We start from the raw sequence: 1,030,244 nt of genomic DNA, 5'->3' as shown, positions 1-1,030,244 counted from the left end.
TGTGACAAAGCCCTAGAACAGATCTGCTTCTTCCTCACCCACCGAACACAGAGAGTCAGACTTCCTTCATTCGACTCAGAACCCACAGAGATCAGCTGCAGAGTGCCTCATGAATCCTCTCTCAGCCCCACCCTCATATATACCTGTAGGAAAGCTGGATCTGCTTCTTATGGTTACCCCCACATTTTGCTTGATGTTGCACTGTTTTTGACTAGTCTGACTGGAATCCCGCTAATCAGGACCCCAGTCTATCTGCTTTTTCCCTTAAATTGTCATGCATGTACTTGGGTACACCCCAGATTGGATACTGGGGTACCCTTATCAGTCCCTAGTATATGGTACCCATGTACCCAGGGCATAGGTACCCCAGAGGCCTCCCATGGGCTGAAGCATATATTATGCCACCCATAAGAGGCCATGCAAAATTGAACTACAGGTCTGCTACTGCAACCTGTGTAAGCTGGTGCTTGCACCACTTACTTTAGATACAGGTTCACTGTATCTATAGGTCACTACACTTATGGCCTGCTATAGGGGTGACTTATAAGTTTTATCAATTCTGAAGGCAGGGTGCCCCTGCATGAGCAGAGCCCCTCTGCAGCCTTCGGAGACCATTCTCCCCGGTTGTCTGTGACTCAGCCGGACATATAGGTAGAGGTTCATTATAACCTCACGGTAAATGCTATCTCAAACCGCTGCATGGAAACATATCGTGTTTGGTATCAAACACCTTGGAATCATACCTCCACACCGGTAACCAGTGTGGGAGGTATGATTTCACCTTTCAGAAGCGAGCGTTGTGGGATCACTTGTCTATACGGTGCCAGCCTTCTCGACCCGGACAGCACAAAATGGATGCTGCCGACCAAAGACACATTTCTGCCCTCCTGCTGCTGAGCCAAGCTCGAGCAGAGAAAGGTAGCACAATAGGCATCCTGTCACAGGGAGGTGTGACCACCTCACAGACAGGGTTTAGTGTATTGGGGCTGGGTGGGTGCACTCTGAGAGAGCCTGAAAGTCTGCACTGGGGGCACATTTGGTGTCCCTGTGCATAGTCCAGCTCTAACACGTTTTGGGAGCCATTGGCTCCTGCTCTGGCTTGAAACTGGACAAAGGACATGGGTGTAACCACCCCTCTGTCCTGACCCTCTCCTAGGAGGCTCCCCTGAATCTGTCCAACCCCTCCAGTGGGTACAAAAGGGCTTACCTGGCTGTAAGACATTAGATTTTACGTGGACAAGATTCTACAAGAAGAAACCACTGACCTTCGACCGTCTGGACACTCTGGAGTTCACTGGACCTCGATCGGGCTCGACTTCATCCCCCTTTCCATCTGAAGCTTTGTCTTTGCCCTTGCTTCATACAGGCTCCGTGCTGTGGTGCACTAAGAATCTCCCTTGGAGTCACTCCCCAGCAACTGCAGGCACCTTAATGCAACTGATGGGTCTGCTGCTCCTGAGCTCCTGCGCACTCTAAAGATTTCAGCAACACAGGAGGTGGGTTTTTGAAGGTCCCTGAGGTCAATCTGCCCTCTCAGCAAGTCTGAGGCCAGTATCCCTTGTGGGGACTGCATAACCCAAACTCCTGTGCACCACGTCCATATGCATTTGCATATGCTTTTTGGCAATTCCCAAGCTTGTGCATTGGACTTCGTGTAGTCCTGAGCAGTATTTGCACCAAAGAACTCCGGCCTCCTCGCACAGAGTGCTCCGTGGGCTGGTACTTTGCAATCTTGCTCAAGATCCCCTCGCTACTCCTGGTCATTCGGCCTGTGGGTCCTCCTGAGGGTCATCTTGATTTCTTTTGGGCTTTCCTGGTTGCGCAAGACGTGCCCTGACTCTCCATTGCTTGGTGAGTCCCCTGGACCTTGCTGGTCCACACCGTAACCTGCTTGGGTTGCTTTTGCCAAGGCTTGTTCGTGCTCCAGCCGGACCACGACCCCTCAGCACTCGACATCCTTCGTGGGACAGCTCACCTGCGGCTCCTGGTCGTCCTCGACCTCTCCAGGTCCTCATGGCTGCAGAGTCAAGCATCCTTTCTTCACACCTGAAGCACCCGACATCTGTGGGCATTCATCTACCGAGCCCCTGGTCATTCTGAAGTGACCCAGACTCTGTCCCCTCTGCTTTCAGGTTCCTTCTTTCCAGAATCCATGGTTGTATTCCACCAGACCCTTTTCACCTTCATGGCAGCAGTACTTCTTCACAGCCCTCCATTGAGATCGACGGTGGTTTCCGACACCACTCCAGACTCGCACAGCTCGGTAATCCCCGCAACCCCCCCCATCCCCCACCCCCCCCCCCCCACGGACCACACATGAAACCTCAGCCTCATCCTGGACTCCTCGCTCTCAATAAACTGCCAAATCAGTGCAGTTTTGTCTGCCTGCTTCCACACGCTCCGCCTTCTTTGTAAGACCTTTAAGAGGATCCCCACCAAGTCCAGGAAAATGGTCTCCCATGCACTCATCAGCAGCAGACTCGACTACGGCACCACCCAGAAACTGCAGCACATTCAGAATGCCTCCACCAGACTCATCCTGAACATCCCACGCAGCAGCCACATTACCTGCCTCCTGAGAGACCTTTACTGGCTACCTATCAATAAGAGAATTACCTTCAAACTCCTCACACATGCCTTCAAAGCCCTTCACAATGCCAGACCTGCATACCTCCACACCACCTCTCCTTCTATACTCCCACCAGACATTTCCGCTTCACCCAACTGGCCCTAGCCACCATCCCACAGATCCTTCTACCTTGCTATGAAGCCCTGGAACTACCTGCCTCTTCACCTCATGCAATCACCAATGCTACTTCAAGTCAGGAAGGACCTCAAGACCTTACTGTTCGACTGAACCACAGACCCCCCTCTCAGCGCCTTGAGACTCTCACGGGTGAGTAGGCACGCTTTATAAGAAACTTGATTGATTGATTGTGTGTACATGGTGGTGCTAGGGACATGCACTTATCAAATGGACCAAATTGCTTGACTACACTCACCATAAAATATCACTCCGTCTCACACGTATGGCAATAAAATGTCACACATAAACAATGAACAGCATTTTTTTAATGACCTGAAGAGTCTGTTACATTTTGTGTTGTGGGCCCAACACCTGCCCATACAAGTGGAGTAGTATTTTTATCCAGAGAAGGGTGGGAAGGCAGAATAGTAAAACATTTTTTGGTATAAATTGAATTTCTCTCTATTATTGGCTTCCGTACGGAAGCCAGTGTGCAAGAACTATCAGGATTTAAAAATTGTCCTCTGACTCACATGAAAGAAGGGTGGTCCCAGATTGAGAGGTACACAAATACCCACTATTCCTAAACTTGGTATTTTTTGCCTATTTAAAAAATACATAGGTTTCCTTCAAATCCCATTTTTTCATTCATTACATTTTACCATACGAATTGCTGCATGGTCGGTACAGAATGAAATATCATTAGAAGCTGCAGCTCAGTTGTTGGCTCTGAGTATCGCATGCTTTTGGGCATCCAACAAACAGTATATTCCCTGTGACCAGAAGGGACTGACTGACTTAATGGTATGTTAGTTTTCCAAACTGGCTATTGGGGCAAAAAAAATGCAGATGAGAATATTGTCACCAATTGGTATTTTTCTTACTTATTTTCAATATGTTTTTTATTTGAGCAGTTAGTTCCTTAGAAAAAGAGATGTAATCTACACAAATTGCCCCTTGCTGAATATTAATTTTTTTTCCAAACAGAGACTGGGGTAACAAAAGTGGTTTTCCTATACAACTCTGTTCCCTAAACCTAGCCTATCTTTTTATTAATACCATTGTTAGGAAAAAATAAACCTACTGTACAGAATTTCTTTCCTATTTTATTTTTCCTACTAAAAATGTTGCTCTGTTTTGATTATTTTTGAGGTTTTTTCTAGGGGAAGCCACAAACCATGGATACCTTTAGAATCCCCAACATGTGGGGGAAAAAAGCACATTTAGCCTGGATCCCTTTTGTGGATAAAGTTATGAAGTGCCAAGGACCCCAAACATAAAGTGCTAAGTACTCTGGGTGAAAAAGCCCTTAGAAGCTATAGGGTTAATGACTGCATGAAAAGGATTATGTAATCAATGATAAATAGCAGCAAAAAGCACAACTTTGTACATTCACAGTGATAATATTGATCTCCATAACTTTTAAGACCAACTTTTGATGTGTTCCCGTACATAGTAAAACCTAGTTTGTTGTACCTTAAGAAGTTGCTGTGTTTTTACTTAATATAGATGTGTTTTCTATCGAACTCCGAAAGATGAAAAGCTGAACCATCTGAGACTTTTGCTGAGAATTAAATCAAGCTCACAAGCATTAAAAGTTTAATTAGCGAAGACATTTGCTGACATCAGATTTGTGACTGCAGTGCTTATAACCTGTGCTTTAACTCCTCGGGAAATCTTTGTGCTTCGATGCACATGATAATTTCGAATTGGTGCTGTTCTTTGAGTCATCGTACCTTTTAGGTACCTGTCCATATGTATATTTACTCAACATGAGGTGCGGTACAGATGACTTTGGAATCCTTTTCTGTACATGCCACAAAGTCCACTTTTTGATGAAAATCAGTGACCCTGGACCTTGGGAACTTTCACAAATTGGTCAGATATCGTGATTTTTCAAATCTTTTATATTTTGACTGTAAAAGACTTGAATGTGAATTATCACTTTTGAAATTAAAATAAGAGTAATTATCATGCTCGAAATCGGGCAAAAAAACAAGCTTCTGAGTAGAAGAAGTCTATAAAAATGGCATATTTCTTCACTGTGGGGCCTTAAAAAGAGGTTATTATCCATGAGGCGCAATACAAACGGCATATGGAATCAGTTTTTGTACATGCTAATATGTAAATCGATGACCCTGCACCTGAAGAAATTTCCCAAAATGGCCACTAATGATGATGTTTCAAATGTTTAATCCTTTGAATGTACATGTTGGATGTGAATCATTACTTTTGAAACTAAAATAAGTGGGTTTAGAGTTATTTTCATGCTCGAAATTGGGCAAAACAAGCCACAGTAGGAGGAAATGTGTATGAAAATGGCAGATTTGGTCACTCCGAGGCCTTAAAAGTAGTTTTTCAACATGAGGTGCGATACAAATGAGATTTGGAATCTTCTTAATACATGCCAGAAATTTTTTTTCTTCAAGAAAATCGATGATCCCAGGACCTTGGGATTTCTCTCAAAATGGTCAGAAATAGTGTTTTTTGTTATGTTCATTCTTTTGATTGTATATGACTGTTGAATGTGAATCATCGCTTTTGGAGCTAAAATAAGTGTGTTTAGAGTCATTGTCATGCTTGAAATTGGTTACAACAGAAGCTTCTGAGTAGGAGGAAAAGTAGAAAAAAATGGCATGTTTGGCCACTCTGAGCTTTTAAAAAGTAGTTATGCAACATGAGGCACGATACAAATAAAATTTGGAATCCTTTTTTTGTACGTAAATCTATTTTTTTATGCAAATCAATTACCCGGAGCTTAGGGACGTTCTCAAAATGGTAGAAATGGTGATTTTTCTTTTTTTATGTCTAATCTTTTGACTGGCTGTTGAGTTTGAATCATCAATTTTGGAAATAGAATGAGTTTCTTAAGTCATTTTAATGCTCAAAATTGGTCAACACACAAATTTATGAATAGGAGGACCCTTGTGTACAAATGGCATATTTGTTCACTCTAAGGCCTTAAAAAGTAGTTACTCGACTTGAGGCGCAATACAAATGACATTTGGAATCCTTCTTTGTACGTGCCAAAAAATCTATTTTTTGATGAAAATCATTCACCCGGACCTTAGGGACGTTCTCACAATGGTAGAAATGGTGATTGTTTTGGTATGTTTAATGTTTTGACTGACTGTTGAGTTTGAATCATCAATTTTGGAAATAGAATAAGTTTCTTAAGTCATTTTACTGCACAAAATTGGTCAACACACAAGCTTATGAGTAGGAGGGCCCTTGTATACAAATGGCATATTTGGTCACTCTGCGGCCTTAAAAAGTAGTTACTCTACATGAGGCGCGATACCAATAACATTTGGAATAATTTTTTGAACATGCCAAAAAATATATATATTTTTTTTAATGAAAATCAAAGACCCTTACCATAGGAACTTTTTTAAATGGTCCAAAATTGTGATTTTTCAATTGTTTAATCTTTTGACTGTAAATGACTGTTGGATGTGAATTATTACTTTTAGAACTAAATTAAGAATGATAAGTCATTTTCATGTTCAAAATCATTCAAAACAAAAGCTACTCAGTAGGTGGAAAAGTGTATAAAAATGGCATATTTGGTCACTCTGAGGTCTTAAATTGTAGTTATGTAACACAAGGTGCGATACAAATGACATGTGGATTAATATTTTTGTATGTGCCAAAAAATCTTTTTTTCATGAAAATCGTGGACCTCTAACCTTAGGAACTTTCTCAAAATGGTCAAAAATGGTGATGTTTAACCCCTTCGTTGCTATGCTTCCATCCCCGTGCTCAGCTTATTTTTTCTATTTAGAGTAGCTCACTCTTAGTGCCCCGTAACCTTTTGTCCGCATAAGCTATCCACGCCAAATTTACCTTCTTTTCTTTTATTATCCTGGGGATTCTAAAGGTACCAGGGTTTGTGGATTCCCCTTGAGAGGACCAAGAAATTAGCCAAAATATAGCTACATTTTGTTTTTAGGGCAAAAAAGGATAAAAGTGCTGCAGAAGAAAGCGTCAGTTTTTTTTCCTGCAAATGTTATCAATGAAGTCTTTGCAGTGCAGAAAGTACCGTCTACTCAGCTTTCTGGAAAAGGCAGACTTTTGTCAGAAAAACTAATTTTTCCACACAGTTTTGGCATTTTAGTGGGACATAGCCTATTTTTCCTAGTTTTTGTGTTTACAACCTCCTTCCAGTTAGTGGTGAAAATAGGTGTGAAACCAATAATGGGTCCTGGAAAGCTATACATTTTTGAAAAGTAAACAACATTCTTAATTCAGCAAGAGGTCATTTGTGTAGATCCCTCAAGGTTTCTAATAGAAAGTAACAGTTGAAAATACTAAAATAAAATTGAGTTAAAAAAACAGCCATCTGTGCCTATGTTTTCACTTGTAATTTCTTTTAAGTATGACAGGGGACGCGCTTGCATTTTGAACTTGCCTAATATCGCTGCCGTGAGGGGAACGGCGTTTCGGGCCAGAAGGCACCCAGCTGCCGCCGTGAGGGGAACGGCCCCTGGTGGCGTAGGGACTACATCCCCCACAACACCCTGGGCGGCGCCAATAATCGACATCAGCAGAGGGCGCCAGAGGCCCTCTTAAGCAGCATACAGACCACGCAGCGAGGGCGTGCCCGGGCAAAGGGCGGGCCCTTTTGAGCCCGTTCGAGCACGAGAGAGACCGGACCGGGATCACCCTCTGTCATTTACCGTGGAATAAAGGTACTTTTGTGGGAATTTTAATAACCTTGCGTTCCATCTAATCGTTTTGAGTCAAACAGTATGTCGGTCCTTGGAAACACGAGTAATACGATAATAAGGGCGAAAACGCTAACTGGTACCTTGGACAATTTCATAGTTAGAGCGAACTTGGTAATTGATCAAGGCATAATACTCATGGAGCGACGGGTGTCGCAGGATCTGGCCATGGCCAGAAGATCTTCAATGGGCCATTTTGCGACTGTACGAACACCTGAACGCATTAAGAATGGTAATCCCTTAGATATTCAAGCCCCTATTTACAATCTACAAACCGGAGTAAATGTACCTACAAATAGTACACAATTGGTAACAACAATGGAGGTTGTTCAAACGCCAACAGGAAAAAACTCCCCGGAGATATGTAATACTAGAAAACTAAGAGATAGGTGCGAGGGTGCTATCCCAAAAATAAAGAATATAACCAGGACAAAAAATAGTAATAGGCAATCAAGGGCTGTCAAAGGTATAGGAAAGCGTGATACCATACCCAAATCAAAGGATGAAATTAGTAAGAAGACATTGACCAGGCACAGTATCCATCTCCTGGAAAATCCACCCCAAGATTTAAACAATGGGGGTGTTGATGTCATAATAGATATGGATAGGATCGAGGCAGAGGCGGAAGAAAATCCCTTATTACAAAATCTGAGAGCTCTGCTAAAAGCTTCCTTAGAACCCCTAGAATTAAGACTGGCACGGATTGAGAATCAGCTCTCACAGTTACAACAGTCAAATAGTGGCTTAACAGATGAAATTAAAGAAAATTACCAGTGCACAGCCAATGCCCAAGGGAAAAAATTACAAAAAGAAAAAATCATCATCCCACCTGCCCTGATACCGATTGTTGATACCTCACTTGCACCGATACCAACAACCCCGATAACCTCCACAAGATCTTGCTCACAACTCCTAGAAAAACCCACCTCAGCCAGTGCGCCCCAAAATGAGCTGAGTGAACCATCTATTGTAGAGGTGCCTCAGGCGGGTCTCTGTTTAAACCTACCACCAGAAACTGGCTCATACGTGGTTGTATTGACCGGTGTTCCAGAATTAGATAGCTCCAGCCATGAATCATATATGTCCCTGAAAAATAAGGCAACACACTGGATTAATACAAATCGAACACTCCCCCGATATAACACAAGTGAAATACTGATGGTGCGGAGAATTTCGTGGGTGGGGCACAGCCCAAAAACAATCCGGGGCGACTGTTTGGTGGTAAACTTTAAAGATCCCCGCACAGTTGAATATATCTGCTCATGGGGAAATGAACACAAGGGTTCATTTATAGAAACTAGACTGCTTTCTTACTTCTATCCTAAAACTAATTTAGTTGAGCCTGATGGTAAGTGGATATGGGTGAAGAAATCAATGCATGAGGGATGGGAAAATAGAGGTCAACTACCAACAACTAACTGGAAGGAGATACCCACCCAAAATAGATTCAGCTGCCTGGACCTGGTGGACTGACTGCCCTCAAGTAGAGCAATTAGAATAACCAGTAAGGGGTATGATCAAAGAAATTTCTCAAATGCTAACTATCTGAATGCCAAAGGTGAGAGGAAGTGACAGACAGGAAGGTTTAACAAACAAGCACATTACAGTAGACTTAGCGCACCTAGGACAAATCTGTGAAGACGATAAGCCTAGGACTGATACCTCATGTAATTTAGTTGATCTGGATCAGATAGTTGGCCAAGTCACAGACATCATACGAAATGAGTATGAAGTTCCATCAGGATTGATCCAGAAAACTAATGTCTTTGAGAGGGAGGAAACTACTACTAAGCGTAGGAATAAGGGCGATTCCCTAACACTCCTCTCTGGAATGTGGCGGGCTTAGCTAGTAAAATAAAGGATCCCTCGTTTGTCTCCTTCATAAATAAATTCTCAATTATCTGTTTACAAGAGTGTTGGGAAAGGGAAGCTATCCATATAAATGGCTATCGCACTTTCCATACACCAGCGAAACAAACAACAAGGGGCAGAAATTCTGGGGGACTCTGTACATACATATCAAATACGATCAACATTACAATCAAAAACGATACAAGGGATTCATGTTATTGCCAGTCCTTCCTCCTTAGTATAGGAGGAAATTATGACATTAATTTGATTAACTTTTATAACAACATCCCTGGAAATGAATTTGTTAAAGAAATGGATGACCTTACAAACTGTGTGAAAAATATCAGTGATGTTGAAACAAAGGGGTCTTGTGTGATTTGGGCAGGGGATTTTAATTGTTATCTGTGCACTAATAGTCAGACAGGGGTGTGTGGTTTGAATAACCTCGTGGGAGACCCTTGTACTCATTTTACCCACACTACTGAAGGGAAACTTTTTAATACTTTACTTTTTGAGCTAGATCTGGGTTTTGCGAATGAAGTCTGCAACCAACATACGCCTTTTTACCCTACCTTTAATGGCAGGGGCTGTAGTTCAGTGATTGACTTTATACTGGTATCAAATAGTTATCACTGTTATATTTTACAGCTTGCTACAGGCGATATTGCACTTAGTGATCACTTCCCCATTAGCCTGCGTCTAGAACTTTTGACTACTAACAGAAAAAATTATGATGTCACAGAAAATCTTTATAGACACAGACTAACTCTAGCCAAATCAAATGGTTATTCAATTAAATGGAACAGAGTAGACCCTGTCGATTTCTTGGAAGTCCTGATAAAAAATAACTACCAAGACTTCATGTTGTGTCTATCAGCAGACGGGGACTGTAGTGAAATTATATCTGCTTTCTGCGGTATCTCTGTAGAAATAAAAAAGGCCCTCTCGGGCACACTTAAAAATTATTCTAGACAAAAGGACAAGGGATGGTTTGATCTAGATTGCAGGAAGACACATGCATCCCTGATCCAAACACTCAAAAGAGTACCAAAAGATCCCTTTGAAATTAGAAAGGCTAGAGTGTCCTACCACGCTGCAAGGAAAAATCGGAAGAAAGTAATTAAAAAAGAAGCGTGGGATACTCTACATCAAGCCTGTATCTTGAAAGATACTACAGGGTTTTGGAAAGCGGTAAATGCACCTTTTTTTGCAGCCAGAAACACAGATACCATTGAGATGGCGATAGATGAAGATACTTGGGTAGCCCACTTCACAGAACTTTATAAAAAAGATGCTCCGCAAGAGGTAGAGGAGGAAGAATCAGCCTATTCATTTGAGAGCTTAGATGGCCTGTTTCCCTTGGAAATTTATTTTACAGTAGCTGAAGTGGAAACAGCCATTATAGACAGTGCAGCAGGGAAGGCCCCCGGTCCAGACGGAGTACCTGTGGACATATATAAGATGAATATGGATCTATGGGCGCCCCTGTTAACTAATGTCCTAAATAGTAGCAACAAACAAGGTGTTTTACACACATGGCAAGAGGCAATAGTGGTTCCAATCTTTAAGAAGGGGGACCGAAACGACCCTAAATGCTACAGGCCCATCTCGTTGCTAGACTCTTTCATGGAAATAGCAGGGAGAGTAATACTAAATAAGCTGCAAACATGGGCAGAAGACTCAGGGATCCTTTCAAGGTTCCAATATGGCTTCAAAGCCGGATTGGGCACTGAGGAACAAGGGTTGAACTTAGCTATTATTAGAGGAAAATATGTTGAGGCTAAAAAAGGCAACCTCTTTTTAACTTTCGTCGATCTTAGTTCGGCGTTTGATTGCCTTAGCCACGAAATCCTGTGGGATACCTTAATGGAATTAGGCATTGATCACCACATATTACTTTTTGTCAAGGAATTATATATAGGGGCGAGAGCAAGAGTAAAATTTGGTAAAGAGGGCCAATGTTCAAAGAAATTCCCTATAAAAAAAGGAGTCCGGCAGGGTTGCATTTTAGCTCCATTTCTGTTCAACCTTTATATTAATAACGTGGCAACCCACTTAGTTAATGAAAGTCAAGACTACCCTCAAATAGGAGGAAATTCAGCCCCCATTTTACTCTACGCGGATGACGCGGTAATCATGGCCAGGACCCAGAGGGGATTACAAAAAACACTTTGTTCTTTTTCTGACTATATGAGTGATAGGGGCTTAAAAATTAATATAGGGAAAACCTTTACTATGTGTTGCTCACACAAAAGGAATACCCAATGCAAGATCTTTTTAGGGAAATCAAGGATAGAACAAACCAAAACCTTTTCTTATCTGGGAATAGTGTTTGAACAAAATGGGTCTTGGTCTGCCGCCGCATACACAAGAAAACTAGCGTTCTCTCGTGCTATCGGGGCAATACAACAATTTGCCAATAAAGTGGGAGGTAGGCCAGTACATATCTTACTTGAAATTTACAAATTAAAATGCATTTCAATAGCAACTTATGGGGCAGGAATGTGGGGGATAGCAGACACTCAAGAGATTCAACTCTGTGAGAATACTTTCCTTAGATACCCGTTAGCAGTACCAAAGTCAACCTCTACGTACGTTTGCCACAAGGAGTTAGGTCTGACCTATGTTATAGATCTTATTAAAATGAGTCCTATTTTACTGTGGCACAAGGTGTGGACGACTAAGGAGACAGAATTAAATAGGAACATACTCCAAGATTGTTTAAAGTTACAGGGTGTATCAAATATTAAGTGGCTCACTTACGTCAAAGCTTTTTTGAAGGAGATTGGGTACCCTGAATTCTTTGACTCCCCGGACCTCTTAGCAACAATATCACGAAAAAAACTAAAAGAGATTTGTCTTATTACTTTAGAGACAAAACGGTGGCAAGTAGAAGGAAAGAAGGTCTCCGTAATGGAAAATCATTTAATTTTACAGAGACCTGGGCACTTTTTTCAGATGGATCACGTTCCCGGAACCGAATATTTGGTCGAAAGAGATGATACCCTGCCCCTGTGATGATATTTCACAACAGTCATTGATACACTGCATTCTGTTTTGTAAATTTTATACACTGCCACGAAATAAGTATCTAACATTTTTATTGAAACGCTGGGGATTGAGACAATGTAGATTGGCACTGCTAAAATTACGCATGTTGGAAGATGAAACGTCAACATACTTGGTTGCCATGTTTTTAAAAAGTGTAATTAGATGTAGACTGTCAATGAACTGAAAATGTTATTTGGTTGACCATTCGGAAATTCCTTTAAAGTTTTAAATGGATTGTTTTTTAATAGCTTTTACGACAGTTATGATTTTAATTGTGCTTTTGTGATTTCTGACTAAATCGAATAAAGCTATTTTCTGATTCTGATTCTGAAGTATGACAGATTTTTTTAAAGTAATATACCATTATGTTCGCTTGACCCTTCTACGATAGGAATATATAGGACTTTTAGGTTCACCAAGAACCCGAGGCACCCGGAGCCAATAACTGAGCTGCCCCTTGCAATGATTTTCATTGTGTACGAGTGAAAAATAGGTATCAAGGAATCCTCTGTATTTCTGAAATGGAAACAGCACATGGAGTATCTAAGCTGTGGCTATATGCACATCTCCGAATTTGTTGGTACCCATACTAGCATGTGAATTGGAGGGCATTTTTGAAAATGACTTGTTTTTTACATACTGTCTTAGATTTGCAAGGCAGAATTGGCTAGAAAGTCAATTGGTAATAAGTATTGTTCTACTATTCTGTGTTCCCCTAAGTCTCCCGATAACAATGGTACCTCACTTATGTGGGGAGGCCTAGTGCCCGGGACAGGAAATGGCCCAAAACGCAACTTGGACACATCACATTTTTTTCACTGAAAACTGACCCTTTTTTTTGGGCAATGTGCCTAGCTGCGGATTTTGGACCCTAGCTCAGCCGGCACATAGGGAAATCTGGCCCAGTGATCCCACAACTTTCATACACAGAAATGTGAGGAAAACGTGATATTTATTTTAGCTAAATTTGGGTTTGGTAAGTTTCCCTAGATGGCTGCAGAGCCCAGGACCAAAAACACAGGTGACCCGCTTGCAAAACCAGGTCCTTTTGTGATCGATCATTTTGATGTCTCCAGAATATGTTTTAGGCCCTTCCCTGTCACAGTCACTTGGCCCACCCACACAAGCGAGGTACCATTTTGATCGGAATACCTGGGGGAACACTTGTGGTAGGAAATGTATGTTTTTTCTGATTCTAGAAAAATATGGCATAGTTATGCAAGGAAAATATGTGATTTTTGTCCCATTTTAAAGGTTTTACATGCCATTTTCTCTAGCGAGAATGTACACCTTGGCAGAGAAAGACCACAAAGCCAAATATTACTGCCCATCCATCGGTTCATCATGTACACACATCTACTGGTTGGATGTGGCGAGTGAAAGGTTCAAAATGTATATTTTATGAACAAGACATTTCATAAAAAAGGAACACACTGTTACCAATTGAAAGTTCCCACAGCTGATCTAATTACTCACAGCTCGTGAGGTTTATAGCCGCATCTAGGCACCAACCTCTTTACAGGCCATTCACACACCTTTCATACATGACACACACAAGACTATTCACATCGCCAGCCACAGACCCAGCACATTACACACTTGCATCAACAGACAGTGCCATTCAAGGGCCAATTGCTTTCATACGCCCACATGACTGATACAGCAATCACACTGGCTGGTGGTTGATGTAGTGTGTGCAGTGGCGCTTGGCTAGCTGTGTGTGTGTAATGACCAGCAGCAAGTCACTACTCACACACCGCCAGCTAAACCCAGTCAATGCACACCACCAGGCAAAGGCCAGTTCACACACAGCGTGCCAGTCCCCGCACATTGGCAGCCAAGCACCAGTCCATACACACCTCCAGCCAAGCACCAGTCCATTAACACCTCCAGCCAAGCACCAGTCCATGCTCACCGCCAGTCAGGCACCAGTCCACGCACACTGCCAGTCAGACACCAGTCCATGCACACTGCCAGTCAAGCACCAGTCCACGCACACTGCCAGCCAAGCACTAGTCCACTCCTACTGCCAGCCAAGCACCAGTCCATGCACACTGCCTGCCAAGTGCCAGTCCACGCACAATGCCAGCCATTTTCCAGTCCATGAACACTGCCAGCCAAGCGCTAGTCCATGCAGACCGCCATCACAGTTTTTTAAACAAAAAAATACACAAACCAATTGGAAGTAGATACAAAGCACAACAGCTGTAACTAAATACATCACACTAATACCAACGGCAAAACTGAACAAAAAACAAAAACAATACAGACCATGCAGTGCACTTTTACATTCCTGGTTGCACCCAAAACCTTATGTGTGTGATATCATCTAAAACTTGTCGGCCACACAACTCAGGCTTAGAAGGACTATCAGGCCAGTACACATGACTCTCCTTCTGCATGCCTCTTTGCATACAGACTCTGCATCTCTTATAGGGATTGGTTTTTTTGGGCATGGAAGGAATGTAATCAGGAAAGTGCAGATCTTTCAATCTAGCCACATCCTCTACCTCTCCAACTCTAGGAACGCTTGCCTGTTCCACACCAACAAGGCTGCCTATCACAGACTCCTAAAACTGAACAATAGTAATCTTGGACTCTGAAGAACAATCCTTGAACACAACAAAGGCATTGAAGGTTGCTAAATTGAAGAAATGGATAGCCAACTTCTTATACCAAATGTAAGCTCTATGAACAGCAGTGAAAGTTTCCTCTGATCTACTCAATCTACACCACACATGTGCTTATTGTAGTCTAAAATGCACACAGGTTTGCACACTTGAGCAACCTGACCCCAAATAGTCACAGGAGAAGTACTTTCATTATGGATAGTAGTCAGCATGTAGATGTCCCTCTGTCTGCAAATTTCACAGCTAGTCGTTCATCGCTACGCAAGGCACTGCACTGTCCCCTCAAGTTTTTTTTTATTTTTTTATTTTTTACAAACTGTTTCGTTTGCACAACCTTTACGGTTAGAGAGAATTGTGTCACAAGCAACAGTGTCCACTTTGAAGAATTCCCTAAACAATTGCACACCAGTGTAGAAGTTATCTAGGTACAAATGGTGACCTTTGTTAAACTGCCCTCTACCAAGTTCCCACACAATTTTCTCACTAACTCCGAAAGTAGACGGACAATCAGGGGGGTCAATAGAGGGATCCCTACCAGTGTACGCCTGGAAATTATAGACATATCATGTCTACTCTCAGACAACATGTGCCTGTTGATTCCATAACATGCCCTCTTGCTAGGAATGTAGTGCCTAAAAACCAAATGGCCCTTGAGCAGGACTGTTGCAAATTCATCCTTGTGCCCTGGGCATCCCCATTTTTTTGGCTGATTGGTACTGGTGGTAACTGACTCTGACTGGGCTCTGCTTAACCAGGCCCAGGGACTGTCTATGCTGAAGACACACATAGAATACAGTGAAAACACTTACATACACTAGGGTACACTATGGGTTAGGGTACCCCTATGATTGGCATGACTTCCTTTATAAAACCCTAGTACATAATCGGGCACGGAGATCAAAACTACCTTTAAGTCCCTAATATATAATAGGGCATGGCAGTTTAGAGGCTAGAGGCCTTTTCTGCACTTGCATTTGTGCACCCCTGAGGTCATTTTGAAAGCAGCAGTGTATTGCAGGAATGCTTTTAAAATGCAAATTGTACCCAAACTCGACTTTGGTGTTTGGGGCACTTAAAAATTAATAAACCACAAAGTTTTGGCATATTAGGTACCCCCAGGGCCTCCCCCTAGGTGACCCACTTGTGGGCTAGGTCCGGTATTTATGAGGACGACACTTGTTTTATATCCCTTGGGTTTAGTGAAATTGCATATTTCACTTCCCACATTGTAGTAAAGTGCTTCCCAAAATCAACTTTTGTGCTAGGAGCACTGTGGAGTGAGGATTTGCAATCTTTTCACATATTCAGAACCCCTAAAGTCTTCCCTATGTATCCCAGGGCTGTGGGGTCCTATAGATATAGGCAGGATCCTTCTGAAAGGTGGTGTATAATCCCTGGTGTTCGAAAAATCGCCCCAAGTCATTTTCCCCATTGCAAACCCCATCCACATAGGTTAACATGGCAAGTTATTCTTCAATAATTCCCTCCAGGAGAATCCTAAAAAAATCATTCAAGGACTCACTAGAATGATATTGATAGATCCAACAATATACTACTGTTCAATGTATTGTAAAATGTACAGACAAGAAGTTATAAGACTTTCTTGTCAGTCAGCCAATATTCAGCCTTCTAGTGCTCCATCCTGATTGGTCAGAGTTAAGTGGATTAACCAGGCTGCTTTGATGAGGTGATAAGTAACCCTGGGGCGAAGAAGCCAATCTTTGAAGGTAGGTTTCTGCTACATAGAAATGCCAGAGCCAAGGGGAGGGTTGTAAACAAAAATCTTGAATAGAAGGAGGAGACGGGCAGGAGAAACCAGTTTAAGTTTCATCCCTACTCTTTGAACCCAGCCAGATGGCAGGTTTAAGGAAGGCATGTGCAGATCCAGGGGGAGGGAGACTATGGAGATGAGTTGTCATGGGAGGTTGGTTTCTTTAGCTGTTACCTCTCTGCTGAGAATTCAGCCATATTGAATTTTGAAAAAATAGTGCTTTCTAGGAGATCATAGTGCCACACTTTGCAGGAAATGGTCATGCTCTGGGATGTCCTATACCTTATTGGACAGTAGTGCCCTCCTGTGTGACCCCAACGAAACACTGAATAAGTATCTGAGAGGCGCAGTGCCACTCAGATCTGCTGCTTGAAACCACAGAAGGGTCCATGCTGAATGTTTTATTTGCACCAACCATGCCCTGCACTCTGACTGACTGCACCTGCTGCACAATCTGAAACTACAGCCCTGTGGATCAAACCTGCTTCAAATGGGCTAAAGAGTGGACTCCCTGCAAGCTACGGGTTAACAGAGCTCACCTGGACCATCACCACCAAGAATCCCCAGCCTGGAGTACTACCAGTGGAGTTGTAAGGGTTTTGGCCAAGAGGATTGTGGGAATTGAAGTCCCAAACTTTCAAGGACCATGTTGGAGCTTCCAGGCCCTTGAAGTAAGTTTTGGACACTTTGGGACCCTCAATGGAACTTCAGTAAGAAGTTCCAGAAGTTTGAAGATCGTTGGAGCAACTTTGGAAAAAAGATTCATTTATGGACCTATTCAACCTGGGCAGCCAAGTCAGCGACCCTCAACCCTGAGCCGGTCAGCCGGCCAGGTTTATCCCACTGAAAACCTCCAGTGGACCGACTTCCAGTGTTTGACCAGGAGCTCATTGAAACCCAAGCATGTAAACCCTCACAGAATCCGGCCTAGTGAAGAACATCAAGGGACCATGTGAGAAAAAGCTCCCTAAAATGTTTTTAGTCCGAACATAGAGGACGTGACCGGGACCAACCCAGAGAGTCATGCTGCCCACCTTCAACCGTGATCTGGCCTGGATCTCTGGTTCGTCCTGCTGGAAAGCTCCGGAGGTCTGACTTCCATAATTTTGACCGTTAGCTCGTCGCAAGGCAAGCCAGCGAACCCTCACCAAATCCAGACTGGCTGAGTGTTTCGAGGGACCTTGTGAAGAAGAGCTCCAGAAAAGTTTTTAAGCCAGAAGGTAAAAACTTTGACCGAGACCTACCGTGAGGGGTAGCCATGGAAGGCTCCATTGTGAACAGCCTGAAACTTCGACTTTATCCCAGTCTAGCATGACCAGATGTCCCAATAGGCGCTATAGGTTTCTATGTTCTATATTGTGCTAAATGGTTTTAAATTCATATTTACGGTTCCCTACATTGAATTGTTTCCTTTTGGTGTAATTTTAAAGATAAAAATATTTTCTATTTTTTTTAATTGGTGTTGGATTTATATTGTGAGTTGTCTTAATTGCTTACTGAATTTGGTGTTTTTAAATGCTTCACATTCCTGTCATTGAAGTTAAGCCTGCCTGCTCGCAGCCAAGCTACCAAGGATTGAGCATGGGAATAATTTTCTAAGTATATACACACAAATTGGTGTGATACCCTCTGGGCTCCACTATCTGCCTGCTTGGCTATTAAGCGAGTCCTTATGAAGGACCTGGATTGGTTCCTATCTCATGCTACCTACAATATACCCAATCTCTAGGCAATTCCAAGAATTCTTCACATGCTTCATCCATTTCCACCTCGTCCCACCCTCGTAGGCTGGTACTACCAGGGCATACTCGACCTCAGATTGGTGCTGACCTGAGGGAGTTCTTACATATCTTTTCTTCTCTGGACAGGGATTAGGTCTAGTTTGTTAGTTAAAAAACCTCAAGATAAACCACTAAAGTGTCCTTTATTTTGGTGGTATCCTAGGTTTATTAAAAAATTACCAACAGGTAAATACAGGAGGCATGACTTGTATATTGACCTATATGCGTCACTGCATATGAATACATTTCATGCCAACATTCTTCTGCCTCTTACTAGCCATGGGTCTAAGGCATTCATTAGGACTGTGTCTATGTATCCCTACACTGCAAGTAGTAAGTACAGAGTATGCATAGATATAACAAACAAAGAGAGAACCTAGCTCTCCACTGGCATCATTAGGTGGAAAAACCCAGTACTGCTTAGCTAATTGCTGCATAGTCTGTTTGGGGTGGGTCTCTCCTGTTGTCACACTTTCGTCAGTTAGAGATCCCACTGGTAACCTAACAAATAGCTGGACGATGCACCGGTCAGGACATTCCTTGGACTGACACGGTAATATAGAAAGTTTGTTCAAAATTATGGGACCATTGTGAGGCCCCTAACAGAACTGATGTCTAAGAAGAGGCCTAAAAAGGTGGATTGGACTCCAGAGTGTCAGAAGGCTTTTGACACTTTGAAAGCTGCTATGTGTTTAGCACCAATGCTGCTAGCCTCTGATTACACAAGAATTTGTGGTTCAGACAGATGCTTCAGAACAGTGGATAGGTGCAGTGTTGTCACAGTTAAATGAAGAAGGCCTTGATCAGCCAGTTGCCTTTTTTAGGGATGTATGTCATTACATCGCATACCAATACCACGCGTTCCATTACAACGCGGGTATTACTACGCGATGTCAATGACAACGACATGCCATTACATCGCAAACTTTAACCACGGCTATGCCTTTACCATGCATGCCATTACAACGCAAAGGCATGCGTGGTAAAGCTATACTCGTGGTTAAAGTTTGCAAGGTAAGTGACTACCCTACCCCTGTACAACCCTTCCCCGACCCCCCACTCCTCTCCATACAATAACACTACACTACACGACCACCGCAACACTACCCAAATCACTACACTACACAAACACTACAACACTACCCTAAACCCTAAAACACTACACTACCCAAACACTATAACACTACCCTAAACCACTACACAAACACTACCCTAAAACACTACACTACACAAACACTACCCTTAACCCTAATGCACTACAATACACAAACACTACAACCCTACCCTAAACCCTCAAACACTACACTACCCTAAACCCTAAAACACTACTACAACACTACCCTAAACCACTACACAAACACTACAACACTACCCAAAAACACTACACTACACCAACACTACAACACTACCCTAAAACACTACACTACACAAACACTACCCTAAAACACTACACTACACAAACACTACCCTAAACCCTAAAACACTACACTACACAAGCACTACAACACTACCAGAAAACACTACACTACGCAAACACTACACTACCCTAAAACACTATACTACACAAACACTACAACACTTCCCTAAACCACTACACACACACTACAACACTACCCTAAACCACTACACAAACACTACTACTACTACACTAAACCCTAAAACACTGACACTACCCTAAAACACTACACTACACAAACACCCTAAAACGTAAAACACAACCCCACACAACACAAACATCACAACACTACTTTAACACTACCCTAAACCCTACAAAAGTAACCCCAAGCGCAATCCCCCTTACCTCTCTTTCCTCATGGTTCCTCTCCTGCATCGCCGTCTCTGCTCCCGGTTCCTGCTTCCAGCGTCGTCTGAGGGACGGTGCACATCCTTATGAGGAAACAGCGTCAGTTTCCGCACAACGACGTGAATAGCCATAATATCGCATGCGTTATAAAAGTGCATGTGATGTAATGGTATGCGTAGTAAATGCTACGCGCTGTTACATCGCATGCTTTGTAACGCATGTGATGTAATGGCTACGTGTGGTAAAAACCCCGTAGTAATGGCTGTTTCCCCTTTATTAGCAGATGACTTCTTACCAGAGAGCAGATGTAGAGTTCCCTTGAGAGAGGCTTTTGCTGTGGTTTGGTACCTGAAAAATTTGAGACCATATTTGTTTGGGACTCACTTTCATGTTCAAACTGACCACAGGCCTCTCAGATGGCTCATACAGATGAGAGCAGAGAGTCTCAAGCTGTTAAGGTGATCAATTTCCCTACAGGTAATTGACTTTACAGTGGAAAACAGACCTGGGTTGCCCATGCAAATGCTGATGGACTTTCCAGGTATTTCCACTTAGCTGATGAGGACAACCAAGGTGTATATTAATAAGCCATCACCTTTTTTTTGTCAAAACTTTATTGAAATTCAGCAGAGTGAGTAGAGGCCTTATATCATATAGTCATTCCCCGTGATCCCATCGAAATCTAATGAGAACACAGATTAATGCCTGGGTATATCTAACACAATTTGTCAATTCCAATTCCTCCCGTCCAAATGTGTATTTTGTACATTTAAAAAAAAATGTATAACCCCTTCCCAACTGTTAACTCCTCCCCCTGTTGCTCTCCCCCTAACAACGGTGGTAGTGAAGCGGTAGCAACCGCTATGTCCTTTTGAGTATATTGTGCAGCTCAGGAAGTGAGTCGCAAGTCCTAAAAGATAGGTAGGTGTGGTGATAGGTCAGCTAGCTTTAATCAGTATCGGGAGACCCGTGGGCTGGCCCCGTCGTGGTCTAGAATGGGAACAGGTGCAAAGCTCTCATCGTGGGTGGGCACACCACCAGAGGAACACCCTGTGTAAGATATGACACTAACGGACCCCATTTGTATTAAATGTTTTGGTACTCATCTCTAAAGATATCTGCATATTCCATAGTGAGTATTTTCCATAGCCGGGAGTGCCACTGTGCCAGCACCAGAGCTGCTTTCTTCTTCCAGGCAGCTTCGATTGCCGTTTTAGCGGCCCCCAGGCACCCCCACATAATAGCCCTGTCTGCCTTTGATTGGCATATCAGCTCCGGGTCTCTGAGGCCCAAAATCACTGCCTCTGCTGTAGTTAGGATGGGGTACCCTAACATATCCTTCATTTGTGCTAGGCTCTCCTCTCAAAATGGTTTAATAGTAAGGCAATCCCAACAGATGCTGTGGAAGTCCCAGAGTATGCCGCATCCCCTCCAGCATAGATCAGAGGTCTCTGGAAATATCTATTTGAGTTTGGTGGGATAAAGATACCAATCAAAGAGGGTCTTATAGTGGGCTTCCCTTAGAACTAGTGAGTGATTGTTCTCGGCATTGTCTGACCATAAGTGTTTCCATTCTCCCTCAGAAAATCCCCTCCCCACGATGTTTTCCCAAATGTTGGTGTAGCGAGGTCTCGGGGCTTGTAGCGTAGATAGCAGGAAGCCATACAGGAAGGAGATCACCCCTTTCATGGAACCCACCCTCCGTACTAAGGTCTCTACCGGTGTTGGGTCTTGCATGGTTGCCTCCCTTACTTGTGGGTGAAGGACCCAGTGTTTAAGCTGAAGATAATGGTAGAGCTCACTGGGTGTGAAGTGAAACTTCCTCTGGCAGTGTTCGAATGTAAGTATATCGTAATTATGAAAAAGATCCGAAAGCATCAGACAGCCCCCCTCCCTCCAGACTTCAACTCCGGGTTAAAATGAATTGGGTTTAGGGAGAAGGAAACATCATCCAGCCCAGCCCTTTAGTAATGTCGTCCCATACCTTGAGAGTGGTTTGTGTAGTTGTGCTTAAGTAAGCATTCAGGGGTCTATCCTTCCTGTGCTTCCAGAGCACATCCCAAATCGTCTTCCCTACTATTGCCCAATCCATGTGCAACCAATGTTTGTCTGATTCCCTCATTGACCATTCTGCAATTACCCTCAGTTGCGCTGCTTTATAATAGAGGCCAAAGTACGGGAGAGCCAACCCTCCCTCGCACTTTGGGCACCTTAATGTGTGAAAAGAGAGACGTGCCCTACCTTTTTGGAAGTCACTTTCTAGGTCAATCGGAAGGGCCTGGAACAAATAGAGAGGTTTGGGTAATACTGTCATTTTTATCATGTGTATATGCCCTAGCCAAGAGATATATAGTGGTTTCCAGCATTTGAGGTCCTGTTGTAGCTGAAGTGGGACCGGGGATAGTTTGCTCTGAATAATCCCCCCAGTTGTGGTGTGATCTGGATCCCCAAATACTTGAGTGTGTACTTGGCCCAGTGGAATGGAGTTTCCCTTCGTAAAAGAGTCATCTCCCTTTCTGGCACAGTGAGATTCAAAATGGACGATTTGGCTGGGTGTACTCAGAAACCTGTGACACTTTCAAACTTCTTCAATTCATCCTGAAGATCCTGCAGCGAGGATCGGGGGCAAGTAAGTGTCATCAGAATGTCATCCGCAAACAGTGACAGCTTGTGTTCCTCACCACCCAATCTTATCCCCTGGATCTCTGGAGTTGCACAAATTAGTGCTGCTAAGGGTTCTATGCTTAGAGCAAACAATAGGGGGGACAGCGGGCACCCCTGCCGAGAGGGAACGCCAGTGAGCTTACCCCATTAACCTGCACTCTTGAACGGGGTTTTGCGTAGTTAGCCTTAATCATATTAATAAAGGGTCACCCAAATCCAAAGCTTTTGAGTGTGCGAAAAAGAAATTACCAATCCACCCTGTCGAAGGCTTTTTCTGCGTCTAACCCCACCAGGATAGTTGGAGCTTTGTGTTGAGACTTTTTCTATCAGATGTATCATCCTAAGAATATTGTCAATGGTTTGCTTCCCCTTTTTAAAGCCTGATTGATCCAGGTGGATCAGATCTGGCATCGGGATCTCCAGTCTAGCTGCCAATATTGCCAAGTGTAGTTTGGCACCCACGTTTAACAGAGCAATTAGCCTGTAAGAGGCACAGTTTTGTGGGTTCTTTCATGCCTTTTGAATCACTGTTATCATGGCTTCCGCCATTGAGGCTGTCACCATTGGCCCCTCTGCCATCGCATTAAAGATGGTGGTTAGATGAGTGATCTCTGACTCATAGGTTCCGTAAAAGTTTGCCATCAGCCCATCCGGCCCTGGGGATTTATGTGGTTTTATCACTGCAATTGCTTGCCCCACCTCTTCGTCGGTGATAGGAGCACTTAGCTGTTTATTCCAGGCAGGTGGGATCTGGGGAAGAGTGAGCAATTCCAAGTAATTTTGTTAGGCAGCAGGGTCTGTGGATATTGCCTGGTATAGCTCTTTATAGAAGGTCCCAAATATGTTTTCTGAGTGGTCTATGTTCCCCTCTCCATTACAGATCCCCCTATGTATTCCTTTTCCCTTTTTTCTCAGAGCTGTCTTGCCAAGTTCCCCTGAGCTTAAGAAATATGGCACAACTGCAAGAGGGTATATTCCGCTCTTGGTGTATATCGCATTGATTTTACCCTTTAATGCACTTAGTTTATGCTGTAGGACTTGAGTGGGCGTCTTTTTATGTTCCTTTCTTCTAATCCCAATTCCATTACTAGTGCAGCGTGCGCTTTTGCTCTTTGCTTGTTCAATGCGGTTTTGAGTTCGAATCATTTGCCCCTCAGTACCGCCTTGAAGGAGTCCTAATTGTTCAAAGGAGTAGTTGCGTGTGGCTGGTTCAATTAAAATAATTCTTTAATTGCCGTTTGCAAATCATCTCGAAGTACTCTATCCCATGTTTGTGGCTTTTGAGAGGAGAGTTCAGGCCTATCACATTCCCTGAAGCTATAGTAATCATCCTGTATCGTGTCCTGTCTCCCCCTTTGAGACTGGCCCCCGTGGTTTGATCGCCCCTTCACTCCCACTTGTTTTCCATGTCTTCCACCTTCAACCCCTCACCATTCCACCTCCGATTGTGGAACTGTTGTGTGGATTGCCTACTTTCCCTGTGGGTCCACCACTTTCCCCAGTGTATTAACCCCTCCCTCGAACATTTGAAACAAATAACAGAACTAAACCTGTGCTGTCCGAGTGCCCCCAGTGATGAAGTCTCTTAGAGTTAAGGGCATGTTGGCAGGCGCCTTGGTCTAGGCCCGCCGCACCGGCTGTCTTTTAGGCTGATGTGATGTAGCAAGTCCTTATAGTGTCTTAATAGATTCTGTGAACAGTTGAAGCAAATTGAAGCCATGGGGCTGGGGTCATTGCCCCTGGCTATGTCGATCATCCTTCCGGTTCTCTCCTTTAGGTAGACCGCTAAGTCTGTGCACCATTGTGGTCTCAATCACCTCCTCCCCTACTATAGCTGTCGCATTAAGATTTTGATTGGTGTCCTTTTGATATTGTGCACCAACGAAAGGATGTATTACGCTCCGTCTTTTTCCCTTTTGTGGATGCTTGTTTGGATGCCGCCTCCAGATTTAGCAACCCCAGGATCTCTAGGTCCTCCTACAGCTCTGTGATATGTTGTGCCTTATTATTGAGTTAAAAGGCCAGACCAAATGGATGAGTCCAGCAATATTTGATGTCTGACCGCAACTTTGCTGTAAGAGGTCTGAGGTTTTATCTTTGTTGCAGGGTGGACAGTGCCAGATCTTGATACAAGGTGCAAGTGAAGCCTTGGAAGGATATTGCTTCTTTCTTACTGGCCGCTTGTAGTATAACTTCCTTTTCTTTGAATGAGTGGAGCTTGACCAAGAGTGCATCTACGCTCTCCGGTTGATTGCGTGCCCAAGCGGTGGACCCTTTTTAATTTGATTTTCAGTTGTCGTGGCCCCAGGATATCTACGATGAGCCCCTCGATGAAGGACTCTAGATCTGGCCCTTCTGCTACCTCTTCCAGGTCTCTGATTCTAATATTGTCTCTCCATGACCTGTTTTCCAGGTCCTCGGTTTTCAGTAGAGCTAATTGTAATTGCCGATGGAGATCTTGCACACCGTCATGGGTGACTGCTACACGCTTATCGAGGTCTTGTGTTGGGGCCTCCACCACTCTTGTACCTATAAAGTCTTCATCCTGTTGGAGGGAGGTCATGCGTTCTGTCAGATTGGCTTTAAGTTGCTCCATTAAGGGATTCATGTCTATCTTGAGTTCTGCGTGCAGTTCTGCCTGGATTTCTATTAGGTAGGCCATCAGGTCATCTTTGGTGAGCGCCATGCCTGTGTCTGAGTCTCCTTGGTCCTGTGTTTGCCTCTTCTCCGTAGGGGCAAAAAAGCTAGTGACTTTGCTTGTGGATTTTTTGGGTGGCTTAAGTGCGGTCAGACGTCTCTCCTAATTTGTGGGTGAGGCTACCCCCCTGGCCTACGGGTGTCTCCGTCCCCTTACTACAATATGTTGGACTTCGTCAGGGATCAGTTAACTTCTGCTGATTGGAATTTCCTCTTTCGCTTTTTAATAAAGGATTTGAATTATGGCTGCCATCTTAAGGTCAGGCAAGATCCATATGATGAGCCTTGTGTCACCTCAGTTGATCTGGCTCTTGGGCCTGCTCCTCTTTACTCTAAAAGGCTTTGCACCTGGCTAAATACCCATGTCCCCATCTTATTGTGGACAATCCTCCCTCTCCGGGGAGCTTTACCTTTCGGCCACCATTTTGAGGTCAGGCGCTGTGTACCCAACGTTTTTGTGCTTAAATACACTATGATGTTTTGTTTTCCGGTGCCTCCCCGTCCCCTGGTCTCCCATGAGGACCACTAGGGGCCCTCACTGCCCTCCCACTCACCGCCTCTCTGCCTCCCCAGTGAGCCCGATGTGCCGTCTAAGCCTCGCTGGCCATTGGAGCCGCTTCCTGAGAACTCCCGTAGCGGTCATCAGCCAATGTGAGCTCCGGCTCTTCTCCGCCTCCTTCACAAGTATAGGGGGTCTTTTTGGGTGCTTCTTGTTCTTTTTTTGTGGGAGCCACAGGTGATTAGCCCCGATCCAGGGCTATCTTCCGGCAGTCTCCGGACCCGGCGGCGCCATCTTAGAAAACCCTGCTGGTCTCGTACCTCGTTGTCCTTCTCTGGAAGCCCTCGCTGTCAATCTCCATTCTCGATCCCAGCTGATTCTTTGCGCTATCGGGATTGGATCGATGCCAAATACTGCTACATTTGCCCTCCAAATCTTAAGAAGACAGCTATGTGGCTGCGGAGCCGGAGTGGATCACGTCCACCCGGCTATCCTGCCTGGCCAAGCCCCCAGCTATCATCTTTTGTTTGGGGGAGGGGTTATGCTGCAAAGTCATTCTTGTGCCCTGGGCACCCCCATTTTTTTTTATGACTGGTACTGGTGGTAACTGACTCTCCCTGGGCTCTGCTTAACCAGGCCCAGGGCCAGTGCTATGCTGAAGACATACTTAGAATACAGTGAAAACACCTACATACACTAAAGTACACTATGAGTTAGGGTACCCCTATGATTGGCATGATGTCTTTTTTTTAGGCCCTAGTACATAATTGGGCAAGGGGATTAAAACTACCTTTATGACCCTAGTATATAATAGGACATGGCAGTTTAGAGGTCAGCAGCCTTTTCTGCACTTGCATGTGTGCTCTGCTGAGGCCAGTTTAAAAGCAGCCCTGTGTTGCAGGGCTGATTTTAAAATGCATATTGTGCCCACAATTACTTTGGTGTTGGGGGCCCATAAAAATTCATAAACTAGAATATTTTGGCAAATTAGGTACCCCCAGGGTCTCCTCTAGGTGTTCCAGTGGTGGGGGGGTCAGGTATTTATAAGGAGGACCCTTATATGTTTTATATGCCTTGAGTTTAGTGAACTTACACATTTCACTTTCCGCATTGCAGTAAAGTGCTTCGCCATAGTAACTTTTGTGCTAGGAGCACTGTAGAGTGAGGATCTGCAATAGTTTTACATATTCAGAACCCCAAAAGTCTCCTCTAGGTATTCCAGGGGTGTGGGGTCCAGTAGATATACGCAGGGTCCTTATAAAAGGTGTTTTATAAGCCCTGGTGTTGGAAAAATAGCCAAAGTCCTTTTCCCCATTGCAAATCCCCAGCCACATAGGATAACATTGCAAGAAGTTATTCTTTAATAACTCCCATCAGGAGAATCCAAAAAATATAATTCAAGGACTCACTAGAATGGTATTGATAAACCCAACAATATATATATTTTTAATTTATCCTAAAATGTACGGACAAGAAGTTATGAGACTTTCTTGTCTTTAAGGTAACATTCAACCTTCCAGTGCTCTCTCTTGATTGGTCAGAGTAAGTGAATTAGCGAGGCTGCTTTTATACGGTGATAAGTAGCCCCTGGGGCGAAGGAACCATTCTGGGAGGGCAGGTTTCTGCTACATAGGAATGCCAGAGCCTGGGGGAGTGGTCTTAAACAAAAATCCTCAATAGAAGGAGGAGAGAGGCAGGAGAAACCAGTTTAATTTGCATCCCTACTCTTTGAACCCAGCCAGATGGCACGATTAAGAAAGGAAAGTGCAGATCCAGGGGAGGGATAATATTGATATGAGCCATTCTGGGAGGTTGGTTTAGTTAGCTCCTACCTCTCTGCTGAGAATTCAGCCATTTTGAATTTTGGAAGAATAGTGCTTTCTAGGAGATCATAGTGTCAAACATTGAAGGAAATTGTCATGATCTGGGATGTTATCCTGCACCTCATTGGACAGTAGTGCCCGCCTGTGTGACCCAAGAGAACACGGAAAAAGTATCCCAGAGGGGCAGTGCCTACTACAGAAGAAGATGGGTCCATGCTGGAAGTTCGATTTGCACCAACCAGGCCCTCAACTCTGACTGACCGCGCGTGTTGCCCAATCTGAACCTGCAGCCCTGTGGATTAAACCTGCTTCAAAAGGACTAAAGAGTGGACTCCCTGCAAGCTACGGGTTAACAGAGCTCACCTGGACCATCACCACCAAGAATACCCAGCCTGGAGTACTACCAGTGGATTTGTAAGGGTTTTGGCCAAGAGGATTGTGGGAATTGAAGTCCCAAACTTTCAAGGACCATCTTTGAGACTCCAGACCCTTTGAGTATGTTTTGGACACTTTGGGGCCCTTGAAGGAACTTCAGTAAGAAGTTCCAGAGGATTGAAGAACTTTGGAAAAAAGCTCCATAAGTGGACGGACCCAACCTGCCCAGCCAAGCCTGTGACCCCATCCAGCCGTCCAGGTTCGTCCCGCTGAAAAGATCAGGTCAAACTTCCAGAGATTGACCCTGAGCTCGTCGAAACCCAAGCCGGCAAACCCTCACTGAAACTGGCCTGGTCAGGAGCATCGAGGGACCCAGCGAGAAAAAGCTCACTAAAAAGTTCAAAGTCCGAACATAGAGGAGGTGACCGGGATCAACCCGGAGAGTCAAGCCGACCACCTTCAACCATGAGCCGGCCTGTATCTCTGGTTCTTCCTGCTGGAAAGCTCCAGAGGTCTGACTGGCGAACCCTCAGCGAATCCAGACTGGCTGAGAGCTTCGAGGGACCCTGGGAAGAAAAGCTCCAGAAACGTTTTTAAGTCAGAAGGTAAATACTTTGATCGAGACCTACGGCGAGAGATAGCCGTGCAGGACTCCATTGTGGTCAGCCTGTAACTTTCACTTTGTTCTGGTCTAGCGTGACCAGATGTCCCAATAGGCGCTATAGGTTTCTATGTGCTATATAGTGCTAATACATTTTTTATTCATTTCTCCCGTTCCCTACATTGGATTTTTTTTGTTTTGGTGTAATTTTACAGATAAAAATATTTCCTATTTTTATAAATTGGTGTTGGATCTGTATTGTGAGTTGTGTCTTAATTATTTACTGGTGTTTTGAAATGTTTTACATACCTGCCTTTGAAGTTAAACATGCCTGCTGGCAGCCAAGCTACCAAGGGTTGAGCATGGGAATAGTTTTCTAAGACCTATTCTGAGGCCTATATTGTGGTAGTGGTATTATTGCCAGGGGTAGATGCATACTAATAATTCACTTTCCTACATATTAAATGGCCATTGAACAGGACCAAAGACTCATCTAAAGCTATTTCCTTCCCTGGAGCATAGATCTCTGGAACTCAGTCTACAAAGTAATCAAGGACAGGCTGAATCTTAAAAAGACAGTCACAATCAGGGTAATCTTGTGGCAACGCTGTAGCATTATCAACAAAATGCAGCATCCGAAGCATAAGCAAATACTGATCACGATTCATTATTGCAGGAAATATGTCCGTAGCCATCAAGGGACTGGTAGACCAATACGAAGACAGGGATGGCTTCCGGATCAAGCCCATTAAAAACGTTAAACCCAAAAACGACTTAATCTCATCCAGATTCGTGGGAGTCCACCGGGTAGCTCTAGTGTGGGATGTAAGTTTGGCACTGTTCTCCCTCAAATACTATTCAGCAAACAAATTAGTCTGCTCAACAATTTCATCCAAAAATACTTTGTCCATAAATAACTGAAAAAATGTGTAGGCCAAAGGTTTTCAGCATTCACTCTACACCCTGCAACACCACTAAAGGCAGGCAACACCTGCTGCACCATGTTTGGGTCAACCCAGAGTCCAGCACTTCCAATGGGAAGCCTTGCAGCCTCAGGCTGCAATCCAGATGCCACTTGCTGCATTATCTGCATATCAGTGTCCTTCTCTAAAACAGGCACTTCATCTGCACTGAGAGTAGCTTCATCATCAGATGATTCCTCTCAGACAGAAAATTCACTGCCAGAATTTTGCGTTTCCTCATCTGCCTGAGATGCTGGTTCATTCACATTATCATGGTCGAAGGAAGATTCAAAAAGCATACAAACAAACTGTTGAGCTGTAATCCTGCAGCTAGTCATAATCCTTACTAATAAAGGTAACTTGACAAATAAGTCAACAACAACAAACACTTTGTAAAATAAGTAATAAAAAAGTGGCTTCATCACAAAGACCTATATACTCTAAAATGGTACCATCAATTGCCAGAGACAGCTAGACTCACCACCACCTACTCTGCACAGATACAGCAAGGACCATCGCTATCCCACTAAAAAGAAAACAAAATAAAATTACATTAGGACAACACAATACACATCGTGCACAAATCCAAGAAGAATTTCAAACACAGTCAAACATAAGCTAATAATGCGGCTATTTTGACACCATTTACAAAAAACAAATTCATGAATGACAATAATACTCATTTGGAGTAAACTGTGCTAAACAAGTTCCTACCAAACACATGTTACTACGTAAACTGCAGATTCACCACTGCAGAAACCACAAACAGAAATCACATCAATGGCTTGCACGTGAATAAAAAGGAGAAATAAAACATTACAATCACATATGCAAATAATGCGCCAGCCCACATACTCCGCCTGCCAAGTTGAGGTGGCAGATAGCGCTAAAAATGTGGCCAAGCATTCACTCCCAAAATGGGAGCGGCCCTTGCCCAAGAGGCTGCTTCCCACAACAGCAATATTGCCCAAAAATAAAATCCCTGAAGTCTAGTGACTTACGCCCCCCGTCGGGGCAGATGGGCCTAAAATCATGAGGCCGATCTGCCCCCAATGGAGGCAGAAACTGCAAAAATACTCACCCCCCAAAATGGGAGCAACCCTTGCCCAAGGGGATGCTCCCCACGACAACAACAATAACATACTGAATGAGACATCCCTGGTGTCTTGAGGCTTCTGGGTCTAAAATCATATGGCCGGTCTGCCCCTAAGGGAGGCAGAAATGGCCAAAGTAATCACCCCCTAATGGGGAGCGACCCTTGCCCACGGAGCTGCTCCCCGCAACAATATAGTGAATGTAACATCCCTGGTGTCTAGTGGCTTCTGTACCTCCCTTGGGGGCAGGTGGGCCAATGTCTTGCTTCGCCTTTTAGATAATACAGAATCTCCCACACGTTGGCTCAAACACGGCAAAGCAAGAGACATAAAACACAACACCTAGAGAAGGGTTTTAATTTACAAAATGCAAAGACTCTCTTCTTAAAATAAGGCTTGGGGTTTATTTATGCAATGCTCTCTAACAGAAAGGCTTTTCCAGATGCCAAAATGAATCGCCTTCAAATACACATAGAGATGTATGTTTATATGTAAGCAATATTAATACACTTGATAGATGCAACAGTTAAATGCATGAAAAATACTAATCAATAAACAAGCAGCAAATAATATGAGATAAGACTCAAGTGAATATACTGGACGTCCTGCAAGAGATCAGAAAGATATATACACCGAATCACAAAGAAAACACCTCAAATGATCAAAGCCACTGGCCACACATCACATGGCAATAATCAAAACTCAACACTTCACCTGGTGCAAACACTGCATCTTAGACCACTCCTGACCGGGGAATTAAACAGCCGGGGATAAGAGCTTCAGCAACCAGGGTTCCGCTGTACCAAAGTAGAGGCGTCCATCCCCAGCCGGATTCCAAAATCATGGTTTCTAAGTCAACAACCCTCAGCTTTATAATCTCAAAACACACACTAGAAGATTAGAGAGTCTTCCTCCCTGCACAAGGAAACTTGCTAGGGCTGGCCAGCTTCCAAACAAGCATTCCATGGCAGAAAGGAATTCCCACATTACATCTACATTCTCGCATATTCCAGCCTTTTTCTTGATGAAGCTCACAAAAGCTTTCCAGGGTACATTAAACAATCTCTCACAAAAACAATCCTTGAACGTGATCAACTCAAACAACTTGTGAGCCTGACTGTGTGCACAGAAAATATCTCAAACAAAGCAGAGTCAGAATTCAGGATGACATGAGGCCATGTCAAAGCCAATAGTAAGAAATTAATAATTCTTCCCAGGATACAACACAGTGCACATTTGTGCACCACTGCTTATAGCATCACATACTTCATCTCTCAAAGTACAACACAGTGCACATTTGTACACCACTGCTCATAACAACCACACTTCAAAACCAAAAAGTACATTCCACACCTCTCTCTCTCTCTCTCTCATGCTTTCAAATGCACATCCCACACGTTCTGTTCTTGGCAAGGCTGTCCTACTCTGTGACAGCTCCCACTGAAAGACTGCAAAATTACAAGAAAGAAACCTTTAAGAGAAACAAGGCATATACAGGATGTTGTACATTCAGGCTAAGATATAATAACACACCGGCGTCAATTGAAATAATAGTAGTCAAAGGTCATCACAGGGTGTCAGACCACAAGAGTGCCTCTAGCACTACATTCCACCCCATAACCTTTGACTATCATAACATACATATATCACTAAACTGAACTTCTTAACTGAAAGCACAACTATGAAGCACATGTTAAAACAGTGACATTATAAACGCATGTGCTTAACTGAAAGCCCAAATATAATTGAAGCACACACTAAAACAGTGAAATCATAAAAACATGTAACAATCATTTTAAACAGCTCATGCATGTCTGAATAATAAATGTATGATGGATACACAAAATGAATGCACAAATGGAATCAAGCATATGAACTCAGTAATGCTCCTAATGTCACAAATGGCTACTTCTGGAACTTTTACTATTGAAGCAGCCAAACATATATATTTTGTCCTTGAAAAATAAAGGCAACATCATCTTTAAACTGAAAAAAATCTTCTTCAATTTCACTTGCAAAATTTCTTTTTTTTTCAAACTGAACAGCATTTGCAGAGAGAGCAAGTAATGTCCTTCTGTGTGAAAGACACACAGCCTTCTTGCATTTAAAATTATAATTGTGAACATTATCAGTCACTTGGTAAGTTCATCTGGTTTGTTCAGCCAAAGGATGTCAGCTTGCATTGTACGGTGATCACTCCTGGGTTGGGGGGGTCCCACACCCTCACTGGCCCACTCAAAGGCACCCACTCGCAGGACAGGGACATCAGGTACACCAACACATTGCAGTATGATCTGGAAAAGAAACAAGCATCACTCCTCTTGCAAAAATCTATGTCTCAGGCACCTCAAGCACCATCCCTGGACTTTCTATTGGAACCTGCACCAACTGTTCATGCAAAACTGCAGTTTCTGTCTGTATGTACCACTTGATCACATTTGCTTCTTGCCATTGCATTTGAGAAAATTAAAAAGTCAAAATCACATTATCTCTTACTGTAATCTGCCCAGTGTCTGTCAGCGTGCAAAAGCACAAAAGTATCTGTCCTGTATCTATCACAGCACAAAAACACACAGGTAATTGTGTCAGCATAGTGTCTGTCAGAACACAACCCAAAATCAACAGTTTCTATCCTGTATCTATTAAAGCACAAGTCAAATTCAGCTGTGTTTGCCCTGTATCTGTCACAGTGCAATCAAAATATTCTCCAGCATTTGAAAACGTTTCAGTCCACAAGTCTAAAAGCAGACTCTTTTTTAGTAGTTTTTCCCACATACTCAAAGTAGCACACTGCCCCTGAACTGTCTCATGTAACTTACTGTCACCTTTCTGTATTGGCCACACGTTTAAAACACAGTGCACAATCTATTTTGCAGATTCAAAAGCACACTGCTGCATTTCTTTTTTCAAAATAGCGTCTCTCCATGTAAAGCAAGGTTTGTCATTCACTGACATGTCTGATTTATAACTGCAACAAACAATCGCTAATTCTAACGGGCTGGTTTGTTTATCTTGCTGCACGTTTACATTTTCTCGGTTCACATTCATTTCTGGATGAGGAACATCCTCAAAATAATTAATTAAAACCTCCTGTGAAACCTGCAGATTAACTGGCAGTATCTCTATATTCACATTTTTCATGAATGAATCACTCTGGCTATCTGAACAGCCTGGCAAAATAAACGGCTTTGGAGCTTGGTACATTTTCAACTTTCTTTTCAAATATTTATTTTTAGACTGAGCGTCCGCTAAATCTCTTTTCAGATCATTACATTCTTTTTCCAATTGTTGATACATGCTAAGCAATGCATTCAAAATGACACCACTATTTCTGTCTGAAACACCAAGTTGTGTTCCCTCTTTAAGAGAAAATTCTTGTATACATTTAAATATCTGAATTTGCCGCTCATCTGTTAAACATACATAAGAGGCAATCTCCCACTCAAATACCTCAGTTGGCATCTGGGACTCTGCAACTGAAAACATAGTCATTTTAGAGAGCATATTCCCCTTTTAAATTAGCATTTTTTCAAATCCTCGAGTGACACCAAATGTCTTGCTTCACCTTTCAGATAATACAGAATCTTCCAAACGGTGGCTCAAACACGGCGAAGCAGGAGACATAAAACACAACACCACCTAGAAAAGGGTTCTATTTTACAAAATGCAAAGACTTTTCTTAGAATAAGGCTTGGGGTTTATTTATGCAATGCTCTCCAACAGAAAGGCTTTCCCAGATGCCAAAATGAATCACATTGAAATACACATAGAGATATATATTTATATGCAAGCAATATTAATACGCTTGATAGATGCAACAGTTAAATGCATGAATAATACTAATCAATAAACAAGCAGCAAATCATATGGGATAAGACTGAAGTGAATATACTGGACTTCCTGCAAGAGATCAGAAAGATATATACACTGAATCACAAAGAAAACACCTCAAATGAACAAAGCCACTGGCCACTCATCACAATGGCAATAATCAATCAATCAATTAAAACTTTATTCGGATACAAAATTTGTAACCATAAAAGTATACAAGAATTAAAAACAAAGTTTTGAGATTAAAAATATTCAAGTAAAACATGAAAAAGTTAATATGCATTGATTGTAAATACAACAGGTATATAACACATAATTACTTTTAATTCATTACAATCTGGCGAATTAAGAAAGGTCATAGTTTTCACGATATTTAACGCAAGCTTTTAGAAAACTGGATATTAAAAAGATGCTATGCTCAGTGTCCAAACGTTGTAATGCAAGAAGGGCCGGACGACACTGGCGTAAACCTATGACTTTTAGTAAAGGTAAAATCCACTTATGACGTGGAAAATCATAATAACTACAAAATAGGACTACATGCAATAATGATTGTTCAGATTGGCCATCACAGGGACACGGAATTAATTTTCTGGACCAATCTTTTGTCTTCGGGAAGGTAATCAACCGATAGAAAGTGTTAAACCGGAAACGTGTTAAAAGATATTTTTCATAATGGGTGGCACTGGTTAGTAAATATGGCTGAATTCCTAATGAGACTTGTACAGCGGCAAGATGGAGATTTGTGGGCTTTGAGATCTCTGATGTTAGGCGCAGCTCACGTAGATGAGATAAGCACGCGGTTTTCAAATTTTTGCGTGAAATGTCCGCTGAAGACTCAGGAAGTATGAAAAGAGATTCCAGGTTTACATCTTTCAGAAATTTATAAACATACAGCAGCCACGAGATATTTTTCCAACCTTCTAAGGTGAGACAGTCAGAGATGAGCTGCCGAGTCAGTTTGCATTCTGGAGTAACCCAAAGACGATGCCATAAAAGAATTGGTTGGATTGCAATAAGATCTGAAATGTAATCTTCCCCCAACTCCATGTGGCAACCGTAAATTGGTGAACTTTTGGGGGCGGCCAAAAGGTACCGCAAGAAAGCATTTTCTATTTTTTGGATAGGTTCCGTGTCGATGTAACCCCAGACCCCTGCCCCATACATTGCCACTGGACGGCACTTGGCCCCATAAATCTGAATCAACTCCCGGGAAGGGCGCTGGCCTAGTTTTTGTGCGAATGTGACCAAAGCTGTTGTAGTCCTGAGGAGCCCCAACTTTCTGGCCTGGAGGGAGGGACCCCAACTAGAGGTATTGTCTATCAGAATACCTAAGTAGGGGTATGCAGTAACAGTCTCCAGGGTGGTATTGTTTATCTGGATACAGCCGGAATGTCTAAGGCGTTTCCCCATGTGCATGGCAAACGTTTTCTTTATGTTTACTTTTAAGTCGAGGGCTGCCATGAAGTCACAATATCTATATATACTGGACTTCCTGCAAGAGATCAGAAAGATATATACACTGAATCACAAAGAAAACACCTCAAATGAACAAAGCCACTGGCCACTCATCACAATGGCAATAATCAAAACTCAACACTTCACCTGGTGCACACACTGCATCTTAGCCCACTCCTGACCAGGGGATTAAACAGCCGGGGATAAGAGCCTCAGCAACCAGGGTTCCGCTATACCGAAGTAGACGCGAACATCCCCATTTGGATTCCAAGACAACAACCCTCAGCTTTATAATCTCAAAACACACACTAGAAGATTCGAGAGTCTTCCTCCCTGCACTAGGAAACTTACTAGGACTGGCCAGCTTCCAAGAAAGCATTCCATGGCAGAAAGGAATCCCCTTGTTACCTTTACATTCTCGCATGTTCCAGCCTTTATCTTGACGAAGCTCTCACAAAAGCATTGCATGGTACATTAAACAATCTCTTACAAAAACAATCCTTGAAAGTGATTAACCCAAACAGCTTGCGAGACTGGCTGTGCGCACAGAAAACACCTCAAACAAGGCAGAGTTAGAATTCAGGATGACATGGTGCCATCTCAAAGCCAATAGTAATAAATTAATAATTCTTCCCAGGATACCACACAGTGCACATTTGTGCACCACTGCTTATAGCATCACATACTTCATCTCTCAATATACAACACAGTGCACATTTGTGCACCAATGCTAATAACACCGCACTTCGAAACAAAAAAGTACATTCCACACCTCTCTCTCTCTCTCATTCTTTCAAAAGCACATCTCACACGTTCTGTTCTTGGCAAGGCTGTCCTACACCATGACCGTTCCCACTGAAAGACTGCAAGATTACAAGAAAGAAACCTTTAAGGGAAACAAGGCATATGCAGGACATTGTACATTCAGGCTAGGATATAATAACACGCCAGAGACAATTAAAATAATGATAGTCAAAGGTCTTCACAGGGTGTCAGACCACAAGAGTGCCTCTAGCACTACAGCCTAAAAGCATGAGGCCGATATGCTCCCCAGGGGGGAGGGGCAGAAACAGCCAAAATAATCGCTCCCTAAAGGGGAGCAACCTTTGCCCAAGGGGCCGCTCCTCAACATCGCAAAAATATTCCTAGTGCCCTAGTGGGGCAGACTGGCCTAAAGAAATAAGCCTATCTGCCCACAAGGGGGACGGAAACAGCCAAAATACTTGCCTTCCGTAGGGGAGCAGCCCTTCCCCAAGGGGCCGCTCCCCAACATTGACTACATTTTAAAATCACTGGTGTCTAGTGGTGATTCAGGCTATATGATCACAGCCCCATGCGTGGTCGTGCAACAGGAATGCTCCAAAAAGATATTGGAGGAAAGGAAAACCCTTTCCTTTCCCCAGATACCTCTTTGTCACAAATAAACCCTCCCTGAGGAGAAACGTACCTTTCTCCTTTCACATGCCTGAAACAAATGGCTTCCAGCACATCTGGCAACCTCTAATGATGCTGTCACATGCTGATATAATTAGATGCTGTGGGGGGAAGGGGACTACAGAAGTGCTTACACTGCCATACCTGGTGGGGGTGTGCATAAGGGTGGCCCACGGAGGAGTGCCAGGGCAGTCAGGAGCCATCCGATGCACACACCCACCGTGGCTCCCAGCCGTCCAAGGTATGAAAAGGGTTAATCTTTTGACTGTATATAATTGTTGGATGTTAATCATCACTTTTGGAACTAAAGTAAGTGTGTTTTGAGTCATGTGCATGTTAGAAATAGATCAAAACAGAAGCTTCTGAGTATGAGGAAAAGTTGATAAAAATTGAATATTTGGTCAAAATCTTAAAAAGTGGTTATGCAACATCAGGAGCGATACAAATGACATTTGGAGTAATTTTCTGTAAATCAACTTTTTTGATGACCCCGGACCTTAGAAACTTTCTCAAAATGGTCAGAAATTGTAATTTTTTTTTAATGTTTATTCTTTAGATTGTCTATGATTGTCTATGACTATTGGATGTGAATCATTGCATTTGGAATTAAAATCAGTTTGTTTAGAGTTGGTTTCATGCTCGAAATTGGTCAAAACGGAAGCTTCCGAGTAGGAGGAAAAGTCAATAAAAAAAGCCAATTTTGTCCCTTTAAGGCCTTAAAAAGTGGTTATTCAACATGAGCCGCGATACAAATGACATTTGGATCATTTTTTGTAGATGCCAAAAAAAATCTTTTAATGAATATCGATGACACTGGAATTTAGGAACTTTCGTAAAATTGTCAAATAGTGATTTTTTGAAGGTTTAATCTTTTGACTGTATTTGAGTGTTGAATGTGAAACTAAAATAAGTGTTTTTAGAGTCATTTTTATGCTCAAAATCTGTCAAAACACATGCCTCTGAGGCCTTAAAACGTGATTATTCAACATGAGATGAGATACAAATGAAATATGGAATAATATTGTGTACCTCCCAAAAACACCCGTTTTTTAATAAAAATCGATGACCCCGGACCGTTGGAACTTACTCAAAAAGGTCAGAAATGGTGATTTTTCTAATGTTTAATCTTTTGACTGTATATGACTTTTGCATGTGAATCATTAATTTTAGAACGAAAATAAGTGTTTAGAGATTCAATTTCATTTCCAAAATTGGTCAAAACACAAGCTTCAGATTAGGAGGAAAAGTGTATAGAAATGGCATATTTGGTCAGACTGAGGCCTTAAAAAGTGGTTGTTGAACATGAGGCGAGATTAAAATGACATTTGGAATTCTTTTTTTTACATGCCAAAATATCTATTTTATATGAAAATAGATGACCCTTGAACGTAGGAACTTTCTCAAAATGGTCTGAAATGGTAAGTCTTTTGAATGTTTATTCTTTTGACTGTATATGACCGTTGGATGTGAATCATCACTTTAGTAACTAAAATAAGTGTGTTTAGAGACATTTTCATTCTCAAAATTGGTCAAAGCAGGAGCGTCTGAGTAGGAGGAAAAGTCCATAAATATTGCATATTTGGTCACTTGAGGCCTTAAAAAGTGGTTATCCAACATGAGGTGCGATAAAAATGAAATTTGAAATCATTTTTTGCACACCCCGGACTGCAGAAAATTTCTCAAAATGGTTAGAAATGTGGAGTTTTCGAATGTTTAATCTCTTGACTCTAAATGACTATTGGATGAGTATCATCACTTTTGGAAATAAAATAGTTGTGTTAAGAGTCATTTTCATGCTTAAAATCAGTCAAAACACAAGCTTCTGAGTAGGAAGAAAGGTATATAAAAGTCTCATATTTGGTCACTCTGCTGCCTTTTTTTATTTATTTAACATGAGGAGCAATACAAATGAAATTTGGAATCATTTTTTGTGCATGCCAAAATCTAATTTTCTTTGTTGCAAATCGATGACCCCGGACCTTCGGAACTTTGAAATGGTTAGAAATGGGAATTTTTTTCAATGTTCAATCTTTTGAGTGTATTTGAGTGTTGGATGTGAATCATCACTTTTGTAACTAAAATAAGTGTGTTTCAATTCAGTTTTATGCTCGAATCGGTCAAAACAGATGCTTCTGAGTAGGAGGAAAAGTCTATAATAATAGCAAATCTTGTCCCTTTGAGGCCTTAAAAAGTGGTTATTCAACATGAGGCGCGATACGAATGACTTTAGAAATACTTTTTGCTGCAATACAAATGACACTGAGAATCATTTTTTGTGCATGCCCAAAAAAATCTATTTTGTGATGAAAATTGATGGCCCTGGATTGTAGGAACTTTCTCAAAATGGTCAGAAATGGGGATTTTTCAAATGTTTATCTTTTGACTGTAAATGACTGTTGGATGTGAATCATCACTTTTTGAACTAAAATAAGTATTTTGAGAGTCCTGTTAATGCTCTAAATCGTTCAAAACAAGCTTCTGAGTTGAAAAGTCTATAACAATGACATATATTGTCACTTTAAGGCCTTAAAAAGTGGTTATTCAACATGAGGAGCGACACAAATGACATGTGGAACAGGCCAAAAAATAAATTCTTTGATGAAAATTGATGACATCGGACATTAAGAACTTTCTCAAAAGGCCCACAAATTGTGATTTTTCGAATGTTTAATCTTTTGACTGTAAATATGTAGTTGATGTGAATGATCACTTTTGGAATTTAAATAAGTGAGTTTAGAGTCATTTGTATGCTCAATATCCATAAAAGCACAAGATTCTGAGTAGGAGGAAAAGTCTATAAATATGGCATATTTGGTCATCTTGAGGCCTTAAAAAGTGGTTATTCAACATGAGGCGCGATATAAAGGACTTTTGGAATAATTTTTTGTGAACGCCCAAAAAGCAGGTTTTTTTACGTTAATAGATTACTCCAGACCATAGGAACTTTCTCAAAATGCCCAGAAATTGTCATTTTTCAAATGTTTAATCTTTTGACTGTAAATGACTATTGGATATGAATTATCACTTTTGGAACTAAAATAAGTGTGCACAGAGTCCTTTTCATCCTTGAAATCGGTCAAAACACAAGCTGCTGAGTAGGTTGAAAAGTCTATCACAATGACATATTTGGTTACTTTAAGGCCTTAAAAAGTGTTTATTCAACATGAGGTGCGTTACAAATGACATTCAGAATACTTTTTGTACATGTCAAAAAATACTTATTTTTAAGGAAAATCGATGACGGGGACCTTAGGAAGTTTCTTAAAATGGTCAGAGATAGTGATTTTTTGACTGTTTAATCTTTTGACTGTGTATGACTGTTGGATGTGAATCATCTCTTATGAAACTAAAATAAGTGTGTTTAGAGTCATTTTTATGCTTGAAATCGGTCATAATATAAGCTTTGAGTAGGAGGTAAAGTCTCTAAAACTGGCATATTTGGTCACCCTGAGGCCTTGGAAAGTGGTTATTCAACATGAGACGCAATACAAATGAAATTTGTAATCATTTCTTGTACATCAAAAAAAAATGCATTTTTTAATGAAAATTGATGACCCTGGGCATTAAGAACTTTCTCAAAAGGGTCAGAAAATTTTGATTTTTATCGAATTTTTAATGTTTTGACTGCAAATGACTATTGGAAGAGCATCATCATTTATCAAAATCAAATAAGTGTGTTGAGAGTCATTTTCATGCTTGAAATCGGCCAAAACACAAGCTGCTGAGTAGGAGGAAAAGTCTATAAAAATTGCATATTTGGTCACTCTGAGTCCTTAAAAAGTGGTTATTCAACATGATACGTGATAAAAATGACACTATGAATAATTTTTTGTGCACAACCCAAAAAATTTTTGGGGATGGAAATCGATGACGCTGGATCGTAGAAACTTTCTCAAAATGGTCAGAAATGGTGATTTTTTTTAATGTTTAATCTTTTGACTGTAAATGACTATTGGATGAGCATCGTCACATTTTGAAATAAAATAGTTGCGTTAAGAGTCATTTTCATGCTTTAAATCAGTCAAAACACAAGATTCTGAGTAGGTGGAAAAGTATATAAAAATGGCATATTTGGTCACTCCGCGGCCTGAAAAATTGTTTATTCAATGTGAGGAGCAATACAAATGACATTTGGAATAATTTTTTGTGGATGCCAAAAATTAAATTGTTTGATGAAAATCGATGACCTGCGGAACTTTGCAGTGGTTAGAAATCAGAGGGGGATATTCTCAAGAACGTGTGATAACCATCGCAAATTGACGTTAACACAACTCTTCACATCGCAGTCTATCGCGGGAAAATAACTCTGTGTTAACATGGTATTCTCAACATGGCGGTACCATGCGATAGACCCACGGCAATGCGTCAAATAAACTTGCTAAGATCAAAGCGACGCCACAAAAACGTGAAACACGAACGCGAAAATTGTAGCGATGATGCCAATCGCGATACAAAAATCAGCGAAAAGCAGGCACAGGTCTGCAATTCCCATGGCGTCATGCGGGAAAATGCACCATAAAAGTCCAAAAAAAAAACACAAACAAAAGCCAAACAACAACGAATGACAATGGAGGTAGCTGGAGCAAGTGCAGAGGACAACCAGAACCCCACAAGCCCCCCTGGAGGACCAGCCTTGGACTTCGGGGTCAGGGAAGGGCAAGGACAAGAAGAGTAGGAAGAAGCGGTTCAGTCCGCAGGAAAACAGGATCCTGATAACAGAGGTGGTGGAACACCATCAACTACTGTTCGTCACCTCCACTGTGTCACTGGCAACTAAAAATGGAATATGACAGACCATCGTGGACAAGGTGAATGCAGTCGGAGTGCTAAAGAGGACAATGGAAGAGGTCAAGAGGTGCTGGAATGATGTGAAGCTCAAAACCAAGCAGATACCCGCAAACAACTGGAAGGCAGCAATGCAGACTGGAGGTGGGAGTCCAGCGCCACAGGAGGAGCTGGACGAGATGGAGGAAATGGTGTCCACAGTCATCAGTGGGGAGACAGTGGCAGGAGTTGGGGGACCGGACACTGCTCAACATGACTGGACACAACAGCAACAGGGTGAGTAACGACCAGGGACTGGGATGATGGGGGAGATGGGCAGAATGGCACACATGCACAAGTAAGCATAGCACATCTGCAGATACACCATGCCCCAGACCCCCAACTCCCACCAAGAGACCAATGCACCCAAGTATGCAACAGCTCAGCAATGTATAAGCACAGAAGTCAGAGGCACACTGTGTGTAAGGGATAAGGGGCAGCTAAATCAGAGTTGCAGGGGCGACTCCCCCAAAATGCGGCACACACACATCACATGCAGAGCACATCAACATTGACAATGATGTGGCACAAACCGCAACACGTCCACAACAGAACAGAGGACACAACTGGTGCCGCTTGTGTGTAGAAACTGGCCAAAATGTGAGTTGACAATGTACAAGTACAAACACACATCCGGGATGTTGTCGAAATGTCCACTGTCCCGCATCAAATAGGCAGCTCCCCACAAACAGTCAAAATGTACACTGTCATTCAGTCTGAATGTAAACATGTACAATGCGTCAATATACATGTGAACAAAATGTTAAACTGCATCTCCACTTCACATTGCAGGGGGAAATCCAACACCTCCTGCAGAGCAGTCCGAACCTCTCTTCTCTGATGACAAATAGGACCCCCACACTTTCGACTCCGAATCCCTCCAACAGCTCATGGAGAGCCTACACAGCCCACTTCCTGGAGCAGGGCAGCCCAGCTGCTACGAGGAGAACCCACCCCCTGCACAGAACATGCAGCAGGCAGCACCCACCACCACGGCTGCCTTCCAGGACCTCCACGACGAACACTTTGCCTTCCAACTCCATGTGTTGGGGTGCCAGGAGAAGCTGGCTGAACAGGTGCAGGTGGGGTTTGACCGCACGGTTGCCAAACTAGACGCCATGCGTGGGTGTCTAAGTCCCATCAGGGACCACTCACAGTCCCTAACAGACACCCACAGTCCACTCCATGCTCTCCAACGAACCATGTCTGACATCACCAGAGTCCTGACTCTGAGACAAGAATGACTGTCTAGTCAGAGTGCCTCCAGCTTCTCGCCTGGGAGTTGGGACTCATGCGGAGGCTCATGGAGAACATGAAGCGGACGCGGGTGGAAAGAGCGGCTGCCACGGCTGCACACCAACGAGAGGTAACTGGGTCCTTCAATGCCATAAAGACCCTCCTCATGGCATTGCTGCCACAAGGCCTGGCACTAATGCATGCTGCTGCTACCACTCCATCCACATCTCCGGCCCCTGATGTGTCAGTGCCACACAGTGCAGCACACATTCCACCTCCGGCCCCTGAGGTGTCACTGCCACACAGTGCTGGAGACAGAACACCACCACCCACATGTGAGGCACATGATACAACAGAGGACAAAGATGCAGATGAATCTGCCTTGGTGGTGAGAAGGAAACGGTAGCATTCATCTCCGCCGTATGGCCTGTTTCTGCTTGGTTCTGCCCTCTGCATCATCACCTTTCACTGTCCCCCGATGCGCTCTGCGACACTCACCTTGGACCTCGACATGGACTACCATTTTCTTTATGTTTACCAATGACACAGCTATCAGACTGCGGACTGAACTCCTCCTCTTCTGATGTACCTGTAATTCCCTGAAGGACTCTGGTTGGCCCTACACGGGCCAACAATGTGAAGTGGGGTTTGCATGACCCTGTACTGCTCCAGCTTCAATAACTCCCCTGATTGTGCAATAAACATTTGTGTTCACTCCGATGTGTCATGCCTATGATCTTTCAAGTGTGGAAGTATGGATGAATGTAGGGTCAGTGATTCCCCCTTACGTCCATGTTGCTCATGTTGTGGAACTTGGGTCAAGGGTGACACATTGCTTATTGCGGCACAGGTGGTGCCGACACTACAACGGAAACACATGCATTGGTGACTTCCTTGTCCAGCCCAGGACAGAACCACGCCCAGCGTATACGCCAGGCCAGCCCACTCCGCTTACGCTCACAGGGGGGACGACAACGCTACATGTCCCAGGTCTTCCCTGTAGGGATCTGCTGCTCACAGGTCTAGTTGTCAGCATGCCACAGCCACTACCTCATGGCTGGTTTACACCCACACCACACCCATCCAGCACAGCCGTCACAGGACATGTGACCCTGCCAATAAAAAGGGCCTGGCGCACGTGCTCGGCGCCATTTCAACTCTCTCATTGGGTGTCTCTGTGTGGTTCTCATTTGTACATGAGGGCCTAGGGCCCTGCCACCTCACTTTGCCCAGTGCCGGGGGTGATATAATGGCATCCGCACCACAAGACTCAGTCATGAAGTGTCCATGGCTTGTGGTGCACAGACTTGGTGGCACCGGATACATTGCGGCAGGCACAGACACCTAAAGTGCTGAGCGGGTGTGCAGCCTGCGATGATGCACCGTCTGGGTGGTCTGGACTGGTACGGATTAGTGTGTGCCCTGCTGGACCGCAGTGTAGGCATGAGCCAGCGGGCAGTGCGGGCATACCACCATGTGGCGTTGCCTCACGGTTCACAGTTAGTGGCACCTCAAGAGCTGGGCGGGTGTGCAGCCTGCGATGAGGCCATGTGCACTGATGTGATCTCTGCCATTGCGAAATCAAAACCCAGAATCAAGTGTGTGACCTGGTGAACCCGCGGTGCGGGGCTGCATGATGTGGAGGTTGCCATGGTCGCTGGCCCCGGGCTTGGAGCTCCCACCGGCATGTGGTGGACCCTCTTGGAAACACACCAGTGGCGGAAGGTGAGCAGTGAGGCCTGGTTGCGCAGGGACGGGCAATCACCCCTGGGTGGCGGGAGGGGCTGTGGTACAGCAGCTCATGTGCGCAGGGATGGGCAAGCGATGATGGTATGTGCAACTGTATGGACTCTGCCATTCATGTCTCTGGCAACTGTTTCAGATAAGGGACCTAGGGACTGCAGTGTATACCGGCACGTGGTTGGAGACACACCGGTGGCAGCAGGTGAGCATTGGGGCTTGGGTCTGCAGTGTCTGCACTCTCTCTCCCTCTCTTTTTCTCTTACTCTCTCCCTCTCTCACTCTCCCTCCCTGTCTCCCTCTCTTTCTCTCTCTCCCTCTCTTTCTCTCTTTCTCTCTCCCTCTCTCCCCTCTCCCTCCCTCCCTTTCTCTCGCTCCCGCTCTTTCTCTCCCCCTCTCTCTCCCTTTCTTTCTCTGTTTCTCTCTCCCTCCCTCTCTCGCTCTCTCCCTTTCTTTCTATCTCTCTATCTCTATCTCTCTTTCGCTCTCTTTCTCTGTACTTTGATGTTTGCATGACACACCTTCTTATCTAGATTTTTGTTTTCCAGGCTGTGACTTACAGGATGTACTGAGGAGACCCGCCATGACTCTTCAGAATTGTTGTTTTGGGTTTCTTCTGTAATAAACGTATTATTTGGATATTCTATGATGAATGTATGATTTGCCTTTTTCTGTCCACACATGTATGTTAGGTGTTGTGATTGGGCAGCTTCATGCGAATTGTTTTGTTCATGATATGGTATCGTCGATATGACATATCTTTGCCCGGGGGTGGTGGGGAGGTGGGGTCATGGGGGACTGGCGGTGGGTGTTGTTGCCCTCTCGGGGCTCCAGGATGCATGATCAGTTGCTCCAGGGCATCTGTTTTTCATATGTGGCTTTGGGCTGGGCTCCCTTTGATGGTGCAGCTTGTCGTCTGACTTTACACCAGCTCGGAGCAGGTGTTAATTTCCTGCAGCTAGCGCACCTTATTGCATGTTTTGTGTTCTTATCGCCGATCTGGCTGGTCATTGAGAATGTTGCGGAGTAGTTTTGTCGCGGCTTTTGGCACGGGAACGCCTACTCTGCATCTCATTAGCGTTAGTTGCCGCAGTCATTTGTGGCGATGTTTTCGGCAACTGCTATCGCAGGTAAACTGGTGATATGGGTAAAAGTCAATTAAAATGGCTGTGAGAGGACCAAAATGGTCCATTTTGAAATATTGCATCTTTCAACTAATTCTGACTTTCGGATGTGAATCATCACTTTTTGAGCTAAACGGAGCATGTTTCTAGTCATTTTCATGCTTCTAGGGAGCCAAAACTCAAGATTTGGAGCATGGGTAAAAGTGAATTAAAATGACCCAAATGCCTACTTTGAGGGCTTAAAACGTGTTTGTTCACTGCGGGAAGTGATGTAAACAACATTTAGAGTTAATTTATGTTCAAACGAGAGAGTCCGATTTTTCATGCAAAACGATCGATGACCCGCGACCTGTGGAAATGGCTCTGAAATGACCAAAATGGTCCGTTTTGAAATATTGCATCTTTCAACTAATTTTGACTTTCGGACGTGGATCATCACTTTTGAAGTTATAATGAGCATGTTTATAGTCATTTTCATGCTTTTAGGGAGCCAAAACTCAAGATTTGGAGTATGGGTAAAAGTGAATTAAAATGAACCAAATGCTCACTTCGAGGGCTTAAAACGGATTTCTTCACTGCGGGAAGTGATATAAACAACATTTAGAGTTAATTTATGTTCAAACGAGAGAATACGATTTTTCATGCAAAACGATCGATGACCCGCGACCTGTGGAAGTTGGTCTGAGAGGACCAAAATGGTCCGTGTTGAAATATTGCATCTTTCAACTAGTTCTGACTTTCGGAGGTGGATCATCTCTTTTGGAGCTATAATGAGCATGTTCATAGTCATTTTCATGCTTCTAGAGTGCCAAAACTCAAGATTTGGAGTATGGGTAAAAGTGAATTAAAATGCACCAAATGCTCACTTCGAGGGCTTAAAACGGATTTCTTTACTGCGGGAAGTGATATAAACAACATTTAGAGTTAATTTATGTTCAAACGAGAGAATACGATTTTTCATGATACACGATCGATGACCCGAGACCTGTGGAAATTGCCCTGAGAGGACCAAAATGGTCTGTTTTGAAATATTGCATCTTTCAATTAAATATGACTTTCGGATGTGACCATCACTTTTGGAGCTAAAACGAGCATGTTTATAGTAATTTTCATGCTTCCAGGGAGCCAAAACTCAAGATTTGGAGCATGGGTAAAAGTGAAGTAAATTGAACCAAATGCTCACTTCGAGGGCTTAAAACGTTGTGGGAAATGATATAAACAACATTTACAGTTAATTTATGTTTGAACGAGAGAGTCCGATGACCCGCGACCTGAGGAAATGGCTCTGAGAGGACCAAAATGGTCAGTTTTGAAATAGTGCATCTTTCAACTAATTCTGACTTTTGGCTGTGGGTCATCATTTTTGGAGGTAAAATGAGCTTGTTTATAGTCATTTTCATGCTTCTAGGGAGCCAAATCTCCAGATTTGGAGCATGGGTGAAAGTGTAGTAAAATGACCCAAATGCTCACTTCGAGGGCTTAAAACGTGTTTATTCACTGCGGGAAGTGATTTAATCAACATTTACAGCTAATTCATATTCATGCAAGAATGTCCAATTTTTCATGCAAAACGATCGATGACCCGCGACCTGAGGAAATGGCTCTGAGAGGACCAAAATGGTCAGTTATGAAATATTGCATCTTTCAACTAATTCTGACTTTCGGATGTGGATCATCACTTTTTGAGCTAAACGGAGCATGTTTATAGTCATTTTCATGCTTCTAGGGAGACAAAACTCAAGATTTGGAGCATGGGTAAAAGTGAATTAAAATGACCCAAATGCTTGCTTTGAGGGCTTAAAATGTGTTTATTCACTGCGGGAAGTGATACAAACAACATTTAGAGTTAATTTATTTTCAAACAAGAGAGTCCAATTTTTCATGCAAAACGATCGATGACCCGCGACCTGAGGAAATGGCTCTGAGAGGACCAAAATGGTCAGTTATGAAATATTGCATCTTTCAACTAATTCTGACTTTCGGATGTGGATCATCACTTTTTGAGCTAAACGGAGCATGTTTATAGTCATTTTCATGCTTCTAGGGAAACAAAACTCAAGATTTGGAGCATGGGTAAAAGTGAATTAAAATGACCCAAATGATGGCTTTGAGGGCTTAAAATGTGTTTATTCACTGCGGGAAGTGATACAAACAACATTTAGAGTTAATTTATTTTCAAACAAGAGAGTCCGATTTTTCATGCAAAACGAACGATGACCCGCGACCTGTGGAATTGGCTCCGAGAGGACCATAATGCTCCGTTTTGAAATATTGCATCTTTCAACTAATTCTGACTTTCGGATGTGGATCATCCCTTTTTTTTTAAACAAATTTTTTATTTGGTCATATTTCGATACACAGGGCAACGGCCCTTTAATGGTACAGTGAAGCAGTTCAACAATGTGTGCATCGATAGCCATTTCTATGTGAAGAAACAAACCTTGCAGAACGTGCAAGGAAAACAATAATCTAAACATTGTGCAGACAATGGACCAGTGTCTAAATGAGAATACATGATTCAGCAGATTCACAGCAGACAACCCAGTAAAATAATAAAACCGGCCATTGTTACCACCCTAAGGGACGCATGCCGAAGAGCTGGGAGGGCAACTCAGGGGTCATCCTCAGGGACAGGGGGCAAATCAATGCTGCGGTAAGCTGCCCATCGCACCCATACATTGCGATGTTTCCTTGGGACGCCCCTAGCCTCAAATACAGCCATCTCCGCACCCATACACTTATCCAATTCGGACTTCCATTTGCTTATAATCGGGGGAGAGGATGCCTTCTATCCCTGAGCTATGTCGCTCTTTGCTATGGTAAGGGCGAGGAACAGTAGGTGCTGTTTATATCTATTCCCCCCTATGTCGTCAGTGGAATGTAACAAGAACAGCCGTGGGTCCAGTGGAAGCATCCACCCCAGCACCTCATTGAGACACGTCCTGACTCTGTTCCAGAAGGGCTGTAGGGATATGCAAGCCCAAACTGTATGGAAGAAGGAACCTTCCTCTCTACCACACCACAGGCACTCAGGGGACTGAATGACCCCCATTCGCCACAGTCGCACCCTCGTGTAGTAGACTCTGTGTAAGTATTTCAATTGGATGATTCTGAACCGGGTGGAAACGGCCGCGCCCCGCGGACTGGCGAACGCCTCCGCCCAATCGTCATCCGTCAATTCGGGAATGTCTGCAGTCCAGGCTAGCCGGATATTGGCTACGGTGGTGGGGGTGTGCGTCGTCAACGTTCGGTATATTTGCCTGATTTTGTGCATTCTGAGGTCCCCCATCAACAGGCGACCCTCAAGGGGTGAAAAGTCAGGGAGGGCCTCCAGATTGCGGATCTGGGGTGAGAGTGCGTGTCGGAGCTGTAAAAATTTATAAAATTGCGACTTGTGGAGGCGAAAGTCGGTCTGTAGTTGCTGGAAAGATTTCAAGGTCGAGCCCTTCATAACATCGCCCAGGGTAGAGATTCCCACCAGGTCCCAACCCCGGAACCCTCTCAACGTGTCAGCAGATCTCAGGTACGTACCCTGCCACAAGGGAGTCTGTCCAGTAAGACGCCCCTTCCAACCCATTTGTCTGGTCTTGGCCCTCCATAGCTGGACGGCTTGTCTGCTAGCAGGCGGTAAATGATCTAGCTTTGTGTAGCTGTAGAGTAAATGGAGCAGGGGGACCCGCTCCATTGTGGCCTGTTCGATAGCATAGGCCGGATCAGTGGGAGAATTATACCAAAGTTCATTGATTACAAGGATGTGTGATGCGACGTAGTATGAGTAAATGTCTGCAGCCGTAATCCCCCCGCAATACGTAGACTGAATGCAAGTGCGGAGTGCCACGCGAACAGCTCCCCCTCCCCATAGGAAATTATTTTGTATGGCGTTCACCTGGGCAAACCACGTGCGAGGAATAGGATAAGGAACATTTTGGAGGCGGTATAGGATCCGAGGCAGAGAAACCATTTTAAAAATGGCTGAGCGCCCATAAAGGGATAATGGAAGAGCGGACCATACCATAGTTTCATTTTTAAGGCTGGCCAACAGAGGGGTGATGTTATGAGCCCATGAGATCTTGGGGCACGGGGAGATAAAAATCCCTAAGTATTTAAAACCCTCTGAGGCTCGGGATAATTGTACTGCCCACGATTCGCGGCCTTGATGTCCATATACTGGGAACAGGATAGATTTAGCTGGATTGGCGTGGAGGCCGGTGGTGCCACCAAACACCCATAGGATCTCCAATATACGGGGGCCCGAAAACCACGGGTCCGTCATGAAGAAAAGAACGTCGTCGGCATACAACGCAATCCGATCGTGAGCGGGACCACTCGAATCCCCTGAGCACTGGGTCACTCCTGACCCAGGCCGCCAGGGGCTGGATCATTAGAGCGAACAGCAGAGGAGACAGTGGGCATCCCTGACGTGTACCCCTCTGTATCGGGAATGGGCGAGAGTGGTGTCCTGCGATTCGAACTTATGCCGTCAGGTCGGTGTATAGTAGATGTACATATGACAGGAACCGAGGTCCAAAGTTGATTGCTTCGAGCAGCTGGAAAAGGTAAACCCAGCTCAGTGAGTCGAATGCTTTATCAATATCGGCTAGCAATAGGGCAGCTGGACGGCCTAACGTGGGTTCGGCCGCGATAGCATTATGAACTCTTCTGATGTTATGCCTAGTAGCCCTCCGCGGCATGAAGCCCGACTGGTCGGGGTGAAACAAATCAGTAATACACCCCCGAAGGCGGTCCGCCAAAACTTTCCCTAGCAGTTTAGGTTCAAAATTGATCAGCGAAATCGGCCGCTATGAAGAAGGATCTTAGGGGGGGACGGCCTGGTTTGAGAAAAAGCATGATTTCCGCGTGCCGCCAGTCTCTAGGAAGCCTTGCCTTGTCCGACGCGTCAGCAATGGTTCGCCAGCAGATGTGGTCCCAATAGAGGCATATGGGATCTAAGAAATTCCATGGGGAACCCATTGGGACCCGGGGCTCGGCCTGGCTGGATCGCACCAAGGGCGCCGGTTAATTCCTCTAATGTAATGGGAAGCTCCAGGCGCTCCCGGACGGTGTCCGAGAGCTTACGAGGAGGGATATCCACAAGGAACTCCGCTATGAGTTCCGCCGAAATCTGCTCCTTCCGGGCGTAGAGTGACGTAAAGTACTTTGCAAATTCTTCTGCTACATCCACAGGCGATGCATGCAGGGACCCATCCAGACCTCGGATAACCGGCGGGACGGCCGGGGCACTGTTCGCCCGGCACAATCTATGCAGCATTGTACTGGACTTGTCCCCCCACTGATATATCCGATGTTGCGAAGCCTCCCATATCTCTTTGGCTTCACTAAGCAAATACTGGCGCAATTCCTGCTGGGCGAGGACTAAATTGCGTCGAATAATGGGGCAAGAATTGGCACTGAGTTGGGAAGACAAGTCCACCTGACGCATTTCAAGGGCGTCGAGCTGCTCACGACGTGTACGTTTCTCTTGCGCACGATAGCTAATTTCGTATCCACGGACAGTGGGCTTGAGCGCCTCCCAGAGGACAATATTCGAGGGAGCTGAAGGGCTGTTCTCCGCTAGGTATGTAGCAATCGCCGTATGGAGCATATCACGATAAGCCGGATTGCGGAGGTACCATGGGGACATCCTCTAGCGGAATGGGGGCCTGCGGGAGGCCGTGTGGAATTGCATTGAGAACGGAGAATGATCGGACAGACCCCGGGGTTGATGCCGTACCTGAGAGAATCTATGAAGATAAACCCGGGGGACGAAAAAATAATCCAAGCGGGACTGGGACCCATGGACCATCGACAAATATGTGTAGTCACGCTCCGAAGGGTGGAACTCGCGCCATATGTCTGCCCAGTTCATTGTGGATGCCAGGGTATATAGTTTGGTTGGACCCGATAATTGAGGGGCGTCCCCGACCCGCTGGCGGTCCTGTGGCCCCATTGTATCGTTCCAGTCCCCACCCAACAGTGTCAACCCAGTCGGAAGGGAGCCCCATACCCCAAGTAACTTTTCGATAAAGGTGGCTCCTAGTGGGGGAGGGGCATAAATGCTACCAATCGTTATCTGTTCACCACAGATCGTGCCTGTGACGAAGAGAAATCTGCCTCCAGGGTCCGCCCTATGTGCTTGGTACTCAAACGGGACTCTACGATGTACGAGTATCGCCACCCCCCTAGAGCCTCTTGTGAACCCTGCATGTAAACGTGGCAAAGCCCAAAGCGAGCTAGGCACGGGGCCTTCGTACCCATTAGATGAGTTTCTTGTAAAAGCAGGACGTCCACCCCATACCTTTTTGCCTGTCGCAGTATGGCTCCTCGTTTCACCTTGTTCAATAGCCCCCGGACGCTCCATGATACCACCATAAGGTCCCCGAGGGAGCTGTCAGCACCGGGTGTCATGGGGGTTGCAATATCGGCTGAGTAGAGCTAGCAGAGCTGCTGAAAAGACACACCATCGCCTGCATATAGAACAAACTAAAAGAAACAAAAAACACCAACAACACATCCGCACGGATATCCCCCCACCCGACACTACCAAAAACAAGGAACATCTGTCGCGGTATAAACAGCAGCGGACCCCCAACGGGGAGCCCACAGAATTCACACCAAGGGATCCCCCCCACCCCATGAACCTATAAGATCAAGAACTATACGGCCTCCGTGGCCCGACCACCCGTGGTCAAACCCCACGCCTGCCCTGTATAACAATATAACATTTGTCGAATGCAGTGACATTTAAATCGCCTCATGAGATACGGAGCAGTCTGGGGACTTCACGGCTGTCGCTCGGGGCTCGGTGACACTCTATCCATGCCGGGCCCCCGACGCTTCTGGGACTTGTTGCGACGTGGCCTCTGAGTGCGAGAGCTGCGGGAGGAGTCTGAGTCTACAACTGGTGGAGAGTCTGCACGGAGCTGAGGGCGCTCATCCGACCATGCGAAAAACCGCCTCGGGGGTATCGAAAAAGTATGACTTGGAGTTATATATGACTCGTATCCGAGCTGGATATAGTAACATGTATTGAACATTTAGTTCCCTAAGTCTGCGCTTCGCGGCCATGAAGGATTGATGCTGTTGCTGGACCAAGCGTGTGTAGTCTGGAAATATTAAAATGGAGCGGGAATCGTGTATAAAGCAGTCCTTGTGCGTCCTGGCGAATCGCAAAATAGCATCTCGGTCCGCGTAATTCATGATCTTGGTGATAACTGACCTTGGGGCCTCGCCTGGGGGGGAGTCTCCGTGTCAGGGCCCTATGCGCCCTTTCAACCACGAAGGCGGAGGATAAGAGATCTTTAGGCAGGATGTCTTTGAGCCACGTGGTAATAAAGTTTGTCATGGATGCCCCTTCACAACCCTCGGCCAGGCCCACGAAGCGCAGGTTATTCCGTCATGCACGCCCCTCCGCATCCTCCACCCTAGAAGCCAGTTCCTGCATGACTACGGATAGCTTGTTTACCTTCTTTTGAAGGGAGGTCACCGAATCTTCCACTGTGGACACTCTTGTTTCGGCCTCAGTTATCCGGTCCACTGCTTTGCGGAGGTCTTGCCGGGGAAAAGAAACTTCTGACCCCACTGCACCAATCTTGGCGTCAAGCATGTCCTGGGCACCGTTGATCCCTGCCAATAGGGCTGCATTGTCAGGGGCCGCGCCGCTCACACCACCGCCGGCCGCACCACCCGGTGCCGTGGCGTACTGGTCCATGGTGCCCTGTTTGGGGCCGGCCCCACTCGGCCCACCCTTGCCCATGAGGACGAAAGACCTTCTTAACAGTTAGGGAGTAAGGGGGGGCGATGGTCCTCAACCCCCGGGCAAGCGATCGTCTCAGATGGCGGAGGCCTGGATGTTACAGACACAGCGGGAGCACCAGGCGTGCAGGATGGATCTGGCCGCACCACCTAATCTCCCCGTAGATTCCCTGAGCTCATGGAGGATCACCCAGCGGGGAACCGGAAAGGGGGGCAGTTTCAACGGCCGCTCACGGCACCTCGTCGCTCTGACGTGTCCCCCGCCGCCTCCCAGGGCAGCGCACCAGCGAACTCAGACGGCGTTGGCCAAGAGCGAAGGCCCAGGTGGACCCGCCCCCAGCAGTACAAGGTATGGCCCCCAGGGATCCAGCCAGCCAAATCGGGATACAGCAGCAGCAATCGCCGTAGAGAAGTGGAGGATCAACACAAGGCGCCACTGCACGCCGCCGCCACTACCTCCCAGTCTCTGGCATCGGGGGGGGGATGCCAGCCTGCGACACTCATCCCAGGTGTCCAGTCAATTTCCACATAATCCGCCCCGTCCGTGGGCACCAGAGGCCTCAAGAGCACCTCGATCCCTGGAAGGAAGACCTGGCAGCGCCGATGGGCCCACAGCACCGCCCGACAGCGCGGAAAGGATGGCGGCCACCTGACAGAGGATGAGGCTATGATCCACGCACCTCTCCGCACAGCTCCTTCGGTGCGCAGCTCCCCAAGGGCACCAGGCACCACTCTCCCAGTGGTCTCCGTTCAGGCTTCGCAAGCGTTGGCCCGGACCAGGGCATTCCCCCCGCTGAGGCTCCGTAGCTCCATGGACACCGCACCAAAACAATGGCGGCCGCGAGGGGCAGGGGGACGGACCAGCGACGAAGTCTCACCAGCCGCAGCGCTCCTCCTCAGTGTAGCCACCGGGAGGAGGGAGGGGGCACGAGGCCCAGGTCCCGCGATGTCCGGGTCACGGGCGCCGAACTGCGCCCCGCTCCACAGCGCCACAACAGCCGTCCCCGCGCGACCAGCAATGGCGCCGCTCGAGAACCTCAGGGCATTCACGACGATTACTTCTCCAGCCCCCAATTCAGCGACAGCACTGCACTCCCACTGTTATGCCGCGAACAACGGATCACGAACAGTCGTTCCAGGGCAGGATTTAGAAGGATGTAGGTAGGATTTTCGGCGTGGGTGGAAGGAGCTTACTTAAGCAACGTCCGCCATGATGGCCTGCCAAGCCACGGCCCGATCATCACTTTTTGAGCTAAAATGAGCATGTTTATAGTCATTTTCATGCTTCTAGGGAGCCAAAACTGAAGATTTAGAGCATGGGTCAAAGTGAATTAAAATGACCCAATTGCTCACTTAGATGGCTTAAAACATTTCTATTCAGTGATCTAAATAACATTTAGAGTTAATTCATGTTAAGCGAGAGAGTCCGATTTTTCATGCCAAACGATCTACGACCTGAGGAAACGACTCTGAGATGACCAAAATGGTCCGTTTTCAAATATTGCATCTTACAACTAATTCTGACTTTTGGATGTGGATCATCACTTTTGGAGCTAAAATGAGCATGTTTATAGTAATTTTCATGAGAGCCAAAACTACAGATATGGAGCATGGGTAAAAGTGAATTAAAATGACCCAAATGCTCACTTTGAGGGCTGAAAACTTGTTTATTCACTTTGGGACGTGATATAAACAACATTTAGAGTTAATTCATGTTCATGCGAAAATTGTCCGATTTTTCATGCAAAACGATCGATGACATGCGACCTTTTGGGGGACAAAAACTAAAGGTGGGCGGAATTTTCGTAGTCGTGCTACGCAAATTATCGTGAAAATGTACAAAATCTCTACGAGCATGCGGAAATTTTGCGAACACGCGGAATTGCTTGTACCGCCCGATCGCGATGTGTTTTTGCGTGCTCGTGGGAAAATATATCGCTAACTTGCCCTATGCGGTTGCTAATGGGTGCGGCCATCTTGTTTTTCACTTGTCCCACCCACTCGCACTGCTTATTTCCTGTTCTAGGTCACCTATTGCATGCTCCCACCCGTTCGCGATGAGTATTTTCCTGTTTGGAAACACGTATTACGTGTTCGCAACGCTTTTTGCATGCTCGGGGGGGGAAATATCGCGCAAACTTGCTCATGTGGTCGCAATAGGCGCGGCCATCTTGTTTATTGCTATGGTTCCGGGCCTGCTTTTCTATCCTCCCTCTATCTTTGCAATCCTTTATTTCTGTACACTTTTTTGTAATCTTCTTTATCTATTGTCTATCTCTCTATTTTTCTGAATCTATATTTTGAGTTTTTTAAAACTTTTTTGTGACTTTTTCTACTAATTTTTCACTCTTTTTCTATAACTTGCTTTCTTCATTTCTTTTACTTACTTTTCTAATTCCTCCCTTTTCTTTTCCACCCTCGAGTCCCAGAACCATACCCAAGGGAGAGAGCAGGGGCAACAAGGGAAAGGGCAAGGATGCCCATAGCCGCAGCAGCGACCGCCTTCCTTGCAGAAGACGGCACCCAAAATGGGTGCAGGAACGGGCCTTATTTGATGAGGCGGAGGTGGCCACACTTGTTTTTTTGTGCAGCGCCACCTCCCCGTAACCCTAGCAGCAGGCGTCAGGCCTGGGTCTGGATACGGGCTCCGGAAGCGTCGCCAGCGGTGGAGAAAGGTGCGCCGGGCAGTGTTTCGCTACTCTGGTGTCCGGCGAACCGATACCCAGCTGACGCACCAGTGGTCCGATATCATGGACTGGGAATAGGACCTGCTGGACCTGCTAGGAGTGGAGGTCCCGGGGCTTGGTGAGTAGCTATTTAATAATACTACTTTGTGTTCTTCTGCTCTGTGTTCATTATTTTGCGAATATACTTTTTTCCTGAACAGCGAGAATACTGCTGCTTACATTGCAGGTAAATTACGATAAAAAATCTTCTGTGATTTTTATGACCCAGGTGCCCGGCGCTACTAATCTTACTTGTTTGCAACTTTGCGCTCGCTTGGCCTGAATATGTAAGAGTTTACTTTAGAGAACTTAAGGTAGGTAATGCTAGAGAGACTCTAGTCCTTCCTTTGTCCTCCTGCCACTAAGAAGAGATAGTGGTGGATTGATAGGTTTAGTTACTTATTAGTAGGTCATTTTTTAGTGGTCTGCGTGACGCATCCTCTGTCACGTCACGTGTTGCTGAGTGCTGCTTACCTCAGTCCTTAGTAGAACCTTTTGTAGTTTGTTTAGTGAGTGGTAATAGCCTAGGCTGATCACTGACAGAACATCAGCAGCAACCAACCAACAATTTGGTGTATGCAAAAATTTATGAACGTGTCCTCCATCTATGCATTTTTGAGGACTAAAATAAATGGAAATGCAGACTTAGTGAACAATTGGCCCGTCTGGAATGGGTGTGCTCGGTCAGGTGATACTTAAGCTTAGTTAGTATTCTGGAATCAGAATGGAACACTGGATTAGTGTTCATAAATAATAACTAGACGGTCCGCGAATCCTGCAATACTAGTCGACCAGATTAGATAGGTCAATTTTATTGCAATTGTTGTTTCCATAAATGTTTTGTGAGCGTTTTTAAAAATATTTTATTTGTTTCACACTAATCATCCATACTTGTCTCTTTCTTTCTTACATCTTTCATGAGGGGGCAAGAAGAAGACTGGTTCGGAGTCGCTGGGAGCTGGAAAATATGCCTACCAGGTCCAGGAACGCTCCTCTACCGAGGGCTCTGCTGCTGACCCCAGTAATTCCTCCTGTTGTTAATATTAATAATTATACTTCCCTAACTATTACTGCAACCGTATTTTTTCCGAACTATTATTTCGATTTCCTAAATCTATTTTTTACAAAATCTTCTTCGATCTACACAATCTGTTTCTAAGTTCTTGTTATCCCTGTCTCGAACTGCCTCTACTATGACTCTCTGTACTACTACTATTAGTCTGTCTGTAGCTAAGCTTGCCCAGTTGGCCACTCTTTATTTAAAAGGTTTTAAATAAAACTCAGATGTACCAATCTCTCTAGCCACTGAGTCCAGTTATTTGGGTTGTCCTCTTCTAGTCTTCTTAATCTTGAGGCTTTTCGACATTTCCCACCAACAAAATGCCCAACCTGATATTTTACTATTTTTGATAGGAAAGGACATACTACTGCTGTTGTAGGGATTCTTCACATACAGAGCTATGCACAAGAAAATAGGACGTTGGTGATAGGAGGTTGGACCTTCCTCACACCTCGCCCACAATCCCCTGACCGACTAGCTATAGTGTCTCATTAGCTCTCCGAACCCCCGAAGATACCCAATGATTAGACAACCCAGAACATAACAGTTGCTACACTCCCGACCTCTCAGAGACGTGGAAGCAATGCACACCCTTTCGCTCACTCACTCGTGTGAGTCCACACCAAATATCACAGAGTCCATGTAAGTTCAAAAGGTTTATTTTCAACTAACAAGCTCTAGCCAGCACCAACAGTAAAATGCATAAGATTAAAACAATAAACACTGTTACAACTACAAGTCCACAGAAGACAAAAGGGGAAATCAATCATGATGATAACTGAACAGTGGTGGAAGAACCACCCTCCCCTTGGTAGGAATATAGTTTATATAAAATTATAAATGAAGATATCTGAGCGAATTCTGGGGGACCCCTCACCATAGAAGAACCGTCCTAGAAGTACTGGTTACATCAAAAGCTCTGCAAAGCTCCGGTTCGTAGAAGGGAATCTTCCGTCTGTTATGAGAAAAATGGTGCGCGTTAATATTTTGCAAGCATTTCTAAGACGTGCCAAAAAGTGTAGCATGTTATGGCTAAGCAATACGGACTGACCACCAGAACTCCATAACAAAGTGGCTTTTTGTTTACCTTGTACGCAGGGCTCAGACAGTAGCAGTATGAGCTCATGTGTGCTCAAAGGCGTCTTACACAACAAGCTGAGAGTGAACGTGCGTAGAAATTAAAGACACAAAGCTAAAATGGTTGCATGGCTCAGGCTAACTTATCAAAGACTGGAATGACCCTAGGGACCATGATATAACACTACTAGTGTCTACTGTACTCTAGTACCCGATTTGTACTAGTGATGTATTTTGTATATGTATGTATTAACTCTTTTTTCAATCTTGCTAGTGAAAACGAATAAATAGGGGGAAGTGTATATGGCATCTAAAAAATGTGTAATGTTTTTTCTAGGCGCACTACCGACCACCAGTGCCGGGGCCAGCGGCGATGGCGACACAGCCATTTCAGAGGGAGCAGGAGATACCACCACTGCAGGAGCTACAGGGGGTGAGCCAGCAGCAGTGGTGGGCGGTGGTAATTTTATTACTTACTTATTGAAATTACACTTGCTGCAAGGGTATACACTGTATGGTTGAGACTTAGTAAGAAGTTGTCGTTAACAGCGGTTGAAGAAGACACCCTTTACTTAGCATTAGTAATAGCATTAGAGGCGGGGTTAGGTAAGCAATGGCCTCTTCTATCTGACTTCAAATCAGCTGTGAAAGGTTTATGGAGAAGACTAAAAGTCAGATCAGATGACCTTGTTGGGTGTGTTGAACGAGAAGGGAAAGAAGGGTGGAAGGAGAAAGGATGGGCGAGATGTAATATTTATTACTGGCAGAGAAGGATATGTGGGACGCATGCATAGGTGGCTGATAGGAATCAGATGCATGGGTGGTTGAAGGATAAGTGGAAGGTAAAAGAAAAGATGCCTGCCTGGGTGGGTGGGTGGGTGAAACTGTATGGGTGGAGGATAGCAAGAATCCTCAGTGTTGTTTGGGTCAAACTCAAAGCCAAGGCAAGCAAGGAAGGACGCATGGGTGGTGGTTTATAAAAAAAAAAAAAGAAGAAATGTTTGTTGTTGGTGAAACAAACTAAGGTTTGTTGAGAGATTAAGAAGAATGATATACATTTACTTTGAATGGATGGATGCCTGGATGGTATTCATCATAGATAGCATAGGTGGAGACTGTCACTGGATGAAGAGTCTTAGTTTGAAGAGAATGTGAAAGAAACCTCGCCAGAATAGCAAAGCCGAGGAGAATATAAGTTGTATTTTCAGAATACTCCCTTGACTCACAGTAGTTTGCAAGCACAGCATATATTGTGTATGTATGTAGTTATCATCAAGCGCCTTCATCCGACTCAGAGGACACTCTTTACCTATGTTAATTATTTTTCGACTGTGTGAGCCAGCCTAACATGGGTGGCCTATCGTCTGGTTTCACAATCAATCAAAAAAAAGTACCTCATGTCGTCCCATATATAAGCTATGATCATTGGATCAGATATCATCTGCCTTTGTCTAGTAGTCAGGGCAGGGTGAAAGTGAAATTAGATAAAACCGGACAGTGGTATTTGATTTAGGTAACAAGGCGCCACATAGAATAGTTGCACAAATTATTTTGAAAGAACCTAATATTTGATGGTGCTCGGCATCGATGATACATGGTTGCGTCGCGGAGGATTCTCTTAAGAGTGGAGGAAGCTCTGAGAGGATTTAGTGAGTGGAAGAAATAGAAACCAGTGAAATCCGTTTGGAAATATAAGAGGCTACCACACCAGAAACCCATTGCGGTTTGGAATTATCACCGCATAGAAAAATTAGTCTCACATAGGAGATAGCCTTAAGAAAGTCGCTGGACGACCTCCCATTTGCGACGAAACACGCGTTGGCTGTAGAGAATTATCTGGGAAGACTTGCACATATTAAAGTGACCAACAAAGAAGAAGGAAGAATAATCTCTTGTGTATTATTTATGTTTGAAATTGTGGAAACGCATTACACACTTATGTTATTCTGATAAGTGATACGTGTGCTAAGGAGTGTCATTTGAAAGTGAAATTAAGCAGTTGCCCTTGATGTAACAGAGTATGGCCAGTGCCACCCGTAATAGAAAAATACGAGCTTCCCCACCTGCAGACAGTAGTAAATAAAACTAACGTGAGTCTGCATCATGACTCTAGTATGTTTGTCTTGGGCGCAGGCTGACTGAGCTGGCATGCCGTCTACAATGAAGTTACGTTAATTTGGCAAAACAAGAGAGAAGAAAAAGACTGGTGTACTGTGTACTCGAGTCCATACATAGTGCTAGTATAATGCCAGAAACTCCCACAAATGTTAGAGGCCGAGGAAGTGGGAGGATAGATACATACCACAAATGTTATGTACTGTGCTTGCTATCGTTACTGTGCCACTATGTGTTTAATTAATTAGTGTTACTGTTTTGCTAAGAGTATTGGTTAATAGTTTTTTTTTCTTTCTTGATATAGCTACTCCTTCCCAAGCAAAACCATCCAGGAAGGAGTTGGCAGCCATGGCCTGGCGCCGGAAGCTGGAGGCCATCTGCCAAGAATGCAGGTGACTGGTGATTCTGGCGGAGGAGGAGGCGACGGCAGCTGCAGCCTCCTCCAATGCCCTGGGCCCCAGCCAGGCCCCTCCAGTGGTACGGAGCCACGGTCAGGCAGCCGCCCGCCACTGCCCTTCAATATCCAGCACTGCTGCCCCACCCTGTGAATGCAACTGCAGGGCATATGCGCACCGCATGCTCCTCCGTAATGCGCGTCTAGAGGAGGAGTTAGAAGAGGTAAAGAAGAGGCTAAATGTCCTGGAGAAGGCAATCTGAAGATCCCGCCAATAACTTGACCCTGTTGCATTGCCCCTTTTTTAATCCTGGGTGGGAATTGGGCGTTGCGTTAGGGTTTATAGACATTTTGGACATTGGTTGGACTTTATCGTTTTGGACATTTTTGTTAGAGTATTAAATTATATTTCTACTTGAACATAGCAATACGTTATTAATGTTTTGTGGGGGGGGTTACTGTTTTATGTCACAAACATGGTTTCCTTGCTGCTGCAGGGACGCAACCAGTGTTGGATTTAATAATCTTCCGATTTTGTAGCACACAAAAAGATAGATGCGGTACCCCTCACTGAGTGACCTGTCCTACTAGTACTGTCAGTCTCTCCTCCTAGTCCATTATTATACCTCCCCCAAACTTCTTATCTTACCTGTGATTGATGTTTAAGTTAGGCACAGCAATGGCTGCATGGCAACGATGGTTTGGTTTTCCAAGAGAATGGAGATGCCATGGTTGTGGTGGTAGTAGTAGACATTGGCAGTAGCATTTGCAAAAAAAGAAAATGAGACAGGCAGTCACCTGAGACTCTGGGAGGAGTAGTAGACCAAAGTAAATAAAACATAATGGTAGCAGGGATAGCCTAGTACAACAAGTTACAAACTGTAGTAGTGTCGAGTCACTCGACTAGGCCTACACTCGACACAAGCGTAACCTTTAGTGCTGTGTGTAATAGGATGAAAAATCCAATCGATGCCGGCAATTAATGATGATGGATTAGGTTCCTTTGTTAAAAAAGTTACCTCGCAAATATACTGATCATGGGTGGACAAGCAGTAGAAGATCCTCGCCCTGCCTTGAAATTGAATTAGTGTTGCTTTCGCCACATCCGCCCCAGAAAGCGTGATTAATTATTGGTGTACATTTAATTTAGTCACACCTCAATAAATCACACAGCCCGAGGGAAGAGGGTCAGGGTTTGATGAATGGTTGGGAAGGGGGGTTTGGGGAAAGGTTTGACAAAGAAAAACAGTACGCATGGACAAATAAAAAACACAATCTTTGTAGACTACCGTATCCATAAATCTGTTAAGGGAGAAAAAGGAAATGCATGCATGATGATGATAACTTGATGGTTAATGATAAGTAGTACTTACTAACTACTACTAGACAATTACACAGTACAGGGCAGCAGTATATTAATATTATGCAATTTGCCTTGCCTGTCTGCCCTCAGAGAGACATACAGTTTGTGTTGTAGCGGGCTTACTTTTAAAGATAGCAAAGAAAATTTAAAAATAGCTGTAGGGATGAATTATGAGCAGAGAGCAAACATAATAATAACAACAACACACAGTAGTAATGATGGAAGACAAAAAATGAATCAAATTATTTAAAAGATGATGCAAGTTGATACTGTTACTGTATGTTATCCTGGTCAAAATGGGGAGTTGCATCCCGGCATTCCTCTTGGTCCTCCCTTCTATGGATGCTTCGTCCATCAATCTTGGGTGATGCCACTGCCTGCCTAGCAGATGTAGATTCATTGTTGGTAAGGTAAGTGTTAGTTGTTTTTCCCAGTATAGCACAGGGTAAGGGTCGGCCTGTAATTGTAGATGGAAAAACAAAAGGGATATTGAAAAACCAAGTAGAAGAAAATGCATAAATTACGGTGGAGTACAACAAGAACACTTTCAGAGGCGGCATGGATACATCCTGTCTACTCTAGTCTGTTTCCAGCATTAACCTACAACAACAACAGGACAGAGTAGGCCACGGCACCCTTGACCCATCCTCCATTTATCGTACATTTTTTGACAGTCTGACAAAGCACATATACAGCAAATAGCATTTTACAAATTAAGTGACTAAATCAATGCACCGCTGTCAGTCATACCACTACACTCAACTCGACCACTACACAGACATGTAGGTCTGCTGTGGTTGTTGTCGACTTCTTTACCTTTTGCCACTCATGAAACGCCCTGACGTATTCCATCAATCATCTCCGATCCTACTGAGTGACTGCGAAGATATTATGTCACTGTGGTCATCATCATGGTGTTGTCCAACTCCGTGTGCATTGTACAGATGGAGTCCCCTTTCCATATTCAAAATGCAATGGATCGGCCTGCAGTAGAATTACAAATTTGTTATTAAAATACAAGAATGGCGAAGGAGGAGCCTAGCGCGCAACCATGATGGACGCGTAGGCACAGGGCTCCCGAGACTCACGCAGCCTCCCACGATTATCCTGGATTTCATCCTGATATTTTGAAGGAATACTACGGGTGAACCTACGCTGAGGACACCCCTGTTCTCAAAACTCAAATCGGACTCTGGGAACTTTACTTCTTCGGTCTTTGGGATTGAGGCCTGCTCCGCGATGCTGCCCCGGGCTCGGGTTGGCATCTTCCCCGTGTCCCAATTGAACAACAACGGATCCGGAGCTTCGGGCTGACCCGTGCACCCCGGGTTTCACTTTCGCTTTTGACTCTCCTCCGTGACGTGGAGAGCGGGTGCCTGTGAAGGCTCCACATCTGAGCAGCCCGGAGGCCGGCGGGTGAGATCGGTAGTGGGAGCTGTCTACCACTGATTGCGGTGTGCCCCCCCCCAGGGAACCACTGCAACACACGGGCATCCGGTGGTTGGTTTCCCCTGCCGTGTAATGGCGGCCCGACTAGACGGGGACAAGCTAAGGCCCAAGGCTACCCGGAGAGGTGGCTATGTGCAGACGAATAACATGGATCGGTATGCCCATCAGAAGGGGTCTCCTGGTCCGAGTGGGCCCGCAGAGGTGGCTCGAGAGGGACCGTCATCCCCGGCGGAGCTGACACTTAACGATGTCATGGGTGCCATTGACGCCATGAAGGAATCGGTTGGCCAGCGGTTTGACTCTCTGGCCCACAAGCTGGACACTGTGTCAATTGATGTTAACCTACTCAGAGCGGACCTTTCGAAAACCAGCGACAGGGTCAATTCACTTGCTCTCACGACCTCGGGCCTCACGAAAGATGTTACCGACATGCAGACGGAGCTTCACAGTCTGAGGGCCCTCACCGACCTCTCGGTCAAGCGGTTGGAGGATTTTGAAGGCCGGGTACGGCGAAACAACGTGCGCATTGTAGGTGTGCCGGAGAGGTCGGAGGATGGGTCAGTGGATCTTTTTGTGGAGGAATTGATCCTGAACCACCTCGTGCCGAAGGGCCTCAGTAAATACTTCATGGTGGAGCGGGCCCACAGAGTCCCGGGGGGTCGACCGAAGCCGGGGGCCCCACCGCGTCCCATCATCGCCAGGATCTTTAACTTTAGGGACCGCAACGCCATCCTACAGACCTCCCGTGTAAATGGCCCGCTGAAGTATGAGAACGTGGACGTTAGCTTTTATCCTGACTTTACTCAGACAGTCCAAAAACAGCGCATGGGGTTTCTGACTGTGAAACGGCGTTTAAGAGACATGGGACTGAAGTACGCCATGCTTTTCCCGGCTAAGCTTCGTGTTGAACTGGAGGACCAAACCCACTTTTTCGACCGGCCTGATGCGGTGGAGGAATGGCTTGATACATTGCATCGTCGGCGCGGGGGAGATGAACGGACCGAGGATGACGGGGGTGGCTCGTCGGAGCACCCGTGAACTACTGAACTATTGTTCCTGGCTAATCGTGTGTTGAACTCAGACTTTGGTCAGGGGTGACCTAGTACATGGGACTGCATTGCCCTTCCTTTTGTGTTGGGGGGCTGCGGGGTATCTGGTGAGACTCTTCCTCCTCCGGGGGAGTTTTCTTTCTTTTCGTAGACTAGGTTTATGTCGGGGCGACAGGCATACTGCGAGTTGGGTTGGCTAGATGTTCTAGTGCAGGGGTGCAGGGTGGGGGGGTGTGTCATGGGAGTTGGGGGGGTGGTGGTGGGGGAGTTGTTGTTGTTTCAGGTTAGTTTTACACCAGGTGATCGATGTTCTGTTTTTTGCTCTCGTAGTGGGTGGGACGATCGTTGTGGTTGGGATGGGGGGTAGGGGGTTGCATATCTTAACATGGAATGTCAATGGTTTGGGGGATCGTGTGAAGCGAGGGGTGGTGCTACAATATCTGAAGCGTCTCTCTCCTGATATCGTCTTCTTGCAAGAGACGCATTTGGTGGGCAACTCCTGTCAGGCATTGAATAGACGGGGCTACCGTTTGGTGGCCCATTCCGGCTTTACTACTGGGTCCAGAGGGCTAGGCATTATGGTCCGAGCCTCTCTCCCGCTGCAAATTGATGAGGTGAAGCACGATGACCGGGGTCGTTACGTAGTGCTGGTTGGCCGGTGGGAGGGTAGAACTTTATGTTTGGTTTCAGTTTACGTCCCCCCTGGGTTGCAGACTACCACCTTCGCGGATCTGGGAGGTCTATTGCTTGGGCTCCCTGAGGGCCTGTTGCTGGTTGGTGGGGATTTTAACTCTGTTGTGTCTGGTAGAGAGGATCGACACCCGCCCAGAGACCTCCCTGGTGCGCATTCTTGGTTAGGTGGTTTTATTGACACTATGGGACTGGTTGACTGTTGGAGAACGATGCACCCGGGGCTGGCTCAGTTTACGTTTCACTCTGGGGCCCACGGCTCCCTGTCTAGATTGGATTATGTACTGATGCCGGCCGCCCAAGCCCCAATGATTGGGGAAGTTAAACATCTTGCTCGTGGCATCTCGGATCATTCCCCGATGCTGCTCCACTTGGATATTGCCTTGGGGGCTGGGGGGAGGGTGGCACCGATTAACCCCTGGTATCTCCGTGACCCCACAGTTCGTGCCCAATTGGTGAAGTCCCTGGACCGGTTTTTCGCGGAAAACCAGGGTTCCGTCGCGTCAGCTTTGACATTGTGGGAGGCCTTTAAGGTGGTGATCCGTGGGCAGGCGCTATCCCTGATCTCCCTTGCTAAAAAGCGTAAAAACGAAGAGGTAGTGCACCTAGAGTCTGACATAACTAGTATGGAAGGGGATCTTGGGCGGGGAGTCACGAGGGAGAAACTTCACGCCCTTAGCCTTAAGCAGTCGGACTATAGGGCGCTGGTTACGAATGCTGCGAAGCTCGCTAGTCGGGAACAGCAGGGGCGCTTGTATGATGTGGGTGACGAGGCTGGAAAACTGATTGCGTGGCTGGAAAAGAGCGAAAGAGTGAATCGAGTGGTTCCGGTGATTGTGCGTGCTGACGGTGTGAGTGTCACGGATCCCGGAGAGATAGTGACTTGTTTTGCAGATCATCTGCGTGACGTCTATACGTCGGTTTCGGATAGGCCGGAGGATGACTCTCGTCATTTGTTACGAGATATTACGTTGCCATGCCTCTCTGTCTCCGACAGAGATTTGATGGACGCGGCATTGACGAATGATGAGATAGCACTGGCGATTCGCGCACTCCGCTCCGGAAAGGCTTTGGGCCCGAATGGTCTGCCGATCGAGTTATACAAGCTTCGTCCTGAGACGCTGGTGCCTCATCTCCGTGAGATGTTTAATGCATCGCTTAAGGTGGGCTCCCTTTCGCTGGACCAACGGCTTGCAACGATTGTGGTTCTCCACAAAGAGGGGAAGCCGCGAGACGGTTGTGCATCTTATAGGCCTATCTCACTCCTGAATGCCGAACCAAAAATTCTTGCGAAGGTCCTGGCAAATCGACTGATTACTGTAATTGGCGACCTGGTTCATCCGGATCAGTCTGGTTTTATTCCGCATCGCAACACCGCGTTGAACTTGCGGCGCCTACATGGAGTTCTCGCAAAAGTCGACTGTATCCAGGAGCCCACCATTTTGGCGTCTTTGGACGCCACGATGGCGTTCGATACGCTGGAATGGTCGTATCTTTGGGCAGCACTGGGCAAGTTTGGTTTTGGTCCCGGATTCATTAAATGGCTGAAACTGTTGTATGTGGAGCCGCTGGCGCAGGTGGTGGTGAATGGTAGGGTGTCTGCCCCCTTTGTGCACGGGAGGGGCACCCGCCAGGGTTGCCCCTTGTCCCCGCTTCTTTTTGCTCTTGCGCTGAAACCCCTGGCGGCATGGCTGAGGTGGGAACCCTCTATGGCGGGTATCCGGTGGACTCCGACGTTTGAGGACCGTGTGTCACTATACGCTGATGACATTTTGCTCTACCTCCCCTCGCCGCGGAAATCATTGATGGTGATGTTCGATGTTTTGACCTCCTTCGGCCGCAATTCTGGGCTTGTTATTAATTGGGCTAAGTCCTGTGTATATGTGTTGATTGGCGACCCCCCTCTTCTCCCTCGCGGCTGTCCGATTCAAATCTCTCAGGCTGGATTTAAATATTTAGGCATTCACGTCTCCCTGAGTTCAGCGGATCGTTACTCTCTGAACCTGCTGCCGCCGCTTCAGCGGCTTCGGGCGGACGCAGTCCGGTGGCGGAGGCTTCCGTTATCGCCACTGGGCAGGGCGGCCTTATTTAAAATGATGTCTCTGCCACGTTTTTTGTACGCCCTACAGAATATGCTGGACGTGGTGCCTGCACGATATTTTCGGGAGGTGGAAAGCCTGCAGCGACAGCTGGTGTGGGATGGGAGACCACGCATCGCTCTTGCTAAGCTGACTCTTCCATGGTACGATGGTGGCATAGCTCTTCCTGATATCAGACGGTATTACTGGGCGTCCCAGCTGGTGGCAGTGAACCATGGGACGTATGGCCCGGCTTTGAACCCCGTGTATGAGATGGATAAGCTACTGTTGCCGGGTGGGGATTTCAATCGAATGCTTTATTCCAAGAAGGGACGAGCTAAACTCACGGGCCCCACGAACAATGCTGTACGCGCATGGCACGGCGCCACTGCTGCTACGGGCTGGAAGGGTCGCCTGACTCGTGCGACTCCGCTGTATGCTTCTGAAGAGTTGGGCGGGCTGTGGCGCACTAAGGGATTTGAGAAGTGGGACACGATTGGTATTAGCCGCGTTGGGGATCTGTGGGCGAAGGGCGCTTTTAAAACGTTCGATGTCCTTCGGACCGAATATAGCCTGAGCGATAGGGAATTATTTCGTTACGCGCAGATCCGCCACGCCCTGCTTTCTGCCTTTCCGAACCCGGCTGATATTCCTGAGGCCTCCCCTTTGGAAGACCGTATACTTGATGGTTACTTGCCAGACAGCACCATTTCCCTGATCTACAAAAAAATGATTAATACTCGCGCTGACCTCCTCACCCGCCTGCGAGAAGTATGGGTCGCTGATGGCCTAGAATTGGATGACGAGGACTGGGTTGCGGCTGTAGCCTCGCCGAGAGAAGTGGCCATACCCGCTCGCCTCAGATTTGTGCAGTTAAAGATACTACACAGGGTCTATGTTACCGGTCCCTGCTTGCTTCGCTTGGGATATTCGAGTGATGGTTTATGTAGGCGTGGCTGTGGCCTGCTTGGTACTTTTCTGCATATTTTGTGGGAATGTCCAGTGGTTGTCCGGTTCTGGACTAGGGTGCATTCAGTGATGGAGGAGGTCACTGGTGTGGCCCTACTCCCGGAGGCGCGGCGCTGTGTGTTGAATGTGTGGGAACCGACTGATTGTGACGCGGCCCAGGAGCGCTGGGTGACTCTGGGCAATATGATAGCCAAAAGAGACATCGCGCAGCTGTGGGGCTCGGGTAGGTCTCCTACGGTGTCGAAGTGGAGAGAAAACATGGACTGGTGCATGTTCCGGGAGAAAACCGTGTATGTTGCTAGAGGCAAACCCAAAAAATGGAATAAGATGTGGGGTCCGTGGAATTCTTACCGTGGTGATATATGCACGCCCCCCCTGGTGATCGCCTCCGATGTAGCCCTGTCGCCTTAGCTCGGATATTCCTGTTCCTTCCTGGAATTGGTACATGTGTACTTCCCTGCCCCCCCTCCTGCCTCGCCTAATACTAGCTTTTGCTTATAGTGCCGCTGAGAGGCGGCTGCCCCCCCCCCCCCATGTGAGAGCAAGTCCCTGCTTATATAGTTTTCATGCCTGGTTTTAGTTTTGTTTTGTTGTTTCTTTCTCATAAAATGTTAATTCAAAACCTTCTTGTTGTATGGAGTCTAGTTGTGGGCCGATTAGCCGCCCCCCCGTGCAGGTTGCTCATTTGCTGGCTGTATTGAGTTTCCTTTTTGCATACTAGCGGCCGGCCTCGGAGGTTGTAGGCCCGTGACTGTACATAGCTGCTGTGTCAAATAAAGGTTTTTTAAAAAAAAAAAAAAAAATACAAGAATGGAAAAATTGCCTTGAGTTACTTTTAGTGTGTAGATTAGATAATACTAGTACACAATGAATTAACTTCATGCACAACAAACAACAACACAAATCACTCAGTCTAATGCATGGCATCATTCATTACCTGTTCCTTCTCATCTTCAGATAATGGGGAATTTCTCTCGGCTCAGAAAGGAGGATAGCTATAGTAGTCATCATCATGTTCAACTTCTTTTGGAGGGACTCAATGAGGCAAGATTTTCTTTTTACTTCTATTATGTTACATCCAATCTTCATCTGGCATGAGGGCAATGGATTTAGGGCGATTCAGGAGGCTGGAGGAGCACGACTCAGAGGAGTGGACTGTGAAATGCAGACAGCTGAATCTCATATATGGCAATAAAAAGACTAGAAGACGGTGGTGATGGATTTGTTGTGATTCGAAGTTTCGAACCAGAAAGACAGACGCACAAATAAAAGTAAATAAGGGAGGAAGACAGTAAGAAGTGCAAGCCTGATTGTCAGGGAAGTATAGCTCGTCCTCAAACTCTGGGGGTTCAACCAGAAGTAGATAATCATCATCTAACACACTACTTCCGTCACCTGAGCCGCTGTCCTCATCTTCCTGCGTTGATTCATGTATTGTGTAATTTGGTGGTGTTAGAAAAGGGATCTCTGGTTGGCTAAGGCTTGCGCCAAAGCCAGTCAGAGACCACCACTCTAGTCAGGGCAAGGGAGTTACACGACAAAGATAACCCCTGCTCACCCCCTTGGTAGCTTGGCACGAGCAGTCAGGCTTATCCCGAAGGCCATGTGTAAAGCATTTACGCACGCACACAGCAACAACATCCCCGGCACACCACAAAAGGAACTCCACACAAGGTTATATCAAAAATAGCCTTTGTATTCTCAAAACACATTAGAATAGTACTCACATAATATACATTGTGCCACCTGGCATTACGTCATATTTACAAGGGATTATTTACACCTGACTGGGCCCACTGAACCACTGTCAGAACCATCACAAAGCGAACTGAGTAAAAGTAAGACATCTCATAAACGTACAACCAGTAATCACTGGAAACCACTGTACTCAGCATCAGCCTGTAACATAAACTACATTATGCACAGTATCACATTAGGCGCGAATTACATTCTGCGCCAACCTCACCAGCATAAACACATGATGCAATCATCTCATAAATCTAAACGCATTAGACCCTAACCTCCTAAGCATATTCATATTAGGAAATAATCTCACTAGCATAAACACCTAAGAGAATAAACTCAAACATAACACAGTATGCAAAACCTCATAATCATAAAACCACATCTAGAGGCATAAATCAGGGTGCGTAAATCATAGTAAATAAATCACATTTCCTAGCACCACATAAATCACATTAGGGCCTAGCACCCTAGAAACCTAACAGTCCCCCTGGCCAACTGACCTTCTCAAAGGGGCTTAAATGCCCCATGTCCAAGAGTCAGGGCGCGCTGTCAATGTAGCAGAAGTCAAGAGTGCACAATTTGCGCAGACCTAAACGTTGCAGCTGGCACGAAGTGCTGCGCAGCTGTGAAAGTATGGGGCAAAGGAGTGACTCTCACTCCTAACTCAAAAGACATGTCCCCCAAGAAAGAATGGCCTAAACCTTGCAGCAGCCCACTACTTGCTGGGCAGCTGTAAATATCAAATGAGGCCTGGACACTCCCGGTGCCCTTAGAACAATGTGCAAAACGTGGCAGCTGCCGGCGCTGGTGCGGTACAGCTGAGGATCATGGGAAGGGGCCCTGGCACGACTGTGCCCTCGGGCCCAACTGGGGCTCTCTTAACAAACATGCCCCCAAAATGTGGCAGCTGCCCTCTATCAAGTGGGGCAGCTGTAGATGCAAATAGGGACCCGGCACTATGTTGCCCTCTGGCCCCCTCCCGCCAGGGATCAGCCCTACTCACCGGGCTCTCTCTCTGGACTCCTGCCGCTCCTCTCTCGGCCTGGCCAGCACGACGCGGGGCCCTCTCCTCAACCACGGGAGCCCTGCGCTGCTATCGGCGGCCTCAGCCGCCTCCGCTCTCTTCACCCGGGCCCCCTCCTGGGACCCGGGACTCGGATGTGGAGCCTGCCAAGCTCCAGACCTTCGCTGCAGCACGTCCCAGTGGGGGGTGGGCTCCTGCCCAGGTCTTTGAACGCGGCGCTTCCTTTCCTGCCGCACGGCCCTTCCGCTTCCGTCCGCGAGGCCCTGCCCACAACCAGGCGGGCCGCGGATCGCGGTTTCTTCACCGTTTGGGGCGGCAATGAGGGGTAGGCTCCCTCCTAATTAAAAACAATATAAAGCGGGGTGGGCACCCAGTAGGGTGGACTACGCGGCGTTGGCACCCGCATCCTTAAAATTAAATGAATCCGATGCGGCCATGACGTGGGGTGGGCTCCCGCCATGACATCAGAAAGAGCGGGGGAATCCCTACGTCGGGAGTCCCTAGAAGACGATCTCAGCCCAGCGCTGCAAGGGGAGAACAAAAGCGCTCCTCCTTAGGACAAATAAAGCGCTCTGCAGCAATGGAAATAAAGTGCTCTGCAGCAATGGGAATAAAGCGCTCACCAGGGGAATCCAAGAAAAGCACTCCCAGTGCGCAGAAATGCTGCCCAAAGGTCTGAAGGTCCTGGTCTGCTAAGGGACGAAGAAATGGGTCCCAAAAGTCCTTTAGGCATCAAGGGGCAATGCAGGGCCCAGGGAGGCAAGCCCTCATGGCAGCCCCCCCGGGCCCCAGCAGCAGCACGCCCTGGCAGGAACAGCACACCAAGACTGACTGAACATTTTCATGGGGTCACAGCCCCTATATTTATATCAGCATTTCCCTTTGTGTCACAGCACAGGGCTTGGGGATACCAGTCAGAACTGGTTTAGGGGGTATTTGGAGCACTTTGTTTTTGAAGCTCCTCTTCCCCTTTGTCAGGTGGGGGCTCAGTGATCAGACACACCACAGGGGGCGGAGCCAGCATTGTACAGCCTGGGCACAGTCCTATTCAGAGCTAGGGGATTACCCCTCCCACTACTCTTAGCCCAGGTGTCCCATTCAGCCTAGCTGACTCACCCTGCCCCTCCTGGAGCCATCCACACCTCTCAGCTCCTGTCAATCACAAGCCAGACATGCAATTCACATCAGGCAGGCAGACACACAGCACACAGAAATGCCAACTTCTAAAAGTGGCATTTCTCCACCATTCACCATAAATCTGCACACACCATTGCGCAGCAATTATCCTCAGCAGTTCATAGATACTAAATTCGACCTTGCACTCCTCTCATACCAGGAATTACCATTGACACACTTATCCCCCATGCATTCCTATGGGAGCGCAGGCCAATCTCACCACACGTACACAGAGAGCGCACACACTTTACACTGGGCCACAGTGCTAAAGTGCGCAGAGGCCTAAAACCACCACCACCATGTCAGAGCTTCAGGCAAAAAGTTCAGGGGTGAACCTGCCAAAAAGGACTAAGTCCAACAGATGGTATAAAGTGCTGATTCATTTTGATCATGGTTAACCTATCCATGTTTTTTGGCGAGGAACTGGTCCTTCTCACTGTTACAATGGAACCAGCAGCACTGAAAACACGTTCAGAAGAGACACTTGCGACAGGGCAAGCTAGATAGTTTATCGCCAGCCTGCTGAGCACTGGCCATTGGCCCCTTTGCCCATACCAATACCGCAATGGGTTTTGATCATCCAGATAGGCCTGGACCATCCGCTCAATGTTCAGGGGTGCTGCACTTTGTTCGGCCTCTTTGTCTTTGCATCAGCACTGGACCTAGCAAGTCCTTGCTGTAAATACCAATCCTTTGCCGTTTTTACTGGGGCTGATGATGTAGTTCTTGCTGTTGTCGATAGTGTTGGTGACCGCTCTGAGCCAAATGCACTGCCCTCAGGCTCCAAAGTTGAACTTTACACCGGATGCCCTGCTGCAGTACATGTTGTGGGTTCTTGTAGCGGGCTTTTAATTACCAGCCGTTCATTTTCCAAATTACTGGCTGCCTCAGCTATCCAGGTTTTGTACCGGGCAACATCCACTTCTGAAAAAGGAAGTAATGTCTTACTGTTCAGTGCCGATTTGTACCATGGATCCAGAATTGTGGCACAAATGTTCTTGTGACAAAATCTTAGTTTGCACCCTTGTATTGTCAGCTAAGTGACGGGATAAGCTCTCCACAAACTCATATGCTTCTTTTTTTTCCTCTACACCTTTGCACGCTTCAGACACCTCCTTCAGCTGTTGTTCTAGCATGTGCAACAATGGGATAGTTTGGCCCATAGTACAGTCCTCCTTGCTGACTTCACGTGTGAAGACCTCGAAAGGAAGAAGCATCTGTCAGGCATTTAACTAGGCACCATTAGTCCATCTGAAGGGTCAGGCCTTTCACAGTAGCATCCCCTCTTCGCATGACATATTCTTTTTTTTTTTTTTTATAATTTTTATTGAGGATTCATGTTACACTATAGCAATACAATATGAATACATTTTGACTAAATAAGAAAGCTGAATGAGGTATAAGCAAATTACAAAAATAGCCAAAAAAAAATAACAAAAAAAACAAATGGATAAAGCAAGAACAAGGCATGTAGAAGTCGGTTGACGAATTACATTTCTAGTGTCTAATTGTGATTGGAGGTTGTAAATCATAGAATGATGTGGCGTCGATGTTGATATTGAAGTTAAGATACATATAGTAAAACAAAGAGCCATCTGCCACAATCAGAGGAAGAAAGAGAGCGAGAAGGAACGTATAGCTAATGAAGATATAAATATTAGAAGACAGACGTAGCTATATTCTGAAAATCAGTAAGATTATGACAATCTACTAGTGCGCCAGGCAGCCACTGGTGCCCAAATCTTCAACCCCAATTCTCTTGATTTTTTCCCCTTAAGTTGATACAGAGCCGCCTCCACATTATGTATACCTAGAAATCTGGATAACCACATTTGAAATGTTGGGGCCTGTGTATCTTTCCAAGCTGCTGAGATTAAGATTCTGAGTACAGCAGTAGAGATGAAAATTAGGGCTTCAGTCTCAATATTTAATTTCAATTGACTTTGACATCCAATAATCATGAGTGTCGAAGACAAGGTTATCTGGGCATCCAGCAGTCCTAACCAGAATGATTCGATCTCTCTTTTAATTGATTCTAGTTTCTCACACTTATAGAACATATGAATGATGTCGGCTGGGCCTTTACAGCATCTGGGACAGTTGCTATTGTCCCTCTTGCCCCAATCATGAAGTTTAGAGGGGGTGTAATAGAGATTGAATAATGTTTTAAAATGTTGAGCTCTTAAATTGGAGGAGCGTAGGATTCTTCTATCCATTTCAAGGGCTCTATCCAGGTCAATATCCGGATCCTCCAACTTTGCAGCCCAGGCTGCCTCGGTTTTACCAATATCGTCCTGGGATTCCTGCAAAAACAGCCTGTATACACCGTTAATTCTAGGATCGCCAACCTTCAAATAATCCAATAACTTACACCTCTCCCTTAAGACGATTCGGGGCCTTATTGATCTGATAGTACTGACGACCTGAGCATATTTATAATCTTGTACACCCAGAAGGGAGTGCCTTAGTCTTAGTTCTTCCAGAGTTCTACACTCATCCCTAAGAATTACTTGCCCCAGTGTCAGGATACCTTTTCCAGCCCAGTATCTCCAGGGCCCATCATTGCTTAGATTGGGAAAAAGGCCAGAATTCCAGAGTGGGGTATGGTGGTTGTATTTGGAGATTGAAAATATTTTCTGAGTTGCTGCCCAGACCCCCCAAATTCCTTCGAGTGTCTTAAGTCTCTTCTTACTATAATATTTCCTTCGCATGACATATTCTTTGATTTGTCTGTCCTGCTCAAACAGACGGTCAAGCATGTAACAAGTTGAGTTCCAACGTGTTGCCACCTCCTGGATGAGTGCTTTGACTGGCATTCTATAGTCATGTTGAATGATCCTCAGCTGCTTCCGGGCTTTAAAAGAATGGCTGAAATGAGTGCATATTCTTTGGCAGGTGCTCAGTAAGTTGCTGACTATGGCTTCTTTTTTCAGAAAGTCTTGAACTATAATGTTAATGCAGTGCGCCAAACACGGGACCCTGAAATAGCAACCATCCTCCATGGCCTTAAGTACATTACTGCCATTATCCGTGGCAACAAAACCAATCTTAAGCCCTCTTGGGTGCAGCCATTCAAAGACCTTGCTGTTAAACTCTTCCAAAATGTTTACAGCAGTATGACATTTCTCCATGGCGACCATGGCTACAGTTGCATGCTTCCGAGTAGCATTAAAAATCTCAGCTGTGTCAACAGCACCTACTTCAGATAGCTTTTCTTTAACCCCCAAAAAAGAGACCCAGTGTGCAGTGATGCACATGTTATCAGTGGCTTGGCAACTGGTCCACATGTCTCTTGTCAGGTGGATATTGTGAACAGCACTCTACTGCAAAACTTGTCCAACCAATTCCAGCACATCGGGATGTAGTGCTGGATCAGCAACTCTGGCGAAATAGGACCGTCTGGGAACCTTCCATTTAGGGCAGATGGCTGACACAAATTCAAGGAAACCCACCCCTTCCACAAATGAAAAAGGGAGAAGGTCCAGCACTAACATTCTAGCCAGCTTCGCATTGTACAACTGTGCCATTGGGTGGTTGCGTTGGAACTGTCCCTCCGACCTAAGCATGCTATCAATGGTAGGCTGGATTATTTTTCTTTGTGGTGCAGCTGTCTTCTTGAACCCATTTAGGCTCAACGACGACGCACTTTTTCTCATTGCAGTACTCAGTTGCCTTGGTGTCTCAGTCTGACTCTGAGTATGACTCACTACTGTGCCACTGAGATGCTGCTGAGGATGTGGGCAGTACCACTACACTGCTGGGGACAGGGCTAGAAATGTCTTCCTCTTGTTCACCTTCCACCACGATCATACCTTCCCCTAATTCTTCATCCCCAACAATAGCAATGGGTTCAGTTTTACTTTTTTTCTAAGCAAAGTAGGTGAGCCTCCCACTGGATACTGTGGTGTATTTTGAAATGACTTGTTTGGCCTCCGGTACCATAGTTTGTAACAAGCTTACCCCGCCTAACAGCCTGTCGACAAATTGAGCATATAGCAAAGTTCTCCTCCTTACTGCTAACCAAAAAGAAGTCCCAAACTAAGGAGGAGATCTTTCTGGCGCTGCTGGATGTGCCACTTTCAATACCAGATGAACTGGAGGGTGTGCCTGGAATTTGATTTGTGCAGTAACACTACCACTACCTACTGAGGTGGTGGTTGAGCTGGATGTAGGTCCCTGCCGGGCCTTTGCATATGCAAATATGGAAGATGTAGGTCGTGTTGGTGTTGTTACCTGTGTTGGTGGTATCCGTGCTACATCCTTTGCAGTGATTTTGAATAGGGTAATAATGTTGGTGTCCATCTCCTCTGGGCCGGGTGTGATGTTCTTGATGACTGGCTCGTTATCATCATCATCATCCCCCTCTTGTACATCTACCTCCATAACTCTAAGGCTTTCTGGAACCTTCCTTTTCACTAGCCTTATCTTGTGGCGTGCATCACTCTCAGACTGAGCTGGTGGCTTCCAAGTGGCATCTCGATCATCAGAAGCGGGCGTGAAGAAGATGATGGACTAACCCTCCTTTTCCTTGCTGGGGGTATGGAAGACAATGGATCTTCTGAAACAGTGGCTTGCTCCTCTTTGTCTGCAGGAGGCTTTATTTCATGAAATGTCCCTACTTCAGGAGGAACAAAGGAACAACTACTATTGTGGGCTGTTGTTGCGGCTGTGTTGTGGCTGTTCTTGGGGCTGCGGCTGTTCTTGCGGCTGCGGCTGTTCTTGCAGCTGTTCTTGTGGCTGCTGCTGCACCTGCTGCTGCCCACTTATCTGCTGAGTTTCTGCCTGCGTTGATTGTGTACTACTTTGCGATAATGACATTTCAGAATCACTGCTTGTTAGTAGACTGGCTACCTCCGCGACACTCATGGGCTTGGGCCTAGGTTGGTGGGGTTGGCCTGCTGATGTGGAGGTGCTGCTCCCAGCTTGATCCCCGGACAACGCTGCTGTAGGCGTAATTTTTTGTTTCCCAAAAAACATCTGGGGCGGCACACCAGTCTTGGTGAGTGCCACTTCCTTTTTCTGTTACTTCTTCTCACTGACAACTTTCTTGGTACTGGAGGACCTGTTACCTTTCTTTGGGGCCATCTTCTTCAGATGTCAGCAGGATGCAGGTGCACAAGTTGCAGAGACGTCTGTGGTCACATGTGGACGTGACGCGCAGCACAATGGGTGATGATGACACCTCCTCCTCTGTCTTTTTGAGCACCTAAAAGCAATGAAGCCAGGAGAAGAACATCAGTGAAATGTTGCATTTGTTGTTGTGGTTCAATTACTACTAGTACAAACAAACAAATAAAATATATAACTTAGTGTAGCTCTTTGTGAGACTTTGTCAACAAGGGCTTTCATGGTATACTGTGTACACTCTCAGGAAGGATAGGACAGAAGAAGAAGAACAACAAAAATACAAATGTAATGGAAGTGGACCCTGTTTGGCATTAAATTATTTGCTCATCACTTCATTCAGGGAGCTGCAGCTGGGAAAGGGGATGGATGGAAGCAGTAAGCCAAGAGGAAAACCACGCAGGCCTACATGGCAAAAGCAGCACACTTATATAACTCCCACCAGAAATGGCCACCAGCCACATGGACACTCTCAAATCACAATCAACAAGCAGGAGGCCTGTAAAACAATGTACTGACAAAAGGCAAAAAAGCACATTACCGGGCTTCAAAATGGCCACCAGCCAAATGGCCAGGCTCACATAACTACAAGAAACTGAAGACAGACAATGCAGGCCTTTTGCAAAAAGCACACTGCCTGGCTTCAAAATGGCCACCAGCCTCATGGCCAGGCCCACAACAACAAGAAGCATAGGCCACAAAGGAAACACATGCAAGCCTATATGGCAAAAGCAGCACACTAATAACTCCCACCAGAAATGGCCACCAGCCACATGGACACTCACAAATCACAAGCAACAAGCAGGAGGCCTGGAAAACAATGTACTGACAAAAGGCTTATAACAGCCAGGCAAAGGATGCATGCTAAACCACACTGCTTAGCCTTTAATGCAATAAAATGCAAAAACAAAAATCCACAGGGCTAAACAAGGTCTGCAAGGTACACAACACACCACACTCAATAAAGGCATTTATTTAACACACACCCAAAAACGGAAATACACCCAAAACTACACATTTTGCAATTCAATCCAATGCCATCCGTGCCCGAAATGATGTTTAAATTCAACAGAACAGACAGGAACAGTTGTTGCATGCACTCGTGACTACCTCTGAGCCTACTGGTTGAAGGCCTGTTGGTAGACTAGGCCACAAGCTTGCAGGCCTATGGCAAAAGCACACTACCGGGCTTAAAAATGACCACCAGCCACATGGCCAGGCCCACACAACTACAAGAAACTGAAGACAGACAATGCAGGCCTATTGCAAAAAGCACACTGCCTGGCTTCAAAATGGCCACCAGCCACATGGCCAGGCCCACACAACTACAAGAAACTGAAGACATACAATGCAGGCCTATTGCAAAAAGCACACTGTCTGGCTTCAAAATGGCCACCAGCTATATGGCCAGGCCCACAACAAGAAGAAGCCTAGCACACAAAGGAATAACATGCAGGCCTATATGGCAAAAGCAGCACACTAATAACTCCCACCAGAAATGGCCACCAGCCACATGAACACTCACGAATCACAAGCAAAAATCAGGAGGCCTGGAAAACAATGTAGTGACAAAAGGCCTATAATAGCCAGGCAAAGGATGCATGCTAAACCACACTGCTTTGCCTTTAATGCAATAAAATGCAAAAACGAAAATCTACAGGGCTAAACAAGGTCTGCAAGGTACACAACACACCACACACAACAAAGGCATTTATTTAACATGCACCCAAAAATAGAAATACCCTAAAATATACACATTTTGCAATTCAATCCAATGCCATCCATGCCCTAAATGATGTTTGAAATAAATTCAACACACACCAAAGGAACAGTTGCTTCATCATGCACCCACCCATGACTAGCTCTGGGCCTACTGGCTACCCACAACAATTAAAGAAAAAAATAATGATAAGTACCAAAATTGTAGTTGCAGCAACTGCAATGCCCCAATCAAACAAACAACAACACCAACTTACATGTAAAATCTCAAATCCAAAAGTCCTCAAATCCAATGATAATGATGCAACAGACACAAAGAGCAATCCTTCCAGCTCAAAATCCAAAGGAAGAATGAACAGGAGATGGACAAAGCACTGGGAGGAGCCTGCTTGACAGGAACAGGAAGTTGGAGACTCTGTGGCACTTCCTCCCTCTCCCCCCCCCAATTTTTTTTTTTTTTTAAAAAGGACTCCTTGCACAAAAAAGATGTCTGTTTTCAAATATTTCGTCTTTCTACTAATTCTGACTTTTGGATGTGGATCATTTTGTTTGGAACTAAAATGTGCATTTCATACTGATTTTCGTGCTTTTAGGCAGCTAAAACACAAGATTTTGGGTAGGGGTAAAAGTGAATAAAAATGACCCAATTGCTCACTTTGAGGCCTTAAACATGTTTATTCACTGCAAGAAGTGATCTAAAGAACATTTGGAGTTCATTCATATTCAAGAGAGAAAGTCTGATTTATCATGTAAAACGATCGATTACCCCGACCTTAGGAAAAGCCTCTGATATGTATACAATTGTCTGTTTTCAAATATTGCATCTTTTAACTAATTCTGACTTTTGGATGTGGATCATTTTGTTGAGAATTAAAATGTGCATGTTTATACTGATTTTTGTGCTTTTAGGCAGCTAAAACACAAGATTTTGGGTAGGGGTAAAAGTGAATAAAAATGACCCAATTGCTCACTTTGAGGCCTTAAACATGTTTATTCACTGCAAGAAGTGATCTAAAGAACATTTGGAGTTCATTCATATTCAAGAGAGAAAGTCTGATTTATCATGTAAAACGATCGATTACCCCGACCTTAGGAAAAGCCTCCGATATGTATACAATTGTCTGTTTTCAAATATTGCATCTTTTAACTAATTCTGACTTTTGGATGTGGATCATTTTGTTTAGAATTAAAATGTGCATGTTTATACTGATTTTTGTGCTTTTAGGCAGCTAAATCAAAAGATTTTGGGTAGGGGTAAAAGTGAATAAAAATGACCCAATTGCTCATTTTGAGGCCTTAAACGTGTTTATCCATTGCGGGAATTGATCTAAACAACATTTGGAGTTAATTCATATTCAAGAGAGAAAGTCTGATTTTTCATGTGAAACGATGGTTGAACCTTAAGAAATGCCTCGAGAGGTCCAAAAAGAACTGTTTTCAAATATTGCATCTTTTAACTAATTCTGACTTTTAGATGTGAATATTCACGTTTGTAGCTAAAATGAGCATGTTTAAAGTGATTTTTGTGCTTCCTGGGAGCCAAAACATAAGATTTCGGATGGGGTAAAATTGAATGAAAATGACCCAATTGCTTATTTTGAGGCGTTAAAACATGTATATTTGTAGCGGGAAGTGATATAAACATAATCTGGAGCTAATTCATGTTTAAGTGAGAAAGTCTGATTTATCCTGTAAAACGATCGATGACCCCAACCTTAGGAAAAGCCTCTGAGAAGTCTACAATTGCCTGTTTTCAAATATTGCATCTTTCAACTAATTCTGACTTTTGGTGTGAATCATTTTGTTTGGAACTAAAATGTGCATGTTTATACTGACATTCATGTTTCTAGGCAGCTAAAACACAAGATTTTGAGTAGGGGTAAAAGTGAATAAAAATTACCAATTGCTCACTTTGGGCCCTAAAACATGTTTATTTACTCCCAGAAGTGATCTAAAGAACATTTGGATTTAATTCATATTCAAGACAGAAAGTCTGTTTTTTCATGTGAAACAATCGATGAACCTTAGAAAATGCCTCCAAGAAGTCCAAAATGGTCTGTTTTCAAATATTGCATCTTGCACAACTGATTCTGACATTTGAATGGGGATCATCACGTTTGGAGCTAAAATGAGTATGTTTACAGTGAATAGAATAATTGAAAGGAGACAAAACATATGATTTTGGGGTAGGGTGAGAGTAAATTAGAATTGCTTACTTTGAGGCATTAAATAGTGCATATTCACTACGGGAAGGGATTTGAAGTATACTTGGAGTTAGTTCAAGTTCAAACGAGAAAGTCTAATTTTTCACATAATACAATCGATGACCCTGCGACCTTAGGAAATGCCTTCACGAGGTACAAAACGGTCAGTTTTCAAATATTGCATCTTTTAACTAATTCTGACTTTTGGATGTGGATCATCACATTGGGGGCTAAAATGAGAATGTTTATTGTGATATTCATGCTTCTAGGGAGCCAAAACACAAGATTTGCGGTACGGGTAAAAGTGGATTAAAATGACCCAATTGCTCACTTTGAGCCCTTAAAACATGTTTATTCACTGCCAGAAGTGATGTAAAGAACTTTGGAGTTAATTCATGTTCAAACGAGAAAGTCCGATTTTTCATGTAAAACGATCGATGACCCACGACCTTAGGAAATGCCTCTGAAAGGTCAAAACGGTCAGTTTTAAAATATTGTATCTTTCAACCAAATCTGACTTCTGCATGTGGATTATCATGATTGGAGCTAAAATGAGCATATTTGAAATGATTTTCATGCTTCTACTGAGCCAAAACACAAGATTTGGGGTGGGGTAAAAGTGATTAAAATGACCCAATTGCTAACTTTGAGGCCTTAAATGTGTTTATTTACTGCGGGTAGTGATCTAAAGAACATTTGGAGTTAATTCATATTCAAGAGCGAAAGTCTGATTTTTCATGTGAAACGATCAATGATCCTTAGGAAATGCCTTGAGAGGTCCAAAATGGTCTGTTTTCAAATATTGCATCTTTCAACTAATTCTGACTTTCGGATGTGGATAATCACGTTTGTAGCTAAAATGAGCATGTTTAAAGTGATTTTTGTGCTTCCTTGGAGCCAAAACACAAGATTTGGGATGGGGTAAAATTGGATGAAAATGGCCCAATTGCTTATTCTGAGGTGTTAAAATGTGTTTATTCGCATCGGGAAGTGATTTAAACATAGTCTGGAGTTAATTCATGTTTAACCCTTTCGATGCGCATGACGGAGCGGTTCCGTCATGCGCATCGGTCGCGCGGATGATGGAACCGCTCCGTCACGGACCCGCCCGCGCAACGAACCTTCAGCACAGCGCGGTAATCCGCGCCACGCTGAAGGGGTTAAGCAAGGAAGTCTGATTTATCATGTAAAATGATCGATGACCCCAATCTTAGGAAAACCCTTTGAGATGTCTACAATTGTCTGTTTTCCAATATTGCATTTTTCAACTAATTCTGACTTTTGGATGTGGATCATTTTGTTTGGAACTAAAATGTGCATGTTTATACGGATTTTTGTACTTCTAGGCAGCTAAAACACAAGACTGTGGGTAGGGGTAAAAGTGAATAAAAATGACCCAATTGCTCCCTTTGAGGCCTTCAATGTTTTTATTCACTGCGGGAAGTGATCTAAAGAATATTTGAAGGTAATTCATGTTCAGTCGATGAAGTCTGATTTTTCACGTAAAACGATTGATGGGGCCACGACCTTACGAAATGCCTCCCAGAGGTCCAAAATGGTCCGTTTTCAAATATTGCATCTTTCAACTAATTGTGACTTTTGGATGTGGATCATCATGTTTGGAGCTAAAATGAGCATGTTTATAGTGATTTTCATTCTGATAGTGAGCCAAAACACAAGACTTGGTGTAGGAGTAAAAGTGAAATTAAATGACCCAATTGCTCACTTTGAGGCCTTAAGGTGTGTGTATTTACTGCAGGAAGTGATCTCAAGATTATTTGGAGTTAATTCATGTTCAAACGACAATGTCCCATTTTTCATGTAAATGATCGAGGACACGTGACCTCAGGAAAAGCCTCCGAGAGGTCCAAAATGGTCCATTTTCAATAATTGCATCGTTCAACTAATTCTAACTTTTGGATGTGGATCATCACATTTAGAGCTAAAATGAGCAGGTTTATAGTGATTTTCATGCTTCTAGGAAGCCAAAACATAAGACTTCGTGTAGGGATAAAAATGAATTTGAATGACCTAATAGCTCATTTTGAGGCCTTAAAATGTGTTTATTCAGTGCAGGAAGTGATCTAAAGAATATTTTCAGTTGATTGATGTTCAAACGATGAAGTCCGATTTTTCATGTTGATCCAGCGGTAATTTCACGGTAATTTCTCAATGCAAAACCTCATTTACATCTAGTTACCGCTGTAACAGTGATGGGCCCTTGCCACTGTATATTACCTTCAGGAGACTTTACATAAACATGAAAAATCAAAAATGCTATTAATATTTAAGCCAATAGAGTTGTGAGTATTTTTAAAGGGTTTTATTTTCTAGTTAAACGTTAAAGTTCTCTGACCCTTTATTCATTAGTCAAATATCAATCAGGTTACAGAATTGAAAATAGGGAAAGTGGCATTAACACAGAACATATTATAGGTTGCATACAAGGCATTCCATAAAGGAAGGGAATGAGGCATCAAATGTCAATCAGAATTCTTTAAAGAGTTCAGGAAAATATCATTCAAGAGTGAGTTTCCAAGGCTAATCAATAATTAATTAATTGGCAAAAATCTCCCATAAAGAGAAATAAATGCATAAGACAAATAAATCTTTTCAAAACTAGTTAGTTAAAGCATAAACTTAGAGTTTTAGCATCAAAATCTAAACCTTTTCTATCAGCTGAACTCTCTGCCCTGGTCTGTTCATCTGAGAGAGGCAGCCCGCCCTTCACAAGACCACAGAGGAATGTGATCTGCCTTGCCAAAAATATGACGTGCAAGGACTCTCTGGAAAAAAATATGAGCAAAGACCCCCACCTCCCTCTGTCTCTCCTCAGACGCAATCTCCTCCCATGCTGCACCCGCGACGTTCAAGTACCTAACCCACATGATGTCTGTGTCAGATCTGCTCTTCTCCTCCTTCCTCCTATCTCTTCTAGTCCTGACAGCTCATACGCCTCCTAAAGCTCTAAGGCCTCTAAAGCTAACACGCCCCCTAAGAGGTCATGATTTATACTCTAATTCTTGGCTGACTACATTAATAATGTTGCAGTTTCAGTAGAAATTCATGCTGTGATTGGTTAGCATAGGTGACATGAGGGTCCCACCATCCTGTTTTCATTGCAAATCCAAACCATGCCGGTTTTAACAAAGGAAGCGTTAATGCTTAATACAATTATATGTTTTAGCAACATTTAATAGGAAAAAATGTATCAGTCCATTTCCTTCTTCATTTCACATCGCATGCAGGAATGCCATTTTCCACAAACACTGGTACATGGGCATGATAACAAGAATGTAAAGTTCACGGTGGCCTTGACCGATGTGTCTTCACTTGAGGCACTTGGAAGTATGTAGCTGGTTCTGCGCATGCGTCTCTCATTCAGCACAATCCTCAGCCTTGCTGGATTCACAGGCAGCCATTTTATCCTAGGTCCAAAAAATAAAACAAACACAAAGAGTATTCATTTTTTTTAATGAAACCCATTATGTTTACCTTTCCCCCATACTAGTACCCTGTATTAGTTATTACCTAGCAAAAGCTATTAGTTTAAAGCAGTTTTTCTATGATTTGTGCACCACATGCAAAAATGTGCAATGTACAACATAGCATAATCATGCACCAGTGCAAATTTTCAAAGCGCAAGCAGTTAATTCATACTTATAGCAACATGCTCTAAGGTGTTCGATAGCTTTTCATGCAAAATGCTTTGGCCCCACGTGTAGTGTTGGTGCATGGTTGATTAATTTATACACATTATAAAAAGATGTGTTATGAACTGAATATGCATTGTCTAAATATGCAACAAAACCAAAGTCTCTTGAGACGGGAACAGGGAGTGTAATTTATAAGGGAAAGGAGCTGGGAGGAGAGAACACACATTCCATGCTGATCTTTAAAGCACAAAGAGGAACCTGAAATTCCGAGTTTTTCTACACTGCAAAAACACATGTTAATTCAGCACCAGCATTTCAGACTGAAAGCATTTTTTTTTTTTTACCAAGCCTCATTTTATGTTATTCACTTTGCATGTGCTCCAGCGGAAAAGGGCAAATTTACATATCCTCCCTATGTCACAGACTCGTCACCACATTAACTCATTCACACATTCCTTCATTGGTGGGGCCCATAACACCAACACTCATACGTCCCACTCGAGTCTGCACACAGGAGGAAATGAAGTGCTGGACATGTGGGGGGGATACCTTGTTACCTATCGGAAGTAATTCCTTTACATTTTATACATTATATACATCTGTACCTATAGAATCCTAACTTTACCATCAAGGCACTCCAACACTTGGTCGATGGACCAATTAGTTGGACTGGTTGATGGTGATTTAGAACCAGCTAAAACACATTTTAAAGCTTCGGAACCCTTTGGTTAACTTCAATACCTTATTAAAGAATCACAAACTCGTTTCTTATTGATCAATTTTAGTTTATCTAATTAGGTCACTCGGTGTTGGCATATTCAGGATTACAGTTCAATTAATTTCTCTATTAAGCGATTTCCAATCTTTGATCTTTAACATAAATTTGACATAACGTTTATATTTACCTAAAATTTTGAACATAGGCGACCACCTCCAGAAAAACCCGTCAACCCACAGCAATAATCAAAATCCCTTCAGATGGAATCGTCCGTTTATAATCAAAGAAGCCCAGGAAAATCCAGGAAATCTCCTTCAGCTCGACGCAGTCCCCACGATTCAGCCAAAGGACCAGGCAATCGAACCAACAACCCAGCAAAATCAACCCTCCACACCAACAGCAACCCCCTCTTCCAAATCCCTTTCTTTTATACTCTTTTTCTCTTTACTTTTAGGACAAATGCGCAACAATTTAGGGGTAGAAAGTGTTCTGATTGGCTAAACCCTCTGAAATTTGTAAGTCTCTTGAATGGGTTTGCCTGTTTCCCATGACACCGGGCATGACATTTCTCAATTGTATTCTTTTTGGTAATTTCACAGGCAAAAGTTCCGAAGTAACAACATGTAAGCTTTCTTGTACAGGTCTTTCATTGTCCCCTCGGTCATTCACACTAGTCTTCATCTTGGCAGTCCTCCATGTTCCTATCCTTGACAAGGAACATTTCGGTTCTCGTCGGAGGTCGCTTGGAGATCTTCAGAGCCATCCGAGTCTGCGCAGTAGACATCGCGCCCACATGACGGTGGCCACTTCCGAACTCCATTTTAAGTACTGCGGCCTAGTAGGCCCGAATGCCAACTTAAGCAAAAACAAACATAACAGTAACTAATATATAGAAATGAAGATTCTAAAGTTTAAACCTGCACTAGTCCCAATATATATTAGTATTTTCCTAGCTTGTAGCAAGATTTAAGGCAATAATACTCACCATTTTGCAGCGCTGGAAGCACAAACCATCACAAAAGCAACATGAATCATGCAATTCACTATTTCAACACATCCTAAAGTTAGTTTGCGTACCACAGTTAATCATTTAATTTACTTGCCATGCAATTAGCATTGTAGTCCCATGTGTATCTCGTGTTTATTAAGGTGCAAAGGTTGATTAGTCATTCCACTTTACACACATTAGTACAAGTTAATATTTAGAATGATTACGTAATTAATTTCATGCAAAATAGAGAAGGTACACAAAATGTTGCTTTACCTGCTCCATCAATCCCCCCTTTGGTGATTTTTAACATCACCACAAACGCCAATAAATGAGAAAAAGAAAAAAAAATTTCGCGGAAATAATTACTCAGTTCCCTTGCATTTTGTTACGTTATATCATAGTATCTCACATCTCATCCTCTCTTGTTTTCTTGTACATGTTTTCTTTCCATTCTTCTAGGTCTACATCTCCTACTTCTCTTTCTCTTATTTCCTTCTTTTTTCTTTTCACAATTTCTCTTTTTATTCTATCTTGTAATTTTCTTCTTTTTATACATACACACCCTAATCTTAAAAATCAGTATCAGTTTTACCACACAAGTCACTGGTATTAGTATTTTACCTACAAATGAACTACCTAATTTTGTTAATAAACCCTTTATAGTAGAAAACCCTTTACCAAGTTTCTCCCAAACACTTTCAACCTCCAATGTAACAATTTCCTCATGCAAATCAGTTATATTCTTAATGTATTTCTTTTAATTTTGGCTCTGTTCAGGAATACAAGTACAGCAATGTTGTACCTTCAGCATTCCACAGACTCCTCCCTCTTTGACTAATATAATATCAAGGGCAAGTCGATTTTGCATAATCAAGTTCAAGTTCAAAAAGTCTTTATTTAGAAATATTTCATCATAAAAGACATTAGCATATAATAAACCTCGTTAAAAACGTGCACCGAGGGGGCGTGGCTAGGCGCCCGTAGGAGATGGCGGTGTTCGGCTAGGAGCTCCGTTCACGCCGGAGTCTACCGGCGGTTCGCGCATCAGTTTCCACCAACGAAGGGCAGTCTTCCCTGTCGGAGCATGCCAGGATCATTTTCAATCCTTTTCCGGCGCTGAGGCACAGCTATTTTGGGTCTTACAGCCCATTTTATCTCCGGTCGCGGCTCGTCATCGGCCGCGGCCGCCATTTTGTTTTTTTTTCCGCCCGCGAACGCCTCAGCAGCGCGTTTCATCGCGCATGGATCCCCTGGATGCCTCATATTTACAATTTTGACCCCAGCACTTCCTGAAGCACAGTTGTGGCTGACCAGCACTCTAAGGTGACTTTTTTCTCTTTAACTATGATTATTTTTGTTGCTTCTCTTTTTTTCTTCATGATTTGACTGGAATTTTCAACTCTCCTCATATACGGCGGCCATTTTCATGACTCCAGTCTCCAACACTTATGACTCCAATTTTTTGGCCTGGCATATTTCTTTATTAATTTGCTTTCTGGTCCTTTTTTAGTCGGGCAATAGGATATTTTAAGACCTCACGCTCCATAGGCGTGCTGATGGCGGATTGCTCCAGTAAAGTTCAAAAGCGTAATTTCATTAAAAATTCCAAGTTATTCACGGCACTGGCCCATTTGGAAGCTTCAACTGAGATGACGTCGACTGCGGACACCTCCTCACAATCTTCGGCAAAAGCGAACTCTAAGAGGTTAAAAAAAGACCCGCCTTCGCCTCCTAAGTCCTCTTCGCCCATCTCTATGGAGTTACTCCTCGAAGAGATACGGGCCTTGCGCCCTTACATGGAAGAGACTAATGCTAAGTTGCAGATTCTCACTGACAATTGGGCTTCGATGGATGAAAGAGTGTCGTCGGTGGAGCGTGACGTCTCCTCTCTTCAGGATTCTGCGACCAAGGTCTCTCACATGCATGCGCAGATTTCCTCTCTTCAGAAGCAGGTGGAGGACCTTGAAAATCGCAACAGACGCAATAATCTTCGTCTTTACGGCCTGGTGGAGGGTTGTGAGGGGAATGATCCCATCAATTTCTTCAAGTCCTTTCTTCCTAAGCTTCTGCACTTGCCTGATGACACCTCACTGAATATCCAACGTGCTCATAGGCTTGGTCGAGCATCCTCCTCTCTTTCCGTGTCAACGAAGCCTAGAGGTGTAATAATGTACTTTCTAGAGTACACAGACTTGTTGAAAGTCCTTTCAGCCGCCAGAGCCTCTCCTCGTCTCACATGGTCAGGCTCCACTTTGTTCTTTGCACAGGATTATGCCAGGACCACTGCAAACCGTCGCAAGGCCTTCCTAGATATGAGACCTGACCTTCGCTCCATTGGTGCCAGATATGGGCTCTTTCATCCTTGTCTATTTAAGGTCACTCACAATAACAAGACTACAACATATGAGGATCCTGCGCGACTTCGAAGCTTCCTGAATTCCTGCGGTCAAGCTGATATGGAGGTGTCTGGTCCCTCTTCTCACCCACCATGACTTTTTTCTGTAGTTGCAGTTTGATTCCCCAATTGACTATGCTTTAATGCTTTCATTTTTACAGGTTCTTCAGATTGTATGATCTCTCGTTAAGATTATATCTTTTATTTTAGCTTCCGATATTGTTGTTCTGGTTCCTCAGCTGGTCATATGTTTGTTTTTTTATCTTCGTTGTATTTGAGTGCCTAACTTTGTTCTTTTTCTCCCTTCACAGATCATTGTTTTGCGTTCCGTTTTGTTTTCTCTGGTTGGACGCCTCCTTCACCCCGAATGCCTTGCTTCTCCCAGTTGGCCCTACCTCCCTCCCCTCGTCTCTACGTATGTCTTCGCTTGTTCCCAGTTCCTGATTGTATTTTTCCCATGCTACCCCCCGTAAGTACTCTTCATTCCTTATTTATCATGTTTCTCTTTGTTTAATATTTTCTTATCTTACCCTTTCCCTCGATGCTCTCAGGTTTATTGGTGTCATTACCTTTTCCATGGTTCTCCTCCTCTTCTCTTTCTTCACTCTTTCTTCTCCCCATTGTATATTGGGTCTCTTGCTGGTGTTTATCTCTCTTTACTTATCTTACTCTCCCTTGGCCCTTACTTACCATTATCTTTGAGAATTGCTGTATCTTCTTATCATTCTTATTATTTTCTTGGCTTTTTCCTATTTACATGGCTTCTCTGGTCCCTCTCTCATTTTCTCTTTTGCTCATGTTTCATCACGTCTGTTCTCACCTCATCCTCTCTTTTTCTTGTGCCCGTTCTCGGTGCGAGGCTTTTCCTTGCTGTCCTATTCTCCATTTGGTCCATTCTTCGATTAACCCTTAATGTCAGTTCGAATTGTTTCCTGGAATGTTAAAGGTCTGCATTCTCCTATCAAGAGACAAAAAATTCTCTCTCATTTAGCCAAATTAAATGTAGACATTGCCTTTTTACAAGAAACCCATTTGTCTGATGCTGAAGCTGCTAAACTTAAAAGAGGATGGGTGGGTGCTGTATTTTCATCTCCGGGTGATGGTAAGAGGAACGGTGTGGTTGTACTAGTTCGCAAATCCCTTGCTCATTTGCTCTTGGTTTCTGAATCAGATCCTGAAGGTAGATGGTTGTATGTCAAACTTTCCTCGAAGGGTGTCCCTCTTTCCCTGCTTAATATTTATGCCCCCACCGGTGGTGATCCTGTCTTTTGGCGCGCAATGGCCTCCCGCATCACTGAATATATTGATGATAATTTTATCTTAGCAGGTGATTGTAACTTACCCTTTGATCCTTTTTTAGACAGAAACTCCAAGGCACCTTTTGTCCCTAATACGTCTCACAAGCTCTTTGCTCAAGCGATATCCCAACATAAACTCATTGATGCTTGGCGTCTTTGTAACCCTACCTCTAAAGAATTCACCTTCTACTCCCCGACTCATCATTCGCAATCGCGTATTGACTATATTTTTCTTTCCCATCATATGTCCCAATCCCTTACCCATGCTGACATCGGTCCCATCTTATTTTCTGATCATGCCCCCGTTTTGATTAACATTGACATTTTACCCAAGTCCACTGGACCAAAGAGATGGCGCTTTAACAATGCCTTACTCCTCGATCCCAAATTCTCCGCCTCCTTTGTTGATTTCACCACAGAATTTTTCAACATTAATGACACACCCACCATGCCCAACCATGTTATCTGGGACGCCTATAAAGCAGCAGCCAGGGGCTTTATTATCAGCTTTGTGGCTAGTAAACGTAAGAATGCTCGTAAACGCACTAGTGACCTCCTTTTTACGATTAAAAAATTAGAGCATTCTTTCTATACTTCCCACTCGCAAGAAAGTTTGACTGCTCTCATTGATGCCAAGATGCAATTTAATAAACAATCCACTGAGGATGCTTCATTGTATTTGTTGAAATCCAGTTCAAAATTCTATGGGAGTAAAAATAAAGCGGGGAAGGTTTTAGCCAACTATCTAAAAGTCAAGCAAAACAAACTGAATATTGAATCTGTCTACGATGTTAATTCTGTTTTAAAGCATACAGATGTTGATATTTTAGAGCAATTCTCCCAGTTTTATTCCAAACTCTACTCTTCTGAAACGCACCCCACTGCTCATTCTCTTGCTACTTTTTTTGCCAGCATTCAACCACCTTCCAATTTCCCTGTTGATTTATCTGCCCTTGAATCACCAATCTCTAGCGATGAATTACTTACCGCACTTCAGTCACTCAAGAAAGACAAGGCCCCTGGCCCAGACGGATTCACAGTTGAATTTTATTTGCATTTTTCTAAACTGTTATTGCCCAGGCTACATTCCCTTATTGACTCCTTCATATTAAGTGGCTCTTCCTCAGGTACATTTTCAGACGCTCACATTTGTGTTATACCCAAAGAAGGAAAAGATACCCAGCATTGTAAGAATTACAGACCAATTTCTTTGGTTAACATTGATTATAAATTATATGCCAAATCTCTCGCCATAAGACTAGACCCTTTTCTTCCCGAACTGCTAGGCCCTGAACAATCTGGTTTCGTTAAAGGTCGCTTCATCACAGATAACACCAGACTTTTGTTTAATGTCCTTTCCAAATCTCCACAGTTCCAAGACTCACTAGCAGCCATTGCCCTAGACGCGGAAAAAGCGTTTGATAGGGTGGAGTGGACTTTCCTTTTCTCCGCCCTTAAATGGTATGGGTTCGGTCCGCATTTCATTTCTTTTATCTCCTTCCTTTATTCCAGCCCTAGAGCGGCGGTTTGCGCCAATGGTTTAGTTTCCTCTTTTTTCAATCTAGGCAGGGGTGTTCGTCAGGGTTGCCCTCTCTCCCCCTTTCTTTTTAATCTGGCCTTGGAACCTTTTCTTTCAAAGCTTCGTCAAAACCCTAACTTACATGGTTTCCAAATTTCCCAAACTAATATTAAACTTGCTGCCTACGAAGACGACATTCTATTATTCATGTCTAATCCCGCCACTTCTATCCCCGCATTCCTAGCTGAAGTCCACGATTACTCTCAGATCTCAGGTTATAAGCTAAATAATGACAAGTGTGAGATTTTACCTCTTACTAAGTTCACTTTTAAACCGGATTTTATGGCGTCCAAATTTACTTGGAGCCCCTCACACATCAAATACCTTGGTTTGCACATTACTTCCTCCCTTTCCGACACGGTTTCGTTATGCCTTAATAAGTGCATCCAGAAATTATCCGACCTCACTTCCAGATGGCACCCATTATACCTTTCCTGGTGGGGCCGTCTTGACACGATTAAAATGATGCTCTCCCCGTTAGTCCTTTACACCATTTCCAACATTCCAATTCCTATCCCTGCTAAGTTTTTTAAGAAAATCAACACTATTCTCTCTTCCTTCCTTTGGTCCGGCAAAAAAGCACGTATGTCCTTGCTCAGACTGCAACTCCCCAAATCTGAGGGTGGAGTTAACTTTCCGGATTTTCCCGCTTACCACAAGGCATTCCTTTTGCGGCAAGCTTCCCATTGGTTGCAAGACCCTGCTGAGCCGTCCCCCTTATGGGCTGTCATTGAACGCCTTTCTTTATCCCCTTTTACTTTTGCTGAATACCTTTCATTTTCTCGTAAGCCCCACTTCTCCTCCATTCCCATCCACAAGTTTACAGCCAAATTGCTTCTTTCCACCTCTCCAGGTCCCCCCTCCTCTGTGGCAGAGTTTCTCAATTCCACTATTTGGCACAATAACAGTATATCCATCAATCGTAAGCCCTTTTATTGGAAAACTTGGAGACAGAGGGGTTTGATCTGGGTATCTTAACTCTTTTCTAAATCTGATTTCTTATCCTTCTCTGTTCTTAGCCAAAACTTCCATCTCCCTCGTTCTTTTGCTTGTAAATATCTTATGCTTAAAAATGCAGTTATGTCCACTTATGCTCTTCTCTCTAACCCTCTCATGCATCCTCACCCTCCCAATCCTACCTCACAGCTTCATTCCTTCCTGCGTACCCACCCTACAGCCTCCTCATTATACCACTCATTTCATACGATCCTCACACCTAGACCAAAATCCAAGGTTGAGGAACAGTGGGAATCTGATTTTGCCATCTCTTGGCCCACCTCTCTTTGGGACAAACTATGGACTAAACTTCGCAAGACATCTAGAGCTGCCTCTCTCACACAAACCCTTTTCTTTATTTACAACAGACTTCTCTTTTCTCCCCAGGTGTTGAATAAGAGGTTTTCTTCTATCACGGATCTTTGTTGGTCCTGTTCGACTCCTAAGGCCACTCTTTTTCACATGCTTTTTTCTTGCACTCTTACGTATAACTTTTGGACACTAGTTTGGGCCCAAATCAATGCCATATTCCGCACTACATCCCCCTTCTCTTATGTCAATATTTTTTTAGGGAGCCTCTCTCCTTGCTGGGATGACACTGATTTTAATACGCAGATTGTTGATTTGTTGTTAGCTGTTGCATTCCAGCAAATCACTGTCAATTGGAAAAACTTTGCGAATATCTCTTTCAAAGCATGGTGGTACAATGTTTGTCATAATCACAGGCTAGATACTGTCTTCGTGCACCCCCTTAGCTTAGCTGCTAAACGGCATGATTTATGGCTTCCTGTAACCTTGTACCTAGATACCTGTGCTAAACGCTCCTCTCATGTGTCACCTATTCAGCAAGAGGTCTCTAAACCTCCTTGATTGACATTGCTTTTCATTTGCATTACTCTTTTTATATAAGCTACTTTATTGCTCATTATTATCAGCGCTGTTTTTTGTTATTTAGCCTCAAATCTTTGTTATCCTCTGATTAATTGTATATTTTCATCACCATGTTTTACTTTTCTCTCATATTGAAGATATGTTTGTATTTTTTCTTGTGTATTGACACCTTTACTTCTCCAATAAAAATCTTTTGAACTGAAAAAAAACGTGCACCGATATAAAAAAGCTAAATAAAACCAGCAATAAAAGATATAATTTAAAACCTACAACATGAGTAGGATACAATACCATAGTTAATTTCTGAACCATCAGAACAGGTCGTTGGGAAGGCCTATCACTGGGTCCTGTTTTGCCCTCAAAATCCACACCCAGCCAAAAAAGTTTGATACAGCAATGACGATTGGTTCGCTTGTATCCGACTTAAGAAGTCTTAGGGCCTCAGTCCCAACCCTTATTGACATATTACGACAGATTGGTTTGAGCCATTTGGCCCGAGGTGCTGCATAGACCGGGCATTCAAAGAATATATGGGCAATCGATTCTATGAGTTCTGGGCATCTGCGACAGCGGTCAGACTCCTGACCTTTCCATTTTTTTACAAACAGTCTCGTTGGGAGGGAGCCAACCCTTAACTGATGGTAGAGTTTTCTATCACTGGGCTTTGTAACTGTGTCCCAATATTCTTCTAGGGCAGGGGAGGATTTAAGGTCCAGAAACATTCCTGACAAGGATGTAGAAGGAATTTGGCAGGTGTGTTTCCGGTAGACTGATGCCCAGTAGATGTTTTTATAAGCTTTTTTAGGGGGAACAGATTATTAACAGGGTCTGACCACAAATTACCCAGACCCATTGACTCAAGTGATAGTTTGAGTTTTTTGAACCAAGGGATGTTGCCCCAACCCAGGATGGATCTTACATCCATGATGACTTTGGCATAATCCGCTAGTTCGGGGGTGGTCCAAAGCCTCCTCCACAGAGCCACTGGCTTAAAGTGCGCTAGGTCATCTATAGCGTGGCAGCCTAGATCTATTAAAAGAGGTATCGTGGGGTTAGAACAAGGAAGACCTGTCAGTTTTTTTAGAAATTTGTTCTGTACTTTTACCAGAGCAGACAGGTCGGCAAAACCCCAGAGGTCCGCACCATACAAAATCGCAGAACCTATCTTAGCATTATAGATCTTCATGGCTGGGCCTATCCTCTTGGTCTCAGACTTTCTCTGTCCTCTTATCAAGCACCCCGTAAGCTGTGCAAACTTAAGCGACAAAGCTTCAATCTGGGGCTTCCAACTCATTTTACTCTCCAATACAATCCCAAGGTAGGTCATGACATTTGTCTGTTCTAGCATGATATTGATCATTGTAATGTGGCCGACCGCCGGTCTGCCCTTGGTGAACACCATAAATTTAGTTTTCGAGATGTTAACCTGTAGGTCGTGATCATGACAAAATTTCTCAAATATAGACAGTGCCGCTTGTAGGCCTACCTGGGTCTGAGATAACAAAAGCGTATCGTCCGCAAACATGAGTAGTGGAAACTTAGTACCACCCAAAGAAGGGGCGTCAGTCGGAGAGGCTGAGTAGTACTGCACCACCCCGTTGATGAATAACAAAAACAGGGTTGGTGCTAATACACAGCCCTGCCTGACACCCCCAGGACACTGCAAATCTTTTGGTGACCTGCCCTTGCTTGCCCCAATGAACTTGAGCAAAATTAGCTTCATGCAGCTTAATTACCATGTTCAAGAGCTCGGGGGGCAACCCTTGAGCCTTTAGCACCCCCCCACAATTTACCCCTGGGAACTAGGTCGAACGCGGATTTCAGGTCGACAAATGCGGCGTAGATAGTTCCTCCACCTAAGTTAACAACTTTCCAATAGAGCAGTTGGAACCTTAGAACCTGCTCTATTGTACTAATACAGGACCTGAACCCTGCCTGAAGGGGTGATAGTATATCCTCCAACTCGATCCAGCTCTGGATTCGTATCAAAACCATCCTAGCGATGATTTTTTGGATGGCATCAATCAGGCTGATCGGCCGGTAGTTTCCCGGGTTGGTACGATCCCCCTTCTTATAAATCGGGAGGATCTCAGCTCCACGCCAGGACTCGGGAATTATGGCCCCCTTTGCTATTGCATTGCTCAGGTAGACTATATAAGGGACCCAATTTTCTTTGTCGTGCTTAAAAAGATCGGCAGGGACACAATCAATGCCTGGGGCTTTGCCACTTGGGATCATTTTAAGTGCTGACTCGACTTCGTTACTTGTGAATGTCAAATCATGGGCCATATCCCTAGAGATAGGATTGGGTTTAGTACTATTATCCGTCGTGTTGTCCCCAGAAAACTGGGACCCAAAGTGCTCAACCCAAACTTCTCTCGGTACATGATTGACAGGAACCTGTGAAAGTGTCATTGCCCCATTTGACTATGTGCCAGAACTTTGTTAGATTTCTTAGTTTGCTGGCTTCTAAAAGATCCTGCCAGTGTTGTGTATCCCAATCAAGTTTGGCCTTCTTTTTAGCTTTGTAGTAGTTAAGCCTTGCTAACCTAATATTGGGGATTATTTTAGTTTTGATAGCAAGAGCCAATCTACTATAGGATTCCCTGCACGACTTATTATACCACGATTTACACAGTGGGTTCCCATAGGTCTTCTTGGGTTTGTCAGGTTTAGAGAAATACACTCTGAGGTCACTAAAGAGGTCTTCATGGAGGTTGGATATCTCCCTATTTATGTCTTCCTGGGTTGGGAGTAGATGCAAGACCCCCAGGGTCCTGATTAGCATATTAGAGATCTCATTCAAGACCTCTGGATCAATAGCAATCCTGGTCCAACGCACCCTGCGTAGATCGTTAGTAAGCAGGGTGTCAGCGGTGACGACTTTAACTGCAGGATTGTGCTTGCCTCCATTTTTTAACAGAAGGCCCACTAAGAGTGGATTGCATAATCATGGCTCTCATGGCAACCATTTCGGTATTTACTATTAAGAACCCTCCAGCTGTGTTTGTCAATAAGCGATCCACAACTGTAGACAATTTTCTAATTTTATGTGCATTCAAAAATATCCCCTATCATTTCTGACCAACTCTCCCTCCTTCTACGTGTTAGTTGTCTACCTATTTTGTGCAAACCGTCCTCTCCCCTTCCCACATGAAATATTTTTTGGAAGACCAGGCCTAGGTAGCATGTACCATACCAGTGGTCCGGTAACCCAGTGGTTCCCAAACTGTGCGCCGCGGCACCCCGGTGCGCCGTAATGACGAGCCAGGGGCGCCGCGAGCACAATGTTGAAAAATGAAGCGACGTCCCACGTCCCGACCCACCTGAAAAATGAAGCGAGCTGAAGGCAAAGCATGGTCTGTTCCTGGAGGCGTACTGTCGCGATACGTGCGTACATACGTATACGCGTCGTACGTGCATTCTCAGGCGTTGGAGGTAGTCGTCATTATTGGCATACGCATGCCATACGTACGCAGCTCTGGCTTAGAGAGGAGTAACTGCTGCCGTCTGCTGCCGTCTTCTGCCGCCCGCCGCTTTTCTACCGCCGGCCGTCTTCTGCCGTTCCCACATAAGGTAAGACTAGACTTTAGCACAATAATTATTAACTTCGACGTTCTTCCCCCTTCACTGAATCGATAGAGCACTTTTAATTCCCCAAAATGCGTACACTAGCAAAGACAGATTTGTGCACTGGTTCCTGTGTAACACAAACATAGCTAACCCAATTAGGGTCTGATTCTCAAAAATAAACTTGCATGTGTGTGTAAGTTCACTCTTTTTCAGTATGAGTATTCACAAACTACATTATGGTAACTGCGACTGCACAGACTCCACAGTCGGGGCGGAGAACTCTGCCCATGAAAAGATAACTACGATTCCAGTGTAACTTACGACTGCGGGTCGGGCCTATCTTTGTGTCAGCGGAGCTCTCCTCCTGACTGTGGTGTCTTTCCAGTCCCAAAGTTACTACTAAATCGCAGTTTGTGACAGTGAATCTGGCCCTTTAGGACGCGTGATAGAAGTCCATTTCAAGCCCTTTTAAAGATCGCCACTGCCACACACTCCCCCCCCCCCCCCCCCCTAGAGTTCACAATGGTAGCTAACCAACACAAACATTTGAAAAAACATGGCATCAATTTTACAACAGTAAAGATTGATGAATAACTATGAAGGTTAAGCCCAAGAATTAAAAGATTATGGCGAAGGGCCGCACTGGTTTAAGTTTTCAAAACCTAAGACTTCCGTCCTGGAATGGTGGCCACAAGACCATTCAAACACTCTCCTAAATATTTCCTTTTTGATATGTTCACAGTCAGCATAGTAAACCTCCTGCCACACAGTTCAGGAACCCCACTGCACCTATAAACGCAGACTTTGCCCCTATATGCCTCTGACCAATTGTCTTGGTGCACAAGCACCAGGTAGCAATACTTTAGTAATGAGACAATGTCCTCAGAGGTGCCCAGTCCTCCCAGCAGCTCCAGTCCTAACAAGACTGAGGCTTCTAACGCAATCCCCGTCCTTCCTCGCAATCAATTCAGGCTCGTCGAGGAACAAGGAAAAGGCCATCCTAGGACCGAGTGTGTCCAACGCTATACACGAGTGTGAGCACATGCTCCTGTGGTGGGGGATCCTGGCATGAGGTAATGAAGAGAGCAAACCAGTAGTAAAGCTCCCTGCACGCCTGTCCGCGAGGCTTGATGCTGGAAATTTGCCATCTGCAGTGTCGCCCCAGATGTTTGCCTTCTGCTGCTGAAAACGTTTCGTTTTTGTTAGCCATAGGACTCTGCGCACTTTACCCCTACTAAACAGAGATAAAGTCTGCACGATCTTCCGTTTAAGCATGGTAAAATTGGCAAATACATGCATCATTCCGCATGCACACATACAAAATGGTGCAGGCACCTTTTTTGTTTGTTACCATGCTGAGACGGGGAATAAAAAAATGAAGTCACGCAAAAAGGCAAGGGAGGAGCTGGCGGTGCGGAGCAATGGGGAGTGAGTGGGGGAGGGTGAAAAGCATCACACAAACAAGAACAAAATAAGGAGCGGAAAATGTAATTGACACTCTCTTAAGTACCTTAGACTAGTTTGGCTCCTTTCCGTCCGTACAATATTGTTTCAATTACATATACGTGATGTACGAAAAAATACGATAGAACATTTGTTTTGGATAATTCTTTTAACATTTCCCTCTTCCTGCAATCTCACTTAAAATGTTTGCCTCGATGTAATGTTTTGCGTTGCATACATCCAGAAAGAGAAGTACTGAAATTACGACAAATATTCGTAAAAAATGAATGAGACAACGAACGCTAGGCTGATTTTACAGACGTTCTTTGTAAGTAGAGAAGAGGTAGTAGTCACTTGTATTGCCTCTCACATTTTCTTACAATTGGTACTTGTGTCCACAAAAGATGTGTTATTTCTCTGGGATGTCATGGTGTATTATTTGCCAGTAATATGGGACAGGTGTATTTATTGCTGTGTAGATGTCCTTTAGTTGAGACCGTACCAACAGAAGGAGGAGGCATGCTGTTTTTTCTCTGTGGTTGCCAGCCTATGCATTTCCCATGTGTGTTTAAGCTCCGGAAGTACATATTTACTAGCCACAAATAAATTGGATTTGGAGACATTCCATTAAATATCACCCACAGTGGTAAATGAACCGAACCATCAAAGTCCTGTTTTTCCTAAATAATGTAGTGAACATGTGCACAGTGAATAACACAACTCTATGTCTATGAGCATATGTGGTGCTGCTCCTGCTTGTGTTTATTTGAGAGTGCTGACCATGAATGTGTTAATGTGCCTGCTGCAAAGAATGTGTACCATGCACGTCACACAGTGAAGCTAGTTTAAATAGGTCAGTGCCTTTGTCAGATCTTTTGGTTAAAAGCAGTGTTGAATGTTAAAATCCTAACATGAGCTAATAACTGTCATTCAAGAGCTGCATGCAAACAGTCAATGTATGGATTATTAGAGCACTATGATGTTTTCCTCCATCTGTTTCAAAAAGGGTTCATTTCAGTAACAAAAATTCCTAATTATTAAATGGAACCCCCAACCCAGTATAAATTCTGAGTCTGTGCCTCTCCAGACTAAGCACACTTACTGCCTACCTACCAGTATGGATGACATGTGACTTACCTTGTAGTCCTCTGGCTTATGAAACATTTCTATACACTAATTTACACACATATGATTGATTGTCTCTGCTCTGTGTAATGTGTGTGTGATAAGTGCCCTGACACCTTACACTGGTATAGGTGGCACTATATAACTGATTCAATATATCTGAGAGAGAGTGGTCATGGAGACTTGAGGGGGGCACTGCTAAAGGGTTTTCTATTGTTGGTTCCAACCGCTGGGCTAAATTGCAGCAAACTTACAATTTGCCATTTTATTTGACCTTAGACTTCATTAGAAAACTGAATGCTCTTTCTGTCTGTGCGGGGTACCAATAAGAATAATAAGTCCAAATGGTCACCATCATCATGGGCTACTATTGCAAACTAACAGAAATAATAGATCCATCACTAGGCAGAGAATAACTTTAGTTCTACTTATACTTGTCTTACCTGGATGTTTTGTACTTCAGGCTTATTATTCCTTGGAGACTGTGGATGACACCTGGAAGAAACCTGGAAATACTTCAGCAAAGGAAAAGAAACGACGACCAGGGACTTTACAGATAGAAAGACGAGAGGAACTGATTCCCATCTTTGTGATTGACAATGAAAAGATTTCTAATGCCAAGTTCAAGTTCGTCTGAGCAAAGTGAAGTTGCAGGTTCTTCTGACAAAAAAGACGACGGGAAACGAAAGGCCAAGTACAGAAAGTACGATGACAGGTATTTGGATTATGGTTTCACGTGTGTCCGGGTTAATAACGAGGACCGTCCTCAATGTGCAATCTGTTTAAAAGTTTTGGCTCTGGAATCCATGCTTCCAAGTAAACTTAAGCGACATCTTGAAAGTCTTCACCCAAATGTGGTCGGAAAGCCAAGGGATTTTTTTGAAAGAAAAGTTGCAGAAGCCAAACTACAAAAGTCCACTTTCTCAAAACAAACCAAAACTAATAGTAACGCCCTCCTGTCTTCATATAAAGTGGCCTATCTAGTTGCACAGAGTAAAAAACCCCACACAATTGCAGAAGAGCTGATTTTGCCTGCTGCTGTTGAGATGGTAACAATCATGATCGGCGAAGATGCGGGTAAACAGCTGCTGAAAGTGCCTCTTTCTAATAATACTATCAGCCGGAGGATAAATGATATGGCTGAAGATATTAACGATCAGCTCATCTGTAATCTAAGAGGCAAAGACTTTGCACTCCAGTTGGATGAGGCAACAGACAACCACAAAGACACCCATCTTATTTGCTATGTCAGGTTTCTATACGAAAAACAAATTGTTGAGGATTTGTTGTTCTGTAAAGAAATCAAAGGTGGAACCACAGGTCAAGACTTGTATGCGGTTGTGGATGATTTCATGCAACTGAATCAAATTGACTGGGAGAGATGTGTTGGAGTTTGTACAGATGGGGGCCGCTCAATGGCAGGATGCTACCAAGGACTTCAAGCTCGCATACGATCTAAAGCTCCTAATGCTGTTTGGACACACTGCATAATTCACAGAGAAGCACTGGCAGCAGGAAACCTCAGTGAAGAACTGCATGGTATTCTGAAAATTGTCATCAAAGTGGTAAATTATATTAAAACAAGACCATTGAAAGCAAGATTTTTTGCTAAACTGTGTGAGGACATGGGTGCGGAATACTCATGTCTCTTGTTCTACAGCAGTTCTCGGTGGCTGTCTCTAGGTAACTCCCTGCTTAGGGTGTATGAACTGAGGAATGAAATCTACTCATATCTACATGGTGATGAACATTGTTTTGCTGACAAGTTTATTGATGCAGACTTTCTAATACAAATGGCTTTTCTTTCTGATCTATTTGAAAAACTGAATGCACTGAACAAGTCCTTGCAAGGCAATAATACTAACATCTTGCAACTATCAGACAAAGTTTCAGGCTTTAAGAAGAAAGTGATCCTTTGGAAAAGCAGTCTAAGCAAAGGTGACTATAAATGTTTTCCTTCATTGGACCAGTTCCTGCAGGAGAATGAGATGGCGTTAAAGGAGGAACTGAGGACAGTTTTTGTTCTGTATTTGTCTCAACTGCGTTTTTACCTTGATAAATATTTTCCAGAGGATGAAGTGGAGCCAATAAAATGGGTGAGAGACCCCTTCAACGCTGAGATACCTCAGCATTTCAACAATGAGGAAGCAGAACAGCTTATTGATGTTTCAAGTGACTCAACATTGAAAGTAAGGTTCCAGTCTCAGTCACTGCTTGAGTTCTGGTGCCAAGCTGGAGATGAATATCCAATGATTAGCAAGAGAGCCCTGCATGTTTTGATCCCTTTTGCAACTTCGTACCTTTGTGAAGCAGGTTTTTCAGCAGTTGCAGTGATAAAGTCTAAATATAGGGCAAAAATTCACCTTGAAAAAGAAATGCGTGTTGCAATCTCAAAAATAACTCCAAGATTTCAGGAGTTATGTAAGGAAAAACAAGCACATCCATCTCACTAGGATTTGTAAGGTAAATTTCGGACTCTGTTTTACCTGTTCATTGAAAAGATATTTTATTACATAGAAATTTGCGAACTATTGTTGTGTGGTTAATAAAAGTTGCATGGAAACATATTTGGCTATTATCGTATCGTTTCACACTTAACAAAGTTTTATTAAACAGCTGTTATCTTCGTATTTTGTTACAAATATGATTATACTACCTTCATTGCATCCCAATTAATTTAAGGAAGACAACAGGAAGTACTCCCGAGGTCGGGCTTACATCCCCCCGCCACCCGCCCACCCGTAAAAAAATGTTGGGGAGCCACGGCCAACTGCCAATTAGGTCAAGGGAGCCATGGGTCAAAAAAGTTTGGGAACCACTGCGGTAACCTATAATAAGCCCTGTTCCCACAGATGTAATATATTCCAGGAAATACCGGATCATTTCCTCCTTTGAATCCCCATCCTCCCATGATTTTATATGTCATGGCATTTCACTTGCACCTACAAAGTAATTATCATAAACAGTGTTATCTCTACTGATGCACAATTTCCCTTTCTGAGGCCAATCCAAAGCCATTGCGGGATTTATTTCTCCCTTTAAATTGTTTTCCTTTTCAGCATCCCAAAATGTTGTTTCCATCTTTTCCCCAGACACTTTTCTTTGCATCTTAATTCTCCTCTCCTCTACCATGTTCAAAAAGGTCTTTTCTTCTTTCCTCAGACTACAAGTGAGATTGTTCTTAAACACTTCTTCTAAAGTCAATTCTCTAGTTTCTAAGAAAAATTCACCTAAAATTCTACCAGGAATCACCTTATTTAGTTCAGGGACTACAGGTATCTGTGAGAAAACATTATCTACATCAGTATAATAATATTCTAATTTCCCTGTTCTATAGAACAAGCTTGCTAATACACTACAAGTTATCCCATATGTCAAAGGAAGGTGATGATAGGTGACACCTTCTGACACCGATGCAGGTAACTGCATACAAACATAGCAATCTCTAACTTCCATAGTCTTTACATATTCGTACAGCAAGTTTGAAAAAACATTATAAGAAAAATCATTTATAGACCTATCCTTAAGGAAATCTGTTCTATCTACCAGTTTAGTAACATGAGTATCATAAATCTCTTCTCTATTAGTCCTGTTCACAGTGTGGTTTTCTACCCTTTCAAATGTCACCTTAAATTAAATTGTTATTGCTAACATGACCCATAGAAGCATTAGTAATCCTGTACAACAAAAACACATTTTACACCATCTTCGGAGAAAGCCACATGTAGGTTTTCTACCTTCTGTGTTTGCCATTTCGGAAATGATCAGTGTCTTTTGACTTAGCCTCTTTTCATTCACAACTTAATTTTGTCTAAACCTAAGGCTTTGAGTGCCTACTTGGTTCTTTCAGTTACGTGTCTTGTTCAGTGTTTTAAATTCTCTGCGTCTTTCTATTGTCACCTCAATCCGTCCATGGATCGTCTTTGTCTCTGTTTTCACAATCCTGGTTCAGAACTTCCTGATCATCCGCTTCTTCTCTGATATCAGATAAGATAACCCTCAGGATTTCCAAATCTTTTTCTTCTTCAACCACTTCCTGTACAGTCACTCCTAGACTTCCATGGCTGTCTGCTTCCTCTTGTATATCAGAAGTGCCACATACGTCCACTCTGGTGACTTGTACTTCTGGTTGGGTTTCTTTATTCTCTTTGCTCTTTTCAAGTGTGCCTGATCAGTGTCTTCTGATTTCTCTTGACTAGACACTTCATTCACTTGTTCAGCGTTAGAAGATTTTACTCTCGTTAGTTGGTACCTCAATCTTTTGAGTTTATTAGGCCAAATTTCCTCTTTCGACGGTCTCTTCAACCTGTTCCCCTTCTCACCTCGCTCTGTTTTCCAAGCTCTTTTCTTCAAGATTCTTCCTCCTTGGCCTTCTCCTTCACTTTCTTCAGATTCTGTATCAGTTTGGCTTCTACTTTCTTTGGATTTTATTCTCAGGACCTCAGGTTCACTATCTACATTTTTCCCTCCTCGTGTTTCTTCCACGCAATCTTCCTGCTGACTAACTGTCCCTTCTTCTACCTGGATGTGTGTTGTCCCTACACCTCCTTGGGGGTCTTCCGCAATAATCTTACCCTCCCTCTCTGTATCTAATTCCTCACCTTCTATTTCTATGATTTCAGGTGGAATTTCTCTCGTGCTTGCACATGGTGCTTCTTTATCAAGAATTTCTTGTTCAGTTTCTTCAATATTTTCTTTTATCCTTTCTTGTACTCCCACCTGTTCGGTCTCTGATTTGGAGCTAGTGTCGAAAATTTCCAGTCGTCTCCTTAGTGGTATGTTCTCCGGCTCCGCAATTTGGCTCAACTCAACTTCTCCAGTTTTTGGGGTTTGTCTTGTTCTTGATTCCTCAGATTCTGACTCAGAACTGGTATCAGACTCTTCCAAATACTCTTCCTCAGTTCTATTTATAGGACTAGGGGTTCGAAGACTATGACTAGAATGAATCCAATTCTTTACCTTGGCACACTTCACAGGAGTCGTCGTGGTCAGAATCATTTGACATGGTTTCCCCCAGCGTGGGACCAGACAATTTCTCCTTCTATGCACTTTGATTCGTACCCAGTCTCCAGGACTCAAATCAAGGGTGGTTGCATCCGGTCCAACCTGATGAAACACAGAATGAACGGTATCAGCCAACCCCTTGCAATAATCCAAAACGAAGTCATCAGATATAGGCAGTAGTTTGTTGACAGGAATGAAAACATGTCTCATTGCTCTACTCATAATAATTTCATGGGGGCTCAGGCCAGTGTTCCTATCAGGAATCAACCTAATAATCATGAGCACCAGAGGCAAGACATCTGTCCATTTTAGACCTGTGGCCAAACACATTTTTCCAAACCTGTTTTTAATGGTGCCATTCATTTGTTCCACTACTCCAGAAGCCTCTGGGCGATAGGCACAATGTAGTTTCTGTTGTACATTCAATGCTTCACAAATCAATTTTATAATTTTGTTCTGAAAATGCTTTCCTCTATCTGATTCAATCGTCACTGGGAAACCAAATCTAGGAATGAACTCTCTCAATAGGAGTTTCGCTACAGTAACTCCACCGCTCTTTCTAGTCGGGTAAGCTTCCACCCAACGTGAAAACAGGCAGACAACTACTAGAACATATCTTAGCTGATTACATGGGGGCCTTTCAATAAAATCAATCTGCATTCTGGTGAAAGGACCTCCCTCCCGTCCTATAGTTCCCAAACTCACCACTGTTTTTCTTCCAGGATTATACTGCTGACATATAAGGCATCTTTGACACAGGCTCTCAGCTACAAGCCGGAACTTGGCGTTATACCAGGTCTGTTTGAAAAGTCTAATCATGGCATCCCTACCTATGTGTGCCTGTCCATGGTATCCGTGCCATGTTAGAGATCATGCTATCAGGCATTACTGGTCTTCCATCACGATAAACCCAAACCTTGAGTACCTCGCGGGGTGCACATCCTGACTTTAACCACTGTTTCCTTTCTTCCTCTCCTGCTTCTTCCTGTAACTGCCTCACCTCATCCCAGATACTCACAGTGTTAGTAAAAAGCAAGGGACATGAGTTAATTTCCTTTTCCCGATTCCGATTCAAGGAGTTTTGGTTCCGCGCACAATACTGCGCTATGTCATTCGCAAATTTGTTGCCTGCTGACATGTAGTCTGTACCCTTTGAATGGGCTGCATATTTGACAACTGCAATTTGCTTAGGCAGCTGTATCGCCTCAAGCAATTTTCCAACTACTTCAGCATTTCTGATTGGAGTTCCACTCAACGTCAAGAACCCTCTTTGAGACCAAATCTGTACAAAATCATGCACCACTCCAAACCCATACTGACTATCGGTAACCACAGTGACTCGCAGGTTCTTTCCCAACTTGCATGCTCGGGTCAGTGCAAACAATTCAGCAACCTGAGCTGATTTTACTCCTTTCAGGCAAGACGCTTCCAACACAGCCGCTACAGTACATACTGCATAGGCAGCACTCAGAATTCCCTCTTCAGTTCTCAGACATGACCCATCCACAAACATCACATAGTCACTTTCTTTCAGAGGCACATTTTTTATGTCCGGACGCGGCTTAGTGCAAAAATCAAGCACTTCCAAACAGTCATGATCCACATCATCCTTTACTTCCACATTCACAGCATCAGGTAGCAATGTTGATGGATTTACATTAAGGCACCTCACAAGACTCACATTTGTAGCACCCAGAATGACCTTCTCATATTTAGTTAGACGACTATGCGTCATAAATTGTGTGCGGCTTCTTGTCAAAAGGATTGCAACATCATGGGGAACAAACACTCTCACAGGATATCCCATCACAATTCCTTCACTCTGCTCGAGACTCTTACAGGTAGCAGCCACTGCTTTCAAGCAACCAGACAAAGCTACGGCTACAGGATCTAATACAGCTGAAAAGTATGCAACCGGTCGTCTTAATTTTCCATGCCTTTGTACTAACACAGAGAGTGCACATCCATCTCTCTCACTGCAATATAGCTCAAATTCCTTTTCATAATCAGACATTCCAAGAGCTGGTGCTTCACTCAAGCTGTCTCTCAGTTGTCTAAAAGCCTTCATCTCCTCTTTATTTAGTTCAAGGGGATCTTTCACATCACTTTTTGTCAAGCGTACCAAAGGTTTCGCAATCAGCGAAAAGTTGCTGATCCACTGGCGACAATATCCCACCATTCCCAGAAACATTCTCACTTCTCTCTGAGTCATTGGTGCTCTCATTCCTTTTATTATTCTGATCCTGTCTGCAGTCACTTTCCTCAGGCCTTTCTCAATCTTATGACCTAAGTATTGTACTTCCTTCTTACAAAATTGTAATTTTGATGGGGATACCTTATGTACTCCATCCGCCAAATAATTCAACAATGCAACTGTGTCTACCACACATGCCTCTCACGTCTTCGATGCCACCAATAGGTCATCGATGTATTGCACGAGTACTGAACTTTCGGGCATTTTCAAATCTTTTAAGGACTTCTTTAGAATCTGATTAAATATCGATGGACTTTCTGTATACCCTTGTGGGATACGTTGCCATGCCAAAGTGCTTTCACCAAACCGGAACGCAAACATTTGTTGGCTATCGGGGTGCAATGGGATAGAAAAGAAAGCATGACACAGGTCGATGACTGTGTACCATTCCACATCATGGGGAATCTGATATAGGATTACCGAAGGGTTGGGTACAATAGGACAGCAGGGCACAACAATTTTATTCACTTTTCTCAAATCTTGTACTATGCTGAAAGTTCCGTTAGGCTTCTTTAAACCCATGATCGGAGAATTACATGGTCTACTCATTATTTCTCTCAAAATTCCCTGTTCAATCATCTTGTCTATTACAGGTGTCACTCCTGCAATTATTTCTGGTGTCAATTTATACTGGGGAATATTCGGGTAGCTTACTCCTTGTTTTGCAGTTATTTTCACAGGATCTACTCTTTTCATCAATCCCATATCTTCTCCTGTGAAATCCCATACCTCGGGTTTCTTCAATTCCTGAGGCAATTCCTCCAGATCAAATACAACAAATGCCTCAGTAGTTTCAGACTCCAAATTTGCCATTGTCATTCTATACAGTACATCCTCCTCAGGAGTTTCAAAAGCTATGCCATCAGGGGTACAGAAGATAGTGCAATTCATTTTGCACAACAAATCTCTCCCTAACAAATTTACGGGGCTAATGTCACACACGACAAATTGATGCATGTCGGTGAATTTCCCTATTTTAAGTTTAACAGGATCAGGAAGATAAGTTTTTATCTGTCTATTTGAGACTCCAACTACTTGGATTGTGTCACCAGAGAGGGGAAGATTTTTAACGTCAGCTGATCTAACAGTTGAACGAGTAGCACCAGTATCTACTAGGAAAGTAATATTTTCATCATTTACCTTTCCATCCACAAAGGGTCCTGTCTGGTCTACCTCTAGAGTTGCACCAAGTACGCACTCCTCTTCCTCTCCTAGGCACCGTCAATAACTCTCTTCTGACTCACTCTCATCACGCTGTGGCCAATACTGCGAAACAGCACTAGCGCACGGTAGCTTTGTTACCTGTTCCTCGGTGTAGAATCGTGTCTCATTACTGTATCTCTGAGGATTTACGCTCTGTGGAAAAGGTGGCTTTGGCACCTGACACTGTTGGGTAACAAACTGCTGCTGTCGCGGCGGTTGACAGCTCACCTCATTCTGCACCTGTGGATTCAATGATGCATTATCACCTTTCGCACTCTGAGGCAATTTACACTCAGATTTACAATGCCCTAATTTTCAGCAATTATGACATGGCCATTTCTTTTTTGTTTCCTTTAAGCTGATTTGTCCCTAACTTGACCCATGCCTTTAGCTTGCTCATTCAGCTGGGCTTCTTGTCTCTCCGCTACCTTAACTTGTGCCCACATCGCCTTCTCTTTCAGTTTGCGTTGTTTGGCTTCAATTTCATCACTAAAATATTTTGCATGTTGTAACACTTCATCTATCTTTTTATTCTGCCAATCCTCTGTATGCTGTTTGATCATCTCGCTTACCTCAGGTCTTAAACCATAGACAAATTGATATACAAAATGACTTAAATCCTTCTCGCTCAATTTCTGATCACCTCTGTATTGCTTAAAAGCTAACAGCAACCTTTCATAATAAGCATGAACATATTCTTTAACCTCTTGGTGAGTTCTATCAATGTTTACCCAATCCGTTTCCTTTGGCGGCACTTTGTTTTTCAAAAAAGTAATTACCTGTTCATATTTCCTCATTACCTCCGGATCAGGGGCTCCCGTCTTAGGATCCCTAGGGTACTCTTGAGTTGGCCAACCTATTGTAATTTTACATTCTGACCATAAATCTGCAGGTACAATTATATCAAAAAGACGATTCAGATCTATCCACAACACTTTCGATAGTTTAACAAACCTTTCTACCTGTCGGTACCACTCAACTGGTTTGTCTCTTAACCTCGGGAAATCATTGGTAAATGACAAAATGTCCTGCGTAGTCCAGGGAACATGTACATAAACCCCTCCTGGGATCTCCCTCATGGGACATTCAGTTACTACTGGCTCCTTTTCCCTTACCGGAAATGCCGAAAAAGCCTTATCTGTCGTATCCTCTCTCTTTCGAAACCATCTACTCTTCCACCTATCTACATCACCCCATTTCCTTAACAAGGCAATCAGTTATTTAATTTGAGTCAATCTTCCTGCAGTATTCAAATTTCCGATGTCCTTCTCAGAAAAATCTACTCTATATGGTTTCTGCAATGATCTTATTTTCTCAAAGTCAATGCCCATTTCACTCGCTGTCTCTTCCAATTTCTCATGCAAACTCCTCGCTCTCCAAGTTATACTTTTGCAGAGAAACATTAGCTACTCATCCTGATATGCTTTTCATTTTTCAGTTGGAATAGTCCCTACTATTAATTCCCCCAAGGTTACTTTTAATTTTGCCACATCTAAAGGTTGAGGTTCTGTATCTTTCCGCTGTAAACTCCTTAACCAATCACTTAATTCCTCAGAAGTGGGATCTATAGGGAATGTTTCACTTCTTATTCTATCCGTATTTCTCTCTGGGGTTTCTGTTGCCATCAGCGTCTTACCTGCTGTACTTTGATTTACAGTCAGATTTTTAGGAGAACTTAAACCTGATGTTCCTGCTATATTTTTCCATGTATTTCCTCCAGATCCACTTCTTTCAGTCTCAATTCGTTTACTACTATTGTAGGGAACTGTTAAACAATGCTCACTATCTTTCTGTTTATCAAAGACAGGCATCACCGGCCCTATAGTTACAGGTACAGTCACTGCTTCCATATTTTTGGTTAATTCTCTAATTTTCTCAGTTAATTCCAGAGTAGTTCTAGCTAGTTCAACCGAATTTTCATTTCCAGTCCTAACAGGTTGTGATATTTCAGAGTCTCTAAATGGATTATTTTTCCATAAATCAGGTGACCTTTGCTCAAGATTTTTATTTAGCATGGTTTCGGCGTCAGCAACATAGAATTTGGTTGATACAGGGGAGGATTTTTATAAAACATGTCCTCTAGCACTTCATTCTCCGATTCACTCATGCCATATTTATAACCTTCTGACCCTGTATTATTTCTCTTTTCTGTACACTTTCTGCAACTTGTCTCTTCAGTATTTCTCAAAGGAAACATACCATCAGTCATATTTACATTCCGCCATCTTCTCATTCTGTCCTCATGACTTTCCTGTCCACACTGTCTTCCAAACATGTAATTATACCGTCTTCCACTCCAATGCCGTTCCCTTTCATACATCTCTTCTTCCCACTCCGTTAAAGCCTCAAACTGAGTAGGTCAAGGTCTCGGCTCTAACCTCATCATTCTTTCTCTTATGTTTCTTAATACAGCCACACTAAACGAACCACTTTCTGGAAACGCTAGAACTCCATCCCCTTTTGAATACTTTGCCCAATTCTCTAGCCAAATACATGTATGGTACCCATATTTCGCTACCATAAAAGATGCAGGTGATTTCGGTGAAGGAAGTATCTGTCCTTCCCTAGTTACAATCGGCTTATCCTTCTTAAATAGACTTTTAATTTTCCCAAACCATGATTTTTTCTCTTTCTCAAGTGGATCGTAGTACATCATTTTTATTTCCCCTAGTTCTGAATCACTAGACTTTTCAAATCACTTGTCTTGCGACTATCCCGTATTCTCTCCAATCCTAGCGCAACTCACACTAATGCACCAATCCTGTGCGTCTAAGTCATTTCTGAAGTTCTCCAATCCCAGCGCGACTCACACTAACGCACCAATCCGGGGTGTCTACGTCACACTGGCAAATTCTCCACTCCTACCGCGGCTCACACCAACCCACCAATCCGTGAAAGCTTCGTCTCTCTACGACTGGCCAATCTCTCTTTCTGACGTCAGCGTTTCTCGCTACTCCTGCTTCTGCTGACCCCACCTTTACAAATTTTATCGGCAAACTTTTCTTACGTTTTCGTTAATCAAAATCTGTTAGTAGTAACAACATAAATACACCAGCATTGCCTGTTTCGCTAAACCAAAGAGATAGTTTTGTTCATTTACACAAGAATTCTGTATTTCCAGTAGGCAGCGCTTACCTCTACCCTACCACAGAATTATTCTGTTTCGCCAATAAAGTAGCACTTCCCTCTACCTTACCCTTCTAACAAGCAAAAAGGCTAACCGTTTCTCTGGGGATAAAACACATGTGGAGACTACACTGCTCCTGAGAATTAAGGCCAGAGTTTCACAAGAGAACCTGTTGCTATTTCACTCACTCACGTTCACACAGAAAATGTCCCTACCGATAACACACGACGATGTTATCAACTTTAAACCAGACAATGCGTTGTGCGACTTCACTTGCCCACATTTCCCCGTGTACATACAGGGTAACCAGACAATACACTGTGTGACTTCACTTGCCACACATTTCCCCGTCTACATACAGGGCAACCAACTTCCTACGTCCCGGAAGTCTTCAAACCAATTGACAACATAAAACGCAACACGACTCAACATAAGGTGTTAGAACATAAATCAATAAACACCAAACCAATGCAATAAAACCATCAATGTGCTACCAGAAAACTGCTCCAGCGGAAAAGGGCAAATTTACATATCCTCCCTATGTCACAGACTCGATACCACATTAACTCATTCACACATTCATTCATTTGTGGGGCCCATAACACCAACACTCATACGTCTCACTCGAGTCAGCACACAGGAGGAAAAGAAGCGCTGGACATGTGGGGGAGTACCTTGCTACCTATCAGGAGTAATTCCTTTACATTATATACATTATATACATTTGTACCTATAGAATCCTAACTTTAACATCAAGGCACTCCACCACTTGGTCGATGGACCAATTAGTTGGACTGGTTGATGGTGATTTAGAACCAGCTAAAGCACATTTTAAAGCTTCGGAACCCTTTGGTGAACTTCAAACCCTTTTAAAGAATCACAAACTCGTTTCTTATTGATCAATTTTAGTTTATCTAATTAGGTCACTCGGTGTTGGCATATTCAGGATTACAGTTCAATTAATTTCTCTATTGAGCGATTTCCAGTCTTTGATCTTTAACATAAATTTGACGTAACGATTATATTTACCTAAAATTTTGAACATTGGCGACCACCTCCAGAAGAACCAGTCAACCCACAGCAATAATCGAAATCCCTTCAGATGGAATCGTCCTTTTATAATCAAAGAAACCCAGGAAAATCCAGGAAGTCTCCTTCAGCTCGACGCAGTCCCCACGATTCAACCAAAGGACCAGGCAATCGAACCAACGAACCAACAACCCAGCAAAATCAACCCTCTACACCAACAGCAACCCCCTCTTCCAAATCCCTTTCTTTTATTCTCTTTTTCTCCTTACTTTTAGGACAAATGCGCAACAATTTAGGGGTTGAAAGTGTTCTGATTGGCTAAACCCTCTGAAATGTGTAAGTCTCTTGAATGTTCCCAGGATTGCCTGTTTCCCATGAGACCGGGCATGACATTTCTCAATTGTATTCTTTTTGGTAATTTCACAGGCAAATGTTCTGAAGTAACAACATGTAAGCTTTCTTGTACAGGTCTTTCATTGTCCCCTCGGTCATTCACACTAGTCTTCATCTTGACAGTCCTCCATGTTCCTATCCTTGACAAGGAACATTTCGGTTCTCGTCAGAGGTCGCTTGGAGATCTTCAGAGCCACTCGAGTCTGCGCAGTAGACATCGCGCCCACATGACGGTGGCCACTCCCGAACTCAGTTTTAAGTACTGCGGCCTAGTAGGCCCGAATGCCAACCTAAGCAAAAACAAACATAACAGTAATTAATATATAGAAATGAAGATTCTAATGTTTAAACCCGCACTAACCCCAATATATATTAGTATTTTCCTAGCTTGTAGCAAGATTTAAGGCAATAATACTCACCATTCTGCAGCACTGGAAGCACAAACCATCACAAAAGCAACATGAAACATGCAATTCACTATTTCAACACATCCTAAAGTTAATTTGCGTACCACAGTTAATCATTTAATTTACTTGCCATGCAATTAGCATTTTAGTCCCACGTGTATCTCGTGTTTATTAAGGTGCAATGGTTGATTCCACTTTTCACTCATTAGTACAAGTTAATATTTAGAATGGTTACGTAATTAATTTCATGCAAAATAGAGAAGGTATAGAAATTGTGCTTTACCTGCTCCATCACATGCACCAAAAGTGCCCCTTTTAAAAAGCATTTGACTAGGCATGTGCCATGTGTTTTCACTTGCACCAAAATTTGCGTGCCATTTTAAATGCAATCTGTCTGAAACACAAAAATAAAGCAATTTCTGAATCCAGATGAAATTTGAGCTACATCAATCCTCCCTTTGATGATAACAAATCATGATACCTCAAATGATTTGTAAATCATCACACTTATTTAATCTGACGGGTGACATTTTTTTTTTTACATTGCAAAAGCTGAGCATATAACAATTTTACCTCTATTTCTACGGCAAACACACGTTTTTGTCTGTAATCAGAGCATATATAGCCAAGCTCAAAGTGTAATGCAGAGTTCTGTAAGTAGCTTCTTGGAACTGTTAGTCTTCTCTAAAATAAGTAACTAAAATAATAAAAGGAAAATTTAACAGGACAGTTTCAGCATTTCTTTGCTCTTTGTCATCAGCTTGCCATCAGTATGGCTCATACAGTGTGGCATTCTGTACTTTACCCGTGCAAATATGACCACTTAGGTGCTGAGAAACTCTGAGAGAGCACCATCCATTTTTGCACTTTTTCAACCCAAGCCTTTCACTTTTATTTTCACTTCGATCAGATTCAGATGTTTCAGCACAGCATCTCTCAGATCAAAATCATTGCACCATCCATTATGCAGATCTTGTGTAGCAGCTGAAATCAGGTGAGAAACTTCATGCTCTACATCAACCAGCCCTTCACAGCAATGGGTAGTGTTTTCATCAGTGTTTTTCACAAGTGCATTTGCATGTAAATACTCAAGCCACTTTAGTGATGCTGAAACGCAGTCTTTTGCAAAGTGTAACTCTGTGCTGCCTTTATGTTGCTTTATTATGCTTGAAGCTTCAGGCAGATAGCTACTATCCACTCCTTGTCCAATCTGTGGTTCTTCACTCATCATCTTTGAGACCTCATTATGATCTGATTTCAGAGAAACTGGCAATCTATACCTGGGCATCAGTCTTTGCAATAACACATTTGCTACTATGCAGATGTCACTTTTTTCAAAAACAGTTCTGATACAACTCTGTTGTTCTGCTTCTGAAACAATTTCTTGAGCCTCTATTAATTCACCTATGAAGATTCCATTGAATGTATATGCTAACAGAACACAACTTTGTGCAACTGAATTAGCATTTCTCTCCCGCCAATTACAGAATAGAAAATTCTACACCCCCATCACAATAAACCCCACGACTCGATTAACAACTGAAATTGCGACTATGGTATTCGAGGCAGAGAGTAATGGTTGGGTTAGTAAAAATGAAGCAGACTTTTTGATCACCAAACATCCCAAAACACCTTACTTTTATACTCTGCCAAAAATACATAAGGGGACCACCCTGTCCCGGACAGACCAATAGTTTCAGGGATCGGCTCGCTCCTAGAACCCCTGTCGAAATTCTGCGACCACTACCTCCAGCCTTTGGTCAAGCAGACTCCCTCGTACATCAGAGACACAACAGATAAGCTCTGTGTCACTTTGTCATAGTGGAATTGGAAAACACCAGTGATATCAACATCCTGGTCACCCTTGATGTGGAACAATTATATACCAACATCCCACAGAGAGAAACACTAACAGTGATAGAATCTGCACTTACAGCAATTGAATAGACGGCAACAACTCCTGTTTCTATCATTGTGCCATGTGCCACTCTGGCACTAACAGAAAACTTCTTCGAGTTTGACAACCAACTCTTCCATCAGTCTCAGGGTACTTCGATGGGGAGCACATTTGCTCCCAGTGTGGCATGTCTCTACATGGCGTCATTTGAACATGAGACTATCCGACATGCCAGCAACCCCTTCGAAGGTAACCAGATGCTATGGAAGAGGTATATAGATGACATACTCATCTTTTGGCATGGGGATATACAGACATGCGAAAAATTCTGTGAGTGAATCAATACTAAGAACCAATATTTGAAATTCACCCACACCATATCACCTTCAGAAATCGCCTTCTTAGACCTCACCATCAGACTACAAGAGGGGAAACTTATGACAACCCTGTATAAAAAGCCAACTGACAGGAACAGTTTGCTGTTGTACAGCAGTTATCACCCAACAACTCTGAAAAACAACCTTCCCTTCAGCCAATTTTTAAGAATCAGAAGGAATTGTAGTTCAATAGACGACTACAAGTCTGAAGCAGAGATACTGTCAGACAATCTGCTGAAAAGGCAATATCCTAAAAAACGGATCCATGCCTGTATGAAACAAGCAAGAAACAATCAGTGAAAGCCTTCTGGAGGTACATGATAAGGAACCCTCTAATACTTTGACATGTGTAACTACATACACACCAAGATCCAACTTGATAAAAAAAGCAGTGAACAAACATTGGGAGATCTTGAACACAGGTACACTGACAATACCTAAACCCAGGTTTGCGTTCAAGCGTACTAACAACTTGAAAGATATGTTAATACATATGAGACCCAAGAACAAGAATAATTCTAACCAGAGACAACTGTGGGACCTCCCCCCAGTCACGGGACACTACCCCTGCGGCTCATGTACTGTGTGTCCACAGACTAAACACACTAAACAACTCGTTCTTTCAGACACATTTATATGGACGCTGACCAAACACACCAATTGTAGCACATCACGTTGTGTGTACATGCTGACATGCCCCTGTGAGAAGAGATACGTTGGCATGACCATGAGGCCCATTAAGACCAGAATCACTGAATATAAGAGCAGTATTTGCTGTCAGAAAACAAACACCAAACTATATACCCATTTTTCAGAACGAAGACATACCCCAGAGAGTTTGCGCTGGGTTATCCTTGAGTCTCACCAACAAATAACACACACAGCACTGTTCAGGATTGAACAGAGGTGGGTGTTTCGACTTGACTTAGCCAATAACGGATTGAACGATGACATCCCATGGAGCACCATCAACTAACAGTTTATTTACATGCATATAGCTATTGTGCCCAACAGAAACCACTATACATCAGCACTACCTGTATAGGAATCTCCTCTCTGTCAATTTTGTTTTGACATATAACATCTTTCCCATAACTATCACTACAGAGAAATAGTAGCGTAATAAGAATTCAGATACACACTGACAACATAGCATTAAACTACACTCCAAGATGGCCGCCGCAAGAGCTCCTTTAGTGACATCACCCACAAACACCTGATGTTGCCGTGATCAAAGGCTACCGATTATCCTCAAATGGCAGAGACACACTGAGATAACCAAGCGCCAATAATTTACAGGCCGACATGGCAGACACATTATCATCCTTTATGACTTGGGGTTTTTAGAAGTCCGAACAACAGTATTTTTTAATAATGAAACAAGACATTTCTTGAATTTTTTCAATTTTAGCACTTCATAACAGTAGGCATCAGCTTTACTTATAAAAAATTACCTTAATTACCACGTATTTATAAACTAATAAGGGGTGCGCCTACAGCATACTGAGATAGCTTTGATTGATTTAAACCACACTCTAAGATGGCCACCATGATTCCGTTAAATATGACGTCATTCGATACCACCAGGCTAATTCCTTTCAGCTGCGGCCAATTTACCCTGCTCGGCGGCTTCAGAGGCAGGTATTTAAAACAGGTCCTGTCTGTTACACAGTACCTTCCTGATGCAGCGGAGCGGGTAGGTGAGCCACGAAGCTCCGAGCGGGAGCAGGTGAGTACGCACTACCATTTGGAGGCCAACTCTGACACCGGCAACTAACGAAGGTAAGAGGTATTGGCGAGTGGTGTTAGCAGCCTAAAGTCTTAAATGGCATACTGACACCTTTGTTTGTTTATTTTTGAAGACCTGCCCTAGTCGCGGCCGGGTTACTGGAGGCGCTAAACACTGTGCCTCATTATTATTTTAATTGAGGGGCATAGAAAGCAGTAGACTACCAGACACACCGGCCTGACTTGAGCACCCTAATATTGAATAATCGTGTCATATGTTTAGATTTACAACTACAGGCCTAGTCCACCCTGATCCATACCTCCTGCACATCGTAATATAGTTAACCAGAGCCAAGAAGGGAGCGCTTATCTGAAGTGCTTACAGCCTACTTCTAGCTGATACTCTTTGTCTCTTTATACAACAGAGACACTACACTGTGTGTCCAAATTACTCCGCTGTGATCTGATGAGGCAGCACATGAAAACCAAAGAGGTGAGCATATGTTCACTCACCCACCATGGTCTGAACCATGACCTTTCTGAATATGGTTACGCAGGGGATATATGTATATATGAAGGCACACACAGAGCACGATGGGTTTGCATGACAGCACTGTGTGTTTTTAAAGTTTTTACATGTTTAACGTTGAGAATGTATATAGTGAGACACATCCACTGCATTTAACCAGGATCATTTGCCATTATCTTGACAAGGTTTTTGATCTTTCTCCTTTCTTGTACTCTAGGTTTGCTGCCCTTCTCCGGGGCATTAACCCTTGGATAGAAAGAGTGGTAGGTAGCGTTGCACCACACCACCCACTGTAGATAGTTTTTTTAGTCATCTGGTCCTGAGGAATCGCCAACTGACCACTTCATGACATTCTGAGGCAAGAAACATGTTGACTATCTGGGGGTAGAGCGAATTTTTGTCACATTAAAACAAAATAGTCACCCCCCCTCTCTTCCCTTTTTAGTCAAGTTGGGACCTTTCCAGAATAAAAATAATCACAAAGGATTCCCTTACCTGTTTTAATCCACACACCACATCTACACGCCTCTAGGCCCCTCCTACCTCGGCACCTATACGGTGAGGAACTAAAGATCTCCGAAAAAGAGCACCTTTATGGGTGCCCGTCGAGCATTGCAGCGCCGGCTAGACGAGGAGAAGACCCATATGATGAAGCATGACACCTAGCTTGCTGGGTGTGTGAGGGTCCTAGTTCCGACAGGAGGTATCCCCCACCTCCTCACTACCTTGAGTACACACCAGGTGGCCAACTTGCCACCGAGGAACTCCGTACCTTTCATTGTCTTCTTGAAAAACTCCTGCCATTGGTACCTGTTTCTGAACTGACATTTGTATTTGCTTAGCTGACACATCTTGCACCTGCATTTCTCTCTGTTTTTGCACATTTCCAACTGCTGCATCATGTTTAAATTTAAATTTCTTCTTCCAAAGCTAAAATCTGATATAAAGATGCGAAAAGAATACTTTTCCAGCAGTACAACATCCATACATGAGTTTGTACAGACCAAAACACCTTTACTTCCATCCTGTGTCCTGTACCCAATCAACATCCTTTGCTGGCACTCTGCCCTTCATGAAAGTAATCCATAACAACAGAAAATGATGGTGCATTCATGCAAACCCTTTTCATTGTCTCCTCACCTGGCCTTTGCACAGCAACTTTATATTCAAACCACAATTCAGTCTGCATGGCAATGTCAAAGAGCATTTCCAAATAAATGCACAACTCTTTTAAAATTTCAACAAATCCATCCACTTGTGGGTATCACAGCATAAGTTTGTCCCTCAATTGTGTGAATGTGTTCAGAAATGCTGTAAGTTCACTTTTGTTCCGTGGCACGTGAACATGCACATCTCTCACCTTTTCTCTCAATGAGTAAGGAAAAGCCTCTCCCTCATTCTGTTTATTATTTTCCCTAACAAGGTCTGGTGTTTTCTTTTTCTTCTCATGTTTTCTTGCCCACTTGTATCCTAATTTCTCAAACCCATTGCATTTGAAATTATATTTTATTATTTCTGCAATGAGCAATTGCATTCCTGAAGAATGCATGGTCTCATTTGCCTCATCATCCATATGCACCCTGAAACTTTTCTGAAATGTAAAACTTCCTGAAACATCAATTCCATATTTTTGAGCTAAATCAGTCAGTCTATAATGTGTAGTTACTGCACATGTAGCTGTTTCCTTACTCAGGGAAACTAATTCTTTCTCCTGACACTGGTTCACATTTTCATGATTTAAACAGCAGGGACTGTTAATTTGTTCATGTTCAAATGTTGAATTTAAAACATTAAGCTGTCTCTCTTTTTCAGGGTCTGGGTTGATTTTTCCCCCATGCTCTCTATCTTTTTAATCACTGCTGCTTCTTCAAAGCAGGTTTTAAAAATCCCATCTTCAAATATATTAATTTTATCCTGGGCTGCAGATGTTGTAAAGACCATTTTTCGTCCACCTTTCAGTGCTTGGACTGTCTGGGTAAATTCTGTTCAATAATCTGTGAATTCGGAGATTCTGAAATAAACCCTGAAATAAATCACTTCTTCTGCAGCTCTTTGAACCTTTTGAATAGGGGCCATATTGATTGGGACATTCATACTTTTTCTAGGCATTGCCTGTGCATCTGCAGTTTGTAATTTTTGGACTGAATCAGTCCCATTTGAAGCAGTAACACCTGGAGATATCACTGTCTCAACAGATAGTGGGTCAATCTGGAATGTCTGCACAGTTCTCTCAATCTGTGTTTCACTGTGTTCAACAGAAGCAGTAGCCACTGCAGTACTTACTGGTACACTATTTTCAGTATTTTTAATGGGAACCACATAAAGTGGCGGGCACTCAGTTAACAATGCATCCATTATTTCATGTTTTCATGTTAAGAACATATAATCAATAATCAAAAATTATGTCCTATGAAATTACCAATATAATCAATAAAACCTTCAAGTCAAAAATGAGCAAAATTTTCACCAACAGTCAAAACCCTTACTATTTTCAACACTTCAAAAATACATCCTAGCACATTAACAACATTTCACAACCCTATTGATACTCACGCCACTCCAGCAATCACCTTCTTGCATCACCTTCCAGTACTGCTTTGCCAGTCTTCAGGTTCTGAGCATTGGAGTCAGGATTCAGGACTTGGACATTTATCTAACTTGGGCAATTATTTTACTTCAAGGAAGCGTTAATGCTTAATACAATTATATGTTTTAGCAACATTTAATAGGAAAAAATGTATCAGTCCGTTTCCTTCTTCCTTTCACATCGCATGCAGGAATGTCATTTTCCACAAACACTGGTACATTGGCATGATAACAAGAATATAAAGCTCACGGCGGCCTTGACCGATGTAGCAGTATGTAGCTGGTTCTGCGCATGCGTCTCTCATTCAGCACAATTCTCAGCCTTGCTGGATTCACAGGCAGCCATTTTATCTTCGGCCCAAAAAACAAAACAAACACAAAGAGTATTAATTTTTTTAATGAAACCCATTATGTTTACCTTTCCCCCATACTAGCTATTAGTTTAAAGCAGCTTTTCTATCATTTGTGCACCACATGCAAGAATGTGCAATGCACTACATAGCATAATCATGCACCAGTGCAAATGTTCAAAGCACAAGCAGTTAATTCATACTTATGGCAACATGCTCTAATGTTTTAGATAGCTTTTCATGCAAAATGCTTTAGCCCCAAGTGTAGTGTTGGTGCATGGTTGATCAATTTATACACATTATAAAAAGATGTGTTATGAACTGAATATACATTGTCTAAAAATGCAACAAAGCCAAAGTCTCTGGAGATGGGAACAGGGAATGTAATTTATAAGGGAAAGGAGCTGGGAGGAGAGAACACACATTCCATGCTTATCTTTAAAGCAAAAAGAGAAACCTGAAATCACGAGTTTTTCTACACTGCAAAAAACACATTTTAAATCAGCACAAGCATTTCAGACTGAACGCCCTTTTTTTTTACCAAGCCTCATTTTATGTTTTTCACTTTGCATGCATCAAAAGTGCCACTTTTAAATAGCATTTGACTAGGCATGTGCCATGTGTTTTCACCTGCACCAAAATGTGCGTGCCATTTTAAATGCAATCTGTCTGAAATACAAAAATAAAGCAATGCCTGAATCCAGATGAAATCTGAGCTACATCAATGTGAAGCGATCGATGACCCATGAAGTTAGGAAATGTCTCCAAGAGGTCCTAAATGTTCAATTTCAAATGTTGCATCTTTCAATTTATTGTTGGATTTGGATCATCATGTTTGGAGCTAAAATGAGCATGTTTATAGTGATTTTCAATCTATTGAGCCAAAACACTAGACTTGCTGTAGGGGTAAAAGTGAATTTAAATGACCCAATTGGTCACTTTGAGGCCTTGAAACGTGTATATTCACAGCAGGAAGTTATCTGAAGAATATTTGGAGTTAATTCATGTTCAATCGATGAAGTCCCATTTTTCATGTTAAACGATCCTTAGGAAATGCCTCGAAGAGGTCCAAAATGATCCATTTTCAAATATTGCATCTTTCAACTAATTCTGAATTTTAGATGTGGATAATCACGTTTGTAGCTAAAATGAGCATGTTTAAAGTGATTTTTGTGCTTCCTGTGGGCCAAAACACAAGATTTGAGATGGGGTAAAAGTGAATGAAAATTCCCCAGTTGCTTACTTTGAGGCGTTGCAAACGTTTTTATTCTCAGCGCGTAGTGATATAAACATAATCTGGAGTTAATTCATGTTTAAGCGAGAAAGTCTGATTTATCATGTAAAATGATCGATGACCCCAATCTTAGGAAAAGCCTCTGTGATGTCTATAATTGTCTGTTTTCAAATATTGCATCTTTCAACTAATTCTGACTTTTGGATGTGGATCATTTTGTTTGGAACTAAAATGTGCATGTTTATTGTGATTTTCATGCTTCTAGGGAGCCAAAACACAAGACTTGGCGTAGGGATAAAAGTGAATTTAAATGACCCAATTGTCCATTATGAGGCCTTAAAACGTGTTTATTCACTTCAGGAAGTGATCTAAAGAATATTTGGAGGTAATTCATGTTCAGTCGATGAAGTCTGATTTTTCATGTAAAACAATCGATGGCCAGCGACCTTAGGAAATGCCTCCGAGAGGTCCAAAATGGTCTGTTTTCAAATATTGCATCTTTCAACTAATTGTGACTTTTGGATGTGGATCATCATGTTTGGAGCTAAAATGAGCATGTTTATAGTGATTTTCATTCTTCTAGTGAGCCAAAACACAAGACTTGGTGTAGGAGTAAAAGTGAATTTAAATGATCCAATTGCTCACTTTGAGGCCTTAAGGCGTGTGTATTTACTGCAGGAAGTGATCTCAAGATTATTTTGAGTTAATTCATGTTCAAACGATAATGTCCCATTTTTCATGTAAATGATCGAGGACACGTTACCTCAGGAAAAGCCTCCGAGAGGTCCAAAATGGTCCATTTTCAATAATTGCATCGTTCAACTAATTCTGAGTTTTGGATGTGGATCATCACGTTTGGAGCTAAAATGAGCAAGTTTATAGTGATTTTCATGCTCCTAGGAAGCCAAAACATAAGACTTGGTGTAGGGATAAAAGTGAATTTAAATGAACTTATAGCTCATTCGGAGGCCTTAAAATGAGTTTATTCAGTGCAGGAAGTGATCTAAAGAATATTTTCAGTTAATTCATGTTCAAACGATGAAGTCGGATTTTTCATGTGAAGCGATCGATGACCCGTGAACTTAGGAAATGCCTCCAAGAGGTCCTAAATGGTCAGTTTTCAAATGCTGCATCTTTCAATTTATTGTGACTGTTGGATTTGGATCATCATGTTTGGAGCTAAAATGAGCTTATAGTGATTTTCAATCTATTGAGCCAAAACACTAGACTTGCTGTAGTGGTAAAAGTGAATTTAAACGACCCAATTGATCACTTTGAGGCCTTGAAACGTGTATATTCACAGTAGGAAGTGATCTGAAGAATATTTGGAGGTAATTCATGTTCAATCGATAAAGTCCTATTTTTCATGTAAAACGATCCTTAGGAAATGCCTCGAAGAGGTCCAAAATGGTCCATTTTCAAATATTGCATCTTTCAACTAATTCTGAATTTTGGATGTGGATAATCATGTTTGTAGCTAAAATGAGCATGTTTAAAGTGATTTTTGTGCTTCCTGGGAGCCAAAACACACGATTTGGGATGGGGTAAAAGTGAATGAAAATGCCCCAGTTGCTTACTTTGAGGCGTTAAAACGTGTTTATTCGCAGCAGGAAGTGATATAAACGTAATCTGGAGTTAATTCATGTTTAAGCAAGAAAGTCTGATTTATCATGTAAAACAATCGATGACCCAGACCTTAGCAAATACCCTTTGAGATGTCTATAATAGTCTGTTTTCAAATATTGCGTCTTTCCACTAATTCTGACTTTTGGATGTGGATCATTTTGCTTGGAATGAAAATGTGCATGTTTATAATGATTTTCGTGTTTCTAGGGAGCTAAAATACAAGATTTTGAGTAGGGGTAAAAGTGAATAAAAAAATGACCAATTGCTCACTTTGAGTCCTTAAAACATGTTTATTTACTGCCAGAAGTGATCTAAAGAACATTTAGATTTAATTCATATTCATGAGAGAAAGTCTGGTTTTTCATGTGAAACGATCGATGAACCTTAGGAAATGCCTCCAAGAAGTCCAAAATGGTCTGTTTTCAAATATTGCATCTTTCACAACTGATTCTGACTTTTGGATGAGGATCATCACGTTACTATCTTACTCTGGATTTTACTAATGCCCAGCTTTGGAAAATTGAGGGCGATAACATTAAACAAGTAAGTTAATTGGGGGAGAATAACCATTTTAACTAGGTTAGCCCTTCCATAGATTGTTAAAGGAAGGGTTTTCCACCTTGCCAATAAACGATCGATTTCTTTTATAACCCTATTTAGGTTAATCTGCGGAATCTTCTTGATGTCTTTAACGATTCTAATACCCAAGTATTTTAAATCTTGACTTGTTCTCCCCCCGATAGCCAATATTCCAACACATCACCTCGGTTTTAGAGGTGTTGGCTAGATACCCCGACAGAGATCCAAACTCTTCTAACAAGGTTTCAACCCTTGGAACTGCCACTGTGGGGTTCTCCATATATAACAGCAAGTCATCAGCGTACAGAGCGACCTTGCTGCTCTAATGATGGGATTTAAAGGGAGTTATTAAGACATCTGCTCTTATTGCCTATAGATATTGAACAATAGGTGCAAAAGCAGACAACCCTGTCTTGTTCCTCTAAATATGTTAAAACTAGATGTTAAAATTCCGTTCAGTAGTATTTTAGCAGAGGCCCCCTGGTAGCATTTTTCCAAAGTCTGGATCAAAATAGACCCAAAGCCCATTATTCTTAACACTTCCCGAAGATATACCCAGCATACTCTGTCGAGCACCTTGGCCACATCTAGTACCACCACGGCCAAGTGTTCAGATCGAGTGATCGCCAACTCTATGTTACCTATGAGTTGCTGTGTTTGTTCTTGAATATACCTTTTAGGGATAAATCCTTTTTGATCAGAATTAATCAGATGTGGAACGATTTTTATCAGCCTCCCGGCTAGAATGCTCGTAAAGATCTTATAGTCAGCATTCAGCAGTGAGATCGGTCTACAGGAATCGGCCCTTAAAGGGTCCCTAGTGGGCTTCAGAATGAGCACTGTCGTTGCCTACTTCCAGGACCTAGGTACCTTCCCCCCTAATCGTTAGACCGAATTAAACAGAGTGCCCATGATCGGAACCAGCTCCCCCACCAGGAGTTTATATACCTCGCTAGGAAGCGCATCTGTGCCTGCTGCTTTATTAATTTTGCATCTTCCAATTAGCTCTCTGATCTCGTCCTCTGTTATTGGGGCATCTAGTTTTTTACAGCTTTCAGCTGTTAGAGTAAGTAAGGATTTCACCCTCAACCAGATTTTAAGGGTCTTGATATTAGGTGAGATCTTCTCCTTATATAGCTCAGAGAATAAAGAGAGTAGACACATTTGCATGTCCTCCGAACTACTAGATGTCTCCCCATTTTCATTTATAATAAGTTAGTTTATATGGTTCTTTGCCCGATCCATTCTGGCCTTCCAAGCCAAAAGTGCTCCCGCCTTCTCTCCATACTCGAAATCCTGCATGGACTTTGTCAGCCACTGTGCTTTACATTTCTGATCAAGCCTGATCCTGTAATCTTGGAGGGCATTTTCAAGCTTTCTCTGAGCTTGATGTATTCTCTCAGGGACCTCCTGATTAAGCCGGAGCAGGTCTACTTCCGATTGAATATTGCATCTTTCAATTAATTCTGAATTTCGGATGTGGATCATCAAGTTAGAACCTAAAATTAGCATGTTTATAGTTATTTTCATGCTTCTAGGGAGCCAAAACACAAGACTTTGGGTAGGGGAAAAAGTGAATTTAAATGACCCAATTGCTCAATTTGAGGCCTTAAAATGTGTTTATTCACTGCAGGAAGTGATCTAAAGAATATATGGAGTTAATTTATGTTCAAGTGAGAAAGTCAGATATTTCATGTAATACGATCGATGACCCCGCGAGCTTAGGGAATGTTTTCAAATATTGCATGTTTCAACTAATTCTGACTTTAGGATCTGGATAATCACGTTTGGAGCTAAAATAAGCATTTTTATAGTTATTTTCATGCTTCTAGGGAGCCAAAACACAAGATTTGTGATAGAAGTAAAAGTGAATTAGAATGAACTCGTTGCTCACTTTGAGGCCTTAAAAAGAAGTTAGTCAAAGCAGGAAGTTATATAAACAACGTTTTGAGTTAATTCATGTTCAAGAGAGAAACTCAGATTTTTCATGTAAAACCGTTTATGACCCGCGATCTTAAGAAATGCATCTGAGAGGCCCAAAATGGTCCATTTTTAAATATTAAATCTTTGAACTAATTCAGACTTTTGGATGTGGGTCAACACATTTGCAGGTAAAATGAGCATGTTTATAGTGATTTTCATGCTTCTAGGGAGCCAAAGCACAAGATTTGCAGTAGGCATAAAGTGAATTATTAAAAATCCAATCAAAATCAGTAGGCATAAAGTGAATTATTAAAAATCCAATTAAAATCCAATTGCTCACTTTCAGGCCTTTAAGTGCATTTACTGTGGGAAGTGTCAGTCAAATTCACTTTATTCGGTTAGTTAAAACCACAAAAGCATACCATAAAAATAAAAATATCCAAGAAATATCATAAAATACAATCCAATTCATCAATATACACGTTAAAAGAAATCTCATCAAGTAAGTATCAGTATACACAAATTATGATCATACCCTACTTTGTTCTTTATTCTGTGGGAAGTGATCTAAAGAATATTTGGAGTTAATTCATGTTCAAACGAGAAATTCTGATTTTTAATATAAATCTATCGTTGACTCACGACCTTAGGAAATGCCTCAGAGACATCCAAAATTGTCCATTTTCAAATATTGCATCTTTCAACTAATTCTGAGTTTTGGATGTGAGAAGCTGGAGGAACGGTTCCAACCACATCGGTGATTGAGCCTGAGAGAGTGGGGCCGTCGGGCTGCTTGGAGGTGGCCCTGCAGACGTGGTGCCCTGTGACCGGGCAGGAGAGTCCGACCGAGACTGCTGCGGAGGAGGCAAGGAGAGAGAGTAGGCACGCTAGGCAGACCTCGTGCGGCCTCTAGAGCGCAGGACTAGGTGGACCCGGAGGGGAGCCAAAGCTGACAACAGCAACAGGAATGGGCGCTGTGACCCGGGGCGAGCCGGCGCAGCTGCAGGCACTACGCAAGGACGGGGCCTTGACTGGCTGGTGGTGGAGCCGGAGTTGGTGGCCCGAGAGGACAAAGAGCTCAAGTAGAGGAGTTTGTCTGCACTGCAGCAGGAAAAGAACTATGGGGAGGTCTCCGCCCGAGGTCTTGCCTGGTGTGAACTGCGGGTCCTCTGGGGATCTTGAGCCGATGAGGTGAGGAGCGGTTGTGGCGGGGGGGTCGAGGTTTGGCCCTGGGTGTATTGCGGTTCCCCCAGGTTTTTGGATTTGGCTGCGGGAGCCCCCCACCTTTCAGAGGCCCTTTCCTCTGTCGTGGACTGCACCACTGAAAAGGATTGGGGGAGCCCTGGGCTCGCCATGAACATTTAAGGGTGATAACCACTCCACGTGAATAGCTAAAGGCACGGCCAGTCCTCCTGTGCCCTGTTCCCCATCTCACGTACTGCAGTGACTGTGGGGGCTGGAGACAGTGGGGCTTGCTGATCTGCTGAGCTTGGTGAAGACAACTGGGGCCCTTTCCACTGTGGCTTTGCATGGCGTTTTGGAGGACAGTTTAGAGACCTGGACCTGGGAATAGCCCTGGGGTCTTGAGGAGAAAACCGGGCTGTTGCAGTGCCCCCTGGAATTACAGAGCCATGGACCGGACTCAGGCACCCCCACATCCCTGAAGGGGAGAGCAGACACCGGCCTTGACGTCTGCAGCCGATCTAGAGCCCCATTGGCTGGGGACCAGACTGGTCTGACCCACCCACCATTGGCTGGGGAACGGGTGTGCGGTGGGGGTGATCCAGGCCCCAAAAGACTGAATTGCCCTTTGGCTTTGGCTCCGGCTGCCGTGGTGATCTGCTTCGACCTGCGGGGAGCACTACCCCAGAAATGGCCACCAGTAAGGGGAGGAAGGACAGATCGCTGAAAGAAATGCTCCTCAAGATGTCCAGCTCGCAGGCCGAGTGCCTCACCCCTCAGAAGATACATAGGGAGCGGATGGAATGAAGGCCCCAATCAGTTGCACCTTCCTCGAATCACTCTTCTCCTCCCTACGAGAGGACCTTGCATCCATGAAACGAGAACTTTCAGCCAATCAGAGGGAGGTTCACCGGGGCCTGGACTCATTGGGTGAGAGGATCAACACCTTGAAGGACAATGGGTCCAGTAGGGATGAGGAGATAGAGAGCCTACAACAGGTGGTCATCCGGCTGCATGAACAAAACCTGGACCTTCAAGCTCACATGGAGGACTTGAAAAACCGGTCCCGGCGCAATAACATACGGATCCGAGGCATTGTGACAGGGACAGAGGTCACAAACATAGAGGCCTTGGTAACCGATTTCTTTTGTGCTATTCTAGGCGAGCCATCAGACTTCCAAATCAAACTAGATCGCACACATAGAGTGGGGCCCTAGCAGACCGCCCCGGCCCCACCGGCTGACATTTTAACATGCGTACATGACTTCCAGCTGAAAGAGCGCATACTTTGTGCTGTCAGGGACAACCCTACTTTCCAGTTCAAGGGCCAAAAGCCTACATTATATAAATATTTTGCCACCTCTTGTTACAGAAACGCAAAGCATTTCGGCCTATCACTACTCACTTCCGGGTAGCTGGCATCTCATATTCTTGGGGTCACCCATTCCGACTGCTTTTCTCCTTCAATGGGGAACTCCGACAAATGCGCTCAGTGAATGAGGCCAGCAAGCTGCTAGGTATTGAGGTCACCCCTGCGGATGAGTCACAACAAAGCAAAGCAGGCAGGAACCGTCGGAGTGGCTATGGGTGGACAACAATCAAGCCCCCGACCAGTAAGCTGCACCCTGATCCGGACACAATGGCTAAAGAAAGGCAGGCGGTCCTGGTAACATTGGCTGGTGACCCCCCTGGGACTTTGATGCCATCATTTACAGGGGCTTGTGGACAATCTGATGGTCCCTCTCTTTGAACTCCTTTGATGAATGCATTGGGCTGGGCCTGTGCGGGAGGGGGGAGATGTTGGCAACTGGTAACCCTCACCAATGTTCTAGGAGCATGTTGCTCTGGACTTCAGTCAGTCGTAAGATGATTGCTCATTGGTTCATAGTACTAATTGTTGTTAGTTTTTTATTTGGGCTCCCGTTCTGCTTGGCTCCAGACTTAGGTTTCTGCTCATCATCGGGTATACACACTTTATATGCTAGGGGCATGTGGGAGTAATGGTCTCCTGGTCTGTAATGGTGCTTCACTTGGTTTCCAGTATAGGTCCTGGCCTATATGGTAGCTAACACTAAAATTCTTACCTTGAATGTGAAAGGATTAAATAATCTGATTAAGAGGAAGGCCATCTTATCCTATTTAGAGCAGTCAGGTGCCCACATATGCTTATTACAGGAAACCCACCTTCTTGCGAGGGAAACACACAGACTTTGCTCGAGGGCTTTCCCCCACCATTATTTCTCTTCACACACAACTAAAACAGCTGGGGTTGCAATACTCATCTTTCGCACCTTTGGAGGGAAGGTGGGCTCAAAAATAGCTGAAGTTAAAGGACGGCTCTTGGCTCTCTCAGTAACTATTAATGCTCATACTTTTACCCTAGGCTCTATATACGCGCCCAATGAGGGACAGGAAACCTTCCTCCGATGAGTAGTGATGGAATTAACAAACTCTCTGGATATGAAAATTCTATTGGGGGAAGACATAAATATGGTTTTCAATATTCAACTGGGCCATTCGTCCCAATGGCAGGGACAGACTGGGCCTCTCTCGCAGAGTGGGCAGGAGTGGCTATACGATCTGGGACTGGTGGATATCTGGCGTTCTCTAGACCCCCATGTTACGGATTACACATTTTATTCTCATGCACACAAAACTTATGCCAGAATTGACTATTTTATAGGATCCCAATCCTTGCTTCCTCTAGCGCTCATCTCGAATATTGAACCCCGCTCTCTCTCAGATCATGCCGCACTGACTCTTACATTAGCAATTCCTCCGTCAGACAGACCACGATATTCTTGGCGACTGCATGATACACTCTTACATCCCCCAGCCATGGTACAATGACTGACTAAGACCCTAGAGGAGTTCCTGGCTTTTAATGACACACCCGACACCTCAATTATCACCTTATGGGAAACACTTAAGCTAGTCCAGAGAGGGGAATTTAACGCCACCTCCTCGGTGGACAGTAGGCCTCATCAAGCAAGCGTAAGAGCTGGAGCGTATCCATAAATGGAAGGGGGCTCCCCAGGTATGGCGGCAATTAGAGACGGTGCGCTCACAGCTTGCCGGCTTTGACCTAGGCAGAGCAGATTACACCGTCCTAAGGCTACAAAAGTCATTTTACGTGGGGGAGACAGATGTGGACACCTACTGGCTAATAAATTATGTGTCAACAAATCAAAAAAGTATCCCACCCAATGGAAATATTTTATTGCATATAGGCACAGTTCTCTAGTCAGGAAGTCAAATCAGATGTTACTAACATGACTGGAAACAATTCCTTTTTGTATGGTAACCCTCACACACTCTAGTGGTGTCATGCTTCATCATTGGGTTCACCCTGGCACCTAAAGGCCAGGGTGGGCTCAACCGTGCTCCAGGGACCACTTTAGAGAAAAGGCCAGGGGGGTTAAAGATTAAAAATCCTCCAGATACTCCAGGTATCCCTTTAATATGGAGTAATGGCGGATATTAAAATAAATAATAGGGTATCCGAAGGATACAATCATTGCCAACATGTTTCAGCCAGTGAATGGCCCTATGGGTCCTCGGCTATCATAAGGGCAATCCACAGAGGCAAATCCCTCCCTGGCTATAGTTTAAACAATAATCGTGGACCAGAAAGCTATTACACCAATTACGCCTTGTGGATATACTTTTCCTCAGTGTGAGCGTTCAATCATTGGTTCATCCAACGTGTAAAAAGAAGAAAAAACACAATATTGTGCAGTGACTCCAAGATGAGAGAGCCTCTGTGCCTGGCTCAGTGTGCCCGTCCACTCATTCAAACTGTAAATGGTCAGCTAAGCGCCAATGTAGTTAATGGGTAGGCAAAATTACATACCCACCTACCATTATATATAGGGAGATTAAGGGATAAACCACTCCGCCAGAGTCACAAATATAACCTGATCTCGTGACATGCACAGATCGACATTCACACCCATAGTGAAAAAAGTGGCCATCGTGTTATGGAGGAGTTAAAATTAACTTCATCTGAACATGTACACAGATACATAAAAACATATCTCCGCGCTTGACTAGGTGCTTAAGCACTCAGATGTGAGACACACCCTCCGTAGATTATAGCCTGAGGCCCATGGTGCTCGGTAGGGTGACATTTTCAATATAGCTCTTACCTGGCTTGGGCAGACCCCACACGTCTCAACAAGTGCAGAGAGACGGGGCAGTCCTAAAGTCAAACACTATGAACAAAGTAAATGAGGATCCCGAAACTGCATGAGGTCCCCCAGAAAAATTGGATTTGTGGTGTGATTAACAGGAGGCATATCCATCAGGGTTCTTAACTTATTATAGGTCAGACGTATGCACAGAGACAGTCACTGAACTAGCAACATAGTTGAAGGGAAAGGTTAAAAATGTTGATAGAGGCGCACAAACAGGTGTAGATGTTCAAAAATTTAATGTACGTCATGTGTGTTCTATTCGCACACAAATCTGTTTTGCTCTCTGATAGACATCTAACCCACTACTCTGGACTCATTTTCTTATGATAAAGTCACATCTCAAGAAAAAGGGGGGGGGTTTATATACGTCCCAAATGTCCCCATGGGATGGAGTCGTTCAGACCCTGTTCATGGGATTTTAGGGTATACACCCATCTCTGTTCTTTTAGTAAGAGTCTTTTGGATAGGCCAGGGCCACCTTTCATCTTTCTCGATGATAGTCCACATCAGATCCTTGGCTGTATGTTGGTGCTCTGAATAGTGTGCTGTGAGTCTATTAGTAGCAACACTTCTACGTATTGTGCTTCTATGCTCACTGATGCAGACTTTTACCTTTCTTGTTGTCATGTCAATGTAATCTAACACTGAACTTATGCCCGATACTATCAGACTTCCAGGTGGGGGATTACGTCCCTTGTGAATTTTGGGCAGCGTATAGAATAAGGGTGTTCTAGGATCCACTGTATTTAGAAAATCCATTTCTTTTTTGTGATCCATCCTCTCTCTAAAGCTCCACTTGTGAGCTCAAGTATCTTCTTCTGTAGACGTGTGGTGGGATCTCGTTGTAACTTCTTATAGTGTCTTTCATCCAGTAGGAGGGTAAGGCAGGCCTCTCTGTAGTTCTCAAGGTTTTGAATAACTGTCACGCTCCCCTTATCTGCATGTTTTATCACTATATTAGGCCTCTCTCAATGTTTTTAGGGCTACTCGCTCTTTTTGACTTAAGTTGTTAAAAGGCGTCCCTGTTAGGTTCCGGTTGTTCAATTTCCTTAGATACTGGCTCTTCAAAAACCAGGACTTCTGGTGGCATAGATGCTCCGGCAGGATAGAAAGTGGATTTCTTCTGTAGGGTGGAGTAGCCCTGTTCACTTTCCATGTCGGGCTTGCCATTGAAAAAGGCCTTGATCCTGATTTTTCTTAAGAACTCACCGAGTTCACATCTTGTTTTGAATTTGTCAATATGGGTAGCCGGGACAATACCAAGGCCTTTATTAAGGACTGCCAGTTCCTCAGTATTGAAGGACTTGTTGGTGAGGTTCACAACCAGGTTTACAGCAAGCTCGGTCCTGGCTGTTGGTCCTTGGTCTGGTTTCTTGTGTTCGCCCTCTATGTTTGTGGATCGCTCCACTGTACTTGTTTGTTGTTCCGCCTGCCTCGTCCTCCTCATCTTCCTCCTAGGCCTAATAATTATTGTTGATTTTGATTTGGGTGAAAGAAAGGTATATTCTGGAATGGAGGTGGTCCTTGATATTGTTGCGGGCCATACGGTCCTGGCCAGCCAAATATCTGTGGTGGGGGATGGTAGGTAGGATTGTATCCCCTTCCCTGTTGACATCTTTGTTTACCCCTCCATCTGTTGGCCGAATTATCACTTCCACATTCATCTATGTCTGATCGGGAAGACCCAGAGTCACTTCTGTTGGATGATTCAGTCTCTGTATCTTGTTGGCCCTTATAATCATCCTTAATGTACGGGTACACTTTCTCATGAAAGAATTTTTAAAGATCTTTCTGCAATTTAGTGGTTTTGCTAAGCATTAAAAAATCTTTGTATTCATTAATATCTTTGTTAGCTTCATCTAATTTTTTCTTGAATACTGAAATCTTTATCTGCCTATTCAGGAAATCCTCACTAGTCTTGATTTTGATGTTTAGTGCTTCAGAAAGACATTTTGCTGTGCTGAGAATTCAAATCAACCAATCTCGCATACTTCTCCACGTGAATAGAGACCATTCTTTTTTTAAAAAGGGCTCTTCCAAGAATATGCGAGTTTCGTTGCTGACCAACAATCCTGTTGGTGCAGCAATGCCCCGCAAATATTCAGTCATTATTGATCAATGTAGGAGGATTTTCCTATGGTTTCTTTTTAACTCCTTTAATTCATCCCAATTCTGAGACTGGTTAAGACATTGGGTGATGTTAGTGTCTGGTAGCAGAGAAGGAGCCGCTAAAATGGCCGATGCCATTTCATCAGTGTACCCAATCTCAAGCATTTCTGTCATTATCACAATTAGATTGAGTATATATATATATATAAAAAAAATGTGTGTATTAAAATGCAGATGACGTCAAAAGACTCTCACTTTAATATTTTTTTTTCTCTTTTTTGGGTGTGTATAACTAAATCATAAATACCCTACACCTGTAGGCTGCACTATTCCTGTACAAAATAATGGTTAGAGGCCTGAAGGGTGGAGAGGATCTTCCACGCTAAAGGAAGAGGAACGGAGGGGATACGTCTTCCCAATTAAGTATCAACAAATCCAAAAAGTATCCCACCCAATGGAAACAATTTATTGCATATAGGCACAGTTTCTAGTCAGGAAGTCAAATCAGATGGTACTAACATGACTGGGAGCAATTCCTTTTGTATGGTAACCCTCACACACTGTAGTAGTGTCATGCTTCATCATCAGGTTTATCCTGGCTCCAAAATGCCAGGGTGGGTTCAACCGTATTCCAGGGAGCACTTTAGAGAAAAGACCAGGGTGTTTAAAGATTTAAAATCCTCCAGATACTCCAGGTATCACTTTAATGTGGAGTAATGGCGGATATTAAAATAAATAATAGGGTGTTCGAAGGATAAAATGGTCCTATGACCCTACAATCATTGCCAACATGTTTCAGCCAGTGAATGGTCCTATGGGTCCACGGCTTTCATCAGGGCAAACCACAGAGACAAATCCCTCCCTGGATATAGTTTAAACAATAATTGTGGAACAGAAAGCTGTTACACCAATTACGCCTTGTGGATATACTTATCCTCAGTGTGAGCGTTCAATTATTGGTTCATCCAACCTGTAAAAAGAAGAAAAAACACAATATTGTGCAGTGACTCTAAGATGAGAGACCCTCTGTGCCTAGCTCAGTGTGCTTGCCCACTCATTCAAACTATAAATGGTCAGCTAAGCGCCAATGTAGTTTTAATTGGAATGCAAAATTACACACAGCCTTACCATTATGTATAGAGAGATTAAGGGGGAAACACCTATGCCAGAATCAAAAATATAACCTGATCTTGTGACATGCACGTATCGACATTCACACCCATAGTGAAAGAAGTGGGCATTGTTTTATGGAGGAGTTCAAATTAACGTCATCTGAACATGTACACATATACATAAAAACATATCTCTGCGCTTGACTAGGTGCTTAAGCAATCAGACACACCCTCTGTAGATTATAGCCTGAGGCCCATGGTGCTTGGTAGGGTGAAATTTTCAAAATAGGTCTTACCCGGTTTGAGCGGACCCCACACGTATCAGCGAGTGCAGAGAGATGGGGCAGTCTTATAGTCAAACACTGTAAACAAAGTAAACGTTGGGATTATTATAATATCGCAGCAAGTAATACCCAAGTTACGCATGCACGGGAAGGGTAAAATACTGCATCTCCAATTCTGCCTTTCAAAACTCACGTCATCAAGGATCCTGGCACCGCAACAGCACCTACTTGGTTCTGCAACACCCGGCGTGTGTGCCGGAGGTGTGAGACCGAGTCAATTTAAAGGAAGACGCCGGGTTGCCGGGGCCGCGTTTGCAGGTTAATTGAGTCCCGCCCATATTGGAGCGTAGGCAATGCGTCACATCCGAAGCTTCGGAAAACTGCACCAAGCCCCCAAGGATAATGGGAGTTTTGGTTTTCCTAGTGAGAACGACAGGAACAACCTGACATAAATTATGTGCTCAGCACCAGGCGGCTACTGTCCACACAATTCTGGATGCGTCTGGCTCTGAATGCTCAAACGACACAGACATTGCCTGTGCATTCCATGACTTCTATGCTAAACTTTACACAGCCCAACACCTCCTGGAGCAGGCACCCCTGAATTATTTGCAAGGGATAGCTCACTGTAAACTTACTCCGGAGCAGGCATCCAGCCTGGACAGCATGATCCACATTGAAGAATTGATATCTGCCATAGCTCGACTTAAACACCTTAAATCCCTGGGCCCTGACGGGTTCTCAGCTATTTTTATAAAACATTTTGCACATTCCTAGCACCAATCTTCACTAGACTTTTTAATGCGATAGGCGACACCTCCGAATTCCCCCCCCCCACGATGCTTTTGGCCCCGATTATCACGCTCCCAAAGCCTGGCAAAGACAACCAACACTGTGTTTCCTACCAGTCAATATCACTCCTAAATGTTGACCTACAGCTTTTCACTGGGATTTTGTCAGCCAGACTTGGGCCGATGATGGCGGGATTTGTGGATCCGGACCAGTCCAGATTTGTGGCCACTAGGCAATGCAGTGACAACACACATGGACTACTCCATCTAATTGACGAGGCTCAGCACCAGAGGGTGGAGCGAGTGATGTTGTCGGTCGACACCGAAAAAGCTTTCAATCGGGTGCCTTGTACATATTTGGCAGCCACCCTTACACAGTTTGGAGTGGGGAACTGCTTCAGCAGCTACAGTCACCCTACAGCCACAGTATGGGTGAATGGTCACTCCTCTGACCCCTTCCCGATCGCCAAGGCACGAGACAGGGGTGTCCACTCACCCCCTGATATTCGCTCTCTATATGGAGACCATGGCTCAGAGTGCGGTAGAACCCATTGATCTCAGAGGTCCGGTTTGGTGGGGAGCATCATACCATAAGCCTGTATGCGGACGATGTTGTTGCAACCTTGGAAAATCCCCAGACCTCCATACCAGCATTTTTTGCTGAGGTCAAGAGCTTCGCAGAAGCTTCAGGCTTTCAGGTTAATGTTTCTAAATCACAAGCCCTCGGGGTTTCCCTCCAGTCTTCTACTAAGAAGGCCCTCCAAAAGCAATGCCCGATACAGTGGGCGACGGAATCGATCTCATATCTCGGCATTAGACTGGCAGCCTCAGCTCGGGCCACTGCCGCCCTGAATTACAATCATCTCCTCTCCCAGACCAGGGGGGGCGTGGCCTACAGCCGATGGAATCGGATGCGAGCCAAGAGCTCCATCCGCCGTCTCCCCGATTCTATACATCCTGACCCCATACAGCTGAGAGGGGAGCCGCAAACCGCGCCGCAGCCCTTCTGAACACGAAGACTGGCCTCGGCGGAGCTCTGTCAGTGAGTTGTGGCAACCATCGGGAGAGAATTGCCGATTCCTGCCTCACCGGGCCTGGCTCCAAAATGGCGGCCGCGGTCTAACTACTGCCGGGGCCCCGATTCAACGGAGTGCTAAGGTATCGTGGGCCCAGTGTCATCGCCTGAGCTGCATGATGAACGGCAACGCACTCCGTGGGAGCTGCGGCGGGAGTGGACTGCCCCTGCTGGAGACGTCTGACCTCCGACATGGCCCCTGAGGGTTCCTGCACCAGGATACAACATGGTGGCGGGACTCCGTGTGCCAGAGGAGATCACCCACCTGGTTCAGCAATGAGGCAGGAGACAAATGGTCCTGCTATCAGGAAGACTGGCTGCGAACCGAGGTGGCCCCGGAAGGCCTCTCCCCCTGCTATGCCCTAGAGCAGGCCCACAGAGTACCGGCTAGGCCACCAAAACCAGGGGCTCCTCCACGTCCAGTGGTGGCTAGGCTGTTGCACTTCCGCAACAGAGACCACATTCTACAATGTGCCCGACAACAACGATCGCTCCGCATAGACAATGCAACAGTCATGATCTTCCTAGACTTTACACTGGAGGTGCAGCGGAACAGGGCCTCATTTTCTGCTGTCAAGGCCAAACTTCGCAAAATCAACTTATCCTATGCAATGCTGTTTCCCGCACGGCTCAGATTAGCAGACGCAGAGGGAGTACGTTTCTTCAATTCCCCTCATGAAACCTGGGATTAGTTGGAGACCCAAGGTGCACAGGATCGACCTGCCTCGACTTTAGGCACCCCACGGCAAAACCCTAATGGTCATGGCCTGGGATCTGGTGCCCCTTCACCCAGGGAACTCAGTCTTGAGCGCCGGAGAGCACTGCAGGCCGTGGTGTCACACAGTCAGACCGACCCTGGCTCGTCTCCGGAGGGGAGAGAACGCTGACTCAGCCGATCAGAATCCTCATCTGGCCCCAGCGACACCGACAGCCTGAGAGTCCACATGACGGTGGTGACACCCCAGATGGTGGATGACCTTATGTAATGACAATGGCATGACTTTTATCGTGCGGATCCTTCCGATACCTGATGTCCCTGCGACGCAAGTGCAGATATCGAGACCTGTTGACCTCCCTTTTCTGGACCTTTAGGTAATACCTAGCTGAAGGAGGCATACTGTCTGGAACACTTAGCGGGGAGGCGGCATCACGGAGTGTATAGCGGGGCTCTCTTCTTTCTTAGCGGGGGCCGCCCCACCTTGGTCAGTTGATGATGCTTGGAGTTCTTACAGTTTGGATGGGAACACCTTGTTGGCTACCTGTCCAGGGGAGGGGGTTGTTGGGGTAGTTCCACTAGTTGGGGTTGTTTTCAGGGGCCCAGACGTGTCACTGGGGGTCGCTTTCTAGGAACTGCTTGAGCAGGGAACAGCAATAGGACCCCCATTAGGGCTGGCATGTCTCTCGTGGAATTTGAGGGGTATGCACTCTACGGTTAGGCGCCACAAGATACACTCCTACCTGATTCACAGAGGAATACAGATAGCACGCCTACAAGAAACTCCTCTCCTAGCACCGGAAGGGAGGGCGCTACAGCGCCGCTGGAGGGGTCAGGTTTACTATACTACATCCTCTGCATATGCGAGAGGGGTGTTGATATGGATGCGTGCGGGGGTCCCCTTTCACTGCACATCACAGGTTGTAGACCCGGAGGGCAGATTTGTAGTGGTGATGGGGAGACTAGACATGAGGGACCTTACCCTGGGCAGCATAAACGCTCCGAATGTGGACCAGCCGGCCTTCTTCTCCTTACTATCACGAAGGTTAGCGAATACACTCACCGGCTCGCTGCTTCTAGGGGGAGACTTCAACTGCGCCACTGATGTTACCCTAGATCGCTCCCACCCACCACTTCCTAACGCACCTGTACATAGGATTGCAGCAGCACGTTGTAACTGGCAACTGAAATGGGGCTTGATTGATACTTGGAGGGCGGGACATCCAATGAACGGGGATTATTCCTTCTTTTCTGCTCTTCATGACTTGCATGTTCGATTGGATGCCATTTTATGCTCACCTGATGTCCATGGGGGGATTAGTAGTAGTGAGTACCTCACCAGGACACTTTCTGACCACAACCCTATCCTGGCACTGTTGCTATGGGTGCGCACATGCCCCACAATCACCACATGGTGCTTGCGCCTGGAGGCCCTAGAGGATCAGGTCTTCCGTACCACTATTGGTGCAGCCATCTTGGAGTACTTCCAGGCCAACAAGGGCACAGCTACATCCACGACTGTGGAATGGGACGCTTGCAAAGTGGTGATCAGCGGGCGGTGCATATCCGAATTAGTGGGGGTCCGGAAGGTTTTCCTCCGGGATACCCAGCGGGGTGATGAACGCCTGTGTACTTTGGAGAGGGACAGACCTGGGAACCCGTACAAACACTGGGAGATGCTAGAAGCGAGAGAGGCAGTAACCGCGCAGGTGGAGTGCCTGCGCTGCTTCGACTATAAGACTTATATAACAAGGGCACACTCGGAAAGAGATAAGTCAAGATCCCTTTTGGCCTCGCTGGTGAATCCTGCTAGGCGAGGGTCAACCATACTGGAGCTCAGGGACCAGGGGGTATTGCTAAGTACGATCAACAGGGAATCAATGATCTATTCTTTGACTATTATAACGAACTGTACCGAGGCCGATTGGCCACATCCGACGCTGAGCTGCACGAGTTCACGCGGGAGGTGGATTTGCCCACGCTTGATGAAGTTGCGGCGACTCTACTGGGCCGCGAAATAGAGATTCGAGAAGTCCGCAGTGAGTGCCATCAAACATATGGCACGTAACAAAACCCAGGGCAATGATGGTCTCCCGGTCGAATTTTACCTTACTTACATTGACCTACTAGCTCCCCAACTCACTCGCTTATACAATGATGCCAAGACGCTTGGTAAATTACCGGCCTTCACTAGGGAGGCGATCATAATTCCCCTAATGAAACCGGGCAAGCAGGCATGGGACAGATCTGCGTATCGCCCATTGTCTATGCTCAACCACGACTATAAAATACTGAGTAAGATCCTAGCCTCCTGACTGCTCCCCTATATGTCTACCCTCAGCCATGCTGACCAATCTGGTTTCATTCCTCATAGGAACACGGCCCTGAATGTCCGAAGACTTTTGCACATTTTAGAGGCAGACTCCTATAACGCTGACGCGATATTTGCAGTAGACATGGAAAAAGCCTTTGACAGCTTAGAATGGGGGTTCCTGTTCCATGTAATGGGCATAATGGGTCTTGGTCCCGAGTTTGTGAAATGAACAGCTCTTTTGTACGCTGATATTACTGCTAGGGTGAAGACAGGAGTTGTGATCTCAGAGGCATGCCGGGTGGGACGGGGCACACGTTAGGGATGTTCTCTCTCCCCGCTTCTGTTCGCACTGGCGGTGGAACCCCTTGCGGCGCGTGCTAGACTGGGGCGAGCATACCAGGGACTTGATGCTCATGGACAGATGCACCATATAGCACCTTATGCAGACGATCTCCTCCTCTTCCTTGCGGACTCTGGAGCGGCCTTACTGGGAGCCAAGAAGCTGCTTTACGATATCAGCAGAGTGGCAGGGTTAAAAGTGAATTGGTCAAAATCATACCTCTTTCCGGTGCGAGGGAATAGGCTAGGTCCAGAGCGTACGGAGGGTGTGAACTGGAAAGACAGATGCTTGCCCTACCTAGGCACCCTTATTTACCATGACCCCATAGATATGCTTGAAGGCAACATTGAGAAGGCCATCAGGGGAACCAGGGCCAACTTCAAATTTTGGGGTTCCTTCCCCCTGTCACTCACCGGACGTGTGGCACTCCTTAAAATGGTGACCCTTCTGCAACTCCTGTATCTCTTTGGGACCCTCCCGATCTGGATTCCGGCTCAAACAACTCCGTACAATGATTACCGCTTTCCTCTGGGGCACGGGTAGGCGCAGGGTAGCCCTTAGTACACTTATGCACCCCCGAGCGGAGGGGGTTTGGCGGTTCCGGACTATGAAACATACTATCTAGCAGCCCAATTCCAATGGCTCACACAATGGGTCGCGCGGGCCACTAGAGGAGGGGAGGAGCCGGATGTGGTCTTTGGGCCTCTGATGGTTTTGTCCTGTATAGTACTGTGACTCCCGATTGGCCCTCAGCCCCTCACCCTAGAATTTGCTACAGCGAGGAAATGCTGGAATAGGTACCTGCGGAGAGCCTCGATCAAAAGCCCCTATGCCCCAGAGATACCATTGCAGATGTGTAGGACCTTGCCACACGGGGGTACCTGGCGAAAACTGGAGGACAGGGCACAGCAAGGGCTAACCACTATGGGGGAACTTTATGAGGGGGAACTCTTCTCCCATTTGATGAGCTGCGGACCCATTATGACTTGCCTGGAGGTGACTTCTTACAGTACACTGTCCTCACAACAGCCATCCGGAAACATTGGGGAGCGGGTTTGACGGAGCCGCCCACATCTATGGGATGCCAATGCGTGGTGATGGCGGCAGGCACATTCAAGGCAGTGACGTGCCTCAACAGATGCATGACACTGGAATCCTTACACCCCCTATCTGCTTTAAAGCTAAAGTGGGAAACTGACACAGGGCCTGCTATCCCTGACAAGGCATGGGATGAACTGGTGGAGAGAGCCTGGAAGAGCACAAGAAATGTGAGGTTCTAGTTAATACACTTTCATATACTACACAGAGCATACCTTACCCCGCAGAAGCTACATACCTATTTTCCGACCCACCCTGCGACTTGCCCAAGATGCAAGGCAGATAACGCAGATTTTAAACATATGGTATGGAAATGCCCGGTCCTAGATAGTTATTGGGAGTAGGTGACAGCTGTACTAACATACATAACCGACAGAGATTTGGACCCCTCTATAGCCCACTTCATCCTACACTGGTTTCCTCATACCTCCAAAAATAAAATCACCAGTACATTTATAGACCTACTGGCCAAGAGAACCATCACCAACAGCAGGCTCCTAGTGCCGTTAAGTGGAAAGCGGACCTACTGAAATGGACTGAGTGTGAGGGGGTGATTAGATTACAGATTGCAAACAGTATGGGGAGCAATAAGGTGATGGAAAGGGCGAGATCTTGGGAACTGCTAGTAGTGGCGCTCAAAACCCCTGAAAGCACTGAAGATGAAGCGCCTGCGAACAGCCCAGTTGCAGTGGTAGATTAGCCCGGGGTAGTCAGGGCACCCACCCTGTTTTGGTGCTTCGAGGTGGGTTATGGTGCCTGCCCTATGTATATCTGTTTCCTTTTAAATCTCCCCTCATTCCAACAAGCTGCCCCTCTTGCGGCTATAGCTCCCTAGATCCTGCGAAGCCAGTACTTGAGTGAAACGCCTGGGAGGGTGGAGAGGGAGGGGGGGAAGTTGGGGTCCACATTTTTCTATGACTGATCAAGGACATTTGTACAGGACTTACCCAGGGCTCTGCCCGGACTATAGGGGTGGGTAGCACATGGGGTGTGCATTGCTTCTTCTGTTCGAAAGTTGGTATGAACCATCTTCTGATGCCATAAATGTGCCTTAACTAATCTGCTTTATGCTGGCCGACCAACGATTATATGGGGCATGTAACCGAAACCCCTTGTTTCTAGTCACACTTCATGATCTCTTTGAATGTACGGTAAACCAATAAAAATGTGTTTAAAAAAATCTCTCCCAGACCAAATGAGACTTACGTAACTGGAGACCATTTGGCCTTTCCTGGCTAGGTCGTGTGGCAGCGCTCAAAATGAAAATGCTACCTCTTCCAGACACTCCCCATGGAGCCCCCTCCTGGTATCCTCAAGTTGCTTCAACAGGAATTCCTCTCTTTTCTCTGGGCAGATAAGAGACCTAGGATTAATAGGGAACTAAGTTACAGACCCCTGGGGGAAGGTGGTCTCGGAATTCCCAACATAGGCCGTTACTACTAGGCTGCCCTGCTTCGAGTCCTTCTGGAATGGTCCAGAAGCGAACTGGAAAAGCATTGGCTGTTCATGGATAGAGCCATAGCCGGCCAGTCTCTGTGGAAGATCTAAGCAGCCCACAGGGCTATATAAATCACCGGTCACATGCACAACATTGAAATTCTGGGACTCAACTGCCGTAAAGTACGGGCTCACTTCCCTCCCATCACCTCTCACACCTATAGTCAACAATCTGGATTTCACACCGGGCCTCAACCTAGTGGCTTTTAGACATTGGGACAGAGAGGGGTGTAGATCAATAGGGCATCTCTTTGACGCGGAGGGCCCACTGATGCTTGAGGGTCGATCTGACCTTGCATTACCAGAGACCAAATGCTACCATTTTCACCCCTTGATATGCCCGGGGGCCCAGAGACCCCCTTACCCCATACTAAAAAGGGCAGCTCACCAAATTGACTAGCACACGCCTCATCACTGAGCTCTACAACTTCCTACGTCTTTCAGAACCAGCGGCCAAATCCACCGGGGACAGGCATTGGGAGACAGAATTGGGGCGTGCACTCTCTCAGAAGGAATCGGGCCACATATTCTATCGGGCACGCCACACTGCTCTCAACATTTCCAGTATAGAAACGGCGACCAAGATTACTACTTATTGGTACCTCACACCTCCTAGACCACACAGAAGCAACTCAACCCACAAATCAGACTGCTGGAGAAACTGCGGATCTGAAGGCACACTAACACACCTATCTGGGATTGTCCTGCTCTTACTAAATACTGGAGACAGGTCCTTGACGACATAGAGAAACGCTTTGAGACACAGATAACATGTTTTCTGGCGCATGTCATCCTGGGCCTGCCCAATGTGCTCACATTCCCTCCCAAATCACGGAAAAGGCAAACAAATGGGTATAGCCTTGGGTGCGGCTCTGCAAAACACACTATCTCAGTGGGGCACAGACCGGACCCCTACATATCAGGGGTGACTATATAGAGTGTAGCGCATACTGGAGCGTATATCCCTCTCACTTCAGGGAGACTGTTCCACCTTTGCGGATCTCTGGAGCCCATTCCTCTCCCAACTTAGAACGGAGATGCAGGAACTTACCTGTCCCATATACTTGCACCTCTTACGTCTTACAGTGCCCCCACATGATAACGCTTAACCTACATTACCAGGTAGTATATAGGAGGAACCTCGACTCTACTCCATTAGCTTCACACCAAGCTCGCCCAAGGGGGGATTGCATTGGGGGTTGGGGTGGGCCCCGGGGGGGGGGGACTCGGGAGGGATGAGGAAGTTGTTTGGGGTTTCTTGTTGCATGCCTTCATGTACATGTATGATCCATTTGGCGTATCGCTAGCGGCACTGTTTGATGCATAAACCAAATGATATCAATAAAAAGATTTAAACCTAAAATGAGCATATTTATAGTGATTTTTGTGCTTCTACGGAGCCAAAGCAAAAGATTTGGGGTAGGGGTAAAGTGAATGAAAATCACCCAATTGCTCACTTTGAGGCCTTAAAAGTGTTTATTCACTGCAGGAAGTGACATAACCAACATTTGGAGTTAAGTCATGTTCAGGCGAAAAAGTCAGAATTTTCATGTCAAACGATCGATGGTCCGCAATTGTAGGAAATACAGCAGAGAGGTCCAAAATGGTCTGTTTGTAAATATTACATCTTTCAACAAATTCTGACTTTTGTGAGTGGATCATCACTTTTGGAACTAAAATGCGCATGTTTACAGTGATTTCTGTTCTTTCAGGGAGCCAAATCACTTATTTGGGAAGGGGTAAAAGTGGATGAAAATTACACATTTGCACACTTTTAGCCTTTAAAAGGTGTTTATTCACTGCTGCAAGTGATCTAAAGAACACTTGGAGTTAATTCATGTTCAAGAGAGAAAGTCACATTTTTTAATGTAGTATGACCGATGATCTAAGACCTTAGGAAATGCTGTTCCTTTTTCAAATATTGCATCTTTCAACTGATTCTGACTTTTAGATGTGGATTATCACGTTTTGAGCACAAATGAGCATGTTTATAGTGATTTTCGTGCTTCTAGGGAGCCAAAACACAAGATTTGGGGTAGGGGTAAAAGTGATTAAAATGGCCCATATTGCTCACTTTGAGGCCTTAAAACGTGTTTATTCACTGCTGGAGGTGATCTAAAGAACATTTGAAGTTAATTCATGTTCAAGAGAAAGTCCAATTTTTCATGTAAAATGATTGATGACCCCTGACCTTAGTAAATGCCTCCGAGAGGTCCAAAATGGTCCGTTTTCAAATATTGCATCTTTCAACTAATTCTGACTTTTGAATTGTGGATCATCACTTTTGGATCTAAAACGAGCATGTTTGTAGTGATTTTTGTGCTTCTACAGAGCCAAAGTATGAGATTTGGGGTAGGGGTAAAAGTGAATCCAATGACCCAATTGCTCACTTTGAGGCCTTTAAAAGTGTTTATTAACTGTCTTAAGTGATATAAACAGCATTTGGAATTAAGTCATGTTCAACCGATAAAGTCCATATTTTCATGTAAATCGATTGATGACCCTTGACATTAGGAAATACTTCTGAGTGGTCTATAGTGGTCCATTTTCAATTATTGCATCTTTCAACTAATTCTGACTTTTGGATGTAGATCATCACTATTGGATGTAAAATAATCATGTTTATAGTGATTTTTGTGCTTCTAGGGAGCCAAAGCACAAGATTTGGAGTAGGGGTAAAAGCAAATGAATATGAACCAATTGCTCACTTTGAGGCCTTAAAAAATGTTTTTTCACTGAGGGAAGTGATATAAACAACATTTGGAGTTAAGACATGTTCAAGCGAAAATGTCAGAATTTTCATGTAAAACGATCGATGACCCGCGACCTTAGGAAATACCTCAGAGAGGTCCAATATGGTCCTTTTTCAAATATTGCACCTTTCAACTAATTCTGACTTTTGGATGTGTGTCATCACTTTTGGAGCTAAAATGAGCATGTTTATAGTGATTTTTGTGCTTCAAGGGAGCCAAAGCACATGTTTGGGTAGGGGGAAAAGTGAATGAAAATGACCCAATTGCTCACTTTGAGGCCTTTAAAAGTGTTTATTCACTGAGGGAAGTGATATAAACAACATTTGGAGTTAAGTCATTGTAGGAAGGTAGGATCTGACTGCATAGTTACCCCTACTTTTTTCCTGGTGTTTTGCTGGATTTTGACTAGTCTGACTGGGATCCTGCTAATCAGGACCCCTGTCTATCTGCTTTCTCCTTTAAAATTGTTATGCATGTACTTCAGTACACTCCAGATTGGATACTCAGGTACCCTTATAAGTCCCTAGTATATGGTACCCATGTAGCCAGGGCATAGGTACCCCAGAGGCCTCCCATGAGCCGAAGCATGTATTATGCCACCCATGAAACGCCATGCAAAATGGAACTACAGGTCTGCTACTGCAACCTGTGTAAGCTGGTGCTTGCACAACTTACTTTAGATATAGGTTCACTATATCTATAGGTCACTACACTTAAAACTGATAAATCACCCCTTATCAGGCCTTATCAATCCTGAAGGCAGGGTGCTGGTTTTTATGTGAGAGGGTGCCCCTGCATGAGCAGAGCCCCTCTGCATCCTTCAGAGACCATTCTCCCGGCATGTCTGTGACTCAGCCAGACATATGGGTTGAGATGCATTATAACCTTAAGGTAAATGCTATCCCGAAAACGGCTGAAACAAAACATGTTGTGTTTGGTATTAAATGCTTTGGAATCATACCTCCACACTGGTAACCGGTGTGGGAGGTATGATTCCATCCTTCTGAAGCGAGCATCGTGGGTCACTGGTCTATCCGGTGCAAGCCTTCTCAACCCGGTCAGCACAAAATGGATGCTGCCGACCAGGGACACATTTCTGCCCTCCTGCTGCTGAGCCAAGCTTGAGCTGAGGAAGGCAGCACAATAGGCATCCTGTCACAGGGAGATGTGACCACCTCCTAGACAGGATTAAGTGTATTGGGGCTGAGTGGGTGCACTCTAAGAGTGCCAGAAAGCCTGCACCTGGGGCAAATTTTGTGTCCCTGGGCATAGTCCAGCTCAAACCAGTTCTGGGAGCTGTTGGCTCCTGCTCTGGCATGAAACTGGACAAGGGACATGGGAGTAACCTACCCCTGTCCTGACCCTCCCCTAGGAGGGTCCCCTGAATCTGTCCAACCCTCTCCTGTGGGTACAAAAAGGCTTACCTGACTGTAGCTCTTTACATTTTACATGGACAAGATTCTACAAGAAGAAACCACTGACCTTCGACTGTCTGGACACTCTGGACTTCGCTGGACTTCAACTGGGCCCGACTTCGTCTCCCTCTCCGTCCAAAGCTTTGTCTGTTCCCTTCCTCCATACAGGCTGCGTGCAGGACCTGTCGTGCACTAAGGACAACTGAAAAATCTCCCTTGGGGTGAAGGAGTCACTCCCCTGCATTCGCAGGCACCTCAACGCAACTGACAGGTCTGCTCCTCCCAATCTCCTTCAGATTCTGAAGCCTCCAGCAACACAGGAGGTGTGTTTTTGAAGGTCTCTGAGGTTGATCTGCCGTCCCAGCAAGTTTGAGGCCGGTATCCCTCATGGGGACTGCATAACCTGAACCCCTGTGCACTGTGTCTATTTGCAAGTGCATATGCTTGTTGGTGATTCCCGAGCTTGTGCATTGTACTTTGTGTAGTCTTGACCCGTGCAGTATTTCCACCAATGAAATCCAGCCTCCTCACACCGGGTGCTTCATGGGCTGGTACTTTGTGATCTTGCTCGAGGTGCCCGCGCGACTCCTGGACATTCGGCCTGTGGGTCCTCCTGAGGGTCATATTGATTTCCTGGTTGCTCCAGATGTGCCCTGACTCCCCATTGCTTGGTGAGTCCCCTGGACCTTGCTGGTTCACACCGTAACCTGCTTGACCTTCCTAAGTGGGTTGCTTTTGCCAAGGCTTGTTGGTGCTCCAGCCAGACACCGACTCCTCAGCACTCGACATCTTTTGTGAGACAGCTCGCATCTGGCTCCTGGTTGTCATCGATGTCTCCTGGTCCTCGTGGGTGCAGAGTCAAGCATCCCTTCTTCGCACATGTAGCACCCGACATCCGTGGGCTTTCGTCTCCCGAACCCCTGGTCACTCTGAAGCGACCCAGACTCTGTCGTCTCTGCTTTCAGGTTCCTTTCTTCAAGAATCCACCCTTGGATTCCACCGGAACCTTTTCACATTCACGGCAGCAGCACTTCTTCAAAGCCTTCCATAGAGAACGACGGAGGTTCCCGACGCCACTTCAGCCTTATGCACCCGGCTCATCTGGGATAGGTAAATCTGGAACTTTGGGATCCACAAGTGGGGCGGCACTCCAACCTCTTAAGTTCTGAAGGGTTTCCTCAAAGTCCTCTTGGAAGGGTCCTTAAAATGTAAAATTGCAACGCGACTTCCCCATAGAATTGTACAGAGCCCGCGGTCGTGTTAGCACACTGCACCCGTCCTCCGTGGGGTCCCTATCTACTCACCTTGGGTGGTTCCTTGAGGTCACAACGACTCTACGTGCTCCAGACCTTGTCTTGATCCGAGTCGTGGTTGTTATACCAATATTTTATTATGTGGTTTGGTCTCCCCACCCGGAGCCCACTGTGCATTGTGCTACTTACAATTGTTCTATGGACTTCGTATTGTGTGCTTTGTGTTCTATCCTCAGGTAGAGGATACTAGAGTGTGTTATATTAATAAATACATATTTTTTCCATTACTACTCTGTCGTTCTCCTTTCATTTAATTAATGCAAGAGGTGATAGTCTGGTAAAACAGCTGTTTTACATTCCTTAAGGTTAAGCCTGAAGGGTGCTCTCCACATCTACCACTAGGATAACTTTCTAAAGGTTATCTTTGACCTCATACATCATAAGGGTCATTTAGACTGGTTCAAGGTTCCCACTTTAATTAGTGGACAGCATATACCAGCCCAACTTCTCAGTCATGTTCAAGCGAAAATGCCAGAATTTTCATGTAAAACAATCCAATACCTGCAACCTTAGGAAATACCTTAGAGATGTCCAAAATGGTCCTTTTTCAAATAGTACATCCTTCAAGTAATCCTCACTTTTGGATGTGGATCATCACTTTTGTAGCTAAAATGAACATATTTATAGTGCTGTTTGTGCTTCTACAGAGCCAAAACATAAGATATGGGGTAGGAGGATTGGTCTTTCTAGGGTTGGCGATCTGTGGGCGGGGGGTGGGGGGTGGGGTGGTCCCCTCCAGCGCTCTCAAGAGAGATTACCAATTACAGAGTGGAGATACCTCCAAACCCGGAATGCGCTACAAAAGGCAATACCCAAGGGCACTACCTGCTTCCTCGCCCCGTGAGGATAGACTTCTGGAAGACTGGCTCCAAGAAAAAGCTATTTCCTTGACATATTGCAAAATACTTAACAATACACTGGACACACTAGGGAAAGTTCACGCACGATGGGTGGAGGACGTTGGGGACTTTGATGATGAAGAATGTCAGAAAGCGCTGGCTTCCCCCCAGGAGGTGGCGATCCGCTATTGATTTAACTCATCCAACTCAAACTCCTACACAGAGCTTACTGCACCAGTTCTGTGCTTGTAAAAATGGGTGCCCTGAACTCCGCTACCTGTCCCCGGGTATGTGGCCAAATTGGTACGTACCTGCATCAATGGTGGGAATGCCCGATTCTTCAGACATATTGGGGAAGGGTCACGTCAGCACTATCCTTGACCTGTCACAAAACCATTGAAGATTCGCCCACCTGTGTCTCCTTAATATCTGGGAAGCAACTGATCTGTCTAGATCCAAGAGGGTTTGGGTCTCCCTCGGCTGTATGTTTGCGAAACGCAACAGAGCAAGAACCTTGAAGGGCTTACTTAAACCCACGTTTTGTGACTGGCAGTCCGATATGGACTGGTGTATGCAGGCAGAAAGAGTGGTATACGGATGAGGTGGATGCCCACAAATATGGACGAGAATTTGGGAGGCATGGAACGTGTCTAGAGGGATGATTAGTACGTCCTTCGATGATACCTCCCGACAATTAGCAGACCATGTAAGGGAATAATGTCTATATTATTTAGAACTGTATGTGGCCCTAACTTGAGGTATTGATCTCTTCCCTGCTTTTGTTTACTCAATAAAAAAGATTTGTAAAAAAAAAAGATATGGGGTAGGGGTAAAAGTGAATGAAATGACCCAATTGCTTACTTTGAGGCCTTTAAAAGGGTTTATTTACTGTGGGGAGTGATATAAACAGCATTTGGAATTAAGTCATGTTCAACCACAAAAGTCCATATTTTCATGTAAAACGATTGATAACCCCTTGACATTAGTAAATACCTCAGAGAGGTCCAAAATGGTCAGTTTTCAAATATTGCACAATTCAACTAATTGTGACTTTTGGATGTGGATCATCACTTTTGGAGCTAAAATGTGCATGCTTATAGTGATGTTTGTGCTTCTAGGGATCCAAAATACCTATTTGGTGTAGGGGTAAAAGTGAATGAGGTAAAGGAAGGAAACTCTGGCCATCACAGTGCAGAGGTCCTACTCCAAAGTGTAAGGTAGTGAGTGTCTGCTGTATCTGCCATTATAAGGTTTAATTTGACAGACCCCCCAGGATATTGCAGCATAAATTTGTCAATTTAGCGGCACAAAAATGGAAATTTAGCGGCACAAAAATGAAAAGTTTGGGGCGTTATTGCTGCACTTTTCACCCTTAGAAAAGCGGAAACTGTTTTAGCAGAGTATTTCACTTAGAGATAGGCATGTTTAAAGTGTTTGATAGTATTTGCTTGCTATTTTCTCCATTATGGTAACATTCTGGAGCATAGGTTAAGCCAAGCACAAAAGCACAGGGTTGCTACTCATCCTGTTTTTGTGGTATTAATGAAACACGGACATTTCCATTTATGAAGCATTGTGCATTGTTATTTGACAATAGCCTATTGAGGTGAATAGGGTTTATTAGTATGCTGGTAAATGAAGTGGTTAAAACATTTGTATGATTGTGAAAATGGGGAAAATGTAAGTGTGTGTCTTTCATGTCTAACAAAGGGAAGTATATATTGAGCATGTGCTGTGGCGTTAGTAATGGTGATTTAAAAAACAATTGAGAAAGGCTATGTTTGAAATGGATTCTACTGTGTCACTTGTTAAATGGACCTGGATTTCTGTGCTGCCCGATGGAATTCAATCTGTGGATTACTGCCCGGCTTGGAATGCATGCTCTCTCTGTAATTGGAGATGTTTTGTTTTTCTGAGTAACAAGGCGCTGCAGGTAGCGCCTGTCCATGCACCGCCTGCAATTTTGTGCAAGCCAGCTAAACTGCAGCTCTTTTGTGATATATACATATATATATATATATATATATATATATATATATATATATATATATATATATATATATATATATATATATATATATATATATATATATATATATATATATATTACCTACTGGCGGTCGCCAGTAGGTAGTTATAGTTAGGACCCCTTTTCCATAGGAAATCCGCAACATTCTATTTTGAATAACTTTGGCGCCGGTCGATGAATCCTCGCGAATTTCTCAAAATAGGTGGGGCGCTACGCTCCGCTCCTACCCTGAAAGTCTCGGGGGGATTCGTCAAGCGGGGGCTGAGATAAAAGGGGGGTCCCAAAACGCGTTTTTCCCATGCATTTTTCCATAGGACCTTTAGAACGAGCTACAGCCCGAACGGCTGAACAGAATTACTAGAAATTTGGCAGAGAGGTAGTCCGTAGGTCAAGGAAGTGCCTTTTGTAGGTTTGGTGTAAATCTGTTCAGTAGATTCTGAGAAAATAGCCTTTAAATCAATATATATATCTGAGCCCGCTTACGGTACGCTTACCGTACGCTTACCGTACGCGTACGGTGGCGTGCGCGATTCTGATTGGCTCTTAGATCTTAGTAAACATTCGAATCGGCCGAAACCAGGAAGCGGCGTCCGCCATTTTGTCTCTCGCACTGAGTGTTATTTATCAAACATGATGCCCAAAAACATGTTACGGGGCTGTTTTGACAACTCCCTCCCACATAGTCATGTTGAGGGAGTCCCCAAACATCCCCCAAGAGCAAAAACGGTTTTATTTTTTTTTCGGCAATTTCGCCGAGTACGCTTACCGTACGCTTACCGTAAGCGTACGGTAAAAAATAGAAATAAAAAAAAACACTATCCACACTTACCCCACCCCCTGTGCTTTTGGTGGCCGTAGGCCACCAAATGTACAGGGCTTATTACATCAGTAAAAAAACTATATTTTGGCAACATGAAATTATAAAATCGAAATAAAAAAAACACTATCCACATTGACCCCACCCCCTGTGCTTTTGGTGGCCGAAGGCCACCAAATGTACAGGGCTTATTAAAGTTGATAAAAACCGTGCACGGAACGCACTGCGTTAAGTGGGCGCGCACGCCTCGAATGGCGTAAAGTAACTTAGCATTTAAAAAACCGTACAAATTCACTGAAAAAGCCATAGGTTTCACACACGTTAGAGTTAGGAATTAGCATTTAAAAAACCTTGCAAATTCACTGAAAAAACCATAGGTTTCACACATGTTATAGTTAGCGGAAATTTTACTGATAAAAAACCAATGAAATTGCCCCATTATAGTTAGTGCTGGCAACTATAACTCACGCGACCGCAATCTTCTGCTGATGACATATGTGTCTTTATAAAAAAAAATATTTGTAATATATGTATAGCTAAAAATGTATGGAAGAAGACATGGGCAAATAAGTGTCTAAATACAGTATTAGCATCAGCAGAGGATTGCGGTCGCGTGAGTTATAGTTGCCAGCACTAACTATAACGGGGCAATTTCATTGGTTTTTTATCAGTAAAATTTCCGCTAACTATAACATGTGTGAAACCTATGGTTTTTTCAGTGAATTTGCAAGGTTTTTTTAAATGCTAATTCCTAACTATAACGTGTGTGAAACCTATGGTTTTTTCAGTGAATATATATATATATATATATATATATATATATATATATATATATATATATATATATATATATATGAAGCCATGATACTCTTTTACTGGTGCATGCTGGGCATTGTAGGACTCATACAACGAAACTACTAGGGTCCTTGAACAACAGCTGTGCCCACTTCACTTCTATGATTAAGGCTCTTAAGAGCAGAAATGCGTCAGATGTTGCTGCCCCCATGATGTTTAATGAAAAGCTCGGATTCCTAAGTAGAGTTTAAGAGTGAGAGTGAGTGAGCGAGCGAGCGTGCGTGCGTGTGTGTGTATGTGTGTGTGTGTGTGTGTATGTGCGTGCTTTTTCTAGTAAGCAATGTTGATGCAACTGGACTGACATCTATCTGAAATTTATTTCACGCTATATGTAACTTTGCTAAAATGTACAATAAAAATATTTTTTCTTTTACAAACGATGCTTCTTCTAGCCACCAGCACTGTGTATTGTAGGACTTGTAGTTTTTTCAGTCTCTGTCCCCTCATCCTGTCTCTATCTCCCTCTTCCTCACTTGTACTTCAAGAAACGGCCTTTACCCTCTTTCTCAGCTCCTTTCCTTCACTCGTTCCCCTGTGAAATGGATAAAAAAAAACACACTTTGCTGAAAATGTCTTTTTGTGACATTTTCCCATTCCAAAGTGCAACATCGGGACAGAGGGGAAAAAAGGAAGATCAATAAGCGTGGAAAAATGGTAGAACAGAGGTAAGGTGCATTATTCACACGTTTATTGGCTATGAAATGCATGATTCATGCCTGTTACATGACGATGAAGCGCTCGATAGACATTTTAAATTGTAATGTGCTTTATCACACTTGTTTATTTGTTTTGAAGTGCCTGTTACGAAGGGCCAGATTCACACTTGTGGTTTATTTGTTTAATACATTTTATTGAGTTTTCAGAAAAAGACAAACCTTATCAAGCAAATGAACACAATGTAAATAAAGTATAACAATTAATATATAGCATTAGCAAATAATTTGAAAGAGAAGAGAAGAAAAAGAGAGAAAAGAGAGGAGAGAAAGAGACAGAGAAGAGAAATAAGAAAAAGATATATATATACAGGATACATGAGAATAGAAGAATAGCAAGAAGGTAGAAATTAAAACGCAGGTGCATATGTAGAAAGATAAGAGGTAAAGGGTAGCCAAAGAAGGTCAGATTTAATTTTCTGAGAAAGAGTAAGAGAAGAGACATTAGCAATTCTATGCTCATAACAAATATAGTTCCACCAAGTTAGTGATGATAATTTAGAATTATCTTTCCAACAGGACAAAATCACTTTAAATGCTAGAGCAATAAATAGATCAAACAACAAAGAAATAGGAGTAGAATCATCTAAAGCAGGCGAGGATGAACCTAGAAAAACATTTTGCAGTGATAACGGAATATTACATTGAAATATTTTCATACATTTAGACCAAATAGATTGCCAAAACTTCAATACATTAGAACAATCATACAGTTGGTGAATTAAAGTCCCAGTGGACTCAGAACAGGACCAACAAAGGGACGAGAAAGTAGGGGAAAACTTGGATATACAAACAGGGGTAATGATAGCTCTACTATAAATAAAATATAGGGATTGAGTAATACGAGCGGCAATAGAAGTTTTAAATAACTTGGACCATAATTTATCCCAAGAAGAGGTAGAAAGCGATAAAGATAAGTCTGTTTCCCAGACTAATTCTGTGTGGGATTAGGTCGTTCAGTATCAGGCGATAACAACATCTTATAAATATAAACAGCCTTAGGCCTATGATCCCGGGAGATACTATATAACGGTGTGGATGGAATAAGTGAGGGAGAAACTGAAGGGAAATTGTTAGAAGTTAAGTAAAATTGCAAAGCCGTTGATATTAAAAGGTACTCATGAAGAAATGAGTCAGGTAAATGATATTGCAATTGTAACTCAGGGACGGGAATAACAGAGTTATCCCAAATTAATTGATGAATAAACATAATTCCCTTCTCCTTCCAATGTTTGTAATAAAATGATTTACCTTTATATTTGAGAAATGTATTATACCAGACAGTAGAGGACAAAAAACATTGAAAAGAATCTAGACGATCTGACAAAATATTATATAATAATTGTTGGGAATATTTTAAAATAGGATTATCTGATATGAAAGTACAATTAGACATATAAATTATGTTTCGAAAAGAAAAATCTTTTAATAGGGAACGCTCAAAAACAATCCAGCGAGGGATAGGGATATCAGCAAAATCATAAGTTAGGGCAAAAAATTGCCGAACTAAAAATGCAGAATGATAAGATTTAAAATCAGGAAAATGCACACTGCCTTCTGTTTTGGGATGTTTGAGTTTCATAAGAGCGATGCGAGGGTGTTTGTAAGTCCATAAAAACTTTGTACAAATAGAGTTAATTTGTGAAAAATATGAGATAGGAATCCGAAAAGGTAACATGGATAGTGTATAAAGGATATGTTGCACAATCATCATTTTAATAGTATCCAATCGTGCCCACCAAGATAAATGAAGGGGGGACCAAGAAAGAAGGAGTGATTGTATTTTGGTAATAAGTGCATTGAATGTAAGACTAATTGTGGTAGATAAAGTACCAAGGTATTTAATTTTTCTGGGACACCAAGTAAAATTAGTATCATTAAACATATATTGATAACAGAGAGAGTAAGACTTCTGTTTTAGAAAAGTTCAACTTATATCCAGAAATACTGGAATACAACTGAACCCCATCCAAAAAAGGAGGAAGGGAGGTATTGAAACTAGACATATATACCAAAATATCATCAGCGTATGCTGACAGTTTAGTTTCTATGGAATTATGTGTAAAACCAGAAACAAGTGTATTGACACGAATACGCTCAAGGAAGGGTTCAAGCCATAAAACAAATAACAAGGGTGAAAGAGTGCAACCTTGGCGTGTACCCCTATATAAAGAAAAAAAATTAGAAAAACGGTTATTCACAAAAATACTAGCGCATGGAAAAGAATATAAGAATTTAACATAAGAAATAAAGGTTGGACCAAAACCAAACCATTGAAGTGCATTGAACAGAAATTACCAGTTTATACGATCAAAAGCCTTTTCGGCATCTAAGGACAATGCTGCAAGTAGAGACTTAAATTTCCTCCCAAAGGAGATAACATTAGCAAACATACGAGCGTTGTCCGCAGCCAATCTGCCCTTAACAAAACCAGCTTGATCAGTTTTGACCAATAGTGGAATAATATTCTCGAATCGAGAGGCAAGGATTTTAGCAAATATCTTTCAATCATAATTAATTAATGATATGGGACGATAGTTTTTACAGAGAGAGTGATTTATCAGGTTCGGGAATAAGAACAATCAAGGCTTCCATAAAGGAACCAGAAGCTTTAGAATCAACAAGAAATGAGTTGAAGAGGGATAGAAGTTTGGGAACATAAATAGAGGAAATAGTTGAAACAAATTCAACAGAAAGACCATCAGGGCCGGGTGCTTTCGATTTTATTAAGGATTTAATGGCATCAGTTATCTCTTGAAAAGTAACCTCTTTTTCTAGTAATTCAAATTCATCAGGTAGTGAGGGGGGTTTAGGGAGACCTGAAAAAAAGGTGTGTAAATTTTGACTGGAGGGATTCGTATCATCGCAATATAATGATTGGTAATAATCATGAAATGCAGTAGCAATATCCTCATCAGAGGACGCATCGGGGTCTATTGGGATGACGTGCGGATCGCCACTGCCCTACTGGCGATGGTGATCCACACACCAAAACACCCCAACGGACGGCCTTTTACCCCCGCCACAATAGCATGGCGGGGGGAGAACGTCTGCCGCTTTTCCGCCGGTAGGCAATCATCACGATTGCCTACCGGGCAGAAAAGGCCCATAATATGGTGAAGGTGCCTTGCAAGCACGGCCATCCATATTATGATGTGGCATTTTCAATGCCTTTCCATGGCGGAGACTCCGCCATGGAAAGGAATGCGGAGTTCTCTTTGAGGGCCCGTTGCATGCCAATGCACAACATGCATATATTGCATTGTGGCGGGTGTTGCTTACAGCACCGCCTGCCACAATGCAATATATGCGGGATGCCACCATGGTGGTGGCATCCTAATTGCCAGTGCGGGACTGGCGCACCACTGGCGGCCGGTCCCAGCACCACTAGGGTGGCGGGCAGACTGAAGTCCGCCCGCCATCCTAATGGGCCCCTAAGTTGTTAGTAGATTCATTTAAAATAGGACCAATACTTTTACGTTCAGATTAAATTTTTAAGTAATTGGCCAGCATCTTACCAGCTATATTTTGACCCCCGTGATACTTAGACTTAATTTTAAGAAGGACATTGCAAGCATCAACTGTAGCAAGTTTATTAAGAGCAGATTTGGCCTTAATTAATTCATGAAGAACAGAGGGAGATCTAGAAGTAAAGTAATTGTGTTCCAACAGTTTGAGTTGTTGTAGTAAACCTGTATACTTGGCCTTTGCAATTTTCTTCTTTTTTTGTTGAATATGAAATAGTAAAGGCAGAGGCAAGATGGCGCCCGCTGCTGCGGACGTGTAGCTGACCGCTCCTGCCGGACCTCGCGCAAAATGTGCTGGAAGGGGTAGCTGGAAGGAGTAGTGAGACGTATTTCCAACTGTTTCACCATGCTAGCTGCCTCCTAAATGTCCCGAAATGCTCGGAAAAAGGGTTTCCGCATGCTTTGAAGTAACATTTTGTTTCAACTGAGCCGCTTGTTTGCTGGTTTGTTGGTTTTGGATGCTGTAGACGCTGCTCGGCTTAGCTGTGGGGGTGACCAGGTGTCGGCGAAGTTGGTGGGCGTTGCAGCTACGCGGTACACGGATCACCTGGGAGCCGCTTTGCGATATCGCTGGAGGACTGGACCCACTGCAGGAAATGCCCCCGAAAGGTACGCGAGGGAGAACTCACAGCCAAGAAAACGAAAGTGCCGAGAACACTGCCGTAGATGCTGAGATGAGAGAGGACGTTCCGGGCTGTACGGCTGATTCGGGCAAGACCAGTAAAAGCGTGGCTGCCGTCACAAGAGCTAAGGGGGGCTTGACGGAAAAAAAGATACCAGCGCTTTTCTCAGCGGCTAAGGATAAGCGAAAGGGGAGAAAGGCTGAACTCATATCGGAAGAGGGAGCGGATCCTGTTGAGTCAGGTGATGGGGGGCTCTCGAGTGCAGTAAATGTGAATTTAACTGTATATTTAGTAACTATGGAAGACGCTATCCCGAGATGTACGGGACCTCTCTCGAGTGCAGCCGATGGCTCTTTGCGGGCCACTCTGGCTTCTTTGGAAGACTCTGGTGGGGCTTTGGTCGGCAATGGTGGAACTGGAGGGGCTGATTGTGGGGCCGGAGGGGGGGCCCAAGACTCTAATCTGTTAAAAACCTCCCATGGGGGTGATCAATCACATATACCTGACGCAGAATCGGGGGATTTTTATTCCCTTTCAGAGCAATCCATGTCATCCTGTGAAGATTTGGCAGTACAATATACGGCACAGCTGAGTATGGCAGATGGCAGTGACCATAGTAGTTTGTTCTTGGAAGAGTCTGGGGAGTTCACAGAGGGTCGCCCCCACACAGTATGGAATAAATTGGAGTTGAATATTAACAAAGGAGACATTGTAAAGGCTCAACACCTGGTGGAGCATGTACAAGCCGATGGGGAAGAAATTTCTTTATCATTAATATAACAATCAATTATGTCCCACCGGGACGAAACTCGAGAGGAGAGTCAGAGAGTACAAAGCTTATGCCGTAAAGTGCAGAATTCAGTTAGGCGCATGGCTAAATCCCACGCTGACTTTATCTCTAGGTTCAATGAGGCTGAAGCACGAATTTCTAACCTAGAGGATGAACTTGCCCAACAAAAGGTTGCCACTGACTTGATTCAAGGTACTAGGGAGGACACTCAATGGAAGATGGCGGATATAGAAAATCGGGCACGTAGAAACAATTTGAGAGTACTCCAAATTCCGGAGGGGAAGGAAGGGCAGCACCCGTGCCGATTTATAGTAGATTTGTTTAAAAAAGCATTTCCTGAGCTGACTAGGTAGGATTGGGACCGAGAAATTGAACGTGCCCACAGGTTCCCTTTTCACACTCGTCACAGAGCTGGACAGGGGGATCCTAAACCTAGAGCCTTCCTAATCTCATTTAATAGTTTTCTGGACAGAGAGGAGGTGTTTCAGCTAGCACGACCTGATAAGAAAAAAGCAGGGGGAGATGTCAAATTTTTTGTGAGGCCGGATCTTTGTCAACATACTGTTGAGCTTCTCTGGCAACTGCGGCAGTTGATTACGCAGTTTCAAGTCAAGGGGGCTCAAGCGTATTTAATGTTCCCTGCAAAGCTAAAAGTGATTTTCCATGAAAGTACCCGCTTTTTCACGAATGCAGGGACTGCCAAGGAGTTTCTAAGCTCCGCATAGAGTGAGGCTGACCTCTATCTGTTTGATGCATAGGTTACTCTGATTCTGATTAAAAAAAAATCTTGTTCAGGGCTTTCTTTTTTCTCATTCTCTTTCCCTTCGCCTTGGGTGAAGGTGGACATATACCTCTACTCCTTTTAATCTTTTAAAGTGGTATTGAGGGCTGTTTTTTCCCATCTAACTGTGGAGGGGGGGAAAGCTTCTTTTCCTCTCCCTCGAGTGGAGGTGTCCGCGAGTAAAGGTAGGGGGACCACGGGAGCTTGCATCTACAAGACCATGGGTCCTTAAGCCTTGTTAAGGGGGAGGGGGAAAGCGGGACACTGGGGGTGGTGGGGGGGATGGGGTGGACACTTAGGTGGGGTAAAAAGGGGAAAAATACACAGTAATAACTATCCGGAAGAATATAAATAAAACTAAAATACTGATATGGCCACAAAGGGGGTATGTATGTTCTGTTATGGTATTACATGTGAATTGGCATTCATGGGGAGCCTCTTTGTGTAGTCACAATGCTATGCAATAATATTTAAAGGGATAAAAATATGCTCGCTAAATGTTTCTGGTCTTAACAATTGGAAAAAACGGAATAGGGTAGCTGCCGAATTGCGAATCATTCAGCCAGACCTGGTGTGTCTTCAAGAGACGCATATACCTTGGCCTAAACGGCATATTTAAAAGGAGCTTGGGTTTTCGTTGAATGTGGCCTCTCAGCAATCCTCAATGATTCGGGGAGTTGCTATTTTAGCAAACCCAAATGTACAGATTATTGGACACTCCCTGGCTGATAAGTTTGGTCGTTGAGTGTGGGTTGGGGGACAGCAGGCTTACTGTGTGCACCATCTATGGCTCTAACTTAGACGAGGCAGAAACTTCGGAGGAGTTAAATTTAGAATTGGCTACTTGGGGACAACCTTTGTTAATCTGTGGGGACATGAATATTAATCTGGCTAATCAAGAATTGCAGGAAGGGCCACGAAGATATAAAGGTCGTAAACCACGGGTCTTTAATGCTTTATTCCATCTAGCGAATGATCATGGGTTAATTGATGTGTGGGGTAAGTTAAATCCTTTGGACCCGGGTTACACGTTTTATTCTTTTCCCCATAAAAAGTTAGTCCATCTGGATTCTTTTTTTTCCATCCATAACCTCTTTAGTAGGTGCCTCAGCTCAAATATATTCTAGGATCTCATCTGACCATGCCCCAATTGTTTTAGAATTGGTTGCATCTGGCCGGAAGGTGCTACCTAAGGCTTTTTCGTTTGATCGGAAACTTTGTTTAAACAATGAATTCAGAGAGCATATGATTTGTTGGATCAAGGATTTCTTTGACAATAATAGACAGTCCGCTCATATCGCAACTATTTGGGATACGTTTAAAGCTTGTTTCAGGGGAGAAGTACTTAGCTTCGGACTTTATCAGCAAAGAAAAATTAAATCAGAGGTACAGGAACTTTATTCAGCTTTGAGAGAGGCAGAGGGCAATTTAACTTTGGGGATTGCACAGAGTGGTAACAATATTGTGGAGCTAGAAAACTCTGTCGCTAAATCTCGGGCTAAAATTCATGGCCTGTGGAACATGGAGAATGCTAAAAGGTATTTAGTTTATGAAAAGCAAAATCATGAATATGGGGAAACAGTCGGGAGATACTTGGCATTACGATTGCATATGAAAGAAACATCCCGCTCTATTGTGTCTTTGAAGGACAAGAATGGGCAACTGTGTCAGGATCCGCAACAGATACTTTCAATTTTACATCAGTTTTATACAGAGTTGTATACACAACAGGAAAGGGTAGGTATAGATAATAGTGTATTCTTGGAGGAGGTTATATCATATTTAGATCCTCTTGAGGCGGAGCAATTGGATAGTCCAATTTCAATGGCAGAACTAGAAATGGCTGTTAATAGTCTTGCCTTAGGAAAAGCGGCTGGGCCTGATGAGCTCCCGGCAGAGATTTATAAGCTGTTTTTTCATCAATTAAAGGATGAAATGTTGAATACTTTCAGGGTTGCACAAGAGGGTCATGCTCCCAAATCATGGGCAGAAGCCACTATTGTGGTTTTTTGTAAAAAGGGTAAAGAACCGGATTTGGTTGGATCATATCGCTCGATTTCGTTGCTAAATTGTGATTGTAAAATATATTCCAAAATTTTGGCAAATCGTTTGTCTAAGGTTATTAGTACATTAGTCTCCGCAGACCAACATGGGTTTATACCATCTCGTAGGACTGTTACCCACGTAAATAAAGTGGTGACACTTTTTGATATTGCCCATACGAAAAACGAGATTTAGGGTTAATTTTATTGGATGCGGAGAAAGCATTTGATCGGGTGGAGTGGGATTATTTATGGTAATTGATGTGTCGAATTGGTTTTGGGAAGAGATTTATGACCGCTCTGCAGGTATTATATAGGTCACTAATTGCTAAGATCACCGCAATGGGTTTATTATCAGAACCAGTCAGAATCACTAGAGGTACCAGGCAAGGTTGCCCCTGCTCGCCACTTTTGTTTGCTTTAGATATCAATCCTTTTGTTAAACAGTTGGGTAACAATCCCCATATCAAGCCTTTTTATGTACACAATACCCCATTTTCAGTCTTTGCCTATGCTGACGATATAGCTGTGACTTCGGTTGACCCACTCCTGGCACTCCAAGAGATTGAGCGCTTAGCTATAATGTTTGGCCAGGTGTCTGGTTATACACTTAATGTGACTAAAACACAAATGCTTTGCTATGAGAATATTGTATTACATGATGTCAGAGTGTTAAAAGAGGTGACATATTTGGGCATTAAAATAAGGACACCGATGAATGAGGTGGTTGATGTCAACTGGAATGCGATGCTACACAGTGTCAAAGACTCGCTTGATAAATGGGGACGACTACATCTTACTTTAATTGGTTGAAGCAACATTATAAAACTGAATATTTTACCAAAGGTCTTATATTTATTTAGCTCAATCCCTTTGGAAGTGGCAGGAGCTCAACTGCAACACCTTCAATCCCTGTGTGCGAAGTTTATTTGGGCCCCTGGTAAATCAAGACGAGCTAATAGATTTATGACGCTACCAGTTGAGAGAGGTGGGTTAGCTATACCTGACTTTGCCTTATATTTTTACGTATGCTTTTTGTTAAAAATGCGGGTATTATTAATTGGGGAAGGAGTGGCCTGCACAGCAGAGGCCCCCACGATTTTTGAGATGTTGCTGGGATCTGAGGCTCGACAATGCTTGTTTAAAGAAATTGATGGCAGTTATTTTAAGAGGACAAGGTTCAAAGTATTGGAAGGTGCCTTTAAAGTATGGAAGAGAATACGAAAACTATATTTATTTGAGAAATGATCATATTATACTCCCATGAATGCTGTAAAGATCCTTCCCCCCATATTTTGGGATAGTGTAGCACATGGTTGGAGGAAGAAAAGTATTACACAATTAGGGGATTTTTTTTGCCCCTGGGGGGTCTCTCATGTCCTTTGAAGAATTAGCGAGACAATATAATTTGTCTAATCTCCAGTTTTTCAAATTCCTCCAAATTCGGGATTTTTTATCACGGAAAATGTTATGTTAGCACCTAATTTATTTGTAGAGGCTGTAAGGAGGCAGGAGAAAATTGGTTGGTGTGCTGTATAAGCTATTATTATCGTACAGACCCGATGATTTAGGAAAGCACAATGACAAATGGTCAATTACCTTGGGGGATCATAACATATCTATTGAGAATGCTATTGCTAGATCTCGGGATGTTTTACTTTCTGCTAATCTGAAAGTGCAATTTTTTAAAACTGTTTTTGATTTGTACTATACTCCAGCTCGTATGTTTAAGTGGGGGGGGGTGGGTATGATGGAAAATGCTTTCGTTGTGGGGGAGATAAGGCCGACAGTCTTCATATCTTTTTCAGTTGTAGCAAACTGTCTAGATTTATTGTGGATATAGAGAAATTTCTGTCCATAATTATTGGGATTCCGATGAGGATTACACCTGCCATAATGTTATTAGGGATGGGGTCAGATACTGATAAGGGGACACCTCTGTATAAACATCGATATTTGATTTTCATAGCAATGACAGTCGCTCGGCTTTGTATTGCCTCTGATTGGCTTCAAATTGAAACCCCTGCATTTGAGTTATGGCGGGCTAAAATGTATAATCTCTTTAATTTAGAATTGAGTTTATTTTCTGAGAAGGGGGTAAAGAAACTGAAGATTGGTCTGAGTATTTGGGGGGCTTTCTGTGACCATATGAACTTGTGAAATTGTTATATTATTGAGTTACATTGTTTTTGTATGCTACTGTGGAGCAATAAAATAAAAAAATAAAAATAGTAAAGGCACGGAAGGAGACCTTAAAAGCATCCCAATTATTAGGAATAGAGGAAACAGTGTCTGATTACAAAACATTATTAAGTTTCCAACGACCAAATTTTGGAGAACTCAGGGAAAGGTCAAGAACAGAAATGACAGGTGCATGATCAGAAATAAAAATAGATCCAATCTCCCAGGATTGAATAGATGGGAGTAAAGGTATTCTAACCAAAATATAATCAATTCTGGAACGGGTATGGCGAACATTAGAAAAAAATAAAATTCAAGGGAATCAGGGTTACAGGTCTTCCAAACATCATATAATGAACGAGAGGCATTGGCAGATTGAAATGATTTATGGGATTTATCAGGGTTAAATTTACACTTGGATTGTCTATCAGAGAAAGGATCCAACCATTGGTTAAAATCACCAGCAACAATAATATTTGGGCTATCAATGGAGGAAAGTAAAATCTTAATACTATTCCAAAATTCCGGGTCTGGCTTAACGGGGCCATAAATATTCAATAAGACAAGTTCTTTATTTTGTATAACAAACTTAGCCATTACCCAGCGTCCATCAGTATCACATTGCGTAGATAACATTTGTACAAGTAACGATTTATGAACTAGTATAGCAACACCACCCTTCCGATTAGATGCAGGAGAATAAACAACTTGACCCACCCATTGTCTTTTTAATGTAAGCGATTCTGCTTCATTACAATGTGTTTCTTGAATGAATGAAACATGAGAATTCAGTTCAGACAAATGAGAGAGAGTACCTTTTGTCTTTTGACGGGGTGTCCAAGACCACGAACATTCCACGTAACAACATTACACATATTGGAGGGATGGGAGGGTAATACATGGATGGAGATGATACACTTCAGGGGAATAGCTGGAAGGAGAAAAACACCACATATGAGATTAGTAAAAAAAAACTGTATAACAACAAACAACAACAATAGGCACATGCAACATGCAGACTATCATCAAGAAAAAGGAACAAATATAAAAGAATAGAGAAAGGAGAGAGACAAAGAAGAAAAAAGGAAAAGGAAGTAGGAAAGGGAGGAGATAGATCAAGGAAAGATATCCAGATCTAAGAGGAAAAGTAAACGAATGGAGCATGGGGCGTAACAGCACCGAAGACAGATGTAACGACTGAGAGAAAGATATAAGTAGATAGAAATATGAACAGCCATAAGGAATTAGATAAAGAGAAGAAGCAAGGAAATTAGAGACGATGGGAAGAACCATCAGCAGAATTCATTGAGAGACTTTGGAGAAAAGACTTCAATTTAGTAGAATCATCAAAAGAGCGTGTCGAGCCCTCATGAGTAATTTTACACAAGCAGGGATGTAGAATGCCATAACGAATATGCAATTGTCTCATCTGAGGACGTAGGGCCAAAAATTCCTTTCTTCTTGCATTAGTGGCATTGAAGAGATCTTGTGAAAGATAAACTGTGTGACCAGACCATATGAGGCGACGCTTCACTTTAGCTGCTGAAAGAACACGCATGAGATCAGTAAATTCCAGAAACAACATTATAATTAGGGCTCCCGGTTTTATGGTATTTATTTTTTGACATTTCCCTCTGTATTTATCCATATTTATTTTTTGCAAATTTTATCTGTATTTATCTACATTTATTTTGGTCTTTGGGACCAAATTAAGCGGAAAATAGTATATTTCCACATTTATTTAACAGATAAATATGCACTCATGTTTGAATGCCTGCCAGGTTTCAGTGCTGTGAACACCCGCTTACATTAAATCAATACACTTGTATGTAAACATGCAAATTTCAGTTTCAGCATGGTTTATATATATTACTGTTAAAGCCTCTTTACTAAAATGCCTTTCTTTTTTAACCCCCTTTCCTATCAACCCACACAACTATTGGCTTGACAGTCATGGGAGACAGAATTTAGAATTACTCAAAAAGCAACCTAATTTCTGTTTTTATCCACATTTAAAAGTAAATACAGACACAAAAATAAATGTTTTCTGTCTGTATTTATCTGTAAAAATGGAAAACAGGGAGCCCTAATTATAATTCCTCTGAGTCTTGAAGCATTTGGTTGAAAACGTCCAAGGCGATGTGCCCATTGGATATTTAGAGGGGGATCTGGAGGAAGATCCAAAAGTTCTGACAAAAACCTCTTTAGGAAGAGATAAAGATCTGGACCCTCAAGATTTTCTGGTAGTCCATAAAGAAGCAGGTTATTACGTCTATTACGATTTTTGATGATCCTCAGTATGAAGCTTAAGACGTTGGATTTCCTGCTCTAAGCTAGGAATCTTAGTTGAAACATCATGTAAATCACTAATGCGTTGCTCCATGTCAAACACCTTAGCTTCCATACTAATCCACCTGTCTTCTATTTGTTGGAGTTTCTTATTAGTTGAGGACATAAAAGATTTCAACCCCCTCACATCATCCAGAATGGTATCAAGAACAGGATTTTGAGATGACAAGATGGTTGACAGGGGTCATTTTTAACCCTCTTGGGCTTAGTACCTAAAGACGAGGCTCTGACAGAGATTGGAACTTCACTGGCCATCGTGAAATGATGGGAGGGACAATGAAGAACCTTTAATAGAGGTCTCAATCTGCCCATAAGCTTAATAAGCACACTGCAGAAATAGACAAGGGCGCAGAAGAAATGCCAGTTAATCAGAGAAAAATGTCACCCTCCGTCTGAACTCTGAGAGAGGAAAAAGGTGCACAACCAACAACCATGAAAAGAGTCAATGCAAAGAGAGAATGAAAAGTGGAGTATGAGGCACCTTCATGAGGTAAGTAGTAAGGGATAAGAGGTCAAAATGTGCCTCATACTATTGAAATAAACAAAGAAAAATGTTGCTGTACGTTTAGGAGACAAAACGCCAGTTTACCTCAGAGGAGATAAGGTGTAGCAAGTAAAAAAAGGCGGCCACACGCAGTTACTTGTAGAGGAATCCAGGAGCTCAAAAATAAAATTAAAATGAGCACAGTCTAAAGAATATCCATTTAGAGTAACACTTTAGATGACATTATTGCCTGAAAGCACCACGTTTATTACGAACGTAGTGAAGAACTCCTTTTCTGTAACCTCTATATGAGAGGTTTCCATATAAAATATGAAGTAATCATTCTATGAAATGTACTTGGGTTATTTTTGAAGAGGAGTCACATAAGAAGCAGGCAAATGAAAAAGGGTTACTTTGGAAAAAGGGGGAGATAAAGGATTTTTGGCTGTATGACTGATATACTATGCAAGAAGGAGCGCTAAATAAGCCAAACTATAAACACCTAATTATTAAAGACAGGAATGATAACATAAATATGTATTTTTCAATTTTTATTTCTTTTTTTGCTAAATATTATTATTCTGAGTTCATTTGTAGGATTAATTCCTTATATCAAAAAGATAAAAAGACATATAGACGTGCCTATTTACAAAAACTGATGAAAAACTGATGAAAAAAGCAATTACTTTTGATCATATCATTATTCAAAGAACTACATGTACATAGGTATTCAATCCAATTGCTGATACAGGATTAGAGGGTTCAAAGTTCTCAATTCAATTATTAACGTAATTGTTTGAATTACTTTCTAGTATTTTCAACAACGTTTAAGCTATACACATAGGATCTTGAAAACATTAGATCATTAATGACACGTAATGGAAAAACAATAGATCATCAATAACACGTAATGGAAAAACTCGTGGTGAGAGAACCGTACTTGGGTTATTTTTGAAGAGGAGTCACATAAGAAGCAGGCAAATGAAAAAGGGTTGCCACGCATTTAGAAATTAAAACGCCGGTTTTACCTCAGAGGGGAACAGGTGAGGCGAGCAGCAAGCACAAAATGTGTTTTTATGAAGGAAATCACCGCCGCTGGGTAACAGCCGACCGCATTCAGAGTCGGAACGGCTCCATATGCCACTCCGACCATTCAGAGGCTCAAATCCAGCTCCTTATTGTGCCCAACGCCACAGGAGAAGGCTGTAAAAAGAGAAGAGCTCCGCGTCCGAGCGGAACTCAGGTCAAAGCCGCCATCTTGCCGCGGCGCATGACCACGCCCCCAGATTCACACCTAAGACGAAGAGCCGGACGCACACACTCTTACGGCGATTCGTGGGGTCTTAATGAAGGGCATAATACATGTTTGTTTAATGGCGATGAAGTGTCCGATGCACATGTTTGATTAAAACAAAGTAAGTGGCCGATGCACACACATTTAATGGTCATGAAGTGATACACATGCGTAGAACGATACACAATTGTCGATCTCAATCGTATAATGGTGATGAAGTACCTGTTTCACACGTGTGTTATGGCGATGGGCCACGTATGGCTTATGCACACATATATTATGCACACGTATATTAATGGTGATGCGAATGCGATGCACACATTTTAATGACGATGAGGTGCCTGAGGAAAAAAGGTGAGGTGCCTGATACGTGGAAGTGTAATGGTGGCTCTATTTCCAGTCCTATAAGAGTGTAAGTGCCCCAATGTACAGTGATAATTAGGACCCTGGTAGCATCAGGTGCAAGAAAAGCACACTTAAGTTCAAAAACGTGTTCAGTCTTCAAATAGCACCTGGTTGCCGCTATAAATTGGAATAGTGTTAAATACAGTGACCTGCAGCACTCTTACCACACGCTTGAAGCATATTTTGCAGTAAAATAATGCCCTATTGATTTGTAGTTAGTAACTCTATTTAACGTTTTCCCTCCTAGGTGCTTTATGACTCTGAGAAGCATCTATCGCACAATAAATCACCAACCACCACTTACTTGTTAGCAAAAAAGGCCACTTTATTAAGACAGGTGCCAAATCATAACTTTTTGCAATGCAATAACTTTCCACAGTTTGTCCTCAAATCACCCCAAACCTAACCCCCAATGTAAAAGCCCTACCCCTAAACAGAATCCCGACCCCTGTGTGCATTTTCCCCTACTTCTCATTTCCTGATCACGTGACTGCTCCCCCCCTCCCCCGTTGGAGGATAGGCTAACCCGCTCAAGGCTGCCCACCCCCCCAGCAAAAACCCCGCCTACCCAGGGCACTGTACAGCCTGAAAAACAAAACACAAGAAAAAACCTGTCTTACCGTGGCAAAAGGAAAAAGAAAATCGGTGTCATGCCAACACCAGGAAAAATTGATGAAGAAAACCATGCTAATAAACCAGAGGGTGGGTGGGTGGGACAAAAGAGAGTAAACCAGCCCCTCCTCCCCGCTCCCGAGGGCCCAGTGATTTTCCCGCCGCTGTCTTCCCCTACTTAACAACTTCGGCGCGCCTCGCGCCCCTAATTAACCCTCTACCCTGGCACCTGGGTGGCCGCTCCATTGTGCGAAGCCACCCAGGGGGAGACCTGGCTCGCGCCCTGCACCCCCTGGGTCCCCCCTCGCACAATAAATCACCAACCACCACTTACTTGTTAGCAAAAAAGGCCACTTTATTAAGACAGGTGCCAAATCATAACTTTTTGCAATGCAATAACTTTCCACAGTTTGTCCTCAAATCACCCCAAACCTAACCCCCAATGTAAAAGCCCTACCCCTAAACAGAATCCCGACCCCTGTGTGCATTTTCCCCTACTTCTCATTTCCTGATCACGTGACTGCTCCCCCCCTCCCCCGTTGGAGGATAGGCTAACCCGCTCAAGGCTGCCCACCCCCCCAGCAAAAACCCCGCCACCCAGGAAAACCCACAGAGTTTTCCTGCCCCACCCCGCAACTTAGTGGTCGTGCGCAAACCCATTTCAAGCGCACCATATTTGTTCCTTCCAGATTTTTGCAATCAAATCCCGCAACTCCAGCAGGTAATATGCTTGCCCCATTGTAGATAAATGTACCCCATCCTCTCGAAACATATACCCTTCCGTGCATTTAATGTTGGGGTGAGCTAGGACATGCACCCCATGACCCTCACAAAAATGTCTCATAGTGCGATTAACCTTTCGTCTCGCTTTTTCCATTGCTGCATGATGCCGTGCTCCTCTCCAGTGCAACCTTGTAATGAACTCCGTCCAGATCAACTGGGTGCTCTCCCAGGTAGCCCGGAGGACTTCCAAATCCTGTTTCATCAACTTTATTAATGACAGGCCTGACAAATCAACGAGGTCATTTTCACCCAAATGAAGAATGAGCAAATGTGGCGGTCCCCTTCCAGAGCACATCGTGGCCAGCAGCGGAAACAAACCCCCCCAACGCATTCCCCCTTTTCCTTTCCATACCACCTCGTGGTTGGCACTGCACAGTCCAAGGGAACGCCCACACATCTGCTGTTCGGCATAGATTGCAGCCCATTTAACGAAGGAGTGTCCTACTATCCATGTCGATTTTTTCAAACTTACGGGCCCCGGAGCCAGACCTAGACAGAAAAACAATGATTAACCAAAGAAAAACTAGAACCTATGCAGAGACTTTCCGCACATATTTCTCACAACATTTGGACTTCCACCTTCCAATACGGCGTATGTCTGCCCAGGACCACCCCAACCTGGCCGCCTCTGTAGCCGCCCCGATCCGGAAAGAGTGTGTCCCAAAACATAAAGGGTTTTCCCCTAAAAGAAGAAGTACTTTTCTCATGACCGCTAGCAACTGAGCCACTAAAAGAGGCTGCCCCGAGGCGTGGCAAAACACAAGCCCCATGGCCAAACCACTAGAAATCTTGAAACTTTCCCATTCCCCTACCGGGCAGCACAAACCATCCTCACTACGGTTTAAGAAAACCCATTTACCCCTGCCCAGCTGATCCGTCTTTGACATTCTCAACCACAGGCTCAACCTGTGCCCCTCAAGAAATACCTCATCCCTGCGGATACCTGTCCTATTACGCAGCCCAAGCAGTTCAGAGGCTCTGAAAGCCCCAAAAAACAACCATAAGAAACATAATCTAAACAGCCTGCACTCAGACTCATCGTAGCATACCAAAGGTAACTGCCCCAGCATTCCCTGCAGCAAATCAAAAGTTATCGCCCTTCGTAACTGTTTTGTCCCCGCCTGCACCCTGCTTAAACCTTTGAGAACCCTTTTCACCAACACCCCCTGAACCAAATCCCTCCCCCACCACAATTGCCCGTAAAAAGAAACCCCCGCCAACTTGCCAGAGATGGTAGTATGCGAGAGGCCTTTGTCAATCAAGTGTAACACAAAACCTAGCACCAACTGAGCATCGGTCCAACTCCCCCTCTTCTCAGCACACATGTTACCATAGCTCAAGAACTCTCTCCACGCCTGCTGATAACTCCGTCGTGTAGAAGCCGCTATGGAATTTTCCACAAAAGCGGCAAGTCTCAATCCCCCCACTCCCAGACACACTGCGGGATTGGCGTCTTGTTGTGTTCCGCCCCAGGAGCCAGCCTGCGAAACCTCTCCCACTGTAAACGAGACAGAGAGTCTGCTATACTGTTATGCACCCCCGGGATATGACGCGCCTTAAACACAACATTGAGCTGTAAACATTTGAGCATAAAAGCGCGCAGCAAGCGTAAAACTCTCAAATCCCTGGCTTTCTGCTGGTTAATCAACTGAACCACCGTTAAATTGTCAACGTGGAAAAGCACGGAACGATTCTGAAACTCATCGCCCCAGACATATAGAGCAACCAAAAGTGGAAAAAACTCAAGAAAAGCAATACTGCGCCCTTGTGACAACCAATGCCGTGGCCAACTCTCAGCGCACCAGCGGCCCTCCCAGAATACACCAAATCCATGCGCGCCAGATGCATCCGAGTAGATCTGCACTTGCCAAATCATGTCTTCGTCCGCAAAAAACAAAGACACCCCATTAAACTCTGCTAGAAATGTCAACCATATAGCCAGATCAGCCCTCGTAGCCGCTGAAATACGCACTCTGTGGTGAGGAAGAAAAGCCCCAGACATAGCCATGCCCAACCTCCTGCAAAATGTCCTCCCAGCCCGGACCACCCTGCATGCAAAGTTTAGATAACCCAACAGCTTCTGCACCTTCCTGAGCTCCAACTTGCGCTCGTCAATCACAGATGACAAAAATGCAGTGATTTCTTGAACTTTCTCCGCTGGTAACCTTGCTACCATTGCAATGGTGTCTATTTCAATACCCAGAAAAACCATCGTCGTGTTGGGACCCTCTGTCTTATCCGGGGCCAATGGCACACCCAGCTCCTGCGCCAGCGTCTGAAAAGCCCGCAGAGCTCCCTGGCACTGACCTGTACCTTGAACTCCAATGAAAAGAAAATCATCTAAATAATGACAAATGAGGGCATGTCCAGTAACCTGGGTGAAGCGCCACTGCAGAAATGAGCTGAAAAGCTCAAAGAGGGCACAAGAGATAGAGCAGCCCATAGGAAGCATTCGATCTACATAAAAGGCTCCCTGCATCTGCATCCCCAAAAGTTCAAAATCAGAAGGATGAATGGGTAACAGCCTAAAAGCAGATTGGATATCACTCTTGGCCAATTGCGCCTCCCTCCCTGCCGATCTAACCAAACGCAAGGCATCATCCACCGAAGCGTATGACACACAGGCATCGTCGGGCGAGATGAAATCATTAATGGATGCGCCCTCAGGCCATGACAGGTGGTGTATCATACGGAATTCCCCAGCTTTCTTTTTAGGGACCACCCCCAGTGGAGATACAATCAAATTGGGCATTGGACAGTTGGAAAAAGGACCAACAACTCTTCCGGCTTCTACTTCACCCTGCAACTTCAGCTGAACCACATGTGGCAACTCCTTAGCTGACTTCAAATTATCAGACCACCTACCCAGTCTAGGCCCCTGGTAACCTATCTTGAACCCTTCCTTGAAACCCCAAAAAAGCCTACTGGCGGCCTCAACATCAGGGTACTCCTGCAACCATTGCCCCAGAACCTCCACTTTAACCGGAGTAGGACCCCTTTCCTGTAAACTGGACAGCATTGCCCCTTCCCTTCTGTCCCCTCCCCATGTCACTGAACTTCTGGCCAGCGAAGCATTGCGTGAGGGGATGCCGTCCACCACACTGGGAACACTCATGTTTATATCGGCAAAACTGCCTATTGCAGAAACCCCTGTTGAAATTCCAACAGGCTCCAAAAATAGGGGTCTGACCTCTGCCACCAAACCCCGCCCCAGGCTGGGCGGGACGAGCGGGAAAGGGCCGATAGGATATAGGTAAACCACTAGCCGTGTGCGTAGTAGCAGGCGGCTGAGAAGACGCCATCCATTGAAGCCACAGCTCGGAATCCACATCACCCCAAGGTCTGTCCTGAGACACACTTAAACGGGCTCTAAACTCCTCATCATAAGACAGCCACGCAAAACCCCCAAAGTAACTCTGAGCCTTCCGAATAATATCCATGTATTTGAAAATCGCTACCGCCCTATCTGGGTATTTTTCACAATATACACTGGCATATATCAGGAAAGCAGACGACCAGTTCTCAATATTCTTAGGCACCCTGGGACGCCTCGCCAGTTCCCACTCCTCCTCCTTGGAGCCCTCCTTTGCCTGAATGTCACGGTGCAACAGTTTAAAAACATCCACAAACTCATGTCTCCAAATCCTGTTTTTAGTCTTGTCAGATAGATGTGAGCCCAATGGCATGGCAATCCCCATATACGGCAATTTCTTGTGGATATTTTTATCTTCCTCCACCACCTCCGGGACCCCTTTACCTTTCTCCAGAAGAGGCTGAGACCCAGGGACGGGGGCAACCCCCCCCTTCCCCACACCCAAGGAGGAACCTTGCTGCTCAGACACTGTCTTGCCCCCCAAAGCATCTCCCCCAGTCCCAATAGACCTGGTCGCTTTTGGTGGTTGACCCCCTTGTTGCCAAACCGACCACCACCCCGTAGTACCTGAAGGCAAAGGAGCTGGTCGAAGCGTGTTGACGGGCCATGCTGCTTGCGTGCGACTGGTATCCTCCAGAGCCTGGTCCGTTGCATTGTCCGCACTAGACGTCTGCAAAAAACTAAGCACATTTGGTTGCCCCACAAAACCCCTCTTCCCCCTCACAGGCTGCGCCTGGTGTGCCCCACAAGCCCCATCCCCGTCCCGCAATTCCCCTTCCTCCAATTCATCACTGTCCAAATTCAAAGGACCCAAGACACCAAAATCACCAGCAGGTGCCCCATTGTCCCCCGTCCCCTCCAGAAAACCCCCTCTGCCAAACCCCAAACGTTGCTGAACAGTCCCTCTAGTGGAGGGGTGCCCTCGCTGGGAAGGGCAATCCGCTCCAGATCGCCCCCCCTCAGTAGGCCCCCCAGACAGAGCCACAGCGTGCTCCATCCGCCTCGTGCGCTTGCCGGCCGCAAACCGTGAGGCTAAAACCGGCATATCTTCCTGTAAGCCGCTCAAACCAAGACGTTCCTTTCCAATCGACTGAACCCCCTGACCCTCCAAACTGCCACCCCTCCCAACCCCCGAAGCCGCAGCCCCTTGCACCCAGATCCACTGACCATCACGTGGCGCCGGTAACCCTCTAGCAGGAAACCCCTCTAAGTTGGAAAACTGTGCTGCGCGCCCTAACGTGGAGCTCGGGCCCTGAAAAGCTGCCTGGCCAGAAGAGTCACCAGTACTAACAAGGGGGGAAGCGCCAATTAGCGCAGGAGAACTGGCAGACGATGACGCAAAAACCGGCCCCTCCGGCGCACTCTGCCGCCCCAACGCGCTGTCACTCACTTGAACTGGACCCGTCACCCCTGTGCCCATGGCCCCAGACACCCTCCTGGGTGTCACCACCACTGTACTCCTCCTTAAGGGGCAGTCGGTAGGCACCTCCGGGGGAAAAACAACAGGCAGGGATGTCGCAGGGCTCAACAGAAATGTCTGCCCATTCAATTGCACCAACTGTGAGCTGTTATGCCACGATAAATCAACTGACCCTATAACTGGGGTGGTGGCGTGCCTCTGAACCGGCCCGGGGACCTGTAAAACCTCCATACACTTCCCCCGCCCCTCACTCCTGGCACGTCCAGCTGGACCACCGGCCCTGCAACCGGCTCTCCTCCCACGCAGCCCGGCCTTCGAGAGGGACCGCCCCCTCCTTCCTCCCACTGCTGTCCGCCTGGGGCCCACAACCAGCCGTGCAGGAGCACATACCTGCGCCTCTTCCGCCGCCTCCTCCGACGGGCCTGCCTGCGCCTCCAGGTCCCCGCACTGGGCCGATTCCGGCGCCCCCACCGGATACATCGCGACCTCCTCCATCGCGTCGGGCCCCGGGGATAGACAGGCCGCCACCGCTCGAGCGACGCCCCTCCTGGCCTTACGGGGTGCGAGGTCCAAACCCACCCATGCCTGGCCAGCCACGCCAGGCTTCAAGAGGTCACTCCTGCCGGCTTCGTGTAGCACCCGTAACGCCTCCCGCACCGCCTCCTGTGACGCCATGACGCCTACGCAAAGCTACGGGAATCGCGAGGCAACAAAAGAGAGTAAACCAGCCCCTCCTCCCCGCTCCCGAGGGCCCAGTGATTTTCCCGCCGCTGTCTTCCCCTACTTAACAACTTCGGCGCGCCTCGCGCCCCTAATTAACCCTCTACCCTGGCACCTGGGTGGCCGCTCCATTGTGCGAAGCCACCCAGGGGGAGACCTGGCTCGCGCCCTGCACCCCCTGGGTCCCCCCTTATGGCTGTACAGCGCCACGTAGTGACGTGTGCTTGTACAGCCAATGAAATGTAACCATTTTTTTAGCTGTCTGCCCCGGAGACCGTTTTTTGCGGCCAAAATTATACATGTTGCGGTCATCGCACTAATCCGCTGATTTCGCGATTATTTTGCGAAATCGTGAAATCTTGAAGGGTCTGATTTGAGTGCATATTTTATATGGCTTAAGAAGGTTGGGATAATTGACATGTATCCCATAATAATGGGAGGTTTTGTTAATAGTCTGCACAAGCACTGCCCGGCTACAAATGTGTCTGGGGCGAACAAGCAATTCACCGAGGAGTGGGTGAGGTGTTTGATCACTACCTGATCCAGAATGCTCTGGTCACCCAAATTATTTCCCAAGAGGTAGTGTCCTCTGACCAACAGACATATGGCCAGGCATCAGGATAGTTCCATCCGTGTGTGCTGGAGAAAGTTAGATACTGAGAATTCTCTCAGAAGAAAGCACAGGCCTGCACCGCTCTACTCACAGGCCGTTTCCTATAGTGACCACACCGTCATCCGCTTCAGTCAACACGCATACACAGACGTCACCCAATGATTACACTGACACTTTATTTGTGGGTGAAGAACTGCTGCAGGTTTATTTCATACAACATAGTATGATAATAAAATTGGGTTATCTTACGGGCGATCCAGGGCAGGCAGCCCCTTGCTGCTCCGCCCGCCTGGTGAGCCAGCACACACGGTGGGTCGATGCCCGGCAGTGTGGCACATAATTATTTACAGATCATCCACTGGGTCACGTGATCTGTCTCCTACTCCCGCCCCTTCCGACAGGGGCGGAGCGTGTTGTGGCACACCCCCGGTTGGTCAGGCCCCCCAACCGCCCGAAGGACTAACGGGGCGCCGTCGCGGTCTTCCCAGAACCCCCTTCGGCTCCTGGACCTTGGCTCGGGCACCCTTACTGTGCCGGACAGGGGTACCCTTACTGTACCGCCTGTCGCAGAGGTACCCTTACTGTACCCGTCTGCATCCAGATCGCCCTGTAACTCCGCCTGCAACGCAAAAGAAAACATTAAAACATTCCAAATAACGCGCTGTGCCTGACACGTGGGGTAAGTGGAAAGGGTGGGAAATCGCGTGTCCGGGCTGGAGCGGCGCACAGGAAACAGAGGAGGAACTGGGCGAGAGGGCCTCCTAAGTAGGGGGGGGCAAGCCGCGCCCCCCCGCCCCCAATGGCCCGCCTCCCGCTCCAACTAAAGGGAGTAATACCTAGTGGGTGTAGCCTCGCGCGCGAGGCAGCAAAGGGGAAGGCTCCGACGGGCGGCCACTAACATGCTGCCCTGCTGATGTCCCACTGCTTGGGACGCGGGCAGCGGCATAGTGACCACACCGTCATCCGCTTCAGTCAACACGCATACACAGACGTCACCCAATGATTACACTGACACTTTATTTGTGGGTGAAGAACTGCTGCAGGTTTATTTCATACAACATAGTATGATAATAAAATTGGGTTATCTTACGGGCGATCCAGGGCAGGCAGCCCCTTGCTGCTCCGCCCGCCTGGTGAGCCAGCACACACGGTGGGTCGATGCCCGGCAGTGTGGCACATAATTATTTACAGATCATCCACTGGGTCACGTGATCTGTCTCCTACTCCCGCCCCTTCCGACAGGGGCGGAGCGTGTTGTGGCACACCCCCGGTTGGTCAGGCCCCCCAACCGCCCGAAGGACTAACGGGGCGCCGTCGCGGTCTTCCCAGAACCCCCTTCGGCTCCTGGACCTTGGCTCGGGCACCCTTACTGTGCCGGACAGGGGTACCCTTACTGTACCGCCTGTCGCAGAGGTACCCTTACTGTACCCGTCTGCATCCAGATCGCCCTGTAACTCCGCCACAGCTCTGGGGAGGCTACCGTCGCTGCCAGAGCCCCCCTTCCTCCCTTCGCTGTTTATAGGTGCCCGCCCCTGCGAGCCAGCTTTCAGTGGGCTGACTAATGGGTCCTGTTCTGTAACCGTAAATATATGGCATTAAGTTGCAACATTACTCAGAAGCCCAGGGCAGACTAACAACGAATGACTCTTGGCCCCCAATGCCGCTCAGCTTAGACGTGACCGGAGTAACTAGCCTTCTTGGCGATGCCCACTGCAGATCTACCTAACGTAATTATGGGAAGATCAGCACCTGCATATGGAGCCAGAAAGCGTCATGGTTCCTGAATAGCAGCTGCTGCTGCGGGGGTTGCATGATTTCTTTAGCAGGCCAGAACATTTTTGCGTAACTGCTAAATGGACGGATTCTTTTTTCATGACTCCGGATAAAGCCAATTTGGCTGACTGAGCTGCCGAAGATACATCGCTCAGCTCGAGGACCCAAATTTGTGAACGTTTCCCCCCTCCCTGGCTCCAAGGGAAGGCCGGGCGAGAAGGGCAACACCTAAATCTGATTCTCGGGCTGGCAATATGGCATTTGTAACAAGGCATTGGTGAAGTAGGCGCTTATGAACCTGCAATCCCATTAAGATTTTTCTCAATTGGCCAAATTAGGTGCCACCCGGCCCGGAATTGTGTGCCCGACAGCTACCGCACAAGAAGCAGGGTGAAGGTAACGTGTGAGTTAACCACTTCACCTACGTATATAAACACAAGCTGACATCACGGTTACCTCAATTTGCTTCCTTTCACATCGTATTAGTCTATTGTTTACTACAAACTGGCCCATATCTTAGCAACATCTCCTCGTTTTAGCCTCTCTACTTGCAAATTAAGTTACCTTAAATTGGACGATAGAGTCTTGTGCTAGTCCCGCTGTTATCCCACTCTTTTCTTACTCTCCACTGGGACAGCGTATCCAATTCCTTGCTTGTTGAATAGCAGCTAGCTTTGGACTCTATTGCTGCTGAAAGGAGTTAATATGTTTCCCTACAGTCCTTGTTATACCGGTGTTGCTGTGCTATCGGTAAGTTGTGGCACCGACATCGTGGCTTGAACAGGAAACTTCTCATTTCTATCAAATAATTTGTTGTGAGCCCCAGTTATGATTTCGTTCCTAACCCATAATTGGCAGTGTCTCTATCTTGCCAATACCTCGGTCACGTCCGCCCTAATTCATGCCCATACATCTGGCTTTTCCGCTAGCCCTGCCCATTAACCTGTCCAATGTCAGTGGAGAGCAGCACATCTCATCTCTGGTCATGCTTATTTCAGAAGGTGATAAAAGTGCAATATTCAAGGGGTATGGTCGCTCTCTGCTCTCTCAATTATTACCATGTAGATGAGGGCATGTCATTCCCGGGTGTCTGGTTGAAGTATGCACAGATAATTGACACTCATTCTGTGGTGTCCGGGTGAAGTATGCACAGGGCATTGCCACTCTCCCACGTGCAGTGCTGTGAACCGCTTGAAGTAGTTCAGCCGATTCAGCCAACCATCCCCTAGGTGGAGGCTTGCACTCCTCTCCTCCTTAATACGATATGATGCTATCCACAACAATTATGAACCTATGTGCAAATACATATTACAGGCACTGTAAATATCCACTGTTTGTTTATTGCTTGTTATATGGTGTTTGTTAGATAATGTTATTAACTGATGCATTGAACGAAAATTACTTAGAAATGATTTGTAAGATGAGGTAACCTTATCTCGCCTTGAACTATAACTATTAGTCCAAACTATTGGTAAACTCGTGGGCTTTATTTAATTGATTTCCCAATAGTGTAAATTCTTCGTATTCATTGTTTATTCCAACAAGTGTGGCTTGCTGTCACCTTGTGTCACCTCCTGTGTGGTTCCTCCAGCTCCGTTTTCGGAGTTATCATTTTGTGCATAATCACATTCTGTTCTGCTCCCAAAAGATCATGAAATCCACACCAACATTTATGTTACACTAAATTTGTAGGGCACACGTACCAAGTTTGTTTCCTGGCGCTGCTCTGAAACCCGCTAGAGTGGTATGTTACTCACATACCTGTCCAACAACCAGGTTTTTTGGAGTTTGCGGGAACTCATGAGGACCTAGTCTCTAGAGGTAGGGAGTTCCAACATCTGGGACCTAATGTGATAAACCTTGTTCCACTGCAGTGTACCCATTTAAAGTATCCCTGGGGGCACACCACATGTAGTTTGAATCTTGGGGGGGGGGGGCCGTGACGTGGCCAAGGTGAACATTTCACGTCAGATATCATTTACCCCACACAGGGCATCTATGAGCGACACCACATCTACCGCTCATTGTGCTTACTAAGATGGACCCGCTCCTTAGTTTCCAGCACACAATGCACTTCCATGTCATCCGGCCCTGGTGCCTATCAAACAACTGCCAGCCTCTGGCCCTCCCTACAATAAACCAACGAACTTCAAAGGTCGCGGAAGAGGCAAGCCAGGCTAAGTCTCGGTAGACCATGTCACTCTGGGCTTTCCCTTGCCTCCCTGTGGAACAGGGAGAATAACTTTAAAGATGTTAACTGTGACACACCAACCCAGGCCTTCCACCTGTCTCAAAACAGCTCAGGCTGCTGACTTTCCTGTATAGACTAAGCTGCCACCATGGCTGAGAGTTGCCGAAAAACATTACACCCGCTGTTTCCGAATAGCAAGGCTAAGGATGAAAGGCAGCAGCATCTCTTGACTTAAGCGTGGAACTCACAATCCTAAATACCTTCAAGATGTTCTGTATGACCCACAAACCCTAGGCCTTCCGCTTGTCCCAAAACAGCGCAGGCTGCTGATTTTTCTGTATAGACTAGGCTGCCTCTATGCCTGTGGTTCGAAAGAAACAGAGCCGTAGTCATTACTGGTGACCCAGGCAAAGTCAGGCAGATCATTGCTTCCCCAGGTCTATTTACCCCATTTACTGAGATACCAAAATGTTAAGGGCATCTGCAATGCATAACCACCAGAATACGATGTTGGGCCAGTGGCGATGGACGACTTACACAAACAGGCTGGTAAAGCAGGGACACTGAGAGATATTGCACTTGGCCACTAAGAACTCACACAATAGGTCAACCTGCCTGGCCCAACCCTGGCAATAACCGGGAAATCACACCTTCTCAGACAAGGGACGTTGATGGACACCACAAAACGGGCCCCCCACCCTGTGCCATTGACCGACTCGGGCCCACGAGGTAATCTACTGTGGTGGAGGACACCTACCCCCTGCTGGATACTGTTAACACATTACCCCTACCGGACATAGCCCCCAAGGTGGCCGACTCACCACGTGCACTCCGAAAGTTTGTTAGCCCGGGCAATTCTTGCTACCTAGAGTCAAAGCTGTACCCCTACCTCCTTCTTCACTCTCCCCGTAGTGAGGAATTCATGGAAGTTTGTACAAGGTTTCCTCTCCAAATATGTTGGATTCTCCCAGGGATCTTAACAATGAGCTATTTACACGAAATGCCTTCCAACTCAAGACTCAAGGCCCTGCATATAGCTGCAGTTCAGTTTGTGTTGCGACTACTTCGGTACCAAATTGTGTGATGCAGCCCCTATGTTTCATTAAGCCATATATCATATCTCACAAAAAACAAGGCAAGGAGAAACATGACCCCTACCTTCCTCCTTAAAGTTATTTCTAATTTGTGCCAAACTGAATATGTTGTCCCCTAAAAGCCCTGTCCCTATGTTTCCTTGCCAGATGAAACTCAAATCACACACATGAAGCAGAGTTCTTAAATAGTGCCTAGTCAACTACAGACTTGAGGCAGACTACTCAACTGTGCTCCTCTACCATAATAAGATGGTGCTATCTAGACAGTCTTTACCAAGTTAAACCCTGTCCTGCATTGTGACAAAAGTAAACAATCTCATTCAGGCGGGCTGAAGTCCAAATTACAACTTATGCAGGATAATTGCATTGATCTATACAACCTGCGCACAAAATAACGCTACACCAGGACACCCTCATTTCTTTTTGGCACGGGGAGATTAAGTGATCTGCCCAGAATCACTGCATATTGAGAAGGCGCAGAGACTACGGGCCTGGTTCTCTCCAGCATATCGAAGTGGGCCATGCACTGGTAGTTGTGCATGGAAAGCATAAGTTTCAGTAGTTTCTGTTGGAGTGTATCCACACTCGAACAAACACACCTGACTCTCCCTGAAGATGGGGGGGTAAATCACATTAGAAATTGAAGGAGCGCCCCACATGGCACCGCATTACATGCACATCCCGGCGCGGGGAAAACAAGAAAAGAAAAGAGGGTCACCTCGTCAAATATTGAAGCACACCTGCCCGGTCTGGATGAGGCGGGGTGCGGCCGCGAACACGTGGGTCCTCTACCACCGGCAAAGCGCCTTCCTCCTCAACGTATCCTGATATGGGCCCGGCAGGGTAAGCAAAGTAGGAGCGACCCGGACGCGACCAGAACGCTGTACCTCAGGGGATATTTAGGTCAGTGCCGGTGTAGCCCATGACGACAAAAAGGGGGGGGGGGGGGCACCTCTTATCAGGTAAGATTAACAAACAAAATTCAGCCCACGCACTGCAATCGACCCGACACTCACCCGCAGTCGGCGTATGGCCTCCGCCCGAACATCCCCGCAGTCAGGCCACAACCAAATTGAATTCCTGCTCGCGCTACAGTATTAATGACACATGCGGAGGCAGCGAAGGCAGCGGAGCGCTTCCCCCGAGCACGGTATTTAAGCTACACCAGCAGGCACGGAGAGACCAGGCGACCCCAAGTAACCCTGGTCTGTTGCCCCAAAGGCGGCAGCGCCGTCGATAGGGGCACACGCCGAGCCCCGCGCCCACTCGCCCGGAGAGGGAGCAAGGGCGCCGCCGAGGCCCGACTCGCGGTCAGCAGCCCCCCATACCCTGCCAAGCACGGCCGAAGCAAATAGAGATGAAGCTGAAGGGTCGCTCCCGCAAAACAACGAGCCACTGCCAAAATACCCATTACAATTGTGTTTTTTTTTTTTTTTTGTTTTTGTTTTTTTTCTTGCAATATACCATTAAGCGTAGTTTTATATATTTAATTTCAATAAATATCTGTGCATCACTGTAAACGCTGGCTGGTTCGCCAAACCACATTATGCAAGCATGGAATACAATAGAAGTAGATTATTCCGAAAATAGAATACGCGCAAATGCGTACAATTATTGATATGCAATCAGCCATGCAGGCCCGATTTGGTCGAGAGTAGAGCAGCATTCGGAATAACCAAAATATTTTTGCTGACCTCAGTGAATTTACAAGAGCTGCTAGAAGTATATTTCCCTTAAAATACTACAAAAGGAACTGAACATCTTCGAAAACCGCAAGGCTGAACGGTCTAAATGAACGTGGCCAGTGGTCTCAGTCTGCAAACAATAGAGATTACGACTGCTGTCTGAAAGAGTTTAGCGTCTGCAGATAAAAAAGGCACGATATTATCATATTTATTGTATTCACTGTAGCGATTGCTGGTGTATTTAAGAATCAAACATTCAACGGACACATTAGCGGAATATATTTAATTTCGCTTCCCAATAGGCTGGGATTCTAGTAGAACAATGCCATGTTGCCCGAGCCCCTAATACCCACCATGGAAGTCCATTGATTACATAGTTTGGAGACGCAGTTCTAATATTACATTTAACGTTAACTTTCCTCACGGTGTTTATAGGTGGAATTTGGAGACGAAAAGCCGCACTACCTTCCACTAAACTGTGTAGTTTCCACCGCCCGCGAAAACATTTCCCGCCGCCATCAACGAAACCGATCAACTCAACACAGTCTGCTTGCCCACAGAACTACACTCACCTAAAAGGCACGGCGCGAAGAAACCCGGTGTGCAGGGCAGCGAGGAGGAACCGGTGTGAAAAACAACTCCTCCTCTTCCCACCTCCAGCGCAAGCAAGGTCATGTTTTGTGACCTGTGATCTAAGCATCAACAACAATGCGACGAAAATAACGAGCATCACTTCTAGTCTAGAGCGCGCACTGCAACTCAATTGTCTTCTGGTACTAAAATAATACATACACATTACTACTGAATGTATTAACGTTCATTTAATTTACCTCGAGGAGTGGAAACTGCTGCTAGCAGGTAGCGCGCAAATCTCTGCTGGGTGGACTCTTAACCCACTGAGCTATCTAATAGTCTAATAACCGCGCCAACTAAGTACGTCGGTGCTTCTCAACATTCCACGATCGGGATCTGTAACCGATGCTCGTCTGTTTCAGACGTCACTCATTGCTGCATCGGATTTGGAAGTCTTCCGCTAGAACCTGGTAATTAATGGCGGGGGGGGGGCAGACTCACCGCATGCAACCCGCGACGCCAGCCCCAGCCAACACGCGAATCGAGCCGCAAACAATGGATCGGTGAGACCGCACAAGGTGCGGGCACCGCTGCCTCAACCCATAAGGACACTACCAAAAACCCCCGGAGCTGCGGGACACACCGCCCATACGCTTCAGTGCCCCTTGACCCAGCACGAGTTGTGCTGACACAGACAGGAGGGGGGGGGGGCCACTGCCAGGCCCTCCAGATCACTCACCACCTAAGCGAGCAGCTCCGAGGACAGGACACGACCGAGTCGGGGTGAGGGGACGGAGGCAGAGGCCGATCTCGCAGCTCCCAATCAACGCGACGCTGCCAGGACGCAGACGGAGACGACCACGATCGTCGACCAGAAATCGCGTGTCCGGGCTGGAGCGGCGCACAGGAAACAGAGGAGGAACTGGGCGAGAGGGCCTCCTAAGTAGGGGGGGGCAAGCCGCGCCCCCCCGCCCCCAATGGCCCGCCTCCCGCTCCAACTAAAGGGAGTAATACCTAGTGGGCGTAGCCTCGCGCGCGAGGCAGCAAAGGGGAAGGCTCCGACGGGCGGCCACTAACATGCTGCCCTGCTGATGTCCCACTGCTTGGGACGCGGGCAGCGGCATTCCCGTGCTAAGGGGGTATGTCCCTAGGATACATATATTGGAGACACTAGGATGGAGATGATCGAAAGGGCACAGCGAAAGAAGAACTCAGGCAGCAGCATTCCCGTGCTAAGGGGGTATGTCCCTAGGATACATATATTGGAGACACTAGGATGGAGATGATCGAAAGGGCACAGCGAAAGAAGAACTCAGGCAGTTAGGTCATATCCTGCTCGTACTACTCAGTCCTGCATATGCTTTTAATAGTCTGGCTTGACACTGCAGCTGTTGCCATACATTATGTGTTCATCACTAGAAAGAGGCTTTGGCTCCACCCACATGTTGGGAGCCAGGAGTACATGTTTCGATTGGGCAGAAGTTGTGTGCCTCCAGTTGTGATTATTTTGTTTATTTAGCTGCTTAAGCTTGAACTTTCAGGGGCACAAAATGACACTTAAATGTTATTATACTGATTTAGATAACTAGATAATTGATGTTGTTTCTATATTGCATCAGCACAGATGGGAGAAGGACAGTCATTAATCTTCATAGATTTTTAGGTGGCTTGAAAGTGCCGCTGTCACCTGACCTTTTCACCTATACCAATATTGTTGTACAGATCTTTGCGTTCACACAAATACATATCTATTCCCATTTAATTTAATTTCTGTAAGGAATTGGGTTACTGGTTGAGGGGCGCAAAACCCTTCTCAAGCAGCAAACACAATTCTTCTTAGGGTGAAGTCACAAGCAGCCCTAAATTAAAGTGTGCTTAACCCTCAGGCACAGACCAGTCATGCTTAACTCAGAGGCTGTAGGAACGTAGGATCAGCTTTCATGGTCACCCCTGGTTTTGGCTGGTGCCATTATGATTTACTGGCTAAACTGACTGGGATCCTGCTAATAAGGACCCCAGCCTCTGTACTTCTCCCCTAAATTGGACATGGTGAGTATTTAGGTACACTCCAGATTAGCTACTGGTGTACCCTTGTAAGTCCCTTCTATATGGTACTAAGATACCCAGGGCATAGGTACACCAGGGGTCTCCCATGGGCTGATGCATGTATTATGCCACCCAGTAGAGACCACTCAAATTGTGATTGCAGGCCTGCTATTGCAGCCTGTGTAAGCTGGTGCTAGCTCCACTTACAACCAATCTAAGTTTCCTTATATCTGAGGCAGGGTGCTCAGTTATAAGTGTGAGGGTGCCCCTGCATGAGCAGGACACCCCTACAACCCTCAGAGTCCATTCTCCCGGGTTTCAAAATGCATCAGCCATTACGATACATAGAATGGCCATGCGTCATTATACGATGGCTATCTCTAAACTGGTTGTAACAAACCCTGTCGTGTTTGGTATAAAACATGTTGGAATAATACCTGTTGGAGGTACAATTCCATGCACTGTAAAGCTGCAGGGGCGTAACACAGGCCCCTGCAGCCCCTGCGGTGCGGGGGTGCCCCCACGCACCAGGGGCCCCCTCATTTCTTCACTTTGAATTGAATCGTGCGCAGTGCGCACGGCACGCACGGCCCCCGCCTCTTAATAAATTAAATGGTGCGCAAGGCATGCATTGCACGCCTGGGCCCCTGCCGAGCCTCAGAGGCTCATCAATCATTAATTTAATGGTGCGTGCCTGCTCTTCATTAATGTATGGGGCGAACAACTTCTGCGTACGCGCGGGGCCCAGCCGGGCCTCTGACTTAATTATGGTGCGTAGGCCCGGCCAGGGCCTCTGAGGCTTTTTTAATAAAATGGTGAGTCAGGGTGGGTACGCGCGGCGCGCAATTGTTTCCACGACGCGTCTGCGCGTTCTCCAGGGTGGGGCAGTACTGGTGACCAATGCCCTGATTTAATTTTTCATGACATGTGTTGTGCTCTTTACATGAAGACACTGGTAGCCATGTTGTAAGTTTCTAAGGGGCCTATGCATCAACAATGCCATTTGCGATTCCTTATTAGCGAAAAATAAGGAATCGCTAATAAGGAATAGCAAAAGGCTATGCATGTAGGAATCGCTATTCAAATAGCGATTCCTTAATATTCCTTATTACCGATTCGGTAATACCGAATCGGTAATAAGGAATACCTACCCATTCATTCCTATGGGCTTGGAGGCCCATAGGAATGAATGTAAAGCCAGTCTGTATTAGCGATTCGGTATTACCGAATCGCTAATAGCGGGAGCACTTTCAAGGGTGCCAGGGTGTCAAAAGGACACCCTGTTGCACCCCTGAAAATGATATGTGCACATATGTTGCACACACACATGCTCTAAGGGCATGTGTGTGTGCAACATGAAACTTTGAAAAATGCACAAAAGTGCATTTTTCAAAGTTTTTGCAAATTACCATGCAGTTCATCTTCATGGTAATTTGCTCCCCCTATTAGCGAAATCGCTAATTTTTTAACTTTGATGCATTGCATTTAAGGAATCTCACTTTAGGATTCCTTAAATGCAATCGCTATTTAAGGAATCGGTATTTAAGGAATCCCTATTTAAAGAATAGCTATTTAAGGATTCCTTAAATAGCGATTTCTGCTTTTGGGTTGATGCATTGGGATTGGGCATTTTTTCCTTAATACCGGGAGCTATTACCGAATCGGTATTTTACCGACTGGATTTTGGGTTGATGCATAAGGCTGTTTGTCTTCTTTATTAGTTCCAAGTCAAGTGGTATCAATCAAAGATCAGCCATGTACCAGCTCCTACACCAGCCCCACCAGGAGCAGCCTGCCTAGCTTCTCAGCCCATCTCCAACTGTCATCACTCATCCACACAGGCACCCAAGCATTCCATTCATCACAGTCACACCAACATTCCGTTGCCATCTCTCACTCTGGCTGAGCAGCTAGGAAGACCTAGGCTAATTACAATTAAATGTAATACTCAGGATATAACATTATCCCTTTCCTTTTAAAAAGAAAACAAAGATTACAATACTGAAGCAGATAACTACACACAAGATAAGCAGTGATGTTCATAACTCAAGGATGCAACTAAAAATAAAACATCACAAAAGAGAGAACAATGCAAATAAAGAAAAGATGGGTAAAATACGGCATATATAAAAAACATGCATCAAAATTCCCCATCCTCCCTCAAGAAGATTATTAATTCAAATAGTTATTAAATCACAATCCAAGTTAACGCAGAGAAACAGACTAACACTGCATCGCAGAGAAACAGACTAATACTGCGTACCTTTGGGAAGGAGTATAAATTGTCAAACAACTAAAATTACATACTAACAGTAACCCCATCCTTCCCCCTGAACATTTGAAAACCATGTAGTGAAAGGTGAACACACCCCACAACAAACACCCAAGGCCAGAAACAGACAACAAGGGTGAACCGACACTACAAATACACGTGTACCACAATATGGACCACATAGAGGGTACACACAGTGAGGCGCAGGGCGACTTACACACGACCGCAACTGAAGCACGGGGCGACTTACACAGGACAACACGTGATGCACAAGGCGGCTTACACACAACAGCATCTGAAGCGCAGGGCGACTTACACAGGACCACATGTGAGGCGCAAGACGACTTACACACATACAACATCTGAAGCGCTTGGCGACTTACACAGGACAACACGTGAAGCGCAGGATGACTTACACACATACAACATCTGAAGCGCAGGACGACTTACACAGACGAACACGTGCAGCACAAAGCGACTTACACATATTGAACACAACACAAAACCGCAATTGTAATGTCACCACAATAAATGGAAGCGGGAAGCCACCCACCAAGACCAGAACAACAATCATGTAAGACAAAAGCGGTGACATACAAACACTATGTACCCTTGTACATGAATTACACCCACTGGTATAAGAGAGATAATCCATATACCTACCCCCCATGTAGGGGTCACTAACTGGGACTAAAACCCAACCTCACCCCTCACCTAAAGGATAAACTGTGATGACCACCTGAGGACGTCCCAACTAATAACAGCGTAAAACAACTGTGACATCACTACACATGAAACTTTTGATATCAGTAATACAGTTCTATCTAGTGTAGAACACTAAAGATCTATACCCCATGCCGGTGAGTGACCACTCCCCCAAGTATTCACACTAAACTGCCATACATAGTAGTTTCTTTGCTGTATTGTAACGTGTACAAGTCCACTAACCACACTTGGATAAGCTACAGATAATATACAGCGCTAGAGTCACCTTGAAGAACTCTGTGACTGCTCCACAACTGTGCACTTAGTACCTTCATGGATGAAAAGCACAACTCCACATACATTTTTATAGCACCAATTATCTCCAAGATAAATGAGGTGACTTCCTCACGACTGCGAAGAAGTTAACCCTGAGGTTGAAAAAGCAGGAAGAAAAACAAAATCGTCGTTTCCAGCTCTTACTCAGATCGCATAAACACTGCATTGTTCCCGGAGATCATGTCGTCAAGTTAAAACTTTATGTAGAGATGAAAGGAAACAGCGTGGTTGGCAGCAAATAGCGTGGATGGCAATAACGAAGGCACACAGTAGAACGCCTGTAACACAAGATGGCGGCACATTTTGTTACGCGCGCCGGGTGGCTCACAGCGCGTGGATGCACCAAAAACAACCATGTAGCAGGAACGACGTAAGAGGAGTTGGATCGACATCCAAAGAACCATCGGAGATTCTCGTGAAGGTAAGAGCGCGCGCCGAGCAAGACACGCGCCGCCTTTTTCAAACCACGACAGTGCGGTTAAACTGCCCAATATGAAAGGCTGCCAGGGACAATTAAAAAAACTATAATGTCTCACCACAAATATTTGCACCAATACGCCAATATTTGGAAATGACTGGGAGTGTCACCGGCAGAGGAATCGCCGGCATCAAATACACCTAACACACATCTATGCCCGATAACCACCGCTAAACACTCCATGGAAACACTCCTCAGTTGGAAGTCGTAGGATCATTGATATCGAGATCAGTCCCAGTGCTAGTTTGAATGCAAGCTCCCAACACTAAGATCACCTCAAATGTTCCAAAAACCGGGCATATATTTAGAAGAGGCAAAAACACCTTTAGTAGTGCACTAATCCCAATCCAACGTTTTTGACGTCAAAAAGCAATATGCTGGCGCCTCTCAAATAACGCTCACCACTGGCAGTAGACAGATTTAGTGCAGGACGACTTTCCATGTGAGTCATGACGTCTGCTGCGTCCATACTGTGTATACTCATGTAGCAAAATATTTTAAAGGAGTAGACTTTTGCAATTTGGAGGAAGACTTGTGGGTGTAAACGAATTGTAGGAATATTGTCCAGATATTTGTAACATGTTGCTTTGTATAATAACTTCCAGGCACATTATTTCCACATTGTTCAATGACCATGCTTGTACTTTCTATGTGCCATAAAAGTACCAATCTTAGCAGAACCACACCGCTCCAGTGTGGCACCTGTGAATTTAATTCACTGAGTTGGACCACAACTCACATCTTGAACAGCCACAATTCCTTTGCGCAGTGGATACATCCATACGGCAGATTCAAAAGGAAGTGGTAGGGTGAAAGACAGTCAATTCATACCCTAACATACAGACCATACCTGTGGTCAAGTCCATGGAGTAAGATCAGGCAGGACAACGGTTGGGGCCATCCGATGACAGGACACTGGTGGGGCTGGCTTGCCTTTTACTCCATTCTGCTTCAAATTTTTCTTTCTTTTTTTTTTCCTTTGTAGTTGCGCTGGTTACAATGGTTTCTTTGTAGTCTCTGGGTTTCTGTACAATCCTTAAGTACGCTTGGGTCCAGGTCCGCTCGTCGCCCAAATTATGCTGTGCTCTGTACATGAAGACACTGGTAGCCATGTTGTAAGTTTCTAAGTCTTCTTTATTAGTTCCAAGTCCAGTGGTATCAATCAAAGATCAGGCATGTACCAGCTCCTACACCAGCCCCACCAGGAGCAGCCTGCCTAGCTGCTCAGCCCATCTCCAACTGTCACCACTCATCCACACAGGCACCCAGGCATTCCATTCATCACAGTCACACCAACATTCCGTTGCCATCTCTCACTCTGGCTGAGCAGCTAGGAAGACCTAGGCTGATTACAATTAAATGTAATACTCAGGATATAACAACATGCGCATTGAGCGCGCACAATTAAAAGTGCGCGCGAGTCTAAGGTGTGGCATCCCAGGACCCAGCCACGCTCCTACGCAGGACTGTCCGAAGTCCGTCACCGGCCATAATTTGAAATGATTGTAATATACTACAAGCCTCCCCCCCCCCCCTCCCCCGGCCGCTGCCTGGCTAGCCTTGCCCCCTGCCTTCTGCTCCTTCTGCTGCCTGCCCGGCCCGACTCGCGCCTACCTCTGAAGCTGCCTGCACCCTGCAGGCCAGGCCCAGCCCTTAGGTCAGGTGAGTCTACTCTCTCTGTGAAGGCGCGGGCTCTCGGCACTTGTCGCTCTCTGGGCCTGCGGTTGAGGCGGCCTCCGAGTCTGAGCGCTTCCTCCTGGCTGCGTTATCTGTTGAGATGAAACGCGTGTGATTCCTGTCTGGCGCATGGAGGCTGTACTGCTGCGAAGACTGCATCTGGGCGCGCAAAGGAGCGTCTTTGCTTACGCAGCACGACCACTCTACACACGGGACAGCCGTGAAGGCTTTTATTGCCGGGCCCCGGGGGAAGCAGAGTCGCAGACTAGTCTTCCCCCGGGGTCATTCGCGCGAGGGTAGGACCAGGTAGGGTCAAGGGGTGGAGTTAGGGGGTGGGTATATGAGCGCAGGGGAGGAAGGCGACTTCCTCTTCCTGCGCTCGGCACCATCGGGAGGGTTTAGAAAAGGCCACCCACCCACCCACCCTGCAGTTGGGGGTTGGGGTTCGGGGTTGGCTACAGCGTGCCAGTTTAGGACAGGCTGCGGGGGTGGCGGTACTATGGAGGGGTGGGGGGAGTCATTAGCGGGCACACCCATCCCTCGGGGGGGGAAGAGTGAATGAGGATGGGGATTGGAGGCGTGAGTGTAATGGCCGAAGAGAGCCGGGAGGATGCAAGGAGGTTTGTGGAATGGTGAGGAACGGAAGGGGCATGGAGTGGTACAAAAGGGGAGTGTGGAGTGGGTGAAAGGAGTGAAGGATGGTAGAGTGTTGTGGGAAAGTTTTATTCAGATAATGTTGGTTATTGTTTAATGTTGTGCAGCCTGGTCCTAATAAATGGCCTTTTACGCTTAAGACACGGTGTGGTCTGTTTATTGCGCGATGCACAATTTCAAAGCTGTGCAAGCTTATCTCGCACACCTTTTTGTGGTTTCTTTTAAAACAAATGTCCCTGTGGACGATTTATTTATTTTTGGGAAGTTTTATAGTGTGAACTCGATCTGAAAGGTATAGGAGCGCTTTACATGAGCACTAGTTGCATTACAGAGGGACACATTCATTTTTGTTAGGCACCGGGAGATTAAGTGATTTGCCCAGAATCACAGGATATTGAGCATCACTGCTGCCAAGACTCGAACCTGTTCCCCAGCTTCGAGGTCGACCGCTTTATACACAGAGTTGGCACACTTCTTTCATATATACATTTGGCGTTCTGCATTCTCCTCTCATATATAATGATTACTTGGAATTTTTGCATAGTGCTTCATATAACAGTGTGCTTCTCTAAGCGCTGTAAAATTACACGTTGTTCTATTACCCAATGTAATGTTTGTCCATTTACATTTATAGCAGTGCCAGCTTCTTGCACAGCGACATACATGTACAGATGTGTCTTGCTCCTACTTGTACGGAGTATACGCGTTCGTCACACAAGGACGCTTGCAAAAGCTTCTTGCACAGATACGGTTATAATCTTCAGGCTTCTCTCACATACATGTGCATTGTGCAACCAAGCAAGCTTCTCTGAGAAGCACATAAAAATGTGTGAAAACTTCTTAAACAGATTTGTACATTTAGTTAAAGCTTCTTGCACATGTATGTATAGGCGTGGAAGCTTTGTCCACATACATACCCAGCTGTGCATTCTTAAGTAGAATACATTTATAGTCCTACAAGCTTCCCTCGCACAGTAGCACAACTGTGAATTCTCCCCTTCTACACATGTACGGTGAAGAAAGTTTTCGCTTGCACACATGTACATTCATAAATTTGAGTCCATAGTTCTGTACAGTCGTGCAAGTGTCTCTAGGTCATGAACGCGATCGTTCATATATGCTACGGATAAGCATGTAAGCTTGTCTCATGTGCAAATCTATAGCATTATTATATTTCCACGTATGCGGTATGTTGTCAGCAAACCTGGTGAAAGTCCAAAGCTCCTAACAGATTAGACACACAGCACGGCAAAGAATATTTCGAGCTGTTTTTAAAGATGTGGATTACACCAATTTTAAAAAATACCACAAAAAAAAGAATGTGTACCTGACTCAGCCTTTCACTGGTTCACCTGTTGGGACATCGCCAACTTTTCTGGGAGCCGTCTTCACCTTAGCAGTTTTTAGCATAAAAAGTATTTTAAGGATTTTTCACTTGTAAATATATCCATATGATTCACAGCACCCTCTGAAGCGCTCTTTATTCATGCTCGGCCTGTCCTCGTTATTTTTTCGCTGTTGTTTCCAGAAACTAGGCCACAGCGGTATGGAAGGGAACATGGTTCTCGCCCCACATATGTAAATCATGTCTTATGCCGTCACCCAGACATGACAGCAGCACAACCCCACCCCGGGCACTACAGAGCACCCCCACCTTTGACAGTCAGTCAGCGCCTCATTTGAGGTTGTACGTTGCGGTTGAGTGACAAGGGTTGTCCACCAGGTGATGGGCCATCAGGACGACCCGGCCAAGCGGCAGGTGTGCCCTCAATGGGTCTTCATCTATTGGGGTGTCCTGACTGAGCTGCTATCATCAGTGCCCTCCCGGTTGTCGTATAAGAGACCCCGTTTGCTGCCCCACATTTAATGCCTGTTCTGAGCCATCTCTACTGCTGAGGTTGATTTGAGCCAGCACTACCACATCTGAACAAATGTTTATGCATTGCTCCCAATTTGCATTACATTGATTCAGACAAAGAGGGATTCATTGACCCAAGATCACACAGCGCATCACTGGGGTAAAGGAAATTAGATCCATGTAGTGCTTGACTTGTTCATTTTATTGTGTTTATGTGATGCCTCTGCTGCCGGATGTCTACTTCAGAGCATTATTCAAGGAAAGCAAGATTCGAGATTACCTGCCACTTTACCACAGAAGGTTACATCATAATTCTGATGTTGCACATCTAATGCTATTTCCCACACATACCGGAGTAAAGCCGACATACTCACTATAGAAGGCAGAACATGACTGGGAAGCCTCCAGCAGCACACGTAGGCGGTAACTCTGTGCAAACTCTACACTGAGAGCAAGAGCTCTGCAGTAGTGCTTTGGAAAGGGCAGTGTTTCACACAAGGGAGTAGGCAGAATATTAAAACATCCCACACTGTGGTCCATACTTCAAATGCCATTGGGTGAGCAAAGAGAGAAAGCCCAAGACACTTGAAATTAGGCCCCTTCTTCCCGCCTTCTGTCCATTTATCTTTCAATCCTTGAAGCCTTTCATGCATTCATTCATCCATCTATCTCTTCATACTTTTATACTTCAATCTATCTATCCCTCTCTTCACACTTTCATAATCCATTCATCCTCCATCTATCTCTTCATGCTTCCATCCATCCTTCTGTTAATGCTTCCACCCATTCATCTCTTCATGCTTCCATCCATCCTTCCTTTACCATTCTGTCTATACACCCTTTCGCATGTACTTTCATGCATTATTCTAACCTTCCAGTCACACTTCCAGCCATTCATCCATCTTTTTCCCCATCCATAATCCCTTCTTTTTCACCCATGCATCATTTCAGACTCCTTTTATCAAGTCACCCTTTTGTCCAAACATCCATTCATCCATCCACACATTAATCCAACCTTTCATCATTCCAGTCATTCTTGATTCCACCCACCAATGCACTGTTTTACATTTCATCCACCAATCCTTTCACCCTTGCATTAATCTTTCCATCCTTTTGGCCCTCCCTTCTTGCCACAGTTTCTTTCTTCTCTTCATATATTCTTCGTCTCACTCTTCCTTCCCGCCCTCTCTCTCACATTCTCAATAGCCTATTGTGGGCTCTAGTGCAAGGAAGGAAGTGGGCCACCCGCTGCAATTTGAATGATAAAATACAGCAATAAACAGGGTTCAGTGAGTACCTCAGGCCTCTGGGTCCCAGCGCCACTGCACCTGCTGCACCAATTGAAGCTACGCCCCCTGCGCAGTCTTTATTTCATCTGTTCCCCTTTTGGGTCCCTTTTGCTTTGACTGGCTTGGGATCCTATCCATTATAATTTTCCCTATTTTAATGCTTTTAAAACCATTTGTCTGCAGAGCTGCAGACAGAACAACCTCATAAATAATTATGACAAATTGTGTCAACATCATCCCCACTTAAGCTGTGAGGGGGGGCAGACGAGGGGGCGTAGACAACGCCACTGGTTTCACACACACAATGACTGGGAGGCAGGCATAAACTGCACCACAGTCAGGGCCGGACTGGCCGTAGTGGGCACCGGGCAATCCCCTGGTGCTCCGCACAGGTGGGGGCCGGTTTTGTGCCCCTGGGGGTCGTTTTTGTTACAGGGCCGTTCTTGCAGCATAGCTGCAAAATCGGCCCTGTAACAAAATCGGCCGAAAACCGGCCCTGGCAAAGAGCTCGGCGGCACCCGAGGGGGCCGGCCGAGCACTTTGCCAGTGCCGGTTGTGGTTCCCAGTCCGGCCCTGACCACAGTTGGCACCCTACATAAGGGAGCTTTAGACCTGTACCGGGCGAGGCTGACCATCTCACACTCAGTCAAAGCTGTCACTATCATAGACTGCCTGCCTATCCTTGGACTCTCAGTCTGGTCAGACGTCTAAGGCAAGATCCCACAAATAGTTATTCAAGTGCACGCTGTTCTTGAATCTAGCCAGGGGTGTAACACAGGCCTCCTCAGCCCCCGCAGTGTGGGGGGCCCCGAGCTGCAGGGGGCCCCCTCAGCACAGAACTCAGGCCTGAGAGCTCCAGATTAAATCCAGAGCAGGGGGCCCGCCGTGTACCTTTCAGGGGGGTCCCCTCAATCTTTGTTACGCCACTGGCCCTCAGTGCTCCCAGTACTGGTCTTCTAGACCCGGACAGCAAACTGTGGCTGCTGCTGACCAAAGACATGATTCTGCCCTCCTCCTGCTGAGCCAAGTTCGAGCAGGGGAAGGCAGGACAATAGGGTTCCTGTCATAGGGAGGTGCAACCACCTTTCAGACAGGACTTAGTGTATTGGGACAGGATGGGGGCGCTTGCCAGCACCACTAGACTGCTTTGAAGGGCACATTTGGTGCCCTCCTTGCATAGTCCAGTTGAAACCAGTTCAGGGAGCCATTGGCTCCTGCTCTGGTGTGAAACTGAACAAAGGACATGGGAGAATCCTCCCCAATGTACAGCCCCTCCTCTGGGAGGGACCCCTGAATTGTCCCAACCCTTTCCTAATGGTACTTAAGGGCTTACGTGTGGGTGGGTCCCTTGATTCGTCATAGGACAAGATTCAGATCCAAAACCACTTCAACTTCAAACATCTTGGCACTTTGGACTTCGCTGGACTACGCTTTGGGAACCGAGAATGCAACTGGGAAGACTACTGCTGCTCCTGGTATCGTCGTCCTGCCAGTCGTCTGCATCATCTGTGCCTGTGCTCCATACAGGTTCTTCTACAGGCCTGTGGACATCCAAGACACCCGAAGGAATCTCCCTTGAATTAAAGTAGTCACTTCTCTGCACCTGCAGGCACGGCAATGAAGCTGACTGGTCTGCCTTCCTTGAACTCCTACGGATTCCGAAAGATTGAGCAACATAGCTTGTGGTTCTGCAGCTCCCTTGAGGCCCGCACTGTCTTTTCAGCAAGTTTGAAGCCAGTATCCCTCATCAAAACTGCTCGAGCAGTACCCCAGTGCACTGCGTCGACTTGCCGTTGCCAGGTCTTGTTGACTCTGTCCTCCAGAGATCTTCGGGCACCAAGAAACTCCAACCTAAGGCATCTCCTGCAGCCAAGCTCTTCACCTGCACCACATCTTCTGCAATGTAGGCCTTCATCCTTTGGTGAGCTGCTCGAGGTCCTCTTGCGACTCCTGTGACTCTGGCCTGTGGGTCCTCTTGAGGGTCCTCTTTGGCTACAGTGGACTCCCCTGATTGCTTAGGCCTCCTCTGAATTACCTGCTCATGGTGAGTCACTTGGACTTGGCTGGTCTTGACACTGCACCTTTTTCAACAACTACGTTGGTTGCAGTTGCCAAGGCTTGTTGGTGCCCCTGCCAGACATTGACCCCTTGGCTCTTGACATCTGATGTGGGACAGCTCATGAATGGCTCTTGGTCTTCCACAACATTTCCTGGTCCACACAGCTGCAACTTCAAGGGCACTGTCAACTTCCCTGCATCTCTGACATCGTTGGGCATTCATTTTCATTGCCTCCTGGTCACTCCTGAGTGGCATAGACTCTGTACCCTCTGCTTGCAGGTCCCTTTCATCTTGAATCCATCTTTGGGTTCCACCGGACTATTTCACCTTCTTCGCCAGCTGCATTTTTTCTGTAGTCCTCCATTGTGATCTACGGAGGTTTCCGACATCACTTCGCACCTATACACCCAGCTTTCCTGGTGTAGGTATCCTGGTTCCTGGGGTATCCATGGGTGGGGTGACTCTCCAACCTTCCATCTTCCACAGGGTTTCTTCAGGGTCCATAGGGAAGGTTTCTTCTTCTTTAAAATTACAACCGCGACTTACCTATTAACTTACATTGAGTACGCTGTCGTGTTCCCACACTGCACACGACCTTCGTGGAGTTCCTAAATACTCACCTTGCTTGGTTCACGTCTACGTCTTCTGGGTCCAGTCTAGACTTAAGTTGTAGTTCGCATTCCACTATTTTAGTATGTGGTTTGGTCTCCCCCTGGAGACCACTGTTTATTTGTGCTACTTATGTATCATATTTCCAAAGTAGTTGTGTGTATTGTGCTTATATCTTTGGGTAGGAGATACTGCAATGTGTTACTGAGTGTTTATAATAAATACATATTTTTATAACTCCACTGTGTGGTTCTTTTTCACTTAACCTGCACCATAAGATTAAGTCCTGGTAAACAAGCTGCTTTACACTCCTTCTGGACTAAGCCTCAAGGCTGCTTTCCACAGCTACCACTTAGAGAGCTTTCTAAGGTTGTTTAAGACCAGTATAATCACTTTAAGGGTTATCTGGATTAGTGCAGGGTGCTACACTTACATACGTGAGCACTATATACTAAGCCAGCCTCCTACAGAGGCAATGTGTACATTATTTGTGCAACACTTCAAACAATAATACAGTGAGAACAGACCACAAAAGGATCTCACACCAGTTTAGGAAAATAGAGTACTTTGTCATAAATATAACAAGACCAAAACAACAAAAATCCATTCAGTAGAACCCGAGATATTCAATTTTAAAGATTTTTAGTAAAAATAGCACCAAAAAGCGTAAATCGTCAACTGTGGGCATCTGGTCATGCTGGACCGGGACAATGTTTCAAGTTCTAGCTGACGGCAATGGAGTGCGGGACAGCTACAGGGATCCAGTTAGGCCCGCTGATTATAGTACCTTAACCCCTTGTGTGCCCATGACGAGCTGGACTCGTCATGGGCCGCGGTTGCGCTGTGCCCATGACGAGTCCAGCTCGTCATAAACCCCGCCCGCTAATGTAACGGCCGGCACAGGGCGGGGAAAGGGCGTGGCACACAAGGGGTTAAATCTTAGTTTGCTCAGCATTGCAAGGATCCTCCTCGAAGATTCATCGAGCAGCCAAAGCGATGCGTCGGTTTCGAGATGTGGCGAGGCTGTGATGTGAAGACTTGAATTGACATTGAAGATCCCATTTATGAGGGCTTGCAATCTGAAGTCCAACGCTGTTGAGGTAATGCGTCTGTTTTGAGGAGATGCAAGGCTGAAATGCGGAGTCCAAGATCGTCATCAAGGCTACCGCCAACGAGGGATGCGTGAGCCTGCACCAAGGATACTTTGTGCAGTGGCGGTTGCAATGCAATGATGGACTATGATGCAGGTCTTTGCGGCGGTTCCGATACATGCAGTAGGGGTCGATGCGTCGGTTATGCTCAGTGTTGCACAGCAAATGGGATGCATCAGTTCTGATGGATTGACAGAGGCTGGCAGAGCACCTTAGACCCACTTCCAAGGGTCCAGGACTGGGGTGGCACCACTTGACAGGGTAGAATCACAGATAGTAGAGTCGAGGTGCAGAGGTGTTGAAAGCCTGTTGTGTCCCTGAGGCTTCAGAGTAGGAGGACAGCCAACTAGTCCTTGGAGTCACTCTTGGGTTCTGGGTTCAAGAGATGGAGGTCCAATACTTTCCATCTAGGCAAGAGGCCAGCAGGACAACAATCCAGCAAAGTGCCAGTCCTTTCAGCAGCCCAGCAGTCCTCCTTTCTGGCAGAGTATCCACAAGTTCAGAAGTGTATTGAAGGGTTGGTGTCTGAGGTCCAAAATGTATACCTGGTGTCCTTACACCGGAAGGTGCGAGCAGCTTCTATAGGTTTCCATTTGAAGTCTCCAGGCATCCTGCCTTCCCTGTCTTGGCTCCAGACTAAATACAGGGGGTAGGCCACCCTTTGTGTGGAGGCAGGACACAGCCTATTCAGGTATAAGTGGGGCTGTGCCCAGCTTCTCCCTCCCATCCTGCCAGTGATGGCACATCCAGCCACACCTAAGCTCCCTATTGTGTGTGGCTGTCTAGGAGGAGTCCAATTAACTGCTACACCCAGTCATGTGACTGGAGACCGGCTATAGGCACTAAATGGCTAAGGCAGAAATATTGCAACCGTAACAAGATGATGGACAGAGTGCTAAAGCTTTTCAACCACTCACCCCCAGTCACAGATCTGGGTTTGATCCATAATTCTTCTGCTCACTATACCACACCATTTTGGACCTAGCCATATGCAAACCAATCTTGACCCTGCTTCTCATGGGAAAAGTCCAGCCCTAACTGCCTGGCCAGTTCCTTCCTGGACTGGAACAAGCATCCTGGGACCGATTTCGCGGTTTTATCCCTCATCAGCCATGCAAGCTTAATGGATTAAACCCAGATCTGTGACTGTGGGTAAGTGGTTGAAAAGTTTCAGCACTCCATCCATCATCTTGCTGTGTATGCTATGTTTGCTCTAAGTGGCAATGGGTTGCCCAGGCGTGGGTCCCTTGCTCGCTACGCCACTGGATTCAGGCTGGCCTGGCTGGTGGGGTGTGGGGTCCTGGGGCCGGGATGCTTGTTTCTGGTCCAGGATAGACCAGGCCAGGCAGTTCGGGCTGGACTGTACCCATGGGGAGCAGGGTCATGACTGATTTGCGTGTGGCTGGGTCCAAGCTGGGGTGGCATAGTGAGCAAAAGAACAATAGATTAAACCCTGATCTGTGCCTGGGGGTGAGTGGTTGAAACGTTTCAGCACTCGATCCATCATCTTGATATGTTTGCTAAGGCAGAAATATGCCAACTTTCTATATGTGGTATTTTCAAAATTGTAATTGCAAATCCGACTTTACCATGAGAGAGGATTTTTCATTACAATTCAAAAGACGCCAAACATGAACTGCTTACCTATTCCCATATGAAATTACAGCTTATTAAATGTAATACGGTAACTCCAATCTTATCCAATGGGAGAGGTGGGCCTTGCAGTAGTGAAAATTAATTTAAGGGTTTTTCACTATCAAGACATGGTAAACTTAAAAGTGCATATCCTTTTTATTTTTAAATACATAGCACCCTACCCTCTGGACTGTCCAGGGTTTACCCTTGGGATGGCTCCTATGTATTAACAAGCATTTGCAATGCAATAGGTCTCACATTACTAAATGTTTGAGGTATTGGAATTGAAAATAACAATGCAATGCCAATAGCTCAAACTTTCAGTAATACGAGACCTATTGCATTGCAAATGCTTGTTATTTGTTGCATTCTGGTACTTGTAGTTTTGCTACAGTATCAAAGTCTGATGGATAAATGTGAACAGGATCAACCACTTACATTACAAATTAAACAAATGGAGATTTATATGTATGGTCTACAGCAAGATTTATTGGACATCAGTGGAGCACGTGAGCCTTCTCCTTCATTATTTCCAGAGGTACATTTGTGTTTTCATATTAGTAGCTCCCAGGGTGTGAGCATACAGCTCCATTTGTTATTTTAATTTCTCTTGTGTTGGCTACTAATTCATGGCCTGCAAGGAGCTGGACCCATCACAGGATTTCACTGGGCCGGTGATGATGACGGCAGATGGTCTTCAAGGATGGATGTATGGCAAGGTATTCTGACTACTATCAGAAGGGCTAAGGCTTTAGTAGAATCCCCCGGTGGAATTCCTAAATTACAGGAATCCAGTGTTAACAAAATACCACTGGGGCATTGTCAGTGTCACAGTTCCACTCTTGATAAACTGCCACACTTCAGGCTTGGAATTGTCATGCACATGGACATTGTAAACAGGTAAATGTCACATAAGTAAACTGAGAACTCAACAAATATTTTCTTTTATAAATAATGTTTTTCTGTGCTTTAGGTCAGTATTATTAACCGCAAATCCTACGGACTAGTACTCCCAGAATGCACTGGATTGTAACATTGTGTCTTTGGTGACCAACCGCTCTAGGTCTCCCCTTAGAAACGAATACTGTAGGGAAGTAGGATCTGCTTTTATGGTTACCCCTACTTTCTGCCCGGTGCTAGGCTGTTTCTGACTAGTCTGACTGGGATCCTACTAAGCAGGACCCCAGTCTCTCTGCTTTCTCCTCTATATTGTTATGGTAAGTACTTAGGTACATCCCAGATTGGATACTGGGGTACCTTTATAATTCCCTAGTATATGGTACTAAGGTACCTAGGGCATAGGTACCCCAGGGATCCCCCACAGGCTGAAGCATGTATTATGCCACCTATGGGGGACAATTCAAACTGTCACAACAGGCCTGCTATTGCAGCCTGTGTCAGCTGGTGCTAACACCACTTTTGAAAGATATAGGTTCCCTATATCTAGGGTCACTGCACTTAAAACCTATAAGTCATCCCTACAGCAGGTCTTTTCAATCCTGAAGGCAGGGTGCTCGGCTCTAAGTGTGAAGGTATACCTGCATGAGCAGGACACCCCTACAGCCTTCGGAGTCCATTCTCCCAGGTTGAGACAGCCATATTACATATACAGGGGCACCACGTCATTACACGATGACCATACCGAAACTGGCTGCAATTAACCCTGTCATGTTTGGTATCAAACATGTTGGAATCATATCCCCACATCGTAAATGGTGTGGGAGGTATGATTCCAAGCGCTGTAAAGACCCTCCGTTAGGCCCTCAGTGCTCCCGGTACCAATCTTCTAGACCCAGACAGCACAAAATGGATGCTGCCGACCAGAGACATGATTCTGCCCTCCTGCTACTGGGCCAAGCTTGAGCAGGGGAAGGCAGAACAATAGGCATTCTGTCACAGGGAGGTGTGACCACCTCCCAGACAGGGTTTAGTGTATTGGGGCTGGGTAACAGTGCTTGCAAGTGCCAATCAGTCTGCTTGAAGGGCACAGTTGGTGCCCTCCTTGCATTGTCCAGTTCAAAGCAGCTCAGGGAGCCATTGGCTCCCACTCTGGCGTGAAACTGGGCAAAGGACATCGGAGTATCCTCCCCACTGTCCAATCCCTCCCCGGGAACCCTGAATCATCCCAACCCTTTCCTTAGGGTACTTAAGGGCTTACCTGAGGATGGGTCCTAGTTTCGTTGTGGGACAAGATTCAATTCAGACACCACTTCAACTTCGAACGTCTGGGCACTCTGGACCATGCTCAGGCCATCAAGGCTGTAACCGGGAAGACTCCTGCTGCTCCTAATCTCTTCGCTCTACTTGTCTGCTGCAATGTCCGGGCCTGTGCTCCATACAGGAAACCTTCCAAGGCCTGTGGGCATCCAAGACACCTGAAGGAATCTCCCTTGAAGTGAAGGAGTCACATCCCTGCATCTGCAGGCACTGCAACTAAGCTGACCCGTCTGCTGATCCTGGGCTCCCACGGACTCCGAAAGGCTCAGCAACACAGATCGTGATTCTTCACATCCCTCAAGGCCTGCCAGGTCCTCTCACCAAGTTTGAGGCCAGTATCCCTCGTTAGAGCCGCAGTAACCAAATACCTGTGCACCCCGCCAACTTGCCGTTGCAAAGGCTTGTTTGCTTCCTTCCATCAAGATCTTTGGGCTCCAAGTAGCCCCAACCTCAAGCACCTCCAGTGACCAGAATCTTCGACCACACCATATTGCTTGCACCATGGGCCTGCTTCTTTGGTGAGCTGCTTGAGGTCCTCTTGTGACTCCAGTGCTTCCGGCCTGTGGGTCCTGTTGAGGGTCACCTTTAAAATTTTTGGGCTCCCCTGATTGCTTGGGGCCTGCCCTGACTCCCCTACTGGTGGTGAGTTCCCTGGACCTTGCTGGTCCCGACATTGCACCTTCTTTGCTTTCCAGATTGTTTGCAGTTGCCAAGGCTTGTTGGTGCTCCCGAAGGTGAAGACCCATTGGACAAAAGATGCTGATTGTCCAAAGGCCAAGGTTATGACTCCTACTACCACTGCCCCTAAGGCACCTGCTCCCTCTACCACAAGTACAAATGGTAGTACAGCAAACAAGAGATTAGTGGGGTTAACCTTGGGTATTGAGATGGGTTCTGACTTAGTTAGGACTCCAGCTCAGGCTGTTTTAGTCTATGATGGTGGCATGGATCTTGCCACCTTACTGATACGTCCTACTAGCTTGGGCAAGTACAGGCAACAGCCTTTAATCAATGGAAAAGTTGCAATGGCTTATAGGGACACAGGGGCCAGTGTCACTATGGTGAGAGAGAAACTTGTGTCTCCTGAGCAGATCATACTCAGACAAATGTACCAAGTAACCAACGCTAGCAATGTCAGGAATGACCATTCCTTGGCAGTTATGAACCTCAGCTGGGGAGGGGTAACTGGACCTAAGAGGGTTGTGGTATCTCCAGACCAACCTGTAGATTGTTTGTTGGGAAATTATCTAGAAACTTCGGCCTGTCTGAAGTGGAGTTCAGGACTCATGCAGAGATGGTGAGCATCTCAGCCAGTGTGTTTGCTGTCACCAGGGCTCAGGTCAAACAGCTCACAACTGAAAAAGCACTGGATCCTGACCAGGTGATTTCCAAGAGAAGGAGCGAGAAGGGTAAGGAATTGCCTTCCTCACAAACTCTCAGTAAAAATCAGTCTCCTGAGGGAGATTATCTTAGCCCATGTGAAGGACCTGTTCCAGAGGTGCTTGGACCTGATCATGCAGAGTTCGTGGGGGCAGGGGGGCCCTTCCAGGGCATATTTGAGTTTGGAGCAGCAGTCCTGCCCTTCTCTTGAACCCCTCAGGCAGGCTGCTGAGGAAGCAGGGAATATCAGTGGGTCCCATAGGATCTATTGTGAGGATGGACTTCTATACTCTGAGGGTAGAGACCCCAAGCCTGGTGCCACCATGAGGTTGGTAATACCCCAGATGTTCAGATGTTCAGAGGTTTCCTACTCTCCCTAGCACTTGATATTCCTCTTGCAGGACACTTAGGGCAAAGCAAAACGTAGGACAGGCTTGTCCCTCACTTTCACTGACCCCATATGTCTGAAGACACAAAGCAGTTTTGTCGCTCCTGTGTCACTTGCCAAGCCAGTAGTAAGTCAGATGGTACCACAAGGTCCCCCTTAATTCTACTTCCAGTGGTTGGTGTCCGCTTTGAGAGGGTGCGGATTGACATTATTGGTTCCCTGAACCCTCCAACTGTATCTGGGCACAGCTACATACTAGTGATGGTGGGCCATGCCATTAGGTACCCATAAGCTATTCCCCTTAGGACCACCACAGCTCCTGTAGTGGCTAGGGCCCTCATGGGAATTGTTTTCCAGAGTGGGCTTCCCTAAGGAGTTCTTAACTGACAGAGGTACTATATTAATGTCAAGTTACATCACTGCAATGTGGAAAGAGTGTGGAGTAAACTATAAGTTTACCACACCCTACCATCCACAATGCAATGGGCTTGTTGAAAGGTTCAACAAGACCCTCAAGGGTATGATCATGGGACTCCCAGAAAAGCTTAGGCGAAAATGTGATGTCTTACTACCCTGCCTTCTCTTTGCTACACAGAGGTTCCTCAGAAGGGCATTGGCTACAGCCCCTTTGAGCTTCTGTTTGGACATCCAGTTAGGGGTCCCTTGTGTCTAGTGAAGGAAGGTTGGGAACAACCTCTCAAATCTCCTAAACAGGACATTATGGGCTATGTCCTTGGCTTGCGTTCTCGCATGGCTGAGTACATGAAGAAGGCCAGCAGAAACCAGGAGGCCAGCCCAGAACTTCAAAAAGCTTGGCATGACCAAAAGGCTGTCTTGACTGATTACCAACCAAGCCAGAAAGTGCGGGTGTTGGAGCCTGTGGCCCCAGCAGCTCTCCAAGACAAGTGGAATGGGCCCCACACCATCCTTGAACAAAAAGGTGAGGTCATCTACTGGTGGGCCTAGGTACTCCAAGAAGTCCCCATAGGGTAGTTCATGTGAACCACCTGAAACCTTTTGTTGACAGAGCTGACATGGGCTAGCACATGGCAACTGATGGGAGAACAGGAGGAAGAGAGTGACCCTCTCCCTGATCTCCTCTCTCAGAACCCTGATGATGGATTAGTAGCCGGAGTAGCCGTGGCAGGCAGCCTCACTGATCAACAGCAGACATTGCAGGCAAGTCCTCAATCAGTATAGACATATGTTCTCCTTGACACCCAGTCAAACCACCTGATGTACCCATGAAGTGGACACAGGTGACAGTCTGCCTGTGAAGAATAACATCTACAGACAGCCTGACCATGTCAGGAACTGCATCAAGAAAGAGGTCCAAAAGATGCTAGAACTGGGGGTCATTGAGCCTTCTGATAGCCCCAGGGCTAGTCCAGCAGTCCTTGCGCCAAAACCTCACACCAGGGGTGGGAAAAGAGAAATTAGGTTTTGTGTAGACTACAGACGCTCAATGCAGCCACTAGGACTGATGCTCATCCAATTTCCAGGGCAGATGAACTCATAGATACTTTGCCCTCAGCCACGTTTCTGAGCACATTTGACCTGACAGCTGGCTACTAGAAAATCAGACTAACTGAGGATGCCAAGCCAAAAACAACATTCTCAAGCCCTAGTGGGAATTATCAATTTATTGTGATGCTCTTTAGTCTAAAGAATGCACCTGCCACATTTCAGAGGCTGGTGAATAAAGTCTTAGCAGGTCTGGAAGCCTATAGTGAAGCATATCTAGATGACCATAGCTGTCTTTAGCTCTACCTGGGAAGATCAACTGGTCCACCTCAAAAATATTCTACAGGCCCTGCAAAAAGCAGGTCTCACTATTAAGGCCACCAAGTGCCAGATAGGGCAGAGCAAGGTTGTATACTTGGGCCACCTGGTAGGTGAAGGCCAGGTTCAGCCTCGGAGAGCAAAATCCAGACCATTGTGGACTGGGTTGCTCCACTACCCAGACTCAGGTCAGAGCTTTCTTGGGCCTGACTGGCTACTACAGAAGATTTGTGACGAGATGTGGGTCTATTGTGACTCCTGTTAATGATCTTACATCAAAAAGGATGCCCAAGAGAGTTCAGTGGACAGTAAGCTGTCAAAAGGCACTTGATGACCTAAAGCAGGCCATGTGCCCTGCTCTCATCCTGCAAAGTCCTGACGACTCCACAACTTTTTCATTGTCCAAACAGATGCATCTGAGATAGGGGTAGAAGCTGTGCCATCACAACTTAATGTAGAGGGCCAGGATCAACCAGTAGCTTTTATCAGCAGAAGGTTGACCCCCAGAGAGAAACGTTGGTCAGCCATTGAGAGAGAGGCCTTTGCTGTGGTCTGGGCTTTGACGAAGCTGAGGCCATACGTGTTTGGCACTCACTTCATTGTTCAGACATACCACAAGCCCCTCTTATGGCTTAAACAGATGAAGGGTAAAAATCCCAAACATTTGAGGTGGTCCATTTCCCTACAGGAGATGGACTATACAGTGGAACATAGACCTGGGAGTAACCATGCCAATGCAGATGGACTCTCAAGAGATTTCCACTTAGAAAATGAAGACTCAACTGGGCAAAGTTCGTCTAATCTCCTTACGTTTGGGGGGTTGTGTAGGAAAGTAGGATCTGCTTTTATGGTTACCCCCACTTTTTGCCTGGTGCTATGCTGTTTCTGACTAGTCTGACTGGGATTCTGCTAATCAGGACTCCAGTCTCTCTGCTTTCTCCTCTAAATTGTTATGGTAAGTACTTACGTACATCCCATATTGGATACTGGGGTACCCTTATTAGTCCCTAGCATATGGTACGAAGGTACCTAGGGCATAGATACCCCAGGGGTCCCCCACATGCTGAAGCATGTATTATGCCACCTATAGGAGACCATTCAAACTGTCACTACAGGCCTGCCATCGCAGCCAGTGTAAGCTGGTACTAACACCACGTACAACAGATATAGGTTCCCTATATCTAGGGTCACATCACTTAAAACCTGTAAGTCACCCCTCCAGCAGGCCTTTTCAATCCTGAAGGCAGGGTGCTCGGTTCTGAGTGTGAGGGTGCCCCTGCATGGGCAGGATACCCCTACAGCCTTCAGAGTCCATTCTCTAGGTTGTAAGTGAGGCAGCCATATAACTAGGCTTTCCTGTTTTCAGTTTCTATTTTTGCTAAATTCTGGTGGGGGTTTATCAGTTTTTTCAATACCTTAAAAAAACAATGGTTATGAGTGGTTACACATTTTTGCGCCAGTAAAAACAACAGAAACAGTGTTTTCCGGTGTTTATGGAATGTTTTGCTTTTAATTATTGCTTGATTTCTGCACTGTGTATAGATAGGGTGTGTACAGGGTATATGAGGTCCAAATATACTTTTACAAATCAAACGTTTTGTAGTACCCCATACAATACTTCGTTAGTGAGTGTTTGGTCATGCGCCCTCACTCTTTCCTTCCTATGTAAACGTTTATCTGTGAAAAGGCCCTCTCAACATTGGCACTTGAGACGGACAATGCCAAAACAGCCAGTACAAAATTTGCTAACTCTGGCCAATGACATAGCTTTCCATGCCAATACTGGTGTTCCTGAAGATTGTGATTCTCAAGGACATGTTCTGCAACATATGTATTGAATTGGGCTCATATGCCCTCAGTTATTGAAGCAGTCAAAAATGAAGCAGTACTTTTCAAAGTCTGGAGGAAAAAAAAGAAGGGATATAGAACTTGTGCAGAGTACCTCAGTGAGGCTTCATTAACTTCAAATGCCATGGTTGGTGAAGGGACATTTCTATGCATCATTTCAAGCCATTTCCCATAGACTGTAAACAAAATTTTCCTGAATTGCTCCTCAACATTTCTTTGCTTACCAAGTGGAAAGAATTCTAACATGGAGCATGTTGCAGTGCCAAAGTCACTAAAAGTGTCACCCAGCCTACTCTCAAGGAGATGTTTCACATTTACACCAATTACGCTGAAATATTGGTAGACAAGGGTGTTTTCAGACTCTAGTATTTTGATTATGTTCACTACAGCAGTCATGTTTTCCTGTAAAAACCTAAGCATGCAGTAGACTGTACTTTTTTCACATCACTATCAATATGTGACCACAGATCATCACATTTCTTGCCTTTGGCATCATCACCAAGCACACATTCTGTAATCTGTTGCCACATGGATAATATGGCATTCACAGCCCCTAGGACTGAGAATCCACCGACTAAATGACACAGTTAGGATGACTCTTTCTTTGATGCCACACAAAGCACAAAATGAGAAATATTTGCATTTTAGTTCCTGGGCATAACGAAACAGTGCACCAGAATGGACTACTAAGTCAATAGTAGTCTTCATTAACTCTGAAGATTGTAAATATGCTTTCAGCATACCATCTGGCAAGTGACAACGATCTCTTACAGGGAAGTACTTCAGCTCAGATATCGACTATGACAGGTCATCATACAACTTTTTCATATACATAGCTGAATTACTGCAAATACAAATAATATCACCCCAATCTTTATTGAATTTGGTAGGAACTTTTTTCAGCAGCATTCCAAGTGGCACTGCGTGTTTACCAACGTCTGGGGCCATGTTTTCACCACGATCACAGATGCTTGGTGACAACATTCTTTTCACATATACCTGTCACTATTCCTTGCATTGAATGTTTAAAGCCTAGGGTGTTTGGCAATCAATACTCACTAGAAAAGGGGGTTGATGTGTCAAAGGATTTCACCCATTCTCTGTCTGTGGGTAAATGTGATGGTACATATTGGGAAAGTTTCTTATGAAACCAGCCATTTTACCTATCAGTGAAATCAAATGTAGACAAAATATCAAATATGATTTTTATATTTCCTGATTCTCTACAGTTTATAAAATAACTAAATAAGACCTAAAACTTGCTTCTAAACACAGCATCTTTAGACCAAAGACCAGAAAACTGAAAAAAGCAGAAGGAAGAAGAGACAATATTTTAATGACATCCCTAAACAAAACTCAAGCAGAATAATGTTAGCCTAGTCTTTCTTGCTGCTGCCTTATATAACAAAGTTACATAGTATTGGCCCCTTTAGGAAGAAATAAAAATTACTATTTCAGTCATCTTTTCTTTTCTTTGAATGGCACTTAGTTTGTGGTTACAAAGGTGTTTTTTCAGTGTTTGTATGTTTACACCGGCGATGGCTATTTTCCTTTCTGTGGGGTTTTATCAGTTATTATAGGTTTAAACCTAAAACCAGATAGCCTACATATAACATATAGAGGGGCACCACATCATTACTGGTTCACCATCTCGAAACTGGCTGCAACAAACCCTGTCATGTTTGGTATCAAACATGTTGGAATCATACCCCCACAACGTAAATGGTGTGAGAGGTATGATTCCAAGCACTATAAAGGGCCTCTGTTAGGCCCTCAATGCTCCCGGTACCAGTCTTCTAGACTCAGACAGCACAACATGGCTGCTGCTGACCAGAGACACGATTCTGCCCTCCTGCTGCTGAGCCAAGCTCAAGCAGGGCCTGGGTTGCGGGAGCCCACGTCCTGTGGACAGCTGAGGGTCCGGGTGCCCGTCACAGACGTCCATCGGGCCAGGGCAGGCCTCCCCCACTTCGCCCGTCTGTCAAGGTGCCTGGGGGACCCCGGGTCAGAGGTCCACTGGAAACCCCCATCCGCAGCCCCGGGCCCGAGGACCAGCCGGTGTCTCCAAGCCCCCGGGACGCAGAGCCCCCGAGCCCTCCAAAGGGTAGGAGGTAGCCCTCCCGTGAAGGCTTGGGGCGGGCAGATTGAAGTCCTTTGGGCCCTGCCATCTGATCGCGCATTTCCCCTCAGCCATCTGGTCGCAAGCAATGCTTTCCAATGAGGCGACCATATGGCCGAGCTGCCCTGGAAGTCCGGATGAGGGCTTGTTTGCCTCCCCAATCCTAGACAGGGCTGCAGGAGGTCAGGCGTGTCGACGCCTTGGATCCCCTCCATCACTCGGTGCGTACAGGTTACCAGAAAAGGGGGTACCGTTCCCCTGGATTACAAAGAATAGGGTAAATCGGAACCCCTCGTGCGCTGAGGGCTCCTAGCTTGCGACCAGATGGGTTAGAACCAGGCAAAAACCTCCCCCTGTCCAGGGCTCCGTCCTCCAGCTCGCCGCATTGCAAAATGCCAGGGATGGACTCCATCGGGCCCGGGCGGTCCTCCCTTGGGCATCTGGGCCCAAGAGCTCTGGCCAGGAGCTCCCTACACTGTGATCCATCCTCTGCTCCGCCATGGGGCAAGGGACCGTCGGACGTTCCACAGCTCGAATTGGGTTCAGGAGCTCCGGCAGGGGCCCTTGGTGGCCCTGGGGTGGAGGGTGCCCTCCCCACCCCAGGCTCCGTCCTCAGGCCTGCCACGTGGCAGGGTGCCCGAGATGCGGGCCTTGGGGAGGCCTCCCCTGTGCTAGCCAGCCAGGGACCTCTGACCGGGCCCAGGGGACCGGGCTCCGTCCCCCTGCTCCGCCATGGTCCCAGGACAGGGGTCCGTCGTGCCCAGGCAGGCTTCCCTCCTGCTTTGCCTGCCTGTCAAGGTGCCTGGGTCACCCCGGGTCAGAGGTCCATCGGGGGACCCCTGTCCGCAGCCCCGGGCTCGAGGCCCAGCAGGGGTCTCTGAGCCCCCGGGTTGCAAAGCCCCCGAACCCTCCAAATGGCAGGCGGGAGCCCTCCCGCAAAGGCTCGGGCAGGCAGATTAGCATCCTTCGGGCCCGGCCATCTGGTCGCGCCTTTCCCCTCAGCCATCTGGTTACGCACACTGCTTTCCAATGGGGCGACCAGACGGCCGTGCTGCCCTGGAAGTCCCGATGAGGGCTCATGTGCCTCCCCGATCCCAGCCAGGGCTCCAGGAAGTGAGTGGGGAGCATCCGCTTCTTGGGTCCCCTCAGTCTCGCGGTGCGCACGGGTTACGAGAAAGGGTAACCAGATGACTGGGGACAGGGTACTCCGGAACCCCTCTCGGCCTAGCGGTTGGAAGTTCGGGCTGGACTGTTCCCATGAGGCACAGGGTCAGACTGTTTTGCATATGGCCATGTCTGAACTGGGGTGGTGGAGTGAGCTAAAGAATGATGATGGATTAAACCCAGATCAGTTGACTGGGGGTGAGTGTTTGATTTGCTCAAGCGCTCCGTCCATCATCCCCTTTGGTATAGCGGTCCTCAGCCAGCAGCCGGACAGGCCAGGACGCCCCCACCAGCCTGGGGCTCCGTCCCCCGACCTGACGTGTGGCGTGGTACCTGGGAAGGGGGCCCACAGGCCTGGGGAGGCCTCACCTGTGCCCAGGAGCCCCATCAGGGTCCAGGGTCCAAAGGCTCAGTCTCCTGGCCTGCCGCTCTGCCAGGGGCCCGAGTCGGGATTACACTGGGCCCGGGAAGCCTACCCCTGCTGGCTGGGTACAAGAGTTCTGAAGGGGCCCCCCCAAGGGCCCTGGGCAGGGCATTCTCCCCACCCCGTGCTTCGACCTCAGGCCTGCCGCAGGGCAGGGCACCCGGGATGGGGTCCTGCAGGCCCAGGGACGTCCGGCTCTGGGTCTCTGGGCCTCTGGGCACGGGAGCCCCAACTGGGTCCAGGGGCCCGCCAGGCCCCGGGGAGGGTGCTCCCACCTTGGGCTCCATCTGCCCCTCTTCCAGGGGCCTGGGACGGACTTCTATAGTGCTCGGGGAGCCTCCCCCTGCTTGGCTGGGTTCAGGAGCTCCGGCTGGGGCCCCTGAGGGTCCGGGGAGGGCAGTCTCCCCACCCCAGGCTCCGTCCTCAGGCCTGCTGCCGGGATGGGGTCCCGCGGGCCTGGGGTGGCTTCCTCTGCACCTCTTGGCCCAGAAGCCTGGCTGGGTCCAGGGGCCCCGCCAGGCCCTGGGTCAGGTGCTCCAGCCCTATGCCCCGTCACCCGGCCCAGGGAGGCTTACCCTGCGCCTCTAGGCGTGGGAGCCCAGGCTGGGTCCAGGGGCCCCACCGGGCCCTGTGTCGGGTGCTCCAGCCCTGGGCCCTGGGCCTTATCCCCCAGCCTACCGCTCTGCCAAAGGCCCAAGATGGGGTTTCGTTGTGCCCGGGGAGTGATCCACTGCTTGGCTAGGTTCAGAAGCTCCAACCGGGGCTGCTGAGGGCCCAGGGAGGGTGGCCTCCCCACCTCGGGCCTGCCGTGTGGCAGGGTGCCAGGGACGGGGTTACATGGGCCTGGGGAGGCTTCCCCTGTGCCTTTGGGCTTGGGAGGCCGGCTGGGTCCAGAGCCCCGCCGGGCCCCAGGTCCCCCCGGCCTGCCTCTCTGCCAAAGGCCCAAGACAGGGTTCATTCGTGCCTGCTTGGCTGGGTTCAGGCACTCCAACCGGGGCCCTGAGGGCCCCAGAGAGGGCAGCCTCCCTACCTCAGGCCTGCCGTGTGGCAGGGTGCCCGGGACAGGGTTCCGCAGGCCTGGGGAGGCTTCCCCTGTGCCTCTGGGCCCGGGTGCCCCGATGAAGTCCAGGGGCCCGCCAGGCCCCGGATCGGGTGCTCCTACCCTGGGCCCCATCCTTCGGCCTGCCACTCCACCAAGGGCCCGGGACAGGGGTCTGTCGGTCCCGTGCAGCCCTCTCCCGCTTCGCCTGCTTGTCAAGGTGTCCAAAGGCCCCGGGTCAAAGGGCCTGTCGGCTCCCCCTTGCAGCCCCATGGCTGAGGCCCAGCTGGGGCCCCGGGCCTCCGGCCCCCCATGCCCCATCCCCTGCTCGCCCTTTTGGTATGGCACAGAGCGACCAGATGGCCGCCCTTCGAGCCCGGCCATCTGGTCGCGTCTTTCCCCTCGGCCATCTGGTCACACTTATCCCCTTCGGCCATCTGGTCGCATGCAATGCTTTCCAATGGGGTGACCAGATGGCCGGGCTTCCCTGGAAGTCCCAATGAGGGCTCATTTGCCTCCCCGATCCCACGAGGGCTCCAGGAGGTTGGGCACATTCGTGCCTTGGGTCCCCTCCGTCACCCGGTACGCACAGATTACAAGAAAGGGGGGTATTTTTCCTCTGGATTACTAGGGAGACGGTCAGTCAGACCTCCGTGAGGTCTGGCGATTCCGAGACAGGGGAAGGCAGGACACAGGTTCACCCGCTGGGGCTCCCAGGGGCACAGTACGACACCTGCCTCCCAGCCCTTCCCGATGGGCCTTTCCTCCGAGCCTGCCCTCCCCGGGAGCGGGCATGGATGCGAATCTGGCATCCGCCCGCGCAGGGCGGCCTGCCTAGGGAGGCCCCGGCCTTACTCCGATCAACTGGGCATGCTCGGTCAGTTTAGGGATGGACTGCTTGGCCAGCCTCAGCTGTTGTTTCAAGCACAGAGCTTCCACCCCGCATGGACCGTCCGACTCAAGGGCCTGCCGCCTGGCGGGAGCCCCTTACCCAGTAAAGCGAAGGCCGAGCGGCCCGGCAGCTCATGCCCCCCAGTGGTCCGCGCCAGGCCCCGGATGCTGCCGCCCGGCAGGTCCGTAGGCCCCACGCACCACACCGTCACCCCTCTCCGCCCAGCACATTTCCACAGCAGCTCAGAACAACCGTTCAGAGGGGTGCCGCCGCCACCAAGCTTTGGCACCCCTGCGTCTCGCTCAGGCTGGGCCTTTGCCCGCCTCTCCCTCCTGGGGGAGACGTCTGGGCCTGCCGGTGCCCATGCGACTGCACCTCTCCACCCCTCCAACGAGCCCTCTGGCCCAGGTGGGCAGCCTCCTTCCCCTAGCAGGCACCCAAGAGGGAGGGGTGTGCGACAGGCATGTGGCTCCCAAACCCCACCCTGTCAGCAGATGCGGCCACCTGGTTGATCCTGCCAGTAGCATATGCTTGTATCAGAGATTAAGCCATGCACGTGTAAGTAAACACGGCTGGTACAGTGAAACTGCAAATGGCTCATTAAATCAGTTATGGTTCCTTTGATCGCTCCATCTGTTACTTGGATAACTGTGGTAATTCGAGAGCAATACATGCCGATGAGCGCTGCCTCCCGGAATGCATGCATTTATCAGACCAAGACCAATCCGGGCTCGCCCGACCGTTTTGGTGACTCTAGATAACCGCGGGCCAATCGCACGTCCCCGAAGCCTTCGGAAGTCTGCCCTATCAACTTTCAATGGTACTTTCTGTGCCTACCATAGTGACCACAGGTAACGGGGAATCAGGGTTCAATTCGGGAGAGGGAGCCTGAGAAACAGTTACCACATCCAAAGAAGGCAGCAGGCATGCAAATTACCCACTCCTGACTCGGGGAGGTGGTGAAGAAAAATAACAATACAGGACTCTTTCGAGGCCCTATAATTGGAATGAGTACACTTTAAATCCTTTAACGAGGATCCATTGGAGGGCAAGTCTGGTGCCAGCAGTTGCGGTAATTCCAGCTCCAATAGCGTATATTAAAGTTGCTGCAGTTAAAAAGCTTGTAGTTGGATCTTGGGAGAGAGCTGGCGGTCCACCGCGAGGCGAGCTACCGCCTGTCCCAGCCCCTGCCTCTCGGTGCCAACTTGATGCTCTTGACTGAGTGTCCTGGGGGTCCGAATCAAGTTTGAAAATTGACCTGATGTGTACGAGGTCAGCAAAGAATTGAATACAAAGAAAAGTGATTACACAAAGAAAATCCCATCTTGGAAATACCCAAACGAAAAATATAAATGTGACTTGTGTGGAGACATATTGAGAAAGTTTAAAAAACTAAGAAAACATGTCTTGAACAAGCATAATGGCCTCTATCTCAAAACTTGTTGCTCAAAATGTGACAAAGAAGCCAATACCACAAAATTGCATGCCATTTTGCCAAATGTAAAGGAAGACCTCAAAAAGGAGAGCTGCAATTGCTGTGCAGCTTCTGTGACCTCAGATTTGGAACAAAGATTGGAGTTTCACAACATGCTCGGCATGCGCATCGAAGAGCACAAAATAAGGCTAGTCTAGCAGCTCTGGCAAGCAGCAAATCATCAAAATTATTGTCACAGGAAGAAATAATGCTATTAGCAGGATTTGAAAAAGTGTATGAGAACCAGAGAAATATTAATGCGCTGATGGTTCCGCATTTTGACAGTAAAAACTAAAAAAAATTGCACAAAAAAGAAGAGATAGACGAGATGAGAGTACAAAATTGGCAAAAGATGTACTGCAAGCATCAATTGTCTCTGAGAATGACTCTTACGATGAACCAGAGGTTACAGTGGAAGTAACAACAGAAAAACGCAGAGACTTTATCAATCAAAAACATGCACAAAAAATCTAAAACTTTGAAGAGCTGGAGGATAGAATCACGGACGTCGAGAAGTACACCAAAAACACGGAGCAACACGATGCTGCCATGGGTCTGCTGGATGAGATAGTGACTTATATCTCAGAAAACACCACTGATACAAGTCCTGTACCAGCAACTCGTAGAGAACTAGCAAGCAAACTCAATAATGATCCTATGAACTCAGCTCAAGACGAGCACCAGAATGCCTCAGTAGAAAACAAGATACCAAAGAAAGACAAGAAAAATGGAAGGTTCAATCGGGCACACAAGAAGAATTATGGAAAAGCAAAGCGCAGCTGCAAAGAATACCAGGCAATGTTTAAAAAAGACAAAAAGAAATTGCCAGGATAATCACTGATGGGGCAGAAGATGCCACTTGCCAAATCAGTGCTGAGGATATTTTCCAATACTACAAAGGCATAATTGAAAACGAAAACAAGAAAAACCCTAAATTCATACTGATTGATCGGATACCGGATGAATGGGAGATTGGAAATTTGTGTAAAGAAATTAAACTGCTCCAGATAACGAATGCCTTCGATGACTTAGATTTAAAGAAAGCAGTGTGGCCTGATAAGATAGGCCTGAATGACTTGAATAACATGGATAACAAGCAACCAAGACTGCTGACCAGTATTTTATCGTCTTGGTTATTGATAGAGCTAGATTTCATCAAGATTAAGCATCGCTCTGTATTGTGTTTCAGGCAGACTGCATTTAAAATGGCACGCAGATTTTGGTGCAAGTGAAAACACATGGCACATGAAACATGAAATGAGGCCTAGTAAAATGCTTTTTAAAAGTGGCACTTTTGGTGCATGCAAAGTGAAAGACATGAAATGAGGCCTGGTCAAAATGCTTTCAGTCTGAAATGCTTTCATTTAAAACCATGCTAAATTAATTAATCATGGATCTTTAATGTGTTTAGTTTAGATTTAACCTCACTATAGAATGTACATTTAATTTAGAGATGTTTCTTTTTTAATTGTGCTGAATGAACATGTTTTTGTAGTGTAGAAAACTTGTAATTTCAGTTTCCTCATTAGCTTTGAAGATAAGATCTACACTCCCTGCTCCCGTCTCAAGAGACTTTGGCTTTGTTGCATATTTAGACAATGCATATTCAGTTCATAATACATCTTTCTCATAATGTGTATTAATTAATCAACCAACACTACACGTGGGGCAAAAGCATTTTGCATGAAAAGCTATCTAAAACATTAGAGCATGTTGCTATGAGTATGTATTAACTGTTTGCGCTTTGAAAATTTGCACTGGTGCATGTTTATGCTATGTTGTACATTGCACATTTTGCACGAGGGGCACAAATGATAGAAAAGCTGCTTTAAAGTAATAGCTTTTGCTAGGTAATAACTAATACAGGGTACTAGTATGGGGGAGGTAAACATAATGGGTTTTATTTCATAAATTAATACTCTTTGTGTTTGTTTTACTTTAGTATACATTTTTGGGCCCACAATAAATTGGCTGCCTAGGAATCCAGCATGGCTGAGAATTGTTAGCAGTGTGCTGAATGAGAGAAGCATGCGCAGAAGATTGTGCCAGCTGCATGAACTGCCAATTGCCTCAAGTGAAGACACATGGGTCAAGGCCACAATGACCTGTACACTCCTGTCATCGTGCCAATGTATCAGTGTTTGTGGGAGAGTGTCATCCCTGCGTGCGATGTGAAAGCAAGGAGGAAATGGACTGATACATTTTTCTGCTTAAATGTTGGAATATTTGTATAATTATTGATGGTGAAACACATGACTGTATTAAACCTTAAAGCTTCCTTTGTTAAAACTGGTATGAGTTGGATTTGCAATGAGAACAGGATGATGAGACCCTCATGTCACCTATGCTAACCAATCACAGTGTGAGTTTCTACTGAAACTGCAACATTATTAGTATCGTCAGCCAAGAATTAGAGTATAAAAAATGACCCCATATGAGGCGTGACGGTTTTAGGAGAGGAGAGATTAGGAAAGGAGAGGAAGCAGAGACCAGATATAATTTAGGTTAGGTACGTGAACGTCGCGGGTGCAGCCGTGGAGGAGATTGCGTCCGAGGAGAGACAGAGGGAGGAGGGGGCCTTTCGCCTAATTTTTCAGAAAGCCGTAGGCCAACCTTGCACGTCATATTTTTGGCAAGGCAGATCACATTCTTCTGTGGTCTTGTGAAGGGAGGGCAGCCTCTCTGTGTGAGACACAGAGAGAAAGATGAACAGACTAGGGCAGAGAGAGCAGCTGATAGAACAGGTTTAGATTTAGATGCTAAAACTCTAAGTTTATGCTATGACTAACTAACAAGTTTTGAAAAGATTCATTTGTCTTATGCATTTATTTCTCTTTATGGGAGATTTTTGCCAATTAATAATTATGGATTAGCCTTGCAAAACTCACTCTTGAATTATATTTTCCTGAACTCTTTAAACAATTCTGACTGACATTTGATGCCTCATTCCCTTCCTTTATGGAATGCCTTGCATTCAGTCTGTAATATGTTCTGTATTAATTCTATTTTTCCTATTTTCAATTCTGTAACCTGATTGATATTTGACTAATGAATAAAGGGTCAGAGAAACTTAACTTTTGACTAGAAAATAAAACCCTTTAAAATATTCACAACTCTCTTTATTGGCTAAAATATTAATAGCATTTTGATTTTTCATGTTTATGTAAAGTCTCCTGAAGGTGATAACATGGTGGAAAAGATCCATCACCTTTAAAGCGGTAAACTAGAGGTAAATGAGGGTTTCCATTGAGAAATTACCGGGAAATTATTATTGATGAGAAAAGTACCAGAAAGTATTAAAAAGTACAGGACGATATTGATACCTAAGAATATACCGATTAGCGAACTTAAACAAATCAGTAATTGGAGACCAATTACCATCGGTAGTGCGTTCATGAAGTTATTGACAAAAATACTAACTAAAAGACTCTAATTTTTTGTGGAACTGAATACGAGACAAAAAGGCTTCATGAAGGTGAGAAGTTGTCTCAAAAATCGTACTCTTCTGCAAAATATCATAAAAGAGGCACGAAAGAACAGTAACTCATTAACAATAGTGTTCATAGATATCTCAAAGGCCTTTGACTCTATCAGCCATGGTCACATTCTACAGAGTCTTGCAAGGCACAGAGTTCCATCATACATCAGAGACATAATAAAAGACTTATACACTGACTCAACAACTTTTTTCAAGGTAAAGAACAACGAGGCAACTCCTGAAATAACAATGAATTCTGGGGATAAACGAGGTAACTCTTTATCCCCACTGGTATTTAACATTGCCATGGATCCTCTGATCTTTGATCTTCAGAAAGACGGCAAAGGCTACACATTCAGATCTGATGGTCTTATTGAGCAAATCACCACTCTCGCCTTTGCCGATGACATCGCAGTACTCAGCAACACCTGGGAAGGAATGAGTACAAATCTGAAAATCATTGAAAAACAACAGGATTAAAACGTAATGTAAATAAGACACATGGATTTTATATAAGTCACCATAAAGATAAAATCCTGATTAACAACTGTAAACCATGGCAATTTGAAAAACAAAATATTGAAAACATTCATCCAGGAGAAATTGAGAGATACCTCAGATTTAACTTTGATCCACACACTGGCCATACAAGCAACGACAAAATTAATGAGGTTCTTGTTAATTGGGCTCAAAAACCTGATTATATACCACTTAAGCCCACGGAGAAAATAGAAATGTTGTGTCAGTACTTGATCCCTAAACTGTCATTTAAATTGGAAATGACAGGAACAGAAGCTAAAACTTTAGATATTCTGAATCAAACAATAAAAGAGTATGTCAAACATTTTCTACACCTACCTGCATACACGTGATGGTCTCCTATATTCGAAAAGATCCTTTGGGGGCCTCAGTATACCAAAACTATGTACAACAATTGGTCTAAACAAAGTCAACAGTTTATTGTATCTCAGGGCAGCTTTAGATCTGTACATAGCTCATTCATTCATGTATGCAGGAGAAGTAATCAATGAAAAAATTGATAACATCATCAAAATACACAAACTCAACACTTTCGACAGTAGGTTTCTGAGTTATGATTTGAATTTGTTAGCAACATATGATTGGAAAAAAGAAGAATTTGAGAAATGGGCAACTCTCCCTGTCCAAGGTGATGGTACAAAATACTTAGCAAGTAATCCAACCTCAAATTTCTGGAGTAGCAAGCAAAACAAAATGAAAGAAAATCAGTACATAGCTGCATTGATGTTAAGAGCAAATGTCTTATATACTAGAGAAACCATTACTAGGGGAATAAATCGTACATTTGCCACATGTAGGTACTGCAAATATGTTTGCAAAACAATTTCACATATTTCAGGGTCATGTCCCAAAACCAAGGACATTAGGATAAAAAGACATAACAAAATCCTGGAACTGCTCATTGATAGAGCAAAAAGGTGTGGTTAGATGGCATATAGGAGACCTTATGTTAAGAATAATCAAGGTGAACTATGAAAACCAGATGTAGTGTTTACCAAAAATGGTACAGCTGTAGTGATGTTTCAATTCGCTATGAAAACTCAAAGAATTAATTTGAATTAGCATTTGAGAGTAAAGTTAAATACTATCAGGATCTGTCACAGCAAATCAAAGATCTTACAAAATGTAACGCTGTAAAATTTCATGGCTTTATTGTTGAATGTTTTGGTATTTGGCCTCAATGTAATGATGTTGCTCTGGCTGATCTAGGTCTGCAAATATCATTCCCTTTCATGAAAAATATTTGCCTGACTACTTTAATGGGCCAAGTATTCATGGACAATTAAATATCAAGCTTATGCTGAGATTTACACTTTCTTGCGGCACACATGTCACCCTTATAAAACATATTGTTTTAAAAGGTTGATTCATTAATATTTAAATGTGGTGAAACAGTTACATAATAGTTTATAGTTGATACAAGAATTAGTATAGATGTGACTTTTATAGATGTGAATTTTCTAGAATGTATATAGATGTGCATTTTTTAGTTAGATGTGCAATTTATAGATATGTATTTTTATAGATGTGTGCTTATAACAATTTAGATACAAATGTGTACATCATGAATTACATAAACATAATCACTACATACCACACATTGATTATTGACATCCTTCTAATCATACTTAATTTCTCAGGACTGTTCGTTGACAATTTTAAATTGTTGGAATAGTACTGCAGGGTGTACTATCTCTGGCGTATACATGAGCCCAGTCCCAGTGAGGACAGCGTTCAGTGTGGCTGTACTCCGGAGCAAACGGATGTTGTATTGTTGGAAGCAAAACCAACTTGATGCTGATGGGCAGCGTAATAACCCAGAATGAGCCACCACGTGGTAGTACAGAAATAGCCAAATGCCTTGTCATCTAATTAGTGACGCGTATGAATGGATGAACGAGATTCCCACTTTCCCTACCTACTATCTAGCGAAAGCACAGCCAAGGGAATGGGCTAGGCAGAATCAGTGGTGGAAGAAGACCCTGTTGAGCTTGACTCTAGTCTGGCACTGTGAAGAGACATGAGAGGTGTAGGATGAGTAAGAGGCCCTCGGGTCGCCGGTGAAATACCACTACTCTTATCGTTTTTTCACTTACCCGGTGAGGCGAGGGCGAGCCCTGTGGGGCTCTTGCTTCTGGCTCCGGGCACAACCCACTCTGGGGACAGTGGCAGGTGGGGAGTTTGACTGGGAAGGTACACCTGTCAAACGATAACGCAGGTGTCCTAAGGCGAGCTTAGTGAGGACAGAAACCTCCTGCAGAAAGGCAAAAGCTTGCTTGATCTTTATTTTCAGTATGAATACAGAACATGAAGGTGGGGCCTCACGATCCTTCTGACATTTGGGTTTCATGCAGGAGGTGTCAGAAAAGTCACCACAGGGATAACTGGCTTGTGGCGGCCAAGTGTCATAGCGACGTCGCTTTTTGATCCTTTGATGTCAGCTCTTCCTATCATTGCGAAGTAAAATTCACCAAGCATTGGATTGCTCACCCACTAATAGGGAACATGAGCTGGGTTTAAACCATTGTGAGACAGGTTAGTTTTACCCTACTGATGATGATGTGTTGTTGCAATAGTAATCCTGCTCAGTGCAAAGGGAACCGCAGGTTCAGACATTTTGGTGTATTTGCTTGGCTGAGGAGCAAATGGGGCGAAGCTACCATCTGTGGGATTATGACTCAGAATCCCCCTAAATAGCAACAATAGCGCAGTGCTGTGGACCCTCGGTGGCCTGGGATAGCCGGCCTATTTCGGGGGGCCGGTGCATAGATCCGCTCGCTTGGGGACCAGAGCATGGATGGAAGGGGGCTGCCTCAATCGCCCTTAGTGCACCGCATGTTCATGGGGCTGCGCGACCAGATGGCCCTGCAGGCCGGGTGACCAGATGGCCCTTCAGGCCGGGTGACCAGATGGCCCCACGGGCTGGGTAACCAGATGGCGGGTCTGACTGCCGGCCGGCCTGGAACCTCCCACTTTTGTCCTTCCCCAGGGTTGTGTAAGCCCCCACTACAATGGATTGGAAGACCAACTCCCCACTGACTCATCTGGCAACCCAGGATGTGTGCGAAGTACGTGTTCTCATTATCTGAGATCTCAAGTTTCCCTGATGATAATCTTGAATAGCAAAACCAGTCCTGATGAAGCCGATCTTTCATTCTTATTTTTTAAAGCAGATAAACTTGTGCTTTAGAATCTGTAATTGTTCGCTTCTAACCAAGGGGAGGGGAATCAGCCACACCACACAGGCTGCAGGGGGCAAAAGAACCCTAGAAGCAAGAGGGAGGAGGAGGTAGCTGCAGCCTGAGAGGAACCGAAGAGCAGCTGTTCACAACAAAAGCAAGCTGAGAGGGTCTGGAGGTGTTGTTCTGGTAAGGCAGGGGAGATTAGGTGAACTGGCAGCAGCAGCGAAATCAGAGCGAAAGACAAAGTAGTGCACTGAAGCAAAACATATGGCCCATAGTGAAAGGATCCATGTAGCAGTGTTAGTTTGCAGGGCGGAACAAATCAGCCCAAAGGCGGGACAAATGTATACTACTGACCAAAGCAAACAAAGGCATAGACTGAATACCACATGTCCCGAAGAGACAGCGCAAGCACTGCCTAGACGAGACCTAAAAAGGAAGGCTTGGGTCTGGCAAAAGCCTTATTTTGCCAGGTCAAAATGACAGTGAAAACTGCACACACAGACTGCAATGGCAGACCTGAGGCATGTTTAAAAGCTACTTAAGTGGGCAGCACAATAAATGCTGCAGACCGACAAGTAGCATTTAATTTACAGGCCCTGGGCACGTCGTGCCACTTTACTAGGGAATTACAAATAAATTACATATGGCAATTGGGTATGCACTAATTTTACCATGTTTTAAGCAGCACTTTAGCACTGGTTAGCAGTGGTAAAGAGTCCTAAGGTCAACAAAAATGAATTCATCAAAAATAGGAGGAGTGAAGGCAAAAGATTTGGGTGTGACCCTGCAGAGAGGGCCAGGTCCAACACTTGTAAAGCTTCAGGTTACACAAAACATTCCTTTAAAGCCAGACCTATTGGAACGCCAATGCTTGTTAGCCATTGTGGCGGGTTCACTGTATGTGTGTCCCTGAATGAGTATATACCTGACTTAATTCTTTGTTCTGAAAATGTAAGGGAGGATTAACCCTCCTCATAAGGATCTCTTCGTTGTGCTCCCAGATGGGACTGTCATGTTGTTCCTACAAATCTGCAGGATCTGCGCATTGTTTGGACAACATAAACTAAGGGACTGGTGTCTGGACTGATTCTGGACCCCCCCGCAGGATATGTTGGTCTATAGACCAGCTAGCGCACAGTGCCACTATCCGCCCACGACCCTTACCAAGGAGCGAATAGTTTCTGGCAACCACTGAACATGACAACTCTGAAACCCCTCAGGGATCTGGCAACCGCTGAACATGACAACTCTCAAACCCCTCAGGGATCATGTAAACAGTACAGTACTTTTTGCTCAGTCACTCGTGCTCACTTCTTCTCAGAGAGATATACAGAATAAACAATTGGGAGATTTTCAATTAGCATTTATTGAACCAGCTTCATTCTAGTATAAAATATGTGTACTGTGACAACCATTAGAGAGAAACAGAGATATAAGATTATAAGCACCAACTGCATACATAAAAGGTTGAATCCTACCACGGTGCTAATACAGTGAATAAAGGCAGGCATGTAGATAAATAGCAATAACTAAGTGTATTCCTAAGATACGAACCCTAGCCAAGTGTGCCTAAGTGTATCTAGCATGTATGTAGGTGTGAAGCCAAGAATCCCCCTAGGAAAGAGCCAAACCCATTACCTGATGGGAAAGAGAGAATGACCCCCGTCTTGGTCTTGAGTTGGACACCCCGCAAGGGATGTCAGACCACTGTGTGCTGCAGTTTCTGCGTGCAGGGACTTCAGCATCTTGTGTCAGCATGGAAGCTTTTCCTCTGGTTTGCCCAGTGAATATGTGGTGCTTATATACCCAAAAGGTACCCTCAGGGGTCTACCTAGATGTGTGATGATACTGTTGGCCTGTCGTAAAAGGATGGCGATTGCAGTGACTTTTGTAGACTTATTATACAGCAGATGGTAATCCTACTGTGATACTAAGAATCCTCATGAATAATAGATTAGGCTAGCTTTCTAAGAAAACCACCCAACATTTATTCGGCACATAACTAAGTAGAAGGTCAGCGCCAGAACCGTTATGTAGAGCAAGGTAGGACAAATGTAGGTGAAAAGTTGTGCATCTTCCTTGGCCTCTATTGGGGTACATTGGGGCTCATAACAGAACTGTAGATCATTCACACCGTCCTTGTGCCTTTGGTTTTATATAGCACTCAGTTCCTGCAGTGGTAAACACCAAATGGAGACACTACAAGTTTCTCGGGTGAAGAAAGTGTAAGTGGGGAAGTACTGTACGATGCCCTGTTGGGAGCAGTATAAATATTAGTTTGACTTGATGAATTGTAAGTGCAGAGCATGGATGCCAGTGTCCACTAGGTTAGTGTGGTTGGCCAGGCTGATGTAATGTTCTGGTGTGAGTTTGCATAGTGCCTGTGGAGAAAAGAAACATTCAGGGAAACTGGTGCTTTATTACTGCCTAGGATGTTTTCATGGGGGTGAGGCGCCTGGTAAAGCGTGCTCTGAGGGCTAGGATAAGTCCCTGGTATAACATAAAAGTGATACAGATTGATAATTGGAACCAAATTTATCATTGAGTTGCGTCGTCCTTGCACCATGCAAGGGGCAGCAAGAGCGACGAGACTACTAAGTTAGATTTATCAAGCCACTCAAGGCCTACTTGCGTGGTCCTGCATGGTTTTATAAATCTAGAGTAATGCAATGCAGTGCAAATCACTGCTTTGTGTTACTCTGCCCCAGGGAAGCGTTCCATGGGTGAAGAGTTGGTGTTCCCACGCATCCACCCATGGATTTTGGCGCGTTCCCATAGCTGGTTTGTTATTTGGCCATGCCATTTTGTGGTTATTTTTTTGATGTTATAACTTTTTTTGGTTAGAAATTGTTCCTACTCAGTGGTGGAGGAGTTAATTCTTCATTGGTTTAAGCACCCGGTCAATTGTGGCTATTTATTTCAGCTAGGAGTTTTTTCCAACATATTGGTGGAGGAGTTTATTAACATTGGTTTGGGGGCCTAAAACTGACTGTTGAGATCCTCAATGTTTTAAACCGGATGGTTACTGTTATCTAGACTTGTTATTCACATCAAGGAAGGGTGTATACCCACAAGCATTGCTACCATAATCACTTGTGAATGCGAGGTTAACCTTATGTATTTAACACACAAATTCTGGTGGGCACTTTTGCGCCGACTTTTGGTACTGCCGAGGAGATTTTGGATGAACACTGGGCTATTTCTTTCAAGAGTCAGAAAGCACGTGACCGGGAAGTCTGTTTTCGCTAGTAGTTGTAACACGTCACGCACGCGTAATACATACATTTTACGTATAACTGGTGGCGCGTCCGGAAGTTCTTCAAACACTGTGTACAAAGAAGTGAAGAGTAGTCAGTAGGAAGCGTTCTCAAGTAAGTGATGAGAAGGGCATGGGGGAAGGATTGAGTGGGTTAAGGCAAGTTGGGAGGGGCATCAAAACACGGGACAGTTTAAAATTTGCGAACATACGTGACAAGAATTTTCAATTCTATTAAGGACACGGAGGCGAGGATTATGCTTCTCAATTTTCTTTACTGAAAATTCTCAGCAGCCAATCATATAACGTAAAACAAATAAATAAACTACAATACCAATAAACACCAGTGGGTATCACGTGATGACCATAGAGAGGTCCCCTATATAAGGCATACCAGAGAATACCATATCCTCTTTCTTTGTATGAAAAAATAAACAGTTAAGTTCAAGAATAATCAAAACACATGTTGAAGTCCGGAAACAGTAGAAAAGGCAGAACCAAATATGGAAAGAAATCCAGCAGCCAACGGGCAGGAACGAGACTGGAAAGCAGCTTCAATGGACAGCTTCTCCTGAAGAGGCGCAAACAAATCCAATAGCGAGGATGAAAGCAACTCATTTGAGATTAGAACCTGAAAGGAAAAGATAAGCTGTAATACCACACTCCCAGTAAGAGGGACATAATAACAAAGGGAAGGGTATCAAAAACAATAGGAGCATAGAATACAATATATACAGCAAAAAGCAGAAATGTAATATAATACAGTACATAATAATATAATACAGTACAGTCAAGGGTGGGATAATCCTCGCCTCCGTGTCCTTAATAGAATTGAAAATTCTTGTCACATATGTTCGCAAATTTTTAATTCTATGTCAGGACCGGAGGCTCCGATTATGCTTGTTCAAAGCTGAGCCACCACCACAGAAGCAATATTTACAATTGGTTTATAATAAAAGGTCTTAAATGTAGAATCAGATGACCAGTCTGCTGCCTTCATAATGTCCAACAGACTGACACCTACAGAAAAAGCTTTAGATGCCATAGCACCACAAGCCGAATGAGCACCAAATTTAGAAACATCAATACCAGCTTCACCCATGAGCCAACGCACCCATATTGCAAGGGTAGCCGGGGTCACAGGGTGAAAAGGTTTCTGCAAAGCTATCAACAATTGACCCCCCACATCAGGACGAAAACCTGCAGTACTTACTTCATAATCCCGGATACATTGTACCACACAAAATTTAGGATTAGCAGGAAAACTGGGATAGGTGACAGAAGAGGTGTTACATTTAGTGCGTCTGGTGATGGAGAAAGTAACACCCTCCGGAGAAAAACTATGACCCGCGAGGTCAAGCGCGCGGATATCGGAGACTCGCTTACAGGACACTAGACAAAGTAACATTGTTAACTTAGCAGAAAGTTGTTTGCGAGAGAGAAACTGATTATCTGGCCAGGCATCCAAAAAACGTAAGACAGTGGAAACATCCCAAAGCTCCGAATATTTAGAGGAAGGTGGTTTCACTATTCGAATACCCCTGAGTAATTTACCCAATAAAGGGTGTTCACCAATCGGTTCGCCATCAATTGGTACATGGCCCGCAGAAATGGCGGACCGGAAATTATTGACTGTGCGATAGGCGAGGCCGGAAGCAGCAAGGGATGCCAGAAAATTCACTACGAGGGAGACATCCGCGAAAGCGGGATCCATCTCCCGTTGAGAGCACCAATCACACTATCGTTTCCAGGCGGAGGCATAACGCTTGTGTGTGTTGGGTGACCAAGCTTCATTGATAAATCGGGCAGCGTCTCGTGAAAGGCCTGGGACTTTCCAGCGATCCCCGAAATTTGCCATGCGACAAGCAAGAGTTGGCCGGATGTTATCAGAGGATGAGGGGACTGAAGGGGGTCCAACAACAGATTCCACCGATGGGGAAGAAGGAGGGGAACCGCACACAACATTTCCAGAAGTACCGGGAACCACGGCTGAGCTCGCCAAAGGGGAGTGACTAGAATCAACTCCGACTGATAACACTTGGTTCGGGCCAAAACCCTGGGAATCATGACAAACGGAGGAAACGCATAACATAGAGACTGAGGCCACACCTGAAGAAAAGCATCCGTCGCCAGAGCTTCCGGGTCGGGACGCCAACTGAAGAATGCTGGAAGCTGCGTGTTGAGTCGGGAGGCAAAAAGATCGATCTGACAAGGACCCCATGTGCGTATCAACAACCGAAAGACTCGAGGATGAAGCCTCCAATCGCTGAAATCCCTCAGATGTCGGGAATTCCAATCGGCAACTTGGTTGCTGCACCCGGGAAGATACTCCGCCACCACAAACAGTTTGTGTTGAAGGCAAAAGTGCCAAAAATCTTTGGCAATCTCCGCCAGAAGGCGGGACCGAGTTCCGCCCAACTTGTTCACATAACGAACCGCTGACACATTGTCCATGCGGAGAAGAATGCAACAATTCGTCTGACAAGGGGAAAGGCAGCGAATCGCAAAGGAACCCGCCAGGAGTTCCAGACAATTGATGTGGAGATTTAATTCCTCCGGAGACCACCGACCGCCCGTTGACACCGGGCCGCAACGGGCTCCCCAACCCCACCGACTGGCATCGGATTCGATCACCACTTCCGGAGTTGTTCCGAATAGGGCTCGACCGTTCCAAGACTCCATGTGCTCTAGCCACCAAACCATCTCCCACCTCGCTTCCTCCGTGAGAGGAATCTGATCGGAATACTTGAGGCCTTTCTGGAGATGACGGATCTTGAGTCGTTGGAGCGCTCGATAATGAAGGGGACCCGGGAAGATCGCTTGGATAGAGGAAGCTAACAAGCCGACGATCCGGGCTATTGATCTCAAGGACACGATCTGCTTGTGCAAAATCATCCTCAATTCCCTCTTGATTGATCTGATCTTCTGATTGGGCAAGAGGAGTTGACAAGTAAGGGAGTCTACAAGAAAACCGAGGAACTCGACAGACTGAGACGGAATCAACACCGATTTTTGAGGATTGACCAAGAAGCCCAGATTCTGCAATATATCCACCGTCCAAGCCAGATGTTCCATGACTAGGGGAGGAGTCCGACCCAGGATGAGAATATCGTCCAAATAAATGATGAGGCGAACCCCGCGGGCTCGAAGAAACTCGACTACAGGCCTCAGAAGTTTTGTGAAGCACCAGGGTGCTGACGAGAGGCCGAAAGGAAGGACCTTGTACTCGTACCAAGTTCCCTGCCATTGGAATTGAAGAAAGCGACGATGAGGACTGTAAATGGGCATTGACAGATAGGCATCTTTTAGATCCAGACATACCATCCAGTCCCCGTCTTGAAGAAGATCGCGGAGAAGATGGATTCCCTCCATCTTGAAATGACGATATACAACCCCTCCATTGAAATCCTTGAGATTTAAAACAAGCCTGGATCCACCCCCTTCTTCTGAACGAGGAAGACGTTGCTGATAAAACCGTGAGGATGACGGACCGTCCGCTCTATAGCCCCTTTGTGAAGAAGAGACTCGATTTAGCTGGAAATGAAATCTTGATCTTGAAGGGAAAAAATCAGTGGACGAGGAGGGCGGGACTGAGAGGGGGGATGAAAGAACTCTATCTTGTAACCCTGTACTGATTCCAGGATCCACGCATCCTGCGAGATTTTTTGCCAATTGTGGAGAAAAAATTGAATCCTGCCCCCCAATTGAACATTGGAAAAAGGAATTAAGCTCACCTGAGGTGGAGGCGTCACGCTGACCTCCTTGGTTGCCTCCATAGCGACCTTTCCTGTTGTTATTTCTGGAACCACGCGTGGGATAGAAATTTGAGGAGTCTTGAAGTTTGCCACGGGCGTTATTATACCCCCTCTGGGCACCTTGATGATAACCTCGGCCGAACGACCGCCCCCGATGTCGTTCGGCCCGGCCAAAAACCGGGCGAAAAGCCCGCCTCAGTGAACCCTGCGCCCGTTCTTTTCAAAATGGTTGCCCAAAAAGGAGACCTTGTGCTAAAGGGCCAGCCTCAGATGTAGACAATTCCGCCAACTTTGTCAAGGTTCAATAAAATAGAGCGACGACGCTCACAGGACATGGCACAATTAGCATTGCCCAACTGACAAATGGCTCGTTGAGCCCAGCCGATCAGATCGTCAGGATCAATAATTTGCCCAGATGCCTTAAATTTAAATCCTAAATCTAAGATTTTTGTAAGAGGACCAGTTAAATCAAGTAGTTTGTCTTGACAGGAGCGCCAAGCCCGGTCGATTCCCTTTTTGGGATCCTTAGTATATTTCTTTAAATAGGTGAGCATAGAGGGGTCCACTTCCGGAGTGTCCGCGACCTTGTCCGCTAAATCAGGTCTGGGGCATTCGGAACGCAAGCGTGCACGGACATCCTGTGGAAAAGCTTGACGCAGATGGGACTGCACATACTCAGCAACCTCCGTAGAGGGAAGCCAAGACGAGGAGTTGGGATGGATAATAGCCGTGGGCTCAAAGGTAAGTAACTGCGGATGGGTGGGAGCATCCACGAAATGCTCTTTGCGTGTCTTTTTAGCTGGTGGAGGAGAAGCCTCCGGATCAGAGGGAAAATCAGAGGAGGAATTGCAATCATCTCTGAGGGGCGAACTAGAAGAAGCGTCCTTTGAAGAACAACCATAGGTATGTTCAGAGGCAAGATTTTTAGCCAATTTGGCAAAGTCTGAAGAATGTGGATTCTTAGAAGGTTTGCTTGTAGAATGAGACGAAGAACCAGGTAGCCATCCTTGTTTTAGGGCATAATTACACAAATGGCGCTTTAATGGCTCAATTGCCTTGACCATGGCCTTATTGACAAAGTGCTGGACTCCCGCATCAAGAGCCTCTACGAGCTCATGCTCCAATGACCCCGAAGGGTCGTCCTCATAATATTCCTCCTCATAATAATAATCAGACATTGTCACTGGAGAAGCGACAGATATACCCACCAGAGGATAATTAAGGAGCAATAATCACTGTCTTGCGCAAAAACAGAGCTTGAAACAACGAGGCGCAGTCAGTGAATAAATAAGGGGGAGTGGTAACCCCAAGCAAGCCACAGTAGTACAAAAATGTCTGAAACACTGTGTACAGTAATAAATTGAATGTGGAGGGAGGGCTTGCCTGATTATCCACTCTAGGCAGAGCCTATGCACAAGTTTACAGCCCAAGGCACAACACAATAAGCCTGAGCGTCAGTGGAGGTCTGACAGCAATTGGTGGGTAAAGGTCAAAGAAAGCGCTGCCCCTGCGCTCTGAATGAATCCAAGAGGCTTGTGAGGGAAAAAACCGGCAAAATCGCCGATTTTGGATTCAAAATGGCCGCCGCGCATGCGCGGAACGGCCCGAGAATTGCACCAGAAAGAGGACCACGCGTCCTAAGGACGCGCGTCCTCCCCTCCGTCTCCCACTCCACAAAAAGAGAACTCGGGCGCAGAGCGCCCGGTCCGGGAGGCGAAACGCGCTCCCAATGCTGCAAAAGTAACGATAAGAGCGCATCAGGGAGAATGCACACAATGCGACTGAAACTAATGGCTAAACACCCTGAAATGAAATAGTGCGTGTGGCGCGTATGCAAGGCAAGCAAGCGAACACTGACAACCTGAAAGCATGCGCATACAAGAACAGAATAATATAGCGCAATAAACAGAGATAAACAAGTAATGCACTTAACTGGCTGCGGAGCAGCAAAGAAAGAGGATATGGTATTCTCTGGTATGCCTTATATAGGGGACCTCTCTATGGTCATCACGTGATACCCACTGGTGTTTATGGGTATTGTAGTTTATTTATTTGTTTTACGTTATATGATTGGCTGCTGAGAATTTTCAGTAAAGAAAATTGAGAAGCTTAATCGGAGCCTCCGGTCCTGACATAGAATCACTTACGAGACGTGTTTGTTTATGCAGATTGGGAAAGACGCAACTACTTTAACACCACCAGCGACTTCACGTCCTCTCTATATTATACCAGTAAGGGACCCTTGGTGTGCAATCTGTATGTTTCTGAATCATAAGATTTGTTATGGATAATATCATTTTAAGATGTACGTTTACCTGTATACACAGTATCATTTCCCGCATTGGCGGTCAAGGTTTACGGAGCACGGGTAGGTGTCAGGTAATTAGGTTGTTTTGTAGTTGGTCACTCACACTATTTAAGGGTGTTTTGTTTGTTTTGCATCCAATGAGGCAAATTGCTTACCTTTAAAGCACATGAGTAATGGGCATCAATGTGCCTGGTTCATGAGATAAAGGGCGAGTTTTCTTCACATTAGAGGGCAGCATTGCCTTGTGAGCAACAGCATGAATGCACTAAACGTTTGGAATAAGGGTCTCTGTCCCGAAAGCTCTAATATTTGACTAAGCAATGGAACCATATTTCAATTGTGATTTGTTTTTGTAGAGTTCCCCTGCCGAAGGTATTCCGAAATGCATTGGGAACACGGCATAAAATATGATTTGACAAATATGATGTAGAAATATGAATTGTTCAACAAATGTCATATCAATGAAAGGTTGATTGGAAAATAGAGTATTGTTAATTTCGTTATTTATGTTTGTTGTTTATCATTTGGTTGTTCAGCCATAAAGAATACATGGCAGTACTATGCACGTATAGGCTACACTGAAGTTGTCACAATCAGTTGTATATTTGAAGTTGTGTAAAAAACAGAGAGCTGTTGTTCGGCTAATTGCACCGTAAGGGCTCGAGTAGTGCACCTTGTTATATGTGACAGGATCTGTACACATTTACTTCTGCATTCCCATATTTACCATTCTGCAGCACACATAGAAAGAGGAAAATGCATCAGATGATTGTTTTTGTGCAGGAGGGTGTTCCTTCCTGCACAAAAATAATCCTGTCTGCAATGCAGGCACTCTTGCATCACAGCGCAAGCGTGCCTGCATTGGTGTCACAGGCAAAGCATCACTATGACACCCAGGATACCACAGCTAGACAGCATATTGTGACCCGGCGCAATAAAAGGACAGGAATGTGCCATATAATGTTAAATATGGCGCATTCCTGCCCCGTCCCCTTTACGGAGCACGGTGGCTTGCTGCGCTGCGTGAAGAAAAGATAAATCTACTCCTTGATCTATCCTGATCACCAGGCAGATGTTCTTCTGGGGTGACATAGTCTCCCACCTCCCAAGGAAGTTGTTTTTTTAGCTGCGACTGAGGTCACGGATGCCAGATAAAGAATAGTAAAATGGCAGGCATGCACTATCACCACAATAGACCTACACGCCTGTGGATTCCTCTGGGCATAGAGCAAAACCGTACATAGTGATGAGCTCTTAAACCAGCAGCACTCAACAGAAAGCCTAGATAGGATCTTAGTACAGGAGTTACTGCAGTGCATTTGTTGATTGTCAAAGGTGGGCCATGGATTCACTATCTGTAACACACAACTGATGATGCCCTAGGGCCTGGTGGTTTTTTTCTCCCCGTGCAAGTGCATACGTGTGAATAGCAGAACTGCTACTGGAACCTCTGCATTGACCTTATCCTCCTAAAAGAGATTACCATTAATTTGTTCTTATATGAGAGCAACATGCGGAGTTTGTGTACTCTGAATAAAATACAAGGAACTGGAGGAGATGTAGTCCATGAATGAAGCAGCTTCCGGATTGTAAAAATCTAGGTGAGGCACTGAATGAAAGATGAGATGCACATACTACTGATGTAGCTCAGATTTCATCTGGATTCAGGCATTGCTTTATTTTTGTGTTTCAGACAGACTGCATTTTAAAATGGCACTTTTGGTGCATGCAAAGTGAAAGACATGAAATGAGGCCTGGTCAAAATGCTTTCAGTCTGAAATGCTTTAATTTAAAACCATGCTCAATAATTAATCCAGGGTGGTAAAAAAAATGTGTTTAGTTTAGATTTAACCTCACTATAGAACGTACATTTAATTTAAGAAATGTTTTTTTTTCTATTTTTACTGTTAACCCGTTCGATGCGCCTGCGCACGAATTTACCTGCTCCGCGGCGGATTTTACGTCGCGGTTAACGGGTTAAAGTAGCACATAATTGTGCTGAAATAACAGGCATTTTGCAGTGTAGAAAAACTTGTGATTCCAGTTTCCTTTAGAAGGCTCACTGTGGCCTCTTTAGCTTTGAAGATAAGAATGGAATATGTGTTCTCTCCTCCTAGCTCCTTTTTTTCCTTGTAGTCTACACCCTCTGTTCCCAGTCTCAAGAGACCTTGACTTTGTTGCATATTTAGACAATGCACATTCAGTTCTTAACACATCTTTCTCTTAATGTGTATTAATTAATCAACCATGCACCAACACTACATGTGGGGCAAACGCATTTTGCATGAAAAGCTATCTAAAACATTACAGCATGTTGCTATGAGCATGCATTAACTGTTTGTGCTTTGAAAATTTGCACTAGTGCATGTTTATGCTATGTTGTACATTGCACATTTTGCATGTTGTGCACTAATAATAGAAAAGCTGCTTTAAATTAATAGCTTTCGCTAGGTAATAATTAAAACAGGGTATTAGAATGGTGGGAGGTGAACATAATGGGCTTTACTTCATAAATTAATATTCTTTTGTGTTTGTTTTGCTTTTGGGCCCACAATAAAATGGATGCCTAAGAATCCAGCATGCCTGAGAATTGTCAGCAGTGTGCTGAATGGGAGATGCATGCGCAGAGCCAGCTACATGAACTGCCAAGTGCCTCAAGTGAAGACACATAGGTCAAGGCCACAATGATCTGCACACTCTTGTCACCGTGCCAATGTACCAGTGTTTGTGGGAAAGTGTCATCCCTTTGTGCGATGTGAAAGCGAGACGGAAATTGATTGATACATTTTGTTGCAAGAAATGTTCTTATTGATACATGTTATGTATATTGTTCTTAGCATTAAGCCCCTATTGTCAGAACCGGTATGGGTTGGACTTGCGCTGAGAACAGGATGCTGAGGTCCCTATGTCACCTGTGCCAACCAATCACAGTGCGAGTTTCTACTGAAACTGCAATATTGTTAGTATAGTCAGCAAAGAATTAGGGTATAAATAATGACCCCTTAGGGGGCGTGTCAGGAGGAGAAGGAGAGGGAGCAGATCTGACCAGACATCATTCGGGTTAGGTATGTGAACGTTGCGGGTGCAGACTGGGTGGAGATTGCGTCCGAGGGGACACAGAGGGAGGAGGGGGCTTTGTTCACATATTTTAGGGAGGTGTAGGCTGGCCTTGCTTTTTGGCAGACCACATTCTTCCAGGGGCGGCTGGTGACATTTGAAAGTGGTAAGGCGTAAAATGATTGGCATACTGCACTGTTGCGAGCGAGCGAGCGTAGCGAGTGAGCCTGAACCACCATAAGGGGGGTTCGTTGTGATTCTCTTCCCGTGAAAATTTTGAAAAAAGAGAAGAAAAATGGTGCATTTTCAAGCAAATTTGAGAAAGCAGGAAGGTTAATAAAGCAATTGTGAAAGTGCCTCTGTGAACTGTCACTTTTCTCTTTACCTATGTCTCTCCCAGAATTCACCACCTTCACCTGTAAGTGGCTGCAAGCTGCTCTATCGGTGTCACTCTCTTCCAGTGACACTCTCACTTTCCCATCATCTAAGTATCCCTTTCTACCTTATCTCTTTCGCTATCTCAGCATCTCCCCTCCTCTATCACTGGCTAGGTGCTGCTGACACTGCCCGGTGACTGTCTCTTGCTGCCCCTTCTATTGTCTCGCAACCCCCCATGCTCTCCTCTCCCTATCTTGCTATCTCTTCTTATCTTGTTGCTGTCACATCCATCTTGCTTGCTATCCCTCCCTACATCTCAGTATCCCTTCCTCTCACGTCTCTTTCTCTGTCTCCACACCTCCATTCCCCTGTCATAGCAAATGACAAGTAGTTACGATAGAGCACATCTCACACAAGAATCGGATGAACTATCTCTAGACTCTACTATAGCGCCTATTATGTACATGTGATTGCAGGTGGTGGGCGCTTAGCGCTGCCACTCTTTAAAGGTCCGGCATCCGGTCCGGGGCGTATTTCTCATCATCGCCCTTCACCCCCAGAGCCAGAGAGAAAAGTCAGTTAACCGGGGAATAGAAAGAGAAGGAAACAGTGACATAAGGGAACGAGGGTGCAGAAAGGAACGTGTGAGAGTAACGGAGCTGACCTAATGCCCATTGTTTATATCATTACAAAACGAAAGCAGAATGGTTTAAAAAGACAACGTTTGTGAATACAGAGCCGCAGTATGCATTTTGTTTTCCAACAAGCAGGTATTTAAGTACCTCCAGGAATAGTGTGCTTTCCCACCCAGGGAAAACATGGTTGTTCAAAGAGCGAGGAGGCGACAAAAGTAGGGCTTCACTGGCAAACACTGTAATGTGGCGCTAATGTGTTTAGGTGTGAATAAATCAATATGGCCACCTTGCTTTAGTTAGTTAGTTATTTTTCATATTTTTAATGTTTTATTTCTCTCTACCCTGAGGCTGCACTAAGAAATTGAAAAATGTCAGCAAAAGACTACGTTTCCAGCAAGTGTTTTTCTTTTTTGGATCCATTTCACAAGGAAGCAAATAAACGAAAGGAGGAAAGGGAAGGTAATACCTGTTTCTTGAAGTCTCCGACCAGTTTTTACTACATGAGGAGGAGCGAGACAGAGAGAGAAGAGGGGGAACAAAGGAGGGGGAGCCAGCTGCCAGCAGCGGGAGAACTGGACACTGTCCTTGTCTTCTTTGGGCATGAAGGAAAAGACAGAGTTCTTTTCCTTCTCTGCCCGTTTCCCCCGTCCCCAAAGGCCAAGCCTTAACCATCGTGCTTGCCCCTTGGCAAATTCCGCCATGGGAAGGCATGTTTAAGAAAGTAGGGGAACGGACTAAAGCAGTGACTTACGACAGAGCACATCTCGCGAGGGGGGGGGGTCGCGCGGGGGTGGGGGGCCAAGGGAGAATAAAATGAAGACAAAAACTTACCTGACCGCCTCTGCTCCGCGTTGGCAATGGCGCCTCTTGAGTTCAACAGCATTCGAGTGGCAACCCCTCAGCCAATCCTGGCACTGCTGCAGCGCCAGGATTGGCTGAGAGCACAGCTTACTCTTCGCCCGCCGCCTGCCCATTAGGAGACCGAGGGGCTCCTAATGGGCATGCGCAAGTCAGTGAAAACACAAGTGCACATGACTGGGCACGGGCGAAAAATGTGCGCACCTTCCCCACTCATGCGCACTTGTGCTGCAGTGCTGCCTGTCTCTGCCTGGTCTGACAAAGCATGTCAGTCAACATGACACTGGACCGCCCACGGTCCGACGTCATGCTGACTGACATGCATTGTCAGTTCTCCCTCGGCGTCTCTGAACTTAAGTAAACTAAGTTCAGAGACGCCGAGGGAGCTGCGGGCGTGGGCGGGGGGGCAACGCCCCAACGCACCAAAGAACGCACCACGCCTGCATTCTTCTGTGGTCTTGTGAAGGGAGGGCCTTTTCAAGGAGCAGCTGCTCTGTATCAGACACAGAGGAGCAGAGATGAACAGGCGAGCACAGAGAACGAGCAGCTGAGAGATCAGGACAGATCTTAATGCTAAAACTTTAAGTTTTGATGCTTTTGACTAACTGGCTTTGAATAGATGTATTTGCCTTACGCATTTATTTCACTTTATGGTAGATTTTTGCCAATTATTAATTATTAATTAGGCTTTCAAACCTCACACTTGAGTTTTATTTTTTCTGAAACTCTTTAAAGAGTTCTGACTGACATAGAATTAGGGGTTCCCCTCCTTTATGGAGTGCTTTGTATGCATACTATAATATGTTCTGAATTAATTCTATTTTTCCTATTTTTCAATTCTGTAACTTGATTGAAAATTAATTAATGAATAAAGAATCAGAGAAACGTAACTTATGACTAGAAAATAAAACCCTTTAAAACAACTCACAACTCTCATTATTGGCTTAAATATTAATTGCATTTTGATTTTTCATGTTTATGTAAGGTCTCCTGAAGGTGATACACGGTGGCAGCGGTCCATCACCTTTAAAGCGGTAAACTAGAGGTAAATGATGTTTTGCATTGAGAAATTACCGTGAAATTACCGCTGGATCAGTTTCTGGTAGCAGAGGTAAGGTTAACACCATCACCAACAGGAGCATAGTTTAGTCTAATGGCTAAATAGAGCTGCAAAATAATTGCCCAAGTTAGATAAATGTCCAGATTCTCCAAAAGTCCTGATTCCTGATTCCAATGCTCAGAACTTGAAGACTGGCAAAGCAGTACTGGAAGGTAATGCAAGAAGGTGATTGCTGGAGTGGTGTGAGTATCAATAGGGTTGTGAAATGTTGTTAATTTGCTAGAAGGTATGTTTTTTTTTTTTGAAGTGTTGAAAAAATAGTAAGGGTTTTGACTGTTGGTGAAATTTTGCTCATTTTGACTTGATGGTTTATTGATTAAATTGGTAATTTAATTGGACATAATTTTTTATTATTGATCATATGTTCTTAACATGAAAAGTTAGTGTCTTGTTTTATGTTGTCTGGAAATTCCCTGGGAATGAATAGCAGGTGGTGACAGAAGCCACACTGCAGTGAGGTTACTTGTCTGTTGGAATAGCACTGAGAAGCTATGCAGGTCAGGCAGTGTTAAATTAGGGACTATTTCGTATAAAAGTCGAGTGTGAGTGGTAGCAAAAAGGTTCGCTGGTGAAACTTTGGTCTTATATCACCTAGAAAGGGTAACACTGAAGGAGTAACAAGTTCTCTTGAGCTTGAATGAAGGGTAAACAGAGGATTTTACTCTCAGTAGAAGAGGAACAATTCTGAGACTCCAGAATAATTCAAAATGCTATCCTTTGTTTTAGTGGAACAGGCAGAGTAGCGAACGTTTTTGTGTTGTTACTAACAGAATTTTGATTAAGAAAAAAACTCAGAAAAATATTGCAGTTGAGAGGGTCAGTAGTAGGAGTTAAACTGAAAGTAATTGAAACTGACAGCATTGGAGAAAATAAATTGCATTGAACTATTGCAGAAATGAAATTGTTAGAAGGTTTAAAGAAACTGTTGGGAGGTAAAGTAAAAAATGTGTTTTTAATTGGTGATGCTCCTGAAGGAACACCCGTGCATGTTATGTCTACCAATTTGGGACAAAATTCATGTATGTGGGTTCACCAATGGTGCAAGATTACTGAATAAGAGGGTCCTTTGAGGTCTCCAAAAGATGGTACTTTTCAATTGCAAATTATTGACAAATTAAGGGAAGTGTAATGTGAAATAAAGACACCATCTAGAGCTGCACAATTTGAAGCTTTATGCATGTGGGAAAAGGCAGCAAGAGACAAAGCAAGAGAGGATAAAAAGGTAAAGCACCAGATACAGGAGAAGGGATTTAGAGATGGCAAAAAGCTTCAAATAAATAATGATTCAGGGGATGAAATAATGGATGCATTGTTAACTAAGTGTCCACCAACTTATGCGGTCCACATTAAAAATACTGATAATACTGTACCAGTAAATACTACAGTGGCTACTGCTTCTGTTGAACAGAGAGAAACACAGATTGAGAGAACTGTGCAGACATTCCAGATTGACCCACTATCTGATGATTCAGCACTGACAGTGATATCTCCAGGTGTTACTGCTTCAAATGTGACTGATTCCGTACAAATATTACAAACTGCAGATGCACAGGCAGTGCCTAGAAAAGTTGTAACTGTCTCAATTAATATGGTCCCTACTCAAAAGGTTCAAAGAGCTGCAGAAGGAGTGATTATGGCAGGGTTTATTTCAGAAACTCAGAATTCACAGAATATTGAACAGAAACTACCCAAGACAGTCTAAGCACTGAAAGGTGGGGAGAAAATGGTCTTTACAACATCTGCAGCCCAGGATAAAATGAATATATTTGAAGATGGGATTTTCCAAACCTGCTTTGAAGAAGCAGCAGTGATTAAAAAGATAGAGAGCATGGGGGAACAAATTAACCCAGACCCTGAGAAAGAGAGACAGCTTAGTGTTTTAAATTCAACATTTGAACATGAAGAAATTAACAGTCCCTGCTGTTTAAATCATGAAAATGTGAACCAGTGTCAGGAGAAATAATTAATTTCCCTGAGTAAGGAAACAGCTACATGTGCAGTAACTACACATGATAGACTGACTGCTTTGGCTCAAAAATATTAAATTGATGTTTCAGGAAGTTTTCAATTTCAGAAACGTTTCAGGGTACATATGGATGATGAGGCAAATGAGAAAATGTGTTCTTCAGGAATGCAATTGCACAATGAAGAAATAATAAAAATATATTTTCAAATGCAATGGATTTGAGAAATTAGGCAAGTGGGCAAGAAAGCATTAGAAGAAAAAGAAACCACCAGACCTAGCAAGGAAACTGGATAAGAAAAATAAACCACCAGACCTTGTTGAGGAAAATAATAAACAGGATGAGGGAGAAGCTTTTGTTTACTCATTGAGAGAAATGGTGGGAGAAGTGCATGTGCCACGGAACAAAGGTGAACTTGCAGCATTTCTGAACACATTCCCACAATTGAGAGACAAACCTATGCTGTGGTACCCACAAGTTGATGGATTTGTTGAATCTTAATAGAGTTGTGTATTAATTTGGAAATGTTCTTTGACATTGTTTGAATCTAAAGTTGTTGTGCAAAGGCCAGGTGAGGAGACAATGAAAAAGGTTTGCATGAATGCACCATCATTTTATGTTATGGAGAAAAACGTAGCAGTGATTACTTTCCTGAAGTGCAGATTGCCAGCAAAGGATGTTAATTGGGTACAGATTAAAAGAACACAGGATGGAAGTAAAGATGTTTTGCTTTGTGCAAATTCAGGTATGGATGTTGCACTGCTGGAAAAAGTATCATATTACCATCTTTGTAACAGATTTGAGCACTGGAAGAAGAAATGTAAAAGTAAACCTGATACAGTAAATGAGAATGCACAAACACAGAGAAAAATGCAGGTGCAAAATATGCCAGTTAATCAAATGCAAATGTCAGTTCAGAAACAGGTACCGATGGCAGGAGCTTTACAAGCTCAAATGCTCCCACGAAATATGGAAAATGCTCAAATTAATTTAAATCAGTTATCCAGAGCAAGTGTGAATTCATTCCAGAAACAAAATCAGAACCCATTTCAACAGGTTACTGTATACACAGGCCTAGCAGGAAAACAATTGTTTTGCAAATTAAACAGCCCAGATTACTGTACACCAGATAATGTTCATTTTCAGATTCCTGATGAGGATATACATTTTAAAATGGCCCAACAAGAGACAGCTGTAGCACTGTTTTCAGAAAAGACAGTTGAAAAATCATCTTCTGATTTGAAAGAAATAATAAACACAGAAGTAAGGCAGTTCACAGAGAAAGATGTCAGATTAATAAAATGTGCAGAACATGTCTTATTCAAATTAAAATCAGATGACATGTATTCAAGAACACCATCAGTTGCAGAACTTTTACCCATAATTGGAGATACACTGAGTAAAGTATTTTTGATGGAATTGATTGGAAATTTATGTAACTTTCTGATCACAGGTTCACAGAAACTAAATGAAAAGAACAGAATAGTGCAGGAGATTAATAGCATAACCTTTCTATGTTGTCCTATGGTACCGAATCCAGCCAATATTGTTTCACATTCCATGTGCTGAAGAATGGCTTACTGTTATTGTTTTTTGTCAAGTTTATGTCACAGTGCCATTGCATGAAGATAGTCAGTAGTACTGTCAAAAAGAAGATGAATGTCTGGGACACATAATTGGAAAGGGAGCTAGAAAGGTGTCACCAGAGAGAGTGGAAATAATTCACCAGATGAATCCACCTCAAATTCAAAAAGAAGTCAGGATGTTTTTGGGAATGGTTAGCTGCTTTTGAGAGTAGTTACTAAACCTTTCACTAGTGGCTAAGCCTTTACTGAGGCTGACACACAAGGATGTGTCTGATCCGCTTCCATTGGACAACAATTGCACAAGAGCATTCCTAGAGTTGAAAGAGGAAAAAGTGTTGCGCCCTGGCACTAGGAATGCAAGTTTATTAAAAATAAAATACACCCATTTGCAGTGCGAGGGAGGGCTGCGCTCTCTCAAGGCCTGTTCAAAAACATGAATGTTTCCAAAGGTCTGTGATGTATTTCCCAATGACCTTTGACCCCAACTTCACAGAAATGCCAGCAAATAAATTTGTGATGAAACTGAATATGAGTGTCTAGATGTCATGAATATATGCATGAAGCCAAGATCAGATTTTAAGGATGAACGTCTGATTCAGCCCAACAATGTCCATTTTGTGGATGGCCAATATTTGAAAGGTAACAATTAAACATTAGGAGCAACACATGCTGTGCTTCCTATACATTATGTTGTCAAAGCTTTATGGCTTTCAGTAATTACGTCAGCCCAAAATTCAAAATTGATTGCCCTTACCATAACATGCAGTATAGCTGCTCAAATGGGAGTCACTATTGTCATGAGAGAGAGAAATGCTAATTCAGTTGCACAATATTGTGTTCTGTTAGCCTGTACATTCAATGGAATTTTCACAGGTGAATCAGAAAAGGATACTGTTTATCTAGAAAATGTTTCAGAAGCAGAACAACAAAGTTGTATCAGAACAGATTTTGAGAAAAATTACAACTGCATAGTAGCAGATGTTTTATTGCAAAAACTGATGCCTAGGTTTAGATTGCCAGTTTCTCTGAAATCAGATCATAATGAGGTGTCAAAGATGATGTGTGCAGAACCACAGATTGGACAAAGATTGGATTGTAGCTATCTGCCTTAAGTTTCAAGCACAATAAAGCAACACAAAGACAGCACAAAGTCTCACTTTGCAAAAGACTGTGTTTCAGCATCACTGAAGTGGCTTGAATATGTACATGCAAATGCACTTGTGAAAAACACTGATGAAAAGACTAGCCATTGCTGTGAAGCTCTGGCTGATGTGGAGAGTGCAGTTTCGGTGCCAAAACTTTGATCTGAGAGATGCTGTGAAATGGAAAGGCCTGTTCCAAATGATTCTGGCAAAGACTGTTGTGAAATGTGGTGCCCTTCCAAATTGGGTGCATGCCTCTCATACGCGTATGGTCCTGTGTCCCAGTCGATAAAACAGCTCTTCTTCAAGAAGATATGCCAGCAGTGGTCAAAAGTCCACAGAAGAGGGTTAGTCAAGCAGTAAGGGAGCACACAGAGTGTGAAGCAGCACTAGAGACAACTGAATTGGCACTGGAAAAGCAAAAAGTGGAAACTGACTCAGATGAAAGCAGTGTCAAAAGGGTGAAAGAGTCATATGCAGTCTCTGGAGAAGAAATGAATGCTGTGGGCCCATGGGTGGTGGTAGGAAAAGCTGGCTGAAAGGGTATCCAAAACGTCTGCAGTGGTCCCTTGAAAAATCATTTGCACCAATAGCTGAAACATCTGAATCTGATCAAAGTGAAAATAAAATTGAAAGGCTTGGATTTGAAACGTGCAAAGAATTGATGGCGCTCTGTCAGAGTTTCTCAGCAGCTGTGTGGTCAAATTGCATGGAAAAAGTACAGAATGCCACATTGAATGAACTGTGTAATGTAAGGCTTGAACTTTATGAGCCACCCTGATGGCAAGCTGATAACAAAAATCAAGAAATGCTGAAACAATAAGTGAGAACTGTCAAGAGCTGAAGAGAAAATAATCTTTGAACGATACAAGAAAAAGAAAAGCAGAAAAGAAAATAGAAAAAAGAACTGTTCTGTGGAATTTTCCTTTTATTATTTTAGTTGCTTATTTTAGAAAATACTAACTGTTCCAAGAAGCTACTTACAGAACTCTGCACTAAACATGTGAGCTTGGCTATATATGATCTGATTACAGACAAAACTTGTGTTGCCGTAGAAATAGAGGTAAAATTGTTATATGCTCAGCTTTTGCAATAAAAATGTCACCTGTGAAATTAAATAAGTGTGATAAAGAACAAACCAATGGAGGTATCATGATTTGACTTTATCAAAGGGAGGATTGATGTAGCTCAGATTTCATCTGAATTCAGACATTGCTTTATAATTGTGTTTCAGACAGACTGCATTTTAAAATGGCACTTTCGGTGCATGCAAAGTGAAAGACATGAAATGAGGCCTGGTCAAAATGCTTTCAGTCTGAAATGCTTTCATTTAAAACCATGCTCAATTAATTAATCCAGGGTGGTAAAAAAATGTGTTTAGTTTAGATTTAACCTCATTATAGAACGTACATTTAATTTAAGAAATGTGTTTTTGAACTTTTAATGTAGCACATAATTGTGCTGAAATAACAGGCATTTTGCAGTGTAGAAAAAACTTGTGATTTCAGTTTCCTTTAGAAGGCTCACTGTGGTCTCTTTAGCTTTGAAGATAAGAATGGAATGTACGTTCTCTCCTCCTAGCTCCTTTTTAGGTCTCGCCTGACCCAGCGCATGCGCTGGTCTGGCGAAACATTTTGTGAGGGCACCAAAAAGTGCTACCAGGCCAGCCTAGAGCTACAGTGCATGTGCGCGGGCGCGCGCGCCGCGCTTGGCCGAGATTACTTTCACTTTTGCGGCCGCTTTGATGTTTGATCGCGATCGTGATCACTTTTGCGGCCGCACGGCCGCTTGTTTATAACATGCATGTGTGGGTGAATTTTGTTCACCGTCCTTGTAGTCTTTTGTGGCAGATTGATTTTTTGAAAACTTTTGTTCTCGCTGTACTTGAATGTGATAACGGTCCATGCATCGGGACCCGCAGCCACAGCTGATAAACCAATCCTGGTCCGTCCAACTTACGAACAGTGACATCAGTGCTTGCTGCCCGTGCAACCTGACTCCGGCAGCCCTGTCAGGAATCGGTCAAACATGGCGAATGTGCCAAAGGCACAAATCAACATTTTGCGAGTGTTTAAAACAATTGGCGCCGGGCGCGCTTATCTCTAATCTCCTTTTGCTTCAGGATCGATGGTTCTGAGTGAAAGTAAACATCTCGGATGGGCGTGTGACTCGACACACTCAGGCCGCGTTATTTCAGCTGCGCGGAGCGATCCAAATTCAAGATTTAGGGGAGTCTGATTTCACTTTTAGCAGTCGGGCACACAGACAAGCACAATGCGGTTATTTAGGAAATATAAAACCATTCGCAATCCACATTTTTATCAATGATACGATGTCGCTTTTTTTTACCAATGACATATTTGTGGGGGTGTCAGTAGGCGGACAGCAATGGGGCACAAACTAAAGTACACTGTCCTGATGCTGTTCAGGGTGCAGCGGGTTATGGGTGTTGCCTCTCTGGCAAGCACGGGTGGGGGGATTTTGGAGGGGGGACAAAGATATAAGTATATATTTTTTGTTTCAGTCTTATATAGCGCGAAGTGGACCCGAAGACATTGGAGCGCTTTACATGAGCACCAGTTACATTACACAAAGACAGGTTCATTTTTGGGATGCATGGGGAGATTACGTGATGTGCCCAGAATCACAGGATGTTGAGCTGACACTGAGACTCGAACTTGGTTCCCTAGTTCCAAAGTCAGCAGCTCTGGCCTTATGCCACATCCTTGGTAAATGGTGCACTACAAGCATATTAAATGAGTAACATTGGTCGAAACCTGGTATGGTTTAATGATTATGGGTCATTTTCAAAAAGGCATTTTGCGGTACTGAAGTAGTAACACTCCTGGACCATTCAATGAAGGGTACCCATAATCAATTATTTGGCGGCTTGGGAACGGGGGACAACAGAACAATGTATACTAAAAGAGCCTGCTGGCCGATCAATTTACTAAGAAGTAATTAAATACATATTCACTAACCCACTATATTCTAACAAACAAAACTCCATTACTACATACTTTCGACATGATTGTTTCCTATATGCCCAATTTTACATTGAAAGTACAATATTCCATAATACAAATTTTATCGCTTTCTAAGCAAGAGAATAAAATCCAAGCCACAAACCCCTAACTGTTCATCCATTCATATCAGTCAATCATAACACATACTCCACAAACTAATGATTAATCCCCAGAAGTTCTCATGGAGACACAGAGAGGAGACCCAGCTTCCTTCTTCCGTCAATGTGTCTAGACCAGGGAACATACACGGTCAAAGCATGTTTCGGTTGTTTCAATAATTCGTAGCCACCTTCCTCAGGTCCTCTTCTTTAGTGTCCTTCTTATTGGCATAAATACAAGGAGTTTGTGTAGATGTCACTTAGAAAGGTTGCTTCACTGTTTCTTATCTCCAAAATAATTAATCAACACAGCATTTTATATGGTGTATCTAGCTCTCTGTTGCACTTCAATAGTAAATCCTGTATAGATAGAAAAGTTTACCCCTACACCTCTGCAGAACATATGTGGATGGCTGTTGTTCTTCTCAAATGACATAGCCATGAGGTTAGGTGTAATGTCAGCTAACAGATAAACACCTTCAAAACGCTGCCCTCCTTCACCTCAGTCATTCTGTATCACAGCTAGTAGCACTCCTGTACATACTATTACATACTCTTACAAGACTTTGTGAATTGGGCTCAGAGCATCTCAATGGGAATTAACATAGATAAGAACCATTTATCCCAAATTCTGCTTCCACACCACTCAAAGGAAGATGCAATAGCAACAACAGGTCATTTCCATACAAACGGCAAAGCCTGTGGGGAGGATGAGCTCTTGTCTGAAATGTATAAAAACTTTTCAAAATCTCTTTCTCCAGTCATTACCTTAAGGCAAATGAATTGCTGACTGACAAACCGCCCCCATTGTCAGTTTACAAGGGGTGCATCGTAAGCGAGGAAAAAAGTAGGAATAGACACAAGATCTGACTGACAGCCAGATAACAAAAGAGAGAGGTTGGTCACAACTATGAATTCGCAAAAGACAGAAAGCATCACTCTATATGCGAAACCCATGACAGGGACAGTGCTCCATTGTCTGTCAATGAGGACATGCTTCGTGCGACCCCCCACCCCATGTCACAGGACAGGCCAGGACCTGACTCATGTCAAGGGACAGGCATAGGGCTCTGATAAACCCTAGATTATCATGACTCCAGGGACAACATCACAGACCAGAGTACCAGATACACATGGTGGGGGGAACATGACTGTACACTATGCAGAGGACATTCCAGTTCCAACACCCACAAAAAGAGGATGTACACAAGAGGTGTCTCTTCTATTGCATGATTTAAACTCCTCCCTGGACAATGATTAGGGGCGTTATTGATGAATCAAGTTTTACTATGGAAAAAAATCAGTTTTTTAATGGACTTGCAATAAATTCAGAATGAGATAGATAAATTTAAAGATGGTAATGTACGTTGCAAAGCTCATTTGCAGATACATTGCACGTTACTCCATTGGTGTGCTCGGAGGGGAGTGAGTGTGTTTCGGTGTGGCTTGTGTTTCGATGTAGTGCATAATGATGGAGTTGTGTTCTTATTATTTTTGGTTCGCTGTGCCGATAGTAACTCCAATTATCGAGTTATGCAAAGGCGATTGCGAGATGGCTGTGCATGTCAATTCAATTCAATTTATGGGAACTTGTGAAGTGCTTGGCCACCCAGAAGGCCCCTCCCAGCGCGCACACTAAGTTTAGCGCCCACTCATCCTGATTAGATAGGCTTCCAGCTGCCTTCTGAAGCACCCCATATCTTCTACTTTCCTTAAGCTAATGGGCAATTAATTTCATAGTTTCGCTATCATATAGGAAACAAGCATTTGCAATGCAATAGGTCTCGCATTTACGCGAATTTGAGCTATTGCCATTGTAAATGACAATCACTTTTATTTATGTTTTGGTTTTTAAAACATAAATAAAAGGGATTGTCATTTACAATGCCAATAGCTTAAACTTGCGTAAATGCGAGACCTATTGCATTGCAAATGCTTGTTTTCCTTGTAGTCTACACCCTCTGTTCCCATTCTCTGGAGACCTTGGCTTTGTTGTATATTTAGACAATGCATATTCAGTTCATAACACATCTTTCTCATAATGTGTATAAATTAATCAACCATGCACCAACACTAAATGTGGGGCAAAAGCATTTTGCATGAAAAGCTATCTAAAACATTAGAGCATGTTGCTATAAGCATGTATTAACTGTTTGCGCTTTGAAAATTTGCACTTGTGCATGTTTATGCTATGTTGTACATTGCACATTTTGCATGTTGTGCACTAATAATAGAAAAGCTGCTTTAAATTAACAGCTTTCGCTAGGTAATAATTAATACAGGGTATTAGAATGGTGGGAGGTGAACATAATGGTCTTTACTTCATAAATTAATATTCTTTTGTGTTTGTTTTGCTTTTGGGCCCACAATAAAATGGATGGCTAAGAATCCAGCATGGCTGAGAATTGTCAGTAGTGTGCTGAATGGGAGACGCATGCGCAGAACCAGCTACATGAACTGCCAAGTGCCTCAAGTGAAGACACATAGGTCAAGGCCACAATGATCTGCACACTCTTGTCACCGTGCCAATATACCATTGTTTTTGGGAAAGTGTCATCCCTTTGTGCGATGTGAAAGCGAGACAGAAATTGATTGATACATTTTGTTGCAAGAAATGTTCTTATTGATACATGTTATGTATATTGTTCTTAGCATTAAGCCCCTATTGTCAGAACCGGTATGGGTTGGACTTGCGATGAGAACAGGATGCTGAGATCCCTATGTCACCTGTGCCAACCAATCACAGTGCGAGTTTCTACTGAAACTGCAATATTGTTAGTATAGTCAGCTAAGAATTAGGGTATAAATAATGACCCCTTAGGGGCGTGTCAGGAGGAGAAGGAGAGGGAGCAGATCTGACCAGACATCATTCGGGTTAGGTACGTGAACGTTGCGGGTACAGACTAGGTGGAGATTGCGTCCGAGGAGACACAGAGGGAGGAGGGGGCTTTGTTCACATATCTTAGGGAGGTGTAGGCTGGCCTTGCATTTTGGCAGATCACATTCTTCTGTGGTCTTGTGAAGGGAGGGCCTTTTCAAGGAGCGGCTTCTCTGTGTCAGACACCGAGGAGCAGAGATGAACAGGCGAGCACAGAGAAATAGCAGCTGAGAGATCAGGACAGATTTTGATGCTAAAACATTAAGTTTTGATGCTTTTGACTAACTGGCTTTGAAAAGATTTATTTGTCTTATGCATTTATTTCTCTTTATGGGAGACTTTTGCCAATTATTAATTATTGATTAGGCTTGCAAAACTCACTCTTGAGTTATATTTTTCCTGAAACTCTTTAAAGAGTTCTGACTGACATAGAATTAGGGGTTTCATCTCCTTTATGGAGTGCTTTGTATGCAACCTATAATATATTCTGTATTAATTCTATTTTTCCTATTTGTCAATTCTGTAACCTGATTGAAAATTGATTAATGAATAAAGAATCAGAAAAACTTAACTTATGACTAGAAAATAAAACCCTTTAAAACAATTCACAACTCTCATTATTGGCTTAAATATTAATTGCATTTTGATTTTTCATGTTTATGTAAGGTCTCCTGAAGGTGATACAGGGTGGCAAAGGTCCATCACCTTTAAAGCAGTAAACTAGAGGTAAATTATGTTTTGCATTGAGAAATTACAGTGAAATTACCGCTGGATCACTACCTTATCTTCCACTGCGCAGGCATGACAGGCTCTCTCATGTTAAACTGAATGCATAGAGCTCTCAAGTGTCCCTGGTCCGCGTGTTAGTAGCTCATCCTGTTAAGTTTTCTTTCTCTTTTTATTTTTTGCAGAATTTTATATAGCGCGAACTTGACCCGAATCCAATCAGGTATCAGAGCGCTTTACGTAGCACCAGTTCCAGTTACGTTACATGAAGACACACATTCATTTTTTGTTGGGCACGGGGAGATAAAGTGATTTGCCCAGAATCACAGGATGTTCAGTGTCGTTACCGAGACTCGAACCCAGTTCCTCAGGTCCGAGGTCGAGCGTCCTAGCCGTTAGGCCATTCTGGAAATTGTAGAGTTATAATGGAATAAGTGGGCCTGCCAAGTTTCAGAATGTAAAACAAAAAAAATCGGGACTGGGTGAGTTATTTACAGGTGGACCTACAAAATGTGTGAGCTTTGAGGGCAGAGCTCGTGTTGCACCGCCTTGCACACCTTATGTTTCCCCATTGGAGTATAGAGATACTACACCCTAATCTCTGAGCCTCAGCACAACTGGGTGGGCATAAGCATATAAACAAGGGGCCAGGCTATATAATGTGCCAAAACTTCTGTTTTAGGCAGGAAATAATTTTTTAAAGGAAACATTTTTATGTTAACTTTCTTTCCCCTAATGCAAGTCAGTGGAGACATTAACTTCCTAGATTTTTTCTCTCAAATCTTTTCTCGTGAAATTAGAAGAAATGGAAGGAAGGCATAAAGAAGAGAAAAGGGCCAAGATTAAAGAAAGGCATCTGTTGCAAGAACCTGAGTATCTGGTCTCCAACTAAAAAAGACAGGGAGTTGGGAGTTGAGTCAGGAAGCAAAAAGATCTATTGGCATGGTTCCAAAGATGGACGAAAGATGACTAAATACTGAAGGATGAAGTTGCCAATCACTCAAGTCGTGCAGATGTCTGGAGTACCAATCTGCCACAAGATTCAGATATTTCTTGGAGATAGACAGCTCTGACTGATATTTTACATTGAAAACAATAGTCGCAAAGAAGTTTGTCGAGATCTGCTAAAATCTATAACCTTGTTCCATCCAGATGATTTATGTATTGTACCGCTGTCAGATTGTCCATGCGTAATAGAATCGCACATTTTGCTTTGTATTTTGTAAAGGACTGGATGGCAAAGGAACCTGCAATCATCTCTAAACTGTTTATGTGCAAGAATGACTCCAGAGGAGACCATGTACCTTCAGCCGAGAACTGACCTCATATAGCTCCCCAACCTATCCAACTTGCATCAGATTCTAAGACAAGATCTGGGGAAGCAGAGAAAATCGCTCTCCCGTTCCAAGCGTCTAAGTGGGTCAGCCACCAGAGAAGATCTTCCTTGGACTGTGGATCTAACGAAACGGGGTCTGAATAGGCGAGACCTCCGTGAAGATGACAAATCTTTAATCTCTGAAGGCCAATAGTGTAGAGGACCCGGAAAGATTGCTTCAACTGAGGAAGCCAAGAAGCCCACCAGATGGGCTAATGATCTGAGAGAGAAATGGGAGAGAGAGAGAGTGTGACAAATCTCTTTTTTGATAAGATTCACCTTTTGGAGAGGCAATTGTAGAACAGATAGAGAGGTATCTATTAGAAAATCGAGACACTCCAGTTGATGAGAAGGAGTTAATTCCAATTTTGAAACATTCATGAGAAAGCTGAGTCAAAGAAGCAAGTCCTGACAAAACTATAAATGAGTTAATAAAATTTCCTTGTTTTGAGCTACGATCAAAAAGTTGTTGAGCTAGTTGATGAGTCTGATCCCTTGCGTTCTGAGGAAGGATACTACAGGTATGAGGGTCTTGGTGAAACACCAAAGGGCTGATAAAAGACCGTAGAAGAGAACTTTGAAGTGGAAGAACGAAATTCCCCATTGGAACTAAAGAAACTTCCTGCGAGAAGGATGAATTAGAATAGAAAGGTAAGCGTCTTGCAAATCTAGCCTGACCATCCAATCGTCCTAGAGGAAGTTATCTGTGAAATTAAGAATGATCTCTATTTTGGAATGATGATAGACAATGAAAATGTTGAAACCCTTTACATTTAAGATTAAGCGTAATTTTTGTTTTTTCTTTTGCACTGAAAAGATGGTTGTGAGAATAGCCTGCTTGGTTAGTAGAGAAGCGATCTCGTCCTGAATTAAGAGCAATTGTTGAGAAAAAATAAGAGAAAGGGGAAGATGGGATTGGATTGGTTTTTGATAGAGCTCTATAAGAGAAACTTGTACCGTCTAGATCACCCAGGTATCTAATGTTAAAGACAGCCAAGCGTTTAGACAAGTTGCTAATCTGCCTCCTCCAGGAGGAAGGCCAGAATTTGAAAGGCTTACCTGAATATTGGTCTCCTTTATTCCTGTGTCCCCTAGAGCGGATGCCTCTGGAGCGGTGGGCATAAAACTGGGGTTTAAACCCTGAGTAGGTATCAGCCTGGGACTGATGGTCGAAGGAGCTTCTGGCGAGGGGTTGAACTCTTGTGTTGTAACGGCCAGCAAAGCGGCTGCTGTCTTTGCCCTGGTGAAAACCAAAGGAGAGAAAATGTTCTTTTGTGAAAGTTGGGCTTTGTCGATTGTGTCAAAAGTAGAAACATATTTGCCTTCTTCCTTTATGAAGGAGTCCCCAAATAAAAGGCCATTAGCCAGAGGACCTTCTTCTTTGGTGGCCAGACTGCTGAGTTTGAGATCAATCTTCAGAAGAAGGGTTTTCCTTCTTTACTGTGAAATATGGGCATTGGCGTTACCCAGAATTCATATAGCCCTTTGAGCCCATTTGAATAAAGTATCCGGATCCACCTGAGTGCCCTCCATTTCAGCTTCTTCAGCTAAATCTAAAATCCTGGTGAGAGGATCCACCAAATCCAAAATACGGTTTGGACAATTGGGTCAGGCCCTGTCAACACCCTTATTAAGGTCTTTGTCAAATTTGGTGAAAAACATTAACATATTGGAATCAATAACAGGAGTGGAAGTGACATTATTAGGAAGGGAAGGACGTGGGCATTCAGACTTTTATTTATTCCAAGAAGACTTGCCAAGAGTGTGCAAAGGTAAAAGGAAACGTAATCAGGCACATGACCTGAGGGAAACCCCTCAGTAGAGTTGGGATGGTGAATTAGGGAGGGGACGAACATAGGTTCACCAAGATGATCAGCAAATCATCAGAAATTGGGAGAGCAACACCACTGTCAGAAGGAGAAATGTTACGCCTTTTCTCCGTAGGCCCATAAGATGTAGTATCCGAAAATTCATCTAAGTTATTATTATTGGTAACATCATCGTCATCAATGTCTTTGAGATGGATAACAAGTAAGGGAGAGGAAGAGAGCCCTGAAAAAGAAACCTCTAGAAATGCCTTTTTGAACGATACCAGAGGTGGCTGCACGTTTCTTACCTTTTTTAGAAGGTGCTTCGGAGGAAGAAAGCATTTTAGACAGGGATGCTTCTAAGGATTTTGAGACATGTAACATGGAAACAGCAACAGCTTGCGGAACAGAATCCTTAATAAAGGATTTTCAATTATCTTTAAATCCCTGGAAGTCTTCTTCTTCAGACATAATGAATAAAATATAGAAATGGCCGAAGAAAAAAAATTAAACAAGAAAAAAGTCATTTTGAGTACAAAAACGACAACTAAAGGGTTAAAACCCAGAAAGGTCAAGTGGTTTGGGAACAGGGGCGTGGGAGCGGGAGTTGCTGTGTGAAAGGGGAGGCTGCCAAAGTGTCTGAGGGAGTCAGGTGTGGCCGCAAGAGAAAAGAACAAGACGCGAGCAGCGTCGGAGACGGCAGGCTTTGAGGAGCTCAGAATGCTCAGAATGCGAACCGCAGAGCAAGCTGGAATAAACGGACGTCGCACTAAAGAAGGTGGGAAAACCAAGGAGAGCATGCTAGCATCAGGCACACGGTAAAGGGACAACCATAACAACACAATAAATAAATAAAAGGAATTCCACAGTAATGATAGAAAAAATATACTTATCTTGACGGAGAGCAGCAAGAAAAGGGGATTTGCTATTCTCAGTCACGATAATTAGTAGGCTAACTTGATGTCCTACTGATGTTTCTATTGTGAGGTCATCTTTGTAGTTTTTCACGTAGATGTTCTGGGTAATGTAGTTGCTTTTTTGATTGGCTGCTATTAATAAACAGCAAGATAAGACTGCATAATATGAGCCTCCAGTCTTGTAATAAAATCTAGTGTGGATTTGAGGCATGTAAAAGCAAAACAGCATGGAAACAGAAGAAAGACCGGCAAACTTTTTCCATGACAAAAAGGCTTTGAGCCAAAACATTCTACCAGTAGAACAGATGGTACAGTGGTAGCTAACAGGGCTATTGGTGTTTTTTGACAAGGGTTCATATAATTTATTTCCATTTTACCTAAATGAAAGATGTCACTTTGTAATTCACTCCCTAGCGGTGTATGGGAGAGTTGTGGCCTCTTTAGTCAAGCCAGTGCATGCCAGATATTTGTGACATGCTGTTGCATATGGAAGGGTGGCAAGGTTTGCTATGAAAGAAATTTCTTAATTTGTAGAATGAGACTTTGAGGATGATTGTATAAGAAAGAGAAATGCATGGGGCCTGTGTTATTTGTTTATAAAGCAAGAAAATCAAGTGTGGATTTGTGGCATGTAAAAGCAAAATTGCTTGGAAATAGAAGATTGACTTCTGTACTGTGCACAGGCTCATAAAATGTTTAGCCATATGATTTCATTAAAGTATTAAGTGGTGTAGTGCAGTGGTGGGTGGTACGTTTAGGAGGGAGAGGGGCGGACGGGAAACACATGCACACATACACATACATATTCACAGCCATATATTCACACACGTGCACAAACACACAAACACATCCATTCACAACATTCATTACCAAACATTCATACATACAAGCATGCACACACCAAACATTAATTAATGGGGTTAGTGAGACTGCTGACCCCACCCCTCTCTGTGATAAAGTGTCCCTGATTGACACTCAACCCTGGGGACATCAGGGCTTAAAACAGAAGCACCCAGGTGCGAGACAATCAGTGACGCTACCCCTCGTCACTGAGGGGAGGGCCTCAGAGACCTTTGCTGAGCTGAGGAGGTCACACCCACAGGAGCTGTGACTTCCACAGTCCAGCAAAGTTCAGCTCAGGCAGCTAGGAGCCTGCGTATTTAGCGAATGTCTGGCTCCTGGCTGTCTGACTTAAAAATGAACAGTGTCTGTGAGGCCGCCCTTTGTTCAGCCTGGCGGACACTGTTTGCGAGAGGCAAAAGTTGGGGGGAGTGCCCCCTCAGCCCCAATGGACCACCCGGGCTTGTGTAGTGGTAAGTACAAAGCATAAACAAGTTTTTAGATAAGGGTTCAAGTCACACCAACTGAGTATTCATTTATGTATTTGTCGTTTTTTTTATTTTTAATTCAACTCAGATAAAAGACAAGTCTTTAGAATAACCCACTTCCACTCCTGGGGGTATCTAACACAATTATAACATAAACAACATATCCCAAAAACGTGACACGCAGTGGCATGAAACATGCTAGACTTGGGCACCTACCCCTTGATCCAGCGGGTTAACAACCTCTGGCACTCAAACACCAAATGCTCACCTGGGCCCATAAACACATACTCATTTAAGCTAGGAGAACACCGCTGGGGTCAAACTTCAACGGACCAGTTAGTGGCAGTTATGGTGATATGACATAAATTTATATTTCTTACTCTTGAAATAACCACAGACTTGGGAAAGATTTAAATGTTTATCTAGATGAAATCATGTGAGCAAATACAGTACGAACTCCGTATCACCAAGGAAAAGAAATTAAATGGTCTAATAACCAATCACCTATTGAGAATGAAATTCACAATGACAGTGACTTAGAAAGGAGAGGATAGAGAGAGCAGTACAATGACATACTACACAGAAATATATTTACCTAGAATGGTGTGGAAAACCAACCCCTTGGCCAAGGAATTGAACTGGCCCCCTGGGACAGCACAGGTGACAAAGACTTCAGGACAGGATTCAGGACAGGATTGGTGACCTCTCTTAGATGCGACGCCTGCGTCGTAGCCCTCTCTGACACTATCTTCCTCCTCGGTTCTTCTGCGGTCTTCGTCTAATTATGTGCCTCCGCGATTTTCTTCTAATAAATTGGCTTAAATTCTAAGTCTGCAAATCGATTCTTCTTCAGCATTCGCTCAGCTCTCGGACAGCATCCCAGTCTCTTGTGTGATTTCTCTGTGCGCGAGTTCAAATGTGACTAACTAAACTACCTCAATTATACCTTTCTATGCTCATGTACCACTCCCAAATGTTTCAACTTCATGAAACCCCTAATTCTGATTGGACAGGGCAAGGGGAATGATCATCACACCATGCTAAGTTTTACTAATTTTCTTTAGTTGCTTTGTTTAATGTTCCTGCCCATTAATTCTTTTCCCCTGCTTTATTTTCCCACCCGTATTCACATTTTAATCAATACAAAGTATACCATTTTTTGTATAGTCTCTTCCTTTCTCAGGACATCATGCCGGTTCCCAGGGTATGGTCCTGTTTTTCTTTTGGATGGTATTCAAGGAATTGTATCGCGACTGCATGACAGTCACATGGTGTACAGGCTTCACTCCCGCTCGGAGGCCAAAATACGAACTAATAGAGAGGTAAAAAAGAAACATATTAAAATCAAAATAAAATGATTTCACTGTATACCACCTATCTCTACTCTAATCCCATTTACTTAACTTCCCACGCATTAGCACTTAGTATATAGCTTGTTTTAGTTTCGGCAAAAGCAGATAATTAGCATGTGAGCTTTCAAGCGGCCATTTTTAGAGCAACTGCGCAGATGCAGAACATTCCCTCCAAGCAAAGACTCGCCATACTGATGGAGCAATGTTTCGTATAAAAGAAACTTGCTCGTATGCAATCCTCTCGAATAACATATAATAATGTAGCCAATCTGTTTGTGAATACTAACATTGCATTACATCCATTATATTGTATCTAGGGGACCCTGGCCTATGTGTATTACTAACCAGTAACCCGTGTGTCATTAAAATCACCGACAAATACGCGGGATTTCTACTGCGCATGCATCTACTACATCTACGTAGTATGACGTTTTCTTTGCTTTGGGGGGAAAACTTTGCAGCTGCGCAATAGCTTGCAATATGGCCGCTTAAGACTCTCACGTTGATATGCATGCTAAGCCGCAACTAACTCATGCAAGCTCTACTAAGCTGCTAATGCAAAAGATATATCTAAGTAAATGGGTTTAGAGTAGAAATAAGTGGTATACAGTGAATTCATTTATTTTCGTATTCTAACATGTTTTTCTTTGACTTTATTAATAGTTCGTATTTGGGCCTTGGAGGGTGACTGGCATCCCTATCCCACCTGATGTGTGCGCAAGCGCACTGAGTCCCCGCTCTGAACTCTGATGGCATCATTGCACACCTGCTAAGGACATGTACACTATAAGCGCATGGGAAATTCAACTCTTGAACTTACAAGAGGAAGAGACTGAAACATATGTTGCTCAAAGGTATTGATCCACATATGAAATGCGGGTGGGAATAAAGTTTGGGAAAGTAAAGTTAAGGGGCGGGATATTAGACAAAGAAGTAAAAGAAAATATTACACTTAGTATGGTGTGATGTCCTGTCCCCACTGTCTGGTCCAATCAAAATTAGGGGTGTTCATGGAATTGAAACATTTGGGGGTGGATCATACACAACAAAAGTATAACAGAGGTAGTTTTAGTTAGTTAGACGCACTCTATACTCTATGCCACTTGACGCAGGGATGCTGCCCGAGCATGCAGTGATACTATCTGTGAGCTGATTGAAGAATCCAACACTAGGGAAAATTTGCGGAACCAGAACCGAGGAGGCATATCCAGGAAGGGGTTTCCAGACGAGCCGGAGCCGGAGAGAGTAGTACCAGAGAGGGGTGCGACGCTGGTGTTGCACTAGAAAAGGTCACCTATCCTATCCAGAACCTGTCATGAATCTTTTTTTTTGTTTTTTTGAACATTTTGGTAATTGTACCTAGTAGCAGTCACGGCTGTAACAATTCAGTCAGGTATGATACAGAAAATTGAAAAAAAAGGGAAAAAAAAAGAGAGGGTTACACATACATCACATCCCCCAACAGTATATAGTTTTGCATTCATATAACATAGCAATATTCACAATGGAAATACAGATATTAAAATTAATGACAGTTCTGCAACAAGTCAGGATGTTCTTGTAAATAATCCATAAGTGGCACCCAAATATCCAATGGTTTGGAAATATCTGGCAATTCTTCTGCATATATCAAGAAATTGTCTCTAAAATAGACAGCATCTAGTATCCAGCGAGTAATCGTGGGGGTTTGTCTGCTATCCCAATGCATTACTACCCTGCGTTTAGCCAAAAGCAGCAGCACAGCAACTAGTCTCTTCTTAGTTGACTTTACAGGTATATCAAGGCCCAACAAGCATAATTGTGGTGTGCAGGGCAGTTTACACGATATGAGAATGTGGAAGTCCACCGCAGCATCAGATCCTGGTGTCGGTGTTTGTGCATGGCTGTGCTCAGAAGTCTCAGTGGTTGATTCTACCACCTTCTGCTGTTGTTCGAAATGCAGATTGGGTTGGGTTTTATCTGGTTTCATCATCCTGCACTCAGGCTATGAGGGTCTCAGTGGATCACAGTGGTGTTTCATGGGCTCTGCCCGATAATTCTGTGGCCAAGTGACTGCACAGGCTGTAATCAGCAATGTCTGAAGTGCCCCACAATGACTCAAGTTTAGATGCGTAGCCCATAATGGCTCAACGGTGATGTCAGGAGGGTCTAGAGATGAAGAGCAGCCTCAATGGTGCAGACACAGCTGTGAAGCTAGAGTAAAGAGTCCCTGGGCAGTATGCTAATAAGGATGCTTATATCCATAGATCGTCCACAGTGGAGGTTGAAAAGCCGCGTGGTCTTAGCCAGCAAAATGGCGCCCCAACCAGCGGGTGCACCCACACGCCCTAGTGTGACGCAGACTCGCAATAGGCCCAAAGCTTATGTAGGGAGTACAAACACACTGGTTTTCTTGCTATATATCCTTCAAGTACAGTTCCACGGGGTGTGCTGCATATCAGAGCATATATCGCAGGATGGGGTAGGGGGACTCACACTCCTCTCATAGTCCTTTCAGTGTAAGCTGAAATGTTGCACTCGCTCACTTGGGTAGTCGCAACATATCCCGCCAGGGGCCGCAGTCCAAATACAAGTCGCACATAGCAGATCAACAGAGGCCCAGGGGAACAATCGATATCATATGTCTCTAATGCCCCCCAGAGCGTGCAGCAATCAGGGGTCTACTCTCCTCGCCGCATTTCTGCACCCCTGCTCTTTACCTCAATAAGGGCCGATGAATGAGTTCAGGTATCATGCGCTTATATCACGATGGCGGTACCGCTCTCCACCCAAGCGTAGTGACAGACACGCAGCTATAGAAGATGGCACAGAAGGCACCGCCAGGTCCCGCCCGCCTCCGGCAGTATCGCAGCACTCAGTGATCTCAGCCGCCCCGGACCCCGCTGGTTGCCGCAATGCTCTTAGACGTGCATACCGCGGCTACAGAAGTCCACAGCACAGGTCGTCCAAGCCGCACCAATCCGCTCGTCTCCCCGCCAGGCCTATACCGCTGATGTTGCGCCGCGGACTTTCCTGGCGTGCACGTCAGAACGTGCGCGTCCGCAGTTTCCAGACCTCGTTCCGGCGCCACCGATCTCACACTTTCTTCGTGTTTCGGGCAGCACAGCTCATCAAAAAGCAGATAGTTTTGTGCCTGATGCTCCTCAAAGTATATTCGCTCGATTTTCACGTGCTATTTACCGGTTACACACTCAGGATACTTGAAGGATCGTGACTCAATTGGGAGAGCTCGCCTACAGCGCGGCCATTTCCAAGCGCGTCTAGCTCCACCCCCAACCTGTCCTGAATCTTTAACACCCTGGTGTCCAGGTCCTCACATCATTCTAGGTAAATATAATTCTGTGTAGTAATGTCCTCGTACTGCTCTCTATTTCTCTCCTTCAGGTACTGTCATCACAAGAATTATTAGATGTGAATTAATTTGAGCTAATTTGGTTTTTTCCTGATGGAGAAATTTTGGTGTATCCATGTGTATTTTTGACTTGACTCACAAAATTATTGATCAGATAAATCTTTAAAAATCCTTTGAGTCTGTGGTCTTTTGAAATTAAGTTAATGTAATTATTCTTGCCTGTGATAATATACAATCAGATCTATCGACTAAAGGAAATTTTACCCAAAGAGATAGGGTTGCTAAGAGTTGGTGAGATATGTTTCCACGGTATAACATCAATTTGATTTCAGAGGATATTTGCTAGCTCATTGTATAAATGTATATGGGCACAAGTGAATGTTGTGAGTGTGGGACCAAAGCTGGTAAACTCCGCTGCAACAATACTACGTAGATGCAGTTGACCCATGAGCAATATAGATTCCTGCGTAAGCAGCCATTTTAGTAACACTCGGGTTACTTATTAGTGAAACACATATGCAAGCGTCTCTTCTTCACTATAAATGTAAATTGTGTGGTGCATATATCAGAACCCTGGTAGAATACGCAGAAACTATGGGCCATATCTCCAAACAGGAAGCTATGTTTCTGACTAATAGTGAGGGCAGAATTCCATATTTCTATACCCTCCCTAAAATGCACAAGGATAAGATCCCACCACCAGGGAGACCCATTGTGTCAGGGATTGGATCACTGCTGGAACCTCTGTCACGATTCTGTGATTTCTTTTTTAAAAAAATTGGTACAGGAAACTTCCACATACCTTCAGGATACAAAGAGCCTGCTTAAACTACTTCAAGGTCTGACAGTGGATGAAGATATGATCCTAGTGAGTTTAGACATGGAAAGTCTTTATACAAGCATCCCACAAGATGATACCCTGGAAGTCTTGAGAAAAGCTTTGGATATGACCACGTGGATACACAGGACACCCAAAAGTTTCATACTAGAATGTGCCACATTGGCCCTGAAGAAAAACTATTTTGAGTTTGAGGGAACCCTATTTCTTCAGACAGGGGGCACTTCGATGGGAAGCACCTTTGCTCCTAGTGTGGCGGGGCTCTATGTGTTTGATTTTGAAACCAAGTTCATACTGACCAATCAAAATCCTTTCCGCTCACACATCATCTTTTGGAAGAGATATATAGATGATGTCCTTGCCATTTGGCAAGGACCAGCTGAAACTCTGAGGGAATTTATCCTTTGGATCAACACCTGTGACAATAACCTTAGGTTCACACACAATGTGGACCCCCAGACGATGATCTTCCTAGATGTGGTCATAACTAAGGAGAATGGTCTGCTTGAAACCAAAACTCATCATAAACCAAGTGCGAAGAACAATCTCCTAAGATTTGAAAGCTTTCATCCCAGAGCCTTGAGGGAGAATTTACCTTATGGTCAATACTTGAGACTACGTAGAAACTGTAATAAAATCTGATGACGAAATCCATCAATAAACATTGGTCAATCATCAACACTGGCAATCTACATTGGGAAAAGCCCTTGTTCTCCTTTAAGTAAGCAAGAAGCCTTAAAGACTCTTTGGTCAACACTCGCCCTAAAGATACAGGGAAGGTAAATCCATCTACAATACTAAATGCCTGGGGACTACCGGACGTTGGAGGCCACTATTCATGCGGCAACTGTAGTGTTTGCCACTTGACCAGTAATACTAAGAAATTATCATTGGAACAAGGAAATACATGGACCCAAAGAACCCACACTAATTGCAATAGCACCAACGTGGTTTACTTGATCAAGTGCCCTTGTAATCTTGAATATGTGGGAATGACAACCAGGAAGATCAAACAATGAATATGCGAGCATCGCAGTACCATCAGGTGTAAAAGGATCACGACTAAGCTCACTGAGCACTTCCTTGAAAAAAACGACACTACCAATGATATACGATGGACTATAATCGAGCAAATGAAACCTGGTCTCAATGTACAACAAAAACTTTTTGAAAAGGAACAAAGGTGGGTGTATAGGCTATCAACCCACATTACTGGCCTCAACGAGAATATCCCTTGGAACTCTGTATTACCTAAATAATATATTTTTCCATAGTGATGTTTTGGTACTTGATTGTCCCTTTCCATGTTTATCCTCTATTTTTCATTTAATGGTAAGAACGTCAGGAAAAGGGATATACTACTGGTATACAAATTAAATGGGTAAAAACACATTTTATTTAGTGGGTAAGAGAATGCCTGTTGAGGAAGTCCCACCATTTCGGTTATAGGGATATGTTGTTACATTTATATATTTAATGACCCCTCACGATTAAGACACCCTAACTTTATGACAACTTTGTCACAACATCTCTTCATATCTTGATGACGATAGTGACTGTACTACCTAAAATACTATTCATTGGCAACTTTACACCATGCGCGCTTACATTATATTTGAAATGCCATTTTTCAGTACTTTCTCTAATTATGACTGATACATCCCGCGCTATATGCGCTTTTATAATTTTGGAAAGTTTCAAATTTGCTCGATCTATTTAAAGGATTCTTTGTTTTAAACAAATGGGGACCATGTATCCAATGTTCTTCTTTCATATAACAGCCGGCATACAACAATTGCCACTAGGCATTCCACAATCCCTTATACGCGATCTTTCATTCCTTTCCCTTCTTATTGTTGAAACTTTAGTTTTAAGACGGATCGTGTACTTACGCGTCATGAGGTGCCAACGTAGATCACGTGACCGCCATGCCGCACCCCACACACACGTGACCCGGAAACTTCAGCGTATCTAAGACGCTGCTGCCCTGACTTCCGTATTCTACAGGGAGATACGGCTGGTCTGAGCGTTAGGTAAACTACGGATTGATTTGCCCCTCTGAGTGAGTATCTTGGCACTATACGGGTATTCCACGCTCCCTGTGCTCCTCTCCTGTTTATACCTAATTCTTTATTCACTTCTTTCAACTTAGATCTTGAAGGTAGCAAATCGTACGATCCCGACTCCCACGAGGCACGCAAATACCGCGTTCTCAGTAAGCACCCCTTTTTCCTCCATAAACTTGACCTTTGGACTGGTACACAATTTGCGAATCCTATTGCGCTAGCGATTTTGATTCTGATTTCGTTTTAGCGGCACGCTCACCGCATTGAGTGAGATAGTGTGATTACCCACCACTTAAATCTGGATGCATGTGGGTTCTTTTTAACCAAGGACTTCGGGAGATTACCCGTTATGCCTCTAGGTTACACTGGTGCACTGGTACACTTTTACTCTTGTTAGAGTATATTGACGCCCACTGATTTGATTTTGACGAGTGGGTATGTATTTTATGTGTGTGGCTCCTGATCGCTAACAGTTATATGCGTAAGATCGTGTGAGTCCACTTCCTCATTAACAATGAGGTTCACTGAGTGCTGAATGATTCTCTCACGCATAATGTTTTATTTGGCAACCACAATGAGCATTGATCCTGCAATGAAAGATTATCACATGTACTATATGTCTGTCCTGTGTTTATATGTTTATTTTTACAGATTTTTCCCTTTCGACGATTTGAAGGAAGGTAGTCCTAACCGTGAGTAGATGGTTAAGTTCTAAGAGTGACCAAGGGCAGGGTACACCTTAGCGTGTGTACACCCCCCCGGGTCACGTACACTGGTCCTGACGAAAACCCGGTAATAGCAACTGATGGTTGAAATATGTAGACCTTTTTTTACTTTTGACTCACTATAAGATACCATAGGTCAATCTAACCTATTACGATATCTATACCGTTTTTTAGCATTGTCCAAATTGCCCTAGAATAAATTATTTGGATTGGGTTTAATTTGGCCAATTTTTAACCTAAATTCTCTATTCACCTTCACACAAAAACCAGCTCCACTGTAGTCAGGTGTTGCAGCACACCTGGATGGCACTCGGCTGTCCAGGTGGGACCCCGATGATGAAGCATGTCACCAACCAGGTTGGTGAGTGAGGGGTCGTCTTAATAAAGATAATTATTTTCTCTGCTCTACGTTCCAATACCCCAAAGACAGTTCCCTGTCTATTGGGAGTACTCCTTTGCTTTGTTTGATATTGTAATTATTAGGGGACTAGGAGTACCCCTCCAATGGTTTTACATTGTGAGAATCCCTTTCTCTCCATTTTTGTTTTGTAAATACATATTAGTTCCACAAACAAAATTAATACAACGTTAGGATTTATATGAGAGTATTGCTTCAGGGCAAGTCTCTTTTATACGAGTCCTTGCACCATCAATCCCATCTCTAAATGAAGGATCTTTCAATGGACAACTAACTGTGCTAGAAAAGGAACGACAGTGAGGCCACATAAGCCCTGCACCTTTAAGATTCAATGTAAACCAAAATCTTAACAGCGGTGTCTGCAGAAAAATACGTTATGATGAAACTGAAAATGTTTTATTTCTACTCAAATCAACAACGGCACACTATTACTGAGAAGGAAAATTATCTCGATTGGATGGATCTGCCCCTTTTTACCGGAGCCCAGTTTACGATGAACAAAATATCTACAACAAAACGCAGTAGAAGTCTGCCAAGCGGCTGAGGATTGGGCACAACCGGCTACCGTCGGCAGGCTCGGTAGTCCTTCTTCTTTTTCTATTAAGCAAAAACGTCTGCGCCGAAATGGACTGAACCATCACGTCCAGTTGAAGGTGACTTGTTGCTGGATGATGAATGTACTAGAAGAGGCAAACTCCGTTTCAATAAAAAAGAAATACGCAGATGTAGACAGAGTCAGATATATTCCAAATACCCCGTTTTCGACGTTGTCTTTTAACTTACTGTTTCTTCTTACGACATGTTGGGTGGTTACTTCCGTCACCAAGGTTACGATAGTAACAGACTTGATGATTGATGATGGTATCACATTGTCAGACGCAGGCTTAACAGACAGACGATCCTTGAGTTATGCCTAATTATCGCCTGTGCGTCTCAAAAGAGGATTAAAAACCCCATTTGGACAGAGGAGCCCCCGGTGAGTGCACACTAAGATCGTTGGTGCCTTTAACTTCTTTTTTTCTGGCTCACTTCGGTACACACCGTACTATTTAAATTCAAAGTTTTCCATACTAGAGAGAAATATGATATACGACATGTAGAAAGTGTAATATCACAAACGTCTGTGATTTCTAGTTGTACTCAACCATTCGTTTTAAAATATGAATTATATACACAAGTTCAAAACGTGTGACTGAAACTTTGATTAAGTTCTAGATTCAGTGATGTCACTTTCTACATCATTCTAGTGTTTCGGAGATACCCCGAATTATGTGCCACAATATAAATGGGCAGATTTATTATTTTTTTAGTTCCACACTGTATGCAAAATTGAGGCATTGCTTTGCGAAAGGGGGAAAAAGTAGAAGAGATTAAATTGTAGGGTGACCAACTGGCATGGGTGCAAATTCAGGATGGTAAGTGTAAAAATTCAGGACAGAGGGTCAAAATTCAGGACAAAAATTCAGGACAGAAGGTCAAAATTCAGGACAAAACTTCAGGACACAAGGTAAGTTTTACAGACAAATCAGAGGAAGTTGTGCGATAGTATCAAAGTACGTAAATGGACAACCAATTAAGTACAAGTCAAAATAAGTTTTATATTAGGTTGAGACTATTGGGCACTTCACGGTTCTTCGGTATGCATGCAGCTTGGAGCAACTGTGCAGGTCTTTTTGTGGTATTTCATTTGATAATAATCTATTTACATGGTTACTGCCCTGGGTTGTCCAGTCTGATATTTTGTTTACAACTCATGGCCCTGAGAAGGCATGTTTAGTGAGAGAAGTGGTCAGGATGATCTGCTCGGATAGACTTTGTTACTAGCATCTCATATCTGAGTGCCATTGTGAGATGTAAAGCGGCATGCATAGGTGAACTAAAGGGAGGATTTCTGTGATGAACCCACTATAGGGAATGCATTATGGGTGTTTCAGCAAGTGGAACTTAAAATATGGAATCTGACTTTGCTTATGGAGGCTTCACAGAGAGTTGCACTAGCTGACGGAAGTCACAAAGGTGCTTTTCCCTGCAGCTTTCTTAAAGAATGGACTGTCAACACACTATTGCAGAATTTATGTTTGACGCCTTGCCAATTGCTACAAACACAATGTACATCTCAGGCACAGCTCATGGCACTATGAGACTCTCCCTAAGATCTTACACCTAAAACAAAACATGCAAACATTTACAATTACTAGTGTAACATTCAAGTAGCAGTTGGGTGTCACTCAAAATGTCATCTATTAATTATTTCATCCATCATTCAGTCTTTCACCATTCATTCTGTTATTCCATCTGTGTGCCCCTCCATATCCACAGCTTTTCAACCATTTGCATACCTATCCATCATATATCCTTCCATCCATCATTTCACTCATCCATCCATCCATCCATCCATCCATCCATCCACCCTTTCACCCAATCCATCTTTTCACTAATCCATCCACTCTTCCACCCATCCATCCATTCACTCATCCATCCAACCATTTACCCTTACACCCAAGCCATCCTTTCACTCATTCATCCACTCTTCCACCCATCCATCTACTCATCCACCCAATCATTTACCCTTTCACCCATCCAGCCATCCTTTCACTTACTCATCCATGCACCCAGTCACTCATCCGACCACCCATTCACCCGTTCACTTGTTCATCCATCCTTTCTTCCAGCACTCCACCCTCCCTTTCACTCACATATGCATTTTTTCACTCATCCATCTTCACATTCTTCTTTTCACTCATCCATGCACCTTCTTGCCCATCCATTCTGTCAATCATTCATCCATGCTATCATTCATCCATCCATCATCCCTTTCTCTCTCCAATCCCCTTTCAATTAGCCACCCATCCTTCACCCATCCACCCACCCATCCAGTTGCAGACAGAAGAGGCCCATCTAGAACTTCACCCATGTTGTAGTTCCTAAAGCAAGGGGTGGGGTGGGGGAGAGTTCACTATGCCCCTGCACATAGGCAATCTGAAAACTTGGAAGTGATGAGTCATGCATGATGCACAGTGCCAGGACACGAGGTGACTGTGACATGGTGTTGTTTCCAGGGCTTTAAGTGGGATGAATATTCTGGGGGTCTCTCCAAGGGGCGTGTCTGATGTAATTAAAGGTGTGGCACCCCACCTTAAAATATATGCTGAGCATAATGTGCCGCCCGACTGGAAATTTGCTGTTTATATCATTGCATCCAGTAACATTAGACCCACAACAAGCCAGGACTATTGGCTTTGTCAATGGATGTTAGTTGCATAAAATGAATAAAAAAGCAGCAACTATGTCTTCGTTTTATATAATAATAAAAATGCTTCAGCTTTCATTCAGCAAGAGATGTAGAGTCAACCAAGACCCTCTGGACGAAGCCAGGGCCCAAGAACCCGAAATCTAGAGGCGGAACGAATAGAGTTTCAATTGAAATCCGGAAGACATAGCAGGCTGGGAGAGTTGAGCCTGACAACCCTGAAATCAAGCCCTGGATTAGAGCTGCAGAGGCAGACACACAGCATCCCATGCACGTCCTCCTCTGACAGCCCCACTATGAGGATGCCCCTGGTTCGCACCCTGATGCTAGCCGCGAGCCGGGCAGGGGGCGCCCCAAAGCAGATTGACCATTTCTCTAAGTTTTCTCCCTCCCCGCTCTCCATGAAGCAAGTCCTAGACTTCAGATCTGGCAATGCCTGTGAAAAACCCTCCTTTGCCTTCCTGCGCCAGGAGCTGCCATGAAAAAGATTAACTTGCTACCAGATCAACTGCTGGGAACCCCTTCTGTTCAGCTGGTGCAGAGGTGGTATGTTCAGAGTTTGTTGGACATCCTGGAGTTTCTTCATAAGAGTCCAGAGGACCAGAGCACCCTTGAACAGTTCGCAAATGCCCTCATCACCATCAGGAACCGGCACAATGATGTGGTCCCAACTATGGCCCATGGGGTCATTGAGTACAGGGAAGCCTTCAGCATCGACCCAGTGACAAATCAGAATGTGCAATACTTTACGGACTGCTTTTACCTGAGACGCATCTCTATCCACATGCTGATCAACCAGCACACTTTGATTTTTGATGCTACGACGAACCCTGCATATCCTAAACACATTTGAAGCATCGATCCGAACTGTGATGTGACTGACGTAGTGAGAGATGCCTATGAAATGGCGAAGATGCTGTGTGATAAATACTATATGGCTTCGCCTAATCTGGAAATCCAGGCAGTCAATGCTAATGATCCAAGACACCCCATTCACATCGTATATGCCCCATCTCATCTTTATCACATGCACTTTGAGCTGTTCAAGAATGCCATGCGAGCGACAGTGGAACACCACAGCTCCCGTCCCTAACTTCCACCCATCAAGGTGATGGTGGCTCTGGGTGGCGAAGATGTCGCTATTAAGATGAGTGACAGAGGAGGTGGTGTCCCAATATTTAAGATTGAAAGGCTTTTCAGCTATATGTATTCTACTGCACCCATGCCACAGCTAGGTGCAGGTGGAACACCTCTGGCTGGTTTTGGAAATGGTCTTCCTGTTTCTAGACTCTATGCCAAGTACTTTCAGGGTGCTCTGCAGCTTTGCTCCATGGAGGGCTTTGGAACTGATGCAGTCATTTATCTTAAGGCACTGTCGACGGACTCAGGGGAACACCTTCCCGTCTACAACAAATCTGCCTGGAAGCAGTACCAGTCAACTCGAGAAACAGATTGCGGGTGCATCCCCAGCACAGAACCTAATAATCTCTCCACATATCGGCTCAGCTAGCTGGCAGCATTTTTCACACCGGCCAGGCACTATGTCAAGAACTAGCTTCGACACCCTCAAAAGACGAAGTCATGAACTAATCCCACACCTGCTGCAATGTAGAAGGTGATGTATGCAAGTGGCATGGGGAACCTCACAGCGTGAGGTTTTGTGCAGTGTTCATCTGTTTCTTTGTCCAAATCCTTCACTGCGGGACCAGTGTGTCCGATTATCTCACATCACGAGTGCTGTGGCACTTTAAAGAACATGTCTCGAACCTTCATTTGAACAATTTCCAGCACTTTGAACACTCCAAGTATTTTGACCTACCTTTTGCAGCTGTTACCACTAAACGTAAATGAAATCTGATGGAAAGTCCTTAAAGGGGTCTTAAAGGGGCATTTGAGAATGTGAAGTTTGAGACTGATGAAGAGAAATCGAGAGAACAGACGTGCGGCCTAGACGGAGGCCACCACATGCTGGAAGAGCCTAAACTGGCCCATTGTCATTCTGTATGTGGCAATCAGCCGCAGACAGAATGACAATGGGCAAGTGGGGCTGCTCTTATGCTCCTACGATGAGTGCGAGGCACCCCAGCAGGGAGCAGAGGCCTCTCGCAGGAGAACAGCTCTGTTCCCTTGCAAGGCCCAAAATTACGGACAAAAGGCATCCGTTAAAAGGATCCTCATGGACAACGGACGTGAGGACCAAATTACGGACGGTCCGTGAAATTTACGGACGGTTGGTCACCCTATTCATTTGTGTTAATTATTAAAACTGCCTTTCTGCTGCTCACTATTCCTGTGCTGGTGCATAAAAAGTTCAAAACGTGTGACTGACGTAATAGTAAAACTTTGAAAAAGTTCTAGATTCAATGATGTCACTTTCTACATCATTCTAGTGTTTCGGACATACCCCGAATAATGTGCCACAATATAAAGGGGCAAATTTATTATTTTTTAGTTCCACACAGTATGCAAAATTGCGGCATTGCTTTGTGCAAGCGGGAAAAAGTAGAAGAGATTCAAATGTTTTAATTATTAAAACTGCCTTTCTGCTGCTCGCTATTCCTGTGCTGGTGCATAAACATAGGAGGGAAGATCCTTCTCCTACATTGCGGCAAAGACCTTGAACGAGCTCCCGATTGACATCAGACACGCCCCCTCCCTGAACACCTTCAGGAAGGCTCTCAAGACCTGGCTCTACGGCTGAACGTAACTGCCCCCCCCTCCTCCACCCCCCGCGCCTTGAGACCAGAGGCCTTGAGATTCTAAAACATCCCACACATTTCGTATGTGGTGCACTGTATAGCACACATACAAAGTGTGGAATGGTTAGTGAAATGAAAAAAAAATTCTTTGTAAGCACCAGCTTCAAGGAGACATTGTTTGACCAAAGGTCAAGCTACCCTAGTAGATCAGGCTTTGTATTAAAGTCGGTGGTGCTTGTACCAATCTGCTCAACTTACACCCAAGTAACGCCACATTGGCGCAAAGTAGTGCAAAATGCTACTTGTGCTGGTAAAAGGGCACCTTTTCAGCGCAAAATACCCTGCAGGAGTTTGTGCCCCTTTGCATGACTTTGTTCCAGCGCAATCCTTTAGGAAATGTGGCCCAACGTGTTTTAAACGCCCATTTTCACAGTTTTCCACTTAATTGGTGTTCATTTTGTCAACATTGGGAGGATGAAAGGCTAAGTGAGGACTGGGGATTCGATCTTGGGACCATGGAGTCGAACACAGATCCTTGAAGTAGATGCATTAGTCATCAGTCCCAGCCAAATTCTACTCTTCCTAGCCAAAGTTCCAATCCTATGAGTGCGAACAAAACCTGGAGCTAGTGAGACCTCCATTGACCAACCCCATTCTCCTTCTCCCCTCAGGGGGAAGAGTACAAAGAGGAGCACATCCTGTTAGAATTCGAGATATCCTCTATTGAAATAGCTAATCAAGAGCTGAAAATCCGGAGTGGAACAGAGAGTGAAGCCAGAGACTAGCATGGAGTTGGTTTGGCCGTAAAAGTCAAAGTTAGACTTCAGATCTCAAAAGAATTGGCATGTGAGTCAGTAATCGGATACCATAAAACATGACAACATTTTTAGCATTTTAAAACACTTCCTCGCCATTTCTGTTTCTAAGTCTATTAGATTATATTACTGTATTAAGGGATATTTAATAAATTGTATAATTTCTAAGCTTGGACACAGACAGATTCAATAATTGTGCCTTTGCCATGGGTGAATCTGAAAACATATATTTTGTTGCCTGTACTACTCATATGGTCAACATTTTAATAATATCTGGATTAATATTGTAGTGTGCTAAACTATACACGAGTCAGGTTTTCGTATACCACACAATCTGAATTGAATACTTTTCTGGTACTTCTAACGCTGACAGTCAAGGCAATGAGACTCAGTGAAGTAAGTTGATTTGCATATGCTTATACAATTTGGTAGAGAGGGCAATCAGTATTTGAGTCTCGTTTTCCCTAGTCAAACTTTTTGCAGTTCAGCAATGGAGAATTTCTCCTTCTGTCTCCATTTCAACACACAAATACAATGTTTTTTGTTTATTTGCCTTTCAGGAGCTAATAAGTACACTGTTCGATAGAAATGACTTGCAAAATACAGACATCACAGGTAAATTAAATCGGACGTTGTATAGATTTTCCCTAGGCAATAGACAGTGTGATTTAATCTTAAGTGTCAAAAGCACAAATTAAAATAAAGTCAATTAAAATGTGTTGATGCTATTTTCCACAGTCTAAAGCAATGTGGGTGGAAGGAAGAGCAGTCTGTTTATTATATGCCCTGACAGAACTACAAAATAAGTTGAGGGAATCTGAGTAATTTGGAGGAAACTAAACACACCAGCAGTTGAGTCATAGAGATCCGATAGAGTTTGCTTTCAAGTTACATGCCTTGATTAGGACACATCTGCAAAATGCAGCTTAGCTTTAGGCAATAGATGGTGTTTAATTTGAATTTAATTGGAAAAACCTAAAGCACAGTAGCATTGTTTGAGATTTTATTTATGCACATGTGTAAAAGACCTGCCTGTCTTCCTTCAGTTAACTGACAGCTTTCTAAAAATATATTTTTATTAAGGTACATTTAGAGTCAACTATCAAATCGAAAGTATTAGGCTGCACAGTAGAAAAGGGCACTTACCTGCTGCTGCCGGATGCCGCCTTGCTCCTCTGCTCTGTTCCTGATCCTTGACCCCCAGACGTCCAGGAACTGGTGCACAATGTTGACATGTTTGACCTACCTATAAGTCCCTAGTGTATGTTACAAAGTGTAAAGAGGTTCTGTCAGTTAAATGCCATTGGTGGACTGCAGGACCCATTGTGCCACCCTTTACAGTGACAGTGAGAACATGACTGCAGGCCTACCATTGTAGCCCGGCTTTGGCAGTTTTAAATTTCAAATTGACCCTGTCAAAAGACCCCTTTTCACAGGCCTAAACCTTTCTTTTAAATATTAATAAGCCACCGCTAAACAGGCCTTACTACCCATAAGGCAGGGTGCATGGTATTTAAAAGTATAGCATGTAAAAGTTTAATGTTAAACATGTCCTTAGAGTGAAAACGCCCTAAAGCTATAGCTGGGCTGGCTGTTCCATACAAAACACTGGGTTACATTATTACATTTAATAATGCTAATTCCGGCTAGAAAACAGCTAGAAATATAATTTGAAGACTCTTTTTTAATAGTTATTAAAAATTCAATTTAATCATAAAATCATTTTTGTAAGGATAAGGTACTTTTAGAAAGTTTAATTTTTCGCCCCTAAAGCCTCTGGAGGCCCATTTGTACGAGCTCCAACTCCAGGCGAATAGCCCCATTGATGAGCTGTTAAAGCTGCTCTTAGTGCAGTTCAAAAGCCTTGGGTGTGGGTAGGTGTTTCTTTTCCTCTGGAAGGATTACCTTCTGGCTGTGCCCAGGAACTTGCTTAACGTCGAAGAGGCAAATGTCACAGACAAATTCTAGCTGACACCTTTGCAGGGCCTTTCTTTGTTCTCTCAATCAGACAGGCACCAATCGCAGTGAAAAAGGAGCTGCCCCAGAATTGGTTTGAAGTGACCAAAGAGGAGGAGTTGCTGATATGCTTGGCCACACCTCGGCGATGGGCACACAGGCTTCAGTCAGAGGAAGAAGGTTTCTTAAATGTTGGATTTAAGTAGAGAGGTACAGTGTGGGATTGTTAGCTAAAAGGCAAACAGGAACTGCTGCAAAAGTGCATAGGGTTACTCCTGGGAATGTTCCCCTATTGGCCAGAGTGGGGCCAGGAGTTTCTACCTCCTACAAACTAGTGCCAAGCATAAATGTGGCACTAGTACCTTCTTCGGACCACTACTGGTGTTCCGGAAGACAGAAGAAAGACTGTGTAGGAAAGTAGGATCTGCTTCTTATGGTTACCCCCACTTTTTGCTTGATGTTGCACTGTTTTGACTAGTATGACTGGGATCCTGCTAATCAGGACCCCAGTCTATCTGCATTCACCTTTAAAATTGTTATGCATGTACTTTGGTACACTTCAGATTGGATACTCGGGTACCTTTATAAGTCCCTAGTATATAATACACATGTACCCAGGGCATAGGTACCCCAGAGGCCTCCCATGGGCTGAAGCATGTGTTATGCCACCCATGAGAGGCCACGCAAAATGGAACTACAGGTCTACTACTGCAACCTGTGTAAGCTGGTGCTTACACCACTTACTCTAGATATAGGTCCATTATATCTATAGGTCACTCCACTTAAAACTTATAAGTCACCCCCATAGCAGGTCTTATCAATCCTGAAGGCAGGATGCTGGGTTTTTCGTGAGAGGGTGCCCCTGCATGAGCCGCGCCCCTCTGCAGCCTTCGGAGACCATTCTCCCGTGTTGTCTGTGACTCAGCCAGACATGTAGGCAGAGGTGCATTATAACCTTGCGGTAAATGCTATCTCGAAAACGGCTGCATAGAAACATATTGTGTTTGGTATCAAACACCTTGGAATCATACGGTATGATTCCACCCTTCTGAAGCAAGCTTCCTGGGGTCACTGGTCTATCTGGTGCCAGCCTTCTCGACCCGGTCAGCACAAAATGGATGCTGCCAACCAGAGACACATTTCTGCCCTCCTGCTGCTGAGCCAAGCTCGAGCAAAGGAAGGCAGCTGAGCAGCATAGGCATCTGTTCACAGGGAGGTGTGACCACCTCCCAGGCAGGATTTAGTGTATTGGGGCTGGGTGGGTGCACTCTGAGACTGCCTGAAAGTCTGCACTGGGGGCACATTTGGTGTCCCTGTGCATAGTCCAGCTCAAATGTGTATGTCTCTTTTTCCGTTTTGTTCCACCATAGGACACTCCAAAGAGTGCCTCCTTCAATATTCCTTCCCGTGTTCTCTTTACTATCAATTTGAAGTACCTTAGGGTTCAAACTCGGGTGAGTATTTATATCTTATACAGCACTCCATCGATTTACTTCTTAACTCTTAATTTTTTCCTTATCCTTGCTGTTATCTTCACTATTGGCACATGCCCCATGTTAGGATTCCTGCACTTGTGTTTTAGGTCCCCTCAAGGTCAATCTACCTAGTGAGAGATGACATATCATGTGCAGCTTTTTTTTGGTTATTATATCGTTGATAATATATATCATATATACTCTATTATCAGTAGTGTGTTTCGTACAATGGAATCCCAATTTGAGCGCCTGCTCGCCACACCATTTTGCTTTAAATTTTATTTGTGAATGAATATTTGTCATTTATCGATTTTCTTGAACTTATAATTGATGTATACAACTATCACTATTGAAAACTATTTCATTAAGTCAAGTGAGACAAACATTTGTTCTTTCATTATTGATCTCCCACAGGCCCCCTGGATTACAGAAACATTTTATAAATCACGCCCTGAAGAAGGTGGCACCCTTACTTTTGGGTGATTGCACCGAAACGCGCGTCGGCGTGTCTCCTTGTACGATCTGTTGGTGTCCATCCAACTAGATATACCAAGATTTTGAGGAGATTCTTCTTGTGTATATAAAAGTATTTTAATGTAGAGAAAATATATGTCCAGTGTATTGGTTGACTGAGTAAGTATGTATGGTTTGTTTGGTTAGTATGAATGTTATTTAATTGTTTATATATTTCCTTTACCCCTCTAAGGGGGCCCGGCTTGGTTTTTTGCACATATCCTTTCAAAAATCCATTGTATTAATGTTTTGAGTATATGTTATATTTGTTTATACATATCAAGTGAAGTATTGAAACAAAAAAAATGAATAAAAATATAATCCTTTATCACAATATATAGTTTTTTGTGTGTTCCCTTCCAAATGGTGTGGCCGTAAGCGATATTTTTGGGATATTTATCAGTGAGATCTATTTGATCCTTTGACAATCAGACAGGTAGAGCAAACCTTCTTCTGTTATTGGTTCATAGTCCAGCTCAAACCAGTTCTGGTAGCCGTTGGCTCCTGCTCTGGCGCGAACCTGGACAAAGGACCGGGGTGTAACCACCCCTCTGTCCTGACCCTCCCCTAGGAAGGTTCCCCGAATCTGTCCAACCCTCTCCCGTGGGTACGAAAGGGCTTACCTGGCTGTATGACTTTAGATTTTACGTGGACTAGATTGTACAAGAAGAAACCACTGACCTTCGATCGTCTGGACACTCTGGACTTCGCTGGACCTCTCTGTTCAAAGCTTCGTCTGTGCCCTTTCTCCATACAGACTCTGTGCAGGACCTGCGGTGCACCAAGGACAACTGAAGAATCTCCCTTGGAGTGAAGGAGTCACTCCCCTGCATTTGCAGGCCTCTTAACGCAACTGACCAGTCTGCTGCTCCCAAACTGTGGAGAAGTGTGGCTCAATGATTAGAGCGGCAGACCCTGATGCAGAGGTCTAGCCCGGGACCAGGGTTCAATTCCCTGCCTCGGCGGGTCTTGGGCTCAAAAAATTCCACGGACCTGATAATTCTCGCCTCGTGCCTATTCCAATCATGGAGTCCCACTCTGCAACTCTGGGCAATAGCTTGCTTAATCTCCACGACGGCCCCCACAACGCTAAGGATGCCTGGCCTCCACCTTGGGGGTGCCCAGGAGTGGACGCCTCACAGGGAAAGCCAGGATGGGTTCCACAGCGGTATTCGTACAAGCGCCTTGAGACCCTTGCGGGTGAGTAGTGCGCTATACAAGTATCAAATTTATATTTATTTACATTTAAACTCCTGCGGACTCCGAAGATTTCAGCAACACAGGAGGTGGGTTTTTGAAGGTCTCTGAGGTCCATCCGCCCTCTCGACAAGTTTGAGGCCAATATCCCTCGTGGGCACTGCATAACTCCAACCCTTGTGCACTGCGTCCATTTGCAGTTGCATATGCTTGTTGGCGATTCCCGGACTTGTGCACTGTACTCCGTGTAGTCCTGACCCTGAGCAGTATTTGCACCAAAGAACTCCAGCTTCCCCACACCGAGTGCTCCGTAGGCTGGTACTTTGCAGTCTTGCTCGAGGTCCCCTCGCGACTCCTGGTCATTCAGCCTGTGGGTCCTCCTGAGGATCATCTTGATTTCTGTTGGGCTTTCCTGGTTGCTCCAGATGTGCCCTGACACCCCATTGCTTGGTGAGTCCCCTGGACCTTGCTGGTCCACACCGTAACCTGCTTGACCTTCTTGCGTGGGATGCTTTTGCCAATGCTTGTTGGTGCTCCAGCCGGACACTGACCCCTCAGCACTCAACATCCTTCGTGGGACAGCTTGCACCTGGCTCCTGGTCATCCTCGACATCTCCTGGTCCTCGTGGCTGCAGAGTCAAGCATCCCTTCTTCGCACCTGAAGCCCCTGACATCGGTAGGCATTCGTCTACAGGGCCCCTGGTCACTCTGAAGTGACCCAGACTCTGTCCCCTCTGCTTTCAGGTTTCTTCCTGCCAGAATCCAGGCTTGGATTCCACCAGACCCTTTTCACCTTCACGGCAACAGTACTTCTTCGCAGCCCTCCATTGAGAATGACGGCGGTTTCCGACACCACTCTAGACCTATGCACCCGTTTCCTCTGGAATAGGTAATTCAGGTACTACGCTATCCACTGGTGGGGTGGCTCTCCAACCTCTTAAGTTCCAAAGGGTTTGCTCGAAGTCCTCCTAGAAGGGTCTTCAAACTGTAAACTTCCCCATAGAATTGTACGGCGCAAGTGGTTGTGTTAGCACACTGCACCCGTCCTCCGTGGGGTCCCTAGCTACTCAACTTGGGGGGTTCCTTGGGGTCCCAGCGATTCTACGTGCTCCAGACCTTGTCTTGACCCGAGTCATGGTTGTTATACCACTATTTTAGTATATGGTTTGGTCTCCCCCTGGAGCCCACTGTGTATTGTGCTACTTACAACTGTTCTATTGATCTCGTATTGTGTGTATTGTGTTCTATCCTCAGGTAGAGGATACTAGAGAGTGTTAAATTAATAAATACATATTTTTATATAACTACTGTGTGATTCTCCTTTCATTTAATCAATTCAAGGGGTGATATTCTGGTAAAACAAGCTGCTTTAAATTCCTTCAAGATTAAGCCTGAAGGCTGTTCTCCACAGCTACCACTAGGATAGCTTTCTAAAGGTTATCTTCGACCTCATAAATCCTAACGGTCATTTGGACTGGTGCATGGTGCCCACTTTAATTAGTGGACAGCATTACCTGGCCAACTTCTGACAGACTGCACTTGATGTTCATACCCGTGAGAAGACCTGAAGAGCTGGACCTGCTCCCACGTGTATCCAGGACAAAGAAGTGGACTCAAAGGGTCAGTTGGCTGACATCTTGTTAAGCTACAGGGACACAACAAGTTGCAAGAAGCTCTCTTCCTGAAGATTCCAGCTGACCAATTAGAGCTCGACCTGCCCTGGACCCTTCTGCTGGCTGCTGGCTTCTGCTGTAGTGTGTTTTGACCACTGAGGGCTGTTCCAGAGGTCAAAGTGTACTCCTCCTAGCGTCCTTAAAAACTTGGGACTTAGAACCTATTCAGCTTCGAAAACCTCTGGAGAACCTGGACAAACCTGCTGAGTCAATCTGACAAAGGTGTGTTGCTGCTGGGCCAAAGACTCATGTTGCTCCCGCTTGAAGCTTTTCCGCAGAAGCAAATCTGTTTCAGCGGGAAGGTCATGAAGAGGGTACCCTGCCTCATGGAGACCTACTTGGCTACTACTTGCAGTCTTGCCCTGCTGGAAGAATCGGGTATCTGGCGGCGAGGGACCTTTATTTGGTGAAAATTTTGAATTTCTCCTATTTGGAGATTTCCCTCCAAAGTCAGCAGCTTCATCAAGACTTAATCCGACGGCTATCTGGCCTCCTGCAACCCGTCTTGGCCACAGTCTACTGCCTTGCCCCGCTGAGGATTTTGGACTTCCATTTCAGAAATGAAGTCAGAAGGAAAAACTTCCAACTGGGACAAACCTGGTCTTTGTATCCAACTAGTGCCCCATTGCAATCAGCCTTAAACTTTGCCCTTGTCCCGCTCTAGTGAGAGCAGTTTCCTGCGATTGGCGCTTTGCATTTTTGGAGCTATTTTTATCTAAAGTTTGAACAGTTTTTGTCTCTGGTTCCCCTTTTTGAATGTTTGTTGGTATGCTGTCTAATTGTTCATTAAAATATTCTCTATTTTCATAAATTGTGTAAACATTTTATTGGAGTGTTTTTTTTACTTTTTACTGTTTTGGTACTTTTAAATGCTTTACACATTCTCTTACTTTAAGCTTGTCCACTCTGTGCCATGGTTACCAGGGGTTAAACTCTGGTTTAAATTCCTGAAACCTCTACTGGACCTAACAAGAATAGTGACATTATTACTTATGGTGGACTACCATCCACCCAAACTAATAATCCACTTTCTCACATCGGTATTCAACTGTGGGATCCAGAACTTGTGTTTAGCAGTACCACTCAGATATCAAGTTGGATAGTAAAAATACCTAACTTGGACTGCAAGCAAATTTTCTTTTTAATTTAATTGCCATCAGGTCTTTGATTGGGTCCTTTCTGATTTTTCCAAATTATTTTGTATTCCATTGTTTGCACCTTTTAAAAGTCTAAAGGAACACAGAGTTAGATCTGGCTACCCTGACAACTCTCCCAGTGGTGGACATGAAGGCTCTTTGCAGGCAAAGGCACTCGAAGTTGGACCAGAATGCAAGAAAGGTGGATTATGAAAGGACCCGTAAGACCTTGAAAGAGTCCTGCCAAGCACAGATCTACTCTTTGGATGAAACAATGGAAGCAACCCCAGAGGATAAAGGGGCATGGGACCACTTGTCCCAAGAAGTGGACTTTCTGGTGTATCATCCAGGGCTAGGAGTGAAGCAGGCTCCACTGACATAAGTCCTTCTGAACTGACTCTCTGCAGTTGGAGCTCAGTGACAAGCAATCACCAAGGAAGCTGCAGCCAAACTGGCAGCCATAGCACTGGAGAAGAGTAAACATGCTCTGGAAGAAAATAGACTGGCCTTAGAGAAGAAGAAGGCCAGCTTAAGACTTTTGAGGTTCATTGAAGATGGTGGCAGGAGTAGTGAGGTGCCTACAAAGGGGCTGCACACCCATCACTTGCGTAAGAATGTATTGCCTAGCTTTGTGGTGGGGGAGGACATTGACAAATAGCTTGTCTCCCATGAAAGAGCAATAAGATGGTGCAGGGTGGACCAGTAGCACCTGGGTGCATTAGTGTGTGAGTTCGTACCTGCAGTGGGGGAGGGATACACTACTGATCAAGAGGAAGGGGTAGCTGGCTCATACACCTACATAAAGGATGCACTAGTTCAGGAGTTTGGTCTCCCACCTGAAGAATGTAAGAAGAAATGCTGGGGCACACACTAGAATCAACACATACAGTCATAAAAGCACTGGAGGGCTGGGCGAAGGGCAGTACAGTTGACATTTATGATGGGCAATACGATCTGGTCATGTCAGAGCTAATTTTTAGCAATTGTTCTTCAAAATTACACCAGCATCTAGTGGACATCAGGCTGGCTGATCTCAAAAAGCCTGGAAGGACAGCTGATGTATGGGTTCACATTAGGGTGCCCAGCCCTAAAGACCCCAGAGGGGTAATCCCAAGAAAGGGAGGACTTGCCAACACAAGGGAAAAAGGGGGACAACAAGACTAAAAAAAGAAATCTCCTTGGACCTGAAGAAGGAGAAAGAGTCCATACGTACTCCTGGCTAATAGGAAATTAGGACCCAGTGGGGAAAAAAACGAAACCCTTTTGAAGGTGTAGGTGTTTTGACTGCCAGCAGCCAGGGCACACAAAGAGAGATTCCTCATGCCCCAGATCAAAAGCTAAAACTGGTGACCACTTCACCCAAGTGACTAGTATAACTTTTCTGGTAGAATTACCCAGAGGAGCCCTTAATAGCCTTTGGTCAGGAATTGGACCCAGAAGGTAAGCTGATGATCCACTGCTTTTAAGGATACAGGTGCTAGCAGACCATGTTGGTGGCATGGCTAATTTCCCAGGATCAGTATTTGCCAGTAGAGGTTTGCAGGGTAAGGAGTGCCAAGGGGCAGAGATCTGTCCACCTAGTGGGCTTGGTATCCCTAGAAAGGGGAGAGGTAGATTCCCAGAGGATGGTAGTTGTCAGTCCTGGCCTATCTCTAGACTAATTACTTGACAGTGAACTCCCACAAGCGAAAGAAGAGCTAGGTGGGGCAGTCACCATGGCACCCTAAAAGCCCAGGATTTTGGGGGTACTGTGCCTAAGCAAAGGGCACAGAGGCTCTAGAGAAGAGGGAAGGGTAGAATGAGGAGGCCACCCATAGTGGGAGGATCAGAGAGCCAGCAGCTACCTATTCTGATAGGAGAGGACCCCACGACTGCCACTGGTGAGGGCACAGCTGACCTAGAAGTGCTGCCTGCACTGTCACAGCAACAGAAGACCTGGGTGACAGACTCCCCCAAGACACCATGACAGTGTGTCATCGTAGGATGAGGATTGTCTCGGGTTCCAAGGTATGTTATTAAATACTGCCATTTGCAACCTTTAAAGACGATTCTCTAGGCTGTGCAAACTTGCTGTTCTAGTTTAACTTACTTTTTTCTATGATAAACTGTGTGGGAGAGGGATGAGGGCAGTGCCTGAGATGAGGGGTTCTGCTCTTATGGGGCAAGGGTAGAGTCAGACTTTGTTTCTGACCTTGCTTGAGTTATACGTCGAAAGAAAGAGTAAGACTCAGTACGATGCAGATAACTGGAAGCTACGCTGGACATTAGCACTTTGTCCATCTTTCACATTACAACCCCAATTTTATGATATCTTAGTGATAGAACCATACTTTAACCAAGGAAAACCAGAGCTGAGATACTGCAACACTAATAATAATAAGTTTTATTATCCAGAAACCTTTCACAATATAAAGAGATCAAATTAAGAACAATCTTACAAAAGCCAGATGAGATTGATTTACTTGACTGAAGTCTGTTGTGAAAAACAAAAGAACACAGAGTAGTCTTGTTGCTTCTCTGCTGATTTTTTTATAGATACCTTGCTACACCTTGCTACTCCCCTTGTCTACCAGCCTTTGTTTATAGGAGTTAGGGGAACCTGTTCATACTCAAGAGCCACCAAAATAGGCTTAAGTACCCATCTACTCAAGTGATGTCTTGCTGTTGTACACTAAATAAAAACAAACAAACAAACAAACAGGGAATCGGTAAAATAAAACAAAAATAATCTGTCCTTTGCAGGTAAATATTTACTGCTTGCCTAATTGTGAACAGTTGTGCCTGACTCTCCTTAGAGAACCGATGATCAGTGCAGGGAGACTATCTGCAGAGGTAGTGGCTATCAAAAAAACACACCTTGAAGGACAACCATTTTAAAAGAGCTTTGCTCCAAGATATCAAATAATGTGCTTGAAGGACATAGAGTAGTAGATGATCTCATAGCATAAAATTGCATCAATCAACAATCAATCAGTCAGTATTTGTATAGCACTGCTAATCACCTGTGAGGGTATCCTGGAGCTAAGTTGCTGGGCTTAGTCGAAAAGCCAGGCCTTGACTCTCTTCCTGAATTCCACCAGTGAGGGTGAAGTCCAGAAGTGGAGAGGAAGCACGTTCCAAGATTTGTCAGTGAGGTAGGAGGAGAAACGGCCTCCACTGTAGCATCGGCGAAGATGAGGGAGGCGGAGAGATGGTCTCTGGATGGTTTGTGGAAGTTCAGGTGGTGGTTGATGCATGTTGGTCCTAGGTCTTGGAGGGCTTTTTAGCCATCTGTCAATATCTTAAATTATGTTTTGCGAACAGTGGTTTAATCGGGCCAGTGGTCCCGCATAGGTTCCTTTTTTTGTAAAAGGAAAAGCAATTGATTATAGGTTCTGTACAGTTTAAATCAGGATGCTATAATATACAATGTGTTGGAAATGCAACAATTTTAAAATAAAACAGCCTCCAAACAGTTTAGTGTATAATGCAATTAATGTATTCATTGCAGTATATCAAGAGATTTTTTCGAAAAGTGATTACATTATTTTTTTTTTTTTTTAATATGTGATCCAGTGCTTACAGGTAAGTGAATAAAGGTGCTCTAGTGAGTGAAAGAAAAGTAAAAACATGCAACTCTTAAAAAGCATAACATTGAAGCAATATGCGTGCCTTCCTTCCCTTGACGCCCGGATCACATCCGCTGGTCTTCCACAACTGATTCCTAAGAAACACGTTTACCACCATAGGTTTATTCCATGAGAACGCACCAATACAATTTATCCATTACTGACTCCCATTTCTTATACCTCTTTCAGGTACATCAAGATTCATTCAAATTTGGTGCGAGACACTATAGTGCGTAGGCTTGTACTCGGCATGGTTCCTTCTGTAAGTTCCATTGCATTGACTATTCCCACGATTGGGTGTTCAAATTAACTACCAAGCAAACAACTATTATGCCTCTCATATCTGCCATAAACTAAGATGTAGGCGACACAACTCGCACCAACACAGGTAGGCTTTACCTCCACCGCTTATTCATTAATTGACCTCATACCAACTTGTTGACCTAAATCCAATGTGCATTATCCATATTCATTACCATTCACCTTTTAACTACGTCTTATAACTATATTAGGCCCTTAATTGCTCTGGTCTTACAACCTCCCCCTTCTCTTCTTTTACTGTGATATCAGGTGCTCACACACCTGTCCTGAAGATGATCTTAAAAGTTTGTGATCGAAAGGCCGTCGACTTAATAACTATGTTTAACTCCTGGTTTTACCATCTAAATTCATTTATAGGAGTTCAATGTTATGCTTTTTTTTTTTTGTCAAAAGTATGTTTATTAGCATTTTATCACGCATTACAAAGCAAACTGGCAAACGGTACACCTGGATAAACGAAGAAGACTTGACAGTTTAAACAGACCCAATGGTGATGCATGGTGCTAGTTGTGTACCCCCTGCCGTATCCCAGGCAACCTAAAGGAGTAAGCCCAGTATCTCCAAGAGCAAGGGCTGGGGTAGGTCCGCATTGCGGTAAAACATACCATTCGTCTGTCTTTCTTTTGCGGCGGTGTTAACCCAAAACCTTCCAACAGGGAAGGTGCCCAACAGAGGAAGCAAGTCTAAACAAATGACTCCTAGGAAATAGGAAGAACAAACGCCCCCCGCAACCACCCCACCCAACCCAGTACTGGTGGCGGCTACCCTAGTGCAGCTAAATTTCAAATCATGGTATCAGCGAGTAGATTGCAATTGAAAAAGATGCATATCTCTGACTGATGCAGGGCAAACGGCTGACGGTAATCCCTTTGTAAAGAAAGCCACCAGGGGCCCCTATCTATATTCAAAGTTCTTATAATCGTCCCTGAATTTATTGGCCATCCGTTCTAGGCACAGTTGTTTCCAAAGACTAGAATGCCATAACAAGATAGCGGGGGCCTCCTTCTTCTTCCAGGCAGCCGCTATTGCTACTTTCGCAGCCCCAATGCAGGTCCACATAATGGCCTTATCAGCCTTAGTTTGATGTTTGAGGGAGGGGTCGCGAAGACCAAGTAGAATGTCTGCCATGGAGACCGGAATAGGGTACCACAGCATATCTTTGATTTGTGCGAGGATTTCTTCCCAGAAGGGTCGTATCACTGGACAGTCCCACCAGATATGTTGAAAATCGCCTAGTAGCCCACAGCCCCTCCAACACATACCAGATGACTCAGGAAATATCTTTTGATCTTGGTAGGGTATAGATACCAGTCCATTATCGTTTTTAGATGGGCTTCTCTTAGCTCTATGGAATGGTTGAATTTTGTGATATCTGACCAGAGCCCGCCCATTCTCTACCCTGAATGTCACGTTGGAAGATACCCTCCCACATGTGCATGTACCGGGGCCTCGGGGCGTGCATAGAGGTGAAAAGATAGTTATACAGATACGAAATCACTCCTTTCATAGAGTCTACAGTTTGCACATATTTTTCAAATTTCGTAAGGGGGCGAGTGGCTGCTTCATAAATGTGGGGTGTAAGTGCCCAATGTTTCAATTGAAGATAGTGAAAATATTCCGCAGGCCCCAACCCATAGTCCCTCTTGCAGCTGTCAAAGGTGAGGATATCGTAATTATGGAAGAGGTGTGTCAGCACTCTGCAGCCCCCCTCCCTCCACTGGTCAAAGGGTCCTTCCTGTACGGCCGGAGGGAAGGCCGGATTAAAATGTTTTGCTTTTTAAGAGTTGCATGTTTATACTTTTCTTCCACTCACTAGAGTGAGCACTGGATCATATATAAAAAAACAAAAAAGAATATATTGACTTTGGAAAAATCTCTTGATATACTGCAATGAATACCTTAATTGCATTATACACTAAATTGTTTTGAGGTTGTTTTACTTTATAATTGTTGCATTTCTATCACATTGTATATTATAGAGTCCCGATTAAAAACGTACTAATCTATTATCAATTGCTTTTCCTGTCACAAAAAACGGAACCTATACGGGACCACTGGCCCGATTTAACCACTGTTCTCAAAACATACTTTATATTCCCCAGGTTCTCCAATTGTGGGGTTCCCTTGTTCTGAAGAATTCAAAATCTTGAATTGACATCTTATCTGGATGGGGAGCCAGTGGAGGTTCCTAAGGTGTGGGTCCGTTTGGGCAGGTTGAGGATGAGTCTGGCCATTGAGTTCTGTATTGTCTGTAGTCTCCTCGTGAGTTTGGCGGTAGCTCCTGCGTATAGTGCATTGCCGTAGTCTAGCCGGCTCGTGACTAGGGCTTGAGTGATGGTTTTCCTCGTGCCATTGAGGAGCCATTTGAAGATTCTTCCGAGCATGCGGAGCGTGTGAAAGCAGGCAAAGAAGACTTCGTTGATCTGTCATTTCATAGTGAGTTTGCTGTCCTAGATAATGATGAGGTTGCGTGCGTAGTCTGTCAGTGTGGGTGTGGGTCAGGGTTTGGGAGGCCACCAGGTGTTGTTCCAAAGAGAGGCATTGTTGCCAACTTTCAGCACTTTGGTCTTGTCAGTGTTGAGCTTCAGACAGTTGGTATTCATCCAGTCGGCGACTTTCTCCATACAGTTGTGGAAGTTGGTCTTTGTGGTGGCGGGGTCTGCTGAGGGCGAGAGGATGAGCTGGGTGTCATCTGCGTTGGATGTGATGTGGAGATCGTGGGTTCTGACGATGTCGGCTACAGGTGTCATGTAGGTGTTGAAGAGGGTGGGGCAGAGGGTTGAACCTTGAGGGATGCTGCAGATGGTGGTCTTGGGTCCTGAGGCGAAGGGAGGTAGGCGGACTCTCTAGGTTTGTCCCGTGAGGAGCGATACGATCCATCTAAGGGCATCACCCCGGATCCCAGTATGGTGCAGTCTCATGAGTGTGTGGTGGGATACGGTGTTGAACGCTGCGGAGCAGTCAAGGAGGATTAGGCCCGCCGATTCTCCTCTGTCGAAGAGGGTGCGGATGTCCTAATTGGCAGCGATCAGGGCAGTCTTGGTGCTGTGGTTTGCATAGAAACTGGATTGGGAGGTGTTGAGCAGGTTGTTTCTCTCCAGGTGTTCGTGTGTTGCTGGTTGATGGCCTTCTCGAGGACTTGGCAGGGAACAGGAGCAGTGAGATGGGGCAGTAGTTCTGGAGTTTGCTGGGGTTGAAGGAGGGTTTCTTGAGGAGAGGTCTGATTTCTGCGTCAATATCAAATAAACAGAATTTTCTATTGCCATACCGTCCCTGTTACTGTATTATGTGCCAACTATGGTGTGGTAGTCCACTATACATTTAAGTTTGTTTTGTTTTGTTAAATGTTAAGTTGCCTAAGACATCAAGATATTGATTATATTATCCCTGCCTTAGGAACTGTATTGATTAGCAGGGGGACCCCTTTTTCCTTACATCACTGACTTCTGCGTGTTTACATGCGTCTGGAAAGGTGACTGAGTTGATGGATTTGTTGAGGATGGTGTTGAGTTGGCGGCTAATGTCCTTGCCTCGGTGGTTTATGTGATGGTGGGGCCTGGGGTCCGTGGATGCCACCAAGTGGGTGGAGTTTATGATGGTTGTGGTGTTCTGTGTGGTTAGCTGTTCCCATGCAGTGAGAAGCTGCTTGGTGCAATCTTCCGTTGGTGTGAGAAGGGTGTGGAGGTCGCAGGGTTGCGGCTCGAACTTTCTGTACATGGTGGATATCTTTTTGTGGAAATGGTCCGCTAGAGTGTTGCAGAGTTCCTGTGAGGGAGGGATTGTGTTCTAGTTGGCCATAGGGCAGGAGAACTCTCTGACGATGCTGAAGAGTTCCTTGGTGTGGCTGGCGCTTGCTTCCGTGTGGTTTGCTAGGGCTTCTTTTTTCATGTCTTTAAGTTGATGGTGGTACTTGTTGAGGGATGACTTGAAGGTGGCTTTGTCTTTGGTGTCTCTTCTGATGCGCCATCATCTCGCCAGTTTGCAGCTGTGTTTCATTGTCCTTATTTCTGGTGTGTACCAGCTGGCCTGTTTGGTGGATCTGCGGGTCTTGGCTTGTTTGATGGCAGCGTCTAGGTCGGTGGCGTTGGTGATCCAGGTAGTGAAGTTCTGGACTGCTTGTTCCAGGTTGGTTGTGAGGTCGGGCTGGGCTGTGTTGAGGGCGTCCATCCATTGGATATGTATCACTTTGTTCCAGCTGCAGAAGGGTGTGTTGGAGGGTGGCAGGGTGGTCTGGTTGGTGGCAGTGCTTGGTAAACCTGCGATGGTGAAATGGATGATGGAGTGGTCGGTCCAGCTGAGGTCTGTGTCATGGCTGTATTTAACTCTGTTGCTGGCTGTGAAAATCTGGTCTAGTATGTGTCCAGCTCTATGAGTGGGATTGGTGACCAGTTGCTTGAGGTCGATGTTTTCCATGCGATTCAGGAGGTTGGCGGAGTTAGTGTCTGTGTGGTCGTCCAGGTGGAAGTTGATGTGTCCGAGGAAGATGTAGTGCTTGGACTTGATAGCTAGTGGGCAATGAAGTTGGTAATGGTGTTGCAAAAGCCAGTGCCAGTGAAAATTGCACAGAATACTATTGGACAAAAATCCTTTGAAACAGGTATTAGGCATGTAATTCTACCACTTCATTGTTTCAAAGAGCCGTAATAACATATTAGCCACCATCTGAGCTTGTAAGAATGGCACTGCCATCTCAGCTAGATAACGTTAATTCCAAAAAATACATCATCTTTGTTCCATCACAAGGGAGTGACTGTATTCCTTTTGAAGAAAACCATGAAGTGATTGATACCCAGTGCTTGTGTATGATATCAGTTAAGATGCACCTGGGCCACTGAACTAATAAGGTAGACACCCTTCAGTGCCTTTTTACAACAACCCAACGATCTCAGTCTCACACCAAGAGATGTAGAGAGATTTGCATCTATCTCGCCACAAGCAGCCACTACATGGCAGTTGGCGCAAAATGAGGACCCAGTCAGTGAATTCTGCCTGTGGCTTTAAAAGGAAGACGGAAGCATCCTCCAGTAAATTACAACTATCACATTCATTTGTAGCCCCATTATCTTGATTTTCCATAGGACTGAGTGCTCACAAGTGTGAGGTGGAAAGCAAGCAAAAGACTGTTTGACAATGGAACTATGGATAATCTGTCTACCATATTTTCACATTTCTTGATCAAAAAAAATATTGTGAAAGAAGAGTCTTTACGATGAAGGCAAACTGATCTAATCACTTGGGGGGGGGCATAGCATATGTGAAAGAAATCAGAATTCAATGAGTTCGTCATATGTTAACTTACCCTGGGAGCACAAGAACATAGGGTATCCTGAGGACAGTGGTTGAGTATCCATCCAAACTCCAAGCTCAGTGCAGTATGTGCTTTCCTGACATTTTTTATAGCTCTGCACCATCAGATGCATTGTCCGAATCGGGGCCATATGATCTTAGAATGCAAATGGAAAAGGTTGGAGAGAATTTAATGCTGCAGATTGTTCACACCAATTGGATAATCTCTTTGCTGTGGGTGGTGATCAGTTCCCCTGCACTGATGACTCAGGGTTTCAACAAAAAACATGTCTCTTGTCATCCTATATAGCAAGCAGTGTACCTGTGTATCCATTTCCACAACCTTAGAGAAATTGACTGTATTCAGACTCCCCTGCAGAGATACCACAAACGTACGAGTACACTAGGTTAGTGTGAATGAAGTCCAGAGAGTCCAATGATCAGTGATCGAGCACACGTTCCACTAATAGCTTCATATGTGATCTGGTCCACTGGACTGTGAAGATACATGTCCTCCTAGAATTGAAACCATTGATGGGCTTTTGATGAAGCTGAACACATTTCTTTCCATGATGGACACGCACCAAAGGCACCAACACCTTGGTTACACAAGGAGAACTGATTTCCGATGAGAAGGTAGGCCTCCAAACTGGAAATATCAGCTGGCCACCACAAATACAAGGAAAGTGGGATCTGTTTCTTATGGCTACCTCCACTTTTTGCTTGATGTTGCACTGTTTTTGACTAGTCTGACTGGGATCCTGCTAATCAAGACCCCAGTCTATCTGCTTTCTTCTTTAAATTGTTATGCATGTACTTTGGTACACTCCAGATTGGATACTGGGGTACCCTTATAAGTCCCTAGTGTATGGTGCACATGTACCCAGGGCATAGGTACCCCAGAGGCCTCCCTTGGGCTGAAGCATGTATTATGCCACCCATGAGAGGCCATGCAAAATGGAACTACAGGTCTGCTACTGCAACCTGTGTAAGCTGGTCCTTTTACCACTTACTTTAGATATAGGTTCACCATATCTATAGGTTACTACACTTAAAACTTATAAGTCACCCCTATAGAAGGTCTTATCAATCCTGAAGGCAGGGTGCTGGGTTTTACGTGAGAGGGTGCCCCTGCATGAGCAGAGCCCCTCTGCAGCCTTCGGAGACCATTCTCCCAGTTTGTCTGTGACTCAACCAGACATATAGGTAGAGGTGCATAATAACCTCGCGGTAAATGCTATCTCGAAAACGGCTGCATAGAAACATATTGTGTTTGGTATCAAACACCTTGGAATCATACCTCCACATCGGTAACCGGTGTGGGAGGTATGATTTCACCATTCTGAAGCGAGCTTCGTGGGGGCACTGGTCTATCCGGTGCCAGACTTCTCGACCTGCTCAGCACAAAATGGATGCTGCCGACCAGAGACACATTTCTGCCCTCCTGCTGCTGAGCAAAGCTCGAGCAGAGGAAGGCAGTACAATAGGCATCCTGTCACATGGAGGTGTGCCTACCTCCCAGACAGGATTTTGTGTATTGGGGCTGGGTGGGGGCACTCTGAGAGTGCCTGAAAGTCTGCACCTAGGGCACATTTTGTGTCCCTGTGCATAGTCCAGCTCAAACCAGTTCTGGAAGCCGTTGGATCCTGCTCTGGCGCGAAACTGGACCAAGGACATGGGTGACCCTCCGCTAGGAGGGTCCCCCGAATCTGTCCAACCCTCTCCCGGGGGTACATAAGGGCTTACCTCTTTAGATTTTATGTGGACAAAATTCTACATGAAGAAACGATGGACCTTTGACCGCCTGGACACTCTTGACTTTGCTGGAATTCGACTGGGCCCGACTTCGTCTCCCCGTCCGTTCTGTGGGTCCTCCTGAGGGTCATCTTGAATTCTGTTGGGCTTTCCTGGTTGCTCCAGACGTGCCCTGACTCTGTGAGCCCCCTGGACCTTGCTGGATACCGACCCCTCAGCTCTCGACATCCTGTGTAGGACAGCCCGCATCTTGCTCCTGGTCGTCGTCGACGTCTCCTGGTCCTCGTGGTTGCAGAGTCAAGCATCCCTTCTTCGCACCTGAAGCACCTGACATCTGTGGGCATTCGTCTTCCGAGCCCCTAGTCACTCTGAAGTGACCCTGACTCTGTCCCCTCTGCTTTTAGGTTCCTTTCTTCCAGAATCCCGGCTGGGATTCCACCAGACCCTTTTCACCTTCACAGCAGCAGCAGTTCTTCGCAGCCCTCCATTGAGAACGACAGCAGTTTCTGACACCACTCCAGACCTATGCACCCGGCTCCTCTGGGATAGGTAACTCGGGTACTATGGTATCCACGGGTGGGGTGGCTCTCCAGCCTCTTAAGTTCCAAAGGGTTTCCTCGAAGTCCTCCTAGAAGGGTACTTAACTTTTAAAATTGCAACCGCGACTTCCCCATAGAATTGTACGGAGCCTGCGGTCATGTTAGCACACTGCACCTGTCCTCCGTGGGGTCCCTAACTACTCACTTTGGGTGGTTCCTTGGGGTCCCAACGAATCTACGTGCTCCAGACCTTGTCTTGACCCGAGTTGTGGTTGTTATACCACTATTTTAGTACATGGTTTGGTCTCCCCCGGAGCCCCTCCTGTATTGTGCTACTTACAACTGTTCTATTGATCTTGTATTGTATGCTTTGTGTTCTATCCTCGGGTAGATGATACTAGAGAGTGTTATATTAATAAATACATATTTTTATATAACTACTGTGTGGGTCTCCTTTCATTTAATTAATTCAGGAGGTGATATTCTGGTAAAACGAGCTGCTTTACATTCCTTCAAGATTAAGCCTGAAGGCTGCTCTCCACAGCTCCCACTAGGATAGCTTTCTAAAGGTTATCTTTGACCTCATACATCATAAGGGTCGTTTGGACTGGTGCACGGTGCTCACTTTTAATTAGTGGACTGCATATACCAGGCCAACTTCTCACAGTTCTTATCAAATGAGATGTGGAAATATGTGTCTTGAAGATCTATGGACAACATACATTGTTGTGTCAGTAGGTGAATAATTGATTTCATCTTGAATGGAATGCCCTTTAAGTCAAGAACAGTGTGAAATCCGTCAACTCCTTTAGCACATTAGAATGATATTGAATACAGTCCTGCCCTTTTCTAACCTGGGAAACAGGTGCGAAGAGCAATTCTGCAGGAAAGCTTTAATGCTTTATGTGAGAGCCTGGAACCTCCATGGATTCTTCAGCAAAGGAGTCTAAAAATAACTATATACAGTGCTTTAAATAAAAATTGAAGAAGTGCCGGACAGTACCTGCCCATTTAAAGCACTGACTATACATAATTCTAACACGTTTCTCAGTGCTCTTTTCTCTCTCCAACCCCCATGGTCCCACAGCAGTGGCATTTCAGACTGTGAGACTGACAGATCTAAATGTCTATGCTTGATATTATATATATACTACAAATTATTTAAACATAGAACAAATACTTTTTAGTGATAATGAGTAAATAAATCATGCTGTTTAAAGCGATAATGATTTTGTGTTAATGCTCAGCAGGCTATTTAACTGCTTTACATTTTCTTTCTAAAATATACACTTTGACAAAAGTACTTCCCTTCCGGGAGGAAAGGGTTTCCAATAATGAAGGGGGGTTTCTGCCCCTCATCCTCTGCTGCCCCAGGTATGTGGCTGGTTATGGCAGGTTAAAGGGCAAGCTATCAGGATCAGGGTAATGGCTGTGAATTCAACAAAAAGGTTTACTCTCTAACCACACATGCCAAACTTTACCTTTAGTGCAAATTTTGTATTGGGGAATATAAATATGTCTGATAAATAGTGTAGGTCATGGTGAACCCCACTTTGTGCCTGGTATTTTGATGTGAATTCGACTGGACGTGCACTGGGTTCCTGCAAGCCAGGCCCCCAGTGCCAGATCTCTTTCCCAAAAGCATACAGTTGTTTCCGTCAATTGGCAAGACCTTTGGTACCCTCTGAAAGTCCCTAGTAAATGGTACCCCTGGTACCTAGGGCCTGAGGTACTAAAGAGGGTCCCTAAGGGTGGCAGCATGACTTGTGCCACCCTAAGGGTCCCATACCGAGCTCATGCAAACTGCAGCTCAGGCTGCGTGACTTGGTGCAGACGAAAGTGGAAAAATGACATGGCACACAGCCTGTGTGCCATGCATACTGACACTGCATGCAGTATAGGTAAGTCACCCCTGCAGCAGGCCTTACAGCCCATGGGCAGGGTGCACTATACAACATGTGAGGGTATCACCACACGGGCAGGCATGCCCATGTGCTGGTCAGTTCCATTGCTGCCGGTGCAAGTGAACAAGGAAGCCATTATACAAGCATGTGCTGGACACTGATAGAAACGAATTCACCAGCTGCATGATGACTTAACTGAAAAAAGGTTTGTTTGGTATCAAACGTATCGTATTATTAATCCAGCGCTGATGCCAGTGTTGGATTGAGAAATACATGCACATAGAGGACTCCTTAGAGGTGCCCCCTGAAAACATAACAGCCACTGGTGTGGTGACTGATTGGTTCTAACCAGCCTGCCACCAGAGACGAGTTTCTAACCCTCCAAGTGTGAGGGCCTTTCCTCTCCGGGGGCCATAAATGAGGCCTGCTCGAGCAGGGGATGCCTTCAACCCCGCCGCAGGATGATCTGTGGATTAGCATTCCAAGGCCAGGGAGCTTCAAAGAGGCCCACCACCTTGGTATGCAAATCTGGCTTTTCTCACACGAGAGAAAACCAACCCCCTTTGTCCATAGCCCATGGCACCTGGACAGTCGGTAAAATTAGCTAGGCAAGACAGGCGTGTCCACCTTCAGATGAGCACCACCCCTGAACTGGGCTACCTGAAGTGGATGCGACTTTTCAGAAGTGACCGGCTTGGTGATGGCAAATTTAGGATCTCTGGGACAGGGTTATGCCCACTTCCCCCAGGAAGTGGTCATATAGGGGGCGTAGTGACCCCAAGGGTAAGTAGCCCATTGGCTGCTACCCTATACTTCCCCTCTCAAAAATACACCATTTAAGGGAGCCCTGGCACCAGGAAATCAGATCAACTGACTTGTCACCAGCCCTGTCGGCCTGTTCGCCTATTCTCGACAATTGCGTCAAAGTTGTCTAGCTCTGCAAGCTGCTGATCCTCCAAAGTCTGGGAGGACTTCCAGCACTTCTCCAAAGACTCAGGAACTCCCGGGGAATAGCAGTGCGGTTCCCCTGCATCATGGCCAAAGAACAAGCTGTGAGGCTCCAAAACCGCGGAAACCCGACACCGGTAAGCACCACTGCACCTGAGCCGCCTAGCCAAGCTGAAGTGGGCCAACGGTGCCAACATGTTCCCAAGAAAATGACTACCTACGAAGAAGAAGGACACTGAAGAGCCACAAAAGCAGAAGACCGAGAAAGAGCAACTGACTTTGCATCAGACCTGTCTGCTGTTCCATGTCGAAACTACGCCAAAGACATCTTGTCCTGCAGCTGTTGTGCCTCCAAAGCCTGGAAGGACTGCTTGTCTTCAATAAAAACTCAAGAACTCCAGTGGAGGAGCGGAGCTGCTTCCCTGCAACCTGCAGGAACCCCAAAGAATACTGTGAGGGCTCCAGTCTGCCAAAACCTGGCACCGCAAAACCCCACTACACCTGTGCTTCCTAGCCCAAGCTGAAGTGGGCCCATGGCGCCCGTGTGGTCCCCTGGCCCTCCAGCGACAAAGTCCACCTTGAACTGGCCCACTGTGGACTTTCTGATGCCACCTGCAGCCTCTGTTTGTAAGCCCCCCTCTATTGCTAATGCTCCTGGTGATGAAAATCCATTGCATAAAGACACTTTTGCACCCGCTGCCCCTGGAGAAGAGGAACAAAGGCATCCCCACATCCCAAGCATCTCAAGAGTTGAGCCCCCTTGTTGGTTCAGCCCAACTGGTCCCCCAGTCCAAGCCTCTTTTTTGACGGACCAATCTCCATAGACTTGAATGGGGCACCCAGCGCTGTAAGGCACCTCTGTACCTAGTCGTCCCAGTGTTGCTCGAAGTGAACTGTTGGTGCTGCCTTGAACCCTGACCCATCCCTACCCTAAGTCCAGAAGATTGGTCCCGTAAGTCGCTGTTGAGTGCCCGAATGCAATACATGTTTTTTCTCCAGATGTTAACACTACCCTGAAGTGCTTCAATTTCGATTTAAAGTATCAAAATCATCCGAGGCTGAAAAACACATCTCTGCACCTGGACACTCCATTGCCTCCCAAGGTGGCCTCTTGGTGTTGCCTTGGATCTTGCTCGGTATACCTCTTTTTGGCATACCATATAAAGAGCTGGCTCGCTACAGATAGGTATTGTTTTCTTGCCAGTAAAAAACATACCTTGGCAGTTTTATGCGACAAGGGGTGTTCCAGAAGTGGGTCATAAGAAACAACATAATCTATTCAACACAGAAGCCTAGACATATAAATGAAACATTTGGGAGTCCCATCAACTTTTATATTTTCTAGGATTGTCTTGGGGAAGTATACCTCCAGGGAAAACATGTCAACTGTTAATTGCTCCAGTTTCAATAATGAGGACAGTACTTATAGTGGAATTGTCTGAAAGAGATTTAAGTGTGTATGTAGATGTCGTGATCATTTTCATGATGTACACACAAGCCATCAATGTTAGATGCCTTGTATCCCACCTACATAGATCGACCAACACCAAATTGAAAGCATCCTTATACTTTATGCTAAATGTGTAATAATATTAATTGACAAGGTTCATGGCTAAATATTTATCCTGAGAAGACTGATTGTCCATTCTTGGAGAATTCCAGGATATGGAATGTGGTCAATTTCGTGAAGTTGATTTTTTTAATCTAATCTTCAATAGAATCCGTTTATGAATGGTTTTAATTACAGAGTGAAGGGTTGTCTAAGGTGGCCGGTTATAACATCGATTTCAATAATGTAATTGGCACAAATAACAAATCCAACCAGTTGAAATATCTTGCACTATCACATTGCAATGCAGAGGCCTCCTCTTTACTCTTTCTGGTATATACTGACTAGCTCTGGATGTGTAGTGCCAGTGAGGTGCGAACCCTCTCGTTTATTGCATGTAGGCACTATAACGCTGTACCAGATGGGATCCGGTAGTCTCAACGGTGTGGCTGACTTTGAATCAGCCTGAACTCTTTGAAACCTCTGTGGTGCTTGACTGTCAAAGACATCATGACTGAGCATAAGGTGCAAAGTTCTAGTTGTCCACACCATTTACTGGGGTAAACAATTGTTTGTTTATTAAACTTAAACAGGCATCTGGAAGGTACAGGTCACAGACTCTTCTGAACCGCAAGCTGCATTTACGCAAATCTTTACATTCCTTTTAAACACAACCTCAAGAAAGGTAACAAATGTCCCGATACTTCGGATAAATGGATGTAGAGGAACTTATTTTGAGTTTATCTCTTGCTCCTTGACTTCACAGTCCTTTATAATTCATCACTGAGTTTTGGTGATTACCCACATCTCACTGTCTCTGTTCAGTCTCTTGTATATATGCCTTTCACACTCACCCAGCACAATATGGTCAGTCACACCTAAGTGGTCTTCTGATCTTGTGTAGGAAAATGTAGCGGCAGCTCTCTTACAACAGTGCTGCTTAATAGTTGGAACCCTGGCAGTTCTCCTCAACTACAAGTTTTCTTCAGATCCACCTCTCTTCTGCAGCCATCTTAATATGCAGGGGAGGTTGGTTCATGAAAGCACACCTAGAATTTCAGGAATATGGAATCTCTCTCAGAGTAAGAAGGAGAGGGGCAGGGTAGCTCTCTAATGTAAGTTACGGAAGGGTTGAGGCAATAGAGTCCTGAACTTGCTAACAGAGGTATTGGGCAGAGTATAATATATTGCTGGTGGTGCAAGGAACCCGGAGTACAGCCCTGCTATACTCCTAGAGAAAACAAAAATTTCCAAACAGCGTACATTATGGGTGGTTCAGCCCTCAAGATTTGATAATTACATCAAATAGAATGTATTTATATTTGGACTTATATAGTCTTGTCCCTTAAGCAACACAAGTGTTCATAACAATTGAAAATCATGTATGTAACAAACGCATAGCAGAAAGGTTTCTTTTTTCAATGATTCTTTATTCATTATCTTCTTTTAAAAACCATGCCAACAAACAGTAGCCACAGTAGCCAACGCGTGTCGTCTTACAAGGACTTCTTCAGGGCTCTGAAATGCATTTGAACAACGTTGGTTCTTCACAGTGCTATTGTATAGAGACAATAACACATTTTGACATCCAGTAAAGTATAAGGATTGGAGTACATGTGCCCCTCGATAAACAAGATGATAAAACATTTCAACATCCAGTAAAGTATAATAAGGATTGGAGTACATGTGCCCCTCGATAAACAAGTGTGCGTGACGTCTGCTTCTGTGGATCAAATTATGCAAAGGGATGCCATACCATCCCCTTAATCTGATTCTTCTTTGTCAACTTTTCTTGATGCAATCATTGCACATTGAAACAATGCCCAATCCTCTGTCCCCCCTCACCTCACACGGCTTTAATTACCAGACTGTAGCAAACACAGGCCTTTTATGCTACTGGGCATTTTCCCAGTAGGCTGGAGCCCTTATAGGCTGGTTTTGAAAGATCAGTCGGCTCCTGGTGCATCTATCACTTTCCCCAGCTTCCTGAGGTTAATTGCAGCAGGCAGGGGGAGGATTCAAGGGAAGGAAATGGATGGTAGACAGAAAGCGATCAGAGAGGGAGAGAAGAGAGAGAATGGACGGATGGAAAGAGAGCATGGGGAAACTAAGGGAGCTTGCTGGTTTGAACATTTTTGCCAGGGCTGCTTTTGGTTCCACAGTCTGGCCCTGGTAGTAAACCGCTTCGCCAGCGGATTCTGGAAAAAGTCTGCACAATAATTTAGCTGTTATTTATTTTACTCATGTATAGTAGTTTTATAGAGCGATATCCTGGTGTAGGGCGCTGTATATTGTGTATGAATTCAAAGTACTTTAGAAAAAAAAATTAAAGACTAATAGGTGTGTTTATATGAGTATGACTGTATAATGCTAATGTTATACTCATTGCAAATGAGTTTTTTTAACCAGGGCCAGCCCTAAATTGGAGTGACTGGGATGGTGCCCTGGACAGAAAAAAAATTTGTTTTTGTTGCAGGCAGTGGGGTTTGTTTCGCTGTGACGGCAGGAGTGGTGAGGAAGATGGGAGGAGGGCATGGGATTGATGGGGGGCTAACAATTATGCTGTGGTACATTAAGAGCTGATTACAAAGGGGCACATGCATCAACAATGCCATTTGCGATTCCTTATTAGCGAAAAATAAGGAATCGCTAATAAGGAATAGCAAAAGGCTATGCATGTAGGAATCGCTATTCAAATAGCGATTCCTTAACTTTCCTTAATAGCGACTAGCAAATTGCGAGTAGCAATTAAGGAATGCCGTCCCATAGGAATGAATTGGAGATTGCATGAGCAAATTGCGAGTACCAGTAGGTTCTCGCAAATTGCTCATGCAATTTCAAGGGTGCAAGGGTGTCAAAATGACACCCTATTGCACCCCTGAAATTGATATGTGCACATATGTTGCACACACACATGCTCTAAGGGCATGTGTGTGCGCAACATGAAACTTTGAAAAATGCACAAAAGTGCATTTTTCAAACTTTTAGCAAATTACCATGCAGTTCATCTTCATGGTAATTTGCTCCCCCTATTAGCGAATTCGCTAATTTTTTAACTTTCATGCATTGCATTTAAGGAATCTCAATTTGGGATTCCTTAAATGCTATCGCTATTTAAGGAATCGCTATTTAAGGATTCCTTAAATAGCGATTTTTGCTTTTGGGTTGATGCATTGGGATTGGGTATTTTTAACTCGCTAACGGGAGCTATTAGCGAATCGGTATTTTACCGACTGGATTTTGGCTTGATGCATGAGGCTGAAAGTCTTTAACGGGGCCTGATTGAGACCAAGTGGGGTGGACAAGCTGCTGTTTGCAAACATTAAGTCAGGATGCTCCTTGCTGCGCCCCTCGGAATATTGGCGTCTCAGGCCTTGGCCCAGTTCGCCCATGCCCAAGGCATGCTTTTGCCTTGCCACCAATGTGTAACTACATGCATCTCCACGAAGCAGCTTTATTCATTATTTTTGCAAGCTTTATGCCAGATGTGTTTGCCTTATTTTATGTTTTTCTGTATCTTACAGGTTCTACCTACGAATGAACAGTTTCATTGTGTTTGATCACTTTTACTGTAATTTGACTTGGATATTTTAGTGCACTTCAATGAGTCTAGAGAGTGTTAGGATGGCCCAGATACTGGACAATGACCAGTTCTTCAAAACAGCCAGGTAAGACCCATCTTTCAGGTCTATATTAAAGTTCATTCCAACATACTAATAACTAACATTTGAGAACTCTACCTCTGATAATGACATTTTCAAGTGTATCTTTAGACGGAGTGAAGAAGATGTTTATGCATTGCTAGATTAAAATGTAGTTGTTCACTTACTGAGAGATTTTTCTCTTTTAAACCACAAATTCTTATTGTGTTCATTGAGCCTATTGCTCTTGGTGTATTTTCGTTTGTTTTTATGTTTTACCAACTGGATGTGATTGTATTTTTGCTATGACTGTGGTTTATGCAATAAGGAGTAAACACTATAAATAGGGAAAGAGATGGAGGCTGATCACAAAAGCATTTATGAGTATGGGAAGTAGTAATATATACGCGTATATGCCTTTGGGAATCGACTTGGAAATTCCAACTCCCTATTAGTAAAAGTGCAAAGAGGGCACAGCCCTTTCTGTTTGTACTAATTGTTTATGAATATTACCTGAATGATTCAATTGTAATCCAATTTAAGATGTTTCAAAGGCATTTCACAAAGGCACGCAAAAGTGCTTAAAGGGTTCTACACAAGTACTACTTTAAATACTCCAAAATGGCTTTGTGAATAGGCCTCTGTGTTCCTAAACACCTGTTCTATAATAGTAATTTACTGTACTTCCTGAGTTGTTCACACAGATTGTTTTGTAGGTAGTGAGTAGGATAATCTTAGGATGTTTTTATTCAACAGCTGTAAAATCCCTCTCTTTTTTCAGTCCGGACCCCGAATCGCACCCAGTTTTAGCGAGAGGACGCCCTACCTGGCAAAATGTCGAAATTATCGAAAAAGACCCTGATCATGGTTTACTGGTTACACATGTCAACCAGACCAGGGATCTGTTGGTGAGTAGATACTGATAAGAAGACAGGCTAATTTCAACACGTAGAGGCGTTACCAAAATCAGCACAGGCTTACTTTACCTACTGATGTCATCTATACCCATTATTTATGCATTTATGTATCTATAGGTTTGCCACAAACAGACTGAAAATTAAGCTAGCCATACAGTCAAGAATAAAGCAATTATTGGAGATTAATGCATAATCAAAATTATAGTCAGAGCAACATCAGAGTCAACACGTAGTTTATAATTAGATTGCAGAAGGGTACTCTAATAGTCTTTCATATTAAACTGTATAATTTCTAATTAGCACTAATTTGATATGGCATTGATTAGAGGCTGATCACTGTCCTTTATGCTTGTGTCAATATATGTGGTAAAAGCTCTTTCATTGGGAAATGTGTTTAACATTGATCTTCAAAACAGTTGGTGATTCACAAATGGTGTGATTATATGCTAAATAGAATTTCCAGTTATGGATAGTAGTAAACCTACATCACTAAGAGAATGAGTGCATCCATTGTACATGCTGTGCTTTACAAGCAAAAATATATGGTATTTGTGTACATTGCTGGCATGCACATGTTTCCCTAACCTATCTATGTGCACTCTATGCACGACAAATTCTTTGCAGAATATTTGTGAATACCCTAAATTTGTGGATAGCATATTTCCTCAGCCTTTCCCTTGCTAACCGAAAGGCTCATTTTTATGTATGCATGTTTGTAAGAAGCTACTAGTGTATTTATTTTTTTGCAACACTAATTTTTTGCCAGACACTTCAGTGGGTCTGGTTGCTGTTTAGTTAGTAAATTAGATGTCAATGATGACGTTCATACCGATCCTGACGCTAGTTCATTTCCAGGCTAACTTGCTATGGAAATTACTCAAAGGTATCCCTGAAAAATACTGTGTTTCCAAATGTTCCTGAAGCGGAGGTGGTTTAACACTGTTTTCAGGTTCAGTAAAAAGTGTGGTGGCATTACATTGTTGAACTTCTGGTGATCTGCCTGTCATTTGAATTTTGGCTTGATGGTCGAGTGGGAGTGAGCAGATAGGGCTTGTGTGGGCATGTAGTGAATGCCAGTTTATGAAGGTAGCCTGGGCCTCTCCTCCAACAGGGTTTGTGCATGGCGCACAAGATAATAAGCCAATAGAGTGATATTTTTAGAGCATTCACGGTGCGGTCACGTATAATAAGACAGAGGGAAGTCTATCCACCTGGTTTTCTACTAACTTGAGTATTTTTGGGTAATGTTTGGGTTGACAATATGCCATAGTTAAGTTAATCCATGCCCCCAGGCTCCTTTAGTGGTTGCTCTCCTGAAAAAGTAGGGTGTTTTTCAGTAAAATGAGCTCAAAGTTTGGAAATTTGCCCACTTCCTTTTTTGTGGTGTGAAGCAGAGGTCTGGATTGAAGATAATGGTCTGTCATTTGACTTTCTGTACTGGTTTTTAAAACGTTCGATCTTTTAACAATTTTATATAGACCCGAAGGTATTAGAGTCAATTGCTTCACATGAACAGCAGTTACATTACAGAACAACACATTCTTTTATTTTTAGGCACTAGATTAGGGGCCAAGTGTCACTACACAACACGGGAACTGTATACCTCAATCACTGGCTTCACTTCCACCAATCCACTGGACAAACTCGCTCAGCATCACTCTCACTCGCAAACACACCCCACATCCACAGAAGCTGAGCGGGATGTGGACAATTCTCCTACCAATCGGCCAAATCCTGAACCAACCTTCCTCAACAGATCAGGGCCACCTCCTCACTTTTTGAATTCCGCAAGAAGCTGAAGAACTGACTTTTCATTAGTCTTTTGTGGGACCATTAAGACTGCCTATATTTAGGCCCAGCTTCACCACATGCCTATGCTTACCTACTCAGCACCTGGATACCCTCACGGGTGACAAGCACCGCTCTACAAATCGACCGTACATTACATTGTTTCTGATGGATACGTCTGCCTGTGGATTCCTCACCTTTTGAATTACCCCTGTGCCAGCATTCCGCGGAAATTCTTTTCCTAGCTCTCCCACGTTGACGATGACATCATAATAGCACGGCTCCGCTCGCAACTTCGTATGACATCATCGGAGCCATAAAAAGACCTTGTCGTCGTGCTGACGTCAGTTCCCTTTTTTCCGCGCCGTCAACGCGTAACGTTTTTTTCTGGGACTCTCCATTTTCTACGAGATAACTTTGTCTCTCTGTATTTCCCTCGATTTCCTGTGGAAATGGCTTCTTCAAAGAAGTCTGGTTTTAAGCCCTGCAGGGAGTGTGGTGGTCATATGTCGATTACAGACCCTCACAACGACTGTCTCTGGTGTCTTTCTTCTGATCACGACGTCGATGGGTGTTCATGTTGCAGAAAGATGAATCCTAAGGCGTTGAAAGAGCGAGAGGCGAAACTCTTTATGGCAAGAAAGAAGAAGAAAGAAAAGAGGGGTCATAAGCGTTCGAAGTCGTCAACCTCGCATGCTTCTAAATCCAAGAAGCATAAGAAGCCGAAGAAGAGACACAGTTCTCGACGTCGCTCTTCGAAGGGCATGGCTTCAAGGTCGGCTTCACCTGTTCAGCGGCGCCGGGGAAAGGACTTTGTTTCTCCGTCGCCTTCTCCTTCTCCTTAGGCAACTCCGATGCACTCGCCGACTCTGAGGGGCTCGCCGGCATCAGAAGGCTCTTCGACGCCCAGAGGGACTCTGGCACCAAGAAGGTCTCTGGTGGCCAGAGGTTCTCCGGCGCCCAGGGAGTCTTCTCCTGTGCCTGTGGTTTCGCCTGAGGGGGCGCCGTCCTCACCGGTTCCGCAACCTCAGCCTCCAGTTCGACCTCGGATGGATCCTAATCAAGGAGATATGGATCCTTACCCTCCTTTTTCAGGACCCAGAACGGATCCCACTCATTTTTTAAATGCTATGTATGGCATGTTTGCCAGGGCATCCTACCCTACCGGCTTCCTTCTGGCCCCTTGGCTCCACATGCCTTTAACTTGGGTGTCCCCCAGCAATACGCCCAGGCATCCATTGTGCCTTTTATGCCAACGGCGCCATCTTGGCAGTTTGCGGCGCCAAGGTTTTTGACTCTGAATCCTTAGACTCCGTCTGGTGTCTATTCGGCGCCGCCTCGGATCCGTACGGCGCTGTTGCCTGTTTCTGAAGGTCCTCCTTAGACGCCGGTTCCTTTGTCTCCGACACCGCGGACGACACTGCCAATGCTGATTCTGAAGCACCGTTCCAGAAGAGATGCACAAAGGCTGAGAGAGGAGGATGAATATCGACAGGAGCGAGAGGAAGGAGAGATACACGACTCTGTGGATGAATTCGAGAGCCTGCAAGAGGCCAGTCATTTAGATACTTCCCCAGAGAGGAAGTTCTCTTCACCAGAGGTCTGTCATCTCTCACGATGTTGCTCCTTATCATGTAGTAATTAGGAAGGCTGCTGAGTTGTTGGATCTTCAGCTGTCTTCGGCGGAAGTTAAGTCAAACATTTTGACTGAAGTCCTTAATACTTCTTCAGTTAGTGAGCCTCTTCTGCCTTTCAACGAGGCGTTGAATGAGCCTATCATGGAGGTGTGGCAAAAGCCCTTGTCAGCTCCTGCAGTTTCCAGGTCAATTGCAAGGAGATATAGATCCGCTCCTTGAGACCCAGCTTTTCTTTCTGCGCATCTATCTCCAGAAAGTTTGGTTATTCAAGCTTCTTGCTCCAAGCAATCGTCTGGGTCATTCCCTACCACCCCGGGGGATAGGGATTATAAAAAGAAAGTGTTTTCCTCAGCAAGTATGGCGTTGAAGTCTACGAATGCCACTTGTTTACTTGGGAGGTATATTCATGCCCTTATGGACTCTGTTAAGCAGCTGGCCCCTAAACTTTCTGATGAAGATCGGGTTCATTTTATTGAGGCTCTTTTAAATTCTCAGGCAGGTGCCCGGCAAGTTATCCAGTCGGGTTTGGAGACTGCAGACTCAGTTGCCCGGGTAGTGTGTTCTTCTGTTGCTACGCAATTGTTGTTCAACTTGGGTTTCTCAATAAATGTACCCAAATCTCACCTGGTGCCTTCTCAGCGCAGCCTGTTCATATAGGCAATCCTGGACACTACTGTGTGTCGAGCTTTCCCACCTCCACAGAGGATTCTCAACATTCAGGAGATGATTCCTTTGTTTCACGATGGAGCGGTTGTTCTAGTCCCAAAGGCCCTACGCCTGCTAGGTTTGTTCGCTTCCTGCATACTGTTGGTCAGTCATGCACGCAGGCACATGAGGGTACTCCAGTGGTGCCTCCGCAGGCAGTGGTTTCAACATAACGGAGATCTCAGGGAGAACATAAGAATCTCCAGAGACACTGCAGCGGAGCTGTCTTGGTGGAGTGTGCAGGGCAACCTGTCTCAAGGAAAGCCCTTTCAATCTCCTCCGCTGGTGGCCACAGTGATCACGGATCCCTCCACTCTAGGGTGGAGTGCTCGTCTGGGGGATCTGGAGGTCAAGGGTCTTTGGTCTCCAGAGGAAAGGTTGCTTCACATCAACCTTTTGGAATTGCGGGCAATTTGTTTGGCACTGAAGGCCTTCCTTCCTTCCTATCGTGTTCAGTCAGTTCAGATCCTGACGGACAACACTGCCGCGATGTGGTACCTCAGCAAACAGGGAGGTGTAGGGTCGTATTGTCTCTGGAGAGAGGCTCTACTTCTCTGGTCCTGGGCTCAGGCCCATCAGATTTTTGTAATGGCAAATCATCTGGCCGAAATGCTAAATGTTCGTGCGGACAGTCTCAGGTGGCATTACTCAGCCGATCATGAGTGACGGCTTCATCCGGAGGTGGTCCATCTCGTCTTCAAGATGTGGGGATTTCCACGGTTGGACCTTTTTGCCACTTGCTAGAACGCGCACTGCCCGTTGTTCTGCAGTCTCCAGTTTACGATGTAGGGAGCGTTTCAGTTGGATTGGAGTTCACAGCTCCTTTACGCGTTTCCCCCCACACCCTTAATTCCTCGAGTTCTGAGGAAGGTTTGCCAAGACCGGGCCCAAGTTATATTGGTCGCCCCGGATTGGCCAAGAAGGGTGTGGTACACAGATCTGCTTCACCTCTCATCGCACCCTCCGCTTCGGATCCTTCTCAGGGCAGACCTCCTCTCACAGTCGCTGGGGCAGGTTCTACACTCCCACACCCCAGAGCCTGCACCTGCATGCCTGGAGATTAAACGGGGCAACCTGAGTTCGTTCTCTCTCCCACCGTATTTGGTGGATGTTATTTTATCATCTAGGAGACACTCCACCAAGTCTATTTATTCCTCCCGGTGGTCCAAATTTGTGGAGTGGTGTGGAGAGAGGTCCTTGATCCTTTGAAGGCACGTTTGTCTGATGTGCTGAGTTTCTCTCTTTTCTTGGCTCAGCAGGGTTGTGCTGTGGCTACAGTTAAAGGTTATTTGTCCGCTTTGTCGTCTTTCATTTGTTTGCCGGACCAGCTGTCTTTGTTTAAATCTCCAGTTGTTATGAGGTTCATTAAGGTCCTAACCAATAAGTTTCCTCCCACTCCTTTCATTATGCCTCAGTGGAATTTGAATCTTGTTCTTACCTTTCTGGTGGGTTCTCCATTTCTAGCCTCTTCATAGTTGTCCTTTGAGGCTTCTTTCCTTCAAAATGGTCTTTTTTATCGCTATTACCTCGGCCAGGAGGGTAAGTGCGCTTCAGGCTCTTAGTTCTAAACCTCCATTCTTGACCATTCATGCAGAAAAAGATGGTTCTTAGGACCAGGGCTGCTTTCCTGCCTAAGGTGGTCCCTCCTTCTATTTGGGACAGTATATTACCTTACCTACCTTCTATCCTCCCCCTCACCCTTCCTTTATCGTCTTGACCATAAGAGGGCGTTCAGTTTTTACCTGGACAGGACCAGGGATCCTAATACTGGATGATCAGCTCTTCGTGGGCTACATTCGAGGGATGAAAGGAAAAGCTGTCCACAAATGAACACTCTTCTAGGTGGATCATCTTGTGTATCAAGATCTGCTACGCCCTAGCCAAGAAGGAGCTGACTGAAGGTATTAGAGCTCATTCAACCAGAGCTAAGTCATCTTCTTCTGCTTTGGCTAGAGGTGTTCCTGTGGTTGATATTTGTAAGGCAGCAACTTGGGCCTCCCTCCACACCATTGGGAAGCATTACTGCTTGGATTCTGAGGTTAGGAGGGACGGCGATTTTGCACGTTCTATTCTGCTGCAAAAAAATTTGATCTAGTCAGGTGGAAACCCTCCTCCGGGAGAGGAACGGCTTGGGGATTCAATTCAAAAGGTGAGGAATCCACAGGCAGATGTATCTATCAGAAGAACAATTACCTTTCCTTCGGTAACGCTTTTTATAGTGGATACAGTATCTATCTGTGGATTCCTCACTGACCCACCTGCCTCTCTGTTGTCCTCCTGTTTCTACCAAAAAAGGTATAGCTGTTTGACATGAATGTTTTTAATATGTCATTTTCATGTTTACAGTTTGCTGCTAGGAAGTGCTTTGTTTATTGTTTTGTTTTTCCAATCTGTTGATGTATATACTTTATGTATTTGTATATATCTTATGTATATGTCGTCATGTGATCAAGATCCCTGTGGGATCGAAACGCGTCATGCTGGTGATGTGGTGGAAGGGAGCAGAATGAACTTTGTTGCACGTACCAGTGGTCCGTCCTCCGTTCTTGAAGCCCCAAGAGAAGAAATGGCGCAAGGAGTTTGCTTTATATCTTATGTATACTATGTATACTTGTGAAAATGTTGTTGGTCCGCCCGTTTGCCTCGAGGGCACGGAAAAAAATGGGTGGAACTGACGTCAGCACGCCGACGAGGTCTTATTATGGCTTCAGTGACGTCATACGGAGTTGCAAGCGGAGCTGTGCTATTATGACATCATCATCGACGTGGGAGAGCTAAGAAAAGAATTTCCGCGGAATGCTGGCACAGGGCTAATTCAAAAGGTGAGGAATCCACAGGCAGATACTGTATCCACCAGAAAAAGCGTTACCGAAGCTAAGTAACTTGTCAATTACTATCAGAAACCTTGGGCCATATGTAGGTAGAACGTGTTTTGCGATTCTCTAATTGCAATTTTTAGGGAATCGCAATTAGAGAATTGCAAAACGGAATGTAGGTAGGATTAGCAAATAATTTTGCGAATCCTACATATTCCTTAATTGCGAATTGCAAATTGCAATTCGCAATTAAGGAATACCTCCCCATTCATTCCTATGGGCCTAAAGGCCCATAGGAATGAATGGGAAGACATTCTCAATTTGCGATTCTCAATTAGAGAGTGCCAGGGTGTCAAAAGGACACCCTGTTGCACCCCTGAAATGAGCATGGGTGCACATGTGGCACACATACATGCCCTAAGGACATGTGTGTGCACCACATGCCACTTTGAAAAATGCAAAAATATGCATTAGTGAACGAAATCGCAAATTACCACCAACGCAGATTTGCCTTCCTACATACCACTTAGCAAAATTGCGATCGCAAACGCCGAAATTCTGCGAATTTCGTCGTTTGCGATCGCAATTTTGCTTTCTACATATGGCCCATAGTGACCTATTCATGTGCAGCACAATTTACATAGAATAATAATTTTGGCCACAAACTGCACACTTTTATAACCCACGTTTTTACATATTGCTACACTATCCATTGTCACAATATTTAAATGCTGTAAATAATGCAATCTGAAACTCGCAGTGGGAAAACACACTGTAGCTGTTTAAAAGGAAGGTATGCAATTTTCATGTTGAAATCTCAGTAAAGTCAAATCAGCAAGGCAATCAAGTCAGTACCAGTGATCAGGGTTAAAAATAACACTTAATATTAAGAACAAATGACCGTTCAGTTTGAGGTGTGATCCATCCATCCCCATTTTCTTGGAGTTCCAGGGCTGTTAGGGTTCATTGTAGCAATTATAGTTGTTCAGCACTGTCATCCTGGGGCTACAGTATCTTACTGGCTGACCTTGTACTTCCGTTCAGCACTTGCCTTTCACATGGTAGTGAGGTCGAGGAGCCAATGCTTAGTGAAGGAGGTGTTGTAGGCTAGAATACAGTATGGCATTTAGTAAGAGGTAATAATGCCAATACCTGGTCACCTGTTTACCTTATAACGGAAGATCTTTAATTACACATTATTATAATAACCTACACATGCAATAGTGATACACAGTAAATCCCCGAAAATTTCTAGTGCTTTTAGGGTATGAGTTCCGACCCTAAACATTTATAGCTCCAATACGCAAATCACTAGAAAGCAAGTCAACATTGAAACCTGTGGTCCGTGTTGCTATGCGGAGGATGAATTTTCGGTTGTCCTCAACGGTTTGGAGTTTTGGTAGCTGTGATTTAGTTTTGCAAGCCTTTTCCGTACGTGCTCTGGAATGAGTCCAGTGCACTTCCAATAAGATCCAAAACACATTCTATGAAGTACAACATTGCCCAATGAAACCCATACCAGGGGTGAGGAGTTGGCCTAAAGGCAAGGACGGTCGATCTCGAATCTGGGGAACCAGGTTCGAGTCTCGGCAAGGACGCGCAACATCCTGTGATTCTGAGCAAATCACCTAATCTCCCCATGCCTAACAAAAACGAATGTGTCCTCATGTAATGCAACTCGTGCTCATGTAAAGTGATCTGATACCTGATACCTTCGGGTCAAGTTTGGGAATATAAACCTCCGTTAAAAAAAAGAGCTAAGTGCCCACCCATACCTTGGCAAACAAAACAATGTAAATGGGGCTTTCTTGTTATGCCAGACGACAGTGACTGAGTGTCCAGTTACTGGTCCTGGGCCTGGTGACAGAGAATCTGGTCACTGGTACTAGAGCAAAATCAACTGGAGTCTAGGGTCCTGTAGCCATGGGACTATTCTTTATGGATAGTGGCTGGCAAGCATGCAAATTTACCCCTACTATCTCTAAGGGGCATGTATCTCAAACCCTACCTGTTGCAGTTAAGAGTTTGTGGTGATTGGGCACTGACACTTTCAGAAATACCCACAACTGCCATAGAAAGAGGCAGAACCGAGTGTGAAAATAGATTTGCACTGGGCTTCTGACCAGACTTTTAATTGCTATATCTCTGGAACGACTTCGGCTAAAGGGACTATTCCAATGGTTCTGTAATTTCTCCTGGCCACCAGACGAGTTTCCACATGAGAGGTGAAGTTGGGATTTTTGATGACTAGGAGCGACACAGACAAACAGGCAAACAGGGGTCATGTTTAGCTAGGTCACCCATTTCACGGTCTGGCAACCCATTTCATGGTCTGGCAAGTGATGAGGCCTCCTCTTGATCAGATGGTATGCTGTAGGTGTTGCTTTCTGGGACAACCTCTTGCTTGTTAGGCAGCTCAACTGTTCCACACATCTTCTGCATTTCCATTTAGTCACTCCCACTTGTATTGGAAGCCCAGCTCTTTGCACAGGCACGCAGGTTTTCTTCTGCACTTTGTTCAGCAACAGCAGCTTCTCCACAGATTTGTTCAGACTTTTAGCCCAGTCCTAAAGGAGAGTAGCAACCCAAATAGGTGCTTTTCTTGGGCTCTATTGTCTTCTCTCTTGTAAGCAGGTCTTCTATGGATGTCAAAGAGATATATTTAACACTACTGTTTGCAGGGCCCAGTACTTATTTTCCAAGATTGCAAGCCTGGCCAATCAGGTGATTTGTAACTTAAAAATCTTGAGGATCCCCCTCCAATTCTGGGGAACATGGCGCTGGGGTGATCCGCTTGGGTACAGATCATGCAGATCAGCTACCCATCCTGAGTCAGATTTTTGTTGGCTCAGGTAGTGATGTGGAGCAATTCTAGATAAGAATATAGATCTAATTCTAAGAATGAGGGGAGGGATCAGTTTAAATTTCACCCTGACTGGGCAGTGTGGCTACAGGGAGAATGGTTTCAGGCAAGCAGACACGAGACGCAGCTTCTCAAAGTCATGCACAGGAGTTTTGTTCCAGTAGCATGTTCCTCCATCTTCAAATGACAAGAGCTACTACCCAGTTGGGGAGAGTCAGTCATGTCATCCTAAAAAAGCAATCTTCATTCTCTTCTGTCATTCACGCCTTGTGCCTGAGAGTGAAGTCTACTTTCTGTAGGAATATGTAACCTGGAGCAACTTGGGGTTTTCATGCTTTATTGACATCAGCCACTTTAGCGGTTGGTGATCCATCTGGACAATAAACTTGTTCCTGAACAAGTGAGGTCTGAATCTCCGAAGGACCCACATGATTTTCACAATAGCAGCCCAGTTCTGCTCCCTAAGGTTAGGGAGACAGTGTTCAGATAGTAAAGGCCATTGGATACTCCTTCCCTTTCTCATATCAACAACTGCCTGAGCTCCATTTTCTGTGCATCCACCTGGGCGATGAAAGGTGGACCGTAGTGAGGAGCCTTTAGAACTAGTGCATGGCATAGTGCATCCTTCAGGACATCAGTCACTTCCTGATACTCCAGAGTCCATATAACATTCTTGGGCTGCTTCTTACAGCTCATTCACTTTTCCGGCTGATTCCTATTCCTCATTGCTGCGTTTTTGATCATCTCTCGGGCTTAATTAGTTCGCCCTCACTAGATAAAAATTCCTAACTTCCTCACCTGTCAAGTCTTTAAACGTCTGAAAATCTAGATCCATCTGTCTGACCCTTTGAGACTCTGCTATGCTTATCCAACACAAAGCAGCAATTCCAGGGATGTGGGAGAAGGTGACCCTGGATAAAAGAGAAGTCAGGGGAGGTCTTATGGGGGCTATGAAATATGGGTTCCTATTCTCGAGGATCTGCAATCCTCTGTCATGGGGCATTTTCACTTCTACCACTTTCTCAGCCATACCCTCTGAAAGGAGTACGATTTTGACTTATAAGTGGTTAACTGCTCGTTATTTGTGCCATGAGAATTTAACCCCGGGCAGTACACATTTCCCTCTGCTTCTCTACAGTCATACTCTGCAGCTCAGGTGCTTCCCATCGCGTAAACACCATTTTAGGTGTAGTGAACTTGTAAATGCTGGGTTTATCAGTTGGTACCAGTGTCTCCTGAGATCAGAGTCTGAATATCCTAAACGCTTGCTCACCAATGTGAGACTTTTTTTGTTGTCAAGATTTCTCGGTGTCTTCACAGGGATGCAAGGGATACAAAGACTACTCAAGCTCTCCTTCTCGGCCTCCATTGGCCATTCAGGGATATAAGTGGGTAATCTGATGCTCTCAGGGGAAAAGGTAAGAGGTGGAATAACATGTGCTTCAAAACGTGAATTGAACCACTTGGCCACTCTGCAGCCCTAGGTCAATTGCTGTGTTCTGAGCTTGGTGAATGGTTGCATATACCTGGTTGTATACCTCTGATTAGAGATGCCCAGCATAAAACAGTAACAAAGCACAAGAACACAACAAAAGATTTCTAAGCTTCAAAAACCCTACATGCAACTGCTATATGGCTGATGTGTTGCGATTTCTTCATCCCTGATACCTTGATGTGATTCCTCACTCTTCTCTGCTAAGTATTCTCATATATTATGTTTGCTGCATATAACAAGGCAGCAAGAATCCTACCTATAAAATGAAAACAAGTGTGTTTATTCATGCATTCTACTCCTCAATCTAAGGTCAATCACTATTCTCCCGCAAAGGCTGACCTCGCTAATTCTGAATCAGTTAAAAGGCTATTCAACATGTAGTTCCTTCTCTCATGAGTTGTTGTGTCACCCCCTCTGCTTCACCTGCTTGCTCCTGATATATTACTTCACACCCCAGTTCCCTGTTACCTTGATGTCTCCAGGATGTTATTTTTCACCTTGTTCTTTCAATGTCTCAAGGGGCTTTCTCTGATGTCTCATTCACACAAGGTTTCTCTGTTCTTGTCCAACTGTCTTGTTCATGTTGTCCATTAAAGTTGTTCTTCTACAGTGTGGTGTGACTATATAAGAAACATTATACTCTCTGTTCAAACTGAAGTCCCAGCTTCGGTAATTCAGTGTCAGCATCTGCTTCAAACTTTCTTTAGATGACGAAGATCACTGTCAAGTAGGGCTAAGTTACATGATTGTGCCATTTTTCGCAATTGCTGCACTTCACCATCTGTTTCCGATATCCTGTATTGTATGGACTGTATCTCAGAGCTCACCAGTTTTGATCTAGATTTTCTTTTCACAGACCACTCACAAGTCTGATGGCAACTACAATGGACACTGAAAGAAGTCAGTACCCATTTGGAAAGTGTGGTGGCATGGGGGTCTTGACTGGAGGTTCAGAATGCAATATCTATTAGAGTTCTAAGCCTTCCAGCATGGCCTCAAGTTGGCCCCATGAGTCTTCACCAAATGTCGGGCAGCAATAGTTGTGCACCTTCGAAAGAAGGGCTGCCAGGTATTACTGTACTTGGACCATTGGCTTATAGAAGTTCAACAGTGAAGGAAATCAGAATATTCAATAATGATCTTCCTGGTGCTCTTCCATCAACACTACCCTGACCTTCCTATGAGCATACCTTGACTCTGCATAAGAGAAGTATTCCCTTCCCTGTATCTTTTGAAGACATTGGAGAACCTAACCAAGACCATTTTCAACTACACTTCCATTCCAGTCAGGCACTACATGTTGTTACTTGGGCTAATGACTTCAAGCATTTCCCTGATTCATCATTGCAGACTTCAGATGAGGCCCATCCAGCATCAGCTTGGCAGTGAGCCGAGGATTTAAGGAAAAGCAAAGCAATTGTTACTTACCAACTGAAACAGGCACTGTTGTGGTGGAGCATGCCAGAGTATCTTTCATGTGGCTGGCCTTTTCAATGGCCTCAATATCAGATGATAGTGACTACAGATGTATCAACTGACATATGGGAGGCCCAGACATAGGACTTGACCACAAGAGGCAAGTGATTGGAAGTGGAGAAGTCTTAAATCTCAGTGTTATTTACTTAGGTGTGCAGGCCTTTCTTCTGCATCTACAAAACACTTCAGTCCTAGTTCATAGGAACAGCACAACATTGATGCAATTGATGCCTTAAGTTGAATGTTCTCATAGTGTCACAAGTGGGGGCTTCATCATGATCAAGTCCAGTAACTCGAGGAAAGAAAAACGCCTTCTGTATGCCAGGAGGCAGTATCAGCAGGGTACTTGAGGAAGAGTTTGAAATGAGTTGGTTCAGCATCTTTGCATAGGCTTCTCCATTGTTTCATCTGATCTTGCAAGTCCTCACCAAAGAAAGGAGAGAACTATGAAAAATGGGGTTGATTTCTTCTGCATTGCTAAGGCAGTATTGGAATGCCAAACCACTACAGCTGCCTAGAGGTCCACAGTTCACCCTCAAAGTGCACCTGGAATGGTTTTACAGACAGCAAGAATGAATTCTGCATCCTGATATAAAATCCTTCAACCTCATGGTTTGGCTTTATTTTACGTACAATTTTAACATTTGGATACCCCAAAGGACTGCAGAGATGGCTTTCTGCAAACATGTGCACCATTTACCTCGAAAAGCTTCAACACTAAATAGTGATTATGTATCTGGTGTGCAAGTAGGAGCTTACACTCACTCTCTGTGGAACTACATTGGATACTGTCATATCTGTTACCCCTGACCATGTACAGCCTCAAAACACCTTGGTGAAGGTGCATTTAGTGGCTATCTCAAGATACAGATGATCTTCTCCAACAGAGATGGTCAAACAACTTATGAACGCCCCACCAATTTCAAGTGAAGCAGCCCTCTGTTTCCTAGGAACTCAATACAATTCTAAGCCGGCTCATTGCGCCTCTTTTTGGACCGAACTACAAGCCAGAGTTAAAGTTCCTCTCTTGGAAAACAAGATTGCTTTTTACATTGACCACTTCCAGAAGAGTAAGTAAATAACATTTGTTAACAATCAAGCAGCTATTTCTCCAGTTCTCAAAGGATAAAGGTGTCCTAGGACTTAATCCAAGATTTATTGCCAACGTACCATTGAACTTCACCTTAATGAGTCAGTTGTTCTTCGTTCATTCTTTACCAACCCTACTTCATTGCAGAGAGATCCTTGCATTCTCTAGACTAGAGCTCTCCAACCTTTTCTGTAGTCAGAACTACTTCGGGTCAATGAAAATCATTATGAATTACTGAAGGCTAAGCAACTCATACATTGTTACCAGACACCCCCACGCCCAGCTTCATTGACTAGGGGCACTATGATGGGGCTGCCATATGTGTCAGTGAGAGCGTGGTATTTGGGGAAGTCTGAACATGTGTGCATATGAATGGGATATATGTGTATGGTTGACTGGGCTCTTGTGTCGTATGTACTTGCGGCACAGGGCATACCATTCACCATATGTGACACCATTACATGAATAACTCAAACACACAACCCTTGTTTTTAAATGGTAGATATTTAAAGTGCAGAAAAAGCTTCTGCAAAAATGTTCACTTTAAATTTATCCCACTTAAAATAATGATGTACTGTGTCTACCAGCCACTGGGAGCAAGATGTCTGCTGTGTGTAAAGGAGACACTTTGAAATGGGAGAAAAGTTAAACTGAAGAGTTAAGATTATGTTTACATGCATTCCATAAAACTTGTCATTTAAATGTTTGCCCATTTCCAAACAGCAGGCACCTGTCTCCTAATGCCTGTAGACATTGTGCCATATTTATAACAGAAAAAGCCATTTGTTTAAATGGGAGGAATTTAAAGGGAAGAACTGTTCTTCATAAAACATTAAGATGTAATCGGTTTAAGCAAAACAGGAGAAAAACCTTAAGACTTTTTGTTTCATAGAATATTTTTCTTTATTTATAAATATGGCACAGTGTTTACTGGCCACTGGGAGCAAGAGGCCTGCTGTTTGTAAATGCAACACTTTCAAATGGGAGAAAATTAAAATGAAGAGTTAACTTAGGGCCTGATTTAGATCTAGGCGGACGGGTTACTCTGTCACAACAGTGCCAGATATCCCATCCGCCGACATATAAATCCCATTTTAGCCTTTGGGATTTATATTTCGGCGGACAGGATATCCGTTACTGTTATGACGGAGTAACCTGTCCACATAGATCTAAATCAGGCCCTTAATCTTGAAGGTAACTTTTCATTTAAATTTTCTCCTCTTTCAAAGCATTCAGAAACATAATTCTGTTCTCAAGCTCTAACATTGATTTGACAAGAACTTTTATTTAAGAGTTAAATACCTCAGTGCTTCAGTTCTTCACCTTTGTGCCCCAGTCTGGATCATAAATTCGACTGGGCACTGCTATTATCAGGCCCTGCTATCTACAGCCTGCTGATAGTAATATAAATAAATACAGCCATCCCTTAACTTTAAAAGGAAAATGTGACCCTGTGCTTATTTAAAAATGAACTGAAGGGTGTGAGCTGCTCGGAAGGTGTATTCAAGCTAATGGTAACTAGCAATTCACTGGTTGAAGACACCTGCTCTAGACATTCACAGGTGTCTTTATCTGGAAAAGACTAAGGACATTAAAAGCACTCATCAGATGTTTGTGGCCCTAGGACATCTTTTGAATAATCGTTCTCTCTCTAAGCAATACCTATTCGATGGCGTTTGGTATACATTGTCTTTTGTGACAAAAATAAAATGACTCCTGCTGGGAAGAGTCACGGCTCACTCCATCAGAAGTGTTTTTTCATTAGCAGCCCTCTACACGTGTGACTCAACATGCCACCTTTTGTGCTTTGACATGCATGAACAGGCACACATTTACCAATCACTAGTGCCTAGACGTAGGTGCAGCCGCAGATTCTTCAGTGCGTTAAGCAATTCTTCGCATCCTCTTTTGATAAGATATGTCTGCTTAATACTGTTAATGTTTGCTATACTATTTATTATTCTAATTCAGTAATGTAAATCTATGAAAGATCCAATACAGAAGAAAAAGCGAATACTCTTCTGTAATTAAAGTTCTCAAAGTTGATCTCTTCATAGTTTCACCTGAGACCCACCCTTCTCCCCGGTTGGAAACACACTAATTGTTCCTTTTCACTCATGTGCTTTGAAAATCTGTATTTTAGGGGCCTCCAGGGGGGAATGGAGTGGTTGTTTCATTCATCCAATTGGCTAAAATATGGGCACTTTTACATGAGATAAATTTGCTATTAAATAAACATTGTTCTTGGACCTATGACAATTCTAACAATGTTTATTGCTAATTTATGCTACGGAGATTCCCTGCCTGAAGATAGGGAATCATTCAAGGATCTGAATCTGTGAAAGATACCAATGCTAGAGAACTGTAGTTACAGGCAAGTAACTTGTTTCTTTTGAGAACCCAATGGACAGAAAGTGTGTACAAGCACTAATGTGGCAGCACATTATTAACATATTCTCCATTTCCTTCATGTTTTCTTCTTTTTGCGCTTCACAGAATTTGCAAGGAAAAGAAGCCCATCCAGTGGACTTTCAAACCTCAGAAGAATGGCTTAAAAACCACAGTCTGGAACACATGAAACTTACAATTGAGAATCTAATCAGAGAGGGAAATGTTGTGCTGTAAGTTCAAAATGTACATGTGTGCTTAGCTTCCTGGAAATATCTTTCACAGACTAAATCTTGCTTTGTCATCTTTATTAGAAGCAGAACTGACAGTTCCACGAAGCACATCGAATTTGCTGCGGACACGGTTAATCATTTTGCAACAAGGGTTTGCCAGTACGTATATATGACATTTTGTAACACAAATATGTGCTGTATGTAATAAGGCAATTTATGGATTCTGGTTCAGGGTTAATTAAACTCACAAATCATATTATGTAAAGTTCAAAATATGTGTTTGTCCTTCATTGGATTAATTAACCCAGCTCAGCTCAGAATAGCCACTCACAAGGATTTGCAGAAATGTGTCTCATGGATATTAATGGTGTAAAACTGCCTATGCAAATCTCTGCAAATGATTGTGAATGCAAGGATGAGGACATGTGAGGCACAGTAGCTCTACATCCTGCTTTGTCATTCACAATTTGCTGCAAATTCAGCCACTTTCCCTTAAAGGAACATGTGCTGCATTTAAAAAAAAGTGACAGAAGGTGAAGGCCATTGGGGAGAAAATGCAGCAGTATTAAGGACCAGTACGTGCTCTCCCCACATCCCGTAGCTGACATTAAAAAAAAGTGGAAGTTGACCCACATAGCTTTCGCCTTCACTCCGCCCTTCTGGTCATGAGACTGACATATGTGTGGATGGTTTTCTGCCACCTCCTGGTTCTTCACTTGGTGGCCCTTCCTCTAACCATCTTCCAGTTCCTACGGAAGGTATGGGGGACTCTACTCCTGGGCTAATTCATTTCCCATGCGTAACTATGGAACTGTTTAACTCTGTTCCTGTGTCTATTAAAACCAGCTCTCCTCTTAATTTGATCCCACCTAAATATTAGAAACTGGCAAAATCTACAGGGATCCTCTCTTAGCCCCATCCTGTTTAAAATGTACATCTGCCCGAGTCTCGATTGATTAGGTCCTTTGGTTTCAGTTGCATGAATTATGCTGACGACACACAGCTCATCATAGCTCTCCATACATCGAGTCCTGCTTCCCTGATCAATTTTCACCGTTCTATGTCTTCTGTTGATTCCTAGATGAAACTCCATGCTTTACAGTTTAATTCCAACAAGGCTGAGGTACTATACTCTCTCACTCATCTCTGGTAAACCTTTTCCTTCCTCTTTTTGGCCTTCCGCCTGGCTTGAACCTCCTCTGCCTGCAAAATCTGTGGAAAACATGTGTTTTTTACTGGGAGATTATCTTTAGAGACTCAGGCTAACCATCTCACCTCTTCTTGTTTTCTCCTGTCAAGGGTGCTCAGAAAAATAGTTTGCTTGCTGCCCCGTCAGGATCGTCTGATTGTGGTTCAGACCACTGCTCTCATCAGCCTTAATTATGCAAACTCTCTTTTTTTAGGAGCCTCTCACCAAGTTTTGAAGAAGCTTCCGCAAATTACAAACATGACCAAACTCTTCTGCTTTTGCTGCCCTCGACTCTCTGCACTGGCTGCAAGTGGCTAAAAGAATTTCTTATAAATCTCTCTCCATTGTTTACAAGGCTCTTGATCAAGCTAGCCCCATTTATTTGAATAAAAAATGCAAGTTTTATGTTCCTAATCCTCCCCTATGTTTTCTGGACTCCTACCTTCTCTGTATTTCCAAAGTTAAACATGTTCACTCAGGTGGTAGATCCTTCTCTTGACTGCTGCTAAACTATGCAACTCCATGCCTTTCTTTGTGCGTAGAATGTTGGTCTAGACTAAGTTCTCGACAGGTATAAAGACCTGGTTATATACCCTTTGACCTGGCTTTTCTTGGTTTCCTTCGTTGATTCCTTTTTCTCTCTGGTATTTGGATTGCTCTGCTCAGTTCTTAGCGCTAGGACACCATTTTGGTATTTGATTTGAGCACCTGACAAAACCCACCATCCTAGCATAACCTTTTCACTTTGAGAATGGTTGTCACTAAACACGGTGATAACATCATACTACCGGTTTGCGAATCTACCATATAATATAGAGGGATTAGGCTTTCCAAAATAATTTCTGTTGTTTTTGTTAAAAACAAATTTAAAATAAAGCAAATTTAATTTGAAGTGTCAGAAGTCATGAATTGTTTAACAAAGTAATACAAAAGTGTGACTAGTTACTGTGAGAAATGGGTTCTGCCCATTTAACACCCCTGGAATGTCTGGGCTGCCTGGTTTCTGGACTTCTGCCGTGAGGGAGTCCCACTACTTGAGGCTCACTCATTGTAAATGCTATTATCCTTTATAATGGATTGGGAGTGATAACAACCAGTGTCATTCTTTTAAGAAAAGGTCAGACCTGAGCAGCCTTCTAATATGATTGGGCATTAATAGTGGGAATGTGTATATATGTAGTTATTACTGAAAGTCTCTGTGCTTCACTGTATTGTATCCTAAGGGTGCAATCTACACTAAGCCACAGTGTTGTCATAGTTAGACCTGAAGACTCAGTTGACACACCAATACTTTGTTAAATCACGATCCTCAATGCAGATTTTATATCAATTTTCACATATCTGCACTCCCTATGGCACTTCAATCTTTAGCATTTTTCTCTGACTTTGCTCCTAATGAGATTCGGGCCTTTGAATCACTCTCCTGGGCCAGATAATCACTCTTCAGCCAGCTGAAGTTTCTAAGACCTCCCTGTACAATAGGGTAATTATCCAGTAATTGGGCAGCTACTAGGAGAGGAGAGAATGGGGGCAGAATCTGCTGTGCTAATTGCATGTCAGGCTAGACCTGGCCTAGAAAGGCTCAGCCCTGCAGAAACAAAGGAGGCGGTAGCCAGACCTCTGGAACCAGTCATAGAAGGAGCTGCCCTTTGAAGTTTTGGAGGCAAGGGACTAGGCAGCTGTGACATTTAAGGGCAGGGCTGAAGCTCTCAGAGAAGGTCTTTCAATAGGTCACTTCACTGAGCCATCTTGGAAATTCTCAAAATTCGGTGGAGGAGTGTTAGGGCCAGGAAGGCTCAGCCAGCCAGGGTTGTGTGGGTTTGGGCTCCCATGCAGCCCCACAGGAGACTATCTCAGGTGCCTCATCTTAAGAACAGAGATATCTGCATTGTTAAAGTAAAAAGATGCGCAGAGGGTGGAAAAAACAAAAAGGTAAGCTTTGCTGTAGCTCAGAGCCACTACTTATGTCTGCTTCAAGGTGAAGAAACATCCCATAAGCCCCCATGAGGGGCTGAACATTTTCATATTGGCACCTGGGGTGCCACAGAGAGGGCAGGAGTACCACCAAGTACAGTGCATTTTGGGTGCTTTCAAGTTCCAAATTTCAAGTCTATTTAGAACTCCTTGGGTAATTAAAACCTTTGCAACATTAAAACAATCATAAAAAATTTAACCATTTAAGTAATATATTTTGTGGCCTAGCATATATATAGAGGGCATTTGTTTCTTAAAATATAGAATGGCGGGCTGGTACCATTTAAACTTTAGATATATTAAAGCTTAGAAGAAGGATTTTGAACTCTTGCGACTCAATCTATGCAATCAACAGTGAAAAGTAACTTTTTGTTATTCTTTCTAAAATGATGTATTTAAAGTGGCTTTGTTTCCTAAAGTGCAGAACGGCAGATGGTGGAGTATGGAAGAAGAGTTTAAAATCTTAAGAGGCAATATAGCGTTCTGCAGTGCAATGTACATTTTTGTAAATCTTTTAAAAGAGAATGCAGAGACAATAAGGTGACATATGTGCATAAATAGCAAGTTGTTTGAACAGAGGAGCTTTACCCCACCAATAGTTGGTTAATTCTAGCATTACATCAACTATTAGACATTTCCAAAGTGGAACGATCAGAGTGAGCAGGATAAGATAGAGATGAGGGATTAAATTCCGCTGTTTAATATGAACTATTTAAAAATAATAAATTTCTGTAGGGCATTCTGAGATGCAGAGTGCGATGACTTTAAAGAGTCCTGTGTGTGCAGAGGTCATTCCAGCTGGGTGCATGTGCTCCATTCAGAGGTACATTTATTTTCTACCTTGGTTAGGAATTTCACAAAGCAACAGTTCAGTTTTGTGTCCGTCGGCGTGAAGTAGGCTAGAACTGCTGTCTGCTTGTTCGGATACATCTTCGGTTGAAGAGTGGGCGTTACATGGCTTTTCGCTCAGCCGTTAACAGCTTACAGGTGCACACCAAGTGTATCATATCTTCTTTCGCTTTTCCACACAGCCGGCAATCAGTCGTAATGGTGCTACGTTTCCAGGGTGAGTGGTGTAGGAGCGGAGGTAGTATGCCCAATTGGTTGCTCAGAAATGTTTATTTTATTGAGTTGGATTATCCTTTGTGGAAGTAGGGTTCAAGTTTTGCTTTATCATAACTGTACAACATATACCAGCTATGGACTCTGTCTGCCACTACTGCCTTGTCCTCAATTGACAAGAGCTTTTTGAAGCTGGTGTGAGTTGCAGATGATTCCCAGTGGTCCTGTAGGCCGAACTGAATGACTGATTTGTTAAGGTAAACCTTAGCAAGAGAATTGTTCCTGTTGGTCCATTCCAGCCATAGATGTGTGTTTAAGGTGTTTAGTTTGGCGTACTTGATTTTGTGCCAGCTCTTGATGTACACTCCTCTCCTGACAAGGGATTGCCTCTGAAGTCTGAACTCCAATTGTATCTGAGCTGGAGAGGTGAATTTGGGGAGCCCAATGATCATTCTATAAGATCTGACCATGTTAGAGTGGGGCAGGCTGCTTTCTTCTTAAAGTTTCTTAGGACCAGTGCTAGAGCATTCCCCTTCCGTTTCAAGGCCTCTTTCTGTGGTTTAAATGAGCCTTTGTTATCTATGATGATACCTAAGTATTTATATTCCGACACGGACGCCAAGCTTTGGCAGGCGATGTGCCAGCGTATTTGTTTTCTTTTCATGCTGTTCACTGCCAAAGTTGATCTTTAGGCTATGTTCTATTGAATATTCTTGTGTGACATCAAGAATGTACTGCAAGCCAACCAGAGTACCAGAACCAATGCATAAAGGAGGTTGAGAGGACTAATCTCCCCAGCTTCGGGTCGTGGGAATTGCAGCAATCCAGTTTTGTTGTTAAGTCAGTTAAGAACAGGCTGAACAGGGTGGGTACGAGGACGCAGCCCTGCTTCAGGCCCTTGGTGGTTGGGATGCATCTTGAAAGATGCGTCCCTATCCCCAGCTTAACTTGCACCCATGTGTCTGTATGTAACAGAATCAGTAGCTTCGGGAGAGTAGATGGAGCCTTCAAATTAGTTAGTTTTATCCATAATTTGCCATGATCAATATGGTCCAACATGGTACAGAAATCTATGAAGCAGAAGTACAATAATAGCAGTGGGCCATATGTAGGTGGACTAATACCGGTCGGTAACGGCCGAAAATCTGTAAATTTTCCGTTACCGACCGGTATTCAGCCCTTTGAGATGTAGGAGGCTGGACTGAAGGATTCGGTAATTTACCGATTCTGTATTTTAAGAAATCGATAAAATACTGAATCAGTAAATTACCGAATCCTTAAATCCTATGTAGGGAGCACTCAAGTGAGTGCATTTTTGGTTTAAGGATACGTTATTTACCACCAACTACAAGTTGATGGTAAATACCGAATACCTTTTCAAAAGCTATTTTGTGCTTTTTTAAAAGTGCCATGTCGCAGACATACATGCCCTTAGGGCATGTATGTGCGCCACCTGTGCACACATGCACGATTCAGGGGTGCAACAGGGTGTCATCGTGACACCCTGCCACCCTTGAATATGCTCCCCCTATTACCGATTCGGTATTTACCGAATCGGTAATAGTGAATGGCTTCCCATTGATACCTATGGGCCTCCAGGCCCATAGGAATGAATGGGAAGGTATGTCTTATTACCGATTCGGTAAATACCGAATCGGTAATAACGAATATTACCGAATCGGTAAAATTTACCGATTTTTTACCTACATTCTATTTACCGATTCTTAAATACCGAATCGGTAAAATTCGGTTTTTAGGAATCGGTAAATAGAAATTACCTACATATGGCCCTTTTGTTTTTGGACCCATCTATTAATAGGGAAAGAGCCATGATATTAGTTATAGTTCTCATGTGTTTTCAGAACCTAGTTTGATTTAGCAGGATGATTTGATTAGCTGAGGCCCAGTATGTGTATTCCTCTAGAATGGTGTCGGCGAAGTATTTGGCCTCGATGTCGATTAGCACCACAATCCGAGTTTGTGGAGTGGTGAGATTATGGACCCTCTCCATGAGGCTGTGATTACATAGTCCACTGTTATCTGCTGGAACATCAGCTCCAGGTTTTTTTGACCGGTAGGTGATGTCCTGTTTGAATAATGCAGGTGGAATCCTATTTGGGCCCGGGGCCCCCACCCGTCTCCCTTTGGCTATTTGTCTCTTTATTTGCTGACTATTTGGTATAATAGAGTCTATGATAGATTTTTGAGGTAAATGTTTAGCATGGGCTGCACTTTCAGTTTCTTTTTTAGTTGTGTTATTAGAGGAGTCAAGTGGGGATTCTTCTCCCCTCGAGGGAGGTGCTTGAATATCCTCATTTGTAGTTGTTTGGGAGAATCTTTGTCTCTGTTCCGAGGCGCAATGCCCCTGATTGGGGGGCTAGACCGTTACTCTTGAGTGAGTCACTCGCTGCAGATGAGGTGCGTGTGTCCATTGTGTTGTCTTCCTGTAGCTCCCTTAGGGGATACTGGAGGTTGATTTTTTTTTAAAGTACTCCGTGATTTCATTTGTTCTGTTTCTGCCTTTCCTTCTTTGCTTGCAGCGAGCACTGGCAGTGTTCTGCTGTTCTTTTCTTGGATGAATTTAGGGTTAATTTTTTGTGATTCCTGTTTGTCTGCAGAGGAGGAGTAGTGTTGGATAATGCTTTGCTCATTTGTCCCGATTGTGACTTGGACTTGGTTAGCCTACATGGAACTTAAATATTGTATTAACAACATTGATGGGCCCTCTATTTGAACCCCTCTACTCCTGCCCCCTCCAAATGTTATCCTGGAAGGTAATATTCCTAGTTGCTATCACTTCACCAAGATGTGTCCGTGAGCTTCAGGCATTAATTTTAGAAGAACCTTTCTTCCAATCGCATGAAGACAAGGTGGTACTTAGTACCAATCCTAAATTTCTTCCAAAAGTGGTTTCTCAATTCCACCTTGATCAATCTATTGAATTGACTGCTTTTTTCCCCGAACTTGACTCCGTTGCGGAAAGAGCTCTACATACCTTAGACGTAAAATGATTCTAATGTACTAAATTGACAGAACTAAATTATTTAGGAAACACAACTCTTTGTTGCATTTTCTAAACCGCATCAATGAAGTGCCATCTCTAAGTCAGGCATTGCACGTTGGATTGTCAAATACTTACAGACGTGCAATGCTAAGGCTGAGATAACCTTACCTGTCCCTCCTAGAGCTCCCCCTACTCGTAAAAAAGGAGCTTCAATGGCCTTTCTAAAAAGTATACCTATAGCTGATATATACAAAGCAGCTACATGGTCTACACCGCATACATTTCCAGAACATTACTGTGTAGATGTGCTAGTCTGTCAACAACCTAATATGAACCAAGCAGTTCTAAGTGCATTATTTCAAGCAACTGTAACCCCCACTGGTTTGCCACCTCTTATAAATGAGGACTGCTTTACAGTCTAAGCTAAGCATGCGTATCTCCAGCCATACATGCCTGGAACGCAAAATGTTACTTAACCAGTAAGCATTTGTTTGTAGCATGTGTAGATTCACATGCACCCACTTTCCTCCCCAGACACCTGTGTTAGTTACAGTTATTTCTTGGGTTTTCACAAACTCCTTTAGCATGGACATCTCACTATACTACGCTTTGCTTCTCATTCCATCCTCTCCCCTCATATGGGAAAACAATCTAACAATGGAGTTGATGACCATGGTCATTGCCAGCAAGAGGAGGAGTCACACTTCCTCGTGACTTGAAAGACTTCCTTAGATGAAAAACAACTTACACACATCTGAACCCAACACTAGATGTCAGGCTAATGCTAAGCATGTGCATCTACAGCATTACATGCCACAAATAGATGCTTACGGGGTAAGTAACATATCCCTTATTTCGGGGACTTCTCCATAGAATCCAATAAATAGGCTAGTTTTACAACAATGATCACAAACAATGGCAATCAATAGAAATAAGATTATTTTAATTTGAAAGCCACATTATTAGTTTAAAATAATGCTAAAATGTGTGTGCTACAAGTTAATCCATTTTTTGTGTACTTGAATTTAAACGTTTACTTAAAGACCAAGCCCAAGAGAAAAACCTAGACAAAGCAAATACAATTGATTAAGAAGTATTTGACTTAAATATCCTCAGTGCTTGCCAATAATGTCTCACTCCTATCAACTGGCATATTGGAATTAACCATTTCTTCATGGGTAAGCAGCACAAGGCTTCCATTACAGTATTCAAACAGGACAGCAATTGCTTCTCGGTGTGGCCAGGGACGATATAGAAGTAAAAGTATTTACTGAAACGATACAAATTCTAAAATGTACAAATTCTTGATCATTTAAGATAAAATTCACTACATGAAAGGTTCGAGTTTAGATACTGATTTATGAAGTAAAAATGTTTCAATTATTTTCCCAGTACTCTGATCATGATAAACGGATGCCCAATAAAAGCCCAATATGTTTATTTTATTTCTGTGACGTGTTTGGTCATGAATTGGATCAGGAATTACCCAAAGATCATCCAACATAAGCATCCTAAACCAAGTTTTGATGTAGCTTAGCCATGGTGTAGTGCAAACACGATCAATCTTTTTCAATTCCTTTAAGGACATGTCATAGTGCTCCAATTCTTTCACCACTCAAATTCGAGCCCAGTGCACTTCGGTCTGAGTCTAGCAATATTAGCAACCCTGTGTATAACTAAATCAAGACTTGTAGCTAAAATTGGGGTGCTGCGTGGAAACATAAATAATTATCTTAAAAATGCGTTTTCTGATGTACTTAGTTAGGCTACGTTCATGCGGCTCCAGAAAAAGTGTAGTTCTTTGAGCACTGGAGTAATTGCCTCATATTATGTGAGGACCCTTTGTGAGACAGGATGCTGTATGAGGACACTTTTCTGTGGCATCAGATTGGTCTTGTTGGCTCCAGCCAACAAGCCATTTCCTCTGTTGAGATATGGGATAAGACACATGCCTGTACAGCTGTCTTGAAGTCAGCTTTTGGGAGGAAGGGCTTTTTTTTGCAGAGTAGGGTCAATCGATGCCTGATAGTCTTTGCTTTGTGTGTGATATTGGTGTTGAAGCTGTGGTTAGGGTTTATTTTAAAACTAGGGACTTTGCAGATGTTACTGGGAGTGGAGTGACACTGTCCAGGTTCTTCACTAGGAGTCAATCTAGTATTATTGGGTTTTTTGCGTTCTTTAGCAATGAGCACTAATTCAGTCTTGTTGAAGTTCAATTTGAGGAAGGTTTTGGACATCCATACTTGAATTGTAGTGCAGCAGTCCTGTAATCAGCCAACGTCCTGGCCAGATGAGACTTTTAAGTGCAATTGGGTGTCATCTGCTTATATTGATGTATACTTATTTTCTTGCTGGCTAGCAGGTCTCCCAGGGCGTGGAACCATGGGAGATGTCACATGAGATTGAAAGGAGTTTAGTTCTACTGGAATCCTTCTGGATTTACTGGGATATATGCCTCAGATAAGAAGTAAACCACTGCAGGATGATTCCCCTAAAGCTCCTTCAACAATAAATGGTGTTAAGTTGCACTGGGTGATCAACGGTGTAGAAGGGCAAGATGACAATAGTTGCCATTGTCACATCTCAGAAGAGTTGTTGATGACTTGGATAGTGGCTGTCTCATTACTGCATTCTGGGCTGAAACCAGAGGATAGTTGTAAAGTAGGCCTTGATTGTGAATCGTTTCTTTGCCTTTCTTGAGGATCTTTCCACAGAAAAGTAAATGGCTAACTGTGCAATAGTTAGCAAGGTCATCTGGTTGAGACTGGGCTTCTTCAAAATAGGCAGGACCTGAATGGTCTTTAGATACTCCAAGAAGATACCTTGGCTTATTGAAGCATTGCTGAGGTTCAATTGGAGTAGGGCTCTCCAATATATTTCCTTCATATACAAAGATGGGATGACGTTGCCAAAGGAAGTTCATCAACAGAGCGGGTGTGAAGATAGACCATTTCACTGTGTTGCAGGGTTTAGTGCAGATCGAGGAATCAAAGATGATGGTTTTATAATAGGTTGCGTTGACCTCTGAGTTGAACTGCCTGCATGTGGCACATAGAGTTTTGAGAGTCATTAGGTCTTGTACCTGTTTTCTTCCACTTCCTTCTGATCGAGGATTTCTCCTTGGTGACCTCCTGATTGTATAAATATGTGAAAGATCACAGTTTCATACATCAAAATTTGAACGGTGCAAGTGCGCATGTCATTTTCAGAAAGGTTTGAAATAAGTTCTTCAGCATGGTCTCCACTTCTGTTAGCTGTTCAGAAGTGGCCGACACTGAGGTCGTCTTAGAATAAAATTAATTTGTTGGGATGTTCCTAAAGACTCTGCCCATTGTTATTTGGTGTTTGGGTTTAGTTGAGCTCTGTGAGTGGGTAAATTGTAGAGAAGCTGAATATAATGGGGCTGCGATCCTTTGAAAAGTTGAAGGAGTGGCAAAGTGGTGCAAATCTGGCCTAAGATGTCCCTGCAGGTTTTGGTAAAAAGTTATATGAGCTGGAAGATATCAGCACTGACCAGCAGATCGAGGAAGGTATTTTTGTTAGTCTTTGTGCGTCATCTGGCTGGTAGAAGTCTCAGAGGAAGTTGTTTTTGAAACTGGTTGGCACTATTGTGATGTGGTTGGGTATTTCAGAGATGAAAGACGGGGTGCTGCCACCAGGGTGCCAGATGAGGTGGAATGAGATTGCGTTCCTAGCTGATAGCAGAAAATGACAGGATTGGAGTTCGAAGGTGTTGAAGGCTGAATGCTCAAGGAGAGTGCCGGGCCAGAAAGTGCAGTAAATTAAGGCAACTCACCCCCCTGCTCTGCTCGGGCAGTCTTTGTGCTGAATGTTGCAGTTTTGTGGCACCAGAATATCAAGGATGCAGTGGGAAATGAGCTAGGTTTATTTTCATACAAATGGCACAAAAGCTATGTAATTAGTCAGCAATAACTGGTCTGTTGATTGGCATGAAATGAGGCATTTATTGGATGTGCCTGTTGTGGCAGGTGATGCATAGGATGTCTGGTGAGGTTATTTGTATTGACTGTGCACTGGTGGTGTGTGGGCTTGCATTAGTTGTGAGGACTTGTGATGATGGAGATGTTGGCAGCAGTGGATGAAAATTATATGGGGAGGCTATAAGGAGGTGTTGAGCTGACCCTCTGCTTCTGGCCCTCGGGCCTGAACATACCTTAAAAGGACCAGACAGGAGAAGACTGTGTCCACCGTAAGCTGTTGAAGATTGGCCTGGGTTGCCCTGACAAGTTCTTGATATGAGAATGGTGATTAGCTATTTTAATCAAGTATGTTCTGGCTGGAAGGTGAGGGGGAGCAACGATGTGCATGGAGCTTAGCGGGGACTAAGTTTACATCACCGAGCACCCTGTACTTCCTTATGGGATAACTCTGAATGTGTCATGGCTATTTGAGCAGTGAGTGTCAGGCCCCCTTAAACATGTTTTCTAGCGATAAAGTGAGTTTAGCAGTGATTGTCCTCAGGGCTGCACTCGGGATTTTATGTTACTCAATGACTTATACAGCCATCTGGGGCAACCCTGGAGGTACCTTGTGGCTGGTGAGTGGTGAAAGGTCACTTCAAACGAGCTTTTATGGCAAAAGGCTAGAGTATGAGGGGATTAGCCTAGTGGTAGTACAGGCTTCCATCTGTGGCAGCCAGTGTTATTTGATTAAATCTTCATTAAAGTCAAGCTGCTAAGTGTGTACTATTTATACTGACAGTGAAAGGAATAGTTAACCTGTTCCATCACACACCACCAAAAACAATGGGGCATATTATCAAGGAACGTTTCACCGCTTTTCCAGCATATATCGCCGAGAAAGCGGCGATTTTCCTCTCGCACTATCACCAAGTACTCGCTAACATGCATTAGCGCTAGTATCCTTGCGATAGCTGCCGTTTATCCTGCCGCTTTGCATGTCAGCGATATTTATCGCTAATGATATGCAAAGTAGGTGTTCCTCACTAAAATAACATGAAAACTGTCGCTAACACAACTTCCCTCTATTATCAATCCGGCCCCCGACCCGCATAGCGATAATAAAAGTAGCGCTAACCGCGAATATCGCTGGTTTTTGAACGCCTGATTGAAAGCTGACTTAGCCATCTTGTCAATGGGAGGTAGATTGTCAGGGTAAGTCCACCATGGCTTTTAATCAACGATTTCCCTATCTCTGCTTTTTTATCGCTGGATTTCCAGTGATATTCAGGCATTTCGTCGCTATCGCTGGATTTTTTATCGCTTTGGGGTTAAGCGTTGATTATAACGTGCTAACTCGGCGATGTTATCCAGCGATAGCTGGCAATACTGAAAATTCCGCTAAGCGCTTAGCGATAATTATCTCTGCCTGTTGATAATATGCCCCAATGTGTTTTTTCGTTTAACATATTTTTATGTTGAGCTTTACCCAGTTTCAAAAATCTAAGCCATATGTGCTAATGCTGTGTAGTTTTGTAGAAGAGGAAAGATCAATGACATGGTTTCAAACACATGATGGCGTTATCCTCGCCATTTGCGTTTAATTATAGCTACTGTATCACACTTGCATGCATTAGGCAGTAGATTGTATGTGTTATTGTAAATGTTTTAGATTTGACTCATTCCCTGAAAAAGTTACATGTAAAGCGGCATTGAAGCTCAAATTTAGCATTGCTAAGTGAAAATGGGCGACCAGCCACTCCTTCTTGTGTCATGAGTGTGTGCATGCATAAGTGTCTGATTGCGCACATGCGTCCATGAGTGAGTTTGTATATGTGTGTCCTTGCTAGGCATGTGGAGAGTGGTGGGAACTCAATGTGCACATGGATGGTCATTTTGAAGTTCTTCTGTTTTATTGTAAATTAATACAAAACTAAAGAACTATTTTCATGAAATCATATTTTGTTTTGTTAGAGCCATGGAACTTTACCACCAGAGGATTGAGTGGCTCCTGGAAGACAGCAGAAAGGTATGGATATCCATTCTTGCTTTAATGTCCATTAATAATTACATTCATGATAAGACACAAATCTTCCATGTACACGATTTAAAAATAGCTCTCTTTATTATTCATGTATATATGTGTGTATGCATGTATACGTTACTTATATAGCTTGAAACTAGCCAAAAGTGCTGAACAGAGTCAAAGGCAAGTATAAAGTCAACAACTGAGTAGAGGATTAGATAGTTTCTGGGAGCAGAAGTGTACTGCTGTTATATCCTGATCTAGTGTTCTTTAAGAAGGTGTATTTTAAACTCTTACTAGAATTGCGGTGGTCCTGATTTATACAGATAAGTTGTACCCTATCTTGGGTCAGAGATAAAAAAAAAACTTGTTGTCTTATTTTTGTCTTGTTTGCACTCCTTTGTCTGCAGTCTGATGGTGTCCTGGCTGCCAGTGTGCCCAGAGCCACCAGAAAGGCTGGCTATGTATTTGTCAGCCAGCCAGATACATGAGAGTGTAGGTTGTGTTGGCTTTGTATTTCCTGTGACCTTGAATGAGATGTGCTATGGAGCTTCATAATTATGGGAATGTATTAGGAAGGTCTATCTTTCAGTTGCCCTGAGGTCCTGTTGTTGTTGCTGGGAACACCAAGTCCCAGGATTCCTTACTCCTCTGGAGGGAGGAGCGTGTCATCGCCGGTGCGCTGAAAAAGCGCCTACCATCACTGCGGCGCGGGACGCGCTATCTAGCCACATCTTTCAGTTACCCTGCGGTCCTGTTGTTGTTGCTGGGGACACCAAGTCCCAGGATTTCTTGCTCCTCTGGAGGGAGGAGCGTGTCATCGGCGGTGTGCTGAAAAAGCGCCTACCAGCACTGCGGCGTGGGACGCGCTATCTGGCCGCATCTTTTAGTTGCCCTGAGGTCCTGTTGTTGTTGCTGGGGACACCAAGTCCCAGGATTCCTTTCTCCTCTGGAGGCAGGAGCGTGTCATCGGCGGCGCACTGAAAAAGCGCCTACAGTCACTGCGGCGCGGGACGCGCTATCTGGCCGCATCTTTCAGTTGCCCTGAGGTCCTGTTGTTGTTGCTGGGGACACCAAGTCCCAGGATTCCATGCTTCTCTGGAGGGAGGAGCGTGTCATCGGCGGCATGCTGAAAAAGCGCCTATCATCACTGCGGCACGGGACGCACGCGGGCCGCGCCCGGGCCAAGGGCGGGCCCGTCCAACGCCCGTCATCGCCAGGAAGAGGCAGGGCAGGGCCACCCCCCCATGGCGGAATCCACGGGCTGCCAGCTTGTCCCACATTACACTCCAACATTACACCCTCCCTTATGGACTCTGTGGCAAAGAGGCAGAGACACTAATAAGCAGGTCTGACCCACTGATGTGTGACTGTGACGGTGATACTCAACTATAGCATTGCTCCACCCATTATATAGACTGCAGCGTGGTCAGGTCCACAAAGCTACTAAAATCCCTAGAACTTGGTGGGGCTACGAACGAAAAGGGGGCTGTTTTGGACACTGACTAATGCTGTAATTGTGGTGCTGAGTGATACCCCCTTGTACAATCTCAGACTAAACTGGGTGTATAAATCGAGTGACGGGGTGGAAAAAATGGGTAAAAGGGTAGGACTCAGTAGAAATAAAACCACTGGTGCTTCCCCACTCCCCCCAAAATCAATAGACAAAATGCTTCAGAGGGCTATTGGGGTGGAGAATACTGAAATTGAGCTAACGGAGCTGAGGTTGTCACTCACCCCTTACATATTTATACAAGCCCCAGATCCGTCCACATTGATAACTGTAACTCAATGACAGTTAGCTGAGCCCAGCTCGACACCCACTCGGGATATTCCACCAAAGAAAGTTTTGCGCAAGGGTAGAACATGCGCAAACATCCCTAAGAACTGCAAACGCAAACTAACCTCTGAGGCCGGTCCCAGGAAAAAGAACCCTGTGAGGAGACCGCAGCTGATCACGTGGGGGACTTGGAGCAGGAACCCAACCGGGATAACCACCAATCTGTCAGTGGAGATATTTCACACCCACCGTGGGCACGGAATTTGATGGAGGCACTCCATGACAAAGTGAGAGCCACACTCATAGAAGAACTAGCCCCTTTAATTAATAGACTAGATAAATTGGAGCAAGCACTGGCAGCAGGGGATGCAGGGCCATCAGCACGACACGAAGTGAGGGGAGGGACTGAAATAGGTTGCCAGGTGGACATTCCAACCACAACACATATAACTGGGGGGGGGGGTACCACGGAGGGACCGTCTACTAGGCAAGAGTTAAGGGAAGAGAGTGGCTGCAAGGAGAAGAGAAATAGTAGTACTAGTCACGACCCTAGAGTTGAAATCGCACCTCTTGCCGACAGAAGTAGTAATAAACCCCACCCCACAGTTTCGGATGCCAGCAGTAAAAAGAGCAGGCAAACAGAGCAAGGCCATAATGCAGAGAGGAATGAGATTGATGTTACCCACTTGCCCTACATAAATCTTCTCCCGGCATGTGCCCCATATGTTGTTATATTGACAGGAATCCCGCCAATCGCACCCAACGTAAAGGAGACCCAACTCGAACTCAGAAATAAATGCCTGTTCTGGCTTGCAATCAATCAATCAATCAAATCAAATTTATAAAGCGCATGGCTGCACTAGCTAGTGCGTACCTGCGCTGCGACAAGAGCCCGTTCCAGGCAGAGGATAGAGCAGAGAGATGTCAGACAGTGGAGTTACCAGATGGTTATAAACATTTTGAGCATTCTAGAGCAGGGGAGATCATATTGGTCCGAAGAGTAGGGTTGTTGGGAAATCACAGGGAAATAGACCCAGGGGAGTGTGTTGTTATTAATTTCAAAAATCCCTACACTGTTAGAAACTTACTCCACACTACCACTAATTGCCATAATGTTCCAACAGGAATCAGTCTCCGCCCCTTAGACTTTTTCTATTCTCATCACCAAACAACCTTAAGAGATAGTGCAACACCTGTAGTTCAAGTGATGGGTCATGGGTCCGCACAGGAGAGAAGATGGGACACGTATAATAGGCGCCCCAATTTAACATCTCAGTGAATAACAGATATGAAAGTCTGGAGGAGGTAGACTGACTGGGGGAGGGGCCCCAGGAAGGGGATAACCCTACAATCCTGTGGCAGGTCCAAAGGGCAGAAGCAGAGCGTAGTGGTTCTCGACCAGCGGGGGTAGTAGCCTGGTCAACGCCCAGTGGACCAGTCCGCCAAGAGTCAGGACACAGCGAAGAAGGGTCTCTGAAGCCTCACCTTTAGTTGCACTGATGGGTACAAACAGAGAAGGAGAACTGGGCGGGGCACCTGATAATCTTCCCGGAGCCTATACTGGTGATCCTCCGTCCCCATGTGCTACCGCCTTCAAGGCACCGTGTAGGACAAGAGAACAGGGTGGCAGCTTGCGGATCCTGTCTTGGAACCTGGCAGGACTTAAAAACAAACTACCCTGCCCTGAATAGGGACGCTTTGTGGATAACCATGATATCTGCATATTCCAAGAGACATGGGCGAGGGAAGAATTCCAGAGGGTGGGATTTGCGTCCTTTAACATTATGGCCACTACGAGAGGGAGGGGGAGACCTTCCGGTGGTTTAACTATCTGGGTGGGTACACATCTGGGATGTAAAGCCGAGCAGATGACATCTCCCTCTAATGATATCCAATGTGTCCTGCTGACACTCTCCACAAAGACAAAATTAGCCCTAATCAATGTGTACTCTAGACCCATGAGCAACCGACAGGAATCCGGCGTCATAGATCATTTGGGGCGCTTCATACTAACCTTGGACCCAGCGATTTTGTTGATCGTAGGAGGAGACTTTAACTGTCAATGCGAGCCACTTACTGATCCAAATCTATGTGCTCCCACAGAAGAAGATCAGCACTGGTCGATACCTGACCCACAGATCACACCGATTAAAGTTTGGTCACCACTGGCGATGCAACTCCACTCACTTACTTTGGCCCTCTCATTGAGGGCATGTAATGGGAAGACTAAATCTGATCAGCCGGGCCAGTTCACGTTCAACAGAGAAGGGCAGGCCTCTCTGCTTGATTACATCCTGGTGGAAACCAGATCCTGGGAAAAGGTCCTCGACTTCTATGTCCACCAGAGACAGGACAGTGACCACAACGCCTTGATAGTTGAATTGAATTGCATACACACTTATAGAGCGCATGGCTACCCAAGGGCATCCCAGCGCTTATTGTGACACCTTGAAAACAAAGAACTGAATCACAGAAAGAGAAAAGTTTTAAGCTGCTTCCTAAATTTAAGCTAGATAGGTTTCAGACGTAGATAGTCTGGGAGTTGGTTCCAAAGCTTGGCAGCGTTGTAGGAAAACCGCCGGCCTCCAGTTCATGACCGCTTGATTCTAGGAACTGCGAGTAGTCGTTTGTTATTGGATCTCAGAGTCCTATTAGGGTGATATAATTGCACAATTGACTGGAACAGCGGAGGGCCCATCCCGGAAATAGATTTATGAACAAGGCACATAGCCTTAAACCTGGTTCTATCCTGGATAGGGAGCCAATGCAGCAGGCTAAGGGCAGGTCTGGCTGAGCTTCGTTTGGGAATATTCATAAGCAGGCGGGCTGCACAGTTCTGGACAATCTGCAGTATCTTAGTAGTTCCTTGTGGAGCACCCAAATAGACTGCATTTGCATAGTCCAGCGGAGACAATATAAGTGCCTGGACTAATATACGTCTAGCATCCAAAGGAAGGAGGGGGAGGATCTTCCTTAACATCCTAAGGAGTCCATAGCAATTAGCTGCAACTTTGCGAGCTTGTATTTTAAAATCCAAATTGCAGTCAAACCAGACTCCCAAACTCTTGATTTGTTTCTTAGGTGCTGGAGGGGGGCCTAGGCAGCTAGGCCACAAAGAGTCTATGTCCATAGAGGCTGAGTGGCCTAAAAGCATAAGTTCTGTTTTTGCTCCATTCAATTTTATGAATGACATGTCCATCCACTCAGAGACCTTCGCAAGGCATGATGTTAGACCAGGCACAGATTTATCTTGCTGACTAAGGGAATCCACCAACTGAGTATCGTCGGCATAGGTGACAATGTGGATCCCCCAAGGAAGCACCACATCTGCAAGAGATCTCATGTAGATGTTAAACATGGTAGGACTTAAAGAGGATCCTTGGGGGACTCCACACTGCAGAGGGATTTGCTCTGAAGAAGCATCCTCCTCATAGACAGCGAAAGATCTGTCTTCAAGAACGGACTGCAACCATTTCAAGGCTATTCCTGCCACCCCCACCTCCCTGAGTCTTTGGACCATAAGTTGGTGATTAACAGTATCAAAGGCTGCGCTGAGATCTAACAAAATGAAAGCAGCGCAGCCTCCATTGTCCAAACTTTTTCTAGACTCTTCTATCACAGCAAGAAGAGCGGTCTCCGTACCCTGTTGGCATCTGAAACCTGTCTGAGTGGGATGAAGGCAGTTGTTTTTCTCCAGAAAAGCTGGCAATATGGATTTAACATATTTTTCAGCTAGTTTGCTTATTCCAGGCAGCAGGGAGATAGGCTGGTAATTGGCCCATTCCTCAGGATCAAGGTTTGTCTTCTTCAAAAGAGCTTTAACTCTTGCCTGTTTCCATAGGGGGACCTGACCCCTTAGGAAGGACGTGTTTATCACGTCCTGAATGACTGGAGAGACTATTTATGAAACCAGATTTAGAACTGCCGGGGGGGCAGGATCAACAGGAGAGCCTGATTTTAGTTGACTAAGAAGTCCCTGCAGGGAGGGTAGAGTCAAAGGGGGGAACTCTTCCAGCACGGCTTGCTGTTTAAGAGGGGAAGTATCTGTAACAGGATTAGTTTGCAAAAAGGTCCTATAAATATTATGGACTTCAGTAGAAAAGAAATTCGCAATTACATCACACCGGCGTTGGGCACTATCAGAATCAGTGGGGGGACTGGGAGGTGTGATAAGAGATTTTGCAATTTAGAAAATTTCCCGGGGGAATTAGTCACAGAAACAATCCTTTCATGATAGAAACTAACTTGAGTGGCTTTTATTTCATTTTATAGAGTTTAAGTGCTACTCTATAATTGAATTTGCTAATAGCTGTAAAGTCTTTCCTCCATTTCCTTTCATATTGTTTACATGATTGTTTAAGCTGCCTGAGTTTCTGAGAATACCAAGCTTTTTTGTTAGGTCCTACTCGAGGACAGGATATAACCCTCGGGAGGACTAAATCCAGAGAGGAATCCAGCCAACTATTAAGATTGTCATTGGCGACTGTAGGATTAGGATGTGAAATGGGAATCGAGTTTTGTAACTCGGCTACCCAGCTATCAATTGAGAGTTTAGACCAGAAGCAACCACATTTTTTAACTCTAGAGAAAGGCCGCAGAGAGTCTTGGGGGGTCCAGATAAAGGATAGTAAAAAGTTATCCGACCAGGGAACCGGAATGGTCTCAGCCACTATAAAATTCTGAAGATTAGTGAATAAGGGGTCAAGCAAGTGGCCTAAATTATGAGTAGGGCCGGATACTATTTGCTTAAATGTTTCCAGACTTTCAATGAGGTCCTGAGTAACTGTGGAATTCAGATCATCAAAGTGTATATTAAAATCACCAAGAATCGAAAACTTTTATGAAAGACTGGCACAGTTGGCAGCAATATCTGGGAGTTCTCTACAGAAGTCACCCAGTGCTCCTGGGGGACGATATATTAACATTCCTGATTCTGAAAACAGGGAACATGGGCATGTCCAATCCGTCACCCCCTTCTATTATTGAAACTAATGCACTATTGTTATCTAAAAACAGAAGGAGAGTTAGATGGAGTCACATCCAGCAGTCTCCATTAAAGTTGGCTAAAGTTTACCAGCTAGCATTACCTATGTTAGCTGAAATGTGGGAGGTAGGACAGGCGGAGGTTCATACAGGGGGTCAAGACAGGGCATGCAAAATACATGAGCAGTTAATGGCAAAATTGATTGATGTATTCTACCCAATGACACAACTGAGGGAAATTAAATGTCCCAAATTCTCCTGGTTCAACGCAAGCTGTCGCAAAGCCAAACAGGATTTATTGGATGCAGTGAAGGCGAAAGACAGGCCATTAATCAAACTGCTCAGGGCAAGGTACAAAGGGACCATCAAAAAGGAAAAGAAAAACTGGGAATCAGACAGGTGGGAAGCCCTTAGGACTGCCCTGAACGACAAAGATCTTAAATCATTCTGGGCTCAGGGGACAGGGAAGGACGACCCGCCTTAGAGCCTAATATATCGCCCGAAGTCTGGGAGACGCACTTCGGGTTACTGTATGATGGGAAGGATGGTGTAGATGTTACCACTGGCTCTCTGAGCCCATCCTTGGAGTCCCAACAAGAGGGGATGTGGGAGATCACCATGACTGAAGTGGGGATTGCTATTAACAAACTGCAGTGTAATAAAGCGCCAGGTTTAGATAGACTTCCAGGGGATCTCTTTCGGATGAAACCCAAAAATTGGGTCCCCTATCAGTGTGCCCTATTTAATGCTATCCTGAAGGGCATGGACCCCCCTGATACCTGGCGCGGGGCAGAGATAGTTCCCATGTTCAAAAAAGGTTGCCCTCTCCTACCCTCGAACCACAGACCCATCAGTTTAATTGACGTCACCCAAAAAGTGAAGGGATGGGTCCTTTTGGACCGCGTACAGGGTTGGATAGAGGAGGAGGAGATCCTAAGTCGCTATCAGGCCGGCTTCAGAACAAATACGTCAACCGTTGACCAGATTTTCAGACTACAATTACTCTACTGGAAAACGGTGACCATAGAGGGTGGCAGCCTTTATCTTATATTTGTTGACCTGAGGTCGGTCTTCGATCTAGTTCCAAGGGAGAAACTCTGGAAAGTACTAAATGAGCTTAGGATTCCACCGTACCTCCTCAATGTGCTAGTGGGGCTCCACTCAGGGAACTACGCACAAGTAAGATGCGGAAAATACGGGCAACTCTCTGCACGCTTCCTCATCAAAAAGGGGGTATGCCAGGGGTGTGTTTGCCCCAACTCTATTTTGTCTCTACATTAATGGGCTCATAGACCACCTTAATATATTAAGGATAATTACGCCCCAAAGCTAGCCTCAGGGAAGGTTCCCGCATTGATGTTTGCAGATGATACTCTGTTATTGTCCAAATCACCAACTGGTATATAACGCACCCTTGATGGCTTTGCAGAGTTTTGCAACATGAGGGGTTTGGAGATCAAGTTAACCAAGACCAAATATATGGTTTTCAATCCCCTCAAAACCACTCGTTCAAACCCCTCCCTAAATGGCACACCCCTGGAAAGGGTGAGGATATTCGAGTATTTGGGTATCACTCTATCAGAGCACTTTGAGTGAGACTCCCAACTGGCCAAGGTAAGACTTAGGTTAACACAGACTGTGGGGGGATCATGAAATTGCACAGAACCTCCACGTTTAAGCCAGCCGCCCCCGTTGTTGAGATATATAAAGCCCAAGCAAGGGGGGCCACCTTATACGGGGCGGAACTGTGGGGGCATTACTCTTCGTCTAATCTCATGAAAGTAGAGAACAACTTCATGAGGCAGTTACTGGACCTTCCTCGTAGCACCCCCCTAGTTCCCCTCCGCATGGACCTGGGCATGAGGCCCATTGATGAGGAGATTTCCCTTAGGCCTATTACATTCTGGCGCAGGGTGTGGGCGACTCCGGAGCTGTCCTGCTACAGAGCCGAGCTCAGGGAGATCCTGTCTATCCGAGCTACCAAGAAAATACCATGGCTTTCCCACATAAGGGATCTCTTTGCTAGGCTAGGTAGGTAGGACCTCTGGAAAACGCCTGAGTCATCATGCCAACTAGTATCCAGGCTAGATCTAGTGCATCTCAATAGGCAATCCAACTTAACGGCCCTACAGGAAAGTACTGCTGGCGGTCGGATGATAGCAGAGTTCCTCCAAGTAAAGGATGTATGTAGAAAAACCTCTGGATGTGATCTACCCCCCACTGGTCAGGAAATTGTATATGTAATTTAGTCTAGGGAACCTCCCACTAATGCGCTATACTAGCAAATGGGCCACAGAGAACAAGGAAGACTGTCCTGCATGCAATTACAGGGTAGAGTCTGAAATCCATGTATTGTTTTTCTGCCCTGCATACCACCTGCCATGCAAACGCTGGTTAATTCAAATATGTAGAAACCTAGGGTTTAGGCGTTGCCTAGAGGCCTACCGACTATTAAAATACGATACCCACCCTCCAATCGTATTCGCTGCATCATGCTTTCTAAACACTATGTGGCATTTGTGGCGGGGCTTTCTAAAGTGACATTCTGGGATGTACCATGTAATGTAACTGCAAAGGGTTTAGCTAACAGGGAACCTCGTCTCAGTTTTCTGTTTTATCCATTGTTTTTAACCATGAAAACTTTAGCCTGACATCAACTTAATGGTTGTTTCAAACGATCTTAAAGATAACTGAAGGATGCTACTTTATAATATTAGTGACTGTAGATATATGATTGTGAGTGTACATACTTTTTATCATTTGTAATGTTGGTTGTGACTTTTGCAATGATGTACTTTTATGGTCCCAGTGGCCGAAATAAAGTTATTGACTGACTGACTATCTATTCTCTTTCTTAAAAACACCCTCTATAATCTCTTGATCTCTTGACACTTAATAGCCCATTTAAAGTTGGATTTGTTGAGTCTAGAGAAGTGGGCCCTAAATGTAGTTTTCCAGTCACTTTGATTAAAAATTGTTTGAATAATTGTACAGTCTCATCATTCCTGGTGTGTAGGAGTAACTTTTGGCTGCTTCTATGACTGCTGTGTTAAGATCGGCAGGTTGATGTCCCTGTGTTTGATCTGCCTGCCCTTGACCCATGGCTGAAAACCAGTGGCACGTACTATTAGTCTGGTGTTAGAATGGGGTTATGTATTTTTAAATGGTCATATGTTGAGGGTGATTGTGGATCCTTTCTACTCAATCTTTCTGTTTGTTTGATACATGTTTTCCCAGAGTCCCCAAGCTAGTTACACCTTTGTTTATATCCACCCGCTGTCCCTGACAAATACAATCTGGCCCTGTGGTGTCTCGTGTTAGACTCATTCAGCAGTCAATATTAGAGGGACCCTGAAGGTGGTGTCCCGGTTAACATTTCTGTAAATTTGGTTGGTTCATCGCAGGGGTGTCCAAGATACTTAGGTGCACATGCATCAACATTCAGAAAAGCGGTTCCTTATTAGCGATAAATAAGGAATCGTTATTAAGGAATCGCTTTTCAGAATGCATCAACAGATTCGCTAAAAAATAGCGATTCTTTAAAAATCGCTATTATTTACCCAATACACATTTGCGAGTAGTGAAAACACCGATTAGCAATTACCGATATCGGTATTAGCGAAATCGGTATAAGCGACTTCGCAAATACTGAAATTGGTATTAGCGAAATCGGTAATAGCGATTTCAAAATAAAACGGGTCGCTCGGGAACGTTCTGATGACATCACCACCAGGAAGTACAGCTGCCCCACCCTCATTCACTCGCCAGAGGAGCACACAGGAGGAGCAACAGGAGCAAGCCTGATCCCACAGATTGACCACTGACAGGACTTCCACCCCACCCTCACCAGGATGGAGAAAGAAGCACCATCCAGCGCAGAAGCTGCACGCAAGAGGAAACGCAAGTTTTCCGACCGGGAGCTGGAGCACCTGATCGAGGGGGTGAGCAGCAAACACGATCGGCTGTTCGGGAAGCTGTCCCTAAAGGTGCCAGAGTCTGAGAAGCGGCGCATATGGCTGCGCATCCGAGAGAGGGTAAATGCAGTTGGAGTGACGCCCCGCAGCATTGACGATCTTAAAAAGCTGTGGTACGACCTGAGGAAGCGTGCAAAGGAGAGGATTGCGGAGAGGCTCCGGGAGGCATCCAGAACGGGAGGCGGACCTTCCACAGTGCAAGCTAACACCGCCCTGGAGGAGCTGGTGGAAGGGACCATCGAGCCTGAGGCCGTCGTGGGAGTAACCCAGATGGATACCTCCGGCGCAGCCACGAGTGCCCAAGGTAAGATGCATGCCTGTGGCCATACCCAGCATTGCGTAAATCCATTCCCAAGCCCCCAGCATGATCAGAGTGTGCATGCAGCTTTGCCCCACACAACTTTACTCATAACACTAGTGCATCATGGGAGTTGTAGTCAAGTCAGCCCGGTGTGCATGCACAGGAAAAAATAGATTTAAAAAGCACCACATCAGTAGAAGCTGGATATAGACTGTTTATTTAGTGGATCACAGAGGGACATGTATGTTTACAATACTACGTAGGTGTAACTATCCCACTAACCATGCGCTGTTTCACACACATATGCATCTCCTGGGGATTCCGACGACAGCGGCTGGCTGATCATTTCGGAGACACCAGCCGATTCGGATATGGATACAGCGCAAGATACGCATTCACCACCTCCACCAGCAACCACACCACCACCACCACCACCAGCAACACCTGCTGCCGCAACAACTGCAACTAAAGAGCGGAGGCGCAGGTCACAAGTTCCACCCATGCAGGTGATGGAATCATGCCAAACACCTGCTACACCATCGGGTCAAAGTCTGCGAATCATCCCACCGCCTGCTGCACCACCAGCACGTGTCAGACTCCCACAGCGCCGCAGGTCTCTGCGCAGTTCACAATCCTCAGGCGACGTTGCAATCTCCGCAAATGGTGGCATTGAGGAAAGGATGCTGCGTGTCCAGCGCCTGCAGGGGAGACACATGGCTACAATCAGCTCTAACATAGCGCGCCTTGCCAAAGATATGCGTGCCATGACTGCGGCAGTGAGGGACATGACCACTGTGGTGGCAAAGGGCAATGGGTACCTGAGGGAGGACATACATGAGCTCACCCGTGCCATGAGGGAAGGCCATGAGAGCGAGAGGAGGAGGCACCGGCAGAACTTGGTCAGGTCCGCAGCCTCTACAAAGGCCATCACCAGGATGAGCAACAGCACCGCAGTGTTGGCACGCCGCTCGGTGTCACTGCAGGTGGACCTTGGACACTTTTGCGGGGATGTAGCCAGGGCTCTAGGACAGGTCACCGCTGCAGTAGAACACCTGCAGAGCGGCACATTCAGTGCTAGCGAATTGGGAAGGGAGGACGGCAGTGAGGCTGCCTCAAGTGTGAGCAGTGCTTCGGTTGCAGAGGCCAGCACCAGGCGGCGCAGTTTGCGTTGCTCCACAGGGACAGGCCGTGGTGAGGTGGAGGAGACACCTGAGAGGAGGCTTGGCGTTCGTGGCAAGCGCCACTAGACTAACTGTCAGTCATACTTGACCGTGGTGGGGCAACCATGGTCCTCCCCTATTTGATGCTGCACAGCCGTGACAAAAACGGCCATTTGTTGTAACAGTTTATTTGGGGATATATTATTTTATTGCTTGTTTGGTCGCACATGCCTCAGTGCTCCTGTGCATTAAACAGTAGCACCACCAATAATTTGTCATCTTTCATTCTTACCTGGTTCAGAAATGATGTTGCATGATGTATGTCCGCCTCCTATGGCCCTCTGCTGTGTTAGGGACGTGTGCCTGTCGGTGTTGGGCGGGTGGTTGGTCATCCCGGTAGTCGTGATTCCTGTCCACCTCTATGGGTATCCCCCTTCTGGTCGCAATGTTGTGCAGCATAGCACATACAGCTACAATCCTGCAGCAGGTATCAGGTTTGTATAGCAAGGCACCGCCAGTCTTATGTAGGATTCTAAAGCGACTCTTCAGAATCCCAAAGGTCCTCTCAATGACATTCCTTGTGCTTATGTGGGCCGCGTGGTATCGTTGCTCCTGTGGTGTTGCTGGATTGAGGTAGGGGGTGAGTATGTATTCCCGCAGGGCGTATGCACTGTCACCTACAAGATAGAAGCAAAGACTTAGCAACGGTGATGTTCATACATGTGTGGTGCTCATGTGTGGAAGAGGTATGTGTACGTACCAAGCAGGAGTCCCTCTCCGAATTCTCCGTTGAGTAGACGCCTGTGGATGCCACTGTGTCGGAATATGTAGGAGTCGTGTGTCCTCCCCGGAAATTGTGCCACTAGGTCCGTGATGATGTGCTTGGCATCGCACACAACCTGCACGTTGATTGAGTGGTAGGACTTGGGGTTCCGGAATATGTACTCATTGGCAGAGGGTGGACAGATGGAGATATGCGTACAGTCGATGCATCCAATGACATGGGGGAAATTGGCCACCTGGTAGAATGCCTGTTTGTTGCGGTCCAATTGTTGTGGGGTTGTGGGGAAGCTGATGTGGGTGTGTATCATTGTCAGCATGGCATCTATGAATTTCTGGAAGTAGCGTGAGAGTGCGCTTTGCGATACGCCTCCGGCTACGGCGATTACCCCCTGAAATCTTCCTGAGGCCAGTAGGTGCAAGCTGCATAGGACCTGGACTTGCGCAGGGATTGCATTGGTCCGATGTGTCTGGTGCTGCAGGAGTGGTTCGAGGTCTGCAATGAGGCGCATGATCATGGCACGATTCAGTCGATACTTGTCATACACCTCGTCCTCATTCTGTCCCAGCAAGGTGATGCGCACTCTGAATACTCTCTCCTGTACCCTTCTCCTGCGCTGTCCTGCTGCATTGATTCGCATCCTCCTTGCAAGCACGTAGAGGGCTGCAATTTTGTGCTAGCCAACAGGGTCTCCTGGGCCACATTTAAGGGTTTGCTGATTGGTACGATCTGTTGCACATGTGAAATTGTTTTTCTGTCTTTTATTTTTTTTTTTGTTACTTTACCTCCAGGTTCTGATTCCCCTTAATCTGCTCATGCTAAATAGCGAATTTTGGGATTTTCGGTATTTGCGAGTTTTGTTGCATTGTGTAGCGATTCGTTATTAGCCATTGGCACTTGCCGGGAGCTATTTGTGATTTCGGTGATTGCGACTTCGGTAATTTGCGATTCGGTATTTTTGCGGATTGGTTATTTGCGATTAGTTATTTTTCCGGTATTTATTTAGCGATTCTTTATTTTCTCACGATTTGGGTTGATGCATTGGGATTCGGTTTTTGACACTCGCTAACGGGTGATTTTACCGATTCGGTATTTTACCGACTGGATTTTTGCTTGATGCATGTGCCAGTTAGAGTCATAGCAGATTTTTAAAATAACCAATGATTTAACTAATTTCATTTAGATTCAATGTATTTACATTTAGTTTATGTGGATACTATGAAAACCTGGCTTGTACTCCACTCTTGTGGTCCTACATCTGACACCCTCAGTTTATAGATACTTGTGTCTCCTCAGCATGATCTTGCTTATTAGTTTCAGGACAAAAGGAAATACATAAAATAACAGACTTTTTAAGGGGTTGTGACTTGTATTGCTACATCAATTTCCAGTTGTGATTTCCACTTCCTTTTATCTATGCCACATGATTGTTTATTGTTGAAGCTGAGAGCCTTTAAGTGTCAGTAGGGGCATGAATTCAAAATCATAATTTTTTCAGTTAAGTACTTTGTGCTTTGTAATTAACACAGAGAAGATAGATAAGCCGTTTGTCATGTTCACCCATTGACTTCCTCGATTACAAGACCATCGATGAAGGCCAAATTGTAGTGAGCAGACAAGGCTTTGTACCAACAATGAGCCTGATTCGCAGAGGTACACATACACTCTTGTGTACGTTTACACTTGCTGCAGTAACTCTACTACTTTATTATATTGACAAACTACAAGTGGAATTTTGCTACAGTAAAATTACTTGTGGTAAATTTACACTTTTAAAATTACTAGTAGTAAAATCACACTCATAGTTTGTGAATACCAAAACAGTTGTAAAGTTACCCCAGCAAGTGTAAAAGTTTATCTTGGTGAATGTCTTGAGAGTACAATTTTACTACTAGCAATATTACTAGTAGTAAAATTACTCTCATAGTTTGTGATTATCAAAAAGAAGTAAAGTTACTACAGCAAGTGTAAACTTACACAATAGTGTAAATTTACCTTTGTGAATCAGGCCCAGTGTCTAGTTTCAGCAAGAATGTAGTGATGTAATGGTGCATTCCTTGTTTTGACATGTGTTCTGGGCATGTGCTAAGTGTGTGCTACTGATATCGACAGTGAAAGGAATAGTTAATCTTTTCCACCAACCTGTTTTGCCTAGTAGTGTACCAACTCAGATCTTCACTGGCCGTTTGGACACTTACTACAATCTAAGTTTGAATCCTTGTTGAATTAAGTGTAAATTGTGGTAATCGCTGTGGTGATTACTTGTTGTATATCAAATTTTGTTTATGATATATTTTCAGGTATTGTAAAATGTGTATTGATTCACTTTGTATTTTACTGCTTAGATGTTTGGACTTGTTAAAGGAAACAGAGTCGGAGTTATTGTTGATTCATCAGATGCAAATTGTGACCCTGGATTACTTGATTTCCAGAGAGGACTTTTGGTAACTACCATTAAAGATTTTTTTCCCAAAACGTGATAACATGTTAAGAGTAATTATCTGCCACTCAACTGAGATGACACTATTTATTGAATGTTGTACCATATGAATGAGAATTCAGCTCAAACTCTTCAAGGCTTTACACAGGCTGAAACCGATGAACAGACAACCCAATGTAGAGGATTTATTAGGTGTTTTCTGTCAGCTATTCCCTAAAGCCCCTCTTTCTTTATAAAGCCCTTGGAGCTATACCTGACCATTCTCAGCTGGCTTTAGGGGGCATGAATTACAGCTCTTCAGTAAAAGGAATGCATACGTGGAGTCTGTTAGGAGTTAATTGCATAGGCTGCATAGGTTCCCCTGCTCTGAGTCGTGCAGTGGCATCTCAGCTGCAGCAAAAAATACCAGAATAGCACTAGACGTGAAATGGAGGCAGAACTTCTTTCTGTATAGGTCCCTTCTATTTTTTACCTAGAATGGCACATGTGTCATTCATGGTAAACATATTGTAAGATAAACGCATATAATCCATCCGCAGAGAGGCTTTGGGCCAGCAATCTTCATCCATTGAATTGCTGAAATTTCATTCACAATTCGGGGCAGCCCACAGGACAAAATACATAAATGGAGCACTAAGTCAGCCCCCTTCAGCTGTTGACATCCATTAGCTTGGTTGCCAGTGTCATTCACGTTTTGAGCGGATATACATTGGGTGCTTCCAGGGCATGCATTTTGAGTGACAGCATTTAGACTGTTTACACATGAGTCCACATTGGAAAGAGTCCTTCTCTGGCCTCACCACCCGGACTCCATTGAGTTACTGTGTTACACCAGCGAAGGTGTTGAGGCAGCGACACCTTCTAAGCCCCACACATATCACCTACGTATCACTGAGGGACAGAATTCATTCAGCCACCGCAATTACATTCCTGATGCCCATTTGTACACAAATGGCGACGGACATGGCTTCTTTGGAAGTCTTGAGTACCAAGAGCCATTCAGGCCATACTTTTCTTTCATCTCCATATCAGTCAATAAAAGATGGCTAAGCACACAAAAGAATTGAGGCGTACGTGGAAATAGTCCCACTTCGACCTCCTACACAAGTATCTGAAACACAACCTAGAAAAGGGACTTTAAATTCAGATAGCTGTTAGCACATGTGGGGGAAAAACACAAATTTGTTAAAACTGCCCTCACACACAGCAAACACTGTTTGTCACAGCTCACCTTGATGAAAGTGTGACTATAGGGTGCTGTCCCCGCTCCCCCACCAGTTCAAGTCTAGATTTTAAATTAAATTGGTTCCTCATGGAGAGCAAGGGACTCGACCACATTTAACCTGAGCAATTACTCAGGAGGGGGCTATCCTTCACCCCTGGATCGTAAGGAGGTAGGGTTAGCACCCATGGGATCATATTGTTGTGAGTCCTGATGAAAGCCGGAGTAGTACATTTGGCCGGCTGAAACATGTCGACGATTTTGCGTAGTGAAGGGATTGGTGTCTCATTATGAGCTCCCCAATCCATTATCCACTGGTCCTGGTTTGACTATTTTTACTCTGGACAGGGTATCCAATATTAAAATTGTAATAGGGACTCCCTGGAACCAGTTTTAATCACTATTTCTGCACATATCTTCACTTGTGATCCCATATCATTGTCACTCTGTGTTGTGTTGTCTTCCCCCTCCCTATTGCTCCACCTCATGCGTCGGTCTGCATGGAGGTGTGTTAGCAGCCCTATGATGGAGCAGGACACAGCTTGCTGTGTGTGAGGGCAGTTTTAACATACTTATGTGTTTCCCCCACACGTGCTAACAGCTATCAGAATTTAAAGTCCCTCTTCTAGGTTGTGTTTGAAATAAAAGATGGCTGCCAATAATTGCCATGTGAGATATTGCTTAGTATACCAAGCATCAGCCAAAATCGCCACCACCAGGTGTTCATCAAAACTTCATGTCCCCCTCTGGAGCTTCACTGACTGTGCTGCAGCCTCCTGCACATAGATGGTGATGAGGTAGCTTCTTTGGAGCTCCTGTGTGACGAGAACCACCCAGACTGTACTTCGTAACCATCCCTGTACGGAACTACCTAAAATGGTACTTCTTGGTTTGCATAGCACCCTCCTTGTTGCCATCTTCTTTTGGGCTATGGGTTATTTCTTGCTCCCGGTGGGTGCTTATTATGCACCAGTGCTGCTTGCTGTGGAAGGACCGCCTTCTGTACTTCACAGATGGCCCTAGCCGCCACCTGTGCCAGACCCATGTGTTAGAATTATAGTTAAATTAATGTTGTGATGGAAAATGAATGCAATTACAACATCATGTTCTTCTTGAGAACTCAGCTTTAAAGTGAAGAAGTTGAAAAGTGAGCTGCTTACTGTGTTCAGCTTTTAATGTTTTGGGTCCAATACACAAAGGCATGTGAGAGTATGTAAAGGAGTAATACAGGAATACTACTCTGCTTAATGCAATATGCTTTTGTGTGTAGGCCCAAAGTGTTTTTTTTTCTTGTTATTTACTATTGTTTAACGGTGTTCTGCTGTACTTTAAATAAATGTACAATTAAGTTTAATTAATAGTCAGAACTATTATTTTGGAGATAAAGTGTGTATTTGTAATAACATTTTGTTTTTGTTGTTGCATGAAGTACCTTATAGATGAGCAGCTGTGTTACAAGAAGCAACTGTACTTCATCTCATTCGGTACAGATATCTCATGTCCATGGGAGATAGCAAAAGACGTCAATGTACGCCTGTAAGTGTATCCTTTATGTTGGTTCTGTCATACAATTTTAAAGTGTGTGTGTACTTCCATTTAGGACATGGGTTTTGAGCTTTAGATAAGGCATTACATCCATAACACCATGGACTTTAGCAGTCACAGCATCCGTTCTGCGTGACTTGTAACAAATATAAGGGCATTTAACAACTGTAATACTTGTTGCCTGAATTGCTTTAAAATTCTATTAGAAGATTTCATCAATAAAGAAGAAAAATAATCTAACTGAAACAGACAGTCAATTGATACATTTTGTAATGTTGGTCAGAAGGTATTATATCAGCCATTATAAGTATTCTGCCACTCCAAATTTTTCAATATTCTTTGGAGCTAATAACTACAATTAGTGGGCATCACCGAACTTGAGAACCAAAGCCTCTTCCTAAGCATAAAAGTATAACGAGGGGCAATAACGAGTGTTACTGACAGCATTCAAGATCACTAATGCTATGAGCCCATGAATGTGGCAGCTCTGTCCCCACATTGATCTACTCTACCACCCCTTCATCCCCAGTGCCATAAACACACCTGAATTCCACACCACAATCTAATTCTGATTTCAGTCTCACCTTTAAGATTTGTTAACATTCCATACTTCTCCAGTATTGGCTCGTTCATAGATTCACATGTTTTTATCATTCCCCGTCATCGAAGTGGGAGTCCCACGGTATGGTGCAATGTTAAACATAGCCTGGGAAAGTCATAAAGCCTTCACTTTAGCAACATATATCTGTCATTTAAAAGAGACTAAACTTCCAAAGTTCAACCAATCAGGTTGTGGCACCCTCTAGAACACTCCCCTCAGAGTGTTCTGTCTCTCAGATTTTCTACCACACATAGTGTGAGGGAGTCTCCCTGAGCTATGCTCTGTTCATCCGATTTTCAAACTTCAGAGAGATTTATATATATATATCTGTCTAATACTGCTTGTTACATCTGCTTCAAATCTGACTCTACAATGTCAGAACTGCCTAAAAAAGCTATTTTTAGACCATACGGAACCCGTGGGAAGAAGAGGCTGCTTTCAGACGACCAGCACAAGGACTGAATGTTCTGCCTCTACTCATCTCACAAGGTGAATAATTTGTAAGGTATGTCGTACCTTTTCTTCAAAAACCCTAAAGGACAGAGATGAGAGGTTACTGCTTTGGCTCCAGAAACTTAAAACTAAGGAAGACCCTGTTTCTGGGAATGACAGTGAGGACTCTTCCTCACCCTCCAGGAGAGTTGACAAAAGGGAAAGGGAGAGGTCAGAAGTTCATGTGCCTCCTAAGCCTCCCAAGAAATCTACTAAAAAGACTCACCATGGGACTCACAAATAATGCAATCCCTCTTAGAGGCACTCCCACAAACATGATTTTCCCTAACGAAAAACAGAGAAATCAAGATCTGAGCCTTCTACACCTTCCCCTCAGACTTCTCACAAATGTAATAAACCACTGTCAGCACAGCCGACTGAGAAATTGTCGATGAATACACCATTGATGAAGAAATCGCCTACTATGCCGTTGATGACAGCGGCAACTACAACATCGACCACAACGACAGTGACATTGGTGATTGTGATCGAATCACCGTAGACGACAACCACATTGTCGACAATACAGTCTCTGGCACCCATTCCGTTGATGGTCAAACTGGTCTCTGCTTGATGACCATGACACCTTTGACGGCAAAACCAATTCCAACGGCAATTCTGGTGAAACCACTGTTGACAAACTCAACAACAATGAGACAAAAATACCAGGAAAAAACAAAAGAAATGGGGAAAACCATTTCTCTGATTATTATTAAAATTTGTAAAGCGCCGGCGAATCTTCCCCGAAGGGATCTCTCGGCACCCGGGTAGCAGACAACATATTAAGAAGTGCTCACTAGAACAGCCAGGTTTTAAGCAGTTTCTTAAACTGTGCCAGATTGGAGCAGGCTCGGATATCATCTGGCAGGCTGTTCCAATGGACGGGGGCTAGGTGAGAAAAAGCACGACTGCCCATTTTGGCTCTCCTGATTCTCCAGGTGCAGAGCAGTTGTCCGCTGCTCGATCTCAATTGGCGCACAGGAATATATGGTTTTAATTTCTTCATTAGATAGGCAGGACCCATCCCCTGAAGTGATTTAAACACTAGACACAGGAGCTTAAAGACTGCTCTTTTCCTGATAGGGAGCCAGTGCAGCTGTCGCAAAAGGGGTACTGACGGAGTTTGTGCAATTTGTTGAGGGCTAGACACGCTGCTGTATTTTGGACAACTTGCAACCTGGACAATAAATCTTCCCTAATCCCTACCAGTCGCAAATTTCCATAATCTAGTCTGCTGACTAGAAGTGCCTGTATAAGTGCTTTTCTGGCCGAAAGGGGAATATAAGGGAAAATGTTTCTCAGCATTCGCATCATACCAAAGCAGGTGCCAGAGATGGTTTTCACATGCTCCTCCATGGAAAGTCTGTCATCAATTCTGATGCCCAGATTCTTCGCCCACTTTTTTGGTGTAGGAGCTTCCCCGAGTTCTACAGGCCACTAATCAGGGGTCCATAACTCCTCTGCTTTCCCGAACAGCAAAATCTCTGTTTTATTGGAGTTAAGCTGTAGGAAGTTCTTACTCATCCATGTGGCTATTTGTAGCATACAGTTCTTAAACTCTGCTCTGGTTAAAGCGGGATCTGTCTCTATGGGGACTATCACTTGAGTGTCGTCTGCATACAAGATCATATTGAACCCACAAGATCTAATGATAGTGGCCAGAGAGGACACATAAATATTGAACAAGGTGGGGCTTAAAATGGATCCCTGAGGGACCCCCTTATCCACTACCGTGGCCTGTGACACAAATGTGTCCAATTGGACGCATTGTGTTCTGTCGGTCAGGAAGCTTTGCAGCCATTTTAAGGCCATTCCTCTGACACCAATCTCCCATAGCTTATCCAAAAGGATTCTATGAGAGATGGTGTCGAAATCTTCCGACAAGTCAAGAAGAACTAGGAGTCCCCTTGTTCAGCGCCATCCTTATTATGTCTGTTACTTCAGTCAATGCGGACTCGCTGCTATAACATGCACGGAAACCTGACTGAGAAGGATCAAGTGGGGTATTTTGTTCCTAATAGTCCGAAAATTGCCCTTTCAGAATTCGTCACAGGGTGTGGTCAGCTAGCCTCACTGCATTAACCCCACCCACCCTGTTACGAACTGTGAAAGGGTGGTCTGAGAGTGGCTGAGACTCCACTCCCTGATTGACGTGAAGCCCCTGGAGATGCAGGGCTTCAGGCTTATGCGTCCAGGGCTAACTGTATTACATCGCCTTCAGGGGGTGGGGTTCAGCCCACGAGGCAATGGGTTGCCGTGCTGATGACATCACAGGCCTCAGGGCTGTGTGAAGCATCCGTCCGGCAAATATATGCAATGAATAACGGAGATTACTGCACATACTCTTCCGTGCTTAACAGAGCGCAGTGTACACACAGAAGAAAGTTTACTTAGGTGAGTGAGTGTGACGGCAACTTGTATCTTTAATTTTAATTCACATAAAAAAATAAAAAAAATGTAAATCGTTTTTTGGGGGAGAAAAAATGCAGGGGGCAGAGCCCCAGCGACCATGAAAGGGAACTGCCACTGCTCACCAGACACCCAAAACCCGACTCTGTAGTCACCCAAGCGGCCTGTTGCCGTTCCAAGAATCTGTCTGATCCAATCTCGGCACCTCCAGATTAGGAAGGTAGGCACCTCGATAAGATTAGGATGCTCTTCTCCTCGATATTGACACGCACAGTGCAAGCAGCAAACTCGTTGGCAGTACTCGAAAGGTATGACCGCCAAATGTCATCAGACTTCTCACCATATCTTGACCGTCTGCCAGAGGATGCCAAAGGTGAAGGAAGAAAATCCTCCAAGAAGGGGAGCGTGCCTCCTCTGAAATATTCGACTGTGCCATGGACAATGTATCCACAGGTTTCAGACAGATGGCAGGAGCAGCAGTCCTACGAAGACAAGGGTGGCTGACAGTCACTTCCTTCAGACCGGAGGTTTATAGCAAAATTCTAGACCTCACATATGAGCCCTTTTGGGAAAACACATTGAGAACACCCTCCAATCCGTTAAGACGGATACTGATACAGCTAAGTCATTGGGTACCCTGCAATAACAAAAAATTCTATGGATCCAAACACAAGGTTCTTTTGACAATGTCATCCATGTCATCTCGAAAATCCGTACAGCTGTTTCCTGGTAGAACCAAGAGGTGAATCTCTCCACAGGCTTAACATTCAAGTTTCCCTATTGGTCATCTCAACAGACACTTTCTGAGAGGGTTGTGGAGCTCATATCCAAGATTTGCAAGTGAGTGTCAAATGGGAACCATCTCAGTTACTTCTACATATAAAGCTGCTGGAACTCAAGGCAGTACACCTAGCCTTTCAAGCCTTCCTTCCCAGAATCCAAAAGTCCACAGTGCTCAACCTCACAGACCACACCACAACCATGCATTATATCAACAAGCAAGGGGGCACAAGAGGCGCAAAAGATATGGGAGTGGTCGAACAGTCATCAGGTGAATCTGAAAGCGGAATATGTGTCGTTGAAGCAAAATGTCATCGCAGACACACTAAGCAGATTGGGAAGCACCTGCCATGAGTGGGAAATAAATCAGAAAGTCCTGGAGGTAGTTTTCCTCCAATGGGGCAATCTGGACCTATTCGCAACGTCCCAGAATCAGAAAGCCGGTTCTACGCAAGCTGGTATCCACAACTAGGATTGCGGGAGAATGTGTTTTTGATTGCATGGTCCAAAATCTTTGCATACGCTTTTCCTCTGATTCCTCTCCTCGCACGGATTCTCATGAAGTTGAAGGCAGAACCCTGCAGGATCATCCTTATAGCTCCGCGATGGCCAAGGCAACATTGAATCACAGAGCTACTTCTCCTTTCAGAGAGACACTACATCCAACTGCAACTACTTCTCTGATGACGATAAAACAAAGCCAAGTACTGCATCCTGGATCCAAAATCCTTACACTTGTCGGCTTGGCTCTTGAATTCAATGAATTTGCACATCTTAATATCCCAGGAGAATGCAGATATTCTAGCCAAAGCTAGGGCAGATAGTACAAACAAGACTTATAGTCTCAAATGGAAGAGATTCTGCATCTGGTGTCAATGGTGAAGCGTGCACCCACTCATCTTCACAGGAAGAAATCCTTCCTTACTTGCTACATCTGGCACAGTCAGGTCTTGCTCATACTTCCTTTAAGATTCACTTAGCGGCTATGTCCCGCTTCAGACGATCATCGACTTTACCATCGGTATGGTCTAGCATGCTCATCAAGCAATTTCTCAAAGGACTGTTCAGAGTCTACCTGCCAGTGAGATGTCCTGCCCTGTTCTGCTAATTTGTGGCCAGATGTACGACCCTTACAATATGCGATTGGGGTCAGCAGACCACCATGTCTGTGACTGCTTTTTAAATAAAGCAGGTTTTTTTAAAAAATGCAGCCTATTTTCTTTAAAGGAAAACGGAATGTATTTAAAAAACAAAAATGAAACAGAACATTTTTAAGAGTAGGCGGTGTTACGGCATCTTTTCCAATAAAGTAGTGTAGTATAGTATAGTAAGTGATATCATGCCATCCGCTAACGTATTGTGCAAATTTCATATTGTTTATATGTGTGTGTGTGTGTGTGTATATATATATAATGTGTGTATGTATATATATATATATATTCACTGAAAAAACCATAGGTTTCACACATGTTATAGTTAGCTGGACATTTTACTCATAAAAAACCAATGAAATTCCCCCGTTATAGTTAGTGCAGGCAACTATAACTCACGCGACCGCAATCCTCTGCTGATGCTAATACTGTATTTAGACACTTATTTGCCCATGTCTTCTTCCATTAAATTTTAGCTATACATATATTACAAATATTTTTTTTTCATAAAGACACATATGTCATCAGCAGAGGATTGCGGTCGCGTGAGTTATAGTTGCCTGCACTAACTATAACGGGGGAATTTCATTGGTTTTTTATGAGTAAAATGTCCAGCTAACTATAACATGTGTGAAACCTATGGTTTTTTCAGTGAATTTGCAAGGTTTTTTAAATGCTAATTCCTAACTATAACGTGTGTGAAACCTATGGTTTTTTCAGTGAATTTGTACGGTTTTTTAAATGCTAAGTTCCTTTACGCCGTTCGTGGCGTGCGCGCCCACTTAACGCAGTTCGTTCCGTGCGCGCACGGTGCGCTTCGCGCACCGCGCGCCCACTTTACGCAGTTAGTGCCGTGCACGCACGGTGGGCACGCGGTGCGCTACGCGCACCGCGTGCCCACGTTACGCTGGATGGGCCATGTACGCACAATGCGCTTCGCGCACCGTCCGCACACGGAGGACATATTATGCGCTTCATTGTGAAAGGTAATCTATTAAATGTTATAAATTGGTAATACGCCATGCACAAAAGGTGCCCTCCGGGCATCTTTCGCACACAGAGGTGGGAAAATGTGGATAATTTTTTTTTTATAATTAATTTTTACCGTACGCGTACGGTAAGCATAATCGGTGTTTTTTCGAAAAAAAATAAAATTGAATTTTTTCCCTTGGGGGTTCTTTTGGGACACTTTTATCAAGGCTAGGTGGTTAGGAGCTGTCTAACCTGCCCCTTTACATGTTTTCAACCTTTGTTTTTCCTCCCCCCCTCAGAGTGCGAGAGAGAAAATGGCGGCCGCCGCTTCCTGGTTTCGACCGATTCAAATGTTTACTAAGATCTAACAGCCAATCAGAATCGTGCTCGCGCACGGCACTGTACGCGTACGGTAAGCTTACCGTAAGCGCACGGTAAGCGCACCGTAAGCTGCCACAGATATATATATTGATTTAAATGCTATTTTCTCAGGAAATGCTGAACAGATTTACACCAGACCTACAAAAGGCACTTCCTTGACCTGTAGACTACCTCTCTGCCAAATTTCAAGTAACTCTGTTCAGCCGTTCGGGCTGTAGCTGTGTCTAAAGGTCCTATGGAAAAATGCATGGGAAAAACGCGTTTTGGGACCCCCCTTTTTTCTCAGCCCCCGCTTGACGAATCCCCCCGAGACTTTCAGGGTAGGAGCGGAGCGTAGCGCCCCATTAGTTTTGAAAATTTCGCGAGGATTCGTCGACCGGCGCCAAAGTTATTCCAAATAGAATGTTGCGGTTTTCCTATGGAAACAGGGTCCTAACTATAACTACCTACTGGCGACCGCCAGTAGGTAATATATATATGTATATTCACTGGAAAAAACAAAGGTTAGAGGGATATTATAGTTAGGATCAGATTTCACACGTACAAAACCATAGAAATTCAGCAGTTATAGTTAAGTCATAGTTACCTGAGCAAACTATAACTTATGCCCCCACAATGCACTCCTTATGACCTCACATATTACACCACTCATGACATGGCCACTGACATCACTGATGACATCATAAATTAAATCACTGATTACATCATCCAGTCAGTGTAAGTGTTTCCTAAATGTTTCTGAGGCTTAACGATGTATACTAAGCTACTACATAAGTTACATTACTATTTTTTCTATACTGCTAATGAGTGATACTATTTCTAACATATTATGTGAGTGGCTGTGTGTATTTGTGTATGAGTGGGTGTGTGAGTGGCTGCATGTGTGTGTTTGAGTGGGCGTGTGAGTGGCTGTATGGGAGAATAAATTAATGTGTAAGTGGTTATATGGGTGAGTGAGTGGGTGGGTGTATAAGTAGATCTATGGGTGGGTGAGTGGCTCTATGGGTGACTGAGTGGCTGTGTGAGTGGCTGTATGGGTGAGTTACTGTGTGTGTAAGTGGGTGTGTGGGTGAGTAAGTGGCTGTTTGGGTGTATGGGTAAGTGAGTGGGTGTGTGAGAGCTATGTTGCAAAATGCATGTGTGAGTGGCTGTATGGGTGAGTGAGTGGGCATGTGATTGGTTGAATGGATGTGTGAATGGGTATGTAAGTGGTTGTGTGGGTTAGTGAGCTGCTGTGTGGTTGAGTGAATGGCTGTGTAAGTGGATGTATGGGTGAGTTAGTAGCTATGTGGGTGGCTGTATGGGTGAGTGGGTGAGTGCCTGATTGGTGATTGCTTATGTGAGTGACTATATGGGTGTGTTCCGCTGTATCGACATGTAAGTGGCTAAATGAGTGGCGGTATGGGTGAGTGAGTGGGTTTGTCAATGGCTGTATGTGTGAGTGAGTGGCTATGCCAGTGGCTATTTTGGTGTTTGAGTGGCACTGTGGGAGAGTGGGTGACTGTATGCGTGACTGGGTGCCTGTGTGAGTGGCTGTATGGGTGAGTAAGTAGCTGTGTCAGTGACTATTGATGAGTGAGTGGCTGTATAGGTGTGTGCATAGGTGTGTCAGTGGCTGTATCAGTGTGTGGCTGGAAGCGCTAGTCCCTGCATTGGTGTTTAGCTCGGTGTGTCAGTGGCTGTATCAGTGTGTGGCTGGGTGTATAAGTGTGTGTATTGATGGCTGCGTGGATGTGTTAATGCCTGTATCAGTGTGTGGCTGGGTGTGTCAGTGCCTGTATTGGTGTGTGGCTGGGTCTGTCAGTGCCTGTATCGGTGTGTGCCTGGATGTGTTAGTGGCTGTATTGGTGTGTGGCTGGGTGTGCCAATGCCTGTATCAGTGTGTATTTGGGTGTGTCTGTGGCTGCATCAGTGTGTGGTTGGGTGTGTGTTGGAAACGCCCACTCCCACTCCGCAGGGTGGTGGTGGACTCCCCGAACACACTGTGGTAGCTTGGCTCGAGTGGTCAGGAAACAGGCGCAGTGCTAAGCATACAATATACCCATACAATAACCATGCGTGCATCCGTTCCAAAAACGACTCTACACCGTAAAAATTATGAAAATATTCTTTCTTTATCTTTTTCTCTTAGTTGCTGATTGGAAAAATAAATAGGTCAATCACAATATACAAGTTTCAATTAGTGCAGGTCAAATAAATATTGGCTGTTTGATGAAATAAATAGGGGTGATCATAAATAACAGGGCATAAATACAAGTGCAATATATACAGACAATTAAATACTTTGAGGCAATAAATACTGTACCAATAAATATTGTACACCAACAAGTCCTGTGGACCTATAAATATAGTGCAGCAATAAATAGGTAAAAACTCAATAAATACAGTATCCCCAATAAATAATTATAAGTATACAGCAACCCTCATATAATCAGATGACACTTCACTTCTTAAGGGCTGATATGGCCCAGGCACAGCTTGTAGGGTTGTGGAAGGCTTGAGGGGGGAGGCTACTCCCTGGCTGGGACAAGGCTGAGGCCTAAACTGAGGTAGATCAAAGGGGGGAATACCAGTGCCCTGGCTTTCTCTCTCCACACAACCTCTCTAGGTTAGTCCCAGTTCACCCCAGGCACAGTCAGGTGGGTTTCAGCACCTCCCTAGCCCCTTAGAGCAGTCTCTCAGGTCTCCACAGGGCCTTAGGCGCCCTCTACTCCACTTACTGCCCTTTTTCTGATGTTCCGACGCCGCTGGAGTCGTGTCGACGCCGTGAGGCGGTTCCGGTTCGGTCTCGGCGGCCTCGGCACAATGTCAGTTCTTTGACGACGCCAGTAGGCGGTTCCGGTCCGATGTCGGCGGCCTCGGTTCGATCTCTACCTCCGATTCGACGGCGTCGGGCAGTCTCTTCACGATGTCGACTTCGGGCGGCTCCGGTCCGATGGCGCTCTCGGCTCCGATGACGTCGGCCGGCCTGGCCTCGATATCGACTTCCGGCGACTCCGGGGTGCGATCCTCACCCCCGACCTCCGGTGCTCCTCCTCTCAGGTTCCGGGCGTCTCCGGGGTGCGATCCTCACTCCCGACCTCCGGTTCACCTCTACCTCGGTCTCCGACGACTCCGGAGGGCGGACTTCACTCCTCCGATGACGCCGCTCGCTCGACCTCGGTTCACTTCCTCCTCGACCTCTGGTATTCCTCTCGACCCCCGTCGGCGCCCTCTCACGACCTCAGGCGGCTCCGGGTACGACGTCTGCTACTTCAGTCAGCGCCGCTTCTCCACCTCGGGCTCCAGGTCTTCAGGCTACTCGACGCCGGACTCCAGGGAAACCAGTTCTCAGGTCAGAATCTTGCTGTTTTCTTGGTTCTAAGGCCTGTTCCTGCTGTCCAGGTCCTTAGGATGGTTTTCTTCTGTCTTCTTCCCACACAGGGCTATAGGCTGGGATCCATCAGTAGGGACAAGTATCAAGGGTGGGTTTATGGACCCCACTCCAGGCACAAGTTTCCACCCCTGCTGCTTCACTCCTTCCTCCTTCACTGTTGTGCTCCTCCCTCTTCACCAGTCAGGTGCCAACTGCCAGCTCCAACTGCCAACTGCCTCTCTTATCCTCCCAACATTCTAAAACGCCTCCAACGGTCACAGGGTTCTGGAATCTCCTGGAATGTTCTGGAAGGTGCTGGTAGGTTCCAGTGGATGCTGGTGATGTCACAGGTGGCCACCATTTTGTGCTCCAGGCCCTCAGACAGAAGTTTCAGGGGTAGCTAAAATGGCTCCCTGAATCTGCAGCAACACGAAAAAGTCTGGTGGTTCCCAAAAAGGAAAAATTCCAACAGGGTTTGAGGCAAAAGTGGGACAAAATAAATAATGATGAGGAGGGACCACCCAAAGGGCTGACAGGTCTAACACGCGTCCCCCCCAGCTGAAAGTGGGGAGAGCTACCCAACCCCTTGGGAGTTCTCATCACTAAGGCGGAAATACCTTGAGAGACCGTCTGCATTGGCGTGGTCCACTCCAGGCCGATGTTCCACCTGAAAGTCCATTCCCTGTAGGGAAATAGACCACCTCAACAACTTGGGATTCTCCCCCTTCATTTGCATCAGCCAACGAAGGGGTCTGTGGTCGGTCTGAACCAGGAAGTGCGAGCCAAACAGGTATGGCCGCAACTTCTTCAGAGCCCATACCACTGCAAAGGCTTCACGCTCTATTGCACTCCACTTCTGTTCCCTGGGAAGTAGTCTCCTGGATAGGAAGACCACGGGTTGATCCAGACCCTCTTCGTTGAGTTGCGATAACACTGCCCCAATGCCATGTTCTGATGCATCTGTCTGGACAATGAACTTCTTGGAAAAGTCTGGGGCCCTTAAGACCGGGGCCTCGCACATGGCTTTCTTCAATTTCTCAAAGGCTTGCTGACAAGCCTCCGTCCAGACTACCCGTCGAGGTTGTTTCTTGGACGTGAGCTCCGTGAGGGGGGCTACGATGGTACCGTACCCCTTCACGAAGCGGCGATAGTATCCCGTGAGGCCCAAAAATGCTCGGACCTCAGTCTGTGTCTTGGGGGGTTCCCAGGCCATGATGGCCTCGATCTTCGCCTGGAGGGGTTGCACCGTTCCCCTACCCACCAAGTGTCCAAGGTACACTACCGACCCCTGCCCGATCTGGCACTTGCTGGCCTTGATCGTCAATCCAGCTTGTCTCAGGGCCTGGAGAACAGCTTGCAGGTGACGCAAGTGATCCTCCCAGCTGTTACTGAAGACGGCTATGTCATCCAGATAAGCAGCAGAGAAACTCTCCATTCCGGTGAGGATCTGGTTTACCAGGCGCTGAAACGTGGCAGGTGCGTTCTTGAGCCCAAAGGGCATCACACAGAACTGGTAGTGGCCATTGGGCGTGGAGAAGGCTGACCTTTCCCTTGCTCCATCAGTCAAAGAGATCTGCCAGTACCCCGAAGTAAGGTCAAAGGTACTTAGATATTGGGCAGCTCCCAGCCGGTCAATTAATTCATCCGCCCTAGGGATCGGATGTGCATCAGTCTTTGTCACTGAATTCAGTCCCCGGTAGTCCACACAGAACCTCAGTTCTGGTTGGGCACCCGGTGGTGCAGCTTTCGGTACTAACACCACCGGACTGGACCAGGGGCTGCTAGAAGGTTCAATCACTCCTGGCTCCAGCATCTTAGTGACTTCACTATGAATGCTGGCCTTCACCTTGTCTGACATCCGGTAGATCTTGGACTTCACAGGTGGGCTGTCTCCTGTGTCCACGTCATGGACGCACAGGTGAGTCCTACCCGGGACAAGGGAGAACAACGCAGAGTACTGCCCCAGGGCCTGGCGACAGTCCTCCTGCTGTTCAGGAGTTAGAGATGGGGAGAGAATCACTCCCTCCACCGACCCATCCTTTTCCTGAGACGCAAACAGATCAGGGAGAGGCTCGCTTTCCACGTCCTCTCCTCCGTCAGTCACCATCATCAAGATGACTTCGGGCCTCTCGTGGTGGGGTTTGAGGCGGTTGGCATGCAGCACCCGCAGGGGCTGACGAGGGGTCTTCAGGTCCACCAAGTAGGTAGCCTTACCCTTCTTCTCCAACACCTCAAAGGGTCCTGACCAGCGATCCTGGAGGGCACTAAGCTCTCCTGGTTCGATCACCCACACCTTCTGGCCAGGCTCCAACTCCACCGGGTGAGCGTTGTGGTCATACCACGCCTTCATTACTGCTTGGCTGGCTTCCAAGTTGTCAGAAGCTTGCTTCCACAACTTAGCCATTTGGCTCCGGAAGGCCAGCATGTAGCTCACCACATCCTGGGGGAGCTTTCTGGGAGTTCTTTCCCATCCGTCTCTCACCAGGTTAAGAGGTCCACGTACAGGGTGCCCATACAGAAGCTCGAAGGGGCTGAAGCCCACTCCCTTCTGTGGCACTTCCCTGTAGGAAAAAAGTAAACAGGGTAGGAGGACGTCCCATTTCCTCCGCAGGCTTTCAGGCAGACTTCTGATCATGCCTTTTAAGGTTTTGTTAAACCTTTCCACTAGACCATTGGTCTGGGGGTGGTAAGGAGTTGTGAACCGGTAGGTCACTCCACACTCCTTCCACATTGCCCGCATATATGCTGACATGAAGTTGGTCCCCCTGTCGGACACAACTTCCTTGGGAAAACCCACTCGGGTAAAGATTCCCATCAGGGCCCTAGCCACAACAGGTGCTGTTATGGTCCTCAGAGGTATTGCCTCTGGGTACCGTGTGGCATGATCCACCAGGACTAGGATAAACCTGTGACCAGCTGATGTTGGTGGATCTAACGGACCCACAATGTCGATGCCCACCCTTTCAAAGGGGGTGCTAACGACAGGAAGTGGTTCCAGGGGAGCTTTCAGCTTCACCCCTGTTTTCCCACTGGCTTGGCAAGACACACATGTCCGGCAGTAGGTATCGGACGACACTTTCATCTGAGGCCAATAAAAGTGTGGGACAAGACGGGCGAAGGTCTTGTCTTGCCCCAGGTGTCCTGCCAAGGGGATCTCGTGAGCCAACTCTAAAAGGAAGGCTCGATAACGTTGAGGAACTACCAAGGCTCGTGACGATCCATGTAGGGGTGCCTTGGGTTCACTGTAGAGGAGGCCATCCTCCCAGTAAACACTGTAGTTCCCCTCAACGTTCCCTGCTGCCTGGGCTTCGGCCTGTCGCCTCAGCCCCTCAAGGGTAGGGCACTCCCTCTGGCCCTGGCAGAATTCCTCCCTGGACGGGCCTCCCTCCACGTGCCACTCGGCCGGGATGGGTAGGTCCTCCAGGTTGGTAACGTCCCCCTCCGCAGACTCCTGGTCCACCACCTCCGGTGGCCTATCCGTCCTACGGGATGGAGACGCCGAGGCAGGCTCCTCCTGTCCTCGGTTCTTCCCTTGACTGGCAGCTGGCTGGGCCTTTGTTCCAGGCTCCAGCCGGAATGAACTCCCTCTTCGGGTAGTCTCGGACCTTGTGCTAACACAGGCCCAGTCAGGTGTACCCAGCATCTCGGTGTGAGTCCGGTATTCCACCTCCTTCCAAGCGTTGTGCTCCATGTCATTGCCCAGCAGACAATCGACTGGCACGGCAGGGCTTACGGCAACTCGAAGTGAACCTGCAACCCCCCCCCATTCAAAGGGAACCTCGGCCACTGGATAGTGACCTGTTCTGCCGTCAGCCATCGCGGCTGGGTGGAGTACATCGGGAATTACCTGCTCTGGAGACACCAGTTGGCTACGCACCATAGTCATACTGGCTCCTGTGTCTCTCAGAGCCTCCCCTCTTTGGCCGTTGATGGTGATCCACTGCCCATACTTTGCGGTATTTGCGGGCACCTGGATCTTAGGAACCATCTCCCGTTCTCCCAGGGACACTAAAGTGACACCCGCCCACTCCCTTCCCTTAGTTAAGGGCATCTCCTCCCCGAGCACTACACTAGCTACTCCGGGGGGCTTTCCTCCAGTGGGAGGGGGTGATCGTTTCTGACACTTCGGATCTCCTTTATAGTGTCCAACGCCACCGCACTCATAGCAATGGACAACCCTTGGCTGCTGACTCTGGCCAGGATTAGGGTTTCTGGGTGGGTTAGCCTTAGAGGTGAATCCTGTTCCCTTCCCTTGGAAGTTATTTTGGGGGCCTTTGGAGAACTCCTTTTTCTTTTCCCCTCCTTCTTTCTTCTGGGGGGCGCCCTGTCCGGCCTTTTGAGTATCCCCTCCAGTCCCCCTTGTGGACACCCGGGTACTAGCCCAAATGTCCGCCTCCTCAGCAAGCTTCCGGGGGCTGGTCAGCTTGCTATCCACCAGGTGTTGCCGCAGTTCAGGGAAACATTTCTCGAGTAGGTGTTCCTTCAGTACTAGGTCAAACAGCTCCTCGTAGTTCCTTACTTCACTGCCCTGAATCCAACCTTCCAGTGCCTTCTTTGCATAGTCCAGGAAGTCCACCCAATTCTGTGTGCCCAGCTTGTGACTACCCCTGAACTTCTGTCTGTACTTTTCAGGTGTTAGTCCAAACTTTCTGATGAGCGCCAGTTTCATGGTGGGGTAGTGGGTCTGCTCATCCTCTTCGAGGGCCAATAAAGCATCCCTACCAGCTGGAGGCATGTACTTATACAATCCCCCTCCCCAGTACTTCACTGGAACCCCATGGGCCCTCAACGAGACCTCATAGGCTGCTAGCCACTTGGCGATGTCGTCACCCGCCCCATAGCTAGCTACTATGTCCTTTGGCAGGTAAGGTTTGGGTTCCCTGGTGGACTCTTGGATTTGGCTGCCACCATTAGGAACAGTTGGTGCTCCAATTCTTAGGATCTGAAGCTCTATCTCTTTCAGTCTTATCTCATGAGCCATCCTCTCTTTCTCCGTCTCATGAGCCAACCTCTGTTCCTCCTTCTCCTTCTCCAGCTTTGCTAAATCCCATGTGAGCTGTCTTTTCTCTCTCCGATCTGCTAACTCCACGCTGGATAAGCCCCCGCTAGAGACAGTGCTGCCCTTCCTAGAAAGTGTCCTGGGCCCTGCTGACAGGTTCCCCACCTCAGGTTGGTACATCTCAGCCCCCTCGGGGTCAGGCTCTCCATCCCTGTCTTCCTCCTCAGCCTTGCTTTCTCGGCGTGCCTCCCCCCAAGCCCTTAAGCTGGTTTGGAGTGCACCCTTCTTTGCTCCTGGGGGACAGTACACCCCCTCCCGCTGGCAAAACTCCCTGAGTTGGGCCACAGTGTACGTTTCTAGATTCTCTAGTACAAACTCCATCTTGCCCACTCAGGTTAGAGGACAGGTTTTGTGCAGTAACAATGCAGGGGGGTACCCTTAATAATACCTCCTCCCACCACCAGAGTAAATTTGGAAAAAACAAAAACCCACAATTAGGAAGGCCGCTTTGAGAAAACTCCCGGTGTAGGCCTATGGACTACCCACAGTTATTGTTGAGTATACGTAGGCACAGCTCTATCCCACCACTGAACACCAATTTATGTTGGAAACGCCCACTCCCACTCCGCAGGGTGGTGGTGGACTCCCCGAACACACTGTGGTAGCTTGGCTCGAGTGGTCAGGAAACAGGCGCAGTGCTAAGCATACAATATACCCATACAATAACCATGCGTGCATCCGTTCCAAAAACGACTCTACACCGTAAAAATTATGAAAATATTCTTTCTTTATCTTTTTCTCTTAGTTGCTGATTGGAAAAATAAATAGGTCAATCACAATATACAAGTTTCAATTAGTGCAGGTCAAATAAATATTGGCTGTTTGATGAAATAAATAGGGGTGATCATAAATAACAGGGCATAAATACAAGTGCAATATATACAGACAATTAAATACTTTGAGGCAATAAATACTGTACCAATAAATATTGTACACCAACAAGTCCTGTGGACCTCTAAATATAGTGCAGCAATAAATAGGTAAAAACTCAATAAATACAGTATCCCCAATAAATAATTATAAGTATACAGCAACCCTCATATAATCAGATGACACTTCACTTCTTAAGGGCTGATATGGCCCAGGCACAGCTTGTAGGGTTGTGGAAGGCTTGAGGGGGGAGGCTACTCCCTGGCTGGGACAAGGCTGAGGCCTAAACTGAGGTAGATCAAAGGGGGGGAATACCAGTGCCCTGGCTTTCTCTCTCCACACAACCTCTCTAGGTTAGTCCCAGTTCACCCCAGGCACAGTCAGGTGGGTTTCAGCACCTCCCTAGCCCCTTAGAGCAGTCTCTCAGGTCTCCACAGGGCCTTAGGCGCCCTCTACTCCACTTACTGCCCTTTTTCTGATGTTCCGACGCCGCTGGAGTCGTGTCGACGCCGTGAGGCGGTTCCGGTTCGGTCTCGGCGGCCTCGGCACAATGTCAGTTCTTTGACGACGCCAGTAGGCGGTTCCGGTCCGATGTCGGCGGCCTCGGTTCGATCTCTACCTCCGATTCGACGGCGTCGGGCAGTCTCTTCACGATGTCGACTTCGGGCGGCTCCGGTCCGATGGCGCTCTCGGCTCCGATGACGTCGGCCGGCCTGGCCTCGATATCGACTTCCGGCGACTCCGGGGTGCGATCCTCACCCCCGACCTCCGGTGCTCCTCCTCTCAGGTTCCGGGCGTCTCCGGAGTGCGATCCTCACTCCCGACCTCCGGTTCACCTCTACCTCGGTCTCCGACGACTCCGGAGGGCGGACTTCACTCCTCCGATGACGCCGCTCGCTCGACCTCGGTTCACTTCCTCCTCGACCTCTGGTATTCCTCTCGACCCCCGTCGGCGCCCTCTCACGACCTCAGGCGGCTCCGGGTACGACGTCTGCTACTTCAGTCAGCGCCGCTTCTCCACCTCGGGCTCCAGGTCTTCAGGCTACTCGACGCCGGACTCCAGGGAAACCAGTTCTCAGGTCAGAATCTTGCTGTTTTCTTGGTTCTAAGGCCTGTTCCTGCTGTCCAGGTCCTTAGGATGGTTTTCTTCTGTCTTCTTCCCACACAGGGCTATAGGCTGTGATCCATCAGTAGGGACAAGTATCAAGGGTGGGTTTATGGACCCCACTCCAGGCACAAGTTTCCACCCCTGCTGCTTCACTCCTTCCTCCTTCACTGTTGTGCTCCTCCCTCTTCACCAGTCAGGTGCCAACTGCCAGCTCCAACTGCCAACTGCCTCTCTTATCCTCCCAACATTCTAAAACGCCTCCAACGGTCACAGGGTTCTGGAATCTCCTGGAATGTTCTGGAAGGTGCTGGTAGGTTCCAGTGGATGCTGGTGATGTCACAGGTGGCCACCATTTTGTGCTCCAGGCCCTCAGACAGAAGTTTCAGGGGTAGCTAAAATGGCTCCCTGAATCTGCAGCAACACGAAAAAGTCTGGTGGTTCCCAAAAAGGAAAAATTCAAACAGGGTTTGAGGCAAAAGTGGGACAAAATAAATAATGATGAGGAGGGACCACCCAAAGGGCTGACAGGTCTAACAGTGTGTCAGTGCCTGTATCGGCATGCAGTTGTGTGTGTCAGTGACTGTATCGGTGTGTGAATGGGTGTGTAAGTGGGTATATTGATGTCGGCATGGATGTGAGTAGGTGTGTGAGTGTCTATGTGGGTCTGACTGGGCATGTGAGTGTCTGAGTGGGTCAGTGAGTGGGTGTGTGAGTAGGTCTGTGAGTGGGTGTGTGAATGAGTACATCTGTGAGTGTCTGAGTAGGTCTGTGAGTGGGTGTATGGCGATGCAAGTGGGTCTTTGAGTGGGTGTGTGGGTCGCTGAGTGGGTGACGTAGTGTGTCTGTCAGTGGGTGTGTGAGTGCCAGTGTGGGCGGATGGGTGTGTGAGTGCCTGTGTGGGTTTATAGGTGGGTCTGTAAGTACATTTTTATTTTATTTTTTACATCTCTACAGGATTTATGAATCCGTCACCAGTTTAGACAGGGGTCACTCGGAGCTCTGTGACGGATCTGCAAATCCCTGCACATGGCAAAAAAAACATTTTAAGGCAATTTCTTAACCTTCATGGGTCCCTCTGCGACCCCTTCAACACACCCAAAGGGTTAGGGCACCTCTACCCTGACCCCTTCAATCTGTAGGTACTCAAATTTTGTGGCCCTGGGACCATGGCCCAAAACATAGAATGACAGCCGCAACTCTCCAATCACGTTGCATCCAGCTAGTCATGGTATTGCTGTTGGCGTGAGGATTCGCATGTAGAAATACAAATTTATTTTTCCTTTTGTAACTCCACAACTATTGAACTAACACCAAATAACAAAAAGGGCGCTTTCTGTAAACCAAGATCTAGCTTTTTGCCATATGTGGTGTAATTCCGTTCAGGGGTTCGGTCTGTAGGTGCGTTCAAAAACACTATGGGAAATTGCATGAGAAAGACACATTTTGGCACCCTCCCTTTTTCTCGGCCCCCAAATTGACAGATCACTCCAAAATGTTCACGACTGCGGCTGCAGTAAGTGGCAAACTAGTTGTGAAAATGTCATGAAGATTCATCACACGACACCAAGTTATTGGCAAAATCAAAAAACGCTTTGTTTATGCGAATTAGATCCTAATTGTATACATACATACACACATATGTATGTATATGAAAAATGTGCTATTTAACTGCTATTTAATCTGATTCAAGCATGTGAATCTGTGAAAGATCTAATATTGAGAAGAAAATAAGTTACTTACCTGTAACTGTAGTACTCCAGTATTGGGATCCTTCATAGCTTCACATGTGACCCACCCTCCTCCCCTGAGAGGCACACCTTCTCTTTGGTACTGTACATATTCACACTTATGCTCTGAGGGGAGTGTTCTAGAGGGTGCTACAACCTGATTGTTTGAACTTTAGAAATGTAGTCTATTTTAAATGAAAGAGATATGTTATTAAAGTGAAGGCTTTGTGGCCTTCCCAGGCTCTTATTAACATTACACTGCTTTCTAATAGTACCTAGGGACTCTCCCTTCAACGATGAGGAAAGGTTCTAGCATGTGAATCTATGAAAGATACCAATACTGGAGAACTTCAGTTACATGTAAGTATCTTATTTTCTTTCTTACATCCCAATCTAGCCAATCGCTCCAGCACTCACTTACTTCCCTCTCGCTTGCGTCACAAATCCCTAGCCCTCATCCCAGCATAAAGGTCACTGACATGTTCCTCTCCTGTTATTGACCCATCTGCATCAGATTATACCCTGATTCAAATGTACATTGCCACACCTGTACTGCTCACCCAACAATCATTTTCCCATACCTGAACAAAAATTCTCACTAGACACAAACTCAGCTGTTTCAACCAAGGTAAGATTCCAGCAAGGCTTTGAGAACAATGTAAATAACACATTGATGCATGTAAAGTTAATGCTATTCTAGTTCTGACGCCATCCTGATGCTAATTCAAAAATGAAAGAAGGGGTGGCGACACACTGATTTGCCCTTACAAAATGTTTTGTATATCATCCTCCATTCAATTGACAAGTATCTCTTTGGGACCGAATGTACATCTAAAGCCATGTTGTGGTATTCAGGTTATCATGCATACCACATCCATATATTAACTAAGTACAAAATGATGGGACTTCTCTTCTAAATTAATCCAGTTTTGGTCATTTCAACAGTGCAGTCCTATCAACATTCATACCAAAGGTATCCTCTCTACATATTCAATCCTTAGCCCATTGTAAGTGATGGATCACATCTCCAGTCAGGCCTAGATTACTAATATCCACACTCATCTTAGAACAGTGGTCTTCAAACTTTTAAATGCTGCGCCCTGTCAGTGGAAACAAAATCATCAGGCCCCTCCTCAGACTTTTTCACAATTATTCTATTAAATTGTCGGGGTTTAAATATGTCTAGACTTATTTAAACATTCCAGTCTAGTTCTGTTACCGTTTTAAAAATGCAATCAGATACATGATTGCCAAACATACTTTTCTGGTTATTAAAAATGGGGGAGGGAGTTTTGAATAATATTTGGAGTCCCTTCCCTTTTTACACATACTGTCAGCTAGGGTATAAATGACAAAATATCTAAGTGATGGCCATTTAAAAAGCTGCTCACTGCTGCTCATTTTTTTTCCATCTTAAAACAAACCACTATTATCAGCAGAATGCTTCTTTTGGCCAGTGCCTGGTGCCCCCGCCCCCCCCCAATCTTTTGAGCCCTCCCCCATTTCGAAGATCCCTGCCTTAGAAGGTGAAGAAAGTCTCACACCCTCAAAACCCTGAAACCTACTAAGAGACTGTGAGCAGCCTAACCACACCGAAGGACTTAGTTAAATCTATATACATTTAAAAAAAAAAAATTTGAGTTTTATATTGCGCGAACTAGACCCGAATCGGGTATCAGAGCGCTTTACACAAGCACCAGTTTCATTACAGAATGACACATTCATTTTTGTTAGGCACGGGGAGATTAAGTGATTTGCCCAGAATCACAGGATGTTGAGCGTCGTAGCCGAGACTCGAATCCGGTTCCCTAGCTTCGAGGTCGACCGCTCTAGCCATAAGGCTGCATCCTCTCTCCAAATTGTTCACATCATTCAATCATACATCATTCACCATATCCACATTCTCATCCGTAACCCACAGTCTTTCCCATATAATCCTCTTCCCGCACTATTACAACATCATCCAGCCTTGTGGTCAGCAACTTCAAACCTTACTGCTTAGAAATCATCATTATCAGGGACATTCTGCACACCCTGCTCACAGGCAGCGACCATCATATCCTTCTCTATCATGTTTCTACATATCAATCTCTCCAGTACAGCTCATCACTTTGCTCTAATCAGCTAAATCGTGCTTCCCATCTGACCCCTTCAACCTCATATCATAAAGCCACACTGGACCTGTGTTTTAGTCTAGCCTCTTACTCCCTTTACAGTCATTCTCTCTTCACAAGATGCTACCCATATTGCTTCAAACTCTCAGTACTGCCCTTTACTAAACAAACCAATAGTCAACATTCCTCCACTTCTAAGTACTGCCCAGTTTAATTGTTGTCTTTTCACTGGAATATTGGGCAATCGGCTATGTTACTAATCATCTCTTCTCTTTGAAACGTATTAATTCTCTACAGAATAGGCTTTGCCAAATTTACTGTGTAGAGAAAGCCCTCATACAAATTGATAACTTTCTCACTTCAAATTGATATATCCATCTTTTCCTCTGTCCTGATCGTTTGCCACCCTTCATCAGCATTTGACCCAGGTGACCAGTCAAACATACTAAAGGCCATCACCTTTCTTGGCATTGGTCATGAGACCATAACATGGTTCTCTTCCTTTCTTTTCAGCCACTCTTTCTATTTCACCTAGTTCTCTTAACCTTTCCAGTAAACTAGTTGGTGCTCCACAAAGCTCCATCATGGGGCATCCCTTTTTATTTTTGATGATACTCAGCTCTCCTTCACTTCTTCCTCACCTAATACCAAGAAGTCTCATATTACTCATAGCCATTCAGAATTGGATAGCCATCCACTCCCTAATGCTCAACTGCTCAAGGACTGACATTACCTACCTTACTGGTAACTCAGAACTTTCAACCATGTTACTCCCATTTACGCCTACGTTCCATTATGCCCAAGCCTTCTTAAAGGAATCTAGGCATGCTTTCCATCCCCGCTGTGGGACTAGAATACTTTTTCAGCTCCACAGCCAGAGTTGTGCGAGTTCAGCTGTTTAACATACTAAGAATTCACCCCATCCTCTTTCAAACGTCTGCGTGTCTCATAAATCCCTTGGTGATAACCAAACTACTGAATATTCTTTTCTCCATTTGGCTAGATAATCAGCCGTGCACACGAGTACTCTAAATCCATCACCAATAATGACAACAGTTATCTAAAAACATGACATAGCACCAACTACTGAGCTTGGCGTTCAAAAATATACATGCCACTTCACCTTCCCAGTTTTCACAAGTGCTTTTTTGCCTTACCCCGCCCTGAATGCTGTGTTCACTGAACCAGTTCTCTCTGATCTACCAAGACCCCCTTACATACCTCAGGATTGGGTTCCTTTGAACTCCCTGAGCTTTTATATGGAAAATCTTTCCCACTAAGTTGAAATTAGTCACGTCCGTCTAAGTATTCAAGTGGGCACTCACACCCCACCTCTTTGATCGTGAAATGCTATGGTACTTATATTCCATTTCTGTCGCAAATAATCACTGTCTAGTTACATCAAGTGATATTCAACCCTAAGGTGTGCCTCAATGTAGAAAAGTAAATCTCTCTGTATTTATTTCCTAGCCATGTAGTCTTACTGTCTTTCATTTTGTGAACAACAGTAATGTCAGTGTTTGCGTCCCGTTGGTTATTCACTCATCATTAATTATATACTTATGTACTTCCATGTTGGAAATGTTCCTATCTGTTGTCTCAATTGATAAGTAATAAATTGCGATCACAAGAATTTTTAATGCAAGTACAATTCTATATACTATATATCCAGTACCTCTAAAAAGTAAATTATGTTTGGTGAATGTGGTACCTACTAGATTCCGTAAAGGAGCGTGGTCAAAATTCTCCTGCATGGAAGGTGATGCCTATGTGGCCTATTTCAAGCTGTATTCGATTTTCTAGGGGAATATTTTACTTGAATTTTCAGTCAAATGAATTTGTTGTGTTGGTCTCTGATTACAAGTCATCAACACTTCCTTTAGTTGAATAAAGCTGACATACATTGTGAGCTGTCGCCCAATGTACCTATTAAGTATTATCGAGTGACAGGCTGGGTGAAGTGAAATCATTAAGCAGGAAGAAAGGTGCTAGAATCACAATTTGATTGGCTAGTAGAGCACATTTTATTACATGATGCAGATTTGAAAAAAAACACAAGTCTTCCCTGCTAGTTATTTTCAATTTTCTGAAAGAACAGGTAGACCAGAACAATATAAACATTATACTTATGTTCTAGCTATGATAGGGTTGCATGTTATCCAGTAGTCACAGATTATTGTTTTTTTAATGTAGTAAAAGTCATCACATAGACTCCAAACAAAAGATCAGACTAATGTCAAAAGGAGTCTTTCTTCAGACATTGCTCAAATCAGAGGCAATTATAATATCCACTTCCTGGTTCCACCTCTATTTCTAATATGAATCCACATCAAAAAGGTGACTTTGCGTTCTGTTGTATGGGAATATTGGAATGTATTTCCAACTATACCTTGCATTGGATGTTTTCCCCAGTTTCTAGTTGCCTCAGTTTTGAAATTGTTTGTTATTCTTCAAATGGAGTAACTAAGCTCATCTGAAAAATAGTAATGTCACATTTTGTTATATGTGATTAGGCTGCATATGATTTTTTGACAACATGAATGCCATCATTTAAAAAATGTAATGATAGTACAGCTGCCAAAAATTAAATCTTGGATATGTAGCAAATGGGAAACAAGCACAGGCAAAGGCAGTAGGTCTGGGTTTAATTTGCCCACACATGTAAACAAGTGTATTCGCAAATGCTGTCATCATATTAAAGCCTTTCCTATTGCCCTAGACAATTCTCAGAAAATAGTAGCTAGAATGTAGAATATATATTGTTTTCTTTATAGAATGCATGTGGCAGATAAAGTATTGAATGTGTAAGAGTGATGATTAAGTGTACTTTTCAGATGTAAAATCATCCCTTAGGTATTCTAATAGAAGTAATTCCTGGAAGGTGGACTGATACACTGAATAGCCAATAGCGTGATGTGAGAGAGTAATATTCTTTTGGCCAGAGCCTAAGCAGACTATGTAAATTTTACAGAATTGGTAGTAATACAGCTTGCAGGCAGCTGAGCTGTCAAGTCAGATCTAGAAACAAGGGGAGACAGAAAGAACAGCGAAGCCTTTGGGGCCATATGATATATGATCATGACTTCTTTTTTTCTCCCTGCCTTCTACCCTTTATTCGGACACCTGAGCAAAATCTCCCGGCAGCCAAGTAAACAAGGGGTCATGGTTTATCGAGGGAAAGGCCATAGAGGTAGTGACCACTTACAGATATCTGTGAGTTTGGTTAGGCCACAGAGGCCTTTCAACAGCACATATTACGGCCCAACAAGGGGTAGCAAATTCACTTGCAGGGACATTCTGTAAGGGAAAAAAATCAATGAATACTCCAGACCTAACTGCCCTCCCGAAGGTAACAGGATGCACATTTCTGCTTACAGTGGCTTATGGGGCACTCACATTCAGAGGCCGAATGACAAATTGGCTGGACGGAGAAGAGTCATCTTGCTACCGGTAGAGTATTTCAGCTTCCGAACTGCACCTCGCATGCTCCAATCTGGCTAGAGTGTGGGCTAACCTCCCAACAATGGTTATTAAAAGCCAGGTACGCAGCTTATTGTCTGAAAGCAAAGCAGTCCCAGGAGCACACTCTAAAAAATTCAATCTGGAAGCTAACAAGCAATCCAGCAACAAACTGGCACAAGTTCTTAACGCATGTCTTGGAGGCCTTCTAACACGACCAATATGGGCAAGCGGGCTATCGGCTCATATGGTGGCCAAGCTACTGGCGAAACAAGCTAAGTTAATATCGGCAGACCTGGACACACAAGCAGTGAAAAATCTAAGTCATAGTAGTTTGACCTCAAGGCTTTACGAACTAGGGTCCCTGCCATCCTACCTTTCCCTACCCCTTAACCTTACAACGATACAAGAGTTAATGGGCCTGTGTTTTGGTCTAGTCCCCCTGAAGTCTTATGGATATGGCGGAGGAACTTGGAGACGAACAATAGGCGATGCCACCTATGTGCCAATACAGACGAATCATTGAACCATGTGCTATTTATTTGCGAGGAGTTGGCCCCACTAAGGACATTTTGACTCATTCCATGTTTGCGCATTTTGAATGCTCTGGCTTGCCGGGAATCTATAGAGGCATGCTTAAGAGGGGAATCTACGCAACTGGACGCTCACTTTGTGAAATTTATGAAGGCTGCAATAACTTTAACATCTCATTAACAACTGTGACAGTACGAGTTCAGTGCAGATCCCCTCTTAGCGCATAACGTATAATCAGACATTGAAGAATACCCTAATGCACTGCCCCCCTATCCTTTTAGCGTGCTGACCAAGCTTGGGGGTAAAAACAACACGCCTTCGTATGGACCTTTGATTGAAAAATTGATTTCATATCATGGGATTTATTTGATTGAATTTGCTAGTGTATCATTACTGTGTATTGAAACATTTATTGCTGAGATTTTTTTCCATGAAGTGCAATTTTTGTAATGCTTTTAAGTAATCATACAATAAATAAATGAATCTAACCCTAATACGTACCTTCTAGTTTAGTGGACTATCGCAAACTATATTTATATTTAGTTAAACGGTTTAATTATATCTAGTTTAAAGGTTTGTCCCAAAATATATTTATTTTTAGTGTAGAGGTTTGTCCTAAGCTATATTTATTACATGTGCTATTTTCTAGTGTTTTTCAGTGACCCTGTGCCCATTTTCTTTAGTGTAAGCCTTTTTTTTGTGTAGTGCTAAGCATCGCATATTGGGCCGAGGTACTTGACGTAAACCTTTGCTCAACAGTTTTTGCAGGCACATATTGTGCATCCAGTTTCATGGGCCTGTTCAAAACCGTTTTGAAAGTTATAAGATAGTGATTGTTTTTCTATAGATTTTCTCACTAAACCTTTCAGTTATTATAACTAGCTCTTGTATATGTTTTTGTCCATCCAAAATAAGACATTTATCAGTGTGTTACATATAGAGAAACAAACATTTATACTTCTCAGCATAACTGTAACTCAGAGGTACTCAGCCAATCACCCTTAAAAAGATGAAGGGTTTCATTAATTAGGAGCCCCAGCATGTATGTAGGCATGGCACCCATGATGCTCCATTACACTAACTGGAACAATGACCAGCAGGAATGTGGTGTCCCCTTGAACAAGTAAAAGCATCCTTACATGAGCACTTGTGCACAGCATGCATTTGTTAATGCCATTATACACACACACACAGTGTAGCTTACTACTGTGGGTTGCATTCTTTGTGCTATCCGTCTGTCTATCCGTCTGTCTATCCGTCTGTCTGTCTATCTATCTATCTATCTATCTATCTATCTATCTATCTATCTATCTATCTATCTATCTGTCTGTCTGTCTGTCTGTCTGTCTGTCTGTCTGTCTGTCTGTCTGTCTGTCTGCCTGCCTGCCTGCCTGCCTGCCTGCCTGCCTGCCTGCCTGCCTGCCTGCCTGCCTGCCTGCCTGCCTGCCTGCCTGCCTGCCTGCCTGCCTGCCTGCCTGCCTGCCTGCCTGCCTGCCTGCCTGCCTGCCTGCCTGCCTGCCTGCCTGCCTGCCTGCCTGCCTGCCTGCCTGCCTGCCTGCCTGCCTGCCTGCCTGCCTGCCTGCCTGCCTGCCTGCCTGCCTGCCTGCCTGCCTGCCTGCCTGCCTGCCTGCCTGTCTGTCTGTCTGTCTGTAGGATATAGTGATGGTCAATATTCTATGTTCATGCGGCACCATGCTCTACAGCCTAGTCTTCAGTGTAATGGCATGAAATGTTATATTATTTTTTCTTTTTTCTACTCTAGACTACATGAAGCAAGACAATGGGTTCAGCAACTGCAGCCTAGTGGTGGATGCAACTTGCTTGGCGCTGTGAAGAAAGTGCTTCTGGTTAAGGAACTGGATTCCCTTGTGATCATTGCCGGAAGTTGGTGAGTTTTGTGTTAAGTCTTGCCGCGCAGGATCTTTTAAGGTAAACCTTAAGCAGTAGTGAGTGTTATAATAGGATTTTAAATCGTTTGTAAAGAGTCATTGCAGCTTAATACCGATGTAAGAGTTCATGCATTAAAGCACTTCTATGGGGGCATGCATGGCCAAGGCGGCCAAGATGGCGGTGGCAGCTTGAGGCTGCTCCCGACCCCCTCTTGTTATCTGGCGTGATCCTTGCCGGAAAAAGCGTTCCCGGGGACCCACTGCTCTCCCATGCACCCAGCTGATTCTGTCGCAGTTGTGTGAGCTGAAACGGCTAAAACTAGGGAGACGGTTGCGCCACGGGTCCCGTATTGAGGCCTTGGGTGCGGCTTCAGACATTGTGGCCTGCAGGTGATGGGCCAAGACTGAATGGGAAACGAAGAGGTGTGGCCGACCTGCTGTTCAGATGCATCCGCATGGCGGAGGACTGAGGGCCGCTTTATTGTGCACGGACCCTGGGGGTGAGTCGTTGATCTCGCTCAGGGGTAGGGTGACCAACCATCAGTAAATTTCACGGACTGTCCGTTATTTTGGTGTCTAGTCCATTATCCGTTATAGTTCTTTTTACGGATGCCTTTTGTCCGTAATTCTGGGGTTTGCAGGAATCTGTGATGACCCCTTTGAGAAGCGTGGCTGCGATGACCCCTTTGAGAAGCCTCAGGGGTTTCACAGCAGTCACTGTTGGTGGCCAGCTCAGATTTATTTCAAGTTAAGAGGCTTCCACAGCTCTTCCCAGACTTGTCAATTAGCCCCATTGTCATTCTGTCTGTGCTGATTCTCTCATACAGAATGACAATGGGCCATGCTGCAGTTACAGCATGTGGTGTGTCTGTGCCTTTCTCAGCCTAGGGCACCACGACAGGAATGCCTAAGCTTTAGGAGACACACAGTCCATGAACTTTAAAAAGAAGTGAATACAATATAACTAGCCCGTATTTCAAATTAATAAAGCAATAGAATTTTAAAAAGTACACTTTTAACCTACTTTGTAGTTTAAGAGAAAGTAACTATTTTTACGCAAATATAACCAGGGGCTGTGACTTTGTGCCATCGCTCACACTGAAGGGTGCAATGATTAAGTGGGTTGACCTATAGCCCCTTGCTGTATGCTGTGGTGGGCTGAAGCAAAGTGTAAATATAACTATTTACAATTTAACAGGCCAATGAATGATGCTGGCTCACCAAAGGCCCCTTTATGTATTTATACTACTGCACAATTTCCTCTGAGCGGTCTGTAACGCATACCTTTTTTTCTTCAAAGTTTTGTCCTTAATTTTGACCTTGTGTCCTAAAGTTTTGTCCTGAATTTTGGCCCTTTGTCTTGAAATTTTATTCTCACCGTCCTGAATTTGCACCCATGCCAGTTTGTCACCCTACTCAGGGGGTGCTGCTTGGGTTTGGCCGGGCCTTCCTCGATCCTTGACTGGGACTGTTCTCCGGCGCTCCCCAGAGACTGTACATGGGGCCTTTGAAGGACTTGGGCTGGCACTTGGGAAACTCCGCCTGCTGTTGGCCCGGTAGGAGGGGGTGAGGTGCACCTTTGCTCCCCCCAAGGTCATTTGGATGCTGGCATGCTAGGGGTCTCCCTCATCCTGGATATGCGTCCTGCTTGCTAAAGGGGCGGGGCAGCCATTGAGGGGGGCTCCCCCTCCTTTCCTCCTGTCCTGTGGGTGCCATGCCTACAGCTGCCCGGAACCAGGGCAGGTAAAGAGTGTCCCTCGCCTTTGCGGCCCCTGCTGCCCCATGGGGCGTTCCCTGGGCTCCTGCTGCACCTCCGGGGGCCCATCTGACTCATGTCTCATGCTGACCCACCCGGTGGGGTGGTGGTGGGTCCACTGGTCTCACCTGGCAAGAGGGGCCCCTCTCCTGGCCTGATTACATGGGGCCCCTCCAATGGCAGCACCCTTGTAAGTAGCACAATACACAGTGGGCTCCAGGGGGAGACCAAACCATGTACTAAAATAGTGGTACAACAACCACGACTCGGGTCAAGACACGGTCTGGAGCACGTAGAATCATTGGGACCCCAAGGAACCACCCAAGGTGAGTAGATAGGGACCCCACGGAGGATGGGTGCAGTGTGCTAACACGACCGCGTGCTCCGTACAATTCTATGGGGAAGTCGCGGTTGCCATTTTACAGTTTAAGGACCCTTCTAGGAGGACTTCGAGGGAACCCTTCAGAACTTAAGAGGTTGGAGAGCCACCCCACCCGTGGATACTTAAGTACCAGAGTTACCTATCCCAGAGGAGCCGGGTGCATATGGTTGAAGTGGCATCGGAAACCGCCGTCGTTCTCTATGGAAGTCTTCAAGGAAGTGCTGCTACCGTGAAGGTGAAAAGGCTCCGGTGGGACCCAAGGCTGGATTCTGGAAGGAAGGAACCTGAAAGCAGAGGGGCCAGAGTCTGGGTCACGTCAGAGTGACCAGGGGCTCGGGAGACGAATGCCTACCGATGTCGGGTGCTTTAGGTGCGAAGAAGGAATGCTTGACTCTGCAGCCACGAGGACCAGGTGACGTCGACGATGCCCAGGAGCCAGATGCGAGCTGTCCCACGAAGGAGGTCGAGTGCTGAGGGGTCGGTGTCCGGCTGGAGCACCATCAAGCCTTGGCAAAAGCAACCCACGCAGGGAGGTCAAGCAGGTTGCGGTGTGGACCAGCAAGATCCAGGGGATTCACCAAGCAATGAGAAGTCAGGGTACGTCTGGAGTAACCAGGAAAGCCCAACAGAAATCAGGATGACCCTCAGGAGGACCCCCAGGCCGAATGACCAGGAGTCGCGAGGGTACCAGCCCACAGAGCACTCGGAGAGTTCTTTGGTGGAAATACTGCTTGGGGTCAGAACTACACAGAGTCCAATGCACAAGCTCGGGAATCACCAACAAGCATATCCACTTGCAAATATACGCAGTGCACAGGGGTTCGGGTTATCCTGCACCCTACGAGGGATACTGGCTTCAAACTTGCTGAGAGGGCAGATCAACCTCATGGACCTTCGGAACCCACCTCCTGTGTTGCTGGAATCTTCAGAGTCCACAGGAGCTCGGGAGCAGCAGACCGGTCAGTTGCGTTGAGGTGCCTGCGAATGCAGGGGAGTGACGCCTTCATCCCAAGGGAGATCTTCAATTGTCCTTAGTGCACCACAGGTCCTCCACGGAGCCTGTATGGAGCAAGGGCACAGACAAAGCTTTCGACAGAGAGGGGGACGAAGTCGGCCCAGTCGAAGTCCAGCGAAGTCCAGTGTGTCCAGACCGTCGAAGGTCAGTGGTTTCTTCTTGTAGAATCTTGTCCACGTAAAATCGAAAGAGCTTCAGTCAGGTAAGCCCTTTTGTACCCACAGGAGAGGGTTGGACAGATTCAGGGGACCCTCCTGGGGAGGGGCAGGACAGAGGGGAGGTTACTCCCATGTCCTTTGTCCAGTTAAGTGCCAGAGCAGGAGCCAATGGCTCCCAGAACTGGTTTGAGCTGGACTATGCACATGGACACCAAATGTGCCCCAGGTGCAGACTTTCAGGCACTCTCAGAGTACCCACCCAGCCCCAATGCACTAAATCCTGTCTGGGAGGTGATCACATATCCCTGTGACAGGATGCCTATTGTACTGCCTTCCTCTGCTCAAGCTTGGCTCAGCAGCTGGAGGGCAGAAATATGTCTCTGGTTGGCAGCATCCATTTTGTGCTGTCCAGGTCGAGAAGGCTGGCATCAACTTACACAGGTTGCTGTCCCAGGCCTGTAGTTCCATTTTGCATGGCCTCTCATGGGTGGCATAATACATGCTTCAGCCCATGGGAGGCCTCTGGGGTACCAATGCACAGGGTACATGGGTACCATATACTAGGGACTTATAAGGGTACCCCAGTATCCAGTCTGGAGTGTATCAAAGTACATGCATAACAATTTAAAGGAGACAGCAGATAGACTGGGGTCCTGATTAGCAGGATCCCAGTCAGACCAGTCAAAACAGTGTAACATCAAGCAAAAAGTGGGGGTAACCATAAGAAGCAGATCCTACTATCCTACAGTTAGCCCCTACATTTTTTCCTGGAGCATGAAGTAATTTTGACTGCAAGTGTACAGGGTCCTTGCCACCCAGGTCACCTGTGCCATAAGCTCTTTCCCTAAACCGTACCTTTTGTACAATTGGTACAACTTTGTTACCTCTTGTGGGTCCCTAGTAAATGGTACCCCTGGTACCTAGGGCATTGGCACTGAAGAGGTATGCCCAAGGGTAGCATCACAAATTGTGCCACCCTAGGGTCCCCTCACCAAGGTCATGCACACTGCCATTGCAGACTGTGTGCCTTGGTGCAAACAGCACTGAAAAGTTGACATGTCACACATCCCTGTGTTCCATGCCCACAGACACTGCCGGATATAGGTAAGACACCCTTATAGCAGGCCTTATAGTCCTAAGGCAGGGTGCACTATAGCTCATGTGAGGACATATCTGCATGAGCAGATATGCCCCTGCAATATCCATGCCGATTCTTGGATATTGTAAGTGAACAGGGAAGCCTTAAGGAGTACATGGGCTGGACACTCGTCACACAGTACCCCAGCTCCATGACGTCTTCACTGTATTATGGGATGTTTGGTACCTAACATCTCGTCTTAATAAAGACCTGCACTGATTCCAGTGTCAGATTTATTGATAATTGCACACAGAGGCCCCTCTAGAGGGGTCCCCTGAAACCTACCCGCCCTTAGTGTGGTCACCGTCTGGCCTAAGCCAGCCTGTCACCATCAGACAGAATTCTGACCTCATGGGGTGAGCGCCATTGCGCTCAGAGATCGAAAACAATACCTGTCCTGGGCGAAGGTATTCACACCTCCCCCTGGTCAGGAAGAGCCATATGTGGCTGAAAGCTTCAAAGGCCTTGCCGCATTTGAAACACGACCCCAGCCTCTCCTGATAGAACGAGCAGGCCCCCCTCCTGTCGTCACCCCTTTCGACAGGAAGGCAGGCGTGAAAACGGAGAGTAGGAGATGTACCCCCTCAACCAACTCTGGCCCTCAGGTGCTGGAGGCAAGGTGAAGTACATTTTCAGTGCCCACCATCTTGAAGATGGTGGGACTTTTTTCCGATCAAGGCTAGGGCTATGTCCCCCTCCCACAGCAGGTGGGCATAATAGAGGGTGCAGACACTCCAGGGAAGGGGCCTACTGACCCTACCTGTCACTCCCTTGTAAACCCCCCTAAATTTACTATTTGGGTGGCATCCTCAGACCCGGAAACTAGAAGAAGATCGAGCGAAGAAATGCTGTTGGACCGAGAACAGCAGACCTTATGGTGGAATTTGGGTGAGAATTCCTGCCTGCCGCCACAGTACTCGACAATCGCCACCCTCCAGCTTTCTCATCACCAGGATCTCCGTAAGGCTGTTACCACAGTTAGCGAGGTCGAGCGCAGGGTGTCCTCTGTGGAGGTCCATGTGACCACCCTGATGTGTCAGGTGGCCGGCCTTCTGACCTCGGCAGCCACAATAATCTGCGAATAGTGGGCTTCCTGGAGGATTCGGAGATGCCTGACGCTGCAAAGTTCCTGGAGGACTGGTTTCGCTTGTGGGTCCCGGAGTTGGCCCTTTTGCCTTGGTTTGTGCTGGAGCAGGCCCACCGAATCCTAGCCCTGCACCCTCCCTCGCCCTTGGGTCCCCTGCATGGCCCTTGATCACCTGGATCCTAAAGTTTTGGGACAAGAACACAATCCTCAGAGAGGCCAGAGGGCATTCCAAGCTCTGTTTCCTGAACGCACATATTATGCTATTTCCTGACTATACTAGGGCTCTCCAGCAGCGCCGCCACTCCTTCACGGAGGTCAAGCAAAAGCTTTGGGCATTAAACCTCCAATATATGCTTATATTCCCGGGAAAACTCAAAGTCTTCTACAACTGCAAGTCCTTTTACTTTGAGATCCTTGAGCAGGCTTGGGAGTGGGTTGAGGAGAGAAGAGATCCACGCACCTCTTCGGATTGACCAGGACCCAGTGGCAGACCGTGCCGAGGCACTACTGGTTGCCATCCGAGACCCCAGAGGAGGCAGCGGACCCGCCCTTACAAATCCCATTACTGCGATGGTGGCCGGAGAGGTTCTTTGGGCTCGGACTCGGAACACCCTACAGCCAGGACAGCAGGGACTGGTGGCCGACTGAGTGGGGCTTTGCCAACCCATACCCCTGAGAGAGAGGCCTCCTAACGGACCCTGTATAGGCCTGCTTTCATGGTCCTGGGACTAGATTAGTTGGTGACTGTGTCCCACGGACGCTGGTACTGCTCCTTGGTAATTAACTGTATCTCTGGCACAGTGCCCCCTTCCCTTTCTGCTTTCAATCTTACCTTGTTTTGTTTTTTCTACCTCCATTGAGGTCCAGTTTGGGCGACAGATGCTTCAGGGGTGGAAGTATGGGGTGGAGGAGTTGGGGTAAGTACAGGGAATTGTTTGTTGTTTGGGGTTTTTTTTTAGGTTCCATCCACCGCAAACCTTTTCAGCGCCTGCATTACACCTTTCCATGACTATGTGGCTATGCTCTGGATCGGGTCTTACCTCAATACCATCCCGCATCACCACCGTAGTCCGCCATGCCCTCTTTTAAACTGCTGTCTTGGACCATGAATGCCCTCCTGGACCCCATCAAATGTACTGCTCTCCTGTGATTTGCCAAACGCTTCCCACCAGCGGTTCTCATGCTTCAGGAGACTCACCTGCTAGGATCCCAGTGTCCCTTTCTGCAAAGGTATGGGTTTGACTGAGTGTTCCATGTGGGGTTCAATCAGGGTTCACGGGGTGTGACCATTCTGCTCTATAGCGGTTTTCTTTTGATAGTTTCTAACATGCATACAGACCCTCAGGGGCATTACGTGGTAGTGGAGGGCCTTCTTGAAGGTTGTCACTACGACTTCCTCTCGGTCTACTTACCCATCCAAACCCCCACTGGGATGTTCTCGCTGATCGCCCTACTTGCAGGTCTGCCCATGGGGGTCTCCATCCTTGATGGCGACGTTAATGCAGTGCTTAATCCTGAACTGGATGCGTCCAATCCCCTTACCCAGGGGCGTGTCTCCCACATTTGTCAACTCTCAGCCTGGATGGATGCATTGAGACTGTGACATATTGCGAGTATGGCACCCACTGGAACAGGTATACACATACACTTCGCCCTCACACAAAACCGAATCTTGCATCGATCTTTTCCTGCTGCCGGCCAAGGATGTGTGCCAGGTGGACTGCGTGGCTGTCCTAGTAAGGGGGACATCGGACCATGCCCACATTACCATGACATTCGGCGCTGCTGACCGGACCCTGAGGCCTGTCTGGCATCTTAACACACGGTACCTCACAGACTCCCAATTTGAGGCCTCCCTGGCACCTGAGATACAGGCCTACTTTGAAACTAACCAGGGATCTGTTGCTTCGGCGGCCACCCTATGGAAAGCTGGTAAAGTGATGATCTGAGGTGTGGTAAAGAGGCTCATGCAAAGGCGTGAACAGGAGAAAGTGGCACACACCATGGCCCTCAAAACCCAAATTCACACCCTGGTGCTCATCGGCTTTCGATGGCCAGGGGCCACCAACAGGGAATTGCCCTTGAAGATACCCGTCACTGATGGAGGGCAAGAACGCATAATATTTACAAGCATGGGGGTAAGTCAGGAAGCTTCTTTACTGGCTCACCACCCATGACACCGTCTCTTGCATCGTACCCCAATTGTTGGATGGGGTCAATTGGCAAATGTCCTGGACCCCTGATACTCTGCAGACCTTGGCGACCTTCTACTGGGATTGTTACGCTAGCAGATCCCATCTCCCCAGGACGTTGAACATCCCCTATTACGTGACATTCTGCTGCCTACTATCCCCACTCCCTCATCCGTGAGTTGGACGAGCCCATCACTGAAGAGGAGAGGTCCTCTGCTCTATCAGATATGCTATGCTGGCCGGCAAGATGCCTGGATCTGATGGCTTCCCCGTCGAGTACAGGTGGTTCCACACTGAGTGGACCCCTTTCTTCTGAAACTCTATGCTGAAGTGGCCAAGCAAGACGCTTTCTCCACGAATTAGATCTCGCCTCAATAGTATGTCTCCCCAAACCAGGACACCCCTGAGAAGTGCTCTTCATACAGGTCCATTTCCTTGATCAACATCGAAATTAAGCTCCATTCTAAAATCTTGGCCAACCGCCTACAACCCGCTTTACCATACTTAATCCATTGCGATCAATGTGGCTTTATGTCCAGGCACAGTACAAGACACTGCATCCAGAGAGTTCAAGTGGCACTCTCCAGGCTGGGTGCATCCCATCCCCCATTGGTGCTGCTTCTCTTAGATTTTGAGAAGTCGTTCAACACAGTGGATTGGTCCTTTCTTGAGGCTGTCCTTGAATGCGCTAGTATGGGAAAATACATGAGGCGCCTTATTAGTGCCCTCTACCTTCAGCCCCATGTGCAGGTACTGGCCAACTGCTCACTGTCGAATCGCTTCCCAATCCAGAGGAGTACGTGTCAGGGCTATCCCCCTTACTGTTTGCCCTCATGATTAAACCCCTAGCGTGGCTCATTCACTACAATGCCCAATTTAGCAGGTGGTCGTGGAATGGAGGGCCACAGGAGAGGATCGCTCTTTATGCTGAGGACGTCCTGTTGTTTCTGGCTGACTCCCACACTTCGGGGCCCTGTTGTCTCGAAATCCTTACATTATTTGGCAAGGCATCTGGTCTTTGGGTGAACACCTCCAAATCTTTACTGGTCCCATTTGGAGGCGACACCAGCACCCATCAATGGCAATCCGGTATCCCAATGTGATGTCTCCCCTTCAAGTACCTGGGGTTTCATATCTCCCTACTCCCTGACCTCACAATGCACCTCAATCTGAACCCGCTAGTGTCCAAAATGAAAAGCGACATCCAGAAGTGGTCGCAGTTTCCCCTGTATGTTATGGGTCGCATTGCCCTCTTCAAAATGATTCTCCCTTGTTTCCTAAACATAGTTAAGCATTTTCTTCTCCAGATCCCACCCAAGCTGGTTTGCGTGCTCAACTCCACTCGCCGCTCCTTTCTTTGGTCGGGCGGTCACTCCCGAATAGCTTTCCCAATGGTCGACAGTCTCCATATGATGGTGGGCTAGGGATGGTGGACCTCCATTTAATAATTTTTAATGGCCGGCTTAGCAGTGGGTGGGATAATTCAACATTCTGAGGGGAACTCTACTTTCTGAGTTTTGACCGCATTCTTGATATGCTGTATGGTGCTCTGCCTGATACCACTTGTGTGATCTTCCTTTGCTCGCGATCTGAATAGCGAATCCTAGGCTGGAATAGTAAATTGATGGGGATGACTCCCCTGTGGAGGGAACGCTGGCTCCACCATTCAGCTGACTTAGAGGGCTTTCATAAATGGGACACGATCTGCATCACCGTCCTTGAAAGTGTTTGGGCGGAGAAACACATTCCGCCCTTCCAGGGCCTGCCGGATTGCTTCTTTCTTAATCAAACACAATTCCATAAATATGTGCAGCTACACTGCACACTTTTGGCTAACATTCCACCTGACACTGACATGCCAGAATTTAGTCCCCTGGAGGCCAAGTTGCTGATGGGTCACATTGGTAGTGGCGCAATCTCCCAGGTCTATTGATCGCTCATTGCAAATGCTCCACATGGTTTTGACATGCTCCAACTTCGCTGGGAGGGTTGGCTTGGCGAGCTTGATGAGACGGATTGGAGGGAGGGCAGGTTGTCTATGAAAGCTAAGAGTTCTGGAAAACTGTTGTTACAGGTAAGTAGCTTGTTACTGTTAGACCTGTCAGCCCTTTGGGTGGTCCCTCCTCATCATTATTTATTTTGTCCCACTTTTGCCTCAAACCCTGTTAGAATTTTTCCTTTTTGGGAACCACCAGACTTTTTAGTGTTGATGCAGTGTCAGGGAGCCATTTTCCCTACCCCTGGAACTTCTGTCTGAGGGCCTGAGACACAAAATGGTGGCCACCCATTGTCACCTGTGACATCACTGGAACCTACTAGCACCTTCCAGAACATTCTAGAACCCTGTGTCAGAGGGAGGCAGGTTTAGAATGTTGGGAAGCTAGCTCAGAGTTGGCAGTTGGAGTTAGCAGTTGGCACCTGACTGGTGAAGGGAGAGCAGCACAACACTGAAGGAGGAAGGAGTGAGGCAGCAGGGGTGGAAACTTGTGCCTGGAGTGGGGTCCAGAAACCCACCCTTGATACTAGTCCCTACTGACTGAGCCCAGCCTGGAGCCCTGTGTGGGATAAAGTCAAGAAGAACCAACTCAAGGACCTGAACAGCCGGAACAGGCCTTGGTAGTGAAGAACAGCAAGTTCCTGACCTGTTTATTGGTTTCCCTGGAGTCCGACGTCGAGAAGCCTAGAGACCTGGGGCCGGAGGTGAAGAAGCGGCGCTGACTGGAAAGCAGACGTCGTACCCGGAGCCACCAGAGGTCGAGAGAGGTCGCCGACGGAGGTCGTGGAGAGTACCAGAGGTCGAGGAGGAAGACACCTGAGGACAAGTGTGCGGCGTCGACGGGGGAGTGAAGTCCGCCCTCCGGAGTCGCCGGAGACCGAGGTGAATCGTGCCGGAGGTCGGGAGTGGAGATCGCACTCCGGAGTCGCCGGAACCTGAAGAGAAGAGCACCGGAGGTTGGGAGTGGAGATCGCACTCCGGAGTCGCCGGAACCTGAAGAGAAGAGCACCGGAGGTCGGGAGTGGAGGTCGCACTCCGGAGACACCCGGAAGTAGGGAGATCGTGTCCCTGTGACGCCGGAAACTGACATCGAGCCGAGGCCGTCCGCCGACATCGATCCGGAGCCGCCTCACGGCGTCGACAGGAACTGACATCGAGCCGAGGCCGTCCGCCGACATCGATCCGGAGCCGCCTCACGGCGTCGACAGGAACTGACATCGAGCCGAGGCCGGCTAGCGACGTCGAACCGGAACCGCCTCACGGCGTCGACACGACTCCGGCGGAGTCGGAAAGTTCATAAAGAGGGCAGTAAGTGGAATAGAGGGCGCCTAAGGCCCTGTGGAGCCCTAAGAGACCATCCTAGGGGCTAGAGAGGTGTTAGGACTAGCCTGGGAGTGCCAGGGGTGGACTGAGACTGATACAGTGACCTGTGTAGGGGTTGTGTAGGTTGGGAGAGCCAGATTCCTAGATTACCCTTGATCTACCTCAGTTTTAGCCTCAACCTTATCCAAGCTAGGTGAGACACCCTCAGGCCATCCACATAACCACAAGCTGTGATTGGGCCAAATCAACCCATAGTACCTCACAAATGTGACCTGATTTGAAAGTGTACTGTTAGCTTATATTTATTGAGAGTATTGTATTCTTTATATTTATCCTATTTATTGTCTCACAGTATTTATTGTCTTACAGTATTTATTGTCTCACAGTATTTATTCCCTTGCAGTATTTATTTGCCTATGTATTTTATGCACATCTATTTATTCATTGATTATTTATGATCTGAGCTTATTTATTTGACCTACCCTTCTTACAGAAGAAGCTTTGTGTACTGTAAGTGTGTTATTATTTATTTAACCTGCAACTAAGAGAAAACAAGATAAACACAGAGATATTTTCATAAATTTTTACGGTGTAGAGTCGTTTTTGGAACGGATGAACGCATGGTTATTGTGAGGGTGTGACGTACGCTTAACACGGTGCCTTCCTGACCGCTCGAGCCAGGCTACCACAGTGTGTGTTGGGAAACCCCCGGGTGACTGCTAAACCTCGGTGGCCCGGGGTTTTCTAACAGTTACAAATTTCACTTTTATTGGAGACTCATCAGAAAGTAGTGCCTTGGTGTATAGATTGTGTCCAGCATCAGAGTGCATTATTAGAGTGTTACTCTTTCAGATAGTAGCTGCGTCAGCAGAGTGATCAGCAAGACATTAACAAACCCCAAAGCACTTTGCCACTGGATTCTAGCTAGCCTGGCTGATGAGAAGTGTTACCCCAAAACCGGTCCCATGATACTTCTTTCCGGTCCAGAGATGACCTGGCTTGGAGATGACGGCGGAGCACTGAAACCTTTCAGACACTCACCCCCAGTCACAGATCAGGGTTGAATCCATCATCGTTCTTCGCCACCCCAGTTCAGACCCAGCTATATGCAAATCAGTCTTGCCCATGTTCCTTATGGGAACAGTCCAGCCCAAACAGCCAAGCCAGGTCCTCCCTGGACTGGAAACAAGCAACATGGGACCGGTTTCAGAGCATCACCCTTCATCAGCCAGGCTAGCCTGAATACAATGGTGTAGTGAGCACGGGGCCCACGTCTGGGTATACCCTTCCCACTTAGGGCGGCATATGTAAAAGAAACAATTGATGGACAGAATGCTGGACAATGCATACATTCACCCCCAGTCACAAGAATCTGGGTTTAATCCATCATTCTTTTGCTCAACACACCACCCCACTTTGGACCCAGCCATATGCAAATCAGTCTTGACCCTGTTCCTTATGGGAACAGTCCAGCCCGAACTCCCAAGCCAGGTCCTCCCTGGACCGGAAACAAGCATCCTGGGACCGGTTTCAGCCAGGATGCTTGTTTCCGGTCCAGGGAGGACCTGGCATGGCAGTTCAGGCTGGACTGTTCCCACAAGGAACAGGGTCAAGACTGATTTGCATATGTCTGGGTCCGAACTGGGGTGGTGTGGTAAGCAAAAGAATGATGGATTAATCCCAGATCCTTGTGACTGGGGCTGAATGTTTGCATTGTCCAGCATTCGGTCCATCACCTGTTTCTTTTGCATATGTTACTATGACTGGCAGCATAGCTGGGGCAATGTGTGACACAAGCTACAATGGCCTCCTGACGAGAGCCCTGGCAATTATTTGTTTTTTTGTACAAATGAAGCACTGCTGGAAACGCTTGCTTGCTGCTTTTGTTACCAGGGGTGTGTAGGAAGTAGGATCTGCTTCTTATGGTTACCCCCACTTTTTGCTTGATGTTGCACTGTTTTTGACATGTCTGACTTTGATCCTGCTAATCAGGGCCCCAGTCTATCTGCTTTCTCCCTTAAATAGTCCTGCATGTACTTTGGTACACTCCAGATTGTATACTGGGGTACCCATTTCAGTCCCTAGTATATGGTACCCATGTACCCAGGGCATAGGTACCCCAGAGGCCTCCCATGGGTTGAAGCATGTATTATACCACCCATATTAGGCCATGCAAAATGGAACTACAGGTCTGATACTGCAACCTGTGTAAGATGGTGCTTACGCCACTTACTTTAGATATAGGTCCAGTATATCTATAGGTCCCTACACTTAAAACGTATAAGTCGCCCCTATAGCAGGCCTTATCGATCCTGAAGGCAGGGTGCTGGGTTTTTAGGGAGAGGGTGCCTCTGCATGAGCAGAGCCTCTCTGTAGCCTTCCGAGACCATTCTCCCGGGTTGTCTGTTACTCAACTGGACATATAGGTAGAGGTGCATTATAACCTTGCGGTAAATGCTATCTCATAAACGGCTGCATAGAAACATACCCTGTTTGGTATCAAACACCTTGGAATCATACCTCCACACCGGTAACCGGTGTGGGAGGTGTGATTCCACCCTTCTGAAGTGAGCTTCTTGGGGTCACTGGTCTATCCGGTGCCAGCCTTCTCGACCCGGTCAGCACAAAATGGATACTGCCGAAAAGAGACGCATTTCTGTCCTCCTGCTGCTTGGCCAAGCTTGAGCAGAGGAAGGCAGCACAATAGGCATCCTGTAACAGGGAGGTGTGACCACCTCCCAGACAGGATTTACTGTATTGGGGCTGGGTGGGTGCACTCTGAGAGTGCCTGAAAGTCTGCACTTGGGGCACATCTGGTGTCCCTGTGCACAGTCCAGCTCAAACCAGTTCTGGGAGCCATTAGCTCCTGCTCTATCGCGAAACTACACAAAGGACATGGGTGTAACCACCCCTCTGTCCTGACCCCGAATCTGTCCAACCGGCTCCAGTGGGCACAAAAGGGCTTAACTGGCTGTAAGACTTTAGATTTTACGTGGACAAGATTCTGCAAGAAAAAACCACTGACCTACCGTCTGGACACTCTGGACTTCACTGGACTTCGACTGGGCCCGACTTCGTCTCCCTCTCCGTCCAAAGCTTTGTCTGTGCCCTTGCTTCATACAGGCTCCATGCAGGACCTGTGGTGCACTAAGAACTACTGAAGAATCTCCCTTGGAGTGAAGGAGTCACTCCCCTGCATTCGCAGGATCCTCAACACAACTAACCAGTGTGCTGCTCCCGAGCTCTTGCTGACTCCGCAGATTTCAGCAACACAGCAGGTGGGTTTTTAAAGGTCTCTGAGGTCAATCTGCCCTCTCAGCAAGTTTAAGGCCAGTATCCCTCGTGGGGACTGCATAATCCAAACCCCTGTTCACCACGTCCTTTGCAGTTGCATATGCTTGTTGGCGATTCCCGAGCTTGTGCATTGGACTCCGTGTAGTCCTGAACCTGAGCAGTATTTGCACCAAATAACTCCGACCTCCTCGCACCAAGTTCTCCGTGGGTTGGTACCTTGCAATCTTGCTCGAGGTCCCTTCGCGACTCCTGGTCGGATTAAGCCTGAAGGCTGCTCTCCACAGCTACCACTAGGATAGCTTTCTAAAGGTTATCTTTGACCTCATACATCATAAGGGTCGTTTGGACTGGTGCAAGGTGCCCACTTTAATTAGTGGAGAGCATATACCAGGCCATCTTCTCACAGGGTGATATTGCTGCACTGCTGCATAATTGGCCCCCAGCCTTCCAGCCTCCCGGGGAAATGCCCGAAACCCAGTCTGGCCAGGGTTTTGGATATAGCAGAGGAATAACCATGTTTGCGTAACTTATTGTATTACTGTCCAAATACTAGTTTGATGAATGCATCCATAAAAATAATTTCAGAGGTTGACAATTTGGGTGTCTTACTGTTGCAAGTGTCAGTGGGTATTTTCCTTGGAGTGTATGACTACAAAAGCTGAATTTTATTAAAGACTAAGGAGACTTATATTATTTGAAATATTGCTTTAATGCCACACACTCAGCAGGGTGATGCAATAATGACAAACACCTGTCGCTAGGCAGCTGGAATGTTTGTCAGACAAAGCTAGGTCCATGAATGCTGCATGCAATCCTCCTTTTATTGCCAGTTATACTGTAGAGAGGAGAACTTGAGGGTCACTTCTGAACGAAAGAGGAAGATGAGCCAAGATGCTCCTACATCAAAAAGACCAAGAAAGAACTCCCAAAACCTTAAGTGACAGCTGGGTGAAACAGGTAACAGCACATTATAATTGAAGATAACAGTATAGACTACTCATGACGACCGACTCCAAGATGGAGGTAAAGCGAAATAATACGTACTTACCTGGTCTCTAATAAAATCCTTATTTCCTTAATTAGCCACAAAAAAAGACCAAAGGTCCATCTTATGTAAAAATTCAAAGCAGGGTAATAAAAGTAGCGTGGCCCACGGTTTTAAAATAAAAGCCTTTAAATGTTGAACCCTGTGATGATTCTCCATCTTTTAGTAGTAGTTCCAGAAAACAAAAAAAAGTAATTGAAGTGGCCCAACCCCTTATTTAGAAACCGAGGAGCCGAATGCTAAGGTTGTCTAATATCAAGCTGTTCTTTTGATTCAAACTCTTGCCTCTTACTTGCACCACTTTACTCTTCCTGTCGATTTCTCTCACTCACGAAGGCTCTTTTTCTTCCCTGCCTTTTCCCTTTTCACTGTTTCCTATCTTCCTCTTCCTGCTACTTTCTCCCTTTTCTGCTTTTTTCTCTCGCTTAGGGTAAAAATCTGACGTTGAAGAATAAGTACAGGTCCCCAGAGGGATGGCTGGTCTCCCACACCTGCACAAAGTAAGATCTAAATGGCTTCTGGGGCAGAAGGACTGTAAGGCCCCCGTTTACCTGGTGCAGGGAGCTCCAATCACCTTTCCGTCAATCCTAGTTTTCAGTATTATATAGTCTGCACCCAGGTAGCTTGAGTAAAGCTAAAAACTGTACCAAAAAGTTTCTTGAACAAACCTAGTTTGTGTCCCCATTGGATCACTATTTAATCTCCCTACAATAGTTTTGGTGAGATGCATGTGGCTACTTTAACAATTTTATGCAAAAGTCTTCTGATGGGCACAGAGAAGCATAGACTGAGGAAAATGATTTTGTTTTACTTCTGTTCATTGGCATGTGACGGCTGGAAGTCCTGATTTTATTGATCTAGTAGATGCTTTAGACATGTGGGCCATAAAGTCTGGTCAGAGTCTACAATAAACCATTGAAACAAAGCTGGCCTCTTTCTTAGTGAGTTGTTCTCAGTAATCAATCTGTGCACTTCCTCCTCTGATTCAGAAGTCTGTGCTTCAGCGCTCCACAGGTCTCTTCCTTACCTTGTTCCATCTCCTTTTCAATGACTTTCTGCTCCCACTGGTTGAGTTTCTCAAGGCACACAAGTTGATTTAACAGGTGTGTATCAATGCCAGTCTGCTAGGGGTGCAACTGGACAAAGGAACTGATAGAACAGCTTGAATGCATGATTGTCTCCCTGACATAAGTGAACGTTGGTTGTCCTCAAATGGTTCAAAGATTGAAATCCTTTAGTTAGGTCCTTCATCTGTTACAGCATCTCTGGACCTGCTGACTTTGCCTGTATTGAAAACCTGACCCACATTTCGGCCAAGCCCCTCCTGTGTAAAAGCAAGAAAGTCACAGAAGATGTGACTGACAGCTTTGGAAAGCAGACAGTATGTTGTCTTTGTTGGGAACAACTCAGAGAGGAGCTTCTGTGAGAGTAGCGATCCTGTCTACGCTAAATTCTATCAAGGCAATCTATGCCAGGATTGCTACCTATTGCTTTCAGCAGGGACATCTTAAGGATTTGGGGCGCCCTGGGCCAAACGTATTTTTAGGGCCCCTGTTCGGAACAGTTTTGAATTTCTGGTTCAGTTCAGCTCTGTATGTAGTCTTTGGCCAGGTCACTGACAGTGCACAGGACACTCGTCCAAATTTTTAATTCTTAAATTCTTAATATTTACATCTAATATTCAGGGATAGTGACATGCGTTTTCAATATTATAAACAGCAGCACCTCACTAATATCACTGCAAATAATCTATGTAACACCCTTCCATTTCTCATATGTGAGGTTCTATTTTGATCTAAAAAAACTTTTTATGGATGTTGCATGAAACATAAAAACACATGTTTCTGCAAAATATCTGTAATAGATTCTCACAAATCACCCACATTAAAAATAAATTAAAGGAAGATGATATTCCATCTGTTTAAGAAAAAGTCATGGTCATCATGGCATGACTCTGCAGAACAGAGCTGGCACTATCAAGGGACCCCCTAAAAGACTGGGGCCCTGGGCCAGAGCCCACTTTGCCCATGCCTTAAAACGTCTCTGGCCTTCAGATATTAAGACTAATCCTATGCAATTGCCTTAAGACACCACAAGGATGTTCCAAATAGGCTCTAGAAAAATGTGCATTTACTTTTTACATTTTTTATTTACTTATTATACCATGGATGCCATGATCCAACAGCTCCTCTGCTTCCTACAACAAAGAAACCTATCAGTTCTAAGATAGTTGCCTTCATAACATAACATTTCAAACCCACCACATAACACCTACTGATCCATACATTTACATCTTTCCATTTCTGCATCCCAGCCAGTCAGCCACATTAACATCAATACAGTCAACAATGAGGTCCCAAGCAGTGCTTCAACGCCTAACTTGGAAAGCTCACCACATGGCTGTTGGGCAACCTCCGTTGGTCTTCGATAGGGAGTGCAAGTCTGCCACCATATGGCCAGTGAGAGATGGTGGCGTGGGCTTAGGTTATGCTATGCTGCAGTATATGCGGCTAAACTTCAATAAATAATTGGCTAGTGTATGTTGGATTCTGCAGTTACTCTTGTGTGTGAGTTATGTTATGTGCAGATGTCTCATTCTGTCTTATCGTGTCTGTGACCAGCTATGAAAATCATGCTGCTCTCACTGCCATGGCACAATCTGTGACTGAATGTATGGAATATGAGGAACAGATGTGTGGGTGTTTGCTTCAGAATGTGTCAGCAGGGTGGTGTTTCTGTGTCTGTGTGCAGGATGTATGAACAGACCTGTGTGTGCGATGTGGTGTGCAGGATTTGTAAGTATACTTGTGTACCTGCCTGCAAGATATGTCTGCAGCTGCGTCTGCTAGTTGTGCACCTGTGTGTGTCTGCTGGATGTCAGTTTGCATAGAGCTGCTGGATGTGGTGTCAGCTGGTTGCATGTGTCTCTGTTACTTTTCAGTGATGCCTTACAGATGGTGGAGACTAGTAGGATCAGGGAATACTAGAGACTGTGTATGAGGCATCAAACCTGCCTTTCTCATATGGCAAGTCAAATCCTTTGACTGGCCGTGCCCGCAGAGGCATCAAAATCAATAGAACAGGGCATCCAGAACATCTCTTAATCGTGCCTTTTCCATCCAGTGCCCAACTGGTACCACCCACTGCACACCAGGTTTTAAGGAACGGGGCCCAAGTGGCAACCTATAAAGAGAATCAAGGAAGCTTGACAACAATAAGGTCTACTATCATAGTAGATTTCATTTCCTAGTGAAGAGAAAATAGTGATAATGTAAAAGCAAATAAAAAATGCAGGTATTGGGCCTTTTACCTCTGATTTTGTGATGCAAATACAATGTTATAACAGGGTAAAGAGTTAGTTCTTGAAATGATCCCACTGTTCAGACTGGTTGTTGTCATGTTTCAATGGACTTTACAATTAAAATAAATTGTAAATGCTGAATGTGTCTGCTAGAGGAGAGATTTAATGTTCCTTTATTTTTCATCAGTCCAGATCAAGCGGCAGAGATTCTGTCTGATTTCATTGAACAAAGTACTATTGCAAAACCGCTTCACATCCATACAGTTGCATTTGAGTGTTGCAGTCATCGAGCTCAGGTTAGTGGATGTTATCTCCTCCCTAAATCTCAGTCTTGTTTACCTTCATTCTCTTTACTTAGTAGTCCTTTGCCTTCTTCAGTTCATCTTGATATGCCCATTGCTGTTCTTTTTTCGAACTCTCTGGTATTCTAGGTAACTTGCAAGTGTTGGCTGTTGATTTTCATTGAAACATTGTTTTTCATCCAAATCACCTTCACCTGTTCGACATGTAGTGGCTGTTGGAAATCTGCCTTTTCTGCATGATCACCCTAGATTTTTCATCTTTGTTGAACCCTATTTTTGTTGCTAGCTTCAGAACTCTTGGCACTTTATCCCCTGCCAACCAGTAGCCAAGTGCATTTGCTCCCCATGCAAACATGGCCGATTTGACACACTCCTAATTGGCATATCTAACTTGCCTATAAGTCCCTAGTATATGGTACAAAGTGTACGCAGGGCCTCCCTAGAAGGTAAATTCCATTAGGGGACTGCAGCACTATTTTGCTATCCACTACTGTGGCAGTGCAAACATTGCTTCAGGCCTACCATTATAGCCTGCCTGTAGCAATGTAAAAACTGCAATTCGACCAGTCAAAATAAACCCTTTTGACAGGTCAAAACCTCCCTTTTAAATATTAGCAAGACTTCACTATGTAGGCCTTGTAGCTCACAAGGCAGGGTGAGTGGTATTTAAAAGTAGGACATGTGGAAGTTTAATATTAACATGTCCTTACAGTGATTTTTTTTTTTGCAGAGTTTTATATAGCGCGAACTTGACCCAAATCCAATCGGGTATCAGAGTGCTTTACATAGCACCAGTTACGTTACATGAGGTCACACATTCATTTTTTTTTTTTGTTAGGCACGGGGAGAAGTGATTTGCCCAGAATCACAGGATGTCCTGTCTCATTACCGAGGCTCGAACCCAGTTCCCCAGGTCCGAGGTCGAGCGCCCTAGCCGTTAGGCCAACTCCTCTCCCCCAAACTTGTTCTTGACTTGTCAAACTTTGACTTGTTCCAATAAGCTATTTTCACTGTGGGAAGGCTAGTTAGCCCATGCAGAAACACTAGGAAGTGATATTAAATACTACTACCGCAACTCAGAAAATGGGACCAGCTACAGAAATAATTGAATAACTATTTCCAATTATTATTTAATAGTTATTAAAAATCCAATTAAATAGTGACGTTTGATTTTTAATACATATTAAGGAAAAATAACTTTTACAATGTTACCTTTTCCCCTGCCTGACGTTCCTACAGGCTAATTTGAGTCTCCAAGTTCTCCCAGCCAGTGATTAGCCCTGATTAGGTGTGAAAAAGTTGTCAATTGCTACCCAACAACAAACAGTAGGCTGACCAAATGGGCAGAGAGTCTCATTTGAGCTCAGCAGAATATCCAGGGTGGGGGCTTTGGGCCTCCTTTTAACATCACGGTGTCAAATCCAGTTTGACAGGTCTGTTGAGCCAAATGTAACACTAGGGTGCACTTGAAAGGGAGAGAACAGGATGCCAAGACTGTCTTGTGTCTTTACTATAACAGTTTCAGCTGTCGCATATCTATGTCTCTACATAAGCCATGATTACTGTATCCTATATCTGTACGGACACAAATTAAGATGTACAATATGATGTCCAAGATGTAAGCATTATTGATCAAATGATGTAGAAATACTACTATATATGTGAACAGCATTGAAAAACGAATGAAAAATATGTTAAAAAAAAGAACAGGATGCCAAAGACAATTCTTGTATATTTCCTCCTTGTTTGTTGATGGACCCTGCTTTTGTCCTACCAGACATCTGTATCCAGGTTTTCTGTGAGTACAGGGCCTATCTCAGAGTGAATTTTGGTGTTAATGTGGGAGGAAACTAGGATAATCATATTACACTACGCACTCACACCCCAATCCCTAAGAGCCTAAGTTTAGTGTAGTCAAAGACTTTTGCCCTGACACAGTGCACTTTGGGTCTGTTTGCAGTAAGGCAAACAGGCAAAAGCAGGTAGGTCTGGGAATTTTTACCCCTTTGATTAGGGAGGAACCAGGAGTTACCACCGCCCTCTACCTAGTTTCAGGCATAAATGTGGCACCTCAATGCACCCACTTGAGCACACTTTCTGGACCTGCAGAAGATCAGAAGAAGCCTAGACTTGCTGTATGTGACCCGAGAGAAGCCCTGAAGGACTGGACCTGTTCCCTCTTGTAACCTGCGCATAAAAGTGGACTTCAAAGGTCAGTTGGCGGCTGGCCTTCTATGTGACTACAGGAAGACAACAGCCTGCAAGAGGGCTTTTCCAAGAAGTACACAGTTGACCAGTGGCAACTGGACGGGACCCTGCTGTTAGCCTCTGTCTGGCACTCTGTGAGTCTCCGAGTGCCTCTCTTGAGTTCCTGAGGGCCTTAGAGTTATGGTCGGATGGGACTTAAAAGACTGTAGTCAGAAGGTAAAACCTTTGACCAGGACGAACCTTGTTGGTGTACCGAACTGTTGCGGTCAGCCTCAAATTGAGCTTTGGCCGGCCTACCGTGACCAATGACTTTCATTTGCGCATTGCCTTTTTTTGGCGCTACTTCAACTTAAAACTTCTTTGGTGCTATTTGTGTAATATTGTTGACATTTTGTTTATTAAATTGTCCTCAATTTCGTACTCTGTTTAGGATTTTTATTTTTCACATTTTTACTTTATTACTGTTTCAGTACAGCATAAATACTTTGCACACTGCCCTAAATCAAGCCTGTGTGTTCTGTACGATTGCTATCACAAGTCTGAGCTCAGGTTAATTTAGTGACTTTGAGGGTTCACCCTGACAGGTGTTGGGATTATTCCGTGAAGTAAATAGTTACCCACCCTAAATAATAAGTATGGCAATCCCCACTACTTGGGTTGGAGCCGAAATAATACCGATCCATAAAAAGGGTTCCCCGCTCCTGCCTGCTAATGATCACCCGATTAGTCTCATAGATGTTGGCCAGAAAATTTTCGCCCGTGTCTTACTGGGGCGCCTTCAAGTCTGGATGGAGGAACATAATATCTTAACTCCCCTTCAAACCGGGTTTAGAGCTAGGACATCAACGATTGACCAATTATTCAGGCTGCAGCAGATATATTGGAAATCTGTCTTCATTAAGGGGGGCAGCCTTTATCTTATTTTTGTAGATTTAAAATCTGCTTTCGACCTGGTTCCAAGGGAAAAATTATGGGCAATCTTAACAGATATGGGAGTATCAGAATATCTGTGCAAGCAGTTAAAACGTCTGCATGAGGGTAACTTTGCTCACATCAAATATGGTAAGAACGGCAAACTCTCAGACCCTTTGCTCGTATAGAGAGGTGTTCGCCAGGGCTGCGTCCTGGCACCCACACTTTTCTCCCTCTACATTAATGGCTTAATAGACTTCCTGATTGCAGGGAAGAACATTGATGCCCCCAGGTTGGCGCAGCGTAAAATCCCGGCCCTGATGTTTGCGCATGATACGCTTCTCCTCGCAAAATCCCCGATGGGAATTCAGAGGACCCTTGACAACTTCAGTGCCTTCTACAAACATCGGGCCTGGAGATTAATCTGCAAAAAACCAAGTACATAGCTTTTAATGTAGGCAACTCTACCCGCCCCAATCCCTGCTTGGACGGCAGACCTCTTGAGAGAGTAACCATCTTTGAATACCTGGAATTGACGCTGACCGAGAAAATGGATTGGGGTGCCCAAATAAATAAAGCTGGGCTGAAATTCACCCAAACAACGGGGGGTATCTTAAAACTATATAGGAGTTGCACCGAAAAAACACTCAGCCCAGTGATAGAAATCTACAAGGTGCAGGTCAGGTCTGCTGCCCTTTACGGAGCAGAACTTTGGGGTCATCATGCATCGGGCCCGCTAGTTCGAACAGAGAATGTTTTTATCAGAGAAATTCACCCAAACAACGGGGGGTATCTTAAAACTATATAGGAGTTGCACCGAAAAAACACTCAGCCCAGTGATAGAAATCTACAAGGTGCAGGCCAGGTCTGCTGCCCTTTACGGAGCAGAACTTTGGGGTCATCGCGCATCGGGCCCGCTAGTTCGAACAGAGAATGTTTTTATCAGAAAGCTTTTGGGCCTCCCCATCAGTACTCCCTTAACACCACTCCGCTTGGATCTTGGGGTTAGACCCATTGCGGAAAAGGTTGCCCTCAGGCCTCTCCTCTATTGGCGCCACCTCTGGAGTACCCCGGAACTAGCTGCATATAGGGACGAACTATCTTACGTAATGGGTATGCGAGGCTCGGGGAGGATACCATGGTTGACCTACATTAAGAATATTTGTGAGGGTCTGGGTAGGGGTAACTTATGGTGCAATGCGGAAGACACCTCCCAAACAACAGCTAGAAAGTCCCTGGTAGAAAGCTTTAGAGAGCAAAAGCTCAATGAGCTTGAAAGGAGAACTACCGCCGGACGTTTGACGGTGGAATTCTTGGCAGTAAAAAACAGGTACAGTCTAGAACTGGTGCTGGATGACATCCAGCCACTTTTTGCAAAAAAGCTTTATGTCCAGTTCAGACATGGAGTCCTCCCGTTGCGCTCTTTCACTAGCAAGTGGGAGGGGATCTCAAACGGGGGATGTCCGGCCTGTAACCATCCTGATGAAACGAACTGCATGCGCTATTTTTCTGCAAGGGCTACGGAAAGGCCAGAACACGCTGGCTAATCCAACTTTGTAGAAATTTGGGGTCCAGGCGTTGTAGTGAAGTGTACAGGATACTCAAAACGAGTACGCAAATGCCTATTGTCTATTCAATTTCCTTATTCAATTTCACGGTTTTTATTTACTACGTGGTGCACTCGAAGGGTCCTCCTAAAAAGAATGGCCCAGCAGAATGATATTGCAGGAACTGTTTGACTGACCCTATTACTGCATTTTTCTAGTTACATTCTGGGTTGTGGGAGGAGCTACATCAATTCCATCAACCGGATTAGTGTCTAGTACTATACTAAATTGTTATACTACTTTTTAAACTGTGTAAATATATATGAATTTATTGTATTTTAGTCTGTGTTTTTAATGTTGCTTTTATGGCATTGATTGCCCAAATAAAGTTTTATGATGATGATAAATAATAATCCAATTTCTTACACTTACTTTAAAGTTTAAAAGTTTATGGTATTTTCTTGTTCGATGTGAAGCATTCTCAAAAGTGTTTTTTACACAGTATATTCATGTAGTGGGCCATTACAGTAAAACACCAATGTTCCTGAAGAACATGTTCATTTTTAACCAACGGTTTCTGTTCTAAAGCGTGTGTGCTAAATGTGATACCGGTGTAGCGAATGAACACAAGGAATCTTGACTGTTTTTTAGAGATCTTTAACAAAGATACCTGACCATGTTGCAGTGTCATGCTGTAGTAAAGTAGGATCTGCTTTCATGGTCACCCCCACTTTTTGCTGGTGTCATTATGTTTTACTGACTAGTCTGACTGGGATCCTGCTAATCAGGACCACAGTCTCTGTGCTTCTTCCCTAACTTGGATGTGGTGAATACTTAGGTACACTCCAGATTGGCTACTGGTGTACCCTGGTAAGTCCCTAGTATATGGTACTAAGGTACCCAGGGCATAGGTACACCAGGGGGTTCTTATGGGCAGGGGCATGCTTTATGCCACCCATGAGAGACCACTCAAATTGTGACTACGGGTCTGCCATTGTAGCCTGTGTAAGCTGGTGCTAGCACCACTTATGACAGATAAGATTCCTTATATCTGAGGTCACTGCATTTAAAACCTATAAGTCACCCCTAAGACAGACCTCTCAATCCTGAAGGCAATGTGCTCGGTTCTAAGTGAGAAGGTACCCCTGCATGAGCAGGACACCCCTGCAACCTTTGAAGTCCATTCTCCCGGGTTGTAAGTTCATTAGCCATTAAGATACATACAGGGGCCATGCGTCATTACACGATGGCTATCTCTAAACTGGCTGTAACAAACCCTGTCGTGTTTGGTATCAAACATATTGAAATCATACCCCCATACAGTAAACATTGGGATCATTCCCCCACACCGTAAACGGTGTGGGAGGTATGATTCCATGCACTGTAAAGCTCCTCCTGGAAGCCCTCAGTGCTCCCGTTACTAGTCTTCTAGAACCGGACAGCAAACTATGGCTGCTGCTGACCAGAGACTCAATTCTGCCCTCCGGCTGCTGAGCCAAGCTCGAGAAGGGGAAGGCAGGACAATAGGTTTTCTGTCACAGGGAGGTGTGACCACCTCCCAGACAGGACTTAGTGTATTGGGACAGGGTGAGGGCACTTGCCAGCGTCACTGAGACTACATAAAGGGCACATTTGGTGCATACTTCAATTGAAGCCAGTTAAGGGAGCCTGTTGGAAATTCTCCACTCCCACACCGGAAAGGGTTGGTGGTAACGGGGTCTTTCCAGGACATACAGTGGTAGTTTGGCTCGAGTGGTCAGGAATCAGGCACCGTGCTAAGCATACGACATACCCATACAATAACCATGCGTGCATCCGTTCCAAAAACGACTCTACACCGTAAAAATTATGAAAATATCTTGCTTTATCTTCTTTTTCTCTTAGTTGCTGATTAAATAAATAATAACACAATCACAATATACAAAGCTTTTTAAATAGTGCAGGTCAAATAAATACTGTCTTAATGATTCAATAAATAGGGGTGATCATAAATAAGGAAGGCATAAATATAAGTGCAATACATACAGGCAATTAAATATTCTGAGGCAATAAATACTGCAAACCAATAAATATTGTGCGACAATAAATACTGTGGAACAATAAATACAGTGAAGCAATAAATAGGTTAAATACAATAAATACAGTGCCCTCAATAAATAATTAAAAGCTGACAGTGACACTCATATAATCAGATCACATTTGAGATTACTACGGGCTGATTTGGCCCAGGCACAGCTTGTAGTTATGTGGAAGGCTTGAGGGTGTCTACTCCCTGGCTTGGACAAGGCTGAGGCCTAAACTGAGGTAGATCAAGGGGGAAATACTAGAGACCTGGCTCTCTCACTCTACACAACCCCACTGTATTAGTCTCAGCTCACCCCTGGCACAGTCAAGCTGGTTCCAGCACCTCTCTAACCCCTAGAGTAGTCTCTTAGGATTCCACAGGGCCTTAGGCGCCCTCTATTCCACTTACTGCCCTTTTTCTGAAGCTCCGACGCCGCTGGAGTCGTGTCGACGCCGTGAGGCGGTTCCGGTTCGATGTCGGCGGCCTCGGCACAATGTCAGTTCTTGACGACGCCGGTAGGCGGTTCCGGTTCGATGTCGGCGGCCTCGGCTCGATCTCGACCTCCGATTCGATGGCGTCGGGCAGTCTTGGCTCGATGTCGACTTCGGGCGGCTCCGGTCCGATGGCGACCTCAGTTTCGATGACGTCGGCCGGCCTTGGCTCGATGTCGACTTCCGGCGGCTCTTGAGTGCGATCTCCACTCCCGACCTCCGGTGTTCCTCTCCTCAGGTTCCGGCGACTCCGGAGTGCGACCTCCACTCCCGACCTCCGGCACGCTTCACCTCGGTCTCCGGCGACTCCGGAGGGCGGACTTCACTCCCCCGTCGACACCGCTCACTCGACCTCGGGTGACTTCCTCCTCGACCTCTGGTACTCTCTACGATCTCCGTCGGCGCCCTCTCTCGACCTCTGGCGGCTCCGGGTACGACGTCTGCTTTACCAGTCAGCGCCGCTTCTCCACCTCGGGCTCCGGGTCTCTAGCTTCTCGACGTCGGACTCCAGGGAAACCAGTATCCAGGTCAGGATCTTGCTGTTCTTGGATTCTAAGGCCTGTTCCTGCTGTCCAGGTCCTTAAGATGGTTTTTCTTGCTTCTTCCCACACAGGGCTCCAGGCTGGGCTCAGTCAGTAGGGACTAGTATCAAGGGTGGGTTTATGGACCCCACTCCAGGCACAAGTTTCCACCCCTGCTGCCTCACTCCTTCCTCCTTCAGGTTTCTGCTGCTCACTCTTCACCAGTCAGGTGCCAACTGCCAGCTCCAACTGCCAACTCCCTGTCTTAGCTTCCCAACATTCTAAACCGCCTCCAACTGTCACAGGGTTCTGGAATGTTCTGGAAGGTGCTAGTAGGTTCCAGTGGGTGCTGGTGATGTCACAGGTGGCCACCATTTTGTGCTCCAGGCCCTCAGACAGAAGTTCCAGGGGTAGATAAAATGGCTCCCTGAATCTGCATCAATACGAAAAAGTCTGGTGGTTCCCAAAAAGGAAAAATTCTAACAGGGTTTGAGGCAAAAGTGGGACAAAATAAATAATGATGAGGAGGGACCACCCAAAGGGCTGACAGGTCTAACACGCGTCCCCCCCAGCTGAAAGTGGGGAGAGCTACCCAACCCCTTGGGAGTTCTCATCACTAAGGCGGAAATACCTTGAGAGACCGTCTGCATTGGCGTGGTCCACTCCAGGCTGATGTTCCACCTGAAAGTCCATTCCCTGTAGGGAAATAGACCACCTCAACAACTTGGGATTCTCCCCCTTCATCTGCATCAGCCAACGAAGGGGTCTGTGGTCGGTCTGAACTAGGAAGTGCGAGCCAAACAGGTATGGCCGCAACTTCTTCAGAGCCCATACCACTGCAAAGGCTTCACGCTCTATTGCACTCCACTTCTGTTCCCTGGGAAGTAGTCTCCGGGATAGGAAGACCACGGGTTGATCCAGACCCTCTTCATTGAGTTGCGATAACACTGCCCCAATGCCATGTTCTGATGCATCCGTCTGGACAATGAACTCCTTGGAAAAGTCTGGGGCCCTTAAGACCGGGGCCTCGCACATGGCTTTCTTCAATCTCACAAAGGCCTGCTGACAAGCCTCCGTCCAGACTACCCGTCGAGGTTGTTTCTTGGACGTGAGCTCCGTGAGGGGGGCTACGATGGTACCGTACCCCTTCACGAAGCGGCGGTAGTATCCCGTGAGGCCCAGAAAAGCTCGGACCTCAGTCTGTGTCTTGGGGGGTTCCCAGGCCATGATGGCCTCGATCTTCGCCTGGAGGGGTTGCACCGCTCCCCTACCCACCAAGTGTCCAAGGTACACTACCGACCCCTGCCCGATCTGGCACTTGCTGGCCTTGATCGTCAATCCAGCTTGTCTCAGGGCCTGGAGAACAGCTTGCAGGTGACGCAAGTGATCCTCCCAGCTGTTACTGAAGACGGCTATGTCATCCAGATAGGCAGCAGAGAAACTCTCCATTCCGGTGAGGATCTGGTTTACCAGGCGCTGAAACGTGGCAGGTGCGTTCTTGAGCCCAAAGGGCATCACACAGAACTGGTAGTGGCCATTGGGCGTGGAGAAGGCTGACCTTTCCCTTGCTCCATCAGTCAAAGAGATCTGCCAGTACCCAGAAGTAAGGTCAAAGGTACTTAGATATTGGGCAGCTCCCAGCCGGTCAATTAATTCATCCGCCCTAGGGATCGGATGAGCATCAGTTTTGGTCACTGAATTCAGTCCCCGGTAGTGCACACAGAACCTCAGTTCCGGTTGGGCACCCGGTGGTGCAGCTTTTGGTACTAACACCACCGGACTGGACCAGGGGCTGCTAGAAGGTTCGATCACTCCTAGCTCCAGCATCTTAGTGACTTCACTGTTAATGCTGGCCTTCACCTTGTCTGACATCCGGTAGATCTTGGACTTCACAGGTGGGCTGTCTCCTGTGTCCACATCATGGACGCACAGGTGAGTCCTACCCGGGACAAGGGAGAACAACGAAGAGTACTGCCCCAGGACCTGGCGACAGTCCTCCTGCTGTTCAGGAGTTAGAGATGGGGAGAGAATCACTCCCTCCACCGACCCATCCTTCTCTTGAGACGCAAACAAATCGGGGAGAGGCTCGCTTTCCACGTCCTCTGCTCCGTCAGTCACCATCATCAAGATGACTTTGGGCCTCTCGTGGTGGGGTTTGAGGCGGTTGGTGTGCAGCACCCGTAGGGGCTGACGAGGGGTCTTCAGGTCCACCAAGTAGGTAGCCTTACCCTTCTTCTCCAACACCTCAAAGGGTCCTGACCATCGATCCTGGAGGGCACTAAGCTCTCCTGGTTCGATCACCCACACCTTCTGGCCAGGCTCCAACTCCACCGGGTGAGCGTTGTGGTCATACCACGCCTTCATCACTGCTTGGCTGGCTTCCAAGTTGTCAGAAGCTTGCTTCCACAACTTAGCCATTTGGCTCCGGAAGGCCAGCATGTAGCTCACCACATCCTGGGGAAGCTTTCTGGGAGTTCTTTCCCATCCGTCTCTCACCAGGTTGAGAGGTCCACGTACAGGGTGCCCATACAAAAGCTCGAAGGGGCTGAATCCCACTCCCTTCTGTGGCACTTCCCTGTAAGAAAAGAGTAGACAGGGTAGGAGGACGTCCCATTTCCTCCGCAGGCTTTCAGGCAGACTTCTGATCATGCCCTTCAAGGTTTTGTTAAACCTCTCCACCAGACCATTGGTCTGGGGGTGGTAAGGAGTTGTGAACCGGTAGGTCACTCCACACTCCTTCCACATGGCCCGCATGTACGCTGACATGAAGTTGGTCCCCCTGTCGGACACAACTTCCTTGGGAAAACCCACTCGGGTAAAGATTCCCATCAGGGCCCTAGCCACAACAGGTGCTGTTATGGTCCTCAGAGGTATTGCCTCTGGGTACCGTGTGGCATGATCCACCAAAACCAGGATAAACCTGTGACCAGCAGTAGTCGGTGGATCTAACGGACCCACAATGTCGATGCCCACCCTTTCAAAGGGGGTGCTAACGACAGGAAGTGGTTCCAGGGGAGCTTTCAGCTTCACCCCTGTTTTCCCACTGGCTTGGCAAGACACACATGTCCGGCAGTAGGTATCGGACGACACTTTCATCTGAGGCCAATAAAAGTGTGGGACAAGACGGGCGAAGGTCTTGTCTTGCCCCAGGTGTCCTGCCAATGGTATCTCGTGAGCCAACTCCAGAAGGAAGGCTCGATAACGTTGAGGGACTACCAAGGCTCGTGACGATCCGTGTAGGGGTGCCTTGGGTTCACTGTAGAGGAGGCCATCCTCCCAGTAAATACTGTAGTTCCCTTCAATGTTCCCTGCTGCCTGGGCTTCGGCCTGTCGCCTCAGCCCTTCAAGGGTAGGGCACTCCCTCTGGCCCTGGCAGAATTCCTCCCTGGACGGGCCTCCCTCCACATGCCACTCGGCCGGGATGGGTAGGTCCTCCAGTTTGGTAACGTCCCCCTCCGCAGACTCCTGGTCCACCACCTCCGGTGGCCTATCCGTCCTACGGGGTGTGGACGCCGAGGCAGGCTCCTCCTGTCCTCGGTTCTTCCCTTGACTGGCAGCTGGCTGGGCCTTTGTTCCAGGCTCCAGCCGAAACGAACTCCCTCTCCGGGCAGTCGCGGACCTTGTGCTAACACAGGCCCAGTCAGGTGTACCCAGCATCTCAGTATGAGTCCGGTATTCCACCTCCTTCCAAGCATTGTGCTCCATGTCATTCCCCAGCAGACAATCAACTGGCACGGCAGGGCTTACGGCAACTCGAAGTGAACCTGCAACCCCCCCCCATTCAAAGGGAACCTCGGCCACTGGATAGTGGCCTGTTCTGCCGTCAGCCATCGCGGCTGGGTGGAGTACATCGGGAATTACCTGCTCTGGAGACACCAGTTGGCTACGTACCATAGTCATACTGGCTCCTGTGTCTCTCAGAGCCTCCCCTCTTTGGCCGTTGATGGTGACCCACTGCCCATACTTTACAGTATTGGCGGGCACCTGGATCTTAGGAACCATCTCCCGTTCTCCCAGGGACACTAAAGTGACACCCGCCCACTCCCTTCCCTTAGTTAAGGGCATCTCCTCCCCGAGCACTACACTAGCTACTCCGGGGGTCTTTCCTCCAATGGGAGGGGGTGGTCGTTTCAGGCACTTCGGATCTCCTTTATAGTGTCCAACGCCACCGCACTCGTAGCAATGGACAACCCTTGGCTGCTGACTCTGGCCAGGATTAGGGTTTCTGGGTGGGTTAGCCCTAGGGGTGAATCCTGTTCCCTTTCCTTGGAAATTATTTTGGGGGCCTTTGGAGAACTCCTTTTTCTTTTCCCCTCCCTCTTTCTTCTGGGGGGCGCCCTGTCCGGCCTTTTGAGTATCCCCTAAAGTCCCCCTTGTGGACACCTGGGTACTAGCCCAAATGTCCGCCTCCTCAGCAAGCTTCCGGGGACTGGTCAGCTTGCTATCCACCAGGTGTTGACGCAGTTCAGGGAAACATTTCTCGAGCAGGTGTTCCTTCAGTACTAGATCAAACAACCGCTCGTAGTTCCTCACTTCACTGCCCTGAATCCAACCCTCTAGTGCCTTCTTTGCATAGTCCAGGAAGTCCACCCAATTCTGTGTGCCCAGTTTGTGACTACCCCTGAACTTCTGTCTGTACTTTTCGGGTGTTAGTCCAAACTTTCTTATGAGCGCCAGTTTCATGGTGGGGTAGTGGGTCTGCTCATCCTCCTCGAGGGCCAATAATGCATCCCTACCAGCTGGAGGCATGTACTTGTACAATCCCCCTCCCCAGTACTTCTCTGGAACCCCATGGGCCCTTAACGAGACCTCATAGGCCGCTAGCCACTTGGCGATATCGTCACCCACTCCATAGCTAGCTACTATGTCCTTTGGCAGGTAGGGTTTGGGTTCCCTGGTGTACTCTCGTTCTTCGCTGCCACCGTTAGGTACAGGGTGTGCCCCGATTCTCAGGATCTGAAGATCTATCTCTTTCAGCCTTATCTCATGAGCCATCCTCTGTTCCTCCTTCTCCTTCTCCAGCCTTGCTAAGTCCCATGTGAGCTGTCTTTTCTCCCTCCGGTCTGTTAACTCCACTTCAGACAAGCCACCGCTAGAGGCACTGCTGCCCTTCCTGGAAAGTGTCCTGGGCCCCGCTGACAGGTTCCCCACCTCAGGTTGGTACAAACCAGCTCCCTCACTGTCGGGCTCTCTATCCCTGTCCTCCTCCTCAGCCTTGCTTTCTCGGCGTGCCTCCCCCCAAGCCCTTAAGCTGGTTTGGAGTGCACCCTTCTTTGCTCCTGGGGGACAATACACCCCCTCCCGCTGGCAAAACTCCCTGAGTTGGGCCACAGTGTATGTTTCTAAATTCTCCAGTACAAACTCCATCTTGCCCACTCAGGTCAGAGGACAGTTATTTGCAGTAACTATGCAGGGGGGTACCTTATATAATACCTCCTCCCACCACCAGAGTAAATTTGGAAAAACAAAAGCTCACAATTAGGAAGGCCGCTTTGAGAAAACTCCCGGTGTAGGCCTATGGACTACCCACAGTTATTGTTGAGTATACGTAGGCACAGCTCTATCCCACCACTGAACACCAATTATGTTGGAAATTCTCCACTCCCACACCGGAAAGGGTTGGTGGTAACGGGGTCTTTCCAGGACATACAGTGGTAGCTTGGCTCGAGTGGTCAGGAATCAGGCACCGTGCTAAGCATACGACATACCCATACAATAACCATGCGTGCATCCGTTCCAAAAACGACTCTACACCGTAAAAATTATGAAAATATCTTGCTTTATCTTCTTTTTCTCTTAGTTGCTGATTAAATAAATAATAACACAATCACAATATACAAAGCTTTTTAAATAGTGCAGGTCAAATAAATACTGTCTTAATGATTCAATAAATAGGGGTGATCATAAATAAGGAAGGCATAAATATAAGTGCAATACATACAGGCAATTAAATATTCTGAGGCAATAAATACTGCAAACCAATAAATATTGTGCGACAATAAATACTGTGGAACAATAAATACAGTGAAGCAATAAATAGGTTAAATACAATAAATACAGTGCCCTCAATAAATAATTAAAAGCTGACAGTGACACTCATATAATCAGATCACATTTGAGATTACTACGGGCTGATTTGGCCCAGGCACAGCTTGTAGTTATGTGGAAGGCTTGAGCGTGTCTACTCCCTGGCTTGGACAAGGCTGAGGCCTAAACTGAGGTAGATCAAGGGGGAAATACTAGAGACCTGGCTCTCTCACTCTACACAACCCCACTGTATTAGTCTCAGCTCACCCCTGGCACAGTCAAGCTGGTTCCAGCACCTCTCTAACCCCTAGAGTAGTCTCTTAGGATTCCACAGGGCCTTAGGCGCCCTCTATTCCACTTACTGCCCTTTTTCTGAAGCTCCGACGCCGCTGGAGTCGTGTCGACGCCGTGAGGCGGTTCCGGTTCGATGTCGGCGGCCTCGGCACAATGTCAGTTCTTGACGACGCCGGTAGGCGGTTCCGGTTCGATGTCGGCGGCCTCGGCTCGATCTCGACCTCCGATTCGATGGCGTCGGGCAGTCTTGGCTCGATGTCGACTTCGGGCGGCTCCGGTCCGATGGCGACCTCAGTTTCGATGACGTCGGCCGGCCTTGGCTCGATGTCGACTTCCGGCGGCTCCGGAGTGCGATCTCCACTCCCGACCTCCGGTGTTCCTCTCCTCAGGTTCCGGCGACTCCGGAGTGCGACCTCCACTCCCGACCTCCGGTGCTCCTCTCCTCAAGTTCCGGCGACTCCGGAGTGCGATCTCCACTCCCGACCTCCGGCACGCTTCACCTCGGTCTCCGGCGACTCCGGAGGGCGGACTTCACTCCCCCGTCGACGCCGCTCACTCGACCTCGGGTGACTTCCTCCTCGACCTCTGGTACTCTCTACGATCTCCGTCGGCGCCCTCTCTCGACCTCTGGCGGCTCCGGGTACGACGTCTGCTTTACCAGTCAGCGCCGCTTCTCCACCTCGGGCTCCGGGTCTCTAGCTTCTCGACGTCGGACTCCAGGGAAACCAGTATCCAGGTCAGGATCTTGCTGTTCTTGGATTCTAAGGCCTGTTCCTGCTGTCCAGGTCCTTAAGATGGTTTTTCTTGCTTCTTCCCACACAGGGCTCCAGGCTGGGCTCAGTCAGTAGGGACTAGTATCAAGGGTGGGTTTATGGACCCCACTCCAGGCACAAGTTTCCACCCCTGCTGCCTCACTCCTTCCTCCTTCAGGTTTCTGCTGCTCACTCTTCACCAGTCAGGTGCAAACTGCCAGCTCCAACTGCCAACTCCCTGTCTTAGCTTCCCAACATTCTAAACCGCCTCCAACTGTCACAGGGTTCTGGAATGTTCTGGGAGGTGCTAGTAGGTTCCAGTGGGTGCTGGTGATGTCACAGGTGGCCACCATTTTGTGCTCCAGGCCCTCAGACAGAAGTTCCAGGGGTAGATAAAATGGCTCCCTGAATCTGCATCAATACGAAAAAGTCTGGTGGTTCCCAAAAAGGAAAAATTCTAACAGGGTTTGAGGCAAAAGTGGGACAAAATAAATATTGATGAGGAGGGACCACCCAAAGGGCTGACAGGTCTAACACGCGTCCCCCCCTAGCTGAAAGTGGGGAGAGCTACCCAACCCCTTGGGAGTTCTCATCACTAAGGCGGAAATACCTTGAGAGACCGTCTGCATTGGCGTGGTCCACTCCAGGCCGATGTTCCACCTGAAAGTCCATTCCCTGTAGGGAAATAGACCACCTCAACAACTTGGGATTCTCCCCCTTCATCTGCATCAGCCAACGAAGGGGTCTGTGGTCGGTCTGAACTAGGAAGTGCGAGCCAAACAGGTATGGCCGCAACTTCTTCAGAGCCCATACCACTGCAAAGGCTTCCAGCTCTATTGCACTCCACTTCTGTTCCCTGGGAAGTAGTCTCCGGGATAGGAAGACCACGGGTTGATCCAGACCCTCTTCATCGAGTTGCGATAACACTGCCCCAATGCCATGTTCTGACGCATCCGTCTGGACAATGAACTCCTTGGAAAAGTCTGGGGCCCTTAAGACCGGGGCCTCGCACATAGCTTTCTTCAATCTCACAAAGGCCTGCTGACAAGCCTCCGTCCAGACTACCCGTCGAGGTTGTTTCTTGGACGTGAGCTCCGTGAGGGGGGCTACGATGGTACCGTACCCCTTCACGAAGCGGCGGTAGTATCCCGTGAGGCCCAGAAAAGCTCGGACCTCAGTCTGTGTCTTGGGGGGTTCCCAGGCCATGATGGCCTCGATCTTCGCCTGGAGGGGTTGCACCGCTCCCCTACCCACCAAGTGTCCAAGGTACACTACCGACCCCTGCCCGATCTGGCACTTGCTGGCCTTGATCGTCAATCCAGCTTGTCTCAGGGCCTGGAGAACAGCTTGCAGGTGACGCAAGTGATCCTCCCAGCTGTTACTGAAGACGGCTATGTCATCCAGATAGGCAGCAGAGAAACTCTCCATTCCGGTGAGGATCTGGTTTACCAGGCGCTGAAACGTGGCAGGTGCGTTCTTGAGCCCAAAGGGCATCACACAGAACTGGTAGTGGCCATTGGGCGTGGAGAAGGCTGACCTTTCCCTTGCTCCATCAGTCAAAGAGATCTGCCAGTACCCAGAAGTAAGGTCAAAGGTACTTAGATATTGGGCAGCTCCCAGCCGGTCAATTAATTCATCCGCCCTAGGGATCGGATGAGCATCAGTTTTGGTCACTGAATTCAGTCCCCGGTAGTCCACACAGAACCTCAGTTCCGGTTGGGCACCCGGTGGTGCAGCTTTTGGTACTAACACCACCGGACTGGACCAGGGGCTGCTAGAAGGTTCGATCACTCCTAGCTCCAGCATCTTAGTGACTTCACTGTTAATGCTGGCCTTCACCTTGTCTGACATCCGGTAGATCTTGGACTTCACAGGTGGGCTGTCTCCTGTGTCCACATCATGGACGCACAGGTGAGTCCTACCCGGGACAAGGGAGAACAACGAAGAGTACTGCCCCAGGACCTGGCGACAGTCCTCCTGCTGTTCAGGAGTTAGAGATGGGGAGAGAATCACTCCCTCCACCGACCCATCCTTCTCTTGAGACGCAAACAAATCGGGGAGAGGCTCGCTTTCCACGTCCTCTGCTCCGTCAGTCACCATCATCAAGATGACTTCGGGCCTCTCGTGGTGGGGTTTGAGGCGGTTGGCGTGCAGCACCCGTAGGGGCTGACGAGGGGTCTTCAGGTCCACCAAGTAGGTAGCCTTACCCTTCTTCTCCAACACCTCAAAGGGTCCTGACCATCGATCCTGGAGGGCACTAAGCTCTCCTGGTTCGATCACCCACACCTTCTGGCCAGGCTCCAACTCCACCGGGTGAGCGTTGTGGTCATACCACGCCTTCATCACTGCTTGGCTGGCTTCCAAGTTGTCAGAAGCTTGCTTCCACAACTTAGCCATTTGGCTCCGGAAGGCCAGCATGTAGCTCACCACATCCTGGGGAAGCTTTCTGGGAGTTCTTTCCCATCCGTCTCTCACCAGGTTGAGAGGTCCACGTACAGGGTGCCCATACAAAAGCTCGAAGGGGCTGAAGCCCACTCCCTTCTGTGGCACTTCCCTGTAAGAAAAGAGTAGACAGGGTAGGAGGACGTCCCATTTCCTCCGCAGGCTTTCAGGCAGACTTCTGATCATGCCCTTCAAGGTTTTGTTAAACCTCTCCACCAGACCATTGGTCTGGGGGTGGTAAGGAGTTGTGAACCGGTAGGTCACTCCACACTCCTTCCACATGGCCCGCATGTACGCTGACATGAAGTTGGTCCCCCTGTCGGACACAACTTCCTTGGGAAAACCCACTCGGGTAAAGATTCCCATCAGGGCCCTAGCCACAACAGGTGCTGTTATGGTCCTCAGAGGTATTGCCTCTGAGTACCGTGTGGCATGATCCACCAAAACCAGGATAAACCTGTGACCAGCTATAGTCGGTGGATCTAACGGACCCACAATGTCGATGCCCACCCTTTCAAAGGGGGTGCTAACGACAGGAAGTGGTTCCAGGGGAGCTTTCAGCTTCACCCCTGTTTTCCCACTGGCTTGGCAAGACACACATGTCCGGCAGTAGGTATCGGACGACACTTTCATCTGAGGCCAATAAAAGTGTGGGACAAGACGGGCGAAGGTCTTGTCTTGCCCCAGGTGTCCTGCCAATGGTATCTCGTGAGCCAACTCCAGAAGGAAGGCTCGATAACGTTGAGGGACTACCAAGGCTCGTGACGATCCGTGTAGGGGTGCCTTGGGTTCACTGTAGAGGAGGCCATCCTCCCAGTAAACACTGTAGTTCCCTTCAACGTTCCCTGCTGCCTGGGCTTCGGCCTGTCGCCTCAGCCCTTCAAGGGTAGGGCACTCCCTCTGGCCCTGGCAGAATTCCTCCCTGGACGGGCCTCCCTCCACGTGCCACTCGGCCGGGATGGGTAGGTCCTCCAGTTTGGTAACGTCCCCCTCCGCAGACTCCTGGTCCACCACCTCCGGTGGCCTATCCGTCCTACGGGGTGTGGACGCCGAGGCAGGCTCCTCCTGTCCTCGGTTGTTCCCTTGACTGGCAGCTGGCTGGGCCTTTGTTCCAGGCTCCAGCCGAAACGAACTCCCTCTCCGGGCAGTCGCGGACCTTGTGCTAACACAGGCCCAGTCAGGTGTACCCAGCATTTCAGTATGAGTCCGGTATTCCACCTCCTTCCAAGCATTGTGCTCCATGTCATTCCCCAGCAGACAATCAACTGGCACGGCAGGGCTTACGGCAACTCGAAGTGAACCTGCAACTCCCCCCCATTCAAAGGGAACCTCGGCCACTGGATAGTGGCCTGTTCTGCCGTCAGCCATCGCGGCTGGGTGGAGTACATTGGGAATTACCTGCTCTGGAGACACCAGTTGGCTACGTACCATAGTCATACTGGCTCCTGTGTCTCTCAGAGCCTCCCCTCTTTGGCCGTTGATGGTGACCCACTGCCCATACTTTACAGTATTGGCGGGCACCTGGATCTTAGGAACCATCTCCCGTTCTCCCAGGGACACTAAAGTGACACCCGCCCACTCCCTTCCCTTAGTTAAGGGCATCTCCTCCCCGAGCACTACACTAGCTACTCCGGGGGTCTTTCCTCCAATGGGAGGGGGTGGTCGTTTCAGGCACTTCGGATCTCCTTTATAGTGTCCAACGCCACCGCACTCGTAGCAATGGACAACCCTTGGCTGCTGACTCTGGCCAGGATTAGGGTTTCTGGGTGGGTTAGCCCTAGGGGTGAATCCTGTTCCCTTTCCTTGGAAATTATTTTGGGGGCCTTTGGAGAACTCCTTTTTCTTTTCCCCTCCCTCTTTCTTCTGGGGGGCGCCCTGTCCGGCCTTTTGAGTATCCCCTCCAGTCCCCCTTGTGGACACCCGGGTACTAGCCCAAATGTCCGCCTCCTCAGCAAGCTTCCGGGGACTGGTCAGCTTGCTATCCACCAGGTGTTGACGCAGTTCAGGGAAACATTTCTCGAGCAGGTGTTCCTTCAGTACTAGATCAAACAACCCCTCGTAGTTCCTCACTTCACTGCCCTGAATCCAACCCTCTAGTGCCTTCTTTGCATAGTCCAGGAAGTCCACCCAATTCTGTGTGCCCAGTTTGTGACTACCCCTGAACTTCTGTCTGTACTTTTCGGGTGTTAGTCCAAACTTTCTTATGAGCGCCAGTTTCATGGTGGGGTAGTGGGTCTGCTCATCCTCCTCGAGGGCCAATAATGCATCCCTACCAGCTGGAGGCATGTACTTGTACAATCCTCCTCCCCAGTACTTATCTGGAACCCCATGGGCCCTTAACGAGACCTCATAGGCCGCTAGCCACTTGGCGATATCGTCACCCACTCCATAGCTAGCTACTATGTCCTTTGGCAGGTAGGGTTTGGGTTCCCTGGTGTACTCTCGTTCTTCGCTGCCACCGTTAGGTACAGGGTGTGCCCCGATTCTCAGGATCTGAAGATCTATCTCTTTCAGCCTTATCTCATGAGCCATCCTCTGTTCCTCCTTCTCCTTCTCCAGCCTTGCTAAGTCCCATGTGAGCTGTCTTTTCTCCCTCCGGTCTGTTAACTCCACTTCAGACAAGCCACCGCTAGAGGCACTGCTGCCCTTCCTGGAAAGTGTCCTGGGCCCCGCTGACAGGTTCCCCACCTCAGGTTGGTACAAACCAGCTCCCTCACTGTCGGGCTCTCTATCCCTGTCCTCCTCCTCAGCCTTGCTTTCTCGGCGTGCCTCCCCCCAAGCCCTTAAGCTGGTTTGGAGTGCACCCTTCTTTGCTCCTGGGGGACAATACACCCCCTCCCGCTGGCAAAACTCCCTGAGTTGGGCCACAGTGTATGTTTCTAAATTCTCCAGTACAAACTCCATCTTGCCCACTCAGGTCAGAGGACAGTTATTTGCAGTAACTATGCAGGGGGGTACCTTATATAATACCTCCTCCCACCACCAGAGTAAATTTGGAAAAACAAAAGCTCACAATTAGGAAGGCCGCTTTGAGAAAACTCCCGGTGTAGGCCTATGGACTACCCACAGTTATTGTTGAGTATACGTAGGCACAGCTCTATCCCACCACTGAACACCAATTATGTTGGAAATTCTCCACTCCCACACCGGAAAGGGTTGGTGGTAACGGGGTCTTTCCAGGACATACAGTGGTAGCTTGGCTCGAGTGGTCAGGAATCAGGCACCGTGCTAAGCATACGACATACCCATACAATAACCATGCGTGCATCCGTTCCAAAAACGACTCTACACCGTAAAAATTATGAAAATATCTTGCTTTATCTTCTTTTTCTCTTAGTTGCTGATTAAATAAATAATAACACAATCACAATATACAAAGCTTTTTAAATAGTGCAGGTCAAATAAATACTGTCTTAATGATTCAATAAATAGGGGTGATCATAAATAAGGAAGGCATAAATATAAGTGCAATACATACAGGCAATTAAATATTCTGAGGCAATAAATACTGCAAACCAATAAATATTGTGCGACAATAAATACTGTGGAACAATAAATACAGTGAAGCAATAAATAGGTTAAATTCAATAAATACAGTGCCCTCAATAAATAATTAAAAGCTGACAGTGACACTCATATAATCAGATCACATTTGAGATTACTACGGGCTGATTTGGCCCAGGCACAGCTTGTAGTTATGTGGAAGGCTTGAGCGTGTCTACTCCCTGGCTTGGACAAGGCTGAGGCCTAAACTGAGGTAGATCAAGGGGTAAATACTAGAGACCTGGCTCTCTCACTCTACACAACCCCACTGTATTAGTCTCAGCTCACCCCTGGCACAGTCAAGCTGGTTCCAGCACCTCTCTAACCCCTAGAGTAGTCTCTTAGGATTCCACAGGGCCTTAGGCGCCCTCTATTCCACTTACTGCCCTTTTTCTGAAGCTCCGACGCCGCTGGAGTCGTGTCGACGCCGTGAGGCGGTTCCGGTTCGATGTCGGCGGCCTCGGCACAATGTCAGTTCTTGACGACGCCGGTAGGCGGTTCCGGTTCGATGTCGGCGGCCTCGGCTCGATCTCGACCTCCGATTCGATGGCGTCGGGCAGTCTTGGCTCGATGTCGACTTCGGGCGGCTCCGGTCCGATGGCGACCTCAGTTTCGATGACGTCGGCCGGCCTTGGCTCGATGTCGACTTCCGGCGGCTCCGGAGTGCGATCTCCACTCCCGACCTCCGGTGTTCCTCTCCTCAGGTTCCGGCGACTCCGGAGTGCGACCTCCACTCCCGACCTCCGGTGCTCCTCTCCTCAAGTTCCGGCGACTCCGGAGTGCGATCTCCACTCCCGACCTCCGGCACGCTTCACCTCGGTCTCCGGCGACTCCGGAGGGCGGACTTCACTCCCCCGTCGACGCCGCTCACTCGACCTCGGGTGACTTCCTCCTCGACCTCTGGTACTCTCTACGATCTCCGTCGGCGCCCTCTCTCGACCTCTGGCGGCTCCGGGTACGACGTCTGCTTTACCAGTCAGCGCCGCTTCTCCACCTCGGGCTCCGGGTCTCTAGCTTCTCGACGTCGGACTCCAGGGAAACCAGTATCCAGGTCAGGATCTTGCTGTTCTTGGATTCTAAGGCCTGTTCCTGCTGTCCAGGTCCTTAAGATGGTTTTTCTTGCTTCTTCCCACACAGGGCTCCAGGCTGGGCTCAGTCAGTAGGGACTAGTATCAAGGGTGGGTTTATGGACCCCACTCCAGGCACAAGTTTCCACCCCTGCTGCCTCACTCCTTCCTCCTTCAGGTTTCTGCTGCTCACTCTTCACCAGTCAGGTGCAAACTGCCAGCTCCAACTGCCAACTCCCTGTCTTAGCTTCCCAACATTCTAAACCGCCTCCAACTGTCACAGGGTTCTGGAATGTTCTGGGAGGTGCTAGTAGGTTCCAGTGGGTGCTGGTGATGTCACAGGTGGCCACCATTTTGTGCTCCAGGCCCTCAGACAGAAGTTCCAGGGGTAGATAAAATGGCTCCCTGAATCTGCATCAATACGAAAAAGTCTGGTGGTTCCCAAAAAGGAAAAATTCTAACAGGGTTTGAGGCAAAAGTGGGACAAAATAAATATTGATGAGGAGGGACCACCCAAAGGGCTGACAGGTCTAACACGCGTCCCCCCTAGCTGAAAGTGGGGAGAGCTACCCAACCCCTTGGGAGTTCTCATCACTAAGGCGGAAATACCTTGAGAGACCGTCTGCATTGGCGTGGTCCACTCCAGGCCGATGTTCCACCTGAAAGTCCATTCCCTGTAGGGAAATAGACCACCTCAACAACTTGGGATTCTCCCCCTTCATCTGCATCAGCCAACGAAGGGGTCTGTGGTCGGTCTGAACTAGGAAGTGCGAGCCAAACAGGTATGGCCGCAACTTCTTCAGAGCCCATACCACTGCAAAGGCTTCCAGCTCTATTGCACTCCACTTCTGTTCCCTGGGAAGTAGTCTCCGGGATAGGAAGACCACGGGTTGATCCAGACCCTCTTCATCGAGTTGCGATAACACTGCCCCAATGCCATGTTCTGACGCATCCGTCTGGACAATGAACTCCTTGGAAAAGTCTGGGGCCCTTAAGACCGGGGCCTCGCACATAGCTTTCTTCAATCTCACAAAGGCCTGCTGACAAGCCTCCGTCCAGACTACCCGTCGAGGTTGTTTCTTGGACGTGAGCTCCGTGAGGGGGGCTACGATGGTACCGTACCCCTTCACGAAGCGGCGGTAGTATCCCGTGAGGCCCAGAAAAGCTCGGACCTCAGTCTGTGTCTTGGGGGGTTCCCAGGCCATGATGGCCTCGATCTTCGCCTGGAGGGGTTGCACCGCTCCCCTACCCACCAAGTGTCCAAGGTACACTACCGACCCCTGCCCGATCTGGCACTTGCTGGCCTTGATCGTCAATCCAGCTTGTCTCAGGGCCTGGAGAACAGCTTGCAGGTGACGCAAGTGATCCTCCCAGCTGTTACTGAAGACGGCTATGTCATCCAGATAGGCAGCAGAGAAACTCTCCATTCCGGTGAGGATCTGGTTTACCAGGCGCTGAAACGTGGCAGGTGCGTTCTTGAGCCCAAAGGGCATCACACAGAACTGGTAGTGGCCATTGGGCGTGGAGAAGGCTGACCTTTCCCTTGCTCCATCAGTCAAAGAGATCTGCCAGTACCCAGAAGTAAGGTCAAAGGTACTTAGATATTGGGCAGCTCCCAGCCGGTCAATTAATTCATCCGCCCTAGGGATCGGATGAGCATCAGTTTTGGTCACTGAATTCAGTCCCCGGTAGTCCACACAGAACCTCAGTTCCGGTTGGGCACCCGGTGGTGCAGCTTTTGGTACTAACACCACCGGACTGGACCAGGGGCTGCTAGAAGGTTCGATCACTCCTAGCTCCAGCATCTTAGTGACTTCACTGTTAATGCTGGCCTTCACCTTGTCTGACATCCGGTAGATCTTGGACTTCACAGGTGGGCTGTCTCCTGTGTCCACATCATGGACGCACAGGTGAGTCCTACCCGGGACAAGGGAGAACAACGAAGAGTACTGCCCCAGGACCTGGCGACAGTCCTCCTGCTGTTCAGGAGTTAGAGATGGGGAGAGAATCACTCCCTCCACCGACCCATCCTTCTCTTGAGACGCAAACAAATCGGGGAGAGGCTCGCTTTCCACGTCCTCTGCTCCGTCAGTCACCATCATCAAGATGACTTCGGGCCTCTCGTGGTGGGGTTTGAGGCGGTTGGCGTGCAGCACCCGTAGGGGCTGACGAGGGGTCTTCAGGTCCACCAAGTAGGTAGCCTTACCCTTCTTCTCCAACACCTCAAAGGGTCCTGACCATCGATCCTGGAGGGCACTAAGCTCTCCTGGTTCGATCACCCACACCTTCTGGCCAGGCTCCAACTCCACCGGGTGAGCGTTGTGGTCATACCACGCCTTCATCACTGCTTGGCTGGCTTCCAAGTTGTCAGAAGCTTGCTTCCACAACTTAGCCATTTGGCTCCGGAAGGCCAGCATGTAGCTCACCACATCCTGGGGAAGCTTTCTGGGAGTTCTTTCCCATCCGTCTCTCACCAGGTTGAGAGGTCCACGTACAGGGTGCCCATACAAAAGCTCGAAGGGGCTGAAGCCCACTCCCTTCTGTGGCACTTCCCTGTAAGAAAAGAGTAGACAGGGTAGGAGGACGTCCCATTTCCTCCGCAGGCTTTCAGGCAGACTTCTGATCATGCCCTTCAAGGTTTTGTTAAACCTCTCCACCAGACCATTGGTCTGGGGGTGGTAAGGAGTTGTGAACCGGTAGGTCACTCCACACTCCTTCCACATGGCCCGCATGTACGCTGACATGAAGTTGGTCCCCCTGTCGGACACAACTTCCTTGGGAAAACCCACTCGGGTAAAGATTCCCATCAGGGCCCTAGCCACAACAGGTGCTGTTATGGTCCTCAGAGGTATTGCCTCTGAGTACCGTGTGGCATGATCCACCAAAACCAGGATAAACCTGTGACCAGCTATAGTCGGTGGATCTAACGGACCCACAATGTCGATGCCCACCCTTTCAAAGGGGGTGCTAACGACAGGAAGTGGTTCCAGGGGAGCTTTCAGCTTCACCCCTGTTTTCCCACTGGCTTGGCAAGACACACATGTCCGGCAGTAGGTATCGGACGACACTTTCATCTGAGGCCAATAAAAGTGTGGGACAAGACGGGCGAAGGTCTTGTCTTGCCCTAGGTGTCCTGCCAATGGTATCTCGTGAGCCAACTCCAGAAGGAAGGCTCGATAACGTTGAGGGACTACCAAGGCTCGTGACGATCCGTGTAGGGGTGCCTTGGGTTCACTGTAGAGGAGGCCATCCTCCCAGTAAACACTGTAGTTCCCTTCAACGTTCCCTGCTGCCTGGGCTTCGGCCTGTCGCCTCAGCCCTTCAAGGGTAGGGCACTCCCTCTGGCCCTGGCAGAATTCCTCCCTGGACGGGCCTCCCTCCACGTGCCACTCGGCCGGGATGGGTAGGTCCTCCAGTTTGGTAACGTCCCCACCCGCAGACTCCTGGTCCACCACCTCCGGTGGCCTATCCGTCCTACGGGGTGTGGACGCCGAGGCAGGCTCCTCCTGTCCTCGGTTGTTCCCTTGACTGGCAGCTGGCTGGGCCTTTGTTCCAGGCTCCAGCCGAAACGAACTCCCTCTCCGGGCAGTCGCGGACCTTGTGCTAACACAGGCCCAGTCAGGTGTACCCAGCATTTCAGTATGAGTCCGGTATTCCACCTCCTTCCAAGCATTGTGCTCCATGTCATTCCCCAGCAGACAATCAACTGGCACGGCAGGGCTTACGGCAACTCGAAGTGAACCTGCAACTCCCCCCCATTCAAAGGGAACCTCGGCCACTGGATAGTGGCCTGTTCTGCCGTCAGCCATCGCGGCTGGGTGGAGTACATTGGGAATTACCTGCTCTGGAGACACCAGTTGGCTACGTACCATAGTCATACTGGCTCCTGTGTCTCTCAGAGCCTCCCCTCTTTGGCCGTTGATGGTGACCCACTGCCCATACTTTACAGTATTGGCGGGCACCTGGATCTTAGGAACCATCTCCCGTTCTCCCAGGGACACTAAAGTGACACCCGCCCACTCCCTTCCCTTAGTTAAGGGCATCTCCTCCCCGAGCACTACACTAGCTACTCCGGGGGTCTTTCCTCCAATGGGAGGGGGTGGTCGTTTCAGGCACTTCGGATCTCCTTTATAGTGTCCAACGCCACCGCACTCGTAGCAATGGACAACCCTTGGCTGCTGACTCTGGCCAGGATTAGGGTTTCTGGGTGGGTTAGCCCTAGGGGTGAATCCTGTTCCCTTTCCTTGGAAATTATTTTGGGGGCCTTTGGAGAACTCCTTTTTCTTTTCCCCTCCCTCTTTCTTCTGGGGGGCGCCCTGTCCGGCCTTTTGAGTATCCCCTCCAGTCCCCCTTGTGGACACCCGGGTACTAGCCCAAATGTCCGCCTCCTCAGCAAGCTTCCGGGGACTGGTCAGCTTGCTATCCACCAGGTGTTGACGCAGTTCAGGGAAACATTTCTCGAGCAGGTGTTCCTTCAGTACTAGATCAAACAACCCCTCGTAGTTCCTCACTTCACTGCCCTGAATCCAACCCTCTAGTGCCTTCTTTGCATAGTCCAGGAAGTCCACCCAATTCTGTGTGCCCAGTTTGTGACTACCCCTGAACTTCTGTCTGTACTTTTCGGGTGTTAGTCCAAACTTTCTTATGAGCGCCAGTTTCATGGTGGGGTAGTGGGTCTGCTCATCCTCCTCGAGGGCCAATAATGCATCCCTACCAGCTGGAGGCATGTACTTGTACAATCCTCCTCCCCAGTACTTATCTGGAACCCCATGGGCCCTTAACGAGACCTCATAGGCCGCTAGCCACTTGGCGATATCGTCACCCACTCCATAGCTAGCTACTATGTCCTTTGGCAGGTAGGGTTTGGGTTCCCTGGTGTACTCTCGTTCTTCGCTGCCACCGTTAGGTACAGGGTGTGCCCCGATTCTCAGGATCTGAAGATCTATCTCTTTCAGCCTTATCTCATGAGCCATCCTCTGTTCCTCCTTCTCCTTCTCCAGCCTTGCTAAGTCCCATGTGAGCTGTCTTTTCTCCCTCCGGTCTGTTAACTCCACTTCAGACAAGCCACCGCTAGAGGCACTGCTGCCCTTCCTGGAAAGTGTCCTGGGCCCCGCTGACAGGTTCCCCACCTCAGGTTGGTACAAACCAGCTCCCTCACTGTCGGGCTCTCTATCCCTGTCCTCCTCCTCAGCCTTGCTTTCTCGGCGTGCCTCCCCCCAAGCCCTTAAGCTGGTTTGGAGTGCACCCTTCTTTGCTCCTGGGGGACAATACACCCCCTCCCGCTGGCAAAACTCCCTGAGTTGGGCCACAGTGTATGTTTCTAAATTCTCCAGTACAAACTCCATCTTGCCCACTCAGGTCAGAGGACAGTTATTTGCAGTAACTATGCAGGGGGGTACCTTATATAATACCTCCTCCCACCACCAGAGTAAATTTGGAAAAACAAAAGCTCACAATTAGGAAGGCCGCTTTGAGAAAACTCCCGGTGTAGGCCTATGGACTACCCACAGTTATTGTTGAGTATACGTAGGCACAGCTCTATCCCACCACTGAACACCAATTATGTTGGAAATTCTCCACTCCCACACCGGAAAGGGTTGGTGGTAACGGGGTCTTTCCAGGACATACAGTGGTAGCTTGGCTCGAGTGGTCAGGAATCAGGCACCGTGCTAAGCATACGACATACCCATACAATAACCATGCGTGCATCCGTTCCAAAAACGACTCTACACCGTAAAAATTATGAAAATATCTTGCTTTATCTTCTTTTTCTCTTAGTTGCTGATTAAATAAATAATAACACAATCACAATATACAAAGCTTTTTAAATAGTGCAGGTCAAATAAATACTGTCTTAATGATTCAATAAATAGGGGTGATCATAAATAAGGAAGGCATAAATATAAGTGCAATACATACAGGCAATTAAATATTCTGAGGCAATAAATACTGCAAACCAATAAATATTGTGCGACAATAAATACTGTGGAACAATAAATACAGTGAAGCAATAAATAGGTTAAATACAATAAATACAGTGCCCTCAATAAATAATTAAAAGCTGACAGTGACACTCATATAATCAGATCACATTTGAGATTACTACGGGCTGATTTGGCCCAGGCACAGCTTGTAGTTATGTGGAAGGCTTGAGCGTGTCTACTCCCTGGCTTGGACAAGGCTGAGGCCTAAACTGAGGTAGATCAAGGGGTAAATACTAGAGACCTGGCTCTCTCACTCTACACAACCCCACTGTATTAGTCTCAGCTCACCCCTGGCACAGTCAAGCTGGTTCCAGCACCTCTCTAACCCCTAGAGTAGTCTCTTAGGATTCCACAGGGCCTTAGGCGCCCTCTATTCCACTTACTGCCCTTTTTCTGAAGCTCCGACGCCGCTGGAGTCGTGTCGACGCCGTGAGGCGGTTCCGGTTCGATGTCGGCGGCCTCGGCACAATGTCAGTTCTTGACGACGCCGGTAGGCGGTTCCGGTTCGATGTCGGCGGCCTCGGCTCGATCTCGACCTCCGATTCGATGGCGTCGGGCAGTCTTGGCTCGATGTCGACTTCGGGCGGCTCCGGTCCGATGGCGACCTCAGTTTCGATGACGTCGGCCGGCCTTGGCTCGATGTCGACTTCCGGCGGCTCCGGAGTGCGATCTCCACTCCCGACCTCCGGTGTTCCTCTCCTCAGGTTCCGGCGACTCCGGAGTGCGACCTCCACTCCCGACCTCCGGTGCTCCTCTCCTCAAGTTCCGGCGACTCCGGAGTGCGATCTCCACTCCCGACCTCCGGCACGCTTCACCTCGGTCTCCGGCGACTCCGGAGGGCGGACTTCACTCCCCCGTCGACGCCGCTCACTCGACCTCGGGTGACTTCCTCCTCGACCTCTGGTACTCTCTACGATCTCCGTCGGCGCCCTCTCTCAACCTCTGGCGGCTCCGGGTACGACGTCTGCTTTACCAGTCAGCGCCGCTTCTCCACCTCGGGCTCCGGGTCTCTAGCTTCTCGACGTCGGACTCCAGGGAAACCAGTATCCAGGTCAGGATCTTGCTGTTCTTGGATTCTAAGGCCTGTTCCTGCTGTCCAGGTCCTTAAGATGGTTTTTCTTGCTTCTTCCCACACAGGGCTCCAGGCTGGGCTCAGTCAGTAGGGACTAGTATCAAGGGTGGGTTTATGGACCCCACTCCAGTCACAAGTTTCCACCCCTGCTGCCTCACTCCTTCCTCCTTCAGGTTTCTGCTGCTCACTCTTCACCAGTCAGGTGCAAACTGCCAGCTCCAACTGCCAACTCCCTGTCTTAGCTTCCCAACATTCTAAACCGCCTCCAACTGTCACAGGGTTCTGGAATGTTCTGGGAGGTGCTAGTAGGTTCCAGTGGGTGCTGGTGATGTCACAGGTGGCCACCATTTTGTGCTCCAGGCCCTCAGACAGAAGTTCCAGGGGTAGATAAAATGGCTCCCTGAATCTGCATCAATACGAAAAAGTCTGGTGGTTCCCAAAAAGGAAAAATTCTAACAGGGTTTGAGGCAAAAGTGGGACAAAATAAATATTGATGAGGAGGGACCACCCAAAGGGCTGACAGGTCTAACACGCGTCCCCCCTAGCTGAAAGTGGGGAGAGCTACCCAACCCCTTGGGAGTTCTCATCACTAAGGCGGAAATACCTTGAGAGACCGTCTGCATTGGCGTGGTCCACTCCAGGCCGATGTTCCACCTGAAAGTCCATTCCCTGTAGGGAAATAGACCACCTCAACAACTTGGGATTCTCCCCCTTCATCTGCATCAGCCAACGAAGGGGTCTGTGGTCGGTCTGAACTAGGAAGTGCGAGCCAAACAGGTATGGCCGCAACTTCTTCAGAGCCCATACCACTGCAAAGGCTTCCAGCTCTATTGCACTCCACTTCTGTTCCCTGGGAAGTAGTCTCCGGGATAGGAAGACCACGGGTTGATCCAGACCCTCTTCATCGAGTTGCGATAACACTGCCCCAATGCCATGTTCTGACGCATCCGTCTGGACAATGAACTCCTTGGAAAAGTCTGGGGCCCTTAAGACCGGGGCCTCGCACATAGCTTTCTTCAATCTCACAAAGGCCTGCTGACAAGCCTCCGTCCAGACTACCCGTCGAGGTTGTTTCTTGGACGTGAGCTCCGTGAGGGGGGCTACGATGGTACCGTACCCCTTCACGAAGCGGCGGTAGTATCCCGTGAGGCCCAGAAAAGCTCGGACCTCAGTCTGTGTCTTGGGGGGTTCCCAGGCCATGATGGCCTCGATCTTCGCCTGGAGGGGTTGCACCGCTCCCCTACCCACCAAGTGTCCAAGGTACACTACCGACCCCTGCCCGATCTGGCACTTGCTGGCCTTGATCGTCAATCCAGCTTGTCTCAGGGCCTGGAGAACAGCTTGCAGGTGACGCAAGTGATCCTCCCAGCTGTTACTGAAGACGGCTATGTCATCCAGATAGGCAGCAGAGAAACTCTCCATTCCGGTGAGGATCTGGTTTACCAGGCGCTGAAACGTGGCAGGTGCGTTCTTGAGCCCAAAGGGCATCACACAGAACTGGTAGTGGCCATTGGGCGTGGAGAAGGCTGACCTTTCCCTTGCTCCATCAGTCAAAGAGATCTGCCAGTACCCAGAAGTAAGGTCAAAGGTACTTAGATATTGGGCAGCTCCCAGCCGGTCAATTAATTCATCCGCCCTAGGGATCGGATGAGCATCAGTTTTGGTCACTGAATTCAGTCCCCGGTAGTCCACACAGAACCTCAGTTCCGGTTGGGCACCCGGTGGTGCAGCTTTTGGTACTAACACCACCGGACTGGACCAGGGGCTGCTAGAAGGTTCGATCACTCCTAGCTCCAGCATCTTAGTGACTTCACTGTTAATGCTGGCCTTCACCTTGTCTGACATCCGGTAGATCTTGGACTTCACAGGTGGGCTGTCTCCTGTGTCCACATCATGGACGCACAGGTGAGTCCTACCCGGGACAAGGGAGAACAACGAAGAGTACTGCCCCAGGACCTGGCGACAGTCCTCCTGCTGTTCAGGAGTTAGAGATGGGGAGAGAATCACTCCCTCCACCGACCCATCCTTCTCTTGAGACGCAAACAAATCGGGGAGAGGCTCGCTTTCCACGTCCTCTGCTCCGTCAGTCACCATCATCAAGATGACTTCGGGCCTCTCGTGGTGGGGTTTGAGGCGGTTGGCGTGCAGCACCCGTAGGGGCTGACGAGGGGTCTTCAGGTCCACCAAGTAGGTAGCCTTACCCTTCTTCTCCAACACCTCAAAGGGTCCTGACCATCGATCCTGGAGGGCACTAAGCTCTCCTGGTTCGATCACCCACACCTTCTGGCCAGGCTCCAACTCCACCGGGTGAGCGTTGTGGTCATACCACGCCTTCATCACTGCTTGGCTGGCTTCCAAGTTGTCAGAAGCTTGCTTCCACAACTTAGCCATTTGGCTCCGGAAGGCCAGCATGTAGCTCACCACATCCTGGGGAAGCTTTCTGGGAGTTCTTTCCCATCCGTCTCTCACCAGGTTGAGAGGTCCACGTACAGGGTGCCCATACAAAAGCTCGAAGGGGCTGAAGCCCACTCCCTTCTGTGGCACTTCCCTGTAAGAAAAGAGTAGACAGGGTAGGAGGACGTCCCATTTCCTCCGCAGGCTTTCAGGCAGACTTCTGATCATGCCCTTCAAGGTTTTGTTAAACCTCTCCACCAGACCATTGGTCTGGGGGTGGTAAGGAGTTGTGAACCGGTAGGTCACTCCACACTCCTTCCACATGGCCCGCATGTACGCTGACATGAAGTTGGTCCCCCTGTCGGACACAACTTCCTTGGGAAAACCCACTCGGGTAAAGATTCCCATCAGGGCCCTAGCCACAACAGGTGCTGTTATGGTCCTCAGAGGTATTGCCTCTGAGTACCGTGTGGCATGATCCACCAAAACCAGGATAAACCTGTGACCAGCTATAGTCGGTGGATCTAACGGACCCACAATGTCGATGCCCACCCTTTCAAAGGGGGTGCTAACGACAGGAAGTGGTTCCAGGGGAGCTTTCAGCTTCACCCCTGTTTTCCCACTGGCTTGGCAAGACACACATGTCCGGCAGTAGGTATCGGACGACACTTTCATCTGAGGCCAATAAAAGTGTGGGACAAGACGGGCGAAGGTCTTGTCTTGCCCCAGGTGTCCTGCCAATGGTATCTCGTGAGCCAACTCCAGAAGGAAGGCTCGATAACGTTGAGGGACTACCAAGGCTCGTGACGATCCGTGTAGGGGTGCCTTGGGTTCACTGTAGAGGAGGCCATCCTCCCAGTAAACACTGTAGTTCCCTTCAACGTTCCCTGCTGCCTGGGCTTCGGCCTGTCGCCTCAGCCCTTCAAGGGTAGGGCACTCCCTCTGGCCCTGGCAGAATTCCTCCCTGGACGGGCCTCCCTCCACGTGCCACTCGGCCGGGATGGGTAGGTCCTCCAGTTTGGTAACGTCCCCACCCGCAGACTCCTGGTCCACCACCTCCGGTGGCCTATCCGTCCTACGGGGTGTGGACGCCGAGGCAGGCTCCTCCTGTCCTCGGTTGTTCCCTTGACTGGCAGCTGGCTGGGCCTTTGTTCCAGGCTCCAGCCGAAACGAACTCCCTCTCCGGGCAGTCGCGGACCTTGTGCTAACACAGGCCCAGTCAGGTGTACCCAGCATTTCAGTATGAGTCCGGTATTCCACCTCCTTCCAAGCATTGTGCTCCATGTCATTCCCCAGCAGACAATCAACTGGCACGGCAGGGCTTACGGCAACTCGAAGTGAACCTGCAACTCCCCCCCATTCAAAGGGAACCTCGGCCACTGGATAGTGGCCTGTTCTGCCGTCAGCCATCGCGGCTGGGTGGAGTACATTGGGAATTACCTGCTCTGGAGACACCAGTTGGCTACGTACCATAGTCATACTGGCTCCTGTGTCTCTCAGAGCCTCCCCTCTTTGGCCGTTGATGGTGACCCACTGCCCATACTTTACAGTATTGGCGGGCACCTGGATCTTAGGAACCATCTCCCGTTCTCCCAGGGACACTAAAGTGACACCCGCCCACTCCCTTCCCTTAGTTAAGGGCATCTCCTCCCCGAGCACTACACTAGCTACTCCGGGGGTCTTTCCTCCAATGGGAGGGGGTGGTCGTTTCAGGCACTTCGGATCTCCTTTATAGTGTCCAACGCCACCGCACTCGTAGCAATGGACAACCCTTGGCTGCTGACTCTGGCCAGGATTAGGGTTTCTGGGTGGGTTAGCCCTAGGGGTGAATCCTGTTCCCTTTCCTTGGAAATTATTTTGGGGGCCTTTGGAGAACTCCTTTTTCTTTTCCCCTCCCTCTTTCTTCTGGGGGGCGCCCTGTCCGGCCTTTTGAGTATCCCCTCCAGTCCCCCTTGTGGACACCCGGGTACTAGCCCAAATGTCCGCCTCCTCAGCAAGCTTCCGGGGACTGGTCAGCTTGCTATCCACCAGGTGTTGACGCAGTTCAGGGAAACATTTCTCGAGCAGGTGTTCCTTCAGTACTAGATCAAACAACCCCTCGTAGTTCCTCACTTCACTGCCCTGAATCCAACCCTCTAGTGCCTTCTTTGCATAGTCCAGGAAGTCCACCCAATTCTGTGTGCCCAGTTTGTGACTACCCCTGAACTTCTGTCTGTACTTTTCGGGTGTTAGTCCAAACTTTCTTATGAGCGCCAGTTTCATGGTGGGGTAGTGGGTCTGCTCATCCTCCTCGAGGGCCAATAATGCATCCCTACCAGCTGGAGGCATGTACTTGTACAATCCTCCTCCCCAGTACTTATCTGGAACCCCATGGGCCCTTAACGAGACCTCATAGGCCGCTAGCCACTTGGCGATATCGTCACCCACTCCATAGCTAGCTACTATGTCCTTTGGCAGGTAGGGTTTGGGTTCCCTGGTGTACTCTCGTTCTTCGCTGCCACCGTTAGGTACAGGGTGTGCCCCGATTCTCAGGATCTGAAGATCTATCTCTTTCAGCCTTATCTCATGAGCCATCCTCTGTTCCTCCTTCTCCTTCTCCAGCCTTGCTAAGTCCCATGTGAGCTGTCTTTTCTCCCTCCGGTCTGTTAACTCCACTTCAGACAAGCCACCGCTAGAGGCACTGCTGCCCTTCCTGGAAAGTGTCCTGGGCCCCGCTGACAGGTTCCCCACCTCAGGTTGGTACAAACCAGCTCCCTCACTGTCGGGCTCTCTATCCCTGTCCTCCTCCTCAGCCTTGCTTTCTCGGCGTGCCTCCCCCCAAGCCCTTAAGCTGGTTTGGAGTGCACCCTTCTTTGCTCCTGGGGGACAATACACCCCCTCCCGCTGGCAAAACTCCCTGAGTTGGGCCACAGTGTATGTTTCTAAATTCTCCAGTACAAACTCCATCTTGCCCACTCAGGTCAGAGGACAGTTATTTGCAGTAACTATGCAGGGGGGTACCTTATATAATACCTCCTCCCACCACCAGAGTAAATTTGGAAAAACAAAAGCTCACAATTAGGAAGGCCGCTTTGAGAAAACTCCCGGTGTAGGCCTATGGACTACCCACAGTTATTGTTGAGTATACGTAGGCACAGCTCTATCCCACCACTGAACACCAATTATGTTGGAAATTCTCCACTCCCACACCGGAAAGGGTTGGTGGTAACGGGGTCTTTCCAGGACATACAGTGGTAGCTTGGCTCGAGTGGTCAGGAATCAGGCACCGTGCTAAGCATACGACATACCCATACAATAACCATGCGTGCATCCGTTCCAAAAACGACTCTACACCGTAAAAATTATGAAAATATCTTGCTTTATCTTCTTTTTCTCTTAGTTGCTGATTAAATAAATAATAACACAATCACAATATACAAAGCTTTTTAAATAGTGCAGGTCAAATAAATACTGTCTTAATGATTCAATAAATAGGGGTGATCATAAATAAGGAAGGCATAAATATAAGTGCAATACATACAGGCAATTAAATATTCTGAGGCAATAAATACTGCAAACCAATAAATATTGTGCGACAATAAATACTGTGGAACAATAAATACAGTGAAGCAATAAATAGGTTAAATACAATAAATACAGTGCCCTCAATAAATAATTAAAAGCTGACAGTGACACTCATATAATCAGATCACATTTGAGATTACTACGGGCTGATTTGGCCCAGGCACAGCTTGTAGTTATGTGGAAGGCTTGAGCGTGTCTACTCCCTGGCTTGGACAAGGCTGAGGCCTAAACTGAGGTAGATCAAGGGGTAAATACTAGAGACCTGGCTCTCTCACTCTACACAACCCCACTGTATTAGTCTCAGCTCACCCCTGGCACAGTCAAGCTGGTTCCAGCACCTCTCTAACCCCTAGAGTAGTCTCTTAGGATTCCACAGGGCCTTAGGCGCCCTCTATTCCACTTACTGCCCTTTTTCTGAAGCTCCGACGCCGCTGGAGTCGTGTCGACGCCGTGAGGCGGTTCCGGTTCGATGTCGGCGGCCTCGGCACAATGTCAGTTCTTGACGACGCCGGTAGGCGGTTCCGGTTCGATGTCGGCGGCCTCGGCTCGATCTCGACCTCCGATTCGATGGCGTCGGGCAGTCTTGGCTCGATGTCGACTTCGGGCGGCTCCGGTCCGATGGCGACCTCAGTTTCGATGACGTCGGCCGGCCTTGGCTCGATGTCGACTTCCGGCGGCTCCGGAGTGCGATCTCCACTCCCGACCTCCGGTGTTCCTCTCCTCAGGTTCCGGCGACTCCGGAGTGCGACCTCCACTCCCGACCTCCGGTGCTCCTCTCCTCAAGTTCCGGCGACTCCGGAGTGCGATCTCCACTCCCGACCTCCGGCACGCTTCACCTCGGTCTCCGGCGACTCCGGAGGGCGGACTTCACTCCCCCGTCGACGCCGCTCACTCGACCTCGGGTGACTTCCTCCTCGACCTCTGGTACTCTCTACGATCTCCGTCGGCGCCCTCTCTCAACCTCTGGCGGCTCCGGGTACGACGTCTGCTTTACCAGTCAGCGCCGCTTCTCCACCTCGGGCTCCGGGTCTCTAGCTTCTCGACGTCGGACTCCAGGGAAACCAGTATCCAGGTCAGGATCTTGCTGTTCTTGGATTCTAAGGCCTGTTCCTGCTGTCCAGGTCCTTAAGATGGTTTTTCTTGCTTCTTCCCACACAGGGCTCCAGGCTGGGCTCAGTCAGTAGGGACTAGTATCAAGGGTGGGTTTATGGACCCCACTCCAGTCACAAGTTTCCACCCCTGCTGCCTCACTCCTTCCTCCTTCAGGTTTCTGCTGCTCACTCTTCACCAGTCAGGTGCAAACTGCCAGCTCCAACTGCCAACTCCCTGTCTTAGCTTCCCAACATTCTAAACCGCCTCCAACTGTCACAGGGTTCTGGAATGTTCTGGGAGGTGCTAGTAGGTTCCAGTGGGTGCTGGTGATGTCACAGGTGGCCACCATTTTGTGCTCCAGGCCCTCAGACAGAAGTTCCAGGGGTAGATAAAATGGCTCCCTGAATCTGCATCAATACGAAAAAGTCTGGTGGTTCCCAAAAAGGAAAAATTCTAACAGGGTTTGAGGCAAAAGTGGGACAAAATAAATATTGATGAGGAGGGACCACCCAAAGGGCTGACAGGTCTAACACGCGTCCCCCCTAGCTGAAAGTGGGGAGAGCTACCCAACCCCTTGGGAGTTCTCATCACTAAGGCGGAAATACCTTGAGAGACCGTCTGCATTGGCGTGGTCCACTCCAGGCCGATGTTCCACCTGAAAGTCCATTCCCTGTAGGGAAATAGACCACCTCAACAACTTGGGATTCTCCCCCTTCATCTGCATCAGCCAACGAAGGGGTCTGTGGTCGGTCTGAACTAGGAAGTGCGAGCCAAACAGGTATGGCCGCAACTTCTTCAGAGCCCATACCACTGCAAAGGCTTCCAGCTCTATTGCACTCCACTTCTGTTCCCTGGGAAGTAGTCTCCGGGATAGGAAGACCACGGGTTGATCCAGACCCTCTTCATCGAGTTGCGATAACACTGCCCCAATGCCATGTTCTGACGCATCCGTCTGGACAATGAACTCCTTGGAAAAGTCTGGGGCCCTTAAGACCGGGGCCTCGCACATAGCTTTCTTCAATCTCACAAAGGCCTGCTGACAAGCCTCCGTCCAGACTACCCGTCGAGGTTGTTTCTTGGACGTGAGCTCCGTGAGGGGGGCTACGATGGTACCGTACCCCTTCACGAAGCGGCGGTAGTATCCCGTGAGGCCCAGAAAAGCTCGGACCTCAGTCTGTGTCTTGGGGGGTTCCCAGGCCATGATGGCCTCGATCTTCGCCTGGAGGGGTTGCACCGCTCCCCTACCCACCAAGTGTCCAAGGTACACTACCGACCCCTGCCCGATCTGGCACTTGCTGGCCTTGATCGTCAATCCAGCTTGTCTCAGGGCCTGGAGAACAGCTTGCAGGTGACGCAAGTGATCCTCCCAGCTGTTACTGAAGACGGCTATGTCATCCAGATAGGCAGCAGAGAAACTCTCCATTCCGGTGAGGATCTGGTTTACCAGGCGCTGAAACGTGGCAGGTGCGTTCTTGAGCCCAAAGGGCATCACACAGAACTGGTAGTGGCCATTGGGCGTGGAGAAGGCTGACCTTTCCCTTGCTCCATCAGTCAAAGAGATCTGCCAGTACCCAGAAGTAAGGTCAAAGGTACTTAGATATTGGGCAGCTCCCAGCCGGTCAATTAATTCATCCGCCCTAGGGATCGGATGAGCATCAGTTTTGGTCACTGAATTCAGTCCCCGGTAGTCCACACAGAACCTCAGTTCCGGTTGGGCACCCGGTGGTGCAGCTTTTGGTACTAACACCACCGGACTGGACCAGGGGCTGCTAGAAGGTTCGATCACTCCTAGCTCCAGCATCTTAGTGACTTCACTGTTAATGCTGGCCTTCACCTTGTCTGACATCCGGTAGATCTTGGACTTCACAGGTGGGCTGTCTCCTGTGTCCACATCATGGACGCACAGGTGAGTCCTACCCGGGACAAGGGAGAACAACGAAGAGTACTGCCCCAGGACCTGGCGACAGTCCTCCTGCTGTTCAGGAGTTAGAGATGGGGAGAGAATCACTCCCTCCACCGACCCATCCTTCTCTTGAGACGCAAACAAATCGGGGAGAGGCTCGCTTTCCACGTCCTCTGCTCCGTCAGTCACCATCATCAAGATGACTTCGGGCCTCTCGTGGTGGGGTTTGAGGCGGTTGGCGTGCAGCACCCGTAGGGGCTGACGAGGGGTCTTCAGGTCCACCAAGTAGGTAGCCTTACCCTTCTTCTCCAACACCTCAAAGGGTCCTGACCATCGATCCTGGAGGGCACTAAGCTCTCCTGGTTCGATCACCCACACCTTCTGGCCAGGCTCCAACTCCACCGGGTGAGCGTTGTGGTCATACCACGCCTTCATCACTGCTTGGCTGGCTTCCAAGTTGTCAGAAGCTTGCTTCCACAACTTAGCCATTTGGCTCCGGAAGGCCAGCATGTAGCTCACCACATCCTGGGGAAGCTTTCTGGGAGTTCTTTCCCATCCGTCTCTCACCAGGTTGAGAGGTCCACGTACAGGGTGCCCATACAAAAGCTCGAAGGGGCTGAAGCCCACTCCCTTCTGTGGCACTTCCCTGTAAGAAAAGAGTAGACAGGGTAGGAGGACGTCCCATTTCCTCCGCAGGCTTTCAGGCAGACTTCTGATCATGCCCTTCAAGGTTTTGTTAAACCTCTCCACCATACCATTGGTCTGGGGGTGGTAAGGAGTTGTGAACCGGTAGGTCACTCCACACTCCTTCCACATGGCCCGCATGTACGCTGACATGAAGTTGGTCCCCCTGTCGGACACAACTTCCTTGGGAAAACCCACTCGGGTAAAGATTCCCATCAGGGCCCTAGCCACAACAGGTGCTGTTATGGTCCTCAGAGGTATTGCCTCTGGGTACCGTGTGGCATGATCCACCAAAACCAGGATAAACCTGTGACCAGCTATAGTCGGTGGATCTAACGGACCCACAATGTCGATGCCCACCCTTTCAAAGGGGGTGCTAACGACAGGAAGTGGTTCCAGGGGAGCTTTCAGCTTCACCCCTGTTTTCCCACTGGCTTGGCAAGACACACATGTCCGGCAGTAGGTATCGGACGACACTTTCATCTGAGGCCAATAAAAGTGTGGGACAAGACGGGCGAAGGTCTTGTCTTGCCCCAGGTGTCCTGCCAATGGTATCTCGTGAGCCAACTCCAGAAGGAAGGCTCGATAACGTTGAGGGACTACCAAGGCTCGTGACGATCCGTGTAGGGGTGCCTTGGGTTCACTGTAGAGGAGGCCATCCTCCCAGTAAACACTGTAGTTCCCTTCAACGTTCCCTGCTGCCTGGGCTTCGGCCTGTCGCCTCAGCCCTTCAAGGGTAGGGCACTCCCTCTGGCCCTGGCAGAATTCCTCCCTGGACGGGCCTCCCTCCACGTGCCACTCGGCCGGGATGGGTAGGTCCTCCAGTTTGGTAACGTCCCCCTCCGCAGACTCCTGGTCCACCACCTCCGGTGGCCTATCCGTCCTACGGGGTGTGGACGCCGAGGCAGGCTCCTCCTGTCCTCGGTTGTTCCCTTGACTGGCAGCTGGCTGGGCCTTTGTTCCAGGCTCCAGCCGAAACGAACTCCCTCTCCGGGCAGTCGCGGACCTTGTGCTAACACAGGCCCAGTCAGGTGTACCCAGCATTTCAGTATGAGTCCGGTATTCCACCTCCTTCCAAGCATTGTGCTCCATGTCATTCCCCAGCAGACAATCAACTGGCACGGCAGGGCTTACGGCAACTCGAAGTGAACCTGCAACTCCCCGCCATTCAAAGGGAACCTCGGCCACTGGATAGTGGCCTGTTCTGCCATCAGCCATCGCGGCTGGGTGGAATTACCTGCTCTGGAGACACCAGTTGGCTACGTACCATAGTCATACTGGCTCCTGTGTCTCTCAGAGCCTCCCCTCTTTGGCCGTTGATGGTGACCCACTGCCCATACTTTACAGTATTGGCGGGCACCTGGATCTTAGGAACCATCTCCCGTTCTCCCAGGGACACTAAAGTGACACCCGCCCACTCCCTTCCCTTAGTTAAGGGCATCTCCTCCCCGAGCACTACACTAGCTACTCCGGGGGTCTTTCCTCCAATGGGAGGGGGTGGTCGTTTCAGGCACTTCGGATCTCCTTTATAGTGTCCAACGCCACCGCACTCGTAGCAATGGACAACCCTTGGCTGCTGACTCTGGCCAGGATTAGGGTTTCTGGGTGGGTTAGCCCTAGGGGTGAATCCTGTTCCCTTTCCTTGGAAATTATTTTGGGGGCCTTTGGAGAACTCCTTTTTCTTTTCCCCTCCCTCTTTCTTCTGGGGGGCGCCCTGTCCGGCCTTTTGAGTATCCCCTCCAGTCCCCCTTGTGGACACCCGGGTACTAGCCCAAATGTCCGCCTCCTCAGCAAGCTTCCGGGGACTGGTCAGCTTGCTATCCACCAGGTGTTGACGCAGTTCAGGGAAACATTTCTCGAGCAGGTGTTCCTTCAGTACTAGATCAAACAACCCCTCGTAGTTCCTCACTTCACTGCCCTGAATCCAACCCTCTAGTGCCTTCTTTGCATAGTCCAGGAAGTCCACCCAATTCTGTGTGCCCAGTTTGTGACTACCCCTGAACTTCTGTCTGTACTTTTCGGGTGTTAGTCCAAACTTTCTTATGAGCGCCAGTTTCATGGTGGGGTAGTGGGTCTGCTCATCCTCCTCGAGGGCCAATAATGCATCCCTACCAGCTGGAGGCATGTACTTGTACAATCCCCCTCCCCAGTACTTCTCTGGAACCCCATGGGCCCTTAACGAGACCTCATAGGCCGCTAGCCACTTGGCGATATCGTCACCCACTCCATAGCTAGCTACTATGTCCTTTGGCAGGTAGGGTTTGGGTTCCCTGGTGTACTCTCGTTCTTCGCTGCCACCGTTAGGTACAGGGTGTGCCCCGATTCTCAGGATCTGAAGATCTATCTCTTTCAGCCTTATCTCATGAGCCATCCTCTGTTCCTCCTTCTCCTTCTCCAGCCTTGCTAAGTCCCATGTGAGCTGTCTTTTCTCCCTCCGGTCTGTTAACTCCACTTCAGACAAGCCACCGCTAGAGGCACTGCTGCCCTTCCTGGAAAGTGTCCTGGGCCCCGCTGACAGGTTCCCCACCTCAGGTTGGTACAAACCAGCTCCCTCACTGTCGGGCTCTCTATCCCTGTCCTCCTCCTCAGCCTTGCTTTCTCGGCGTTCCTCCCCCCAAGCCCTTAAGCTGGTTTGGAGTGCACCCTTCTTTGCTCCTGGGGGACAATACACCCCCTCCCGCTGGCAAAACTCCCTGAGTTGGGCCACAGTGTATGTTTCTAAATTCTCCAGTACAAACTCCATCTTGCCCACTCAGGTCAGAGGACAGTTATTTGCAGTAACTATGCAGGGGGGTACCTTTAATAATACCTCCTCCCACCACCAGAGTAAATTTGGAAAAACAAAAGCTCACAATTAGGAAGGCCGCTTTGAGAAAACTCCCGGTGTAGGCCTATGGACTACCCACAGTTATTGTTGAGTATACGTAGGCACAGCTCTATCCCACCACTGAACACCAATTATGAGACTACATAAAGGGCACATTTGGTGCATACTTCAATTGAAGCCAGTTAAGGGAGCCGTTGGCTCCCGCCATGGCTGAAACTGGACAAAGGACATGGGAGTATCCTCCCCACTGTCCAGCCCCTCCTCTGGGAGGGATCCCTGAATCATCTCAACCCTTTCCTTAGGGTACTTAAGGGCTTACCTGTGGGTGGGTCCCGAGATTCGTCATGGGACAAGATTCAGATCCAATACCACTTCTTCTTCAACCGTCTGGGCACTCTGGACTTCGCTTTGGGAACTGAAACTGCAACTGGGAAGGCTCCTGTTGCTCCTGGTCTCGTCGTCCTGCAAGTCTGCTGCAACATCTGTGCCTGTGCGCCATACAGGTTCTTTAAAGGACCTGTGGACAAACAAGACACCCGAAGGAATCTCCCTTGGAGTGAAGGAGTCACTTCCCTGCATCTGCAGGCACCGCAATGAAGCTGACCGGTCTGCTGATCCTGGGCTCACATGGACTCCAAAAGGCTCAGCAACACAGGTGGTGGTTCTGCAACTCGTTTAAGGCCTGCGCTGTCTTCTCACCGAGTTTGAGGCCAGTATCCCTCGTCGGAACTGCTGAAACAGAACCACTGTGCATTGCGTTGACTTGCCGTTGCCAAGGCTTGTTGACTTTCTCCTCAAGAGATCTTCGGGCATCAAGAAGTTCCATCCTCAAGCATCTCCTGCAGCCAAGATATTCGCCTGCACCGCATCCTTTGCACCGTGGGCCTTCATCTTTTGGTGAGCTGCTTGAGGTCCTCTAGCGACTTCTGTGGGTCATCTTTGGCCCAAGTGTGCTCCTCTGCTTGCTTGTGGCCTGCTTTGACTTACCTGCTTGTGGTGAGTCACTTGGACCTTGCTGGTCCCGACACTACACCTTTTTCTACAACTACATTTGTTGCTGTTGCCAATGCTTGTTGGTTCCCCTGCTGGACACTGACCCCTTGGCTCTTGACATTTTACGTGGGACAGCTCGTAAATTGCTCCTGGTCTTCCACAGCATCACCTGGTCCGCACAGCTGCAACTTCAAGGGCACCGTCAACTCTCCTGCATCTCCGACATCGGTGGGCATTCGTCTTCCCTGCCTCCTGGTCACTCCTGAGTGACATAGACTCTGTGCCCACTGCTTGTAGATACCTCTCCTCTCGAATCCAGCTTTGGATTCTGCCTGACACTTTCACCTTCTTCGACAGCGCCATCTTTTCTGAAGTCCTCCATTGTGGTCTACGTCGGTTTCTGACGTCACTTTGCACCTATGCACCCAGCTTCCCTGGTGTAGGTATCCTGGTTCCTGGGTAAACCTAATGTATTAATATGGCGTGCTGGGTTGGAAAAGAGGATGCCTACCTCTGAAAGAAACTGTATTACTTGCAAGTGGAAAAGTACACTTGCCCCTGCCCACACTGCTTTAGATAACTCAAACTTCACTATTTTTCCTTACTGCAAACAATATATTTCAATGCTTACAAACACATTACTCTATTCATGATACACATCACATTTTACAATTTATTGCGAATACAACTCCACCGTTTTATAATCATATTTCACATGCATCATACATGTGTTTGCTTTCCAAAACTCAACTAATTTAACAATGAACGAAAAACAGATTTGTAGTTCCCTTCGTCAGGGGAAATGTAACGAAACACAATTTACATAATTAGGCATGCAAGGAGGAATTTTTTCAACTGTAAACGATATCACGAGATTTGTATTAACACAGTGTGCCACATGTGTGGTAAAGTAGCTGAATATAATGTAAACTGAAACCGTCCAAAGTGTGTTTGTCAAACATCTGTTCTCTAGCAAAGAAACCATAGACAAAACAACCTCAAACCCATGAGCACCATAACCGGGTGTATCTAATACAGACATCTAGCCGCAGATTCCTTAACTTAGAATATCCCCAGGCGTCAGACTGGATCCGGAAAACTTTCCGCAGTAGCACCTCTGCGCGGCAGGGGGTGGCGCCGCACGGCTACACCCTGATGTCGTCCACGGACGTGACGTCAGCGGAACCATATATGCCCCTCCCGATGCGCTGATGTCAGTTTTCTTCTTTTCCGCGTCCCAATGCGGATCCTGGAAAACCAGTGGTTCCTTGGCTTGTTTTTCAGGCATTTTCGACATCTTCGGCGTATCAGAACAGTGTGTGATGCTTTCGTGCTTTAAGGCATGTGAGACCTGCAAGCGACAAATGTCTGTCACGGATCCGCACGCGATATGTATGTGGTGCCTGGGGGTGCACCACGACTCCGAAGAGTGTGACACCAAAGTCCCTAAGGGAGCGTCGTATGAAGCTGCTGGCCGCCCGGATATCCCGTCCTGCGCCTTCATGCCACCGTTCTCCCTCTCGGGATCAGGCCCGCTCATGGGGTCGTTCCCGCAGACGTCGTTTGAAGACAGGTAAGCACAAACTTAAGGTACGGAGATTGTCCTCCAGTAAACGTGACTCTGGGGCCCGCTGCTCTTGGTCTTTGCCAAGCACGGGCGTCCAGGAGTCATCTCCCCCATACCCAATCTTCCCTGGTGTCAGAGCAACAAGGACCCACATGGAAGCCTATTCAAAGGCTCTCCGGTCTTTCTTTGGGTCACCCCCTCCCCCATGTGCTCCTTCGGGTCCCACAGAGGAGGAAGGCACTCATGTCGGATCCTCGCCGGCGGATTCGTCCTCGGCGCCGGCTGCGTGCATGGACTCTGGCTCCGGAGTCGATACGACGTCGATGGGACACGGCCCGGAGAGGCATCCCAGTCGTCCGTCCACCCCACCCGTCCAGTCAACGCATAGCCCGGTGCAGCTTCCTGTGCTGACGTTGGCTGCGGCCGAAGGTGGAGGTCGAGTCGCCGTCCATCCGTGCCCGGATCGAGTCCCATCTGGAGGTTCTCGAAGTCGAGGCGATGCCGTCTTAGCGTCGGTCGATGCCGGCGCCTGTGGCTCCTCTGTTACAGGAGGATTAGCTCCCTCTGGGCTCACCGTGCCCAGGGTTGTTTCAGAGCCCCTTGGTGCAGGTGCCTAGTGTTTCTTGGCCTTTGGATCAACCCCAGGCAGGTCCTCCTTTATTGTCTTGTGGACGACTTAGCCTTCAGCCGTCCCCGACTGATGGATTGTTGTCGCCTCCCAGAATGGCGACAGAGGCTAGTGCGGCCTTCACGAGGGGTATTCGCAGGGCTGCGGATATTCTCCAGTGGGTAGGGAAGCCCCCTGGGGTTTCCCTACCCACTAATCCTTTACTGGATCTCCTCCACATGGAGCCTGTGGACGTGGAGCCTTTGCTGCCCCTTGGTGGGTCTTTGTTTGATATCATGCTTGGTACCTGGGCACGGCCCTCATCTGGTGACCCTGTTGATCATGCCATTGCTCGCTGGCATCGCCTGACACCAGACCATCCAGTCTGCTTGTCCCTTCACCCTAGAGCTCAGGGTCTGGTTGTCCAGGCGGCTTTTGCCTTGCAGCCTTCTTTCGCTCTGCCGTTGCTCCCTCCCACCAGGGAGTCTCAGTGGCTGGAGACATGTGGGCGCCAGATTTTTGCCTCCTCCAGTGCGGGCATCCGTGCCTTAAACACGTCTTGCATGTTCGCACGTGCTTCCTTTGCCCTTTGGGACATGGTTGAGCTCCTTCATCCTTATCACCCAGAAGCGCCCCGAGCTGACTTGCATCATCTTATTCTTGATGGCCGGGGAATGGCACAATTTTCCATTCGATCGGCTCTGGACGCTACCGACTGTTAGTAGGGCAATGGGCCGGTCGGTTGCTTTGCGCCGCCATGCATGGCTGCGCGATAGTCGTTTTCCCGACAATGTTCGGGACGCACTTCGGGATCTGCCATTCAATGGCGTGGACCTTTTTGACTGTCACGCTGATTCAGCGGTATCCCGCCGCATGCCTGGTCTACCGTGATTTGCTGGCCCTTGCGAATTGGCTTTCTCGACTTTGTGGCCTGTCTTTGTCACACGCTGTGTGACTTTATGTTGCTTTTTCTTGATAGGCAGCATTGCCTTCTTTGTTTTGGACCCTGGGTTCATGACTTAATACTCAGATAGTCTGGGTGAATGCTTCGCCATGTTTGCCTTTGGTCAGTACAGCTGGTCAGCTGGTTCTACCTTCTTTTCAGTCCTCTGTCTGTGAGCTTGGCTCCAGAGGTAGCCCCCTTTCCGGGGTTAAGATTTACCCTATGTGGGGTATTTGCTGGTTGTTGTGTAGTTGCCTTCCTACAAGGAAGTCTTGGTACGCTCCTGTGGAGTATTCCTAACAGAGGTTCTTCTGTGGATCACTCTGTCATCTCTTTCTGCTGTATGCGACCCACAGGTTGGCATCACTCTATTGCACTTTCAATTACGGTTGGGGTCTACGGTTGTCCGTAGTACTTCGAAGCATCGGTATAGGTTCCTTACCGTGAGGCTTCTGCCTCGCCCGCCTTTCACAGAGGCGTTTTTCAGCATCACTGTGCTCCTCTTTGTCCATGTTGACTGCTCTTCTTTTCGCCAGCCACTGTCCCTTGGGGCCCTTGTTCTGTTCCGTTTAGGCACAGTTCTTCCACGGCTGACGCCCTGCCATCGTTTAGCGGCAGGGCTGAGCTGCTGCGCAGCACACTCCTTTAGTGTTTGCGCATACTGGAAGTGCACCCTGGTATGATTCGCTATCATAGGGTGTTTGCATTCTTTCTTCCGCTTCTGCTGTGCTGGATCTACCCTCCCCTCTTCGGGATGGGTAATAATTTCTCTTACTTCAGCCTTGTCTGGACTTGTCTTTGAAGCTGGCGTCTTCGCCATGTACGTCTATGCTGTACATTGCCTTGTGCCATCGATTTCTGGGCACTTCCCCAACAGGAGTTTTTCCTCTTTCCCAGCTGCTTTCCGCACAGGTGTTTTCCACACTTCTGCTTTGGGTTCCTGCTGTAACACTCTAAGGGGGGGGGGGGGTGTTCTCTTCAGGATACTCACTTCTTGGGTCCCTGGGTGTTAGACCTGGCAGCCCTTTGGGTGGTCCCTCCTCATCATTATTTATTTTGTCCCACTTTTGCCTCAAACCCTGTTTGAATTTTTCCTTTTTGGGAACCACCAGACTTTTTAGTGTTGCTACAGATTCAGGGAGCCATTTTAGCTACCCCTGAAACTTCTGTCTGAGGGCCTGAAGCACAAAATGGTGGCCACCTGTGACATCACCAGCATCCACTGGAACCTACCAGCACCTTCCAGAACATTCCAGGAGATTCCAGAACCCTGTGACCGTTGGAGGCGGTTTAGAATGTTGGGAGGTTAAGAGAGTGAGTTGGCAGTTGGAGCTGGCAGTTGGCACCTGACTGGTGAAGAGAGAGGAGCACAACAGTGAAGGAGGAAGGAGTGAAGCAGCAGGGGTGGAAACTTGTGCCTGGAGTGGGGTCCATAAACCCACCCTTGATACTTGTCCCTACTGATGGATCCCAGCCTATAGCCCTGTGTGGGAAGAAGACAGAAAAACCCATCCTAAGGACCTGGACAGCAGGAACAGGCCTTAGAACCAAGAAAACAGCAAGATTCTGACCTGAGAACTGGTTTCCCTGGAGTCCGGCGTCGAGTAGCCTGAAGATCTGGAGCCCGAGGTGGAGAAGCGGCGCTGACTGAAGTAGCAGACGTCGTACCCGGAGCCGCCTGAGGTCGTGAGAGGGCGCCGACGGAGGTCGTGAGGAATACCAGAGGTCGAGGAGGAAGTGAACCGAGGTCGAGCGAGCGGCGTCATCGGAGGAGTGAAGTCCGCCCTCCGGAGTCGTCGGAGACCGAGGTAGAGGAGCACCGGAGGTCGGGAGTGAGGATCGCACTCCGGAGTCGCCCGGAACCTGTGAGGAGGAACACCGGAGGTCGGGGGTGAGGATCGCACCCCGGAGTCGCCGGAAGTCGACATCGAGGCCAGGCCGGCCGACGTCATCGGAGCCGAGAGCGCCATCGGACCGGAGCCGCCCGAAGTCGACATCGTGAAGAGACTGCCCGACGCCGTCGAATCGGAGGTCGAGATCGAACCGAGGCCACCGACATCGGACCGGAACCGCCTACCGGCGTCGTCAAAGAACTGACATTGTGCCGAGGCCGCCGAGACCGAACCGGAACCGCCTCACGGCGTCGACACGACTCCAGCGGCGTCGGAACATCAGAAAAAGGGCAGTAAGTGGAGTAGGGGGCGCCTAAGGCCCTGTGGAGACCTGAGAGACTGCTCTAAGGGGCTAGGGAGGTGCTGAAACCAACCTGACTGTGCCAGGGGTGAACTGGGACTAACCTAGAGAGGTTGTGTGGAGAGAGAAAGCCAGGGCATTGGTATTCCCCCCCCTTGATCTACCTCAGTTTAGGCCTCAGCCTTGTCCCAGCCAGGGAGTAGCCCCCCCCTCAAGCCTTCCACAACCCTACAAGCTGTGCCTGGGCCAAATCAGCCCTTAAGAATTGAAGTGTCATCTGATTATATGAGTGTTGCTGTATACTTTTAATTATTTATTGGGGGGTACTGTATTTATTGAGTTTTTACCTATTTATTGCTGCACTATATTTATAGGTCCACAGGACTTGTTGGTGTACAATATTTATTGGTACAGTATTTATTGCCTCAAAGTATTTAATTGTCTGTATATATTGCACTTGTATTTATGCCCTGTTATTTATGATCACCCCTATTTATTCCATCAAACAGCCAATATTTATTTGACCTGCACTATTTAAAATTGTATATTGTGATTGACTTATTTATTTTTCCAATCAGCAACTAAGAGAAAAAGATAAAGAAGAATATTTTCATAATTTTTACGGTGTAGAGTCGTTTTTGGAACGGATGCACGCATGGTTATTGTATGGGTATATTGTATGCTTAGCACTGTGCCTGTTTCCTGACCACTCGAGCCAAGCTACCACAGTGTGTTCGGGGAGTCCACCACTACCCTGCGGAGTGGGAGTGGGCTGTTTCCAACATAAATTGGTGTTCAGTGGTGGGATAGAGCTGTGCCTACATATACTCAACAATAACTGTGGGTAGTCCATAGGCCTACACCGGGAGTTTTCTCAAAGCGGCCTTCCTAATTGTGGGTTTTTGTTTTTTCCAAATTTACTCTGGTGGTGGGAGGAGGTATTATTAAAGGTACCCCCCTGCATTGTTACTGCACAAAACCTGTCCTCTGACCTGAGTGGGCAAGATGGAGTTTGTACTAGAAAATCTAGAAACGTACACTGTGGCCCAACTCAGGGAGTTTTGCCAGCGGGAGGGGGTGTACTGTCCCCCAGGAGCAAAGAAGGGTGCACTCCAAACCAGCTTAAGGGCTTGGGGGGAGGCACGCAGGGAAAGCAAGGCTGAGGAGGAAGACAGGGATGGAGAGCCTGACCCCGAGGGGGCTGAGATGTACCAACCTGAGGTGGGGAACCTGTCCGCAGGGCCCAGGACACTTTCTAGGGGGGGCAGCCGTGCCTCTAGCGGGGGCTTGTCTGAAGTGGAGTTAGCAGACCGGAGGGAGAAAAGACAGCTCACATGGGACTTAGCAAAGCTGGAGAAGGAAAAGGAGGAGCAGAGGATGGCCCATGAATTGCGACTGAAAGAAATAGATCTTCAGATTTTGAGAATCGGGGCACAACCTGTTCCTAATGGTGGCAGCCAAAACCAAGAAATCACCAGGGAATCCAAACCCTACCTGCCAAAGGACATAGTAGCTAGCTATGGGGCGGGTGACGACATCGCCAAGTGGCTAGCAGCCTATGAGGTCTCGTTGAGGGCCCATGGGGTTCCAGTGAAGTACTGGGGAGGGGGATTGTATAAGTACATGCCTCCAGCTGGTAGGGATGCTTTATTGGCCCTCGAAGAGGATGAGCAGACCCACTACCCCACCATGAAACTGGCGCTCATCAGAAAGTTTGGTCTAACACCTGAAAAGTACAGACAGAAGTTCAGGGGTAGTCACAAACTGGGCACACAGAATTGGGTGGACTTCCTGGACTATGCAAAGAAGGCACTGGAAGGTTGGATTCAGGGCAGTGAAGTAAGGAACTACGAGGAGCTGTTTGACCTAGTACTGAAGGAACACCTACTCGAGAAATGTTTCCCTGAACTGCGGCAACACCTGGTGGATAGCAAGCTGACCAGCCCCCGGAAGCTTGCTGAGGAGGCGGACATTTGGGCTAGTACCCGGGTGTCCACAAGGGGGACTGGAGGGGATACTCAAAAGGCCGGACAGGGCGCCCCCCAGAAGAAAGAGGGAGGGGAAAAGAAAAAGGAGTTCTCCAAAGGCCCCCAAAATAACTTCCAAGGGAAGGGAACAGGATTCACCTCTAAGGCTAACCCACCCAGAAACCCTAATCCTGGCCAGAGTCAGCAGCCAAGGGTTGTCCATTGCTACGAGTGCGGTGGCGTTGGACACTATAAAGGAGATCCGAAGTGTCAGAAACGATCACCCCCTCCCACTGGAGGAAAGCCCCCCGGAGTAGCTAGTGTAGTGCTCGGAGAGGAGATGCCCTTAACTAGGGGAAGGGAGTGGGCGGGTGTCACTTTAGTGTCCCTGGGAGAACGGGAGATGGTTCCTAAGATCCAGGTGCCCGCAAATACCGCAAAGTATGGGCAGTGGATCACCATCAACGGCCAAAGAGGGGAGGCTCTGAGAGACACAGGAGCCAGTATGACTATGGTGCGTAGCCAACTGGTGTCTCCAGAGCAGGTAATTCCCGATGTACTCCACCCAGCCGCGATGGCTGACGGCAGAACAGGCCACTATCCCGTGGCCGAGGTTCCCTTTGAATGGGGGGGGGTTGCAGGTTCACTTCGAGTTGCCGTAAGCCCTGCCGTGCCAGTCGATTGTCTGCTGGGCAATGACATGGAGCACAACGCTTGGAAGGAGGTGGAATACCGGACTCACACCGAGATGCTGGGTACACCTGACTGGGCCTGTGTTAGCACAAGGTCCGCGACTACCCGAAGAGGGAGTTCATTTCGGCTGGAGCCTGGAACAAAGGCCCAGCCAGCTGCCAGTCAAGGGAAGAACCGAGGACAGGAGGAGCCTGCCTCGGCGTCCCCACCCCGTAGGACGGATAGGCCACCGGAGGTGGTGGACCAGGAGTCTGTGGTGGGGGACGTTACCAACCTGGAGGACCTACCCATCCCGGCCGAGTGGCACGTGGAGGGAGGCCCGTCCAGGGAGGAATTCTGCCAGGGCCAGAGGGAGTGCCCTACCCTTGAGGGGCTGAGGCGACAGGCCGAAGCCCAGGCAGCAGGGAACGTTGAAGGGAACTACAGTGTTTACTGGGAGGATGGCCTCCTCTACAGTGAACCCAAGGCACCCCTACATGGATCGTCACGAGCCTTGGTAGTTGCTCAACGTTATCGAGCCTTCCTTCTGGAGTTGGCTCACGAGATACCATTGGCAGGACACCTGGGGCAAGACAAGACCTTCGCCCGTCTTGTCCCACACTTTTATTGGCCTCAGATGAAAGTGTCGTCCGATACCTACTGCCGGACATGTGTGTCTTGCCAAGCCAGTGGGAAAACAGGGGTGAAGCTGAAAGCTCCCCTTGAACCACTTCCTGTCGTTAGCACCCCCTTTGAAAGGGTGGGCATCGACATTGTGGGTCCGTTAGATCCGCCAACATCAGCTGGTCACAGGTTTATCCTGGTCCTGGTGGATCATGCCACACGGTACCCAGAGGCAATACCTCTGAGGACCATAACAGCACCTGTTGTGGCTAGGGCCCTGATGGGAATCTTTACCCGAGTGGGTTTTCCCAAGGAAGTTGTGTCCGACAGGGGGACCAACTTCATGTCAGCATATATGCGGGCAATGTGGAAGGAGTGTGGAGTGACCTACCGGTTCACAACTCCTTACCACCCCCAGACCAATGGTCTGGTGGAAAGGTTTAACAAAACCTTGAAAGGCATGATCAGAAGTCTGCCTGAAAGCCTGCGGAGGAAATGGGACGTCCTCCTACCCTGTTTACTTTTTTCCTACAGGGAAGTGCCACAGAAGGGAGTGGGCTTCAGCCCCTTCGAGCTTCTGTATGGGCACCCTGTACGTGGACCTCTCAACCTGGTGAGAGACGGATGGGAAAGAACTCCCAGAAAGCTCCCCCAGGATGTGGTGAGCTTCATGCTGGCCTTCCGGGGCCAAATGGCTAAGTTGTGGAAGCAAGCTTCTGACAACTTGGAAGCCAGCCAAGCAGTAATGAAGGCGTGGTATGACCACAATGCTCACCCGGTGGAGTTGGAGCCTGGCCAGAAGGTGTGGGTGATCGAACCCGGAGAGCTTAGTGCCCTCCAGGATCGCTGGTCAGGACCCTTTGAGGTGTTGGAGAAGAAGGGTAAGGCTACCTACTTGGTGGACCTGAAGACCCCTCGTCAGCCCCTGCGGGTGCTGCATGCCAACCGCCTCAAACCCCACCACGAGAGGCCCGAAGTCATCTTGATGATGGTGACTGACGGAGGAGAGGACGTGGAAAGCGAGCCTCTCCCTGATCTGTTTGCGTCTCAAGAGAAGGATGGGTCGGTGGAGGGAGTGATTCTCTCCCCATCTCTAACTCCTGAACAGCAGGAGGACTGTCGCCAGGTCCTGGGGCAGTACTCTTCGTTGTTCTCCCTTGTCCCGGGTAGGACTCACCTGTGCGTCCATGACGTGGACACAGGAGACAGCCCACCTGTGAAGTCCAAGATCTACCGGATGTCAGACAAGGTGAAGGCCAGCATTCATAGTGAAGTCACTAAGATGCTGGAGCTGGGAGTGATTGAACCTTCTAGCAGCCCCTGGTCTAGTCCGGTGGTGTTAGTACCGAAAGCTGCACCACCGGGTGCCCAACCAGAACTGAGGTTCTGTGTGGACTACCGGGGACTGAATTCAGTGACAAAAACTGATGCTCATCCGATCCCTAGGGCGGATGAATTGATTGACCGGCTGGGAGCTGCCCAATATCTAAGTACCTTTGACCTTACTTCAGGGTACTGGCAGATCTCGTTGACTGATGGAGCAAGGGAAAGGTCAGCCTTCTCCACGCCCAATGGCCACTACCAGTTCTGTGTGATGCCCTTTGGGCTCAAGAACGCACCTGCCACGTTTCAGCGCCTGGTAAACCAGATCCTCACCGGAATGGAGAGTTTCTCTGCTGCTTATCTGGATGACATAGCCGTCTTCAGTAACAGCTGGGAGGATCACTTGCGCCACCTGCAAGCTGTTCTCCAGGCCCTGAGACAAGCTGGATTGACGATCAAGGCCAGCAAGTGCCAGATCGGGCAGGGGTCGGTAGTGTACCTTGGACACTTGGTGGGTAGGGGAACGGTGCAACCCCTCCAGGCGAAGATCGAGGCCATCATGGCCTGGGAACCCCCCAAGACACAGACTGAGGTCCGAGCATTTTTGGGCCTCACCGGATATTACCGCCGCTTCGTGAAGGGGTACGGTACCATCGTAGCCCCCCTCACGGAGCTCACGTCCAAGAAACAACCTCGACGGGTAGTCTGGACGGAGGCCTGTCAGCAGGCCTTTGTGAGATTGAAGAAAGCCATGTGCGAGGCCCCGGTCTTAAGGGCCCCAGACTTTTCCAAGAAGTTCATTGTCCAGACAGATGCATCAGAACATGGCATTGGGGCAGTGTTATCGCAACTCAACGAAGAGGGTCTGGATCAACCCGTGGTCTTCCTATCCCGGAGACTACTTCCCAGGGAACAGAAGTGGAGTGCAATAGAGCGTGAAGCCTTTGCAGTGGTATGGGCTCTGAAGAAGTTGCGGCCATACCTGTTTGGTTCGCACTTCCTAGTTCAGACCGACCACAGACCCCTTCGCTGGCTGATGCAAATGAAGGGGGAGAATCCCAAGTTGTTGAGGTGGTCTATTTCCCTACAGGGGATGGACTTTCAGGTGGAACATCGGCCTGGAGTGGACCACGCCAATGCAGACGGTCTCTCAAGGTATTTCCGCCTTAGTGATGAGAACTCCCAAGGGGTTGGGTAGCTCTCCCCACTTTCAGCTGGGGGGGACGCGTGTTAGACCTGGCAGCCCTTTGGGTGGTCCCTCCTCATCATTATTTATTTTGTCCCACTTTTGCCTCAAACCCTGTTTGAATTTTTCCTTTTTGGGAACCACCAGACTTTTTAGTGTTGCTACAGATTCAGGGAGCCATTTTAGCTACCCCTGAAACTTCTGTCTGAGGGCCTGAAGCACAAAATGGTGGCCACCTGTGACATCACCAGCATCCACTGGAACCTACCAGCACCTTCCAGAACATTCCAGGAGATTCCAGAACCCTGTGACCGTTGGAGGCGGTTTAGAATGTTGGGAGGTTAAGAGAGTGAGTTGGCAGTTGGAGCTGGCAGTTGGCACCTGACTGGTGAAGAGAGAGGAGCACAACAGTGAAGGAGGAAGGAGTGAAGCAGCAGGGGTGGAAACTTGTGCCTGGAGTGGGGTCCATAAACCCACCCTTGATACTTGTCCCTACTGATGGATCCCAGCCTATAGCCCTGTGTGGGAAGAAGACAGAAAAACCCATCCTAAGGACCTGGACAGCAGGAACAGGCCTTAGAACCAAGAAAACAGCAAGATTCTGACCTGAGAACTGGTTTCCCTGGAGTCCGGCGTCGAGTAGCCTGAAGATCTGGAGCCCGAGGTGGAGAAGCGGCGCTGACTGAAGTAGCAGACGTCGTACCCGGAGCCGCCTGAGGTCGTGAGAGGGCGCCGACGGAGGTCGTGAGGAATACCAGAGGTCGAGGAGGAAGTGAACCGAGGTCGAGCGAGCGGCGTCATCGGAGGAGTGAAGTCCGCCCTCCGGAGTCGTCGGAGACCGAGGTAGAGGAGCACCGGAGGTCGGGAGTGAGGATCGCACTCCGGAGTCGCCCGGAACCTGTGAGGAGGAACACCGGAGGTCGGGGGTGAGGATCGCACCCCGGAGTCGCCGGAAGTCGACATCGAGGCCAGGCCGGCCGACGTCATCGGAGCCGAGAGCGCCATCGGACCGGAGCCGCCCGAAGTCGACATCGTGAAGAGACTGCCCGACGCCGTCGAATCGGAGGTCGAGATCGAACCGAGGCCACCGACATCGGACCGGAACCGCCTACCGGCGTCGTCAAAGAACTGACATTGTGCCGAGGCCGCCGAGACCGAACCGGAACCGCCTCACGGCGTCGACACGACTCCAGCGGCGTCGGAACATCAGAAAAAGGGCAGTAAGTGGAGTAGGGGGCGCCTAAGGCCCTGTGGAGACCTGAGAGACTGCTCTAAGGGGCTAGGGAGGTGCTGAAACCAACCTGACTGTGCCAGGGGTGAACTGGGACTAACCTAGAGAGGTTGTGTGGAGAGAGAAAGCCAGGGCATTGGTATTCCCCCCCCTTGATCTACCTCAGTTTAGGCCTCAGCCTTGTCCCAGCCAGGGAGTAGCCCCCCCCTCAAGCCTTCCACAACCCTACAAGCTGTGCCTGGGCCAAATCAGCCCTTAAGAATTGAAGTGTCATCTGATTATATGAGTGTTGCTGTATACTTTTAATTATTTATTGGGGGGTACTGTATTTATTGAGTTTTTACCTATTTATTGCTGCACTATATTTATAGGTCCACAGGACTTGTTGGTGTACAATATTTATTGGTACAGTATTTATTGCCTCAAAGTATTTAATTGTCTGTATATATTGCACTTGTATTTATGCCCTGTTATTTATGATCACCCCTATTTATTCCATCAAACAGCCAATATTTATTTGACCTGCACTATTTAAAATTGTATATTGTGATTGACTTATTTATTTTTCCAATCAGCAACTAAGAGAAAAAGATAAAGAAGAATATTTTCATAATTTTTACGGTGTAGAGTCGTTTTTGGAACGGATGCACGCATGGTTATTGTATGGGTATATTGTATGCTTAGCACTGTGCCTGTTTCCTGACCACTCGAGCCAAGCTACCACAGTGTGTTCGGGGAGTCCACCACTACCCTGCGGAGTGGGAGTGGGCTGTTTCCAACACTGGGCCATTAGGTTGGTCCTGACTGTTTCCACTATCATGTCCGGCTCCATCTCCTCATCTGTTTAGCAGGGGACCGTGGCTCCTCCTTGGCGGGTGGCTGATGTCGCTTACGGATCTGGACGTTGTCCTGTCCAATTCTGCTTCCACATGACTGTTGGTACTTTTCTCGTGCCCTAGTCTTGTATTTTGTAACACATCATTTTTGCGCGTCTATCTTTTTAATCTATATCTGCTCTGTGCTCTTCACACAGCGGAGTCGCGCAGGCAACTTTCCTTCCTACAATGGTTTTTTCCTATACTTCATGTGGTTCTAGCGTCCACACGGTATGCTTATGTGTGTTCCTGTCTTCCACATAACTATCATTCTTACTGTAGTCCTGTTTTGGGTGCTTCTGCTTGATGCCGTCAGCCCTCTCACATGTCTTGTGAAAGAACGACTGCGTACTAGAGTGTCTTGTGTTTCTAGTACTACCGGCACTTTCTGGCCATGGGTCGGCATCCTGCCAATGCTGCCCTGCGTATCTTGGCTGGTGTGGGTCCGACAGTGCTTTTTTCCACTGTTGTGCATACTGGACCGGTATGCGCTGACTCTGTCATACCAGTTTGTCACCTCTCTGGGTTTTACTTACGGTCGACACATCGGATCCTGCGGATCCATCAGAACCTAGGCTCAGTTCCTCTTCTTTGCGAGGCCATGAACTCTCACTTCCGCACCGACATTTCTAGCTTATGCTTTCTTTCTCTCAACCCGGTATACATACGGGGGTTTTCATGCTGTTCTTTGACGGCCTGTGGTGGCTTTGCCTCCCATTGTTTTCCACTCTTTGCAGAGCTTCGTGGTTTGGTGTGGCTGCGCTGGCTTTGCGGTCCCCACCGTGTTTCGTCACCTTGCTGACGGCTAATTTCTCTCGGGAACTTGGTGGGGTTTAGTCGCAGACCCGCCTCCTCTATGGGTATGGCTTTGGTATCTATTCTAAGTTAAGGAATCTGCGGCTAGATGTCTCTATCAGATGTACGAGTTACTCTGGTGGAGACACAGTCTAGCCGCAGACTCCTTAACGCCCACCTGTCCTCCCCGTTCTGCGAGGACCTTTTCAGGTTGGGCTTCCTGCATTCGCCTCCCTCTGGGTGGCTTTGTCTTTCTGCGGGTTGACATCTTTCACTTCACTCCTAGACAGAATGCTTCATTCTGTTTTGCTTGCTCTACTCCACCCATTCTCGTGATTGGGCGGTATGCTCATGTGTCCTTTTACATCCCTATGCCCTGGGTTGTCCAGTGTGGGATCTACTCATGTTTCCCCACCCCACCCCCCCGCTCTCCCCATCTCAATCGCCTTGGGGTCTCTTACCTCCCCTGCAGTCCATTGGTTTGAAGTCTATTGGCTCTGCCTCAGCCTATAGGTCTCTTACTGGGGATACGACTTCTTTTTCTGGTACCGTCTTGTGGTGGATTGTCTCTGCTCATGTGTTCCAGACTTCTTGTCCTTCACGGTTATATATTGTGGTTGCAGACTTTCTGTCGTCTGCCATGGTGTTTTCTCACATCTTCTTCTGCCTCCGGGGGAGGTTTAGCCTTCATTTTAACGGGGCTGCTTCTCAGAGCGGTGCTCTGCTCTTTCTCTTCACTAGTTTTCAATATACAGTGCCTGGCACTGTTCTTTATGGTGCTGTTTTTAACCATTCAATTATTTTTCTTTTTCATCTTTTTTGCACACTGTTCCCATATTCTCACAGTTTTTGGTGGTGGCTCCGCATTGTTGCGCGGAAAAGTTTCTCAGATGAAAACTGACGTCAGCGCGCCGGGAGGGGCATATATGGTTTCGCTGACATTATGTCCGTGGACGACTGAGGGCGGAGCCGTGCGGCGCCGCCCCTCCGGCACGCAGAGGTGCTGCTGCGGAAAGTTTTCCGGATCCACTCTGACGCCTGGGGATATTCTAAGTTAAGGAATCTGCGGCTAGACTGTGTCTCTACAGATACATCGTTACTGAAGGTAAGTAACTCGTCCAACACACACTCTCCACCCATTCACCAGATTCCATAGGAGAAGAACCGACAACCACATCTACCTCACAACTTCACGGTACTTACACTCAAAGCACAAAATATCTTGTGCGATATCCAAATTGATATGGAAGTCAGCCAAGTTTCTGTAAAATGAAATAACTACGTTATTGTCCGCTCACTCCGAAATATCGACTCAACCGACTGGCCAAATAAAATCAGTTTTACCTGAAAAGCCGTGTACTAGCTCCGCTCAACTTGCTAACAATCTGCACCAGTACCTGCCAATCTGCTGAAAGCTGGAAAAACAGGAGAATAAACTCCCGTCAGTTTTGCCAAAAGGTGAAAATACTCACTATTAAAAACAATATACTCGCTGTCTTCTCACCTCAGAAAAGATCTTGCCAGCTAGCTTCGTAATCAAAGTTCTGTATTCACCGAATCGGAACACTGACGGCTCCGCGTCTTCCTGTGCCTTAAACCTTGTGCGATCAATGACATCAACGACATACTGAAAGGTCCTCTCACCGTGAGATGAGCGGCCATCTTAGAATGTCTACCGACTGGTCAAACATGCAAGAAATTGACACGACACAATACTCCGAAAATATTTATGTGTCTACAAATCCAAATTAACGTGAACTGCCCCGCTACATAAACGGTTCAGAACGCTTGCACAATTAAAAAATGACAACCGCAGCAAAATCCTCAAGTTGCACACTGTTCATGCATAGTCAGTCTTGGAACCTCCCAAACATTGGTAATCGTGATACCGTCATGTGCCTTCTGAACATATGTTCCTAGGGGAGTATGTAAGTCCGATTCTAAACATTGTCAACTAGCAAACTCCTCCGTTCAGACCCATTGTGTCTGGTTGCGGGTCAATATTTGAACCATTGAGGAAATATATTGAATATTTTTTACAACCATTTGTGCAACAATGGAAAACCTACATCAAGGATACCACTCATTTCTTGCAACTACTTCAACAACTTGATGGTAAAGATGTCTCTAGGTGGATTCTGTGTACTATTGACGTCACAGCTTTATATACGTCCATTCCGTTGAATGAGGGAATTGATGCTTGCGAGTGGGCACTACTCAGACAAAATGCTACAGCAGCTAACAAGGTTTTTATACTGGAACTCTTACAGTTCTCTTTACAGCACTCATATTTCAAGTGGAATGATGGTTTCTTCCTACAGATAAGTGGAACATCCATGGGTTTTTCAGGAGCCCCAGCGTATGCTAATACATACATGCCAAATTTGAAGAAGAACATATTATGACAGATGGAGATTGGCAAACAAATTTGATTTTCTATAAACTTTTCAGCGATGACATTTTTTTGATTTGGGATAGCAGCAGCGACAGTCTACTCAAGAAGATTACCGATCTCAATCAAAATAGTCCACGCATACATTTTACTCACCAGATGAGTGAAAATCTAATTTCATTTCTAGATGTGCTTATCAGTAAAACATCAGGCAAGTTGGCTACATCTGTTTACCACAAACCCACTGATCGAAATAACTACTTGTTATTCTCAAGTTTTCATCCCACAGCTTTGCTCACAAATCTACCGTATTCACAAATGCTACGGATTAAGAGGATATCGTCCACACCGGAGTCTCTAACGGCAGAAATGTTTGAACAAAAAGAAAAATTCAAAGCAAGGGGATACCCTACATCAGCAATTACATCAGCTGAAAATAGAGAAGGAAGCATAGCGAGAGAAAATCTATTAGCACCTCAAGTAAAAAAAGATCAAGACCGGATGGTCTTTGTATCTAAATATTCAACGAGATCGAAACAAATCAAAAACATTCTCAATAATCGTTGGGACCTTTTGCCGAGTGAGCCTGATTTCAAAGATTTATTTAGAAACAAACCTTTATGTGCCTACACAAGGAGTCGAAATTTGAAAGAACTTCTAACCACAAAATGTCGGAATATGATTACAGGAGTACTAGGAATTAAGAAGTGTTACAATTGTGTCCATTGCAATTACATCATTGCAGGCAATGATATGACGCACCCACAAACAGGGAAAATCATCAAATTGCGTCATTCGACAGATTGCAACTCCATATATGTAGTTTACTGCATCAAATATCCGTGGGCCGGATGTACGTTGGTAAAATGGAACGGAAAATCAAAATCAGGATTACTGAGCATAAAAGTCATATACACGCATGATCTATGTGAAATATGATTATACAACGGTGAAGTTGTATTCGCAATAAATTGTAAAATGTGATGTGTATCATGAATAGAGTAATGTGTTTGTAAGCATTGAAATATATTGTTTGGAGTAAGAAAAAATAGTGAAGTTTGAGTTATCTAAAGCAGTGCAGGCAGGGGCAAGTGTACTTTTTCACTTGCAAGTAATACACGGTGACTCTCCAACCTTCTATATTCCACTGGTTTTCTTTAGGGTCCTCTGGAAGGGTCCTTTTCCTTTAAAACTGCAACCACAACCTACCTATTGACTAACATTGAGCACGCGGTTGTGTTCCCACTCTGCACACGACCTCCGTTGGGTTCCTAGATACTCACCTTTGGTGGTTCTTTGTTTCCCCAGCTCTTCTACGTCTTCTGGGTCCATTCTAGACTTAGGTCTTGATTCGCATGCCACTATTTTAGTATATGGTTTGGTCTCCCCCTGGAGACCACTGTGCATTCTGTGCTACTTACGTATTCTATTGACAAAGTATTGTGTGTATTTTGTGTATATCTACGGGTAGGAGATAATACATTGCGTTAGTGTTAATAATAAATAAGTATTTTTTTTTAACTACACTGTGTGGTTCTTTTTCACTTAACTCATACCATAAGATTAAGTGCTGGTAAAACCAGCTGGTGCTCATGTAAACCGCTCTGATGCCTGATACCTTCGGTCAAGTTCGCGGTTTATAAAACTCCGGGAAAAAACAAAAACTGATGGGTTTCTGAATATCCATGGAGTGGCCTGCTGTGTGCCTCTGACATTTTCTTAATAAAGTTGCTTGGTACGTGGGTCATATTGGATTTCATTTTGTTTAATTTAGTGGATTCGTACCAGAACCGTGTGACTGCAGTAGAAGATCCGTTGTGGAAATCTACTAGCAGAATTCAGTACCAGAGAAATAGAATTCTCTTGCATGGTGCTGCCAAAATATTCTAAATAACAACATTTTAAATCTATGAGGGAAATTAATCCGGAAAGGAGAGTAAATGCCCATGAAAGGAGTTTGCACATCTGCAAAGGCATTAAACTTGTAGGACATAGCCCAATGGAGAAATCAATCAATCAATCAATCAAAGACATTTATAGAGCGCACTACATACCCGTAGGGTCTCAAGGCGCTGGGGGTGGGGGGGTGCCGCTACTGCTCGAACAGCCAGGTCTTCAGCTTCTTCCTGAAGGAGAGGTGGTCTTGGGTCAGGCGCAGGTCGGTCGGGAGGGAGTTCCAGGTCTTGGCGGCCAGGTAGGAGAAGGACCTTCCTCCTGTAGTCGCTCTTCGGATGCGGGGGACGGCGGCGAGGGCGTGGTTGGCTGATCGGAGGTGGCGTTTGGGAGCGTAGAAGTTGATTCGGCTGTTGAGGTAGCTCGGGCCTTGGTCGTGTAGGGCTTTGTGTGCGTGGGTGAGGAGGCGGAAGGTGATTCTTTTGTTGACGGGGAGCCAGTGCAGGTCTCTCAGATGTCCGGAGATGTGGCTGGTTCGTGGGATGTCGAGGATGAGTCTGGCTGAGGCGTTCTGGATCCGCTGGAGTCTCTTCTGGAGCTTGGCGGTGGTACCGGCGTAGAGGGCGTTGCCGTAGTCCAGTCGGCTGGTGACGAGGGCCTGGGTGACGGTCTTCCTGGTCTCGGTGGGGATCCACCAGAAGATCTTCCGTAGCATGCGTAGGATGTTGAAGCACGCCGAGGAGACGTTGTTGACTTGCCTGGTCATGGAGCGGGAAGAGTCCAGGATGAAGCCCAGGTTGCGTGCATGGTCTGTCGGTTTGGGTGCGGTGCCCAGGGCGGGAGGCCACCAGGAGTCGTCCCAGGCGGAGGGTGAGGAGCCCAGGATGAGGACCTCCGTCTTGTCCGAGTTCAGTTTCAGGCGGCTGGTCGTCATCCACTCGACTACCTCTTTCATCCCTTCGTGCAGGTTGGCTCTGGCGGCGGCAGGGTCGTTGGTCAGGGAGAGGATCAGCTGGGTGTCGTCGGCGTAGGAGATTATGTTGAGGTTGTGCTGGCGTGCGATGGCCGCGAGGGGGCTAATGTAGACGTTGAAGAGGGTGGGGCTCAGTGAGGATCCTTGAGGGACGCCGCAGATGACTTCGGTGGCCTCTGACTTGTACGGTGGTAGACGGACTCTCTGTGTTCTTCCGTCGAGGAAGGAGATGATCCATTCCAGCGCCTTGTCCTGGATTCCGACGTTGCTGAGGCGCTGTACTAGGGTGCGGTGGCAGACAGTGTCGAATGCTGCGGAGAGGTCTAGGAGGATGAGGGCCGCTGTTTCTCCGTTGTCCATCAGGGCTCGAATGTCATCGGTGGCGGCGATGAGGGCGGTCTCGGTGCTGTGATTGGCTCGGAAGCCGGACTGTGAGGGGTCGAGGGATCCATTCGTCTCGAGGAAGGCGGCCATCTGCTTGTTGACGGTCTTCTCGATGACTTTGGCTGGGAACGGGAGGAGCGAGATGGGGCGGTAGTTCTTGAGTTCGGTGGGGTCCGCTGTGGGTTTCTTGAGTAGAGCGCTGAGTTCGGCGTGCTTCCAGCTCTCAGGGAAGGTGGCGGTGTCGAAGGATGTGTTGATGATGTCTCGCAGGTGGGGTGCGATGACAGCGTCAGCCTTGTTGAAGACGTGGTGAGGGCAGGGGTCGGTCGGTGATCCGGAGTGGATGGAGTTCATCGTGCGGATGGTGTCTTCGGTGCTGATCGGGGTCCAGGCGTGGAGGGTGGTGGTGAGGGGTGGTTGTTCGGGCTTGGTGTGTGTTGGTTGGTTGTTGAAGCTGTTGTGTATGTCAGCGATCTTGTTGTGGAAGTATGAAGCGAGGGAGTTGCAGAGGTCTTGCGATGGGGTGATGTCGTTGTTTCCTGCGCTGGGGTTGGATAGCTCTTTCACGATGTTGAAGAGTTCCTTGTAGTTGTGTGCGTTGTTGTCCAGCCGGTCCTTGAAAGCAGTTTTCTTGGTGGCGCGGATCAGCTGGTGGTGCTTCCGGGTGGCCAGCTTGAAGGTGGTTCTGTTGTCCGGTGTAGGATCCCTTCTCCAGACTTTCTCGAGGGCTCGGCAGTTCTTCTTGGAGCTCTTGAGTTCGTCGGTAAACCACGGGGCTTTCTTGCTGCCGGGTCTGCTGGGCGGGATCCTCAGCGGGGCGAGTTCGTCCGCGCAGTTGCTGATCCACTTCGTGAGGTTGTCGGCGGCCTGGCTGGGGTTCGCTGAGCTGGCAGGAGGGTGCTGGCTCAGGGAGGTGGCGAGCTGGTCTGCTGTGATCTTGTTCCAGCTTCTGCGGGCGGCCTGTTGCTGGTGGTGGTGGGTCGTCGTTCTCTTGAAGGTGAAGTGGACGCAGCTGTGGTCCGTCCATTGTAGCTCTGTGGCGTGGCTGAAGTCTATGTCTGTGCAGGACGAGAAGACTGCGTCGAGTGTGTGTCCGGCGAGGTGGGTGGGGGTGGACACCAGCTGCTTGAGTCCAAGATTGGCGAGGTTGTCGAGCAGGGTGCTGGTGTTGCGGTCGTTGTTCTTCTCCAGGTGGAAGTTGAGGTCCCCCAGGAGGATGTAGTCGGCGGAGGGGAGGGCATGCGGGCTGACGAAGTCGGCGATGTCCTCGCTGAATTGTGTGCGTGGTCCCGGGGGTCGGTAGATCAGGGTGCCTCTGAGGGTGGTGTTCGGGTCGGTGTGGATCTGGAAATGCAGGTGTTCGGCGGTGGTCAGGGTGTCGTCGGTGCTGGTCGTGATGCGGATGGTGTTCCTGTGGATGATGGCGATGCCTCCTCCCATCTGGTTGGCGTTGCGGTCCCTCCGGACGATCTTGTAGCCCTCCGGGATAGCGATGGCGATGTCGGGAGCTGAAGAGGCGTTCATCCAGGTCTCTGTGAGGAAGGCAACGTCAGGGGCTGTGGCGTCTAGGAGGTTCCAGAGTTCGATGGCGTGTCTGTGGACGGAGCGGGTGTTGAGCAGGATGCACTTGAGGTGGGTGCTGCTGGTGTTCGACTTGGCGGCTGCTGGTGCGAGGCAGGTCCGGATGCAGGTGAATTTGCAGGCGTGGCAGCTGAAAGGTCCGTGGGTGCGTCGTGGTGTAGCTTGATGGCAATCTGGGAGTCGGCCGGTGTTGAGTGCGATGAGGGTGGCGGCGGAGTACGTCTGGCGGGTCGGCCGGGGTCTTCGAGGTCCAGGGGTCCTGGCACTGGGCGCGGTCCAGGCGCGGACGGGCGTAGACGGGCTTGCCTTTGGCGCGCCTTCGGCGCACAATAGGCGCGCCCGCTGCGCGTGACCGCTGCGCGTTCGCACGGTCACCATATAAGGCGAAGTGCGCGGGTGGGCGGAGCAGCTGGGAGGCGGGAGCGGGAAGGGAACAGAAGGAAAAAAGGGGCGGGGTCAGCGGTGGTGGCGGGAAGCGGGGAGCGGGGAGGGAAGACGGAGGGCGGCGAGGTAGGCGGGCAAACAGGAAGGAAAACGCTGACACTGGCACACAACAACAATAAAAATACAGCAGGCACAAATGGAGATCAGTACGTTAACACGGGCACAAAGAAAATAATAACAGCCTAAAGATGACATTGAAATTTACCCCATCATTGGTGGTAAACTATGAGAACAGTGCCAAGAGGATAAAAGCCCTGTCAGTCATGTAATCACAGAGAAGCAGCTCAAAAATACGAAAATGAGATGAAAGTTTGGACCCCTAAAGTTCTATTATAGTTAAACAGTTCTTAATTGAAATAACTCTGGAATCTGTATGCTCGCCAATCCCAAAAACTATGTAATTAAGATAATTTAAAGCGAGCAAGGGACAAAATATACTCACATAGACATGTTGACTGGAAATGTATGTATAAGAAAAGATGTGAAGTGTTAAAAATTGTGTTGTAATGTTGAACTTAAAAAAAGCACAGATTAAAATTATTATCTGAATAGAAATCAAAGTTCATGAAATAATAAACGTTAACCTTTCTATTCCTGAACGTAGGCTTCTCTAAAAGCTCTAGCGGAACGTGTTGGAGGACGATATCACTGTTATTCTTCAAAGAATGAGGTGAGACACTGCACTGTGCTTTATAAATCTTCTAATCTTACTATGGTTGACAGAAACGTGTTATCACTGCAAGAACCACCAAAAATGCTGAATGGTCGCTTGTTGTGCAGCCATCTTTAATCCATCGTTTTGCATTCACATTGTTTCAACACATTTTGAAAATGCAGAGATATATTTTTTCACACATAAAAGTATGCACTTCTTTTTATAATAGGTATGAAAATATTGCAAATGCAATATAGCAGTTTACTGAGTGCCAGCTGGCAGAGAACGGTGGAGGAGGAGCTGGGGGGTTTGAAAAAAAGAAGACCTACCTACTAGTCGTGGGTCACCAGCCTCTCCTCTATTCTCTGCTCTTCCTTGCTCCCGGCAGCACCCAGGCTTTCAGAGTCCCCTAGCCAGTCACTACACTGCTGTCATCAGCATGAAGCAGCATTGTGATTGGCCTGAGCGCCGTGGTTCGGCACTCAGACAGGGATTAGGAGTCTGTGCATGTTCTCCACCCGGCTGTGCAACACAGCCAGATGGAGAACATGCTAAAGGCAAATATATGACGTTGCAACACATGTGTTTACAATGCATGCCTTTACAACACATTCAGTACAACGACCGCGTTGTAACCACACATACTATTACAATGCAAGTCATTACAACGACTTGCTGTAGGGGGCGCTGGCATTTGGAATAGTATAATGTACTATTCCAACTCCAGTCTGTGCAACAGTAGGGAAGGTGTTGGATTGCAAATCCAACACCTAAAGCCCCCTACAGAAAGTTGTAATGGTATGCGTGGTAACAACTCGGTCGTTGTACTGGCCGTGTTGTAATGGTACTGCGTTGTACCAACAGCGTTGTAAATGCTGTTTCCTGCTAAACGCACGTGACTGTTTGGCCGGCCTAAGACGGCTGGCCAAACCATCATGCGTACTTATGGCGCACTATCCACTGCTTCCTCTGAAACTAGCCCAGCCCGCCTGCCCTAACCTGCCTCCAATCCATTATACTAAAAATAAAATGATAATAACGTTCTGTTATTATCATTTTATTGTTCCTTTCTACTGCTCATAGAGCAGGAAGACGACGCTCCTCCACTTTAGCAGAGGAGACACCACTGGGTTTATTTAGGTTTACATGGCAGGGTTTTTTCATAATGCTAAGAATCAAGGACAGGCTATTTTGTTTGACCCAATTTTAGATCATGTAAGCATCCTGCTATGAATTGGCCCATAGGTAAACCTGACTGCATTTCCTGTATGTGCCTTTAAACCACATTTGTTCTTTTTAAGTAGTGCAATTCATGTCGGCGGCTGCACAGATGTATCTTGTCCACAACAGGTAAATATGTGTTCTTGTTGTATTTTTGGGTTTTCGTGCTGTTCATTGTGCCTCCTATCTGGTTATTGCAGGAGCAGATCTATACCAGCAGTGATGTACAGATGTTGGTTTGTGAATATCAGCGAGCAAGGGATGTTCTCAACAAAATCAAAGAAATGCGGCAGGGCATGCTGGGCAATGCCCTAATCAGTATAATGCAGGAGGTAATATTGATGATTGGTTTGTATTGTATTTAGTCTTAGCCTTGGCACAGGCCTGTGTGTTATGTCGAATGTACAAGTTGAATTGAACAAACGACAACTAATACTGTTGCAAGCAAAAAACAGCAAGCAAAAAACAGAACTGGGCAAAGAGTATGGGTGGAGGTAAAAATAAACCCTATGGGCAAAAAGATAGAGGCAGAAACAAGTAAAAAAAAAATCCAACTGTGCTGCAAATGGTTCCTGTGCTGCTTTAGCCAGGATATATATATAAATATATGTGATCAAGACAGCGTCCTGCTGTCGAAACGCGTCATGCCGGGCACTTGCTGTACCAAATGTAGCTGAAATTGATGCAATAAAACTGCACTTTAAATTCAACAAGCAAGCTGTGGTCCGTACTGGAACCAAGCATTTCAGGACTGTGAACTTTATATATATATTCAGTTCCTTAACCATAACAAAATGTTATTAACTCTGACTGAATTTTGCCTTAACAATAACTACTTCCTCTTCCAGAATCAAATCTACCAGCAAATTCAAGGTGTGGCTATGGGGGCAAGCTTTTCACCAAGCTATGCTTGCCTCCATATGGGCTGGTGGGAGGAGGAAGTAGTACATGCTCAATACCAGGACATCATTGACAAACATATAATCAAATGGGTCAGATGTATAGATGATCTTTTCTTAGTTTGGCATGGTAACAGGGAAAGCGCAGTATCTTTCATTAGCTTGCTTAATGATAATGACATTAACTTACAGCTCACATACAATATCAGTAATTACTCGGTTTATTTTCTTGATGTGGAGGTGTTTATTCATAATGATAAACTAGAAACCAGGTTGCATCGCAAACCAACAGCGGGAAATACTATTCTCCACGCTTCTAGTTTTCACCCGAAACACACCATACATAGCATTCCGTATGGAGAAATGCTGAGGCTACGCAGGATATGCATTAGAGATCATGATCTGGCGCTAGCACAAGAGGAATGCAAAAATCGCTTTTTAGCGAGGGGGTACTCTATGCACACAATCTCTGCTGCAATAGATAAAACAAGTAAAATCTGCAGAGATGAGTTACTTTTCCCCATTGCCAGAATGGAATCGCACGTGATCCCTAGTCAAAAAACAGAAGAGCCTCTTAATCCTAGGTTAATAATGACTTATAACAAACAAAGGGATATAATCAGTCGCGTCATAAGAAAAAATTGGCATATTGTACGCACTGATCCCATAATTGGGGAACATCTCTTAGCCGATCCAGTCATTACCTATAGGAAGGCGCCATCATCCAATGACTACTTAGTTAAAAGTAGTCCAGAAATCTCGGCCAATAAAAACTGGCTATTAAGTTCTAGAGGTTTCAAGAAATGTTTTTCATACAAAGCCTGCAAATTGGGTTTGAACAAAAATTATTTTATAACCCCATTCAAATTGGCCCCGTCTACAATCTCGAAATCTTTAACCTGCAAATCAGAGTATGCAATCTATGTGTTGGAATGCGCTTGTGGACTGAAATACATCGGTAGCACCAAGCTGCAAGTCCACAAGCGCATTCTCCAGCACACGAGAGCTGTAACTAACGCAGATCCCAGCTACCCTGTGGCCCGACATATTAAGGAAGTCCACAACAACTCAGTACATGACCTTAAATATTATGTTGTGGACGCGGTACCATCACTTAGGAGAGGGGGTAACAGGGAGGCCCAATTGAGGAAACTGGAAACCAAATATATTTTGGAGTTTGACAGTAAGTCTCCGAATGGTCTTAATACGACCGAAGACTTATATACCTGGCTCTAAATTCTATAAAAAGATCCATAACTTGTATAAACAGTTTCTGAAATTAAGTTTACTGATACTGATATAAATATTCGACTCCTAGCATTAGCTAAGTGGCCTTGAACAGTATCTTAGTTTAAATAATTGTGGTATCCTCCTATATTTCAACAGACTCCCTACTATCTGCAATTTAAAAAAATGAATTTTTTAGATCTTTTCCTTCTTTTGACTAAAAGAGCATTGTCTTTGTAAACACTGGATTTCAATTGGTTTATTCCTAAATGTATTTCAGCACTATTTGCACTTTATTCCAGGTTTTGTACATATTCTCAGCACTTTACATTCTTAGACCTAGCCCAACAATTCATTTATCTTCAAATATTAGTAAAGAATTGTCTTCTTCCAAGGAAGGGATTAATTTTACATCTTATAATGTGGTTTTAAATTGTTTTGAGTGTTTTCATTTAGAATGATTTTAACACGTATTTGAATGTATACCCTCCTACTTATTTCTTCCCCCAAAAAACAATTCTCATGCCACAGGGTCACATCATTTATACAGAAAATACCATTGTATTCGTTAACTGTTTTTAGTGTATTTATACAAGAAGTGGAACTATTTATTGTAATACAGCGATATTAGCTTCAGCTATTCTTCTGCATTATGCCGCGAGTTTAAACATACAGGAGACAAATGTACAGCCTGTTTTCAATGCTTGTTGAATAGATTATGCACATCATATGACTATAATGGTTTAAATCAATATAGGTATGTATGGATTAATGCTTAAAACCATGCATGATCCTTTTTGTATCCCTGTAACTTAAGGCATTATGTCAAAAATAATGATCTGTTGGTAATGAGGACGCATAGTCTGTCTTCATGGTCTATGATTGCACGAGCACTTTATAAAAAGGAAAAAAACTAATGACATGTCATGTGATCAAGGGCGTCATGACGGCATTCACTGCAAGAAAATAACAAAAGAAATAGCACTAATTGGTGTCCGTTTCCTACTTCAGAGGCCTCGAGTATTGGGATACTTCTGCAAAAAGTTTGGATTCTTATGCATATATATATATATATATATATATATATATATATATATATATATATATATATATATACATACATTTTTTTAATTTCCTACTATGGTAATCAATGAGAATGTTGTAAATTATATTGGGCTGTTTTTGGATTCTTATGCGCAGGGTAAATTAATCATGTCTACGTGCGCGTGGCTCAGATGTTTTAAAGGCATGGAGAGAGGAATCTGGGATGCGACTGTACAAGGAAGGGGATAGGCCAGTGTGTGATGGAGAGGGAAAGAAAGAGAGAGAGGGGTAGCTAGAAAGAAAAAGAAAGGGAGTATAGAGAATGAGATAATCCACCAGTGCAATCACAGTAGTCACTGATCAAACTGCTGCTCCTAAAAATGCTGCAGAGAATGCAGCACAAAACAACATGCATCTGAAGCATACAAAAACTTAAACAAAATTAATTCCATTGGCTTTATCAATGGTTGTTAGTTGCCTACGGTAAATAGGTAGCAACTGTGGCTTTGTTGTATATAATATTGCAACTGCTTCAGTTCTGAAATGATGACACTGTGAAAGAACTAAAACGACTTTCTTTCGAGTTGCATCAAAGGCAGTGAAGGGTGGTACTGCTGCTGAGTTAAGATTTTTTTTTGCACCCTAAGGGTGAGGGCAAAAATGGAGTGCCCGAACTGACACCGGCAGGACCCGGCCTACTTAAAGTCCTGGTGTTAAGCCATCTGAGATGTAGTAAATTGCAGCCACCTCGCGCTAGTTCTGAGGTGCCCCTTAGTTTTTTACAGTACCGGCCTCAGCGCTGGCGCGTCGATGTAAATGTACATATGTTAGACTGGTAATACCTTGTATTAAGATTTCTATTCCAGTTTGGACTGGTTGGGCACAAAAGGCCACCATTGGGCTTTTTAGGACGTGGAAGAACCTCCTTCCAGTCCCTCGACCCCATTTGCCGCAGTGCAAAGATTTCAAACGTACACATACACCCCTGCGACAGGTATGAGACACAAAAGTATCCGTTTTAAATAGCAGCGCTTTCACAAGGTGCAAGTGTGCCCTAAAATATATTGCAGACGTTTTAAAAGATTGGGTTAAAGATATGCACTCTATTAAAATGCATGCCTTATGAACACATTAAATAAATGTGGCAGTGAAAAGGAGGGCTGTGTTTTATCATTAACCGCTTCCTGTTTTTGCAGACCAGAGTACTTTTTTGTTTGTAAATGGCTTGTGCTTTTCATAATCATGTGTATTGGGTTCTTTGAGATTTCCACAGAGGTTGCCAAGATGCCGCCAAACAGGTTTCTACCCCGGCCGGTGAATCACGATGGTCCACTTATTATAGAGAAGCCACATTTCCTGCCTAAAACCTCGCTTGAGTGGCTGAAGAAGAATGGACTCAAAGGTATGGGATACTCTGGTTTAGTGTGTTTAAAGCAAACCACAGGTCCATTTTTCACTTTGATGGTGGGTGGGCTGGGAGTGGGTGATCCGGCTGTGTAAGTTTCTATGTACTGTGCTTAATTTTTGCCAGTGTTTGCAGGTGGTAGACACACGCACTTCTTTTTGGGGGTAGGGACTTATCTTTGATCCTCTGGTTTTGCCCCAAAGCAAGAGAGAGAAAGACAGGGGATGGAGAAAGAAAATTCAAGAAATGAATGACAAAGTATAAAATGCGTGAATGAAAATGAACCTACAAGAGACAGAGAGGCAGGAAGCATAAGACGGTGAAAGAAAGAGACCTGAGACGGTATCAAACCCGGGTAGCCATAGTATTCAGCAGTCCTAGCATTCCACTATTTTTTTTTTGTTTTTTTGTCAAATTATAGAGGATTTTGGGCCAGGGGATGGGCTATTAGACACTGCTGCCAGTTCTCCCGAACCTCAGATGGTCTGTTTTTGAAGAGCTGTGAAGGGTATGGTGGTCGAGTTTGCCTTGTTGGCCTTTTTGCTGGCGAACCAACAGGTTTCACTTACCTCCCTCCCCCTTATGGGTGCTCACCTGCAGCTCAGCTCCACAATTACAGAAGCCAGTATTTAATAGGCTTTGTTGCTCCCTGCAGCCGCCTGCAATGCTTAATTTGATCACAATGAAAATTACATGTGCAGCTATTTTCCTTTCTGTAATAGTTCCTCACTTTGCCCATTTCATCATGCTTAACTTATGTAGCTGTATGCAAACCTTTTTTTAGTACTCCTCTGGGTTATGTGAATGCTTTATATAACTAAAAATAAAAAAGAATCCTAACATCTTTGAAGCAGGAGTCTTTAAATCATTTCTGGTGAAATTAATGGAATGGGTTTAGTAACTAATAGAGACCTGTTTCAGATCTCATAATGTATAAAAACTAGGGAGCGACCCCACTGCCCAAGAGACAGGGTACCTCAAGTAAGTATGAAAAAGATATTCGCTTGGGTATCTATAAAGACCACCTTTCTTCAAATATATACTATTATGTCATACATACATCTATCACCATTCTTCCTAATCAAAGCTGAAGGCACCACAATATCAATCCAGACTCAAGCTTCAATGTGAACCCCAATGAACAACCACATGTAACAAAATGATAAGAACTTTCAATGATATAATGTACACACAATTTATTAAAAAATCACATTGACAATTATCAACAGAGTCATACAATCCCAATGATAAAATACATATAAAAATGTGTGTTAAAAAAAGAACTAGAGAGCAAAAACATTGCGTGAAATCCTTACATTCATCGAAGAATGGTTATTTCTAGTGAGAATCAATATATATAGAACCATCAGTCTATTATTTCATAATAGATTTCGACATGAGGTAGTTCCTGGATCTAACCAATTCTAAAAACACAAGAGTTGACGCGTTTCGGTGGTGGATACTTATTGGAATCCCACCTTCATCAGGACAAGAATAATAATATACTCTCTCCGTCTTTCATGAAAATTTAAAAAACACTTATATAGTTTAAATAAAATCAAGGAGGGTGGCCTTATAGCTAACCCCTGTTCGGAATGTTTTCCAAATGAATTAACATGGTCCGTAAATTCCACTCTCAATGAAGTTACGTTAACGTATCAGGTCCTCGGCTGATCATATAAATTATTTTAAAACTTGATCCAACGAAATATATCCAAGAAAACTCAGGGCAGTGTTTCGATATATATATATTTTTTTATTTAAAATGATCACATCATGAATGGCACGTGGTCAGATCCACCTTCATATAAGGATCGAGTCGGTAACCGCGAGTTCCGCCGAGTTTTCACCGTCTGTCTCGTCTCCGAATAAAAGACCGATAGCTCATACCCAGGTAAAGCTGCACACAGCTTCAGGAGTATATGAGCTTCATGACTTACCCAACATTGTCAGTCAGGTCTCAGGCCATGAGATTGGCAGAAACTGTACACCTACTCTGTCACTGCCAGTCAGGCATCAGACCTATGAGAAGGACAGAAATGTTCACCTCCCTTTCGCAGAGACGGTTTAAGACATGGGCAAAGTGGGCTCTGGCCCAGGGTCCCAGCCTTTCAGTGTGCCCCATTAGAACCAGCTCTGGTCTGCTGAGTCTTGCCCTGAAGACCTTGAATGGTTCTTAAACAGATTATTTTAAATACCGTTTTCCTTTAATTTTATTTTTAATGGAGTGATATTTGAGAGTCTGTTGCAGACATTTTGCAGAGAAATATTGTGTTTGTTTCATGTAACATTTATGAAAAAAAGTTTCTTTTCGTTCAAAACAGAACCTCACTTATGAGAAATGGGAGGTGTCACAGAGATTATTTGCAATAATGTTAGTGAGGTGCTGCTGTGGTACACTATTGAAAACACATATCACTATCCCTGAATATTGGATGTAAACACATTTAGCATTTGGAGAGTTTGTCTGTGCGTGGTCAGTGACCTGGCCAAAGAAGACATGCAAGAGCTGAAATTGGATCATAAATTCAAAGCTGTTCTGAAGGGGCCCCCAATATCCTTAAGATGTCCCTGCCCTTGTGGCAGTCAGTAAGGCCTCAGACCCATTTGTAGTGCTTGTATAGCTCGAACCAAAGTAAACTGCAGCAGAAAGCTCTACACTTCTAAAGGTGAAGATACAGTCTCCGAACAATTGGGATAGAAGCTGCGTTGGGAGACTGGAGGTGAACTGTTAATTTCCTTGTGATGTACAATTCTTATGATCGACAGAAACCGCATACCTACCCAATGACTGTTAGTCAGGCAATGGGTACTGAGATGGACAGCAAGTGCACAACTACCCCATGACTGCCAATTAGGCATCAGTGCTATTAGATGAAAAGAAATGCATGTCTCCTCCATGGCCACCAGGCAGGCATCAGGCCTCTAAGGTTCAGGCACCGCACACATTCCCAATGACTGTCAGTTACACTAAAGGCTACCAGGTGAAGGTCACCAGATAGAACATATACTCATGGATCTCACCACAATGCTGTAGACCATGACTTTTGTTTACAAAATTCTGTAGATTGCTCCAAACTGAAAGACCATTTGTAGTTAACTACGGGGCAGGAAGGAGGACAGGACACCATTGTTATGGACCCTATGCCTGGCTTCATCCCTTCCCACAGGTCTCAGAAATTAAAATCTTGTGGGTAAAGAGCATAAACTCACCCTCAAAAATATTCCAAGAGACCAAGGATACCAGTCTCTCTTCCTACATATGAAATCCTGAGTGGCGCTCAGAAGGTCTCTTAGCATGGCTTGTGTGGATTACTGTCATGTAATCTTCCAAGCTGTCCAACAGCAAAAGTAAGCATGTATAGGAAAAGCAATAGTCCAATGTGGCTACCTTAGGTGCACGTGTGTTGGAAACAGCCCCACTCCCACTCCGCAGGGTGGTGGAGGGCCTTCCCGACACAATGGGGTAGCTTGGCTCGAGTGGTCAGGAAACAGGCGCAGTGCTAAGCATACAATATACCCATACAATAACCATGCGTGCATCCGTTCCAAAAACGACTCTACACCGTAAAAATTATGAAAATATTCTTCTTTATCTTTTTCTCTTAGTTGCTGATTGGGAAAATAAATAACAATCACAATATACAAATTCTTAAATAGAGCAGGTCAAATAAATACTGTCTGGAGATTCAATAAATAGGGGTGATCATAAATATAAAGGACATAAATAACAGTGCAGGTAATACAGGCAATTAAATATTCTGAGGCAATAAATACTGTCACCAATAAATATTGTACACCAACAAGTCCTGTGGACCAATAAATATAGTGAAGCAATAAATAGGTTAACCACAATAAATACAGGGCCCCCCAATAAATAATTAAGAGTATACAGCAACACTCATGTAATCAGATCACTTTTCAATTCCTAAGGGCTGATTTGGCCCAGGCACAGCTTGTAGGGTTGTGGAAGGCTTGAGGGGTTCTACTCCCTGGCTGGGACAAGGCTGAGGCCTAAACTGAGGTAGATCAAGGGGGGAATACCAGTGCCCTGGCTTTCTCTCTCCACACAACCTATCTAGGTTAGTCCCAATTCACCCCTGGCACAGTCAGGTTGGTTCCAGCACCTCCCTAGCCCCTTAGAGCAGTCTCTCAGGTCTCCACAGGGCCTTAGGCGCCCTCTACTCCACTTACTGCCCTTTTTCTGATGTTCCGACGCCGCTGGAGTCGTGTCGATGCCGTGAGGCGGTTCCGGTTCGGTCTCGGCGGCCTCGGCACAATGTCAGTTCTAGACGACGCCGGTAGGCGGTTCCGGTCTGATGTCGGCGGCCTCGGTTCGATCTCGACCTCCGATTCGACGGCGTCGGGCAGTCTCTACTCGATGTCGACTTCGGGCGGCTCCGGTCCGATGGCGCTCTCGGCTTCGATGACGTCGGCCGGCCTGGCCTCGATGTCGACTTCCGGCGACTCCGGGGTGCGATCCTCACCCCCGACCTCCGGTGCTCCTCCTCTCAGGTTCCGGGCGACTCCGGAGTGCGATCCTCACTCCCGACCTCCGGTACACTTCACCTCGGTCTCCGACGACTCCGGAGGGCGGACTTCACTCCTCCGATGACGCCGCTCACTCGACCTCGGTTAACTTCCTCCTCGACCTTTGGTATTCCTCACGACCTCCGTCGGCGCCCTCTCACGACCTCAGGCGGCTCCGGGTACGACGTCTGCTTCTTCAGTCAGCGCCGCTTCTCCACCTCGGGCTCCAGGTCTTAGGCTACTCGACGCCGGACTCCAGGGAACCCAGTTTCCAGGTCAGGATCTTGCTGCTTTCTGCTTCTAAGGCCTGTTCCTGCTGTCCAGGTCCTTAGGATGAGTTTTTCTGGCTTCTTCCCACACAGAGCTACAGGCTGGGATCCATCAGTAGGGACTAGTATCAAGGGTGGGTTTATGGACCCCACTCCAGGCACAAGTTTCCACCCCTGCTGCTTCACTCCTTCCTCCTTCACTGTTGTGCTGCTCTCTCTTCACCAGTCAGGTGCCAACTGCCAGCTCCAACTGCCAACACTCTGTCTTAGCTTCCCAACATTCTAAACCGCCTCCAACTGTCACAGAGTTCTGGAATGTTCTGGAAGGTGCTGGTAGGTTCCAGTGGATGCTGGTGATGTCACAGGTGGCCACCATTTTGTGCTTCAGGCCCTCAGACAGAAGTTTCAGGGGTAGGTAAAATGGCTCCCTGAATCTGTAGCAACACGAAAAAGTCTGGTGGTTCCCAAAAAGGAAAAATTCAAACAGGGTTTGAGGCAAAAGTGGGACAAAATAAATAATGATGAGGCGGGACCACCCAAAGGGCTGACAGGTCTAACACGCGTCCCCCCCAGCTGAAAGTGGGGAGAGCTACCCAACCCCTTGGGAGTTCTCATCACTAAGGCGGAAGTACCTTGAGAGACCGTCTGCATTGGCGTGGTCCACTCCAGGCCGATGTTCCACCTGAAAGTCCATCCCCTGTAGGGAAATAGACCACCTCAACAACTTGGGATTCTCCCACTTCATTTGCATCAGCCAACGAAGGGGTCTGTGGTCGGTCTGAACGAGGAAGTGCGATCCAAACAGGTATGGCCGCAACTTCTTCAGAGCCCATACCACTGCAAAGGCTTCACGCTCTATTGCACTCCACTTCTGTTCCCTGGGAAGTAGTCTCCTGGATAGGAAGACCACGGGTTGATCCAGTCCCTCTTCGTTGAGTTGCGATAACACTGCCCCAATGCCATGTTCTGATGCATCTGTCTGGACAATGAACTCCTTGGAAAAGTCTGGGGCCCTTAAGACCGGGGCCTCGCACATGGCTTCCTTCAATCTCACAAAGGCCTGCTGACAGGCCTCCGTCCAGACTACCCGTCGAGGTTGTTTCTTGGACGTGAGCTCCGTGAGGGGGGCTACGATGGTACCGTACCCCTTCACGAAGCGGCGGTAGTATCCCGTGAGGCCCAAAAATGCTCGGACCTCAGTCTGGGTCTTGGGGGGTTCCCAGGCCATGATGGCCTCGATCTTCGCCTGGAGGGGTTGCACCGCTCCCCTACCCACCAAGTGTCCAAGGTACACTACCGACCCCTGCCCGATCTGGCACTTGCTGGCCTTGATCGTCAATCCAGCTTGTCTCAGGGCCTGGAGAACAGCTTGCAGGTGACGCAAGTGATCCTCCCAGCTGTTACTGAAGACGGCTATGTCATCCAGATAAGCAGCAGAGAAACTCTCCATTCCGGTGAGGATCTGGTTTACCAGGCGCTGAAACGTGGCAGGTGCGTTCTTGAGCCCAAAGGGCATCACACAGAACTGGTAGTGGCCATTGGGCGTGGAGAAGGCTGACCTTTCCCTTGCTCCATCAGTCAACGAGATCTGCCAGTACCCTGAAGTAAGGTCAAAGGTACTTAGATATTGGGCAGCTCCCAGCCGGTCAATCAACTCATCCGCCCTTGGGATCGGATGTGCATCAGTCTTTGTCACTGAATTCAGTCCCCGGTAGTCCACACAGAACCTCAGTTCTGGTTGGGCACCCGGTGGTGCAGCTTTCGGTACTAACACCACCGGACTAGACCAGGGGCTGCTAGAAGGTTCAATCACTCCTAGCTCCAGCATCTTAGTGACTTCACTATGAATGCTGGCCTTCACCTTGTCTGACATCCGGTAGATCTTGGACTTCACAGGTGGGCTGTCTCCTGTGTCCACGTCATGGACGCACAGGTGAGTCCTACCCGGGACAAGGGAGAACAACGAGGAGTACTGCCCCAGGACCTGGCGACAGTCCTCCTGCTGTTCAGGAGTTAGAGATGGGGAGAGAATCACTCCCTCCACCGACCCATCCTTTTCTTGAGACGCAAACAGATCAGGGAGAGGCTCGCTTTCCACGTCCTCTCCTCCGTCAGTCACCATCATCAAGATGACTTCGGGCCTCTCGTGGTGGGGTTTGAGGCGGTTGGCATGCAGCACCCGCAGGGGCTGACGAGGGGTCTTCAGGTCCACCAAGTAGGTAGCCTTACCCTTCTTCTCCAACACCTCAAAGGGTCCTGACCAGCGATCCTGGAGGGCACTAAGCTCTCCCGGTTCGATCACCCACACCTTCTGGCCAGGCTCCAACTCCACCGGGTGAGCGTTGTGGTCATACCACGCCTTCATTACTGCTTGGCTGGCTTCCAGGTTGTCAGAAGCTTGCTTCCACAACTTAGCCATTTGGCTCCGGAAGGCCAGCATGTAGCTCACCACATCCTGGGGGAGCTTTCTGGGAGTTCTTTCCCATCCGTCTCTCACCAGGTTAAGAGGTCCACGTACAGGGTGCCCATACAGAAGCTCGAAGGGGCTGAAGCCCACTCCCTTCTGTGGCACATCCCTGTAGGAAAAAAGTAAACAGGGTAGGAGGACGTCCCATTTCCTCCGCAGGCTTTCAGGCAGACTTCTGATCATGCCCTTCAAGGTTTTGTTAAACCTCTCCACCAGACCATTGGTCTGGGGGTGGTAAGGAGTGGTGAACCGGTAGGTCACTCCACACTCCTTCCACATTGCCCGCATATATGCTGACATGAAGTTGGTCCCCCTGTCGGACACAACTTCCTTGGGAAAACCCACTCGGGTGAAGATTCCCATCAGGGCCCTTGCCACAACAGGTGCTGTTATGGTCCTCAGAGGTATTGCCTCTGGGTACCGTGTGGCATGATCCACCAGGACCAGGATAAACCTGTGACCAGCTGTAGTTGGTGGATCTAATGGACCCACAATGTCGATGCCCACCCTTTCAAAGGGGGTGCTAACGACAGGAAGTGGTTCCAGGGGAGCTTTCAGCTTCACCCCTGTTTTCCCACTGGCTTGGCAAGACACACATGTCCGGCAGTAGGTATCGGACGACACTTTCATCTGAGGCCAATAAAAGTGTGGGACAAGACGGGCGAAGGTCTTGTCTTGCCCCAGGTGTCCTGCCAATGGTATCTCGTGAGCCAACTCTAAAAGGAAGGCTCGATAACGTTGAGGGACTACCAAGGCTCGTGACGATCCATGTAGGGGTGCCTTGGGTTCACTGTAGAGGAGGCCATCCTCCCAGTAAACACTGTAGTTCCCTTCAACGTTCCCTGCTGCCTGGGCTTCGGCCTGTCGCCTCAGCCCCTCAAGGGTAGGGCACTCCCTCTGGCCCTGGCAGAATTCCTCCCTGGACGGGCCTCCCTCCACGTGCCACTCGGCCGGGATGGGTAGGTCCTCCAGGTTGGTAACGTCCCCCTCCGCAGATTCCTGGTCCACCACCTCCGGTGGCCTATCCGTCCTACGGGGTGGAGACGCCGAGGCAGGCTCCTCCTGTCCTCGGTTCTTCCCTTGACTGGCAGCTGGCTGGGCCTTTGTTCCAGGCTCCAGCCGGAATGAACTCCCTCTTCGGGTAGTCATGGACCTTGTGCTAACACAGGCCCAGTCAGGTGTACCCAGCATCTCGGTATGAGTCCGGTATTCCACCTCCTTCCAAGCGTTGTGCTCCATGTCATTGCCCAGCAGACAATCGACTGGCACGGCAGGGCTTACGGCAACTCGAAGTGAACCTGCAACCCCCCCCCATTCAAAGGGAACCTCAGCCACGGGATAGTGGCCGGTTCTGCCGTCAGCCATCGCGGCTGGGTGGAGTACATCGGGAATGACTTGCTCTGGAGACACCAGTTGGCTACGTACCATAGTCATACTGGCTCCTGTGTCTCTCAGAGCCTCCCCTCTTTGGCCATTGATGGTGATCCACTGCCCATACTTTGCAGTATTTGCGGGCACCTGGATCTTAGGAACCATCTCCCGTTCTCCCAGGGACACTAAAGTGACACCCGCCCACTCCCTTCCCTTAGTTAAGGGCATCTCCTCCCCGAGCACTACACTAGCTACTCCGGGGGGCTTTCCTCCAGTGGGAGGGGGTGAGCGTTTCTGACACTTCGGATCTCCTTTATAGTGTCCAACGCCACCGCACTCGTAGCAATGGACAACCCTTGGCTGCTGACTCTGGCCAGGATTAGGGTTTCTGGGTGGGCTAGCCTTAGAGGTGAATCCTGTTCCCTTCCCTTGGAAGTTATTTTGGGGGCCTTTGGAGAACTCCTTTTTCTTTTCCCCTCCTTCTTTCTTCTGGGGGGCGCCCTGTCCGGCCTTTTGAGTATCCCCTCCAGTCCCCCTTGTGGACACCCGGGTACTAGCCCAAATGTCCGCCTCCTCAGCAAGCTTCCGGGGACTGGTCAGCTTGCTATCCACCAGGTGTTGCCGCAGTTCAGGGAAACATTTCTCGAGTAGGTGTTCCTTCAACACTAGGTCAAACAGCTCCTCGTAGTTCCTTACTTCACTGCCCTGAATCCAACCTTCCAGTGCCTTCTTTGCATAGTCCAGGAAGTCCACCCAATTCTGTGTGCCCAGTTTGTGACTACCCCTGAACTTCTGTCTGTACTTTTCCGGAGTAAGTCCAAACTTCCTGATGAGCGCCAGTTTCATGGTGGGGTAGTGGGTTTGCTCATCCTCTTCGAGGGCCAATAAAGCATCCCTACCAGCTGGAGGCATGTATTTATACAGTCCCCCTCCCCAATACTTCGCTGGAACCCCATGGGCCCTCAATGAGACCTCATAGGCTGCTAGCCACTTGGCGATGTCGTCACCTGCCCCATAGCTCGCTACAATGTCCTTTGGCAGGTAAGGTTTGGATTCCCTGGTGGACTCTTGGTTTTGGCTGCCACCATTGGGAACAGGTTGTGCCCCGATTCGCAAAATCTGAAGATCTATTTCTTTCAGGCGCAATTCATGGGCCATCCTCTGCTCCTCCTTTTCCTTCTCCAGCTTTGCTAAGTCCCATGTGAGCTGTCTTTTCTCCCTCCGGTCTGCTAACTCCACTTCAGACAAGCCCCCGCTAGAGGCACGGCTGCCCCCCCTAGAAAGTGTCCTGGGCCCTGCGGACAGGTTCCCCACCTCAGGTTGGTACATCTCAGCCCCCTCGGGGTCAGGCTCTCCATCCCTGTCTTCTTCCTCAGCCTTGCTTTCCCTGCGTGCCTCCCCCCAAGCCCTTAAGCTGGTTTGGAGTGCACCCTTCTTTGCTCCTGGGGGACAGTACACCCCCTCCCCCTGAGTTGGGCCACAGTGTACGTTTCTAGATTTTCTAGTACAAACTCCATCTTGCCCACTCAGGTTAGAGGACAGGTTTTGTGCAGTAACAATGCAGGGGGGTACCTTTAATAATACCTCCTCCCACCACCAGAGTAAATTTGGAAAAAACAAAAACCCACAATTAGGAAGGCCGCTTTGAGAAAACTCCCGGTGTAGGCCTATGGACTACCCACAGTTATTGTTGAGTATACGTAGGCACAGCTCTATCCCACCACTGAACACCAATTTATGTTGGAAACAGCCCCACTCCCACTCCGCAGGGTGGTGGAGGGCCTTCCCGACACAATGGGGTAGCTTGGCTCGAGTGGTCAGGAAACAGGCGCAGTGCTAAGCATACAATATACCCATACAATAACCATGCGTGCATCCGTTCCAAAAACGACTCTACACCGTAAAAATTATGAAAATATTCTTCTTTATCTTTTTCTCTTAGTTGCTGATTGGGAAAATAAATAACAATCACAATATACAAATTCTTAAATAGAGCAGGTCAAATAAATACTGTCTGGAGATTCAATAAATAGGGGTGATCATAAATATAAAGGACATACATAACAGTGCAGGTAATACAGGCAATTAAATATTCTGAGGCAATAAATACTGTCACCAATAAATATTGTACACCAACAAGTCCTGTGGACCAATAAATATAGTGAAGCAATAAATAGGTTAACCACAATAAATACAGGGCCCCCCAATAAATAATTAAGAGTATACAGCAACACTCATGTAATCAGATCACTTTTCAATTCCTAAGGGCTGATTTGGCCCAGGCACAGCTTGTAGGGTTGTGGAAGGCTTGAGGGGTTCTACTCCCTGGCTGGGACAAGGCTGAGGCCTAAACTGAGGTAGATCAAGGGGGGAATACCAGTGCCCTGGCTTTCTCTCTCCACACAACCTCTCTAGGTTAGTCCCAATTCACCCCTGGCACAGTCAGGTTGGTTCCAGCACCTCCCTAGCCCCTTAGAGCAGTCTCTCAGGTCTCCACAGGGCCTTAGGCGCCCTCTACTCCACTTACTGCCCTTTTTCTGATGTTCCGACGCCGCTGGAGTCGTGTCGATGCCGTGAGGCGGTTCCGGTTCGGTCTCGGCGGCCTCGGCACAATGTCAGTTCTAGACGACGCCGGTAGGCGGTTCCGGTCTGATGTCGGCGGCCTCGGTTCGATCTCGACCTCCGATTCGACGGCGTCGGGCAGTCTCTACTCGATGTCGACTTCGGGCGGCTCCGGTCCGATGGCGCTCTCGGCTTCGATGACGTCGGCCGGCCTGGCCTCGATGTCGACTTCCGGCGACTCCGGGGTGCGATCCTCACCCCCGACCTCCGGTGCTCCTCCTCTCAGGTTCCGGGCGACTCCGGAGTGCGATCCTCACTCCCGACCTCCGGTACACTTCACCTCGGTCTCCGACGACTCCGGAGGGCGGACTTCACTCCTCCGATGACGCCGCTCACTCGACCTCGGTTAACTTCCTCCTCGACCTTTGGTATTCCTCACGACCTCCGTCGGCGCCCTCTCACGACCTCAGGCGGCTCCGGGTACGACGTCTGCTTCTTCAGTCAGCGCCGCTTCTCCACCTCGGGCTCCAGGTCTTAGGCTACTCGACGCCGGACTCCAGGGAACCCAGTTTCCAGGTCAGGATCTTGCTGCTTTCTGCTTCTAAGGCCTGTTCCTGCTGTCCAGGTCCTTAGGATGAGTTTTTCTTGCTTCTTCCCACACAGAGCTACAGGCTGGGATCCATCAGTAGGGACTAGTATCAAGGGTGGGTTTATGGACCCCACTCCAGGCACAAGTTTCCACCCCTGCTGCTTCACTCCTTCCTCCTTCACTGTTGTGCTGCTCTCTCTTCACCAGTCAGGTGCCAACTGCCAGCTCCAACTGCCAACACTCTGTCTTAGCTTCCCAACATTCTAAACCGCCTCCAACTGTCACAGAGTTCTGGAATGTTCTGGAAGGTGCTGGTAGGTTCCAGTGGATGCTGGTGATGTCACAGGTGGCCACCATTTTGTGCTTCAGGCCCTCAGACAGAAGTTTCAGGGGTAGGTAAAATGGCTCCCTGAATCTGTAGCAACACGAAAAAGTCTGGTGGTTCCCAAAAAGGAAAAATTCAAACAGGGTTTGAGGCAAAAGTGGGACAAAATAAATAATGATGAGGAGGCACCACCCAAAGGGCTGACAGGTCTAACAACGTGCATGTACTGTGGTCATCCTATAATAAATTCTTTTAAGGAAGTAAAAGAAAAATCATTCTAAGATGGCCAACATTTGTGCACATACATGTGCAGCAGCCATCTTGAAATGGTTTTTCCTTTACTTTAGGAAAAATAATTCCAAGATGGCCACCCCACCTATGTACACAAAGAGACACGGCAGCCATCTTGGAATGATTTTTGTTAAAGTAAAGGACAAACCATTCCAAGATGGCCACCTTGCATGTGCGCAAATGCACACACGTATGCGGCTACCAAATGATCCTTAAGTAGAACAAACACATAAATAGGGGCAAAAAACATTTAATCAGGAGCAGGGACCAGAAATAGACAAAACGGTCAGAAAATCACTAGCAAGAGGCTGATACAAAGCCCACTCTAAGTCTATATTGGATAACATTGTTTTTTGGCAGCAGACAGCTGAGGCTGACTGTAGGCGAGATTGCAAAATGGTAAAACAGAGACAGGTGTCTTGAACTGCAGTACAGAGCCGTAGATCAGAATCAATTAAACCCAACCCTAAGAGTGCAGCCTAATTATCAGTTCTTTGGGAAACCTTCAAAATCCAAAATGAGCCAGCATTCCTTCACCTGACACTTGGGATGTATATATGTAGTATTCAAGAATAACAGAAAACGGATGCAACGTTACATTGTCTGTGTCCACACATAACTATCCATCAACTACATTGACTTGCAAGGTCTATGGTTGCCATCCTTGTATCGTCCCCTCATCTCTAATCACAGGAACATATGAGGCCATTCCCTGAACCAATTGCATCCATGCTGAAGTTCAAAGTGGAATTTTAAGATAAGTGTTGAACTTGTGAGTATAAGGGTATTCACTAACTTCTGACCGCACATTCACTCCCCAAACACTCTCCCAAATCACTGTGAAGGGAAGTAGTAAATTCCTTTGCAGGATGGGAGTGGGGAGGGAACGTCCCCAAAATTGGTGGATCTATAATGGGTGGGTATTTTGCAAGGAGAAAATAATTCCCCTATAGAGAAGAACATGTAGGAAGTGAAACTGCAACCCAGTTAGAAATGTTCTTCATTTTCTCATATCAAAATGTTTTCGCGTGCGATCAACTTTAAACTCATAAAGAATTCCAGAGCAACCCCTGAGAATCTGCAAATATTGCAACTTCCCAGGAGTAATCCTGCAATTCTCTGCAAATTATTTCAAAATAGTTAGAAATTTACAGCAATTTTAGGCAGAAAACTACTGGTTATCCAGTACTGGGGTATCTTTCATAGATTCACATGCCTGAATCATTCCCCATTGTCGAGATGGGAGTCCCATGGTATAATAATCAAGTAGTATTCAAATAATGCCATAGGCTATAATGGCCCTGAACCATGCTAATATAGCCTATCTATGTATTTTTACAAAAAGGACCAAATGTTGAATGCAGCCAATCAGCTGTTTGCACCCTCTCGAACCTTCCCAGCAGATGCAGCTTTCCTCAGATTTTCACCGCACGTCGTGTGTGAAGGAAGTCTCCCTGAGTTCTATTCGGTTTTCTAACCTTTCAGGTACTTTCTTCAAAATATCTACTCATCATGTCTGATAATAAAGGACTCTTTAGACCCTGCAAGACATGTGGCAAGAAAAGAGTTCATGTTGATGATCCTCACAAGGACTGTATTTACTTCCTCCATCCAGTCCATGAGGTGGTTCCCTGATGAAATATCGATGTAATAAATATAGACATACACAAATATCGACTCAAAAATATAGAATACAAAAATATCGACTCCCTATACCTAAACAGGTAATTACAAGAATATTGAATCAAAAATATCGAGGTAAAAAATATAGATGTAAAAAATATCGACTTAAAAATATATATGACTTAAATAAAATATATTAAATATTAGTAATATTTTTAACAAAATAAATTACATTTAATATATATTTTAACTAAATATAAGAAATAAACTGAATTTAAAAAAATATAAACACACAAACATAAAAATGTACACATATATTTGCTTAAATATAATCTATTAACTATTATCTTTATTTAATTTTTAAACTTTTACATTATATAAAAATTTAATATATACATATATCAATAATTTAAAATTAAAAAAAACTTTTTAATGAATTCAAACTTTTAACTATTTAAAAAAAAAAAAAATACATTTTGCAATACAATAAATACAAAAGTATGGAAATTGTTGGAAAGCAGGGGAGTAAAAATTACTATTCCCACTGCAGTAAGTACAACAGTAGGGAAAATGCTGAATCGCAGAGGGGTAAAAATTACTATTCCTACTCCAGTGAGTGCAACAGTAGAGAAAGTGTTGGATAGCGTAGGAGTAAAAATTACTATTCCCACTCCAGTGAGTGCAACAGTAGGGAAAGTGTTGGATAGCGGAGGGGTACAAATTACTATTCCCACTCCAGTGAGTTCAACAGTAGAGAAAATGCTGGATAGCGGAGGCATAAAAATGACTATTCCCACTCCAGTGAGTGCAACAGTAGTGAAAGTGTTGGATAGCGGAGGGGGAAAAATTACTATTCCCACTCCAGTGAGTGCAACAGTAGGGAAAGTGTTGGATAGCGGAAGGGTAAAAATAACTATTCGACCCCAGTGAGTGCAACAGTAGGGAAAGTGCTGGATATCTGAGAAGTAAAAATTACTATTCCCACTCCAGTGAGTGCAACAGTAGGGAAAGTGTTGGATAGCGGAGGGGTAAAAATTACTATTCCCACTCCAGTTTGTGCAGCAGTAGGGAAAGTGCTGGATAGCAGAGGAGTAAACTTTACTATTCCCACTCCAGTGAGTGCAGCAGTAGGGAAAGTGTTGGATAGCGTAGGGGTAAAAATTACTATTCCCACTCCAGTGAGTGCAACAGTAGGGAAAGTGCTGGATAGGAGGAGTGAAAATTACTATTGCCACTGCAGTGAGTGCAACAGTAGGGAAAGTGCTGGATAGCGGAGGAGTAGAAATTACTATTCCCACTCCAGTGAGTGCAACAGTAAGGAAAGTGTTGGACAGCAGAGAAACAAAAATGTATTATAACATTTAAACGGTTAAAAAAAATTAAACAGTATAAAAAATAAACAATATTTGCAAAATATCAGATTAACTATATTAAACATTAACATTAAATGTATTAATTACATATAACAAAAAGGTAAAACTATTATAAATATAAAAAAAATACATTTATTAACAATATTTATTTAAAAGAAGCAAATATTAACCAACATTTTTTTTTAACATAAATGCATTTCTTTTATTTCCTACCCTATAACGCCACACCAATAAATAAAACCTTCAACATTTTTTTTATTAATTCCATAATTAACATGATTATGAATGATAAAAAAAAAATATTAATAAAAGTAATTAATAAACATTGATTGAATACACATTCTTTAACACTGTAATATGCACAACACACACCTAAAATGAAGTACACATTTTAGTTTTTAATTAATTAACAACTAATTATAAATTCATCAATCACAAATAAATTACTTCCCACCCTTTCCACCATTTTCACCTTTAAACACCACAACACACACCTAAAATTAACACACAATTTACAGAACTAATTACCAATTAATTAATTAAAATTAATTACTAACTAATTATTAATTCCTCAATTAAAAACTAAATTACTTCCCACCCTTCCCACCACTGTCACCTATAAACATCACAACGCACACATACAAAAATAATTACAAAATTAAGATAATTAATTGCCAATTAATTAAAATTAATTAACAACAAATTATTTCATAATAGATAAAAAAATAATGTACACATTCAACACCATAATATCTCATTTCAACAATTATTAATGAACACAAATTGTTCTATAAATGTACTATAATTAAATTTCTTCCCACCCTATTTCCCTATAAACCCACAACCCCCTACGGTACTAAAAACGCGAAATTCAAATAAAAAAAAATATTAACTACTCAAAACATTAAATACATTTTATATAAATACATTACTTCCCACCCTATTCCCCTATAAACCCACAACCCGCTATAGAACTAAAAATGCAAAATAAGAACAAAATATACTAGTTAATAACTACTAAAAACATTCAATAAATGTTATATTATTAAATTACTTCCCATCCTATTCCACTATAAATCCACAACCCGTTACAGACCTAAAAATGCTAAATTCAAACTTTTTTTTTTAATAACTACTAACATTTTAACACATATATTAAAAATATGAACAATTCTTGTACAAAAAATAAATGCATCACACACATAAAAATATATACTAACAAATACTAACAAACATAACATTAATACAAAATAGATATTTTTTACACCTATATTTTTGCAAACGATATTAAACACTTCGCTATTTTTTACATCGATATTATTTACCCAAAGTCGATATTCTTCACCACGATATTTTGGCTGTCAATATTCTTGACCCACGATATTTTTGCATCAATATTAGTGTAAGTCGATATTTTGGCATCGATATTACCCATGAGGTAAAACAGTGCAAAATCTGTTGCACTTTCTCTTCTAAGACCTTAAGAGACAGAGAGGGGCGGCTGCTTCTGTGGTTGCAGTCCACTAAGCACCGCAAGTCATCGGAGGAGGACAGTGAAGGTTCACCTAGACATCATAAAAGAGCAAGGTCTGAGGAGAAGGGCTCTGCAGAGGGCAGGAAACACCTTAAACCCTCTCCAGAAAGCAAGTGCTCAAGAAAGGAGAAACAATCTAAAGTCTCCTCTGAGCCTCCGTCTTCTGTTTCCTCTACCCATTTGAGGAAAGAAAAGAAGCAACACAGAGCCTCTTCATCTGATACTGGAAAGAGCAGGATTGAAAAATCCCCATCGACGACAACACCATCAACGACAGCCACTGGGTCATCGACGACGGCAAGTTACACTATTAAGTTGTTGGCCCCGTCGATATCAAACACAATGACGACCATGGCCATCCCCGGACGCATACCGTCGATGAAGATATCGTCGACGTCGTCATCATCGACGTCTGCCCCGTCTTTGCAGTTGGTGAGAATTTCAGTGATGAAGCCTTCGAAGATACCGTCAACGTCTACGCCGTCGACGCCACTTCTGTCGCTGATGACGACACTGTCGATGGCAGGTTCGCCGAAGACAATATCGACGAGACCATCGACGGCGACACCGTCGACGATACCGTTGATGATGATTCCGTTGATGATGATTCGGTCGTCAATGACAGGATTTGATGCCACCGTCGATCATGATTAGGGTGGCAAAGAAATATTTTCATCCTGAAATGTTAGCTTATAGTAAAATCTCCCCTTTACCTCCATCGCACCTTTTGGACCTTTAGGAGTCTGATGAGGATGAAGAGGAAGATTATGGTATGTACAGAGCAGCACACAGTCCTTCGGAGCTGCACGTGAAGTGCCAGGATTTTGACGATGACTACAAGGACCAGTACTACTACCAGCCATATCTGGCACCGCCGCATCATTATCAACATTACGAATACCAAGAACATCGCCCTAGAGAGATGGCTCATCTGCCGCCAACCTTAATTCAATATCTTCAAGCTATGCTAGCAGATTACGAGCAAAGATTTCCATCTCAAGATGTTCCCAAGGAACTACAGGCGCAAACGCAAATCCATGAGAAACCCAGTTCACCAGCAACATCTACAGTACCACGAGAGGCTGATCTGGTCTACCCTTCCTCTTCGGACGAAGAGCAAGAAGAAGGCGAAATCCCAGATCCAACTGCTGATCCCAGGGAGGACTACGTCATTCCTACTCCTTCATCTCCATCACACCATCCAGCAGATTCCCCGCCAGAAGACATAGGGGGTTTCCACAACTTAATGGAGAGGGCTTGTAGTAGATTCCATCTCCCCATGGAAATCAAACATACAGACTGCTTCCTGTATGACTTTAAAGAGGAAGCTAGAAAGTCAATGCGCACAATTTCAATTATTGAGTACATTTAGCAAGAGGGTGTAAAGATAATGATGACTCCGGCAACAATACCACCAGAGCTCTCTCGCATAGAGAAAAGGTACAGAGCCCCAGAAAATTCCCCTTCTTGTCTGACTGGCCGTCCGAAACCAGATTCTGTTATTTCACAGGCAGCACAAAGGAGATCTAAGAAACCGGCCACCCCGATCTCCACTCCTCCAGACAAAGAAGGGCGTAAGCTTGACATTATAGGAAAGCGTTTCTCCACCATGGCTGCGACTACTAATATGGCAGCCAACGCTTTGGCTATCATCGGACGCTATGACAGACACATTTGGTCTGATATGGCTTCTCTACTAGACCTTTCTGAGGACAGAAAGCAGGAAACCAGAAAGATCCTCATAGAAGGAGAACCGGAAGCCTCAGAAACAATCGATTTTTGCTATGGACATAGCCAACACGGGGTTCCGCCAAATGGCAGGGGTGTCTGTATTAAGACACCAGGGGTGGTTAAAAGCAACCACATTTAGACCAGGAGTTCAGTCAAAAGTTCTGGATATGGCATTTGATAGGGACGCCTTATTCGACAAACACATAGATGAGGCGCTTCTTTTCATCAAAAAGGACACAGATACTGCTAAATCATTAGGTTCCCTCCAATACAGAAATATACTGTTCAGAGGGGCAAAATGATGTGGTTTTTCTACTTACAGAGGAAACTACCAAAGAACGCAACAATACCAGCCCTACCAAACACAACATAGGCAATCCTATCAACCTGCTGCCTACCATCAACCGGCTACGGCTGGTTTCTCTCACCAAGTGGGCCGAAAGAGAACATCGACCCAAGGCAGGGACAATGGAAGAAAACAGTGATTTTACCAGGGTACCAGCTTCCCCCTCAGTTTCCCCTCCCGTGAGTGCAAAGAAATCCAGTTTCCTCCAGCAATGGGATAGTATAACATCGGACCGTTGGATATTGGATTTGATCTCCTTCGGTCACTCACTGGAGTTCATACAAGAACCTCCAATTACGCCACCCAGGGGAACCCCTCCCCCTCATCTTCACTTATTGCAGAAGGAAACAAAGGTTATGCTCGCAAAAGGAGCCATAGAGAAAGTTCCAGCTCTGCAAAGAGGGCAAGGTTTCTACTCCCGTTTCTTCTTGATTATGAAAAAGTCAGGGGAATGGAGGCCAATTTTGGATCTCAGAAAGTTATACATGTTCCTAAGTAAACAAACGTTCAGGATTGTAACTATTACCGAGATCTTATGACGTCTCAACAAAGGAGATTTCATGACCACCCTCGACTTGGAATACGCATATTTCCACCTCCCCATTCATGGGAAGTATAGAAAATTCCTCAGAGTCGCGGTGGCTGGTACCCACTACCAATTCAAGGTTCTCCCTTTCGGCCTCAAATCGGCACCCAGGATATTTACAAAATGCCTGGCACCTGTGGCGGCAGCTCTAAGCTCTCAAGACCATCAAGTATTCCCATACATGGACGACTGCCTTTTAAAGGCTTCTACAGCAAAGCAAGCGTTCAGAACCACCAATGCATGTTAACGACTGTTTAGCAAACTGGGGTTGACAGTCAACGTCACAAAGTTCTCTTTCATTCCTAATCAAATAGTACCATTCCTGGGAGCCAGATTGCACACAATCCAATCCAAAGCATTCTTGTCGGAAGAACGTCAAACCCAACTACATCTTTTGGCTATGGCCATATCAAGAAAAAAGTCTGTTTCAGTAAGAAAATACAAGTCGCTGCTAGGGATGTGCTCTTCAGCGATTGACTTGGTTCCCTTGGCCAGACTCAAAATGAGACCTCTCCAGGAAGAATTACAAAAACAATGGGATCTTTCGAAGACATCATTCGTGTTACTCCAGCCATGAAGATAGCAATGAAATGGTGGTACCACACCCCAAACCTTTTAAAAGGGTTGACTTTCTTACTAGACATACCAGATTTCATCCTGACAACGGATGCCTCCATGGATGGCTGGAGAGGACATTTGCAGGACCTTCAAATTCAAGGCAAATGGTCCAATTCTCAAAAACAAAGTCATATCAACAGCCTGGAGTTGAAGGCCATATTCCTCTCCTTACAGGCTTTCCTGCTGAGGATAGCAGGCGCCTCCGTACTGGTCTGTACAGTCAACACGACCAGCATGGTCTACATAAACAAACGGGGAGGAACAAAATCTCTCAGAGCACGGGATCTCTCTCTCAGAGCCGAGCATGTTCCAGGTCTACACAACACGCTGGCCGATGCTCTCAGCAGAGCTACAGACAATTGCCACGAATGGGAACTCAATCAATTCCAGTTGGATGGAGTATTTGCTCTATGGGGTAAACCAGCTCTGGACCTGTTTGCCACGAACATCAACACCAAATGCCATTCCTATGCCAGCAGGTACCTCCTCCCCGGGTCTCAGGGCAATGCCCTTTCGATGCGATGGTCAGGGATATATGCCTACACTTTTCCCCTCATCCCATTGATTCCCAGAGTACTGACCAAAATGAAGCTGGAAGGATGTCGCCTGATTCTCATCACACCCAGGTGGCCCAGGCAACATTGGTTTCCGGAACGTCACCTCTCAGAAACGAGACCTATTCATCTGCAGATGTTTCCTCCTCTTTTGTCCAGGGACAACGGTCAAGTGCACCATCCAAATCTGGAGTCTCTGCATTTACACGCCTGGCTCCTGAATTCTTGGAATTTAAAGACATGAGCATTTCTCAAGAGTGTAGAGAAATTCTCTCAAAATCTAGATCGGAAAGCACCAACAAGACGTATAAACTTAAATGGAAGAGATTCTGTGTCTGATGCCAACGAAATGACCTGCATCCATTTCAAATATCCCCACAACAGATTTTACCATTTCTTCTCTCTTTGGCAAAATCAGGTTTAGCCTTCTCTTCGGTTAAGGTGCATCTGGCTACCATCTATCGCTATAGAAGAGCTTTCCCTTTATGCCTCAAGCCTTATCAAACAATTCATAAAGGGGCTGTTCCGTGCTTTCTCTCCAGTGTGAGCACCTCCACCGGAATGGATCTTAAACGTGGTTCTTGCACAACTCATGAAAAGACCATTTGAACCCATTCATAAAGCTGAATTGAAATACCTCACATGGAAAGTCACCCTTCTTCTGGCCCTCACATCAGCCGGGAGGGTAAGCAAAAGCCAGGCTTTCACAATTAGGAAACCCTTTTCAATATTTAAAGAGAATGCTGCGATTCTAAGGACTAATCCCACGTTTATCCCTAAAGTGCCTTCTCAGTTCCACATCAATGAGCCGGTTATACTCCGGTCCTATTTTCCTCAACCATCAACGCCTGCGGAGCAGGCGCTACATACACTAGATGTCAAACGCTGATCAATTACTTGTTGCCTATGGCCAAGGCAGAGAAGGGACTGCAATAACAAAAGCCACTATCGCAAGATGGATATCGGCTGTGATCCAATTCTGTCATATCAAAGCCAACAAGCCACTGAAAAGGATAGCAAAGGCTCACTCTACCAGAGGGGTTGCAACTTCAGCGGCCCTCTTCGTAGTGGTAACATGAGGTACCACTCAAACCATCACGCAGCACTATTGCCTGGAATCCGCACAAGATGCAGCTGTGGGCTAGGCAGTACTTTGCCATCTTTTCAATTAAGGTAAGCCTCTTTCTAACCCTTGGAAAAAGTCTTTTGCTTCTATGGTGTTGCAAATTCTAGAATATATATATATATCTATATCTATATATATATATATATATATATAAATATATATATATATATATATATATATATATATATATTACCTACTGGCAATAGGTAGTTATAGTTAGGACCACGTTTCCATAGGAAATCCGCAACATTCTATTTTGAATAACTTTGGCGCCGGTCGACGAATCCTCGTGAATGTTTCAAAATAGGTGGGGCGCTCCGCTCCGCTCCTACCCTGAAAGTCTCGGGGGGATTCGTCAAGCGGGGGCTGAGATAAAAGGGGGGTCCCAAAACGCGTTTTTCCCATGCATTTTTCCATAGGACCTTTAGACACAGCTACAGCCCGAACGGCTGAACAGAATTACTAGAAATTTGGCAGAGAGGTAGTCCTCAGGTCAAGGAAGTGCCTTTTGTAGGTTTGGTGTAAATCTGTTCAGTAGATTCTGAGAAAATAGCCTTTAAATCAATATATATATCTGAGCCAGCTTACGGTGCGCTTACGGTACGCTTACCGTACGCGTACGGTGGCGTGCGCGAGCGCGATTCTGATTGGCTCTTAGATCTTAGTAAACATTCGAATCGGTCGAAACCAGGAAGCGGCGGCCGCCATTTCGTGTTTTTCACTCAGAAAAAAAAGAGTGATATCTTGAAAAGGGGGCAAGGAGGAGAGTTACAGACCCCCTAACATTTGTAAGGGGGTCAAAGAAGGACAGAAAAGTACAAAGAAAACATTTATTGATTTTAAAAAAAATCGCGGGGTACGCGTACGGTAAGCTTACCGTACGCGTACGGTAGAAAAAAAAAATAAAAAATGAAATGAAATGCAGATTTAAGTGTTTAGATATTAGGGGGCTCTAAAAAGACCCGTTGTGTTTATGAAGTGATTTTTTAGTGGTACCTACAAGTAAGTACCGATGCAGAGTCTAAGGTTCAAGAGGAAGACTCTGTTCCCTTCATCATTGAAGTGCACACCATCTCCTCTATAAATGTCTTGCATGTCGTAACGCAAGTTGTTGTGGTAAATGGAACCCATACCATAGTCACGGAGGAAAGCAGAAACAGATTTGTTGACGTGCTTTCTTGCTTTGTCAATCTGCGGACAGAAATGATTGGACCAGTTCCATTTTTGCCTTTGGCATATGTTAGAAAACACAAAGGCAGTTTTAGGGAAAAGTGAAAACAGTTGTGCAAAGGTGTCCTTCATAAGCATTTCCAGACCTACCCCAGTCAAAGTGCCTAAGTCATTGCCACCACAGTTAACTATTATGAGGTCAGGGTGTTGGATTTGCATGAAGGATTTCACCAATGGCATCAATTGGTGCCACTTTAACCCTCTCTGACCAATCCATTTAATGTCTACATTTGGTAAAGCAAGGTCTCTCACCATACCTGTTTTCTCTGCATACTTTTCACTCCAGAAGACATAGCTGTGCCCTACAATCCACACTGTGAACATCTTCAAAGGAGAACTGGATGCACTCAGGAGGTGTAATTCAGTAGAATGGTAAAAAGAAATGAAAGACAGTTTGGAAATGGAGGCATACATATTTTTTTTTATAAAAAAAAGAACTGATTGGCTGTTTCATACCATTCTAGAATAAAAACTAGGCTGTATGTGTAAATTAATAGAAGCATGTTTTGTATTGGTACAGAAAAATGTGTTACCAAAGAACAGTACTATGGATTTGCTGTTAGGTTTGAAAAGTCAAGCACTCTTGCTCTGTGGAATTGAAACATTGTTTGGTGAACTTCTGACCTAACTCCACACAGCAGTGTTCCATGAGCTGTTGCTATGGTAGCAGGCAGAAGTCAAGTTGGGGGAAGGGTACTAGGCAGAAGTCAAGTTGGGGGAAGGGTACTTTTGGAAAAGGGTTGATTTTCAACCAATAGAAATGTGTGATTACATTTGAAAAAAAGGGGGAAGCACTGAGATTTGAAATTAACATGTATATGTGTGGAAAAAGAGAGGGAAAGTTTGCCATTATCTGGTTCTGCTGAGAGGAGAGAGGTGTAAAGAACAGAGATCCAGGCTCTGATAATCTGCTGTTTGAGTGCCACATTTCTTTCACAGCTAACTAATTTTAAAGGTGAGTTTAGAGTTTGAGAGGGGATGTATATGGTAAATTAAGAAATGAATAATAGAAATGGAATTCCTTTTGTTGAAGTTGTGTTTATTATTTTCTGTTTTGGGAGAAATTTAAATGTGAGGAACATGTAAAATAATATGGACTATGTTTTCACGATAAATTAAGGTGTACTGGTAAAAATAAAGAATACTTTAAGGATTTAAGGTTGGACTCAGTAATGCAAATACATACAGCATCACTAAGGCTGGTTGCCCTTGCTGGAGTGTAGGCAGTCACCCAGGTTACACATGTTTCTGGTCTGAAAAAGCAGTTTGGACATGTGCTTTTTTAAGAATCTGAAAAGTGGATTCATAATGTGTCAGTCTGTAAAAGTGTTTATCACTTGCCAAAAAAAAGAGTAGTAAGTGTGCTTTCAAATTGGCAAAAAAAATTTGTTTTGTGACTAATATGAAAACATGACTCTGTGTGCAAAAAGGAATTACAGGCAGAGATTTATTGCGTATTGCTCTGGTGATTTCACAGTTGCATTAGATGGAAAGGGGGAGCCATTTTTTGGTGCAGAAGCAGACTCTTAGCACACACCCAGCTGCTTACCCTGTGGAATCATGCACAGTATTCACAAGCGAGTGGGGTTTGAGGTTGGACTCAGTAATGCAAATACATACAGCATCACTAAGGCTGGTTGCCCTTGCTGGAGTGTAGGCAGTCACCCAGGTTACACATGTTTCTGGTCTGAAAAAGCAGTTTGGACATGTGCTTTTTTAAGAATCTGAAAAGTGGATTCAAAATGTGACAGACTGTAAAAGTGTTTATCACTTGCCAAAACAAAGAGTAGTAAGTGTGCTTTCAAATTGGCAAAGAAATTTCGTTTTGTGACTAATATGAAAACATGACTCTGTGTGCAAAAAGGAATTACAGGCAGAGATTTATTGCGTATTGCTCTGGTGATTTCACAGTTGCATTAGATGGAAAGGGGGAGCCATTTTTTGGTGCAGAAGCAGACTCTTAGCACACACCCAGCTGCTTACCCTGTGGAATCATGCACAGTATTCACAAGCGAGTGGGGTTTGAGGTTGGACTCAGTAATGCAAATACATACAGCATCACTAAGGCTGGTTGCCCTTGCTGGAGTGTAGGCAGTCACCCAGGTTACACATGTTTCTGGTCTGAAAAAGCAGTTTGGACATGTGCTTTTTTAAGAATCTGAAAAGTGGATTCATAATGTGTCAGTCTGTAAAAGTGTTTATCACTTGCCAAAAAAAAGAGTAGTAAGTGTGCTTTCAAATTGGCAAAGAAATTTCGTTTTGTGACTAATGTGAAAACATGACTCTGTGTGCATATAGGAATTACAGGCAGAGATTTATTGCGTATTGCTCTGGTGATTTCACAGTTGCATTGGATGGAAAGGGGGAGCCATTTTTTGGTGGAGAAGCAGACTCTTAGCACACACCCAGCTGCTTACCCTGTGGAATCATGCACAGTATTCACAAGCGAGTGGGGTTTGAGGTTTCAGTCAGTAATGCAAATACATTCAGCATCACTAAGGCTGGTTGCCCTTGCTGGAGTGTAGGCAGTCACCCAGGTTACACATGTTTCTGGTCTGAAAAAGCAGTTTGGACATGTGGTTTTTTAAGAATCTGAAAAGTGGATTCATAATGTGTCAGTCTGTAAAAGTGTTTATCACTTGCCAAAAAAAAGAGTAGTAAGTGTGCTTTCAAATTGGCAAAGAAATTTCGTTTTGTGACTAATATGAAAACATGACTCTGTGTGCAAAAAGGAATTACAGGCAGAGATTTATTGCGTATTGCTCTGGTGATTTCACAGTTGCATTAGATGGAAAGGGGGAGCCATTTTTTGGTGCAGAAGCAGACTCTTAGCACACACCCAGCTGCTTACCCTGTGGAATCATGCACAGTATTCACAAGCGAGTGGGGTTTGAGGTTGGACTCAGTAATGCAAATACATACAGCATCACTAAGGCTGGTTGCCCTTGCTGGAGTGTAGGCAGTCACCCAGGTTACACATGTTTCTGGTCTGAAAAAGCAGTTTGGACATGTGCTTTTTTAAGAATCTGAAAAGTGGATTCAAAATGTGACAGACTGTAAAAGTGTTTATCACTTGCCAAAAAAAGAGTAGTAAGTGTGCTTTCAAATTGGCAAAGAAATTTCGTTTTGTGACTAATATGAAAACATGACTCTGTGTGCAAAAAGGAATTACAGGCAGAGATTTATTGCGTATTGCTCTGGTGATTTCACAGTTGCATTAGATGGAAAGGGGGAGCCATTTTTTGGTGCAGAAGCAGACTCTTAGCACACACCCAGCTGCTTACCCTGTGGAATCATGCACAGTATTCACAAGCGAGTGGGGTTTGAGGTTTCAGTCAGTAATGCAAATACATTCAGCATCACTAAGGCTGGTTGCCCTTGCTGGAGTGTAGGCAGTCACCCAGGTTACACATGGTGCTGGTCTGAAAAAGCAGTTTGGACATGTGCTTTTTTAAGAATCTAAAAAGTGGATTCAAAATGTGACAGACTGTAAAAGTGTTTATCACTTGCCAAAAAAAAGAGTAGTAAGTGTGCTTTCAAAATGGCAAAGAAATTTCGTTTTGTGACTAATGTGAAAACATGACTCTGTGTGCATATAGGAATTACAGGCAGAGATTTATTGCGTATTGCTCTGGTGATTTCACAGTTGCATTAGATGGAAAGGGGGAGCCATTTTTTGGTGCAGAAGCAGACTCTTAGCACACACCCAGCTGCTTACCCTGTGGAATCATGCACAGTATTCACGAGCGAGTGGGGTTTGAGGTTTCAGTCAGTAATGCAAATACATTCAGCATCACTAAGGCTGGTTGCCCTTGCTGGAGTGTAGGCAGTCACCCAGGTTACACATGTTTCTGGTCTGAAAAAGCAGTTTGGACATGTGGTTTTTTAAGAATCTGAAAGGTGGATTCATAATGTGTCAGTCTGTAAAAGTGTTTATCACTTGCCGAAAAAAAGAGTAGTAAGTGTGCTTTCAAATTGGCAAAGAAATTTCGTTTTGTGACTAATATGAAAACATGACTCTGTGTGCAAAAAGGAATTAAAGGCAGAGATTTATTGCGTATTGCTCTGGTGATTTCACAGTTGCATTAGATGGAAAGGGGGAGCCATTTTTTGGTGCAGAAGCAGACTCTTAGCACACACCCAGCTGCTTACCCTGTGGAATCATGCACAGTATTCACAAGCGAGTGGGGTTTGAGGTTGGACTCAGTAATGCAAATACATACAGCATCACTAAGGCTGGTTGCCCTTGCTGGAGTGTAGGCAGTCACCCAGGTTACACATGTTTCTGGTCTGAAAAAGCAGTTTGGACATGTGCTTTTTTAAGAATCTGAAAAGTGGATTCAAAATGTGACAGACTGTAAAAGTGTTTATCACTTGCCAAAAAAAGAGTAGTAAGTGTGCTTTCAAATTGGCAAAGAAATTTCGTTTTGTGACTAATATGAAAACATGACTCTGTGTGCAAAAAGGAATTACAGGCAGAGATTTATTGCGTATTGCTCTGGTGATTTCACAGTTGCATTAGATGGAAAGGGGGAGCCATTTTTTGGTGCAGAAGCAGACTCTTAGCACACACCCAGCTGCTTACCCTGTGGAATCATGCACAGTATTCACAAGCGAGTGGGGTTTGAGGTTTCAGTCAGTAATGCAAATACATTCAGCATCACTAAGGCTGGTTGCCCTTGCTGGAGTGTAGGCAGTCACCCAGGTTACACATGGTGCTGGTCTGAAAAAGCAGTTTGGACATGTGCTTTTTTAAGAATCTAAAAAGTGGATTCAAAATGTGACAGACTGTAAAAGTGTTTATCACTTGCCAAAAAAAAGAGTAGTAAGTGTGCTTTCAAAATGGCAAAGAAATTTCGTTTTGTGACTAATGTGAAAACATGACTCTGTGTGCATATAGGAATTACAGGCAGAGATTTATTGCGTATTGCTCTGGTGATTTCACAGTTGCATTAGATGGAAAGGGGGAGCCATTTTTTGGTGCAGAAGCAGACTCTTAGCACACACCCAGCTGCTTACCCTGTGGAATCATGCACAGTATTCACAAGCGAGTGGGGTTTGAGGTTTCAGTCAGTAATGCAAATACATTCAGCATCACTAAGGCTGGTTGCCCTTGCTGGAGTGTAGGCAGTCACCCAGGTTACACATGTTTCTGGTCTGAAAAAGCAGTTTGGACATGTGCTTTTTTAAGAATCTGAAAAGTGGATTCAAAATGTGACAGACTGTAAAAGTGTTTATCACTTGCCAAAAAAAAGAGTAGTAAGTGTGCTTTCAAATTGGCAAAGAAATTTCGTTTTGTGACTAATGTGAAAACATGACTCTGTGTGCATATAGGAATTACAGGCAGAGATTTATTGCGTATTGCTCTGGTGATTTCACAGTTGCATTAGATGGAAAGGGGGAGCCATTTTTTGGTGCAGAAGCAGACTCTTAGCACACACCCAGCTGCTTACCCTGTGGAATCATGCACAGTATTCACAAGCGAGTGGGGTTTGAGGTTTCAGTCAGTAATGCAAATACATTCAGCATCACTAAGGCTGGTTGCCCTTGCTGGAGTGTAGGCAGTCACCCAGGTTACACATGGTGCTGGTCTGAAAAAGCAGTTTGGACATGTGTTTTTTTAAGAATCTGAAAAGTGGATTCATAATGTGTCAGTCTGTAAAAGTACTTTTCACTTGCCTAAAAAGTAGTAGAAAGTATGCTTTGCAATTGGCATTGTGTACTGTATTATAAAATGTTTTATTAAATATTAATACTTTTTTCTTTTTTTTCAGATTGAGATAGAAAATTTTCAAAACAATAAAAATTAAATTTTAATTAATAAATAATTTTTGGAGTGGGTATGGTAAGTCAAACATATCATGGTCCCTTTTTTCCACTTCTCCACAATCACATTTTCAGTTTTTCATTGTAGTCTCTCAAGGACCTTGTAATGTGATAATTGATTTTTAGTGTTTTTAAAAAAAAAAAAAAAAATTACGCGTACCGTACGCGTACGGTAAAAAAAAAAAAAAAAAGTTTTAAAAACATATATAAAAAATAGATGAAAGGTAAGGTTGGCTCTTAAAAGAGCCGTTGTGTTCATGCAGGGACAGAGGAAAGAAAGAATGGGAATATTAGACGGTACGACAAGTGTGCTGATCTATTTTATTGTTCACTAGGGAAATACTGGTCTCCCTATAACAAATTAGATCATGACAAGTGGCGCACCGTATTTCAACCCTCAGAAACCGAGGGTTAATTTCCTGAGGAGAAGAAAAAGGAGATGCTCCCCCCACAGATGAAGGGCTCACCTGACCTGCAGAAGAAGGACTCGGCATTGCAGATGATGGTCCAGGCTGAGCTGCTGTGGATGTGCTTGGTTGATTTACTGAAGGGTTACCTTCAGTAAGTCGAGCATGTGTCCTTCTGTGTACATCCTTAAGGTGTCTCAACATGGTGTGATTCCCGAAGGAATACTTCCTGTCGGGATTCCCTCTTGAAAGTACACGGCCACACAGCTTACAAGTCACTAAGGGTGCATTTACCTTTTGCTGGCCCTCTGGAAAAGAAAAATACTCCCATATGAAAGAGGTCTTTTGTTTCCTCGCTCTCTGCCTCAAGGTAGTGCTGCTAGCCTCACTCTCAGAAGGGCTCTGCTGTTCTGCCATCGTATCACAAAGACAACCCAGCTCCTTCTCCTAAGGGATCACAAGCAGAAATGAGGGGAATGGGTGTGGTGTAGGAGAGTTCTAGAACTGAAAGTAGTTTCAACCAATCAAAAGTTGTGTTTCATGATCACATGACCCACCGTACGCTTACGGTGCGCTTACGGTGCGCTTACGGCAAAAGTACGCATGCGCGTAAAAAAGACACGCGCATGCGCAAAACAGGCACGCCCCTTCACTTCCACGTAACGTGCGCGTGCAGCGTACGCGTTACGCGCAGTGCGCGCGTGACGTGCGTCTACGCAAATTGCGTAAATGAACGCAAACAGCGTAGAAATCTAACATAATTACAGCAAGACGTGCGCTTACCGTACGCGCACGGTAAAAAAAAAAAAAAAAAAAGGAAAAAAAAAAAAAAATGTAATACTAATACATTTTACCTGTTTATTTTAAAAAAAGGGTAAAATAAAAACATATTGTAGAATTTTTAAAATTTAACCATAGTCTTTAAAAAAGGATAGACAATTAAAATAAAAATATGTAAAAAAAAAAAGAAGACAAAAAAAAAATTAGCATTTAAAAAACCTTGCAAATTCACTGAAAAAACCATGGGTTTCCCTCACGTTATAGTTAGGAATTAGCATTTAAAAAACCTTGCAAATTCACTGAAAAAACCATGGGTTTCACACACGTTATAGTTAGGAATTAGCATTTAAAAAACCTTAGAAATTCAATGAAAAAACCAAAGGTTTCACACATGTTATAGTTAGCTGGACATTTCACTCGTAAAAAACCATTGAAATTCCCCCGTTATAGTTAGTTCAGCTAACTATAACTCGCGCGCCCGCAATGCACTACTGATGACGTCACATATTACATCACTCATGACATGGTCAGTGACATCACTCATGACATCACTGATGACATCTCAAATGACATCACTGATGACATCATCCTTGTGACAGAGTGGTAGACCTCCTCTCACCCTAATATAACCTTTGATACAAACATTCAAAAAAAGAGACTGAAATTTTTTAAAAAATGGACATACCAATACCAGTTACAACAACCTATTCAGTAATTCTCAGATCCACATACACATCCACTCATCCACCAACAGTCCTATACAGTCACTCATACATGTACTAACACATCATATGTACTCATACACCTAAACATCCTGTAACACAATGCCACTCATCCATAGAGTTACTCACACATAGTCACTCATGCTAATAAAGAATCAAACATCCATTTACTTGCATATACAGTTATACACACACCACCACACTTACTTCTACGGAAACTTACACATACTTAGACTATTAAACAATCACTTATAGAACCACATACTTATTCATACAGGAACTCTTTCAATCTCTCTCTCTCACATATACTCACTTATATACACCAATAGTCACATATACTAGTTTAAACCATATGTAGTTACTTATGAAGAAACTATTGAGACAGTCATTCACTCACTAACACACCCATGCACACACTCATCTACCCATACAGTCCTGCGCACATGCTGTCTTCAACACATACAAACAGTGAGTCACTCATTCATGCATCTATGCACTACGTAATACCCCCCACCGCACCATGAAGACACTCAGACACTCATACTGAGACTCAAAAAACCAAATAATAACCTATATAAACACCCATGTAGCTACTCACCAACCCATGCAGACACTTATACACAAAGTGAAAGACTGATACAGGTATTTACACATTTAAACATTACTCACTTAGCCATGTATTCAAAAAGATACACTTAATCAGTCAGTAATACAATCAATTTTTCAAAAACAAATCATCAATTTAGACACTTATATACTCATTTATTCTTCCATCGACCTTGAGATATACATATATTAAACATATTTAATTTTCAGAAAAACACACATTCACTGGATGATGTCATCAGTGATGTCATTTGAGATGTCATCAGTGATGTCATGAGTGATGTCACTGACCATGTCATGAGGGATGTAATATGTGACGTCATCAGTAGTGCATTGCGGGCGCGCGAGTTATAGTTAGCTGAACTAACTATAACGGGGGAATTTCAATGGTTTTTTACGAGTGAAATGTCCAGCTAACTATAACATGTGTGAAACCTTTGGTTTTTTCATTGAATTTCTAAGGTTTTTTAAATGCTAATTCCTAACTATAACGTGTGTGAAACCCATGTTTTTTTCAGTGAATATATATATATATATATAGGACTTACTTTTTGCCCCACACCAGCATTTGACTATACGCAAACACGTATAGATATCTATAAATTCATCAGAAAGGTCAAATTGATGAAACTACACCTCCTACATCCCAAAGCGTGCCAGCCGCCAACAACAGCAATGGAGGCTGATGATGATTTGACAGGAGCCGATCTTTCAACCATTGTGTTACTTCATGAGTTAGAGGATGAACAAGAAGATATTTCCATAACTCAGAGATTGGAAGAAAGTGGCATCCCACAAAAAACTTGCAAAAGCAATCTCAAACACAAATCCAAAACGATACCAAGAACACCATATGATGCGATCGATACTTTTCAGGATATGGTCATTGATGAATTAAAGAATCTTCAAAAAAGCAAATTTAATATCAAAAGAAGAAATCTAACAAAAAAACAATGGGAAACTATTGAGGAATTGAAAAAAGATGAATCAATCATCATAAAGCCCTCTGATAAAGGGGGGAATGTAGTTATCCTCAGAAGAACACAGTATGAAGACGAAGCATTATCCCAATTGAAGAAGTTGGAGCACTACACTCCAATCAGTAAACAGCAGTACGTTAAGAGTATTTCAGACTTCCATGTTTTGATCACAAAATGGAGGGACGAAGGAACTTTAGATCAGGATGATTGGAACTTCTTGAAATGCGAACACCCTGAATTGGCAACGTTCTATCATTTGCCGAAAGTGCATAAAAGTAAAACATGGCCTCCTGGACGACCGATCGTTTCATCTAAGAATAGTCTCTTGGAGAATACCTCAGTCTATATAGATAGTTTTATTTCTCCGATGGTGAGGGATTTAACATCCTATTTACGTGACACTAAGGATTTTCTTCGTATCATACAAGGTATCACATGGGAACCTGGTATGCTGTTGATAACTTTGGACATTGTCAGTTTGTATACATCGATTTTTCATTCCAAGGGCTTAGAGGCTATAAGCTTCTTTCTGAATAGGAGACCGCTGAAATATCGAAAACATAATGAGATGCTGATGGAACTGACGGAGTTTTGTTTAACAAATAACATCTTCATTTTCTCTGAACAACTGTATTTACAGACACAAGGTACGGCGATGGGAACGTGCTTCGCCCCCAGCTACGCGAACTTGTTCGTGGGCTGGTGGGAGGAGCACGTTGCCTGGACCGGTACCAATGCTAAATGGTTGGATAACATCGCTCTGTGGACGCGGTACATTGATGATTTGTTCATCTTGTGGCGTGGTCCACAGAGTGATGCAGAGGACTTCATAAAAGCTCTAAATGTTAATGATCAAAACTTACAATTTACGAGTTGCATCAGCAGTAAGGAGGTGGTATACCTTGACCTCAGGGTGTATATTGAAGAGAACACCATAGAAACAGCCCTTTATCGTAAACCCACAGCAGGAAACACGATCCTGCATGCAGGAAGCTGTCATCCGAGGAGTGTAGTTAACAACATACCACTTGGGGAATTTCTGAGAATGAAACGAAACTGTTCCAAGACCCCGGAGTTGAACAAAGCGATTAGTCAGGCCAAAGTGAGATTTCAGAAAAGAGGATATTGCAAGGGAATTCTGAATAAAGCAGAGCTCCATTGCAATTCTATTGAAAGAAGTGTCTTACTTGTGGATAAGATTAAAAGTAAAGATGAAAAAATCAGGATTATCACTAACTTTACTGAAAAATCACCGGAGGTATTTCAAATTCTCAAAAGAAATTGGAAAATATTGAAATCTGACACTACAGTGGGTAAAATGCTAACTGACAACCCCCTAGTAACATACAGGAGAGGAAATTCTTTGAAAGACCATTTGGTTCAAAGTCACTATGTAGCTAGGAAGAGGAAACCTATACCTGTTAAAGGTTTCTTTCCTTGCATGAAATGCAAAGCTTGTAAAAACAGCCACAAAGTGAAAGATTATACAATACCAGGGAAAACAGGGAGAACCCCGATTACCAAGCTTTTGAATTGCAATTCGGATCATACAGTGTATTGTTTGGTGTGTCCATGCGGAAAACAATATGTGGGAAGTACAATACATCCCACAAAAAAAAGAATTTTAGAACACCTTAGGGCAATTACTAATAAAGACCATAATTACCCAGTTGCCCGTCATTTTGAAATGGAACACCAAAGCAATAGCAATCTTCTCAGGTTCTTCTGCCTGGACCAGATTGTCAAATCTGGAAGGGGAGGAGACCAGGTGAAGAAATTACGTATCCTAGAATCAAAGTATATTATAAAATTGCAAACTAAAATACCGAAAGGACTCAACAATGAAGAGGAAATGTGGGTCCATATAAGCTAGTTGGATGGTTCTCCACAGCCCATGAAAATCCTTATGAAATTACTTATTGTCCATTAAAATGTAAATAATGCAGACCTCTTTGAAGATCGGCCCATACAGGGCGAAATTTGTGTAATGCGGCTGAATTAGCCACAATATCATTTAAAAATTTGAAAATGATATATGATAATCATATGCAATGTAAAATAAGTGATATATAAGCAGATTTAAGTCATGAATTCATACAGGAATGTAATGTATTGACCATTCAAAGATGGCCGCTGATTTAACAATATCGATGTCTGCATCACTGGATCTTCTTCTATGTTTATTTAAAAACGTTATTTTCCATTTCCATGAATTACGTTAAAACTTTATTTAAACATTTTCAATGCAATGATTGTATAGACACTGACGAAGGCGGTAACGCTGAAACGCGTTTGTCTACTTGTAAGCAGTGGAGACGAAAATAAATGAAATATTGCTTACGAAACGCTGATGGCTTTGAGTGCGCTCTATTGGAAAAAGGTTCCGGGGAAGCGGGAAACCTGAGTTTTTGGAATATATATATATATATATATTCACTGAAAAAACCATAGGTTTCACACATGTTATAGTTAGCGGAAATTTTACTGATAAAAAACCAATGAAATTCCCCCATTATAGTTAGTGCAGGCAACTATAACTCACGCGACCGCAATCCTCTGCTGATGCTAATACTGTATTTAGACACTTATTTGCCCATGTCTTCTTCCATACATTTTTAGCTATACATATATTACAAATATTTTTTTTTCATAAAGACACATATGTCATCAGCAGAAGATTGCGGTCGCGTGAGTTATAGTTGCCTGCACTAACTATAATGGGGGAATTTCATTGGTTTTTTATCAGTAAAATTTCCGCTAACTATAACATGTGTGAAACCTATGGTTTTTTCAGTGAATTTGCAAGGTTTTTTAAATGCTAATTCCTAACTATAAAGTGTGTGAAACCTATGGTTTTTTCAGTGAATTTGTACGTTTTTTTAAATGCTAAGTTACTTTACGCCATTCGTGGCGTGCGCGCCCACTTAACGCAGTTCGTTCCGTGCGCGCACGGTGCGCTTCGCGCACCGCGCGCCCACTTTACGCAGTTAGTGCCGTGCACGCACGGTGGGCACGCGGTGCGCTACGCGCACCGCGTGCCCACGTTACGCTAGATGGGCCATGTACGCACGATGGGCTTCGCGCACCGTGCGCACATGGAGGACATATGATGCACTTCGTTTTGAAAGGTAATATTTTAATTTTTCGTATATTTTATAAGCCATGCACAAATGGTGCCCTTCGGGCACCATTAGCACACGGGGTGGAGAGAGTGTGGATAATTTTATTTTATTTTTTAAATTTTTACCGTACGCGTACGGTAAGCGTAATCGGCGAAATTACCGAAAAAATTAAAATTCCGTTTTTGGCCTTGGGGGATCTTTGGGGACTCCCTCAACATGGCTATGTGTGTGGGAGCTGTCTAAACAGCCCCTTTACATGTTTTTGGGCTTTATATTTTAAAAATCACTCTCAGTGCGAGAGAGAAAATGGCGGCCGCCGCTTCCTGGTTTCGGCCGATTCGAATGTTTACTAAGATCTAAGAGCCAATCAGAATCGTGCTCGCGCACGCCACCGTACGCGTACGGTAAGCGTACCGTAAGCGCACCGTAAGCTGGCTCAGATATATATATTGATTTAAAGGCTATTTTCTCAGAATCTACTGAACAGATTTACACCAAACCTACAAAAGGCACTTCCTTGACCTGAGGACTACCTCTCTGCCAAATTTCTAGTAATTCTGTTCAGCCGTTCGGGCTGTAGCCCTGTCTAAAGGTCCTATGGAAAAATGCATGGGAAAAACGCGTTTTGGGACCCCCCTTTTATCTCAGCCCCCGCTTGACGAATCCCCCCGAGACTTTCAGGGTAGGAGCGGAGCGTAGCGCCCCACCTATTTTGAAAAATTCGCGAGGATTCGTCGACCGGCGCCAAAGTTATTCAAAATAGAATGTTGCGGATTTCCTATGGAAACGTGGTCCTAACTATAACTACCTACTGGCGACCGCCAGTAGGTAATATATATATATATATATATATATATATACATATACTGAAAGATTTGCCTTTTTTGGGAAGCACTCGGACCAATCTTCTTTGCACAAGGGAGTACCTGCAACCACAAAAGGCAAATCTTTCAGTTCAGATAATTCGGCCCGCCAGGTCGAGGGAAAGCACCACCTTGATATTGTCAGCGGGTCCGTGGCTGTTTATTGGGGCAGCCGAATACGTGAGGAGCAGTTTTGCACTATGAGGAAGTCCCCTGCCACCTGTGACATCTCACTTACCTGCGTGTTTTAATTATTTTTCCACAAAGAGGGACTACCAGACCCATGATGCTTTACGAGACTGTGAGTGTGCTGCCAGCCCACAAGGACGTGACTATGTTAATTAAATAAATAAATTGAGGGAAGCATCTGGTACCATGGCTTGTGGTTTTTCAATGCTGCCAGGAAGAAGGGCGCAAGGCCCGAAACGCGTCGCAGCCTGCATTGGATGGTGAATGGTTGCAGGTACTCCCTTGTGCAAAGAAGATTGCTCCGAGTGCTTCCCACAAAAGGCAAATCTTTCAGTTCAGATAATTCGGCCCGCCGGGTCGAGGGAAAGCACCACCGTGATATCGTCAGCGGGTCCGTGGCTGTTTATTGGGGCAGCTGAATACGTGAGGAGCAGTTTTGCACTATGAGGAAGTCCCCTGCCACCTGTGACATCTCACTTACCTGCGTGTTTTAATTATTTTTCCACAAAGAGGGACTACCAGACCCATGATGCTTTACGAGGCGGTGAGTGTGCTGCCGGCCCATAAGGGCGTGACTATGTTAATTAAATAAATAAATTGAGGGAAGCATCTGGTACCATGGCTTGTGGTTTTTCAATGCTGCCAGGAAGAAGGGCGCAAGGCCCGAAACGCGTCGCAGCCTGCATTGGATGGTGAATGGTTGCAGGTACTCCCTTGTGCAAAGAAGATTGCTCCGAGTGCTTCCCACAAAAGGCAAATCTTTCAGTTCAGATAATTCGGCCCGCCAGGTCGAGGGAAAGCACCACCGTGATATCGTCAGCGGGTCCATGGCTGTTTATTGGGGCGGCCGAATACGTGAGGAGCAGTTTTGCACTATGAGGAAGTCCCCTGCCACCTGTGACATCTCACTTACCTGCGTGTTTTAATTATTTTTCCACAAAGAGGGACTACCAGACTACCAGACCCATGATGCTTTACGAGGCTTCAGTTCATATATATATATCTGATCAAGCACGGTTGAATCCGGGCGAAACGCGTCATGTTGTTGTAAAGGGAAGAATTAAAGCTACACTTGGATATTAATTACCTGCGTGGTGGTCCGTTCCTGGTTGTGTCTCATCCAAGGATTGTGGTTGCATATATATATATATATATATATATATATATATATATATATATATATATATATATATATACACACATATATATATACCCATATATATATATATATATATCAAAAAACAGGTGTGCCCATGCACTGAAGCGCACTCAGACCAGCGCAGGTTCGAGGAAAACCTTTATTTAGGTCAAACTGCTTGTGAAACCAGGAGTCAATATAGGGGTGTGGCGCTTGGCTCCTTTAGTCAAATACGCCCTCCAATGGGCCAATCAGGTAAGTGGACTCACCCAGATGTATTCTGGGAATTGCAGTGTGCATTCATTTAATGCCTCCACATTCTCGCTGCTGAAATTCTCCCCATTCAGCCCTGCATGGGCCTCACCAGAACACCGCAGTTTGTAATCCGTCCATCACGCTGCTTCCAGAGGACTCCGAAAATCCCGAGCCCCTATATATATTATCTACTGGCGGTAGACAGTAGATAGTTATAGTTAGGACCGAGTTTCCATAGGAAATCAGAAAATTCTATTTTGAATAAATTTGGCGCCGGTTGACGAATCCTCGCGAAATTTTCAAAACTAATGGGGCGCTCCGCTCAGCTCCTACCCTGAAAGTCTCGGGGTGATTCGTCAAGCGGGGGCTGAGAAAAAAGGGGGGTCCCAAAACGCGTTTTCCCCATGCATTTTCCCATAGGACCTTTAGTCGAAGGTACAGCCCGAACGGCTGAACAGAATTACTTGAAATTAGGCAAAGAGGTAGTCCTCAGGTCAGGCATGTACCTTTTGCATATATGGTGTCAATCTGTTCAGTAGTTCCTGAGAAAATTGCAGTTAAAAGTACATAAATATCTATATGCGCGCACCATAACGTGCGCGAGCGTAATTCTGATTGGTGGTTACATGTCAGTCAACATTAGAATCGGTCGAAATCAGGAAGTGTCGGCCGCCATTTTGTGTGTTTTGTGTGTGACAGTGAAAAAGAAAGGTGGAGAACGTGAAAAGGGGGCAGGGTAGAGAGTTCCTGACCCACTAGCCTTTGTCAGGGGGTCCCTGAAGGACCCCGAAGGGTGAAAAAAACATTTTATTTTTTTTTCAAAAAATCGCGGGGTGCGCGCACGGTGAAAAACCTTAAAAAAAAAAAAACATTTTAAACGAGCCATTCCATATTACAGGATACAGTCAATCTATAACTATATGCATAGGTAGCTTATTGTAAAATAAATATATAAAAAATATAATAATACATACATAACTTAGCATTTAAAAAACCTTACAAATTCACTTAAAACACCATAGGTTTCACACACGTTATAGTTAGGAATTAGCATTTAAAAAAACGTTGCAAATTCACTTAAAAAACCATAGGTTTCACACATGTTATAGTTAGCTGGACATTTCACTCGTAAAAAACCATTGAAATTCCCCCGTTATAGTTAGTTCAGATAACTATAACTCGCGCGACCGCCACTCTATCACAAGGATGATGTCATCAGTGATGTCATGAGTGATGCCACTGACCATGTCATGAGTGATGTAATATGTGACGTCATGAGCAGTGGATTGCGGGCGCGCGAGTTATAGTTATCTGAACTAACTATAACGGGGGAATTTCAATGGCTTTTTATGAGTGAAATGTCCAGCTAACTATAACATGTGTGAAACCTATGGTTTTTTAAGTAAATTTATATATATATATATATATATATTATCTACTGGCGGTCGCCAGTAGATAGTTATAGTTAGGATCGTGTTTCCATAGGAAATCCGCAACATTCTATTTGGAATAACTTTGGGGCCGATTGACGAATCCTCGCTAAATTTTCAAAATAGGTGGGACGCTCCGCTCCGCTCCTTCCCTGAAAGTCTCGGGGGGATTCGTCAAGCGGGGGCTGAGAAAAAGGGGGGGTCCCAAAACGCGTTTTCCCCACGCATTTTTCCGTAGGACCTTTCGTCCAAGCTACAGCCCGAACGGCTGAACAGAATTACTTGAAATTTGGCAGAGAGGTAGTCCTCAGGTCAGGGATGCGCCTTTTGCAGGTCTGATGTAAATCTGTTCAGTATTTCCTGAGAAAATAGCATTTAAAAGCATATATATATCTATAAGCGCGCTCCGTGCGCGTACGGTAAAACTTACCGTACGCGCACGCTGCCGTGCGCGAGCGCGATTCTGATTGGTTGTTAGATCTTAGTAAACATTCGAATCGGTCGAAACCAGGAAGTGTCGGCCGCCATTTTGTCTCTCGCAGTCTGAGGGGGTGAAAAACAAAAGTGGAGAACGTGAAAAGGGGGCAGGGTGGACAATTCCTGACCCCCTAGCCTTTGTCAGGGGGTCCCAGAAGGACCCCCAAGGGCCAAAATTTCTTTTAATTTTGTTTCGAAAAATCGCGGAGTGCGCGTAGTGTGCGCGTACGGTAGAAACGGAAAAATTCCGCGAACTGTGTAACGTGGGCGTACGGTACGCGAAGCGCACCGTGCACGTACGGTACGCGCACGGTGAAAAACCTTAAAAAAAATAAAATAAATACATAACTTAGCATTTAAAAAACCGTACAAATTCACTGAAAAAACCATAGGTTTTACACACGTTATAGTTAGGAATTAGCATTTAAAAAACCTTGCAAATTCACTTAAAAAACCATAGGTTTCACACATGTTATAGTTAGCTGGACATTTCACTCGTGAAAAACCATTGAAATTCCCCCGTTATAGTTAGTGCAGGCAACTATAACTCACGCAACCGCAATCCTCTGCTGATGACGTCAGATATTACATCACTGATGACATATGTGTCTTTCTGAAAAAAAAATATTTGTAATATATGTATAGCTAAAAATTAATGGAAGAAGACATGGGTAAATAAGTGTCTAAATACAGTGATGTAATATCTGACGTCTTGAGCAGAGGATTGCGGTCGCGTGAGTTATAGTTGCCTGCACTAACTATAACGGGGGAATTTCAATGGTTTTTCACGAGTGAAATGTCCAGCTAACTATAACATGTGTGAAACCTATGGTTTTTTAAGTGAATTTATATATATATATATATATATATATATATATATATTAAACTGCATATTCTTCGCGCGGATCCAGGCGCGAGAAAAAATCAGTCGCACACAGGTTTTCCTTTGAGAAGTTTAGTAATTAGTGACTCAGACGCGTTTCGACACCACGGTCTTCGGCCGTGAGTCATTACATATATATATAATGAAGAACATATCTAAATAAAGTATACTACAGGGTACATTATTATTCCTTCTTTCCCTCTCACTAATACTATGTATATGGAGATGTTGTTACATAAGTGATGTTTTACCATGCTTTTAACCCCTTCCCTGCTCATGACGGAACCGTTCCGTCATGAGCCACGGTTGGCGTGTGCTCATGACGGAACGGTTCCGTCATGACACTCCCGTTGGCGGCCGCTCCGCCTGCGCGGCGCTGTTTCCCCGCCTGTGCGGGGGGACAACGCAAATGGGCGGAGTCATGAAGGAACCGTTCCGTCATGAGCACAGCTCAACTGTGGCTCATGACGGAGCGGCTCCGTCATGAGCACAGGCCCACCGCGCTGGCCCCCTGCTCCGCAGCAGCGAAGGGGTTAAGAGTATATTCTGTGCATCCATTCATATACATTACACACAGGTGTAGCCCTCAGGGGTTTGTTCTTGTTACCTATGATGTTTTGGGTTCAATCTGTGTTAAAGTCTCCCATCATCCGCAACAGAAAAACTGAAAGATTGGATGTGACTGCTTGCTATTCTGAATCAGAAAAAACAGAACATACTGTCCAGGCTGAGAATCACTACAACCAATCCCTTATTATAACTCCTATCATGAGAAGTGAAACATGAAAGGAGGGCTTTATGAATTTCTTTTTGCTTAGAAGAACATTTATTGTTTATTTCTCATTTTTCTCTTTTTGTGCGTTCAACAATTGTTCGTTGCACATTCACATTTTACAAAAAACATCATGGTATATATACAAATGTATTAGACAACACTACACGATAGTCTTGATCCCCTGTGTAGAGGTTTCAAACTGCATTCATTCATCAAACATTCATGGCCGATTCATTCATACACACACTCGACATACACTGAACAAAGCGGTCCTAATGACACCTCTCCTTTGGGAAAAATTCACTAACATACTCTATATATGTCATAATACTTTTTCTTTTTTTATACAATGAAAATCCAAAAGAACGTTTTTAGTAGGAGCCTCTCAAATGGGTGCAAAAAGGACCAATCTGGTCGACGCGTTTCGAACCTCTATCTTTTGAGGTTCTCTTCAGGACCAACCAATTTCTTAGAAAAGTGCGTAAATGGGGAACCTTAACTATCCGTGACTCATCCAACTCGCCCTGGGGCCTTTGAAGTAAATCTGTTATCGTGATGGGACAGCCGAGTCCCAATTGTGAGACGGCTGTCTCCTTGGCCGGCTACCTTGGAGGACGAACTTCTTTTCTACCTATGTAAATTTGCGTAATCGTGTCACGTTGAAATCCCGTGCCGGCATCGAGATAACTTCACTCCTCCAGCGTTTCGCGGCTCCGTTAGTCTGTCAGTGATGCTTCAGGAAGCACTGAGTGCTATTCTGAATCAGGCATTTGAATCTATGAAAGATACCCCAATACTGGATAAGAAAATAACTTACTTACCTGTAACTTTGGTTATCCAGTATTGGTATCTTTCACAGATTCACATGCACCCACCCTCCTCCACATAGAGGCTGTTTCCTTAATATATTAAGACACTCACTTCTCACTTGTGCTGGGACAATCTGAGGGAAAATGCCTCTGCTGGGAAGGTTCTAGAGGGGGCTAACAGCTGATTGGCTGGATTCAACATTTGGTCCTTTTTAAAAAGGACATAGATAGGCTACATTAGCATGGCTCAGGGCCATTATAGCCTATGGCATTATTTGAATACTGCTTGATTATTATACCGTGGGACTCCCATCTCGACGATGGGGAATGATTCAGGCATGTGAATCTATGAAAGATACCAATACTGGATAACCGTAGTTACAGGTAAGTAACTTATTTTCTTTTACTTTGAGAAATGAGTCTGTATACTTCATCACTTAAACCTGTTAACACACTGTATATTGTAAAAAAAAATATGAATACACTGTCTTAGTAGGCAATACAGTCAATGTATGTCACTACTGTAAATGCTGGCAAGCCATTAATATGTCTATATTATTTTCTTTACAGGCAAGAAGCTAAGCCTTTATCAGGTGTTAGCACCTAATGCATATTCTCCTGTGGAAGAATTTGTACCTATTCTTCAAAAAACGGTGTCCTCAACACTCCATGAGGTACTCAAACTCATGTTTTTAGTTTTCCACATGGTTGACAGTTAACACTAACTTCAAGTACAGATTATTAGATTCAACTGGAAAGAGGGGGAGATATAAATGTGATTTATTTATTCTTATAACTATTTGAATCGCCAGGTTGTGAAGTGGATGACCAATGGTAATGTTGCTTGCTGCCATTGGTGTCAAGTTTGTTGTTCAAAATATGCATTTTTTGTAGTGACAATGATTATAGAGTTCCAACCAGAAAGCAGATGCCAAGCCCAGCCCTAAACTTAACACACCCTGAATAATCGATAAGGAAAAAATAGGTAGTTATCAGTAAATTTCAGAAGGAAAGCAGTAAAGTATTGTGTCTCAATTCTGCACACTTGAGTGAAAGTGCTTCAGATCTCATGGTCTACCAAGAACGGTAGCTCACCTATTGGAACTGTACACTAATTTTATCTGAGTAGATTTATATGTGATGTTGGAGATTACTACTCCAGACTTTGTCCGCCTACATGTAACAGTAAATTGATCTTGTGATTTAGGTTAGAAGGGTTTACATTTAAGTTGTAATAACATTGTAGGCGACTGTTATGGCAGAGCTATGCAACTTAAGATGTCTGATACTTGTTAAATTGAGCGAGGAAATGTCTTGCAATACATGTTTTTTATTTGGTTTAAAGTGTCCTTTCCCTCTTTTATTTTTGGATTGAATGTTATACAGTGCAGTTTTCCTCACCAATCTCCTTTTGGTGATATTAAAATGGAGCTAGAAATAATCCACTCTACTGGCATTGTGCTTGTACCTCTGAGATCATACTGCTGAACGAGATTGTGATTTGGCCTTTCATTTTGTTGAAACTTGATGAAGACAATTTGAAAATCAAAAATGTAAAACAGAATCAGAGGAAGTGTCGAGAAGAGATTCTTAGGAATATTCAAGGTAAACCTTGGACCCAAGTTAAACCTTGGACATAAGCAGCAAACAGTAGATAAAGGACTAAATTAAAAAGAGATACCCTATCACCATAGTATTGCAGATACTTTCTTATATAGTTGTGCTAGTACATAGTTACAGTTTGAGGCACAGGGAGATAAAGTGATTTGTCCAAAATCATACAATTTCCCCCAAATTATGTATTGAGGATCCAAGGCAATTATGCCAGTTCCAAGGGTATCAGTTTGGCCTCAAGCTCTAAATGGACCGTTTTTGTAGGAAGTAATAACTGTGATGCATTTCCTATGACCATGAGGCATGTGACCAAATGAATGTGTCTCTGCCCATGAGTAATGAGTGTTCCATTATTCCTCTACCATTCCTTAGCCATCGCGAAGGCCACCTTGCGAGAATGCTTTGTAACAACTTCTCTTGCTGTGGCCTGCCCTTCTGCTGTCACCGCCTCTGGACAAAATCCCTCATGTTCACAGACAGTGTAATAACTCTGAATATTAATGGATAACCTTATTCCACAAATCATCTGAGCACTGAGAACCCGTTCTCTAAGATGCAGACCCTGAGAAGAACCATTCCCTACCAAACAATAATGCTTATACTCCCAGCAATCATTACTTTGCTTATATCCCATCTAAACTAGTCAAACTGCCTTTTATCTACTGCTTCCACCCTACCTTCTGCACAGGCTCCAGCACTTGCAAAACACACCGATCTTAAGCTTGGTTTATTAAGATGTGAGCTTGGCGTGGTAGGCTGAAAATGGGACATGTTCGCAAGAGCAGATACAATGGCCAATTGCTCAGGATGTCACTTATTTGTCTTTGCTGTGTAAAAGTTCAGCCATTCCTCAAAGGATGTCCAGCACCTAAAAGAACAAGGTCTTTGGAATGGCGCTTATTACTTAGTATTGTTGTGGTGAACATGTTGTATTTTTCCCCATTAAATAACTCTTATTTTTCTCATTTGCAGAGAGCCATGATGCAGTTTGAATGGCATGATGGTAGTGTGAAAAATCTTCATGTGGATCTGCCCATCTTATATGAATACCAGGTAAAATGTGATTTTGATATTATTTAAAATAACATACCCCAAAATGGAATACATATACACTTTGGGGCACATGTGCTTTGTAAAGGTTGCGAAAGTGCTTTGTTTCCGGTTACTTGGCCTTCAGTGCTAAACTTGAACTCTCTCACAAGTGTACAGCTGTATTTGTCCTGCATATGTTAACATTAAGATAAATAGAGCACTAAGCTGCCCTGCTGATTATAGTCAGTGTGGCGTTTATCACTGTTAGATTTGGGGGTCTCTAGTTGGCAGAGGTAGGTACCTTTGACCAAATAGGGACCCTTGCGTCTAGTCAGTGTAAGCGGGTACCCTTCTAAAATAACCCCTGCTCACCCCCTTGGTAGCTTGGCACGAGCAGACAGGCTTATCTCAGAGGCAGTGACAACAGTCCAAAGGGACACCACACAGGTTGTAGTATAAAAATAAGTATTATTTATATAGACTTATCACAAGACCAGAAACATACAAATATCCCCAATACTGTACTCAAAAAATGGTGGAAATAGCTTAGTTCTCTTTAGATGGTAAATGCAACACTTATGTTCAAAGTACCTTTGGATGCGTAACGCTATACAAACAAAAGAGTTGCAGGGAAGGTGATGCGTCGGTTCCTTACATGCGTCGGTTCCCTACTGCTGCGTAGGGGACAGCGATGCGTCTGTTCTTCTCGGCGTGGGGAGGTGATGTGTCGGTTTCTTACTGCGCTTCCGTGGCGATGCAACCAGCAGCGCCGTGATGCGATGAAGATCCGGTGGAATGAAACAAAAATGGCGTCTTCTCCTTGATGCGACAACTACGAGGCGATGCGTGTACGCCCGACGGCTGTGCGGCGATTCAGGGAATCTTCTGAGCTGCGACAGGCCCTGCGACACGCTTCTCCGGTGATGCGACGGCATCTGCTGCGACGGCGACACTCTTCTCCGGCGATGCGAGGTGCTTCAGCATTTGCAATCCGACAGCGGCGATACCCTTCTTCAGTGATGCGACGACAGCTGCTGCGGCGGTGACACGCTTCTCCGGTGATGCGAGGTGCTGCGGCGTTTGCAATGTGGCAGCAGCGACACCCTTCAGTGATGCGACGACAGCGGCTGCGGCGGCGGCACGCTTCTCCTCCGTGAGTCACGCTTCCAGCTCCCAGCGACACGCAGTCTCTCAGAAGGCCCAGCACAACAGCAGGCACTTCAAATTCCCCGCAAGGGAATTCAGGGGAGCTGGTTTGTGAAGTCTGTTGTCCCTGAGACTTCAGCAGGAGGCAAGCTCTATCTTTAAGCCCTTGGAGATCCTTTACAACTTGATGAAAGTAGCACAAAGTTCCTTTCTCCTTTCTTTGGCAGTCAGGCAACCACTGCAGGCCAATCCCCCAAACAGCACTCAGCTTAGGGATAGTCTCCTCCTCAGTTTCTCTCTGGTTCCTCTCCTCAGCAAAGGTTCTTCTTGTTTCCCAAAAGTGATCTAACGTTCTGGGGTCTGGGTCCCCCCTTTTATACTCATTTTCTCTTTGTTCTCTGAAGACAGAGAGGCCTTTGCCTAGTCCAAACCAGTTCTGGTCAGTCCTGGAGCACTTTGTTTACATGACTCCTTCTTTTCTTTGACAGTGTGGGCCAGGGACATCAGACGCACCACAGGAGGTGGAGCCAGCATTGTGGAGGGAAGGCACAGCCCTATTCAGACCCAGGTGCAACTCCTCCCACCACTCTCCATGTAGATCTCTCTATTCAGCCTTGTGCTGACTCAGCCTGTCTCCTGTAATCTCCCAGCCCCTGTCACTCAAACTCTAGACATTGAATACACAACCTAGCAGAGGCAGGCTTGGATAGTTCGGCAAGAAAATACCTACTTTCTAAAAGTGGTATTTTCAAACGCATAATGTTAAAACCAACTTCACTAAAAGATGTATTTTATCATTCTGAGTTCAGGCATACTAAACTCGAATTTCTACCAAGTTCCCTGAGTCAGTTAGGATTAAAAGATTTTATAATCAAACTGCCCATTCTGGCCTATGGGGAACAGGTAGCCTTGCAATAGTGAAATACAAAAATGGCTGTAATTCACTAAAAGGACATGCCACACACATCAGGGCATGTCCTACCTTATACTTACAATGCACCCTGCACTTGGGCCTACCTTAGGGTTGTCTGCCATGAAGAAAAGGGAAGGTTTAGGGACTGGCAAGTGGGTGCACTTGGCCAGACAACATGGCAGTACCAGACTGCACATAGGCTCTGCAATGGCAGGCCTGAGACACACTTTACAGGATGCTTCTGTGGGTGGCACAACCAGTGCTGCAGCCCACCAGCAGCATTTGATTTACACGCCCTGGGCACCCATGGTGCACTGTACTAGGGTCTGACCAGTAAATCAAATAACCCAATCATGGAGTCACTAATCCATACATCAGTTTACAATAGGGACAGCATATGCACTTTTGCAGGAGGAAGGCAAAAAGTTCAGGGATGACCCTGCAAAAAGGTCTAAGTCCAACACAACCTCCTTCCAGCCAAAACGCAGGGTAGACCAATCACTACCTTGATGGGCTTCCCTGCTTTGGGCGATTGAACCTGGGCCCTGCCCACAACTGCAGGGGCATATTCCAGTTCTACGCCAATCTGAACCCATTTGGATTCCTCTGTCCATACTCTCAGGGCCCACCAAGCTAGTCCATAGGGAACCCTTCTCCTCACCTGTGGACACCACCTGTACAGCACCTAACCGTAGCTTGCTCACAGGTGTGTCCCAACAGACAGACAGCAAGCCACAGTGGCCTCTTACAGTGGTCAGAGAGGAGACCCAGGCCTCATGCCTCTCAGGGCTCTCAAACCTCTGTGTCGTCGGAGAGCGGGGGACAGTAGCCCCAGGTGCTGGGCACCCTTTGTCCACTCTCCCTCCTGTCAGGTCAGGTATGACATCCTGGCACTGACCCACCAGCCCCGGGCCTATACCCGGCGGCTGGAAAGGAGATGGGGGTGGGCTTTCCCACACCCGGTCTTCCTCCTCCTTCTTTGGGCTCTGTACCCTCCCACCTGGAGCGGTACCCCCTTCCAGAATTGTCAGGGCACCTTTGGCAGGTGTCCTGCACAATTTGCCCACCAGTTCAGGGGTTCTATCCTGCAACTGGTCTTCCAGGTCAGGGTAGGACACCCTGAACCTGGCCCTCCAACCTAGGGTCTAAACCCTCCAGTTGAACCGGGGTCAGAGGCGAGGACTCCCTCACTCTGCACCCCCTTCCAGAGCATTGTACCCTCCCACCTGGAGTGGCACACCTAGAAGACCAACCGGTGAGGACACTGTTTACGGTTGTCCCTCCCTCCAGGTCAGACAACACCTGAACCTGGCTCTCCAACCCAGGGACCAACCCCTACAGTTGAACACTTGTCCGGCGCACCAGGACTTCATTGGGAGCACATATGCCCCCCCGTTGGTGACACACAACTCACGTGTCGTGTGACAGTCTGCCTGGTGCAGATCTCCCAACCCCTGTCCATCTGACAGCGCGTGAAGATCCCCCAGGACAGAAATGGTGCCACAGTGGCCATTCATCGGTGGCTCAGTCCCTCTGGCTGGCCCCTGACCCACTGGTTCTTCCACTGGGGACTCTCTCCCCCTCTCAACCCTCACTCTGGACTTCTGCACCCTCCACTTAGGAGTGGCACTGCCAGACACCAGAACTGATGGAGGCCTGCTTACAGACACTCCCAGTTCACTAGACACCAGGGGATCCCCCTCAATGGGCGGCCCCTCAGGACAGACTAGGTTCCCCACCAGGTGTTCCCTTAAAGAATCATCCAGGCTCTGAGACTGGGTTTCGGGCACCTTGGGACACGCAGTCCCACACTCACTCCTTCTCCACTGAGACAGGACGTGAGTCCCTACACCCCTCCCACTACACTGAGACCTAGCCGGGCTACACTGAACCTCTTCCCCCACTCTGGGTTGGAAGATACCTGAGTCACTCCCCTTAGGGTCATTCCTCAATGCCTCTTCAGACCCTCTGGAATACACCAAAAGGTCTGCCTCCAATGTGAGCTCCCTGGGGTCAGTAAACTCACTCTCTAACAGGTGTTGGCATAGCTCTGGAAAACAGGGACTTACAATATGCTCTCCCACAATTGGATCACACAGCCCCCTGCAAGGGTTAACCAAACTATCCTTCACCTCACCATCCAGTGCCTCGCACACATACTCCACACCACTCTCCTGAGATTGGCAAGACAGTATCTGACTGTCTCTGTCACTCAACCCACTCTCTTCTGGGCGGTCTTCACACTCACACACCAGGACTTCAACCATAGGGGAACCCCTCTCCCTGCACCTCTCATCTAGAGTCAGTAGAGTGTCCCTCCCACCACTAGGACCATGAACCCCTCGGCCAGTTGCCCAATCTATCTCAGGGACACTGTGCACCACCGGAGCTACCTCACGTTCTTGAACCTCCTGGTGTAAATCAACCCCCTCCAAGTCAGGCACCACATCTCTGGGTGTGTGCACTACTCCCTCAGCACTAGATAACTCAATATTGCTGCCACCATCTGAGCTGGATACCACCTCCAACTCAGCAAAGCTCACTTTCTGAGCTACACACATTTCTTGTTGCTGGGCTGAGACACTCATGGCCTCGAACCTCTCGAGCTCAAAATCAAGCTCCCTCATTCTCAACTCATGCTCCATTTGCATCCTCTTTTCCTCTAGGGCCAATTTCCCTAGTTTGTAACTCCAATTCTAACTGCCCACTCAACTTGAGCTTGGTCTGCTCCCTCTCATGCATCCTACACTTCTCCCTGTCCTCCAGCTCTTCTGGGGACAGGCCCTGGCAGAAACACTGCTACCTGCTGGGGAAGGTGCTCTCCTCCCCCCTGGACCCAATGGCCCTTCCAGCTGCCCTTCTGCATCTTCAGCCCCCTCCACATGCTCAGGGGTACTTCTTGCTTCCACCCAGGCCCTCAGCGCCTTTTGGAACTCATCCTTCTTGGAGAGACCGGTCATAGCAACTTTAAATCTCCTGCAGAAGTGCTTTAGCTGTTTCGCATTGTAGCTTTCTAGTTTCTCCTCTTCAAAATCATAATCCACAGATGCGATGGATGCTGCTTTACTCATGGTGATTAAACTTGGCAGTTCTTGGCAAAAATAGGAAATCCCAGGAAAAACAATCTACCAAAATGTATGTGGTTGCGTTTTGTCTGCACTCACTAGTAGTGTCCACCAATCACTGTATATGAGTCACAAATGCAAGTCCAGAATCCCCACCGCTGACCACCAATGTTAGATTTGGGGGTCTCTAGTTGGCAGAGGTAGGTATCTTTGACCAAATAGGGACCCTTGCGTCTAGTCAGGGTAAGGGGGTACCCTTCTAAAATAATCCCTGCTTACCCCCTCGTTAGCTTGGTATGAACAGACAGGCTTATCTCAGAGGCAGTGTGTAAAGCATTTGTGAACACATACAGTAATAGAGTGACAACGCTACAAAGGGACACCACACAGGTTGTAGTATAAAAATAAGTATTATTTATGTAGACTTATCACAAGACCATAAACAACAAAAATCCACAATACTGTACTCAAAAAATGGTAGAAATAGCTTAGTTCTCTTTAGATGGTAAATGCGACACTTATGTTCAAAGTACCTTTGGATGCGTAACGCTATACAAACAAAAGAGTTGCAGGGAAGGTGATGCGTTGGTTCCTTACATGCAAGAACGGTGATGCGCCGGTTCCCTACTGCTGCGTAGGGGACGATGATGCGTCGGTTCTTCTCGGCGTGGGGAGGTGATGCGTCGGTTTCTTACTGCGCTTCCGTGGCGATGCAACCAGCAGCGCCGTGATGCGATGAAGATCCGGTGCAATGAAAAAAAAATGGCGTCTTCTCCTTGATGCGACAACTATGAGGTGATGCGTGTACCCCCGACGGCCGTGCGGCGATGCTGTGAATCTTCTGAGCTGCGACAGGCCCTGTGACACGCTTTTCCGGTGATGCGACGGCATCTGCTGCGACACTCTTCTACGGTGATGCGAGGTGCTTCGGCGTTTGCGTTGCGACAGCAGTGACACCCTTCTTCAGTGATGCGACGACAGCGGCTGCGGCGACGACATGCTTCTCCTCCGTGAGTCGCGCTTCTAGCTCCCAGCGACACGCAGTCTCTCAGAAGGCCCAGCACAACAGCAGGCACTTCAAATTCCCAGCAAGGGAATTCAGGGGAGCTGGTTGGTGAAGTCTGTTGTCCCTGAGACTTCAGCAGGAGGCAAGCTCTATCTTCAAGCCCATGGAGATGCTTTACAAGTTGATGAAAGTAGCTCAAAGTTCCTTTCTCCTTTCTTTGGCAGTCAGGCAACCACTGCAGGCCAATCCCCCAAACAGCACTCAGCTTAGGGATAGTCTCCTCCTCAGTTTCTCTCTAGTTCCTCTCCTCAGCAAAGGTTCTTCTTTTTTCCCAAATGTGATCTAAAGTTCTGGGGTCTGGGTCCCCTCTTTTATACTCATTTTCTCTTTGTTGTCTGAAGGCAGAGAGGCCTTTGCCTAGTCCAAACCAGTTCTGGTCAGTCCTGGAGCACTTTGTTTACACGACTCCTTCTTTTGTTTGACAGTGTGGGCCAGGGACATCAGACGTACCACAGGAGGTGGAGCCAGCATTGTGGACGAAAGGCACAGCCCTATTCACACCCAGGTGTAACTCCTCCCACCACTCTCCATGTAGATCTCTCTATTCAGCCTTGTGCTGACTCACCCTGTCTCCTGGAATCCCCCAGCCCCTGTCACTCAAACTCCAGACATGGAATACACAACCTAGCAGAGGTAGGCTTGGTTAGTTTTTTTTTTTTTTAAATTTCTTTAATGCGGTTTTGAGGTTCACGACACATAGTAAAACAGTTCTATTTTACAAACCATTCTGCTTAAGAATCCTCACTGTCTCTGTCCAGCAACTGTTAGTCCAATTTTGGTTACCTTCGAAGTGCGTACCAAATCTGCAATATGCATTAACATTAGCAATACCAATCGTTCGAACTTTCAACTGAACATCCCCCCTCCTACCCTCCCCCCCACACCCCCCCCCTCGCCGGGTCCACCCACCTAGAGGTCTATCTACCTACATCTCAACCAGGGGTATCCTCCCGTCTCTCCCCCCGCCTGGGGTAGTCAATCCCCACCTGACTAACATCTGACACCACTATCTGTGTCGAAGTCGGGGAGCTCCTCCCTATCTCCTGGATCATCAGCCCCCATGTCTGCAATACTTCCGGGAGTTTGGCATCCTTCCTAGTGCTGCGTATATGCCCCTCCTCCGCTAATGCCCATTCCTGCAGGTCCGTCTTCCACTTCTCAACCAGCGGCCCACTCTGTTGCAGCCAATGGATTGCTATTCGCCGCCGAGCAATCACAAGTCCCAACACCAAGAACTTCCTGCGGATTTTACGTTTAGGGTCCCGGGGAATCAGTTCCAGGATACAAGTACTCAGCTCCAGGGCAACTCTCCACCCTGTTATTCTATACAGGTCCTCCAGGATGGCTGTTCAATATATCTGAATCATCGGACACGACCAAACCATATGTGGGAAATCTGCCTGTGCATAGTGGCATCTGGGGCACCTTGGATCCCTCAAGCTATCAATAGCGTGTAGGCGCTTGGGTGAGAGGTATGTCATGTGGACCATATTGTATTGTATCTGTTTAAATCTATTGGACACCGCTACCTTACGTACACCCTCATGTATTTTCCCCCACTCCCCTGGTGTGATATCCTGTGGGCTCACTTCCTGCCATCTATCTTTTATTTTGAGAGGTGCATGTTTTTTGTCTTCCCGTAACGCCCTATACAGGTGTGAAACAAGTTTCCGTCCTCCCGCCATAGCTATCATTTTAACCAGAGTATTCGTGTGTTCTGGGGATTCCGGGAAAATAGGCCATAGATGTCGTGCTGTTGCCGCTATTTTGGCATATTGCAGGAATTGCCCCGGTCCCAACTCAAAAGATTCCACTGCATCCTGATATGTTATGAACCTTTGGGCGGGGTAGAGGTATGACAACATAAGACACCCTCCCGCCTTCCATTTATCAGTAGTCATGACCCGGACTATGTGCGCGAAGGGCGGCATCAGCCAGAAGTCCGCCTCTGGGGCAAACGGTCGCACCCGTATAAGTCGTCGAACCACTCTGGCCCAAATGGCAGCCAACAACCTGCCCAGTGGGGGGCATTGGTCCTGCTGCCGTTTTGCATGCCAGAGAAGCGCACCCAGCTGTTGATCCCCATATATGTTTGCCAGGAGCGATCGTTCCCATGAAGGGTCTGTATCGAGCCAGGCCACCGCGTGCTGTAGTTGGGACGCAAAATAATAAAGTTCAAAGTCCGGGATTTCTAAACCGCCCCTACCCCAAGTACGTTTCATGACTTCTAGGCTTACCCGGCACCGTTTTCCATTCCACAGTAATTGTATAAGCATCGCATCAAGATCCCTGAAGACCTGATGCGGGAGTTCAAAGAAGGAGCCCTGCATTGTGAAGAGACATCGTGGCAGCACCACCATTTTAATCAAGGCAATCTTCCCCATCAGCGAGAGCCCGAGTGTGTTTCAGAAGGCAATGCTGCCTCGGAGACCTCTAAGAACCCTCCCCATATTGTGTTGGTAAAAAACTTCTCTGTCCCTACTGATCCAGATCCCGAGATAACGTAGTGCATCCGACACCCATGGAAGTCCCAACTCTGGGAAGGGAACCCCGCTCCTCACCGCCTCCGCCCCAACCGGGTATAATTGTGATTTAGTGTTATTGACATAGAGTCCCGAGGCCTCAGCAAACTGACCCAGAGTTGCCATCAGCACCGGGAGCGAGCGCTCTGGCTCCCGTATATATACCAGTGCATCATCTGCGTACAGTGAAACAATATGTTCCATGGCCCCAATTTGGATACCCTGCCCCTGGAGGATCCTACGGAGGTGGCACGCTAATGGCTCCATTGCCAGGGCGAACAGCAAGGGGGAGAGCGGACATCCCTGTCGCGTCCCCCTGGCCAGTGATATCGTGTCCGAGACATAGCGTCCCGTACGGACCCTTGCCACCGGCTGAGCATAAAGAAGTCGGACCCAATTCACAAACCCCTCACCGATCCCCATTTTTTGGAGCACCTGCCATAGATAGTCCCACCTGAGCGAGTCGAACGCCTGTTCGATATCCAGGAATACCAGGGTATTTAGTTCGACCTTGCCCTCTAGTGATTGCATGACATGGGCAAGGCGGCGGATATTCCGCAGCGCGTTCCTGCCAGGAATAAAACCGGTCTGGTCATCATGTACCAAGCGCCTAAGATACGATAATAATCTGTTGGCCAATACTTGACTAATGATCTTAAGGTCTACATTAAGCATTGAGATTGGCCTGTAAGAGGCGGGGAGTAAGGGGTACTTCCCCGGCTTGGGGATCATCACAATCAGGGCCTCACGCATGGAGGCAGGCAATACGCCAGTCTCACCGGCCTCCAAAACTATGTCCAGGAGCCTGGGGACCAGGCCTTCCACCAGCTCTTTGTATAGCTCCGCTGCCATGCCATCCATTCCGGGGGATTAAGCTGTCTTTAAATGGGCGATCGCGGCTCTCACCTCCTCCCCTCTGAAGGGTGCCCCCAGGGATTCCTGACTGTCTGGGTCAAGGCCGGGTAAATCCATCTCAGCAAGGTAGGTTTCCAAAGCCTGTGGGGCAACCCTACGTTTGGGCTCCGAATATATTTTTGGGAGGTGGGAGGCAAATACTGCGTTAATCTCATGCTAGGTATAGACTATTTGGTCCTGACCATCTTTAAGGGCCAGTATCGGGAGAGGTTGGGACTCCACCCTTATCAGGCACGCCAAGAGGCGTCCGGCTTTATCCCCCTCAGTGTACCAGCGACGCCTACTCGTGGTCCTATTATACTTGCCCAGTGACTCCCATAGATCCCCTATCCTTTGTCGCTGCTCCGTCCATTTGGCCGCCCCTCAGGGTCTGTGGGCAGTTCTACCTCCAGGGTCCATAAACGTTGCTCTTGCTGCTTCAGATCCCGTTCTAACACTCTCCTCACCCCCACCTCCGTGGACAGGCATATCCCCCTCAGCACAACTTTCATCGCATCCCATTCGGACGCCCTTGAGCCTGCCGTATTTCAATTTGTTGTGAAATAGTCTTCCAACCCCGTCGTGATCGCCGGCTTGTACACCGGGTCCGTGAAGGCCTCAGTATTCAATCGCCATAACGGTATTTTGGAACGTGGACGGCCCAATGTATAGGCCACCAGCAGGGGGGAGTGATCGGACAGATATCGGGCCAGGTACTGTGTCTCGAGAATCCGACCAGCCGCTGTTTCCTGAATAAAACAATAATCCAACCTACTATGCGTGTTAGCAGCCGGAGTGTAACAGGAATAGACCCGACTATCGGGGTTACGGTGCCGCCATATGTCTAGTAAGTGATAATTATCAATCATCCGGCATATGGATTCCTGTGTCTTAGGTTTACCATCTACCCTCGGGGGGTCTCTATCCCGTTCCCCATCCAATGCACAGTTAAAGTCTCCTGCTATGATGAGTTCCATATCAGGTGCCAGGTCTAGTTTCCCCAGGACCTTAGCCAAAAAATCCCCATCGTCGGTGTTTGGAGCATAAACATTCACTAAACAGATATGTCTCCCATCCAATGTCCCCTCCACCACCACGTATCTCCCATCGGCGTCAGGACTATTCTTTAAAACCTTAAAGGGGACTCCAGGCGCCACCCAAATTAGTGCCCCCCTGGCAAACCCCGAGTAGGAGGTCACGAAAAACTGGCCCCTCCACCGCCGTTGGACATACTTCAGGCAATCCCCCCAGAGGTGCGTCTCTTGTATAAAGGCCACACTTATTTTATACCGCCTCAGGTACGTTGCTATCCGAATCCGCTTGACCCTATTGTTGAGCCCCCTGACATTCCACGTTATAAGTTTATGGACCTGTTGCTCGCCTGCCATAAATAAAGAGTTCCGGTTGACCACATTACCTGATGCAGAAGTGGGAAAAACCTCAATGTATAGAGATGGGTACCTCTCTGTCCCCTCCAAAAATTCTCATGACCCCTGGCGACCCGGCATTGAACATTCCCCTCAAAAAGACCATAAAACCCAACACTGTAAACCATCCCCCCCACCCACAGGCAGTAGAACCTCGTCCGCACAACCCAACCTAGGTGCGAGAACTCGGGACTCTGCCCCTTAGCCACCACACTCCCCTAAAAACCCCCCCCCGCAACAATGTAAACAACAGTGACAATCTACAAAAATAAGAACCCCAGTCCTTGTTGTACAACCCGACTGCCCGATGCTGCACAGCCCCGCCCAACCTGAGGCCTAGCCGAGCTGATACAGCACTCCACAGCCGGGAGACCTAGACTGCAGTGTGGCGGAGACGCGCCCCCCCCCCCCCAAACAGCTACTCTCCCATGGCCCCCCCCTTATAGTCTCCTAAACCGAGGATCCCCCCACAGTCGCTTCACTTTTAGAAACAGGTTACAGTGGCGATGAGGTCCTTACTTACAGCCTTCTGGAGCGGCCCCTCCGACCACCATCCCCCAATTGGCAGTCCCCATACTTGCAATACGTGGCTCACGAGTCACCAGCCAGTGGGTCAGCAGTGCCTTCCGTTTTCGATTGAGTTTCTTGGACAAGACACAATGGGGAAAACTGATTTTGCGTCGGTATGCCCCCCAACTCTTCTCTCAGGGTGCCATCCGGCCCCACCATAATGGGACCTCCGTCCGGCGTCCCCTGTGGCGCAGATTGCTGTCCCCCAGTGCGGCCAGGCTGAGAACGCTGTCGACCGCTCCGTCTCTTCCGCTCCTGCCATCCTTGATGTTGGGCCTGCCCCTCCAGGCCCGCCGAATCCATCCAGTCCGTGGCCTCCTGTGGATTGCTAAAAAAATGGACCCTGTCTGCATACTGCACTCTGAGCCGGGCTGGAAACATTAGGCTGTATTTTATATTGAGATCTCTCAACCGCCTCTTGACCCTTAAATAGTCACTTCGCAGGTTTTGCACTTTTTTCGTATAGTCCGGGTAAATATGGATCTCCTGGTTCTCAAACCGGGGGGGACCATTCTTGCGGATGAACTGTAGGATCGCGTCCCGGTCTCTAAAGTTGATCAGACGAGCGATCAAAGTTCTAGGCGGGGACCCCGGTCTCGGAGGGGGGCCAAGGGAACGGTGGGCTCTCTCCACCGCAAACATCTTGGACAGTCGAAGGCCTGGGAGGGCGGATCCAATCCACTCCTCCAGAAATAGATCCGCCGCCGGTCCCTCCACCTTTTCCGGAAAACCCAAAAAGCGGAGGTTGTTCCTCCTCGAGCGCCCCTCCGCGTCTTCCGCCCTATCTTCAAGACGAGAGGTGTGCTCCTTCAATTCAGACACCGTCGCTTGCAAGTGTTGGACCTCTGCCTGCAAGGAGGTCAAGTCTCCCTCCATAGTAGTGACCCGATCCGCCACCTTCCGTAGGTCCAGGCGCAGGTGATTGATGTCCATGGCCATACCATCCATCTTGGCCTCCAATGCCGCCCGTGAGTCTCAAATGGCCTCCAGGATATCCGCCTTATCCGGCGCCGCCGATCCCTGTGGCGGTCCCTGCTCAGGGTTCGGTCTGATGCGTTCCGTCGACGTCGGGCCCGGCACCGTGTACTGCATAATTTTATTCGCCTGCTCTCCTCTGAGGGGTCTATCCTTCGCCCTTTTCCACAGCGGGCTGATCAAGAGCGGGCTGATCCAGTCCGGACCCCCTGACCCAGAAAAAACGGCACGGGGGAGCCCGGGCCCAGGTGGCGTGTGTAGAAGTCCCTCACTGTACCTTGATCCTTCCGCTCTCCAGGCTAATGGTGCAGGACCTGCCCAGGGCCCCGTCGGATCTGGAAGATATCCACCCCGCCACCATGCGTTATCCCCAGTCCGGGTCAATATGGCACCTCAAAGAGAATGAATCGCCCCCACAGCTACCTTGCTCCACACACGTGGCCGCCAGTGGTCACCTCCTGCCCAGTCTTCACTGCGGGACTCCTGCGTTTATTCCGGTCCAGCACCCCTGGCCGATGACCGCCGCCAACACCACGGTCCTGGCCTCCACAGCCACCGTCCGCCCAGGGGGGCGGCAGGCTCGTCGTCAGGCAAGAGTCCCGGCCTCACAGCCTTATCCACGGACCTCTCTCGCGGACCGCCGCTCCGTTCGGCTCAAGGGTCCACCAATTCGCGGATCAAGTGCGTCGGGTCTTCACTTGTGTGTCTCAGCCTCTCCGGTAATGGGGGAGCCTGTGTGTTATGGGGGGCTCCTCACCTCCCCTGCCGGAGCCTCCGTCCCAGACCGGTGGAGCGGGTAACTCAGGCCCTTCCTTTGCGCCTCGCGGCGCCTCCAGCACTATGAGATCCCTCGCGTTATGGGGGTGGGTATCTCCTCGCCACCCCCGCAGGAGTCTTCGTCCTGTGCCAGAAGAGCAAGCATTCCAGGCTTTGCCCAGGGGCGAGCACCTCAGTTTCTGTGCTGGAGCCTCTGACTCAGGCCAGCAGCTCAATGCCCGCTTTTGCAGGCCCCGTGGTGTCTCACCGTTCACTGCGGGCGCTTCTGCCCCCTACTCTTGCAGGCCACCACGTAGGCTGCAGTCGTTGTTCGCCATGCGGCCGGTCTCTCCAGGGGACACGGGCCTCCTCCCAGCTCACCAGCAGGCCCGAGGCAGTTCACAGCAGTCCCCTTTAGTCTTCCGGGGCCGCCGCACCAGTATATCAGCTACTTTTGGGCTGCGGCGGGCCGGCCTCACCGCACCCGTCTCGCCCAGCGCTCGTTCCCGGCTTCTCGCTCCCTGCGCAGCAGCTGTACGCGGCCGTCCCTCCACACCAGCGCCTCCACTCGGGGCCTCACCTCCGTCAGTTAATGTTGTTGGGCCCTGCCTGGAGTCACGGGCACCTCCACCTCCCACCAGCAAGCTCGGGGGCCGTCCGCCGCCGCTTTTCGCTTTTAGCACAACATGGGGGCCGCTGTGCACTTGGGGCCCAGGATTGAAGCGGGTCTCCGGTCGCCCGTCACGTCGTTGCAGGCCACTATTTTTCGCCCCCACCGGGATCCACGCACTCAGGGGGGGTTCCGGTATCACTCCAGGGCATCGAAGGTCATCATCACGGCTGGATATTCATAGGATTTCGTCCGTTGGGGCAGGAGCAGCGCGAAGACACGTCTAGCCGGCCATGTTGTCAGGCCACGCCCCCCATGCTTGGATAGTTAGGCAAGAAAATAACTACTTTCTAAAAGTGATATTTTCAAACACAGAATGTTAAAACCAACTTCACTAAACGATGTATTTTCATTCTGAGTTCAGGCATACTAAACTTGAGTTCCCTGAGTCAGTTAGGATTATAAGATGTTATAATCAAACTGCCCATTCTGGCCTATGGGGAACAGTTAGCCTTGCAATAGTTAAAAACGAAAATGGCTGTAATTCACTATCAGGACATGCCACACACATCAGGCCATGTCCTACCTTATACTTGCAATTCACCCTGCCTTTGGGCCTACATTAGGGGTGTCTGATATGAAGAAAAGGGAAGGTTTAGGGACTGGCATTTGGGTGCACTTGGCCAGTCAACATGGCAGTACCAGACTGCACATAGGCTCTGCAATGGCAGGCCTGAGACACACTTTACAGGCTGCTTCTGTGGGTGGTACAACCAGTGCTGCAAGCCCACCAGCAGCATTTGATTTACACGCCCTGGGCACCCGTGGTGCACTGTACTAGGGACAGAATTTGTATAGCGCGCTACTCACCCGTAAGGGTCTCAAGGCGCTGGGGGGGGGGGGGGAGGTGCACGCTACTGCTCCAACAGCCAGGTCTTGAGTTGTTTCCTGAAGGAGAGATGGTCCAGGGTCAGCCGTAGGTGGGTGGGGAGGGAGTTCCATGTCTTGGCCGCCAGGTAGGAGAAGGATCTTCCTCCGACGGTGGATTTGCAGATTCGTGGGACGGAGGCGAGGGCGAGGCTGGCGGAGCGGAGTTGGCGGGTGGGTGTGTAGAATGTAAGTCGGCTGTTGAGGTACTTCGGGCCCGTGTTGTGGAGAGCCTTGTGAGCGTGGGTGAGGAGTCTGAACGTGATCCTCTTGCTGACGGGGAGCCAGTGCAGGTCTTTCAGGTGGGCAGAGATGTGGCTGTGGCGGGGGATGTCCAGAATGAGTCGTGCTGAGGCGTTCTGAATGCGTGGAATCTTTTCTGTAGTTTGGCTGTGGTTCCAGCGTAGAGGGTGTTCCCGTAGTCCAGACGGCTGGTGACGAGGGCCTGGGTAACGGTCTTCCTGGTATTGGTGGGGATCCATCGGAAGATCTTTCGGAGCATGCGCAGGGTGTGGAGACGGCGTTGACTTGGTTTGTCATCGTGAGGGAGGAGTCCAGGATGAAGCCTAGGTTGTGAGCGTGGTCCGTTGGCTTGGGTGCGGTTCCCAGGGCGGGGGGCCACCAGGAGTCATCCCAGGCGGTGGGAGATGGTCCGAGGATGAGGACTTCCGTCTTGTCTGAGTTCAGTTTAAGCCGGCTGATCTTCATCCATTCCGCGACGTCTTTCATTCCTTCCTGTAGGTTGGCTTTGGCGGAGGCGTGGTCGTTGGTGAGGGAGAGGATCAGCTGGGTGTCATCGGCGTAGATGATGTTGAGGTTGTGTTGGCGTGCGATGGCTGCGAGAGGGCTCATGTAGACGTTGAAGAGGGTGGGGCTGAGTGAGGATCCTTGCGGAACGCCGCAGATGACTTCGGTGGCCGAGGAGCGGAACGGGGGGAGGCGCACTCTCTGCGTTCTTCCGTCAAGGGCCGCTCCTTGGATTCCGGTGTTGCTGAGGCGCTGTATCAGGGTGCGGTGGCATACGGTATCGAAGGCTGCTGAGAGGTCCAGGAGGATGAAGGCAGCAGTTTCCCCGTTGTCGAGCAGGGACCTGATGTCGTCGGTGGCTGCGATGAGGGCGGTCTCGGTGCTGTGGTTTGCTCGGAAGCCGGACTGTGAGGGGTCGAGGGATCCGTTGGTCTCGAGGAAGGCGGAGAGTTGTCTGTTGACGGTCTTCTCGATGACTTTGGCTGCCAAGGGGAGGAGCGAGATGGGGCGGAAGTTCTTGAGGTCCGTGGGGTCCGCGGTGGGTTTCTTCAGGAGGGCGCTCAGCTCGGCATGTTTCCAGCTCTCCGGGAAGGTGGCGGATGCGAAGGAGCTGTTGATGATGTTCCGGAGTTGGGGTGCGATGATGGAGTCGGCTTTGTTGAAGATGTGGTGTGGGCAAGGGTCGGTAGGGGAGCCGGAGTGGATGGAGTTCATCAGGCGGGTGGTGTCTTCAGTTTTGATCGGGGTCCAGGTGCAGATGGTGGTGGTGGGGGGCGTTGGTTCGGTGGTTGGGTCCGTCGTCTGCGCGTCGAAGCTGTTGTGTATATCGGCGACCTTGCGGTGGAAGAATGAGGCGAGTGAGTCGCAGAGGTCTTGTGAGGGTGTGATGTCGTTGTTGCAGGCGCTGGGGTTGGAGAGCTCTTTGACGATGCTGAAGAGTTCCTTGCTGTTGTGGGTGTTGTTGTCCAGACGTTCTTTGAATGTTGCCTTCTTGGTGGGGCGGATCAGCTGGTGGTGTTTTCGGGTGGCGTTCTTGAGGGCGGTCATGTGTTCTGCCGTCTGGTCGTGGCGCCAGGCTTTCTCGAGGGTGCGGCAGGTTTTCTTGAGTTCGTTGGTAAACCACGAGGCTTTTCTGCTGCTGGGTCTGCTTGGAGGATTCTTCAGTGGTGCGAGTTCGTCGGCGCAGTTGATGAGCCACTGTGTGAGGTTGCGGGCTGCTTCGTTGGGGACCGTCGTGTTGGTGGGCGGGTTCTGGCTGAGGGCGGTGGTGAGCTGGTCGGTGGTGATCTTGCTCCAGCTTCTGTGGGGAACCTGTTGCGGATGGTGGTGGGTCGTGGTTCTCCTGAAGCTGAAGTGGACGCAGCTGTGGCCTGTCCAGTGTAGTCCGGTTGAGTGGCTGAAGGAGATGTGCTTGCTGGAGGAGAAGATGGGGTCGAGCGTGTGGCCGACGTAGTGGGTGGGGGTGTTCACCAGTTGCTTGAGTCCGAGGTTGGCGAGGTTCTCCAGTAGGGCGGCGGTGTTGCAGTCCTTGTTGTTCTCCAGGTGGAAGTTGAGGTCCCCTAGGAGGATGAAGTCTGTGGAGGTGAGGGCGTGCTGACTGATGAAGTCGGCGATGGCTTCGCTGAATTGTGTGCGAGGTCCCGGGGGTCTGTAGATGAGAGTGCCTCTGAGGGTGGTCTTGGGGTCGGTGTGTATCTGGAAGTGTAGGTGCTCGGCGGCAGTGAGGGTGTCATCGGAGTTGGTCGTGATGCGGATGGTGTTCTTATGGACGATGGCGATGCCTCCTCCCGTTTGGTTGATGCGGTCCCTCCGGATGATCTTGTAACCCTCCGGGATGGCTATGGCGATATCGGGTGCTGAGGAGGCGTTCATCCATGTTTCAGTGAGGAAGGCGACGTCTGGAGATGTTGAGTCGAGGAGGTTCCAGAGTTCGACGGCGTGCCTGTGGATGGAGCGGGTGTTGAGCAGGATGCACTTGAGGTGGTTGTTGCTGGTGCTCGGCTTGGCGGGTGCGGTGCAGGTTCGGAGGCAGGTGAATGTGCAGACTTGGCAGGTGAAGGGCCCGTGGGTGCGTTTCGGGGTGGCTCGGTAGCAGGCGGGGTTCCGGCCGGTGTTGAGAGCGAGGAGGGTTGCGGCGTCGTAGGTTTGTCGGGTGCGCTGGCATCGACGAGGACATGGGGTTCTGGCGCTGGGCGCTGTCCAGGCGCGGACGGGTGTAGACGGGCTTGCCTTTGGCACGCCTTCGGTGCACAATCGGCGCACCCGCTGCGCGTGACCGCTGCGCGTACGTGCGGTCTCCATTTAAGGCCAAGTGGGAGGGAGGAGCAGCTGTGAGGCGGGAGCGGGGAGGACACCGACAGAAAAGGGGGCGGGGCAGCGATGTAACAGCGGCGGGAGGCGGGGAGCGGAGGGGGAGGTCACACCAGGGGAACAAGCGGCAAAATCGCTAACCTAGTGAAAAAATAGAGTGTTACAGTGTAATACAAAAACGAAGCAAAAAATAGAGAGTTACAGTGTAATACAAAAACGAAGCAAAACAGAGACACAGGAGGGCAAAAATGGAAGGAAGAACGAGCAGCAGCGAGGGGGCACCGAGGTCAAGGGCGGACCTGAGGTGCTGGGGCACAGACTCGCCTACAGCTGGAGGGCCGTGCGGCGTGGGGGTGTCCTGAGGTCAGGTCACACTCACCTGCGCCGCGCGGTCTCCATTTAAGGCCAAGTGGGAGGGAGGAGCAGCTGGGAGGCGGGAGCGGGGAGGACACAGAAAGAAAGGGGGCGGGGCTGCGATGTAACAGTGGCGGGAAGCGGGGAGCGGAGGGGGGGTCACACCAGGGGAACAAGCGGCAAAATCGCTAACCTAGTGAAAAAATAGAGAGTTACAGTGTAATACAAAAACGAAGCAAAAAATAGAGAGTTACAGGGTAATACAAAAACGAAGCAAAACAGAGGCACAGGAGGGCAAAAACGGAAGGAAGAACGAGCAGCAGCGAGGGGGCACCGAGGTCAAGGGCGGACCTGAGGTGCTGGGGCACAGACTCGCCTACAGCTGGAGGGCCATGCGGCGTGGGGGTGTCCTGAGGTCAGGTCTGACCAGTAAATCAAATAACCCAATCATGGAGTCACTAATCCATACATCAATTTACAATAGGGAGAAGCATATGCACTTTAGCACTTATCAGCAGTGGTAAAGTGCCCAGAGTCATAAAACCAACAAAAATAGTTTAGAGAAAATACAGGAGGAAGGCAAAAAGTTAAGGGATGACCCTGCAAAAAGGGCAAAGTCCAACAATCACCATAACATATGAAGTATTACAGCACCAGACACAACCCTAGAGATACTGCAGGGGAGCAGGTTGATAAATGTAGTGTTTTGACTTCAATCAAAGATACAAACTCATTCAGAAAATAATTTGAAAACATTTATGTGTTTGGTCAAATAGGATTTATATTAAATGTAATTAAATTATATTATATATTTTTATATTATGTTATGTTATATTATATTGTATTATATTATTTTCTGCTTTCCAGGCCAGGGTTAGAGCTAAGGTTTTTAGGTTTATGATGATTCGTTGGAAATACATCATGATATTGAAGGATCATCTTTATGTAGCCTTCATTGACCTGAGAGCTGCCTTTAATTTGGTCCCCAGGGCTTGTCTTTGGAAGTCTTTGACATTGAGGGAGCCCCCCACCCTCTTTGGTATAGGTTATGGCGAGGCTCCATGAGAACAACTATGCCCAAGTTTGGTGGGATACAGACTGGGCTCTATCGGAGCAGATTAGCGTCATTCGCAGGGTCCAGCAGGGGCGTGTCCTTGCATCAACATTATTCTCACTATACATAGATGACACATTTAAATACATTACCAATTGCATTCATGATGCCCCCAAACTTGGCAGTGTTTCAGCCCCTGGTTTGATGTTTGCTGACGATACCCCGCTCATCTCAAGGACCCCCCGTTTGAATCTAACACTTATTTGATTAATTCCACAACTTTTATAATTCAAGGGGCCTAGAAATAAATGCTCAGAAAACAAAATCTATGACCTTAAGATGCATGGATCTTTCTGCAAGGAATTGAGACTTGGGCCACGCTATTGAAGGAAGTCAATCACTTTGATTATCTAAGAGTCAGAATATGCAGATCCTTATCACTGTCTGAATATATCGAAAAGAGTAAGGCTACTATCCAGCATAAATCAGCAGCCATAGGGAAAATCTACATGGCTACCTCTTTGAGGACAGTTTTGTTGGCTTTAGAAGTGTATAAGGCTGTTGCACAGTCGGTTGCACTATATAGGTGTGGGGTATGGCTTCATTAAATCCTGCTACAACAAGGGGGCGGAGCTTGCCGGCATCGATGGCGGACGTGTGAGCGCAGCGCTTTCCGTCTCGGCCCTCACAAAATCCGCATTTTAATCCTGTGCTGCTGAGCTGCCCGGAGCGGCTGACGGGGGAGTCCCCCTGGAACCTGGCCGTACGGAGCGCTCGAGAGGAGCGGAGGCGAGCGCGCCGGACTAGGCCATCATCCCCGGGCTGCAGTGAGAGCCTGCCCGGGGAGCGTGAGTCGATGTGCGGCCCCGCTGGGAGATGCGGACCCGGTCTCCCGGCATTTCTGGCAAAGAGGCGGTGGCCTGAATTGGCGGCGGTGAGGACGGCTCCGGGGAGCGCTGGGGGTCCTGGAGCCCCCACCCGGGTAGAAGTGTGCCTGTTGTGCCCTGACCCTGGCCCTGGCAGCGATCAACGGCTGTAGCGGCGCCTACATCGGCCCGGAGGCCTCAGAGACTCCAGCGGTGCGCGGCCACTGAGGATCGGGGAACTACGAGCGGCGGTGCCCTCTGCAGCAGGCCCTGTGACTGGACGCCGGGCTCCCGCGGGCGCGGCGGGCTGCTGGGACTGACGGAGCGAGGCGGAACCCCAGCCTTACCGGCGGTGCCCATTGGTGTGCCCCCCAGCGCCTGCAGAGATCCGGAGGGGGTACCTGGACGCATTAAGCCGGGTCGACGCCTGGGTGAGTGTTGCTTACTTTGTTGGCTCCGGGGTCGCGACACCCAACTTGGACCAGTGGCACTTGGGAGGCCCGTACGTGGAGAGAGGGGGCCCCAGGTGCTGTTCGGGGCGGCGTGCAGCGGGTCCGCGGTCCCACGTTGGGGCCTTGAAGTGCCGCTACCCCGGTCACGGGAGCGAATTGGGCAATCGCTCCTGAAGGGAGTCCGGTGTCACCGTCCTGTTGGCCCCTTGCTTCCCCGAGACCCCGGGGGCCCCGGAGCTTGCCGCGACACCCTGACCGGGGACCGCGGGCCTGGCAGCGCGGCGGCAGAGAGTCACTGACATGGGGAAAGGTGATAAAACGCAGCCCAAACTCTCGTTTGATCCGCGCAAGCCTAAGGGATCTGCCGGCACGGAGCAGGAGGCACCCGTCGGCGGCGCGGGCGCGGAGGGCTCGGCAGGCGCGGACATCAGGGAAATGCTGGTGGCGATGGAGAAGGGCCTGCAGGGTAGCCTGACCGCAATCGACGCCAAATTGGATGCGCTCACATATCGCATGGACCGCATGTCGGAGCGCGTTGATAAAAATACGGAGAGACTTGATGTGGCCGAGAGGAGACTCACACAGGTAGAGGCAGCCCAGACGGAGTGGGACGCGGACCGCAAACAATTCAGCAAGCTGCTGCAGGTCATTCGGGATAAGTCTGAGGACCTGGAGGCCCGTTCAAGGAGATCGAACATTCGCATTACGGGGGTGGCAGAATCGACCTCGACCGGGCGGATGGAACTTTTTGTTGAAAAACTACTGCACACCCTGCTGGGGGAGGATGTGTTCTCGCCCATGTTTGTAGTTGAACGAGCCCATAGATCGTTGGGCCCGCGCCTCAGGCCGGGAGCGCCAGCGAGGCCAATCATCGCGAAGCTCCTGAACTACAGGGACAGGGATGTGGCGCTTCGGATGGCCAGGGAAAAAGGCAAGCCGCAATATGAGGGCATGGACATTTCGATCTATCCGGACTTCACGGCAAAAGTCCAGGAGGAGAGACGTCAGTTTGCACCGTATAAACAACAGCTTCGTGACCTCGGCCTGGACTATGCCATGCTCTACCCGGCAAAGCTCAGGATCAATAGGCAAGGACACTCACACTTCTTCACCGACCCGAGGGAACTCCAGAAATCGCTGAAGGTATGGTCTCGGGAACGGCAGAATAGCCCCAGGGGTCCAGGGGACACACCGGAGACGGCTTCGGGCCTGGATGGGCAGGACTAGTTACTGGTGGGAGGCCGGGCATCACATGCAAACAGACTGTTGGCCTTATCTGCTGTTCGTGGGACACGTACTGCCCTGGTGGAGGTTGGGGCGCTTGGCACTGCACAGACATTCGCTGTTGATAAACCGGCATTTAGTCACTACAGGGTGCCCCTTCTGATGAGACATTTTTTTTTTGGGGCCATAGAATGTGGTGTACTTCTCAGTCCCTCTGGATCTGTATGCATGGGAGTCTGAGCGTTGGGTTGGGCATGAGGCGTGCTGGCTCGCCCGCGGCGCGTGACGAAGCGGGGGCCCTACTTGGGCTCGCGTTCGATGTTTGCTTGCTTGGGCTTGGGTCTGTGAAGGCTTGGGTGAAGGTGGATTCGGGGTGTGGGCCTTTCGGTGTCGCTGGCGCTGATCCGTCAGATAGCGTGGTTGACTGCGGAGGGGGGTTGTGGGGAGCTCACTGATATCCCTGCAGGAGATGGGATGGCAGCTAGATGAGCAGCAAGGCTACACAAGGGCGGGGCGGCGGAGGTGCGCTATTCTCTGGCTCTTGGCCAGGTTGTGATTGTTGCAGTGCCTGGTAACCTCGGCCCTAGCGCTGTTGTCTAGCAGGGCCCTTGCGGGGTCTGGTTCTGGGAATGTTTGAGGGGTGTGTTTGTTTTATTGGGGGGTGGGAGGGTGGATGGGGGAACTGTCTGGCCAGGTTGGGGGAGGTCGGCTGTGGGCAGGGGGGGCGGGTTGGAGATTGGGGCGGGGGGTTCGCACGTACTGTGGAGTGGTAGGTCGTTTGCTTTCTTGTTTTGTGTTTGGCTTGAGTTGTCTGCTAATGGTCGGTGGGTGGCACTTTGCATTGGGACAATTGGGACGCATCCGCTGTAATGCAGAGTATTTGTGATGGGAGACCCTAGTGAACTGTCTGGCGATAATGACAAAGCGTCCCTAAGGGCGCTGACATGGAACGTGCGGGGGTTGAATGATTTTCGTAAATTGAGGAAAGTGCTGAATTTCCTGCGTAGGCATCACATTGATCTGGCGCTCCTACAGGAGACACACCTCCCCCTCACGAGCCACATGCTTAATGCGAGAGGATTAGCGGGTAACAGCGCTGCGGCAGGTTTCACCTCGCACTCCAGAGGTGTGGTCACCTGGGTGAATCCCCGATCCAATTTGGCGTTGACGGTACTAGAAGCGGACTCGGACGGGCGTTACTTGATTGTCCGGTGCGCAGGGAAGGGCCATGATTTAGTGGTGGTCAACGTGTATGGCCCCAACTACGACAACCTTGAGTTCTATGCGGCCTTGGCCGCCACTTGCCGCCGCTATACGCACGCCCGCATGGTGTGGGGGGGTGACTTTAACTTCACGTTTGACCCAGCTTTAGATCGCTCTTCTGGGCCGGCGCGTCGCCCGGCGGCTGCTGCCTTACGCATGCAGGCGGAGCTCACCAGACTCGATTTGGTGGACGCCTGGAGACAAGGGCACCCTGGGAAGGGGGGATTTACGCACTACTCTGCGTACCACGACGTCCACACTAGAATAGATTATTGGCTGACGTCACAGTCGCTACTGGCGCTGGTCAAGGGCTGTGTGGTCCTCCCGCGTACGCTTTCAGATCACTCCCCGCTTCTCCTAATACTAGATACCTCGGTTAAACGTATCCCACCATTCACATGGAGGCTTCCGCCATACTCGCTATTAGACGAGGTGTTCCGGGGTGAACTGGCGGACGATATAGAGACCTTCTTCGATAACAACTTGGGCTCGGTCCAGAGTTTTCACACGGTCTGGGACTCGTTCAAGGCCTACATCAGAGGCATGGCCATGGCCAAGCATTCTGGTGTCCTAAAATCTATACGGGGGAGACTTAAGGTTGTAGAGACTCAGCTAGCAAAGCTGGAAGAGAGCCAGCAGTCGTCTGCGGACCCTGCGGTGGCGGCCCAGATTCAAGCGTTAGTCTTGGAATATCACAGGGAGGCAGACAGGGAGGTGCAACATATGGGCAAGTATGCTACGGCCCGGACGTACGGGGAGAGCGAGCGCCCGGGCTCACTACTTGCGAGGATTCTGCGTAATAGCAGGAAGCCCCTGGTCATCGACGAGTTGGTTACGGGGGCCGGCACGGTGGTCACTGGGGAGGAGGCAATCTGCGCCGAGTTTAGGGACTACTACGTGGGGTTTTATACAGCCAAGTCCGCTCAGATGGAAGAGGAAATAGAGGATTACCTCAGTTATATCAAAATGCCCTTTTTATCCGACTCTCAGAGGGAGTTCCTGTCGCTCCCCATACAGCAGGATGAGATTTTGGAGGCACTAGAGGGAATGAGGTCTGGCAGCGCCCCTGGGGCTGATGGGCTGACGGTAGCATTTTATAAAGCATTCAAAGATAAGCTTCTCCCCCATCTGATCACCTTATTCGACGGCATATGCCAGGATGGCTACATGCCGGACACTATGCGCGAAGCGCTGTTAGTCACCATTTTGAAACCAGGGAGGGCCCCTAATGTGTGTGGATCATACCGGCCGCTCTCACTCATCAATGTGGATGCAAAGTTGTACGCCAAGGTGCTGGCCACGCGTCTGGCGCTGTTGGTGCCGGAACTTGTGGCGCCGGAACAGGCGGGATTTATACCTGCCAGAAACCTTACATACAATATTCGCACGGTACTGGGGACCATGCAACACGTGCGCCCGGAAAACAAGGCCTTGGCCATTTTTTTGGATATGGAAAAGGCGTTCGACTCGGTGGAGTGGCCCTTTATGGTACGGGTGTTACGTAAGATCGGATTGGGGGAGCCCTTTTTGCAGATGCTGGGAGCACTATACTATCAGCCCACAGCCAGGCTACGAATGGGCGACCGGGTTACTGACGCCTTCAGGGTCAGCAGGGGGACCAGGCAGGGCTGCCCTCTCTCCCCCCTCCTTTACGCCCTGGTGGCGGAACCCTTGGCGTGCGCTATCAGGGAGTACCACCGCTACGAGGGCATTAATTTTCCCACCTACCAAATTGGTATTTCCACATACGCAGACGATACGCTGCTTTATGTCCGGGACCCGGAGGAGAATCTCTCGTCCATACTGCGGGAAGTGGTCAGGTTCGGGGCGCTGTCCGGCCTCAAGGTGAACTGGAGCAAGTCTCTGGCATTTCCGTTGACGCCGGTCACGGTGCCGTTCCCAATGGATTATCCACTGCAATGGACAATGGACTCGGTTAGGTACTTGGGGATACGGCTACATAAAGACCCTGAGGTGCTACTCAGAGAAAATTATGGAGTGGCGTACACCAAATTGGTCGAAGATGTTGAATCGTGGAATCGACTGCCCCTATCCCTGCTGGGTAGAGTAGCCATCATGAAAATGGTCATCTTATCGAGATTCCTGTTGCTCTTCACCAACATCCCCATCGTATTGTCTAAGGCCTTTTTTAAGCAGCTGACCCAAACTCTAATTAAGTTGGCCTGGGGTGGCAGACAGCCTAGAGTACAATGGAAGGTGTTAACTCTCCCGTACGAAATGGGAGGGCTGGGGGCTCCGGACCTGGAGAGATATTACAGGGTAGCGCAGGCTGTGCACCTGCACGCGTGGATACACGCCGGCACGGATGTCCCCCATGTCACCTTGGAACGTCTGTTCGCAGACCCGCTCCCATTGCCTGCGGTCGTTTTCCAGCCGGCGGGCCGCTCGGTGGGGCGACTTGACTCCCTCCAAGCCACGACTCATGCATGGCAGGCGTTAATGAGGGCGCACGACTGTGCACTTCTGTACTCCCCTCTGCTGCCGGTGGAATGGGTGCTTTGGCTCCCCCCGCTGAGGGAGAGGGGAGTGGTTCAGGCATTAGGCGCATTGGGCATTGCGCGGATGGAGGATTTATTTGCGGATGGGGTCGCCAAAACGTGGGACCAGCTCGGGCTGGCTCAATCTACCCACACGCTCCTGCAGCGCTTTCAGTTCCACAGGGTTCGCAGAGCGCTATCGGTCGCGCTAGGTCCGGGCATGGCAGAGCCCCCGGAAGTTCCGGAACTCACCTACATCATCAAAACGGTAGCGCCGCCCAAATTGATCTCTAATCTTAAAAGAATGGGAGACCGGCAAACGGCGCGCACGTACACCACGGCGCGGCTAGCCTGGCAGGGGGACCTGCAATTAGAGTTTACAGACGAGATGTGGAGGTATTGCTGCATCAGCACCAAAACGATATCACTCAACGGCCGGCACAGATTAGTGCACTTTAAGTACTTACAGCGGGTGTACTATACCCCGGAAAGATTGCATAGGTACGGGCTCAGGACATCAGCAGAGTGCGAGTGATGCCATTTCCCGGTGGCAGACTTTATGCATATGGCTTGGCACTGCCCTGGAATTGCTAAGTTTTGGACGGAGGTGTTCACTGAGTTGGGCCGGGTCTTGGACACTGAGATTACCCCCAACCCTGCCTTGGCGCTGCTGGGGTACTCCCGGCCTCTTCCGGTGGCGTTGCGACGCTTAGTTGATATGGCGTTACTCATCGCTAGAAGGGTCGTTGCAGCCTGCTGGATGAGGGGGCCCCTCCCCACCAAGAAACGGTGGGCCAGTGATATGCTGTATTGCAGTACACAGGCTGAGACGTATAGCGAACTGCTGCCGCCGAAAAGTCGTCCCAAGAATTTCTGGGGGTTATACAGAACGTATCTGACGGCGGAGGCCCCGGTACCGGCTGACGGGGGGAATGCACAGGGGGAGGAACTTGATGTAAGTGCTCTTGCTGAGTGCGCCCCAGCTTCTGATCCGGATTTGGAGTGACTGTGTGGAGGAGTGGCACTGGCTCGCGAGTTGACAAGGTCGATTGTCCGAGGGGCATGTGAGAGGGCCTATAGTAGGACCCACGGGGTCCCCGGGACAGGGGCAACTTGAGAGTAAATGCGGGGTATAGAGTGGAAAGCTGACTGATGATGGTAGAGTGCTGTGACTGGCTGAGCTGAACCGACTTGACAGTGGACACACACAGGCGGGGAAGGATGACCAGAGGAGACAGTGAACGTGCGTTGGGAGGGTGGGGGGGTGGGGATATGGGATGTGTTTGGTTTTCATGGGAGGGTGGCTGGGTTCGCCAGTCCAGGCTGACAGTCTCTGACTCCCCGAGATACCTATGGGCTACTATATATGCTGGCAGTGGTGTAGTTGCAATGCACAGTCAGGCTTTGTAGGATGTACTCGTCACACGTTGGGTAACTGAGACGCCGCCGGTCCTCCGGGATGTCGGCTGAATGGCTGTGTGAAGTGATAGTGAGGAGACCCGCCCGTCTGGGCGGCGCCATGTTATTGTTAAAGTGAACTGTGGGCAGTTTGCCCTGTGTATCTCCTTCCTGCTAATAAAGGTTTTTGAAAATTTAAAAAAAAAAAAAAAATCCTGCTACAACAAGAGAAAATTACTTAATAAGATCATTATTAAGCCTACCCCTCAGCACTCCCATCATCCCTGTTTATTCTGATCTGGCTCTAAAACGGATGTGTGTTCTGGCAGTTCTGAGGCCCTTGGTATTCTGGGCTACTTTTGAATTAGTCTTACAAGCAAGGTTTAGAGGAATGAATTTGGATGGACAGGAACCTGGCTACTCTATGGCTGTCACACGTTATGAAATGGCTTTATGCCTTGGGGCTGGAAGCTATGTGGACTGAACCACTCTCAGTGAGCTCCTCATCCAAAATCACAGTGAAGAAAGCTTCCCGGCAGCATATAAAAGTTGAGTATGTCAGGAATGCCAATAGTGATAGCCTTACTGGAAGGTTTTTTTCCCAAAAAATCCACCTTCAAGTTAGAAATATACCTTGATGGGATTACTCCACACTGGGCCAAAACACTTTTTATTAAGTTTAGGATTGGCACACTGGCACTGAACAGTTATACTTGTAAGTGGAATAAGGTGTGCCCGGATTAAAATGTTTGCTCCTTTTGCCCTGATTGGGTGGAGTCCATCGAACACGTTATGTCTAGTTGTCTGTTGTACTCACATGCCAGAGCAAAATGGCTGAAACCCTATTGTCGGAATCTGGGGTTCCGGAATTTTATACCTGCTTTCAGACTCCTCAGGTGGGATTGGGCATGAGGCGTGCTGGCTCGCCCGCGGCGCGTGACGAAGCGGGGGCCCTACTTGGGCTCGCGTTCGATGTTTGCTTGCTTGGGCTTGGGTCTGTGAAGGCTTGGGTGAAGGTGGATTCGGGGTGTGGGCCTTTCGGTGTCGCTGGCGCTGATCCGTCAGATAGCGTGGTTGACTGCGGAGGGGGGTTGTGGGGAGCTCACTGATATCCCTGCAGGAGATGGGATGGCAGCTAGATGAGCAGCAAGGCTACACAAGGGCGGGGCGGCGGAGGTGCGCTATTCTCTGGCTCTTGGCCAGGTTGTGATTGTTGCAGTGCCTGGTAACCTCGGCCCTAGCGCTGTTGTCTAGCAGGGCCCTTGCGGGGTCTGGTTCTGGGAATGTTTGAGGGGTGTGTTTGTTTTATTGGGGGGTGGGAGGGTGGATGGGGGAACTGTCTGGCCAGGTTGGGGGAGGTCGGCTGTGGGCAGGGGGGGCGGGTTGGAGATTGGGGCGGGGGGTTCGCACGTACTGTGGAGTGGTAGGTCGTTTGCTTTCTTGTTTTGTGTTTGGCTTGAGTTGTCTGCTAATGGTCGGTGGGTGGCACTTTGCATTGGGACAATTGGGACGCATCCGCTGTAATGCAGAGTATTTGTGATGGGAGACCCTAGTGAACTGTCTGGCGATAATGACAAAGCGTCCCTAAGGGCGCTGACATGGAACGTGCGGGGGTTGAATGATTTTCGTAAATTGAGGAAAGTGCTGAATTTCCTGCGTAGGCATCACATTGATCTGGCGCTCCTACAGGAGACACACCTCCCCCTCACGAGCCACATGCTTAATGCGAGAGGATTAGCGGGTAACAGCGCTGCGGCAGGTTTCACCTCGCACTCCAGAGGTGTGGTCACCTGGGTGAATCCCCGATCCAATTTGGCGTTGACGGTACTAGAAGCGGACTCGGACGGGCGTTACTTGATTGTCCGGTGCGCAGGGAAGGGCCATGATTTAGTGGTGGTCAACGTGTATGGCCCCAACTACGACAACCTTGAGTTCTATGCGGCCTTGGCCGCCACTTGCCGCCGCTATACGCACGCCCGCATGGTGTGGGGGGGTGACTTTAACTTCACGTTTGACCCAGCTTTAGATCGCTCTTCTGGGCCGGCGCGTCGCCCGGCGGCTGCTGCCTTACGCATGCAGGCGGAGCTCACCAGACTCGATTTGGTGGACGCCTGGAGACAAGGGCACCCTGGGAAGGGGGGATTTACGCACTACTCTGCGTACCACGACGTCCACACTAGAATAGATTATTGGCTGACGTCACAGTCGCTACTGGCGCTGGTCAAGGGCTGTGTGGTCCTCCCGCGTACGCTTTCAGATCACTCCCCGCTTCTCCTAATACTAGATACCTCGGTTAAACGTATCCCACCATTCACATGGAGGCTTCCGCCATACTCGCTATTAGACGAGGTGTTCCGGGGTGAACTGGCGGACGATATAGAGACCTTCTTCGATAACAACTTGGGCTCGGTCCAGAGTTTTCACACGGTCTGGGACTCGTTCAAGGCCTACATTAGAGGCATGGCCATGGCCAAGCATTCTGGTGTCCTAAAATCTATACGGGGGAGACTTAAGGTTGTAGAGACTCAGCTAGCAAAGCTGGAAGAGAGCCAGCAGTCGTCTGCGGACCCTGCGGTGGCGGCCCAGATTCAAGCGTTAGTCTTGGAATATCACAGGGAGGCAGACAGGGAGGTGCAACATATGGGCAAGTATGCTACGGCCCGGACGTACGGGGAGAGCGAGCGCCCGGGCTCACTACTTGCGAGGATTCTGCGTAATAGCAGGAAGCCCCTGGTCATCGACGAGTTGGTTACGGGGGCCGGCACGGTGGTCACTGGGGAGGAGGCAATCTGCGCCGAGTTTAGGGACTACTACGTGGGGTTTTATACAGCCAAGTCCGCTCAGATGGAAGAGGAAATAGAGGATTACCTCAGTTATATCAAAATGCCCTTTTTATCCGACTCTCAGAGGGAGTTCCTGTCGCTCCCCATACAGCAGGATGAGATTTTGGAGGCACTAGAGGGAATGAGGTCTGGCAGCGCCCCTGGGGCTGATGGGCTGACGGTAGCATTTTATAAAGCATTCAAAGATAAGCTTCTCCCCCATCTGATCACCTTATTCGACGGCATATGCCAGGATGGCTACATGCCGGACACTATGCGCGAAGCGCTGTTAGTCACCATTTTGAAACCAGGGAGGGCCCCTAATGTGTGTGGATCATACCGGCCGCTCTCACTCATCAATGTGGATGCAAAGTTGTACGCCAAGGTGCTGGCCACGCGTCTGGCGCTGTTGGTGCCGGAACTTGTGGCGCCGGAACAGGCGGGATTTATACCTGCCAGAAACCTTACATACAATATTCGCACGGTACTGGGGACCATGCAACACGTGCGCCCGGAAAACAAGGCCTTGGCCATTTTTTTGGATATGGAAAAGGCGTTCGACTCGGTGGAGTGGCCCTTTATGGTACGGGTGTTACGTAAGATCGGATTGGGGGAGCCCTTTTTGCAGATGCTGGGAGCACTATACTATCAGCCCACAGCCAGGCTACGAATGGGCGACCGGGTTACTGACGCCTTCAGGGTCAGCAGGGGGACCAGGCAGGGCTGCCCTCTCTCCCCCCTCCTTTACGCCCTGGTGGCGGAACCCTTGGCGTGCGCTATCAGGGAGTACCACCGCTACGAGGGCATTAATTTTCCCACCTACCAAATTGGTATTTCCACATACGCAGACGATACGCTGCTTTATGTCCGGGACCCGGAGGAGAATCTCTCGTCCATACTGCGGGAAGTGGTCAGGTTCGGGGCGCTGTCCGGCCTCAAGGTGAACTGGAGCAAGTCTCTGGCATTTCCGTTGACGCCGGTCACGGTGCCGTTCCCAATGGATTATCCACTGCAATGGACAATGGACTCGGTTAGGTACTTGGGGATACGGCTACATAAAGACCCTGAGGTGCTACTCAGAGAAAATTATGGAGTGGCGTACACCAAATTGGTCGAAGATGTTGAATCGTGGAATCGACTGCCCCTATCCCTGCTGGGTAGAGTAGCCATCATGAAAATGGTCATCTTATCGAGATTCCTGTTGCTCTTCACCAACATCCCCATCGTATTGTCTAAGGCCTTTTTTAAGCAGCTGACCCAAACTCTAATTAAGTTGGCCTGGGGTGGCAGACAGCCTAGAGTACAATGGAAGGTGTTAACTCTCCCGTACGAAATGGGAGGGCTGGGGGCTCCGGACCTGGAGAGATATTACAGGGTAGCGCAGGCTGTGCACCTGCACGCGTGGATACACGCCGGCACGGATGTCCCCCATGTCACCTTGGAACGTCTGTTCGCAGACCCGCTCCCATTGCCTGCGGTCGTTTTCCAGCCGGCGGGCCGCTCGGTGGGGCGACTTGACTCCCTCCAAGCCACGACTCATGCATGGCAGGCGTTAATGAGGGCGCACGACTGTGCACTTCTGTACTCCCCTCTGCTGCCGGTGGAATGGGTGCTTTGGCTCCCCCCGCTGAGGGAGAGGGGAGTGGTTCAGGCATTAGGCGCATTGGGCATTGCGCGGATGGAGGATTTATTTGCGGATGGGGTCGCCAAAACGTGGGACCAGCTCGGGCTGGCTCAATCTACCCACACGCTCCTGCAGCGCTTTCAGTTCCACAGGGTTCGCAGAGCGCTATCGGTCGCGCTAGGTCCGGGCATGGCAGAGCCCCCGGAAGTTCCGGAACTCACCTACATCATCAAAACGGTAGCGCCGCCCAAATTGATCTCTAATCTTAAAAGAATGGGAGACCGGCGAACGGCGCGCACGTACACCACGGCGCGGCTAGCCTGGCAGGGGGACCTGCAATTAGAGTTTACAGACGAGATGTGGAGGTATTGCTGCATCAGCACCAAAACGATATCACTCAACGGCCGGCACAGATTAGTGCACTTTAAGTACTTACAGCGGGTGTACTATACCCCGGAAAGATTGCATAGGTACGGGCTCAGGACATCAGCAGAGTGCGAGTGATGCCATTTCCCGGTGGCAGACTTTATGCATATGGCTTGGCACTGCCCTGGAATTGCTAAGTTTTGGACGGAGGTGTTCACTGAGTTGGGCCGGGTCTTGGACACTGAGATTACCCCCAACCCTGCCTTGGCGCTGCTGGGGTACTCCCGGCCTCTTCCGGTGGCGTTGCGACGCTTAGTTGATATGGCGTTACTCATCGCTAGAAGGGTCGTTGCAGCCTGCTGGATGAGGGGGCCCCTCCCCACCAAGAAACGGTGGGCCAGTGATATGCTGTATTGCAGTACACAGGCTGAGACGTATAGCGAACTGCTGCCGCCGAAAAGTCGTCCCAAGAATTTCTGGGGGTTATACAGAACGTATCTGACGGCGGAGGCCCCGGTACCGGCTGACGGGGGGAATGCACAGGGGGAGGAACTTGATGTAAGTGCTCTTGCTGAGTGCGCCCCAGCTTCTGATCCGGATTTGGAGTGACTGTGTGGAGGAGTGGCACTGGCTCGCGAGTTGACAAGGTCGATTGTCCGAGGGGCATGTGAGAGGGCCTATAGTAGGACCCACGGGGTCCCCGGGACAGGGGCAACTTGAGAGTAAATGCGGGGTATAGAGTGGAAAGCTGACTGATGATGGTAGAGTGCTGTGACTGGCTGAGCTGAACCGACTTGACAGTGGACACACACAGGCGGGGAAGGATGACCAGAGGAGACAGTGAACGTGCGTTGGGAGGGTGGGGGGGTGGGGATATGGGATGTGTTTGGTTTTCATGGGAGGGTGGCTGGGTTCGCCAGTCCAGGCTGACAGTCTCTGACTCCCCGAGATACCTATGGGCTACTATATATGCTGGCAGTGGTGTAGTTGCAATGCACAGTCAGGCTCTGTAGGATGTACTCGTCACACGTTGGGTAACTGAGACGCCGCCGGTCCTCCGGGATGTCGGCTGAATGGCTGTGTGAAGTGATAGTGAGGAGACCCGCCCGTCTGGGCGGCGCCATGTTATTGTTAAAGTGAACTGTGGGCAGTTTGCCCTGTGTATCTCCTTCCTGCTAATAAAGGTTTTTGAAAATTTAAAAAAAAAAAAAAAATCCTGCTACAACAAGAGAAAATTACTTAATAAGATCATTATTAAGCCTACCCCTCAGCACTCCCATCATCCCTGTTTATTCTGATCTGGCTCTAAAACGGATGTGTGTTCTGGCAGTTCTGAGGCCCTTGGTATTCTGGGCTACTTTTGAATTAGTCTTACAAGCAAGGTTTAGAGGAATGAATTTGGATGGACAGGAACCTGGCTACTCTATGGCTGTCACACGTTATGAAATGGCTTTATGCCTTGGGGCTGGAAGCTATGTGGACTGAACCACTCTCAGTGAGCTCCTCATCCAAAATCACAGTGAAGAAAGCTTCCCGGCAGCATATAAAAGTTGAGTATGTCAGGAATGCCAATAGTGATAGCCTTACTGGAAGGTTTTTTTCCCCAAAAATCCACCTTCAAGTTAGAAATATACCTTGATGGGATTACTCCACACTGGGCCAAAACACTTTTTATTAAGTTTAGGATTGGCACACTGGCACTGAACAGTTATACTTGTAAGTGGAATAAGGTGTGCCCGGATTAAAATGTTTGCTCCTTTTGCCCTGATTGGGTGGAGTCCATCGAACACGTTATGTCTAGTTGTCTGTTGTACTCACATGCCAGAGCAAAATGGCTGAAACCCTATTGTCGGAATCTGGGGTTCCGGAATTTTACACCTGCTTTCAGACTCCTCAGGTGGGATTTAAGTAGGACACCGGTCTTTTGTATGACCATATTTTTGTTAGCATTGGGTATCACTAGGAAACACCTGGGTCTCCCATTAAAGTATGTTCTGTGTTTTTGGGGCACCCAATTAATTTGCAACTGGCTCCCCAGTGTTGGGGGCTTGGACTACTGAATGGGAGATTGTTCCTTATTGTTATGCACTGCTCACTGTAAGCCCACATTGCCCTCACAATTTTATAATGTGATTATGATTTATAATGTCATTATGATCTTTAATATTTGTATGATGTATGTTGCATATTTATTTTCTCGCTGCACGATATGTCTCCTGTTGTATTTGTACCCCGGCTCAACTGGTTGATCTGTGGAACCTCGGTTGTTTTGTGCATGCTGTCATTTGCCCGGGGTAGATTTTGGTACTGCCGTGTGCAGAAAACACTTGCTGATGCTTATGTTATTGTATTTTACTTCGTTTTCTTTTTTCTGGGTTTATGTTACAATTTATTCTGTAATTTTATAGGTTTTATTGATGTTTTTGTTATGATGTGTTTGATTGCATACTGCTTTTATGGTCTCTGACCGAAATAAAGTATATTACTACTAGTATTATATGATATATTATAATTGATACTGTATTATATGATATTATCACATTATGTAGACGAATTTCACGCTCTAGTTTCCTAAACTTTGTTAAAAAAATGTTCAAACATTACATTTATTTGCAGCATGTAGGTAAATAGCATGGGAACCTCAATGGAAACATTACATTTTAATTATCTACTTTCTTTGCCCATATCATATATGCTGTCTGGCTTTTGTCAATAGTGTTAGCATAAGATTAATGTTTTTTCTCTGTCTGAAGCCTACATAGTTTATGCTTATTGTTCATTTTCATACCTAATGTTCCATGGGGCTTCTGCAGACAAATAAATGCCTGTCTTCAAGGGCCTGCTAAAACAATGGGCTACAGAAATGAGAAGAAACTTGCTCCACACATGCAGAGCACATTTCCGCTTAAAATATGAGGCACAATACTTAGTCCCGCATTACAAGTAATGCGTATGATATTTCTTCATTATTTTGAGTGGTATTACCACTCTGCATGATTACGAGTATTACCAGGTGTCGTATTACCGGGTGTGGCATCAATAATGCACCCATTAGTGCTGCACCTGGTATTACCATTTGCCTTTCTGGCCCCAAATGTCACCTGCTTAGAGGAGGAAAAGCCAGTAAACAGCTTCTAATAACAGGTCAAGCTGGTGTTCCTTATCCTATTCAATATCAATTTTGTAATGACTGTAATAACTGTAAAACCCGACCCACTATTACTACTCTGTTTTACTGGCCAACTCATAATGAGGCCCTTGTCTCTTTGCATAGAGGGGGCATCCTTAGGGCCTGAAGAGGTGAATATTCTATTTCAAGGTTGGTAGGCAGTACTGGGCTAGACTTGGCAGACGTTTGGGAGGAGAGGTGAGAGGGGGTGTTACAGAAGTAAATTGGGCTTTTGACATGTTGGATCACTGGAGTGAAAAGGACTCTCGGATAGATGTTGTTGTAAATCACATTTCTGAAGCAGTAGCAATGTCACACCGTTGCTAATATGAGGTATAGAAACAGCTTTAGTGTGAATTACTTAGGTGTTATCACCAAAAGGTTCAACCTTTTGATAAAACCTGTATCACCACTGGTGCTACCTAGTACCGAAGAAGGAAAGACAGTTTGTCTGCTGCTGGTGAAATGGTTGATAGAATTGTCTTCAGCTCAGTCTTTAATCTTTAGGACAGGAAACATGCCCTCTTGCGGCCCCAATGACATGGTCATGTAAATCAGTTACAACTGCATATTTTCTTCAGTCTGCACATGCAAAACTTGTATCCTGTGTCTGGAGAGGTAGAAATGCCCTGCAGGCTCAGATAGTTAGAGCTACTACATTGTAAACTCAGAAACAAGGTGTTCTGAAGTTTCACTGTAGTGTCTGTATTCTCAATCATAAGTAGTCGCCATGTAACATTGCTACAACCATGGACATGTTTCATGCTTTTACGCATTCTTCAGCACAGAGCAGCACTTTGCTTTGTGGGTGCGTAACATGCTGCTATGCGCAGTGTGCTTCCATTCATTTAACCTCTTTGTAAAAGTTTGGACTTCATCTCTGGAGAGTAAGGAATATAGAAGTGAGACCTTCTACATTGGAGCAGTTTGACTGAGGCATTTGGAGTTTCCTGTGTTCTGTGGAGCTCTGTTTGGCTACAGCTTCCAGTTCTGCTGTGCTGAAGAGTTTTGAGCTCCTGAGGTTTTGAAATTGGTAGGTTGAACGTTTTATAGGGGCAAACCACCAGCCTTTCCCTCAACCTCAAGGACAGCTTAGATTTCTGTCCCCCAACGTTTGAATAGGGTGAACCACCAACTTCATTTGTAGTCGACCAGAGAGGGCGTGTAGTTCCTGGACTACCCCACCAAAAAGAATAACATCTGTTTTTGTTTACCATGGAATGAGTTTTGCTTTTTACTAAGTCAAGATTGCTGCATCCTATTTACTTGATTTTTATGTCTTAACCTTTTACTGTTTTCAATCAAATAATTTATAAATCATTTTTTCTAAAATCTTTCAATTGGCATTTTTTCAGTTTGAAATTTTCAAAAGTAGTTGATTTATGTGATGCATTAGTCAACCGACATTCCCCAAGGGACGCCGAGATTGTCTTACATTTGAATACAACATTTATAATTTGAGCTCTATTATGACAATTCAAGCCTGTGAAATACAGATTAATCAAAGATCTCGGTGATTAGTGATGCATTAGGGAGCAGAACCAGTTCTGTGGAAGATGTTCACTTCCAAGTTTCCAGCACAGGCTATGCAGACAAAAAAGGTATGTGACCAGCTTACACATGCCAGTATCCTCTATATGCACTAAGAGAACACACAGTGCAGTACAACAGCCTTTTCACAAAAGGAAAACATTTCCTGCCTGTAACATGTGGAAAGAACACCAAAAGTAGTTAGGAGTTCTGATTTAGGACACATCTCAAAATATTTAAAAATGTATTATTATTCTTTAGTATTGTACTTCAACTTTTGCCAAAAGATGATACAATGTGGAGTTGATGCTTAGGGATGCCCAATAATGCCATGCTGGCAGAATGCAACAGCACAGAGCTAGTCAGAACTGCAGTGCAACAGTATTTGAGCAACAGTATGATTGAAGCCAATAATTTGGTAATTCTGTTCTCTCTTTAAAGAAAGGATCTGTCTGACAATTACTCAAGCACTGGATTGTACTCCAGGGGTCGTATTATACAAAGCGCCCCGGGGACGCAGTGGCTATTTACCCCTTCTTTTTTTTGCACCCTTTGGCACAATAGGCATAACATAAGGCATTTGCAGTCCTTTCTGTAATATAGATCACGTTAGTGCACATCTTGCACCAGAGCAATTACAAAGGGGCATTTGGGCATGGCCCTATAAAAATGAGAGCACCATTTGCTTTTGCAACGACGCCATATTAGAGATGTGGGTGCGTTAACAAGTAGCCTTCAGGAGGCACACTTATTGTGCACTATATGTGAAGTGGAACACAGTCAGTGAGCCCCCTGAGTACGCCCTTTTAGACCGGGACAAGGGGTCCCTTGGACCCACCAGGCACCCCGTGAAGGTGGCTGAAGTCACACACTGTACCCGCCTTCAAGGGATTCCCTGCTCCCACGTCAAACTGAAGCCAGGTCTCCAGCTGCAGTGAAAAGCGGATAAGTAGCTTGAAACAACCGTTCTTCCTTTCACTCGTGTAGTGTTCACACCTCAGGCACAAGTTGGCACTTGCACTATGAACAGCACATTATTTTGTGATCAGACACACTGTTCTGCACTGTTTGCAACCTGTTAAGAGAGCGCCATTCCGCCAATAGAGACAGTGCATCTGAGCTGTAATTTGGACCCTTATGCATCATTAGGTTGCACCCTTACTTTCATAGCCCCAACTTAATTGTTTCTTATTTTTGTTCCTTAAACCACTACCTCTTGGAGGCCTACCTACCACCAAATGCATCCTTCTCATCCAACTTAAAACACTAATGAAGGGTGATCAGACTTGAGCTAAATGTTGCTTCTGTGATGAGCCTCTCATAATAGTGTAAAATTGTGATTAGAGTATGAACACGTGTAGTAGAAGGCAAGAAAATAGTGAGAAGTAGCTAGAAATTTTACCAAACCAATGGCAGTAGAGCTATTATACATGATCTCTCTTCAAAACAACACTGAGTTTGTTTTTATAGTGCCTGTGAGATATGTAGACAATGATTTTGCATGACACTTGCACAGTTGATAATTAAACAAATCTTTCTTATACTTTAGGTCCCATGATCTTTACATCTGTCTGTTTTGCATCTGTTGTGGGAACTCATGTGTTCCAACACGCAGACTTGTGAGAATAGAATTTACCACAGGTGTACATCAGTATCCTGCAGAAATTTCCAAAGAAGTATTAATATTTTTCTAGCAGTAAAAGTGATAGAGTTTCCACTTCTTTCCTGTAGATGGTAATGATAACAATAGAATACTGTTTAAAAAAACATATACTATGTGTATGTAGTGTGGCTAAATTAATTTATTGTTGTTGGCATTTTACCTACCACAGGACTATGATACATGGAAATCAACCAATTTAATTTCTATATCAGATCAGAGTGAGGAGGGGTCTTTACACTTCCCAATAGATAAAGTGGACAATAATACTAGAAAACATAAGTACTTCAATTTAAAGTCGTTACTTCAATTTATATGTTTGAGCATCCACCATCGACTCGAGGTAGTGTCTTTTAGAATGTCATTTTAGAATAGGGACATTAGAAAGGGGTATATTTCTCTTTAGTGGTAATTTTAAGATGTTCCCTCAATCGCTAGAGTCATTCTACAAATGACATTTTCTCATGGGAACTGTTCTGAAGTTTTGGAGTATTGTATAGCTTTGAAATAGTTAAGCCTTACACTTGGATGTGTGCAAACAAGACCAAATCCTTTACGATTCTCAAAAAATGATTATGATAGAATATATTAATGTTTGGTTGTATGATAATGTATTGTACCTTCTGTTTAACTGGAAATATGTCAGAGAGTTGGCTACATATATAGTAGCTTTTGGTAAGAGCTTCAGAATATTTTTGATTAGTTGTGTATATTATTGCAAATACATTAATTATATCTCTTTGAAAAAGGGGACTGTATTTATGTGTAAACAGCGTGCTACATTTTTGAAAACTGAAGGAACAGATTTAACACAAACAAAAATAAATCTAATGATTTAATAATACTGGTAATACTGGTGGGTGGTAGTGAAATATATGTACATCTCTTATAGTTGTCAAGGGTACCAAGCTAGTCCCAGGAGACAGATGCACTAAATCTGCTATATTGACCCCAGTCTCCATGTCGAATAGATGCTTCCTTTATCACAACTTAATGTAGATATATATGCACCACCAATTATATCCATGTATCCTATAATGTATGACTTTCTGTCAAAACCCCCAGGTCATTTGTCAGTGAGATGGTATCTTATTACACTTGCATCCCGTGATTTAAAACACAGAAACAGGATTTTATTTCAGGAAATACAACTTGCATCATGATGTTTTGTTGCAAAGAGTTGAGTATTTTCTTTGAAATAAGTATTAGTGCTTTTTTTAGGAAAGCACAGCTCTGTTGTATGTATTCCTTCCATGATGACTGGTGAATATTATACGGCTTCTTCAGATTGCCAAAAACCTCTTACTCCTTTTGCAAATAGATGCCGTATGGTAGGGATTCCCAGTAAAGTCTGCTTATGCAAATGTGGTGTTTTTGACATTAGATTGCTTGGTTTGTAAAGAAGTGGAGTAAAAAGAGACACTTTTATACATTGGCACATATTTGTTTTATGATTTTTATACCAGTATTTAAGGGCCTCATTCAGAACGTCGCCTTTACACATGTAGAGCTACTCCTGTACCTACGAGTTGCTTTACACTTTTTTGCTATTCACCATTTCTGAGTTTAGCTTTACTCTTAGGTTTAGACTTATATATTGCCATCCCGTCAGCTTAGAGGGTAGAGACATCTAAGACTGAATTTATAGGAGTAAAATTACTACAATTAACTTCACGATGGAGCAGGGATCTCCATATGATAAAGCTTAGGGAAAAAATAATAAACTTTATATTTAAAATAATTTATTATAAAAAATAATGTAAATTACATTTTAATAATTTTAATTAAGCTAGACCTAACAAAATAAAATGTAAAAGAGTACATTAACTCACCAAATGAAATGTGTACTAATTAATTAATTTATTAATCTATATAGATGTATTACATTTATTAATAATATTTCTCAAAGAATATTTAAAAATATTTCCAACTCATAGTGACATTTAATGTTTATGTATGTTTGTTAAATTTTGTTAAGAGGTTTTTTTAAAATTTTATTTTCATTTTCTGTAGATTAACAATTTGGCATCAGAAGTACACTTCAGGCTCAGACCAGATGTATTATATAAACATATCAACATTTCAGATATATGTCACACATAGTAAAAATGCATGGCAGATTAACATAGTGGTAGTGAGAATGTAAAAAGTGAACTCAGGCATTGTTATCTCCGATAATTCCCAATGAGTATACATTAGACATAAGCTCCTAAGAGAGTCTTCTGGCAACAATCATATACTATGGGGCACTTTACACAGGAAGATAGGAACTGTCATCTAACTCTATATCACGCCCTGTGCACTGCAACTCGGGCCTCTTACACCTAATAGGAAGCAGAGTAGTTAATTCCCTCCTGAGCCCTCACCCACCCCCCTGAGTCCTTCCTGGCATCCGCTTCATACCACAGGTGAGTCGATTACTCCCAATATGGGCCCCATATATCTCTCAGGCGACTACGGGGCGGCATAAGATTATGAAATTCATCAGATTGTGTACTGCAATATGTCATATCAGGATGTGATTCTGTCACTGTTGGGAGAGGTCCCTTCATCCATCGTATGGCGATCCTACGCCGTGCCAACTAGAGACCCAGTGCCACCAACCGTCAGCTGCTCTGTGGAACATTCAGATCATAGCCGAGCAGGGCCATCAGTGGCGTGCCAGCTAATGCCTCCCCTGTTATTTCTCCCAAAACTTTAAAGATCATAACTTATGCCATAAGTGCTGTACACCAGGGCAGTGCCATGCTATATGTGCGTAGCCTGTGTCATCCATGCCGCAATGTGGGCTTTGTGAGTCTTCTCTCAGACTGAATCTGAGTAACCAGACTGGAGTGAAATATACCCGATTTAGATATTTTAAATGCACGAGTCTATGGTTGCCATTCAGCAAAACAGTGGCTATTACAAAACAGCAATAACTCCATAATTTTTTCTGTGATATCTAAGCCCAGATCGTCTTGCCAGTCTCGGGAAGCCTTGGGGATTTCAGGTCGCCTGGCCCCCTATGAAAAAGCATATAACGTTGCTATGGTGTGTGCTGCCGTTGTCGCTTGTATGAGCTAGGTAATGGCGGGCATCTCCGCTGGCTCCGCCAGATTGTCATTCAGCAAGCTCCTTATCGCATGATGTGCCCGGTAATAATGAAATTGCACTAGTGTGGAATGTGTATTGTTCTGTGCAATAACCTGGGACCAGTCACGGAGCATGTTATTATCAATAAAGTCACTCACGTTCCATATCGGAAGCTCACGGAAAGCTGCTGCCCACTGATGACCCAATGGAAACCACCCGCACCACTCCAGGGGAAGCCGCTGGAAGCAAAGCAACGCTGTCTGATGCTTAGCCATCGATTTCTTTAATAGGTAACGTGTGGTGCCCACCTGATCTATTATGTGAAAGCGGTGCACTGGTTTACTAAGTAAAAAAAAAAGAGGCAGTGACTGAGGAGATGCTCCATTGCGCTACAATATTTTTTTTTATGTTATGTAATTAAGTATATTGTTCATTTTAGAGATTTAGAATTATTTCCTCTGTAGTATTATTTTAAGTCCATGCTTTCATTACTTTCTATGGGAGTGTGTTGCAGTACCTGTGAGTAGCCATGTGTGGTGCTTGACTAACTCTAGGGCTGGACAGGAGTACATTTAGTACTGTTGTCACCTTAGGGTTGCAGTAAATTTAGAAGCATAGTTTGTAAAAAACAGTGTGCTTCCTCATATGTGGGTGGGTGTTTGTAGTAGCCTATCCCTCCCTAAACCCCTCCTTACTTTTCCCTAAACTCCTTCCATTTTGTAATAGATATTTTCAATTTCCCCACCACTCCACCTGGTATTTCCCATATTTACTACTAAAAAAAAAACTTACACGTGTGAGATCTCCCCATAGAAAAACACAGGAGAGATGTTGGTGGAGCTTTCCACTCGTCTGTTTATGGACTCCATTTTGTAATAAGTGAGTAATAGTAGGTTTACTTTATGTTCCACAAAATGCAGTTGGTAAATCTAGACTTAAGTGTGTAATTAACATTTCTTATTGTCAAAGCAGTCAAATGACAACCTCTTACTAGTAGTCTAAACATTTTAAAGTATAAGAATAAAGACAATAGTAGTCCTTCCCTGCTGAGTGGAAACAAAAAGAACAGTGGCTGTCCCCTTAGCTACCCAACTACATCCATTCAACATATATATAAATATATATATATATATATATATATATATATATATATATATATTACCTACTGGCGGTCGCCAGTAGGTAGTTATAGTTAGGACCACGTTTCCATAGGAAATCCGCAACATTCTATTTTGAATAACTTTGGCGCCAGTTGACGAATCCTCGTGAATTTTTCAAAATAGGTGGGGCGCTACGCTCCGCTCCTACCCTGAAAGTCTCGGGGGGATTCGTCAAGCGGGGGCTGAGATAAAAGGGGGGTCCCAAAACGCGTTTTTCCCATGCATTTTTCCATAGGACCTTTAGACACAGCTACAGCCCGAACGGCTGAACAGAATTACTTGAAATTTGGCAGAGAGGTAGTCTCTGGTCAAGAAAGTGCCTTTTGTAGGTTTGGTGTAAATCTGTTCAGTAGATTCTGAGAAAATAGCCTTTAAATCAATATATATATCTGAGCCAGCGTACGGTGCACTTACCGTACGCGTACGGTGGCGTGCGCGAGCGCGATTCTGATTGGCCCTTAGATCTTAGTAAACATTCGAATCGGTCGAAACCAGGAAGCGGCGGCCGCCATTTTCTCTCTCGCACTCTGACAGGGGGTTGAAAAACAAAGTGCAAATCATGTAAAGGGGCTGTTTACACAGCTCCCAAGCACCTAGCCATGTCGAGGGAGTCCCCAACGATCCCCCAAGTGAAAAAAGGCAATTTTAATTTTTTCGAAAATTTCGCCGATTACACTTACCGTACGCGTACGGTAAGAAATAATAATAAAAAAAAATAATATCCACATTCTCCCCACCTCGTGTGCAAAAGGTGCCCGAATGGCACCTTTTGTGCATGGCTCATCAGAGATAAACAAAACCTATATTTTACCTGTCACAACGATGCTCATCATATGACCTCCATGTGCGCACGGTGCGCGAAGCGCATCGTGCGTTCATGGCCCATCTAGCGTAACGTGGGCACGGAACGAACTGCGTTAAGTGGGCGCGCACGCCACAAATGGCGTAAAGTAACTTAGCATTTAAAAAAACGTACAAATTCACTGAAAAAACCATAGGTTTCACACACGTTATAGTTAGGAATTAGCATTTAAAAAACCTTGCAAATTCACTGAAAAACCCATAGGTTTCACACATGTTATAGTTAGCTGGACATTTTACTGATAAAAAACCAATGAAATTCCCCCGTTATAGTTACTGTAGGCAACTATAACTCACGCGACCGTAATCCTCTGCTGATGACATATGTGTCTTTATGAAAAAAAAATATTTGTAATATATGTATAGCTAAAATTTAATGGAAGAAGACATGGGCAAATAAGTGTCTAAATACAGTATTAGCATCAGCAGAGGATTACGGTCGCGTGAGTTATAGTTGCCTACAGTAACTATAACGGGGGAATTTCATTGGTTTTTTATCAGTAAAATGTCCAGCTAACTATAACATGTGTGAAACCTATGGTTTTTTCAGTGAATATATATATATATATAATGTGCACAAAAGTGTCAGACCCTGTGCAGTGAGCACATACCATGTACGGTACAGAAACCATCACTGTGTTTGTATAATTCGCTTTTTATTTCATGGCAGCATCATCATCCTTTATCGTAAGTCAATGGGAATTGTCTTTTGCAATATAGTCCTACATTAGTACAGATACCACCAGCTGCAGCCTCCTTAACACTCATAAAGGCACAATGTCTGAAGGATAAGACAATTATGGCACAGGTGTAGACCAGATATCTTCTTGAAAAACCTTTGAGCGTCTCTTGGCATTAACTGATGTAGCAGGTGTCATTGCCATAATGAGTATTAAAGCGGCCTCAAAGAAGCCAAACACAAAGTAGTGATTTTTTTAGCTAGCAATATCTTCATCAACAAGCTTTATTCAGTTAAAAAACAATGAAAGCATACATTCATAAAACAATTGCTATGCCGTATATCTCAATAAATATTTATCTAATCAATACATACAATATTTGATAACAGTTTAAAAAGAAAGTAGAGACGTTTAAAAAAAAAAAGACATTCTAAGATAATTTATGTGTAGAATTTCAGCAATAATCCTAGAGCTGTGGTTATGTTCTTTTCCTTCTAGTGTATCGAATATGACACACAGCACATCTTACAGTTAATTCATAGGGTCCACTTCCTCATTTGAATCATCACACTATCCCAGAGCATTAATTTCTCAGGATATGGCCCAATCATATGTTGGGAATGTACACACTGCAGGCCAAATGGAGGGCATTTTATGTCTGTGCAAGGATTCATTTTGTGATTTAAATGAGCCTAAAGGGGATTCTGAGATTCCTTCTTTTGTAGAAGTAGTACACAGCATTCCACATCTTCAAAGCCATTGCCAGGGTCGATATTTCACGTATTGAGTAATTGGAGGTATGTTGACAGACAGTTGTACAGTGCTGGTGGAATGACAATTACTATAGAGAAGTCTTGTGATTCAAGCAGTACCTGGGAGTATTGTCCAGAATAGTCACCTATCTTTTTTTTTTTTTTTTTTTTTTTTTTTTTAAACCTTTATTTAGCACTGTGTACAAGACAAATACGGGCCTACAACCATCCGGCCGGCCTCGACACTTCTGAAGCTTGATAGCAAAGTATATGTCCACTCGGTGGCACGGCAGCACATAAAAGCATACGACCTATGTTACAATAAATCCACGTGCACCGAGTGGCAGGAGACAGTAAGGTTAATTTAAAAAAAAAATTTGTGTAAGGAGATACAGAAGCTAGAACGGATCAGTGTACAGAACAGACGATCATATGATAAATGGGTAACAGCCAACAGGAGAGTCAACTAACAGTGAGCACATCTAAAATGGCGGCACGAAACTATAATACCAGGATATAGATACGCAGCGAAGTGTGCCTCCCAGCCGCTACCCTCCTAACACCAGTCCCCCCCACTGACCCTAGAAAAAGACGTAAGAAAAGGACGGAAAAAAGAAAAAGAAGGCCCATAGAAACAAAAAACGTGCCGAAGAAGACCCCCCACCCTACACGCATGCCGAGGCTATGGCCTACCCCCCCCCTAGCTACGTGTCTGTCGCCCCATAGGAACCCGAAATGTAGAATTAAGGAAAGAAGAAAGGAAAAAGGACCATAAAATCACGGTTGAACCCAGGGAGAAAAAGAAGAGTGCACTACCCTACTACTCCCAGGCAAAGGAAAAGCGGGGAGGAGCCCACCCCACTGCCGAACTCCCGGACTCCCGCGCCGCCCATACATCCTGCGCCATGTACAGCACAGTATCAAAAGACCCACGTAAACCCGGTGGTCCCGAATCAATACCACCCAGCACTTCAGCACTTCACAAGTCCTCCCCCCGGCAGAAGAAGGAAACAGGAGGCGAAATCACAGCGACATGTGGCAAAAAACAGGTCATTAAAAACTACTCAGCCAATATTGCAAAACGTGTATCAGTCCAGGTCCCCGTCTGCCGATCCAACCAAAGCAACAACGAGCATGCCATCACCCCTGTCCGGACCGGCAGATGTGGTTCAGGCCCGTCCATTGCTGCGAGTCACCTTCAGCCAGGACAAAGAGACAAGATGGCCGCTCCCGAGGAAAGGGGACAATGAAGCCGTATCGTACCGCAGGATCCCAAACGCAGCAGTAACATGCCACAGAAGCTCCAGCGATAGGTGCATTCAGGGTAACATCTGGCAAGGGAAGTGAAAGGCTAGGTCTCAACAGGTAGTTCGTAGGCAGAGTCACAGCGTTCAAAGTGAAGGGTGTCCCTGCAACTGTATCCGTGTCGATGGGTTGACGCGTTACATTGTAGCCAGGAGGACTCCGCGCCACCGTCCCTCTGCTCTGCAACATTGTTTCACCTCCAGGAGAAAACGTGGGCGGCGGGGGATCCTCCAGCCGGGAACGTCCCGTTGCAAACAGTGCCTCATCGATTCTCCGGGTCAGCGCCCAGCAAGTACTCTGCATTGCCACTTTTAACGCCACGAGGGCGGCCAATACATCCCCACAGGTCGGGTCTCTCTGTACCAAGCATCGGTCCGCCCTATCCCGCTGCTCCTCCGATGCGGCAATCAGCTCCGGGGCACATGGGCGCGCAGACACTGCGAGTCCAGGGTCAGCCAGCGTCTCAGCAAGAAGAGCAGGCGCCATTGTCATCTCCACTGCAGGCAATTAGTGGCGGGACAAAAGTGACTATGTATACCGGAGATCCGAGGATGTAGACACCGGAAAAGCTTCGTGCTCCACTCGGGAACTGCACAGGGCGAGAGCGCCCCACGGTTGCCGTGAGGACCGGCCGTTCGCCGCAGGAAGACACTTCAAAATGGAGTCCGCTCGCTTTTCTTCAGGGTGGCGGAGGAGAGCTAGTATTAGGGGGCTCCAACGTCGTCCACACCACTGCCAGCGCGAGGGGGAGTCCGACCCGGACGTAAGGGTCCGACTCCAGTCGCACAGCCAGCGTTTTCACCCCCGCGACCACCCGCAGTATTCCAGCTCAGCACCCCGTCCACATCCCTCGGCGTCCAGCAGCGGCCATCTACGCAGGGACCAGGGGGAGCGCCGGAGGTCGAAGCAAACACCGAGTCTGCTACCAAACCCGCCGACAAAGGTGTCAGGAGAACGCCAGTCACTTCAGTGCCGGTAATCCGCGGCGGTAGAGCGGCGCAGGTCAGGAGAATTGATCAGGATTAACAAAGGAAGCCAGACGGTCCACGGAGCCGGGAGCTCAAGCGTCCGTCCCGTCGGCCATCTTGGCTCCTCCCCCACCTATCTTTTGATATGAGTAATTTGAGCAACCACATGATACTTCCACACTTTTGAAAGTGCCGGCACTTCTTCTGGGTTAACAATCTTAGTAATTGGTGCTCTTATTCTGACTTATTTGTATTTCCATTACATTTAGAAAAGAATGCATCTGTACATTGTCAGTTAGGTTGTATGCTGTCCTCCTTTAATGCCATTTTTTTCTGATGTCTTGTAACCCAGATTCTCCATTCTCTTGGTGCGCCAGTCTCCCCCACAACCTTGCCTGATACTGGTTATATGAATATACTTAAACCCTCCCACCCATTGAACACCAAATGTTGTACCCCTGTATAAACAGGTGGGTTAGGCCTGCATGCTTGTGCTAAACCCCACCCCCAACATGGCCACCCTCATTCCAGGTCCCATTGCCAGTTCCCTTCTGTGCCTGACCACGGTTGGGAGGAGTTCATCATTAGCCTAGCCTCTTTGACCCATGAAAAGAATGCATCTGTACATTGTCAGTTAGGTCGTATGCTGTCCTCCTTTAATGCCATTTTTTTCTGATGTCTTGTAAACCAGATTCTCCATTCTCTTGGTGCGCCAGTCTCCCCCACAACCTTGCCTGATACTGGTTATATGAATATACTTAAACCCTCCCACCCATGGAACACCAAATGTTGTACCCCTGTATAAACAGGTGGGTTAGGCCTGCATGCTTGTGCTAACCCCCCCCCCCACAACATGGCCCCCCTCATTCAAGGTCCCATTGCCAGTTCCCTTCTGTGCCTGACCACGGTTGGGAGGAGTTCATCATTAGCCTAGCCTCTTTGACCCATGCTACGCACTTGTGTGTAATTGTGGTCACAGTATAGTTGATACGTCTGTGTGCCCTTCCTCCATGGCAGCCAAGGAAGCATCTGAACATTGAATATCCATGCCATCCCATTACCCACCGCAACTGTGGGAATGCAGTGTGGGTCCCCATTACAGGAGCGGACAACAAACCATTCCCAGCTTATGCCAATAACCAAGTAGGAACTTGAGAGGTCACTTTTGAGCATGGTAAGTCCGGGCCAGTTGACCCCCCCATCTCCATTACCTCCTCAGATATTTCACTCGGGGAGAACAAGAATAGGGACACTCACCAAAGTGCCTTCCCCCTGCGTTTTAATGTGACTCTAAGGTCCTTCAAACACCTCCACGATGTCAAGTTTGCTATTGAAGCCCATTACTCCCCTCATTAAACAGTGGCACCCACTATTTATTCCAGTCTTATAAGGTTTTGTCTTCAAAGCAAAGCAACCCCCTGCATGTTGTCGCCTACAGTATGGGATATCTATCTTGACAGAGTACTGGGAGGAGCAAATGAAGCGCAGAGGCTCATGGGATCTGTCAATAGAGAAGAAGTATAGAAGGTGCTTTGGCTCCAGATCTGTCTTGATCCAGTCTTCCAGAAATAATTCGAGCTTGGACCTTCAAGCATCTGGTTGGCCCAGCACACAGGCATTTTTACATGTAATCATCCCTCTGCACCTTGTCACAAGCCAGAAGACACATAGGGCCACATGTACAAAACATTCTTGTGGTCAGAAACAGCCGAACGGACTGTTTCCGACCACAAAAATGCTTTAACATATGTTCAAAAACAAATTGCGATTTGGTAACACGTTGCCAAACCGCAATTTGTGTTTGCAATTTGGTATTTGGAAGGGGCGTGTTTGGGCATTCCTTCCAAATACTGAATCTGAATGGGATGTATTAAAGTTTTGTGACCGAATTATGGTTGCACAACATTCATATTTTACTGACTTCTTGAAGGAGATGGTAGCCCATCCGCAAATGGGAAGTGAATCCCCAGGGGATCCCTTCCCCTTTGAGAATAGAAAAAAAATATTTTTGGAGAGCAAGCAGTAGTCCCACGGACCAATGCCTACTCTTAAAAAATGAAACTGCAAAGTTTAATTTTTTCATTTCGAACACATCCTGTTTTCCTTTAAGGAAAACGGGCTGCATTAAAAAAAAAGAAAAAAGATTGCTTTATTAAAAAGCAATCACAGACATAGTGGTCTGCTGACCTCAGCAGGCCACCATCCCTGTGATGGCTGCGATTCTTAATGGGTCGCAAATTGCGATTACCGCATTAATATGCATGAGGTAGATCTATTTGCAACCCACTAGGAATCGCTAAAAAAAACTCAAAAGAGTTTCATACATAAGTAATACCTATTTCCTAAGTGCGATTCGGAGAGATTCGCAATTAGTCAATCGGTATTGCTAATATTGATACACTTGGCCCCGGGTCACTTCCCAGAGTTCGTTCGCTGTGCAGAGTTGGCCACCTTCTCTGATGTGTCTTTTGCAGTGATTTCTACCAGCACTACCTAGTCTGCATGTTTGCATGTACTGGATTAAGGGTATTGGCTTCAGTGTCAATCTGAGTCACCGAGAAGACCTGGTCTTCCCTGTAGCGAGATGGATGTCTTTTATAAAGGTTCATGTGGCACTGACTTCTCAGGCCGAGAGGCATTCGTCAGTTGAGGGGATACAAGCCGGTCTGGTGTAGTATATTTAACAATATTATTTTTATTGCAGCATTTTATTTGCTTTGCATTGGAGTGGACATTGAGCACTCTTCAGTGTCCATCCCAGTTAGAGGCACATCTCTGGCACACCTTGGTACATGGTATAGGCCCTCTCATTTCACTATGCCTCTCTAGGCCACATTGCAAGCCATTTTGTGGTCTTCCGGTAAGCCATTTTGTGGTCTTCCGGTAGACTGCTATTCAGCTGAAAGGCCATGGAAAAACCCTACACGTACTTCCAATGGTTATGCAGTGCTCGCAGATGTCGTGTTCAAAGAAGCAAGGGTCACCCTACTCACACGGAACCAGGGTATATATTGTATATCAAAGAACAACGGTCCCTGTGGGAAATATAATCAAGTAGTAACAATGATATTTCTGATAATAATGGTTATGGTGCTCATTGGCAATACTTATGAGAGGAGATGTACAGACACCACAGAAAAATCTAAAACAGCTCAATGAGCAGAAAGACATTATTGTTTATATCAACAAATTCATATACTGATTTAGAAAAGAGGTGTAGAGTGTCCCAAGTGAAATTAGAACCTATATATATATAAGTGACAAATTGTGATATACATTGAGGTTTCAAAAACAACAAAAACGACCTTTTAGTTAATATACATTAATTAGTCTGAGCCTTCAATGACAATTGTGCAGGCTAAGTACATTGGTTAGTTTTTGAGCGTATCGACAGCGTTTCGACCTCTCATAGAATAGGAGGTCTCATCAGGACCTAGCAATGAGGGGCACCTGAGAACAAATAATTTAAAAGAGCAAATCAGAAGTTTTGAAAGAACGCGGTGGGTATTTGCAGAAATGCACTAAAAAAACTGCTTACTCAATTACCTGGGTTTGGTAGGATATTCTGTCAGAGCAAAAAGAAGGTGGGAAGTGCACACCCGAACACATGTGACTCAATTTGAGTTTAAACAAGGGCAATTACTTACATGGCGCCCAGCTATTCACTGTATGAGAGAAAACAACCCACATTTTTTTTAGCAGGTTACTTATGGTGGAGAAACCTACAATTAGAGATTATGATAAACAACTCACCCCCCTGTAAGTCGGTGGGGATCTGACAGTTTTGTCAGCATGTATCCATTTACACGTCTTGTGAAAGAGTGCAGATATTAGTAATCAGAAACCTGTCGGTATGGTAATTCTGGGAATTAAGGGAAAAGGAATCAGCATAAAAGTATGGTGAGTATCGGTAGTAAGGAGACAAAGGGTTTGTCAAAAATTAAACATATTACCTCCATAGTAGAATGCCATAAATATTCCCTATATTTTTATTAGGGAAATGGGGGCTGCAAAGAATCAGCCGGCCGATGTTTGGATACTTGTGCTGCTGCGACGAGGACTGCTTCCGTCTCTCTCCGTCGGAGAGCCTTTAGCTGCATGGGATATGCAGCCGGTCGTATTGCAAAGTCAGACCGTGCTGGCGATCAGGAATACCGGTGTGCTACACCAAAATGCGATCGGGGAAGCCGATCATGCATACACAGAATGCTCTTGAATCCAAAAGTGCAATTTAAGGATTTCTGAAGGAAGTGAAATGATGATTTTAGAGGAATATCTGTTGAAATTACCTCCTTCTATATTAGATCACTTGGGCTTAAAAAAACAGAAGGTTGGTAACATTTGATCTCTCATTACCAAAAAATTGTATTTGAGTTCTGGGAGGCACTCGATAGCTTGTGTGCTTAGTGAGTTATATATGGTCGTTAAATGATGTACTATGGCTGGAATATTTGTAGGTTCCAGCTTAGACATATGGTAGGATGAAAATGGCATACACAGAACTTCCTATGTTCTACTGTCAAAGTCATGTCAGTTTACAAATGAAATTATACGACATTGGGCATGAATGTTGTGGGCGCAAAATCAACCTACTCATTGGTACGTTGGAACACGGACAGGTGGTTTAAGGTGGGTCCATATTCAAAATCTGAGACACCTAGCATTATGATTATGCTTTATAGATTGAGAAAACAAATAAGGAGAGAAGAAAGTGCTCACAGCATCATTAAGTGTGGAACAAAGTACATACATGAGGGATCTTTGGAGATAGTTAGGTCTATATATCCCATATGGTTATGCAAAGCCAATCCAATTACAAGTTTCTAATTGATGCCTGGACGCCAAAGCCATGGAGCATCATCATGTAGAGAGTGTTAGACAAATACAGAGTTTGTTCATTAATGTGGAAACAAAGCCATGCTATTCCTCGGTGGTGTTAAGACCAAGAGTAATTGAATTGACTTGTTCTATCCATTTGCATTCCATCCTTTGTAAAAATCTGAGCCATGTCGCGTCCTCTTTCTGGGATAGCAGCCATTTCAATGACCTGCCATTTTAGGACAGCAGCTGTATGATGATTTTCTTCACAGTTGGTGACCAAAGGAGCGTTCAAGACAGTGCATCTTATTCTGCTTTGATGTTGGTTGATGCATGTCTTGATGGGTTGGGATGTCTGTCCAATGTATGGAAGATTGCAAGGGCACCAAATACAATACACCACATTCAGTGAATTGCAATTTGAAAATAAATTTTAGTTCATGGTTGATGTTGTTATGCTCAAACAACTTTTGTGTCATACGTAAAATTACAGGCAATGCAATTGTTACAGCGATAGTGACCTTTAACAGGTGGAAGCCCCCAGATAGTATTTAGAGTTCTGGGTTTGTGACCTAACTTCAGTAGTGTGGAGGAATGAACTAGATGATCTTTAATGTATTTACCTCGCTTATATGCAAACATCCTAATCAAATGCCAATTCTTTAGAATCAGCTTGTGAATCTGGTTTTTATGAGTGCCAAATGTGGTTACACAGATCAATTTTTCAAGTGGCGTTTTGTTTTTGGCAACCAGTAGTTCTTCTCTTGGATAATACCATGCTCACTTTAGAGAGTTCCTTACTATTTTACTTGGGTAACCTCTGGTGATCAGTTTGTTTTTTTAGGATTTCAGCTTCCTTCATGCAGTCTTTCTCACGGAAGCAATTCCTACGGAGACGTAAGATTTGGCCGTAATGCAAACCATATCCCAAAGATCTCGGGTGAATACTGTTGTAAGCTGGAAGGGTGTTCCTTTCTGTGGGCTTCCTATGAAGACCAGTGTATAGTATGCCGTCATCATGTTTTATGGTAAGGTGTAGGAAGGGTATTTCTGTTTTGTGTATGGTGGAGGTGAAAACAAGGTGTCTTTGAATTCCATTCAGGTACCTTACAAAGTCATGAAAATCGATTTCTGAACCAGACCAAATTAGAAAAATATTGGCTATATATCGTTTCCAGCAGGTAATGTTGGAACGATATCTATTTTTTTGTGAGAGAGCATATGTTTGTTATATATGGTCCATATAGATGTTAGCCAGATTGAGGGCAAAAACTGCTCCCATTGAAGTTCCAGAACACTGCTGGAAGTATTTCCATTTGACATAAAGTTGTTGTGTTGTAGTGCAATCCTGAGTAAAGAGATGATAAAATTGGTCGGCCCTTAATAGGGTGTGTACGTGTGTCCAGAGGTTTTTTATTAATAGGAATCTATCTTCCTGGGGAATTTTGGTATATAATGAAGTTATATCTAGAGTGGCTAGCCAGTCCGTCGCAATATCAAAAGGCATGTTTTCAATGGTGTTAATCATGAACATGCTGTGCCTGATATAGGTCTCTTGGATGGGTACAAAATCCTTAGTAAAAAAAATGAAAGTATCGTCCAATTGGTTCTAAAACTGAGCCGCAGCCTGATAGAATGGGGCGCCTAGGTGGGGTTGTGGCATTTTAATGAATTTTAGGCAAAGTATACATCACAGCGGTGCGTGGTGTATCTATGTTCAGATATTCAAATCCCCCTTTGGTTAGATACCCTTGTTCTCGTCCCTCAGTGGTTATCTACAGAATTTCATTTCTTATCATATTGAGGGGATTAGAAGACAGATTCTTGTAGTGTTTTGTGTCAGTGATTTGTTTCTTGAGTTCCAAGTCATAATCAGTCTTATTTTGAACAACAATGCCGCCCCCTTTATCTGCTTGTTTCAAGATTATTTTTTTATCATTTTCGTAACCTTGAAGCGCCTGCCTTTCCTCTAGAGAGATATTGTAGTGAATAAAGTGTCTGACTGATTTTATATTGTCCATTTCTCTCAGCATAACTTTTTCAATATAACTCACTGGGAGTGCCTCCCAGAACCCAAATACAATTTTTTTGTAGTAAGAGATCAAATGTCACCAACCATCCGGTTTTTTAAGCCCAAGTGATCTAATATAGAAGGCGGTAATTTCGACTGATATTCCTCTAAAATCAACATTCCACTTCCTTCAGAAATCCTTAATTTGCACTTTTGGATTCATGAGCTTTGTGTGTATGTGTGATCGGCTTCCCCGATTGCAGTTTGGTCTAGCCAGCATGGTCTGACTTCACAATGCGACCGGCTGCATATCCCATGCAGCTTGCTGGAACACACACACACTTTCCGACGCAGACAGACGGTAGCAGTCCTTGTCGCAGCAGCACAAGTATCCAAACATCGCCCGGCTGATTCTTTTCAGACCCCATTTCTCTAACCAGAATATCTGGAATATTTACGGCATTCTACTACAGGGGTAAGATATTTAATTTTGACAAACATTTTGTCTCCTTACTACCAATACTCACCATACTTTTATGCTGATTCCTTTTCCCTTAATTCCCAGAATCACCATGCCGCCTAAGGTTTCTGATTACAAACATCTTCACTCTTTCACAAGACGTGTAAACGGATACATGCAGACAAGACTGTGAGATCCCCACCCACTTACAGGGGTGAGTGGTTTCTCATAATCTCTAATTGTAGGTTTTTCCACCATAAGTAACCTGGTAAATAAAATGTTGTTGTTTTCTCTCATACAGTGCCTGGCTGGGCACCATGTAAGTAATTGCTCTTGTTTAATCTCAAATTGAGTCACATTTGTTCGGGTGTGCACTTCTCCCCTTCTTTTTGCTCTGACAGAATATCCTTTTAAACCCAGGTAATGGTCTAAGCCATTTTCTTAGTGCCTTTCTGCAAATACCCCTCATTCTTTCAAAACTTCTGATTTGCTCTTTTAAAATATTTGTTCTCAGGTGTCCCGCATTGCTAGGTCCTGATGAAACCTCCTATTCTATGAGAGTTCGAAACACCTTCAAAACGCTTAAAAATTAACCAATGAACTTAGCCTTCACAAACGTCATTGAAGGCTCTGAATAATTAATGTATAATGACTAAAAGGTCGTTTTTGTTCTTTTTGAAACCTCAATGTATATCACAATTTGTTACTTATATATATAGGTTCTAATTTCACTTGAGACACTTGACACCTCTTTTCTAAATCTGTATATGAATTTGTTAATATAAACAATAATGTCTTATCATTATTATCAGAAATATCATTATTACTTCTTGATTATCTTTCCCACGGGGACCGTTGTTCTTTGATATATCACTCACAGATGTGGCTGCTCAGAGCAAATTTGTGAGCATGCTTTTGTGTCTTCTTTTTGCTTCCTGTTGTGTATCCACTAGGAAGTAGGAACTCACACTAGACCTTTGTATGCCCTCGTTACGCGGCAGTGATCACTCCCTGGAATGATCAGTGCAGGGTTAGTGTCGGCCCATGTTCAGTTCAAACCAGAGTCACCCATCTGCCCATCCACTGTGTCCGCCACTCTTCAGAAGTGGGTACCTGGATATTTCACCACCCAAATCTACCCATTTCTACGTCAAGTGCCTTGCACTAAGTTGAGTGCATCACCCTATGTGCGGAGCACTGCTCCCCACAACCGCTCTGCCCTCCATCTTCATGACTAGGCACTGGGGGCAAGAGTTATCTCTTAGAGTGAAGGCATAAACCTCTGAGTGTGCCCCACATGCCATGCAGCAGTTGATTCAGGCTCGCTTACGAGTCAGAAGGTGGATCAAGTCAGGTACGTATGTGATGCTACAGGATATCTTTTAATGATTCAGGCCACATTGCGAGCCAAGGCCTTATGTGTCTTCACGGCATTGGGCTACATACCCAGCCTCTCTCTATCTTAAAGTGAATTTTCTTCACTCCATAAATCTGGTCAAGCACGATTTCTTCTGGAATAATCTTCAGGTGACACCCACAACCTAAATAATTATTCAGCATCACTGGGCTCCCCTATCTTGGCAAGCACATTGTTAAAACCAACCTCTTGAAACATTTGCACTGCTAGAATCAGTCAGTATTCACCCTGGAGATGCTTTTTTCTGCATTCTTTAAACCTGACTTTGCAAATATATGCAAGAAATGACCGAGGGCACGTCGCTCTACCCCTCTACCTTGTACAGGAATTAAAGTGTAAAGACATTCTCCAGTACTCTTGTGCCACATGTAACTGAGTAAATGTAAATCTTGTCACCATTACCATGTAACTTGGAGTGCCAGATTAAGGAAGGCTGAGCATTCCCTGTGTGTCGCACAACCTTAATGCCTACTATGCGTTTTTTCACAGAAACAACTGGGGAAGACTGTGAAAACATATGAGAAGCGAATCGACTGGCTTTCAGGTGGGAGTCGGAGGATTTGGGGGACTGTATGCGAGAAAAGGTACATTTATTTAATGTTTCCATTACATTGTGCTTTAACCAGTGTGTTTGTTATAAGTAAAGCTCCCTGTTTTCGGTTTTTACAGAGTTTTACAGATAAATACAAACAGAAAACAATGTGTTTTCTGTCTGCATTTATTTTTAAAAGTGGCTAAATACAGAAAACTGTCCTGCTTTTAAGTGACTCTCCATGCGGTCTTTGATTAATTATAGGCCAGCACCTGAGCATATGGACCGCATGCAGGACGAGATGTATTTAAATAACGGTATATGTCAACATACATTTATGTTATAATGCTAGTATTTACCAGTGGATGTATTGTTATGTAATATTTGACAGCTTAAATAGCTAAAACACAACAGATATCAAAGTATGAGTGCATGTCTATCAGTTAAATAAATATGTAAGTGTACAGTTTTTCAACTTCATTTATACGTAAAACATAAAATAAATATGGATAAATACAGATAAAATGGCCCAAAAATAAATATGGATAACTACAGACGGAAATATTAATAAAATATATACCATAAAACCGGGAACTCTAGTTATAAGGGACCAATTTAGAACATATCTATTTTTTTGTACGGATGTGCAAAGATTTTTTATATTCGTTTTTTCTCAAATTCCAATTCTTGACTTGCCAGTAGTTTGCACAGTTTCTTTATTTTGTGTGGGATGATACAAAGTGGTCCTGCTTCCCCTCACCGTTGATCGCTTCACCCTCTGAGTCTCTGACCAACAAACACACACACACACACTCCGTTATCTCTGGATGGAAACAAAGACACCAGACACATGGTTGTGTTTAACCTGGCCATAACATGCTATATATTTCCTACAATTTCTGTGCTAAATTGCTTAGTTGGTGAAGGAATAACCAATCCCAGTTGACACCACATTCCTTGAACCAGCTAGCCATCAGATCATTGGTAAGCATGCCGCAGTATTAGGGTGTGTACACATTTTCAACTGGGGGAACACCCACGTTGAAGATGGGACTGGGTATGTAGGGCAAATGCCCCTTGCCATAGCCAGGAATGCAGGGCAGTTGCATCACATTATATGAACCATCTTGCTATTGGGTAACTGGTAAGCAGGTCACAGGGCTAGAGTTTGTGCACATCTTAAACCATGGGAACATCCGCCTCCATAGGGCTAAGAAAACAGAACAAACACCCATCTGCATTACAGGAAATGCAAGTCCCTTAGCTTCTCAGCCCCACAAACCACAAAACAATAGTCACACCCTATAATTTACTCCAAAGTTTACCACTCCAGGAAACTTTGGGATTTTGGCTGGTTGATACTACCAGATGACTGAGCTGGTATCGCCACAAGCAAACCAGCCGGGCCTTAGTATAAGCAGTCAGCTTCCCACTACCAGAGCACTACTTGAATAGGTACTCTTTTTAAGGGCCCCTACTAGCACTACAATTATCATTTAGCTAATGTATTATACCTGCCAAAAGCCATATGTGGCTCCCTTATGCCTCCTAAAATAAGATGACCCTACTGTAGTGCAGTGGAGACAGTAATAACCAATTCACAGCCTGCTAGTAAAGAACCACCACCTAGTGGTAGCAAACCATTCTGTTTTACCGTATTCTTTCTTACAGACCCCACTTTCACCTAACTCTTACTGCTCTTAAGTCCGTAGGTCATGTCACCTCGCCAGGGATGGAAACCTCTCTGGGGTGGCAACTCCTCAAAAACAGTGCAAGTGCTTGTAGTCCATGGTGTATCATATTGAACCTTTGAAGTAGTATGGTTTCCTTTGCATGCAGGTTACCTTTGGCCATCCACTTATTGTTTTCTTCCTCCTGTGCCACTCTAGGCACATGCTTCAGCAATGTCAGAGACCGTCTAATAGTACCAGTCACCCTTGGGCCCTTCAGTTGACTGCTATGTCAATGCTTCAGTCACGTCTTATTCACTTGCCTCTTCAGCATCTTATTTGCTTAGCTTCTATGCCAAAACCCGCCATTTTCGTCTGCTGAAGACCAAGCATCGGAAGCGTCCAGTGAACATCTGTAAAACATACAACTTTATTAGTAAAACATTGATGTTTGTGAGTTAATGAAAAACGAAATTAGAGGAAACCAAATAATGGAAAAACTATTTTAAGAAAATACAAAAAATCGAAAATTAAAGGAAACATTTTAAGGAAAAGATAATTTGAAGGAAAAATCCAAATGACATGAAACGTATGTGGAGTTTAGGATTACTGTGCGCTTTTTGGGTTCAGGGATGGGTAATGTTTAGAGTGATTTTTTAGGGCTCAGGAATAATTGGAGTTCAGGCATAGAAAGGGGTTTTTAGGGTTCAGAGATGGATGGAGTGTAGGGGTGGTGAGGGGTTTTGAGGGCCCACTGATGAGTGATTTAGTCGTGTGAGGTGTTTTTAGGTTTCAGGGTTGGGTGGAGTGTAAGGGTATTGAGGGGTTTTAGGGTTCGTGGATGGGCAGAGTTTAGGACTGGTCAGGGTTTTTAAGGTTCAATTATGGGTAGCGGCTGGTGTGGTGAAGAGTTTTTAGGGTTCAGGATGGGGTGGAGTTTATGTTGAGGGTTTTAAGGATTCAGGGATGGGTGGAGTTTAGATGGAAAAAGTGTTTTTTGGGGTTCAGGGATGAGTAGTTTTACTGTTCAGATTTACTGTGGACAAATTGCAAGTACACCCTGTACTATATTTTGGATTATGGTTGGTAAAAGAATGGCCACACAAAATGCTTGGACCTCCCACAGACTCTCGGGAGCCGCTCGGAATCTGTCTTGGTCCACGAACTTTGTTACCAGCATTCAACTCACCGGAGGTATCTGTTGGGCGGAGAAGTGCGGGAGTGGTGACTTTCTTCTTCCACACGGGTCCCCGGGACTGCGAGTACCAGCAGCCCTACTGCCTTGCTGATTATTTGCTGCAGCTGCTGGCTCTTCCCGGCCCCTCCCTCCCACTATAAAGCGCCTCGCGGCCCCCGCTTCGCGGGAGCCGCTCGGAATCTGTCTTGGTCCACGAACTTTGTTACCAGCATTCAACTCACCGGAGGTATCTGTTGGGCGGAGAAGTGCGGGAGTGGTGACTTTCTTCTTCCACACGGGTCCCCGGGACTGCGAGTACCAGCAGCCCTACTGCCTTGCTGATTATTTGCTGCAGCTGCTGGCTCTTCCCGGCCCCTCCCTCCCACTATAAAGCGCCTCGCGGCCCCCGCTTCGCGGGAGCCGCTCGGAATCTGTCTTGGTCCACGAACTTTGTTACCAGCATTCAACTCACCGGAGGTATCTGTTGGGCGGAGAAGTGCGGGAGTGGTGACTTTCTTCTTCCACACGGGTCCCCGGGACTGCGAGTACCAGCAGCCCTACTGCCTTGCTGATTATTTGCTGCAGCTGCTGGCTCTTCCCGGCCCCTCCCTCCCACTATAAAGCGCCTCGCGGCCCCCGCTTCGCGGGAGCCGCTCGGAATCTGTCTTGGTCCACGAACTTTGTTACCAGCATTCAACTCACCGGAGGTATCTGTTGGGCGGAGAAGTGCGGGAGTGGTGACTTTCTTCTTCCACACGGGTCCCCGGGACTGCGAGTACCAGCAGCCCTACTGCCTTGCTGATTATTTGCTGCAGCTGCTGGCTCTTCCCGGCCCCTCCCTCCCACTATAAAGCGCCTCGCGGCCCCCGCTTTGCGGGAGCCGCTCGGAATCTGTCTTGGTCCACGAACTTTGTTACCAGCATTCAATTCACCGGAGGTATCTGTTGGGCGGAGAAGTGCGGGAGTGGTGACTTTCTTCTTCCACACGGGTCCCCGGGACTGCGAGTACCAGCAGCCCTACTGCCTTGCTGATTATTTGCTGCAGCTGCTGGCTCTTCCCGGCCCCTCCCTCCCACTATAAAGCGCCTCGCGGCCCCCGCTTCGCGGGAGCCGCTCGGAATCTGTCTTGGTCCACGAACTTTGTTACCAGCATTCAACTCACCGGAGGTATCTGTTGGGCGGAGAAGTGCGGGAGTGGTGACTTTCTTCTTCCACACGGGTCCCCGGGACTGCGAGTACCAGCAGCCCTACTGCCTTGCTGATTATTTGCTGCAGCTGCTGGCTCTTCCCGGCCCCTCCCTCCCACTATAAAGCGCCTCGCGGCCCCCGCTTCGCGGGAGTCGCTCGGAATCTGTCTTGGTCCACGAACTTTGTTACCAGCATTCAACTCACCGGAGGTATCTGTTGGGCGGAGAAGTGCGGGAGTGGTGACTTTCTTCTTCCACACGGGTCCCCGGGACTGCGAGTACCAGCAGCCCTACTGCCTTGCTGATTATTTGCTGCAGCTGCTGGCTCTTCCCGGCCCCTCCCTCCCACTATAAAGCGCCTCGCGGCCCCCGCTTCGCGGGCGCCGCTCGGAATCTGTCTTGGTCCACGAACTTTGTTACCAGCATTCAACTCACCGGAGGTATCTGTTGGGCGGAGAAGTGCGGGAGTGGTGACTTTCTTCTTCCACACGGGTCCCCGGGACTGCGAGTACCAGCAGCCCTACTGCCTTGCTGATTATTTGCTGCAGCTGCTGGCTCTTCCCGGCCCCTCCCTCCCACTATAAAGCGCCTCGCGGCCCCCGCTTCGCGGGAGCCGCTCGGAATCTGTCTTGGTCCACGAACTTTGTTACCAGCATTCAACTCACCGGAGGTATCTGTTGGGCGGAGAAGTGCGGGAGTGGTGACTTTCTTCTTCCACACGGGTCCCCGGGACTGCGAGTACCAGCAGCCCTACTGCCTTGCTGATTATTTGCTGCAGCTGCTGGCTCTTCCCGGCCACTCCCTCCTCGATTACTATAACTGTCTCCCCGCCTACGCGTAAGCGGGACGCGTGCGGGGCGTACCCCGGGGCGAAGACCGGGCAAAGAGCGGGCCGTTTGAGGCCGTTCGAGGTCTGTGAGGTCTGGTCTGGGCTACCCCCTTTTGTATTGTTCAAACTAGTCTGTGCGAGTGTAATTGTTATACAATTTATTATTATCATATCCACACAGTAAGGTTGGGGGTTGCCCCTGTTGGTTGTTGAGCTATGTCTAGCAGGTTAACACGGAGCAAGGCCCCAATTGGTGGTCTTCCTATCAATGGTCCTATGGACGATTTTATTACTCGTACCAATACAGCTATAGACCATGAAATTTCCAAACTCCAGACTCGTGTTTCCCTGGAATTGGCGTCCGCTAGGAGATTGTCCCAGGTAATCGATTTGTCGAAAAAATCTTCCCTGGGCAATATAGCCACAGCGGTTACCCCGCCACGTCCAGCTATTCCCCATTGTGTAGTTACACATGTTGATGTCCACCACACTCCGGCTTTCTCTGTACTACCCCCCACATTGGAGCCACTGATTCAGGATAGTGCTGCGAACCTGTCCATAACCCCTCTCAAGCAAGATACTGGTTCTAATAATCCTACCTCGGCAATGTTCTCCTCTAGGCACACTCTTAGTAGAGCCCATCAAGCTAAAAGAAAATGCACCTCTCGGTCTGCTTACCGTCGTAAGAAGGCCAAAATTGTGATTACTGAACATCTGAATGCGACTAGTGCTCCGGTCTCAAATCCTATAGGAGGGGGTGTGACCGGGGAACATTCACATTTTGAGGGGGTTAAAGATGAGCCAGCTCCTGCTTCCTTGACCACCTCCTTGGTTATTGAGGCAGGAGAAGAGGGCATACATGTTGAGAGTGGGGACAGGAACGAAGGGGAATTTATAAGTTTAGTTTGGGAAACCCTTAAGAAACTTCTTTCTCCTCTTGATCTTAGACTCTCACGCATTGAGAACCATTTACTCGAGATGGAAAAGAGCATTATTGCTCTGGCCACTCTCGGTCTGAGAAGTCTAGAAAACCAGGGTTTTCCTGTTGCTGAGCCTCTTCCCCATGATATGATCCCTCAAGTTCCACAACCTTCCCCTCCTTTACCAGTTATCGCACGATCGGTGCCTACATCGGGGCCTGCGGCTGGGCATCATAGCTCAACCGCCTCTATACCTAAAGCTCCTAAATGTCCCACCCCCCAACCAGTAGTTAAACCTAATATAGGTGTGTTGCATAGACCCCCTCCTAGGGAAGCGGTGCTCCAATCAACCAAGAGCCCTCCTGCTAAGAATAACTTTAGAGGGGGTTTTATCGATCTCCCTCCAGAGGCTAATGATTATGTGGTTGTGCTGACGAATGTCCCCCAGTTAGGAAATGGCCAATACGAGAACCATTGGTCTCTGAAGAATAAGACAATCCATTGGCTCAATGCGAATAGACCAATCCCTAATGGTCAGAGAAGTAGAATTTTAATGGTACGTAGAACCCCCTGGGTGGGCCCCTCAAGGAAATCTAGCGCTGGGGATTGCATAGTGGTGACCTTTGAAGATCCTTTCATGGTACACCACATCTGTTCCTGGCCCATTGGCGAAGGTTCTCTCGTTATACCTAGGCCTTTGTCCTTCTTTTATCCACCGTGTCTTAGATCTACACGTGATGAGGACTGGTCTCTAGTACACCACCGCAACTGGAGGAGCCACCCCAAAAAATCCCAAGTTTTCCCCATAAATTGGAATGTCTTTTCCACTTCTAATCGGTTTACTGGGCTTGAGGAGGTAGATTGACTGGCATGTCAACCTGTTCCCCAGGATCCTTTACCACTGGTACTAGGGCATAATGAACCATCTTCCTCTCCTTGTGTGACCGAACCCTCGGCTGTTAGCCCACCAACTTCAGAGGGAATGCTGTCTGTTCCATCTATGGAGGCGGCCTCGATTACGCTGTATTCTTCTGATTCTCAACCTGTAATGGACCAACTGGCCCTACCTTGCCCGTTTCCCACGATCTCAATCCAGCATGTTCCTTTAGCTAGGAAGCTGACTGATGTAACAATGGCTCCCTATTACCATCAGATTGAGCCATTATCTAGGCCAAATAGATCTGCTGCGGGGGGGGCAGGTCCTGTGATTAAATTGGCCACATTAGATGACCCTCCAAGACAGACTACCTCTGCCGACCCCTTGATAAAGATCATATGTTGGAATGTGGCAGGGCTCGCCCGTAACTTCGAAATTCCAGAATGGAATGCCTTTCTGGCCCCCTACAACATCTGTCTTTTGCAGGAAACCTGGTGTCTTGAGCCTAGGCATAGAGTGGGCTTCACGACTTACTTTGTTCCAGCTTCCCACCAAAATGGAGGTAAAGGTCGCCCGTCAGGTGGCCTTCTCATATGGGTTAACATTGCTCTAGGTCTAAGTGTCACTCAAAAGCCCACGCATTCTCCTGATCTCCAGAGGATAACCATTCTATGCCCAGGGGGTAGGAAGTTGGAAGTCTTTAACCTTTATCTAAGGGGGGCCAGGGGCGGGTCATCCACATTATCCTCTACAGGTCTGGGCAGCGATTTAGCCGCCTGCAGTATCGACTCTTATGTTCTTCTGGCAGGCGACTTTAATTGCTGTTTTGACCCATTGGCTGTGGAGGATATACTGGATACTTGGGATGAGGACACAAGGAGAGGTATTCCCATCCTGACCCTAGATCCGATTCCCAAGTGGACCCAGAGTGCGGTAGACATCAACGCGCTCTGTATGGAACATGACTTAAGACCAACTAACGGCCGATCTAAATCGGATATCCTGGGTGCGCACACTTACAACCGGATAGGCCGTACCTCCAGAATAGACTATGTTGTGCTGAATTATAATTTGTGGGCATTCCATTATGATATGGAGGTCATTGCGTCTTGTGATAGTGACCACAATCCTCTCTCCTTATCATTGATTCCGCCCTGGCAGGTGGGAAGTCAAAATAAGATTCCCTACAAGTGGAAAACCTCCCATGAGCTTGTCCCCTCGGCCTGTGGTAGGCGCCTAAAATGGGCTAAAGTAGAAGCGGATGAGGGAAGGATGGCACAGGCAGGGACCGCAATGTTAGCGGCAGGGCAGCGCCTGGATGCCCTGGGTGTCTCCAGCCAATCTGTTTTACCTTTATTCACAGAAACCATTGTGGTGCTAAGCGATTTGTTTATTATACCTCAATCCAGCGCAAAGGTTTCTGTGAAGGGTGCTCCCAGGGCAAGAAATAAATGGTATTCTTCAAAATGTCGGGTTGCCAAGGGGGAACTTATTACCGCAGTTAAAAACAAGGATCCAGGCACCATCAGATTGGCGAGGAATCTCTATAAAAAAGTTGTGGCAGAGGCGAAGGAGGCCCATGACTTTAGCTTTTGGTGGGATTTAGCGGAGGCAAGTACCAGAAAAGACTCCAAAGGGTTCTGGGATCTGCTAAGAGCCAGGGACAAACCCCTTGATTCGCAGTTCACTTGTAATATTTCTGGCGATCTCTGGTTTGCCCACTTTTCCAAATTGTACTCTGTTCAAAGTGGGGTACCCATCCTTAAAACGGGCCTTCATGCCAGCCTACCACCTGAGATTTCTACCAATGCCTCCCCCTTCAGCATAGAGGAAGTTGAAGGGGCAATCAGTCGTATTGTTTCTAGTAAGGCTGCTGGTCCCGATGGAATTCCGGGGGACTTGTTGAAGAAATATCCATCATTGTGGAGTAGATTAATTGCCGCTCTTCTGAATGAGGCGGTGTTGGGTGGTTCTCTTCCTGACTCATGGAGTGGTGCTGAGGTCGTCCCCATTTTTAAGAAAGGCAGTCGGGACGACCCAGCTAACTATCGCCCTATTAGCCTGCTTGATTCAACGCAAAAGGTTGCGGGCAAAGTGGTTCTAGGTAGGATCCTGCAGTGGGTTGAAGAAAACCAGGTTTTGTCAGATTTCCAGGCAGGTTTCAGATCTGGGATGGGTACTATCGAGCAGACGTTCCGTCTTTTAATGATTTACTGGAAGGTGGTTGTGCTGGGTGGGGGCAGCTTGTACTTGGTCTTTATAGACTTGCGAACTGCCTTCGACCTGGTCCCTCGAGCCCAACTATGGAATGTCTTAGATAGGTTGGGCATACCTCCCTATTTGCTGGCCTTGCTTATAAAGTTTCATGAAAGCAACTTTGCCCAGATTAGATGGGGTACCCAGGGGGATAAAACATCTCGTATCTCCGTAGACAGGGGCGTCCGCCAGGGTTGCGTGCTCGCCCCCACTCTGTTTTCTCTATACGTTAACGGAGTGGTGGAGCATCTGCTTCAACAGCCGTCAGATGCTCCATCCTTGGCTGGTAGGAAAGTTCCTACGCTCCTGTTTGCGGATGATACCCTCCTAATTTCCAAGTCACCAGTAGGTATCCAAAAGTTGCTTTCTAGCTTTAAGGCCTTTTGTGATACCAAGGGCCTGTCTATAAACATAAGCAAGACCAAATTCCTCGTTCTTAATCCTCCCAGGAAAACGGTTGTTCCCCCTACCTTGGACTCTGTTCCTTTGGATAGAGTCAATGAATTTGACTACCTTGGTATTCGTTTGTGTGCCAATATGAGTTGGAAGGCGCACCACCAGAAGGTGTTTCTGACACACAAGAGAGTTTCAGGGGCCCTGCTCAAGGAACATCGTGCCTCAGCTTTAAAACCTATAGGGGCACTGCTTGATATCTATAGGGCAAGGGTGGTGAGTGCAGCATTGTATGGTGCTGAACTGTGGGGTATACAGAGTGTTGACACCTTGACATACCTCGAAAATAATTTCCACAAAGATCTTATGAGGTTACCCCATAGCACCCCTACTATTCCTCTTTTGTTAGACGCAGGCACACGCCCAATTTGTGAGCAAGCTAGGCTACGTCCTCTCTTATTATGGGCCAGGATATGGAATGTCCCTGAACTGAGTAGTTATGCAGATGCCCTTAGCGAAATTCTATCCTTATCTGGCTGGCATAAGGTTACCTGGCTCAGGGAGGTTAAGCGTCTCCTTTTGGACCTGGGATTAGGAGATGCCTGGGCAAATAGAACAGCACCCTCAAAACAATTGCTTAAGAAGATCTATTGGCTCTGGGTGGATAATGAGAGGTTGTGTAACCCTAACCATTGTAAATCTGTCGCCCAGTTTTTCTTGGTTAAGGAGATCCCTTGCAGAGAACCCTACTTGGATTCAATCCTTAACCCGGGTGACAGAGCATTATACTTTAAATTTAGGGTGGGCGTTCTTCCATTAGGTCTGTTCACGTCTACTTGGAAACCTCCATACCAAACTATACCCTATTGCCCCTTTTGTGATTCTAGGGTCGAGTCTACAGCCCATTTGTTATTTGAGTGCTATGCTTATTCTGTGCCCAGGTCGAGATGGTTAAAGCCCTTATGTAGGTGTCTAGGCACAAGATCCTGTCTGGAAGCTTTACGCATATTACGTTCAGACGCCCGTCCCTTCTATGCCTGTTGCTTGGCTAAATTTTTGGGCTGGGCTTGGAGGATAAGATCTGTAAGAAAACAGTTGTTACAGTAATGTACTCTTCTTAATTTTTTTAGATATTAGACAGTCATGGAATTTAATAACTTTTTACCTTGTAATTGTATATGTGTTATTTATTGATTGTTATGTGTTGTATTGTTGTGCTTTTATGACAAACTGTCGAAATAAAGCTTTGTGAATGGACTCTCACATACATTTAGCCTGGTGTTCCCCACCCTGTATTAACAGATACAACTTATTTTGTAAAAAGCAAGAGCAGTGCCTTTCACAACCACAATTTCTCATGGGGGTTAGGAAGAAGGAGTTATTCCAAAAGAGAAAATATTTTCCTTCTGGAGAAAAGGAGAAATAAAATGTTTTTGTGCATTTCACAAATCCACCAAACTCACTTCCAGTTCTAAGCGAAAGTAAAACTATGGTAATTCATAGTTGCCGAAGCATAAACCCAGGTCTGTGCATGAGCAGAAATATATGGTTTGCTGACTGATGTCATAATTCCACCTTCTAAAGGTTTAAATCCACAACCAACTCATAAGTACTGAACTTTAGCGACACTTCATATGTGAATATCTTGTATATAACAAGAAACTATTTTGTTGCTCTCAATACCATATTGTCATAAACAGTGCTGTAGAAAGACGGTAGTTTGCAAAATACCCATAAGGTAAAATATGCCCACCTAGTATTACAGCCATCCTTGACAATTGTGCTTGTTCCTCTTAGCATGGAAACAAACAAGAGAAAATATGTACAGCTTAAGCCTCAACTTCCGAACCAAGTTTTGTCTTTGAAAAATAGAAACATGATGTGTTAGGGGAAGCAAGGACTCGTATACCTGTGTTTTTTTTGCACACTTTTGTAATGAAACATTGTAATTGAGAATTGGTGACAATATTAGCAGTGTATTTTTTTAATTTTGGTATTGTGTTAAGCTGTTTCATCTAAACTTCTATACATATCCAACACAGTTGTAGGTACATTTGTCAGCTTTTTCACTTATATAACTAATATGACTGTAAAGAAAAAGTCCAGCACTATGAATGATATGTTTTGCCGTTTCTGAAATTAGAATTGTAAGCCTGATGTTAAAGCTAAGATTTGTCACTCTGACAATACTCGGCTGCGGCTCTACGCGTCTGTTTGTGCGTAAAAGGTGCCTGTAAAAGCCTTGATTGATCTGGCACACAGGATGAAGGTAGATAATGCATATAGTGAATGTTCCCTCCTGAGCCGTACTTACAGCCATAGCTAGGTTGTGGAATGAAGTGGGTGCCAGCTCTGCAACAAGTGGCTACTGGTGTGATTGTAGGAAGTGCTGCATAGTCTTCCTTGGCATGCCTTCCCCTTGCATATACACGTTAGGCAGGGAAATTAAATAATTTCATGCAAGCACAGGCGGTGGCCATTGTGTGAAATGAAGCTAACATGTCTTTCCAGGTCGGCAATAAAAGGAGCGTCTGCAGACAGAGAAAAAACTGAACGCAATGTACCCATACTACCTGTTTTCCTGATGATCATGTGATACCCCTCACTGTTCCATATTGTACCTCACTTTCCCTTCCCCCATTTCCCTCTTGTTCTTGGTAGGTGATAAATTACCCCCCAAAAACCCATCCTGCTGCCTCATAGCCCCTCTCCATTCCCAACATTACCTTTCTGGGTTCCACTATAGGGACCAAGGATTAGGCCATAATTTCCCAGTATCCATCTGCCCAGGAAGTGACATCACTGGATTCCGGATCATCCATTTGCTCAGGTAGTGATCTCTGGCTTCCCTCCTAAACTCTCTTTAAGAGAAGAAGCCAAAAAAGAGGACTTATATCCCACCATCCGTGTGCAGAGTAAGTTACATCACTGGATTTCTCATCATTAATCTGCACAGGAAGTGACATCACAGATTCCCCATCATCCATCTGCACAGGAAGTGACATCACTAGTTTCACCCAAAATCGTCTTTGCTTAATGGAGGCTGCAGTGCAGATACGCCTCTAGGTGCTGCTGGTGCAAACCATTGGCGCCTGTCAGTACTCGTCTACACCTCCCCCACTTATTCCACTGCAACCCTCTAATCCCTGTACCCTGGTTGCATCATCGCCATTCCTCGCTGCCCAAAGCTGAAGGTGCGCTCTCATGTGCCCCCTGCAATTTCACATCTACTCTCCCGCCTTCACCTCACTCCTCCAGTACTTCACACACTCAACACACACAACCACACACATTCAACCCCCCACTACACCTCTACCCTCCCTGTCCAATATACTCCTCGAAACATGTTCACTCACTAAACGCCACTGAAATTTTGAATCCATTACACTACTGGTCACTGGACCTGCTCTTCCTGCCCAAAACCTGGCTGACTCTTCGTCGGCCCCTCATTTTTGCCATAGCAATCCCTACCAAATACGGGATTGCAAGACAGGACAAGATAAACAGATCTGAAGGCGGAATCACTATCATTTTCAAAGAACCCATTCAATGCTCCACTACCTTGGAAAGCACCTCCAGCAATATGGATCAAAACACCTTTAAATTCTGTACTACTGCCAACTACACCCTGATCGGCACTCTCATCTACCGCCCACAGGACCATGTGCCAACTTCGACAGCACCATTGTTGACTACATCGTCCCCCTGATTTTCAACTCCGGTACCTGCATCCTCCTCATTGACCTCAACTACCACCTGGAGGAACTAACCGATCCCAATCCAATTTTGGACCCACCTATCAAGTGGAAGCCCCCACATAAGCTGCCAGAAACTTATTAAACCACTTCTTCATTAGCTTCAGCAACATCACAGTAGAGAAGTCCACACTGATCACCTGATCCAACCACACCGATGTAAAATTCAACATACCTACCCCACACCACCAAGGAAGCACCATTACCAAATCTTCACGGTGGGACTGGAGCAAGATCTTAGAAGCATCCTGGTCTTCTAAACTGTTACACCTTTGGCCTCTATACAACAATCTCCCTGAATCCATCTTCAACTTCTATGCCTTGATCACTGTCTGTACTGAAATCCTGGCTCCTCTCAAAGAGAACAAAGCCATGAGGACCTGACCGTAAGCAAGCTGGTACACGGAGGAGCTCCGGCTCATCAAATGCCACTGCAAGCAACTTGAATGCATATGGAGACAAAGTCAAGACAACAAACACAAGAATAACTACAAATCCACCCGCAAATGCTGTCATCAGCAAATCAGAGCCACCAAACACTCTGCACTCACTGACTGCATCAAAACCAGCACCAAAAGCTCCAAAAAAGTCTTCGCCATAGTGAAAGACTTCAGCTCTCTGACAAGAAGCTCAATCAGCGTAACCCCCTCTCAGGATCTCTGCACCCAGTTGTTGCTATTCAGCAACAACATCACCAGTATCTACGACTAGTTCGAGCCCCAACCTGACCCTTAGACCCTTGCAGCTCTCTTACAGATGTCAGCCAACACCCAGAACCCCATCCTGGCCACCTGGCCCACCATTACCACTCAAGAAACCACAATGACCATGCAGTCCATATACTCCAGAGCACCTTCGGACCCCTCCCCTTACCATATCTTAATCAAAGGACTGGACCCCATCAGCGCAACCCTCACCCCAATCCTGAATGACTCAATCATCACATCCACCTACCCAGAAGCCTGGAAATTTGCCACACTACTCCCCTTCCTCAGGAAACCCTCAGCAGACCGAAAGACGCTAGCCAACTACTGGTTTATCTCCCTGCAACGCTATCTGACAGAAGTCATGGAAAAGACAAATGCCTAGCAACTCACCCCATTGAAAACAATCTCCTCAACACCATGCAATCCAGATTCATTCCCAACCACAATTCAGTGTCTTCCCTCATTGCTGCCACAGGCGACATCCAGATGATCATAGATAGAGGTGACACTGCTGCCCTCATCCTACTGGACCTTTCCACAGTCTTTAAAACCATCTTCCACCCCATCCTCATCCAATGAATGCCTACATCAAAGGCTCCTTCCGGACAAGCTGCACCCAGTTGGTCAGGGTGGCCCCCTTCACTTTGGACGCCGTCAACCGCATCTATGGAGTTCCACAAGTATCCTCACCCAGCTCCACCCTGTTCAATGCCTACTCGCAAGCATCATCTTCACCTACGGAATCAACATCATACCTTATGCTGATGGTAACCAGGTCATACTCTACCTCTCTGACAAGATGTTTAACTCCAGGATCAATTTCTCCACCTCCATGAGCATAGTTGCCAGATGGATGGAAGCTAACTGCCTCAAGCTTAACACAGACAACACAGAAGTAGTAATCTTCAGCAAAGACATCTTGCTCTGGTATTCCACTTTGTGTGAAGCGAATTCGGACCAACACCCCTTCTTAGCAACCATCGCAAAGAATCCCAGAATAGTAATCAACACCTGCTCACCATGACCGACTAAGTAAATCCAGTCTCATCTCCTGCTTCTACACACTCAACACTCAAGAAGATCTTCAAACGGCTCCTCACCAACACTTGCAGAATCATCACCTAAGTTCTCATTGACAGCAATCTGGACTATGGCAACGCTCTATGCTGGAATCATCTAATCAGATCAGGAAGTCGCACTTTCTCTTACGTTGCTCCTTAAGGCTGTACAAACCTGCACCTGCACATCAGAGCCACCTCCTAGTTCTTGAATTCTGCACGAAACATGACCTGGCTTGTCACCTATATCCGACTCCGTCTCGGCACATACAGTTCGTGCTTCAGCACCAGGATAACCTCCCAGGTAAGTCTTGCACTATGCAAATACACATGATATAACATAACATCAGGACATCACCACAATCCCTTTCCACTGAAAGCTGCACCAAAGTTTCATCTCAAGCAGCTACAATCAGAAAGATTTCCTCTGATTTGAAATACTCATCTGCATGGGAACTTAATATGTTCCTTTCTGAACTCATAGCCCCACTTTTGAAACAATATTTACCACCATATGGAAATATAAAAGAATTAACTGTCTAAAAGTTTACATTGAGTTTACATTGAGCAAGGACCTTACATTAAAAAACACCCCGTTAATTGTGTCAGCTATGTCATGACTGTATCTGTACTTTTGTTGATTCCCAAACAAATGAGAGGTTATATCATTAATTGTTTACGAACAACAAACAAACCATGGCAGATGCATAATATATGGACATGCGTTTCCTCCCTGGAGCAAAAACAGCATTGTAATCTGAGTCTAACTAGCCTCTTATTTCATTAAAGACATAGGAAGATTAAGATAATTCTGCGTTACTTTAAACGCGTAGGTTTCTTTACTCAACCACGTGTGCTTTCTGTATTTTATAATCTGATATTTTTCATTAAATGAAATCAGTTTGCCCTTTTCATAACCAGTCCTGTAAACTACGGCTGTTAAAGTTGTTTATTCCAAAGCTTGTCAAGCTGTCAGTTATGGAATGAGGTGATCAGGTAAGCCCCCAAGTGGTTTTTGTACAACTGACTAGACGTGTTCAGTTACTGCCATTCTAGATTTCTCAGCATGCCCTCTAGCCAAGATTTGAACTAATCAACAGATCAAAACAAACCAGGCCTCATGTGTACAGGTTTGTTTGAACAACTAAGCTCCAAACGTCTTGGGCCTACGCAGTACTATCCTATAATCCGAACACAGCTCTATAGCATGGGTGCTTGTAAACATTTTCCCAGGGGCCAAAAAGCTTTTACTGTGGTGTGACAGGGGGCCACAGGGTGGCGGTGGGGGTAGGTAGGTCAGCATGCAAGATGGGCATAGGGGACGCAAAGCATGTATATCTAATGGCTGAAATGCGCAATGTGAAACCATAAACCTGGTATTAATCCAGAAATCGCCATTCAACCATATTCTGTACTCCGAGCCAGCTGTTTTATTTGACTTTCCATTATTTTCTTCATTATCACAAATAAGTGGGCCTAGAAGATGAATGCTGTAGAAAACGTTCTCTTGTGTTTGATTTATTAAACTATCATGTTTTCATGTATAATAGCAACCCAGCCCACCCATTGGGTGCACATAACAACTGACTTACCTCTTAGTTCACTACTGGCATTGTTGTCAGGGTGAGAACCATGAATGTTTCTAAATTCCTGTTTGAAATATCACTTAAAAAATACTTCTCAATGCCCTGATATAATCTTATATACAAAGGTGAAACGCTTCTGCATGTTAATGAAATACACTTTTTGAATTTTGATGACGATATATTTTTACAGTTTGTTGCAAGAAATGTAGGTGTTACTAAAGTTGTGTTAAAATGCTTGCCCTTTTATTCAACACATTTCTGAATGTTAACATATTTATGAATGTAAATGCTGAATCAAATAAACAGCAGCCCAGTGACATGGAGGGCGCATGAAAAGATCAGGAGGGCCGCATGCGGCCCAGGGCCGTATGTTGAGTATCACTGTTTCATAGGAACGGCACTGTGCAATATCAGCCCAACTAGACAATTTCCCATAGAAGGCCATCTGCCTATAGTTTCAGTATCATTTACTTGTAATACTGGGGCCAAAAGAGGCCCAGAAAGCCTGATGCATAATATTAAAAAGGAAGCTTTACGGGCTAAAGCTGTTGATAGTAGCCAAAGTCCTAGATACTTATAGTAAGATTCTCACTCTATTTTAATGCTATCCAATTGCCAGTAGTATTTCTTATAGATTTTCTGACCAGACATTCCAACCCTTATTTTAATTTCATTAATGGGGAACTTGTTAGTAAAACAAAAGATGTCTAGTTCTTTATGTGTTTTTTTCCGACTGATTCAATTAACAGTGAGGACTTATCTATCCTTACCTCCCAGTGGTATTAATTTTCTACATTAAGCAGTCCATTTGTTTGCCAGACTTCTGTAATAATCCTTCGACTTCAAAACAAAGATCTCTTCATTCACTTTATGTTTAAACACTTTAACGGTTTTATCTTGGCAGCACTAAAGACGTTCTACTTTTTGTTAACTATGGTCCTTTACGTAAAGGTAATGCCACCCGAAGTAATCACTTGAAATGAGAAGTCTCCTGCATTGTTTTTTGCTGCTAACTGGCAACTAAACCTTTATCAGGAAAACAAAGGGCCCCTTCCAGTATGGGTAAAGTGACCACAATTGCATGGGTTAGAAAAATACAGCTTACCGAAATTTGTAAAGCAGCCACTTGGCAATTTATCCATATACTCCAGAGAAAGTTCAGCAGTAGATCAAGTTGCTTCAACAAACCTGGTTTGTTTAGAGTGTCGTTTTTTTCGAATTACCTTTACCATTCTCTCCTGGATACCAACACTTAGATGGGGATGAGTCTGGCTATCATCCATGGTCCTATGATGCAAAAGGAATGTATCGTTGTCATGTTAAGTTGTTTTTAAAATTGAAAGTGTCCTGGGTTCCTGTTAAACAGGCAGAAATTGGTCCAACATTTATGATTTCAATGAAGATTCCTGCAATGCAGAACTTCCCAGTATGTTCTCTAATTTTTTTTTTTTAAACGTATTTTTATTGCCATTTTCATATTTCACACATCGTACATCATACAAAGTTATCGAATAGTGAGGTTAGACTGTATATTCCATGGTGGTACATAATATCTGTATATACTGGTGATACATCAAGTGGGAGCATAAACAACTTACAGATATATCGTGATGAGTGTACCCTGTTGTCTCAGGTTCCAGACATGGCACAGGAACTGGGGTGTAACGGGGCATAACCTAGGGAACGGGCATGGAAGAACCTCTCCAGAATCTCTAGCGAGGGTATGGAACGTCGTATGGGTAAGGCACCACTGTGACTCACGGTTGCCTATCAGATTCGATTCGATCTGAAGCCACGATAGCACCCCTGATGCTGGTGTTCGTGTGGAGTTCATGCGGTCATTATTTCGAAAGATTGGTTGGGTGGGGTCTGTGACTGCGTGTGCAGGGCTGACAATGCGGGCGGGCCGTCTGTTGGATCTGCTCCCGGGGTTAGCTGTTTGAACTGATATAATAGCATGGCCCATTCCATAGATATTGGGTGTTTGCGGACCCCTCTCACCTCCTCCTCCCGTAATGTCTCCTCCTCAGCCGACGCCCATTTGTGTGTAGCTCCCACCCAAGCCGCCAGCGGTGGACCGGTGGGGAAGCGCCAGTGCATGGCGATGCTGCGTTTGGCTAAGAGCACCGCAAGGGAGAGAAAACGGGTCCGCACCTTGTGCTGCTTACTTGCGCGAAAGAAGCCTATGGCGCAGGCCTCCCACGTGTTCATGCAGGCCAGCCCTGTGAGAGTACCCAAAGCAGTATGAATATGGTGCCAGAAAGTTTTAATGACGGAACAAATCCAAAACATATGCTGGAAATCCGCATTCCGTTCGTGGCATCTGGGACATAGGAACTGAGTGTCGGGGTAGAATCGTTGGAGGCGTGCAGGCGTTAAATAGGCCCTGTGCAGAATGTAATATTGGATATTCTTAAAGCGTGCGTTTCTTGAGACCTTCTTAGGGTACTCCAAAGCCCTCTCCCACTCCCCATCATGTAGTGCGCGCCCGATTTCAGCCTCCCAGGTAGCCCTCAGGGTCTCCAGTGGTTTATTAGTCAGTTCCCGAATGGCTTTTCCCAGTTTGTTCTCTAATATTGTATTTTTCATATATTCACATGCTTGAATCATTCCCCGTTGTCGAAGTGGGTGTCCCACTGTAAAACTAGAAAGCAGTACTATATTAAACATAGCCTAGAAAAGGAAAGAGAACATTCACTTCGGGTACTTATCCTTATCATTTGAAAGAACCAAACTCCTGCCAAGCAGGCTGCAGCACCCTGTGGAACACTCCCCTCAGACGCTTCCTTACCTCAGATTTTCTACCGCACGATGTGTGAAGGGAGTCTCCCCTGTGCCAGCTCAGTTGAATTACACCTTTCCTAAATTTGAGGGAAATTACCAGCAGTTTATTACTTACTGAGAAAAACTGACAAACTATAATGTCAGAACTGATGAAAAAATGACTTTTCAGGCTGAGTGGAACCTGTGGGAAAAAGAGTGCATTTTGAAGATCAACATAAGGACTGCATATACTGTCTCAACCCATCTGACAAGGTAAAGGATTGTAAAATATATTGTACTTTTTGTCCAAAACCTTAAAAGACAGTGAAGGGAGATTGTTGTTATGACTTCAGAAGCTCAAAGCCAAAGATACTCCAGTTTCTGAGAAGGATAGGGATGATTCTTCAAAATCCACAAAAAGTTTAAAAAAAGAAAGAGGCCAGAAGGTCGATTGCATGAATGAAGAACCTCAAAAAAAGGATTGCAACATGACCCACCATAAGCATAAAAAAAGAGGATTTTTCCTCACAAAGGTCAGAAAAATCAAAGCCTAAGCGAAGGCCATCAGAACAACGTTCACATTAACATAAAAAATGGGAATCTTTTCTGAAATAATTAGAGAAATCAGGAAATTCAATGTCTGAACCTTCCACACCATGTACTAAGTTGCTGTTAAAATTTTAAAAAACCTACTTCATCACAGTCGACGGACAATTCGTCGACGACTGCAGTGACGACTGAGAAAATTATCTGTGACACTCACGTTGTCAACAGCGGTATCGATTTCAGCAACAATGACAACAGTGACTACTGTCAGTGCACCAACGACTACTTCCCCATTGTTGACCACGACACAGTTGACTTTGAGATGTTGACAACGGTAAAGGCAGTGTCCGCAGCATCAATGGTGGCATCTTCGACCATGAAACAGATTAACATTGATGTAAAAACTCATAAGAACATCATTGAAGACGTCTTGACGACAGAAAAACGAAGGATAGAAATGGAGAAACATTCTATCTCTTGGATTCCAGAATACACATCTCCAAGTAAAATGTCACCCCTACCACCAAGTCATCTTCTTGACGAGGATGATTCTAATGATGATGGGCCATTTGGTGTAGCACAAAGTCCACCTGAATTACATGTTAAATACCAGCGAGACAATGAAGACAACAACTCCTATGGAGAGAAATATTATGCTGCAAAACCAGAAACACAAAATACAGATGATTATCAGTCCTATTCACAACAATAACAATCCAAAGAAGATATGTTATATATGCCAAAAGCGTTAGTTACAGACTTGAGACACATGCTTAAAAAACTATTACTAGAGGTTTTGGACCCTTTAGCACTACATTCACTTAAACAAGTATCAGTACATGCTCAGTCCCCTCAAGGGCCTTCATCAACTCTGCAACCACCACTTAATCTACCTTCTCAAGCGCACACACCAAAGCTAAAGTTATTCCAGTAGAGGATAATATGTCTACGGATGAAGAGAGAGGGAGAGGTAACGGATGGCAGGATGTCACTGCTGAAAGGGATGACTATTTAATTCCAGTTCAATCACCACCAGTGCCGCAACCTGTAGATTCTCCTCCAGAAGATATAGAGGGCCTTCACAACCTTTTAGAAAGAGCAGCAAAATGATTTAATTTGCCTGTAACCACCAAACAATCAGACTGTTTCTTATATGATTTTAAGAAAACCTCCTGCAAAACAGTCAGAGCAATTTCAATTGTCCATTATATGTGGGAAGAAGGCATTAAGACAATACATAATCCGGTGATGGACGCAGCAGTCGCGCCATAGTCGGGCAAGAAATATAAATTGCCGGAGGATTTGTCAGCATACTTAATTGGGCACCGAAAGCCTGATTCATTGGTGACACATGCAACTCAGCGATGATCACAGAATTCATCAATACTAATCTCTGCACCACCAGACAGAGAAGAGGGGTGTCTAGATAATATTGGAAAACTTTTTTCTTCCATGTTACCTATCACAGAGTGGCTAAATCTTTGGCAATACTTGGCCATTATGATCGACAGATGTGGTCAGATATTTGACCATACATGGACCATATACCAGATCTAATTAAACTAGAGGTTTCGAAAATACATCTAAAAGGAGAACAGGCTTCCTCAGAAGTTATAGACTGTGCTATGGATATTGCATCCACTGGTTTCAGGCAACTAGCAGGGGTGACTTTGTAATGAAGCCAAGTGTGGCTGAAGGACACTTCTTTCAGGCCTGAAGTACAAAGTAAGATTCTAGATATCCCATACAATGCTGAGGCTTTTTGGGGAAAACATGTGGATGATGCATTACAATCAATAATGTCAGATACTGCAAAATCTTTGGATATGTTATATACCAACCTAACCAACAGCATTTTCAACTGCTATACCCACAAAGACACCCTCTGTCGGCAGCTTACACAAGCCACCCTCAGAGAACAAAGCGAGGCCCTCACTGTAAAGACTCAAGAAGACGGTGACGAGATAAAGGTGCTCGTTGCACAACCGTTTCCCCCCATCATTGCTCGGAAGACAAATCTCGCATTACGTACCAAAATGGAAATCATTTAACAACAGATCGCTGAGTTTTACACCTGATTACCTACAGTCATGCATTGGAGTTTGCCCAAAAGATGCCCTTAACTCCACTTTAAATAACATCTCTGAAGCATCTACATCTTTTGAAGTTGGAAATCCTGACCATGCTCAGCAAAGGAGCCATAGAAAGAGTCCCTGGAAACCAGGAAGGAAGGTAGGGACTTTTACTCCAGTTTCTTTTTGACAAGAAAAAAATCAGAGGAATGGAGACCCATTCTGGATTTAAGAATCCTAAACAAATATTTAAAGAACTAAACATTTCACATGGTGACGATTCAAGACATCCTTCAATTTCTGAGACTATATGACATCACAGATCTCCAGGATGCTTACTTTCATATTCCAATTGACCCAAAGCATCAAAACTTTTTATGGTTTGTTGTAGCCGACAGCCATTATCAGTTCAAAGTTCTTCCATTCGCCCTAAAATCATCCCCCTTATTTTCACAAAATGCCTTGCTCCAGTGGCAGCCTTCCTATGACAGAAAGGTCATCAAGTCTTCCCATATCTGGACGATTGGTTAGTAAAGGCACCTTCTCACCAGGTTGGCAAAAAGTCAACCAGGGCATGCCTGAATCTTTTCAACAAATTAGGCCTTACTCTAAACCTACAGAAATCAGTTCTTCGACCATCCAGAAAGGTAACGTCCATGTGTGTTGCTCTGGGTACTGTAAAGGACAAAGCTTACCAAAAAAAGAACGACAAACCAAGTTAATATCTTTGGCAAGCATAAGACAAAGAAAAAAGTCGGTTTCAGTTTGCCTCTTAAATCCCAATTAGGAATGTTGTCTTTGTGCGTTCCTATGGTACCCTTTCGCTGCCTTCGAATGCGACATTTTCAGGAGGAGATAGACAAGCAATGGATTCAAATAATGGGATCTTTCAACAATATAATTCAGATCACTCCAAAGATGATAGTAGCTCTTCCCAGGTGGATGAAGGAGACAGATCTTTCATTGGTCTGACATTCAAACTTCAGGTACCGCATTTTGTAATTACGACTGAGGTTGGAGAGCTCATCTTCAAGATCTGGAAGTAAATGGCAAATGGGAGTCACATCAACTAAGTCTTTTTATCAATCTCCTAGAGCTCAAAGCACTAGCATTGAGTTTACACACAATCCTCCCGAGGATAAGAGGATCAACGGTGTGGGTATATGTACACACAGTACCACAACTATGCATTACCTCAACAAGCAAGGAGGTACCAAGTATTCAGCATTATCTAAAGAAGCACAAAGAATATGGGAATGGTCAATAATGCTTCAGACAGCTCTGAAAACAGAAAATGTACCTGGAAAAAACAATGTTCTGTAGTAGGGGATCTCTGTGTATAGTCATAATCTATCAATCTATGAATAGTCCCGCCCATGTGCGGGGACCCCGGGAATAGTCCCGCCCATGTGCGGGGACTCCGGAGCAATCAAAAATATCTCTTAAGCTGTCCCGCATTTGCAAACCTGCAAAGACACTTAAGAGACAGACAAAATAATACAGTCTAATTACAACAAGGCTGCACTGGCCAGCACTTCCTCTGAAGTGAACACAAAAAGCCAAAATAAAGTTTAAATGTCATTTTTTATTCACATCTGACATCCTCCTTTATTATCACACACTCCCTTCACCAAAATCCCTTTAAACAATAGAGAGGAAGGGGTGGACAGACAAGCCCTATAGGCTGTCATTATGTGTCTGCTAAAGGGATACCGTGCCTTTAAGAAACTCTCCAGAGACCCCCGGTATCCCAGGATGCACAGCCAACACAAGTTACTTTCAGTTCTTTTTTCCGGCTCCTGCTAGCAGGACCCTGGAGCTTGAGCTCTACCCTTTTGGGTGGTTTATTTGATTAAAATTGGATTTTTTGGATAAATAGTGTTTTCATTCGACGTCTAGAGCCTTTGTCTACTACTGCCTGCAATCTGGAGCAGTTTTGGCCCACTCTTAGCATGGCTTTGTTCGATAAATGCCCTGAGTGTGGGAGGAAAAAGGCCAAGACGGACCCACATGATGTTTGTATCCTCTGCTTGTCGTCCTCACATGTCCCAGCTACATGTGCCATCTGTAAAACCTTTTCAAAAAGGACCCTGAGGGACAGGGAGAAGATTCACCTTCAGGGACAGGAGCAGCAGAGGACCGGTGGGACTCTGGGGCATGGAGGGTCTCATTCCCCCTCCTCCGCCCATGCTTCAGCCTCTGGAGGGACCTCGGGCAGAGCAGGGAGCAGAAACGGCGCCTACCGGCTGGTAGGTCGCATTCGGCGTCGAAGGCGATGACGTCGACGGCGAGAGAGAAGGCACCGGTATGTTCGCCGTCGGTCCAGGGCTCTGGGTCGCGGCAGCCTCGGCGTTCGACGTCGAGAGAGGGGCCGGCGAGACCCGGGACCGGGTCGCCGTCGCAGGTGTCGCGGTCGACGTCGACACCCCATCGACGTCGTACCGAGCCCCATGGCAGACTTCACTCGCCGCCTTCGCCGTCGACCCATGGCTCGACGCTGACGGAGTCGAAGCCGAGACCCCGGCGCCCGCCGTCCAGGCGGAGAAGATCGCCGTTGAGGCACAGGTCGCCGTCGAGGCACAGGTCGCCGTCGAGGCACAGGTCGCCGTCGAGGCATCGGAAGTCGATGTCGAGGCACCAGAGGTCGACGTCGAGGCACCAGAGGTCGACGTCGAAGCACCAGAAGTCGACGTCGAGGCAGAGGTCGACGCCGCGGCGTCGGCGGTCGAGGCATCGTTCGACGTCGAGGAGGCATCGTTCGACGTCGAGGAGGCATGGTTCGACGTCAAGGAGGCGTGGTTCGACGTCGAGAGGGCGCTCGACTACGAGACGGCGTTCGACGTCGAGGGGGCGACGACCGGCAAAGAGACGCCGGACGAGGTCGACGTACGGTTCGACGTCAAGGACATCGGGGAACACGTCCTCAGTGATTACGATCTCCAGTCGGGGATCGGGGAGACGAGGACGTTCCCCGTCGTTTGCTTCAACACGGGACAGGCCCGCCAAGAAGAGAAGAGTGGCCGAGAGCCCGGACAGTGCTGGTGCGGGCTCTCCTGCAAGGAGTGATGGGGCTTCGGAACATCTGTCCCCGCTGCGTCCTCAGCAGCCGCCGCTGCCTCCTGCGCCTGCTCTTCCGCCGGCTCCTCTACCGGCGCCTGTTCTTCCTCCTCCTCCTTCCCCTCCTCCGCTGCCTCTGCCCGCGCCTCAGCGGCCTGCACCTCCACCGCAGCCACTGCCTCCGCCCCCGAGGGCTCCCCACAGGCAGAGATCTCGCTCTCGCTCTCGCCCTCGCAGGCGATCACGGAGTAGGCGCAGATCGTCCACTCGCTCTGGACATGGACGACGGAGATATCGGTCTCGTTCCAGAGGCTCGAGGGGCACGGACTCTTCTGGGGCTGGACGGTTTTCTCCCTCACTGTCGGAGACGCCTCCTACCCGCGTCTCGCCAGTGGATGACATTGCCACTTTCCAGGAGGTGCTGATGAGGGGGGCGGCGAAGTTGGGAATATCAGTAACAACCCCTATTCCCACCACCTCTGTGATCTTTGAGACTTTGCATAAGGCTCATCTGTCGCGCCCCCTCCTCCCATTGGTTCCGGGGTTGGAGGAACCTGCAATGGAGGTGTTCTTGACGCCGGCCGTGGTGAAACCGGCGCCCTCGAGACTGCTAAAAAAGTACAGGGCCCCGGACTCGGACCCGGCGTTCCTCAGGGGGGATCCTCCCCCTGACTCTGTCATTGTGTCGGCGGCTCGTAAACAACACTCTACGACACCTTCGTCCACGGCTCCTCCGGATAAGGAGAGTCGCAAGATGGACTCCTTGGGGAGGAGGATGTGCTCCACGTCGGCCACTACGATGAAGGCCGCTAGCGCCTCCGCTCTGTTGGGTCGCTATGACAGGTCTCTTTGGGACTCCCTGCAACAGTTCGCTGCCTCCCTGCCTAGAGATAAGAGGGAGGACTTTCAGGAGGTGCTGAACGAGGGCATGATGGTCTCTAACCAGATCATCAGTGCGGCGGGGGATATATCGTTGCTGGCGGCCCATGGGTACTGCCACGGCATACACATGAGGAGGCATTCCTGGCTGCGGCTGACACCGCTCAAGCCTGAAGCGCAGCAGAAGATCGCCAATTTGCCGTTCTCCGGCACGACGCTATTCGGGTCTCATGCGGATGACGAGATGGCCCGCATGAAGGCCGAGGCGGAAACCCTGAAGGCAGTGGGGCTGGAGAGGCCCAGGGAGCAGAGGAGGTCCTTCCGATCCTCTGGCAGGCGCTATTCCAAGCAAAGGGGTCAAGGGCGTCAGTCGGGTCACCAACAACAGCCCCAGCAACAACAACAGTTCCCGAGGCAGTCCTTTCAGAAGCGCCAGAGGGGCAGAGGACAGCATCAGTCCTCGTCGTGGAACAAAGGCCCGGCCGGGTCGAAGCCCTGAAAAGTTACTTCCCCCTCATCCGTTACCCGCTCCGGTGGGGGGAAGTATTCAACACTACCTGGCAGAGTGGAGGACAATAACTCAGGACAAGTGGGTGCTGAATATTGTTTGCAATGGTTACTGTCTTCGTTTCACCAGTCCGCCTCCACAGATTCCACCAGTGCGCTCCCCCTACATGGTGCGGGAGCTCCAGCGGGAGGCGGACTTTCTGTTAAAAAAGAGGGCGATAGAAGCGGTTCCTTTGAAGCAAAAAGGAAAAGGTCTCTACTTGCGGTTCTTTCTCGTAAGAAAAAAGGACAAGAACGAGTTCAGGCCTATTCTGGATCTGCGCCAGGCAAACAGGTGGATCCGCAGAGAAAAGTTCTGTATGTTGTCCCTGCATCAGATTTACCCTCAGTTGCATCGAGGAGACTGGCTGTGCGCCATAGATCTGCAGGACGCTTACTTTCATGTGCCGATCGCACCAAAGCATCGCAAGTTCCTGAGGTTTCTGCTAGGCAACAACCATTACCAGTATTCAGTACTCCCGTTTGGCCTGAAGTCTGCACCACGGACGTTCTCCAAGTGCATGGCAGTGGTCGCGGCACACCTGCGGAAGAACAAGTCAGTGCCGGTCCCTGTGCAGTGTCTCCAGTACTTGGGAGCTTCAGTCAATACTTTGACCGCAAGCGTGTGTCCTTCGGAGGAGAGACGCTTATCGATCCGTGGGAAGGCTCGGCATCTCATCTCAGCCCACTCTCCTACAGTGAGGACGGTGTCTTCCTTACTGGGGTCGATGGCTTCTTGCATCTTTCTCACCCCCAATGCACGTCTGCATATGAGGCCCCTACAGGAATGTCTGGAGGATCAATGGGACCAGAGGCGGGGGCGTTGGGAGGACAGGATCCAGCTGTCTCAACACGCTCGGCAGTCTCTGAGATGGTGGTGTGCCCCGGAGAATGTTTGCAGGGAGACTCCTTTTCACAAGGGTATTCCGGTCCAGACCATAGTGACCGATGCGTCTCTCCAGGGCTGGGGAGCGCATTCGGGCCTTCTTCAGATTCAGGGGATATGGTCGCAGATGGAGACGACTTACCATATCAACTTTTTGAAACTCAGAGCAGTACACTTGGCCTTGAAGGCGTTCCATCCCTCCTTCAGGACGAACTCCCTGCTGGTTCAGACGGACAATACTACGACCATGTATTACCTCAACAAGCAGGGGGGCTCACGTTCCCGCACCCTGTCTCGGGAGGCGCAGGCGATCTGGAACTGGCTGGTGGCCAGGAACCTGACGATCACGGCGACCCATCTGCCGGGGGTGCAGAATGCCCAAGCAGACGCGCTCAGCAGGCTCGTCCAAGAGAACCACGAGTGGGTGCTAAACGACGACGTGCTAAAAGACGTCTTCGCAGAGTGGGGCACTCCGGATATAGATCTGTTCGCTACGGCAGAAAACAGCAAATGCCGCGACTTCGCGTCCAGGTACTACCAACCAGGGACGCTGGGGAATGCCCTATGGATCAGCTGGTCCAACGGCTTTCTCTACACCTTTCCACCCATTCCCCTGATCCCGGCGGTACTGATCAAGCTGTCGCAATCCAGGTCCAGGATGATCTTGATTGCTCCGGAGTGGCCGAGGCAATGGTGGTTCACCGACCTTCTTCATCGGTCTGTTCTCCCACACAAGCGCCTGCCGTGTCGGCCGGACCTTCTCACGAAGTTCGGAGGACAGATGGTTCACCCCAATCTCTCGTCCTTGAGTTTGGCAGCATGGCTCCTGAGCTAGTGCAATATGGACATTTGAACCTGCCTCAGGACTGTATGGAGATTTTGAGGGAGGCAAAGAGACCGTCTACAAGGACTTCTTATGCCTATAAGTGGAAGAGATTCTGCTTATGGTGCAAGGCAAAGGACATTGACCCTACATCCTGTAAAGAAGATGTTATTTTGCCTTATCTGCTGCAGTTGGCTCAGTCTGGGCTTAATTTTCAATCTCTTAAGGTTCATCTCGCAGCTTTGACTGCGTATAGGAAAGGCCCTTCTCAAACCTCATTTTTTCAAATCCCTGCCATTAAGGATTTTTTGGAGGGTTTGCGTAAGGTGTTTCCCCCTGTTAGAAGACCTTCTCCACCATGGGAATTGAATGTGGTGTTATCTAGATTGATGAGGGAGCCTTTTGAGCCTATCCATAAGGCTTCGTTACAGCATCTGTCTTGGAAGGCTGCCTTCCTTGTGGCCATTACATCGGCCAGGAGGGTGAGTGAGATTCAGGCTCTGTGTTGTCAAGAGCCGTATACTGTTTTCCATGCTTCTAAAGTAGTGATGCGTACCCATCCTAAATTTTTGCCTAAGGTGATATCAGATTTCCATGTAAATCAAATGATAACTTTGCCTACGTTTTTTCAACATCCCTCCTCTCCGGCGGAGAGGTCTCTGCATTCACTTGATGTGCGTAGGGTACTGAAATTCTATCTGGATAAGACAAAAGATATCCGCAGGTCGGATCAACTGTTTGTGAATTATGGTTCGGTAAGAACTGGTTTAGCTACCTCAAAACAGTCCATTTCCAGGTGGATTGTTTCCTGTATTCAGCGTTGTTACCAAAAAGCTAATAAGACATTGGGGGGTAAGCCTACGGCACATTCGACTAGAGGCAAGGCTGCTACTACAGCTTTGCTTAGGAATGTTCCCATTGCTGACATTTGTAAGGCTGCCACCTGGAAGTCGGTCCATACGTTTACGAAGCATTACTGCCTGGATTCTGATGCTAGGGCAGATGCGCAGGTTGGACAGGCTTCGCTGAGGAATTTGTTTGCACAGTGATTTGTTGGTGTTTGGGCTCACTCCAGCGCTGCTTGTTGGTTGGGATGGGCTTGCCATTCTATTCATAGATTATGACTATACACAGAGATCCCCTACTACAGAAGGAGTAGTTTCTTACCTGTAACTCCAGTTCTGTAGTAGGGGTATCTCTGTTATAGTCATAAGCGACCCTCCCTCCTCCCCGGTGGAGTAAACTGATAGTATCAGGCCTGTTGTTATACACCTTCAAAAAGAACTGAAAGTAACTTGTGTTGGCTGTGCATCCTGGGATACCGGGGGTCTCTGGAGAGTTTCTTAAAGGCACGGTATCCCTTTAGCAGACACATAATGACAGCCTATAGGGCTTGTCTGTCCACCCCTTCCTCTCTATTGTTTAAAGGGATTTTGGTGAAGGGAGTGTGTGATAATAAAGGAGGATGTCAGATGTGAATAAAAAATGACATTTAAACTTTATTTTGGCTTTTTGTGTTCACTTCAGAGGAAGTGCTGGCCAGTGCAGCCTTGTTGTAATTAGGCTGTATTATTTTGTCTGTCTCTTAAGTGTCTTTGCAGGTTTGCAAATGCGGGACAGCTTAAGAGATATTTTTGATTGCTCCGGGGTCCCCGCACATGGGCGGGACTATTCCCGGGGTCCCCGCACATGGGCGGGACTATTCATAGATTGATAGATTATGACTATAACAGAGATACCCCTACTACAGAACTGGAGTTACAGGTAAGAAACTACTCCTTCTGGCCGACATATTAAGCAGAATGAGGAGTGCCTGCCACAATTGGATCCTGAACAGCATTTTTGCTCTCTGGGGCAAACCAAACCTAGACCTCTTTGCACCTCTCCAAAATCAAAAATACCGGTTCTATTCAAGCTGGCTACTACAGCCACGATCCTGGGGGAATGCGTTTTCGATAGCATGGTCAGGAATGTTTGCTTACGTTTTTCCTCTGATACCTCTGCTACCAAGATTTTTCAGAAAGATGAAAAGGAAACCATGCAAAATAATTTTTATAGCTCCAAAATGGTCAAGACAACACTGGTTCACAGTGCTACTTCTCCTATCAGAGGAACATCACATTGAACTACGACCGGTTCCTCACCTATTAACAATGAATCAAGGCCAAATACTTCACTGGATCCAAAATCATTACCCTTGTCAGTTTGGCTCCTGAACACAAAGAATTCATACATTTAAACATTCCAAAAGAATGCAAGGACATTTTAGTCAGGGTGAATAGCAAAAACAAAACGTATGGTTCTAAATGGAAGTGTTTTTTGTCTATGGTGTAAGAAATTAAAAAATCACCCCCCATAATATCGTCACCAGAGGAGATACTACTTTACGTGTTATATTTAGTACAGGCAGGTTTTAAGCATTCATCTATTAGAGTCCATTTAGCAGTCATATCCCGTTACAGAAGATCTTATGAGGCACAATCATTATGGTCAGACAGGCTTATCAAAGAGTTTCTCAAAGGACTTTTTAGAGTGTATCACCCAATAAAGCATATTCCTTCACATTGATATTTGAACACAGTACTCTTACAGTTAATGAATAGCCCATTTGAGCCCAATCGTAAAGCAGAAATAAAATGTATTTAATAGAAAGTGGTGCTTTTGATAGCACTCACAACAGTGAGGAAAGTAAGCAAAATACAGGTTTTTACCATTCAGGAACCCTTTTTGCATTTCAGACATCATTGAGTAATCTTAAGAACAAATCCAAAATAATTTCAAAAGTACCATCGGAATTTTACTTAAATTAATCAATTATTTTGCAGACATTTTTCTCAAAATCCAACGGATGTATTAGAAAGGACTTTACATTCTCTAGATGTTAAGAAATGCTTGAAATTTTACCTACTCAGAATAAAGCAGTTTTGTAAATCAGACAACTGCTAGTGCTTATGGTGTTCCCAGGAAAGGTTCCGACTCTCCAAAGTTTAGCACGATCTCTGCAGCCATACAGTTCTGTCACCAACACGCAGGAGACCTTAGCAGAGTAAAGTACGAGCGCAATCCACGAGAAGTGTTTCAATGTCTACAGCTCTGTTTTCTGATGTGTCTATGGAGGATATCTGCAGGACAGCAACATGGAAAAATAGACACACATTTACTCAGCACTACAGCCTAGATTCAGCAGTGCAAAAGGATGGTGCAGTGGGACAGACAGTATTACTTCATCTATTCCTGTAAAGGTGAGCTCTCATTTTAAGTTTTATTCCACTATCTGCTATGACTTTATGATACATCATAACTGCATGTCATTATATCAATTATGATGTTTAACTGCTATCAGGATTGAAGCATGTGAGTCTATGAAACATGCAATACTGGAGAAGAAAACAAGGAGACCAGACAGAGGAAAGAGATCAACTTTGATGGAAGGCCTCAGTTGTTAAAGACAAAGAAAACAAGTTGCTTACCTGTAACTATGGTTCTCCAGTGTATATCACTGATGCTTGAAAATCTGAAGGGAGGAAGCCTCTGAGCATAGTTTTACTCAGGGTGCTTCAGCCTGAGTGGCTGGAGTTTGGTTCTTAGGGATAAGTTACTAAAGTGAATGTTCTCTTGCCTTCTGTAGGCAATGTTTTACATAGTACTTATTTTTAGTTTTACCGAGGAACTCTCACTGTGGCGACAGGGAATAATTCAAGCTTGGGAATCTATGAAAGACACCAATACTGGAGAACTATAGTTACAGGTAAGAAACTTGTTTTCTTCCTTCCTAAGAATTGAGGCCCTCCTTTAAGGTCGATCACTTTTTTTCTGTCTGGTCCCCTGGGATGAACCCAATACATACTTCATCACTCACACCTGATTTCCCTAGGCGAGCAGTAAATGATGCACTGCTCCCATGCCCTATGTATCTTCTCCAGGTCCTTTTTTTCTGCACACTGCCAAAAGCCGTCGTAGGGTGGTTAAATAACCATTGCGGCAGCATGACATCACTGCTTCATCACAAACATAACATGATGGTGCTCGGAGGAGGAGTGCTCCCTAGTCTGTGCATGCCTATGCCCCGCACACACAAAATTCACTGGTCTTCATGTCTGCCTCAGGGGTGCATTCATTATGTGTTCAACCTTGTGTAGTATTTACTCACAAACTAACAATATTTCATCTAGTGCAGTAGTTGACACTAAAAATTAAAGTATAATTTTCATGCAAGTTAACTTTAAATATTTTCCTCACAACTTTGAAATTGAATGAATGGTGGAGACCTTTTTACTCGTCCAACAACTTAACTTAAAAGGGGCTTGAAATTCCTGATTTCATTGTGAGAAGGCTTGTGCAGAACTGCGTGAATTATGGCCCATTACAGAATTTGCTACAATGACATAAAATCCACTTCTCACTCTAAGTCTCGAATGTGAGCAGTTGTATTTTATCTTAATTAACTTTTTCTTAAAGCACTCCTTGATGCTGGAAACTGCTTCAAAGTGCATCAGTTGACCCGGGGGTCATACCCAAGGTGGGGAAGGTGAGGTGGTCACTGATTCCTACGATGGAACAATAGAATCTGCTTATCCAGACTCTTTACTACCTTAGTTTGATACGTATGATTAAGATGATAAAGCATTATGGACCGAGTCCATAGGCTCTGACGAGTCCTAATCTTCAAGGGTGCAGAGCGTCGACGAGAGCACTCAACAAAGCTGCCTCGTTGGGTCTCTGCGCGCCTGATAGCCCACACATTGCGCCGACGCACTACTGATAGGTCAGCGAAGAGCGGGGAGTAAAAGCGCTCAGCGAAAGCCTGCTGCGCTGAACAAGGAATAACAATGCCTTCACAATACCCTGAAACAGTGAAAGCACAATATATATGTTTTTTAGGTCAGATAAGACAGGAATGAAAGGAATGCACTTTACTGACGAGCAGTGAAGAAGGAGAAAGCGGAAGGGACGTCACATGATTATATGCAATGGACTGATCTGTGATTGGACTATGGTTACCATGGTGACTACTCCCCTATGGTTAATGGGATGTGTAGTCTGTGATGTTTTACTGTTTTTTTAAAATTCTATTAATACTGCTGTCGAAATAAAGTGAAGAAAGAAATGCATAATCCTCGCCTCCTTGGCCTTAGTAGAATTTAAACTTTCCTTCTTGTTAGCTTGGAAATTTTTCATTCCCATCCAGGAGCTTTCGACAGAATTGTGTCTCATTGCAACTTACTTGAGGTTGTGTTGTTACCTAATTGTTTCACATCCCCTTTCGGTTTGTCTGCACATGTACACTTGTATTGTTCCAAATAAGGGTTTGTCAAATGTTTCACCTCAGCCTGTTAATTCCGCATGTAGATTTATTCTGAAAATAACATTTTGTTTTTTAGGGTGGTGGTTCTTGTTGATATCTCAGCGACCAACGCTATGTATATCATTCATATTCAACATTCCCTGCGGCTTTTACTTGAGGAACAGATGTCAGACAAGGACTACTTCAACATCATAGCGTAAGTGGTCAGTGATGCAGTCCCATTGGACAGCCTCAGTGGGAGGTTCCTGACATACCATGAAACTGATTTGCAATATATGATAGGGCCTGAGAAGCAGCCATAGTAGCTGTCAATTAAAATATGCTATTTTCCACCACTACTGTGAATGACAATGAAAGACTACTCAATTAATTTCCCATTTTGAAATTTTAGGCTTTGCAAGAAGGGGTAGAGTGAGGTTCAAGGCGTCCTCTGCCTTGAGTGTTTGTGAACAGCCAAACATTGTAAGGTTGTTGGCATTCTGAAACTCCTTTCAAAACCCTTCACCCTGGAAACAGTTAGAGATTTAATTCAGAAAAGGTCTAGAGTAACATTCCTTCCACGATTTAAAGGGGAGTAAAAAAAAAAAAGAACTTCGTGGGGGTCAGCACCAAGATCAGCACATCAATCAACAAAAACTCTGCCTAGATGAAAGGTGAAATGTTGGATCGCACCCACTAAATTCCGAACCAGAGGAGTTAGGTTTAACGGGAGCGATAACAAATACCTACACGTCCAGGGCACTCTTAATCTGGGCCTTAGGGATTTGTTAACCAGTGATAATATTATCCATCCACTGGGTTTGAACAGGGCTTGCAGGATGATGTGGATTGATGGAGCAGTTTGCTCCAGCCACTGGTTTTGCTACCTTCTGTTTAATCAGGGGCCCAAATTTACTAAACTTTAACACAACCTAATGCATGAAGGGAAGCTGCTGCATTCCATCAAACGGAGAGCGCAGAAGTGATCCATATCTACTAGGACACACCTTCCTGCACAAAAAAACTATTTGTACAGGCTTATTCCTCTTTGCATGTATGGTGCAGAATGCAGCACCTATACAAAGAGGAAGTAATAAAGAGAAATAAATATAATTCTCCTCGTTACATCTGCCTCTGGTAGGTCTACCATTTTGGTGCAAATCCATGTTTACTGTCTTTAGTAAATATGGGATATGGGTGGATGCACGGTAATGCCCATGCTCCACCCAGGTAAAGCCTCCTCAAAGCAAGGTAACACAAGGCAGAGCTGTTACAAATCAGGCTTTGTTTGGGTTTGTAAATCCCAAATTATATTTTGAGTCACGGCGGCACCAAAAACGTGGCACAACCCCAACATAAAAAAGTAGTAAATCTTGGCCCAAATCCCGAAGGAAGAAAACATATTTTAAGTTCTTCACAAAGTATCATTGTGAGAGAAAGCTCTCAGAGTAGCTGGCAGGATTTTCCATACACAGGGGTTTGCACTCAGTATGTGGCCTGAAATTAATATTCACACCGAAGCCACTAGGCAGGGTTTTGGTACTCAGTCTCAAACAAACACTTTTACATAAGGTGAAGGGTCTTAAATTGAATATTTGTTGGCATGTGGGCAAATATAGAGTTTCTCAGTGTCCAGTTGCATTGTTTCCTCTATGGCATCCATAGAGAAGATACATCAATCCAGCTGAGAGGATTGGATTGTTTTGTTTGTTTTCATGATTTAATATCAGTTAAGTAATGTAGCCAAGAGTCAATGCCAAGGGTAATTCTGCGGGAACTGAAGGATAAGTATAATATATGTTTGAGCCTTCTCAGGTAATGGTATTCCTGATTTGAAGACAGTTAATATGTTGATCAAAGGCGATTTTGTGACTTCTCCAAAATAGTTTACAACCATTGTTTTTTTTTTGTAGATTTGGAAGTGAAATTAATTCTTGGAAGCCAGAAGTTGTTCCTCCCACTACAGAAAATTTACAAAGTGCTTGGAAGTATGTTTCTCTTGAGCTATTTTGCTACATTCTTTAATGTTATATTGACTGTGGACAGACATAGTACATTTGTGCTTACTGAAAGTAGGCTTTCTAGATTTTGTTAATCTAAGTGTCATTCTTTTGTTAATTGTATTTCTTTTGTAATTATTGACAAGAAAGGATTGGTAAGGCTGCTTCTCATAAATTGTATTTAAGGTCTGCTGTAGTCATTCAGAGCAGCACTAAGTGCAAAATTACAGAATATATTTGCTAGCACATATTTGTATCTCTGCAATATTTTAATTATAATTGTACAGTGGGTGCAATATTGAGCATGTTGTTCAACAGGGTATCCATGCTAATGGGACCCTTTCATATAGAAAGAGAGATTTCAAGATAGATCCCTATCTCATTTTCTAATGTTAGAGGAATGAGAGAACATGTTTCAGAACCATTTTATATCCTTCTCTTGTTCTGTAAGTGTCACTCTCTATCCCCGTTTTTTGCTGTTCAGTTTGCATCATGAAGGGTAGTCTACCAACAGTTAACGATTTCTTAAGCCAACGCATTGAAACATAACATGTTTTATACCTTGGAGTTCCTATTAATTAAAATATAACCCATTGTAATCATGGTGTGGCTGGGATCTCCGTTGTGGAATAGTCTTTTCTGGGTGTGTTGGTTTAACACGTTAGAGATAATACTGACTTCCTGCTCTTTGTTTACATTGGCGAGGCATTTGTGTAATCATTATCCACATTAGCCTATCATTTTAAAGTTGAGGTGTATAGTTCCATGTCTATCACTAAAGACTAGTGTGGACAGCTCCCATTAAAATATTGTTGAATTTTAGAGTTATATGAGAGGGCTGGTAGATCTCACATGCCTTTTAATTGACAATTTATTTTGAGAAACAATACCCTTTTCCTTCAACCCTTGCCTTATGCTCATCAAGAGTCCTGATGAATGATTTACCATTTGCTATAATACGATGAAAATGCTTGGTGTTGGTGTATCTACAAGTATAACTATTTTTTATCGTAACAGTTGAAACAGGCATCATTTCATTGATGATGCCAAACAAGGCAGAAGCATGTTTTGGATTGCTTGTATCCCCTGTATATAGTATGTAACCTGGTAGTTAATGCCCAGATGCTTATTATCCGGCATGAACAAAATGATTTGCAAATAGTTGGTTCCCTTCTCTATATGCAGTTAGGCTCAGATAAACTAAAGATGATGGAATTTTGGTTTCCCTACCTGAAGAAGTCCATGAGACAGAAATGTGTTGGGCGGCTTAATAGGCATTAGCAGGGAGGCAGTGACTCAGTAGTACTAAAAAGACCAGAATGGAGATGTATTATCATTTTGGTATGGCAGAGCCAAGCTAAAATTCAACATTTTTGACCTAATCTACAAAGTGCTTTTGCAGCAGCCAAAGAAGCACCATTTCTTAAGGTACTAAAGTTAATTTGCGATCCAGTCCAGAAAGGTTTTATTCGGAATGCTTTTTGACCCAACACGTCAACTCCACTTTACTGCATCTTTGTTGAAAAAAGGTGAAGCTCCCTGGGCAACGTTCATGAAAAACACTGTGGGGGCAGAGATATACTCTGCTTCAGATTACACTAACTTTTTCCTTTTTGCAAACATTCCCAGAAATATGTCTAAAAGCTAGGCACATGTTTCTACTTGTACTTCTGAAAATGTCATGTGACATATCCCATGTAGTCCAATTACTGCCTATGTACTTGATGTAGAATTATGCAAAGGGAAAATGGAGACCCCCTTGAAAATATACTCACTTTTTTCCTTTTTCTTCCCAGTGAAAACATGTTTTGCTCATGGAGAAATCCCTTCTACACCCCCACCAAATGTGAGGCTAATCCATTCACCTTCCCAGTCTAGAAGGGTAGTTAGTCGAGACTCTGGATGGAATAAATGTACAAACATATCTAAGGCGGTAAATGGTTTGAGTTTGTGTTTGAGTTTGTCTGAGTTTGTGAATGAGTTTGTGAATACCCACAAAATATACATGTCTGTAAGCATTCCAAAACTTTCCCCGTGGAACGTCCCATTTCAACCCCTTGATCAGCATTTACTACTGCGGATCTCTCCATACTCGCGGGGGAGAAATCTGATGTAGTAATTGCATTTACACCTGCCAGAAATCTTTTTATAAACGTCTTGCAGAATAAATTTATGTATTTATGTCCATAAACATACATTTCTGGCAGAAAATCTCATAGTGAAAATGAACCCCAGTGTCCAACCCTGTGTGACTAAAATACGTGCAAAAAGAGGGAAGGCTTTGTTACTTTCTACGTTACATCCTATTATTTCCTCTGCCTCATGACCCTGGCCATTACCGTCTCCACACTCCTTTTAGTTGTTTCTCTCTCCTTCCTTCATGGTGTTGACAACAAAGTTTTTTCTCTGTGTGACCAGCCAACCCTTGGAAAGCACAATAGTAGCAGTTTGTTGATTTTCAAGCTTAAATTTTGTACTGCTCTGTTCGATTTTTATGCTTACCATTCTTTAAAACGTTTTGGACGTTTGCTGGTACTACAACTAATATTTCGTTCATAGTGACTTATAGAATATTCTTGTGAACTTGACCATTTCTTAGCCAACACTAGATTCGAATTATGTAGTTTTTTGTAATAATACTTTTTTTAAAGCAGATTCTGTTTCGCTTGATTGCTTTTGTACAATTTACCAGGTAGGGCCCAGAGGTGGTGGTCATTCATTCTCTTTTCAATGCCATCAGCCTCATTTCCCCTCACAGAGCAGGTGGCAGCTGTCTGCTCTGTAATATGTGCTTGTGGTATCAATATATTTACTTATGTGGCCTTGTAATTACACAAACTGTGATGTACTAATTCCATGGCTTTCATATGAACATTGTAAGACAATCCTGTTTTAGATGGGTGTTAAGCCTGCAGTGTGAAGGTGGCAGAAATTTCATGGGGGCCTTAAGAAGAGCAGTAGAGGTGAATTTGATTGATAAGGACACCAGTGAATCCCAAGGCCTTTATCTGTTTACAAGTGGTGTTCCAGACCAGGAACCGGTGAGTTACAAAGTGTGTGTATGTACTTGTTTTTTTTTGTTTTTTTGCTGATATTTTAAATAAGTACTCTGGAGGAACACTTGAAGTACAGTGATTAGTTAATATTAATAAAGATATATTACACAGTGTAGAAACCTATCTCTTATTTTTAATTTCAGTCTAGTGGCTATACCAGTAGTTATCTGTAATAAGAAAATGTCACACCTCCTCTACTAGACCCAGTATAGAAACCTGCCTCTACTTTTTTTTTTTAATTGCAGTATAGGTACTACTTTGGTAATCACCCGTAATAAGAAAATTACACACCTACTCTATTTTAATAATTCATTACAGTTGTGACATCTCAATATATCCTGCCAGGGTGAAAAGATTACTAGTGCATCACACCCCTTTCCTCTAACTTGTTTTGTCCTGACAATCTAGATCTTATCTGTTTGTAGTAACTTTTTTATTTATTTTGTTGATATATATATATATATATATATATATATATATATATATATATATATATATATATATATATATATATATATATAGTTTTGGTGCCTGAGTTGCTGTACTGTCCCAACACACAGGTACGAACCTCTTAAATTCTTCAAGAATGTTGAAAGAAAGCCGCTTCAAACAACCGGGGTAACTTCTTAGTTGGATTTATTCAGCCATTGTAATAAAAACAGACAAGTGTCCGCCCTGGACGCGTTTTGATCGACAAAGCGATCTTGATCACCTGACACGCCTGTGACGGATTACCTTATTTAAATTACTTACAACCAATGAAAACCTCTCAACAATTAAGCCCTCATGGAGATTTAAAGCAATACCAGCATTTAAAGTGACACAAAGATTTTGACAGATCACTTTGAATTCAAAATAATTACAAAGTAACATGCGAAGTGTAGCAAAATCTGGTGCCACACATATGAAAGTAAGTATCATAGAACTAAGATGCATAGTGTAAACAAATAATTGCTAGCAAAGAACTCACGTCTAAATCTTGATGTAAGCAGTGACTGATAATTTTTACAAAGTGAACATGTGAACACTGTCCCCCAAATGAATTCAAATACAAATGGATATCTCAAACGAACAATTTTGTATGTACAGCCCTACAAAGGACCCCAGGACATGGATTGTATTGTAACTAAGGCAAGTGCCTAGTAAAACATCACTGCAATTATAACATGACTGAGTTCGCATTACTATTATGAAGGCATATACCCAATATTATCATCGATTACTTGAAATTAGAAAAAATGCATTAATGAGCTAATCCACCCATTTCTCATGTGAGACTATTACCTTAAAATGGCACCCACTATTATTTGCTATGTATTTCTCAAAGCATGTTCATATGCCAGATTATATCAATCACCATAAATGAGAAATGTCTTTGAAAGGATAAATCAAGGTTGATTATATTTTTTATTTTTTTTTTACTTTGGGTGATGCAGCTGGGAACAGTATTTGTGAATTACAAATACTCGATATATAGCAGTTGACATATAGATACGGGCATCAAACGTAGAGGTTTAATCATGTGTACTGTGGCGATATTGGACAATCTCACTACTAGCCAAAATGGCACCAACGCCACACAAACAGTTTGGTAGCTTCAGACAGAAAGGGGGTAAATCCCCATATTACATTGCTTAGGACATTGACAGACCTCCATAAACATCTGGTACCCATAATTGAAAGGTCTTCAAAAACACGTATAGATTTCTTAACACATACTGTATGTCAATAAGTTTTGGAAGTAAGACCTATCATAATGTTTATAGAAAATGGTGTAAGTCCTCACTGGTGTTCAATCCATGCGGTATACGTGTATCCAGCATGAGAATGAACGAGGACTCCAACTGCCTCAATCTTTTCTCCCTGTTGCCTCCCCGAAAATAAGGAGGAACTGCCCCTATTACGGAATAAGTTAGATCTTGTAACCTATTGTTGTGAACTGCTTTGAAATGCCGTGCTACAGGATAATTTTCATCCGAGTTGACAATAGCACGCAGATGTTGAAGAATTCGGTTAAACACCGGAAGCTTGGTGCTGCCAATATACTTCAGTTGGCATGTACACTGCAGTTGATATACAGCGTAGTCAGTTCTACAAGTATAGTGTTCTTTTATACAAATTGGAGAATCACTAAAGGCTGTACAATATTCCGATAGATTCAGACCAAATTTACACGCTCGGCATGACGAGCACTTAAAAAAACCCGGTCTGACCAACCAGTTGGTTTTGGGCATAATCTCAGGGCATGTCTTAACAAGTGCATTCCTCATAGAGGGTGCCCTCCTGAAAGTTATAGCGGGAAGTTTTGGCAACAAGAATCTCAGAGTTAAATCTGTCAAGACAATAGGCCAATGTTTGTAAATAATGTGTCTTATATTTTTTTCTTGTCTACTGAATGTGGTAATAAGGCGGATAGTTTGAGTTGTTTCTGGAGTGGGCTCATCTTGTGTTGAATTAATGAGGCTCTTTTTAGGAATTAAACATGATTCTCGTGGTTGCGAGTTAGCTTTGTTCAAAGCCTTGGTTAAGTCTGAATATACATAACCTCTCATCAAGAATCGTGAAAAAGCCTCTTTCTGACACTTGACTAGATCTAATTCTAGACTACAAATACGTCTTATGCGGAGAAATTCTCCGTATGGGATACTTTGTATTAAATTACGTGGATGGGCACTACTGGCATGTAAGATGGAATTGCCCGCAGTGCCCTTCCTATGCAGTCGAGTTTGAAGATGGTTCTCATGTGTATGTACCTCAACATCCAGAAATTCTACCTTATTTTTATTGATGGAAGCTGTAAAGTGGAGATTCATGGAATTGGTATTGATAGATGAAACAAACTCCTTTGCTTCATCTTCTGTACCCTCCCAAATAACAAATATGTCATCAATGTATCTGCCATAGTATCTCACATGGTCCTCCCAGGCCTGTTTATGGTGCACTTTGAGGACGTGTTCCTCCCACCACCCTACCAACAAACAGGCATAGGTAGGTGAAAAACACGCCCCCATCACAACACCCCTCAATTGTTTATGGGGAATCTTGTTAAACAAAAAGAAGTTGTTGTTCAAACATAGCTCGATCATCTGGTGCAACATGTTATTATGTTCTTTAAAGCCTATATTGCGGCTATTAAGAAAATATTCTACTGCTGTTAATCCTTGCGAATGGTGAATGCATGTATATAGTGATGTGATGTCTAAAGTCATCAAACACCAATCACTATGCCATTCTATTTGGTTGATCTTCATCAGAAAATCACCAGTATCCCTTATGAAGGAAGATAAATTCATCATATGCGGTTGAAGGAAATAGTCCACATATCTGGAAATGGCCTCTAATATGTTGTTTCTTGCAGATATTATTGGTCTAGCCGCAACAGGAGATATCCCCTTGTGTACTTTAGGGATAAAGTACATTACCGGAGTTGTAGGGAAATCATTTTTTAAAAAGAGAAATTCCTTTTTAGTATTCAGCCCCTGTCGTTTCCAAGTTAGTAGATTCTTTGTAACAGTTTCCTTTATTCAAATCCAATTTACTAGCTTTCGCATAACAATTGGTATCTGATAAGTGTCGGTCAGCTTCCCTCAAATAATCCACCCTTGGCCATAAGACAATGTTGCCTCCCTTATCGGCATTCATCACAACAACATCATGTTTGCTTTTCAATTTATTGATCAAGGCCCAGTACTTTTTTGTCTGATAAGTACATTTAGTGTGTCCATGAAGGACCGATGTTTGTAAATTCTTCAAATCGTTGATGACCATATCACTGAAAATGTCCACACTGTCTTTGGGCATCAATGGATAAAAAGTAGATTGGGGACCAAAGGGACTAGCAGCCGCCATGTCCGTATTGACTCCCAATTCAAAGGATTCATCCAAGTTACCATCTTGTCCTGTATTAGTATTGCCGGCAAGAGATTGCACAACCCCCAGTATCGAAATATCAGCCACTGTCAAATTCGATGAATTAGAAATATTACCACTGTTAATTGCAGATGGTTTACTGAGTTGGAAATGCTTGCGAAGTTTGATCTTACGGATAAACTTATAGATATATATATATATATCCAAAAAGGCTCACGAACTCCCGCAACTTCCAAGTGGCGATGAAGGAGAGACAGACCCAACGGTGTCAGGCAAGATGTTTTTATTCGACCTGTTCCTCACAAAACGAAGACGCGTTTCGGGCGCTACAGAAGCCCTTCTCCACATGCGGAGCAACGTCGCCATGATTGTTTTAAATGTTTGCTTAGTGCACACCCACCAACAGAGTTCCGTGTCACATGGCAATAGGCAGTGAAAACAGACTTAGTTTCGGAACTGCAAAGAGATTCTTATATATAAACAAGAAATTGCATACTCTTATTTTTTCTAATTAACAAAGATATGCGAGACATGTATCTTAAATCCTAGTATTATGGATTTTTTTTTTCATTCAACATGTTATATAGCTGTATAAATACATTTAAATACATTTAAAATATCACCGTTCATAGCAAACTATCTATACAATACAGCCCCTAGCAGAGGCAACTGCCCCTTGACCTAGATAATGCTATTATCATTGGTCCAAATACCAGAATTTATTGAAATTCATATGGTGGCATAAATAATAAAGTTTGTCATGAAGAAATGAACATGTAAACAATGCATTTAATATACTCTACAGGATACATTCTTATTGTTATTTGTATGTCTCACTGGTCTCATATGATAAAAAAGGATTAATATCATAAGTTCCCACTATTATTATGTTATCACTAAAACCTAATGACCATGATTGTTTTTTATAAAAAGAGATAGTAAAGTGCATGAGTGTACAGCAGCAAAAAACATGGCGTGCAAAATAGTGCTAAAGTGCGAATTATTAAAGTGCGTTCTAAAGTAGTACTTAGTATAATATAGGTAGGCTGTCCGGAATATGCCCGAGAGTACCCTACCGGACGAAAATCAGCGGACCCGGTTTAAACCGAGTGTCACTGATTTTGATTTTCATTGTTGTTGCGCGTTTTGGCCACTTGATGGAGCCAAAGTGTACCCATGCATTGCCTGCAGACATGGAATAATTTCTTGCGCCCCTGAACCTGCTCTGCATCACAGATGAACAACGAGCCGAGCCGCTCACATTATTTGAAGTACGTGCTTCCATCTGTTCACTCGCCACGGGCAAGGCACCCGGACCGGACGCTTATCCGGCCGAATATTATAAAGCCAAAACCACAAAAAGACACAGAACTGATCGGTTCGCCAACCACGAGCCACTGCTGCAGGAACGGCGAAATGCTTTGACAGTCATGGGGAATGGTGAAACAATGGAGATGCAGAGGCCTCTTCTGAACTTTTGCGGAGTGATGACAACTCGCAAACTGTGTGGCCGCACCCCGAAGACATACAGTCACTCCCAGTTGTAACACCTCAAACCACGGACGATCTAATGTGGCGGTACAGCGTAAACTGTGACTATGCAAGTATAAGTACACTGCAATACCTGGTCTTTTTCTCTTCTCTCATTTTTCTTTTTTGTAATGTACGTGGCCCTCCAGGCAGTCCGCGCTTGCGCTGTTCTAATGTGCTGCTTACAGCATGGTCTGCAGCCAGACTGGTGCAGAAAAGTGAGTGCCCAACCTACACCACACTGCTATGTGGCGCAAACCTTCACACGCGCACAGCGGGCCCGAACTTGCCTATTACATTCATTGCAGGATCTAACCTGCCTCACCGCCTAGAAAGTCCAACAAAGCGAACGCGACCTGCCGTAGGGCATGGTTGTTCGTTTGGACAGACGCACGTTGTTGCTCCGCTCTCTCCAAGTGGAGCCGTCAGAAGCTTGCTCCCGCAATCCCCGTTCGAGTTACGTCACCCGCGCACTCGCTGGTACCACAGATGCATCTGGCACTCACCACAACTATAGTGCTCACACCTCTCGCTAAAGTTTGCACGCTCCCGCAGTTTTCTATTTCTTGTTTTGCACCTACACAGCATACGATGCGTTATCATCTCATGCCTCACGTGACACATAGTCCCCATGCCACACCGCCTTCACAACACACCGCATGCCTCACACTAACGTAACAACCTGGATTGTCAGGGGCATCCATACGCCAGGGCGCAGATATGCGATATATGCATACTTGAAGCGTCACATCGCACATGTAGCGTTTCTTCAGGAAACGCACATTTCCCAGCTGGAAATCCGTAAGTTAGGATGGACAGTAGTTGTAAAAGTAATCCAGTCCAACCTCAATCTGCAGAAGCATTTCGTTTATCCTAGCATGCGTGTACTAGTTTAGCATGCACAGTGGAACCTGTGGGGCACATAAAGACGGGGACCTTCAGCAAAGATAAAACACGACGCGTTGACTTACATTTGGGGGCCCACTGACACTATTTATCACTGTACTCAGAAAGTGCAGGGAGCTTTCCAGCTTCCAGGGAACAGTACAGTAATTCACAGCAGAGCACATCAGTGTTCCATTCCATAACGGAGGTCTTATCTGTAAATCAACGCAGAAAATGCAATATATGCGCAGTCAGCCATTCCTTTGAAAGACACCAAATGAAGTGCCAAACAGCGCTTCGCACACACAACACGTGTGTGGGCACTATATCGATGATACAATGCAATGCAACACAAGCTGAGCTGGAGAGGGGCAGCGACTCTGGAACACAGACGGTAACTTCCAAATTGCTGAGTGACCAATTCACGCTTTCATTAAAAACAAGCATTTGTAATGCAATAGGCTTTGTCATTTACAATGCGAATAGCTTAAACTCGCATAAATGCGAGACCTATTGCATTGTAAATGCTTGTTAAATCTGAGCTGCAGAATCAAAGGACAATGGAAAGTATTTCATGAATGTATTAAGCTTCTGAAATGTAGAGCAGTATACATTTTCTGAAGAAAAATGGCAAAAGCAATAATAAAAGCAAAGCGTTCCATAAAAACCGGTAAAACACTGTTTCAGTTGTTTTTTGTGGCGCGAAAAGGAGTAACCACTGAAAAGCACAGTTTTTTTGAGGTATTGAAATCACTGGAAAACACTGAAAAAACACCACCAGAATTCCCCCAAAATAGAAACTGAAAACAAGAAAGCCTAAATATAGGCAAATGTAAGTATATTGTTAACAGTAAAAAACTTTTTATCCTAGTAGATACTGTTAAAATCATATAAATATTTTGCTAAAAAAAACCTTGCACTAAAATATATCACTATAAAATTGATTGATGCAACGGGTAAGATGGTTACAAAATCATTACATCATGTTCAAGGGATATCTGCCTTCGAACATCTATTGCAAGCTAGAATTATTAAAGGTTCATTCAGTTGTTATGTATCATGACGCCACATGATAGAAGCATCTAAGTAAAATATGTGTTGTTACTAATCATTAGAGAAAGTTGTGCATGTCTTCAGTGTTATTCAAACCATTGGGCTGCTTGCTATCAAATTCTATGATCATTTTGGTCTCCAGCTGTCTTAGTTGACATTCCCTATTACCTCCTCGCCAAGGTTTGGGGATAGCATTAATGACAAAGTATTTGAGGCAATTCACATCTTTATCATGTATTCTTTTAAAATGCCTCGCTACTGGATATGCGGGATCACTATGTAAGATAGCTCGTAGGTGTTGCAGAATTCTGACATGCACCTGTAGCTTAGTACTACCGATATAATTAAGACCACAGGTGCATGTCAGAACATAAACCGCAAAATCGGTTCTGCAATTAAAGCTACCGACAATGGCTATTTCTTTTTCACTGAACGGAGTCACATAGTGGGTTTTGTCAATACCAAACTTGCAAGCCCTGCAAGATGAACACTTTCTAAAGCCCTGAGCTGGCCTCAGCCATGTAGCTGTTTTTCTTATCTCAGGGCAACTTTTGTCAAGAACGGTGCCCATGGATTTCGCTCTCCTAAAAGTGATCGAGGGATTTTCAGGTAATCTAGTACGTAATACCCCATCAGTGAGGACAATGGGCCAGTTCTTTTTAATTATAGATCTTATTTTCCTTTCCTCATTGCTATAGGTTGTAATTAATCTAGGGCTAACATTTTCTCTGCATGGAAACATTTTATCACTAGTTGAATCATGTGTAACACTCTCGTCACTGTTGAAAAGGCTGATTCTAGGTCTAATGCTTGCCTTTCTCATGGCTTCATCTAGAATGTTATCATTGTACCCTCTTGCTCTGAGTCTGTTCATAGTATAATGCAAGCACTCAATAAAATCAGATTCTAGACTGCAAATACGTTTCAGCCTTAAAATTTCCCCATAGGGTATGCTCGCAATCAGGTGTTTTGGATGGGCACTACTTGCGTGAAGCGTGACATTTCCAGATGTAGGCTTTCTAAACAGAGTTGTTTCAAATTTGCCTTTTCTAATATAGGCTTTGACGTCCAAAAATTCAATGTTTGACTTATCAATGTGTGATGTGACGTTAAGGATCATCAAATTGGTATTAATCGCTTCAATGAATTATTTACTTGATAATACAATTTTTTGATGTCTTCAGTAACCACATCATGGAAGACATCCACAGCATCTTTAGGCATGAGTGGGACAAAGCAAGATTTAGGTTTGAAAGAGCTGCTCCCAGCCCCTTTCTGGACCAAGTTGATTTTTTGCAGTCTTGCTTGTGTAGCCACATCTATTTCGGGAAGTAAGGGCTGAGATTCGGTTTGTTCATTTAGGTCATGCAAAATTAATAAGGTAGGGATATCAGAAACCGAAAGCTTTTGGCCTTCGCATTCGTCGCTATCCAAAGATGTAATTATCTTGTTTTTATCAGTTTTGATAGAAAAAACCTTTTTGAGTTTGAGTTTCCTGATGAAACAGTATACATCAATCCTGGTGCTTGCGTAGTTGAAGGTCTGTCCTGGGCAATAATTCAAACCAAGCGCTAGCAGTTGTTCTTCAGCTTTTGTTAATACTACAGATGATAGGTTGATTATAGTGTTGTCTTTCTTCAGCGTTTCTTCTGCCATTGTGGTTTTTTCTTTTGATTTTTGTTTACACTTTTTTCTCCTGCCTTCTTGCGTTTTTTCTCTTTCGATTGGCCTCCTTTGTTGCCTCGGCCTCAGGGTCTGTAATCTCTCTTCTTCTAAAAAATCCAATTCTTGCCCAACACTGAGTTGAGTTTTCTGTATATGTAAGCTTTCAACTTCTACGCTAGAGTTACGATATTGTATCAACACTCGAGATTTCATCATTTGCATCTGCATTTGGAGTTACTTTTATCACACTGCTCTTTGTTTTCCACTGTATTGTTGTCTTCTAGCGTTATCAAATTTGCGCACGAAAGTGAAAATCTGCCCATTGTCATAATCTGCCTGATCGCGCGCAAATTGATGTGCTTTTCTAAGTTTCATCTTTTCTTCATGCTTGTGCAATCTTTCTTCGATAGTTTCCCGGGTTTGCTTGATATAATCAGTCATTTCTAGTTTATTAATGTTATAATCTTAATGTCTTAGAGTGAGTTGGTACGTTCCAACACCCCTTTCCCCAACCAGTATATGGTATGACCCTAGGGAGCTCACCTTAGAATGTTCAGGTGAGTTCCATCTATTGTGAGAGCGGATGGTCATGAATAAAGACGAAGAACTTCTACTGGTGTGTGCATCAGTTTTATTACAACACTGGCGACGAACTGCGAAGGGGGCAGCTGGCCATCTCCCCTCTGTATATTCTTTCAAGGCAGACTACTTGGTGAAGTACTCATCGTGTTCAATTTAATGAGAAGTGCACACGTAGGAAAGTACGGCGCAGAGGAGGGCAAGCACTGTAAAGAACATCACGCTATCTAACAACTCGTAGCATATGGGAAGGAGTTGGTAGAAATGGACTAACAGCTGCCCAGAGGCGTGATACCGGTGAAGGTGATCTTGTGCCTGGCCATCCTGTGGACTACGCGGCGTGTGTGCTAGAGTTTTAGAGGTGCCCTGTGGATCCCCGATGTATGACGGATGTATTCACAAAGGAAACACTTACTTGATCAGCGCAGATCCTGTCGTGAGGCACGTGTGTGTGGCAGTGCTGAGGCAGACACTTGCGTTTTGGAGCGCCCCAGGGGGAAGGATCTCTGAGGGACGAGCGAAGATTCTGTCGTGAGGCACGCGTGGTGGTGGCAGTGCTGAGGCAGACACCTGCGTTGCAGCGCACCGTGAGGAAGGTTCGCGGAGGGACGAGCGTCGATACGGCTGATCGCAGCATCAGGGACAGTGCTGTGGTTTTCGCTGAGGTGACTTCCCTCACATCGGACAGATCTTGGGTGTGACGGCGGGTGGAGCAGCGGGCTGCGGAGGCGGCTTCGTGTGGCAGTGCTGAGGCAGACACCTGCGTTGCAGCGCTTCGTGAGGAAGGTTCGCGGAGGGACGAGCGTTGATACAGCTGATCGTGTGACGGCGTGTGGAGCAGCGAGCTACGGAGGCAGCCTCGTCCCAGAGTTTCCTTAGCAAGCGGACGTCCTGTGAGGTAACATCCTCCCTGAGGAGCCGGCGCGCCAGCCGCTGAGGACCGGTCTTTGACAAGAACCTGTCAGTGTTTGCCGGAGCTCCAGCCGCTTTGAGCTGTTCGTTCCTTTTTACAAGGGGTTTCCTCGAATTAAGGTCTAAAAGGTTCAAGAGGCGCTGGAGATTGTGCCAGGCTTCAAAATATCGATCCTGTCCTGCATCGTGACTGGGGTGAGTGTTAGTTAATCTGTATCAGAGGGCATAGCGTTCATGCCAGTGCTTATTAGAGACTCTGGTATCTAGAGCAGTAGGAGGGAAAGCTGTCAGTGCGCAGGTGGTGGCCACCCTTAGGCATTCTTAGAAGCTGTAGGGACACCCACCCCGCTTTTATCTGGTCCAGCACCATATCTGTGGTCGGGGGTTAGCTATTTAGTCACCATGGGAACACCTGGCATGAGTCAACCCCCGTCCTTCTTGAATGACTGTGGGGATCCAGAGATTCACTGGAAGGATTGGGCCAAGCTGTTCGAATCATACCTAATTGCCATGGGAGGTGAAAGATTTTCAGCCTTGAGGAAACAGCATATTCTACTGCATAATTTGGGCGTACATGGTCGCAAAGTTTACGAAACCCTTCCGGAACCTGAGTTGGAGGATGATGAGGGCATTGATGTTTTTGATGTGACATTGATGAAGCTGGAGTCACACTTTGGGGATAAAGTCAACGTGGTGTTGGAAAGACACAAATTTTTCACCAGAGTTCAAGGGAAGTGCGAGTCGATCAGTATCTACATTGCAGCTCTAAGGGGCCTAACGCAGTTGTGCGAGTTTGGGGATTTGAATGATTCTCTCATACGCGACCAACTGGTTAGATGCACAAACAATAGCAGGATTCAAGAAAAACTGTTAGCTAAAAATCCCACTTTGAAAGATGCAGTGGTGATCGCGCAATCTGTGGAACATACTGCGAAATGTGTAAAAGAAATGAAAGTTAGAGAAGATGTAGTAGCACAGGTACAGGTAGAGGAGCAGAGTAAAGATGTTTTCAAAGTGTCCGATAAATGGAGCACGAAGGAGGTTCAAGCCACAAAAGCTAGTAGAGAGGGGCATATTGCAAAGTGTTATAGATGTGGTAGCAGTAACCATCTTGCCAATAACCCTGTGTGCACTGCCAGAAGTGTCATGTGTAAGAAATGTAACAGGAGAGGACATCTAGCTAGAGTGTGCAGAGAAGGGATTAATAACACTGTGAGCGTGGTTAGTGGTGGTGAGAAATCTCATGCTAAGTATGTTTTCCAAGTGAGGAGCACGGCGGTGGGGGGAAAACAGAATTACCCTAAATGTATTGTGATGTTCAATAACAAACCGCTGGAAGTGTATGCGGATTCCTGTTCCCCTTTCACGTTAGTGAATGTGCATGATTTCGAAGAGTCATTGGGTGGTTCCAGAGAGATTTTAGAGACCCCCGATATCAAACCTGAAGGGTACACGAGAGATCCCATTCCCCTGGTGGGCATGTTGAACAGAAACATTGATTTCAAAGGGAGGACCACAAAGGGGAGTGTGTACATTGTTGAGCATGGTGCCAATCTTCTGGGGTGGCAGCACCAAAGAGAATTAGGTATCAGGTTAGATCCCAACAGAGAGAATCAGGTGATTATGGTTGACAGAGCTAGCGATGAAAGAGGTCTACAGATGAGGTTCCCCAAACTTTTCACTGAGGAATTGGGTAAACTACGTGAGTTCCAGCACAAAATTAAAATCAGACTTGGAGCCAAACCTGTGGTACACAAGACACGGTCAGTACCTTTCCATTTGAGAGAGACACTCAAAGAAGAGTTAGATAAGCTGTGTGAAATAGGGGTCATACAACCCGTCGAGGCTACTGAGTGGCTTGCGCCCTTAGTCTTAGCATCTACGGGTAATGGGAAAGGCATTCGCCTATGTGTGGATCTACGCTCCTTAAATGAGAATATTTGGGTGGAGAGATTCCCTCTCCCCAATATAAATGAGATGATAAGCACCATGGGCAAGGCATGTTACTTTTCAGTTATTGATCTGTCTAGGGCTTATCACCAAGTAGAGCTGCATCCCGAGTCGAGACCGTTGACGGCGTTCACGTCGCCGTTTGGGGCGTTTATGTTTGTGAGAATGCCTTTCGGTCTCGCCTCAGCAGCCTCAGTATTTCAGAAAATAATGCAGCAGGTACTAAGAGGGGTCAAGAACACACTCTGCTTCCAAGACGACATCCTGATGTACGGGGAGACGGAGGAAGCACATGATGCCACCCTTCATGCAGTGTATCACAGATTAAGTGATGCAGGGTTAACAGTACAACTGGACAAGTGTAGGAAAAAGGTAAAATCCGTGGACTACCTGGGGCACACCATTACCAAAGAGGGGTTCAGACCCAAGCATAGTCTAATCCAAGCCGTCTGTGAGGCCCCACACCCAACTAATAAGGAGGAGCTCAAATCATTTTTGGGTTTAGTGGAGTACATGTCCAAATTTGTCAGGACTTTTGCTGATTTATGTGTGGGCCTACGTGAGCTCCTGAAGAAGAACACAGCATTTGTGTGGGATCAAGAACACAGTAGGATGGTTGAGGTGATAAAAAAGTGCATATTGGATTCACCAGCATTGGGGTCTTTTGATCCCAAAAAGAGAACCATTTTAACCACGGACGTCTCCAACAAAGGGTTGGGGGCCATGTTGTCCCAAAAAGGTGACGGGGAAGAAATAGTGATAGCGTTTGCATCACGCACCTTGTGTGAGTCAGAACGCAATTACTCGGTCATCGAGAGGGAGGCGTTAGCATGTTTCTGGGCAGTACATCATTTCAAATTCTTTTTGTGGGGTACCAAGTTTACCATTCATACAGACCACAAACCCCTTACATTCATGTTTTCGCCGAAACAAGCACAAAATATGTCCCCTAGGATAAGTAAGTGGGTGCTAGGGCTGGAAAACTTTTGTTTCAAAATGGAGTACTTACCGGGGCCAGAAAACGTGATTGCAGATTGTTTGTCGAGGTTACCCATCAAAGGCAATCACAGTGAGGAAGTGTTAGACGTACCCATTTGCGCGGTGCATCTTCCCTCGCTAACTGATGCAGAATGGAACAAGGGCATGGAGGAAGACAAGGCCATGGGTATGTTAAAAGAACTCAGGTGAGTATCCCACTTGGGCGTTATTTGGACTTCCAATCCCAGAATTCTTTGCGTAGATACTCACCTGAGTTTGATGCATAAATAAAGGGTGTACATTGGAGAGTCATGTGGTGGCGTTTCTGCGCAGCAGCATTAACCTCTGAGGAAGGGCGGAGCCCGAAACATGTCAGGTCGCTGCAGGCATGGGGCACGCCTGCGACCTTCCCTGACCCTATAGACGCCGATTGGGAGTGCACCTCGCCTTGTGGGGCAACTTGTGAACCTTTATGTAATTACGGCCGGCCCGGCCGTGGGGAGCACCGCCGCAAATCAAGCGGCTCCGCAGCTGTTCTGTTGGATAGCGCGGCAGAACAAACTGGTGAGAGGCTGAATGGGGGAAGGTGTTGGCGGTGTGCCCGTGATGATTTTACTTTATTTTGCTCAGGAATTCTGCCAACCCACTTGGGCGTTATTTGGACTTCCAATCCCAGAATTCTTTGCGTAGATACTCACCTGAGTTTGATGCATAAATAAAGGGTGTACATTGGAGAGTCATGTGGTGGTGTTTCTGCGCAGCAGCATTAACCTCTGAGGAAGGGCGGAGCCCGAAACATGTCAGGTCGCTGCAGGCATGGGGCACGCCTGCGACCTTCCCTGACCCTATAGATGCCGATTGGGAGTGCACCTCGCATTGTGGGGCAACTTGTGAACCTTTATATATATATATATATATATATATATATATATATATATATATATATATATATATATATATATATATATATATATATATATATATATATATATATATATATATATATATATATATATATATATATATATATATATATACATCAAAAAAATATATATATTCCAAAGCACCAAGTGCCTTCAATTATGACTAACATTACTCTGGTTAGGAGTATGATGGTTGCAGGAAATTACAAACTGCTTATTGTGCTTATTTTCACAGTAGAGATTTCACAATTTTATGCATTATCTACAACCATAATATCTCTTAGATTAGCAGTAGGAAGCTGTTATAAAGCCCCTGTAGGTATATATATTTTTGAATTTTGTAATTATTGTTTGGAAAACATAAGCCTGGCTATACAGCTAAAAGCTTAAGCTGTGTCTAGGCCAGAAGTATAGAAGCATTTTCATGAAAGGCAGTGGATAGGAACCTGACAATACTCAGGGCAATGGGGAGCATGAAAAAAATGGAAACCTGAACATTACACCGGATTAGCTGATTATGTGGCTGGTAAATCAGCTATGAACTTTGGTAATATGGATATGTTTAATAGCAGAATGTTTTTGAACACGGAAGTAGAAGTTTTGTTGGGCGAACCATGATTCAACTGAATTTCAATAGGAAAGGCATACTCAGCAGGGGGAGACGGAGAGAGAACTAACAACCTGGAGAGTTCTCACCGAATGGGCGACTGTCTCTGACTCTCACTATGCCAAGCATCAGCCAAAATTGTAACCGGTGCAACTTATGAAGCAGGGATTTCGGTTTAGGAATTAAATGTTATAAGGATAACAAGCCTTGTCAGAGCCTAATTACAAGTATGGCGGTCCTGGGACAGCAATACTCGCAGTGGTGGTCTGACCACAGCGCTTCGACCGCCGTATTCCGAATGCGCTGGTCGGACTGCAACCAGCCCACTACAACACTGCCGATGCCGACAGGATCCTGCAGTGACTGCGGTGTGTAAAGTGGGGAGGAATGGAGGCGGTGCCGATCTGGGCACCGTCATCTATATTACGAGTTGCCCTTCTGCAAGCCTTTTCATGGCGGTGATGCCGCCATGAAAAGGTTGGCAGAAGGTCAAGGAGGAGCCCCCAACATGGCCCCCGGGTAAGTCTGCCCATGGGGTGGGTGCGGGGGGCACATGTTGTTCCCTCCTACAATTGCACTTTCGTGGGTTCACTGTGTGGCATGCGCAATATGGGGCATGCCACACAGGGCACTTACTTGAAGCAGGCTCTTTCACTGCGGCAGTATCTTGTATAGGCTCTTCTATGAGCCTAACATTCTCGCCGCCATGACACCACCGCAGCACCGCCTGCCCTGGATTAAACTCGTAATCCAGCGGGTGGGTGCACCACAGGCTTGGCGGTCTTCCTGGGACCGCGGCGGTAGCGGTACCAGATGAGGACTGCCAAACTAGTAATAAGGCCTTAAACGTCCACTTTGCTTTTGAAAGGCAAGCCCTACTGGCTTTGACAGCATTTGCTTATAAAAGCAAAGAATCAGAAGCTCCTAATCATGCAGTCACCTAGATTTAAAGAATGCTATTCTTGTTTTTGTATTGTTATTTTTTAATATATCAGTTTACAGTTCCTAATAGTATTCTGAACAGCCGAGGTGCCAACTAATTCAATATCTCACACCTACATAAATTGTCTATTTTATTTATATTGTTTTCTAACCATTTCATCATTGTTATGCTATGCATTATTTTTATTGTGTCACTACGGCAATTAAGTCCCTTCCGTGCACAGATAATAACTTGTGTTTTAGGCGTTACCTTAAGTATTTTAAAGTACAACAGGTACTTTATGGAGCTAGTTGATGCAAGCTTCATAGCACTGTTTGTATCCCAGTCCAAATCACAAAATTGCTTTGAGGTAGTTTTTCACATACAGTTTTACTCGTCGGCTATTGCAGAAGATCTAATTTTTTTACTGACTGGTCAGCGCACATGTAATTTTTCCTCTTGGTAGTGTTGCAGTTGTGGAAAACATGCACCAGTGCTAACAATGTAATTCTGAAACGTTATACAAAATTGAACTGATGGTCTATTATCAGGGTCACTGGAATTATGCAGCAGGAGAGGGCCAATTTATGCGAAAGGTTTTGGTAAATTATGTGGCAAGAATAGGCTAATTATACAGCATATTGCAGCACATTTTATAATAGTATTACTTCAATATTTTGTCATTCTTACACTTGTTAACACTGGCTGGGCATTGGGGCACCTCATTAGTACCAGTTTAATACCCAAATATAGCAATAAGACACAGAAAGGTAACCAATCAACCTTTGCAAAAGGCCTTCCACTGTGCGGTAACAGGTGCTTTGCATTTTAAGTAACTTTTGAACCTTTTCAGCTGGTAGCAATTTTTGTTGTTGTTAAAATCTGCAGATTATGCAACAGATGATGGATTGTGTGGTAAATGCGGCAAATCTTTAATTATGCTACAATCACATAATTCCAGTGGCCCTGTCTATAATCTATCTAATCCCACCCCCAGCAGAAGTGTTGCTCAACTCAGTGGTACTCATTCTATTGCCCTAGAAAAAATGAAACTTACTCCAGTATTGGAACTTTTATAGATTCACATGCTTGAATCATTCCCCGTCGTTGAGATGGGAGTCCCCGGTATTAAAAAATAGCAATGCAAAGTTATTACAAACCAGAAACCAGGCCTAGGCCCATTCCAGTTTTGTAACATATCCACCTCTTATTGTAAAAGAGACCAAATAAAATCAACAACCAATCAGATCAGCCGTACCCTCTAGAACCCTCCTGAGAGAACCTCAGACCTTCAGATTTTCTACCGCACGTTGTGCTAGGGAGTCTCCACTGAGCTCTGCTCAGTTATCCTTTATTCTACTACTCTTGAGAGAATTTTTCTACTTTATATTTTCCAGACTACTCTACAATCTTGGTCTGTTCTCTATTCATCATGTCAGACAAGGAGAAAAAAGGCCTTTTTAGAGCTTGTGCCACATGCTCTAAAAAGAGGCTTTATATGGATGACCCTCATAAGGATTGAATATACTGCTTGTATCCTGACCACAAAGCCAAGGATTGCAAGGTATGTTGTACCTTTTCAACTAAAACCTTGAGGGATCGTGAGGGACGTCTCCTTACCTGGCTCCAGAAGTTGAAATCCAGGAGAGAACCGGTCTCTAGTGACGACAGTGATGAGGCCTCATCTGCTTCATCTTCTAGAAGATCTGAAAAAAGGGGAAGATCTGACCCTACTTCTTTAGAGGAGCGCCCTCAAAAAGCCTCTAAAAAGACCTCTCATGGGTCTGACAGGCTCAGTCCAACTAAATCTCTTCACATAGGTGAAAAGGAGAGGAAAGGACTTAAAACAGGAGTAAGTGGAATTTGAAAGTCGAGCTCTGTTCCTCCTTCTTCCCCTACTGAAGGAAGAAAAATGTTCAAGAAACCCTCCTCTGTTCCTCTTGAGGAAAAACAGGCAAAGAAATTACCACCGTCGACGAAGCAGTCGACGACACCGTCGAAGAAGAAACCGTCATCGACATCATCGACACGGAGTGTCAAGGGCCAGTCTCTTCAACTTAGAACAGGTCCATCGATGGGATCGTCGTTGAGAGCTTCTCTAGCATCGATGACTACGGTTCCGCCTCCATCGACGACGGAGGCTATGACAGCAGTGATGACGGAGCTATCGTCGTCGATAGCATAGACGACAACAAAGATGACGGCGGCGACGAGAACTACGACAACGTCGACGGCTATGGCGTCGACAGTAATGACGAGGGTAGCGAAGACAGCACAGTCTATGGCAATATCAACATCGTCGACAATGCCGTCGACAGGAGTGAAAATTTCCAGAGAAAAATTCAGGAAGCGTCAGGTAACCCCTGAGCTCACTTCTCCTAGCAAGGTGACTCCCCTACTATCTTCTCACCTCCTAGAAGAGGAAGATTCAGACGACGAAGGACCTTTCAGTTATGCCCATGGCCCTTCAGAGCTGCACGTCAAGTGCCAGGAGGACGATTCGGAAGAAGGATATGAAGGGGAGCAGGACTATGATCCTCACCAGGACTACCATAGGGAGTATCAAGAGGAGGTAGTCTGTATGCCGTTCTCTTTGATTTCGGTCTTGCAGTATATGCTGTTGGACTACAAGAGAAGGTTTCCAACTCCATCTTCGATTCAGGAACAGGGGTCAGTTACTAAAAGGCCACCCTCAGTGCCGTCCACCCCTCGGGTGCCGCCACCACTGCTGCAAATAGTAGAAGGTCCTCCACAAACTCAGCCTTTTATCCAAGATACCTCGGATGATTTTATCAAAGTATTGCACCTCGGCACGCTAATAGTTTACATATACAGTTTCTAAAGTTATCTGCAAAGATATGGCCACATATAAAAACCCAATTCTTCCTATATTTATATATGTGTGCTCACAGGAAAAATATGTCAGGTAAACATAAGTCATATGTAACTCTGTATTTAAATCTGAAATCGTCATAACAACACATTGGCAAGTGACTGGAAAAGCATGAAGATATTATATGCTTATAACATTGTTTTTGAACAAAGGAAGAATGTACAGTAACCAAATAAAGGTCCTATTTCTAGGGCCTTCAAGTGATGGCAGTTTGGAGCAACCGACACGTGTTTCATTACTTCGGTAACTTTTTCAAGGCTTATTCATTGATATGTCAATTCTCTCTTTAAATGAAATGATCGCAGGTACTGGATAATGAGTAAAAATAGCAAGGATGTTCAGTAGCAACCCTAAGATTATTTGGTTCCAGTTCAATGATGTTTTATCCAATCAGGGGTCGGATATTTTTTATGTCTGTGTGTCCTTGATAGGTTGGTCTTTTGTTGGTGTTAAATTATTCTGGTTGCCCCCTTGCTATCCAGTAGTTAATTGGAAATTATTTGCATCTTCTCCAAATGATAGTAACACTGGCTATTTGTATGCCTGAATGTGAATATGAGAAGGCTTCTCCCTGGAGGTACCAGGACCGCCCCTGCTTCAGACAACGTCCTACTTATAGGGCATATCATGGCCCACGCCATATCGAATATTCACATTCAGGCATACGAATAGCCTGTGTTACTATCATATGGATAAAACATCATTGAACTGGAACCAAATAATCTTAGGGTCACAACTGAACATCCTTGCTATTTTTACTCATTATCCAGTACCTGCTGTCATTTCATTTAAAGAGAGAATTGACATATCAATGAATAAGCCTTGAAAAAGTTACCAAAAGTAACGAAACACGTGTCGGCTGCTCCAAACTGCCATCACTTGGAAGGCTCTAGAAATAGGACCTTTATTTGGCAACTGTACATTCTTCCTTTGTTCAAAAACAATGTTATAAGCATATAATATCTTCATGCTTTTTCAGTCACTTGCCAATGTGTTGTTATGAGGATTTTGGATTAAAAATACAGAGTTACATATGACTTATGTTTACCTGACGTATTTTTCCTGTGAGCACACATATATAATTATAGGAAGAATTGGGTTTTTATAGGTGGCCACATCTTTGCAGATAACTTTAGAAACTGTATATCTAAACTATTAGAGTGCCGAGGTGCAATACTTTGATAAAAGAATACAATAACGAGTTTCATTTGAATACTCGTTAACCAAACATCCTTGGTAGTTTGATGTTCCTGTCTTTGTTACCTTGAAGGGCACCGTAATCTATAAGGACTATAATCAAGAAACGTACCACTGGCGGATTGATGTGCTACTGTTTAGGCCACCACTACATTGTTGCGATATTGTATACCTCGGATGATGATCAGGGGGAAACGGATCTTCCAGACCTGCATAGGGAGTGGGGTGATTATATTATCCCCACTCTTCTTCCCCTTCACCAGAGGATAGCCCGGCTTGCCTGGTGAGTCACCTGAAAGCAGACAGTTATATCGCAGGCAGCGCAACGGAAGTCAAAGAATCCGGCAGCTCCTCTCACTACACCTCCGGACAAAGAAGGCAGACGTCTGGACAATGCAGGCAAGAGATTTTCCTCTTTGCCAGGTTTACTGGTCAAAGCGGCTACTGCCTTAGGTATTCTGGGCCACTACGACAGGCAGATGTGGTGTTATTTATCTCCTTACCTCGACCACGTACCTGAGGACAGTAAAACTGAAGCAAAAAAGAACCTCCAAGAAGGGGAGAGGGCCTCTTCGGAGGTCATTGATTGTGCAATGGACATTGCTACAACAGCTTTCCGATCCCTGGCTGGAGCAGCGGTCCTACGTTGCCAGAGTTGGCTTTGAGCAACCTCGTTCAGACCTAAAGGTCCAAAACAAAATACTGGATCTTCCATTCGATGGAGAAGCTCTCTTCGGAAAGCATGTGGATGACGCTCTCCAAGACATCAAATAGGACACAGGCACAGCGAAGTCGTTGAGGACGCTTCAATACCGCAAAGTTCCTTTTCGAGGCGCAAGGGGTAGAGGGCTTCCTTCGTACAGAGGAGGATACCAACAATATAGATACTCCTCTTATACACCTGCTGCGCAGTCTTATCATCCGCAGTACAATCATCAACAAGGTCAATCTACAGCCTATTCTAAATCTGCACCCAGAGGCAGAACAGGACGTCAGGGGAAGGATTCTTCAAGACATCAATAGCGGCTTGCAGGCTCTGACTACTGTTCCTTCCCACAACCATACACCTGTAGGGGGAAGGATTTCTTTGTGCTTCCAAAATTGGCAACAAATAACAACAGATCGATGGGTGCTCAACATAGTTCAATTTGGCCATACGCTGGAATTTGTTTATCCTCCTCCAAACACCCCTCCTCGCAGTCACATAACAAAACATCTACGTCTCCTGCACCTAGAAGTCCAAAATATTTTACAGAAGGGGGCAACAGAACCGGTCCCGTTATCTCAAAGAGGAAGGGGATTCTACTCCTGGTTCTTTCTGGTTCGAAAGACTGTCGTAAAAAGTGGTGTCCCATCCTAGATCTGAGGGAGCTCAATACCTATCTCATCAAGCAGTCGTTTCGAATGATCTCCTTACAGAACATACTTCGACTCCTAAATTCGGGAGATTTCATGGCCACTTTAGACCTAGAGGATGCTTATTTTCACGTCCCCATTCATCCATCGCACAGGACGTTCCTTCGCTTTACAGTAGCCAAGAGCCACTTTCAATTCAAAGTCCTCCCTTTCGGCCTCAGATCGGCACCAAGAACCTTTAAGAAAATTCTGGCTCCAGTAGCGGCCTTCCAAAGAAGACAACAGCACCAGGTGTTTCCCTACCTAGACGACTGGTTGATAAAAGCCCCTTCCAAAGCAACAGCCAGGAATTCAGTGACGGCCTGTACAACGATGTTCAAAGGTTTAGGTCTTACCCTCAACAGGGAAAAGTCAAACTTGTGTCCTTCCAAGAACGTCATGTTTCTAGGAGCCATATTGGACACGTCTCTAAACAGAGCGTTTCCATCTCTAGAAAGACAAGCCAAGCTGATGTCAATGGCTCGTCTGCTTCTAAAAAGAAGGTCACTTTCAGTTTGCCTCTACAAGTCCCTTCTGGGATGCATTTCGTCCTGCATTCCTCTGATACCCCACTGCAGGCTTCAAATGCTTCCTCTTCAGGAGCAACTGGACTTACAGTGGCGTCAGGTGGAAGGATCTTTCGAAGACAGGATCACGGTAACTTCACCAATGAGACAAGCTGCTTAATGGTGGATTCACAAGGCAAACATTTCACAGGGTCTCTCCTTTCTGGTCACTCCAGCTCCTCGGATAATTACAACAGATGCATCTCTAGAGGGTTGGGTAGCGGTCTTGCAGGACCTCCAAATCAGTGGTCGATGGCAACAGCGTCATCGTCTTCTACACATCAGTCTGCTGGAGCTAAGAGCGATTCGCCTAGCCCTACAGGCTTTTCTCCCAAGAATCAGAAATTTGTCAGTTCTGATCAGAACAGACACTACCACGGCCATGCATTACATCAACAAACAGGGCGGCACGAGATCCCGTCTGTTGTCTGTGGAAGCTCAAAGTATCTGGGAATGGGCGATCCTACATGGAGTTTTGCTGAAAGCCGAGCATCTTCCAGGGAATCTCAATGAGACAGCAGATACACTAAGCAGACTAGTCAGTTTCCCACGAGTGGGAGATGGATCAGAGGACACTGGATGAAATCTACCAGCTATGGGGCACACCGTCCATAGATCTGTTTGCGACATCGGAGAACAAGAAATGCCGGTACTTTGCAAGCTGGCATCACCTTCCGGGATCGTGGGGGAATGCGTTTTCGATGGCACAGTCAGGCACCTTTGTCTACGCTTTTCCCCCATCCCTCTTCTCCCGAGACTTCTCAGGAAGATAAAAACAGAATCCTGCAAAATGATCCTCATAGCGCCATCCTGACCTCACCAGTACTGGTACACGGAGCTTCTTCTTCTGTCGGTGGAACAACATATTCCCTTGGATCCTATCCCACCATTGCTGACGATGTCCCAAGGCCAAGTTCTGCATCCGGATCCCAAATCCCTTCAATTATCGGCATAGCTCCTGAGCACAGAGAGTTTCTCGACCTGAATCTGTCCACGGAGTATAGAGACATCCTTTCCCAGGCTTGTGCTCAGAGTACGAACAAGACATACCGAATGAAGAGGAAAAGGTTCTGTCTCTGGTGCCAAAAGTCAGGAGTTCACACTTTCTCTTCCACAGCTCAGGCGATTCTTCCTTACATCCTTTTCTTGACCAAGGCAGGTTTAGCTCACGCATCCATCAAAGTTCACCTGGCAGCCATCTCTTGTTTCAGAAGAAAGTCTTCAGGCCCTTCTCTATGGTCCGCAAGCATAATAAAACAACTCATAAAGGGTCTCTTTCGGGGTTTTCCTACGATCAAACCTCCTCCTCCACTCTGACTCCTTAATGTGGTTTTGGCTTAGCTCATGAAATATCCTTTCGAACCTATCCATAAACCTGAGTTAAAATTCCATTTGTGGAAGGTGGCTCTTCTTTTGGCGCTAAGATCTGCAAGAAGGGTTAGCGAATTGCAAGCGCTCACTATTCAGGAGCTTTTTCTTCAGTTCAAAAATGATACAGTGGTTCTTCGTACTAACCCCAAATTCATCCCTAAGGTGCCTTCGGACTTTCATCTGAATGAACCTCTGGTTCTTCAGACTTTTTTCCCTCAACCTACTACACCGGCTGAGAAATCACTTCATTCTTTGGACATTCAACGTTGTTTAAAATTCTACCTCCAAAGAACTAAACACTTTAGAAAGTCACCTCAGCTCTTTGTGGTTTTTAGCGCTCCTCGTAAGGGGTTTCCCCTATCTAAGCAAGGCATTGCACGTTTGATTTCCAGTTCTATCCAGTACTGTCATCAATTGGCTGGGAAACCCCTCCAAGGAAAGGTGCGTGCTCACTCTACGAGGGCAGTCTCTTCATCTACGGCCCTCTTTGCGGGGGTACCTATCCGGGATATCTGCAGAGTGGCTACCTGGAAGAGCATCCATACCTTTACCAGACATTACTGCTTGGATTCTTCGACGCGCAGTGATACTGCAGTGGGCCAAGCAGTCCTGAGGAATCTGTTTCAGTAGCGGTGAGCTTTCCCTCTCATCCCTCCTTCCTTTTCTTTCCTAAGATCCTCGCACATTCTTTGATAAATGTATTGTTTCTGGCTATATTTTATCTGCATATAAGCTTTGATGATGCCTTTTTTTTTTTTTTTTTTTACCAATTCTTTGAATTTTCCGTTGGATTAACCGTAATATAGTCTTGATATTTTAAGAAGTCTAAATTGAGGAAATGTTTTCCTTTCTCTAATCTTTTTCTGTGCATTATTTACGGTTGTTCAAGATGATAAGAACAAAACATGCTCAGGACTGCTAGCTACTCTGATTCAAGCATTTGAATCTATGAAAGTTCCAATACTGGAGTAAGAAAACAAGTTACAAGTTACTTACCTGTAACTTTAGTTCTCCAGTATTGGAAACTTTCATAGATTCACATGCGACCCACCCTCCTCATCTGGGAAAGCTCAACCTTCTGCATCTTTATGGTTATCCTATGGCACTACGGCTACGAAAATCTGAAGGTCTGAGGTTCTCTCAGGAGGGTTCTAGAGGGCGAGGCTCATCTGATTGGTTGTTGATTTTTTTTGGTCTCTTTTACAAAAAGAGGTGGATATGTTACAAAACTGAAATGGGCCTAGTCCTGGTTTCTAGTTTGTAATATCTTTGCATTGCTATTTTTATATACCGGGGACTCCCATCTCAATGATGGGGAATGATTCAAGCATGTGAATCTATGAAAGTTTCCAATACTGGAGAACTAAAGTTACAGGTAAGTAACTTGTTTTCTTTGAGTCCACTTGCTAGAATTCAAGCTTGTGGCTTGCAGATTAGAGATGTTTGTGGAACTGTTGAATTATTGCCCAGAGGTCACTTATCAGCCCTCATTGTGTGCGTTCTAGGACATGGTGGCTGCGTATGTGGCTGAGATCTGTGGCGGTTGTGACGTGCAGCTGCATGTCTGCCTCTTCACCATCAGCAGAATTGGTTGTGATGATGACGCCTTTCCCACCCGGTACGCCAGTACGAAAGACACCGCCGGCACATTGAGGGAAATGGCACATGCTGCCTATGGAAGGTTCCACTGGTTTGAAGAAACAGGTAAAAACTAAGCACCAGATTTACAATTTACTCATGCAGCACAACAGCCGCAAATGCTGCACTGCACTGTTTGAAAAGCAGCGAGGAGGAGAGCGTCATATTTACTGAAATATGGCACTTTCCTCCCCTTTCCCTAGCGCCGGTGCTGAAATCAGCTGCCGTGCGCCATGGAGACACCTTTGTGCCGTAGTGCAAGCGTGTCTCTGCGAGTCTAGCATAGATTTTATACTAGAAGGATAGCCTTCCAGTACAAAATACCATGCTTAGACACACTTTAACCCTTTTCCCTCTTGTATGTGTGCTGCAAAGTCAGAAAAGGAAGGAGAAATGAAAGCATTTCTCCTTCGTTGCGCCTACTTCAAAAGGGTGCAGTTTTGTGACGCTAAACTCTGTCTACTTCGTTTAGTAAATAGGCTTTAGTGTCAGAAACCTGGGGTGGTTGCATGGGAACGCCCATGCACCACCCATGGTACGCTCCCTTGGCGCTAAGTAATGCAAAGTAGCCTATGCACTGCTTTGCGTTACTTCTACGTTATTTCCAGCGCAAAAAAGTTTAGCTCTGGAAAGTATATTAGAAAAAAAGATTTTGCGCTGATTTGCGTCACTTTTGTGACACAAACATGGCATGAAATCATAGTAAGCTTCTCCCTAACTTTTCAAAAGATTTAAAAATTAGGTTCGTTGAGTGAGGTGCATGCAACAAAAAAATTTTTTAACTAAGAAACAACACATGCACATAGCAGTTGAATGAGGCTTGCCAGAAGCTCTAGAACGGTCTTTAAGAACCATTTGTTTTAACTTAAACTAGATACTATGATTTCCATCACTTTAAAATGTTATTCACAGTTCACTGGGAGACCTTTGTTTTTCAGGCATCATTGACAGTGATGACATCAGCAGCCTTTTGTCGGAAATGGAAAAGGCAGTCAATTATTCCAAAAAGGTACTTTGAAAATTATACAATATAAGCATGTGATTTGAAGTAATATTGTATAAAATGATTGCATGAATGTGAATTTATCTGTTGGTTTTATAGATAAATATATGCAATTTAACATCCGAAACGTTTATGTTTAAGGGCATGTCTTGTGTTTATTATAATGACATCCGGGAATACGTTATATTTTCCATACAAGAACCTATTTACATTCATGGGCAATTATAAACTACGCAGGGCATGAGTAAAAAAAAGTTGACAGGATTATGAATAAAACGAGTTGTACTGAAATGAAACCGTAAAAGTGATACTGCCTTGTGCTGAGGGCGTTAACAGCCACTTTTGAGGATATTCAGTTCTGGTGATTGTCTGGCCCAAAATTATTAATCAAGTTAAAGGCAAATGTACACAAAGAGGGTAAAAGCCCATCAACCAAGTATTAACTCCTAACAACATGTGGGTGAGCAGGCCATAAGCACTGTCTTCCTAATCTCACTCTGCACAGGCAGACACAGACGCCCAATGTCTCCACCAGCTGTTATTACACACTCTCACGGAGATGACATCACAGTCATTGTCAGCATTCCAACTATTCTGATAGGCTTAGCCAGTCTCAGTATTCTACACAGGAAGGATAATAATGAACTTTATTGAGAAGTGATAACAAAGCTATGATAAAAAACATGGGTAACTGGAAGAGAAAGTGATGGGGGAGATTGACAGGCAAAAATCTGATTCTTAACATCTTTCTGAGTAAACAATCAATAAGATAATACATTGACTTGGTCAACTTTAACAAGGTACCCTCACTTCTGATCAGGTATCACCGCCAAGAACCAAACTTCAAGTTGCAGAAAAGGAGTTTGACGTGTGGTACATCCACATCTGTTGGTATGCCAAGGAGAATGTAATTCTGATCCACTGGGAAATCTGCCCCAAAACACTGCCTAATGCACTCAGTATTGTTTGCCAATATGATTTTATGGTAAGGCAACCCAGAGTGTGTGGAGAAAGGTTACACTGTCTCCCCTACACCGCAGATAATCATGGGACTCCGCTCTGCCCAATTTCTGTAGGCGACCGTGGTCATAGTAGACTCAATGGAGAATGATGATGATCCTGTATGGTCCTCAGTCTAGATTTAATAGCCACCTCCCTAGGGTGCATCAAGGCAGCCTCCCAATCCGTATCATCAAGTTCCTCCATCTCATTCTCCCACTTTTCCCTCAACTTCTTCAGAGTGTTGGGCATATTACTATTGAGCGTTTTGTATAGGAAGGAAACAACCTTTTCCTCAATCTCCCTCATGAGTAGCCTACCCTCTAAGGGGGCATAGTTAGGCAGGTCGAGAACTTCCAGATCCACCGCACACCATGCATGACTGAGCTGTGCATACTTGAAATATTGGGTATTTTGTAATTTATAATCCCATTGAAGGGAGCGGAAGGGCATAAGGCCCCCATCCTCCTGATCTGAGATATTCCTATGAGCTCCAAAGCCCGTTTGTTTTCCGATTTCCCTAAATCTCGCCCCTACCCACAGCGGAGTCTCCCAGGTTACTCTATTCGCCCACCCGATACATCTTGTTGCTTTGATCCATGCATCGATCGCCATCTGAGTTGCCTGCAGCAACCGTCCAGCACCTTTACAACATAGAGATAATGCAGATAGGACCTTGTCTGGAACTGAGTCCTCTCTAAGGCATATGGTGGATGGTCTTGGGATGCATAATCCCAGTCATTGCTAATGATTAAGTGGGCTTCCCTGTAGTAGGCTCGGATATCAGGGAGGGCAATGCCTCCATTGTATTGATTGTGCTGCAGTGTCTTCAGTGCTATCCTGGGGTGCCCATTGTTCCATTATAATTTTCTGAACTCTCCTTCAATCCTAAGAAAAGCTCAGTGGGGATCTTATAATACCTGTTTTGGAGGATATATAAGAATTTTGGTAGGGTAATCATTTTAAATGTGGCAGCTCTGCCCAGTGGTGTCAGTGGTAATGCTCACCAGCATTCTGCATCGGCGTGGAAATCCACCAGCACCCTCCTCAGATTCCGATCCAGGTACCGTTCCCGGATAGAGGACATATATTTCTCAAGATATTAAAACCCTTCTCTATCCATCCGTATTCTCCCCGGAAGGGTGGACAAGTCTAGCTTCCCGCCCATGGGGTACAAAACAGATTTATCCCAGTTTATAGTATACCCAGAGTTGGTGTCATAGCATTCAAAGTCCTGAAAAATCATTGGAATTGTCTCTGCCGGCTAGGTGATGACCAAAAATATAACATCTGCATAGAGTGAAATCTTTTTTCTCTTCCATGGTAGTCTCAGTAGATCTGACACCCTTAATATCAGTATGACCACGGACCAGACAAGCCAGGGTCTCTATGGTGAGGTGGAACAGGAGGAGGGACAAGGGACAGCCCTGTCTGGTCCCCCTCCTAATGGGAACCTCCGAGGAGAGAACTCCATTGACCCACACCGGATCGCAGCCATAGGGGCCTGGTATAGCAGTGCTATCCAGGCTAGCAATATAGGGCCAAAACCAAATTTCTCCATGGTCTGGGACAAGTACAGCCAGTGAATGACATCAAAGCCTTCTCAGCGTCTAAAGAAAGGCACACATGCCAGGGGTGAACCGTTGCCTACCAATTGTGAATCCTGCGCAGGTTGTATCTAGTAGACCTCCATGGCATAAAGCCCGGTTGGTCCCTATCGATCCGGGGGTTATAACCCCAAAGAGTCTGGTGGCCAGAACCGTGACCAAGATTTTAGTCTCAACATTTAGCAATGAAATCGGGCGGTATGAGTTGCAGGTTTTTGCTGGCTTCCCTTTTTTGTGAATAACCACAATCGTGGTACCCTTCAGGTCGAGCGGCAATGCTTCCACATTTCAGGTTTCACGGAACATTTTGAAGAGGTGAAGTCCAAGGATCCTGGCATTTCTCTTAAAGAATTCAGCTGGGAGAACATGCGGCCCAGGGGTTTTCCCAAATTTAACTTCGCCATAGCCACTTGTATTTCAGGAAGTGTGATTTCCTAATCCGGGGCCACACAATCCTCCACAGGGAGGACCGGCATAGCCACTGTGTCAAGTGTAGTCAGCAATCTGCTGGGCCCTCAAGAGGGGATGCGCCCCATAGAGGGCTTCATAGTAACTAGCAAATTCAAGTCAAGTCAAAAATTCTTTATTTCGGCTAATTTAGCCATAAATGAGTACAGGATAAAACAGGAAAGGGAAGAAGGGAAAAAGAGAAGGCAAGTAACATTTAAGATCCATTTATATACACAGGGCAATATTTTCATACAGGCAAAAATACCCTCTCAATAAAAAATGTAAAAATGCGACAAGTTCCAAACACTCATTTCAAAGACATTAAAACTAGCAATCAATGTCAATTAATTTACGCCGCTTGCACCACATAGCTAGCAAAAATTTGGAGAGTGCAAAAACAATAGGGCTCGATGAGCTAGATTTAAAAATTCTAAAAGCATTCAGGCAATGTTTAAAACCCAGATTTCTGCACAATGGGATCAGCCAATGTTTTCTTGGTTTAGAATATGCTGGACAAAAGAAGATAACATGAAGCTCATCTTCTAAATCACAGCTACAGCCCGGACAAGACTTATTAGAGGAGGCCGTCCACTTACTTGTGACAGCCTTGAGGGGTAAAGTGCCATGTCGCCATTGGATAAAAAGTTTACGGGCTAAAATCGGGAAGACAACATCCATGAAGTCCTCAAAGTAATAAGAATTTTTAAATTCTAAAAAATAATTAGTGAGGGAACCCACATTAGGGGCCGTGATTAAAAGTTCCAGCTTTTGCCCTTTATAAATTTTGGTAAGCATCTTCCGTGATATCCGGCCACATGCCCTATCTGGGTCTTCCCACATGGATTGTAGTCCTAGACTTAGAAGTTCACGCTTAATAAACGCAAGCCAGGGGATTTTGCTTACACAATTGAGACTAAGGATCTGTTTAAGTTCGTCCCTGTAGTTTGCAAGATCTGGAGTGGTCCATAATCTGTGCCAGAACCTTAAGGGCTTTACTGCTAGCTCATTTGCAATAGGTGACAATCCCAGATCTAACCTCAGCGGTGTTAATGGAGTGCTCTGAGGAAGCCATAATAATTGCCTTGCAAATTTGGACTCAACTTTAGTAATTTCAGGGGCAACACAGTGACCCCAAAGCTCACCCCCATAGAGAGCAGCTGCCCTTGCTTGCGTCTTATAGACCTCCAGGGCAGGACTCACTGGTCTAAAGCTTGATGAGTTGGAAACCTTTAAGATAGCACCCGACAGCTGTGAAAGTCTCATGTGGGATTTGGCCTTTTGTGGAACCCATGACAAATTTTCATGAATTGTAACACCCAAATACTGGAAGGTCGTAACCCTTTCCAAGCATACATCACCCAATGATGGATTAGCGCGAGTATACACTGGCGGGTTAAAGATCATGAATTTTGTCTTATCAGGATTGATCTCAAGGCCTCTGCTCCGACAGAAGTCCCCAAAGCCGTTCAATATCCTCCCAATCCCCATGGGAGATTTGGAAAGCAGGAGGGTGTCGTCCGCGAACATGATCGCCGGCACCCTCCTGCCAGCCAGTCTTGGTGCGTCATTGTCAGGGACACTGTCCAGATGAGAGATTACCCCGTTGACATAAAGGCAGAACAGGGCCGGTGCTAAGACACAACCCTGTCTCACCCCCCTGCCAACGGGGAACCTTGGTGACAGCGTCCCATTCTTGCCACAGCGAACCTGGGCAAAGTTCCCCTCATGCAATCTCATGATTAGGACTAAAATCTGGTGCGGGAGGCCCAGATCCTGGAGGACAGCCCACAGTTTCCCCCTAGGAACTAGGTCAAACGCGGACCGGAGGTCCACGAAGACCATATAGAGGCTGCCACCCTCTACCTTTACCGTCTTCCAGTACAGTAGGATCAGTCGGAAGATTTGATCCATAGTGGACGTATTCCTTCTGAATCCCGCCTGGAAGGGGCTCAGTACATTGTGATCCTCCATCCACGTCAACAAATGGTCCAGGACCAATCTTGCAAATATTTTTTGTTGGACGTCGATCAAGCTTATTGGCCTGTAATTGACTGGGAGCAGAGGTGACCCCTTCTTAAATATCGGGACTATCTCTGCTCCCAGCCAAGTACTGGGAATTTCCATGCCTCTCGAGATAGCGTTAAATACGACAAGGAGATAGGGGCCCCAAATTTCAGGTTGATGTCTAAAAAGATCCCCCGGTAATTTATCAAGTCCCGGGGCCTTTCCCTCTGAAAGTTTGCCTATTACACTTATCACCTCCCCCAAGGAAAACTCCAGGGACTCCTGCTGATCTTCTGGGACTTGTGAGTCGGGCAAACTCCACAACGCGGCCTCCCCGCCGTATAAACCTTTAAAATGGGTCTCCCATGCTGATGGCGCAATATTCGGTTCAATGGCAGATTTTAGGTCACCCGAACCATGGTTAACAAGTGACCAGAATCTGCGCGCATCTTTTGTGTCCAGGGCTACCTTTAGGTTCATCCACCTTTCCATGTCCCATTCTTTTCTTGCATGCCCCAAGACCTCTTTGTACTGCAATCTGTAATCTCGAATCGCCATTTTGCTGTGCCCTGCCTTAATTGCTATAACAAGATTACTCTTTGCTCTCCTGCATGCTGAATTGTACCAGGAAGAGGCAGGTTGCCTTCTCGTTGAAGCCTGGGGGTAGAAGACTTCAGCCAGGTTATTGGCCAAATCTGAATGGATTACACTAAGTTCTCCATTGAAGTCACTGGGAACATCTTGGGAGATTAGAGTTTCGACCTCCAGGAGTCGTGGTAGAACTATGTTGTAGACTTTAGCTAGGTTCTCTTCCGAGCCTACTATTCTCCCCCATTTTACCCTACGCCTGTTGCTTGATAAGATCAGACCCAGACCCTCATCATCTCCTCCTACATTAAGTGAGTCTGTTTCTTGTTGGCCTGGATTCACCAACTCCAGGCGTAACGCATTGTGGTCATTGTCAACCCTCTCAACTACCCTGAAATCAATGAGCATCGACCACATCCGGGTTTCCACCATGATGTAATCGATCCGGGACTCTTGCCCTCTTGTTATAAGTGCATACTGACGGGGTGTCGGACACTGAACGGCCATTACAAGCCCTAAGGAAATTATTTAATACAAGGGCTGTGATCTGAGTAGCCAATAGGGACCACACCTTAGGGCGTGGGGACTGACATTGGGGGATCGCCCAGTAGTCATCGTCACCCATAAGCGCACCTTCGCTACTTCCAAAAAAAGGCTCATATTGGCAATTCACATCCCCTGCCACCAAAAGCCTAGAATCCCCTGGCAATGTACTCAAGAATTGGGATAAATCATCGATTGTGGCTGACTCAAGCCCTATCCGAACTGGCCCCGAGTAGACATTCACAACCGCCAGTCCATAGCCATTGGCCCATTTTAGCACTAAACACTGCACATCTTCTGAATGGGTCGGCATATTTTCCACCACGCAACCCAAGTGAAGAGCAACCCATATAGCCAATCCCCCAGAAGGTCTTCCTTTCCCTCCCCACCTTGCAGGTACATGATAAGTGGCAAATCCCACTCTTGAGTGTTCCTCCCTGGCCCAAGTCTCCTGGAACAAACATAAGTCCATCTGGTCTACCAGGGCACCCCACTCTGTGCAATGTAGCTTGTTTGTTATACCCGCCACGTTCCAAGACAGTATTTTAATTGAAGACAGTGCCGTGGCTGCTTTGGTTACTGGAGCACTTCCTAGTATCTCACTTACACTCTGTGCCCCACAATCAGGTTGTGCTTGATGCTGTAGCTCAACACTTACTTGAGTCACAAGCCCCTCTGCCGTTTTAGGTACCCAGGTCTGGATAGATGGAAACGCGCTTTCTGGACCACCCTCAGAATCCTCAGCACTTTCAGTAGACTTTTTAGGATCCATAGTCTGGGAATTGCCCACCCTCAGCTCCCTATCCTCATAAAGTCAGTCCACCATTTCAAGGGAACTAAACCTATTATGGGTCACAGGGTAGTTTTGGGTGGTTAAGTCTCTGTGACCGCCCCTGTTCACCCTTTGACCCCGCCTTTGCATCACCAGTGACCAATCCGATACGCAAACTGGCGTTGCAGGTTGAGGGTAAAAGAAGGACAGGGGATAGGGTTTGATCCTTGAGCCTACACTGTCGGGAATCCAGTTGCAAATGTGTTCAACTGTGCGCGGGTCTCTAAAATTAACCAGAACACAATCGCCTGGAATAGTTTTTCTACTACATCCCACCCAAGCTATCCTACGTACCATCAGTACTTCACTTTTGACATTGTGCGGTAGGGGCCTGTTATGATTAAGCCACTGGGTCACTTTATTTTTTAAAGACATGAATGATTCCTGACCTAGATTCCTAATTTCAGAAATACCTGTCAAAACCACCACATACAAACTGGTTTCTGGTGGTAAATCAATTCTTTTCACAGCCTGGGGTATAAAATTGGGTCGGGACTCTACCTCCTCTAGTGCTATCGCGTCTGGGGTGTGCGTGTTCAAGTTAGCTGCCCCAGCAGCAACTCCTGCGGCTGCAGCTGTCATATTTGCAGCTGTAATCGGAGGCCCGGCAGTAGGAGAATGAGCAAGACTCACAACCCCAATGGTTGTGAGTCCCAGCTATAATCCCATCAATTGTGTGGGATTCACCAGCGCTATTTACAGTGCACCACACCCAGTGGGCCCCAGCCTCCTGCTTACTAAGTCCTGCCAGGAGTTTACCTGCATAGTCTCCCGTTTCATATAGGCTGTGTTGTGTGGCCTGAATATGGTTCCTCACCTTGTGTTGTGCCAGAGCACGGTATTAAGTGCGTAAAGCCGCAATCTTCCTAAGAATCTGGGGGTCTGTCAAAACTCCAGGAGTCCCGAGTGCACCAGTTGCCATTCAATAGCCTCAATCTCCCTAGTCTTCCTCCTTCTCGTATGCACAATTACGTTCTGTACCGCTTTGTAGGCCTCCCAAAGAGTCAACAGACCCTTTATTTTCCATGAAATAGAGCTCAGTATCCAATCGCAGTTCTCGTGAAACTAACTCATCTCGCAGTTCCCAGGTGTTTAACTTCCTGGCCATTTCCGGGTGTCACAGCCTCCTGCCCAGGGAAAACCAAAGTGGTGAATGATCAGACCGCCCCATAGTAAGGAAATCAGCTTGTTCAATCCTACTAATCTAAAAACATAGTCTAGTCTAGAGAAGACCCTTTGAGTCCCAGAGAAATATGAGTTTCCTCTATCCTCTGAGCAATGATGTCGCCAAAGATCTGAAAGAACCTGCATGGTTGCAAAATGGGCTGAGTGGGGATGTGGGTGGGGAGAGAAGATTCAGTTTCTAACAATCTGGCCGTTGCTTTGTCTAGGGTGGGTTGTTGCAGGCTGTGGGGCACATAGAGACTAATAAGAGTGATTTCGGTCCACCCCCAAAGACTATGTACCTCAGCGTACATCCTGTTGGGATCTATCCTTGTCTACAAAACCTGGATTAGAGGCATTTCCCTGATCAAAATCAACCCTACCCCCACCCCGGGAGCCTGAGGTAAACCCTGCATGAGCAAACATAGGATTTTAAGCAGCCAATAAATATCGCAACCATGCCACGTTTGACCTTATTGCCAGCCCATTGACATTCCAGGTCATTGTGGAATATCCTGAGTTCTCTAGCATATTAACTTGTGCCATTACTACACTGTGTAATATCTCCCTGAACCCGGCAATATAGGCGGCAGCTGCACCGCATCCGCTTCCAATTCCACTGCTCCCACATCAACCAAACAGTCACACATAAACAACTGAGAACCCCCATCCCCCGCAAGTATAAACCCACATGTCAGAAAGACAACTACTTCGTAAGCGGGCCTGAGAGGTCTGTAGCCCAACCCACCCAGCACATTCCCAACAATTAACACAAAATCTCAAATAAAATGCAAGTCACACTCCCGCACCTAAAGAAGCATCTTGGAGCATGGAACGAAGGTGAAAAACATCCAGACCAAATGTGAGTTCCAAAGTCTCTCTCCTAGCGCACCCGATACACCCAACACACAACTCACACTGAAACAGAGGGGGGAGTGGAGAAGTCTACTCTCACAGGCCACATCCGCACCCCAAACAGAACAGCTCCAGGGGCCCAGATCTAAACGCTCCCTGGTCCCCCATCAGATCCTACCAACATCAGGAGTTCACAGAATCACCACGTTTACTGTGCAACAGTTCAGGGTTAGATGCAGCTCTGTCCAAGCCTCAACCCAGTTCATCCTCCGCTGTCTGCCGAGTAGTCCCATCATCACGACCAATCAGAGAACACTGGCTCCCCAGCCGGAGCACCCCTCCCTCTGAGTCCGACGATCTCGTCCAACTTGACCACCTGTAGCCCCCGCAAGGGTCTGCCTCCATCTCGCCCAGTTCAGGTCCTTCTCTTGCGTATCAAATACCAGAGTTTAGGTCTGGCCCCCAGTACTTGACGTCCAACTGACTCATGAGGCTGACCCAGCGACGGCCGGAGCTGGGGCTATTCCTTGAGCCAGTGCCAGGCATCCTCTGGTGTGAGGAAGAAGTGGACCTTGTCCTTGAAGAGCACCTTCAATTTGGCGGGGAAGAACAATATGTATTGCAGTTGCATGGACCGGAGTTTGGCCTTCACTGTATCGAATGTCCTCCTTTGCTTCTGTACCTCACAGGAGTAGTCAGGGAATAACATGATGGTGGAGGAGTCTATTTGATCTCACCCATCTCCCTTGCCCCCATAAGAATCATGTCCTGGTCTTGAAAATTCAGAAAGTGTGCAATTATCGAGTGTGGAGGGGCACCAGGCGGCCCCTCTGAATCTTGAAAATTCAGAAAGTGTGCAATTATCGAGTGTGGAGGGGCACCAGGCGGCGGACGAGTGGCATGCGCTCTGTGTGCTCGTTCAGTAATGAAACAAGTGGAAAGGTTATCATCCATGAAGGTAGAGCGGAGCCACTGCCCCGTAAGTCAGCCACACTGGACCCCTCAATCCCTTCAGGGAATCCCACCAGTCTCGGGTTGTTACGCTGTGCCCGGTTCTTTGCTTCATCAACCCTCCATAGTAGATCTTTAGTGCTTGCCTTCACTTCCACCAAATTCTTCCCAAAGGAGTGCTCGGTGTCTTGAAGCTCAGACACCCTATCCTCTGCGGCCGTCAAGCGGTCCGCAATGTTCCGGAGATCTTGCCTCAGAAGCAACACTTCCCTGCAGGCGTCATCAATCCTAGATTTCAGGGCTGTTCTGTACGTTTGAATCACTGCTGAGAGGGCAGCGTTTTCCGGAAAGGAAGAAGCCATATCTACAAATAAGGGAGGTGCCTAACTGCCTTAGTATACCTGTTGTTTTTACCCTAGTGAGGCAGTTTGGGGTCTTTAGCCTTCGCCATCTTAGAGAGGACGCAGAAGCAGCAACACATCGTGAAGGCTCTACTTGTGCTAGTCAGGGGCAGTCAGGCATAAAGCGGAAAGTGATAAGAGGGGAGTAAACAATTGTCCTCCTCTGAGCACAGTCCTGGTTATGTGGGGGCAGACAGGTTCAGAATCCAGAGAGGGTTCGAGACACCTCCACTAGCAGGAAGAAGGACAATGGAAAGGACCTGCAAAGCAATCTATGCACTGCTAACAACTGCATCCCCCAGTAGGCTTCCGGGACGAAGGCTGCAGCTGGCCTGGAATGATGAAGGGGGAGAAGGCAGGCCAGGCGGGGCCTCCCTTCACTCCACAGCTGTCCCCTTGCAAATGCTCCACCAGGGCCCAGTCCAAGCAGGTACACCACAGAGGGAGAAAGAGAGTTCAGTGCAGCTGAGGGCCATACAGAGCAGTCAGATGTTTGTTCCCCGAGGTCCTGACTGAAGAATGGCAGCGAACAGGAGGGGGTAAGACAGTCCATCCTTTTCAAGTGCAGTGGCTCCAATGCATCATGTACTCATCAGTTGTGCAGTCCACATGTCCCCTATGGCCAGGTCTCTCCGCAGCACACTCAACAACAATCAGGTAAAGTTCTGGTGGCCAGTCGCTCGGGCATGGCACTCAGTGCACCCGCTAACCAGGTGGACAAAACCACCAAAGTCAGATCTCCAGGGGCCCCCCGGTGCCCTGCTCGTATTGCCAAATCCAACCGCTTCCAGTAGCAGTTCCACTGTCAAAAGGGAAGAGCAGCCCCCTGGGCCCAGCTGGATAAACTCCCGCGATAGGCCCCACCCAGCACACAGCTTAGGGAAGGCACCAGTTGGCGCCCTGCACCAGCTGGTATTTCACTCACCGTCTCTCCCAAGGGCCCGGTCTGGTCTCACAGCAGCATCTGTGAATGTGCTCGCAGCGCTGCCTGCAGGTCTCGGGTCTCTGCGGCATCCACAGCTCCAAGGGTGAGGATCCAATAGAAGGTTCAGCTGCAGAGTCCACTGGAGGCACCCTCCAACCGGCCGGCCGGGATCCATGGCCCTTATGAATGCCCTTGACCAGGAGAGACAATTAAAACTAGGGCAAAAACATGTTGGCAGAAGGACAATTGTCCGAGTCATTGTACTCCCACCCCATCGCATAGTTGTTTTTAGATGCACCCGAAGCTACCACTATAAAGGTGAAAAGCCAGTTATCTCTAGGTACTTTTAGTTTTATCTGGATCCCCCTGTTTTTCCAGTAAAATACCTTACCTAAGAACTCCCTCCATCAGCTCCACTAGGAGGTCAAGTCTGCCCTGGTGGCATTGTCCTACCAGGGCGGGGAGAGGTTGCCTATAATGAAGCATGCAACATTACATGGGTGAGGCTTCCTCTTCAAAAAGATTGATCTTTCTTCTTTTTACCCCAGCCACACCAAAGTCTTGTTAAATTGAGTACCAGTGACTTAATTAAATAACACTAACATACAAGGTACTACACAGCTACTGTACCTTTTTGTGGTTAGGATCTTTTACCTTGGGAGTACGTACAGTGGCTTAAACTCCCCCTCTCCTTTCTTGTGACTTGAGCTTTTTCAGAACTCACACACTAGTTAGTGACGTAGCCACCCCCCAGATCAGTATTAAAATACAGACCTAATTGGGGTGCAGTGGCCTTTTCATACATCTGGACTCTGGTGTCACTTCACTTGCTATACTAAAATAGTTTCCTTCTCATTCTAGCTTTTGTTCTTGCCTCCCAATCTCCATCCCTCTCACCACTCATCTCCCACCTTTACCTCCTGTTTACTCTCCGCACACTATCTGCTTCCTCTGCCTCACTCTTTCGCTGTTCTGTCTCTCACTTATCCTTATCTAATTTGTCCCTTTTCTCCCTAATGTCCTTATTTCTTGCCCATTTCTCTTGCTTTTCCACTTTTGCTCATTTTTATCCCCTTTCTCTTTTTCCACCTTTTCCCATTTGGTCATATTTTTTCATCTTCTCCTCCCCTTTTCTTTCATCTTTTCCTTTTCATAATCACTTTTTCATTTACTTTCCAACTCTCCCTAATTCTCTACTTTCCTTTCCCGAAATGTAAACACAAATCCAGGCACCTATGAGCGAGCAGCATCTAAAATAATTAGTGCAAAAGCAGCAAGGTGAGTGTAGCAATGCGTGGATTAATATCAGCCACTGACGTTCGCTCAGAGCCACATTACAAACCATTGTTTTTCTTGCTTGTGTTGCCATCAGAAGGGACCTGGCCCAGCACTACGGGATGGACTGTTATTACTGTAGCAGGACCAAGACTGATTTGTGTAAGGTGGATCACTGTCTAGAATGGCACATTCGGCAAAACACCATAGTATGGAATGCTGACTGAGTGATTGCTAGTGGTTAAGATTAATTCAAACATTCCTTTGGTCATCTTGTTGTTTTTGCAGTAGATGCCCTAAGTGCGACGGGTATGCTCAGATGTTGGTCCTGTGCTCACTGTGCCATAGCACCCAAGCTACTCCTCACTGATGAGAGCTAAGTAGGTCGACACTGACCCGGGTTGCTTGGTCCCATCTGGAGGGGACCTGGGCTACAAGTTTGGCAGGACTGTTCCTTTTGGAGCAGGGCCTAGACTGGTTGGCATAAGGTGGGTTGCTGCCTAAAATAGCATAGTGAGTGGAAACGATTTATTGGAATTCAGACAGAGCGATTGCCTGTGACTGAGATTAATTCAAGCATTCCATCCATTACTGTGTTGTTTTTGCTCTAAAATAACTGCAGCCAGGAAGAGTTCCCCTGCAGGGCATGCTTGTCCCTCCGCCCACCTCTGGGGCACGGTGGCACTGCACCAGCTGCACCTTTGATAGCTGAGACCATGACTGTAGTATTGCATGCCATACCAGGTGCTAGCATGAAGATTAGCAGATGTCATGTGTAAAATGCTGACAAAAGGTGGAAAATATAATTATGCATTGAATCAAATTCTAATGTGCTATAAGAAAATGGAGACATCTGGCATATCTCTAAAAACTCAAGTTACCCAAACATCACAATCGCCCTTCAGGTTCCTAAAGTAAACAATACACAAATATCATCCTTAGAATGGAACCCAAACTGCATGAATGTAAGCGCGATGCCAAATCTATGGTTATGAGGCTGTGTGGAGTATGCGGCATCTATTCACATCACCAAAGCTCTCTACTAACCAACTGCTGTGTATCCCATCTTTGAAATGTTGTACCATTGAAAAAATGTCAATGCAGATTTGATGTATATTTTAAACAGAATGCAGGTGCAGTATTTTTACATTGTTTTGGTCCCAAAGGGGAAACAGCATTTAGATCGCATGCAATAAATCGTATACCATTACAACGCAGTCGTTACAACGACCGCGTTGTAACATCGTGAACCATTACATCGCAAGTTGTTACAACGACTTGCGATGGGGGCTCAAGGTGTTGGATCTACAATCCAACACCTTCCCTGCTGTTGCACAAACTGGAGTAGGAATAGTAAATAATACTATTCCTAAGTCCAGTGAGCCCCCTACAGCAAGTCATTGTAACGACTTGCGATGTAATGGTTAGCGATGTAACAACGCGGTCGTTGTAATGACCACGATGTAATGGCATGTGATCTATCGCATGCGTAGTAAAGAGACATATTCGTCCCAAAGGAATTCATACTGAGGATGTGATGACATAGTTTCTTGGACATCAGACATCAGTCCGGTGACATGTATAATCCCCTCCACAGAATATAATAAAGTGCCACAAACAGGATAAACTGAGAAAGAGAGGACGTTTAACATTTTTATAATCAGAGCCCTGTTCTAAAATAAATTCTCAAACAGTTTTCCTACGTGTCTCTTTACAGTGCGCCTTTCTTGTGGAATCCCTAAAGCAGCGCTCAGGAAGTCAGACGGACATTCACCCTCCCTTGGAAGAAGAGGCCATGATTAATTTCCAGAGGGAGAAAAACAGACGACAGAAGATACCACTTCCAAAACCTACTGCACTCACCCTGGCCAGAATGGTACAGTTTGCCTGTGGTGCTACATTTTTACTATGCATGTCTCTCTAGCACTTGCAGTAGCCTTGCCAGACAGGCCCTAGGTCGAGCCTATGCTCTTTTTATTTTATTATTTCTTTATTAACATTTTGATGGTCATATAGAACTCCATAACCAGCACGGATTTGCGATAGTACATAGTATCAGCATAAAGTCTGATTCTTTAATGGAAGTAAAGTTTACAGAGGTACAGTGTTTATGCGGTTTAGTGTCTCTCGCCATATATATGTCAGTTCAAACATTTAGAAACAGATGTCACATTTGTCTAAGTCGCATTACAAGAAATATTCCAAACATTAACCATGTGAGGGATGAGAGCATGCTGCTCAGGGGAGTTGTTGTTGTGGGTCATCACTGGCTGTGTGTGGTGTGGTGAGGTGGGAGGACTAGATGAGTATTATAACACTAGCGGCAAGCAGCAGCACCAGGTCAAGCCTGTGCTTAAAGTAGGATATTAACATCAAATATGATCGACTTTGGTACTAGTGAAATCCCTCCATATTTTTCTAACATATGTGCACAGTTTAGCCGAAGCAGGTGTGTTAAAAGTTTCTACATGCACAAGTCAATTTTCAGGAGACTGCTTCCGGTATTATACATTTTCATACACAACATGTAACTATCAATCACAAGATCCCATAACACAAATTTACAGAGCACACATAGCGGCAGATTTACGAGGAAGTGCCGCAGCGCGGCAACGCAAGCCCTTTGGCTGCGCCACGCTGTGGCATTTCCAAAGCACAGGGATGCGACATATTTACAATAATATGTCGCATTCCTGTGCTCTCCCCTGCACTGGCGCACAAACAGCTGCCATGCGCCAGCGCAGGCACCTTTGCACCATGGTGCAAGGATGCCGGCGTCATGGTGAGATTGTTTTTGCGCAGGAAGGGGCACCTTCTTGCACAAAAACAATCACTACAGGCATTTTCCTCTTTCAATGAGTGCTGTAGAATGCAGCACACATTGAAGAAAAAAAACGAGGAGAAATGAAAACATTTCTCCTCGTTGTGCCTTGCTTACGCCACCCCTGGGGAGGCGTAGCATTCAGACGCATTTCCAGATTTACGATTCCTCGTAAATCTGGAAATGTGTCGTGTTCCATGGGTGTTGCGTGTGAACACCCACAGCAACACCCATGGAACGCCCCTTTCACGCAAAGTGCTGCATGTAAAGTCGCCATATTTACAAGGACAGGAAAAGCCACGCGGGGTGGCTTTTCCTGTCCTTGTAAATATGGAGCAGTAAAATACGCCACCAGTACGTCACAAAAAGTGACGTACTGGTGGTGCAGGGGGCTTGTAAATCTGCCCCTTAGTCTGCTAGCTCTATATTCTTGTCTCACTTTCGCACAATGATGAGGATTTCCACATCAGCCTAAAATATCATATATCTATCCGAAATGGTGTTTCTTTCAATAATCACAATCTTCTGAATGAACATTGAAACCAAGGTTTTAATTTTTTATTTTGTTGGAAGACCTTGATAAATCCTAGATAAGAACATTGCTCAAAGGAAGCACATGTTGTGTGTGGGTGTTTGTGCAGGTGTGTGTTTGTGTGTATGTGTGTCTATATTGTCATATGAAACAAAATCACAATTCTACAAATTAGCAAAACCTATTAATCTCAATGGCTACTAGAATTCAGATACATGCTTTGAATTTGAATTAAATCCTGCAGCCCCATATTTAAGGACATCCCTATTGTTTGGTGATGATGATGATAAATTAATATTAAAGGCAGAAAGAGTCCATGTGTGACATTAGTACATTTGAGGGTTTGGTTAAAATTGCAAGCAACTGTTTGGGATTCAGAAATAGTAATCTGATATTTTGGGACACACATCCTGCTTTCCTTCATGAAAATGACATTTCTCTTTGTGGGAATTACACTCAATTAAGTATGCAAAATAAAAAATCAGCAATAGATAGTGAAATATCTGTATTTTCAAAAACTGATCAAGCTGATATCTCAGACAAAATGATTGCATTTATAAAATATATTTAAAGCCTATATCGGGGGGAGGATTCACACTGAGTTTGGGAGGCTTACTGCTGAATTTGGTTGCTAGGTACCCAAGTGGACTGCTGCAAAGAACAGATCTGTATTTTATGTGGCTAGATGAGTGGATTAGTAAAGTCAGCCATTACCAGCGCTTTAAAAAATTAAATGTATGGGAGAGAGGGGCTATGGAAGACGAGGGGCACTTTTGCTGGGTCGTAGTGAGGGAATCCGAGGAGGAGGTCAAGGGGGGTCCAAAAAGATTGTCGCACCAGGCACCACCAGCGCTAAACGCTGGCCCTGGTGGGAATGGCCAGTTGGGTAGGAAATTATTATTATGCCCTTCTTCCCAGCGTAAGTGGGCAGAGGGAGATGCTGATGCATACCCCCACGTCACCAAGGCATTAGCACATGGCTGAAATATATATGGCACTCCACAAATCTCCCTTGTGTCTAACTCATTTGATATCTGCTCTCCAATGACTGATATCCCTGGATAGACAATGACTTATGATCCCAGTTAGCTCCAAGCACAGGCTGTGGATGTGGAATGAAAATGCCTTCAGTGAGCTCATTCCAATGAAATGTCATGTGACGCACACTGTCAGTTTCTGGCTACACAGGACACTAATGGGCTCAGAATAAGGTTGTGTCTTTTCATAGTCACATTGGAAAGTGGACTCCATTATGGTTTCTGTAGGTTATTCTAATAGATTGTAAACATCATGATCTGTGTAGCTTGGACAGAAGAGGTGAAAACAATCCACTGGGGCAGACAAGATATGTTGTAAAATATATGGTGTAGCTGCTAAGCAAATGTAAACAAGCCACAATCGTAATGAAGGAACTAGAAAACTGTGGTTACCACGTGACTGGAATTCCTTCATGGATGGAGGGTCTTCAGTAGTTTGTGTTAAACTGAGCCTTTCATAATGGCACCGCCTCCTTGAGGATCTCACAGTGGGACAGTGTAGACAATGTAATAGTGTATTTTACTATGCTTATATTAGGGTACAAGGGGTATTTGTTTATGGTGATTAGCATGTTTTTAATTGAAAGGGAAAACTATGAAGAAACATTGCTAGTCCATGGATGGAAAATACTATGCAGAATGTTTAGTGGAAAACATATGCATACAGTGTGTAATCCTCTACCTTTTTCAGAGTCTTAAAGATGATTCAGATGGTGAGAAAACCCCTCCCTTAAGACCCCTGATGTGGCGACCGAATAGTGCCAAAGCAGAAATACCACCAGGTATGGCAAAATGGACTATACTTGCTTTTGCACTGTGCTTATTCAGCTACATTATACATGCATCCTTCTGAAAGCAGTGATTGTACTTTCCTTGTATTGTACAATTGGAACATATCATCCACCTTCATACCAGGGTTGTTTCGTGGATAACATGTCAGTAATGAAGCCAGACATGTCTAAATTAGCTGGTGCAGTACTTACACTTGTAAATAAACATGAGCCATGGCCAAATGCATTGCTCAGGAGGCACTGCAGCACTACCAACTGGAACTGTCATCACTGTCACATGCCAGTATAAATGCTCCTTATTAAACGTCACACTTTATAAATGTGGCAATTTGAACAATTCCAGGCCACCTAAAGCAGTAAGAATGGCCTGCGTGTTGTAGAATTATTTTTTAAATGTGCATGAAATTGTTAAACAGATGTGCAACCCCCCCAAAAAATAGATAGACAGTGGCACCATGTGGTGGACTGTCATAAGTAGGTGATGTTAAAAATTTGGTGCTGACCACTAGCTCAAATTAAGCACTGAGGTGGTCTTTCTTTAAATGTTGCACCTGGTCTATATGCTCCTAAAAGTGCATTTAGAAAGTTTAATATATTTATTTTCTTCTTGAGTTAATGAATACATTATTTGTTACAGCCCAGCCAATAAAGGAATGCTTTCCAACAGACACTGACAAAAAACTTAAACAGAAGAAACAGCCAAAAATCTCACTATCAGTATTTTATACCGAAGAAGGCAAAAATGTTGGTAAGTGACTAAACTAGACTATAGTCTTCAATTTTCCTTGGCTTCAAAGAACATACTAAAAGAAGTGGGTCTATCAAATAAGACTTTCTTTTTATTTAAAATCGTTACCAGCTAAATTCACTCCCTTCATTTGTAATTGTGCTTTTTTTTAATCTGTTGAAATGTGTTTGGGTAGTTTTCTTGATGCTGGTCATGTTTGCTGTTTTCTGTTCCTCAGCCTCATTGTCCGCATGTTATCCTATTCGTTGAATCTCCAGACTGGTTTTGTACTTGGTGACTGAATGCACAAGTTGCTTCTGGGAATGATGACACTGAGTGAGCAGTGCTCCATAGAAAGCAGAAGACAGTACTGATGCTCAGTCAAATGTGACTCCTATCTGATAGAGACTTCTAGCTGCTGTTTTCATACTTGTTAAATTTCCCAGGTGCCAGGCTAGATCCGGAAAGTTTTGCTGAGCAATACCCCTTGCGCGCAACGTTGGGCGACTCCATTCGGCTCCCTGTGACATCTGCGGCGTCGGTAGCATTGGTTATGACGTTGTGGTGCCGATATAGGCGCAACCCAGGTGTGCATACTTCAGTTCTTTTCTTTCTCCGCCAGTTAAGCGCCGATCCGGCAAGAGCTACCCGTCTGCTGCTTTTTGACAGGCGTTTTCTTGACTTTTGTTGAAATTTTGGAATCGACTTCGTGTGCAAGGGATGTCTTCAAGGAAGACAGGTTTCAAACCATGCGGGACTTGTTCCTGCATAATGTCGGTTACCCATCCCCAACGCATATGTCTTCGGTGTCTCGAGCGCGACCACGATAAAAAGTCGTGTTTGGACTGTCTGGCGATGGCTCCGAAGACCTTGAGGGAAAGAGCGATGAAGTTACTCACGGCCCAGTAGGCGACACCATCAAGCGAGACTCCGTGGAGGTAGCGGTCCCGTTCAAAGTAGAGGAGGTGCGGGACCGTTCCCGGAGCCCCTAGTCCTCTTCCTCCCATTCAAGGTCCTCTGGACACCCGTGGAAGAGGCACAAGAAGAAGAAGAAGAAGTCCAGCAGACTTCGTCTTCACCTCAACTGGCGTCCGTCGTCGGCTAGGCACGGTTCCGCGGAGCCGAAGCCAGAGTCGACTTCTCGCCTCCTTCCCTTTCCGGGAGCTGGAGCGACTCCCGCTCAGATAAAATAATTTTACGAGGCCATGCACCGCGTATTTGAGCGGAACGACCCCACTGGAGAACCTTTGGGCCCCGCGGTGTCGGAAAGGGCCCCATTGGGTTTGACGCCATCAGTTCCGGCCACAACACTGGTGGGGCCTCAGGGATCCGATCCTGGATACGGTTCGACGCTGGTCGCGCCAACATGACCTTCCCGGTGTTGAAGCCAAAGTCGGTGCTTGCGACGTTGCCAATGCCTGTCGGTGGTGCAAGCCCCATCCTCATCCCAAATGACACAGAGCTGGAACGGCATCAATCGACGCCAATTTTGACGTCGACAGAACCCAGAGGTTCTATGTTGTTGCCTGAGCACTTTCAAGACGTGCTACGCTCAGGAGAGGAATGGGAGGGGTCTGTGACTCTCTTGAGAACCAGGATGTCTCTGAGGAGAATTTGAACTGGTATGGGGAACTTGGGGAGGCCAGTGTTCTGGATACTTCCCCAGATACTGGCATTCTCTAACCTCCTACGGTGGCTACTGAAAAGGGAGTGACCTATGCCATGGTGGTAAAGAGGGCAGCTGAGGTCCTCGGACTGAAGCTGCCCTCCATGCAAGTCAGGATTAATCTCCTGTCAGAGGTGCTTCAACCTGGGGCTTCCACTTCTGAACCCCTGTGGCCCTTTAATGAGGCACTTATGGACATCCTTCTAGGAACTTGGTCCAAACCTAGCACAAGGGCTCCGGTAAAAAGGACGATTGCACGTCGCCATCGCCCAGCTCCAGGCGACCCAAAGTTCCTCAGCCAACACCGTGCCCCAGAGAGTTTGGTGGTGCAGGCCTCTATGTCCCAAGCCCAAGGCGCATTACCTTCTGCCCCTCTGGATGGGGAATCCAAGAGGTTGGATTCACTTGGGATGAAGATGTTTTCTTCCTCCAGCCTTGCATTGTGGTCGGTGAATACTGCAAGCTTATTGGGCCGTTTCTCTCATTCCCTTTGGGAGACGTCTGCGCAAGTGCTGCCACAGATCCCGGAGGAGGCCCGGGCTGTGATCTCCCAAGCTCTTAAAGATGGAAGGGAATGCAGCAAAATTAGATATGACCAATTCGCCGGGCATATCGATTTCAACAACGGTGGCCCTGAGACGACACACCTGACTTCGTCACTGGCTTCTCGGGCGATGTCCAAGCTAATTTGATGGACATGCTCTTCGAGGGAATCCGCCTTTTTGGGGAAAAGACAGACTCGGCCCTGGTCAGGTTCAAGGACTCTTGTGCTACGGCCAGATCCTTGGGACTTTCCTCCACTCCTCATGGCCAGTCTTCCTTTCGCCCCTTTTGTGGCAACGGAAGGGGATTCCACCCGCGTCAGCCCTTCCCCAGCCACCGTCACGCATAGACTGACCATGCCGTGCGTAGACGTGGACGCGGTGCATTCTGATCTTGGAATGGAGGCCAGAAGTCATCTACCACACTTCCCCCAGCAGCTGCAGCCTCCAAGCACTCCTAGGCTGACTCTGCAGGATCACACTACTCCAGTTGGTGGGAGAATTCATCCTCGTCTTCCCCACTGAAGATCCATAACATCGGACAAGTGGGTCTTGCAGATCGTATAGGAGGGCTATTCTCTACCTTTCCTTTCTTTTCCTTCCACTAGTCTGCCAAGTCAGGAACGGCTGACAGAGGATCATTTAAAGTTGCTCCAAGAGGAAGTTACGGCTCTTTTGGCCAAGGGAGCTCTAGAAAGGGTGCCAGTTTTAGAAGTAGGCAATGGCTGTTATTCCCGCTACTTTCTTTCTTTTTTTTTGTTCAAGTCGTTTTTATTAAAGTTTAAAGAAGTAAACAAAATACAAACAAATAGAACAATCACATGGGTGACAATGGTAGGTGCAAATAACCATACAAAATGGCAAAAATGGTAAGAATGGTAGCAACCAAAGTGGGAGACCTAAGAAGTACAAATTACATAGAGAAGTACATAAATAAATAAGTAAATGAATAAACAAAGAAAAATATAAGTTGTTCAGGTGCCTAGCTATGGAGCAGTGAGATCAACGTGACATATGGGTAGATAAACATGCACAGGACGCCAGGGAGAGGTCAAACCTGCACAATACAGTGTAAAGTACAAATGCAATAAGCAGATATATCATTATATTTACGCAGACGTGAAGGCAGTAAGTGATACAATACAATATAGGATTACCCTCGAAGATGTCGTTAAAACATTCCTTTTCGATTGGATGGATGATTCAAGTCAAGGTTCATGGAGGGTCATATAAGAAGAATGAAGCATCAAGGGACTTCCACAATTTTCTATGTGAGTTCCGCCAGGGAGAGGAATTTAGCGCAACATTATCTGCTCCCCTGAAGAAAGATAACCATTCCTGTCAGATTTTAAATGAGACCTCCTTGGAGTTTTTCCATTACCAAAGTATGACTTTACAGGCTAAAGTGAGCATGAGGTCAAGCAAGAATCGATAATTTATATATTCAATACTGGGATCTAGGGCACCAAGTATAACATAAGAGAATTCCCTTGGAGGGGTTACGTTGAAGTTTTGATTTACACATTCAAAAATCTTATCCAATGTAGGGCAATAGAAGAGCATGTGTGCAAGGTTGCCAGTGTGAGAATTGCAATTCCAACAAGTTGGATTTTTGCTAAGTTTGAGTTTGTAAATTTTTTCGGGTGTCCAGTATGTTCTATTTATTAGCATAAGTTTGGTTTGCGATAGTATTGGCGATATCTTATTAGAGAATGGGGAGGTATGTATTTTCTCCCAGTCAAATGGGATATTACTGGAATTGAGTTCAGATTCCCATTTAGTTTCGCATTTCAGGTGGGATTTGCGTGACTTAGGAGAAAGAAGCTTATATATTTTAGATACAGTGTGCCCTGACTTTAGTAGCTGAGCTAATCTTGAGACTAGTGAAGGATCAGATGGTTTGATGGAGCGGATCGAGAGGAGAGATTTTAGTTTTAGGAAATTGCAGAAATCTATCGGTTTTAATCTGTAGCGGGCCTGGAGGGCGGAAAAAGGTAATGGTAGGTTCTCCGTAAAAAGGTTTTTGACTAGGTTTATGCCTTTTTCTGACCAATGTTCCCAATGGAGCATCTCGCCATCAATCCTCAGGTTCGGGTTGTACCAGAGGGCGGACAGGTTGGATTTATTGATTTTTATTATGGAGAGGTGTTCCAGACGTATTAAAGCTCTCTTAGTGTTGAGCAAGATGTATTTTGAGTGGGGAAGATGGGATATGTCCATGGTGAGGAGAGTAGACAGAGGCATATTATTGATGATCGATCTTTCTATGTCTACCCAAACTGGGGTGTAGTCAGTTTGAGGGACTAGCCAGTTGGAGCCTTGTTTGCAAAGATACGCTGTTTGGTAGTTCCTAAAGTTTGGAAGACCCAGACCACCCATCTCTTTTGGTAATTGTAGTTTTTTAATTGATATTCTGGGCTTCTTGCCTTACCAGAGGAACGTATTAAAAAGCTTATAGATTCTATTCAGAAAGTTATTGGAAAATGTCATTGGTAACATGCTGGCTAAATAGTTAACAAGAGGAGCAATCATCATTTTTAAAGTCTCAGCTCTTCTCCACCAGGACAGGAACTTGGGCGACCAACCATCTAACAGTGTGGACATTTTTTTATGAAGCGCGTGTTCATTAACTTGAAGGGTGGTGATCAGATCTCCAGTGAAGTCCAAGCCTAGGTATTTAAAGCATTTAGGCTGCCACAGGAGGCCAGAGCCACCGATAATCTCTTTCCCACCAAGGTTGTTTATGAGTTTTACCTCAGTTTTATCTTTGTTTAGTTTGTATCCAGATACCGCAGAAAATTCCTCTATTGAGGACATGAGGGCAGGGATGGCAGTTTCCGCATTCTCAGATACAACTAATACGTCGTCGGCATAGGCGGTTATCTTAACCATACAATCACTGAAACGTATACCTGAAATCTGGCTGTTGTTTTTGAGGTGAAATAAAAAGGGTTCAAGTGCAAGGAGGAATAGGGAAGGAGAGAGGGGTCATGCTTGTCTAGTTCCTTGCTCTAATATGAAAGAAGATGAGAGGCATCCTCCCACTCTGACCCTGGCTGTCGGATTAAAATATAGTGCCATTACCATACGTATAAAATCTTCACCCAGGTTGAATTTATCCAATGTCGCTTTCAGATAGTCCCAGTCCACTTTATCAAAAGCCTTCTCGGCGTCCAAAGTAATAGCGACTGTTGGCGTGTCGGTGAGATTGGCTTTCTCTAAGACATGGGCTAAAATACGGGTATTGTCACTAGATAGTCTGTTCTTTAAAAAACCTACTTGAGAGGGATGGATAAGTTGAGGAAGACAATTTTGAAGACGTTTGGCGAGAATTATTGCGTAAATTTTGCAGTCTAAATTGATTAGGGATATCGGTCTATAATTTTTGGGGAGTGTTGGGTCCTTCCCTTCTTTGGGGATTACTGCTATAATGGCCTCTGCCGGGGTACCAGAAATTTGACCTGAGGTACTAAATTTGTGAAACAGTTGTAAAAGTGGGGGGATCATTGTCGAGGAGAAACTTTTGTAGAATTGAGCATTAAACCCACCAGGCCCTGGAGCCTTCCCAGACTTAAGGGATTTAATGGAGCTTTCAATTTCTGAGGCGGTAATCGGTCTGTTAATTTCCGTTTTATCCTGTTCTGAAAGTGATGGGAGTGCGCAGCCATTTAGATAATCTTGTGTTTTGGTGTTATCCAGGCCCTGGTTCTTACTATACAGAGCGCTGTAGAACTCTTTGAAGACTTCCGCAATTTTGTCTGGGTCAGAGTGAGCTAAGCCTTTTTGGTCTGTTACATTATTGATCGTGTTTTTTTAAATTTTAAATTTTAGGTACGAGGCTAAACTCCTCCCTGCCTTGTTAGATTCACATAGTTTGAGGCTTTTTTGTTCATTTATCCAGAAGTATTTAGTTGTATTCGTATTTCTTTTTAACCATTTAATTCAAAACTGAGGTCTCTCTTGACATTACGTGTTTCTGCTCTAATAGGGCAATTTCCTTTTCTAGTTTCTCAAGGGTGTTGTTTGAGTCCTTATTCATAGCGGTTCTTATTTTAATAATCTCTCCTCTAATGGTGCTCTTCAGGGCCGCCCATCGTGTGAGGTCAGATGTGTCGCCTTCTTTGTTCAGTCTAAGGTAGCTATGCAATGCATTCTCAATGGTTTGTCTGTGGGACTCTTTTTCTAAAACTTCATTATTAAGCCGCCAGAGTTGTTGCTTCCTAAATGGTTTCGTATCAGAGATAGATAAGCTTATGCAAGAATGATTTGAGATTACTCTCGGCTCAATCGAAGTACCGATGATTCTGGCTGTGGCGTTGCCCGAGATCAGGAGGTAGTCAATGCGTGAATAAGAGTTTTGTGGGGATGAAAAGAAGGTGTAATCCCTCCCAGTCGGGTTTTGTAGCCTCCAAGTGTCCAATAAGTTAAAGCGAGGGCAAAGGTTGATAAGGGCCTTGTGAGATTTGTTGGGGCGAAAAGGGCAGCGTAACTCTCTGTCAAGTGCCGGATCTATGGGCAAGTTGAAGTCACCTGCTAGTTTGTGCAAAGCAGTATCTGGTATTGTGTCAACTTGTTTACTCAAGTCATCCCAAAATTCTAGCTCGTCTTTGTTGGGGGCGTAAATGTCAGTAACATAAAATTCCGTTTTATCTTTCAATAGTTTTGTTGTAACCCCCCCTCCCTTTAGAGTCAGATGTGCTTGCTACTATGTTGATGATTGATTTCTTTGCTAATAAAGTCAGGACACCATTCTTCTTTCCTATTCCCGCTACTTTCTGATTCCAAAGAAGAAGAAGGGGCTACGGCCCATTTTAGATCTTCCTCAAAAAGGAGAAATTCAAATTGCTCACTCTGGCTCAGGTCTTGTCTGCCCTAGGCCAGGAAGAGTGGATGGTAGCGTTGGACCTGCAGGATGTGTATTTTCACATTCCCCTCTTGTCAGGCCACATGCATTACCTGCGGTTCAAGGTAGGCTGTGAGCACTTTCAGTTTACTGTGCTCCCCTTTGGCCTTACTAGTGCCCCTCGGGTGTTCACCAAGGTGATGGCGGTGGTCGCAGCTCATCTGCGCAGGTTACGAGTGTCCAACTTCCCCTACCTCGACGACTGGCAGTTGAAGGCGTCCTCGTCCGAGGCAGTCGTCTCCCACCTTCAGACTATGGCGAACCTCCTGTATTCACAGGGGTTCTCTATAAATGTGCCAATGTCACACCTGACTCCATCTCAGAAGCTCCCTTTCATCGAAGCTATTCTGGACACAGTGCAGTTTTGAGCTTATCCTCCCCAGCAGCAAGTCCAGGGTATTCAGGCTATGATTCCGATATTTCAGCCTCTATCCTAGATTTCAGTGAGATTTTTTTGCCTCCGAAGAGAACGCGCAGTGTCAGAAGTACTGCGCACTGGAGTTTCCAAGGCAGCATTCACTAGGCGACGCTTTTTGTCGCGAGTGGAGCTCAGGTCTGCAGTACGCCTTTCCTCTCATACCACTGCTCCCAGGGTCCTGAAGGAGATCAGAAGCGACCGGACTCAAGTCATTCTTGTGGCTCCGGACTGGGCAAGGAGAGTCTGGTATCCAGAGCTTCTGAGAATGAGTGTCGATCTTCTGATCAGGCTGCCCCTTCGTGAGGATCTTCTGTCACAGCAGCAGGGGAGGGTTCTCCACCCAAACCTTTTAACTCTGCGCCTCCATGCGTGGAGATTGAGCAGCGACAGTTGATAGCCTGTGACCTTCCTCCCAAAGTCTGTAACCTTATTCTGGCAGTCAGGCGGCCCTCCACTAAGACGGTATATGCTTGCCGTTGATTATTATACTGTACAGAAAGGTCCATTGACCCTCTTTCTGCTTCTCTTTCTACTGTCCTTTTAGTCATTCTAACCCTTGCAGAGCAGTGCTCTGCCGTGGGAACTCTCAAGGGTTACCTTTCTGCTCTGTCTGCTTTTTTGTGTCTGCCAGACTAACCCTCTCTCTTCAAATCTCCTATTTTAAATAGATTTCTAAAGGGGCTGGCTCACTTATTTCCACCCACGCCCTTTATTATGCCATAGTGGGACCATTATTTGGTCCTCACTTGCCTGATGTGTAATCCCTTTGAGCCTTTGCACAATTGTCCCTCCCGGCTGTTGGCCATCAAAACAGCCATCTTAGTGGCGATTATATCGGCCCGGAGGGTGAGTGAGTTGCAGGCGTTATCCAGCTCGCCTCCTTATCTTATGTCCTTTCGCACCATTGCATCCTTTTTGCCAAAGGTTGTGCCCCATTCCATCTAGGTCAGTTCATCACTTTGCCCACCTTCTTTGCTCCTCCGCATCCCTCTAAAAAAGAGGAGCGTCTCCACTGTCTGGACCCAAAAACAGCGTTGTCGTTCTACCTTGACCGCACAAAAGAGTTCCAGGTGGATGACCAACTCTTTGTGGGGTATGTGGGAGCACAGAAGGGAAGGGCAGTGCAGAAAAGGACCATCTCTCGCTGGGTCGTTCTCTGCATCAAGATTTGTCATGCCTTGGTAAAGAAGCAGCCCCTAAGGGATTAAGAGCCCATTCCACCAGGTGAAAGGCTGTGACTACGACCTTGGCTCGGGGTGTCCCAGTCCAAGACATCTGTCCGGCAGCAACGTGGGCATCTTTGCACAAGTTTGCAAAACATTACTGCCTTGATGGGCATGTACACAGGGATGGACATTTTGCCCGTTCAGTCCTGCAAGACTTTTTAGTCTAGGATGTGAGTCCGCAACCCACCGCCGGGATGGTATGGCTCGGGTATCTCATTCAAAGGTAAGGAATATGCAGATAGAAGTCTCCATCAGATGAACAAGTTACTTACCTTCAGTAACGCATTATCTGGTAGAGACTCTATCTAGCTGCAGATTCCTTACAACCCTACCAATGTCTCCCCGCTTTGCGGACTGATATTGTAGGGCTAGGGTTGTTTCCCTTTTCAGGGCCCTAGTTTTGCACTCAACTACGTCAGTTACTTAGTGGCTCTGTGCTTCTGGTGTGGAAAGTACAAAAAGTACTGACGTCCGCGCGCCTGGGTGGCGCCTATATAGGCACCGTGACGTCATAACCGACACCGCCGACGACGTCACGCAGAGCCGAATGGAGCCACCAGACATCGCACGCAGGGGGTATTGCTCAGCAAAGGTTTCTGGATCTAGCCAGACGCCTGGGAAATTCGAAGGTAAGGAATCTGCAGCTAAATAGAGTCTCTACCAGATAATGCGTTGCTGAAGGTAAGTAACTTGTTCATTAATACACAGTTTTGCAAAACTGTTTTCCAGTGCATGTCTCTATATTAGTCCTCTCTTGTGCTCCTTCATCTCCATTTAAGTCCCCACTCAAAGTATATGGCTCTCCCCTCTGGATTATAGGCTGGCGGTTCCTGTCTTCTCACCGCTCGCATACCATGCCTTTCTCATTCTCTTCTTCTCATTGCATAGGTCTCTGCTCCTTACATCGCTCATAGACGGGGCAGTGGGCAAGAGAGAGGGCAAAAGAGAGAGCTTGAGCAAGAGTGAGAAAGAAACTAGTGTCATTCCCCCTTCCTCTCACTAGATTCACTTGCCCTTGCCCATTAGAAGGCCTGTGACCCCGTGCCTAGAAATATTCATGTTTCCTTCACCACCAATTTGAATTCTCCTTTTTCTATCTTCTGAGTGCATGAATGCTACATTTACTTCTTCCTAGTACCAGTGTGTAGCTCGGTTGCACAAGAAGCAGCATCTTTGGGAAGGATGCAGTGGTTATGAAGAGGTCCTGCCATCCAACCATGAGATAGCATCTCAGTACTTTATTAGTGCCCCATCACCATATAACCATTTTTTGGTTAATATGAGTACGTGGGCTGCGAAACACTGTCTGTTGCTTCTGTGGCTCTATGACTAGAGATTACACGCGTACAGAAGAAGACCAAAGTACTCCTCGCACTGTTGGGCAGCATGTTGCTGGACACGGCGCTCAGTGCATGGTGAAGTTCTCGCTGCCTAGACAAGACTGGCATTTTAGCATTCGCGGTCATCCGGAGGGATGTTCTACGAGCCACATGGAGTGTCAGGCGTGAAGGGTGGTGGAAGGACTGCGCAATTCAGCACTGATCAAGGTATGTCAAACTAGGGTTCTTCTTCATGTACCAAAAGACCTCCATGAGTTTCACGAAAGGCACATAGATGAACCTTATAAGCTGCACCTTCTGAGATGACTGTTTATCCTTAGAATGCTATCTGAGGTTCCCCATCGAAGGTGAAGTAGAGTCTTTTCCTCTAAGTCCGTTCTTGTTTGAATAATATATATGACACATTTCCAAGTAAAGGATGCATTAAGAAGCATTTATTGCTTAATTTTCTTTTTGTCGTCCCCCTGGTAATATTTGTATGCCCAGAAATTGGAACATCTATGTAATTCTACTTCTCAGTATTCTTGCTTGACTGTTTCTCTCTTCCCTGACATTAGGGGACATTTGGTTCCTTGCTAATCACTTTAGTATTTATCTCCCTCTTTAATCAAGAACTTCAAGATTGCCAAAGCACTTTGTTTGCCCTTTTTGGTTTTTCCTCCTACCGGGACCCTCTTAAGAAGACATTTTACATCTTTGATAGGAACTATTTTGTGTTGGATTGTGCCTTGTCTACTGGTAGCAGTTGCCCTTTCCTTGGGCAATCAAGAAGGTAACTCAACAGACATTTTCAGCTACCCTTTTCTGAACTATTCTTGTATTGTCTAAATGGACTATTGTGCCTTGATTCTAGGGTGAAACTCGTTTGGCTCCTGCTTATTGGAAGTTTCATCTGTGTTGGTCTATTCCTTTGTGTCTGTACTGTAATAATTTCCAGGAAGCGAAACAGGAAATTGGCATTGGACATTGTACCAATATCAGCAGCTGCTGGGACCAATCTGAAGGCTATTTCTGGATTTACCAGTTATTCAGTGATGCTGTAAATGTCTACAGGGGGCACTATCTTCATTGTTAAATGCCTGGTAAGGAAAGGATTCAAAACAGAATTTTTAGGGGAAATATTCAAGCCAGTCCTGTGCAATCAACATGTTTATGCACTCAAAAGGCTCAGTCGGGTCCACTGCTTTCATCAGGTTCTTTCTACCCTTTTAAACATTACCCAAACTACTCCTATGTCGTGGGTTAGAATGATGCACCTGTTCTATGAGCTCACCATCCTTCATTTCAAAACATAGTAACCCGTTATTGGGAAGAACGGCCTCCAAACTAGCATGAAATAGGTGCTCTTTCTAAAATAATTTCTGGTTTCATAAATGCTTTTGAAACAAGCTGGCCACAGTAATGTGTAGCTAGCCATGCTGATTACCGAATTATGATTGTCTTTCTCTTCAAGTTCAATCCTACTGTTAAGCATTGCTTAATTTGTAAAATATGAAGTCCAGGTGCTCAAATATTTTTCAGAGGCTCCACCCACTTCTGCCCTGGCTCCACCCACTTTATCCGCCCAATTACTCTATTGGCTCCGCCCACATCCTTAACTGGCACTGCTGAAAGTCAGATGTAATAACCAATCTGAATTTCAGCAAGGGAACCTTCCCGCAAGTAAGCATATGATAGGAGGTTCTCCTGTCCGGTGAAAATTAAAAAAATATTAAATCGAAAGTGTATTTAAAACACAATTTTGGAATAAATAAGTCAAAACGACGAATGCATTTAAAAGGGACACGTGAAACATTCCAGCACTCTATGTGCCGATTTGGTGAAAGGGAAATACTTGGGCATACCATTTTTAACAGCGTCTAATACTAGCCATGGGCTGAGATAATATATATGCTGCTGTTTGTTAATGTACAACCAGTATATTACAACTCCCATCCAATCTTATGTCAGGACTGGCGGCAAGGGTTATGCTCATCTTTCTCCCTTTATTTTGACTGCAGATGCTTCAACATTTAACAAAAAACTATCTTTCCCATGAATCACCAGGAATTGGAGTCGAACACAACTTCAACCAATCAGAACACAATGTGCCATAAGAGTCCTTGTCTCTCATCTATGCTCCTCTTTCTTGCCCCAGCAGAGCACAGATAAGACATGAGAGTATCTGAGTTAACTTATCATGTAGACGTACTGTTCATATTTGTGCTTATTCATCTGTCATTGCTTTATGTTAATGTTGTGCCTACAGGTTGGCCTGTTTTTTGGATTTTTACTTAGGGAACGCACTCCAGTGGTCTAGTCGAGCTGAGGTGTATTCTTTTAAGGCGTCAGGACAGCGTGAGCACGGTATTGACATACGCCCACTAAAGGGCGCTCCAGGGTCATAAATAACATTGTGGGCGCAAGAAGCACGTCTCGCTGCTCCGGGCATCCTAACTTGTGGGCCTGTATCACTTGTGCATGGCATCCTATAACACACACACATACAAACATGCACAACAAATGTTGCGTTCAGGATTCCAGAGTCATCATGAGCAGCAGAACTTCACATGACCGAGCTTCTAAGTGTGTTTTCACGCCTCACAGGTACAAGCCTGCTACTGTAATTTACCAATCATGGTATGTTGCCATCACCGCGCTCCAGGCATGAAACCCACATTAGGGACAGCACGCTTGGTACACTCCCCCGGGTTCAGGACCAGGTCCAGAGCCTATTATTATCAAAAGATTGTTCCTCAGGCAATTCACACACATGGAATTAGTGTGTGTCATGACAAAATTCAGAAACCCAGGATCACAGGAATGCAGTTCGGGCATACAGGGCTGGCAAGGCACACAGGTATACATCATGCACATTACATTTTTGTCCTAACAAAACCATTTTTTAAACTTAATTAGTGTATTTGATTCATATATCTTTTTCACTGGGTTGAATTTTGTGTGCTTTAAAAGTAGTCCATGTATAAATCAAAAACGGTAGCAAAATACCGTTAAGTTAACACATATTTATTTGCCCTGTGCAAAGCAGTTTAAAATCCTAAACTTTGCCACAAAGATCCATGAACATACAAAGGTCAGAGGCACACCGCCTGCTTTAGCTGCACAGGAGCTAATGGAAGTGATGCAGCTGACCCTGTCTTTTCTAGAATTCCAAACGAAAACAGTGCCAAGATAGCAGTTGTTTATGTCCCCGAATTTTAGGAAGTGAAAATGAGCAGGGAAAGAACGTAATCATTTTGCTGCATCTTTTCACGTGGGCAGGCTTTTCAAGCCCTCCTTCTTGCATGATGGCGTTAAAGGTGTTTGCATTTCCTAAATAATTACACTGGAAAGGGAGCCTGTGAAAATGTGCTCCCTCCCTCTGTTATCAAAGCTTAGCCTCTCCTGTGTCATCCGTATATTCATTCTTCTGTTTTTAACAACGTAAAACGTATACGGGCTTTCAGCGAGCCCCCACCCTATTCTGCTGGGTCTTATTGTGCCATTCACATTTGTTAGTCTGCCTACTCAGTGCTCCTGATCGGCGCACTGGTACTCGGGCCAAAGGATTTCCAGTGCATCCTTGGTGCACCGGCCCTGCCTGCTTTCTCACGTCTGGCAAGCACACAGTCATTGTGCTCGTCAAACATTTCTGAAAGGCCTGAAATTAATGCCAGGCTGTCCAGGGGGCCCAAGCATAGCACACGGTGCCCGGCGCCAGTGGCATGATTGCTCGGGCCCAGGGCGGCAGGCTTCTGACTCAGTTCAGTTCAGTGTAAAAGCAACACCGAGTGTGAGCGTTGAGTTTTTTTATTACTTACTGCGGTCCGTCCCATCGTCAGTTACTGCTGAACTGGTGGCACTGCCTTTGTCAGTACTGTCCTTTATTAAGAGGCCTGCTGCGCTTCTGCATAAAAATGCCCGCCTTGATGTCGTGCTAACTGCTGCTACTCGTCCACTGCAGTGTGTGTGTGGGGGGCGTGGTCCACCATCCATGTAAGGAAAAAGTTTACGCACAGCACATGCTGCCCGACGTATCCCCTATGGTATCCCCATGGAACCAAATGCAGCCAAATTAGTGGCCCAACCACCGGCAACACTGCAACTGAAAGCAAAATAACCTGCATGATTGCATAGATTTATCGAGCTCACAGCGCTCTCCCAGTAGCAGCACCACACGTCATCACTACTCTTCTTCACCGAAGGACTACTGCTAGAGACTGTTTTGACTGTAACGGAGTGTGAACAACACTGCAGTAAGCCGGTAATTGTATTTAATTTACTTTAACACATGAGGTGCAGACTGCATTGATGTAAGTTGGCAGTGGCAGTGTAGACCCGCCCCTCATAAAAAGGTGCCGGTGCTAAGCACCGGAAAGCACCGGAACAAATTAAGCACTGCTGTTAGGCCTCTGTTATGAGTAATGAGGAATGCTCCAACATTGAATCTTTTATATATTCACATGCTTGAATCATTCCCTGTCGTCAGGCTGATATCCCCAGTACTTTAAAATAGCAGTATACAGTATAAAATATACAACAAAGAGTATATAATGTAAAATGGCCATAGGCCTTAAACAACATAGTATGTTTAGTAACACATCCACCTTATTTGAAAGAAGCCAAACTTCAGCCAATGAGGTGGATGGTTTAGCACTCCTACTCCCTCTAGAGGCCATCATAGCTCAGATTTCTATCGCACATTGTGTCAGAGCTCTGCTCTAACCTTTCAGTGAACCTGAAATTGGTTTTGGGTTGCCCAGATTTGCACCATCTCTATCTTCAGCACTACTGTACTGTGAGTTATTTTTTAGGGAAGAATGTTACAATTGCAGGACCAGGGAGATTTTTTGGGGTCTGAAAAGCAACTGTGACCATGACTGACAAAAAGAAGATATCTTTTTTGAAAACTGTTTATCTTGTGGCAGCAAGAAAAGTTACACTGATGACCCACACTCTCAGCGTATTTATTGTCTTTACCCTAAGCTAAATCCAAGATCTGTAAGTCTTTCTTCACTAAGACTCTTAAGGATAGAGAAAGGAGGTTGGCATTATTTATATATGAATAAAGAGCATTTTCCACCTTCTAAAGGAGAGCCCTCTCTTCAGGGGGGAGTGAGAGTTGCCCCCTCCAAACACTTCCAGGAAGGCAGTGCACAAGAGGAGACTTTTACAGTTTCCTGAGTATTATCGATGTGGTACAGCGCTAGCAGCCACCTTCTCCACCGACAGACCAGTCTAAGCGCTATCTGTGACAAAAATAAGAAATCTTCAAAGGAAACCTCATCCACCATCAAAGTCAAAGACCCTAACACCATCATCAACGACTAATCAATCACCAACGACACCGTCGAGCATGCCGTCAATGGCGAAAAGACCATTGACGTTGGGCATGCCATTGACAATGACCATAGTGTTGCCGATGACCATACTGTTGACCACGATGACCATACCATCGAAGGCATCACCATTGTGAACTACGTAATCATTAAAAACATAGGAGAAAATGTTTTTTCACCTTTAAGGGTGATGAATGTGCCTCCAGTATAATTATTGCAGTCAGATCAAGAAGAAGAGACTAGTGATTAAGCCTCACTGACAGCTTACAGCCCAACGTAATAGGATGTGAGATATACCCCAGCTTTTGAGAAGACGCAATGGATGATGAGGTGTCCTACAGTGAATATGTGTGTCAGCAGGAGTACAAATCTTGTAGACCTTGAATGGATTTAAGGCAGAAACCACCTAGTTATTACAGAGAGCCAAATGTGGTCCAGGTGCCAATGGCCTTCTTATCAACTTTGCAACAAATGATGGATACATTCACAAAACTATTGCTGCAACAACCATCTAATAATCCTAACACATGGATGCTTCAAACGCAAGTTTTCACCAGTTGTCTTTGATGGGCTAACTCATATTGATGAAGCCCTCCAAGACCTTAAAACTGACACTGATACAGCAAAGGCATTAAGACTGTTGCAATATCGCAGATTTGGAAATTCTACTTTTCATGGCTTACAGAGATCACAAAATTTCAGAGCAGGATACAGCCAATATGGTCAAGGACGCCATTATTATCCTCAAAGACAGTCTGGATACAATCAAAGATAATCCTTTAATTGAAACCATAGGAGGTCTGCAGGAAGAAATAGAGGTTCCTCACAGGTACGAACCAATGATAATCAGAAGAGAGCCTGACTCCCAGTTCTTTCCCCTTTGTGCGTCTGGTCCCCAGAAGTAGAGGTCGGGGGGAGAATTTCCCTTTTTGCTCCCGCATGGAAAAATATATCATCAGACAAAGGGGTGTTACAAATTGTCCAGTCAGGCCATACGTTGGAGTTCTTCCAGAGACCCTCAGTTTGTCCACCAAGAACATCATCTTCATTTGAGGAGCTGCAAATGGAAATTCTCATGCTTCTCTGTACGGGAGCTATAAAAATTGTCCCCAAGTCACAAAGGAATCAAGGTTTTTGTTCCAGGTTCTTCCTAATAAAAAGGAAGACAGGTTAATGGAGGCCGATACTGGACCTCAGAGAGCTGAACACGTTTCTAAAGAAACAGTCATTTTGGATGCTTACTCTGCAAGAAGCCCTCCTGATTATGCAGGAAGGGGATTTTTTTTAATCTCCCTGGACCTTTGGGATGCTTACTTTCACATACCCATTCTCCAAAAACACAGGAAGTACCTTTTACTCTCAGTGGCAGGTCAGCACTACCAGTTCAAGGTGCTCCCTTTTGGGCTCGAGTCAGCGCTGACAATGTTCACCAAATGTCTCGCTCCAGTTGCCACATTTCTCAGGAGAGAAGGTCACCAGGTGTTCCCATCTATGGATGACTGGTGAGTCAAAGCACCATCCAGACAAAAAGAAAAGGCTTCCATGAATGCTTGCATCAATCTCTTCCAGAGACTAGGGCTCACCTTGAACAGGAAGAAACCTTTGTTGGTGCCCCAAACAAAGATCCAATTTCTGGGATCAATTCTTGTCACTTTCCATTGGCAGAAAGAATAAAGAAGTTACAGACAATGTCAAAGACTATTGCTGGAATACAATTAATTATAGTGAGGCAATACAAGTCCCTGATAGGCCTGATGGCATCATGTATAAGCATCATTCCATTTTGCAGGCTTCATATGAGACCAGTTCAACCACAGCTGGATTTGCAATGGAAAGAGGTGGAAGGATCATGAGAAGATATGGTCCATGTCACAAGGCACTTGAAACAAGCTCTAATGTGGGAGAGGATTCCAGCAAACCTAAACATAGGTCTTTTTTCCTGCCAATAACAGAGAGGTTATTGCTCACCACCGGATGCTTACATGGACAGATGGGAAGCTCACCTGCAAGAGCTTTCAACCAGAGGTCTTTGGTCAGATGTATTGGAACTACGTGCCATAAGACTAGGTTTACCAGCGTTCCTTCTCAGATTGGCAGGTCAGCCAGTCCTAATCAGAACAGACAACACAACATCCATGTTCTACATAGCCAAACGAAGAGGAACACGTCAAGGAAACTTTCAGAAGAAGTTCAGCTGCTGCGGAACTGGGCCATTTCTCACAGGACAGACATTGCTGTGGAACATCTTCCAGGCTGCCAGAACGATCAGGTAGATGCGCTCAGCCAGCAAATGACAGATTGTCAGAGTGAGAAATTGAACAAAAACAGGTGGATTACATTTTCAATCAGTGGGGTCACCCCATAATCAATCTGTTTGTCACTCTGAACAACAAGAAATGCCCGTGCTTCTCCAGCAGGTTCTGGTATGCAGGGAGGGTGGGCAATGCTCTTTTGATCAGTTGGTCCAAGATATTTGCCTACACGTTTCCACCTTTTCCCCTGATCCCTAGAGTGTTGAAGAAGGTGAAGGTAGAGCATTGCACTCTGATCCTTATTGCTCAAGCGTGGCCTCGCCGCTACTGGTACAGTGAGCTGCTGCAGTTTGCAGCACGTCCAGCCATTCCTTTAAAGGTGCATTCCAGGGTGTTGTCAAAACATCATGAAGAGATTTTCCACCACGATACCAAGTTGTTGAACTTGACAGCATTGTATCTGACCTCCTAGAATGTGACCATTTGGATCTATTGCAAGAGTGTAAACAGATTCTGGTGCAGGCTTGTGATCCAGCGACCCATAAAACATACAACGCTAAATGTAAGCGTTTCTGTGTCTGGTGCAGGAATAATGGGCATCATCCACTTCAAATAAAGCCTTCCCAGATCCCGCCATATTTGTTAAGTTTGGCCAAAAGTGTTCTCAAATATTCTTCAATCAGGGTCCATCTGGCTGTAATTTCGAGATTTAGAAACACTGACGGTTCGTCATTTACTCTGTTTTCCCAAAGGATCATTAAACAGTTCATGAAAGGGCTTTTCAGAGCATATCCACATCTTCATCATCCTCCAGTTCCATAGGAACTTAATACAGTCCTCAATCAGCTGATGTATTTTCCTTCTGAGCCTATACATAGAGCAGACTTAAATTTTGTTTCATGGAAGACAGCACTACTCCTGGCTCTGGCATCCGCTAGAAGAGTAGGAAAGGTTCAGGCATTCATAATCAGAGAACCTTTTCCCTGGTTCACAAAGGACAAGGTGACACTCAGAACCAATCCTAAATTCATTCCTTAGGTGCCATTTTGAATAACCCTGTCATTCTTAGAGCTTTCTTTCCCAATACATCTCGTTTAGAGCAAGAGCACCTGCCCTCTGGAACTCCCTACCTCTTTCTGCCCACAGTACGTCTGACAACTGGACCTTCAGAAGAATGGTGAAGGCATGGCTACTTTTCAATCAGTGAGCTTTCTTGTTACCCACTCTGCTAGATCTAGCACTGGGTCGCCCCGTTGCTAGGGCAGCCATGCCCTTTACAAATACTATAACATAACATAACATCTTCACCAGCAGAAAGATCATTACATACTTTAGACTTGAGTTGATGACACAAATTCCATGTAGACAGAACAAAGGACATAAGCACGTCAGACCAGCTATTTGTATCATTTGCACAACCACAAAAAGCCTAAGCCCTGTCCAAACGGGATAGTACGTTGGCTCTCAGCCGGTATTGCTGTCTGTCATGCCAAAGCAAAGCGTTCTCTCCAGTGAAGAGTGAGGGTGCATTCCAGCAGGGCCATGACTTCAACTGCAGCACTATGCTGGTGTGCCTTTGCAAGACCTCTGCCGTGCACCCACTAAAAGGAGCAGGCATGAGTTCACGAAGCATTATAACTAGACATGGACGCAGCAGCGGAACAGGCAGTCCTGAAAAACCTCTTACACTTAAGGTGAGCCTCATTGCCGCCTTATTGTATTTTATAATGTGTACTGCTTGCTATTCTGATTCAAGCATGTGAATATATAAAAAATCCATTGTTGGAGAATAAATGAGTTACTTATCTGTAACTCCACTTCTCCAACATTGGTAACTTTTATATATCCACATACGACTTTCCCTCCTCCCCGGTCAGAGGCTCATTGTATTTTGTTCTAACACTTGTGCTTTGAAATCTGAGCTATTGTGGTCGCTAGGGGGAGTGGGAGTGCTTAAGTTTCCATCTCATTGGCTGAAGTTTGGGTTCTTTTAAATGAGGTGGATGTGTTACTAAATGTACTATGTTTACATTATTTACTGTTTGTTGTACATTTTACACTGTATACTGCTATTTTAATGTACTGGGGATTCCCAGCCAGATGACGGGGAATGATTCAAGAATCTGAATATACAAAAGATGCCACCATTAGAGATCTGTAGTTAAAGGTAAGTAACTAATTTCTTCTGTATGGATATTCTGAGTTTCCGGAATTTCTGTTTCCGATCAGAAACCATATTATTACGAGTTAAGCCCCTCAGAATGGGGCATAAATGTGTGCAGAATTCATATATTCACCGTTCTGATGGGTGTAATGCGCACATTTCCTACCTGTTTTGTGCAGGTTTGACATGTGCAAGGTGGGGGATGTATGTGAAGACAGTGGCACGACAGGGGGGAAATAGCATGCGCCCTCTGTGCTGTAGTAGAGGGTCTAACATGGTGGGGAACGAGTCTGACCTGCAAAGCAGCACTTTCTCAAAGTGATTTTATGAGCTGGATCCTCTAGCTGGTAAAATCGGGTCTGGTGTTCCATGCACCCGGAAAATCTGGATGCAGGAACTTAGACAAACTGATAATTGTACGTAATGGAAATCCACATTGGAATTCCATGCAGCACAACTTGTTAGCAATTGCATATCATTGTGCAGTGATCCCACCAGAACATTGGGCTATTAGTGTTTCTATCCTTCGCTGATGGGCTCCTAAAAAATCCAAAAAGAGAGGTGCTAATTTGTAACAATAGATAACACAGTTCTGGGGTTTTCTCAGGGGCCTTCAGTCGACCAGTAAAAGGCAAAGAAGAGTAATGTTACCTCTGGTAGGTTTTTAGAAAGCCAAACCAGTTCTTGTATAACGGCTCTATGCTTGATAATTCCAGATTTATTCCTGTAAGCGTCTCATCTTGCCTGTTTTTGCTATTTATTTGGCCTGTCTTGACCTAACAGTGCCTGCTTGATGCACCTTCATCATTCCCATTTTATTTTTTACCTGCGGGCACCAATCATTGCCTAGTGATAGTCTGTTTTCACTGCTGGTTTCATCCTTACCTTCTCTAAAGCCTTTGCAGGGGTGAGAGGGGAAACGGAATAGCGAAATAATACACTATGCTGGAGAGGCTGTGGCGCAGTGTAACTCTCCTCCACCTGATGTTGAAATGCCCTAAATCGGAGAGAATCTAGGATGAAGTGATTAATTACTTAAATTGAGTGTTTTGAACACAGATTCTAAGAGAGCCAGGGGTAGTTCTTCAGGGCATACCATTTCCATGTGGTAGGTTGCCAAAATCTACCAGGCGCAAACAGCTGGAAATGGTATTGTTAGCAGCAATGCAAGTAGTCATGGCAATCTGGGGTCATGACATGGCACCTACACTCTTAGCTTGACTCCAGTGAATCTGGGACATTCTAGCCATTGAGAAGCTAACTTTCTCCATAGACAATAACCCTAGGGCCCATGATTATACATGGCAGCCATTCATACAGTTTTTGGCAATCAAATTTAGAGAACTGCCATGCCCAGAGTACTTCATAGTCCTGATAACTATTCCCAGGTATATGAATCAATTTGGGGTTTGTCATCGGGCCATGGTCTCTAACTATAGCGACCTATCACTTGGGTATAAAGAACAAAAGTGAGCCAATGAAGTGCAAAAGACTTACACCACTTGAGTTCAAATGTATTGTGAGCTGACCAAGGTGGAGGAAGACGCACAGGACGGGGACGGAACATGTTGAAATCAATTTCTTTTTAAAAACATGCTTAGCAAACCTCGCCAACCTGACAGTTGTTTGCAATGGTATGTGTAAAAACAATAAAAATACAGATGACCCTAAAGCACTCCTCCAGAATACAAATGCCTGAAAAAATTAAATGATGTTTTGGAAAACTGTTGCTAGTATGACATGTTTTTGTCTATCTATTTTTTACAGTTTCATAAATTAAGAAAATATGTGTAATGTAAGGCATCACTTCCCCATCAAACTGAAATAATGATACTTGCAATAAAAATTCATTTGTCAAACAAATCAACAGGCACTAGGAAATGTCCAGGCTGACACATGAATAGAACTGGAATCCACCTGTGGATCCTATGAAGTGAAAAGAAACATAAAACATAATTGTTTTAAAACCTTCAAGTGTCACATAGTTAACACTTCTGACCTTCTACAGATATCTGGTACTCCCTAATCGATCATTGAATCCAAATATGTATTTATCTCAGTCATTGTGATCAGCAGTGCATCTTAAGTCATTGTTGATTTTAATAAAAAGGGATCACTGACAGAATATCGAGCTGCCACAATATCGAGGTAAAAATATCGACTTCCTATCTACAAACTAGTAAGTACAAAAATATCGACTCCTAAATATCGTTGTCAATAATATAGTTTGCTAGAATATCGACTTTTTTAATTGTCTTAAAAGTAATATAAAATTAATTAAATAATAAATATAATTAAGTAAAACATACTTAAAAATTATTGAACAACGTTAAAATAAATAATAAATGTAATGTAAAAAAATGCTTTTTTATTTTTTATTATATATTAACTTAATAATAGTAAAAATAATTAATATTTTAATTATAAAATGTTAAAAACATAATTTTAAATATAATTACATATATATATATATAAATAAACCTATAATATAAATATAGAAATTAATTATATATAATAATGTAAAACATTTTAAATAAAAAAAAAATTTAAAAATATTTTACAATACATTAAATATAACAATACTGAAAACGTTGCATAGCGTAGGGGATAAAATAACTATTTCCACTCCAACGAGTGGTACAGTAGGGAAAGTGTTGGATAGCGGGTGGATACAAATTACTATTCCCACTCCAGCGAGTGCCACAGTAGGGAAAGTGTTGGATAGCGGGAGGGTAAAAATTACTATTCCCACTCCAGCGAGTGCAACACTAGGGAAAGTGTTGGATAGCGGGTTTGTAAACAATACTATTCCCACTCCAGTGAATGCAATAGTAGGGAAAGTGTTGGATAGCGGGTAGGTAAATATTACTATTCCCACTCCAGTGAGTGCAACAGTAGGGAAAGTGTTGGATAGGTGGTGGGAATAATGTACTATTCCCATTCCACCAAGTGTAACAGTAAGGAAAGTGTTATGTAGCGGGAGGGTAAAAAATTACTATTCCCACTCCAGTGAGTGCAACAGTAGGGAAAGTGTTGGATAGCGGGTGGGTAAAAATTACTATTCCCACTCCAGTGGGTGCAACAGTAGGGAAAGTGTTGGATAGTGGGAGGGTAAAAATTACTATTCCCACTCCAGTGAGTGCAACAGTAGGGAAAGTGTTGAATAGCGGGTGGGTAAAAGTTACTATTCCCACTCCAGTGAGTGCACCAGTAGGGAAAGTGTTGGATAGCTGGTGGGTAAAAATTACTATTCCCAATCCAGTGAGTGCAACAGTAGGGAAAGTGCTGGATAGCGGGTGGGAATAATTTAATATTCCCACTCCACCAAGTGTAACAGTAGGGAAAGTGTTGGATAGCATAGGGGAATAATTTAGTGTTCGAGGCATGTGGGCTGCTGAATTCATATCTGTGCATAGATCGCCGCCTAGTGTTGGGTCTGGATGTTTGCACGTTGTTGTCCTGGAAGAGTCTTCGAAGTATCCTGGGATAGGTGACTCCTCCCCTGGACTACAGTGCGCATGGGCATCCTCTCCATCCTCAGATTGTTTTTTTCCGCCATTGGGTTCGGATGTGCTTATCTTGACTCAAGTTAGGAAAAACTTCTTACAGGCCAAAAGGCCTTTAGTTCGCGTCGGTACTGTTCCCGATCGGTATCGATAGTTATTTGTTAGTTTACTAACTTCAAGAACAACTTTTTCGCATCTTACCCGACCATCGACCCGACATCGACGATGGAATCGAGGACACCATTCAAGCAGTGTCCTGTATGCAATGCGAAATATCCCCATGTCGACGTCCACCCGGTGTGCAACAAATGCCTTTCACCGGATCACGACGAGTCCACATGTATGGCCTGTGCCCGATTCCGATCCAAGAAGACTCTCTGGAATCGACGAGCAGCGAGACTTGAAGCGCAGCAAGCGGCACCGGCCCCGACCGACATCTTCAGCGCCGAGGACGAAGAGGTCGAAGAAGTGGAGAACCTACCCTCCAGCCCCGCTTCCGAACACGACTCCGGATCGGAAGACATCGAAGAACGACTCTTTCACAGAGACGAAGCCGACACCGAGGTAGGAGACTACAATGAGGCCTTAGGGGCCGAAGAGAGTAGCTCCGGTGACAAGCAAGGCCTACCCGTACAGACTGAGGATATCCCAGTGCATCAGTCTATGGCTCCGGTCGAGGGATCGCCTTCGGGCCTTACCCAAGACCTATCCCGCAGTTCTTCGGCCCCGCCCTCTGGCCCGGCCTCGGACATTCAGCGGCAGCCATTACTACCCAAAACGACTGGTTTCCCTTCATCGAAACCGAAAGCCGTATTGGTTCATCAGAAACCGAAACTGAAAGGGACACTGGTCGGATCGAAGCCCACCACACCTTCGACGCCAGCCAAACCCGTCGGCACCGACCGCACCAAACGGGACTTCGGTGCCGAGCTTGCAGCAGCCGACGTCGGCGCCGACACACGGAAAAAGACCATCGGTACCGCCAAACCGCCTCGGCTCCCGGCACCGAAACAATCTGCTCCGGCCACAAAGGTCAAAATGGCTGCTGCGTCTCAGACCGCTTCGAAAGCAGCACCAAAGGCACAATCATCGACGCCGTCGACAGCTACTACCTCTCCTCGACTCGATGACCCAGTGGCGCAGAAAAAGTCCACGCCCGCCTCTACAGCGGCAAGTTGCAGCGTCCTTGCAACGCATCAAAGACAAGGCAGCCCTCCAGGACACGTCCGGCTCCGAGCCGAAAAAAGCTCAAAAAGCTTCTCCGGCACCGGCCAACATCACTTTTGGCCTGCCACCATCCACGGCCCCAAAACTGTTCGAAATCAGAACACGTGTCACCCACACCAGGATCACACCTGCCGAACGCTCTCCTGCGGAGACGTCACCATCGCACATCATCGATGCCGACACCGGCACAATGGTGCTCCACAAGAGGAGAATAACTTCCGAGCCAGCTTTGGACTCCTACCGGATCCCGCTAAAGAAAAAGCTGCCAGTGGATTCGGGAACCAGTTCTTTACGAACCTCTCCATACCTCTTACCAACATCCACAGTCCTTCTCTCCAACACACTCCGAAACCGACGTTCTGGAGGACTACATGGGTGACCACGTCCCCTACCCCGGAGAGATGGACCCTGCAGGCCAACAGGACCCTGACCAGGCTTGGGATGACCCTGTAGACCCGGGTGCACCTATGGATACACAGGACACGCAGCTATATGGCGCAAAAACGTCTCCCACAGAGGACACTGCCGCATTCAACGCCCTCATTGAACGGGCTGCGGCCAATCATGGTGTGCAACTCCACTCTGACACCATCGAGGACGATTTTCTCATGGATACTTTCGCATCCTCAGAAAGGAATATCAAAACTCTACCCATGTTGAAAGGTGTCCTCAAACCAGCAAAGGACATTTTCAAAGAACCCACCAGGGCAAGAGTAATAAACCCCAGGATCGACAAAAAATACAGGTCGGCGCCTGGGGACCCTACCTACATTAGAGGCCAGTTACCTCTGGATTCCATAGTAGTCGCGAATGCTCGCAAACGGGCGCACTCGCAGACGACAGGGGATGCTCCTCCCCCGGACAAAGAGTCCAAGGTGCTAGAGACCTCCGGCAAACGGGTTGCAGCCCAGGCAGCTAACATATGGCGTATTGCCAATACTCAGGCGCTCCTAGCTCGCTACGATCGCGCACATTATGACACGTTAGAAACATTACTCCAACATCTCCCTGACCAATACAAAGAGGGAGCAGAGATCCTCATCAGGGAGGGACAACTCCTCACGAACGCATCCATTAAGTGTGCACTGGATGCCGCAGATACAGCTGCCAGAGCCATAAACACTAGCGTCATGTTACGACGACACGCCTGGTTACGAATCTCCGGATTCAAACCTGAGGTACAAAATAACATCCTCAACCAGCCGGTCAACCCCGACTACTTATTCGGGCCAGAGGTTGACACCACCCTAGAAAAAATAAAAAAGGACACAGACACTGCAAAGTCCATGGGGGCTCTCCAAACGCAGACCTGTCGGAGCGGCTCCTTTCGTCGCCCCGGAAATAGAGGAGCAGGTAGAGGACAGGGGTCACAGCAAACCTACAACAAAGGAAACACACAAAGTTCCTACGATAAAAACACCCGGGGTGGATATCGTGGCTCAAGCACAAAGGGCAGAGGACGCGGATATGGCAACACCAGGTCCTCCCCCAAGCACAAACAGTGACGCCCTCTCCCTTCCTCCCGACCACATAACACCTGTCGGGGGAAGGCTACAAAGGTTCCTGTCCACGTGGAACTCCATCACCACGGACAGGTGGGTCAAAGTTATTATCAAACACGGTTACTGCCTAGAATTAACCTCAACTCCACCCACAATACTGCCAAAACACCGTCCTATGTCCTCAGAGCACTTAACGCTATTACAGCAGGAAGTGCTAAGTATGCTACAAAAAGGCGCAATAGAGGTCGTACCTGTCCACGAGCAAGGTACGGGGGTGTACTCCCTGTACTTTTTAATACCGAAAAAGGACGGGTCACTCAGACCTATACTAGACCTGAGACCCCTCAACCGCTACATTCTCTCGGAGCATTTCCACATGCTCACCCTGCAACAAGTCCTACCACTGCTCAAACAGGGAGACTTCCTATCCACGCTAGACCTCAAAGATGCGTATTTCCACATACCCATTCACCCATCACACAGGAAATATCTCAGGTTCACTATTCAAGGGCAGCACTACCAATTCAAGGTTCTTCCCTTCGGCGTGACAACAGCGCCCAGAGTTTTCACAAAGTGCCTGGCTACTGTGGCCGCACATTTACGGAGGCAACACATTCATGTCTACCCCTACCTGGACGACTGGCTTGTTCAAGCAAAGTCAGCCCAGCAATGTGCCAGCCACATGTCCCGCACCATTCACCTTCTTCACAGTCTGGGGTTCTCACTAAATTACCCAAAATCCCATCTCCAACCCGCACACGTACAACAGTACCTAGGTGCGACCATAGACACTCTGGCGGCCACAGCTCAGCCGAATTTAGTGAGAATCAACAGCATGCAAATGCTGATTTCCAAGTTCAAACCCCAACACTCCCTTCCCGCGCGAGTGTTCATGCAGTTGATAGGCATGATGGCCTCCTGCACTTTCATAGTCCCACACGCGAGACTACATATGCGCCCGCTTCAGGAGTGCTTAGCACGTCAATGGAATCAGGCTCAAGGGCAACTAAAAGACCTAGTGTTGGTGAGCGGTCGGGCATACAACTCTCTGCATTGGTGGAATCCACAAAACCTTTGCAAGGTCCGACCGTTCCAAGAGCCTGTTCCACAAATAATACTGACAGCGGACGCGTCTCTCCAGGGATGGGGAGCTCATGTACTCAATTACACAGTGCAGGGACTATGGACAACACAACAAAAGAGGATGCACATCAACCTTCTAGAACTGATGGCAATCTTCCTGGCTATGAAAGCATTCAAAGTACACTTGTGCAACAAAGTCGTGTTGATCCGGACGGACAACATGACCGCCATGTACTACATACAGAAGCAGTGAGGAACACACTCTCCACAGTTGTCTCATCTGGCTCAGAGCATGTGGAAGTGGGCCATTCAGAGGAACATGTTCCTCATGGCGGAACACCTCCCCGGCAAGGACAACCAGATGGCGGATCTGCTCAGCAGACACAGCCACCAGATGCACGAGTGGGAGTTACACCCATCAGTACTCCAGCCGTACTTCCAGCAGTGGGGTCATCCAGACATAGACCTATTCGCCATAAGCGAAAACGCAAAATGCCAAAGCTTTGCCGCCAGGTTCCCACATCCGCAGTCGCAGGGCAATGCGATATGGATGAACTGGTCCGGCAGATTTGCGTACGCTTTTCCCCCAGCACCACTGATACCGCTGGTGGCACGCAAACTCAGACAACACTCACTGACACTCGTCCTGGTTGCTCCAACGTGGGCACGCCAGCCATGGTACACCACCTTTCTCGAACTTTCCGTGGTGCCGCATCAAAGACTGCGGATCAAACCCGCGCATTTGACGCAGAACCATGGAGAGATTCAGCACCCAGATCCGCAACAGCTGAACCTGGCAATCTGGCTCCTGAAGTCCTAGAGTTTGGCTACCTAAACCTGCCACCTGACTGTATGGACATCATTAAGGAGGCCAGGAGACCCACTACCAGAGCTTGCTATGCAGCCAAATGGAAAAGATTCGTCATTTACTGCAATAATAATGACATTAACCCGCTAGACGCATCCATCCAAAACATAATTTGTTACCTCTTACACCTATACCGATGCAATCTGGCATACACCTCAATACGTGTCCATTTGACCGCAATATCAGCCTATCTCCAGAACAGGCAGCACCTCTCTTTATTCAGAGTGCCAGCCATCAAAGCATTCTTGGAAGGACTCAAACGAGTAATTCCTCTAAGCCACCCACCAGCTCCAATGTGGAACCTCAACTTGGTCCTCACACGCCTGATGGGTCCACCCTTCGAACCTCTACACTCATGCGAGATTCAATTCCTCACCTGGAAAGTAGCTTTCCTAGTAGCAATCACTTCTTTGAGGAGAGTTAGTGAACTCCAGGCACTAACCGTTCAAGAGCCATTTATACAGGTTCACGCCAACAGGTTCGTACTACGTACCAACCCCAAATTCATGCCCAAGGTGATATCGCAGTTCCACATGAATCAAACTATTGAACTGCCTGTTTTCTTTCAAAACCCACAAACTGTCGCAGAAAGAGCACTCCATACACTAGATGTAAAGAGAGCCCTCATGTACTATATCGACAGGACTAAGGTCTTTAGGAAGACTAAACAACTTTTCGTTGCCTTTGCCCCACACCACAAAGGTAACGCTATCTCCAAAGCAGGTATAGCCAGATGGATCGTTAAATGTATTCAAATTTGCTACCAAAAGGCTAAACGCACATTAACGATTCCCCCACGAGCCCACTCAACACGTAAGTTAGGGGCCTCCATGGCTTTCCTGGGAAACATTCCTTTGCATGATATATGTAGAGCAGCCACCTGGTCCACTACACACACATTTACCAAACACTATTGTGTTGATGTGCAATCAAAACAGCAGGCAGCTGTAGGACAGGCTGTTCTCAAAACTCTTTTCCAGACCGCTGCAGCTGGCACTGGTAGCCGCCGCTAATAGGAGGTACTGCTATGTATTCTATGCACAGATATGAATTCAGCAGCCCACATGCCTCGAACTGAATATGCTACTTACCAGTATGCATCTGTTCTTGGCATGTAGGGCTGCTGACATTCATATCGCCCTCCCTCCTCCCCGGCGCCTGTAGCAGCTGCAGCTCTCAGAATTACTGTAAGCATGGTCATCACTTTCTGTATCTACTCCATAACTGCCACAATGGCGAAAAACAATCTGAGGATGGAGAGGATGCCCATGCGCACTGTAGTCCAGGGGAGGAGTCACCTATCCCAGGATACTTCGAAGACTCTTCCAGGACAACAACGTGCAAACATCCGGACCCAACACTAGGCGGCGATCTATGCACAGATATGAATGTCAGCAGCCCTACATGCCAAGAACAGATGCATACTGGTAAGTAGCATATTCAATAGCCACTTCTGCAATATAATTAACATTAATTATCAAGTAATTATTTTTTCAAAATGTATTTACCTGCCACCATTTTCCCCTATAAACGTCACCTACAATATTGGAAAATAATAATAAATTAACATAACTAATTAACAATTAATTAATTAACTAATTACAATTAACAATAACATTAATAACCATCAAATCTAAATTAATTCACAAAATGAACACTATAAAATAACTTTTAATAAATATAATATAAAAAATAATAAAAATTACATTAAAACTAAAGTACTTCCGACCCTACTTCCCTATCAACCCTCAACCCACTCCTAAAAAAAATACACAATTAACATATTCACAAATTAATTATTAATAATTAATATCTAATAAATTACTAATTAATAAAAAATAACACAATTAACATAATTACTAATTGATTATTCGTTGGTATTAATCTATTTATAATTAATTCATAATAAATAAATTAACTTATTTATCAATATAAATTATTAAATACTAAATTATTAATTAATAAAATAATAATTAATTACTTTCAATTAAATTACTTCCCACCCTATTCCCCTATAAACCCACAACCCGCTACGGAATTAAATTACGCAAAAATTAACATAAAATTCATTACTTTAAAAAAATTCAAACATACATTACAAAAATAATACATACTTTTAACACATATACTAACACTTAAAACACTAAAAACAAAATCTATATTTTTAACAACTATATTATGACTGTGATATTTCTAACTTCGATATTATTAAAAACGATATTTCTTACCTGCATTTCAATATTATGCACAACTATATTTTTGTAAGTCGATATTTTGGCAACTCGATATTTAAAATTCGATATTTTGGCAACTCCATATTTAAAATTCGATATTCAGACTGTTCACCAATAAAAAGACATCAGTTATGCCATTTTTGATATTGCATTATCTTGTGGAGTGTCATAAGTAATGCAATAGATGACAGTTTTATTGTTCCATAACATACAGATACAGTGTATTTTACATATCAATCTCGTCACTTTTCCTGTATATTTTCTAATAGCACATTATATATTAAACTTTTATCCTCCTGGATATATATTTGGAGAGAATGTATTTTGTTTTGGAGCTGTTTAATACCACTTTAAGTACATCAAAAGGATATTTTAAAGGTTGTCTTTTATGTGGAGAGTAAAAATGCATTGTCAATGCTTTTTTAAGGAATGCTAATAAGAAAAAGAAAAATGAATCGTGTGATGAGTGAGAAAAAGGCCAGTGGATAAAACAAGTTGTGACCAAATGAGAATTTTAGACCCAGAAGGCAGAGTCATGAGTTTTCGCATGGTTAATAGGTGTTGTTGTGGTATGAGTAAATGTGGCACATGTGGGTCTAGTAATTCTGTTGGTATGGTGAACACAGGTATATCTCAGGGTGTTGGATGAGAGTTTTATAGCAGTTAAGCACTATTTGATAGAGTTTTAAGATATATGGTGCTCTGATACATTTGAGTGCAGAAGGATGCTTTAACCTTATTTGACTCCTTCTTTGCTTATCACATTGAATCTTACTTTGAACTTAAAAAAGTTCTGCATTGCTAAGTCCGGCCTAATGTTTGACAACGATGCCATCAAGAGGGGGCTCTTTTGGGACATGATTGATTTAAATATTTTTTCAGAAACATTAACAATTCCATTTGTTCCATTAAAAAAAAAAAAAAAAATGTGAGTCCTAACATATTTTTTCCTTTATTGATACAGGTACAGTTTACAAGAAGTATCCAAAGACAAAAACAGTGAGAAAGTCTGTTCCATTTGTAGTTTTGCCAAAAGAAGAAGAGATCTGTTCAACAAAAGAGGTATTTCAATCCATGCAAGCTTATTTTATTGTCCCTGAATTCATTATGAAACCAGAGATTGGGAATTATGATGCTAAACAATGGACATCAACAAGTTGCAGGACACATTAAGGGGCCCAATCTGATGTCGGACATACCAGAGTCCGTCCGACATCGGTCAGGAACTGGAACCGAACGACCTCTTGTTTTCGGTTCCAGACCTGCAAGTAGGATGTGACCGAACCCTGTTCAATCGCATGCCTATACCTCTAAATTGGGAACATGCATTCTGAACGGAATTAATGCTCTCATTAAAAGAGCAGAGGTGCAGTTCATCCCTGCACCCGGTGGCCGTAATTCAGCTGCTACGCACCCATGGGGACCCTGCTGAGGGCCCCTAAAGACAGTTTCCCACTGCATTTCTGTGTCGGAAAGGCCGGCACACAAAGGCAGAGGAAAACTGCCATTGTACTCCCGCGGCCGGAAAGAGACGGCCGGGGGAGTACTGAAGGGTTTCCGGATGGCAGGCGGCTCTCCGAGCCCGTCGGAAGCCATCCGAAAAACCGAGTAGGATTCCTTTCCGACCGAGCCCATCTGAATGGCTCGGTCGGAAAGGAATCCAAATCGGTGTCTCTGATGCGGTTAGGATGGCTCCGAACGAGGGTCTGAGCCATTCCTAACCACATCCGAATCAGCCCCTAAGATATGAAAAAACTAAATTGGACCACAGTATATTTATTTTCAACTGGCCCTGTACAGTTTTCAAAAGAATGATGAATTAATAAAATGTTACCTTCAAAACCCCTGCAAGCCTTTTTCTTTGAGGCTTTTCACCCCAAAATCATAACACAGACCGATGTATTGGGTTACAGGTTTTCACTGATATGCTAAAGGTTCTGTGGTTCACAAAATCACAGGCTTTGCTACTGCAAAACCACAAGTTGCAGTGTACCAAAGGCACACTGCATGTCAGAAATGTCTTTCTGGCCTATCGAGTGCACTGTGTGAAACACTGAGATTCAGAAGGAGGAAGAGACATGAAAAGGGCAACCCCTCTTTATAATCTCAATGACATTTATCAATGCTTTGCAAAAGCTTTTTTAACACAATTTCGGTCACAACCTATTGATGTCTCCTCAAAGGGTGTAGTATTGCATTTGTAAAGTGGAAGCTGTCAATGGTGGACAGCTTCCATTTTGTAAATAAGCATCAGAGGAACATGCAGCAAACCAGTGGGAAACTTCATAAGCACATAATGCCGTTCATACAATGCCTATTTAAATGTTTACATTTCAGCCCTTGTGCCTTCAAGGGACAAGGCCTGTTATTAAAACAAGCATTGGCAAATTCAGTATGTCTATGTTTTTTTAGCAATGCTGTACTGTATCACGGCTGTTGTACAGCACGGTTAAAAATAAAAAAAATAAAAGTCAATGGCACTGCCTCCGCATCTTTTATAGGTGCATTCATGCTTTCCCTACTCATGATCACACATACAAATTGATGTTTTTCTACCGAGCTGAGATGGTACAGTAAATAAGAAAAGAAACACTAAAGTGTTTTTTTAAAACATAGCACAAAAACACTTCATTACAAAAATTGAATGGATGAGCGGGTTGCGGGAGGGGGATTGGGTCGGGGAAGGGGTGGGGGAGAAGCAGCACAGTTGGTGGTGAACACACAGCGAGCAAGGGAGAAGCAGTATCGAGGGTGAGGGAGAAGCAACATGAAGGCAAGAACATGGGTGGAAGAGAAGCACATGGAACATGGGGGAAGAATCACATGGGGTAGAGAGAGCAACTTCAGTGTGGTTTAAGGGAGAGAAGCATTTAGAAAGAGACAGTAATGTGGAGTGGGGAGAGAAGCACGTGAGAGAGATAGCTGGAAACATAAGTACGCTTTTGGAGTGTTTAAACAAAAAAGTAGTCCACTAAAAGCGAGTAGAGGAAGCATAGAAGTCAGCAAATCAAAGAGATGGTAAAGAGGTTATTCTCCATGTGAGTGACAAACAGAAGAGGTACAGGCAGAAACAAAGAGAGCCATTCAATAGAAAGCAAACAAATAAGAGTGACAGGAAAGCCAACCAATAGTAAGTAGTGGGTGGGATGCAAGTCTCTGTATGTTTTTGGTAAACCACAATATCTATTTCATAACCAGATGGATTATGACTTCTGGTAGGCTAGACTTAAAAAGGGTCCATTCTGCCAGTATGAATTCAGGGATGGAGGTCTGCTGTTCTATGCAGGACTCCATCCAAGCATTTAAAACAGATCACAAGGAGTTGTAAGCTGATTCCTTACCCATCAATATTAATGAGATAGAAGCTTGCAATTTCTTCTGACCCGCCCATTAAAGGTTAACAGCATAAGATAAAGCTTGGGCTGCAGCCAATCTCTACACATCAAGCCGCTACTATTTTGCTTCCGAAATTTAAAACAAAACCTCAGGAAATCATAATCTGTATGTAGTTATGTCATTGTAAATGCGACATTGTTGTCCAACAGCCATTTTTGTAATCAACTGGCATCTATCAACAATGTTGAGAGATCAATGATGCATTTTGCCATGTTTGTTACTCCTCAGTGTTATGTAGTTAGAATGCCTTTGATGCATGGGGACATTTTCCAGTGAGAATACAGATCTGGCCTGTACACTTTGCCTTAAATGTGGGGTGAAATCATTTAACACAGATTTAATTTCCATTCCATATTTTGCCATGTTTAGTACTCCTCAGTTTTATATAGTTAGGATGCTTTTGATGCCTAGGAACATTTTCCAGTGAGAATTCAGATCTGGCCTGCTGACTCTGCCTTAAATGCGGGGTGAAATCATTTAATACAGATTTAATTTTCTTTTTGGTTTGCATGTTCGATTATTCATTGAGGTGTATAGTATTTTATACATTTTATTTTAACCAGACTTCATGTAAAAACAAATGATTTTTCTCCTATTCAAGCTTTGAAAGTCTGAAATCTTGTTTCAGTGTTAGGCCTAATTAAGTTTATACAATAAACACAATATAATTAGGCCAACAATTCCACAAGACCTGTATTTGAAACTATAGTTCCAGCAGCAGATATTTTGCATTGCTACTTATGTTATGTTGAGTTGTACTAAATTTTTCCCCCCAACTTCATAAGTTTTAATAAAAACACATCAGGTGTTCAGCAATGGACAGCACATAATGGCGGAACAATCATTTGAGTAACGTGCAATACAGAACCTCTCGATACATAGAGTAAAAGCAGCCTCACAACTGTCTTCAATCAGTACACCTAGTTTGAGTCTTACTCCGTTGTGTATTCGCCCACCCTATCTTCATAACATATTCATTCCAGTATTCGGGAGCCCATTGCATAGTTCCCTCCATTGATTTTGTCATCTCTACGACTAGTTTTCATATGGGCCTTCTTCGGCTAACGTCCATTTGCAAATATCCCTCATCCACACATCTACCTCAGGGGCACGAGTTCCCATCCATGTTATCGCTATTCTGCGACGTGCTAGCACTTTGAGTTACTGCCAGAGTTTATGGGCTATCTTGCTTTGTTTTTTGGGCTTCCATACGTGTCCCAGCAGGCAGTGTAGCGGTGTCAGCTCCATAGGGAGTCCGGTGGCACTCTGCACCCTCTCCACCACCATGGCCCAAAAAAGGCTAACACCAGGGCATCGCAAAACCAAAGGGGATGATGGGCAGAGTGTTGAACATTGCAGGCACTCACCCCCAGTCAACTGATCTGGGTTTAATCCATCATCATTCTTTAGCTCACTCCGCCACCCCAGTTCAGACATGGCCATATGCTAATCAGTCTGACCCTGTGCCTCATGGGAACAGTCCAGCCCAAACTGCCAAGCCATGTCTTCCCTGGATCGGAAACAAGCATCCTGGGACGGGTTTCTGGCTAATCAGCCGCCATCAGCCAGGTTAGCTTGAATCCAGTGGAAAAGTGAGCAAGGGACCCATGTCTGGGCATACCCTGCCAACTTAGGGCGAACAAAGCAAAACCAAAGGGGATGATGGACGGAGTGTTGAACATTGCAAGCACTCACCCCCAGTCAACTGATCTGGGTTTAATCCCTCATCATTCTTTAGCTCACTCCGCCACCCCAGTTCAGACATGGCCATATGCAAATCAGTCTGACCCTGTGCCTCATGGGAACAGTCCAGCCCGAACTGCCAAGCCATGTCTTCCCTGGACCGGAAACAAGCATCCGGGGACCGGTTTCTGGCTAATCAGCCATCAACACCAGGGCATCCCCAGGTTAAATGTAGGAAGTCCGCCCCTCTTCTCTGCACTGGGGGCATGCGTCTGAACAGTCCAGTGCAGGGGTCATATAGGTGCGGTGGAAGTAGTTATAGGGTATGAGATTGAAGCAAGCATTGCATGATACCGTATGTGTGAGTACCTTCCTTGCTCTATCGTCGAGGGGCTCTGCAGGACGGGGCCCTCTAGGGCCACACGGGTTACTTACAACCACCTGCTATGCCTTCCCCAAAATGAAGAGTCGGTCAGACAGTAGAGAATACAAACTTACATTTATTCAGCATATACTCTGCAGAGGAGTCCAATCAGACCTGCACCCTAAGATGTCTGCCAAGGGGGCTGACACCCCAGCATTTGGTAATACTAGATAAACCTTTCTGGGAGCCTTCGACCACGCCCTCAGTGGAAATGTACCGACTCGGGCAGGGCATGAACAAAGGAGGCCCAGAAGGATGAGCTAACACCCGCCAGATGGGCACATGCTATCAGTGGTCCAAGGCCACTGCGCCCAGTCTCAGCGTCTCCTAACGTGGGAGCAGAGTTACACATCGAGGTTGGTATGCAGAGAAAAATAACAGTTCATTAGTGAGTCGAGTTGCAGCCTTGAGCAGAGAAGATAATAACGGAGTTCAGTGTTCTGCTGAGGTACATGCTACTGAGTAATGAGGCCTAGTACAAACACATCTCAAGCAGTCTAATAAGGATTACGAAATACAAAATGGAATCACACTGGCTAACGAAAGCTTACATGCTTCGGGGATAACTCGGTAGGTTGCATAACGTGAATACAAATGGTGTCTATTTAGCCACATAATGCTAACCTAATATAGTGTAAACAAGTGCATTGCTAGAAGGGGGATTTCAAACCTAAAAGCTCCTCCAAGTCCGCATTCCATGTTGCAAATGACCTGGGAGGGGGGCCCTTAGAATCAACCCTCATTGCATTGTATAGGAGAGAGATTAGCTGTCGCTCAGCTCCACATGTAAGCATTGCATCCAATGTTTGTGATGTCTTTGGGATGACTGAATATGTGGGCCAGGTTGCCTTAAATAAATCAGATATACCAACATAATGCAAATAATGACCCCTCCCCAGCCCAAAGTCCCCGCACGCCTGCTCATATAAGATGAAAGTCTCGCTTGGGTATAAGTCTGCTAATATACTGCATACCCCCTCCTGCCAAGCCTGAAATGACTTTTTGTTCATCATTGTCCGCACTGGAGCAAGTACCCACACCAACAGTTCCCAATGGAATGGAGCACGCTTTAAGATCCGTTCCACAAAGCATTACCAAATGCTCGCGGTATGTTTAAGTATATATGGTACATCGTCAGGAACGCCCGCCCCCTCCTTCAATTTGTCAGGAGCCCATCCAGAAGGAACCTCCCTCTTATAAGCCTCTTTTCCCAGTTGTCCCCTGCGTCTAGCCATCAGCAAGCGTGCTGCAAATGTACCGCAAAATGGTAGAGGTCCAACCGAGGGACCTCCAAGCTTCCCTCCTTATTTAACCAGTTCAGAGTGTCCAATGCCACTTTACTACGCGGCTGGCCCAATAAAGGTCTACTAGTATAGAGTTTAGCTGTCTGAACACTCGCCTGGGGATAGGGCATAGTGAATTCTGGAGCACATAGAGGCAGCGGGGCAGCACTATCATCTTGGCCACCGCCAGCCTACCCATTAAAGAGTGCAAAAACAACAATTGATAGACAAAATGCAGAACAATGTCATACATTCACCCAAGTACAGACATCTGGGCCTAAATCCATTGTTGTTTTGCTCACCATGCCATTCCAGTTTGAACCCGCACATATGCAAATCAGTCTTGACCCTGTGCTCAATGGGAGCAGTCTAGCCTGAACTGCCTGGCCAGGTCCTCCCTGGACTGGAACAAGCATCCTAGAACAGGTTTTGGGGTTTCACCCCTCATCAGCCAGGATAGCTTGACTCCAGTGGCATGGAGAGCACGGGACCCACGTCTGGGCATACCCGTCCCACTCGGGGTGACAAATGAAAAAACAACAATTGAAGGACAAAATGCAGAACAATGTCATACATTAAAGAGAGTGGTAGTGTATTCCAGAAGGACACTGAACGTCTCGGAGCATCCATCGTTCTAAGTACATTATGGTGCAATGACTGCATGTCCTCTGTCACCACCTGTATACCCAGGCATCTAAAATGTCCTGTCTCTTCCCATTTCAGCCCCAGACATGGGAGTCTCTCCAGGGGAAGTCCAGCCAACCGAGCCAGTGGGAAGATCAAAGGTTTATATGCTGGTTAAGTCACAGCTGAGTAGGCACCAAAGTCCTCCAATATCCATAGTAGTTTCAACACTACCTCTCGAGGCGAGGCAACATAGAAGAGTGTGTCATCTGCATACAGCGTCATCCCGTGGGCGGGGGGTCCCACCTGTGTGAAAGCCCCCCCACTCCAGGTCCCTCTGTGCCCAAATTGCCAGCGGCTCGATTGCCAGCACAAATAATAACAGCAAGAGCGGGTAGCCCTGACCTGTGCCCCTCTTCAGTAGCCATTCCTCGGACCGCCTCTGACCCACATGGTCCCGGGCGCAGAGTGTAATAATTTGACCCAGCTGCGAAACCGAGGGCTGAAGCCCGCCGCCCGCAGAACTTCCAGCAGATACCCTCAATCAACTGTGTCAAATGCTTTCTCTAAATCTATGGATACCAGGGCCAGTTCCTCGTCTCTGTGGCGCACCTCATGCATGATATGTCAGTCTTCTTTTGTTCCTTCCGGTGCTTCAGTGGGTATAAACCCACCCTGGTCTTCATGGATCAGGTGGAACATATAGGGAGCCAGCTGGACCGCCAAGATCTTGCATAGTATTTTAACGTCCGAATTAATCATGGTGAGAGGTCAGTAGGCTGCCGGTTCCTGGCCGCTCCCCTCCCCCCCCGGCTTCAAGATCATGACTATCTCTCCTTCCCGCATGGTTGGGTGTGGCTTATACACCTCCTCATACAACTGCAATAGAGGCTGTTCTAGCTTCGCTGAGTATGCTTGAAAAAATTCCATTGGGTAGCAATCCGCTCCCGGAGCCTTGGCCCCGGGCATTGACCGCAATGCCTCCTGGATCTCCTCGACAGTTATCCTTGTGTCAAGATCCTTCACCCCCAAGGGTGGGAGCCTCCTTAACACCAACCCCCGAATAAAAAGGATATTGCGATCCTCGTGCATATAATTCCTGCAAGTGCTGCTTAAATACATCTAAGATTCCCCTCCTGATGTTCACTAGGTCCCCACCTGCGTCCATCAAACAGGTTATCAAAGGTACTGCCTGTTCCTTCCATAGAATCCCACCAATAGATGCCCTGATTTAGCCACCTCGGCGTGTAGCCTCTGGCGGTACTGGCACAAAGTGTATTTGTCCAGCCTTTCCCATAGGTCCTCTATTTGCACGTGCAACCTCCTCTTCCGGTCTCCTACGGCCGGGAAAGCTGGGTCCCCGCCTAGACCTCTGCCAAGGTGCTCTCTTTATCTAGTTCCCTCTGTAGCTGTCTGCGTACCCCACACATCAATCCCATACTTGCATCCCGCATCACTGTTTTCATTGCTTCACGTTCAGAAGCTCTGCCGGCTGCCCACCCCCCTCCCCCCCAATTGGAAGCCATGTATTCTGTTAATGCCTTCAACAAGGCTTCCCTCCCCACCTGGTCGCTAAGTATGACAGGGGCAGTCTCCATCGCCGTGGGAGCGCCCCACTGCACCACACATCGGACAGGCGCATGTCCGACAGGAAACGAGCCGGAAAGGCAGGTGTACCTGTAACCAGCACCCTATCCAGCCTACTGTGTGTACCGTATGTGGGGGAGAAATGTGTACAGTGAGAGGGTAGGGTGCCCCTTACGGCAGACATCCCGCATGGTCAACTTCCGCATTTGTTACCGGAGCTTTTGTGTCATCTTCGATTTAGTTCCTGTCTTTGGAGGGTCGCTATCGAAGTCTGGGTCCAACACACAATTAAAACCCCCCATCCATAATAATAGCGCATCTAGTTCTGGGGTTATTAAATCCTGAATGGTTTGAAAAAACGTAGGGTCATTCGTGTCCAGGGCATATGTGTTTAAAATAGTGAGGGCTCGGGCTTCCAACATGCCCCGGAGGAGCAAGTACCGACCGTTCACATCTGCTTCCATGTACGTGAGAGTGGACGGCATCCTGGGCGCCACCCACACCACTGTGCCTCTGGCATATGTAAAGTAGTAGGAGTGAAACAATTGACCCCGCCATTTCTTTGCCACCCTGGGTGCACCAGAGTCATCCAGGTGCTTTTCCTGGGGGCAATCTATGGACACCTGATGACGTTTAAGAAAGGATAACACTCTATAGCGTTTTAGACATGTTCCCAAGCTCCTGACATTCCAGCTCAGGAATCTAATCTCAGTCGCCATACCTGTAAGGGTTCACCAATGCACATGCCAAATGTCCCCGTCCACCCATCCCGTTGTTCTCATTAAAAAAATTAAAAATGGCAATATGTTACCTGAGAGTATCTTTACGTCAAGTTTATTCCAAAAGTAAGATTTTGTGGCTTCTCAGATTCTCATATGATTCTGCTCGCTGCAGAATTCCATATTTGACTGCCTGGACTGTGATGGACTTGTCACCTGCCTGAGACTGTTTAAAACCTGAGACCATAAGTTTAATGTCAGTGGAGGATCATACATTACTCCACAGACTTTGATGACAAATCTAGTGGGAATGGAAACTAGAACCTGCACTATAGTATACCGACTAAGCACTGTACATTTGGGCGTTATCCTGTTGCACACTAACCTGGTTTTAACATCATCAAATTAGTGTTAATTGGCGCCCCAAATAATTACTTTTTTCTTAATCCTGCCTGTCTGAATTTAAAATGTTTGCAGCACAAACATCATGAACAAGTATGTTTCAGTGTAGAATGTAATGCTTTGGTTTGAAGGAGGCAACTTTGGGTAGTATATTTATCTGACTTTACAAAGAGCGATACACATTGGTTTGTGGCTGATGTGCATGGACATAAGGTAACATCTACTGACCCAGAGCAGCAGTACAAAACTTCTGATGATCCAAGTATGGTTTGCTGGTATTCTGTTTCAGAACATTTGGTGACAACCATCACTTGACGGAACAACGGAACCAAATTTAGGCTTCTACCTGTCCGAGGTCATGACCCAAAAAGAGGAGACTCTGGAAGCTTGCATAAAAACTCCATTATTGTATAACAGGGCTGCAGATGAAAACTAAAACGATGGGTGGCAATGAGGAACAGCGGGGAACCTTAAATTTCATTGTCTTAGAAGAACTTTGGATTGGAAAAGAGCTCCTGACTAGAAGCAATGAGTCATAAAGGATCCATTCCATTCTATTTATGCAGAAGTGACTGTGGATGGTCAGCTCTTTAAAAGATTTTATTATATCAAAATATTGAAAGAACAAAGCATGCTGTCTTACAAAATTTAATATACTAATTAGTATGCCAACAAAGACATTAATCTATTCTGTGAAACATGACAGTTGTTATCACTACTTCCTGAAAACTTGAACTCATGATCCTAAAAAAGAAAACATGGCAAATTAAAATAAAAGTACATTTATTATATGATAAAACGATCAAATATTATCAGGCGTCAATTGCAAGTGACTATCATGTAATATAAACACAATGTTTCATGGATAATAGGAGTAATACATATCACAGACATGATATAATTAGCAGTTTGAGTAACAATATAAATATAAAATACTTTTGATGTTTTGATACTTCTTCAGATCTAAGCGAAATATAATATACATTTAAATTAGGTTTTAGAAGGAGTTTATAGATTAACAAAGACCAGATGACTTCTTTAGTCTTAAAAGAAAATTTTATTAGTAGAAACAAAGGTATCCATACAAGAGTCATAACAATAAATGCATGTCAGAACATTACAATAAATTAACGTCAAAACAATGCAATAAATTCATGTCAAAACAATACATTAGATTGCACTACACCAAATGAAATCAGACTTATGAATAAAAAATAAAAAAATTAAGCCATTAATACATAAAAGTTAAGTCATAAAAGTATTGGAGTTATAAAGAAATCTGGGAACGCACAAGGTATTCAAGGGGGTTTCAGAACCTCTTGCTGAGAGGGTTTTAGCTGGGAACATTTTTTGGCGCACATGTCAAGGTAAAGTGTAACAGGGGACCACAGGTCCAAACGCTTCGCTGCCATCTGTATAGGATATACAAAGGAAGTATCCAACCTATGATTATGGCAGACAACATACCACCGTGCTTTATAAGAAATTTTTGTAAAATCCTTCCAATTAACAGTGATCTGCTGAAAGGCAGCCGCCAACAGCAAATCAATAATTTTAGTATTAACTGTAACATTCTCCCAGCACGGTAAAAGACTCCCTAAGAAAATATGGGTGATAGAAAAGGAAAATGTAGTATCAAAAATTAGATTAATTTGGGACCAGACTTGCTTCCAAAAACTGTCTACAAGTGGGCACAAAAATAACATATGCAATATATCAGCTTTTGGGGAGGAGCATGACCAACAAATATCTGGAGTAGTCACAAATCTGCTGCTCAAAGTACTCGGAGTAAATAAAAGTCGATTATACACAAAGAACAACGTTTGTGTTATGTTAGCTGCCCTGGAGGATTTACGCAGTTTAAGCCATATATTATTCCAGAGAGCTACTGGCCACGAGAGTTGAAAATCTCGTTCCCAGGCTTCCTCTATTTTAGATTTCTGCCTAATGATGTCCTTCCCTTGTAGATACTTGTATATACTAGAGGCCGAGGGTTTAGTCTTAAGTAGGGAAGAAAGCTGTGAAGAGGGAGTCGTGGGGGGTGGAGGCACTGGACGTAACAGATAATTGGTCAAACCTATCTATCACAGCCAACTTGAGTAAATTATATTTATGTATGAATGAGGCAGGTAAGTTGAACAGTTGTCTGAGTGAATGAAAGGGTAAAAAACTTGAATTTGAGAATAACTGGTGTATCCATATTAAACCTCTCCGTCGCCAAGTCTTCCAATAAATTGGTTTATCGCGGATAACTAAATCTTTATTATGCCATATTGTTGAACGCAAGAAGTAGTCAATAGTGTTAGGGGGCGGAGATGGTGTAGAAGCCAAAAGTTTAGAGGTCAGTTTAATTATGGGAGTGGACACCGCCTGCGGTTTGCGCGAGAAGGAAAGATACTCAGAGAAGGAAAAAGGGGATAGGAAAAGTCGTTCTATTGTGATCCATAATGGGCAATCTTCCGAGGGGTCAAGCAACCAAAGTGAAGCCTGTTGCAGAAGGAAAGCTCTTTGATAAACCTGAAAATCGGGAAAGTTACCCCCCGTCCTCTGTTTTAGGACGCATTAATTTAGCTAGAGACATTCGAGGCCTCTTTGAGTTCCACAAGAATGAGGAAAGGGTGGAATTGATCTTTTTAAAGAATTTGGCAGGGATGGGAACTGGAATGTTAGAAATGGTGTACAATACAATGGGTGACAACATCATCTTTATAGTGTCCAAGCGACCCCACCATGATAGATAAAGGGGATGCCACTTGGCCGCTAAGTCAGCAATTTTCTGTATACATTTGTTCAAGCATAACGCTACCGTGTCTGATATTGAAGGGGTAACGTACATGCCTAGATATTTAATATTGGAGGGGCTCCATATGAAATTTGAGGCACTAAAGTCCGCCTTAAAAGTGTGCTTGGTCAGGGGTAGAATCTCACATTTGTCATTATTTAACTTGTAACCAGAAATATTAGAGTAAGCCTGTACTTCCGCCAGAAAGGCAGGAATGGAGGCACTAGGATTGGACATAAAAAGCAAGATGTCATCAGCGTAAGCAGCCAATTTAAGGTGAGTGTTTACTGATTGGAAGCCATATAAATTTGGATTCTGACATAGCTTAGAAAGAAAAGGCTCCACGGCTAAATTAAAAAGGAAAGGAGAAAGAGGGCAGCCCTGACGGACTCCCCTGCCTAAGTCAAAAAACGAGGAGATCACGCCATTAGCGCAGATAGCCGCACGTGGATTGGAGTAGAGAAGAGAGATCAAGTATACAAACTTGGGACCAAAACCAAACCAACTAAGAGTATAAAACAGATAGGTCCATTCAACCCTGTCAAATGCCTTCTCAGCATCAAGTGCAATTGCCGCTAGGGAGTGTTTTAAGGATGAAGACTTAGACGGGACATTGAAAAGGAGTCTTGTATTGTCCGTAATAAATCTGCCCTTGACAAATCCCGATTGTTCCTTACCTAATAGATCAGGCAGGTAAGAATCTAGACGTATAGCTAAGGCTTTGGAAAAAAATTTAAAATCAATATTTACCAAGGAGATGGGTCTGTAATTTTTGCAATATCTATGATCCTTGCCTTCCTTCGGTATGAGACATATATGTGCCTCTGAAAAAGACCCGGAGGAGCTACCCAATGTATTAAAGAAAGTTATAAGAGAATGTAGCTTGGGCAGCATGAGTTTGGAAAAGTGCTGATAAAATTCTACTGTAAAGCCATCAGGCCAAGGCGCCTTGTCTTTTTTAAGTTGCTGTAGAGCCTTTGATAATTCTTGCTGTGTTAGGTCAAACTCCAGAGGGGCTAGATCCGGCAAAGGGTGAGGGGGCCTTTGGAGATTCGAGAAAAACTGAGATAAAGAATGATCAGAGGGTTGAGACTCCGAAGGGTAGAGGGATTTGTAGAAGAGAGAAAATTCGTTCAAAATATCGGCATCTTTGAATTTTAAATCCGAGCGATCGTCGTAAATAGATTCAATGTTAAGTTTATTGTGTTTGACTTTTAAATAGTTAGCCAGTATTTTCCCTACCTTATTTTTACCCCCATAAAATTTGGCGCTAGATTTTAACAAATATAATGAGGCGTCCTCCGTTGATTTCTTGTTAAATTTCAATTTAGCATTGATGAGAGCTGTGAGAGACTGTTTTGAATGTGAGGTGTAAAAGGAGTGCTCCAGTTTTTTGATGTCCTGTAAAAGGTCCTTAGTGTTTTTTTACGTGAAATTATTCGCCTCTTAGCAACAAAGCCAATAATAAAATCCCTCGCTGAGGCTTTAAAAGCATCCCATATAGTTGAGAGGTGCATAGAGTGGGTTTGGTTCAACACAAAAAACACATCAAAAAAAGTGGTAAAAGAGGCAGTGAATTTTGGGTCCAGGAGAAGGGCATTGTTGAAACGCCACCTTTTGGGACCTGTAACCTTAGGCAGGATCTCTAGTCCAATTGAAACGGGGGCATGATCTGACAATAAAATAGGACCAATCTCCGCATGCGTGAGGGTTTGTGAGATGGGGTGGGAAACAAAAACATAATCAATTCTTGACTGAGTTTGATGCGACGGGGAATAGAAAGTATACTCTCTGGTGGTCGGATTACAGAGACGCCAAGCGTCCAAAAGCTTGTGCTGAGATACAACACGTACAAATGATTTCTGAGGCTTGTTAGGAATATAGGAAACTCTGGAATTCCTATCTATAAACGGGTCGAAGACCTGGTTACAGTCGCCAGCCAAAAAGAAATTCTCCTCTATGCAGAGAGCAACCTGTTTAGCCAACGTGGACCAAAAAGAAGGTTCTCCACATGTGGGGGCGTAGACGTTGAAGAGAGAAACAGGAACACCCTTCAAGGACAGTTTAACATTCAACCATCTTCCATTAACATCTGAATCTTGGCCAGTAACGAAAGCGGGAGGGACTTGCGGCAAAGAATCATCACGCCATTCCGTTTACCATCACCAGGGGAAGAGAAAACTTCCCCCACCCAACCCCTTTTCAACTTTAATGATTCAGCATCAGAGAGGTGAGTCTCCTGCAAAAAAACAATATCCGCGTCTAGTTTGGCTAGGTGGGTCAGGATTCTTTGCCGCTTAATGGGAGAATTTAAACCCTTAACGTTCCATGTAACCAATTTCAAGGGCATAAGCAGTCAAAAATAGCACAAAATGCAACCATAAAGCAAAATTCCAGTGCAGTGCAAGACCAGTATAAAATAGAAAAGAGGTATGGCAAAAAAGAAACATTTTGTCTAGATACGTAGAAAAAGTGAAAAGACGAATCAAATATGCACAAAAAAATAACGTTAGATAGATAAGAAAGAATCGGAGTAGTAATGACACCAAATAAGCAATATATCATAAAATGTGAAATGAATTGAAAAACCAAAGACAAAACAACATAAAGAACGTACAACAAAACATAAAACATACCTACAAAAGGAAAGAGTGGGTGGGAGGGTAGGTGGAACCACATAGAGCAGACATACGTCCAGGGACGGCCCAGCAAGGGTCGGGGAAGACCTTGTGACGAAAAGTCAGAACTGTGAAGCAAGAACATAAAATGGGAGTTAGTCTTGATAGGGAACCATGAAAATATACATCATGAAATTGCGAACTAAGAAGCAATAAAGAGCAGCATAACAGAAATTCAGAACCATTAATACAGTGGTAAAGAGCGCACATAACTTACGCTACTGTAAAGAGTAAATTATTGATAACTGCTCAAACTGGCTATATAAAATCCATAAAAACAAGAATATCAAAAATTAAAACACGTTGGTGAATAATTCAAGTGACATGTGAAGAGGAGCTTCCTGAAGAGGTCGTGGCATCCATCTTATGGGAGTTGATAAAACTCTGCAGGCGAACTGGATCTTTGTAAGTTGTAGTTCTATTGTTGTACGTGACCTTGAAGAGACATGGGTGAAATAGGCCATATCTGGCCCCCAAAGAACGTAGATCTGGTCGTAAATTTAGAAAAGCTTTGCGCCTGTCAGCTGTAGCCTTAGAGTAGTCCTGCGCAAAGAACAGTGTGGAACCTGACCAAGTAACACGCTGGATAGCTCTGGCTGCTGCCAACACCTTTAGCAAATCCGTGTACTCTAGGAAGTAAATAATGACACCTCTCGGTCTTTGCGAAGAAGAAACAGCAGAAGAAGCTCGTCCTAATCTGTGGGCTCGTTGTATATTCAACGAAGTTTCTTTTGACATGCGAAGGATTTTAGGGAGGGAGGATTTGAAGAATGCAATAGGGTCGTTACCTTCGATCCCTTCTCCCAAGCCAAAAATGCGTAGGTTGTTTCTCCTGTTGCGATTTTCAAGGTCCTCGACCTGCTTCTGAAGGCTTGTAATTTGTGAATGCAGAAAAGGAACACTCTTAGTAGTATCGCTAAGGGAGGCAACATTGTGTTCAACTGCAGTAAGTCTTGTATCAAGTTGCACCCAATTTACTGAGAGAGTTTGCAATTTGGAATTAGTTTCCTCCATAAAAGGTCTGAGGGCCCGTATCTCGTGCAACAACAGTTCCATGGAAACATCTAAAGATGGCTTAGGAGGCGAGGGAGGGTCTTTTTTTAACCTTTTCACGTTTGACTTGCCGGTTACAACAGGTGCAGGATCCATCGTCATGTGCGCGCTCTCCTCCTCGAGTGATTGTAACTCTTCCAGTTTAGAAAATTGTGAAAAAAGTGTGGAGTTTTTGATGAAAGAGCGCTGTGGTTAGAGCGCACTATGATGAGAACCTCTTGTCCTGCCCATGAATTGAAAAAATTGGTAATGAATTACAGAAAAGAAGAAACTTCCACTTGAGGTGCGCAGTATTCAACAACAGGGTTCACAGGCAAAGATATTAAGAAAGGTTAAGAGGTGCACTCGATATTTACTATTTCAATGGGGCCACCAGAGACCTCATTCACTTAAATTAGTGCCATTTAAAACAGCTGTGAAGACCCTCCATAAATTCAACATGGAGTACCACTGTCACAGCCATCATGTAAATGGATTTGAAAAGCCAGTTATTTTAAAATGTCATAAGAAAAAGTTGTGAGGAAAAGCATCGTACAAAATGGCGGCCACTGCAAACATCCTCAGAAACTGAAAGTAAAAATCTCAATGTGGAGAAGCTAGCCCAGTAAAAACAAAGTCACACAGTCACTGTGGGCAATAGGGAGCTTAACCAAAGGAAGGATGCATTTTGATAATGCCATTTGACTTTAAACTTGTGAGGAGAAGAACGATTTTGCCGAAAATCAAAATGGCAGCCGCAATGTTGCTGGAGCGCTCGAAAGCTCATTTACCTGAAAAAAAAAGACGTTTCGTCCTACATGGGCTCGGGTGTCATCGTGCGCGAAACAGAAGCGCTTCCGCTGCAGTACCCTGCCTTCCGCTTCACCAGAGACGCCGTAAAACCGGACTTCTCCGATCCGGAGCCGGGAGCCCTACGTGAACGCGTCCATACTCCTTGGGTGCCTGGCCACGCCCCCCGACCAGATGACTTCTCACTTTGCTAAAGCACCCAAAGTAGCAATTTGTATGATTTACGTTTTGTGTTTAAAATAATATACTATTCAACCAGAGATCTGTTGTCTTTTCAATCCACAGCAGTGTGTTGGAGTTCAATAGTAATAATAGGTCCACGATGTTCCCCTTAGTAGAAGGATTAAGCCACTTAATATTTAAATTGAATGTTAGTGTTAAATATATATTATTAACTTTATTCTAGTTTAATAGCCAAAAGCATTTCACTGCAGTACAGCCCAAAAAAATGAAAAATGTTCAGGGCCAATAAGAATCTAGAGCGGAAAGATACATTTTTTGCAGTTCACAAGTAGTGAGAAAACCTTTACTGAGGAAAAAATATGAGTTTTTGTTGTGCAGTTGTTGTAGATGTGGCTAGGCTTTTTTCCATATTTTTCACAAATCCACTGACTAAACAATAGTCAAATCCACCTTCTAATCTAGGTCTTTTTCAGATTTATTTGACTTTCAGATAATTGTACTCGAATTGGGAGTGGAATTGAGACTTTATGTATGGCAAAATTATGCATTGCATTATAGGCGAGTCTTTTAAAACTAAATAAAATCTAGAAATGTTACCAAGGCAAGTTTAAATTTATGATATTAATCCGAGATAGACGTAAGGTAAATGTACTAAATTTGAAACTGAGAACATTAAAAATAACAATCGTCATTAAATAACTGACAAACCAAACTGAGAAATGTTTCTCTCCCTCTCCAAAATATAATATTATTATTGAACTTAACATTCTTGTTGCGCCAAAGAGGAGAGGCAAAATATATTTCTTTTTTGGAGAATCTATTATCAATTATTGGATTCAGCATTCTAAAAGTATTCTTTTAAAATGGCATATAACATCTAGGCTTCTTCTGAGAAAAAGACAAAAACCCTATAAAGAAAAAAGCAAACATTAATGCCTTATCTGTAAGTATTCAGATTGCTTACTCTTACTCTTTGTTTAACTTCTGCTGATCTCCTTTCCATCACAGGCCATTTATCATGAAAACTATCCAACCTCTTATTAGTTTCTTCCTTAATTCTGTGATTTCTCCCAAGAGAAAATCAAAACCTGGACTGATGGATGTTTGATAGGAGTCAGCGGGCCCTTCTTAACTCTTTTAAGAGATGATAAATTCACATTAGGGTTTTGTTTTTTGAAAGCATTTTGAGCTGAAGAAGAAAGAATAGCTTTTGGTATTTTTGAAAAATGTAAATCCTGTTTAACGTGTTTTGACACAGAATCCATTTCAATTTAAGAATAAATTATACAGTTTTCAAGAAAAGCTTTCGATTTGGAAGACATTAACGTTTTGGAGTGGTTTTATTCTGCTTCTCTTTCCCACAGGGTGTATGTAAAGCTCTGTAAGAGTGTACACTATAGGACTTATTATGAGTGGGTTTTTTAATTCCGACCTGTGAGCTAACCCCTGTTTACGCACGGTTTGGAATTACGATTTTTGCTGTATTTTAAACACATCCGATAATTATCAGATACTTTAAATACCTCAACTGTTGTTACGTTTCGGCAGGTCAAACTTGATGAAATTTAATGTGGAAAGTCACACAGTATTCACCGTATCAAGCGGATCTTGGCACGTTATACACCAAAATCTGCATGTTATTCGCAACAAACTGGTACCCTATAAATAACATACCCTGTGGTATCGTTATTTATCCAGTGCAATAAATAACACCTAAACTCGTAATGAGGCCTAGGGGCCTTAGTGAGCTTTTGGTGGACTGGGTTACTCCATAACAACGAGACAGATATCCATCAGCCAGTGGCAGCTGGTGCATAGGGGCGAATGGGGCGTTGCCCCACTAGCCTCTGGACGAGGATCGGGGAGGAAGACAAGAAGGACACCACACCAATGCAGCAGCCTCAAAAGAAGTGCTCTCTGCCCCATGTGTTGATCACAATACATAGACAATACATGAATACAATTAAATGAAATTGTCTGACTCTGACTTTTTTTCTTCATGGCACGGACGACGACGAGGTCACAGCAGGTCAGAGACCTCCTGCGCATGTGCTGGCCGGGGCGAGGAATATTGCTCGCCCTGGAAGCACATACAGAAAGAGTGATGTCATCATGAAGGGAGTGGCCAAAGAAAGCGGAAAATGCCTGGTTTCAAATGGGGCGCCTGTGCTGCGCCCCAGGCGTCTTCAGCATTGCGCCACTGAAATCAATGGCAAGGGGCAGGGCAGTGGGTGGCAACAACCGGAACACGCCTCTTTCCTTCGCGCCAGTCCCAGGCCTCCTGATTGGACAATGGGAGGCGGGAGCTTGTGCATTGCTCAGGACGGCACCGGCCACAGTCACAGCACCGCTTTGCAGAACACTCTCCCTCCAGCCTCCCACACGCCACAGGCCCTGATGTGTTTCTTGGGCAGAGATCGATGTCACTTGGTAAGTGGATCGTGCAAAATAAACAGTGCAGCGGGTGGCGCTCATGAACATTCACGAACGATGTAGGTTGTGTTGAAAAATAATGATCGATTCGGCAGCTAAGAAAGCACAAGCAGAGTGACGCCAGGTAGGCACAAAATTAAATAATCCAGTTTCTGTAAAATATTGTCTCAATAAAACCTTTTTGTGCTATTTTTATTATGTTTTTATGAGCAGGAAGGTGATAAAAATTGGTATTACGAACAACAGTTGAAACTTTCTTGGAATTATGGCTTTAAATGTAATCGCCGGTACCTGTTTGGGAGCTGTAACTCACCGCACATTATGCAACAAACGGGTCATGAATGAATTGCCAGCGCAGTCTCTCTCTACCGAATCACAGATTGCAGCATATAATCTCCCATCAAGCGCGCTCGTTCCAGGCTTCCCTCCCTGGATTGGCTTCACATTGCAATCAGCGTGCTGCCGCCTCTGGTGCAGGAAACCAGAGTTCGAGCCTCGAGGTCGCGTCCACATCCTGTGATTCTGGGCAAATCATTTTAATCTCTCCGTGCCTGAATGTGTAATGAAATCCGGTGCTATGTTAAGCGCTCCAATACCTTCGGGTCGAGTTCGCGCTATATAAATATGCAACAAAAAAAACAAACTGTTTCTTCTTTTTTACAAAAAATCCGTGGCCCCTTAATGAAGAGACATTTTATTACTATCCTTTCCTGTCAAGGCTGTAATAATATTCTTTCCGCCTAAAAAATGCTTACGAGGCGATGGGTTAAATTTGAGCCAAAGAGAATTATAAAATGTTGGGTTCCTCTTGAGGGAACCGTCATAACATTAATGTAGAGGTGCTGTCAACACTCGGATAAACAGTATTGATGTGGCATGACATTCACAGTTTCAATTATGTTTTAACAGACATGGCATGCCTGCATGGGGAAAATTACAGCCTCAATGCCAAGCATGCCCTCTTCTCTCATTAAATTATGATTTTCACGATTTACTTCCTCTGCGCGATTACATTCTCGCGCTATCCAGGCTTTAATTATAGTTATGAGAGGAGGTGCGAATGTAAAAGATCGACTGTGGTGGTGACTGCAGTGCAGAAGTCTTAGAGTAGCGCACGTGTACAGTACTTTCAGAAATTCCTGATTGTGGCTTGGGTGGTTTAATTTATAGATTTGTGCGCACGTGGAGTTGAGTTTTGGCTGCCGAACGGAGGCATCAGGCATTGTTTCTGTTTGGCAGAAGTCAGTTTAACCCTCCCGAGCCCCCCTGCCCCTCCCACCACCGGGCACTCAACTCGGACCTCCACACCTCACCACCTTCAAATGTCACCAGCCGCCCCTGCCATCAGCCCTATTACAAGATCATTATATTCTGCAGCACTTGCAATAAGGTGGACATAATATCCGTTCTGTTGTGACCGAGTAACCCATCCACTAAACTCTAAGTCAGGCCCTAAGATTCCTAGAGACAAGACTTCAGGGCAAATGAGCTACCTGTAAATAGAAAAGGACATGTAATGACCATTTAAATGTGGGCAACTCCTATTTTTCTTATTCCAAAACCAATACATGGTTGAAAACGTGCCTAAAACGTTTGTTGGGTGCCAGCAACACATGAATCAAAAGTAAAGAGAATCAATTTCGTAGATTAAGATATACTTTATTCTTATCAGAACAAAAACGCTGCATTAAAAAAATCTAAACAGTTGATTCTGTAGAAAGAAAACTAGTATCAACTTATCTCCAAAATGAAAATCCTTAAACTGCCACAAGGTGGCATAGGTGCACCTATATCGATGCTGTCGGACTTGCAGCACAGAAAATGTTCATATTTATACAAAAAATATTGAACTGAAAATACAATCGCAGTAAACTATTGGAAATGGAAACTCGTGAGAAGTAAGAGACGCATGTGCGTGGCGCTCATGCTGGAGTACAAGACTAACCAGAAAAAATAATAACAAGCATTGGCAAAGTCAGCAGCGCAGGCTTATCTTTTGTGTTCTGACTAAACGCTGTAAATGTAAAGTTAGCTCTTTGAAAGCTCCCCAGTGGCCACTGTACACGTACCAACGTCTGTGCTGCAGTGCTGACACTCTGACACCTCAGTCTCTTATCGCCTCCCTCCCTTCCCAGAGCTTTGCTAACTAGCTGCCATCCTGACACTACGGGCCATATGTAGAAAGCCAAATACCGGTCGGTAACGGCCGAAATTCGGTAAATATCCCGTTACCGACCGGTATTGAGGCACTTGAGCTGTAGGTGGCTGATTTCTGGATTCGGTATTTACCGAATCGGAATTTTAAGAAATCGGTAAAATACCGATTCGGTATGTAGGGGGCACTCAAGTGAGTGCATAATTGGTGTCTGGATTTGTTATTTACCACCAACTACAAGTTGATGGTAAATGACGAATACCTTTAAAAAAGCATTTTTGTGCAATTTGTGAAGTGCCATGTGGCAGACATACATGCCCTTAGGGCATGTATGTGCGCCACATGTGCACACATGCATGAATCAGGGGTGCAACAGGGTGTCAATGTGACACCCTGCCACCCATGATAATGCCTCCCCTATTACCGATTCGGTATTTACCGAATCGGTAATAGTAACTGGCTTCCCATTCATTCCTATGGGCCTCCAGGCCCATAGGAATCAATGGGAAGGGATGCATTATTACCGATTCGGTAAATACCGATTCATAAATACCGATATTTACCGAATCGGTAATGATTACCGATTAATTACCTACATACTATTTACCGATTCATAAATACCGAATCGGTAAAATTCTGTATTTATGAATCGGTAAATGTTATGCTACCTACATATGGCCTCACACCTCTTTTGTTCTGCAACAATAATGCAGCCGCTTCTCCCCAACACCTACACCAGGGGGTGCTGTGTGAACTCAGAGGCAATGACTGTAGTTCGGCTTACAGTTCCTTCATACATGTCTATTTCTGTTGACACCAATGTTTGTTCCCTCAGCAGCCACTGACAAGGGGTGTCTTAATGGTAGGGTCACATCCAAAGCGAAGAAACCATTCTCAACAGGTAAGTGACTGAACCAGATGAATTGCTTCCTCTTAAATCATTACCATTGCACTCTGTAAGTTAGCTAATTTCCAACCAGGCCGGTGTGTTTTTCTGCTCTTTTTATTGAAATCAGCGGCGGCTCCTCCGCTAAGGCGTAGGAGCGTCGCCTCACTGCTCTGCGAGCAGCGTAAAAAGGAAAACTAAAATGATAATAACTAATGTTATTATCATTTTAGTTTTCCTTCCTGCTCGGGTGCGGGGCGGGGTGAGCCGCGCTGGCCAGTGCAGGAGAGGAGTGTAAAGCACACTTTAAAGTGAGCATGACGGTTTGACCGGCCCAAGAGGGCCGGTCAAACCGTCATGCGCACTTTGCATCTTCCCCAATAGGCTGCATTATATAGTCTGATGAGGAACATGCAAAGCTTCCAAGCCCCTGTCTGAGCGCCCAACCGCGGCGTTCAGACTAATCACAACAGGATTTTTAAGGCAGCATTGTGAATGGACAGAGGATTCTGGGAGGCTGTTGCGGCGCGGAGGAGAGGGAGCAGAGGCGGCAGCACCCACGTAAGTCTGTTTATTTATTTTTTTTTATTCCCCCCTCTGCTCCTCCCCTGCACCCTACCCCCGCTCCACCTCCCACGCTTAGTAGCGGCGGCTACTGTTTGAAATACTGTAATAATGAAGCGATTGGTTATGGTATGATGAGCAGCTTGGCTGCTTGGGCCTATTTCACAATAATGGCACCAAGTTATGAGTCCTGTTGCTGCTACTCGAAACACTGGAAACCAAGAGTAACAGTTTACGGAGGGCAGTAGCATCACAGGTATACACTTTGTGCCCTTACAACTGAACATACCTCTGTTTCGTCAGCCAGGACTTCCCAGAGGTGGGTCGGTGGGGAGGGAGGGAGCTCATTTGCAGGGCAGAGATGTCTGTCACGATTGTGGAGATCTCCGTAGCCGTACATTCCACTCATACAGAGGGGAGAGAACATTCCATGGCATAGTTTGCCTCGGAAGGTCTTTGGCGCCTATGACGACATATGTTTGCGGGCACTGACAAACTCCTCTCCTAACCCTTTCCACCCTGGAAAGGATTGGTGTTTTACTCCAGCATGTGGTAGGAGTACCTCACCTTCCAGTGTGGAAAGCAGGGCACAAGTACAAAGAAAGAAGTGGGGGAACTCACCAAGTCAGGCAGAATGGGTTTGACATCACCGTGCATGATCTCCCTTCAAGACGGGTCCCGTTACCTTTTTGGAAGCTCGGGACACCGGATTTCTGCATGCGCTCCTGGAGGAGAACCCTGTCTCCCTTCTGTCCATTGGGACATTTTCCTGAGCCAAGCCCGGTCGGATCATCGTTAGCGCTGGGACGGCAGTGCGACCATTTTCACTTCTTGAGATCTCAGACTTTTTTCACGCCGAATAAAGACGTGACCCTAGGAGAGTATTCCCTGTTATTAACCCACTCCCCATCCGGATTCTCTTTCTCCTTTGGGAGACTTGCTCCTCCAGATCCTTCTTGATTCAGATCTTTTCGCCCTGGACCATCTCCACGTTGAAGCGCGATCTATTTGTGCGCGATCGGCATTCAACCCTGCCTTCTGTCTCCAGAGCATCCATTGAGTACTTAACTTACTACTACTGGATTCTTACCTGTTCGGAGCTGCTGTTCATGAGAAGTGTATACTTTGTACCCATGCAGTATTTCTAAAAATACCCTTCGCCGCCTGGTCCTCCCCACCCTAGTGCTCTTTTTAGATACCCAAGTCACCAGTGCCCTGAGGAAGGGGATGGCTACTTGCTAGCCCAGCACCGAAATGCCCGTCGGCACCGTGCAAGCCAGAAACCATTGGGCGACAAACTACTGATTGCACTTACTAGATGCACTATTGCCCTTTATTTTCTTTGAGTTTCTGCCTTCTAGACATTTGGCTTCTACTTGTATAGAATCTGTTTCATTTGACTTCTGTGAGAGTGTGGAGTGTATGAATGGTAAGACTGGTGGGAGTATAGGTATATGTTTTTGCCTTTTAGGTTTATTTCACTGTGTAGAGCTCTACTGTGGATGTAGACACATTTACTTATTAACTTATTTATCTGTTTTGTATGTTCATTGTATATATCTTTGTTTATATTGCCTTCACGTTTGCTCTGTGATTTATTATTATTATCTGAAAGTCAAACAAAATGTACTTACAATACCACTGAATAAAAACCTTTTTGTACTGTATCCCTGTTCTGCTTGTAATCTTGCTATGCATCTGATTCTACCCGGAACAAAGTGAACTACCCATTTTTATCCATTGGAGACGTGGTTACGCTCCATTATTATCCTGTGGCAGGTGACGCCTTCCTCCCTTGCCCCTGAGGGTGGACTTTTCCCTATCCCTGCATGTGACATCACAGGAAGTGACATGCATATTCAGTTGGTCTATCATAAGTACACTTGAATATATTAAGAGATTTAGCAAGTATTATGGTGATCAGTACTTAAAGCCTATGCCATACTAAACTTGGTACCAAGAACAAAGCATTAAAACATTGCAATAAAGATGCTAGAAACTGCAATTGTGAACTATAAAATTTAATTATCTACCCAAGTTAGCTTTATTGTATAAACCGACAATTACAAACACTCTGATCATTATAAGAAAAAATGCAAGTTGCACACTGTATTTGATATTCTGAGCATTGCGACCTGTGTTGTCTCCTGGGTGTGCATGAGACCTGACGCAGCTATGTTGTGTTGGAGGATGGACCACATGGCAGGTGTGAGCAGGACAGAGAAATGGGACTTCAGGAGAACACGTAAGCAGGGAGCTCTGTTTTATTTGGGTGGCTCCTGGGATATCGCCTGTAAGCTGTGGTCCATAAAATGAAGGCTACATATATGAGAAGGTTGTAAGCATTTTGGTATGAAGGACAGATGACATCATACTGGCCTGGTTATGTACTCCTTAGAAACACTTCAGAGGTATTCCATGGATATCCATCAAGCTGGAACCCACACATATTAATATTCCAAAGAGCTGAAGGGATTTTGGCTGCTGAAGGAGGAGCCTTTAGGGAAAATTAGATCAAGTTCCATGGAACAATTTGTGGTCCCTGGTGCAAGGAATAATATAAATAGATTGGAGATATCATCATCATAGCACATAACCACATACTGAGACAGTTGCAAGTGGAAGGGTATTCATATAAGTACTGGGACGAAGGAGAGAATCATAGTGCTGATGATTACCAATAAGTAATCAAACCATTAAACCCTCATCCCCACCCTCATCCCATTCCTTACTCAATGAGGATACATGTAAGTGGCATTCCTTCGTCATGATCCACCAAGACACTGGCAACCACTGCACCAAGACACTGGCAACCACTGCACCAAGACACTGACAAGCATATGACAGTAAACAAACCCTCAGTGCCATTTGTCTATAAACTAGTGCAAGTTATACACACTCAAAATTACTCTTAGTAATTTGTTTGAACAACCTAATAGGATGGTGTTTCTGCAGCTGTTAGTTTAAATGTTAGGTGAAGTACATACACGAAGACATAACCTGAGCAGCAAAGTCCTTAAGTACACATAGACTTATTTACAAGCCCATTGCACCGCCGGTGCGTCACTTTTTCTGATGCACCGGCGGCACAGTGTGCCAGCCCATAATGTAAGGCCACTTAAAGCCACCCTACATGCTTTTCATGGCCTTGTAAATATTGCCCCCTGTCGCGCATTACTTTGCTTGAAAGGGATGTTCCATGAGTGTTGCTGTGGGTTTTCCAACACAACATCCATGGAACCTGATGCATTCCCAGATTTACAAGGTTTTGTAAACCTGAGAATGCGTCAGATTCTGCGCCTCCTCGGGGGATGCGTAAGGGAGGTGCAACAAGGAGAAATACTTTTATTTCTCCCCGTTTATCCTTTTTTTATGTGTGCTGGTTTCCCTTCCTGCACAAAAACAAACACCCCTACAACGCAGACACCCTTATACGATGGTGCAGGGGTGCCCGCTTTGGTGCATGGCAGCCCATTGTGCGCCAGCGAAGGGGGAAAGGACAAAAATGCACTGTGTCTTTCTTTTGACGCACAGCAGCGCAGCAGGAAGACTTGCATCGCTGCTGTGCATCAAAATATTGTAAATGAGGCCCACAGTTCCTTGAGTTTTAACCCCACACCTTATACTGCTGTTATCAACAGTAATAAAAGAAAATATGAAGAACATTTCCACATATAATAATGAAGTGGGCGATAAATTAGCAAAATAATCTATTGCCAGTATTTCTAGCCTTTATCTATGCATACTTGTGTTATATTCTGTATTAGATATAATGCATTCTCTCCCTAGTTGCCATGACACCTGCTGCTCCGCCTCTGTGTGTGATGTCACAGAATGTTTGTGTATGCCTGAGGGATCAGTTAGAGAGAGCAGGCTGAGCAGCAGGAGGCTGCTCCTGGCGGGGCATTGATATGGCATTTACATGACATCTGTAACCTGTAACAGACTATTATCTCCTAAAAAAGTCCATCATTAAACCAACGTGACCTGCCTACAGAGGCTCATTCTTTGATTGCAACAGTGGCGACGATTGGAGAACTTACCTACGCGTGAAGAGGAAAAGTGTACATGAAACAAAGTACACAAAGGATCACAAGGAGGATAAAGTCTGCAAGCGACAACAAAGAGGAAGAAAGATTTCAGTTTAAGAAAAAAGAAAAAATGCCCTGAAGTGCTACTCAATTTGTGAGGGGCGTTTTGGACTTTCAAATGTATGCTGACTCAGTATCGTGGTTCTGGTACCAACAAGGTTGGAGTTGGAGTATACTGCGTAATACAGCTTTGTGGTGAGTGAGCCTGCAGTCAACTGAAAGTAAGGGCGTTGGAAGTGCTTATGTTTAGAGATGAATGCTAACTGATGATCCCAGCAGTTTGGTAGTGAACCAGCAGCGTGTGCAGACAAGGCAGCCATCTTAAATGTTGCTGCAGAACTGTTGGGCAGGCGTTGAAACCCTGGGACTTGTTAGCCACTAAATTATCATTTTGATAGTGCCCGCTGTCTTTGAGGGGTGGAGGAGCACGCCTCAAAACCCTGTCAAAACGCTGGATATTTGGGTGCAGCTCAGAACTGTAAACAAGCGCCTTCATACATGCAAAGAGGTCCACTGTCCTTGAGATCTTACCTGATCAAAGCTTTCTCTTTGTGACGCTTCATCTACAAGGCCAGCTCGAGCAGATTGCAGTGTTGAGCGAAGGCAGCTGGGACGTATTCCTTTGGCACATGGAACTAGGAATCCTTTTGGCTCATCATAGCAGCCACGTGATTGGATGTGCTGATTGAAAGGTGCATGATCGCACTCCTCATGAGTGAGGTGCGCCTATTTTGGCCTCACTCAGAGCAAGAAATGGAATGGAGCTATGTTATTTCGTATCTGCAGCCAGTGTGCGATGTTGATGTGTTCGGATGACATATCGCTCACCTGTGTGGAGGACTTGACATTCTGGGCAGGAAATGTTGTTAAAATTGTGAATGTCAAGTGTAGTTTATTAATGCAAAGAAGAATATTTAGGAACTATGACATGTCACTATTTTGTACTTGTGAGGGGAATATTGTATTAGTTGCTGTGTTATGTTTTTATGTAATAGCATGCTATAGAGGTTGCCTGAGGAAATGTTTGTTGTTTTCTGACTTGGCTTCCGTTATATGTTTTAATTGATGCCATGTTGAATTTGTATATGCAGGAGAGGATGTGTGTTCGTGTAATGTCCCGGGTCCTGCGTGTTATATTGTGTATAGTAAGAAGGTACTTTATTTTGGGATGAGTGGTTTTATATTTATGAAGTGTCCTTGGTCCTGCAAGGTATGCGGGAAAGGGTGTGTGTACTGCTGTAGTTAATAGTGATGAATGTATTGACATTTATTTTAGGTTAATGTAGTGTCCTGTGGTTTTAGCTACGTGCAAAGGTTGAGAGATACCCTTTGCCTACTGCCTGAGTATTTTGAGTGAAGTTGAAACAGACCCACTTTATGAATTGATTAATGTATTGCCATTTATTTCCAGTTAATGTAGTGTCCTGTGATTCAGGGTCAAGCAAGGGTTGAAAGAATGCCTACTGCTTGAGTGTTTGAGTGAAGGTTGTAAGATACCCATGTTCCGAGGTTATGTTAGGATGAGCAAGGGTTGTAGTTTCCCTCCGCCTACTATTTTTATGCAGTTGAAAACGGCCCTTTTATATGTTCATAGGATCCCGTAAGTTGGGATGAGTGTGGGTTGAAAGACACCCTTTACCATTTTATGTAGTGTCCTGTGTAAGGATGGGCAAGGGTTGAAAGATACCCTCTGCCTACTGTTGGTTTGCTTTTAAATGTTTACAAGTTGCCCTAAATTGGGATTAGTGTGGGTTGGAAGATACCTGTAGCTTACTTTTCGGATTAGGGTCGAAAGATACCCATTATGTATGTTTAATATTTCTAAAGAGGGCTGCTCCAGGTAGGGAATTGATATGGAATGTACATGACATCTATAACCTGTAACAAAGACAATTATCTCCTAATAAATTCCATCATAAAACCAACGTGACCTGCCTACAGAGACTCATTCTTTGATTCCATCAATACTTAAACAGTAAATATAAATACAAAGCACTTTTAAATGTGCTCTAGAGCTTTGGTAATGATCCATGGGTACTAATTAAAGTAAACAAAAACAGACATGTTACAAGAGAGTGCATACAATTTGGTTTACAATCTTATTTAGTATCATGTGCAGGAAGTGCAGACTCTTAAAACAACAGCAAACCTTCAACCCCACTCTAACTGCTCTTTTTTATGTATCCCTGACCCACCTGGTACCCACTGGTCCTCCACGCTACGTGTTTTTATATTTTGCTAAGGAGGGCACAGCACACGTGTAATAATTATGGTACATGGTTGGGCGGGGGCAGACAAGGCTGATGACATGGGACACCAACAAGATTTTTGTCAGCAGTGCAAGCTAGGGCAGTCCTTTAAAAACTGTTCCAAAACTCTTCAAACTCCATTTCAATTTGCCAGATTTTTAGAACACTCTAGTCCAAAGCGAACCAAAAGGAGCCCAATATTGCTACTCTAAAGGGGGGACTTTGACACCGCCATGTAGGTATTAAATGAAGATTGTTTCTGGGCCATTTTACAGAGGTGGTGTTACGAAGTATGTCTGCCCCTGAGATCTACTTCTGTCGTCTCTAGTGTGTTTTTGCAGTAGCTCTGTCAAGTTTCGCAGGTCCATACTTGGTGCTGCTCCAGATTCAGGTTTGATTTTGGATCCTGGGACTGTCTTGTTTATTCCATTTTAAAATCGGACTACAAGTCCCAGAATTCAAAGACAAAACCTGGACTGGACAAGTACATAAAGCATAGACAAGCACATTGGCAGCTATGTCGCAGGGAGGACCCGACAATGGAGCAATACTAAATAGGAAACCAAAGAAGCCATGGTGAAAGCCAGGGAATTTACCCTTGAACTGTTGGGATAACACACTACAGCAATATCAATTATCAATGGGCCATTCAGGGTTTTGGGTTCTGGTGCCACTGTACCTGCTGCACCAATTGTAGCTACGCCAATAGAAGTACCCCCTTTCTTATCCACATGACCTAATCACGATCAGGTGGGCAACAGGTAGTCGCTCATTCCAGGAAAATTCTACTTCATCTTCAGTTTTAAAACTTGCAAAACATGTGTGTAACAGTAGTATTTTGTGCAATTGGAGCCATCAGTTATGACACTTGGATTGGCATTTGGAGAAAAGCCTGCCTATCAAGATTTTCAATTAGACTGGAGCCAGACTCCCAATTGTTTTAACCTCAGTGAGGCATTTTACCTCAATTTGTATTTCACACAAATTGGATAAACGTGAATGAAATTTAACAAACTGATGGATGACTACCCCAGTGGGTTAAACCAGCAACACTTTCATGCATAACAATGGGTTCCATTGCCAACAAAGTAGAGGATGTTAAAATGGGTCATAGTGACATGCTATCGCTGTGTGTGAACAGTTTATCATTAACCTGAGAATCGTGCTTAGAAGCGTCTGCAAATGCAGGTGATTAACGGAGGTGGGTTAGTGTGAAAATGTGCATGACAAAGCTGCTCTTATAAGTGCTTCAGTCACACTTTATTAGAGGGCGGCTCTGCGCTGACTGAGAATGTTACCAACAAAACTCTCTATCTCAATACCTTGAAAATAGCACAAAGTCATTTTAAAAATATTCCAGTGTTTGGCAACCCGCAAAAATCAACGTTTCCTCTCGGGGCACAAAAAAAGAGGTGGGATGACTAACCAAGTTAGGCAGTATGCAAGTGTTATCATGGCACGTAACATCGCATGTGGCATCACAGGAAGTGGCATCACAACCCATGACCTCACCGGAAGTGACATCAGATCTTAAGACCTCACATATGTTTAGCAGGTCTATCATGAGTACATTTGAGTGCATAGCAATCGGTAGACGGCATCCACCCGTGTTTACACTCGACTCGAGCCCTGGTGGAAAGAGAAATGGATCACCCTTAGATTTGCTTGGGGTGTGGGTAAAGGGCTTTCTCTGTAGGGAAAATATTTTCCCTGTGGTCAAAAAATAAAATGTGCATTTGCGCAGGGGATCCTGTACCATTTGAGTGGAACTCTCTACCATGGAGAACTCCGCATCAGTGAGATTGGGAACAGGCCCATCTTTCTCGGTGAGCCAATCAGAAGTTAAATTCCCAAAAGTCGTAAATCTATACGTGTACATAAGTGGGAACACTGCAAGTGCAGATTTTCAGCTTTTTGAATTTGGCCCTTTATGTTTGGCAACTTTGTCACATGGAAATGCGTGAAATGATGTGATGCTTCCATGCATACTGACGTGGGTCCCTTGCTCACTTTGCCACTGGATTCAAGATAGCCTGGCTGATGAGGGTTATGAACCCGAAACCGGTCCCAGGATGCTTGTTTCCGGTCCAGGGAAGACATGGCTTGGCAGTTCGGGCTGGACTGTTCCCATGAGGCACAGGGTCAGACTGATTTGCATATGGCCATGTCTGAACTGGGGTGGTGGAGTGAGCTAAAGAATGATGATGGATTAAACCTAGATCAGTTGACAAGGGGGTGAGTGTTTGATTTGCTCAAACGCTTCGTCCATCATCCCCTTTGGTATCTCCATGCATACTGCCAGCAAATATTAGTTGCAAACTGTGACTGTGGGAAAAAAAGCCACAGAAATATTTTCATACCCTGGCATCCTATGTGTGCTGCTGGTAATGTTGTGGTGGACTGTAAGATTCAGTACAGCTGACTGTGACAGAGATCCACAGTTTAAGGACCTCACACCCTGCTCGTGTTACGTTGTGATTGCCTTTATTTCTCTGAAATGTATAGTAAATGAAAAGACATTTATTGCCACTTAAGAAGAAAGTTGAGATAGCTGTAAGGAATCTGAGAAATAAAAGTATCTGTAAAATCTGTTATTGATACTTTAAGATTTGAACTACCAATTACAAATGGGAGGATGGGGTGAGGTGTTTATTACACTCTAGAAATGCCATTATCCAGGGGTGAGGAATTTTACAGGTGAAGTAACTACACACTTTTCCAAAATGTTCACTTTTATATGTGGTGTAACATGCAAATCACCAAGGGACAGGTGTACTAAATGTTTTTACAGTAACAAATACTCATAATCAGAGTTTGTGGCTGCATGAAAGTTTTTCCAAATGTACATTACTAATTTTAGGAGTCATTTAAATTTTGTAGATCCTCAAAATTTGTTTAGAAAATGGTTAACGAATTGTTGTTTCGAATGAACTTGTTTTAATCACCCCATTCAAAGAGCAATTCCTGTCCATATATATCAATGATTTAGGACTGAAATACCTATTATAAACCATTGAAAAGTTACAGGCCGCCAAGTTGGGTAGGTAACTCATTCACAAAAGGGAAGTGGTCTCCTTTGGACCCCTTCCCCTATGTGAACGTTAAAAAAAAGTGTTATGAGAAATCGGCAGTGGTCCAGGGGCTATTACCAAACTCTCAAAGAAACTTTCCCAAAAAAATAACCTTTTTTTATTTTACCTTTACTCGCCTTTTGCAACATACATTCAAATTAGGCTTGAAGACAATATCCCTAACCCTTTCCCTCAAGAACTCCCACATTCTTGTATTGATTAATCAGCAAATAGTGTAACAGTTGGCTGTTGACATTTCACATTATAACATTCTTGTCCTACACTACTCGTTCTTAATGTTACAGCTCATTGTCTTCCCTTTCCCCTTGTTCTCTGTGAAGAAAACCTTTTTTAAGGAAAATGGCTTCTTTCCAAAAAAAGGTTCTTTATTTAAAGGCAGTCAAAGACATAGGGGCATATGTATCAAATACCGTTATTGCGATTCTCAAATAGAGATTTTTAGGGAATCGCTATTTGAGAATTGCAAACGGGATGTAACAAATAATTCGCAAATGTTTTGCGATTCCTTGGCATTCCTTAATTGCGATTAGCAAATTGCTAATCGCAATTAAGGAATACCTTCCCATTCATTCCTATGGGCTAGGAGGCCCATAGGAATGAATGGGAAGACATTCTCAATTTGCGATTCGCAATTTGAGAATCGCAAAATGAGAATACAATTTCAAGGGTGCCAGGGTGTCAAAAGGACACCCTGTTGCACCCCTGAAATATGTATGTGTGCACATGTGGCGCACATACATGCCCTAAGGGCATGTTTGTGTGCCACATAGCACTTTGAAAAATGCCAAAAAGTGCATTTTTCAAGGAAATCGCAAATTGCCACCAACTTGAAGTTGGTGGTAATTTGCGATTCCTTACGGCCAAATTGCACTTTTTCTGTGCTTCATACATTGCATTTAAGGAATCGCAATTTGCGATGCCTTAAAAGCAATCGCAAAATAAATATTTTGCGATTCTCTAATTTGCGATGCCCTTTTAGGATGATACATCCCAAAAGGCCTTTTCCTGTTCTCAAACGGGCCGATTCTGAGAATCGGTCCGTTTGCGAACCACCAGGCCACCATCCCTGTGATAGCCACCAATCAAAATGAGTTGTAATTTGTGAGCTACCTCATGAATATTAATGAGATATATTGGATTACAACCCACTTCCATTAGGAATTTTTTTAAACTGACCTATTGGTCCATTGGTTGGTTCTCAAAAGTTTACACTGGTGGAAAAAATACTGGCCGCAAATTGCAGCTAGTTTTTGCGACTAGGGTATTAATACATCTACCCCCAAATACTGCATGTTTCTCCTTTTTCTGGGAGTTATCTCCCAATAAAATTTGACCTGCCAAAAACTGCAGAGTGTAGGAAATACTGCTCAACTCAGAATTCCGGTCCCTGCACAAACTTCTGTTTGCGCAGGAATTGGAAATAACCCCTCCCCCACCTTGTAATCAGGGCCTAAGCAAATTATTATTATCACCACATAATTGTTACTTTAAATAATTATAGAAGTAAGCAAAAATTAGCAATTAATTCTACTATCTTATTTCCCTATATTACAATGTGACAAGTCTGGGAGGCACCTTAAGAAATATACATTTTTAAGTACATTTTAAGGGTATTTGCAGTTTCTTGTTGTATATATTATCGGTATTTATATTAACATATAATGTTAAATGCTCTTGTACTTTAGAAAAGGTTAAAATGTAATTCATTGGTATATTAATATTAATATTTCAAATGATTTTTTTTCTATCCTTAAAAGTGGTTAAAGAAGTACGGATTAAAGAAACTGAAATTGGAATTGTCCATCCTGATGTTTGGACCGGATTGCACACATCAGAAAAAAATGGTGCAGTCTTTGCACAAGAAAGTGTCTGCTAAGTATTGCACCATCTTCCCAAGTGTTGAAGTCAACGTAAGTAAGACATACCCACCTGTGCTGAGGCTATTATGTCAGTGGAGTAAGTCCACATGCTATACATTGAGAATACGAATGTGTTTTAGTTTAAACACTCTGCTTTCTCTATGCAGCGGTAGATTTCAATTATCTTTATTGAGGAAATAAGCTAGTTGTACTTCTGATCCCCTTGAAGATGTTTTTTGCATTTTCTAAGACTGTAAAGAAAACCACACTCTGCCAGTACATTTGAGCCTGGCGAACTAGGATACAAGGAAACATTCCTGAGAAATTGTACACCCTGGAGTGGCGTGTGGAACCCTTGGGGGGTGGGAGGTCTCCCTGCAAGGGATGGTGAGGAGGCCCCTGGCAATACCCATACACTCGAGCTGCAAAGCTGAGGGGGGCTCTTTATATATAGAAGACTGGGGGCCCCCACACTGCGGAGGCTGCAGGAGTATCCATTCAGCTCCTGCCCTCATGCAAGTGTGAGCATGAATCCAGGTTGGTGCACATGCTCTTTGGCTAGTACCAGCACACATGTGAAAGAACAGGCGTGCACTAGGGCATCTCAATGGATGCAGCGTTTTAAAAGTCTGATTACCAAATGGCGTGATCAAAAGAATTAAAGCATTTACGCATTCCAGGTTCTGGAATCACTTCCAATCACATTCTAACACTCATAGATCTGATTGTCTCAACACTGAAAAAGCTCTAAATAATGCAATGTCACAGAAATTAGGGAGAGAAGACATGAAAATAACACATGAGGAGTATTAGTCTAACCAAATGTTGTTTTATTTGATTGTAATCGTATTTTATAAGTTCTCTATCCATTAGATCTTTTTTAGATTCATAAGTGATTTATTTCCTGAGGACAACAAACAAGTGATGAGTGGATTGCTTGAATTAATCTCAGCCAATGGAAATTACTCCGGGCTACAATCCAGTCCATCAGTTTTTGCCCATCAGTAGATTTGTAGAGCGCTTCTTGTCACCCATGAGGGTATCCAGACTCTGGCAGGGTCTATCTAGTTGATTAGCCAAATAGCCAGGTCTTCAGGGACTTTTGGAAGAGATGGGTATGTTTGTAGATGAAAGGGTAGCTCGTTCCATGTCTTCACTGCTAGGTAGGAGAAGAAGTGACCTCCACATTTGCTACATCGGATGGCGGTGAGGGCTAGAGAAAGGGACGCTGAGCTGAGGTGTATGGTGGGCTGATGGAAGTTCAGGCAGTGGTTCAAGTAGGCGGGTCCGCAGTTGTGTAGGGCCTTTTATGCATGTGTCAGGAGCTTGAACTGGAATCTTTTCTGTACAGGGAGCCAGTGGAGTTCCCTAAGGTAGGGGGTGATGTGGGTTCATCTAGGGAGATCCAGAACAAGTCTGGCTGTGGCGCTCTGTATGGTCTGTAGTCATTGGATGAGATGAGCTGCGATCCCTGTGTAGAGAGTGTTGCCGTAGACCAGTCGGTTGGAGATGAGGGCCTGGTTGATGTGCATCTTGAGCTTTGGAGTAGCTATTTGAATATTTTATGAAGCATGCGGAGGAGAAAGAAGCAGGAGGAGGAGACAGAGTTGACTTGAGTTGTCATGGTAGCTTGTTGTCCAGAATGATGCCTAGGTTCCTAGCATGGTCAGTGGGGGTAGGAGCAGGACCAAGTTCTGAGGCCACCAGGATGCATCGTATGAGGAGCTTTTGTTTCCGAAAATCAGTACCTCTGTCTTGTATGTGTTGAGCTTCAGGCAGTTGTCCTTCATCATTGACCATTGTGCCACCTTGGGCAGGAACCAGCCATGTGAAAATAAATCAGCTCTGGCCCTGATCCAATAGGAATTGTCTTGGCTGAACTGCCAGGCCGTGTTCTTTATGGAACGGTAACACAAGCAACCCCATACTGGAGTGTAGCCTGTTTGGTCCTCGTCAGTAGTGTGTAGCTTGAGTCCTATGGCATTATTTCCTGTCATCATACTGGGTATTCTTTGTAAATTAATCACATAGCCGTTTTAATTCTGACATTCATACTATAGCCCATTCATGTTTTTCAGACCCTTTCAGCTCTAGGAAATGAATGCATAAGACTGATGTTAGGCCCTTGAAAGCAATTTTCAGTGTCTAGTACTGGGTGATTGTCAAATATATTAGAATCCTCACCAAGAAAGGGGGAAGATCTCACCTGAATCTATGAAAGATACCCTTAATGAGGAGCTGTAGCTATAGGCAGTTACATTTACTATCTAACATTGAACACTTCACATATTTAAATGTTTAAAATATAGTACAAAGTAGTAATTATCTGATAAGTTGGAATAGTGAGACCTCAAAGAACACAAAAGTCAACACAATCTATTTCTCTTTCATCCATTATTAGACCAGTGTTGATGAGGCAGGTATTTGGCAAAAGCGCACAGGCATATGTTCAAGAAATGATAGACAAGAAGAACCCAGCACTTAGACAGAGAGACATGAGTACCACCTTGACCATTGACATAGCAACTGATAAAGGAGCAGAGAGATAAGGACACTGGGAAGAGAAGCCTTTGGGGTGGGGAGACACAGACCACAGGACACAGAAAGGACATTGAAGCAGAGGAAAGAGAGCACCACAACTAGAAAATGAGATAGGGGAACAAGGATACACAGACAGAAGGACAGAGAGAAACATGGAGAGAGAGAAACTGTGTGACCCTAAAAATGGGGACCCAAAGACTCTGAAAAGGGAAAACAGGTGACACTGATAAATGGTTGTGAACCACTGTAAAATTAACACCATCACTTATTGGACCTTAAAGATCATTGTGGCCTTAAAGATAACTGTGAATCATCCTCCTCATGGTTCTCCAGATCCCTTGACAATCCGGTGTCATTCCAAGGCCTTTAATGCTTTAAGGTCCAAAACACTAAAAGAATAACAAAGAAAACGCTGTATACTTACACCGTCTACTATACTTGTCTGGAGCAATGAATGCTAGCCTGGTGTCAAAAGATGTTGGAATATCCTCCCTACTCTCTCCATCATGGAACGTGAGCACCCCACATAGGCCCTTCTCTTCAATGTCTGTCAAGAACTCCCCATGAAAGGACATAGGCTTTTGGTACTCAGGGCTAGTGAGGTAGTAGCCAGGTTTTCCTGTCATCAGGACCTATAGTTCTTAAAAAAGTATGAATAGGATCTTTACTTTATGTGATCAAACGCAAGAACTTACTGTCTCTGGAAATGTTCAAGTGTCTCTACCACTCATCCGATCTTACAGTCATGTAGGCACTGGCTAAAAATGGGATTTGGGTGGTAGGGCGGCATTATTCGTACAACTCTCTGCCTTTTGGGAATGATTGGAGTCCCTTGGGTCCTCGCCAGTGTCTTGCCATTGGTGCTATCCAGTCCTTGTCTGCGGGAAACACTCATCTGTCACTACCTAGACATCACTCGATTTGGGCTTTATTTCCACCTGAAAGATAACAACTCATAATCACTATCATGCTCACAAGATTGCATCCGTTTGTGGTTTCAGGTGACAGTGATGACCGTTGTCTCACACTTTGTAACAATTAGATAGTGAGGCTCACAAAGCTCAAAAACATTTTTTTAATGCATCTCCCTAACTTTGGGTATCACCAGAGGTATAGCTTATACGGCTTTACATTTGAATTTTCCCAAATCTGCATGCTGCATTGATTATACACATGCAATTAAAATGCCTTCTGTTCAATAAAAAATCCAAAAGCATGAAAATTAATCTTCATTGATTAAACTTGCAGAAGGAGGCTAAGTAGCACAAAACTCATGGACACAGGTGTGTTCTACCTTATGCAGAACTGTCAATGGCATCTCCTGTTAGAATAAATAACCCTAATGTATTCATTTACACAAAGAACTTTTTAAAAAATCAGTTTGACAAAGCAAGGTTGGAAATGCAATATCTAAAACAGGGCACCATGTGCCACCTTTTCAATTACTTGGTAAGAGAGGACATTCAAAATACTTTTTGTATTATTTTCTAAACCATGTTATATTCAGAATTCAGTATCTAATTCATGTGTTTCTCTCATGCCCAATCATGCAGGGTGTTGTGAAACATCTGCAATTTCAACCTAAAGAACTGGAAGAGTACATTGAGCAGGTGGAGAAGGTGTTACGAAGATATTTACAACGGATGCAATGGCTTTTGTCAGGTATGTTTCCAATCCAGTGCGCAGGTTGACTTGGTTGAGTATTTCTTTGGCATTACCGCATATGTACCTTCCTGGGTGCCAACCACTGTATTATAGAGCTGGCAGGGTTAGATGGATGCATTTTAGAATTCATCAGAGACCATTCAGATTATTGCTTATTTTCAACTGAGAGATTGTGCTAATATCAAAATTGTGAAAGTAAACCCTTCCACAATATTATATTGTTGTACACACATCTGTTAACACTCTTTGACTCATACTGAGATACTACACCTTACCTATTCCTTCCTAGGAAAGAGGTGTTAAACAATATTTTGTTTGGTTCGCTCTGCATCAAATGTTCTACAACTGTCTATGCCACCATGCAAACTGAAATATGTTATGTTATGCTATGTTAATTTATGTTGTGTTATATAGTGCTATGTTATGTTGTACTATGTTATGTTTAGTTATTGGTTTACCATTCATGTTTTTATTTTCATTAAATCTAAAAGTACAATATTTCATTGTATGCATTTGCCAGTCTTAAACAGTTTTAACATGATTAATTAACTATTTGTGAGTTCCTTTAAGGGCTTCTCATTATTTTCTTATTTGCTTCTTCTCCTATTGACCTTTATTTCTACAAATAAATGGGTGCACTTAAATGTACCTACGTATGTGTCTGTGCCGTGTGTATATGAAATGTATTGGTCAATTTATGATTATTTCTCTTGCTAGTTTTCCAATGTTTTCACAAACTTGTGTAGCAGTGCACTACCTTTGCTGCTAAGGAAGCATTCCATTGACTATAGGCACCATCCCTCCATTTTGTAGGGTTTTCCTGTTTTCTTGGTCATTTCCCTTCATCCTATTGCCACTTCAGTTTTTAAAGTTATTGCTTGGTATTAGCTGATTGCTGTTCCGTTGCTTTTCCTAAGAAAGTCCACAGTGGTTTCAGTGTCAGGTTCCTTACATAGATGCAAATAGTATTTCCTGTACTTCCAACCAGAACTAAATTCCAGCAAGGTGTTCCCTTACCCAGTGGTAAAAGGATTTGGTTAGTTCCACAAAGCTTTTCCCATGTATAACTCATGCTTGGAAAATGCCTGAAACTCTGCCTGCAAAACTGATGGCGAGTTTTATGTTTTTCTGCATTCTTGTCCACAAAGTTTATATTTGGCCATCAATTAAGGGTCGCCAGACGTCACAGCTGCAAACTCTGGTGTTCAGCTTGTGACCCCTGGCTTGTTAGTGCGACTCCTGGCTTCGTCAAGGCCGGGTGAGGCAAATCCCAAAGAGATTGGAAGTCCCAGATGTCAGTCTCAGTGTCCCACAGGATTGTATTACTGGTAAGAACAATTGAACAAACATTTGCAATAGGTCTCGCATTTATGCCAGTTTAAGCTATTGACATTGTGAATGGCAATGCTTTTTATTTATGTTTTAAAAACAAAAACGTAAATAAAAGGCATTGCCATTTAAAATGCTAATATCTAAAACTTGCGTAAATGCCAGACCTATTGTATTGCAAATGCTTTTTTTACCTAGCCATGTCGCAGGGTGCAGTACCATATGTGGCCAAAAGAGGGCCCATGGGCCCTCTTTTGGCCACATATAGTACTGCACCCTGCAAAGTTGGAGTTATTGGCATTATAAATGCCAATGTTTTTTACCTAGCCATGTTACAGAGTGCAGTACCATATGTGGCCAAAAGGGGTGCCGGGGGGACCTCTTTTGGCCACATATGGTACTGCACCCTGCAGAAGGTATGGTAAATCCACCCTACCCATAATGCATTGCATGCAATACAGTACCACGAGTACATTCAACTAGCTAGGTCCATATATAAAATTAGTAGCTTTGAAATGTGGCAAAAGAATTATTATATCAATTCCGGATTAGGTTCCACTCTGTGTGGAGCTGATGTAGGGAAATTGATAGAAGGTCTCATAAATTTGAGATGTGCTAGTGAGTAAAGTAACTACTGCCCGCTTTCAGAGTACACAGCGTATGTTCTGTCTGTAAATCCTTTAAGAAAGCAGTGGTCTGAGGTTGTAATTAAAATTTATAGAGTAATAACACATGTGCCAGGAAGAGTTCTAATGGGAGGTTGAAAGAAGAGACAAGGCAATTCTAAGGAGGAACTACTAGACCTATTGACCAATAAAAATTCACCATTTATAAAGGACAGGGACAGGAGCCAATTATAAAAATGGGGCAAAACGTTTAGTTTTGTTTTTATGTGCAGGGGAATTATTATATTTGCTTTGCACTATTGTCAGTGGTATGCAAAAGTAAAAATCATTGTCATTTTCAACACCAGCAGCTCTAACTTTAACAAATTCAAGACCTATTGCATTGGAAATGCAATTGGTCTTACATGTGTTGGAGTTGGAGTTATTGGCATTATAAATGCAATTTTTTTAAATCTAGACATGTTATAGGGTCCAGTACCATATGTGGTGAAAAGGGGTCCCAGGTGACCTCTTTTGGCCACATATGGTACTGCACCATGCAAAAGATATGGTAAATCCACCCTACCCATAATGCATTGCATGCAAGACAGTGCCACAAGTACATTCAACTAGCTATGTCCATATATAAAATTAGTAGCTTTGAAATGTGACATAAGAATTATTATATCAGTTCCGGATTAGGTTCTACTCTGTGTGGAGCTGATGTAGGGAAATTAATAGAAGGTCTCATATAAATGTGAGATGTGCTAGTAAGTAAAGTAACCACCGCCAACCCTTAAAAAGGACAAAGCTTGTGGCTTGTCTGTAAACCCTTTGGGAAAGCCGAGCTTTGAGGTTCTAATTAAAACTTGGGGAGTAACAGCACTTGTATTAGGAAGTGTTATCATGGGAGGTTTCAAGAAGAGATAAGGTGGTACTAAGGAGGGACCACTAAGCCTATTGATCAATGAAAAGCGCTATTTACAAAGGACAGGAGACAATTAAAAAGATGGGGCAGAAAGTTTAGTTTTGTTTTTATTTGCAGTGCAATTATTATATTTGCATAGCACTATTGTCAATGGTATAAAAAAGCATAAGTAAAAAACACTTTTATTTGCAATGCCAACAGCTCAAATGCGATACTTATTGCATTAAAAATGCAATCGGTCTTGCATTTGTTGTAGTTTGAGTTATTGGCATTATAAATACCAATGTCTTTTTTTACCTAGCCAAGTTGGAGGGTGCAGTACTATATGTGGCCAAAAGAGGGCCGAGGTCCCATGGGCCCTCTTTTGGCAACATATAGTACTGCACCCTGCAAAGTTGGAGTTATTGGCATTGTAAATGCCAGTGGTTTTTACCTAGCCATGTTACAGGGTGCAGTAACAAATGTGGCCAAAAGAGGTCCCAGGGGACCTCTTTTAGCCACTTATGGTACTGCACCCTGCAGAGGATATGATAAATCCACCCTACCCATAATGCAGTGCATGCAAGACAGTACCACGAGTACATTCAACTAGCTATGTCCATATATAAAATTAGTAGCTTTGAAATGTGACAAAATAATTATTATATTGATTCCGGATTACGTTCTACTCTGTGTAGAGCTGATGAAGGGAAATTAATAGAAGGTCTCATATAAATGTGAGATGTGCTAGTGAGTAAAGTAACCACTGCCAGCCTTACAAAGAACATAGCTTGTGTTCTGTCTGTAAATCTTTTAAGAAAACAGTGGTCTGAGGCTGTAATTAAAACTTATGAAGTAACAACACATGTACCAGGACGTTTTCTCATGGGAGGTTACAAGAAGAGACAAGGCACTACTAAGGAGGAATTACTAAACCTATTGACCAATGAAAAGCCACCATTTACAAAGGACAGGGAAAGGAGCTAATTATAAAAATTCGGGCAGAACCTTTAGTTTTGTTTATATTTGCAGTGGAATTATTATATTTGCTTTGCACTGTTGCCAATGGTACGCAAAAGTAAAAAACATTGTCATTTTCAACACCAACAGCTGTAACTTTAACAAATTCGAGACCTATTGCATTGTAAATGCAATTGGTCTTGCATTTGTTGGAGTTGAAGTTACTGGCATTATAAATGCAATCTTTTTATCTAGACATGTTTCAGGGTGCAGTACCATATGTGGCCAAAAGGGGTGCAAGGGAACCTCTTTTGGCCACATATTGTACAGCACCCTGCAGAAGATATGGTGAATCCACCCTATCCATAATGCATTGCATGCAAGACAGTACCACGAGTACATTCAACTAGCTATGTCCATATATAGAATTAGTAGCTTTGAACTGTGACAAAAGAATTATTATATCAATTCCGGATTAGCTTCTACTCTGTGTGGAGCTGATGAAGGGAAACTAATAGAAGGTCTCATATAAATGTGAGATGTGCTAGTGAGTAAAGTAACCACTGCCAGCCTTCAGACGACAAAGCTTGTGTTCTGTCTGTAAATCCTTTAAGAAAGCAGTGGTCTAAGGTGTAATTAAAACGTACGGAGTAACAACACATGTATCTGAAAGAAACATGCAGTGATAGATTCCTTACCTTAGAATTACCCCCAGGCGTCAGACTGGATCTGGAAAGTTTTTTTCAACAGTACCCCTGCACATCGGTGGGCGTCGTAGTGCGGCTCCGCGTGCGTCGTTGGCGTCGACGGCGCCGAGAAGACGTCACTGGAGCTACTTAGAGGCGCCCACGCGCGCTGATGTCAGTTTTTTCTTTTTTTGAGCCAGCAAGCGCAGATCCGGGAAGAGCAAGTACCCCCAGTGACTTTTTGACTGAGTTTTTTCGAGGCCCTTTGTCTCAATTTCTTGGAGTCGATCGACTCCTGGTGTCATAGGGATGTCCGGCTTTAAGAACTGTGGGGTCTGTCACCACATGATGTCGGTGATGAACCCACACCGCGCATGTCTCTACTGCCTTGGGCGCGACCACGACTCCAAGTCGTGCCCCGACTGCCGGGCCATGGCTCCGAAGACTTTGCGGGAGCGGTCCCAAAAGTTGCTGGAAGTCCGGCAGTTGGCTCCGCGTTGCTCAAGATCCCGGTCCCGTGGGAGGTCGAGGGACCGGTCGCGGAGCCGTCACCATCATTCCTCTGGATCTAAGTCTTCGCACTCGGGGTCAGGTAAGTCGAAGCATTCCAAAAAGAAGTCGAAGAAGCGTCGTTGCTCCACGACTTCCCCTTGCCCGTCGCGCGACGGGGCTGAGGGTGCGGGTGGTGCCACCCCCGCTGCTCCGGCAGAGCCTGCGACATCGCCCCCGGCCTACCCACCCTTTCCGGGTCCGTCGGTGACACCTGCTCAGGTGCAAGAGTTTCTTGCTGCCATGGCCCGACTCTTTTGGCCGTCTGGCCCCACCGGTGCCCCTACAGGCCCCGCGGGCCCGACCAGGGTCCTGTCCTACCATCGCTGGCGGCTCTGGCGCCACTGGACCCCCCGGGATCGGACCCCGGTCAACACCGGTTGACCATATAACACCGCCACCGACATCGACCCCCTCAGCACCACCTCCGATGTCGCCCGCTCCTCGGGACAACGTCGTCCCCAGTTTCAGCCCTGACCCGGACACGGTGCAGGATCAGCGCCGTTTGGCGCCGATCCCGATGGGGCCCTTTTTCCCCTATGTCTGTCCTCCTTATTTCAGCCTGTTTCGCAGACTTCGGAGGAAGGGGGGACTGGGAGGGGTCTGAGGACCCTCTTACACAACAGTGTGAATATGATCTGGACTGAGTAGAGGATTTGGGGGATGCCAGTGGTCTTGACACCTCACCTGACCTTGGCATGCTGTCTCCGCCTACCATGACTATGGAGGAGGGAGCCAGTTACATAGTGGTAGTACGTAGGGCAGCTGAGGCCCTCCACCTCGAACTCCCTATGGTGGCCGTCAGGACTAACCTCCTGACAGAAGTGCTTCAGCCGGCGGCAACCTCTTCGGGGCCCTTGCTGCCTTTTAAAGACGCACTTTCTGACGTCCTTTTGGGCACTTGGTCCAGGCCAGGGGCTCCTGTGGACAAGAATGTGGCCCGCTCACATCGCCCGGCTCCGGGCGATCCCCTCTTTCTCTCCCAACACCCCACTCCCGAGAGCTTGGTTGTCCAAGCCTCTGCTTCCCAGAGCGCGTTCCCTTCTGCACACCCGGATAGGGAATCCAAGAAGCTGGAGCAGCTTGGCAAGAAGCTGTTTTCTTCTGCCAGCTTAGGGCTGCGGTCGGTGAACACCGCAAGCCTCTTGGGCCGTTATTCCTACTCTCTGTGGGATACGGTTGTGCAGGTGCTGCCCAACTGTCCAGAGGAAGCACAGACAGTACTCTCCCAAGCTATTGCAGCTGGGAGAGACGCAGCAAAGTTCACTATTCGTTGTGGGCTTGATACCGCCGACTCGCTGGGCAGGGCGAATTCCACGACGGAGGCGCTTCGGCGCCACACCTGGTTGAGGACAACTGGCTTCTCAGGGGATGTCCAGAACACTTTGATGGACATGCCCTTTGATGGCATTCGCCTTTTTGGCAATAAGGCACATAGTGCGTTGGAGCATTTTAAGGATGTGTGGGCTACGGCCAATTCCTTGGGCCTGTTGGCCACTCACCCTCCTCCGCCTTCCACTTTTAGCTCCTTTCGTGGCCACGGAAGAGGTGCCCCAACACGTTTGTTCCAGAGCCACAGGCTTGCACAGCAACATCCTCAGCGCAGCCGTGGACGTGGGAACCGTCAAGGCGGTTCTGGAGGCCAGCGGGCGGGTCAGTCCACCCCCACCCCCGCAGCATCCACTGCAAAGCCTTCCTAGTCCGACCTTTCAGGCCCATGAAACGCCAGTGGGCGGCAGGATTCGCCATCATCTCCCCCACTGGGGCAACATCACCTCGGTTAAGTGAGTGCTGCAAATTGTCCGAAGGGGCTATTCCCTCCCCTTCGAGACTTCCCCTCCAGCCATGCCACCTCAGTACCACCGCATGTCAGGGGACCATCTTGCGCTTCTTCAACAGGAAGTCACGGCCCTCTTAGCCAAGGGGGCCATCGAGCGCGTCCTGGGCCAGAAGTAGGTCGTGGTTGTTATTCCCACTACTTTCTGGTCCCCAAAAAGGACAAGGGCCTGGGTCCTATCTTAGACCTTCGGAACGTCAATCGCTTCCTCCGGAAGGAGAAGTTCAAGATGCTCACATTTGCTCAGGTCTTGTCTGCCCTAGATCTGCAAGACTGGATGGCAGCGTTGGACTTGCAGGACACTTACTTTCATATCCCTGTCCTGCCGGCCCACCGGCGTTACCTGCGGTTCACGGTAGGCCATGAGCACTTTCAGTTCACCGTGCTCCCCTTTGGCCTTACCAGCGCCCCTCGGGTGTTCACGAAAGTGATGGCGGTGGTCGCAGCTCATCTGTGCCGATCAGGGGTTCCAGTCTTCCCCTATCTCGACAACTAGTTGTTGAAGGCGGGCTCGCTCCAAGCAGTCGTGTCCCACCTCCAGACTATGGCCCACCTCCTGCATTTGCTGGGGTTCTCCATCAATGTGCTGAAGTCGCACCTGATTCACTCTCAGAAGCTCCTCTACATCGGAGCTGTCTGGACTTGGCGCATTTTCGGATTTATCCTCCCAAGCAGCGAGTCCGGGATATTCAGGCGATGATTACGATCTTTCAGCCTCTGTCCCGGGTCTCGGTCAGGATGACCCTCCGGCTACTGGGCCTGATGGCCTCCTGCGTCCTGTTAGTGGATCATGCCAGATGGCATATACGGGCTCTGCAGTGGGACCTGAAGTTCCAGTGGGCACAGCATCAGGGCAACCTGTCCGATCTCATCCAGAGCTCGGAGGGCACTGCACGACAATTGCAGTGGTGGCTCACGAATTGCGATTGGGTCAATGGCAGATCCCTCTCCCTTCCCCAACCGGAACACACAGTTGTGACGGATGCGTCCCTTCTGGGCTGGGGCAGCCACATGGGAGAGGCGGATATCAGAAGACTCTGGTCTCCGGTGGAGTCCCGGCTCCATATCAACCTTCTGGAGCTTCGTACTATCCGACTTGCACTGAAGGCATTCCTTCCCTCTGTGAAGGGGAAAGTAGTGCAGGTGTTCACAGACAACACCACCCCCATGTGGTACTGCAACAAACAGGGCGGGTTGGCCTTTGGACATGGCTGGAACATCAGGGCATTTACCCTGGTGGTTCAACACTTGGCAGGTTCTCTGAACGCCAGGGCGGATGAACTCAGCCGGCGGTGCATGATGAATCACGAATGGCATCTGAACTCGGATGTGGTGCAAGGTCTCTTTCAGCAGTGGGGAGAGCCTTGGTTAGATCTGTACGCCACTGAAGAGGCCACTGGCCAGAGAGGGATCAGCTTCAGCCCTAGCACCGGTTTAAGGATCTATATGTCACTATCCTAATATTAGAGCAGTCGAGAGAGTGAAACTCAATTTTTCATAGCTGTGACATCAGAGCCTGAAAATAGGACTTCAAAACACCTGTTCTTCATAAAGGCTTCCTGTGGAAGCTATTCGTAACATGTTTTACTTCAGGCCCTTTGTCAAACTCAAAGTAAATATATTGATAAACATTTAATGAAGTAGATATATTAATATTAGACTCAGTCTTGTTCTCTGCTTTATTAATAGACCCCATTCAGTCCTTAACCTCATGCATATTTTGTTCTAATATTATTGAGCTGTATGTTGTGGTCTGTCACTGCTTGGTTAGCTGTGCTCTAAAAATATCAATATAAATAAAAATAAAAAGCATGAAGTTATAAGATAACACAAATATGTGAATTATAGTGAAAACAAATAATTGTTTGTTGTATTTTTAAATGATTTTACTAGCAATTCCTGTTTTGTAAGGAGATAGGTTGCATATATAAAGTTTAGACAGTTTTGTAACAAACAACTGGATAAACTACAGATAAAAACAAACAATAATGATCCAGTTACTATGAATTGTAGCAAAATGGAGAATAGATCAGTTACCTATAACATTTTACTATTTTCTGTCAACAAAATAAACCAACGGTCTGCTTTAAGAATCTCTAAGTTGCCCAGACAGAACTGCTCACAAGTGTCAGTGCAGTATGATTACTAATAAACGTTTTATAACATTCTGCAAGATTACAGTTGAATTCAGAAGACTATAGTGAAATTCTGCATATTGTAAGTAAACTACTGAAATTGAGGAATTATTTTTCTTGTTTTAGGAAGCCGGCGATTGTTTGGCAGTATTTTAGAGAAAAATGTTTGTATCTTGCTTGACACATCTGGATCTATGGCACCCTTTTTGCTTGAGGTAAAGAAGGAACTTACGTCACTGATATGGGAGCAGCTAAGAAATAACAACACTAGGTATGTCAGTAATTACTGTATTTGAAACTGATGTCCAGAGAACTCAATTGTGAATGTTCTGGGACAAATGATCAGTATGCAATATTTCATTAATTTCTGCTTCAGCATTTATGTGTATATCACGTTTTCAGTGATCCCTATCTACTGCCTGTTATGCCAGCTGGCATGTACGGTAGCAACGAAGGACCGCCACTTAGTTTTATCTTGAGCAAGTTTCTGTATGGGGCCCCAGCTGTGGTTCAGGGTCTTCATTTCTGTTTCCACAGTTTGTGTCCCAGTGTTCTTTGGCCTGCTTTGCTTCTGTTTACCTTCTGGGGCCCAGTAGACAGCTGTTCTTGTAATGGAGTCTTGTTTTTTTCTGATGGTCTGTCCTATCTATATCCTTCTAATAATGATGGTGTCCATGCTGTCTTGCTTGCATCTGGTGAGCAGTTCCTGATTGGAGATGGTTTTGCGGCCAGAAAATGCACAAGATTCTTCTCACATTGCTGGTGTGGAAGGCAACATCGGTGATGCCGCTTTTCATCATTCACCAGCTTTCTGGTTCATACAAAAGTGTGGATCGAATGCAGCTCTGGTAAAGCCTCAGCTTGGTGTCGGTGCTGTACTGAGAAGGCCACCACACATTGTTCAATATCCTAAAGGCATTCCTGTCCTTGTTCATTCTGCCCTTGATGTCACTGCCTGCCTTTCCATCATGCGTCAGAGGACTGCCTAGGTAGGTGGACTCTTCATTCAGCTCAGTTCTCTCCATGTGAAGGGTTTGGGATGTTGAATGGCATGACGTCGGATTTCTTATTGTTGCTCTTCAGTCCTACTTGCTGTGTATAGATGATGAGGTGAGACGTCTTCTCCTGCCTATGCTGGTGTGTGAAAGAGAGCAAGGGTAAATCATCCATATAGTTAAGGTCTTCCAGTGTAGAGAATAAGGTCAATGCTGACATCACACATTCCTGTCATACACCAGTCTTGATTACAATTCTAAACTCACGATCTCCCACCTTGCAGGTAAAATTATCATAGAAGCTCTTCATGATAGCTATCTACTGTGATATGCCATAAGTTCTCGGTATCCACTAGGGGCTGTCACAGTGAATACTGTCACAATCAATGAAGTGGATATATAGTTGTCGCTGCACCTGCATGAACTGCTCTATGATGTTTCGTATGGTGAGTAAAAATATTATCAACAGAACCTTCTATTATGGCAGAACCGTTCATGTTCTTTTCTTAGCTGCTTGTCCATGGCAGCAGAAATGTGCTGTATATTGACTTTTTCCAGGACTTTACTCAAAATTGGCCGCATGGTGATTCCACACCAGTTGTTACAGTTGGTTAACTCTCCCTTCTATGGAATTGTGATGATGAAGCCTTGGTTCTAGTCGTCAGGTACTTCCCACATCGAAGTAAACCGTGGTTAGAGGACCTTGGCTGATGTTTCAGGGTCTGCCTTGGACATTTCTGTTTTCAGGTTGTCTTGGCCAAGAGGTTTTCCGATTTTGAGAGATAGAATGGCAGTGACGATTTCTTCTTTCTGTGATGGGTAGGTGTTCACATCAAATTCTATCTCCACTTCTTTAATATATGCTTCGCTTTTTTGGTACTAGTATGTTCAAGACTTGTTTAAAGTGCACAGCCAAGCTTGCTTCCTGCTCTTTCTCTGTTGTGAGTAGTGTGCCTTGCTTGTCCAAAAAAGGAGTGTTATATGTTGCAGAAGATTTATCATGGACTATCCTCCTGATGTTGAAGGCCTTCCCCTGTTCTCGTCTTTTGGCTGCATCCTCTGCTTAGCTGGAACGGTTATTCCTTTATGACTGATTGTCTGTTCTCATCATTCTTTAGACTGCTCTATTTGTGTCTGTGTATTGGTGCTTGTACTTCTGCAGCCTCTCATACTTGGCCCCCATAAATTTCTTTTTTGCTGCCCTCCTGTCTTCAATAGCTTGCTATGTGTCTTGTCTTATCCATTCTTTCTTTCCCTAGACTCGGCCCTCAGATATGTTTCACTGCCATTCTCACATATTTAAGAGACCAGTTCCCATTTTGCATTGACTGAGTCGGCAGCTGTCTCAGACTAATCTTCTGTGTCAGTAGTTGGAACCTGTTGTTGATTGGTAAGACTAATGCCTTGTTGGTCTTGAGATCCTGTTATTTCCCCCCATAAAGTGCTGTCATCCTGATGTTTTCAGTTCTGTTTTTATTTAGCTTCAACTTCACAAAAGGTGTCACTAGATGGTGATCACTTCTGATGTGTGTTCCTCTCCTCACTGACATCTTGCAGTAAGGTTCTTTAGGTATCATCAATTGGTTAATCTGGCTTCTTTCTCTGCCATTGGGTGAGCACCAAGTTTATGAATGTCACGAATTGGGGAGAGAGTCCCTTCTATGACCAGAAAATTTCAACAGTCTTTCTCCATTGTCATTCATTGTTCCACTATCTTCCTTTCCCATAGCTCTGTTGTGGTTGGTGTTATCATTTCCCACTTTAGCATTCCAGTACCCCATCACAATCTTCAAGTTATGGTTTGGCACACCTTCAAGTTCAGCTTGCATCTCTTGGTAGTACATGTCCGTGTCTGTTTCCTCAGCGTAATTTATTAGCGCATAGCACTGAATATTGGTGGTACTGATGTGCCTACCTTTTAACCTGGCTGTCATGGGTCCACTACTGATTGGTTTCCACTCAATTAGGCATTCCCTGTCCCCTTGCTCAGGATGATGGCTACTCCTTTGTGATGTTAGTCTTTGTTCCTTCACAAGTATAGTACTTCTCTCCTGTGGTGGTTTTCGTTCTATCAAATCCGGTCCACTGGTCAGTGAATCTGCTCTGTACCAAAGAAGGTTACTCCAGTATTGGAACTTTCATAGATTCACATGCTTGAATCATTCCCCTTCGTCGAGATGGGAGTCCCCGGTATATAAAAAAGCAATGCTTAGATGAATACAAAACAGAAAAAGGCCTAGGCCCATTTCCATTTTGTAGCCCGTAACAGTCATTATGTAAATGAGACTACACTTTTCCCTGAACCAATCAGGACCTCTCACCTTCTAGAACACTCCTGAGAGAACCTTAGCCCATCAGATTTTCTACCGCACGTTGTACTAGGGAGTCTCCTTTGAGCTTTGCTCAAACTTTCTCTTGCTACTTAAGATTTGGAGTTTTTTTCCTGTGAAGTTCATCTGCTGATATCATCTTCATTGCTGATTACTAATTCTTTCTACCCGAGAATGTCTGGAAAGGAGAAAAAGGGTTTATTTAGAGCCTGTGCCACTTGTTCCAAGAAGAGGCTCTACACTGATGACCCTCATTCTGACTGCATCTACTGGCTTTACCCGGACCATCAAGCGAAAGCCTGTAAGGTATGTCGCACCTTTTCGAGTAAAACCCTAAGGGACCGTGAAGGACGCCTTTTGATATGGCTTCAAAAGCTTAAGGCCAGAAAGGAGGTTATCTCCAGTGATAGCGATGAGGCATCCTCTTCTTCATCTAGGAGGTCTCAAAAGAGGAAGAAATCACCTCATACTCATACCTCAGAGGAGCGTCCTGAGAAGGCCCTCAAAAAGACCAATCATTGGTCTTCTGGGCGCAGTCCCTCAAAATCTCCTCAACATAGAGAAAAGGAGAGTAAGGAATATGCTTCGGGGGATTAGGCTGTAAAAAAGACTGGTTCTGAGCCGTCTAAATCACCCCCTCAGGTCAAACAATCCTTCAAGAAGCCTTCCTCAATGCCTCCTGAGGTAAAATCAACGATTTCTGCATCGTCGACGGGATCATCGACGAAGAAAACTGCGTCGTCGACTACGAAGATTGAGGTAAAGTTAGTCCCAAATAAGCCTTCACGACCTGTGACTGATGACTCTCCGTCGACGATGTCACTATCGGCAACGGTTTTGACGCCGGTATCGTCGACGACGATGACTGCTCCGACGGCGGGATCGTCGACGACTACAACGACAACGGTAACTACATCGTCGAAGACAGATAAGGCACTGCTGTTGATGTCGACGTCGGCATCGACGACGGTGTAGAGGGAAAAAACACCAGAGAAATTGGAAGGGGCCAGGAAGAGGAGAATCACACCGGAAATCACCTCACTGAGTAAGATTACGCCTCTTGTACCATCACACCTGCTGGAGGAGCAGGATTCAGAGGAGGAGGATGAAGGCCCTTTTGGCTATGCGAGTAGTTCTTCACAATTACATGTGAAATGTCAGGACGATGACTTTGACGAGGAATATGGGGAGTATCAATACCCTCCCCAACAACAATATCGTCAGGGTTACCAGGAAGAGATGGTTGGCATGCCGTCTTCCTTACTGTTGGACCTGCAGTTTATGTTGGTGGACTACAGAAAGAGGTTTCCACCAACTTCAGAATCTCAGGAAGTACCATTAGCTGTTCCGCGCCCACCCTCCATTCCAGCTACTCCAGTTAGATATAGGGAGTTACTGCCAGAGCCCTTGCCAAGATCACCTCAACCAATGCCTCAACAGGATCCAGTCACCACGTATGATGACCAAGAGGAGGGAGAGATAACGGACCCCAACAAGGAATGGGATGACTACCTTATTCCTTCGCCTTCTTCTCCATCTCCAGTGCCGATTGACTCACCGCTGGAGGACATCAGCGGATTGCATAATTTGATGGAAAGGGCAGCGAAAAGATTTGAACTTCCAATGTCACTTACCAAGACGGAATGTTTTTTGTATGATTTCAAGGAGCCGTATCAGAAATCAGTTCGAGCTATCCCGACCATTAGCCATGTTTGGGAGGAAGGCCTTAAGGTAATGAGGACACCGGCGACGATCACACCGGTGCTTGCCAGACTGGAGAAGAAGTTTAAAGCTCCTATGGATGCTCCGGCTTGTTTAGTGGGCCATCCCAAACGGGACTCTGTCATTTCCCAGGCTGCTCAGCAGAAGTCCAAAAATCCATCTGCTCCTATTACAACGCCTCCTGACAGAGAGGGTAAACGCTTGGGTAATGCAGGAAAAAAGTTTTTCTTCCATGAGAGCTCTTCTGGTAAAAGCTGCGAATGCCCTTGCCATTCTGGGCAGATATGATAGGCAGATGTGGTGTGACCTGACGCCTTACATAGACCTGATTCCTGAGGATAGTAGACAGGAGGTCAGGAAGATCCTTCAGGAGGGAGAAAGGGCTTCAGCTGAAGTCATTGATTGCGCGATGGACATCGCGACCACAGCTTTCAGATCGCTTGGAGGGGTGGCGGTGTGCGCCGTCAAGGATGGCTGAGAGCAACAGCTTTTAGACCAGAGGTCCAGAATAAGATCTTGGATCTTCCCTTTGATGGGGAAGCTTTGTTTGGGAAACATATTGATGATGCGCTACAAAGTATCAAGAAGGACAAAGGCCCTGGGGACACTGCAGTACCGGAAGGTGCCCTTTCAAGGAGATAGAGGAAGAGGCCAAACATTATATAGAGGGGGATACCAACAGAACAGGTACCCCTCCTACTCTACATTTTCTCAGCCGTACCGACAACAGTACAGTCAACAACAGGCAGGGGGCTATACAAAATCTGCCCCTAGAGGAAGAGGAGGTCATCAAGGAAAGGACAATTCGCGAAGACAATGACAACCTTCAGGATCCGGCTACATTTATCCCTCCCGCTCCAGAAGTACCCCGGGGTGGAAGAAATTCCTATCATCTTCATCATTGGCAAAAAATTACTACGGAACGATAGGTCCTCAATCTAATACAATTTGGTCATAGTTTAGAGTTCCTTCAAATCCCCCCTTGTACTCCTCCGACACGTCAAGAGGTCAAGCATCTGCATCCGGTGCGCTTGGAGATTCAGACAATGCTCCGAAAGGGAGCAATGGAATCGGTGCCAATCTCCCAGAGAGGAAGGGAATTTTATTCCCGTTTTTTCTTAGTCCGAAAGAATGTTCGTCAATGGCGTCCTATTCTGGACCTGAGAACTCTAAATACTTATCTCAAAAAGCAATCTTTCCGGATGGTTTCCCTCCAAGACATTCTGCTACTCTTAAACCCAGGGGACCACCTTAGACTTGCAGGATGCGTATTTCCACATCCCCATTCATCCTTCCCACAGGCAGTATCTTCGGTTTGCTGTAGCCGGAGACCATTTCCAGTTCAAGGTACTGCCGTTCGGCCTCAAATCAGCCCCAAGAATTTTCACAAAATGTCTGGCTCCAGTGGCGGCTTTTCTAAGGAAACAAAGACACCAGGTGTTTCCTTACCTGGACGACTGGTTAATCAAAGCGCCTTCCCAAGCATCGGCTCAGTCGTCAGCAGTGGCACGTGTAGAATTGTTTGCTGAGCTGGGCCTGACTCTGAACACGGACAAGTCATCCCTCCATCCTGCGAGGAATATCGCGTTCTTGGGGGCGATTCTGGACACCACAGTAAACATAGCATTTCCTTCCATGGAGAGACAACAGAGGCTAATCTCTCTATCCCAGGCATTTGTAAAAAGAAAGTGTCTTTCAGTACACCGTTACAAGTCACTACTAGGAACGATGTCCTCTTGCATTCCCCTCGTTCCTTTCTGCCGATTGAGAATGCATCCATTGCAGGAACAACTGGATCGACAATGGCGCCAAGCAGTGGGATCCTTCGACGACATTGTAAAAATCACACCGGCCATAGTTCAAGCAGTAGCTTGGTGGACCCAATAGCGAAATATCTCACTCGGCCTTTCCTTCTTTACCGAACCAGCTGCACTGGTTATTACCACCGATGCATCCCTAGAAGGTTGGGGGGCTTTTCTTCAAGACCTCCAGGTCAGTGGTCTTTGGAAGTTACAGGAACAGCAACTTCATATCAATTTACTAGAACTCAGGGCAGTGGGATTAGCAGTGCTAACAATACAAGGATCGGCTGTACTAATCAAGACAGACAACACAACAGCAATGTATTATCTCAACAAACAGGGCGGTACAAGATCACTCTCCCTGTCTCTGGAAGCCTAGAAAATATGGGAATGGGCTGTTCAAAATGGAATAGCCCTGAAAGCGGAATATCTTTCTGGGGATCAGAATGTCAACCTGGAAGAGTACGCACACCTTCACCAGACATTACTGCCTGAATGCAGCCGCGGATAAGGATGTGGCAGTGGAACAAGCGGTGTTGAGAAACTTTTTCCAGTGACGGTGAGCCCTCTTTACCATCCCTCCTTCCTTTATGCATTGCATGTTTACATTTTATTGTAACTGGTTGTTGCTTATCATATTTTAAAATGAATAGACATTATTGTTGTTATCAAAGAATATGTCTAAGTTATGCTATACCTGGGAGTTTTAAAACGAAGCATATATGCATATATGGTGTATTTTCAAATCGCATTTTTACTTAGGTCAGTTTCAGGCACAATAAAATGTGCTGCTAACTGCTAGCTCCTCTGATTCAAGCATGTGAATCTATGAAAGTTCCAATACTGGAGTAAGAAATTAAGTTACTCACCTGTAACTGTAGTTCTCCAGTATTGGTAACTTTCATAGATTCACATGCGACCCACCCTCCTCCCCTGAGAGGCTCACCTTTTAGATTTTTTGGGCACAGACATTATCTTTGGCACAAGTGCTCGAAAATCTGAGGGGCTAAGGTTCTCTCAGGAGTGTTCTAGAGGGTGAGAGGTCCTGATTGGTTCAGGGAAAAGTTTAGTCTCATTTACATAATGACTGTTATGGGCTACAAAATGGAAATGGGCCTAGGCCTTTTTTCTGTTTTGCATTTATCTAAGCATTGCTTTTTTATATACCGGGGACTCCCATCGCGATGACTGGGAATGATTCAAGCATGTGAATCTATGAAAGTTACCAATACTGGAGAACTACAGTTACAGGTAAGTAACTTCTTTTCTTCCTACTCCTGGTCTTCCCTACTGAAGGGTTGATATCCTAGTTTCCCAGGAAAGATTTTGTACCTGACCTCAGAGTTTCCCTTAGCGTGTCGGCACAGAAATAGGAAAACAGGAAATAGTTTTAATCTGACCAAGTTAGCTGAACAGATTTCTTTTAAAAGTTACAGGCACCTTTTCCTCTTTGAGGGGTGTAAGAAGTGACTCATGCGTTCTGTGATAGCTCATTCCACCAAAAAGGGCTTCTTCCCCTCTCTCTCCCGCTGTAGTGTTAATGTGGTAGTTCAGCAGCAGAGTACATTTGCCAACCTTTATTAGACATTTAAAGGCTTTATTAGGATGTCCGTGCAACAGGCGCTCATAGTGGATGCGTCATAGGCAAGCCCGTCTGCATCAAGGTCACGCGTCCACCTAAGAAACCTGCTCAAATTCAGATTACAGAGCATGATACGAACACATTGCTATCTCTAAATTATATTATTTCATTCAACTGTCATTTTCCTAAACCCTCGAGAAATGCCTTACCAAGATTAGAGGCTCTCCAGATTAAATCTAATACAAATAATCGTCTCCCTCTAAAAATTGGGAATCAGTTTACTAACAGCACTAATTCAAACACATGTGATATAATCTCTGAATAATGGTGTCCTCTCTGGCACATTATTTATTTGCATGTCAATTGTAAAGCACCAATGGAAGGACCTAATATCTAATAATATTTAGGGTTTTCTTGCCCTCACAGTAACATAGTTGACCAAATCTTCTTCCCAAATTAAGCAAATACTTTACCTTTAGAATTTAAGATCACAAACCAAAATAGAGGCACTGGCAGAGGATGTGGCATAGTGCTTGCAGAGCTATTGTACATGTGACTCACAATGATTCCTGGGACACAGACTGTAATTAAACCTTGATTTGGAAAATTCGAATTTCCTCTTCATATTCCTGTATTTCTTTAGTGTTTTATCGCCACAAAAGCAAATACTGATTGACTACTGCTCAAGTGTCTCTAAAATATAAAGATATTTATTTACTAGGATATTTTAGACCCCATTCCAATACAGAAGAGAATACAGTTTTCGTTTTTTAAGCTCTATGGAATCACTGGGATCAAGACAAGTGGCTAGTGGCCCCACTCGTTTTGCTAACCAAGCAATTGATTTAATTTTTGTTAAGATTCATTACAATACCTGATGTAATCCTAATGGGATGGATATACCATCACTTAATTCCGTTTAGGAGAAAAATAACAAAATAGAAAACTGTCCATGGTTCACTCACAAAATGCTACCTAAAATAGGTGTAATAAGCTTAATATTCAAAATGTGATTAGGGCCTGGAAAATCTTTTAACTCTGTTTTCAATTGATGATTTCAGTCCCGATGCAGACAAATTTTAAAATTTGAACACCCTATCTTTAAAAAATAGCTGGTTTACAGAGTAACTCAGCACTGAAAAACTAAAAACCAAGCTGGTGTAAATGCATTGGCGTAGACAGTACCACAAGGCAGCTCTCTTAACTTATAAGGAACAGTTAAACAATTACAAAAGTATAATTATAGAGCCCTATTCTGACTTTCTTATGGCTCAAATGATGCGAGCAATGCACCCAAAACGTTATTTGAAGCTTTGGATTGTTTTATTTAACCAGATTGCCCATCGCAGCCTATTTCATATATACTAGATGTTGGTAGCAAAGTTTCAGTTTTCTTTGAATCTAAAATTCAAACAGGCCATGCTGACATTACAGCTCAATCTACTTTTTAACCTCCTCTAGAACGCAAGAAGTTGAATTTGTCTACCTGTATTAAAACCATTTTCACCCTCAGATCCATGTCCAATTCATTTTTGGCAATTCCTCATTTCATCACCAACTTTCATAAGTGCAATGGCCACTACCTGGAAAATGGGAATATTAATAAGACTTGTAGGGAAAAATATGGGGCAAGGCTATCGCAAAAGTGGTTAGGAAGCAAATTTCTCAATATTTGAAAAAATTAAAACCTTAATGACTTCCAGTTTGATTTTACCCAAATCATGGCACAAAATCTGCTTTTCTATTGGAGGAACTCAGATCGACTTTAGACTAAGGACATTGCAGCACTGATCCTTTTAGACTTCTCTGCATCGTTCATACAATGCAGATCATCAGATTCTCTGTAAAAGATTAAACAAAGTAGACACAGGCGGTACTTGCAAGAAACTAGGTTATGAGTTTAGAGGGGATAGAGCCCGTTCAAATAATAAACACAATCCTTGTCAGGATGAACCACAACTGTCACTAAAAAATACCTGTGCTTAATCCTCAGGTAGCTTGGCACAAAAGCAGTCAGGATTAACTTAGAGGCAAAGTCTAAAGTATTTATGCAGCGCTCAAACAGCAATAAAGTGAAAACAATAAAAATCCCAAATCAATTTAGAAAATAGAGTCAATTTTAATACATAAAGTGACACCAAAATGACAAACATTCAATAAGTAGAATCGGAGTTTTGAGTTTTTAAAGCTTAAGGTAAAAATAGAGCGAAATGCGAATATCTGATCACGTCAGACCGGGACAAAGTCACAAGTTCAGACCAATTGAGATGGAGCGTAGGCTGGATACTGGACCAACTGCGGCCCGCTGGGAGTTGTACCCATTGTCCTTGCTGCCGGGGCAGCGCAGTGCTGCGATGCAAGACTCAGCGTTGTGCTGTGGCGCGATCAAGTCACTGCAGCACAAGTCCATTGCATCATCCTGCACCGCAGTGCAATGGATCTGGTGAAGCTGCCAATCAGGAGCTTTAAGGTGCTGTAAAGCAGGGTTCTGTGTTGGTCTGCGCCGCCCTGCTCCAAAACTGGTGAAGCCATTAGGCTAGAGTTGCGAGGTGCTGCAATGCAAGGCTCTGCGATGGTATGCGCTGTGTTGCTTCGAATCCTGTGAAACCTTCAGTTGAACAGGGAGGAGTACACTCTGGCTCCAGCCAAGGGTCCAGAACCTAGATGACAGCACTTGGTGGGTCAGGAATCACTCCGCAGAGGACAGAAGGTCAGGTCCAGTTGGGTCTGGTCAGCAGGGAAGCAAGAGATGCCTTGTTATGTCCCTGTGGCTCAAACAGGAGGTTGGCCAACAAACCGATCAAGTCACCTTCGGTTTCCTAGGTTCAAGGCAAGCAGGTCCTGTCTTCCTTCTTCAGATAGCGAGCAGTCCATCAGAATCTTCCACAGGTCCAGGAGTGTTCTGATGAGTGGTTCTGAGGATGTAATTTTCATGCCCAGTGCTAGCCTTTGTGTCGGGGCAATACTCCCAAGCTGGTTCTGGTCCGTTCTGCCCCTTCCCCTTAGTTTGGCTCCAAACTGTTTATGGTAACAAAGGGCAGGTAGGACCAGGTGTCAACTGCATTTGCCAGAGACAGGGCAGACTCCATCAGCAGTCAGAAAGGGGGGCACAGCCCTCAGCCTACCCTTTGAATCTCAGAAAGGGCTGAGTACAACCCCAAGGCCATCCTGCTCAGGTGAAGAATGCTCTTACATAAAAGCAGGGCCCTTTGGTTCCCTGTTTAGAAGGAGTACACATCATACCACAGGAGAGTCATTATCAGTCATGTGACCCTGACACTAAGGCCATTTTGGTTTAGGCAGTAGAATGTCAACTTTCTAAAAGTCAAGAGAAAATCTAAACAAATGTTTAGAAAAACAAGTGCACTACTCAGTGCCCAGGTGGGGCATATTCATATTTAGACATAAATAAATGACGTGACTATAACGAATAATATCTAGGCAAGTGAAACAATTATTCAAGAGTGACACCATTATATTACATTAATATCATCATCATGGTTGATTCTCCACACTTTAAAGCACAAATAAATGTCGAAGCTGAATCCATGTGTCCATATGGTTTTTACTCGATAGCGAGAAAAGATTAACAGAAAAATGCTTCTTCTCAGCAAGAATTCACAATTTCGGAAGGCAAATCCCAATGCATTTCGGGCTTAAAACATAGCCCTTCATCAGGGGTATCTCTAGAAACAAACCATATATATGTCAATTAAAGATATCACAAATTATCACACTAAATAAAGTTATGCTATACAAGGAAAGCGCAAGGGGATAACATTATGGTCATAACAACAGAAGTAAAGTACCACCACCAAAGAAACCGAAACAACATGGTGTTAAATGCCTAAAAAGTGTGAGTGTATTAAAGAAAAAATTAGTACTCAAAACAGTGCCTTGTTGATAACTACGCAAACCATTACCCGTGTAGCAACATACAACACCAACACCTCAAGAAACCAATTTGTTGTATCAAAATTGTCCTCTTTTCGCAAAAACAATGCATACCTGAAAAACTACGATGGGTGAACCACAAATGGCGTGTCAGAAGCACAACGCTAAGTATTTATATAGCAATCCTGGAGTCCCACTGTAAAAGATGCGTGAATTACACCAAAAACCTCATCGTAACATCTCGTTCACATAAATTTATGATTAACCAAGAAGCAAAGCTTATCACTAATTCTCACAAAAGTGAGATTAATCCAAATAGTCAACCAACAGGAAGTATTCTAGTGCAGCCAACGTGTAAACTCTGAAAAATAGCAAAACGCGATTTTCAGCATACTAGTAAGAATCCAAATCTGCTTCGAGTCTAATGCGAAGACGACGTTAACGCTTACCCAATCGAACTGTGTTACACCCCAAATCACCAACAACGCTGGCTCTTCGAAAAAGCCGCCCGCGTCGGCGTGTTTTCATGTGAGTATGGTAATGGAAACAGGACTAGCTTTTCCACTATGTCTATGCCGTATCACACGGCGCCATATTTAAAGAGTTACACCATATAAACAAAACCAAAATATAAACACCAAACTAACTAGGTGAAAGAATAGCTCAATACAAAATAACTAAATAAAATAAAATAAAATTCACAATGGTGATACGAGTAAGAAATACACAACAGAAATGCAACAAATAAAAGAAAAAGGAGAGAAGAGAAACAACTGGTGCACGACCAATAATGCTTTACATCAAATGGGGGTACAAATGCAACAAACTATAGGCATTATACATGAATAATACATCAATGAATTGCATGAGCCTTGGTGATGAACTTTTATAAAAAACAGGACAATTCGAACTTATCATTAAGCCCCTTTGGCAAGAGACTTTGCATGAACCAAATCCAATATGCTTCACGCTGCAGCAGGAACTTAGTCATATCTCTATCAGGACGTAGTGTCACTTTCTCTAAAATGCCAAATCGCAATTGTGCAATAGAATGCTTTTTCTCAAGCCAGTGTGCTGCAAGAGGTGAGGTGGTGGTTTTAGTACGAATTCTACTCTTGTGTTCAGTCATTCGGACCCGAATTGACCTTTCCGTTTTGCCAACATAGAACATCTCGCATGGGCACTTGATGAAATATATAACATGGTGGCTGTTACAATTCGCATCAAAATTAAGGGTGATCTTTTTCCCTGTCCAGGGATGAGTTATGTACTTGCCAGTAACGGCATTGTTACAATGTGAGCAGTTCATACAAGTAGTCATACCTCTAAATGACATGGTGGGTTTGACAGAAGTCTGATTAAGCATTTCCTTTAAGTTGTTGGACCTTTTATAAGCAAATAATGGTTGCTCAGAAAAAAGATTACCAAAATCAGCTTCATTTTGGAGTAAGTCCCAACGTTGTAGGATACTTTTTTTGATGTAGTTGGAATTTCTAGAAAAAGTGGATACAAATACTTCCCGACTAGAGGAAACCGGTTTGTCCTGTTTAAGAAGAAGTGATTCACGACTCTTAGTCATTGCTCGACTTTCTGCATCATTCACCAATTTCAAAGGATAACCTCTAGCTAGAAATTTATCCTTAAATTCATGCATGGTCTGCACGCTTGACTCAGGGTCAGAGGAGATGCGTCTGATTCTTAATAGTTGAGAGACAGGCAAATGTCTTTTGAGAGACCAAGGATGAAAACTCTGATAATGCAATGCATTATTTCGATCAGTCTGTTTCTTATATACCGCTGTCTCAATGTGAGTTCCTGTCCTTGTCAGAGTAACATCAAGATATGCAATACTTAGAGGATCAACAGAATATGTGAATTGAATACGAGGATTGATTGTATTCAACTGATGGATGCATGATACTAGTACATGTTTAGACCCCTGCCATACAACCAAAATGTCATCTATATATCGACGATACATCAAAAGATTAGATGCCCACAATGGATTGGAGAGAATATGCTCCATTTCATATTTAAGCATAAAAATGTTGGCATAGCTGGGAGCCCCAGAAAAGCCCATCGATGTGCCATTGGCTTGAAGAAAAAAATTGCCCTTCCACTGAAAATAACTATGGAATAAACAAAAGTGTAGTAGTTCTAATAAAAACACTTTATTGGCTCTGATGGAGTCTTGCTTAAGTAAGGCCCATTCAACAGCTTCTATCCCCTCAACGTGGGGAATCGAAGTGTACAAAGACACAACATCGATAGTGCAGAAAAAGACTTCAGATGACGATGGCAATCTCATGTCTGCTATGATGTTCAATAGATGCGTGGTATCCTGTAGATAAGATGGACTAGACTGCACCATTGGTTGAAAAAAGGTATCTAAGTATCGTCCTAGTGAATCATGAATCGACCCACAACCGGAGACTATAGGTCTCAACGGGGGGTCAGTTACATTTTTGTGAATCTTTGGCAACATGTACAAGGAGGGTCTACGAGGAAATCTCGTAAACAAAAACTCTCTGGTCTTAGTGTTAATCCAGCCCATAGCCTCAGCATTCTGTAAAATTGAATTTAATAAGGACAAAAAGGAACTGGTAGGATCAGTAGTGAGCGGAATGTAGGTGTCTTGGTCAAGTAGCATTGTCTCAACTTTGGTTTCATAATGAGAACGATCCATCACAACAAGTGCCCCTCCCTTATCTGCTTTCGTAAAATGAAGAGTGGTATTACATCTTAGAGAGTTCAGAGCCATTTTTTCACCTTTTGTCAAGTTGAAAGACACTGTTTTTAAACATGGAATGTGTTTGAAGTCCTGTTTGACCAGATTCTCAAATAAATCAATCGTTTTATGTGAGAAAGGAGGTAGGAAGGAGCTTTTAGGTCTGAATTCTAGATTACCATCCTCTGCTGTAAGAGTAGGAGTAGTTTCAATTGTGGAAAAAAAGTATCGAAGGCGTAGCTTTCTGGTGAATTTAAAAAGATCGACCTGCGAATCAAGGGCCTTTCCTGTATATGATGGAACAAAGGAACAGCCTTTGTTAAGAACTGAAGTTTGTTTGGGAGTTAAAGATTTAGACGAAATGTTAACTACTAGTGTTTCTTCCTTCTTGAGGGTCCTGTTTTTGTCGAATCTGTGCCCTCTGCGGGTTTTGCAGAGGGAGTTACTGTTGGAGGTTGGTTTGACGCTGGGCTTATCTCCACCTGCCCCTACTCATGTTCAGTCACAAGACAGTGTACCAGCTGAAACTGGGCCGAGTACATCTAAGGTGTCTTTTTTGGAGATAAGCCCAGCGTCAAACCAACCTCCAACAGTAACTCCCTCTGCAAAACCCACAGAGGGCACAGATTCGACAAAAACAGGACCCTCAAGAAGGAAGAAACACTAGTAGTTAACATTTCGTCTAAATCTTTAACTCCCAAACAAACTTCAGTTCTTAACAAAGGCTGTTCCTTTGTTCCATCATATACAGGAAAGGCCCTTGATTCGCAGGTCGATCTTTTTAAATTCACCAGAAAGCTACGCCTTCGATACTTTTTTTCCACAATTGAAACTACTCCTACTCTTACAGCAGAGGATGGTAATCTAGAATTCAGACCTAAAAGCTCCTTCCTACCTCCTTTCTCACATAAAACGATTGATTTATTTGAGAATCTGGTCAAACAGGACTTCAAACACATTCCATGTTTAAAAACAGTGTCTTTCAACTTGACAAAAGGTGAAAAAATGGCTCTGAACTCTCTAAGATGTAATACCACTCTTCATTTTACGAAAGCAGATAAGGGAGGGGCACTTGTTGTGATGGATCGTTCTCATTATGAAACCAAAGTTGAGACAATGCTACTTGACCAAGACACCTACATTCCGCTCACTACTGATCCTACCAGTTCCTTTTTGTCCTTATTAAATTCAATTTTACAGAATGCTGAGGATATGGGCTGGATTAACACTAAGACCAGAGAGTTTTTGTTTACGAGATTTCCTCGTAGACCCTCCTTGTACATGTTGCCAAAGATTCACAAAAATGTAACTGACCCCCCGTTGAGATCTATAGTCTCCGGTTGTGGGTCGATTCATGATTCACTAGGACGATACTTAGATACCTTTTTTCAACCAATGGTGCAGTCTAGTCCATCTTATCTACAGGATACCACGCATCTATTGAACATCATAGCAGACATGAGATTGCCATCGTCATCTGAAGTCTTTTTCTGCACTATCGATGTTGTGTCTTTGTACACTTCGATTCCCCACGTTGAGGGGATAGAAGCTGTTGAATGGGCCTTACTTAAGCAAGACTCCATCAGAGCCAATAAAGTGTTTTTATTAGAACTACTACACTTTTGTTTATTCCATAGTTATTTTCAGTGGAAGGGCAATTTTTTTCTTCAAGCCAATGGCACATCGATGGGCTTTTCTGGGGCTCCCAGCTATGCCAACATTTTTATGCTTAAATATGAAACGGAGCATATTCTCTCCAATCCATTGTGGGCATCTAATCTTTTGATGTATCGTCGATATATAGATGACATTTTGGTTGTATGGCAGGGCTCTAAACATGTACTAGTATCATGCATCCATCAGTTGAATACAATCAATCCTCGTATTCAATTCACATATTCTGTTGATCCTCTAAGTATTGCATATCTTGATGTTACTCTGACAAGGACAGGAACTCACATTGAGACAGCGGTATATAAGAAACAGACTGATCGAAATAATGCATTGCATTATCAGAGTTTTCATCCTTGGTCTCTCAAAAGACATTTGCCTTTCTCTCAACTATTAAGAATCAGATGCATCTCCTCTGACCCTGAGTCAAGCGTGCAGACCATGCATGAATTTAAGGATAAATTTCTAGCTAGAGGTTATCCTTTGAAATTGGTGAATGATGCAGAAAGTCGAGCAATGACTAAGAGTCGTGAATCACTTCTTCTTAAACAGGACAAACCGGTTTCCTCTAGTCGGGAAGTATTTGTATCCACTTTTTCTAGAAATTCCAACTACATCAAAAAAAGTATCCTACAACGTTGGGACTTACTCCAAAATGAAGCTGATTTTGGTAATCTTTTTTCTGAGCAACCATTATTTGCTTATAAAAGGTCCAACAACTTAAAGGAAATGCTTAATCAGACTTCTGTCAAACCCACCATGTCATTTAGAGGTATGACTACTTGTATGAACTGCTCACATTGTAACAATGCCGTTACTGGCAAGTACATAACTCATCCCTGGACAGGGAAAAAGATCACCCTTAATTTTGATGCGAATTGTAACAGCCACCATGTTATATATTTCATCAAGTGCCCATGCGAGATGATCTATGTTGGCAAAACGGAAAGGTCAATTTGGGTCCGAATGACTGAACACAAGAGTAGAATTCGTACTAAAACCACCACCTCACCTCTTGCAGCACACTGGCTTGAGAAAAAGCATTCTATTGCACAATTGCGATTTGGCATTTTAGAGAAAGTGACACTACGTCCTGATAGAGATATGACTAAGTTCCTGCTGCAGCGCGAAGCATATTGGATTTGGTTCATGCAAAGTCTCTTGCCAAAGGGGCTTAATGATAAGTTCGAATTGTCCTGTTTTTTATAAAAGTTCATCACCAAGGCTCATGCAATTCATTGATGTATTATTCATGTATAATGCCTATAGTTTGTTGCATTTGTACCCCCATTTGATGTAAAGCATTATTGGTCGTGCACCAGTTGTTTCTCTTCTCTCCTTTTTCTTTTATTTGTTGCATTTCTGTTGTGTATTTCTTACTCGTATCACCATTGTGAATTTTATTTTATTTTATTTAGTTATTTTGTATTGAGCTATTCTTTCACCTAGTTAGTTTGGTGTTTATATTTTGGTTTTGTTTATATGGTGTAACTCTTTAAATATGGCGGCCGTGTGATACGGCATAGACATAGTGGAAAAGCTAGTCCTGTTTCCATTACCATACTCACATGAAAACACGCCGACGCGGGCGGCTTTTTCGAAGAGCCAGCGTTGTTGGTGATTTGGGGTGTAACACAGTTCGATTGGGTAAGCGTTAACGTCGTCTTCGCATTAGACTCGAAGCAGATTTGGATTCTTACTAGTATGCTGAAAATCGCGTTTTGCTATTTTTCAGAGTTTACACGTTGGCTGCACTAGAATACTTCCTGTTGGTTGACTATTTGGATTAATCTCACTTTTGTGAGAATTAGTGGTAAGCTTTGCTTCTTGGTTAATCATAAATTTATGTCAACGAGATGTTACGATGAGGTTTTTGGTGTAATTCACGCATCTTTTACAGTGGGACTCCAGGATTGCTATATAAATACTTAGCGTTGTGCTTCTGACACGCCATTTGTGGTTCACCCATCGTAGTTTTTCAGGTATGCATTGTTTTTGCGAAAAGAGGACAATTTTGATACAACGAATTGGTTTCTTGAGGTGTTGGTGTTGTATGTTGCTACACGGGTAATGGTTTGCGTAGTTATCAACAAGGCACTGTTTTGAGTACTAATTTTTTCTTTAATACACTCACACTTTTTAGGCATTTAACACCATGTTGTTTCGGTTTCTTTGGTGGTGGTACTTTACTTCTGTTGTTATGACCATAATGTTATCCCCTTGCGCTTTCCTTGTACAGCATAACTTTATTTAGTGTGATAATTTGTGATATCTTTAATTGACATATATATGGTTTGTTTCTAGAGATACCCCTGATGAAGGGCTATGTTTTAAGCCCGAAATGCATTGGGATTTGCCTTCCGAAATTGTGAATTCTTGCTGAGAAGAAGCATTTTTCTGTTAATCTTTTCTCGCTATCGAGTAAAAACCATATGGACACATGGATTCAGCTTCGACATTTATTTGTGCTTTAAAGTGTGGAGAATCAACCATGATGATGATATTAATGTAATATAATGGTGTCACTCTTGAATAATTGTTTCACTTGCCTAGATATTATTCGTTATAGTCACGTCATTTATTTATGTCTAAATATGAATATGCCCCACCTGGGCACTGACTAGTGCACTTGTTTTTCTAAACATTTGTTTAGATTTTCTCTTGACATTGTTGTATACAGATGGCTGGCAGTGCCATCTTTCAGGTGCACACTAAAATTGTTTGAAATCTGATTACTTTTGAGTACATAGTAACATTACAGCTTTAGTTTGAGAATATTGAGTGCATACTTAGCTGCTTTTGTCTCTAACTTTCTAAAAGTGGCATTTTAAGAATAGTAATTTAAAATCCATCTTTACAATTAAAATTGATTTTAAATTACAATTCAGATGAGTGGAAAAAAGTATTTCTCTACCTTCTCCCAAATTGAAGTTATCACTTATTAAGTGTAATAAGGTAACCAAATGTTAGTCTATGGGAGAGATAGCTGTGCTACAGTGAAAAATACTTTAGGAGCTGTTCACTCTCAGGACATTGTAAAACTAAAGTACACATGTTGTATGTTTTAAATACCATGCATCCTTCCCTATATTTTTCCAGGTCAAAATGGCACTTTAAAACTCCACTACAGCCCAAATGAAGGAAAGGGGCCCATTGAAGGAAAGGGGATTTCTCAGATATACAAATCTCTCACACTTAACTCCTTAAACCTGTTCACACCCGTAAGATCCCGATGGGAACAATGGGTGGCCCCTTTGGACTCCAGAGACGCCTGCATGCCCAATACTCAGATTCTATCAACTAAGCTTTCTACCAGTGTGGCTCTGGCATGCTGGTATGCTGGCCTCGCCAACGTGTTGCCGATGCTCAGAACTGCAAGCTCATTTCTGTCACCTAGTATGGGAGTGTCCCTAGATTGCCCATTACTGGCAAACAATCTTCACCACACTATCCAGAGAGATTGGAAGACCACCCCACTTTAATGGCACTGCTGGGAGTACCAGACTGGATCAGCGACACAGTTGGGTACAGAACCCTGGTGGCGATCGGGTCTGCACTAGCCAAAAGAGACATGCCAGATTCTGGAGGGTGGCTTCCCTTACCCCACTAGCTCCTTGCAAGAGGACATGGACTTGAGCGCCATGCAGGAAAAAACCATCTACATATCCTGGAGCTGCCCCAGGAAACATGAAAAGATATGGGGGTATAACATATTGTGGGATGTTTTAAAATGTATTTAGCCATCAATGTTTGTACTGTACAACTCCAAGATCAATATTACATAAAAGTATGTGGTTGTGTAACACTGTGGTTATTTACTCAAAATAATAAAATTCAGTTTATGAAAAAAAACCTGCACTAGAGGATGCAGCAGGCCTGAGAAATGTTTTACATTGCTACTTTAGTGGGTAGTACAATTAGTGCTGCAACCCATTTATAGAATTTAGGTTACAGGTCCTGGGCACTTGTAGTACCATTTACTATTGACATGTAAGTAATTTAAATGTGCCAGTTATATGTATACAAAGTTTACCATGTTTAATGGAGAGAATAAAAGCACTCAACCACTGGTTATCAGAGGTAAAGTGCACAGAGTCCTAAGGCCAACAAAACAGGTTCAGCAATAACAGGGTAGTAAAGGTTTACCTCATTTTTTGTCTGGTCTGTGCCTATAGTTTACCTCCTTTTTGACTAGTCTGCTCTTGTTGCTCCAAGGTTTGCCATAGCGCAAGCACAGCAGTGCGTCCTATGTCTAACATGGCTCTGGAAATGCATCTGTAGTCTGATCAGAGCCATCCAAGAATCCAGACCTGATCAATCTTCTGCTCCATCTTCCTGGAATAGGTAAAATGAGTAAGGTTTCAAAGCTTAGAAACTGACAAAATGTTGGTATGAAATTCTGTGGGTAAATAAAGTTATTATTAACCCAAAATATTTCGCGTCACATATAGTGAATGAAATAAATGCTGACTACTGATAGTGTTGCACTCTTGGACATTTAACTTTCAAATTAAGATGTAAGCATCAGCTCCTGAGTTTATTTGCAATAATTGGCATATGTTTTTCACAGGTTTAACCTGATGAGCTTTGCAGAATATGCAGATGCTTGGCAAGACTGTCTAGTGGAAGCTACAGATGAAGCCTGCCATGATGCCGTTCAGTGGGTATCAAAGGTCAAAGCCCATGGACATGCCAGTGTCCTTGAGGCTTTGCAGGTTCGTTTTTACCTTAAAAGTATCTTTGTTTACTGAAATCATCACAGCATTGCCAACATCACCAATTCTGCCACTATCAGTAACACTCCTACTACCACTATCCTCACCACTAGCACTTCTACCACCGCCACCATCACCCCCAACAGCACTACTTATACTAAAACTATCACCCATACTGCTGCCCCCTCTATTACCTCTGCTACCACCATCACCACCTCCGTTATTGCAAGCACTACCACCATGTTCTCATGTGTTTGTGTAACAGCATTACCATAAGCACACTCACCATTTCCAGCATCACCATTAACAATCCTTACTGTTCACACCCAAACCATTACCACCACCACCATTACCATCATTACCGTTACCACTGTCAAGACCACTGTTACTATTATCACAATTACTAGAATCTCTATCTCCACCATTACCACCATTACCACCACCATTATTACCATTATCAACCACCTCTGTTCCTGCTACCACCAACTCCATTCCCACCACCGTCACTATTGACATTATTAGCCCCACAATCACAACCTCCACTGCCACCACCATCCCCACTACCATTGCCATTGTCACCACTATGCACACAAGTACCACTATTGCCAACAACATTACCACCACCAATACCACCACCATTACCCTATTATTACACCACTATCAACATCACCATCAATACCACAACTGCAACCAACACCACTGCTATAGTATTCTCATCAGTATCACAACCATCACTGCCACTACCAATACCACTACAACTATTAACATTACCACTGAAAGTACCACTACTATCACCACTACTGCTGCTACCTGTATCACCACTACTACCACCATCACCACTACAACTATTACCACCATCACCACTACATTACCGCCAACACTACTATCACTGTCATCATTTTTTGATGTGCTTGTGTGAGAGCATTACCATAATCAGCACCAACAGCATTACCAGCACCGCCACCATTACTGCCATAACCACCACCACCATAATTACATTACCACCACCATTATCCCACCATCATTACCATCTTCACCATTACCGTTGCCACAAACTCCATTCTAACCCCTGCTACCACCATCCTCACCACTATCTCCACCTGAAACATCACTAGCAACAGCACTACAACTACTACTTCTATCACCACTACTACTGCCACCACCAACACTGTTATTACAAACACTACCATCATGTTCTCATGTGTTTGTGTAAGAGCATTACCATTACCACCACCATCATTACCATTATCAGCAACTCTGTTCTTGCTACCACCAACTCCATTACCACCACCACTATGACCATCCGTGACACAGCAGCAACGATCACCAATGCCACCATTATCACCACAACCATTGCCACTAACACCACTATGACAACCATGGCTACCACAACTACCATCATCACCACCACCAATGCCGCCAGCATTACCACCACCAATACCACAATTTTTGCCTTAATAATACTACTACTATCCCCAATACCGCCACTGCCACCAATCAATCAATCATAGCATTTGTAGAGCGCACTACATACCCGTGAGGGTCTGAAGGCGCTGGGGGGGGTGGTCGGGTGCTGCTACTGTTGGAAGAGCCAGGTCTTGAGGAGTCTCCTGAAGGATAGAAGGTCTTCGGTCTGCCGTAGGCGGATGGGGAGGGTGTTCCATGTCTTGGCGGCGAGGTGGGAGAATGATCTGCCACCAGCGGTCACTCTTCGGATGCGGGGGATGGTGCGAGGGCATGGTCTGCGGAGCTGTCGGGCGGGGGCGTAGAGGCTGAGTCGGCTGTTGAGGTACGCTGGTCCGGTGTCGTGGAGTGCCTTGTGTGCGTGGGTGAGGAGCTTGAAGCTTGTTGATGGGAAGCCAGTGCAGGTCTTTCAGGTGGGGTGTGATGTCCAGGAGCGGGCGAGCGGAGGCGTTCTGGATGCGTTGGAGTTGTTTCAGGAGTTTTGCCGGGGCTCCTGCGTAGTGTGAGTTGCCGTAGTCCAGTCTGCTGCTGACGAGGGCCTGGGTGACCGTCCTTCTAGCTTTGTTGGGGATCCACTTGAAGATCCTGCGAAGCATGCGGAGGGTGTTGAAGCAGGAGGAGGAGGAGATGGCGTTGATCTGCTTTGTCATGGAGAGTGTGGAGTCGAGGATGACCCCTAGGTTTCGTGCATGGTTGGAGGGTGTAGGGGGTGCTCCTAGTGCCGTCGGCCACCAGGAGTCGTCCCAGGCCGAGGGGGTGGAGCCGATGATGAGGGCCTCCGTCTTGTCCGAGTTTAGCTTCAGTCGGCTGTTCCTCATCCAGTCGGCTTTCATTCCTTCGTGGAGGTTGGTGTTTGGCGGTGTGGGGGTCCTTGGTGAGAGAGAGGATGAGCTGGGTGTCGTCGGCGTAGGAGATGATGTTTAGGTCGTGCAGTCGGGCGACGTGGGCGAGTGGTGCCATGTAGACATTGAAAAACGTCGGGCTGAGAGATGAGCCTTGGGGTACGCCGCAGATGATCTCGGTGGCTTTGGAGCGGAAGGGGGGCAGGCGGACGCTCTGGGTTCTTCCGGAGATGAAGGAGGTGGCCCAGTCCGGGGCCTTCTCTTGGATTCCGGCATCGTGGAGGCGTGCTCTTAGTGTGCGGTGGCAGACTGTGTCGAAGGCGGCTGACAGGTCCAGGAGGATCAGGGCCGCGGTTTCTCCGTTGTCTAGCATGATCCTGATGTCGGTGGCGGCGATGAGGGCAGTTTCGGTGCTGTGGTTGCTGCCGAACCCTGACTGGGATGGGTCCAGGATGTTGTTCTCTTCGAGGAAGCCGGTCAGTTGTTTGTTGACGGCCTTTTCGATGACCTTCGCCGCGAACGGGAGCAGGGAGATGGGTCGGAAGTTCTTCAGGTCCTTGGGGTCTGCCTTGGGTTTCTTTAGTAAGGCGTTGATCTCTGCATGCTTCCAGCTCTCCGGGAAGGTCGCTGTCTCGAAGGAGATGTTGATGGTTTTCCGAAGGTGGGGTACGATAGTCCTACTGGCTTTGTTGAAAATGTGGTGTGGGTAGGGGTCATCACTATCACAACCATCAATATTACTATCAACACAATTACTATTACCACCGGCAACATTTCCACTGAAACTACTGCTACTACTATCACTCTACTGCACCTACCTGTATCACTACTGCTACCACCATCACCACCACAACTAGTACTGCTATCACCACTACACTACTACCAACACTACTACCACCAACCATGCCATTTTGTGATGTGTTTCTGCAAGAGCATTACCAGCATCCCCATTACCAGCACCACCACCATTATTACCATTGCCAATACCTACCATTGCCAATACCACTACCACCCTAATTACATTACTTCTACCATCATCACTGCTGAAATTGCCACAACCACCAATATAAACACCACCATTACCATTTTCTCCATTAACATTACCGCAACCATCAATACCATTACCACCAACTCCATTCTCACAACTATCCTCAACATTACTGTGAGAAGTTGGCCTGATATGTAGTGCTCACTATTCTAGGGATCACTGTGTATCATTCCAAACGACCCTTATTGATGATTGGTTGTAAGTCAACCTTTTAGACCAGCTATCCTAGTAGCGTGGATACGAGCAGTCTTTAGGCTAAACTCTAGAGGGCGTGTTAAGCCAGCTGTTTACCATCACATATACCCCTTGAACACCAAGTGAAAGGACACCACACAAGTTGTTATGAAAATAAAAGGATATTTATTTATAACAAGACTACCCTGGCTCTTTATGAGTCAGGGAGCTAAGCACACTACAAAACTCTTAGGAAAATACTTCAGTTGCACAATTTACACAAATGCCCGAGGGGCACGAGAAACCATCTACACTAACAGTGGAATGCGAATGGTTAGAGTCTGGAGATACTGATTCCGGAGTGATCCGATCAGTGGGACTAAACGAAAAAGGAACTGGACACTTGTAGAGCGAACCTGCGATGGAGCACCGAGATGCTCGAGTTACCTAGCCCGGAGGCTGCGGCTGCGTGAAGTTCGTCAAGATGTCGGGAGTCCTCGTGTAGTCTCCGGAGCCTGAAAGAAGAAGTTGCTGGCAGGCGACCAGTGACGATGTTCAGAGCGATCCAAGCCTGGATCGGTGGTGAAGGAAAACCTGAAAGCAGAGGGGACTCAGTTCTCAACCGCTAGCCAGCGATCGTGTGGGTACCAGGAGGGTACCGGCTGAAGTCACCTCGACCAGGTGAGTGGGTGACGTCGGACTCGGCTGTTCCTCGGACCAGGAGGCGCGGCGGCGACCAGGATGGAGGGCGAGCTGTCCCACGAAGGTGTCTGCTGTCGATGATGCTGGGCCCAGGAAGGGGCAGCGGATCTTGGCAGTGGCCACCCAAGCGGGGGAGTCAAGATGGCGTCGGGAGTGGACCAGGAGGGTCCGTGGTACTCCTCTGTTGAAGGGGAGCAAGAGCCAGTCTGGAGCAACCAGACTAGTGATGAAACAATCGTGGTGCGTCGTGAAGAGGGCCACAAGCCGGTCGGCAAGTGGTCGAACAACGCGGTGAACAACAAGGAGCGGAAGGGCCCCCACGCAGATCTCGGGGATGCTGGGGAGGCAGACTTCGATGCTGGAGCTGCTCAGGGTTAGGGCTTCTCAAACCCTAGGTGCACTCACTCGAGGGTCCCTCGGTGGGCGTGCTAGATAAGCGTCGTGCAGGTTCTGAAGATGGCCGGTCCCGCAGGTCTCGTCACACCTACGACTCTCAGCTGAGCTGATGAGGGAGGTAAAAGGTCAGAGATGGCAGGGAACTCGGGTCTCGTCGAGCTGGGCAGTCTTGATCCGTAGGAGAGACTTACAGCAAACCGCAAGCGCTTAGATGGTGCCTGCTGGTGCAGGGTGGCTACTCCTTAGCCACAAGGGAGAGTCTTCAGAAATAGTCAAGAGTTCCTTTCGTGGAAAGTAGTTCGTGATTCGGAGTTATCCGATTATCTGATTATCCAATTTGGGAAGGGGACTCGCTCCTACCTTTATTCTAAGAAAAGGGGCTGGCCCGTGACTAGGTTCTACCTATGGGTGGAGCCAGGAGGGGGGTGGTTACACCCCTAACCTTTGTCCGGCTTCGCGCCAGCTCAGGGGCTGGTGTGCCCCCGAAACTGGTTTGAGCCGGGCTATGCACAGTGAGCACCGGGGTGCCACTTGCAATCACCTTCCTTTCAGCCCTGCCTACCTGGGATACACAAACCCTGTCTGGGACGGTGCTAACACCGCCCTCGACAGGAAACCCTTTGTCCAAGCTCCCCTTGCTGGAAGGTCCCCCAGCAGCAGGAGGTCAGACTTGTGTCTGGTGGCAGCATCCATTTTGTGATGCTGAGGCTTGAGTCAACTTTAACCGGGGTTCAAGGTTACTTCCATGTCGTGTCCCTCTAAAAGGGGGGAATGCTAACCCCGTCACCAGGACTGGTGAGGGGTTCGTATTCCCATTCGTATGACACCTTACTCGACATGTATAGGTGATGCGATGCCAAAGTTAGCAAATAACCGCAAGGATTATAATGCATTAAAAGTAGTTGGCCCGCGTCACCATGGAACGGCTATTAGGACTTGGTTCCGCAAGCCGTCGACGGGCTCAGCTCGCGCCAGAGCACCGTCCCACATGATTCCCTGCACTCTGCCTTCAGGATCGATAAGGCCTGCTATAGGAGTGACTGATAGGAACCCATGTGTCCATTTTAGGGTTTAGGTGTAGGAATACTACACCTACAGCAACGGGTGATTACACCACGTGGCCCCAGCTGTCGTGCAGCCAGTTGTGTCAGATTTGGGCGGCCATTCCAGGGGCGGCATAATACATGCTTCAGCCCCTGGTAGGCCCTGGGTACACCGATGCCCTGGATACCTGTGGTATGCTGAGACAGGGACTGACAAGGTGGCCCAGTTCCAATTAGTGGATGCACCTAACGTACATGTGTGTTAATTTCGAGAGAGAACAGCTAGGCTGTGGGTCTGATTGGCAGGCCCACAGCCGGAGAAAGTCGTAAACCAATGAAGCAAAAGCAAAAAAATCTGGGTGATCATAGGATTGCAGACCCTACTCTCCTACATGACCCCCCCCCAAACTTCGGGACAATAAGCTAACCTTGACCAGGTGAGTCTTCTTGCTCTAAGTGGAAATACCTGGAGAGCCCATCTGCATTGCCATGATCAGTGCCAGGTCTATGCTCCACTGTGAAGTCCATCCCCTGTAGGGAAATGGACCACCTAAGTAGTTTGGGGTTTTCACCCTTCATTTGATTTAGCCACAAGAGGGGCTTATGGTCGGTCTGAATCTTGAAGTGAGTGCCAAACAAGTATGGCCTCAACTTCTTCAGGGCCCAAACCACAGCAAAGGCCTCCCTCTCGATAGCTGACCAATTCTTCTCTCTGGGGGTCAGCCTTCTGCTAATAAAAGCTATGGGCTGGTCATGACCATCAAAATTCAGTTGCGATAGAACAGCTCCCACACCCAGCTCCGAAGCGTCTGTTTGGACAATGAATGGTTTGGAGTAGTCTGGACTCTTTAGGATAGGTGCTGTGCACATGGCCTGCTTTAGGTCATCGAATGCCTTCTGACAGCTTGCTGTCCACTGAACTTTTTTTGGCATCTTTTTACTTGTCAGGTCGTTTAGCGGGGTCACAATGGATCCATAATTTCTGACAAATTTCCGGTAATAACCAGTCAGGCCCAAGAAAGCTCGAACCTGAGTCTGGGTGGTTGGAGGAGCCCAGTCCTGGATGGCCTGTATTTTGCTCTCCAATGGTTGAACCTGGCCTCCACCTACAAGGTGGCCCAGGTATACAACCTGTGTCTGCCCTATCTGGCACTTGGTGGCCTTGATAGTGAGGCCTGCCTTCTGCAGGGCCTCTAACACTTTCCTCAGGTGGACCAGGTGATCCTCCCAGGTGGAGCTAAAGACAGCGATATCGTCCAGATACGCCGCACAGAAGTCGTCCAACCCAGTGAGAACGCGATTCACCAGCCTTTGGAAGGTGGCAGGTGCATTTTTCAAACCAAAGGGCATTACCACGAACTGATAATGCCCACCCGGGGTAGAAAATGCTGTTTTGGGCTTGGCCTCCTCAGCTAACCTGATTTGCCAATACCCAGCTGTCAGGTCAAACGTACTTAAGTAGTTGGCCGAGGCCAACCGGTCGATAAGTTCGTCTGCTCTTGGTATCGGGTGGGCGTCGGTCTTAGTGACCGCATTGAGACCTCTGTAGTCCACGCAAAACCTCATCTCTTTCTTACCGCCCTGGGTGTGAGGTTTCGGCACGAGCACTACGGGACTAGCCCAGGGGCTATCCGAGGGTTCAATGACTCCCAGCTCCAACATTTTCTGCACCTCTGTCTTGATGCAGTCTCTGACATGATCAGGTTGCCGATAGATTTTACTCTTTACGGGTAGACTGTCCCCAGTGTCGACCTCGTGGGTACACCACTTGGTCTGACTGGGTGTCAGAGAGAACATATGTCGAAAGGATTGAAGAACCTGTTTACAATCCTCTTGTTGATGTCCAGAGAGGCTGCCACAAAAGACAACACCATCTACTGATCCATCGTCAGGGTTCTGAGAGAGCAGGTCTGGGAGAGGGTCACTCTCCTCCTCCTGTCCCTCATCTGTGGCCATGAGCAAGCCCATGCCCTCCCTGTCGACATATGCCTTGAGCCTGTTTACGTGGAGCACCCTGTGGGGGCTCCGGGGAGTTCCCAGGTCTACCAGGTAGGTGACCTCTCCCTTTTGCTCAATGATCGTGTGGGGCCCAGACCATTTGTCTTTGAGTGCTGCTGGGGCCACTGGCTCCAGCACCCACACCTTCTGTCCAGGCTGGTACACAGTCAGGACAGCCTTTTGGTCGTGCCAAGCTTTCTGTAATTCTTGGCTCGCCTCAAGGTTTTTAGACGCCTTTTCCATGTACTCCGCCATCCGCGAGCGGAGACCGAGCACATAGTCCACAATGTTTGATGCCGGCTTTCTGAGAGGTCTCTCCCATCCTTCCTTTACCAAACAAAGGGGTCCCCTTACAGGATGTCCGAACAGAAGCTCAAAAGGGCTGTAGCCAACCCCCTTCTGCGGGACCTCTCTGTAGGCGAACAAGAGGCAGGGTATCAGGACATCCCATCTCCGCCGAAGCTTTTCAGGTAGTCCGTGAATCATCCCTTTTAGGGTCCGGTTGAATCTCTCAACCAGCCCATTGCATTGTGGGTGATAGGGTGTGGTGAACTTGTAGTTGACACCACATTCCTTCCACATAGCAGTCAGATATCCCGACATGAAGTTTGCACCTCTGTCTGAGACGACCTCCTTAGGGAAGCCCACTCTGGAGAACACTCCAAGCAGGGCCCGTGCCACCACAGGTGCTGTAGTGGTCCTAAGGGGAATAGCTTCAGGATACCTGGTGGCGTGGTCCACCACCACCAGTATGAACTTGTGCCCTGATGCTGTCGGGGGTTCCATTGGTCCGACAATGTCGATCCCCACCCGTTCAAAGGGTACCCCCACCACCGGTAGTGGTATGAGGGGGGCCTTTGTCGTGCCACCTGACTTACCACTGGCTTGGCAAGTGACACAGGAGCGGCAAAACTCCTTCGTATCTTCGGACATGTGGGGCCAGTGAAAGTGTGGAACAATTCTGTCCCAAGTCTTATTCTGGCCTAAGTGACCTGCAAGGGGAATCTCGTGGGCCAAGGTGAGAAGGAAACCTCTCAGAGACAAGGGGATGACCAGCCTTCTGGTCGCACCAGGTTTGGGGTCTCTTGCCTCAGAGTACAGGAGTCCATCGTCCCAGTACACTTTGTGGGTACCTGTGGCGTTCCCTGCAGCCTCAGCAGCGGCCTGCTGTCTGAGGGGTTCAAGTGAGGGGCAGTCTAACTGTGCCTTCCCCAGGTCTTCCCTGGAGGGTCCCCCTGAGCCCAGAAACTCAACCTGACCAGGTTCAAGCTCTTGCGGCTCAGTTTCCCTCAGTTCTTTAAGGTCAGCCTCCTCGGAGACTTGATCCACGACCTGGGGCAAGGGGGAAGGCGAAGCCTTACCCTTACTGCTCCTTTTCTTGGAAGGTGTCTGGTCCGTTCTTCCAGGATCCAGCCCCTGTTCAGTGGGGCATCTTTTGGCCTGTGACCTGGTCACAGCAAGGACATGTGCTGGCAAACCTAACATTTCCATGTGAGTCCTCTGCTCCACTTCTGACCATTGTGACGTTTCCAAATCATTGCCCAACAGACATTCTACGGGGAGGTCTGAACTAACCACAACCTTTTTCGGGCCACTTACCCCTCCCCAGGAGAAATCAACAACTGCCATACTGTGATTGGTAGTGACGTTGCTGGCATTGGTCACTAGGTAACTGGTACCTAGCATGATCTGTCCAGGGTCCACAAAGTTAGGCGTCACCATGGTGACACTGGCACACGTGTCCCTGTAGGCCTGAGCCATTCTTCCATTTATCAAAGGTGTCTGCCTGTATTTGCCCAAAGTATTGGGACTGGCATCAGGGGACATATCCATATCCCCTGTACAGACAAGGACGGCCTGAGTGAGCGTGCCGACTAAGTCGTCACTCCCCTCGGTTCCCAAGGTTAACCCAACTAATGCCTTGGGAGGCGCACTACCACTGCTGACTGTACTAGGGGGCGCAGGTGCCTTAGGGGCTGCAGTGGTAGGAGTTTGCCCTCCTTTCTTGGTGCACTCACTAAACCAGTGAGTCTTACTTTTACAGTATTGGCACCACCTTTTTGACTGGCCTTCTTGAGTCTTCTTCTTCTGTGAAGCCTGACCCCCACCCTCTTTGGTTTGTTGGGGACCTGTCGAAGACTTCTGGTCATTTTGTTCGTTCTTGTTACCCTTTTGGTCTGCTTTCTTCTGACCACCCTGGTTCTGATTCTGGTTCTGCTTGACCCTTGTTCTGACCCATCTGTCCGCCTTCTTTCCCAATTCTTGGGGAGAGGTCAGATCCGAGTCGACAAGGTGCTGATGCAACAATTGGTTCTGACAGTTGTTTAAAATCTGTTCTCGCATGATAAGATTGTACAATCCTGTGTAATCAGTAACCTTGCTACCCAGCAACCAGCCTTCCAAAGCCTTAGTGGCACAATCGACAAAGTCAGCCCAATCCTGAGACTGAATTTTCTGGGTGTCCCGGAACAGCACCCGGTACTGCTCCGTGGTTAAGCCGAACCCATCAATCAGTGTGTTCTTCAGGACTTGGTAGTTGTTAGCATCCTCAGCTCTTGTAGTGAGGAGCTTGTCCCTTCCTTTACCTTCAAAGGAAAGCCACAGTATAGCTGCCCACTGACTTGGGGGGACGCACTGGACAGTGCAGGCCCTCTCCAAGGCAGTTATCCACTTGTGGATGTCGTCCCCTTGTTTAAAGGGGGGCACGATTTTACTCAGGTGTCTAGTGTCTATACCCCTGTCTTTCTCTCTATTGAGAATGCTGCCACCAGTGGGATCTAACCCACTTAATTTCTGCTCTCGGGCTAAGGCAAGTCTTTCTTTGGCGAGGGCAAGTTCTTCCCGCTCGATCCTCAGATTGACCTCCCGCATCTTCGCTTCATGCTCCCTCCTCTGAGGGGAAGTCATTCCTCTCTGAGAAGGTGTCTGAGAGACATGTGTATGAACCGATCTGCCAGAGCCTCTGGAGAGAGACCTAGCTCGTCCGTTCCCAAGGTTAAGCCTGCTTGAGCGTGGGCCCGGGGCTCCCCCAGTTCCATTCTCATGCCTGCTTAAGTTGGTCCTTGTAAGCCTGCCGACTACTACTGGACCTTTGTCTGCCTCGTCTCCCGATAACTCGTCCTCGTCCTCCTCCTCTGTGTGGAGGTCGAGGTCTGGGTCACCGAGGGTTCCCTCTAAGGGAGGCATGTTCCCATCTGCACTGGGGGGACCTGGGTTAGAGGACCTCCTAGCATCGTACGCCTCTAAGAGACCTATCAGTATTGCGATGGTAGGGTTAGAACCCTGGTTTAGCTTCCTGGAGGCACACAGTTGTCGCATCTCCTTGAAGCTAAGAGTTGCATATCGTGACACGACCTGTGGAGGGTCACTGACCACTAAGGGAGTCCCTGCAGACTCTCCGTGGACCGACATGCTTTTCTAGTGAGGTGTAAGTGTTGCACCTACCTACACTATGGGTTTACCTACTGATCCCTTGCTAAGAGTTGTAGTCAGGGTGTGCTAAGCCCTGTTACACTACAACAGCCGGTTCAGTAGAACTCGGAGTATTCTAAGTTAAGTTATATGTACCTGGGTACTTATGTGATCTTTCACTGCGATATTCTTAGGATACGTGTGTGGTAAAACAACAGCAAGCTCAAATCCCAACCGCTGCTCACCAATGTGAGAAGTTGGCCTGATATGTAGTGCTCACTATTCTAGGGATCACTGTGTATCATTCCAAACGACCCTTATTGATGATTGGTTGTAAGTCAACCTTTTAGACCAGCTATCCTAGTAGCGTGGATACGAGCAGTCTTTAGGCTAAACTCTAGAGGGCGTGTTAAGCCAGCTGTTTACCATCACATATACCCCTTGAACACCAAGTGAAAGGACACCACACAAGTTGTTATGAAAATAAAAGGATATTTATTTATAACAAGACTACCCTGGCTCTTTATGAGTCAGGGAGCTAAGCACACTACAAAACTCTTAGGAAAATACTTCAGTTGCACAATTTACACAAATGCCCGAGGGGCACGAGAAACCATCTACACTAACAGTGGAATGCGAATGGTTAGAGTCTGGAGATACTGATTCCGGAGTGATCCGATCAGTGGGACTAAACGAAAAAGGAACTGGACACTTGTAGAGCGAACCTGCGATGGAGCACCGAGATGCTCGAGTTACCTAGCCCGGAGGCTGCGGCTGCGTGAAGTTCGTCAAGATGTCGGGAGTCCTCGTGTAGTCTCCGGAGCCTGAAAGAAGAAGTTGCTGGCAGGCGACCAGTGACGATGTTCAGAGCGATCCAAGCCTGGATCGGTGGTGAAGGAAAACCTGAAAGCAGAGGGGACTCAGTTCTCAACCGCTAGCCAGCGATCGTGTGGGTACCAGGAGGGTACCGGCTGAAGTCACCTCGACCAGGTGAGTGGGTGACGTCGGACTCGGCTGTTCCTCGGACCAGGAGGCGCGGCGGCGACCAGGATGGAGGGCGAGCTGTCCCACGAAGGTGTCTGCTGTCGATGATGCTGGGCCCAGGAAGGGGCAGCGGATCTTGGCAGTGGCCACCCAAGCGGGGGAGTCAAGATGGCGTCGGGAGTGGACCAGGAGGGTCCGTGGTACTCCTCTGTTGAAGGGGAGCAAGAGCCAGTCTGGAGCAACCAGACTAGTGATGAAACAATCGTGGTGCGTCGTGAAGAGGGCCACAAGCCGGTCGGCAAGTGGTCGAACAACGCGGTGAACAACAAGGAGCGGAAGGGCCCCCACGCAGATCTCGGGGATGCTGGGGAGGCAGACTTCGATGCTGGAGCTGCTCAGGGTTAGGGCTTCTCAAACCCTAGGTGCACTCACTCGAGGGTCCCTCGGTGGGCGTGCTAGATAAGCGTCGTGCAGGTTCTGAAGATGGCCGGTCCCGCAGGTCTCGTCACACCTACGACTCTCAGCTGAGCTGATGAGGGAGGTAAAAGGTCAGAGATGGCAGGGAACTCGGGTCTCGTCGAGCTGGGCAGTCTTGATCCGTAGGAGAGACTTACAGCAAACCGCAAGCGCTTAGATGGTGCCTGCTGGTGCAGGGTGGCTACTCCTTAGCCACAAGGGAGAGTCTTCAGAAATAGTCAAGAGTTCCTTTCGTGGAAAGTAGTTCGTGATTCGGAGTTATCCGATTATCTGATTATCCAATTTGGGAAGGGGACTCGCTCCTACCTTTATTCTAAGAAAAGGGGCTGGCCCGTGACTAGGTTCTACCTATGGGTGGAGCCAGGAGGGGGGTGGTTACACCCCTAACCTTTGTCCGGCTTCGCGCCAGCTCAGGGGCTGGTGTGCCCCCGAAACTGGTTTGAGCCGGGCTATGCACAGTGAGCACCGGGGTGCCACTTGCAATCACCTTCCTTTCAGCCCTGCCTACCTGGGATACACAAACCCTGTCTGGGACGGTGCTAACACCGCCCTCGACAGGAAACCCTTTGTCCAAGCTCCCCTTGCTGGAAGGTCCCCCAGCAGCAGGAGGTCAGACTTGTGTCTGGTGGCAGCATCCATTTTGTGATGCTGAGGCTTGAGTCAACTTTAACCGGGGTTCAAGGTTACTTCCATGTCGTGTCCCTCTAAAAGGGGGGAATGCTAACCCCGTCACCAGGACTGGCGAGGGGTTCGTATTCCCATTCGTATGACACCTTACTCGACATGTATAGGTGATGCGATGCCAAAGTTAGCAAATAACCGCAAGGATTATAATGCATTAAAAGTAGTTGGCCCGCGTCACCATGGAACGGCTATTAGGACTTGGTTCCGCAAGCCGTCGACGGGCTCAGCTCGCGCCAGAGCACCGTCCCACATGATTCCCTGCACTCTGCCTTCAGGATCGATAAGGCCTGCTATAGGAGTGACTGATAGGAACCCATGTGTCCATTTTAGGGTTTAGGTGTAGGAATACTACACCTACAGCAACGGGTGATTACACCACGTGGCCCCAGCTGTCGTGCAGCCAGTTGTGTCAGATTTGGGCGGCCATTCCAGGGGCGGCATAATACATGCTTCAGCCCCTGGTAGGCCCTGGGTACACCGATGCCCTGGATACCTGTGGTATGCTGAGACAGGGACTGACAAGGTGGCCCAGTTCCAATTAGTGGATGCACCTAACGTACATGTGTGTTAATTTCGAGAGAGAACAGCTAGGCTGTGGGTCTGATTGGCAGGCCCACAGCCGGAGAAAGTCGTAAACCAATGAAGCAAAAGCAAAAAAATCTGGGTGATCATAGGATTGCAGACCCTACTCTCCTACAATTACCACCACTGTTACTACCACCAGTAATATCACCACCACCACCATTACCAGCACCACCACCACCATCATCATTACCACTATCACCATTACCACCACCACTCTTATTGATAACACATTACCAACACCATGATTACCTCCACTACCAACATAACTGTCTCCATTACTAACAGTGCCACCACTATTATCACCACCATCTTTGAGTCAACAACCATTACCAATCCACCATTACCATTATCACAAATTCCATTCTCAACTCTATGACCATCATTACCACCAACACCATTATCACCAGCAGTACCACCACTGTTACAACAACTGCTATCATTACAGTCCCTATTTCCGTCAATAGCATTACTACCACCATTACATTACCACCACCTCTATTACCAACTCGGCTATTACCATCACCACCATTACGATTATTCCTGTTTTCACCAACTCCATTTCTCATAACCTAGAAAGTTAGAGATGCCTTGTGCTTGAGCTCCTGGTTAAACGGCTGTAAGCTATTGAATTTCAGGCCTATTAAGCTTGAGGAACTGCCCCTGCTTTGTCCTGCGGTGAAATCAGGACCACTGCTGGACCCGGCCTCTCTATCCATTCTGGAAAGAGGGGCGCAAGTAATTCTACCTGTGGTAGGTGAATTGATTAATGGGTCCCCAAGTTCGTAGGAACTGGAGGCATGCTGTGGTGATCCCACTATTAAAACAAACTCTGTTGAATCCTACTAAGCCGGAGAATTTCTGTCCAATTTCACTAATACCTTTTTTCTCTAAAATCACAGAGATGTTTGTCAACAGACACCTCTCTGCCTTCATATAGAGTCACAACTTACAAGACATGACGCAATCAGGCTTTCACCCATCACAGAGCACTGAGTCTACCTTCTTACTGGTGACAGAGTCGATCCGTAAGATTTTGACACAGGCGAATTTGGCGGGATTGCTATTATTAGATCTTTGCACCGTGTTCAATACTGTGTCCCATAACACCTTGCTGGAGAGACTCTGGAACTGTGGAGTGGTCAAATAAGCATTGAGCTGGGTTGGCACAATTTTGAGGTAGCACAAAAGCCGTACCAGTCAAAAGGGTTTCCAGTGAACCAAGGAGTGCCGCAGGGCTTATCTTTGAGCCCTCAATTGTTTAATGTGTACATGCAACCGCTTGCGCAGGTCATACATCGCTATGGGTTCAACCATCATCTCCTATGCGGATGACACACAGCTTATTATCATACTGTCACAAAACTCTTCCAGCATGGCCTCATCCTTGTGCCTCTGCCTTCCAGAAGTTGCAAGGTGGATGTACTGGAACTGCCTTAAGCTCAATGATGGAAAGACTGAGGTGCTGACTCTCTGCATGCAATCCAGCATCTGGTCTACAGCTTGGTGGCCTGTAGAGCTGGGTCCGCTACCTGAACCTAAAGCTAAGGTTAAGAACCTGGGCAACTGGCCGGATAGTAAGCTGTTTTATAACAGCCAAATCACCGCAGTGGTGAGGAAATGTTTGGGAATTCTTAAAATGTTTAAAACGATTCTCTGCCTCCTGCCAGAGTTAGTTAGAAAAACAGTAGTCCAGGCTCTGGTTCTGTCAAGACTTGATTACTGTAACATGCTGTACTTTGGGATCACACAGGGTCGGATCAAGAGACTCCAAAGAGTGGAGAACGCTGCTGCCTGTCTTCTTTTCAACCTTCCTTGGTGTGCGTAGATGGGGGATGCACTTAAGAAGCTGCACTGGCTGCCCGTTAGGCATAGGTCTTCTTTTAAAGCCTTGTGCTATTGTCACAAAGCATTTACAAAAAAAGGACCACAGTATCTTCAATCTCTGATCAAACCATACATACCTGCTAGAAATCTACGATCAACTGTAGAAAGGCTGGCGGCTGTTCCTAACATTATAAGTGGCAAGTGTGAGATCCTTTGGCAACCTGGCACCTAAACTATGGAACTCTATGCCTCCAACGATTCATCAAACCCAGTCGGAGTGTGTTTTTAGGAAACAACTCAAAACTTGTGTTTTTTAAGGGTGGGAGCTAGGGGAGCTTAATTACTAAATTTGGAGTTGTGGATACCTGCACCTAGCAATGGGACACCTCATTAAGGTAGCTACACTCTTTATAAAATGTGTTATTATTATTTTTACCTCCATTCCACCACCATTATTAGCACCCTTACCAATACCACCATTAACACCACAATTACCAACTTAAGAAATGCCATTACCCAATCACCACCATTATCAATGTAACCATCACTGTTGCCTCCTTCATGATAAACACCATCAACACTGCCACTACCACCATCACCAGCAGTACCACCACCATTACTAACAGCACCATTATAACTACCAATACAACCAGTTCAATTACTGCCGTCGTTACTACCACCACTGTTAGCAGCACAATCACTAACATCACAACTGCTGCCATTATCACCACCACTGTCACCATCAACACTTATGCCACTAACAACATCACCACCGCTAAGACTTACACTATTATCATTACCAACACCACAGTTACCACCACAAATATTAACACATCACAATTACCACCACCAAGGCCATCATCACTGTTCCCACCATTATCACCAACACTACTACTACTAACCTTACCAGATTACATCACCAGCACTTTACCACCATTAGCAAAACTACCATTAAAATTATTGTGAGTAAATGGAGAGTATTATATGGTGTGTGTAAGAAATAAGGTTGTTGGTTGGCTGGATGGGTTAACCCTGCTCAAGCAACAGCCACAATCCCTGTAAGGGTGAACCACAAAAGTCACTAAATTAACCTGTTCTTAACCCTTTGGGACCTTGGCACAAAAGCAGTCAGGCTTAACTTAGAGGCAGTGTGTAAAATATGTATACAGCACACAATCAGTAATAAAGTGAAAATACAACAAAAGAAACATCTCACACAAATTTTGAAAAACAGAGTGCATTTTAATACATTATTTGACACCAAAACAACAAATAACCAATCTGTAGAACCGGAGGTATGAATTTTGAAAGTTTTATGTAAAAACTAGCCCCTAAAAGTTCAAAGCGCCAATCGTGGCATATAGTTGCACGAGACCTGGTCCTAGTTGGAAAATGTGACCAGCCGCAAGGGAGCACAGGTCGGATACAAGAAGTGGATTGGGCCCAGTCTGCACCTACCTTCAGACTTAGAAGAAATTTGTGGAAAAATGTCTGGGAAGGTGATGTTCAGCGGGGCAAGGCTGCAGGCGGTATCCAAGGAGGAGGCGTTGTTGTTGGGGATCCGCTGGCTTAAGTCGTGGTGAAGATTTCTACGTTTGGACTTAGCCTCTCTTTTGGAAGTTGAAAATTTCTACCGGGGCGAAGCTGCAGGCCGTAGTCTATGTGCGTCCAATGAAGGACCGCTGAATAGAATTTGCTGCTGTGGAGAAGAATGTAGCGGAAACTGCCACGGAGTCATCGCCGAGCAGGTAGGTCCTGGTCTCTTCTCGGTTCTCAGAGCACTTTTTAGCCAAAAAATGTTTAACGTCCCAAGGTTTGGAATTTGGCTATTTGTGCACCTTCAACACCACTTCTAAGGGTCCAGGACTGTAGAGGCAACACTTGGAGGGTTAGGACTCACTAAGGCTGGGTTCAGTTGCGAGTTCAAGATGATTGGAGCCTTTTCTGTCCCTGAGGCTCTGATCAGGAGGCCAGCCAATTACCCCTTGGAGCTACTCTGGTAGTACTAGGTTCAAGTAGTGGCACAGGGCTCAATTAGCAGGGTTGGCCTCTGGGGGTTCAAGGCAGGCTTCAGGCAGCAGAGCAATCCTTCTAGGTGCAACAAAGTAAGTAGTCCTCTCAAGTACACAGTTGGCCACAGCAGCAGGCAGTCCTCTGAGAGTCCTTCTGCAGGTCCAGAAAGTGAACTGAAGAGTGGGACTGAGGGTCCTATTTTTATACCTGGTGCCTTCTTTGAAGTAATTAGGAGACGTTTATAGAGATTCTCTTCGAAGTGGATGGAATTTCCTGCCTACCCTGCCCTGGCTGTAGACACAATGGACTACTGTGAAGTTTTTTGTATGATGGCTGGGCACAGCCTATTGAATTCTAAGTGAGACTGTGCACAGCTCCGCCCCCCCACCCATCATACCAGTGATGGCCCATCTAGGCACACCTACTCCCTCTATTGTGTGGCTCTCTGAGAGGAATATACAAAGTCCAACTGCCAACTACACCCAGTCATGTGACCCAGGAACAGGCTGCAGGCACTAAATAGGGCCGGAAAATGCAAACTTTCTAAAAGTGGCATTTTTAAAATTGTAACTTAGAATCCGACTTTACCATTAAAGAGGAATTTAAATCACAGTGTCTCAGACACCAAACATGAATTCTCTGCCTTCTCCCAATCAAACGTTAGCACTTATTAAATGTAATAAGGCAACACAATGTTATCCTATGGGAGAGGTAGGATTCACAGTAGTGAAAAATGAATTTGTGAGTTGTTCACTTTCAAGACATGTGAAACTTAAAAGTACATGCCTATGGGCTGCCTAGGATCCGCCTTAGGGGTGACATATGTAATAAAAGAGGAGTTTAACGCTTGGCAAGGGGATTATTTAGTCAAATCGAATTTGCAGCTTAAAACTGCATTCAAGCTGCAATGGCAGACCTGGGGCTTATTTTAAGAGGCTACTTATGTGGGTGGCACTATAAGTGCTGCAGGCCCACTAGTAGTATTTAATTTACAGGTCCTGTGTATATGGTATACCACTTTAACAGGGACTTACAAGTAAAGTAAATAAGTACACAGGGCCCTAAGGTCAGCAAAAACAAATTCAGAAAAATAGGAGGATGGAGGCAAAACATTTGGGGGAAGACCACCCAAGGCTCACAGTTCTAAAAGTGTGGTTGTGTGACCTCATTGTGAAATACTTGACCAACCCCATTAAGATAAGTTAGGTTTCATTTGTTAAACCTAAGCTCAACCCTAGGTAGCTGTGGGTCTGAGAAGGCAGGCTTATAGAAAGGAACAAGTGTAAAGCATTTAACAGCACCAAAACAATTGAAAGATAACTGCAATACACTCAAGAAATCTGACACCATTTTATAATGAAGGTTTAGATATTTATACAGTTTTGGAGATATGGAATTGACAAGGTTTAGTAAATCAGCACTTTTAACTTAATTACGAACAAGCTTTGGCAAAATCAACGGATATGACACTCAGAAACCTTTTCAAGAAAACTTTGATAGAAGAAACTTTTTCAGGAAAAATGTTGGTAAGTATCAATGCAGTTACTTAGAGTTACATTAGATGACCGGCTCATAAAACGGCGTTAGAAAGGGGGACCAGCAAGGTCCACAGAAACAGTTACCTCATCCAGAAAAGCAGTCTTCAGTTAAGTTCTAGAGTTAGTGGCTCCTTACCATTGACCTCCATGGAGTGGTCCTGATACAAGGGATACAGGATGCTGAAGATGCTCAAGGATCATGAAGATGCTGTGAGGTTGACAGGGGTCTTCCTGAGGCTACTCCTCGGTCCACGGGCTTGGAGAGGCGATCTTGGCCACAGGGGTAAACGTCCTCGAAGTCCTCTTGAGCTTGGCAGAAGTCCAGTCTCCAGATAAGGCGGTTTCAGCAGTTCTCTTCTTTTGGCAGTACCTTGCCTTCTGGGTGACCTAGTTTCACTCTGACAACTCACCCGGAGACTTGTGGGCAACTTTTGTGCATCGGGTCTTGACCCCTTGGGCTGCGCTACAGTGATGAGCAGCATTTCGGGAATCTGGGCTTCCAACTCCCAGAAGGCTTCTTCAGCTGTTGTGGCGCTGTGCTGCGAATAGCTAACTGACCCTTGGATTCTCCTGCTACAGCTGGTCTTCACTTCCTGGGGCTGTATTACAGAATGTGCACCAGGGGTGCAACAACCATTTGCGCCCGCTTTGCACGTTCCTGGGGCACATTGGTATTACAGAAGGGGCCACAGACACTTGTGCGTCCCCTTCTGTAATACTGAACACTGTGGCGCACATATAGCGCCATCACTTTCTCAAGAGGTCATGCAAATGAGGGAATCCCTTTGCTTCTGCACCCACGCCGTATTATAGACACAGTGCAGAGGCAAAGAAGCTGCCAGGAGGCACACTGACAGCGCACTACCTAAAAAGTGGCACACTGTAAGTGCACCCCCTCATGGCAGCCCTCTGGAGGAGAGAAAGGGGTTCCTATGTGCCCCCAGACATCTCCTTGCAGGCTGGTGCAGTCACTCACTGAACCCACCTGCAAGGGGATCTCAAATCCCTCTTTAAAGTGCAGGCAAGCTTTTAAACAGCTGCTCCATATTTCTCTTGCATTTGCTGCCCCCAGGGCAGCGCGAGTTCGCGGCTGCCCTGCGGTCAGCGCATTCTACATGATAGGGTGCACTTTTCCTGTATGGACCTGTCGCACCCGCTTAAAGGTGCATCGTAGCGTCATCACAGCTGTTCCTTATGGCTCCTCACACTTAAGATTGCGTTCCTTGTCGCTCTAACATCGGCACGACGTGTAATTGCACTTCAAGCTCTCTGCATTAGCCCATCATACACTACTTTCTTCCTCGATAAACTGGTTTTAGGGACATAGGCATCTTTCTTGCCTATGGCTGTGACACCATTACGCGTTGATCCAAACATCACCTTGCCAGTGTTCTACACTCCACGTCACCCCTCAAAGGATGAGGTTAGGCTCTGTCTCTTAGACCCTAAGAGAGCACTGAGCTTTTAGATTGTACCAAGGAACACAGGGTGAACAATCAGCACTTTGTGGGGTTCACTGTAGGAAAAAGGGTGAGGCTGTGCAGAAGAGAACCAAATCCAGCTTGATTGTGTTCTACTTTAATCTGTGCTAAACATTAGCTAAAAAGCAGCCTCTGGTTGGACTGTGTCCTCATTCTTCCAGGGCCAAAGCTGCTACCATTGTGTTAGCACACAAGTCCCTATCCCAGATATCTGCCAGTTAGTTAAAGGGGTGTCCCTCCATGTATTCTTGAAGCAGTATTGTCTGTTCAGTTAGGTTTGTCAAGGAGGGCATTTTGCCTGCTCTGTTCTGATGGACTTTCTTGTTTGAGTCCATTCACAGACCCACCCCCTAATAGGAACTGCTTTGGTGTCTGTTCAAGAGGTGAATAATCTGCAGCTAGAAGACTATCAGAAGAACAAGTTATCCATCTTCGGTAACGCTCTTTCTGATAGATGATTTATCTAGCTGCAGATTCCTCACCCACCCTCCCTACCTACCCGTTCTGTGAGAGGTCTCCATCCATTAATAAAATCCCAAGTCTTAAGAACCTGCAGACTGGGCACACCAATTTGTTTTGGAGGCTCTATGCCTGGGGGCGCAGATAGTCTCGAAAACAACTGACGTCAGAGCATGGAAATGGCATACATATAGTCTCCACACACCATTTCCAGAGCGGAATGGCTTCACTGCATAGCTGCGCGGCACTACCTACGACTACTGACAGCACTATCCCACCACCACCATGATCTCTTGTTTGTGAAAGAGCTTTTCCATTACATCCCCCCATTTTCACCATTTTTAGCACTACTTGTCATACCCCCACCATCAGCACCACTGACAACTTTACCACCATCACCACAACCACCACCATTACTAATACCACATTACCATAACAATGATTATCACCACTACCAATATTACCATCTCCAGTACAACCACTGCCACCTTCATTGTCAACAACATTATTACAAAACATCATTGCCATAACCACCGTTACCAACACTACTATTATCATAGCACCATTACCATCTCTATCATTACCAATACCAAAAACAAAAACTCCATTCTCACCACCATTACCATTACAATTCCCACCAACACCATTACCACCATTACATTACTAACAATATTATCACAACCACAATTAGCAGCACTGCCATTACCATAAACACCATTTGCTTCATTCCCATTACCACCAACTCCATCCTCTCCATCATTACCACTACCACCATTACCAACTCAGCCATCACCATTACCCAATCAACACCATTCCCAACATTGCCATTACCATCACCATTACCTCCACCATGATTACCACCATTACCATTGCCACCACCACTACCATTACCACCGCTACCATGTCTCTATCACGATGATCATCACTGTTAGACCTGTCAGCATTTAGGGTGGTCTTCCCCCAAACATTTTGCTTTCCCCCTTCCTGTTTTTCTGATTTCATTTTGTTGGCCTTAGGACTCTGTGCATTTCACTACTGTTAACCAGTCCTAAAGTGCTTGTGCTCACTTTCTAAAGCATGATAATACTGGCTTACACCTGAATGCCATATTTGCCTTACTTATAAGTCCTTAGAAAAGTGGTATACCATATACCCATAGTTGCTAAACTAAATGATACTAGTGGACCTGCAGCACTCACTGTTCCCCCCTCTTAAGTAGCCCCGTAAAATATGTCTCAGGCCTGCCATTGCAGCCTATATGCACTTTTAAACTACCAAATCAACTTGGAAAAATAATACCCTTGCCAAATCCAAAACTCCCTTTATGTGTACATATACCTCACCCCTAAGGTAGGTCCTAGACAGCCCATGGAGCAGGGTGCATTGTAATAAAAAAGTGGGACGTGTTCCTGTCCTGGTAGTGAAAAACTCACAAATATGTTTTTCACTACTATGAGGCCTACCTCTCCCTTAGGATAACTTTGGGTTACTTTGTTACATTTAGAAGATGATAAGTTTTGTTTGGGAGCTGGTAATGTCATGTTTGGTGTCTAGGGAATTGTAATTTAAAATCCTTGTAAATTGGTAAAGTTGGATTTTAAGTCATAGCTCTGAAAATGCCACTTTTAGATGGTTGGCATTTACGTGCCCTAACCATTTGGTGCATGCAGTCTGTTTCCTAGGTCACATGACTTGGTTTAGTTGGCATTTGCCCTTTGTGTATTCCTTCCAGACAGCCACAAAATAGAGGAACTGAGTGTTGGCAGGATGGGGCATACAAGGCAGGATGGGGAGTGGAGCTGTGCATTGCCGTACTTGCACTTCAAAGACACTTCCTCAACTCACACACAAAGAACTTCACACTAGCCTATTGTGACTGCGGATATATTGGAGCCAGGGCAGTGAGGTAGGATATTCCAGACACTTCTGCAGGGGTGGGCACTCCAAAAGTTTCTTCCACTTTAAAGCTGGCATCAGGTATAAAAATAGGACCCTCAGACCTGTTCTTCTTTTCCCTTCTGGACTTGCGGAGGACTTCAGATGACTGTCCTGCTGCCTGTGGCCTGCTGTGTACATCAGAGGACCGCCCTTCGGTCTGAAACCTACCCTGTGCTTTCAGAGGACTGCCCTGCTGCTTGAAGCTGCCTGGACCCTCAGAGGAATGCCCTAATGCTTGAGATCTATTTTACTTCTTGAACTCAAGACTTCTAGAGTCACTCCAAGGGCTAGTAGCTGACCTCAGGATTGGAGCCTCAGGGACAGAACAGCTCCAACCATCTTGAACCTGCGTCTGGACCAAGCCTGAGTAAGTCTTGACCCTTTTAAGTGGTGCCCCTCCAGTCCTGGACCCTTGGAAGTGGTGCTGAAGGTGCCCAGATAGCCCAAATCCCAAACTTGGGACTTAAAAAATGTTCTGCCAAAAAGTGCTCTGAGAATCAGGAGGAGACAGGACCTACCTGTTGGCCAATCTGTCCAGGGTGTATCGCCAGCTGGCCAGACTTCACTGCAGCTCCTGCTACGTTTTTCTCTGCAGCTGCAGCTCCTTGCAGAAGGGGTATCCTGTCTCGTGGGGCCCTTGTTGGCTACAGCTTGCAGCATTGTCCGGCTGGAGATATTCAACTTACACTAATCTTTACTGCAACTTCATCCAGAGGCTTCCCAACAATGAGGCCTCATTTTCGCACATAGTCGTTGGCCTTGCCGTGCTGAACTTTACCTTGTCAGACATTTTTCTTAAAAAATTCTTCTAAGTCTGAAGGTAAGCGAACACCGGGCTCCATCCACTTCTTATATCTGACCCGCGTTCCATCGCAGTGAGCCGTAACTTTAGACTTTGCCCCAGTCTCACGCGACTAGATGTCCACGGTTGTTGCTTTGATCTTTTCGGTTCTATTTTTCACTTTAAAATTTAAAAAATCATAACTCCGGTTCTACTGATTGCATTTTTGTCATTTTGGTGTCAAATGATTTATTTAAATGTACTCTATTGTTCTAAATCAGTGTGGGATTTTTCTTGCGTTGTGTATTCACTTTATTATTTTCAAGTGTTGTATAAATACTTTACACATTGCCTCTAAGTTTAGCATGACTGCATTTGTGGCAGGCTAACAGAGGGTGAGCACAGGTTAGTTTAGTGACTTTTTGTGGTTCACCCTGACAAGGATTGTGGCTGTTCCTTGAGCAGGGTTTCACCCCCTCAACCAACAACTGAATTTTTCACAATCACCATTTCCACCGCTGTTCCCACCAACACCATTACCACCATCATTAATACCACCACTATCCCCGTCATCACATATACTGCCATTATCACCACTGCTTCTGCTACCACCACTATCACCACCAGTACTACTTCCATGAGCCACATCACCACCAACTCCACTATAATTTTCGACAATGCCACCAATATTGCCACCATCTAAATGATCACCACCAAGGCCCCATGGCTATTACCACCATTATCACCAATTCTGTTACTGCTACCATTACCTGATTTCATTACATCACTACAAAAACCAATAGGAACTCTACCATTAATATTACCACCACCATTATTACATTTACCACTAACTCCAATAATAGCAATTGAGTTGCCATCATAATTTTGACAATTGCTACCATTATCACTAACACCACCACTACTATCCCTACCATGCTACCAACATTACTACCACCAATACCACCACCAACCATCCCACCACCTTTATCATTGCCACCACTCTCACAATAACCATTATCAGCATCACTGTTACTGCCAAGATATTCAACACCACTGCAACCACCATCTCATGACTATCACCATCACTATCTCCACAGTCAAAATTTCCAGGAAAATTTCCTCTAACACTACTACTACTCCTATCTTCAATTCTAGTGCTGCCACAATCACCGCCTACCAACAACACCACCACGAGTTCTACCAGAATCATCACTACATTAGTGGAAGCACTACCAACATATTTTGATGTGTTTGTGGAAGAGCATTACAATTACTCATCCTCCATTTCCAGCACATTCATTACCACTACCTCTCACTAGTGCAGTGGTTTCCAGCTCCTTTACCCTATCACCGTGTTATATCAGCTGCTCACCAGGTGACCGTGTGAAGGGAGCCTATATTGTGTGACACACGGTGGCATCATGCGAGTTGGCAGGTCTGCACAAATGTTGGTGACGGTCTTAACACACACAGTCGTTAAGCAGGGGGTAGTGCTGTTAGTAACTAGGGGTGGGCGAAATTTGCGTAGTCGCGCTACGCAAAATTCCGCGAAACGGTAAAAAATCTCCGCGAGCACGCAAAAGGTCCGCGAACACGCGGAATTACTTGTTCCGCCGGTTAGCGATGCTTTTTTCCTGTTCGCGAACGCTGTTTGCATGCTCGGGAGAAATATTTCGTGAACATGCATTTTAAAAGCGCAAACAAGCAAAAAATTCCGCAAAACCACGGATCGTGGAATTTTTGGTAATTCCGCACTCTCCGCGGAACGCGAAATTACCCAAATTCCGCGAGCGGAACGGAATTTACCACCCAGGCCTATTAGTAACTCTTCTCCCTCAATTATGGCGCTTAGTAGAAAGCAAGTAAAACCTAACTGAAAGGCACATTATGCTTTACATACACAAAAGAAACTTCCGGCAGAAAGTTGTTAACCTTCCAACGGCAGACATAGCCGCTATCCATAAAAGCACATACGTACCCAGCATACCCTGCCTCACAACCCACATACGCTCGTGCCCAGTTTCCTCAGATATAGCGGAGTTACAGAGGGCCTTCATGCGGAAGGGGTAGGGTGGGACATAAAATTTGACTTGTGCCATAATTCCCGCCTTTTTCTGATTTCAGAGAGCTTTGCAGTTCCGAGATGTGCAGGGGCTGTACCTTCTTACTGATGCAAATCCTCAGACAAGCTGCAGTCATGTTCTAATGGAAGCTGGAAAACTCATAAAGGAAAAAGACGTGACAGTTCACACCATTTCTTTTAATGGTGCGAATAGGTAGGAGTCCACATTGTTTAAAATTGTTCTTTGTGTTGAGAAATTCCATTATAAATATACAATTACGAATTTCGTGATTACAAGATTTCCGTAAACACCATAGACCATACAATTTTTTTCCTGCACACATCTTGGCAGACAAAAACACCTGGATGTGCCTGGGGGTAGCGACCCACAACCAGGGAAAAGCAATGCACCCACACGAATTCCCATTGTGGTTCCCCATTCGAATCTAACTGGCTAATGCTGCAGCCTAAAAATACTAAACTCTGGTCTCTCCCTCATTCTTGATTCGTAACTGTTAACTTTTAAAATGGAAAGTAATTGCTAAATATGTCAATATGCAACCCGCATCTAGTATAATGGGGTGACCCAGTGCTCCTCAGAACCTGGGTGTACAAGAATGTGGTTCTGTCAGGTACAGAGTTGATTCCTGGTATACTGAATAATAACCAATATAACAACAGTGCTCAAAACTTTTCAGCAATAATCAATAAAACGGAAAGAGCAGAGAAAGGCCAAATGAGTCACAAAACGAAAAACATGCCAAAAATAAATCAAACAAAGTTTGTATTTAAGGATAAATCCATATATTTTTTACATTTTATGGTGTTAGGCTGACATTAGAAGGCTGTCAAAATTCATGAACATACAATTTGTTCCAACGGCGCAAGTGATATTGTGCAAAAAGTGCTAAAAAAGTGCTAAATGTGAACAAGATATATACAGTGCTTCACAAATTGTTGAAATTAGTCATTCAAAGGACATCCATCCCTAGGTACATGAAGCTCCATGCCACTTGGGATTTTAAATTTCCATTTTGCGTGGGGTGAAGAGAGTAGGGTCAGGATTATCACAAGTACATCGATGTTTCAACCCAGAAACGTGCGTGATTGACTAGTAGGCAAAGCGGGTCTTCCTCAGGAATAGACGAACCAAGGGACAGCCCCTATCAAGGGAGATTTGCAGGGTATTGCCCACCGTTCGGTTGGATTCAAAAGTGAGGTCCTTGATGGTTGTGAATCACATCAGTGGCACGGCACAGTACTGTAGCTCTCTGGCACAGCTCTGGAAATGAGCTGGAGAGCTACAGTACTGTGCCGTGCCATTGTTAGAAAGAGGAAAAAGCCTCTTGTGATTGTTTTAGTGCAGGAAGGTTTCCCTTCCTGCACAAAAATAATCACCCCACAATGCAGGCACCCTTGCACCACGGGGCAAAGGGCCCTGCCTTGTGCGCCAGCGCAGGGGAAAAGGATAGGAATGCTCCGCATCTTATAGATACGGTGCATTCCTGAATGCGCTGTATATGATAGATACGGTGCATTCCTGCGCTTTTCTTTTGCTGTAGGGCAGTGCATCAGGAAGGCCTGCGGCGCTGCGGAACGGCAAAAACTCATAAATGAGGCCCTGAGTCCTGAGCGCACTCCCTCAGAAGACTGTCAATGTGCGTTAGCTGTTGAGTTTTTGACACATAAATATATCAAATGCACTCGAATTGCTGAATTAATTTATGTGATGCTCTTAGACTTTTATAATGTAATGACAATTATTTTTTGACTTCGCTGTGATAGGATGTGAAGAGGGATATAGCTCCCCTTTTTGTTATTAATTTTTTATTCATGGGAGATGTGCGGGTGGGGAGAGTTGAGGTGAGATGTTAACTCTGTACTTACAATGAATTAACACAACTGATGATGTGTTTGTGTCTTATTGTTATTGTTGATTATTTAAAATCAATAAAGAAATATTTTTAAAAAAATATATGTCACTGTGATTTGCCCAAAAATAATGATTCATTTTTATGCCTCCATTGACAAGAGTTTGGTGCTTAAAATCAGGAACCTAAAATGAATGGTCTGTTTGATTAACTTTACTAGATGTCAGGCTGATTCATGTGATCAAAGTTCATAAATACTGCTGCACTGGAAGGTGTTTGCATAGTCCCCGAGTTTTCTTAGGGTTCCTGCTCCTTATGTAATCTGATATGTTTGTCATCCAACCCCTGTGGTATATGTTGCATGGTGTGCCACCTAAATATCGAAACCACAATATCAGTGGGACTCAATATGAAGGACAGAATATTAACAGGTAACTAAATCTAGATTTTCTATACCTAACTCCACATAAGTGTACCTATATCTTCAAGGTACTTAGATGTGGAGGTAGGAATAGTAAATCTATACTTTACTTTATGCGCTTACCTTTTAAATATTTTGTCCGTCGATATTCTGTCTTTGATAACAATATTGTTGGTGTTGATATTCAGAAGAATCTATTTTGCACCTGTTTCCCACACAAAAGGATTGGAGCACCAATAAGTTTTAGTGACATAGTCCATTGCAAAGCATTAAATTTGCTCACAAATATGGCTCCAAGGATCAGTACACAGTAGGAGCGTGAAGGGAGAAATAGAGTCCTGAATGAATGTCGCTCACCACTATGTTTTTGTGCATCAGGTAGGGTTTGTGTATACTGTACATAGTTCATGCAGTTGCTTGTGTAAGTAGATATCAAAGTGATTGCGTTTCTGTTGCATGTTAACTTGCCTAATCTTTGTTTATGTGCTTTGTTTTCACGAATAGAACAGCAAATGACTCTCTGAAAAAACTGGCCCATCAGACAGGAGGACGTTATCATTGTTGTCATGGCGATATTGATGGGCACTTGGTGGTACATAGAATGCTGTCCGAGGGGTTTAGAGATGAAGATGTATGTATGTGTTTTTTACTTTTTACAGCAGATTACAGATGTGACGCTGAGTGAAATTTTTGTCCATGTCTATTTGAAGTGAGTTTAGAAATGTATTACTGTACTATGATACGCACTTCTTGATATATACGAGATAGAGCTCTAAATAGTAAGTAACCCTCGATCTGACCATCTCAAGAACTTTGAGGGACAGTGAGACCAGTTTTTGGATTTGATAAACCAAGTGGCCTAGAAGTATTGTATTTGTATTCAATGGCCATAGTAAACTTGCTGGCCCGCTGGGAGTCAGTGCAAAGGTCTTCTGACATCAGAGACATGGGGGCCTACTCATGAAGGCATTTTGGGGTACTGGAAGTAGTAATCCTGGGCTAGTTGTTTTATGTACACCTATATACCTTTATGACCCTGCCCCAAAACATTTGGCATGGGAATAGCTAGGGAATAGTCATATACAATTAGTACAAATTGAGGAGGATGCGATCTTTGCTTTGGATGTTTTGGGCTGATTCACAAAGACACACGTAAGAGTTCATAAAAAAAGGACTTCTGTAGTACTACTTAGCATACTCATAAATGCTTATGTGAATCGGCTCCATGGTTACTTGTGTTCAATACTGTTGAGCCTGTATTTGAGAGCAACACTCTGCACTGTTAAGTCTATATTTGAGTGCAGCACTCATCACAAAGGTAAGGTTTCTCTTAAGACAGATCGGTAGATTAATTGTTTTTGCTTATGATCTTGGAAAAGGTAATTTATTTTATCAACAGGCCCAACTTGAGGATCCTTAAAAACACAAGGTGCAGCAATAAAGCCTCCAGAATTATTAATATCCTAGACATCAGCAATGATTCACAAAAAGAGAAAAGAAGTGAGCCTTGAAAGAGACGATCTTCTTAACCGAAGAGCAAGTTAGGGATTTACCTGCAATCATGTATAGCCAGCTGGATAACTTATAGACTAGAATGATATTTAGACAATTGGTTAGGAAGCGTAGTGTTCCTGGATCTTGAATGTCCCACCGGAAAAGTGGACAAAACAGTTTTGTTTTAATACAGCAAGGACATAATATTTGAAAATGCTAAGTTAGATTTGCTAAGCAAGACATGTGGGGACATTTATTGTGTGCTGGGGGCTCATTAACTGCCATAAATTGGTATTTTACACTCTCTATCAAAGTTACTGTTCCCCACCACATTTAGAGGTGGGGTAAGCACCGTGGCTTCCATTGAATAAGCCTTAACTGGCTCCACCAATGAGAAGTCATGAACTGGTGGCACATGCGCCAGATGGCTGCAAGACCATAGTGCCAGTCACCTGCTTTGTTCAGGAAAGGATGGCCATCACTAGGTCTCAGGCAGGAAAATCAGACATTGAGCCTCTTCCTTGTCATCGTCTGCTTTTGTTTTTCAGAAACATGAGCAATAAAAAACATTGCAAAGCAAAGCCAAAACCCCATGGCACTTGTTCAGCAAACTGTTCTGCCTTCACTGCAACCACCCAACTGTTGCATTCAAGGCAGTGAGTTCTGAACAAGGCAGGCAGGGATCTCTTATAGGGTGAGCAGCCCTCTCAAGGGGAAACTAATGTCATTGCATGCCAGGGTTGTGGGCCATCCACCAGGTTCTCAAGGGGAAACTGATGTCATTGTATGCCAGGGTTGTGGGCCATCCACCAGGCTCTCAAGGGGAAACTGACGTCATTGCATGCCAGGGTTGTGGGTCATCCACCAGGCTCTTAATGGGAAACTGACTTCATTGCATGCCAGGGTTGTAGGACATCCACCAGTTTCTCAAGGGGAAACTGATGTCATTGTATGCCAGGGTTGTGGGCCATCCACCAGGCTCTTAAGGGGAAACTGACCTCATTGCATGCCAGGGTTGTGGGACATCCACCAGGCACTCAAGGGGAAACTGACCTCATTGCATGCCAGGGTTGTGGGCCATCCACCAGGCTCTCAAGGGGAAACTGACCTCATTGCATGCCAAGGTTGGTGGCCATCCACCAGTCTCTATATGAGAATAAAAGCCTCAAATTCCGGTGTAATTGTTGAAAGAAAGTATATGATGCTGTTTATGGTTTTTGCTACTGCAAGCAGGAGGATAAGCCTATTGAAGACAATGCCCACCAAGGAAAGAGAAGACTTCCAGCCAGAAACCAAAACAAACTATCACCTTCTACTGTTAAATTCACATGTATGAAGAAACCATATCATAAACTGACCCAACCAGAATCGGAATACCTACAAAAGAATGTAATAAGAATATGGAGAACATATGCAGAAGCTTATAACAGTATTTATTGAGCGCACAGAAAACATTCACATTATTACAAGAAACTAGTAAACAATGCAAGTTTATGTACACAACTCACAGAACCAGCCCTCATCTTAATAGAACACCTGCAGTATCATTCCTATTGCTGATGAGCACCTATAAGCAACCTCGCCAGGGTTTTTAAGCACTATATAAATACAATACAATAACTGCAATCCCCATACGAGTGCAGATGTCACTATGGCTTAGCTATTACCAAACAATCCTGATAAAATGAACTCTGAGGTTAACATCTATATTTAGGATGCAACTTGCAGGTTTCCTGTCCCTCTGCTTTTTGGACACGTGCATGGCAATGGTATGCTACCATATTCTTGAGTTTTTATATCAACTTGCAGCAATATTGAATATCAACTACTAGTGTTTTGTCAAAATACTTGTAGATTTACTATTCTTAAATACACATTTACTTACCTTGATGATAAATATGTATTAGCAAGGCAAGTAGATAAGGAGTAGCTATAGTAAATCTACCCTTCATCATGTACACTTACTTTAACAATATATTGGTAGTCAATATTCTGCAGTCAGTTTTGTTATTGGCTGAAATATCAATGACCTTCATATTCTGACATTCAACCATGGCTTCGCAGTGTAGGGTCTTGGCTGAGAGTTTGTGGCAATGTGTTTATGTGCTTGATTTGTGTCTGTGTTGGCACAGATGTGTTGCAAGTGATGGAATATATTATGGACCTGTGTAATACCTAGAGGTTGATAATAATGCAAGCATTTCATCCAGCTCTTTTTGTGCTGTTACTGCGAGAGTCCCCACCCGTATTTGTTTGGTAGTGCTGAGGGAAAATATGGATGAGGGAAATATTGAGCTGTTTCAGTGGATGAAAGCGGGAAGGCCTTGGTCAAGGTGATGGAGAGCAGGCTTTCTAGGAGACTTGTGGGTGTGATGCCTTCGGACAGTTTTCTTGTGAGGTGGTGAGATAGTGGCTGAAGTTGTCTAGATGGGTACACCACAAACCAGGGCCTAGTGAGGACTAATGTGCTTCCATGCCAGTGTCAAGAACTTATCGGGTGGGAAATTATAGAGATAGCACTGAGGTAACTTGCCAAATGAAGGCTGAAGTCAACATGGTAGACACTGGCCATGTGATATGCACCAGTTCCATAGGGACAGGGGTTCCCATCCTTGTGAAGTATACTGGGAATGAGGAACACCCTTAGGACTGTTCTTCTAAGTATATGGCACATTATGTAAACCCTGGGAGAGAAGGTTATATGCTGTTTGCCGGTTAATATAAGTTCAGAAGGGGAGGGGATGGTGTTGAGGAAACATTAATGCAAGTGGAAAGCAAAATTGACTCAGTACTTCAATTTAGCATATGAGGTATGCACAGAGCTCAGCGGCATACTTGGGAAAACAGAACAAGACTTTCTAACCTGTGGCGTCGGAGGGAGACCACAAACTGTCTCTGAGGAAAAGGGCCATGGGCTGAGTTCTGCCTATTGTTGGTGGCCACTAGTGACCAGGTGAGTGTAGTAACAGCACTTGCTGAGCAATGGGAGTGGGACCATAGGGATAATCCTTGGGCACGGACAATGGTTTGAGTGTGCTGGATTGTACTTTTGAACTCTGAATGTGAAGGCCATGGTGAGTAAGGCCCAGTTAGCAGAAGCATGAATAGCTATACATTAAGTAAATTGACCAACACGCTGCTGACAATGTACAGGGAAATATAGTGTTTGCCTTTGATGATTACTAAACATCTGTAATCCAAAATTCAATGCGGTGAATAACACTTATATTGATATTGGACTTAGTGCAACAAGGCAAGTGAGCTAAACCGGCATATAATTTACTGTAAAAGGCATTGAGAAAGATCAGTTTGGTGCTAAAAAGGGTCAGATTTCTTATTGAAACACAATTCTAAGGAACTTAATTTTCACCTGAAGGAACTGCAGATAAGACTCCCATCTTACCCATTACATATTGTATTAATTTCAAGTAGTCCTTTGTACAGCTGGTTCATAGTAACTATGCTGCATGGCTTGCATTGGGGGTAGATTTAAACAACTAGGATGGAATGGCTATTTCAGGCAGTGGATCATCCTGAAAGAACTGCTTTTGTCTGCGTTCCCGTGTATCTCAATGAATACGCAGTTATAGCAAATGTTGTGCTTTATGTGTAGATGTATAAATGATCCCCTGAAAATCTTTAAATTTGGATTTTATTGATATGAAACTGCAATAAAAATATTATTCTTTGATCTATTTTTTCTAAAGGATCCAGTTCTTCCTTTGTTTGAAGGCGATGATTTGAAGAAACTTGCAAATGAAATTGGCAAGGCGAGACGCTTCTTAACACAAGCACAGTCCTTTCGGTGTGTACATTTCTAGAATCTTTATCTTTCTTCTTTAATGATTTTTATAGATGTGTTGACATTTTGGCTTTCAAAGTAGGAAGCAAGAAGAAAATTCTGCCATATTCTGATAGTATGGCACAATTCTTAGCAGATCCACAACTTTTAAAATTACCCAAGTAATCATGCCAGCTACACTTGGTTAACTTTTAGTTTGGCTTGCAGGACTATCACAGCATTACCAAGGTTTTGTTGTGTTACTATTTTCTTTTTATCACTATACTTTTTGCAATATTACTGTTTTACTACATTGTTTAGTGTGAGGCAGAACAACCTTTACTATTGCCTTTGCATTGATATCGCCAAAAATGAAACTTAATTGGGTAATACTGACTTATATAATCATTAGGGAAGCTCAAACACAAATCTCATTTTTAAACCTTTTGTTTACAGCTTACATTTTATATAAATTGTTTAATGCGTTCACAAGAAAGTGCATGTAATTTTCAGGATTCAAGCATGTCTCTATTAAGATTGGGCGTCAGCTGTAAGTGCTTTTTAGGTAGGCAACCAGACTTGAGATGGCAAATGTCTGCATCAGGCCTAGTAAAATATCATTATGACCCTATACTGTTTTAAAAAAAATATATCAATATGAATGGGAACCCTTGATATTTGTATTTACTTTCAGCTTGCATATAGGAGACCACTTCCTTTGCAAGTTGAATTACTTCTACATACTTTGGTAATGATTTTGAGGTTGGCAGCATAAGGAAAATTGTCTGATTGGTCTAGAAACTGCTGTATATTCCATTGGTAAACTTTCCAGATAGCAATCTGCCAAGAGATATACCTCCATCATAGGGATAGTATGACAAATGGTAATCTTACATCAGAATCTCCAGCAGAGAAGAATCTTGCACTGTAAGATTTTGCACTTTCTGAAAAGATTACAAGTTTTTCTATTCATCAGCATTGGATCATTCCTAGATTAATATGCTTGATTTTCTACTATACATCTTCAGGAAACTGGGAGCTTCTGAGCTCTGCTACTCTCTTCACCAACACGTTTTTCCACATTTTCGTGTCACCTAAACTATAGATGTCTGAGGGTGAGGTGGAGATTTTCTTTAAGGGTGAGTCCTATCATAACTCAAGTTTTCTTGATAGTGCTTTGTCTATTTCCTGCAGACCTTCCGCTTGTGAAGCTGTATCAGAGTAACCATCGTAATCATTGGTGTAAATCGGCTCATCTCCATTACTTGCTTGTTCCCCATCACTAATGCATGAAGAGGAGTCATTTAACAGCTGGTTAGGTGACTCTGGCATCATTCTTGTTGATAAGACCAAGGATAACAAAGGCACAATTGACAAAATAAGGTTCTATGAAAGGGACAGAGTTAAAATAGTAGCTACTGTTGCCAAGGACCCTACCATTGATGAAGTGGTCTTCGGCGGAAAAGAAACATACTTCTTTGTCGATGGTACTGTTTTCAATGGAACCTGTTTGATGAAGTTATTGTCAACAAACAGGGCCTCTTTATTGATTGAGCTGTTGTAGACAGGATGGACTTAGCCATCAACAGTGTTGACTTAGTCGATGGACCTACTTCACCGTTGACAGTGTGGTCTTCCTTGATGTGGGAGATTTTGTCATCTATTGTCTAGTCGTCATCAACTTCGTAAATTTCGTCTTTGACAGGATGATCTTCATCGTTGGCATCACTTTCGTCATTGACAGAATGTCCATCGATAGACAGTTTGTAGTCGGAGTAGTCTTTGGAAGCCATTTTCAAAAAAGGTGTTTACCCTTCTTCCTCGATGATGGGATCGAGGATGATAGCCATTTTGTTCCCTGAGTATCTCAATCTCTGTGCCAACACAGCTAGATGTTTGTGCCTTCAGAGCAGGCACCGAGAGCCTTCATTAGGGGTCATCTGCAACTCTTCACCGGAGACTGCTTCCAGGTCTTTTAAAAGAAGCCAGTTCCAATTTGTGCAACGTCGACTTTGAAGGTGTATGTGAAGTCACTCCTTTAACTGAAACCCATGTTGGGAAATCAACATTTAAGGCCTGAGATGGTGACCCTCTCTGGTGTTTAGAGTTTTTGAAGTGAATGTCCCACAGATGGACCCGTCATTTGGGACATGTCTAAATTTGTGATGGCAGTTTTGGTATGTTTTCTGTAACATATGTCCAGACCCCACACTGGGCACATCCGGTGAGCTAATGGCACCTTAACCTCAGCCTAGACCAGTCCCTTCTTAGGTGCACATCTTCCAGTCCCGAGGATGACATCCTACAGGAACTTGATACTACCTCAAGTGTGTGTGCTAAGGTTAAGGTGCCATTAGCTCACCCGATAACACAGGAAGATGCTGACCAGCGACTGATTTGAGTGGTTAACATACCCAAAAGCTGGTTGTTGGCCTTTTTTATTAGCTACTCAGTGTGGTATGCGTGGTTACTTTATTTCACTTTTCATGTTCTGGTCCTGAAGAAAGCCGATACACCTCCAGGGAGGGTGCCAGGTTGAAACATGTTGACCACCAGTCTATGACAGGTTGAATCACCCTGCCATAGCTCAAACCTTTTAATCCTGGCCACTGGGCCTCTCATTAATGTTTTCTCTGACATATCAGGGAGTTCCTTTTAGTTCACTTTCACTTCTCTCCCTCCACACCCTGCTCATCTTAAGGTTTTAGGATACCTCTTCCTTATATTCAAAACATCCCTGAGCTCCTCCCTCTCAGAGAGGGGGTTGTAGCCCGCACTGCAACTAGATTTGCAGTGCGAGGAGGTTACCCTATGATGAAGCATGCCACCTACGGGTGGGTGAGGGAAACTGTCCTATAAAAGGGACTCCCCTGCACCCCTTCCGATTTTCAGACCCAGGGGCTTTTCTTTGTGTTAATCTATGAAAGATACAAAGACTGAGAGCTGCAGTTACAGTTAAGTAACGGCTGTAGTTACAGTTAATTAACTTTTATTTGACCTATTTCTGCATCAGTATTCTCAATAAACTTGTAGGGCTTGTTTTTACACATTTAGTATTGCCAATAAACTCTTCACAAAGCTTTTTCTCTGCATTACTGCCTTATTCACAGATCCAATTTAAACTTTATTTTTTCAATGAGTTAGAAACGCAGGATGTTCATAGTTTGGCATGCAGAGCTCATAAATACGAAAATATGGGCGTGAGAAATCTGCAAAGTATGCAGATTTCCGCATTTGTAACAGCATGAATCTTTTATATATCCACATGCTTGAATCATTCCTCTTCGTCAGGCTGGGAATCCCCGGTACATTAAAATAGCGGTATATTGTGTAATATATATAGATAACATACCATCTACAGTATAAAATGGTCATAAGCCTGAAACAACATAGTATATTTATTAGGACATCTACCTCATTTGAAAGAACCCAAACATAGCCATTGATGTGGAATCTTGAGATTTCCTACTCCCTCTAGGGGCCACCATAGGTCAGATTTCTACTGCACATCGTTTGTGAGGGAGTCCCCTGAAAGAGCTCTGGTCGCTGAATTTGAAACAGCCCTATCTTCTGTGCAGAACTACTGTGAGATACTTTTAGGAAAATAATATACACTTCTGATGGATACACCAGCAACATTCGGAAACTTGTGTAGCTCTCCACGCCAACGAGCACGACGTCACAGAAGCACGGCTTCGCACGCGGTTCCGCAGACGTCACTGGATCCATAAGAGGACCTCGTCGGCGTGATGACGTCAGTTCCCTTTTTTCCGCGCCGTCGACGCTAGCGGTTTTCTGGGACTCTCCGTAGCTTTTGCTAGTTACTTTGTGTTTCTGCTGGTGTTTCTGCTTTCTTCTTGCTTCTTTTTCAAGATGTCGACGAAGAAGTCAGGATTCAAGCCGTTTAGAGAGTGTGGTAAACACATGTCCGTTACGGATCCACATGAGGATTGTGTCTGGTGCCTGTCGTCGGATCACGACGTCGAGGGATGCTCTTGCTGCCGCAAGATGAATCCAAAGGCCTTAAAGGAAAGAGAAGCTAAGTTATTTGTAGCGAAGATTTGAAAAGAGAAGAGAGGTCGAAGACGTTCAAGATCGAGGTCCAGATCGAGGTCGGGGTCGAAGTCGACGTCGGGTCATGCTTCTAAGTCGAAGAAACATAAAAAGAAGAAGAGGCATGGCTCTCGACGCCATTCAGATAAGGATATGGCTCCGAGATCGACTTCACCTACTCCTCGACGCCGTAAGGACTATGTTTCTCCCTCTCCTTCTGTGTCAAATCCTGCTTCTCCTGTTTGCCCAACTTCGCCTGCGGCTTCTCCGGAGCACTCTCTGGCTCCGGCTCCATCTCCGACGCATTCTCCGGCTCTGGTTGAAGAAGCTCTGGCTCCTGATGAGTCTTCGACTCCACTGGCTCCACCGTCAGCGCCGATTGGCCCGAGTCCGGTAATGCCTCAATCTGAGCCTTACCCCCCCTTTCCAGGCCTGGGACAAGACCCATCGCATTATTTAAATGCTATGTATGGCGTCTTTTCGAGAGCGATGTACCCCTCTGGAGCACCTTCGGATCCCATAGGTCCAATGCCCTTTAATCTGGGGGTCCCTCAGGCCTACGCTCTGGCTCCATTTATGCCATTCTTCCCGGCGACGCCGTCTTGGCATTTCCCGGCGACGAGGACGTCGACGCCGCTCCCTTCTTCTCCGGCTCCAGCTCGACCTCGTTTGACTCCGGCTGCTCCTCCGGATCCGTGTTCGACGCCGGCACCGTCTGAGTCGGTTGCGGCGCCGCCGACGCCGGTCCTAAGGATTAGGTCCAGGCAAGAAGCACAGAGAATTTTGGAGGAGCAAAGGTACCAGGTGGAAGAAATGGAAGAGGGTGAGCTAATGGATTCAGATGACTTGTTTGAGGAATTGAAAGATGCGAGTGGTCTTGATTTGTCACCGGAATGGGAGCTTACTCCTCCTACTGATGCTCCCTCTAAAGATGTGGCTCCTTACCACACGGACATTAGGAAAGCAGCGGAGCTTTTGGATTTACAGCTACCAACTGCTGAATTTAAACCTAACATCCTTACTGAGGTTCTGCATTCTCCCTCCACCATGACAGAGCCTTTACTTCTGTTCAATGATGCCATCACTGAGCCAGTCATGGAGGTATGGCGTAAGCCCTTTTCAGCTCCTGCGGTATCTAAGTCTGTTGCTAGGAGATCCAGACATTCTTACTTCCCATCCTTCTCCTGAAAGTCTGGTGGTTCAGGCGACCTGCTCAAAGAAGTCTTCTGGGGCCTTTCCACAGGTTCCTAGTGACAGGGACTCTAAAACGCTCGACCAATCGGCCGAGAAAGGGTTCTCCTCGGCGAGTATGGCCTTAAAGTCAACAAATGCCACCTGTCTTTTGGGCCGTTATATCCACACTCTCATGGATTCTGCTAAACAGCTGGCTCCTAAGTTATCTGAGGAGGACATGCAGAATTTTAATGAAGTCCTGTCGGACACTCAGGCGGCTGCGCGTCAGGTTATCCAGAGTGGCCTGGACACTGCGGACTCTGTTACCAGGATCATGGGCTCCTCGTCGCCACAAGGAGGAGTGCTTGGCTCAAATCTTCAGAGTTCTCCCCTGATGTGCAGGCAACGCTTCTGGACCTGCCTTTTGATGGCTCTGGGCTGTTTGGGAAAAAGGCGGATGCGGCCTTGGAAAGGTTCAAGGACAGCAACGCACAGCCAAGTCTCTGGGCCTACAGGCACAGCCTAGAAGTTCCTCTTATAGGAGATACAGAGGTTTTGGGAGTCGTCCTTTCAGATCTACAGGCAGCCTCAGCAGCAGCAGCAGCAAAATACCCTGTATAAGAGCTACAGGGGCAGGAACAGGGGTCGTGCTCGAGGTCGTCAGCTCTCCTCCTCCTCCTCCTCCTCTTCCTCCCTCCCTCCCACCATTGCAAAGCAGCCCTAGATCCACCATTCTGGATCATGTTGGTCCTGTGAGGGGTCGGCTTACCCATTTTCTACAAGATTGGGAATCGGTCACTACAGACGTTTGGTTTCTAAATCTTGTAGAGAATGGGTATGCTCTTCCCTTTCGAGAATTCCCTCCGAATTACCCTCCTTGCCAAGGTGCTTGCTCGGAGGACCACCTTCTTCTCCTGCAGGAGGAAGTCCTAACGTTACTGAAAAAAGGTGCGATATTTCCTGATTCCGAAGAAGGATGGCAGGCTGCGTCCAATCCGGGACCTCAGGATCTTGAATCTTTTTCTGAAGCAGGAGAAGTTCAAGATGCTCACCCTTGCGCAGGTTCTTCAAGCACTGCAACAGGAGGCCTGGATGGTGCCCATCGACTTGCAGGATGTGTATTTCCACATCCCCATCCTGAAGTTGCACAGGAAGTATCTCCGTTTTACGGTAGGGTCGCAACATTATCAGTTTGCGGTCCTTCCGTTTGGTCTTACTACTGCACCTCGAGTCTTCACCAAGGTGATGGCAGTGGTGGCAGCCCATCTTAGAAGATCGGAGATTCCAGTTTTCCCCTATCTGGACGACTGGCTGATCAAAGCGAAGTCGCCAGAGAAGGTGCTTCATCATCTGCAGGTTACAACCCAGCTGTTGTACAAATTGGGTTTCTCGATAAACGTGCCCAAATCTCACCTGGTGGCCTCTCAGCGCAACCTGTTCATAGGGGCGGTACTGGACACTACTGTGTGTCGAGCATTCCCTCCTCCTCAAAGGATTCCCGACATACAAGAAATGATTCCCTTGTTTTACAATGGAGCGGTTGTTCCAGTCCTGAAGGTGCTTCGTCTGCTCGGTCTGTTTGCTTCCTGCATTCTGTTGGTCAACCATGCATGCTGGCACATGAGGGCGCTCCAGTGGTGCCTCGGCAGGCAGTGGTATCAGCACAATGGAGATCTCAGGGAGTCTGTGAGGATCTCCAGAGAAGCTGCAACAGATCTGTCTTGGTGGAGCATGGAGGGCAATCTGTCTCAAGGAAAGCCCTGCCATCTACCTCCATCGGTGGCCACAGTGATAACGGATGCATCCACTTTAGAGTGAGGTGCGCATCTGGGGGATCTGGAGATCAAAGGTCGTTGGTCTCCAGAGGAAAGGTTGTTTCGCATCAACCTTTTGGAGTTGCGGGCGATACGTTTAGCGCTCAAGGGCTTCCTCCCTTCCCTACGCGGTCAGTCGGTTCAGGTCCTGACGGACAACACTACCGCGATGTGGTATGTCAACAAGCAGGGAGGAGTGGGGTCGCATTGTCTCTGCAGAGAGGCTCTGCGTCTCTGGTCCTGGGTTCAGGATCATCAGATTTGTCTGATGGCAAATCACCTGGCCGGAGTTCTGAACGTGCGTGCAGACAGTCTGTCGGCAGTTCTCTGCCGACCACGAGTGGAGGCTCCATCCGGAGGTGGTTTGTCACATCTTTCGGACGTGGGGAACTCCTCGGGTGGACCTGTTTGCTACTCATGAGAACGCTCACTGCCCGTCATTCTGCAGTCTCCAGTATCCGATGCAGGGAGCTTTGGGGGACGCGTTTCAGTTGAGATGGGACTCACATCTCCTTTACGCGTTTCCTCCCATATCCTTGATTCCTCGGGTTCTGAGGAAGATTCGTAAAAACCCGGCCCAAGTCATATTGATCGCCCCAGTTTGGCCAAGAAGGGTGTGGTATACAGATCTTCTCTACCTCTCCTCGTGCCCTCCGCTCCATCTCCCTCTCAGGGCAGACCTTCTCTCAAAGGAGGAGGGGCAGGTTCGACACCCCCACCTCCAGAGCCAACACCTTCATGCCTGGAGATTGAACGGGGCAACCTGAATTCTTTTTCTCTCCCGCCTGACGTGGTGGACGTGATTTTCTCTGCCAGGCGTCATTCCACCAAGTTTATCTATTCCTATAGATGGTCCAAATATGTCCTTTGGTGCAGAGAGAATTCTATTGACCCTTTGAGGGCTTGTTTATCCAACATCCTTCAGTTTGCTCTCTCTCTTGCTCAGCAAGCTACTGTGAAGGGTTACTTATCGGCTTTGTCGGCATTCCTTTGCTTGCCGGATCAGCCGTCCTTGTTTAAGTCACCTATTGTATTACGGTTCATTAAGGGCTGGACCAACAAATTTCCGCCCACTCCATTTATTGTGCCTCAATGGGACTTAAATCTTGTCTTAACTTACTTGAGGGGTTCTCCCTTTGAGCCCTTGCACAAGTGTCCCTTAAGGCTATTGTCTTTCAAAACAGTTTTTCTCGTTGCCATTACCTCGGCAAGGAGGGTAAGTGAGGTTCAAGCTCTGAGTTCGAAACCCCCGTTCTTGACAATTCATGCCGAAAGAATGGTACTCAGGACCAGGGCTGCTTTTCTGTCTATGGTGGTAACTCCTTTCCATCCGGGGCAGTCAATTACCCTTCTTACCTTCTATCCTCCCCCTCACCTTTCCAAAGAGGAGGAGCGACTTCACTGCTTGGACCCTAAGAGGGCGGTGCGCTTTTACCTCGATAGGACTAAAGACTTTCGAGTGGATGACCAGCTCTTCATGGGCTTTGTTGGCTGCAGGAAATGCAGAGCGGTGCACAAGCGCACCCTTTCCAGATGGATTATTTTGTGCATCAAGATTTGTTACTCTTTGGCCGGTAAGTAACCTCTAGAGGGTATAAGGGCTCATTCTACCAGGGCAAAGTCTTCTACATCTGCCTTATTTAGAGGTGTTCCTGTGGGTGACATTTGTAGAGCGGCAACTTGGGCCTCCCTCCACACCTTCGCGAAGCATTAGTGCTTGGATTCCGAGGTGAGGTGGGACGGACACTTTGCTTGTTCCGTCCTTCAGGACTTTCTGGTATAGAAGGGTGGACACCCTCCTCCGGGAGTGAGACTGCTGTGGGAATCTTTTCACAAGGTGAGGAATCCACTGGCAGATGTATCCATCAGAAGAACAAGTTACTTACCTTCGGTAACGCTTTTTCTGGTGGATACAGTATCTGCCTGTGGATTCCTCACTGACCCACCTGCCTCCCCGTTGTCCACCCTTGTATACCTACAATAGTGATGTGTCAGAATGTATTTATTACTGTAAAAGGAAGTGTGTTATTTCTTTTGCCTTCCTGCATTGTCTTCACACTGTGTGTGTTGGTTTGTATATTATGTACTATGTATACTGTATATATATTGTTGTCAGTCCGTTCGTGTGCCTCGAAGGCACGGAAAAAAGGGGAGAACTGATGTCATCACGCCGACGAGGTCCTCTTATGGATCCAGTGACGTCAGCGGAGCCGCGTGCGAAGCCGTGCTTCTGTGACGTCGTCCTCGTCGGCGTGGAGAGCTACAAAAGTTTCCGAATGTTGCCGGCGCAGGGGATATTCACAAGGTGAGGAATCCACAGGCAGATACTGTATCCACCAGAAAAAGCGTTACCGAAGGTAAGTAACTTGTTCTGGGCCAGGGAGATTATTTTACTGGATAGCCAACTGTCACCACGGCGATCAAAAACAAGAAATCTCTTTTAAAGGCATGTTCATCCTGTGATCTTTAAACGATTTACATTGAAGACCCTCATTTACAAAGGGATCTAAATGTGGCATTTATAGGGGTTTTTCGTCTAAAACTCATAAGGACAGAGAAATCAGGTTGGCTTTGTATCTAATGGCAAAAGAGAATATTTCTCCTCCTAAACGGAATACCCCCTCTTCATGGGAAGATTCTGTGAAAAGTGCTCCTCCTAGCAGGGCAAGAAAAGAGACTTATTCAGTTTGTGGAGTGGGACTTATTTGCAACAGCGCTTGCAGCCACCCGTCTGTCCCTAAACAAAGAAAGCATGCCTCTAAGAGTTCATCAGACTGCAACCTCTAAAAATGGAGTAAAAATCAACCTCATCGATGACCTCATCCACGTCTCTTCTACGTGAACGACAACAACACTGTTGGCAACAATCCCGTTGTGATAGTGACCACCACAAAGTCAGTGATAGAACCTATGCCGATGATGACGATACGTTGACGACTATTCCACCAACATCGACACCATCAAATGCAGTTTTCACTCCTCTCCCTGGATGTCCGCAAAAGTCTAATGCCACTAGACTGGACACCAGTCTGATTTCAGAAAAAAGTCCACAACTGGGGACACTCTTACCTGTCCTCAGGAAGGCAGTAAGGAATCTAGTGCACCATGCAGGGAAGCCTTCCTTTTGTCATGTATACCAGAAAGCTCTCTTTTTGAGAGTGGTCATGCAAGAATTTTAAAAGGATATTTTGATTGGTGACAATCGTTGACTAAATTAGATTAAAGCTCAGCCAGTTTTCTTCCCCAAATTTATAAGAGTGTGATCCAGGGCCTGTTTTATGGGTTTGGTTGCTGACAAATACTATCCCATATTCCGCTAAACTCTAGTACAACAACATGTAAAAAAAACTCTGCTTGTCTCTGATTACCTCTCCCTCTATCAAAATTCCTCCCAAGGCCAGTCCAATCCTTCTCACAAGGGTCAAAGACAAATTCTATCATTCCATTTCTGTCTACTCCTTCCTTCCTGTGATTGGTTTCTCTATACTGGAGATGGATCCTTTACATAAAAGGCCAAATGTTGTGCCTTTAATTCACAGGGGTTATTTCACTCCATGTAGAGAAGTCAACTTTCTCTCCATCCTTCCCTCTTTTCCTCTCTCCCTTCTTTATTTGAATTGGACTTTGAAGCTTGGCAGTTAGCAAATTTAGCCCCAAAGAAGGGTGACTTTGGAAGGTAACAATTTGGTATAAAAGAGGTTCTGGTAGGAAAAGATGAATAGCCCCATACTAATATTAATGCTCAACTTCAGACAGTCAATAAAACATGGTCAACAAGTGCAGAGAATCAAAATCTAACATTTCTGTTAATTTTGTCATACTCATCAGTCATCATACTAAGATACTGCAGTTTCAGAACAGAAGTTCAAACTTTTTTTTTCTTCCATGTTACACTTTTTAACATAGTGTTCTCCAGCCTGTTACATAAACCAAAGCTGTATAGCATGTTATACTTTTAGATGAAGGTTTCTTCCCATTTGTAATCTATATTTAAGCTTGGTGTCATTGGGCCAAGCATTTGAGCAAAATGATATTTGTCTTACCAAAGTGTTAGCTGATGCAGAAGAAAGATGGGTTAAGGGGAAAATATATGTAGTTGCCGTCTGGTGTATAGTCCAAATTCACTCCAGAGATCAAATATGAGATATCCAGAGTGTTTAGATGAACCAACTATGGGTGGGACACAACAAAAGAATAGAGTTTCTGATGGATACATCTGCCAGTGGATTCCTCACCTTGTGAATATCCCCTGCGCCAGCAACATTCGGAAACATTTGTAGCTCTCCACACCGACGAGGACGACGTCACAGAAGCACGGCTCCACTTGCGGCACCGCTGATGTCACTGAATCCACAAGAGGACCTCGTCGGCGTGATGACGTCAGTTCCCTTTTTGCCGCGCCGTCGACGCTAACGGTTTTCTAGGACTCTCCGTAGCTTTGGCTAGTTACTTTGTTTTTCGCTGGTGTCTCTCTTTCTTCTTGCTTCCTGTTAGAAAATGTCGACAAGAAGTCCGGATTCAAGCCATGCAGGGATTGCGGTAAGCACATGTCCATCACGGATCCGCACGAGGACTGTGTCTGGTGCCTGTCGTCGGATTACGACGTCGAGGGATGCTCTTGCTGCCGCAAGATGAGTACAAAAGCTTTAAAGAAAAGAGAGGCCAAGTTGTTTATTGCTAGAATGAAAAAGGAGAAGTGAGGTCGAAGACGATCCAGATCGAGGTCAAGGTCGAGGTTGAAGTCGATGTCGGGGCATGCTTCGAAGTCCAAGTGGCACAAAAAGAAGAAGAGGCATGGTTCTCGACCTCGTTCAGATAGAGAAGCGGCTCTGAGATCGACCTCACCTTCTCGACATCGTAAGGGCTTTGTGTCTCCTTCTCCTGTCTCTGTTCCTGCCTCTCCTGTTGGCCTGACCTCGCCTGCGGCTTCACCGGAGCATGCTCCGGCTCCGGCTCCATCTCCGACGCCAGCTCATTCTCCGGCTCCAGTTGAGGAAGATCCGGCTCTTGATGAGTCTTCGACTCCGCTGGCTCCACCGTCGGCGCCGATCGGCCCGAGTCCGGTTATGCCTCAGTCTGAGCCATATCCTCCCTTTCCAGGCCCGGGTCAAGATCCAACGCATTATTTAAATGCGATGTATGGAGTCTTCACTAGAGCGATGTACCCCTCTGGAGCGCCTTCAGGTCCCATGGGTCCAATGGCTTTCAACTTGGGGGTTCCTCAAGCCTACGCTCAGGCTCCATTTATGCCTTTTTTCCCGGCGACGCCGTCTTGGCATTTCCCGGCGCCGAGGACATCGACGCCGCTTCCATCTCCACCGGCTCCGGCTCGACCTCGTTCGACTCCGGCTGCTCCTCTGGATCCGGGTTCGACGCCGGCTCCGGCACCGTCAGAGTCGGTTACGGCGCTGCCCACGCCGGTTGTGAGGATTGGATCCAGGAGAGAAGCTCAAAGAGTCCTGGAAGAACAAAGGTAGCAGGTTGAGGAGATGGAAGAGGGTGAGCTCATGGAGTCTGATGATTTGTTTGAGGAGTTGAAAGAAGCTAGTGGCCTGGATTTGTCACCAGAGTGGGAGATTACTCCTCCAGCTGATACTCCTTCTAAAGATGTGGCTCCCACCCACACGGTTATTAATAAAGCAGCGGAGCTTTTGGATCTGCAGCTACCATCTGCTGAGTTCAAGCCAAACATCCTCACAGAGGTTTTACATTCTCCCTCCACTGTGTCAGAACCCTTACTTCCATTTAATGACGCCATCATTGAACCGGTCATGGAGGTATGGCGTAAGCCCGTTACTGCTCCTGCGGTCTCTAATACTGTGGCTAGAAGATACAGGGTGGCTCCAGGGGACCCAGACTTTCTTACTTCCCATCCTTCTCCGGAGAGTGTGGTGGTTCAGGCTGCAAGTTCTAAGAGGTCTGCAGGTGCCTTCCTCAGGTCCATAGTGACAGGGATGCTAAAAAAACTTGACCAATCAGCCAAGAAAGTCTTCTCCTCTGCCAGTATGGCCTTAAAATTGACAAATGCCATCTGTCTTTTGGGCCGTTATATCCATGATCTCATGGATTCTGCTAAACAACTGGCCCCTAAGTTGTCTGAGGAGGACAGACAGAACTTTAATGAGGTGCTTTCGGACACTCAGGCGGCTGCGCATCAGGTTATCCAGAGTGGCCTGGATACCGCGGACTCTATCGCCAGAATTATGGGCTCTTCTGTTGCAACAAGGAGGAGTGCGTGGCTGAAGTCATCTGAGTTCTCCCCTGATGTGCAGGCAATGCTTCTGGACTTGCCCTTTGACGGTTCTGTGCTTTTAGGTAAAAAGGCTGATGCTGCACTAGAGAGATTTAAATAAAGTAAAGCCACTGCCAAATCTCTGGGTCTGCAGACACAACCTAGGGGCTCCTTTAGGAGATACAGAGGCTTTGGAAGGTCGTCGTTTCGGACCTACAGGCAGCTCCAGCAGCAGCAGCAACAACAGCAACAGAACACCCTGTATAAAAGCTACAGGGGCAGAATCACAGGTCGTGCTCGAGGTCGGCAGCTCTCCTCCTCCTCTTCCTCTTCCTTCATCCCTCCCACCACTACAAAGCAGCCCTAGATCCACCATTCTGGATCATGCTGGTCCTGTGGTGGGCCGGCTTACCCATTTTCTACAAGATTGGGAATCGGTCACTTCAGACCTCTGGGTTCTAGATCTTGTAGAAAATGGGTACGCCCTTCCCTTTCGGGAATTCCCTCAGAATTACCCTCCTTGTCAAGGTACTTGCTCGGAGGACCATCTTCTTCTCCTGCAGGAGGAAGTCCTTACGTTATTAAAAACAGGTGCGATAGAGGTGGTTCCAGAGCAGGAGAGGGGTCAGGGATGCTACTCCCGGTATTTCCTGATTCCGAAAAAGGATGGCAGGCTACGTCCAATTCTGGACCTCAGGATCTTGAACCTTTTTCTGAAGCAAGAGAAGTTCAAGATGCTCACCCTTGCGCAGGTTCTTCAAGCTCTGCAACAGGAGGACTGGATGGTGTCGATCGACTTGCAGGATGCATATCTCCACATTCCCATCCTGAAGTCGCACAGGAAGTATCTCCGGTTTACGGTAGGGTCGCAACATTATCAGTTTGCGGTCCTTCCATTTAGCCTTACTACTGCACCTTGAGTCTTCACCAAGGTGATGGCAGTGGTGGTAGCCCATCTCAGAAAGACGGGGATTCTGGTTTTCCCTATCTGGACGACTGGCTGATCAAAGCGGAGTCGCCAGAGAAGGTGCTTCATCATCTGCAGGTTACAACTCAGCTGTTGTACAAATTGGGTTTCTCGATAAACGTGCCCAAATCTCACCTGGTGCCCTCTCAGCGCAACCTGTTCATAGGGGCGGTACTGGACACTACTGTGTGTCGAGCATTCCCACCTCCACAAAGGATTCTCGACATTCAGGAAATGATTCCATTGTTTTACAATGGAGCGGTCGTTCCAGTCCTGTAGGTCCTTCGTCTGCTCGGTCTGTTTGCTTCCTGCATTCTGTTGGTCAACCATGCACGCTGGCACATGAGGGCGCTCCAGTGTTGCCTCCGCAGGCAGTGGTATCAGCACAAAGGAGATCTCAGGGAGTCTGTGAGGATCTCCAGAGAAGCTTCGGCGGATCTGTCTTGGTGGAGCGTGGAGGGCAATCTGTCTCAAGGAAAGCCCTTCCATCTACCTCCATCGGTGGCCACAGTGATAACGGATGCATCCACTTTAGGGTGGGGTGCGGATCTGGGGGATCTGGAGATCAAGGGTCTTTTGTCTCCAGAGGAAAGGTTGCTTCACATCAACCTTTTGGAATTGCAGGCGATACGTTTGGCACTCAAGGCCTTCCTTCCGTCCCTTCGCGGTCAGTCTGTTCAGGCCCTGACGGACAACACTACCGCGATGTGGTATGTCAACAAGCAGGAAGGAGTGGGGTCGCATTGTCTCTGCAGAGAGGCTCTGCGTCTCTGTTCCTGGGTTCAGGATCATCAGATTTGTCTGATGGCAAATCATCTGGCTGGAGTTCTGAACGTGCGTGCAGACAGTCTCAGTCGGCAGTTCTCTGCCGACTACGAGTGGAGGCTCCATCCGGAGGTGGTTCGTCACGTCTTTCGGACGTGGGGAACTCCTGGGGTGGACCTGTTTGCCACTCACGAGAACGCTCACTGCCCGTCATTCTGCAGTCTCCAGTATCCGATTGATTCCTCGGGTTCTGAGGAAGATTCGCCAAGACTAGGCCCAAGTCATATTGATCGCCCCGGATTGGCCAAGAAGGGTGTGGTATACAGATCTTCCCTCCCTCTCCTAGTGCCCTCCGCTCCATCTCCCTCTCAGGACAGACCTCCTCTCGCAGTCGCAGGGGCAGTTTCTACACCCCCACCTCCAGAGCTTACACCTTCATGCCTGGAGATTGAACGGGGCAACCTGAATTCTTTTTCTCTCCCGCCTGATGTGGTAGATGTAATATTGTCTGCCAGACGTCAGTCCACTAAATCTACTATATCTATTCTTATAGGTGGTCTACGTTTGTTCTTTGGTGCGGAGAGAAGTCTATTGACCCTTTGAGGGCTCGTTTATCCAACATCCTTCAGTTTGCTCTCTCTCTGGCTCAGCAAGGCTTTGCTGTAGCTACTGTGAAGGGATATTTATCGGCTTTATCAGCTTTCCTTTGCTTGCCGGACCAGCCTTCTTTGTTTAAGTCACCTATTGTTTTACAATTCTTTGAAGGCCTTACTAATACGTTGCCGCCTACTCCCTTTATTGTACCTCAATGGGACTTAAATCTTGTCTTAACTAACCTAATGGGTTCTCCTTTCGAGCCTTTGCACAAGTGTCCCTAAAGGCTGTTATCTTTCAAAACGGTCTTTCTCATTGCTATTACCTCGGCAAGGAGGGTAAGTGAGCTTCAAGCTCTGAGTTCAAAACCCCCGTTCTTGACCATTCATGCTGAAAGAATGGTATTCAGGACCAGGGCTGCTTTTCTGCCAAAGGTGGTAACTCATTTCCATCTGGGGCAGTCCATTACCCTTCCTACCTTCTATCCTCCCCCTCACCCTTCCAAGGAGGAGGAGCGACTTCACCGCTTGGACCCTAAGAGGGCGGTGAGCTTTTACCTCGATAGGACTAAAGACTTTCAAGTGGAGGATCAGCTCTTCGTGGGCTTGGTTGGCTGCAGGAAAGGCAGAGTGGTGCATAAGCGCACCCTTTCCAGATGGATTATCTTGTGCATCAAGGTCTGTTACTCTTTGGCTGGTAAGTAACCTCCAGAGGGTATAAGGGCTCATTCTACAGGAGCAAAGTCTTCTACATCTGCCTAGTCTAGAGGTGTTCCTGTGGAGGACATTTGTAGGGCGGCAACTTGGGCCTCCCTCCACACTTTCACGAAGCATTACTGCTTGGATTCCAAGGTGAGGAGGGACGGACACTTTGCTCATTCCGTCCTTCAGGAATCCACTGGCAGATGTATCCATCAGAAGAACAAGTTACTTACCTTCCGTAACGCTTTTTCTGGTGGATACAGGATCCGCCTGTGGATTCTTCACTGACCCACCTGCCTCCCCGTTGTCCACCTTTGTATACTTACATTAGTGATGTTTCAAGATTCATTTATTTCTGTCAAGGGAGGTGTGTTATTTCTTTTGCCTTCCTGTATTACAAAAGTTTCCGAATGTTGCTGGCGCAGGGGATATTCACAAGGTGAGGAATCCACAGGCAGATACTGTATCCACCAGAAAAAGTGTTACCGAAGGTAAGTAACTTGTTCTTCTCACAGTCATATATTCTGGGAGGGAGGCATTTTTCATCCTGTAGAGCAAGTCTCTAAAACAGCCTCCCACTTGAGCTAGTCATGAGGCTACTTAAACAGTGTTTAACTAGAGATTGAAGACATAGCTTTAACTCCCATTGTGCATAACTTTGGACTGTACACACATGGCATTGGGTGAAGGGTCTTGCCTGCAGCCAGGCCCTGCTCCATTACCCTGCCTGTGGTTTACCCACACAGTATGTAGCCTTCTGGTATGCACAGGAGGGGTTAGGTGTAAGGTCTTTGGGCCCGATTCACAGAACTAACTTAAGACAAAATCCTAAACTTACTACCGTTTTCGTATTCACAGAAGGCACTTACTCATTTTGGTATTCACAGAAGACACTTTTCTCACTTCGGTATTCACAGAAGTTAGGAGTCCTAACTTTAGGACTCCTAAATGCCTTCTGTGAATACCGAAAGTCTTAAAATTAGGATTTTTCGCAGTTTAGGAGTCCTAAAGTTAGGACTCCTAACTTTACTACTACTAAACTGAGAAAAATCCTAATTTTAAGGCTTTCGGTATTCACAGAAGGCATTTAGGAGTCCTAAAGTTAGGAGTCCTAAATATACTACTACTAAACTGAGAAAAATCCTAATTTTAAGACTTTCGGAATTCACAGAAGGCATTTAGGAGTCCTAAAGTTAGGACTCCTAACTTCTGTGAATACCGAAATGAGTAAGTGCCTTCTGTGAATACCAAAATGAGCAAGTGCCTTCTGTGAATACCAAAATGGTAGTAAGTTTAGGATTTTGACTTAAGTTAGTTCTGTGAATCGGGCCCCAAGTCTTTGCTTATTGCCAGACTCTTGTCAAAATGTTTGCATGTGTTTTTTGTTTTAGCATGAAACTTTCAAGTTAGAAGTTATTCATGAACCAACCAGAAAATGGCGTTTAACACTACCACCTAAATTGGCTACCCATATAACTTTCAATTAATTTGTCACACACGAGTCATGCTCCGATTTTGATGTTTTATCCTGGTGTGGGACTTGAGTTTTCCTTTTCATCTCTTGGGTACTCCTCAGCACCCCCCTGGGTCAGTCCTCTACCCCAAGAGGGTTTTGTCCCATGGCTATGCAAAAGTTTTTTCCACAGTGCAAAAGTATTGAGTGCTTTTGCTATTCCATCATGACCCCTGTCATCTTCAACCCCTACATGGATCCGCTTGGGGATCTACCCGCTGAACAAAAAGCATGAAAATTCACTAACAGGCCATTCTCTTCCAGGGGATCCTCATCAATAGTCATAAGCACTGAATATTCCCGCCCATGTGCGGGGACCCCGGAAATAATAAAATTATATATGTAAAAAAACATACATATATACAGCTCTGTATATGTATAAACATATATCATTTTTTCCAAGCAAATGCAGCTCCCATAAAAGGCTAGGCAATGTAAATATACACATCCAATAACACATATATATATATATATATATATATATATATAAAGGTATAACAATACACCTAAATCTCTTTTTTTTTTTTTTTTTTTTTTTAATGAGGTAAACACTCATGAGAAAGCAAAAAATAAAGAGAACAAACTGTGGAAAAACACAGATGTACAACACATTGCCAGCCTGCAGGCTGCATTGCAATATAATACCATAGAGACTAAAAAGCCCTGTACAGGTAAAAACTGGCACCGTGCCTTTAAGGCAGCCCTGACTTCCATATCCCATCATGCCTCAGGGGTGACAGTTAGGTCAGTTGTTCTTTCCGGCTCCTTCAGTCAGGACCCTGGAATTCAGCTCTCTTCTTTTTTGACTCTTTAGTCAAGAATTATTACTACTTTAAGATTTATTGGACTTCTTCTTAGAACTTCTTTGAGGAAGTCTGTATCCTGTGTTTTTCTGACTGACTTTTTTGCTATTTTGTCAGAAAAATGCCTTCTTTATTTGTTCCATGTCCATCTTGTGGAAAAAAGAAGGCGGCTTCAGACACACATGAGGTGTGTATTATCTGTCTGCCGGACTCTCACTCTCCAGCAACATTGTGAAGACCTTTCCAAAAGGACTTTGAAGGAGAGGGAGAGGATTAGGCTGTATGGCCTAGCAGAACGGTCGACGTCGAAGCAGTTGGTCCCTGTTTGCTCCCCATCGACGTCGGGCTCGGCGTCGAAGACTCCAGCGGCGGGATCGTCGCTGAGAGGTGAGGAGTCAAGGGGAAGTCATGCTGCAAAGAGAAAATCGTCGTCGACTTTAGATTCAGCGTCGAAGCGGATGCGTTCGACGTCGACGGGGTCTAAAAGCTCGGCGTCGAGGACTCGGCGCCATAGTTCAACGTCGAAAAAGCATCTGTCGACGTCAAGAGAAGATCGATCGACGTCTGCACAGAGATATCGTTCGTCGTCGAAAGAAAGACATCGTTCGACGTCGAGGTCGGTGAGACATCATTCGACGTCGCAAGAAGTACGTAGACGATCTCCACAGTCGACGTCGAGACCAAGATCGCCGTCAAGATCAAGATCGCCGTCGAGGAAACATCGTTCGACGGCGAAGAGGCTTTCGACGTCGTCGGAGCATTCGACGTCGAGACAGAAGTCTCCGTCAGGAGTGACGTCGAGGCAGACGCCTCCGTCAGGGCCGACGTCGAGGCAGGAGCCTCCGTCGGAGTCGACGTCGAGGCAGAGGCCTCCGTCGGAGTCGACGTCGAGGCAAAGGCCTCCGTCGGAGTCGACGTCGAGGCAGGTGCCTCCGTCGGAGTCGACGTCGAGGCAGGTGCCTCCGTCCTCACAGGTCTCCAAAGCTTTGGTGAGGTACATGAAGCCTCCGTCGAAGATAATCTCGACGTCGAGACAAGAAGCTCGGAGCCTCGAAGATTCGAGTCAAAGATCTCCGGTGATAGGCCTATCACCGTCGAGACAGCCCTCTGTTGAGGGTACGCAGGAGGTGTCACATATTCGCCTCACGATTCGACCAGTCTCAAGGCGGAAATCTACTCATAGGCTGATATATACGACTCCTGAATCACCGCGTCTCATATCTATCTCGCCTTCAGGATCAGAGGGCTCAGGTTCAAGATCAGAATCACCAGAGCTTGTGCATCAATCTCCAGTACCTGCAAGAGAAAGTTCGCAGGAGGAGGACAATGCTGTACCTCAAAGTCCCGTAAGGGAGATGCCTCAGGACCCTGCTATGCCAGACGCAATAAAGGCATCGCTAACAAGAATAAGGGGCGTGGTATTCCCAGCGACACCGATCAGACCAAGATCTCGAGAAAGGGAATCCCGAAGTCACTCTCGAGCACCAAGAAGGCGATCCAGGTCTCCCTCCCGCAGAAGAGAGTCGACCAGATCAGAGAGAAGGCGCCGTAGGACCCCTTCTACCTCCCCTTCTTCCAGATCATCCAAAAGGGATTATTCACCGACACTCTCGGAGACGCCACCCTCTCGGGTATCTCCGGTAGATGATATTTCTACGTTTCAAGAAGTGTTGTGTAGAGGAGCTACAAAATTAAATATCCCTATGCCGGTTAAGGAGACCACTTCATCCATAATTTTTGAAACTCTTCATGAACGCACAGTGTCACGCCCTTTATTGCCGTTAGTCCCCGGTTTGCTACAACCGGTAATGGATATCTTTCTCACACCAGCAACCACCAAAACGGCGCCGGCAAGAATTCTAAAAAAGTACCGTCCAGCTCCGGAGGATCCTCTATTCCTTAAATCGGATCCTCCACCGGACTCTGTCATCACCGCCGCTGCCAGGAAGACGCATGCAGTAGCGGGATCTTCAACGGTACCACCAGATAAGGACAGTAAAACACAAGACTCCTGGGGGAGGAAAGTTTGCGGCTCAGCATCCTCAAGCCTTAAGGTGGCGAGTGCCTCGGCTCTTCTGGGGCGCTATGATAGGTCATTATGGGACTCTCTGCAGAGGTTCATTGACAAAGTTCCATCAGAGGACAGACGGGACTTTGAAGAGATTTTGCATGAGGGGAGTCTGGTTTCTAACCAGATCATAAGTGCAGCGGCAGATGGGGCAACACTGGCAGCGCATGAATATGCACATGGAGTCACAGCCAGAAGATCATCCTGGCTTAGATTGACGGCCTTGAAACCGGAAGCGCAGGCAAGAATTTTAAATCTGCCTTTCTCCGGTAGTTCTCTTTTTGGGTCCCATGCAGACGAAGAAATGGCCCGTATGAAAGCAGAGCTGGAGACCATGAAAGCTGTCGGGCTTGAAAAGAGAAAAGAGTTTCGACGCCGCAAGGGAAATGACAGGCGCAGTTACCAACAGAGGGTTCAAACCCCTCATTGGCAAAAGAACCAGGACCAGCAAGGTCAAAAGAAACAACAATACCAGTCCCGCAAGCCATCCAGGGGACGAGGTAACAACAGGCAGTCTAATGCTGGAAACAAAGCTCCGGGGAAGCAATGAGAAGCCGCTTCCTCCGATGCTGTCCACCGCTCCGGTGGGAGGAAGTGTTGCACATCATCTTCCAGAGTGGCAATCCATCACAAAGGACAAGTGGGTACTGAATATACTGCGTCATGGGTACTCGCTTCGTTTCAAAAGTCACCCCCCATCGATTCCTCCTGTCAATTCATCCCAGCATCTAAAGCAGCTCAGAGAAGAGGTAGCGACGCTACTACTCAAATCTGCAATAGAGAAAGTGCCCATAAACCAGAGAGGAAAGGGAGTTTACTCCAGATACTTTCTCATCCAAAAGAGGAGTGTGAAGGTAGAGTTCAGACCCATTTTAGACCTACGGATACTGAACAAGCACATAAGAAAGGAAAAATTTCGCATGCTGGCGCTCCACCAAATATATCCTCTTCTCCGGATGGGCGATTGGATGTGTTCACTGGACCTTCAGGATGCATATTTCCATATTCCCATCCTAAGGAATCATCGAAAATTTCTCAGGTTTGTGGTAGGCAACTCTCACTATCAGTTCAAAGTCCTCCCATTTGGCCTGAAGTCAGCTCCTCGAGTATTCACAAAATGCGTGGCAGTAGTAGCGGCTGCTCTGAGACGCGCAGGAGTCTTCGTCTATCCCTACCTAGACGACTGGCTAATAAAGGGCTCATCACCACAGAATGTGCGGTCACAGCTGTCGCTATGCCTGAACTTATGTCGCAAGTTGGGTCTCAGAGTGAATGTCAAAAAGTCCAATTTTTCACCAACGCAGAGGATCCACTACCTGGGTGCAACTATAGACTCCGTAGTAGGAAAAGTGTTTCCTTCGGAGGAAAGACAGTCATCCATTATGCTAAAAGGCAGACAGATCATAACCAGCAATCTGTCGTCGGCAAGGCGAATCTCATCTCTGCTAGGGGCCATGGCATCCTGCATCTTCCTAGTGCCCAATGCCAGGCTAAGGATGCGTCCTCTCCAGCAAGATCTCGAGGACAAATGGGATCAAAGGAACTCCCTGTGGGAAGAAAAGGTTTGCCTCTCCTCTGCAGCCAAACAGTCAGTCAAGTGGTGGCTGAAGCCAAGGAATCTACAAGTGGGGATCCCCTTCCATCAAGAGCCCCCAATTCAGACCTTAATCACCGACGCATCCCTTCAGGGATGGGGTGCGCATTTTGGGACTCTGCAAACTCAGGGACGGTGGTCCAGCAGCGAGCAGTTGTACCACATCAACATGCTGGAGCTCAGGGCAGTCCACCTAGCCCTCAAAGCGTTCCTGCCTGCGATCACGACGAGTACCATTCTAGTACAGACGGACAATACCACCACAATGTACTACCTGAACAAGCAGGGGGGTACTCGATCCAGAACGCTCTCGCTGGAAGCTCAGTCCCTGTGGCACTGGATCCTAGCAAGGAACATCTCATTGAAAGCGGTGCACCTACCAGGAGAACTCAACGTGCAAGCAGACTTACTCAGTCGGCATTTTCAAGAACCAGAGGACTGGGTGATCAACGACGAGGTGTTAGAAGACATCTTCGAGGAATGGGGGCGCCCGCAAGTGGACCTCTTCGCGGACGAGCAAAACACAAAATGCCGAGGCTTCGCCTCAAGATACCATCGACCAGGATCCCTAGGGAATGCCCTTTTGATCAATTGGTCAATGACATTTGTGTACGCTTTTCCGCCTCTCCCACTAATTCCCAAGGTGGTAACCAAGCTACAGAATTCATCTGCCAAGATGATCCTCATAGCACCGGACTGGCCGAGGCAGTGGTGGTACACGGATCTCCTACACATGTCGATCCGCCCCCACAAGCGGCTGCCGTGCAGGCCGGACTTGTTATCCAAGATGCAGGGGAAGATTTACCATCCCAGCCTTCCCTCGCTGAGCTTAACAGCATGGCTCCTGAAGTCCTCCAGTATGGCCATCTGAACCTCCCTCAAGAGTGTATGTCCATACTGAAGGAAGCCAGGAGGCCTTCGACAAGACACTCCTACTTCTGTAAGTGGAAAAGATTTTATATATGGTGTGCTCAGCATCATTATGATCCCACTAAATGCCAGGAGGATGTAATTTTGCCCTATCTTCTACATTTAGCAAGGGCAGGGTTGAAATTTTCATCCATAAAGGTTCACCTAGCAGCCATAACAGCATACAGGCGTTCGCCTTCACAGCAGTCATTTTTTAAAGTGCAGGTAGTGAAGGATTTCTTGCAAGGACTCAAGAAAGTCTATCCCCCTGTTAGACCTCCCTCTCCTTCCTGGGAGCTAAACTTGGTTCTGTCAAAGCTCATGGGTTCGCCTTTTGAACCTATTCATAAGGCTACCCTACAGCACCTCACATGGAAGACAGCATTTTTAATAGCCATCACTTCAGCACGGAGGGTCAGTGAGATACAGGCCCTCTGTTCTAAAGAACCCTACACAATTTTTCATCTAAATAGGGTGGTGATGAGAACTCATCCTTCGTTCCTACCCAAGGTGGTATCGGAGTTTCATGTAAACCAAGCCATCTCCTTACCAACCTTTTTTCCCAACCCTTCCTCTCCGGCAGAGAGGGCGTTGCATTCTCTAGATGTCAAAAGGGTCCTAAAATTCTACCTAGATAGGACTAAGAATGTCAGGAAATCTGATCAATTGTTTGTGAACTATGGGGTTGTCCGTATGGGCTTTGCTGCATCCAAACGTTCCATTGCTAGGTGGATTGTTTCAAGTATTACATTGGCCTACCAACTGGCTCAGAAACCATTGGGGGCGCGCCCTAAAGCGCATTCGACAAGAGGAAAAGCGGCTACCGCGGCTTTTCTCAATAATGTCCCACTCTCCGAGATCTGCAAGGCAGCTACTTGGAGATCTGTCCACACTTTTACCAGGCATTATTGTCTGGATTCGGACACCAGAGCAGACACTCAAGTAGGACAAGCCTCCTTGAGGAATCTGTTCCATGCATAATCATTTTCATGATTCTCTTTCTCCATGGGTGATACAACCTTAGTTTCATTTGCCTGCAGGTGGAAGGGGAGCTTGCTACTCTATTCAGTGCTTATGACTATTGATGAGGATCCCCTGGAAGAGAAGGGTAAGTTACTTACCTGTAATCCTAGTTCTCTTCCAGGGGTATCCTCATCAAAGTCATAAGCAACCCACCCACCTCCCCAGGCAAATGAGAAGAAGTGTATTATTCATTATGGAAAGGATATATCTTTGTGTTTAGGACTACGGTCCCGCAAAGAACAACTGACCTAACTGTCACCCCTGAGGCATGATGGGATATGGAAGTCAGGGCTGCCTTAAAGGCACGGTGCCAGTTTTTACCTGTACAGGGCTTTTTAGTCTCTATGGTATTATATTGCAATGCAGCCTGCAGGCTGGCAATGTGTTGTACATCTGTGTTTTTCCACAGTTTGTTCTCTTTATTTTTTGCTTTCTCATGAGTGTTTACCTCATTAAAAAAAAAAAAAAAAAAAAAGAGATTTAGGTGTATTGTTATACCTTTATATATATATATATATATATGTGTTATTGGATGTGTATATTTACATTGCCTAGCCTTTTATGGGAGCTGCATTTGCTTGGAAAAAATGATATATGTTTATACATATACAGAGCTGTATATATGTATGTTTTTTTACATATATAATTTTATTATTTCCGGGGTCCCCGCACATGGGCGGGAATATTCAGTGCTTATGACTTTGATGAGGATACCCCTGGAAGAGAACTAGGATTACAGGTAAGTAACTTACCCTTTCCATGTATGTGCCCAGGATCCAAACAACATTCCAGTATGTTTGAGGACTACCCTAACCCTGCTCCAATTTAGGAAAGAGTTGAAGAAGCACTTCGATTAAGAATTCTACATCATGATGCAGTAAGAGTTTACAAGCAATCTACCACACATCACTGACTGGGTTCTTGCCTTTGACCATGTATAACACTCATCTGCCTTTGGTGAGGTTCAAGCTATACAAAACCCAACCGTTCGCTTTTCTTCACATCCATCTCATTGAAGTGACTGCCAACACACTATGTAACATATTTTCAAATTTCATGCAGATGTTCAAGAACTTGCTTCCTAAGTGGAAAATTCATGCTGCCAAATTAGTATTTCCCACAATGACACAATAGAACGTAAACAAAAAAACGGAATTCCAAGTAATCTTTTCCTAACTTTTCTCTTTTTACTGTCACTAAGCACTTGATATGTTTCACTGCTAATACTGTGCTTACAAACTGCACAGTGTGCACACTTCCTAAAGCCAACATATTGGTCCATCCATGTACCGCTTTTCTTTGTCACTAGAGGTACCCTTACCACTCTGCCTCTAAATGAAATGAAGGTGCTCTTCTTCATGTGACCTGTGCCCTTGATCCTACCAAGCCTTAAATGATCGCTTCTGATTACTGTCGTCTCCAGTTTGTTCTTAATAGTCTTGCCACTGTTCCTGCTTCATTTCAATATGTTTTAATGATTTTGACATTGGTGGTGTCTCTATCTTTCCTACCACCTCCTGGCCAGAAAAATACCTCCTCTGTATGCTCATGCACGCCTTCTGTCTGCTTTTTTGAGAATATGCCTGAAGTATCCCTTCTGAATCTTCTCAACTTCACAATTCTTCTTGCATAAACAATGTTTATAACATTGCCAGTGGCGTAGCTAGACGTACTGCCCGGGGCGGCCCCTAAGTTTCCTGCCCAGTTGAAGGTAAGAGTGGGGGGCTGGCAGCCGCAGATGGATGATTTGTTCCGAGGGGGGTGGAGGTGACGGGCGACTTGTTATCCATGCCGGGGGATGGTGATAGTTGACAGAATCGACTCCCGCCGACCCCAAACACAGTGCCAGCCCCCGCTATGCCACTGAGCACCACTACTTTTTTTTTGCTCTTAATAGTCTCAATATTGGATACTCAGTTTAAGGTTAGGAAGATAAATTGTATTAGCTTGATTTTAGAGCTGTCAGCCTAAGAGTGATCTTCTCCCAAACTTTTTGCCTTCTCCCCTCCTATTTTGCTGATTTTTTTCTTGTTGGCCACAAGACTCTGTTACTTTGCCACTTCTAACCTTTGTAGAGTGCTTGTGCTCAAACATGGTCAACTTCTTACACCTGATTGGGATATTTAATTTATTTATAAATCCCTAGCAAAGTGGTATGCTATATACCAGTGCCAACAAATTAAAAGCTACTAGTGGGCCTGCACACTTACTGTGCCACCCACTTAAATAGCCCTTTAAATATGCCTCAGGCCTGCCATTGCAGTCTGTGTGCAGTTTTAAACTGTCAATTCGATCTGACAAAATTAACCCTTTGCCGTTAGCCGCTAGCACCCGGAGCTCCCACAGCAGCCGCTCAATGAGTTGAATTTGGGATGGAGAGAAGCTTATGCGATTCATGAGTCGAGTCGGGATGGAGAGGCAGAGACTGAAAGGAGGAGATTGATTTTTTAATTTCAACTTTAAGTACCCCTGCTGCTTCTTACGGGTGAGGTCAGTGTTTTCCTTAGTTGTGGTGTGTTTCGACGCGCTACGAGTCAGCTGCGCGGCCGGGAATGTCTAGAGAGGAGGCGGGGAAACGCCTACCTGCACCATCTCGCTGGCTGGAAGCCGCCCTGGAACTCTTAAGAGGACCTTAGGGGGAACGACGCTAGAACCGGCATTAGCTTCTTCCGCCAGGCACTGGACCGAAGTGGTGAAGCCGCGCAGGAAGGTGGCGGTAAGGTCAGCGAGGCAGCAGCTGCTATCGGTATACAGGATCGAGGCACCAGGGGGGAGACAGAGGCTGGAGGGTTAGTTTCTCCGCAGGGGCAGCACTTGCAAGGGATTGTGGCTTCTGACAGTCAAACCTCTTGGATCCTTAGTAACACACAGGAGGCTAATACAACGCAAACAGCTGTCCTAGCCATTACCAGGAAAGGGCAAAAAAAAATCAAAAAAAGTCACAGCGAGTGGAAGGAGGGCCAAAGTAGATAGTAATAGTATCTCTGGCAGAATAGACACTCCGAGGAACATTGTAGAGCAATCTCAGGATTTGAACACTGCCGGGTTTACTCTAGACCCCTCCCCCATTACTGAATCAGTGTCTTCAAGCAGTGACTCTGCCTTTCAGGTATACCAGGTTAAAGGGAGGTCTATAAAACCTAGGAAGCAAAAGAGTAAGTCAATTAACAGCTTGGGTAGAGTGACTCCGTCGCTGTGCTCTTATTTTAGGGTTCAACCAGAGGTGCTGGTTATTAGTGCAAGAACTGAGCCTCCAGGACAGAGCTCGGTAAGCTTAAACACCCCTATAGTACCAGCATTTGCGTTAGATACGGTCTCTGGGAGCAGTATGGAATTAGCATTGGACATATCCTCTCAACAACTAAGTGATTCAGGGGAACCTCTCGGGGCAAGAATGGTCAGAGCGCGGGCCTTTTGAGTTGTCCTCTGAGTCAATCACAGTTACAGTTACAGCCACAGTCACTGACCGTGTTTAACAGTAGTTCTAATGGAGGTTAGGGGGAGGGGGCCCTATCTGTATCTGTACCGTCGTCGACATCTCTACCCTCAGGTTGGGAGGGTTTTTCGCTACACTTTCTGAGGACATTAAAAAGGGCTTCGCAGTATCCACAGTGAACCAAGGGGAAATTAGGAATTTCTGCGAATCCTTGGCAAACAAAGTAGACCTAATAAACTCTAGGACGGTAGCTCTAGAGAATACTGTTGGAGAATCGAAAGAAGATTTGGGGCGGGCAAAATCTGATATTCAAATGCTAAAGACAGGTCATGTCGACCTTAGCGATAGAATGGAGAGGCTTGAGAACAATGCACGTAGGAACAACCTGCGCTTATTGAACATTCCGGAAGGCAGCGAAGGATCTGATATCCGCTCTTATATCGTCTCCCTACTTAAGACTTCTTTACAGCTTGAAGACTCGGAGGAAGAACTTAGCCGGGACATACAGAGAGTGCACAGAGATCCTTTCCGTAGGAACCCCGATAGACCTAAACCCAGGAAAATCCTTGTTAATTTTCTTACCTTTACCTTAAAGGATAAAATTCTCAATTCTGCACTGAAATTGAAAACAGTGAGAGTAAAAGAATTCTCGTTTGAGATCTGGTCTGATCTCTCGAGGAGTACTCTGGAGAGGCAGTGGGAGCTGGGTAGGAGGCTGGAAGATTTAAAAAAACTAGGCGCAGTAGCCCAGTTGAAATTCCTGGCTTTTTTAAAGGTGATGCACAACAACAAAATGCACAATATAAAATCAGTACAGGAAGCAGACGAGCTGCTTAACAGCATCAGTAAGGGGGGTTTATAATGGCTGAGCTTAGTTTAAGGAGCCAATATGGGGTAATACTGGGGTAATACTGGGCCCAGTAGGGGCTTACCTTTTTCTCCTCTTGCATGGAAGATTAAACATAATTAGAGACTACAGAGGCTATAGAGATTAAAAGTTAGTGACACCAATATCAGAAGACATAGAGATAGAGCACATCTACTTAAATTGTACACTCATTATTTGATTAGATTCCATTTGAGTCTGCTTTGCATGAAATATAGATAGAGCCTCTCCTCGTATCTGGTCTCTCTGTCGCCTTAGGAATTTTCTCCTTTTTTTTTTTTTCCTAGGTAGTGGCTGGGTGGGTACCTCCGGGATGTATTGCATGGACTTCATCTGTCCAGATAATTGGGGTAAGGGTTCCTAGAGGTGGGGGGTGGGTTTGGGGAGGGCACGGGGTAGGGGTTTGGGTTAGGTGTAGCAAAAAAATATATATATTTATCCTCATTCTCCTTCTTTCTTCTTTTTTGTTTGTATCTGTATTCACGTCACTCTTAAGGTTAGGGTTTTTGGAGCTGAGTTGGCTCAATGCTGGTGCGGTTTGCTCTAATTCATACTTCCAATTTCCTGTGGGCATTTCAGTTGACTTAACATGAGTCTTATACAGATTTTGTCTTAGAATGTCAATGGGTTGCGAACTAGACCAAGAAGGCACAAGATTATACAATATCTCCAAGATTCACCGGCTCAGGTCTTGTTTCTTCAGGAGACACATCTGCTTAAAGAGGAGATGGCCTCTCTCCTTAAAAATAAAAGATGGGTGGGCTCATATGTATGTACGAATCAGACAGCAAACATTAGAGGAGTCCTTATCATATTTAAGAACTCAGCCAAAGCATTTATTTTACAGCAACTGGTTGACCCAGGTGACAGATGGGTTATCAGTAAAGTTATGATGAGGGAGACTCTTTACCCTGGTAGGTTATTATGGACCTAACCAAGATGACCCCTCCAATCTCAAGACCATTTTCTCGCATTTACTAGATTTTCCTGAACCGATAATCTTAGCCGGTGATTTTAATATAGTCTTGAACCCTGCGTTGGACAAAACCCCAAATAATAGAGCTATGGTCCCTTCCAAATCTCGTGAGTTTTTATTGGAGGCTATGGAACAATTTGCTTTTTTGGATGTATGGAGAGAGAGATCGGGTCTGCAGCCGGGTGTATCATTTCGAAATCACAAATATCGGCACCAATCTAGGATAGATTATGTGCTGATGAGTAACTCACTAAGAGGCAGAGTGAAGGAAATCTCATATCTGGCCAACCATCTTTCAGATCATTCAGGGGTCCATTTATGTCTGGTGGGTCCACCAGTAGGGCCCGCCCGGACATGGTCATTTGACCGCTCCTTACTTTTGGAGGAGGAAGAGAAGTCTTTTTTATTAAAAGAGACAGAATGGTTTCTGGAAACAAACCTGGGGTCAACTTCAATGATTAATGTATGGGACTCGCTTAAAGCTTTTTTGCGGGGCCAAATTACCAGCAGGATATGTTTTAGAAATAAAAGATATAAGGAGGAGGTATCATCTATAGAAGGGAAGCTGAAGGAGGTAGAGGCTGATTTAAACCTCCAAGCCCCTCCTGAAATCCAGAAAGATCGGAAAGCTGAGTGGGACAGCTTAAAGGGGCAGCTAGAGAACATTCTACATTCTAGGTTAATGCGTACATGGGAGACCAGCAAAATTGCCCATTTTGAGTATGGTGAAGGTGAAGGTGAAGGCAAGCTCCTTGCATGGAAATCCAAAGTTGATCGGGTAAGAAATCATATTAAAGAGATCACTAGTGGTAACGATACTCTCTCCTCAGATGGGGAAATTAGTCATGCCTTCCAGACCTACTATCAGGACATCTATTGTTAAGACAAAAGTCTGGATGCCCTTAGTGTTCAAAGCTGGTTGGGGGACATCACCCTTCCCTCCTTGGGGCCTGAACAACAACAACAATTGGATCAGGCCTTTACACAAACTGAGGTCAGAGAAGCCATTCAACATTGCAAGAATGGGAAAGCAGAGGGTCCGGACGGCCTTCCAGAGGAGATTTATAAGATGTTGGGTGATAAGATCATTCCCACTCTTACGTCGCTTTTTAATCATGTACTGGAGGCCGGTCTTGGGCTCCCAGCTTCATGGAATGAAGCTTTAATAATCCTGATTTTGAAACCGGGGAAATCTCCATCAAACTGCGGGTCGTATAGACCTATATCATTATTGAATGTAGATTATAAAATTTTTACTTCAATTTTAGCAGCAAGATTAGGCCTTATGGTGGGAGATGTCCTCCACCTAGACCAGAAGGGTTTTGTCAGAAACCGGCAGCTTTCGGATCTCACCTACGATTTTATTGGTGCTATTGATCTCGCTTCCACATATTCCCTCCCTTTGGCAGCCATGACTTTGGACGCCACCAAGGCCTTCGACAGAGTGAACTGGACTTATCTGTCGGAGGTCTTGAGGAAGTTCAACTTGGAGGAAAAATGTTGTCGAATAGTCCAGTTGATTTACCAGAACCCATCGGCCAGACCTTTGGTTAATGGGAATATCACGGACTCTGTTAAGATCACAAGAGGGACCAGGCAGGGCTGCCCACTCTCCCCTCTTCTTTTTGATCTTTACATCGAGCCATTTGCCCAACGGCTTAGGGATGACCCCAATCCATAATACATATGTCACCACTAAGGTGGACCCTTAACAGCCCATAGGGCAGACTGAAGTGTATGTAAAAAGTGGGATATATACTTTTAAGTTTTACATGTCCTCATAGTGAAAAACTCACAAAGTTGTTGTTCACTACTTTGAGCCCTGCATCTCTTATCCAGGATAACATTGAGTTATCGTATTACATTTAAAAAGTGTTAACGTTTGTTTGGGAGCAGGTAGAAATGGGATGTAGGGTGTTTAAGGAAATGAATTTAAAATCCTCTTTAATGGTAACGTTGGATTTTAGGCCACAATTTAAAAAAAAAAACACTTTTAGAAAGTTGTCATTTTCCTGTCTTTACTAATTGGTGCTTGCAGCCTGTTCCTGGGTCACATTACTAGGTGCAGTTGTCTTTGTGTATTCCTCCCAAATATTCATACAATAGGGGGACTGGGTGTTGACAAAATGGGCCATCGTGGCAGGATTGGAGGGGCGGAGCTAAAGTCAGCCCTACTTGCACTTTAAAGACACTGCCTCAGTTCACATACAAAGAACTTCACACTAGACTTTTGTGAGTCTATACATCCTGTAACGAAGGCAGGGGTGCAGGAAATCCCAGACACTTCTGGGGTGGGGATCCAGAAATTTCTCCCACTTCAAAGCTGGCCACAGGTTTAAAACTGGGACGCTCATAACCACTTTTCAGTTTACTTTCGGACTTGCGGATGAATCTCAGAGGACTGTCTTGCTGCCTGTTTCCTGCCGTGTACTTCAGATGACTGCCCTGCTGCACCATGAGGACTGCAGCGCTGCCTAAAACCTGCCCTCTGCCCTCAGAGGACTGCCCTGCTGCTTGAGACCTGCTTCTCTGCTTGAACCGAAGACTTCCAGAGTGCTGCCAAGGGCTTATTGGCTGGCCTCCTAATCAGAGCCTCAGGGACATAAAAGGCTCCAACCATCTTGAAACCTCACCTGAACCCAGGCTCAAGGAGTCATGTCCCTCCAAGTGTTGCCACTCCAGTCCTGGACCTTGGGAAGTGGTGTTAAATGTGCTCAGATATCCCAAATCCAAAATGTGTGACTTGTAAAATGTTCACCTGAACTGTGCCCTGAGAACCGAGAGGAGGCCAGGACCTACTTGATCACTGTTACACCTAAGGTGCATCACTGGTCGGCCTGACTTCTTTGTAGTTCCCGCTACATTCTTCTCTGCAGCAGCAAATCTTATTCAGCGGGACCTCAGAGGAATGGTATCAGGATTCATGGATTCCTCGTTGGCTACAGCTTGCAGCTTTGTCTCGCAGGAGATTTTCAATTTCTCAAAAAGTCACAAAGTCCAAATGTAGAAATTTTGATTGCAACTCCATCCATCGGCCCCCCGACGATGATGTCTCCTTTTCCTCAGACACTGCAGGCTGCCGTACCCCACTTAACTTTACTTTCCTAGACATGTTTTCAAAAATGTCTTCTAAGTCCGATGGTAAGCAGAGATCGGGCCCAATCCACTTTATGTACCCAAACCACACACCATCCCATTTGGCCATAACTTTCGACTTCGCTCGGTCTCGAGCAACTAGGTGTCTGTGGTTGTCGCTTTACTCTTTTAGGTGCTATTTTTTACTTTGCACTTTAAAAATCCATAACTCTGTTTCTACTGATTAGGTGTTTGTCATTTTGGTTTCAATTAATGTAATACATTTTACTCTCTTTTTCTAAATTGGTGTGGGATTTTTCTTGTGTTATGTTTTCACTTTATTACTATTTAAGTGCAGAATACATACTTCACACATTGCTGCTACGTTAAGCTTGACAGTTTTTAGGCTAAGCTACCAGAAGGTTAAGCGCAATTTACTTTAGTGACTTTTGTTGTTTACTCTGTCATGGATTGTGTCTGTTGCTTGGGAAGTACTCGTCGTCTATATATCTCTTCCAGAGACGGATCTTACTCTGGAAGGGATTAGACTGGTGATATAGGACGTGTCCTTCAAACTGGCCCACATAAATACGGGCCAGACTCGGCGCCATTGTCGCGCCCATTTACGTACCCGTAGTTTGTAGGTACATGCTGTTTTTATAACAAAAATAGTTCAGTGTAAGGGCAAGTTCTATGCACTGTAACACGAAGGACTGTGGGGCATCATAGAACCACTCTTGTCCATTGAGAGCATGCGCTGCTGCCACCAGCGCAGCATCCTGCGGTATGCACGTATAGAGTGACTCTATATCAATAGTGACCAGCAATTCACAACTTGGGTTAAAGTGGAAATCCTCTAGGATGTTAAGGATTTCAGTGGTATTCTTCACAAAGGATTTTTGATTAATAACAGACTCCCTCAGAAAGAAATTGGCGAACTGTGAGAGTGGTTCCAACACCGATTGGATCCCTGACACAATTGGCCGGCCCGGTGGGGGGCGCTGCGGCTTATGGATCTTAGGTAGAATATAGAAGGCCGGAGTTCTTGGCTTTAAATTAACCAAGAACTCCGCCTCCTTAGTCGGGATCCACTTCTTTTCTTTCGCAACGCCTACCATCTTCTTGATGATCTCTAAGAGTTCATCAAGGGGGTCCTGTTTAAGTGGGCGATAGTTGTTACGGACGCCCAACAATCTCATCACTTCAGTGTCGTAATCGATGGTATTCATAACGACCACTGCTCCCCCTTTGTCGGCATTCTTAATCGTCAATAGCTGATTATTCTGTAGGCTTCTCACTGCCTCCCAATCATCCCTGCTCATGTTGTTATATTTCAGCGCTGTACCTTCTTGTTCAAACAACAAAATATCCTGTAATACCTTGTTTTCGAATACCATCACTTCCGGACCAACCATTGTATTTGGCGGGCAAAAATTAGAGGGCTTTTTTTAAGGTAGTATTGAACACGGGTGTAGAGTCTTGTGGATTGTTCGCAAATAATTTTTTACGTTTCACTCTCCACAAGGTTTCGTGAAACTCAACCCTGCACTTAAAGGGGTCATGTGTGGGGGTGGGGACAAAACCCAACTCTTTATTTAGAACCCTTTCTTCATTTATGGTGAGTACATGGTCTGACAAATTCACTACGATATTGTTTCCATTCATACCTGGTTCCGTCCCTGACTTCGTGTTATCCTCGGGGAGTGGGTTTGCCATTGTTGACTTTGATTGCCCCTCCCCCGGCCTCTGCCACCCTGACCTCCTCCTCTGTTGCCCCTGTGGCTCTGTCCTAAAAAAGAACGTAAGAGAGCACCTAGATCTTCGTTGCTCTTCTCCTGTTGGTTAAACCTTACTCTAGCAGGGTTATTCTGGGGGCCTAACTCTTCCTCTTCACTGGAGGTGTTGTCAAACGTCCAGTTGTTAGGTGTGCGCTTGTTTTGTTGTCTACCACCTCTTCCTCTGCCACCCCTAATTTGTTGTTCTAATGCAAGGTCGTAATGCTTATCGTCTACATACGGAAATGCCCACTCATGGGAAAAACGATCAAGATTCCGTTTCAGACCCTTAATTTTTTGATTGATCATATAGTTTTTATAATCACTCAAATCTTCCTGGATTCTTAGAAGCTGCTCCTTAGTGTCAACAAGAGTGGTGTCTCGCCTAATGCTTTCTTCTAGATCCAGAATTTCTTTGAGTAATTCTTCACTCTATCGTTTGGCAGTGTTAATTATCAGGATAAGCCAATCACATGTACATTTGTTGGCTATGTAGCTCCAATCCAATCTAAAGGTTTTGTCTTCCAGGAAGATTTTTGGTTCTATCCTCACCAGAAGACTTGCCGGGGCTGCCCCTGCTCTCAAATATTCAGTCATTAACGCCCCATGGAGAGCTATCCTTACTTGTTTCTTCTTAATTGTACTGAGTTTTTCCCACTCTTCCCTAACTGATGTCACATTCAATAGAGGGGCGTCAGGAAATAGCGAAGGACCTGATAATATCGCTGCTATCTGCTCGTGGTGTGACCTATAATAAGTGAGCTGGTACATGGATCCATGGTTCAATAAGGGTAAAGAGTAAACTAGAGCATGAGATACAAATAGACCCATGAGAGATAAAGTGGCAATCTAGTGAGAATTATGTGTGTTGTGTGTGTTTTTACTTTTGGCAGCCCCCGATTGAAAGGCTAAGAGGTGTCCCCTACCGGTGCCAAGCGACTGTATTTGCCCTGAAGAAATCGCTACAAGTAATTTGGCGATGAAACATGTTGGCATAATACTATGGTATGCACAGTAAGCAACCTTTTTAAGTTTTGAATTGAGTGCACATATAAGGAGGAATAAAGTTGGTCCTATAGAAAGTGCATCCACTTCATTTTTTAACTTCACTTTTCAGTCGCATTTTGGTATGTGATGTTTGCACTATATACCTTCACATTTTGGGTTTAACCTTGTGGACACTGGATTTATTATTTATTATTTTTTGGGACAAGATGACAACCGATGATGATAAAAGTGGGCAGAGCTGGTGAGTACCAATCAGCAAGCTCAATTGGTGTTGCGCACGTGAGGTGTCATCTTGTTTCTCTCACATTTTTTCCAAGGATTGTAAAAATATTTGGTGTAATTAATGTGGGGTTCTTACACCAAGAAGGTCATTCGTGGGGATTGCCTTAAGTAAAACCTTTTTAATTAGCTGGTCTTTCTAAAAAATTACAAAATTGAAAGTGAACGGCTGTTGGTGGCTACCTCAGTGTGAGAAAAGAGAGGAGTACAAAATACCCTAAGATATAGGGATCTGAACCACAGTCTAGTGTGACTATACCTTCCTAGACCCAGTCCTGTTTATATGAATATTGATTGAGAGGAGGGCGACTTGGGTCTTTTTCCCTCTGCAGCTCCTTATTGTTTTGCATATATCTGATCGAGACATCTAGCCACAGATTAATTATCTTTGGATTTCCCAGGTGTCAGACAGGATCAGGAAGATTTTTGCGTGAGCAGTGTCCATGGGCACTGGTAGGTGGCCTCGGTCGACATTGCACTGCATCATCTGCACCAGAAGTGACATCAACATCACCTATCTAGGCGCCACCTCAGTTCTCTTCTTTCTGTGCCAGTTAGCGCTGATCCAGAGAAAGAGCTACCCCTCTGTTGCTTTTTGGCAGACTTTTTTTGATGTTTTGTCAAATTCATTTTTTGAGGAATTTTTCCTCCTTGTGTTCAAGGTTTTAAACGGTGTGGCACCTTTCATCTTTCCATGTTAGTTATGGACCCACATCTAGTGTGTCTGTGGTGTCTTGTAGAGTGACCACGACTCCAAGTCGTGCTCGGACTGAGGGAGTGGTCCCTGAAGTTGCTTGCAGTCCAGTAGGCGACTCCGCATCTCACGACTCCTCGGAGGACCCAACCGAGAGTGAGGTCACGGAAGCACTCCAGGTGCCCCAAGTCTCCTTCTCCCCACTCCAGGTCATCTGGACATTTGGGGATGAAGCAGAAGAAGTGGAAGCTTGCTTCAACTTCTCCTTGTCCGCTGGCTGACGAAGGGGCATTGACTTCTGATGGATACTTCTGCCTGTGGATTCCTCACCTTATGAATACCCCCTGTGCCAACATTCCACGGAAATTCTTTCCTAGCTCTCCCACGTCAACGAGGACGTCACAATAGCAAGGCTCCACTCGCGACACCGTATGACGTCATCGGAGCCATAAAAGGACCTCGTCGGCGTGCTGACGTCAGTTCCCTTTTTTCCGCACCGTCGATGCTGAATGGTTTTTCTAGGGGCTCTCCATTTTCTTCTAAGAAAACTTTGTATCACTTGTTGGTTTCTGATGGCTACTTTCAGGAAGACCGGGTTTAAACCCTGCAGAGAGTGTGGCGGGCATATGTCGATCACAGACCCGCATGAAGATTGCCTCTGGTGTTTTTCTTCGGATCATGACGTCGAAGAATGTCGAAGCTGCAGGGAAATGAATCCCAAGGCTATTAAGGAGCGTGAAGCTAAGCTGTTTATGGCCAAAGCCAAAAAGGAGAAGAGGGGTCGAAAGAGGGCGAAGTCTTCATCTTCCCATACATCGAAGTTGAAGAAACATAAGAAGTCTCAAAGGAGACATGGCTCTCGGCATCGTCCTTCGAAGGCCAGGGCCTCGAGGTCGAGGTCGCCGACTCCGGCTGAGCGGCCTCGAAGAAAGGACTTAGTTTCTCCATCTCCATCTCCTCAGAGGACGCCGGTTCCATCTCCAGATCCGGTATCGCCGGCTTCGAAAGGCTCTTCGCTGCATGAAGACTCACCGGCTCCAGCGATGTCTCCGGCGCCTAGGGAGTCTTCTCCAGGCCGGGTGGCTTCAGCTGTGCGGGCGCCGTCCCCGGCTCCGCAGCCTCCAGCTCGACCTCAGGTGGTTCCTCTTCAGGAAGGTACGGATCCATATGCTGCTTTTCCTGCTCCAGGTCAGATTCTTCGCATTTCCTTAATGCGATGTTTGGCATGTTTGCCATGGCCTCTGCTCCATCCGGTGCGCCTTTGGGCCCCGTGGGTTCTTTGGCCTTTGACTTGGGTGTTCCTCAATTTTATCCTCAAGCACCCTTTATGCCATTCTTGCCATCGACTCCGGCTTGGCATTTCCTGGCGCCGAGGTCCTCCACAGAGATTGTTGATTCTATGGATGAGTTTGAGGGCCTTCATGAGGCTAGTTGCTTGGATACTTCTCCTGAGTATAATCTCCCATCTGCGAATGCTGGGGTTGTGCAAGACATTGCTCCTCATCATGTTGTCATAAGGAAGGCGGCTGATTTGCTTGGTCTGCAGCTTCCCTCAGCTGAGGTGAAATCTAATATTCTTATGGAGGTTCTTAATACATCTTCTTCAACTTCTGAACCGTTGCTTCCCTTTACGGATGCTTTAACGAAACCAATAATGGAGGTGTGGCAGAAGTCTTTATCTGCTCCTGCGGTTTCTCATTCCATCTCTAGAAGGCACAGGCCCTCTCCTGGGGATCCGGCTTTTTTATCTTCACATCCTACACCGGAAAGTTTGGTTGTCCAGGCTTCTTGTTCGGAGCAATCGTCTGGTTCTTTCCCTACCATTCTTGGTGATAGGGATTCTAAAAAATGGAGCAGGCGGCAAAGAAGGTATTCTCATCTGCAAGTATGGCTCTTAAATCCCCTAATGCAACCTGTCTTCTTGGAAGGTATATCCATGCTTTGATGTACTCAGTCATGCAGCTAGCTCCAAAGTTGCCTGAGGAGGATCGGGCTAATTTCTTGGAAGTCCTGTCTGATTCGCAGGCTGCGGCATGTCAGGTGATTTAACCGGGCCTGGACACTGCTGACTCTGTGGCTCGTGTGATGGGGTCTTCTGTGGCTGCAAGGAGACAGGCTTGGCTTCAGTCGTCTGGTTTCTCACCTGATGTTCAGGCGACTTTGCTGGATTTGCCCTTTGATGGGTCAAAACTCTTTGGTTCAAAGGCAGACTCAGCTTTAGAGCGTTTTAAGGACAGCAGGACTACTGCAAGGTCTCTAGGCCTCCAGGTGCAGTCCAGAGGATACGGCTACAAGCGGTATCGTGGATTTGGGAGATCTGCTTCCTGTCGTGACCGCCGGCAACAGCAGAATCCCTTGTACAAGTCGTACAGAGGGAAGAATAAAAGAGGCCTCAGGGGAGCAGCACAACAACAATCCTCCTCCTCTTCCTCTACTTCCCCTCCCGCCACCGTTGGTACATCAGGAAAACAGTTCTAGATCTCCCATCTTAGAACACGTTGGTCCGGATGGAGGTCGGGTGTCCCACTTTCTACAAGAATGGAGACTGATCACGTCAGATCGTTGGGTCTTGAATCTTGTAGAGAATGGGTACGCCCTTCCCTTTTTGGAGTTTCCTCCTCCTTACCCTCCTCGTCAGGGTTGGTGCTCAGAGGACCACTTACTGCTTTTACAGCAGGAGGTTCTTACCTTGCTACAGTAAGATGCGATAGAGGTGGTTCCGGAGCAGGAAAGGGGTCAGGGTTGCTACTCCCGGTATTTCCTGATCCCCAAAAAGGACGGTCGCTTAAGGCCAATCCTGGACCTCAGGATTTTGAACCTTTACCTCAGACAGGAGAAGTTCAAAATCTTGACCTTGGCTCAGGTTCCTCTTGCGCTGCAACAGGAAGACTGGACGGTGTCCATCGATCTACAGGATGCGTATTTAAATCTTCCCATCCTGAGGTAGCATCGGAAGTATCTCCGGTTCATGGTAGGGTCGCAACATTATCAGTTTGCGGTTCTTCTGTTCGGTCTTATTTCCGCACCTTGAGTCTTTACAAAGGTGATGGCGGTGGTAGCGGCTCATCTCAGAAGGTATGGGGTTCCTGTTTTCCCCTACCTGGACGACTGGCTGTTGAAAGCAGAGTCTCCAGAGTTGGTTTCGCGCCACTTGCAGGTAACAGCTCATCTGTTGTTCAAATTGGGTTTCTCGATAAATGTACCCAAATCTCACCTGGTGCCTTCTCAGCGCAGCCTGTTCATTGGGGCAATACTGGACACTTCTGTGTGTCGAGCTTAACCTCCTCCACAGAGGATTCTCGACATTCAGGAAATTATTCCTTTTCTTCACGATGGAGCGGTTGTTCCAGTCCTGAAGATTCTTCGCCTGCTCGTTCTGTTCGCTTCCTGCATTCTGTTGGTCAACCATGCACGCTTGCACATGAGGGCACTCCAGTGGTGCCTTTGCAGGCAGTGGTATCAGCACAACGGAGATTTTGGGGAGAAGATCAGAATCTCCAGAGAAGCTGCAGCGGAGCTGATTTGGTGGAGTGTGCAGGGCAACCTGTCTCAAGGAAAGCTCTTTCAGCCTCCTCCACCGGGGGCCACAGTGATCACGGATGCATCCACTCTAGGGTGTGGTGCTCACCTGGGGGATCTGGAGATTAAAGGTCTTTGGTCTCCAGAGGAAAGGTTGCTTCATATCAACCTGCTGGAATTGCGGGCGATTCGTTTGGCAATAAAGGAATTCCTCCCTTCCCTTCGCGGTCAGTCGGTTCAGGTCCTGACGGACAACACTACCGCGATGTGGTATATCAACAAACAGAGAGGTGTAGGGTCATATCGTCTCTGTCGAGAGGCTCTGCGGCTCTGGTCCTGGGCTCAGAACCATCAGATTTGTGTGTTTGCAAATCATCCGGCCGGTGTGCTGAATGTACGTGCGGACAGTCTCAGTCGACGTTACTCGGCCGATCACAAGTGGCGGCTTCATCCGGAGGTGGTCCATTGCATCTTTCAGATGTGGGGGTCTCCTCGGTTGGACCTGTTTGCCACTCACGAGAACGCGCAGTGCCCGTCGTTCTGCAATCTTCAGTATCCGATGCGGGGAGCGTTGGGGGGCACGTTTCAGTTGGATTGGAGCTCACATCTCCTTTACACGTTTCCTCCCATACCCTTGATTCCTCGGGTTCTGAGGAAGATCCGCCAAGACCGGGCCCAAGTTATATTGATCGCACCGGATTGGCCAAGAAGGGTGTGGTACACAGATCTACTTCACCTCTCATCACACCCTCCGCTCCGTCTCCGTCTCAGGGCAGACCTCTTCTCACAGCCGCAGGGGCAAGTTCTACACCCCCACCTCCAGAGCCTGCACCTTCATGCCTTGAGATTGAACAGGGCAACCTGAGTTCCTTCTCTCTCCCGCCGGATATAGTGGATGTTATTTTATCGTCCAGACGACACTCCACTAAGTCTGTTTACTCTTCCAGATGGTCCAGTTTTGTTAGGTGGTGCGGAGAGAGAGACATTGACCCTTTGAAGGCCCGTTTGTCTAATATTCTGGAGTTTTCACTTTCTTTGGCACAGCAAGGTTGTCCTGTAGCCACTGTTAAGGGCTATTTGTCGGCCTTGTCGGCCTTTCTATGTTTACCGGACCAGCCGTCTTTATTTAAGTCCCCCATTGTCATGAGGTTCATTAAGGGTCTTACAAATAAGTTCCCTCCCACACCTTTCATTATGCCTCAGTGGGATTTGAATCTCGTTCTTACCTTTTTAATGGGTTCTCCGTTTGAGCCTCTTCATACTTGCCCGTTGAGGCTTCTTTCTTTTAAAACGTTTTTCTTGATTGCCATTACCTCGGCTAGGAGGGTAAGTGAGCTTCAGGCTCTTAGTCCGAAACCTCCTTTCTTGACCATTCATGTGGATAAGTTGGTTTTAAGAACCAGGGCTGCTTTCCTTCCCAAGGTGGTTACCCCTTTTCACATGGGACAGTCCATTACTTTACCTACCTTCTATCCTCCCCCTCACCCTTCCAAGGAGGAGGAGAGACTGCATCGTTTGGACCCTAAGAGAGCTGTCAGCTTTTACGTGGATCGGACAAGAGATCTGAGACTGGACGATCAGCTCTTTGTGGGCTATGTTGGGAAGATGAAAGGCAAGGCTGTGTACAAGAGGACTCTCTCCAGGTGGATTATCTTGTGCATCAAGATTTGCTACTCCTTGGCCAAGAAGGACCCTCCTGAAGGTATCAGAGTTCATTCCACCAGAGCTAAGTCTACTTCTTCTGCTTTGGCTAGAGGTGTTCCTGTTCTTGATATTTGTAAAGCAGCAACTTGGGCCTCCCTCCACACCTTTGCAAAGCATTATTGCTTGGACTCTGAGGTTAGGAGGGATGGCCACTTTGCTTGTTCCGTTTTGCAAGATTTTTTGGTCTAGTCAGGTGGACACCCTCCTCCAGGAGAGTTACGGCTTTGGGAGTCTATTCATAAGGTGAGGAATCCACAGGCAGAAGTATCCATCAGAAGAACAAGTTACTTACCTTCGGTAACGCTTTTTCTGGTGGATACAGTATCTGCCTGTGGATTCCTCACTGTCCCGCCTGCCTCCTCGTTGTCCACCTGTTTCTACCCCAATTTTTTTTATTTTAAGATGCCTTAATCATGTTTATATATTTTAATAATGAGAAATGCTTATTCAGTTGCTATTTCTCTATGCCTTTATTGATTATGCATTTGTGAATTTATATATGTGTATATATTTGGTATGCTATGTTTACATTTGAAAATGTGTCGGTCCGCCCGTTTGCCTCGGTGGCATGGTAAAAATGGGTGGAACTGACGTCAGCACGCCGACAAGGTCCTTTTATGGCTCCGATGACATCATACGTGTCGCGAGCTGAGCCTTCCTATTGTGACATCCTCTTCGATGTGTGAGAGCTAGGAAAAAATTTCCGCGGAATGCTGGCGAAGGGGGTATTCATAAGGTGAGGAATCCACAGGCAGATACTGTATTGTAGTTCCTATATCCATGATAGGCTCTGCGCATTGGAATAATATACACTATAGTTTTGACATAGGACTGAGGTCAGTATGTCTCTATCAAGTACATTAAACTTAATTACGTGTGTGTGCCAGCTAACTCAGAGGTCACTAGAAATCTTCTCGAATAAACAAGAAGGGATTAGTGTCTGACAACTGCATATACATGACAACTTTGTTTCCCTTAGAATCGGAACAATCTCAGAATCGTGGAAACAATAGATAACAGTTTCACTCAGTCAATCGTGCATGCTTCGTTTCTACAGAGTTACACAGAAATAGATAGATGGGCGTTTCAATAAAAAGGGTTGATTGAACAGTCTTATTTCTCGTGCAAGAGATATGAACTGCTACAATTGTAAAACAAAATGCGAAGTATAATACGTACAGCGTCAGCTGTAAGTTAAAATAATACTGCAATAGCATGGTTTGTAGCTATGACAGATATTCATAAAAATACATACATAAATAACACAGGCTAAAATGTTAATACTCATCTGATGCTTCTAGCTAGTTCTACCCCAGTGTACCTAACCTAAGTGTAGTACGAGGTAAGAAGTAGGTGCTGTTTGTCTATAGTCTAGTTTAGCTATAGCTGCCAAGATTTGCCAAAAGTCCCTCTAGGTTCTTGTCCGCTCCATACCTTAGAATGAGTGAGGCTGGAATCTCTTTCCGAGTCTCGATCTCTAACACCCCGCAAGGGGAGTCAGAAACACTGGAGCTGGATTCTCTGCAAGAAGGATGACAGCGTCTGGTCAGTGCAACAGGCGGGGACTTGACTTCCTTCCGAACTTGCCGTGGCAAGTCGCGTCGTGCAGGTAGGCAGCCGAACCGTGGTTTGCCATGGTAAGTGAAGGTATATTTATACCTTGAAAGTGTTTAGGAATGCCAGTATTGACGTAAAAGTCGGGCAGAAGAACGTCATGAATGAACCCCTAAGGAATAGATGTTCATGCATAATAAATGAGTTCTTGGAGAAATCAATATCCAAGCAAGGGGAAGTCCTAAAGGCTTAAGAGTCTGGTTTTCCAAGAACTCGTTGTGACGTAGATAAACGGATGTAGGTGGCCATGCCTGTAGTTGGTTAGCATGGATAATGCCTAAATGAGGGTAGGATTTCTATGCCTAATTATGGGCAATGCGAATTGTGCCTATATAAGGACATAAATCGGGAAACCTATATATGGTATCTAAATCGACACACAACAATTCTGCATCCACCAGAAAAAGCACTACCGAAGGTAAGTAACTTGTTCGTATGGTTCCTTGGAATCACTGCCAGAGCCGACTCCAAGCCTCCCACGTTTTCCGGGAGCCGAAGCAATGCCTGCTCAGATAAAATAATTTTACGAGCTCATGCGCCATGTATTTGAGTGGACCAACCCTTCCGGTGCACCTTCCGGCCCGTGGGGTCAGAGAGGGCCCCATGGGTTCTGCGACGACGGCTCCAGCCTCTTCTCCGACAGGCCCCTGTGGATCTGATCTCAGATCCAGGATGGCGCCAGTTGTGCCACAGCGACCTCCCACGACAGCGGCCCTGACACCAATGCTCCTGACGCTGCTGGAACCTATCGTGGCGCCAGCCCCATTTGCATCCACAAATCTGATACGCAGCCGGAACGGCGTTGATCAACGCCGATTCCGGCGCCAACAGGACTCATGGGTCCTAGGTTGGTGCCTGAACCCTATTTTGAAGGGCTAGGCTCTGGGGAGGAATGGAAGGGGTCACCGGACCGTTTAGAATACCACTTAGAACGCCAGGAAATGGACTGGGGTGAGGAACTCGGGGATGCCAGTGGTCTGAACACATCTCCAGATACTCGTATGCTTTCTCCCCCTACTGTGGCTAAAAGGAGGGAGCATCCTATTCCATGGTGGTGAAAAGCGCAGCTGAGGTATTGGATCTCGAGTTGCCCTCGGTGGCAGTCAAGACTAACATCTTGACAGAAGTGCTGTAGCTGATAGATTCCTCTTCTCTCTTCTGAACCCTTGCTCCTGTTTAATGAAGCACTTAATGATGTTCTACTGGGAACCTGGTCCAAGCCCAGCAGGGGCTCCTGTGAACAGGACAATTGCCCACTGCCATTGCCCCGCTCCTGGGGCCCCGAGCTTCCTTACTCAACACCACACCCCTGAGAGCTTGGTAGTCCAAGCCTCTACGTCCCATGGCGCATTACCTGCCGCACCCCTGGACAGGGAATCCAAGAGGCTGAACAGCTTGGGGAACAAGATGTTTTCTTCCACTAGCCTTGCGTTGTGGTCGGTGAACACTGCATGCTTATTGGGCCGCTACTCCCACACTCTTTGGGACACTATTGCGCAAGTACTGCCACAGGTCCCGGAGGAGTCCCGGGCTGTACTCTCCCAAGCTGTCAAGGACGGGAGAAATGCAGAAAAGTTCCCCATTAGGTGTGGTTTGGTGTTGACCGACTCGCTAGGCAGAGCAGTTTCGAGGACAGTGGTGCTTAGACACCACGCCTGGTTTATGAACATCTGGCTTCTCAGAGGATGTCCAGGGTTCCCTCATGGACATGCCCTTTGATGGCAACTGTCTCTTTGGAGACAAGGCAGACTCGGCGCTGGAGCGTTTTAAGGACTCACAGGTCACGGCCAAGTCCTTGGGCCTCTCAGTTGCCCCGCGTCAACACCAATCTGCCTGTCACATCTTTCATGGCCATGGAAAGGGTTTTTAAATGCACCAACCCTATTCCACCCACCACACTATGTAAGCTTCCCAGTCTGAGCGGGGGCGAGGACGCGGTTCATACCAATCCCTTGGGTCAGGTAGCCAGAGGTTTGCCACAACTACCAATACCCAATTATCCTCAGGCTCTAAGCCATCCTGATCTCCTACAACACCATGGGTGGCCAGTTGGTGGCAGAATCAGCCATCATCTCCACCACTGGCAGCCCATAACATTGGACAGGTGGATTTGATAGATTATTGGAAGGGGCTACTCTATTACCTTCAAATCCTCCGCTCCCCCTTTGCCTCCATCTCATGATTGGCTGACAAAGGATCATTTGGAAGTCATGGCTCTCTTGGCGAAGGGAGCCATAGAGAGGGTTCTGGTGTCAGAAGTAGGCAGTGGTTGCTATTCCTGCTACTTGCCAAAAAGAACAGGGGGTGTTATCCTATTTTAGGTGTGAGAACCCTCAACCTCTTCCTCAAGAAGAAGTTCAAGATGCTCACTTTGGCTCAAGTATTGTCTGCCTTGGACCCCAGGAGACTGGATTGTAGCGTTGGACTTGCAGGACACCTATTTTCTTATTCCTGTCCTGGCTGCCTTTTGGCACTTCTTGCGATTTACGGTAGGCCAGAAGCACTTTCGATTCCTCATGCGCCCCTTTGGCCTTACCAGTGCCCCTCGGGTGTTCACCAAGGTGCTGGCGGTGGTCGCAGCTCAACTGCGCAGATCAGGGGTGCCAGTCTTCCCCTATCTCGACAACTGGCTGCTGAAGGTGGGATCGCCTGAGGCTGTCGTCTCCAACCTCCAGACTACAGCAAACCTTCTGGATTCTCTGTGGTTCTCTTTCAATGAGCCAAACTCATGCCTGATTCCCTCTCAGATGCTCCCTTTCATTGTAGCTGTTCTGGGCGCAGTGCAGTTTCGGGCTTATCCTCCCGAGCAGCGATTCCAGGATATTCAGGCTATGATACCGATGTTTCAGCCTCTATCCTGGATTTCGGTGATAATGACTCAGAGGCAGCTGGGTCTTACGGCCTCCTGCATCCTGCTAGTGACATATGTGGGCTTTGCTGTGGGACCTGAAGTTCCAGTGCACACATTATCAAAGGAATCTCTCTGACATTGTCCAGATCTCGGCGGAAACTGCAAACGACCTGAAGTGGTGGTTAACGAACCGCAGTTGGGTCAGAGACAGAACTCTCTCCCTTCCCCAATAAGATCTCACAGTAGTGACAGATGCGTCACTCCTGGGATGGGGCGGCCATCTGGGAGAGGTGGAGAACAGAGGACTCTGGTCTCCTGCGCAATCCGAACTCCACATAAACATGCTGGAGCTGTGAGCAATCTGATTGGCATTGAAAGCCTTTCTACCCTTTATCAAGGGAAGGCTGGTACAAGTGTTCACAGACAATACCACCGCCATGTGGTACTGCAACAAACAGGGCGGGGTGGGGTCATGGACCCTTTGTCAAAAGGCCCTGCACCTCTGAATGTGCCAAGAATAGCAGGGCATATCCCTGGTGGTTCAACACCTGGCAGGTTCTCTGCATGCCAGATCGGAAGAACGCAGCCATCGATGCCTAGCGGATTACGAATGGCATCTCCATCCGGAGGTGGTGCAAGGTCTCTTTCAGCAGTGGGGAGAGCCTTGGTTAGAACTGTTCCCCTCTGTCGAGAACGCACATTGTCAGCAGTTTTGCATGCTGGAGTTTCCAAGGCAACTCTCGCTCAGAGATGCTTTTCATCTTGAGTGGAGCTCAGGCCTTCTATAGGCATTTCTTCCCATACTACTTCTGCCCAGAGTTATCAAGAAGATCATGAACAACCGGCCTAAGTCATCCTTGTGGCTCCGTACTGGGCACAGAGAGTCTGCTACCCCAAGCTTCTCAGCATGAGCATCGATCCTCCGATCAGGCTGCCCCTTCAGGAGGATCTTCTGTCCCAGCAGCAGGGAAGAGTCCTCCACCCGAACCTGCAAACTCTATGCCTTCTTGCAGGGAGATTGAGTCGTGACAGTTGACTGCTTTCGACCTTTCTCCCAAAGTCTGCAATGTTATTCTGGCAGCCAGGTGTCCCTCCACCAAGACTGTATTTGCCTGCCGGTGGAACACATTTGTGTTATATTGTACTGTAAAGTCTATTGACCCTCTTTCTGCTTCTCTTTCTGATGTCCTCCTTTTTATTCTCATCCTTGCCCAGCACAGCATGGCTCTGCTCTGGGCACTGTAAAGGGTTACCTTTCTGCTCTGTCTGTCTTTTTGTGGCTGCCTGACCAACCTTCTTTATTTAAGTCCCCTTTTTTGAATAGGTTTCTTAAAGGTTTTGTAAATATGCCCCCCTCTCCTTTCATTATGCCTCAGTGGGAGCATAATTTGGTTCTCAGTTTCTTAATGTATGCTCCTATTGAGCCTCTTCATAATTGTCCCCTCCGGCTGCTCACCACCAAGACAGTCTTTCTCGTGGCAAAAATTTCTGCCCGGAGGGTGAGTGAGCTGCAGGCTTTATCATCTAAGCCTCCATTCCTGACTGTTTTTCCAGACAAATTGGTGCTTCTCACTAGGGCCTCTTTCCTGCCGAAAATGCCATGTGGGCCAATCTGTCACCTTGCCCACTTTCTATGCTTCTCCACATCTCCCAAAAGAAAAGGAGCTACTCCACCATCTGGACCCAAAAAGAACATTGTCATTCTACCTTGACCGTACACAGGAGTTCCGGGTGGAGAACTGTTGGACCTGTCAGCCCTAGGGTGGTCTCCCCTTCTATTTTTGTATCGTGCCTCATTTTTTCCACCCTCATTTTTATGTTGGACTAGGTCTCCGGGCGCCTTTTCATTGCCAATCAGTGTTAAGGTGCAGGTGCTCCCTTCTCCCAAGATGGCTGCCACAGACCCCTGCTACTGCAGGGTGGTCGTTTTTCATAGTAGCACCCTAGCTGCCAGGAGCTGGCTGGGACCCACAACAATGTTGCGACACCAGCCCGCCTTTTTGTCCCATAGGTAGAGTGGGGAAGCTCCTGGAATATGCTGGAACCTTCTAGAAGGGAGGTGGGGTTTTACTTTTGCCGCCTTGGCTAGAGGTCACCTGACCTAGGGCTACTTAAGAGTGGGAGGGAAACTTTTGTGGTGAGTTGGCCATTGGGGTGAAGCAGAGCTGGAAGAATCCACCAGGAGTGTAGGCGGTAGGGCCTAGCCAGGGACTTATGCCTCTGAGAGTGACAGGATTTAGGTACTGCCTCTTAAGTGAGTGAGGTGCCCTGTGAATCCCACTGATCTTGCCCAGTAGTAGGAGGACCCAGAGACTCTCTGCCAGCCTGACTAGGAAGGACCTAGTCGCCCTCTCCATCCCTACCCCTGTAACAGAACCCCTTAAGGGCGCCAGATACATCTGCGCCAACAGACTTCATCTGTCAACTGAGAACTGAAACCTAACTTTAAGAACTGAGACTGCATGACAAGAGCGAGCTGTAAGCCTTGAATGCCAGAGTTGAGACTGCGTGTCCAAGCTACCCTATTGAACAAAATACTAAGCCGATTGCCAAGTCACCGGGGATCGACCAGGTACTAGCGCTGTGACCCCCGCGCTCCCTGCCCTGGTCTGGGACCCCCGGCAGCGTGCTCCGCTGAGCACTTTACCCCCATCCTTAATTTGAGCCCCCCCCCCCTGCGACGACGAAGCCAGCGCGCTCACCGCCGCGGCCTGGAGGAGTGCCCTGCTGTGTCGCGAGGCCCAGGTGAAGTCCGGGGCCCCGTCGTTGCCGTCGCAAACGTGTGAGGAGGTGCGCAAGGTCGGGGCCGAGTTCCCCCAACGTCGTGAGGACGGACGCCTGCTGACGCCGAGACGGAGGTAAGCCCGGAGGCCGAGATCCCCCCTGGTGCGCCCCCTGCTGGTCTGGAAACCACACCGCACTTGGCCCGGGTTGCCCCCTCCGTGGGAGTCCCCTCCCCTGCCTGCGCGACGGAGAGACCCCGCTGAGGGATCCTGTCCGTGTCCCCCCTTCTGTAATACTGAGCGCGGTGCTCTGTGAACTGCCCCGGAGCCTAGGGACCCGCTCCTCAAGTCCGGTCACCCTCCCTACTGGAAGCCGCCCAAAGAACTGACTGACATTACCCTCGTGTGGCGCTTCACGCCACCGACCCTGCTTCCCCAGCCGGAGAGACCGGGACTGCGAGTAGCGCACTGTGTTATATGCTCTGCTCGAAAGTAAATTACATGCCAAGGAATGCGAGTAGCGCACTGTGTTATATGCTCTACTTGAAAGTAAATTACATGCCAAGGAATGCGAGTAGCGCACTGTGTTATATGCTCTGCTCGAAAGTAAATTACATGCCAAGGAATGCGAGTAGCGCACTGTGTTATATGCTCTGCTCGAAAGTAAATTACATGCCAAGGAATGCGAGTAGCGCACTATGTTATATGCTCTGCTCGAAAGTAAATTACAGGTCAAGGAATGCGAGTAGCGCACGGTGTTATATGCTCTGCTCGAAGGTAATGATATGCAACTGATTACGAGTAACGTGTTGTGATAACTGTTCTACGCAAACGTTTCCACATGCAACTGATTGCGCGTAGCGCTGTGTTTTATATGCCTTGCTTCACAGTACTAGGGGCCAGTGGTCACGAGGAGCGCTCAGTTCGACAGGCGCCATGTTGATGAACCCAATGTTCCCCCTTACAAGTATTACGCTGTGTTAGACGGCCTGTTCAGGGACAGACTTTACATAAGCGCGCACAGCGCTAGAATCTCCTGCATTTAACCAGCGGGCGTGGGTACATGAACGAGGTTAGGCACTGCATAGATATCACCCAGAGTGTTGCATGTACTGAACGATGGTATTATGATTCATGTATTACCTTGTTATTTCCTGAACTGCAACTGACCAGCTATACTTGGATAAACTTGAAGTATTTGCATAATTTAAACGGTGTGGCGTCCCTTATTGTGTGTGACTCTAGTCCATGAGAAGCGTGTGGTGTATGGTTGCTTAACACATAGCCCTCTGGTTGCCCGACCGGCTCGCGCCACGTTACCGCCCTTAGGGCCTGGTGACCCCAGGTTCCTACAAGAACCAAAACTTCATGGGGTATGTGGGAGTGAAGAAAAGTCGGCAGGTATAGAAACTAACCATCTCACGCTGGGTTGTTCTCTGTAGGAAAATTTGCCACCCACTGGCCAAGAAGCAGCTCCCTGAGGGCTTAAGGGCGCATTCCACCAGGGCTAAAGCTGCTACCACTGCATTAGCACATGGAGTTCCAGTTCTGGTTATCTGCCAGGCAGCAATGCGGGTAACCCTGCACACGTTTACCAAACACTACTGCCTGGACAGTCAGGTCGGCAGGGATGGGCACTGCACCCATTCGGTCCTGCAGGACATTTTAGTTTCAAATTTGTACACAGTCCACCATTGGGGATGGTGTTGCTTGGGTATTTATTCAAAGGCAAGGAATCTGCGGCTAGATATCTCTATGAGATGAGCAAGTTACTTACCTTCGGTAATGGATTATCTGGTAGACACAAGATCTAGCTGCAGATTCCTTACCAACCCACCCATACTCTGCGCTTTACGGACAAGATTCTAGAGTCAGGGCTGATCCCTTTCAGGGCCCTCGTTTTGACACACCAGTTTCAGTGCACTTTTTGGCTCCGCGCTCCTGGCATGGAGAGTCGTAAAAAGTAACTGACGTCAGCGCGCCGGGGTGGCGCCTACATCACTTCCGGCACGGACGATGACGTGATGAGCTGACCGACACCATCTACCGGTGCACAGGGGTACTGCTCATACAAAAATCTTCCGGATCCAGTCTCACGCATAGGACATTCAAAGGTAAGGAATCTGCAACTAGATCTTGTCACTATCAGATAATGCGTTACCAAAGGTAAGTAACTTATTCATATATTTAAGTCTTTTGTTTGTGATCTACCATGTGCTTTTGCATGGGTACTGTTGGTTTTACCCCTTCTCCTAGAAGGCATGAAATAAAAAGGTGGAAACTGACATTAACAAGCCGACGAGGACTTCTTATGGCTCTAGATACTGTATCCACCAGAAGAAGCATTACCGAAGGTAAGTAACTTGTTCTGTGTGCATTCCTAAAACGGTTGACCATGATTTATATTGTGTGTTGTGTGCGTTTCTAAAACCCATATTCCACATGGAATAGTGAAACCATGAAAGCAGGAAAATAAGGACCAAATTATTAAGAAAGCTTATCTAAATGATGTACTCCAAAGGCATGTTATTCTGCACTTTCTCTGACAGTATCATTTTCATCTATTTGAGCTAGAAACATTTTGTAATTCAACAGATTATGTGGTGAATTCTATAATCAAGCAATTCAACTGAAGCCTCAGACAGAGACGTTTTAATGCATGGGCAAAGTGGGCTCTGGCCCAGGGCCCCAGCCTTTCAGAGGGCCCCCTGACAAAGTCAGCTCTGTTCTCCAGAGTTTTGCCCTAATGACCTTGAATATTGCTTAAACAGATTGTTTTAAATACTGTTTTCCTGTAATTTCTTTTTTATGTACTTGATGTGTGAAAGTCTAGTACAGCCATTTTGCAGAGAAATGTTGTGCTTGTTTCATGCAATATGCATAAAAAAAGTTTCTTTTAGATCAAAACAATACCTAACATATAAGAAATGGGAGGGCATGAAAGAAATTATATGCAGTAATATTGGTGAGCTGCTGCTGTGTTATAATATTGAAAACACACATAACTATCCCTGAACATTAGATGTAAACACATTTAGGGCCTTATTTATGAGAAGTGATGCATCGCATGATGGATGCGTCATATTTACTGTATGATGCATCATGTTGCAAGGAGTTACAGATACGTCAGTATTTCTGACATATCTGTAGGCGCAAAAGTGATGCATTGCTGGGGTATGTCTGAAAATAGACACAACTCCAGCAATGTGTCCTTTCACATGGGGCTTGCCTGCATCAGTCTTACACCTGCTGTGAGGCAGGTGTAAGATATTGACGCAATGGCGTCCTAGAAGTGGCGCACTGAGTTCTCATAGATATCAATGCGTCACTTCTACAAAGCAACACCCACCCTGCATACATTATACCTGGCGCAGATATAATGTGGTGCAGGGGTTTACAAAGTGATGCATCTGTCTAGATGCGCCACTTTGTACATAGGGGGCAACATGGCACTTTTTTTACGCTGCCAGTACGTCGCAAAAAGTGACGCACCCGCAGCATAAAAGTGAAGCAAGGCCTCATAAATAAGGCCCTTAGAATTTGAACAAGTTTTCCTTTGTACTGTCAGGGCCCTCATGAAATGAAATAGTGTATTTCATAAATTGTGCAGCTACTCAGACTAGAGTGTCCTGGCGCTTGACAGCGGGAGGAAAATATGCGTAAAAGACCCATCAGTTATTAAAAAGCCAGGTTTTTCCTGAAAGAGTAGGTCTGTGGTTAGTCTCAGAGACTCAGGGGGGCTATTCCACAATTTTGCGCCTAGAAAGCTGAGGGATCGGCCTCCAGTGCGGGCACGGCATATTTTAGGCACGATGGCCAGGTTGGCATTGGAAGATCTTAGGAGTCTACATGTTGTGTAGCGATTAACGCGCTTATTTAGGTAGCCGGCTCCTGAGCCAGGGAAAGCTTTAAAGAAGATGGTCATCGCTTTGAAGTCGATCCGTTCTTTTATGTGGAGCTAGTGTAGAGACTTAAGAATAGGAGGTCATACTAGATCTGGGTTTAGGTCTCAGGAAGGCTCTGGCCGACGCGTTTTGTACCACTTGTAGGCGCTGGATAAGGAATTTGGGAAGACATAGTCAAGCTTTGATGTCACCAGAGCCTGCAGCACGATCTTTCTGCTCTCAAGTGCTCAAGCTCTCAAGTGGTAACAGTGGCAGGAATTTTTTTAGCATCCGGAGTATGCCAAAGCAAACGCCAGTTAGATTTTAGATTTGAAAGCACATGGAGAGTGTCTTGTCTATGACATTTCCTACGTTTTTTATTTTCTCCTTTTCCGCGGGCAGGGGCGGCAGATCTTATGGCAACCAAGAGCTCCAGTCAGGTGTTTCTGGATTACCATGTCCTGAGATCTATTTGCCAAGAAGGATGACATCCATGTTAAGGCGGTCCTCCAGGCCAATGTTAGCAAGTCTCTCCAGGAGCCTCTCATCTGGGACCGTATCGAAGGCCGCCGACAGATCGAGCAGTATCAGAACAGCCTTGCCTTCCTGGTCCAGCTTACCCTTGAGAAATTCAGTCACTTCCAGCAGAGCGGTCTCCGTACTGTAGTTAGCCCTAAAACCGGATTGGGACTCATGAAGGAGCTTCCCATCTTCAATGTATTTTTGGAGAGCCTGGTTTACATGCTTCTCTAATACTTTGGAGAGGGCCGAAAGAAGGGAGATTGCCCTGTAGTTGGTAGGGTTCGTAGGTTTGGCCTTAGCCTTTTTTATCAGTGGAAGAAGCTTAGCATTCTTCCATAATTTCGGAATGTTGCCTGAGGCGAGGGAAGCATTAAAGAGCTGGTTTACCGTGGGGTTTATGGTGGGGAGCTAATAGGTTCAGGATATTCGCTGGACATGGGTCGGTAGGAGAGCCAGACTTAATGCTTTGGAGAAGGGTCAGTGACTCTTCAGCTGAAACTCAGGGAAAGCTAGTGAAGATGGAGGATCCAAGAGGTGAAATATGCTATTAGAACCAAGGAAGAAGGCCAGTTCTTCCTCTGAGCTGTTAGTGAAGGCATGTTGGATAACGGAGATCTTTTTAAGGACGAATTGAGCTATTTGCTTAGACCATTCTTCCGTACATGGCCCTTCCTTTGTGCCAGCTTTCGGGGCGGTAAAGGATTTAACTATACTAAAGGTTTCCTTACTCTTATTTTGGGCAATTTCTATCTTAGTTTGAAAGACGTTTTTCTTGGCTGCCTTCACGAGAATGTAATGAGCTTTTAAGTTGTCTTTATACACCTTCCTGTCCTCAGGTGGATAGGATTTACGCCATATCCGTTCCATTTTTCTACAATTTCTTTTGCTAGATCTGAGGGAATCAGTAAACCATGGAGCTGGTGGGGCCGAACTCTTTGTGGAGCGGGAAACAACTGGTACCACTGCATCAATGTTGGTCCGGAGCCATGAATCTATTGAGAGGGTGTCCGAGTAGGGGCAGCCAGCCAGCTCCGGTGAGGAATGACCGAGGTCATCTGCTAAAATCGGGATGGATATTTTATGGAACGTCCTGTAATTAGAGTCCCTCTGCCCTGCGTTAGCCCGAGGTCTGTGGCAGAGTTGGTAATGACGAATTTTAATAGGAGGTGGTCAGACCAGATAATGGGAAGAGGTAAGCTTACTGATAAATCAAAGTTGTGAAAGATTTGGTCTAGAGTATGGCCCTTCTCATGGGTGGCCGAAGAAATAGATGGAAACGTGTTGCAGGCCTGCAGCGTGTCCTACAAGGAAATTGTTTGAGGGTCTTTTCCATTGTCCATATGTATATTGAAATCTCCCAGAATAAGTCAGTTGTTGTATTTTAAGGCCCGGGAGGTGGTGGCTGTATTAAGCATAGTAATAAAATTTCCAATTGCACTGGGAGGTCTGTAAATCAGAAAACCAGCAGTGCTATGATGGGGGGAAAAGGTACGGCGGAAGCCTCAGGACTCTGCGCTCTTGATGTTTTACATCGGGATGGGAGAGCAGTCTAGTTTTTTATAGTAAGTTATGGCGACACCGCCCCCCTTCCCAATCTCTCCTAAGGATTTTATAACCCGTAGGGATGGCCAAGGTGATAGTAGGGTTGGAGGCTTCAGACAGTCAGGTCTCAGTGAGAAATAAAAAATTAGGCTGTTCGTCTAAAAGTAGGCCATAAATGTGTGGTTCATGCTTTCGCATAGAGTGACAATTTAAAAGGGTGGCCTATAAGTCCTCTATTTTCTTATTGTTTTTACACTTATTGTTGCGTGGGAGGATCTTGGGTGTGAGATTCCTGGGCTGGAGGAGAGACCAGTTGCACTTATTGCATCGAAAGTCTACCTCCAAGCTCGGATCAGCCGCTGTACACTGACATAATGGTAGCCGCCTAAGGCTAAGCACTTTTGTTCTATTGTAATATAGTGGAAGAAACTCACCGGAGGGGAAATGGGCAGCATGGCCGGCGCCGGACGCCTCCGGGACGCCTCACAGCACATACAGGCTTGCCTATGGCGCGCTCGCTGCGTTTGTTCGTTTGCATCGGGAATATATTGGCTAATGCATATGATGCAAACTGGATCGCTAACGCAGCTGAGGAAGTGGAAACTGTGTTGCCAGAAGTGAGGAGCCCGATAGTAGCCCCAGCCCTCCGCACAACCGGAGTATCAGCCGCGGCGGACCAGGACTGGAGGAAAAGCAAGATGCGTATCAAAGCAGCTAAGGATTTGTAGGCAAGCAGAATCAAGAAAAGTGTAAGTGTGCGTAGGTAGGAGAAATTGTTAAAAAGCACAGAGTAATTTAGCCACACATATACAATTTAAAAAGTATTAATATAGCAGGGCAGGAAACACTAAATCCTACCGTTGTCAGCTGCTTGCGTCCGTTTACATCGGGAATATATAGGCTAATGCCTATGATGCAAACTGGATCACTAACGCAGCTGAGGAAGCAGAAACTTCGTGGGAAACAGGGGCTCAAATTGGATCATAAATTCAAAGCTGTTCTGAACAGGGGCCCCCAAAATATGTTTGGCCCAGGGCCCCCAAAATCCTTAAGATGTCCCTGGCCTCAGAATGATCATAAATCCATTGGTCCTCAGTGATATTTATTGATTTATCAGCAATTTATTCTTGATTGGTAAGCAAATCCTCACCATTCAAATTCCAATCAGTCCCAATTGTCAGCTACAATTTGAAGAAAACTGATTTTTCTAGGTGACTGCCTCCGAATACCCATTTAATAGTAAAAAATACATACATACATACATAATGCTAACGTGTAATATGGTTCTATGTTGCCATCTCAGAGCTTTGGTGGCAGTTACAAAACCAGCAGTCCTCAGCCTTGTGGTTTATGATGTTGCCAGAACCTCCTGAATGCAATATTGGACATATTACATTCATTTCCACATCTCTGAGGGCCCCCCAAGTAATCCCCTGATGCAGGACATCTCTCATAGTGGCAATTATGTACTGCATTTTTTGTACAGATCTAAATCTGAAAATTTGTCAAAAGTCGTAATTTTAAGATCAAGATCATCAAAATGGTGTAAACAATTATTGATCCCCATTATCAGCCATCACATGCTTGAAAAAATTCAAAGGTGATCCACAGATTTAACGATTTGCAGAATTTGCGACCTACTTCATTAATATAGGTAGGCTGTATTAAGACCCACTACGTAGTGGATTTTACAAAAGTCCTGTTAGTATTTATGTTGGTTTATAAAATTCTTTATTGATTACCAAAACTGAGGTTTCAGATTGCAACTGTTTTTTTGCGACTAGTTGTTAGTACATCTGGCCCCAGATTCCTGGGCAGGGCAGGAGAATTGAAGGCGAAATTCTCCATTTATAAAACATGACGTAATTAAATAACTGAAAGGGTGCAGAAAAAAAGCTACCAGCATAATAACAACAAAAAAACTCTAATATAAAAACAATATAAACACACAAAAAAACGTGTGCAAAATATTTGTGCTTACATTTGCATACAGTATGAACGTTGCATTACATTTCTTTTATGTTTTTAGGTCATATGCCAAGAATAAGGAAAGCTACTCTCAAAACAAACACAAATGTATACTGCCTCTACCGTCAACAACTGAAATGACCTAAATGTAGTCTGAGATTCAGGTCATTCACTTCATTTTTAGGTCTCGCCTGAGACAGCGCTTTAGCGCTGCTCTGGCAAGACTTATAGTAAGCGACTTTTGGAAGTGGAAACGAGTGCATTTCAGGCCGCCAACTACAGTGCATGTGCTCCGGGCGCGCGCACCATTTGGCAGCCTGAAAGTATTCGTTTTCTTTCAGTTTCGCGGCCGCTTTGATGTTTGATCGCGATTGCGATCACTTTCAGTTTCGCGGCCGCTTGTTTGTTATTTACAGCGCGGTCCTCGTTCACTTTAGGGACCGCCTTTGCAGCTTTCTATAGCGCGAACTAGACTCGAAGGTTTTAGAGCACTTTATGTGAGCACAAACTACACTGCACATCACATTCGCACCAGTTACGTTACGCACAAGGTCGGATCCATTCGTTTTTATTTGTTAGGCAGAGGCGGATTGCCCGCTTCCTGTCGATCACTCCCCGTACCATCCAACCACATTGCACTATGCCCCCCCATCATCGCTGATTTCCCCCAAACCCCTCCATGTCCTTCTCCCAAGGGGCATGCTGTGGATTGTAAGTTGATACCACCGCAGGACGCGCGAGTGGCCTCTTCTCACACCCTTACTCAAATGTGTGAGCACTGGCTGCAATACTTCACTGCAGGGAGTTGGGAAATAAGGAAATATGCTGTGAGTATAAGGCTTTGTGAATCGGGCTCAGAGAAATTAGAGAAAGTTCTTCTGTTTACAAGCAAAGTATGCAGAAGCAATTGTTAGTTTAGGCTGACAGCTGAGACCTGCTCTGCCTTTTCAATCTCTGCTGTGATTACAAAGTGCCGGAGGACACCCTGCCAAGGTCAACAGAGGAAATGGGTTGTGCTCTTCCACCGAGCAGTGCATTCCTTGCCCATAAGGTAATCCACCTAATAGTGTGGTAAGTGCAGAGATTTTGGAGGTCTCCGTGTTTGCGTCTCTGTGGGAAACAATGCATTATTTCTGTTCAGTTCTGCGCCTCTATCATTATAATACAGTAGGCAGCTCTCTAACATGCGGCCGCTCCGTGGCAAGCACAGTGTGTGCAAAGGGCAGAATAGGACTGGGCATGCAGGTATAATTTTACTGGTCCTTAATAGCAGGCCAAATGTCTCACTGCAGAGGAACGCGGGCCTAGGTTTAGAACGCTGCGTCGGCCGACACTGCAGAAGTGGTACTTTTCATCATCCTACAGACACCCGTCATCCTACAACCCTCTAATAAGCATTTTCAATGCAATAGGTGAGAGCTTAAGGTATTAGTATTGTAAATGACAATGCCTTTTATTTATGTTTTAAAACCCACAACATAAATAAAAGGTATTGTCATTTACAATGCCAATAGCTCAAACTCGAGTAAATGCGAGACCTATTGCATTGCAAATGCTTGTTAAATTATGTACATATTTTAGTTGAAGTTCTTAGGTGATATTCATATAAATGTGGACTTCATACAAAGTGAATCGGTATTAGAATCACGAACAAGAGACTGCAGGGCTTCAATGAACTTAGGCCTTTGTAATTTGTTTTATAATTAAGTAGTTCTCCTGAATCTTGAAACTATTATTACATACATGAGGACCTACTATATCGAAAATATCTGGTAGTGATACATACATTCACTTTAATTTTTGTTTGTTGTGCAATAGATTGCTACTGCTACAAAAACAGATGGAATTGGACCCAAAAGATGATTCATTTGAAAAAAGTGATCTGTGAGGTAAGGAGGTGATTTTGAACATTAGACTTACATAGTTAATATTTGAAACTTGAAGCCATCTTCATTAAAACTGCACAAGTGCACTGTTTGGTCCAGGTACAAAATCTAAAAATAAGGTTTTGTACAAAAGTTATTTTTTCAATTCAATAAATATTATTGATTTTATCAAATGAACAAAACAAAGCATTCAACAATAAAAAATGTCATCTACCTCACTGTACAGCAATCAGTAATGCATGTATGTGCAATACATGTATACAAATGAATCCACCGTCCTTATACACTGGATTAATGTGTCTTATAATAAAAACCATGTGGAGTTGAACAATCGTCCTTTTAATTTTCAATTACTCCTATATTTGGCCCTCATATTTTCCACAGTGTCAGGACCAGAAACTGTAGCTTTATGAGAAATTAAAAGGTGTGCATATGGGGGAATGCACAGCACATCGTCTCTCCTTTGCATTGCTGGCTTTTTAACTTTCCTCCATGCCAGATTTGTCAGTATTTGTTATTCACCGTACCAAGAGGATCATCTGCTCTTTTAAGATCAGTCCTAATCATTTTGGAGTCATATTATGAATAAGGGAATTGGGTGCACTATGTGAAATTTCTGACTTTACGATTGGCTGAATGAGAAAGATATGTGAATGACATGCTTTAGGAATGGAATTTATCTCTTTTACCATGCATCTGAAGTTTTAAATGGTGCACCGTTGGAAAGAAACCCATTCTTCACATAAACCAGTGAATTGTGGCAAATTATTAGTTACTGGTACAAGACTAATCTTAGGCACTTCCCACTGCAAGTTTATTTTCATGGGATCCTTCATGCCTTCAACGTAAACACTGGCTATGAAAACATTTGAAAAGAGAAGAGTAAATGTAAGATATGGAAATTGTTCCTTATGAGACACTTTTCAGAATATGGAACACAAAAAAGATGTAAAGCAGTAAAACAATAACATATTAAATTGTCAACATCTTAAAGAGGAAATGTTTGTTGATTTTTATTTTCCCATCTAATTGCAAAGCTGCCAAGGGGCCAGTTTCATGTTTGACATTTTCAGTCACTTGTGGAATTTTATGTTTCAATCTGTTGATTGTTTAATGTGATATATAGTAAGATATCAGTCACCTCTTTAAATCTAAAGCTTTCAACCTCTTACAGAGAAGTCAATATCAACACTAGTCATCTAGCCACTAGGTATAGCCAGATCTTTTTATATCCCTCATCTAGTACCCTAAATCCTCATATAACCACCCACAAACCACTCTCTAATTCAAGAGTGCAAAATAGGTGGTTAAGCGAAAAGGTGAGGAAGAAGAGAGACGTATCACAACTGAAAATAGTCAAGGACTTCACCTCCTGAAGCATTTTCAAGCCTAGTTTCAAGCATGCTCCCTTTTGAATCAGCCCTATTAGCAATGAGTCAGTCATTGGACCGCTCTTTCTTAACTTGCTCATGCAATATCTTGGCAGATGCCACCTGTACGTATGTGTATGTCTTGCCATGGTATTTGATTTTTAATTTATTTTTTTTTAAACACATTTTATTGAAGTTTACAGATCGATACAAACATATTTTGTGCAAAGAGTCATGGGTATCAACATACAAAAGAAAGAGCAGTGGCATAACCATGAATCACACTATTATGATAAGCTTCCTACACTTGTCAGTTCCCATCCTCCCGCCCTCTAAAATGAATAGAAAGGATAAAGAGAACAACCCTGAGAATGTGTTGCAAATGACTAACACTCATTCCAGTTGTACTGCAATACCTAGCGTCTAATCCCCTATAACTACCCCCCACCCACTCCTCCCCCCAGGCATGTCACTCTCAGCTCTCCTGATATGCTGCAGTGTGAGTTTGTTGTGGTGGAACTTCACTAGTGCGGCAACGGTAATAATGCAATGGGGGGTTCACAGTGGATGTAATGCCATGCTGCTTATTATTCCTAAGTTCTCCTCACCGAAGTGGACTCTGGGGGATTGTACCTAATCCTCCTTACCAGGAGCGTTACCGACAGGATCCTCATCGCTGTTACTGTCTGGGATCTTCAGAAGCACCACAAATGTGTCCCATGCTTTAGCCGCATCTATTGCCCTCTCAGTTCCCGCTCTCTTCGCCAATTGCATCCTAACTATTCCATCACACTCCGCCCATTTAATGATTTTTTTCTTCCATCTATTTGCGGTGGGGCCCCTTTGTGATTTCCAATGTAGAGTGATTTACCGCTTAGCTAACAAGAGCCCCATATCTATGAATTTACTAGTGATCTTATTCTTAGCCGTGTGGGGAAACCAATGTAGTATACGTGGTTCCATAGCCGGTGTCAAGTCCCTGTCAGTAAGTTTGTTCAGTAAAGTCATTACTTCATTCCAATAACTAATCAATTGCGGGCACCCCCAAAACATATGACGGAAGTCCGCTCCCTCCCCACGGCAACGTGTACACGCATCTGAGCTAGTATCAAAATACTTATTACGTTTTGCTGGGGTGAGGTAGGCTCTATGTAAGATATAAAAGTGCACCAACTGAAAGTGTGCATTCCTAGTGCTCTTCCACGCCCGTTCCACAATATCATCCCATGCCTTGTTTGGGATCCCCTCCCCCACATCTAGCTCCCATTTGTGCCACAGTCCTGTCAGGGGCATCAACATCTCCTGCGTCATGCGGCGATGTAGGCATGTGACAGCCTTGAAAGTTCCTGACGCCGTTACTATGAATTGACACCCCTGTGTCGTGTTTGGGTCTAGGAGGCCCTCCTTCCAATGTTTACGAATAGCCATAGTAAGTGCTGTGTGTAACAAAAAATCGCCCCTAATAGACCAGATCGCTCCTGTAAGTCATCAAAGGGAAGCAACATGCCATCCTCATACACATCTCTGATAGTAGACAGGCCTTTCTCTTGCCAACCATTGCCACGGTATTTGAAGTAAGGTTTTGTAAGATCTAGGACTGATGGCCCCTCATTTACCAGCTACAACTACTTCCTAATCCTCTGCATGTCATGCCTCCAGAGCTTTGTCTCCCAACAAGAATATGGAAAGATGAACGTTTCACAACCCATGCATGGAATTCCAATCTTGCTAGCTGCAACCCTAAAGATCCCTTCTCTCAGTCTTGCATTGCTTATTTCCGGCAGCATTGTTCCATCACTTGTGTCCTGCCTGCCCACAGACGTTACCTGTGGTTCACAGTAGATCACAAGCACTTTTAGTTCACTATGCCCTTTGGCCTTACTAGTGCCTGTTGGATGCTCACCAAAGTGATGGTTGCAGCTCATCTGCAGAGATCAGGGGTGCCAGTCTTCCCCTATCTCAATGACTGGCTGTTGAAGGCAGGCTCATCCAAGGCAGTCGTCTCCCACCTCCAAACTACAGTGGACATCCTGCACTTCCTGAGGTTCACTATAAATGTGCCGAAGTCACACCTGACACCTTCTCAGACTCTCCCTTTCATCAGAGATGTTCTGGACACATTGCAGTTTCAGGCTTATCCTCCTGAATGGCAAGTCCAGAACATTCAGGCCATAATACTGAAGTTTCAGCTTCTAACCTGGGTTTCGGTGAGACTGACTCTGAGGCTGGTGGGCATCATGGCCTCCTGCATCCTGCTTGTGACACATGCCTGCTGGCATATGTGGGCTCTGCAGTGGGACCTGAAGTTCCAATGGGCCCAGCTTCTGATGGATACATCTGCCAGTGGATTCCTCACCTTGTGAATATCCCCTGCGCCAGCATTCCACGGAATTTTTTTCCCAGCTCTCTACGCCTACGTGGACGTCATAATACCACGGCTCCGCTCGCGACTCCGTTTGACGTCACCGGAGCCATAAGAGAGCCACGTCGGCGTGATGACGTCAGTTCCCTTTTTTCCGCGCCGTCGACGCGTAACGGTGTTCCAGCACTCTCCTGCTACTTTGTTGTCTTGCAGTGGGTTACTGTTTCTGGATTTACCATGTCTTCGACGAGGAAGTCAGGTTTCAAACCTTGTAGGGAATGTGGGGGCCACATGTCCATTACTGACCCCCACGAAGATTGTTTGTGGTGCCTTTCTTCAGACCATGATGTGGATGACTGCTCCTGCTGCAGAAAGATGAACCCCAAGGCCCTGAACGAGAGGAAGGCGAAACTCTTCATGGCCAAGGCAAAAAAGGAAAGGAGAGGTAGGAAGAAGGAAAAGTCGAGGCCGGAGTCGTCGACTTCACACTCTTCAAAGTCGAAGAAACACAGAAAGAAGAGGAAGCATAGCTCTCGGCGCCGATCGTCGAAGAGTAAGGCTTCGAGGTCGCCGTCGCCTTGGCGTCGAAGTAAGGAATTTATTTCTCCTTCGTCTTCCCCTTCTCCTCGTGTGTCTCCGGAGAAGACACCTTCGCCCAAGTTGACTCCGGTGCAGTCTCCGGCGCAGTCACCGGCAACAGTGGAGTCTCCAGCTTCCGACGCCGAGCCGGAGCAGGTGGTAGATCTTTCTCCAGTGCCGGCTGAACCTGCGGCTCCAGTTGAGGATACTTCGGCTCCGGCTCCTGCTACTCCTCGACCGGATCCAGGGTGGAACCCATACCCGCATTTCCCACCTCCGGGTGCGGATCCAACGCATTTCCTCAATGCTATGTATGGGGTTTTCCAAAGGGCTGCCTTCCCATCCGGCGCACCTTCTGGTCCCATGGGTCCAATGGCGTATACTTTGGGAGTGCCGCAACATTATGCTCAGGCAGCTTTTATGCCCTTCTTGTCGATGGCTCCTTCATGGCAGTTCCCGGCGCCGTCTGGAGATCCATCCTCCTGGCCTCAACTGGATCGTTTGCCTTCTTCGGAGCCTCCCTCGATGCCGGTGCCGACTCCATCTGCGCCGCGTCCGGCGTCGCCTACTCCTCCGGCACCGCTGACTCCACATTCGGTGTCGCCGATTCCGCGTACGGCACCGCCAACGCCGTGCCCTCAGATCCATTCTCGGAGAGAGGCCCAGAGGATTATGGAGGAGGAACGATATAGGGAGGAAGGGGAGGAAGGTGAAGTTGGTGATTCCACTGATGAGTTTGAAGGCATTCAGGATGCAAGTGGATTTGATACTACTCCAGAATGGGAGCATTCTTCTGCCAGATCTTCTCCCCCACAAGAGTTGGCTCCTTATCATTTAGTCATCAGAAAGGCTGCAGAGTTGTTGGAATTACAGTTGCCCTCTGCAGAGTACAAGCCAAACCTTTTAACTGAAGTCCTTCATTCACCATCTTCAAATGTTGAGCCATTGTTGCCCTTTAATGAGGCTATTTTAGAGCCTATAATGGACGTTTGGCGCAAGCCACTTTCTTCGCCTGCAGTCTCCAGACAAGTGGCAAGGAGGTATAGAGTAGCTCCGGGGGACCCGAGTTTCCTTTCCTCTCACCCTTCACCAGAGAGCCTTGTAGTGCAAGCTTCCTGCTCGAAGCATTCTTCAGGCGCCTTCCCTCAAGCACCAGCTGACAGGGATTCTAAAAAGATCGAACAATCAGCTAAAATGTTCTTTTCATCTGGAAGCATGACGCTTAAGTCGACTAATGCCACTTGTTTATTGGGGCGCTACGTTCATGCTTAGATGGACTCGGTGAAGCAGTTAGCCCCTAAACTGCCAGAAGAGGAGAAGGCCTCTTTTATGGAGGTTGTTGCGGACACTCAAGCTGCTGCCAGGCAGGTTATTCAGTCGGGCCTAGACACGGCTGATTCTGTGGCTATAATTATGGGATCTTCAATAGCCACTAGAAGGCAGGCTTGGCTTCGTTCTTCCGGCTTCTCTGCTGATGTTCAGGCCACTGTAGTCGACTTGCCTTTCGATGGGGAAAAGCTTTTTGGGGAAAAAGCTGATTCCGCCTTACGGAGATTTAAAGATAGCAGGGTTACTGCGAAATCTTTGGGTTTGCGGACGCCGGTTAAGGGATTTGGCTTCAGGAAGTATAGAAGATTTGGGAGGTCTTCTTTTTGTTCCTTCCGTCAGCCTCAGCAAGAGCAGCAACAACAGCAGCAGAATCCTCTCTATAGATCATATAGAGGAAGACAAAGGGGCCGGAGAGGTTCTGGTTGCAATCTCTCCTCATCTTCAGCCTCCTCTGCTCCCAATGAATCTTCAGGGAAGCAGCCCTAGATCCCCCATCTTAGATCATGTGAGACCTGTGGGGGGTCGGGTGTCCCACTTTCTGCGAGGCTGGAAATCGGTCATGACGGACCTTTGGGTTTTAAACCTCGTAGAGAATGGGTATGCCCTTTCCTTTTGGGAGTTTCCTCCCTCTTTCCCTCCTTGCCAAGGTTTTTGCTCAGAGGACCATCTGCTTCTTCTGCAGAAGGAGGTTCTTGCGTTGCTTCAAAAAGGTGCGATAGAGGTGGTTCCGGAGCAGGAAAGGGGTCAGGGATGCTACTCCCGGTTTTTCCTGATTCCCAAAAAGGACGGCAGATTGCGTCCAATCCTGGACCTCAGAGTCTTGATTTTTTACCTGAAACAGGAGAAATTCAAGATGCTGACTCTTGCACAGGTTCTTCAAGCGTTGCAGCATGGAGACTGGATGGTGTCGATCGACTTGCAGGATGCGTATTTCCACATCCCCATTCTGAAGTCGCCCAGGAAGCATCTCCGTTTTACGGTTGGGTCGCAACACTACCAGTTTGCGGTCCTCCCGTTTGGTCTTACTACTGCACCTCGAGTCTTCACAAAGGTGATGGCAGTGGTGGCTGCTCATCTCAGGAGGTCGGGGATTCCGGTCTTTCCCTACCTGGACGACTGGCTTCTGAAAGCAGAGTCCCCAGAGATGGTGCAACATCATCTGCATGTAACATTTCAACTGTTATTCGACTTGGGTTTTTCGATCAATGTGCCCAAATCTCACCTGGTGCCCTCTCAACGCAACCTGTTCATAGGGGCGGCACTGGACACTACTGTGTGTCGAGCATTTCCTCCTCCTCAAAGAATTCTCGACATTCAGGAAATGATCCCTTTATTCCACAATGGAGCGGTTGTTCCAGTTCTGAAGGTCCTTCGCCTGCTCGGTCTGTTCACCTCCTGCATTCTGTTGGTCAACCATGCACGCTGGCACATGAGGGCACTCCATTGGTGCCTCCGCAGGCAGTGGTATCAGCACATCGGAGATCTCAGGGAGTCGATCAGGATCTCCAGAGAAGCTGCGGCGGATCCGTCTTGGTGGAGCATGGGGGGCAATCTGACTCATGGAAACCCCTTTCATCTTCCTCCATCGGTGGCCACAGTGATAACGGATGCCTCCACCTTAGGGTGGGGTGCTCATTTGGGGGATCTGGAGATCAAGGGTCTTTGGTCTCCAGAGGAAAGATTGTCTCATATCAATCTTCTGGAATTGCGGGCAATACGTTTGGCGCTCACGGCCTTTCTCTCTTCCCTTTGCAGTCAGTCGGTTCAAGACCTGACGGACAACACTACCGCGATGTGGTATGTCAACAAGCAGGGAGAAGTAGGGTTGTACCGTCTCTGCAGAGAGGCATTACGGCTCTGGTCCTGGGCTCAGGATCATCGGATTTGCTTGATGGTGAATCATCTGGACGGGGTGTTGAACGTACGTGCGGACAGTAAAAATTGTAAATTGTAAATTGATACTTGTATAGCGCACTACTCACCCGCAAGGGTCTCAAGGCGCTTGTACGAATACCGCTGTGGAACCCATCCTGGCTTTCCCTGTGAGGCGTCCACTCCTGGGCACCCCCAAGGTGGAGGCCAGGCATCCTTAGCATTGTGGGGGCCGTTGTGGAGATTAAGCAAGCTATTGCCCAGAGTTGCAGAGTGGGACTCCATGATTGGAATAGGCACTGTGGCGAGAATTATCAGGTCCGTGGAATTTTTGAGCCCAAGACCAGCCGAGGCGGGGAATTGAACCCTGGTCCCGGGCTAGACCTCTGCATCAGGGTCTGCCGCTCTAATCATTGAGCCACGCGTCTCAGTCGACAGTTCTCCGCCGACCACGAGTGGAGGCTTCATCCGGAGGTGGTTCGTCGCGTCTTCCAGAATTGGGGGACTCCTCAGATAGACCTGTTTGCCACTCGCGAGAACGCGCATTGCCCGTCATTCTGCAGTCTCCAGTTTCCGTTGCAGGGGGCGTTGGGGGACGCGTTTCAGTTGAGTTGGAGCTCACATCTCCTTTACGTGTTTCCTCCCATACCCTTGATTCCTCGGGTTCTGAGGAAGATTCGCCAAGACCGGGCCCAAGTTATTTTGGTCGCCCCGGATTGGCCAAAAAGGGTGTGGTACACAGATCTACTTGACCTTTACTTTACCTTGACCGATACTCAATTGATTGTCTACAAACAAATAGAAGAGGGTGAAGGCTATGTTACCGCACCTGTCAAGTGAATAGTGTCGGTATAATATAGTTTTATAGTGCAAAGAACCGAGGAGCACTCCCCTCTAAGCTCCTCAATCAGGAACAAGTCCTATCAAAATCATACATACAAAAGGGTTCAGCACTATTGATAAGAAGTCCGTTACAATTAAAGGAATGTCCAAGACGTAGAACTGTTTTTCAAAACGAATTCCTTTCTTTATTTGGTTTTTTTTCACAGGCATAGAATATCACAGCCTTGATAACATAAGATAGCCATAGCCAACGCGTTTCGTCTCCTGCATGGAGACTTCTTCAGGGCTATAGAAAAAATACAAAATATACTTTAATACCACAGTTATCAACAAAATAAGTGCATACAAAGACCAAAACATTCTAGATAGTTACATTTGTACATCAGTTGTTACAACCATGTACGTCATATCTGATGGTATAGCGTCAATAGTCTATTCACATTTAGGACAAAGAAAAAGAAAGAAAAAAGAAGAAAGAGGGCCTATATGACAAAAAAATGTGCTCATCATTTAAAAATTGCGTTAACATGTATATGCAAGTGCAACATTCACATGAACTCAAAATGTAGACTAGACGTCTCATTACTAATTCATGGCAAAACATGAAAAGCAGAAGATCTTAACATCAATATTGGTTTAAGGGAATGAGGTCATAACAAGGCAAGAACATTTGAACAAACATATTATAAAATATATTTCATTTACTAATACATTTACCAATACATTTATTATCCTTGTTAGATTTGACCATTGTTGTCAATCCCTGAGGTTGTTTTCACTAATCTTTCTACTCCTGTAATTTACAGATACCTTCAGTGTCATAGAACCCGAGCAGAAAGCAAAATATGTAACTTATTGTTTTCAGTGTATGCCTAATATCTAAGAATAAAGATTAAAACAGATTCATATAAGATGGTTTAGAGATGCACTCCATGGGAATAGCACTGGTCATATTAGGACTTACCAAACAAGTAATTGATAGAATTTCCTCAGTTCAGGAATAAAAACCTTTTTTCGGATGAAGACAAATGTGAGCCTTCATTCAACAATCTTCAATACCTATCAAAAAATATATAAGTAGAAAAGCCAATGTTTTAATACTCTCAGATGTTTATTCCAATATACATGACAACAAATGTCCTACATTGTTTCCAAGACTCATATTTAACTTATTTAACAGACTGAAGTTATGAAGCTACACCGAAGAAATGAGACAAGAACAAGGTGCTAAAAAAATATTTTTATAAGAGCTAAGGCGTATTGAAAATGTTATACACAGACCAGTTGACAATCAAAGTCCTCGGTAATAGAAAACAATCCAAATTAGAATATAGAGCGAGAAAAAATACATGTAGAAAAGATATTAAGAAATGTATATTCTATTAAGTACGCTCACCCAATGAAACGCAACAATATCGTTAGTTTTTCTTTATCGCGGACCTGGATAAATTAAATCCTCCAAAGAAAGCTTCTTTCAATCTCCCGCTCCATGATACGTAATATCTATTAAACAATACGAATAAGAGTCAACGACCTTAAAATTACGGCGGCCATCTTAAGATGACAAAATATTGACTGGTGTCAATGTATGACCATTATGGTACTAAGGCCAAACAAGAGAATATCGATATAATCTGAGCGAAAAAAAAACATAAGAAATAAAGTGCAATCTTAAAAGTTCATAAGTCCCTAAAAAGTAACGTGTTCCAAAACACCTGTCCTGTGTTGAGTAAATCCTACGCAATGAGCATTATAATCTGTACCAGAATATTGCGTCTAAAGAGTCCTTACCTCACCGGCGTGGTAGCCCTTAGTCTCGTCCCAATGGTCTCGACTGTCTATCGAAGCACCAGAGTATTCGCGTATTTAAACCCTCCCATTACCGTGATGAAAAACACCGGACAAATGAATAAGATGGAAGACGGCCGCAAACAGCAAAGAAGCGCTGAATTACGCGGCGGCCATCTTACAACAGCAGGAAATGTATTTATAAAACAAAGCTGTGTGCCTTGAAGATACGAATCAACTCAATTTGTTTTAAAAATCTATTGTGAGTAAACCCTACGCAATGAACACCTATTCTTTACCAAGTTTTTGCGTCTAAAAAGTCATTACCTTAACGGCGTGGTAGCCCGTAGTCTCGTCTCAGCGGTCTCGACTGTATGTCAAAGCACCAAAATACGCGGGTATTTAAACCCTCCCATTACCATAATGAGAAACACCTGACAAGTGAGAAAAGTAAAGGACGGCCGCAAACAGCAAGGAAGCGCTGAGATACGTGGCGGCCATCTTAAAACAAAGGGAAATGTATTTCTGAAACATTACTGTGTACCAAAAAAAAAAAAAAAAAAAGAGGGGATGTTTCAAATCGATATATTTTAAAAGAACTGTTATGTTTATTTAAAAGACAAACAAAATCTAATTCAAGATTGTTTGTCGAATTAAATGTAAAAGTAATACCGAACGCTCACAAAATGAGAAAACGTCCATGCGTTAACATATGAAACGCTAGTATTCTGCAATAAAAAATACTAAAAGGACAAATAGCAATAGCGCTTGGGTACTCGAAAGAGAAAGAATCAAAGGACAAGGAAATCACGGCGGCCATCTTGAGACGACATACCTGTTATTAAATTCTATAATAGATGCAACACTCAAGAACCCAATGTATAAATTATAATGGTAAGAGAAAAGATAACAAGATCACTGTATGTAAGAGGAATAGCTAGAGTTGCTCCTCATTAATATATTTGGATTTTTAAATGTGTAAGGTTGATGTTTCAAATATATTTACAGGGATACATTTTACTACGACCAATCATGCTGTGACTCCTCAGATAGACCTGTTTGCCACTCGCGAGAACGCGCATTGCCCGTCATTCTGCAGTCTCCAGTTTCCGTTGCAGGGGGCGTTGGGGGACGCGTTTCAGTTGAGTTGGAGCTCACATCTCCTTTACGTGTTTCCTCCCATACCCTTGATTCCTCGGGTTCTGAGGAAGATTCGCCAAGACCAGGCCCAAGTTATTTTGGTCGCCCCGGATTGGCCAAAAAGGGTGTGGTACACAGATCTACTTGACCTTTACTTTACCTTGACCGATACTCAATTGATTGTCTCCTTGAAGCAGCCAAATCACTCAGACCCTGATCTGGCAGCTTGCCTTCAGGTGGTTTTTGATTGGATGAGCAGCTCTTTCTTGAAGCTTAATGGGTCTAAAACTGAGCTCATGCTCTTTGGGAAATCGGCTCCCTCTGATATTCACCATCTGTGGCCCAGCTGCTTGGGTTCCCCCCCAGTCCCAAAGAGCTGCGTTAAGAGTCTAGGAGTTTGGATGGATTGTAACTTAGATTTTAAGGTACAATCACGTAAAGTAGCAGCAAACTGTTACGGACTGCTCAGGAGATTCAGGAAGGTACTGCCATTGTTGCCATTTCTAGCAAGACGTTTACTTGTACAAGCCATTGTATTGTCGCGGCTGGATTACGCTAACGCGATTTACCTTGGAGCCCCCCTGGCTACAATTAATAGACTTCAAATTGTACAGAATTGTGCAGCTTGCATGCTGATGAACATCCCTAAACGGTCCTCGGCTAAGCCTTCCCTCGATATTCTTCACTGGCTTCCTGTCCAGCAAAGAGTACAATTTAAAGCGCTCTGTATTATCCATAAAACCTTGGCAGGAAGGGGCCCGCCCCTAATTCGCTCTTGGAATCAACGATATGTCCCTAATCGTAATCTTAGGTCAGGGAGCAAAGGCTTAATGGCTGTACCTAAAATCAAACGTGCTCGCAGTGGAGGGGGAATGTTTTTATATAATGGGGTCAAATTGTGGAACAGTATTCCACTACATTTACGTTCTGAACCAGATCATCTTACGTTCAGAAAATTGGTGAAAACCTTTCTTTTTCAGTTATTCTTTTGTTCCTCACTGAGTGCCTGCTAGCGCTGGGATGCCTCTGGGTAACCACGCGCTCTATAAATATTCTTTCACTTCACTTTCATTGCACCCTCCGCTCCATCTCCCGCTCAGGGCAGACCTCCTCTCGCAGTCGGAGGGGCAGGTTCTACACCCTCACCTCCAGAGCCTGCACCTTCATGCCTGGAGATTGAACGGGGCAACCTGAGTTCCTTCTCTCTCCCGCCTGATGTGGTGGATGTTATTTTATCGGCCAGGCGACACGCCACCAAGTCCATTTATTCCTACAGGTGGTCTAAGTTTGTAAAATGGTGTGGAGAGAGATCCATTGACCCTTTAAAAGGTCATCTTTCCAATGTGCTTCAGTTTGCTCTTTCCTTGGCTCAGCAGGGTTGTGCTGTGGCTACAGTCATTGGCTATTTATCAGCCTTATCGGCTTTTCTGTGTCTTCCAGATCAGCCATCTTTATTTAAATCTCCTATTGTTTTAAGATTTATCAAAGGTCTTACTAACAGGTTTCCATCTACTCCTTTTGTAATGCCACAGTGGGACCTTAATCTTGTTCTAACTTTTTTGATGGGGTCTCCTTTTGAGCCCCTTCATAGTTGTCCTTTGAGGTTGTTGTCTTTTAAGACGGTCTTTCTTGTAGCCATAACCTCGGCAAGGAGGGTGAGTGAGCTTCAAGCTCTTAGTTCAAAACCCCCGTTTTTATCCTTACATGCTGAAAGGATGGTTCTTAGGACCAGGGCTGCTTTCCTACTTAAGGTAGTTACTCCCTTTCATCTGGGACAGTCCATTACTCTCCCTGTGTTTTATCCTCCCCCTCATCCATCCAAGGAGGAGGAGAGACTTCACCGATTGGACCCTAAAAGAGCTGTGAGCTTTTATTTGGACATAACGAAGGACTTTCGTTTGGATGATCAGCTCTTCGTGGGCTATATTGGACAATCTAAAGGCAAAGCTGTGCACAAGCGCACTCTGTCCAGATGGATCATCCTAGCCATCAAGATCTGCTACGCCCTTGCTGGTAAGGTTCCTCCTGAGGGTATTAGGGATCATTCAACTAGAGCTAAATCGTCTACCTCTGCTTTAGCCTGGGGTGTTCCGGTGGCAGACATTTGTAAAGCCGCGACTTGGGCCTCCCTCCATACTTTCACAAAGCATTATTGCTTGGACTCTGAGATGAGGAGGGAGGGCCATTTTGTGCGCTCTGTCTTGCAGGACTTTTTGGTATAGGAAGGTGGACACCCTCCTCCAGGAGTGGGACTGCTGTGGAAATCTATTCACTAGGTGAGGAATCCACTGGCAGATATATCCATCAGAAGAACAAGTTACTTATCTTCGGTAACGCTTTTTCTGGTGGATACAGTATCTGCCTGTGGATTCCTCACTGGCCCACCCGCCTCCCCGTTGTCCACCTTTATATACCTTAAAGGATGCCTTGCTTGACATGTTGTTTTACGTTGTATCTTCTTTCAATCTGGTGCACTTATAGGAAATACTTATGTTCTTTAGTTTTCCTTTTTATATGTACTATGTATATTTGTTCGAATATTGTATACTGTGTATACTTTGAATCTGTCGTTGGTCCACCTGTTCACCTCGGAGGCAAGGAAAAAATGGGTGGAACTGACGTCATCACGCCGACGTGGCTCTCTTATGGCTCCAGTGACGTCATACGGAGTCGCGAGCGGAGCCGTGGTATTATGACGTCCACGTCGGCGTAGAGAGCTGGGGAAAAAATTCAGTGGAATGCTGGCGCAGGGGATATTCACAAGGTGAGGAATGCACAGGCAGATACTGTATCCACCAGAAAAAGTGTTACCGAAGGTAAGTAACTTGTTCATCAGGTAAATATCTCCAACATGGTTCAGATCTCGGAGTGGACTGCAAAAGATCTGCAGTGGTGGTTAACGAACCTCGATTGGGTCAGTTGCAGACCCCTCTCCCATCCCCTTCTAGATATGGCAAAGTGATTGATGTGTCTCTCCTGAGATGGGGTGGCTGTCTGGTAGAGTTGAAGATCAAAGGCCTCCAGCAGAATCCGGACTCCACATGAACCTGTTGGAGCTTCAAGTGATCCGTATGGCACTGAAAGTCTTTCTACCATTCATCAATGAAAGGCTAGTACACTGCCATGTTGTACTGCAACAAACAGGGCAGGGTGGGATCACGGACACTTTGTCAGGAGGCCCTGCGCTTCTGGACATGGCTGGAATGTCAAGTCATATCACTGGTGGTTCAACACCTGGCGGACTTTCTGAATGCCAGGGTGGACTAACTCAGCCGGAAATGACTTGTGGCTCAAGAATGGTGTCTTCATCTGGAGGTGGTGCAAGGTTTCTTTCAGCAGTGGGAAAGTCTTGATTGATTTGTTGTAACTCCTGAGAAATACACAATGTCAGCAGTTATGCGCGCTGGAGTTTCTAAGACGGCTCTCGCTAGGAGATGCTTTTCATCTTGAGTGGAGGTAAGGCCTCCTGCCCGCCTTTCTGCCCTTACCTCTCCCGCACAGAGTTCTCAAGAAGATCAGGAATGACCGGACCCAAGTCATCATTGTGGCTCTAGACTGGGCTTGGAGAGTCTGATATCCTGAGTTGTCAAAAATGGCCATCAGGATGCCCCTTTGGGATGATCTTCTGTCGCAGCAGCAGGGGAGGGTTCTCCGCCTGAACCTGTCACACTTCACCTTCATGCGTGGAGAATGAGCGGCGACAGTTGGCAGCTTTCGACCTTCTGCCCGAAGTCTGTAATGTCATCTTCGCTGCCAGGCATCCCTCCACCAACACGGTATACGCCAGACATTTGCAAATTTGTGGCATGGTTTGTAGAAAAATAAGGTTGAACCCCTTTCTGCCCCCCTTTCTCAGGTCCTTCTATTTATTCTCTCTCTTGCCTAATAGGGCTCTCCTTTGGCACCTTAAAAGGTTATCTTTCTGCCATCTCTGCGGTTGCCTGTTCAGCCATCTCTTTTCAAGTCCCCTATTGTAAATAGGTTTCTAAAAGGTCTCCAACACTTGTTACCACCTTCACCATGCCTCACTGGGACCTACATTTAGTTATGACTTTCCTGATGTGTGCTTCTTTCGAGCCACTACATATTTATTATCTCAGGCTTCTAACTATCAAGATGGCCTTTCTAGTGGCAATAACATCTGCCTGGAGGGTCAGTGAGCTCCAGGCTTTGTCATCTAATCCTTCGTGCCTCAACATCTTTCCAGACAAGGTCACTCCCTTTCATGTAGGCCAGTCCATCACCCTGCCTACCTTTTGGCTCCGCCTCATCCCTTTAAAGAAGAGTAGCGACTCCACTGGCTGGACCCAAAAAGATCATTGTCGTTTTACCTTGACCCCACAAAGGCAGGTGGGTGAACAACTCTTCATGGGGTATGTCAGAGAACAGAAAGGGAAGGCGGTACTGAAACTGGCCATCTCCCCAAGCCCCGTGCTTCACACTGGCCAAGAAGTAATTTCCTGAGGGTTTGCTTGCTCATTCCACCAGAGCCAAGGCTGCGACCACTGCATTAGCACGCGGATATCCAGTCCTGGACATTTCCCAGGCAGCAACATGGCCATCTCTGCACACGTTTACCAAGCAATACTGCCTGGAACGTTAATTCCATAGGGATGGGTAGTTTGCCCTTTCGGTCCTGCAGGATTTTTTGGTGTGAAATTGTTTCGTAGACCCGCCTCCGGGATGTATTGCTTGGGTATCTATTCTAAGGTAAGGAATCTGCGGCTAGTAGTTGCTATCAGATGAACAAGGTACTTACCTTCGGTAATGCCTTTTCTGATGGATACATCTGCCAGTGGATTCCTCACCTTGTGAATATCCCCTGCGCCAGCATTCCACTGAACTTTTCTTCCCCAGCATTCCACGTCGACGTGGGCGACGTCATAATACATCGGCTCCGCTCGCGACTCCGATCGACGTCACCGGAGCCATAAGAAGCCCACGTCGGTGTGATGACGTCAGTTCCCTTTTTTCCGCGCCTTCGACGCGCAACGGTTTTTCTCCAGTGCTACTTTGTAGTTTGGTCGTGTATCTCTGTTTATTCGGCTATGTCTTCGACTAGGAAGTCGGGCTTTAAGCCCTGTAGGGAGTGTGGAGGCCTGATGTCGATAACGGATCCACACCAGAATTGTTTATGGTGCCTCTCCTCGGAACATGATATGGAGGAGTGCGGATGCTGTAAAAGCATGAACCCGAAGGCTCTCAAGGAAAGGAAGACCAAGCTCTTCATGAAGAAGATTGGTGAGGAGAAAAGAGGGAGGAAGAAGGAGAGATCGAAGAGAGAGTCATCGACTTCGAGGTCGTCGAGGTCGAAGAAACACCATAAAAAAAGTAAACATTCTAGACGTCGATCCTCGAAGTCCAAGAAATCGAAGTCGAGGTCGAGGTCGGCTTCGTCTCATCGACGTCGGAGCAAAGGTTTGTCTCCTTCTCCTTCGCCTTCGAGGTCACCGGAAGGTTCTCCTTCGAGGAAGCAGACTCCGATTCAGTCTTCGACGAGGTCTTCGGCTCCGTCTAAGACGTCGACTCCGGTTCGTGTGGAGTCGGATGCTTCTATGCATGAGGAGCAGGAAGAGTCTGTTCCAGTACCTGAAGATTCTGAGGCTCCAGTGGAGGATACTGCGGAGCCGGTGCCGGAGGCCCCACAAGAGGTTCCTTTGCCTCAGTTCCCGGCCCCAGGTACGGATTCGGCTAATTTCTTAAATGCTATGTATGGCATTTTTAATAGGGCGGCCTACCCATCCGGAGCACCAACTGGTCCCGTGGGTCCGATGGCCTTTACAATGGGGGTGCCACAGCAGTATGCTCAGGCCCCCTTTATGCCCTTTATGCCGATGGCGCCTTCTTGGCAGTTTCCGGCGCCGTCTGGGGATCCGATTCGACCTCGGAAGGTCCGGCAGGCTCCGGAGCCTCCTTCGACGCCGAGACTGGCTCCATCGACGCCGAAACCGACTCCATCGACGCCGAGGCTGACTCCATCGGCGCCGTGTCTGGCGCCGTCGATGCCGGTTCCTCTGGTTCCTCCGACGCCGCGTACGACGTCACCGACGTCGGTTTCCCGAATCCGGTCGAGGAGGGAAGCCCAGAGGGTGTTGGAGGAAAGAAGATATCGAGAGGTGGAAGAAGGTGAGGTTGATTCTTCTTCGGACGAGTTCGATGGCATTGAGGAAGCCAGTGGGCTGGATATGACCCCAGAGTGGGAATATGCATCTGCCAGGTCTTCTCCACCTCATGAGTTGGCTCCCTATCACGTAGTGATAAAGAAAGCAGCAGAGCTTCTGGATTTACAGCTGCCTTCTGTGGAGTACAAATCCAACCTGCTCACAGAAGTGTTACATTCTCCGACTTCGACATCAGAGCCCTTGTTGCCTTTCAGTGAGGCCATATTGGAGCCGGTATTAGAGGTATGGAGGAAGCCCCTTTCATCTCCTGCAGTGTGTAGACAGGTGGCAAGAAGGTACAAGGTTGCACCAGGGGATCCTGACTTTTTATCCACTCATCCATCCCCGGACAGTTTGGTTGTGCAGGCTTCATGCTCCAAGCATGCTTCCGGTGCCTTTCCTCAGTCTCCAGCTGACAGGGAGTCTAAAAAAGCTGATCAGGCAGCCAAAAAGACCTTTTCGACAGGAAGCATGGCGTTAAAATCGACTAATGCTACATGCCTGCTGGGGCGTTACGTGCACGCTCTAATGGATTCCATTAAGTCCTTGGCTCCTAAGTTGCCTGAAGGAGATAAGTCATCCTTCATGGAGGTTGTAGCGGACACTCAGGCGGCTGCCAGGCAAGTTATCCAGTCAGGGTTGGATACTGCGGACTCCGTGGCAAGGATCATGGGGTCGTCTGTTGCTGTAAGAAGGCAGGCTTGGCTCCGTAACTCTGGTTTCTCAGCGGATGTTCAGGCTACACTGGTCGATCTTCCATTTGATGGTCAGAAGCTGTTTGGGGAGAAAGCGGACTCTGCCCTTCAGCGTTTTAAGGACAGCCGATTGACTGCAAAATCCTTGGGCCTGCAAGTACCGGCAAGGGGTTCGACCTTTCGAAAATTTAGGGGCTTTGGGCGATCGTCTTTTCGCTCTTACCGGCAGCCCCAGCAGCAGCAGCAACAGCAGAATCCCCTCTATGTCCTATAGAGGGAGGCAAAGGGGTCGGAGAGGTTCTGGACGCAACCCCTCTTCTTCCTCCTCCTCTGCTCCCAATGAGGCCTCAGGGAAGCAGCCCTAGATCCCCCATCCTGGATCATGTAAGGCCTGTGGGGGGTCGGGTGTCCTACTTTCTACGGGGTTGGAAATCGGTTACAACAGACCTTTGGGTTTTGAACCTCGTAGAGACTGGGTACGCCCTTCCCTTTCGGGAGTTTCCTCCCCCTTACCCTCCTTGCCAATGTTATTGTTCGGAAGACCATCTACTTCTCCTGCAGAAAGAAGTTTTAGCCTTGATTCAGAAGGGTGCGATAGAGGTGGTTCCAGAGCAGGAAAGGGGTCAGGGATGCTACTCCCGGTATTTCCTGATTCCAAAAAAGGACGGAAGGTTGCGTCCGATACTGGACCTCAGAATCTTGAACTTTTACCTGAAACAGGAGAAATTCAAGATGCTGACCCTTGCGCAGGTTCTTCAAGCGTTGCAGCAAGGAGACTGGATGGTGTCGCTCGACTTGCAGGACGCGTACTTCCACGTCCCAATCCTGAAGTCGCACAGGAAGTATCTCCGTTTTACGGTTGGGTCGCAACATTACCAGTTTGCGGTCCTCCCGTTTGGTCTTACTACCGCACCTCGAGTCTTCACAAAGGTGATGGCAGTGGTGGCTGCCCATCTCAGGAGGTCGGGGATTCTGGTTTTTCCCTACCTGGACGACTGGCTTCTGAAGGCAGAGTCCCCAGAGATGGTGCAGCATCATCTGCAGGTAACATCACAGCTGTTGTTCGACTTGGGTTTTTCGGTCAATGTGCCCAAATCTCACCTGGTGCCCTCTCAACGCAACCTGTTCATAGGGGCGGTACTGGACACTACTGTGTGTCGAGCATTCCCTCCTCCTCAAAGGATTCTCGACATTCAGGAGTTGGTCCCTTTATTCCACAGTGGAGCGGTTGTTCCAGTTCTGAAGGTCCTTCGCCTGCTCGGTCTGTTCGCTTCCTGCATTCTGTTGGTCAACCATGCACGCTGGCACATGAGGGCACTCCAGTGGTGCCTCCGCAAGCAGTGGTATCAGCACAACGGAGATCTCAGGGAGTCAATCAAGATCTCCAGAGAAGCTGCAGCGGATCTTTCATGGTGGAGCGTAGAGGGCAATCTGTCGCAAGGAAAGCCCTTCCATCTGCCTCCATCGGTGGCCACAGTGATAACGGATGCATCCACCCTAGGGTGGGGTGCTCATCTGGGGGACCTGGAGATCAAGGGTCTTTGGTCTCCAGAGGAAAGGTTGCTTCATATCAACCTTTTGGAATTGCGGGCGATTCGTTTGGCGCTCAAGGCCTTCCTCCCTTCCCTTCGCGGTCAGTCGATCCAAGTCCTGACAGACAACACGACCGCGATGTGGTATGTCAACAAACAGGGAGGAGTAGGGTCTCTTTGTCTGTGCAGAGAGGCCTTACGTCTATGGTTCTGGGCTCAGGACCATCAGATTTGTCTGATGGCAAATCATCTGGCCGGGGTGCTGAACGTACGTGCGGACAGTCTCAGTCGGCAGTTCTCCGCCGATCACGAGTGGAGGCTCCATCCGGAGGTGGTTCGTCATGTCTTTCGGACGTGGGGGACACCTCGGGTGGACCTGTTTGCCACCCGCGAGAACGCGCACTGCCCGTCATTCTGCAGTCTCCAGTTTCCGATGCAGGGGGCGCTGGGGGACGCGTTTCAGTTGAGTTGGGGCCCACAACTCCTTTACGCGTTTCCTCCCATACCTTTGATTCCTCGGGTCCTGAGGAAGATTCGCCAAGACCGGGCCCAAGTCATTTTGGTCGCCCCGGATTGGCCAAGAAGGGTATGGTATACAGATCTTCTCCACCTATCCTTGTGCCCTCCGCTCCGTCTCCCTCTGAGGGCAGACCTCCTCTCGCAGTTGGAGGGGCAGGTTCTACACCCCCACCTCCAGAGCTTACACCTTCATGCCTGAAGATTGAACGGGGCAACCTGAGTTCATTCTCTCTCCCACCTGATGTGGTGGACGTTATTTTATCGGCCAGGCGACACTCCACCAAGTCCATTTACTCCTACAGGTGGTCTAAGTTTGTAAAGTGGTGTGGAGAGAGATCCATTGATCCTTTAAAGGCCCGTCTGTCCAATGTGCTTCAGTTTGCTCTTTCCTTGGCTCAGCAGGGCTTTGCTGTGGCCACGGTCAAGAGCTACCTTTCGGCCTTATCGACATTTCTGTGCCTCCCAGATCAACCTTCACTATTTAAATCTCCAGTTGCTCTGAGGTTCATCAAGGGCCTTACAAACATGTTTCCTCCTACTCCATTTGTAATGCCTCAGTGGGACCTTAATCTTGTTTTAACCTTTCTAATGCGGTCCCCTTTTGAGCCTCTTCATACTTGTCCTTTGAGGCTGTTATCATTTAAGGTGGTTTTTCTTGTAGCCATAACCTCGGCAAGGAGGGTGAGTGAGCTTCAAGCTCTTAGTTCCAAACCTCCTTTTCTTACCTTACATGCTGAAAGGATGGTTCTCAGGACCAGGGCTGCTTTCCTGCCAAAGGTAGTCACTCCGTTTCATTTGGGGCAGTCCATTACTCTCCCTGTTTTCTACCCTCCTCCTCACCCTTCCAAAGAGGAGGAAAGACTCCATCGTTTGGACCCGAAGAGGGCTGTTAGTTTTTATCTGGATAGAACCAAGGACTTTCGCATTGATGACCAGCTCTTTATTGGCTACATTGGTCGTTCTAAGGGGAAGGCGGTGCACAAGCGCACGCTGTCAAGATGGATAATTCTGACCATCAAGATCTGCTACGCCCTGGCTGGTAAGACTCCTCCTGATGGCATTAGAGCGCATTCGACTAGAGCTAAGGCCTCTACATCTGCTTTGGCCCGGGGTGTTCCTGTGGCAGATATTTGTAAAGCCGCGACTTGGGCCTCCCTCCATACTTTCGCAAAGCATTATTGCTTGGACTCTGAGATGAGGAGGGAGGGCCACTTCGCGCGCTCTGTGTTACAGGACTTTCTGGTATAGGAAGGTGGACACCCTCCTCCGGGAGTGGGGACTGCTGTGGGAATCTATTCACAAGGTGAGGAATCCACTAGCAGATGTATCCATCAGAAGAACAAGTTACTTACCTTCGGTAACGCTTTTTCTGGTGGATACAGTATCTGCCTGTGGATTCCTCACTGACCCACCCGCCTCCCCGTTGTCCACCTTTGTATACCATGAAATAGGTCTTGTTGATATGTTTTTATGCTTTGTTGTGCAATTGTAGGAAATGCTTGTTTATTTAGCATTCTTTTCCTTTGTATGCTATGCATATGTGTTGGTGTATTGTATACTGTGTATGCTTTGAGTCTGTCGTTAGTCCACCTGTTCGCCTCGAAGGCACGGGGAAAAAATGGGTGGAACTGACGTCATCACGCCGACGTGGGCTTCTTATGGCTCTGGTGACGTCGATCGGAGTCGCGAGCGGAGCCGATGTATTATGACGTCGCCCACGTCGACGTGGAATGCTGGGGAAGAAAAGTTCCGTGGAATGCTGGCGCAGGGGATATTCACAAGGTGAGGAATCCACAGGCAGATACTGTATCCACCAGAAAAAGCGTTACCGAAGGTAAGTAACTTGTTCATCTGGTATAGACTCTATCTAGCCGCAGATTCCTTACCGACCCACCCATCCTACCCGCTCTGCAAACAGGTTTCTAGGGACAGGATTGTTCCCCCTTTCAGGGCCCTAGTTTTCCACACCAGTGGTCAGTGTTCTTCGTGGCTCTGCACTCCTGGCGTGGAAAGTCACTAAAAGGAGCCAATATCAGCACACTGGGGGGACGCCTATATAAGCACCACTCATGTCTCTTCCGAAACAGGTTCAGAATTTTCTAGAGTCTGGTTGGTCAAGGGCAGCGGTCCTTAACCTTTAAACTTCTGTGGACTCCCAATGAATCATTACTATAATTTGAGTACTCCCACTGCGTCATTAGTGGATAGCGGGGATCCCGAGCCTAAGCAGTTTCTATGATTTGAACCTCAAAACAGTACACAAAAATACAAAAACTAGTATACACCTTACAAATGCCCAAATATGGAGAGATTGTATTTAATTCACAATCAAATATAAAAAAAATCTCAGTTTAATTTTCCTTCTTTATTTGTATACACTTTATTAATTTTAATGTATTACTTTTACTGTTATTTAATTTTGTAAAAAAAAAGTCATGGACCCCCTGAGTAGCCCTTGCGGACCCCCAGTGATCCTCAGACCAAAGGTTGGTCTTCGATGCTTTTTTCCATTATGGCATGATGTCTGTTTTAAGTGGTTCCTAATAGTGTAAATGTGAGGGGATAGTAATGGGCTGCAGTTTTAATTAGATATGTTGTGTGAGATGTGGTTGCTGTTGCTCTGAGTTTACATGAGTGTGAGATCTATGCAAGGTTGCTGCACTTGGAAGAGTTATGTTGGAGTTCTGACTCAGCTTGGAATAAACTAGGTTTGAAAGAGGATTGATGGCTGATTAGGAAAGTGGTTAAGCTTTTGCACTAGACTGGAGTAAATTGTCTCTTGAGTGATGACTGATTGGAGGATTGGTTTGCTATGCTGTAAATTATATGAGGTAATAACCCTTGTGTTCAGAGGGAAGGTTGTTTAATTGATATATATAAACTTCCTGTACTGAAATCTCCATTCAGGTTGTGCTTGTTAGCTATATCTCAGTAAGGTTCCCCAAAGAAGGGACAATACACAGGCAATCCAATTTTCCAAGATACTTACATTCTTTGCTGGTTTTCTGAAATGTGTTATCTATTTACCAACAACCTTAAAAATATGTCTTTTTCAACAGATCAAGCAAATCTGGTTGCTCGATGCAAATGATCCTGGATATGTAGCAGACATGTTTGGATGCAGTGCATACAATATTCAACATCTCCCTTTACACAGAAGAATTGTGTCAATCCTAAGACCATTGAGTCGGCATACATTAAGTTAAGCAAGAAAGAATTGACAACCCTTGTTTCCATTCTTTTCAATTTGTTCCCATAATTTCAGAATGAAAGAAGGAAATTCTGAAAGAAGCTGAGTTTACACCATAAGAATTTGAGTTTTGAGCAACGTTATTTTTAAATGTATTTTCACAAACACCCCACAGTTACCGTCGTCAGGTTTTTTTCTTGAGTGTGCGAACCACCAGCAAATTCTCTCCACAATGATGCAATGAGAAATGGTACCTTTATTTTAATACCTTATTGTGTTTTCACTTTCTTATGTCTCTTCATGCTCTGATCTCTGAGTTTTGACAACTTTGTTCTTACAAGCTAATCCTCTTTTTCTTCTTTCTCTACTTCATGTCTGGTATTTAATTCTTCGCCTAAATAATTCATTTATTCTGTCATCCTCTTGCACTGTATTGTTACTTGCCTGCTCATTTTCCTCAACTATGAAAAGTATTCTATTTCTTAAATTACAGCATAATCAGTCCACTACTAATGAATTTCAAGCCAAGCGATAGTGGCAGCCTCAAATTTATAGCACTGAAGACTTGTACAGAAGAATATAAAACTTTGGAGTCATTAGTAATTATTTAGTAATCACTTTGTAATATAGTATGTGTACATTTCATGCAATCTTTTGTTACTGGCTGTCCAGGAGAGGATAAAATATTGAAAGGTGTGAAATATTGCTGAGCTTACTTTAAAACAAGACACAGATGGTACACACTAAATTGTTTGAAAAACTGCAGCTTCTTCAGAAGAAGCAAACGTAGTTTTAGCAAACATTGTATTTGGTTAGTTCAGTATTTGGAATTTGACACTTATATGTTTGGAATTAAAGATGCTATACAAATTTTCTATCAATAAAGATATTTTTCTAATCATTGTTTTTTTCTAGTTTAACGAAATGCTTGATGTTTTAAGATCACATTTTCTTTATTTCTTCAAACTTCCCAGTTCTTCTGTCTTTCTTGTCGTCTACACCTTGGCCTTTCTTTTGTTACTGAATTATTCCTTGTTTGTTTTATTACAATTTCCATTAAGTAATACAAACAACTTCTTCACTCTTCAGATTTCGAATTTTGAAAAAATTAGCTGCCAGATTTTCCAATCAAAATTTGCAGAGGCTCTATTATGATTTTTGTATTGGACTGAAAAGTTCATTCCAATACAATGTTTCATAACCTGCCTACCCAAGACGTGTATGGTTGCCTGTTGGTAACTCACTATACTTACCTCTTTGACTGGTAATTTACCACCTTACTTCCACCACTTAAAAACATCATAACTGTTTAATTAGCTATTGCTTGAGGAGCCAATTGGGACCCCTTTGAGTTTCATTGGGCGATCTCATCTTTTGGTCACATAAACCAAGTGATTTGTCAGCATTACACAACTAGGCTCAGTTTGACTTGATTAGAAAGTGAGAGAAAGAGATAGTTCGAAATGCGGGATAGTGGGCATTTCGAGGGGCAAAGTGGTGGTCAGGGAGGAATTAAATGAAGGAAAACGAGGAGAGGCAAGAGAGGAAATCAATGAGAGTAAGGAGGAAAGAATATAATCAAAAAGTTTGAGGTGGATAGAAGATACACAACCTAACCCTATAAACATCAATTAGAGTACTATTGGGAATGTGAAGCTACTGACCTGCACATCGCAATCCAACAAAAAGCCAACCCACATACTCACACAACTAGACAGTAAGTCTCCTCACAGGGAACGTACGATGATGACCCACAATTTGAAGACTGAAGCCAGGAGCACAGGGAACACTCAGAGAACAAGAGAGCACGCAACTTCCTACAAAGAGTGGGACCAACAAATACACAATATGTGATACACAAAAATGCTCTCATGAAATAAGTGCCCAAATAAACCAGGGAGCCAAAATGCACAGGCGCAGATTAAGCCTGAGTCAGGATACATAATACCCCATAAGGTGAAACCTTGACCTCGCTCTAGGTCAGCACACTCCCCAGCAGCTCCGCATTCTGCGCTTCATCACCAGAGTCCTGAGTGCCTCCCAGGAGTAGGGTTCATGCCTGCAGCCACTCAGAGGTGAGCAGAGGTGCTCCCTCCCTAGCCCGCTAGCTGCCTTTTGCCACGGCCCTTCTTTAATTATTTAATTTATTCCCCGGTCTCTAACAGTATTTTACTGCAACCGGCAGTCCGCCGGTTTTCCCGCGGCTGCTGCCCCTGTGGCCCCTCCCCCAACACAGCCCTCACTCCCGCCTCCCTCCTCTAGTCCTGCCCCCCTCCCCTACTTATGGCGGCCACTGCGGGGAGCGCGTGTGAAACCTTGACCTCGGTCTAGGTCAGCACTCTCCCCAGCAGCTCCGCATTCTGCGGCGCATCACCAGAGTCCTGAGCTTCTCCCAGATGTAGGGTTCGCGCCTGCAGCTCGTTCCCACTCAGAGGTGAGCAGAGGTGCTCCCTCCCTAGCCCGCTAGCTGCCTTTTGCCTCCAGCCCTTCTTTAATTATTTAATTTATTCCCGGGTCTCTAACAGTATTTTACTGCAACCGGCACTCCGTCGGTTTTCCCACCGCTGCTGCCCCTGCAGCTCCTCCCCCGACACAGCTCCCGCCTCCTCCCTCTAGTCCCACCCTCTCCCCTACTTATGGCGTCTGATGCGCAGTCGAGCAGCGGACACGCGCAGTGGGGGTGCCGCTGGCACGCCGAAGGCGCGCCTTGGGCAAGCCCATTTGCGCCCGTCCGCGACCAGACCGCGGCCAGTGCCAGGAATCCTGGACCTCTGGAAACCTGCCGATACGCCGCCGCCACCGTCCACACACTGAACCCCGAAAGATACAACGACTGCCTCAGATCCCCACGGAACATCACCCAAGGACAGTTCTACTGCAGACGCTGCCGACGATCCTTCACCATCAACAGCACCCCCATGACCACCGAAGACTCTGGACGCCCGCACCACTGAAACCCTGACATGCATCCTCCTCAACGTACGCTCCCTGCACAGACACGCCATTGAGATCTGGGACCTGCTCAACACTTTCGCTCGACGTCGCCTTCTTGACTGAAACCTGGGCAAACGCCACCTCCGGTGCCTGACATCGCCACTGCCATCCCTGACAGATACAAGATCCAGAGAAGGGACCGCCCCCACTGCCCAGGAGGAGGCTCGCTATAGCACACAGGTCCTCCCCTCGATTCTCTACCTCCAACACGAGCGACCCCCCACTCCAACACAGAATACCTCCACTTCCAGATCCAGACGAACACCAGGACCACGCTACACGGCACCCTCACCTACAGACTCCCCTGACCTCGCACCCAGTCCGCAGCCACCATTGCCGACCTCGTCGCACCCCACGCCATCATCTCTACCGACTACATCTTACTCAGAGACCTTAACTTTCACCTCGAAAACCGCAGTGACCCCGACTCCATCACCCTCCTTGAGAACCTCTCCAACCTCGGACTGAAGCAACTCCTCAACATCCCTATACACAGAGCAGGACACACCCTCGACCCCATCGTCGCAGGAGGGAATAACATCCACTTCAGTCACACCACGCAATCCCTCTGGACGGACCACCACTGCATACCCTTCACCTTCAACACCTCCACTGGACCCAAACCCCACCCTTGTCCGCCACGAAGGAACTGGAGCAAGATCACAGAGAAGCACCTTAACACCACCCTCCACCTACCCTCCCTATGCCAAGAGCGACGCCAATTCCGCAGCCAAGGTATTTCACCGCTGGATCTCCAGCTGCGCCGACAAGCTCGCAACCCTCCGCCACCCCGGCAAACAACGCCCCCTGAAAGCCGCATGGTTCACCACAGAACTCCAAGAAGCCAGGCTCTCCTGCAGACGCCTCAAGAAAACCTGGCGAAACCGGAAAACCACGGAAGACCTGAACAGCTACCAGAGCGCCCTGAAAGAATACCACCAGCGCATAAGAGACACTAAATGGACTTTCATCAAGAACAAAATCCACACCAGCTCAACCAACACCAAAGAACTCTTCAACACCATCCAGCAATTCACTAAACCCCCCAGCGAAGCCACGGACGACACACCATCCCAGGAACACTGCAACAAGCTCAGCTCCTACTTGAAAATCAAGGCCCTCTACGACAACTTCAACAAACTGATGCCGAACACCACCCAGCCCCCCCGCCGCCACTACCAACAAAGATCCGACCATCACAACCTGGAGTCCTGCCACCCTCGAGTTCACCACCGCGACCATGAAGAACATCCACTCAGGAGCCCCCACGGACTCCTGCCACCGCACATCTACCACAGGGCCGCCGCCGCCATCGCGCCCGAACTAGAACGAACCATCAACGCCTCTTTTGAATCCGTCATCTTCCCAGACGACTGGAGGCGGACGGAGGTCAAACCCCTCCTCAAGAGGCCTACAGCCGACCCAACGGACCTGAAAAACTACCGGCCCATGTCTCTCCTCCCCTTCGCTGCCAAAGTCACCAAGAGACTCGCAAACACTCAGCTGACCGCCTTCATCGAAGAGAACTCCATCCTAGATGTATCCCAGTCGGGATTCCGCAGCAACCACAGCACTGAGACTGCCCTCCTCGCCGCTACCGATGACATCTGCATGCTACTCAACCAGGGACACACCACGGCCCATCCTACTAGACCTCTCCGCAGCCTTCGACACCGTCTCACATCGCACTCTCGCAGACAGACTCCATGATGCTGGGATTCGAGGAACAGCCCTCTCCTGGATCTATTCCTTTCTCTCCGGCAGAACCCAGAGGATCAGACTCCCTCCTTTCCTCTCCAAACCCACAAAGATCAACTGTGGAGTACCCCAAGAATCATCACTCAGCCCCACGCTTTTCAACATCTACATGGCCCCCCTCGCCGCTATCGTCAGACAGCAAGAGCTCAGCATAGTATCATATGCCGACGACACCCAACTCATCCTCTCCCTCACAAAGAACCCCGAAGACACCAGACTCTGTTTCCAGCAAGGAATGAAGGACGTCGCCGCCTGGATGACAAGCACCTGCCTGAAGCTCAACTCGGAGAAGACGAGGTCCTCATCCTCGGACTCTCCACCTCTGCCTGGGACAACACTTGGTGTCCCTCTACCCTCGGGAGCCCGCCCACCCCAACAGACCATGCGCGAAGCCTCAGCATCATCCTCGACTCCTCCCTCACCATGACCCGCCAGATCAACTCCATCGCCTCCACCAGTTTCAAATGCCTTCGGATCCTCCGCAAGACCTTCAAATGGATTCCCCCCGAATGTAGAAAAACCGTCACCCATGCTCTCATAACCAGCAGACTGGACTACGGCAACGCCCTCTATGCCGTAATGAACAAAATCCTCCAACACAAGCTCCAAACTATCCAGAACACCGCAGCCAGACTCGTCCTCGGAACCTCGTGGTACGAACACATGACCCAACACCTGAGAGATCTCCACTGGCTCCCCGTCGAGAAGAGAGTAACTTTCAAACTGCTCACCCATGCCTACAAATCCCTCCACAACATCGGACCAAAATACCTCAACGAGAGAGTCTCCTTTCACGTACCCAAGAGGAACCTCTGCTCTGCCAACCTCGCCCTCGCAGACCCCCCGCATCCGAAAGAAACGGAGCAGGCGGAAGGGCTTTCTCCTACGTCGCAGCCAAGGCCTGGAACGAGCTCCCAGTCAACATCAGACGCTCCCTCACCCTGCACATCTTCAGAAAGAACCTCAAGACCTGGCTCTTCGACTGAACCGGAGCTGCACCACCCCCACCCCTCAGCTCCTTGAGACCCTCACGGGTGAGCAGCGCACTCTATAAACCCCCTGATTGATTGATTGATAAGAGTACACTTCCTCTCCGTGAAGTGCCAAATCAACATCCTGTTTATAAATTCCAAACAACCATTAACCATAATGGAACACTGTGCTTTTGAAAAACATTGTACTATAACATGAAAGTGAGAGAGAGAATGAATGGGATAGTGTCTGGGGAAAAAGAGGGATGGAAAAAAGAAACAGGAATTTATTTAGGGATCTTCTTAGAGCCCTGCTAGAAATGAAGGGACTGATCAAAACTGGTAGTTCAGCTTATGGCAGCACTGCATGCAGACCTGCTAAGCAACAAGCAACAAGCTGTCTCTCTTTTGAAATTCTGGGCTGCTAAAAATCTATACCCTCTGATCATCTGTGGTTTATCTTTTTTGCCCTGTATTAAGAATTGTTAGGAAGTCACGGAGACTCCACTCAAGATGTCTTCACTGTCCCTGTGGAATACACATTCCTATGGCATGTTGGTGTCTACTCCACTAGCCTTTGTGAGGGAAGCCTGGGAAGGTGTGTCATGCACACCTTTGATTGTCCCCCAGCACAATTCATCCATCATAACCTACTGCTTCTTGAATTCTGGAGAATCCCTGCTGCACCAGCAGAGAGACATCTGACCAGAAAGATGAATCCTGATGTACCTGTCTCCCCCTCCCCCCCAATGCTGAGAACACGCCTAAGATTCTGGTGGAAGCCCTGCTGCCTTGAATGAAGAGCACACTGTACTCCTGGGTGTGGTGAGGAGCTGGCCAATTACTAGAAGTACAAAAGCAAGACCACTGAACTGAAGCCAGAGTGGAGGGCATCTTTACGAGGTGAGTCACCCAGAAGCAATGAGGACCTTTGAAGCTTAGATGGTCAGTGCTGAACCCAGGACATCTATTTTGAAGGAGGGTTGAGAAGCAGCAGAATCCATTTGAGAACCACAAGTGTGGTAAGCGGGCATCACCCTCAGCTAAATTATGTAAGCATGTACTTTATGATAGCCTATATCACATCCTTTCCATCCCAAGAGGGACATTGGAGGGTTTTCATTTTCAGCGTTGACCTTAGTCTACTACCCCTTTGGTTGAAGCGGCTCACCCTGGATTCTGAAAGCATATGGACCATCTTTCTACCCTTTAGGTTTCTTGGTGAGATTGGACCCTGGCACTAAATCACAGTTCTTCATTTGCTAGCAGGAACAAATTGGTCCAGTGTGTGCCCCCGATACAATGGTTGCCAGTATCACTTGACCATTTGTCAGTAACAAATTGTTCAATACACAGCGCTCTAAAGTTTCATGTTTGCAGGGCATTTAGCTTGGGTGCTAGCCCAGTTACAGTACAAGTTATCCGTCGATTGGAACATTTAAATTTAGAGTCAAGTTTTAGCTGTTAATTGTCTCCATTCTGAACTCTGCCCTGTGGCCCCAAGCTAGTGACAATTGGAGCCATTGGGACCATGTAAACTGGGCATTGGACTTTGTGCACATGTCATCTTAAACCAATCAATCAATCAATCAGGTGTTTGTTAAGCGCGACTACTCACCCGTAAGGGTCTCAAGGTGCTGGGTGGGGGGGGGGGTCGCAGGTTCCAGTCCATCAAGGAGGGGGTCTGTCGAAGAGCCAGGTTTTGAGGTTTATTGCGATGATGGGGAGCGATGTTGTCTGTCTGAGGTGGAGCGGAAGGTCGTTCCAGGCTCTGGCCGTGCGGAAGGAGAAGGAGCGGCCTCCTGATCTGGTCTTTCAGGTGCAGGGTACCACGGCGTAGGAGAGCTGGGCTGATCGTATGGTCCTTTGGGGTGCGGGGAATTTGAGTCGGCTGTTCAGGTATGCTGGTCCGGTGTCGTGTAGCGCCTTGTGAGCGTGGGTTAGCATCTTGAAGGTGACTCTAGCTTCGATGGGGAGCCAGTGGAGTGTGCGCAGGTGCTGGAAGATGTGGCAGTGTTTTGGCAGGTTGAGGACCAGTCTTGCGGAGGCGTTTTTGATGTTCTGTAGCTTGCGGGTGAGGTTTTTGTTGATTCTGGCATAGAGTGCGTTGCCGTAGTCGAGCCTGCTGGTGACCAGGGGGTGAGTGACGGACCTTCTGTGTTTGAGGGGGATCCATTTGAAGGTCTTATGAAGGAGACGGAGGGTGTGGAAGCAGGAGGACGAGACGGAGTTGATCTGGCGGGCCATTTTGAGCTCTGAGTCCAGGATGATTCCCAGGTTGCGTGCATGGTCCGTGGGGGTGGGTGGGCTTTTGATGGCGGGGGGCCACCAATTGTCGTTCCAGGCGTCGGGGCTTGGACCCATGATGAGTACTTCCGTTTTGTTGGTGTTTAGTTGTAGACAGCTGTTTTTCATCCATTTGGCGACGGCTTCCATGCCTTCTCGAAAGTTGTGTCTGGCGGTGTTGGGTTCATTGGATAGGGAGAGGATGAGTTGGGTGTCGTCTGCGTATGACACAATGTTGAGTCCATAGGTTCTGACGATGGGGGTGAGCGGAGCCATGTAGACGTTGAAGAGCGTAGGGCTGAGGGAGGACCCCTGGGGAACTCCGCAGGTGGTAAGTGTAGTGTCCGAGAGGAAAGGGGGGAGTCAGACCCCCTGCGTTCTGCTGGAGATGAAGGAGAGGATCCAGTCGAGGGCCTTATAGAGACTTATAGCTGCAGATTCCTTACCTTTGAATTTCCCAGGCGTCAGGCTGTATCTGGAAATTTTTGCTGAACAATACTCCTTGGGCACACCTTCGGTGGCTACATTCGGCTCTGCTTGACATCGGCGGCATCAATAGCGTCGGGTTATGACGTCGCGATACCTATATAGGTGCCACCAGGCATGCGGACGTCAGTTCTTTTCGTTCTGCACCAGTTAAGCGCCAATTTGGGAAGAGCTACCCCTCTGTCCCTTTTTTACATGCTTTTTCTCTACTTTTTCTATTGCGTGCGAAGGATATCATTGAGGAAGACAAGGATTTAAGCCTTGTGGGGCCTGTCCCCGCACAATGTCGGTCACCAATCCTCACCTCGTCTGCCTTTGGTGTCTCAAGCGCAACCACGATCCAAAGTCATGCTCGGACTGTCGGGCTAAGACTCCTAAGACTTTACGGGAGCGGGTCTTTGAAGCTCCTTGTGGCCCGATAGCCGACACCATCAAGCGAGACTCCGTGGAGGTCCCGATCGAGGAAGAGGGGTCACGGGGACCTCTCTGGGAGCCCAAAGTCCTCTTCGTCCCACTCGAGGTCATCGGGACACTCGGGGAAGAGGCACAAAATGAAGAAGTTCAAGTGGACTTCATCTTCACCTTGACTGTCGTCCATCGACGAAGTAGGTAAGGAATGCCGATGCTCTAGGCACAGTTCCACGGAGCCAGAGCCAGTATCGTCTTCGCGCCTCCCTCCTTTTCCAGGAACCCGAGCGAACCCTGCTTAAATGAAGGAGTTCTACGAGGCCATGCGCTGCGTATTTGAGCAGGCCGACCCCTCTGGTGAGCCTTCGGGCCCTGCGGGGTTGGAAGGGGCCCCGTCAATTCAAGGCCGTTGGCTCCGGCCACAGCGCCAGTGCGGCCTTAGAGGGCCAATAATGGATCTGAGTAGACGCCGGTCATGCCACCGTGATCTCCCCCGACGTCGGACCCGAAGTCGGTGCCTGCGGCGCCGCCGATGCCCCAGCCCTATCCTTATCCCCATCAACACAAAGTCAGAATGATGTCGCTTGACGTAGATTCTGACGTTGATTAAACCCAGGGGTTCTATGTTGTTGCCTGAACACTTTGTGGATGTGTTAGACTCGGGAGAGGAATGGGAGGGGTTCTATGGACCCTCTGGAACACCAGGATGACTCTGCAGAGCAGTTGGACTGGTATGGGGAACTTGGGGAATCCAGTGGACTGGATACTTCTCCAGATACTGGCATGCTCTCTTCACCAACTGTGGCTACGGAGTAGGGGGCATCTTATGCCATGGTGATTAAGAGGGCAGCTGAGGTCCTTGGAATGAAGCGCTTACTGATGTCCTTCTAGGCACGTGATCCAAGACTAGCACAGGGGCTCCTGTGAATAGGACAATCGCTCGCCGCCATCACCCAGTTCCGGGTGACCCAAAGTTCCTCAGCCAACACCCCACCCTAGAAAGCTTGGTGGGGCAGGCCTCCACCTCACAGGGCTCGTTCTCTTCCGCTCCTCCGGATAGGGAATCCAAGAGGCTGGATTAATTTGGAAAGAAATAGTTTTCTTCCTCCAGCCTGGCATTGCGGTCGGTAAATACCACATGCTTATTGGGCTGTTTCTCTCACTCCCTTTGGGAGACGATTGCGAAAATGCGGCCAGAAGTCCCGGAGGAGGCCTGGGCTGTGTTCTCTCTGGCAGTTAAGGATGGGAGAGATGCAGCCAAATTCACCACCACCTTGATACGATGGATTCGCTGGGTAGATCGATTTCCACGACAGTGGTTTTGAGACACCACTCCTGGCTTAGGACAACTGGCTTCTCGAGTGATGTTCAGGCAAATCTGATGGACAAGTCCTTTGATGGAACCTGCCTTGTTGGGGAAAAGGCAGATTCGGCCTTAGTGAGGTTAAAGGACTCTCGAGCTTCGACCAGACCCTTGGGCCTCTCTTCAACTCCTCCTGGCCAGTCTACCTTTAGACCCTTTCGATGGGAACGGAACGGGTTTCCAGCCACGTCAGCCCTATCCCAGCCACCGTCTATTGCAGGCTTCTCAAGCCGGGCGGGGACGTCGACTTGGTTCATACCGGCCTAGGAATGGAAGCCAGAAGTTGTCGGCCACCCTGCCCTCGGCAGCCGCAGCCTCCAAACACTCCTCGTCTGACTCTGGAAGACCTCATCACTCCAGTTGGTGGGAGAATCCATCATCATCTCCCTCACTGGAAGTCCATAACATTGGACAAGTGGGTCTTCCAGATAATTCAGGAGGGCTATTCTCTGCCTTGCCTTTTATCCTCCCATTCGGCCAAATCAGGAACGGCTGATGAAGGCTCATTTAAAATTGCTCCAGGACGAAGTTACAGCTCTCTTGGCCAAGGGAGCTATAGAAAGGGTCCCGGTTTCAGAAGTAGGTAGTGGCTGTTATTCCCGCTACTTTTTGATTCCGAAGCAGAACAAAGGGTTGTGGCTCATTTCAGATTTTCGGACCGACAATCTCTTCCTCAAGAAGGAGAAATTCAAGATGCTCACTCTAGCTCAGGTCTTGTCTGCCCTAGACCTAGAAGACTGGATAGTAGCATTGGACCTGCAGGATGGGTATTTTCACATCCCCATCCTGCCGGGCTACAGGCGTTACCTGAGGTTCAAGGTAGGCCGTGAGCACTTTCAGTTTACCGTGCTCCCCTTCGGCCTTGTCACTGCCCCTCTGGTGTTCACCAAGGTGATGGTGGTGGTCACAGCTAATCTGCGCAGATTAGGGGTGTCAGTCTTCCCTACCTCGACGACTGGCTGTTGATGGCGTCTACGCCCCAGGCTGTCATCTCCCACCTTCAGACTATGGCGAACCTCCTGCATTCTCTGGCGTTCTCTATACATGTGCCGAAGTCACACATGACTCCTTCTCAGATGCTCCCTTTCATCTGAGCTGTTCTGGATACAGTGCCGTTTCGGGTCTATCCTCTCGAGCTGTGAGTCCTGGATATTCAGGTTATGATTCCGATGTTTCAGCCTCTATCCTGGATTTCAGTGAGACTTACTTTTAGGCTGTAGGGTCTCATGGCCTCCTTCATCCTCTTGGTAAAGCATTTCAGGTGGTGTATGGAGGCTCCCCAGTAGAACTTAAAGTCCCAGTAGGCACAGCATCAAGGGAAATCTCACAGATGTGGTTCAGAGCTCAGACGGAACTGCGAAAGATCTTCAGTGGTGGTTGACGAACCGTGATTGGGTCAATGGCAGACCTCTTTAGATTTCGTTTGTATAGTACCCTCCACACGAGCCGGTCCATTACCCTTCAGGTACTATACAAACGAAACCTTAGTTCCACTACATAATACCAGTTGCTTAAAATGAGCCACATACTGACATTATCCCTCATCTTCTCATAGGTTTCCCTACAATCATAGATCCTGAAGAGACCATACACTACACACAGGGTTGAAACGCCATCGACAAATTGCATAAATGAGCCATTATTCACCAGCACTGATCACTTTATCTAGCACTGTATACTGTACATATATGTGTAAATGTTTGTTTATATGAAGCATTGGAAACCTTGTATATATTTCTCATATATGTCACTAATTTTCTAGGTTCCGTTTTTCACTAGTACACCTTTCACTCAGAACTATATGTTCAAAAGTATTCCTTTGTAACAGTATTTCATTTCAGGGATTATATGAATATTTTTGATTCAAAAATAAATCAGAGGTGTATTTGCTTCCTTCTCTCTCCAATCTCACTATAACCCAATATATTGCCATTGTGCTCATATACATTGAGATTACTTCATTGAGTGTCCACAGGAGCCTCTGTCTTTTGATAATAAGTATATAGATACCGCAACGTCATCACCGATGCTAACGACACCGCCGATGTCACAAGAGCTGAATGGAGCCACCCGATGGCGTGCACAAGGGATATTACTTAGAAAAAGATTCCGGATCCAGCGTGACACCTGGGGAATTCAAAGGTAAGGAATCTGCAGCTAGATAGAGTCTCTACCAGATAATGCATTACCGAAGGTAAGTAACTTGTTCTTTAAGCACACTAAACCATCATTAAGACTGGCAATAGTTATTCAAATTTTGATGGTGGATTTTTGTGAGGTTGAAACATGTTTAGTGCAAAGATGTACTGATTCTCTGCCTCCTCACTTAAAGAGTCTACATATATATTGGTCAAAAGGAACTTTGTCCCAAGCCCCTACCATAGAATAAGAAGGGAAACAGATCATACAACATATATACAAAGTAATGACGTAAATCTCACAGATATCTTTGCGGTCAGCTCAGGTCTAAGTATTGCCTCCACTTAGTTAGCAGAGCAGAATTATTTATAATTCTGGCTTGCTGTATATACATTAGGGATAATATTTCAGCACACCAGATAGCCAACTAAGGGCTTCATTTAGAGTACCCCGGACCGAAATGTGTTAATACCATACCTCTGGAGTTAACGATACTGAGGGGGGGGAGGGGGCAGTCATCATGGGATGTATTTAAGAATCAGTAATTCAAGGTACAATTCCTGGAGTGATTGCTCATTCTTTCCCGAGGTTTCTCTTTGAGATTTCATCTACTGAAAGCAGTGAAATATCTGGGAGAAACATTTCAGGTCAGCAGTAACTTTGTGGACCTCTTAAGTCCTGATGAGGCAAATGAACCAGTTGCCAGCCTCCTCTGGAATTGCAGGCCTCTCAAAACGAGACGTAGAACAAGATTGCCAAAATGTTCACACTACACAGAGCAGCACCCTTAGTTGCTGCACTGTATTACGTGTGAGGGAGAGAGCAGGAAAGCACCATATCTATAAATATAAGGCACTATCCAGCTCTCTCTCTAGTACTGGTGCACAATTAGGCTGCTGAGCGCAACGCACACACCTTTGCGCCATAGTTCAAAGATGTATGAGTGAGTCTGGCATAGGTTTTGTACTGGAAGGGTGCCCTTCCAATACTAAATACTGTGCTTAGACTAGCTTTAAAACTTCCCACTTCGCATGTGTTCTGTACAGTGCAGCACACATGCAAAGTGGAAAAAGGTAGGTAAAATAAAGCACACCTTCCATGGATAAATGAGGGGCTGACCTAGACACATGAAGAATAATAGAAAGGCAAGTTTAAGAGGCACCCCAGTGCCTACAAAAGTGTCACAAGATGTGGGACAAATAAATGATGTATTGAGGTCTTTTGGCATGAACCCCATTAGCCTAATACAAGTTCCATGCACTCACTCGGTGTTAGGTGAGCAATGTTTTAAACATTCACTTCTGTGGATTGTACTGTGCAAGCGTCGGCAACATGTACCGGGCTTTGCACTGTAAATTAATGAACATGTTTTAGAAGAATTCTCAGTATGGGGACTCTTGCACAGTGCTTGTATAGCACAGTGCAGTATATTGGAGCTGTGCTGCAAACCCAAATTTGATTCTGCCTTCACTGTCCTGAGCCCACCCGCTTAGGATTCCACGCTCTATGCTGCAACTGTCCCCTAGAAAAAGTTAGCGACTTTAATTCTGAGCACCTTTTACCATTACTATTACCAAAGTAGCAATGCATCAAAATTTCTTGCGCATGCGTCAAAAAACCTTGTGACGCCATGGATGCGCCGTATTTACAATACGAGGCTCTATGGCGAAATGTCCCAAGGATGCATCAAAACCTCTGACTCATTCGTGGGTAGGATGCCGCAAGACATCAAGCCCAAAAGTGGCGCATTACTGTAGTTGGTCATAAGACTGACGCAACTACAGCAATACGTCAGAAATCAGAGGCAATGCGTCAGTTTTGACTGACGTAAGTAGCCTCGTGTGGGGACCAATGTAATAGAAAGTGAAAAGGTGAAAAACTCACCTTGCCCCCATTACATTAGTCCTGGATGTCACGCATGCAAGTGGACATAATGTATTTATGTGTATCACTATGCCTACGTGTGTGTGACATATTATGTGAAAGTACAATGTGAGTGCATACAAGTCTGAGATGGGGTGTGATGTGATATTTTCTGTGTTACCTACCTTATGTAAGCACTTACCTGTTTAGTGGATGTGACTTTGTTGCAAATTGCACTGTTTCAAGTTACTTCAGCTGGTCAGATACCTATGCCACAGTCAATGCGTCATTTCTACACCTGGGTTTTAGAGGCATAGGAATTTTGATACATCTCAAGCTCAATGGCCCGCTTGCCAAAGATGCGTCACTTTTGCAAAATGTCATAAATACCACTGTGTCAGTTTTACGGGGGATTTTAGGTGGGAAAGCCTACTTTGCAGATAGGAAAACACGACTCAGCCAATTCCTAAGAAGGAAAAAACCGACGCAGGCCGATGAAAAGTGACGCATCTGCCTAGATGCGTCAGCTTGTATATATGGAGGATAGAAAACAAAATGATGCAGCGGGAGCACAATCTCCTTGTAAATATGCCCCTAACAGCTGTGCAACAAGATGAACACACTGTATAGCAACCTCCACCTGGACCGTGAAGAAGTGTCTAAAGGGTGTGAGATGCATACAGAGCTAAAGGGGAGGGTGTCAAGCCTGGAAGATGCTGCAGGAGAAAAGGAACTAATGCCAGAGTGAAAAGGTGGCCATGGTTGTTTAGCAGAAAAAGAAGCTGTGGGACATGGAGAACAAGTACAAACACAATAATGTGAGACTCTTGGGTGTATCTTAGGGGAGCAGGAGACTTCGCGTAGAGTATTAGATTTAGAAGTTGATTCCTGCCATCTGTTTCCAAGGAAGTAATTTCTGATGGATACATCTGCCAGTGGATTCCTCACCTTGTGAATATCCCCCTGCGCCAGCATTCCACGGAACTTTTCTTCCCCAGCATTCCACGTCGACGTGGGCGACGTCACAATACATCGGCTCCGCACGCGACTCCGTACGACGTCATCGGAGCCATAAGAAGCCCACGTCGGCGTGATGACGTCAGTTCCCTTTTTTCCGCGCCGTCGACGCGCAACGGTTTTTTCCCAGTGCTCTCTAGATACTTTGTAATCTAGTGGTGTATTCTTGTTAAAATCGGTATGTCTTCGACGAGGAAGTCGGGCTTTAAGCCCTGTAGGGAGTGCGGAGGCCTGATGTCCATGACGGATCCGCATCAGAATTGTTTATGGTGTCTCTCCTCTGATCATGATGTGGATGAGTGCGGGTGCTGTAGGAGCATGAATCCTAAAGCACTGAAGGAGAGGAAGACCAAACTCTTCATGAAGAAGATCGGTGAGGAGAAGAGAGGGAGGAAAAAGGAGAAGTCCAGGCGGGAGTCTTCAACTTCGAGGTCGTCGAAGTCGAAGAAGCACCATAAGAAGAGGAAGCATTCTTCTCGGCGTCGGTCCTCGAAGTCTAAGAGGTCGAGGTCTGCTTCGCCTCGTCGACGTCAGAGCAAGGTCTTGTCTCCTTCGCCTTCTCCGGATAAGTCTTCGAAGTCTCCCTCTCCGAAGCGGACTCTGGCTCGTTCCCCGACGCCGGCGCCGTCCAAGGCTTCGACTCCGGGTCGGGTGGAATCTGATGTGGAGCAGGAGCAGGAAGAGTCTGTCCCGGTGCCTGATGACTCCGCGGTTCCGGTGGAGGATTCGGAGGAGCCGACGCCGGTGGCTCCACAGGAGGATACAGGGGCAGTTCCTTATCCCCAATTCCCGGCTCCAGGTACGGATCCTTCGGGATTTCTGAATGCCATGTATGGCATTTTTCAGAGAGCATCCTTCCCATCCGGAGCACCAGCAGGTCCCGTGGGTCCGATGGCGTTTTCTCTGGGAGTGCCGCAGCAATACGCTCAGGCTCCTTTTCTGCCTTTTATGCCGATGGCGCCTTCTTGGCAGTTTCCGGCGCCGGTTGGGAATCCGGCTCGACCTCGGATGGATGGTCAATCTTCGGAGCCTTCTTTGACGCCGAGGCCGACTCCATCGACGCCGCATCCGGCGCCGCCGACTCCTCCTGTAGCGCCTCCGACGCCGATGCCTTTGGCTCCACCGACGCCGCGTACGACGTCGACGACGCCGGCTCCCCGGAATCGATCGAGGCGGGAGGCCCAAAGGGTTTTGGAGGAGGAAAGATTTCGTGCTGAGGTGGAAGAAGGTGAAGTCGACTCTTCTTCGGATGAGTTTGGAGGTATAGAGGTAGCAAGTGGTTTGGATACCACCCCGGAGTGGGAGCATGCTTCTACAAGGTCTTCTCCACCACAGGAATTGGCGCCCTATCATGTTGTGATCAAGAAGGCCGCGGAGTTGTTAGATCTGCAGCTGCCCTCTGTGGAGTACAAGTCCAATCTGCTCACAGAGGTGTTACACTCCCCGACGTCGGCTTCGGAGCCTTTGCTACCTTTCAATGAGGCTCTCTTGGAACCAGTGTTGGAGGTGTGGAAGAAGCCTCTGTCAGCTCCAGCAGTTTGCAGGCAGGTGGCAAGGAGATACAGGGTTGCGCCAGGAGACCCGGATTTTTTATCCACGCATCCTTCTCCGGAGAGCCTAGTGGTGCAGGCTTCATGTTCTAAACATGCTTCGGGTGCTTTCCCCCAATCTCCTGCTGATAGGGAGTCAAAGAAAGTTGATCAGGCGGCCAAAAAGTCTTTCTCCTCAGGAAGTATGGCGTTGAAGTCATCAAATGCTACGTGCTTGCTGGGGCGTTATATTCATGCCCTGATGGACTCTATAAAAACTCTGGCCCCTAAGTTACCTGAGGGGGATAAGTCGTCCTTCATGGAGGTTGTGGCGGACACTCAGGCAGCTGCCAGGCAGGTGATCCAGTCTGGACTGGATACGGCGGACTCTGTGGCGAGAATTATGGGGTCGTCCATTGCCGCAAGGAGACAAGCTTGGCTCCGTTCCTCAGGGTTTTCTGCAGATGTCCAGGCCACGCTGGTGGATCTGCCCTTTGATGGACAAAAGTTGTTTGGGGAGAAGGCAGATTCTGCTCTTCAACGTTTTAAGGACAGTAGATTAACGGCGAAGTCCTTGGGTCTGCAGGTTCCTGTGAGAGGTTCAACTTTCCGTAAGGCCAGGGGATTCGGAAGGTCATCCTTTCGCTCCTTCCGACAGCCACAACAACAGCAGCAACAACAGCAGCAGAATCCTCTCTATCGCTCCTATAGAGGGAAGCAAAGGGGTCGGAGAGGTTCTGGTCGCAACCCCTCTTCTTCCTCCTCCTCCTCTGCTCCAAATGAGGCTTCAGGGAAGCAGCCCTAGATCCCCCATCCCGGATCATGTAAGACCTGTGGGGGGTCGGGTGTCCTACTTTCTACGGGGTTGGAAATCTGTTACAACCGACCTTTGGGTTTTGAACCTCGTAGAGACTGGGTACGCCCTTCCCTTTCGGGAGTTTCCTCCCCCTTACCCTCCTTGCCAAGGTTATTGCTCGGAGGACCACCTGCTTCTCCTGCAGAAAGAAGTTCAAGCTTTGTTTCAGAAGGGCGCAATAGAGGTGGTTCCGGAGCAGGAAAGGGGTCAGGGATGCTACTCCCGGTATTTCCTGATCCCCAAGAAGGACGGCAGATTGCGTCCGATTCTGGACCTCAGAATCTTGAATTTTTACCTGAAACAGGAGAAGTTCAAGATGCTGACCCTTGCGCAGGTTCTTCAAGCGTTGCAGCAAGGAGACTGGATGGTGTCGCTCGACTTGCAGGACGCGTACTTCCATGTCCCAATCCTGAAGTCGCACAGGAAGTATCTCCGTTTTACGGTTGGGTCGCAACATTATCAGTTTGCGGTCCTCCCGTTTGGTCTTACTACTGCACCTCGAGTCTTCACAAAGGTGATGGCAGTGGTGGCTGCTCATCTCAGGAGGTCGGGGATTCCGGTTTTCCCCTACCTGGACGACTGGCTTCTGAAGGCAGAGTCCCCAGAGATGGTGCAGCGTCATCTGCAGGTGACAACTCAGCTGTTATTCGACTTGGGTTTTTCGATCAATGTGCCCAAGTCTCACCTGGTGCCCTCTCAACGCAACCTGTTTATAGGGGCAGTACTGGACACTACTGTGTGTCGAGCATTCCCTCCTCCTCAAAGGATTCTCGACATTCAGGAGATGGTCCCTTTATTCCACAGTGGAGCGGTTGTTCCAGTTCTGAAGGTCCTTCGCCTGCTCGGTCTGTTCGCTTCCTGCATTCTGTTGGTCAACCATGCACGCTGGCACATGAGGGCGCTCCAGTGGTGCCTCCGCAAGCAGTGGTATCAGCACAACGGGGATCTCGGGGAGTCGATCAAGATCTCCGGAGAGGCTGCAGCGGATCTGTCTTGGTGGAGCGTGGAGGGCAATCTGTCCCAAGGGAAGCCTTTCCATCTACCTCCATCGGTGGCCACAGTGATAACGGATGCCTCCACCCTAGGGTGGGGGGCTCATCTGGGGGATCTGGAGATCAAGGGTCTTTGGTCTCCAGAGGAGAGGTTGTTTCATATCAACCTTCTGGAGTTGCGGGCGATTCGTTTGGCACTCAAGGCCTTTCTCCCTTCCCTTCGCGGTCAGTCAGTTCAAGTCCTGACGGACAACACGACCGCGATGTGGTATATAAACAAACAGGGAGGGGTAGGGTCTCTTTGTCTCTGCAGAGAGGCCCTGCGGCTGTGGTCCTGGGCTCAGGACCATCAGATTTGTCTGATGGCAAATCATCTGGCTGGGGTGCTGAACGTGCGTGCGGACAGTCTCAGTCGGCAGTTCTCCGCCGACCACGAGTGGAGGCTCCATCCGGAGGTGGTTCGTCACGTCTTTCGGACGTGGGGGACTCCTTGGGTGGACCTGTTTGCCACCCGAGAGAACGCGCACTGCCCGTCATTCTGCAGTCTCCAGTATCCGATGCAGGGGGCGTTGGGGGACGCGTTTCAGTTGAGTTGGAGCTCACGACTCCTTTACGCGTTTCCTCCCATACCCTTGATTCCTCGGGTTCTGAGGAAGATTCGCCAAGACCGGGCCCAAGTCATTTTGATCGCCCCGGACTGGCCAAGAAGGGTGTGGTACACAGATCTTCTCCACCTCTCCTCGTGCCCTCCGCTCCGTCTCCCTCTGAGGGCAGACCTCCTCTCGCAGTCGGAGGGGCAGGTTCTACACCCCCACCTCCAGAGCTTACACCTTCATGCCTGGAGATTGAACGGGGCAACCTGAGTTCCTTCTCTCTCCCACCTGATGTGGTGGACGTTATTTTATCGGCCAGGCGACACTCCACCAAGTCCATATACTCCTACAGGTGGTCTAAGTTTGTAAAGTGGTGTGGAGAGAGGTCCATTGACCCTTTAAAGGCTCATCTTTCTGATGTGCTTCAGTTTGCTCTTTCCTTGGCTCAGCAGGGCTGTGCTGTGGCCACGGTCAAGGGCTACCTTTCGGCCTTATCGGCATTTCTGTGCCTTCCAGATCAACCGTCACTGTTTAAATCTCCGGTTGTTCTGAGGTTCATCAAGGGCCTACTCCTCAGTGGGACCTTAATCTTGTCTTAACCTTTTTAATGGGGTCCCCGTTTGAGCCTCTTCATAGTTGTCCTTTGAGGCTGTTGTCCTTTAAGGTGGTTTTTCTTGTAGCCATGACCTCGGCAAGGAGGGTGAGTGAGCTTCAGGCTCTTAGTTCCAAACCTCCTTTTCTTGCCTTACATGCTGAAAGGATGGTTCTCAGGACCAGGGCTGCTTTCCTGCCAAAAGTTGTTACTCCTTTCCATTTGGGGCAGTCTATTACCCTCCCTGTTTTTTATCCACCCCCTCATCCTTCCAAAGAAGAAGAAAGACTCCATCGCCTTGACCCGAAGAGGGCTATGAGTTTTTATTTGGACAGGACCAAGGACTTTCGTATGGATGACCAGCTTTTTATTGGCTACATTGGTCGTTCTAAAGGTAGAGCGGTGCACAAGCGCACGCTGTCAAGGTGGATTATACTGACCATCAAGATCTGCTACGCCTTGGCTGGTAAGACTCCTCCTGAGGGTATTCGTGCTCACTCTACTAGAGCTAAATCTTCATCATCTGCTCTGGCCCGGGGTGTTCCTGTGGCAGATATTTGTAAAGCCGCGACTTGGGCCTCCCTCCATACTTTCGCAAAGCATTATTGCTTGGACTCTGAGATGAGGAGGGAGGGCCACTTCGCGCGCTCTGTCTTGCAAGACTTTCTGGTATAGAAAGGTGGACACCCTCCTCCGGGAGTGGGGACTGCTGTGGGAATCTATTCACAAGGTGAGGAATCCACTGGCAGATGTATCCATCAGAAGAACAAGTTACTTACCTTCGGTAACGCTTTTTCTGGTGGATACAGTATCTGCCTGTGGATTCCTCACCAACCCACCCGCCTCCCCGTTGTCCACCTTTTGTATACCATGAAATAGGTCTTGTTTGAAATGCTTATATTTTCTCTTGTACATTTGTAGGTAATGCTTGTTTGATTAGCATTCCTTTGTTTTGTATGCTATGCATATGTATTGGTTTTTCTATATACTGTGTATACTTGGGATTGTCGTTGGTTCACCTGTTCGCCTCGAAGGCACGGAAAAAATGGGTGGAACTGACGTCATCACGCCGACGTGGGCTTCTTATGGCTCCGATGACGTCGTACGGAGTCGCGTGCGGAGCCGATGTATTGTGACGTCGCCCACGTCGACGTGGAATGCTGGGGAAGAAAAGTTCCGTGGAATGCTGGCGCAGGGGGATATTCACAAGGTGAGGAATCCACAGGCAGATACTGTATCCACCAGAAAAAGCGTTACCGAAGGTAAGTAACTTGTTCATCTGGTGTATGACATTGCACACCACTCACCTGGTCAGTGTCCTCCTCTGCGTTCTGCTTCTAGAACAGTGATCAATCTTTTATTTCCAAACTTAGATCAAGCTGCTCTCTTTGGTGAGGGAAACCACTGAATGCAGTCAGATGGATTATACACTGCCCTTCAGCCCTGGTTTCTCACCTACGATTAGGAAAGCATGAAAGAGGTTTGACAAAAATGAAGACACAACCAAGGACCTTGGGGTTAAATATGCCATTGTTGCCAGAGCCTGCCCAGGCATAGCTGTTTTCACATACCAAAGAAGCTGGCAAACCTGATACATTTTTGCCAAATGACCAAATTGGGCGTGCTAATTATAAATATAGAGCACTGCGTTTTGGATCACAATAAGCTCTGTCAGCTTGGGGCTTACTATGCCATCTGAACTCATAGCACCCGTACGCAACAGGACCATGCCCACCACCATGGGCCAGGTTCTCAGACCTTCTTCTGATACGACTCCAGCACCCTCCTTGCCCTCAACACCGGACACCACACCGCCTACCAGCTCGCGTCGCCGAAGGACACCCAAGGAACTTTCTCCTGCCGAAACTGCAGCTGTACCCTCACCCACTTCCACTTCCACACACCAGCACCTCACGCCGCCTGGCCGACCCACAACACACCCGACTGGCTCAGTTGCATCCTTCTCAACACGCGCTCCCACCACAAACATGCCTCGGAAAGCTGCGACCTCCTCGACTCTGTCTTCCCTGACATCGCCTTCCTCACGGAAACCTGGACGCATGCCAGCTCGGGGCCGGAGATCACCACTGCCAACCCCCGATGGCTACAAGATCACCCACAAGGACCACACCCACTGACCAGGAGGAGGCATCGCTATCGTCCACAAGAACTCCTCCGCCTGACCACCCACTCGGATGACCCAATGACAACCATGGAACATCTCCACTTCCAGGTCCAGACTAACCCCAACCCCACCCTCCATGGCACCCTCGTCTACAGACCTTCTGGCCCCCGCCCACCCTTCACTGATGCCACCATCAGCTTCATCGCACTCCAGACTCTTGCATCTACCGATTACATCCTACTCAGCGACCTCAACTTCCACCTGGACAATCCCAATGACCATAACACAGCATCCCTTCTGGATAACCTCGCCCACATCAGACTCAAGCAGCAAGTCACCTCTCCGACCCACGCAGCAGGACACATGCTCGACCCAGTCGTCTCTGCCAGCGAAAACATCACCCACAGCCACATCTCCGAACTCCTCTGGACCGACCACCACTGCGTTAATTTCGCCTTCACCAAACCCACCATATACCACCACACCGTCTGCCCCACACCGTAACTGGAACAAGGTCACTGAAGAACCTCTCACAACCTCCCTCAGCACAACCACGCCGCCAACATCCACAGATGCCAATACCTTAGCACGCAACCTCCGCCAATGGATCTCCAACTGTTCCGATGCGCTGGCGCCCCTCCAGAAATCACCCTGCAAGCAACACTCCAAGAAAGCCAGTTGGTTCACTGCCATCCTCCATGAGTCCAGACGCACCTGTAGACGGCTCGAGAAGAGATGGAGTAATAACAAAGTCCCAGAAGCCAGCCTTCAAAGCCGCCGTCACCGCACACCACCTCCTCCTAAACACTACAAATAAAATAGTCCTCCAAGACAGAATCAGCCCGCTCGCAACCATAGTCAGGAACAACGGACTGAACATTGTCTCCTACGTCAACGACAACCAGCTGATCCTCTCCCTCAACAACGAGCCCACAATTGCCATAAACAACTTCCACAACAGAATGAAGGCCGTCACCACCTGGATGAGAGACAGCTGCCTCAAGCTCAACTTGGACAAGACCGGAAGTCCTCTTCCTGGGGCCCAACACCTCCGCTTGGGAAGACTCCTGATGGCCTGACGCATTAGGAACCCCCCACACCCACGGACCACGCACAAGACTTCTGCATCACACTGAATACCTTGCTCAATATGAACAGCCAGATCAACTCTGTCTCCTCATCATGCTTCCACACTCTTCGCCTGCTTCGAAAGACCTTCAGATGGATCCCCACTGAGGCCAGAAAGACGGTCCCTCATGCACTCATCAGCAGCAGATTCGACTACGGCAATGCACTCTACGCAGGCGTCACCCAGAAACTCCTCAGGAAACTACAGAACGTTCAGAACACTGCAGCCAGACTGGTTCTAAACATCCCCTGTCGCAGCCACATCTCCTAACAACGGTGAGAACTTCACTAGCTCCCAGTGAACAAAAGAGTCACCTTCAAGCTCCTCACACGTGCCTACAAAGCCCTCCATGATGTTGGACCAGCATACTTGAACCACCACCTCTCATTCCATGAACCCACCAGACACCTCCGCTCCGCCCAACTGGCCCTGGCCACCATCCCTCGGATCTGTAAGGCCCGGACCGGAGGAAGATTCTTTTCCTATCTCTCTGCCAAAACCTGGGCCATTTTGCCTCTTCACCTCAGGCTATTCCGGCCGCTGACCCAATTTAGGAAGGATCTCAAGACCTGGCTCTTCAAATGAACCTCAGCGCCCAGCAGGACCTTCAGCCCCCCCCCCGCCTCCCCCCTACACATATGCTGATTCACTGTGTCACTCTGGTTTAGTGCAACCAGATCACCTGTTCTTTGTGCCATCTGGGTTTAAGGAAATCCCCAGTCCGTACAATTTACACTGGAACCAATTGATTATTGTCATTAGGGAGAGGATATTGAACACCCACTTCCGACGCAGGGCCGTTACTGATCATAGCCCATTAGGATGGTAATTTCATATAGAGGGCGTCCTGGATCTTCGTTGTGCCTTCATCATCTGCATTGCTAGACATGTGTTTCTAATTAATGGAATCTTAGGCAGGTACATTACATTAACCTCCTTTCCCGATACAGACTCTATCTGGACACTTGTCATGCCATGACAGAAAACATAGTATTGAACTTCAACATTAAAAAACTGGGGGGGGGTCTTTCAAAGCGGTGTAGCCAATGTAAGTAAGGGCATGGCTTAAAAACACTCAAGCTAAAAATCTGTGCTTAGCAAAGTGTGCCACCCGACTTGTATTCTGCTGTTTCTGTCATTGCATCCTGATATATGTTACAAGTAAAATCATACCTGCAACAAGGCAGGACTATTGGCTTTATCAATGGTTGTTAGTTGCATAAGATAAATAAGCAGCAACTATGGCTTGTATATAATATTGAAAAAGCTTCCACTTAAAGTCCTGGTGACACCACGACAATGTTGATGCTCCTGAGTTTCAGAAAGAGAAGGGAAATCCAGAGAGAAAATAACTCTCTTTAAAGGATTTCCCTTCCCCTACAACGCTCACCTTGCATGACGTCATGCCGTAACTTCCCCTCAAGTGAGAAGAGAGCAGTGTAAGCACGCGGGCATGATATGCCTGCCATCACTGCAGTCCGTAAAAACACGGACCGCATGTGCCAGGGCACAAAACAGAGCCCGATAGAGACACGTTTCAAGGCCCCCTTTTTAAAAAAACTGCCGGTGCTCAGCACCGGTAAGACCCGGCGCACTTAAAGCACTGGGTCCACCAACAAGCTCTCACTGCTTCGGTGCTTCCAAGATATGCATGCAGCGTGTCTGCAAATCTCTTGGATGTGGCCCTTATTTCAAAAACATGTGGGTGCCTATCTAGTGCTGGTGTTGCCCTTCTGCATTCACAGTTTGTAAACTGATTTGAATTCACCATGATTTATTTTGCAATTTCAATGTTTGCAGAATTCACCTCTGTGATCCATTGCATTCTCCAGCTTTTGGAGGTTTGAAAGATGTATTTAGATTCCATGTGTGATAGATTCAGCATGGCTTTGCACAGTTTAATTATATTGCCCTTATTCAGGTTATCCCCCTGCCTCAGGATTGGTGATGAATTTGTTTTTTCCTCAAAAGATTCATCTTGGATAATGGGGGTTTATGGGTGATGGGCAAATGTGAGCCTTACCACCACCTCACCCACCATGGGCTTCTCGGGTGGGTGGTGTGGTCCAGTGTCCACAGGGTTATTTCGTGGATGGGGAAATAGAGGCAGGGTTAGGTACACAAAAGGTGTGGGCTGTTAGGTCCATCCCAACTTTCTTAGCCAGTATGACATACTGCTCCGCTGGTCAAGCTAGCAGTTTCAGGTCAGCTAGTGGTTTTCAAGTGGTTTTAGGTTCCTCGTGTATTGCTTGGTTGGTAGCAATAATAGCGGGCAAGAATAAGGTGGTGATTGAGACTCTATTGGCCTCCAAAAAGGTGGAGGGCGAACTTAATCAAGCCTTGGGTACTGGAACAGGTTTGGGAGCCCCGTCGGGGGTGTCCGCAGAGGCATTCTGCCGGAGGGGTGGCGGTGGCCATTTTGACCAGCTTGCTAGCCAGAGCAAAGGGAAAAAGTTGGGTGCGAGGCCAAGTTCTAGCGCAGGAGCAGAATTGGATTTGACGGCTCCAGCAGGTCGGGCCTCCAAGGCAGACTAGCCCCGCAGGTCCATTGTGGCTGCAAGGAAGAAGGCAGGGATAGAGAATGTACTTAAGTCCATTGAGGTCATGTCCTCTGCAGTTGTCTTGCAGGGGTGTGGGGACAGTTGGCATTGTTATACTGTCCAATGCAAACCAAATGCCAACGTGCACACGTTTATATATGTAGAATCAAAAAGTACCAATTTTCAAAGGTTGTGCTCAAAACGCCATGACGCCTGTCCAATGGCGACTCACGGTCAAATGCCGAACAATAGTGCAAAAAGAACTGAGCTTTTTGCTGGCGTGAGCACTTTGTAATGGGCTATAAAAAAGCCATTTGCTGTTTTTAATCGAGTTTCATGTGGAGAGTTATGACAATCAGCAGTCGTTGTCTTCATCAAATCAATTTGTTTTCAAATGTTGCTTGCATTCTATATTTTCAAACGAAACTTGTTTGTCAACGCTGGGAAAGGTCATCCAGCTAATTACCATCTCGGCAATTTAACAATGTACCCAATGCATTTCGGGTCCCATTAGAACCCTTCATCAGGGGTATTCCTTAAGGTCGGTGTAACTAAAAAGAACATAAAAAGGCAATTCAATTACTAGTCCTCATACCATATCGATTTGTGCGAAATAGGAGAGCAAAACGTGCTCTTTGGTTTAAACTCTTTGAATGTACCCAATATTTCAGAAGGTGCGGATGAATCAAGTGGCATAGTAGAAGGTTCAATGGTGCTGAAAAAATATTTTAATCGCAAAATCCTAACAAACTTAAAAAAAGCAATTTCTGTTTCAGCGATGTTACTGTGGTAAGTGGGTACGAAAGAAGTTCCCTTATTCAAAACTGCAACTTGAGCTTTAGAGAGTTTGTTTTTAGAAATGTTCACAACTAGGTCGCTCTTGTCTTGCTGCGTAGAGATCTCTTGTCCGTTTCTGAAAGTGGCTCTTTCCTCTTGCTTCGCCTCGTTTTTGTATAGGTTGGTGATTTGAGGCGGGGCTGGTGGCCAAAAAAGATTTACGAGCTTCAGTGTTTGCTGCAGTGTTACCGGCATTATCTGACACTTTAGTAGCTTGACTCACTGGAGGACGATTTTGAGCAACTTCAGAATCAGAAACTACACTCTCTTGAGAAGAGTTAACATTTGTGGGTCTTTGCCATTTGCGTTGATTATAAACTTCTGCCCAGGTATAGACCTCGTCTAGCTTATAATCAATAGTGTCTCTACGGAACTTCTTGATCTTGCGTTCATGTATTTCTTTTGCGTATTTGTCGAGTCCACATCAATGTAGAAAAGGTGTTTCTCATTGAATTACTACAATTCGCACTCTACCACAGTTATTTTGAATGGAAGGGTGTGTTTTACGCCCAAAACAACGGTACATCAATGGGCTTTGCGGGAGCCCCTTCGTACGCCAATATTTTTATGGCCAAGCTTGAACATGAACATATCCTGAATAATCACGTATGGTCTCTAAATCTAGTGTTATACAAGTGTTACATAGATGATATTTGTATTATCTGGTAGGGTGATCGTAGTGTTCTTGAAGCCAATATCTTTTATCTTAATCATATTCACAATCGAATTAAGTTTACTCATCAAATCGACAAGCACAGCATCAACTTCCTGGATGTACTTATTCAAATTGATCAAGGATCCATCAAAACCAAAGTTTACATCAAACCCACAGATAGAAACAATTCTCTTCATTATGAAAGCTTCCATCAATCCACACTCAAGATACATCTGCCTTTTTCACAGTTCATCCGATTAAAAAGAATCACTTCTGACCCACAAGACACAACTTCTATCACCAATCAATTTGTTGATCGATTTCGTAAACGAGGTTATCCACCACAGATCTTGGAGGATGCAAACGTAAACTTGATAACACAGACCGCAACAGCTTACTACAACGTACATGCAAAAAACAAGCTAATCCTCTGGTATGTGTTTTAAAACATTCTACTCAAGTTGACAACATTAAATCCATCATCATGAAGCATTGGAACATTATTCGCACTGAACCTGATTTACTGGCTCTATTTCCGCAAAAAACGATCTTTGCTATGCAACGATCCAAAAACTTGAAAGAATTGCTGACTCAAGCTTCAGACACATCTGTTAAATTTTTCAAAGGCATGCAAAAATGCCAGAATTGTGTTCACTGTAACAATGTAATCATTGGTGATTGTTTTATCCATGCAACTAAAGGTCACAAGATCAAATTACGACACTCAAGTACGTGCGATACTCCCAACGTTATCTACGCACTTAAATGCCCTTGTGGCAAAATTTATGTTGGCAGGACTGAACGCAAAGTAAAAATACGAATAGGTGAGCACAAAAGCAACATTCGTATGAAAAATGAGAAATCCACAGTTGCAATACATTGGATAGAAGCCAAGCATAACATTTCTCAGCTCCGTTTTACTATACTGGAGGCACAAAAGTCAAGGTCTGATGTTGATTCTCAAAAATCTCTCGCACGTGCAGAATTTTATTGGACCAAAAAACTGCAGTCACTTCAACCTCTGGGTCTCAACGACCAGATTGAATTTAATTGTTTTTTGTAATCTGATTCCTCTCTATGAAAATGTTTTGTACAACTTTATTGATTCAAATGCAATGTGACATCGCTTTGTAGTATGAGCATCGTCCTACTATTAACAGACTGTTTCTATGTCTTTGGTGTTTTCACCCATTGCTGTAATCCGTCTTCACTTTTTAGCATTTAAACCACCCCTTGTCGGACGCAAGCACGCCAACCCACATCTGACGTGGTTCCGCCGGACACGGTTGCACTTCTTTACCGGGTATGTTCACGGGTCCTTTCAGGAGTTAACTTCTATCACAGCACATTTGCTTATTTTTTCACTTGTCTGTCAGTTTGACGGTTTAAACTGTCTACTGTGTCCTCGATCCATTTGCATATGAGCACCGCTTTTGTTTATCCATTAGTCACGTTTTTTTAACGTAGCGAGTCTATCTTATGTAGCGAGTCTATCTCACGGTGGAAAGTGTTAATGGCCTTTTAGTGAGCTTTTTTGGTATATCCCACATATTTATGCACCTTTGTGTTTCCGACAATTGGAAGTGTTCACCAATGGATGGTCTCAGCGTTTGATTGGTCGCTTTGATTGACAACTGCTTTAAAAACGAGTATGAGTTGATTACTCTTAGCATGACTGCATTATCGTAGCAAAATATTAAGTTACGCTTGTAGACACAGGCACCATTTAATTTGTTAATTTTTCGATGTTGAACTGATTATGAGGATTAGTAATTGAATTGCCTTTTTATGTTCTTTTTAGTTACACCGACCTTAAGGAATACCCCTGATGAAGGGTTCTAATGGGACCCGAAATGCATTGGGTACATTGTTAAATTGCCGAGATGGTAATTAGCTGGATGACCTTTCCCAGCGTTGACAAACAAGTTTTGTTTGAAAATATAGAATGCAAGCAACATTTGAAAATAAATTGATTTGATGAAGACAACGACTGCTGATTGTCATAACTCTCCACATGAAACTCGATTAAAAACAGCAAATGGCTTTTTTATAGCCCATTGCAAAGTGCTCACGCCAGCAAAAAGCTCAGTTCTTTTTGCACTATTGTTTGGCATTGTTATACTGTCAACAGGTGGTGCATATCGAGGTGGACGGGCTAACTGTGACTTGAGCCTGCCTCTGGATTTGTCTCATTATATCGGAACACTGATCCCTAAACACACCATATCAGCAAATCTTAAATACCGAATAGTTGTTTATTTGTAAGTGTGTTTTGTCACCTTCACTCAATGTACTGCTCTTAATAAATTAGATTTTCCTTTTTCCCTATTTTTTTCTTTTGCTACAAATAAACTACTATCCGGTATTTAAGATTGCTGATATTGTGTGCCTGGGGACCATGGTTCTGCTATACTATGACTACCCAAGGTCCCTGATGACTCTCTGGTTTCCTTGTTCTGGATTTGTCTAGTGAATCGGCAGGCAAGTGCAACGAACATACAAAGAGGACTGAGAGTGCTCTGGAGTTTGCTTACAGTAATTGTCTTCACATGTGTATTGGCGCTGTCAGGCACGGAGGAGAGGGCTGCGGACAGGGGCATGTGCGGTATGCCCATTGTGCAGTTGGGAGACATAAGAGAGGCAACGAGCTCTGCTTTTCCCCTATAAGTGGCAGCCTAGCAGGGGGTTTGTGGCTAAGATGGCGACCTAGAAAGTTGCAGCACTCAGTGCTCCGCAACCCTAGGCCAATAATTAGGAATCCTGTTCTGCCCTGGGAGGTTAACCGGCCCGAGAATATTGACCGATTTCTAGGATGTCAGCGCCATGCAGAGGTGAGCCTTTTAACTGACTGGAGGCTGCGTTGGTGAGCAGCTACAGCCTCGCTGGAAACTGCGGCCTGTGACTCCTTCACGTGGGCACAGGACAGTTCTGTCTAGCAGACTCTGGGGCAGCCCAGCAGAGATACAACAGCCCATAGGGGCTTGGATCAGGCCTGAGCGCTGTCTGGGGGGCCGTGGGAAGACCGCTCAGAGACTCGTGCTCGCTTGTATTGTGCCCTCTGGTACTTGGACTGATCTGCCCGGCGTACTCTGAGGACTGGCAGAGCTACTGCAGCCCATCAGGACTTGGATCCGGCCAGGGCGGGCCCTGGGAGGCCGCGGAGGGAGCGGCTGGTGACTCGCAGCCATTTGTGTGATGCCCTCCGGTCCCATGTTATTGAGCGCCATCTGATGGGTTTTGCCAGATGGGCCTCAACGGACCGCACACCCGCAGCCCAGCGAGGGGTTCTGAGGGCTACAGACAGCCCAGCTGGACACACCAGGAAATGACTGACAGTGCAAGAGATCAATGCAGAAGGTCCTCTTCCTTTATGATTGGAGCGCAGAGGCCGATTTGTCCGCATACTCGCATCTACCATCACAGACAGTTATCCCACAGCATGCTAGGACTCGGCCACACAGAATACACATGATGGGACGCCCGAATACCAACAAGACCCCGGCGACAGTGGCTGGCACTGGGTAGTGAGGAGACCATAGATGTTGTTGATGCTTTGGGTACATCCCTGGCAGCCTCACTCTGTGAGCACTTCCACTGATTTGATGAATTCTTGTCTGCTCTACTGGAAATAAAATCTACCCTGGAACCCAAAATAGACGCATTAGGCATAGACATGGGCCTCCTCACAGAAGATCACAAGAAACTGAAAGAACGAGTTCAAAACATGGAGTCAATGCTGGCTGCCCTGAGGTCCACGGTGTCGGACTCTGGCAAGTGCCTTTGGGTCATGCAGAAGGAGATAGACTACCCGCAAAGGAGAGTGCATAATCAGGAAGGTAGATTGAAGTGGAACAATGTGAGGATTGTGGGCCTTCCGGAACAGGCGGAGGGCCAAAACATGGAGCTGTATCTCGAGGACTCGAATGTAAACACGGTCTTGCAGGGTAAACAAACGTCCTTCTTTTCTGTCAAATGTGCTCACATGGTGCCTGGGAGACCCCCCTCCAGGTGCCTTTTTACATCCAGTGGTCGCCCGACTCTTCAATTACAGGGACCAGGATCATATCCTGCAAGTAACACAGCTCAGGGGTCCTTGGTTTGTTGAAAATGCCCAAGTAAACATTTATATTGATTACACATTAGAGGTTCAACGCTGCAGGTCCTCCTTCATAACAGTAAAGAAGTGCCTTCGCAACCATGGCATTAAACATGCATTGCAATTCCCTGCCACTCTCTGGATCGTTTATGAGGGCCGTACTTTCTTTTGTTTGGCGCCAGAGGATGTCTGGTCTTGGTTGGAACACAGACGCATCACATCCCCTTCTGTGGTTAAAGCAAATCCTCCTCCCGAACGGAAAGTACACAGGCGCCATAAATCACGCAACTGGCACCACCTTCATAGTCCAACTAGGGAAGAAGCTGCTAGGAAGAGGGCTCAAGCGGTGGGCAGCGAGGAGCGACCCGTGGCGGACTCCTCCCCCACAGGATCAGAAACGGAGAGTCAACCTGATGAATCCTGAAGGAAAGTAGGATCTGCTTTTATGGTTACCCTCACTTTTTGCCTGGTGCTATGCTGTTTCTGACTAGTCTGACTGGGATCCTACTAATCGTGATTCCAGTCTCTGTGCTTTCACCCCTAAAATGGTATGGTAAGTACTTAGGTACATCCCAGATTGGACACCAGTGCACCCTTATCAGTCCCTAATATATGATACTGAGGTACCAAGGGCATAGGCACACCCCATGGGCTGAAGCATGTATTATGCCACCCATGAGGGACCCCTCAAACTGTAACTACAGGCCTGCCATTGCACCCTGTGTAAGCTGGTGCTAGCACCACTTACGAAAGATATAGGTTTCTCTATATTTAAGGTCAATGCACTGAAAACCTATAGGTCACCCCTAGAGCAGGCATTCAATTCTGACGGCAGGGTGCTCGGTTCTAAATGTGAGGGTGCCCATGCATGATCATGACACCCCTACAACCTTCGGAGTCCATTCTCCTGGGTTGTAAGTGCATCAGCCATTAAGATACATAGAGTGGCTATGCGTCATTATGCGATGACCATCTCTAAACTGGCTGTAACGAACCCTATCATGTTTGGTATCAAACATGTTGGAATCATACCCCCACATCGTAAACTGTCTGAGAGGTATGATTCCATGCACTGTAAAGCTCCTCTGTGAGGCCCTCAGTGTTTCTGGTACCAGTCTTCTAGACCCGGACAGCACAACATGGATGCTTCCGACCAGAGACACGATTCTGCCCTCCTGCTGCTGAGCCAAGCTCGAGCAGGTGAAGGTAGAACAATAGGTATCGTGTCACGGAGGGTGTGACCACATCACAGACAGGGTTTAGTGTATTGAGACCGGGTGGGAGAGTTTGCCAGCGCCACTCAGTTTGCTTGAAGGGCACATTTGGTGTCCTTATTGCATAGTCCAGTTCAAACCAGCTCAGGGAGCCATTGGCTCCCGCCCTGGTGCGAATTTGGACAAAAGACATGGGAGTACCCTCCCCACTGTTCAACCCTTCCCCTGGGAGGGAACCCTGAATCGTCCCAACCCTTTCCTTAGAGTACTTAAGGGCTTACCTGAGGGTGGGTCCCTAGATTCATTGTGGGAAAAGATTTATTTTAAGACACCACTTCTTCTTTGACCGTCTGGGCACTGTGGACTTCGCTGGACTTTGATCTGGGCATCAAGGCTACAACTGGGAAGACTCCTGATACTCCTGATCTTGTCGCCCTGCTCGTCTGCTGCAATGTCCAGGCCTGTGCACCTTACAGGGACCTTCCAAGGCTTGCGGGCATCCAAGACACCTGATGGAATCTCCCTTGAAGTGAAGGAGTCTCTTCCCTGCATCTGCAGGCAGCGCAACTAAGCTGACCAGTCTGCTGAACCTGGGCTCCCACGGACTCCAAAAGGCTCAGCAACACAGTTGGTAGTTCTTCACATCCCTCGAGGCCTGCCCTCTCCTATCACCAAGTTTGAGGCCAGTATCCCTTGTCGGAGCCGCAGGAACTGAACCCCTGTGCACCGCATCTGCTTGCTGTTGCAAAGGCTTGTTGGCTTACTTCCATCAAGATCTTCAGGCTCCAAGTAGCACCTACCTCAAGCATCTGCTGTGACCAAGATCTTCATCCTCATCACATCACCTGCACCGTGGGCCTGCATTTTTGATGAGCTGCTTGAGGTCCTCTTGTGACTCTAGTGCCTCTGGTCTGTGGGTCATCTTGAGGGTCTTCTTTGCTTTCTGTTGGCTCCCCTGATTGCCTGAGGCCTGCCCTGACTCCCCTGCTTGTGGTGAGTCATCTGGACCTTGCTGGTCCCGACAGTGCACCTTCTTCGCTTTCCACGTTGTTTTGCAGTTGCCAAGGCTTGTTGGTGCTCTTGAAGGACACCGACCCCTCAACTCTCGACATCCAACTGCAGGGTGGCAGCCTACTTGTTACACCTCAGTCAGCTGAGGACTTGATAAAGCCTGCAGTTCCAGACTTGGTAATACTGTTGATCCAAATGTTTTACATTTGGGGTGGCTGTTGACTGGGTAAGCAGTTGCAATGTTGATACGATGGCTGAGGGACACACTAACACTAGTCTACTGCTGTAGAAGTCTAACCACCCTCACTTGTATGATAGTACTGGTATAGATTGTTACATTACTTCGTTCATATTGCATTACAGTGCTAATGGCTGGTCGCCCATTGGTGTACTGGCCTAGGAATGGGAGTTGGGTATTTCTTGCATATTTTCTTTTTTATTTCCTACTTCTTTATTTTGTTTTTGTGGATAGAGAGGGACTTGGGGGGAAGTGGTGGGAGGGGGTCAATATGGGGTGGTGGTGCTGAGGTAGACTGAACACACTCGTCACAATGGCTGCCAATGTTGTAATGAGTGAGAAACCATTTCTGCTAATGACCTGGAATGTGCATGGGCTGGCAGGCTATACAAAATGATACCATGTTTATCAGTACCTATGTAGATGTAGGAATCAGAAAGCGCTCCTTCAGGAGACACACCTGACCGACCCCGACCTAGCGGCTATCCGAAAGCATTGGAGGGGCACACTAGTAAGGACCACATACTCTCGATGTGATAGGGGAGCCCTAATTTGGGTGGCAGCGGGAGTGCCCCTTGAGGTGTTGCATACCAGAATCAACACAGAAGGGAGGTATGTGGTTTTGGAAGGGCAGATTTTGGAAGGGCTGCTAAGGGATAAGGGCATAAGGTCTCCCCTTATTCTTTATATCGCTATATGAGCCGAACACTAAACAGGCACCTTTCCTACACTTCCTAACTCCGGCACTATTTCATAATACTTTGGCACCCAGTTACTGGGGAGGGGACTTTAACTGCACCCCGGACCTAGACTATGACTGCTCCCATCCCCCAATACACGGGGCACAATCAATCTCCCTTACACAACATTTAAAGAGGTGGGCCACAGACACGCAGGTGCGGGATGCCTGGTGCAGCCAGAACCCTGTATACAGGGAGTATTCATACCATTCTGGTCTTCGTGACCTGCACACCAGGATTTACCTCTTTTACTGTAGTCATGATGCTCTTTCTAAAGTAACGCAAGCTAAATACCTCGGACGCACTCTCTCAGACCACAGTCCCCTGCAGCTACAGTTGCGGTGGGGAAGAGGTCGTCCAAGAATACCCACATGGCGCCTTCCCCAAGAGGCACTACGAGATGCCACCCTCTCAGAAAATATCACCTCTTATTTTCAGGACAATGAGGGATCAGCCTTGGAAACTGGTATCGAGTGGGATGCAGTGAAGGCCGTAACTCCATGGCTACACAATCAAGGGTATATACGGAACCAAGCTAACCCTCCGTGGGGAACTCACTACTCTGGAAATGGATATAAGGCACTATGAACAATTATCTCCCACAGACCAGATATTTGTGACACCACTAGTGCAGACAAGACTCGCGCACAGATCCATGCTAGGTGCTCTAGACTATAGGGAGCACTTGGCAAGGTAGTATGCAGAGGGAGATAAGGTGATTAGACTTTTGATGTGGCTTCTCCACTCAGACTCACCTAGGGGCCCGATCACTGCCATAAGAGACTAAACTGGTCTTATTCTTAATACTCAAGACGGTATTAATGTGGCTTTTCATACATACCACTCTAACTTATATAGAGCCCCGCAAGGGGATGACACTAGATGGAGTGGCTCTTCTGCATATACAGGACCCCCAGCTAGTAAATTTGGAAGCTCCACTTACTAAAAACTAAATTTCGGATGTGATTAAACAAATGATTCTTTCCTAAGTGTGGCTTAGGCTAACGCATATTCCTGACCCATAGAAGATTCTTGACCGAGCTTCTGAGATGCTAACGCTTTCCTACTTGATATATTTTTGTCTTGTCCTGACTTCCTTCATAGAATTTCCCTGATTTCTGAGTCCTTGTTACCTAACCATCCACTGGAATTTGACATTCTAGATTACTAATGTATAGGAGAGAGTCTTAGACTATTTTCTGAGCATCAGATCTTAATGCTACTTCTCTGTATTGCTGCCACAGAATTGCTTGTTTGTTCAATACTAGTTTGCCTCAATTTCTTCAGGAGTCTGGGAATTCCAGTTGTTACTATGTATATTTACAGCATGGTTTTACGAGTTATTTATTTGAACTTGTTTATTAATTTGTAATAAACCTTTTTAACTTGTATACCTATTCCTGGTCGTGTAGCCACATGGGTTGAACTGTTAACTGAAATTTGATTGAATGCACAGACTAACTCCCATCAGCTCTCAGTCATACCTCAAAGATCCATTGGAGGACCAATGGTAAGGAAGAGGGCCCAGAAAATGCTGTATCAAGTATTCAAACTTTTACAGAGGGGAGGTTCCCAAAGAAGAAGAACATGAGTTTTCCAAAAACCTGAGGGTTCCTGTTACCATCTAAAACTGGACTGCAGCTTTCCTTGTTTATGCCAGCTTGTACTGTGAAAAAATGCCAGAGCGCATCATGGCTCTTTTTGACCACATTGATGTGGTGAGGAAGGCCCAGTTGACATTTGGGAGGTGGGCCTAGGAATGGTATGATGAGGAGTTCTGGGCTCATTTAATAGAGGATGCAGAAGGAGTTTATGGTCAATTGGAAAATGAATTGTTGCAGACAATGGCGCCGGCTAGGCCAGGGCCAACTACCTACACAGTTAGTGGGTGGTCATTAGTTTATAAGCCCTTTCAGGGATGTCCAACCCAGGAAGGGGTGAGTAACGTGGGGAGATGTCAGGGTGAAGCAACGGAAATGTGTTGAGCATATAACAAGGTGGTCTGCAACACAGAATTTTGCTGTTTTAGGCATGAATGTTCCAATTGCAGTGGTAAGCACACAGTTATACAGTGCGGTCTGCAATCATAGGCTGCCTTGTGTCATGGAGTTCAAGGGGGATCTTGGCAAGGGAAGAATGACAAAGACAGGCAGTGGGCTCCCCAGGCTCCTTTGGAAAAGGCTCTTACACCAGTTAAATTGGGTAGGCTACATCCCTGGATTAACGTATGTGGGGAAACAGTCGAAACTGTTTTTACTTGAAGGTTTTAAGTTTAGGTTTTCGGTTGGGTTATGAGGGACCTCAAGGTCGAAAATGCGCTGGGAATTTGCCCTCCATCAAGGGTTATGAGGGTTTGGTCTGGGCTAAGTTGATGAACGAGGTGGTAGAATGCAAGGCCCTTTTGACAATTAGACTTTGGGAACACTGATAATGTCACCCATTGGGGTGGATCGCAAAAAACAGTTGAGAGAATTTCAGTTAAATCAATACTTGTCTTGGCCAGAGTATCAGTTGAATGTATGCGTTACAACGCATACATTTACAATGCATGCCTTTACAACGCAGTTTTTACATTGCAACATCCTTTACAACACATACATTTACATCGCATACCACTACAACACATTTTTTAAAACTACATTTACAACGCATTCCATTACATCGCATTATACCTTTACAACGCATACCATTGCAACGCATACCGTTACATTGCATTTAGGGTAAGTGTTGGATAGTGTAGGGGTAAAAAATATTATTCTAACTCCAGGGGGTGCAACAGTAGGGTAAGTGTTGGATAGTGTAGGGGTAAAAATTACTATTCTAACTCCAGGGGGTGCAAAGGTAGGGTAAGTGTTGAATAGTGTAGGGGTACTATGCGTTGTAATGGTATGCGTTGTAATGACATGCAATGTAATGCCTACATTGTAGTGACATGCGTTGTAGTGTCATGCGTTGTAGTGACATGCAATGTAATGGATGTTGCGATGTAATGACTGCGTTGTAAATGTAGTGCGATGCAATGACTGCGTTGTAAAGGTTGTTTCCCGTATCAGTCTGTTATTTACTTTATTCCACAAAAATTGAGCAGGGTGGAATCAGGCTTTGATGGCTAAGTCGATATAAAGTCAGCTGTTCGCCTGTTCATACTCTAGATTTTGAACTTTTAGGTGCACAGTTTGGAGGTTATTTCTTTGTTGACAGGGCATTGCCCATAGGTTTTTCTATTTCATGCGCATTATTTGAGGCTTCAGTAGCTTTTTGCAGAGTTTGTTTCTACTTTTAAGTGGTACGAAGTGCATGACACACTATCAATCAATCAATCAATCATGGAATTTGTAAAGTGCGCTACTCACCCGAAGGGTCTCAAGGCGCTGGGGAGGGGGTGGGGGGGGGGGGGGACCGCTACTGCTCGAAGAGCCAGGTCTTGAGTTGTTTCCTGAAGGCAAGACGGTTCTGGGTCAGTCGTAGGTGGGTGGGGTGGGAGTTCCAAGTCTTGCCCGCCAGGTAGGAGGAGGATCTTCCTCCGGCGGTGGTCTTGCGAATGCGTGGGACGGTGGCGAGAGCGAGGCTGGCGGAGCGGAGTTGGCGGGTGGGCGTGTGGAAAGTGAGGCGGTTGTTGAGGTAAGTGGGTCCCATGCTGTGGAGAGCCTTGTGTGCGAGGGTGAGGAGTCTGAACGTGATCCTCTTGCTGATGGGGAGCCAGTGCAGGTCTTTCAGCTGGGGGGAGATGTGGCTGAAGCGGGGGGTGTCCAGGATAAGTCGTGCCGAGGCGTTCTGTATGCGCTGGAGTCTTTTCTGTAGTTTGGCTGTGGTTCCAGCGTAGAGGGTGTTTCTGTAGTCCAGACGGCTGGTGATGAGGGCCTGGGTGACCGGCTTCCTGGTGTCGGTGGGGATCCACCAGAAGATCTTTCGGAGCATGCGCAGGGTGTTGAAGCAGGATGACGAGATGGCGTTGACTTGCTTGGTCATCGTGAGGGAGGAGTCCAGGATGAAGCTCAGGTTGCGAGCATGGTCCGTTGGCTTGGGTGCGGAGCCCAGGGCCAAGGGCCACCAGGAGTCGTCCCAGGCGGAGGGGGATGATCCCAGGATGAGAACTTCCGTCTTATCTGAGTTCAGTTTCAGCCGGCTGTGCTTCATCCATTCCGCGACGTCTCTCATTCCTTCCTGGAGGTTGGTTCTGGCGGTGGCGGGGTCGTTGGTGAGGGAAAGGATCAGCTGGGTGTCGTCGGCGTAGGAGATGATGTTGAGGTTGTGTTGGCGTGCGATGGCTGCGAGGGGGCTCATGTAGACGTTGAAGAGGGTGGGGCTGAGAGAAGATCCTTGCGGGACGCCGCAGATAACTTCGGTGGCCATGGACCGGAACTACTAGGTGGTTTTTTTCATTTCTGTGCCCCCTTCATCAGTTGTTGGAAAGGTTTTAGGACTTAATGCAGGACTTAGGAGTATCTTTGGCTCTAGAGAAGACAAACGGATTGAGTGAAGTTCTGATTTTTCTTGGAGTAGAGCTGGATTCAGTGAGAATGGAAGTGTGGTTGCCATTGGAGAAAAAGAGCAGACTGCTGGACCTTTTTGGAATTGATGCTTCCCAAAGAAAAAACGCAAGCAAGGGATATACAAGCTCTCCTGAGGCATTCAAATTTTATTTGTCGGGCGGTGAGGGCAGGTCGCACTTTCTGTGGGAATTTGGGGCTGGCTCTGTCTGGGGCCACGCTTAAACATCACAGAGTCTGGTAGACCACGGGCAGGAAGGCTGACCTGAGAATTTGGCACACATTTCTGAAGGACTTCAATGGGGTGCCTCTATTTGAAATGGGGGAGGAAGCAGAGTGGCCTAATCAAATTTTCTGAGATGCAGCAGGTGGATCAGGCTTTAGGCTTTTTTGGCACGGGAGGTGGTGTGCCGAGACTTGGCCAGAAGAGTGGCGGTGTGGTGGTCGCAGCATCAGTTTTTTGGAATTTTTCCCACTGGTGGTTGCTATTTTGTTATGGGGAAAGTACTTTGCCAACAAGAAATTTGTGTTTAACATTGATAATTTGTCAGTAGTCAAAACTGATGATAATAGGCAGTCTGCTCTGGATGTGAAGGTTTTACAGCATTTGAGGGTTGTTGTTTTGAAAAGTTATCATTGTAATGTGATTTTCAAGGCGAAGCACATCCGGGAGCTGACAATGACATTACAGATGCCCTGTCTCGTTCTCAGGAGAAGAGATTCGATGGAAATGCGTCATGAGTGGATGAGAGGAAGACACAGATGCCGGAGCAGTTATGGAGCGTTGGATGGGATATGTGATTGCATTGATTGAAATGGTCAGTGTGACTCCCCAACACCGGTGTATCGTCAGGCATGGTTGGAGTTTCTAGCATCAGGTCTTAGGAGAAGATATCTTAAGAATGGTTTTGAAAAACAGAGGGCAGATGTGGTCAATTTTATAAAGCTGTTAATTGAGAAAGGTATTTACTGTAACTATTTTGCGTAAGTTAGCAGGGTTGGCATGTTTATTGGAAGGTGTACTAGGGTTATGAGCCATTGGCAGGGGAAATGAGCTGGAGGATTTCAGAAGGGTGGGGTGTGAATGCGGTGGGGAAGATAAAGTGAGTAGGCCTCTGACATTGCACTTATTAAGAAGATGGATTGATGCACTGCCAATAGAGTGAGGGCAAGCTACAGAGACTGTGCTGTTTTCAGTTATTATGGTTTAGCTATTTTTGGGGGTATTCAGGGTTGAAAAATTGTTGGGCTCAAAGACAACTGCAGGTTTCCTGGGGGACAATGTGATAGACAGGGGTGTGATGTGTTGTTTTTAATATTTACCCAGATAGGAACGTTTGTCCCCGGCAATGGTGGATAACATACACAGGGGGTTGTGTGCAGGCAGAGAGGTTTTTTTTTCATGATGATGGTTCAGGAGTTTTTGGTTCTCACTTATTGGGGGTTTTAGGCAAGACTTAGGCATCTTAGGGCTCCCACTAACTGATATTGATATTCATTCCTTTTGAACTTGCATGGCAGCTGAGGTAGAGCAGAGTTGCTGGTCCGGTGAAAAAATATGAAAGGCATGAGAGGTAGAAAAGATTTCCCTCTATGCTGATGACGTTCTTCTATATATGACTCACCTCGACATAACGCTCCCGGTCCTGTTCGACACTATAGAGGAGTATGCACAACACTCCCGATACAGGATAAACTGGAATAAGTCAACGCTCTACAGCCCAGGCGGAACCTCAGATGGGTTGCTACTGCTCAGCGACCTTAAAGCGTTACAGGAAGGCTTTCAGTATCTGGGAATTTTCATTATCCCACACAGAGAGAGATGCAGGCACCGTAACCTGGGAAAGGTCCTACAGAACTTCACAAAAGATGCGGAGGGATGGATAGACCTCACTCTCTCTTTGCTCGGAAGAGCAGCTATTTTTAAAATGATTACCCTTCCACAACTGCTCTACACACTCCAAAACACGTACCACTCACTCCCTCAGTCAGTGTTCACCGGGTTGGAGAACGACCTCAGATCCCTATTTTGGCAGGGAGGGCACCCCAGAATAGTGCTGAAGACGTTACAGTGCAACCTCTACAATGGTGGGATTGCGCTACCAGATATAGAGGCCTACTATTGGGCTACCCATCTCATTCCCATTAATAAATAAGTAAATTGGGCAAGGGACCACCCTACAAACCGACTAGAAAGAGAATTGATATCGCCACACACACATCTATTCTAGCTTTATGGTGGGAAGGTCACATCTCAGTTACTGCAGGCAACAAGATGCACCATAGAGGCATGGGAGAGAGCAACAAAAGCTATTGGGTGGACAATCCAGGTCACAAAATCTACGCCTCTCTAGGAAGGGGGACGGGTCACAGAACTGCGTAAATTAAAGGAATTGGAGGCGTGGGATCTCCTGAGTATCTCCACAATAGGGGATGTCCTGGAAAGAGACACACTCAAAACCTGGCCTAAAATTAGTCAGCAATACGGACTGCACAGATCCCAGTTCATCAAGTATGCACAGCTGCGCCATGCATGGCAGATCGAGGACATATCTTACATGGACCTACCAGAATACGCTCCACTAGAGGGAAGACTACTGCAAGAAGAGCTTGTGTGGGGAAGGCAGTCTACCTCATGTACAGAACTATAAACAACAACAAACCAGACAATTTAAACGGGTTAAGGAAAAGGTGGGAGAAGGTCATAGGGCCTTTAGAAGACATAGATTGGGAGGCGGCCCTAATGCACCCTCGAGAGATAACCATCAAAGCAAGGCTACACCTCGTACAATACAAAATTCTACATAGAGTGTATTACAACAGGGAGAAGCTCCACAAGATGGACAGGTCAGAGACACCAAATTGCCTCACTTGTAGAGACATCAAAGGTGATTGTTTTCATACGATATGGACATACCCCACCATACAAGCCTATTGGAAGGCCATAGTTGGAGTACTTGGGGAGATACTTAGGGTGTCGCTGCTGCCTAACCCCTAATTTTTTCTGTTGTGAATGCCGAGTGAGGTAGATGTTACCAGGACACAATTGCTCTTTGTCTCCTTGGGTCTAGCGGTGGTGAAGTGTGACGTGGCCCGGCGCTAGGGGGTGGAAGAAAATCCTACAGTACAGGAGTGGACCAGAGGGATGGATCTCTACATGGAAGACAAACATACTACATACCTGAGCAGAGGGTGCCCCCAAAAACTCCACAGGGTTTGGGAGCCATGGAGACGATACTATGGACTGGGATACTGCATATGGTCCCACACCGCTGCCAGTCGGAGATGAGAACATGGCCGAATGCAGAGACTCACACTAGTCGAGAACGTAACATGTCCCCCTTATTTGCAGGCTTTGAGGCAAAGACAGTCTTTATAGAATTCCAAAACTATCTGCTAACCCCAACAGGGCAACCTAGGGAAGATGGGATTCTGTCGATGATGGCTTTGTTTTATGCGACTGAAGTTATGGTTTTACTATTTGTCATCTGCAGAATAAAAAGAGTTAAAAAAATATGAAAGGCAGGGACATTAAAGTCTGATTGTTACAAGAACTATATTAGGCTCAGGTGGGTGTTTGTGCAGTTTAAGGAATTTTAATTTTTTGTTTTATTTATTATAGGTTTTGTTGCAGGCCCAGAAGAGAACACTTTGAGGTCTGAACACTCATTTGTAAAGTGGGCTGCAGGCCAGGCAGAAAGTAGAAAATTTGGGAAGCAGCTGAAGTTTGGCAACCTGATGGTACAGATAGTGGTTTGGGAAAGGGGGAATGCAAGACATGAGCTGCTGCCAAATTTGGACTTGATGTCACAAGGTTCAAATTGTCCAGCTGCTCTTTTAATTCACCTGGGGGAGAATGATTTGGTGAGTGTTAGAAATTGGGTCTCTAGTTGGCAGAGGTATGCACCCTGTCCAAGTAGGGACCACAATACTAGCCAGGGTAAGTCACAGCACAATCACAAACTATCCTGTGCTCACCCTGTGGTAGCTTGGCACAGAGCAGGCAGGCTTGGATAAATAGGGAATATTCATCTGAGTAAAACAAGACCAAAACAATCAAAATCCATCAAATAGAAATCGAGATATTTATTTTGAAAGAAATAAATGCAATGAAGCTCTTAGAAGCAGGTTACACTTTAAATGTTAATGTTACTGGGTATTTGTAAAGTGCACGGCTACTCCCAGGAGTGTCCCGGCGCTAGCAACAAGGGGGACCAGTGACAAAACACATCTGTGGCGTCTCAGAGCCGCCGATCATGCAAACAGCCATGTTTTTAGCATGTGACGGAAGCACAGTAGATCCTCCTCTCGATGCAACTCAAGGGGTAAGTTGTTCCAAAGCCCGGACGCCACCACCTGGAAGGAGCGACCACCCAGACGGGAGCAAGAGAACCTTGGGATCCGTGACAAACATGAGGTTAAGGACCGTAGATTACGATATGGAACATAGAGCTGACATCTATTTCTCAAATACGGAGCCCCAATATTGTGAAATGCCTTGAAGGCCAATACCAGGGCCTTAAAAATCACCCTCTTGCGTACTGGAAGCCAGTGTAAAGATCTGAGGTGTGGGGTCATATGGGTCCTACGATCGACCATAAGTATAGCTCTAGCTGCAGCGTTCTGAATCACCTGAAGGCGGCTAATCAGATAGTCTGGTAGGCCAAGATAGAGGACGTTAACATAGTCAAGACGTGACAGTATCAAAGCTTGCACAACTATCTTCCTATGAGAAGCTGAGAGTAAGGGAAGAAAGTTGCGCATCATCCTCAGGAGGCCAAAACAGGTGCCCACCACCGATTGGACCTGGGATTTCATGGACATATCTTTATCCAGTTTGACCCCTAAATTTTTGACAGTGGTGGCCAGGGTGGTAGGAGGAGACATATTAGATGGCCACCATTCTCGCCATTCGTCCCCAGGGTTATAACCAAAGAAAATCATTTCAGATTTTTCGAAGTTGCAGAGAAGTTGGTTCTGATTAAACCATCCAAATACTGCGGATAGGCAAAGGTTTATCCTCTTCCCATCAAGAACTTCGCCCTTACCGCATGTAAACAATAGTTGTGTATCATCGGCGTAGGAAATGATCCTAGCGCCGAAAGGTTCAACCAGTAATGCCAAGGGGGCCATAAACACATTGAACAAGGTCGGGCTCAAAATGGATCCCTGAGGGACACCCACATCCATAGATAGAATAGGTGCCGCAAAAGGGGGGGACCAGAATGTTTGTTGACGGTTTACTAAGTAAGACCGGAACCACTGCAGGACAGTACCGCCAATCCCGCATCCACAAAGGTGATCAAGAAGAAGGTCATGCGGGACGGTATCGAAAGCCGCAGATAGGTCGAGCAGTATCAAAACTGCCTTCCCACCTTTGTCCAATGTGGACTTAATGGATTCAGATATCTCAAGGAGAGCTGTTTCAGTGCTAAAATTAGCACGGAACCCAGATTGGCTCGGGTGTAAGATGCCACTGGATTCAACAAACTCCCCCACGACCTGATTCATAAATTTCTCCAAAGCCTTAGAGAAAACCGGGAGCAGTGAGATAGGTCTGTAATTACTTGCTATCGAGGGGTCAGCAGATGTTTTTTTTAAAAGTGGGAGAATTTTCCCATGTTTCCAGCTATCAGGCACCGTCCCTTCAGTTAGTGATAGGTTCAAAACCTTATTAACCACCGGGTTTATCACCTCGGCAATAGATGCAAGAACCTTCACCAGACAGGGATCAGCAGGAGAACCTGATTTAAGAGAGCGAAGGATTTTTAAAGAATGATCTAAGGAGATTGTCGGAAAATGCAGCAGACGTCTCTCTGCCTTAGGTGGCAAACATAGGGACTTATCCGAGTTGACTGGGGGGCCTAAAGATACCGCTCCAAAAGAAGCTTGTATAGAGGAAATTTTTGTAAAGAAGTATTGCGCTATACTCTCAGTCCATTCCTCTGTAGGAATAAAAGGATTCTTTATTGCACAAGGGGCCGTAAAATCTTTAACAATTTTAAAAAGTTCTTTACTTTTGTTGCCTGCCTTCTCAACTTTTCCGTTTAGAAAGCTCTTTTTTTCCAGGTGAACTTTGGTATAATATGCTTTTAATGCCGCCTTATACGTTTGTTTAGCCATAGAATTAAAATCCTTCCTCCAGATTCTCTCTAAACGTTTACAAAGGCTCCTGCTCTTCCTGAGAGCCTCCGTGAACCAGGGAGCGGATGCTCTGCCTCCATTTGCCACACGGAGTTTAGGGGGGGCAAGCTCATTTACGCAGGATTCCAACCAGCTCTCTAAAGTGAGAGCATCATGCATAAGGCTATCCTTAAAGCAGAGCGGATGTGCCTCAAGAAAAGCTGCTAGGGCCACCAAAGTCATTAGGTTAAAAGATCTGAAACTACTGGTACGCTCCATATAATGTTTAGGAGACTGGACAAGTGTTTTCTTTATTTTAAAAGTAAGTAAATAATGATCAGACCATACCAAACGACGGGGCGGAGCCATTTCAATCTTGTCAGAAGAAAAAACCTGATCAAGAGTGTCGCCCCTTTCATGGGTGGGAAGGGAGACATAGGGAGTAAGGTGTAACATATTCAAAGATTCATAAAACTTCAGAGAATCGTGATCACGGCACAAATCCATATGAATATTAAAATCTCCTAATACTAAACACTGTTTATATTTTGCGGTCAAAGGAGCGATGGCCGTGTCAAGCATATCTAGAAAGCTTTTTGCCTGACCAGGAGGTCGATAAACTAATATACCTGCAATTGACTGATGGGGCGACATCTTTAACAGGAAGCTTAGGCTTTCAGAGTCTGCCAAGGCGAAATTAGGAAAAATAGTACAGGTAAGTGTATTTTTATAGATAATTGCAACTCCTCCGCCTCGTCCCCCTAATCGATCTTTCCTTAAAATAATGTAGTTAGGGGAGATGGCGTTGGCAATGGTTGGATTAGATCCTTCGTGAAGCCATGTTTCTGTTAAAAACAGCACATCAGGTTTAAGTTCAGAAAGTAGATCAAAAATTTGGAATTCATGCTGCCTCATAGAGCGGGTGTTCAGGAGCATCAACGTTAAGTCACTATTATCTAATTGATTAGTTAATACTGAAGGGCCAGGGGTATGTTCTCCAAGCAATGGTTTGTTAACTATAGTAGTGGGGAGGGGGAGAGTCCAATTACACATCTCACAACTCAGTTCACTCATGTTTCCGACAGAGAAAGTGTGAGGGTGGCAGTTTACACACCTACCGAGATCCTGGAGGTCGCTACTATTATAGCTGATGCTGGACCAGTGTAAATCCAATGTTCAGGCCGACCGGGATGGAGCGCGGGCCAGTTACAGGGACCCACTTGGACCTGTTGAACACAGTACCTTGGATACGGGGGTGCAGTCTGCATGTCAAAGGTTTTCCCCGGTCAGGCGTCGGTTCTGAGAGGCTGTGCAGCGAGGCTTTGCATCGTCCGACGTTAGTTTCAAGAACTGTCAGCTGTGCGGCAAGGCTTTGCCTTGCTTCACATTGGAAGTGGCAGAAATTCAGCTGCAGAGCCCACTTCTGAGGGCCAGAACTTGGAGGGGGCACCTCAGGCAAGGGTAGGACTCACAGAAGGCAGAGTCCAGCAGCACCAGCAGAACTACAGGATGTCTTTTGTGTCCCTGAGACGTCAGAAACAGGAGGCAAGCTAACAAGCACTTGGAGATCACTTTGGAGGGAAGGCAGAGTCCAGCTCTGCTCTAGCAGAGTCAGGGAGCAGCAGGCAGCTTGGCAACCAGCAGGAAAACAGTCCTTCCAGAAAAGCAGTCCAGTTCAGTCCGTTGAGCAGCACCGCAGTCCACTGACAGAGGTTCAGTTCAAGATCCAGAAGTGTATGAGTTAATGGAGCCAGAGACCCAATACTTATACCCAGATGTGCCTTTGATGTCAGGGAAACTTCAAAGAGTGGTTTTGAAGTGCACAAGTATTCCTTTTAACCCAGCCCTTGCTCCAGACTACCATTGGGGGGGTTAGCAGTCCTTTCCGTGGGATCAGGCCACTACCTTTTGAAGTGTCATGGTGAAGACCCATTGGAATGCAGATGAATGCAGACAGGTGCCTAATGACACCCAGCTCTTCCTGTGTCTGTGACTGTCTAGAAGGAATGCACAAAGGGAACTGTCACCTAGCCCAGACGTGTATCAGAGACAGGCTGTAAGGCACACAGAGAAGTAAGAGCAAAGAAATGTCCCCGTTCTAAAAGTGGCATTTCTAAAATAGGAATGTTAATTCCGAATTTACCAGTACAGAGGATTTATCATTACCATTCCAAAGATATATAACATGAAAAAGCTACTCCTTTCTGATCAGGAATTACAGCTTAAAGGTATTTTAAGGAATTCCCAATGCCAGCATGTGAGAGGAGTAGGCCTCACAGCAGTGAAAAACGAATTTAGCTGTTTGTCACTAGGAAACATAAAAGTTCATGTCCTGCTTTTTACTTACAGAGCCCCCTTTGGGTTACCAAGGGCCTTCCCTAGGGGTGACTTATGTAAACAAAAAGGGGAGTTTAAGTCTTGGCAAGTAGTTTTAAATGCCAACTCCAAGTGGCAGCAAACTGCACACACAGGCCCTGCAGTGGCAGCCTGAGACATGCTGCAGGCCCACTAGTAGCTTTTAATTTATAGGTCCGGGGCACATATAGTGCACTTTACTAGAGACTTATAAGTACTTTAAATATGCCAATTGGGTATGAGCCAATGTTATCACGGTTAGGGGAGAGAGCACAAGCGCTTTAGCACTGATTAGCAGGGGTTAAGTGTACAGAGTCCTAAAGCCAGCAAAAACGAGTACATAAAAATGGCTGTCAGGTCTAACAGTGAACATGAGAGGCTTGGCCCGATGGAAGGTTATGGAGGCAGACTTTTTGGAGATTAGGAGAGCCTAGTCTACAATGTCAGTGTTATGGATGGAATTTTTGCCCAGGCGAGAGTGGAGAGATGCCAAGAAGCCAGGGGCAATTGACAGGCAAGGAGAGAAGTTAAAAGGGAAATGTGTAAGTTCTGTAAGGAGGAAAGTGTTGTTAGAGTGCAACATCTGGATATGAAGTTTGACGAGAAACAATTGTTTAGGGATGATGGTGTTCGTCTCTCTGTTGTTGGGCTGGAACTGTACTTGCTGTAAATGAGAAGCGCGCGGTTCACATTGTTGGGATTTGCTTTCTAGTTTGGTTGGGGGGGAACAGAAAAACAACTTTTGGTTTTTTCTGGTTGTAGTTTTGGAGAGTTTTTCAGAATGACAAGGAAATATTGCTTATATTGAGCCTCAGGTTGAGAGTAGCAAGGGGGAGGTGGCGGGCAAGTTTGAAGTTAAGAAGAGGATATCAAAGTTTGGAGTATATGTTGTGATGGTGTAGATCGGGTTGTCACCAGGCCGGTTTTATACCCGCATGACCGGTATTTTGATGTCTTGGCTGGTACAAAAATTGGAGAGAAAAAATCACCCAAAAGCTGGTATTTTTTCCCCTTATCAGTATATACTTTATACAATAAATGTAAGAAGAAACCAATTTAAATGTATTCTACAGCTGCCCTAATGACTCCTGGCTGATAATTAAACAAAGACAGAAATGTAAAAAAAATAAATGCCACAATTTCATGTACATTTTACTTAAGAATCATGTCTGGGCCTTTGTGAATGTTGAAAAGTGAACAGATGGCCGGTATTTTTCTCTGGGAAAGGTGGCAACCCTAATTGTGGATTGGGGTAGCTTGTGAGTGATGAGTTTGTTCAATGTTTAGTGAGGCTGGATCTGTTATAGTCTGTATGGCAAGTTCCCATGTCTTTGTTTATCTGTATTTACAAGTATCTCATTAAAGTGGTCTTTCCCACACCTTTAGTTGGCTCATGTGGTTTGTGACTGCGCCGTTCTGCCCAATCTCTCTCTGCAACTGGTTACCTTCTTTGGTGCGAGGAGTCAAGCCTTTAGGCTTATTGTCTAATTTCAGTTGAGCATGCTTCCCTCCCATATTTTCATAAACAGCAAGGGCTATGGGTTAATCCCACCTCCATAGGAACAGGATGAGGAAGTTGATTTTGATTTTATATTTATAAAGCGCGAGCTAATGCCCAAAGGCGTCTAAGTGCTAACCAACAGATGAGCTGAAAATTATAAGAAAGTATTTGAAGCTAGAAAACGACCTGAAGTTCAGCCATATTGGGGGGATGTTGTAAGAAATCTTTATTTATTGCAGGTAAATGCTTTACAAAACTGAAAACAGAGCTCATTGTATAGGGACTAGGACGAGGAAGATAGACAAGGAGGTAATTGGCAGTAAAAGTTCCCTCTTTTTGGTCACAGATGGTTGGCAAAAATGCAGTAGTACAGTAGTGGAAACCAAACCTGCTACAGGGCCATATAATGCAGAGGCGTGCTATACAAATCAAATACTGTGTTACAATACATTGCATTACTTTCAACCTTTATTTCATTTCTTTCTATAAAAAAGCTCACTCCAGTGGAAAGCAACGACAAAGAACATAAACCCCTTTTCTTTATCAAACTCTTCCTCAGCAGCGGTTTCATTATGGGGGCGTCACCCCCCTGTATTTGTTGGCCCTAAGGCTCCCGTAATACACAATAGAAATTGAAAGTGTGCTTTCTGCGGCACGGTACTTTTATTTCATCTGGGCCTGGTGCACACACTGCAGGCAGTAGGCTTTGAAATTGTTTTCGTATTCAATCAGGAGTGGGTGAGAGTGGAGATTCAATGTTCAGGCAGACTGTCTGGGTCTTTAAATTAAAATGTCAGTGCGCATGTGGGATTGGACAGGTGTCTTCCTGCGACCAACTCGACATGTGCACTCGAGGCCTCTCCTACTAGCACAACGTTAGGGAGCCAGGGATAATAGCCGCAGCCTCCCCGGTCTCCTAAGGAGCGTAGATTGTGCCTGCTCCGGCCAATCATGACGCTGCTCTTCTGCTGTTTGCAGCAAGGGGGCAGTGCCAGGATTGGCTAAGTAGGCCTAGTCTAGGACGCAGCATTGGGGGTGGGAGGTTTGCGGTTTGGTTTAAGAGAAGAACATGGCCATTCACTGTATGGCTTTAATAGGAACGCATGCAGTGATTGGTTATTGTTGTTCTCTTTCAGCCTTTCCTTGTAGTCTCAACTGTTCACTCTGCATCGTGGTCAGGGAGCCTGAAAAGACGAGAGAGAGACCGCCACCGGAGAGTAATTCATCTAAGCTCTCCACTCCAGCCGTCCGGTCTTGGTACCAAGAGACCCACAATGGCCATCTTGTAAGTATCTCTCTATTATATTATTACATAAACGTTCTCTGCACTGGAGTTCCCACATGGTGTTTTGAGCTCACAGTCAGGGAATTCAGGGAAGTCAGGGAGGGGATGTGGTCCGTCGGCTAGAGTGCCAACTTTGGTGCTGGAAACCAGGGTTCAAGCCTCAGGGTCGCGTCCACATCCTGTGATTCTGGGCAAATCACTTAATCTCCCCGTGCCTGAATGTGTAATGTAAATACGGCGCTCGTGTAAAGCGCTCCAATACCTTCGGGTCAAGTTCGCGCTATATAAATATGAACACACAAAAAAAATTCGACCATCGATAGGACTCTCCTCAGATTTACCGTTGCGTCACGGATGGCCTGCATTCTCCTGGGGTGCAATGTTCTGCGTCGGCCTGATTTTAAACCTGGGGCCCTGCTGCCACATTTTCTTTTTAAATTTTTTTATAGCGTGCTAAATCGACCCAAAGGTATTGGAGCACTTTACACGAGCGCAGCACTAGTTACATTACACAAAGACAAATTATTTTTTGTAGGCAAAGGGAGATTCAGTGATTTGGCAAATCTGCCCAGAATCACAGGATGTTGAGCCGACGCCAAGACTCTAATACTCTCAGGTGTGGTTTCAGTGTTTGTTGCAATTATGTTTGCAGGGCTTTCAAATATTCTTGAAGCATCTGCATGGCAGACCGTGCTGACTGCCAATGTCACCCCCGAGGAGGTGAATCCTTGCCTGGGAGCCCCGAAAGGGGGATCACAGAGAGCACGTCTCCTCATTGCCTGCAACTGCTTCTGTCCCTGCCTCTGCTGCCAAACTGGCCAGTAATGATTCACCCTCTGTTTGAGTGGCTATGGTTCTTTTTGTGCGGCTGTCCCTCCTGCATGCCTTTGCATGTTGCTGCCAAGGGCTCAGTCCTGTGATGGCAGGCCCAGTAGCCTTCCTGCCGCACCGTTCAGCACCACCCACGGTCTTGCTTTTGCCGCTCACAGGCTACTTGTTCTGCCACCATCTTGCTGCGATTAAAATGATGCAAAAAGAACAATTGATGGACAGAATGCCGACCAATGTCTGACATTCACCCCGGTACAGAGATCTGGGCCTAAATCCATTGTTTTTTTGCTCCCCATGCCATTCCAGTTTAAACCCAGCCATATGCAAATCAGTCTTGACCCTGCTCCCAATGGGAACAGTCCAGCCCGAACTGCCAGGCCAGGTCCTCCCTGGACTGGAAACAAGCATCCTGGGACCGGTTTCGGGGTTTCACCCCTCATCAGCCAGGCTAGCTTGACTCCAGTGGCATAGAGAGCATGGGACCCACGTCTGGGCATACCCGTCCCACTCGGGGTGACAATTGCAAAAGGAACAATTGATGGACAGAATGCTGATCAATGTCAAACATTCACCCCAGTACAGAGACCTGGCCCTAGATCCATCATTTTTGGATTGCTCGTTGTGCCACTGGATTCAAGCTTGCCTAGCTGATGAGGGGTGTTACCCCGAACCCCGTCCCAGGATTCTGGTTTCCGGTCCAGGGAGGACCGCGCTTGGCAGTTCAGGCTGAACTGTTCCCATGAGGAACACAGTCAAATCTGATTTTGAAGCAGGGTACAGTTTTACCATATAATGACTCAGCTATTGCTCTCCACATCTGAATCATGAGAGTCCTGAATGTCCCTGCCAGTCAATAGGTAAGAATGTGCTAAATTACCCATGCTGCCTTAAAGCATTCACTGAAACGGTAGGCCTCATGCCTATCTAAAAAAAAAGATTATAGATATCTTTCCTGCGAAGGCCACGAACCTCAGCTCACTGCTTTTCTGATAAACAAGTCACCAGGACCCAACTCCCCGCTACTGTCCTCTGTGTGCACATCTTTCTGAACATCTCAAAGATGTAGCAATAACAGGATGTATCTGTCATCTAGAAGAACGAGATGGGGTAAGAGTAGGGGTGGGAGCTAACTGTAATTTTCCACAGCTTCTCACCTGATGTTCTGCTTGCCTATCGAAACTAAGACAGCTGCATCCCTTAAAATAACAGTAACCTTTCTATGCGCTATGTACCATATAAGGAGATTCCGCCTTAAAGCTTCCGAGAGGTGACGCAAAATGTTTTTCATAAAATGTTCCATTTTTTGTTATGTTCTGCGGTGAAGCACCTGCCAAAGTTAGATCTTGCGGTCAACGGTTCCTCATTAAAAGAGTATGAAAGGGCTGCTCCTCTGCCCATTCATTGACCACCTCGTGCAGTGTATTTTTTCTCACGACGATGGTGCTCCCGGTTAACCATTTTATTTAGCATTTTGATGGAGGTAGTAATGCTTCATTGTACTTTGATATTCATTTTCTATCTCTCTCTCTTTTCCTTTGGATTGCCGTGATTTTAAACTTACTAGATTGCATGGTTTTGCTCATGATCTGCAGTGTCATTGACACTTGTTACTTGCTAGATTGCATGGTGTTATTTTTGATTAATGATGTGTCTTTGACATTTATTGTCTAAATTGTTTGAATAAATAGTGCCACTCTTGACTCAGGTCCTGCATTTCCCATGTGTGTCTTGTTATTTTAGATAGCACATTTCTGTGCTAAATTATGTGGTAAAAACCACCCTCTAACAATTTGCATATGGCTGGGTCCAAACTGGCGTGGCGTAGTGAGCAAAAGAACGATGGATTTAACCCAGATCTCTTGACTGGGGGGGAATGTTTGATTCATTCAGCATTCCGTCCATCATTTGTTTTTGCATCGCGATTAAAATGATGAGCATGAGTTGGCTCATCCTAAAATACAAAGGTTGATGCTGTGAATGCTATTACAGGCATGCTGCTGTTGCAGCGTTTAACGCTCGAACAAAACCCATATATATTAGGGATAGTGATTGTGCTTCCCCAGTTCCAAAGGTGGCGATGCCACAGCCTCTCTTTTCCGAAAAGTTGCACTGTCTCAGAGTCGGGACTTATCAGTGCAACCAGGAATGCCTGTAGTGGGGTCGGCGGCTGCTAGGCTGTATTTGGAGGACTGTTTGGACCCTGGCCCTTAGATCGCTGGGTGTATCTCCGAATTACACATTATATTTTAGCCAGAAAAATGAGTGGAGTTAGAAAAAGCTTTTTTCTTAAAACAATCATCATGTGACTTAGAGTTTGGGTGATGGACCCAATTATGACCCTGATACAGAGCTTTGTTTGTTTTTTTGTTTTTAAAACATTTTATTGATTTTGCAAACAATAACAAACCTGATCCACATGTAATCCTATTTTACTTCTTAACACCTGAAGGTATTTACTGTTCAACATACAATATACATTGTTTCTGTGCCGTGTCTTTGTGACCATGAACTCTTGTTTGTTTTGGCAGTCATCCTGTCCCATATAGCTCCCATCCGTCGGCCACTCTATCCCCACTCCTCTACATAAGCCCTCTCTTATTCACTTACATCTGAAATTGACTCCGCTCGTGGGGGTTCACATATGTCGCCCCTGAATTCGTTCCATTTTCCCCTTATCTTGGACCACTTCTTGGGGCAACCCCTGTGTACATACACCGCTCGCTCCGCCACCATGGCGTTATCCATGTCATTTCTCCAATGTTGGTATGTGGGGGGCATCCCCGAACCCCAGTTCTGCGCAATATTACGTTTAGCAATTGTCATCCCCAGTGTCGCCCATTCCTGCATCCTCAGGTTCAAGTCTGTTGGTTCCCATATGTTAAGGAGGCACCTCTTTGGCTTCGGTGGGACCTCCACCTCTCCCACTCTCGCAATTACCCTCATAACTTTTTCCCAGTAAGGTATAATCTGCGGACTTTCCCATATTATATGAAAAAATTTGCCTGGTTGTCCACAGTGTCGCAGGCACAGGGGATCGGGAATTCGTCCCAATTTATGCAACAGGATACGTGTGTAGTATATGCGGTGAAGGATCTTTAGCTGAACTAGTTTGAGTTTGGAGGGAATCGGCACTTCTCTCGGTGATGCCAATGCCTCGTGCCACTCCGCTTCGTCCAGTGCACCCACGTCCTCCCGCCAACAGTCCCGTAGGGACACCGTGGGGTCCCGCTGGCTATTTATAATTTTGCGATAGGTTTGGGAAATGGCCCTTGTGGTCATGTGGTCAGTAAGGAGTCTATCCTCCAATGGTAAGGCCTCCGGGAGCTGAGTATTTAGTGGTATTGCTTTTAACAAGGCGTGTCGAATCTGCATGTATCTGAAAGTTTCGGTTGGGGCCATGTCGTACTTTTCTCTCAGTTGTGCAAAGGGAACGACCCTACCCTTCACCCAAAGGTCTCCTATTTTTTAAATGCCCACTAGGTCCCACTGTCTGAACCCTTTGGTGTTGTATAGCTTACCCAGTTGTTGGGTTTCCCAAAGCGGTGTGGCCTGCGTCAGTCTACCCTCCTACCCCAGCGCTCGCTGCGCCATGTGCCATAGTTTGACTGTGTGGGCTGTCGGGCCCATGAGATTGTTGTTCCTTGCATTTGTTTTTTTTTTTTTTTGTTTGTTTTTTTTTTTTTTGAAAAAGTTTTTATTGAACAATAAGTCGGTTACAAGTATGGGCCTACAACCACCCGGGCCGGCCGCTAGGTACATAAGGAAATACACAAATATCAAGGCTACAATCAGTTCCCAGGGCACTGCCCCGCAGTGGCTCAAGATATTTCTAGAAGAACAGCAAGCGTCAGTCCAACAATAACAAAAACAAAGGGAAAGACAATAAAAACAAAAGGCGAGTTATGAGGGAAACCAGTGCGGGTCAGGCTCCCCCCGGGAGACTCCAGTCAGGACAATTGAGCAATCCGCTAAAGAGAGGAGTACCGGGAGGCCGGGGACGGAGGGGGGGGGGAAGGGGGTCAAGGGAGATGAACGTCCAAATGTAGTTGTTACAAAAAGCGCCAGGAGCCATCAAGGGTCAGGGGGACATGGCGATATCAGTGTCTACCAGGGGGGGCGTACAGATGCCTCCGCGATATGCGTTCCATTGCCCCCAAATTCTACCCCATGCCCCCGGCTTGCCACGGGCCACATACACTGTCTTCTCCCTAAACATACACCAGTCCATATTCTCCTTCCATACTGACACGGTGGGCGGCCGTTGAGCGCCCCAAAGTTGCGCTATATCCCTCTTGGCAATCATGTTCCCTAGGGCCGCCCACCGAGTCTGAGCCGCGCTGTAGTCATTGGGCTCCCACACATTCAGGACACAGCGACGCACCTCCGGCAGCAGCACAACCCCAGTGACCTGTCCCATAACCGTGTGGACCCGGCGCCAGTAGTCCGCCACCTCGCGGCACTCCCAAAGGATATGAAGAAAGGTGGCGCTGAGCCCACAGCCTCGCTTACAGAGCCCGTCGTCGGAAAATCCCATCGAGACCAAGCGCGGACCCGTCACATACACCCGGTGGAGAATCTTGAGCTGTACCAACCGGAGACGAGCCGGAATGGCAACCTCCTTGGGGGACGACAGTGCAGACTGCCAATCTTCGTCGTCCAATTCGACCCCATCCCCAGTCCAAGCCTCCCGAAGGCGCACCAGGAGGTCCGCCCGGTGATTAATCAATTTTTTATAAATTAAAGAAATAGTACTATCAGGGACATGTCCGTCAAGTATGCGGTCCTCGAGGGGCGAAGAAACAGGGATCTTGGTCCCCTCCCCGAAGACCGAGAGCAGGGCGTGTCGAACCTGGGCGTAGCGGAAGAACTCCCTGTCGGTCAGCTCGTATTCGGCCCGGAGCACCGCGAAAGTCTTGACCGCGCCCTTGTGCCACAGGTCTCCCACTTTGCTGATACCAATCGTGTCCCACTGGTCAAACCCCTTGGTGGTCCACAAGCTGCCCAGGCGGTCGGAGGCAAACAAGGGAGTAGCACATGTTAATCGCTCACTCCAGCCCATGGCCGCAGTGGCAGCCCTCCAGGTCCGCACAGCAATCTTAGTAGGACCCGTAAGGGTCCGGCCAGCCAGGCGAGAATAAAGTGCCCTGTTGTAGTTCCCGCCGGGAAGCAGGAACTTGTCCATCTCATACGCCGGATTCAAGCCGGGCGCATAAGTGGCGTGGTTAATGGCAGATAGCTGCGAGGCCCAATAGTACCTGCGAATGTCAGGAAGCGCGATGCCCCCGTCATACCAGGGGAGAGTGAGCTTGGCAAGAGCAATACGCGCCCGCCCGTTCCACACCAGTCTCCTCTGCAGGCTCTCCACCTCTCGAAAGTAGGCCACTGGGATAACGTCGAAGGAGTTCTGGAGTGCATAGAGGAACCTGGGAAGGGACATCATTTTAAACAGCGCGGCCCGACCCAGCGGGGACAGGGGCAGCCTGCACCACCGGGCCGTGTCCTCCCGCAGTCGCCGAAGTGGACGCAGGAGATTCTGCTCATAGCGAGCCACCGGGTCCAGCGAAACGTATATCCCCAGGTACTTAAAGCCGCTCAGAGATATTTGAATCGGGAGCCGAGGCGGCAGGAGAGGAAGACCACCAGAGATGGGATAAACGCAGGATTTAGACCAATTGATCGTGAGACCCGAATTGTTCCCAAAGGAGGTCAGAACGTCAAAGAGGACGTTGAGTGACTGCCGCGGTGAGGTGAGATACAGGAGAATGTCGTCCGCATAAAGCGAGACCCGATCTTCGAAGCCCGGGCCCCACCGGATCCCTCTAAGCGAGGGCTCCCAACGGAGCCAGGCAGCGAGTGGCTCCAGGGCGAGAGCAAAAAGCAACGGGGACAACGGGCACCCCTGCCTCGTGCCCCTGCCAAGGGCAAAGGGCCGAGAGACCCGCCCATTCACCACCACTTGAGCCATGGGTCCCGTGTAAAGCCAATAAATCCCTCTCCAAAGCCGAATTTATCCAAGACGGCCCAGAGGAATGGCCACTCAATAGTGTCAAATGCCATCGTGGCATCCAAAGAAACCAGCACGGCCGGTTCGGAGAGGAACTCCGCCCTGGCAAGGGCACCGTGCAGACGCCGCAAGTTAAGAGCGGTGTTGCGGTGCGGGATAAAGCCGCATTGGTCCGGATGAATAAGGTCGCACACGACACTCAACAATCGATTGGCCAGGACTTTCGCCAGGATTTTGGGCTCCGCATTGAGCAGTGAAATAGGCCGGTAAGAAGTACAGCGGTCACGCGGCTTGCCCTCCTTGGGGATAACGACTATAGTGGCCAAGCGCTGGTCGGCCGGAAGGGAACCCGCCGCAAGAGAGTCGCGGAACATGCGGCTGAGGAAGGGCGCAAGCTTATCAGGACGCAATTTGTATAGCTCAATGGGCAGACCGTTAGGACCCATAGCCTTGCCCGAACGAAGGGAACGAATCGCGGTCGCTATTTCATCCGACGATAAGGGGGCGTCCAGCCGCTCCCGGTCCTCAACGGACAGGCCGGGCAGAGCAATATCTCTCAGTAGGAGGCGAGAGTCATCCTCATCCCTGTCGGTCACCGGGGAGTACACCGCCCGGAGGTGGTCAGCGAAGCATTCCACAATCTCATCCGGCTCAGTCACACACACACCATCCGCAGCACGCAACTCGGGGACCACACGATTCACTCTCTCCTTTTTGTCCAGCCACGCAATCAACTTTCCCGCCTTGTCCCCCGCGTCATACAATCGGCCCTGCTGCTCCCTATACATAGTTTTGGCCGCGTCAGTGACCAGGGACCTATATTCGAACTGTTTCAGGCTAAGGGCATGTAGCCCGTCCGGAGTAACATTCGCCTCCAAGGCCGACTCCAGCCCCGAGATGTCAGTCTCCAGCTTCACCACCGCCTCGCTCCTAACCTTCTTGGCCACCACTATCTGGGCGAGGGCGTGTCCGCGTATCACAGTTTTAAAGGCTTCCCAAAGGGACAACGCAGACGACACCGACCCCTCGTTTTCACTGAAGTATTGGTCCATGGCCTTAACCAGGCTGTCACGAGTCACAGGGTCCCGCAGGTACCAGGGGTTAATGGGAGCTATCCGCCCTGCGGACCGCGACCCGGTGTCAAAGAGAAGCCACAGCGGAGAATGGTCGGAGATACCACGCGCCAGGTGTCTGACCTCTCGAATCCGACCAGTCTGCGCCGCGGGCATAAGGAAGTAGTCTAACCTGGAGAGACTCCCATGCGCCCCCGAATGAAAGGTGAACTGACACTGGGTCGGATGCATTAGTCTCCAACTATCCACCAAGCCGAAGGTCTCCAACATCCCACCCAGCCATGACTGGGCAGCGGGGAGGGTCCTCGGTGGTTGACGATCCAGTTCACCCGAAACAACAGAATTAAAGTCCCCGCCCATGAGCAGGAGGCCGTCCGGAAGGTCAAGCAGCATTCGACCCAAGTCAGTAAAGGTGGAGTTCTGGAGGCCCGGGGGGACGTAGACTGAAACCAGGGTAAGGGGCTGCCCCTCCCACCTCCCAATCAAACACACATAGCGCCCTCTGTCATCCGAGACTATCCTCGTGATCTCCACCGGAAGGGAGGTTCGCAGGAGAATGCCCACCCCCCTGGAGCCAGTTGTGAAACCAGAATGGGCTACGAGGCGGTATCCCCCCCTGTTCATCGCATGGCAGACATTGCCGACCAAATGCGTCTCCTGGAGAAACACCACATCAGGAGTCAAACGACGCAAATATTGCAGTACAACACCCCGCTTAATACGGTCCCCCAACCCATTGACGTTCCACGACATAAGCCTCAACCCGTCTCCCCCCATCCCCTCCAATAGATCAAGAGGCCCCCAGCCCGCAGCACTGTTCCCAAATATGGATAAAAATCAATACCTCGCCCTGTAAACAAAAAACACACAACAAAACAACCCCTCTTCCCCCCCGACCCCCCCCCAAGTCCAACGCCCCCCACCCTGCACCCCTGCGGGCCAAAGACCCCCCCCAACTTGCAGTGTGCTTGTCGCCCCACTAACCCCATTCTACAAAAAGACCCCGGAGGAGGAAAGGGACCCGAACCCGCCCGCACCCCTCACGGGTCCTGGTAAGACACAGTATGCAAAAGAAGTAAGACCCAACTGTACAGTGCAAAACCGCAGAAGCAAGGACCAAAGGTCAGTCTAAGGGGACCCGTCACCTGCGGTGCCCCCAGAGGGCCCGGGCCGGCCGCCCCCGTCCGGCAGCGAGTCCAGCCAGTCACTTGCGGCCACAGGAGAGTCAAAAAAGGCTGTCCGCTCTCCATGCTCCACTCGAAGTTTCGCCGGGTAGATCATCGAATACTTCAGGCCTAGCTCGCGGAGACGGCGCTTCACCCCTTGGAATCCCATCCGCTGTTTCTGGACCAGTTGTGTGAAGTCCGGATAAAAGTTGATGGTCGAGTTCTCGTAGCGGACCGGGCCACGGGTCCGTGAAGCCTGCAGAATAGCATCGCGGTCCCTGTAGTGGAACAGTTTAGCCACGATAGGCCTCGGGGGGGCCCCCGGCCGCGGCCGGCCGCCCGGAACTCGATGGGCCCGCTCCACAGCGAAGAATTTGCTTAGGCCAACCGGGGACAGCTGTTGCAGGATAAGTTCCTCGACCACGAGGTCCACCGGGCGGCTGTCGGAGGACTCCGGTACCCCAATGATGCGGATATTGTTGCGTCGGGCCCGTCCCTCGAAGTCCTCAAGCCGCCGGGCCATATGGTCGTTGACCACTCTGATGTCCCCAAGCGCGGCCCTCAGATCCGACACCTCCGCACCCAGGGTGGAGGTCCGTGTATCAAGGGCCTGGACCCTCTCGTTGGTTTTAGAGAGGTCGGCCCGAATCAGGGTGACGTCGATCGCGACAGTGTCGATCTTACGGGCCAGGGCCTCATATTGCGTCGCGATGGTTTCCCTGATGCCCTCGATGGCGCCCATAATGTCCTGTAGGGAAGGTTCCGCAGAGACGGTCGTGCCTCCCCCTGCAGCATCCAGGGAGAGGCCAGCAGCGCCAGTGGACCCCCTGCCCTGGGTATAGCGGTCCATGTTGTTGCTCTGGACCGCTCCCCCGCGCAGTGAAGCCTTGGTCTTGCGCCCCTCCGGACCCCCTTTGCCCGCCATGTGAGCGCAGTCTCTCAATGGGACCTCCGATCAAGAGGTGTGCCGGGCGCCAGCGAAAGGACCACAAACTGTCGGTGTAGGGGTCGGAGGCGTTAGGCCCACCAGTAGCAGATGGAAGCAAGCCTCGGGCAGAGGCCCAGGAGGCACCTCGCCACCCTGAGCACGCACGCCAGCTGATCTCCTGAAGGCCAAAACCGAAACCGAAAGTGCTGAATCGGCAACTGGCACCGCGCTGAGGCCGCTGTTGTTCAATTGCAGCCCGGCCCCACGGGTCACCTTCACCCCGGCCACCTCCGTCGGGTGGGTCCCAAAAGTTCCGACGACGACAACTCAGGATTCCCAGGTCCGATTAGAGTTTTGAAAAGAGATATATGATCAGCTGGTCTTCATCTCCCAGATTCCATAAACCAAATCAGGATAGTCTCAGGATATATTCCGAGGAGCAGAAAGGGTCCGGGGAGCCCTGTGCTCACGCGACCATCTTGGATGCGCGCTAGGCTCCTCCCGTTCCTTGCATTTGTATATAGTGCCCTCAGTATGTGATCAGCCGGCAGGGTGTATCTGTCCAGCCGGAAAGCTGGCTCTGTCTGTGGTGTATGTATCCACTGGTTTATAATCATTAGTTGCGCAGCCCAATAGTACAGTTTTATGTTGAGCAGAGCAATCCCCCCAACATACCAGCTTCGATTTAACTTGTGCATCGCTATACGCGCTGGCTTTCCGTCCCACAATAAAGTAGTGACTTCCGCCTCAATTGCCCTGAAATATACCAAGGGAACCAGAAACGGCGTGTTCTGTAGGGCATACAGGAATCTCGGCAACGCCATCATTTTAAAGAGGGTGGCTCTGCCCAACAGCGTCAACGGGAGCGATCTCCAGTGAGTCACATCATGACGGAACTTGTCGAGGGGTTTCTTGAGGTTCTCTTCAATGAAGAGTGTTTGTTTGGGTGTGATAAATATTCCAAGGTACTTAAATCCCCCGGCCGCTAGTTGCAGTTTACAGCCGGGCGGTAGCCTCGGAACAGGCCTGTATAGGACATATAATAGGGATTTCTCCCAAATCCGGAGACCTGTCCATACACGGTGCAGATGTCTAGCAAGCTCACGATGGAGCGCGCCGGGGACGTCAGGTATAACAACACATCATCCGCATAGAGCGAAATACGGTCTACCCAGCCCATCTCCCACTTCATCCCGCGGATCATCTGAGAGCTTTGTTTTTTAAGTGTCATGTCATGTTTTGACTTCTTGACTTTCATTTTTATAGTACTTGCTCTACGACGAGCCAGTCGCTCTGATCATATTCCCCATGTGTTTGCCTGCTGGTCATCCAACAACTATGCTTGCCCCCACTTGCTTCCCACATTAAGGTGACACTGACGCCTGCAGAGATGAATACAGTGCTTTGAAGGTGAACTCTAAGGAAGAGGTTGTGGCTGGATGAGAGGCCAGAAGATGCAACAGTGTGGTCTGGAAAAGCTGGCTACTGGATGTCCTCCCACTCCAGCACCAACAACAATGTTCACATCAGAGCTTTAGAATTGAAGCAGATCAGCCTCCAATAAACCTTTGATTTTCCAGTGCTTTAAAGGGAAGCTGGCAGGAAGAAAGGGGTGATTTCTAGTCAGGTGATGTACTCGTTCACACTCTGGTACCTTGGGCCTGGGCTGTGAAGCTCAGATCGGGGCCTCTTGGGTCGCACCCACTGACTTGCTGCCCTTCCTTATTTATTACAAAGGCATCATCATACAGAGGCCTTCTGTGCATCTCCCGGAGTCAGTGAGAGGCCGAGCGAGGTCCTAACAAGATGTATTAGCTGTGAACGCTAGGGTGACCAACTGGCATTGGTGCAAATTCAGGACGGTATGTGTAAAAATTTACGACAAAGGGTCAAAATTCAGGACAAAAATTCAGGACAGAAGGTCAAAATTCAGGACAAACTTCGGGACAAAAGGTAAGTTTTACAGACACATCAGAGGAAGTTGCGCGATAGTATAAAAGTAACTAAATAGATAACCACTTAAGTACAAGTCAAAATAAGTTTATATCAGGTTGAGACAATCGTACACTTCACGGTTTTTCGGTATGCACGCAGCTTTGAGCAACTGTGCAGGTCTTTCTGTGGTATTTCATATGATAATAATCTATTTATATGGTTACTGCACTGGGTTGTCCAGTCTGATATTTTGTTTACAACTCATGGTCCCGAGCAGGCATGTTTGGTGAGAGAAGTGGTCAGTAAGATTTGCTCGGATAGACTTTTTTACTAGCATCTCATATCTGAGTGCCATTGTGAGATGTAAAGCAGCATGCATAGGTGAACTAAAGGGAGGATTGCTGTGATGAACCCACTATAGGGAACGCATTATGGGTGTTTCAGCCAGTGGAACTTAAAATATGGACTCTGACTTTGCCTATGGGGGCTTCACAGAGAGTTGCACTAGCTGACAGAAGTCACAAAGGTGCTTTTCCCTGCAGCTTTCTTAAAGAAGGCACTGTCGATACACTATTACATAGTTTATTTTTGATGCCTTGCCTATTGCTACAAACACAATATACATCTCAAGCACAGCTCATGGCACTATGAGGCTTTCCCTAAAACCTTACACCTTAAACAAAACATGCAAACATTTACAATTACTAGTGTAACATTTAAGTAGCAGTTGGGTGTCACTCCAAATGTCATATGCATGATGTTTAGATCACACACATAAGCACACAGCAAATACAGAATAGTAACACATAGGCAAGGGAGTATCCAGAAAATGTAAATACCTCCCACTTTCAACTAAAGCTCTTATGGCACCAAGTAAGCAAAATAAGCTGTCACAACCCTCCTCAGAAGAGCTCTCTTGTCCAAGGATCTAGCCATTCATCCTTCCATCAAACCCCTGATATCCACCATTTCACATTTACATTCGGTCATCTATTAATAATTTCATCCATCATTCAGTCTTTCACCATTCATTCTGTCCTTCCATCTATGTGCCCATCCATATCCAAACCTTTTTAACCATTTGCAAACCTATCCCTTATCTATCTTTCCATCCACCATTTCACTCATACATCCCTCCTTCCACCCTTTCACTCATCCATCCATCATCCATCCTTTCACCCAATCCATCCTTTCACTCATCCATCCACTGTTTCACCCATCCATCGAATCACTCATCCATCCAAGCATTTACCCTTTCACCCAAGCCATCCTTTCACTCATCCATCCACACTTCCACCCATCCATCCATCCAACCATTTACCCTTTCAGCCATCCTTTCCCTTACTCATCCATCCACCCATTCAACTTTTCACTAATCCATCCATCCTTTTTTCCAGCTCTCCACCCTCCCTTTCACTCATGTATGCATTATTTCACTCATCCATCTGTACATTCTTCTTTTCACTCGTTCAGGCACCCATTCGCCCATCCATTTTGCCAATCATTCATCCATGCTTTCACTCATCCATCCATCCATTCATCCTCCCTTTCTCTCTCTATTCCCCTTTCACTTAGCCACCCATCCTTCCATCCACCCTTCACCCATCCACCCACTCATCCATTTACTCATCCACTCATGAATCCATCCATTGACCCTATCATTCATCCATCCTTTCACTCATACTTCCTTTCCCTCATCCATTCACCCTTTCACTCATCTATCCATCCTTTTGTCCATCTATCCTCCCTTTCACTCACTCATCCATCCACTCTTCCACCCTTAAATCCAACCATTTAGCCTTTCACCCATCCAGCCATCCTTTCACTTACTCATCCATCCACCCAGTAACTCATCCATCCATCCGTCCACCCATTCAACCTTTCACTCATCCACCCATCCTTTTTTCAAGCTCTCCACCCTCCCTTTCACTCATGTATGCATTCTTTCACTCATTCATCTTTACATTCTGCTTTTCACTCATCCATGCACCCATTCGCCCATCCATTCTGCCAATCATTCATCCATGCTTTCACTCATCCATCCCTCCATCCATCCTCCCTTTCTCTCACTCGTCCATCCTTACATCCACTCTTTCACTGATCCATCCACCCATTCATTCATCAATTCATCAATCCATCCATAATTTCTCTCATCCATCTACCCATTCACTCGCCCATCATCCACCCTTTAACTCATCCATCCATCCTTTTACTGATCCATCCACCCTTTTACCCATCCATCTACCCTTCCACCCATATATCCATCTATTTACCCTCATCCATCCTTCCACTCAAGCATCTATCCATCCTTTATCTCATTACCCATCCATTCACCCTTTCACTCATCCATTCATCCTATCACTAATCCACCCAGCCATTTACCATTCCCATTCCATCCCTTCTTCACTAACCCACCTTTTCACATTAAATATGAGCTGAGCCTTTGCCTACTGAGTTGCAGACAGAAGAGGCCCATAAAGAACTTCACCCTACCATTCCCATTCCATCCCTTATTCACTAACCCACCTTTTCACATTAAATATGAGCTGAGCCTTTGCCTACTGAGTTGCAGACAGAAGAGGCCCATAAAGAACTTCACCCTACACAAAAAGGTAAAAAAGTAAAAGAAAAAGTTAAAAAAAATAACATAAAAAACAAATAAAAAAAAGCTGGGTATTGCTGCTACCTCCACGTGGTGCCTGGTGGAAACAGCGAAAGCTGGCAAAACGCAGCGGCAAATTTTGGCAAAAGTTAAACGCTTGTGTCACGAGGCGGCTATGCAGTGTCTGCAACGGACATGGCCATGCGTAAGACACCATATTCAATATGGTATCAATATTACTGTTTCCGGGCAAAGAGCCACAGATTCTTTCTCTGTGGGGGGGCTGTGGGTCCGGGGCCCCCCTGTCATGGCCCTGCAGCCGTCTGTGCCAGTCCCTCACGTCGTGTGTCACAATGCCCTCCTCCTTCTAAATGTTATTGTTCTGAGACGAATTCGGAAGGGTAGGAGCAGCCGCAGGTACTGGTCATCTAACGCCTTTTCTGGACGTTTTATTAAAACACCTTCCTGAGCTCCGCCCTGCCCGGACCCCCTCTTCCGGGGCCCCCTACCTACGCTCCCTGCACAGGGCCACCATGAGCCTAGAGCCGCCCCTGAGCCTCTAAAACCCCCTTTTGTCCATCGGGCTTCGCACGCTTGCGAGTTGCGACATAATTCTCATCCACAACTTTTACCCCCTACCATTTTCAAATGGCACTAGCCACCACTGCTCTTCCTCTCGGGTGTTCTGGACGCAGCCATTTCCGTACAGCTCTGCAGCTTCTCGTTCGACTGCTTGTATATTTTACCCTTACTAATCAGCACAGCAGGCGTTCAACCTTTGTTCCTTAGAAAAAAGGTCTCTCGTCATTGTTGTTCCAGAGATAAGCAGTGTTTGCGCCTTGCTGCAGACCACGGGCTCTGATTTATTAGTAAAGTCTTCTTATTTAATATTTATGAGACGATTGAGGCTTTAAAACGAGCACGAAGTGTGATATACAGTAGGAGGAGGCTGAGAAGAAACAACATAGCGCCCTCTACTGTACATATGCCGTCAGTACGTTTCCAGTAAATAATCGGCTGGCTGCGCGCGCCACGTCGAACATGTTCTTATTGAAAAGCAGAGTAGGAACGTGAACGGCTATTCGTTTATTTTATCACTGTTTTTAGCCAGACCTAGCGCCTGGGAAGATATGTTTTTTAGTGCGAATTATCAATATTGGTGTTGTCCGATGAAAGATTAAAAAAAAAAAAAACATTATCAGCTCGAAAAAAGACAAGCGCAAGCTCTCTGTTCTCAGAACACCAATGAAATGGGTGTTTTGTAGCAGCGTCATAGAAATCACACTTTTGCTCTGTTGCGACGAAGCATTGTTTACAATTTGGGGAGATTTATAAATGACAAAATTAAATAAAAGAAGTGGCAGCGGTGGGATTCGAACCCACGCCATCGAAATGACTGGAGCCTAAATCCAGCGCCTTAGACCACTCGGCCACGCTACCATATAGCCACATATGGGGACAATTCTCTATATATAGATTACACAATCCGGGCGGTCTTTTTTTCTATGCAATTATTTTTGGGTTATTTTAGAAGATATAAAGCGAACTATAATGCGTAAACATTTCTCGATTGTTTGTCCCACTCATCTGTACAACTGTCAATTTTTAAACAGCACAAGGAAAAATTGCTTTTTTATGTTGTTTTCATGATTTTGAAAGTGAAGCTGTCAATTCAGGAGGTATGTTTTTTAAAAGAAAGACAATGTATGTGTTTGTTCCCATTTTGATTAAACTATTTATATACAACGGTCAAAGTGCATAAAAAAGTATGAAAACTGTGATGCTGCATGCAGTGGAGGTAGGGTCAGTGTCAGTGAGCGTGGGGTGGGCGTCAAAGATGTGGCTAAAAAAGCAAAATATCTGCAAGCTTTTTGGGGTCTTTTCAGGTAGCTATACATAAAATAACACGCAGCTTAAAAAAATTAAAAAAATTAAGTTTAATCGGTGGGAAATGCTCTAAAGTAAATTATAAACCTTCATTAATCCACTGCAGAGGTCTGTGAGTAACCAGAGAGCCACAGAATTAAACCTTGGTTGGTACAGTGGAGAATAGTGACTTGTATATTTTTAGTGCTGCAAGGTCCCACCTATGAAAGAAAGCACTGTGAATATGTAAATCATTATTTTAAACTTGCATTACCACAGTGTAAGATAGTTTGCCAAAAAATGAGCAAAACAAGGGCAAGATAAAACAGTGGTTCCAAAATATAGATTTATGTAATACCTAGACAGTACAAAATGTAATTACGTAATACAATTTTTTGGTCGAAGCCGTTTGCTGAACTCATCTTGGGGACATTCAGAAAGCTTCCCTGGGAATGTATTTTGCCTGTTGCTCACCATTGGATTTGTGGTTTGTAACTCACATTGCTTTCTATTTGCTGGCTCTATTTGTTTTAGGCTGTCCAGCTTGAGTTTGTCCCTTCCCTTGCTTAAACCTTGTTAACTGTATCCTTCCGAGATCTCACTTTATGTAAAAAGGCCTTTAAAAGTTGTTCTTATCTTGTCACATTTGCTGTGCATTTAAACACAAAGGTCAAATGTCAGGCTCCGTCTTCCGAGGGTGCCTGATGTTTACTTTTTTCCCTGTGACTTTGAAGTGAGAGCATTTATAGGAAAGCAAGAGGAATGAAGATTTCTCTCTTGATGGAGCCCACTCCTATGCTTCAGCTAACAAGGCTGTAAAATAACTCTTAAAAGGCTTCCAAGGAGGAGGTTCACACACATTCTGTGGCAACAAATGTTCATGTAGAGGTTCTTCTATCAAAGCACTGTTAGCTTTTGCTCGATGTGACCCTCTAGTGATGCCTAATGATCTTTTTGTTTACAGTCAGCGAGTCCGAGTACCAAACCCTTTTAATAATAATATTAATTGGCAGGGATATCTTAAGGAGTTCAGGGGCCCTGGGCCAAAAGTAATTTGGGGGCCCCTGTTTGGAACAGCTTTGAATTTATGATCCAATTTCAGCTTTTTCATTCCGTCTTCGGAAAGGTCACTGACAATGCACAGACACACTGGTCCAAATTCTAAATGTGTTTACATCTAATATTCAGGGACAGTGATATGTGTTTTCAATATTATAATACAACAGCAGCTCACTAATATTATTGCAAATAATCTTTGTGACCCCCGCCCATTGTTCATAAGTGACATACTATTTTCATCTAAAAGGCGCTTTGTTTATGGATGTTGGATGTGTTTAAAAACATTAACATTTCTCTGCAAAATGTCTGTTACAGACTCCCACACATCACCCACAATGAAATTAAATTAAAGGAAAACGTCATTTAAAACAATCTATTTAAGAATAATTCAAGGTCATCAGACCAAGACGTTCTGCTGAGCAGAGCTGGTTCTATCAGGGGGCCCCTTGAAAGGCTGGGGCCCTGAGCCAGGGCCCACTTGACCCATGTCTTAAACTTCTCTGCGCATTGGCAAGCCAAAAGGTCTAGCCTACACAACTACACTTAATTAGCAACAGCCTCAGTATGTGCAACACATGCAGTAGCATTGTGTCATAAACACCTAGGCAACACAGATAACTGCTTTCCAGAAAACTACAAAGAGGAGTCCAGAAACCAACTATATTATTTCCACTACAGCCTTAAACATCCTGCCTATGTCAAAACATAGTTTTTATACTATTTGGTGGATGTTTATGTTGTCAACAAAGAAATTGGTGAACATGTTCCACTGAAACAACAACGGCCTGCCACCAGTTTAGCACTGCTGGCGTCTAGTGGGACACTCTACGCCACTTCCCTCTATGCCTCTCTACTCTACTCTGCACCACTCTACTCTATGCCAGTACACTCTACCCCTCTCTACTCTGCACCACTGCACTCTTCGCCACTGCACCATACACCAATTCAGTCTAGACCACTCCCCTCTACTCTGTACCACTCCACTCTATTTTTATTTTTTGTAAAAAAAATGTATTGCCTATATTTATCTTTTTCAACAAATACTCAACAGGTGTACAGCATTGAAAAGCACATACTGGTGGATTGTACAGCAGAGTATCATGATTAGTGCAAGACCTCCCTACTTATGGTATAACAAAGCATCAAGAATCAAGGAGCCTGACCGTATACTCGATCCAGTTCTTCCTCTGTCGTATCCTCGCTCATACCTGACTCGTTCTGATCACTCTCATTCGAGTCAGTATTCAGGAATGCGTTACAAAGCTCCCTCCTTGTTCTGAGATCCTCTTCTAGTTTGTCATCTCTTTGACTAGCTTTCATATTGGCTTCCTCCACCAGAGTCTGTTTGTGCTCATCCCTCAACCACAGATCAACCTCAGGGGTACGCTTCCCCATCCACGTTATTGCAACCCTGCGCCTCACTAACACTTTAAGCAGCTGCAATAGTTATCTTGCTCTTTTTTGGTTTCCAAACATGTCCCAGCAAACAGTGTAGTGGTGACATCTCCATCCAAAGGCCCTTGCCACTCTGCCCCCTCTCCACTACCTCAGCACAGAATTGACTTACCCCAGGACAACCCCACTCTTAGTGCATGCAGTCCGCCCCCGCTTCTCCGCACCGAGGACAAGTATCGGGTAGTCCAGCACAATGTGGTACAAATTTACTGGGGTCATGTAGGTGTGGTGTAAGTAGTTGTAATGTATTAATTTGAAGAGTGCATTGCATGATACCGTATACGTGCACTTATTGCTTTTCACATCCTTTCAGCTAGAGGCTCTGTGATATCTGCATCCCATGTCACCCATGCCCTGGGAGGAGGCCCGTCGAGTCAACCCTCATTGCATTGTAGAGTAGAGAGAGGCGTCTGTGCCCAGCACCACATGTGAGCATTATATCCAGCGTTAGTGTCATCTGTGGGACGGCGGGATACGTGGGCCATGCTGCTTTAAACAGGTCTGATATTCCGGCATAATGTAGATCGTGGCCCCATCCCAGCCCAAAGTCCTCACAAGCCTGTTCATAGGAGATGAATGTCTCCCCTGGGTTAGTGTCATCTGTGGGACGGCGGGATACGTGGGCCATGCTGCTTTAAACAGGTCTGATATTCCGGCATAATGTAGATCGTGGCCCCATCCCAGCCCAAAGTCCTCACAAGCCTGTTCATAGGAGATGAATGTCTCCCCTGGGTTAGTGTCATCTGTGGGACGGCGGGATACGTGGGCCATGCTGCTTTAAACAGGTCTGATATTCCGGCATAATGTAGATCGTGGCCCCATCCCAGCCCAAAGTCCTCACAAGCCTGTTCATAGGAGATGAATGTCTCCCCTGGGTTAGTGTCATCTGTGGGACGGCGGGATACGTGGGCCATGCTGCTTTAAACAGGTCTGATATTCCGGCATAATGTAGATCGTGGCCCCATCCCAGCCCAAAGTCCTCACAAGCCTGTTCATAGGAGATGAATGTCTCCCCTGGGTTAGTGTCATCTGTGGGACGGCGGGATACGTGGGCCATGCTGCTTTAAACAGGTCTGATATTCCGGCATAATGTAGATCGTGGCCCCATCCCAGCCCAAAGTCCTCACAAGCCTGTTCATAGGAGATGAATGTCTCCCCTGGGTTAGTGTCATCTGTGGGACGGCGGGATACGTGGGCCATGCTGCTTTAAACAGGTCTGATATTCCGGCATAATGTAGATCGTGGCCCCATCCCAGCCCAAAGTCCTCACAAGCCTGTTCATAGGAGATGAATGTCTCCCCTGGGTATAAGTCTGCCAATATTACACATCCCCCCTCCCTCCATGCCTGGAAGTACATGTTGTCTGTCATTTTCCACACCAGAGCAGGAATCCATACTGGAAGTTCCTGATGTGACGGAGCATGCCTTAAGATCCGTCCATAACACACTGCCAGATGCTCGCAGTCTGTCTGACTACGTAGGGCATGTCATCAGGAACACCTGCCCCTTCCATCAGTGCTGTTGGGAGCCTGTCCGGCAGAACTCGTCCCTTCAGCAGCCTCTTTCTCCCAGTTATCCCGCTCATCCAGCCACTGGGTCGCATGCTGTAAGTGATCCGCATAGTAGAAAAGATTCAATCGAGGGGGCCTCCAGGCCCCTCCTCATACAGCCGGTTGAGAGTGTCCAGAGCCACTCTACTGTGACGATCAGCCCAGTAGAGGAACACCAGCATAGAGTTCAACTTCTTAGATACCTGCACAGGGAGAGGGCACAACGAATTTCGGGGCATATATAAGCAACGCGGCAGCACTGTCATCTTGGACAACGCCAGTCTGCCCATCTAAGTGAGTTGCAGTTTGTTCCGAAAGGACACCGACTGCCTCAACGCATTGATCATCCTGCGCGCATTGAGATGCAATAATTGAGAGTCCTCAAGCGCCACCTGTACACCCAGGTATCGAAAATGTCCCAGCATGGCCGAGCACTTTGCCAGGGCCGGTTTTGGTTCCCAGTCCGGCCCTGGCTTCGAGCTCCCTTAACCCCGATTGCTGGAGGTGCGTCAGTAATAATCCCCATAAGAACGGTACATAGCAGGTCCGCCGTATAATACTTTCTGCAAGTGTCTGCAAGGGCTGTCTGAACACTTCGAAGATGTCTCCCTGGTGTGTGCTAAGCCCTCTGCCTCATCGGTCAAGCAGTTCTTCAGGGGTATCGTCTGCTCCTTCCGCAAAATTCAGACCAGCAGTCGCCCAGATTTATCTTTCTTGACATGGAGACGTTGGCGGTACCGGCAAAGTGTGTATTTATCTAGTCTGTCCCTGGCCCATATGTCTCTAATTCACACACCGTCCTCCCACGGTCACCAGCAGCCAGGTAAGCTCGATCCTCAACCTCCGCCAGGGCGCCCTCCTCCTCCCTCATTTCCCGCAGCAGCTGACGGCGGACAAGCACGTCAATCCCATACCCACTCATCGCCTCCCGCTCCATAGCTCCACTGGATGTCCCCGCCCAAATAAAAGTAATATACTTGTTAGTGCCTGAGATAGGGTCTCCCTTCCCATCTGTTCGTTTAGCATGTCGGGGGCAGTCTCCACCATCGAGGACCCCAAATGGGGACACTCCACTGTACTGCACAACTCACCGGAGCATGATCCGACAGAAATCAGGCCAAATGAGTCACCTCTGCCCCCGGAAAGGCGGGCGTTCCTGTCACCAACACCCTGTCCAGCCTGCTATGGGTGTTATGGGTAGGGGAATAACATGTAAACAGCTTTTGGGTCGGATGTCTTTCGTGCCAGGCATCCCGTAGGTCCAGCTCTCTCATGACTTCATAGATCTTTTGTGTCATCTGTGATTTAGTTCCTCATCTAGGAGGGTTGCTATCCAGGTCAGGGTCTAACACACAGTTAAAGTCCCCCATCCACAATAGTGTTGCATCTAATTCTGGGGCTATTAAATCCTTTATTGATTGAAAAAACGTAGGGTCATCTGTGTTTGGGGCGTATGTGTTTAAGATAAGCATGTCCCGGGCATCCAACATACCCCGCAGGAACACACGCAGTGGCCATTCACATCTGCCTTCTTGTATGTAAGGGTAAACGGTGTTCCAGGTGCTACCCACGCTAGTGTACCTCTGGCGTATGTAGAGTAGGAGGAATGAAACTCTGGCCTGCTACTTATTTTCCACCCTGGCGGCCCATGTATCATCTAGGTGCATTTCCTGGAGACAGACTATGGATACGTGATGCCGTTTAAGAAAGGAATTTTTTTGATTAAAGACAAGGGAGCCCTAAAAGGTAACCAAGGACCTAGGGAATCATTTTTGCAAATTTTGAAAAAAACAGTGGTCCTTGTTAAGGGTAATTAAGGAAACACGAAATGAATATAGGAAGAAATCAATTCTATATATATGCTATCCAGCCGGATAGTGCGATTTAATAAGAATAATTAAATATGTCAAGAAACAAAATTAATGAGTAGTGGGATACAGTCCTGTATCTGATTTCACATAAATAAACAAAAGGGTTACAATTGACAATTTACAAGGACATATTTTTTAACATGAAAACATAAAGCAAACAGGCGAAACAGAAAGAGTTGCTTGTACTCCAATATAAAAGATACGACAAGCGTGATAAATGGCTACAACCGTGACACATAATAATAAAATTGTGGGTGTGTACGGTGTCTTAAAGTGTCGACGACGTTTCAATCCCCATGAGAAAATTATTGGGATCATCATCAGGACAGTGATATTGTTGGCCTGAGCAATTAGACAACTGATTGTACATATACATGATAAAGAAAAGGAGGGAGGAAAATGAAGGGAGAAAAAATATGAAATACATAGAAGGTTAAAAGGAGCTTCCCAGTAGCTGTAATAATAGCAGCACAAGGCTTTGCGATTTACAACAATTTACATACAAAGAGCATCATTGAAGACGAGGATTAAAACAGTTGCTGTGATTCTCAGCATTAAATGGCGGTGGAATTGAAAACGGTTGCATCAAATTGAAAACCCATGCATTGATGTGTCGTGCTGTTTACAAGAAAGCCCCGTTGTGAATTAGCAGTGCCTGAGTTACAAAAGCCGTTCAAGAAGGTAATGGTGGTGTGGATCAACAAAGACGGCGTGACAATGGCGCGGCGGAATGAAGGCGCGAGTAATTAAGGAAGAAGTGATGCTAAAAGCGTGGTCGATGAACAGGTGGATAGATAGACGGCGTGACAATGGCGCGGCGTGAAGGCGCTTGCAAGGAGAGGAATTGATTATCCTGCTGATAGCGCGGCGGGGAATAGGACAAGGGTAATACTTTAATGGCCGTCTGAATGTAGTCTTCGGTAAGGGGTAGAAGCCGCTCGGTTCACGGAGGAACGGGCACTATATAAGGGGTGAATGGATAATTAGGTACAAGAAGGGGTGATTGGTGCATGATTGCAACGCAAACCCAGTCGCGCTTACCTAATTGTAGGAGTTCAAGGCGGTACTTGGTTCCTTGACCCCAGTGTTGAATGGGGTAGGGGGCACTTGTGGAGATGACCTGATCCGGTCTAAGGGAAAGGGGTAGAATCAGCTGATGCCCGGGTAGGATGAGATTGAGGAAAAGAAGGATTATGCATAGAGGGAGGGGGTCTTACCGTAGTTAGGGCAGAAGTCCACGAGAATCCATGGATGTGTGTGGAGCGTGGTGGCTCGATGTAAGGTCTCGAGCGAGAGACTGCTGGAAATCCGTTTAAGTAGCGTGCGCGTTGTTAAGGTAGAAACTAAATAGGTGACTCGGGCGGCCATCTTGGGTGAGGGAAGAATAGCGAATAACCCGTGTTGTGTTGTGAGTGAAACGTGCTGAAAGTGGTCGCATAATGCTAGGCAACATGTGGAATCTCACTGAATTATTAGCAATGACAATCATTTAGAACAATTGTGAATGAAAAGACGAACAGAAGGAAAGGCAATTGATTAATAGAAGTCAAAGTTGGAATCTCACAGAATTGTGAAGTAGAAAGGACAAGTCATTTCGAACAATTATGAATGAAAGCATGAACAGAAGGAATGGCAATGGATTAGTAGAATTCATAGTAGAGTTGTTCGGTCCTATTCAGACCGTTTTTTTTTTTTGTGTTTGAAAAGCTTTATTCAAGAAAATGTCATTACAAAGATATCAGCAAAGGCTTAAGGAATAAGCAAATAGAAGTAAAATAACAATAGCAAGCTAATATCATATAGAAACGAGCAAAAGCATTCTATACAGTTTGAATGAAAGGAAACTTGTAAACGCGCGACTTAGCCCGAAGGCATCAAGGCGCCTAAGGAGAAAAGGGAAAAAAGGAAAGTAAGGGGAAGGATAAAGAAATAAAGAGGGGAAAACAAAAAAGGGAAAATGTCAACAACATATTATGAAAGCATAAAAATACGTCTGAAGAGTAAGTGCTGTAAGCAAATCAATAATCAAATAGAACCAAGAAGAACAACTACAACAATAAATAAATCGTATACTGTGAATATAGTGAAAAGAAGAGGCAACATCCTCAAGGTGGCTCAAAATTTTCCGAAGTGACACGTGATACATTCGTTCGAACCATCCGATCTAAATATGAAGTAAAAGGTAACCAGAAGAGATCCCTATTATGTGTAGGATTACAGGAGGATGCGAAAGCAATATCAAGCCTATGAAAGTGACATAGAGAGTTCCATCCGTCAAAGCAAGCATAAGGTCAAAAAGACCATGAAAATGTAGAGGAAGATCTAAAGAGTCAGATAAACTGCCTAGAAAAAGGGTAGAAATCGAGTATTGAGACGAGAGTGTGAAAATACGAGAGATGTATAGCCAAACATTATTCCAAAACTGAGAAACAGAAGGACATAAAAATAAAAGATGAAAAAGATTAGCGTTAGGGGTAGAACATGTCCAACAGTTAGACTCCGAAGAAGAAGAAAAACGAGCCAGAGAAAGTGGAGAAAAGTATAGTCTGTGGTACATGTAAAACAAAGATTGAGTGAGGGAAGCAGAACGAGAAATTTTGAAAGATCTGGACCAAAGTTTATCCCATAGAGCAACGGACCAAACACATCCCAAATCCGTCTCCCAAGAGAGTTCCGTTTTAGACTTAAGGCGATCAGGATTAGGCGATAGAAAGAATTTGTAAATGAGCGAGGCTTTGGGAAGGGTTGAAAGAATTTTGAGAAGAGGGGCCTGGGGCTCGGAGGGAGGGGAAGAAGGAAGAGAATACAAAATATCAAGGATAAGTGAGGCCAGAGTGACACATTTTTGCAAAAAAGAACGAGGACAGTCATAGGACTTCTGAAATTGGGGAAAGGAACAAGGAGATGCTCCGTCAAAAAACTGGTTTACCCATATGATGCCCTTAGATCTCCAAGAATTCCAGAAAATGGGCCTATTATTTATAAGGATGAGTGAATTATACCAAACCGTTGAAGCTAGAAAGGATTCCCGAGTGATAAGTGTAGACTTGAAAATAGGCTGTAAGAGAGAAAAAGTATGCTTAAATAAAGGAAATGACATGTGCGGAGACTTGGCAGAAAAGCGTATGAATTCTCCAAAAGAGAACGGCAACAACAACGTTTGTTCAATGTGAAGCCAAAGAGGAGCAAAAGGAGAAGGAACTGACGCAAGCCATCTGGATGCCTGACGAAGAGAAAATGAGTTATGGTAGAGACGAAAGTCTGGAAAATTGACACCACCATTGGACTTGGGTTTACGAAGCTGTGCTAAGGAGATTCTAGATTTCTTTTTGTTCCAAAGAAATTTTGACAAACAAGAGTCAATGCGTTTAAAATAAATTGTGGGGATATGAATAGGTAACATGGACAAAATGTAAATTAAAATGGGCGCTATCATCATCTTAATTGAATCCATTCGCCCCCACCAAGAAAGAAAGAGGGGATTCCAGGAGGAAAACAGTCGCCCAATACGAGACAAAACTCAGACATGTTTAGGGTGATTGACGAGGAAATAGAGTTGGAAAACCATATTCCTAAATATTAAATTTTGAAGCTGTTCCAAGCAAATCCAGTAGAAGAAAAGGCGTGAGGAGTGCAAAATTTTGTAAGAGGAAGTATTTCAGTTTTATCCGAATTAATTTTATATCCCGAGACCTGTGAAAAAGAATCAAACTCAGCCAGCAGAGAGGGAACAGAAGTGTCTGGAGCAGAGATGAATAGAAGAATATCATCCGCATACGCAGAGAGCTTCAACTGATCATTACCATAAGGAAAACCTGAAATGGAGGTATTATTACGGATGGAAGACAAAAAGGGTTCAAGTGCGAGAACAAAGAGTAAAGGAGATAAGGGGCAACCCTGACGAACGCCTCGCTGAAGAGGAAAATATGAGGAAACCTGACCATTGACCAAAACCGAAGCTTTAGGGGAAGAATACAACAAAGATATAAGAGAGATAAAATGAGGGCCAAAACCATGCCAACGCAGTGATGCAAATAGGAAAGACCAATCAACCCAATCAAAGGCTTTCTCTGCATCAACAGAAATAGCCGCCAAGGGAATAGAAAGAGAAGAAACCTTATTTAGAACATTAAGGAAGAGGCGAGAATTGTCAGAGGTAAGCCGGCCTTTAACAAAACCACATTGCTCCTTACCAATGAGATGGGGCATTAGAGGATCTAAGCGTGAAGCCAATACTTTAGCAAACAACTTATAGTCCACATTTACTAAAGAGATCGGACGATAGTTCTTGCAAAATTTGGGATCGCGACCATCCTTGGGAATAAGACATATGGTAGCTTCTTGAAATGTGCCTTCTGCCTTACCCGACAGATAAAAAGATTGAAAGTGAGAAAGAAGTTTGGGGAGTAAGAGATCAGAGAAGTGAGAATAAAATTCAACAGAAAAACCATCAGGGCCTGGAGTTTTACCCTTGGTGAGAGTCCTCAAAGCTACAGAGAGCTCATGTAAGGAAAGATCAACTTCCAGGTCTGGGAAACTCAGATGAGAGGACGAGGGTTTAGGAAGATTGTCAAAATAAGCTTGGATAAGAGAGGAAGAAGGAGAGGATTCCGGTGTATAAAGGTTACGATAAAATAACTGAAATTGGTCAAGAATATCCTGAGACTTATGTAATAAAGTGTTGTCCGAAGAATAAATAGAGTCGATGAAAGAGCGTTCCTTACGTGTCTTAAGATAATTAGCCAGAAGCTTCCCTGCCCTGTTACGACCACCATAGTAACGAGCACTGCTACGAAGAAGCATCGACGAAGCGTTATCCGTAGTAGATTTATTGAATTCAAGCTTGGCACGAATAAGATCCGGAGACACGGAATTAGTAGGGGAAGAGTAGAACTTATGCTCTAAAGATTTAATCTGGGCAAGAATAGATTTCTGTTTTTGAAGGAAACGTTTCTTCTTCTTGGAGACAAAATCAATAACAAACCCTCGAGCTGTAGCCTTAAAAGAGTCCCAGAGAAGGTGAGGGGAGATATCAGAAGTATCATTTAACAGGAAGAAATCAATGGCAAAGGAGCGAAAAGAAGAGGAGAAGAAAGAATCATTAAGAAGAGAATTGTTAAATCGCCAACGAGAGGGCTTGGGATGCGGAGGAAGGAGGTCAAGATCCGTAACAATAGGAGCATGGTCCGAGATAAGTATAGGTTCAATAGAAGAAGAAAGCAGGCTTTGTGATAAGGAGAAAGAAATAAAAATATAGTCGAGACGAGAGAAAGATGAGTGAGGAGGAGAGAAAAAAGAGAAGTCAAGAGTGTCAGGATGTGAGAGCCTCCAGGAATCAGTGAGACGTGCTTGAGAAATGGTGTCTAGAAATTGCTTGTGAGGTTTGTGAGGTACAAACCGAACCATTGACTTTCGGTCAAGAAAGGGATCCACAATCTGGTTACAGTCACCACCTAAAATGAAGAGGTCATCTTTATGTTGAATACCTTTTCTCGTAATTGAGGGCCAGAAAAGCAGGTCAGCTTGTGTAGGACCATAAACATTAAGTACAGTCAGGGGAATAGAATTGATTGATAATTTAGCTAATATCCACCTACCATCAGAATCTGTTTCTTGTAGTAAAACCCTACATTTTAACTTTTTATGACACAAAATAACAACACCATTCTTCTTATTGGTAGAAGGAGAAAATAAAACCGTACCCACCCAACCACGCTTTAGCTTGAGAGACTCAGCTTCAGAGAGATGAGTCTCTTGTAAGAGAACTATGTCAGGACTATAGGAGGCGAGATGGGAGAGAATCCTCTGACGCTTAATGGGATTGTTAAAACCTTTTACATTCCAGGAAATTACTCTGAATTTAAACACTGAAGAACATGAACAGGAACAATACCTACAGCATCAAATAGAAGGAAAGATAATGACAAAAAGTGGAAAAGAATAGAAGCTAGATAAGAAGGTTGAGTGAAAATAGATGATAAGAAGAATAAAAAATTCAAAACTGAAACACAGCCACTAAAAAGAGAGGAGATTAAGATAAACAAAGGAAAGGTAAAAAGAAATAATAAGTGGAGCGGAGGCAAAGGGAAAAGAGGGGAAGGGTAAACAGAGACAGATACAAGAAGAGACAGCACAAATCCAAAAAGGACGACTGAAGATAACATACCTAAAGGGAACATGAAGAGGACAACGGGGCAATGGAGAGACGAAACAAGAATGACCTTCCGGGACCAGGAGACCACCAAACCACATCAGGACGAGAGATGAGAGGACGAGCCATATAAGGGAGTAGGGGAGGACACCAATCGATCTGGATAAGAAAAATAAGTATGAGAAATGCTATAATAACAAGACAGGCCATAAAACAGGTAAAAATGGTATTCAGAATGAAATATAAAAGAGATTGCAAAAGAATGAGAATTAGCAAAATAGTAACATACAATGAAAAACATCATATAGAAAGGCTGAATAGATAGACAAAAGGCGAATTAACAATATAATAAAATAAACAAGGGCAATGTAAAAAACATTATCAGAGAAAACCTGCAAGAAAAAAAAGAATAAAAAATAGAGTTGAACAATCAGCCACTAGCAGAAGTAGAGGTATCCATGCCAGCATTAGTCTGAATATGAATAAAGTTCTTAAGTTCAGCAGGATCTTGAAAGGACCAAGTCTGGTTCTGATGAGTGACTTTGAAGGTGCAGGGGTGAAATAAACCATATCTGGCACCAAGAGAGCGTAGAGGGGCACGAAGGCTCAAAAACTCTTTCCTTCTTGCTGCAGTAACATTGGAAACATCCTGAGAGAGAAAAACCCTCTGACCCAACCAGGAGACTTGGCGTTTGGAGCGAGCCGCAGAGAGGACAAGAAGTAGATCTGTGAATTTCAGAAAGAGAATAATGACTCCTCTAGGCTTAGTTGAGGTTGACGAGCGAGGACCAAGTCTGTGAGCTCGTTGGATAGTAAGAGAGGTGGTAGCAGGCAGGTCCAACAATTTCAGGAGGAAGGAGGAGAAAAACAAAACAGGATCGTCTCCCTCCAAAGACTCAGGTAGACCATAAATACGTAAGTTATTCCTCCTATTTCTATTTTCCAAATCCTCAGTATGTTGCTGGAGGGCAAGAACAGACTTCTCCAGAGAGGAAATACGCTGAGAGTTGACTGGGATCTCTGAAACCTGATGCTCAACAAAAGAGAATCTATTTTCCATAGTCGACCATTTTGCCTCAAAGAGTTGCATTTTATTATTGGTCTCCTCAACAAACGGTCGTAATGCACGTATCTCCTCCAGAAGAAGTTCCAAGGAGATAGGAGATGACGGTTTATCCGGCGGGGGAGAGTCCTGTATCAGGCGCTTAGATGACGTGATAGGAGGAGAGGACTTACTTGAAGATGACTGGGATGAGGAAGGGCGGCTAGGAGCTGGTAACGCCATTTGATCCGTGATAGAAGAAGAGTCAACTGTTGAGGAAGATGAAGATGGTACTGAAGGAGAACTCTTCGAGGGCACAAAAACGAACTTTGGATTGCGTAATTTGCCCATAGATACTTGAATAGACAGACAATAGACTAGGTGGAGGAGGTATTGCAGCGTGCACATGCACAAACGTGACTAAAGCACGCAAACTCCCAGCAGGAACAATTAGGTGGAATATGTGGGAGTCACAGTATGGGAAATGGAGGTGCGCAGCATAGAAAGATGCAAGCATGAATATGAAAGAGTTCCTCCAGATAGGCACGTTAGCCTTGCGTAAACCTATCTTAAATCACAGAGTTGGAAAAGCGCAACACAGCAAAAACAGCAAGAACTGTGCAATGAAATGCCTAATAAAGGCAACTGAGGAAAGATATGTTTGAAAACCAGAAACCATCAGAAAGACCAATGAGGCAGCGCAGAAATCAGCATGAGTGAAGCATCGGTTGTTAGTGGTCTACTGAACCTGAATGCGTTTCTGGCAAGGTGGTGGAAAGCACAGGTGTTATTCTTCACAACATTCCAACTGCGTAGCGACTCAGTGAAGTTCAAGGGTGATTGTTAACTGTCAGGTACACAATACTGGCTGTCAGCGAAGATGTCACAACGACTCCCAGTACTTCCAGAAAAAACAAGAGACCTTCAGAGAAGCTAGCATTAATAAACACACCTCATGTGGTCAAATGACATATCCCTCTGACGCAGCCACCGGAAACAATTCAGACAGGATTGGTGGTTAGATAACATTGCCCAATAGTAGGATTAGCGCCATGTGAGACTTGAACAAAATCTATGATGGCACATTAAAATTGCGCAAATGTCATGGCAAAAGAGTCTCTGGTACAAAATCTGCCTTTATGCACCCACATTGCGAAGAAATCAATTTAAATCACCTCTTAGGAGTGTTGAAGGCAAACGTGACAGACTCAGGGAACAGCAATGAAGCACAATAGAGGCATTCTCCTCAAACGCGGTGACATCGTAAAGTCGACATAATGCAGACAAAATGGCGGACGCGCTGAAGGGGTTAGCAAAATCACCGAAAACGAAGCATTCCTTCACAGAAGAGCAGCCCCCCAGGTCTCACCAGGTGCACATGACGTTCCGACGCTGAGAGAGGCCAGAAGGAACGAAAAAAGTTCAAAAATGCCTCCCTACGGCGTGAAAATCCGTCTCGGTGCGGCGGAGCTCCGAAGTCAGGCGGCCATTCCAGTCGGCGCCTAAGCCACGCCCCCTTTCAGACCGTTTTTAATACTCTGGGTGCGCAAAATCCATTTTAGTTCTTCTTTATTCAACACGCTACCAATGTCAGCGCCTCTTGGAGGTGGTTTGATCATAGAGATAATTGTCCATTTAATGTCGTTTTCACTGTGTCCAGCGCTTGAAAAATGTTCCACCATGGGTGCATTGGGCGTCTTACATCGGATACGGCTGAGGTGTTGGCAAATCCTGATGCGAGCCTTCTGAGTTGTTTGTCCTATATATATTTTAGCGTAAGGACATTGAATTACATAGATAACATTGCATGAATTACAATTAGTGAAATTTTTGGGTGTGTTCTTAACATTGTTGAAAGTGAACTCTTGTCCTTCAATTGTAAACTCACATACACTGCAATTGCTGCATTTAGCATGCCCTACTAAGGGATTAAATCCCCATAGCTCAGGTAAGGTAGCTGGTGGTATAGATGTAGGGAGGGCAGCCCTGACTAAGTGATCTTTAATGTTTTTACTTTTACGGAAAGCAAACAAAGGATGGTCGATGCTCATGGTTCCAGCATTTAGTATCGTCCAATGTTTGAGAATGGATTTCCGTATGGCATTAGAAACAGGTGAAAAAGTGGTTACGCAAACCATGCGGTTTTGGTCAGTTTTGGGTTTAGGAGATAGAAGGATTTCTCTTGGACAGTACCAAGCTCTTTTGCGCACATTGCGCCCCTCACCATTTAGGATATCCACGGGCTTGAAGTTTAGATGAAAGGACTGCTGCCTCATGGAAGTAGTCTTATTTTTTAAAACAGTTTCTCCTAATGCGGAGAAATTGTGAGTAAGGAAGAGAGTCTCTTAGAGCACGGGGGTGGTTGCTACTGTATTTGAGTAAAGTATTCCTTTTGGTAGGCTTCCTATAGAGGCTAATGATAAGTTCCCCATTAGCATGATGGATTGAGAGGTCCAAGAATGGGATGGAAGTTCTGTTATGTGTAAGAGTGAAGTTAAGACCTTGGCAGTTGTTATTAAGCCAATGTAGGAATTGTTTGAGAGCGTCTTCAGTGGAGTGCCAAATTAAAAAAATATCATCAATGTATCGTTTCCATAGGGTGATCCCTGCCTGGAAGGGATTTAGTGGTGTGAGGATTCTAGAGGTTTCCAAATTGTCCATGAACAGAATGGCCAAATTTGGTGCAAAAACTGCCTCCATGGATGTGCCCTTCACCTGCTGATAAAATTCGTTTTCGAAGGAGAAAGAATTCCTTGTGAGGCACAATTCCAAACGTTGTAGTATGAAAATGGTTGGTACATTATGTGGCCGGGGTCTTTGGTCCAAAATTCGTTCTATGATCAGCATTGCCTCTACTTGTGGAATATTTGTGTAGAGGGATTCTACATCCAAGGTACAAAGAATGTCAGTCTCAATGTTGTAAGGGTGGTGTTCCACTAAATTATTCATGGCCATACTATCTCTGATGTAGCATTCAGTACTTGGTACAAAATCTTTAATAAAGAAATTGACATATTGGCCCAGAGGCTCAAGAATAGAACCACAACCCGACACTATGGGGCGTCCGGGGGGTGTGGTTTCACTCTTGTGGATCTTGGGCAAGGTGTAAATCACCGGAGTGCGTGGAGATTTGGTGTTGAGAAACATAAACTCTTTTTGGCTCAGGAAACCTTGCGTTTTAGCTTCAGATGTGATTTGCAGAATCAGTTTTTGGAGTTCATTAGTGGGGTTAGTGAGTAACCTACAGTAGTGGTCTGTGTTTGTGAGTTGACGTAAAATGTTGTCTTTGTATGTGTTCCTTTCTTGTAAAACTATACCCCCACCCTTGTCGACTGACTTGATTACGAGGGACTCATTGTTTTTTAGTGTGTCAATGGCTTTTGTCTCATCCATAGTGATGTTGTATGGAATATAGCGTCTAGTGTTCTCAAGTGTGGATAAATCTTTGAGTACCATTTTTTCAAACGTGATGATTTCACTAGGGATCATGTTTGCATTTGGGAAGAAGGTGGATGGAGGACGGAGTGGTGTGTTGTAGATGGCCGTGGCTGAGGGGTTTTGCAGAGAAAATGCATATAGACGTATGCGGCGGAAGAACCTTAATAGTTCTGTTTGGAGCTCGAGAAAGTTAGGTTTAATAGTGGGGACAAAGGAAAGTCCTTTGCTCAATAGGGACAGTTCTGGATCAGTCATGACATGTTTGGAGAGATTAAAAATGGGGATTGTCTGCAGCATGATGGTGTTAGTTACCACTGATATAATTTCTGACGAGTTTGGCGTTCCCCTGGAGGGTTGTACCATTGTCGTTTGCCTCGTCCTCTGTTCGGGCGTTCGTTCTGGCCTCTGCCTAAAAAAGTTTGGTTGGGAGGTCGACTGGATGTGCTAGGCGTCTCCCCTTGGTCTGAACTGTCGAAGGATTCGGCAGAAGTGTCAGAAAAACCCACTCGATTGTTGCGCCTATTGAATCTACTCCAGGGTCTTGTGTTCTGAGGGTTGGAGTATGTGCGGTTGGTATAGAAATCCTTTTGGAGATAGGGATATGTTCTCTCTAGTAAATATGATTTTATGTCTTTTTTAACTTTGAGCAATTTTTTATTCTGTTTTAGTCTATAGAATTCTTCAGTTGTCTTTTGAACCTGTTCTAGTAGTTTTTTACAATCAGGAACTGAGCTGGTGTCCTTTATTTGTTTTTCTTTTTTTTTTATATATATTTTTTTATTATACTTTTCATTACGCACATTTCGTACATTCAGATATTTGTTAACTTCATAGAACATTTTATACAAGATATAGTACATACAGTAAATCATGTTACATAGTCAAAATCATAATCAAAATCAAATCTCAAAATTCAAAATCACTTCCTTTAGTGCTACCCTATCCCATCCCTCCACCGAGCTAATGGCTCCCATATTCTTACACCCCGAGCTCTCCCTAATCTACCCTTCCTTGCATATATAGGTTTCTCCAAATTGAATGCAGCAATTAAATTCGCCAACCATATTTGCATGAGCGGGGGAGTCTTATCAAGCCAGGCCCTGGCTAAAGTTAATCTGTAGACAGCCGTTATCATGAACATGAACTCCTTCTGTGAGTTATTATTCTTTCCATCGGGTCCTATTCCCAGAAAGATCCATAAGGGAGTTAGGAATATCTGTATCCCTAATGCCCTATCCAGAAAGCCCTCTATATCTTTAATTAAGGTATGTAATTGAGGACAGGTAGCAAACATATGAACTATATCCGCGTCCGGTGAATTACATCGAGGGCAGGTTATCCCCGCAGTACCCCCCCATTTAGCGATCCTAGCTGGCGTATGGTAAAGTGAGTATAAGGTCTTATAATGCTGGGATTGCAGATGAGCCGAGCATAGGATAGAACGACCCAAATCCAACGAATCCTGGAAATCCTCAAGTTCTCCCCCTAGTTTCTCCACCCACTTATTCCTATGTTTGTCCAAGTCGTCCGGTTTACTTTTTACTAATAGCGCATACGCTGACCTAATCGTATGTATGCCACCGGTGGTTATACTCTCCAGGAAATCATTGGACTTGTACCCTGCTAAACCCCCCCTGTTTATTACCCAAAAAGCTCCTAACCTGTAGATACTTAAAAAAGTCCCTTCTGCCTATATTATATCTATTAACCAGATCGCCAAACTGTACTACTCCCTCAGAATCTCTTAGATCCCCAATCTGCTTGATTCCTTTTTGCTCCCATGCGGCCATTACTGCATCTGAAAATATTTTTGGAGGAAAAGACTTATTCTTATACAATTTAATGTATCTGTTAAATCTGCCAAGTCCCGTCTTTTTCAAAAAAGCATTCCATATTTTCAGAGCCGCAGCAAAAGTCTTGAACGGTTTCCTTCTGAAGTACCCAAGATCAATGTGATATAGGAAACAGTTTTCTGCCTCCTGTCCTAACACAATTGCATATACATCTGTAGACATCGAAGTGATTTTCTGCAGGATCCCCCCTCCTCCAATCAAACCCTGCATATATTGAAGGGCAGTCGCAAGATAATATAATCTAAAATTAGGAGCCCCCCACCCCCCTCATTCTCTAGGTAAGGAGATAAATCTGTAGGCTCTACGCGTTTTTCCATGAGCCCATATAAACCTATTTAAAATACCTTCCAGTATGTTAAACCATTTGGCTTCAAAAAATAATGGGATTGCTCTAAATAAGTAAAGGAACTTTGGTAAAATCGTCATTTTAACCACATTGGTGCAGCCTACTAAGGAAAGATGCAGATTGTTAACTCTATCTAGATCTGTTTTAACTTTCGCCAGTAGAGGAGTCACATTAACCTCAACAACAGTATCCAGATTTGCTACTATTAATATACCCAGATACATAGCTGAAATAACCACCCTGGGATTGGTACTAGTGGTATATTTATTCCTAACTATCTGGGTCTTAGATTTATTTAAACTATACCCCGAGATTTGCCCAAATATACTAGCTTCCCGTTCAACCTCCATGATAGCCAGATCCGGGTCGGGGGTCAGTATGGCCACATCGTCGGCGTAGGCCTAAGTTTTAACTATACGACCATTCAGACCCATTGGGGGAATCCCTCTATTTCTTTCTAATCTTCGTATTAGAGGCTCAAGATATAACGCAAATAACAGTGGGGATGATGGGCATCCCTGTCTCGTCCCCCTTAGGATTTTAACTGCATGTGAGTGCCCTCTATTCACTCTGATCTTAGCTGTTGGGCCTTTATATAGGGCTTGGATAGCTGTTATAAAACCTTCCCCTATGCCACTCCACCTCAAGACTGCCCAAAGGTATTCCCAGGCGACCCTATCAAAGGCCTTTTCGGCATCTAAAAACAGCGCCGCGATAGGGTCACCCAGGGTCCCTGCGGCATCAGACATCGTAACAACAGTTCTAACATGCTGAGTGGTTCCCTTGCCCGGTATAAAGCCATGTTGTAATGGGCTTACAAGCTGCTCTATATTCCCTGCAAGCCTTTTTGCCAACATTTTCGAATAAATTTTGACATCCGAATTCATAAGGGTAATAGGTCTGTATGAACCGGGGAGCGTCGGGGGCTTCCCTTTTTTTGCAATAACTATAATATCTGCCCCCCCCCCAAGACTCCGGAGGTGAACCACCCCGTTGCGTGTGTAGCATAATATCAAACATATCAATCAGCAAAAGATTTTGAAACAATTTATAAAATTCTACCGGGATTTGGTCTGGCCCAGCCACTTTTCCAGAGGGCAGACTCCCCAGGGCCCCCCTAAATTCATCCAAATGGAAAGGAGCATCCAGCATCTCTCTATCATCTGGCGGCAAGGAAGGTGCCAAAATATCACTAAGATACCTATCTATCTCTATTAAGCCCCTTACCTCACCCAAAGAATATAGCTCAGCGTAAAAATTCCTAAAAGCTTCCCTTATAAGATCAGGATCTATAACCGGATTACCCTGCGCATCCTGAATCTCCTTGAAATCAGCGGCGGCTGTGCGCTGCCTGGTTCGCACAGCGAGAATATGGCCAACTCTCTCACTTAACTCATAGGTATCCTGTTTATTTGTTAAATACTTCTCATCAGCTTTCGTGGTAATACCCTCTGTAGCATCTCCTTTAAGGGCAACTATACTAAGTATATAGGGCTCGAGTGGGAGATCCTGCGATATAGCTGTAGCTAGATTTTCTTCTACTGCGAGTAACCTAAGCCTAATATCTTCTAGTTTCCTTCTTTCCCTTTTCCGTCTCGCCAATACATAACTCATAGTCTCCCCCCTAACCCCAGCTTTAAAACAATCCCAGACCGCGCCAGGGGAAGCTGTACCTCTATTAACTTCCCAAAAGAATTTTATCCAACATTCCATATGTTTCTGATAAACCACATCCTTTAATAAAATACGCTCGAAAGTCCACTGCGTTTTCCTAACATGTACCTGAGTCATATTTAATGTTAACACAAGTGGACTATGGTCTGAAATAATTCTGGGGTGTTTTTCTATCTTTGAGTGAGGGATTAGAGAATTAGAAATTAAAAAATAATCCAGCCATACCAGGATTTTATGTGGGGCGGAGAAGAAAGTGCTACCATCCAAGAAGGGATGTAACTTCGCCCATGGATCCCCAAGGGAATTATGTTGAACCATACCAGCAAGAGCTCTGTATGTCTTCCTCTTTCTCCCTACGTACCTTCCCCCTGGTTCTACAAAATAACTTTTTGGGTCGTGGATATTGAAATCCCCGCAACATATAATAGGTTCCGGCCACTGAACCAGTTCCGTATCCTTAAACTGCCAAACATCAGGATCATCATCAGTAGATCCATATATTGTAACCAGTGTAAACCGTGCCCCTTTAAAACATAATTCCACAATGACCCACCTACCCCATTGATCCTCCTTTTTCCTACGTACCACTACATCACTATTTCTCCCTAAAATTGCTACCCCCCTAGTTCTAGTCCCTTGTTTACTAGCTGCTAGTACATCGAATCCCAGCTGTTTCAGAAGATATACCTGCGTTACTTCAATGTGGGTCTCCTGGAGGCAAACCAGATCCAATTGTAGAGACCTCAACAAACCTGCTACCTTCGCTCTCTTACTAGAATCATTGAGGCCACATACATTAATTGAAACAATCTTGCAAGGCATTAAAGGGCATCAGAGAAATTCCAACTCATAATCAGCCAAATAGTAGATAGCATATAAATATAACCTCCTACGCTCCTTGGATACTGTCTATACTGTCTGTATTGTCTGTACCATAGCTCACACCAAGTAAAAATGTGCAATGTCAAACCATCAAAACCAAACATTTTAACCGTGTTAAAGAACCCCACCCCCACCCACACCCTTCCCACCCCTGCAGTCCCACCCCCCCCTGTAAAGGCAAATAGGTCAGAATGCCCTATATGTGGCCGGTTTAGGGTTGCATCAGTTGCACCCCTCTCCCCTCCTACACTAATACTAGTACCCCCTGAGTCTGGGCAAGCCTCTGCAAAAACCCAAGTGATTCTTCCAGCCCCATTGGCTTTAAAACACAAAACACAAAACAATATAACATTCCCCTTTACACATTCTGCTTTTTCAAATCATCCATAAACTGCTGGGCTTTAATCTCTGAAAGAAACATCCTAACTCTTCCTTTGGTAATTACTTTTAGCTTGGCAGGAAACAATAGATAGACCTCTGAACCTAGAGCCTGAAATTGTAAGATCATCTGCCTCAGCCTCCACCTTCTCTCAACCGTCACATGGCAAAAGTCCGGCCTGGCAAAGAAGGTGGTGCCCTGAAATGATCTCTTACTATCAGGTCTAGCTTTCTCGATGATTTCTTGCCTTAAGAGAAAATTTCCTAGATAAACTAAGATAGCTCTCGGAAAGGCTGCATTCCCTCCACCTTCTACCCCATGCACCTTTTTCAGGGTAAAAGGGAACCTGTGCGCTCTCTGGACCTCCCTGTCCCACTGCCACTGAGATTCCGGAAACGCCCCCTTAAGTAAATTAATCACATAGCGCCTAATGTCCTGTCCTTCCAGCCCCTCAGCCACACCCAAAATTCTGACATTGTTACACCTTTGGCGGTTTTCAAAATCCTCCATTTTCCACTGAAACTCTTCTGAAATCTTTTCTTGAGTCGACTTAAAAGTCTGCCAATTGCCAAGGTCATCTTCAAGCTTGCTCATGCGCTCTTCCACCTCCGTCACTCTGCCCACCAATTCATCATATAGTTTATTAGTCTTCCTCAGCGAAGATTGTATTTTTTTAGCATCCTGCCTTGCTTTCCGGCTCACTGCTCTAGCCTCTGCTTGCATCTGTTTCAGCATATTGAACAAGATCTCAAAAGGAGCATTCTGTTTTTGCGCCCCAGCAACATCCTCTTCCTGGTATATCTGGGAAGTTACTGAATAGTCCCATAATAGACCCTTCTCTGTACCCCCCGGTGAGCCGGCTGGCTGACTACTTGGTTTTAGCTGTCTCTTCCTCAGGGTGGTGTCTTTACCTGTGCCTATATTCCCCCCTGAGGAGCTAGAACCTGAGAATGAGACCTTCAGCGTCTTCCTCCTCCTCCTCTGAGATCTCCTCACTAGGCTGCGCTGAATCCGAGTCTTCATTCAAAGAAAAGAATCGCTCTCCTTCCACCGAACCCACCTCACCTTTTTCCATCGTCTCATAGTCTCTGCAGCCCCCACCGGGTCGTATCCCTTTATTTGCCAGACTAACCGAGCTTCCCCATGTAGGCAAGGGGTTCTTGGAGGCAAGCAACTCCGCTTCGAGCACCATAATTGCGCCCATCATGTCCGCATCCACATTCCCCCTCTGACCTGGAGTTGCTTTTTCTGAGTGAGCCTGTCCCTCCTCAGCGCGTTCTGAGACAAAGCCCATTGCTGAGGCCGAGTCCCTCTCTGCCTGGATCCGCGCTACATCCTGAATCCCAGAAGTGCTGTCAGAATACTGTAGCTGTTGCCTAGCACCGAGGGCGTCCACGTTCGATGCACCCCCAGCGTCCTCGAGGACGCCTCCAACATCGCTGGGAGAGCCGCCGATGCTTCTGCTGAGCTTACTTTGTGTCCGATCGCCTAGTGCCACGGAGCGAGCGGTGTATACCTCCGACAAGGTAGGCTGCCTGAGGGGGGTTTCCCTGGATTTGGATTTATCAATTCTGTCCGTCTTTTCCGCAGGTTTTGCCGGCAGCTTACTCCTTACCTCAGTAGGGCTGCCTGAATCAGTACCTATGGTTGCATTATTTTTACCCCGCGACTTGATCTTTTTCTTCAGCTGCGGAGCCGCCGTCTTCCGTATCGCCCCTAGGCTCTTCATAACTGGTACTAACTCTTCATTTAAAGCATTTGGGGCATTTTTACCAGTCTCAGATTGCTCCTTTGCCTTCTCCCTTTCTTTCGCTTTATCGCTTTTAACAGGACGCGGGGGCATTCTGGGCGGCTGTACGTGCTGTGCTCTCCTGTATCCAAAAGTACTCATAAACTTCCCAAAACTTTCCTTTAGCCAGAGCAGCTCCGACAGCAACCTATGTTTAAGGGCTGTAGTGGTAGGGCGCACCGGTGGATGAATGATTAAGCCTGCATACCACCTCCATACAAAAGCCATCGGGGGTTCATATCATAGCGATCAGCTCATCTCGGCGCTAATCTCATTGCTGATGGGAGAGAGGTCAGCTGCGACCGTTCAGCACGACCCGTCCACGGCCATCTTGCCCTGACCTTTATTTGTTTTTCAATGTCATTTATTTCTTGCTCTAAAGATTTCAAAGTCTCCGTAGCTGTATCAATTCCCAGGACCATCCAGTGCCTGGAGCAAGTAGAGCCTGTATAACTGAAATTATTGATGTACTTAGGATTATAAATGAAGACACCAGGAAGATTGGGTACCTGGAGACCAACTGTTATTATGTTGGCTTTCAAATATTCCGTGAGCATACGGATCATGAGTTGCAGTCTAACAACCTTCTTTTTGCATTTCTCAAGTTGTTCAGTGAGTGATAAAGCCGCTACGCTTCCTGTTTCGGTGGAGTCTGTAAAAAGCGAGGGGCCTTCAAGAATTTTTTTAATATAATCGTCGGTATAAAGTGGAGCGTGATCTGACATATCACTGAGCTAACCAGGGAAGCGGAAGGGTAAGGAGGAGCCAGGAACTACCCACTTAAGAAAGGGGAATAGATATCAAACCCTTGCAATCCAGCGATTGCGCTTAACAGTTTTGATTAAAGACAAGGGAGCCCTAAAAGGTAACCAAGGACCTAGGGAATCAATTTTTGAAAAAAACAGTGGTCCTTGTTAAGGATAATTAAGGAAACACGAAATGAATATAGAAAGAAATCAATTCTATATATATGCTATCCAGCCGGATAGTGCGATTTAATAAGAAAAATCAAATATGTCAAGAAACAAAATTAATGAGTAGTGGGATACAGTCCTGTATCTGATTTCACATAAATAAACAAAAGGGTGATAATTGACAATTTACAAGGACATATTTTTTAACAAGAAAACATAAAGCAAACAGGCGAAACAGAAAGAGTTGCTTGTACTCCAATATAAAAGATACGACAAGCGTGATAAATGGCTACAACCGTGACACATAATAATAAAATTGTTGGTGTGTACGGTGTCTTAAAGTGTCTTAAAGTGTTCGCTAGGCACCAAGCGTTCTCCAGTCCAGATCCACCAGGCACCTCCTCACCCGCCTCTCTCATGGGACTTATCACTGCCCGGGTGTTGCTGCGACTCCACCCTTTGACAGTTTGGAAAAGTGTACCTGTAGCACCACCTCGGTTGGCCTCCCCCTCAGTAGCCTACCCCCTCATCGCGTCAGGTCCACTTTGCCACACTCCCGGTATACCATATGCAGGATTGAGGGACCCTTATAGACGACTTGAGCTATGGTGCACTCCGTATTCCTGTGGATCGCCCGCCACCCCAGGCTGAACGCACGCAGGCTCTTCTTGACCTGAATTCACATGCATGGGTGCACGGCCGATCCTCGCCTATCCAGACGGACCACCAGAACCCACAGTCACACCGCTGAAGGCTTTCTAAATACCGCAGGAGGAAGCGGGGCACCCCCTGAGGGGGCACTGCTCACCAGTGGACTCCAGCACAGACGTCCTGTTGGGTAGGTCACCCAGAGGGCACACCGGGCCTCCCCCGACGGCGTCAGCTGCTGCTCCTGGCCGAGTCCGGTGACCGCCTGTGAGAGGCTGACTAAGTATATAGTGCACACTTATTTAAGTGAAGCACCTTGCACTAATCCAGACAACCCTTGTGGTGATTTTAGTGGTCTTAGACAACCTTAGAAAGCTCTCTAAGTGGTAGCTGTGGAAAGCAGCCTTCAGGCTTAGTCCAGAAGGAGTGTAAATCAGTTTGTTTTCCCAGTACGTAATCTTATGATATAGGTTAAGTGAAAAAGAATCACACAGTGTAGTTATAAAATATGTATTTTATTACAAATACTCACTAACACATTGTAATATCTCCTACCCGGAGATATACATACAATACACACAAACACTTAGGAAATAGAATGGTAGCACAAATACACAGTATTCTCTAGGGGGAGACCAAACCATATACTAAAATAGTGGTATGCGAACCATGACTCAAGTTGAGACTGGACCCAGAAGATGTAGAAGTGTTGGGGACCCAAGGAACCACCTGAAGTAAGTACCAAGGAACCCCACGGAGGCCGTGTGCAGTGTGGTTACGACCGCGTGATCAACACAAGTTAATAGGTAAGTTGCGGTTGCAGTTTTAAAGAAGAAGGACCCTTCCCAGTGGACCCTGAAGAAACCCCGTGGAAGATGGAAGGTTGGAAAGTCACCCAACCCGTGGATACCCCAGGAACCAGGATACCTACAGCAGGGAAGCTAGGGTGCATAGGTTCGAGGTGACGTCGGAAACTGCCGTAGACCACAATGGAGGACATCAGGAAAAGTTCTGCTGGAGAAGATGAAGGAGTCCGAAGGAACCTAAAGGTGGATTCAAGATGAGAAGAACCTGCAAGCAGTGGGGACAGAGTCTATGCTACTCAGTAGTGACCAGGAGGCATGGAAGACAAATGCCCACCGATGTCGATAGATGCAGGATAGTTGACGGTGTCCTTGAAGTTGCAGCTGTGCGGACCAGGCAACACTGTGGAAGACCAGGAGCCGTTCATGAGCTGTTCCATGTCAGATGTTGAGAGCCAGGGGGTCAGTGTCCGGCAGGGGCACTAACAAGCCTTGGCAACGGTAACAGGCACAGAAATCGAAGACGGTGCAGTGCCAGGACCAGCAAGGTCCAAGTGACTCACCACGACTATGTAGGTCAGAGCAGGCCTAGAGGAAGTAGGGGAGCCCACTGGAATCAAAGAAGACCCTCGAGAGGACCCACAGGCCGGAGGCACAGGAGTCACAAGAGGACCTCTAGCAGCTCTCCAAAGATGCAGGCCCACAGTGCAAAGGAAGCGGTGAGGACGAAGATCTTGGCTGAAGAGGAAGTTTGAGGATGGAGCTTCTTAGAGGCTGAAGATCTATGAAGGAAAGAGTCAACAAGCCTTGGCAATGATGCAGTGCACAGGGATTCTGTTCCAGCAATTCCCACGAGGGATACTGGCCTCAAACTCGGCAAGAAGACAGAGCAGGCCTTGAGGGAGTTGCAGAACCCACACCATTTTGCTGAGCCTTTTGGAGTCCTTGGGAGCCCAGAATCAGCAGACAGGTCAGCTGTGGTGCATGCAGATGCAGGGGAGTGACTCCTTCACTCCAAGGGAGATTCCTTCAGGTGTCTTGGGTGTCCACAGGTCCTGTGAAGAACCTGTATGGAACGCAAGCACAGACGTTGCAGCAGACTTTCAGGACGAGACCAGGATCAGCAGGAGTCTTCCCAGTTGCAGTCTTGGTTCCTAAAGTGAAGTCCCACGAAGTCCAGAGTGTCCAGACGGTCGGAGATGAAGTGGAGTTTGATCTGAATCATGTCCCACGACGAATCTAGGGACCCACCCTCAGGTAAGCCCTTTAGTACCCTAAGGAAAGCGTTGGGAGGATTCAGGGGTCCCTCCCAGAGGAGGGGCTGGACAGTGGGGAGGATACTCCCATGTCCTTTGTACAGTTTCGCGCCAGATGAGGAGCCAACGGCTCCCTGAACTAGTTTGAACTGGAGTATGCTAGGAGGGCACCAAATGTGTCCTTCCAGTAGTCTCAGTGGCGCTGGCAAGTGTCCCCACCCTCTCCAATACACTAAACCCTGTCTGGGAGGTGGACACAGGATACCATTTGTTCTGCCTTCCCCTGCTCGAGCTTGGCTCAGCAACAGGAGGGCAGAATCGTGTGTCTGGTCAGTAGCAGCTCTAGCTTGCTGTCCGGTTCTGGAAGACAGGTACCAGGAGGACTGAGGGCTCCCGAAGGGGCTTTACAGTGTATGGAATCATAACCCCACACTGTTTACGGGGTTATTCCAACATTTTTGTTACCAAACAAGACAGGGTTTGTTACAGGCAGTTTAGAGTTGGTCATCGCGTAATGACATATGGCCACTCTATATGTCTTAAGGACTGATGCACTTACAACTCAGGAGAATGGAGTCCAAAGATTGTAGGGATGCCCTGCTCTTGCAGGGACACCCTCACACTTAGAACCCAGCAAACTGCCTTCAGGATTGAAAGGCCTGCTTTAAGGGTAACTTATACGTTTTAAGTGTAGTGACCTCAGCTATAGGGACACCTATATCTGTCATAAGTAGTATTAGCATCACCTTACACAGGCTGCAATTGCAGGTCTGGAATCACAATTTCAGTGGTCTCCCATAGGTGGCATAACACATGCTGCAGCCCATGTGAGACCCTGGTGTATCTATGCCCTGGGTACCTTTGCACCATATATCAGGGACTTACAAGGGAACACCAGTAGCCAATCTGGAGTGTACCTAAGTACTCACCATGTCCAATTTAGGGAAGAATCACAGAGACTTGGGTCCTGGTTAGCAGGATTCCAGTCAGAGTAATCAGAAAAACACAATGACACCAGCAAAAATTGAGGGTGACTATGAAAGCAGATCCTACTTCCCTACACCTCCGACATCAGCCCGTCGACCACAGCCCTTGTATTTCTCCAACGGGCCGCCTGCCCCAAGGCACCAATCTGCCGCCGGCCGCGGCACTCCGTCACGTCTGCTTACAGCACCAAGTTCTGCCGGTACCCGACAGCCGCAGCCCAAAACGCCAGACCTCCATCGGTGCTCTCCTCTGGCCACAGGGGGAGAGGGGCCCCAGCTCATACACTGGGGTGCAGGCTGCAGCCCTAACCTTCACAGACAGGATCTCTCGTTCCCGGGGTGACCACCTCGGTGCACGCCTCACCCCCGGCAGCGCCTTGGTACAGCGCTGATCCTTATGTGTCGGCCCAAGTCTGGACCACTCAGCCACCTCCTCGCCCAGGCAGGGGCCCGGCCCAACGCCACAGTCTTCCTTCCAGCCACCAGCTCCTTCCTGCCACCAGCTCTGCCCACAAGATGTCGCTGGTTTTCTCGCTCTACAGCTGCCGCAGCCCTCACAGATCGGGACTGCAACTTCAGCTTAGTCTTCAGTCATCACCAGGATGTATTTCAGCTGATCAAAGGATCGCAGCAGCAGGATGAAGCAGGATTACTGGTCAGGCCAGCCGGAAGCTCAGAGACTTGTGTCCTGTCGGCCATGTTGCTTGGTCATGCCCCCCACCACGCCACTCTACTCTGCAACACTGCATTCTATGCCAATGCACTCTACGCAACTACTATATGCCACTGCACTCTATCCTGCTCCACTCCACTCTACCCTGCACCACTCCACTCTACACCATTTCAATCTACTCTGAAACAATCTACTCTATGCCACTGCAATCTATGCCCCTTTAATCCACTCTGCACCACTCCATTTTACTCCACTCTACTCTACTCTGCACTACTCCACGCCACTGCACTTTATTCCACAACTCTGTGCTACCGCACTCTACCCTGCACCACTCCACTCTACGCCACTTCACTCAGTGACACTGCACAGCACTTTTCCCTGCCCCACTCTACTCTGAAGCACTCTACTCTATGCCACTGCCCTCTACGCACTTTACTAAAAACCAATGCACTCTGCACCTCTGCACTCTACGCCACTATACTCTACTCTGCAACACTATACGCCACTGCACAATACACCACTCTATTCTACTCTACTTCACTGTACTCTGCGCCACTCTGCTCCACGCCATTGCACTCTACGACACTCAGCTCTTCAAGACTGCGCTCACAGCCACTGAACTTAACACCTCTCTACTCTGCACCACTGCATACTACGCTACTGCATGCTACACCAATCTACACCATTGCACTCTATGTCACTGCACTCTACGCCACTCTGTTGTACTCTGCACCACTATATTCTATGCCACTGCTCTCTGCATCACTCTACTCTTCACCACTCTATTCTATGCCACTGCACTCTACTCTGCACCACTCAACTCTACGCCACTCTTCTGTACTCTACGGCACTACAATCTGCATTACCCCATGCCCCTGTAATCTATTCAGTACCACTGTACTCCATTCGACTGCACTACACACCACTCTTCTCTACAACACTGCACTCTACGTCACTCTACACTACACATCTGCACTCAACCCTGCACCACTCCACTCTGCCCTGAATCACTCCATTCTACGCCACTTCCCTCTACTCTGAAACAATCTACTCTATGCTACTGCACTCTACACCACTGCCCTTTACTCTGCACCACTCTACTCTACGCCACTGCACTCTACGTCAATACACTCTACGTCAATGCATTCTAAATCACTTTACTCAAAACCAATGCACTTTTCACCACTGCACCCTACGTCAATCTACTCTGCACCACTGTACTTTAGACCACTTCACTCTAGGCCACTCTATGAAACTCTGCTTTGCGACTCTACATTTTACGATACTCCACTCTTTAATGCTCTACTCCATTAAACTCTACTCCACTCTGTGCCACTCTACAACACTACTCCATTCTACGTTGCTCTACGCAACTCCCTCTATGCCACTTCATGCCACTTTACTCCAATTCATTCTGCAACAGACTATTCCACTCAACTCTATGCCACACTACTCTACAACACCGTACTTCACTCTATGCCATTCCACTCTCCTACACTACTCCACTCTATGGCACTCCACTCAACGACAATATACTCCACTCTACTCTACAACACTCTACTCCACTCTATGCAACACCCTCTACACCACTCCACTCTGCTTCACAGCACTCCATGACACTCTATGCCACTCCATGACGCTCTACTCCACTCTGACACTCTAAGCCACTCAACTCGACTCCATTCTATGCCCTTCCACTCTACAACACTCTACTCCCTCCAAGACACTCCACGCCACTCCAGGACACTCTACTTCACTCCACTCCATGCCACTCAACTCTGCACCACCCTACGCCACTTCACGCTACTCCATAACACTTCACGTTACAACACTCGTCTCCACGCCACTCTCCCTTAGCCCACTAACTTTCAGCCATACTGAACAGTAGTCATGCTGGTGTGCTTCATAGATAAAACATCTTGGCACAGCCAATAGCTCTTGCATAGGTGACACCTATTGGCTTTGCCAATGCTTGTTTGATATAACTGTCCCTTAAAACGACGCACTTAACAGCTCAGCAGGTAACTGTCTTGCACTACCACTCAAAAATACTAAATCTTTGTCATCACAAAGCTTCAAGTGATTCCATCAATTACAGCCAGGACCAGCTCCCAAGCACCCTTTAAATTTGCAGATTATCCAGTTGCACACATTTGTATTTCTTTCAGGCAGACAGGCACCCTGGCAAGAAGGCTTGTTTATTGTTTAGCTGTCTGCCCGCCTTCGGTTTCACAGCATAGGAGACTCCCAGAATGACACTTTGGCTGAAGCATTTAAACTATCGGAATGTACCGTCCCAAGATGGTTATCTATTACCAAAAAAGTAGGAGAATGGTTTTTCGTGCCCCTCCGATCCCACCAACCTCAATCTCTGATTATATATAAATATATGAGAGAAATGTGCCTTTAACCGCAGGGTGGAACAGTTCCAGTGTTAGTTATTTCCAGTGCTTTAAATGAATGGAAAAAAAGTGCCAGTACTCACCAAATTGATTGGGTGTGTCTGCATGTCAGCCATTTAACAACATCAGCATTTCTTGGCATCTTTCAGAGGCTGGTGATCCTTGACCCAAGTAATGTATTTTACAGCAACATTTTGTAACAAATTTCCAAAAAATGCTACAGGTTTTGAAAAGGGCCCCATACAAACATCTTATAGCACAACAAAGAGTTAAAGAGCATTGCAGTGAGGATGCAGTTTCAGGGATGACTGTAAACCTGTCACCAGGAGACCCACATTACAATCCCAATCTTGTGTATTTTTCGACAAATTTAGTAAAATGAGCTTATCTCGTAGTCTGCCAGTTCCCTTTTCTGCCCCACCTGACAGTGGTGCAGAGTAGCCTTCATGCCCCACATCCACACCTCAGGCCCTTGGACTGTGGCCCTCCACATCATTGGACTGCTCAGATAATGCAGCACAAGCTGAGTGCTCCCATTTGGAGATCTCTGAATGTCACTGAATAGAAGATTCAGCCTTTCATGCTCCAGAGGCTTCGAAACTAATTATCAGCATTTTGTGTAATGGTAACTATCCTCTGTGCATTGATGGGTTTAGAACGTAAGGCTCAAAGTTTTCCGTTTTTACAGATAAATACAGACAGAAAGCAATCTGTTTCCTGTCTGTATATATTTTAAAATGCGGAAAAATACGGTAATTTGTGCTTCTTGTTGGCAACTCTCCGTGCTGTCTTTTGTGATTTCCAGGACAACAGCTGAGCAGATTGACAGCAAGTGAGGTTAAAAAAATAGGTTGAGATTTCTCTAAATACAGGCATATGTTAACATATATTCGTAGTGTAATGCTGATATTTACCAGTGGGTGTAGTGTTTTGCTTTATTTGGCTGCTTAATTTGCTAAAGCGGGACAGGCAGCAAAGTATGGCTGCATATAAGTTAAATAAATGTGAAAATATACTATTTTGGGCCAGATGCATCAAGCATTTTTCACCCGTTTGCAATCGCAAAAAATGCTTTTGCGATGCATCAAACTCAATTTTGTGATGCGGTAACCTGTTACTGAATCGCAAAATGGGTTTGTGAACGCTATTTGGAAGGGTCATGTATAGGGCGTCCCTGCCAAATAGCGAATCCTACAGTATGCATGAATGTTTTGTGACCGTGAATGCGGTCGCAAAACATTTGCATATTACCACCTTCTTCAAGTAGGTGGTAAGACATTCGCAAATGGGAAGGGGTCCCCAAGGGGCCCCTTCCCCTTTGTGAATGTTTGTAAAAGCATCGTCTTAAACAAGCATTTACAATGCAATTGGTCTCGCATTTAAGCGAGTCTGAGCTATTAGCATTATAAATGATGCCTTTTAATTATGTTTTTCTTTTTAAAATATAAATAAAAGGCATTGTCATTTACAATGTTAATAGATTAAACTCTCACAAATACGAGACCTATTGTGTTGCAAATGCTTGTTATAGTTTGCACCTTGTTACCAGCTGCTTTCACTTGATAGTAATTTGTGACTAGAAAATCCACTTTTTGTGACTATTCACTAATTGCAACTGTTTGGTACACTGTAGCTGTGAATTTCAATTTAGTAATCGCAATTTGATAATTGCAATTTCATGCAAATCGCAAAGTAGTTGGTTTGGGCACAAGCTTTTGCAACTACTACATTTTTTGTCTTTTGTACATTGCATTCCTAATATTTAGCGTTCACTAGCCAACTGGTAACTTGACTTGCAATTAGCTAAATTTGTGTACTTCGAGCCATTAATGGAGAAAGCTAGTTTGGGTTAATATCTGAGAAACATGGACACACGCCGCACTTAGACACACAGACTCATCCACCAACTGACTGATACATGCTCAAACACATAGTATACACTGGGACATACAGATACGCTAAGAAACACGCAGACATACCCACACGAACATGCATACATCTAGGTACCTCTCATCACACTATCTCGGACTCACACACATTCGCATACATTTCAGACCCTCAGGGAAACTCGCACCTACTGTCAGACAGACATACACAAATAACAATACAAACACATGTATTCAGATAATTACACAAATCCACGCTAAGGGGTGTAAAAACCCGAGAGACAGTCCATACAGAACACACCCAAAGACGCGCACAGAAAGAAATGTGCAGGCCCACAATGACAGTGACGGAATCTAGCTCTTCTGGTGACAGGGCTCAGATGGTTAATTCTCCAGCTGTCAACCAATGTACACAAGAGGTCATCGGTTCGAATCCCCATGGGGCTGACCTCACTCTATTCTCCTTCCAAGGTCGATAATGCACGCATACATTTCTGCTGGATAACAATTAGTGAACATACAACTTGTCATTTGAAGCAGCATTACTGTCTGCAAGCTGGGCGCATTTTTTGCATTCCATTTTATGACCGAAAATGTTTCCTGTGTGAGGCGCTCGAGTGGAGGGAAGCGTGAATAAAGTGGTTAAATGGATAACAAAGTATTGTAAAGACAACGGAGTAACAATAACAGTCATCAGAAATATGTTCCCCTTGTAGTGTGCTGATGTAAGACAGGCGCCCTGCCCACTCACCTGCCCTGAGAATGCTTCCCCGGAGAACAACTGAGGCGAAGAAACGAACAAGCATTTACAAACTCGCATTTAGAAGCCACAAACCCAAACCAAAGCGCCGCGGATCGGCAAAGTAAAAGCGGCATGAGATCTAACAGCCCGCTACCAAAAAGCTATTCGGCGCGATGCGGGAAAATGCAAGTCCCACTAATATTGAATAAGTCACACATGGTCACACTGCAAGCAAAAGATCCAGTCCGGGTGGTCGGGGCCTAAAGGAGACAGGGCAGTCACCAAAAAGCCTCACTTTCTATTGGAGGCCAGCGTTTACCATAAAGGATGACGCAGGCCAATAGAAAGCATGGGCGGAGCTTCGACCCCACTTCTGAAAGAAAACCGACAACAATAGATCTCGCAGAGCAAGCAACGCATGCGCTGCGACGCTAGGCGAGACCTAAAAATGAAAACAAAACTTTTCAGTTTTCTTTTTGTAAAGCATCTAATTTTCTTTTAAGGAAAACGGGCTGCTTTACAAAAAAAAAATGATTGCTTTATTTAAAAGCAATCACAGACATGGTGGTCTGCTGAGCTCAGCAGGCAACCATCCCTGTGATTTTTGCGGTTCCTAGGGGGTCGCAAATTGCGACCTACCTCATTAATATTCATGAGGTAGGTCATTTGCAACCCCTTAGGAATCACAGAAAGTGTACTGCACACTTTCATGCATGCCGTTTTGTGATTCCCTAATTGCGAATCGCAAAGATTTGCAATTAGGGAATCGCAAAACATTGTTTTGATGCATCTGGCCCCAAATGTCTCCACTTATTCGCAAAAAGCACAAAATAAATATGGATAAATACCAATACGATGGCTACAAAAGTAAATATGGATAAATACAGACGGAAATGTTACAAAAATAAATACCATAAAATTGGGAGCACTATTCATAAGTACCAAACACTCTACTGTGATTAGACTGAAAGATGTCGCCAAGTATTTATTTCTTTTTATTTTATAGATCTATGTTCCTGTCATATAGGAAACATTTTACTTAGTTGCAGTAATTTACACTATGTAGGGTATGTGAGCACCAAAGCGTTCTAAAACAGTAATCTCTCACTTTTACATGAAAGTGCCTTTTGTGAAGATCTTACCGTTTCTCAGCGCTCTGTTGAGCAATACAGACTACAAGACATCTCAAAGGTAAGGACTTAATCAGGAGAATGGGAAAATTAACGACTAACGCTATCCTAGCTGGATTTCAACCCAGTGTCCGAAAGCAGATCTCCGCCGCTGGGGCGCAAATCCTCTGAGCTTTCTTGCTAGCAATAATGGAAAGTGAACACCCGATCCTGCACACTCTCGAACACGCATGCAAACAGTCTCATACTTACAAAAAGCTTTGAATCCCACTGCCTCCCCCTTCCCAGACCCCGACACCTGCAGCTGCATGTGGGCCTCTGACAGCATGGATGGGTACATGCGGGAACACTCAGATGGGCCTTGCAGCCACATTCAATATTTTTTTTTAGGTCTCGCCTGACCCAGCGCATGCGCTGGTCTGGCGAGACTTATTGAGAGGGCTCCAAAAAGTACTACCAGGCCAGCCTAGAGCTACAGTGCACGTGCGCGGGCGCGCGCGCGCGCTTTACCGCGATTACTTTCACGGCCGCTTTGAAGTCTGATCGTGATCGCGGTTGCGATCACTTTCACTTTCGCGGCCGCAGGGCCGCTTTGCATAGCCAATAGGTCTCGCTTTTGGCACCTCATAAGTATTTAGTTATGCAACTGTTGCATGGCTAAACACTTATAAGATCCCAAAGGCGAGACCTATTGGCTATGCCAATGCTTGTTTATTTTTGCCTCTGGGGTCTCGTTTATGTCTGCTGGGCCTCAGCTTACCGCCTCCTGACTCCCCTTGGCCACACAATACACAATACTCACGACACATAAAATCCAGGATTGTGTGGACATGTAAAGCGCCTTAATGCCCTTCGGCCATGTTCAGCTCATATGTATGTGCAGGGAGTAATTGGAATATATATTTTTTAGCAGTGTTATATAATACGAACTTGGCCCAAGGACATTAAAGTGCTCTACACGAGGACCAGATGTTTTACATGACAGCATCCTTTTCTTGTTTTTATGGCACAGGAGAGACACAGTGATTTGCCCAGTATCACAGTATGTTGAGTCGATGCCGGGATTTGACCTCTCCAGCTATAAAAACAGAAAATATGCTTTAATGTAGATTATCTACTGAAGGGCGTTGGGCGCTCTGACAATCACTGGAGAGGGTATTCAAGCTGGGTTGCTGCTGCAGCCTTACATCGGGCAAGAGGGCGCAGAATAACCAGACCAAAGGGAGAGCAAGAGGCTGCTTCATTAGGACAGGCTGTGAACTTCAACATTACAAACATTTTATAGAAACTCGGCCTCGCTAGTACAATTAATTTCCTGCCCTTCAACTTAAACCTCCCCCAACAATAAACAGTGCCCAATCCATCATCCAAACATTCATTCCTCGCCATCCCCTTTCCTTCCATTCGTTGTCTTTCCTACTCAACCCAGCCCTCTGCCATGACTACCCTGCAAGGCTCCCAACCCTCCCGGCCTGACACGAGCTCCTCCACTTCTGATACCTGTCCTAAAGGGACAACTAACCAACTATCTGCACACCTACCCGAACAAAACTACCAGCTCCGTGAAAGCCCTTAAAACGGGAAGGGCAGGCAGAGACAAAAACCCGACACTGCCTACCTCCAGGCAGTGGTCGAAGTGGGGGAAAAAAAGTAGGGGAACTGTGGGTGGAGAATCAGAGGGCGGGAATAATCCGTGGACTGGGTCAGTGGGCGGAGTCGGAGGTGTGGCCAGAAAGAGCTAAACATCCCAGTGGCAGATTTACAATAACTGGCGCATCCCTGCATATCAGCAGGGATGCGCCAGTTATTGTGCGTCACGGCTCTGCCACCATGGATGCGCAGCATTTACAATGCGGCGCACCATGGGGCAAAAGCGGACAGATGCGTGATGCATCTGTGCCGTAAAGGCAGCACATTGCTGGAGTTGCGTTGCAAGCGCGACGCAGCTCCAGCAAGGCTCTGCGGTGCCCTATCTTTACTGTGCTGCGTCAATCCTTACGCCTGCTTCAAGCAGGCGCAGGGTTCTGACGCAGCATGCGCTCAAAAGTGACTGAGTGAAATCTTGTAGATTTCACTCAGCCACTTTTAGGAGGTGTTCCTGCGACGGAACGCCCCCCCCCCCCTCCCACTGCACAGGAACGCCTACTTCTGGCGCAAGGCTTTACAACGTGACGCATCTCCCAGATGCATCACATTATGAATACCCCGCAGCATAGCGCTGGTTTTGCGCCACCGCTGCGTCACAAAAGTGACGCAACGGCGGCGTAAAAGAGACGCAAGGGGCTTGTAAATCTGCCCCTCATTTTTTAGTATTTGTTTGGTATTACACTGACCAGTTACAACTTATTACATTACTTAATTCAACCAATGAATATGCGTTTATTTAAGGTTTAATATGAGTTATTGACATTAAAATACATTCTCAAAGTGGGATACGCTTCCATTCACAGAATGTCCCAAATACACTTAAAAGTGGAAGCACAAGCCATTTGTCGCCGAGCCATGCAGTTTCTGTCATCAGCACTTCTCCTCCATTTTTCCACAAAAGCAGTTCAAACATGAATGACAAAAGATCCCAGTTTGCAAATGTTTTCCACCTAATTATGGCACTGCCATATTTGCCACATAATGCATCATCTGCTGCATAATCTGCTGATTTTAACTAATAAATTGTTTGTAGCTCAAATGGATCAAAAGTTACTAAAAAATGTGACTTGTGTTGCTGCGAAGTGGAGGGCCCCTTGCAAAGGTTGACTGGTAACCTTTCTCACTGCTGCATTTGACTGTTACACTGGTACTAATGAGACAAAATATTTGCAGAGACTTTTAATATGTATAAAAATGTCAAAATAATGAAGTATCATAAAATATACTGCATTACGCTGCAGCCTTATTGTTTGCTGCATAATTTAGTCAACACTGTGGCATAATTTTGTTCTCTCGCTGCATAATTCTACTGACCCCAAAGCAGGCAGCACATGTTAAAAGTGCTTGTGCATGGAGCAGAGAGGCTGTGAAGTTTGCGAACTTAGTTTAGTGTGCGTGAAAATCCTGCATTGCCGATCCCTGGTGAGTTGCACTAGTACTGCTGACACAAGGGCAATTGAGGTACCAATGGGTGAGTCACTGTCACTCTGGGGTGTGTTGCTTCGTAAGCCTGCCCGCAAGACTGGAGCTGATCTCCAGCATGGATTGTGATGGACAGGCCTTCAATGTTAACCCACACTTGCCACTGGTAGAGTCCACCTGCTGGTGCTAAGACACCATGGCTTCCACAGTCTAGCTGGCCCTTCTAAGGTCAAGCATGGGAATGTGCTCCCTCAGGAGAGCGGTCTGAGGGCCTGGTCATGAGGGCTGAACCTGATTCCCCAGTTGCAAATTCAGCTGCTCTAGCCATAGTGCCACATCCCCCCACTAAACACCATGCCAAACTCGCACTGCCTTCAGCTATAACCCAATTGTGCTGCGCTATAAACACCTGGATGCGACTCAATTCAAATTATGCACTAGACGAGTAATATGCTGCCTGACAAAAAAGTAATAACATCTTGGAAAAATCAAACACTACTAGGGAATGCAAGATTAAGTAAAGCATGTGAAATGTAAGCAGGAACAACGTGGTTTTAACAGGGCGCAATGAGGAGAAATGCTTTATTTCTCCTTGTTTTTACTGTTTTTATGTGTGCTGCATTGTGCAGCACACACAAAAACAGCAAAACGCCATGCATGATTGTTTATGTACAGTAAGGTGTCCCTTCCTGCACATAAACAGTCATTTAAAAAATAACGAGTTGCAACTTCTATATGTGCTGCACAAAGCAGCACACATAGAAGTTACAAATCGCCATTAAAGATTGTTTATGTGCAGGAAGGGACGCTTTTCTGCACATAAACAATCATTCTGCCACAACGCATGTACCCTTGGACTATGGTGCAAGAGTGACAGCGTTTGCGCTAGGCAGCTGAAATTTTCACCAGCTCAGGGGGAAACGCAGGGCTGCACTGTATTGTTGTAGATTTGGTGCTGTCCTGCATTTCAGAAGTGGCGAAGCGTGGCGTTAAAGGCAAGAAGGCTAACGCTGCGCTCTCTCACATCTTTGTAAATATGCCCAGTTGTTTAGAGAAAGACGACAAAACAAAAGTGGCGTTTCACTGGCAAACTCTGTAAAGGGGCCCTGATGTGTTTTGGTGTAATAAAACCAATCTGGCCACTTTGCGACCACTCTGACTTGCTTTATTTATTTATTTTTCCTATTTTTAACATTTTTTCTCTCCGCCCTGAGGCTGCACTTTGGAATAGAAAAATGTCAGAAAAAGACATTGTGGCCATGCTATGTCAGTATTTCTTCTCTCTTAGGTCTATTGTTATGTAAATTGGTATTAGTAAGGCTATTGGTTCCCATCATGTTCTAGGTCAGAACTCTGTTGTGCCTGTTTGAACGCTATCGGTCTTCGTGCTCCTGGGCCCTTGGTACCCGCAGTTTATCTTCAGCCTACAAATAAAGAACTACTAAATTCTTTATGAGAAGCGTCTTCAATACTTTACAGACATTTGCAGCAAAATGGCTTCTTTCTTTTTTGGATCCATTTCACAGGGGAACAAATAGAGGAAAGAGAGGGTTTAGAGCCGTTTTTGAAGTCACGGTTTTCAGCAACTGAAAAGACAGAAAGAGAGGCAATAAGGGCAAGATGTGAGAGAGATGGGGGCAGCTGCCAGCGGCAGAGCCGAAGCGGACACTGTCCTTTTTGCTAGGTCTCGCCTGAGCCAGCGCTTTAGCGCTGATCTGGCGAGAGTTTTAGTAAGCGGGTTTTGGAAGTGCTAACTAGAGGCCTTTTTCAGGCCTCCAGCTACAGTGCATGTGCGCCGGGCGCGCGCACCATTTGTCAGCCTGCGTGCCGCTTTGATGTTCTCAGTGAGCCGCGCGGCCACTGAGAACATCAAAGCGGCCGCGAAAGTGCACACCATTTGCCAGCCTGCGTGCCTCTCTAACGTTTGTTCAGTGTTGTTCTGTGTTTCATTTACAGATTATCTTTGTGAGTTATTGTGAAAGGAAAATTAGGTTTGATTTAGTACTGAACTTGAGAGAAAAGACCTTGCTTTAAACCAGGCTGAGTCTTGGTTTTGACACACAGAATGAAGTGGACATGAAATTGAATTCCTCTGTCACCAGCGCATGCCCGCCTCTCTGACGCTGACATGCCTCAGCATTGTAAACACTGTGAATGGAAGTGGCTTACCAAAGCAAATTACACATCCACCAAATGCAAACGTTTGAAGAGGCTCTCCTTTCCATTGGCTAATGCTTAGTAAACTGCAGCCTTTTATGAATGGACTTGCACAAAAATGCAACAAAACCTGTTTGTTAGATCAGACTTGTGTTGGTTCTGTCATTTCCTTGAACAGGGTGCTGCTGTTCTTGGGCCGCTGTTTCATCCGTCCTTGCATTGTACGGATTTATCTTTGCTGTTTTTGTTTTATTGTTTTATTGTTTTACTTGTACGTAAAGCGCTTTTTGTCACCATGAGGATGCTTTAGAGCGCTTAGTTCCTGACAGGGAAGAGAGACTAGAGGGAGCAGAAGGCAAAGAGGGAACCAATGATGAGCCTTATAGGTGTGATGTTCTCCAAAAACCGAGCTAGTATCACAAGATTGTAAGCCTGCATGATCACTTTCGCGGTCACTTTGATGTTCTCAGTGAGCCGCGTGGCCACTGAGAACATCAAAGCGGCCGTGAAAGTGCACACCATTTGCCAGCCTGCGTGCCTCTCTAACATGCTAAGGTATACTCGTGTGCGTATTCCCCAAGGTGATGTCGATGTGAACCACAGACCGCCACCCCCTCAGTGTGCTACACAGGCCCGCCTCGCCCGATTGAGTAGTGTACTGCCACCCCCACACCTCATAGGGCTCTGTGCTTTCTACCCAGAGCAGAGCGCTTTATAGCCCACCCACCTTCCTTGCAATTTCCTTGCAATTTCCTTATGGACCCCCAAACATAGTGCTGTATAGCTGCCTATCCACAGCAGTGTGCACTATAGTTCTCCTCCCACGTCAGCATACTGTATAGCTTTCCTACCATATAGCAATGTGTTAGTATCGACCTACTTGGTTTTAAACATGTGCTTCACTCCTTTAGCATGCAATGTGTCTTATGCACAGGAATCCAGGCTTCGTGCTGTGCCCGTAAGACACCAACACCAACACCCCACTGCACCCTCGCGGGCCAGGTTTTGTGCCTTTCAAGAACTGAGTGAGCTTCCACGTGTATTCACAGATATTGTGCACACGTCTGCGAGCTCCCTGGCCATGGGTGCCAGGGATTAGGCACTGTGACGTGAGCAGAACACTATCCTTTTGCTGGCTGCTTTGTTTGGACAGCCAACAATGCCTTTTATTTTGGGTGACTGGGGCTTTGTGGTTTTACAGCAAAGACCTGGCTGCAAGCGTGTTCTTGTACTCCTGCAGTGCAGTGTGTGGTATTTGGGCACTGAAATTGCCAAAATCGGAAAACAATTGGTTTGGGAACTAAGTACATGTTTTTCTTTTCTTTTTAACTTATTGAAGATAAGTTTTCTTGCAGTTGTCTGGTCTTGCCTACCCAACGCTTTCCTCCTCCTACTGATTTTCTAAAAAGCACAGCCTCTGCGACAAGTGTTTGTTTTCCACATTTTGCTGTCTGCACAAGTTCTTCAAGCAGGCTGCCTTGAATGGGGTTCTTGTGTGAAAGTGTACACAGTGAGCCATGTTTGTTTGCTTTGACATCACTTGGCTGCTGAAGCTTTTTTTCTTTCAATTGGTCTCCCAAGGCCAAAAGCAAAATTAGTTTCATCTCGGATTTGAACTTACATTCAGTAAGTTTTGAAGCAGCTGTGTGAAGTTATCAAATAGCGGCGACAAAGCCAGTAGGTATGTCAAGCTTTGTCAATGCTTTTTTTTCTTTCTCATGGTTTTCCAAAACTTTGTTGAAAGCTGCCCTCCTCAACCTAAACAAGCATTGGCATAGCCAATAGGTCTCGCCTTTGGGACCTTGTAAGTGTTTAGCCATGCAACACTTGATGCTGGTGCACCAAGGATATTGTGCTGGATAACTAAACACTTATAAGGTCCCAAAGGCGAGACCTATTGGCTATGCCAATGCTTGTCTTCTCTGCCCACCCCGCCACGAAGGGCCGAACCTTATCTAAAAGCTTTCGCTATTTCTGCCGTCCTGGGACGCATTACTTAAAACAGAAAAGTAGGGGAACGGATTGCATAAAATTGACAAAGTTGGGGCACGCCGTGCCCTTCCGATCCCGCCCACTTCGACCACTGCTTCCAGGACCACATAGACTGACTGGGACACTCCCCGGGGAAAGGAGACTCTAACTGCCACTAAGGCCTCACCCCAACCCTATCTAACCAATGGGAAGCCCTGGTAGCCTGGCAGCGCCACCCGCCCGAAGAACTCCGAGAGTAGACATCCTTTGGATGCCACCCCCTGGACCCCCATCGGGCGTAAAGGGTGCAGAATAACCAGAGCAAAAGGCCACTTTATTTGGAAAGGCACGCAGACTTTCAACATTACAAACATTTTATAAAAACCTTGCCTCACTAATACAATCAATTTCCTGACCCTTCACCCTTAAACCTCCCCCCAACAATAAACAGTCCCCAATCCATCATCCAAACATTCATTCCTCGCCATCTCCTTTCCTTCCATTCGCTGTCCTTCACCCTCAACGCAACCATCTCTCCCCGTATTCCCTCTGCCATGACTTTCCTAGAAGGTCCCGAACCCTTCCAGCCTGTCACGAGCTCCTCTATGTCTGCCACTTCGAAACAGCCCTGACAAAGAGTTTTTTCTGCCCCCGCCACCCCTATCATTTCTGCTTTTCAGTGATGTGTATTTTTGACAGTACTGTGGCTGTCGCCCCAACAGCTTTCAACCTACAACTTGAGAGAAAACCAACACAGTGTAACTTGGCTGTCACCATGTTACAGCCTTTCATAGCCATCTCTTCCTTGGCAACGCCATGGCTAACATTTCTCTGACTTCCAATAAGTATAGCTCATTCCCCATAAAAAGGGAGGTGAACTCCATACTGCCTAAAGAACATAAAGACTTCCTTATTTTAAGTTTTTGTGTTCTATCCAACACACTCCCCTTGCCTTACAGAAATACTGCATCTCTCTATTCACCATCCTTCTGACTTTCTCAATCGCTGAATATTTAGCTGCCCCACACCAGACCCTTCTAGGAACCAATGCTGTCCAAAAACACAAGTGCCTGACCACGACCCCCCAATCAAAGCCAAGTCTTTCTTCATTTCTTTTAGCAGTCCCAAACTCGAGGATTGTACCAAGTCATTTTCTCCTAAATGTACAACCAAGACATTTGAACAAGGTTGCACCATTCAATATTTATGTCAATAAAACAAAAACCCCAGTTCCGTTCACAAGGCCTCTTTTCTGCTTGCTTAGCTGTCCATTTTATGGAAGAATGACCGAGAATCCAAATGGAAAATGCTGCTAGGACTGATCCCGCCACGCAACCTGGAATAAAAGAAAAAATGTTAATAACAAGAACTCAGAAATCGTCCAAATTTCTGATGTATCGTAAACAGCAAACTGGGGACCATATGCCCAATTTTCTCACTTCCCACGATGAAAACCCCAACCTGGCAGCTTCTGACACCGCCCGATCCTGAAAGAATGTGTACCAAAATTTGCTGGATTCACACCCAATTTAACCCAGTATTTTCCTCATTACCCCCAGAACCTGCACTGCTGTCAGCCTGGACTAATCCATCTGCATGTAGGAAGACTAACTCATCTCTTCCACCCTCCTCCTGCTGCCTTAAACTCATGCCAAGCTTCCACCAGACACACTGGTCCCCCAATCCTAAAGAACAATATCTTTGCCCCTTTCCTGACCTGGTCTGGCTTTGATCGTGCCAGAAAAATATTTTACTGACCGTTCAGTTAGTTCAATGTGTTCATCTCTGATACCACCAGCTCTGTTTCTACCCCGCAACTCTGAAATACTAAATGCCCCAAAAAACAACAAAAACATGCACAACTTGAATAATATACCTTAAAGAATAACAACAACTTGCCAAACCCTTGATCAACAACACCAGTTTCTCCATTGATATTGGGTCTCTCCTGAACTGGAGTCTTTTAACCAACCTGCTAAAATCCTCTCACCCATGTATCCAGCTGAAGGCTTGTAACCCCAGAATCATTTTCCACAGAAGCATAATCCTGCTAGCTTCCCTGATATTGTGATGGCTGACACTTTTCTATCAATGTTATCCATAATGAACCTGACCACATCCTCTTGCCCAGCAACTATCCTGTCTGCTTCCTGTTCCCTGTGCATTGCACCGCTTCTCAAGAATTCCTCCCACGCATGCCTGTATAAAGCTCTTGTGCTCACTGCAAAGGATGTTTCCATCAATTACATAATCCTTAGCTTGCTAGCTCCCAAACCTCCTGTGGTAAAAGAGTTTTCTTTAGATCCATTCCGGGCATCTAAATCATGGAATCTCTGCCACTGTGAACAAGACTAAGTGTTTGCGAGGTTATTGTTCACATCTGGCACATTTCAACCGAGAAAAATCGCTGGGGTGAACTGTAAGAAGGTGAAAACCTAACTTTACATTGAATTTTGCTAACTGGGCATCAGGTCCTTCTTTCTTCACTATGGCAACAGCTACATCTAGTGATGCAAATTGGAATGCTGCCTTAATGACTTGACTGATAATTAAAGTAAATCATACCCACATATTGAGGAAGCTGTTATCCAGTGTTTCCTGTAAAATACCAAGGGCCAGAGTTAAGCTGCTTGTGACGCAGGGCAGCACAGCAAGTCACCTTGCTGTGCTGGGCTGCGTCACAGGTAAAGGGCAGGAATGTGCCCTATTTATCCAATATGGTGCATTCCTGTTCTTTCCCCCTGCGATGGCACCATTTTGACAGCCCAGCGTTCATGCTGGCACCCTTGAACAAAGGTGCCTGTGTTGTAAGCAGGATTGTTGATGTGCAGGTAGGTGGACCTTCCTGCACAAAAACAATCCTGAGAGGCGTTTTCCTCATTCTGTAGCACACATAGAAAGAGGACAAAACAAGGAGAAATACATATATTTCTCCTCATTACGCCTCACCTGGAGAGGCATATCTTTTTTTTTTTTTAGCATGCCCAGGTTTACCAGGTTTGGTAAATCTAGGAATGTGTAAAAAACCATGGGAGTTTTGTGGGAACACCCTCACAACACCCATGGAACTTCTCCCTTGCACAGAGTAATGCAACACAGCAATTTGCACTGCGTTGCATTACTCCAGATTTTTTAAGGCGGCTTTAAAAATATGACTTTAGGTTTACTTCGTTCTTGCACCACCTTGCGTGGTGTAAGAGGGATTCAAACTGTGTCATAAATATGCCCCCAGTGAATATGACAGTCTTAAAAATAACTTCTGTCGGTTGCCTCCCCAACCCAGGAAGGGTGTGTGGACAAAGCTGGACTGTGACGAGAAAGACCTGAACTCAGAGTAAGAAGGTTTATCGCTAAGTCATTTCGGCATTACTTCCTTGTTTATTTTCATCATCCCTGTCCTTACTGGGTGAGATAGTACACAAGAAGGATAAAGAGGCAAACAGGAAAACCACCATTTCAAAATGGATGCTAGAAGGACAACCCTTTATTAAAATGCCACAGATAATACTTAAACATTATGCTAAACTACATCCAAAAGTCTTTCACCAAAAAACTCCTGACACCTCACATCCCACTAGCAGATGATAATGTTGCATACATGTGTGGGGTAAGGCCCAAGTAGTCACCATGCAAATATTCTTCATAGAGGCTCCTTTTAGCAGGACCCAGGAATCAGACATAACCCTCAACAATCTTCCTTGGACTGGACCTGGCAAAGACTTTTCAGACTTCCCAGAGGCCAAGATAATAATCTGTTTAGCTCTACTCATGGCCAAAGAGCAGAGTCAGTATGGCCCAGTGTGTGGGCCATTTTCTTGGCTGTATGTGGGCATGTTTTATGGCTTGCTGGGCTCGTTTTTACTGTTGATTTATCCAATATGTTGGACTGGGAAATACTTCCAGTCGACTCCTCCTATTCGCATTGCTTAAGTTAGCATTTGCGGCACCATTTTGCATTTGTCCGCCATTTTGTGTGATGATCGAAACTAACAAAAGACACACAATTGATGGACGGAATGCAGAACAAATCAAAACATTCACCCCAGTCAAGGGATCTGGGTTAAATCCATCATTCTTTTGCTCACCATGCCACCCCAGTTTAGACCTGGCCATATGCAAATCAGTCTTGACCCTGTGCCTCATGGGAACAGTCCAGCCCGAACTGCCAAGTCAGGTCCTCCCTGGACCGGAAACAAGCATCCTAGGACCGGTTTCGGGGTTTCACCCCTCTTCAGCCAGGATAGCTTGATTCCAGTGGCACAGTGAGCCCAGGACCCACATCTGGGCATACCTGGAGCACTTAGGGCGAGGAAGCAAAAGACACACAATTGATGGACGGAATGCAGAACAAATCAAAACATTCACCCCCAGTCAAGAGATCTGGGTTAAATCCATCATTCTTTTGCTCATGATCGAAACTAACTTCTGTCTCACTTTGCCTGCCTCAGCAGAAAGCAGCTTCGATATTTTTTTTGTATTTCTCCAAGGCTGAGCTTCATTGTCCTAATGAATACATGAATGTGTCTTCGCATACCTTTCTTGTTAAATAGGCCTGTTCTCATGCTTACAGTGGCGGGCACGGGCAAAGTAACCTTGAGGTTGAGATAGCATATACCCGATCCCAGGAGTGTAGCTCATCTTCTGTGTCTCCTTTGTTAACCTGCTCCAACTGGAAATTTCCAGTTTTTGGTGGGTCTTGCTGGGTATTGGAGTATAACATCTGATCTAATGTTGGTGAGGGTCAGTCCCCTCGGTAGCATCTTGGGAGGCTAGTCAGACTGGACTCCGCTTGTGCGAAATACTAATAAATAACTTGGTTTGTATTCTCTACTGTCTGACCGAATCTTCATTTTTCTGTAAGGCTGAGAGGTGGTCGCGAGTGACCCGGGTTACCCTAATTGGGTCACTTCCTTCAGTTGGCGCCCGAACAGGGACCCCATCGAGCTAGGGACCAATCTTTGCCCAGTAGTCATCCCGGCTGGAGTCCTGAACGGCGAAACCCTTGGATTTGACTGTTTGGTCCAAATTTGTTTGACCTGTGTGCACCAGGTGAGTTTGCTTTTGTTCTTTGTGATTGTGGTGCCACATTGGTTTGAATTGGATGCGGTCTGTGGATCGTTTTTGGACAAGTGCTTGACTTTGTTTGAGTTCTTTTTGAACATGGTACCATTTGTGAATTGTATTTGATGGGGACTCTCGCCCAATTTTGGTGAAGGTATTTGCAAATATTTGTTTGGTATACATAGCGAACGTGTGTCTGTGGGAGAGCATGCCTTGTCTGAGCAAGTTGTGTTGTGTGGGATGTCGTTGTCGTTCTACTGATGCTCGATTGGAAGAGAGTCAACCTGCCCCTTGGAAGGCACACCAAATTTTGAAATGTATGTGAAGCATGGTATTGGCCCTATTATGTTTAGTACATTATGGCACAAATATACGAGGGACAATGCCGAGTTCCAGTGACCGTTGACCGGCACCTTTGATGAACAAAAATAGAATTTCTTGCAGGATAAGTTATTTGCAAAAAGAAGTAGGCAGTCAATGTTTGATTCACTCCCAACCTGGCAGAAAGAGGCTAAAAGGAGGCAGATGAAGGCAGAAAAAGAGGCTCAGAAAGGGAAGACGCAGACAGTAACTCAGAAAGCTGTAGCGACCTCCGCCTCCATATGCTCCACAGAGAATATATCCCGGGAATCCCCAGCCCCAGCCATCTGCTCCTCCTGCCTCTGTGGCTCCTGCTTCTTCTGCTAGAGACCAGGCTGCTTAGGTAATTGCCGCTCCGATATCTCTTTCAGCTTATCTCCCTGCAGTTACTACAACTACCAGTCTTCCTGCTATGCCTGTTGCTTTGGCATCTCTTTCCCCACCTCTCGCATCTACTTCACAGCCTCTGATAACTTTAGTACCGGATGCTTCCATTGCTACTGTCTCCCCGCTCTCCCATACCCCAACATCATTGAGTATTGGAACGCCAGTGCGTGGATTTGGGCAGTGGGGACTTGGCGGCTGCTAAGGAACAATTGGGACAGGTATTGATATGATCAGATGTGGGAGAGGAGGAGAAGAAAATGGTAGCTAATCAAGCCACCCAGTGGGCTCGTAACCCCATTTATAACATAGAGGATGTGTGGAGTGTGTTAAAAGACTACGAGATGTTTGTGCAGCAACATGCCCTCAAACATATGTCGGATACCCTGATTGGGTTATGGGAACAGTGTTTTGGTGAAGTGGCTCCTCAGATCATTTATGATATTAGGGACCATGTATATGCAGCTGACATGGCACCTGATCAAGTATTTGGTAATGTTGCAGTGCTACTCGGTTATTGAGGTAGGTTGATTCAGAAAAGCCAAACGACAATATCCCAGTTTCCGATGAGGGAAGCCCACCCCTCATATCACACCGAAATACCAGAGTTAAGGAATGCGCAGGATGTTAACGTACAACAGCAGGTGGAAGGCCGTTTTCAGGAGCAGTGGATTTATACTCCGTGGAAGAGAAGTGAGGTTTTGTCCCTCAAGAGTCAGTTACCTGACCCTAGTAAAAATCCTACTGCATATTATAAAGAATTGACAGAGGCCGCATCGTCGACAGTGATGACGCTGGCAGACATTGAGATGTTCTTTGGTTTGTTGGTACCAGTTGATATTTGGCGGCATGTGCATACACAGGATCACGTTGTGGAATTGGGTGGCACCTGGGATGAGATCAGAGCATGGGATAAGAAGAGGAAGCCTGGTGAGAAGCCTAAGGCTGAGATACTAGCTTTACCGGGTCGAATTATTACCTACATGCACTCTATTACTCCAGCAAGAAGAGTAGATTGGGACAAGTTAACCTCATGTCATCAGAAGAAAGATGAAAGTGTGTCTGATTTTCTTACTCGGTTTCAAGGTGTGTTCTTGGATTTCAGTGGGTAAGATTTGTCAATGGAAGGGGGTGTCCGATTGTTTGTTAACAGATTTGTTACGAGCCTGCTTCCTGAGATCGCACTTGGACTACCTCCTCCCCCTCAGTGATATTGAGTATGGCACAGTATTATGAGCTTAGAGAGAACGAAGAGAAGGAGAAGGTGGAGAAGAAAAATAAGGAGTTAAAGACAAAGGTGTTGATGCAGCAGGCATCTAGGGGGAACGGAAGAGGACGTGGCACTAATCTGGCCCGACAGTTGCCCCGCACTAGCAGAAATGCTGCGCCTGTGGGGCCGAATCAGTGTGCATATTGTAAGGAGGATGGACACTGGCGTAGTGAGTGCCCGGCGTTGTTGCATTAAGTTGCGGCCCCTAGAGGACGGGGTCTCGTGGACGGGGTCGTGGAGCAGGTGGTCATGACAGGGTTCAGGAAGATGAGACGGTGCAAGGTCGTTATGATCAGAACTATTTTGATGACCTTTGAGGGAGACAATATTATCATGATGACTATGATTTGGACGAAGTGACGGGGTTGTCCCGTAGCTAGAACAGCCAGGGACAGGGCGAGGGACCAGTTCAGATATCTGTAGATCAGCATGGTCCTTATGTTACTGCTGATTTGCAGGGCTCAGTTAAGGAATTCTTGGTGGATACAGGTGCAATGAACAGCTCTGTTTCTCATTCACTTGTCCCCGGGGCAGCCCTGTCTGGCCATAATAATGTTTCGGTAGGATTTTCTGGTGTGCCGGTTGTGAGCCCCATATCCAAACCCCTTGCCCTGACTGTTGGTCCTTTTAATGTTGATTCGCCATTTTTGCTGATGTCCAATTGCAGATAAAAGTTGATGGGATTGGATGTATTAAAGAAGTTGCATCCTACAATTTATTGTTCCCCGGCAGGTGTCTATATGACAATGGGTCCTAATGTGGTTAGTACCAAGCAGTGTTTGTCCAAGGATGCGCCCATCCCTGCTGAATTTAAAGCGGTGCTGCCCACGTTGTGGGCTACAGGTGATACAGATGTAGGGCTGTTGCAGATACCTCCAGTTTCTATTAAGGTCAAAGACAATGCAGTGTTGCCTCGTATTCCTCAGTACAAAATACCGCAAGCAGGGGAGTGAGCTCTATTGCAGATTGTACAGGACTTGATTAAGTCAGGGATCGTTGAAGAGACGACTGCAAACGTGTGTAATAGCCCTATCCTTCCCATTCTTAAGAGGGCACCCTCGGGTTCCTCTGATGACCATCCTGATGTCTATTGTTTTGTGATTGATTTGCGTGAGGTTAATAAGATTGTAATCGCTCAGTTCCCAGTGGTCCCAGACATCACTGCCCTTCTGACAATGATTCCTTCCTCTGCAAAATTCTTTTCTGTTATCGATTTGAAAAAAGCATTCTTTAGCATTCCGATCCATCCAGATAGCAGACATCCATTTGGGTTTGCCCTAGCCGGCAGAAGCTTTAGATTCTGTTGCGCTCCTTAGGGCTATACTGAGAGTCCCAGCATATATAGTCAAGCTTTAAAAGGCCAATTGGATTCCCTCACACTTCCCCTAGGTAATGTGTTACTTCAGTACATGGACGATCTCTTGATTGCTTCTGACGACACTGAAGAAGGTTGCAAATATGCAACAGTTAAATTATTGCTACATTTGCCACATCACGGACATAAAGTGTCTCTTTCAAAATTTCAATATTGTCGACAGGAGGTCACCTACTTGGATCACCTACTGTCGAAGGAGGGAAGAAGACTAACACTTGAACGCATTAGTGCTATTGTAAAAATGCCCATCCCTAAGACTCAGAGGGATGTGCGAGCTTTCATTGGCATTACTTGTCGGTATTGGATTCCTAACTTTTCCTTATTAACAAAGCCGCTGCTGCGACTAACCACTAAAGATGTCCATGAATCCTTGCCCTGGACGCCTGTATGTCAACAAGCTTTTGAGCAGTTAAAAGTTGCGCTTTGCTCTGTGCCTGTGCTTGGTACGCCAGATTACGCTAAGCCGTTCATGCTGTATGTGCACGAGACCGCTGGTTGCGAGCTTTCTGTCTGAACACATGCTTTTGGAGGTAAGCAGAGGCCGTGTGCTTATTTTTCCGCTTTGCTTGACAATGTTGCAAGAGCCATCCTGAGCTGTCTAAGAGCGGTCACGGCCGTGGCCGTCTCTATCCAACAATCGGCAGGGCTTGATACTGTTCTCACAGTAATGGTACCTCATGCTGTGGATACACTTTTGAACAAAACGAAGACACAGCACCTTACCAGTGCATGTCTCACCGGTTATGAGTTGACCCTTTTCGCACCACATGTTACAATCAAAAGATGTGCCACCCTGAACCCAGCCACGTTACTATCCCTCCCTTCTGAAAGTGAGGAAATAGACATGCATGATTGCATTTTTTGCACTGAGGAAGAGACGAAGGCATGGGTAGACCTGACTGATGTTCCCCTATCTGACCACCAAGGGGAGCTATATGTCGATGGCTCTTGTTTCAAATTAAAGGGTGGCCCAACAACTGCAGCATATGAAATCACTACCTTACACACAGTAGTCGAGACATCACAAGTTCCCTATCAAGCAGCCCAAGCTGCAGAGCTAGTTGCCCTTTTTCGAGCTTGTGAGCTAAGTGAGGGACTGACTGTCAAAATGTATACTGACAGCCAGTACGCCTTTGGAGTTGCCCACAATTTTGGGCGGCTCTGGGCAGAGAGAGGATTCCTGACTTCATACTGGTTAAAGATCCAGAACGGCCCTTTGATACATAGGCTTTTGTCAGCTCTGGCACTCCCCAAGAAGTTAGCGATAGTGAAATGCAGTGCCCACAAGGCAATTACTGACAATGTGGGAAGGGGAAATGCATTTGCAGATAAAACAGCTAAGGAGACAGCTCGAACGAAGATGAAAAAGATGTTTATGGCAGGTCCTGTTAGATGGGTACCTGAGGTTACTATGTTTGAGGACACAGTGGACAGTGTAAAGGAGATAAAGAGTGAGGCAACGATTGAGGAGTTAGCAATATGGCAGGAAAGCACAGCACGTTGAGACGAGGATGGGTGTTGGATGGATAAGTCAGGAAAGCAAAGGTGGATGCTGCAGGACGCATATGTCCTCCCTGTAGTCACTATGGTGCACAGGTCCTAATGAATACATGAATGTGCCTTCGCATACCTTTCTTGTTAAATAGGCCTGTTCTCATGCTTACAGTGGCGGTCACAGGCAGAGTAACCTTGAGGTTGAGATAGCATATACCAGATCCCAGGAGAGTAGCTCATCTTCTGTGTCTCCTTTGTTAACCTGCTCCAACTGGAAATTTCCAGATTTGGGCGGGTCTTGCTGGGCATTGGAAATGTATAATACCAAATCGAGGGTAACTGTTCCAACGGGAGGGGTGCTAGCAGTCACCCACTCACCAACAAAGGAGAAAGGTGGAGGGGGAAAGAAGGGGGAAGAAGAAGAATCCTTGGTCTAGAACCCGCTAATCAGAGGCAAGCACGTGTCTTGTCTCTTGTTGCCCTCACACAGCCCGAGGGATGTCATGCTTCCTCATCGGGCATTTGCTCCTCGTCGGGGTGGCGCTGCAATGCCATACAGGTCCCCTGAAGGATCACTTTGGCGGATATCTTTTGTCTGAAATGCCGTCAGATGAGTGCGGGTGTGTGGGAGCGGGAAGAGTCCTACTTGGAGGGTGAGAGAGTGCGTGAAAAATAAAACTGGCTAAGGGGTACCCGAAGTCAATTGATTCATTGTGGAGGTGCCCTTGCCAGAATAAAGAACCCCGAAAGGTCGTGAGTTACTCCAACACGCGTAATGTGCCCCAGTAACTACATGGTTGACATGTTTCGCGCCTTGATGGTCAGGGAGATCCGTGGCGCTTCATCAGGACCAAAAGTAACGTGAAGTGACAGTGAACAGTGAGTAAGGGGTCGAGAAACCCTATTCAGTCAGGGCGGGCCTCGTCTGTGAGAAACTACAGTGAGGCTACGACTTAATAGTCAAACCCTGCTCCTAACGACACCTAGGATTGAAAGGGAAGACAAAAAAACAAAGGACAAACAGGAGTCAATGTGAGCCTCCAAAAAGCGCTTGAGTCGGCGCCTATATTACGTAAAACCACATAAGAGACTGACTACATAACAAGACTGAGGACTTACTCCCACAGCAGTGGGCTTGTCGAGGATGGCACAGCACGCCAGGCACAAATACTGCCGGGAGGTGGGAGTGGCAAACATGACGGGTGCCATACCCCCACCGAACGAACCCCCAAGCAGTGAGAGGACGTTGGAGTCATGGAGCCCACAAGGTGGGTCACGAAAGTGCAAAAGTAGCGCTGGCTGTGTGAAGATCCGTATAACAAGCATAAAAATGTCATCAACGTTTAATGGTTGGTAGGAGCATATGTAGAGTGCCCTTACCTATAGGTGTGAGAAAAGTTGTTCCATAGGCTGGCACGTGAGGATGCCCGCACCTTAACGAGCTGCAAAAGGAAAGGAAGAAATGCGAAGAGCAAAAACACGCAGTGAGACAGTGCACTACATGTCACATAACAGCGATATACTGTTTTCGCCTGACAACATGGTTGAAGCCCCGGACAAGTTAGATACTCACAGTTTCCGTTGGTGTATGCGCTCTCAGCACCTACCCGCCATCACGTCTGCCTGCATATTGTCTGGCTGTGGTCTGTGCGCTATAGAAATAGTGGCCGGGGGGGAGCGTTTAGAGGGAGGTACCCATTTCCGGAATTCCCCGTCATGTCAGGAGTCGCCTGCGCATGTGTGGGAATGCAGTGGCCAGGCTGTCCTCTGCCCATGCCCAAAAATGAAGAGATCAGTGCCTCAAGTGCGATCTAGCTCATGCGCATGAGCGACGTAGAACACATAATTGCCATCGTGGCCCCAAGATAGAGTTTTCAAATAGGAGGAGTGGTGTAATTTCTCCTAGTCTTGGGACCAAGTGTGGGGTGTGTGCCCAAGGTTGCTCGTGTACTAGTACACTGGTTAAATATGAGTACCATGTCAAAAAATGTCAGAGACTGCAATGTAAAAAAGTGTCAAGGGCTGTAATGCTGGGACCTATATTATTGTGGGCGTGGCTCCTTGCTCATGAGAGAAGAGGAATAGTTAAACGCAACCAGGAAGGGGCTTAGTATGGATTTCCACAGTATAACAAAGGTCGTATTTAATGGGGTCATAACCGCGCCACGGTGTGAGTGGTGCTGTTGGGCATCAGGGATGACCCCACTGGTTGTGTAGTGTGTAAGGCCCAACTCAAAGTAATGGGGGCTTGTTTTTCAGCGCACTAAGGGTTGTAGGGAGCGATTAAAGTTCTGTCCAAGGTATGTCGTAGTTGAGGCCCGGTGTATTTGTGCAGAGGTGGTGAACCCATCGTTGTTCCCGTCTAAGGAGTGAGGCATTACACCATGTCTGAATGGCCTCAAGAATAGTCCATTGTAACTTTTCACAAGAGTGTCCTTTGTCGATGAAGTGGTTGAGCCACTTTTGCCGTTCAATGATGCCTTGACGGAGCCAATCCTTGAGGTGTGGCGCAATCCTCTTTCTGCTCCTGCAGTTTCAAGGTCGGTGTCCAGAAGGTACAGGCCTGCTCCAGGGGGTCCTGTGTTCCTTTCATCCCATCTTTCGCCTGAGAGTTTGGTAGTGCAAGCTTCATGTTCAAAACAGTCCACGGGCACCTTTCTGCAGGCTCCTGCTGACAGGGATTCCAAGAAACTTGAGCAATCTGCAAAGAAGGTCTTCTCTTCAGCGGGTATGGCTTTGAAGTCCACCAACGCTACCTGTTTGTTGGAGAGATACATTCATGCCCTTATGGACTCTGCCAAACAGCTTCTTCCAAAATTATCTGAGGAAGATCGAGGAAATTTCAGTGAGGTACTGGCAGACTCACAGGCTGCGGCTCGCCAAGTCATCCAGTCTGGCCTGGACATGGCAGATTCGGTTGCCAGGGCGATGGGCTCATCCATTGATACGAGAAGGCATGCATGGCTAAGGTCTTCTGGGTTCTCCCCTGATGTAAAAGCTGCCCTTCTCGATCTTCCTTTTGATGGATCTAGGCTCTTTGGAGAAAAAGCTGACTCTGTTTTGCAAAGTTTCAAAGACAGTAAGGCCACAGCGAAATCCTTGGTTTTACAGTCTCAGGCAAAGGATTATGGCTATAGAAGATACCGGGGCTTTGGGAAGTCTTCCTTTCGTGGTTCCCGTCAGCCATAGCAGCAGCAACAGCAACAAAACCCCTTGTACAAGTCCTACAGGGGTAAGGGCAGAGGTTGCCTTCGTGGAGCGGGTCGTCAGCCCTCTTCCTCCTCCTCCACTACCTCCCCAGCCCCTCCTGGTAATGCAGGAAAGCAGCCCTAGATCCGCCATCCTGGATCATGCAGGTCCTGTGGGGGGCCGGCTTACCCATTTTCTACAGGATTGGAAATTGGTCACTTTGGACCTTTGAGTTTTAGATCTGGTAGAAAATGGGTACGCCCTTCCCTTCAGGGAATTCCCTCCTCCTTACCCTCTTTGCCAAGGATTTTGCATGGAGGATCATTTACTTCTTCTTCAGAAGCAGGTGCTTGTCCTGTTACAAAAAGGTGCGATCAAGGTGGTTCCGGAGCAGGAAAGGGGTCAGGGACGTTCTGAACGTGCGTGTGGACAGTCTCAGTCGGCGGTTCTCCGCCGACCACGAGTGGAGGCTTCATCTGGACGTAGTTCAACAAATCCGGACGTGGGAGACTCCTCGGGTGGACCTGTTTGCCACTCTTGAGTACGCGCACTGCCCGTCATTCTGCAGTCTCCAGTTTCATATGCAGGGGGCGTTGGGGGACGCGTTTCAGTTGAGTTGGAGCTCACAACTCCTTTACGCGTTTCCTCCCATACCCTTGATTCCTCGGGTTCCGAGGAAGATTCACCAAGACCGGGCCCAAGTTATTTTGATCGCCCCGGATTGGTCAAGAAGGGTGTGGTACACGACCCTTCTTCACCTCTCGTTGCACCCTCCGCTCTGTCTCCCTCTCAGGGCAGACCTCCTCTCGCAGTTGGAGGGGCAGGTTCTTCACCCCCACCTCCAGAGCCTCCACCTTCATGCCTGGAGATTGAACGGAGCAACCTGAACTTTTTCTCTCTCCCGCCTGACGTGGTGGATTTTATTTTATCGGTCAGGTGACACTCCACCAAGTCCATTTACTCCTACAGGTGGTCAAGATTTGTTAAAAGGTGTGGAGAGAGGTCTATTGATCCCTTAAAAGCCCATCTTTCTGATGTTCTTTGTTTTTCGTTGCATTTGGCCCAGCAGGGTTGTGCTGTGGCTACTATTAAAGGTTATTTGTCGGCTTTATCGGCATTTCTTTGTTTGCCTGATCAGCCATCTGTTTTTAAATCCCTGATTGTTTTAGGGTTTATTAAGGGCCTTACTAATAGGTTTCCGCCTACTCCCGTCATTGTGCCCCAGAGGGATTAAAATCTAGTTTTAACTTTCTTAATGGGTTCCCCATTTGAACCTATGCATAGTTGTCCTTAAAGACTGCTGTCATTCAAAACAGTGTTCCTTGTGGCTATCACCTCAGCCAGGAGGGTGAGTGAGCTTCAGGCTTTGAGTTCTAAGCCTCCATTTCTGACTATTCATGCTCAAAGGATGGTTCTCAGGGCCAGGGCCGCTTTTCTGCCTAAGGTGGTAACTCCCTTCCATCTAGGGCAGTCCATTATCCTCCCTACTTTCTATCCCCCCCTCACCCTTCCAAGGAGGAAGCGAGGCTTCACTGCTTGGATCCTAAGAGGGCAGTTAGTTTCTATCTGGATAGATTGAAGGACCTGCGATTGGACGATCAGGTCTTTGTGGGCTACGTTGGACGCATGAAGGGCGGATCATCTTGTGCATCAAGATCTGCTACGCTCTGGCTGGTAAGGAGCCTCCTGAAGGCATTAGAGCTCATTCCACCAGGGCTAAATCATCTACTTCTGCCTTGTCCAGAGGTGTTCCTGTGTTGGACAACTGTAAGGCTGCAACTTGGGCCTCCCTCCACACTTTCATGAAGCATTACTGCTTAGATTCAGAGGTGAGGAGGGACGGCCATTTTGTGCGCTCTGTTTTGCATGACTTTTTGGAGGATTGGACTACTGTGGGATTCTATTCATAAGGTGAGGAATCCACAGGCAGATGTATCCATCAGAAGAACAAGTTACTTACCTTCAGTAACACTTTTTCTGGTGGATACCGTATCTGCCAGTGGATTCCTCACTGACCCACTCGCCTCCCCGTTGTCCACCCTTTTATACCTTAAAAGAGGTATTGGTTAATATGGTTGTTTCATATTTTCATTTATATTGCCTCTGTTTGCCTTTGTGTAGGCTTACAGGAAATGCTTGCTTTCTTTTGCTTTCCTTTTTCACTTTACACTGTGTGTATTTGTGTGAATACTGTGTACTATGTATGCATTGTCTCTATGGTTGGTCCGCCCGTTCCCCTCGGAGTCACGGAAAAAATGGGTGGAACTGACGTCATCACGCCGACGTGGCCCTCTTATTGCTCCAGTGACGTCATGCGGAGCCGTGTGCGGAGCCATAGCATTGTGACGACCTCGTCGGCGTGGAGAGCTAGGAAATATTTCTGCGGAATGCTGGCGCAGGGGATATTCATAGGGTGAGGAATCCACAGGCAGATACCATATCCACCAAAAAAAGCGTTACCGAAGGTAAGTAACTTGTTCTTCTAGTGTATTGGCTGACTGGTCCCTGCCAGCCAGCCACCACCAGACAGGGTTCTGTCATCATCGGGTGAGAGCCTTTGTACTCTCGGAGGTCAGGAACAAAGCCTTCCTGGCTGGAGGTGCTTCACAACTCCCCTTGGCAGGAACAGCAACACTTGGCAATGAGCCTTAAAGGCTCTCACCTTATGATATGCTGATTTGGGCAGCTCAAACTAGTGGAGATCTCCGCCCCCCTGTCCAGGCCCCACTTTTGGTGGCAGGATAGGTGGGAAAATTAGTAAGCAGAGTAGAAGTGTCCACCGTAGCCTGGCACACCCCTAGGGTAGCCAGGAGCTGAGGTGAACACCTCTGTTAGAAATTCTCCATCCTGAATTGAAGAATTAGGCCCAATAGAAACAGGAATGTGCCCCTCTTCTTAAAGGGAGGGGGCACCCAAAAGGTGTAGTCACCCTAGGGGACAGTGGCCATTGGCTATTGCCCCCGACCTCAGTAACACCACTGACACTGACCTACTCCTGAGGCGGAAAGCCGGGAGCAACGATCGCTGTTAGAACTGTACTAGTGTTGTGTTTTTATTTTTTGGTACCCTCACTTACTCACCTGACTCTTCCCTCTGGCTACTTCTCCCCGCTCTGCCGCTCTGCCGACTAAGGTGCTGCTGCGGGTCGCAGAAGCTTCGCCGTCATTCCCGGGGAAGCCCGGAGACCAGGCCACGCCCCCTGACTCCAGGCCCCGCCCCTTTGTCCTTTTTAACCGCGCCTTTCCTTCGCGCGCTGTTGACTGACACTGACCTACTCCTGAGGCGGAAAGCCGGGAGCAACGATCGCTGTTAGAACTGTACTAGTGTTGTGTTTTTATTTTTTGGAACCCTCACTTACTCACCTGACTCTTCTCTCTGGCTACTTCTCCCCGCTCTGCCGCTCTGCCGACTAAGGTGCTGCTGCGGGTCGCAGAAGCTTCGCCGTCATTCCCGGGGAAGCCCGGAGACCAGGTCACGCCCCCTGACTACAGGCCACGCCCCTTTATCCTTTTTAACCGCGCCTTTCCTTCGCACGCTGTTGACTGACACTGACCTACTCCTGAGGCGGAAAGCCGGGAGCAACGATCGCTGTTAGAACTGTACTAGTGTTGTGTTGTGTTTTTATTTTTTGGAACCCTCACTTACTCACCTGACTCTTCCCTCTGGCTACTTCTCCCCGCTCTGCCGACTAAGGTGCTGCTGCGGGTCGCAGAAGCTTCGCCGTCATTCCCGGGGAAGCCCGGAGACCAGGCCACGCCCCCTGACTCCAGGCCACGCCCCTTACCTCCTCCCCTTAACTGATGTGTCTCGCTCGGCCGCGCAGCGGATGCGCGCAGCGGGCGCGCCGATGGCGCGCCGAAGGCGCGCCAAAGGCAAGCCCGTCTGCGCCCGTCCGTGCCCATACGGGCCCAGGGACCACACACCTTGTTCTAACTCCCCTGCCTAGAGTCAAATATGATTCCAAACAACTTCATGCTCTACGACCCAAGTTTGAGCAGGAAGCTATCATCCTTGACATGTCGGGCCAGTTCCCTCAGACCTGCTCTCACTGCGGTTTCTCCTTGGGAGTTCCACAGTTGTGCAGCTGCTTTGGGCCTAGAACGTCCCATGCCGACACTTTACAGTTTACCTTTCTTAGTCTAAACTGTCGCTCCCTCCACAGGCACAAACGTGAGATCTTTGACTTACTGGTGGAGGACGCACCAGATGCATTGTTTCTCACGGAGACTTGGCTCCATGAGAGCTCAGGCCCAGATGTTGCGGAGGCATTGCCCACTGGCTATGCTATAGTCAGGTACGACCGACCTAATAAGATCGGGGGAGGGCATCGCAATAATTTTTAACAATGTTTTTCAATGTCAATTTGACCCCGTCAAGATCGGCAATAGTGAAACTGCGTTTTTTAAACTTGCACTTCACCCCAAATTTACCCTTAGTGGACTCCTGGTTTATCGTCCACCAGACCCCGTGAATGCCTGGACGGCCTTACTCTCAGATTATATTGCCTCAGTCCTTGTCACATCTAGCAATTTTATGCTAATTGGTGACCTCAATATCCATCTAGAGGATACTAGGAACAGCACCAGCAGTAATCTTATTGCTGACCTAGAGGCTATGAATCGGATCCTCCAAAACCAAGGCCCCACTCATCGCTGTGGTCATTTTCTCGACCCCATTTTTTCAAACATTTCCCAATTGCTATGTTCTCCGGCCTTGCCCATTCATTGGTCTGACCACTTTTTGATCAGATGTGCCTTGTCCGTAAGTAAAGCCACACCTCCTAGTACCCCAATGAGAGCTAGCAAAAGAGACTGGGCCAAGCTGGACATTGCTGCCCTCAACTCCTTTCTTATTGACCATCCCATTAAAGATATGCCGAATTCCTTGGACATCGAAATGACTGCTAGCGCTGTCAATTCATGGCTCCTGGAAGCCATTGACTTTTGCCTCCCGGCCACTGCTAAGGAATCTAAACCTCACAAAACTCCCGCTCCTTGGTACAACGTGTCTTTAAAATCTGACAGGTCTCGCTGTAAAAAGCTAGAACGAATCTGGAGAAGGGAGTATTGTCCAGCTGCGGGCCTTATCTACAAAAAAGAGTTGAAACTGTATCATAAAGCTTGTGTCTCAGCCAGAGCCAACCATGTATCCACTATGATATCGGAAGCTGTTAAGAAATCTAAAGTCCTGTTCAACGTAGTTAAAAATCTTGCTGGTTCAGAGACTTCGGCCAAACCCCCTCCCTTATCCAACACTAAATGTGATGAACTAGCACAATTCTTTATCTCTAAGATCGATAACATATATAGCGACATCGCTGCACATGGAGCCTGTAAACCCACCGACAGTTCTGGAGAGCCTACCGATTCGATTTCTTCTTCTAGTGCTCTCCTTGAGTGCTGGCCTCCCCTCCATCAACTTAGTCTTGGAGACCTCCTGGGGAAAGTTAAATCAGGCTCACCCTGTGACCCCATACCTGTTTCAGTGCTACGTCACTTGGATACCTCCCATCTGGCTACTATTTGCACCTTACTTAATCATTCTATTAATACGGCTACTGTTCCTAGCTGCTGGAAGCACGCAATGGTTACTCCTTTGCTGAAAAGACCACAGCAGATCCTAAGGTCCACTCCAATTTTCGTCCCATTTCTTTATTACCCGTGTTTTCTAAAATTTTGGAGAGGCACATCCACCAGCACTTGTCTCATTTTGTGACCACTCATAATCTCCTACACACTTCGCAATCCGGTTTCCGTTCCGGCTTCTCGACGGAGACCACCCTTCTGGGAGTCACAGAAAACCTTCGTTGCTTGCTTGACCGTGGTGACACAGTGGCTCTAGTACTGCTGGACCTCAGTGCGGCATTCGACACTGTGTCACATAAGACACTTCTCGGATCCCTCGCAACTATGGGCATTGGTGGGAAAGCCTTGAAATGGCTTACTTCCTTCCTTTCGGACCGTACCTTCCAAATTTCTTCACATCCTTCGAAATCCAAAATTTATCCTTCGCCTCACGGGGTTCCCCAAGGTTCTATCCTTAGCCCCCTCCTTTTTAACCTTTATGTTGCCCCTTTAGCCCTTGTTGCACAACGTTCTGGTTTAAATTTATTCACTTATGCTGATGATTCCCAAATTGTTTTCTCCCTTTCCCAAGCAGACCCAACTCTGCCTTCTCGCTTACAGACAGATCTCAGTGAGATATCTGATTGGATGTGCCTTAACCTACTCAGACTTAACGGAGCCAAGACTGAGGTTCTGGTGCTTGGCAACAAACAAGAACTCTGGAACCCTAGGCACTGGCCAGCTGTGATGGGCCCTCTCCCCACTCCCTCAGAGCACGTACGGAATTTAGGTGTTACGATTGATAACACCTTGTCCATGAAACATCAAGCAGAGATGGCTCCGGAAAATTTTCTGGATGTTACCCACGGACGTGCAGAAGTCCGTAGTGAATGCCCTGGTGACCTCGAGGTTGGATTATGGTAACATTCTCTACCTGGGGGCTTCCAGGGCAGTCACCCGTAGACTCCAACTAGTGCAAAATGCAGCCGCCCGCCTCCTCGGTGGCTGTCGGAGATCCGACCACATCACCCCTCGACTTCGGGAACTCCACTGGCTCAGAGTTGAGAGCCGCGTGAAATTTAAGGCTTTGAGCTTTATGCACAGGATCAGAACTGGGGTCGCTCCGGCGTACCTTCAGTCTCTTGTCAAACACTATACTCCCTCACGTTCCCTTCGCTCCTCCTCTCAGCATCTATTCACTGTACCCAGGTACAGGTTTTCTAAAAAAGGAGGTGCCGCCTTTGCTAACTTGGGACCGCGACTATGGAACTCACTCCCCTTTGAAATTCGTAGCGAGAACTGTTATGTCCGCTTCCGTAGAGCCATCAAGACCTGGCTTTTCGACCAATAATTCCTCTGGTGTCTGTTTAGTGCCCTCGTCTTCTAGCGCCGGGAAACCCTTTTGGGTAGCTGTCGCGCTTTATAAAATTAATAAATAAATAAATTAAACTTAGTATTTAAGGGCTCCCCTTAACCTTGTCTCTTAGGGTTGAGGACCTACAAAGAAGGATTCAAGAGCCATGCAGCAGTGGAGAAGAAAACGACGACTGACTTGGTCCCAGTCCTACTGGCCTGTCTCCTCCTCCAGCAACCCTGCTTCAAGAAACTGGCGTGGCCCTCAGCCAGCACCCCCCAACAATCACAGAGACCTGTGCTGTCTTCAAAAAAGACTCTTGTCTCCTGTGGAAACCTGATTTGTCCAACAAGAAACCAACACAAGGACACCTGCACCACTCAGCACCCAATGTTTATGGCTCGAGTCCAGGCGGCCCACCAACCCATTGAAGTCTCCTCGGTGATCCTTACATGGAATCCAGCATTGGACAACCTCTCCTGATTTTCCCTTGCACACCTTCAGCCCAACCTGAAGTGTCCCCCTGACCGTGACCAGATCTGGTGCGCAAACCCAACGCCAAAAGACACCCCTGCACCCGTAGCTTTGGTGTGCCCAACCAACAGTGTCCCATCATCTCGGTATCCCCCCACTATCTAACTTATCTCTCCAGTCATGGGATTCCTTCAGCCAGCCTTCGGAACTGATCCTACAGCCATTTTCCCCAATCGAAGAGCTTAATTGGTTTCCACGGGCCCGATGGCTCCTTTGCCCTCTGCACCCGGCCGCCCCGGTGCTGTTGGTGGTGCAGTCTCTGTGATCTTTTGTGGCCTCTCCAGTGCTGATCTTTACCCCCCAGGGCCTGTGTTCCTAAGCCGCAGGTACTTACCTGCAACCATTGCCTCTTCGAGGTGCCTCCAGCCTCCATAGGATAACATTGGACCCAGTGACTTCTGCACCCGGGCACCCCAGTGCCGCTGGTGGTGCAGTACCTACCTTGGTTTGACCCTTGCCCAGTGTTGACCAAAACTCCTGGAGACGGAAACTCAAAACTGTTTACTTACCTGTATGTTACTCACCTATCCTTTTCCCATATGATTGCATTGGTTTCTCACTGCATTGTTCTGATGGAGCAAGGACTCGTAGAAAAGAGACTTGCTCGGAAGCAATCCTCTCATTTAAGTTCTAACATTGTATCAACCACGTATTGTGTAAATAAATATGCACCACAATGAATATAAGAGAAAGAGAAGCTTGCCTACGTGTTTGCTAATATAAATAACTCGAGCGAAATTCTAAAATGGCTGCTAACAGCAGATCTTTATTGCGCATGCCTCAACTGCATCTACGCAGTATGACAAGCTGTCGCTTGGAGGGAATTTCTTGCACATGCACAGATGCTATTAAAATGGCTGCTTGAAAGCTCACATGCTTGGCATCTGCTTTGCCAAAACTAAACCCAGCTATTTTACTAATGCTAATGCGGGGAAGGTAATAATGATTAACAAGCATTTGCAATGCAATAGGTCTCGCAATTGCTTGATTTTGAGCTATTGGCATTGTAAATGACAATGCCTTTTATTTGTGTTTTAAAAAGCTGCAATAGGCAAAAGTTTCTAAAATGCGAGGCCTATTGCATTGCAATTGCTTGTTGTTTACACATGCCTCATGCTGGCTTTCACGTTAGTAGAGGCCACGCTCCTTACTGTAGACGAGCCATGTCTAAAGAAAGGTCCGCGGCTGCTATTGAAGTGAAAGCGCCGTATGGGGTGTTTTTACCAAAAACCATTTGTCAATTTGACAAACAAATGCTTTTTTTGTAAAAGCACTACGTGAAACACGCAAGGCACGCTGAATTTTGCAGGAAAGCATGCAGTGCCTGTGGTTGGAAAAAACGCATTAAACAAAATAGTGCTTACTGAGTAAATAAGACGTACCGTGTAACAACCGAAGTAAAAGGGCCAGTCCTCATGGGAGGTTACATGAAGACAAGGAGGGACTAACAAGCCTATTATCGAACCAGAAGCCAGCGTTTACGAAGGACAATGACACAAACCAATGACAAATATGGGTGGAGAGTGGCCGAGGCTTCACGTACATACTCCAATACAGCATGGCTCGCAAAGCAGCGCATGCGCTGCCCAAGATCGACCTAAAAAAGTAACCCTATATATAAATATATCATTATTTATTATTACAAGTAGGCACAAATCCAAACATCCCACAGTTTTTGCCGCTGGATTTACTGGAAACTGGTAGAGGAGAAACAGGGTTTAAAAACATGAGGTAGTAGCTTGATTAGCAAATATGGCTACAATAACTCTATAATGGCTTTAGAGAATGAATTTGAATTGGATCAGTTGCTGAGTCACATCTCAAAACTCTGCGTTAAGACATGATGAAATATACTTTCTGAGAAAAGGACATAGTTTGTGTTTATGAATTGCTTCATTAGGGTAATGCATAAGCATGTAGAATGCATTGCAGCGGCTCTGAATCGAAACAAAAACGACCGCTGATGCACCTGGATGGATCGAGCAACAAACGTGACACACTCATTATACCCATAGAATACACATTCCGTTGTTCTCCTCAGCCCCTGCCATCAGCACGTGTCTGGGAGGGATAATCCACCCAGAGCCATTAATCAACCCTGGAGCACATTTCACCGAAGACCCAGAGACGGCTCACCAGGTTTCTGATTGAAACCCTCACCTCTGCAGCCCAGTGATGGCGTTTAAGCATTCTCGGCCTCCTCCAGGATTGGAGGTGGAAAGAGGTCAAACGCACAGTAAGGGGAGGGCATCAGACTGAACCTGGAGGGTAACATATTTCTGAAACGTGAATATAGCTCGTAAGTCTGTGGTCACCGGTGGTCCCACAGATCACATTCCAAGACAACGGATCTTAAGAAACAAGCGCTGAGAAGCGGGGTCTTTGCAGCACGTGCCCCAAGCAGATTGGTTTCAGGTTCAAGCAAGGTCGGAGTCCTTGCAGGAAAAGTGATGAGAGACGTGTCCCCAGAGCGTGCACCTGATTGCATCGCTAGCTGCTATGAACGCATATGGCACACATGTGCAAACTTCTTTAGATAACGTTTGGCCAACATATGGTAGGGCATATCGAAGTGCACAGGCAACGGGACCAGACTAGGAACCAAAAGCACAAGCATTGGCCGCACGCGCGCCTCGTGCTTAAAGCTTAAAAAAAAAAAAGCCCTGAAGTTGTGTGTGCACGCGCGCGCGCTAGAAGCAGGGAGGAGGAGGGGAGCCTGTGCGATTTACTTGCGGGAGCGATAATTGCTACCATATGGCGGCACTCGCTCCAGCAAGTAAATCGCCTCACGTGCACGCGTTGCCATTGAAGGCAATGGAACGCGTGCACGTGTTTGGCTGAAAAGCCATGGTGATTGCAAAAGGTCTTTTTGCCTATGCAGCGCATGCGCGCTGCGTAGGCGAGACCTAAAAAGGGATAGAGTAGAGATAGGTGGTATACAGTGAAACCATTTATTTTTTAAATTAATATTTGTCTTTCTGACTTTCCTGCTAGTGTGCATTTGGGCTTCTTGTACCAGTCTAGAGTCTGTTAGCCACCTGACCTCCGCGCATCCTTAATGAGCCGAAAGAAGTGACGATATACTTGAACGCAGTCCAAGGACACAAGAGATACACACCCTGGGAACAAGCACAGAAGACCTCTGGATGAATAGAAATACATGATAAACTGTACACTTGTTTCTAATATGATGTGAATACGGGTGGGAATAAAGTTTTTGAATTAAAAATTAAGGGGTGGGATCTTTGAACAGTAGACTGATAGACTGAAATGAAAAATAAGTATGGTGTGATGATCTTCCCCCCTTGCCTGTCCAACCAGAGTTAGTAGTTTTACGATATTGAAACATTAATGGGTGTAACATGAATATTGAAGAGTATAATTGAGGTAGTCTTAGTTAGTTAGTTAGACGGATATTTACTGAATGCTGCAGTGCTCAGGATGCAGTCGGAGTGACGAGTGATGCTGATGAAGAATCGAATGAAGAACCATCTATCTAAACCTAATTAATTTAGAAGAAGATCGCGGAAGAATCTCGAGGAGGAAGAGAGTGTCGAAGAGGGGTGCTACGCAAGCGTCGCTGATAGAGAGGTCATCTATCCTGTCCTGATTCCTGTCCTGAAGCCTTTGTCGCCTGATCTTTCCCGGGGGACCCTTCCCAGCTCCTTGGCCAGGGGGTTGGTTTTCACACCATTCTAGGTAACTATAATTCTCGTGAATGTGCAAATATTCTTCTCTCTCTGTCCTATCCCTTCTGAGCATAAGTCATTGCAAGTATGCTGTATGTATTTGATGATTTATTAATTGAATCTTCCTTCCTATGAGTGACGGAGACTGTACTGTACTTTGAAGTGGTTCACATGAAACTAATTTAGATACAGACTTAAAATCTTTCCTGAGTCTGTGGTTATTTCATTGAAAAAAGAAATAATTCATGTCATTTCGCCATCAACTAGTTCAACAAATGGTCCATTGACCAGAGGAAAGAACTTTCTGATCAGTGAAAGATTAGTTGAGAATAAGAGGTGACTAATCTTGAAGTAATGGTAAATCATAAACTTTGACTCCAGCGGTAAGTACCAGGCTGTGTGTATGTGTGTTTATGGGCCAGGTGGGTATATGGTATTGGAGTATCTGTTGCTGGTCACCGCTGGACCTGTACTAAGTGTGGTCCTGAATACAAAGTATCTCTTTCTGTATTGAAAAGTATTTCAAGCACATGCAAAGTATTGTTTGATACTATACAAACCTATTACCATTAATTTGAAAGTATTACAGGCTCTCATCCAAAGGTGTCTCCATTTGCCAATAGAAGCACCCGAAAAAGCTGCAGCAGTGCCTATAGAATCAAAGGAAATGTCTGACTTGCCGCTCCAAGATTGATAGAGTCTCAGAAAATCATTACAATGTGGTCAACCAGGGCTTGGAAATCCCTCAGGAGAGACTGAATGGTATCACTAGTATAAGTATTAGTTCTATTCCCAAAGTTTGCTCCTCTTAATAGCAGCTTCAATCTTTTAACCACTGGATCTGCTGGCAAAGCATCATGTGACATCAGACTCCTTAGGAAGAGAAACCTATAATGAAGGAATCTACTTTAACCACAGGAGGAGACTCCTCTGTGAATCTCTTAAATGGATGCCACCTTGTCAAAACCTTTGGAAAAGATTGCTTTTCTGCATTTTCCCACTCTTGCATCTTCGCCTATCTTTTCAACCAATGCAGCGGCAGGGAATTCAGCACCTTTTGGTGATATTGACTAAAGAGTCTTCTTCCTTAGTCTGACCTGCTGCAGAGGGCAAGAAAAGATTCTCCCTGATGTGTTGCAGACTCTCAGAGAGTTCATGACCCCACACAAAACAACCATGGCACTCCTCTTCCTCAACATCTTAAACACATTTTAAATACATTTTTCAAAATGTATCCTTAACTCTAGGTAGAAACCAACTGTGCCACAAGAACTATAAAGAGCAGGAAGTATCTGATGACGACTTCCTCTTTATTTGGTATGTAACCGGAAGAGGAAGTTGACCATGTTTGTGGTTTATATTTTGTTATTTTTGTCCCCAGCTTTCATGTGGCTTGTGCTTGCCATCCACGGTCTAAACTCATGTGCCAAGAATTAAAGGCAAAGCATGGATAGTAGAGAGAAAGAGATACATATCAAGTGGCTGCATTGTACAACGTGAAGCCAGAAAATGTGAGATCAATCCCGTCTACCCTGCTGGACCAAACTGTGAGCTTCTAAGCAAACATTGTATTTGACAAACTCTCCTTTATCTTCATTATTACACATGAGAGCACCTTTACATACTTGAGTTCTTGCTGTAAAACAATATCTTGCTTCATTTAATAGACTATAATGCTGCTTTAAGTGTAGTAAGAATCTAGCGTATATATAGGGTGCACATGACAACTGGCTTGCCTCTTAGTTCACTAATGGCATTGGTGTCTGAATTGGGGGGGGGGGCACAGGAATGTCTCTTAATTCATATTTAAAAACTATCACTTTTAATAAATGAATCTTAATGCGGTGATATAATCTTATATAAGACCAAATGCTTGTGCATGTTAAATCAACACATTTTTAAAATAGGTTTTATCATACTTTTACATGATGTTTGTTGCACAATTTACATGCCAAACATTTCCAAGGCTCAGCTCATGAACAGGGTATTAGAGTCAAGCCAGATCCTTGCCTATGCTCTGGCTTGGCTCCTCATGTTAATTTCTTGGCCCGCACACCTCTTTTAGGGGTAAAGCACTTGCAGTAGATGGTATTGATAAAGTTGAAGGGTACTAAAGGTCTGATTTAGAAGTTAATGGACAGAGTAAAAGCCGTGAAATATAGAGATCACTACCGTCCCTGCGGCCAACTCTATGGCTTTGGATGAACCGTCGCCACCGTGGTTCATACAGGGCCATGTAAAAGTTTGGAGGGGGTCCGTCATTGGTGACAGATGCTTACACCAAACTTTAAAAAGTTTTCTCATTTTAAAAAAACTCACAAAGTGAGAGTTTGTTTTAGGAAAAGAAAAAACTAAAGGCCCCAATACCATAAGAGTTTTCTCCCATGGTGTGGGTGTAGTTTGTTTTATTTTTATTGCCCTTAGCAGAGACGGACAGTAAAAATAAAAATAAGCCATCCAACGGCCCATTCTAAATATGACAGACTGCAGGAGAGCTTACCTCTGATTGCCCGTGCTCTCTCAGGTTGCTGGGGAAGGTTTACGCCGATGGTGTAAATATTTCTCTTTTAGCATAAACCTAGCAGTCCACCCGACTAAAAATAGGGCAGGCGGACTGTTGACATGGACAACTCTGCCTGCCAAACTCTAAATCAGTCCTGAAGTTAGCTCAAGTAGTTAATGCATTAGATGGAGAGATCTATGTATAATTTTTAAGTTGAGCCTGCAACAGTGCATGCTCTGCATGCACTCTCGCTTGTGAAACACTATTGTTTACATTAAAGGGCTTGAAGCCCACCCATTGCTTACGATTTGTTGGCTTCAGTGTCATTCTTATTTACAGCCTTCTAATATGCCAGCGCCGGCCAACCGTCACTTCTGTTCCTTTCTGTGGAGCATGAACCAAGCACAGATTGATTCAACTTAATCAGTGCCCATCCGCTGCTCCTGACGTGATTGAGGTACAAGTTTTTCCTCCCCACCTCCCACTCTCCATGCCCCATCTAGTTCTCATGCCCTCCTCCCTCATTTTGTTTACCCTATTCCCCCTCCTCCCACTGTCCGTTAGTGCTGCTCTGTCCCCCCTCCTGTTGCTTCTCCCCCGCTTTTTTATAATATATTGCACAGCAGCACGGGCTGCTGTGCAACACAGCTTTAAAAAACGCTCTATGAGAAGGTGAATGCTGGGCATGTCATAGCACTCTTGTTTCTTGACTTTAAGCCATGTTGCACAGGAGCTCGCAGCTCTTAAAAATATGGACAAAGCCAATAGATCTCACACAGTTGAGATTTATTGGCTTTGCCATTGCTTGTTGTCACAGACTTGACTCATTACAACATAACTTTTCCTACTGCAGAGCATTGTGTGTTAAAAGTAACCCTGGGTGGCGAACTCTACTCCACAAGCAGAGTTTGCAGAGTTTTGCCAACTGCGCATAAAAGCTCCGACTACATGGCGTAGCGGAGTTTGCCCCTGCCCGCCCACACTCAAGTTAGGAGAAAGGCAAAGTAGCACTTACCTGGTCTGGCATCTCTGCCCTCTGCCATGCCCTCCTCGCTGTGGTCTCCTCGCCATCCTCGCCGCAGGTAGCAAACCCCCATGTTGTACATCTTGGGCGGCTGATTTGCCTTCTTCCAATTTGCCATTTCCTTTGAAGCAGGGTTTTTAGGTAACTCCACCCGGGTTTAGTCAAAAGTAGGTCACAGATTTGTATTCTTATTATAATAGCTCAGTGAGCTATTGTATGTTTGTGTAGGATGCTGGGTTTCTGTTGCAGTAACCCTCCCTACTTTTTGCCAGATTTCTGATGCACTTTGACTTGATGTGCCCTGGGTCCCTACAAGTCAGGTTTCCAGGGCCTGTGTTCTTTCCCAAAACTATACCTTTGTACCCCCAATTGGCACTTCTCTGGCCACATTTAAGTCCCTTGTAAAAGATACCATGGGTACCAAGGGCACTGTGACCAGGGATGGCCTCTAAGGGCTGCAGAACATATTGTGCCACCCTTAGAGGTCCTGTCCCTTAACATACACACACTGCATTTGTAGGCTGAGTGTGGTGGAGAGAAAATCCCTGTGTGCCATGCCTACAACCCACTGCCTATGACATAGGTCAGCTGGGTGCACTATGCCACTGGTGAGGGTACAGGTGCATGAGCCCTGTACCCCTACAGTGTCTAAGTACATTCTTAGACATTGCAAGTGCAGTAAAGCCATAAAGAGTATATGGTCTGGGAGTTTGTCATTACGAACTCCACAGCACCATAATGGCTTTACTGAATTCTGGGAAGTTTGGTAGCAAACTTCTCAGCATAATAAACCCACACTGATGCCAGTGTGGGGTTTATTATACAATGCACTCAGAGGGCATCTTAGAGATGCCCCCTGAAAAACAACCAGCCTCAGGTGGGTTCCCTGACTGGTCCACACCAGCCTGCCACCACAAGACATGTTTCTGGACCCCTGGGGTAGAAGCCTGTGCTCCCTGAGCCCAGAAACAAAGCCATTCCTGGCCAGAGGTGGTCATACCTCCCCCAGGCCAGGAAGAACCATTTGTGGCAGGTGAGCTTCAAATGCCTTGCGGCCTTTGTAACGTGAGCCCCAGCCTCTCCTCCTATCAGGAACAGGCCCCCTTCCTGTCTCCCTCCTTTTCGGCAGGAAGACAAGAGGGAAAAATTAGCACAGCCTAGAAGGTGCGCCCACCTCTGCCAACCCCACCCCACATGTGGGGGAGGCAGGTGAAGCCCACTCTTCAGTGCCCGCCATCTTGCAGATGGCAGGCACTCTCCACTCAGGATTGGGGATTGTGCCCACTCCCCCATGTGGGGTGAGCAGAGCAAGTGTGTAGTCACCCTAAGGTCAGTAGCCCATTGGCTACTTACCTAGAGAACCCTAAAACGCCACCTAAATACAGTATTCAGGGGGCAGCCCTGAACCAAGAAGACAGATTCCCACAACCTACAAAGAAGAAAGATGAAAGAAGAAACCCAGCAGAGGAGACTGCAGAGAAGAACTGACTTGGCCCCAGCCCTACCTGCCCGTCTGCAGTTTCTAGAGATCCTGAGCCGAAAGTCGCCTTGTCCTACAGCCAGCGACCTCCAGAACCCTGGGAGGACTGACTGCTTTCAACAAAGACCGGATCTCCTGTGAACAGCTGCTCTGTTCAAAAGAAACTCCCAAGACAGACTCTAAGCCTGCTGAGGACAAAGAAACCTGATGCCTGGAACCACCACTGCACCCGACGCCTACAACCCGAATCTGGGTGGCCCACCAGTCCCAGCGAGGTCACTGGGAGTACACCATGGGTTGACCCCTCCAGGACTCCCTGATGTCACTTGCAGCCTCTGTACAGAGACCTCCCCCAACCGCGAGTGGCCCGGTATGGTGAAATCCGACCTCAAAAGACACCCCTGCATTCAGCTGCCCTGCTCCCTGGAGAAGAGAACCCGAGGTACACCTACGTCACCGAGCCCTCCAACTTACCTGCCCAGCTGTTGGTTCTTGCCGGAAGTCTTCCTGGACCGAGCCTGCAGCCAAAATCCCAAAACGGCAAATCCCATTGAAAACAACCCCGTGCACCGCTGCGGGTGCACATTGTGTCCTAACTCAGATCCCCCTCTGCCCTGAGCCTAACACAAGGAGCTCTGCTCCCACAACCATGTAGCCTGCTCATGAGCAGCCACCAAGCGGAGGCCACCTGTTAGAAATGGGGGTCTCTAGTTGGCAATTGCTGGCACCAATGTCCAAATAGGGACCCTTCTTCCTAAGTTAGGGCAAGTGGGCTACCCCTTTGATAACCCCTGCTCAACCCTGTGGTAACTTAGCACGAGCAGTTAGGCCTATCTCAGAGGCAGTGTGTGAAGCATTTATGACCATGCACAATAAGGCAGTAACAACACCACAAAAAGACACAACTCAAGTAGGTATAGAAAAATAGTATCTTTATCTAAGGTTTAACACAAGACTCTCAAACCGTTTTAACAAGCCACAATGCACGTAAATCAGTATGGACGTAAAAATGCAATAACGTATTCACCAGAACGTAGCACTGACTCAGTGGCGTAACGATAATTGGGGGGGCCCCCCTGCAAGGTACGTGGAGGGACCCCCTCCGGACTCTATCAGGAGCTCCCCGTCTGAAGTGCAGTGCTGAGGGGGCCCCCTGGATCTTGGGGCCCCCCCGCACTGCGGGGGATGCGGGGGCCTGTGTTACGCCCCTGCACTGACTGAGTTCAAGGCCTGGGTCTACGCGACCCGTTGCGCACCAGATACCTGCTGTTGGAAGGTGACACAGCACGCAGATTCTCGAAGACGCGGAGACGGTGACAGGCGGACTCCCAGCGACCACAACTATTGGCTGCAGTGGTCCGCAGCGTGCACTCACAATGATTCGGTCACTCAGGGACAGACGAGCTCTCAGCGGCAGCAGCACGTGGCTGCGGCGGCACGGGCTGGTGGTGGTGAAGACTTTCGTTGTGCAGCTCCGTGGTGGGGTCGCAGCGGCAGCAGCTCTCTCTTAGCTGCGGCGGCCCACAGGACGACTCACGATGATGCAAAGTTAGCAAAGGTGCGGACACTCAGCGGCAGCAGCTCTCTCTTAGCTGCGGCAGCCCACAGGACAAATCACGATGATGCAAAGTTGGCAAAGGTGCGGGCACTCAGCGGCAGCAGCTCTCTCTTAGCTGTGGCGGCCCACAGGACAAATCACGATCATGCAAAGTTGGCAAAGGTGCGAGCACTCAGCCGCAGCAGTTCTCTCTTAGCTGCAGCGGCCCACAGGACGAATCCCGATGATGCAAAGTTGTAAAAGGTGCGGCCACTCAGCGGCAGCGCTCTCTCTTAGATGCGGCTGCCCACAGGACAAATCACGATGATGCAAAGTTGGCAAAGGTGCGGGCACTCAGCGGCAGCAGCTTTCTCTTAGCTGCGGCGGCCCACAGGCAAAGGATGATCTCGACCAGGCTGGCACAACGGCGGGAACTCAGCGGCTACAGTTCTCTCTTAACTGCGGCGGCCCACAGGACAAAGGATGATTTCGACCAGGCTGGCACTAAGGCGGGCACTCAGCGGCTACAGCTCTCTCTTAACTGTGGCGGCCCACGCAGATTCAGCGAAGGTTCCAAAGGTTCAAATTAAGGTGGGCTCTCAGTAGCGGCAGCTCTCTCTTAGCTGCGGCGGCCCACACAGAGTTAACAAGGGTTACCAGTCCGCGTTCCTCACAGTAGAACTAGAGGCTCCGGATTACTCGACGGAGGCCTCACCTGCAAGTAGAATCCCTCGCACAGGAATTCAGACGGCTGACGGGGTGAAGTCTAATGTCCCTGAGACTTCAGCAGGAGGCGCTCTCAATTCAGGCCCTCGGGTAGTTCCTTCAGCAAGCTTGGTGAAAGTTTCAAAGTCCTTTCCTCTGTTCACTCGGATAGAGTTTCGTCTTGACATCCAGAAGGAACACACTTGAAAGAGGTTTCAGCGCAGCATTTTATACCTAAAAAGTCTTTGTTCTCTAAAGTCACAAATCACTAAATCCAGCCAGAACCAGTTCGATGGGGTCGGGGAGAACTTGGTTTATGAGGCGACATCCTGCCCTTTGAGAATCAGGGGGTCTGCTATCAGACGCCCAGTGGGAGGTGGAGCCATCATTCACCTTGCAAGTCAGGGCCCTGCTCAGATCAAAGAGTCACCCCTCCCCATGCTCTGAATGCTGATCTCTCTCTCCAGCCAGGTCTGACCCAGCTGGCCCTGCTGCTCCAAAACCAGACTGCCAATACACATACTAGCAAATCCTACAGGAAAGCTTAGGCAAGAAAATACCTAGTTTCTAGAAGAGGCATTTTCGAACACGGGATATACAAATGAGCATTACTAAAAGATGTATCTCAATGTCCTGACCTTAAACATATCAAATTCGAATTTCTTATCAGGTTCCTGGGGGCAGGTAGGATTATGGAATGTAATACTCAGCCTGACCATTCTGGCCTATGAGAACGGATATCCTCACAATAGTAAACAGTGAAATGTGGGGTAACTCGCTATTAGAACATGCTACACAGACCTAGGCATGTTCTTCCTGTCACAGACAACGCACCCTGCCATAGGGGTGTCTTACATGGTGCGAAGGGAAGGTGCAGGGACTGGGAAGTGGGTGCACCTGACAGTTACAAAGGCAGTTCTGGACTGCCGGTAGACTCTGCAATGGAAGGTCTGAAACATACTTTAAAAGCTGCTTCTGTGGGTAGCGCAAATCAGCGCTGCAGGCCCACCAGCAGTATTTAGTCTACCAGCCCTGGGCACACACAGTGCACTTATACTAGGGACTGACAGGTAAACCAAACAAGCCAATTATGGTTATCCCAATTCATACAGTCATCTTTACACAGGGAGCATTCGCGCTGTGTCACTGATTAGCAGTGCCACAGCTCCCAGAGCATCTAAATCCAGCCAACATAAAAGATAGGAAGCGAAAAGAGGAAGGGAGACCAACGCCAATGATGCCAGGTCTAACACCCCCTATCCCCTATTGGATAACATCGGGCCTCAGCACTTTGCAGCCGGTCGCCCAAGTGCTGCTGAGGGTGCTTTGTGAGTGCATCCTTGACTCTGGGGGAACCCTGGTTCTAACCCCAGAAAACCCGCTCCCAAACCTAAGTACTTACCGTTAAACCGATAACCTGGTTTTCTCCCATAGGAATGCATTGACTGCTTTCTTGTGAAAAATCTTTTGTGTGGAATTGGTTTGTATGAAGACCTAAGAAACTGCAAATGTACCAAAACTGATTTACCTACCCTTTCTCTATGAAATGTCCCAGTGTGATATCTAGGCATATCACGCTGAGTAGAAAAAGTAACCTTAAAAGTAAGCTGTGAAGTCTTGTTGAAAAGTAATCTGAACGGTAATTCAACTGTTTTATAAACAAATGATTTACCTGTAAATTAACCAACTGCATTTGAATCTGCATCCCAATTGTATTGAACTACATTATATCTGCAAAAGTATTATTTCACTTACCTGCACTAGGCCTGGCTTGGTTCTAGAAATAAAATAACTAAATAATATTTTTGATACAAACAAATTGGTCTGAGTTCAGGCTTTGAGTGTGTGACATCATTTCTTGCGTGAGTGTGTACAGCTAATGCGTAACACTACCTTCTGATAAAGCCTTACTGCTCACCCACACTATCACAAATAGAGAGTAAGGTGCTATCTACTTTCACTTCTGCCTACCTTTGGGGTTCCACTGGACTCTGTGCACACTACACCTCATTTTGGTATAGTATATACAGAGCCAGCTTCCTACAGTTTGTTGCTTGAGATCTTTGTGCAACCCATAGGTCAAATGTTAAGATTATGGTAAGATATACTGGTGCATTATATTATATCATGTAGCATTATATTATATCATGTACTATAACGATTACATTTTAACAGGCTCCTTTCCAGAGGAGTCTCCTACGCTGGAGGATCTATCTTTCCATGTTACCAATCTTTTTAATTTGAAGTCTACCAGACATCTCAGCTGTCAGGTTTACTTAAGAGTTCTTGAGGGCATTCTGAAAGCTTCCCTGGGAATACATTCTTCCTATTGTTTGCCATGAGCTTTGTGTGTTATTTAACCCACAGTTGTTTTGTTTCTATTTGCTGACTTTATTACTTCACCCCCTCTGCTCTATGCCCCTCCACTCTATGCTACTCTGCACCACTCCACTCAACGCTACTATACACCATTCCACTCTACACCACTTCATGCTACACCACTCCACGCTACACCACTCTACTCCACGGGAATCCACTCTACTCTACTCCACAACACTCCACTTTACTCTATGACACTCTACTCTAAGGAACTCTATTCTCCAACACAAAACTCCACTCCACTCTACTCCACTTAATCAATGACAGTCTACTCTAGGCCACTCTAATCTATAACACTCCACTTCACAACACTCCTCTCCATGCTATGCCACTATACAACCCTCCACTCTGCTCTATGTTTCTCCACGACACTCAACACCACTCTACTGTGCGACATTCTACTCCACTCTACACCACTCCACTCTATGATACTTTACTCCACCCTACTCTCCTCTAAGCCACTAACTTTTAGCCATACTGAACAGCACCCTGGTGTACAACATAGCTAAAACGCTTGGCAAATCAATAGCTTTTGTATAGGCGAGATCTGTTGACTTTGCCAGTGCTTGTTTGTGCTGGGTAGGATTTTAAACAGCCTGTTTTCACATGATTTTACTATGAAACATACAGCACCCTCCCATGCCAGGAGCAGTACAGAGCTGAACGGCTTATTTGCTGTATGGGTTCCAGAGGGCCCAGGGTCACAAACATTCCATTACTGTGCATGGCGCCCCACCTGTAATGCTCTCTGCCTACAATCTGATCAATAATACAAAACAATCCCATTTATAGAGCACACAGCTACCTCCAAGGAGGTGTCCCCGCGCTAGCGGAAATGATCACCCAGAGAAGAGAGCAGAAAAGAGGTTAAAGGATGGCTTAACAGTAATCCAAAAAGTTTTTAAGGACTTTCTAAAAACAATTTCAGACGGGCTGCTTCTCAAATTAAGAGGAAGTGTGTTCCACAGCTTATTGCCAAGAAGGTGAAGGGTCTGCCTCCTCTCCTGGCCCTGTGAATACCGGGGATTTTGAAAAGTTTACGATTATTGGATCTCAAGGATCTCTCATGTGTATTTGGTTTGAAATGGCTGTTAAGATAAAGAGGGCCCCTGTGGTTGTAGGCCCTGAAGGCCAGGATCAGAGCTATAAACTGTATTCTCTTGTTGACAGAAGCCAGTGGAAGACACGTAAAGGACCAGACACAGAGATTCGATGCGGGATCTTCAGAATCAGTCGGGCAGCAGCATTCTGAAAGGTTTGAAGGCACTGAATCAAAAAGGCCAGGGGGTCCAAGTACAGACGGTTAGAATAGTCCTACCTAGAGGTTATTGAGGCGTGGACGATTATCTTTAAATTCTGTGCTGGGATGAGATGCAGCATTCTTCTCAGAGACCTGAGGATGAAAAAACAGGTGTGGATAAAGACTTAACCTGGACTCGAAGGTGAGGTCTGAGTCAAATTTCACTCCAAGGTTTCTAACCACCGGAGCAGGACTGGGGGAAACACCCAACTCTGAAGGTCGCCAAAGACTGGGTGAAGGGGTGGGTTTAACACCAAAAAAGAGAACTTCAGTCCTGTCTGTGTTAAGTCTCAGACAACTTGTGTTCATCCAGTCTACCACAGATTTCAGGCAAAGTTTGAAGAGGTCAAGGGAGGAGGCCACGTTTTCCTGGAAAGCCAGGAGGAGTTGAGTTTCATCCGCGTAGGATCTAACTCTCACTCCCAGGATTCGATTAACATCACCAGGGGCTCCAAATAAATATTAAAAAGTGTTAGGCTGAGAGCCGAACCCTGTAGAGCCCCACATATTAAGGGTTTAGCCTTAGTTCTTGATTGTTGCTGAAAAAGGTACAACGCCCATACTGCTTGGCTGTTTGAAATTGTGGTATCCCCATCCCGCCAATGCCTCATGTGAATAATTTTCCTGCGTTAGATCCTTGTTGTTCTTTACTTTGCTTTCTGATTTCACTTTTGTGATGAGTGGCAATCACAGTAACACCTGTATCATATTGCTGTTGTGGATGTTCAGAGATGTGATATAAGGCTGCAAGTGTTTCGTGTTCTATTGTTCCGTTCCCATCGTTGCCCCGCCATGATGGGCTGGTGTTAGTCTTTCTCTGTAGATTATCAGGCTAGGATTAGGTTTGCAAGGTGATTTGTCATATTGTGTTTTTTTCACACTTATGCAATAAATATATGAGATTGCACTGGCCACACGGCACATGTCTGGTTACCTTCAGCTGGTGAGAGACTGGAATTTTAATGACTGTGCTTGGAACATCAGCAGTGTGGAACCACAATTTCATTGCAAAAGGGTGATATTATTGTAACCAATATCTGGTAAAGCAAAGTTGAGCATGGTTGTAGTTCAGAATATCATGTACATAAATATTGGCTAACATCAATATCACGGCCTAAGCATTATCTAGAGAAATATCACCTTGTTGTAGTTAATAATATAAAATCTACAACCAATGGGATAATATTTTTTTAATGGTTTTTAGGACACAATATTTATGTCAGATGATATTTCTGTGTTCTCTGCTTCACTGGACCTGGTCACCATTCTTAGATTTGGTAAGGCATGTTCTGGTGTCGCTGCTCTGCTATGTGGGAAGGATGCAGACTATGGCATGCACCGCCCCTACATATCTAACTCTAGTACACCATCTTATCTCCCACAACACCTTTTAAATGATCCTCTTCTGTGCATATTTAGATCGCATAAGTATCCTTCGGGAGATGGCAGAAACAGTGGTTCTTCAGCTGTGGTACATAGAACCCTGGGGTCCACGAACCCTACTCAAGGGTTTGTCAACTATCTAAAAATGTCAAATAATATTAGCATGTTAATAAAGCAAATGTGAAAGATTTTCAAATTGAAGGCTAAAAACGAAGTTAGCTTCCTTTTCTTCATTTGTGGGAGCAGCGCAAGTACAGTAAACAGTAGTAAGGACATATTTTTCCCCGAAGTTTTATATAGCTCAAACTTGACCTGAAGGTATCAGAGGGCTTTTTGTGAGGCACTGGGAGATTAAGTGATTTTGCCCAGAATCACAGCATGTTGAGCGGAATTTCCGAGACTCGAACACGGTCCCCCAAATTTGAGATCGGCCGCCCTAGCCATTAGACCACATCCTCTCCCCACAGTTTGTGTCCTAAAGTGGAGAACTGGGTAAAGACCGAAATAAAGAGAGCATATATTATGAACAAAAAGGTAACGTGATATACTAGGGTCTAGGATATCACTGTGTCTTTTAGAAATAAAACCAAACTTTCAAATGCTCCAACCTTCTCATTAAAATTACATTTTGATTTTTGAATCTTTGTGTGAATTAAACAAAAGAATCTTAATTTTTGTATCTCTTTGATGTATGCTTGTTTCTACAGTTGTGTGTATTGTTTTGGGGTTCAAATCATGGAAACTGCTTAGGCCAGGGTCCTCAGCTTCCAATAGTGATTCACAATGGGGTTCACAGAAGTCAAAAATGTAAGAGCTACGGGGTTGGAGCACTGCGTTGCTGATTCAACCAACCCATCACACGAAGCAATAGCTGCAGCAAGCAAGCATCTGTTATATTCTCATACAGCTGTTGCGCTTTCTTCCTTTTCCTCGAATTACCCGGACTGGATGGCAGAAAAGATGAAGAGGAAGATGAGAAGAGGATGAAAGTTAGATGAAGATGAGGAGGAAAAGGAGAATGAAGATAATGGCAATGGAGCCTTAACAACCAGGGCTATGGAATGGCAAAATCGACGCCACTGTCTGAACCATACCTTATGGGGTCCTTGACGTCACATGAAATATTTCTTTTAACCAGGTTCCAGATGAATGTTTTCCATCTCCTGTTAGCAAGACCCAAGGGGGCTTCTAGAGGTCAAGTGCTAGCTCCCTGTGGCTGCGACGGAAAGTCTCCTCAGGACTTGCTGCACTTTATGTTCTTTTGTAAACTGTATGAAGTCCCCAGGAGGCATTTTTTAGTTCCTATTTTAAAGAAATTGCATTTTAAACAGGTTAGACCTGCATTAATGCATCTCCAACTGTTGAAGGATGATTGTATTATTTTTATTGTAGGGTTTTTAAAGGCAACTATGAAATCTAGGCACTTTATGGACATATAGTCTTTTTATCTAGACTTCTTTTTAGATTAATCTTTGTGTGGCAATGGAGTCTGTGTTTAAATTATGTCACAACTTATTGTTTGTTTGTACTGTATCTGTGTAACTTTTATGGTTTTAATTTTAATAACAAAAACCGAATAAAGTTTATTGAACTTGAACTTGAATGGCAGTATTTCTTTACTTACCAGTGGGTTACAAGGCAAAAGAGCTTTACCCCATGCATGTATGTGTAAACTGGTGTGACAGTACTTCTTTGAATACTGGAAGGGCTGCAAAGCAATGTAACTCTATACAACGAGTCTGTGTTTAAACCTATATGGCAAAAATACGTAATGTGAGGGGACGGGGACAATGGTAATTCAAATACTGCAGATATTAGAAAATGGCATGCTAATGTATGCTCTTCATATTGAGGTTATGTGAAATTAAAAATGACATGTAACATGTGCATTACGTGTTTTGAAGCAATGTGGACACTGATGTGTCAATGTGGGCTCTGCATCCATGGCCACTGTAGCAGTATCTGTAACCTAAAGTGTAAGTATAAGGGGTTGATGACCATTGAACAGTAACCTGAGGTGAAGGTATAACCTGCACCTGTCCTGCCACCCTGAGCATCAGCAATGGCATACAGTGCAGTGTTTGAGCTGCCAATGCCCCCACTCCACATAACAAGAAGATCTCTCTCAGTTTGCTCACTCCAGGCAGTGTTTTATTTGACTGGGGTTTGGTATCTGAAAAGTTTCAGAGCTCCGTCCATCATCTCCTGGTGTTTGCTTTGTTCGCCCTAAGTTGGCTGGGTATGCGCAGACGTAGGTCCCTTGCTCACTTTGCCACTGGATTCAAGCTAGCCTGGCTGATGAGGGCTGTTACCCTGAAACCGGTCCTAGGATGCTTGTTTCCAGCCCAGGGAGCACCTGGCCTGGCAGTTCGGGCCGGACTGTTCCCATGAGGCCCAGGGTCAAGGTTGATTTGCATATGGACTGGGGTGGCGAAGTGAGCTAAAGAACGATGATGGATTCAACCCAGATCTGTGACTGGGGTGAGTGTCTGAAAAGTTTCAGTGCTCCGTCCATCATCTCCTTGTGTTTGCAGTGCCTTATTTGAACCAGTGGTTTCCAGTGCTCGGCACTTATTTGCCAACACCGGCACTTATGACAGTCAGCCACACGGTGGAACTATTTGTCTAATTTGGAGACCAGCACAACAACAGTTGTTTATTAATTCAATATACATTAAACCTGACTACTACCTGCTGCTAAAGCCATTCTATTAGGTTTGGGGGCCTGGAATGGTCAGAATTGTCATGCTTCTACGAGAGTGATGGTTAGTAGTCTGGTTGTTCCTGTAATTGGCAGAACTGACTTCAGCAATGGGTGGCGCAGGCGGAAGTGGCGTCCTGACGAGAGCTTGGCACTTATTCTTTTTTACAAATTAAGCACTGACTCCAGGTCTATTTAAGTGTAGGTGATCGACCGTGACCGACTGATGCACACGTTAACTGCAACTCTTCTATGTTTGAACAGCACCATTAACAGGTCAACACTTGAACATCCTGTAATAAGCAGCACCACGAGCTATTGCTGGAGATCTCTGTAAATGCAGCTGTTAGTGCCCTGGGATATTGCAGCAATTGGTCATTTATTTTTAGATGTACCCCTGGCATATGTAGGCCTAAATTCCATTCATATTTAATTATCTGGCACAGAAATGATGGTTCGCTATTAACCGGCACAGTCAGCAACTATGAGAATTAGGTCCTGACATAGTATTCAAAACTGGTGTTGTTTCTCCTGCCATGAACTTTTCAAATGTCTTTTCTAAGGCAGGGACTGCTTCTTCTACAATACTAAAGGCTTCGCAGAGCAGCGTTTTGTATTGAACACAAGATTATTTTTGCATTCTTTTTACATGCATAATTCGCTGTTACGGTGAAATAGGTCTCACGAGGAGGATTCCAAAGTATTGGAATATTTAAGTGGCTGCGCTTGAAAATTGCCTGTAAAAAAGCATTTAGCGGTTTTAGACTGTATATTTAAATAACAGTGCTTTAAAATGCAGCGTTTGTAGTTGCTACATGTTTTATCAAGGTGCAAGAACCTTTAAGTAATGCGCACTAGAGCTCTTTCTGTTGTGCAAAACGCAACAACAAAAAAGACGATGCAAAAAGCATTTGCTACACTTGTTGCACCAGTGCAAATTTGGCGTAATCTAGTCCCCGGCACGTGCCGGGAACGCTGCCACTTCCCGTCAGATGCGGGGGTGGCTGTGATGCACGCAGACACACGACGGGAAAGCCCTTGTGCATAAGATGATACCCTGTCTGACACTGGAGCCTGTGTTATGCGCAGAACAGGCCACTCCCCACGTGACCCCGAGTCCGTAGATATGTATATATATATATTCGTGTTTACTGCTGGAATCAGTATGTTGTCTCCCTGCTCACAGCTGTGGCCTTCTCTCCTTTTCACACAGGGTCACATGGCTTGACAGCGCCCGCTGCGCCGCGGCCCTGAACTTTAACATTCGTGACGCTGTTCGGTGACCCGTCTGCAGCGGATGTCACGTCCGCGACGTACACGACGTACACTCAGGCCTGTGATATTTGAACGCACTGGGCGCGTGACTGTGACGGAGGCTGGTTGTTGTCGACGGGCCTACGTATACTGGGGCTCCGGGCATGATAAATAAACTAACATTAATGCCATTAAGGTGTGGTGTAGGTTTGTCATTAATTACAATGAAATTAAAATAAAAAAACTGTCAGGGGATGTTAATGTTTTATGAAAACGTTGTAGGCACACCGAAACAAAGCAATACCCTGGTTACACCTACCTAACTCTTTACTTAGTTCTATGGTTACAAATGCAAATTAACCTCATACGGTATAATCAGGGCCACTGGAATTATGCGGCAGGGGAAGGTCAAATTATGCTGCAGGGTTGAGGAAATTATGCGGCATGAAGGGCAAAGTATGTGGCATTATGCAGTACATTTTAAGGTAGAATTTCTACATTATTTTGTCATGTTTAGGCTTGTTAAGAGTGTCTGGGCACTAGTTGTACCTCATTAGTACCAGATCAACATACAAATATAGCAATAAATGACATAAACGTGAGCAGTCAAACTTTGCAAAGGCCTCCACTGCGCGGCAAAACATGTTGCTGCATTTTTACTAACTTTAAAATCTGCAGATTATGCAGTATATGATGGATTATGTGGCAAATGTGGCAAATCTATAATTGTGCGAAAATCGCCGCCCAATCACATAATTCCAGTTGCCCTGGGTATGATAATCACAAATCAAGGGGCCCAATGGACCTAGCGAATGATCACAGAGATTGAGTGACAGTCACGCTCCCTTTTTCTGCGTGACCCGTCTCAGACAATTCTGACCGTGCTTTGTGAAGTGTATGGGCATCAGGAACACTCCCTTGTTAATCACTAGAGCAGAATTATAAGGTGGTCAATGCAGAGGGTCGCAGGTAAACAACTGCCAGAAAAATTAGTATCATGTTTAGACTTTTAAGCGCTTTTGACGTAGTGCAATTATTTCCAGTATGGAAGAGACTCCTGCTGTGCGATCCCAAGTATGGGGTGGTGGAATGAGGCTGTCTAAAGGTGGACATGGAAAGGCTGGTCTATCAGAAGAGGGGAGGGGAGGCAGAGGGGTCATTGTTCCCCAGGTCCTATGCTATTTCAGGGGCCCAAGGTCAGGCAGCTAGACTCATTTAGATAGTTTAGAGGAAGCTTGACCTGTTTATCAATTACGAGACAGGTAGCATGGCTAATACCAATAGATGGTACTAGATTCTAGGCCTGATATAGAGTTCGACGGACAGGTTATGCCTTCTCAAGCGCTATAGACGTTAGCCTGCTTATTACAGGTGCATTTCACCCCTAATATGGTGGACGGAATATTGTCTTGCTTGTGACGGAGTAACCTGTCTGCCGAACGCTAAATCAGGCCCTCTGTCTCTTATGTGCCTTTTTTGATCCTGCAGGATATGTATGTTTTTTAAACTTTGAAATAGGGCGCTAGGCGCAGAAGTGGGCCAGCTTGAGTTTGTTGATCTGGGCCGTGCAAAAACTTTCGGCATGTTTGTGGGAACGGGCAGACATGCCCTGACAGTGGGCCACTTCTTGAAGCGAGAGTCATGTTATGTTATGGTATGTTATGTTATGAGTGTTTTTATAGCGGACTATCACTCGTGCCGGTATCCTGGTGCTTTGCAGGTGTGTGAGGCAAGACTCAAAGGGACTATTCAAAGAGCTAGGTCTTCAGTTTCTTGCAGAAGCCAACAAGAGAAGAGGAGGCTCTGATGTGGTGTGGGGGGTTGTTCCATGCTTTGGGAGTGATTTATGTGAAGGTGCGACCTCCTAATTGGCTGAGCGGACGGTCTTGGGGGGTTGGTGAAAATGTACATGGCTGTTCAGGTAAGCTTGGCCTGTACGGTGTAGTACTTTGTACGTGTGGGTGAGAAGCTTCAACTGTGTTCACTTGTGTATCGGGAGCCTGTAGAGGTTCCTCAGGTGTGGGGTGATGTGAGATCGGGGTTGAGGACGAGTCTGGATATTGATTCTGGCTGGTCTGTAGTATGCTTGTAAGTTGGTTGGTGATTCCTGCATTAAGGGCATTACCGTAGTCCAGTCTGCTGGTGATGAGAGCTTAGGTGAGTGTCTTCCTGGTGTCTTTTGGTAGCTACTTGTGGATACTGTGATAATTTACATCGCAGTTATATAGTTTCTGCTTTGCCCATAAATCATGCAGTAGAGGAGCTAAACTATGGCAGTGTTCATTGTACAGTACACAGATGCCAAGAGAAAGCAGAAGGCTGGCAGACAGCTGACCTATATTTTAACCCTGACCTGTAATTAATCACAGAGATCCATAGGTCTACGCTTAACATGTGGAGGCACTGGCACACCATGACTTGGACTAGGTTTTCATTTGCATGATAATCTCTCAAGCAGAAGGTTTTAATTCTTCGATTTTGGTTTATGTTGCAACAAGCAGAAAAAGAGCCGTTTAAAGAAACATTCAGACAAGAACTGGACTTGTCACCGCTCATCCTATAGCACAAGGAAAAAAATATTCACTGCAGCATCTAAATATACAATCCACATGGGAAAAAGGTTTATCATAGGATTGTTTTAAGAGGACTTAAAAGAAAAAACTTAAACTTGTTTTCTATGTAAATAACTTAAAAATGTTTACAAATAAAGCACATAGCATCTTAGTAAACATTAACTACTGCATTAATAAAGCCCATGACTGCCAGGCACTGGCTATATCCTGGGACACCAAAATACAATATCTTGGACTCCGTCTTTGGTTTGTTTAACATTGTCAGTCTTTATAATATTAGAGAAAAGACCCCAAGTGTCCCTTCTATGGTTACAAATTTGAAAGCGTAGTGCATATTATATGTTGCTGACCTGTATTACCAAGAGCACATAAAAAAACTACAATTTCCATCAATAGGTAGATCTGTCATTCAAAAAGAAAACAACTGAGTTGTGTTTTAATAGCAATGATGGCCAGATATTAAGCACTTTTGTAAATCTTATGAATATATATTTGTTGAGAGGAATGATTAGGTAAGAATATACCTTGAACTAAAATGAACTTTAAATTTGTTTAATTTGATATTATTAAGCCTGGGCAAAGCACTACGCTACGCTCGCGTAGTTTGCGAAGTTTGCGCTACTTCGCACTGCACGAATTGCACGTAGCACAGTGCAAACATGCGTAGCGTTGCGTAGTGCAGCGGTCATTTTTTGCTTGCTCGCGGTCCTCAACATCAAGTTGGCGACCGCGAGCGTGGAAAATAAACATCCCGGCGAGATTCTCAACGCGAGGAGGTCAGGTTTCTCATTGCGAGTGGCCGCGTATGCTCGTGACCGCTCGCGATGAGAAACTACCAGTCCGCGTTGAGAAAGCTGCCGCTTGAGTAAAAATCTACTCGAGCGGCAGAAAACTACAGCTCGCACTGTGCAAGATGCCGTTTTCAATGATTGCACAGTGCCGGATGCTTGTCCGCACTGTGCAATCATTGAAAACAGCATCTTGCACAGTGGGAACAGGGTGCTACGCAGTTCGCGAAGTGCTACGCGTAGCACACGTAGTGCGAAGTGCTACGTGTAGCTCCCGTAGTGCGAAGTGCACTTTGCGTAGCTTCGCGTAGTGCTACTTCGCGAACTACGCCCAGGGTTAGATATTATGTCTATCGCAATTAATTTTTGTATTGCCATAATCGATATGGTTCTAATGAACCTTTAATAAAGAATTACAACATCACCATCACTTGGAATTCCACAGTCTTCAGACTACCTTAAGGTGATTATTGTCAGATGTCTTTGAAAGCGGAGGACATGGACCCTGTAGCCCCTCTCCAAGAGGATTCACCCCTGAGGAGTGTCATCCTGATCTTCCTTGTCTCTCTGATACTCCTCCAAGCCCTACTACATTTTGCCCTGCGTCTCCTGCTGTGACTGTAATGCCAGGCCCCCAGATGGCTACACACTACGTGCACTAAGATATATTCATGTTATTTCCTAAGTTTGGGAATGTAGTGTTGTCCACGATCCAGGAGTAGGGTGAGCGGTCTACGGGTGGACATGGAAAGGAGCAGACGTGCCCTGCTCTGATCCTAGGGACACAGCCGTGTTCTGATAATTGACTTCACACATACATCATTTCTAACTATTCAATAAAGCAAGTAGTTGAGAAGCTACTCTCTTACTGGTCTCTACACATTACAATGTAAACCAATGTTTTTGACAGAAAAGCTTTTATTTTTTTATATTCATTTGCAACTCCAAATAGTTTTGATCAAACAGTATCTAAGCTGTTAATTTGTAAATCTCATTTTAACAGTCTGATGTGACAAGATATATTGAATACCAGAAATGTTTTCAAAAGGAGTCATGTCACTTTGAATCCAGATCACTTTCAGCTAAGGCCTACACACAGCTTCAGCTGTCTCGCCAGTTTCGTATGTTCAAAAAGTAAATACTAAATGCAAATATACGTATATGAGGGGCTTTGGGTCAGCCCTCTTCGTCGATTGGTTTGTACAATTGTCATTCACTTCTGGCCACTGTAGCAGGCAACAAGGAGCAATTGGCCAGCCCACCTCAGTATTGGCTTTTGCTGACAGTGATGGACACATCTGCCTAAAAAGAAGTGCCATTTAGTGTCATGGCTGGTGGGCCTAAATTTAACTTTACCAATACTATTGTCCAGGCTGTTCTATTAAAATTATTTGCGATATTGAATTTTTTTTTATACGTAACATTTTTATTACAAGCATAGGTACGGCACATTTTGGCAACGGCATGTTTTCTTTTTTTCCCTTTCTACTTTAGCGGCGTATGCTTGTGATAATAAATAACAATCCCCCCGCTGCAAACGCCTTCTACCTTTGCCAGAGTGCTAATGTGTATTTTTAAAGAAAAATAGTGCTGTATTTTTTAAAGAAAATAAGGCACACTTGAGAGAAATAGTAGCCACCAAAGGGTTAGGGAGTTTGGTTGTCTGCTAATGATTGCGTTATTTAAATTATTAGTTACATCAGGCGCCTTTCAAACACTATTGGTAGGAATGCATTAATGATGGTAGTCTCAATGAGGCATCAAAGGGTAGGGTGCGTAAACAGTGTATGAATGTTGTATTTGCAAAAGGTGTTAGTGTATAGGTGTTTGTGTGTGTGTGCGCAAAGAGTGTGTGAATGGTATAAGCATGCGCTGTATATATGGTACGTTAAATTACGAAAGGCCGGTATTTCCCTTCAGACAGTAAAGCAGCAGCGGTCCCTCCGCTAAGGTGGGAGCATTGTCCCACTGCTTTCCGAGCAGTTCAAAAAGGAAAAACAAAATGATAATAATGCAACATTATTATCATTTTATATTTCATACTGCAGTGGCTCCATTTGTTTTGCGTGGAGGGGGCCAGGCTCTGTGATGCCAGAACACTGCAGGGGGAGGAGTGGTGGCACTCTCCATGTGCGCATGATTATTTGGCTGGCTGTCTTGGGCCGGCCAAACAGTCATGCGCACTTTGCATGTTCTCCACCGACTGTATTGTACAGCCTGGGTGGAGAACATACCCTGGCTCCCAGCCCCTGTCTGAGCGACGAACCACGGCACTCAGACCAATCACAACGCTGCATTGCAGCATTTTGAATGGCTTTGGGGAGCCTGGGTGCTTCCTGCTGCCGGCACTCAAGGCAGGAAGAAGATGAAGAGGACAAAGGAGAGGCGGCTGCCAGTCGTACCCAGGTAAGTGTTTTTTGTTGTTTAATTCCCCTCACTTCCCCGCCATCTCGCCCACCACCGCCATCCTGTAGCAGCCGCTACTGTGGTAAAGGCTGGTACACCAGCATCCCACAAATACCAATACCCGAGGCATTGCTACTCCCTAGTACAAGAATACAGGTGATGAAGTACTCCCGAACTCCCTTGTCATGGGGGCCTGCGTATCTCTCAAGACAGGCCAGATACTCAACTGAAGATAACCACTTAGCAACCTGGCAACTTTGCCAGCCACAGGTTTCTCACTCATCTACCTTTCATTGACCTAGTTTTTCCCAAAATGTGAATTGTGAGTAGAAAATATGTTAATATGAAAAAAGTGCTGTGTTTTCTTAAGGATTTATGGAGCCCTGGGAAAGACATTTTTCCCCCTCCATAAATCCCCTGTACGTTATATTACTGCCTGTTTTCTGTGAACTGAAGCCCACATTATATCAAACTTGCAGAAACAGGGTTCACACACAATTGAAATATGCCTTTCCATGGCCCCCACAGACCCTTAAAATTCTACTGGGCAAACCGAAAGAGTCTCCGAGGTAGAGGTAGATAGAGAGCCTGAGATATGGAAATAGACAGAAGGGAGTTAAAGAGAAAATTTACTTTCCCAGGGGGGCCCATGGAAGGCAGGTGCCCTGGGCAGTTGCCACTTTGTCCATGCCTTAAAACGTCTCTAATCAGGTGAATGGGAATACTGTGATCGTGCAGTAAATGTAAGAATGAAAAGTGTCAAAGCAGTGTGTATGCACATGTACATGTGTGAGTGCATTCATGCATGTGTGGGCACGTGCTATTCTCCTTCCTCTCTCTAGGCCTGAATCCAGGAGTATGTACAGGACCCAGGCCCAGCAGCATGGACCACCTCTCATAGTGTAATGTCTGTGCTAAGGGCTTTAGCTTTGTGCCTTGCCATGCAGCAATGCTCTCTCAGTTCCACAGATCTATAGCAATGCAGCCCCCCTCTCTGTCTCAGAGGTCACCGAGGTCACCAAGCCACCAAATAAATGAAAATTGAGAGCCAACTTAGTGTACAGCAAAAGGTCTGGGTTGACTCTAAGAGCCCATGCATGAGCCGAGCCAGGATAATATTTGGCATGTAAATGGTACAACAAACATTGGTTTAAAATATGATAATCTCTTAAAAATTCAAAAAAGTATTAATTTAACATGCTGAAGCATTTTACCTTAGTATTTATTAAAAGTGAGAGTTTTTAAACATGAACTTAAAAACATTCCAGATTCTACCATCCTAATGACAATGATATTAGTGAAGAGGCAAGGCAGTCGTCCTGTGTACCCTATATGTGACGTAGAATCTTATTACACATGAATTAACATCAAATCAAACATAAGAGGTTTTTATCAAACGCACATTCTGAACTCAGGAATTTGAATGTGATCCCATATATAATAATCACTTAAAAGGAGGCTTGGTAAAATAAAATATTTGACTAGGCTTGGATCACACAATTCGGACAAGTGGGGAAGCTGGGGTATTGATACCATGTTATCTTGTTTAACATTGTGCAATTCAGCAACTAGGTGGGTACCTCGCTCTCTCCCGTTTTATATCAAAGGTCACTGGTTTGTCTTTAATTCTTGGCAGCTTGAGTGGCAGAAAGAGGCCACATGAAGGCCAAACTCTTTTACGCTCAAGGGTCCAAGAGGGCCTCGAGCTGAGTCAGAGCCATGCATGTGACTCAAATGTTCTGTGACTCGTCAATGTGCTAGGCTGGCATGGAATATGATGTCCACTTATGTAAGTGGGCACCCTGCACCAGTCCAGACAACCCTTATGGTGATTTAAGAGGTCTTAGACAACATTAGAACGCTCTCTAAGTGGTAGCTGTGGAGAGCAGCCTTCAGGCGTAGTCCAGAATGAGTGAAAGTGCTACACAAACAAATAATGGACGGAATGCTGAATAAATTATACATTCACTCCCAGTCAAGAGATCTGGGTTAAATCCATCGTTTTTTTGCGCACCATGCCACCCCAGTTTAGACCCAGCCATATGAAAATCAGCCTTGACCCTATGCCTCATGGGAACAGTCCAGACTGATCTGGCAAGCCAGGTCCTCCCTGGACCGGAAACAAGCATTCAAGAACCGGTTTCTGGGTATTACCCTTCATCAGCCAGGCTAGCTTGAATCCAGTGGCACAGTGAGCAAGGGACCCACGTCTGGGCATACCCATCCCACTTAGGGTGAAAAGTGCTACTCAAACAAATGATGGACGGAATGCTGAATAAATCATACATTCACCCCCAGTCAAGAGATCTGGGTTAAATCCATCATTCTTTTGCGCACCATGCCACCCCAATTTAGACCCAGCCAAATGCAAATTAGTCTTGACCCTGTGCCTCATAGGAACAGTCCAGACTGAACTGCCAAGCAAGGTCCTCAATGGACCGGAAACAAGCATCCTAGGACCGGTTTCTGGGTATTACCCTTCATCAGCCAGGCTAGCTTGAATCCAGTGGCACAGTGAGCAAGGGACCTACGTCTGGGCATACCCATCCCACTTAGGGTGAAAAGTGCTACGCAAACAAATGATGGACGGAATGCTGAATAAATCATACATTCACCCCCAGTCAAGAGATCTGGGTTAAATCCATCGTTCTTTTGCGCACCATGCCACCCCAATTTAGACCCAGCCAAATGCAAATCAGTATTGACCCTGTGCCTCATGGGAACAGTCCAGACTGAACTGCCAAGCAAGGTCCTCCCTGGACCGGAAACAAGCATCCTAGGACCGGTTTCTGGGTATTACCCTTCATAAGCCAGGCTAGCTTGACTCCAGTGGCATGGAGAGCACGGGACCCACGTCTGGGCATACCCGTCCCACTCGGGGTGAAAAATGCAAAAAGAACAATTGATGGACAGAATGCAGAACACAGACTCAAACGCACACGCACTCTCTCCCTCTCTGTTTTGAAAGTCTTCAGAATATTGGTTATTTTACAAAACATTGTGTTATCTCTCTTACTACTCTACCAATCTGCATTCCTCTAAAAATCCCTGGTGAAAGCACCTGTACCCAACTATCAGAAAATACATTTATTAGGGGGCTGTAATACCCCAACCCCTCGCCCCCATACAGTGCTGTGTTGTGCCAGTAAACAAAGTCCCCATTGGGGTCATCCCTGTAGTTTCCCGTCAGTTTTGAAGGCCCCAAACATACATAGTTACACATAAAACAGGTAAATGCGCACATGCAGAGAAGCTGAAATAGGACCCAGACCAGTTGAATATTAGGATGAGTCGCCTGCTTGCAAATCTGAGTTATCTGAATTATTTCATGCACAGTGACAAGCAAGACTTTCATTTGGGCCAAGCGAGTGGTAGAAACTATATACATCATTCTCTCTCCTCTTGTCTCTCTTTCTTTCTCTTTTGTTTCGCTTCCTCTCAATGCTACCTACCTTGGTTCCCTTTTCTCTGACTACCCCGGCCCACAGCGGATTCGTCTTTAGCAGGGCTTTAAGTGGGATGAAAAAATTTGGGGGGGGGGTTCTCACAGGGGCATGGCCTTTATAAATAAGGGTGTGGCTTAAAACATTTATGCTAAAAATATGTGCCCAGCATAATGTGTGCCCAGCTGGTATTTTGCTGCTTCTGTTATTGTCTCCACATATGCAATACAACAAGTAGCATTACACCTACAACAGGCCAGGACTATTGGCTTTCTCAAAGGTTGTTAGATGGATAAGATAAATATACTAAATGCATACATACAACTATGGCTTTGTTGTATTTAATATTGAAAATGCTTTACTTCTTGCGCAAGAGATTGTGGCGTAATGGCTGCCAACTTTGGAGCTGAGAAAGCAGGTTTGAGTCTCAGCGTAAACTCAACATCCTGTGTTTCTTGGCAAATCACTTAATCGCCCATGCCTACCAAAAAATAAATGAATATTTCCTTGTTGGTGCTCATGTAAAGCGTTTCCAGTTTTGAAATATAGAACTGCAAAAAAATAAAAGTTACTTCAAAAACAGTGAAGTGCTGCAGACGTAGATTTTTTTTTCCCATTCTGAGAGTAAGGATGAAAATGGTGAGCCCGATATGGACCCTTCTTGGCACCTGCTTTTAAGAACTGTGCTGGTGCTGAGCACCGGCAGGGCCCGGCCCACTTAAAGCCCTGGGTGAAGATTTACAAGAAACTGACGCATCTGTAGAGATGCGTCAGTGTCCCAGCGCCAGCCGGCAATACCCTTGCTCCACCAGGGATGCACCGTATTTACAATATGGCGCACCATGGCACAAGGACTGACAGATGCATCAGAAATTATGACGCATCTGTTGGCGCAAAAGTCACGCATTGCTGGAGTTGTGTTGCAAGCACGACGCAACTCCAGCAATGCATGGGCGGCCTATACTTATTGTACTTCGTCACTCTTTATGCCTGCTTCAAGCAGGCGTAAGGTTTTGACGCAGTGGCGTCCTAGAAGTGGCGCAGTGAAATCTTGTAGATTTCACTGCGTCACTTCTACAAGGCTTTCCTACGTGGAACGCCTACCCTACATACATTATACCTGACGCAGGGCTTCACAATGTGACGCATCTCCTTAGATGCGTCACGTTCTAAATGGGCTGCAATGTGACGCATTGTTTATGCCGCTGCTGCGTCACAAAAAGTGACGCAACTGCGGCGCAAAAGTGTTGCGAAGGGTTTGTAAGTCTGTCCCTTGGTCTTTAGTCCATCGTTCCACCCGCTCCTGCCATTCCTGCACGCTCGCCCTCAGCACACCGCTCACATAGTGAAGCAGCCGCTTCTGGCTTTTTTCCTGGGCTCTTCCAGACACTACACGCACTGCTCTCTCTAATGGGTGGCTGAGAGAAACCTGCTCTGTTGTTGTACCAAAGGTCCTTCTCTCAGCTCTGATAACAGAACCCTCTCGCCGTCTGGTGGCCAGACGCCCGGAGCGACGTGTTATCCTGCGATACCATCTCTGCACGCCCCCCACCTTTGCTCTAAATTCAGAATACTCACGGGTGTTCTTTTAATTTGCACTTGCTCATCTGCAACAACGACCTTCATCGTGGTACGTCTGGAAACAGCTGCTTTCGGCCCAGTGCTGGAATTGGAAAAAATGTACTCTGGGAGCCCAAGCAATTAGGTTGGCATATAATGTTATAATACATTATAGGACAAGCAGCAGGGTGCATCAAAGGGGCCTCGTGGGCATTGGGAAGGGAGAGGAATACTGATTGGTAGGATTACCATATGAGAGAAAATATTTTTTTTTGTAAAATAAACAACACTTTTGAGGTCTTTCAAAAAAGGGAGAGACAGAGTATATTGTGTGTTTTTGTCTGTGTGAATGTAAACATTCCTGGTGAAATCTGACAGAGAGCTCTACATACCCAACTGAAAGCACCTGTACCCAACTATGTATCAGAGCATACATTTATTGGGGGTGTATTACCCCAACCCCCCCCCCCCCCCCCCGAACCTATGCCCCTGATTATAGGTCAAGGTCTGGCAAGGGAAAGGCCGTGGAGTCAGGTGGGGTGGAGTCCGAGTTTCACAGTCAACTTATACATTTTTTTAAAATCAGCCTCAAAAAATGGGCAACAAAGACAAATGTAACCGCAAATCTGTCCTGACTTAATTGGCCACAAAGCCTGCATTTTAAAATATCTTATGGGGTTAAAGCACCTGCTGCGGAGTAGCAGGTGCCCAGCACATCTCAGGGTATAATTCAAATAATGGTAATATAACTCTGGTGGTTCATGCAACTGCTGGAGAGATCTTTGTTTTGTCCAGTTAGTTTTGTCTCATAAAGTAGCATAGACGGTTAATTTGTGTCCTTCAAAGCCCACTACGTACCACACTGATCCCAGATTTTCTTTTAATGTAGATAGGTTAAGTGGGTTTCTACTTTTGACACAGAGATCCTTTCTTGACTTGCAGTTCATAAATTGCAATCCTTCTGATATAGCACAGTGAGCCATGAACCAGCATCAACGAGCTGCATGCAAACCGCAAGGCATGGGTTTAGAACATTATTGTGTTTTTTCTCAATGTGTCTGTATTGAAGGCTGCTAGGGACCTTTTGGGTAGTAACACATTCTTATTACTTGCGACAACGCCAAGCACTCTGTTACATTTTAACTCCAGACTGTGAATCTCTCCCGCCCATGCACTCTTAACATATAATGCCTACTAGTAAAGATGGTAGGTGACTCTTACACTTTATAACACTCATTGTCGTATGTGACATATCTTGTACATTGATTGTCGCACATTTGATTTATTGTAAATACATAGGGGCTGATTCCGATCCAGGTCGGAAAGCACTCTGACCGAGCCGGATCCGGACTGTTTTCCGACCGAGACGGAGTCCTGCAATCCGACCGAGCGAGTACGATGCGGCCGTATGCTGTCGGACTCGGTTCGGTCGGACTCCCATAGAAGTCAATGTGAGCCGGTCGTACGACGCATACATGCGCTCCCATTGACTGAATGGGTACGTCGCGGACAAGTGCGCCCCCTACAGTGAGTACACGTCGGTGCCATCTGCACCGTACATGCCTGTGTTGGGGAGACCCATGGGTCTCCCCCTGTGTCCGATTCGTAGGGCTGCGGGTCGTAGGGCTGCGGGTGACTCCCAAAGGCAACCACCCGGATGATTTGCGAGCCGGACACTCCGGCTCGCACAGGCTGTCCAACGCGTGCATCGTACTGGCTCGGTCGTGAATCGCATCCATTGCACGCCACGGTTAGCTTACGACCAAGACGTACGGAGCGGTTCGGACCCGGAAACGAGTCGGTTGGGGAATTTCATGTAGCTTGCATCGTACTTGCTCGCTCGTACAGCTGTACGAGTCGGGCGGAAAACACGCGTACGGCGCGTAGTTTTCCCGGCCGGATCGCGATCAGTGCCCTTCCGACCCGGATTGGAATCGCCCCCAGAATGTGTATATGTGTGCATATGATATAAAGCGTGCTGGAACCCGACAAAACTGGGATGAGTAGTGCTATTAAAGAATACTTAAAAAATAAATTAGTAGGTACTATTTAATGTATTTGTGCAACTACTCAGACAAATACATCTGACATTCTTGCAGTGCATGCATATCACTTCTATACATCGGATGAACAAAGTGAAAAGCCTGCCTCCAAAGTTTCTCTTAAGTATTTGTGAAGTGATAACAAGCTGTTTTGTTTTGGTTCCCTCCATTGCATTGGCATCTAGGGCTAGGGTCCAGAGATCTCCAGAGAACTCCGAGCCAAGATCATACTTGAACAAAAGGAGGACTGGTGGCACCTGAATTCTGGCCTTTATTTTTAGGCCCAGCTGAAATCGAAAATAAGAAACCCCTTCACCATCTGCACATTTCAGCTCAGAACAGAAAGCAAACAACGATTGGGTGCTGCTGAATGTGTTGTGGTGTTGGCAAATCACACCGGGTCAGCATGTTTCACTGGGTCCAGGCCAGATCCCGGTTCCGGCTCAAGAATGTGTGCTGAATCTGAGATCTGGCGGCATCCCCCTTATCTCTTGAGCTGTTTCAGATGCTAAAATACATTATACATACCACGTGTAATTATGTTATCCCAGGGGCACAAAACTATCCAAGAAGTGAACTCAATTTAATGGGCCGATCTTAAAGTTTTGACTTCTGTGGACCACCACTGAAGCACTCCTAGATGCAAAGACTCACAGCCTAAGCAATTCCTATTTGAACCTCAAAACAATACACAAAAATACAGAAAAAAGTGTATTCAAATACACAAATTATTAAATATGTTTATTTAATTCACAAACAAAAAATTTCCAAAAAGGAAATTTTAATTTTAATGGAAAGTTTGAACTTTTCAAAATGTGGTTTTATTTAAAAAAAAAAAAAAAGCAATATACATGACTCTAGCATGTCACATTATCGTTTTTGCTACTAATATATGATCTCTTTTTGTCTGCACATACCAGTGCTTCAGTTCACCAATCATCCGTACTAGATTCTGTGTGTTGCTCTGCGAATCGCACTAAGGATACCAATTTAAAGTTTAGCCTCCAGTTTCAAACGCCATCACATTTACAGGACATTTTAAAATGTCCAAAATGTACATGAATGTCAACAGGCCCCTCTAGGCATCACCTGCAAATGGCACATCTCCCACGTGTCAGCAGACTCTCCCCTCTTGGTGTAGAGACCTACACTTACATTACATCCGTTAAACATTATTGCCAATTCTACTTAAAATAAACACTGTTGATTTAGAGACCTTTTAAGGTAATAATTTCTAAAACTGTTTTATCTTCATTAATTATACTACTACTTCAAGTCTACCCTGCCCGATAGTCATTCATTCTAAACTTTATTTGTGGTCCTTGTTTCTGGCCTTATGGTCGTTTCAACCCTGCCTTACAATTATTATTTCTATGGCAGCCACTGTTTGTAATGATACAGTATTAAACATTGGGCCCCGGGGGCGCAGCAGTTGTATGCGCCCCCTGTGAGTACCCCCGGGACACAATGGTATTACAGAAGGGGCCGCAGACGCTTGTGTGTCTGTCTATAATACTGATAGCTCTGGCACACATGTAACTCCAGCGCAATCTTCAGGGGCACTTCCTCGTTTGCATGGGGGTGTGGCCCCACGAAAATGAGGGATTCACTTTACCTTGCACCCGTGCCGTATTACGGATATGGGCACAGAGGAAACCATGCCCTTCTGTGCGCCTCCTAAAGGCAGCCCTCTAGTGGATTCTAAGGGGGTCCCTTGGACTGACTAGCAGGGCCGGACTGGGAACCTTAAATGGCCCTGGCAAACTGCTTGGCTGGACCCCTGGGGGTGTGGCCGAGCTGTTTACTAGGGCCGGTTTCGGCCGATTTTGTTACAGGGAGCCTTATTGTCGGCCCCCTGAAACAAAAACGTTCCTGCAGGGGCCCAAAACCGGCCCCAACCCTCGCGGCTCACCGGGGAAAGGCCCGGTGCCCGCTACGGCCAGTATGGCCCTGCTGACTAGACATCCCCGTGCAGGCAAGTGCAGTCACTCACTGCACCCGCCTGCAAGGAGATCTCTAATCCCCTTGAAAGTGCAGGCAGGTTGCCGTCTGCACTGTGAAAAACAGAGCAACTTTTAAACAGCTGCTCTGTATTTCATTTGGATGCGCTGCCCTGGGGGCAGTGCAGGTTCGTGACTTCCTTGGTGGCAGTGCATTCCTTGCAATATGGCACACTTTCCTTGTTTGCGTGCGGCGCACCTTTTAAAACAGGAGAGCATTTGTTTTTTTCTAATCCAGGCTAATTTTCAGACATTTTGATTTACAGATATCTTTTAGCTCTAATCCCCCATTTTGTACATTTGTTCATTTGCATAGGCCAAATAATTTGCTGTTCATTTGCAAAACGTTGATGCATTTATTTTCATTACTGTGCAACAATCTGATATACATGTATTGGGTGATTTAATATTACGCTTTTAGTTCATATTTTTCGTGTATTTATTTGAATAGCTGGAGCTTAGGAGAAAGCTTGTTATCTTTAGACTTTAACATGAGTGTGCAAATGAATTCTCATATTATTTCTCTCACGTTTTATCACAAATAAATGGCTCACTGGGTATATGATAGTTGTCCACAGCCGCCTCTCAGTGAAAGAGATTGGGTCTTTGATGACACTGCATAGAGCAGGGCAGCATGGTTCCAAGTTGAGCCACCAAAGGTCAGTTATACTCATAGCATTTCTTTCTGTAAACTCTTAACTCAGCTTTGTCTCTTAGAAAGGACTATATAAACCAGACAAACACAGATGAAATGCAAGTACAAATATGTGTTGATTCTATTGAAATGGAGGCCCTCATTGAGGCAATACATTTAATGCTTAAAGGCGAATCATAAGGGATCCTTAAAATGCACTGTATTTATTATGTTGTCTTTTTCATAGGATTTACATTCACTGCTTACGCTCTTGCTACAGTTTTGTTGATTTCCGCAATTACTTTGTTCCATTTATTCTGCAGAAAAATTGGCTTACAGTAAGAGCTTTAAAAATAAGTGTGGATTTCTGGTGTGTGTACAATTGTGCTAAAAGTATCCAGAACTCACAGCAATAATGACAAATTCCTGACAGTGCCTATCATTGTTATGTGCACAGTGTGCATCACATCCAGGGAAGTTGGAGCAGACACAGAGGTCATAAGTTTCCATTCATTCACCTCAGAATTGGCAAGTTAAGTCCCACCTGCCCTTCCAAAGGGCCATGAAGGATCTACTGTTCAGGTTGACAAAATCAGTGTAAAAAACATAACACAATAATATGTCAATATTAATATCTAGCTGCACACAGGAGCAGGTGTCTTTCATTTTTTTTGCAGAGTTGTTTATAGGGCAAACTTCACCTGAATCAGGTATCAGAGCGCTTTACATAGCACCAGTTACGTTACATAAGGACACACATTCATATTTTTGTTATGCAGGGGAAGATTAAGTGATTTGCCCAGAATCACCGGATGTTCAGCGTCATTGCCGACACTCGAACCCAGTTCCCCAGGTCCGAGGTCGCGCGCGCCCTACCCGTTAGGCCAACTCCTCTCTGTCGTGAGCACTCATGTAATCAATACATGGACACGGCATTTTGCGGATGGTTACACTGTGCCACTGAATTTTCATTATGACATTAGTGATGCGATAAAGTTGTTCCTTGCTGCATACACAGTTAGTGCAGAACTGTTGACAGGAATAGTAACCTCTGCAGATCTCGCCGGGGCTTCATACTGGAGGCTCCCAGCCATGGAAGATGCAGTCACCCAGCCAGTGCATGATTTGTTATAAAAAAAAAAAATCTGTGCCAGGGGTCACGCCAGGAGGCAGCTTGCACCACACAATGCCCCTGCCATGCTGCCAACGATAGGAGCAACACAACTACTAACCATCACACTCCTACAAGTGTGACAATTTGAGCTATTTCAGGCCCCCAAACCTTTAAGAATGGGGTGGGGCGGCAGGTAATAGTCATTATTAATGTGTATTGAATGAATGATTACCTGTGGTTGTGGTCATCTCCAAGTTAGCCAGACAGCGCCTGTCACAAGCACTGGTGTTGAGAATTAAGTGCCGGTGCCGAGCACAGGAAACCACCGGCTCAAATTAAGCATTGCTGACCCAGCCCCCTCCTGCTGGAACGACTCTTCCTATGTAACTTTCTGTAGAGCTGTTCACACTTTGCAATGCAGAAGTGATGGCTTTGCTTTGCTTGTTTCTACTCCTGCTTGGATCATTACTAATAATGCTGCCTCATGACCATACCAGGGCTCTTTACAAGTAACGGACTATCAAAGCACGATTATTATCACTAATCATATTAGGTAGGATTAAAATTAATTACAAAATAAATTAGGATCAGAAATAATACCAGACAGGATTTAAATAAACGCATTATTTAAATTCCTACCTGATATGGTCCTTATTGGTTTTCCTTCCTGATTTTGCAACTCATATTGCACCGTAGAGGAGCAGTTTGAACACACAAAAAGTGAGCTGGAGGGGTGTTATTTTGGCAGACATAAGTGAGGCCTACGCGTGAGGAGCATGAGCCCATGTAGGGAAAGGACATGCAATGGACAGGTATCCGGAGGGCGAAAAGGCATTTCACTAGATGGCATCATAATCCTAGCACCAGCCATGTCTGTGGGACCTGATTTCTCAGAGTGTTCATAAACAAAAAATGGATCAAAGTTTTTTCACAATATTTTCACAAATCGACTGAACGGTCATATCAGAGATGGGCGAATCTCTGTAAGGACATCACCGAATATTGCAGAGCTAAACACCAGACGGGGTAGGCCAATACTCTCTTGATATCTATATCTGAGAGTGGTATTCAGTGGACAAGCGTAAGAGTTACCAACGCTCAGACTGAGTGGTAAAGTGTGATAATATATTAGTACTATTGTTGGGCATGGAAGACTCCATTTTCAAGTTTTGGCTTAGCGGGAAATTAGCGCCACTTTGACAGAATGTTATGTAAGCCATACAAAGAAAGTGGATTTCGGCTAATACATTTCAAAAGGTCAGCAGTAGTGTTTCTTGGACGGCACAGGTCAGGAATCCCAACCAATCATTTCTCATGTGCCCACTGCTGGATTTCTGATTGCTCAGAAAACTCAATCCTTAGTAAAATATTTTTTCATTTGTAGGAGGGCAACAATGGATCCTCGTTCCTATTAAACCTTTCAAATTTCATTCGTTTGTAGCTGTAATCACTCTTTTGATTTCAATTTTCTCATATCACGTCTTTTCATTCCTTTTCAATTAATCCCCAGACATTGTTGTTTTTTCATATAAAGTTCTTTTTATTAAGTATCCAATATTTAATAACAATGAGACAGACCCAGCCAACACGTTTCATTGCTTTTGGAACTTCATCAGGGCATAAACAATTAAAAAATATATATATATACATAATCAATACTTTTCTCTTATTAAAATCATCTACTTTATTTCATTGTTTCTTTACTTTTTCCTTTGAATTTTTTAAATGTTTTTGTAATTTTTAATATAGTATAAATACATTTCAACTCTTAGGAATGTGTTTGTAAACATTCCTGTGATTTCGGCTAAGTTACAATCAAGCAGCCGCATCCCCAATATTACTTGCAGATCGAAACACGTTACATATGAGCATTGTGAAGGAACAATATTGGAATAGTGTTGTGTGACTGGATTTTAATACCGACGCTTTATCCAATTGGCACATTAGATCTTGTATGCAAACAG

General features: G+C 45.9%; 1 protein-coding gene, 1 long non-coding RNA gene, 1 other non-coding gene and 2 pseudogenes across 5 annotated transcripts; 4 read left to right on the top strand and 1 right to left on the bottom strand.

Moving 5' to 3' along the window:
• Positions 1-221,581: 221,581 nt before the first annotated feature.
• Positions 221,582-222,333, top strand: LOC146796465 (28S ribosomal RNA; annotated as a pseudogene; the record flags this gene model as incomplete).
• A 42,290-nt stretch (positions 222,334-264,623) lies between these two features.
• Positions 264,624-863,361, top strand: VWA3A (von Willebrand factor A domain containing 3A). Of its 2 annotated transcripts, XM_085629053.1 has the most exons (35): positions 264,626-264,750; positions 271,099-271,153; positions 297,923-298,066; positions 298,821-298,947; positions 315,323-315,447; positions 315,529-315,606; positions 328,571-328,625; positions 343,947-344,045; positions 346,693-346,799; positions 373,583-373,708; positions 392,584-392,692; positions 457,335-457,400; positions 458,807-458,938; positions 463,040-463,178; positions 506,139-506,242; positions 508,155-508,235; positions 564,419-564,513; positions 597,830-597,949; positions 599,646-599,720; positions 602,629-602,773; positions 627,590-627,788; positions 628,661-628,731; positions 643,037-643,195; positions 646,401-646,491; positions 647,138-647,248; positions 678,441-678,538; positions 712,307-712,459; positions 716,503-716,611; positions 725,749-725,893; positions 746,917-747,061; positions 773,028-773,179; positions 775,762-775,888; positions 780,459-780,556; positions 839,016-839,086; positions 862,333-863,361. In XM_085629053.1, exons 3-34 carry the CDS (start codon positions 298,002-298,004, stop codon positions 839,083-839,085), a joined length of 3,576 nt encoding a protein of 1,191 aa, XP_085485179.1. In that variant the 5' UTR covers positions 264,626-264,750; positions 271,099-271,153; positions 297,923-298,001; the 3' UTR covers position 839,086; positions 862,333-863,361. The 2 variants fall into 2 exon arrangements, with proteins under 2 accessions (XP_085485178.1, XP_085485179.1); XM_085629052.1 differs by lacking the exon at positions 271,099-271,153 and having other exon boundaries at positions 264,624-264,750.
• On the top strand, positions 267,321-268,534 carry LOC146796464 (pyruvate dehydrogenase (acetyl-transferring) kinase isozyme 2, mitochondrial pseudogene; annotated as a pseudogene).
• Positions 863,362-890,837: 27,476 nt separating the features above from the next.
• On the top strand, positions 890,838-1,011,902 carry LOC146796461 (uncharacterized). 2 transcript variants are annotated; one of them, XR_014969620.1, is made up of 4 exons: positions 890,838-890,899; positions 912,501-912,649; positions 976,042-976,229; positions 1,011,680-1,011,902. It is a non-coding gene; the product is annotated as an uncharacterized LOC146796461 (long non-coding RNA). The 2 variants fall into 2 exon arrangements; XR_014969619.1 differs by lacking the exon at positions 976,042-976,229.
• On the bottom strand, positions 928,547-928,628 carry TRNAL-UAG (transfer RNA leucine (anticodon UAG)). Its single transcript has one exon. It is a non-coding gene; the product is annotated as a tRNA-Leu (tRNA).
• Positions 1,011,903-1,030,244: the final 18,342 nt, after the last annotated feature.

This window comes from Triturus cristatus, chromosome 10 (genome assembly GCF_964204655.1).
Source record: "Triturus cristatus chromosome 10, aTriCri1.1, whole genome shotgun sequence".
Lineage (NCBI taxonomy): Eukaryota > Metazoa > Chordata > Amphibia > Caudata > Salamandridae > Triturus > Triturus cristatus.
The sequence above is the reverse complement of the archived record's forward strand: the minus strand, read 5'-3'. Positions and strand labels throughout refer to the sequence as shown.

Excerpts from the sequence above, each read along its gene's own strand:
- VWA3A (XM_085629052.1), top strand. The coding sequence starts at position 298,002 with ATGAGTCTAGAGAGTGTTAGGATGGCCCAGATACTGGACAATGACCAG. Across the intron at positions 602,774-627,589 it reads GTGTTCCAGACCAGGAACCG|GACATGGTGGCTGCGTATGT; the intron begins GTGAGTTACAAA and ends TGTGCGTTCTAG. Across the intron at positions 716,612-725,748 it reads GATGCAATGGCTTTTGTCAG|GAAGCCGGCGATTGTTTGGC; the intron begins GTATGTTTCCAA and ends TTCTTGTTTTAG.